This window comes from Sminthopsis crassicaudata, chromosome 4, assembly GCF_048593235.1.
Source record: "Sminthopsis crassicaudata isolate SCR6 chromosome 4, ASM4859323v1, whole genome shotgun sequence".
NCBI classification, from domain to species: Eukaryota; Metazoa; Chordata; class Mammalia; order Dasyuromorphia; family Dasyuridae; genus Sminthopsis; species Sminthopsis crassicaudata.
Window position 1 is genome coordinate 90193514 of NC_133620.1, and position 1037889 is coordinate 91231402.

Here is a 1037889-nt window from a genome sequence, read left to right on the forward strand (position 1 = left end):
CCCCCTCCCTCTATTCCATCCCCCCGATGACAGGCAATACCATACATTTTACATGTGTTACAATATAATCTAGGTACAATACATGTGTGCGAATATCATTTTCTTGTTGCACAATAAACATTAGAATCCGAAGGTACATGCAACCTGGGCAGACAGATATTAGTGCTAACAATTTTCATTCCCCTCCCAGTGTTTCTTCTCTGGGTGTAGCTACCTCTGTCCATCATTGATCAACTGGAAGTGAGTTGGATCTTCTTTATGTTGAAGATTTCCACTTCCATCAGAATACATCCTCATACAGTATTGTTGTTGAAGTGTACAGTGATCTTCTGGTTCTGCTCATTTCACTCAGCATCAGTTGATTTAAGTCTCTCCAGGCCTCTCTATATTCCTCCTGCTGGTCATTTCTTACCGAGCAATAATATTCCATAACCTTCATATACCACAATTTACCCAACCATTCTCCAACTGATGGACATCCATTCATCTTCCAGTTTCTAGCTACAACAAAAAGAGCTGCCACAAACATTTTGGCACATATATGTCTCTTTCCGCTCTTTAGTATTTCTTTGGGATATAATCCCAGTAGTAGCACTGCTGGGTCAAAGGGTATGCACAGTTTGATAACTTTTTGGGCATAATTCCAGATTGCTCTCCAGAATGGCTGGATTCTTTCACAACTCCACCAGCAATGTATTAGTGTCCCAATTTCCCCACATCCCCTCCAACATTTATCATTATTTGTTCCTGTCATCTTAGCCAATCTGACAGGTGTGTAGTGGTATCTCAGAGTGGTCTTAATTTGCATTTCTCTGATCAGTAGTGATTTGGAACACTCTTTCATGTGAGTGGATATAGTTTCAATTTCTTCCTCTGAGAATTGTCTGTTCATATCCTTTGACCATTTATCAATTGGAGAATGGTTCGGTTTCTTATAAATTATGGTCAGTTCTCTATATATTTTGGAAATGAGACCTTTGTCAGAACCTTTGTTTTTAAAAATATTTTCCCAATTTGTTACTTCCCTTCTAATCTTGTTTGCATTAGTATTATTTGTACAGAAACTTTTTAGTTTGATGTAATCAAAATCTTCTATTTTGTGATCAATAATGATCTCTAGTTCTCCTCTGGTCGTAAATTCCTTCCTCCTCCACAAGTCTGAGAGGTAGATTATCCTCTGTTCCTCTAATCTATTTATTATCTCCCTCTTTATGCCTAAATCATGGACCCATTTTGATCTTATCTTGGTATATGGTGTTAAGTGTGGATCCATATCTAATTTCTGCCATACTAATTTCCAGTTTTCCCAACAGTTTTTTCCGAATAATGAATTTTTATCCCTAATGTTGGAATCTTTGGGTTTGTCAAAGATTAGATTGCTATAGATGTACCCTTTTTTGTCCTTTGTATCTAATCTGTTCCACTGATCTACCGGTCTATTTCGTAGCCAATACCAAATGGTTTTGGTGACTGCTGCTATATAATATAGCTTTAGATCAGGTACACTTAGACCACCTTCCTCTGAGTTTTTTTTCATTAGTTCCCTTGCAATTCTCGACCTTTTATTCTTCCATATGAATTTTGTTGTTATTTTTTCTAGGTCATTGAAATAGTTTCTTGGGAGTCTGATTGGTATAGCACTAAATAAATAGATTAGTTTGGGGAGTATTGTCATCTTTATTATATTCGCTCGGCCTATCCAAGAGCACTGAATGTCTTTCCAATTATTTAAATCTGATTTTATTTTTGTGGCAAGTGTTTTGTAATTTTTCTCATATAATTCCTGACTTTTCTTTGGTAGATGGATTCCCAAATATTTTATACTCTCAACATTTGTTTGGAATGGAATTTCTCTTTGTATCTCTTGCTGTTGCATTTTGTTAGTGATACATAAAAATGCCGAGGATTTATGTGGATTTATTTTGTATCCTGCCACTTTGCTGAAATTTTGAATTGTTTCTAGTAGCTTTTTTGCAGAGTCTTTGGGGTTCTCTAAGTATACCATCATGTCATCTGCAAAAAGTGATAGTTTAATTTCCTCATTTCCTACTCTAATTCCTTGAATCTCTTTCTCGGCTGTTATTGCCGAGGCTAGCGTTTCTAGTACTATATTGAATAGTAATGGTGATAGTGGGCAACCTTGTTTCACTCCTGATCTTACTGGGAAAGGTTGCAGTTTATTTCTATTGCATATTATGCTTACTGACGGTCTTAAATATATACTCCTGATTATTCTAAGGAATAATCCATTTATTCCTATACTCTCAAGAGTTTTTAGTAGGAATGGATGTTGGATTTGGTCAAATGCTTTTTCTGCATCTATTGAGATGATCATATGGTTCTTATTAATTTGATTATTAATATGGTCAATTATATTAATAGTTTTCCTAATATTAAACCAGCCCTGCATTCCTGGAATAAATCCTACTTGATCATAGTGTATTATCTTGGAGATGATTTTCTGAAGTCTTTTTGCTAATATCTTATTTAAGATTTTAGCATCAATATTCATTAAGGAGATTGGTCTATAATTTTCTTTCTCAGTTTTCGATCTACCAGGTTTAGGTATCAGTACCATGTCTGTGTCATAAAAGGAGTTTGGTAGGACTCCTTCATCCCCTATTTTTTCAAATAATTTATATAACATTGGGGCTAATTGTTCTTTAAATGTTTGGTAGAATTCACATGTGAATCCATCTGGCCCTGGGGATTTTTTCCTGGGGAGTTGATTAATAGCTTGTTCTATTTCTTTTTCTGAAATGGGACTATTTAAGCAATTTATCTCCTCCTCTGTTAATCTAGGGAGCCTATATTTTTGGAGAAAGTCATCCATTTCACTTAAGTTATCAAATTTATTGGCATAAAGTTGGGCAAAGTAACTCCTTATTATTTCTCTAATTTCCTCTTCATTGGTGGAAAGATCCCCCTTTTCATTTGTAAGACTATCAATTTGATTTTCCTCTTTCTTTTTTTTGATCAAATTTACCAAAGGTTTATCTATTTTATTGGCTTTTTCATAAAACCAATTCTTGGTTTTATTTATTAATTCAATAGTTTTTTTACTTTCAATTTTATTGATTTCTCCTTTTAATTTTTGTATTTCGAGTTTAATTTTTGGTTGGGGGTTTATAATTTGGTCTTTTTCTAGCCTTTTAAGTTGTAAGCCCAATTCGTTAATCTTCTCTTTCTCTTTTTTCTTCAAATAAGCCTTTAAAGATATAAAATTTCCCCTTATTACTGCTTTAGCTGCATCCCAAAGATTTTGATATGATGTCTCATCATTATCATTATCTTGGGTGAAATTGTTAATTGTTTCTATAATTTGCTCTTTCACCCAGTCATTCTTTAAGATGAGATTATTCAGTTTCCAATTACTTTTTGGTCTATTTACCCCTAACTTTTTACTGAATGTAGCTTTTATTGCATTGTGATCTGAGAAGAAGGCATTTATTATTTCTGCCTTCCTACATTTAATTTTGAGATCTTTATGTCCTAATATATGGTCAATTTTTGTATAGGATCCATGAACTGCTGAGAAGAAAGTATATTCCTTCCTATTGCCATTCAGTTTTCTCCAAAGGTCTATCATACCTAGTTTTTCTAATGTTCTATTTACTTTTTTAATTTCTTTCTTGTTTGTTTTGTGGTTTGATTTGTCTAAATCTGAGAGTGCAAGGTTGAGATCTCCCACTATTATAGTTTTACTGTCTATTTCTTCTTGCAGTTCTCTTAACTTTTCCTTTAGAAAGTTAGATGCTATACCACTTGGTGCATATATGTTTAGTATTGATATGGCTTCATTATTTATGCTACCTTTCAGCAGGATATAGTTTCCTTCCTTATCTTTTTTAACGAGATCTACTTCTGCTTTTGCTTGATCTGAGATAAGGATAGCTACCCCTGCTTTTTTGGCTTTACCTGAAGCATAATAGGCTCTGTTCCAACCTTTTACCTTTACTCTGTATGTATCTCCCGCTTTAAGTGTGTTTCCTGTAGGCAACATATTGTAGGGTTCTGCTTTTTGATCCAATCTGCTATCCGTCTCCGTTTGATGGGATCGTTCATCCCATTTACATTTACAGTTAAAATTACTAATTCTGTGTTTCCTGCCATCGTATTATCCCCAGATTATACTTTTTTCCCTTGACCCCCCTGATCCCCCTCCCCGATATTTAATTTACAGACCCCCCTTGTGACGCGCAACCCTCCCTCTTTTTTTTTTTTTTTTTAGGATCCCTCCCCCCTCCCTCCAAGTCCCTTCACTTATTCTCCTTTTCCTTTCCCCTTTTCCTCTCCCCCCTTTTAATGAGGTGAGAGAAAATTCTCTGAAAAACAAATATGTTAATTATTTACTCTTTGAGCCTCTTCTGATGTGAGTAAGATTCACACAATGATTCTCCCCCTCACTAAGTTCCCTCAGATATGGTGTATTTTCTATGTCTCTTCCTGGGATATAGTTTCCCTCTTTTTATCACTCCTTCCCCTTTTTCTGAACCGAGCTCCTTCCCTTTACCACACCCCCCTTTTTTTCTTTTATATCAGTAAAATCAAATTATCCTTGAGTATTTTTTATATACCCACAACAGAGTTACAGTTCTCAAGGGTTCTGTGTACCTCTTTCTGTTTCTCTTCAGTCTTGTGGATGTAGATCAAATTTTTTGTTTAAGTCTGGTTTTTTTCTTAGAAACATATAGAATTCCTCTGTTTCATTGAATGACCATCTTCTTCCATGGAAAAAGATGCTAAACTTAGCTGGGTAGTTCATTCTTGGTTGCAGTCCTTGATCTTTTGCCTTACGGAATATCAGGTTCCAGGCCCTTCTATCTTTTAATGTGGAGGCAGCCAGATCTTGGGTGACCCTTATTGTGGCACCTTGGTATTTAAATTGTTTTTTTCTAGCTGCTTGCAGGATTTTCTCCTTTGTGTGGTAATTCTGCAGCTTAGCCACAATATTCCGTGGTGTTCTTTTTTTAGGGTCTATTTCAGAAGGAGTTCGATGAATTCTTTCCACATCTACTTTCCCTTCTGTTTCTATTATCTCTGGACAGTTCTCTTTGATAATTTCCTGTAAAATAGAATCTAGGCTCTTTTTTTGGTCATATTTTTCTGGAAGTCCAATAATCCGCAGATTATCTCTCCTAGATCTATTTTCCAGGTCTATAGATTTTCCCAGTAAGTATTTGACGTTGTTCTCCAGCTTCTCATTTTTTTTGTTTTGTTTGACTGATTCTTGGGTTCTCTGTGAATCATTCATTTCTATTTGTTCCATCCTGACTTTTAAGGCGTTATTTTCTTCTTTCACAGTTTTTAGTTCTTTTTGTAAATGCCCAATTTCATTTTTAAATGAATTATTTTGCTCTATTGAGTTTTTTTCCATTTCCCTAATTTTTTTCTTTTGAGAATTATTTTCTTTTTCCAATTCATAAATTCTATTTTCTTGAGACTTTTTTATCTTTTCCAATTCAGAAATCCTACTTTCCTGTGTTTTTTTAACCTTTTCTAATTCACTAATTTTGTTTCCCTGCATCTCCTGTGAATTCTTTATTTTTTCCAACTCCAATTTCAGGACGTTGTTATTCTCTATCATAACTTCCCTTTCTTTTCCCCATTTTTCTTCGATCTCCCTCAATTTTTTAAGAGCTTCTTCTAGGAGAGAGTTATGTGATGGGGGGCAGGAATCATTCCCCTTTAGGTTGTTGTCTGTTGATTCTCTGCTGTCAACTTCCTCGGGTTTGGATACCCGCTCTTTCTCTGTATAGAAGGAATCTATGGTTTTTCTAGCTTTTTTGCTCATACTTAAAAAAATCTTTTGGGGTCTGTCTCTGGGGTAGGAAATTATTTACTTCTTTACCAGCTTCCTCCCAGACCGGATGGATGCAGCGGCCCCTGCGCCGGAGCTAAGATAGAGCTCTGGGAGAGAGTTCCCCACCCCCTCCTTGGAGGTGCCTCAGAGGTGATTAGCACTACTGTGCTTCGAGGGCGTAGAATAGTGAAGACAGCACAAAGCCCAGACTATGTGTCCGGGTGGGGAGTGGATGTCTGCAGCAGGTGATGTGAGAAGCCCCTGCGCTCAAACTGGAAGTGTCTGCCAGAAAACGCGGTCCCTAGTTCAAAGGTTCCGCTTCTCTGGGACTTCCTGGAGCTGAGTTCCACTCCCTCCAGCTAAGCTAGGCAGTGTGTGTTGCCTTGGGCCGTATCCACCCACTTGTCAGTCTCTTAACTATTCTCAGGAGGTAGCTGAGGCCACACCCCCTGGTGCCAAGAGATCCGCTGAGTCACCCCCCGGATCGGGGAAAATCTAATTTGATTTTTAAAATATTTTGGCTTTCTCTTCTGAACTGCTAAATAATTAGCAGAGAAGAGCTAACAGCCTGTGCCAGATTCCTTTACCTCAGTGGCTTCTCTGATCCCAGAGCCCTTCCCAGCGCAATGGGCGCAGTGTGCCCCTACCCCACCGTCTGTGCTGGTCTTTCTTATTCCTCCCCTGAGAACTGACCTTTCCTGTTGAAACTCCAGATTCTCTTCAGCTGGTAAGTCGTGCTTCCAGTCCTTGTGTTATCTATCAGTCCTGAGCTAATTTTGAGACTTAATTTATCTAATTGGTTGTGAGGGAGTGAGGACGTTCACTGAGTCGTGTGTTTCTTCTCCGCCATCTTGGCTCCACCCTCCTATAAGAGTATTTTTTAACTTTCTATCAGAGTGCTAATTGTAGCAGCATCTCAAAGCAGATTATGCATGTTTTCAAGAAAGTAAAAGGACTTTCAGTAACCAAGATCCTTAATTTGTATATACTAATGGTAGGAAGAAAGCATTACAAACGTTGGGAGAGCATGTTTTATACTAATTTCCATTCCTATATAATCTTAGCAAACAAACCTTTTCTAAAAACTAATTGTATGGATAACTATGTGATATTAACTGTTGATCATTAGAATGAAGCATATCAGTAGTAGATGAAAGATAATTATAACCCCACAGCTCTATTCCTATAATTTTGTGGAGAGATATGTATTAGTTGAGATTTAGGGTTTCTATCTGCAAATATGAATTGGGGGTAGGATGGTATGGATTGATAAAGTATGTCTAAACTCTGTGCTACAATGGGGCAGACAGAATAAAATTGAGTAAATTGAACCCAAGGAGGTCAGCACTAAGAAAGGGAATAAAGTGGAGGAAAGAGAAAATGGTTATTCTGATTAGTCCCAGAAACAGAACCTATATTAATATGTAAAATTAAAAAGAGGCTGATTTCATGTCAACTTAAACAGCAACTTCCTCATAAAATCAAGATATTCAAAAATAGAATAGACCGACACATGAGGTAGTTTATTAAAACTGTAGGTCTTTAAATACTAGAGTACCAATTTATTGGAATCATTTATCTTCAATTTATAATTTGAATAGTGTTTGAAATGTATGAATTTTAAGTACAGCTGATAAGTACATATGATAAATATGATTCTGAGACTTCAGCCCCTGTTTGTGGTGGGTTAAGTAATGTTAAGAGAACAGAAAGAAATCAATTGAAACTTTGTTTCTCCCTTCTGACAAAGTGGTTATCAAATTAAAGAGCATAAAATTAAAAATGACTTTCCACTAATGTCCAACAACCTTGTAACAAATAAAAAGAAAGTTTGACAAACAACAACAGATTGAAATGTCTAATAGAGTATGTCTCAGTCTGTACCTATAGTCAACCATTTCTCTTTCAGTAATCAAGTGTGATGGGGAGAATAATATTTCATGAGTTATGCTGGACCCAGAGAGTTCACTGATTTTTATAATTCTAATATAGTCTATTTTTTACCATATTGTAATAATTGTGCATATTATCCTACTGGTTTTACTTCATTCCACAGGAGTTCCCATGGGGTTTTCCAAAACTCTGTAAATTACAAATATTCTTGATTGCCTATGTCATAATGCTTTTCATTCATACACAAAACATAATCATTTATTGATCATCAATAGGTATTGCCTCTATTTTATTTTTTTGCAACCAGAATAGTCATTGTTTTATTTTACACACACACACACACACACACACACCCACACACACACACACACACACACACACACACATACATTACATTAACAGTTGTAAATATATTTTAAAATAAATATGAAGAGACCTGAGGGGAATATTTTATGATTTATTTGTATCAGCAATTCCCATTCTTCTCTGTGTTGCACTTGTCCATGTGTATGTAACCAATGTAAACTTGCTTTCCCATGCTGTTATTGTAGTTTTGTGGAAGGTTTGCATCCCAGTACTTTTAGCCATGAGGGTTTCTACTATAGAATTGTGGGGAATTAGCTCAAAAAACTGAGTTAAATTCTTATGCTTAGGCTTTCTCCCAGTAGCTAAAAAATTCCCTGCCAAAACTCCATGGAGTATTCAACACATTGAATAGTCAGGTGATTCTAATATTCAGGGGGGGGGGTGGGAGAAAAGACTTACCCAACAAATAGCTAATTGAACCTCATCATACTTTTTATGTGTCTTGACTTTCTTGATTGTTCAAATTTCCAGAATCCTTTTTAGAAAAATCCCATAATCACTGAGGAATGAATGGTTTTGGCTAGCTCAAGCAACTGATGATTAGTTCTAAACGGATTGCATATTATGAAACTCAGAATCACTATCAGTGATAAATGAACTACAATTGCACACATAAGTCTTTTGAGAGAGATTTAAAGAGGGAAATGAAAAATGTAAATAATGAGATGAAATTTAATAATCTCCAAACAAAGAAATGCATCACCACTTAAAAGAAATACAGTATGCAGACCCATTTCTGAATGAAGGACAGTAATCAGCTCTCCTGGCAGAAGACCCTATCAGTCTATATAAAAATAAATGTAAATTTTAAAAGATCATTTAAGAAGTCATCCATGCATACAAAAATGGAAATTATGTAGATATGCTAGGGGTGAGTGGGGAAGAGGAGGGGGGAATAAAGATGTTTTCCTAAAAGAGTACACTTAGGTTCTGGCTTTTAATCTGCTATGCTGCCCAAAAGAAATATGCTACTGGAATGGAGTAATAAAAAGAACCAGATGTTGGCAATGTAATTTGGAGGGAATTATTCAGGTGGAAGAACTATGGTAGGCTGATACTTAAAAAATATTCAGACAACCTTGAGACTTAGTAATCTTCTAATTTTTGCAGACAGATTTGGAAGTTCTGATATATATATATATACATACATATATATGCATAAATATGCATGTATACATATATGTATACAGTATGTATATCTTACATATATGTTTATATATATATGTATATATATACACACACATTCTGCTTCTTGCACAAAGTAAAATAAATGCATAATAAAATTGAAAATTTAAGGAAAATAGCTTTTTGGGGGGTACAGTGTAGTAAATTACAATCTACATTACTTTTGGCTGAAATTCTCTACAATTTATGTATAATCATTAGAGACCCAAGAGAAGCAATTATATGCCTGTACCTGACTTTCAAAAAGCAGTATTTCATGAAAATACTCAATAACCTCTTAGTCATTCACAAATTCAAATAGACTCTTATGAATCTACTAAAATGGGAAACTCCTCTTAGAATTCCTGTTTGAACTTGGGTAAGACTAACAATTGATAAGTATCTAGTTATAAATTGAGTTATTATTTTATTTTTTTATATGATGGCTAAAATTTACTCAGTATCTCAACATAGTGTGTAAAAATTATGGTACAAAAGAGTTGCTTAACCACTTTAGTTTCCACTCTGTATGTTCATGATTTGATAAAATCATAGATCCAGACCAAAAAAAAAAATCTATATCTATATCTATATCTATATCTATATATATTACACCTAAGAAAGAGGAATTTTAGTTTGCAGTGGCTGTTTGTATGAAGTGTTCAATTGACTTTTGTTTGCTTTCTTAAAAAAAAAAAATTCTAGGACATGTGAATGTGCAGAAAAGAAAGCCCTCATGAAGTCATTAAGTAACCAAAAGCAATTAGGAATCCTTTTGTCCATGGAAACACCAGGATATAGAGCAAGCTGACTGTAGGAATAATGTGATTATTCAACAGGTAATGAGTTCAACCTAAACACAATTTCTAGGATCAAGAGAAAGAATCAGGGTTAGGAAAAAAGAAAGGATGGGATAAAAGAATACACTGTTTCTGTGTAGGCTTATATTATGGTAAAAATGCAATAATGTTAAACCTCACAATTATGATTTTTTCCATATCAAGAAGAAAGAAAAGAAACTAAAATTAATATAAGAAAATATATTAAATAAGCAATTTCCCCCAAAATATAAATGGCCAAAAGGAGAAAAAAAAGTATATATCATAATCTTAATATTACTATATGGCTAATATCATTTGTTTCTCTAAGTAACATGTAATTATGAGAGGTAAAATAAAATACTTTCATTTAGTATGGAATGGGACAATTGTATTTACTTCCTACATTTGAAAACTCATATCTTGAAACTCAGATATTTTATAGGTTATCAGAAATATAAGTCTAAGAGCACCTCTCTGTGGTAGAAGTTCATTACTGTTTTAGCCTTGGAAAAGCTCTAAAAATCTAAAGTGATACAGTCTATATTCACCTCTTCAGAATGTTATTATTCATTTTGTATGATTTTTCTTTGAGTACCTGAATTCCAAATTTTGGTCATTTTATGATTCATTAATTATTAGCAAGCACAGATAAGCAAGATGAATAAAATGAGCTGAATTTGCAATAAGAATTTTACACTATTGTGTTGTTGTTATTTACCATACATACATATACATATATATGTATATATATATATATATATATTTATGTGTATATATACATATGCTTATATATGTATGTGTATATATACATATGCATATATATGTATGTGTATATGTTTATATTTTTGATAGAATGAAATTCATAATTTATACTAATTTAAAATTATGTGATGGAATTTTCTATTAATCTTAATTATCTACCTTTTTCCTAGTTCCCCTTACTATGAATGAATAAAATTTGATAGAATATGCTTAAAATAACATAAAGTGAATAAGGTTCCAGACTTGAAATTTAGAAACACTAGGTCCAAATTCTACCTCAGATATTTACTAGCTATATAGCATGGAGCAAGTCCCTTAACCTCTCAAAGCCTCAATTTCCATAGATTTAAAAAGGGATAGTATTATCTGTAGTACTCAAAGCGTGGTTGAGAATTGGATGAGATAATATACTGAAAGTAATTTACATTTTTGGCTGTTGCAAAATATTTGAGTAGTAGGTAGAGCACTGGGCTTTGAGTCAAGATCCAGGTTTATCCTGACTCACATATTTAATATCTACATTTTGTTGTTGTTGTTTTGTATTGTTTCCATTCATAACATATAAACCCCTTCTAAAGAGGGACTATTTCTAACACAATGTAACAAACAAATAAGTATTTAAATGCATCTTGAATGGCTGAAATTGTTATTTTTCCACATTAAGTACCAAATGGTGATGGTAGAGCCTGTAGAAAATCATTTCATATTCATACTAGATTTTAAAAATTTAAAAAACCCTATTATGTATACAAGAGATTTATTGCTAGGTATTTTCACACAATCAGGAGAATTTTACTATGTTTAGTAACAAAAGGTAAATTAAAGGAAAGAATTGTCTTTCATTCTTCCATCCCATTTGTTCCTATCCACAAAGAAAATAATAGTAAACTAATTACTGTGGAATAATATTTTATAGGAATAAATCCTGGATGTAAATTAAATTTGCTGTGTTGCTACATTTATTGCTTAAGCAAAATATATAATTATTAGTTTGACAAAGTTAAGAAAGATATATAATGAAGAAATTTCACAATTTCCCATCCAGGGTACTTTACTTTTGGAAATGTCATGAAAGCTATGTTTCTTATTGTCCATTGTTGTGGAATTTTTTGTGAATCCATGTAATCCAAATTCTGCTTCTTAATTTATCATACTTTAAAATGTTAATAAATGTATAATTTCATTATTATGAGCATTATTTTCTACAAAGGGCCCTTGATACATATCTTTTCATTTTTTTTAATTTGATAGATTCTCTATAGAAGTTTCCCAATTTGCATGACATAAGAACATGCAAGATATTGGTCTACTAGATTTAGAAGGTACTATCATTTTCTCAGAAAGATAGCTGTCAAAAATCAAATTATTTTAACCCTAACAATTATTTTTTTATTTTTTTTTTGTTTTTTGTTTTTGTTTTTGCTGAGACAGGTTAAGTGACTTGCCCAGGGTCAGACAGCTAGGAAGTATTAAATGTGTGAGATCAGATTTGATCTGGTCCTCCTGAGTTCATGGCTGGTGCTCTATCCACTGTGACACCTAGGTGCCCCCCTAACAAAAATTTTAAAGCATGCTAACATATGAATGTGGAACAATAGAGAAGATTATAGGATCTTGGTGTGAAAATATTACAGATGCTGTGCTGAGTTAAATCTAGAAAGGATGCTACTAATAAAAGACAGTAGTTGAAGAAATTATAAAATATCTCTTTTCTAGAGAGTAAAAAAAAAGATTTTGGGCAGATAAATGCTGCAGTGAATAAAGCTCTAAGTCAGGAGGTTCTGAGTCCAAATCCAGCCTTAAACATTGAATTTTACTTAGTTACCCTGGACAAGTCACTTAAACCCTATTGCCCAGGGAGAGATGGTAAAGAAAGATGTATGTATATAATGGGGAAATTGTTTTGTTTACCAGATGATTTAAATCTGATCATTCATTTTTAAAATATTCCTTAATCTATATTTGGTATAATTCCAATTTGGTACAAGATTTTTAAAGTATCAATTCATTACTAATATTTAGGGCATTTACAGGTCTGAGTTCTTTGCAAATCCTTTTGCAGTGGAATTACCATTAATTAGATTTGAATCAGATATTGAAGTTGGAATTTTGGTAGTATGTTTTCTGTAAAAGTCATGCAATCTCTCTGCACCTCATATAGATCCCTCTAGCTGTAGATTCATGGTCTATGAAACCATGAATGTGCATATGTGCATATTTGTATACCAAGCATTTGATACACAGTAGGCACTTTACAGTAAACCTTTTGCAACCTTTCTTTATTATAGTTTCTTCCCTCTTTTATAACTTACTATTTTTCCCCATATATAGTTTGTACATATAAGTTTGCTTGTTTTCTTCCCCATTAAATTGTGAACTCCTTGTAGTCAGGAACTTACTTTACATCTTTCTAAACTGACTTTGAATCTTTCTATATCCCTATCACTTAACACAGTACCCAATACTTAGTAAATATTTTTGATTGGTTGTCTGGCTTAATAAATGTATGTTAAATTGAATTCTTATACTTGAATTATTATTTTTTAAACAAAGAAGAGGTATTTGGCTTCCTTTTCAGATAAATGCATAAGAATTAAGCAGTTTACACAACCTGCTGTTTCCTAAAGTTAACACCTTGTTAAGATACAGTAAATCCTCTAATTTATTTACTATACTTGATACTGATACCTCATTGTGCAGCAGGTATTCCTCTTGTATGATCCAAAATGATGCTGATGAAAACCTCCAAGCCACCATTGTGACTATCAAGAACTTATTCTCCTTTTGTTTAAGTGCCTTTTACATTTTTTCCTGCTGTGACTTTAACTGCATTTTAGATGGAGACTATGTAGCATCCCTTATCGCTCAGGAAGCCCTCCTTAGTAATTCACATTGGCTGGAGTGATTCTTTGTAGGAGTACAGATGATTAACTGCAAGCTCTCCTGCTGTTCTCAGTCAGCAAGCAGCAATTCGAGGTTTCAACAGATGTTTCTCTTTTAAAACTTTAATGACTATAATTGGATTGAAAAATAGTTACTGCTAGTTTCCCTTAATTGAAACTACTGTTTGTTCCCATTTTAGAGGAAGGAAAAAAGTATTTTTAACTTTGAAAATTCAAGTCTTACATTCAGAAAGTGTAGATGATTGCTTACACTTCATTATCATATCATTCAAATATAATTTAATACCTATTTTTATCCAGCAACTGATGATAATATAACTAGAATTCAGGTTTTTGTTTTGTTTTGTTTTGTTTTCTCCTTAGCAGAATCTGGGCATAGGAATAGCTCATTGAGTATTAAAGAACTGTTTTTATTTTCCCAACTTTTTTTCTGGTATTCAAAAAAAAGTTGGAAAAATAGATAAAACTAATATGGAGGCAGAATAATTTCCTGATTTTATATATATATATATATATATATATATATATATATATATATATATATATATATATATATATATATATATATATATATATATATATATATATATATATATATATATGATGGGTATTATATATTCATGGATCTTACTAAATATCTACATGTTGTTGTTCAGTAAATTTCAATCCTGTCTTACTCTTCATGACACCATTTGGGGATTTCATTACAAAGATACAAGAGAAATTTTGCATTTTCTTCTCTAGTTCATTTTAAAGATAAGGAAATTGAGGAAAACAGGGTTAAGTTAATTGTCCAGGATTTATAACTAATAAATGTGTGAATTCAGATTTAATCTTAGTAAAATTAATCTTCCCTTCTCCAGGAACAACACTCTATCAAGAATTAAAACATTCGGGGGTGGAGCCAAGATGGCGGAGAAGAAACACACGACTCAGTGAACGTCCTCACTCCCTCACAACCAATTAGATAAACTAAGTCTCAAAATTAGCTCAGGACTGATAGATACCACAAGGACTGGAAGCACGACTTACCAGCTGAAGAGAATCTGGAGTTTCAACAGGAAAGGTCAGTTCTCAGGGGAGGAATAAGAGAGACCAGCACAGACGGTGGGGTAGGGGCACACTGCGCCCATTGCGCTGGGAAGGGCTCTGGGATCAGAGAAGCCACTGAGGTAAAGGAATCTGGCACAGGCTGTTAGCTCTTCTCTGCTAATTATTTAGCAGTTCAGAAGAGAAAGCCAAAATACTTTAAAAACTCAGATTAGATTTTCCCCGATCCTGGGGGTGACTCAGCAGAGACTCGGCACCAGGGGGTGTGGCCTCAGCTACCACCTGAGAACAGTTAAGAGATTGACAAGTGGGTGGATACAGCCCAAGGCAACACACACTGCCTAGTTTAGCTGGAGGGAGTGGAACTCAGCTCCAGGAAGTCCCAGAGAAGCGGAACCTTTGAACTAGGGACCGCGGTTTGTGGCAGACACTTCCAGTTTGAGCGCAGGGGCTTTTCACGTCACCTGCTGCAGACATCCACGCCCCACCCGGACACATAGGCTGGGCTTTGTGCTGTCTTTACTATTCTACGCCCTCAAAGCACAGTAGTGCTAATCACCTCTGAGGCACTTCCAGGGAGGGGGTAGGGAACTCTCTCCCAGAGCTCTATCTTAGCTCAGGCTCAGGAGCCGCTGCATCCATCCAGTCTGGGAAGAAGCTGGTAAAGAAGTAAATAAATAATTTCCTAACCCAGGGACAGACCCCAAAAGATTTTTTTAAGTGTGAGCAAAAAAGCTAGAAAAACCATAGATTCCTTCTATACAGAGAAAGAGCAGGTATCCAACCCCGAGGAAGTTAACAGCAGAGAGACAGCAGATAACAACCTAAAGGGGAACGATCCCTGCCCCCCATCACATAACTCTCTCCTAGAAGAATCTCTTAAAAAATTGAGGGAGATTGAAGAAAAATGGGGAAAGGAAAGGGAAGTTATGATAGAGAATAACAACGTCCTGAAATTGGAGTTGGAAAAAATAAAGAATTCACAGGAGATGCAGGGAAACAAAATTAGTGAATTAGAAAAGGTTAAAAAAACACAGGAAAGTAGGATTTCTGAATTGGAAAAGATAAAAAAGTCTCAAGAAAATAGAATTTCTGAATTGGAAAAAGAAAATAATTCACAAAAAAAAAATAGGGAAATGGAAAAAAATTCAATAGAGCAAAATAATTCATTTAAAAATGAAATTGGGCATTTACAAAAAGAACTAAAAACTGTGAAAGAAGAAAATAACGCCTTAAAAGTCAGGATGGAACAAATAGAAATGAATGATTCACAGAGAACCCAAGAATCAGTCAAACAAAACAAAAAAAATGAGAAGCTGGAGAACAACGTCAAATACTTACTGGGAAAATCTATAGACCTGGAAAATAGATCTAGGAGAGATAATCTGCAGATTATTGGACTTCCAGAAAACTATGACCAAAAAAAGAGCCTAGATTCTATTTTACAGGAAATTATCAAAGAGAACTGTCCAGAGATAATAGAAACAGAAGGGAAAGTAGATGTGGAAAGAATTCATCGAACTCCTTCTGAAATAGACCCTAAAAAAAGAACACCACGGAATATAGTGGCTAAGCTGCAGAATTACCACACAAAGGAGAAAATCCTGCAAGCAGCTAGAAAAAAACAATTTAAATACCAAGGTGCCACAATAAGGGTCACCCAAGACCTTGCTGCCTCCACATTAAAAGATAGAAGGGCCTGGAACCTGATATTCCGTAAGGCAAAAGATCAAGGACTGCAACCAAGAATGAACTATCCAGCTAAGTTTAGCATCTTTTTCCATGGAAGAAGATGGTCATTCAATGAAACAGAGGAATTCTATATGTTTCTAAGAAAAAAACCAGACTTAAACAAAAAATTTGATCTACATCCACAAGACTGAAGAGAAACAGAAAAAGGTACACAGAACCCTTGAGAACTGTAACTCTGTTGTGGGTATATAAAAAAATACTCAAGGATAATTTGATTTTACTGATATAAAAGAAAAAAAGGGGGGTGTAGTAAAGGGAAGGAGGTCGGTTCAGAAAAAGGGGAAGGAGTGATAAAAAGAGGGAAACTACATCCCAGGAAGAGGCATAGAAAATACACCATATCTGAGGGAACTTAGTGAGGGGGAGAATCATTGTGTGAATCTTACTCTCATCAGGAGAGACTCAAAGAGTAAATAATTAACATATTTGTTTTTCAGAGAATTTTCTCTCACCTCATTAAAAGGGGGGAGAGGAAAAGGGAAAAGGAAAAGGAGAATAAGTGAGGGGACTTGGAGGGAGGGGGGAGGGATCCTAAAAAAAAAAAAAAAAGAGGGAGGGATGCGCGTCACAAGGGGGGTCTGTAAATTAAATATCGGGAGGGGGATCAGGGGGGTCAAGGGAAAAAGGCATAATCTGGGGATAATACGATGGCAGGAAACACAGAATTAGTAATTTTAACTGTAAATGTAAATGGGATGAACGATCCCATCAAACGGAGACAGATAGCAGATTGGATCAAAAAGCAGAACCCTACAATATGTTGCCTACAGGAAACACACTTAAAGCAGGGAGATACATACAGAATAAAGGTAAAAGGTTGGAACAGAGCCTATTATGCTTCAGGTAAAGCCAAAAAAGCAGGGGTAGCTATCCTTATCTCAGATCAAGCAAAAGCAGAAGTAGATCTCGTTAAAAAAGATAAGGAAGGAAACTATATCCTGCTGAAAGGTAGCATAAATAATGAAGCCATATCAATACTAAACATATATGCACCAAGTGGTATAGCATCTAAATTTCTAAAGGAAAAGTTAAGAGAACTGCAAGAAGAAATAGACAGTAAAACTATAATAGTGGGAGATCTCAACCTTGCACTCTCAGATTTAGACAAATCAAACCACAAAACAAACAAGAAAGAAATTTAAAAAGTAAATAGAATATTAGAAAAACTAGGTATGATAGACCTTTGGAGAAAACTGAATGGCAATAGAAAGGAATATACTTTCTTCTCAGCAGTTCATGGATCCTATACAAAAATTGACCATATATTAGGACATAAAGATCTCAAAATTAAATGTAGGAAGGCAGAAATAATAAATGCCTTCTTCTCAGATCACAATGCAATAAAAGCTACATTCAGTAAAAAGTTAGGGGTAAATAGACCAAAAAGTAATTGGAAACTGAATAATCTCATCTTAAAGAATGACTGGGTGAAAGAGCAAATTATAGAAACAATTAACAATTTCACCCAAGATAATGACAATGATGAGACATCATATCAAAATCTTTGGGATGCAGCTAAAGCAGTAATAAGGGGAAATTTTATATCTTTAGAGGCTTATTTGAAGAAAATTGAGAAAGAGAAGATTAACGAATTGGGCTTACAACTTAAAAGGCTAGAAAAAGACCAAATTATAAACCCCCAACCAAAAATTAAACTTGAAATACAAAAATTAAAAGGAGAAATCAATAAAATTGAAAGTAAAAAAAACTATTGAATTAATAAATAAAACCAAGAGTTGGTTTTATGAAAAAGCCAATAAAATAGATAAACCTTTGGTAAATTTGATCAAAAAAAAGAAAGAGAAAAATCAAATTGATAGTCTTACAAATGAAAAGGGGGATCTTTCCACCAATGAAGAGGAAATTAGAGAAATAATAAGGAGTTACTTTGCCCAACTTTATGCCAATAAATTTGATAACTTAAGTGAAATGGATGACTTCCTCCAAAAAATATAGGCTCCCTAGATTAACAGAGGAGGAGATAAATTGCTTAAATAGTCCCATTTCAGAAAAAGAAATAGAACAAGCTATTAATCAACTCCCCAGGAAAAAATCCCCAGGGCCAGATGGATTCACATGTGAATTCTACCAAACATTTAAAGAACAATTAGCCTCAATGTTATATAAATTATTTGAAAAAATAGGGGATGAAGGAGTCCTACCAAACTCCTTTTATGACACAGACATGGTACTGACACCTAAACCAGGTAGACCGAAAACTGAGAAAGAAAATTATAGACCAATCTCCTTAATGAATATTGATGCTAAAATCTTAAATAAGATATTAGCAAAAAGACTTCAGAAAATCATCTCTAAGATAATACACTATGATCAAGTAGGATTTATTCCAGGAATGCAGGGCTGGTTCAATATTAGGAAAACTATTAATATAATTGACCATATTAATAATCAAATTAATAAGAACCATATGATCATCTCAATAGATGCAGAAAAAGCATTTGACAAAATCCAACATCCATTCCTACTAAAAACTCTTGAGAGTATAGGAATAAATGGACTATTCCTTAGAATAATCAGGAGTATATATTTAAGACCTTCAGTAAGCATAATATGCAATAGAAATAAACTGCAACCTTTCCCAGTAAGATCAGGAGTGAAACAAGGTTACCCACTATCACCATTACTATTCAATATAGTACTAGAAACGCTAGCCTCGGCAATAAGAGACGAGAAAGAGATTCAAAGAATTAGAGTAGGAAATGAGGAAATTAAACTATCTCTTTTTGCAGATGACATGATGGTATACTTAGAGAACCCCAAAGACTCTGCTAAAAAGCTACTAGAAATAATTCAGAATTTCAGCAAAGTGGCAGGATACAAAATAAATCCACATAAATCCTCGGCATTTTTATATATCACTAACAAAATGCAACAGCAAGAGATACAAAGAGAAATTCCATTCCAAACAAATGTTGAGAGTATAAAATATTTGGGAATCCATCTACCAAAGAAAAGTCAGGAATTATATGAGAAAAATTACAAAACACTTGCCACAAAAATAAAATCAGATTTAAATAATTGGAAAGACATTCAGTGCTCTTGGATAGGCCGAGCGAATATAATAAAGATGACAATACTCCCCAAACTAATCTATTTATTTAGTGCTATACCAATCAGACTCCCAAGAAACTATTTAAATGACCTAGAAAAAATAACAACAAAATTCATATGGAAGAATAAAAGGTCGAGAATTGCAAGGGAACTAATGAAAAAAAACTCAGAGGAAGGTGGTCTAAGTGTACCTGATCTAAAGCTATATTATATAGCAGCAGTCACCAAAACCATTTGGTATTGGCTAAGAAATAGACTGGTAGATCAGTGGAACAGATTAGATACAAAGGACAAAAAAGGGTACATTTATAGCAATCTAATCTTTGACAAACCCAAAGATTCCAACATTAGGGATAAAAATTCATTATTCGGAAAAAAACTGTTGGGAAAACTGGAAATTAGTATGGCAGAAATTAGATATGGATCCACACTTAACACCATATACTAAGATAAGATCAAAATGGATCCATGATTTAGGCATAAAGAGGGAGATAATAAATAGATTAGAGGAACAGAGGATAATCTACCTCTCAGACTTGTGGAGGAGGAAGGAATTTATGACCAGAGGAGAACTAGAGATCATTATTGATCACAAAATAGAAGATTTTGATTACATCAAACTAAAAAGTTTCTGTACAAATAATACTAATGCAAACAAGATTAGAAGGGAAGTAACAAATTGGGAAAATATTTTTAAAAACAAAGGTTCTGACAAAAGTCTCATTTCCAAAATATATAGAGAACTGACCATAATTTATAAGAAACCGAACCATTCTCCAATTGATAAATGGTCAAAGGATATGAACAGACAATTCTCAGAGGGAGAAATTGAAACTATATCCACTCACATGAAAGAGTGTTCCAAATCACTACTGATCAGAGAAATGCAAATTAAGACCACTCTGAGATACCACTACACACCTGTCAGATTGGCTAAGATGACAGGAACAAATAATGATAAATGTTGGAGGGGATGTGGGGAAATTGGGACACTAATACATTGCTGGTGGAGTTGCGAAAGAATCCAGCCATTCTGGAGAGCAATCCGGAATTATGCCCAAAAAATTATCAAACTGTGCATACCCTTTGACCCAGCAGCGCTACTACTGGGATTATATCCCAAAGAAATACTAAAGAGCAGAAAGAGTCATATATGTGCCAAAATGTTTGTGGCAGTTCGTTTTGTTGTAGCTAGAAACTGGAAGATGAATGGATGTCCATCAGTTGGAGAATGGTTGGGTAAATTGTGGTATATGAAGGTTATGGAATATTATTGCTCTGTAATAAATGACCAGCAGGAGGAATACAGAGAGGCCTGGAGAGACTTAAATCAACTGATGCTGAGTGAAATGAGCAGAACCAGAAGATCACTGTACACTTCAACAACAATACTGTATGAGGATGTATTCTGATGGAAGTGGAATTCTTCAACATAAAGAAGAGCCAACTCACTTCCAGTTGATCAATGATGGACAGAGGTAGCTACATCCAGAGAAGAAACACTGGGAAGTGAATGTAAATTGTTAGCACTAATATCTGTCTGCCCAGGTTGCATGTACCTTCGGATTCTAATGTTTATTGTGCAACAAGAAAATGATATTCACACACATGTATTGTACCTAGACTATATTGTAACACATGTAAAATGTATGGGATTGCCTGTCAGCGGGGGGAGGGAGGGGGGTAATTTGGAAAAATGAATACAAAAATAAAAAAAAAAGAATTAAAACATTCTTTTCAGTTTATCTTATTTATATATAAGCTAAACTTTATATGTAAACTAAAATTTTGTATATGCCTATGTTGAAATGCATCAGATATTACATTGATTGAAAAGTGAGTATAATGAATAAAGGGAGATAGCTTTGGAGACTTGATAAGACCTTTGCTATGGAATACCCATTAAATGAAGAATGAATTGGAGTGAGGAGAAACTTGAATCCAAGAGACCGACTAGAAGACTGTTGAAATATTTAGAATAAATTGTGGTTAATTAATGTAATAGAAAATCATTGTATCATAATAAATGATGATCAAGGCAGACGCTCTGTGAGCAAAGAGAAGGTTAAGTATAGCAAAGATGTTGTAAAGGTAGAAAAGACAAGTCTTTGACATGTGGGATACGTGAATTTAAAAGATTAATGATGGAACTGAAATTTTGAGCCTGCATGACTATGTTATTCATCCTTCATACTCAACATCATGATGTCAATATACAATGTGTTTAACTGTGATTGACCAGTCAAAAATGAGCTTTGAATGTTTTAGCACGGGTAAAAGTATAAAGTCTGTTTGTGCATTTAGGATGGAGCCATCTCTAGATTTGCCCATAAAACATTTTCTTTGTGCTATTGAGATTCTGCTTTGTTCTTTATCCAGGGAACATAGTACTTTCCATGATATAGACCTCTGTACAGTTCTGTGTCAGCATCTCCCATTCTCACAATTATTGCTAAAGTTCTTTAGAGATACCCTGGGCCTCCATGTATTGTATCCTCTGACCTCCAAGTGAGTGCTTGCCATGTGTGAGTTATATGTAAAATAGTCTTTTAGGTAAATATGTGCTTGACATTTGGGCTATGTGGACCATTGGAGTAGCATTCTATGTAGTAGAGATTAAATGCCTGGCAATTCAGCACAAGAAATTTTACTATCTGGTGCCATATCTTGCAATCTAATCTTCAGAATCTTCCTAATATAATTAAAATAGAAGTGGTTCAATTTTATTTGGCCTGGTGCTGGAAGACTATCCAAGTTTCACAAACATACAACAATGGAGTCAGGACAAGGGGTCTATAAAATGAAAAATGAGGGAAGATAGTAGGAGTTTTTTTTTATGTTTTTTCAGGGATAATGAGTAATGTCCCATACATGTTGAGTTTAATATTTACCAAAAAAAGTGATCTTTTGGACAAGATAGATACTTAATAGATGTAAGAATTATCTTAATAGAGAAGGTAAAAAATCATAAAGCTTTATTCCCATATTTTTACATTTAAATTAACCAAATATTCCAGTAAAGTGAAAGATAATAACAAAATATCCAAACAAACTCATATTCTATGGCATATGAGAAACTTATCTGAAAGCAAATCATAATTAAGAAAATAATACATAGAAAGATTTCTATATAAAAGGAACAGACAAACAGGTTTGGTCCCAGAGAAGAGATATGAGAAATGAGAGTACCTCTTCCATCTTTTGCAGGAAAAGGGTGTCAAATACTACAGATAATATCAGTCTTTTTAATGTGTAGTATAAGCTATTAGGTTCAATATCTGTTTTTCCTCCTCATCTCAAAATTGTTCTTGTTATAAAGGACACAACAGGAGGAGAAGAAAGATATATCAGAAAATGTAGATAACATAAAAATAAAATGTATTAACAAAATGTATTTTTAAAATCACTTTCTGAGTCTAGTCATATTCCTTGTTCTTATTCCACTTAAATTAATTATTGTCTACTACACATCTGTCTATTGATTTAGAACATAAGGTGGTCATGTCCTTGAAACATAAATCCATCAATATGGGAGGCATTACATATAATTACATAGATTACATAAACACACAGTAACATAGTGTAACATAGTAACATAGTACATACTAGAAGTATGTAACAAATAACATGATCAAATAATCATAAATTGAGAATTTATAAATGTCCATAAGTCCATTGTCCATTAGTCTCATTTATCTCCATATCTCTTTTTCTACATCTGTATTCCTTTGTCTGTCTCTCTCTTTCTCTGTGTGTATGTGTGTGAGTATGTGTGTATGTCTCTTTCTCTCTCTTTCTCTCTCTCTCTCTCTCTCTCTCTCTCTCTCTCTCTCTCTCTCTCTCTCTTTCTTTCTCTCTCTCTCCTCCATCTCCTCCTCTCATCTCAGCATATTGGTATGCCTGATTACTAACAGGTACTTAAACAATTTAGTCCTGTAATTATGAATTCCTAAACTCGAATGATCTACCATCCTCAGCTTTGCCTAATAGCATGGATATTGATAGCTAGTCTGTTTGGATTACAAGGTGATAATTCAGTTTGTCTAAACAATTCTCTGGCTTAGAATTCACACCTTTGGTTCAGACCTGTGAAGGGAGTTTCCACCTTTGAACTTCTGAGGTAGAGTTTACATGTTTAAAGGAGTTTGCATCTTTAGAGGGAGCAAGTTCATTGGTTGAAGCGTTTCTCACAATCCTCATTGAGTTCTCACTAGCCCATTCTCTGCCAGGATAAAAGAGAAGGGCAATAGAGCAAGGAGTCCAGTCAGGCTGGGAGATTGAGTTGAGATGGCAGTCTGGAAGGATAACTTAGAGATGACTGGACCTTCACAATTTGGCCCTCAATGTGGGGCAAGGACTTTTGCTTATCCTGACAAGGACTTATTCTGAGCCCTTCAGAGGAGCTAGCCCAGACCTTCACATTTTGGCACCTGAACAGGGACAGACAAGATCCTGATTCCAGTGGAAAAGCCTCTGAACCAATTCTCTATGGAAAAGTCTCTCTGACCCAGAAGTGTGAGTAACAAGGAAACTTTGTTAAAGAGCTAAAGTAGAATTTCAGTGAAATGGGGCAAATGCTTTCTGTTTCTGTTCAAGGAAAATGTTTAGAGAGCATTATTAAGGTTATGAAAAGCCAAGAATTGATTGTAATTTTAGAGGAGATTACTGAACTTTTAAAAACTGTGCAGTTCATTTGTCCTTGTTTTTCTCTGGAAAAAGAATTGGATCCAGATGAGTGGAAATTAGTAGGAGAGGAATTAGGTGAACACTACAATTCCAAACCAAACTTAATTTCCAAAGATACACTTCATACCTACAATTTAATCCAAGTAGCTTTAAAAATTGTTAGACTAAAGGAAAAGAAGAAAGAGCCATAGGGGGAGGATCCAAATAAACTAGGTGAAGAGGATGAATTGGATAACAATGGAGTTAAGTACAATTCTAAGCAACAGGAGTATTTCCCATCTTCTCCCTTAATTAACCCTTCAGGGGTGGAGCAAGATGGAGGAGGGGAAGAGGCAGAAAACAAACAGAATCACCTGTTAAGCAGCCTATGACAAGATTAGAAAAAACATTGGTTAAAGTTAAGAGAGAAGGACAGGATATAAGTGATTTTATACATGCATATCCTGTGATTGAAGATATTGAGTCTGTAGGTCAAAAAAGGAGAAGATATGCACATTTAGATTTCAATAAAATTAAAGATTTGAAAAAAGATTGTACCCTTTTGCCACTACCTCAGCTTATGTTAAAATGTTACTAGGTGGTTTGCCTTATGAAGTCCTAACCCGGAATGATTGGAAATCCATAGCAAGGACATGTTTAGAACCTGGACAAAATCTGTTGTATATAATTCATGAATTATATAAGATCCAAGTCAGATGCAATTTGGAAACAGGAGTTAACACAAAATTCATTTCTGAGCAATTAGCTGGTGAAGGTCAGTATGGAGAGAATTCGCAACAGATAAAATATACCATGACAGTATATGAGCAAATTGCTAAGGCTGCAATAAAAGTTTGGGGTTCCCTCCCCGGACAGAAAGATCAGGGGGAGGCTTTCACTAAAATAGAGCAAGGTCCCAATGAACCTTTTGCAGGTTTTGTGGGATGTCTGCAAACTGCTGTCAAAAGAACTATTGGATAAAATGCAGCTACAGAAATAATGACCAGACATCTGGCCAAGGAAAATGTCAATGAGATTTGCAAGACAATTACATGGGGACTAGACAAAGATGCTTCTTTAGAGGAGATCATAAGATGCTACAGTAGGAACAAATGCTTTTTGAAGCCAGACTATTATGAACATGGAAAGACAGGGTCACTCCTGGCAAGGGACTTCTAGAGAAATTCTTCAATGTTTTCAAAGTGGAAAAACTGGACATCTAAGAGCTCAGTGTAGATATGGAGATAGAGTGAGAAGACAGGGTGAGAGAAGATCCAAAACTTCATGTCCAAAATGTCACAAAGGCTTCCACTGGGCCTCTGAATGTAGATTGACCCAGGGAAAGGAGAGGCAGGGCCCAGCTTCAGCCCCCCAAGTGGGGCATGATGGCAGCCGAGGTTACATCCAGAGAAATTTAAGACATGATCAATCAGCCAAAAGGCAATCAGATGGAAGAAAGGGATTAAAATTAGGAAAAACAGAGTTGTATGCAGTAGAGACTACTGAGATATTCCCTGGAGAAGTGAAATCTGTTCCTGTTCAGCCTATGGATCCTTTGCCTTCAGACACAGTAGGCTTCATCATGTCACCTTCTGAGAGTGCTTACAAAACAGTGTTCATCCATACACTGATGTGAGAAACTGAAGAACATATAGCTAATATCCCAGTCACTAACACAGGTAGACAATGTGTGATTTATCAACCAGGAGAAGCAGTAGCATCAGGCTTATTGTTACATTCTCCTAATAAACAATCTGGTGACAGTCATCCAGATTCTGACTCCAATGAACAAAATCCAGGAATATATTGGACAGCAGCTGTGACAGCTGACCGACCTATGCTCTCCATCTATATAAATGGCATAGCATTAGAAGGATTGGTAGACACAGGTACAGATCATACAGTAATTATAGGTGCCAATTGGCCCAATCACTGGCCAAAGATTAAGGCAGACACCTACATGTCTGGTGTAGGAGAATCAATAGCAGCAGAAGTTAGTGCTATGCCTTTGAGATGGATATTGAAAATGAAACAGGAGCTTTTACTCCTTTTGTGGTTGAAAAAATCCCCATCAATCTGTGGGGAAGAGACATTTTACAGCAGATAGGGTTACAAATAAGCACTTTGGCTTTTTAGGTAGGGCTGCTGTTGAAGGCCTACCTGCACTCTCACTGGTTCCTATTCAGTGGAAGACTGATTCACCAGTGTGGGTAGAACAGTGGCCCTTAGAAGTGATACAATTCAGGCCTTATTAGACATAGTGCAAGAACAACTTGACCAAGGACACTTGTGGCCTTCTCTAAGTCCTTGGAATTCCCCAGTATTTGTGGTGAAAAAGAAATCTGGAAAATGGAGGATGTTAACTGATCTAAGAAAAGTAAATGAATAGATGGAAACTATGGGAACTCTTTAGCCTGGACTTCCATCTCCTACTCAGTTGCCAAGAGAATGGCCTCTTTGGGTTATAGACATTAAGGATTGTTTTTATTCTATCCCTCTAGATAAGGAGGATATTAAAAGATTTGCTTTTTCAGTGCCTAGTGTTAATTTGGCTGAGCCTTATAAAAGATATGTATGGACAGTTTTGCCACAGGGAATGAAAAACAGCCCTACTATGTGCCAAATGTATGTTGCTGCTCTTGCTCCAGGAAGAAAAGCATTTCCAAAAGTAATATTGTTACATTATATGGATGATATTTTGGGATGTGCACCTGAGGAACAAATGTTAGAAGCATGTCTACAAACTTCATATAGCTACAGAAAAAAATTCAAACACATGCTCCTTTTCAATATTTAGGATATGAAGTATATCCTAAGACACTCACAGTACAAAGCTTTCTTTAAGAACAGAGTAGTTGGACACCTTAAATGATTTCCAAAAATTAATAGGAGATATTCAATGGATGCCTCCAGTGTTAAGCTTAACTACCAATCAACTGCAACCTCTATATGACATTTTAAGGGGAGACAGTGCTTTAAATTCACCACGCCAGCTTACAAAAGAAGCACAAGAGGCGTTGAGAGAAGGTGAACTGGCTTTATCCATTGTGGCTGAAAGAGTCACTCAAAAACTCTTGGGAATATCAGTTTTTGCTACAGAAGAGGCACTCATAGTAGTCCTTCATCAAGGAGACAATGTGATTGAGTGGGTGAAACTCCCAGCACAACCAGAACAAAGCCTAACTCCTTACCCAGTTCTTGTGGCTAGAATTTTATTAAAGGCTATTAAGAGAGTAATACAATTATCTGGAATAAGTCCTGAAAAAAATATACACATTCTGCACTAACACACAAATTAATGTATTTTGTGAGACCATCCTAGAATGGCAAATTTTATTGGCCACAGATCCAAATTTTGCACATAGGTCTCCATTAAAGATAACCCGGCTACTACATAATTGGTGATGGATTATTGAAGAAAATTTTTCTAAGGTTCTTCTTACAGGACCAACAATCTTTACAAATGCCTCCAAAGAAAATATTTGTGCTGTATAGTCTCATGATTTAACCATAAAGAGAGTAGTCAGGAATCCTTTGAAGTCCACTCAGCAGAATGAATTATTTGCTCTCATGCTAGCTCTTACTTATTACCCAGGAGATGTAAATATAATTACTGATTCAGCCTATTCAGTAGGTGTAGTACAAAGAATTGCCACAGCCCAAATAAAACTTGCAGCCTCTAATATTTATCAGCTCTTTAAGGAATTTCAAGAGCAACTGAGAAAGCATCCATGAAAGATTTATATCTTGCATGTCCACTCTCATAGTGTACTTCCAAGTGCTATTTTTGATGGAAATTCAAAGGCAGATAGGCTTTTAATTATGTTAGCTAGTACTGTTTTATTTCAGGAAGCACAAGAATCTCATTCTAAATATCATCAAGCTGCTCGAGCTTTATGTTTACAAGTTGGAATAACAAGAGAGGAAGCTAGGAGCCTAGTAAAAAGCTGTACAGCTTGCCTTCCTTTCCACTCTCCTAGACTCCCTCCAGGGAAGCATCCTCATGGTTTGAGACCCAATGAAATCTGGCAAATGGATGTGGCCCATCATAAATCTTTTGGTCATCTGTCTTTTATCCACATGGTGGTAGATACCTTTTCAGGATTTTCTTTTGCAGTGCCAACATCAAAAGAGACAGTCCGAGTGGTCACTGAATTCTTTATCCAAGTATTTGCTATTATGTGTGTGCCACAAGAAATAAAAACAGATAATAAACCTGCATATACTTCTAAACATTTTGCATACTTTTGTGCACAGTACAAGATTTTACAAACCACTGGTATACCTTTTAATCCACAAGGTCAGGCAATAGTAGAGAGAAGAAACAGAGACATTAAGACACTCCTCCAAAAACAAAAGAAAGGGGGAGCCACAGGTAACCCTAGAGAACTTGTAAATTTAGTTCTCTATACCTTAATTTTCTAATGTTTGACAAAGATGCACTGGTTCTGGCAGACAGGTTTTATAACCCACCAGAAGGGCAGCTCCACTGTCCTTGGATAATCGCCAGGTGATGTGGAGAGACCCAGAAAGTGGTGAATGGAAGGGACCAGATAGTTCAACTGCTTGGGGGAGAGGGTTTGCTTGAATTTCTTCACATGGAGAAGGAACCAGATGGGTGCCAAAGAGTCTTATTAACCTTGTCCATCATAGAGAGAGAGAAAAAGAGAAAGACCTCAAAACAAAGGAGAAGATCTAAGAAACATCTGACACTGAAAGAGCATGGCTAATGAGAAGACTGTTAAAGAACTTTAAAACCAGCAGGAATCATTGGATGTCCTAACACAAGTTGAGACTAATGGACAATAGACTTATAGACATTTATAAATTCTTAATTTATAATTATTTGATCGTTATTTGTTACATCACTTCTAGCATGTGTTATGTTATTTTGTGTTTATGTAATTTATGTAATTATGTATAATACCTCTCATGTTTATCGATTTATGTGTCAAGGCCATGATTACCCTATGTTCTAAATCAAAATAAAGGGGGAGATGTTAGGATTACAAGGTGATAACTCAGGTTGTCTAAACAATTCTCTGGCTTAGAATTCACACCTTTGGGTCAGGCCTTTGAAGGGAGTTTACACCTTTGGACTTCTGAGGTAGATTTTACATGTTTAAAGGAGTTTGCACCTTTAGAGGGAACAGGTTCATTGGTTGAAGTGTTTTTCACAAGCCCTGTTGAGTTTTCACTATCCCCTTCTCTACTAGGATAAAAGAGGAGGGAAGTAGGGCAAGGAGTCTAGTCAGGCTGGGAGATTGAGTTGAGAAGGCAGTCTGGAAGGATAACTTAGAGATAACTGGACCTTCACACTAGTCTATATATGCTGTCAGAGACAATGTAAGATACTTTAATGGAATCAGGATCCTAGGTTGTTTGTTTGTTTGTTTGTTTGTTTTCTCATAGAGCCAATTATTTTTATGCTGGTAATAAACCTTGATATTACTACAAAAGTCTATGTGTATCCTGGGTGTTGCTAAACTGAAGAATGTATGCATAGGTTATATTTCTTTCCTATGGGAAATCTTATTTTCTTCAAGACTATGGAAGTGTGTGTTCTATTGGCTGTAATCAATGTCCATTAAACTATTTTATCTCTGTCTTAGAACATCCCAACAGCCTGCCACCCCAGAGTGATTGAGCTTCAGTGAATTAAACTTATATACTTCCATTATCATGTCTAATTTGTGTAACTCCATTAATCTCCCACATCCACATGCATCCATTAATCTTGACTAAAGCCTTTACTTGAAAGCTTTCCCTTCAAAGAATATACAAATATTAACCTTGCATGATTATATGAAAAAACACTTACATAGTATTCCTCTTTCTGAAAAGTTATCTTCTTTTTAGCACACAGGGTAAAACTATTCTTTGAGTACTGAGTTAATTCTTCAAAATCTTGGTTAAAAATCTAGGCAAATTATATTATAACATTTATTTCATCTAAGAGTACCTTTAAAAGTACTTTATAAGGTATTTTTTGAGAAAATAAAAGAAATGAGGTTAGTGTGGCAAAAATATTCTTTCATTATTATTATTTTTTTTTTACTTACATATGTTACACATGTACATTCATTTTTTTAAAACATATTTCCATGAGTCATGTTGGGAGAAGTAAATCAGAACAAAAGAAAAAAAAGAGAAAAAACAAACAAAATGGAAAAATAGTATGCTTCAATCTGCATTCCATCTCCATAGTCCTGTCATTCTGTATTCAGATGGTATTTTACATCCAAAGTTTGTTGGAATTGTCTTAGAACACTGGATTACTGGGAAGAGCTAAGTCTATCATGGTTGATCATTGCACAATCTTGCTGTTGCTGTATATGTTTTTCTAGTGCTGCTTATTTCACTCAGCATCAATTCATGTAAATCTTTCCAGGCTTTTCTAAAATCTGTTCATCATTTCTTATAGAACAATAATATTCTAATTACTATTAGTTATAGAACAATAATACTCTATACCTTAAATTATTCAGACATTCCTTAATTGGTGATTATTTGATTTTCCTTTTTTTTTTTTTTTTTTTTTTTTTTGCCACAACAAAGAAAGCTGCCAAAACATTTTTTACATCTTTAAGTTCTTTCCCTCTTTTATGATTTCTTTGGCACTGCTGGATGAAAGGATAGCATAAAGTACTATTGATGAAATTTCACTGATTCTATTAATCATAATAATTTTTCCCCTTTTTAGATATTTGCCAGTCATCCCTTTGAAGATCAATTCTGGAATTCTTCGAGGAATAAAAAACAAGCCCTTCTGCCTATAGTTTGCAATTTTTTTAACTTAAGAAGAAAATAAGACCTATTTTTCTCCAATATATTGATACCTCTTCCATTTTCCATAATTTTCAAATATTACCAGAATGGTTCAGAAATTCAATGTGCAAATTCTTTCAATACTTAATGATACGATTGATCTAGGTCAATTTCTAAAAGGTTTATTAGATGTCTTAATTTTCACTTTTTAATGCTATTTCTTAACCAAAATTAAATTTAAATTTTCATTTAAAATCTTTTGGTGAGTATGCCACTGGTGAACATGAAGCACACATGGGGAAATGATGTCTTGTTGGTGTTTTTTAACATATTGACCAAAAAAATTCCTCCAACACAATGAAAGTCATATAGCGTCAATTTAGCTAAGTGTAGATATTCATCTATATTCAGAGAATAGCATTTCCTAAACCTGTTGTTATAATTGACAATAGATTTTTCTTCAAGTATATTTTAAATGTTGTGACTGATATTAAGATTCTGCATCAAAAGATTCAATTATATTATTGTTAATATTAACTTCTACAATGCAATAAAATCTTTGTCTGATATCCTAAAAAGTAGGGGAGGAAAGAATGAAATCTAAATATATCTTTCTCAAGTGCCTGGAAAACATGAGCAATTAAATAGGCATTAACTAGTAGGAGAATGGTGCTAAAGTTTTGAACAATTAATGTAACACAAAGTGCTATATTCTTTCAGGAGGACACCACCAAAATTAATATAATAGCTCAACACAAAATGTGGAAAGGCCAGATAAATGAATTTAAAAGAAGGGAAATTGTAATATGCATGCTTATCCTTAAAACAATGAGAAAAAAAACATGTTCAACTCTACATTTAACATCCTCATGTACCTTATATACAAAACTGAACAGTAACTATCTTCTCAGAAAGTTTATATTTCTCTTCCAATTTTCAACTCCATTTCTGGCTTTTAATTTAATAATCCATTGCCAAATCTGTTAATCTAATTATAATTTTTTTGACCTTTGAGTCAATACCAAAGTAATGCTAAAATCAATCAGTTGTCCATACCACATCCAATATCAGCTTGCCCAAAAAGATCACAGATTCTGTGATAATCAATTGTGGAACTGGCAATTTTTGTCCCTATTAAAACTTGGATTGAATCAAAATATATTTGGGAAATATTTAGAAAAATCAACAAAAAACAAAAAACACAAAAATATTACATTTTAAAATTAAGTATATATAAGGATTAGTAACCCCCATTACTACATGAATTGTATACCACAAAGTAAGTTAGAAAATAGTATGCTTATTTAGTTCTAATTCACACCCTAGTTAAGACATACAGAAAGAATGTCTCAACAGAATAAAGAATTTACCAAGTCTGAAAAAACAGAAAACTTGCTCTGTGAAGGCTTTATATAGTGTTATAGAGATGCTAAAAACTGCTTTATTAGAGGAAAACCTATCATATATCAAGTAGAAAAATCCTAATGCAGTATTCACTAGCAATATTCAACTGTATTATTGTTCTATAAGAAACAATCAGCACAGTGATTTCAGAAAGGCTTGGAGAAACTTTCATGAACTGCTGCTAAGTGAAGTGAGTAGAACTAGGAGAAAATTGCACATAGCAACAGCAAGATTATATGATGATCAATTATGATGGACTTGGCTCTTTTCAGTTGCAAAGTGACTCAAGTCAGTTCCAATGGTCTTGTGACTGAAAAAGCCATCTACACCGAAAGAGAGAGAGAACTGTGGAGACCAAGAGTGGACAATATATAGTATTTTCATTCTCTTTGATGCTGTTTCCTTACATTTTGTTTTCTTTCTCTTTTCTTTTCCTTTTTGATCTGATTTTTCTTGTACAGCATGACAATTGTGGAAATATTTATGTAGAACTAAACATATTTAATTTAACATATTGAATTAATTGCCATTTAGAACTCAAGGTTTTGAATGTTGAAAATTATCTATGCATTAATTTTGAAAACAAAAAGCTTTAATATAAAAAATCCTTCCTATAATGCCTGTGTTTTTTTAAAGTTTCTTTCCAGGCTAAGCAGAGCATCAAGAATAAACAGTTATTAGCCTTTTGGAGCAAAAATTTCTTCAAAATGACCATTCAATATACCAAATTACAAAGTTACATAATTTATTTAACTTGAAAACATATGAAATAGCAGAGACACAACTACCAAGGAAGGCATGAGTAACAAAATAAACTATTGAGTTCTTCTCTAGAAACTATTGAAAAGTATCAACAAGTAGACCGAGAAAGACACTTAGGATTTTGTGAGCCCACAAACTTTTTTCTTTCAAAACATATGTATAGAGTCTTCAATATTCACCCTTGCAAAACCTTGTGTTCCAAATATTTTCTCCCTCTCTTCCCCCATCCCATCCTCCAGGCCATAAGCAATTTAATATGTTACACATTTGTAATTCCTCCACAGAAATTTCCACAATTATCATGCTGTATAAGAAAAATCAGATCAAAAAGGGAAAAATGAGAAAGCAAACAAAATGCAAACAACTACAATAAAAAAGTGAATATACTATGTTGTGGCCCACACACTGTTCCCACAGTCATTTCTCTGAATGCAGATTGCTTTCTCTATCACAAGACCATTGGAGTGGGCCTAAATCACCTCACTGTTGAAAAAGAGCCATGGCCTTGATAACTGATCATCATGTGATCTCTCTGTTGCTGTGTACAATGTTCTCTTCGATCTCCATACATCACGTAGCATCACTTCATGTAAGTCTCTCCAAGTCTTTCTGAAATCATCCTATCAAAAGTCTTTTTCTATCACTCCATATGTTGAATTTGTACTCATCATTTGGATCAACTCATATGCTCCTTCTGATCCATTATTAAATTTTATTTAATAGGTTACTTACCCATTTACAATGTGATATTTTTGTGAGCCTTAATGCCTTCTTGAACTGTAACCTACATGGGTAGACGTAGTGCCTCCTAAATTTTGCATCCCCCCTTTGTTTCATTATATAATTAGCTACAATATTAGATGCTTATTTTCAAATAAGAACTATTTGACAAAAACTGCTGGGTAAATTGGAAATTAATATGGCAGAAACTAGGCATTGACTCACTTCTAACACCACATAGCAAAATGAGATCAAAATGGGTTCATTATTTAAACAAAAAGAATGTTACGGTAAGCAAAATAGAAGAATAAAGGATAGTTTACCTCTTTGATCTGTGGACAAGGGATTAATCTGTGATTATAGAAGAACTGGAAATTATTATTGAACACAAAGTAGATAATTTTGATTATATTGTTAAAAAGATTTTGTGCAAACAAAACTTATGCAGACAAGATTAGAAAGGAAACAATAAGCTGAAAAAACATTTTTATATTCAAGGGTTCTAATAAAAGCCTTATTTCCAAAATATATAGAGAATCTACTCAAATTTATAAGAATTTAAGCCATTCTCCAGTTGCTAAATGGTCAAAGGATATAAACAAACAATTTTCAGGTGATGAAATTGCAATCATTTCTAGTCATATGAAGATGTGCTCTAAACCAGTATAGATCAGAGAAATGCAAATTAAGACAACTCTGAGATACCATTACACACATCCCAGACTGGCTAAGATGACAGGAAAAGATAATGAGAAATACATTGTTGTTAGAATTGTGAATGTATCCAACCATTCTGAAGAGCAATTTAAAGTTATGCTCAGAGTTAACCTCAGAGGGTTATCAAACTGTGCATACCCTATAATCCAGCAGTGTTTCTACTGGTTTTATATCCCAAAGAGATTATAAAAGAGAAAGGGATCCTTATATGCAAAAATGTTTGTGGCAGCCCTTTTTGTAGTGGCAAGAACTGGAAACTGAGTGGCTGCCCTTCAATTGGAGAATAGCTGAATAAGTTATGGTATATGAATATTAAATATGAGTATGGATAAAAATGATCAGCAGGATGATTTTAGAGATGCCTGGAGAGACTTACATAAACTGATGCTAAGTGAAATGAGTGAAACAAGGAGATCATTATACATGGCAAAAACAAGATGATACAAAGATGTGGTTCTAATCAACAATGAAATAATTCAGGCCACTTCCAATAGACCTGTGATGGAGAGAGCCATCTGCACCCACAGAGAGGACTGTAGGAACTGAAGGTGGCTCACAATATAGAATTTTTACTTTTTTATTGATGGTTGCTTGAATTTTGTTTTCTTTATCATTTTTAAAAATTTTTGTTCGGATTTTTCTTGTGCTGCACGATAATTGTATAAATATGTATGTATTGGATTTAACATAACTTTTTACCATGTTTAACATTGGATTATATGCCATCTAGCAAAGGGGATGGGGGAAAGATAGGGAAATAGGAACAGAAAATTTTTCAAGGGTCAATTTAAAAAATTATCCTTGCATAAGTTTTGAAAATAAAAATCTTCAATAAAAAAATTAAGACAGAAATTTCTGAAAGTGATAAGAGAATATGTGTGTGTGTTTATTTGTGTGTGTGTATGTATATCACTGATGATGCATGTGAAAGTGAAGAGTCATATATTTAAAATTTGGGAAACCAAAAGAATTAATATTCAAGAACAACAGTAAGTTCAGATACAAGAATATATATATATATATATATATATATATATATATATATATATAATAAATGAATTGTTCAAGGCAAAAATATATAATTATCTCAAATTCATATTCTTACAAATTCTTCAGAATTACTTTCTGTGTTATAAATTTGCATACTATTATGAAATATTGAATATTTCTGTTACTGTTATATCAGCTAAAAATCTAGTATTTTGCCACAGCCATATTCAGAAATCTGTCTTTCTGTTGTTGTTATTGTTTAGAATTGTTCTTGATCAATATATATTTCACTATGTCTCCAGGATCAATTTTATATTTCTAAATTTTTAAAAGAGAATTCTGCCTCGCTCTTAATGACAGTTTTCTTGTACTAGACAACATGAACCACCAGAAGAGGATTTTTAAGTTGTTTTAGTGATTTTAGCAATATTTCTCCATCCACAAAAATCAGTAAGGACAGCATTTAAGGCCCTGTCTAGCACTAACATTTATGATTCCCGAAACTTTTAATGTGCTTCAATTTTCTACTCTGAAGAGAAAATATCATAACAGAAAAGAAAATTCATCACAGAGAAGAAAATTGAAGTATATATTATATACATAAGTACTTTTTTTTAATAGTTCTTATTTACCAGATATATGCATGGGTAATTTTACAACATTCACAATTGCCAAACTTTCTGTTCTAATTTTTCCCCTCCCCCCCAGATGGGCAGGTTGACCAATACATGTGAAATACGTTAAAGTATAAATTAAATACAATATATGTATATATGACCAAACAGTTGTTTTGCTGTATAAAAAGAATCTGACTTTAAAATAGTGTACAATTAGCCTGTGAAGGAAATCCAAATTGCATGTGGACAAAAATAAAGGGATTGGAAATTCTATGTAGTGGTTCATAGTCATCTCCCAGAGTTCTTTTGCTGGGTGTAGCTGGTTCAGTCCATTACTGCTCTATTGGAACTTATTTGGTTCATCTCATTGTTGAAAATGGCCACATCCATCAGAATTCATCATCATATAGTAGTGTTGTTGAAGTATACAATGATCTCCTGGTCCTACTCATTTCACTCAGCATCAGTCATGTAAGTTTCTCCAAACCTTTCTGAAATCATCCTGTTAGTCATTTCTTACAAGACAATAATATTCCATAATATTCATATACCACAATTTATTCAGCCATTCTTTAATTGATGAGCATCCATGTAGTTTCCAGTTTCTGGCTACTACAAAGAAGGCTACCATAAACATTCTTGCACATAGAGGTCCCTTTCCCTTCTTTAAGATCTCTTTGGGATATAAACCCAGTAGTAACACTGCTGGGTCAAAAGGTATGCACAGTTTGATAACTTTTTGAGCATAGTTCCAAATTACTCTCCAAAATGGTTGGATGTATTCACAATTCCACCAACAATGTATCAGTGTCCCTGTTTTCCCACATTCCCTCCAACATTCTGTATTATCTTTCCCTGTCATTCTAGCCAATCTGATAAGTGCTTAGTGCTATCTCAGAGTTGTCTTAATTTGCATTTCTCTGACTAATAATGACTTGGAGCAGCTTTTCAAATGGTTAGAGATAGTTTCAATTTCTTCATCTGAGAATTGTCTGTTCATATCCTATGACCATTTATCAATTGGAGAATGGCTTGATTTCTTAAAGAGTCAATTCTCTATATATTTTAGAAATGAGGCCTTTATCAGTACCTTTGACTATAAAAAATGTTTTCCAGTTTATTGTTCCCCTTCTAATCTTATCTGCATTAGTTTTGTTTGTACAAAAACTTTTCAATTTGATATAATCAAAGTTTTCTACTTTGTGATCAATAATGAGCCCTAGTTCTTCTTTGGTCATGAATTCATTCCTCTTGCACAGGTTTGAGAGGTGAACTATCCTATGTTCTTCTAATTTATTTATAATCTCATTCTTTATGCCTAGATCATGAACCCATTTTGATCTGATCTTGGTGTATGGTGTTAACTGTGGGTCAATGCCTAGTTTCTGTCATATTAATTTCCAATTTTCCCAGAAATTTTTGTCAAACATTGAGTTCTTATCCCAAAACTTGGGGTCCTTGGGTTTGGCAAACATTAGATTATTAAAGTTATTAATTATTTTGTCCTTTGAACCTAACCTATTCCACTGATCAATAATCTATTTCTTAGCTAATAACAAATGGTTTTGGTAACCTCTGCTTTATAATATAATTTTAGATCTGGTACAGCTAGGCCACCTTAATTTGATTTTTTTTCATTAATTTCATTGAAATTCTTGACCTTTTGTTTTTCCATATATACTTTGTTGTTATTTTGTCTAGGTCATTAAAATAGTTTTTTAGGAGTCTGATTGTTATACCTCTAAATAAATAGATTAGTTTACGTAGTATTGTAATCTTTATTATATTTGTTTGCCATATCCAAGAGCATTTAATATTTTTCCAATTGGATAGATCAGACTTAATTTGTGTGGAAAGTGTTTTGTAGTTTTGCTCATATAGTTTCTTATTTTCCCTTGGCAGATATCTGAAATGTTTTATACTATTGGTAGTTACTTTAAATAGAATTTTTCATTGTAACTCTAACTTTTGGATTTTGTTAATGACATATAAGAATACTGATGATTTATTTGTGTTTATTTTGTATCCTGCAACTTTGCTAAAATTGTGGATTATTTTTAATAGTTTTTTAGTAGAATCTTTGGGGTTCTCTTAGTATATCATCATATCATCATCAAAGAGTGATAATTTGGTTTCCTCATTACTTACTCTAATTCCTTTATTCTCTTTCTCCACTCTTATTGCCAAAGCTAGCATATCCAATACAATATTGAATAGTAATGGTGATGGTGGGTAACCTTGCTTCACAACTGATTTTAATGGGAATGGGTGCAGTTTATCTCCATTACATATTATGCTTACTGATGGTTTTAAATAAATGCTACTGATTATTTTAAGGAAAAGTCCATTTATTCCTATACTCTCAAGTGTTTTTAATAGAAATGGATGTTGGATTTTATCAAATGCTTTTTCTGCATTTATTGATATGATCATAAGATTTTTTGTTAATTTGGTTATTAATATGGCCAATTATACTGATAGTTTCCCTAATACTGAACCAGCCCTGCATTCCTGGTATAAATCCTAATTGATCATGATGTATTATTCAGGGGATGATTTTCTGTAGTTTTTTTGCTAATATCTTATTTAAGATTTTAGCATCAATATTCATTAGGGAGATTGGTATATAGTTTTCTTTCTCAGTTTTCAACTTACCTGGTTTGGGCATCAGTACCATGTCTCTGTCATAAAAGGAATTTTGTAGGAATTCTTCACTCCCTATTTTTAAAAATAGTTTATATAGCAATGGGGCTAATTGTTCTTTGAATGTTTGGTAGAATTCACTTCCCTCAGATATGATAAGTTTTCTTTGCCTCTTTGTTGGATGTAGTTTCCCTCTTTTTATCTTTCCTTTCCCCTTTTTTTTTGACACTTTCCCCTTTCCATTTCTACTCCCTTCTTTTTTTTTGTCATATCCTTAAAATCAAATTATACATGTAGTCTTAATGTATATCCACAACAGAAATACAGTTCTCAAGAGTTCCTTTTACCTTTTTGTGCTTATCTTTAGTCTTACAATTGGAGATCAAATTTTTTGTTTAGATCTGTTTTTTTTTCCTTAGAAACATATGGAATTCATGTGTTTCATTAAATGTCCATCTTTTTCCATGGAAGAAAATGCTCAACTTAGCTGGGTAGTTTATTCTTGGCTGCATTCCCAATTCTTTTTCCCTTTCAGAATATCAGATTACAGGCCCTTCAATCCTTTAATGTAGAGGCAGCCAGATCTTGAGCGACCCTTCTTGTGGCACCTCGGTATTTGATGGTTTCTCCTGGCTGCTTGTAATATTTTTTCCTTAGTCTGATAGTTCTGAAATTTGGCCACAATGTTTCATGGAATTGTTGTTGTTGTTGTTGTTGTTGTTTAGTGTCTTTTTCAGAATGTGTTCAATGAATTCTTTCAATGTCTATTTTACTTTCTGGTTCTATTATCTCTGGGCAATTCTCTTTGATGATTTCCTATAAAATAGTATCCACGCTCTTTTTTTTCATCATACTTTTTGGGAAGTCCAATAATCCTCAGATTGTCTCTCCTAGATCTATTTTCCAGGTCTGTCGTTTTGTCAAGTAAATAGCTGAAATTTTTCTCCAGATTTTCTTTTTTTTTTGATTTTGCTTTATTGATTCTTGGAGTTTCAATGAATCATTCATTTCTATTTGTTCAGTTCTGATTTTTAATTAATTATTTTCTTCATTAGCTTTTTTTTTTTTTTTTTTTTTTTTTTTTTTTTTTTTACTTCTTTTTGTATGTGTCCGAGTTTTTAAATGAGTTGTTTTGCTGTATGGAATTTTTTTCCATTTCACTAAATTTGTTTTTTAGTGAGTTATTTTCTTTTTGCAATTCACAAATCCTACTTTCTTGGGAATTCTTTATCTTTTCCAATTAACATTTCCTACTTTCCTGTGATTTCTTCACCTTTTCCAATTTCCTAATTCTGTTTCCCTGCACTTCCTGTGAGTTTTTACCTTTTCCAATTCACATTTCAGGAAGTTGTTTACCTTTTCTAATTCACATTTCAAAGCACTGTTATTCTCAGCATAGTTTCTCTTTCCTTTCCCCATTTTTTTCTAGTTCTCTCTTCAGATTTTTAATAATTTCTTCTAGGAGAGCTTTATTTGGGGTATTGTCTGGAGGCTGTCTGTTACGCTTCTCCATGCACTCTTAATGTGAGTTTGTCCCATCCTTTGACCTCCTGTTTTTCCCCATAATGTGTTTTTTTTTTTCTGTAAAATAAACATATTATGTCCTTCTGTTGTTCTTACCTCTTAACTGTTAAAAGTACCAAGATTAACTTTTATCCTTATATTGTTCCTTGCATTATGATATTATATATATATATATATATATATATACATATATATATATATATCATATTAATTATATTATATTACATTATATTAATCATATCATATGATATTATATTATATACTTGCTATTTATATTGTTACTATCTTCTATACATGACTTTTAAACCTAGGTTATTTGTGTAACTTTCCTTTCTAATAGATTCAGATATGCCTTTTTTACTCAGCTTTGAATGTGTTTCATTTTTTCTTAAAATTGAATATTTTTGTAGTTTTCCTTCTGTCCTATTGTTATTTTCCTTGGAGTATTTTAGGCCATAGAATACTACTTATTCGTTTAACACGACTACTTTGCCAGATCCTGATCATGATTCCTTAATCTTCTGTACTAGGTTCAGGTTTTTGAGTTCCTCTGAAGAAACTCATTGCAGTGGGCTTATGTCTTTATAAATTCTAATCTTTATAAATATCTAAAATCAACTTGGACATAAAAGCTGTTAAGCAAATCTCTTTATAATTATTAACTTCTTCTGACTAACATATTGTCAGTTGTTTTCATCTTTTTCCTTTTTTTCTCAGGCCACTAAGCCAACTATTATTATTATTCTTGTCTGAAGATGAGTTAGTCTTCTGCTTAATTGGGCTAAGTTTTAGTGTAATTAAAATATGAGGATTTTACCTTCTACCTATGTATCCTCAGTAAGATGCTTCTTTCTCATTTTAGAGGAAATGATTCTCCTTCAGAGAACCATTTATATTCTCAATACTTCTCATTTAAAACTATCTTTCATCAGACTACTTCCCAAATAAAATCCATAAAGGAATAAAGACATGGATAGCCTGGTCATCTTCTTTAAAACAGTGTTTTCTGGATTTGGAGGCAGAGCCAAAATAGTAAAGGTAGAAACTCTCTGACATCCCCCTCAGAACTGTACATATTCCTTTAAATAATGATTCTAAACAAATCTTAGAGTGACACCAAAAAAGACAGAATATTTTCCAGCCAAAGACAACTTAGAAGGTTAGCAGGAAATCTCTGTGACACCAGAATGGGAGTCCAGCATATAGGGCACATGAGTACAACTCCTACCCCAGCACCAGTTCAACTTGGCACCCGCTCTAAGTCAAGTACCACCACCACATAGCAAAGTAGGAATGGACCTAGGAATCTCTGAATCAAAGATAGTATTGGGGATTTCCAGACCTCTCAGCCCAGAAATAACAAAGAGGACTAAGAAAATCAGCAGAAAAAGTCTGTGGAATCAGGGTTGGAATCCAGGGTACAGTTCCAGTACAGGCATGCTCTGCGCAGCTCCATACCCAGCCCTGGCCCTAATGCCAGCAAAGCAAAGACTACAGATCTCTGAATAAGAAGCAGCACTGGCTTTCTAGATTTCTCAGTACAGAGAAACCAAAGAAGACTTAAAGTGAGAGCATTTGGGGAATTCTAGGACAGAAAAGAGTGCCTGTCATCAGGTACCTTGAAGGATCTCTAAAACCAGCTACACAAAATGCCTGAAGCTTTGGAAATCCTATCCTAGGAATGGAACCCTATTTTAACAAAGAGTTAAAAGCCAAGTAATAGTCTCGGAAAATGAGCAGATACCAGAAAAAGAATCTGACCATAGAAAGTTACTATAGTGATAAAGAAGAGCAAAGTCAAAATTTCAATATCCAAAACCTCCAAGGAAAATAAGAATTGATCACAGTGCTATATAAGAACTCAGAAGAGATTTTGAAAATCAAATAAGAAAGAAGGAGGAAAAACTAGGAAGAGAATTGAGCGTGGTACAAAAAGTAATACAAAAAAGCTTATGGAGTGAAGAATGGCTTAAAAAGCAAAAATGGCCAAATGGCAAAGGAGGTACAAAAGTTCATTGAGTGTAAAGGTCTGGTCATCTCTAAATTGTCCTTCCAGACTGCTGTCTCAACTCAATCTCCCAGCCAGACTACCTTCCAGGCTTAATGTTGCCTCTTTTATCCTCACAGAGAATGGGTATGTGAGAACACAGGGGCTTGTGGGAAAATTATTCAACCAATGAAGCATACTCCTTTAAACATGTAAACTACATCTCAGAAGTCCGAAGGCATAAACTCCCTTCAAAAACCTGAAACAAAGATGTGAACTAGAGAATTGTTAAGTACCTACTTAGCACTTAGTAAGAACCTAACATCTCCCCCTTTCTTTTGATTTAGAACATAGGGTGGTCATAACCTTGAAAAATAAATCCATCAACATGGAATGTATTACACATAATTACATACATTACATAAATACATAGTAACATAACACATGCTAGAAGTGATGTAACAAATAACGATAAAATAATCATAAATTAAGAATTTATAAATGTCTATAAGTCCATTGTCCATTAGTCTCAACTTGTGTTAGGACATCCAATGATTCCTGCTGGTTTTAAAGTTCTTTAACAGTCTTCTCATTAGCCATGCTCTTTCAGTGTCAGATGTTTCTTAGATCTTCTCCTTTGTTTTGAAGTCTTTCTCTTTTTCTGTCTCTCTGTGATGGACAAGGTTAATAAGACTCTTTGGCACCCATCTGATTCCTTCTCCATCTGAAGAAATACAAGCAAACCCTCTCCCCCAAGCAGTTGAACTATCTGGTCCCTTCCATTCACCACTTTCTGGGTCTCTCCACATCACCTGGCGATTATCCAAGGACAGTGGAGCTGCCCTTCTGGTGGGTTATAAAACCTGTCTGCCAGAGCCAGTGCATCTTTGTCAAACATTAGAAAATTAACGATATAGAGAACTAAATTTATAAGTTCTCTAGGGTTACCTGTGGCTCCCCCTTTCTTTTGTTTTTGGAGGAGTGTCTTAATGTCTCTGTTTCTTCTCTCTACTATTGCCTGACCTTGTGGATTAAAAGGTATACCAGTGGTTTGTAAAATCTTGTACTGTGCACAAAAGTGTGCAAAATGTTTAGAAGTATATGCAGGTTCATTATCTGTTTTTATTTCTTGTGGCACACCCATAATTGCAAATACTTAGATAAGGAATTCAGTGACCACTCAGACTGTCTCTTTTGATGTTGGCACTGCAAAAGTGAATCCTGAAAAGGTATCTACCACCATGTGGATAAAAGACAGATGACCAAAAGATTTATGATGGGCCACATCCATTTGCCAGATTTCATTGGGTCTCAAACCATGAGGATGCTTCCCTGGAGGGAGAATAGGAGAGTGGAAAGGAAGGCAAGCTGTACAGCTTTTTACTAGGTTCCTACCTTCCTCTCTTGTTATTCCAACTTGTAAACATAAAGCTCGAGCAGCTTGATGATATTTAGAATGAGATTCTTGTGCTTCCTGAAATAAAACAGTACTGGCTAACATAATTAAAAGCCTATCTGCTTTTGAATTTCCATCAAAAATAGGACCTGGAAGTCCACTATGGGAGTGGACATGCAAGATATAAATCTTTCCTGGATGCTTTCTCTCTTGCTCTTGAAATTCCTTAAAGAGCTGATAAATATTAGAGGCTTGTAAAGGGCTAGAACTGAGCAATGCACTTGGATAATGAAGCATGTGAGACTAATTGCCAATTGGACGGTTCCCTATTAACTTGTTTGAAGGTTGACCCTCCCCACCTGTTCTGTGCTGACTTGATTGGTGGGACAAAGAGGGGAAAGTAACTTGCGTGGGAGGAGTAGGAGAAACTTGGGTGGTGGAACTCACGATCTCTCCAACTCGTGACCTGGTGTTGGAGGGGACGGTAAAGATCAAGAATAAAGACGTTTAGTGATCCTGACTCCGGCTGATTTCTGGGAAGCTAGAGTTCCAGTGTTTGGAGTCCAAACGTGGGGCTGGCACCCTACTTCCACCGAAGTCCTCCGGTGACCAGGAGATTAGGTGAGTATTCTAATAAAAATAAGGAACTTACCTTGTTAAGGACTAAATCAGCAATCTCTAATAACTGAGATGGGGCAGATGTTAGGTACAAACATTTCCTCAGCCTCAGTTGACCCTGCTCCAACCCCAGCCCCTGCTTCAGCCTCATCTAGAAATGCTATAGAGGACATAATTAAGATAATTGATGAGAAAAGTTTACTTGTTACCATCTCACAAATGCATAATCTCTTAGACTCATTGAATCGCATGTCCCCTTGGTTCTTAAATGAAGAAAAACTACATATAGATACATGGAAGCTAGTGGGACTTGAAATGAAAGAATTTTACACAAAAAATGGGCTTTGTTCAATTTCCCCAGAGGTATTTTATCTATACAACGTGATTCTATTAGACTTAAGCTATGGAGCAGAGTTTAGGAGAAGTAAAAGTTCTAAAAATGTATAGAGAAGGAAGTGTGAGGAACAAAATATAGAAGATAAGCAAACTCAGGACATTGCCAGAGGGCAAGGGGATTTGAATGAGGAATCTGAGTGTGTTGACTCTGATTATCCAGAAGAAATTTCAACCCCCCCTAGAGAGCAGATTATTGATTAGCCCACATCAACTCCACCTTCAGGGATGGAGGGAGGAGGAGTAGTGGGAGGGGCGATGACATCATCAGCTCCTCCCCCCCAACAACTACCACCCCCTATAACTAGGTTACAGAAAGGGCTTATTGAAGCGATTGAAAATGGAAAAGAAATAGATAATGATTTCAAACTTCAAATTTTTCCCGGGATTCAACAGTATAATTCTGCAGGTCAAGAGAGTAGAAGATATGCTCCTTTTAATATGGACGTCCTTAAAAACCTGAAAAAATCTTGCCACTGTCTTTGGGGCTACATCAAATTATGTTAAGATGTTAATACACAATTTGGCTTATGAAACCTTAACCCCTAGTGACTTGAAAGTCATTGCAAAGGTGTGCTTAGAACCTGGACAAAATTTGTTGTGGTTTTCTGAATTTAGTGAGCTCTATAGGATTCAAGCCCAACAAAATAGTCAAAGTGCAGTTAATACTTCAATCACCTAGGACCTACTAACAGGTGTAGGTTTTTATGCAGATGCTTCAGTGCAGATTAATTACTCCATAACAGCATTGAACAAATTGCTGCTGCTGCTATCAAAGCATTGGCTTCTCTCCCCAGTAAAAACTACAAGGGTGAGACCTACACAAAAATTGTACAGGGACCAAATGAAACTTTTGCTGATTTTGTGGCACGTTTGCAGACAGCTGTCATATAGACTAATGGTGAAAATGAAGTAACAGACACTTTGGTAAGGCAACTTGCTAGAGACAATGCCAATAAGGTTTGTAGAAGGATTATACTAGGACTACATAGGGATGCTCCTTTAGAGAAGATCATAAGACGCTGTGCCACAGTGGGCACAAATACCTTTTATAGCCAAGCTATGGTGCAATCTTCCCAAGATCCCAACATGGGGAGACAGGATCCCTTTTGGCAAGGGGTTTCCAGAGAGACTCGTCAATGCTTTCAATGCAGTAAAGTAGGCCATCTGAAAGCTCAATGTTTGCATAGAAACAGAGTGAGAAGACAGGCTGGGAGAACAAGGCCCCAAACCCCATGTCCAAAATGCAACAGAGGACTCCATTGGGCCTCAGAGTGTACACTGATTCAGGGAAACCGGATGAGGGGCCCAGCTCCAGGGCCCCAGGCAAAAAACACTTGGGGCATGATGGCAGCAGATGCCACACCCAGAGACTGCCTCCAAGTCCAATACCCAGACATGACCAATCAGCCAGGAAGCCATCTGATGGGAGAAAGAGGTTACATAATCAGTCAGCCAGGAAGCAACATGATGGGAGAAAGGGACTACAATTAGGGAGAATAGAATTGTATGCAGCTGGGACAACTGAGATACCCCCTGGAGAGGTGAAATCTGTTCCTCTCCAACCTATGGATCCCTTTGCTCCAGGGACACTAGGCTTGACCATTTCACCTCCTGAGAGTACTTACAAGACAGTGTTCATTCATACACTGATGTGGGAAACTGGGGAATGTGTAGACAATATCCCAGTCATTTACACAGGTAGACAATGGGTGATTTATCAACCAGGTGAAGTAGTAGCATTGGGTTTATTGATACAGAACCCTAATAAGCAACCTGGGGACAGTCACCCGTGTTCTGACTCCAAGCAGAAAAACCCAGGAATATACTGGACAGCAGCTGTGACAGCTGACCGACCTATGCTCATCATCTATATAAATGGCATACCATTAGAAGGACTGGTGTACACAGGTGCAGATAGCACAGTCATTAGAGGTGCCAACTGGCCCAGTCACTGGCCAAAGAAAAAGGCAGACACCTACATGTCTGGAGTAGGAGGATCAATAGCAGCTGAAGTTAGTGCTACCCCTTTAAGATGATTATTTGAAGGTTAAACAGGAGTTTTTACTCCTTTATAGTTGAAAAAATCCCCATCAATTTATGGGGAAGAGACATTTTACAACAATTAGGGTTAAAAATGAGTACTTCGGTTTTTTAGGCAGGGCTGCTGTTGAAGGCCTGCCAATACTTTCACCTGTTCCTATCCAGTGGAAAACTGATACACCAGTGTCGATAGAACAGTGGCCCTTAGGTAGGGATAAAATTCAGGCCTTACTAGATATAATACAGGAACAACTTGACCAAGGACACTTACAACCTTCTCTAAGTCCTTGGAATCCCCCAGTATTTGTTGTAAAAAAGAAATCTGGAAAATGGAGGATGTTGACTGATTTAAGAAAGGTAAATGAACAGATGGAAATTATGGGAACATTAAGGACTGTTTCTGTTCTATCCCTCTAGATAAGGAGGATATTAAAAGATTTGCATTTTCAGTGCCCAGCATTAACTTAGCTGAGCCTTATAAAAGATATGAATGGACAGATTTGCCACAGGGAATGAAAAACAGCCCTACTATGTGTCAAATATATGTTGCTGCTGCTCTTACTACAGTAAGAAAAGCATTTCCAAAAGTAATGTTATTACAGTACATGGATGATATATTGGGATGTGCACCTGAGGAACAAATGTTAGAAGCATGTCTACAAAAAAACATAGAAACACTAAGGAATTACAAACTGCATATAGCACCAGAAAAGATTCAAAGACATGCTCCTTTTCAATATTTAGGATATGAAGTATATCCTAAGGTGCTTACAGTACAAAAACTCTCCTTAAGAACAGAGAAGCTAACCACCTTAAATGACTTCCAGAAATTGATAGGCGATATCCAATGGATGCGTCCCATGCTAGGCTTGACTATCTATCAATTGCAACCATTGTATGACATTTTAAGGGGAGACAGAGCTTTAAATTCACCACGCCACCTTACAAAAGAAGCTCAAGAGGCTTTGAGACAAGTTGAACTGGCTTTATCCAATGTGGTTGAAAGAGTCACTCAAAAACCCTTGGAAATATCAGTTTTTGCTACACAAGAGGCACCCACAGCAGTCCTTCATCAAGGAGACAGTGTGATAGAGTGGGTGAACCTCCCAGCACAACCAGAACAAAGCCTTATTCCTTACCCAGAGCTTGTGGCTAGAATTTTATTAAAGGCCAATAAACAAGCAGTACAATTATCTGGGATAAGACCTGACAAGATATATACTTTTTATACTAATACACAAGTTAATGTGTGCTGTGAAACCATCCCAGAGTGGCAAATTTTATTAACCATGGCTCCAAATTTTACACATGGGTCTCCATTAAAGATAACCAGACTGTTACATAATTGGCAATGGATTCTTGAAGAAAAGGTTTCTAAAGTTCCTCTTAAAGGACCAACTATCTTTACAGATGCATCCAAACATAATATTTGCACTGTATATTCATGTGACTTAACTATAGAGTAATCAGAACTCCTTTTCAGTCCACTCAACAGAACGAATTGTATGCAATCATTCTAGCTCTTGCTTATTATTCGGGAGACATAAATATAATATCTGATTTGGCCTATTCAGTGGGTGTGGTACAAAGAATTGCCACAGCCCAAATAAAATTTGTAGCCTCCAATATATATCAGCTCTTTAAAGAACTTCAAGAGCAAGTGAGAAAGCATCCAGGAAAGATTTATATCTTGCATGTCCACTCCCATAGTGGACTTCCAGGTCCTATTTTTGATGGTAATTCAAAGGCAGATAGCCTTCTAACCATGTTGGCCAGTACTCCTTTATTTCAAGAAGCACAAGAATCTCATTCTAAATATCATCAGGCTGCCTGAACTTTAAGTTTTCAGTTTGGAATAACAAGAGAAGAAGCAAGGAGCATAGTAAAAGCCTGTACACCTTGCCTTCCTTTCCATGCTCCTACACTCCTTCCAGGGAAGAATCCTCGTGGTTTGAGACCTAATGGAATTTGGCAAATGTATCTGACCCATTATAAATCTTTTGGTCGTCTATCTTTTATCCATGTTGTGGTAGACACCTTTTCAGGATTCACATTTGCAATGCCAGCAGCAAAAGAGACAGCCTGAGTGGTCACTGAATTCCTTATACAAGCATTTGAAATTATGGGTGTGCCACGAACAATAAAAATAGACAATGGACCTGCATATACATCTAAACATTTTACACACTTTTGTGCACAGTATAAGATTTTACATACCATGGGCATACCCTTTAATCCTCAAGGGCAGGCAATAGTAGAGAAAAGAAACAGAGCTATTAAGACACTCCTCCAAAAACAAAAGAAAGGGGGAGCCACGGGTAACCCTAGAGAACTTCTAAATTTAGTTCTCTATACCATTAATTTTTTTAATTTTTGACAAAGATGCACTGGCTCCAGCAGACAGGTTTTATAACCCACCAGAAGGGCAGTGTCCAGTGTGAGCAGCTTCACGGTCTTTAGATAATCGCCAGGTGATGTGGAGAGACCTAGAAAGTGGTGAATGGAAGGGACTAGATAGGTTAACTGTTTGGGGGAGAGGGTTTGCTTGTATCTCCACAGATGGAGAAGGAATCAGATGGGTGCCAACGAGCCAGATTCACCTTGTCCATCAGAGAGAAAGAGAGCAGACTTTTGAAACGAAGGAGAAGACCCAAGAAACATCAGGTGGTTCCGTTGCTGACTGTGCCCACCACTGAAAGAACCTGGAAGTTATGGCTTTTGACTCATGGACATCAAAAATTGTTGGACTTGAAAATCCTCAGGAATCATTGGATTCTCTGAGATATAATAAGACTATTGTAGGACTTGAAAGCCCTCAGGAATCATTGGATTCTGTGAGATATCATAAGCCTGTTGCTGGACTTCAAAACCTGTTGGGATCATTGGATTCCCTAACATATAAAAAGACTGATGTGGGACTTCAAAAACTTGTGGGGATCATTGGATTCCCTAACACGTGAAGCAATGGAAAATAGATTGGTTTTGGACTCTCTCTTGGTTGCTGAAGAAGGCGTATATGTGATTGATGTTTACATATCCTCCTTCTAGGACTTCTGGATATCTCTTACAATACCATGTTGATTTATATTGTTTGTTATATCACTACTTGCATTTGCAGTTTCTGTTTGTTACACCATATTGAGTCTGCACTGACTGTGGGGAGAGTCACACTAATAGCCTCTGTGTTATTGCTATATGCTTGTGTAATACCTCCCATGTTGATGGGTTTGTGCATACTTGTCTCTAATAAGGCCCTTCAACCCAGAAACCTGCTAGCAAATCCCCACTTCTCTATGATGCTTTTCACCTCCCTTCCTGAAATGTCAGGGAGGGCGTGATTATCTCCTTTTTAGTGCTTTCATCTGCCCTCTTGAGAAGTCAGGGGGGGGGGGCGTGATCACCTCGTTTATGAGGTTCTCACCTCCCTGAAAAGTCAGGGATAGTGAGACCACCTGTGGTCTAAAACAAAAGAAAGTGGGAGATGTAAAGGGCTAGAATTGAGCAATGCTCTTGGATAATGAAGCATGTGAGACTAATTGCCAATTGGACAGTTCCCTATTAACTTGTTTGAAGGTTGACCCTCCCCAGCTGTAATGTGCTGACTTGATTGGTGGGACAAAGAGAGGAAACTGACTTGTGTGGGCAGAGTAGGAGAAACGTGGGTGGTGGAACTCACCCTCTCTATCACTAGTGACCTGGCATTGGAGGGCACGGTAAAGATCAAGAATAAAGAAATTTAGTGATCCTGACTCAGCTGATTTCTGGAAAGCTAGAGTTCCAGCAGAGGCTGCAAGTTTATTTGGGCTGTGGCAATTCTTTGTACTACACCTACTGAATAGGCTGAATCAGTAATTATATTTATATCTCCTGTGTAATAAGTAAGAGCTAGCATGAGAGCAAATAATTCATTCTGCTGAGTGGACTTCAAAGGATTCCTGACCACTCTCTTTATGGTTAAATCATGAGAATATACAGCACAAATATTTTCTTTGGAGGCATTTGTAAAGATTGTTGGTCCTTTAAGAGGAACCTTAGAAAAATTTTCTTCAATAATCCATCGCCAATTATGTAGTAGCCGGGTTATCTTTAATGGAGACCTATGTGCAAAATTTGTATCTGTGGCCAAAAAAATTTGCCATTCTGGGATGGTCTCACAGAATACATTAATTTGTGTGTTGGTGCAGAATGTGTATATTTTTTCAGGACTTATTCCAGATAATTGTATTACTCTCTTAATAGCCTTTAATAAAATTCTAGCCACAAGCACTGGGTAAGTAGTAAGGCTTTGTTCTGGTTGTGCTGGGAGTTTCACCCACTCAATCACGCTGTCTCCTTGATGAAGGACTACTATGAGTGCCTCTTCTGTAGCAAAAACTGATATTCCCAAGGGTTTTTGAGTGACTCTTTCAACCACATTGGATAAAACCAGTTCACCTTCTCTCAACGCCTTTTGTGCTTCTTTTGTAAGCTGGCATGGTGAATTTAAAGCATTGTCTCCCCTTAAAATGTCGTATAGAGGTTGCAGTTGATTGGTAGTTAAGCTTAACACTGGAGGCATCCATTGAATATCTCCTATTAATTTTTGGAAATCATTTAAGGTGTCCAACTACTCTGTTCTTAAAGAAAGCTTTTGTACTGTGAGGGTCTTAGGATATACTTCATATCCTAAATATTGAAAAGAAGAGCATGTCTGATTTTTTTCTGCAGCTATGTGCAGTTTGTAGTACTTTAGTGTTTCCATGGTCTTTTGTATACATGCTTCTAACATTTGTTCCTCAGGTGCACATCCCAAAATATCATCCATATAATGTAACAATATTACTTTTGGAAATGCTTTTCTTCCTGGAGCAAGAGCAGCAACATGCATTTGGCACATAGTAGGGATGTTTTTCATTCCCTGTGGCAAAACTGTCCATACATATCTTTTATAAGGCTCAGCCAAATTAACACTAGGCACTGAAAAAGCAAATCTTTTAATATCCTCCTTATCTAGAGGGATAGAATAAAAACAATCCTTAATGTCTATAACCCAAAGAGGCCATTCTCTTGGCAACTGAGTAGGAGATGGAAGCTCTTAGATGTCCAGTTTTTCCACTTTGAAAACATTGAAGAATTTCTCTAGAAGTCCCTTGCCAGGAGTGACCCTGTCTTTCCATGTTCATAATAGTCTGGCTTCAAAAAGCATTTGTTCCTACTGTAGCATCTTATGATCTCCTCTAAAGAAGCATCTTTGTCTAGTCCCCATGTAATTGTCTTGCAAATCTCATTGACATTTTCCTTGGCCAGATGTCTGGTCATTATTTCTGTAGCTGCATTTTATCCAATAGTTCTTTTGACAGCAGTTTGCAGACATCCCACAAAACCTGCAAAAGGTTCATTGGGACCTTGCTCTATTTTAGTGAAAGCCTCCCCCTGATCTTTCTGTCCGGGGAGGGAACCCCAAACTTTTATTGCAGCCTTAGCAATTTGCTCATATACTGTCATGGTATATTTTATCTGTTGCGAATTCTCTCCATACTGACCTTCACCAGCTAATTGCTCAGAAATGAATTTTGTGTTAACTCCTGTTTCCAAATTGCATCTGACTTGGATCTTATATAATTCATGAATTATATAAGCCACAACAGATTTTGTCCAGGTTCTAAACATGTCCTTGCTATGGATTTCCAATCATTCTGGGTTAGGACTGGGTTAAGACAAACCACCTAGTAAAATTTTAACATAAGCTGAGGTAGTGGCAAAAAGGGTACAATCTTTTTTCAAATCTTTAATTTTATTGAAATCTAAAGGTGTATATTTTCTCCTTTCTTGAGCTACAGACTCAATATCTTCAATCACAGGATATGCATGTATAAAATCATTTATATCCTGTCCTCTCTTAGCTTTAACCAATGTTTTTTCTAATCTTGTCATAGGCTGCTTAACAGATGATTCTGTTTGTATTTCTGCCTCTTCCCCTCCTCCTTCTTGCTCCACCCCTGAAGAGTTAATTGAGGGAGAAGATGGGAAACACTCCTGTTGCTCAGAATTGTACTTAACTCCATTGTTATCTGCTTCATCCTCTTCACCTAGTTAGGTTGGATCCTCCCCCTATGGCTCCTTTAGTCTAACAATTTTTAAAGCTACTTGCATTAAATTGTAGGTATGAAGTGTATCTTTGGAAATTAAGTTTGGTTTGGAATTGTAGTGTTCACCTAATTCCTCTCCTACTAATTTCCACTCATCTGGATCCAATTCTTTTTCCAGAGAAAAACAAGCACATATGAACTGCACAGTTTTTAAAAGTTTAGTAATCTTCTCCAAAATTATAATCAATTCTTGGCTTTTCATAACCTTGACAATGCTCTCTAAAATTTTCCTTGAACAGAAACAAAAGTCATTTGCCCCATTTCACTGAAATTCTACTTTAGCTCTTTAACAAAGTTTCCTTGTTACTCACACTTCTGGGTCAGAGAGACTTTTCCATAGAGAACTGGTTCAGAGGCTTTTCCACTGGAATATGGATCTTGTCTGTCCCTGTTCAGGCGCCAAAATGTGAAGGTCTGGGCTAGCTCCTTTGAAGGGCTTAGAATAAGTCCTTGTCAGGATAAGCAAAAGTCCTTGCCCCACAATGGGCACCAAATTGTGAAGGTCCGGTCATCTCTAAGTTATCCTTCCAAACTGCCATCTCAACTCAATCTCCCAGCCTGACTGGACTCCTTGCTCTACTGCCCTCCTCTTTTATCCTAGGAGAGAATGGGCTAGTGAGAACTCAATGGGGCTTGTGAGAAACACTTCAACCAATGAACTTGCTCTCTCTAAAGATGCAATCTCCTTTAAACATGTAAACTCCACCTCAGAAATCAAAAGGTGTAAACTCCCTTCAAAGGCTGGAACCAAAGATGTGAACTAGAGAATTGTTAAGTACCAACTTAGCACTTAGTAAGAATTTAACAACTGAGAAAAATAATTACTTTAACATTAAAATTCAGAAAATAAAACGTAATAACTTCATAAGAAATCAAGATAAAATAATACAAAATCAAAAAATGATGAAAAATAGGAGAAAATATAAAATATCTCATTGAAAAAAAAAATGACTGACCTGAAAAATTGATGCAGAAGAGATATTTGAAAAATAATTGGTCTACCTAAAATTCATGATAAAAAAAGAGTCTAAATACCATCTTTCTTTCCTTTTTTGTTATCAATAGTTTTTATTTAGCAGATATATGCATGGTAATTTTACAACATTGACAATTGCCAACCTTTTGTCCTAATTTTTCCCCTCCTTCCCCCCACCCCCAAATGGCAGGTTGACCAATACAAGTTAAATATGTTAAAGTATAAATTAAATACAATATATGTATACATGTCCAAACAGTTGTTTTGCTGTCCAAAAAGAATTGGACTTTGAAATAGTGTACAATTAGCCTGTGAAGGAAATACAAAATGCAGGTGGACAAAATTAGAGGGATTGGAAATTTTATGTAGTGGTTCATAGTCATCTCCCAGAGTTCTTTCACTGGGTGTAGCTGGATCAGTTCATTACTGCTCTATTGGAAGTGATTTGATTCATCTCATTGTTGAAAATAGCCACATCCATCAGAATTGTTCATCATATAGTATTGTTGTTGAAGTATGCAACGATCTCCTGGTCCTGCTCATTTCACTCAGCATCAGTTCATGTAAGTCTCACCAGGCCTTTCTGAAATCATCCTGTTGGTCATTTCTTACACAACAATAATGTAATGTCCTGTCGTCTCTCAATTGTAATCCTTCTCTGGGAGGAGGTTTCTTTTCTGTTAATCCTTTTCTCTGTGAGCAGGTTTTTTGGGAAGCTTCTGGAGCCTCCAGCCAGAGCAAAGGTAGAATCTTGCATCTTCTTCTTCCTGAATCCTGGCTCTGAATCTCCTCGAGCTTCCCTGAAGTTCCCTTGGGAAGTCTTGTCCTTCCCTAATCCAGGACTGCTCTCCAGGTTCAATTTGCCTCTTTTTATCCTCCTAGAGAATGTGCTTGTGGATACTCCAAGGTGTATGGGAATTACTTACAACCAATGAATTTGCTGCTTTTAAACGTGTGAATTCTGAGCTAGAGAATTGTTAACTACCAACTTAGCACTTAGCAAGAACCTAACATCTCCCACTTTCTTTTGATTTAGAACATAGGGTGGTCATGACCTTGAAGCATAAATCCAACAATATGGCAGATATTACACATAATTACATAAATTACATAAGCACTTAGTAACATAACACATGCTAGAAGTGATGTAACAAATAACATGATCAAGTAATCATAAATTGAGAATTTATATATGTCCATAAGTCCATTGTCCATTAATTAAATCCAATAATTCCTGCAAGTTTTTAAAGACCTACAATAGTCTAATCCTGTTTTAGGGAATCTTTAACAGTCTCCTTATCAGCCATCCTCTTTCAGTGTCAGATGTTTCTTAGATATTCTCCTTTGTTTTGAGGTTTTTCTCTTTTTCTGTATCTCTCCAGGTGCTTGTTGCCACCCATCTGTTTCCTTTTGTCTGTTAAAATGCAAGCGAACCTTCTCTCCCAGGCAGTTAACCTATCTAATTTCCTCCTATTTACCACTTTCTAAATCTCTTCTCATCATCTGGCAATTACATTGGAGTTGTATGCACTGGACACAGCCCTGTTGGGTTAATAGGCCTGTATTCTCCCCAAGTGTAATCCATTTTTGCAATCTGATTGCCTTTTGGCTGACTTATCAGGTAATACCTTTCTGCCATGTGATTACTTTTCTGCTGGTTGATCAAATCAGAGTCCTAACCTTCTAAAGGCTCTTTGGGTGTAATATCAGTTGCCATCATGCTCCAAGGCTTTTTTGCCTGGGGCCCTGGACCTGGGCCCCTCATCCCATTTCCCTGTTTGGGCGCCAAATTGCTATGGTCCAGTCTAGCTCCTGTGAAGGGCTCAGAATAAGTTCTTAAATGCAAAGGTCTGGGCTAGCTCTTCTGAAGGGCTCAGAATAAGTCCTTGTCAGGATAAGCACAAGTCCTTGCCCCATGTTGGGTGCCAAATTGTAATGTCCTGTTGTCTCTCAATTGTAATCCTTTTCTGGGAGGAGTTTTCTTTTCTGTTAATCCTTTTCTCTGTGAGCAGGTTTCTTGGGAAGCTTCTGGAGCCTCCAGCCAGAGCAAAGGTAGAATCTCGCATCCTCTTGCTCTGAATCTCCTTGAGCTTCCCTGAAGTTCCCTCAGGAAGTCTTGTCCTTCCCTAATCCAGGACTGCTCTCCAGGCTCAATGTTGCCTCTTTTTATCCTCCCAGAGAATGGGCTTGTGGGTACTTCCAGGGGCTTGTGGGAATTACTTACAACCAATGAACTTGCTGCTTTTAAACATGTGAATTCTGAGCTAGAGAATTGTTAATTACCAACTTAGTACTTAGTAAGAACCTAACACAATAATATCCCATAATATTCCTATACCACAATTTATTCAGCCATTCTCCAATTGATGGGCATCCATGTAGTTTTCAGTTTCTGGCCACTACAAAGAGGGCTGCCACAATTAAATACCATTTTTCAAGGAAAACTGTCCTGATATTCAAGAACCAGAGGGTAAAACAGAAATTAAAAGAATCTATTAATCAATCACCTCCTGAAAGAGATGACAAAATGAAAACTCCCAGGAATGTTATTGCCAAATTCCACAACTCCCAGATCAAAGAGAAAATATTGCAAGCATCTAGTAAGAAATGAGTGAATTGAAGTAGTAATTATAAAAATAATTTATAGAAAGTTTTTTTTTTTTCTGATAAGACATCATATCTGAAATATAAAATGAACCAAGCCAAATTTATTTTTAAAAATAAATCACGGCTTTGTCCCAATTGATAAATAATCAAGATATGTGCCCTGGGCCTATAGTAATTCATATACTTTGACCTAACAGTACCATTACTAACCATGAATCCCAAAGCTTTTTAAAAAGGGAAAAAGCATTATATGTATATATATATATATATATATATATATATATATATATATATACATATATATATATATATATACATATACATATATATTTATGTATGCATACATAAATATTCATAGTAGTTCTCTTCTAAGAACAAAAAAAAAACAATGGAAATTGAGGTGAAATTGTCTATCAATTGGGAAATATTTAAATAAATTAAGATATGTGATTATGATGGAATAATTTAGTTCTATGGGAAATCATTAGCAGGATGCTTCCAGACAAATCTTTAAAGACCTCCACAAACTAAAGCAAAGCTAAATTATTTTGTCCAAAGTAGTCGTAATGTTCTGAGATGGTCAGTTTTGAATGACTTTGCTTATTCTCAGCAATACCATGATCCTTCACTACTCTGCAAAACTTATGAGAAAAAGTCCTATCCATACCTACAAAAAGAACTTTGTGTTTGAGTAGAGACTGAAGCATTCTCTCCCTGCCTCCCTCCTTCCACCTCTCCTTCAATCCTCTTCTTTCTCTTTCTCTCATTTTCTTTCTTTCTTTTTATTCATATTTTTTGTTTTTTTATTTTTAAAACATATACAAGAATAATTTTCAACATTGACCCTTGAAAATTTTTGTGTTCCCCTATTCCCCCTTTCTCCCACCCCCTCTGCTAAATGGCATGTAATCCAATATATGTTAAACATGGTAAAATATATGTTAAATTCAATATAGGCATACATATTTACACAATTATGAAATAGGCAAAAGAAATATCACATCAAAAAGTTAAAAAAATGAGAAAGAAAAACAATTCAAGCAAATCACAACAAAAAAGAGTGAAAATGCTATTTTGTGATCCACATTCAGTTCCCACAGTCCTCTCTCTGGGTGTAGATGGCTCTCATCATTACAAGTTGATTGAAACTGGCCTGAATCATCTTATTGTTAAAAAGAGACATGTTTATAACTGTATAATTGATATTCATATAATCTTGTTGCTATGTACAATAATGTCCTGGTTATGCTCATTTCACTTAACATCAATTCATGTAAGTCTTTCCAGGCCCCTCTGAAGTCATTCTACTGATTTGTTCTTATAGAGAAATAATAACATTCATATACCATAACTTATTCAGTCATTCTCCAACTGATGGGCATTCACTGACTTTCCAAGTTTTTGCAACTACAAAAAGGGGGGCCACATTTTTTAACATAAGGGTGTCTTTCTTTTATTTAAAATCTCTTTGGGATATAAACCCAGTTGATACACTGTTGGATGAAAGGGTATGCACAATTTGATAACTTTTTGAACATAGGTACAAATTGCTCTCCAGAATGGTTGGATTCATTCACAATTCCAACAATAATATAGTAGTGTCCCAATTTTTTCTTCATTCCCTCCAACATCTCAATATCTTTTCCTGTCATTTTAGCCAATTTGAGAGGTATATAGTGGTATCTCAAAGTTGTCATAATTTCCATTTCTCTGATCAATAAGGATTTAGAGCACCTTTCATATGACTGGACGTTAAAGACCATGCCAAGGTAAAGGGGCAAGTCAATTCTCCAAGACCCTCCATAGCTGTGAATTCTAACACTTGAACGAGTTGCAAAACAGTCTTTGCTGATGCAGGTGTTCCTTGTGGATTGGGAATGAAATAAATTGGAGGCAATAGGAAAGATGAGAGAGGTCAGAAAATGCAACTGCCTCTCAGTGGAGAAGTCAGAGAACAGCAACTGCCTCTCAAGTCTCCTTGTATCTTTGTCATCCTCTCACATAAAGGGATCCATTCCACATATCTGAGTTAGACCTCCAGCAGCCACTGGCAAGTGGCTCTCATATCACAACAACTGGAAATGTTTTCAATTTTTTCATCTGAAAATTGTCGGTTCATATCCATTAACCATTAATCAATTGGAGAATGGCTTGAATTCTTATAAATTTGAGTGAATTCTCTATATATTTTAGAAGTGAGATCTTTATCAGAAGCCTTAAATGTAAAAATAATTTCTCCAATTTATTGTTTCCTTCTAATTTGTTCGCATTTGTTTTGACATAATATATTAATTTCAACATAACATAATCAAAATTATCAACTTGGTGTTCAATAATGAGTTCCAGTTCTTCTTTGGTCACAAACTCCTTCCTTCTCCACAGGTCTGAGAAGTAAAATATATTCTTTGAATTTGTTTATAATATCCCTCTTTATGTCTAAATCATGAACCCATTCTGACCTCATCTTGGTATTTGGTGTTAGATGTGAGTCAGTGTGTAGTTTCTGTTGAACTAGTTTCCAATTCTCCTAGCAATTTTTATCAAATGCTGAGTTGTTATCCCAAAAGCTGGAATCTTTGGATTTGGCAAACACTAGATTACCATTGTCACTGAGTATTTTGTTCTGTGAACCTAACCTATTCCACTGAGCAAGTACTCTATTTCTTAGCCAGTACCAAATGATTTTGATTACTGTTGCTTTATAATATAGTTTTAGGTCTGGTACAGCTTTGTCTTGATTTGCATTTTTTTTTTTCATTAATTACCTTGAAATTCTTGACTTTTTGTTCCTCCAGAGAAACTTTGTTATTATTTTTCCTAGATCTGTAAAATTATTTCGTGGGGATTTGATTGGTATGGCATTAAATAATTTGATTGTGTTAGATAGTATTATCATTTTTATTATTCACTTGGACTACCCATGAGCATTTGATATTTTTCCAATTGATTGGATTTGGTTTTGTTTGTGTGGAATGTGTTTGTAGTTGTGTTCATATAGTTCCTGATTTTGCCTTGGCAGACAGACTCCCAAATATTTTATATTATTGACAATTATTTTAAATGGAATTTCTCTTTGTATCTCTTGCTGGAGGACTTTGTTGGTAATATATAAAATTCTGATGATTTATGTGCATTTATTTTTTATTTTATAAATTTTCAAAAGTTGTGAATTGTTTAGTGTTTTTTATTGATTCTCTAGGATTCTCTAACTTTATCATCATGTCATCTACAAAGAGTGATAAATTGATTTCCTCATCGCTTACTCTAATTCTTAATCCATCTTTCTTCTCTTATTGCCAAAGCTAACATTTCTAATACAATACTGAATATTAGTGGTAATAGGGGGCAACTTGTTTAATCCCTGATTTTATTTGGAATGGTTTCTGTTTGTCTCCATTATATATGAAGCTTGCTAATATTTTCAAATAGATGCAACTGAGCATTTTTTTTTATTGAAAACAAAGTCACTTTATTGTAAAAATTTTTGACAGTATATATGCATGAGTAATTTTTTTATAACGTTATCCCTTGTAATCATTTTTCCAAATTATCCCCTCCCTCCCTCTACTCTCTCCCCTAGATGACAGGCAATCTCATACATTTTACATGTGTTACAGTATAACCTAGATACAATATATGTGTGTAAATCCAATTTTCTTGTTGCACGTTAAGTATTAGATTACGAAGGTATAAGTAACCTGGGTAGAGAGACAGTAGTGCTAACAATTTACATTCACTTCCCAGTATTCCTTCTCTGGGTATAGTTGTTTCTGTACATCATTGATCAACTGGAAGTGAGTTGGATCTTCTTTATGGTGAAGATATCCACTTCCATCAGAATACATCTTTGTACAGCATTGAAGTGTACAGCAATCTTCTGGTTCTATTCATTTCACTCAGCATCAGTTGATGTAAGTCTTTACAAACCTTTCTGTATTCATCCTGCTGGTCATTTCTTACAGAGCAGTAATATTCCATAACCTTCATATACTATAATTTACCCAACCATTCTCCAATTGATGGACATCCATTCATCTTCCAGTTTCTAGCCACTACGAAAAGAGCTACCACAAACATTTTGGCACATACAGGTCCCTTTCCCCTCTTTAGCAACTGAGCATTTTAAGGAAAAGTCAATTTATTCCCAAACTCTCTAGTGTTGGGTTTTGGATTTTATCAAATGCTTTTACAGCATCTATTGAGATGATCATATGTTTTCTGTTAATTTGGTCAATTGTCACTTTGGCTTTTTAGGCAGATCTGCTGTTGAAGGCCTACCTGCACTCTCACTGGTTCCTATTCAGTGGAAGACTGATTCACCAGTGAGGGTAGAACAGTGGCCCTTAAGAAGTGATAAAATTCAGGCCTTATTAGACATAGTGCAAGAACAACTTGACCATGGACACTTGCGGCCTTCTCTAAGTCCTTGGAATTCCGCAGTATTTGTGGTGAAAAAGAAATCTGGAAAATGCAGGATATTAATTGATCTAAGAAGAGTAAATGAACAGATAGAAACTATAGAAACAAATGCTTTTTACATCCAGACTATGATTAACATGGAAAGACAAGGTCCCTCTTGGCAAGGGATTTCTAGAGAAACTCAGAAATGTTTTCAATGTGGAAAAATTGGACATTTAAGAGTTCAGTGTAGATATGGAGATAGAGTGAGAAGACAGGATGAGAGAAGACCTAAAACCCCATTTCCAAAATGTCACAAGGGGTTCCACTGGGCCTCCAAATGTAGATTGTTCCAGGGAAATGAGAGGCGAAGCCCAGCTCCAAGATATCAATCAAAAAATAGGTGGGGCATGATGACAGCTAAGGTTACACCCAAAGAGCCTTTAGAAATTCAGGACTCTGATTTGATCAACCAGCAGAAAAGCAATCACATGGCAGGAAGGGATTACCTGATAAGTCAGGCAAAAAGCAATCAGATAGCAGAAATGGATTACACTTGGAAAGAATACAGGCCTTTTAAACCAATAGGGTAGTGTCTAGTGCAAACAGATTCAATGTAATTGCCAGATGATGAGAAGAGATTAAGAAAGTGGTAAATAGGAGGAAAGTTGATAGGTTAACTGCTTGGGGGAGAGGGTTTGCTTGTATTTCTTCAGATGGAGAAGGAATCAGATGGGTGCCAATGAGTCGTATTCGCCTTGTCCATCACAGAGAGACAGAAAAAGAGAAAGACCTCAAAACAAAGGAGAAAATCTAAGAAACATCTGACAGTGAAAGAGCATAGCTAATAAGAAGACTGTTAAAGAACTTTAAAACCAGCAGGAATCATTGGATGTTCTAATATAAGATGAGACTAATGGACAATGGACTTATGGACATTTATAAATTCTCAATTTATGATCATGTTATTTGTTACATCACTTCTAGCATGTGTTATGTTACTATGTATTTATGTAATTTATGTAATTATGTGTAATACCTCCCATATTGATGGATTTATGTTTCAAGGTCATGACCATCATATGTTCTAAATCAAAAGAAAGGGGGAGATATTAGGTTCTTACTAAGTGCTAAGTTGGTACTTAACAATTCTCTAGTTCGCACCTTTGGTTGAGGCCTTTAAGGGGAGTTTACACCTTTAAACTTCTGAGGAGGAGTTTACATATTTAAAGATTATACCTTTAAAAGGAGTTTTGAAAAGGAGTTTACATAACCTTTTATAAAGGAGCAAGTTCATTGATTGAAGGAGTTCCCACAAGCCCCTGAGTTCTCACATGCCCATTTTCTGGAAGGATAAAAGAAGACAACATTGGGCCTGGAGGAATTAGTCTGGATTGGAGAAGAACCAGAGCTGGACGAGATTCAGAGCTCCCAAGAAACCTGCTCACAGAGAAAAGTTTATACAGAAAAGAAATCTCCTCCCAGAGAAGGATTCCAATTGAGAGATGAGGAGAACTTTATGATGTTAGGATCATAAAAGAAGGATTATAATTGAAGAGATGACTGGACCTTTACAAATTGTATAAAAGGTTTTCTTAATATTAAACCAGTCCTGCATTCCTAGTCTAAATCCTAAATCTCTTCTCATCATCTGGCAATTACATTGAAGCTGTTTGCACTAGACACTACCCTATTGGTTTAAAAGGCCTGTATTCTTTCCAAGTGTAATCCATTTCTGCTATCTGATTGCTTTTTGCCTGACTTATCAGGTAATCTCTTCCTGCCATGTGATTGCTTTTCTGCTGGTTGATCAAATCAGAGTCCTGAATTTCTAAAGGCTCTTTGGGTGTAACCTTAGCTGTCATCATGCCCCACCTATTTTTTGATTGATATCTTGGATCTGGGCTTCGCCTCTCATTTCCCTGAACAATCTACATTCAGAGGATGCATTATCATGGGGATAACTTTCTGTAATCTTTTTTCTAATATATTATTTAAGATTTTTGCATCAGGGGAGGAGCCAAGGTAGCACCTTGTTTGTTTCTCACCCTAGGAGTAATTACCAAATACAGCCTTTAAATTAGTTCTGGACTGGCAGAACCCATAAATATAGAGATTCTAACAAATTACCAACAGAAGATAATTTCAAAGATTTCCAGAAAAGTCTGTTTCAATTGGGCACAGAAGGAGGCAGGCCAAGTGCAAGCAGGTTTTGCACAAATGCTAGGGAGTGCAGGCAGCTCAAAATCCCACCCAGTGTGGGATCTAAGTGCCAGAGAATCTATAGGAAGGAATCTACCACAGTGTTGCAAGCCAGTAAATCAGCATTATAAAACATTCAACACAAACACAAAAGGTAATAGTGAATCCAGAAATGCCAGAATTTCACCAGACCTGGTCATGGCCACCCAGCACCAGAAGTAAGTCATCACAGACTCAGTGCAGCCACTGCTGCTTGTAGAGGAAGATTGGACAATCTCCCTCACCCTATAAGCAGATCTCAACTTTTAAAAAAATGGATTAAAAAGAAAAAATAACTCTGATCATAGATATTTATGGTGAAAGAGAAGAACAGATTTCAAACCCTGAGCATATCTATTCAAGATGATGCACCAAAGGGTGATTATAAATTGACCCCCATCACACAAGGCTCTCCCAGGAGTTTTTTTTTTTTTTTTTTTTTAAGATCTTAAAAGAGAACTAGAACAAAAGTGGGGAAAGGAAATGAGAACTTTGCAAGTGGGTTTGGAAAGGAAACAAAAAATTTATCTTAGGAAAAATTTATTAGAAAATAGACTTAGTGAAAAGGAAAAAGCATATAACTCCTTCAAAACAGATTTGACAAATTGGAAAAATAAAACAACTCCCTGAAAAACGGAATTTGTGAAATGGAAAAATAATAGAAAAAACAATTCATTTAAAAATTCAATTGAGGACATACAAAAGGATTAAAATAGTAAATGAAAAAAAAAAAAAAAGATTCACTAAAAACAGAACTTGGCGATGAAGCCAAAATGGAGGAGAGGATGCAAGCTTCTTTCTGATCTTCTCCCACGACCCTCAGACTAATTCACAAATCCAGCCTCTAAATTAGTTCTGGACTGGAAGAATCCACGAATATTGGGGGTGCAACAAATAATCAACAGAAGATAATTTGGAAGATTGCCACAAAAAGTCTATTTCAGTGAGGCAAAGAGGGAGGCAGGTCAAGCCCAAGCAAGCCAAGCACAGATGCTAGTGTAGCTGTGGAGACCCAGGGCTGTGGGAGTTCCATATGGAGGAGAATCTATAGGGAAAGAATCTACAGCAATGTTGGCTACTCTCCCCTGGTTGCAAGCTAATATATCAGCAGAGAAGTTATAAAACCAATACAAAAACAAAAGATAAATAATGAACCCTGAAATCCAAGAATGTCACAAGAGATTCTGGCCATGCACATCCAGTACCAGGAAATCAGTACACACTGACTCAGGGCAGTCAGCATTGATTCAGCGCAACCACTGCTTATAGAGGAAGCTTGGAAACCCCGCCCCTTATCCTAAAAACATACCTCAATTTTTTTTTTTTAAATGAACAAAAATCCAAAAAGAACTTGAACCATAGATTGGGTTTTTGTTTGTTTGTTTGTTTGTTTTTTATGATGAAAGAGAACAGCTTTCAAACCCTGAAGAGACTAAAAGCAGATGGATCCCCATCACATAAAATTCTCCTAGGAGAAATTTTAAAAAGGATGTTAAAATAGAGCTAGAAAAAATGGGGAAAGGATATCAAAACTTTTCAAGATTGTCTTGAAAAGGCAATACAAAATAGACTTAGTGAAAGGGAAAAAGCATGTAACTCATTAAAAGATAGATTTGACAAAATGGTAAAAGAAAATATGTCCCAGAAAAACAAAATTTGTGAAATGGGAAAGAAAATAACTTCATAAAAACATTATTTGTGAAATGAAAAAAAATTCCATAGAACAAAACAACTCATTTAAAAATTCAATTGGACAAATATAAAAAGAAATTTTAAAAATAAATGAATAAAATAATTCATTAAAAATCAGAACTGATCAAGGAAAAACAATCTAAGGATTATTAAACTCCCCAAAAACCATTATGAAAAAGAGTCTAGACACTAATTTTCTTTTCTTTTTTTTATTAATTTTATAATTATAACATTTTTGACAGTATATATGCATAGGTATTTTATTTTTTTTTTACATCATTATCCCTTGTACTCCCTTCTGTTCCGAATTTTTCTCCTCCTTCTCTCCACCCCCTCCCTTAGATGGCAGGCATTCCCATACATATTAAATATCTTATAGTATATCCTAGGTACCATCTATATGTGCAGAACTGAATTTTGTTGATGTTGTTGCAAAGGAAGAATTGTATTCAGAAGGAAAAATAATCTGGGAAGAAAAACAAACAAAAAAAAATGCAAACAGTTTACACTCATTTCCCAGTGTTCCTTTTCTGGGTATAACTGATTCTATCCATCATTGATCAATTGGAATTGGATTAGCTCTTCTCTATGTTGAAGATATCTACTTCTATCAGAATACATCCTCATACAGTATCATTTTTGAAGTGTATTATGATCTCCTAGTTCTGCTCGTTTCACTCAGCATCAGTTGATGTAAGTTTCTCCAAGCATCTCTGTATTATTCCTGTTGGTCATTTCTTACAGAAAAATAATATTCCATAACATTCATATACCATAATTTATGGAACCATTCCCTAACTGATGTACATCCATTCATTTTCCAGGTTCTAGCCACTACAAAAATGGCTGCCACGAACATTTTGGCACATACAGGTCCCTTTCACTTCTTTAGTATTTCCTTGGGATATAAGCCCTGTAGTAGCACTGTTGGGTGAAAGGGTATGCACAGTTTGATAACTTTTTGGGCATAATTCCAGATTGCTCTCGAGAATGGTTGGATTCTTTCACAACTCCAACAACAATGCATCAGTGTCCCAGTTTTCCCACAGCCCCTCCAACATTCATCATTATTTGTCCTGTCATCTTAGCCAATCTGACAGGGGTGTAGTGGTATCTCAGAGTTGTCTTAATTTGCATTTCTTTGATTAATAGTGATTTGGAACACTCTTTCTTATTGAGTGGAAATAGTTTTAATTTCATCATCTGAAAATTGTCTGTTCATATCCTTTCACCATTTATCAACTGGAGAATGGCTTGATTTCTTATAAATTAAAGTCAATTCTCTGTATATTTTGGAGATGAGGCCTTTATTAGAACCTTTAACTGTAAAAATGTTTTCCCAATTTGTTACTTCCCTTCTAATCTTGTTTGCAGTAGTTTTGTTTGTGCAAAAACTTTTTAATTTGATGTAATCAAAATTTTCTATTTTGTGATCAATAATGATGTCTAGTTCTCCTTTGGACACAAATTCCTTCCTTCTCCACAAGTCTGAGAGGTAAACTATCTATGTTCCTTTAATTTATTTATGATCTCGTTCTTTATACCTAAATCTTGGACCCATTTTGATCTTATCTTAGTATGTAGTGTTAAATCTGGGTCCATGCCTAGTTTCTGCCATACTAATTTCCAGTTTTCCTAGCAGTTTTTGTCAAATAATGAATTCTTATCCCAAAAGTTGGGATATTTGGGTTTGTCAAACACTAGATTGCTATTTTTATTCACTATCTTGCCCTGTGAACCTAACCTCTTCCACTGATCATCTAGATCTATTTCTTAGCCAATACCAAATGGTTTTGGTGACTGTTGCTTTATAATATAGTTCTAGATCAGGTACAGCTAGACCACCTTCATTTATTATTATTATTTTTTCATTACTTCCCTTGAAATTCTTGACATTTTGTTGTTCCATATGAATTCTGTTGTTATTTTTTCTAGGAAATTAAAATAGTTTCTTGGGAGTTTAAGGAGTATTGTCATCTTAATTATATTCGCTTGGCCTAACCAAGAGCATTAAATGTCTTTTCAATTATTTAAATTTGACTTTATTTTTGTGGCAAGTGTTTCGTAATTTTGCTCATATAATACCTGACTTTCCTTTAGTAGAGACATTCCCAAATATTTTATACTATTGACAGTTAATTTGAATGGAATTTCTCTTTGTACCTCTTGCTGTTGGATTTTGTTGGCAATGTATAAAAATGCTGAGGATTTATGTGGATTTATTTTGTATTCTGCAACTTTGCTAAAGTTCTGAATTATTCCTAATAGCTTTTTAGCAGAGTCTTTGGGGTTCTCTAAGTATCCCATCATGTCATCTGCAAAGAGTGATAGTTTGATTTCCTCATTTCCTGCTCTAATTCCTCGAATCTCTTTATCAGCTCTTATTGTCGAGGGTAGGGTTTCTAGTACTATATAGAATAGTAATGGTGATAGTCGGCAACCTTGTTTGACTCCTGATCTTACAGGGAAAGGTTCCAGTTTATCACCATTACATATGATGTTTACTGACGGTTTTAAAGAAATGTTCCTTATTATTTTAAGGAATAGTCCATTTATTCCTATACTCTCAAGTGTTTTTAGTAGGAATGGATGTTGGATTTTATCAAATGCTTTTTCTGCATCTATTGAGATGATCATATGTTTTTTATTAATTTGATTATTAATATAGTCAATTATATTAATACTTTTCCTAATATTAAACCATCCCTGCATTCTTGATATAAATCCTACTTGATCATAGTGTATGATCCTGGGGATGATTTTCGGAAGTCTTTTTGCTAATATCTTATTTAAAATTTTAGCATCATTATTCATTAAGGAGATTGGTCTATAGTTTTCTTTCTCAGTTTTCAGCCTACCTGGTTTAGGTATCAGTACCATGTCTGTGTCATAAAAGGAATTTGGTAGGACTCCTTCAATCTCTATTTTTTCAAATAGTTTATATAGCATTGGAATTAGTTGTTCTTTAAATGTTTGGTACAATTCACATGTAAATCTATCTGTTCCTTGGGATTTTTTCTTCGGGAATTGATTAATAGCTTGTTCTATTTCTTTTTCTGAAATGGGAGTATTTAGACTACTTACTTCTTCCTCTGTTAATCTGGGCAAGCTATATTCTTGAAGGTATTCTTCCAATTCATTTAAGGTATCAAATTTATTGGCATAAAGTTGAGCAAAGTAGCTCCTAACTATTGTTCTAATTTCCTCTTCATTAGTGGTGAGTTCTCCCTTTTCATTTTCAAGACTAACAATTTCCTTTTTCTCTTTCCTTTTTTTAATCAGATTTATTAAGGGTTTGTCTATTTTCTTGGGTTTTTCATAGAACCAATTCTTAGTTTTATTAATTAATTCAATAGTTTTTTACTTTCAATTTTATTAATCTCACCTTGTATTTTTTAGAATTTCAAGTTTTGTGTTTGTCTGGGGGTTTTTAATTTGTTCCTTTTCTACCAATTTTAGTTGTAAGCCCAATCCGTTGACCGTCTCTTTCTCTATTTTATGCAAGTAGGCTTGTAGAGATATAAAACTTCCCCTTATTTCTGCTTTGGCTGTATCCCACACATTTTGGTATGATGTCTCATTATTGTCATTTTCTTGGGAGAAATTATGTCTATGATTTGCTGTTTAACCCAATCATTCTTTAGTATAAGATTATTTAGTTTCCAATAATTTTTTGGTCTATTTTCCCCTGGCTTTTTATTAAATGTAATGTTAATTGCATTGTGGTCTGAAAATGATGCACTTACTATTTCTGCCTTACGGCATTTGATTTTGAGGTTTTTATGTCCTAGTATATGATCAATTTTTGTATAGGTTCCATGAACTGTTGAGAAGAAAGTGTACTCCTTTCTGTCTCCATTTAGCTTTCTCCAAAGATCTATCATATCAAACTTTTCTAGTATTCTATTTAGCTCTTTGACTTATTTCTTATTTATTTTGTGGTTTGATTTATCTAATTCTGAGAGTGCAAGGTTGAAATCTCCCACTATTGGGGGCGGAGCCAAGATGGCGGAGAAGAAACACACGACTCAGTGAACGTCCTCACTCCCTCACAACCAATTAGATAAATTAAGTCTCAAAATTAGCTCAGGACTGATAGATACCACAAGGACTGGAAGCACGACTTACCAGCTGAAGAGAATCTGGAGTTTCAACAGGAAAGGTCAGTTCTCAGGGGAGGAATAAGAGAGACCAGCACAGACGGTGGGGTAGGGGCACACTGTGCCCATTGCGCTGGTAAGGGCTCTGGGATCAGAGAAGCCACTGAGGTAAAGGAATCTGGCACAGGCTGTTAGCTCTTCTCTGCTAATTATTTAGCAGTTCAGAAGAGAAAGCCAAAATATTTTAAAACTCAGATTAGATTTTCCCTGATCCTGGGGGTGACTCAGCAGAGATTCGGCACCAGGGGGTGTGGCCTCAGCTACCACCTGAGAATAGTTAAGAGATTGACAAGTGGGTGGATACGGCCCAAGGCAACACACACTGCCTAGTTTAGCTGGAGGGAGTGGAACTCAGCTCCAGGAAGTCCCAGAGAAGCGGAACCTTTGAACTAGGGACCGAGGTTTCTGGCAGACACTTCCAGTTTGAGCGCAGGGGCTTTTCACGTCACCTGCTGCAGACATCCACTCCCCACCCGGACACATAGGCTGGGCTTTGTGCTGTCTTTACTATTCTACGCCCTCGAAGCACAGTAGTGCTAATCTACTCTGAGGCACTTCCAGGGAGGGGGTAGGGAACTCTCTCCCAGAGCTCTATCTTAGCTTAGGCGCAGGAGCCACTGCATCCATCAGGTCTGGGAGGAAGCTGGTAAAGAAGAAATAAATAATTTCCTACCCCAGGGACAGACACAAAAAGATTTTTTAAATAGGAACAAAGAAGCTAGAAAAACCATAGATTCCTTCTATACAGAGAAAGAGCAGGTATCCAACCCCGAGGAAGTTAACAGCAGAGAGTCAGCAGATAACAACCTAAAGGGGAACGATCCCTGCCCCCCATCACATAACTCTCTCCTAGAAGAAGCTCTTATAAAATTGAGGGAGATTGAAGAAAAATGGGGAAAGGAAAGGGAAGCTATGATAGAGAATAACAACGTCCTGAAATTGGAGTTGGAAAAAATAAAGAATTCACAGGAGATGCAGGGAAACAAAATTTATGAATTAGAAAAGGCTAAAAAAACACAGGAAAGTAGGATTTCTGAATTGGAAAAGATAAAAAAGTCTCAAGAAAATAGAATTTATGAATTGGAAAAAGAAAATAATTCTCAAAAAAAATAGGGAAATGGAAAAAAATTCAATAGAGCAAAATAATTCATTTAAAAATGAAATTGGGCATTTACAAAAAGAACTAAAAACTGTGAAAGAAGAAAATAACTCCTTAAAAGTCAGGATGGAACAAATAGAAATGAATGATTCACAGAGAACCCAAGAATCAGTCAAACAAAACAAAAAAAAAATGAGAAGCTGGAGAACAACGTCAAATACTTACTGGGAAAATCTATAGACCTGGAAAAATAGATCTAGGAGAGATAATCTGCGGATTATTGGACTTCCAGAAAACTATGAACAAATAAAGAGCCTAGATTCTATTTTACAGGAAATTATCAAGGAGAACTGTCCAGAGATAATAGAAACAGAAGGGAAAGTAGATGTGGAAAGAATTCATCGAACTCCTTCTGAAATAGACCCTAAAAAAAGAACACCACGGAATATTGTGGCTAAGCTGCAGAATTACCACACAAAGGAGAAAATCCTGCAAGCAGCTAGAAAAAAACAATTTAAATACCAAGGTGCCACAATAAGGGTCACCCAAGACCTTGCTGCCTCCACATTAAAAGATAGAAGGGCCTGGAACTTGATATTCCGTAAGGCAAAAGATCAAGGACTGCAACCAAGAATGAACTACCCAGCTAAGTTTAGCATCTTTTTCCATGGAAGAAGATGGTCATTCAATGAAACAGAGGAATTCTATATGTTTCTAAGAAAAAAACCAGACTTAAACAAAAAAATTGATCTACATCCACAAGACTGAAGAGAAACAGAAAAAGGTACACAGAACCCTTGAGAACTGTAACTCTGTTGTGGGTATATTAAAAAATACTCAAGGATAATTTGATTTTACTGATATAAAAGAAAAAAAGGGGGGTGTAGTAAAGGGAAGGAGGTCGGTTCAGAAAAAGGGGAAGGAGTGATAAAAAGAGGGAAACTACATCCCAGGAAGAGGCATAGAAAATACATCATATCTGAGGGAACTTAGTGAGGGGGAGAATCATTGTGTGAATCTTACTCTCATCAGGAGAGGCTCAAAGAGTAAATAATTAACATATTTGTTTTTCAGAGAATTTTCTCTCACCTCATTAAAAGGGGGGGAGGAAAAGAGAAAAGGAAAAGGAGAATAAGTGAAGGGACTTGGAGGGAGGGGGGAGGGATCCTAAAAAAAAAAAAAGAGGGAGGGTTGCTCGTCACAAGGGGGGGCTGTAAATTAAATATCGGGGAGGGGGATCAGGGGGGTCAAGGGGAAAAAAGCATAATCTGGGGATAATACGATGGCAGGAAATACAGAATTAGTAATTTTAACTGTAAATGTAAATGGGATGAACGATCCCATCAAACGGAGACGGATAGCAGATTGGATCAAAAAGCAGAACCCTACAATATGTTGCCTAGAGGAAACACACTTAAAGCAGGGAGATACATACAGAATAAAGGTAAAAGGTTGGAACAGAGCCTATTATGCTTCAGGTAAAGCCAAAAAAGCAGGGGTAGCTATCCTTATCTCAGATCAAGCAAAAGCAGAAGTAGATCTCGTTAAAAAAGATAAGGAAGGAAACTATATCCTGCTGAAAGGTAGCATAAATAATGAAGCCATATCAATACTAAACATATATGCACCAAGTGGTGTAGCATCTAACTTTCTAAAGGAAAAGTTAAGAGAACTGCAAGAAGAAATAGACAGTAAAACTATAATAGTGGGAGATCTCAACCTTGCACTCTCAGATTTAGACAAATCAAACCACAAAACAAACAAGAAAGAAATTAAAAAAGTAAATAGAACATTAGAAAAACTAGGTATGATAGACCTTTGGAGAAAACTGAATGGCAATAGGAAGGAATATACTTTCTTCTCAGCAGTTCATGGATCCTATACAAAAATTGACCATATATTAGGACATAAAGATCTCAAAATTAAATGTAGGAAGGCAGAAATAATAAATGCCTTCTTCTCAGATCACAATGCAATAAAAGCTACATTCAGTAAAAAGTTAGGGGTAAATAGACCAAAAAGTAATTGGAAACTGAATAATCTCATCTTAAAGAATGACTGGGTGAAAGAGCAAATTATAGAAACAATTAACAATTTCACCCAAGATAATGACAATGATGAGACATCATATCAAAATCTTTGGGATGCAGCTAAAGCAGTAATAAGGGGAAATTTTATATCTCTAGAGGCTTATTTGAAGAAAATTGAGAAAGAGAAGATTAATGAATTGGGCTTACAATTTAAAAGGCTAGAAAAAGACCAAATTATAAACCCCCAAGCAAAAATTAAACTTGAAATACAAAAATTAAAAGGAGAAATCAATAAAATTGAAAGTAAAAAAACTATTGAATTAATAAATAAAACCAAGAGTTGGTTTTATGAAAAAGCCAATAAAATAGACAAACCTTTGGTAAATTTGATCAAAAAAAAGAAAGAGGAAAATCAAATTGAAATCTTACAAATGAAAAGGGGGATCTTTCCACCAATGAAGAGGAAATTAGAGAAATAATAAGGAGTTACTTTGCCCAACTTTATGCCAATAAATTTGATAACTTAAGTGAAATGGATGACTTCCTCCAAAAATATAGGCTCCCTAGATTAACAGAGGAGGAGATAAATTGCTTAAATAGTCCCATTTCAGAAAAAGAAATAGAAGAAGCTATTAATCAACTCCCCAGGAAAAAATCCCCAGGGCCAGATGGATTCACATGTGAATTCTACCAAACATTTAAAGAACAATTAGCCCCAATGTTATATAAATTATTTGAAACAATAGGGGATGAAGGAGTCCTACCAAACTCCTTTTATGACACAGACATGGTACTGATACCTAAACCAGGTAGATCAAAAACTGAGAAAGAAAATTATAGACCAATCTCCTTAATGAATATTGATGCTAAAATCTTAAATAAGATATTAGCAAAAAGACTTCAGAAAATCATCTCCAAGATAATACACTATGATCAAGTAGGATTTATTCCAGGAATGCAGGGCTGGTTCAATATTAGGAAAACTATTAATATAATTGACCATATTAATAATCAAATTAATAAGAACCATATGATCATCTCAATAGATGCAGAAAAAGCATTTGACAAAATCCAACATCCATTCCTACTAAAAACTCTTGAGAATATAGGAATAAATGGACTATTCCTTAGAATAATCAGGAGCATATATTTAAGACCTTCAGTAAGCATAATATGCAATAGAAATAAACTGCAACCTTTCCCAGTAAGATCAGGGGTGAAACAAGGTTGCCCACTATCACCATTACTATTTAATATAGTACTGGAAAGGCTAGCCTCGGCAATAAGAGCCGAGAAAGAGATTCAAGGAATTAGAGTAGGAAATGAGGAAATTAAACTATCACTTTTTGCAGATGACATGATGGTATACTTAGAGAACCCCAAAGACTCTGCTAAAAAGCTACTAGAAATAATTCAAAATTTCAGCAAAGTGGCAAGATACAAAATAAATCCACATAAATCCTCGGCATTTTTATATATCACTAACAAAATGCAACAGCAAGAGATACAAAGAGTAATTCCATTCCAAACAAATGTTGAGAGTATAAAATATTTGGGAATCCATCTACCAAAGAAAAGTCAGGAATTATATGAGAAAAATTACAAAACACTTGCCACAAAAATAAAATCAGATTTAAATAATTGGAAAGACATTCAGTGCTCTTGGATAGGCCGAGCGAATATAATAAAGATGACAATACTCCCCAAACTAATCTATTTATTTAGTGCTATACCAATCAGATTCCCAAGAAACTATTTCAATGACCTAGAAAAAATAACAACAAAATTCATATGGAAGAATAAAAGGTCGAGAATTGCAAGGGAACTAATGAAAAAAAACTCAGAGGAAGGTGGTCCAAGTGTACCTGATCTAAAGCTATATTATATAGCAGCAGTCACCAAAACCATTTGGTATTGGCTAAGAAATAGACCGGTAGATCAGTGGAACAGATTAGATACAAAGAACAAAAAAGAGTACATCTATAGCAATCTAATCTTTGACAAACCCAAAGATTCCAACATTAGGGATAAAAATTCATTATTGGGAAAAAACTGTTGGGAAAACTGGAAATTAGTATGGCAGAAATTAGATATGGATCCACACTTAACACCATATACCAAGATAAGATCAAAATGGATCCATGATTTAGGCATAAAGAGGGAGATAATAAATAGATTAGAGGAACAGAGGATAATCTACCTCTCAGACTTGTGGAGGAGGAAGGAATTTATGACCAGAGGAGAACTAGAGATCATTATTGATCACAAAATAGAAGATTTTGTTTACATCAAACTAAAAAGTTTCTGTACAAATAATACTAATGCAAACAAGATTAGAAGGGAAGTAACAAATTGGGAAAATATTTTTAAAAACAAAGGTTCTGACAAAGGTCTCATTTCCAAAATATATAGAGAACTGACTCTAATTTATAAGAAACCGAACCATTCTCCAATTGATAAATGGTCAAAGGATATGAACAGACAATTCTCAGAGGAAGAAATTGAAACTATATCCACTCACATGAAAGAGTGTTCCAAATCACTACTGATCAGAGAAATGCAAATTAAGACCACTCTTAGATACTACTACACACCTGTCAGATTGGCTAAGATGACAGGAACAAATAATGATAAATGTTGGAGGGGATGTGGGGAAATTGGGACACTAATACATTGCTGGTGGAGTTGCGAAAGAATCCAGCCATTCTGGAGAGCAATATGGAATTATGCCCAAAAAGTTATCAAACTGTGCATACCCTTTGACCCAGCAGCGCTACTACTGGGATTATATCCCAAAGAAATACTAAAGAGCGGAAAGAGTCATATATGTGCCAAAATGTTTGTGGCAGCTCGTTTTGTTGTAGCTAGAAACTGGAAGATGAATGGATGTCCATCAGTTGGAAATTGGTTGGGTAAATTGTGGTATATGAAGGTTATGGAATATTATTGCTCTGTAAGAAATGACCAGCAGGAGGAATACAGAGAGGGTTGGAGAGACTTAAATCAACTGATGCTGAGTGAAATGAGCAGAACCAGAAGATCACTGTACACTTCAACAACAATACTGTATGGGGATGTATTCTGATGGAAGTGGAAATCTTCAACATAAAGAAGATCCAACTCACTTCCAGTTGATCAATGATGGACAGAGATAGCTACACCCAGAGAAGAAACACTGGGAAGTGAATATAAATTGTTAGCACTAATATCTGTCTGCCCAGGTTGCATGTACCTTCGGATTCTAATGTTTATTGTGCAACAAGAAAATGATATTCACACACATGTATTGTACCTAGACTATATTGTAACACATGTAAAATGTATGGGATTGCCTGTCATCGGGGGGAGGGAATAAAGGGAGGGGGGGGTAATTTGGAAAAATGAATACAAAAAAAAAATACATCATACATCAAAAAAAAAAAAAAAAAGAAATCTCCCACTATTATAGTTATGCTGTCAATTTCTTTTTGCAGCTCTCTTAATTTCCCTTTTAAGAATTTAGATGCTGCGCCACTTGGTGCCTATATGTTTAATACTGATACTGCTTCATTATCTATGCTACCCTTTAGCAGGATATAATGCCCTTCCTTATCTCTTTTAATTAGATCAATTTTTGTTTTTGCTTGATCTGAGATGAGGATGGCTACCCCTGCTTTTTTGGCTTCACCAGAAGCATAGTAGATTCTCCTCCACCCTTTTACTTTTAGTTTGAATGTATCACCCTGTTTCAGGTGTGAGGTGTGTTTCCTGTAAACAAATTATAGTAGGATTCTGACTTTTAATCCAGCCTGCTAACTGCTTCCTCTTTATGAGGGAGTTTACCCCATTCACATTTATCATTCGAATGACTAATTCTATATTGCTTGCTACCCTGTTAACCCCTGCTTATGCTTTTCTCCTTTCCTTCCCTCTTCCCAGTATTAAACTTGTCAACACCACTTGCTTTTTACAGCCCTCCCTTTTTAGTATCTCTCCCCCACCTTAGAGTTCCTCTTCCTATTTTACCCCTTTTTCTCACAATTTCTGTATTGCCTTCCCCTTAGCTTACTCCTTCCCTCTCACTTTTCAATGAAGTGGAAGAAGTTTCACATAAATCGAATATGTCTATTGATACACACTATGTTCATCTCCCTCCTTTCTTTCTCTTAGATATAATAGCTTACCTTTGCCTCTTCATGAGTTGTAGTACCACCACTTTACCCTTGTTTATGATACAATTTCCTTTCCACCTTTAGTTTCTAGGACAAATTATACATGTGTTCTTTACATATCTTTATGGCAGAAATATAGTTCTCAAGATTTCTTTTTACCTTTTTAAAAATTTCTTGAGTTCTGTATTTGAAGATCAAAAATTTTGTGTAGGTCTGGTTTTTTTCATCATGAATAGATGGAATTCATTTATTTTGTTCAATGTCCATCTTCTTCCCTGGAAAATGATGCTCATTTTTGCTGGGTAAGGTATTCTTGGTTGCATTCTAAGTTCCTCAGCCTTTTGGAATATCATGTTCCAGGCCCTTTGTTCTTTTAATGTGGGTTATCCTTATTGTGGCTCCTCCATATCTGAATTGATTTTTTCTAGCTGCTTCCAGTATTTTTTCCTTCGTCTGATGGTTCTTGAACTTGGCCATTATATTTCTTGGCATTTTGATTTTAGGGTCCCTTTCAGTAGGTGATCAATTAATTTTTTCAATGTCTATTTTACCCTCTAATTCCAAAACGTGTGGGCAGTTCTCTTTGATAATTTCCTGGAAAATAGTGTCCAGGCTCTTTTTTTCCTCACATTTTTCAGGGAGTCCGATTATTCTAAAATTGTCTCTCCTGGATCTGTTTTCCAGGTCTATTGTCTTTCCAATAAGGTACTTGACATTCTTTTCAATTGTTTTGTTTTTCTGTTTTTACTTGACTACTTCTTTGTTTCTCCTTGAGTCATTCATTTCTACTTATTCAAGTCTAATTTTCAATGATGCATTTTCTTCACTCACTTTTTTGTATATCTTTTTGTAATTATCCAATTGAGTTTTTAAGTGAGTTTTTTTTTTTCTTCTATGTAATTTTTTTCCATTTCATCCATTTTATTTTTTAGAGAGCTGTTTTATTTTTCCAGGTCACTAATCAAGTTTTCCTTGGAGTTGTTTACCTTGTCTAATTCACTAATTTTATTTCTCAATGATTTGTTTTCTTTATCCATTCTGTCTTTAAATGTGTGGAATGACTTCTCCAAGCTCTCTTGCCAAGCTTCCCTTTCCTTTTCCCATTTCTCTTGTAACTCTCTTGTGAGAGCCTTTTTGATTTCCTCTATGAGATTCTTTTGTATTGAGGAGCAGCTCATATCCCCCTTAGGGGATTCATCTGGAGACAATCTGCTTTTAGTGTCCTCAGTATTTGAAGTCTACTCTCTCTCCATACAGAAGTTTTCAATTGTTACAGCCCTTTTGAATTTTGTGTTCATTTTGTCAGAGCAGGACTCAAAGAAAACAAATTGACAAGAGAAACAATTGGTCTGTTTCTGAGGGGTATGGGGCAGGATGCTGTTATTGAGCTTCCTCTCAGACAGAGGGAGACAGCAGCGAGGCACTAATAAGGCAGTGATGGCTGTGCTGCATCTGTGCTCTGAGGCTCTGAGAACGCACTGAGTCACTCTGATGGGGGTGGGTGGTGGGTGGATCTGGAGAGATGCTAGCTTTCTGGGGTTATATTCTTCACTTCTGGTAATTATACCTTCTCTGCTGCTCCTGGCTTGCTGCCAAGATGGAGTATCCACATTGAGGTAAAAGTCTTTTCACAGAAATGGAAGAGATCATACCCCTCTCCTCTCTAGTCTGAGCTGTGTGGACTTCTTGTCTCGCTCTGGCTGCTTGTCTTTAGTCTGGGCCCAGTCTATTGGACCCTCCCCCTAGTATACACAGACCTTCTCTGGCGAATTTCAAGGATGTCTTCTGTTGGTGATTATTTGTGGGTTTCTTTTCTGGTCAATCATTAACTCTGAGGCTTGTCATGAAGTAAGTCCTGAGAGAAAACGGGGAGCTCAAGCAGCTGTCGGCCTCCATGCTGCCATCTTGACCAGAAGTGCTAGACACTAATTTTCCAGAAATCATCTCCGTGAACTGCCTGGGATGTCATAGAATCAGAACATAAATATAGCCATTCAAAGAATTCACCAAACATCTCCAGAAAGAGACCTCCAAAGAAATATCACGCCTAAATTTCAGAGTCTTCAGAACAAAGAAAAATATTACAAGAAGCCAGAAAGAAACAATGAAAATACTGAGGAGCCACAATAAGGATTATCCAGGACCTACATAGCTTCCACCTTAAAGGATCAAAAGGTCTGGAATCTGATATTCCAAAAGGCAAAAGAAACTTGGAATGTAGCCAAGAAGATATTACCTCACTAAAATTAACATTTTCTTTTAGGGAAGAAGAGAGTACATTCAATGAAATTCATTGTTATAAAACATTCATTTCTTATGAAAAGACCAGAGCTAAAAATAGTTGATTTCCATATATAGAACTCAAGAGAAGAATAAGAAGGTAAAAAACAAAACAAAAAAAAATTGTCTTGAGAACTATATTTCTGCTAAGGGTATACATAGAGAAAATATGTATGATTTCATTTTACTGCTATAATATAAAAAATAAATGAGGTAGAAAAGGGGATTATACCAGAAAAAAGAGGAAAAAGGAGGTAAAATGAGAGAAATTACAGCTCAGGAAGAGGCAAAGAAAACTATTATAACTGAGGGAAAGAAAGGAGGAGAAATTAGAAAACTTTGATTATATCAAATTGAAAAGTTTTTATACAAACAAAACTAATGCAGATAAGATTCGAAGGGAAACAATAAACTGGGAAAACATTTTTACAGTCAAAGGTTCAGATAAAAGCCTCATTTCCAAAATATATAGAGAATTGACTAATTTATAAGAAATTAAGTCAATCTCCAATTGATAAATGGTCAAAGGATATGAACAGACAGTTCTCGGATGAAGAAATTGAAACTATCTCTAGTCATATGAAAAGATGCTCCAAATCATTATTTCCACTCACATGAAAGAGTGTTCCAAATCACTACTGATCAGAGAAATGCAAATTAAGACAATTCTGAGATAGCACTACATACCTGTCAGATTGGCTAGAATGACAGGGAAAGATAATGCAGAATGTTGGAGGGGATGGGAGAAAACAGGGACACTGATACATTGTTTTTTTTTTTGTTTTTTTTTTTTTTAATTTTTTTAATTATATATATATATATATATATATATTTTATAATATTATCCCTTGTATTCATTTTTCCAAATTACCCCCCCTCCCTTATTCCCTCCCCCCCGACGACAGGCAATACCATACATTTTACATGTGTTACAATATAGTCTAAGTACAATACATGTGTGTGAATATTATTTTCTTGTTGCACAATAAACATTAGAATCCGAAGGTACATGCAACCTGGGCAGACAGATATTAGTGCTAACAATTTACATTCCCCTCCCAGTGTTTCTTCTCTGGGTGTATCTACCTCTGTCCATCATTGATCAACTGGAAGTGAGTTGGATCTTCTTTATGTTGAAGATTTCCACTTCCATCAGAATACATCCTCATACAGTATCGTTGTTGAAGTATACAGTGATCTTCTGGTTCTGCTCATTTCACTCAGCATCAGTTGATTTAAGTCTCTCCAACCCTCTCTGTATTCCTCCTGCTGGTCATTTCTTACTGAGCAATAATATTCCATAACTTTCATATACCACAATTTACCCAACCATTCTCCAACTGATGGACATCCATTCATCTTCCAGTTTCTAGCTACAACAAAAAGAGCTGCCACAAACATTTTGGCACATATATGTCTCTTTCCGCTCTTTAGTATTTCTTTGGGATATAATCCCAGTAGTAGCGCTGCTGGGTCAAAGGGTATGCACAGTTTGATAACTTTTTGGGCATAATTCCAGATTGCTCTCCAGAATGGCTGGATTCTTTCACAACTCCACCAGCAATGTATTAGTGTCCCAATTTCCCCACATCCCCTCCAACATTTGTCATTATTTGTTCCTGTCATCTTAGCCAATCTGACAGGTGTGTAGTGGTATCTCAGAGTGGTCTTAATTTGCATTTCTCTGATCAGTAGTGATTTGGAACACTCTTTCATGTGAGTGGATATAGTTTCAATTTCTTCCTCTGAGAATTGTCTGTTCATATCCTTTGACCATTTATCAATTGGAGAATGGTTTGGTTTCTTATAAATTATGGTCAGTTCTCTATATATTTTGGAAATGAGACCTTTGTCAGAACCTTTGTTTTTAAAAATATTTTCCCAATTTGTTACTTCCCTTCTAATCTTGTTTGCATTAGTATTATTTGTACAGAAACTTTTTAGTTTGATGTAATCAAAATCTTCTATTTTGTGATCAATAATGATCTCTAGTTCTCCTCTGGTCATAAATTCCTTCCTCCTCCACAAGTCTGAGAGGTAGTTTATCCTCTGTTCCTCTAATCTATTTATTATCTCCCTCTTTATGCCTAAATCATGGACCCATTTTGATCTTATCTTGGTATATGGTGTTAAGTGTGGATCCATATCTAATTTCTGCCATACTAATTTCCAGTTTTCCCAACAGTTTTTTCCGAATAATGAATTTTTATCCCTAATGTTGGAATCTTTGGGTTTGTCAAAGATTAGATTGCTATAGATGTACCCTTTTTTGTCCTTTGTATCTAATCTGTTCCACTGATCTACCGGTCTATTTCTCAGCCAATACCAAATGGTTTTGGTGACTGCTGCTATATAATATAGCTTTAGATCAGGTACACTTAGACCACCTTCCTCTGAGTTTTTTTTCATTAGTTCCCTTGCAATTCTTGACCTTTTATTCTTCCATATGAATTTTGTTGTTATTTTTTCTAGGTCATTAAAATAGTTTCTTGGGAGTCTGATTGGTATAGCACTAAATAAATAGATTAGTTTGGGGAGTATTGTCATCTTTATTATATTCGCTCGGCCTAACCAAGAGCACTGAATGTCTTTCCAATTATTTAAATCTGATTTTATTTTTGTGGCAAGTGTTTTGTAATTTTTCTCATATAATTCCTGACTTTTCTTTGGTAGATGGATTCCCAAATATTTTATACTATCAACATTTGTTTGGAATGGAATTTCTCTTTGTATCTCTTGCTGTTGCATTTTGTTAGTGATATATAAAAATGCCGAGGATTTATGTGGATTTATTTTGTATCCTGCCACTTTGCTGAAATTTTGAATTATTTCTAGTAGCTTTTTAGCAGAGTCTTTGGGGTTCTCTAAGTATACCATCATGTCATCTGCAAAAAGTGATAGTTTAATTTCCTCATTTCCTACTCTAATTCCTTGAATCTCTTTCTCGGCTCTTATTGCCGAGGCTAGCGTTTCTAGTACTATCTTGAATAGTAATGGTGATAGTGGGCAACCTTGTTTCACTCCTGATCTTACTGGGAAAGGTTGCAGTTTATTTCTATTGCATATTATGCTTACTGACGGTCTTAAATATATACTCCTGATTATTCTAAGGAATAATCCATTTATTCCTATACTCTCAAGAGTTTTTAGTAGGAATGGATGTTGGATTTTGTCAAATGCTTTTTCTGCATCTATTGAGATGATCATATGGTTCTTATTAATTTGATTATTAATATGGTCAATTATATTAATAGTTTTTCTAATATTGAACCAGCCCTGCATTCCTGGAATAAATCCTACTTGATCATAGTGTATTATCTTGGAGATGATTTTCTGAAGTCTTTTTGCTAATATCTTATTTAAGATTTTAGCATCAATATTCATTAAGGAGATTGGTCTATAATTTTCTTTCTCAGTTTTCGATCTACCAGGTTTAGGTATCAGTACCATGTCTGTGTCATAAAAGGAATTTGGTAGGACTCCTTCATCCCCTATTTTTTCAAATAATTTATATAACATTGGGGCTAATTGTTCTTTAAATGTTTGGTAGAATTCACATGTGAATCCATCTGGCCCTGGGGATTTTTTCCTGGGGAGTTGATTAATAGCTTGTTCTATTTCTTTTTCTGAAATGGGACTATTTAAGCAATTTATCTCCTCCTCTGTTAATCTAGGGAGCCTATATTTTTGGAGGAAGTCATCCATTTCACTTAAGTTATCAAATTTATTGGCATAAAGTTGGGCAAAGTAACTCCTTATTATTTCTCTAATTTCCTCTTCATTGGTGGAAAGATCCCCCTTTTCATTTGTAAGACTATCAATTTGATTTTCCTCTTTCTTTTTTTTGATCAAATTTACCAAAGGTTTATCTATTTTATTGGCTTTTTAATAAAACCAACTCTTGGTTTTATTTATTAATTCAATAGTTTTTTTACTTTCAATTTTATTGATTTCTCCTTTTAATTTTTGTATTTCGAGTTTAAATTTTGGTTGGGGGTTTATAATTTGGTCTTTTTCTAGCCTTTTAAGTTGTAAGCCCAATTCGTTAATCTTCTCTTTCTCAATTTTCTTCAAATAAGCTTCTAAAAATATAAAATTTCCCCTTATTACCGCTTTAGCTGCATCCCAAAGATTTTGATATGATGTCTCATCATTATCATTATCTTGGGTGAAATTGTTAATTGTTTCTATAATTTGCTCTTTCACCCAGTCATTCTTTAAGATGAGATTATTCAGTTTCCAATTACTTTTTGGTCTATTTACCCCTAACTTTTTACTGAATGTAGCTTTTATTGCATTGTGATCTGAGAAGAAGGCATTTATTATTTCTGCCTTCCTACATTTAATTTTGAGATCTTTATGTCCTAGTATATGGTCAATTTTTGTATAGGATCCATGAACTGCTGAGAAGAAAGTATATTCCTTTCTATTGCCATTCAGTTTTCTCCAAAGGTCTATCATACCTAGTTTTTCTAATGTTCTATTTACTTTTTTAATTTCTTTCTTGTTTGTTTTGTGGTTTGATTTGTCTAAATCTGAGAGTGCAAGGTTGAGATCTCCCACTATTATAGTTTTACTGTCTATTTCTTCTTGCAGTTCTCTTAACTTTTCCTTTAGAAAGTTAGATGCTATACCACTTGGTGCATATATGTTTAGTATTGATATGGCTTCATTATTTATGCTACCTTTCAGCAGGATATAGTTTCCTTCCTTATCTTTTTTAACGAGATCTACTTCTGCTTTTGCTTGATCTGAGATAAGGATAGCTACCCCTGCTTTTTTGGCTTTACCTGAAGCATAATAGGCTCTGTTCCAACCTTTTACCTTTACTCTGTATGTATCTCCCTGCTTTAAGTGTGTTTCCTGTAGGCAACATATTGTAGGGTTCTGCTTTTTGATCCAATCTACTATCCGTCTCCGTTTGATGGGATCGTTCATCCCATTTACATTTACAGTTAAAATTACTAATTCTGTATTTCCTGCCATCGTATTATCCCCAGATTATGCTTTTTTCCCTTGACCCCCCTGATCCCCCTCCCCGATATTTAATTTACAGACCCCCCTTGTGACGCGCAACCCTCCCTCTTTTTTTTTTATTTTATTTTTTTTAGGATCCCTCCCCCCTCCCTCCAAGTCCCTTCACTTATTCCCCTTTTCCTTTTCCCTTTTCCTCTCCCCCCTTTTAATGAGGTGAGAGAAAATTCTCTGAAAAACAAATATGTTAATTATTTACTCTTTGAGCCTCTTCTGATGAGAGTAAGATTCACACAATGATTCTCCCCCTCACTAAGTTCCCTCAGATATGGTGTATTTTCTATGTCTCTTCCTGGGATTTAGTTTCCCTCTTTTTATCACTCCTTCCCCTTTTTCTGAACCGACCTCCTTCCCTTTACTACACCCCCCTTTTTTTCTTTTATATCAGTAAAATCAAATTATCCTTGAGTATTTTTTATATACCCACAACAGAGTTACAGTTCTCAAGGGTTCTGTGTACCTTTTTCTGTTTCTCTTCAGTCTTGTGTATGTAGATCAAATTTTTTGTTTAAGTCTGGTTTTTTTCTTAGAAACATATAGAATTCCTCTGTTTCATTGAATGACCATCTTCTTCCGTGGAAAAAGATGCTAAACTTAGCTGGGTAGTTCATTCTTGGTTGCAGTCCTTGATCTTTTGCCTTACGGAATATCAGGTTCCAGGCCCTTCTATCTTTTAATGTGGAGGCAGCCAGATCTTGGGTGACCCTTATTGTGGCACCTTGGTATTTAAATTGTTTTTTTCTAGCTGCTTGCAGGATTTTCTCCTTTGTGTGGTAATTCTGCAGCTTAGCCACAATATTCCGTGGTGTTCTTTTTTTAGGGTCTATTTCAGAAGGAGTTCGATGAATTCTTTCCACATCTACTTTCCCTTCTGTTTCTATTATCTCTGGACAGTTCTCTTTGATAATTTCCTGTAAAATAGAATCTAGGCTCTTTTTTTGGTCATAGTTTTCTGGAAGTCCAATAATCCGCAGATTATCTCTCCTAGATCTATTTTCCAGGTCTATAGATTTTCCCAGTAAGTATTTGACGTTGTTCTCCAGCTTCTCATTTTTTTTGTTTTGTTTGACTGATTCTTGGGTTCTCTGTGAATCATTCATTTCTATTTGTTCCATCCTGACTTTTAAGGAGTTATTTTCTTCTTTCACAGTTTTTAGTTCTTTTTGTAAATGCCCAATTTCGTTTTTAAATGAATTATTTTGCTCTATTGAATTTTTTTCCATTTCCCTAATTTTTTTTTTTGAGAATTATTTTCTTTTTCCAATTCAGAAATTCTATTTTCTTGAGACTTTTTTATCTTTTCCAATTCAGAAATCCTACTGTCCTGTGTTTTTTTAACCTTTTCTAATTCACTAATTTTGTTTCCCTGCATCTCCTGTGAATTCTTTATTTTTTCCAACTCCAATTTCAGGATGTTGTTATTCTCTATCATAACTTCCCTTTCCTTGCCCCATTTTTCTTCGATCTCCCTCAATTTCTTAAGAGCTTCTTCTAGGAGAGAGTTATGTGATGGGGGGCAGGAATCGTTCCCCTTTAGGTTGTTATCTTCTGAATCTTTGCTGTTAACTTCCTCGGGGTTGGGTACCCGCTCTTTCTCTGTATAGAAGGAATCTATAGTTTTTCTAGCTTTTTTGCTCATACTTAAAAAATGTTTTGGGGTCTGTCCCTGGGGTAGGAAATTATTTACTTCTTTACCAGCTTCCTCCCAGACCGGATGGATGCAGCGGCCCCTGTGCCTGAGCTAAGAGAGAGCTCTGGGAGAGAGTTCCCCACCCCCTCCCTGGAGGTGCCCCAGAGGTGATTAGCACTGCTGTGCTTTGAGGGCGTAGAATAGTGAAGACAGCAAGAAGCTCAGCCTATGTGTCCGGGTGGGGAGTGGATGTCTGCAGCAGGTGATGTGAGAAGCCCCTGCGCTCAAACTGGAAGTGTCTGCCAGAAACCGCGGTCCCTAGTTCAAAGGTTCCGCTTCTCTGGGACTTCCTGGAGCTGAGTTCCACTCCCTCCAGCTAAGTTGGCAGTGTGTGTTGCCTTGGGCCGTATCCACCCACTTGTCAGTCTCTTAACTATTCTCAGGAGGGAGCTGAGGCCACACCCCCTGGTGCCGAGTCTGTTGAGTCACCCCCAGGGTGGGGGGGGGGGGAAATCTAATCTGAGTTTTAAAATATTTTGGCTTTCTCTTCTGAACTGCTAAATAATTAGCAGAGAAGAGCTAACAGCCTGTGCCAGATTCCTTTACCTCAGTGGCTTCTCTGGTCCCAGAGCCCCTCCCAGCGCAATGGGCGCAGCGTGCCCCTACCCCACCGTCTGTGCTGGTCTTTTCTTATTCCCTCCCCTGAGAACTGACCTGATGGCGGAGAAGAAACACACTACTCAGTGAACGTCCTCACTCCCTCACAACCAATTAGATAAATTAAGTCTCAAAATTAGCTCAGGACTGATAGATACCACAAGGACTGGAAGCACGACTTACCAGCTGAAGAGAATCTGGAGTTTCAACAGGAAAGGTCAGTTCTCAGGGGAGGAATAAGAAAGACCAGCACAGACGGTGGGGTAGGGGCACACTGCGCCCATTGCGCTGGGAGGGGCTCTGGGATCAGAGAAGCCACTGAGGTAAAGGAATCTGGCACAGGCTGTTAGCTCTTCTCTGCTAATTATTTGGCAGTTCAGAAGAGAAAGCCAAAATATTTTAAAACTCAGATTAGATTTCCCCCCCCCCCCACCCTGGGGGTGACTCGGCAGACTCGGCACCAGGGGGTGTGGCCTCAGCTCCCTCCTGAGAATAGTTAAGAGACTGACAAGTGGGTGGATACGGCCCAAGGCAACACACACTGCCTAGCTTAGCTGGAGGGAGTGGAACTCAGCTCCAGGAAGTCCCAGAGAAGCGGAACCTTTGAACTAGGGACCGCGGTTTCTGACAGACACTTCCAGTTTGAGCGCAGGGGCTTCTCACGTCACCTGCTGCAGACATCCACTCCCCACCCGGACACATAGGCTGAGCTTCTTGCTGTCTTCACTATTCTACGCCCTCAAAGCACAGCAGTGCTAATCACCTCTGAGGCACCTCCAGGGAGGGGGTGGGGAACTCTCTCCCAGAGCTCTCTCTTAGCTCGGGCGCAGGGGCCGCTGCATCCATCCGGTCTGGGAGGAAGCTGGTAAAGAAGTAAATAATTTCCTACCCCAGGGACAGACCCCAAAACATTTTTTAAGTATGAGCAAAAAAGCTAGAAAAACTATAGATTCCTTCTATACAGAGAAAGAGCGGGTACCCAACCCCGAGGAAGTTAACAGCAAAGATTCAGAAGATAACAACCTAAAGGGGAACGATTCCTGCCCCCCATCACATAACTCTCTCCTAGAAGAAGCTCTTAAGAAATTGAGGGAGATCGAAGAAAAATGGGGCAAGGAAAGGGAAGTTATGATAGAGAATAACAACGTCCTGAAATTGGAGTTGGAAAAAATAAAGAATTCACAGGAGATGCAGGGAAACAAAATTAGTGAATTAGAAAAGGTTAAAAAAACACAGGAAAGTAGGATTTCTGAATTGGAAAAGATAAAAAAGTCTCAAGAAAATAGAATTTCTGAATTGGAAAAAGAAAATAATTCTCAAAAAAAAAAAATTAGGGAAATGGAAAAAAATTCAATAGAGCAAAATAATTCATTTAAAAACGAAATTGGGCATTTACAAAAAGAACTAAAAACTGTGAAAGAAGAAAATAACTCCTTAAAAGTCAGGATGGAACAAATAGAAATGAATGATTCACAGAGAACCCAAGAATCAGTCAAACAAAACAAAAAAAATGAGAAGCTGGAGAACAACGTCAAATACTTACTGGGAAAATCTATAGACCTGGAAAATAGATCTAGGAGAGATAATCTGCGGATTATTGGACTTCCAGAAAACTATGACCAAAAAAAGAGCCTAGATTCTATTTTACAGGAAATTATCAAAGAGAACTGTCCAGAGATAATAGAAACAGAAGGGAAAGTAGATGTGGAAAGAATTCATCGAACTCCTTCTGAAATAGACCCTAAAAAAAGAACACCACGGAATATTGTGGCTAAGCTGCAGAATTACCACACAAAGGAGAAAATCCTGCAAGCAGCTAGAAAAAAACAATTTAAATACCAAGGTGCCACAATAAGGGTCACCCAAGATCTGGCTGCCTCCACATTAAAAGATAGAAGGGCCTGGAACCTGATATTCCGTAAGGCAAAAGATCAAGGACTGCAACCAAGAATGAACTACCCAGCTAAGTTTAGCATCTTTTTCCACGGAAGAAGATGGTCATTCAATGAAACAGAGGAAACTAAATAATCTCATCCTAAAGAATGAATCAGAGAACCAGCAAATCAGAAACACAATCACTAATTTCATCCAAGATAATGACAATAATGAGACAACATATCAAAATTTGTAGGATGCAGCCAAAGTGGTAATAAGGAGAAATTTTATATCTCTATATGGTTAATTACCTAAAATAGAGAAAGAAAAGATCAATGAATGGGGCTTGAAACTAAAAAAAGCTAGAGAAAGAACAAATTTTAAAACGTCAGTCAAATACCAAACTTAGAATTATAAAAAATAAGAGGAGAGTTATAAAAATTAAAAAAAAAAGTTTAAGAAAATGGAAAGTAAAAAAAGAAAAAAAAAACTAGTGAATTAATAAACAAAATTAAGAGTTGGTTTTATGAAAAAAAAATAAAGAAAATAGATAAACCTTTAGTTAATTTGATTAGTAAAAGAAAAGAGGAAAATCAAATTGTTTGTCTCAAAAATGAAAAAGGAAAACTTTCCACCAATGAAGATGAAATTAGAGTAAAAGTTAGGGGTTATGTTACTCAAATTTATGCCAATAAATTTGACAAGCTAATCAAAATGGAAGAATACCTACAAAATATAGATTAACACAATTAAAAGTAGAGGAAATAAATTATTTAAATAGTCCCATGTTAGAAAAATAAATACAATAATCTATTAATCAACTCCCTAAGAAAAAATCCCCATGATTAAATGGATTTACATGTGAATTCTACCAAACATTTAAAGAAAAATTAATTCCCATGTTATATAAACTATTTGGAAAAATAGGGAATGAAGAAGTCCTACCAATTCATTTTATGACACAATCAGTCATGGTACTGATACCAAACCAGGTAGGACAAAAACAAAGAAAGAAAATAATAAACCAATTTCCCTAATGAATATTGATGCAAAAATCTTAAATAAAATATTAATAAAAAAGATTACAGAAAATCATGTCCAGGATAATACACTATGACCAAGTAGGATTTATACCAGAAATGCAGGGCTGGTTCAATATTAGGAAAACCATTAGTATAATTGACCATATCATTAACCAACTTAACTAAAAAACAAATGATCATCTCAATAGATGCAGAAAAAGCATTTGATACAATCCAACATCTGTCCTCTTAAAAATACTTGAGAATATAGGAATAAATGGACTTTTCCTTAAAATATGCAATGGCATCTATTTAAAAATCATCAGTAAAATACATTGTTGGTGGAGTTGTGAAAGAATCCAAACATTCTGGAGAGCAATCTGGAATTATGCCCAAAAAGTTATCAAAATGTGCGTATCCTTTGACCCAGCAGTGCTACTCCTGGGCTTATATCCCAAGGAAATACTAAAGAAGGGAAAGGGACCTGTATGTGCCAAAATGTTTGTGGCAGCCCTTTTCATAGAGGCTAGAAACTGGAAAATGAATGGATGTCCATCAATTGGAGAATGGTTGGGTAAATTATGGTATATGAATGTTACGGAATATTATTGTTCTGTAAGAAATGACCAACAGGAGGAATATAGAGAGGCTTGGAGAGACTTGCATCAACTGATGCTAAGTGAAACAAGCAGAACCAGAAGATCATTATACACTTCAACAATGATACGTATGAGGATGTATTCTGATGGAAGTGGATATCTTCAACATAGAGAAGAGCTAATCCAATTCCAATTGACCAATGATGGACAGAATCAGCTACAGAAAAGGAACACTGGGAAATGAGTATAAACTGTGAGCACTGTTTTGTTTTGTTTTGTTTTGTTTTTCTTCCCAGATTATTTTTAGCTTCCGAATACAATTCTTCCTTTGCAACAACAACAACAACAACAAAATTTGGTTCTGCACATAAATATTTTACCTAGGATATACTATAAGATATTTAATATGTATGGGAATGTCTGCCATCTAGGGGAGGGGGTGGAGAAAAGGAGGGGAAAAAATTGGAACAGAAGGGAGTACAATGAATAATGTTGTAAAAAAAAATTACCTATGAATATGTACTGTCAAAGAAAATGTTATAATTATAAAAATTAATAAAAAAATTAAAAAAAGAAAAAAAAAGATAAAAACCATCAGTAAGCTTCATATGTAATGGGGATAAACTGGAACCATTCCTAGTAAGATCAGGAGTGAAACAAGGTTGCCCACTATCACCTTTGCTATTCTGTATTAGAATGCTAGCTTAGGCAATAAGAGAAGAAAAATAGATTAAAGGAATTAGAGTAGGTCATGAGGAAACAAAATTATCACTCTTAGCAGATGATATTATGGTATACTTAAAGAATCCTAGAGAATCAACTGAAAAACTATTAGAAATAATCCACAACTTTTGCAAAGTTTCAGGATACAAAATAAATCCACATAAACCATCAGCATTTTCATATATCACTAACCAAATCCAACAGCAAAAGTTTCAATGGGAAATTCCATTTCAAATAATAGTTGATTGTATAAAATACTTGGGAATCAATCTGTCAAGGGAAATTCAAGACTTATGGGAGCAAAACTACAAAACACTTTCCTCACAAAAAAAAATAAGATCTAAACAATCGGGAAAAATATCAAATACTCTTGGATAGCTTGAGTGAATATAATATACATGACAATAGTACCTAAACTAATCTATATATTTAGTGCTATAGCCATCAAACTCCCAAGAAACTATTTTACTTATCTAGAAAAATAACAACAAAATTCATCTGGAAGGAAAAAATGTCAAAAATTCAAGGGAATTAATGACAAAAAAGCAAATTAACGTGTCCCAGCTGTACAGATATAAAATTACATTATAAAACAGAGTCATGAAAATCATATGGTATTGGCTAAGAAATATAACAGTTGATAAGTAGAATAGGTTAGGTTCACAGAACAAAATAGTCAATAATTATAGCAATCTGGTGTTTGACAAACACAAAGACTTCTGCTTTGGGGATAAGAACTCACTATTTGACAAAAACTGCTAGAAAAATTGGAAACTAGTGGCAGAATCTAGGCATTGACCCACACCTAACATCATATACCTCGATAAGTTTGAAATAGGTTCATGATTTAGACATAAAGAAGGATATTATAAATAGATTAGAACATAGAATAATTTATCTCTCAGATCTGTGGAGGAAGAAGGAATATGTGACCAAATTAAAACTAGAGATAATTATTAATCACAAAATAGATAACTTTGATTTGATTATATTAATTTAAATTTTTTTTGTTTTGTTTTGTTTTTTTACAAAGAAAACTAATGCAGACAAGATTAGAAAGGAAGCAATAAACTGGGAAAACATTTTTACATTCAAAGATTCTAATAAAAGCCTAATTTCTAAAATATATATAAAATCTACTCAAATTTATAATGATTCAAGCAATTTTCCAATTGATCAATGGTCAATGGATATGAACAATTTTCAAATGCAGTAATTGAAATTATTTTTAGTCATATGGAAAGGTGCTCCAAGTTACTATTGATCAAAGAAATACAAATTAAGACAACTCTGAGATAACACTACATAACTCTCAGGTAGGCTATAATGACATTAAATAATTATGACCAATGTTGGAGCATGTGTGAGAAAACTGGGACCTCTACATTGTTGATAGAATTGTGAATTGATCCATCCGTTTTGGAGAACAATTTGGACGTATAATAAAAATACTACCATACTGTGCATATCCTTTGATCCAGCAGTGTTTCTATTGTACTGATATCCTAAAGAGATCTTATATGAGGGAAATGCACCTACATGTACAAAAATGTTTGTGGCAGCCCTCTTTGTAGGAGCAGGAAACTGGAAACTGATTTGATGTCAATTGGAGAATGGCTGAATAAATTGTGATATATGAGTCATATGGAATATTATTGTTCTGTAAAAATCAACCATTATGATGATTATAGAGAGGCCTGGAGAGAATTGCATGAACTGATGCCATATGAAATGAGCAGAATGTATCACTGTGCTTTAAACGTGTTTATTATAAGCAACATATTGTTGGATTCTGGCTTTTAATCCAGTAAACTATCTGCTTCTGCTGTATGGGAGAGTTCATCCCATTCACATTTATGGTTATTACTTCTGATTCTGTATTTCCCTCCATCTTATGTATTCTCCATTATACTTTTCTCTTTCCTTTTCCTTTTTCCCTTCTCCCCAGGATTTTAATTATGAACACCATTTGCTTCAGGCAGCCTTACCCCTTTCTCATCCCTTCCCCTTTCTTTTACTTTTCCCCTACTATTTCTGTTTTCCTTTCTATTGGCCTACCCCTTCCCTTTCCTCCTTTGTTTTCCCACTTTCCTATAAGGTGAGAAAAACTTCTCTGTTAAACCAAATATGTCTAATATTCTCTCTGTGTGCTGAATCTGATGAAAGTAAGATCCACACAATTTTCATTCTCCTCCCTTCTTTCCTTCAATTATAATATGTTTTCTTTGCCTCTTTGTGAGATGTAATTTCCCTCCTTTTATCTTCATCTTCAACTTTTTCCAGGACAATCTCCTTCCTACCTCTAGTTTATTTTTCATATTATCACAATAAAATCAAATTATACCCGAACTCTCTAAGTATACCCATAACAGAGATACAGTTCTCAAGAGTTCTTTCCTTTTAACCTTTTTATGCTTCTCTTGAGTTCCGTATTTAAAGATAAAAGTTTTTGTTCAGCTCTAGTTTTTTCTTCTGAAAGAAATGCAATTCATCTATATCATTGAAAGTCTCTCTTTTCCCCTGAAAGATAATGCTCTATTTAGCTGGATAGTTGATTCTTCCCTTTAATCAAAGTTCCTTTCCCTTTCAGGATATTAATTTCCAGGCCCTTCAATCATTTAATTTGGAAGCTGCTAGGTCCTGGATAAGTTTTATTGTGGTTTGTTGATATTTGAATTGTTTTCTTTCTAGCTGCTTGCAAAAAAAAAAAAAAAAAAAAAAAAAAAAAAAAAAAAAAAAAAAACATTAGTCGAATAATTCTGAAATTTAGCTATAATATTCCTTGGAGTTTTCATTTTGATGTCTCTTTCAGGAGGTGATCAGTGAGTTTTTTCAATGGCTATTTTGACTTCTGGTTTTAGGATATCAGAGTAGTTTTCCTTGATGATTCCTGCAAGATAATGTCTAGGCTCTTTTTTTCATCATGGTTTTCAGGAAGTCAAATAATCCTTAGATTGTATCTCCTAGATCTATTTTGCAGATCAGTTGTTTTTCTAATGAGGCATTTTACATGTTTTTCTATTCATTTTGAATTTTTTTTTTTCTTTTGTTTGACTGATTCTTGTTGTATCATTAAATAATTCATTTCCATTTGTACAATTTTAATTTTTAGTGAATTATTTTCTTAAGGTATGTATATATACATATATATTAATAAGTTATGTGCACTTCCCATCTCATTGTATCTATTTTTGAAGTAATATTCTTCAGATAATTTGTTTTCCCTCTTCCATGCCCTATTGCAAAGAACTCATTTTTTTCCCCTGTTTTTCTTCTGACTCTCTTTTAAGATCCTTTCAGAGAAATTTGCAAAATGACAACCAAGTTATTTTAACTTTTGGGGCTTCATCTTTTTTTTTTTTTTTTTTTTTTTTTTTTTTTAGTATAACTTTTTTATTGACAGAACATATGCCTGGGTAATTTTTTATAACAGTATCACTTGCACTCAGTTCTGTTCCAGCTTTTCTCTTCTCTCCTTCTAGCCCCTCTCCTAGAGGCAAGCAGTCTTATACAGGCTAATTATGTTATAGTATATCCTTGATACAATGTATGTGTGCACAAAAAGAACAGTTCTCTTTTGCACAGGGAAAATTGGATTTAGAAAATAAAAATGACCTGGGAAGAAAAACAAAAGTGCAAACAGTTTACATTCATTTTGGGGGCTTCATCTTGAGCTGATTTGTCTTTAGGAACCTCAAGATTTGAGGTCTGTTCTCTCTCTCTCCATAAAAGCTCTCTATGTTCATAGTTATTTTGGCTTATTTTTAAGAGTTGAGTTTTACTCTTAAGGCTCACAGGCAATAGCCACTTTAGTTTGTCCTGGGACCAGTGTTTCTGATTAGCTTCCATTGCTGAGTAAGTGTGGCCATGTCCCAAGTTTTTACTGGGTTCAGTGACTTACAATTTGCCTTTTGTATTTGCTTTTCGATGCTTCACAGCAAATCTGCTAGACCACCCTGTTGCAACCAGGACAGAGTAGCCTATATTCCTTGCAGTAGATTTCCTGGTAGGCCCATTCCTCAACACCCTGTCTTCCTGCTAAGGCTCCCTACACTTTTGTCTGGGCTAGGCAGCCTCTGCATTGTCTGATTGAAGAAGACTTTTTCTGAAGTTCTTTCAAAGTATCTTCTCCTGGAAATTTGTTGTACTTCAAATATTTGTGGGTTCTGTCATTCCAAAACCAGTTCACAGGCTAAATCTGTTGTTTATTTCACGGAAGCTCAGATAAGCATCTACTCTCCACCATCTTGGCTCTGCCCTTTCACCCTCTTTCTATATTATCATATTGAGTTATACAATTATGCATATGTGAACATTTAAAATGTGTTTTGTTTTTATACTAATAGGCAGGGCAATATCTAGTGAGATCTCATAAAATCACTAAATTCATTATTTTCTAGTTAATGATATATATCTCTCTTTTGCAAATGTCATAAAATGAATGGGTTTTTTTTTTAATTCAAATAACATAAGAGGAAGAAATGTGATCAGTATTTGTATATGTTAATAAACCAAACTCAAAATTTCCTCTTTTTAAATTTGAGTTCCTAATAGCATTAGCATGATTAGCAAGATAGGGATCATCCTAATTTTCTCACAGTTGTCACATACAAAGTCAGTTAAGGCATTTTGTATAGCTAAGATTTTTCTCTGTGTATTCTCACCCAGTCAAAACTGCACATCAGAGATTGCAAATGAACAGCTCCATTTCAGAAATATTATGAATGACATTTAGACAGCAGGTGCCATCCTATTAATTTTGTTAGAATTCCTTTCCCTGAAGACATAGACTTTGTCACATTCAAGATATCATATAACATATTGCTGCCATCCTGTAGACAGGAAGTCAGAAGTCTGTTCTCAAAGTTGATTTAAATTGACACACTGAAAAGCCAAACTTACTTTAGTAGAAATCATTCAAAGAAAAAGAAATAAGAATTTTTATGGAACTTTGTGAAGTTTCTTATTCATTCTAACCAAAAAAAGGTGAGGAGGGGCATGTGACACAAATGGATAAAGGTCCTATATAATTTTATAAAATATGTTGGTTGAAGGATATTAAAGTTGTAATATTGACTTTTTCATCTGATAACTTGACCTGATGAGTGCTTACATTGTGTGCTCAGCTTAATATATAGCCTTTATTTAAAGCACAAAATTCAAATCTTTAAAGGAAGCTCCTAATCAAAGATGTTTTATTCTATTTGGTATTGACATTCTACCATTATATGTAGAAGTCAAAAAAATTAATGACTAGGCTTCATTAAAAGTTAATGTTCAATTTTAAAAATGCTAGCTTCTAGAGTCTGTATTATCAAAATTATAGGAGAAATGGAAGAATTTTCCAATGACGTTTGCATTAAATTCACATGGATTTTCTTTCCTTAGTTGTCCCGGGACAGTATGCTCTTCTTTCCCACTTGTTCATCCTGGGGTTCCTCATTATTTCTGACTATGGTGATTTGATGTATCTTTCTTCCTTTCATTACACATATGTGTGTGTGTGTGTATATATATATATATACATATATATGTGTGTGTGTGTGTGTATATATATGTATGTATATATATATATATGTGTGTGTGTATATGTATGTATATATCTATTATATATAACATGTATATGTATATGCGTGTATATATATATATATACACGCATATACATATATCTTTAGATCAATGTGTATATGTATACATATGCATGTATACAGATATATCAATGTGCAGCCTTAATAACACATTTTATGTGTATATTATTTGAAGTTTTGAATGTATTATTTCTAATAGAATGTTAGGTTTTGGACAGTGGTGATGACATGTCATTTGTGTATTTACATTCTCAGCTCCTAGGGGAATGCCTTGAAAAAGGAATCACCTAATAAATATAGAACATGGCCAAATTAATTAAATTCCCTAGAGATTAGATCATATAGTCTCTTAGGTCCTTTATAGTTCTACATATATATATATATATATATATATATATATATATATATATATATATATATATATATATATATGTATGTATGTATATGTATGTATATATATGTATATATATATGTATATTTATATGTATATTTATATATATATGTGTATATATAAATGTATACACATACATGTATATATGTGTGTATATTTATATGTATATATGTGTATATATGTATATATAAACGTATACACACATACATGTATATATGTGTGTATATATATATATATTCTTCTGTATCCTTGTCATTCCCTCTGCCAACAACGTGTGCAGCTGGGCATAATTGTTCTATTGGTCTAAATGTAGTTCTTCAGTTTGTGATGATCCATGGAATAAAAAAGCATGTAGTGTCAAACAAAGGATGATAATGTGTTAGGATTTTTACAAGGTGCTAAATCACTGGAATGGATAAGAGACAATAATTAGCATGGTTGATCTGATCCTACAAGGAGATTATGGGCCAGAACTTGAGACAAGGTAATGTACTTGGTTCACACCTTTAAAGGAGTTTAAACCTTTAAAGGAGTTTACATCTTTAAAGGAGTTTGCTCATTGGTCCATACATGAGATTCACACCTTTAAGAGAGCATACTTTTAAAGAGCTCCCACAAGTCCAGGGAGTACCCAGAAGCCCATTCTCTGGGAGGATATAAGGAGCCAGGATTCAGTGGGGAGGGTCAGAGTCTGGATTGAATCAAGGAGAGGACTTCCCAGGAGAACTTCAGGGGACTTTGGAGGAGAGGACTTTGGGAGATTCAAGGCCAAAGAGGAGTTTGGGAGATTCAGAACTAGGGTTGACTTCTGAGTGATTCACAAGGTAGAAACCCACAATCCCACACTCTTGGAGGCAGAGTCTGATTCATTCCCACTTTGACTTCTGTGCTGGCTGGAGACACTAGAGAAGACGAGAGGCTGGATACATTTTGACAAGAGCTCTTGGGAACCAAAGAGAGAGAGAGTCCTCTACGAAAGTTAGCTGAGCCCCAAGTGAAAGAGACAAGGCTTGAAGGAGAAAATAAAGGATCTGAAATTAAGATTTGGAAAGAGGCAGTAAAGGACTTTAACTCCTGGCTGCATTTTGGGATTATTGAACTTAACTGAAAAGAAGGCTGCCTCCAAAAGCTCCCCAAGGAATCTTCTCCCATAGAATGATCACAATCTAAAGAAAGAGAACATTACAATAATGGATCAGATATAATGTTTTAATCAACAACAAAAAATAATCTTAGTCATTGCTTGTGCTACTGGGAGGAGGGACATTCCCATTAATCAGTGAGATTATGTTCTCTCAGTATATAATCTCAGAGAAAATATGCTATAGTAATGGAAAAAGTAGAATTGGAGTAAAAAAAATATTTTTACATGCTGATTCTGCATCATAGGAACCACTAATTGCTTTAATCTCTTTGATTTTGTGCCTCATTTTTATTATTGGGAATAAAAACGCATTCAAATCACTCTCATTAACTTAATTTTATGGAGCTACTATAAAACTATTTGTAAGTGAAGTTAAATAAAGGTTAGAGTTTCCTTTATATTAAATTTCCCTTTGGGTGCTTTAGTACTCATGTTAGTAAATAGAAAGTATGAATTACATGCTGTACAGAAAATTCAGAAATATACAAACATACTTGTCATTAGTATTAAATAATCACTATACAATTGTTCTACTAATGACATATAATTTAAAAAAAATATGGGAGCAAGTATATAATCTTGACACTAAGTATCCAGCTGAGGGAAAGAAGAAAGTGAATTGAAAGGAAATATGTCACATATTCAACGAGCACAAATATACATCTATGCAAACAAGGGAAGGAATGGCAGACTTTTTTTGTCTCACTCTCCACTGAATTGGTTAAAGGACAAGATGACACATGAACTTGGTTAAAGAAATATATGTTGAGGGGTGGAGAGTTGACACAGCTTCTCTGACCTTGTCTCAAACCAACAGCTGATTAAGTCTGTGAACTGGTTTTGGACTGATAGAACCCACAAATATTTGGAGTATAACACATTTCCAGAAGAAGATACATTGGAAGAATTTCAGAACAGATCTGTTTCAATCAAGATGGGGGATAGTTTGCTAAACCCAGACCACAGCATAGAGAGCCTGGGGCAAGGAGCTTGGGTAGGGAGCCAAAATATTGTGGTGTCTGCACACCAGGGGATATTCTGTGAGGCTTTTAGGCTACTCTTTCCTAGTTGCAAACCAGTGGTTTAGCAGATTTGCTGCAAGACACCCAAAAGCCAATACAAAAGGTTAATTGAGAGCCTCTGAGGTCAGGAAAAATGCAGGACCTGCTGCAACTACCCAGCACAAGAAATCAATCAAAAACACTAGCCCAGGGCTAACTAAAGCAGCTGTCACCCCTTTCCCATCAGAGCAAATCTCAAACCTTAAAAATGAGCAAAAAAACAAAAAGAACTCTGACCACAGACAACTTTTATGAAGAGAGAAAATAAACCACTTTTCCTGAATTTCCTAAAGGCAAATCAGCTCCAGATGAAGTCCGAAAAGAAGATCTGAGCTGCTCTCCAATTAATAAAGTTGTTTTTGGAAGATTTCTGTAAAGTTTTGATTATCTCTCAGTTGTGATCCTTCTTTGGGAGGAGGTTTCTTTTCTGTATAATCTTTTCCTCTATGAGCAGGTTTCTTGGGAGGCTTCTGGAGCCTCCAGCCAGCCTCTTCTTCTTCCTGAATCCTGGCTCTGAATCTCCTCCAGCTCTTGTCCTTCCCCAGTCCAGACTGCTTGTCCAGGCCCAATGTTGCCTCTTTTATCCTCCCAGAGAATGGGTGTGGGATAATGCAAGGGCTTCTGGGAAGAAATACTCCAACCAATGAGCTTGCTCCTCTTAGAATCTGAGCCAGAGAACTATCAAGTCAACCTGAGTTCTCACCTTGTCATTGTCCAGACAACCTGAATTCTCACCTTGTCATTGTCCAGACAACCTGAGTTCTCACCTAGTAATCTGTAAGGGCCCTTTAAATGGGCAGACACAGTGCATCAGGAGATTGAGGCCCAGAAGAAATTTCTGTAGATATTAGGACTGCCCTTGGGCGGGATCCTGGCCATATTGAGATAGCTTCGTAATGGGTGACTCTCTCGCTGATTGGCTGTGTGTGTGACCTCACAGGCCCTATGTAAGCCCACTGCAGGCAGCAACTGCCCTCTTTAACCTCGTGCTCTTCACCCTGGCTCCCCAGCCTGGGTGGCCAAGCCAAGATGGATAGCCAAGAGAGGTAAGGGTTTTGGTAGTGAACACATGGGTCTTCTGACCAGGTGTTCACTCGGAAACCAACAAGTCAGGGCATCAGTTAGGGCATTATGTGAGTAGGTATAATAAAGGCTTTTAAGATTACACATGGCTATTCTTGAGTGTGCTACCGGTTATTAAGCTAGTAATTGTAACTGCCAGGAGAGAACGTTACGAATGGCGCTCAACGTGGATGCATCAGAAATTATCAGGTTTTGAAAATATTTAATATTCAGAATTAAGATTCTGAAAGATCCGGTAGAAACGCCACTTAAGAGGGAAGACAGAGAAACAATATGGACCAGGTAAATCTGGGATCAGACTCAAGGACACAGCTGAACATAATGCTTATATCAAGAGGTTAAAGAGCCAGATGGAAGATCTTTTAACAAAGGTCACCACTGAAGAACAGCAGGAAGCTTGTAATCAAGCTCCGAGAAGGCTATCCCCACACCCAGTAAATATAGCTCGGAGAGGGAGCAACCTAGAGCTAATGCGTATGTATGACAGTATAGAGTACGAAATGCCACAGCAAGAGTTGCTGGAATTGCAGGTTAAACTACAGGTGGAGATAGAAAAAGAAGAAAAAGCTAGGTTACTACAGATAGAACAGGAAGAGTTCAAACCAGTGGCTGAAACTAAAGAAGGAAATAAACGAACCACATGGACTAAAGTTGTAGAAATTCTTCTTAGAGTTTTGTTGGTTTACCTCGTGCATTGTTGTTTTAAGGAATTTATTGATTACTCTTTCATTGAGAAGAAGTTTAGTTCTTTTTATGTGCAAAGCTCAGGTTTGATTTTAAATCAGCCTTTGGGGAATTTTCCAATTCTTATTCCCTCTGCCTCACCTTCTTGGGCCAAGGGAGAAGGGGGAGGAGGAAAAGGAAGGGCTATAATACCATCAGCACTGCCCATTAATCCATTTAAAACTCCTGTGTCTTCATTTCATAGGACAGGAGTAGGCTTTATGCCCCAAGGCAAAAAGGAATTGTGGTGTATTGAATATAATCAGAAAAGTTTTAAAAATACAGTTCAGTTAATTTCTAAGAAACCTTACAAGGATAAGACCTTGCAGTTAGAGAGAGTGGAGTTTTATACTTTTAAAACTGCTAGGATCGTCTTTGGAGAGTTGGAACTCCTCTTTTCTTACCTCGTGGATTTTCCACTTCCACAGGTGAGCTTGATTTCCCAACCCCCTACGGGTACTTATAAAACAGTGTTTATGTTTAGAATGGGTTGGAAAATTGCTGTTTTAATCACTAGAATAAATAGACAGTGTGTGATCTTTGACCCAGGAGGAAAAGTAATATCAGATTTATTGATTTACACTCCTGAAGTACAATTCCGTATCAGAAACTCAAACTTTGATTTTTAGGCAAAAGAATTCAGGGATATAGCCGAGTGTTCTCTTTTCATTAATTGTATGAGTGGATGTTTTAAGACCAATGGACATTATGGCCTCATTCCAATCTGGAGAAGCAGCTAGACATGTGATCAACCATTTTTCTATTGTAGAAATTTCACATGTATTTAAGACAGTTTATGGATTGGCTTACAAATACTTTGCCTTTAGGTGTTTTTGCATTGAATTTGATTTTGCACATTCCATTGGCATTTCTTATAATCCTATTAGTAATGTCATTACTGCACAGACTATCCCCAAGATCTTCTCTTCTGAACAAGAGAAGGGAATTTTGGGATATGTGATTGCTTACAATTTTTAAATTTTGATTTTACATTTTTAAACACTTTTGATTTTACATCTTCAAAGTATTTTGATTTTACATTTTAAAGTTATTTTGGTTTTATATATTTAATCTATTTCGGTTTTACACTTTTAAATTATTTTGGTTTTACATTTTTAAATTCTTTGCATTTTACCTTAGCAATGCACTTCGGGCATACACAGAAAGTGCAGCTAAGTGACAGACTGACTTTTGTCTGACTTGTTAATCTTTTTGACAACAACTTTGTTTCCACTGTGATGTGGAAAGGCCTGGATGGCATTTGGAAAGGCCCAAGTTGGGCCCCGGGGACATTCCTTCCTAGGTGCAGAGACAGCAGCAGAGTTCATCCCCACCAGAGACATTTGTAACCTGGGGATCCAAGAGAAGAACCAGACAACAGTCCAGAGAGACCAGCCAGATGTCCGCAGCCCTTCAGACGCTGATGGCAGCGATGCCCCTCCTGACCATGACACCAGAGACAGCAGACACAGTTCCAGTGTTGCAGCTGAAATGGACTGTTTAGCCCTGCTGTCTTAAAACCAGGAGGTAAAATAGCCATTGAAAGAATTTACCAATCACCTCCTGAAAGAGACCCCAAAATTAAAATTTACCCATACCTAACACCATATATCATGGCTAAATTTTAGAACTGAATAAATGCACATATATTGGAGAATGGCTGAATAAGTTATGGTATATGAATATTATTGAACTATAGGAACTGAATGTGGATCACAACATAAGATTCTCACACTTTTTGTTGTTGTTCACATGTATTTTGTTTTGATACTCATTTTCTTTCCTTTTTGATTTGATTTTTCTTATGCAGCTAGATGTACAAATATGTTTAATATATTGGATTTAACATATATGTTAACATATATAATATATTTTAGATTGATTGCCATCAAAGGAAGGGGGTGGGGTAAGGAAGGGAAAATTTAGAACACAAGACAATGCAAGGATCAGTGTTGAAAAATTATCCATGCATATGTTATGAAAATAGAAAGCTTTAATAAAAAAATAAAATAAAAAAAGAAAAAGTCATTGCCAGGATAATACACCATGACCAAGTAAGATATATACCAGGAATACAGGGATGTTTCAATATTAGGAAAATTATTAACATAATTGGCAGGTTTATTGGGGAGTTTCTGGAGGCAGCCTTAGTTTCAGTTCAGTGTAATAATCACCTCAAATGCAGCCAGGAGTTAAAGTCCAAATCCTTTATTGTCTTTTGCAAAATCTTATCTCCTTCACTTGGCTCTCTGCTAGTTTTCTAGAGGCCTTCCGGAACTTGGCTTCAGTGTTCTCCACAGGACAGCCTGTTCTCCACTTCACCACTTCTCTGTCTTCCTTCATTCTGCCCAACTGCCATCTCTGTCTTGTGAATCTCCTGGTCTGAATCCTGATTTGTGAATCTCCCTAAGTCAATCCTGGTTGAGGATCCTAGCTTATATATACTTTGTTAAAGTTGTGAACTCTAAGTACTAAGTATATTAGTGAACTGTTAATAACTCTGCTAAACAACCATTGTCTCTATCAATTCCACTGACTTAGCACCTTGTAAGAATTCTAACAAAAGGTTGCCTATCTGTGCCAGATCTAAAAATATATATATATATAAAGCAGTGGTCTTCAAAACCATATGGTACTGGCTAAGAAATAGAGTAGTCAATCAGTTGAATAGGTTAGGTTCATAGGACAAAATAGACAATAACTATATTAATTTAGTATTTGACAAATCCAAAGATCCCAGTTTTTGTAATAAGAACTCACTGCTGGGAAAATTGGAAACTCATATGGCAGAAATTATGCTTTTACCCATACCTAACACCTTATACCAAGATAAGGTCAAAACAGGTTCATGATTTAGACATAAAGAGTGATATTATAAGCAAATTAGAAGAACATTGTTTACCTCTCAGATATGTGGAACAGGAAGAAATTTATGAAGAAAGAAAAAATGGAACTCATTATTGAGCACCAAATAGATAGTTTTGATTATATTATATTTAAAAGTTTATGTACAAACAAAACTTATGTAGACAAATTAGAACGTAAGTAATAAATTGGGAAAACATTTTTTACATTTAAGTGTTCTGATAAACCTTATTTAGACCTTATATAGATAATTAACTGAAATTTATAAGAATTCAATCTATTTTCCAATTGATAAATGGGCATAGGATATGAATAAATAATTTTTAGATGAAGAAATTAAAACTCTTTTAGTCATATGAAAAAGTGACCTAAATCACTATTGATCAGATAAATGCAAATGAAAAAACATTCTGAGATCCCACTTCATACCTCTCAGATTGGCTAAGATGACAGGAAAATATAATGAGGAATATTGGAGGGGATGTGGAAAAACTGATACACTAATGCATTGCTGGTGGAAATGGATCTAGTCATTCAGGAGAGCAATTTGGAACTATGCTCAAAACATTATCAAATGGTGCATACCCTTTAATCCAGCAATGTTTCTACTGGTCTTCTATCCCAAAGAGATCATAAAGGAGGGAAAGGGAGCCACATGTGCAAAAATGTTTGGGGCAGCCCTTTTTATACTGACAAGTAATTGGAAACTGAGTAGATACACATCAGTTGGAGAATTGCTGAATAAGTTATGGCATATGAATTTTATGAAATATTATTGTTCTATAAAAGATGATCAGTAGGATCATTTTAGAGAGGCTTGGAGAGACTTACATGAACTGATGCTAAGTGAAATTAGCAGAATCTGGAGATCATCTTATAAGGCAACAAGTTTATAAGATCATCAATTCTGATATACATGACTCTTTCCAACAATGAGATGACTGAGGCCAGTTTCAATGATCTTTTGATGAGGAGAGCCATCTATAGAGGAAAAGACTGTGGAAACTGACTATGTTATGTTGCTATAACAACAGCATTTTCACTCTTTTTCTTATTGTTTGCATTTTGTTTTCTTTCTCATTTTTTTTTTCTTTTGTTGATGTTTTGTGTGTGTGTGTGTGTGTGTGTGTGTGTGTGTGTATTGGATTACTTGCCATCTAGGACAGGGGGTGAGGAAAAAAGAGAAAATTGGGAACACAATATTTTTCAAGGGTCAATGTTGAAAAATTATCCATGCATATGTTTTGAAAATAAAAAATAAAACTTAAAAATAAATATGTATCAGTCAAATGGAAATGGGAGAAAAGAGAAGGGGGAGTGAAAGAATAGTTTAAGGAGTAGATCAGGTTAAAAGAAACAGATACTATGAAAGTGAAAACTATTTATAGTTCCTTTTGAAGTAGCAAAGTAAGGGAAACTCCACAAATTAGAGAATGGCTAAACAAATTATGTTATTTAAATGTGATTTAATGGCATTGTGCTATGAGAGATTATGATTATAAATTATTTTAGAGATGCTTTTAGAGAAATCTGGGAAGATTTATATGAGCTAACAGAAACTGAACAAAACCAAAATCTTAATTTATTTATTTTAGGAAAGCCTTGAAAATTCACTTCCTCCTCTCCTCACTTCTCCATAGCTTTGCTGTCATGCTTACTTTCTTTCCCCAGCACATCTTTCCATCTTCATACTGGAACAATGAAACATAATCCAATCAAGTATTCTTTTGTTTCTCAATGGGATGTACCACTTGACCCCACCCTCTACTTCCAGGGCTCTACTAACAATCTTTGTAACATTCTGGACCTTCTTGGCCACCACTCTGGTTTGTGCATTGTATTTATATCCTCCAATAGTATATAAGATAACAAAAAACAACAATAATAGTATTTATATAGTTTTAAGATTTATAGAGATTAAGTGTTTTTTCCAGAGTCACATAATTATTAAGTGTCTGAAACTGCATTAAAATCTAGGTCTTCTTGACTCCAGATTTGCTCCATTTAACTGCATCTATTTTAAATTCCATTGTTTACCATATTATTTTGTAAAAAGTAGGCACTTAAGAATTGCTTTTTTCTTTATCTCTTCTTCCTTAATGCCAGATTACTCTGGCTTGTGCAATGTTATAAACCAAAAAAAAAAAAAAAAAAATTTACAAACAGGGTCAAAAGAGCGATGTGCTTCATGAAGCAACAAAATGGGAGCAAAGAGTCCTCCTGAAATATTGTTAGACTTTTCACCGGCATAACATTTTTTATGTTTTAGTCAGTTGTGACATTTTTATCTTAATAAAATGTTTGTTATTATAACAATACTGCATTATTATTCTTAAAGGGAAATTTTCTTATCTGTAGAATGACAAAAGACGATGGAGTAAATCTTAAATGTCAGTGTTATTCTCACAACAATGAATATTAGCTGTCACCACAGGATTTATGAGTAAAACCAATAGAATCAAAGGGGGAGGTGGGGAGAAGGCACATTAGAGAGACTGATGAGGGCAAAGATTTTTGAAGGTAACCCTAAAAAATAGCAAATCATAATAAATATTCAAAAAATAATTTTTAAAAATCAAGAGAAGCAACTAGAGAACCTCATTAATTTAGGGAAAAATTTAGTGCCTAAAGATATGCCTAAGATACAGCATAAAATCTCTTGTAAAGAATAATAACCAGGAGTAAAGAATATCTTTCAGGTTCTTCCTCTGTCACTGTCAAATGATGGCTGTGTGATACTGGATAAGTCACACATTTCAATGCTCCCAGATAATACCTAAGATTCTAAGTTACAGAGTAGTGGCTAATCAACATTAGTATTGGGAGTTTTGTTTTGTTTTGTTTTCTCACCAAGGAGATATATTCAGGAATGAAATCATAAGTTTGGATTTTAAAAATATCTAATGTAATATCTAAATTAACTTGAGAATCAATAATTTTTGATGATAGATATGATGTCTGATAACATGAATGCAGTTTGTAAATTTTGAGTGATACAAAGAAATATAAAATCATCTAAATACCTTTTTAAAGCTCCTCATAACTTGGCTATCTTTTCAGCCTCATTGTACATTACTCCACTCCCTCAATTGCAGTATAAGTTAGATGGACTTTTTCTCTGTTCTTCATATTTTGTGTTTTATTTTTTCCTATCTCCATGCCTTTATAATAGTTCTAACTTTATTCCCTTTCTTGATCACTATACTACTAGTGTCCCTCACTCTAACAATATTTCATTACTTAGAAATTATATTGTATACACTAACATATCTAACTTTCTCATCAGAAGTAATTAAAAATCTTTGACTGTAGAAATTGCTTCATTTGGGTTTTTTGTTTATATATATTTTTTCTTTTTTGTCTTTTTATGTCTAGCATTCAGCACTGTCCCCATACAAAAAAGAATCTTAAATGCTTATTGAGTAAAAAGGCATACATTTCATAACAATCTTATATTTTTTAAAAATTAATTTTATGATTATAACTTTTTTTTTTGACAATACATATGCATGGGCAAATTTTTACAACATTATCCCTTGCACTCCCTCTGTTCTGAATTTTCCCCTCTTTCCCTCCACCCCCTCCCCTAGATGGCAGGCATTCCCCTACATATTAAATATCTTATAGTATATCCTAGATACAATATATGTGTGCAGAACTGAAATTTTGTTGTTGTTGTTGTTGCAAAAGAAGAATTGGATTCAGAAGGTAAAAATAACCTAGGAAGAAAAACAAAAAATGCAAACACTTTACACTGATTTCCCAGTGTTCCTTCTCTGGGTTAGATGATTCTGTCCATCATTGATCAATTGGATCTCATTGTTGAAGATATACACTTCCATCAGAATACATCCTCATACAGTATTATTATTGAAGTATATAATGATCTCCTGGTTCTGCTCATTTCACTCAGCATCAGTTCATGTAAGTCTCTCCAAACTTCTCTGTATTCATCCTGCTTGTCATTTTTTACAGAACAATAATATTCCATAACATTCATATACCATAATTTACCCAATCATTCTCTAGTTGATGGGCATCTGTTCATTTTCCAGTTTCTAGCCACTACAAAAAGGGCTGCCGCGAACATTTTGGCACATACAGGTCCCTTTCCGTTCTTTAGTATTATATAGAATAATATATAGAATATAGAGAACTGGCATATAGACCCAGTAGTAGCACTGCTGGATCAAAGGGTATGCACAGTTTGATAACTTTTTGGGCATAATTCCAGATTGCTCTTCAGAATGGTTGGATTCTTTCACAACTCCACCAACAATGCATCAGTGATCCAGTTTTCCCACATCCCCACAACATTCATCAGTATTTTTTTCCCTGTCATCTTAGCCAATCTGACAGATGTATAGTGGTATCTCAGAGTTGTCTTAATTTGCATTTCTCTGATTAATAGTGATTTGGAACACTCTTTCATATGAGTGGATATAGTTTCAATTTCATCATCTGAAAATTGTCTGTTCATATCCTTTGACCATTATCAGTTGGAGAATGGCTTGATTTCTTATAAATTAGAGTCAGTTCTTTATATATTTTGGAAATGAGTCCTTTATCAGAATCTTTACCTGTAAAAATATTTTCCCAATTTGTTACTTCCCTTCTAATCTTGTTTGCATTTGTTTTTTTTTGTGCACTTTTTTTTTTTATTTTATGTAATCAAAATTTTCTATTTTGTGATCAATAATGATTTCTAGTTCTCCTTTGGACACAAATTCCTTCCTCTTCCACAAGTCTGAGAGGTAAACTATCCTATGTTCCTTTAATTTGGGGTTATCTAAGTATACCATAATTTCATCTTCAAAGAGTGATAGTTTGGTTTTCTCATTACCTATTGTAATTCATTTTATCTCTTTCTCCTCTCTTATTGCCAAGGCTAACGTTTCTAATACAATATTGAATAGTAATGGTGATAGTGGGCAACCTTGTTTCACTCCTTATCTTACTAGGAAAGGTTCCAATTTATCACCATTACATATGATGTTTACTGACAGTTTTAAATATATGCTCCTGATTATTTTAAGGAATAGTCTATTTATTCCTATACTCTCAAGTGTTTTTAATAGGAATGGATGATGGATTTTGTCAAATGCTTTTTTTTTTTCTGCGTCTATTGAGATGATCATATGTTTTTTTTTATTAATTTGGTTATTGATATAGTTGATTATGCTAATAGTTTTCCTAATATTGAACCAGCCCTGCATTCCTAGTGTAAATCTCACTTGATTATAGTGTATTATCCTGAGGATGATTTTCTGTAGTCTTTTTGCTAATATTTTATTTAAGATTATAGCATCAATATTTATTAGGGAAAATTTTCATTCTTTAATTTAAAAATATCCTCTCCATTTTTACCTAATGTGGAAACGGTATGACAAAATATTTGTATAGCATTATACATATACACATATCTATATATGTATATGTCTATGAAGAGAAATAGATGTTCATTTAGATATTTGTCTATCTGTATTTACATATGAATAAATAGGGAATATAAATATATATCATACCAATATCGATGTTGAATAAAATATGCTCAGAGAAATAGAAGATACAGATGAAAGTTAGAGATAGAGATAGAGATGAAATAGAAAAACAATGAGAAAGCTAAGTGATACAGCAGATAGAGCACTAAGTTTGCAGTCAAAAAGACCTAATTCAAATTTGATCCACATCCAAAGAACTATCCTAATTCAATCTTTCCAGTATACTCTAACATTTTTATGAAATAATTTGTGTATTAATTTTCTAGTAAATATTTTTCAAACCATTTTCAAAGTAAATCATATTTGTGCACTGTGGTCTGAATTGACTAAAGAATTCATTTGGTATAAAAAAAACAGCAGAAGAGTTAACCAAAATATTGATCTTTTTCCTTCTAAGAATTTTTTATAATATTGTTTTTTATAACTCACAAGAATAATTCGTTTATCTTGATTGCTTATGTTTGTTAGCTTTTTTATTTTTGTTTTTCCCAATGGAGGAGAATAATGAGAGAAAATAGAATTTTCTTAATTGAAAAATATTTTTAAATCAAAAAGAAATATGAAAAAATAAACCACAGTATGCTCATCATAATTTCCAAATCATTAAAATTCAGCTCTAGCATACAAATAGCATTAGGTGACCTTTGCTTTAAAAGATAAGTACTCTCCAAGACAAGCTCAATAGACTTTGTATAGAAAATTCCATCTGCACCCAGAAAAACAGCTATTGAGATTAAATGTGAATCAACATATATTCTATTCACTTCTTTTTTCTGTTTTCTCCTCTCCCAAGATTTTTCCATTTTGTTATGATTTTGTCTCCCAATATGACTCATCGAGAAATGTGTATTAAAAATTAATTGATTTTAGAAATCACTGAAGAAATTTGACAAAAAAAATATAACTACAAATAAAAACTTCTGCAGAAAATATAATTCTATAAGGCCTCAGTAGGTTATGATGTTCATACTGCTTTGTACTTTATATTTATATCTTATGTATAAGAGAGTATTTGGCTTATTAGCATTCTAAGATAACCTTTTTTTGATAAGCAGATAAAATCCAGAAGACTTTTTTACTAAAATAAATATTATATGAAAAAATAACAATCATAATTATTATTACTATCAGTCATCATAATAATCATCACAAAATATGGTTCTTGAAGTCAGAACTAGAATTCGATTTCTGCCTCATGTTAATACTTGAATGAACTTAAACAGGTCACTTCTTGGACCTTGGTTTCATTATTTATATAATTTGGGGAGTGGTCTAGATGGCATCTAAGGTCCCTTATAACTACAGATCCAGATTCTATGAACTCAAAAATACAATTTGCCCTTGAACACCCCTAGGCCACATAAACACATACACACACACACACTCACAAACATATATACACACACACACACATAGAGGTAAACATTGATGTTTTCTTTTGGAGGAGGAATAAAGGGGAGAGGAAACAAAAACAACCACAACAACAATAACAGCAACAACAAAAAATATTTGTTTTGTGCCAAGTACTATATTAAATAAATACAAATATCTCATTTGACTCTCAAACTATCCTTTGAAGGAACATATTGTTATTATCCCCAATAAAACTGAGGTAGATGAAGGTTAAGTGATTTGATCAAGATCAGATGACTATTGTAAGAGGCAGGATATGAACTCAGGTCTTCCTGATTCCAGGCCCACATCTCTATCTTTTGGATAACATCTTTTTTTTTGTTTCTTTGTTTTTTATATTATTATAAATTGTTCATTTATTTGTTTGTTTGAGAGGGGTTGTTTGTTTGTTTTGTGGATGGCACCATCATTGAAGTGGTCCATAAGGATTTTTTTGTTTTAATTCTCTCTCTTTCTCACATTTCAGATAAATTAAACTAATGAGTCATCTCTACTTCATATCTTCCTACTCCTTCCCCTCTCCAATCCTACTCTATTGTTCCTTCATCTGCCAGAATATTTTTTCTATATACCAGACAAATTATATATCTCATATCTTAAAAAAAAATCCAATGACTCCCTATCATCTATTGTGCAAAGCTCAAATTCTTTTGCCTGATTATCAAGGAATGCAATATCCTCTGAAACTACTTCACCTTTAAAAGTTTATTTCATGTGATCCCGTTCCATATGTCCTCTGATTTCATTAAATTTAAACATATAAAATTTGAAAATGCTTTTTCCATTCACATCACTGTGCCCTTACTTTTACTGTGCCTTAAGCTGGGATGCTTTCTTTTTTTTTCTTTTTTTTCTTTTAATTTGTGAATTCTTTAAAGTCTAAGGAACTTCTTCTAACTTTCCTGTATTCAAATTCGTCATAGAATCGTGGATTTCAAACTGAAAGGGACATTATAGTTCACCTAGTCTAACTTTCTAATTTTATAGGTGAAGAACTAACACAGATATAAAGTTACTTGTCCATGGTCATATAGCTAAGATAACAGAACAGCAGGATTTGGGCCCAGCTCTGGCTTTCATCCTAAACTTTCATATAATATGTTCACTAAAACTTTCAAAGCATTTAGTGATACATAGTTACTATTTATTTTAATGTGATGCCCTACTAAGCCAACAGATAAAAAAAGCAAGGGATCATAGATTGTCCAAGACTTCTACTTCTATTGCCATCCTTCCAGCTCTTATTATACTTGTTTCTATTGGTATTTAAAAAAATCTTAGGCCTTCATCTTCTGATAATGAACAATATATGAAAAAACATCCAAAATCTCCCTTTTTCCCAACTTTTCAATTTATGAGTTTTATGATTCTTAGCCAATTTATGTTAGGACTTTAAATAATAAGAGACAGTAATAATGCCAATCAACCAAAGAATACACATTTAATAAATACCTCCCATGTCAAAAGCATAGTATTGAATACTAACTAGGTGGAGGAGGGACAATTAAACCACAACCCTATAAAAAGTAATACAAATATATACATTTTAGCTTTTACTTCTTATCTAGATGATAATGATTCTAAATGAATTAGAACTGGTCCTGAATAATGAATCCATTATTAAAATGAACCAAACAGAAGTATGTGTACATCAAGAAGTACAAGATTTAGAATTTGAAATATGTGAAGTTATAGTTATGTAATATATAGCAATTGGTTTTAATCCAATGTAGCTACAGTATGAATTCAAACAATGTGATTACTTCAAAGAATTCCTTATTCACACTAATAAAGCTTACCTATAATGACCATAGTGACAGGGGTTCATTTTTTGTCACACAGATCCCTTTGGAAGTCTAAGTATACAGTCTCAGAAAAATGTTTTAAAATTTAATAATACATAAGGTTCTTAAATAAATAAACTCCGTTGAAATATGATTTATCTATCTCCCTATCCTTTTATTTTTGTTTATTTTTTTTGAGGCAATTGGGGTCAAGTGACTTGCCCAAGGTCACACAGCTAGGAAGTGTTAAGTGTCTGAGGTCAAATTTGAACTTGGGTCCTCCTTACTTCAGGGCTGATGATCTATCCACTGTGCCACCTAGCTGCCCCCTACCTATCCTTTTAAAACAGATTTGATGATTCCCAGGTTAAAAAATCTTGGCTTAGACTAAATGGTGAAAAAAAAAAGTCTTCTAGAAAGTTGCACAAAAGTCATTTTTGTAAATAATAAAGTAATTTTGCCACACCTCAATTTTCATCTATAAATTCTTCATCAAGTTGAGAAAAAAGAAGAAATTCCAGAAAAATGTTTTAAGTTTATATAATTCTAGCTGAACATCTTGAGATAGAACTGTCTGGCGGGATAGGGGAGACTCTGGATTTGGTCTTGGTCAGGTTTCCTTATTCTCAATTCCCACTCACCTTTAACCAAAGAAAGACCTTGACTATTTCAAAGAATTTGGAAAATGTAGAACCTAATCATCTCTTTATTAGTGTCCTAGCCTTGTACTTTAGGAAAACTAGTGGCTCTTAACTTCTCACTGGAGTTTTAAATAATGGATTCTGAGTAGTAGTCGCCTCACTGAGATTAAAGCAACAAGAACAACAGCAAACAAATAAAAACTGTACTCACAGCTCTACAAGGAGTCCAGCAAAAAGGTTATGCCATGGTGAAGAAAAATTTCTATTGTATTTCTCCATGAATGGGAAAATAAAGAATTTCTAACAAATACAAATTGGGAGTTGGCCCTTTGCTATTTGCGTTCACTAAATTTGAGTATATTTCCCACAACTGTGGGAAAGTGCATCATAGGTTTTTTGTTTAGTTGTTTTGGTGGGGTAGTGGTTAGGGGGTTCTTTTTAATCCAACAGTTTTTTAATGTGCCTTGTAAATTCTCCTTTCTAAAAGCCATTTAAAGCTGGCTATCTAAATTCATTTTTTATTTGAGAAAAAAACACAGGTTGGGGCTTAGTTCAATAACATGTTTTGTTTTTTCTGAAGTTCTCCTCCCCACAAAAAAAATCCCAAACACATTGCTATGCTTTCAGAATGTCAGAGCATTTACATTTCTAGGATTTAACCTATAAACAACATATATGTGTTTGTGTGTATGTGTGCATGCACTTGATTATCTTATATAAATAAACATTTCCCTCCCATTTCTTCTCTCTCTCTTCCTCCCATTCCCAAACATTTTTTATTAGCATTCTCTGGGTAAATTAGAGCTCTCCAGCCAATAGGATAAAAGGTCAGAAAGGTGGGATGGGAACTTCTATATTAGGGTCTATATAATTCTGTATTTACAATTTGTGCTTTGTATTTCTCTCTTTTAGGAGTTGCTCTTTCTTTGGAGATCATGGATAAATCGTTTCTTCTTTTTACCTTTAAAGTCTCTAATTTCAATTTAGGTAAGGGTCACTGTTCTACACACACACATATACACACACACACATGCACACAATGTCTGAAAAGAATCTGGCATATGTGTTGAAGGTGCTACAAAGATATTCTTTTACTGAATTATTGAAAATTTCCCATATTTTAATACCTTACTTTCATTTTAATTATAAGCTGTAGAGCCATTAAATAAAATCTTAGCAAAATATTATTTTAAGGAGGATTTTTTTTCAAATATATCAGTTAATTAAAAAGTTTCTGCTATTTGGCAGTGAAATTGAAAATTTTCCAAAATGAAATAAAAAGTTGTTTGCTTCTGTTTCTGTTCTTATTATTTATATTTCATCATGTTGGTCAAGGAAATGATATTTTACTCAATATATTTTAGAATACTGGATATGATAGAAACCATCACTTTTTGGAGAGGATTTACTAAAAATGACTTTTCATGTCACACTGGTATTGTGAGAAAATTCACAAACACAAACATGGTTTACAAGTACAATAAAGAGAATTTGAGAAAAAATAAATCTTGTAGCAATTGGGAAAAGCTGTAATTTTTATTCCCAGGCTATAAAGACTTTTCATTATCTATACTATTCCATTTTCTATGATATTTACCATTTCACAATGTTGAAAATAACTGATTTTGATCTTTCTCCCTCTCCCTTTCCCTTTCTCCTTCCCTCCATACCTTTCACAAGTAAACATATGTACATGTATATACACATATAAATATATGCCTTTACACAAACATGCACACATATGTGTATATATGTATTCATATCTGACCATCCTTTACTACTCTTGTCCTATATCTTCAAAAATAAATTATAATCATTTGTCACTCATAATCCAGCTTCTTATATCACCTTTTGGGTAGTTCCTATTTTTCAGATAATGCTTCACATCCTCTCTGAGCTCTTTCTTCTAAAAACTACATCATACTTCTATGTTGTGCTACAGGAGCCACTGGCCAGTGACTGCTGGAGGTCTAACTCAGACCTGTAGAATGATTCTCTTCATGTGAGAGGATGATGATGATGAAACAAGGAGACTGAGAGGCAGTTGTAGTTCTCTGATCTCTCCACTGACAGGCTGTTGCATTGTCTGACTTCTTTCCTCTGCCTCCAATTTATTTCATTTTCAGTCCACAGACCTGTGCCAGCAAAGGCTGCCCTGCAACTCTTTCAATTGTTATGATACACAGCTATGGAGGCTCTCGGAGAATTGACCTGCCCCCTCACTTAGGCATGGTCCTTAACATTTCTATTCAGAATGTTCAGTTGTCCCTTTGTCTAACATATCCCTATTTTATTCTGAGTAGTTTCCTATTGGCTTTCCTCTGATATTTCCAACACTTTCTTATGTCTAAATTCCATGTCAATTCTTCAAAAGGCATTAGAGCTAAGGCATTCTATGTATTGGGGGGAAATTAAAATAATTATATTGTAATAGATAAAATTGCAAGCAATGTATAATTTATACACTCTTGTCAGTCAGAGAGGAATGTGGTTGTGGATCTGTAAACAAGCTTGTTCCATTTAATTTCTAAAAATGAAAAACATGTCTTCTAAAGAATACTAATTAATTTTGTAGTACATTGGTACTTTAAGATAAATAACATGGAAAAATATGCCTCATTGTCTGAAAAACATGAAAGTTGTTAGATACAAATTACTTAGAAGGGGAATAGTAAGGTTATGCTGCATCAGACATCAAGTCCCTGAGGCATTATAAACATCCAGCTAGTACCATTTATGACACGCTAGTGTAGCCTTTTCAATGTAGTTGAGACATCTGACAAACAGAGATGCCATGCTAGAATGCACAGGCTCCCCAGATACCTTAGGCTTCCAATGATCTTAATCCAACAAGCTGGATTTTGCAACAGTTCCAATGAGTCAGAAAATCCAGTGGTATTTATTTTTGTTCCATAGACATTGAATCTAACTGGTGTTAGATTCTTTCCAAAGAAAATCCAAAAGAATGCTTATTTCACTGGCTTTCCTTCTTGCTGATTTCATTTGAACATCATTTTACACTATCATGTGAGACAAGGTTGAGAGGTAATGACAAAGTTTTGAAGCTGAGGTATATCATAATTGTGTTGACCTTTTTATTTCTGATAATACATGCTGAAAAATATAATCTCAACAGAATTGGGATATCTTTTGTTTGAAGGTTACTCATGATCTACACTGTTAAAGAGAGATAAAATGAGAAAATGTCTGAAAAGCATTTTATTTTGTAAAGGTACTATTCTTTTTAAATAGTAAATACAATCATACCATGGAATATTCAAGAGGAAGGGAAGAAATTAACTTTTATATAACTTCTTATGTGCCATGTGCTGTTTTAAGCTCTTTGCAAATATTATCTCATTTGATTCTCACAAATTCCCTAGGATATAGGTGCTATTAGCATAATTTTACAGAAGAAGAAATCAAGGCAAACAGAGATTAAGGGACTTACTGAAACCACACAGCCAATAAATGTGTGTTGACAGATCTGAATGCAGGTCTTTCTCCAGTGCTCAATCTAAAGTACCATCAGCTACACAGAAAACATAGGTGAAAGATGTTATATATAAAAAAGATAAATATGTGAATGGATATACATGATCTTTTCCCATTATAGAAGATTGTTTTCTTTCTTTATTAATTTTGTACCATGCATTTTTAAAATCATGATCCTTTGCCTCTGAGTGTATAGTATTTCATGTTTAAATTGTAAACTATATGAAGGAAAGAGATTGGATTAATTAATTAATTTATTTTTTCTCTCTTCATATGCTTAATAAATATTTAGTAAATAAAAAAGGTAAATTAATTAGAAATTAGATTAATCTAAAATCCTTCACAGTTGACATTGGAAGATATTTTTGTTTCTTACTTTGTGTGTGTGTGTGTGTGTGTGTGTGTGTGTGTATGTGTTTGCAATATCAACATGTTTCCCTTCTGACACAGGAGTCAGGGAGCATGATTAAAAAGGAAAATATACTTGTCAGGAATGACCATTGGACAACCAGGATGTGTTCCCCCATGTGAATGGACACTAGTATACTTGATTTATTTTCCATATAGTAATACATATTTGGTAAAAGCTTTAACATATTGCTCTATAGCAGATAGGTAAAAGGAAATGCAAAATTTGGGGAAATACAAGGTTTATATATATATATATATAAAATGCATTATACAGCTCATGTTTTCCTCCAAAAGGAAGGTACTTTGTAATAATTAAATAAAATCATTAATAATTTTAAAATTTCTAAATTAAACTGGAAGTAATAAAAGAATTACAATTATATTTTAGTAATGTCATATCCTATCCTACTTTTGAATACTACTGAAATAGGCACAACACCTCAAACACTTATCTCTTTTCGAGTTTCAAGTAACGAAATACAGAAAAATTCAGGTAATGAAGCACAGAGCAATTCAAAAGCAAAGGAAAAACAATTGACACAATTCACTCATTCTCTTTTTCTTCCAAAGATAATGTTGGTGTTTTGGAAAATCAATTATCATCAATATCAACATTCATGTGTAAAAGTCATCCTAGTCAAAGTGGAGGAAGAAAAAAAAAAAGAAGCAAAGTCGACAGGAGAGAGGATAGATTGAAAATTAAATGAGGTTACTTTTTGTCTCATTTTGTCTCTCTGTCTCTACATTGGTCAGTTTTTCATCAGTCTTTTTAGCTTGTCCTCTCCTTCCTCCAAAAGATAGTATTAGAATTAGATGATAGATGATAGGCAAATAAATAGAGATAGGAATATATGCATATATACATGTATATGTGCACAAATGTGTATGCATATATATTTACCATGATTGTATTGTGCAATATATTAGCCTTTAGTTATATGCACTTTGATATACATGTGTCTATGCATGTGTGTAAGCACATATTATTGTACCTGTATAAATACATAACTTTAAGAGTATGTGTGTGTATGTGTGTGTTTGTGGGTGTAGTACATGAGAAAGAGACAGAGACAGGTCATTGGTACCTAAGGATTCAATTATATTCATATAGCCATGACTTTTATCTTTATCTCAAGGCTTACATTTCCATTTTTTTTAGACATCTTGAACTGGATATCTTATACCTGTCAAATTCAACATTCCCCAAATTAAATGCCTTGATTTTCTCCAACCTCTATCTTTTACTAACTACTATATTATTTTAGATGGCACTACAAACCAGCCCTGAATTCAGGAGGATCTGAGTTCAGATCTGGTCTCAGACACTTAACACTTCCTAGTTGTGTGACCCTGGCCAAATCACTTAACCCCAATTGCCTCAGCACAAAGGAAAAAAAAAATAAAAATTCCTCATTCTCTTTAACCTGCATTCATTCATATCCAAGCTGTTACCAAGTTCTTTTGATATTACCTTCACATATTACATATGTCCTCCTTTCTTCTCTAATACTGACACCATATTAATTCAGGCACTCATCATTTTCTGACTAAACTGTTGCTAGCCACCTGGTTGGTCTCCCTAATTCAAACTTCCCTTCACCTGAATCAATTATTCACTTGAAAACTACTTATACCTTGGGCCTTTCTGACATTTTCAGTTTTGTTTTCTTATTCTTTCCCCAAGTAAGCAATGATACAGTGACAAATTAATGTCCTTGAGCACAATATACCATCTCCCAATTCCGTGCATTTTCATTGTTTGTCCTCTATCCCTGCAATGCTTTATCTCATAGCCTCAATCCCCTGGTTCCATGGCTTCTTTCAAGTCTCAACTGATATCCAATTTCTATAAGAAATATTTTCTAGCCTCCTTTAGTGCAAGTCCCTTCCACTTAATGAAAGATAGATGTTACAGTGCTAGATTGATAGATAAATAAAATAAAGATTTATGTATATTTAATAAAAATTCTTATTGACTTGACATTACACCCTTTGGACACACCTTGAACAATGGGATTTAGTGATATTCATGCTTCAGAACTGTAAGTAAAGGACAAAGACAAACTGCATATGATGGCAGTTTCTGCAAACCCTTAATAAAGATAGTAACTTTTGAAAGGGAAAGCTTGAAGTGCTTCAGAATGCATCCTGCAAGATTTTTGACCATAGGTCATAAGCATGATGAATGTGAAACAGTTTAGTCGACTGAACTTCAATCAATCACAGCAAGACCTTTGGTTGTAAGGAGTCTTTAAGAGTGCAAAATGTCATGTCAGATAGCATCATTATAGTTACTTATTAAGAAAGTGTTCCTTAAGAAAATAATTTGTGGAGTTTCTTGCCTTTAGCTTTCCCTGTATGTTTATGATATTGTTTCCCTAAAGAATGAAAAATAGAGGAAAGCACATGGGAAGGAAATCTTGGAATCTTGATTTTAGAATTAATTTCAGAGCTGTCATCACTAATCTATGTAGAGTAGGTAAAATATGTTTTTACATTAGAAAGGAGTTCAAAATCTACTAGTACCACAGTGTTTTGTTTTGCTATTATATGTCTTATTGTTATAACCTTTGAGAAAGACTTTTAACATTTTTGATCCATTTTTTAATACTTAAAATAGAATGAATGTTAAGTGGTAGAAATTATATCTCTTGATTCTAAGATATTGTACTGGTCCCTCAAATAAGTTGAAAGTTGAATAATATCGTGTGAATCATGGAATATAAAAATAAACAGCATCGAGATTATATAATTTTTATCTAGGAAAGTAATCATAAAAAGCAAAACTTTGTAGCTGAAAGTAGCAATAAAAATCTAATGAATTATTCACATTCTACAAAGTTAAGAAAAGAAGATAGATAAGAACTTTTTAAATGTCATGAAGACATTAAAGCTTCTCAAGAAAGTTTAATAATTTATTTTTCCACTTGGAAAAAAAAAGTTGCTTCTAATCATGAAGTGACATTAACCATTTTCTTCCTTTAACTAGAGATTTTTATAATAACATTCTAAGAAGAATATTACATTTGGGTACTTTGGTGCTGCATTAGATTACAGTAGATTTCTTTTTAAAGTCAGAAAGGCTCATTTTCATGAGTCCATATCCTGCTTCAGATACTTATTAACTATAGAATCCTGGACAAATCACTTAATCCTTTTTGCCTCAGTTTCCTCATTTATGAATTTAACTAAACAAGAAAATGGCAAAGCACTCAAGTAACTCTGTCAGAAAAGGCCTAAACTGAAAAAGGTCTTTTGAAAAGGATAAAAATTATGACACATGCATTATTTGTAGTTCTTCAAGTGGATAGGGGAAAAAAAACACTCTTTGACAGTAACTAAGAGAATTGAAAATAATTAAAGTTCAACATATATAAAGGACAATGATGGAACACCAATAACTAACTAACCATTGCCCTTTATATAATATTAAAGCTTATTCATCATCTTACATTTGTGGATAGTTCAACACTACTATTTTCAGTGTTTTTTTTTTTTTTGTTTTTTTGGTTTTTTTTTAGTGACTTTGTAGCACTTATAAGTGTGTAACTAGCATTTAATTTTCATTGAAACATAGTGTTACTATTAGGAGTTATCTTTAGTATTCCAACTATCTCGTTTTACAAATGTGGAAAATGAGAACAAGTGTGGTCAAATTACTTTTCCAAAGGTACATAGGCCAGGATAGTGCCAGCATTCTAGAGCAGACATTTGTTCCAAATCCAGCATAGTCTCTGCCTTATGAAACATTGCAGAATTTGTCAGAGGACCAAAAGAAATACAAACATAATATGAGTCTTGGAATAAAATAAAGTTTATTGTTACAAAGACTACTTCATATTTATAGAAACAAAACACTGACCTTGCACCAATCTCCCCAAATTAACCATGGTTAATACTGCCATAAACAAAACTTAAAATTTTATTTTATTCTACCATTATGTTTTAAGTTTACCTGATTTCTTTTAAAAATTACTTTCTTCAAATGATTAGAAATTTTTCCATTATGCAGTATTAGTGATGATTATTGAATTTGATTTTTGTATACTCTTTTTAATTTATTTTTTTTACAAAAAAAAAAAAACAGAATAGAAAAATGACAGAAAAGAAAAACAAACAGAATGTTGTTATGTGCCCAGCAGAACATCAGAGAGGATTCAAAATATATAATACTAAATGTCCATTTCAAGAAAGCATATATCATAATAGAAGAAATTAAATTCATGAGTGTCCATCTTTTCCTTGCTTCCTTATAGGTTTTTCTCTTATTCTCTGCTTGCATTTTTATTTTTACTTTATAGTTTCCTTTCATCCCCTCCACTTCCCCCAAAGCACAGATACACACACACACACACACACACACACACACACACACACACACACACACACTCACACACAGAGTGAGTATATATATATATATATATATATACATATGTATGTATATATATATATACATATGTATGTATATACATATACATATATAGATATAGATATATGCCCAGACCTACATGCATACATACTTACATATACATATATGCTCACATATATATGTACACATTTATTTACCCATATGTAAATATTCATCTAAAACAATATTTGTATATTTTACATAGAGATTTCTCTCTTGATTGAATCTTTAAGTTTGACTTTGTCAAATTTCAAATTGCTAGCACCACTTTTTTTCTAATACATTCCACCCCTGATACTTATTGTAGTGTTTGTGTAAATCTCTTCTTTCCTATCCCTGCTAACTTTTCTATTCCTCCATTGTCTTCTTGCCCCATGCTTTGTTTTCCCCTCCTCCCATCTCTCCTCCTTTATGTTTTTTTTTTTATTATTTATTGGTGTGGATTATATATGTAAATTCATTTTAATGTATTTCTTTATGAATCATGTTCGAAGAGAAAAATCAGAACAAAAAGGAAAAACAATGTGAAGCAAATAAAACAGATGAAAGTAAATGTAGAATGTGTTTACTTGTATTCAGTTTCCATAGTTTTCTCTCTAGATGCTATTGGTGTTTTCTATCCACAGTTTTTGGGATTGCCTTGGAACACTGAACCCCTGAGAAGAACCAAGTCTATCAGAGATGATCATCCTACAAGCTTGCTGTTATTGTGTGGATTTTATTCCCAGTTGGGTTTGCTTTGCTCAGCATTAGTTCATGTAAATCTTTCCAGGAATTTCCAAAAATCAGCTTGTTCATCAATTTTTAATAGAAAAATAATTTTCATTACTTTCATATACCACAACTTATTCAGACATTGACCAATTGATAAGTATCTACTCAATTTCCAGTTCTTTGCTATCACAAAGATTGCTGCTACAAACATTTTTACATATGTTGATCCTTTTCCCTATATGATTTCCTTGGCATATAGATTCAGTAGTGACACTGCTGGATCAAAGAATATGCATGGTTTTATAGCCCTTTGAGAATAGTTTCAAATTGCTCTCTAGAATATTTGGATCTTGAGACAATAACTCCACTAGCGATCCATTTTCCCTACATCCTTTACAATATTTATTCGTGTCATTTCCTGTCATCTTAGTCAATCTGAGAGGTGTGAGGTAGTACCTCAGAGTTGTTTTAATTTGCATTTCTCTAATCAATAGTGATTCAGAGTATTTTATATGAATATAAGTGGTTTTAATTTCTTCATTTGAAAATTGTTTGTTCATGTCCTTTGACCATTTATCAATTAGGGAATGACTTGCATCCTTATAAATTTGACACAGTTCTTTAAATATTTTAGAAATGAAGCTTTTATCAAAGACACTGGCTATAAAAAATCTCCCCAGCTTTCTGCTTCCCTTTTAATCTTGAATGTGCTGGTTTTGTTTTTTTGTAAAAAAAATTAAAAAAAAAAAAAAAATATATATATATATATATATATATATATATATATATGATGTAATCAAAGCTGTCCATTTTGCATTTCATAATGCTCTGTAGTTCTTCTTTGGCCATAAATTCTCCTCTTCTCCAAAGATCTAGGGCAAACTATCATTTGCTCTCTTTGTTTATAGTGTCACCTTTTCACATAAATCATGAATTGTTTTGATCTTATTTTGTTATGGGATGTGAGATGAAGCGTTAGACTGCATTTCTCACATATTATTTTCCAGTTTTCCCAGTAATTTTTGTGGAATAGGAGTCCTTATTCCAAAAGCTGGAGTTTGGGGGTTTATCGAATAATACAGTACTATATTCATTGATTATTGTGTCATACCTATCTAAACTATTCCACTGATCCATCACTCTATTTATTAGCCAATAGCATATGTTTTTGATGTCCGCTGCTTTGTAATGAAGTTTTAAGTCTGATACTGCTAGATTACCCCTTTGTATTTTTTAAATTAACCCCCTTGAAATTCTTGAGCTTTTGTTCTTACAGATGAATTTTGTAATTATCTTTTCTTTCTATGTAAAATATGTTTTTGGCATTTCCTTTATTTCTTTATAGAATTTGGATGGTGCCATACTCTTCATGACATATTCGTAGTATTGTCTTTTAACCCGTGCTAGATGTGAGTAGATTTCTGAACTTCAAGAACTCTCCCTTGTGTAATGCCCCTTTGTCTATTCTTCCTTTGTACCTCATTTGTATACTGTAATTACTGTTTTTACCTTTTTTTAGACAATCTTCCTTTATAGGCTTTTCCCCCAATAATTAATTTTTTTTCTTTTTGATCTGGGGGTTTCAAAATTTGGCAATTATATTCCCTGATGTTTTCCACAAAGGATCTCTTTGAAATAGTGATTTGTGATTTTTTTCCCTTTTTATTTTTTTGTCATTGTTCTACCACTCTAGGACAATTTTCTTGTATTCTTCCTTGCATTATTGTCTCAAGAGTCTGTTTTTGGTCACTGCTTTCAGATAGTCCAACTATTCTGTATTTTTTCTCTTTTTGATCTATTCTGTACATCTGTTGTTTTTATTATAGCATGTTTCACATGCTATTCTATTTATTCATTCTTTATATTTTATCTTGGTAGTTATTTTGTCTCTTGTACATTGCTCTATTCTAATTTTCAAAGAATTATTTTCTTTTTTTTAGAGCTGCATTTCCTTATGTAATTGGTTAAGTTTTTCATAAGTTTATTGTTTTTCTCGGAAAGTCATTATTATAACAATTTGGGGTTTTCCTCATTCTCTCTCACTTGGTTCTTAATTATTTTTTTTTTTTTTTTGAGTACTATAAATTGTCCTGAGTGGGAATCATTTGATATTTGATGGTACTTATTGGGGAGGAAGAAGGTTTTTTTTTTTTTTTTTTTTTTTTTTTTTTTTTTACTTCACTGTCCTCTGAAGATGAAACCTGGTCTTCTCTATAACCATAGTGAGTTTCTACAACTCTTTCTTTTCTTTTTTTTTTTTTTTTTTTAATAAGAATTATTAGTGTAAGCACTTCTAATTATGGCAGAGCTTCACTTCAGCTCTCTCTCTGATCCAGAACCTCAAACCAAAAGCCCCCCAACCTCCTGCAATTGCCTACAGCCAGAAGTTTCCCCTCCCTACTTCTTCTGCACTCACTATATGTGTTGGTTCCTTCTCACCCAGGGCCATGTTTCTGCAGTGCAGGCGAACATGACTATTCTAATTATCTTAGGTTTCCTCAGTCTTACCAGACTCAGATCCCTGACTCCACACACTGTCCAGGAGATCAAAGTCTGGGTGGTTCCTGCTAAGCTTCCAGCCACACCCATTTAGCTCCAGAGCTCCTTACTTGTTATTTCTTTTTTTGGATCTTCTCAGTTTGTCCCAAGAGAATTTCTGTTCTGCCCTTAGCCTTCTTGGGCAGATTTTCCAGGAATCTATGTTCACTCTGAAGTACAAATTTGTTCTGTTGGTGGGATAAATCTGTAGAGGTTGAAATTTATCACCTACTCTACCATCTTCCTAGAATCCTCTGTATACATGTGAATACTCTCCTGTGGGGAATAGATGTCCAGACATAGAACATGGTTAGCATTTCTTTGGAGAAGAGAAATACAATAAAGCCAAACATACATTCTTTAGAGAAAGGAAATCAATCATATTCCTTGTAAAATAGCTGACACTGAGCTCTGAGTTTAAGATCATCTAAATTATAAATTAGGCATCAAAAAGATATTTTAACTCTTCAAGGCTAAGGGAGTATCATTTAAGATAACCAGATCATTAATTTAGTTCTTTTTATTTTTTTATTACTTTTTATAATTATAACATTTTCTTTGACAATACATATTCATAGGTAATTATTTTTTTTACAACATTATCCGTTGTACTCCCTTCTGTTCCAAATTTTTCCCCTCCTTCCCTCCACCCCCTCCCCTAGATGGCAGGCATTCCCATACATATTAAATATTTTATAGTATATTCTAGGTACAATATATATGTGCAGAACCGAATTTTGTTGTTGTTGTTGTTGCAAAGGAAGAATTGTATTCAGAAGCTAAAAATAATCTGGGAAGAAAAACAAAACAAAACAAAACAGTGCTCACAGTTTATACTCATTTCCCAGTGTTCCTTTTCTGGATGTAGCTGATTCTGTCCATCATTAATCAATTGGAATTGGATTAGCTCTTCTCTATGTTGAAGACATCCACTTCCATCAGAATACATCCTCATACGTATCATTGTTGAAGTGTATAATGATCTTCTGGTTCTGCTTGTTTCACTTAGCATCAGTTGATGTAAGTCTCTCCAAGCCTCTCTGTATTCCTCCAGTTGGTCATTTCTTATAGAACAATATTCCATAAGATTCATATACCATAATTTACCCAACCATTCTCCAATTGATGGGCATCCATTCATTTTCCAGTTTCTAGCCACTATGAAAAGAGCTGCCACAAACATTTTGGCACATACAGGTCCCTTTCCCTTCTTTAGTATTTCCTTAGGATATAAGCCCTGGAGTAGCACTGCTGGGTCAAAGGGTATGCACATTTCGATAACTTTTTGGGCATAATTCCAGATTGCTCAATTGCTCCAGATCATTAATTTAGTTCTTAAAGGGATATCCAAGTTTATTTGCTCCAACTTTCATTTTAAAGGTGAAGAAACTGAAAGGTTAACCAACTTGCTTAATGTAATAGAGATAGTAATTATTTTTTTTAATTTTTTTTTATTATATATATATATATATATATATATATATATATATATATATATATATATATATTATAATATTATCCCTTGTATTCATTTTTCCAAATTACCCCCCCTCCCTCTATTCCCTCCCCCCGACGACAGGCAATACCATACATTTTACATGTGTTACAATATAATCTAGGTACAATACATGTGTGCGAATATCATTTTCTTGTTGCACAATAAACATTAGAATCCGAAGGTACATGCAACCTGGGCAGACAGATATTAGTGCTAACAATTTTCATTCCAATCCCAGTGTTTCTTCTCTGGGTGTAGCTACCTCTGTCCATCATTGATCAACTGGAAGTGAGTTGGTTTTTCTTTATGTTGAAGATTTCCACTTCCATCAGAATACATCCTCATACAGTATTGTTGTTGAAGTGTACAGTGATCTTCTGGTTCTGCTCATTTCACTCAGCATCAGTTGATTTAAGTCTCTCCAGGCCTCTCTATATTCCTCCTGCTGGTCATTTCTTATCGAGCAATAATATTCCATAACCTTCATATACCACAATTTACCCAACCATTCTCCAACTGATGGACATCCATTCATCTTCCAGTTTCTAGCTACAACAAAAAGAGCTGCCACAAACATTTTGGCACATATATGTCTCTTTCCGCTCTTTAGTATTTCTTTGGGATATAATCCCAGTAGTAGCGCTGCTGGGTCAAAGGGTATGCACAGTTTGATAACTTTTTGGGCATAATTCCAGATTGCTCTCCAGAATGGCTGGATTCTTTCACAACTCCACCAGCAATGTATTAGTGTCCCAATTTCCCCACATCCCTTCCAACATTTGTCATTATTTGTTCCTGTCATCTTAGCCAATCTGACAGGTGTGTAGTGGCATCTCAGAGTGGTCTTAATTTGCATTTCTCTGATCAGTAGTGATTTGGAACACTCTTTCATGTGAGTGGATATAGTTTCAATTTCTTCCTCTGAGAATTGTCTGTTCATATCCTTTGACCATTTATCAATTGGAGAATGATTCGGTTTCTTATAAATTAGGGTCAGTTCTCTATATATTTTGGAAATGAGACCTTTGTCAGAACCTTTGTTTTTAAAAATATTTTCCCAATTTGTAACTTCCCTTCTAATCTTGTTTGCATTAGTATTATTTGTACAGAAACTTTTTAGTTTGATGTAATCAAAATCTTCTATTTTGTGATCAATAATGATCTCTAGTTCTCCTCTGGTCATAAATTCCTTCCTCCTCCACAAGTCTGAGAGGTAGATTATCCTCTGTTCCTCTAATCTATTTATTATCTCCCTCTTTATGCCTAAATCATGGACCCATTTTGATCTTATCTTGGTATATGGTGTTAAGTGTGGATCCATATCTAATTTCTGCCATACTAATTTCCAGTTTTCCCAACAGTTTTTTCCGAATAATGAATTTTTATCCCTAATGTTGGAATCTTTGGGTTTGTCAAAGATTAGATTGCTATAGATGTACCCTTTTTTGTCCTTTGTATCTAATCTGTTCCACTGATCTACCGGTCTATTTCGTAGCCAATACCAAATGGTTTTGGTGACTGCTGCTATATAATATAGCTTTAGATCAGGTACACTTAGACCACCTTCCTCTGAGTTTTTTTTCATTAGTTCCCTTGCAATTCTTGACCTTTTATTCTTCCATATGAATTTTGTTGTTATTTTTTCTAGGTCATTAAAATAGTTTCTTGGGAGTCTGATTGGTATAGCACTAAATAAATAGATTAGTTTGGGGAGTATTGTCATCTTTATTATATTCGCTCGGCCTATCCAAGAGCACTGAATGTCTTTCCAATTATTTAAATCTGATTTTATTTTTGTGGCAAGTGTTTTGTAATTTTTCTCATATAATTCCTGACTTTTCTTTGGTAGACGGATTCCCAAATATTTTATACTCTCAACATTTGTTTGGAATGGAATTTCTCTTTGTATCTCTTGCTGTTGCATTTTGTTAGTGATATATAAAAATGCCAAGGATTTATGTGGATTTATTTTGTATCCTGCCACTTTGCTGAAATTTTGAATTATTTCTAGTAGCTTTTTAGCAGAGTCTTTGGGGTTCTCTAAGTATACCATCATGTCATCTGCAAAAAGTGATAGTTTAATTTCCTCATTTCCTACTCTAATTCCTTGAATCTCTTTCTCGGCTCTTATTGCCGAGGCTAGCCTTTCTAGTACTATATTGAATAGTAATGGTGATAGTGGGCAACCTTGTTTCACTCCTGATCTTACTGGGAAAGGTTGCAGTTTATTTCTATTGCATATTATGCTTACTGACGGTCTTAAATATATACTCCTGATTATTCTAAGGAATAATCCATTTATTCCTATACTCTCAAGAGTTTTTAGTAGGAATGGATGTTGGATTTTGTCAAATGCTTTTTCTGCATATCATATGGTTCTTATTAATTTGATTATTAATATGGTCAATTATATTAATAGTTTTCCTAATATTAAACCAGCCCTGCATTCCTGGAATAAATCCTACTTGATCATAGTGTATTATCTTGGAGATGATTTTCTGAAGTCTTTTTGCTAATATCTTATTTAAGATTTTAGCATCAATATTCATTAAGGAGATTGGTCTATAATTTTCTTTCTCAGTTTTCGATCTACCAGGTTTAGGTATCAGTACCATGTCTGTGTCATAAAAGGAGTTTGGTAGGACTCCTTCATCCCCTATTTTTTCAAATAATTTATATAACATTGGGGCTAATTGTTCTTTAAATGTTTGGTAGAATTCACATGTGAATCCATCTGGCCCTGGGATTTTTTCCTGGGGAGTTGATTAATAGCTTGTTCTATTTCTTTTTCTGAAATGGGACTATTTAAGCAATTTATCTCCTCCTCTGTTAATCTAGGGAGCCTATATTTTTGGAGAAAGTCATCCATTTCACTTAAGTTATCAAATTTATTGGCATAAAGTTGGGCAAAGTAACTCCTTATTATTTCTCTAATTTCCTCTTCATTGGTGGAAAGATCCCCCTTTTCATTTGTAAGACTATCAATTTGATTTTCCTCTTTCTTTTTTTGATCAAATTTACCAAAGGTTTATCTATTTTATTGGCTTTTTCATAAAACCAACTCTTGGTTTTATTTATTAATTCAATAGTTTTTTTACTTTCAATTTTATTGATTTCTCCTTTTAATTTTTGTATTTCGAGTTTAATTTTTGGTTGGGGGTTTATAATTTGGTCTTTTTCTAGCCTTTTAAGTTGTAAGCCCAATTCGTTAATCTTCTCTTTCTCAATTTTCTTCAAATAAGCCTCTAGAGATATAAAATTTCCCCTTATTACTGCTTTGGCTGCATCCCAAAGATTTTGATATGATGTCTCATCATTACCATTATCTTGGGTGAAATTGTTAATTGTTTCTATAATTTGCTCTTTCACCCAGTCATTCTTTAAGATGAGATTATTCAGTTTCCAATTACTTTTTGGTCTATTTACCCCTAACTTTTTACTGAATGTAGCTTTTATTGCATTGTGATCTCAGAAGAAGGCATTTATTATTTCTGCCTTCCTACATTTAATTTTGAGATCTTTATGTCCTAATATATGGTCAATTTTTGTATAGGATCCATGAACTGCTGAGAAGAAAGTATATTCCTTCCTATTGCCATTCAGTTTTCTCCAAAGGTCTATCATACCTAGTTTTTCTAATGTTCTATTTACTTTTTTAATTTCTTTCTTGTTTGTTTTGTGGTTTGATTTGTCTAAATCTGAGAGTGCAAGGTTGAGATGTCCCACTATTATAGTTTTACTGTCTATTTCTTCTTGCAGTTCTCTTAACTTTTCCTTTAGAAAGTTAGATGCTATACCACTTGGTGCATATATGTTTAGTATTGATATGGCTTCATTATTTATGCTACCTTTCAGCAGGATATAGTTTCCTTCCTTATCTTTTTTAATGAGATCTACTTCTGCTTTTGCTTGATCTGAGATAAGGATAGCTACCCCTGCTTTTTTGGCTTTACCTGAAGCATAATAGGCTCTGTTCCAACCTTTTACCTTTACTCTGTATGTATCTCCCTGCTTTAAGTGTGTTTCATGTAGGCAACATATTGTAGGGTTCTGCTTTTTGATCCAATCTGCTATCCGTCTCCGTTTGATGGGATCGTTCATCCCATTTACATTTACAGTTAAAATTACTAATTCTGTGTTTCCTGCCATCGTATTATCCCCAGATTATACTTTTTTCCCTTGACCCCCCTGATCCCCCTCCCCGATATTTAATTTACAGACCCCCCTTGTGACGCGCAACCCTCCCTCTTTTTTTTTTTTTTTTTTTTTTTAGGATCCCTCCCCCCTCCCTCCAAGTTCCTTCACTTATTCTCCTTTTCCTTTCCCCTTTTCCTCTCCCCCCTTTTAATGAGGTGAGAGAAAATTCTCTGAAAAACAAATATGTTAATTATTTACTCTTTGAGCCTCTTCTGATGAGAGTAAGATTCACACAATGATTCTCCCCCTCACTAAGTTCCCTCAGATATGGTGTATTTTCTATGTCTCTTCCTGGGATGTAGTTTCCCTCTTTTTATCACTCCTTCCCCTTTTTCTGAACCGACCTCCTTCCCTTTACCACACCCCCCTTTTTTTCTTTTATATCAGTAAAATCAAATTATCCTTGAGTATTTTTTATATACCCACAACAGAGTTACAGTTCTCAAGGGTTCTGTGTACCTTTTTCTGTTTCTCTTCAGTCTTGTGGATGTAGATCAAATTTTTTGTTTAAGTCTGGTTTTTTTCTTAGAAACATATAGAATTCCTCTGTTTCATTGAATGACCATCTTCTTCCATGGAAAAAGATGCTAAACTTAGCTGGGTAGTTCATTCGTGGTTGCAGTCCTTGATCTTTTGCCTTACGGAATATCAGGTTCCAGGCCCTTCTATCTTTTAATGTGGAGGCAGCCAGATCTTGGGTGACCCTTATTGTGGCACCTTGGTATTTAAATTGTTTTTTTCTAGCTGCTTGCAGGATTTTCTCCTTTGTGTGGTAATTCTGCAGCTTAGCAACAATATTCCGTGGTGTTCTTTTTTTAGGGTCTATTTCAGAAGGAGTTCGATGAATTCTTTCCACATCTACTTTCCCTTCTGTTTCTATTATCTCTGGACAGTTCTCCTTGATAATTTCCTGTAAAAAAGAAGCTAGGCTCTTTTTTTGGTCATAGTTTTCTGGAAGTCCAATAATCCGCAGATTATCTCTCCTAGATCTATTTTCCAGGTCTATAGATTTTCCCAGTAAGTATTTGACGTTGTTCTCCAGCTTCTCATTTTTTTTGTTTTGTTTGACTGATTCTTGGGTTCTCTGTGAATCATTCATTTCTATTTGTTCCATCCTGACTTTTAAGGAGTTATTTTCTTCTTTCACAGTTTTTAGTTCTTTTTGTAAATGCCCAATTTCGTTTTTAAATGAATTATTTTGCTCTATTGAGTTTTTTTCCATTTCCCTAATTTTTTTCTTTTGAGAATTATTTTCTTTTTCCAATTCAGAAATTCTATTTTCTTGAGACTTTTTTATCTTTTCCAATTCAGAAATCCTACTTTCCTGTGTTTTTTTAACCTTTTCTAATTCACTAATTTTGTTTCCCTGCATCTCCTGTGAATTCTTTATTTTTTCCAACTCCAATTTCAGGACATTGTTATTCTCTATCATAACTTCCCTTGCTTTTCCCCATTTTTCTTCGATCTCCCTCAATTTTTTAAGAGCTTCTTCTAGGAGAGAGTTATGTGATGGGGGGCAGGAATTGTTCCCCTTTAGGTTGTTGTCTGTTGATTCTCTGCTGTCAACTTCCTCGGGGTTGGACACCCGCTCTTTCTCTGTATAGAAGGAATCTATGGTTTTTCTAGCTTTTTTGCTCATACTTAAAAAAATCTTTTGGGGTCTGTCTCTGGGGTAGGAAATTATTTACTTCTTTACCAGCTTCCTCTCAGACTGGATGGATGCAGTGGCCCTGCGCCTGAGCTAAGAGAGAGCTCTGGGAGAGAGTTCCCCACCCCCTCCCTGGAAGTGCCTCAGAGGTGATTAGCACTACTGTGCTTCGAGGGCGTAGAATAGTGAAGACAGCACGAAGCCCAGCCTATGTGTCCGGGTGTGGAGTGGATGTCTGCAGCAGGTGACGTGAGAAGCCCCTGCGCTCAAACTGGAAGTGTCTGCCAGAAACCGCGGTCCCTTGTTCAAAGGTTCCCCTTCTCTGGGACTTCCTGGAGCTGAGTTCCACTCCCTCCAGCTAAGCTAGGCAGTGTGTGTTGCCTTGGGCCGTATCCACCCACTTGTCAGTCTCTTAACTATTCTCAGGAGGTAGCTGAGGCCACACCCCCTGGTGCCGAGTCTACTGAGTCACCCCCAGGGTCCGGGGAAAATCTAATCTGAGTTTTAAAATATTTTGGCTTTCTCTTCTGAACTGCTAAATAATTAGCAGAGAAGAGCTAACAGCCTGTGCCAGATTCCTTTAACTCAGTGGCTTCTCTGATCCCAGAGCCCTTCCCAGCGCAATGGGCGCAGTGTGCCCCTACCCCACCGTCTGTGCTGGTCTTTCTTATTCCTCCCCTGAGAACTGACCTTTCCTGTTGAAACTCCAGATTCTCTTCAGCTGGTAAGTTGTGCTTCCAGTCCTTGTGGTATCTATCAGTCCTGAGCTAATTTTGAGACTTAATTTATCTAATTGGTTGTGAGGGAGTGAGGACGTTCACTGAGTCGTGTGTTTCTTCTCCGCCATCTTGGCTCCGTCCCCAGAGATAGTAATTATTAAAAATATAGTTCTCACTGACATCTTCTAACTCCAAAATACAGCATCCTTTCTACTATTATATGTTGGGAACAGAATATGTAACTTTGCTTTACCTCTGGTAGACCTTCTCTTCTCTTCTTGTGAGAGAATGATGGTGATTCAAGGAGAATGAGAGGCAATTGTGTTCTCTGACTCCTCTCCTCTTCCCTCTGCCTCCAATTTATTTTCCCAGTTCACAACCAACATCTGTATCAGTAAAGGCTGTTTTGCAACAATTTCAGATGTTCGTAGCTGTGGAGGCTCCCAGAGAATTGACATACCCCTTACTTACACTGCACTTAGGCATAGTCCTTAACAATAATACTTTTTCATAACTGTCAATTTTTAAAAATCTTCCATTGTGCCTAACATTATAAGCAAGAGAATATAATTCTTGAATAATTTAATAGAATAGCATATTATATTCTAAAGATGATATTAATATAGTCTAATTGGTCATAAAAAGACTATTTCTCTTTCAATGTTTGATGAGGATTATAAACAAAATTTATCAGTACACAAGAGACCAAGCAGTCAGATTACCAAATTCTACAAAACATATACTGTACATAAGAAAGCTATTTCTGAGCAGAAGGGAGAAGTTGATAATTGAAAAACTAAGGTATGTTCCATGCTCCAACTTGTACACCAAATTACTGCAAATGTTGTGACCTTTGAAGTCCTCAATTACTTATTAGTAACTGAATTTTTACCTCTGATTTGCTTTATAGAGATTGCCTAAGAACTTATATCAATCCCTCTGTTTAAAGGTCAGAGTGTTCTGCCATGTTACCTGAATTTTCATTATTTCCTCATAAACTATGACATTTTCAAAATGTCAGCATCTAAGAAAGCTTGTGTGCTCTCTTATTCCCTCATGCCATGACTATGTGGGAGGGGATACTGAAATAGATTTTATATTTTTATATTTACTATAAAATATTTTTGACAGGAGGATATGAATATTGAATAGAGATAATTAAATATAACTATAAGTTATAACATTATTTCTTATTATTTTATGTATATATTTAATGAAATTTAGTATTAAAAATTCAAAGGATTCACAATTTGCAACAATGACTGTCTTGAAATAAATTTTGTCTTTGGCTTTTCCTACTTTAAGGTCTAACCATTGACTTTTATGTGCATCTTGAGAATGATAGAAAGAAAACTCAATAAGATTTAAGGTGAATGTGGTGAATATCAAATACAACATTTATACTTATTATGTAAATATAAAGAATGTTTCTATGTAAAACTGTGCTCCATGATTTTTATATAAAACTGAACAGTGTTTTGTTTTCTTGTGGTTTTCTAATTTGATATACTCATCTTAAATATTTTTATTCTCAGTTGTACCTATTGAAAGATTTACAGACAATTGTTATATTAGGATAAATGTGTGTAACCCAAATCCCAAAGTCCCAACGAGGTTTTCTTCTCATTGGTGGTGAGAAATGCCCTGTGCCTACGTAAGGATCATGGCCAAGTTGCTGATAATACAATAGATGAGAACACCAAGATTTTTGAGTCACTTTGAGTTTTTTCAGTACAATTCATTTTCTTTAGATTCTACAGTCATGTCAGGTGCTTGTGGCTTTAAATTTTGAGAGAGAGGATGGATTTCGCCAACCCTACTTCAGGTTGCTAAGGAAAATATTAGGAAGAAAGTGAATAAGAGGGATTGGGAATTGTTATCATATCTCCAATCACCAGCTCACTAGAGTAGAAACTTCAGGAATTTCCCTTGGGTAGAGATCTGGGACTTTCTATCTTATTTAAGTTGTTACTTATTCCCAGTGAGAGAGCTTCACTTCTTATTGATTGACATATGTACTTAATATAGTTGATAAGAGATTTATTTTGCTATTGACTTGGGTAAATGTTTTTTTTTTTTTGTTGTTTATTTTTTCTGCTGTGCATGTTCATTATAGAACCAGAACATAGTGGAAAAAATTAAAGCTCAAAATATAAAGCCTGAGTTTTCATTTTTCTATTAAGAAACAGTGGTTAGAAGTATAACTTGAACCTGAAAATCCCAACTTTTAAATTAAGAATATTTAAGGGAATAAATAGATATAATTTTTAGGACAATATGCCCTCTCATCAAGAACAAAGTAGCCAACGCTGTTTCCAACATTTTTCTTCCCTTCCTCATAGGAAATCAATTCTCTCTTGGAAAAGAATAGTGTAAGAGTAAGTTAGAGATATCTATTCTGCCTCTCTTTGACCCACAAAATGTTACCCCCATACTACATAGAAGAGAAAGCCGTAACCACAGACACACATTCATATATGCACATATGTGTATATATACATAAATGTATATATAAATACATATACATCTATACACACATATGCAATGGTATAAATCCTATGGTACAAATTATTTTAAAATAAAAAAATTTACAAATTTACAAATGAAAAAAATTTTTTACATTTTCCCCAGATCCAGATTTGAGTTGAAGTAATTTCATCATTGCCTTTATGATTCAGATTTTAATAGTATCATTTAATAATATGTATATTACTTATGATAATTATATATAACATATGTTAGTATATAATATATAATAACTACACTATAATAAATATAATAAATAGATATATTATTACTTATCTTTCAGTAAACATTCTTGTATTTCCCCTGAAAATTAAATTATAAGTTGCTGAATTGCTGAGTCATAAATCTGTTTAGAATCACATGGGTGATCTCATCTAATATCTAATATTCTAAAAAGTTGTTTTAAACAAATAATTTGATAAATGGCTATAAAAGCTCAACTTTTCCAGTGATGGGGAATTTAAGTTTTATCACCTTACTGTAAGATACAATTTTAGGAAGTTTGAAAGTTAGAAGAAACTAGGTGTTGGACTTGAAGTCAGGAAAAATTCATCTATCTGAATTCAAATCTAGCCTCAGGTATTTACTATCTGTGTAACTATAGGCAAGTTACTTAAAGTTGTTTGCCTCAGTATCCTTAACTGTACCATGAGTTGGAGAAGTCAATGCAGTATCTCTAACATAAAAATACAAAAAGACTTATCAAGAGTTTGACATGACTGAAAAATTATTGGACAACAGAGTGTGCAAGTTACATAACAATAAATATATTTGAAGTAATATGTTATTTAGCTGTTGAATTATATGACAAATACATATGTTGATATAAATGTTTTATGTATACGTGTGCATAAGTACATATTTGGGCATTGACAAAATTTACTGGGTCACTGGAGTAAAAAAATTTTTTTTGAAATAATATTTAATTAGAATAAATGTTGCATATTAGATTTACCAAACTGATCTGGCAACTTAGGAACAATTGGAAAGAATTGAGATATTTATGATCCCTCTAACAGTTCATGGAAAGGACATTTAAGTGAAAAATACAATTATTTAACACATAGTTGATTGAGTTAAGCACTGCATTCTGGGTGATGAGCATGCTGTTGTTTTACTGTGAAGCCTATGGGTCTAGCTAGAGCCTTTTATGAATTTTTTTTTGATATGACATCAAATATCAAACAAATTCAAAAGAATGAAGAAATAGAAAAGAAACAACTGACTTCAAAAATAGATCCAGGAGAGACAATTTAAAAATCATTGGTTTAGCTGAAAGTCACAATCCAAAGGAGGAGTTGAATAGCACCTTTCAAGAAATGATCAAGAAAAACTGCCCTAATATTTTAGAACCAGAAGGCAAAATAGACTTTGAAAGAATTCACTGATCTACTCTGAAAGAGATTTTTAAATAAAAACTCTAAAGAATATTACAGCAAAATTTTAGTACAATCAGGTCAATGAAAAAATATTGCAAGTGCCTAGATGTAAAGGGCTGAAACTCTGAATAGGTGCACCAGAATCAGACAACCGATCACTTAAGGCTAATTACCTATTGGACAGTACTCTGTTAACATATGGAAATGTGTTGGAAAAATGGCCCTTCTCACTATTCCATGCTGGCTAGGTCTTTTGGTGTATACAGATAATCATAAGAGGGATTAGGTGGTGGAGTAAGACAAGACAAAGGTATTTTAAAGGAGGACAAGGAGAAGGGAGGTTAGTGGAGAGCATGTGGCAGTTTTGTTGATCCCCTTCACTTCTCCCCCTAAAGACTAAGGACTTTTGCTTTTCCTGACTCCAGCTGATTCTGAGGCCTCCAGGGAGCTAACTGGGACTTCACACCCAGAAAGGAAATAAAATTCATTATTGGGGAACCATATTCAATAATACATAGGATAAATGGAACATTAAAGAATCAGAGGCCATGGGACATGATACTGCAGAAGTTAAAAGAGATAGGACTATAAGCAAAAATCACCTAGCCTACAAAATTGAGCATAATAATTCAAGCAGGAAAAATCATCATTCAATGAAACAGAAGGATTTCAAGCTTTGTTCAGGAGAAGATCAGAAGTGAACAAAAAATTGGATGTCCAATTTTGACACAAGAGAAAACATAGACAATAAAAATGGAAATGAAAACATAAGGGATTCAATGGAGCTGAACTATTTACATCCCTAAATGGGAAGATGATACTGTATCACTAATAGTAAATCTGGAAGGAAAATACCTAGAGGGCAAGGATATAAAGTAAATATGAGGGAATGACATAAAATAATTAAAGAATGAAAAAGTGGAGTATGCCTGGTCTAGACGGAAAGTAGAGAGAGGTATAATACATTAAACTATTTCACATGAAGAGGCACAAAAGGTATATTATAGTGGAGAGAAATATGGAACAGTAGGTAATGGGCATCATTTGAACTTTATTGTATTCAGTATTGGCTCAAAGTGGGAATAATATATGCAATCAGTTGGACATATAAACCTGTCTCACCCATCAGGAAAGTAGTAGGAGAGATTAAATAAAAGTGGGGGAGGGAAATACTGATAGAAGGGAGGGCTGATTAAGGGAGGTACTGGAGAAACAGAAGCAAAACACTAGTGAGGAAGGAAATGATGAAAAAAGAAAGGAGATAAAGAGAAGGAAAAATAGAATAGATAGAAATAAGTAGATATAATTATAACTATGAATATGAATGGGATGAACTCTCCCATATAACAGAATCAGATAGCAGAGTGAATAAAAACCAGAATCCTTCAGTATAATATTTGCAAGAAACACACTTGAAGTAGAGAGACACAGAGTAAAAGTAAAGGATTGGGCCAATATCTACTATGCTTCAGCTGAGCAATCCTGATCTCAGACAAAGAGAAAGCTAAAATAGACATAATTAAAAAGCATAAAAAAGGAATTATACAGACTTGCTTCCTAGAGGATTTCAATATTGGCCTAAATCCTGATTATCGAGAGGAGTGAAGGAATGGAAATCATGAAGATGTCAAATAGGAGTACATTTATTCAAAAATTTCTCAGGCTTTTATACCCTAATATATTTATGTAACTATAGTACATTGTGTATGGACTAACTATAGAATACTGCACATGGGGGAGACCACATAAACATCTTGCTATTGTGTGCAAATGTCTCCTTGCCACTTTAATATAACTGTGCTTAAATTACAACACAGGTTGTCATGTCCCTTGAGTTCTCAGAAAGGCTGAGATCCCCCTAGAGGATATGGGAAGCAAAACCAGACACATCAGCAGGATTCCTTTTATTATGCTAAAGGGTCTTCCACATCTCCCAGGGTTCCCCACTATCTGTGGCCCTCAACATCTCTCACTCTTTTTTTTTTAATTAAAGGAGATATACATCAGCAGTTAAGTCCATAAAACTTGTTTTATCCCTAAAACTAGGTTTTATCTGTTAGCATGGAAGGAATCACACGGGCAAGTAATAATATAACAAGCAATATGAATAAAAAATAGATATCTAAAAGACTCCCATGAGTCCCAGAAGGAAGGTATAGAAAATAACTATTAATTCACAACCACACATAACACTTCCTTCAGCAGAAGAGAGATAGTCCAAAGCCAACCTATTATCCATCACTTCATGTGTCAAGGACTCCAATGATTCCTGCAGGTTTTGAAGTCCTGCATCAGTTTCATTAGCAATTATTTTCATGTTCAAGGTAATATTCATTAGTCAACTGCCATATGCATAGGGCTAACTGCCATAGTCTTTCAGTGGTAGATGTGGTCAGAGATAGGATAACCCAGTGTTTCTTTGGGTCCTCTTCTTTGTTTCAAGGGTCTTCCCTTTTTCCATCTCTCCCTGATGGATGAGGAAGATACAGCGTGTCAGCACCCATCAGGTTCCTTCTCCGTCTCTAAAAAGACAAGCAAGTTCTTTTCCCTGAGCGGTTAATCTATGTGGTGCCTTCCATTCACCACTCTCCAGATCTCTCCACATCACGTGGCAATTATCTAAGGATGCTGGAGCTGCTGACACTGAACCTACCCTTCCAGTGGATTATGAAATCTGTCTGCCAGACTCAGTGCATCTTCATCAAAAATCAAAAAAAAAAAAAAAAAAAGAATAGTATAAAGGGTTATATTTAGAAGTTCTCTAGGGTTACCTGTGTCTCCCCCTCTTTTTTGTTTTTGGAGGAGCATCTTGATATCTCTGCTCCTTCTTTTTACTATTGCCTTCCCTTGAGGATTGAAGGGTATGCCAATGGTGTATAAAATCTGATATTATGCACAAAAATGTGCAAAATGTTTAGAAGTATACACAGATTAATCATCTATTTTTATTGCATGTGGCATGCTCATAACTGCAAGGCCTGCAAAGGAATTCAGTGACCACCTGGTCCATCTCTTTTGGGCCATCTCTTTTGCTGCTAATACTGCAAAAGTAAATCTTGAAAAGGTGTCCATGACAACATGGATAAAAGACAAATGACCAAAAGAATTATAATGGGTCACATCTATCTGCCAGTTTCTCTGGAGGGAACGTAGGAGTGGGGAAAGAGAGACAAGCTGCACTGGCTTTTACTATGCTCCTAGCTTCCTTTTTTGTTATTCTAATCTGCAGACATGACACTCATGCAGCCTGATATTTAGAATGATATTCATTAGTGATTTGAAATAGGGGAGTGTAGCCTAATGTGGCAAGAAGGAGATCTGGCCTTGAGTTTACATTTTAAAAATAAATTTTTGAAGACCAGTATGAGAGGTGCCATACATAAGGTAATACTTACCTGGGTGGTTTCTCACTTGTTCCTGAAGTTCCTTAAAAAGCTGAAATATGCTATTTGGGATAAGCAAATTCTTTTTTACTACACCTACTGAATAAGCTGAATCATATATTATATTTACATCTCTTTGGAAGTAAGTCAAATTTATGAAGAATACAAGTCATTCTTCAAGTGATAAATGGTCAAAGTATATAAACTAGCAGTTTTGAGATGAGGAAATCAAAATTATTTATAGGCATTTTTGGTTATAGAGATGCAAATAAAAAAAAAACCTGAATTTTTTTTCCATACCTGTCAGAATTTCTAATATGATAAAACAAGAAAATGGTAAATGGTAAATTTTGGAGATGATTGGGAAAACTGGAACACTAATGCACAAAGACAACAAAATTGGTAATGGCCTTTGATGCAGAAATACTAGGTCTAGATACCAAAGAAATAATTTTTACAAGGGAAAAGGAACTTTTCAAAAACTATTGATAGCCGCACTTTTTTGTGGTGATGAAATATTGGAAATTGAGGGGATGCCCATCAATTGTGTAAAGGCTCAATAAGCAGTGATATATGAAGGTAATGAAACACTGTTGTTCAATAACTAATGATGAACATGAAGATTCCAGAAAAAATGAAAAGACTTGTATGAACTGATTATAAAAGGAATGAGCAGAATTAAGAAAACATTATACACATTATCAGCAACATTGTGTGATGAAAAACTATAAATAACTTGGCTCTTCTTAGCATCATGGTGTTCCAAGACAAGTACAAAAGACTCACAAAGGAAAATGCCATTCACATCCCAGATAAACAACTGAGGTTCTCAGATTGAAGCATACTTTTTAAAATTTGCTTTGTTTATTCGTTTTTCCTTTTTTATCTATTTTTTTCTTTCACAACTGTCACTAACATAGAAATGTGTTTTAGATGATAGCACATATATAGTTTTCATCAAATTGCCTACCACCTTAGGAAGATAAAAGAAATAGAGGGAGAAAATTTGAAATTCAAATCTTGTAAACTTTAATACTAAAAAAAAAATAAAATAATATTTTAAAAATAAAGAAGAAGTCTAAAGGACAGGACTTGATTGATCATATCTTGAAGTACAAAGTCCCTTTCAAGATTTGGAAATATGAACAAATATACTCCAGTTACATTGTATGCATTAAAGTGCATATCTTTAATTTTAAATGTTTTCTGATCCATTAGTTAAAATATGTGCGATATGTATGGCAATGGCTATTATAAATAAATATGATCTATAAAATGAGTGATCTATAAAAATATGGCCCTTACGTTCTGAGGAAAAAAAGCAATAGTGAAAAAAATATATAGAGGGCAGAACTTTGGAGAAGTATACTTGAAACAAGTTGTTAACTCAGTGGAACTGATGAAACAATGGTTATCTAATTTACATATACTTAGTACTTAGCATGGTGATGTAATAGTTCTAAATTGATGTAATTATAATAGGGTATTTAAACTTCGGAAAAAATCAGCCCCAGAGATTCTATCTTTTACCATTCTCATGGTGGCTGTCCTGCCTCCTGCACTATGGGAGAGACTGTCAGACTTCTGGAAGAGACTGGGTCAGACTATGACAGAAGCAGACTGTGTAAGAGACAATATTCTTTTCCATTCTCATGGTGTCTATGCTGCTGAGACCAAGGCCTTTCCAGAGGACCTCCAGAAAGATTTGGAGATATGAGCAAATATACTCCAGTTACATTGTATGCATGGAAGTGTATATCTTTAATTTTAAATGTTTTCTGACTAATGAGTTAAAATATGTATGCTACGTATGCAATGGATATTATAAATAAATATGATCTATGAAAATATGTTCCATAAATTCTGAGAAAAAAAAGCAATAGTGAAAAAAATCAAGCATAATTCCTTTAATTTGCATAGTAAAATGGCAAAGCAAGAAAGATCAAGCAACTCCAAAGAGGTAACCTGTTTTCAGCCCTTGGATTTCTTCACTTGTCCTTGGTCACTATCTGCAATATGGAAAATTCCTCCTATTCCCATACAGTTCCAATCGATGATCCAAAGCTTCTTTAATCTTGACCCTAAAGTAAAAGAGCAAGAGAAAACAAGACAGTCAGAGATAGGTACACAAAGGCAACAGAGAAAGGGAATTGAGAAGAAACAACAAAGAGAGACAAAGAATCATCAGGAAAACAAATTTCAATATATATATATATATATATATATATATATATATATATATATATATATATATATAATAGTTTTTATTTACCAGATATTTCCATGGGTAATTTTACAACAATGACAATTGCCAAACCATTTGTTCCAATTTTTCCCCTCCTCCTTCCCCCCCCCCCCCCGCAATGGCAGGGTGACCAATACATATTAAATATGTTAGAGTATAAATTAAATATAATATATGTATACATGAGCAAACCTTTGTTTTATTGAACAAAAAGAATCGTTCTTTGAAATAATGTATTTTTAGCCTGTGAAGGAAATCCAAAATGCAAGCATACAAAATTAGAGGGATTGGAAATTCTATGTAGTGGTTCATAGTCATCTCCCAGAGTTCTTTTGCTGAGTGTAGCTTCATTACTGCTCTATTGGAACTGATTTGGTTCATCTCATTGTTGGAGAAGGCCACGTTCATCAGAATTAATCATCATACAGTATTGTTGTTGAAGTATATAATGATCTCCTGGTTCTGCTCATTTCACTCAACATCAGTTCATGCAAGTCTCTCCAGGCCTTTCTGAAATTATCCTGTTGATCATTTCTTACAGAAAAATAATATTCCATATTATTTATATATCACAATTTATTCAGCCAGTCTCCAATTGATGGGCATCCATGTACTTTCCAGTTTCTGGCCACCACAAAGAGGGCTGCCACAAACATTCTTGCACATAGAGGTCCCTTTCCCTTCTTTAAGATCACTTTGGGATGCAAAACCAGTAGTAACGCTGCTGGATCAAAGGGTATGCACAGTTTGATAACTTTTTGAGGATAGTTCCAAATTGCTCTCGAAAATGGCTGGATGTATTCACAGGTCCACCAACAATGTATCAGTGTTCCTGTTTTCCCACATCCCCTCCAACATTCTGCATTACCTTTCCCGTTCATTCTAGCCAACTTGACAGGTTTGTAGTGGTATCTCAGAGTTGTCTTAATTTGTATTTCTCTGATCAATAATGATTTGGACATTCTTTTTTTTTTTAAATAAAAACAAAGTCACTTTATTATAAAATAGTTTGACAGTATATATGCACGAATAATTTTTTATAACATCATCCATTGTAATCATTTTCCCAAATTATCCCCTCCCTCCCTGACTCCCTCCCCTAGATGACAGGCCATCCCATACATTTTACATGTGTTTACAGTATAACCTAGATACAATATATGTGTGTAAAGAAAATTTTCTTGTTGCACGTTAAGTATTAGATTCCGAAGGTATAAGTAACCTGGGTAGATAGACAGTAGTGCTAACAATTTACATTCATTTCCCAGTATCCCTTCTCTGGGTGTAGTTGTTTCTGTCCATCATTGATCAACTGGAAGTGAGTTGGATCTTCTTTATGTTGAAGATATCCACTTCCATCAGAATACATCTTCATACAGCATTGTTGTTGAAGTGTACAGGAATCTTCTGGTTCTGTTCATTTCACTCTGCATCAGTTGATGTCAGTCTCTCCAAACCTCTCTGTATTCGTCCTACTGGTCATTTTTTACAGAGCAGTAATATTCCATAACCTTCATATACCATAATTTACCCAACCATTCTCCAATTGATGGATATCCATTCATCTTCCAGTTTCTAGCCACTATGAAAAGAGCTGCCACAAACATTTTGGCACATACAGGTCCCTTTCCCCTCTTTAGTATTTCTTTGGGATATAAGCCCAATAGCAGCAATGCTGGATCAAAGGCTGTGCACTTTTGATAACTTTTTGGCATAGTTCCAAATTGCTGTCCACAATGGTTGGATTCTTTCACAACTCCACCAGCAATGCATCAGTGTCCCAGTTTTCCCATATCCCCTCCAACATTCATCATTATTTGTTCCTGTCATCTTAGCCAATCTGACAGGTGTATAGTGATATCTCAGAGTTATCTTAATTTGCATTTCTCTGATCAGTAATGATTTGGAACACTTTCATGTGAGTGGATATAGTTTCAATTTCATCATCTGAAAATTGTCTGTTTATATCCTTTGACCATTTATCAAGTGGAGAATGGTTTGATTTCTTATAAATTAGAGTCAGTTCTCTATATATTTTGGAAATGAGACCTTTATCAGAACCTTTAACTGTAAAAATATTTTCCCAATTTGTTACTTCCTTTCTAATCTTGTTTACATTAGTGTTGTTTATACAGAAACTTTTTAGTTTGCTGCAATCAAAATCTTCTATTGTGTGATCAATAATGATCTCTAGTTCTCCTCTGGTCATAAATTCCTTCCTCCTCCACAAGTCTGAGAGGTAGATTATCCTCTGTTCCTCTAATCTATTTATTATCTCCCTCTTTATGCCTAAATCATGGATCCATTTTGATCTTATCTTGGTATATGGTGTTAAGTGTGGATCCATATCTAATTTCTGCCATACTAATTTCCAGTTTTCCCAACAGTTTTTTCCCAATAATGAATTTTTATCCCTAATTTTGGTATCTTTGGGTTGGTCAAAGTCTAGATTGCTATTGATATACCTTTTTTTGTCCTTTGTACCTAATCTTTTCCTCTGATCGACTGGTCTATTTCTTAGCCAATACCAAATGTTTTTGGTGACTGCTGCTATATAATATAGCTTTAGATCAGGTAGACCTAGACCACCTTCCATCTGACTTTTTTTTCATTAGTTCCCTTGCAATTCTCGACCTTTTATTCTTCCATATGAATTTTGTTGTTATTTTTTCTAGGTCATTAAAATAGTTTCTTGGGAGTCTGATTGGTATAGCACTAAATAAATAGATTAGTTTGAGGAGTATTGTCATCTTTATTATATTCACTCGGCCTATCCAAGAGCACTGAATGTCTTTCCAATTATTTAAATCTGACTATTTTTGTGTCAAGTATTTCATAATTTTGCTAATATAATTTGTGACTTTTCTTTGGTAGTTGGATTCCCAAATATTTTATACTCTCAACATTTGTTTGGAATGGAATTTCTCTTTGTATTTCTTGCAGTAGCATTTTGTTGGTGATATATAAAAATGCTGAGGATTTATGTAGATTTATTTTGTATCCTGCAACTTTGCTAAAATTCTGAATTAATTTCTAATAGCTTTTTAGCAGAGTCTTTGGGGTTCTCTAAGTATACCATCATGTTTTCTGCAAAGAGTGATAGTTTGATTTCCTCATTTCCTATTCTACTTCCTTGAATCTCTTTCTTGGCTCTTATTGCTGAGGCTAGCTTTCTAGTACTATATTGAATAATAATGGTGATTGTGGGCAATCTTGTTTCACTCCTGATCTTACTGGGAAAGGTTCCAGTTTATCTCCATTACATATTATGCTTACTGACAGTTGTAAATATATGCTCCTGATTATTCTAAAGAATAGTCCATTTATTTCTATACTCTCAAGCATTTTAATAGGAATAGATGTTGGATTTTATCAAATGATTTTTCTGCATCTATTGAGATGGTCATATGGTTTTTGTTCATTTGATTATTAATATGGTCAATTATACTAATAGTTTTCCTAATGTTAAACCAACCCTGCATTCCTGGAATAAATCCTACTTGATCATAGTGTATTTTCCTGGGGATGATTTTCTGAATTCTTTTTGCTAATATCTTATTTAAGATTTTAGCATCAATATTCATTAAGGAAATTGGTCTATAGTTTTCTTTCTCAGTTTTTGATCTACCTGATTTAGGTATCAATACCATGTCTGTGTCATAAAAAGAGTTTGGTAGGACTCCTTCAGTCCCTATTTTTTCAAATAGTTTATATAACATTGGAGCTAATTGTTATTTAAATGTTTGGTAGAATTCACATGTAAATCCATCTGGTCTTGGGGATTTTTTCCTGGGGAGTTGATTAATAGCTTGTTCTATTTCTTTTTGTGAAATGGGGCTATTTAAGCAATTTATCTCCTCCTCTGTTAATCTAGGGAGCCTATATTTTTTGGGGAAGCGATCCATTTCACTTAAGTTATCAAATTTATTTGAATAAATTTGGGCAAAGTAACTCCTTATTATTTCTCTAATTTCCTCTTCATTGGTGGAAAATCCCCCTTTTCATTTGTAAGATTAACAATTTGATTTTCCTCTTTCCTTTTTCTGATCAAATTTACCAAAGGTTTGTCTATTTGATTGGCTTTTCCATAAAACCAACTCTTGGTTTTATTTATTAATTCAATAGTGTTTTTTTTTTAACTTTCAATATTATTGATTTCTCCTTTTAATTTTTGTATTTCAAGTTTGATTTTTGGTTGGGGCTTTTTAATTTGGTCTTTTTCTACCTTTTTAAGTTGCAGGCCCAATTCATTAATCTTCTCTTTCTCTATTTTCTTCAAATAAGCCTCTAAAGATATAAAATTTCCCATTATTACTGCTTTAGTTGCTTCCCACAGATTTTGGTATGATATCTCATCATTGTCATTATCTTGCATGAAATTATTGTTTCGATACTTTGCTGTTTCATCTAGTCATTCTTTAAGATGAGATTATTCAGTTTCCAATTACTTTTTGGTCTATTTATGCCTAACTTCTTATTGAATGTAGTTTTTATTGCATTGTGATCTGAGAGGAAGGCATTTATTATTTCTGCCTTCCTACATTTAATTTTGAGATCTTTATGTCCTAATATATGGTCTATTTTTGTATAGGATCCATGGACTGCTGAGAAGAAAGTATATTCCTTTCTATTGCCATTCAGTTTTCTCCAAAGGTCTATCATACCTAGTTTTCTAATGTTCTATTTACTTTTTAAATTTCTTTCTTATTTGTTTAGTGGTTTGATTTGTCTAAATCTGAGAGTGCAAGTTTTGAGATCTCCCACTATTATAGTTTTACTCTCTATTTCTTCTTGCAACTCTCTTAACTTTTCTTTTAGAAAATTAGATGCTATACCTCTTGGTGCATATATGTTTAGTATTGATATGGCTTCATTGTTTATGCTACCTTTGAGCAGGATATAGTTTCCTTCCTTATCTCTTTTAATTTGATCAATTTCTGCTTTTACTTGACCTAAGATAAGGATGGCTACCCCTGCTTTTTTGGTTTTACCTGAAGCATAATAGATTCTGCTCCAACCTTTTACCTTTACTCTGTATGTATCTCCCTGCTTTAAGTGTGTTTCCAGTAAACAATATATTGTAGCGTTTTGACTTTTGATTCAGGCTGCTATCTGTCTCCATTTGATGGGAGAGTTCATCCAATTCACATTTACAGTTAAAATTACTAATTCTCTATTTCCTGCCATCATATTATCCCCAGATTATGATTTTTTTCCTTGACCCCCCTGAATCCCTTACCCAATATTAAATTTATAGACCCCACTTGTGACACGAAGCCCTCCCTTTTTAGTATCCCTCCCCCCTCATTCCAAATCCCTTCCCTTTTCTTGTACCCTTCTCTTATTCCCCTTTTCCTTTTTCCTATTCCTCTCCCCCGTTTTATTGAGGTGAGAGAGAATTCTCTGAAAAACAAATATGTCAATTATTTACTCTTTGAGCCTACTCTGATGAGAGTAAGATTCACCCCCTCTCTAAATTCCCTCAGATGTGGTATGTTTTTCTATGCCTCTTCCAGGGATGTAGTTTCCCTCTTTTTATCACTCCTTCCCCTTTTTCTGGTACTACCCTCTTCCCTTTACTACACCCCCTTTTTTTTTATATCAGTAAAATCAAATTATCCTAGAGTACTTTTTATATACCCACAACAGAGATACAATTCTCAAAAGTTCTTTTTACCTTTTTCTGTTTCTCTTCAGTCTTGTGGATGTAGATCAAACTTTTTGTTTTAGTCTGGTTATTTTCTTAGAAACAAATGGAATTCCTCTCTTTCATTAAATGACCATCTTCTTCCATGGAAAAATATGCTAAACTTAGCTGGATAGTTTATTCTTGGTTGCAATCCTTGATCTTTTGCCTTTTGGAATATCAGGTTCCAGGCCCTTCTATCTTTTAATGTGGAGGCAGCCAGAACTTGAATGACACTTATTGTGGCCCCTTGATATTTGAATTGCTTTTTTTCTAGCTGCTTGCAATATTTTTTTCCTTTGTTTTGTAGTTCTGCAACTTGGCCACAATATTCTGTGGAGTTCTTTTTTAAGGGTCTTTTTCAGAAGGTGTTCGATGAATTCTTTCAACGCCTATTTTCCCTTCTGTTTCTATTGTCTCTGGACAGTTCTCTTTGATGATTTCCTGTAAAATAGAATCTAGACTCTTTTTTTGGTCATAGTTTTCAGGAAGTCCAATGATCCTCAGATTCTCTCTCCTAGATCTATTTTCCAGGTCTATAGATTTTCCCAGCAAGTATTTGACATTATTCTCCAGCTTTACATTTTTGTTGTTTTTGTTTTGTTTGATTGATTATTGGGTTCTCAATGAATCATTCATTTCTATTTGTTCCATCCTGATTTTTAATGAGTTATTTTCTTCATTCACATTTTTTAGTTATTTTTGTATATGCCCAATTGAGTTTTTAAGTGAATTATTTTGCTCTATTGAATTTTTTCCATTTCCCTGATTTTTTTTGTAGAGAATTATTTTCTTTTTCCAATTCAGAAATCCTACTTTTTTGAGAATTTTTTATCTTTTCCAATTCAGAAATCCTACTTTCCTGTGATTTTTTAACCTTTTCTAATTCACAAATTTTGTTTCCCTGCATCTACTGTGAATTCTTTATTTTTTCCAACTCAAATTTCAGGATGTTGTTATTCTCTATCATACCTTCTCTTTCCTTTCTTGATTTTTCTTCAAACTCACTTAACTTTTTAATAGTTTCTTCTAGGAGAGAGTTATGTGATGGGGGGGGGCAGACATCATTCCCCTTTAGAGTGTTATCTGCTGACTCTCTGCTGTCAACTTCCTCCGGGTTGGAATCAATAGTTCTCTTTAGCTTTTTACTCATGGTTAAAAATCTTTAGGGGTCTATCCTTGGGGTAAGAAGTTTATTTATTTATTTATTTACCAGCTTCCTCCCAGACTAGATTGATGCAGCGGCTCCAGTGTCTGAGCTAAGTGATAGTTCTGGGAGAGAGTTCCCCTCCCCCTCCCTTGAAGTGCCTCAGAGGTGATTGGTAAGGCTGCACTGAGAGGGTTGCCCAGTGAAGGACCCTGCTGTGTGGCCTAGCTTCTTCCCTGAGGTTTAAGACTGAACAATAAAGGCGACACAAAGCCCGCCAATGTGTCCATGTGGCGTGGATATCAGCAGCTGATGTGAAAAGCCCCTGTGCTCAAATTAAAAGTGTCTTCCCGGAAACCGTAGTCCCTATTTCAAATGTTCTGCTTCTCTGGGACTTCTGTGGCTAAATTCTACAGCCTCCTAGCAAGCCCGGCACTATTTGGATTAAATATTGCCTCAGGATGTGTCCATGCTGTTCAGGCTCTTAACTACCCCAAGGTGAAGCCCGGACAGCTTAAAGCGGCTGCACAGCCCTGCTGAGATCTGTTATGTCACTTCCAGATTGGGGTGGTTCTATTATCTGGCTTTATATTTTAAAGTGGCTTGATTTCTCTTCTGAGCTACTGTTTTATAAGCAGAGAAGAGCTAACAGTCTGTGGGAGATTCCTCTATCTCAGTGGCTTCTCTGATCCCAGAGTTCTCCCCAGCCTAATCATCACAGTGTGCTATCACCTAACCCTGTCTGTGGTGGCCTTTTTTCTTCTTCCCCTTGGAACTGACCTTTTCTGTTGAAATTCCAGATTATCTTTAGCTGGTACACTGTGCTTCCAATCCTTGTGGTTTCTATAAGTCCAGCGTTATTTTTGAGGCTGATTTAATTAATTGGTAATGAGGGAAGAAGGGAGCTTACAGATTCGCATGTATCTTCTCTGCCATCTTGGCTCTGCCCCCCTGGAGCATCTTTTCATATAACTAGAAATAGTTTCAATTTCTTTATCTGAGAATTATCTGTTCATATCCTTTGACCCTTTAGCAATTGGAGATTGGCTTGATTTCTTATATATTAGAGTCAATTCTCTATATATTTTAGAAATGAGGCCTTTATCTGACCCTTTGACTGTAAAAAATGTTTTCCCAATTTATTGTTTCCCTTCTAATCTTATCTGCATTGATTTTGTTTGTACAAAAACTTTTCAATTTGATACAATCAAAGCTTTCTTTTTTTGTGATCAATAATGATCTCTAGTTCTTCTTTGGTCATGAATTCATTCCTCTTCCACAAGTCTGAGAGGTGAACTATCCTATGTTCCTCTAATTTATTTATAATCTCATTCCTAGGTCATGAACCCATTTTGACCTGACCTTGGTGTATGGTGTTAAATGTGGATCAATGCCTAGTTTCTGCTATATTAATTTCCAATTTTCCCAGCAATTTTTGTCAAACATTGAGTTCTTATCCCAAAGTCTGGGGTCCTTGGGTTTGTCAAACACTAGGTTATTAGAGTTATTTATTTATTTTTTTTTAATTTTTTTTTTTTTTTTTGTTGTTTTTAGGTTATTAGAGTTATTATTTTGTCCTTTGGACCTAACCTATTCCACTGATCAACTAGTCTATTTCTTAATCAATACCAAATGGTTTTGTTAACCACTGCTTTATAATATAATTTTACATCTGGAACAGGTAGGCGACCTTCATTTGATTTTTTTTTTTCATTAATTCCCTTGAAATTCTTGACCTTTTGTTTTTCCATATGAACTTTATTGTTATTTTTTCTAGGTCATTAAAATAGTTTTTTGGGAGTCTGATTGATGTAGCACTAAATAAATAGATTAGTATTGTCATCTTTATTACATTTGCTCACCCTATCCAAGAACATTTAATATTATTCCAATTGGTTAGCTTGGACTTAATTTGGGTGGAAAGTGTTTTGGAGTTTTGCACATATAATTTCTTATTTTCCCTTGGCAGATAGATTTTATATATCAGTAGTTATTTAAATGCTCTGTAACTCTTAACTGTTGGACTTTGTTAGTGACATATAAGAATGCTGATGATTTAGGTGGATTTATTTTGCTAAAGGTGTAGATTATTTCTAATACCTTTTTAGTTGAATCTTTGGGGTTCTCTATGTATACCATCATATCATCCACAAAGAATGATAATTTGGTTTCCTCATTACTTACTCTTAATTCCTTGAATCTCTTTCTCGGCTCTTATTGCCAAAGCTAGTGTTTCTAATACAATATTGAATAGTAATGGTGATAGTGGACAACCTTGTTTTACCCTTGATCTTACTGGGAATGGTTGCAATCTTTCCCCATTACATATGATGCTTATTGATGGTTTTAAATACTTGCTACTGATTATCTTAAGGAAAAGTCCATTTAGTCCTATACTCTCAAGTGTTTTTAATACGAATGGATGTTTGATTTTATCAAATGCTTTTTCTGCATCTATTGAGATGATCATATGATTTTTGTTAATTTGATTATTAACATGGTCAATTATACTGATAGTTTTCCTAATATTGAGCCAGCCCTACATTCCTGGTATAATTCCTACTTGATCATGATGTATTATGCTGGGGATGAATTTCTGGAGTCGTTTTTCTAATATCTTATTTAAGATTTTAGCATCAATATTCATTAGGGATATTTGTCTATAGTTTTCTTTCTCTATTTTCAACTTACCTGTGTGTGTCATAAAAGGAATTTGGTATGACTCCTTCACTCCCTATTTTTTCAAATAGTTTATATAACATTGGAGCTAATTGCTCTTTGAATGTTTGGTAGAATTCACCTGTGAATCCATCAGGTCCTGGAGATTTTTTCTTAGGGAGTTGATTAATAGCTTGTTCTATTTCTTTTCCTGAAATGGGACTATTTAAGCAATTTACTTCTTTCTCTGTTAATCTGGAAAGCCTATACTTTCGCAGGTAGTCCTCCATTTCACTTAAGTTATCAAATTTATTGGCATAAAGTGGGGCAAAGTAACTCCTTATTATTTCTCTAATTTCCTCCTCATTGGTGGACAGTTCCCCTTTTTCATTTTCAAGACTAACAATTTGATTTTCCTCTCTCCTTTTTCTAATCAGATTTACCAAAAGTTTATCTATTTTATTGTTTTTTTTTTTCATAAAAGCAACTCTTAGTTTTATTTATCAGTTCAATAGTATTTTTACTTTCAATATTATTTTCTCCTTTTAATTTTAGAATTTTAAGTTTAGTATTTGATTGGAGGTTTTAATTTGGCCTTTTTCCAGGTTTTTAAGTTGCAAGCACAATTCATTGATCTTTTTTTATATTTTCTTCAAGTAAGCCTCCAAAGATATAAACTTTCCCCTTATTACCGCTTTAGCTGCATCCCACAAATTTTGGTATGATGTCTCATTATTGTCATTATCTTGAGTGGAATTATTAATTCTGTCTATAATTTGCTCTTTCACCCAATCATTCTTTAAGATGAGATTATTTAATTTCCAATTACTTTTTGATCTATTTACCCCTAACTTTTTGGTGAATGTAATTTTTATTTCATCATGATCTCAAAAGAAAGCCTTAACTATTTCTGCCTTCCTGCATTTAATTTTGAGATCTTTATGTCCTAATATATGGCCAATTTTTGTATAGGTTCCCTGAACTGCTGAGAAGAAAGTATCCTCTTTTCTGTCACCATTCAGTTTTCTCCAAAGATCAATCATACCTAATTTTACTAATATTTGATTTACCTCTTTATTTCTTTCTCATTTGTTTTGTTGTTTGATTTATCTAAATCTGAGAGTGAAAGGTTGAGATCTCCCAGTATTATAGTTTTGCTATCTATTTCTTCTTGCAACTCTCTTAACTTCTCATTTAGGAAGTTAGATGCTATACCACTTGGTGCATATATGCTTAGTATTGATATGGCTTTAATGTCTATGCTACCCTTTAGCAAGTTACGTTTCCTTCCTTATCTCTTTTGAGTAGATCAATTTTTGCTTTTGCTTGATCTAAATTAAGGATGGCTACTCCTGCTTTTTTGACTTCACTTGAAGTATAATAGATTCTTCTCCAGCCTTTTACCTTTACACTGTATGTATCTCTCTGCTTTAAATGTGTTTCCTGTAAACAACCTATTGTAGGGTTCTGCCTTTTCTCCAGTCTGCTATCTGCCTCTGCTTTATGGGAGAATTCATCCCATTCACATTTACTGTTAAGATTACTAATTTTTTATTTCCTGCCATCATAATATCCCCTGATTATGCTTTTTTCCCTTAACCCCACTGAATCCCTTCCCCAGTATTAAACTTATGAGCCCCACTTGCATCATGCAGCCCTCCCTCTTTAATATCCCTCACTCCTCCCTTTTAATCCCTTTCCTTTTCTTATTCCCTTTCCTCTTTGCTCTTTTCTTTTTCCCTTTTCCTTTCCCTCTTTTTAATGAGGTGAGAAAGAATTTTCTGTAAAATTAATATGTTCATTATTTTCTCTTTAAGCCAATTTGATGGGAGTAAGGTTCACACAATGTTTCTCCCCCTCTCTAACTTCCCTCTGATATGATAGGGTTTTTTTTGCCTCTTTGTGGGATGTAGTTTCCCTTTTTTATGTCCCCTTTCCCCTTTTTCTTACACCATTCCCTTTCCATTTCTATTTCCCTTTTTTTGTTATATCCTTAAAATCAAATTATACATGTAGTTTTAATGCATATCCACAACAGAAATACAGTTCTCAAGAGTCCCTTTTACGTTTTTCTCATCTCTTGAGTCCTATGACTGAAGATCAGATTTTTTTCTTTAGATCTGTTTTTTTACTTAGAAACATATGGAATTCATCTGTTTCATTAAATGTACATCTTCTTCCATTGAAGGAAATGCTCAACTTAGCTGGGTAGTTTATTCTTGGTTGCATTCCAAGTTCTTTTGCTTTTCAGAATATCAGATTCCAGGCCCTTTGATCCTTTAATGTAGAGGCAGCCAGATCTTGAATGACCCTTATTGTGGGACCTTGGTATTTGAATTGTTTTTTTTTTTTTTTTTCTGGCTGCTTGTAGTATTTTTTCCTTAGTCTGGTAGTTCTGAAATTTGGCCACAATGTTCCGTGGATTTTTTTTTTTTTGTCTTGTTTTTACTTTAGAGTCTTTTTCAGAAGATGTTTGATGAATTCTTTCAATGTCTATTTTATGTTCTATTATTTCTGGGCAGTTCTCTTTGATTATTTCCTGTAAAATAGTATCTAGGCTCTTTTTTTCATCATAATTTTTGGGAAGTCCAATAATCCTCAGATTGTCTCTCCTAGATCTATTTTCTAGGTTTCTTGTTTTAGCAAGTACATAGCTGACATTTTTCTTCAGATTTTAATTTTTTGGCTTTGCTTGACTGATTCATTGTGTCTCAGTGAATCATTCATTTCTATTTGTTCAGTTCTGATTTGTAATGAGTCATTTTCTTCATTAGCTTTTTTACCTTCTTTTTGTAGGTGACCAATTGAGTTTTTAAATGAGTTGTTTTGCTCTATGGAATTTTTTTTCCATTTCACTAAATTTGTTTTTTAGTGACTTATTTTCTTTTTCTAATTCACAAATCCTACTTTCTTGGGAATTCTTTATCTTTTCCAATTCACAGATCCTACTTTCCTTTGATTTCTTTACCTTTTCCAACACCTTAATTCTGTTTCCTTGCACTTCCTGTGAATTCTTTACCTTTTCCAATTCATATTTCAGGACATTGTTATTCTCTAACATAGCTTCTCTTTCCTTTCCCCTTTTTTCTTCTAATTCTGTCTTCAGATTTTTAATAGTTTCTTCTAGGATAGTGTTATTTAGGGAATTGTCTAGAGACTGTGTGTTATTAGCCTCCTCAGGTTTGGAAACCAGCTCTTTTTCTGCATAGAAGCTTTCAATCATTTTCTTCATTTTTTTGCTCATTTTTTTAAAAAAGCCTTCAGGGCAAGGAGATTACCAACTTCCTCTGCAGAGCCAGGATGGATTTATGGGCAGTATTTGCCTTCTCAATGGGCTTCTAGCAATGGCAGAGCTGCAGGAGGGCTCTGGGAAGAGCTCCACAGGGAAGTGATTATGCCTGGGTTTCAAGGGCAGGGCTGTGTAAGTGCCCTGCTAGGAGTCCGGCTGTGAGGATTAGTGACCACCTTGGAGCTAGTGGTTAAGGAGCAAAGGTATCACCGCCACCCCCACAAACACATCGCTTTGAGTATTTGCAATCCTCTTGTTCCTACTATACTGGAAGTGTCCCTGCCTATGGGAGTGCAGTCGGGCTGGGGAAAATTCCACTACCCCCAGTGAGCCCCTCAGTATACCGATGAAAGCCTGCCCTGGATTGTGCCCCTGCTGTGTGTGACTGCTCCCCATGAGGCTCTCACTGCTGAATGCTGCAAAGAGCTGTGTTATGGTCTGCACTAGGCCACTTCTGGTCCTGGGTGGGCGCAGCCAGAGCCTCTCAGGCTTTGGCTTCCCTCAGTGTACCCTCTACCCCAGGCTCCAATTTCTCTGTTGGTCCCCTGCTCTGCCACCAAAGCAAAGCAGTCAGGCTACAGCCCAGATCTCTGTGTAAACCTTCCAACTGCAGATGTCACCCTGCTCCTGCCTCTCTCCCTGCTCTATGCTGATCTGCTCCCGCCACCTCAGGTCAAACCTTTTCTGGTGATATTCCAGATTCTCTTCTGCTGGTAAATTGTATTTCCAATCTTCATTGGTTTTACCCATAAAGCCCTGTTTTTGAGGCTGAATTAAATACTTGGTAGAAAGGGAATTATTATTGTTCTGTAAGAAATGACCAGCAGGATGATTTTAAAAAGGCCTGGAGTGACTTACATGAACGGAAATTGAGTGAAATGAGCAGGACCAGGAATTATTATATACTTCAACAACAATACTATAGGATGATCAATTTTGATGCACAAGGGACTTCTGGCCAAGATGGCGGCATGGAGGCAGAAATCTGCTTAAGCTCCATGTTTTCTCTCAGGACTTACTTCATGACAAGCCTCAGAGTTAATGCTTAACCGGAAAAGAAACCCACAAATAATCACCAACAGAAGGCATCATTGAAATTCACCAGAAAAGGTCTGTGTTTGCGCTGGGGAGGATAGAACAGACTGGGCCCAGACTGAGGCCAGGCATCCAAAGTGAGACAGGTAGCTCACAGTGCAGACCAGAGGGGGGATAGGTATGATCTCTTTTGTTTCTGGGAAAAGATTTTTACCCCAGTGTGGATACTCTGGCTTGGCAGCAAGCCAGGAGCAGCAGAGAAGGTTTAATTACCAGAGGTGAAGAATAAAACCCCGGAAAGCTAGCATCTCTCAGTCCCAGCCATCCCCACCCCCATCCAGAGTGATTCAGTGCACTCTCAGACCTTCAGAGCACAGACTCAGCACAGCTATCGCTGTCCTGTAAGTGTCTCACTGATGTCTCCCTCAGGCTATAGAGTAAGCTCAGTAAAATCATCTAGTGCCATCCCCCCCAGAAACAGACCAATTACTTCTCTTGTCAATTTGTTTTCTTCAATTCCTGCTCTGACAAAATGAACAAAAAATTTAAAAGAGCTGTAACAATTGATAACTTCTGTATGGAGAAAGAGTAGACTTCAAATACTGAGGGCACTAAAAGCAGATTGTCTCCAGAGGAATCCTCTAAGGGGGATATGAGCTGCTTCCCAATACAAAAGAATCCCATAGAGGAAATCAAAAAGGCTCTCACAAGAGAGTTACAAGAGAAATGGGAAAAGGAAAGGGAAGCTAGGCATGAGAGCTTGGAGAAGTCATTCCACACACTTAAAGACAGAATGGATAAAGAAACAAATCATTGAGAAATAAAATTAGTGAATTAGACAAGGTAAACAACTCCAAGGAAAACAGGATTAGTGAGCTGGAAAAAGAAAACAACTCTCTAAAAAATAAAAAGGATGAAATGGAAAAAAATTCCATAGAAGAAAAAAACTCACTTAAAAACTCAATTGGACAATTACAAAAAGATATACAAAAAAGTGAATGAAGAAAATACATCATTGAAAATTAGACTCGAGGGGCGGATCCAAGATGGCAGAGAAGAAACACATGATTCTGTGAACGTCCTAACTCCCTCACAACCAATTAGATAAATCAGCCTCAGAAATAGCGCTGGACTGATAGATACCACAAGGACTGGAAGCACAACTTACCAGTTAAAGAGAATCTGGAGTTTCAACAAAAAAGGTCAGTTCCCAGGGGAGGAAGAAGAGAGGCCAGCACAGACAGCTGGGTGCTAGCATACTGCACTGAACGCGCTGGGAAGGGCTCTGGGATCAGAGAAGCCACTGAGATAAAGGAATCTGGCACAGGCTGTTAGCTCTTCTCTGCTTATAATATAGCAGTTCAGAAGAGAAATCTAAACTACTTTAAAAATTCAGATAGATTAGATTTTCCCGGATCCTGGGGGGGACTCAGCAGATCTCGGCACTGGGGTTGTGGCCCCTAGCTCCCACCTGAGACTAGTAAAGAGATTGACAAGTGGGCTGATACGGCCCAAGGCAACACACACTGCCTAGCTCAGCTGGAGGATGTGTAACTCAGCTTCGGAAGTCCCAGACAAGCACAACCTTTGAACTAGGGACTGCGGTTTCTGACAGACACTTCCAGTTTGAGTGCAGGAGCTTTTCACTTCACCTGCTGCAGACATCCACGCCCCACCCGGACCCATAGGCTGAGCTTTGTGCCTTCTTTACTGTTCAATTTCAAATTCAGGGAAGCCGCTAGAACACAACGCCCTCAAGGCACAGCAGTGCTAGTCACCTCTGAGGCACTTCCAGGGAGGGGGTGGGGAACTCTCTCCCAGAACTCTATCTTAGCTCAGGTGCAAGAGCCTCTGCATCCATCCAGTCTGGGAGGAAGCTGGTAAAGAAGTAAATAAATAATTTCCTACCCCAGGGACAGACCCCAAAAGATTTTTTAAGTATGAACAAAAAAGCCAGGAAAACTATAGATTTCTTCTACACAGAGAAAGAGCAGGTATCCAACCCCGAGGAAGTTAACAGCAGAGAGTCAGCAGATAACAACCTAAAGGGGAACAATTCCTGCCCCCCATCACATAACTCTCTCCTAGAAGAGTCTATTAAAAAGTTAAGAGAGTTTGAAGAAAAATGGGGAAAGGAAAGGGAAGCTATGATAGAGAATAACAACGTCCTGAAATTGGAATTGGAAAAAATAAAGAATTCACAGGAGATGCAGGGAAACAAAATTTGTGAATTAGAAAAGGTTAAAAAATCACAGGAAAGTAAGATTTCTGAATTGGAAAAGATAAAAAAGTCTCAAGAAAATAGAATTTCTGAATTGGAAAAAGAAAATAATTCTCAAATAAAAATTAGGGAAATGGAAAAAAATTCAATAGAGCAAAATAATTCATTTAAAAATGAAATTGGGCATTTACAAAAAGAACTAAAAACTGTGAAAGAAGAAAATAACTCCTTAAAAGTCAGGATGGAACAAATAGAAATGAATGATTCACAGAGAACCCAATAATCAGCCAAACAAAACAAAAAAAAATGAGAAGCTGGAGAACAACGTCAAATACTTACTGGGAAAATCTATAGACCTGGAAAATAGATCTAGGAGAGATAATCTGCGGATTATTGGACTTCCAGAAAACTATGACCAAAAAAAGAGCCTAGATTCTATTTTACAGGAAATTATCAAAGAGAACTGTCCAGAAATAATAGAAACAGAAGGGAAAGTAGATGTGGAAAGAATTCATCGAACTCCTTCTGAAATAGACCCTAAAAAAAGAACACCACGGAATATAGTGGCTAAGCTGCAGAATTACCACACAAAGGAGAAAATCCTGCAAGCAGCTAGAAAAAAACAATTTAAATACCAAGGTGCCACAATAAGGGTCACTCAAGATCTGGCTGCCTCCACATTAAAAGATAGAAGGGCCTGGAACCTGATATTCCGAAAGGCAAAAGATCAAGGATTGCAACCAAGAATGAACCACCCAGCTAATTTTAGCAGCTTTTTCCATGGAAGAAGATGGTCATTCAATGAAATAGAGGAATTCTATATGTTTCTAAGAAAAAAACCAGACTTAAACAAAAAATTTGATCTACATCCACAAGACTGAAGAGAACCAGAAAAAGGTACACAGAACCCTTGAGAACTGTAACTCTGTTGTGGGTATATAAAAAGTACTCAAGGATAATTTGATTTTACTGATATAAAAGAAAAAAGGGGGGTGTAGTAAAGGGAAGGAGATCGTTTCAGAAAAAGGGGAAGGAATGATAAAAAGAGGGAAACTATATCCCAGGAAGAGGCATAGAAAATACACCATATCTGAGGGAATTTAGTGAGGGGGAGAATCATTGTGTAAATCTTACTCTCATCAAGAGAGGCTCAAAGAGTAAATAATTAACATATTTGTTTTTCAGAGAATTTTCTCTCACCTCATTAAAAGGGGGGAGAGGAAAAGGGAAAAGGAAAAGGAGAATAAGTGAAGGGACTTGGAGGGAGGGGGGAGGGATACTAAAAAAAGGGAGGGTTGTGCATCACAGGGGGGTCTGTAATTAAATATCGGGGAGGGGGATCACGGGGGTCAAGGGAAAAAGCATAATCTGGGGATAATATGATGGCAGGAAATACAGAATTAGTAATTTTAACTGTAAATGTGAATGGGATGAACGCTCCCATCAAACAGAGACGGATAGCAGATTGGATCAAAAATCAGAACCCTACAATATGTTGTCTGCAGGAAACACACTTAAAGCAGGGAGATACATACAGAGTAAAGGTAAAAGGTTGGAACAGAGCCTATTATGCTTCAGGTAAAGCCAAAAAAACAGGGGTAGCTATCTTTATCTCAGATCAAGCAAAAGCAGAAGTTGATCTAGTTAAAAAAGATAAGGAAGGAAACTATATCCTGCTGAAAGGTAGCATAAATAATGAAGCCATATCAATACTAAACATATATGCACCAAGTGGTATAGCATCTAATTTTCTAAAGGAAAAGTTAAGAGAGTTGCAAGAGGAAATAGACAGTAAAACTATAATAGTGGGAGATCTCAACCTTGCATTCTCAGATTTAGACAAATCAAACCACAAAACAAATAAGAAAGAAATTTAAAAAGTAAATAGAACATTAGAAAACTAGGTATGATAGACCTTTGGAGAAAACTGAATGGCAATAGAAAGGAATATACTTTCTTCTCAGCAGTCCATGGATCCTATACAAAAATAGACCATATATTAGGACATAAAGATCTCAAAATTAAATGTAGGAAGGCAGAAATAATAAATGCCTTCTTCTCAGATCACAATGCAATAAAAGCTACATTCAGTAAAAAGTTAGGGGTAAATAGATTAAAAAGTAATTGGAAAATGAACAATCTCATGTTAAAGAATGACTAGGTGAAACAGCAATTTATAGAAACAATTAATAATTTCACCCAAGATAATGACAATGATGAGACATCATATCAAAATCTGTGGGATGCAGCTAAAGCGGTAATAAGGGAAAATTTTATATCTTTAGAGGCTTATTTGAAGAAAATAGAGAAAGAGAAGATTAACGAATTGGGCTTACAACTTAAAAGGCTAGAAAAAGACCAAATTATAAACCCCCAACCAAAAATTAAACTTGAAATACAAAAATTAAAAGGAGAAATCAATAATATTGAAAGTAAAAAAAACTATTGAATTAATAAATAAAACCAAGAGTTGGTTTTATGAAAAAGACAATAAAATAGATAAACCTTTGGTAAATTTGATCAGAAAAAAGAAAGAGGAAAATCAAATTCTACCAATGAAGAGGAAATTAGAGAAATAATAAGGAGTTACTTTGCCCAACTTTATGCCAATAAATTTGATAACTTAAGGGAAATGGATGACTTCCTCCAAAAATATAGGCTCCCTAGATTAACAAAGGAGGAGATAAATTGCTTAAATAGTCCCATTTCAGAAAAAGAAATAGAACAAGCTATTAATCAACTCCCCACGAAAAAATCCCCAGAACCAGATGGATTTACATGTGAATTCTACCAAACATTTAAAGAACAATTAGCCCCAATGTTATATAAATTATTTGAAAAAATAGGGGATGAAGGGGTCCTACCAAACTCCTTTTATGACACAGACATGGTACTGATGCCTAAACCAGGTAGATCGAAAACTGAGAAAGAAAACTATAGACCAATTTCCTTAATGAATATTGATGCTAAAATCTTAAATAAGATATTAGCAAAAAGACTTCAGAAAATCATCTCCAGGATAATACACTATAATCAAGTAGGATTTATTCCAGGAATTCAGGGCTGGTTTAATATTAGGAAAACTATTAATATAATTGACCATATTAATAATCAAATTAATAAGAACCATATGATCATCTCAATAGAAGCAGAAAAAGCATTTGACTAAATCCAACATCCATTCCTACTAAAAACTCTTGAGAGTATAGGACTAAATGGACAATTCTTTAGAATAATCAGGAGCATATATTTAAGACCGTCAGTAAGCATAATATGCAATAGAAATAAACTACAACCTTTCCCTGTAAGATCAGGAGTGAAACAAAGTTTCCCAATATCACCATTACTATTCAATATAGTACTAGAAACGCTAGCCTCGGCAATAAGAGCTGAGAAAGAGATTCAAGGAATTAGAGTAGGAAATGAGGAAATCAAACTATTACTTTTTGCAGATAACATGATGGTATACTTAGAGAACCCCAAAGACTCTGCTAAAAAGCTAATAGAAATAATTCAAAATTTCAGCAAAGTGGCAGGATATAAAACAAATCCACATAAATCCTCATCATTTTTATATATCACTAACAAAATGCAACAGCAAGAGATACAAAGAGAAATTCCATTCTAAACAAATGTTGAGAGTATAAAGTATTTGGGAATCCATCTACCAAAGAAAAGTCAGTAATTATATGAGAAAAATTACAAAACACTTGCCAAAAAAATAAAGTCAGATTTAAATAATTGGAAAGACATTCAGTGCTCTTGGATAGGCCAAGCGAATATAATAATGATGACAATACTCCTCCAACTAATCTATTTATTTAGTGCTATACCAATCAGACTCCCAAGAAACTATTTTAATGACCTAGAAAAAATAACAACAAAATTCATATGGAAGAATTAAAGGTTGAGAATTGCAAGGGAACTAATGAAAAAAAAAAAAAAAAACTCAGAGGAAGGTGGTCTAAGTGTACCTGATCTAAAGCTATATTATATAGCAACAGTCACCAAAACCATTTGGTATTGGCTAAGAAATAGACCAGTAGATCAGTGGAACAGAGTAGATACAAAGGACAAAAAAGGGTACATCTATAGCAATCTAATCTTTGACAAACCCACAGATACCAACATTAGGGATAAAAATTCATTATTTGGAAAAATATGTTGGGAAAACTGGAAATTAATATGGCAGAAATTAGATATGGATCCACACTTAACACCATATACCAAGATAAGATCAAGATGGGTCCATGATTTAGGCATAAAGAGGGAGATAATAAATAGATTAGAGGAACAGAGGATAATCTACCTCTCAGACTTGTGGAGGAGGAAGGAATTTATGACCAGAGGAGAACTAGAGATCATTATTGATCACAAAATAGAAGATTTTGATTACATCAAACTAAAAAGTTTCTGTACAAATAATACTAATGCAAACAAGATTAGAAGGGAAGTAACAAATTGGGAAAATATTTTTAAAAACAAAGGTTCTGACAAAGGTCTCATTTCCAAAATATATAGAGAACTGACCATAATTTATAAGAAACCGAACCATTCTCCAATTGATAAATGGTCAAGGGATATGAACAGACTATTCTCAGAGGAAGAAATTGAAACTATATCCACTCACATGAAAGAGTGTTCCAAATCACCACTCTGAGATACCACTACACACCTGTCAGATTGGCTAATTGATAGTCTTGAAAATGAAAAGGGTGAACTCACCACTAATGAAGAGGAAATTAGAACAATAGTTAGGAGCTACTTTGCTCAACTTTATGCCGATAAATTCGATAACTTAAATGAAATGGAAGAATACCTTCAAAAATATAGCTTGCCCAGATTAACAGAGGAAGAAGTAAGTAGTCTAAATAGTCCCATCTCAGAAAAAGAAATAGACCAAGCTATTAACTAATTTCCTAAAAAAAAGTCCCCAGGACCAGATGGATTTACAGGTGAGTTTTCCCTGTAAGATCAGGAGTGAAACAAGGTTGCCCACTATCACCATTACTATTCAATATAGTACTAGAACCTCTAGCCTTGGCAATAAGAGCCGAAAAAGAGATCCAAGGAATTAGAGTAGGAAATGAGGAAATCAAATTATCACTTTTTGCAGATGACATGATGGTATACTTAGAGAACCCCAAAGACTCTGCTAAAAATCTATTAGAAATAATTCAGAATTTTAGCAAAGTCGCAGGATACAAAATAAATCCACATAAATCCTCAGGATTTTTATACATTACCAACACAATCCAACAGCAAGATATACAAAGAGAAATTCCATTCAAAATAACAGTCGATAGTATAAAATATTTGGGAATATATCTACCAAAGGAGAGTCAGGAATTATATGAGCAAAATTACAAAACACTTGCCACAAAAATAAAGTCAGATTTAAATAATTGGAAAGACATTCAGTGTTCTTGGATAGGCCGAGCGAATATAATAAAGATGACCATACTCCCCAAACTAATCTATTTATTTAGTGCTATACCAATAAGACTCCCAAGAAACTATTTTAATGACCTAGAAAAAATAACAACAAAATTCATATGGAAGAATAAAAGGTCGAGAATTGCAAGGGAACTAATGGAAAAAAAAGTCAGAGGAAGGTGGTCTAAGTGTACCTGATTTAAAGCTATATTATAAAGCAACAATCACCAAAACCATTTGGTATTAGCTAAGAAATAGACTAGTTGATCAGTGGCATAGGTTAGGTTCACAGGGCAAGTTATTGAATAAAAATAGCAATCTAATCTTTGATAAACCCAAAGATCCCAAATTTTGAGATAAGAATTCATTATTTGACAAAAACTGCTGGGAAAACTGGAAATTAGTATGGCAGAAACTAGGTATGGACCCACATTTAACACCACATACTAAGATTAGATCAAAATGGGTCCAAGATTTAGACATAAAGAACGAAATCATAAATAAATTGGAGGAACATGGGATGGTTTACCTCTCAGACTTGTGGAGGAGGAAGGAGTTTGTGTCCAAGGGAGAACTAGAGACCATTATTGATCACAAAATAGAACATTTTGATTACACCAAATTAAAGTTTCTGCACAAACAAAACTAATGCAAACAAGATTAGAAGGGAAGTAACAAATTGGGAAAAATTTTTTACAATTAAAGGTTCTGATAAAGGCCTCATCTCCAAAATATACAGAGAATTGACTTTAATTTATAAGAAATCAAGCCATTCTCCAATTGATAAATGGTCAAAGGAGATGAACAGACAATTTTCAGATGATGAAATTAAAACTATTTCCACTCATATGAAAGAGTGTTCCAAATCACTATTGATCAGAGAAATGCAAATTAAGACAACTCTGAGGTATCATTACACACCTGTCAGATTGGCTAAGATGACAGGAACAAATAACGATGAATGTTGGAGGGGCTGTGGGAAAACTGGGACACTGATGCATTGTTGGTGGAGTTGTGAAAGAATCCAACCATTCTGGAGAGCAATCTGGAATTATGCCCAAAAAGTTATCAAAATGTGCATACCTTTGACCGAGCCATACTACTACTGGGCTTATACCCCAAGGAACTACTAAAGAAGGGAAAGGGACCTATATGTGCCAAAATGTTTGTGGCAGCCCTTTTCATAGTGGCTAGAAGCTGGAAGATGAATGGATGTCCATCAATTGGAGAATGGTTGGGTAAACTATGGTATATGAATGTTATGGAATATTATTGTTCTATAAGAAATGACCAACAGGAGAAATACAGAGAGGCTTAGAGAGACTTACATCAACTGATGCTGAGTGAAACGAGCAGAACCAGAAGATCATTATACACTTCAACAATGATACTGTACGAGGGTGTATGCTGATGGAAGTGGATTTCTTCAACATAGGGAAGAGCTAATCCAATTCCAATTGATTAATGATGGACAGAACCAGCTACATCCAGAAAAGGAACACTGGGAAATGAATGTAAACTGCTATTTTTACCTTCTGAATCCAATTCTTCCTGTGCAACAAAAAATTCGGTTCTACACACATATATTGTATCTAGAATATACTGTAATATATTTAACATATATAAGACTGCTTGCCATCTGGGGGAGGGGGTTGGGGGAGGAAGGGAAAAAATCTGAATAGAAGTAAGTGCAAGGGATAATGTTGTAAAAAATTACCCATGCATATGTACTGTCAAAAAAATGTTATAATTATAAAATAAAATAAAAATTAAAAAAAAGAGAGAGAGAGAGAGAGAGAGAGAGAGAGAGAGAGAGAGAGAGAGAGAGAGAGAGAGAGAGAGAAATTAGGAAAAGAATTGAGAGTGGTACAAAAGAAAATACAAGATCTAAAGAGGAGAGGAGATAAAGGTCTTAAAAAGCAAAGTTGACTAATTAGGAAAGTAGGTACAAAAGCTCACTGAAGAAAATATTGTCTTAAGAATTAAAATTGAGCAAATTAAATCTAATGAATTTATAAGAAGTCAAGACACAATAAAGCAAAACTAAAAAATGAAAAATTAGGAAAATGTGAAATATCTCATTGAAAAAGCAATCAACCTACAATATAGATTCAGGAGATAAAATTTTAAAACTATATGAAAGTTATGACCAAAAAACAAAAAAAGAGCCTGGACATAATCTTTTAAGAAATTATCAAGGAAAACTGTTCTGATATTCTACAATCAGATGGTAAAACAGAAATTGAAAGAATTCACCAATTACTTTCTGAAAGAGACCCCAAAATGAATCCCAGGAATATTATAGTCAAATATTGCAAGCAAGCAGAAAGAAATAATAATTTTAGTGGATCCACAGTCAGGATAACACAAAATTTAACACTTCCTATATTAAAGGACCAGAGAGAATATTAATGATATTCTGGAGAGCAATGGAGCTAGGATTAAAAGCAAGAATAACCTGTCCAGCAAAACTGAATATAATCCTTCAGAGGCAAGATTTTAAACATTTATGATTAATTAGCAAATTTGTAATAAATGCACAGTCTTCTAAAAACAATCTGAATTTTTTCAGGTTCATCGCAACTCTTTTGCAGAGGAAGGAATACTGTTGAGGATCCAAAGAGGGCCCCCCCCAAAAAAAAAAATCACCATCTGTTTTGCCTGACCTACAATCCTTTGTCACACTTATAGAAAAATTAGCCAATCAAACTATATAGAAGATGTACATCATCCTTTGTGTATCATCGTTATATCTAGTTTAAAAACTCATGAGGAAACAAGGAAGAATGGAATAATGGAAAAATATTAATATTAGAATTAGGAACACTTCAGTTTAAATCCTATCTTAGACAATTCGAAGCTATATGACTGGACAAATCAGTCTCTCTCTATTGTTCAGTTTTCTCATCTGTAAAATAATGTAGTTGGATTTAATAGATTCTAAATTTTCTTTTACCTTTAAATGTTGCTTTTTTTTTTTAGTCCTATGAAATTTGATTGTTTCATCAGCCTCAAGGACAAATAATTTATAGTCTAGTTTTGGCTTTCTTATCAATTGTCAATTGGGACTAAAAGAAATTTAGTTAGCTACTCTACTTCTTTAATGAAATTAGAATATTAATATATTTCTAGCTTATATGACAGTATAATTAAAATATTAAAGGGATAATATATAGAAATCTGCTTTGGAAATGTTAAACATATCATAAGTGCAAATCAGCGCAATGTTCAGGAAAGTCATTGTCATGCTAATCCATTAGGCTTTTTTCTTCTTAAAAATCATGACATTTTGAAAGATGCTGATAAAGCTGAACACTGACAAGCCTATATAATATCACCTTTCTGATATCATTTAAGATTTCCAGATTTACCAAGAGATAGCTAGGAAAACTATGAAATATTATGTAACATTGTCATTTTAAATAAAGAAGTGACATAATTATTGATGTTCCTACCCGATTTTTTTAATACCCAAGGTAAAAGGGGGAATAATTTCACTGAGGCGAAATAATATAAATATATTTCATTTTTAAATTTCTATTTTTTCTACAACGTATTTTTAAAATTTAAACTTCAAATCTCTCCCTCCCACTCACCCTTATCGAAGGTAAACAAATGTTATTAATTATATGTAAAATTATAGAAGATATATTTCCATATTGCCATATCACAGAAAAGAGAAAGAAAGATGAAAGGAAGAATGAAAGCAAGAAAGAAAGAAAGCAAGCAAGCAAGAAAGAAAGAAAGAAAGAAAGAAAGAGGAGAAAGAAAGAAACAAAGAAAGAAAGAAAGAGGAGAGAGAGAAAGAAAGAAAGAGAGAGAGAGAAAGAAAGAAACAAAGAAAGAAAGAAAGAAAGAGAGAGAGAGAAAGAAAGAGAGAGAGAGAGAGAGAGAAAGAAAGAAAGAAAGAAAGAAAGAAAGAAAGAAAGAAAGAAAGAAAGAAAGAAAGAAAGAAAGAAGAAAGAAAGAAAGAAGTAAAGAAAAAGAAAGAAGGAAAGGAAGGAAAGAACAGAAGGAAGGAAGGAAGGAAGGGAAGGAAGGAAGGAAGGAAGGAAGGAAGGAAGGAAGGAAGGAAGGAAGGAAGGAAGGAAGGAAGGAAGGAAGAGGAAGGAAGGAGGAAGAAAGAAGAAGAAAGAAAGAAAGAAAGGAAGGAAGGAAGGAAGGAAGGAAGGAAGGAAGGAAGGAAGGAAGGAAGGAAGGAAGGAAGGAAGGAAGGAGGGAAGAACAGAGGGAAGGAAGGAAGGAATGAAGGGAGGATGGAAGGAAGAAGAGAAAGAAAGAAGGAAGGAAGAAAGGAGGGAAGGAAGAAAAAAACAACTTTTTACTCAGATTTCTTCAGTTCTCTCTGAAGGTGGATAACTTTTTTTTAATCATAAGTTCTTTGAATTGTCTTTGATCACCATTTAGATCAAAATTCTTAAGTCTCTCTCAACTTATCATCAATATAACATTGCTGATACTATGAATAAAGATCTCCCCATTTTTCTCACTCAACTTTGTATCACTTCATATAAATCTTTTTTTTTTTTTCTTCCCCAAACTATCCTCCTCACTTTTCAATTCTTTGTCACTACAAAACAAAGCTGGAATAAATTTTTGTACACATAGTTCCTTTTTCATTTTTTTTTTGATCTCTTTAAAGTACAGGTCATTTTTATTTATTTTTATTAATTTTATAATTATAACTTTTTTTTGACAGTACATATGCATAGGTAATTTTTTTACAACATTATCCATTGTACTCCGTCCGGTTCCAAATTTTTCCCCTCCTTCCCTCCACCCCTCCCTTAGATGGCAGGCATTCCCATCCATATTAAATATCTTATAGTATATCCTAGGTACAATATATGTGCAGAACCGAATTTTGTTGTTGTTGTTGTTGCAAAGGAAGAATTGTATTCGGAAGCTAAAAATAATCTGGGAAGAAAAACAAAACAAAAAAAAAAAAATGCTCACAGTTTACACTCATTTCCCAGTGTTCCTTTTCTGGGTGTAGCTGATTGTGTCCGTCATTGATCAATTGGAATTGGATTAGTTCTTCTCTATGTTGAAGATATCCACTTCCATCAGAATATATCCTCGTACAGTATCATTGTTGAAGTGTATAATGATCTCCTAGTTCTGTTTATTTCACTCAGCATTAGTTGATGTTAAGTCAATACAAGTATCTCTGTATTCCTCATGGTGGTCATTTCTTATTGAACAATAATATTCCATAACATTCATATATCATAATTTACCCAATCATTGTCCAATTGATGGGCATCCATTCATTTTCCAGTTTCTAACCACTACAGAAAGGGCTGCCACAAACATTTTGGCACATACAGGTCCCTTTCCCTTCTTTAGTATTTCCTTGGGATATAAGCCCAATAGTAGCACTGCTGGGTCAAAGGGTATGCACAGTTTGATAACTTTTTGGGCATAATTCCAGATTGCTCTTAATAATAGTTGGATTCTTTCACAACTCCACCAGCAATTCATCAGTGTCCCAGTTTTCCCACATCTCCTCCAACATTCACCATTATTTGTTCCTGTCATCTTAGCCAATCTGACAGGTGTGTAGTGGTATCTCAGAGTTGTCTTAATTTGCATTTGTCTGATCAATAGTGATTTGGAACACTCTTTCATATGAGTAGAAATAGTTTTAATTTCATCATCTGAAAATTGTCTGTTCATCTCCTTTGACCATTTATCAATTAGAGAATGGCTTGATTTCTTTTAAATTAAAGTCAATTCTCTGTGTATTTTGGAGATGAAGCCTTTATCAGAACCTTTAACTGTAAAAATGTTTTCCCAATTTGTTACTTCCCTTCTAATCTTGCTTGCATTAGTTTTGTTTGTGCAAAAACTTTTTAATTTGATGTAATCAAAATTTTCTATTTTGTGATCAATAATGATCTCTAGTTCTCCTTTGGACACAAATTCCTTCCTCCTCCACAAGTCTCAAAGGTAAACTATCCTATGTTCCTCTAATTTATTTATGATCTCGTTCTTTATGCCTAAATCTTTGACCCATTTTGATCTTATCTTAGTATGTGGTGTTAAATATGGGTCCATGCTTAGTTTCTGCCATTAAAGTGCAGGTCTTGTAGCAAAATTACTGAGCCAAATTTTTGTCTAATTTTGTAGATATTTACGTCTAAAATTTTGTCTAAAATAGTTTTAAATTTTCCAGAAAGATCAGAACAATTTTGTAGTTTCACCAGCAGTTTATTCCTGTATTTATTTTCCTTCAAAACTTACAGTACTTGTCACTTTTTTATTGATGTGAGGCAGTACCTTAATATTGTTTTAATTTGCATTTCTTTAATTGTTTAATTAACTAACTAATTTAATTAACATTAAATGTTTTATCTAACTGCATATAACTTTGATTTCTTCTATTGAAAACTGCTTGTGCATATCCTTTAATAATTTATCAACTAAATTATAAATTTAGGAAAATGAGGTTTTTATCAGAGAAAGTTGCTGCAACTTTTTATGTCATGTGTATTTTGATCTTTTAGAGGAAAAAGTACCTTACCTCATTATTTCTTTTAATTAGATATATTCATACTTTTGTATGAGATCATAATTGCTCCCCTTGTCTTTTTCAGTTCACTAAAGCATATTAGCTTCCATTCTAGCTCTTTACCACAACATGTGCCTTTCTATTTCTATGACACTTGTAAACAATAGATTAGTGGATTTTGGAGTCTTTTCCTTTTTCTTCCATGCTTGAACTGTTATGGAATATTATTATTCTGTAAGAATGATTTCAGAAAGGCCTGGAGAGACTTACATGAACTGATGCTAAGTGAGTAGAACTAAGAGAAGATTGTACATGGCAACAAGAAGATTATGTGATGATCAACTTTGATGGACTCTGTTCAATGGGGTGATCCAAACTAATTCCAAAAGAATTATGATGGAACCATCTGTATTCAGAAAGAGGACTTTGGGGACTAAATGTGGATCACAACATAATATATTTTTTTTGTTTTTGTTTGCTTACTTTTTGTTTTCTTTATCATTTTTGTGATCTATTTTTTTTGTGTAGCATGATAATTGTGTAATTAATTAATTAATATTAATTAACCTTGTGTAATTATGATTATGACACCAAACTGAATTGTTTATTTATGACTGATTGCAACATTTTCTCCTTGACCTGATAGATCTATTTTTTTTTTAAATAATATACTTTGATGTTTTCATTTTGAGATCTTTTAGGAGGTATTCAGCCGATTCTTTCAATTTCTAATTCCCCCCTGGATCTAAGACATTGAGAAAATTTTCTTTTATATTTTCTTGAAATGGGACATTTAGGGACTTATTCGGAAAGATCATAATTTCAGAGAGACCAATAATTCTTTAATTATCTCTTCTAAATTTATTTTCCATATGACTTTTTTCCCAACATGAAATTTCATATTTTCTTCTTTTTTCATGCTTTGACTTTGTTTTATTGTCACTTGATATTTTCATAGAATCATCAATTCCTTTTGTTAAATTTTAATTTTAAGGAGTTTTCTTTCACTGAATTTTTGTACCTCCTTTTCTGTTTGGTCTAATCTACTTATAGAATATTTTTCTTCAAAAAAATTTTGTGCCTTTTTAAAGATGTGTTCTATTCTGTTTTCTAATGTGTTATGTTTTCATAAGTTTTTTTGTCCCCCTATGTTCTGTCTTGGAAATTCAATCAGTGTCCCAACTCATTTTTAATGAACTCCAAATGCTCTTCTCTCTCCTGGGACTGTAAGACATAACCTCTCCATGCTGAGAGCTACAATATCTTGTAGAGAGATCCTGAGAGAGGTAAATAGAAGAGACCAGATAGATTAACCACTTGGGGCAGAGGATTTTCTTGTATCTCTACAGATGGAGACAGAATCCAGTGGATGCCAATGTGCCATATCCGCCTTATCCATCAGAAAGAGACAGAAAAAGAAAAAAAAAAACCCTTTAAACAAATGAGAAGATCCAGGAAACATCAGGTGTTTCTATCTCTGCCTACATTCTCCACTGAAAGAGCATGGTTGTTATTCCTATGTATATGGCAATTGACTAACGAGTATTACCATGACCATAAAAGTAATTACTGATGAGACTAATATAAGACTTAAAAACCTGCAGGATTCATTGGATTCTCTGGCACATGAAGTAATGGACACTAGATTTGCTTTGGAGTATCTCTTGGCTGCTGAAGGAGGTATATATGTGGTTGTGAATTCTTCTTGTTGTATGTATATCAACACAACAAATGTGTATATATAACACAGCAAATGACCACAAATGTACACTTTCTACATGAGATAGCTCAATGGAAGAGAGATGCAAGATCACAGTTATTTTCTACCTTCCCTTCTGGGACTCATGGAAGGCTTTTATAGTATCTTCCTTATTCATATTGCTTGTTATATTACTACTGGCCTGTGTGATTCCTCCCATGCTGAAACCACTGATGTATATCTGCTTCAAGTAAAACAAGAAGAAAGGGAAAGATGTAGAAGACACAGATAGTGTGGAAACCTGGGGTGAGGTACAATAACCTTTAATTCAATAGGGAATCCTGCTGACAGTGTTTGATTTGGCTCCCCATTCTCCCATAAGGGCATCTTTGCCTTCCTGAGAAGTCAGGGGGCATGACAACCTGTATTGTACTTGAAGCAGAGTTATGCTAACGTGACAAGGAAACATCTGCACAAAATAGCAAGTTATTTATGTGGTCCCTTATGCACAATATCCTATAATTATGCAAGTATATTACATAAGCATAGGATATATAAAGCTCAGAATTTTTTGATTAAATGAACTTCCATTTGACCATCCTTGTGAGTTCTACCTCATCACTCCTTACCCATGACCAGGACTTGGACTGGTACCAAACTCCCCCAATAAGCAGATCAGGACAGGTTTCAAATAAGCTCTTAAAAGAAATGTTTAGGTACTCTTGTGAATATTTTTAACTTAAAAGTTGACTCATGAATCAGTTCCTTTAAAACTGATTTTCACCTCAGTAGCATACTACCAAAATGACTGTGAGATGCTACTTACAAGATATAAGTTAGGAAAGAAGAGAGCAGAATCCTCAAGAAATTCTAATCTAAATCCAATAGAAGGAAGAAAAAACTTTCTGTATGCCATCTGTAATATATTTTTTTTTTATTCTGTCTTCCAAAGTAATTTGATAGGAGTAGACAACTAGACCCCAAGTTCCTCCAGTTAAAATCTGTTCAATTTACATGGAAGCAGAATGTGGTGGAAAGTCTCTCAGGGAGGACTGTGATGGTAATGTTTTATTTTTATCTTTTTAGAAAGCTTATAAAAATTTTTGTTCAAGAGTCTTTCCATACATTTCTTTCAAATTTTTCTTTATTTTCAGTTCTTTTCCCTCCTTTTACTTCACAAAAAAGGCATGTTTTTTGTGAAGTTCTTTACAATTTCTCTTTTACAACCAAATTAAAGATAGTACCAGATCATCCAGTTGTTTGTCTTCAAATATTCTAATCAATAAACTTAATTCATTTTATCTCCCTCTTTGTCAAATGATATAGTCATAGCAAAAAGTTTAAAATTAGCACAAATTACTCACATACATCCATTTGTTTCCACCATCTTAAAACCAGTAGGAATTGTTGCATAACTAATTTGGTAAGCAGGTCTGATATCTGATTTGAAGACAGATATAATAAACATATGGAACATGCCAAATTTCAGTTCCTACAACTTTACATATGTGATAGATATAACAACTATGCAGAATTTTTCAGAAAATTATTTCATTTGATTGACTACCTAAACAGAGAAAGGTTTATCATTTTTATGATTATCACAATCAACATCATCCCACTTGTTGTGTATGATGGATAATTTTTATTGTATTAAGTTAAACAATTTTTATATAAACAAAACTAATGCAGACATGATTAAAAGGGAAGCGATAAACTGGAAAAACATTTTTACATTCAAAGATTCTGAGAAAGATCTTATTTCTAAAATATATAGAGAATTGATTCAAATTTATAAGTATTCAAGCCATTCTCCAACTGATAAATGGTCAAAGAATATAAACAGACAATTTTTAGGAAATTGAAACCGTTTCTAGTCATATGAAAAGCTGCTCCAAATAACTATTGATCAGAGAAATGCAAATCAAGATAACTCTGAGATACCACTATGCATCTGTCAGATTGGCTAAGATGACAGGAAAGGATAATGATGAATGTTGGAGGGGATATGGGAAAACAGGGACATTGATACATTGTTTGTGGAATTGTGAATATATCCAGCCATTCCAGAGAGCAATTTGGAACTATGCTCAAAAAGTTATCAAACTGTTCATACCCTTTCATCCAGCAGTGTTACTACTGGGCTTATATTCTGAAGAGATCTTAAAGAAGGGAAAGGGACCTTTATGTGCAAGAATGTTTGTGGCAGGCTTTGCAGTGGCCAGAAACTGGATACTGAGTGGATGCTCATCAATTGGAGAATGGCCGAATAAATTATTGTTTACAACTGTTATGGAATTGTTCTGTAAGAAATTACAAGCAGGCTGATTCCAGAGAGGCCTGGATAGACTTATATGAACTGATGTTAAGTGAAATAAGCAGAACCAGGAGATCATTATACATGGCAACAACAAGACTATACAATGATCAATTCTGATGGACGTGGCTCTCTTCAGTAATGAGATGATTCAAACCAGTGCCACTTATTTAGTGATGAAGAGAGTCATCTACACCCAAAGAGAGGACTGTGGGAACTGAGTGTGTACCACAATAGAATTTCCACTCTTTTCTGTTATTGTTTGTTTGCATTTTGTTTTCTTTCTCAGGTTTTTCTTCTTTTTTAATCAGATTGTTCTTGTGTAGCAAGATAATACTATAAATATGTATCCATATATTGGATTTAACGTATATTTTAACATATTTAACATGTATTGGATTACCAGCCAGCTAGGGAAGGGGGTGGGGGAAAGGAGGGGAAAATTTGGAACAAAAGGTTTTGCAAGGGTTAGTGTTGAAAAAGTACCCATACATATGTTTTGTAAATAAAAAAGCTTTAATAAAAAAGAAAAATATATTGACAGGGCAAACAAATCCTTGCCAATGGGAACTTTAATTAGCTAAGGGTTGAGAAACCTGGAAATCAGATATAAAGAAACAATCAGGCCACTTAAAATGAATTAGTCTTGAAAGATGAAAAGAGAGCTTTTCTCTCCTCATACCCTCTATCTACTGTTTTACTTTGAAGCAGAGTTCAGCTATTTGAGCAAATGGAGGTACTGACTCTACCAGGGATCAGAGATACACATCACTTATATTCATAGATATTGAGAAGTGATTATTCAAAGCAAGAAATAATATCAAGGAATAGGACCAACCAAGGCAGAGAAGAAAGATAGCTATGGAGACAAATAAGCCCTAGGATCTTGGCTGAGAATCCTTCCACACAGAGTATATGTATACAAGGATCCTACAAAGACAAAAATTACTTATTGGACCTGAAGTACCAGGAGATTTAAATTGGTTTTATTTGCAACAAATATAGCTTAAAATATGATGCAAAATTATATGCAACTTTTGGGGATAAAACCTATTATCAATGGTTGTACATCATGCTTGGACAATTCCATGATTGGAACTTTCCATTTTAATATCTGTCTTTTAATTTCCTTGCCTTTTTACATTCCCAGTTAAGTTCTCACTGTCTTCAAGGAAATCATTGTCTATATTTTACTCTTCCTATCTTTCCTCTGAGATTTTCTCTAATTTATCCCATATATAACTTTGAGTTGAGTTTGCATATTACTTTTACTATTAGATTGTGATCTCTTTGAAAATAAGGGCTATTTATGCCTTTCTTTGTGTCACCAGCACTTCAAAGAGACCCTGGCACATAGTAAATGGTCAATAAATATTTATTAACTTAGATTAAGAGCAATGTGAATGAGTTCCAATAATAGTTCGTACTTCTAATACCTCCAGGAAAAAAAATACTCTGGAATTGAATGCTGTATAATTATAATAATGAAGCTTAGATGCAAAGGAGAAATGAGAAAATGAAACTTGCCATTTAATAAAATGAAACAGAGCAGTATATTTCTAGAACATTGTATATGCTTCCAAATTCAGTTGAGATATTGGTTAGTTTTGACCAATTACTATTTTTACTTTTTAAAAAAATCATTCTTTCTTATGAAGAATGGCTCACTGGGTAGGAAGAAGGGGAAGAATGCATTTAAAATTAAGGTGGTGCATAAACAAATATATCAGTAAAACATATTTATGTTGTTTTTTCTTAAAGAAAATTAATTTCTTTAATTCTGAAATAGTATTTCAGAATAGGGTAGTGAAAAGAGAAAAAATCCTGGAATATAAATCCAAAGGTATAGATTTTAGATCCAGTTCTCCCACTAATTATCTGATTAATGGCATACAAGTCACTGTTCTTCCTTGAAACTTACTTGGGTCCCCTATAAAATGGATAAATTAAACTAGAACTCTAAAATATCTTCTTGCTCTATGAGTATATAATTTCAGGATTGTTTCATTTACCTGTACTAAGTTGAAAATATTTGGTTAAAAATTACAGAAAAATTAATCTAAAACAAATCAATTTTTTTTAATTCAATGATTGAGTGTATATAAATTTAGAAATAAGAAGGCTAATTTGCTTCAGGATGACTGGCCACAGCCTAAATTTCAGTAAGATTTGGACAACATATTTGGGTACCTGAGACATAACTTTGCCAATCTTGTTTTCTCTTTTTATGAGAATGGTTTTACCAGTGAGCTTTGGAGAATGAATTTGGGTCAATTAAAAGATCTTTGAGCCATAAGTCTTCATTTTAAAAATGATTTTATCTCTATCTCATTTATTAAGGCAACTAAACTTTTCTTTGCTATTACTATAACTTTAAGTTAGAAATTATTGTAATCAGAACATGCAGTTAGACTTTCATATGCATCTAGAAATCAATTAAGCCAATATATTTTAAACTCTTTAAATGCATTTGATTTAGAACTTTTCTTCCCAATTTCCCTCCCTCCCCTAAATATCAGCACCTTGGGAAAAATATGAATAGGTTGAGAACATTGAAGCCTTATACTTTAAAGAAATTAGTTGCAAATTGCAAAGTCACCCAGGGCAGGTAACTAAACAGAAAAAAAATTATCTTGACATATGTTTCATGCAAAATCATTTATTTTGTTCCTACCTGAGTGATTAATTCCATCTTCCTTGCAGTGTTATTTTAACTTTAGTAATCCATTTTAGCTTCTGAATAAACTATCTGACATTATGGAATTGTCTATAAACATAATCAGTGACAACAATAAAACTTTAGTGGCCCAACTAAATGAAAAATGCATTACTATCTGGCTTATAAGTCAAGCTGCACATCCCACTTCATTTTAAGGGAAAAACCTCAGCAAATCTGCCATCTGTCCTCATTTTAACTTCTGTTTGCCCTATTCTTGCTCCTGCTGGTTCACCTGTGAGCTGAATAACTCATAAACAGTGTTTCATGATGAAATTATATCACAGTCTGTTGCCTTAGCTCAAGCTTTTGGAAATCTATTTACCTCACTATCTTAAATCATGCAAATCATTTTCTTTAACTTCAACTGGGTACAATCCCTCAAGCTTCAATGGAATTTTCCATTCTCCTTCAGTTTAATTTAACTTTTATTACTAGAAAATGAAATAAAATAAAAATATTTACTAACTCAAATGTGAATAGAACTGCAAAGGACAGAGGATTTAATTTTAAGCTCCAGAAACAATATTTTTTCTCAGGGGCCTATACCTTCTCAGATAATGAAGTAAAGTAGTTCTCACCTCAGTTGTGAAAGAAAACAAAGGGTGGCAAAAAGGAATAGAAAGGAACACATTAATGAAAATATGGGGGTTTAAAAGCTAAAGGGTGATTCCTATTGTGACTTGATTGAATTATGCTCAGGATATTAATACTTAATAATTTGCTCTTATAAAATAATTCAGCAATGTTCAATTACCTGACATCTAATTGTGTCATTTTATGTATTTTATTAATTGTTGATGAAGTCATCTTCACAACAAATCTTTAAAAATAATTGAATTGTATGTGTGTGTGTTTGTTGATGATGTTTCAAATCTCTGTTTATTTGGAAAAGTAGGATTAATTTTAAAAATTGCTCTAAAGAATTCAGATAATTCAAATGTCTTGCCTTATTTAGAGTTTCAAAAATTCAGAATGAGCTAAGAGGAGATACAGTATAAAATCATAATAACTCACTCTTGGAAGGGTTCTTAAAGCTTTTTTAGAATTTCTTCTTAATAACCAGGCGGGATAGGTTATGCAATAATTTTTTTGGATAAGATTCATTTTTTCTAATACATGTAAAAAGTATTTTTAACATTCTCAAAAAATTTTGTTCAAAATCTCTCTCTCTCTCTTTCTCTTTCTCTTGCTGTCTTTCTCTGTCTCTGACTCTTGCATTCTTGATTCTGCTCACATAATTACATAGGATTTTCAAATTATAATATAAATCATATCTTCATGTGCATTTTATGCCATTCTGTTTATAGAAAATAACAGAGAATGAATTATCTACAAGTTATATCTCATCATGATTAAGGCCAACTCTAATGGTCTTGTGTTAGAATTCTTACAAGGTGCTAAGTCACTGGAATGGATAGAATTATTTAATTTAGCATGGTACTTAACAATTCTCTAGTTCAGAGTTCATACCTTTCACACCTTTAAGAGAGCATACTTTTAAGGAGCTCCCACAAGCCCAGGAGTATCCACAAGCCCATTCTCTGGGAGGACATAAGGAGCCAGGATTCAGGGAGGAGGAGTCAAGATTTCATTTCCACTTCCATGTTCCTGCTGTCTGGTGACATTCTGACAAGAGCTCTTGAGAGCCAAGAAGAGAGAGACGCCTCTACTAAGCTAAGCAAGAGCCCAGAAAAAGATTCAGGATTTTGAAGGACACAATAAACGATCTGGACTTTAAATCCTGGCTGCCTTTTGGGATTATTGAACTGAAATGAAATGAAGGCTGCCTCCAGAAGATCCCCAAGAAATCCTGCCCCCAGAGAAGGATTACATTTTAGAGAAAAAGAACATTACAGTTTTGGAATGCAAAGCATCATCTGTACCCAGAAAGAGGACTGGGGGAAATGAGTATGGATCACAACATAGTATTTTGAGTGTTGTTTGCATTTTGTTTTATTTCTCCCTTTTTTTTTTCTTTTTGATCTGAATTGTTGGACTACCTGAAATTTATGATCAAAAAATTCTAGACATTATACTTCATTAACATATTCTTGAAGTTTTAGAGCTATATAGTTATAGAGCAATTTCTAAAATAGAAATTGAAAAGAAAATCCACCAATCACTCCCCCAAATCCCAGGAACATTATAACTAAGTTTCAAAGCTTACATATCAAGGAGAAAACATTAAGCCAACTAGAAAGAAACAATTTAAATATTGTAGAGCTACAATAAAAACAACATAAGATTTAACAGCTCTACATTAAAAGACAGAAGGACATGGAACATGATGTTCTGAAGAGCAAAGAATCTGGGTTTGCAACTACAATAATATATTCAGGAAAATTAAGGGTAATTCCATGAGAAAAAAATGATATTTATTAAATCAAAATGTTTTCGGATATCTTCAGGAAAAGACCACAACTAAAAAGAAATTTTGAACTACAAGAATTAGGAGAAAAACAAGAAGGACAACATGAATGATCAATTATAAGGTATTTAATAAGGTTTTACTTACTGTTTACTTCTTATATGAGAAAATATCTGTAACTCTTAAGAATGTTATCATTACTAAGTTAGTTTAAAAGACCATCCAAAGGTAAATGGGTTGGATTGAATTGATCATGATGGAGTGATTCTAAAAAAAAATTAAATTGGAAAAGGGAAAGGTAAAATAGAACAATGATCTCACAGAAATGAGTCACGAATAACAGAAATATTACAATGGAGGCTAGGAGAGAGCGGAGAGTTTGTAATACTAGAACTTTATTTTCATTAGAACTTACAAAAATATGAACTGCCTTGATTTAACAGAAGAAGGAATAGAATATCTAAATCCACTTATTTTAAAAAATAAAATAAAATAAGTCACAAATGAGCTTCTTAAGAAAAAAAGCATCAGTATTTACAAATGAAAATTTAAAGATCAATTAATTCAATATTAAATCAATTATTTGAAGCAACAGACAATGATAGAATCCTATGCAACTAAATTTATGAAACAAATATGATGCTGATTCCTAAAGTAGGAATAGCAAAAACAAAGAAAGAAAAAATTTGACTAATTTTATTAATGAATATATATATATATATATATATATATATATATATATATATATATATATATATATATATGTATATATATGTATATATATGCAAAAATCCTAAATAAAATACTAGATAGGAAATTACAAAATATAACAAAAATATGTACATTGTGTCCAAATAGAATTTATACATGATTGGAAAGATGATTCAGTATAAGGAAAACTTAGTAGAATTTATTTTTTTCAATAACAAACATCATTCAATTATATCAATAAATGAAGAAAAAATCTTTGGACAAATTACATTTATTCCTATTATAAAAATTACTTGAAATCATAAACAGATTTTTCCTGAGGAAAAAAAAAACTTCTACCTCAAACCATCAGCAAATATGTAATGCTTCCATCTAGCTTCTGAATAAGAACAAGAATAAAACAAGGATGCTCATTATTATTTTATATTGTATTAGAAATACTAGCAAAAACAATGAGAAGAAAATAATTGAAAGAACTATCCCTTGTTGCAAAATTTATGGTGATATACTTAGAAAATAATAGAAATTCAATTTAAAAAACTGTTTAAACATTAATAATGTTAGCAAAGTCATGGGATGTAAAATAAACCCACATAAATCAACATTTCTATATGTCCCCAACAAAACTGCAAGAAGTGATAGTAAGAGATGCCCATTTAAAATCACCACAGAAAGAAAAATATCTGGAATATATCTGCCAATATGAACTCAGGAATTGCTTGAACATAATTTAAAATAGTTTTATACAAATAAAACTAGATTTGAATAATTTGAGAAGGCATAGGCAGAGACAACATAACAAAAATAAGTTTACATAAAATTATTTACCTGTTCAATGTCATCCCAATTAAATTATCAAAAAATTATTATTGTGCTAAAAATAATAAAATTCATTTGTTAGAACAATAGTTAGATTATCAAAGGAATTAATGAAAAAATTCTAAAAGAAGGAGTTCTAGCAGCATGATTTTAAACTCTACTATAAATTGGAAATTAGCAAAATTATATTTTACTGGCTAAGAAATAGAAAAGAGAGTCCATGGAATATAGTGTAGGCATATAATACATGATAGAAAATGATTACAATTTGTTTCTGACAAATATGAAGATTTAAGCTTCTGTAACAAAAAGTCACTACTTAATTTAAAAATTGTTGGGACAAATGGAAAGAATTTCAAAAAACTAATTATTTACCAATATCTTAAGCATCTTACCAAGGTAAGGTCAAATGTATATATGGCCTAGCTATAAGGGGAGATATACATAAATTAGAAAATCGTGGAATGTATTACTTATCAATCATATGAATAGAAGAATTTATGAATAAACAAAAGATAGCATTGTGAGATGTAAAATGTGTAATTTTGATAACATTAAATTTAAAAGGTTTTATACAAATAAAACCAATGTAGCCAACAAAAGAAAAGCACAAAATTAGAAAATTTTATATTTTTTCAGATAAAAATCTTACATCTCAATTGATAACTGGTTAAAGGATATTAATAGGAAATATTTCCATGCCGAATTCAAAGCTAAATTAAAAATATATAAAATTCTCTAAATCATGTTGATTATAGAAGTGTACATTAAACAACATTAATATATCACCTTTTATATATGAGATTGGTTAAAATGATAGAAGGGGGAAATAAATCTTTGAAGGGACATGAAAAAATTGGGAGAAATACACTGTTGCTGGAATTGTTAATTGATCCAACCATTTGAGAGAACAATTTGGAATTATGCCAAAGAGTTATAAAATGATGTACCTCATCTGATCCAATAATATTACAATTAATCTGTTTCCAAAGATGATGAAGAAAAAACAAAAAGAATCTATATTTTCTAAAATATTTATTGCAATTCTCTTTGCGGAGGGAAAATTGGAAATGGAAAGGATACCCATTAATTAGGTAATGGCTAAATAAGTTGTGGTATATGAAAAAGATGAAATACTGCTGGACTTTTTAAAATTATGAGTAGGATAATTTTAAAAAGATTTGCATGAAATAATAAAAGTAAAATGAGCAGAACCAAGAGAATATTTGGCACAGTAAAAGCAATATTATTTGAAAAATTATCAGTATTAAAAATATTCAAATCAACTACAAAGGATCTATGAAGGAGGGAGATAGTTTGAAATTTAAAATGTAATAAAAAAAACAAAGGCAATTAAATTTTTAAAAATTAATTGTGGCATTGTATAGTTGACACAATAACCATGTACAAAATAAAAGCATTAGACTAAATCAAATGAAATGACATATATTGGCAAACTGAAAATCATATATAAATGCTATTACTACTAGTAATTATAATAACTATGGCTGTTATTAAAATTCTATGGCCTCCATTGTCCTTTTTACTTCTAATCTCTCATTCTATGAATCTATTTATTACTATATTTTCCTCTTTCTTTTCTTTATCTATCCCATTTTCACTTTTCTTCCTTTCCTCTCTTTTTCTGTGTCTTTCCTTTTTCCCCACTTTTCTTCAGATTTTTTTTGACTCCTTACTAGGCACAAGGCAATATCATAGGCAAATTGAAGTTTAATCTCATCATATTGCTTAACGAGAAAAGTTTACAAAGATAGTAAAAGGTATGCCCTCTACTCTTAAATAATTTCAAATCTAAGAGCACCTTATCATTTGTATCAGTGACAAATCTTTCTCTGGAAATAATGAAAATGTGAAAATGAATTAAGGTATAGTAATGAAAAAGGAGCACACAGACTAGATACTGTAAAGAAATACTTCTTCATAATCTAATTAAGGTTGAATTTTATTTATTGAATTGCAATTATGCAGCATTTCATGATCTTACAGTATGTGTGGCTGGCCATACCAAGAACTATACTATTGCAAATCAATCTTGACTACAGTGATTATTAGAGAACATATTTTAAAAAATATTGCAACTGGATTAAATTAAGGGACTTATTTCATGGAAAGAAAATGATAAATCTTCTCATTCCCTTTATTTGTAGTCTAGGACCTAGAGCAGCTTAAAAGAGACTGCTTGCCAGAATCACACTAGATTAGTCAATGACTTTTGAGGATACTCCTTTAACACATAACTATAAAATGAATTAAAATGAGATTTTGCAGGTAAACCTTGATTTCAACACAATTTTGACTATTACTTATTATTCAAGATATCTAAACAAAAGCATATATTAGTCATGAAAATGATATTCCACAAAAGATATAACTATTAGAAAAAAAATGTCAAACTTGCATTATTAAAAAAAAAAAGCAATATATCAAGAGAGATGGTAAATGTATGTTTCAGTGAGGAAATAAGCTTTAAGAAAATTAGACTGTCTTATGTGTACTTCAAAAAGAAATATAATAATTGGTTCCTGGTTGACCTCCTGGAGAACTGCTACTTAAACTGTAATAGGACTGTAAATACCTCTCTCAAAGTAAGAACATGCTTTCACTTAGGCCTAGGAGGAAAGGAACAATTATTTGGTTGCTATCTTTAAAAACACTGATGATTGCTTCATTATTTTTTTTTTAAATGAGAAAAAAAAGACAAAAAAAGTTTCAGGTGAATCTAATCTCTTTGATTTTAAAGATAAGATTTTGTGCTAATTTATTTTTTGTTTGTTTGTTTGTTTTTTAATATCGCCCAGTGTCCATCTTAGTATCTGGCACATAGTAGAAACAATATTTATTAAATGATAAATTTGTACATCAAAGTAACAAACAAAAATGTCATTAATATATAAAAAATACCTACACTTTCCTCATCTTTCTTTTCTTCTCTCTTTTCTGCTACTTTTCTCTTCTACTTCTTAGTTTCTTTAGCTCAACCTTAATCGTGTCTTCTTTCTTCAATTAGCTCTTCCTTCTACTGCTGTTCTCTTTATCTATGACCTTCCTTTTAGATCTTTCTTCTTCCTTTCCCTGATTTTACTTCCTTTCTTCTTCTGCTTGCCTCCCTATAGCTCAGTCTCTTTCTTTCTTTCCCCTTTTTTCTGCTTTACCTCTTTGTCCCTCAAGTCTTTTCTTTTATTCCCTGGTCTTTTTTCTTCTTCTCCTGTTCCCATCTCATTCCTTTATCTAATCCCTCTCTTCTTTTACTTTATCTCCAACTTTCTGTCCCTTCTCATCTGAATCTTTGACCTATAATATTAATTGACAACTTTGTTTCCTTTTTATTAGATATTCTAGGTTAAAGGGAAACTATTAGGAAATGGGACATAAAACAAGCAAGTTGTTTGGGAAAGAGGGAGATTAAAGAGAAAGAAAGTAATAAAATATGTGAAAGTATTTCCCAGAGAGGAAATATCTACATGACCTACATTTAAGAAGTTATAACAGCTAAGGAGTAACTTTAGGCCCTAGCAGGTAAAGAATATTTACAAAGGGAATTCTTTAAAGAGGGTAGAAGACCTTAAAGATAGGGATGAAGGCATACCATAAATTCATTTTATTTGCTTGGTCCCTTTTTATATAGTTGTTAGGAAAGATTGGAGATAGATAATATTAACTTAATATAAATGTGCTTCTGAAGATATACTTATTGAATGATGCAAGAAAAGAGCTAGAACATCAACTCTTTAAAAAAATAACTTCATCTTTGAAAGAGATACCCAACCTACAGCTAGCCAGAGAAGGAAACTCATTTTGAGTACTGGCTATCAGATAGATCTAGACGTTTAGGAATTAAATTGGAGGCATGTTCAGAGAAGAGTTGATGATTGTATTGTTAAATTGTCAACAAAAATTTAACTTCGTTTTGATGAGTGGAACTCTTATTAAAGTAATTTTAGTTCTGATAAACACATTAATAGGAACTCAGTTTTTTTTTTTAATCTTTACACCTATGCATTGTATAAGTAATTAAGAAAACTCTAAAAGAATGTATCATAGACTAATATAAATTGTCAAGAGTTTATTAGGGGTTAAAGAAAAGTTTTTAAAAATAGGGGATTATTGGAGTAGAACTGAGGAAAGTTGAACAAGTATATAGAGTTTTATAAAATAGGAAAAAAAAAAACTAAGAATGTGGCTTTCAGATAATTATGAAATGACAATTACCTGTAAAGGATTTACTTAATTTGGTAATTAAGGGTGAAATGTAAACATTTACTAGAAGAATAACAAAGAAAAACAATTTTCATTATTATAGAAATCAGTAATAATTTTTATTGACAAATTGAATGTATCATGATTATATCAATCCTAAAACCAGTTATTGTTATCTGTTTGAAGTATTATTTTTTTCTCCATTCTGAAAGTTCTCGCCTTCCAGTGAAAGAACACATGAATCACATTTTTATGGTCCAGGCTGCTAGGAATAGTAAAATTGCTCTAAAAGAAAGAGAAATACAGTTTCAATATTTAAAAAAAATAATGGAATGAAGAATAATCTGAATTGGAAGAAGGAAAACATTCTTGTAAAATAAAAGGTACAAGAGGAAAAAATAAAAAGGAAAGGGAAATAGTTAAGCACTAAGATCTAAAAACAAACAAACAAAAAAACAGATATAGGATTCCTTCTGAGGCTTTAAGAGCTAAATGCTTTGAGGAAGAAAATGTTGATTGTTTTTCAAAGTATAATATAACACTTCTTCACAACCTTTACATACAACCTTCAAAGCTTATAGATTTTTTTTTTGTTCACTGTTGACAACTCAAAACAAAATATTTCATATTGTAGTCCCAGGGGTGTTAGTAGATTCAGAAGGAAAACAGTAATTTTTAAAGTGAACATTAACTAAAAAGATGAGATTTGGAAAAGAAAACTGTACTTCTGGACCATAGCATAAAATACAAGAATGTATTTGTATTCAAGCCATTATCCAATTGATAAATGGTCAAAGGATATGAACAGACAATTTTCATGTGCAAAAATGTTTGTGGCAACCCTTTATGTAGTGGCAAGAAAATGGAAACTGAATCAATGCCCATTAATTGCCAAATGGCTGAATAAATTATGGTGTATGAATGTTATGAAATATTATTGTTCCATAAGAAACAATCAGCAGGATGATTTCTGAAAGGGCTCGAGAGATTTACATGAACTGATGCTAAGTGAAATGAGTGGAACAAGAAGATCATTACACACGGCAACAACAAGACTATACAATGATCAAGTCTGATGTACGTGGCTATCCTCAATAATGAGATAATTCAAACCAATACAATTGTTCAGTGATGAAGAGAGCCATCTACACCCAAAGAGAGGATGGTGGGAAGTGAGTGTGTACCACAATAGCATTTTCACTCTTTTTTGTTGTTGTTTGTTTGCATTTTGTTTTTTTTTTCCTCAGGTTTCTTTTTTTTTTTCCTTCTAGATCCAATTTTTCTTGTGCACTAAGATAACTGTATATATATATATATATATATATATATATATATATATATATATGTATATATGTATATGTATACATATATATATGTATATATGTATACATATATATATATATTTTAGAGTTAACAAATATATTTTAACATATTTAACATGTATTAGACTAACTGCCATCTAAAAGATGGGGTGAGAGGGGAAGGAGGGGAAATTTTGGCACAGAAGATTTTGCAAGGGTCAGTGTTGGAAAATTACCTATGCATATATTTTGTAAATAAACAGTTTTAATAAAATAAAAATGAAAAATGAAAAAAGAAAACAGCTGAGAAAACTAAGCACAGAAATTGAAGAAAACAATTCCTTAAAAATAAATTTGTCTAAATATCTATATCTATATATTAAATATATGCTGAAGAAAACAACTTCTTAAAAATAGAATTGAAAAAATAAAACCTAGTCAACAAAACAATTTTAAAATTATAATTCACCAAATACAGATAGAAGTAAAATATAATTCAATAAAAATCATGATTGAACAATGAAAAGCAAATAACTCAATAAGACATCAAGATTCAAAATTTTAAAATATAGAGAAAAATATATAAAATACTTCATGGGAAAATCAACTGACCAGGAAAATAGATTACGGAAAGACAATCCAAGAATTATTGAACAACTTGAAAACCATGATGAAAAATAGAGCCTGGACAACATCTTTTAAGAAATCATCAAGGAAAACTGCCCTGATATCCTAAAACCACAGGATAAAACAGTCATTGAAAGAATCCCTCAATCAACTGCTGAAAGATATCCCAAAATAAAACCTCCAAGAAATGTAGTAACTAAACTCCAGAATTATCATATCAAAGAGAAAATATTTCAAGTAGCCAGAAAGATTGAGGCACCTAACAGCTTCCATATTAAAGGATATGAGGCCCTGGAATATGATGTTCCAGAAGGCAAAGAAGCTGAGACTACAACTGGGAATCCACTATCCTGCAAAACTAAGCACTAAATTTCAGGGGAAAGATGGTTATTAAGTAAAATAGGGATTTTTCAATAATGAAAGATAGACTAAAAACAAATTAGAAATTATATAATGTAATTCTAAAGAATGAGTGGGTCAAACAAAAAATCACAAAACAATCCATGTTTCATCCATTAAAATGACAAAAATGAGCCAACTTACCATAACCTAAAGGGATGTAGCCAAAACAGTATACAAGGGAAATTTTTATGTCTCTAAATAGCAAAATAAATAAAATTGAGAAAAAAGAAATCAATGAATTTTGCATACAACTAAAAAAGCTAGAAAAATAGCAAATTAAAAACTCCCAATTAAATATCAAATTAAAAAATTTTGAAACTTAAATGAGAGATTAAGAGAAAGCTATTGAGCTAATTAAGAAAACTATGAGATGATTTTATGGAAAAAAAACAACTAAATTGATAAATATTTGGTTAATTTTATTAGAAAAAGAAAAAAATTCACCAGCATATAAAAAGGAAAATAAAAAGAAATAGATAAAATTCTACTTGTGAGGAACCTCATCTCTCATAACTAAATAAACCTAACTACAAAATGAGCAAGAAAGAATTTAAGGAGAGGAATATAATTTTACAAAGTTAGGTATGATAAACTTTTAGAGAAAATTGAATGGGATAGAAAAGTATATACCTTTTCCTCAGCATTACATAACACCTACACTAAAATTTACCATGTTTTAGGGCATAAAACCTTATAATCAAATGAAGAAAGGCATAATATTATATATATATATATATATATATATATATATATATATATATATATATATATATACTTCTCCAGATCATGATATAATAAAAGTATATGTAATAAAAAAAAGCATGAGAAAAAAAGAACAACATTTAGAAACTAATTAGTTAGCAATTAGAAACTAATTAATAAATAAAAGAGGTTTGGTAAAACAAAAGTGAAGAGAAAAGATAAGATTAAATGCGAAAAGACTAGTATTTTTTCTCAGCCTCTTGCTATTTACCTCATCTCTATTGAAGAACCTTTAATAGAAGTCAATGTAAACAGCACTATCAAGATCCTATTTCAATGAACTGACATACAAATAATTGATTCATATCAGCTGCCATTGATTATCCTATCTCCATCATACCTTGTATCAATATTTTAAATTTTAGACTAGGATGTAGGGTAGGAAAAATTAAATAGATCCTCACATGACAATATGTAAGGTACATGAGAAATAAATATTTAATGGCAGATGATTCTGTTCTCTATTGGCATGTAGATGATGTGTTTATGTATTTTGTGTCAATTCCCATATAGTATAGAGAAAGCTCAAAATCTCCAGTGAATACAATAACATAGGAATCACAAATTCCAATCATCCATAGTTACCAAAGCTACACAGATGCCTTGTTTATAATTGTATTAAACATAAGATTATGGAAAGTGGAATTTTATTTTCAGTAGTAAACCTGGCAAAATCTCTTTCACAATACAAACCTTCAAATATTTGAAGGTACTGTCATATCTTTATTGTGTCCTTTTTTCCCTCTTCTATTTCATTCAATGATTTTATTCATAATAGGACACTCTAATCTTCCCAATGACCTTTTGAAGACATTGACTATATTACAGTGGACTGAAAAAGAGCAAAATACAGCTTGAAAAACAGTTCTCTAATTCTGAGCACTGTTTCTTGGCACCTAGAATGTCATGTTTTTTCAATTGTTTTGACTGCAATATCACACTTATGACCCAGGCTGATGTCTTTTTTCACAGGGACTATCTATTATCTAATCCTTTCTTTCCTCATTCTATACTGATGTAGATTTCTTTAAAAAAAAAAAAAACAACCTCAAATATAAGACCTTATATTTATCACCATTAAATTATTTTTTTGTTAGCATTATTCCATCATTCCACTCTTTCAAAATGGTTTTGGTTCCTATTTCTTCTAAAACTTTAGCGCCCTCCAAAATTTATTTTATTCTAGGCAAATTTGATGAGTGTGTCATTTGTGCCATTATCTATATCCTTATTAATTATAACGAGCAGCCTAAGGTTTTTGTTCTAAAGTTTAAAACATCCTGTTATCTCTTCTTGGAATCAGGAAAACGATCAATTGATTCAAGTTATAAGTAATATTGGCATGGTTGCTATCATACACAGATGAGAATATTAATATAAATGCTAGAGTTGTAGTTTTTAATTTTAATGCATGTTTATAGTCTGTGATTTCACTCATACATATATATTAAACTCTCACATGAGATAGATTAATATATAGGTTGAAAAGTGTCACAAAGATGCATTCAAACTTGAGGAAAGATCAGGAACCATCTAACAATTTATACAGTCAGTTATGAAAGTGACTTATAATGACAAAATATATTATACATATTAGATTATTTAAACTTTCTGGACACTGGGAAAAGCAAGGCAATGGGTACTTTATGCACTTTATTGCATCTGCAACTTGATGGCATTCACATCTAATCATCAGAATTGTCTATCAAAGGAATATTTTACAGTTATTTACAAGAGGGAAAATAACCCAAGATGTCACCATTTTATTCAGGAATAAAGTGAATCTGGAAGCATGCCTAATGAAAGAAGATTGTGCTCTTATTTAAGACCTTCTTTATAATGAAGAATGTAGAAGACATTATGCTATCCTTTAAAAGCTCATTCTACCCATTTAAAATTAATAAAAACAACAATGAGGAGAAAAACAAGTTTTATATAATCTGAATACATAAGCTTGATGACTAGAAGAGTTTCCATTTAATCATGCACTGAGACAGGCGTAGCACAATTGTCAATATTTAATTCAGCAAACTTTTGTTAAGGTGCTTAATATGTGTGACTTACTATTCTAGGTATTGGAGAAGATATACATTTTTAATTAGAAATCATTCTGTGCCTCCCAAACATTTCAGTCATTACAATTCCTATTTTATAAACTAGCACAATGATGTATTGCCTCATTTTATCTTCACCACAAACTTTGTAAAGACTGAAACTTAAATGTCTAAGTTTATGAACATGTTTCATACAGAAAAACCAAGTATATCCCACATATATCACAGAGGCATTTTATGGTTATTTTTGTTGTTGTTTGCTCATTTTGCTAACACACATTTTATTAAATTAAAACTGTAATTTAAAGTTGGGTTGTGATCATTTGAGTATGAGGAAACACTATTCAAATCTTCAGATTTCCTTTGTGCAACTGTTTTCAATTGGCTTTTTCGGTCTGCAACTTTTCAGAGCTTTCAAGTTGCTATGATCCAGGGAGAGGTGTGATCACTCTTCTACTCTGTGTCTTGTTTTACATAGAAAGGGCTTTTGTTCCCCTGTAGTCATAAGCGATAATTCTCTCTATGGCTTAGACCTGTGACTAGGATCCCTGCCTCTTTATTTCTGACTGAACATGTGTTCCTCTCCATACAAGAACCGCAAACCAAAACTGTACATGGGCAATAAGGGTGCCAATCACCCCTAGTTTATGCAGCCAGTATGAACAAAGAGGCTTTCTTATCAAGCATTCAACCATCTTACCTTCTCAGGGCTGAGAGCACCACTGTTACATATTGAGCAGCCTCCTCTAATGCCCACTAATACTACCATCTGTACTTCAAGTTATCCCACATCCAAATGTCAGAGATCTCTCCTGGTGACCTTCCAAGGTGTCTTAATCAGGAAATGTTTATCTTCTCTTTGGTTGGTTCTACATCTCCAGAATTCAATACGAGGTGTTATTCCAAATTGTTTAGAATATTAAAAGAGTACAGGTGGGCTTCAGCCTGCCTGTAAGCTGTCATTGTGTGTGTGTGTTGAACTAGATGACTTATAAGTTGCCTTCTGGCTTTAACTAACAATGAAATTAATCTGTGGTAAAAAATAAGTATGCATAGAGGGTGAGAAAATGTGTCCTTTACCAATAGGGCTCTGCCAGGAATATTGCCATTGACTGTTCAGTTTTCTCTTAGGGGCTCATGGATTTCCCTTGACATTAGAACAATGGAAAATGATAATACTAGTTCTAGGGTATTCTAGACATATGATGTATGCAAGCTAATAACCCCTAAAAACAGCCTTACTGAAATAACACATTTTATATGTGGCAGTCTTGCAAGAAAGTACTTTTTGCCAAACTTCGCAATTTCTTTTGCAATATTGTGTTTATGTCCTAAAATTCCTTCAATTAATGTGTGCAATATTGCCCTTTTTAAATGTAAAACATTTATTTGTTGAAAGAGACAATATGATATATACCCTTTGACTGTAATCATTTTAGAGCAGAAAAATATTTTTTGGTTCACCAGAGCTATTTATTAACATACATATCCCTAATATTAGAAGTGTGTGGAGGAAAAGAATCTAATGACAGATAAATATATTTTTAAAAACTCAATAAAACTATTCCCTTAAATAAATATTGAGATTTCTTTCCATTATGAAATAATTAATTTGGTCTTGATCATCAACCAATATATGTAAAGAAACTTTATAATATACATATAATACATATATACATCCATGTATATGCATACATATACATAATATAATGTACATAAACAAATTGATAGTCTGTATGCAGATCAAATAAATAATTGAAAGACTTATTTACTAAAGAATTATTTTACTCAATGAAAATGACCTATTGCCTTAAGGGACAAAGTCCTCTAAACTCACTTTGTCTTGAGTTTTGTAGTTTTACATATGGCTTAATAATAAAAAGGACATGAGATTCCTCACTAGTTAAAATATCTAAAAATAGTAGATTCACATGTGTTAAAGATGTATGCGACTTAGTCTTTGCATCTGTGTTATGATATGAACCATAATTAATTTGGGCATTATTCAAGGAAATCATCAGATAAAAAACTATGTGAGTGCAAAAATAACTTCATTAAGACTTTTACTTTCCTTTCAGAAGCAATAAGTAAAATCTGCAAAGATGCAAATTTAAGTTTATCATCACAAAAACCCTGCTAATAATTTTAATTATCCAGAAATTGAATGGGCTGATCCACAAGGTAGATTTCTTCTCCTTGAATGTTTTTAAGTAGATATCATATGAACATTCATAAGGAATCTTGTAAGGGAGAGAAGTTTCTTTAGACATAAGAAGAATTTGACTATTAAAGTTACTTCAAATTAATAAAATATATCTTTTTTACATAATTTTGAAAATACAAAAGATTCTGCCTTTTACAAGTTAATGGCACAGTGGGTAGAGCATCTCTAGTCAGAAAAACTTGATTTCAAATCTGGACTCAATCACTTACTAGCTATTTAATCCTGAACAAGTGACAAAACTTTTCTCTGCCTCAATTTTCTCAACTGTAAAATGGGGATCAAAGTGGCACTTATCTCCCAGAATTCTTGTGAGGATAAAATCAGATAATATTTGTAAAGTGTTTACCATTGTGCCTGGATGATAATAGGCATATAAAAAATGCATGGTTCAACTCTGAGGTGCCACCTCACAACTATAATATTGGCTAAGATGACAGGAAAAAAACCAAACCAAACCAAACCAAAACAAAACAAAACAAAAACAAACAAACAAACAAACAAAAAACACAACAATAAATGTTGGAGGGGATGTAGGAAAATTAGGACACTAATGCATTGTTGATGAAGTTGTGAAATGATCCAGTCATTCTGGATAGTAATTGTGATTTAAGTTGGCATATATTTTAAGGAAATCTTAAAGGAAGGAAAAGGACTCACATGTACAAAAATATTTGTAGCAGCTCTTTTTGTGTTAGCAAAGAATTGGAAAATTAGTAGATGTCCATCAATTGTGGAATGGCTAAATAAGTTGCAATAAATGAAAGAAATGGAATATTATTATTCTATAAAAAGAATAATGAACAAACTGATTACAGAAAGGCCCAGAAAAATGTCCATGAACTGATTCTGAGCAAAATAAGCAGAACCAGGAATCAGGTACAAGGAATATTGTACACAATAACAGCAAGAATTTGTGATGATCTCTCAATAGATGCAGAAAAAGCATTTGACAAAATCCAACATCCATTCCTACTAAAAACTCTTGAGAGTATAGGAATAAATGGACTATTCCTTAGAATAATCAGGAGCATATATTTAAGACCGTCAGTAAGCATAATATGCAATAGAAATAAACTACAACCTTTCCCAGTAAGATCAGGAGTGAAACAAGGTTGCCCACTATCACCATTACTATTCAATATAGTACTAGAAACTCTAGCCTTGGCAATAAGAGCCGAGAAAGAGATCCAAGGAATTAGAGTAGGAAATGAAGAAATCAAATTGTCACTTTTTGCAGATGACATGATGGTATACTTAGAGAACCCCAAAGACTCTGCTAAAAAGCTACTAGAAATAATTCAAAATTTCAGCAAAGTGGCAGGATACAAAATAAATCCACATAAATCCTCAGCATTTTTATATATCACTAACAAAATGCAACAGCAAGAGATACAAAGAGAAATTCCATTCCAAACAAATGTTGAGAGTATAAAGTATTTGGGAATCCATCTACCAAAGAAAAGTCAGTAATTATATGAGAAAAATTACAAAACACTTGACACAAAAATAAAGTCAGATTTAAATAATTGGAAAGACATTCAGTGCTCTTGGATAGGCCGAGTGAATATAATAAAGATGACAATACTCCCCAAACTAATCTATTTATTTAGTGGTATACCAATCAGACTCCCAAGAAACTATTTTAATGACCTAGAAAAAATAACAACAAAATTCATATGGAAGAATAAAAGGTCGAGAATTGCAAGGGAACTAATGAAAAAAAAAAAAAAAACTCAGAGGAAGGTGGACTAAGTGTACCTGATCTAAAGCTATATTATATAGCAGCAGTCACCAAAACCATTTGGTATTGGCTAAGAAATAGACCGGTAGATCAGTGGAACAGATTAGATACAAAGGACAAAAAAGGGTACATCTATAGCAATTTAATCTTTGACAAACCCAAAGATACCAACATTAGGGATAAAAATTCATTATTTGGAAAAAAAACTGTTGGGAAAACTGGAAATTAATATGGCAGAAATTAGATATGGATCCATACTTAACACCATATACCAAGATAAGATCAAAATGGGTCCATGATTTAGGCATAAAGAATGAAATCATAAACAGATTAGAGGAACAGAGGATAGTCTACCTCTCAGACCTGTGGAGGAGGAACGAATTTATGACCAGAGGAGAACTAGAGATCATTATTGATCACAAAATAGAAGATTTTGATTACATCAAACTAAAAGGTTTCTGTACAAATAATACTAATGCAAACAAGATTAGAAGGGAAGTAACAAATTGGGAAAATATTTTTAAAAGCAAAGGTTCTGACAAAGGTCTCATTTCCAAAATATATAGAGAACTGACCCTAATTTATAAGAAACCGAACCATTCTCCAATTGATAAATGGTCAAAGGATATGAACAGACAATTCTCAGATGAAGAAATTGAAACTATATCCACTCACATGAAAGAGTGTTCCAAATCACTACTGATCAGAGAAATGCAAATTAAGACCACTCTGAGATACCACTACACACCTGTCAGATTGGCTAAGATGACAGGAACAAATAATGATGAATGTTGGAGGGGATGTGGGAAAACTGGGACACTAATACATTGCTGGTGGAGTTGTGAAAGAATCCAGCCATTCTGGAGAGCAATTTGGAACTATGCCCAAAAAGCTATCAAACTATGCATACCCTTTCACCCAGCAGTGCTACTACTGGGCTTATATCCCAAAGAAATACTAAAGAGCGGAAAGAGACCTATATGTGCCAAAATGTTTGTGGCAGCTCTTTTTGTTGTAGCTAGAAACTGGAAGATGAATGGATGTCCATCAGTTGGAGAATGGTTGGGTAAATTGTGGTATATGAAGGTTATGGAATATTATTGCTCTGTAAGAAATGACCAGCAGGAGGAATACAGAGAGGCCTGGAGAGACTTACATCAACTGATGCTGAGTGAAATGAGCAGAACCAGAAGATCACTGTACACTTCAACAACAATACTGTATGAAGATATATTCTGATGGTAGTGGAAATCTTCAACATAAAGAAGAGCCAACTCACTTCCAGTTGATCAATGATGGACAGAGGTAGCTACACCCAGAGAAGAAACACTGGGAAGTGAATGTAAATTGTTAGCGCTAATATCTGTCTGCCCAGGTTACATGTACCTTCGGAATCTAATGCTTATTGTGCAACAAGAAAATGGTATTTACACACATGTATTGTATCTAGGTTATATTGTAACACATGTAAAATGTATGGGACTGCCTGTCATCGGGGGGAGGGAGTAGAGGGAGGGGGGTTAACTTGGAAAAATGAATAAAAAAAATTAATAGGAGATATCCAATAGATGCGTCCTTGTATTTTTGAGTTGTGAATTTTTCTTCTTTCTTCCTCCCTCCCCTCCTCTTCCAAAGATATGAGCATTTTGATGTAGATTATACATTTGCTATTATGTAAACCATGTATCTGTTCTAATCACAGTTTTGAAAGGAAATGCAGAACACAAGTAAAAAAAAAAATAAAAAAGGATAAACTGAAAAAAAAAACCCTTTCAAACTGAATTCAGAGTCTTTCAGTTCTTTATCTGGTTATAAAGAACATTTTCTTTTGTGAGATGTTTGTACTTATCTAAGATCACTGTATCCCTGAAAAGAGCTGATTTTCACATGCTGATATAAAGTAAATGTTTTCCTGATTCTTTGCATGAGTTCATATAAGGCTTTCCTCATTCTTTTTGAAATCTGCCTGTATAAATCCACTGTAATAATATACCACAGCTTGTTTAACCATTTCCCAATTAAAAGGCTTCCCTTCAATTTCCAACATTTTGTCATAACAAAAATGGATATTAGAAACACCTTTATATATGCAGGTCCTTTTCCTTTTTTATGATATTTTTGGGATACAGACAAGTAATAGTATTGTTGGGTCAAAGGGTATGCACATTTTGGTTGCACTTTGGGCATAGTTACAGATTGTCCTCCAGAATAGTTGGATTCATTCACAATTCCACCAAAGTGAATTAATATCTCAATTTTATGACATATGCTCCAGTATTTATTATTTGCATTTTTTGGTCAAATTGGTCAATCTGATAGGTGTGAGGTGATATCTCAGAGTTTTTAGTTGCATTTCTCTAAGCGTAATTTAGAACAATTCTTAAAATGTCTACACATAACTATGCTTCATCTGAAAACTTTCTTCATATCCTTTGACTATTTATCAGTTAGTGAATGACTTGTAATCTTATAAATTTGACTCAGTTCTCTATATATTTGAGAAATCATGCCTTTATTACTGTAAATATTATTTCCTCTTTGATTTCCTTAAAATATAGCTTACAATGGTTTTCTTTGTACAAAAGCCTTTTAATTTAATATAATCAAAATTATCTACTTTTCATTTTGTAATACTCTATCTCTTGTGTGGTCATGAATTATTCCTTTCCCATGGATATGACACATAGATTATACCTTGTTCTTGATCAAGTTTTATGAGGGGATAGTTGAAGTTCCCCAACAGCATAATTTTGCTGTTAGTTTCTTCGTGTACCCACTTAACTTCTCCCCTAGAAATCTGAATGCTATGCCACTTGACTTTTACATGTTTAGTATAGATATTGTTTCATTATCTGGGGTACTTTTTAGTAAGATATAATTTCCTTATCTCTTTTAATTGAGCTACTTTTGCTTTACCTGAGATCAGAATTGCTCAAGTTGATTTTTCCCCCTTTTTTTCCAGTGGAACCAAATAAATTCTGCTCCAACCCCAAAACTCTGTGTATGTCTCTCTCAGCATCAAGTGCATTCCTTGTAAACAGTATATTGGAAGATTCTGGTTTTTGATTCACTCTGCTGTCCACTTTCATTTTATGCTACAGTTTATTCTATTCACATTCACAGTTGGGATTACTATTTGTGTATTTCCCTACATCCTATTCTTGCTCCTTTTTGTCATGTCTTTTCTTTTATTCTTTCCTTCTTTATCAATGTTTTGCTTTTGTTTACCCTAATATGACAGAACTCCATTCTGTCAATCCTCAACAACCTCTTTACTTCATCTCCTCTCTAACTTCCCTATAGGGTAAGGTAGATTTCTATAGTCAAATGATTGTGTATATTATAATTACTCTTTGAGCCAATAGTGATGAGTGAGATTCAAATGATACGTGTCTTCCAACTTACAACTTACCTCCCCTATAACAGGTCTTTCACTCCTCTTCATGTGAAAGAATTTATACCATTTCTACCAATGGTATGAATTTCTTCCTTCTGTACCCATTGTAATTCTCTTTCTCATCTCTTAGTTTTTTCATGTCTTTCCCTCAAATTTACCTTATACACATACATTTTATGTTTATTATACAGATGCACTATTAGTAATACTTTTTCTTTTTTAAGAATTGCAAGTATCATCTTCCCATGTAAAGTTCTAACTAATTTAACTCTATTTGAATTCCTTATGTTTTCTTTACCCTTTTTACCTGTTTATGCTTTTTGGGGGATCTTGATATTGGAGGTCAAATTTAGTTGTGGTCTTCTTATGAAAGCTTGAAATCCTTCTATTTTTTGAATGACCATTTTTAACCTTAATGCTTAATTTTTCATGTAAGTGATTCTTAGCTTTAGTCCAAGCTCTTTTGGCCTTTCAGAATATCATGTTCTAATATCCCTGATCCTTTAATGTTGTGATAGACAAAATTTGTTTTATCCTTATTGTGATTCCTGATATTTGAATTGTTTTATCTTGGCCCTTGGTAATGATTTTTCTTTTACCTCTTAGTTCTGAAATTTAAAATAATGTTCATTGAAACCATTGGCTTTCTTTCATAGTTTTATTTACATTACTCTCATTTCTTTCCATAATGTTTTTTCTATGTTTCATATCACTGTTAAGCTCCTTTTTGAGTTATTCCATGAATTTTTTCTGAGCTTGAGAACACTTTCCACTTTTCTTTGGAGATTTGCTTTAGGTATTTTGACATTGTTGTCCTCTTCTGAGTTTTCTCCTCATTGCTCTAATAACTTTCTATGATTAGATTAATTTTTTGTATTTTTTGCTCATCTCATCTCATTGCCTTTGTCTGTCTCTCTGTCCCTGCCTCCAAATTTGAGCCCTGCTTTGTAGATGGCAGAAATATTCTCCCAGGCTTCTCATGACAATGTTTGCAGACCCTGGTTGTTAACCTGGTACTGCACTGATGCTCCTCTGAGGACCCTGGGAGACCACTGTGTCTGTTGCTGGCTAAGGTGATGGTGTGTGAAGAGAGGCTAGTGCTACTAGCTTACCTGATGCTGAATATGCTAATAATGGTGACTGCCATGTGCTGAGGCCAAGGAAGGTGTTTATTTGTTTCCTGAGGCTATACTGAAGCATAAAGTTGCCTGGAAGTTGGAGGATGCCTGCTTGTCCTAGGGTTACACCAATGCATATAGTTGTTCTCAGACCTAGAGCCACCAGATTCTCTGACTATGTCAAGGCACATGGTGGGAGAGCAGCATGTATTGGCATTCTCCTGCCCCATTACACTGGGGCATAGAATCTCCTATTGGTTGCTAAGGTGGGGTTTATTGTTAGTACACTAGAAAGCTTTTTGACCTCAACTGTTTCCCCTTTTTTTCTGCATGATATCACGTTCTCTTGACAAGAGAAAAAGTAGACCTATCATAATCTGAGGGAATTTAGAGAGGAGGAGGGACATTGTGTGAATCTTACTCTCATCATATTTGGCTCTAAGAGTAAATAATTGACATATTTGTTTTACAGATAAACTTCTCTCACCTCATTAAAAAGTGGAGAGGAAAAGGGAAAAAGGAAAGAGAAATAAGGGAAGGGTACAAGAAAGGGAAAGGGATTCAAAGGGGGTAGAAGGGATTCTAAAGACAGAGAGTTGTGTGAGGCAAGTGGTGCTCGTAAGTTTAATACTGGGGAAAGGGGTAAGGGAGGGTAAAAAAAAGAAAAGCATAATCTGGGGGTAATAATATGGCAGGAAATCAGAATTAGTTTTCACCATAAATGTGAATGGGATGAACTTTCCCATAAAATGGAGGCAGATAGCAGACTGGATCAAAAGCCAGAACCCTATAATATGTTGTTATAGGAAACACATTTAAAGCAGGGTGACACATACAGAGTAAAGGTAAAGGGCTGGAGCAAAATCTACTATGCGTTGCATGAAGTCAAAAAAGCAGGGGTAGCCTTCCTTATCTCAGGTCAAGTAAAAGCAAAAACTGATCTAATTAAAAGAGATAAGGAAGGAAACTATATCTTGCTAAAGGGTACCATAGATAATGAAGCAATATACATAACAAATATATATGCACCAAATGATATAGCATCTAACTTCCTAAAGGAGAAGTTTAGAGAGTTGCAAGAAGAAATAGACAGAAAAACTATAATAGTGTGAGAACTCAACCTTGCACTCTCAGAATTAGATAAATCAAATCACAAAACAAATAAGAAAGAAATTAAAGAGGTAAAAATAATATTAGAAAAGTTAGATACAATAGATCTTTGGAGAAAACTGAATGGTGACAGAAAGAAGTACACTTTCTCCTCAGCATTTCATGAAACCTATACAAAAATTGACCATATATTAGGACATAAAGACCTCAAAATTAAATGTGGAAAGGCAGAAATAGTAAATGAATTCTTTGCAGATCATGATGCCAAAAAAAAAAAAAAAAAAAAAAAAACAACCATACACACACACACACACACACACACACACACACACCAAAAAAAAAAAAAAAAAAAAAAAAAAAAAAAAAAAAAAAAACTACATTCAACAAAAGGTTAGGGGTAAAAATACCAAAAAGTAATTGGAAACTAAATATTCTCATCCTAAAGAATGATTGATTGGATGAAACAGCAAGTCATACACACAATTAATAATTTCACCCAAGAAAATGCCAATGATGAGACATCATACCAAAATTTGTGAGATGCAGCCAAAGTGGTATTAAGGGGAAATTTTATATCTTTAGAGGCTTACTTGAATAAAATAGAGAAAGAGAACATCAATGAATTGGGCTTGCAACTTAAAAAGCTAGAAAAAGACCAAATTTAAAAACCCCAATCAAATACTAAACTTGAAATTCTAAAATTAAAAGGAGAAATTAATAAAATTGAAATTAAAATAAAAACTATTGAATTGATAAATAAAACTAAGAGTTGGTTTTATGAAAAAAACAACAAATAGGTAAACCTTTAGTAAATCTGATTAGAAAAAGGAAAATAAAATTATTAGTCTTAAAAATGAAAAGGGAGAATGTTCCACTAATGAAGAGGAAATTAAAGCAATAATAAAGAGTTACTTTGGCCAACTTTATGTCAATAAAATTGATAACCTAAGTGAAATGGATGACTACCTTCAAAAATATAGGCTTCCCAGATTAACAGTGGAGGAAGTAAATTGCCTAAATATTCCCGTTTCAGAAAGAAAAAAAAAATAGAACAAGTCATTAATCAATTCCCTAAGAAAAAATCCCCAGGACCAGATGGATTTACATCTGGATTCTACCATGCATTTAAAGAACACTTAACTCCAATGCTATATAAACTATTTGAAAAAATAGGGAATGAAGGACTCCTACCAAATTCCTTTTATGACACAGACATGGTACTGATATTTAAACCAGATAGGCTGAAAGCAGAGAAAAAATTATAGACCAATCTTCCTAATGAAAATTGATACTAAAATCTTAAAATAAAATTTTAGCAAAAAGACTACAGAAAATCATCCTCATGATAATATACAATGACCAAATAGGATTTATACCAGGATTGCAGGGCTGGTTTAATATTAGGAAAGCTATTAGTATAATCAATATTACTTGCCAATTTATATCAGTAACCAAATTAATAAAAACCATATTATCATCTCAATAGATGTAGAAAAAGCATTTGATAAAATCCAATATCCATTCCTATTACAAACACTTGAGACTATAGGAATAAATGGATTTTTCCTTAAAATAATAAGTAGCATCTATTTAAAACCATCAATAAGCATTAAATGTAATGGGGATAAACAGGAACCACTCCCAATAAGATCAGGAGTGAAACAAGGTTGCCCACTATCACCATTACTATTCATTATTGTATTAGAAATGCTAGCTTTGGCAATAAGAAATGAGAAAAAGATTAAAGAAATTAGAGTAGATAATGAGGAAACCAAATTATAACTTTTTGCTAATGATATAATAGCATATTTAGAGAACCACAGATATTCTATTAAAAAGCTATTAGAAATAATTCACACCTTTAGCAAAGTTGCAGGATACAAAATATAGCCACAGAAGTCATCAGCATTCTTATATATCAATAACAAAATCCAACAGAGTAACAAAAAGAAATTCCATTTAAAGTAACTACTGATAATATTTAGGAATCTATCTGCCAAGGGAAAATCAGGAACTATATGAGAAAAACTATAAAACACTTTCCACACAAATAAAGTCAGATCTAACCAATTGGAAAAAATAGTAAATGCTCTTGGATAAGGGCAGCAAACATAATAAAGATGACAATACTACCTAAACTAATCTATTAATTTAGCACTATACCAATTAGACTCCCCAAAAAACTTATTTTTATGACCTAGAAAAAATAACAACAAAGTTGATACAGAAAAAAAGGTCAAGAATTTCAAGTGAACAAATGAAAAAAAAAAATCAAATGAAGGTGGCCTAGCTGTACCAGATCTAAAATTATATTATAAAGCAGCAGTTACCAAAGCCATTTGGTATTGGCTAAAAAATAGACTAGTTGATCAGTGGAATAGGTTAGGTTCAAAGGAAAAAACAGTCAATAACTTTAATAATCCAGTGTTGGACAAACCAAAGACTGCAGATTTTGGGATAAGAATTCACTGTTTGACAAAAACTGCTGGGAAAATTGAAAATTAGTATTGCTGAAACTATGCATTGACTCACACTTAACACTGTACCCCAAGATAAGATCAAAATGGGTTCATGACCTACGCATAAAGAATGAGATTGTAAATAAATTAGAAAAACATAGGATAGTTTATCTCTCAAACTTATGGAAGAGGAAGGAATTTATTGTAAAAGATTTCCAGAAGTCCTAGAAGGAGCGTCTGTAAACATCAGTCACACATATGCCTTCTATAGCAACCAAGAGATAGTCCAAAACCAATCTATTGTCCATTGCTTCACATGTTAGGGAATCCAATGATCCCCACAAATTTTTGAAGTCCTGCAACCATCTTATGATGCCTCAGATAATCCAATGATTGCTGAGGACTTTCAAGTCCTACAATAGTCTTATGATGTCTCAGAGAATCCAATGATTCCTGAGGATTTTCAAGTCCAACAATTTTTGATGTCCATGACTCAAATGCCACAACTGCCAAATTCTTTAAGTGGTGGGCACAGTCAGCAAAGGAATGACCCAATGTTTCTTGGATCTTCTTCATTTCAAGGGTCTGCTCTGTCTCTCTCTGATGGACAAGGTGAATATGGCTCATTGGGACCCATCTGATTCCTTCTCCATCTGTGGAGATACAAGCAAACCCTCTCCCCCAAACAGTTAACCTATCTGGTCCCTTCCATTTACCACTTTCTGGATCTCTCCACATGACCTGGAGATTATCTAAAGACAGTGGAGCTGCTCTCACTAGACACTGTCCTTCCAGTGGGTTGTAAAACCTGTCTGCTGGAGCCAGTGCATCTTTGTCAAAAATTTAAAAAATTAATGGTATAGAGAACTAAATTTAGAAGTTCTCTAGGGTTACTTGTGGCTCCCCCTTTCTTTTGTTTTTGTTGTAGTGTCTTAAAAGCTCTGTTTCTTCTCTCTATTATTGCCTGCTCTGGAGGATTAAATGGTATGCCAGTGGTATGTAAAATCTTATACTGTGCACAAAAGTGTGCAAAATGTTTAGAAGTATATGCAGGTCCATTGTCTGTTTTTATTGCTTATGGCACACTCATAATCGCAAATGCTTATATAAAGAATTCAGTGACCAATTGGGCTGTCTCTTTTGCTGCTGGCATTGCAAAAGTGAATCCTGAAAAGGTGTCTACCATGACGTGGATAAAAGATAGACAACCAAAAGATTTATAATGGGTCACATCCATTTGCCAAATTTCATTAGGTCTCAAACCAAGAGGATTCTTCCCTGGAGGGAATGTAGGAGCATGGAAAGGAAGGCAAGGTGTTATTCCAAATTGTAAACATAAAACTCGGGCAGCCTGATGATATTTAGAATGAGATTCTTGGGCTTCTTGAAATAAAGGACTATTGGCCAACATGGTTAGAAGGCTATCTGTCTTTGAATTACCATCAAAAATAGGACCTGGAAGTCCATTATGGGAGTGGACATGCAAAATATAAATCTTACTTGGATGGTTTCTCACTCACTCTTGAAGTTCCTTAAAGAGCTGATATATATTGGAGGCTACAAATTTTATTTGAGCTATGGCAATTCTTTGTACCATACCAACTGAATAGGCCAAATCAAATATTATATTTATGTCTCCCGGATAATAAGCAAGAACTAGAATGATTGCATACAATTCATTCTGTTGAGTGGACTGAAAAGGAGTTCTGATTACTCTCTTTATAGTTAAGTCACGAGAGTATACAGCACAAATAATATGTTTGGATGAATCTGTAAAGATAGTTGGTCCTTTAAGAGGAACTTAAGAAACCTTTTTTTTCAAGAATCCATCGCCAATCATGTAACAGTCTGGTTATCTTTAATGGAGACCCGTGTGTAAAATTAGCCATGGCTAATGAAATTTGCTACTCTGGGATGGTTTCACAGCACACATTAACTTGTGCATTAGTATAAAAAGTCTATCAGGTCTTATCCCAGATAATTGTACTCTTTGCTTAATGGCCTTTAATAAAATTCTAGCCACAAGCACTGGGTAAGGAATAACGCTTTGTTCTGGTTGTGCTGGGAGGTTCACCCACTCTATCACACTGTCTCCTTGATGAAGGACTGCTGTGCGTGCCTCTTGTGTAGCAAAAACTGATATTTCCCAGGGTTTTTGAGTAACTTTTCAACCACATTGGATAAAGCCAGTTCAACTTGTCTCAAAGCCTCTTGATCTTCTTTTGTAAGCTGGCATGGTTAATTTAAGGCACTGTCTCCCCTTAAAATGACATATAATTGTTGCAATTGACAGGTAGTCAAGTGTAACATGGGATGCATCCATTGGATATCTCCTATCAATTTCTGGAAGTTATTTAAGGTGTTTAGCTTTTCTGTTCTTAAGGAGAGTTTTTGGCAATTGAGTAGGAGATGGAAGTCCAGGTTGAAGAGTTCCCATAGTTTCCATCTGTTCATTTACCTTTCTTAAATCAGTCAACATCCTCCATTTTCCAGATTTCTTTTTTACAACAAATACTGTTGAATTCCAAGAACTTAGAGAATGTTGTAAATGTCCTTGGTCAAGTTGTTCCTGTACTATATCTAATAAGGCCTGAATTTTATTGCTACCTAAGGGCCACTGTTCTATCCACACTGGTGTATCAGTTTTCCATCAAATAGGAACAGGTGGAAGTGGGGGCAGGACTTCAACAGCAACCCTGCCTAAAAAACCGAAGTACTCATTTTTAACCCTAATTGTTGTAAAATGTATCTTCCCCACAGATTGATGGGAATTTTTTCAACTATAAAAGGAGTAATAACTCCTGTTTCACCTTCAAATATCCATCTTAAAGGGGTAGCACTAACTTCAGGTGCTATTGATCCTCCTACTCCAGACATGTAGGTTTCTGCCTTAGTCTTTGGCCAGAGACTGGGCCAGTTGGCACCTCTAATGACTGTGCTATCTGCACCTGTGTCCGCCAGTCCTTCTAATGGTATGCCATTTATATAGATGGTGAGCATAGGTCGGTCAGTTGTCACAGATGATGTCCAGTATATTCCTGGGTTTTGGTGCTTGGAGTCAGAACGTGGGTGACTGTCACCAGATTGCTTATTAGGGACCTGTATCAATAAACCCAATGCTACTACTTCCCCTGGTTGATAAGTCACATGTTGTCTACCTGTTTTAGTGACTGAGGTATTATCTACACATTTCCCAGTTTCCCACATCAGTGTATGAATGAACACTGTCTTGTAAATACTCTCAGGAGGCAAAATGGTCAAGCCTACTGTCCCTGGAGGCAAGGGATCCATAGGCTGGAGAGGAACCGATTTCACCTCTCCAGGAGGTATCTCAATTGTTCCAGCTGCATACAACTCTATCCTCCCTAATTGTAGTCCCTTTCTCCCATCATGTTGCTACTTGGCTGATTGATTGTGTAATTCTTTTCTTCCATCAGATGGCTTCCTGGTTGATTGGTCATATCTCGGTATTGAATTTGTAGGCACTCTCTAGGTGTGGCATCGGCTGCCATCATGCCTCAAGTGTTTTTTGCCTGGGGCCCTGGAGCTGTGCCCCTCTGCTGCCCAATGTAGTCCTCTGTTGCATTTTGGACATGGGGTATTGGGTCTTGTTCTCCCACCCTGTTTTCTAACTCTTGTCTCTATGCCAATATTGAGCTTTCAGATGGCCTACTTAACCACATTGAAAATATTGATGAGTCTCTCTGGAAGTCCCTTGCCAAAAGGGACCCTGTCTTCCCATGTTGGGATCTTGGGAAGTCTGCACCATAGCCTGGCTATAAAATGTATTTGTCCCCACTGTGGAACAGCATCTTATGATCTCCTCTAAAGGAGCATCCCTATGTAGGCCTAGGGACTAATATAATCCTTCTACAAACCTCATTGGCATTTTCTTTGGCAAGTTGCCTTACCAAAATGTCTGTTACTATATTTTCACCATTAGTCTTTATGACAGCTGTCTGCAAATGTGCCACAAAATCAGCAAAGGGTGCATTTGTTCCTTGTACAATTTTTGTGAAAGTCTCACTCTTTTTTTTTTTTTTTTTACTGGAGAGAGAAGCCCATGCTTTAATATCATCAGCAGCAATTTGCTCAAATGCTGCTATGGAGTAATTAATCTATACTGAAGCTTCTGCATAAGAACCTATACCTGTTAGTAGGTCACAGGCTGATTGAAGTATGAACTCCACTTTGACTATTTTGCTGGGCTTGAATCCTACAAAGCACACTATCTTCAGAAAGCCACAACAAGTTTTGTCCAGGTTCTAAGCACACCCTTGCAATGGCTTTCCAGTTACTAGGGGTTAAGACTTCATAAGCCAAATTCTGTAGTAACATCTTAACATAAGCTGATGTAGCCCCATAAAGAGTGCAGGCTTTTTTCAGGTCTTTAAGGATGTCCATACCAAAAGGAGTGTATCTTCCACTTTCTTGGCCTGCAGAATTAAACTGCTGAATCACAGGGAAAATTTGAAGTTTGAAATCACTATCTATTTCTTTTCCATCTTGTGAGGCTTTAAAAATTGCTTTCTGTAATCTAGTTATAGAAGTTGGTGATTGCTGGGGAGGAGGTGGTGATGATATCACCGCCCCTCCCATTCCTCCTCCCTCTGTCCCTGAAGATGAAGTTGATGTGGGCCTGTCAATAATCTGCTCTCTAGACAGGATTGAGGCTTCTTCAAGAGAATCAGAGTCATCACACCCTAATTCCTCATTTAAATCCCCTTGCCCTTGGGCAAAATTTTCATCTTCCTTTTTTTCCTCATACTTCTTCCTCTGTTCATTTTTAAAACTTTTCCTTCTCCTATAACTTTCTCGATAGTTTAACTATGTTGTATATATAAAATACCTCTGCAGAAATTGAACAAAGCCCATTTTTTTGTGTGAAATTCTTTCAGTTGAAGTCCCACTAGCTTTCAGTTATCCACGTTTAGTTTTTCTTCCTCTAAGGACCAAGGGGACATGCATTTTAATGTGCCCAAAAGTTTATCAATCTGTACCCATGTTACAAATAAACTCTGATCCTCAATTATCTTAATTATACTCTCTATAGCACTATTGCTGGGTAGGGCTGGAGCTGGAGTTGGAGCTGGGCCTGGGGCTGAGTCGGCTGAGGTTGAGGGAATGTCTTTAGCTAATATCTGCCCCATTTCAGCTATAAGAGATTACTGGTTTAGCCCTTAATGAGGTAAATTCCTTATTTGTCTATTAGAATATTCACCTAATCTCCTGGTCACCGAATGACTTCAGTGGAATTAGGGTCCCTGGCCCACATTGGATTCCAAATGCTGGAACTCTGTTTTCCCAGAAATCAACTGGAGTCAGGATTACCAAAAATCTTTATTCTTGGTCTTTGGGGATCGCCTTCAGGATATTAGATCTAGCAATCTCCACTCCACCTTCCTCTCTCTCCACCTCCAGGAGAATGTCTCAATTTCCTCCCCCTATTCCACCCACACAAGTCACTTCCCCTTCTTTGTCCCACCAATGGAGCCAGCACAGAATAGTTGGGGAAGGCCATCCTTCAAGCAATTTATGACCAAAGAAGATCTATAGATCATTATTCATCACAAAATAGAAAATTTTGATTATATCAAATTAAAAAGTTTTTTGTATAAACAAAACTAATGCAGACAACATTAGAAAAGAAGCAATAAACAGGGAAAAACATTTTTACAGTAAAAGTTTCTGATAAAGGTCTCATTTCTTTTTTTTTTTTTAATTATAACTTTTTATTGACAGAACATATACTTGTATAATTGTATACTTGCACTCACTTCTGTTCTGACTTTTCTCTTCCCTCCCTCCACCCCCCTCCCCTAGATGGCAAGCAATCTTATACATGCTAAATATGTTATAGTATATCCTAGATACAATATATGTTTGCAGAACCAAGGAGTTCTCTTGTTGCACAGTGAGAATTGGATTCAGAAAGTAAAATTAACCTGTGAAGAAAAACAAAAATGCAAACAGTTTACAATCATTTCCCAGTGTTCCTTTTCTGAGTGTAGCTGATTCTGTCCATCATCAATCGATTAGAACTGAATTAGATTTTCACTTTGTTGAAGATAAACACTTTCATCAGAATACAACCTTATACAGTATTGTTGTGGTGGTGTATAATTTATTTCCTGGTTCTGCTCATTTCACTTAGCATTAGTTCATGTAAGGTAAGGGGCTCATTTCCAAAATATATAGAGAATTGACTCTAATTTATAAGAAATCAAGTCATTCTCCAATTGATAAATGATCAAAGGATATGAAGAGACAATTCTCATATAAAGAAATTGAAACTATTTCTAGCCATATGAAAAGATGCCCTAAGTCATCATTAGTCAGAGAATTACAAATTAAGACAATTCTGAGATACCACTATACACCTGTCAGATTGACTAGAATGATAGGGGAAGATAATACGGAATGTTGCAGGGTATGTGGGAAAACTGGGACATTGATACATTATTGGTGGAATTGTGAATATATCCAGCCATTCCAGAGAGCAATTTGGAACTATGCTCAAAAAGTTATCAAACTGTGCATACCCTTTCATCCAGCAGTGTTACTACTGGGCTTATATCCCAAAGAGATCTTAAAAAAGGGAAAGGGACCTGTATGTGCAAGAATGTTTGTGGCAGCTCTCTTTGTAATGGCCAGAAACTGGAAACTGAGTGGATGCTCATCAATTGGAGTATGGCTGAATAAATTGTGTTATATCAATGTTATGAAATATTATTGTTCTGTAAGAAATGACCAGCAGGATGATTTCAGAAAGGCCTGGAGAAGCTTAGATGAACTGATGCTGAGTGAAATGAGCAAGACCAAGAGATCATTATATACTACAACAACAATACTATATGATGATCAATTCTGATGGACATGGCTCTTTTCAACAATGAGAGGAACCAAATCCATTCCAATAGTTCAATAATTAATAGAACCAGCTACACCTAGTAAAAGAACTCTTTGAAATGAATGTCAACAACTACATAGAATTCTCAATCTCTCTATTTTTGTCTGCCTTCATTTTTTATTTCCTTCACAGATTAATTGTACATTATTTCAAAATCCGATTCTTCTTTGCAGCAAAATAATTTTATGGATATGTATACATATATTGTATTTAATTTATACTTTAACATATTTTACATGTATTGGTCTACCTGCCATCTGGGGGAGGCAGTGGGGGTGAGGAAGAGAAAAATTGGAACAAAATTTTTTGCAGTTATCAATGCTGAAAAATTACCTATTCATATATCCTACAAATAAAAAGCTATAATAAAGTGAAAAAATATATTTCAGTATGCACTCATTTTATCAGTTATACACTCTCTCTCTCTCTCTCTCTCTCTCTCTCTCTCTCTCTCTCTCTCTCTCTCTCTCTCTCTTTCTCTCCTTTTCTCTCTTTCTCTTTTTCCCACTTAGTAAGTTTTTTCATTATGGGTCCTTTGAAATTGCCTTGGATCATTGTCTTGACCAATTTAGCTAAATATGTTTTTATTAAAAATTACCTAAATATTTCATATTAATAATATAAATAATTTTAAATGTCCTCAAAGTGGAACAGTAGATAGATAACTGGATCTGAAATGAGGATGATCTTAATTGGAGCCTAGTCTCAGATGTTTATTGGCTGAGAGTTTGGCTTGAGAATTCTTTAAATGATTGCTGCTCCTGTCATCACTACAAATTCCTCAGCCCATGATAGATCTCTCCACATAGGTTCCAGACTAGCCTTCACTTCTATATTCTAGATCTGTCTTTCTGACCTCCTAAATTTTCTTGCCTAGAGTTCTATCTCACCCTGACCTTTTTTTGACTGTCAGTCCAAAATTCAAAATATGTTATTTTAAAGTTTTTTAAAGAAGATTATTGGGAGGATTTCTACCAGCTTTAGAATTATTTTTAATTATTTGTTATAAGGAAATAGTTTTTTTTGAAAGATGAGAAAAATATATAAGATATATAAAAGTATACATATATAATATATAAATATATGTATTAAATAAAAAATTATTGGTACTTTTGACTATACAATGTATAAACAAGATAATGAGCACACATGAACTTGCAAGATCTCATATAAGCCATATAGGAAAATGTTTTGGGCCAGAACTTGAAACAATGTGCTAAGTCTGTTGAATTGATAGAGACAATTGTTATTTAGCATGGTGCTTAACAATTCTCTAGTTCAGTAGATATACTTAGTACTTAATATGGTTCTACAAGATTCACACCTTTGATAAGAGAGAATATAAACTGGGATAAACTCAGCCAGAATGAGAACTAAGGAAGACAGAGAGTGGTGGCAGGCTCTCCTCCTTTACTTCTCCACTGAAACCAAGATCCGGAAGGCCTCCAGAAAAAATAGCCAAGCCCCAAGTGAAGGAGACAAGACTTTGAAGGAGACAATTAAAGGATTTGGCCTTCAACCCCTGGCTACTCGTGTGGTGATTACTGAACTGAAATGAAGTCTTCCTCCAGAGACCCCAAGAAAATCTCAACAGACAATATTACATTTTAGAGAGCATATTACAGTAAAAGGTCACTTATAGGAGTTGGCAATTAATTTACAAGAATTCTAGTTTATTTTATTGTCTTTTGAACTTATAATAAAAATAAAAATTAATATTTATATATATATACATATATATATATATACATATGTATATATATATACATATATATATATATATACATATATATATTAGAATATAAGTAAAGATTGTACTGCAGTTAGCTTTTCTTTTGATTATGTGCTAAGTTCAATCTTAAATCATTCCTGTATTTCTTTCTAACTTCTCTTGTGGTCTCTTCTCTGAATTAGGAAAAAAAATAACTCAAAGACTTTTTTGTTTTTCTTTTTAAATTGTTTTCTTTGCTATTCTTTTTTGTTCATTCCTTCCTTTCTCCTTTACCTTTTCCTTCACTCATTTCTTCTCTTTCTTTCTTTGCTTGTATGCATTTTATTTTCTCTCTTGCCCATCACTCCCAATGGGAAACACATGTAGATTTGCTCACACATACACACAACTCATGTATCAAATATGCATAGTCAAGCAAAAAAAATTCTCACACTCATCATGTCCAAACATGTATTTGATAATTCCTAATTTATATCCATCATCTAAGAGTGGATAGTATACTGGGTTTTTTGTTTTGTTTTGTTTTTTTATTGCTCTAGGATTATAGTTTGCCATTTCATTGATCTGAACATGAATCTTTCAAAGTTCCTTTTATTTAATACATTGTTATAATATAAAAATTGTTCTGGTTCTGCTCAACATAATTTTGCCTAGCTTTCCCTAACTTTCTCTGAAACTGTCTAGTTTTTTTTTTATTTGTTATATAAAAAATACATTACATTACTCTTTGCCACTATAAAAAAATGTGATGAATATTTTTCAATTTATAAGTTCTTTTTCTTTTACCTCTTTGAGATATACACTTAGCTTTTATATTTGTGGTCAAAGAGTATGGAAAGTTTTTAGCCATTTGGACATATTTCCACATTACTCTCCATAATGATTGGATCAGTTCACAACATAAATTTGATTTGGTTCTTCATAAATTAGAGAAAGTAAGCCTTTATTAGAAAACTTACTTCAAATTCTTCTCCCTTTATTGCTTCTCTTTTAGTCTTGGTTAAATTACTTTTAGTTATTTTTTCAGAATAAGTCAAATTTAAAAATCATATTGGGTATTAATCAAACATATAAAGTTACACATAGATTTACACATACCATTAGATTCATGGGCTTAATTTCTAAGAAGCATGGAATTCTTTCTAGATTGAAATTCCTCTCTTCTATTTCTTTCTCAGATGAGCAATAACAACTAGAAGTTGAATTCAGACAAGATTCTTCTATTTAGGAGCTGATTAAAATAGTGTTTTCCCCCTCCCTATTTCTTTTGCATCAGAAGTTAGATGTTTTATTAATTCAAGTAAGAAACAAAAACATTTGGGCAAGGTTTTTTTTTTTTTCCTGACATAGCCTGAGCAATCTCAGAATGGCACTAGGCACCAAACATAGCATCTTACGTCCCTCTCCTTCTGTTAGTTTTCTGAATTTTCTGTACCTTTAGTCTGAAACCATCTGTTGGACTTTCCCAAAGGTAAAAATCATTCAACTGCATTAAGAATCACTTCAAAAACAAAGGCATAATGTTGGGGGTAAAATAGATTGTTGAAGTGATTGAACTGCTCCCAATTAATGACTATTTTCTAACTGTAACACTTTGGTGCACACACCTCTATGTCATGAATGTTGTCATAAAAATCTCAAACCCTAAAATTACTGAATAAACTCTCCTTATTCTCAAGCCTGATAACATTATTCATACTTGGCACTGAGACTTGTAAAAAGTCTAAGGAAATTTCATCTTAAAAACTTTGCAAAAGTTAAGGAATGGCCTGGGATGTCAGTAAGTTACCTATTGGAAATGGGCAACCTTTCTTTCTATCTTATTCCCTTGCTTACTAGAGTTCCCGTGGGCTTTGTCATAAGATTCTGGCAATCAGAATTTATCTGACAAAAAGAAACCAAAGAAAATTGAGGTTTCCACTTATATCTTTCCACTAGAGAATACTCCAAGCCCTCTAAATTTTCAGATCAACTCTAGGACACACTAACAGCCTCACCTGGTTTCCTTCATGTTTTGGAAATGACATATTGAAAATAATGGGTTTCTGTCTCTAAGAAGGTAGCCAAAAAGAATCAGTGCTTACTTACATGTTTACTTATTGCTTATACTCATCTGCATTTTCAGTGTATTAGATAAATGGAGCAGCTTGATGGAGCAGTGGATAAAACATGGGCTATGAAATCCAGAAAACTTACCTTCCTAAGTTCAAATCTGGTCTCAGATGCTTGATATATGAGCCGGGGTAAGTCACTTAACCCTGTATTTCCACATCTGTAAAATGAGCTGGAGAAGGAAATAGCAACCCCTATGGTATCTTTGCTAAGAAACCACCAAATGAGGGCACAAAGAGTCAGATATGCTGAAACAACTGAATAACAAAAAAGGAAATAAGATGTAAATCCAGAGGCCAAGCAAATATAATAAAGATGACGATAATACTCCATAAACTAATCTATTTATTTAGTGCTATACCAATCAGACTCCCAAGAAACTATTTTAATGACCTAGAAAAAATAATAACAAAATTCATATGGAAGAACAAAAGGTTGAGAATTTCAAGGGAATTAATGAAAAAAAATCAAATAAAAGTAGCCTAGTTGTACCTGATCTAAAACTATATTATAAAGCAGCAGTCACCAAAACCATATAGTATTGTCTAAGAAATAGACTAGTTCAGTGGAATAGGTTAGGTTCACAGGACAAGATAGTGAATAAATATATCAATATAGTGTTTGATAAACCCAAAGATCCCAACTTTTGGGATAAGAATTCATTATTTGAAAAAAACTGCTGGGAAAACTGGATATTAGTATGGCGGAAACTAGGCATGGACCCACACTTAACAACATATACAAAGATAAGATCAAAAATGGGTCCATGATTTAAGCATAAAGAATGAGACCATAAATAAATTAGAGGAACATAGCATAGTTTACCTCTCAGATTTGTGGAGGAGGAAGGAATTTGTGAACAAAGGAGAACTAGAGATCATTACTGATCACAAAATAGAGGATTTTGAGTAGATCAAATTAAAAAGCTTTTGTACAAACAAAACTAATGCAAATAATATTAGAAGGGAAGTAACAAATTGAGAAAACATTTTTACAGTTAAAGGTTCTGATAAAGGCCTCATCTCCAAAATATACAGAGAATTGACTCTAATTTATAAGAAATCAAGCAATTCTCCAATTGCTTGGTCAAATGGATATGAACAGACAATTTTCAGATGATGAAATTGAAACTATTTCCACTCATATGAATGAGTGTTCCAAATCACTACTGATCAGAGAAATGCAAATTAAGACAACTCTGAGATACCACTACACAGCTGTCAGATTGGCTAAGATGACAGGAAAAAATAATGATGAATGTTGGAGGGGATGTGGGAAAACTAGGACACTGATGCATTGCTGGTGGATTTGTGAAAGAATCCAACCATTCTGAAGAGCAATCTGGAATTATGTCCCAAAAGTTATCAAATTGTGCATAGTCTTTGATCCAGCAGTGCTACTACTGACTGGGCTTGCACGACAAAGAAATACTAAAGAAGGGAAAGGGACCTGTATGTGCCAAAATGTTTGTGGCAGCCCTTTTCTGTAGTGGCTAGAAACTGGAAAATGAATGGATACCCATCAATTGGAGAATGGTTGAGTAAATTATGGTATATGAATGTTATGGAATATTATTTTTCTGTAAGAAATGACCAGCAGGATGAATACAGAGATGCTTGGAGAGACTTACATGAACTGATGCTAAGTGAAATGAGCAGAACTAGGAGATCATTTTACACTTCAACAACAATATTGTGTGAGGATGTATTCTAATGGAATTGGATATCTTCAACAAAGAGAAGGTCTAACTCAGATCCAATTGATCAATGATGGACAGAATCAGCTATACCCAGAGAAGGAACACTGGGAAATGAGTGTAAACTGTTTACATTTTTGGTTTTTCTTCCCAGGTTCTTATTACCTTCTGAATCCAATTCTTCCTGTGCAACAAAAAATTCACTTCTGCACACATATATTGTATCTAGGATATACTATAACTCATTTAACATGCATGGGACTGCCTGCCATCTAGGGGAGGAATGGAGGGAAGGAGGGGAAAATTCTGAATAGAAGTGAGTACAAGGGATAATGTTGTAAAAAAAATACTTATGCATATATACTATATTCTGTCAAAAATGTTATAATTATAAAATTAATAAAAATGATGTAAATCCAATGACTGCTTAATTCTTTATGTAATTAAAGCTAATATGTGTAGAGATATAAGAGGTTTGGAGCCTTAAAAAGTGAGATATTATATACTTTTTGCATGATATGATGCATTGAGAAAGATGTAAACATGGATCGCATTTTTATTTCCAATAAACCAGAATAACTAAGGTATGCTAGGCCTGAAATCAGGAAGACCTAAATCCATATTGGGACAGGAACATTTATTAGATGTCTGACTCTGAGCAAGTTATTTTATCTTTGTGTACCTCAGTTTCATCAAATGAAAAATGGGGATAATAATAGTACTGAACTCCAAAGGTTGTTGTGAAAATCAACTGAAATAATGTTTTTAAATTCTTAGAATTGAAAGCACATTGCAGGTGCTTGATAAATGCCTATGCTTTTCTGTGTCTTTTCCTCTTTTCCTTCCTTCTTTATTTCCTCTTTTTCTTCTTTTCTGTTGCTGACCTTTTTTTCTTCTCTCCTTCCCTTTATCTTTCCCTTTCTTCCTTTCTTCTTTTCTTTGTCCCTCCTTTTTTTTCCTTCCTTCATATTTCCCTTCCTTTACTTTCTATTTTCCTCTCTCTTCTTCTTTCCTTTTCTTTCCTTCCTTCTTTTCTTTCTTATTGGCTTCCTTTTTACCAGCCTTCCTGCTTGCCTACTTTCATTCAGGAAGACTTGAGTGAATGCAAAACTTATCTTGGCCATTTACTATCTATGTGATCTTGGGGAAGTCACATAACCTTTCATTTGCAACTTGGGTTCAAACACTATCTGTGATTTTTTTTTTCCCCTAGCCATGTGATCATGGATAAGTCATTTAATTGCTCTGATTCTCAGGTTTCCCATATACATAATGACAATATATATTTAGATACATAAAAATATAAAATTATTATATATTCACATTTATTACATGCTACACACATATACTAATATAAAATATAGATACATACACACAATTAGTTTTATTCTCTGTAAAATAAGGATAATAGCACCTATCTTATAAAGATTACATAAGGTAGAATACATAAAATATCACATAAATGCAATGTATTATGTTTATTTTATTTGTTTAAAATGTTATTTCAAGAAGATGTTTAGAAGCTTCTGCAAACTAACATATTCAGTTTATGTCATAAACATGATCAAAAACCTCTGCCCTTAACTAACTCAAGCTAGCCATTTATAGGAGAATGTTTACCATAAACAATAATTGCTAATCTTTAGACTTAACATAGAGACCTCTGGGTATAATAAGACCAGAAAAGATGCCTCTTATGCAGTGTTGGTGAATCTTTTTCTTTTTTTTAATTAATTTTATAATTATAACATTTTTGACAGTACATATACATAAGTAATTTTTTACAACATTATCCCTTGTACTCCCTTCTTTTCTGAATTTTCCCCCTCCTTCCCTCCACCCCTTCCCCTAGATGGCAGGCATTCCCATACATATTAAATATGTTATAGTATATCTTAGGTACAATATATGTGTGCAGAACCGAATTTTGTTGTTGCTGTTGTTGTTGCAAAGGAAGAATTGGATTTGGAAGGTAAAAATAATCTGGGGAGAAAAACAAAAAATTCTAACAGTTTACACTCATTTCCCAGTGTTCCTTCTCTGGGTGTAGCTGATTCTGTTCATCATTGATCAATTGGAATTGGATTAGCTCTTCTCTATGTTGAAGATATCCACTTCCATCAGAATACATCCTCATATAGTATTGTTTTTGAAGTATATAATGATCTCCTAGTTCTGCTCATTTCACTCAGCATCAGTTAATGTAAGTCTCTCCAAGCCTCTCTGTATTCATCCTGTTGGTCATTTCTTACAGAACAATAATATTCCATAACATTCATATACCATAATTTACCCAACCATTCTCCAATTGATGGGCATCCATTCATTTTCCAGTTTCTAGCCACTACAAAAAGGGCTGCTACAAACATTTTGGCACATACAGGTCCCTTTCTCATCTTTAGTATTTCTTTGGGATATAAGCCCAGTAGTAGCACTGCTGGGTCAAAGGGTATGCACAGTTTGATAACTTTTGGTGCATAATTCCAGATTGCCCTCCAGAATGGTTGGATTCTTTCACAATGCCACCAAGTGTTTGAATCACTGAATCACATGGGAACCTTTACCTTTACCTTTACCTTTCTCCTTATCATTCTCTCAGCTATTGCAAAATACATAAATAGACTATGACAAAATTTTCTCCTGCTGAAGATAGGATTGGAACTTATTCCTTAGAGAAAGCAGAAAGCCCAAGTGATGGATAGAGCCATCCAGACATGAAAGCCAGCCTTTTAAAAGAAAAGGAGGTAAGAGAGGGATTGTTAGATTCAAGGAAGAATTAAACAGGTCTATGGCTCTGAATTGCACAGTATATGGAAGTAAATAAAGTACAAGAAGATTGAAAATGTAGAAAATATTTTTATGAAGGTTTTTTAAAGCAAGATATAAACATTTATATTTAATCCTTGGAAGAGAAGAAATAAAGGATATTGTGAGACACATGCTGTAAGGAACATCACATTACTGGTAATTGAATGGATGATGGAAATTAGCTGAGCACATTTGAGGAAGGGAAATCACCTAAATCCCACGTCCTTAAATTTTGGATCATGACCCCCTAGTGGTTCTTGTAACTGAGTATGAGGGTCAAAAAATTATAACCTATTATCAGTAAGTGTTCGACTTATATACCTATTTTATATATCTCTATATCCAGGCCCATGCAAATTTTTCTCAAGTAAAAGAGATCACAGTGGAAAAAGTTTAAGAAACCCCAATCTTGATGGCTATGGCAATATTCTAAGAGTGAAGTGATAAGTAATTGAATAGGATGAAGGGAAAAGGCAATAAAATAGTATGATGAGAAGTGCACTGTTTCCCTTGAAGTCAGAATGGCACTTGGCAAAGAAAATCTCATAGCAAAAATCATAATAAAGCATTGAGACTCCTAAGAGCAGTCTGGATTTTAGAAGTGGAGAAATATTTTATATTTGACCACAAGATGGTGGTATCACAAAGCTGTTCATAAAATAAACCAAACTGAGTTTCATTTTGTTCATATCTATACTTTTCTTCAGGGTGAATTTTCAAATTCCTCATTATTATCTTACAACTTATTACTTTATTATACGTATAAAACCTGTTCAGTTTCCAATCTAAGGTAGGTCCCTTCTTCATAAATAACCTGAGTAACTCCTATTATTAGTTAAATCTACAAATTAATGATTAATTTAGCATGGATTGTCGACAATCATAGCTCATTGTAGTTTAGAATTCCTCAGCTCAAAAAATTTATGTGCCATTACTCAAAAGGATTAGCACAGAAAACCAAGTATTTTTACACTGAATAATCCAAGAAATTGTGGGGCAGTTTGATTTCATAGAAGACAATTTGCATAGGTCTGCTTAAATGCAAAAAGAACAATACAAACATTTCAATAGGAATTTGCATTCTAGTTAGTAAATTTGATAAAATTGACACCTCAAATGTGGGGGATGGTGAAGCAACACAGAAAAATCAGTATTCCCAGGTCCTTTCTCAGAGCATGGGTAAGTAAGATTTTTTCTTCCCCTCTCACAGTTTCCGTTTATGATATCCATAATGGGTGCAACAGATAGGATTGTGAATCAAAAAGAGTGAAGCACTTGGTCTCACCAGTTTTAAAAAATGTAGGAAGCCAATCATAGGAAACTATTCCCACACAAGTCATAGGAGATGCAGGGGTTCAATTTTAGAAAAACTAGACATGCTCAAAAGCCCAAAAACTCTAGTAGAATGTTAGAACAAAGCATGCTCAGAAAAACCTGAACTATATTTATTTGACCTAAAAAGGGGGTTCTTGGTAATAGTAAAAGCAGCACAATTAAAGTATTATAGAATATTTTTGTTCTTCCAAAATGGCATGCCTATCTGTTTTATGACATAGTCACAATGCTAGACTGACTATATTTAGTCCCATACTCCACAGTTTCTATTATTTTGATTATGGCTCTTAAATCGTTCATGTTCAATAGATTAGTATGGGACATCGTAAACAGAGATCTGGATTTAGAAAAAGATGAATTAAGTTTTGATCTCAAGCTCTAAGACTTTCCAGTAATTTATCTATGATTAGGTCAATTAAACAGTGAACCTTTATTTCCTCAGCAACAAAATGGGTTTTATAGAGCCTGTACTCACTATCTCATTTAAGCCAACATTACCAGATCTACTTAATCTTCTAAAGCTCCTATAGCAAAGTTATATGAACTCACATTTATAATATTGGTGATAACCTAGCTTACAAATATGTGTGCCCTCATATCATTCCTGTTTAGTCTAAAGGCCCCTATTTAGGCTTTGTCACATGGTATTTCATGATGTCTGATAATATTATGATTATTGTCAAATGAAACAATTATCTTTAGCTTTTGTTTAACTCTTTGGAGAAGTCAAGTAACTTTCAAGTTTGTTTATGTCCAGGTTCCCTTCTGGTCATTAGTGAAAATTGTCACAGAAGTAATCTTTCTCATAATCTCATTTGAAATGAGTACCCATATGTACATATATACAAACAACATCAACACCACAGATTATTCCCACTTTTATAAGTAAGAATACTAAGATTTAAAGAGGTTGAGATTACAGAGAATTGTTAGTTAAAATGTAAAGAAACTAAATCAAATGTCAATTATATGAATTAAGATGAGGCAATTAGGTTACTGCTAGATTTTAGAGGGGTTTGAATATATGAATAATATATTTTCTCTAAGTAATAACATATTACAGTTTTTAATTTAAATGTATTATTATTTTAATGCACACATATAAATCAGGCTGGAAAAATCAAAACAAAAGAAGAAACTACAGGAGAGAAAAAATGCAAAAAAATGAAGATAGAATATGCTAATTTACATTTACTCTCCATAGTTTTTTCAGGATTCAGATGAAAATGTCTATACATAGTTTATTGGGGGTCTTTGGATCCCTGAAGCCCTTATAAAAACTAAGTCTTTCATGGATAATCATCACACATTCTTGCTGTTATGGTGTTCAATATATTCCTAGTTCTGTTTATTTTGCTCTTCAACGTTCATGTAAATCTTTCCAGGCCTTTCTAAAATCAGCTTGTTCATCATTTTTATAAAACAATATTATTCTATTACTTTCATTTAGTTAACCATTTCCTGACTGATGGATAATTTCCAGTTACTTATCACTACAAAAGGGGTGCTATAAACATTTTGGCACATATTGGTCTTTATGATTTCCTTGGAACACAGACCCAGTAATGGCACTGCTGGGTCAAAGGGTGTGCACAATTTATAGCCTTTTGGGCACAGTTTCAAATTGTTCTCCAGACATACATGAATTGATGCTAAGGAAAGTGAGTAGAACCAGAAAACTGTACACAACAATAGCAAGATTATAAAATTATCAATTCTGATGGATGTGGCTCTTTTCAACAGTGAAGTGATTCAGACCACTTCCAATGGTCTTATGATGAAGAGAAATATCTGCACCCAGAGAGAGTACTGTAGGCATGGAGCGTGTATGACAATACATTATTTTCAAAATTTTTTTTTTGTAGTTTGTTGGCATTTTTTCCCTTTTTCATCTGATTTTTCTTGTTAAACATGATTACTGTGGAAATATGCATAGAAGAATTGTAAATGTTCAACATATTGGATTACTTGCCATCTAGGGGAGGAGATGGGAGGGAAGAGAGGGAGAAAAAATTAGAACACAAGGTTTTGCAAAAGTGAATATTGAAAATTATCTATGCATATGTTTTAAAATCAAAAGATTTAATAAAAAATAAATTGCTCTGCAGAATGATTGAATCATTTCACAACTCCATCAATAATACATTAGTGTCCCAGTTTACCTACATCTCCTCCAATAGTTACTATTATCTTTTCCTTTCACTTTAATCAGTCTGAGCGATGTGACAGGGTACTTGAAAGTTATTTTAATTGACATATCTCTAATCAATAGGAATATAGGTAAAATTTATATGAATATAGATGGTTTTAAATTTAGGATCAGAAAACTCTCTCTTCTTATCTTTTGAACATTTATTAATTGGGAAATTGTCCCAACCCGCGAGACTCAGTCATTCGTGGGGAACCGAGGAGAACCCAGCCTGAAAGAGAAGGGGCGAGAAAGAAGAGGGAGACCAAGCAGATTCTTGTCAAGGTCTCCTTTATTGTTGGAAACAGCTCAAGTTATATAGGGTAGGGCTATGTGTGAACATGGGTATGGGGGGGCAGCAGGAGAGAAGGGACCTTCAAAGAGGGAGAGAAGAAACATCTGTGGTTTATTGTTCTTTCTGGGGCTCCAAGGCCATTACCCTTCAAGATGTCCTTCAAAGAGAGGGATGAGAAACATCCTGCTTCCTGGGGCCCCAAGGCCATTCACAAGAAGAATGTGTTGATAGAAATGTGTTGATGGCTTCTAACAGGAAATGACTTGTATTATAATTTTCACACAGTTCTTTATATATGTTAGAAATTAAACCTTCATCAGAAACACAGGCTTTAATATTTTTTCTCAACTTTATATTTCCCTTTTAAATCTTCTTTCCATTTTTTTTTGTGCAAAAACTTTTTTTTTAATTTAATGTAAATAAAGTTGTACATTTTGCATTTCATAATGTTCTCTAGTTCTTCTTTGGTCATAAATTCCTCCCTTCTCCAAAGATGTGGTAGATAAATTATCCCTTCCTCTCTTTATTTGCTTATGGAATCACCCTTTTTGCCAAATTCATGTATCCATTTTGACCTTATTTTGGTATGGGGTGTGAGATATAGGTCTATGCTAGTCTCTGATTTAATATTTTTCAGTTTTCCCAAATTTTTTTTTTGTCAAATAGTTAAATCTTATTCCAAAAGCTGTAGTTTGGGGGTTTTATAAAATACTCAATTACTATAGGCCTAGATTATTGTGTCATGTGTATCTAATTTATTTCACTAGTCCACCACTCTATTTCTTAGCTAGTATCAAATGGTTTTGATCACAGCTGTTTTATAATATAACTTTAGGTTTGGTAGTGCTAAGCTAACAGGTTTGTATTTTTTTTTCATTGACCTTTTGTTCTTCCAGATGAATTTTTTATTATTTTTTCTTTTTTTATTTGAATTTTTAATTAATTTTTATAATTATAACACATTTTCTTTGACAGTACATATGTATAGGTAGTTTTTTTTTTTTTTTTTTTTTTTTTTTTTTTTACAACATTATCCCTTATACTCCCTTCTGTTCCGAGTTTTTCCCCTCCTTGCCTCCACCCCCTCCCCTAGATGGCAGGCATTCCCATACATATTAATATCTTATAGTATATCTTAGGTACAATATATATGTGCAGAACCGAATTTCGTTGTTATTGTTTCAAAGAAAGGATTGTATTCGCAAGGTAAAAATAATCTGGGAAGAGAAACAAAACAAAACAAAACAAAACAAAACAAAAACAAAACAAAACAAACAAACAAAAAAAACCCAATGCTCTCAATTTACACTCATTTCCCAGTGTCCCTTTTCTGGGTGTAGCTGATTCTGTCCATCATTGGTCAATTGGAATTGGATTATCTCTTCTCTATGTTGAAGATATCCACTTCCATCAGAATACATCCTCATACAGTATCATTGTCGAAGTTTATAATGATCCCCTAGTTCCACTTGTTTCACTCAGCATCATTTGATATGTCTCTCCGAACCTCTCTGTATTCCTCCAGTTAGTCATTTCTTACTGAACAATAATATTCCATAACATTCATATACTCATAATTTACCCAACCATTCTCCAATTGATGGGCATCCATTCATTTTCCAGTTTCTAGCCACTACAGAAAAGGCTGCCACAAATATTTTGGCACATACAGGTCCCTTTCCCTTCTTTAATATTTCCTTGGGGTATAAGCCCAGTAGTAGCACTGCTGGGTCAAAGGGTATGCACATTTTGATAACTTTTTGGGCATAATTCCAGATTGCTCTCCAGAAGGTTGGATTTTTTCACAACTCCACCAACAATGCATCAGTGTCCCAGTTTTCCCACAGCCCCTCCAACATTCATCGTTATTAGTTCCTTCATCTTAGCCAATCTGACAGGTGTGTAATGATATCTCAGAGTTGTCTTAATTTGCATTTCTCTGATCAATAGTGATTTGGAACACTCTTTCATATGAGTGGAAATAGTTTTAATTTCATCATCTGAAAATTGTCTGTTCATATCCTTTGACCATTTGTCAATTGGAGAATGGCTTGATTTCTTATAAATTAAAGTCAATTCTCTGTATATTTTGGAGATGAGGCTTTTATCAGAACCTTTAACTGTTAAAATGTTTTCCCAATTTGTTACTTCCCTTCTAATCTTGTTTGCATTAGTTTTGTTTGTGCAGAAACTTTTTAATTTGGCATAATCAAAATTTTCTATTTTGTGATCAGTAATGGTCTCTAGTTCTCCCTTGGACACAAACTCCTTCCTCCTCCACAAGTCCGAGAGGAAAACCATCCCATGTTCCTCCAATTTATTTATGATTTTGTTCTTTATGCCTAAATCTTGAACCCATTTTCATCTTATCTTAGTATGCGGTGTTAAATGTGGGTCCTATTTTTTCTAATTATATAAAATAATGTTTTGGCACTTTGAACAAATAGAACAATGGACAAAATTGTCATTTTTATTATATTAGCTCAGCCTACCCATGAGCAATTGATAGTTTTCTAATTGTTAAATTTGACGGTGTGAGAAGTGTTTTGTAATTGTGTTCCCATAATACGTGTATTTGTCTCGGCAGGTAACAGGCACATATTCTATTTTGTGTATAGTTATTTTAAATTAAATTTCTTTATCTTGTGCTATTGGGCTTTGCTAGTAACATATAAAATGATGATTATTTGCATGGGTTTATTTTATATCCTGTAATTTTCCTAAAGCTATTGTTTTAAGTAGGTTTTTGGATGATTTTCTAGGAATCTCTAAGTATATCATCATATCATTTACCAACAGTGATAGTTTTATCTCCTCCATGCCTATTTTATTTTTTAATTTTTTTTCTTTTCTTATTGATAAACCAACATTTCTAATTAATATTGAATAATAGTGGTAATAGTTGTCATCCTTGTTTCACCCCTAACCTTACTGGAAATGTGCCCAGCTTCTCTCCATTACAAATAATGCTTGATGTTAATTTTACATAGATGCTGTTTATTATTTTAAGGAAAGTTTTCTTTATCTCTATTCTCTTGTGTTTTAATAGGAAAGAGTACTGTATTTTGTCAAAAAGCTTTTTTCTGCATCTATTGAGATTACGATATAATTTCTGTTGTTTTTATTATTGCTTTGGTCAATAATGTAAATTATTGAACTAGCTCTGCATTCCTGGCATAAATCCCACTTACTGATAGTGTATTATCCTATGATGAATGGTTGTAGTTTCTTTGCTAACATTTTATTTCAAATTTTTACATCAATATCTCTTAGGGAAATTGGTCTGTATTTTTTTTTCTCTTTTTTGGCTCTTCACTAACGTATTTGTGTCCTTAGAAAGTATTTTGCAGGATGCCTTCTTTAGCTATTTTTATAATTAGTCTACTTGGAATTGGAATTAACTGTCTTTTAAATTGTTGATAGAATTCACTTGTAAATCCATCTGATCCAGTAGATCTTTTGTTATGGAAATCATTGACAGCTTGTTCAATTTCTCTTTCTAAAATGGGATAATTTAAATAAATTGTCTTCTCTTCTGCTCATCTGGACAATTAATTTGGTTTTTCTCTTTTCTTCTTTTTCAATCAAATTAGTTAAAGGTTTATCTATTTTTGCTACATTCTTCATTTAACAAACTTATTTTTATTTTTCCCCTCCTTCCGCCCCACCGTCTCCCTAGATGGCAAGCAATCTAATATGTTACACATGTTAAAATATATGTTAAATCGAATATGTGCAAACATATTTATACAATTCTGTTGCTGCATAAGAAAAATCAGATCAAAAAGGAAAGTAAATGAGTAAGAAATCAAAACGCAAGTGAACAACAACAAGATGAGTGAGAATGTTATGTTGAGATCCATGTACAGTTCCCACAGTCTTCTCTCTGGGTATAGATGGCTCTCTTCATTACAAGATCATTGCAACTGCATCAATCATCTCATTCTTGGAAAGAGTCATGTTCATCAAAATTGATCATCCTATAATATTGATGTTGCCATGTACAATGATCACCTGATTCTGCACATTCCACTTAGCACTAGTGTAAGTCTCTCTAGACATCTCTAAAATCATTCTCCTGATTGTTTTTTTTTTTTTTTACAGAACAATATATTCCATAGCATTCATATGCCATAACTTATTCAGCCATTCTCCCGCTGATGGTCATCACTCAGTTTCCAGTTTCTTGCCACTCCAAAAAGGACTGCCACAAACATTTTTGCACGTGTGGGTCTCTTTCCTTCCTTTAAGATCTCTTAGAGATATAGGCCTAATACAAATACTGCTGGATCAAAGTATATGAACAGTTTGATAATTTTTTTTGAATAGAGTTCCAAATTGTTCTCCAGAGTGATTGGATACGTTCACAACTCTAGAAACAATGTATCAGTGTCCCAGTTTTCCCACATCAACTTCCAACATTCATCATTATCTTTTCCTGTCATCTTAGCCAATCTGAGAGTTATCTCAGAGTTGTCTTAATTTGTATTTCTCTGATCAATAGTGGAGCGCCTTTTCATATGATTAGAAATGGTTTTAATTTCTTCATCTGAAAATTGGCTGTTCATATCCTTTGACTATCAATTAGAGAATGCCTTGAATTCTTGTAAATTTGAGTCAATTTTCTACATATTTTAGAAATGAGGCCTTTATCAGAACTCTTAAATGCATTTTTCCAATTTATTGCTTCCCTTCTGATCTTGTCTACATTAGTTTTGTTTTTATAAAAATTTTAACTTATATAAGATCAAAATTATCTATCTGATATTCAATTGTGAGTTCCAAGTTTTCTTTGGACATATCAAAATAAGGTCAGAATGGATAAATGAATCTGGCATATTAATTGGGGAATGACTTATATTCTTATAAATTTCACACAGTTCTTTATATAGGTTAGAAATTAGACCTTCATCAGAAACACTGGCTATAATATTTTTTTCTCAGCTTTATACATCCCTTTTAAATTTTCTTTCTGTTTTTTTTTTGTTTTTGTTTTTGTTTTTGTGTGTACAAAACATTTTTTTAATTTAATGGAAATAAAGCATTGCATAATGTTCTCTAGTTCTTCTTTGGTCATAAATTCCTCCCTTCTCCAAAGATGTGGTAGATAAATTATCCCTTGCTCTCCTAATGTGCTTATGGTATCACTTTTTATGCCAAATCTTGTGAAACTTCAAAAAAACATTAAATCACAAAATAGATATAGACCAATATTCACACCATCTACTGATATGTAGTCCAAATGTCTACATGATTTAGACATAAAGGGCGACACCGTAAGCAAATTAGAAGAAAAGGAATAGTAAGCACAAAGCTGGGGGGGGGGGAGGGATTTACAGCCACTTTTTCTGATAAAGACCTCATTTCTTAAAAAAAAAATAAATAACTAAATAACTATATCAACTTTATAAGAATGCAAGTGATCCCCCCATTGATAAATGTACAAAAGATATGAACAGACAATTTCAGATGAAGAAATTAAAACCATATAGGAATGCAAATTAAAAAAAAAAAACTCTGAGGTACCACCTCACACCTCTAAGATTGGCTATAATGGCAGAAAAAGTTATTGATAAATGTTGAAAGAGATGCATAAAAGCTGGGATACTATTGCCTTTTTGATGGAGTTATGAAATGACCCACTCATTCTGGAGAGCAGTTTGGAATTATGCCCAGTGATTTTAAAACTGTGCATACCCTTTGACCTAGCAGTGCCATTATTGGGTCTGTATCCCAAGGAAATCATAATGGAGGGAAAAGAACCAACATGTACAAAAATGTTTGTAGCAGTTCTTTTTGTGATATCAAAGAATTGTGAAATGGCTAGATGCCTATCAATTAGGGAATGGCTGGATAAGATATGGTATATGAAAGTAATGGGATTTTTTTGTTGTTTAAAAACAAGTACAAGCAGAAATACATGGTACATTGTAACAGCAAGATTATGTGATGATCAGCTATGTAAAACTTTGTTCTTCTCAACAATTTAGGTTTTCAAAACAATCCCTAGAAACTTTGGATGGAAAACACCATCTGTATCCAGAGAGAACTATGAAGACTAAATATAAATCAACATATATTATGTTCACTTTTTTTTCTTCTTTTTTTTTTATTGTGACATTTCCCTTTTTTCTGATTTTTCTCCCAAGATGATTCATAAAGAAATATGTTTTTAAGTGAATGTACATATATTACCAAAAAATAAAATAATAATTTAAAAGAAGAGCAAATAACAGTATACCTGTCAGAACTTTGGAGAAGGGAATAATTCATGATCAAGTAAGAGATAGAGAGCAATTCAAAATGAAAAATAATTTTTCATTATAAAATTAAAATGATTTTTACAAATAAAACCAATTCAACTAAGATTCAAAAGAAAGCAAAAAGATAGGTCAAAGGATGTTGTGAACAGGCAGTTTTCAGATGAAGAAACAAAAGCTATCTATAGGCAAATCATATCCACTGAGAGCCAATTTTGATGAGAGTAAGGTTCACTCATTCCCCCTAATCTCCTTCTCTTTACCTTCCATTGTAAAAGCTATTTAATCTATTTTGTGTGATATAATTTCCTCCATTGTGTCTCTTCCTTTCCTTTCTCTTAGTTTATTCTTCTCATTCCTTAATTTTATTTTTTAGATATCATCTCATCACATTCACCTCACACATGTATATATATATATATATATATATATATATATATATATATATATATACACATAAAAGTATGTGCACTAATATTGAGAAAGTTCTTATGAGTTAAAATTATCATCTTTCCATAGGAATGCCAATAGTTTGGTTTATTGAATCCTTATGATTTTTGTTTCTTGTTTCTTTTTATGATTTCTAGAACTTGGAAGTGACATTTTCTATTTAGCGCTCATCTTTTCATCAAGAATAATTGAAAAATTTCTATTTCATAGAATTTCTACTTTTACCATGAAGAGTTATGTTCAGTTTTGCTGAGCAGGTGATTCTTGATTTTAATCCTAACTCCTTTTCCATCAAGAATATTCTAATACTTAAAATCCTTTAATGTAGAAACTACAAAATCTCCTGTATTATTTATTGTGATTTCACAATACTTGTATAATTTTTGAATGTTTGCAATATTTTCTCCTTGACTTTGGAGTTCTTGAATTTGATAATTTTGTTCCTAGGGATTATAATTTGTTTTATCATTTTCTTTATCATTTCTTTTAGAAGATAATTGTTGGATTCTCTCAACTTCTAATTTAATCTCTTGCACAAGAATATCAGTGGTGTTTTCCTTGATAATTTCTTGAAAGAGAATGTTTAGGCTTTTTTTTTTTTAAATCTTGACTTACATCTAGTTCAATAATTTTTTTAAAATTAACTCTCCTGAATCTATTTTCTGGTTACTTATTTTTCCAATAAAATATTGCCCACCAGGAGCTGGAAGTTGTGGTGTGCTAGTGTTTCTCCTCATATTGATACCATCCAGGACTGTGACTCAGATTCAAATAAGAACAAAGCAACAGAGTCCTCCCTCAATGTAGCAAAAAAAAAAAAAAAAAAAAAAAAAAAAAAACAAACAAAACAAAACAAAACAAACAAACAAAAAAACACCTTTGTAATCTCCTTCTAACCACTTTATCAATCCCCTTACTGTCTGTGGGATCAAAAGTCTGGAAACCAGTAAACTATTTAGACTCAGTCTCATTCCTGGTTTGCTGGAGCAGGAGCTATGATGGCTCACCCTGTGTAGAGCTCAGCCTGTGTAGAATGAGCTTGTAGACTGAGTTGCTCTCTTCTCCTGGCATGACAGACTTTTCCTTCCAACATTCTAAGTTATCTTGGGCTAAAACAAGTTTTACTTCAAAATTTTGTGGGTTCTGACATTCTAGAATATTTTAGAGTCATTACTTAAAAGTATTGGGAGGGGTTTAGGGGAAAGCTCAGGTGAGTCCCTACCTTTATTCTACCCTGTTTTGATTATTGCTTAAAAAATTAATTATTCTCAAACACAAATTGAACTTGAATCATATTTACCGAAGAATGGCTATGCTATTTCATGCCAACTTTAACTACCTTATGTTTTAAAAATCTCAGAAAACAGTTTCTTTTAAAACAATTGTCATTAAAGCAAAGTCAAGAGTGACTTTCCCTATTCATCATCTATTTACCTTTCCCCTCCTTATTTGCACAACTGACTTAAATAAAAGAAGGGGAAGAAGGTAAATTAACCTAGGTGCATCAGCAAGTCAGTTTGTTTGGATTTCATAATTATAGAAAGAGCAATAAACTTGTAACAGAAAGAGAGCAAGGGTCTTCTGTTAAAATGGCCAGCTGTGGCTGCCACTTATCAGATGAAAAAGGTAGCAGTAGCTTTTCCTAGTTACTACTGTAGTATCCTCATTACTGTATTTGTACAACTAACTGGACATAAATTTAAGACAAGGAAGACTTCCTTGATTTATGAAGACGTATTCCAAGCTTCCTTGAAGTAATTATTAGGTAAAAAATGTATTGTTTAATGAATTTCATTTATTTATATGATTACTTAAGTGTTTTCTTCTAGTGGGCAGTAAATTATTTGAGCATTAGAACTTTGTGTTTCCATAGTACCTTATACTGTACCTTATCTATAACTGGTATTGGATAAATGTTTTTGGAATTGAATTGAACTGAAATAAGCCACATTCTTCATAGTTTGCAACAAAAGTTTTCCTGAGCAATGAGCTAAAGGAAGACGATTCTTTATTCCAGTGGTTTTGAATTCAAGTAGAAATGGATTCCTGCAAACTGCAAATCGACCTCAAAAATTACAAATTAATGCTATGTATGTTATATTGTATATTCCTATTCATATTTTAGTCTGATTCTAGTGCACTTAAGAGTTTTACTTGGCTATATAAACTGCAAGTTTGATATCTGCTTTCACTCACACTTTGGAATGATGAAAATTAAACGTTTAAGAAACAACAACAACAACAAAAACAAACAAACAAAAAAAAAAAAAAAACAACTATCAACCCCTAGAATCTTTTAGTTAATGAACTAGTATTTTATATAGCAGTGCAAATAATCTGGACCTTGTTCACATTTCAAGCTTGGTAGTTGCCTCTTTTTCTAAGATGGAAATGATTCAGACTGAATTGTCAATACACCTTGAAAGGAAAAAAATATATATTATTTCTGGGTAAAATGAACAGGTGTTTTTAACTTTGATCTATTGAAGGTAAAATTTTAAGGCAAAAAGAACTGAAGTATAGGACTAGCATTGAAGAGAAAGAAATTGATCAAAACTACTATGTAAGACTTGAATTTTGAATAAGTTTAATTACATAAGCTGAGAAGTTGGAAAGGCACTTATGGAAAATTTAAAAAGACAATAAAGAAAAATTAATGTGCAGCATAGGAGCATGGCTCTCTGTGGCCCAGTGTGCAAATAGAAAAGAAATTCCTTATAGTTTGTGAAATCTTCCAGATGCATATTTTTGAGCTTCAGAGTTCATTGATGGCATTAAGACTATGATCACATCAAAAACTTTTAATTAAGGTTCATAATCATTCAAAAAGTATTTTTTTAGAAATCTTGAGAACTATATTTCTGCCATAAAGATATGTAAAGAACACATGTATAATTTGTCTTAGAAACTAGAGGTAGAAAGGAAATTATATCATAAACAAGGGTAAAGTGGTGGTACTACAACTCATGAAGAGGCAAAGGTAAGCTATTATATCTAAGAGAAAGAAAGGAGGGAGATAAACATAGTGTGTATCAATAGACATATTCGATTTATGTGAAACTTCTTCCACTTCATTGAAAAGTGAGATGGAAGGAGTAAGCTAAGGGGAAGGCAATACAGAAATTGTGAGAGAAAGGGGTAAAATAGGAAGAGGAACTTTAAGGTGGGGGAGGGATACTAAAAAGGGAGGGGTGTGAAAAGCAAGTGGTGCTCACAAGTTTAATCCTAGGGAGGGAGGTAAGACGGAAGGAAAGGAGAAAAGCATAAGCAGGAGTTAACAGGATGGCAAGCAATATAGAATTAGTCATTCTAACCATAAATGTCAATGGGGTAAATTCCCTCATAAAGAGGAAGCAGTTAGCTGACTGGATTAAAAGCCAGAATCCTACTATATGTTGTTTACAGGAAACACACCTGAAACAGGGTGATACATTCAAACTAAAAGTAAAAGGGTGGAGCAGAATCTACTATGCTTCAGGTGAAGCCAAAAAAGCAGGGGTAACCATCCTCATCTCAGATCAAGCAAAACCAAAAATTGATCTAATTAAAAGAGATAAGGAAGGGCATTATATCCTGCTAAAGGGTAGCATAGATAATGAAGCAGTATCATTATTAAACATATATGCACCAAGTGGTACAGCATCTAAATTCTTAAAAGAGAAAGTAAGAGAGCTGCAAGAGGAAATAGATAGCAAAACTATAATAGTGGGAGATCTCAACCTTGCACTCTCAGAATTAGATAAATCAAACCGCAAAATAAATAAGAAAGAAGTCAAAGAGGTAAATAGATATTTGGCGAAAGCTAAATGGAGACAGAAAGGAGTATACCTTCTTCTCAGCAGTCCATAGAACCTATACAAAAATTGACCATATATTAGGACATAAACCTCAAAATCAAATACAGTAAGGCAAAAATAGTAAATGCATCCTTTTCAGACCACAATGCAATTAAAATTACATTTAATAAAAATCCAGGGGAAAATAGACCAAAAAAAAATTGGAAACTAAATAATCTTATACTAAAGAATGATTGGTTAAAACAGCAAATCAGAGACATAATTAATAACTTTACCCAAGAAAATGAAAATAATGAGACATCATCCCAAAATGTGTGGGATACAGACAAAGCAGTAATAAGGGGAAGTTTTATATCTCTACAGGCCTACTTGCATAAAATAGAGAAAGAGAGAGCCAACGAATTGGGCTTACAACTAAAATTGCTAGAAAAGGAACAAATTAAAACCCCCCAGACAAACACAAAACTTGAAATTCTAAAAATAAAAGGTGAGATTAATAAAATTGAAAGTAAAAAAAAAAAATATTGAATTAATTAATAAAACTAAGAGTTGGTTCTATGAAAAAAAACAACAAAATAAACAAACCCTTAGTAAATCTGATTTAAAAAAGGAAAGAGGAAAAACAAATTGTTAATCTTGAAAATGAAAAGGGAGAACTCACCACTAATGAAGAGGAAATTAGAACAATAGTTAGGAGCTACTTTGTTCAACTTTATGCCAATAAATTCGATAACTTAAATGAAATGGAAGAATACCTTCATAAATATAGCTTGCCCAGATTAACAGAGGAAGAAGTAAGTAGTCTAAATAGTCCCATTTCAGAAAAAGAAATAGAACAAGCTATTAACAACTCCCTAAGAAAAAATCCTCAGGACCAGAGGGATTTACATGTGAATTTTACCAAACATTTAAAGAACAACTAACTCCAATGCTATATAAACTATTTGAAAGAATAGGGACTGAAGGATTCCTACCAAATTCCTTTTATGACATAGACATGGTACTGATACCTAAACCAGGTAGGCTGAAAACTGAGAAAGAAAATTATAGAGCAATCTCCCTGATGAATATTGATGCTAAAATCTTAAATAAAATATTAGCAAAAAGACTTCAGAAAATTATCCCCAGGATAATACACTATAACCAAGTGGGATTTATACCAGGAATGCAGGGCTGATTCAATATTTGGAAAACTATTAGCATAATTGATTATATCAATAACCAAATTAACAAAAAAAAAATGATCATCTCAATAGATGAAGAAAAAGCACTTGATAAAATTCAACATCCATTCCTATTAAAAATACTTGAGAGTATAGGAATAAATGGACTATTCCTTAAAATAATAAAGAGCATATATTTAAAACTGTCAGTAAACATCATATGCAATGGCGATAAACTGGAACCTTTCCCAGTAAGATCAGGAGTGAAAAAACATTGCCCACTATCACCATTACTATTCAATATAGTAATAGAAACACTAGCCTCTGCAATAAGAGCCTAGAAAGAAATTCAAGGAATTAGAGTAGGTAATGAGGAAATCAAACTATCACTCTTTGCAGATGATATGGTGGTATACTTAGAGAACCCAAAGACTTTGCTAAAAAGCTATTAGAAATAATTCAGAACTTTAACAACGTTGCAGGATACAAAATAAATTCACATAAATTTTCAGCATTTTTATACATTCCCAACAAGATCCAACAGCAAGAGATACAAAGACAAATTCCATTCAAAATAACGGTAGATAGTATAAAATATTTGGGAATATATCTACCAAAGGAGAGTCAGGAATTATATGAGCAAAATTACAAAACAATTGCTACAAAAATAAAGTCAGATTTAAATAATTGGAAAGATATTAACTGCTTTTGGATAGGCCGAGCGAATATAATTAAGATGACAATACTCCCTAAACTAATCTATTTATTTAGTACTATACCAATCAGACTCCCAAGAAACTATTTTAATGACCTAGAAAAAATAACAACAAAACCCATATGGAAGAACAAAAGGTCGAGTATTTCAAGGGAAGTAATGAAAAAAAAAAAAATCAAATGAAGGTGGTCTAGTTGTACCTGATCTAGAACTATATATTATAAAGCAACAATCACCAAAACCATTTGGAATTTGCTAAGAAATATATTAGTTGATCAGTGGAATAGGTTATGTTCACAGGGCAAGATAGTGAATAAAAATAGCAATCTACTGTTTGACAAACCCAAATATCCCAACTTTTTGGATAAGAATTCATTATTTGACAAAAACTGCTGGGAAAACTGGAAATTAGTATGGCAGAAACGAGGCATGGACCCACATTTAACATCACATACTAAGATTAGAGCAAAATGGGTCCAAGATTTAAGCATAAAGAACAAGATCATAAGTAAATTAGAGGAACATAGCATAGTTTACCTCTCATACTTGTGGAGGAGGAAGGAATTTGTGTCCAAAGGAGAACTAGAAATCATTATTGATCACAAAATAGAAAATTTTGATTACATCAAATTAAAAAGCTTTTGCACAAACAAAACTAATGCAAACAAGATTAGAAGGGAAGTAACAAATTGAGAAAACATTTTTACAGTTAAAGGTTCTGATAAAGCCTTCATCTCCAAAATATACAGAGAATTGACTTTAATTTATAAGAAATTAAGCCATTCTCCAATTGATAAATGGTCAAAGGATATGACAAGACAATTTTCAGATGATGAAATTGAAACTATTTCCACTCATATGAAAGAGTGTTCCAAATCACTATTGATCAGAGAAATGCTAATTAAGACAACTCTGAGATACCAGTACACACATGTCAGATTGGCTAAGATGACAGGAAAAAACAATGATGAATGTTGGAGGGGATGTGGAAAAACTGGGACACTGATGCATTGTTGGTGGAGTTGTGAAAGAATCCAACCATTCTGGAGAGCAATCTGGAATTATGCCCAAAAAGTTATCAAACTGTGCATACCCTTTGACCCAGCAGTGCTATTACTAGGCTTACATGCCAAAGAAATACTAAAGAAGGAAAAGGGACCTGTATGTGCCAAAATGTTTGTGGTAGCCCTTTTTGTAGTGGCTAAAAACTGGAAAATGAATGTATGCCCATCAATTGGAGAATAGTTGGGTAAATTATGGTATATTAATGTTATGATATATTATTGTTCTTTAAGAAATTACCAACAGGAGGAATACAGAGAGGCTTGGAGAGACTTATATGAACTGATGCTGAGTGAAACGAGCAGAACTAGTAGATCATTATACACTTCAACAATCACACTGTATGAGGTTGTATTCTGATGGAAGAGAAGAGCTAATAGAATTTCAATTGATCAATGATGGACTGAATCAGCTATACCCAGAAAAGGAACAATGGGAAATGAGTGTAAACTGTGAGCATTTTTTTTTCTTCCCAGATTATTTTTACCTTCTGAATACAATTCTTCCTTTGCAACAATAACAACAACAAAATTCAGGTCTGCACATATATACTGTACCTAGGATATACTATAAGATATTTAATATGTATGGAATGTCTGCCATCTAGGGGAGGGGGTGGAGGGAAAGAGGGGAAAAATTCGAAACAGAAGGGAGTAAAAGGGATAATGTTGTAAAAAAAATTACTTTTGCATATGTACTGTCAAAACAAAATGTTATAATTATAAAATTAATTTTAAAAAATTCTCAGTTGTAGGGGTCTGTACACTCCAAATAAATCAATGTTTTTTTTAATCTAATTAATCATATAGGCAAAAAGCAAGTATATTTTTTTGGATTATGATATATAGAGACATACATCACCAGTTGATTAACTAATAACTGTTGTGTCTTATGGGTTTTATATAAACTATCATGTCACATCAGATCTGAGGGATTTAAGGGTCTGGCAGTGTAAATGCTAAGATCTGAAGAAAATAAAGGAAATAATGGTTGCTATAGGAGTTATAGTGGAAAAGAGAAATAAAAAGTAAGATGAGATATGCTATAGAAAATACAGATCAAGGAGGACCAATGATTCAGCAGGAATTTCAGAGCAGAAGATTTAGGCAGAAGCTTGACTCTCTGCATTAATTAAATTTATGTTGATATCCAAACACTCCCCTATCCTTTTTGAGGTAGAGGCAAAATTAAGATTAGTAGAAGTATTTGACTAAAAAAGAGAATGTGGTGTGTCACAGTATCTGTTAATAGAAAGTACCAGGAGAATCTGGAGAAAGAGCAGAATTTTCTGTCCAATCTTCTGCTTTGTTTCCTTACAGGGGCAATGGCACCCTCTTCTCTACCACTCTTGTCCCTCTTTTGTCTTTCTTTTTGCTCCTATTACACATGTGGCTCTAGTTCTTTCCTTCTAAATTATCTTGGCCCTAATTCCTTGTTCTTCATTCAGTTACACCAATCCCTAGATTCAGAATTGGTCCCTCTGTTCACCTGTACTAGTGATCTCATTCTTTATTACTTCCTCCAACAGACTGTCCCTTCTGTCATCCCAATCTATCACTCATCTTTCAATTTTCTCTTTCTGCTGGTTACTTCTCTATTGAATATTCTCTACAAATATATCTATGTCTTCTCCATCTTCAAAAAAAAAGTATTACTTGATCCTTTCATCCCCAGGAATTATCAGGCAACATCTCTTCTGCCCTTTGGGGCTAAACTCTTGTAAAGTCCATATTCAGTAAATGAACTAAAATAGATATTTCTATTTTCTCTCTTCACACTCATCTTTTAACCCTTTGACGTCCACTTTATGATTTTATAATTCCACTACAAATGTTCTCTCTAAAGTTAACAATGATATCTTAATTTCCAAAAATCAATGACCTTTTCTTAATCCTGATTCTTTATGATCTTTCTTTAACACTGTTGATCATATTTTTCTCTTTGGTATTCTTTGATATTCTCTTCTCTCTCAGCTTTTGGTAAACTGCTTCTTTGTTTGTCCTCTTTCCCACCAAAGAATTCCTTCTCCATCTCCTTTGCTGTATGTTCTTTCAGGCCTACCTTCTAGCATACGAGTCTCACATGATTCTATCCTAGGCTCTCTTTTCTTCTCACTCTATATTTACCTTGGTGATCTCATCAGCTCCCTTGGATTTATTACCATATCCGTACAGGTGATTCTCACATCAATCTATCCTGCCATAACCTCTCTGCTGATCTTTAATTTTCATTTCTCTATCTGACTCATATGTCAATCTGGATGATAAGTATACATCTTCAATTCAAGATGTTTAAAACTGGACTCATTTTCTTTTTCCCTAAACTCTCAGCAACCCTTCTAACTTTTCTATTTATGTCCTGGCCAAAGCCATCCTCTCAGTCCTTCAAGCTGTTACTATCTACCAATCATCATCAACTGCAATGACATAGCCTTGGAACCTCTAATGTCATCTCTCTGTTGAGTCAATTTAATTACTGAAATAACTGATACTAATGAATCTACAATTTTATTATAGTTATTTTAATAGGGTGTAAAAATGTGTTTATGCTGTTTACAGGTGTAGTATTCTGTAATTTTCTCTGGGATCAGGTTTCTTGGAGAGCTTCTAGAGGCAGCTTTAGTTTCAGTTCAGTTCAATAATCCCATATGCAGCCATGGATTGTCCAAATTCTTTATTTTCTCCTTCAAGTCTTGAATCTTTTCCTGGGGCCTGGTTAGCTTTCTTAGAGGGCTATCTCTCTCCTTAGTTCCAAGAGCTCTTGCTGCTAGTCTTTTGCCTCTGCCAGCTTTAGCCTCTTGTCCTCCCAATGCCTCCAGCCAGAACAAAGATGGAAGTTGAAATGAATCTAATACCGCCTCCGATAGTGGGCTTGTGGGCTTCTGTCCTCTGACTTGTGAATCTCCACTAAGGAATCCTGGCTCTGAATCTCCTGAAGTCCCCATACAGCACAAAGGTAGAAGTTGGAATGAATCTGATTCTGCCTCAAAGAGTGGGCTTGTGGATTTCTGACTTGTGAATCTGAGGCTCCTCCTAGCTTATATATCCTCTCTAAAGCTATGAACTCTAAAGGTATAAACTCTAATGTGTGAATGCTCTTAAAGGTGTGAACTCTAAAGGTGTGAACTAAGTACATAAGCATTGTCTCTACCAATTCCAGTTACCTAGCACCTTGTTTCAAGGTCTGGCCCATAACATACAGGGAACCTGATACTATTTGTCTTTGTATTTAAAACACTCAGATTCTCTGAGGCTCATCATGGAATTTTTCAAGTTTCCATAATATAAAGCAGATAACCAAAAAACTTCAGTACAAAAGTATATTTTAAAATAATATCTATATATAACTTGACTTGTCATAAATAGAAAGAGAGAAGTCCAAGGTTTCAAATGGTGGGAGGCAGGGAATGAGGGGGAGGTGGAATGGGGATTAAAATCAAAGCAGACATTATGAGGTTTGGAGATTGATAGACAGTTCTTTCTATTTTAAAATCAGATCCCTTACTAAATTACTCTATGGAGAATACTTCTAATTAAATTCACTTTGGGGGATTTTATGCAGGTGGATGGCTACATACAAAGGTGAGGATATAGAGCTGGTCACAGAAGCAAATTCCTTGAAGTATCCACCTTCATCTGAATTTTATCTTTCAAACATCAAATACTTTAGAAGATGTAAAATATTTCTTATGTATCATAAGGTCTTCCTTTTCCCCCCTTTCAATGTCTCAGTCTTGCCATGCTTCACCTGAATTTCCCCAGTATGATTAAAATAAAAGATGGGGTTTCTAAGAGAAAAATTGCTGAAGGTTATTCTGAAATATCTGCAATAAATAATTTATCCTTAATTTTGAAGAGGATCAAGGAAATCACTGCATATTATATTGAACTTCTTCTGAACTAGATTTAAGTGAGACGAATTTGCACAAGGTCTTCAGTCTTACACTCTTCCTGAGTAATGAGTATAATGTAAAGCAAAACAAACAAACAAACAAAAAAAAAACCTGTGTGCAATGATATCATGGTTCTACTCATTTTACTTAATATAATTTCATGTAACTCTCTCTAAACCTCTCTGAAAATACTTTGCTAATAATTTTTTTATAGAAAAGTAATATTTCTATTGTTCTGTAAGAAATGACCAACAGGATGATTTCAGAAAGGCCTGGGGAGATCCTTACATGAACTGATGCTGAGTGAAATGAGCGGGACCAGGAAGGAGATCATTGTATACTTCAACAGTACTATATGATGATCAATTCTGATGGATGTGGCCATTTTCAACAATGAGATGAACCAAATCAGTTCCAATAGAGCAGTAATGAACTGAACCAGCTACACCCAGTAAAAGAATTCTGGAAGATGACTATGAATCACTACATAGAATTCCTAATCCCTCTATTTTTGTCAATCTGCATTTTGGATTTCCTTCACAGGCTAATCGTACACTATTTCAAAGTCTGATTCTTTTTGTACAGCAAAACAATTGTTTGGTCATGTATTCATATATTGTATTTAATTTATACTTTTATACTTTATATATATTTAACTTGTATTGGTCAACCTGCCATCTGGAGAGGGGGGAAGGAGGGGAAAAATTGGAACAAAAGGTTTGGCAATTGTCAATGCTGTAAAATTACCCATGCAAATATCTGGTAAATAAAAACTAATAAAAAAGAAAAGTAATATTCTATAATTTTATATACCATAATTTATTCAGCCATTCTCCAACTGTTGGGTATCTACTCAGTTTCCAGTTCCTTGCCATTACAAATAGGGGTGCTATAGATATTTTTGCATGAGGGTCCTTTTTATTTTTTATAGTCTCTTTGGGATACATATCTAGTAGAGATATTGATGGATGACAGGATGTGCACAGTTTGATAAACATTTGGGCATAGTTCCAAATTGCTCTGAAGAATAGTTGGATAAGTTCACAACTCCACCAACAATGCATTCATGTACTAGTTTTCCTACATCCCCTCCAAAATTTATCATTATCTTTTCCTGTCACCTTAGCCAATCTGAGAGCTTGAGGTTGTACCTCAGAGTTTTATTAATTTACATTTTTTTATCAATTGTGATATAGAGCATTTTTCACAACTAGAAAAGATTTTACTTTCTTCATCTGAAAATGATATATTCATATCTTTTGATCATTCAGCAATTGGGGAATGACTTCCATTCTTATACATTTGACACAGTTCTTTATATATTTCAGAAATAAGACCTTTATCAGAAACACTGGCTGTAGATTTCCCCCAGCTTTGTACTTCCCTTTTATTATTTTTTTTCTAATTCGCTTTGTTTGTGTAAAATCTTTTTAATTTAATGAAATAAAAGTTGTCTATTTTACATTCTGCTCTGTTCTCTTATTCTTCTTTTGTCATCATCCTATCATTGACCATTTTGACCTTATTTTTGGTATGGGGTGTGAGGTCTATACTAGAGTTTCTAACATTATTTTCTACTTTTCCCATCAATGTTGTTGTGAAGTAGTGAATTATTGCCTCAGATGTTGGAGTTTTGAGATTTATTAAATACTAGATTACCATAATCAATGATTATTATATCATATGTATTTAACATATTTCACAGACCCATTACTCTATTTCTTAGTTAATTCTAAATTAACTTTATGTCTGGTACTGCTAGGCCAATATCCTTTATTTGCTTTTTTGTTTTCATTAATTCCCTCAATATTCTTGATCTTTTCTCTTTTCAGATGAATTTTTTATTACTTTTTCTAGCTAGATAAAATATTTTTTGTCATTTTTATTGGTAGGATACTGAAGAAGTAGACTAATTGAGATAGAATTGTCATTTTTCTTATATTAATTCAACCTACATGTGAGCAATTGAAAACTTCCCAAATGTTTAGATCTGACTTAATTTGTCTGAAGTTTTTTGTCTTCCCTTTTTGTCTTATGTTTCTCTTGAGTTCTCTATTTTAAGATCAAGTATTCTGTTCAGCTCTGGTCTTTTCATCAAAAACAATTGAAAATCTCCTATTTCATTAAATGTCCATTTTCCCCTGAAAGATAGTGTTTAGTTTTGCTGAGCAGTCGATGATTGCAATTCAAGCTCCTTTCCCCACCAAAATATCTTATCCCAAACTTTTCAATCTTTTAAAGTGGAAGTTGCTAGGTCCTGTGTAATCCTGGTTGTTGTTCTTCAAGATTTTAATTTTTCTTTCTCACTACTTGCAGTATTTTCTCTTTCATCTGATAATTCTGGAATTTAACAAGAATATACATGTAGTTTTCAATAGAGGGACTCTTTCAGGAGGTGATCATTGGATTATTTCAATAGCCATTTTACTTCTGGTTCTAGGATATCAGGGCAGTTTTTCATGATGATTTTCTGAAAGATGTTATACAGGCTCTTTTTTTCATTATAATTTTCAATTAGTCTAGTAATTCTCCTGGATCTATTTTCCAGGTCATTTGTTTTGCTAATAACCTATTTCACATTTTCTTCTACTTTGTTTGTTTGTTTGTTTGTTTTGTTTTGTTTTCTTCTGTTTGAGTCATTCTTGATGTTTCATTGAGTCTCACTTCCATGTATACATTTCTAATTTTTTAGTGAATTATATTCTTCTGCTAGCTTTTTTTAAACCTCCTTTTATATTTGGCCAATTGAACTTTTAAAGGAGTTGTTTTGTTCATTGCATTTCACCAAATCTATTTTTTAAGAAGTGGTTTTCTTCAGACAATTTCTATATTTCTTTTTCCAACCTCTCATGCAAAGCTCTCACTTCCCTCTCTATTTTTCTCTTCTAATTCTCTTTTAACATCCTTTTAGATTTCTTCTAAGAGAGCCTTTTGAGTTGTAGACCAGTTCATATCTTTCTTGAGGGTTCATCTGGTAGAATTTTGACTTTAGAATCCTTAGGGTTTGAGTGCTGCTGTTCTTCCCTATCTCCTTAATAGCTATGTAATGTCAGAAATTGTTTTACTTTTTTGCTCCTTTTTAAAGGTTCCCAGGGTACAGGAGAGCCTGTCCTGGGCATCCTCTACAGGGAAACTAGGGTTTTACACTGTCCTTGGGGCAAGGGTGCTGCAGGCTTCTTCCCCAAGCTCGTTGGTCCTGGCCAAGTCTTATCTGTTATGCTGGGGATCTAGTGCTTAATATTTGCCTTTTGTAGTTGCATTGGAGTTCTCACAGATAGTCTGCTAATACACTGGCTTCTGAATCAGGATAGATAAGGCAACACTGCTGTATTTTGGTTAAAAGCTTCCCAATGTAATTCTCATTACACGTCTGAGAAGTAAACTACCCTAGATTCTTCTAATTAGTTTATAATATCATGTTTGTGTCTAGGTCATGAAGCTGTTTCAATCTTATCTTGGTATATCATGCAAGAACCTGCATTCCTGGTATAAATTCTATTTGGTCATGGAGTATTATCCTGGGGATAATGTTCTGTAATCTTTTTGCTTTTTGCGCTTTACTATTTATTACTTTTACTCTATATGTATCAGCCTACTTCAAGTATGTTTCCTGTAAACAACAGATTGTAGTATTCTGGCTTTTAATCCAGTCTGCTTTCTTCTTCCTCTTTTATGGGGGAGTTCACCTCATTCACATTTATGGTTAAAATGACTTATTCTGCATGACTTGTCATCTTGTTAACACCTATTTTTGCTTTTCTCCTTCCCTTCCCCTTTAACTCCCTCCCCAGTATAAAATTTGTGAGCTTCTCACACTTGCTTCTCATAGCCCTCCCTTTTGAGGATCCCTCTCCCCATCTTAGAGTTCCTCCCCCTTCCTTAGCCCTTTTCCTCACAATTTGCATATCCCTTTCTGCTTAGCTTATTCCTTCCCTACTTGCTCCCTCCCAATTTTCAGTGAGGTGGGAGAAGTTTCTTTGTAAATTGAATATGTCTAATATTTTTCTCTTTAACCCAGCTCTCATGAGAGTAAGATTCACACTGTGCTCACCCCCCTCCCTTCTTTCTCTCAGACATAATAGGTTTCCTTTGCCTCTTCAGGAGATGTGGTACCCCCACTTTACCCTTTTTTCTGGTACAATGTCCTTTCCACCTCTAGTTTCTAGAACAAATGATACATGTGTTCTTTATGTATCTTTATACCAGAAACAAAGTTCTCAAGATTTCTATTTACCTTTTGATATTTCTCTTGAATCCTATATTTGCAGATCAAACTATTTGTTTAGTTTCGGTTCTTTCATCAGGAATAGATGAAGTTTAATCATTTCATTGTATGTCCATCTTTTTCCCTGGGCAAAATGCCCATTTTTGTGGGGTAAGTTATTCTTGGCTATATACCAAGTTCCTTAGGCTTTGGGAATATCAGATGCCAGATCCTTCCATCCTTTAATGTGGATGTCCAATTTTACTCTTGTAGGAGTGTGCTTCTAGATGATTTCAGGCTGCTAGGTGGCACAGTGGATAAAACATCCAGTCTGATTGCTCCTTCTCAGCCTCCTTTGCTAGATTTTTATCGAGATTCCTTCCTCTTGATAAGCCATCCTACCAACTCTTGTATTTGCCTCTAAAAAAACAAACAAACAAACAAACAAAAAACGGCATCCATCCTTCCATTTCCTACAATTATTTTTTTTTTACTTCTCATTTGAATTTATTTTATTTTTTGCAAGAGTATCATTGATGGGATTCAGTTTTCTGGGACTATATATTTGTGGGACAAAAATCTCACATTTTAAGCAACAGGAGTAAAATTAATGTTGTTCTTACTTGGAGGATGAGTCTAAAAAATGGCATAATCATGCAAAGACAATGTCGGAAATACTAAACTCATCATAAACTGAAGCTGATGAGGGAAATAAAAGAATATAAAACAATGAGTATTCTTTTTAGCTATAAGGGAAGAAAATATGAAGAAAGAAAAGATAGGACCTTGCTTAGGGATAGGTGAGATAGAGATCATTGATAAGAAAAAGAAGCTAGAATGGTTCAATTTTAATTTTGCTTCTATTTTTTTCCCACCAATGAGGATGGCTTTTGTACTAGGAATGACAGAACAAAAATGATGTACACAAATGTCATTTGATAGCTACTTTTCTGAGAAGATGATAAGGAAACAAGGAGTTATCTCTGATAAATTTAAATGCCCTGACCCAGATGAACTACATCATCATGCCAGCAAACAACTGGAAGATGTGTCAAATGTCATTTGATTAATAATGGAAAACAACTTTGAAAATTAGCTTTTCCAAGGGCATCTAGGTGGTGCAGTGCATAGAGCACCAGTCCTGAATTCAGGAGAACCTGAGTTCAAATTTGATCTCAGACACTTAACATTTCCTAGCTGTGTGATCCTGGGCAAGTCACTTAACCCCAGCCTCAGGAAAAAAAAAATAGCTTTTCCAAAACACTCTTTATTTATAAGATGTACCAAGAACAACAGTACAAACATAACTTCACAATATTTTAATGATAGATTTTATTTAATATCACTTTTGTCTGTAAGGAAGAGTGAACTCAAGCTTAGTATCATTTTGTGTGTGTGTGTGTGTGTTTTACAGGTTTATTCAATACAATCAATTCAACACAATCCAGACCCATCTCAACATCTGTGCAGAAATATTTGCTTAAGCTACCATTCTGCTGGAAGAAAAGAGTCCTGCTAGATGATTTTGGCATTTCCAAATGCTCGTATTTTTTGAGTCAATCCATATCACAGTCCATAGGGGTTTTTTCTTCTTCTTTGAGTAGAAATTGTTGGAATTTTCCCCCATTCCACCCAATATTCCCAGATTACGCTGGATCGTCTCCCTCTGGTATTGAGCAATCACTCAATGGGCCAAGGTGGTGAATCCTCATGATCCTCTGACTCAGAGCAGGTCCCACAGAGCAGTCTTGCAATTATCCCAGAACATCTCCTCTTCTCTGTGTATTTCATCCATGCCTCTCCTTCATGGTGCAGGGCCATATCTGCCTGAGTATCCAGCTGGTAGAAATCCTGGCATTCAGGATAGCATGAGGCGGGACGGGGTTCACTGCTGAGGCAAGACCAACAAATACAGTGCCCATATCCAAGGGGGATTGGCTTCGTGTCTTCAGCCAAGCAAATGATGCAGATAGGAGCCTCTGACTCTTCAAATACATGAACCTCTAAATCTTCAAATGTACCAGCCATGACTCTTCCTTTTTTCTTCTGGGACCTTTCCTTCAGCCTCAATCTTCTGCTTTCAGCATACAGAAATTCTGAGACTTTCTTTTCTGGGCCTTTTATATTCCTTCCAAAGAACTCTGAAACTCCTTCTTCTTTCAAGGTGTGAATTCTCCTAGCCTTCCTTTGACCCTGAGGCTTGTTTACACTTAGGACTGTTCTCAGATGGGAGATTCTAACTAAGGTTTTCCTTTCTACTTTCAACTTGGCTCTGGTCTTTGAGACTTGTTCACACTTAGGACTATGCTTATATGGAAAAAAAGTTGTCAACTAAGGTACTTAGACTCTGCTTGTGCTTTTTCTGACTCCTTTAGTTTCCATTTCAGAGTTTCAACTTCACTCTGGTATTTTCACCTAGAATTCTTTGCCAGTTCTCCATTCCATCAAAAAGTCCATTTTCCCTCTTTTCGTTTAGAAATATTTTTATTAAAGCTTTTTTTTTTTTTTCAAAACAAATGGGTGGCTAATTCTTGAACATTAGCCCTTGCAAATCTTTGTGTTCCAATTTTCCCTTCCTTCCCTTACACCCTCCCCTACAGGACAAGTAATCCAATATATATTTACACAGAGTAGAAATATATGTTAAATCTGATATATGCAAACATGTTTATATAGTTATTGTGGTGTACAAGAAAAATGAAATCAAACCAGCAAAAAAGAAGAAGAAGAAGAAGAAGAAGAAGAAGAAGAAGAAGAAGAAGAAGAAGAAGAAGAAGAAGAAGAAGAAGAAGAAGAAGAAGAAGAAGAAGAAGAAGAAGAAGAAGAAGGATAAAATGCAACCAGACAACAAGGAAGAGTGAAAATGCTATATTGTAAACCACACTCAGTTACCACAGTCATCTCCCTTGGGGTAGATGGCTCTCTTCATCACTGAACAATTGGAATTTGTTTGAATCCTTTCAGTGTTGAAGAGAGCCACTTCCATCAGAATTGATCATCATGTAATTTTGTTGGTGCCATGTATAATGATCTCCTGGTTCTGCTCATTTCAATCAGCATTAGTACATGTGACACTTTCCAAGCCTCTCTGTATTCATCCTGCTGGTCATTTCTTACAGAACAAACCTATTCCATAATATTCATATACCACATTTTACCCAACCATTCTCCAATTGATGGGCATCCATTCATTTTCTAGTTTCTGGCCACTACAAAGAAGGCTGCCACAAACATTTTGGCACATACTGGTCTTTTCCCATTCCTTAGTGTCTCTTTGGGATATAAACCTAGTAGTAGCACTGCTGGATCAAAGGGTATGCACAGTTTGATAACATTTTGGGCATCATTCCAAACTGTTCTTCAGAATGGTTGGATTCGTTCACAACTCCACCAACAATGCATCAGTGTCCCAGTTTTCCCATAGCCCCTCCAAACATTCATCATTATCTTTTCCTGTCATCTGAGCCAATTTGACAGGTGGGGAGTGGTATCTCAGAGTTGTCTTAATGTGCATTTTTCTGATCAATAGTGATTGGAACACCCTTTCATATGAGTAGAAATACTTTCAATTTCATCATCTGAAAATTGTCTTTACCCATTTATCAAGTGGAGAATTGCTTGCTTTCTTATAAATTAGAGACAATTTGCTCTATATTTTGGAAATGAGGCCTCTGTCAGAACCTTTAACTGTAAAAATGTTTTCCCAGTTTATTGTTCCATCTTAATCTTTTTTGCATTAGTTTTGTTTCTACAAAGGCTTTTAATTAGATATAGTTTTTCTCTGATCACAAATTCCTTCCTCCTCGACAACTCTGAGAGGTAAACTATCCTATGTTCCTAATTTATTGATAATCCCATTCTTTATTCCTAATTCATTGACCAGTTTTGATCTTATCTTGGTGTAAAATATTAAGGGTGGGTCCATGCTTACTTTCTGCCACACTAATTCCCAGTTTTCGCATCAATTTTTGCCAAATAGTGAATTCCAATCCCCAAAGTTGGGATATGTGGGTCTGTCAAACAATAGATTGCTCTAGTAATTGACTATTTTGTCCTGTGAATCCAACCTATTCCACTGACTAACTAATTTATTTCTTAGCCAATTTGGTGACTATTGCTTTATAATATAGTTTTAGATCAGGTAAACTAGGTCGCCTTCATTTGATTTTTATTTTTTCATTAGTTGTCTTCTTTTTTTTTAACTTTTATTTTATTTTATAATTATAACTTTTTTTTTTTTGACAGTACATATGCATGGGTAATTTTTTACAACATTATCCCTTGTACTTACTTCTGTTCAGATTTTTTCCCTTCCTCCCCCAACCCCCTCCCCCAGATGGCAGGCAGTCTTATACATGTTAAATATATTACAATATATTCTAGACACAATATATGTGTGTAGAACCGAGTTTCTTGTTGCACAGGAAGAATTGGATTCAGAAGGTAAAAATAACAGCTTACACTCATTTCCCAGTGTTCCTTTTCTGGATGTAGCTGATTCTGTCCATCATTGATCAATTGGAATTGGATTAGCTCTTCTCTATGTTGAAGATATCCACTTCCATCAGAATACATCCTCGTACAGTATCATTGTTTTTTTTTTTTAAATTTAATTTTTATTTTATTTTATAATTATGACTTTTTTTTGACAGTACATATGCATGGGTAATTTTTTATAACATTATCCCTTGCACTTACTTCTGTTCAGATTTTTTCCTTTCCTCCCCCAACCCCCTCCACCAGATGGCAGGCAGTCTTATACATGTTAAATATATTACAATATATTCTAGATACAATATATGTGTGTAGAACCGAGTTTTTTGTTGCACAGGAAGAATTGGATTCAGAAGGTAAAAATAACAGTTTACACTCATTTCCCAGTGTTCCTTTTCTGGATGTAGCTGATTATGTCCATCATTAATCAATTGGAATTGGATTAGCTCTTCTCTATGTTGAAGATATCCACTTCCATCAGAATACATCCTCTTACAGTATCATTGTTGAAGTGTATAATGATCATCTGGTTCTGCTTGTTTCACTTAGCATCAGTTGATGTAAGTCTCTCCAAGCCTCTCTGTATTTCTCCTGTTGGTCATTTCTTACAGAACAATAATATTCCATAACATTCATATACCATAATTTACCCAACAATTCTCCAATTGATGGACATCCATTCATCTTCCAGGTTCTAGCCACTATGAAAAGGGCTGCCACAAACATTTTGGCACATACAGGTCCCTTTCCCTTCTTTAGTATTTCCTTGGGATATAAGCCCAGTAGTAGTATGGCTGGGTCAAAGGGTATGCACATTTTGATAACTTTTTGGACATAATTCCAGATTGCTCTCCAGAATGGTTGGATTCTTTCACAACTCCACCAACAATGCATCAGTGTCCCAGTTTTCCCACAGCCCCTCCAACATTCATCCTTATTTGTTCCTGTCATCTTAGCCAATCTGACAGTTGTGTAATGATATCTCAGAGTTGTCTTAATTTGCATTTCTCTGATCAATAGTGATTTGGAACACTCTTTCATATGAGCGGAAATAGTTTCAGTTTCATCATCTGAAAATTGTCTTGTCATATCCTTTGACCATTTATCAATTGGAGAATGGCTTGATTTCTTATAAAGTCAATTCTCTGTATATTTTGGAGATGAGGCCTTTATCAGAACCTTTAACTGTTAAAATGTTTTCCCAATTTGTTACTTCCCTTCTAATCTTGTTTGCATTAGTTTTGTTTGTGCAGAAACTTTTTAATTTGGTGTAATCAAAGTTTTCTATTTTGTGATCAGTAATGGTCTCTAGTTCTCCCTTGGACACAAACTCCTTCCTCCTCCACAAGTCTGAGAGGTAAACCATCCCAGGTTCCTCTAATTTATTTATGATTTCGTTCTTTATGACTAAATCTTGGATCCATTTTGATCTAATCTTAGTATGTGGTGTTAAATGTGGGTCCTTGCCTATTTTCTGACATACTAATTTCCAGTTTTCCCAGTAATTTTTGTAAAGTAATGAATTATTATCCCACAATTTGGGATATTTAGGTTTGTCAAACACTAGATTGCTATTTTTATTCACTATCTTGCCTTGTGAACCTAACCTATGCCACTGATCAACTAGTCTATTTCTTAGCCAATACCAAATGGTTTTGGTGACTGTTGCTTTATAATACAGTTCTAGATCAGGTACAACTAGACCACCTTCATTCGATTTTTTTTTTCATTACTTCCCTTGAAATTCTCGACCTTTTGTTGTTCCATATGAATTCTGTTGTTATTTTTTCTAGGTTAAATAAGATAGTTTCTTGGAAGTCTGATTGGTATAGCACTAAATAAATAGATTAGTTTAGGGAGTATTGTCATTTTAAGTATATTTGCTCGGCTTATCCAAGATCACTTAATGTCTTTCCAATTATTTAAATCTGACTTTATTTTTGTGGCAAGTGTTTTGTAATTTTGTTAATATAATTCCTGACTATTCTTTGGTAGATATATTCCCAAATATTTTATACTATCAGCAGTTATTTTGAATGGAATTTCTCTTTGTATCTCTTGCTGTTGGATTGTGTTGGTAATGTATAACAATGCTGAGGATTTATGTGGATTTATTTTGTATCCTGCAACTTTGCTAAAATTCTGAATTATTTCTAATAGCTTTTTAGCAGAGTCTTTGGGGTTCTCTAAGTATACCATCATGTCATCTGCAAAAAGTGATAATTTGATTTCCTCATTTCCTACTCTAATTCCTTGAATCTCTTTCTCGGCTCTTATTGCCGAGGCTAGAGTTTCCAGTAATATATTGAATAGTAATGGTGATAGTGGGCAACCTTGTTGCACTCCTGATCTTACAGGGAAAGGTTCTAGTTTATCACCATTACATATGATGTTTACTGAAGGTTTTTAATATATGTTCTTTATTATTTTAAGGAATAGTCCATTTATTCCTATACTCTCAAGCGTTTTTAGTAGGAATGGATGTTGGATTTTATCAAGTGCTTTTTCTGCATCTATTGAGATGATAATATGATTTTTATTAATTTGATTATTAAACTGGTCAATTATACTAATAGTTTTCCTAATATTAAACCATCCCTGCATTCCTGGTATAAATCCCACTTGGTCATAGTGTATTATCCTGGGGATGATTTTCTGAAGTCTATTTGCTAATATTTAAGATTTTAGCATCAATATTCATTAAGGAAATTGGTCTATAGTTTTCTTTCTCAGTTTTCAATCTACCTGGTTTGGGTATCAGTACCATGTCTGTGTCATAGAAGGAATTTGGTAGGACTCCTTCAATCCCTATTCTTTCAAATAGTTTATATAGCATTGGAGTTAGTTGTTCTTTAAATGTTTGGTAGAATTCACCTGTAAATCCCTCTGGTCCTGGGGACTTTTTCTTAGGAAGTTGGTTAATAGCTTGATCTATTTCTTTTTCTGAGATGGGACTATTTAGACTACTTACTTCTTCCTCTGTTAATCTGGGCAAGCTATATTTTTGAAGGTATTCTTCCATTTCATTTAAGTTATCGAATTTATCGGCATAAAGTTGAGCAAAGTAGCTCCTAACTTTTGTTCTAATTTCCTCTTCATTAGTGGTGAGTTCACCCTTTTCATTTTCAAGACTAACAATTTGCTTTTTCTCTTTCCTTTTTAAAATCAGGTTTCCTAAGGGTTTGTCTATTTTGTTGTTTTTTTCATAGAACCAACTCTTAGTTTTATTAATTAATTCAATAGTTTTTTTTTTTACTTTCAATTTTACTAATCTCGCCTTTTATTTTTTGAATTTCAAGTTTTGTGTTTGTCTGGGGGGTTTTAGTTGTAAGCCCAATTCGTTGGCTCTCTCTTTCTCTATTTTATGCAAGTAGGCCTGTAGAGATATAAAACTTCCCCTTATTACTGCTTTGTCTGTATCCCACACATTTTGGGATGATGTCTCATTATTTTCATTTTCTTGGGTGAAGTTATTAATTATGTCTATGATTTGCTGTTTTACCCAATCATTCTTTAGTATAAGATTATTTAGTTTCCAATTATTTTTTGGTCTATTTTCCCCTGGCTTTTTATTAAATGTAATTTTAATTGCATTGTGGTCTGAAAAGGATGCATTTACTATTTCTCCCTTACTGCATTTGATTTTGAGGTTTTTATGTCCTAGTATATGGTCAGTTTTTGTATAGGTTCCATGAACTGCTGAAAAGAAAGTATACTCCTTTCTGTCTCCATTTAGCTTTTGCCAAAGATCTATCATATCAAACTTTTCTAGTATTCTATTTACCACTTTGACTTCTTTCTTATTTATTTTGTGGTTTGATTTATCTAATTCTGAGAGTGCACAGTTGAGATCTCCCACTATTGTAGTTTTGCTATCTATTTCCTCTTGCAGCTCTCTTAATTTCTGGTTTAAGAATTTAGATGCTGCACCACTTGGTACATATATGTTTAATATTGATACTGCTTCATTATTGATGCTGCCCTTTAGCAGGATATAATGCCCTTCCTTATCTCTTTTAATTAGATCAATTTTTGTTTTTGCTTGATCTGAGATGAGGATGGCTACTCTTGCTTTTTTGGTTTTGCCTGAAGCATAATAGATTCTCCTCCACCCTTTTACTTTTAGTTTGAATGTCTCACCCTGTTTCAGGTGTGTTTCCTGTAAACAACATATAGTAGGATTCTGACTTTTAATGCAGTCTGCTAACTGTTTCCTCTTTATGAGGGAGTTTACCCCATTCATATTTATGGTTAGAAGGACTAATTCTATATTGCTTGCCATCCTATTAACCCCTGCTTATGCTTTTTCCCTTTCCTTCCCTCTTACCACCCTACCTAGTATTAAAATTGTGAACACCACTTGCTTTTCACAGACTTCCCTTTTTAATATCCCTCCCGCACCTTAAAATTCCTCCCCTTATTTTACCCCTTTTCATCAAAATTGCTGTATTCCCTTCCCCTTAGCTTACTCCTTCCCTCTCACTTTTCAATGAAGTGGAAGAAGTTTCACCATAAATCTTTTATGTCTATTGATGCACACTATGTTCATCTCCCTCCTTTCTTTCTCTCAGATATAATAGGTTACCTTTGCCTCTTCATGAGATGTAGTACCACCACTTTATACTTTTTTATGATATAATTTCCTTTCCACCTCTAGTTTCTAAGACAAATTATAAATATGTTCTTTACATATTTTTTTTGGCAGAAGTATAGTCCTCAAGATTTCTTTTTACCTTTTAGAAATCTCTTGAGTTCTGTATTTGAAGATCAAATATTTTATGTAGGTCTGGTTTTTTTCATAAAAAAATAGATGGAATTCATTTATTTCGTTAAATGTCCATCTTCTTCCCTGGAAAACGATGCTCATTCTTGCTGGGTAAGTTATTCTTGGCTGCATACCAAGTTCCTTAGCCTTTAGGAATATCATGTTCCAGGCCCTGCGTTCTTTTCATGTGGACGCTGCTAGATCCTGGGTTATCCTTATTGTGGATCCTCCATATCTGAATTGCTTTTTTCTAGCAGCTTGAAATATCTTTTCCTTTGTCTGATGGTTCTTGAACTCGGCCACTATATTTCTTGGCATTTTGATTTTAGGGTCCCTTTCAGTAGGTGATAGATGAATTTTTTCAGTGTCTATTTTACCCTCTGTTTCCAGAATGTCTGGGCAGTCCTCTTTGATAATTTCCTCGAAATGGTGTCCAAGCTCTTTTTTACCTCACATTTTTCAGGGAGTCTGATTCTCTCCTGGATCTGTTTTCCAGGTCTGTTGTCTTTCTGGTAAGGTACTTGACATTCTTTTCAATTGTTTCATTTCTCTGGTTTTGCTTGACTACCTCTTGGTTTCTCCTTGAGTCATTCATTTCTACTTGTTTGAGTCTAATTTTCAATGATGTATTTTCTTCACTCACTTTTTTATATCTCTTTGTATTTGTCCAATTGAGTTTTTATCTTCTATGGAATTTTTTGCCATTTTATCCATTTTATTTTTTAGAGAGCTGATTTCTTTTTCCAGCTCACTAATCCTATTTTCCTTGGAGTTGTTTACCTTTTCCAGCTCACTAATCTTGTTTCTCAATGATTTGATTTCTTTATCCACTCTGTCTTTAAATGCATGGGATGACTTTTCCAGGCTCTCTTGCCAAGCTTCCTTTTCATTTTCCCATTTCTCTTCCAGCTCTCTTGTGAGAGCCTTTTTGATTTCCTCTATGAGATTCTTTTGTATTGAGGAGCAGCTCATTTCCCCCTTTGGGGATTCCTCTGGGGACAGTCTGTTTTTAGTCTCCTCAGTGTTTGAAGTCTGCTCTCTCTCCATACAAAAGCTGTCAATGGTTAGAGCCCTTTTGAATTTTTTGTTCATTTTGTCAGAGTAGGAATCGAAGAAAACAAATTGACAAGAGAAACAATTGGTCTGTTTTGTGGGGGGTGGGGCTGGATGGTATTAATGGGCTTCCTCTACAGACTGGGGGTAGGGCAGCAGAGAGCCACTAACAGAACAGCAATGACTGTACTGAGTCTGCACTCTGAGGCTCTGAGAATGTACTGAGTCACTCCAGGTGGGGGTCCCAAGAGACACTAGCTTTCCGGGGTTTTAATCTTTACCTCAGGTGTTTACACCCTCTCTGCTGCTCCTGGCTTGCTGCCAAGACAGAGTATCCACATTGGGGTAAAAGCCTTTTTGCAGAAACAGCAGAGATTGTACCCCTCCCCCTCTGGTCTGAGCTGTGTGAGCTGCCTGTCTTGCTCTGGCTGCCTGTCCTCAGTCTGCGCCCAGTCTGATTGACCCTCCCCCGAGCAAACACAGACCTTTTCTGGCGACTTTCAAGGATGTCTTCTCTTGGTGATTATTTGTGGGTTTCTTTCTGGGTCAAGCATTAAGTCTGAGGCTTGTCATGAAGTAAGTTCTGAGAGAAAATGAGGAGCTCAAGCAGCTGTCTGCCTCCATGCCGCCATCTTCTTTAACATTCTTTACTTTTGTTCTTCCATATGAATTTTGTTGCTATTTTTCTAGGTCATTAAACTAGTTTCTCAAGAGTCTGATTTGTATAGCATAAAATAAATAGATTAGTCTAAGTACTATTGTCATCTTCATTGTATACACTTGGCCTATCCAAGAGTACTTAATATTTTTCCAATTATTTAAACCTGACTTTATTTATGTGGAAAGTGTTTTGTCATTTTGCTCATATATTTCCTGACTTTCCTTTGGTAGGTAGATTCCCAAATAGTTTATGCTATCGACAGTTATTTTGAATGGAATTTCTATTTGTATCTCTTGCTGTTGGATTATGTTGATGATATAGAAAATGCTGAGCATTTCTGTGGATTTATTTTGTATCTTGCAACTTTGATAAAGTTGTGAATTATTTCTAATAGCTTTTGAGTAACATCTCGGGGGTTCTCTAAGCAGACTATCATATTATCTGCAAAGACTGATAATTTGTTTTCTTCATTAGCTACCCTATTTCCTTTCATCTCTTTGTCAACTCTTTTTGATGGAGCTAGCATTTGTACTACAATATTAAATAAGAAGGGTAATAGTGGGCAACCTTGTTTTATTACTCATCTTACCTGGGAATTGTTCCAGTTTATCCCCATTACATATGATGCTTACTGATGGGCTCAAATAGATGCTGCTGACTATTTTAAGGAAAAGTCCATTTATCCCTATACTCTCAAGTGTTTTTATTAGGAATGGATGTTGGATTTTATCAAATGCCTTTTCTGCATCTATTGAGATGATCTTATGGTTTTTGTTAATTTGGTTATTGATATAGTTAATTATACAAATAAATTTCCTAATATTGAGCCGGCCTTTCATTCCTGGTATAAATGCTACTTGGTCCTAGTGTTTTATCCTGGGGATGATTATCTGTAATCTTTTTGCTAATATTTTATTGAAGATTTTAGCATCAATATTCAGTAGGGCGATTGGTCTATGATTTTCTTTCTCTGTTTTCAACCCACTTGCTATAGGTATCAGAACCATGTCTGAGTCATAAAAGGAATTTGGTAGGACTCCTTCAATCCCTATTTTTTCAAATAGTTTATATAGCATTGGCATTAATTGTTCTTTAAATGTTTTGTAGGATTCACATGTAAATCCATCTGGTCATGCTGATTTTTTTCTTAGGGAGTTGATTAATAGCTTGTTCTATTTCTTTTTCTGAAATGGGACTATTTAAGCAATTTACTTCCTCCTCTGTTAATCTGGGCAATCTATATCTTTGTACATATTCCTACATTTCATGAAGTTATCAAATTTATAGGCACAAAATTGAGCAAAATAACTTCTAATTTTTGCTCTAATTTCCTCTTCATTGGTGGAAAGTTTTCCCTTTTTATTTTTGAGACTTCCAAATTGATTTACCTCTTTCCTTTTTTCTAATCAAATTAACTAAAGTTTTATCTATTTTGTTGTTTTGTTTAATAAAACCAAGTCTTAGTTTTATTTATTAATTCATTTTTTTACTTTCAATTTTATTAATCTCTTATTTTTAGAATTTCAATTTTCTAATTTAATTGGAGGCTTTTAATTTGTTCTTTTTTTAGCTTTTTTATTTGCAATCCCAATTCATTGATCTTCTCTTTCTCTATTTTATGCATGTAAGTCTCTAGAGATATAGAATTTCCTCTTATTAGCGCTTTGGCTGCTATCCCACAAATTTGGTATGTTGCCTCATTATTGTCATTTTCTTGGATGAAATTATTGATTGTGTCTATGATTTACTGTTTCACCCATTCATTCTTTAGGATGAGATTATTTAGTTTCCAATTAATTTTGGTCTATTTTCCTCTCACCTTTAAGTGTAAATAATTTTTATTGCAATGTGATCTGGAAAAAAATGCATTTACTATATCTGCATTTAGTTTTCACATCTTATTTGTCCAAATATATGGTTAATTTTTCTATAGGTTTCATGAACTGTCAAGAAGAAAAAATACTCCCTTCTGTCTCCATTCAATTTTTTCCAAAGATCTATCATACCTAACTTTTCTAGTATTCTATTTACCTCTTTAACTTCTTTCTTATTTATTTTGTGGTTGGATTTATCTAATTCTGAGAGCACAAGGTTGAGATTTCCCACTCTTATAGTTTTACTGTTTCTTTTTTCAACTCTCAACTTCTCCTTTAAGAATTTAGATGCTACACCACTTGGCACATATATGTTTAATATTGATAATGCTTTATTATCTATAGTACTTTTTAGCAAGATATGGTTTCCTTCCTTATCTCCTTTAATTCGATCATTTTTTTTTTGCTTTTGCTTGATCTGAGATCAGCATAGCTACCCCTGCTTTTTTTTTTTTTTTTTTTTTTTACTTCACATGAAGCATAATACATTCTGCTCCAGTCTTTCACCTTTACTCTGTGTGTATCCCTCTGCTTTAAATGTGTTTCTTGTAAACAATATATGGTAGGTTCTTGGATTTTAATCCACTTTACTATCTGCTTCTGCTTTATGGGAGAGTGCACACCATTCAGTTTTATGGTTAAAACTACTAATTCTAAATTTCCTGTCATCTTAATAATCAATAATCCTATATTATACTTTTCTCTTTCTTTTACCCTTTCCCTCCTCCCTAGTATTCTACTGATGAGCACTATTTGCCTCAAGCAGTTCTCACAATTTAGAGTCTCTCCCCCTTTCTTATACTTTTCCCCTACTGTTTCTGTTTTCCCTTCTATTTACAGCCTACCCCTTCCCTTTTACCTCCCATTTTTCTATAAATTGAGAGAAATTTCTCTGTGAAACCAAATATGTCTATTATTTTCTCTTTGAGCCAAATCTGATGAGAATAAAATACACCCTATGTTCATACTTCTTCCTTCTTTCCCTCAATTGTAATACATTTTCTTTACCTCTTCCTGAGATATAACTTCCCTCATTTTCCCTCCACTTCCCCCCCTTTTTTTCCTCTGGTACAATCCCTTTTCCACCTCTAGCTTCTTTTTTATATTATAACAGTAAAATCATATTATCCATGTACTATCTATGTATACCCATAACAGAAATACAGTTTTCAAAAGTTCTTTTTTTTTCTTACCTTTTTATGTTTTTTTCTTGAATTCCATATTTAGAGGTCATGTTCTTTTTTGTTTTGTTCTGTTCTTTTCATTGGAAATAAATGGAATTCACGTTTTTCCTTGAATGTCCAGCTTCTTCTCCGGAAGAAAATGATCAGTTTAGTTGGGTAATTTATTCTTTTTTTATTAATTTTATAATGGGTAATTTACTCTTGGCTGCATTCCAAATTCCTTTGCCTTTTAGGATATCAGATTATACAGGCCCTTCAGTCCTTTAAGATAGAAACTGTTAGGTCCTGCATAATTCTTACTGTGACTCCTGGGTGTTTGAATTGTTTTTGGTTTTGTTTTTAGTTTTGTTTTTGTTTTTCCTGGTTTCTTGTAATATTTTTCCTTTAGTCCAATAGTTCTGAAATTTAGCCATGATATTCCTTGGAATTTCAATCTTGTGGTCTCTTTCAGGAGAGAAATAGGAACATCCATTCAGTGAATTTTTTTCAGTTGCTATGTTACCTTTTTATTCTATGACATCTGGGCAGTTCTGTTCAGTGATTTTCTGAAAAATAATGTCTAGCTTCTATTTTTCATCATGGTTTTCAGGGAGACTAATAATCCTTAGATTGTCTCTCCTAGATTTATTTTCCAAGTCAGTTGTTTTTCTAATTAGGTATTTTACATTTTTTCTTTCTTTCTTTTTTCTTTCTTTCTTTCTTTCTTTCTTTCTTTCTTTCTTTCTTTCTTTCTTTCTTTCTTTCTTTCTTTTTTTCTTTCTTTTTTTCTTTCTTTTTTTCTTTCTTTCTTTTCTTTCTTTCTTTCTTTCTTTCTTTCTTTCTTTCTTTCTTTCTTTTTTTGTTTTTTTTTGTTTTGTTTGACTGATTTGTTGTTTATTGTTTCACTGAGTCATTCTTTTCATTTGTTTAGTTCTGATGTTTAGTGAATTATTTTCTTCACTTACTTTTTTTACTTCTTTTTGTACTTGAACAATTGAATTTTGAAATGACTTGTTTTGTTCTATGGAATTTTTTTTCCATTTCACAAATTCTGTTTTTTAAGGAATTATTTTCCTTTTTTTCATTTCATAAGTTATGTTTTGTGGGAGTTGTTTTCTTTTTCAATTTTGTCAAATCTATCTTTTAATGAGTTATATCTTTTTTTTCCATTTCACTAAATCTATTTTGTGTTGCCTTTTCCAAAGTCTCTTGCAAACTTTTCATTTCCATTTCCCATTTTTTCTCCTAACTCTCTTTTAATATCTTTTAAAATTTCTTCTAGGAGAGCTTTGTGTGAAGAGGGGAAGTTTATATCACCTTTTGGGGCTTCATCTGGAGACTATTTGCTTTTATTCTCCTCAGGGTTTGAAATCCACTATCTTTCAACATAAAAACTATCTATGCTTAGAGTTCTTTTTTGGTTTTTAATTCATTTTTTTTTAAGTTGAAATCTGTTTGTAGGGTAAGGAGAGTTTTCCAAGCTTGTTCTACAAGCTTCAGCAGCTTCTTTTACAAGCAGCAGCAGCTTCCTCTATTAGCAAAAGCAGCTACATTGAGCTCATGCTAACTCATTCCCAGTACTGGGTGGGCATTGCCAGGACCCCTGAAATTTTGATAGTAAGTTCTTATCAAATAGTGAGTTATTATTCCAAACGCTAGGATCTTTGGGTTTCTCAAATGCTAGATTACAATAGCCATTGATTATTTTGTCCTGTGAATCTAACCTATTCTACTGATTGACTACTCTAATTTACAGCCAATACAAAATGTTTCTGATGACCACTGCTTTATAGTATAGTTAGATCATCTTCATTTGCATTTTTTCATTAATTCCTTTGAAATTGTTGTCCTTTTGTTCTTCTAGATGAACATTGTTATTATTTTTCTAATTCTTTAAAATAATATCTTTGGGAGTTTAATTGGTATGGCACTGAATAAGTAAACTGATTTAGATAGTAAATTACCTATGAGTCTACCCATAAGCACTTGATTTTTTTCATTTGATTAGATCTGGCATTATTTGTAATTGTGTTCATATAGTTCTTGAGTTTGCCTGGGCAGATAGACTCCCAAATATTTTATATTTTCTGCAGTTATTTTTCTGATATTTTTCTCTAAAATTATAATATTCTCTGGGAGAAGGTTTCTTGGAGGGCTTCTGGAGGTAGCCTTCATTTCAGATCAGTATAATAATCACCTCAGGAGTTAAAAGTCCAAATTCTTTATTGTCTCTTCCAAAATCTTATCTCCTTCACTTGGGGCTCAGCTAGTTTTCTGGAGGCCTTCCAGATCTTGGTTTCAGTGTTCTCCACAGGACACCTTGTCCCCACTTCTCTGTCTTCCTTCATTCTGTCCACCTGCTGTTTCTGGCTTGTGAATTTCTCGAAGTCAATCCTGGTTGAAGCTCCTAGCTTATATATGCTCTCTTAAACGTGTGAATCTTGTGGAACTTTAGTAAGTATTAAGTACATCTAGTGCACTATTAAGCATCCTGCTAAACAAACACTGTCTCTATCCGTTCCACTTTGTAAGAATTCTAACAATTTTAAATGGGATTTCTCTTTGTATTTCTTGCTGCTGGATTTTGTTGGTAGCACATAGGAATGCTGATTATTTGTGTGGATTTATTTTGTATCCTGAAATTTTGCTAAAGTTTCTTGGAGTTTTTTAGTTAAGTCTCTTGGATTCTTATATCTTCTGCAAAGAGTGATAATTTGGTTTCCTCATTATCTACTCATTATTTCACTTCACTTATTGCTAAAGCTAACTTTTCTAACACATTATTTAAAAGTAATGGTGATAGTGGGCAACTTTGTTTCACCCCAATCTTATTAGTTTATTCCCATTACAGATAATGTTTGCTAATGGTTTTAAATATATGCTACTAATCCATATCCCATCTTAAAGATGAATGTGTTGTTTATATACAGGTAATATTTTAATGTTATCAATTATTTTCCAGACTGTTCTTCATTTCAACATATTTGTATTAGTAATGTTTTCTTTTTTGTTTCTTTGACGCAACTTGGAAATATAGATTCGTTTTTTTTCTATTTTACTATTTTTTCTGTGCATACTTTAAATTTTAACATTTGTTCTTAGTTAAATATTTATTTCAGTATTCTGACTTTTCTTTTCAATATATTCCTGCACTTCTTGTAAATCAGGCTGCTATTTTCATCAACCATTCAATTATTTAAAAAAAAATACTTCTTAGATATTTGCAATCTTTTGGAATTCCTGTTACTTACCTTCCTGTTCTATTTTAATATTCCTCTTTTTTTAGCTGCTTATGTTCTGGGTTCTTAACTGAATTTTCTTATTCTTGATGATTTAGATGATTTCATTCTGTTTGCCTTATTTTTCCATGTCATTTTTTCTGACTTATTTTTTAGATATTAGGCTATTCCTAAGTTTACCTAGAGCTACTAGAAGTGGAAGAGATCCAATTAGTGTATAGAAGAGAAAGCATAAGCCTGCTTTGTCATTTGTTTTGGCTTCCTCATTGTGTACTGATTATTAGGGTGGGGATTAGGGTTATTTCAAATAGGATATACAATATAATTAGTTCTGATGAGGTGAAGGCTATGATTAGGGATAGTTGAAGAATGATAAGTATGGTTAGATAGATTTTTATTTTTTGGTATTTAAATTATAATCTTTATCATCATTATTCTATATCTCAGCTTCCTCCCACATTAGGAAATTCACTTTTCACTGGTTTTTATCCCTATCCAAATAAATTTGTCAGGGAGCAGGGTGAGAAGAATGGAATGACTTGATGTCTGACTCTTTCCTCCTTGATGTTAGATTTATCACCAGGTTTTGGGGGGGTCCTCAAAATTACCTTAAGTTATTCTCATGTAGAGGAAGCTATTTTGCTGGCCATGATCTGTACCCCAAATAACTTCTGGAGAAAGAAGACTTGCCCCAGCTGAACATTCATGTCCTAGATCTAGTGCATCCAGGTATCCTGGCTCTCTTCTCCAATTCCTTTAATTTTAAGTTTTTTTGCCTAGGGTGAGTCAGTGTCAGCTTGGTTTTGCTCGTTCATGTTTTCAACTAGGGTAGAATATGTTTAATACTCATATACTCTGCTACTTTAAGTTTCCTTATTCTACATACCATCCCAAGTAGAGCAAGATCCTCCCATTCTGTATCTCTCTCTCCTTCACAAGTGACTGCCATAACTGCTTATTTCAACAGGATGTTGATGTAATGGACCAGGCAGGAGCAGGAATTCCTAAATCAGTTTAGTGCCCGGTTGGAATATAGAGGTTCATTGGAGAAGGTAGCTGACTTTGCCTGTTAAAGATTTACTTTTAATTTATCCATCAGACTGTATCATTTAACTGAAAATATAACAGCATTGTTGTTGTCAGTTTTTATTATTATTACATTTTATTAATTTTATCCTGTATTTGTTAGAACCCTGAAACCCCAGAACTTGAATCTGTGATTAAAAAACACAGAAGTGTTTATATTTTAATTGCATTTCTGCTAAAATCAATTGTTTCAAAATGAATGTAGAGGAAATATAAAATACTTTTAACTGAATGAAATCTAAGTTTTAAATTATCCTGTAATTGTATTCTACTCAGGAAATACATTCACAAAAAATATTTGAAATGAAATCCTAATCACAAAGACTTTATATCCTTGTAATTATGTGGCAAATATACCCTTGTATATTCTTGAGTTGTATAATTAGTGTGTAAAGACACACCTTATCCTGCTACTATATATATATATATATATATATATATATATATATATATATATATATATATATATATATATATATTTGTATATATGTATATACTACCTTCAGTCATTGTTAAGTGACAACCGGAGATTTGCTTGGGTAAAAATAAAAGACCTATGCTAACATTAATCATTTTTCAAATGAACACACAGAACTACTTGGGTAAGGATAATCTTTCCTTTAAAATTGATTTCTGCATTTATTCTAGGAATATTTTCATACATATAGTGGTAAATATGTTATTGAAAATGCAGTTGTCAATTAATTAAATATAATCATCATTAAAAGTAAATAATATTTGATCATGTATTTATATTATTCATCCTGGTGGGTAAAATTTTATACTAGAGAATATTATACATAGATGTTATTGACTCTTTTTTGGTTGTTCTAGACTTATTACTTATTTTTTCTCTTATTTTTTTATATATTAACTCACTGATTAAATGAAAACAAAGCATAGAAAGATATTTACTGCTTCTAAATACATTTTAAAATTTTTTGATCTATTTGGCCTTACAAAATGATAAGTCTACAATATAATGCAAATGTTTATTTAGATTAAAATAATAATTTCTATTAAAGTTTTCAAAAGTATAAAATGAAAAGTTAATAACTAAATAGTAAAGTACAGAGTAACAGGCTTAGTGCTTTTTCCCAATGCTTAACCAAATAAGTAAAATAAATGAAATGAAAATTTCATACTGCATATATACTATCTATATTAAATTTATGCATATATGCATATAATCAGTAAAAATTCACAGAGGTATTATTAATTTTGGATACAATTATTGGTAGGGTAAGTGCTTAGTGGTCCATTTCAACTATGAAATATTGCAGAATACAACTTTATTAATGAGAAAAGCTAAATCTTTCTAGAATCCAAAAGGCTATAGGGGAAAATATTTATCTTCTCACAAGTATCATTCTGATAGGCAATGAATTTGAAATTTTCTCTAGCAATATTTCTTGCTTGCCTTAGAAAGCATAACATTTTAATTTATCATTCTGTGGATTTTTTCATCTGAATGGCAATTTTTTTTGTCTTTCTGTCAAATGAGTAAACTTAATGCTTCAAAGTATATTCACCTATTGAAATAAATGGGCTTTCATGTAAAGTCAATGCAAATTATTATCTAGAACTAGATAATAAGATAATAAGAACTAGAAAAGTTTTTTATTTCTAATTTATTTTTATCTTTCTAGTATTATATTGAATTAAGACTAAACCTTTCTAATTGCAGATGAAGGTAGTTATTCTTGCTTTACAGATATTTTATGCTTACATTTATATAGTATATATATATATATATATATATGTGCAAATACATACATGTATACATATATTAATGAAATATTACTTACCTTAATAAATTATTTGTGTGTTTATTTAATATGTGATTTCCAGTAAGGAATGATAATATCAATTAAAATAGAAATATTTCCAGGTGTTAAATTCTTGAATCTGAGAAAATATTTGCATAGTGTGGATACTTCTTGAAGTATAACATATGAGCCACCAAGTGGAGCTTGCTTGCTGGATTATCAGTGATCACAGTTTAACCTTCAATAATGGTATAATTACACTGCTTTCTTGTTAGGATTCTTACAAGGTGTTAAATCACTGGAATAGATATAATTATCTAATGGTTCAGTATGATTGATCTGATCCTACAAGGAGATGTTATGGGCCAGAACTTGAGACAAGGTACTTATGTACTTATGTATTTAGTTCACACCTTTAAAGGAGTTCATACCTTAAAAGGTGTTTGCTCATTGGTTCACACATTAGACTTCACACCTTTAGAGACCATATAAAAAGACAAGCCCACTGGGAGCAGATTCAGAACCAGGATTCAGTGGGGAGATTCCCAAGTCCAGGAGATTCACAAGTCTAAAGGAAAAGTCTGCTCATGGACTTACTTCCAGGAGATTCAGAAATAGGATTGACTACTGGGAGATTCATAAGGCAGAAACCCACAATCCCACACTCTTGGAGGCAGAGTCTGATTCATTCCCATTTCCATGTTTGTGCTGGCTGGAGACATTCAGACAAGAGCTCTCGGGAATCAAGGAGAGAGATAGGCTTGTAAGAAAGATAACTGGGAACAGAAAAAGATTCAGGATTTTAAAGAACATAATAAAGGATCCAGACTTTAAATCCTGGCTGCATGAGATGATTATTGGAACTGAACTGAAACTAAGGCTACCTCCAGAAGCTCTCCAAGAAACCTGCTCCCAGAGAACGACTACAGTTTAGAGAAACAGAACATTACACTTTCTGATTTAAATACATTATCAGACTTTTTTAATGAACATAGTAGAAATTGACCTAGAGATTTTGAGACATTTTTGCATGAATGAATGGATGAGTAGATGAATGAAAATAAATTAAATTAATAGAGAAGAGCATGTAACTTCAAAAATATTTAAAGATTAATGGAAAGTATACTAGATCTGAGGCAAAGGAAATTAATTTGTATTCAAGTCTTGTCTCTTACTACACATATAGCATTCACAACTTTTGTGTGAATTTCAATTTTATGTTTAAATGGTAATTTATGTTTAATTATGGTAATTTTATGTTTAAATGGTAGCATAAGACCAAGAAGATACCTCCTAGCTTTAAATCTATGATTGTATGGTCCCTTTAAATGATACATATGTTTAACCCTGAGTTACTAGTTTATTTATGAGTTTATGAGATATAGCAGTCACACCCTGGGAAATGAAGCTGCTGTCATACTTTAATAAGGTACAAAGGGTGTACAGGAAATTGTTACAGAAAGCACAGAGACAAGTGGCAAAAAAGGAACAAAGGTAGATGTTATAACATCAAGAAATGGTGTCAGAAATAAAGGTAAGTAATTCTGTGAAAGTGAATTGGGAGAAAAAGAGGCAGAGAGTATCACATAACTATATATTGCAATTGGGAAAATTTGGCAGCATGATAGAAGAGTGTGTAGGGCACTGGATAAGGAATTTAAGATCTTATTTTTATAGGGTTTTCTTGGGAAGTGATTATTATCTGTTCCACTTTAGAGTTAGTTTATTAATGTACCTAGATCATCTCAAAGTGACAAGTTAAATTATAAAGTTTGCATGTCTATTTCATCTCAAAATTATCAAAATTGTCTGTTGGTCTTACTGTGGATGTCTGAATTTATTTGAGATTTGAATATCATAGCATCAAAAGACCCTTACAATACTCTTAATGGCAAATGATGATTTAGCACATAGATGCAGCACATAAATGCAGAATATGATTTCTGTTTAATGTGATAATTCACAAATTATACTTCTTTGATCTTTGGAAGACTTTGCAAAATAAATATAGGTTCCTTGTTCATTCTTATTTCTTTTTATTGTTCCTTTACGTTGACTATTTTCAAATTTATACTATACTGACTAGAAGAGAGGGGATTATCAGGTGTTCTATAGGATAAAAACTTGATACACAGCAAAAGGTTTGGGAGATAGGAAGCATATATATGAAGCAAAATATCAAAGATGAAAAATAATAAAAATAAGAACAAAGGAAAGAAAATCCCCAAATGAAAATTTAAAAGTCAACAAGGAAAATGGGGAAAAAAAACTATAGCAGAAGAATACAAATGAAAATAACAGTGAAGAACTAAAGATTATGCACTCAGACTGTAGGAACTGTTGGAAAGGCTAAGTTAAGGGAGAGGATTAATATAAAAATTAGAAAATTAGTATATAGCAAAACATACATCCACACAGTGTGTGTGTATGTGTGTGCATGTGTGTATGGGAGAGAAACACAGAGAGACAAAGAGACAGAGAGAAAGAGAAAGAGAAACAGAGAAAGAGAGAGAGAAAAAAAAGAAAGAGAGGGGGGGAGAGGGAGGGAAATAAGGAAGGGACAGAAAAAGAGAGTGAATATATGTGTTAAGCTTAATGTTCTTTTCTAAGAAATTAGCAAAAAAATAGTTAATATAAAGATAGCTGGGTATAATGGATAGAATGCTGAATCTGGAGTCAGAATTCACTTTTTTGTGTGTTCAAATCTGGCTTCAGATATTCACTAGATGTGTCACACTAGATAAGTCATATAATCCTAATTGGCTCAGTTTCTTACTTGTAAAATGATCTAGAAAAAGAAAAAGCAAATCACTTATTCTTACCAAGAAAACCCCAAATAAGGTTATAAAGAGTCAAATAACATTGAAAAGACAAAATAACAATGAAAAGTTGATAAAATAATTTCCTAAGAAAGCATTTTAATAATTAAAATGTTTTATGTACAATAGTAACAGACTTAATGTTAAGTACAAATGCAAAAAAATTGGCATCTATAATAAAGAGTAAGATCTGAAATTATTAAAATAAACATTATCAATTAATGGTAATACATCATTAAAATATTATTCTATATGTACTCATCGTTTAGTTAGCTCTTAACTATAAAGCTACTAGTTCTGACCAGATCATAAGAGCTTTGATTTTGGATCCATTACTAAACTGGATGTTTATTTTGTAAAGATGAGTTTGATTAAATTAGTTAGAAATTATTATTACCAATTTAACTCTAGGGTGATGAAAATTTCAACCACTCAAATTTACAAAGCGTTATTTACAAAAAAAAAAGACTATTGGTATGCATAATGTAACAGTAATACAATGACAAATCACAATCTCCTGACATATTGAAGTAAAACAAAATTCAAAACATGATTTTACATGGTTCCATGAAGGGCAATAATATTTGATTTTTATAAAAAAAAGAAAAGAAAAAAAAGCATAAATTTATTTAGCTAAGTTCTTTAAAGAAGCATACCTCATTTGATTCTTATAATAATACTGAGAGGTAAATGCTATAATGAAATTTTATTTTGTTTAAGGAAACTGAGGCAAACAGAAGTTAAATGACTTTCCTCGAAACACACATCTAGCAAATACCTGAGGTCAAATTTGAACTCAGATCTTTCTGACTCCAGGCCCTATATCCTCTGTGCCAACCAACTACCATTTTATTAGTATTTTCTCAGGAGTGGTGGTATATAAATTCACTACTACATTTGTGTAGAGCAAATGTTCTCAAACTGTATTATGTCATTTATCTCTTTCACAGTCTTGCTGTATGCTATGGGCTCCTGCTCAGAATAATATTTTTAAGTGCACAAAACAAAACATCATAACTCAAAATTTTCTGTTTTAGCTATTTTTTCAAATGAAAACTTAAGGTTACATTAAAAGTTTTTCAAAATCCTTTAAAAAGATTACAAAGGAAATCAATTATATTGAAATATAATTACAAAAACATTTTAAGTAAGTTAATGAACAATAGCTAAAGAGACCCAGTAGATGGAACTTTGAGTTTGAATTCAAAAGCTGCGGTTCAATTCACACATACTTGCTAATTATTTAACTTTGACAAATTAATTAAGAGGATACAGGTGAGGAGATTAAGAAATTGATGACATTATTATTAAAATCATTTCCCCTCAAAAGATTTGATAAATTCCATGGATAAAGGAAAACCAATGGTTATAATAGTTTACATAATCTTTCATATTGGTTTGACTAGATTTTTTAAGAAAATATTTGAAAAAAAAGTGACAATATTAAATTAGGGATTGTTTTTTATGGATAAAAAGTAACAGAATCAGGAAACAAGAATAAAGATAAATAATGAGTAAGACCTTACTGAAAGAGTAAGGTGTAAAGACTGGGCTTCTCTTTTACATCCAAAGGTTTATTTAGATAAATGCCTCATTTCCAAAATATATAGAGAATTGATTCAAATTTATAAGAATACAAGTCATTCTCCAATTGATAACTAGTCAAAGGATATGAACAGACAATTTTCAGATGAAGAAATTAAAACAATTTCCAATCATATAAAAAATGTTCTAAATCACTATTGGTCAGAGAAATGCAAATTAAGACAACTATGAGATACCACTACACACCTCTCAGATTGGCTAAAATGAAAGGAAAATATAATGATGAGTTTTGGAGGGGATTGGGAAAACCAGGACAGTAATATATTGTTGCTAGAGCTGTGAACTTATCCAACCATTCTGGAGAGTAATTTGAAACTATGTCCAACAGGCTATCAAATTATATATTTGGGCTATATCTCAAAGACATCATAAAAAGAGAAAAGGAGCCACATGTGCAAAAAATATTTGTGGCAACCCTTTGTATGCAAGAAACTGGAAACTGAGTGAATGCCCATCAAGAATGCTTGAACAAGTTATGGCATATGAATATTGAGGAATGCTACTCTTTAAGAATTGATTGGCAGGATGATTTCAGAGAGGCCTGAAGAGACTTACTTGAACTGATGCTAAGTGAAGTTAGTAGAACCAGGAGAACATTGTGCATAGCAATAGCAAGATTATATGATAATCAGGTCTGATGGATATGGCTCTTTTCAGTTGCAATGTGACTCGGGCTAGTTCCAATGGTTTTGTTATTGAAAGAGCCATTTGGACCCAAAGAAAGTACTGTGGGGATTGAGTGTGGATCACAACATAGTATTTCTACTTTTTTTGTTGTTGTTTGTTTGCATTTTATTTTCTTCCTTATTTTCCCTTTTTATATGATTTTTCTTGTGTAGTTTGGTAATTGTGGAAATATGTATAAAAGAATTGCACATGTTTAACATATTTGCCTGAGAGGGGTGGGAATAGAAGGAAGGAAAGGAGAAAAAAAAAGAAACTTTGAAGACAAGATTTTACAAGGGTGAATGTTGAAAATTATCTATGCATATATATTTAAATAAAAAGCTTTTAAAGAAAACTCAAAAAAAATCAGCTCAAGTCCCATCTTTTTTGGAGGTCCTTCCCAGTCCTCTTCCAAACTATAGACACTAATGTGTTCCTTTACATATCTGCATACATCAAGGTACACACACACACACACACACACACACACACACACACACACATACATATACACACACAGATGTTCACACACACATACATACATACATTTGTGTGTATATAGTTAGAAATATAGATGTGTATGTTGTCTTTGTTGCACTTAGCAAAGTCTCTAGCAAACGACATAATAAAGGATTACGAAATGCTTGTAAAAAAACAAAGATTGTGCTTCCCTTGGAATTAACCCTAGAGTCTATCTTTTTAAGATCTTATGTAAATCATTCAGAGAAAGAGATAACATGTAATCATATATAGAGGTCACCAATCTTCCAAATGACCAAAAAAAAAAAAAAATCTCATTAAATTTATAGCAGTAAACTGAAAAAAAAAATTTCAATGGGCATAAAAAATGCTATATGTTTTTAATGTGAGGAAATTTTAAGATTATGTATCCCAAGAAACATTATTAAATACTAAGAAAATTAAATTAAATAATTTTGTGGAGCGTGATTTACTGTCACTCCAAGAAATGGAATTAAAAATTGAAGAAAATTAAATGAAGGCTTTAGCTTAAGAAGAATAACAAAATATCAAACATCAAAAATCTGGGAATCAATATGTAATGTCATTTGCCTTTTAGATAGTCATGTTTTTAATATGATAGAAAGTTTCTATCATCAGATATAAAAAAAGAAAAACATAATAGAATATATTTATCTATCATGTGTCTACTTATTTACCTATCTTTTCTATCCAATAACCTAATTTATTTATCATATATTATCTATTTTTATAACAATTACTTTTTAAAAATATCTATTATCTCTTAATCTATTAATTATCATCTGTCTTCCTAACTATCTAATTTCAGGCACCTCAGGTTAGGAACTTTTGAACTAAATCTAGTATCGCTTCCATCTTTGAATTCCAATGATCCTTGTTTTAAGATTAAGATAAATAAGTAGCTTTCAATTCTAATAAATTGCTAAGGGAAAGTAAAATGTTTTCAAGAATATCAATAACTAGTTTTTAAAGGTTTATCCTAACCTTGAAAGTTGATATGTAGCAAGACTATAATGTTATGTGAAGGCATAATAACTTTATTATATCATAGGAAATAAAACATGAAGAATTTTTCAAAAACACATAGTTATATTGCTAATAACAAATATATTCTACATTGAATTGTGTATAAATAATGACAGGAGGGAAAGAGATAATACTGAAAGTATCCCTTGTCTTGAGAATATTTCTGTTTTTCAACAGATATTTTTAAGTCCTCCAATTGTTATTGCTTCCTCTACATCATAATTACTTTGCACTTATTTTGCTTGAATTTTGTATTTAATTATTTGTGCACATACTTATTTTCCTCAAAGCTTTTTATTTACTAAATCAATAATGATTTTTGATTGACTACTATGTGCCTATCACTGTGCTAAGAAATATGGTAAATGACTATATCTTCTTTCAAGGAATTCATTGTTTAATAAAGAGACAATAGGCAATAAAATATGTACATAGTGTTAAAGAAAAATAATCCTTGAAGAAAAGAAGGAGTAAGTAAGAGGGAACTTCTGGCACCAGTTATAATTCAACTGAGACTTGAAGGAAGCTAGGGAGTCTAGAGTGTGGAGATGAGAGAAAATTCTATTTATTGGGCCCATGAAAATGCATAGTCAATAAATGGCAATTCTTATGGGAGGGACAGGAAAGAGACAGACCACTGTCATTGGATCTTAGAGTATATAAGGTGTAAGAAGTTTGGGAAAATTGGATTTCTTTTTTAGTAATTGTTAAATGAGAATAAGAGGAGGAACAGGGCCAAGAAAGGTTTCCTAGCAAGTAGAATTTGAGCTAAGTCTACATTCCCATCATAATGGGCAATCAGGGAAAAAGCAAATAATAAGTGGATATAAATTAATGTAGAACAGAATTCGACCTATGTGGACAGATTAAAGAATATGTGAAGAAGCATAAAGCCTAAGAAAAAATGGAAAAGTAGTAAACCATATGGTATTCTAAGTTCAATCCTAGGGATAATGGGGAGGAGTTTGCATCAAGGAGGGTGAAAGTAGGAAGGTGGCAAGATAAGTTCTGCACTTTAAGGAAAATCACTTTGGTAGCTGAATAGATAATGGACTGAAGAAAGATTTTTAAAAAGAGACCTACCAGCAGGTTATAGTGATAGTCCATTCAGGCATTGATCAAAGCCTGCACTAGAGAGGCAACTATATCACAGGAAATATCAAGGTATATACTACAGATACTATGACAGGACTTGGCAGTAAATTGGATATGGAGGGGGGGTTGAGAAATTGTTAAGAATTGAGAATGACATCATGGTTTTGAATATGGAAAACTCTTTAACCAGAAAAATGATAGACTTCAGACAGAAGACTCTGGACTCCATTTTTGACCATCTTTATGGTGGCTCTCCTGCTTTCATCACTTTTATACCTAAGACAAGGTTTGTCCAGAGATGCCCCAGAAAGCTAGTCCAGTCCGGACTGGAGTCTGGAGTCTTCTGTCTTCCATCGGGAGTCTTCTTTATTTCAAGTCCTCTCAGCCCTTAAGTATTTTAGTATGATTACATCACTGTAGCACAATGGGCCAACTCTAGAACCATTGTATCACCATGTTACACTGTGCAAATGCCAACTAGAATGATTACATCATTAAATCACACTAAGTATATGTGAACTAGAGAAACCATTATCACATCAATCACACTAAGTGCTTAACTATAAGCACCCTGCTGTCCTTGTTTCAAGTATAACTTTCCCAGAGTTCTCCCACTATCTGCAATCCTCTACAACAAATGATAATGATTAATAGAAAAGAAATCCAGTTTTTTCCAAACTTCTTAAACCTTATACGCTCTAAGATTTAATGACAGTGGTCTCTTTCCAGTCCCTCCCATAAGATACGCCATTTATTGGCTATGCATTTTCATGGGCTGCCTCAGCCCCAATAAATAGAATTCTCTCTCATCTCCATACTCCACAGTCCCTAGCTTCCTTCAAATCTCAGGTGAACTATAACTGATCCAAGAAGAATTTCCTAATCTCCCTTAATTCTAGTGCTGTCTTCCTGAGATTATCACCAATTTCTCCTATTTATGTTTTGCTTATACATAGTTCCTTGAATATTGTCTCTCCTATTAGAATTTGAACTCCTTCAGGGCAAAGAATGTATGTTCTTTCTTTATATTCCCAATGCTTACTTAGCATGGTGCTTGTCATATTGATAAATTGATTCTAGATACATGCTTGCTGATTTGACTTGGCATTTTACTGGTTCAAATAATTTAAAAAATAGTACTATTATAATGCGGAAAAAAACCACAAGCTGTTTCTTACCCTTTTATTTCTTATAGTATTTGTTTCAACATATTTACAATGGATATTTTCTGGATATTACTAGAAATTAGAAATTACTACCACTATCACCCTCAATAAATATGCTGATACTAAAATAAAGAAAACACCACAGAGAACCCGGAGATCATTTTTAGAGTTAGAAAAACTAGTTTTAAATAACAATTAAGCTCATTACTTTTGTGAATATGGTGCAAATATCATAATATTCCTGGACCACAGTTTCTTCATCTCTAAAATGTGAGGGTGAATTTTATGGCCTCTAAAATCCTTTCTTGCTATACATATATGATATAATGAACTCCAGATATAAGGCTAGTAGCTTCTCATCCACTGTCCTTCTTCTGCTAATATAAGAGAGAAAGGTATGGGAAATCATACTATTACATTACCTTTTCCATTCACCCCCACAATACACAGGAATAAAAACAGACTTATTTATATTGATGATGGTGATGATAATTAGCATTTATATAGAGCTTTAAGATTTACAAAGCACTTTACAAATATTATCTCATCTTATTATCACAACTCTTTAAGATTGGTGCTATTATTAACCTAAATATCCAGAAGGATAAATTGAGTTACAGAAAATTGCCCAGGGTCACATAACTAGTAAATGTCTGAGACTGAATTTGAACTCCATACTTACTAATACCATGTAAATTGTTCAATTTATTAAGATATCTAAGTGCCTCCAACTCAGAAATTTGTCTAGGGCAAATGCTAGACTAGTCAATTGTGTACTTGTCTGAATAGTTTTTCTACTAAATCCTTACCCTTAGTAATAAGAAATCTCTTTTATTCAGTAGTGTATTTTATTCACTCTTTTTAGCACCAACTCATTGCTCCTATATGTCATCTCTCTCATTCTGTCTCAACTCTCTGCCTCTGTCTCTGTCTCTATCTCTTTGATTCTTTCTCTCTGTATATGAGTTTCTCTCTGTCTCTCTGATTCTCTGTATGTGTGTGTATGTCTGTCTGTCTTTCCTTTCTGCCTTCCTCCTCTCTCCCTGTGCCCTCTCTTTCTCTACCTTTCTCTGTCTCTCAGTCTCTCTCACTTTCTCTGTCTTCATCTCTGTTACTCTGTCTCTGTCTTTTTGTCTCTTTCTCTGTCTCTGTCTCTCTGTCTTCATTTCTCTCTCTGATTCTCTGTATGTGTGTCTCTGTCTATCTCTTGCTTTGTGTATCCTCCTGCTCTGCCCTGCCTTCTTTCTCTGTGTCTCTGTCTCTGTGTCTCTGTCTCTATCTCTATATCTCTGTCTCGCTTTGTCACCATTTCTCTGTCACTATCTCTCTGTCTCTGAGTCTCTATATCTGTGACTATCTGTCTCTGTCTGTCTCTGTCTGTCTGTTTCTCTATCTCTCTCTCTGTCTCTCTGTCGTTCCCTATTCTTCCATCCACTAAATCATAAAATCCAAAGCTTTCAATATTGAAATTCTTAAGTCACTTGAAACACTTGAAATTTAATCCATCACAATATAGGCTTTCTGTAAGTCCTTATTCCTTTTCCCAGGCTAGTTTCCAACTACTGAACAACCAACATTAGCCATGAGACTACTTCCTTATATTCTTAAACAATAGTATTTACTTATTTTAATCCTAGAATGGAATTTGCCCTTTCTCACTCCTCCTTCCCACCACCTGCACTAATGTTTTATTTTGTTCCTTTTTAAACCTCTAGGTGTACATAAGGGATACTTCTATGATCTCCTTCAGCATTTATGTGTAGGCTAACACTGAATACTTTAGAAGAGACTACATAGTACACTTGGATAGAGGAAAGGAGAATTTCTTTGAAATCAGAAAACTTGATTTTAAAAAAATTTCCTATAAAATTATGGACAAAGGAATTAATATTTCTAAGATCTTTTTTATTTTTTTATTAATTTTTATAATTATAACATTTTCTTTGACAATACATATGCATAGGTAATTTTTTTACAACATTATCCCTTGTACTCCCTTCTGTTCCAAATTTTTCCCCTCCTTCCCTCCACCCCCTCCCCTAGATGGCAGGCATCCCCATACATATTAAATATCTTATAGTATATCCTAGGTACAATATATATGTGCAGAACCGAATTTTGTTGTTGTTGTTGCCAAGGAAGGATTGTATTCAGAAGGTAAAAATAATCTGGGAAGAGAAACAAAACAAAACAAAACAAAACAAAACAAAAAAAAACAATGCTCACAGTTTACACTCATTTCCCAGTGTTCCTTTTCTGGATGTAGCTGATACTGTCCATCACTGATGAATTGGAACTGGATTAGCTTTTCTCTATGTTGAAGATATCCACTTCCATCAGGATACATCCTCATTATTGAAGTTTATAATGATCCCCTAGTTCTGCTCGTTTCACTCAGCATTCTAAGATCTTTTTTATGCTATTTCTATGAACTTATAACTGGTTAATTGTGTCTGCACTAGTTCTCTGGAGGACCTTGGTACCAGCCCAAGTCCTTACTCTTAGTGAAGGAGTGATGAGGCAAGACTCTCGTGGATAGCCAAAACTTGGAGTCCATTTATTCCAAATTCTCTCACCCTTATATACCCTAATAACCTTACATAACGTAAGCACTACTGTGAATGTGCTAACTGTATGTTGTGCATGTGGGAACATATAAATAATTTGCTATTTTATGTAGATGACTCTTTGATACCTGGTATCACTCTGCTTCAACTACAAAACAGATTGTCACCACTCCTTGACTGCTCAGGAAGGCCAAGAGTCCTTAGGGAAGATGAGGAGCCAAACCAGATATTGTTAGCAGGTTCCCTCTGGCCTGAAGGGTCTTATATCCCACCAGAATTCCCCAACTATCTGTGGCCCTCTAAATATCTGCATTTATTTTATTTTAATTGAAGCAGGTATACATCAGTGGTTAAATCCATCAACATGGGAGGAATCACATAAGCAAGTAGTAATATCACATAAGCAAGTAGTAATATAACAAACCATGTAAATAAACAAGATATTAAACAAGACTTCTATGAATCCTAGTAGGAAGGTTTAGAAAATAACTCTCAATTCACAACCACACATACACCTTCTTCAACAGCGAAGAGATAGTCCAAAGTCAATATATTGTCCATCACTTTTTGTCTCAGGAAATCCAATGATTTCTGCAGGTTTTGAAATTCTGCATCAGTCTCATTAACATAACTTAACAACATTATGGTAATGCTCATGTCAATTGCCATACACATAGGGTTGACTGCCATGGTCTTTCAGTGGCAGACATAGTCAAGAGATGGAACATCTGATGTTTCCTTGGTCCTCTCCTTTGTTGCGAGGGTCTTCTGTAACGAGCTGTCGTCTCCAGAAGCTGCTGGATCGCTCTCTGGGAAGAGATCTGCTGTGTCTACTCAAATCTCTCCAACAGATTCTTCTTCCTGTAACGAACCGTTGTCTCCAGGCAGTTGCTGTTAACTCTTGTCCAAAGAAGTGACTTCCCTTCCTGCAGAGAGCCCCGTCAAGCCTGATGCAATTCAGAGTCTTTCTCTTGAATCCTGGCTCTGAATCTCCTCCAGCTCTTATCCTTCTCCAGGCCGATCTGCTCTGCGCCCAGTGCTGTCCTCTCTTTTATTCTCCCAGAGAATGGGCGTGGGATAATGCAAGGGCTTCTGGGAAGAACCACCTCAGCCAATGAGCTTGCCCCCTCTTATCAAGTCAACCTGAGTTCTCACCTTGTAATTGTCCAGAAAACCTCAGTTCTCACTTAGTAATCCTAACATCTCCCCCTTTCTTTTGATTTAGAACATAGGACAGTCATGACCTTGAAACATAAATCCATCAATATGGGAAGTATTACAGATAATTACATAAATGACCTTGAAACATAAATCCATCAATATGGGAAGTATTACAGATAATTACATAAATTACATAAGCACATAGTAACATAGTAACGTAACACATGCTAGAAGTATATAACATAATCATAAATTGAAAATTTATAAATGTCCATAAGTCCATTGTCCATTAGTCTCATCTTGTGTGAGGAAGTCTAATGATTCCTGCTGGTTTTTAAAGTTCTTTAACAGTCTTCTTATTATCCATGCTCTTTCAGTGTCAGATGTTTCTTAGATCTTCTCCTTTATTTTGAGGTTTTTCTCTTTTTCTGTCTCTCTCTGATGGATAAGGCGAATATGACTCGTTGGCACCCATCTGATTCCTTCTCCTGCTGAAGAAATACAAGCAAACCCTCTCTCCCAGGCAGTTAACCTATCTAATTACCTTCTATTTACCACTTTCTAAATATCTTCTCATCATTTGGCAATTACATTGGAATTGTTTGCACTGGACACAGCCCTGTTGGTTTAAAAGGCCTGTATTCTCCCCAAGTGTAATCCATTTTTGCAATCTGATTGCCTTTTGGCTCACTTATCAGGTAATCCCTTTCTACCATGTGATTACTTTTCTGCTGGTTGATCAAATCAGAGTCCTGACCTTCTAAAGGCTCTTTAGGTGTAACATCAGCTGCCATCATGCCCCAAGTCTTTTTTGCCTGGGGCCCTGGATCTGGGCCCCTCATCCTATTTCCCTGAATTAGTTTACACTCTGATGCCCAATGGAGTCCTCTGTTGCATTTTGGACATGGGGTTTTAGGTCTTCTCTCACCCTGTCTTCTCACTGTATCTCCATACCTACACTGAGCTCTTAGATGTCCAATTTTTCCACATTGAAAACATCGCCGAGTTTCTCTAGAAGTCCCTTGCCAGGAGGGACCCTGCCTTTCCACATTCATCATTGTCCGGGTGTAAAAAGCATTTGTTCCCACTGTAGCACAGCGTCTTATGATCTCCTCTAAAGGAGCATCTTTGTCTAATCCCCATATAATTCTTTTGCAAATCTCATTGGCATTTTCCTTAGCCAGATGTCTGGTCATTATTTCTGTAGCTGCATTTTCTCCAATAGTTCTTTTGACAGCAGTTTGCAAACGTCCCACAAAATCTGCAAAAGGTTCATTGGGACCTTGCTCTATTTTAGTGAAAGCCTCTCCACGATCTTTCTGTCCAGGGAGGACACCCCAAGCTTTTATTGCAGCCTTGGCAATTTGTTCATATATTGTCATGGTATAATGAATCTGTTCCGAATTCTCTCCATACCGACCTTCACCAGCCAAGTGCTCAAAAGTGAATTGTGTGTTAACTCCTATTTCCAAATTGCATCTGACTTGAATTTTACATAATTCATGAAATTCCGAAAGCCATAATAAATTTTCTCCAGGTTCCAGGCATATCCTTGCTATGGATTTCCAATCATTCGGGGTTAGGACTTCATAAGACAAACCATCTAGTAACATTTTGACATAAGCTGATGTAGTCCCATAAAGGGTACAACCTTTTTTCAAATCCTTAATTTTATTCAAATCTAAAGGTGCATATCTTCTCATTTTATGACCTACAGAATCAATATTTTCAATCACAGGATATGCATGTATAAAATCACTTATATCCTGTCCTTCTCTCTTAGCTTTAACCAATGCTTTTTCTAATCTTGTCATAGGCTTAGGCTTCTTCACAGGCAATTCTGTTTGTGTTTCTGCCTCTTCCCCTCTTTCTTCCTCCATCTCTGAAGGTGGGGTTGATGCGGGCCTGTCAATAATCTGTTCTCTAGGCAGGGTTGAAGCTTCTTCAAGAGAATCATACCATAATTCCTCATTTAAATCCTCTTGCTCTAGGGAAAGATCTTGATCTTTCCTTTTTTCCTCACACTTCCTCCTCTGTTCATTTTTAGAACTTTTCCTTCTCCTACAACTTGCTTGATAGTTTAAGGCTAATTGAACTATGTTGTAGATATAAAATACTTCTGCAGAAATTGAACGAGGCCCATTTTTTGCTTGAAATTCTTTCATTTCATATCCCACTAGCTTCCATTTATCTACATCTATCTTTTCTTCCTCTAAGAACCAAGGAGATGTGTGTCTTAATGCAGCCAAGAGTTTAGCAATCTGTACCCAGGTTACAAGTAAACTCTGCTCCTCAATTATCTTGATTATACTCTCTATAGTACCACTCCTGAATGGAGCTGAGGTTGCGTCTGGGGCTGAGGTTGAGTCGGCTGAGGTCCAGGGATTGAATATAGCTAACATCTGCCCCATTTCAGCTATAAGAGATTCCTGGTTTAGCCCTTAACAAGTTAAGTTCCTTATTTATCTATTAGCATGCTCACTTAATCTTTAACAAAGTTTCCTCGTTACTCACGGTTCTGGGTCAGAGAGACTGAGATCTGGATGGGAGGCTTTTCCACTGGAATCAGGACCGTTTCTGTCCCTGTTCGGGAGCCAAATTGCGAAGGTCTGGTCTAGCTCCTCTTGTCAGGATAAGCAAAAGTCCTTGCCCCACGTGTGGACGCCAATTGTAACGAGCTGTCGTCTCCAGAAGCTGCTGGATCGCTCTCTGGGAAGAGATCTGCTGTGTCTACTCAAATCTCTCCAACAGATTCTTCTTCCTGTAACGAACCGTTGTCTCCAGGCAGTTGCTGTTAACTCTTGTCCAAAGAAGTGACTTCCCTTCCTGCAGAGAGCCCCGTCAAGCCTGATGCAATTCAGAGTCTTTCTCTTGAATCCTGGCTCTGAATCTCCTCCAGCTCTTATCCTTCTCCAGGCCGATCTGCTCTGCGCCCAGTGCTGTCCTCTCTTTTATTCTCCCAGAGAATGGGCGTGGGATAATGCAAGGGCTTCTGGGAAGAACCACCTCAGCCAATGAGCTTGCCCCCTCTTATCAAGTCAACCTGAGTTCTCACCTTGTAATTGTCCAGAAAACCTCAGTTCTCACTTAGTAATCCTAACAGTCTTCTCTTTTTCTATCTCTCTCTATCTGATGAATAAGGCAGATACAGTTTGTTGGCACCCATCGGATTCCTTCTCAATCTATAGAGACACAAGCACACCCTCTGCCTCAAGTGATAAATCTATCTGGTCCCTTCCATTCACCACTTTCTGGATCTCTCCAGATTACCTGACAATTATCTAAAGGTACTGGACCAGCTCACACTGGACACTGCTCTTCTGGCAGGTTATGAAACCTGTCTGCCAGAACCGGTGTCTCTTCATCAAAAATCAAAAAAATTAATGGCATAAAGAGTCAAGATTAGAAGTTCTCTAGGGTTACCTAAGGCTCTCCCTTTCTTTTGTTTTTGGAAGAGCATGGCTCTGTTCCTCCTCTCTACTATTGCTTGTCCTTCAAGATTAAAGGGTATGCCAGTGGTGTGTAAAATCTAATATTGTGCACAAAAGTGTGTGAAATGTTTAGAAGTATATGCAGGTGGGGCAATTAGGTGGCACAGTGGATAAAGCATCAGCCCTGAAGTCAAGAGGAGCTGAGTTCAAATCTGATCTTAGACACTTAGACACTTAACACTTCCTAGCTGTGTGGCCTGGATAAGTCACTTAATCCCATTTGCCTCAGAAAAAAAAAAAAGTATATGTAGGTCCATTATCTGTTTTTATCACTTGTGACATGCTGCTGGTACTGCAAAAGTAAATCCCGAGAAGGTGCCCATAACAACATGGATAAAAGACACATAACCAAAAGATTTATAATGGGTCACATCCATTTGCCAAACTTCTTTGGTCTCAAACTTAAAGGGCTCTTCCTTGGAGGGATTAGAGGAGTTTGGAAAGGAAAGCAACTGTACAGCCTTTTACTATGTTCTTAGCTTCCTTTTTTGTTAATCCAAACTGCAGGTGAAAAACTTGTGCAGTGCAACAATATGTAAAATAAGATTCTTGGCCTGAAATAAAGGATGGTGGGAAGGTGATCTGCCTTTGAGTTTCCATAAAAAATAGAACCTGGAAGTCCTATATGAGAGTAGACATGAAAGATAAAATACTTACATGGATGCTTTCTCACTTGCTCTTGAAGTTCTTTAAAGAGCTGATATTCATTAGAAGCTACAAATTTTATTTAGGCTGTGGCAATTCTTTGTACCACATGTACTGAATAGGCTGATTCGGATATTATATTTACATCTCCTGGATAATAAGTAATAGTTAGCATGATTGCATACAACTCATTCTGCTGAGTAGACTGAAAGGAAGTTCTGACTACTCTTTGTATAGCTAAACCAGGAGAGTATACAGCATAAATGTTATGTTTGGATACATCTTTTAATATGGTTGGTCCTTTAAGAGGGACTGTAGAAAACTTTTCTTCAAAAATCCATGGCTAATTATGTAATAGTCTGGCTATCTTTAATGGAGACCTGTGTGTAAAATGTGGAGCTGTGGCCAATAAAATTTGCTACCCTGGGAGAGTTTCACAGCATTCATTAATTTGCACATTAGTTTAAGAAGTGTATATCTTCTCATGTCTTATCCCAGATAATCGTTTTACTCATTTAATGGCTTTTAATAAGATTCTAGCCACAAGCCCTGGGAAAGGAGTTAGATGTCGTTCTGGCTAGGCTGGGAGTTTCACCCACTCTATCACACTGTCTCCTTGATAAAGGACTGATATAGGTTCCTCTTTTGTAGCAAAAACTGATATTTCTAAGGGTTTTTTAGTGACTCAACCACATTCGATAAAGCCAGTTCAACTTTTCTAAAAGCCTCTTGGGCCTCTTTTGTAAGCTGGTGTGGTGAGTATAAAGCAGTATTTCCCCTTAAAATGTCATATAATGGTTGTAATTGATAAGTTTGTAAGCCTAACACTGGACACATCCATTGGATATCTCCTGTTAATTTCTGAAAGTCATTGAAGGTGTTCAACTTCTCTGTTCTTAAAGAAAGTTTTTGTACCATAAGTACCTTGGGATATACATCATATCCTAACTATTGAAAAGGAGTGTGCCTTTGAATTTTTTCTGGGGCTATATACAATTTGAAGTTCCTTAGTGTTTCTATGGTCTTTTGCAGACACTTGTTCCTAACATTTCTAACATTTTTTCCTCACGTGCCTCTCCCAAGATATCATCCATGTATTATAATAACATAACTATTAGAAATGCTTTTCTTACTGGAGTAAGAGCAGCAGCCACACACATTTGATACATGGTAGGGCTATTTTTTATTCCCTTTGGCAAAACTGTCCATAAAAATCTTTTATAAGGCTCTGCTAAATCAATGCTGGACACTGAAAAGACAAATCTTATCCAGAGGGATATAGTAGAAGCAGTCCTTAATGTCTATAACGCAAAGAGGCCATTCTCTAGGCAATTGAGTAAGAGATGGAAGCCCAGGCTGAAGAGCTCCCATTGTCTTTATCTGTTCACTTACTTTTCTCAAATCAATCTACATCCTCTATTTTCCAGATTTTTTTTTTTTTTAATGGCAAGTACAGGAGTGTTCCAAGGAGTTAGAGAAGGTTATAGGTAACCTTGGGGTCAAGTTGCTCCTGTACTATATCAAGTAAGACCTGAATCTTTTCACTGGTTAAGGGCCACTATTCTACCCACACCGATGTATTAAGGATAAGGATAAGGGCTGGCAAGTCTTCTACAGTAGCCCTGCCTAAAAAGCCAAAGAACCCAATAGTAATCCTAATTCCTCAGTGAAGTTCACAATTACCCAGTAGACAGACAGGGAGCACCCCATGAGGTTGGGATATGTCCTTAGCTTGCAGGCCTAAATCCTGAAAGGGACTGAGTACCCTTAAAAAGTTAGCTGTAAGGAGGAAAAGTGTAGTTGAGAAGCACAGTGGGGTTAGGGAAGATATGATGTGGAATGGGGGAGTAGGTAAGGAGGAAGACACGATGAGACACAATGCTATGGCAGACTGACCCAAAAGATGAAAGTAGCCTTTAGAATGACCTATACATGGATTTTATAATAAAAATTTAACCTCTGGGATTTTTGACTGGGATTTTTTTACAGGATAAGACAAAGTGAGATTGCTTCAGATCCCTACAGAGGACAGGTCTTAGGGGTTTGACATAATTTGGACTTCAGACTGGACATCCTCCCCAGAGAGCTGGAACATGAAGTTAAAGTGATCTCTATCAGTGCCTTCTCCCTGCTTGTCTCAGGGATCAATTCTTTAGTTTTTCTCTGTCTAGCAAATTCTTCAGGATCTCATCATTTACACGGAAAACTTAAAAGTGTATAGACGGAGTAAAATTTCAATACATTGGCTTAGTAATTGAATGTATATGAACTAATGTTGTTTTATTACTTTCAAACACATGCACAGCTGAGACAAAATGAAAAATAATTGTATATAACATGAGGTACTTTAGCAAATTTGGCAATCTTCTAAATTAGCATATTTAATTAGCTTGTTGCTAAAGTTTTTAATCTTTGCTTTGAAAAGACTCCCCACCCCTATTTGTTTGTAAAAAAAAACAAACATTGAACAAAAATGCATTGAGCATTTACTGTGTAAAAAATATTTTGTGGGGCACTGTTGGAGAGAGTTCAGGTAACACATGGTCTTTGTTCTCAAGAATCTTATAATTGAAGCTTTTTATTTTCAAACCATATACAAGGATAATTTTTCAACACTGACCCTTGCAAAACTTTGTGTTCCTGTTTCCTCCTCTTCCTCCCATTCCCTCTCCTAGATGGCAAGTAATCCAAGTAATCCAAAATATGTTAAACATGCTAAAAATATATGTAAATTTAATATAGGCATATGTATTTATATAATTACCTTGCTGCAAAAGAAGAATCAGATCAAAAAAGGAAAAAAATGAGAAAAAATAAAATTCAAACAACAACAAAAGAAGTGAAAATGCTTTGTTGTGATTCACACTCAGTTTCCACAGTCCTCTCTCTAGGTGTAGATGGAATTGCCTTAATCTTATTGTTGAGAAAAGACACACCCATCAGAATTGATCATCATATAATCTTGCTGTTACTATGTACAATGATCTCCTGGTTCTGCTCATTTCACTCAGCATCAGTTCATGCAAGTATCTCCAGGCCCCTCTGAAATCATCCTGCTGATTGTTTCTTATAGAACAACAATATTCCATAACATTCATATACCATAACTTATTCAGTCATTCTACAGCTAATGGGTATCTGAGTGGAATATATAAGATTATGTAATTCAGAAGCAATTTTGCTAACATTACAGTGGCTCAGGGAAGGCTTCATAGGAGAGATAAAATTAAAGTTGCACTTTTAAAGAAAGCTTTTTTTTTTAATTTTAATTTTATTTTATAATTATAACATTTTTTGACAGTACATATGCATGGGTAATTTTTTTACAACATTATCCCTTGTACTTACTTCTATTCAGATTTTTTCCCTTCCTCCCCCAACCCCCTCCCCCAGATGGCAAGCAGTCTTATATATGTTAAATATATTACAGTATATTCTAGATACAATATATGTGTGTAAAACCAAATTTTTTGTTGCACAGAAAGAATTGGATTCAGAAGGTAAAAATAACAGTTACATTCATTTTCCAGTGTTCCTTTTCTGGATGTAGCTGGTTCTGTCCATCATTGATCAATTGGAATTGGATTAGCTCTTCTCTATGTTGAAGAAATCCACTTCCATCAGCATACATCCTCGAACAGTATCATTGTTGAAGTGTATAATGATCTTCTGGTTCTGCTCGTTTCACTCAGCATCAGTTGATGTAAGTCTCTCCAAGCCTCTCTGTATTTCTCCTGTTGGTCATTTCTTATAGAACAATAATATTCCATAACATTCATATACCATAATTTACCCAACCATTCTCCAATTGATGGACATCCATTCATCTTCCAGCTTCTAGCGACTATGAAAAGGGCTGCCACAAACATTTTGGCACATACAGGGCCCTTTGCCTTCTTTAGTAGTTCCTTGGGGTATTAAGCCCAGTAGTAATATGGCTGGGTCAAAGGGTATGCACATTTTGATAACTTTTTGGGCATAATTCCAGATTGCTCTCCAGAATGGTTGGATTCTTTCACAACTCCAACAACAATGCATCAGTGTCCCAGTTTTCCCACAGCCCCTCCAACATTCATCATTTTTTGTTCCTGTCATCTTAGCCAATCTGACAAGTGTGTAATGATATCTCAGAGTTGACTTAATTTGCATTTCTCTGATCAATAGTGATTTGGAACACTCTTTCATATGAGTGGAAATAGTTTAATTTCATCATCTGAAAATTGTCTGTTCATATCCTTTGACCATTTATCAATTGGAGAATGGCTTGATTTCTTATAAATTAAAGTCAATTCTCTGTATATTTTGGAGATGAGGCCTTTATCAGAACCTTTAACTGTAAAAATTTTTTCCCAATTTGTTACTTCCCTTCTAATCTTGTTTGCATTAGTTTTGTTTGTGCAGAAACTTTTTAATTTGGTGTAATCAAAATGTTCTATTTTGTGATCAATAATGGTCTCTAGTTCTCCCTTGGACACAAACTCCTTCCTCCTCCACAAGTCTGAGAGGTAAACCATCCCATGTTCCTCCAATTTATTTATGATTTCGTTCTTTATGCCTAAATCTTGGACCCATTTTGATCTAATCTTAGTATGTGGTGTTAAATGTGGGTCCATGCCTCGTTTCTGCCATTCTAATTTCCAGTTTTCCCAGCAGTTTTTGTCAAATAATGAATTCTTATCCCAAAATTTGGGATCTTTGTGTTTGTCAAAGATTAGATTGCTACTTTTATTCACTATCTTGCCCTGTGAACGTAACCTATGCCACTGATCAACTAGTCTATTTCTTAGCCAATAGCAAATGGTTTTGGTGACTGTTGCTTTATAATATAGCTTTAAATCAGGTACACTTAGACCACCTTCCTCTGACTTTATTTTCATTAGTTCCCTTGCAATTCTCGACCTTTTATTCTTCCATATGAATTTTGTTGTTATTTTTTCTAGGTCATTAAAATAGTTTCTTAGGAGTCTGATTGGTATAGCACTAAATAAATAGATTAGTTTGGGGAGTATTGTCATCTTTATTATATTCGCTCGGCCTATCCAAGAACACTGAATGTCTTTCCAATTATTTAAATCTGACTTTATTTTTGTGGCAAGTGTTTTATAATTTTGCTCATATAATTCCTGACTCTCCTTTGGTAGATATATTCCCAAATATTTTATACTATCAGCAGTTATTTTGAATGGAATATCTCTTTGTATCTCTTGCTGTTGGATTGTGTTGGTAATGTATAAAAATCCTGAAGATTTATGTGGATTTATTTTGTATCCTGCGACTTTGCTAAAATTCTGAATTATTTCTAATAGCTTTTTAGCAGAGTCTTTGGGGTTCTCTAAGTATACCATCATGTCATCTGCGAAAAGTGACAATTTGATTTCTTCATTTCCTACTCTAATTCCTTGAATCTCTTTCTCGGCTCTTATTGCCGAGGCTAGTGTTTCTAGTACTATATTGAATAGTAATGGTGATAGTGGGCAACCTTGTTTCACTCCTGATGTTACAGGGAAAGGTTCTAGTTTATCACCATTACATATGATGTTTACTGAAGGTTTTAAATATATGCTCCTTATTATTTTAAGGAATAGTCCATTTATTCCTATACTCTCAAGTGTTTTTAGTAGGAATGGATGTTGGATTTTATCAAATGCTTTTTCTGCATCTATTGAGATGATCATATGGTTTTTATTAATTTGATTATTAATATGGTCAATTGTACTAATAGTTTTCCTAATATTAAAACCAGCCCTGCATTCCTGGTATAAATCCCACTTGGTCATAGTTTATTACCCTTGGGGTGATTTTCTGAAGTCTATTTGCTAATATCTTATTCAAGATTTTAGCATCAATATTCATTAAGTAAATTGGTCTATAGTTTTCTTTCTCAGTTTTCAATCTACCTGGTTTAGGTATCAGTACCATGTCTGTGTCATAGAAGGAATTTGGTAGGACTCCTTCAATCCCTATTTTTTCAAATAGTTTATATAGCATTGGAGTTAGGTGTTCCTTAAATGTTTCGTAGAATTCACCTGTAAATCCATCTGGTCCTGGGGACTTTTTTTTAGGAAGTTGGTTAATAGCTTGATCTATTTCTTTTTCTGAGATGGGACTATTTAGACTACTTACTTCTTCCTCTGTTAATCTGGGCAAGCTACATTTTTGAAAGTATTCTTCCATTTCATTTAAGTTATCGAATTTATCGGCATAAAGTTGAGCAAAGTAGTTCCTAACTATTGTTCTAATTTCCTCTTCATTAGTGGTGAGTTCACCCTTTTCATTTTCAAGACTATCGATTTGCTTTTTCTCTTTCCTTTTTTTAATCAGGTTTCCTAAGGGTTTGTCTATTTTGTTGGTTTTTTCATAAAACCAACTCTTAGTTTTATTAATTAATTCAATAGTTTTTTTACTTTCAATTTTATTAATCTCACCTTTTATTTTTTGAATTTCAAGTTTTGTGTTTGTCTGGGGGTTTTTAATTTGTTCCTTTTCTAGCAATTTTAGTTGTAAGCCCAATTCGTTGGCCCTCTCTTTCTCTATTTTATGCAAGTAGGCCTGTAGAGATATAAAACTTCCCCTTATTACTGCTTTGGCTGTATCCTACACATTTTGGTATGATGTCTCATTATTGTCATGTTCTTGGGTGAAGTTATTAATTATGTCTATGATTTGCTGTTTTACCCAATCATTCTTTAGTATAAGATTATTTAGTTTCCAATTATTTTTTGGTCTATTTTCCCCTGGCTTTTTATTAAATGTTATTTTGATTGCATTATGGTCTGAAAAGGATGCATTTACTATTTCTGCCTTACTGCATTTGATTTTGAGGTTTTTATGCCCTAGTATATGATCAATTTTTGTATAGGTTCCATGAACTGCTGAGAAGAAAGTATATTCCTTTCTGTCTCCATTTAGCTTTCGCCAAAGATCTATCATATCAAACTTTTCTAGTATTCTATTTATCTCTTTGACTTCTTTCTTATTTATTTTGTGGTTTGATTTATCTAATTCTCAGAGTGCAAGGTTGACATGATAGATCCAGTTTGTTCCAGTCTAATTTTCAATGATGTATTTTCTTCACTCACTTTTTTTATATCTCTTTGTAATTGTCCAATCGAGTTTTTATCTTCTATGGAATTTTTTGCCATTTTATCCATTTTATTTTTTAGAGAGCTGATTTCTTTTTCCAGCTCACTAATCCTGTTTTCCTTGGAGTTGTTTACCTTTTCCAGCTCACTAATCCTGTTTTCCTTGGAGTTGTTTACCTTTTCCAGCTCACTAATCTTGTTTCTCAATGATTTGATTTCTTTATCCACTCTGTCTTTGAATGCATGGGATGACTTCTCCAGGCTCTCTTGCCAAGCTTCCCTTTCCTTTTCCCATTTCTCTTCCAGCTCTCTTGTGAGAGCCTTTTTGATTTCCTCTATGAGGTTCTTTTGTATTGAGGAGCAGCTTATATCCCTCCCAGGGGATACATCTGGGGACAGTCTGTTCCTAGTCTCCTCAGCATTTGAAGTCTGCTCCCTCTCCACACAGAAGCTGTCAATGGTTAGAGCCCTTTTGAATTTTTTGTTCATTTTGTCAGAGTAGGAATCAAAGAAAACAAACTGACAAGAGAAACAATTGGTCTGTTTTGGGGGGGATGGGGCTGGATGGTATTAATGGGCTTCCTCTACAGACTGGGGGTAGGGCAGCAGAGAGCCACTAACAGAACAGCAATGACTGTACTGAGTCTGCACTCTGAGGCTCCGAGAACTCACCGAGTCAATCCAGGTGGGGGTTGGGGGTGGCCGGGCTCTGAGAGATGCTGGCTTTCTGGGGTTTTAATCTTCACCTCAGGTGTTTGCACCCTCTCTGCTGCTCCTGGCTTGCTGCCAAGATGGAGCATCCACACTGGGGCAAAAGCCCTTTTGCAGAAACGGCAGAGATCGCACCCCTCCCCCTCAGGTCTGAGCTGTGTGAGCTTCCTGTCTTGCTCTGGCTGCCTGCCCTCACTCTGTGCCCAGTCTGATTGACCCTCCCCCGAGCAAACACAGACCTTTTCTGGCGACTTTCAAGGATGTCTTCTCTTGGTGATTATTTGTGGATTTCTTTCTGGGTCAAGCATTAAGTCAGAGGCTTGTCATGAAGTAAGTTCTGAGAGAAAACGAGGAGCTCAAGCAGCTGTATGCCTCCACGCCGCCATTTTGGCCGGGAGTCTAAAGATAGCTTTAAATTTTAAAAATGAAGAGAAGGAAAATGGGTCTTGAGGGATAGAGAATAGTGTGTGTAAAATCAGGGAGGTGGAAACAGTAATGTGAGTAGAGTACATGATATAAGACTAGAAAAAGAAGGTCATATCTATTTATGAAAGTCCTCATACAAAAGAACTTTCTTTAGTTGGTAAAAGTGAGGTTCTGAAGATGTAGAGGCTGCCCTTCCCTGCATGCCTCAGGTAGTATTATCAGTATATCTCTATATTCACATATATGAATATATATATATACACATGCATAAGTATATATACCTGTAACTCTTTGTAGTGTGTGTGTGTGTGTGTGTGTGTGTGTGTGTGTGTGTGTGTGTGTGTGTGTAGAGTGGCCCGATATTTACAAAGATTTCTGTGACCCTGACAAATCACTTAATCTCTGTTTCCCTCAGTTTCTTCATCTACAAATTCAGGATAATAACAGACTTGCCTCCCAAAGTTGTTTTGAGAATCAAATTGTAAAGAACTTAGCATAATGCCTGGCACGTGACACTTTTTAAAAGTTAATAATTGTTATTATATAAATCAGTATATAGTTATGTAAGCATATATATATATGATACATATACATGTATGTATATACATAATAATAATAATAATAGTCAGCATTTATATAGTGCTTTAAGGCTTGCAAAACACTTTACAAATATTATCTCATATGTTACTCATAAATATATTGGCATATATTTGATATCTTCATTTTACAGATGAGGAAACTGAGAAATAGAAAATGTGCTTAGTGTTATATTGCTAGTAGGTTTCTAAAGCTAGATTTGAACTCAGGTCTTCCTGAATCCAAATCCAGTATTATGGATTAGTATTATGAAGTAATTAGTGTTATGAAAAAAGGATTATTGGGAGAACAGAGTAGGGATAAGAGATTGTTAGGAATATTGTTAAAATGCTACAGCTCATAAAGAACTAGAATCTTTTTAGAAAGTGTCACATATTTTTAGGAAGCTAATGAAGATGATAATGAGGGCCTTGATAAAAGCAACAGCATTGGGTTGCTAGTAGGAGGAAAAAACAATAGGGAAATGTTAAATTTTAGGAAGGAATGATTGACAAGATTTGATAACTAATTAAATATTTGATTCTGACGTACCGCATATAACCCCTAGGCTTCAGATGAGGGAGACTAAATCAATGATAGTAAGGGCAAAAATAGTTCTGTCATTTTGACTAGCAATGTCAAAGTCCTCCCAACAGACAAGATAAAAACCTCATGAGTTATTTCTGGAATAATTGAAAACCTAAAAGATTTTACTTAGTGTTCATGCTTCCTAATGAGTCCATGATCTTATAATCGAGGGGTTATGGCAATACAAGAACCTTAAACTATTATTGTCACAGGATTGTTCTGTTTTGTTTATTGTGGACAGTAATTTGGAATTGTAAAAACAAAAAGAAAAAGAAAATTGTTTATATCATTGACCCAAATATTCCATTATCCCCTATATTAAATCTTGAGTCTTTAAGAGGATATGATTGTTGTCATGTACAGGAGGTATCTTGACTCTCTGAGAAGACACTTTGAACTTGGTATTACAGAAACTGACTCTGAATTTCATCTTCATCATTTACTGTATGTGTGATTTTGGAAGATTCTGAGCCTCAGTCTGTTATATTCTGAGGACACAAAGTGTTCATGGTAATAGAAAAGTCCACAGACATTATTTAATTATAAATGACTTGGTAGAGCTGAGTCTTTTTCTGAAGAAAAATAGTCATTCCCTTGAGTCAGATGACAGAGGTAGCAAAGAGTGGAAGGATGAGGACAAGCATCTAAAAAGAATAGTTAACATTTATGGAGTAAGAATTATGTCTTCAGGCTCACTTTTCCAAAATCTGGCAGGCTACATATGCCCCTCAGACTTCTAAGCCACCCTGCTGTCATGAAGTATTTTTTTCCCTACTACTGACAGCTCAAGCCTCTCCAGATACCCCAATGTTAGGGAACAAAGATTAGCCCCAATTCCACTTAACCACTTAATTAATAATAATTAGCTTTTTTAAAAAGGAGAATTTCTTTAGAGATGTAGCAAAAATAAAGATATAAGCAATTACTCAAATTACTCTCAAGTTTGGAGACTCCAATCCCTTCATTTTCTAAAACAGAAAAGTATAAATTTAGAGACCAAAGATAGAGGCCTGTTTCTAGAGCCCACACAGACTGCAAGAAAAGTACTCTCTCCTTATAGTATTGTTTCTGAGTGAAGACGTAATCAAATGAAGTTAAAAGTCAGGACATTTTGAAGATATTACCCAGTCCCTACACACGCACACACACACACACACACACACACACACACACATAGCAATTCTGACAATTCAATTATTTCATAGAAATTAAAGAGGATCCTTAGATTATATAATAAATAGAGCACAATTGTTTTCAATCTTTCCAAAATATTTCCATACATTGTAATTCCTCCCTTGCAAGTAAGCATTGCAATTCCTCTTCTGCAAGCATCTCCATGTTGAAAAGTTGTTTCAGATGAATAAGTTGATTAGTAAACATTAAGCAGAACACTAGTAATTTTTTATATTGTTATTGGAGGTTTTCAAGACTCTTTACAAATATTAGCTCATTTGATGCTTACAACAACTCTGGAAAGTATATATGTTCTTTCATTATTCCCATTTTACAAAGAAGGAAACTGAAATGGAGAGAGGTTACATGACTTATCTAGGGTCACACATCCAGTTGGCATCAGAAAAAAGGATTTAAACTCAGATATTCCTGATTCTAAGTCTAGCAATATATCTATTTCACTATCAAGTAATGGGTTCAGAGTCAGAGCTCTTGGGTTTGAACCATTACATATATGGCCTTAAAATTTTACTTGGCTTTAACGGCTTCCTCATCTATAAAATATAATATTTCAGTCCAATAAACAGTAAGGACAAATTTGTATTTATTAGTAATCAAGGTACTACACTAGCTAGACTACAAAGAAACAAAAGAAACATTAGCTTTCCTAAAGGAAATATAATAGAGATGTGAAGGGAAGTGACATAATTTAGGTTGCTTAAGATGATGTTGAAGTGGTACTTATATTAGGTCTCCTGAATCTAAACTTTTTTCAGTTACACTGTACTATAATTTAATAATCAAATTTTTTATTTAAAAAAAAACTGCACTACTTTTGGATGTGTGTAGCTAAACTAGAGGTTTTCAGATTTAAACAGAGAAAAGTTTTAGTCCTCCTTATAAGAGCTTGTTGTCTCTTCACATTAATGCAATCATTCTATTCACTGAGCATGTCTTGGTCATCTTCAATTCAACAAGAATGAATTCTAAACCTACAATGTCTCAACACACTATGCTAGGCTTATGGGCTAAAAAGAAAAAATATTAAGTAGGTCTTGTATTTAAAGAAGTTCTATTCTACCATTTGGCACCACAGCATCAAAATTTTGAACTCAAAAAATTACATACAAAGTATTTATAGAAGGTAAAATATGAATGAGATGAGTTGGAGTTTGGGGGGAGAAGACCCCAAAAGCCAAGTTGTAAAAGATGTCCTACATATACTTTTAAGGAAATTATAATGTGACAGTGTCCCTGCAAGTATCTATGACATTGAAATTACTACTTTGTAGATTCTTAATGTATTCCTATAAATTTAGGGGAAAAACACAATGTGATTAGCAAACAAAAATTCCTGATCTCTTTAGATCTAACTAAAAATTCTTAGTCAGCAATTCCAAAATATGGTTTCAAGATGATGTGTAGTGAAGTATATATAAAGTGATATGCTTGCTCACATCTTAACTTGAGTACAGGCACAATTTGATCTCATTCATCTCTTCAATGTTTCTTTTGTAAATTTTGTGAAATGTGTCAGACATATAAACTGCTGGCATTTAGAAAAATACCAATTAAAATCCTTGGAGTTGCCTTGAAAAGCATTTACATTTATGGCATACTAGTCTATTCAAAAAACAGATTGGTTTAGGTCAAACAACATAAAAATCTGCAGCTGTTTCTATATTTACTTGTCAATTCAGTCATTTGGATGAGTTATGCTGGAAAGTTAAATCTTTTACTTTAATTTGTTTGACAAAAGTACCTGTTAATTGACTTATCAGTTGTTCTAGAGTGCTGTAGAATCTTCTTCATATTTTTTTTGACACAGACCTATATCTTTCAAATTTTTCCATAATAGTCCCATGTAAAAAAAAGTTTCATTAAACCCATTTGTAGATATTTTAAAAAATTATTAGTAGAGAGAAATAAGAATCCTTTAAAAAAATTGTACCAATAATTATGAGTGAGGTGAGGGGTATTCCTTGAAAAGAGGATGAAAGAAATGATCGAAAAGGAAAACAAATAGCAAAGAGATTACCCTAGTCTACAACAGAAGACAAGATTTCTTAGGAAAAAATATTAAATAAACCAGTAAGTAAGAAAGTAAAAGAAAATCTTTTACTGTAGGATTAACTCTGTACTCAACGCCTGCTATCCAACATGCATCACCCAATACCTGGGCACTTCCTTTACAATTCAAATTAAAAAACAAGTAAATTCAAATATCCAAACAGGAACAAGGGACAAATATTAAACCAGTTTTACCTAAACCCTAGGCAAGGTATTGCTATAAAAATATAAGAAAAAGCCATTCTTTGAATGGATAATTAAGTCAATAAACTTTTATTAAGCAAATATTATTTGCCCAATGTGTTTTACAATGATTTTTACATAGACAATAAATTGCTCTTCATCTCAAAACTTTTCTTTTCCTTTAATTTCCATCTACTAGCTGTTAATGAAACCTTTTTCCCCTCAAGTGTCTCCCTGGCTAAATTATCCAGTCTTGGATGCACATTCACTTTGTTTACAGGTTGAACTGGATCATTAGGAGTATTCCTTGCTTCCATTTGCCACTAATAAAATCACATCCCAACTCTATCATTCTATAATCTCTCTTTCTTTGAAGTTCATGCTGGTCTTATCTACAATGTTGAATATAGAGCCCTAGGTGACTCCCTTTGTTTGTTTAGGGAGTTTGGTGCATGATTCACTATTATTCCTTCCTTTCAAGAAAATTAGACATCAAGGGAAAGATTCTGTTTTATTGTTTGTTTGTTTTTTTCTGTTTCTGTATCTACATTCATTTGTAATTCATATTTCTTTATGAATCATATTGGGAGAGAAAAATCAGAACAAAAGGAAAAAAACACAAGAGAAAAAAAATAAGAAAAAGAAAAAAAAAGTGAACATAGAATGTACTGATTTACATTAAGTCTCCATAGATCTCTCTCTTGATGCAGATGTCATTTTTTATCCAAAAATTTTTGAGATTGCCTTGGATCATTGTATCACTGAGAAAAATAAAGTTTTTTCAAATTTGATCATCACACAATCTTGCTATTACTATGTACGATGTATTCATGGTTTATGCTCAGCATCAATTTAGGTAAATCTTTACAGGCCTTTCTAAAATCAGATTATTTATCACTTTTTATTTGTTTTAATTCCATTAATTTCATAAACCATAACTTATTTAGCCTTACTCTAATTGATGGGCATCTACTTATTTTCCAATTCTTTGGTATCAGAAAAAGAGATACTAAAAACATTTTTATACATGTAGATCCTTTCCCCTCCCTATAATTTCCTTGGGATACAGACAGAAGTGGCAATGCCAGGTCAAAGGATATGCACAAATTTATAGCACGTTGGACATGGTTCCAAATTGCTGATCAGAATGGTTAAATCATTTCACAACTCCACCAACAAAGCATTAGTATGCCAGTTTTCCCACATCCTCTCTATCATCTATCATTATCTTTTGGGTAATGACTTATGTTTTTATATGTTTGACACAGTTCATTACATATTTTAAAATGAGACTTTTATCAGAAACATTGGCTGTAAAATTTTCCCCAGTTTTGTGCTTCATTTTTAATCTTGTTTGTGTTTGTTTTGTTTGGGAAAAAAATTTTAATTTAATGTCATCAAAGTTGCCTATTTTTCATTTTATAATGTTTTATAATGTTGTTTAGTTCTTCTTTGGTCATAAATTCCTGCCATCTCCAAAGACAGTAGAAACCTATCCATTGCTCTCCTATTTTTTTTTTTTTTATGTTATCACTATGCTCAATTCACATACTTATTTTAAGCTTCTTTTGGGTGTGAAATGTAGGTCTATAGTGAGTATCTGAAATATTTTCTAGTTTTCTTAGCAATTGTCATGAAATAGTGACTTCTTATTCGAGAAACTGGAGTTTAGGGGTTTATCAAAAACTAGTTTACTATAGTTATTGATTATTGTATCATCTGTATCTAACCTATTCCACTGATCCACCACTCCTCCTCCTTCTCCTTCTCCTCCTTCTCCTCTTCTTTTTCCTTCTCCTTTTCCTTCTCCTCCTCTTCCTCCTTTTCCTTCTCCTTCTCCTCCTTCTTCTCCTTCTCTTTCTCCTTCTCCATCTCCTTATCCTTCTCCTTCTCCTTGTCCTTGTCCTTCTCCTTCTTCTTCTTCTTTCTCCAGGAGTGGAATTTATTGAATGAATAGACAAAAGGGGTGAGAGAAAGAGTCCCGTCAATTCCATGTCCAGTGAAAGCAGCAATCAGAACTGGCTCTGAAATTTGTTATTATTTTTTCTAGCTCTATAAAAATGTTTTGACAGTGTGATTGGTATGGCACCGAACAAGTAGACTAATTTAGGTAAAATTGCAATTTTTATTGTATTAATTCATCTTATTCAAAAGCAATTGATGTTTTTTCAAATTTTATAGATCGGACTTCATTTGTGTGAAAAGTATTTTGTAATTCTTTTCATATAGCTCTAGAGTTTGTCTTGATAAGTAGACACACAAATATTTTATTTTGTGTAGTTATTTTAAATGGCGTTTCTCTTTCACTTGCTGCTGGCTTATGTCATTACTATATAAAAATACTAATGATTTGTGTAGGTTTTAATTTATATCCTGAAACAACTTTTCTAAAGCCGTTAATTATTTCAAATAGGTTTTTGGATGATTCTGAAGGAGTCTCCAAGTGTATCATCTTGAAAAAAAAAAGTATTATCTCCAAAGAGTGATAGTTTTATCTCCTTATTGACTATTCTAATTCATTTAATTTCTTTTTCTTTTCTTTTCTTATTGCTAAATCCAATATTTTAGTACAATATTTGATAATAATGGTAACAGCAGGCACTTTTATTTGAACCCTGATCTTTTTAAGAATGTGTCCAGCTTCTTTCTATATAAGTAATGTTTACTGATGGTTTAGATAGGTATTGATTATCATTTTAAGGAAAACTCCAAAAGAAAGTTTCATGCAAAAATGAACATGACAAAAGAAAAAAAAAAAAGGTATTTAACTGAAGCAAATTAATTAAGAAGATGTGGCAAAAACACATAAAAGAATTGTACAATAAAGATTTTAACATCATTAGTAACCACAATTTTGTAGTTACTGATTTATGGCCAAAAATATTGAAGAATGATAGCAAGTTAACCTTAGGAAGCATTGCTAACAATAAGGCTAGTGGAGGTAATATAATTACAGGAAACCTATTAAAATTCCCGAAAGATGAAGCTGTAAAAAGTGTTGTAATCAATATGTCAAAAAGTTCAGAAAACACAGCAATGGCTATTGGATTGTAAAATATAGGTTTATTTTCCAATCTTAAAGAAAGGCAATGCTAAAGAATATTCAAATTACCTAGCAATTGTGATCATTTTATACAACAACAAGGTAATGCTTAAGATTCTGCAAGTTAAGCTTCAGCAATATGTGAACTGAAAATTAATAGAGGAGTATTTTTCAAAGAGGCAAAAAAAAAAAAAAAAAACTAGAGATCAAATTGCCAGTATTCACTATATTCTGAAGAAATCAAGGAAGTTTTGGGGCAAGGAAATAGGTGGAAGTTACCTCTGCTACATAGGCAACATTTAACTCATTTACATTAAGACAAAATACGTGCTAGTTCTCAAAAACATGATCATCTTCCTTACCTTCTGAGCAATTTGGGTCAAGAAATAACAGAAATGAATAGAACAACTGAATATTTCAAGCTCATAAAAAGAGTATAATAAGGCTGTATATTGTCACCTTATTTTATTTAACTTATAACCAGAACACATCATTCATACCAAATATCAACCTACAGAAATTAAAAACTTGAATTAAGGCTTCCAGAAAAACTATCAACAATCTTAGATATGAAGTCTTATATACATCATACACTCTGCTAATAGTAAACAGGTGAAGAGGGGACAGGTGGATTTACAAGTGAATTCTACCAAACTCTACCAAATATTTAAAGAAAAATTAATATCAATACCATGTAAACTATTTGCAAAAATAGGTAAAGAAGGAAGCCTGTCAAATTTTTTTCTATGACACAAATACGGTCCTAGTATCTATACTAGAAAGAGCCAAAACCAAGAAAGAAAATTACAGACCAATCTCCCTAATGAATATTGATTTTAAAAATTTAAATAAAATATTAGCAAAAAAATTACAACAACTTATCAGCAGGATAATACACTATGACCAAGTGTGATTTATACTAGGAATGCAGAGCTGGTTCAATATCAGGAAAACTATTGTCATAATTGACCAAATCAAAAAAACAAACAAACAAAAAAACAAAAAAAACACTAACAGAAATCACAATAATCTCAATAGATGCAGAAAAAGTTTTTTTGAAAAAATGTAGCACCCATTCCTATTAAAAACAATAGAGAACATAGAGATAAAGGGAGGTTTCCTTAAAATGATAAGCAGCATCCATGTAAAACTACCAGCAAGTATTATTTGTAATGGAAAGAAGCTGGATGCATTCCCATTAAGATAAGAATTGAAACAAGGATGCCCATTATCATTACTATTATTCAATATTGTACTTGAAATGTTGGCTTTAGGAATAAGAAAAGAAAAAAGAAATTAAAAGAATTAGAATAGGCAATAAGGGGATAAAACTATGATTATTTGCAGATGATATGATGATATAATTATAAAATCCTAGAAAATCATCCAAAAACCTACTTGAAACAAGTTTTACCAAAGTTTCAAGATATTAAATAAACCCACCCAAATCATCAACATTTCTACATAATATTGATAAGGTCCAGCAGCAAGAGATAGAAAGATAAACTCTATTAAAACTCTCTGTAAATAAAATAAAATAATTGTTTGTCTACCTGCCAAGACAAACTCAGAAACTATATGAACATAATTACAAAGTGTTTCTCACACAAATAAAGTCATATCTGAACAACTGGAAAAATATCAATTGCTAATTGGTAAGCTGAGCTAATATGATAAAATTGACATTCAGTGTCACACCAAGAAGAGATGATAACAAACTTCATTAGGAGAATGAAGAATCAAGAATATCAAGAGAATTGATGAAGAAAATACAAAGGATGGTGGCCTAGCAATACTAGACACTTTACTGTAGTATACTACACTGTAGAACATACTATAGTATGTGTGTGTGTATGTGTGTGTGTGTGTGTGTAAGTGTAGTCATCAGCAGTCATCAGAACCATTTAGGACTGGCTAAGAAATAGAATGGTAGATCAGTGGAGTAGATTAGAGACACAGGACTCAATAATCAATGACTATAGTAATGTAGTATTTGATAGCTCCCTAAATTCCAGCGTCTGGAACAAAAACTCACAATTTCTTTTCTTTTTTTTTTTCTTTGACTTTTTTTCTTTTTTTATTATACCTTTTTTATTTACAAAACATATGCATGGGTAATTTTTTTTCTTTTCTTTTCTTTTTTTAGTTGAAATTGATTTTATTTATTTATTTATTTTTTATTTTTACAAAAATGTTATGCATAGGTAATTTTCCAGCATTTACAATTGCAAAACCATTTGTTTCAACTTTTCCCCTTCTTCCCCCCACCCCTTCCCCCAGATGGCAGGTTAAACAATAGATGTTAAATATGTGAAAGTATAAGTTAAATACAATATGTGTATACATGCCCAGTTATTTTGCTGTACAAAAAGAATAGGACTTTGAAACAGTGTACAATTAGCCTGTGAAGGAAGTAAAAAATGTAGGCAGACAAAAATAAAGGGATTGGGAATTCTATGTAATGGTTCATAGTCAACTTCCAGAGTTCTTTCGCTGGGTGTAGCTGGTTCAGTTCATTACTGCTCTCTTGGAACTGATTTGGCTCATCTCATTGTTGGAGAGGGCCTCGTCCATCAGAATTGAAAGAACTCACTATTTCACAAAAATTTGCTGGAAAAACTGGAAAATAGTGTCGGAAACTCATCATAGACCTACATCTCACATCTCATGCCAAAACAAGGTCAAAATGTTTACATAATTTGGGCACAAAGGGTGATGCCATGAGGAAATTAGAAGAGCAAGGAATAAATTATTTATCAGATCTTTGGAGAAAGGAGAAATTTATGACCAAAGAAGAGTTAGAGAACATTATGAAATGGAAAATGTACAACTTAGCTTACAATATATTAAATAACTTTTGCACTATGCAAAGCTGGGGAAAAATTGCAGCCAATATTTCTGATGAGGGTATCATTTTTAAAATATATAAAGAACTATGTCAAATGTATAAGAATATAAGTCATTCCCCAACAGATAAATGGTAAATGGATATGAACAGACAGCTTTCAGATGAAAAAAATTAAAACGATATCTAGTCATCTAAAAATGCTCAAAATCATTATTTATTAGAGGGATGCAAATTAAAACAATTATTAGGTACCATCTCACACCTCTTTGGTGTGATTGGATGACAGCGAAAAGTAATGATAAATTTCGGAGGATAAAATTTGAGAGAAAACTGAAATATCGATGCATTGATGGTGGAGTTGGGAAATGATCTAGCCATTCTGAAGAGCAATTTGGAATTATGTCCAGAGGGCTATAAAACTGTATATACTCTCTGACACAGCAGTGCCATTTCTGGGCATGTATCCCCAGGAAACCATAAAGGAAGGAAAAGGACCCATGTGCAAAAATGTGTTTGTACCTACTCTTTTTTTGGTAAGAAAAACTGCAAAATAAATACATTCCCATGAGGAAGCTGATTTTAGAAAAGCCTGGATTTAGAATAATACACTATGACCAAGTGGGATTTATACCAGGAATACAGGGCTGGTTCAATATTAGGAAATCTATTAGCATAATCGACTATATCAATAACCAAATTAACAACAACAACAACAAAAAAAAACAAAAACAGATGATCATCTCAATACATGCAGAGGAAGCATTTAATAAAATCCAACCTCCATTCCTACTAAAACACTTGAGAGTATAGGAATAAATGGACTATTCCTTAAAATAATAACGAGCATGTGCTATTGGGATTATATCCCAAAGAAATACAAAAGAGTGGAAAGGGACCTGTATGTGCCAAAATGTTTGTGGAAGCTCTTTTTGTTGTAGCTAGAAACTGGAAATTGAATGGATGTCCATCAATTGGAGAATGGTTGGGTAAATTATGGTATATGAAGGTTATGGAATATTATTGCTCTGTAAGAAATGACCAGCAGGAGGAATACAGAGAGGCTTGGAGAGACTTAAATCAACTGTTGCTGAGTGAAATGAGCAGAACCAGAAGATCACTATACACTTCAACAATAATACTGTATAAGGATGTATTCTGATGGAAGTGGAAATCTTCAACATAAAGAAGATCCAACTCACTTCCAGTTGATCAATGATGGACAGAAATAACTATACCCAGAGAAGGAACACTGGGAAGTGAATGTAAATTGTTAGCACTACTGTCTATCTACCCAGGTTACTTATACCTTCGGAAGCTAATACTTAACGTGCAACAAGAAAATGGTATTTACACACATATATTGTATCTAGGTTATATTGTAACACATGTAAAATGTATGGGATTACCTGACATCGGGGGGAGGGAGTGGAGGGAGGGAGGGGATAATTTGGAAAAATGAATAAAAAAAAATAATAACGAGCATATATCAGTAAACATCATATGTAATGGCGATAAACTGGAAACTTTCCCAGTAAGATCAGGAGTGAAACAAGGTTGCCCACTATCACTATTACTATTAAATATTATACTAGAAACGCTAGCCTCTGCAATAAGAGCCGAGAAAGAGATTCAAGGAATTAGAGTAGGTAATGAGGAAATCAAACTATCACTCTTTGCAGATGAAATTATGGTATACTTAGAGAACCCCAAAGACTGATAAAAAGCTATTAGAAATAATTCAGAATTTTAGCAAAGTTGCAGAATACAAAATAAATCCACATAAATCCTCAGCATTTTTATATATTACCAACACAATCCAACAGCAAGAAGAGAAATTCCATTCACAATAATGGTGGATAGTATAAAATATTTGGGAATATATCTGCCAAAGGAAAGTCAGGAATTAAATTAGCAAAATTACAAAACACTTGCCACAAAAATAAAGTCAGATTTAAATAATTGGAAAGACATTAAGTGCTCTTGGATAGGCCGAGCGAATATAATAAAGATGACAATACTCCCTAAACTAATCTATTTATTTAGTGCTATACCAATCAGACTCCCAAGAAACTATTTTAATGACCTAGAAAAAAAAGCAACAAAATTCATATGGAATAACAAAAGGTCGAGAATTTCAAGGGAAGTGATGAAAAAAAATCAAATGAAGGTGGCCTAGCTGTACCTGATCTAGAACGATATTATAAAGCAACAGTCACCAAAACCATTTGGTATTGGCTAAGAAATAAACTAGTTGATCAGTGGAATAGATTAGGTTCACAGAGCAAGATAGAGCATAAAAATAGCAATGTAGTGTTTGACAAACCCAAAGATCTCAACTTTTGGGATAAGAATTAATTATTTGACAAAAACTGCTGGGAAAACTGAAAACTAGCATGACAGAAACTAGACATGGACCCGCACTTAACACCACATACTAAGATAAGATCAAAATGGGTCCATGATTTAGGCATAAAGAACGAGATCATAAACAAATTAGAGGAACATATGAAAGTTTACCTCTCAGACTTGTGGAGGAGTGTAGCGAGCTGTCGTCTCCAGAAGCTGCCAGATCGCTCTCTGGGACGAGATCTGCTGTGTCTACTCAAATCTCTTGGACAGATTCTTCTTCCTGTAGTGAACCATTGTCTCCAGGCAGTTGCTGTTAACTCTTGTCCAGAGAAGTGACTTCCCTTCCTGCAGAGAGTTGTGTCAAGCCAGATGTAGTGCAGAGTCTTCTCCTCATTAACTCTTGTCCTTCTCCAGTCCAATCCGCTCTCCAGGCCCAATGTTGCCTCTTATCCTCCCAGAGAATGGGCGTGGGATAATGCAAGGGCTTCTGGGAAGAACCACTTCAGCCAATGAGCTTGTTCCTTCTATCAAGTCAACCTGAGTTCTCACCTTGTAATTGTCCAGACAACCTGAATTCTCACCTTGTCACTGTCCAGACAACCTGAGTTCTCACCTAGTAATCCTAACATCTCCCCCTTTCTTTTGATTTAGAACATAGGACAGTCATGACCTTGAAACATAAATCCATCAGTATGGGAAGTATTACACATAATTACATAAATTACATAAGCACATAGTACATAGTAACATAACACATGCTAGAAGTATATGACAAATAACATAATCAAATAATCATAAATTGAAAATTTATAAATGTCCATAAGTCCATTGTCCATTAGTCTCATCTTGTGTGAGGAAGTCCAACGATTCCTGCTGGTTTTTAAAGTTCTTTAACAGTCTTCTTATTATCCATGCTCTTTCAGTGTCAGATGTTTCTTAGATCTTCTCCTTTATTTTGAGATCTTTCTCTTTTTCTGTCTCTCTCTGATGGACAAGGCGAATATGACTCGTTGGCACCCATCTGATTCCTTCTCCTGCTGAAGAAATACAAGCAAACCCTCTCCCCCAGGCAGTTAACCTATCTGGTCCCTTCCATTCACCACTTTCTGGATCTCTCCACATCACCTGGTGATTATCTAAGGACAGCAGAGATGCTTGCACTGGACACTGCCCTTCTGGTGGGTTATAAAACCTGTCTGCCGGAGCCAGTGCGTCTTTGTCAAAAATTAGAAAATTAATGGTATAGAGAACTAAATTTAGAAGTTCCCTAGGGCTACCTGTGGCTGCCCCTTTCTTTTGTTTTTGGAGGAGTGTCTTAATATCTCTGTTTCTTCTCTCTACTATTGCCTGCCCTTGAGGATTAAAGGGTATGCCCGTGGTATGTAAAATCTTATACTGTGCACAAAAGTGTGTAAAATGTTTGGACATATATGCAGGTCCATTGTCTGTTTTTATTGCTTGTGGCACACCCATAATTGCAAATGCTTGTATAAGGAATTCAGTGACCACTCGGGCTGTCTCTTTTGCTGCTGGCATTGCAAATGTGAATACTGAAAAGGTGTCTACCACAACATGGATAAAAGATAGACGACCAAAAGATTTATAATGGGTCACATCCATTTGCCAGATTTCATTGGGTCTCAAACCACGAGGATTCTTCCCTGGAGGGAGTGTAGGAGCATGGAAAGGAAGACAAGCTGTACAGCTTTTTACTATGCTCCTAGCTTCCTCTCTTGTGATTCCAAATTGTAAACGTAAAGCTCGAGCAGCCTGATGATATTTAGAATGAGATTCTTGTGCTTCCTGAAATAAAGGACTACTGGCTAACATGGTTAGAAGGCTATCTGCCTTTGAATTTCCATCAAAAATGGGACCTGGAAGTCCACTATGTGAGTGGACATGCAAGATATAAATCTTGCCTGGATGTTTTCTCACTTGCTCTTGAAGTTCCTTAAAGAGCTGATAAATATTGGAAGCTGCAAATTTTATTTGGGCTGTGGCGATTCTTTGTACTACACCTACTGAATAGGCTGAATCAGTAATTATATTTACGTCTCCTGGGTAATAAGTAAGAGCTAGCATGATAGCAAATAATTCATTCTGTTGAGTGGACAGAAAAGGAGTCCTGACTACTCTCTTTATGGTTAAATCATGAGAGTATACAGCACAAATATTTTCTTTGGAGGCGTCTGTAAAGATTGTTGGTCCTTTAAGAGGAACCTTAGAAACCTTTTCTTCAAAGATCCATCGCCAATTATGTAGTAGCCGGGTTATATTTAATGGAGATCCATGTGAAAAATTTGGAGCAGTGGCCAATAAAATTTGTCATTCTGGGATGGTCTCACAGCATACATTAATTTGTGCGTTAGTATAGAATGTGTATATTTTTTCAGGACTTATTCCAGATAATTGTATTACTCTCTTAATAGCCTTTAATAAAATCCTAGCCACAAGCACTGGGTAAGGTGTAAGGCTTTGTTCTGGTTGTGCTGGGAGGTTCACCCACTCAATCACTCTGTCTCCTTGATGAAGGACTGCTGTGGTTGCCTCTTTTGTAGCAAAAACTGATATTTCCAAGGGTTTTTGAGTGACTCTTTCAACCACATTGGATAAAGCCTTTTGTAAGCTGGCATGGTGAATTTAAAGCACTGTCTCCCCTTAAAATGTCATATAGAGGTTGTAGTTGATTGGTAGTTAAGCCTAACACTGGACGCATCCATTGGATATCTCCTATTAATTTTTGAAAGTCATTTAAGGTGTTCAACTTCTCTATTCTTAAAGAAAGCTTTTGTACTGTGAGTGTCTTAGGATATATTTCATATCCTAAATATTGAAAAGGAGCATGTCTTTGAATTTTTTCTGTAGCTATATGCAGTTTGTAGTACTTTAATGTTTCCATGGTCTTTTGTAGACATGCTTCTAACATTTGTTCCTCAGGTGCACATCCCAAAATATCATCCATATAATGTAACAATATTACTTTTGGAAAGGCTTTTCTTAATGGAGCAAGAGCAGCAGCAACATACATTTGGCACATAGTAGGGCTGTTTTTCATTCCCTATGGCAAAACTGTCCATTCATATCTTTTATAAGGCTCGGCCAAATTAACACTAGGCACTGAAAAAGCAAATCTTTTCATATCCTCCTTATCTAGAGGGATAGAATAGAAACAATCCTTAATGTCTATAACCCATAGAGGCCTTTCTCTTGGCAACTGAGTAGGAGATGGAAGTCCAGGCTGAAGAGTTCCCATAGTTTCCATCTGTTCATTTACTCTTCTTAGATCAGTTAACATCCTCCATTTTCCAGATTTCTTTTTCACCACAAATACTGGGGAATTCCAAGGACTTAGAGAAGGCCGCAAGTGTCCTTGGTCAAGTTGTTCGTTCACTATGTCTAATAAGGCCTGAATTTTTATCACTTCTTAAGGGCCGCTGTTCTACCCACACTGGTTAATCAGTCTTCCACTGAATAGGAACTGGTGAAAGTGCAGGTAGGCCTTCAACAGCAGCCCTGCCTAAAAAGCCGAAGTGCTTATTTGTAATCCTATCTGCTGTAAAATGTCTCTTCCCCACAGATTGATGGGGATTTTTTCAACCACAAAAGGAGTAAAAGCTCCTGTTTCAGCTTCAAATATCCATCTCAAAGGCCTAGCACTAACTTCTGCTGCTATTGATCCTCCCACCCCAGACATATAGGTGTCTGCTTTAATCTTTGGCCAGTGACTGGGCCAATTGGCACCTCTAATAACTGTACGATCTGCACCCGTGTCTACCAATCCTTCAAATGGTATTCCGTTTATATAAATAGTAAGCATAAGTCGGTCAGCTGTCACAGCTGCTGTCCAATATATTCCTGGATTTTGTTCATTGGAGTCAAAATCTAGGAGACTATCACGAGGTTGCTTATTAGGGGTACATAACAATAAGCCTGATGCTACTACTTCTCCTGGTTGATAAATCACACGTTGTCTGCCTGTGTTAGTGACTGGGATATTAGATACACGTTCTCCAGTTTCCCACATCAGTGTATAGATGGACACTGTTTTGTAGGCACTCTCAGAAGGTGAAATGGTCAAGCCTACTGTGCCTGGAGGCAAAGGATCCATAGGCTCAACAGGAACAGATTTCACTTCTCCAGGGAGTATCTCGGTAGTCTCTACTGCACACAACTCTATTTTTCCTAATTTCAATCCCTTTCTTCCATATGATTGCCTTTTGGCTGATTGATCATGTCTTAAAATTCTCTGGATGTAACCTCGGCTGCCATCATGCCCCACTTGGGGGGCTGAAGCTGGGCCCCACCTGTCATTTCCCTGGGTCAATCTACATTCGGAGGCCCAGTGGAGGCCCTTGTGACATTTTGGACATGGAGTTTTAGGTCTTCTCTCACTCTGTCTTCTCACTGTATCTCCATATCTACACTGAGCTCTTAGATGTCCAATTTTTCCACATTGAAAACATCGCCGAGTTTCTCTAGAAGGCCCTTGCCAGGAGGGACCCTGTCTTTCCACATTCATCATTGTCCGGGTGTAAAAAGCATTTGTTCCCACTGTAGCACAGCGTCTTATGATCTCCTCTAAAGGAGCATCTTTGTCTAATCCCCATATAATTTTTTTGCAAATCTCATTGGCATTTTCCTTAGCCAGATATCTGGTCATTATTTCTGTAGCTGAATTTTCTCCAATAGTTCTTTTGACAGCAGTTTGCAAACGTCCCACAAAATCTGCAAAAGGTTCATTGGGACCTTGCTGTATTTTAGTGAAAGCCTCTCCACGATCCTTCTGTCCAGGAAGGACACCCCAAGCTTTTATTGCAGCCTTAGCAATTTGTTCATATATTGTCATGGTATAATTAATCTGTTCCGAATTCTCTCCATACTGACCTTCACCAGCTAAGTGCTCAAAAGTGAATTGTGTGTTAACTACTATTTCCAAATTGTATCTGACTTGAATTTTACATAATTCATGAAATTCCGAAAGCCATAATAAATTTTCTTCAGGTTCCAGACATGTCCTTGCTATGGATTTCCAATCATTTGGGGTTAGGACTTCATAAGACAAACCATCTAGTAACATTTTGACATAAGCTGTTGTAGCCCCATAAAGGGTACAACCTTTTTTCAAATCCTTAATTTTATTCAAATCTAAAGGTGCATATCTTCTCCTTTTTTTACCTACAGAGTCAGTATTTTCAATCACAGGATATGCATGTATAAAATCACTTATATCCTGTCCTTCTCTCTTAGCTTTAACCAATGCTTTTTCTAATCTTGTCATAGGCTTAGGCTACTTCACAGGCAATTCTGTTTGTGTTTCTGCCTCTTCCCCTCCTTCTTCCTCCACCTCTGAAGGTGGGGTTGATGTGGGCCTGTCAATAATCTGTTCTCTAGGCAGAGTTGAAGCTTCTTCAAGAGAATCATACCATAATTCCTCATTTAAATCTTCTTGCTCTAGGGCAAGATCTTGATCTTTCCTTTTTTCCTCACACTTCCTCCTCTGTTCATTTTTAAAGCTTTTCCTTCTCCTACAACTTGCTTGATAATTTAAGGCTAATTGAACTATGTTGTAGATATAAAATACTTCTGCAGAAATTGAACGAGGCCCATTTTTTGCTTGAAATTCTTTCATTTCAAATCCCACTAGCTTCCATTTATCTACATCTATCTTTTCTTCCTCTAAGAACCAAGGGGATGTGTGTCTTAATGCAGCCAAGAGTTTAGCAATCTGTACCCAGGTTACAAGTAAACTCTGCTCCTCAATTATCTTGATTATACTCTCTATAGTACCACTCCTGAATGGGGGTGGAGCTGAGGTTGCTTCTGGGGCTGGGGTTGAGTCGGCTGAGGTCCAGGGATTGAATTTAGCTAACATCTGCCCCATTTCAGCTATAAGAGATTCCTGGTTTAGCCCTTAACAAGTTAAGTTCCTTATTTATCTATTAGCACGCTCACTTAATCTTTAACAAAGTTTCCTCGTTACTCACGTTTCTGGGTCAGAGAGACTGAGATCTGGATGGGAGGCTTTTCCACTGGAATCAGGACCGTTTCCGGGCACCAAATTGCAAAGGTCTGGTCTAGCTCCTCTTGTCAGGATAAGCAAAAGTCCTTGCCCCACGTTGAGCGCCAAATGTAGCGAGCTGTCGTCTGTAGAAGCTGCCGGATCACTCTCTGGGAAGAGATCTGCTGTGTCTTCTACTCAAATCTCTTGGACAGATTCTTCTTCCTGTAACGAACCATTGTCTCCAGGCAGTTGCTGTTAACTCTTGTCCAAAGAAGTGACTTCCCTTCCTGCAGAGAGCCCCGTCAAGCCTGATGCAATGCAGAGTCTTCTTCTATCTCTGGGTGTCCTCTCTTTTATCCTCCCAGAGAATGGGCATGGGATAATGCAAGGGCTTCTGGGAAGAACCACTTCAGCCAATGAGCTTGCTCCTTCTATCAAGTCAACCTGAGTTCTCACCTTGTAATTGTCCAACCTGAATTCTCACCTTGTCACTATCCAGACAACCTGAGTTCTCACCTAGTAATCCTAACAATAATGTAACAATATTACTTTTGGAAAGGCTTTTCTTAATGGAGCAAGAGCAGCAGCAACATACATTTGGCACATAGTAGGGCTGTTTTTCATTCCCTGTGGCAAAACTGTCCATTCATATCTTTTATAAGGCTCGGCCAAATTAACACTAGGCACTGAAAAAGCAAATCTTTTCATATCCTCCTTATCTAGAGGGATAGAATAGAAACAATCCTTAATGTCTATAACCCATAGAGGCCATTCTCTTGGCAACTGAGTAGGAGATGGAAGTCCAGGCTGAAGAGTTCCCATAGTTTCCATCTGTTCATTTACTCTTCTTAGATCAGTTAACATCCTCCATTTTCTAGATTTCTTTTTCACCACAAATACTGGGGAATTCCAAGGACTTAGAGAAGGCTGCAAGTGTCCTTGGTCAAGTTGTTCGTTCACTATGTCTAATAAGGCCTGAATTTTTATCACTTCTTAAGGGCCACTGTTTTACCCACACTGGTTAATCAGTCTTCCACTGAATAGGAACTGGTGAAAGTGCAGGTAGGCCTTCAACAGTAGCCCTGCCTAAGAAGCCGAAGTGCTTTTTTGTAATTTTATCTGCTGTAAAATGTCTCTTCCCCACAGATTGATGGGGATTTTTTCAACCACAAAAGGAGTAAAAGCTCCTGTTTCAGCTTCAAATATCCATCTCAAAGGCCTAGCACTAACTTCTGCTGCTATTGATCCTCCCACCCCAGACATATAGGTGTCTGCTTTAATCTTTGGCCAGTGACTGGGCCAATTGGCACCTCTAATAACTGTACGATCTGCACCCGTGTCTACCAATCCTTCAAATGGTATTCCGTTTATATAAATAGTAAGCATAGGTCCGTCAGCTGTCACAGCTGCTGTCCAATATATTCCTGGATTTTGTTCATTGGAGTCAAAATCTAGGCGACTATCACGAGGTTGCTTATTAGGGGTACATAACAATAAGCCTGATGCTACTACTTCTCCTGGTTGATAAATCACACCTTGTCTGCCTGTGTTACTGACTGGGATATTAGATACACTTTCTCCAGTTTCCCACATCAGTGTATGGATGGACACTGTTTTGTAGGCACTCTCAGAAGGTGAAATGGTCAAGCCTACTGTGCCTGGAGGCAAAGGATCCATAGGCTCAACAGGAACAGATTTCACTTCTCCAGGGAGTATCTCAGTAGTCTCTACTGCACACAACTCTATTTTTCCTAATTTCAATCCCTTTCTTCCATATGATTGCCTTTTGGCTGATTGATCATGTCTTAAAATTCTCTGGATGTAACCTCGGCTGCCATCATGCCCCACTTGGGGGGCTGAAGCTGGGCCCCACCTGTCATTTCCCTGGGTCAATCTACATTCGGAGGCCCAGTGGAGGCCCTTGTGACATTTTGGACATGGAGTTTTAGTCTTCTCTCACCCTGTCTTCTCACTGTATCTCCATATCTACACTGAGCTCTTAGATGTCCAATTTTTCCACATTGAAAACATCGCCGAATTTCTCTAGAAGTCCCTTGCCAGGAGGGACCCTGTCTTTCCACATTCATCATTGTCTGGGTGTAAAAAGCATTTGTTCCCACTGTAGCACAGCATCTTATGATCTCCTCTAAAGGAGCATCTTTGTCTAATCCCCATATAATTCTTTTGCAAATCTCATTGGCATTTTCATTAGCCAGATGTCTGGTCATTATTTCTGTAGCCCATTTTTGCATGAAATTCTTTCATTTCAAATCCCACTAGCTTCCATTTATCTACATCTATCTTTTCTTCCTCTAAGAACCAAGGGGATGTGCGTCTTAATGCAGCCAAGAGTTTAGCAATCTGTACCCAGGTTACAAGTAAACTCTGCTCCTCAATTATCTTGATTATACTCTCTATAGTACCACTCCTGAATGGGGGTGGAGCTGAGGTTGCTTCTGGGGCTGGGGTTGAGTCGGCTGAGGTCCAGGGATTGAATTTAGCTAACATCTGCCCTATTTCAGCTATAAGAGATTCCTGGTTTAGCCCTTAACAAGTTAAGTTCCTTATTTATCTATTAGCACGCTCACTTAATCTTTAACAAAGTTTCCTCGTTGCTCACGGTTCTGGGTCAGAGAGACTGAGATTTGGATGGGAGGCTTTTCCACTGGAAACAGGACCGTGTCCGGGCACCAAATTGCGAAGGTCTGGTCTACCTCCTCTTGTCAGGATAAGCAAAAGTCCTTGCCCCACGTTGAGCGCCAAATGTAGCGAGCTGTCGTCTGTAGAAGCTGCCGGATCACTCTCTGGGAAGAGATCTGCTGTGTCTACTCAAATCTCTTGGACAGATTCTTCTTCCTGTAACGAACCGTTGTCTCCAGACAGTTGCTGTTAACTCTTGTCCAGAGAAGTGACTTCCCTTCCTGCAAAGAGTTGTGTCAAGCCAGATGTAGTGCAGAGTCTTCTCCTATTTAACTCTTGTCCTTCTCCAGTCCAATCCGCTCTCCAGGCCCAATGTTGCCTCTTATCCTCCCAGAGAATGGGCATGGGATAATGCAAGGGCTTCTGGGAAGAACCACTTCAGCCAATGAGCTTGCTCCTTCTATCAAGTCAACCTGAGTTCTCACCTTGTAATTGTCCAGACAACCTGAATTCTCACCTTGTCACTGTCCAGACAACCTGAGTTCTCACCTAGTAATCCTAACAGAGGAGGAAGAAATTTGTGTCCAAAGGAGAACTAGATATCATTATTGATCACAAAATATAAAATTTTGATTACATCAAATTAAAAAGCTTTTGTAGAAACAAAAGTAATGCAAACAAGATTAGAAGAGATGTCACAAATTGGGAAAACATTTTTACAGTTAAAGGTTCTGATAAAGGCCTCATTTCCAAAATATACAGAGAAGTGACTTTAATTTGTAAGAAATCAAGCCATTCTTCATTTGATAAATGGTCAAAGGATATGAACAGACAATTCTCAGATGATGAAAGTAAAACTATTTCTACTCATATGAAAGTGTTCCAAATCACTATTGATAAGAGAAATGCAAATTAAGACAACTCTGAGATACCACTACATACCTGTCAGATTGGCTAAGATGACAGGAAAAAAATAATGATGGATGTTGGAGGGATGTGGGAAAACTGGGACACTGTTGCATTGTTGGTTGTGAAAGAATCCAACTATTCTGGAGAGCAATTTGGAAATATGCCCAAAAAGTTATCAAATTGTGCATACCCTTTGATCCAGCAGTGGTACTATTGGGCTTATTTCCCAAGGAAATACTAAAGAAGGGAAAGGGATCTGTATGTGCTAAAATGTTTGTGGCAGCTCTTTTTGTAGTGGCTAGAAACTGGAAAATGAACGGATGCCCATCAATTGGGGAATGGTTGGATAAATTACGGTGTATGAATGTTTTGGAATATTATTTTTCTGTAAGAAATGACCAACAGGATGAATACAGAGAGGCTTGGAGAGACTTATATCAACTGATGATGAGTGAAATGAGCAGAACTAGGAGATCATTATACACTTCAACAATGATAATGTATGAGGATGTATTCTGATGGAAGTAGATACTTTCAACATAGAGAAGAGCTAATCCAATTCCAATTGATAAATGATGGACAGAATCAGCTACACCCAGAAAAGGAACACTGGGAAATGAGGGTAAGCTGTTAGCATTTTTTGTTTTTCTCCCCAGGTTATTTTTACCTTTCCTAATCCAATTCTTCCTTTGCAACAACAACAACAACAACAACAACAAAATTTGGTTCTTCACATATATATTGTACCTAGGGTATACTATAACATATTTATTATGTATGGGAATGCCTGCCATGTAGGGGAGGGGGTAGAGGGAAGGAGAGGAAACATTCAGAACAGAAGGGAGTACAAGGGATAATGTTGTAAAAAATCGCCTATGCATATGTACTGTCAAGTAATGTTATAATTATAAAATTAACAAAAAAATTGAATTGAATTACATAGAATGGAATTGAATTGAATAAAATTGAACTTAATTACACTAAAAAAAAGAAAAAAGAAAAGCCTGGATTTTCATGAACTGATGCTGAATGAAACAAGCAGAACAAAGAATATGTTTTGCACATTAGCACAAGATTGTGTGAACAACCATGAAAGAGTTCGCTTTTCTCAGTGTTTCAATGATTGAAGGCAATACCAATAAATTTTGGATAGAAAACACCATCTACATCCAGAAAAAAAAAAAAAAAAAAAAAAAAACAAACACAAAAAAAGTATGGAGATTGAATGTAAATCAACACATGCTGTGTTCACTTCTTTTTTTTTTTTTTTTTCTTTTTTTTCATCTTTTGGTCTAATTTTTCTCTCTCAACATGATTAATAATAAATGTGTATTTCTGCCTTTCCATATTTGATTTTGAGGTCTTTATATCTTAATATATGATAGCTTTTTGTTTAGATTTAATGAACTTCCAAGAAGAAAGTATGTTCCTTTCTGTCTCTATTCAATTTTCTCCAAAGATATAATTTTCTAGTATTTTATTTACCTCTTCAACTAACAAAAGCTATATGAATATTTCAATAGATGCAGGAAAAAAAGCATTTGATAAAATACAACATCCATTCTTATAAAAAACATGATAGAGTATAGGAATACATGGATTTTTTTCTTAAAATAGTCAGTAGCATCTATGTAAAACCATCAGCAACCATCATATGTAATGGGGATAAACTGGAACCATTCCCAATAAGATTGGAGGTGAAATAAAGTTGCCTACTATTAGCATTTCTATTCAATATTGCATTAGAAATGCTAGCTTCAGCAACAGGAGAAGAAAAAGAGATTAAAGGAATTAGAGTACACCATGAGCAAACCAAATTAATCACTCTTTGAAGATGATATATGATGGTATACTTAGAGAACCCTAGAGAATTAAATAAAAAGCTACTAGAAATAATTGACAACTTTAGCAATGTTGCAGGATACAAAATAAATCCACATAAATCATCATCATTTTTACAAATCACTAACAAAATCCAACAGCAAGACAAAAAAAGAAAAATTCCACTTAAAATAACTATCAAATTTGGGAATCTATAAGCCAAAGCAATGTCAGAAACTATATGAGAAAACTACAAAACACTTTCCACACAAATAAGTCAGATCTAAACAATTGGAAAAAAATAGCAAGTTCTCTTGGATAGCTTGAGAAAATATAATAAAGATGACAATACTACCTAAACTAATCTATGTATTTAGTGCTATATCATTCAAACTTCCAAGAAACTATTTTACTGACCTAGGAAAAAAATAACAGCAAAATTCATCTGTAAGCACAAAAGGTCAAGAATTTCAAAGGAATCAAAGAAAAAAAAAAGCAAGTGAAGATGGCCTAGTTATACCAGATCTAAATCTATATTATAAAGCAATGGTCATCAAAACCATTTGATACTGGCTAAGAAATAAAATATAGTGGATCAGTTGATCCAGTGTATCAGGTGGATCACTGGAATAGGTTAGGTTCACAGGACAAAATACTCAATAATTGTAATAATCTAGTATTTGACAAAACCCCAAAACCCCAACTTTTGGGATAAGAATATTTGACAAGAACTGCTGAGAAAATTGGAAACAGTATGACAGAAAGTCAGTAGGCACTGACCCACATATAACATCATATATCAAGATAAGGTCAAAATGGGTTCATGATCTAAACATAAAAAATGATATTATATGAAAATTAGAAGAATATAGGCTACTTTATCTGTCAGGTTTGTGGAGGAGGAAGGAATTTGTGACCAAAGAAGAACTAGAGATCTATCACAAAATAGATAATTTTTATTATATTAAGTTAAAAAAATTTGTACAAAGAAAATTAATACAGACAAGATGAGAAGGGAAGCAATAAACTGAAAAAAAACATGTTTACATTCAAGGGTTCTCATAAAGGCTGCATTTCTAAGATATATAGAGAATAGACTCAAATTTATAAGAATTCAAGCCATTCTCCAGTTGATAAATGGTCAAAGAATATGAACAGACAATTTTCAGATGAAGAAATTAAAACTATTTGTAGTTATGTGAAAAGGCTCTCCAAATCACTATTGATCAGAGAAATGCAAATTAAGCAACTCTGAGATACCACTACACACCTGTCAGATTGGCTAAGATGAGAGGAAAAGAAAATGACAAATATTAGAGGGGATGTAGGAAAACTGGGACACTTATACATTGTTGGTGGAACTGTGAATGGATCCAAACATTCTGGAGAGCAATTTGGAACTATACTCAAAAAGTTATCAAACTGTCCATACCTTTTCATCTAGCAGTGTTATTACCAGGCTTATCTCAAAGAGATCTTAAAGAAGAGAAAAGGACCCACATGTGCAAAAATGCTCATGGCAGCCCTTTTTGTGGTGGTAAGAAACTGGAAACTAAGTGGATGCCCATAAGTTGGAGAATGGTTGAACAAGTTATGGTATACGAAAACTATGGGATATTATTCTTTTTTAAGAACTGATCAGCAGCATGATTTCAGAGAGGCCCGGAGAGACTTACATGAACTGATGCTAAGTAAAATGAGCAGAACCAGCAGATTATTTATTATTCACGGCAACAACAAGACTATAGGATGATCAAGTCTGATAGATGTATCTCTCTTCAACAATGAGATGATGCAAACCAGTTCCAATTGTTCAGTGATGAAGACAGCCATCTACTCCCAGAGAGAGAACTGTGGTAACTGAATGTGGACCACAATCTAGCACTGTTTTCTAGAATCCCTTTGCATTTCAGAGTATTTACTCAGTTCTGGCATTTTCATCAATTATAATCTAATCTAATAATAATTAAAAACTATCTTTATATATAAAAGTTCATCCCCATTCTGGTATTTTTAGAATTTTGTGTCATTTTTTTTCCTCTGAAGATATTTTGGGATTTTTATTTATTTATTCTCTTCTAGGTTTGCTTCTGGGTATCTTTTAAGCCATAATACATGTTATTTGTTTTTCTTTGTTACATATTACCAGGCTAAATTATTAGATTAATTTTTTTTTTCAAATTCCTACTTAGATTTTGTGGACAAGTGCTTCTTGGTTTTGAATGTATTGATTGGGACAAAACCCAACATCTTGCTGAATTCCTGAGTTTGTTTCCAATCTCTTAATGACTTTGTTCTTTGGTCTCTTTTATTGTCTCCTCCATTCTGAATCTAGATCTGGTTTTGTTTCTTGTTGTAAAACTGAATGGTCCAAAGCAGATGTTGTTAATTTTCTTGGTATTTATCTGTAGAATTAATTACATTGCTTTCTAGGTGCTTTACTGATCATTTCTCTTAATGGAAGTCAAACTGTGCCTATGATAAGTGTTATTGAAACACCAAGCTAATGAATTTTTAGCTTAATCTGTCTGTTGCTATGTATGGTTCAAAAATTGACTGACTGGGCTCTTGGTTGGTCATGGTTACTGTCTCTTAATAAAACCTTATATCTGTTGCCTTTAGGATTCCTTCATTCTCCCTGTCAGCAAGAAATAATTTCTTTGGGAAGCCATTGCAAGATAGAACTTAATCACTGGATTTGGAATGGAAGAAGTAAGATGATTTTAGAGTTTCTATTCTACCAATTAATGTTTTTTTTATAATCTATGTATACTGGATCAATTACTTTTTTTTGATACATAATATTTTATTTTCTGTCTCCTTGCTTTTTATCTGCTTAATCTCCATTCCTGGATTGCCATTTCTTTGCTTGTTTTTTTTTTTTTTTTTTTTTTTTCATCACTTTTGCCTCTTGGAGTCTCCATTATTTTCTGTAAACATCTGTTCAAATGTCATTTTTGGTAGGAAAAATCTCTTAAGCAGCTGGTTCCTCATATATCATCTCTAATTCTATACACTATATGTATTTTGTATGAACCTATTTTTAATCGCCCTTTTGACTTTAAATTCCTTGACGGCAGGGGATATTTTTGCATTTCCTTTCTATCCTTAATGTTTAACACAGTGCCCAATATAAAATAACTATTTAATAATTATTCCTTATTAATATATTGATTGATTGGGGAATAGATTGCTACTGGTCCCTTCAAATCCTTAATTCAGCGATTTGGTAAGAAGATATATATGAATCACCATATTCAATAGTGCTTCTTTTTAAAGAAAGAACTAACAAATATGGCTAACAAGATCTGCCATAAATATGATATACCACTAGGACATCCAGTTATATACATATGTATATATGTAATATAACACTGTCATTCAGTGTGTTATATTCAACTGTTGGTTGTGTCTCTCTTGAATTATTTTATCCTAAACTTGATTTTTGATTCTTTAGTTTTATTCCCTGTAGCTTTATTTCCTGATCCTTTGATTTGTGCTGATTAATTGCTTATTCATCTTTTGTTCTCAACTTTTATCCTAGTCCTCTAATACAGATTTTTTTCTTTGTTCTTCTGTTATATCACAATATTTCTAGTGTAGTGTCAAATAGAATTGGCAAAAATTGACTTAATTATTTCATTTTTAAATTTCTTTGAAAGGATTCTAGTGTATTTCAAGTTATCTTGTTTATTTACATATATATGTATATATATATATATATATATATATATATATATATATATATATTTGTGTGTGTGTGTATATAATCATTTTAAGGAAAAATCCATGCTATTTTAAACAGAAATGGAAATGTTTTGTTAAAAGTTTTTCTCTCTTTATTGATAAAATTACATTTTGATTGATTATGATTGCTAATTCTATATATAATCTTTCCAATTTTAAATTAATCATTCATTCCTATTATGATTAGAATATTTTAATATGCTTTTAATCTTTTTGTTATATTTTATTCAGATTATATTCCATTTATATTCATTAGTCACATTGGTTTGTAGTTTGTTTTTTTTTTAATTGTCCCTTGTTTATTTGTCAAGGCAACATCAGTATCACAGAATTTAGAAGGGTTCTTTAATTAGCATTTTTGCAAACAATTTATTAAATTTTAAATTTATTGTTATTTCAATACTTGATAAAATTAACTTGTAAATCCATCTATTTCTGGAGAACTTTTCTATTATCTTCATTTATGTCTTGTTCTATTACTTTCTCAAAAAATTAAATTGTTTAAATTATTTGTTTTATTAATGTAATTTTTCATGTTTTGAAATAATCATTTCATTAAGAGAGCAAAAACTCTCTAACAATAGTTTTATTTTTTTTTTCATTTGTTGTAAATATTTTATTTTGGCTAATTTTATTGGCTTTTTTCTTTTCTTCTAATCAAATTATATAATAGTAACTCTAATTGTTGAGGACTTTTTCTAAAAAATAACTCTAATTTAATGTATTAATTTAATTTTATTAATCTTTAATGTTCTGGATTTCTACTTTTGAATTTAGTTGATATTTATTGGATTTCAAATTTTTAAAATTGTGCTTCCAGTTCATTCACTTGAGTAGTATTAATTTATCACTTTTATTCATCAAATCATTTAAAAATTGTAATTTGTCTTTTCCATAGAAAATAGTATATAAGCATTTTGAATTTCCCCCTAACAACTTCTTTGGTTGCATGGTTTTATTACTTGCTCCTGATATGCTTGCTCCTCAAGCATATTATTTGCTCCACCCACCCATTTCCTCATTTTTAAGCTAAATGCTTAATCCACAATACCCTTAATTTCCTCATCTGTAGAATAGATTCAATAACAGCATCTTTTTTATATGATTTTTATAAAGAACATTAATATAGAGAGTATATAAAGCATCTTAATGTGCTCTATATAAATCATTTTTCTTATTATCACAACATTTTACACTGGGTTTCAACTCATAACCATCTTCAAGTTATTTGGGAAGTAGTTATAATTTTTAAAGATTTAAAAATAAACACATACAAAAGATAATATATAAAATATATACATGTACATTTATGTTTATATATATATGTATGTATATATATATATGTATGTATATATATATATATATATATATAATTGACATTTTAGGAAACAAATGTTTTGTTTAAATTTAAATAGAATAATTGAACTACATACTCATGTATGATATTGCTTAATATCTCCATTATGTCCCTTATCATAGTTTTGCTTCATCCCTCAGGTGAAAAATTTGCTACAAAAGATTAATGAAACATCATAAAATGACAGCTGTCTTCCTTAAGAAAGAAGGAAAAGTAGATGAGATTCAGCTGCAGCCCCTTTGATGAATCATATTTAGGCAAAGAAAATTTGGAAATTATGAAACATGGCTCATGAGAAAAAAGGCCTATTGTGTTCTTGGCCCTCTGTGAAACTATGTATCTTGATTAGTGTCATTTTCTCAGGGATTAGTTACTTCTTTTTCACACCAAAAACTGCTAAAACATCAATCATAGCCACAAAGCAACTGATCTTCAATTCAGCAAAGATTCCATTCCAGGGAATATCTTTGCTCCATGCTTCCACAAGAGAAAAACACTTTCTTAAAAGTCATGAAAATATTACAATCCAGAATCCACAACTCACCACACTGTCCCATGTGAATGCCAACAAAACAACTTCAAAAAATGAGGGAAAGTACAAGGATCCTGTGCCGTACAAGTTTCTAATCCAGGAGGAAGAAAAATGTAAAAAGTCTGCTCCATTCCTGGTGTTTTTAATATGTACCAAAGAGCATGAAAAATTAAGAAGGGATAATATTAGAAAAACCTGGGGGAATGAAAGTCTGGTACCAGGATTTTCTGTGGTTCGTTTATTTATGCTAGGTGTCCAAAAGCAAGGCTCTACTGAAGAAATAAGGAAAGAAAGTAGGATGTATCGGGATATCATTCAACAGGACTTTCAAGACACCTATTATAACCTGACCCTCAAAGTTTTGATGGGCATGAAATGGATTTCTTCTTATTGTCCTAATGCACATTTTGTCATGAAAACAGATTCTGATATGTTTGTTAATACTAAATACCTGATCCAAAAGCTATTAGCTACAATATCAACCTCAGATCATTATTTTACTGGTTTTCCTATGAGGAAATACCATCCTATAAGGAACACTGAGAGCAAATGGTATATGCCTCTTGACCTATACCCTGGAGAAATCTACCCAGATTTTTGCTCTGGAACTGGATATGTGTTCTCTGGAAGTTTGGCTACCATGATATACAAGGTATCTTTTAGTGTAAAAGTATTACACTTGGAAGATGTGTATGTGGGTCTCTGCCTTCAGAAAATTGGAGTCATGGTGTCATCACCACCAAGAATTTCATTATTTAATCCATTTAAAGTTCCCTTTAATCCTTGTGTCTATAACAACATTATTACATCCCATTATATTTCTCCCAATGAATTGCTTACTTTTTGGAATCTAATACAAAAGAAAAAACATGATTGTTCTCAAATTTCAAGTGGTAATCTTCCACCCTTTACCCATTTTTCCCAGTCAAGCAGAAGAATCAGTCGTCAGCAAAGAAATTCTATTTAGCATTTGTAGAATTTTAAAATACTGACCATCCTGGTACATAACTCCCAAGAATTAATGAAATAATACCATCTGTATTACTTCTGTGAAAGGCCCAATGGTAAGAATTTTAATAATGGGTACCTAACTAGTTCATTTAAGGGACGAGATCTTTATAATGATCTTAGCACAATACCTAGCATGTTGTAAATGCTATTTCAAAGTTTATTCCTCCTCCCTTTCACTTAGTGTTTTAAATTCAATAGAGATCCCATCTTTATTAAAAATGTTGGATTTGGATACAATTTCATATGAGGTTTCCCCTTTTTTATATGTTTGGAATTATGGATGGCAAAACAAGATGCAAAGTTAACTTGATATACACATATGCCAATAAGATGCAAATGACCAAATGTGGATTTACTGAGAACAAACATTCTACTTTTTAGTTCCAAAGATAAGTTAATTTCCAGGTTTATCATAAGGAATACTTTCAACTAAGAACAAATATTTTTTTTAAAAAGTTAAATTAGGGGGCAGAGCCAAGATGGCAAAGAAGATACAAGTGATCCTGTAAGCTCCTTTCTTCCGTCACTACCAATTAGATAAATTCAGCCTCAAAAATAGCGCTGGACTGATAGAAACCACAAGGACTGGAAACACGACTTACCAGCTGAAGAGAATCTGGAGTTTCAACAGAATAGGTTAGTCCCCAGGGGAGGAAAAAAAAAAGAGGCCAGCAGAGACAGTTGGGTGGTGGCACACTGTGCCGATAGCGCTGGGGAGGGCTCTGGAATCAGAGAAGCCACTGAGATAGAGGAATTTGGCACAGGCTGTTAGCTCTTCTCTGCTTATAAAATAGCAGTTCAGAAGAGAAATTAAGCCACTTTAAAATAGAAGCTGGACACTAGAACCTCCCCAATCCTGGGGATGACTCAGCAGATCTCAGCACTGTGGTTGTGGCCAACTTAGGCTGTCCAGGCTTTCACCTGGGGGTAGTTAAGAGATTGAAAAGTGGGTGGTAACTCATAATGCCTTGCTTGGCTGGAGGCTGTGGAACTCAGCCCCGGAAGTCCCAGAGAAGCGGAACCTTTGAACTAGGGACCATGGTTTCAGAGCAGACACTTCCAGTTTGAGTGCAGGGGCTTTTCACGTCACCTGCTGCTGACATCCATGCCCCACCAGAATGCATAGGCTGGGCTTTGTGTTGTGTTTACTGTTCAGTCTCAAACCTCAGGAAAGTAGCTAGGACACAGCACCCTGAAAGCACAGCAGTGCTAATCACCTCTGAGGCGCTTCCAGGGAGGGGGTGGGGAACTCTCTCCCAGAGCTCTCTCTTAACTCGGGTGCAGGAGCCACTGCATCTATCTGGTCTGAGAGGAAGCTGGTAAAGAAATAAATAAATAATTTCCTACCCCAGGGACAGACCCCAAAAGATTTTTTAAATATGAGTAAAAAGCAAAGGAAAACTATAGATTCCTTCTACACAGAGAAAAAGCGGGTATCCAACCCCGAGGAAGTTAATAGCACAAAGTCAGCAGATAACAGCCTAAAGGAGAATGATTCCTGCCCCCCATCATATAATTCTCTCCTAGAAAAGACTATTTAAAAATTAAGAGAGTTTGAAGAAAAATGGGGAAAGGAAAGAGAAGCTATGATAGAGCATAACAACGTTCTGAAATTGGAGTTGGAAAAAACAAAGAATTCACAGGATATGCAGGGAAACAAAATTTGTGAATTAGAAAAGGTTAAAAAATCACAGGAAAGTAGGATTTCTGAATTGGAAAAGATAAAAAAGTCTCAAAAAATAGGATTTTTGAATTGGAAAAAGAAAATAATTCTCAAAAAAAATTAGGGAAATGGAAAAAATTCAATAAAGCAAAATAATTTATTTAAAAACAAAATTGGGCATTTACAAAAAGAACTAAAAACTGTGAAATAAGAAAATAACTCCTTAAAATTCAGGATGGAACAAATAGAAATGAATGATTCATTGAGAACCCAAGAATCAGTAAAACAAAACAAAAAAAAAAAAATGAGAAGCTAGAGAACAACGTCGAATATTTACTGGAAAAATCTATAACCCAGGAAAAAAGATCTAGGAGAGATAATCTTCAGATCACTGGACTTCTGAAAACTATGGCCAAAAAAAGAGCCTAGATTCTATTTTACAGGAAATTATCAAAGGGAACTGTCCAGAGATAATAGAAACAGAAGGGAAAGTAGATGTCAAAAGAAATCATCGAACTCCTTCTGAAATAGACCCTAAAAAAAGAACACCACGGAATATTGTGGCTAAGCTGCAGAATTACCACACAAAGGAGAAAATCTTGCAAACAGCTAGAAAAAAAAAACAATTTAAATACCAAGTTGCCACAATAAGGGTCACACAATATCTGGCTGCCTCCACATTAAAAGATAGAAGGGCCTGGAACCTGATATTCTATAAGGCAAAAGATAAAGGATTGCAACCAAGAATAAACTACCCAGCTAAGTTTAGCATCTTTTGCCATGGAAGAAGATGGTCATTCAATGAAATAAAGGAATGCCATATGTTTCTAAGAAAAAAAACAGACTTAAACAAAAAATTTGATCTACATCCACAAGACTGAAGAAAAACAGAAAAAGGTACACAGAACCCGTGAGAACTATATCTCTGTTGTGGGTATATAGAAAGTACACATGGATAATTTGATTTTACTGATACAAAAGAAAAAAGGGGGGGTAGTAAAGGGAAGGAGGTCGGTTCAGAAAAAGGGGAAGGAATGATAAAAAGAGGTAAACTACATCCCAGGAAGAGGCATAGAAAATACACCATATCTGAGGGAATTTAGGGAGGGGGAGAAACATTATGTGAATCTTACTCCCATCAGAAAAGGCTCAAAGAGTAAATAATTGTCATATTTGTTTTTCAGAGAATTCTCTCTCACCTCATTAAAAGGGGGGGGGGAGGAAAAGGGAAAAGGAAAAGGAGAATAAGGGAAGGGACGTGGAGGGAGGGGGGAGGGATACTAAAAATAAGGGAGGGCTGAGCGTCACAAGTGGGGTCTATAAATTAAATATAGGGGAAGGCGTTCGGGTTGGGTAAAGGGAAAAAGCATAATCTGGGGATAATATGATGGCGGGAAATACAGAATTAGTAATTTTAACTATAAATGTGAATGGGATAAACGCTCCCATCCAATGGAGACAGATAGCAGACTGGATCAAAAATAAGAACCCTATAATAAGTTGTTTACAGGAAACACACTTAAAGCAGGGAGATACATATAGAGTAAAGGTAAAAGGTTGGAGCAGAATCTATTATGCTTCAGGTAAAGCCAAAAAAGCAGGGGTAGCTATCCTTTTCTCAGATCAAGCAAAAGCAGAAATTGATCTAGTTAAAAAAGATAAGGAAGGAAACTATATCCTGCTGAAAGGTAGCATAAATAATGAAGCCATATCAATACTAAACATATATGCACCAAGTGGTATAGCATCTAACTTTCTAAAGGAAAAGTTAAGAGAATTGCAAGAAGAAATAGACAGTAAAACTATAATAATGGGAGATCTCAACCTTGCACTCTCAGATTTAGACAAATCAAACCACAAAACAAATAAGAAAGAAATTAAAAAACTAAATAGAACATTAGAAAAACTAGGTATGATAGACCTTTGGAGAAAACTGAATGGCAATAGAAAGGAATATACTTTCTTCTCAGCAGTTCATGGATCCTATACAAAAATTGACCATATATTAGGACATAAAGATCTCAAAATTAAATGTAGGAATGTAGAAATAATAAATGCCTTCTTCTCAGATCACAATGCAATAAAAACTACATTCAGTAAAAAGTTAGGGGTAAATAGACAAAAAAGTAATTGGAAACTGAATAATTTCATCTTAAAGAATGACTGGGTGAAACAGCAAATTATAGAAACAATTAATAATTTCACCCAAGATAATGACAATGATGAGACATCATACCAAAATCTGTGGGATGCAGATAAAGCAGTAATAAGGGGAAATTTTATATCTTTAGAGGCTTATTTGAAGAAAATAGAGAAAGAGAAGATTAACGAATTGGGCTTGCAACTTAAAAAGCTAGAAAAAAACAAATTAAAAACCCCCAACCAAAAATTAAACTTGAAATACAAAAATTAAAGGGAGAAATCAATAATGTTGAAAGTAAAAAAAAACTATTGAATTAATAAATAAAACCAAGAGTTGGTTTTATGAAAAAGCCAATAAAATAGATAAACCTTTGGTAAATCTGATCAGAAAAAAGAAAGAGGAAGATCAAATTGTTAGTCTTACAAATGAAAAGGGGGATCTTTCCACCAATGAAGAGGAAATTAGAGAAATAGTAAGGAGTTACTTTCCCCAACTTTATGCCAATAAATTTGATAACTTAAGTGAAATGGATCACTTCCTCCAAAAATATAGGCTTCCTAGATTAACAGAGGAGGAGATAAATTGTGTAAATAGTCCCATTTCAGAAAAAGAAATAGAACAAGTTATTAATCAACTCCCCAGGAAAAAATCCCCAGGACCAGATGGATTTACATGTGAATTCTACCAAACATTTAAAGAACAATTAGCCCCAATGCTATATAAACTATTTGAAAAAATAGGGGATGAAGGAGTCCTATCAAACTCTTTTTATGACACATACATGGTACTGATACATAAACCAGGTCGATCGAAAACTGAGAAAGAAAATTATAGACCAATTTCCTTAATGAATATTGATGCTAAAATCTTAAATAAGATATTAGCAAAAAGACTTCAGAAAATCATCCCCAGCATAATACACTATGATAAAATAGGATTTATACCAGGAAAGCAGGGCTGGTTTAATATTAGGAAAACTATTAGTATAATTGACCATCTTAATAATCAAATTAATAAAAACCATATGATCATCTCAATAGATGCAGAAAAAGCATTTGACAAAATCCGACATCCATTCCTACTAAAAACTCTTGAGAGTATAGGAATAAATGGACTATTCCTTAGAATAATCAGGAGCATATATTTAAGACCGTCAGTAAGCATAATATGCAATAGAAATAAACTGCAACCTTTCCCAATAAGATCAGGAGTGAAACAAGATTGCCCACTATCACCATTACTATTCAATATAGTACTAGAAACTCTTGCCTCGGCAATAAGAACCGAGAAAGAGATTCAAGGAATTAAAGTAGGAAACGAGGAAATCAAACTATCACTCTTTGCAGGTGACATGATGGTATACTTAGAGAACCCCAAAGACTCTGCTAAAAAAGCTATTAGAAATAATTCAGAATTTTAGCAAAGTGGCAGGATACAAAATAAATCCACATAAATCCTCAGCATTTTTATATATCTCCAACAAAATGCAACAGCAAGAGATACAAAGAGAAATTCCATTCCAAACAAATGTTGAGAGTATAAGGGAATCCATCTACCAAAGAATAGTCAGGAATTATATGAGAAAAATTACAAAACACTTGCCACAAAAATAAAGTCAGATTTAAATAATTTGAAAGACATTCAGTGCTCTTGGATAGGCTGATCGAAGATAATAAAGATGACATTACTCCCCAAACTAATCTATTTATTTAGTGCTATATCAATCAGACTTCCAAGAAGCTATTTTAATGACCTAGAAAAAATAACAAAAAAATTCATATGGAAGAATAAAAGGTCGAGAATTGCAATGGAACTAATGAAGGGGGAAGGTGGTCTAAGTGTACCTGATCTAAAGCTATATTATATAGCAGCAGTTACCAAAATCATTTGGTATTGGCTAGGAAATAGACCCGTTAGATCAGTGGAACAGATTAGATACAAAGGACAAAAAAGGGTACATCTATAGCAATCTAATCTTTGACAAACCCAAAGATACCAACATTAGGGATAAAAATTCATTATTTGGAAAAAACTGTTGGGAAAACTAGAAATTAGTATGGCAGAAATTAGATATGTATCCACACTTATCAACATATACCAAGATAAGATCAAAATGGGTCCATGATTTAGGCATAAAGAATGACGTAACAAATAGATTAGAGAAACAGAAAATAGTCTACCTCTCAGACCTGTGGAGGAGGAAGGAATTTATGACCAGAGGAGAACTAAAGATCATTATTGATCAAAAATAGAAGATTTTGATTACATCAAACTAAAAAGTTTCTGTACAAACAATACTAATGCAAACAAGATTAGAAGGGAAGTAACAAATTGGGAAAATATTTTTAAAGTTAAAGGTTCTGACAAATGTCTCATTTCCAAAATATATAGAGAACTGACCCTAATTTATAAGAAACCGAACCATTCTCCAATTGATAAATGGTCAAAGGATATGAACAGACAATTCTCAGATGAAGAAATTGAAACTATATCCACTCATATGAAAGAGTGTTCCAAATCACTACTGATCAGAGAGATGCAAATTAAGACAACTCTGAGATACCACTATACCAGATTGGCTGAGATGACAGGAAAAAATAATGATGAATGTTGGAGGGGATGTGGGAAAACTGGGACACTGATACATTGTTGGTGGAGTTGTGAAAGAATCCAGCCATTCTGGAGAGCAATTTGGAGCCATGCCCCAAAAGTTAACAAACTGTGCATACCCTTTGACCCAGCATTGCTGCTATTGGGATTATATCCCAAAGAAATACTAAAGAGCGGAAAGGGACCTGTATGTGCCAAAATGTTTGTGGCAGCTCTTTTTGTTGTAGCTAGAAACTGGAAGTTGAATGGATGCCCATCAATTGGAGAATGGTTGAGTAAATTATGGTATATGAAGGTTATGGAATATTATTGCTCTGTAAGAAATGACCAGCAGGAGGTATACAGAGAGGCTTGGAGAGACTGACATCAACTGATGCTGAGTGAAATGAACAGAACCAGAAGATCGCTGTACACTTCAATGCTGTATGAAGAGGTATTCTGATGGAAGTGGATATCTTCAACATAAAGAAGATGCAACTCACTTCCAGTTGATCAATGATGGACAGAAATAACTACACCCAGAGAAAGAACACTGGGAAGTGAATGTAAATTGTTAGCACTACTATCTATCTACCCAGGTTACTTATACCTTCGTTATCTAATACTTAATGTGCAACAAGAAAATGGTATTTACACACATATATTGTATGTAGGTTATATTGTAACACATGTAAAATGTATGGGATTACCTGTCATGGGGGGGGAGGGAGTGGAGGGAAGGGGGGATAATTTGGAAAAATGAATACAAGGGATAATATTATAAAAAAATAATTGTATAAATATGTTTACATATATTGAATATTGTATAGTATATATTGGATTGCTTACTATCTAGGAGAGAGGGTGGGGGGAGGAGGGGAAAATTTGGAACACAAGGCTATGCAACTGTTAATGTTAAAAAACAATGCATGCATATTTTTTGAAAATAAAAAGTTTTAAAAAAACTACTTTTGTGGAATAATAATTATCAAGGGGACATGGACTTTTACATAAAGGCAACAGCAGAAGAACAGCCCACTTTTGATTTTTGACTCTATCTTTTCATCCCTTCCTCAGACTTATTGAAGCTCTGAGACAATTTGCATTCTTAATCCTGGAGACCTGATGGAATTTGGAAAAGCAAATGGAAAGGTGGGAAATTGTTTACCTACAGTCTCAAACACATTCAGTGGAAGGATTGCCTACATCCCCAAGGAAAGAGGGAAAATGAATAAAATTCAGTTGTCTTAATTCAGCTAAAAGTAAGGGCTAGGAACATCTCATTAAGTAGAGCAACTCTACAATGTTTCATATCTACCTAATATAGTATGTGTGTGTGTGTGTGTGTGTGTGTGTGTGTGTGTGTGTGTGTGTGTGTGTGTGCTCCAACTGTTGTAAAACTTTACAACACACCTGAAAATGTCTCAAGGCATATTTGCTTGGAAATTTTTGCTTTAAAAGAGCAATGATAATTTCCTAAAGCATCAAAGTAGAGCTGAGGCTACTAGCAGCAGCAGATCTGAGATTCAGGGGATGCAACAAAATAGCACGTCCCAGAATGGCAGATTTCTGAACAGATGTGGGCCAGAAGGGCAGGGATAAGTGACAAGTGAATTATTGCACCATGTATGGAATGGTAAGATGTGGAACTAAGAATGAGTAAGTAGAGTTGTCTCACTAAAGAAGCAGATTGACTCAGGAATATCCAAAACAAAGTCTTCTAGTCACAAACAGTGCTGGGCCTTATATTTAACCTTATTTCAATATATGGGTTTTCTATGAATTTATTCAGATCCCTAAGTTCTTCCTTATTAGGGCTGGGGAGAAAGGGTATTCATTTGTTAAGGTGCATGTCTGCCTGTGTGTGTATGGAAGGAAGTGCCCTTCTGAGAATGATTCCATTGTGCAATATTTTCTTGTTAATTACTTAGCCTTTTTGTCCTAATTAATACTTTATATTTTTTTGTATGTTAGTAGAGTAGGCTCTAGTTTGAAGTCCAAGTAGTTGTTATATCTACAATGAATCAAATGATATGAGGTAAATTTTAGAGACCATGGAATTATGTGTGAATTCTAATAAATCCTAAAAAAAATTCTAATAACTGCTCACATTTATAAACCATCTTAAGGTTGGTAAAAGTTTTTTTTTACAATAATCTCAGGAAATAAATTGGATATACATATATATATATATATACAGAGAGAGAGAGACTAAATATAGATACATGTACATACTATATGTATCATATATGTATATGTGCATATGTTCATATATACATATATGTACACATATGTGTGTAGTATATAGCACCATATGCATATGTGTGTGTCTTAGTATATTGTATATACAATACATAAACATACATATACATTCTACAAAGAAATATGTACATATAAATATACATATATATATATATAAATATATATATATATATGTGTGTGTGTGTGTGTACATTTATTACCATTATTCCTAATTTACAATTGAAGAAATAGACTCCGAGTAATTAATTAGAAGAGACCAGCTAGGTGGCACAATGAATAGAAATTCCAGTTCAGGAATCAAGAAGACTCATATTCTTTGTTCAAATCTAGCCTCAGATACTTACCAGCTAGGTGATCCTGGCCAAATCAATTCACCTGTTTGCCTTAGTTATTATCATAAAATGGAATGGAGAGGAAATGGAAAAGCACACCAATGACTCTCCCAAGAAAACCTCAAAAGGGGTTACAAAAAGTTGGACACAATTAAAAAACAATACAGCTACAGTTAAGGAACTGTCCTGTATTATATAGATGACAAAATTCTCAGGAAGAATTAGAATCCATATCTCCTGATTCACAATTTACATTTTACTCCCCCTTCATGGTATTATCTTTTCTCTTAATTATCTCCTATTTATCTTTTATGTAAATAATTAGCTATATGTTGCCTCTCCTATTAGATTGATAGCTCTTTGAGAGCAGGGACTGTCTTGTATCTTTCTTTGTATCTCTAATGATGAGTGTAGTGCCTGGCAAACAGTAGATACTCAATAAATATTTATTTAGTTCAAAAAAAAAAAGTTAAATTGGGACCTTAAGCAACCATTTGGAGAAAAAAAGGAAAAAAAAAAAAACAATTTGTTGAGGAGGCTATTTCAATTATAGATTGAAGAAAACTTCATCTGAAAATTTGAAAAAAAAATAAAGCAAAACAAAACCAAAAAAAAAATGAATTCTGATGAATTTTCTCCTATCTAGTTTGCTAAATGTAACTGAATCTCATGATCAAGTCATGCTTTAAGCAGGAAGAGCTAAACACTATTAGTAGCTCCTCATTAAATGTCCATCAATCAGGGTTGATTTTCACTTGTCACTGGAATTCCTTTTCAGAAGGGTTATTTAGACTTTTCAGGGTTTTCATTTTACATTTGGTTAGCAAGAGAAACCATTTTATTGCTGCCTAGCCCAATTAATAAATTGATTAATAACAAAAAATTTGGTATTTTTTATTCATTTCAGTGTTCTCTATTAAGTTTTATTGGTAGATGTTTTCATGAAAGTCAAACAAACAAAAAAAAAATAACTCTAGGAGCTTTTGTTCTTCAGTGTAATTCTAATTTTACTTGTATGAGCAAAATAATGAAGCTAAAATTTTCTTAGTGAAAGTTATCATCCATTTTCTGTGATAAAATGACATTATCGTAATTTGATCATTATTATTAGTTGTCTTATCACATGACCTGCTTTACTTCTGTTTTGTTATATAATTTAGTTTTTTTTTTTCCCTAAAAACTTTGCAATAAATATCATTAATATTTTCTGTTACACTAGGTGGGAAGGATAGAGAAAGATTTCTATACTAACTAGTATTATGTAATTAGTCCTTTCTTTACAGATGAATTCACTGTAATGAGCCACCCAACAAAGATAGATATAATAGGAGGCACTCAATTCTTAACTTTTCTTGCCATAGTTAAATACTAAGAAATTATAGTGCAGTGGATATAGTACTTGACTTAGGAAGATGTAAATTCAAATCCAGCCTCGGACATTTATTGTGCAGCTTGCCAAAAGTCTCACTTAATCTCACTTTTCTAATCCTGTAAAATGAGAAAACAATAGCACTTCACAAGTGTTATTACAGGGATAAAATAATATAATGTTTGTAAGTTTATGGTATTGCAAACCATAAAGATAACATAAATACTACTTATTATTTTTATCAGGTTTACAGATTTTCTAAGGTGGATGTTCAAGCTAAGGGAGAGGTAATAATTCATCTCCTGAGAAAGCTCTAGTTCCGGCACTTTTGTTTAAGGACTATGAATTTGTTGTTGTTTTTTTAATTAATAATTTTATTCACTATGATTTGTTTCTTTTGTAATCTATTTCATTTTATATACTTAACATTATTCTTAATTTTTTAGGAATCACAAGATTGCCTAAGGGGTTTTGGACGTGAAAAATTAAGGACTATTGCCCTATTTTTTATCTAGGTAGGTTAAAGCATCCACAATGACTATGAAGTCACACATATACACACACATGCACACACTCATTCTCTCTCTCACACACACCAATTGATTAAACAAAGCATATAATTCTTTTTATTCTTACTTTGGCAAAAGGTAGACTTATTTAAGGAAAAAATTTACTGACAAAATAAAAGGATACAATAGACACCAGGAATGGTAAATATGAAATAAATTAGGAACAGCATATGAAAGACAAGTTCCCTAGGGGAACTCACAATTAAGCAAGAGAAAGGAAATATTTCATGAGGTTGGAATAATCCATTGACTGGAAGATTAGATCCATGGAAGATTTTAACAGATTAATCATAGTTAGCTAGAGTAAGAAGAGAGATGCCATTAAAGGGAAGGTATTATGAGGAGGTAGAGTACCCTCATACTGGGTTCAGACCTAAATTGGACTTAGCCAATACATTATTCTTGAGAAATATACTAAGAAAAATAAAAATAAACTGCCAATTTAAAAAAAATGAACATTTTATTTTTCTTGTTTATATTTATAATAAAATTAATCATATGGAGAAATAATATTTATCCATATAGTTATCTTGAAAGTTTATCCAAGCTTTCTTATAAGATATCCCATGATAATTCAGTCTAAAGAACCTCTCATTGATAGTCCCAGATGATGATTTTTGAAAGTATTCTGCCAATAGTGTGCCAACAAGAAGAGAATTTCCTAGCAAATGAAGTTCACATATAACTAAAATAAGTTGTTTTTCATTGGTTAGTAAGAGCAACTTCAAATAGCCTACTATATCAAGCCTGCTCCAAATGAACCCATACTTTTTACTATAGAATTTGCCATCCACCTTGGCCATCTTCTTTGCTACTGTTACTACTTGCATACTATGCATACAGTCCATGCCACAGCCTCTGCTTTGTTTTTTTGTTTGTTTGTTTGTTTGTTTTTTGTTTTTGTTTTTGTTTTTACGTTTTTTTTAAACATTTATATGGATCAAATCAGGGTAACCATTCTTTCTGAAAAGGGCCCGTATATACAAAGATATCAGCAGCCTTGTGATGTTTCACCCTCAACTCCCTTCTTTGCTTACTATTTCCTTATATTTGCATAATTCCTCAATATAATATAAACTCCTTAAGATCAGTCATTTATCTCACTTCTTAAATGTATTTATTTTGTATTGTTTGTTAAGAAATATTTTGGTAAATAGAACATTCTCTACCTGAGTATGTGAAATCAAATTGCCACTCATCCTTAAAATGTAAAAATTTCCTTTAATTCTCCAAGAATAAATGTATGCAGCTTTCATATTTGCATTTATATTTAATTTTAAAAATTTAATTATGGGAGTACATGTTTTTCATATAGAATATAAGATATTGTGTAGTTTTTCATTTTTGTCTTATGTATTCCTAAAACATAACACAGCACCTAAATTGTAGCAGAGAAATATTAACAAATGCTTATTAATTGATCAATTGATTGGAAAGAACTACGAATAAAAGAAATTAAGATGCTTTTCAAAATCAAACAGCTAATAAGAGGCAGATCCAAGATTGGAACTATCTCCTCTGAATCCTTTCTACAGCCTAGATAACTTTTGCTTAAAAATAACATTGCTTAAAAATCTCTGGAACTAAAAAACAAGGAAGGAAAACAAGATGGAAAACTTAAGAAAACATAAAAATATGAATATTTTTTATTGTGTCCATGCACACACATAAATATTTAAGTAATTTCAGTGACTCAATAAGCATTTATTAGGCACCTAATAAGTACTGATGTTACAAATACAAAAGGGTGGGTAAGAAATAATAGTGAATATAAAGTTAAAAAACATGTTCAAACTTTATTCTAACATTCATTATCTATTTAAACTGCTTCTTACCTCATAGCCTTGTTTTACATAAAGTGTTTTTAAATGCATACAAAGTTATATGAAATCATGATGATAACATTAACAAGGGCAAGGCTAGATAAACTGTACCTATTGCTGAATAGCTAAGGGGAAATGATGGATAAAGAATAATCCATCAATGTTATACTGAAATTTCTAAAGTACTGAAGTGACTACATCACTCCGTTCAATAACTCCAGTGGCTTTCTCTCATCTCCACAATCTGTTTTACTTCTTTTTAAAAAATTAAATTCAATTTATTTTATTATATTTTAAGTTATCATATGTCTCTCTTCCTTTTTCCTCACCCTACACTAGAGAAATCCACTATTTGAACCAGATTTTAAAATATATGTAAAACTATACTCTGCATATTTCTGCTTATCAGTTCTTATTCTGAAAGTGGCTATTCTATTCTTTCAAACATTCTGTAGAGTTGACTTAAGGATTTATAGTATTCAGAATAATATTGCTGTTTCCAATTATCCTTTTATTGAAGTATGGCTTTTTTACTCTTTTTAAAATGTACTAGTATTTTTACCCAAATACATGACAAAAATATTTTTTTTGCATTCAATTTTACAGTATTTTGAGATCTAAAGTTTTTCTCCTTTCCTTCATCCCTCCTCTCCCCTTGTCCAATGATGTTAAGTGACTTGATCTAGTTTATGCATGTTGTTGTTTGTCCTTCATTATTGAAGAGGACCATGACATCAGGGAGGTGATGCAATGACATGCAAGTTGATTGAATTTAAGAGTGGAAGAACTGTGCAAGGTGACCTGCCTTTTTTCCCTTACAGAGCCATCTGGGTCCAGTGGCAAGATATGGATCACGACAACTGGAAATGGCTCTGGATGAAATAAAAGATCTTGGCCTAGTTAAGCTAAGGTTTTTAACTGGTTTCAGTTTGATTGAGACTGTACCCATTCAGTGATTAAGGAGAGTACAACTTATTTCTATATTGGTCATAATTGTGACAGAAAAAAACAGATCAAAAGGATTAAGAAAATACAAGAAAGAATAAAGCAAGTGGGAAAATGTTTTGAGCTGCATTCTGAGTCCATCAATTCTTTATTTGAATTTAAGTCCTTTATACTTGTCTTGGATCACTATATTGCTGAGAAGAGCTAAGTCAATCATAGTGGATCATCAATCGATATTGCTGATATAGTGCACAAAGTTTTCCTAGTTTTGCTCATTTTGCTTTCCATCAATCTATACAATTATTTACAGGTTTTTCTAAAATCTGTTTGTTAATCATTTCTTATAGCACAATAGTATTATTTTGCATTCAAATTTTATAACTTATTCATCCATTCCACAATTTATGTATTCTCTTGATTTCTAATATCTTGTTACCAAGAAAAGGGCTACTCAAAATAGTCGTTTGTACTTTTCCATTTATAATGATCTCATTGGGATACTGCCCAATAGTGTATTATTGGGTCAAAGGTGATGCAAAGTTTGGGTATATTTTAGGCATAGTTCCAAATTGTTTCCCAGAATGGTTGGATCAGTTCAAAATTCTAATAGTGCATTAGTGTCCCAATTTTCCCACGTCTCCAACATTTATAACTTTCTTTTTTTGTCACATTGGCCAATCTAAAAGGTGTTAAGTGGTTATCTCAGACTAGTTTCAATTTATATTTTTTCTTCATGTTCCTATAGCCAGCTTTCATTTCTTCTTCCAAAAATTTATTGGTCATATCCTCTGATCATTTATCTATTGAGGAATAGCTTATATTTATTTTATTTTGCTCTCTACATATTTTAGAAATGAGGTATTTATTATAGACACTTGTTGATAGAAATAATTCATTTGGATGCTTACTCTATTCCAATCAGAATCAATTTGACAGAATCGTATTAAAGTTCTGTATATAAGTCCGCAGATGTGTGAGCTGCAGCTTCTAAGTTCACTTGATTAACTATAGGAAGTTAACTAAATCCCCTCCACTCTTATTTTCCCTTGTCATCATGACCACGTCCAGTGTAGCAGAGATCACAACTACATGGAATGTACTCCCAAGTAGTTTTGTACCACCAGACAAATCACTTGTCCAATAAGAGCAAGTGGCCATAGTATGACCACTGACCATCTTATAACCATTTAGGTCACTAATTGATACCTTCACCCAACCTATATTCCTGCAGGAATTCATATTTTAGCATATATATTATATGTTAAACACTGAAATAACAGTTCTATATTTAGTATTGCTGTAACCCTTTAAAATTATAGCCCTAAAAAGAAATGCCACCTCAAAGTATGAGGAAGATCGGAGGTGCATTTCATTAGAGGAAACCATGGACCCTTTAATAAAGTGTCATTGGCTCAGACCTCTGTCTCAATCTTTTTTAGTTGATGAGATAATTTTAATCTCTGAACTGTAAAAATTATTTCCTAGCTTTCTGCTTCCCTTCTAATCTTGGTTGCACTGGTTTGGTTTGAACGAGTTTTGTTTTTTAATATGTAGTTTGTATTTCATAGTACTTCATATCTCTTGTTTACTCAGGAAGTTACTTCTCCCCATAGATCTTACATGTAGACTAAATCTTTGTTTTCCTAATTTAATTATTGTATTACTCTTTATGTCTAAATCATGTAACCATTTTGATCTTACATTGGTATGTGCTATGAATTGTTTACATGTATACATATACATATTGTATACCATTGATTTCCAGTTTTCCCAGAAGTTTTGGTGAAATAGTGAATTTTTAATGCCAAAAGCTGGAGTCTTTGGGGTTATCAAACACTAGGTTACTTTGGACATTGACTACTATGTCTTGTGTACTTAATTTTTCCACTGATCCACCTCTCTATTTCTTAGTAGCAGAAAGTTTTATGGTTTACTGTTTTATGAGATGATTTGAGATTTGCTTTCTTAGGCCATCTTCCTTTATATTTTTCCCCATTAATTAGCATGAAATTATTGACTTTTTCTTGTTCCAGATGAATTTTTGTTTTTTTCTAGCTCTATAAGAATTTTTTGGTGATTAAATTGGTGTGGCTCTAAACTATCTTAAGTAGAATTGTCATTTTTAATAATGGCTCAGTCTATCCATGAGGAACTTAAATTTTTCTAATGTTTCCTACTGACTTTATTTCTATGAAAATGTTGTTTTGTAAATGTGTTGAACTCAAACAAGTAGAAATGAATGACTCAAGGAAAAACCAAGAGGTAGTCAAGCAAAACCAGAGAAATGAAGCAATTGAAAAGAATGTCAAGTACCTTATTAGAAAAACAACAGACCTGGAAAACAGTTCCAGGAGAGACAATTTGAGAATAATCGGACTCCCGGAAAAATGGGAGGAAAAAAAGAGCTTGGACACCATTTTCGAGGAAATTATCAAAGAGAACTGCCCAGACATTCTGGAAACAGAGGGTAAAATAGACATTGAAAAAATTAATCGATCACCTACTGAAAGGGACCCTAAAATCAAAATGCCAATAAATATAGTGGCCAAGTTCAAGGACCATCAGACAAAGGATAAAATACTGGAAGCTGCTAGAAAAAAGCAATTCAGATATGGAGGATCCACAATAAGGATAACCCAGGATCTAGCAGCGTCCACATTAAAAGAACGAAGGGCCTGGAACATGATATTCCAAAAGGCTAAAGAATTTGGTATGCAGACATGAATAACTTAGCCAGCAAAAATGAACATCGTTTTTCAGGGAAGATGGACATTTAATGAAATAAATAAATTTCATCTATTCTTGATGAAAAAACCAGACCTACATAAAATGTTTGATCTTCAAATACAGAACTCAAGAGATTTCTAAAAAGGTAAAAAGAAATCTTGAGAACTATACTTCTGTTATAAAAATATGTAAAGAACATATGTATAATTTGTCCTGGAAACTAGAGGTGGAAAGGAAATTATATGAAAAAAAGTGTAAAGTGATGGTACTACATCTCATGAAGAGGCAGAGGTAACCTTTTATATCTGAGAGAAAGAAAGGAGGGAGATGAACATAGTGTGTATCAATAGACATATTTGATTTATGGTGAAACTTCTTCCACTTCATTGAAAAGTGAGAGGGAAGGAGTAAGCTAAAGGGAAGGGAATACAGAAATTGTGAGGAAAATGGGGTAAAGTAAGGGAAGTAATTTTAAGGTGGGGGAGGGATACTAAAAAGGGAGGGCTGTAAAAAGCAAGTGGTGTTCACTAGTTTAATACTGGGTGGAGGGGTAAGAGGAAAGGAAAGGAGAAAAGCATAAGCAGGGGTTAATAGGATGGCAAGCAATATAGAATTAGTCCTTCTAACCATAAATGTGAATGGGGTAAACAATCTCATAATACAGAAGCAGTTAGCAGATTGGATCATAAATCAGAATCCTACTATATGTTGGTTACAGGAAACACACCTGAAACAGGGTGATACATTCAAACTAAAAGTAAAAGGGTGGAGCAGAATCTACTATGCTTCAGGTAAAGCCAAAAAAGCAGGGGTAACCATCCTCATCTCAGATCAAGCAAAAACAAAAATTGATCTAATTAAAAGAGATTAGGAAGGGCATTATATCCTGCTAAAGGGTAGCATCAATAATGAAGCAGTATCAATATTAAACATATATACACCAAGTGGAGCAGCATCTAAATTCTTAAAAGAGAAATTAAGAGAGCTTCAAGAAGAAATAGACAGCAAAACTATAATAGTGGGAGATCTCAACCTTGCACTCTCAGAATTGGATAAATCAAACCACGAAATAAATAAGAAAGAAGTCAAAGAGGTAAATAAAATACTGGAAAAGTTTGATATGATAGATCTTTGGCAAAAGCTAAATGGAGACAGAAAGGAGTATACTTTCTTCTCAGCAGTTCATGGAACCTATACAAAAATTGACCATATACTAGGACATAAAAACCTCAAAATCAAATGCAGTAAGGGAGAAATAGTAAATGCATCCTTTTCAGACCACAATGCAATTAAAATTACATTTAATAAAAAGCCAGGGGAAAATAGACCAAAAAATAATTGGAAACTAAATAATCTTATACTAAAAAATGATTGGTTAAAAGAGCAAATCATAGACATAATTAATAACTTCACCCAAGAACATGATAATAATGAGACATCATACCAAAATGTGTGGGATACAGCCAAAACAATAATAAGGGGAAGCTTTATATCTCCAAAATCCTACTTGAATAAAATAGAGAAAGAGAAGGCCAACGAATTGGGCTTATAACTAAAATTGCTAGAAAAGGAACAAATTAAAAACCCCCAGACAAACACAAAACTTGAAATTCTAAAATTAAAAGGTGAGATTAATAAGATTGAAAGTAAAAAAAAAAAAAAAAAAACTATTGAATTAATTAATAAAACTAAGAGTTGGTTCTATGAAAAAACCCACAAAATAGACAAACCCTTAGTAAACCTGATTAAAAAAAGGAAAGATAAAAAGCAAATTGATAGTCTTGAAAATGAAAAGGGTGAACTCACCACTAATGAAGAGGAAATTAGAACAATAGTTAGGAGCTACTTTGCTCAACTTTATGCCGATAAATTCGATAACTTTAATGAAATGGAACAATACCTTCAAAAATATAGCTTGCCCAGATTAACAGAGGAAGAAGTAAGTAGTCCAAATAGTCCCATCTCAGAAAAAGAAATAGAACAAGCTATTAATCAACTCCCCAGGAAAAAATCCCCAGGATCAGATGGATTCACATGTGAATTCTACCAAACATTTAAAGAACAACTAACTCCAATGCTATATAAAGTATTTGAAAAAATAGGGATTGAAGGTGTCCTACCAAATTCTTTTTATGACACAGACATGGTACTGATACCTAAACCAGGTAGATTGAAAACTGAGAAAGAAAACTATAGACCAATTTCCTTAATGAATATTGATGCTAAAATCTTAAATAAGATATTAGCAAAAAGACTTCAGAAAATCATCCCCAGGATAGTACACTATGATCAAGTAGGATTTATACCAGGAATGCAAGGCTGGTTTAATATTAAGAAAACTATTATTATAACTGACCATATTAATAATCAAATTAATAAAAACCATATGATCATCTCAATAGATGGAGAAAAAGTATTTGATAAAATCCAACATCCATTCCTACTAAAAACACTTGAGAGTATAGGAATAAATGGACTATTCCTTAAAATAATAAGGAGCATATATTTAAAACCTTCAGTAAACATCATATGTAATGGTGATAAACGAGAACCTTTCCCTGTAAGATCAGGAGTGAAACAAGATTGCCCACTATCACCATTACTATTAAATATATTACTGGAAACGCTAGCCTCGGCAATAAGAGGCGAGAAAGAGATTCAAGGAATTAGAGAAGGAAATGAGGAAATCAAACTATCTATCTTCGCAGATGACATGATGGTATACTTAGAGAACCCCAAAGACTCTGCTAAAAAGCTATTAGAAATAATTCAGAATTTTAGCAAAATTGTAGGAGACAAAATAAATCCACATAAATCCTCAGCATTTTTATACATTACCAACACAATCCAACAGCAAGAGATACAAAGAGAAATTCCATTCAAAATAACTGCTGATAGTATAAAATATTTGGGAATATATCTACCAAAGGAAAGTTAGGAATTATATGAGCAAAACTACAAAACATTTGCCACAAAAATAAAGTCAGATTTAAATAATTGGAAAGACATTAAGTGCTCTTGGATAGGCCGAGCAAATATAATAAAGATGACAATACTCCCTAAACTAATCTATTTATTTAGTGCTATACCAATCAGACTCCCAAGAAACTATTTTAATGACCTAGAAAAAATAACAACAGAATTCATATGGAACAAGAAAAGGTCGAGAATTTCAAAGGAAGTAATGAAAAAAAAAAATTAAATGAAGGTGGTCTAACTGTACCTGATCTAGAACTTTATTATAAAGCAACAGTCACCAAAACCATTTGGTATTGACTAAGAAATAGACTAGTTGATAAGTGGAATAGGTTAGGTTCACAGGGCAAGATAGTGAATAAAAATAGCAATCTAGTGTTTGATAAACCCAAACATCCCAACTTTTGGGATAAGAATTAATTATTTGACAAAAACTGCTGGGAAAACTGGAAATTAGTATGGCAGAAACTAGGCACATTTAACACCACATACTAAGATAAGATCAAAATGAGTCCAAGATTTAGGCATAAAGAATGAAATCATAAATAAATTGGAGGAACATGGGATAGTGTCCCGGTCCAGCGGGACTCAGTTCTTAGGGGAGTTGAGGGGGACCCAGCCTGAAAGAGAAACGGGCGAGAAAGAAGAGCAAGACCAAGCAGATTCTTGTCAAGGTCTCAGTTTATTGCTCTTGGGGTACAGCCTATATAGCAAAAAGCATAAGAAAGAGAAGTAGGGTTGGGTTTGGGAAAGGAGCAGAATTGATGGAGAAGTAGGGTTGGGAAAGGAACATGGGAATGGCTGGTTCAATGAACAGGAACAGTATAAAATCCTGGGATATTCTATGGTCGGCCAATTCTTGAAACTATTTGTCTGAGGGTAATGCCCACTTGTGGTCGGCCGATTCTCAGAACAATTTGTCTGAGGGTAAGGCCCACTTAGGGGGGAGAGACACCTGGGCTGAAGCCCTTGGCTCCCGACATCTCTGCCTTTCCTCTTTAGAAGCAAAAGATTGTATAACACAAGGGCTGGTGAAATGCCTGTCTTAGGCTATGTGGCCTGCCTCCATGCTCAGTACCTTAAATAGCCAAAAAGGGCAGGGCCCCTGTCTTAGTCTATGTGGGTTGCCCCCACCCTTCCTGGGAGTGGACCCACAATAATACCTTCATTGGGTACCACTGCAGCCATAAAAGCCATAAAAGGTACAATTATCCAAGTCATGGGGCCACAATAATCCTGTCATTGGCTCACTTTCACAGCAATAGCCCAAATTATTGCAATTAAGGCCCTGTTTTTTGGAGATACCGCCACACCCTTAAGTACCATGGCAAGGGTGGAGAATTGAAGGCTCTTGTGGGTAATGGTAGAAGGGAGGCCATCACAGGATCCATAGGCACTAAGCTGGTGAAAAAGCACTGCAATGGGTTTTCACAGGGCAGAATCGACCTGTGACTTAATGAAAGTGGTTAGCTTGTTGAAGGCCCAGGGGCTGAAGGAGAAAAGCAGCAAAACACCTACAAGGGGCCCTAAGAGTCTAGGGAGTAGGGTAGTAAGCCAAGGGGATGTAGAGAACCAATTTTGATACCGGATTCATTCTGCTCTCTTTCTCTCTTTCTTTTTTTCTAGGCTTTCTTTGACCCTTTTTATACTATCTTCTACTAGGCCAAGCTTATCAGTGTAGAAGTTTTATCAGATGCTCTGGGAGCCATCTGGCATTTTGTGCTTGTGAATCATAAATGCAGGCATGTCCTTTGCCCCAGATAAGGACTGGGTCGGGACCCTGCCATCTGTTGGACAAAGGGTCTCTCCACATAGCCTGTGCATAAGTATTGGCTGTAGATGAATGCCAGAGACGGTCAGTGGCAGATTTGCCCTCAATATCATAAGTAAGATAATTCAACACAAACATTGCATGATTTAAAAGGGTTTTAAAATTACCTGCTTTAGGATATAACATTTCTCCCCCTGATTGTAATTTAAAGATCATATTTTTTAAAGTTTGATGAGCTCTTTCAACAATTCCTTGACCCTGGGAGTTATAAGGTATGCCAATAATGTGTTTGATTTCCATCTGAGCACAGAACTGTTTAAAGGTGGAGGTAGTGTAGCTTGCACCATTGTCAGTTTTAAGAATTTTGGGTTTGGGGACAACAGCCAAAGAGGCGAGAACGTGACAGATCACATGTTTGGAGGCTTCCCCTGTTTGCAGGGATGCAAAAATGAAGCCACTAAAGGTGTCTATGGAAACATGAATATATTTTAATTTGCCAAACGATGGGTAGTGGGTGACATCCATCTGCCATAATTCACCAGGGACTAACCCACAGGGGTTCACTCCCAAGTGAGGTTCAGGCAGGAGAGTTAAGCAGCCCTTGCATTGCCGGACAATCTGCAGATCCTGTTCACGAGTGATAAAATATTGCAGTCTGAGAGTATGGGCATTAAGATGATGTAAGGCATGGGCCTGCTGTGCGGCAGTAAGTGGAGTGACTGAGAGGGCGGCAGCCACAAGTTGAGTGGCCTGATCCACCCTGTCATTACCCTCTGCCAATGGCCCAGGGAGGCCAGAATGGGCACGAACGTGACCTACAAAAAAAGGTTCAGTACGTGCAAGGATTAAGCGCTGAAATTCAGCAAACAAGGGGGAAGCATTGGTTGAAGGGCGAATATAAGGTACTGTCTCCAGAAGGGGGACAGAGTGTGCCACATAGGCACTGTCAGTACATAAATTGAAAGGGTCGTCTAATAATTCAAAAACTCTAATGATAGCAGCGAGCTCAACCAGCTGTGCAGAGGTAAAGTTTGTTTTGAAACGGGAAACTTGACTATGATGTATTACTTAGAGGACTATGTCAATACGGCCTATAATGCAAGGGAAAACATGGATATAACATTAGGATGAATTTTAATTACTTAGCAATAACAAAAATTGAACATTAAAAATATAACAGTCCAATATAAAGTTCCTTATATGTCTATTCCCCTCAATAGCAGACATTTTACTTATTTGACTTTAGAAATTAATTTCACATTAAGAGTTTTTAAAGATACATTTGGAACTCCGCAAAAATTAAACATGCTCTCAGGAATTCAAGTGGCCTGGCTTATTCAAATGACCACCAACAAAGAATCTGTATACTGAAAGGCACAAATTTCTACACTTTATCCAGTTGCTATGCAAATGTCCATTAGATCTGATGATTAATGTTAAAGATATTTTCCCATTTTTTCAAGTTAAAAGGTGCTGTTACCATTTGTGCAAATCTAAACTTAAACTTTTTTGAAACCTCTCATCTCTGTAATATTAATACTGAACTATTTCTTCTACTTCAAATAAACAAGTTATATTAATTTTAAAACTCAAAGTGGGGTTCTGACAAAGGTCTCATTTCCAAATTATATAGAGAACTGACCCTAATTTATAAGAAACCGAACCATTCTCCAATTGATAAATGATCAAAGGATATGAACAGACAATTCTCAGATGAAGAAATTGAAACTATATCCACTCATATGAAAGAGTGTTCCAAATCACTACTGATCAGAGAAATGCAAATTAAGACAACTCTGAGATACCACTACACACCTGTCAGATTGGTTAAGATGACAGGAACAAATAATGATGAATGTTGGAGGGGATGTGGGAAAACTGGGACACTGATACATTGTTGGTGGAGTTGTGAAAGAATCCAGCCATTCTGGAGAACAATTTGGAACCATGCCCAAAAAGTTATCAAACTGTGCATACCCTTTGACCCAGCAGTACTACTACTGGGCTTATATCCCAAAGAAATACTAAAGAGCAGAAAGAGACCTATATGTGCCAAAATGTTTGTGGCAGCTCTTTTTGTTGTAGCTAGAAACTGTAAGATGAATGGATGTCCATCAATTGAAGAATGATTGGGTAAATTATGGTATATGAAGGTTATGGAATATTATTGCTCTGTAAGAAATGACCAGCAGGAAGAATACAGAGAGGCTTGGAGAGACTTACATCAACTGATGCTGAGTGAAATGAGCAGAACCAGAAGATCACTGTACACTTCAACAACAATACTGTATGAGGATATATTCTGATGGTAGTGGAAATCTTCAACATAAAGAAGAACCAACTCACTTCCAGTTGATCAATGATGGACAAAGGTAGCTACACCCAGAGAAGAAACACTGGAAAGTGAATGTAAATTGTTAGCACTAATATCTGTCTGCCCAGGTTACATATACCTTCGGAATCTAATGCTTATTGTGCAACAAGAAAATGGTATTTACACACATGTATTGTATCTAGGTTATATTGTAACACATGTAAAATGTATGGGACTGCCAGTCATCGGGGGGAGGGAGTACAGGGAGGGGGGGATAATTTGGAAAAATGAATACAAGGGATAATATTATAAAAAATATATATAAAAAAAACTCAAAGTGGGAATTCCTTGTGCTCTTCAAAGGAATGACAAATTCTACGGAATCTAATGAAATAGTCTGTTTAATTACAATGTTTAAAACCATGATTAAAATTCAAGTACAATAAAAGGTAAGCAAGCTACATTCTTACAGCAATTTGTTACAAAATAAAATCGAAAAGTTTGATTTAAAAGGAACACTTGAAGTAGCAATATGTAAGAGCACAATTTGGTAAGTCATTTTGTTTGACTGGCTTTCAAAAAACTTCACAGGTAATTAAAAAAAAATCCCTCATTTGCCAAGCATGCCATAATTAATATGTAAGACATAGGTGCAAATACAAATGGTTATTAACCTGCTTCAAAATAACTGAAAAGTTACTCTGAAAGCAGTGGTTATATCACAAAATGTAGTATAGTGACAAGCCAGTTTATAATGCTGCTAATATGAACAAAAAAAAAAGATATCTATCTACCATAGAGGACCCCAAGACACAAAAGATAATAAGTATATTGTAACATGGGTTCTAGTAGTAAAACTGCTAAGAAGCTAAAAGGTTTCAATTGTTCAATTGTATGCAGCATTGCTAAACTTTTTCAGGTAAATGATTGATTTTTTTGGGTAAACAAACCTATTTGGCAGCTTTACTACCTGACAATTCAAAAAAAAAAAAATTAGGGTTAACTAGTCTGGTTCCCCCACCCCACCCCAGCATATAATGACCTCCAAAAAATTTGCATGTGCTTTTAGCATAGTAGTAATTAAAAACAAACTTTTTTCTAAAAAAGACTTAGATTATATCCTAAATTAAGACAAATTAAAATAAAAATCATACTCAATATCTTTACATCAAAACAGCACTTAATTATTATTAATGTGGCTGGAAACCAACTTTATAATGAGGTTTACAACATATAAGCAAAGACAAGAGGGGCAGTAATTTGATTAGGCTCTCTGGTGAATAGACAATTTTAGAGATCTAAGCAGTGTTAAAAAACCCATATAATGGCTCATCACATTTTTCTTCCTTGCAATATACTTTAAGGTTTTCATGTAAGCTACTGATGCAAACATATTTAGAGGCAAGTAAATGTCAATGGTTCCCTGAAAAGAAATGGAGCTAATGGCCCAATCATCATCATCCTGAACAAGCCATTGTGTTTGGGAAGTAGTGTAGGGGGAAACTATATGGTCAGGGTCTCTACCAAAGAGCTTCAGGGCAGCCCCTCTGCCCAGGCATAGGAGGGTAGCAACCAGGTGAGGATATGTGGGTAGAATTTTTGGGGGGGATGCGGGTAAATGGACCCAAAATAGAGGCTTTTGTTGCCAAAGCAAGCCTGTGGGGGCAAAGGGAGTAGGAAATATAAGGAGCCAAAAAGGTTGATTGGGGGCATAATATCCTATGTGCTGTTCTCAGATGGCTTGTTCTACTGTAATCAGGGATTTTCGCGCCTTAGTGATGAGTGAGCCCGGTGGGGAGGAGGGATCGGGGTCTCTTCTTAAGATGTCAAAAAGAGGTTTTAATTCCCCCTTTGTAAGTTTCAAGTAAGGTCTGAGCCAATTGATATCTTTGAGGAGTTTCTGAAAATCATTAAGGGTGTGCAGGCGGTCTGTCTGCAATTGGAGCTTTGGGGAAAGGACTTTGTTAGAGAGTAACTTGAAACCTAAGAACAACTGAGGAGGTTGGATTTGAATCTTTTTGGGAGAGATTAAGAGACCCCGGACCTGGAGGGCAAAGACAAGCAGTTGACAAATTTGAGAGAGATGCAGCTTGTGGATCAATAGTCTGAGCCACGTATTTTTGACAAAGGGTTGAGCTATTAGCCATACCCTGAGGTAGGACCCTCCATTGGAAACAGGGGGGAGGGGCCCACACAATTAACTATGGGAAGGCTAAAAGCAAAGCGTTTGCAATCATCGGGGTGAAGAGGGATGGAGAAAAAACAATCTTTTAGGTCAATGATGATTTTTTAAAATCCCCTAAGGATAGCACTGGATTGTGGCAGAGATTGTAGAGGAGTTAGCAACATCTCCAGCTTCATTAATGATTAGCCAAGTGTAATTGAAAACCTGATAAGTCCCAGAGGAAGTTCATGCAGAGTTCCAGCAGAGGTAAAAAGGCCAATTTCAGGTTTTTTGATTTACTAAGAGGGCCCTTCTTGTAAGGCAGCAAAGGGGGAGCGGCTGCTGGGCTTGAAGCCAGGAGGAGGATGGCATTTTAAGCGAATTTTGCAGGGAAGAAAGTTCAGTGGCATTAACTTGAATTGAGAGCTGCTTTTTAGCCTCAATAAGGGTGGCAAGGGGTAGGGCTGGGGTGGAGAGAGCGGGTGCACAGGTCTGGACTGCATAAAGAGGGGGATGTTGCAAAGAGCCTGCTGTGGGGGCCAGTCAGGGTTGTTACAACAGGCAGATTTTGCAAGGACCCCACTATGAAAGGGGCCTGGAAAGGTTCTTATCAGCCCGGGGGAATAGAGGCCACTGAGGCCACCTGAGACAAAGGGCAGAGGCAATATTCCACAAGTGATAAGAGCTGCTGTTTGTCAGGGTCATTACATGCCGATTCTACAATATCACTAATAAAGCCCCAGTAAGAGAAGGCAGTTGTGGGAACAGCATTCAGCCCTTCCTTCTGTAATTTATCATTTAGGTCTCTGCCTACTTTCTTCCACTTCTGGGGATGAATCTCTGGTCCTTTCTGGTCCGAAACCAAGGACAAGTTTCATCTATAAAAAGAAACATCTAACTAAATATTTTTTCTTTACTCTAACTCCTCTTTCCCTGAGGGATGCTTTAAGGTCCTTTATAAAAACCTGCTCTTTAAATAACTTGTACCCATTTCTTATAAGACGGACAATTCAAAACTTACCAAGGACTGGAACTCTCATGAGCTGTGAAAGTGGTGGGGGTTGCGACGACTTCTCTGGGAGGGGGTCCCTCCAGCAAGGGTCCGTACCTCAAGCCCCACATTGGGCGCCACCTGTCCCAGTCCAGTAGGACTCAGTTCTTAGGGGAGTTGAGGGGGACCCAGCCTGAAAGAGAAACGGGCGAGAAAGAAGAGCAAGACCAAGCAGATTTTTGTCAAGGTCTCAGTTTATTGCTCTTGGAGTACAGCCTATATAGCAAAAAGCATGAAAAAGAGAAGTAGGGTTGGGTCTGGGAAAGGAGCAGGATTGATAGAGAAGTAGTGTTGGGCCTGAGAAAGGAACATGGGAATGGCTGGTTCAATGAACAGGAACAGTATACAATGCTGGGATATTCTATGGTCGGCCAATTCTCGAAACTATTTGTCTAGGGTAATGCCCACTTGTGGTCGGCCGATTCTCAGAACAATTTGTCTGAGGGTAAGGCCCACTTAGGGGAGAGAGACACCTGGGTTGAAGCCCTTGGATCCCGACAGGATAGTCTACCTCTCAGACTTGTGGAGGAGGAAGGAGTTTGTGTCCAAGGGAGAACTAGAGACCCTTATTGATCACAAAATAGAACATTTTGATTACACCAAATTAAAAAGTTTCTGCACAAACAAAACTAATGCAAACAAGATTAGAAGGGAAGTAACAAATTGGGAAAACATTTTTACAGTTAAAGGTTCTGATAAAGGCCTCATCTCCAAAATATACAGAGAATTGACTTTAATTTATAAGAAATCAAGCCATTCTCCAATTGATAAATGGTCAAAGGATATGAACAGACAATTTTCAGATGATGAAATTAAAACTATTTCCACTCATATGAAAGAGTGTTCCAAATCACTATTGATCAGAGAAATGCAAATTAAGACAACTCTGAGATATCATTACACACCTGTCAGATTGGCTAAGATGACAGGAACAAATAATGATGAATGTTGGAGGGGATGTAGGAAAACTGGGACACTAATATATTGTTGGTGGAGTTGTGAAAGAATCCAACCATTCTGGAGAGCAATCTGGAATTATGCCCAAAAAGTTATCAAAATGTGCATACCCTTTGACCCAGCAGTGCTACTCCTGGGCTTATATCCCAAGGAAATACTAAAGAAAGGAAAGGGACCTGTATGTGCCAAAATGTTTGTGGCAACCCTTTTCATAGTGGCTAGAAACTGGAAAATGAATAGATGTCCATCAATTGGAGAATGGTTGGGTAAATTATGGTATATGAATGTTATGGAATATTATTGTTTTGTAAGAAATGACCAACTGGAGGCATACAAAGAGGCTTGGAGAGACTTACATCAACTGATGCTAAGTGAAACAAGTAGAACCAGAAGATCATTATACACTTCAACAATGATACTGTATGAGGATTTATTCTGATGGAAGTGGATATCTTCAACATAGAGAAGAGCTAATCCAATTCCAATTGATCAATGATGGACAGAATCAGCTACATCCAGAAAAGGAACACTGGGAAATGAGTATAAACTGTGAGCACTGTTTTGTTTTGTTTTGTTTTTCTTCCCAGATTATTTTTAGGTTACGAATATAATTATTCCTTTGCAACAACAACAACAACAAAATTTGGTTCTGCACATATATATTGTACTTAGGATATACTATAAAATATTTAATATGTATGGGAATGCCTGCCATCTAGGGGAGAGGTAGAGGGAAGGAGGGGAAAAATTTGGAGCAGAAGGGAGTACAACGGATAATGTTGTAAAAAATTAAAAAAAAAATTACCTATGAATATATACTGTCAAAGAAGATGTTATAATTAATTATAAAAATTAATTTTAAAAAATTTATTAAATAAATAAATGTGTTCCTATAGTTCCTGTATTTGTCTTGACAAATGTTTTATTCCCAAATATTTTATATTGTCTAAAGTTCTTTGCTTATTCATTTTATTATTATTATTATTATTATTATTATTATTATTATTATTATTATTGGTATTTTAAATTATAATTATAATTTTTGACTACTTATGTATGAGCAATTTTTTATAACATTATCCCTTGCATTCATTTTTTCCAAATTTTCCCCTCCCTCCCTCTACTCCCTCCCCTAGATGACAGGCAATCCCACACATATTAAATGTGTTACAATATAACCTAGATACAATATATGTGTGTAAATCCAATTTTCTTGTGGCACGGTAAGAATTGGATTCTGAAGGTAAAAGTAACCTGGGTAGAAAGACAGTTTCTTTGGGTATAGTTGTTTCTGTCCATCATTGATCAACTGGAAGTGAATTGGATCTTCTTTATGTTGAAGATATCCACTTCACTCAGAATATGTGTTCATACAGTATTGTTGTTGAAGTGTATAGTGATCTCCTGTTTCTGCTCATTTCATTCAGCATCAGTTCATGCAAGTCTCTCCAAACCTCTCTTTATTCATCCTGCTGGTCCTTTCTTATAGTGCAATTATATTCCATAACGTTCATATACCATAATTTACCCAACCATTCTCCAACTGATGGACATCTGTTCATTTTCCAGTTTCTAGCCACTACAAAAAGAGCTGCCACAAACATTTTGGCACATACAGGTCTCTTTCCGCTCTTTAGTATTTCTTTGGGATATAGGCTCAGTAGTAGCACTGTTGGATCAAAGGGTATGCACAGTTTGATAACTTTTTGGGCATGGTTCCAAATTGTTCTCCAGAATGGCTTGATTCTTTTGCAATTCCACTAACAATGCATCATTGTCCCAGTTTTCCCACATCCCCTCCAACATTCATCATTATCTTTTCCTGTCATCTTAGCCAATCTGACAGGTGTGTAGTGGTATCTCAGAGTTGTCTTAATTTGCATTTCTCTGATCAATAGTGATTAGGAACACTCTTTCATATGAGTGACTATTGTTTCAATTTCATCATCTGAAAATTGTTTGTTCATATATTTGACCATTTATCAATTGGAGAATGGTAAGATTTCTTATAAATTAGAGTCAGTTCTCTATATATTTTGAAAATGAGGACATTATCAGAACCTTTAATTGTAACAATATTTTCCCAATTTGTTACTTCCTTTCTAATCTTGTTTACATTAGTTTTGTTTGTACAAAAGTTTTTAATTTGCTGTAAACAAAATCTTCTATTTTGTGATCAATAATGATCTCTAGTTCTCCTTTGGTCATAAATTCCTTCATCCTCCACAAGTCTGAGAGGTAGACTATCCTCTATTCCTCTAGTCTATTTATGATCTCATTGTTTATGCCTAAATCATGGAGCCATTTTGATCTTATCTTGGTATATGGTGTTAAGTGTGGGTCCATATCTAATTTCTGCCATACTAATTTCCAAATTTCCCAACAGTTTTTTTTTTCAGATAATGAATTCTTATCCCAAAATCTGGGATCTTTGGGTTAGTCAAACACTAGATTGCATAAATGTACCCTTTTTTGTCCTTGTGTGCCTAATCTGTTCCACTGATTGACTAGTCTATTTCTTAACCAATACCAAATGGTTTTTGTGACTGCTGCTTTATAATAAAGCTTTAGATCAGGTACAGCTAGACCACCTTCATCTGACTTTTTTTTCCATTAATTCCCTTGAAATTCTCGACCTCTTATTGTTCCATATGAATTTTGTTGTTATTTTTTCTAGGTCATTAAAATAGTTTCTTGGGAGTTTGATCGGTATAGCACTAAATAAATAGATTAGTTTGGGGTGTATTGTCATCTTTATCAGATTTGCTTGGCCTATCCAAGAGCAATCAATGTCTTTCCAATTATTTAAATCTGACTTTATTTTTGTGACAAGTGTTTTGTAGTTTTGCTCATATAATTCCTGACTTTTCTTTGGTACATGGAATCCCAAATATTTTGTACTCTTGACATTTGTTTTGAGTGGGATTTCTCTTTGTATCTCTTGCTGTTGCATTTTGTTGGTGATGTATAAAAATGCTGAGGATTTATGTGGGTTTATTTTATATCCAGAAACTTTGCTAAAGTTGTAAATTATTTCTAATAACTCTTTATTAGAATCTCTGGGGTTCCCTAATTATACCATCATATCATCTGCAAAAAGTGACAATTTGATTTCTGCATTACCTACTCTTATTCCTTTAATCTCTTTCTCGACTCTTATTGCTGAGGCTAACATTTCTAAAACAATATTGAATAGTAATGGTGATAGTGTACAACCTTGTTTCACTCCTGATCTTACTGGGAAAGGTTTCAGTTTATTTCTATTGCATATTATGCTTACTGAAGGTCTTAAATATATGCTCCTGACTATGTTAAGGAATAGTCAATTTATTCCTATACTCTCAAGTGATTTTAGTAGGAATGGATGTTGTATTTTACCAAATGCTTTTTCTGCATCTATTGAGATGATCATATTTTAAAAATTTGATTATTAATATGGTCAATTATACTAATAGTTTTCCTAATATTAAACCAGCCCTGCATTCCTGGTATAAATCCTACTTGATCATAGTGTATTATCCTGGGGATGATTTTCTGAATTCTTTTTGCTAATATCTTATTTAAGATTTTAGCATAAATATTCATTAAGGAGATTGGTCTGTAGTTTTCTTTGTCAGTTTTCAACCTACCTGGTTTAGGTATCAGTACCATGTGTGTGTCATAAAAGGAGTTTGGTAGGACTCTTTCATCCCCTAATTTTTCAAATAGTTTATATAGCATTGGGGCTAATTGTTCTTTAGATGTTTGGTAGAATTCACATGTAAATCCATCTGGTCCTGGGGATTTTTTCCTGGAAAGTTAATTAATAGCTTGTTCTATTTTTTTTTTCTGAAATGGGACTATTTAAGCAGTTTACCTCCTACTCTGTTAATCTAGGAAGCCTATATTTTTGGAGGTAGTCATCCATTTCACTTAAGTTCTCAAATTTATTGGCATAAAGTTGGGCAAAGTAATACTTTATTATTTCTCTAATTTCCTCTTCATTGGTGGAAAGATCCCCCTTTTCATTTTTAAGACTAATGATTTGATTTTCCTCTTTCCTTTTTCTGATCATGTTTACCAAAGGTTTATCTATTTTATTAACTTTTTCATAAAACCAACTCATAGTTTTATTTGTTAATTCAATAGTTTTGTTGTTGTTTTTTTTTTTTTACTTTCAATATTATTGATTCTCCTTTTAATTTTAGAATATCAAGTTTAGTTTTTGGTTGGGGTTTTTTAATTTCGATTTTTTCTAGTTTTTCAAGTTGCAGGCCCAATTCATTGATCTTCTATTTCTCTATTTTATTCAAGTAAGCCTCTAAAGATATAAAATTTCCCCTAATTCTGCTGGTATGATGTCTCATTGTTGTCCTTATCTTGGGTGTAATATTAATTGTTTCTATAATTTGCTGTTTCATCAGTTATTCTTTAAGATGAGATTATTTAGTTTCCAATTACTTTTTGGTCTATTTACCATTAACTTCTTGTTAAATGTAGTTTTTATTGCATTGTGATCTGAGAAGAAGTCATTTACTATTTCTGCCTTCCTGCATTTAATTTTGAGATCTTTATAATCCAATATATGATCAATTTTTGTATAGGTTCCATGGAATTCTGAGAAAAAAGTATACTCCTTTCTATGACCATTCAGTTTTCTCCAAAGATCTATCATACCTAGTTTTTCGAATGATCTATTTACTTCTTTAATTTCTTTATTATTTGTTTTGTGGTTTTATTTATCTAATTCTGAGAGTGCAAGTTTGAGATCTCCCACTATTATAGTTTTGTTGTCTATTTCTTCTTGCAACTCTCTTAACTTCTCTTTAGGAAGTTAGATGCTATATCACTTGGTGTATATATGTTTAGAATTGATATGGCTTCATTGTCTATGCTACCTTTTAGCAGGATATAGTTTCCTTCCTTATCTCTTTTAATTAGATCAATTTCTGATTTTGCTTGATCTGACATAGGGATGGCTACCCCTGCTTTTTTGGCTTCACCTGAGGCATAATAAATTCTGCTCCAACCTTTTACCTTTACTCTGTATGTATCTCCCTACTTTAAATGTATTTCCTCTAAACAATATATTGTAGGGTTCTTACTTTTGCTCCAGTCTGCTATCTGCCTCAGTTTAATGGGAGAGTTTATCCCATTCACATTTACAGTTAAAATTACTAATTCTGTATTTCTTGCCATCATATTATACCCTGATTATGCTTTCCCCCCCTTGTTCCCCCTGAACCCCTTCCCCTGTATTTAATTTATGGACCCCACTTGTGACATGCAGTCCTCCCTTTTTAGTATCCCTCCCCCCTCCTTATAAGTCACTTCCCCTTTCTTATACCTTTCCCTTTTTTCTTTTTTCCTTTTTCCTCTCCCCCCTTATAATGAGGTGAGAGAGAATTCTCTAAAAAACAAATATGTCAATTATTGACTCTGAGCCTACTCTGATAAGAATAAGATTCACACAATGTTTCTCCCCCTCTCTAAATTCCCTCTGATGTGATAAATTTTCTATGCCTCTTCCTGGGATGTAGTTTCCCTCTTTTTACCTTTCCTTTCCCTTTTTCTAATCTTATCCCCTTCCCTTTACTACTTCCCCCCTTTTTTTTAAAGTTATATCAGTAAAATTAAATTATCCATGTGGACTTTCTGTATATCCACAACAGAGATACAGTTCTCAAGAGATATTTTTACCTTTTTCTGATTCTCTTGTTCTCTTGTGTCTTGTGGATGTAGATCAAATCTTTTGTTTGAGTCTGTTTTTTTTTTTTTTTTTTTCTTAGAAACAAATGGAATTCCTCTGTTTCATTAAATGTCCATCTTCTTCCATGGAAGAAAATGCTAAACTTGGCTGGGTAGTTTATTTTTGGTTGCAGTCCTATTTCTTTTGCCTTTTGAAATATCAGATTCCAGGCTCTTCAGTCCTTTAATGTGGAGGCAGCCAGATCTTGCATGAGCCTTATTGTGGCACCTTGATATTTGAATTGTTTTTTTCCTAGCAGCTTGAAATATTTTTTCCTTTGTTTGATAGTTCTGCAGCTTAGCCACAATGTTCCGTGGAGTTCTTTTTTTAGTGTCTTTTTCAGAAGGTATTTGATGAATTCTTTCAACGCCTAAATAGGGGTTCTATTTTCTGTTTCTTTTACCTCTGAATAGTTCTCTTTGATTATTTCCTGTAAAATAGAATCTAGGTTCTTTTTTTATCATAATTTTCGGAAAGTATAATGATCCTCAGATTATCTCTGCTAGATCTATTTTCCAGGTCTATAGATTTTCCCAGTAAGTATTTTACATTATTCTCCAGCTTTTCATATTTTTTGTTTTGTTTGACTGATTCTTGGTTTCTCAATGAATCATTCATTTCTATTTGTTCAATCCTGATTTTTAATGAGTTATTTTCTTCATTCACAATTTTCAGTTATTTTTGTATATGTCCAATTGAGTTTTTAAATGAATTATTTTGCTCTGTTGAATTTTTTTTTTCCATTTTGCTAATTTTTTATTTTTTTATTTTTTTTTTTAGTGATTTATTTTCTTTTTCCAAATCACAAATCCTACTTTCTTGGGAATTTTTATCTTTTCCAATTCAGAAATCCTACTTTCCTGTGATTTTTTTTTTAACCTTTTCTAATTCACAAATTTTGTTTCCCTCAACTTCCTGTGAATTCTTTATGTTTTCCAACTCAAATTTCAGGATGTTGTTATCATAGCTTCTCTTTCCTTTCCCTATTTTTTCTTCAAATTCTCTTAACTTTTTAATAGTCTCTTCTAGGAGAGAGTTATGTGATGGGGGGCAGGTAACATTCCCCTGTACAGTGTTATCTGGAGATTGTCTGCTGTTAGCCTCTTTGAGGTTGGATACTGGCTATTTCTCTAAATAGAAGGTGTCAATTGTTCTCTTCAGTTTCTTACTCATTGTTAACCCTCTGTTTGGGGTCTGCCCTTTGGATAGGAAATTTATCAGCTTCCTCCCAGACGGGGATAGGTTGCTGCTATCCTGTGTCTGGACTAAGAGAGAGCTCTGGGAGAGAGTCCCACTCCCCCCTGGAAGTGTCTTAGAGATGATTAGCATGGCTGCATTGCAAGGAGTGCCCAGTGAAGGACCCTAGCTGTGTGGCCTAGCAACTGCCCTGAGACTAGAGGTTGAACAATAACAGCGTCACAAACCCCAGCCAAAGCCTCCTATGGGGCTGTGGATATTAGCAGCTGACAAGAAAAGCCCCTGCACTCAAACCAGAAGTGTCTGCCCAGAAAGCACAGTCCCTCCTGTGAAGGTTCTGCTATTATGGGAGTTCTGCTGCTGTTGGAGTTTCTCTACAGAGAGAATTCCACTGCCTCAGGCTGAGCCCGGCACTATGTGGAATAGAGGCTCCCCAATTTGTATCCCCAGCTGTTCAGGTTCTTAACTGCCCCAAAGAAAATCCCTGAACAGCAGCAGGCTGCTGCACAGCCATCTCAAGGTCTGTTAGGTCACTTGTGGTTTGGGGTGACTATATTTTCTGGCTATTGCTTTAATGTGGCTTTAATTTCTCTTCTGATCTGCTATTTTATAAGCAGAGTAGAGTTATCATCCTATGCCAGATTCTTCTATCTCAGTGGCTTCTCTGATCCCAGAGTTCTCCCCAGCCCATTTGGCATAGTGTGCTAACCCCAATCCAACACTGTCTGTGCTGATCTTTTTTTTCCTCCCCTCGGAACCAACCTTTTCTGTCAAAATTACAGAATCTCTTCAGCTGGTAAGTTGTGCTTCTAATCTTTGTGGTTTTTATCAGTCCAGTGTTATTTTAGAGGCTGATTTAACTAGTTGGTATTGAGGGAAGAAAGGAGCTTAGAAATTTGCTTGCATCTTCTCTATCATCTTGGCTCCGCCCCCTACTGACTTATTTTAGATGAGGCGATTAGGTTAAGTAACTTGTCCAGGATCACACAGCTAAGAAATCTTAAGTGTCTGAGGCTAGATTTGAATTCAGGACCTCCTGACTTTAGGGCTGGTACTCTATGCACTGTGCTACCTAGATACTCTGTCTAAAGATATTTTAATCGGAATTTTAAAATATCTTTTGGTGCTGGGATTTGTTGGTCACATGAAAAATGCTGATGGATTATGTAAGTTTATCCTATATCCTGCAATTTCATTAAAGTTATTAATTATTTAAAGTGTTTTTTTTTAGTTGATGCAATAGCTTTCTCTAAGAATAACATCATATCATCTTCAAACATGTGATATTTTTGTTTCCTCATTATTCCAATTACTGAAATTTATTTTTCTTCTCTTATTGCCAAAGCTAACAGTGTTAGCAAATGTTAACATTTCCAGTGTTGTTTTGCATAACAGTGGTGATAATGAGCATTTTTGCTTCACGCTTGATCTTATTAGAAAGGCTTCTAGCTGATGCTTTTAGAAAGATACTGCTTATCATTTTAAGGAAAACTAGCTTTATGCCTGTGTTCTTTAATATTCTAATAAAAATGAGTGATATATCAAAAGCTTTTTCAGCATCTATTGAGATAATCACATTTTTTTGTTTTTGTTTTAGATTTTGTTACTTCTATGGCCAATTATAATTGTTGATGATTTTCCCAATATTGAGCCAATCCTACATTCCTGTTATTAATATCACCTGGTGATAGTATATATAATAGTGTAGAATAGCAATAATAATTGCTATAATTTTATTAGTTTGCTATAATTTTTTTTTCTATTTTCTCTCTTCTTGGTTAGTTATCAGCACCATATTTCTGCCCTAAAAAAGGGGTTTGTTAAATTCTGCCTTCTTATCAAATGAACTCTTCCATAAAATGGAAGCATATAGCAGACTGGATTAAAAGTCAAAATCCTGGAATGTGTTGTTTACAAGAAACACATTTAAAGCAGAATGATACATACAAAGTAAAGGTAAAAAGCTGGATCAGAATCTCATATGCTTCAGTTGGACAAAAAGAAGCAGGGGTAGCATTACTGAGCTTAAATCCAGCAAAAGCAAAAATAGATCAAATTAAAAGAGATAGGGAAGGAAACGACATCTTACCAAAGTTTATCACAGAAAATAAAGTAATATGACATACATGCACCAAGTGATAGAACATCTAAATTACTAGAGAAGTTAAGAAAGCTGAAAGAAGAATTAGGCAGCAAAATGATTACAGTGGGTGAACACAATTTTGCTCTCTCACAGTTAGATAAAACAAATTACAAAATAAATAAAAAAGAAGTTAAGGAGATCAATAGAATTTTAGAAAAAATAGGCATAATAGACCATTGGAAAAATTGAATGGAGACAAAAAAAAAGTATACTATTTTCTTAGTAGTACATGGAATCTACACAAAAATTCACTATGTATTAGGGCATAAACCCCTCAAAATTAAATGCAGAAAGGCACAACTAGTAAATACATCTTTTTTCAGATCTTGATGGTATAAAAATTACATGTAATAAAGGGAAAAGGAAAATAGACCAAAAATTAAATGGAAGCTAAATAATCTGATCCTAAAGAATAAGTGGCTAAAACAATAAATCATAGATATTATCAATAATTTCAGCTAAGAGAATGACAATAATGAGACAATATACCATAATTTACAACATGCAGGCAAAGCAGTTCTTAGGGAAGTTTTTTTTTTATATTTCTAGGTGCTTACTTGCATAAAATAGAGAAAGAGAAGATCATTGAATTGGTTATGCAATTAGGAAAGTTAGAAAAAGAACAAATTAAAAACCCCCAATAAAATACCAAATTTGAAATTTTGAAAATAAAATGGGAGATCTATAAAATTGAAAGTAAAAAAAAATAAACTAATAAACAAAAATAAGAGTTGGTTCTGTAATACAAAATACAAAATAGATAAATCTTTTTTTTTAATTTGATTTGAAAAAGGAAAAAAAGAAAATCAAATTGCTAGTTAAAAATGAAAAGGGTAATTTTTTTTTCCATCAAAAAAGAAGAAATTAGAACAACAATTAAGAGCTATTTTGCCCAACTCTATGACAATAAATATAATAATCTAAGTGCAAAGGATGAATCCTTACCAAAATATAGATTGCCCAAATTAACAGAGGAGGAAATAAATCACTTAAATAATTACATTATAAAAAAGAAATCAACCAAGCTATTAATCAGCTCCTTAAGAAAAAGTCTCCAGGGAACATGTGAATTCTGCTAAAATTTAAAGAACAATTAATTCCAGTGTTATGCAAACCCTTTGGAAAAATTGAAAAATAAATCCTATTAAATTAATTTTTTGACACAGACATAGTGCTGATATCTAAATCAGGTAGGGTTAAAACAGAAAAAGAAAATTGTAGATCAATTCACCTAATGAATATTGATGAAAAAATGTTGTATTTGATCAGAGGTGAACTTTTTGATTTAGTTCTGGTTTTATGAAAGCTTGAAATCATTCTATTTCATTTAATGATGTTTTTCCCCTGGATTTAGTAAGATTAATTTTACTGGATAGGTGATCTGTAATTGTAGTCCTACCTTCTTAGACTTCTAGATTATTATATTCCACGATCTCCTGTTCTTTAATGATGCAGCTTTCAGGTACTGTGCAATATTGAGTATGACTCTATAACATTTGAATTGTTTCTTTCTGGTCATTTGTAGTATTTTTTCCTTGACAGTTTTGAAGTTGGCTATTATATTCCTTGTAGCCTTTCTTCTAGGATCTCTTTCTTGAGATGATGAGTGGATTTTATCAATTTGTATTTCTCCTCCCTGGTTATTGGACATTAGAACAGCTTTTTTTTGGATTATTTCTTGGAACATATTATCCAGGTTTTCTTTTTGGTTATGGCTTTTAGGTAGTCCAATTATTCTGATGTTGTCTCTTACTAAGCTATTTTGCAGGTTAGTTGTTTTAATCATGAGGCATTTTACATTTTGTTCTTTTTTATGCAAATGACTGATTCTTATTGTTATATACAAATTAACTTCCACTTTTTCACATATAGTTTTTAAAGTGCTATTTTCTTCGATTAGCTGTTGTAATTTCTTTTCCATTTGGTCAATTATACTTTTAAAGGAGTCCCCCGTCCCCTAGTGGATTTTTGTATCTTTTTGTCCATTTGGCCAATTTTACTTTTTAGGCAGTTTTCCAAGCTGTTGACTTCTTCTTCTTCTTTTTTTTTTTTTTCATAATTCTCTTCATCACTTCATTTCTTTCACCATTGTTTGTCATCTTCATCTCTTCTATGATCATTAAGCTCCTTTCTGAGCTCTTCCATATTTTTTCATTGTTCTCTTATGATTTTGTTTTGTATATAACAATAATAATAATAATAAATTTATAATAATATGGTAATACATTTCTGTTTTCAGATTTTAAACTTCTGTCTCTCTTTCTATCTCTTTCCTTCTTCATTGAACTGAATTTCACCCCCCCCCAAGAGGTACTCCTCATGCTAATACTACAAATTTACTGGACTAAAGATTTGTTTTAATCTGTTAGATTTGTCTTGGGATGCTATTGTGTGTGTACATGTGTGTATGTGTGTATCTCGAGGTGAACATGAGAGGGTTACAGCAATTTATTGTTTACTCTGCCATCTTGGCCCAAGAATTGAATTCCTCATAATTATTCTTCAAAAAATATAACTGTTAATAGATACAGTGTTCTCTTGGTTCTACTTATTTGCCTTTTCATTATTTCATGAAAGCCATTCCATGTTTTGTTTTTTTTTTCCTCTAAAATGAGCAAGCTCATAATTTCTTATAGTGCATTAGTATTTCATCACAATCACATACCCAATTTGTTTATCCATTTCTCAATTGATGTGCATCCCTCAATTTTCAGTTCTTTGACATCATAAAGAGATCTGCTATAAATATTTTAAATCATATAGATTCTTTTTCTTTTTCCCTATTTATCTTAGGAAAAAGAACTAATATTGGTATTGCTGGGTCAAAAGATATACAAAGTTGTTATTTTTTAACATAATTCCAGATTGCTTTTAGAAGTGGATATATCAATTCACAATTCCAGCAGCAATGTATTAATGTCCCAATTGTTCCATCTCCCCTCCAACATTTTTCATTTCTACATTCTATTATTTTATTGGAGATTATTTCTCCAAATTGTTTTAATTTTGCATTTCTCTAATCAATAGTGATGATTTAAAGCATTTTATAGGACTATATATTTTGCAGTTGGACCCAGATGACTCCAGAGGAGAAAAAGAAACTAGTAAATTTTGTAGCCCTCTCTCATTTAAATCCAATTTACATTCATGTCACAACATCATCATTCTGATGTCATAGAAGTCCTTGAAAAAGAAGGACAAACACCAACTAAACATCAATTCATATAGCTATTGCTATATATTTTTTTCTTTCCTGAAATCATCCTCATCATTTCTTATAACAAGTGCAATCTATCACAATCATATGCTACAACTTATTCAAACATTGATCAACGTATGAGCATCTGCTCAATTTCCAATTGTTTGCCACAATAAAAAGAGTTGTTATACATTATTTTTATACAAGTACATCCTTTATGTTTAATCTTGAATTGTCTTGACAATTAAGACAAGAGAAGTAATTGTCTTGATCAGAATATCCATGTCATTCACAGTTGAACATCATTACCACTATTATGCACAATGGTATATTGATACATTTATACCGGATACAACCAGTGTGAAAATTTTGTTTTCTTAAATTGACATATTTTTAATAAATTTCTTCTATTCTCATCTATGATAGTAAATAGAAAGAAAGATGAGAAGTAGATTTTTATAAAGTGATTAAAATATAATTAAAAATAAAAATATGTGCATGAGAGACTTTTTCCTTACTCTTTCAAAAAGTGTTTTAGATTTTAAAAATGAAATAAAAACAAACAAAAAAAACATTTTTGTCAATGTCAAAGGACAAATATACTTCATTGTCATATCATTTTCCTACCAAATCTTTAAAAAAATTGCTTTAATGAGAGGGCAGGGAAGATATAAAAGATATTAAACTCTAACTGCATAAATGTTTGTTAGATTAATGTAAAGTGAGAAAATTAATTTATGTAGTAATGGATTATAGATTTCATGCAGCAAAGGACCATAGGGATCATCAATTAGGTGGTACAGTGGATAGGACACTGGACTTGGAGTCAGGAAGACTTGAGTTCAAATCTAGCTTCTCAAACCCTTGTTAGCTGTATGACCCTGGGTCATATCACTTAAACCTGTTTGCCTCAGTTTCCTTATTTGTAAAATGAGCTGAAAAAGGAAATCATAAATTTCCATACTTCATAAATACTCCAATATTTCTCCCAAATGAACACCAAAAAGGGTCACAAAGAATCAGGCTTGACTGAAATGACTCAACAGCAAATATCCCAACCTGTTCATTTTACAGAGTAGGAAACTGACCTAGAGAAATGAAATTAACTTCCTGCTAAAAATATTAAGCTGTAGAACCAGACTATAACTCACTAAAGTTTGTAATGAAATACTATTTTTGAAGAATAAATAATTAGGACATTTGCATCTCATTATACTCTCTTTCATACTCTCCATACGCACCACACTCAATTCAAGTTGCATATAAACAGCATTAAAATATACTGAACTACAAAATTACATGAGAAAGATTCTAAAAGTAGCAGGACAAGAGTATCTTCTTCACTTTTTTATTCTACTGCTCCTGGACATCTAATCACAGAAATAAGAAGTAAAAAAAGACAAAGAGCTCATCTATGAATTTAAGGCCAGAATGAGGAAAGGACTAGTCCAATGGCACATAGCATGTCAGTTAATTGTAGAATAGGGTCTGGAACCCAGTTGTCTTAATTTTCAGTCAAAAACCTGTTCTAATATATCATATTTCCCTAAGTTCTCTTGAACACATGAATGATAGGTACATGGCTGTGTAAAATCTCAAGCATATTACTCAATGACTGCCAATGGCCCTTCCATCAATATTATTCCATAATTTTATAACAGGAATACCTACATAGAATTTCTTGTGTATCAGTGAATGAAAGCATTTCTATATTGGTATCACATCCTCCTTTCCCCCCCTCACCATCCACTAACCACCCTCATAAAATTGCCATCACAAGCGTCGGGTAAACAAAATTACTCAAGTCAACATTTCACATCTGTCAAGCATCTAAGTGGTGGAGTAAATAAAGAATGAACCTGGAGTCAAAATGACTAAATTAATTAATATTTTGCCTTATGTAATTTCTTACCACCATTTTGTGTATGACATTGTCCAATGGGAGGCATAAAAAATATGGTCATGGGACAAAGTTGGAAAAATGAAATAAAATTTTGTTATGTGATTTTTTTCCTTTTAGCATCAAATAACATTAGAATCTGATTCTCTCTAGGGATATATAGAAAATAAAATCATGTGATTTTCTTTGTTTTTTGTTCTTCCTTTCCTTTTTGCCCCTAAAAAATGTGCATCACAGAAATGTAATCAAGGAGGGAGTACTTTCTCATCAGCTAATTTAAGGCATTTTTCTCCTGTAGCAGTAACTATAGGGAAAGTGAGTACTATCCTTATTGCTCCAAAGTGAATAGCAATTTGTTTCCCAGACCCACTTAATCTCAATTTTTGTCTAAAATGGAAGCTGAGGAGAATGACCAATATTAGCTTGGACAACTTTGGTTCCTTCTTTATAAATATCTGTCAGGTGGAAATAATCAGTCAAACCCAGTCTACTAATCATTTTCAACAGTTCCTTTGCCAATGGAAATGTCAGTTATTTCAGAATACAATTTTTCCCTAAAATATTAAAAATCAAATAGTCTTCCTTAAAATGTGATTTAAAAATTTCCTTTCTTCAAAAATGAAAGCATCTGAATTGTAAATTATTTTCAAATTTCTTGCTAGCAACTTCATATGATATCTGCTATGATTTTGGTAAATGGTATTAAATATTGTTAAAATGTTTGATATCTTTGAAGCTTTTTATTAATTGCTTTAGGTTATTTTATATGTTACACATTTACATTTATGCACATATATTACATGCCATTTCCTGAATTTAACACTTTACTCACATTTTGCCATACTTTCAAGGCAATACAGTACCACTAAGGAAGCATGATAGATGAAAGGCATACTGGACAGTAAGCCAAAGCTGAATGATATTTTATAAGACCATTTATTTCTCTACGCTTTATTTTTTAGTTCTGCACAATGATAACGGAAGACTAAATTTTTGAGCATTTTTTCTGCTATAAAATTCTAAAATGTTAAGTGTTTTATTCAGCCAAGTAACTGAGTCCCTGGAAAAAACTCTGGTTCAAGAAGGTCACATATATCACACTTCCAATGGTATATAAACAATAGATAAGTACACTAGAAAGTTGTTTATTCAATTTTTCTGTCTCCAATAAAGTTTTTGGTACTTGCCCTTGGTCTTTATGTGTATCTCCATGGAGCCCCCAAATGTGCATTCTGAACTTAATATTTATTTCTCATCTTTACTCTTCTCATCTTTACTACATAAATCACCATCACTTTAACACAAAAACAAAAAACAAAAAAATCTGAAAGCTTTATGTTCTCAATGGACATAAAAAACTGTAAAATTTATAATTGTCATCCAATTGCCAAAGTATGATCTTTCCTTGGAAATTATAGTGAGTCTCCATCATCTAAAAATATATATATAAACATTGACAATTTAGTTAAAATTGTCCACAGTGATTAGTAACTTTTACTTGACATTTACAATATCAAATAGTTCTATTCTAACATAAAATTACTAATAAACACATAGAAGAGATCAAGATGGGAATCATAATAATTTACTTTTTTCATATTAACAGTTTCATATTAATTTCATTAATATGAACCATTTCATATTATCACAGAGACAAAAACTATAAAAACTTATATTTATAATATATAATTTATATTTATTTATTTTCATCACTTGATGAATAATATATGGGCCATTTTAGTGGTACATGGAATCTACACAAAAATTCACTATGTATTAGGGCATAAAACCCTCAAACTTAAATTCAGAAAGGCAGAACTAGTAAATACATCTTTTTCAGATCTTGATGGTATAAAAATTACATGTAATAAAGGGAAAAGGAAAATAGACCAAAAATTAAATGGAAGCTAAATAATCTGATCCTAAAGAATAAGTGGGTAAAACAACAAATCATAGACATTATCAATAATTTCAGCTAAGAGAATGACAATAATGAGACAATATACCATAATTTACAGCATGCAGGCAAAGCAGTTCTTAGGAAAGTTTTACCAGTTCCATTTACTATGTAACATTTCTCTTTTTAGAAGAAAAATGAAGAAATGAAATAAGATCATTGCCAGAAGGAATGGAAAAGGATATAATCCCCTCCAAAAAATTAGTTATGAAAAGACACCAATTTACTGAAAAAAACAAAATTTGTGAAATGGAAAAATAATGCAATGAACAAAAATATCCAATTGTCCAATTACAAAAGGAGCTGAAAAAATAACTGAAGAAAATAATACACTAAAAATTAAAATTGAACAAATGGAGGTGAATGACTCAATAAGAATTCAAGAATCAGTCATACAAAAAGAAAAGAAAGAAAAGGAAAAAAAAAAACAGAAGAAAATATCTCCTAGGAAAAACAATTGACCTGGAAAATAGATCTAGGAGACACAATCTAAAGATTATTGGACTTCCTGAAAGCCATGATAAAAGAAAGAACCTAGACTTTATCTTAAAGGAAATCATAAGAGAAAACTGCCCTGATACTTTAGAATCAGAAGATAAAATAGCCATGGAAAGAATTCACTAATCACCTCCTGAAAGAGACCTTAAAATTAAATCCCCAAGGAATATTGTGTCTAAATTTCAGAACTACCATACCAAGGAAAAGATATTACAAGCAGCCAGAAAGAAACAATTTAAATACAGAGGAGTCACAATTAGGATTACCCAGGACCTAGCAGCTTCCATAATAAAGGATCAAAGGGAGTCTGATATTCTGAAAGGCAAAGGAACTTGGATTACAGCCAAGAATAAGCTCTCCAGATAAAATAATCATTATCTTTCAGAGAAGAATATGGATATTCAATTATATAGGTGAATTTCACCTATTTCTAATGAAAAGACCAGAACTGAACAAAAACTTTGATCTCCAAAACACAGAACTCAAGAGAAGCATAAAAGGTAAAAAAGTAAAGAACTTTTAAGAACTATATTTCTGTTATGAATATACTTAGAGAATGTGGGTATAATTTGATTTTATTATGATAATATGAAAAAGAAACTAGAAGTAGAAATGAGATTGTACTGGAAAAAGAGGAAAAATGAGAAAAATTGAGGGAAATTATATCTTACAAAGAGGCAAAAAAACCTATTATAACTGAGGGAAAGAAGAGAGGTGGATGAGCACTGAATGAATCTTACTATCATCAGATTTGCCTTTTAGAGAGAATATCATAAATATTTGGTTTCATAGAGAAACTTGTCTCACCTTATAAGAAGTGGGAGGGAAAGGGGGAAAAGAAAGAGAAAGACTAATAGAAAGGAAAACAGAAGTATTAGGGGAAAGGTGTAAAAAAAGGTGAGAGGTTCTAAAAGGGGAATATTATTTGAGGGAGGTGATCATCAAAAGCAAAATACTAGTGAGAAGGGAAGGGGGAAAGGAAAGAGACAAGCATAACTTACATCAAATAAGATGGTAAGAAATACAGAATTAGTTGTTTTAACTGTGAATGTGAATGGGATGAACTCTCCCATAAAGCAAAAATGGATAGCAGACTGGATTAAAAGCCAGAATCTTACAGTATTTTGTTTACAAGAAACATATTTAAAGCATAGTAATACATATAGAGCGAAGGTAAAGGGTGACTGGAGCAAAGAATCTATTATGCTTCAGGTGAAGTGTTAAAACAAAACAAAACAAAACAAAACAAAACAACAACAACAACAAAAACAGGGTTAGCAGTGCTGATCTCAGGTCAAGTAAAAGCAAAGATAGATCTAATTAAAAGAGATGAGGAAGGAAACTATATTTTACTAAAGGGTACTATAGATAAAAAGCAATATCTGGAAGATGTGTTAAAAAATGCTACTTATGCTACAAATGCTACTAGTGAATTGAAAGCTCTTGATTTTATTATTTCTGCTATGCAAAATGCTTCTATTACTTTTACCAAAGAATGGAATGAGGAAATATCAAAGAACTTTACCTCTTGGTTTAAAGGCATAAGCCTAACAGATTTTTTTCATTGGCTTACAATTGGAATTATTGGAGTTATATTATTGATGCTTATGTTCTGTCTATTACCCTGTGTTTTTTCAATTTTCCTTAAAGCCACCCGTGCCGCTCTTGAAGCCCTTAAGGCGGATATGTTAGACCCGATAAAAAACAAAAAGGGGGAGTTGTAAGAGGCTCTGGACCTGAACCTCCTGGGAGATAGTTGAGACGCCTTTGTGTCAGGACCCGCCGGAACCCGGATCTGTCACCGTGGCAACTGACACGGTAGGATCTGGGTGGGTGCAGGGGAGGCACAGTAAGGATTGGCTCCGCCTTCAGGGAGGAATCAGGGAGGAGTCCAAACTCTAACGGGGAAATATGCTAAACATACATGCACCAAGTAGTACAGTATGCAAATTCCTAGAGGAGAAGTTATTTAAGACAGATGCAAGAAGAAATAGACAAAAATATACGAGTTGGGGATCCAACTTGCTTTCTCAGAACTAGATAAACCACAAAATTAATAAGAAAGAAGTTAAGGTAAACAGAATGTTAGAAAAGTTAGGTATGATAGAAATTTGGAAAAATTGAATGGAGACAGAAAGGATTTTACTTTTTACTGAGCAGTTTATGGAACATATACAAAAACTTACCTTATATTATGGCATAAATACGTCAAAATCAAAGGCAGAAATATTGAATGATTTTTTTTCAGATCATGATGCAATGAAAATCACATGCAATATAAGGCCAGGAGAAAGTAGATCAAAATTTGAAATTTGAAATTAAATAATCTAATTCTGAAGAATGAATGGATGAAACAACAAATCATAGATATAATCAATAATTTCATCCAAGAGAATGACAATAATGAGACAACATACCAAAACTTGTGGGATACAGCCAAAGTGTTTATAAGGGGAAATTCAATATCTCTAGACTTATATAAAATATATGTCTCTCTTTCTATATATATATATTTATAAAAATATGTTATTTTACTTATATAAAATACAGAAGAGAAGATCAAAATAGAAAAAGAACAAATTAAAAACCCTCAAATGAATACCAAATTTGAAATTCTGAAAATAAAAGGGGAGATTAATAAAATTGAAAATAAGAAAACTATTGAATTATTAAATAAAAAGTGAGTAAGTTTCAAGAAAAAAAACAACAAATTAAATAAACTTTAGTTAATTTGATTAGAAAAAAGGAAAAAATAAAATAAAATTGTTAGTTTCAAAACTGAAAAAGGAGAATTTTCCACCAATGAAGAGGAAATCAGAGCACTAATTTGGAGTTATTTTGTCCAACTAAATGCCAACAAATTTGGAAATCTAAATAAAATGAATGAATATCTACAAAAATAGAGATTTCCCAGGTTAAAAGAAGAGGAAATAAATTGTTTAAATAGCCCCAATTTAGAAAAAGAAATAAAACAAGCTATTAATCAACTCACCAGGAAAAAATCCCTGGGGCCAGATGAATTTACATATGAGTTCTACCAAACCTGCAAAGAACAATTAATTAAAATAGTATATAAAGTATTTGAAAAAAATAGGGAAAGAAAGAGTACTATCAAATTCCTTTCATGACACAGTTATGGTGCTGATAGCTAAACCAGGTATGGTGAAAACAGAGAATGGAAATTATAGATTAATCTCTCTAATGAATACTAATTGAAAAATCTTACATAAAATATTACCAACAAAATTATAGAATGTCATCCCAAGGATAATACACAGTGACTAAGTAGGAGTTATACCAGAAATGTAGGGCTGGTTCAATATTAGGAAAACTATCAGCATAATCAGTTATATCAATACCCAAGCTTACAAAAATTATATGACTATCTCAATAGAAGCAGAAAAAGCATTTGATGAAAATCCAACTCCCATTCCAATTAAAAACAGTAGAGAGTATAGGAATAAATGCACTTTACCTTAAAATAATCAGTAGCATCTATTTAAAACCACTAGCAAGCATCATCTTTAATGGGGTCAAACTAGAACCATTTACAATAAGATCATAAATGAAACAAGGCTGCCCACTATCACCATTACTATTCAATATTGTATTAGAAATTTTAGCTTAGACAATAAGAAAAGAAAAAGAGATTGAAGGAATTAGAGTAGGTTATGAGGAAATCAAATTATCACTTTTTAAAGATGATATAATGGTATACTTAGAAAACCCTAGAGAATCATCTAAAAAAACTACTAGAAACAATTCACAACATTACCAAAGTTGCAGGATAGAAAATAAATTTACATAAATCATCAGCCTTTTTATATATTACCAACAAAGTCCAACAGCAAGAGATACAAAAAGAAACATCATTCAAAATAGCTGTTGATAGTATAAAATATTCGGGAATCTGTCTGCTGCAAAAGTCAAGACCTATACAAGCACAACTACAAAATACTTCCCCCACAAATAAAGTGGGACCTAAGTAGTTAGGAAAATATCATGTGCTTATGGGTAGGCTGAGCAAAGATATTAAAAATGACAATACTACCTAAATTAATCTACTTATTTAGTGCCATATAGTGCCATACCAATAAATTCCCAAGAAATTATTTTACAGATCAAGAAAAAAATAGTAACAAAGTTCATCTGGAAGAATAAAAGGTCAAGAATTTTAAGGAAATGAATGAAAAAATGCTAATGAAGGTGGCTATATTATAAAGTAGTGCTCAAAACCATTTGGTACTTGGATATCTTCAACATAGAGAAGATCTAATTCAGTTCCAGTTGATCAATGATGGACAGAATTAGCTACACCCAGAAAAGGAACTCTGGGAATTGAGTGTAAACTATTTGTACTATTGTCTTTCTACCCAGATTACTTTTACCTTCTGAATCCAATTCTTACTGTGCAACAAGAAATTTGGTTTTACACACATATATTTTATCTAGGATATACTATAACATATTTAACATGTATGGGATTGCCTGTCATCTAGGGGAGGGAGTAGAGGGAAGGAGGGGGGAATTCAGAAAAGAAGTACAAGGGATGTTGTAAAAAATTACCCATGCATATGTACTGTCAAAATTATAATTATAAAATTAATTTTAAAAAGTATAAAAAAAATTTGGTACTGCCTAAGAAATAGAGCATCAATCAGTGGAAAAAGAACAAAATAATCAATAACTATATCAATTTAGTGTTAGACAAACCCAAAGATCCCAGCTTTTGGGATAAGAATTCACTATTTGACAAAAATTGCAGGGATAATAGAAAATTTAGTATGGAGGACATTAGGGTTCAACCCACACCTAACTGCACATACCAAGATAACATCTAAATGGGCCAGAACTTAAACAAGGTACTAAGTGGAACTGAGGAAACAATGGTTAAATCTAGTTTAGCATTAATTTAATCCTACAACAAATAATGGTTTCCTAGTGATATAATGATTGGTGTATAAAATGTGGGGCATATAAGGAGAAGCTCTCAGGGCAAATGCACTAGAAGCTCTTGAAGTCTGAGCCAGGATTCAGTCGGGGAGATTTGGAAGCCAGAGAAGGCAGGTGGGAGCTCAAACTCTTGGAACCAAGATCACAGAAGGCCTCTAAAGCTAACTGGCTTGGAAAGAGACAATAAAGGATTTGGACTTTAATCCCTGGCTGCACTTGTGAATGATTACTGAGCTGAAAGGAAGGCTGTCCCCAGAAGCCCCCCAAGAAACCTGCTTCCAGGAGGATGGTTTTAGAAAGGCTTGAAGAAACTTTACATGAACTGATGCTAAGTAAAATGAGCAGAACCAAGAGATCACTGTACATGGCAACATCAATATTATAAGACTATCAATTCTGATGAACATGACTCTTTCCAACAATGAGATGATTGATGCCAGTTCCAATGATCTTGTGACAGAGCGTCATCTACACCCAAAAAGAGGATTGTAGGAACTGAATGTGAATCATAACAATCTTACTCTTTTTTGTTGTTGTTCGCTTGCATTTTGTTTTCTTGCTCATTTACTTTCTTTTTTTTTATCTGATTTCTCTTGTGCATTAAGATAATTGTATAAATATGTTTATACATATTAGATTTAACATATATTTTAACATGTTTAACATATATTTAATTACTTGCCATATAGGAGGTATGGGGTAGGAAGAAATAAGCTGATATATGAGGTTATGCAAGGGCCAATGTTGTCAAATTATCTGTGCATATGTTTTAAAGATAAATAAAAATATATATTCATAAGGTATGTTTTAAAATACTTTAATAAAATAATTATAATATCACCAATACCAATACAGAAATTTAATATTTAAACCTTGATTTCATCCTTATTTGAGCATTTGATTCAACAAATATATGCAACTTTGTGATTTTGTTTGTCATCTTTGAATATATTTGTATATGCATTCACTGAGTGAATCTTCTTTTATTATGAGGAACCACATTTAAAACTTATTATTCTACCTCAAGTTTACTCATAATTATACAATCTTCTATCTCATTTTACCATTATTTACATTTCTATACTAGCAATTCTTTTGTTTATTGTTGTCTTAATTCAACTTAGTTTATTCTGAATCAATTCATATGTTTCATGTTTCATTATCCTTTGAATTCCACATTTGCTGTTTCTTGTAATAGAATAGCATTCCTTTACATTAAAAGTACAGTATTTTATTTGGCCATTTCTGATAGATAGCCACACATTTTTGTTTACAAATCTTTGTTCCCACTGAAAATATAGGTTCATATTATTTTTAAAAATGTTTTACTTCTAGCTTTGCCTCTATGCAGTTTATGACTAGCAGTAATAACTATAAGCAAATAATTATTTTTTCCACACCATTCTAAATTATTGGTTCACACTTTAGGACTACTTCATAACTTTATCACTGATATTCTCATATGCCTTTCTTCCCATAACTTTTTCCAACAGTGAACATTTTGAAACTTTGGCATTCTAAACATTTTTTGGGTGTAAAGAAAAAATGTAGAGAGCTCATTTACATTTCTCTTAATATGCCAGTTGATTGTAGCAATAATTCTAGTAGTTGTTACTAGTTTGTCTTTGTTTTTAAACTATATGCTTATATCTTTTGAAAACTTATCCATTGAGGGATTATGTTTGATCTTATTTGTATTATTATTCATTTAACTGATTTTGTTCACAAGATCTTTTCAATTTGTGATTTTTTCTTCTTTTTCTTTTTGTCTTAGTGATAACTTCCTTGACACAAGCACAGGTGAAAATATCCAGCTGCCTAAAAGCATTATAAAATAAGGTTAGCAGAACTCTATTTTCTATTATAGCTCTGGAAAGATTTTTTTTCAGGATGACTTAAGCTTCTTCCTTGTGCTCTCTTAAAATAAGTCAGAGGAGGAGGAAGAGGAAAAAAAAAACTCTCTTTGCTTTATGCATTTATCCTCCTGCCACTATGTCCATCTCCACTCATCCTGGTCTATATTTGATCTGGAGGGGAAAGTGAGACAGTTGATCTTGCACAGTCCTTCCTCACTTAAATCTAATTCATTTGCATGTCATGGCATCATCTCCCTGATGTCAGTATCCTCTTCAAGAATGAAGGGCAAACAACAACAATCCTCCTAAGTCCCAGCAGTCCAAGTTTTAGGATCCCATTAATTATCAATCTGTTGACTTTAATTTATCTGAATGTGCTTCCAAATTCCCTTACACAGAAAATAATTTATCTCAAAATTGCAATATATTTTGTTGAAATCTACAAATCCATATGAAGTCATCAAGTATAAATTCAGACTTAAGCCCTCTCCAAATCAATTAAGGACATTTATTTGAATACTTACCTAGGATAAGGTGTGATACACATTGTTGACCTCCTCCTTTAGGGAGAGGACCTAACAGAGGGAATGGTACCCAAAAATTTACCAGTGTTTAAGAGGGGGTAAATGTCTGAAGTTACCACAATCTCAAGAGCTCTTTTCTTCAATCTTAAAATGCCTAATTATCAATCTCCTTAATGATTAATTTTAAAAGCTCTAAAATATGTTTTTGGTTTGTCTTTTTGTTGTTGTGTTATTTGTTTGGCTTTTTAGGCCCAAGATGGAAGTTAATCTGCAAACATAAAGACACAAAGGCCAAATTTGTCTTTGGGTATATTTATTTATTAATTTACTCATTCATTTATTTATTCATTTTTAGAGGAAGCCTGAAAAAGAGTCTTTAGGGATAGAATAGAAATGGACTGCCCATCTTTGCCAAATGTCATTAAAATGTTTCTATTCCTATAGCAATTAATGTCCCCTGGAAACATCATGGATAGGTGAAATATGTTCCCAAAGGAAAATATGACAAAACCCAGCATGTGTTCCCAAAACTTGTGGTCCCCAATCAAAGGAAGTATGATTGAGTGTGGAGTTCACTGAACTAGAAGCTTACCATCAACTCAACAAGTCTTCAAGGAGGTTTTGAACTGTCCCAAGTATAAAAAGACAACAAAGAAAAAGGGACTTACCTTGAAATGGAGGAAAAATGCCAGACTGTCTCTGTACAAGTCTACCAAAATGTTGGGATTTGGGGATACATTCAGAGTCTCCCCATATAGGTCCACCAAAATTTTGGGGTTAGTTATCAAATGACAGGCTATTGGAATGATACCCCAAAAGTATATTGGAGTTATGTCAGTATCATTTGTCTTAAAATAATTTTTAGTCTTAGATCTTCAAATAAAGGGACAAAGATTTTATTACACTGCTAAGAGCATGCTAAATACATAAGGATTTCTTGTGACTATTGCTATTGTTGTTTTCTTTCTTTTTTTTTTTTTAATCAAGGAAAGGCTTTTAGCAATTAACAAAGGAAAAGACATCATTAAATCATGGCAAGTGGGGATTATAACATTTGCCAACTAATCCTAAAAAAGGGATTGTGCACACTAAAAAGAGTTAGCCTCAATTAATTATTTTAAAATGTATCTTTTGTGATCACTTTTACTCTAGATTGGTTAAGAATTGTCTCTTTAGCAATAGTTGCAAAAGGAAATTTCATTCATTTTCCTCTTGTCTTCCACTTTTGAATCAAAATTATATTATCTTTATATTAAGGATATATTATTTTGAAGAAAGTTAGAATAGGATTGTGAATATGTAACAAGATTTAGTTAAGGTTGTCTGTGTTCAGATACTTTTTTGATACATCATAGTAAAGGATACTGCAATGTCATTAATCCTCCAGTGAACCTTAGAACTTTCTAAGGCTAATGTTAAAGATCAGATACCAACCTGCATTAGCAGAGGGAATTTCTTCAAGATCTCACAATATCAATTAAATTACATTAACATATTCTAACTTTTATAATAAATATTCTTACTGTTTTAAAACCAGATTTTATTAAACCAGTTATCAGCAATTTCACTGGTATCATGAAATCTCAGTGAATAGTTGTAACAGTTTTTTTTTTTCTAGCAGCATAGAAATTCAGAATTCTTTGAACACTTGTAAAAGCAAATGAAAGTACTTTTTTAATGAATAGTCTAAGAAATATGTGTTCCTTAGCACTTTGCTCTCCTTTATTTCAATCTAACACCATTACTATAACAGGAAAAAGGAGTGAAATTTCTTAGTATGTAAATGGTAAAAGAACATAAGTCAACAGTTTTCAAAGGAAGACTATAAGCCATTATCAAATATAAAACCAATGTTTCAAATAACTATTGGTTAAAGGCTAATTAAAACAACTGTGATTTTTCTATTTCATAACCATCAGATAAGCAAAGATGAAAAATGAATAAAATAAAAATTGCTGGAGGGACTATGAGAAAACAAGCATAACTATTGGATGAGCTATGAATTGGTCTGGAGAGTAATTAACAATTATACCACCAAACACTCCAATTTTTGCATCCTATGTGGCCTATATCTCTTTAAAGGTTAAATAATGATGCTGACTATATTCGCTACAAATTCACATTAGAGAAAGGTATTAACTCAATGCAGTGAAAATTCATATGGCCAAATCTTTATAACAGTTTTTTTGTAGTGGCAAAGTATTAAAAATTAAGGGGTTAGCTCTAAGTTGTGAAAAATAAAAAAATTATACCATATAAATGTAATAAAATATTATTAAAAAGAAAATTATGAGAAAATTCATTTCAGTGAAACCAGAAAATCTTACTTGAATTGATGTTTTTAAAGTGAATACTACTAGAAAAACAATTTATACAGTAGCATCATAAAGAAAATCAATTCCAATGAACTGATAATGAAATGTTATCTACCACCTGAAAAATGGTAGATTCATGATGGAGTATAAAAATCATATTGAGACATAGACAAATGTCTACCTTTTTTCTTATAAGTATATTTATTACAAGGTTTTATTTTCCTTCTTTTAGAAATTTTAATGAAGAAGGGAAGAAGTATGCCAATAAAGTTGCCAAATAAATCCAGAAGAGAGAATACAGGGAAAGAAGGGAGGAGATGAAAACAAATAAGCAGGATAAATTTCAAAGTGGCATAGTGAATTTGTGATAGATTTAAATGATTTCCACTATAGTACCACAGCTTTTTCTTAAAAATCTTTATTCTTCCTATTCTTAAAAGAAAAATTAAACTCAATGTAATATAAAGTTGCATTTTGGTTTTCTATTTCCTGTTCTACTTGTATATGGAAATGCTAATTGTATTTGCTCTTTAAGTTCAAACACAAAGCAAAATGTAAAATCAAAAGAATATGCTGCCTTCCATTTTTCAAATTCTTACCAATCCTTGACCCTGAAACATTTTTCCCATCATCTTTGCTTTGCTTCTTGTATTACAGTACATTATTGGACAACTATAACCATGCTAGAGAAAGGTATTAACTCAATGTAATGAAAAGAGCCGTCTACAAGTAGAAAAGACTGCCTCTGTAGGTATTGGGTTCTAGACATCATCTAGAAAAAGTCATATAACTATGTATTGTGATATTGTTGTAAAATTCTAATTCCAATAAACTTTGGATTAAGTGACATCTGATACATGATTCTATAATTCTTTATGTCTTTTTTTCATGGTTCACCCTCAACATTGCATGAATCTTAAGTAGTCCTGTTATTTCCTCTTTTATATAAATTTTTCTCAAATATAGACAGAAACATAATGAATATAGATTTAAAATATAGATATGGCTATTAAGGAACTACTCCATAATTAATTTTAGCTATAACATCAGTTCTATAAGATCACTATTTAATTTTCACTTGCTTGACACTTGATAACACTTCTCTGAGAAATTCCAAATCTTTTCATTTTTCTTCATACCTTCTACACCAGCTTTCTTTTCCATCACCTTCCTTAATGAAATATTACATTTTTTGTACTTCACTTCTGAAAATCCTCCTTATCTGAATGTATTCTCTTTTTTTTTAACACCCCACCTCTTCATTTATTTGGAGCACTTTTCATTGGTTTTATCCCTAGATTTTTCTTTCTTTTTTTTTAAATTTTTACAAAAATTTTATGCATAGGTAATTTTCCAGCATTGACAATTGCAAAACCTTTTGCTTCAACTTTTCCCCTCTTTCCTCCCACCCCTTCCCACAGATGGCAGGTTGATCAATACATGTTAAATATGTCATAGTATAAGTTAAATACACTATGTATACATGTCCAAACAGTTATTTTGCTGGAATGTACTCTCTTCTTATCAGATTCAGGGAAAATGACTGTTCTGTTCTTTGCCAAAACCTTTATTTCTTTCTCCAATCATACTTTATTTCATGTCTTACAGTCATTTTCTCCTTTTGTTACTAATATCTCCCTAAATATTCATTTTTTGCACAGACCATAAATATTTCCAATTTCTGCCTCCTTTATTGAAAAACAAATAAAACAAAAACCTTCAGTTGATCCTGCTATTACACTATATTTTATTTCATGTCTGTTTTCTGCATGAGTAAACAATTTAAACTGTCTTCTATGATTTGAAGTCCTTGTTGTGGCTTGTTTGCAATCAAGTCTTTTGTTGAAGGCATGCAGTAAGATAACATCAAGGAAACCAGGATCATTCAGGTTCCCGGAGTTACTTTGACCTATTTTTACCTCTCTATTTTGGCTGAAAAGATGGGGAAGGGAGCTTTTTCTGGGGGGATAAGTCCAATTAGGTCTTAGGGGCAGCTTTGCCCTATCAGAGCAGTAATATTTCACTGTTTTTTCATTTAAACACCAACGTTTTTTTAGTAATTTCTCAAATAATGGAGAAGTACTATATAAATGTCTAGCTCTTTCCTACAAAAAATAAAAATAAAAAATTATTATGCTTGGAACCTCTTTGACTTCCTTGTAATAAGAACTCTTTTACTAGTTGTAAGATCTTTAGTTAAAGGTTTTTGATTTACAATCTTTGAAACCAAATTTTAAAATAATTTTCAGAATGCTTTTTCTATTGCTCTATCCACCGAGTGTTATTCTGCTCATATTTGTAAAACCTAAATATTAAACTATATTTATTTTAATCTGTCAATCTACTAAATAAGATATTATATTTCAGTCTTTTTATTGTTTATATTTATACAAATGTCTTGAAGGAATTTTGGTTAATATATGGCTATAAATAGTTTTGATATGTTTAGAATTCATATTTTAAGTTTAGACCACCACCTATCTATTAAATAACTATTCCCCTAACAGTTTCAAAAGTATAGATCTGTAAAAAGCAAAAGAAATTCTTCATATGAAGTATGAATTTAATTTATTTTCTACTCTTGCTGTCACAGATACATTCTGCCTATAGGTTTCAGAGTTTAAGGTTTCTAGAGTATTGAGATGAAATCAATATTGCTCAGCACTTCCAGCAATTGTCCAAGAACTTCATGCATCAGTGTTCTAGTATTAACATCAGGTTCTATCTACAAAAGCCAATTTTACTTCCAGCTACTTGCTTCACCATTTTTATTCCTCTTCACTGCAAATTAGGCTAATTTATTTCAAATTTGGTGGTGCTTCCTACTCCAATCAAAAAAAAAATTTGACAATTTTAATGAAGATTCATTCATATGTTTTTTTTCCTTAAAATGTGCTTATGTGTGGCCCTCTCCAACAATGAGATGAACCAAATCAGTCCCAATAGATCAGTAATGAACTGAACCAGTTACACTCAGCGAAAGAACTCTCAGAGATAACTATGAAGCACTACATAGAATTTCCAATCCCTCTAATTTTGTCTGCCTGAATTTTAGATTTCCTTCACAGGCTAAATGTACACTATTTCAAGGTCTGATTCTTTTTGTTCAGCAAAACAACTGTTTGGTCATGTATACATATATTACATTTAATTTATACTCTAACATATTTAACATGTATTGGTCAACCTGACATCTGGGCAGGGGGGGGAGGGGAAAAATTGGAACAAAAGGTTTGGCAATTGTCAATGTTGTAAAATTACCCATGCAAATATCTGGTAAATAAAAACTATTAGATATGAAAAATGTGCTTATGATATTTAAAAATAAAGAAACATCTAATAATATATGGCCATTCCATACTGTCCTTTCCGGCCAGATGTATATTGGTAAAAAAAAAAAATTATTTTGGTTCACTCTTATAAACCTTTTTTTTTTTTTTCTGAACAAAAGATATTGCCAATTTTTTGCAATCTACTAGGAAATGGGATTCTTACATAAAAGACTGCTAAGCTATTTACTACTCTAATAAATGTACAGCATTCCCTTCAAAAAGAGCTTAATGGCTATGTTTTATGTTTCCTAAATTGATACATTGTCTACTATAAGCACTTTCGCCCATTTTCTCTTGTTACTCATGTTACTCTTCCATTTAGATTCCCCATTTATTAAGCAATTCATTATCTATTAATTTAATCCTTACTAATCTCTAATGTCACTTTTAAAAGGACTTAAGATGATTATTTTAAGCAGGAAAACATGAATGATAGCTATTTTAAATCTTTATCATTTCAGTTGTATTTCTGTAAGATTTTTTTTAAGATGGAGAAAAGGAATAGCATTCCTCTTCAGGCTATGCTTCCGACTTTTTCTGTACCATGTAATAGAAATCTCTTTATTTGCAAAGTTTACTATAGGCCAACATTTCACACATAGAAAATACTTTCTGCCTCTATAGCTTCTTCCTTTGATTGACTGGTTGCTCTTTATTTAATCTCCATTTTAAGGAGAACAAAGAAATTGCAATGTCTTCTTCCCCATACAGGTTACCTCCTGGTTCTTTGAACTTTCTCTACCATATTCCTTCACAAGTAACCCCATTCCCCAAATGTCTCTGCTTTATTTCCTGCTTCTAGGAATTATCTTCCCACATTAGAAAAAAAAAAAAAAAAAAGCTCTTCAGAACCAGAAGATCACTTTACACTTCAACAACAATACTATATGAAGATGTATTCTTATGGAAGTGGATATCTTCAACATAAAGAAGATCCAACTCACTTCCAGCTGATCAATGATGGACAGAAACAACTACACCCAGAGAAGGAACACTGGGAATTGAATGTAAAATATTAGCACTACTGTCTATCTACCCAGGTTACTTATACCTTCAGAATCCAATACTTAACGTGCAACAAGAAAATTGGATTTACACACATATATTATATCTAGGTTATACTGTAACACATGTAAAATGTATGAGATTGCCTGTCATCTAGGGGAGGGAGTACAGGGAGGGGAAAATCTGGAAAAATGAATACAAGGGATAATATTATAAAAAAAATTACTCATGCATATAGACTGTCAAAAATGTATAATTATAAAATTAATAAAATAAAAAAGAAAGAAAGAAAAGCTCTTAAAAGAAAGAGACTTTCTTTCTATTTGTATTTAAATTCCCACAAATTTGCATAGCACATAACAGCTTAATAAATGCTTATCAATTTGAATTGTTAATTCAAATTTCATTAATATTGACAGAAAAATTTGATAATGTTAACAGAAAAACTTTAATTAGATGGATTATCAGTAATAATCAGATACTTTCTGTATCTATCTCTACTTAGCCACAAGAATCTTGGCCAATCACTAAACAATATGCTTCAGTACTTCATAAATGCCATACTATAAAGTTATTCTCAACTTGATTTCTATAATTTATTAAAAAAAAAGTATGATCAGGCTTAAACTTTTGATGAAGTAGGTGCTCATTGGTAATATTAACAAAAAATGGCTTGAGTTTACTTGAAAAAAGAAGTAAAATTTATTACCTCTAGATCATCCTTTTACCCAAAAATAATGAGAATGTAGAAAGTATCTGGATTTAAAAAAAATCAATACTGTGCATGTAATTCATTATCTGAGAGTATATAAGGCAGAGGAGAATTTTAAAATAAAAATGATCAAAAGGAGAAAACATAACAATGTAGCATGCATGATACAAATACTGAGAAAAGTAGATTTTGTTTTCAAAATACAAAAAAAATTAATGTAATGAATTTATAAAAGTTTTTGCCTAGCACCAAAATTGTAGCCCATATATAATTTAATTCAGAGATCAAAATATACAATAAAATGTTTAAAATTATATCACAAATTATATTATAATGATGGTATTTTGTATTTTATGCATTTTTAATTCAACACATAATGTACTATTTAAGTCATTTCACTTCCCTTTCCTCTTCATATGTGTGCTGCAGAGAAGTGTTTTTCTTTTCATTTTTTGAGATATTGGTTGAAGAAACTAAGAATGTTTAGTATGGACAAATTTATACTTTGAAAGAATATGATGATTCTTCCCAAGTATTTGTACATAGGCTGTTTATGGCAAGAAGGATGTGAGTGTGCTTAATATATACATATATAATATATATAATGTATTCATATGTGTATATATGAATATATACATATATGTATATACATATGTATGTATCTATGTAAATGTGCATATACATATATAATAGTATAAGTGTTCATATATATGTATATGTGAATATACATGTGTATATTATGCGTTTTTACTTCTACCTGGATGGTGCACCAAGGAATATTGATTACTAGTTGCAAAAAGATATATTTAATTTGAAACAAGAAGAAATTCTCTAATAATTAGAGCTACAGTCCTGGGATTTTCTTCTTCATTAGAAACCTTCAGGCAAAAGTTGGTCCACTAATAGGTATTACAGGATGGCAAATCTAGGGTTAGAAGAGTCACCATAGTCCATGAACTCCACTTCACTTATTTTACAAGTTGAGAAAGTAAAGCCCAGATTGATTAAGGAACTTAAACAAGATACAAAAGTAGTTATTATGAAAAATATATTTCAACTCAATTCTTTCAAATCTAGAGTTCATGCTCTTTCTATTATTCCACACTGCCCATTGCTGTGGAAAAATTTTTATGCAAATAAAGCAGTAGACAACTTCAAGCAACCTTTCCCATTTGAAAATGATTTAACTACTAGAAGATGCTGCTAGCCATCTCTCTGACTCTCTTCCCTAATGAAAGTTAGTGGTTAGTTTTCACATACTCATACTCACTTTAGTTTTGCATCCAATACTTTCAGGTTTTTTTAGGGGAAAGCCAAGTTCTCTTTGCTCCCAAAGACCAGGTAGTATCTATCCCCAAGTTATGACACTTCCCTTTGTGATAATATTTATCTTCCTAGCCTACAGATATGTGATGTGTGTGAATTTATTTAATTAGTATCTTTTCTCAGCTTCTACTTATTTGGCATCTCTGCCTTATTTTCTTCTCTGCATTTCACTGGACACAAATTATACTTGTATGTCATAAAAGGATCAATCACATAAGCATGCCTTATCTATCTATCTATCTATCTATCTATCTATCTAATCTATCTATCTATCTATCTATCTATCTATCTATCTATCTATCTATCTATCGGATTTCACATTACCTTGGAAGGTAAAAGAAGAAAACCAAATATCTTAAAATAATCTCAAGAGATAACATCTATATTTTTCCCAGACTCAGGAAGCCTTTTATTGGCCTAAAGTGACATTAGCAAGGGATTCTGAGGAAAAATATAATTAATACTTCCATCATTCTACTTCTCATTCCCCAGTCTTCCCTACTTTCCTAGCAGTTGCCTTTTTACTATAGATATATCTTTTTTGCTGCCCTTTCTTCTAATTAGTGAGTACCTGGTCAATACCACAGTTTTATCAAGCACCCAGTCTATGTTCACTCCTTTTCCATTATTTACTCTGAAGATTAAAAAAAAAAATCACCAGTACATTTTTGTGTCCTCCTCATTTCCCCTGCTCAATTTCTAACTCCTTCTCCTTTATGCATGGTCCCTTCCCACATTGGAATGCAAACACTATGGTGGTTGGGACTGTCTTCTTCGCTTGTACTTCTATCACCCACATTTAGTGCAGTGTTTGACATAATATTTGACAAATGTTCTATCCATCTATTTATCTGTTGTTTAAATTAAGTGAACCAAATTTCTCCACGCAAGTTTTTTTTATTATTATAATAATTATCATTGTGATTATTTCAATAGCAAAGACATAAAGGAGTTCTTTCAATAATTTGAAACATACTCCAAATTTCATTTTTAAAAAATGCACAGTGAAATAATTATGCATTTGCTCTTTAAATTTCAATCTATTTTTTAATGAATTATGTAAATAGATGAAGAATTCTAAAGCACAAAAACTAAATGAAGACAAATTTAGTATACTGTCAGAAAGCTACACTAACATTTTCCACTCTAAGGTTCCATATATGGCTATCCAGCATTGTATTTTTCTGTTCAATCTTATTTTCTTGGCATATGTAAGTGTGTCTTAACACAATTATAAAAAGAAAAAGCCACATACTTCATGTTTCCTTTCATTTTCTTTGTTCCCCTGGCTTCTTTATAGGAGCAATAAGGCATGCTGCAGAGAGTTTTAGTGCAATTCCAAAATGAATATATTATCATAGGAAAAGACAAGACAAAAAAGCTATGAGAATAAATATTCTAACTGAAGCTATGATTCTGGTAACAACTACACACAATATAGTTTGCTTGTGGGTTTGCAAGCAACAGACATTGCTGGGGAATTTTCTTTTTTTGTGAAATAGCAGATTTAAAGAACATATATTGGTATATTTAATGCCTTTTTAAAGCAGAAATAATTTTCTATGTAGAGTATGGTATGTATTTCGACTTTGTTTTTGCTTCTATTAAATGTTAAATTTTAAAAATTGCTTCCATTTGTCATGATCAATATTAAGGCCTTGATAAATTTCATATTTGTTCTTGTATCTGAATTTTGCTTTTCAGTATCACTCCATTAATGCCTTTCAAACATTCATTGGATAAAATAATGTTGGTAACTGAAACATAGCTTTCAAAATAATCTAAGATTCAAGGTGATTTTTGTAAATAGAATAGAACAAATTATATTCTATTTATTTTATGCCAGCAGCATTGTTTTCCTGTAGAAGTAGTATTGGTGGAATCAAGGTACTCTGTAGAAAAAATAGTGGTTTTTTTTAAATTATTATTATTAAGTTGTATCAAAGCTGTGTTTCTTCTCGAGTGTCAGCTCCAGTGGTATTACAGATGCTACTTTTTCGGCTGGGTGCAGTATTCGGAAGGTATGCCAAAGGATCTGGTCGAATTAAATACCTAGTAAAAGAATACATATTACTATACTTAGGATAGTGAAATGCAATTATATCACAATTGTTTTACATAACCTCTCTAGAGTTTCATTTCAAACATGATATTAATTTAATTTCTGGAATGTCCAAACTATCTACATCTAAGAGACTGCAGCAAAAGTAAATATAAAGGAAAGATTTACTGTATAAATGGCTCAATGAATGACAAGGATAATATCATCAGCTCTCCACAACTGACAAAATTCTACCTATGAAGAATGAGAAATCAATCATGCAAGGGAAAGTTGATTATAGAATTTGGGAAATTGTTATATTTATAATTTCTATCAAAGCTTCCTGGGTTCTAGAGCTTCTCTAGCCAATAATTACCTTTGTGACCCTAAGAAATATTTTTTTTTTAAGTTTCAGTTTCTTAATCTATTAAAAAAAGCGAAAGAATGGATTATCTCAAAACTCAAATTTTTACAATTCCATGAACTGATCCACATAATTGTAGCAATCACTCTAATTATTAGTTGAGCTGATCACATTCAGGTTATGATCACTGTCAAGAAATTCAAAGGAACTAAACTTATGTAGTATAAAATAATAATAGTTCAGGTTTATGCATTGTATATTATGTATCACAATGTGTTTTGTATAATGTTATATTTTGACTATCACAATAGTAAGTGTTGCACAGCTGTTTTTATCCAAATCATATATAAATGAGGAAATTGATGTTCAGAGATGGCCAGTAACTTTATTCATTAAATGTCTCAAGTAGAATTGGAAATATGGTTTTTCTGACATGAAAATCAGTGAGCTCTTCATTAAACTATTCTGTCTCTCACAAAACATATTCTACCAAGAAACAAGTAGGAACTTTTTCATTCACCAATAATTATTCACACATGCTAAAATTATCATTAAATAAATATTCTCTTTTCACTGTATACTATAAGCAATGATCAGAAGACTTTTATTTTTATGAATATTATGTGGAGGAAATAAATGCTAGGTGACAACTAGAGTATAACACAAATAGGTTCACTCATTCATTTCTGATAGAATTGCAAGCTTCCAGAATATTTTCTGTAGATAAATCTGAAAATATGTAATAAAATTCACAAATATAATCATACACTTTATAATCTTCCATTTCTGCAAATATAATTGAAAAAAGAATAATCAATTATTTTAACAGATATGTATTAATTTCTTTAAAAATTTCAGAGCAATATCATACTTTTTAAAAGTTGGAAACAACTTTAAATGTAGAATGGTGAAAAAAGGAAATTGCAGTATGTTCATATAACAGAATATTATAATGATATTTTTAAAAGATAACAAATAGGGGGAAATCTGGAAAGAGTTCTGTGAAAGAATACAGAGATAAAAGAAGAGTTAAAAGAATGATGTACACATATTTTGTCAATGATTGGTATAAGATGAAAGGTGAATGAAAAGGTACAAACAATCCCCATTTATTTTTAAAATAAGTGGAATGAATAATTACTATGGAAGCTTAGTTGATTCTATTAACAACCAATAGATAGCTTGAAATGAAATGCAAACTATTTGATTATTATTGTTATTTTAAATGGCAACAGACATTTTCTCTGCCCCAGGAAAAAAGATGAAGTAGGAAGGAGCAGAATAAGCCAAATTTTGTTTGGGGCCATAAGACCCAAAAACCAAATGATGCATTTATTTTTTAATATATCATGTCATTATTTAAACAAACACAATAAAAATCACTTCATATCTAAGAAGATGAGTTCAAAGTTGAGATAAGGGAGTAATCCCTGAGTAGTAGACAATACAGCATTTTAAAAAGACCTCAGGATTAGGGTTAAAGTAAGAACTTCAGTCTGCTAGGTGGCACAGTGGCTGAAATGCTTAGCCTGAAGTCAAGAAGACCCATTTTCATAAGTTCATCCATCCAGTTCAAACTGGATAATTACTAGTTGTGTGACCCTGGGCAAGTTACTTAATCTTGTTTTCTTCAGTTTCTCATCTGTAAAATGAGCTGGGCAAGGAAAAGACAAACCATTCCTGTATCTTTGCCAAGAAAAATGCAAATGGGGTAATGAAGAGTGAAACTAAACTGAAAAAGACTCCAACAACATTATCTTAGTTTGATAGTGTCTATGATCTTATGCTAAGATTATCTTTAGTGTTCCTTCTATTTTATACTTTAAGTAGGAAAAGGGAGGGAGTAAGGATTTACATAGCAACTACTATATGATAAGCATTATGCTAACCATTTTGTTTTGTTTCTTTCCTTATTGTTATTATTGTTGGTGGTGGTGGTGGTATTGATGTTACAATATCCCATTTGTTCTTCAAAATAGCCCTATAAGGTAGGTACTTTTATTATTCCTGTTTTGACATTGACAGTCGAAGTAACTGAGGCAGAGAGAAGCAAAATAACTTCCTCATGGTCAGACAATAAGCATTTGAGGCTATTTGAACCTCAGGCCCATCTTTAATAGTAAGTCAGTTAGTCAATTATTTATTATTTATTAAGTTCTTACTGTGTGCCAGGCAATTACTATGAGTAGTTTGAGGAAAACTTCAGTGATAAGAGTGTGAAAGAAATGCTTAAGGAAAATGGGAAAGGGGTGAAAGACTTGAATAGAGGGTTCATGTGCAGTTATAAATTGAAAAAGAAAAAACAGAAAAAAAGCTATTGTAAGCACCATACAGAAAAAGGGAGCATGGAGTGACTAGAAATGGGTGTTTTAGGAAAATTACATTGACAGTTATAAAACTTTCCTTATGCTCTTAATCCTATAGAAATTGGCATTCTATTACTTCATTTTAATTTTAGTAGATTAAAAAATGAAGACAGAATTTAAAAACATATAGTATAAAAACAGTGAACTTTAAAAAATTAATTTATAGTATGTTTCTTAATACAAAAAATCAGCAGAAATTATTCTAGCAACCACAGCATTATAGTTTTATTAAATTTAAAAAGCATATGTTAATTCAGATCTCATTATAGAATTTTATAAGTAATATACAATGCTTCATGGTTTTAACAATTTTGTCAATCAATGAGGAAAACAAATAGTGCACATCCAATAATACTATATATATATATATATATATATATATATATATATATATATATATATATATATATATATATATATATATATATATATATATATATATATATATATATATGCTGTGAACATGTATTTCAGAAAGAATAAAAAATTAATAATTTTCAACAAAACTTATAAAAGTGAAAGATAGATTACTCAGTAAATAGATAATTATCTTTTCCACATTGCAGGGGTTAGGAGCATTTCTCTAAGATCTGTGAAATGCATATAAGATTTTTCCCTCTGCTTTAGTCCAGAGAAAAAGTCAGAATTTTTTTTTCTTTTTATTTCATGGGATATTTATATTAACTTATTTTAAGATTTGGCTTATATTTTATGTATTTGGAATTTGTAAAATTTTGGGATCATCTTTTTGCCTTCATATTTGTCTATACATTTCACAAAACTCCACCAAAATTCCATTTAAATTTTTATTCTGACTCCCAATATATGGAAATCACAATGGGGAAAGTTGTGATATGAAATGGATTACTATTCTATAAATAGTAGTTTACTCATCAGAATTTCCCATTACTAATGAAATCAAGGCAATTCTTCCCAGAAAGAAGATGGGACAACAAAGAAAAGCAGAGCAAAACATCATGAAGATTTTGATTTAGGTAAATGGGAGACATTGTTAGAAATATTTATGCCATCAACTTACACAACATCATTAACCTCCAGTCTTGTATCAGGAGAAGGATTGATCAAGATGTATGAAAGTGTGCCTTGACGATCATTCATTTCATCTGCAAAATATATATACATATATAAAGACCAAATTAGATTATTTACAAGGTGCAGAAAGGATTGTTTTTGATTAATCAACCATAGAAAATTCTAGTAAGTTCTGCTTTCAACAGAGTTTAGTGGATCTTTTATTTTTATATTTTTAAATGATCAAAATTGGAAATGTTTTTCATACAGTTATAAGGATAAATTTCATATCTTTTAGGAAAGTAACAAAAGGCAACCTTCCTATGACCATATGTGAAATGTCATTAATATTTCTAATTATATCCTCTACCATCATCTACTTGTACAAAGCATTTATTTGCATTAGAATTCAGAAAGCACATAAGGAAAATGACTTAGGAAATGGAATTGAAGAAAGTTAACCTAGCTGTACAGACCTCAAACCATACACCAAAAGAATTAATCATCAAAAATAATTTGGTTATTTAAAAATAGAGAGGGTGACCAGTGGAACAGATGAGATAGATAATATACAAAAGCAAATGAGCACTATAGTTCATAGTTTTTGATAAATTCAAAGATCCTAGATATTAGGGCAGCAACTCAGATTTGACAGATATTTTGAGGAAAACTAAAAAGCAGACTAAATTGGCATAGATCAGTATTACACAATATTTACTAAGACAAGACCCATATGATTTCAGGATATATTAAAATGGTGACATCATAAGTTAGAGAAGCAAGGAAGAAACTATCTGACAAATCTATGAGTAAAGGAATGATTCATCAAAACTGAAGATGAAAAGAGGAAGAAAACAAAGTAAAAAAGACCATTTTGTTATATAAAATATTAACATTTATTAAAAATTGCATAAGGAAAAATTTTGAAAAATTTAAAAATGCACACAAATAAAAACAAGTCAGCTAAAATTAGAGAAGCAGTATATTAGAGCAAAATCCATGCAACAAGTTATTCTGAAATGTCTTATTTCTGAGATATACATTGAACTGACTCAAATTTATAAGAATAATACCCATTCCTTACTTGATAAATTGTCAAAAAAAATATGAATAGGCAGTTTTCAGAGGAAGTAATATAAATTATAAGAAGCTATATTTAATGTATATTTAAATATATATGCTATATGTATATATGTACAAGTTATATTATACATATATACACACACACATATATATACATATACATATATATATATATATATATATATATATATATATATATCTTTAAATTACCAGTGACCAAATAAATATAAATTAAAACACCAAAGTTCTACCGTATACCCAGTTAATTATCAGAGTTTATAAAAAAAAAAAATAAATTAAAAAAAATGTTAGAAGGGATGTGAGGAAACAAGTATGTTGATAGACTCTTAATACACATGTTAACCACATCAGATATTATGGTAGATAATTTTGTTTTTGATAAATACTTTTTTGCATATATTGAAATAATTACATGATTTCTGTTAGTTTGATTATCGATACAATCAATTTTTCTAATAGTTTTTACTAATCCTGAATCAATCTTGCATTCCTGATTAAATCCTACTTGGTTATAGTATATTATGTGGATGATAAAATAACTTGGTGTAATCTCTTTACTGATATTTGATCTGTGATTTTTGCATTAATATTCATTAGGAAAATTGGTCTATAATTACTTTCTCTGTTTTGACTCTACCTAGTTTAGGTATCAGCAACATATCTGAGTCACAAAAGGAATTTGTTAGGACTCCTTCTTTCCATATTTTTTCAAATAGTTTTCATAGTATTGGAATTAATTGTTCTTTAAATGTTTGGTAGAATTCATTTGCAAATCCATCTGGCCCTAGAAATTTTTCTTAGGGTGTTGATTAATAGTTCAATTTCCTTTTTCTAAAATGAGACTATTTAAGTAATTTATTTCCTCCTCTGCTAATCTGGGCAATCTGTATTTTTGTAATTTTTCATCCATTTCACTTAGATTATCAGATTTATTGGCACACAGTTGAACAAAATAGCTACTAATTATTGCTCTACAATTCTCTTCATTTCTCAGTTCAGCCATTTCATTTTTGATACTAACAATTTGATTTTCTTCTTTATTTTTTCTAATTATGTTAACTAAAGTTTTACCTATTTTATTTTTTTTCATAAAAGCAATTTTTCCTTTTATTAGTTCAATAGTTTTCTTTCTATTTTATTAATCTCCCCTATTGTTTTCAGAATTTCAAATTTGGTATTTAATTGGAGGGTTTTAATTTGTCCTTTTTCTAAATTTTTTTAGTTGCATGCGCATCTTATTTCTTTATTTTTTTTTCAAATAAGCATCAAGAAATACAAAATTTCCCCTATGAACTACTTTGGCTGCATCCCATAAATTTTGATGTGCTATTTAATAATTGTAATTCTCTTGGATGAATTAGTTATTGTTTTTATGACATGTCCTTTCACCCACTCGTCCTTTAGGATTAGATTATTTAGTTTCTAATTCATTTTTGGTTCATTTTACCCTGCCCCTTTATTACAGGTAATTTTTATTGCAACATTACTTGAACAAGATGTATTTACTATTTCTCCCTTTCTGCATTGGATTTTCTGGATTCTGTCCTAATACATGATCAACTTTTGTGTAGGTTTCATGTATCACTGAGAAAAAAGTATGTTGCTTTGTTTCCACATTCAGTTTTCTCCAAAGTTCCATCATACCTAACATTTCTAAAATGCTATTTACCTCCTAAATTTCCTTCTTGTTTATTTTCTGGTTTGATTTATCTAGTTCTTATAGAGCAAGGTAGAGATTCCCACTACTATAGTTTGATTGTCTATTTCTTCTTGTAGCTCCCTTAACTTCTCTAAAAACTGGCATATTATACCACTTAGTACATATATGTTAGTATTGATATTATTTCATTATCTATGGGACTCTTTAGCATAATGCAATTTCCTTCCTTATCTCCTTTAATTGAACCTATTTTTGCTTTTGCTTCACCTCATATTAGAATCCTTATCCCTGATTTCTTTTTTTTTTACTTCAGCTGAAGCATAATAGATTCTGCTCCAGTCTTATCACTCTGTCTTACATGCGTTTCTTGTAAACAACATATTATAGGATTTTGGCTTTTAATCAGTCTGCTATCTGCTTCTGTTTTATGGGAGTTTATTCCATTCACATACACAGTTAAAATTACTTACTCTTGTTGTCCCCAAATTATATTTTCCCTTTCCTTTCCCCTTTTCCTTTCTCATTAGTGTTTTGCCTCTACCTGTTCCATCAATCTGCCTCTCCCTCTTTCTTATCTCTTTCCCCTTCTATTTCTGTTCTCTCTTCTATTAGTCTCCCCCTTTTCTTTCCTCTTTCCTAACCTACTTGCTCATAAAGTGAAACAAATTTCTCTATCAAACTAAATATTTCTGATAGTCTATCTTTGAACCAAATCTGAAGAAATTAGGATTTAAACAATGAACATCCCCCTCCTTTCTTTCCCTGAAATATAATGGCTCTTTTTTGCCACTTCATTTAATGTAATTTACACCATTTCAGATTCCCTTTCCCCTTCCTCTTCTTCCAGAAGAATTATTTTTCTATTCCCGTTTTCTTTTTTTATATCATTACAGTAAAGTCAAAGTATACCAGTATTCTCTAAGTATACCCATAACAGAGAAATAGTTCTCAATAGCTAAACATATCATCTTCCCATATAGGAATGTAGACATTTTAACCCTTAAAAACAGTTTTTTTTCTTTTGTTTTAACTTTTTTATGTTTCTCTTTGAGTTCTGTATTTGAAGATCATATTTTCTGTTCAGCTCGAATCTTTTCATCAAAAATAAATGAAAATCTCCTATTTTGTTGAATGTCTATCTTTTTTTTTTCTGAAACAAAATGTTTAATTTTGCTGAAATAGTAGCTTATTAGCTACAATCCAAGCTCTTTTGCCCTGTGGAATATTATAACCTATTCCCTTTGAGCCTTTAAAGTGAAAGCTGCTGGGTCCTAAGTAAGGCTGATTATGGCTCTTCAATACTTGAATTGTTTCTTTCTGGTTGTTTAAACTATTTTCTCTTTGATCTGATGATTCTGAAGTTTAGCTATGGTATTATTTGGAGTTTTCATTTTGGCGTCTCTTTCAGGAGATGATTGGCGGAGTCATTCAATACCCATTTTACTCTTTGATTCTAGGCTATCAGGGTAGTTTTCCTCAATTATTTCTTTAAAGATGTTGTCTAAGCTCCTTTTTTCATCATGGTTTTCAGGTTAGTCAATAAATCTTAAATTGTCTTTCCTGTATCTATTTTCCAGGTAAGTGTTTTTTTTTTTTTTCTTTTTTTTTCCCTCTGATGAGGTATTTTACATTTTCTTCTATGTTTTCTTCTTTTTGGTTTTGTTTGACAGATACTTGTTGATTATTGAGTCGTTCACACTACTTGTTCAATTCCAATGTTTAGTGAATTTTTTTTTCAATTAGCTTTTTAAATCTTCTTTTGCATTTGTCCAATTGAACTTTTAAATGAATTGTTTTGTTCACTGGACTTTTCTCCCATTTCACAAATTTTGTTTTTTAAGGAGTTGTTTCCTTTTTTTCCAATTCTCCAAAATTATTTTTAAGGAAAGTTTTTTTTCAGATTTTCTTTTTCCTTATTTGTAAAAGGTTGAGATTCACTCCTAGGGTAAAGGGGAGATTGTCCAAAGACTTCTCTACAAGCAACAGAGGTTTTATGCATCCCAGGGGCTAGAGCTGCCAGCTTCCTTTTCCCGTTGGTTGGGTGCAGCCAATTCATGCTTGTTATGCTAGGGTTCATGGGTATCTCCCTTCTGTAGTTGTGTTGGAAGTCTTGTAGTAATCTGCTGATCTACTGGCTTCTGAACTAGAACAGAAGAGCCAACATTGCTGTATTGGCTAAAAGCCTCCCATTAGATTCTCTTTGCATGTGGAGGCTGCTTCATCCTGGGTATATCTGCACTGTGCTGTACCTGGTCTGAGCTGCAATCCTTCCTACTCTCTCACCCCCACTCCCTACTCTCTTCCAATTGAGATATGTCTTTCCTGAAGACCTTCCAAGATATTATCTGCTGAGAACTTGTTACACTCCAATTATTTGTGGTCTATGTCACTCTAAAACCTGCTCAGTGGCTTGATTTGATGAGGGAAGCGAGGAAGAACTCAGATAAAGACTTATCAATTTCCCACTATCTTGGCTAACTCTCACCATGAAAGATAATTTGAAACTATGCTCAAAAAGATATTTAACTGTGCATGCTTGTTAACTCAGAGATACCTTTACTAGTTTCTACACCAAAGAGATCAAAGAAGGAAGAAAAAAATCCATAATTACAAACTATTTAAAAGAGTTTTCTGTGACAATAAAAGAAACTGAGGGGGTACCTACAAGGATGGGAATGGATAACTACATTTTCATAAATAAATGTTAGAATACTATTGTGATTTTAGAAATGAAGGATATGGCTTCAAGAGATCTAATTAAAATGTATATAAACTGATACAAAGTGAAATGAGCAGAACCAGGAAAACAATGTATAAAATAATAATACTATTTTAAGTCAAATTTGAAAGTCTCAGGATCTCTGATACATAATTATCTGTCAAATAATTTCATAATTTCAAAGGCCTTATGAAGAAAAATGCTATCCAACTTCTAAGAGAGACATGATAGAATAACAGCACAGTTTGAAATGTTTTTTACTATATACAACAGTAAAATTTGTTTTATATACATATATATATATATATATATATATACATACACACACACACACACACACACACACACACACATATATATATATATATATATATATATATATATATATATATATATATATATATATATATGCAACAGGGGGATTTTATTTCTTGATTTCTAAATTTTCATGAGTGAGAAGAGACTTTTATTGTTATTAATATAATTATCAATTTTCCAGATGACATAAAACAATGAAGGAACTAATAGAATGAGTTGTAGCATCAGGATTCAAAAAGTTCTCAATAAATTTAAATGGTAGGCTAATATAACAAAGAGAAATTTCATAGGGATAAATGTATGGTTTTATTCCTGGATTCAAAAAATCAATTTAAGAAGAAGAAGCAAGAGTAATTTGGCTAGACATCAGTTTGCTTTAAAACATTCAGTATTTTTAGTGGACTCAAAATGCAAAATGAGTTAGCAGTATGATGTGATATTGGGGAGGGCTTTACATTATATTTTGAGAGCTAAAATCTTCCTGAAAAGATGACAATACTACTGTATTTTGCTCTGACCATTATTTTAAGTTATTGAAACCACATTTAAGAAGCATAATAATAAGCAAGAGGTCATCATTGGAATTTAGTGATTCCATTATATACAATTTCAAAATTGAAATTATATTCATTTTTAAAAAGCAGTTTCATAAAACTGAATTTCTTTTCTTTTTTTTATCCACATTTTAGATAGTTCGTAGGGTTTTTTGGGAGGGTGGGGCATGAGCTTTAAAGATAAAGATGGAAAACTGCCCAAGATTTTTCTTCATGGATTTAGCATCATCGTAATTGAACTATTTTTTTTTTCTTAATGAAGAAAATGGCATCATTCTTGAAGAGAAATCATTTCTGTTCTTTTTTCTCTAGATTATAATCATTCTCTGAGAGCAGGTTTCTTGGGGAGCTTCTGGAGGCAGCTATAGTTTTCAGTTCAGTTCAATAATCCCAAAAAGCAGCCAGGAGTTAAAGTCCAGATCCTTTGTCTTTCAAAGTCCTGAATCTTTTCCTGGGCCCGGTTAGCTTTCTTAGAGGCCTATCTCTTTGGTTCCCTGAGAGCTCTTGTCAGAATGTCTCCAACCAGCTTCAGCCTCCCATCCTCCCAATGTCTCCCAGCCAGCACAAGGGTAGACATGGGAATGAATCTGAATCTGCCTGCAAGAATGTGGGATTGTGGGTTTCCCAGAAGTCAATCCTAGTTATGAATCTCCTCCCAGAGAGTGGGCTTGTGGGTACTCCCTGGGCTTATGGGAGCTCCTTAAAAGTATGCTTTCATAAAGGTGTGAATCTCATGGAATTCTTGTAAGTACATTACTGAACTAGAGAATTGTTAAGTGCCATGCTAAATTAGATAATTATATCCATCCCAATGACTTAGCACTTTGCAAGAATCCTAACAAATTTCCACCTATATTCTTATTAACAATATGATAAAATGTTCATTTTGTATTTTTCAAATTTCCCCATACAAAAGATGTACTGATGTGTCAATTTTCTTAATTAAAGGATACATCAAAAACAAGGATAAAGATTTGATTTGGGAAAAGAGAGAATAAGTATTTATATAGTGTTTATTATACTCCAGGAATCATGCAAAATGACTTTCACAAATATTAAATACTTACAAATAAATTGTAAAAATAGTTATACATTTTCTTATTTGATCCTTACAATAACCCATATATATATATATGTGTGTGTGTGTGTGTGTGTGTGTGTGTGTGTGTGTGTGTGTGTGTGTGTGTATTATTATCACCAACCATTTTATAGTTGAGACAACTGAAGTAGAGGTAAAATGACTTTCTTAGGGTCACAAGGATAATTACATAGCACAGTAGATAGAATATAGGATCTCCAGTCAATAAGCCTCATCTTCCTGAGTTCAAATTTGGCCCCAGACACTTATTAGGTTAATAACTCTGAGCAATTTACTTAATCTTGTTTGCCTCAGTTTGCTTATCTTTAAAAGGAGCTGTAGAAGAAAATAGCATCTTTCCTAAGAAAATCCCAAATTGTGTCATGAAGAGTTAGATATAACTGAACAACAACTGAAAAAGGTCACAAAGCTTTTGTGTCATATTTGAATTCAGATCTTCTGGATTTCAGGCATAGTGCTCTACCTACAGCTTCTTAATATGAAGTCAACTCTTCAGATATCAGATTGGTTGTTTAATTAAAGTCCATTGAATGTAAGTGTAATGGTAGACTGAAAGCAATGGACAATTAGCTTCATTACTGAGTCCTATTTAATGCCAGACAGTTCCAGGAGTATGAGATTAAGGGAAAATCAATTTAAAAGTAATTTGAACTCTCAGGAGTACATGAATTCTTTCTTCTCCCTCTTTTTTCCTTTCTCTTTCTCTCTTTCTTTCTTTCATTTCCCCATCTTGCTCAGTTTGTCAGTGTAAGGATTACTCATAAGCTAACAAAAGTTAATGATTAATTGGGGATCTTTTGAGTTGCTCCAATTCCAAACAGGCCAGTTTGTCCTTCTTCAGGCAACCTGGTTTCTTCAATCCCTCCCCCCCATAATGATATAAAATAGAGACATCCAGTTAGGACACAGCAGCTAAAAACTCCAAAAATGAAGAAATTCTATCTCTGCCTATCATGTAGCTGGGATTTCAAGCTATATTTCCCTAATACATTCAAAGAACTTTCTAAGTTTTTATCTATTAAATTGTTCATACATTGAAATTTGTTTTACTAAATGGTATTCAACTTTGACAAAGAAATAGAAATTTGGTATATCAAAAGCATTTCATATAATTCATGGATGACTTTCCATAAATGCAAATGTTATTTTAAAAGGAACACTAATATTTATGTAATAAATATTAATATGTTCTAAAATCTAGGAACATATAACCTAATTGTGAATTTAAAATACTTTGAAACTTAATACAATATTTCTCTTACCTATGACGCTTAAATATATATTACCTAACTTAAGACAAATTCAATAAAGAAGCCATCTTTCTTACAGTAGTTAGTTTTGAGTCATTTTAATGTCATTTTTTAATAGAACCTAACATTTAATTAGTACAGGAAAGTCTGGTTAAGGAAACTATTAGTAATACAGATCAACACTGGATCTATAAGATGACAGTTTTAGAGATGTGTACATGGTTACTGAGGAAATATTTTATACATAAACATGATGCACATAAACAATAAGGATCAGAGATGAGATATGGATCCAGTTTTTCCTGATTCTATTTTTTCCACCATTCTGCCTCTTTAGGATAACAAAGGAGAAAAAATTATACTTCTATATTCTGGAAATGAACTTTAAGCACATGATTACTTTACTGGATTTTGTATAACTGGTGTAATTTGTTCATGACATTTCAATAAACTCTAATGTTTTGTCTATACACATCAGTATTTTGAAAATTTAATCTATGAACATAATTTGGCTTATAGAGTTAATTATTTTTTTAAATAATCAATCTAAAATCCTATTAAAGGAAAACTCCACTTAAAACTAATTTAGTAGTTTTCACTCACTATATTTATTATCCTATTAGTTCTAAGTTCATCAGTGTAGATACTCTCAACAACAATATGGATCACCACCACCTATCTGACCTCTCCAATTTTCAGTAACATTTGCCCATAATATCTTCTATATTCAGTATCATATCATTATAATAATTTTACTAATTTCACTAGGAAATTTGATAGACTGTCTCTTTTTGCATTCACAAAAGTGGCTTATCCTTCAGGATTAGTTAAAACATTAACAAATATATCAAAATAAGATTAAATAATTAAATAAAAAATTAAATTGTTCTTTGCTGCCTCAGAATTCTTGGTTGGAAAACATTTTAAATTTATATTGATTAGGCTATTTTTGTACTACCTAGTCATAATTTGCTTGACAACTAGCTGCTGCCAACTGTTGTTTACCACATATTGTCATATCATTCATGACGATTGTACCTAAAAATAAAAAAAAATTACAAAATATAACATTCACTCAATTTTTAAAAAAGTTTTGGAAAGCATTTTTATGTCAATTTAACCATACTTTATATCCCTTTTATTTCTCCAGAAAAAAAAGACAGGGCCATATTTGTTTTAAATATATGTATTTTTGAGAATTCAAATATGAGAAATATAAATGTATGAGAGAAAAAAAATTAAATTTTGATTCAATAAATGATGGAAAATTGAATGCTTAAATGTTTTCTTTAATTGTAATTCATTATCATATCACCAGTTATCCTTTTATATACTTCATTAATTGTGTGCTGTCAAGATATTTTTTTTCTCAAAATGGAAAGAACTCTCAATTTATATATTTATTCTGCTGGGATATAAATATACCTTGTGAGGATAAATTGATTTTTCCCAAATGCTTCAGATAAAAGCCAGAAATATCTTGCAAATCTACACTGGAAATTTGGATTCTTTATAATCATTACTGATAACACATTTATGAAACAGAAGTTATTAGAAACATAATTTTATATTTTTATTGCTATATTTTTCTGGAATGCTATTTAATGTAACCATTTATTTTATTTATATAAAAGGTAACCATTCATATGAAGAAATAAAGTGATGCATTTATGAGTATTGTTCATATTAAAAAAAAAGAATTAGAAACAAGTTCAAGATAACTAGCATCCATTTGGAATATTGCAAACTCCTAATTAATCTTCTTCCATTTATGTTATGATTCTTACAAGGTACTAAGACAGTGGAATTGATAGAGACAATAATTATCTAATTTAACATGGTTCAGTATGATTAATCTGATCCTACAAGGAGATGTTATGGGCCAGAACTTGAAACAAGGTACTAAGTGAAATTGAGGAGACAATGGTTATATCTAATTTAGCATTGATTTAATTCTACAACAAATAATGGTTTCCTAGTGATGTAAAGATTGGAGTATACTCAGTGTACAGCATATAAGCAAGATGCTCTCAGGGCCAGACCCACAAACCCACTCTTGGAGGCTGAGACAAATTCAATCCATTTTTCACCTTTGTGCTAGCTGGAGGCTTTGGATTCAGAGAGCTAGAAGCAGAAGCTGGGAGAGACCAAGAACTAGCAACAAGAGCTCTCAGAACCAAGGAGAGAGAAAGGCCTCTAAGAAAGCTAACTGGGCTATTTTAAAGGAGACAATAAAAGATCTTAACTTTTAGCTCCTTGCTACATTTAGGGTGATTATTGAACTGAACTGAAACTAAGGCTGCTCCCAGAAGCTCTCCGAGAAACCTTCTCACAGAGAAGATTACATTTTAAAGAAGAATATTACACATCTAGTCCTTTCTTCTTCAATCAAGCCAAATTAAATGACACAATTAAATTAATAAAATTAAATGTTTAGATTTTCTAGTTTGTCTCTCTAAATATTTGAGAAACGTAATAGTGGAATGGAAAAACTACTAAACTTAAATTGAAAAGGCTGCATTTGATTCCTGGATAATTAACTTAGTAGTTATTAACATATATATATATATATATATATATATATATATATATATATATATATATATATATATATATATATATATATATATCACTTCACTTCTCTGTGGAACTTTAACTTGATTACCTTAATTAAAAGATAAAATGGTACCCAGTTCCCAACGTATTAATATATGAAGTCATTTGAAGTCATAAAACACTATGCAAATATTAGGAATTATCGACCAATACATTAACAAATATTTTAGTTAGATTTATTGTCCTTCAGCTTGATAAAAAAGAAATTAGAGTTTATGTTGATTCTATATATATTACAACTTAATATACAGAAATAGATGGCCCTTGGTCCAAAAGTTTTATGAATGGTAAAATGCCATATCACAATGTTTATTACTCTCAGAGAAGGCCAATTAACACGTTGACAAATTGACACAGCTAGTCAAAACAGTACCAAGATGTTGTGAATATGTTAATTATCTTCCATTCCATTTCTGTTTTTCTTAATTTACAAATCCACATTACAACAAATATTCAACAATTTAAGTTCTATTCACTTAAATATGAAGTTTCTGATGCTTCAAGTTTGAAATACATCATGAAATCTTTGACATCCATTTGAAACTTTTCCTTTTTATTTGACTATATATGAATAAAATATTTTTAAAAAACTAAAATGGATTATTGTAAAGCTGGAACTCTGAGTTGATGCACAAAGGTAGGACAACTGAGCACTTAAAACTAATTACCAATTGGACAATATTCTATTAGCATATGGTTGGAAAATGTCCCTTCCCACTATTTTGTGCTGTTTTAATCTTTTGGTGTATACAAAGAATTGTGGGGAGGATTAGGGGGTGGAGTAAGACAAGATAGAGTCACCTTGGGCAGTAGAAAGAAGAGAGGAGAGGTCGTGCAAATCCCACATCAATCCAATTCAATTTTACCCCTAAGACCAAGAATAAAGACCAAGGACTTTTGCCTATCCTGACTCTGGCTGATTCTAAGGTATCCAGGGTGCTAACTCGGTATTCATAGATTGTCATATGTTGTTTTAAATATCTCATTATCTACATTAAATTACATTTATGTATGTATGTATATATATACATATATGCATATGTATATATATATACATATATAATTTACAAAATAATAGGATAAATAGATAGATGGATGGATGAATAGAAGAAAGAAAGGAAGGAATGAGTCTTCTTAATTGGATTCAAGTACAAATAAGCCTAGAATAAAATTTTATATTGCTAATATTTTATAGTAAACATTCAATGTTCTTTTCCACAAATGAATAAAATAAGCATTTTTTCTGGTTAAATTAAAAAGACTAGAAACTTTACTCATCCCTCTATACTTACTGAAAGTGAGGTGCTTTTTTTTTTGTTTGTTTGTTTTGTTTTGTTTTGTTTTGTTTTGTTTTAAAGCATTATAAATCTTTAGTAACAGGATAATAAGGATTCCCTTCTTCATATTCTTATATGGTTTTGATGGCCTTTTTTGGTAGGTTCCTCTATGTTGAAAGTCATTTTCCCATGTAGATTGAATATAATTGATATTTCATGAAAAGGTCTATTAATTTTGCTTAAATTTGTTGATGAATGTGTTGGCTACGTGGTTATAGGCAATAATACAGTCTGTGGAAACAGTTAAGTTCCAGTACACTCTATTCTATAGATTGATTTCCCCAAGATATTAAATAAGGCTTATATTTATAGTTTGGGATCTTTTATCTGTCCATGTCAGAAAGAAAGTGTGCCTCTGCAGTGTAATTCTAAATATTAGTATATGTCTTTTCATGAGTTCAGTGAATACTATATTTTTTTAATATATAAGTAAAAAGCAGGGGCAGCTGGTTGGTGCAGTGGATAGAGCACCAGCCCTGAATTCAGGAGGATCCGAGTTCAAATCTGGCCTCAGACGCTTAACACTTCCTAGATGTGTGACCCTGGGGAAGTCACTTAACCCCAGCCTAAAAAATAAAAAAAAAAAATTAAAAAAAATATATATATATATATATAAGTAAAAAGCAAACATAATCTAGAATGATCATTAAAACTAGGTTCCTAAAGGATTATACATCTGCAATTTCTTTTAGCAGACCTAGTCTTGAATCACCACCATAAACATTTTAATGTCCAAACAAGTATGTATTAGGTGGCCATTTGTTCAATACTTCCTTGATACCATTTAGCTGTCTGTGTACATGTAGACGTTGTCCGAAGGGAAAAAAAATTAACTGTAGCTTTTCATCATATATAATTCATAGGACTATCTCAGAAGTTATCTTTTCATTAACTTTATCAAATCCAAAAGAGAGTACCTATTATAAACCTTTACTATTGCTTTGTGAATGGATATGCTTACATATTTCTATGTGCTTGTCCTTCTAATGTGTTCTTAGAATGTTTTTTAAATTTTCTTCCTCATTTTGATAAGGAAATGAAAAACTTTCTAAATTTATGCTATAGTTGGTTGATTCATTTTTTGGTTCTGAAAAAGAATATTGAGACAAATATGACTTAGGTTAATTGCTTTAAACATTTTCTAAAATTTCAAGGGAATAAATGAAAAAAAAATGAAGGTGGCCTAGCTGTACAAAATTTAAAACTATATTATAAAGCAGCAATCATCAACATTTGGTATTGGCTAAGAAATAGAGAAGTTGATCAGTGGAATAGGTTAGGTTCACTGAACAAAATAGTCAATGACTAGAGCAATCTAGTATTTGACAAACACAAAGACCCCAGATTTTGTGGTAAGAATTTACTATTTGACAAAACCTTCTGGGAAAACTGGAAACTAGGCATAGACCCACACCTAACACCATATACCAAGATAAGTATGAAATGGGTGTATGATCTAGAAATAATGATTTTTATAAACAAATTAGAAGAACATAGGATAGTTTACCTCTCAGATTTGTGAAAGAGAAAGGAATTTGTGACCAAAGAAGAATTAGAGATCATTATTGATCACAAAATAGATAATTTTGATTATATTAACTTAAAAAAAGTTTTTGTACAAACAAGACTAATGCAGACAAGATTAGAAGGGAAGCAATAAACTGGGAAAACATTTTTTACATTCAAAGGTTCTGATAAAGGCCTCATTTCTAAAATATATAGAGAAGTGACTCAAATTTATAATAGTTCAATCCATTCTCCTATTGATAAATGGTCAAAGGATATGAACAGACAATTTTCAGATGAAGAAATTGAAATTATTTCTAGTCATATGAAAAGGTGCTCCAAATCACTATTGATCAGAGAAATGCAAATTAATGATGATTCAAACAAATTCCACTTGTTAGTGATGAAGAGAGCCATCTACACCCAAAGAGAGAAAACTGTGGGAACTGAATGTGGACTACTACATAGCATTCTCACTCTCTCTTTTGTTATTTGCTTGCATTTTGTTTTCTTTCTCAGTTTTTCTTTTTCTTCCTTCTTTATCTGATTTTTTTCTTGAGCAGCAAGATAACTGTATAAATATGTATACATATATTGGATTTAACAAGTAATTTAACATATTTAACATGTATTGGACTACTTGGCAGCTAGGGGAGAGGGTCGGGGGAAGGAGAAGAAAATTTGGAACAAAAGGGTGTTTGCAAGGGTAAATGTTGAAAAAATTACCCATGCATATGTTTTGTAAATAAAATGCTTTAAGATAAAAAAAATGAAAAAAAAATAAATATGTTCTAATTTAGCTTTTAATTTCAAGAGGCTAGTAAGTCTCAACATATTAAGCATTCTTGAGATTTTTATGCTTGATATGACTACAGGATATCAATATATTTACAACTATCACCTCCATAAAGTGGTTCAATGAAACTTCTAGGTTAAAGCTTGAAGTATTTGATCTATGGTTTTACTTGGCATACATTAAGAATTTTGCATTCAAAATTATATTTTGATATCATTAAAGAAAGCTTTTGTGAAATGAAGGTAATTAATGCACTTCTTCAGGGACTAATATGTCTTTATATACCAATTGATTAATATTATGCTAATAACAAATGTAATAGCATTTTGGGTAGCTTGTTCAGCAATTTCCAAATTAATAATAAATTTGAAAAACTTTCAAGTTTTGGTACTTTTTTTTGGTTCTCGGTTAATGTTGTTTTCTTCTAAAAGTACATACACACAAACACATAAATATATATTTCTTTGTGTGTGTGTGTGTGTGTGTGTGTGTGTGTGTGTATAAAACAGTTTATGCTTTTCATAAAAGTATACAGACATGTAACTGGCCTATATATGGAGGGATCACTATTAGTCTCATATTTCAGTAATAGGTAAAGTTTGTGTTGCCTTTTTTTGAGGAAAATCAAATCAGAATCAAAAATAAGTAGAAAATGTTAGGACTTTTACTCATGGCATTAATTACTGTCAAATATATAAGATAATAATGATGTATCTTACTTCACTCTGGTCACTTTTCTAGCATTGCAGAGAAGGTATTTTTTCAATCACTTATTTAGACATATCTGTCCTGTCATTCCTTTTAAGAGCTATATAAAAGTTCAACTTAAATATTTTATCCAACTTGTTTGCATTGTATTAGATGTCACTTTGACAATATAAGTGACAATACACTGTCCATTCTCTCCTCCTGTTTTTTTTTTTTTCCTCATTATAAATTGGTGGTGAATGATTATTTGTTCTTTGGGCTGCTTTGACTCCTTGTATCATTTTGAACTTCTGAATTTTATTTTCAATTACTAACAGAAATGAAAGTTTCAGATATGCTTTGTTTTCTAAATTCCTTTTGTAAGTTTTATTTTTCTTTGCTTTTATTGTGCAATATAGTATTCAAGTTTGTGTAATAGCTAGATATTGATTGGATTTCCTAATATCTTTCCATAGATTTTTAACAGCTCTCTCAAATATCTTCTGTCAGTACTTTTTGACATTTATTCTTAAGGGTATTACTTGATAGCTTCAGCTTTCTGTGGTAATGGTAACTGTATCTACTGCTATATGTAGGACCTAAAATCATTTTACACACTGTAAGAAAATTAACTTATTCATGTTTCTTATATAAAATAACTTAAAAAAAAAATACTGGATTTTGGTATAATTTATCTGTTAGTTTTATTTTTATCAAACTTCAAAAGAGCTTTTTGGAATTCCATTGTAAGTACATTTATATGATTTTCAAAATCATTTATGATACTGCTGCTTTTTATCATTTATTTTGTTATTAATATAATTTTGGAATTTGTATTCTGCCTGGGGAGTGAGGTGAAATGTCCAAAATAAAATAAAAATTTGAAAGATAGAAATAAGGTAAATGCTTTTACCTCTTTCAAAATATTGAGATTCAGAGATGTTGAATATTTTACACAGTCACATAGGCTAATATCAAGAATCGGATTTCAACTCAATTTTTCTGGATTCCAAGTTCAGTACCCTATCTACTAAGTATGCAAATAGTTTAAAGTTTTCACTGTGTGATGGGGCCAAGAAAGGATGAAAGTTTGGGGAAAGAGAAGGAAAATGAGAAAATAACCACAAAAATTTTCCAATCTGATATTTTTGCTCAGATTCAGCTCTATTTGCAATGATTCCATTGAGAGTTTTTGGTTACACTAGTATAATTTCTTTCCTCATACTGTTGTAATTGGCAAAAGAATATAAGCCCCATGTAAGAAGGAAAAATCAATTTAATTGTAATATTTGTATTTGTAATATATTTGTAATATAAAATTTATAATATATTTGTAATTTGTAATATTTGTAATATAAAACATTCTACAACTTTTCCATAGCAACAAGCAAAAACAGTAAACTATTAATAGGCTTCTCAAATAACATAGATGTACAGTAACTTAATATCTCATGAAAGAAGAATCAAGCTCATAATTAACAATGAATATTAATTTCAGTAAAAATAATATTTCTAACCCTACATCTTTATGATGGTATCTTAGAAGTCATGATTTGTTCATCATTCCAGGTTACTTAGTTCTACCTTTTGTGTTTCTGTGGCCCTTTGAGTATCTTGAAATATTAATCCTTCTGAAATTGCCATGTTTAATGGTTAGCAGATAGAAAGGGCAGTGGATAGAGTGCTGCACTTGGACTCAGGAAACCCAAAATAAGTTTAAATAACTTCATTTTTAGTTATAATTTATAGAATTTTGGGTTAAGACAAAATTTGTTGCAATTCATTCAAAATATGTGATTAACATGTTGTTTTTTTCTGTTTTATTCTCCAAGATGACCATTTCATCAGGGAGGTGATGCTGTGACATGCAAGTGCATTGGATTTCAGAGCTGTACAAAGTTACTAGCTTCACTTTCTCCTCCAGAGTCATCTGGCTTCAGTTTTAAGATATAAATCAGGAATGGAAATGGCCTTTCTAGTTCTAGGAACTTTGGTGGTAGTACTTTTACATTAAGGGAGAAAGGAAGTAGCACTTAGAGAAAAAGAGAAAGGCTGAAATGAAAGGCAGAAAAAAAACAACATAGAAACACAGCTTTCTATAAGCCCTGGCTTCTTTTTTCTCCTCCTTTCTTTGTTCTTTCATCTAAAGGGATCATACCATTATAATATTAATGATTATTTGATTCTAATAATAAATGCCTGCAAATCACTTCTAAGCAAAAAAAAAAAAAACCTATTAACTCCATCTATTTCAAAAGAAAAAAAAATTGGGGGAGAGATAGGAATTACTGAACATGCATACACATACAAATGACACACATGTATTGATTTCAACCATGGTGTCTCTCGCTTATAAACAGCTGTTTGTCAAGCTCCACATAATAGCATAATAGAGGAAATTGTCTCTATTTTTAAAGGATGAAAAAAATGAGTTACTGATTCAGGGGTCATTTCAGCATTACTTGCTATATGCATTGAGAACATAAACCAATTACTAGTAAAGATCAAAAACTGGTGTCAAAATAAAGAAGAAAGAATGGAAAGCATTTTGTGTAATAAAAGCAATTTTAAAAATCCATTGAATTTGTGAGTTTAATTTTAAAAAACTATTTCAAATTTTCAATTATGAAAAATGAAAAGATTGACTGGGCTTGACCAAAAAGCACATAGTGATAAATGTATCCTAAAATCAATATAAGTTTGTATTCTTTGATACTATAAACAAAATTTCAAAAAAGGCCTCAGTGCTACTGATAATAAATAATATTCTGTAAAACCTTAATAGCTGCTGAGTATTTTACATTTATTATCCCCCGTTTACAGATGAGGAAATTTATATTGACAGAGCTAAATGAAAAACCTATGGTCACATTGTTAGTTGGTTATTGTTCTTTAAAAGAAACAAAATGACATCACTATGTTAGAGTTAAGGTGCTGTGTCTGAATGTGACTGATCAAATCAATACACACTCAGAATGTTTTGCCATAAGTCAGACACAAATAGTCCCTATGAATACTTAAGATGAATTCTCTAAAACTCTAAAAGTTCTCACAATGTAATTATTTCAGTCTAAAGATTTTGTATGGGAGGCAGAGCCAACTGGTGAAGAGGACACAGGTTTTCTTCTGACCTATTCCCAAGACTCTCAGACTAACTAGCAAATCCAGCCTCTGAATTCGTTCTGAACTAGAAGAACCCACAAATATTGGGAGTGTAATAAATTACCAGGAGAATATAATTTTGAAGATCTCCGTGAAAGGTCTGTTTCAATCAGATACAGAAGGAGATGGACCATGCACAAACAGGCTGAGCACACATTCAGAGTGCAGGGAGCACACAGTCCTAGGGTGGTATGGGCTTCACATGCAGCAGAATCTACAGGAAAAAATTTACAGCAGTGTAGGCTACTCTTCACTGGTTTCAAGCCAGTAGATCAGCAGAGAAGTTGTAAAACATCCAACACAGACACATAAGGTAAATAGTAAACCCAGAAACACCAGAATTTCACAGGACATGGCCATGCCCACCTAGCACCAGAAGTCAATCAGAACTGACTCAGTATAGCTGATGTTGTTTGTGAGGAAGTTTGGACAATCTTCCTTGCCCTAAAAGCAGATTTCAACTTTTTTTTTTTAATTTATAATGATTTAATGATACATCAAAAATCAGTCAAGCAAAACAAAAAAAAATGAAAAAAAAAAAAAGAAGAAAATATAAAATACCTACTTGAGAAAATAACTGATCTGGAAAATATATCTAGGAAAGGCAATCTAAGGATTATTTGACTTCCTGAAAACCATGATGAAAAAAAAAGCCTAGACATTATTTTTCAGGAAATCATAAGAGAAATGTTTTCATTTCTAGAATCAGTCCTAGAATAAGATGGTAAAATTGACATTGAAAGAATTCACCAAACACCTCCTGAAATAGACCCCAAAATCAAAACTCAAGGAATATTGTGGCTGAATTTCAGAACTATTGGTCTAAATTAAAAATATTGCAAGCAGCCAGAAAGAACAATTCAAATATTGAGGAGACACAATAAGGAGTACCCAGGACCTAACAGCTTCCACTTTAAAGGATTGAAGAACTTGGAATCTGATATTCTGAAAGACAGAGGAACTTGGAATGTAGCCAAGAATAAACTACCCTGCTGAACAAAACATTTTCTTTCAAGGAAGAAATTGAACATTCAACAAAATAAATGAATTCCATTTATTTCTGATGAAAAGATCAGATCTGAACAAAAAATTTGACCTTCAAATATAGAATTCTGTAGAGGAACACAGATAGTGGGGGGACTCTGAGTAAGTTAAAAGACTCTGCAGCCCAGAAGGAATTGTCTGATAATGTCTAGTTTGGCTCTCCACCTCCCTTTTGTGCCTCTCACCCTTCTTGAGAAGAGTAGTCAGAGCTTCCTTTCAGTCCACTCAGCAGAATGAATTGTATGCTATTATGCTAGCTCTTATTTAGTATCCAGGAGATGTAAATATAATATGATTAAGCCTATTCAATAGGTGTGGTACAAAGAATTGCTACAGCCCAAATAAAATGTGTTGCTTCTAATATATATCAGGTTTTGAAGGAACTTCAAGAGCAAGTGAGAATGTGTCCAGGTAAATATTATGTCTTGCATGTCCATTCTCATAGTGAACTTCCAGGTCCTATTTTTTATGGAAATTCAAAGGCAGATTGCCTTTTAACCATGTTAGCTAATATTCCTTTATTTCAGGAAGTCCAAGGATCTCATTCTAAATATCACCAGGTTGTTTGAGCTTTACATTTGCAATTTGGGATAACAAAAGAGAAGCTGGGAGCATAGTAAAAGACTATACAGCTTGCCTTCCTTTCCACAATCTTACACTCCCTCTAGGAAAGAGCCCTCATGGTCTGAGACCCAATGAAAATTGGCCAAAGGATGTGATCCATTACAAATCTTTTAGTCATCTGTCTTTTATCTATGTTGTAGTAGACACCTTTTCAGGATTTACTTTTGTAATACCAGCAGCAAAAGAGACAGCCCGAGTGGTCACTTAATTCCTTATGCAAGCTTTTACAATTATGGGTGTGCCACAAGCAATAAAAACAGGTAATGGCCCTGCATATACTTCTAAACATTTTGCACACTTTTGTGCACACAATCAGATTTTACACACCAGTCGTATACCTTTTAATCCTCAAGGACAGGCAATAGTAGAGAGGAGAAAAAAAAAAAAGACACCAAGATGCTTCTCCAAAAACAAAAGAAAAGGGGAGCCACTGGTAACCTTAGAGAACTTCTAAACATATCCCTTATCCTAATTTTTTTTTTTTGATGGAGATGCACTAACTCCAGTAGACAGGATTTATAAATTACCAGAAGGGCAGTGTCCAGTATGAGCAACTCCAAAATCTTTAGATAAACTCCAGATGATGTGGAGAGATTCAGAAAGTGGTGAATAGAAGGAACCAGATAGGTTAACTACTTGGGGAAGAGGGTTTGCTTGTATCTCTACAGATGGAGAAGGAATCAAATAGGTGCCAATGAGCTGTATCCACTTTCTCCATCAGAGAAATTCAGAAAAAGAGAAGATCCTTGAAATGAAGAAGAAGACACAAGAAACACTGGGTGGTTCCATCACTGATTGAGTCCATCATTGAAAGAGTTATGGCAATTGATTCATGAACATCAAAAATTGTTGATGAGACTTTAAAACCAGCAGGAATCATTGGATTCCCTGAGACATGATAAGACTGTTGCAGGACGTTAAAACCTGTAGGAATCATTAAATTCCTTGACACAGATGGAATTTGAACTACCTATTGGCTGGTGAAGGAAGTGATTGTGTGGTTGTGAATTGATAGTTATTTTCTACACCTTCCTTCTAGGACTCATGGAAATCTTTTATAATACCATATTGATTCATATTGTTTGTTGCATAACTTTTTGCCTGTGTGATTTTTCATATTGATTCATGTTGATTGTTACATCACCACTAGTCTGTGTTATATTACTACTTGATTGTGTAATACCTCCTATGCTGATGATTTATGTATACCTGTTTCAACTAAAACAAAAGAAAGCAGGAGGTGTAGAGAGCCACAGATAGTGGGGGGAACTCTGGGTAAGATATAAGACCCTTCCTCCTAGAGGGGACACTGTTTGATTTGGCTCCCCAACTCCCTTTGATGCCTCTTACCCTTCCTGAGAACTCAGGGAGGGCATGACCACGTGTGTTCTACTTGAAGCAAAGAATACTTACAGTAAAAGGAATTTATCAATAGCAGAGTGATTATAGTTAATACTTGCCCAATGTGATATGTTGATGTTACATCAATGGTTCTACACTTGGCACATGATCAGTGTGCTGTGATGCTGTAATCCTCCTAAGGTATTTAAGGGCTGAGAGAAATTGAAATGAACAGACTCCATCTATGACCATCCTCATGAATCTCTTGCCTTCATCTCTCCTTCACTAAGACCAAGAACTTGGGCTGGTCCTGAGGTCCTCCAGAGTGCTAGTCCAAACAGTATTTTTAATCACCTCAGTGTGGGGGCTCTAGAAAGCAATGATACATTTTGTCACCCCAACTTGGGGACTCTAGAAAGCACAGTACAGAACTCAAGAGAAGTATAAAAAGGTAAAAAGAAAAGAACACTTGAGAACTTCATCTTTGTTAGGGGTATACATAGAGAGTGAATGTATAATTTGATTTTACCATTATAATATTAAAAATAGAGGTGGAAAGGGGATTGTACTGAAAAAAGGGGAAAATTGAGCTAAAATGAGGGAAAGTAAAACTCATGAAAAGCCAAAGAAAACCAATTATAATTGAGGGAAAGAAGTGAGAGGAATGAACATTGTGTGAATTTTACTCTCATCATATCTGGCTCAAAAAGAGAATATTAGACATATTTGCTTTCACAGTGAAACTCTTCTCACCTTAAAGGAAAGTGGGGAGGGAAAACGGAAGGGGTAGCCTAATAGAAGAGAAAACAGAAATAGTAATGGAAAGGTATAAGAAAGGGGAAGGGACTCTAAAGGGGGAAGGCTGCTTGAGACAGGTGATGTGCATAAGTAAAATACTTGGGAGGAGAGAAAGGGGAAAAAGAAAGAGAAAAGTATTATTTTGGATAAATAAGTTGAAGGGAAATACAGAATTAGAAGTTTTTACTGTAAATATGAATGTGGTGATCTCTCCCATAAGTGAAAGGGGATAGCAGACTAGATTAAAAGCCAGAAACCTACAATATGCTTTGTACATGAAAAATATTTAAATCAGAGTGATACATACTGAGTAAAAATAAAAGGCTGTAGCAGAATCTATTATGCTTTAGGTGAAGTAAAAAAAAAAAAAAAAAAAAAAGCAGTGGTAGCCATCCTTATCTCAGATCAATCAAAATCAATAATTGATCTAATTAAAAGAGATAAGGAAGGAAACTATATCTTGTCAAAGGGTACCATACAAAATGAAGCAATATTAATACTAAGCATATATGTCCCAAGTGGTATGGCATCTAAATTCCTAAAGGAGAAGTAAAGAGAGCTGCAAGAAAAAATAGACAGCAAAACTATAATAGTGGGAAATATCAATCTTGCTGTCTCAGAACTAGATAAATCAAAACAGAAGATAAATAAGAAAGATGTTATGCAGGTAAATAGAGTATTAGAAAAGTTTGGTATGATACAACCTTAAAAAAAGATGAATGGAGACAGAAAAGAGAAAGCTTTCTTCTTGGCAGTATATGGAACTTATACAAAAACTGACCATAGATTAGGGCATAAAGTCCTCAGAATCAAATGAAGAAAGTCAGAAATAGTAAATGCATTTTTTGCAGATCATAATGCAAAAAAAATATTCAATAAAAAAACAGGGGGAAATAGACCAAAAAGTAGTTGGAAACTAAAGAATGAATGGATGAAACAGCAAATCATAGACACAATTAAGAATTTCATCAAAGAGAATAACAATGATGAGACAACATATCAAAATTTGTAAGATGCAGCCAAAGTGAAAATAAATAGAAATTTCATATCTCTAAATGCTTCCTTGAATAAAATAGAGAAAGAGAAGATCAATAAATTGCACTTGCAACTAAAAAAAAAGCTAGAAAAAGAACAAATTAAAAGCCGCCAATCAAATACCAAACTTAAAATCCTAAAAATATAAGGAGAGATTAATAAAATTACTAGTAAAAAAAAAACTATTGAAATAATAAGTAAAAATTGATGTTGGTTTTATGAAAAACACCAACAAAATAGATAAACCTTTAGTTAATTTGATTAGAAAAAGGAAAGAGGAAAATCAAATTTTTAGTCTTAAAAAAGAAAAGGGAGAACTTTCCACCAATGAAGAGGAAATTAGAGCAATAATTAGAAGTTATTTTGCCCAACTTAATTCCAATAAATTTTATAACCTAAGTGAAATGGAGGAATGCCTACAAAAATATAGATTGATCAGACAAACAGAAGAGGAAATAAATTACTTAAATATTCCCATTTTAGAAAAAGAAATATAACAAGCTATTAATCATCTCCCTAAGAAAAACTTTCCAGGGCCAGATGGATTTACATGTGAATTTTACCAAACATTTAAAGAACAATTAACTCCACTACTATATAAATTATTTGAAAAAATGGGTAAAGAAGTCAGCAGCATCGATTTAAAACTATGAACAAGCATCATATATAATAGGGATAAATTGGAACCAATTTCCAATAAGATCAGGAGTGAAACAAGGTTGTCCACCATCACCATTACTATTCAATATTGTATTAGAAGTGTTAGCTTTGGCAATGAGAGAAGAAAAAGAAATTATGTTAGGTAATGAGGAAGCCAAATTATCACTTTTTGCAGATGATATGATGCTTTAACTAGAAAACCCTAGAAAAGCAACTAAAAATTATTAGAAGTAATCTCCAACTTTAGCAAAGTTGCAGAATACAAAATAAATCCACATAAATCATCAGCACATTTATACATCACTAATAAAATCCAATAGCAAGAGATACAAAGAGAAATTCCATTTAAAATAGCTGTCGATAGTACAAAATATTTGGGAATCTATCTGCCAGGGGAAAGTCAGAAACTATGTGAACACAATTACAAAACACTTTCCACACAAATAAAGTCAGATCTAAACAATTGGGAAAATATCAAGTGCTCTTGGATCAATCAAGTGAATATAATAAAGATGATAATTCTACCTAAACTAATATATTTATTTAGTGCTATACCAATCAGAGTCCCCAAAACTATTTTACTGACCTAGAAAAAATAACAACTAAATTCATATGGAAGAACAAAAGATCAATAATCTCAAAGGAATTGATGAAGTAATGCAAATGAAGGTGGCATAGCTATAACAGATCTAAAACTATATTATAAAGCAGTGGTCATCAAAACCATTTGGTAGTGGCTAAGAAATAGACTAGTTGATTAGTAGAATATGGTAGTTGACTATTTTGTCCTAACTATAAGTTAGGTTCACAGGATAAAATAGTCAAATACCATAATAATCTAGTGTTTGCAAATACAAAGTCCCCAGCTTTTGGGATAAGAAAGAATTCACTATTTAACAAACACTGCTGGGAAAATTGGAAACTTGTATGGCAGAAATTAGTTATTGACCCACACACAACATAAGGTTGAAATAGCTTAATGATCTAGACATCATATTATAAACAAATTAGAAGAATATAGGATAATTTATCTCTCAGATCTGTAGAGGAGGATGGAATTTGTGACCAAAGAACTGGAGATCATTATTGATCACAAAATAGAAACTGTTGATTACATTAAGTTAAAAAGGTTTTGTACCAACAAAACTAATGCAGACAGTATAATAAGGGAGACAATAAACTGTGAAAACTTATATCCCAGAGATCTTAAAGAAGGAAGATGTTTGTGGCATCCCATTTTATAGTGGCAAGAACCTGAAAACTGAATGGATACCCATCAATTGGAGTAAAGCTGAACAAACTATGGTATAGGAATATTATGGAATATTAATTTTCTGTAAGCAACGACCAGCAGGATGATTTGAGAGAGGGCTGGAGAGACTTAACATGAGACTTAACATAACATGAAATAAGCAGAACCAGGAGATCATTATACATAGCAACAAGATTATATGATGATAAGTTCTGATGGATGTGACTCTCTTCAACAATGAGATGATTCAAATCACTCTCAATTGTTCAGTGATGAAGGGAGCCATCTACACCCAGAGAGAGGACTGTGGGAACTCAATGTGGTTCACAACATAGCATTTTTGCTCTTTTTGTCATTGTTTGCTTGCATTTTATTTTGGTTCTTTTTTTTTTCTTTTACTGGTTTAATTTTATTTTTCTTGTGGGACCTGATAATTGTACACATATGTATGCATATATTATATTTAACATATCTCTGCCATGTTTAACATGTATTGGACTACTTGCTATATGAGGAGGGCATGGGGGAAGGGGGAGAAAATTGGAACACAAGGTTTTGCAAGGGCTAATGTTGAAGTATTATCCATGCATATGTTTTGAAAAATTAAAAGCTTTAATAAAATAAATAAAGAATTAATAAATTTATGAATGAATGAATGAATGAAAAATTATTTTAAAAAGAATTTGTAAGCAACAAGTGGTACAGTAATAGAGCTCAGAGCTTGGAATCACAGGACATTTGGATCTTCTGACTTCAAGTCCAACTCTCCATTCAGTGTTCTACCTATCTGCTAATTGTTAAACATGACAATTTCAGAAGGATTAATATTTCATAAAACTCAAAGAACCACAGAGACATATAAGGTAGCTCTGAGTAGGCTGAAGAATCTAATCAATGATCAAGAAAATATGAGTTGTAAGATTTCATCATGGAGATGTGGGGTTGAAAGAAAGTCAGACAATCAAATAATGTGGACAAGGGATATTAACACTTACTAGCTGCAGAACCATGGCCAAGTGACTTACCTCCACGATTAAGAGGCAGATGGCCAGAAAGCAAAAGTCAGCCATGAAATTAAAAAAGAAAGTTCTCAAGCACGTTGGGTTCTTTTATAAGAGTTTATGAAAATATGTAGAAAACAATTGGCTAAGATGAAAAGTTAAGGATAAGTTATAATCTGTATCACTAGAAAGTATATCCCATTTATGACATCATAGATTGATCAAAGTTTCTGAGTGATGTTTTCATACACATATTACTGATGAAGCCTGAATCAGTACAAAAAGGAAATGTTTCACTGTAATCATTTCTGTATTAGTGATCCCATTTACAGAGGCTTTTATTTAAAAAAAAATTATGAATATATCAAATATTCATCATTTTGGTGATTCTGGTTAATTTTTGAGGGGTAAAAATGGGGGGAGGGAAAAAACATTGTGATAATTTATTATTGAATTATCTCAGGAAAATTGTAAAGAATAAGATAAAACAAAGGACACAATATTTGGTCACCCAGATTTACCATTTTCCTTATCTTATCCCAGCTCCAAAATTGTTGCACACACATGGCCATTTAGAAGAATTTTTTTTTCCTTTTCTGAGGCTGGGGTTAAGTGACTTGCCCAGGGTCACACAGCTAGGAAGTGTTAAGTGTCTGAGACCAGTTTTGAACTCGGTGCTCCTGAATTCAAGGCTGGTGCTGTATCCACTGCGCCACCTAGCTGCCCCCATTTAGAAAAATTCTAGCAAATCTGTTTGAACAAATTTTGTTTTACCATTCTGGTCAATTTAGGGTTTATAAAAACTTTTTGTAGCACAATGCTTCACTCAGTGGTTTGGATTTGTATAGTGAATGCTTATACACATGAAGAGGCAGAACTATATTTAAGATGTCACAACCTTCCTAATAATCTGTACCTCTTCAGCTATAAAATTAAAAGTAATACCCAAAAAGGAAAAAGAAGTTAATTAAATTAATTAATTAAATTAGTTTGAAGCCATCTTAAATGACTTGATTTATTTATAGCCCTCAGAATTGTTCCCAAGTTCCCAATTAAGGGGTAAAAAAGTCAAGTCCATAACATACACACACACATACACACACACACACACACGCACACACACACACACACACACAATTTTAAAGGCCATACCATATCCTACTGTAGTGAGACCTAAGTGCTTCATTCTGTTTTTCACCAGTTCAGCAAGCTCCTGTCTTTCTGATCTCCTATACAAGTTCAGTCGCTGTTGGTTTATTTTTTCTGCTGTTTTACCAGAGTGCTTTGGAACTTTTCTACTGAGCCGACGTGCCCACTGCATGCTTTTTCGCCTCAGCAAAGGATGATCTGATTGGTCACTAGAAGTTGAATTGCGATGGTTGTTGCGATGATGACTTTGTTCTTTGGTATCTTTGGTGTCTTCCCAGTCTTCTACACTGATTGATATTTGTGACTATTAAAGGAAATCAATGTTAACAATTAGACCTTTTGAAATGCGGATATTTAGAAAATATAATCATAACCTTTAAGATAATACTGAACACTTGTATCTTGACATAGTTACACAGCTATTAATGAGAACATCTATTCAAAGAACAAAACCCCATTAAGAAATACTTCTTACTATTCCATTACTAAAAATAATTTTGTAAACAAATTTTGAACTTCATTTTGTATGAAACAAGTATCTTTTCTCACTGAAACAGTAGATTTGGTCTTCTTTAAAGGTCTTAATTGATGAACTAAACATGATAATAAAATTATATGGTTAATTACAGAATGGGCATTTGGAACAAAAAAAAATGTGAGGCAGTCCTTTTATGAATTAAAGTTATTTCCTTCTAATAGATTTAATTAAATATAGAATTAATATTTCTCACTGATTTTAAGTGACTAAAATGATTTATTAGTAGGATAGATCTTTAAAGCACACATTCATTATTTATTATGCACTATATTTTTTTATTATTGTTACAATATTTTATCTTCCTTATGTGATAGAGAACATTATTATAAAACTTTCAAAAAGTGATTTCCAATTTTTCATAAAAGCATGATATTTTATAAACTGAATAAATACACAGCTTTAACAGTTAAATATAGTAAAAGTTCAAAGAGCCAAGAATCATTAGATAATCTGTTAATTTTATTTGCTATAAATTTTTATTACCAAATTTAATTATTTCTTTAAGAAATTTTCATATAATTACAAGCTATTACAAAAAAAAACTGCTTTCATTCATGAATGCCACATTTCATATCAAACAAATAACATCAATAAAAGTTTTAATGAGTGGATATACTAATCAAAGCTCTATGAGGTGATCATAGTTAAGGGGGTGTCTGGAAGGAATGTAAACAGTGAAAGGACCTTGTCTCTGGTATATTATATTCATAAGCATCCAAGTATGTAATTTTCAAGCTCTAAAGTTCCATAAAGACACAAAGAAACAGTAAATTGGATGTTTAATTGGATAAGTACCCTGAGATAGAGATTTATTTAATTCTTGTTGCTAGGAACATTTGTAAGGAGTAAATTAAAGGAGGATCTTACAGAGAATCTTACAGTCTGGTTGACCAGACTTTTATTGCATACCTCCACAATTGATTAGGAAAGTTTTCTAACCCTGTACATAATAATTATATCAATTTTGCTAAATTAAAAGTTTGACAACATCAATTCTTAAATTTTTATGTAACTGACCAAGCTCATTATTGTGGTGCATACTACACATAGTAATTGTGTATATAGTACAGATAATACATAGTACATACATTGTGTACATAGTATACAACTTCCCAGTTCATAGGTGATCAGTAATCAATCATGGAATCACTTCTGTCAGCTATGTCCTACAATTAAACCAATCCTCACAATTTATTTCCAGCAAATGATCTCCATAGCCTCCCCTCACCCCAGTTTCCTGTTAATGTTCAGTCTTTTCTTATCTTTTACTTCCTCCTCTATTAAGGTATAAATATGACTATCTCCCCTTTTCTGGAGGAAAAAAAAAAAAACACAAGCAGAGCCACAATAGATTCTGACATCCAAACAATCTATCATTCTATATACTAGCTCATTTTTACAGTCATTGCTGCCACATCCTTTTCTCTCATTCACTTCTTAAACTTATGCAATTTATCCAAAGTTATTAATAATCTCTTAGTTCTGAATAAAAGTCACCACTCAGTCACTATTTTTAATTACTTAACCTCTCTGCAATATCTGACATTGTTGAAAACAGTTGTTTTCTCAGACTGTAAGTTCATACCACACCTTCAGCCCTACCTCATATTGGCTGGTTCCTCTCTGGATTTTAATTTTAAGGTGGGTCATGTCTTGAGTCCTCTGCAGGCTCTCAGACTTTTCCTCATAACCCCATAGGGTAATTTCCTTCACCTCAATGTTTTAACTTCATATTATATGCTTCTTCCATTAGCATGGAAGTTCCTTGAGAACTGGAACTGTTACTATTTTCAGAAAAAATATTGGAAGCATCATATAACCTAAGATTTTAATGTAGGAAAGTGTGCCCCAGAAGTATAGCAAGTTTTTAAGAATTAAATTTTGATGGCACAAAGAGAAACCCTTATAGTATTTATATATCTGGAATTATTTTCCTCTTATTCAAGTAATAGTTCTTTCTTAAAACTTATAATGATCTCCTAATTTTGAAATCAAATGAATTTTTTTTGTCAATCTTTATCCTTTTTACCTATCTGTATAACTTGCAGAACTGTTAATTATCTTGTCTCTGATCTTCATTGGTTCTTCTCTTTTCTGACCACTCTTCAGTTTTCTTTGTTAGATTACCATCCTGGCCACATTCACTGTTTGTAGATAAATCAACTCTCTCTCATGTTCTTTTATCACTCTAAGCCCTCTACTATGAGCTTAATTATCATTGATATATAAAACATTCTCAGATAACATTCTATTTAATTTCCTGAGCTTCGAACTAAAATGTTCACCCCCTATCGAACATTTCAAGTGGAATGACTATATCTTAAATGTAATAAATCTAAAATAAAACAATGCCTTTCCTACAAAATATACTTTTAACTTCACTATTTTGTAGGTAGGTTAGCCTTGTTTGAAAACAAACAATATTTGACAGGAATAATTAACAGTATTAAGAAGTCCATAAATAAGTTTATGGAAAAAGCAAATAATTTGGCAACAATGATTTAATCTAAATTATAAAACATATAATTTTAAATATTGGCATTTTCTATGGGACAATAAAGGAGCAGTATCCATTATATCACAAAGTATAATGCTAAGTCAGTAAGCATTTATAAAATATTACTACATGCTAAGCCACTATGCTAAGTGGTGTTTTTAAAAGAGAAAATATGTAAAAGTTCTTGTCTATAGTTTGTAATTGACAGGAGGAATCAAAATGTGATCAGAAAACTATATAAATAAGGAGGAGTAATGAAGAAAGATAAAAAATTAAGCAAATCAGGGAAAAAATATAGCCCATGAGCTAAGCCTTGAAAGAAACTAGAGTTTCTAAGAGTTAGAGGTAAAGGAGTATAATCTAACCATGAAGTATTGACGGGGTAAAAGTATTGACGGGTCAGTACATAAAATGATGAATTCAGGTAATAGCAAATGGATCGATTTGGCTAAAATATAGAAGGGAAGTTTTGAATAATAAGTATATTGAATCCAGATAGTCAAGTTAAAGAATTTTTATTGCATCCTAGAGGAAAATGATAACCATTAAGATTTCTTGAATATGGGAATGATATGGTCAGACATAATTTGGAATAATTATTTACAAGATATATGCTTAGTTTAGATTGAATTAAGAAGACATTTAAATAAGGTCCAAGTAATGAGGGCCTAAACTATAACAATGATCATCTGCTTAGAAAAAGATGTATGTAAAAGATCTTTTCAAGTTGGAATTAAAAATTCAATATGAGAGTCTACAGAAAAAATTGAAGATAACTTTGGAAGTTATGAACTGGTATGTCTGAAAAGATTATATGACCTTTACCACAAATAATGAACTTTGAAGAGCAGATTTTTTTTGGCCTTTTTTGTTTGCTTATTTTGTTTCGTCTTGAAGATCTGTTTTGAGTATGTATTATTTAAGGTTGTACATTTAAGTGGAGTTGTCTGATAGTTATGATAAGGGACTAGACAGAACTCAGACAATAGACTGAGACAGAATATATAAATTCTAGAGCCATCAAATTAGAGATAACTAAACCACTACTAACAATGAAATGACAGAGAGTAAAAGTAAATAGAAAGAAAATGTTGTAAAAATGCCTCAGAATATAATCTGAAGGAGGAGGAGGAGGAGGGCATGGATACAGTAAATGGACAGAGATGTATCAAAATGGAAAATATGCTATATTAGAAATAGGAGATTTAGAACAGAATATACTAGAAGAAGAGGTGATCAATAGATTCAAATGCTATTGACAAGTCGGAAACAATGATATCTGAGGAAGGATTATGCAAATTTAGCAATTAAGACAACAAATTACAATTAAATGTTGAAGTCAGAATCCTGATTACTAGGGTTTCAGAAGAGGAAGAAGAAGAAACAAAAGTTAATAAATGTATAATGCAAACAAGATAATGACGCCATGATATAAATCAAAAAAGGAACACTAATTTGCTAAACCATATATTCAATAGAAGAGGGAATTTAATTGCATATAAGATAATGTTTCATTGATTTTATAGGTAAAGTTCTGAATTCTGTATTTTAAAGATTTTTTTCAAGCAATCTAGATGTGTGTGTGTGTGTTTCACTAATTGCACTAAAATTCCAGAGCATTTGTTCAATTTAGGGACAAAAATATAATTATTTATCTATAATATGGTTCCCTAAAAGAGGATATTTTAGAAAAGAAAGCCAATAAAATTAATATTAAAAAATACATGATATGATCACAGAATGAAAGGACCATGAAATTAAATATCTAAAATGTAAAATAGCAAAAAATTCTATTTTATGCTTATTTTTTTCAATTCTTATTCCAACTAAATAAATTTGTAATAATTCATCTATTTAATATCTGAAAATGCAAAAAGGCTAAATAGAAAAGTTATTTAGTGATATATAGTCTAGTTAAACTTAGGAAAAAGACAAATTCATTCTGGAGATACATTTACATATGAGAAGGAAGAGAGAGACTCATAGAGAGAGACAGACAGAGAATTAATGAGTTTATGTATAGATTTTCCATGGTAATTGTCTACCTCTCAAACTTTTTTTCTCCCCATTCTGCCACTTTTTTTTTTTCTTACTTATAATAGGCAAATCCACTTTATTCAAAATATTTGAAGTGTTACTTCATAAAATAATTTTAAGAAGAATACTTCTATGTCAGGAATTATCATGCTTGTGTTTTTTTTTCAGGAAACTTGATGAAATAATCTATCATATATACATTCAAATATACACATATCATTCACACATTTACATACATGTATGTAAAATATATGTATTCATATATTAATGCATATCATTAAAACTCAGCAATATATTGTTATGCAAACATTTTGTAATATAGTTGTAAAATTTAGAAACATTAATTTGATAATTATGTAAAGAGCTGTTTTTCAAAGATGTTGACCAATTTACATATCTTGATATGTAAAATTAATCTGTCTGATTCAGCCTTCTATATTAATGAGTGAGTCAAGGATTCTAAAGTATCTAATGTGGATGCCAAATAGAGAAAAATTATAATTCCAGCTCAAAAATATAATATTCTGTAATCCTTAGATTATAATTTCCTATACATACGGATACATAATTATTCATTAATTGGAGCTCATATGAAAAACAGAGCAAAGATACACAGATTATCAACTTAATTACTAAAAGAAATTATCCTAGTGTTAGATAATTGTTATTTACTTGATCCACAGTAGCTGTTTAACAAGGCAATCCTTGATGTTTCAAACTATACAAGGGTTGTTTTTATGACCCTACTTAAGGCACCTGCAGAATTTGCTTACACTTAATGATTTGCAGTGATTTAAGAAAAGGAAGAGAGAGAAAGCAAGAGAGAGAAATTAAGAAAGAGAGAGAAAAGAAAAAAAGAAAAGAGAAAGAAAGGGAAGGAAGAGAGGGAAGGAAGGAAGGAAAGAAGGAAGGAAGGAAGGAAGGAAGGAAGGAAGGAAGGAAGGAAGGAAGGAAGGAAGGAAGGAAGGAAGGAAGGAAGGAAGGAAGGAAGGAAGGAAGGAAGGAAGGAAGGAGGGAGGGAGAGAGGAAAGGAAGGAAGAAAGAAAATAACGAATGAAAAGAAGGAAGGAATAAAGAAATAAAGGAAGGAAGAAACTATTTCTCTATTCATTTCAATAATCATAACAGAAATTGGGAGCATCCTTCATTATTTAGGACAAATGAGACATTTCCAGTTAAACAAATAGCAAGTGAAACTAAATTCAATATTTACAGATATAGGCTTATGAAGGCAAACTTGCATTGGAATATGATATATATTTCCTGTTTTGAGATATCTTCCAAAAGCTGTCCTACTAAGTTACTTTTAAAAATGAATTAGGGCCGATATAAAGGAAAAGTCACATATGACCATGAAATATTGAAAAATTTATAGACATACACACCACTGCTTGATTTAAAAAATGCTCATACAAATGAGGACACTAGAAAATTTATATTTTGTTTTTTTGTTGTTGCTATTGAATAGTTTCAGTTCTGTTCAACTGCTCATGACTGCATTTGAGATTTTCTTTGTAAAAATACTGGAATAGTTTGTGATTTCCTTCTCATGCTCATTTTACAGAGGAAGAAGTGAAGCAAATGTAGTTAAATAACTTGCCAAAGGTCACACAGTTATTAAGTGTCTGATATTAGATTCGAACTCATGAGAATGTCTTGCAATTCCAAGCCCTGAGGTCTATTACTGTACCACCTTGATGCATACAAATTCATTAGACAAAAATAATTACACTGTGGGAATTTTTAGAAACTTTTCAAGCTTCCCTCATCTAAAAATATAAAAATGTTTATAGACATATATAGACACACATGTGTAAAACATATACATATATACATAATGTATATATACATATAAACAATATGAATATGTGGGTGAAATACAAAATATGTTTTGATAACAGTTTCAATTTTTGTTAATGTTTAATTTGTGATCTTTTTTAATTCCTAATTTTTTTTTAATTGTAAACTTTTACAGGGGAAATATAACTAAATTGGGAAATCAAGCTGTATATATATAACCTTAACTGAATGCTTCTAGCTGAGAAATGAGAACAGATACAGATTTTAATCTCTGACATCCTATTAAAGTGAATTTTCTGTCACGAGACTAGCGATGGAAAAGAGGAGACAATCAACATTTACTTACTTGTGATGCAGTTTCTCGTGACTGACCCAAAGGGGAAGAAAAAGAAAACAAAATACATTTTAAAGAATGACTAAACAAAAACACACATAGACCAGTCAGAGGCAATAACAACATTTCACACAAATGCAAACAGATATGAATCAACTTTGCATATTTACCAAATTATAAATTTCCCAAAAGTAGATAATCTATCATTTGAAAAGGGTGTTTATATTAATTTGCTTTTTTCTATAATAGTCAATGGCAGATTTGGGGAAGAGGGATATGAGAAAGTAGAGGAAGAATTGACTCTATTAGATTGGGGAAATTATTTGGATATTATATTAGGGTTTTTTGGTAAGCCTGTGCTTTAAATTGAGAACTTCTACTTCCTCTTAAGTACAAATGAAGAAAAATTCCAAACTATGTATATGGATGTTTAAATCTATACATATATTTATGGATATGCATATGCATATATATATATATATAAAATGCACACTATATATAGTGAAATTAAAAACTAATTTATTACTGTACTTTATATTATTCATTAAGTGTTTTATGCAATCACTGTTTATCAAAACTTATTGGATTTGATTGTATAGATCTCAATGGTACCCTCTGTAAGCTGTGAGCTTCTACTAACCATGGAGGGATGTGAATTAATCTGATCATGAGATGTTTGCCTATCATAAGAGTTTCCTGTATTTTCCTGTTACCAGGGATTATGCAGATCTCCTCTTGCAAGTGAGCATAAATAACCAAAATGTAAACGCACAATTCACCTTTCTTATAAATCAATCACATCTTTAGTTTAGTTTGTATCACTGCATCTTCTATAACTATATAAAAAGCTTCTCTGACAGTCAAATAGGTCTCTGACTACTAAGGATACATTAATAAGCTTTTATAGAAAATTGCTAACCTCACCAATAAATAGATCACACTCAGAACTTTGTTTTCAGTTTTTCTTTATATAAGATTTTTATTGTGACTAAATATACATATATTTCTATATATGTATATGTATGTATGCATACATACATATAGACACATAAATTCTGCAATTGCACTAAATCCTGTATAAGCACGAACATGTTAAATAATATTTAAGATGGAATTAATATTTGATCATCTTACTTCTTCGATACTTAAAACACTGATACTTTAAATCACCAGGATTCTTTTTTGTGGAAGAAATTTTCTAAAAAATAATAATATTCTATTTTAAATAGAGAATAAATACTAGTATTTTGAAATATATATCCAATAGATTCTAAACTTCCCTGAGCCTTAAGTTTCCAAGTCAACATATAAAGAGAAAATTCTTATAGTAAAAATACCTACTCTGAAAAGCAATGCTCCTAAGTGAAAAGCCTCCATAATGATGGAACAATGAAAATAAGTATATACTTTACCACTTCTTTTTTCCCCTGCAATTATTTTTTAGTCTTATGTCAACAATTTTCTTGTTTTCTGTCAAAAATACTTGTATTTCCCCAACAAAGTTCTGCTCAGACATCAAATCAAACTGAGGAGGTAAGTATAGGATCTCAATTCCAGTGAAATATAATCTGTTAACTCTATCATAATATAAATATGAATGCAGTAGTGGAGGATAGATCACTTCTCTTGTGATCACACTCCCTACGTTTGGCCATGGCAAAATTTTGGCCACAATAACTGTAAAAAATATCAAATTATGAGAGACTGAAATTTTCAAAGTTGAAAATGTATCCATACTTATGAAATTATAATTCCTTAAAGTATTGAATTATTCAAAAATTTAACAAAATGATGTTTTTCATTGGGCATTCCCCCGAATGTTTGTATACATAATATATACATTTATTTACATATACACAACACAATAAGCATGCATCATGTATTATTGTATATACATATATATATACATGTATATATGCATACATATATGCATTTGTGCACATATATTCACTGAAATGTTGAAATAAATAGACAGTGAGCTGCTCTATAGAACAAGAACTAGAGAGAATGATGCATTGCATTTAGGAAACTGACAGAATTCAATGATTCCCAAGTTGCTCCCTAACACAATATAGATTTTAATATTAATATTGTTTTGATGATGCAATATGATTGGGCTATGAACCAATGAAATAAAATCTTCAAAAGTCCAAATTGTATGTAACTCAAAGAGAATACAAAAATGTATGTGCTCATGATTAGGCTTCAGCACACTATACTACTCATAACAACCCATATGAAAGAACAATCAAAAACATAATTTGAGAAACATCCGATGAAAAACTGAATTATAGATTATGAAGCTAGAGAAGAGGATAACAGAGCAGAACTATACTTGTAGTACACACAAAATTTTTAAAAATGACTTTTTTTGATTCTCTAAATCTAATGTCTGGCAGGATAGACTAGTCAAGTTCAGGCACTTTTCAGATATATATATGTATATACATGCCAAATAGAAAGTGATCTGGTACAATTTTATCATTATCTCAAAAAGTCTTAACACAAATATATATATAGCCTTTATATACAATGGAGAGTAAAAATAGAATGTCCATATCTCTATAAGTGCAAATAATGAATATGAATAATATCTTTGGAAAATTATTTTATGTATTGCTTACTGTCTGCCATGCAGAGATTATTAAGTTTTTAAAATTTATTCTAAAATGAGCTCTAATAAGCTTCCATCACATTGTTCCTCCCCCATTGCTCTAGCATTTAGGGAAAAGTTATTTTTACCATATTCTTCATGATTTTATATATTTCTATCATACTCTACATTTTTCCTCTCCAGATTAGGTAATCATAATATTTGATCCATTCTACTGTGTGGTGGTTATACTATGCTAAATTCTTTCTAATTATTTTATTTGCTATAACAAGTCTGGGACATATGTCCTATTATTACCTTCCCATTTTACAATTAGGAAATGTGGGAGTTGCTTCACATTTCCTTCTCAAGGTTTTTTTTTTTTTAGATGAGAAACTACTGAGGATAATAGAATTAAATGTTTTGCCCAGATTCTTCATACAATTAGTAAATGTCTGAGGTCACATTTCAAATCAGATATTTCTAACTCCAGGTTGAGTGCTTTATCCACTGTGTCATACACCTGCCTGTAATAATACTAACCATATTATACTCATGAAAAAATGTGGCAGAAAAGGCTTATCTAAATCTATATATATATATATATATATATACACATATATATATAATAAATAATACAATATAATATAATAAAAGTTCTACTAGTTGTTTCTGATTTATTTTCTCCCATTCTTTGACCAAAAAGAAGATGAAAAGGTAGCAAAGGCCAAATAGAAAGTGATCTGGTACAATTTTATCATTATCTCAAAAGTGTTATTTAACACAATGGAAAAGTATTGGAGACAGTCCTTTGAATTAAGCTATAATTTTGTCATCATTTATATATAACCTATTGGTTCCCCATCTCAGAATAATCCCTTAAAATATTTTAATGAAATTTACTGAACAGGGACTCATAACTGATGCTGAGTGAAGTTGGCAGAACCAGAACATTGTGCATAGTAATTGCAAGATTAAGTGATGGACTTGGCTCCCCAGATCCTCATACATTGGAACCTGCATCTCGATGCACTACATCTGTAATGGGATTTTTCTTGACAAAAAGTTTATTTGGTGATTCTTAGTGGTGAGTGGAGATAGCCCAAAGATGAATCAGGAATCCAAATAGAGCAAATAAAACCATCCTACTCACAATGCCCATTTAGAAAAATGGAAAATTAAAAGTTAGAAACAAATATACATGTTTTTCTCTTAAAAATAATCTTCAGGAGAATTTTTAAATCTGAAATATTCTAAAAATCATTAATGAGAAAACAGATTTCTGTCATACCCTTTGCATATCAGAACAGAGTCTTGCCATTTTAATGAAATTGACCCGTTTGAAGGTAAATTTATTCTAAGTGTTATACAGGGATAGCAGAAAAATAAGTATAGCAAAAGAATTGTCAAAGAGTTTTTTTTTCTTAAATGCTTATTTCATATGGTACATGGATGGATGTATATATTTTCTCTCTGCAAAGACCAAAAAAAAAGTCGTAATAATTTTTCATGGATACAGATACATCCCTTCCTCTTACCTTCTTTCTATTGAATTGTATAATAGTAACTACTTTCCATTTGTTAAGCAAACATATAAGAAATAGAAAAATAGGTAAGACAGCTGCATATTTCATTTATTTTAGTTACTGATTATGTCAATATCTATCATTGCTTCAAGTCTATTTTCAACTGCCTACATATATACTGTTTGGTTGTGACTTTAGAAGCCATAGATCATGCATGACAATTAGAGTATCAATGTCAAACTTCAACCCAATTCAAGTAAGAATTAAAAATTTTAATCTTAAATCTAGAGAAAACTTTGTGGGCAAAAATGACATATTTGATTCATATTTATCATACTATCAGTACAGATTGTATACAGAAGTTTATTTTCTTGAAACTGATGCTCAAGTATTTAGGGATACAGAACAACAGCAGGAGATAGAACAATGAGCACAACAGCATAATTCAGTTAATGGAAAACCAAGAGTATTTTCAGAGACAGAAAGTGACAGTTATCAGTGTTGTCTTACAGCTAACAATTAATTTTTAGAATCTTAAAATCTTACTTATACATAGACATTGTTTGAAATGAAAATACTTTTACAATCACTAAAATTTCCTGATGCTATAAAGCAGTTATTTTATATATATATATATATATATATATATATATATATATATATATATATATATATATATATATATATATATATAATATTATATTATATTATATTATATTATATTATATTATATACCTGTTATGTATACTTATATGCCTATATATATGACAACCAGCATGTCAAAAATGTATTATTGACTTCTACAAAGCTCTAATTTTTGCCTGTCATTCTAAAAGTGCAAAATTTATTTATTTATTTATTTGTTTTTTGGCTGAGGTAAGTGGTGTTAAGTTACCTGTCCAGACATACAGCTATGAAGTGTTAAGTATCTAAGGTCAAATTTGAACTCAGGTCCTCCTGAATTCAGGGCTGGTGCCTTATCCACTGTCCCACTAGCTACCCCACAAAAATGTACTTTTAAAAAAGAAAAAATACTTTGAATCTAGTATAGATAGATTGAATGTCCAACTCCTATGTTGGAATTAAATGTTATTGAACTCTAATTCTTTTTCTCCTTTTGACTATATGTTATTCTATGTGAATATGTATTCTATGTGAAAGCTATCTGTGAATTTGGTTGTATTTCTTTGCACGATTTCGGTGAGTCAGGAAGAATTTACATTAGTTGAAGACTAATTTCTTATCTATGGCAAAATCTCTACCTACAATGCAAATAGCACATAATAATGTTCTTGCACTATAAGAAGTTACTTTTTTTACTTTTATAGAGACTAATTTTAATAGGATCATTCATGGACTAGAACTCACTGCGACCTGCTTGACTAAGCAGAATTTCTATGAGCCATCTGGTAGGACATAGAAATGGCTTTGTTATAGGAAACATTTATGTGTAATAGTGCTTTAATCTATGTTATAAAGTATATATTTGATAGATCATAATTAACAGTACTGAAGTATAAATTTTCCCCTAAATATGAGTCATTTTCTACTTTAAATACAAGTAATCATACAGATTTTTTTTGCAATTATAAGATTTACATTGAATAGGCATGAGAAATAAAGTTGTGATTTCATTGATACAAGGAATTCTCAGATAAAGAAATTATTTTTACCAAATGCCAACCATCACTTTGTCTTAAACTTGCCATCTTACAGTGTTTCCTAGAAGACAAGGTTAATTGATTTCCCAGGGTCACATTGTTGTTTGTCCTTTTTTCTCAAAAAGGATTAATGACATCACAAGGATGATGTCTTATTGGATTTGAATGATACAGAGTTGAATTAAATTGACTATATCACTCTCTCCTTCAGACTCCTCCATAGTCCAAAGGCAAGAAAAAGGCAAAATGACTGGTGATGGCACAGGATGCAGTGGGTGACCTTGGCCTTTTCAAATTAAAGCCTTTCACAGCTTTCAATTTATCTGAAGCAATGCTCATTAAATCACTAAGGTTCTGAGAAAAGATGAATAATTTATCATCTTCGAAATATCAATCTTGGAGGAAAAAACCCTCAGAGTTTCTGGCCAAAATAAAAAACAATTCTGATTTACACTTATTCTAAACTATTAAACCTAAAAGTTGAGCTGCAGAGAGTCAGAGTGATTTGGGTTTAAAGGCATTATTAAATAATTAAATAGTAAGAAGGAAGGAAGGAAGGAAGGAAGGAAGGAAGGAAGGAAGGAAGGAAGGAAGGAAGGAAGGAAGGAAGGAAGGAAGGAAGGAAGGAAGGAAGGAAGGAAGGAAGGAAGGAAGGAAGGAAGGAAAGAAAAGAGGGAGGGAGAGAGGGAGGGAGAGAGGGAGGGAGGAAGGAAGGAGGAATAATAACCATTCTCTAAATGCTGCTCAAATTGGCAGCTTGATTCCCCAGAGGGCAAGTAGTACTGCACTCAAATAACATGCTAAAGTCAGATAAAAATTTTAAAAAATTAAATTCTAAAAACCTAATTCAGTCTTTCCCATAAATATACACAACATCCTTGGGAGAATTGAGCTTAAACTTATACATAATTGTAGTGAGGCACATGTCTAAGAAATATATGTAACAATGGTTAATTCCCACACCTGCTCTTAAAGTCCTCTTTGCCTAGAGATTTTAGGTAAAATCTTTTGCTGATGTTGTTTTTCTTCATGCTTGAAGAGGACCAAGAACATCACAAGGGTAATGTATTGATTTTCGGTAATTGAAACTTTATCTTCATTTCAAAACCACTTACTTCTTTATCCTTTGTGCCTCACTATCTCTCATGTGTATCTCTCATTAATTAGTTCTTTCTAACTTGGTTACTCATAATATACCCTCCATTTTTCAAATGAAACAAGAAAATGTTAGATGTGAATAGATAATCAGAAAAGCAAAAATAATTACGTTGAAATGTTATGATAGGTAGTCTTAATTATCCTAGCATGTTAAATGAAATCTTTCTTTCAACAGAAGAGATGCCAATGATAAAGGCTATTAACTAACAAAAGCATCTGTGTTTTCCCATTTTAATCAGTAATTGATGCTCCTCAGAGAGCCAGAAAGCTATTTAATTTCTCCCAGGGGATATTTAAATAATGTGGTAAATAGAATCATTTGATGAAGCTATAAGCAAAATACTCAAAAACTTTTAAGTGTCCCAATGGTTGGCAAGTAATATATATGACATGGATACATTTGAGGTGTCTAGAACGTCTGCAGAGATCTAAGATAGTACAGATCCAAAAAATCTATCATAGTAAAAAAATTGTACCTTGGATATTTTCTCAGGAATGCATTCTAGAGTAGCTCCCCACTCTAGAAAGGTGGACTTAATTCCTAAGATGAGTTCTCTATTAGGATAGTTGTAAGAACCTAAAAGTCAAGATTTAGTTCTAGTTCTGCTATTATCTGGATTACTTTGGCCAAGTCACCAATCTGAGCCTGAGAGGCTCTGAGCTTCTCAGCTATAAAAGGAGTGGGATGGGCTGAATGATATCTGAGATATCTTTCTTCACTAACTTTCTGTAATCATCTTACTCATCTGAAATTTTCATCAATTTATGGAGATAAGATGGTCTTTAATATCCCTTCTAGAATTCACATCCTATAGGATATATTGGAATTTTGTGAGGTCCTAGAATTCAGATATTTCCTAGTTATACTCTGGATTTGGGAGCTGACCAAAACTAGAACTATAGGAAACTTTTGGAATGAAGATCTTAACCCCCCCAAAAATAAATACTTGTCCTAGTTTTGAAATAATCATTTTCAGATTTCAATTTTACAGAATCCTAGCACATATTGCACTTCTCCATGAGTTCCTGAGTTTTCCCAGTTATCATAATTTTTTAATTAATTTCAATCTGATGACTAGATAAATACCAATTTTTAAATGTATAGAAACAAATTAAATGACATAAAATTTATAAGTAAAAGTGATATAATGAAAGTGACAAGAACTAGAGACCTTTATAAAATGCAAAATGGATAATTCTGATTACATTAAATTAAAAATTCCTTGTAAAATAAAACAAATGTGGCCAAGATTAGAATGGAAGCAGAAAACTAAGGAAAACTTTTTTCAGCCTTTTTGTTTTTGATAAAGGCCTCATTTCCAAAACACATAAAGAATGAATTCAAATTTATAATAATACAAGTCATTCTCCAAACTACAAATGGTCAAATGATCTGAACAGATAAAGAAATTAAAGTCATCCATCAATATAATCTTTAAATCACTACCAATTAGAGACATGCACATTAAAAGAACTCTGAGGTACCACCTCACATCTCCCAGATTGGCTAAAATGAGAGAAAAAGAAAATTATAAATGTTGGAGAAGGTTCATGAAGATTGCAGTATGAATGCATTGTTGGTGGAGTTTTAGTGGAGTTTTTAGTTGCACCATCTAATTGTCCCCATTGGTAGAGTTTTAAATTGATCCAAGCATTCTGGAGAGTCATTTGGAACCATGCCTGAAAATGTCATAAAACTGCATATCCTTCAACCCAACAATACCTCTATTTAGATTTGCAACCAAAAGAGATCATAAAATTAAATGACATAAAAATTAAGAAATATATAAAATCCTCCAAACCTCAGATGTTCTAAGTTTTTGTGATTCAGTCCTGTAGATTCCAATAGGGATATCACCTGTAGAAGAACATAGCTTCTGGTAAAGCCTGGCATATGTTCTGATCCATAGATCATCCTCTGTGATTTTCATCTAAAATACAGATAATATTTTATTCATATTTATTAAGATACTAAATATAGAGAGAATAACATAATTTCATCCTATCCCTTAAAAATTGATTTTCTCAAGCAAAATTATATATCAATCTCTTGGGGTGCTAACCCAAAATACAGGTAAAATTAACTTTACAAATTAGACCATGGGAAAGTATATTTTGGAGATAATTAAAGGAAGCAAAAAGTGCATGGAACAGAGAAACAGGAAACATTTTTTGCGTGGAAATAATTAACTGAGTAACCTTAGGCAAGCCATTAAATAGCTCTATCTTAAGCTTCATCTGCTGCTGTATGGTGATTCTGTCACTATCCATACAAGTTAAACAAATCAATCATGGGAATTATCTCAGTCATTTGTATTTGTTTTCATCATGGGAAGTATTGCAATTAAATTTGGTAATGGATTATGTTGTGGGAATTGACATTTTAAAAATGCAATGAAGCCAATCTATATGACAACACAGTATTTAAAAAACTGTTCACTTTCTTGGTATCTTCTCTACTTATCTGAATGTTTTCCTTAAATGCTTCATATTCTAGACTGTGATAGGATAGAATTAATGCTCAGAATGATACCTACTAGTTTACCACTTCGTTTCACTAGTTCTGACTGATTTCTCTGTAAAATATCAGGTGTGGTTGCTCACATCAAGTGCAGTTAAATAACAATTATTTTGTTTAAATATTTTCTGGTGAGTGAATCTAGAAGAAATCCAAGTGTGTTGAAATATAATGTGGCAATAATATCCTTATTTTATTCACACCAAATCTTAATTACAACTGCTTTTGGTTTCTCACTTTTTGGAAGTGAGAATAAATATAAAATATACAGGGATGAATTAAGAAAAGGGATGATCTCTTAGTTTCTATTATAATCCTATTTAAAAATGAAAAAAAATATATTTTAAAAAATAGGAAAAAATCAGATTGCAGGTACATGAAAATTGTCTTTGCTGTGTTTAGAAAATTATTTGAACTACTAATTTAAACTTGAAACTTCCATTTGACAAATAGAAAGGTCAAATTAGAAAAAAAAAAAAAAAAAAACTTTCTTCCTAGTCTCTTCTGTATGTAAAATCAGATATGAGACCAGTTATCTAAATGCAAGAAACTGTATTATCAATTAAGATAAGATTGTTGCTGTAACAAATTTTTTCTGACAATGATCAAAAGAATATAAAATCAGATTTGGACAAGCTTTTAAAAAGTCAAAGATATAGTACAGTCATCTAAATCTATTTGTAGTTACTAGATAGAAACTTTTATCTGTGGAATTTACTGATCATAATATTCTTAACTTACAGAACAAAGAAATCCTGATCCCGGTGTAGTATCCAATCCCAACAGAAGTCTGGTGATAGAAATCATATAATCCTTCACAAATGACTAAAAAAATAGATGTTAAAAAAGATTTACTGCACCTATGGGTCAGTAATTAAAATTTATTAGCATAAATATGTCTCAAAGTACATAATTCATCTTTTTTATTTATTTTGAAAATATTTACTCATAATACATAATATTAAGTGCTAACAAATAGTATACTTTGCTAGTCTCTCTTCAAGCTTTGCAAACTAAAATTGTTGTTTATTGTGGGGTTTTGTGTTTTTTAAATTAGAAAAGTAATTCCCTACTAGGATCTCTCAATATTCTTGAATATTATGAATGAAAGTCAGGCAAGCTGGGAACTCCTCATAGTAAACCCTATAACAATAGACATACATAATTCATACCTAATAATTTATTCATATTAAATCTTCATGAATATAATTGGAGGGAATGTAAACTATAGTGACAACAGAATGTGGTATCAAGACAAATAACTGTCTTATATAAAGGACAACTTCAATCATTTCTCAAAGACCAAAGAGATGTCAAAATATGTAGTGAAAGGAACAACTTCAGATACGAGATCCATCCAGGTGCAGTAGAGAAAGTACTAGATTTCAAATCAGAAAAATTGGGTAATCCAAATTATCCTCTTCATTCCCTTGATAGAGGTCAATTACATTTCAACTAGAGAGGGAGATGGAGAGAGAGAGAGAGAGAGAGAGAGAGAGAGAGAGAGAGAGAGAGAGAGAGAGAGAGAGAGAGAGAGAGAGAGAGAGAGAGAGAATGGGAAAGTGGGAGAGGGAGAGAGGGAGAGGGAGACAGAAAAGGAGAGGGAGAAGTGTCCAATCCAATTTTATATCTGTAATTCTTTCATTTTTGCTGTAATAATATGATACCAATACAACTAACCACGAGGAGAACAAGGGTATCCAGTTCAGTCTGCTCCTTGCTATATAGCTCCTCTCCTCAGATCACTTAACTTCTCTCAGCCTCAATTTCCTCAATAATATAGAGATAATAACATCTACCTGACAAGGTTATTGTGATCAAATGACATAACAAATGTAAAGTACTTGCAAAAATTAAAGGGCAATATAAAATTAAGCTATTTTCCTCTCTGACAAATTTGAAGGATATTTAGTGCCTAATCATACTAACTGGATATGAGAAAGGATAAGATATTTCCCCCCCTTCTCCATGTGACCAGAGTTGCAAGATTATCTGAAACAATGCCAATAGACATGTCTTTGGGTAAAATTAGACAAAAAAATCTAAAGTTAAGATGTTCATTTTTGTATCACTGTTTTCATTCTGATATACAAAAATGATTACAATTTATATATATATATATATATATATATATATATATATATATATATATATATATATATATATATATATATATATATATATATATATAAAACACGGAAACCTCACCCGGCCCGGACACAGAAAGGATTGACAGATTGATAGCTCTTTCTCGATTCTGTATATACATATATATATATATATATATATATATATGTGTGTGTGTGTGTGTGTGTGTGTGTGTGTGTGTGTGTGTGTGTGTATATATATATGTGTGTGTGTATATATATATATGTATATATATATAAATTATAACAATGTATATTTATAGAAACTTAAGTTTTACAAATAACTTTACATATATCATCTTATATGATTCATACAATAGCCCTCAGAATTAGATAACATTCATCTTTTATAGAATAAGAAAACTGAATGTGAGAGAAATGTCTTGCTCAGGTTTACTGAGCTACTGAGGCCAAATATGAAATCAGGGATCCTTGACTCTCAAATTCTATACTCTATTCACTAAGCCTTATTACTGACACTTTCAAAAGATAAATAAAACAAAAAAAAATATAGTACAATTTCAATAAAACTCTAACAGAATATGGTTGTCAGCCCAAGAAATGTATAAGCAGAATTGCCAACAGAAGCTCCTGTGTTTCTCCTATTTTTAAATTAATGTTACTATAATTCCATCAAAGTTATTCAATATTAAAAGTCTGATTATCTAAAGAAATGAATATTAAATATTGTGGTTGTTTAATATTGGCAGAAGCCAAAGATTATAAAAATAGATTTGAATAAGAGGTAATCTCAATACAATATTTGATTTGTATGTTCCACTTTAATAATAGCATTCAGTAACTGGCCAAAAATATACTAGTGAAAAATCAACTATAATAAAATTTCTAAAACATGTACAATTGATAAATGACTAGGATGTTGCTCCTTAACTACCTTCTAAACATGTAATTGCTATTTTCTTTAAATTACTTTAGTGATTAAAGAGTAAGATGATATTGATTTATCACTTATTTGTTTACATGAGTTTGTTATTTATTGATTTTGAAGCTGAAAAAAATTTGAAATAAGAGGAAAACAATGTTTTTCCTTTCTTATCACATAAAGGAAAGACACTAATGCAATTCTCAAAATTTGTTTTAAAAATCACAAATAAAGCAAAATATTCAGATACCCACCAGTCACAAAAAGTTCTATACATATTTCCCCAAAATAATATGTAACTTCCAAATGCTTTTTTAAGCACTAAATTATGCCATTGATATATCTATGCTTAATGTGTTATTTGGCCATTGGACCTGCATTGCTGATACTAATTTAGGTAAGGAGAAATTGATATGGATGGTTCATTTCAGTGAAATCCCAAATCAAATAATTTGCATATTTATAAATATAACCTTACCTGATACAAAAGTGTGTCCAACATACTGATGCTGAAAACTCTCCCAGCAGCAAAAGGCAGTCGAAACATAAATGCCAAATTAGAACCTCTCTCCCGTTCTTTCTGTTTACAAATTTAAAATGAAAATCATTTGTCAGTTCTATTTATTCCTCACACTTTAACTTCCACACAAAGAAGATGAGACATCTTTGTAAAGCAAACATTCTTTATTCAGACTTCCAGTTAAGATACATGTGTTTTACTTAATCTTTCAAAATTCCTGATTTTAATTTTGTGGCAGAAAATAGTAGGACTAATAATAGTAGGGGTCAAATATGACCCCTAATTTTTGCAGACAAAATTTTTCATATATACTATATTTTCACATATACTATTATTCTGATTCTAAGACAACAATATTTTAAATATTTTACTTTATTTGATAATTGTTGGTCTAATATCAATTCTACTAAGAAAATGTATTGAGTGACTGATTTTGGGAAAGGTCTTTTAGAAGCTGGATATTCAAAAACTGGTAAGACATGATCATTACAATCAAGGAGCTTGACACATGGTTGAAGTAATTGGTCAGATACAAAAAATACTAAATAGTCATTAAAACAGACACACTCATGCATGTGCATAGGAAAACACACATGATTCAGAGGTTAAACAATGAACAAATTTATTTTGGACATTATTTTTTATTACAGAAGCCTAGGAACTCACTACTAAGATTCTAAAGATTAGTTTTCCAAACAAGTGTGATTAATAGGACTGAGCTATATCAACTATAAGCCAACAGAAATAAGATTGAAATCTTTTTATTCAACCATTTTGAATTTCTGTAGTTGAATTATATATTTTCAGAACTTTTACTCATGTAATTTCAAGATATCTAATTAAAACAACTAAAATTTAATTGGGATTTTTTGTTTTTTTTGTTTATTTTGCGTTTGTTGATTTGTTTTGTTCTTTCCTTTTTGTAACCAAAAAAATAATCAAATTGATTGTTGGAGAATGGGCTTCTAAAAAAATTTATGTGGAAAATATCCTAACTAGAAATATGAACCAAACACTTGATTTCCCTTAGCATAGAATTAAACACATAATTTTATATATTTTTGTTACAGCATAGCTATAAACATTATAAACTTTTAATATATATGTGTATTTATACATATATATATATTTCCCAGTTACATGTAAAAATAACACTTTGGTTATACATATACTATTTTCTTATGAATCACATGAGGAGAGAAAAATAAGAACAAAAGGGAAAAACCATGAAAGAGAAAAAAATATATAAAAAAGAAAAAATAATTGAACATAGCAGATTTTAATTTACATTAAGTATCCATAGTTCTCTCTCTGGATGCAGATGTCATTTTCTATCCAAAGTTTCTTTGAATTGTCTTGGATTACTGAACTGTTGCTAAAATTAATCATCACACCACCTTGCAATTACTGTGTCAATTTTCCTGGTTTTGCATGTTTTTTTTCAGCATCAGTTCATGTAAATATTGCCAAGCCTTTCTAAAATTAGCTTGTTCATCATTTTAATAGAATAATAATATTCTGTTACTTTCATATACCATAATTTGTTCAGCCATTTCCCAATTGATGGGCATCTATTTACTTTCCTATTCTTTGCTGTTAGAAACTTCTTTGAACATGTTGGTCCTTTTCCCTCCTCTAAGATTTCCTTGGGATAGAGAACCAGTAATGGCAGGTATACACAGTTGTATGGCTTTATTGGGGATAGTTACAAATTGCTCTTCAGAATGTGTGAAACATTTCACAACTTCACTACTATTGTATTATTGTCCCAGTTTTTCCACATTCCCACCAAAATTTATCATTATCTTTTTCTTATCATCTTAGCCAATTTGAGAGGGTGGTTCCTCAAAGTTGTTTTAATTTAGATTTCTCTAATCAATAGTTATTTAGAGCATTTTTTCATATGACTATAAATTGATTTAATTTCTTCACCTGAAAATTGTCTGTTCATATCATGTGATTATTAATCAATAAGTGAATACTTTTATTCTTGTAAATTTATCACAGGTCTTTATATATTTCAGAAATGAGGCCTTTACCAGAAACACTTGGCTAAAAATTTTTTTTCCCAGTTTCTGCTTCATTTTTTTCTTGGGTACAATGGTTTTGTTTGTGTAAAACCTTTTTAATATAATGTAATCAAAGTTGCCATTTTGCATTTCATAATATTCTCTAGTTCTTTGTTCATAAATTCTGTCCTCATCCAAAGATCTGATAGGTAAATTATCCCATGCTCTCCTAATTTGCTTACATTATCACACTTCACACTTACATTATAGACCCATTTTGACCTTGTTTTTTCTGGCGATTAAGATATAGATCTATGTCAACTTAATGACAATATTTTCCAGTTTTTGCAACAATTGTGTGTGTGTGTGTGTGTGTGTGTGTGTGTGTGTGTGTGTGTGTGTGAAATAAGTGCTTATTACAAAAGCTGGAATTTGGGGGTTTATCAAATACTAGATTACTATAGTTACTAATTATTGTCATATGTTTCTAAAATATTCCACTGATGCACCACTCTATATCTTATCCATTACTAAATGATTTTGATCATTGCTGCTTTATAATAGAGTTTTAGATCTGGTACTGCTAGGACATTATTCTTAGCATTTTTTTTCATTAGTTCCCTTCATATTCTTGATCTTTTATTCTTCCACATGAATTTTGTCATTTTTTTCTAGCTCTTTAAAGTAATTTTTTGGGAGTTTGATTGGCATGGCACTGAACAAGTAGATTAATTGAGGTAGAATTGTCATTTTTAGCATGTTAGCTTGGCCTATATTTGAGCAACTGATATTTTCCCAATTGTTTGGATCTGATTTTATTTGTGTGAAAAGTGTTTTGTAATTGTGCTGATATAATTCCTGGGTTTGTATTTACAGAAAATCTTCCAAATAATTTATTTTGTCTATAGTTATTTTAAATAGAATTATTCTATTTCTTGCTGTTGGGCTTCGTTAGTAACATAAAAATGATTATTTGTGCAACTTTGCTAAAGCTGCTAATTGTTTTTTGATTTTGGTTTTTGTAATGATCAGATTAGCTTTCTAGAGAATGTCGAGATCAGCCCGAGTCCTTAAAGAAGGACTAAAAGAGGCAGGACAGCCACCATGAGGCTGGTCAAAGATGGAATGACACTTTTCCAGTCCTTCTCAGCCCTTATATACCTTACTACAATTACATTACTACAGCATACTGAATATATATGAACTAGAGGACCATTACATCATACTAAGTATCAAGTATGTATATGAACTAGAGAACTATGATCTCATCATTTCCACTGAGTTAACACCTTGTTTCAAGTATACTTTTCCACAGTTCTGGCCCTCTACAGTTTTTGGATAATTCTCTAGGATTCTGTAAGTACATCATCATATCATCTGCAAAGAATACCAATTTTATCTCCTCATTACATATTCTAATTCCTTTAATTTCTTTTTTTTTTCTTATTGCTAAAGCCAACATTTCTAGTACAATATTGAAAAATAGTGGTGATAATGGCCATTCTTGTTTCACCCCTGATATTATTGGCAATGCATCTAGCTTCTCTCCATTACAAATAATGCTTGCTATGAAATCAATGTTTCACATACAGGCTACTTTTCATTTTAAAGAAAACTATCTCTACTCTATTTTCTCTAGTGTTTCAATAGGAATGGGTACTGTATTTTGTCAAAAGTTTTTTTTTTTGCATTTATTAAGATTACTGTATAGTTTCTATTAGTTTTATTACTGATCTAGTCAATTATTATAAAAGTTTTCTTGATATTGAAACAGATCTGCATTCTTGTTATAAATCCCACCTGATCATAGTTTATTATCTTGCTGAAAAGATGTTGTAATCTCTGCTAATATTTTATTTAAAATGTCTGCATCAATATTCATTAGGGAAATTGATCTACAATTTTCTTTCACCTTTCCTAGTTTAGGTAGCAGTACTATATTTGTGTCATAAAAGGAATGGTAGGGTTCCTTCTTTCTCTGTTTTTCTGAATAGTTTATATAGTATTGGAATTAATTGTTCTTTGAATATTTGGTAGAATTCACTTATAAATCTATCAGGCTCTGGAAATTTATTTTTCTTAGGAAGTTCCTTGATAACTTGTCCATTTCTTTTTCTAAAATGGGACTCTAATAATTTTTCTATTATGTTAATAAAGACAATTTATATTTTGGATTGTTTATTCATTAGATTTTCCCTTCTTTTTAAATTTGCTTCACTAATTCTTGGTGTGTCATGTTATCATTAGCTTCAATTTGCCTAGTTCTAGTTTTCAATGTATGATTTTCTTCACTTAGCTTTGTATCTTTTTTCCATATGATTAATTCTACTTTTAAAAGTGTTTTCTTCAATGGATATCTTTTGATTTTACTCAATTATGTTTTTTAAGCAATTCTCTTCTTTATTCAATTTTGTCCTTCATTTTTGAAGCTGCTCACTCTCTCTTGCTCACCTCTTGTTTCTTTTCCCAATTTTTTCTTCTAATTCTCTCATTTGCTTTTAAATTCATTTGTAAGCACTTCTAAGAAGCATCTTTGGACTGAGATTAATTTATATCATCCTTTGCAATTTCCCGTATGGACATTTTGACCTCTTCTGAGCCAGGAGTTTTAGTCTTCCCTGTCAGCATAGTAGCTTTCTATTTAGGGTTTTTCATTTCTTGGTTATTTTATTTTTTCCTTTAATTTTTTTTCTATTTTGTGATTTTTAAGAATAAGTCCTGCTGGGGGGGGGGGTTAGGAGATGCTGTTCCAAGCTTCTTGTGCAACTCTGAGTATTGTCTTTGAGCACAAGGCCACCTTTTTTGGTGTCTTGCCTACAGAATGCCCACAATAGGTAGCCCAAACTGCTCTCTTCAGACAACAGCCTGATTTCCTGGGCTGGCAATTGTCCTCTGTGCTGGAACTAGTCTGCTCTTCTACTGAGCCAGGACTAAGGGTATCAGTTACTGATCTTCTGTGATTAACACCCTTTTAGGGGATTTCCTAGGCATTGACCTAGAGTGAACCCCTCTTTTACCCCAGTGAAACTGACCTTTCTTCAAGTTTTTCCAATCTAATCTATCTTGAGGTGAAAGTGGTTTCATTCCATCAGACTCTGTTCAGAGGCTTGGTTCCAATGGCTTTCTAGGGAAAGTGGAAAATCTCAAACAGCTTCCTGGCTTAACTCCTCCATCTTGGTTCCACCCCCAGAAATAACCCCCATTATACTCTTAAATGTACTTAAAACAGTTGGTTATTTTTACTTTCTTCTTTATATCATCATATTTCCAGTATTTTATTCAAATGTGTGCTAAATTATAATATTATTCTAATAATTAAATTCCTATATTTCTAGTAAACTTTTTCTAATAAAAAAGAAAACCTCCTATGACTAGTTTACATCAATCCTCTGTTTTAGTAATGAAATCTGAGAATTGCTCATCAATTCTTGTAAGCATTTTCTTGATTTAATGCTTTTGCTGATACAATTTCCTTTGCTTAAAATGACTCCGTTATTTCTCACCCAAATTCTGCATGTTTTTTTACAAAATGTCTAGTGCTTTCCCTTCACAATATTATTGTGTACCTGAAAATATAACAATTTAACTTCTTCAGAAAAAGATAACAGTGAAGGTGGGGGTGGGGGAAGGAATGCAGGAAAACTAGGATACTGATATATTGTTGGTGGAGGTGTGAATTGATCCAATCATTCTGGAGAGCAATCTAGAATTATGCCCAAAGGGGGCTATCAAACTCCATGTCTTTCTTCTTCTTCTTCTCCTCCCTTCTTCTCCTTCTCTTCTCCTTCTTTCTCCTTCTCCTCCTCCTCCTCCTCCTCCTCCTCCTCCTCCTCCTCCTCCTCCTCCTCCTCCTCCTCCTCCTCCTCCTCCTCCTTCTCCTTCTTCTTCTCCTTCTTCTTTTTTTTTCCTGAGGTAATTGGGCTTAAATAACTTGCCCAGGGTCACACAACTAAGAAGTATTAAGTGTCAAATTGCATATCTTTGGATGCAGCAGCATCTTTACTGGGCCTGTATCTCAAAGAGATCATAAAAAAGAGAAAAGGATTCATATGTAAAAATAAATGTCTGTAGAAAACTTTTTTTTGTAGTGACATGGAATTGAGTGGATACCCATCAGTTGGAGAAAAGCTTAATATGCTATGGTATATGAATGCTAGAGAATATTATTATTCTCTAAGAAACTATCAGCAGAAGACAGAATTAGCCACACCCAGAAAAGGAACACTGGGAAATGAGTGTACACTATTTGCCCATTTGTTTTTCTTCCCAGGTTATTTTTACTTTCTAAATCCAGTTCTCCCTGTGAAACAAGAAACTGTTTGATTCTGCACACATATATTCATCTAGGACACACTATAACATAATTAACATGTATAAGATAGATTGCCATCTAGGGAAGGGGGTGGATGGAGGGAAGGGAAAAGTCGGAACAGAAGTGAGTGCAAGCGATATTGATGTAAAAAATTACCCACTGGAATTGTGAATACATCCAGCCATTCTGGAGAGCAATTTGGAACTATGCTCAAAAAGTTATCAAACTGTGCATACCCTTTGACCCAGCAGTGTTACTACTGGGTTTTGTATCCCAAAGATATCTTAAAGAAGGGAAAGAGACTTGTATGTGCAAGAATGTTTGTGGCAGCACTTTTTGTAGTGGCCAGAAACTGGAAACTAAGTGGATGCCCATCAATTGGAGAATGGCTGAATAAATTGTGGTATATGAATATTATGGAATATCATTCTTCTATAAGAAATGACCAGCAGGATGATTTCAGAAAGGCCTGGAAAGACTTATATGAACTGATGCTGAGTGAAATGAGCAGGACCAAGAGATCAGTATATACTTCAACAACAATACTTTATGATGATCAATTCTGATGGATGTGGCCATATTCTACAATGAGATGAACCAAATCAATTCCAATAGGAAAGTAATGAACTGAACCAGCTACACTCAGCAAAAGAACTGTGGGAGATGACTATAAACCAATACACAGAATTCCCAATCCCTCTATTTTTGTTTGCCTGAATTTTGGATTTCCTTCACAGGCTAATTGTACACTATTTCAAAGTCCAATTCTTTTTCTACAGCAAAACAACTGTTTGGACATGTATACATATATTGTATTTAATTTATACTTTAACATATTTAACATGTATTGCTCAACCTGCCATGGTGGGGAGGGGAAGAATCAGAACAAAAAGTTTGGCAATTGTCAATGCTGTAAAATTACCCATGCACATATCTGGTAAATAAAAACTATTTTTAAAATTACCCAAGCACATGTTCTGTCAATAAAAAGTTATAATAAAAAAAGAAACTATCAGCAGGATGATTTCAGAAAGGCCTGGAGAGATTTACATGAACTGATTCTAAGGGAAGTGAGTAGAACCAAAAGAACATCGTACACATCAGCAAAATTATACAATGATCAATTCTGAGGGTTCATGACAATTCCAATGGACTTGTGATGGAAAGAACCATCTGTACCCAGAGAGAGTACTATGGAAATTGAGTGTGGCATAATGTAACATTTTCATTTTTTAATTGTTTTTTTCTTGCTTTTTGTTTTCTTTCTCATTTTTTCCCTTATGATCTGATTTTTCTTGTGCAACATGATGATTGTGGGAGTATGAATAGAATTGTTCACGTTTAACATATATTAGATTATTTTCCATCTGGGGAAGGGATGTTGGAAGGGAGGGAGAAAAATTTAAAACACAAGGTTTTTCAGAGGTGAATGCTGATAACTACCTATGGATATATTTTGAAAATTAAAAAAAAAAACTTAAAGGGAATTGTGGATCAGTGGAATAGATTAGTTACATACGACACAATAATTAAGGCCTATAGAAATCTAATATCTGATAAACCCTCAAACTCCAGCTTTTGGAATAAGAACTCACTATTTGACAAAAAAAAAAAATGCTGATAAACCTGGAAAATAATGTGTCAGAAACTTGACCTACATCTCAGAAGCCATAGCAAAATAAAGTCAAAATTAGTAGATGATTTGGGAATAAAGGATGATACTATAAACAAATTAGAAGACAAAGGGATAATCTTTGGAGAAAGGAGGAACGGAACGTATGACCAAAGAAGAATTAAAACATTATGAAAGAAAAAATGGACAATTTTGATTACATTAAATTAAAAAGTTTGTTGACAAACAAAACCAACAGAAACAGATTAAAAGGAAAGTACAAAGTTGGGGAAAATTCTTTTTTTTTTTTTTTTTTTTGAAAAAACCAAATGTTTATTATATTGATGGCCAGATAATAAGCACTTAATAGTTAAATATTATAACTTGTTGACTAAATTTTCTATTTTCAGAGTTTATGGGATGTACTTAACTGCTTGATCATTCTATGAGGAACATTCATCTTTTGGTCATTGGACAGAGACAGTTTTATCTTTAGTAAACTTGTAAAATAGATAGTTTGTTTTGGATGACTATCAGTCCTTAATTTAGCACTAATTTTTGGCTCTTTTTTCTCTACCTAGATGCCTTTATTCTACTTCCAGCTTTTCATGATGCCATAGGGTATTTGGGAATGCCAAGTACTTCTCTTTTCTAGAGAAGTGTCTTTATTTATAGCTTAAAATATCTTTATTGGTTCTTATTCTCTCAGAGTCTTTATAGGCTACAAGTAGTTAATTTGAGGAACTAGTTAGTTTATTAATAAGATATCAGGGCTTGATTTCTAGCTTCTTCCTGATAACATAGCTGTACTTTACAAAAGAGTTTCTGGAATTATAGTACTCAAATTAAAAGAGTGATTATTATATTAAGGGGAAAATTCTTTATAGCCATTGTTTCTGAAAAAAAAAGTTTCATTTCTAAAATAATAAAAACCTGTCAAATTTATTAGAATATGTCATTCCCTAATTGATAAATGTTTAAAGGTTATGAACAGACAATTTTCTGATGATAAAATTATAGTCATAAGTCACTATTGATTAGAGAAATGCAATATTCTCTGAAAATTCACATCTCTGTGGTACCACCTCACAGAACACTAAGATGACTCTCAGATTAGCTAAAATGACAGAAAAAAGATCACGATAAATTCTGGAGTTAAGTGGGAAAACCAGGACACTAATGCATTGTTGATGGAAGTGTCAAATGATCCAGCTATTCTGGAGAGTAATTTGGAACTATGCCCAAACCCATATTCTTTAATCTGGCAGTGCCACTACCAGTCACAGAGCACATTTAATAATAGCTATTAAAATTTTGTTGATTATGGGGCAGCTGGGTGTTGCAATGGATAGAGTACCAGTCCTGAAATCAGGAGAACCTGAGTTCAAATCTGGCCTCAAACACTTAATATTTCCTAGCTGTGTGATCCTGGGCAAGTCACTTAACCCCAATTGCCTCAGTTAAAAAAAAAAAAAAAAAAAAGGTGGTGGTGGTACAGCTAGTTGATGTCAGTGGATAGAGCACCAGCCCTGAAGTTAGGAGGACCTGAGTTCCAATATGACCTCAGTCACATAATACTTCCTGGCTGTGTGACCCTGGGCAAATCACTTAATCCCAATTGCCTCAGCAAAATAAACAAACAAACAAACAAACAAAAAATTGTTGATTAATTGGTAGACAAAAACTTTGCATGTGTCTTGCATTTACTTTTCTATGTATACTCTATTTTCTTGCAATTGAATATGAGTTCCTCAGGGGCAGGAAGTTTTATTCCTTGTATTTGTATCATTAGCATGATAGTGCTAGCTGCTTTTGCTGTTCAGTCCTGTTTAGTCATATACCACTCTTTTGTGACCTAATTTATGGTTTTCTTTGCAAAGATATTGGAGAGGTTTGCCATTTCCTTTCCAGCATAATAAACATACAAGTATGTCTCACAGCCATGTTTTTCTATCAAGTATTACATGGCTGATCAATCTTTCAACAGATAAGAAAAATAAGAAAAACTTAAGAATGGTAAAATTGAAAGATAAATAGGTGTATATAATCACACAATGTTGGATGAAGGAAATACAAAGCTATAAGATAGATGAAAAAATGAGAGACAATAGTGAAAAAATCATGAATGGAACCTTCTAAAAACAAGTACTATGTAGGTGTTTTCCATTGTTCTGCCTAGAGACAGCATTGTTTCACATGGAGAAAGATTTTACCATAGTTTCTTCAAGTGAGCAATGTTTACTTAAAGGCATTTTCAGCTATTCTACTTCCTCCAGAAATGTAACAAAGTGAAACAATTGATTTGACACTAGAAAAGAAATAATTTCATTTTCAATATCTAGGATACTGCAGCTATGTATACACCATTTAAGATACAATGAAAAAAATAATCTTAACTGATACTAGCATCTGAGCAGGAAAGTTTTGATCCTTTTATAATACATTGTTTTTAATAACTATTTACCTTAATTAAGCTTAGCTATTTTTTTTATTTTACTTTATTTTAGTTGCTTTAATTTTTTTAGATTAGTGTGGCAAGTGATTTTAATGTGAGATCCTACTCTACATAGAAGTTTATTTTGAATTTATATGAAATATAAAAATCTAAAGATTATCATAGCTAATCTCAATTTGATTTATTATTAGTTTCCCTTTAATGGTTTTGCTAATATAAAAAAGTTATATAAAATAAGATTTTGTAGGTCTCTACTGAATAAATTTCATTCTTTCATGAATAAAAGCATGTAATTATTCTTACTTGAATGAATAAGAGCTTATAAGATATATATATATATATATATGTGTATGTGTGTGTGTGTGTGTGTGTGTGTGTGTGTGTGTACATATACACATACATACACATTTGATTATATTTGTACTTAATTGTTACCTTCTGGGGAAATGGGGTAGGGTGTGAAAAGGTAAAAAATGCACAGCAGAGAGCAAAAGGAAACCTGGAAGGAAGCAAAGAAAAGACTAACAGTTCTGAACACAATGAATGCTTTTTAATACAGGCTTTCTTGAAATGAAAATTTATTGCTTTATATTTTGTATTTCATATTCTAAGTTCATGAAAATGCTCTTTTTTTCTTTTCTTATTTTGTATTTAAGTTTAATGTAATTTAAAAAAAAAGTTCGATAGATAGTAAAGTCCTCAGGGGGACAAAGAATTGGAACAACAATGGAGGTGGGAGTTGTATGTAAAACTCAGCTGACTGAATTTAATTTTGTCCCTATTCTCAGACTAATCAATTGCCTGACATTGATCTGACTTTATCAAGTCCAGGCTCTGACTATTGTGTAAATGTCCCAAACTTTCCCTAAAAGATTCCCAAGCTTTCTCTGTGGACATTTGCTTGGTACACGAGCAATCTATTTTGTGAAACTCTGAGAAGCCTTTAACCCCTCCCATCTGCAAGTTGGCCATTTCTTCTGTCTAACCCCTTCTACCTACAGCACTGCAATTCCCTCTGTTTAGTACCTTGCATAAACCCTGTTCCCAGGACAACTCCCTTGGACTAATTAAAAACCTAAATTTTGCTATTTTGACTATATTGAGTGAGAGAGAGAGAGAGACAGAGAAGAGAGAGAGAGAGAGAGAGAGAGAGAGAGAGAGAGAGAGAGAGAGAGAGAGAGAGAGAGAGGGGGGGGGGGGAGTGGACAGAGAGGAGAGGGGAGACGGGAGAGAAGAGAGGAGGAGAGGGGAAAAGAGAGAAGTGAGAAGGGGAGAAGGGAGAGGGGAGAGAGAAAATTGTCAGCATTCCTGCCTACTAGTCTAGTAATAGGAAAAGTGGGTGAAGAGAAGATCATTTGGTGATTTTTAGGTAGATATTTATACATCTTTCTGAAGTGATCACAATGATACTATTCATTATAGATCATAGGGAGCAGATTTTTTTCTTGGCAATGCAATCAAGAATTGGTATATTTTCTGATTAGGCATTATTGGTTCAGTATATATACATAACAAAAAGTCAATTTAGACATGATATCCAGAGTTACTAAGAAAAACAACAAAGAACTGAGTGTCTTCTTTCAAAAAAAAATGTAAAGGTGAAGGGAAATTCCCAGAAAAAGAAAATGGATCTTATTAATATTTTGCCTATATTAACAATCAACTACAGGTAGAACAAAATGTGAGTTGTTTTTTTCTTAAATACTAAAGAGAAGGTAGAAAATTAATACTTTCCAACTTTTTTTATCAAGGATAATATTATTCTTTGATAGAATAAAAGTGCTTCAAAGTGAAACAAACAAAAAAAAATCTAAAGAAGCAGAAGTGAATTTGTTCTAGGGTCAAGAGATTGGATGACTAAGAAAGGATCTGATGATACAAAACAGAAGTTATTAGTGTGATCTTGACATGTAAAGACATGCTAAAGTCAAGAGCAAAAACAACTGAGAATAAAACATTATTCATAAAATTTATCAAAAGATGGGAGATTATGAGAAATATTGCCTCATAAGTCAGGGAAAAGTAACTTTATAAAATTTTGGAAAAGGGCATTATAAAGCCAGATTTTCAAGAGGATATGTAAGAAAAAAAGACTAAAATGTTAAAAGCTTCATGAAGATTTCTGTAATGAATTTTTCTCCTTTGATAAGTATAGAGTCACTACGTTTGGACTAGATCTAACATTACGGCTGAGTGGGATTGGTGGCAAGATGATGGAAAGCAGACATGGCTTTCTGTGACCTCCTCTGACCTTCTCTCAAACCAACAACAGATTAAGCCTCTAAACTGGTTTTAAAGTCAAAGAACCCACAAATATTTGGAGACCAACACATTCCCAGAAGAAGATACCTTGGAAGAATTTCAGAACAGGTGTTTCAAAGGGACAGTGGGACAGTCTGCTGAGCCCAGACCACATCAAAGAGAGACTGGGATAAGGAGCTGGGGTGAGGACTCATAGCATTGCAGCTTCCACCAACCTGGGAATCTTCGGTGACCCTCTTAGACTTCTCTGCCCTGGTTGCAAGCAGGTAGTTTGGCAGATTTGTTACAACAAGCAAATTGTAAACCACCGAGCCCTGGTAGAACTCTGGAACTAGATTACCGAGCACCTGAACTGAATCACCAGTGCAAACTAAAGCAGCTGTCTCTCCTTTACACTGAGAAGACTCCATGCCTTTAAAAAATGAGAAAATGCCTTTAAAAAATGAGAAAATGCATTTAAAAAAAAAAAAAAAAACAAAAACAAAAACCTCTCACCATTGACAGCTTTTATGGAGAGAAGGAGAACAGACCTCAAATCCTGAGGTTCCTAAAAGCAAAGCAACTCCAGATGAAGCCCCAAAGGGAGATATGAGCTGGTCTCCATTTCACAAGGCTTCCTTGGAAGATTGCATAAAGGATCTTAAAAGAGAGTTAGAAGAAAAATGGGAAAAGGAAATGAGATCATTGCAAGACAGAATGGAAAAAGCATATAATGCCCTAAAAATAGATATGAAAAAGATACCAATTCACTGAAAAACAAAATTTGTGAAATGGGAAAAAAAGCAATGAACAAAACAATTCAACTGGCCAATTACAAAATAATACACTAAAAATTAGAGTTGAACAAATGAAAGTGAATGACTCAATAAGACTTCAAGAATCAGTCAAACAAAAACAACAACAAAAAATGAAATAAAAGAAGAAAATATGAAATGCCTCCTAGGAAAAATAACTCACCTGGAAAATAGAACTAGGAGAGACAGGCTAAGGAATATTAGACTTCCTGAAAGCCATGATGAAAAAAAGAATCTGGACATTATCTTACAGAAAATCATAAAGGAAAACTGCCCTGTTATCATAGAATCAGAAGGTAAAGTAGCCATTAAAATAATTCACTGATCCCCTCCTGAAAGAGACCCCAAAATTAAATCCCCAAGGAATACTGTGGCTAAATTTTAGAACTGTCGCACCAAGAAAGTCACATTGCAAGCAGCCAGAAACAATTTAAATACCAAGGAGTCACAATAAGGATAACCAAGAACCTAGCAGCTTCTACCTTAAAGGATCAATGGGCCTAGAACCTAATATTCAGAAAGGCAAAGGAACTTGGATTACAGCCAAAAATAAGCTATCCAACTAAAATGAGCATTATCTTTCAGGGAAGAAGATAGACATTCAATGATATAGGTTACTTTCACCTATTTTCAATGAAAAGATAAGAACTTAACAGAAAATTTGATCTGTAAACATAGAACTCAAGAGATAAAAAGATAAAAGAGGGGGCAGAGCCGAGATGGCGGAAAAGATACATGCAATTTTGTGAGCTCCCTACTTCCCTTGTTACCAATTAGTTAAACCAGCCTCAAAAATAACGTTGGACTGATAGAAACCACAAGGTGTGGAAGCACTACTTATCAGCTGAAGAGAATCTTGAGTTTCAACAGAAAAGGTTGATTCCAAGGGGAGGAAGAAAAAAGGGCAATGCAGACAGGGTGAGGTGCTAGCACACTGTGCCGATTGGGCTGGGGAGAGCTCTGGGATTAGAGAAGCCACAGAGACAGAGGAATCTGGACAGGCTGTTAGCTCTTCTCTGCTTATAAAACAGCAGCTCAGAAGAGAAATCAAGCCACTTTAAAATATAAAGCCAGATACTAGAACCACCCCAATCCGGAAGTGACCTAACAGATCTCGGCACAGCAGTGTACCCGGCTTCTGCTGCCTGGGACTTCACCTGGGGATAGTTAAGAGCTTGAAAAGCAGGGACATGGCCCAAAGCAACATCTAATTCACATAGTGCCTGGTTGGCTGGAGGCTGTGGAACTCAGCTGTGGAAGTCCCAGAAAAGCGGGAACTTTGAAATAGGGAACGCGGTTTCTGGGCAGACACTTCCAGTTTGAGTGCAGGGGCTTTTCATGTCAGTAGCTGATATCCAGACCCCACAGAACGCATTGGCTGGGCTTTGTGTCACCTTTACTGTTCAGTCATAAACCTCAGGGAAGTCGCTGGGACACACAGCGCACTCAAAGACCAGCTGTGCTAATCACCTGTGAGGCACTTCCAGGGAGGGGGAGGGGAACTGTCTCCCAGAGCTCTCTCTTAGCTCAGGTGCAGGAGCCACTGCATCCATCCAGTCTGGGAGGAAGCTGGTAAATAAGAAAATAAATAAACTTCTTACCCCAGGGACAGACCCCAAAAGATTTTTTTTAAATATGAATAAAAAGCTAAAGAGAACTATTGATTCCTTCTACAAAGAGAAAGAGCAGGTCCGGTAGATCAATGGAACAGATTAGATACAAAGGACAAAAAAGGGTACATCTATAGCAATCTAGTCTTTGACAAACCCAAAGATACCAACATTAGGGATAAAAATTCAATATTTGAAAAAAACTGTTCGGAAAACTGGAAATTAGTATGGCAGAAATTATATATGGATCCACACTTAACACCATATACCAAGATAAGATCAAAATGGGTCCATGATTTAGGCATAAAAAATGAGATCATAAATAGATTAGAGGAACAGAGAATAGTCTACCTCTCAAACCTGTGGAGGAGGAAGGAATTTATGACCAGAGGAGAACTAAAGATCATTATTGATCACAAAATAGAAGATTTTGATTACATCAAACTAAAAAGTTTCTGTATAAACAACACTAATGCAAACAAGATTAGACAAATTGGGAAAATATTTTTACAGTTAAAGGTTCTGATAAAGGTCTCATTTCCAAAATATATAGAGAAACGACCCTAATTTATAAGAAATCAAACCATTCTCCAATTGATAAATGGTCAAAGGATATGAACAGACAATTCTCAGATGATGAAATTGAAATTATATCCACTCATATGAAAGTGTTCCAAATCACTACTGATCAGAGAAATGTAAATTAAGACAACTCTGAGACACCACTACACACCTGTCAGATTGGCTAAGATGACAGGAACAAATAATGATGAATGTTGGAGGGGATGTGGGAAAACTGGGACACTGATACATTGTTGGTGGAGTTGTGAAAGAATCCAGCCATTCTGGAGAGCAATTTGGAACTATGCCCAAAAAGTTATCAAACTGTGCATATCCTTTGACCCAGCATTGCTGCTATTGGGCTTATATTCCTAAGAAATACTAAAGAGTGGAAAGGGACCTGTATGTGCCAAAATGTTTGTGGCAGCTCTTTTTGTTGTAGCTAGAAACTGGAAGTTGAATGGATGCCCATCAATTGGAGAATGGTTGGGTAAATTATTGTATATGAAGGTTATGGAATATTATTGCTCTGTAAGAAATGACCAGCAGGAGGAATACAGAGAGGCTTGGAGAGACTTACATCAACTGATGCTGTGTGAAATTAATAGAACCGGAAGATACCTATACACTTCAATGTTGTATGAAGATGTATTCTGATGGAAGTGGATATCTTCACAACATAAAGAAGATCCAACTCACTTCCAGTTGATCAATGATGGACAGAAACAATTATACCCAGAGAAGGAACATTGGGAAGTGAATGTAAATTGTTAGCATTACTGTCTATCTACCCAGGTTACTTATACTTTTGGAATCTAATACTTAATATGCAACAAGATAATGGTATTAACACACATATATTGTATCTAGGTTATATTGTAACACATGTAAAATATATGGGATTATCTGTCATCAAGGGGAGGGAGTAGAGGGAGGGAGGGGATAATTTGGAAAAATGTATACAAGGGATAATGTTATTTAAAAAATACTCATGGATATATAATGTCAAAAAATTTATAAATAAAATTTAAAAAAAGATAAAAGGGAAAGAACTCTTGAGAACTATATTTCTCTTATAGGTATACAAAGAAAGGGGGTATAATTTGATTTTTTATGATAATATGAAAAAGAAACTAGAGGTAGAAATGAGGTCTTACTGGGACTAAAAGGGAAAAGAAGGTAAAATAAGGAAAATTGCATCTCATGAAGAGGCAAAGAAGACATATAATAATTGAGGGAAAGTAGAGAGTGGGGTGAGCATTATTTGAATCTTACTCTTATTAGATTTGGCTCAAAGAACAAATACCAGACATATTTGGTTTCACAGAGAAACTTGCCAAATTTGAAATTCTGAAAATAAAAGGGGAGATTAATAAAACTGAAAATAAGAAAACTATTGAATTAATAAATAGAGTTGGTTTCATGAAAAAAAAAAAACAACAAAATAAATAAGCCTCTAGTAAATCTGATTAGAAAAAGGAGAGAAGAAAATCAAATTGTTAGTCTCAAAAAATGAAAAGGAAGAACTTTTCACCAATGAAGAGGAAATTAGAGCAATAATTAGGAGTTATTTTGCCCAATTATATGCCAATAAATTTGATAACCTAAATAAAATGTAGGAATATCTACAAAAATATAGATTGCCCAGGTTAACAGAAAAGGAAATAAATTATTTAGATAGTTCCATTTTAGAAAAAGAAATAGAACAAGCTATTAATCAACTCATTAATAAAAAAAATCACCAGGGGGCCAGATTGATTTACATGTGAATTTTATTAAACATTCAAAGAACAATTAATTCCAATACTGTATAAATTATTTGAAAAATAGAGAAAGAAGTAGGACTACCAAATTTATTTTATGATGTGGCGCTGATACCTAAGCCAATTAGGGTGAAAACAGAGGTAAAAAAATATAGATCAATTTTCCTAATGAAATTTGATGCAAAAATCTTAAATAAAATATTAGCAGTGAGAAAGTAATCCCTAAGACAATACACTATGACTAACTACTATTTATACCAAGAATGCAGGGCCAGTTCATTATTAGGAAAAACTATTAGCATAATCAACTATATCAATAACCAAACTAACAAAAAATATGTAATTATCTAAATTGAAACAGAAAAAGCATTTGCTAAAATCCAATACCCATTCCTATTAAACACTAGAGAGTATAGGAATAAATGGACTTTTCCTTAAAATAATCAGTAGCATCTATTTAAAACCATCAGCAAGCATCATCTGTCATGGGGACAAACTAGAACCATTCTCAATAAGATCAGAAGTGAAACAAGGCAGCTCACTATTACCATTACAATTCAATATTGTATTAGAAATGTTAACTTAGGCAAAAATAGAAGAAAAAAAGATTAAAGGAATTAGAGTAGGTGATAAGGAAACCAAATTATCACTGTTTGCAGATGATATAATGGTATACTTAGAGAATCCTAGAGAATCAAATAAAGAACTACTAAAAACAATCCACAACTTTAACAAAGTTGCAAGATACAAAATAAATCCACATTTTTATATATTACCAACAAAGTCCAGTAGGAAGAGATAAAAAAAATCCATTCAAAATAACTATTGATAGAATAAAATATTTGGAAATCTATCTGCCCAAGGAAATGTATAGTTCTTATTACAAACCCAATTACAAAACAATTTTCACACAAAGGCAAATATAATCAGTTGGAAGACTATCAAGTGTCATAGGTAGGCCAAGCAAATATAATAAAAATTACAATACTACCTAAATTAATCTACTTATTTAGTGCCATACTAATCAAACTCCCAAGAAATTATTTTACAGATCTTAAAAAAATAGTAACAAAGTTCATCTGGAAAAACAAAAGGTCAAGAATTCAACGAAATTGATGAAAAAAATAGTAAGATGGCCTACCTATACCCGATTTAAAGCTACATTATAAAGTGTGGTCATCAGAATCATTTGGTATTGGCTAAGAAATAGAGGAGGTGGTCAATGAAATAGCTTAGATTCATAGGAAAAAAACAGTCAATAACTATAGCAATCTAATGTTTTATAAACCCAAAGACCCCAGCTATTGGGATGAGAACTCACTATGTGATAGAAACTCCTGGGAAAAATCAGAAACTAGTATGGAAGAAATTAAGGCTTGATCCACACCTAACACCACATACCAAGATAAGATTTAAATGAGTTCATGATTTAAATATAAACAATGATCTTATAAGCAAATTACAAAGACATAAGATAGTTTACCTCTCAGAACAATAGAGAAGGAAGGAATTTGTGCCCAAATAAGAATTGAAACCCACAATTGAACATCAGTTAGATAATTTTGATTATATTAAGTTAAAAAGTTTTTGTACAAACAAAACTAATGCAGAGAAGATCAGAAGGGAAGCAATAAACTGGGAAGTCATTTTTACATTTAAGCATTCTGTTTAAGCCTTCATTTCTAAAACACAGAAAATTGGCTCAAATTTATAATAATTCAAGCCATTGTCCAATTGATAAATGTTCAAAGGATATGAATAGACAATTTTCAGATGAAAAAACTGAAACCATTTCTAATCATATGAGAAAGTGCTCTAAATCACTATTGATTAGAGAAATGCGAATTAAAACAACTCAAAGATACCACTACATATCTCTCACATTGGCTAAGATGGCAGGAAAAGACAAGGATGAATGTTGGAGGGGATGTGGGAAAACTGGTACACTTACACATTGTTGGTGGAACTATGAAGATCCAGCCATTCTGGAGAGCAATTTGAAACTATGTTCAAAAAGTTATAAAACTGTGCATATCCTTTGACCCAGAAGTGTTTCTATTGGGTCTATATCCCAAAGAGATCTTAAAGGAAGGAAAGAACCCACATGTGCAAAAATGTGGCAGCTCTTTTTGTCGTGGCAAGAAACTGGAAACTGAGTGGATGCCCACTAGTTGGAGAATGGCTCAATATGTTATGATATATGAATGCTATGGAATGTGACTGCTTTATAAGAAATGATCAGGAGGATGACATTAGAGAGGCCTGGGTGACTTGCATGAACTGATGCTAAGTGAAAAAAGCAGAACTAGAAAATCATTATACATGGCAACATCAATTCTGATGATTGAGATTCTTTCCAATGGAAATTATTGATGCCAGTTCCAATGATCTTGTAATGAATAGAACCATTTACATTCAAAGAGAGGGAACTGTGGGAACAGAATGTGAATCATAATATAACATTCTCACTCTTTTGTTGTTCTTCCCTTGCATTTTGTTTTCTTATTCATTTACAATTGTTTTTATCTGAGTTTTCTTTTGCAGCAAAAGAATTGTATAAATATGTTTATACATATTGGGTTTAACATATATTTTAACATGCTTAACATACATTGGATTGCTTGTCATCTATGGAGGGGGTTGTGCAAAGAAGGAAAAAATCTGAAACACAAGGCTAAGCAATGGCCAATGTTGTCAAATTATCCATGCATATGTTTTGAAAATTAAAAGCTTTAAAAATAAAAAAAATAGATCAAACATCACAATCTCCATTGATATTAAGTTCTAGGGGGGAAAAAGAATGAAAGAAAAGAAAAGGAAAAGAAACAGGCTTAGTTCAGTATAAAGAGAAATAAAGGAGAGGCAGAGCCAAGATGGCAGAGAAGACACACTCAACTTTCTAACCTCCTCATGCCCTCAACTAATCTTTGAATTCAGCCTCAAAAATAGCACTTGACTGGTGAAATTCACAAAGATTTAAGGTACAACTTCGAAGATAATCTGGAGGGTCACCAGAGAAGGTTTGTCTTGAGGGGCGGGAACAGACTGGTGCAGGCAAGGAGATAGGAAAGACTAGCCTCTTGAGTGGACCAGGGACAGGGGTAGCCTCTGTAGCTAGAAGAGTAGTGGAGATGACTCTGCCATAGGCTGACTGCTTTGCCTTGATTGCATAGCAATGGACCAGCAGAGAGATTAGAGCCAGAAGTATAGGGTATTCTAAAAATGCCAGAACCTAACAGGATCTTGCTGTGCCCACCCCAAACCAGAAGTGAATCAGCAAAGACCAGCACAACTGTGCAGCTGCATTCTGCAGCACTGCCAGGACAGTTGCAAATCTATGCTGCAGGGGGTGCAGCCCAGGGCAGCCTCTAATCTTGACAAGTGAGGGGCTCAGCCTAGGGCAATAGAACTTCCCCAGCTCGACTGTGCTTCCATGGGCAGAGCCACTTCCAGTACTTTGAGGGACTATTTGCTGGGCAACTGCTAATACCCAGAGCCCCACAACAAGCTTTGGATTGGGATAGTGACACTTTCACTGCTCAGCCTCTTGCCTCAGGGCAGTCATTAATCACACAGTGGGGTTCTTCCCAGAGCATATTCCCCCTGCAGCTTGACAGAGTCATTTCTGCTAAGGAACTATTTCCCAGAGCACTCCTGTAACTGGACACTCTTTGTAGCCACTTGGCAGGCCTTCCATACATCTATCCCTCTTCTACAGAGGAAGCTGGTAACATCCTGGCCCTGAAGGCAGATAATACAGGCTTTAAAATAAATGAGTTAAAAAACTCAAAAGGAGGACTGATAGCTTCTATACCAAAAGAGAGCAGGTTTTCAAAACTGAGGAGATTAATAGCAGACAGTCCCCAAACAATTGTTGGTCCCCAACACAAAAGGCTTTCCTAGAAGAGACTATTAAAAAACCTTAAACGAGAGCTTGAAGAAAAATGGGGAAAGGAAAGAAAAGCTAAGCAAGACAGTAACAACTTCCTGAAATGTGAATTGGAAAAGCTAAACCACTTCCTGAAATGTGAATTGGAAAAGGTAAAAAACTCCCAGGAAGTGCAGGAAAATAGAATTTGTGAATTGAAAAAGGTAAAGAACTCCCATGAAAGTAGGATTTGTGAAGAAAAAGAAAATCACTCACTTTAAAAAAATAGTGAAATGGAAAAAAAATTCCATAGAGCAAAAACAACACATTTAAAATCTCAATTCAAAATATACAAAAGGAAGTAAAAAAAAAAAAAAAAAAAAAAAAAAAAAGCTAATGAAGAAAATAACTCATTAAAAAACAGAACTGAACAAATAGAAACAAATGATTCATTGAGACACCAAGAATCAGTCAAGTAAAAAAAAAAAAAAAAGTAAAAATAGAAACATTAAAATATCTACTTGGAAAATAAACAGACCTGGACAATAAATCTAAGAGAGGTAATCTGAGGATTATTGGATTTCCCAAAAATTATGATGAAAAAAAAGAGCCTAGATACTATTTTACAGGAAATCATCAAAGGAAACTGCCCAGAGGTAATAGAACCAGAAGATAAAATGGGCTTTGAAAGAATTCATTGAACATCCTATGAAAAAGACTCTAAAAACAAAAAAACAAAAAAAAAAAACAAAAAAAAACAAACAAACAAACAAACAAAAAAACAACAACAACAACAACAAAAAACTCCATGGTATATTGGGGCCAAATTTCAGAAGTATAGGACATCGGACTAAGGAAAAAAAAATATTACAAGCAGCCAGGAAAACAACAATTCAAATACCAAGGTGCTACAATAAGGGTCACTCAAGATCTGGCTGCCTCCAAATTAAAAGATCGAAGGGCCTGGAATCTGATATTCCAAAAGGCAAAAGAACTTGGAATGCAGCCAAGCATAAACTACCCAGCTAAGATGAGCATTTTCTTCCATGGAAGAAGATGGACATTTAATGAAAAAGATGAATTCCATTTGTTTCTAAGGGAAAAAAAAAAACAAAAAAACCAATAGATGTAGACAAAAAATTTGACCTCCAACTATAGGACTCAAGAGAAGCAGAAAAAAGTAAAAGGAACTCTTGAGAATTGTATTTCTGTTGTGGAGATACATAAAGGCCACATGTATAAATTGATTTTACTGATATAACATAAAAAAGGGAAGTAGAAATGAAAAGGGTATAGTGTCAGAAAAAGGGAAAAGGGGAGATAATAAGAGGGAAACTACATGCCACAAAGAGGCAAAGAAAACCTATCATATCTGAGGGAATTTAGAGAGGGGGAGGAACATTGTGTGAATCTTACTCTCCTCAGAGTTGGCTCAAAGATGAAATAATTGACATATTTGTTTTAAAAAGAATTCTCTCTCACCTCATTAAAAAATGGGAGATGAAAAGGCAAAAGGAAAAGAGTAATAAGGGAAGGGTACAAGAAAGGGGAAGGGAATTAAAGGGAGGAGGGAGGAATACTAAAGAGGGAAGGCAACGTGATGCAAATGGGGCCCATAAATTTAATACTTGGAAAGGGGTTCGGAGGGGCAAGGAAAACAAAACATGGTCTGGGGATAATATGATGGCAGGAAATACAGACTTAGTAATTTTAACTGTAAATGTGAATGGGGTGAACTCTCCCATTAAACGAAGGTGGATAGCAGACTGGATCAAAAATCAGAACCCTACAATATGTTGTTTACAGGAAACACACTTAAAGCAGGGAGATACATAAAGAGTAAAAGTAAAAGGCTGGAGCAGAATCTATTATGCTTCAGGTGAAGTCAAAAAAGCAGGGGTAGCCATCCTTATCTCAGATCAAGCAAAAGCAAAAATTGATCTAATTAAAAGAGATAAGGAAGGAAACTATATCTTGCTAAAGGGTAGCATAGACAATGAAGCAATATCAATACTAACCATATATGCACCAAGTGGTATTGTATATAACTTCCTAAAAGAGAAGTTGAGAGTTGTAAGAAGAAATAGACAGCAAAACTATAATAGTGGAAGATCTCAACCTTGCACTCTCAGTATTAGATAAATCAGACCACAAAACAAATAAGAAAGAAATTAAAGAGGTAAATAGAATATTAGAAAAATTAGGTATGATAGATCTTTGTAGAACATTGAATGGTGATAGAAAGAATTATACTTTCTTCTCAGCAGTTCATGGAACCTATACAAAAATTGACCATTTATTGGAACAGAGAGACCTCAAAATTAAATGCAGGAAGGCAGAGATAGTAAATGCTTTTTTTCAGATCACTATGCAATAAAAACTACATTCAACAAAAAGTTAAGGATAAATAGATCAAAAAGTGATTGGAAACTAAATAATCTCATCTTAAAGAATGATTGGGTGAAACAGAAAATTATAGACACAATTAATAATTTCATTCAAGATAATGACGACATCTTGCCAAAATCTGTGGGATGCAATCAAAGCTCTAATGGGGGAAAATTTCATATCTTTAGATGCTTAGTTCAATAAAATAAAGAAATAGAACATCAATTAATTGGGCTTGCAATTTAAAAAGCTAGAAAAAGACCAAATTAAAAACTCTCAATCAAATACTAAATTTGAAATTCTAAAATTAAAAGGAGAAATTAATAATATTGAAAGTTAAAAAAATAACTATTGAATTAATAAATAAAACTAAGAGTTGGTTTTATGAAAAAAAAACAATAAAATAGATAAACTTTGGTAAATCTGATCAGAAAAAGGAAAGAGGAAAACCAAATTATTCATCTTAAAAATGAAAAGGGAAAACTTTCCACCAATGAAGAGGAAATCAGAGCAATAATGAATTACTTTTGCCCAACTTTATGCAAAGAAATTTGATAACCTAAGTGAAATGGATGACTACCTCCAAAAATATAGGCTTCCCAGATTAATAGAGGAGGAAGTAAATTGCTCAAATAGTCCCATTTCAGAAAAAGAAATAGAACAAGCTATTAATTAAATCCCTAAGAAAAAATCCCAAGGACCAGATGGTGAATTCTACCAAACATTTAAAGAACAATTAGCCCCAATGTTATATAAACTATTTATTCCTATAAATAGGGAATGAAGGAGTCCTACCAAAATCCTTTTATGACACAGACATGGTACTGATACCCAAGGCAGGTAGGTTGAAAATGGAGAAAGAAAACTATAGACCAATCTCCCTAATGAATATTGATGGTAAAATCTTAAAAAAGATATTAGCAAAAAGACTACAAAAATCATCCACAGGATAATATGCCATGATCAAGTAGTATTTATACCAGTAATTGCAGGGCTGGTTTAATATTAGGAAAAGTATTAGTATAATTGACCATATTAATAGCCAAATTAACAAAAAACATATGATCATCTCAATAGATGCATAAAAAGCATTTGATAAAATGCAACATCCATTCCTATTAAAACACTTGACAATATAGGAATAAATGGACTTTTCCTTAAAATAATCAGTAGCATCTATTTACAACCATCAGTAAGCATCATATGCAATGGGGATAAACTGGAATCAATCTCAATAAGATCAGGAGTGAAACAAGGTTGCCTACTATCACCATTACTATTCAATATTATAGTAGAAATGCTAGCTTTGGCAATAAGAGTTGAGAAAGAAATCAAAGGAATTAGAATAAGTAATGAGGAAACAAAACTATCACTCTTTGCAGATGATATGATGGTATACTAAGAGAACCCCAGAGAATCTACTAAAAAGCTATTAGAAGTAATCTACACCTTTAGCAAAGTTGCAGGATACAAAATAAAGCCATATATACCATCAGCATTGTTATATATCACTAATGAAATCCAACAGTTAGAGCTACAAAGAGAAATTCCATTTAAAGTAACTACGGATAGTATAAAAATATTTAGGAATCTATCTGCCAAGGGAAAATCAGAAACTATATGAGCAAAACTACAAAACACTTTCTACACAAATAAAGTCAGATCTAACCAATTGGAAAAATATTAAATGCTCTTGGATTGGGCAAGCAAATATATTAAAGATGACAATACTACCTAAACTAATCTACTTATTTAGCACTATACCAATTACACTCCCAAAAAACCTATTTTAATGACCTAGAATAAATAACAACAAAGTTCATATGGAAAAAAAAAGGTCAAGAATTTCAAGGGAATTAGTGAAAAAAAAAATCAAATGAAGGTGGGCTAGCCATACCAGATCTAAAATTATATTATAAAGCAGCAGTCACCAAAACCATTTGGTATTGACTAAGAAATAGATTAGTTGATCAGTGGAATAGGTTAGGCTCAAAGGAAAAAACAGCCAATAACTTCAATAATCTACTGTTTGACAAACCCAAAGACCCCAGCTTTGGGGATAAAACTCACTGTTTGACAAAAATTGCTGGGAAAATTGGAAATTAGTATGGCAGAAACTAGGCATTGACCCACACTTAACACCTTACACCAAAATAAGGTCAAAATAGGTTCATGACTTAGGCCTAAAGAATGAGATTATAAATAAATTAGAAGATCATAGGATAGTTTACTTCTAAAACCTGTGGGAAAGGAAGGAATTTATTACCAAAGAAGAAGTAGAGGTCATTATTGATCACAAAATAGAAAAAAATTGTATTATATCAAATTAAAAAGTTTTGTACAAACAAAACTAATGCAGACAAGATTAGAAGGAAAGTAATAAATTGGAAATACATTTTTATAGTGAAAGGTTATGATAAAGGCCTCATTTCCAAAATATATAGAGAATTGACTCTATAAGAAATCAAGCCATGCTCCAATTGATAAATGGTCAAAGGATGAAGAAATTGAAACTATTTCTAGCCATATGAAAAGATGCTCCAAGTCATTATTAATCAGAGAATTGCAAATTAAGACAACTCTGATATACCACTACACACCTGTCAGATTGGCTAGAATGACAGGGAAATATAATGCAGTATGTTGGAGGGAATGTGGGAAAACTGGAAGACTGATACATTGCTGGTGGAAGTGTAAATACAACCAGCTATTCTTGAGAGCAACTTGGAATTATGCTCAAAGAGTTATCAAGCTGTGCATACCCATTGATCCAGCAGCGTTAGTACTGGACTTATACCCCAAAGAGATTTCAAAGAAGGGAAAGGGACCTGTATGTGCAGGAATGTTTGTGGCATCCCTCTTTGTAGTGGCCAGAAGCTGTAAATTGAGTGAATGCCCATCAATTGGAGAATGGCTGAATAAATTGTGGTATATGAATATTATGGAATATTATTGTTCTGTAAGAAATCATCAACAGGATGATTTCAGAAAGACCTGGAGAGACTTACATGAACTGATGCTGAGTGAAATGAGTAGGACCAGGAGATCATTATATACTTCAACAACAATACTATATAATGATCAGTTCTGATGGATGAGGCCCTCTCCAACAATGAGATGAACCAAATCAGTTCCAATAGAACAATATTGAACTGAACCATCTACATCTAGTGAAAGAACTCTGGGAATTGACTATGAACCACTACATAGAATTCCCCATCCCTATATTTTCATCTGCCTATATTTTTGATTTCCTTCACAAGCTAATTGTACACTGTTTCATAGCCTGATCCTTTTTGTACCACAAAATAACTGTTTGGACATGTATACATACATTGTATTTAACTTATACTTTAACATATTTAACATATATTGATCAACCTGCCATGGGGGAAGGGGTGGGGGGAAGGAGGGGAAAAGTTGAAACAACAGGTTTTGCAATTGTCAATGCTGAAAAATTACCTATGCATAAAAAAAAATAAAATAAAGAGAAATAAGTTCTGAATATAGCAAAATTTCTTAAAAGTACAATTCATGTTACCTTCAAGAGGGGGAAATACTAAACGTTCAGAATTCTTACTGAAAAAAAACAAAGTAATTGAAATGCTATCTATAATTATCGGCCTAGAAGCCTACTTTTAATCTCTATAAAAACTTTGTGACATGAATTTGCACATGTATCAAAGGCATTTTTAAAATAAAAGTTCTTTATTCTCTTTGGTGTTTTTCTTCTTTATTATCCTCTATTGAATTATCTTCTTACATACATATCTTTTTGATCAATCTTTTCCATTTACTTTTTAAAAAAATTATACTACTACGCATTTTCTGGCTCCCCTCTTTCTATTGATGAACAGAAACTCTTTTGTCCTCAAAGTTGTTTTGGTAGTGTTCACTAACAACTCTAAGCTCTGAGCACCCCCTGGAAGGAATGTCCTGATTCCAGATGTTTCAGTGTTTTAATCCTGCTTTAAAATAGTTCCCATTACTGTGTGTGTGTGTGTTTTTTTTTTTAATTGTTTTGTTTAATGTTTCTTTTAATGTGACCATCATGAGAGGCGTAGGAAGAAAAGACTTCCAGGAAAGAAGAAATAATAAAAATATCTTGTCCTTGGGTAGAAGGAAGTGTATTTTTCATCATCTAGTTTCATTTTAAGTTAAAGATTTTGTTTTGCATGATGTCAATTTTAATCTTGCAATACAGAAGAAATGAGATCATTCAGTGGTAATACCAATTGCAGTTTTCCAACAATCGATGAATTTCATTTTTCTGGAACTTACTGAATAATGAACTTTCTGAGCATTTGTTATATACATGCATATACATGCGCCCTTCATCTAACAACATTTATATAATTTTTATATTCTCTAAGAATGATTAAAGATAATACATTCAATGTGATGGTTGTATATTTTGCTAACATTAAAAAATGTGATTAAGAAATTCTACTTAATCTGATTAATGTTCTTATTATATATAATAAGATAGATTAATTAAAGTTATGTCAGTTAATATTTTCAGCCAAATAGTTTTATCATCTTATATACAATATTTTGTGAGCCAAACAACTGTCACATGGGGCCACATTACTGTGCTTTCTTAATATGCTTTAATTTATATATTCAAAGTGCCTGTCACTAAAAATCCACATTAATTCAAAGAGGAAAATACAGAAAGATTTAGCTAATTATTTTGATTGCAGCTAAAAACAAGAAATAAGATGTTTCCCTCCTACATAAGAATGAATTTTTAAAATTTTATTTGAATGTAAAGGAATATCCTTATTCATAAGAAAGGATGAAACAAATTTCAAAGGAAACTGATAAGACTTATGCATTAATACTTTGTGAAATGAAGAAACTTAGTAGAATACATATATATATATATATATATATATATATATACACACATATATATGTACATATATATATATACAGACACAAACATGTATAATCATAAGAATATATGAAAAACCATACTATGCTTATTTCTAGTTATGTACTATTTGTTTCAAAGTAGATAGCATGCTCCTTCATTACATCCTAATCTCCAAATTTTCCCAATTTACCAATTCATGGCTGATATATAATATAGTTTCCATAATTTTTGTTGTTGTTGTTAAATATATTTTAGCTTTAACTTTGTCTTGCATTCTGATTACTCTCCTAGATCTATTTTCCAGGTCAGTTGTTTTTCATAAGGCATTTTACATTTTCTTCACTTTTTCATTTATTTGGTATTGTTTGATTATTGAAGTGTTTATTAATTAATTCACTTATATTTGCTTAATTCTAATTTTTAGTGAATTATTTTCTTCAATTAGCTTTTTTATTTCCTTTTGCATTTGGCCAATTGAGGAATTTTGTTTGTTGCAATTTTTTCCATTTCAAAAATTGTGTTTTTCAATGAATTGGTTTCTTTTTCATATCTATGTTGTAAGGAGTTATATGCTTTTTTTCATTTCATCAAGTCTATTTTTAAAGAATTTTCTTCAGATAAGTTTTGGCTTTCCTTTTCCATACCTTCTTGCATAGATCTCATTCCCTTTCCCCCTTTTTCTTCTAATTCTCTTTAAAGATCCTTTTTGAATTCTTCCAAAAGAGCCTTATGAAACAGAAACCAACTCATATTACCTTTTTTAGCTTCATCTGGAGCTACTATGTTTTTAGGATTCTCAGGGATTGAGATTTGTTCTTCTCTTTCTCCATAAAATCTTTCTCTGGTCAGAGTTCTTTTTGCTTTTTTGCTCATTTATTAAGTTTGAGATCTGCTCTTAATGCAGAAGTGACAGCCATTATTTTGCCCGGAGGTTGTTCTGGTGACTGACTTCTGGTGCTGGTGGCCAAGTCCAGCACTCTTTTGGGGCTCAGTACCTCACAGTTTTCCTTTTGTATTTCCTTTGGAAATCTTACAGCTATTCTGCTAATCTACTGGTTTGGAATCAGGACAGAATAGCTTAAGAATCTTGCAGTATATCCCCTGGTGTGTGGATGCACAAAACCCTGGCTTTCCATCCCAGCTGATTGCCTGACTTTGTGATCTAGGGTAAGCAGCCTTTCTAACTTCCTGATTAAAACGGATCTTTTCTGAAATTTTTCCAAAGTATCTTCTTCTAGATATGTGCTGTACTCCAAATAATTGTATCACTACAAAACCAATTCAGAGGCTTAATCTAGTGCTTATTTGAGGAAAGCTTGGAAGCGGTTAGAAAGATACCTGTCTATTCTCCACCACCTTGGCTCTGCCCCACACCCATTCTCATTACTATTCCTATTATTTTTACATAATAAATTCTACTCTTGATATTTCTTTTATGCTTGTGTGTATACCTCATTTTTATAATATTTCTTGAAAGCAACATGTTATTGAATTATAATTTTAGCCTATTGTCTATTTCCATTTTATGGGTGAATTCATCCAATTCGCATTGTAAGCTATAACTGTTTGTTGCTTAGTTTTTTGCTTCTTATTTTCCATTATCACCCTTTTCATCCCAATTTTATCCCTTCTCTCTCTTCTACTTTAATTCAACACTCTTCTTTGCCCTGCACCTATTCCTTAACTCATTGACTCCTCCAAGAATGAGAATGACTCTTTTACCCTCTCCATTCACCTTTTCACCTTGCTTTCTTATTTTTCTGAATTTAGAATACTTATACCCTTTATATCTCCACATCATTTCCTTCTCTCTCTCTCTCTCTCTCTCTCTCTCTCTCTCTCTCTCTCTCTCTCTCTCCATATATATATACACACACATATATATGTACACACACACATATATATATATATATATGTATATATATACATATATATATATATATATATATATCTTATAAGCTCTTATTCATTCAAGTAACAATAATAACATGCTTTTATTAGTGAAAGAATGAAATTTATTCAGTAGAGACCTACAAAATCTTATTTTTATATAACTTTTTTATATTAACAAAACCATTAAAGGGAAACTAATAATAAATCAAATTGAGATTAGCTGTGATAATCTTTAGATTTTTATATTTCATATAAATTCAAAATAAACTTCTATGTAGAGTAGGATCTCACATTAAAATCACTTGCCACACTAATCTAAAAAAATTAAAGCAACTAAAATAAAGTAAAATAAAAAAATAGCTAAACTTAATTAAGCTAAATAGTTATTAAAAACAATGTATTATAAATGGATCAAAACTTTCCTGCTCAGATGCTAGTATCAGTTAAGATTATTTTTTTCATTGTATCTTAAATGGTGTATACATAGCTGCAGTATCCTAGATATTGAAAATAAAATCATTTCTTTTCTCATGTCAAATCAATTGTTTCACTTTGTTACATTTCTGGAGGAAGTAGAATAGCTGAAAATGACTTTAAGTAAACATTGCTCACTTGAAGAAACTATGGTAAAATCTTTCTCCATGTGAAACAATGCTGTCTCTAGGCAGAACAATGGAAAACACCTACACAGTACTTGTTTTTAGAAGGTTCCATTCACGATTTTTTCACTATTGTCTCTCATTTTTTCATCTATCTTATAACTTTGTATTTCCTTCATCCAGCATTGTGTGATTATATACATCTCCTCATCTTTCAATTTTACCATTCTTAAGTTTTTCTTATTTTTCTCGTCTGTTGAAAGATTGATCAGCCATGTAATACTTGATGGAAAAACATGACTGTGAGACATACTTGTATGTTTATTATGCTGGAAAGGGAAATGGCAAACCTCTCCAATATCTTTGCAAAGAAAACTATAAATTAGGTCACAAAAGAGTGGTATATGACTAAACAGGACTGAACAGCAAAAGCAGCTAGCACTATCATGCTAATGATACAAATACAAGGAATAAAACTTCCTGCCCCTGAGGAACTCATATTCAATTGCAAGAAAATAGAGTATACATAGAAAAGTAAATGCAAGACACATGCAAAGTTTTTGTCTACCAATTAATCAACAATTTTTTGTTTGTTTGTTTGTTTGTTTGTTTATTTTGCTGAGGCAATTGGGATTAAGTGATTTGCCCAGGGTCACACAGCCAGGAAGTATTATGTGACTGAGGTCATATTGGAACTCAGGTCCTCCTGACTTCAGGGCTGGTGCTCTATCCACTGACATCAACTAGCTGTACCACCACCACCTTTTTTTTTTTTTTTTTTTTTTTTAACTGAGGCAATTGGGGTTAAGTGACTTGCCCAGGATCACACAGCTAGGAAATATTAAGTGTTTGAGGCCAAATTTGCACTCAGGTTCTCCTGATTTTAGGACTGGTACTCTATCCATTGCAACACCCAGCTGCCACATAATCAACAAAATTTTAATAGCTATTATTAAATGTACTCTGTGACTGGTAGTGGCACTGCTAGATTAAAGAGTATGGCTTTGGGCATAGTTCCAAATTACTCTCCAGAATAGCTGGATCATTTCACAGTTCCAACAACAATGCATTACTGTCCCAGTTTTCCCCCTTAACTGTTGATATTTTTGATCAATCTTTTCCATTTACTTTTTTTTTTCCCATATACTTTTTTTTTTTTTAAAGTATACTACTACTCATTTTCTGGCTCCCCTCTTTCTATTGATGAGCAGAAACATCTCAGAGTTGTCTTAACATGCATTTCTCTGATCCACAGTGATTTAACGCACTTTCTCATATAATTAAAAATGGTTTTCATTTCTTCATCTGAAAATTGTCTGTTCATATCCTTTGACCATTTATCAATTGGAAAATGGCTTGATGTCTTATAAATTTGAGTCAATTATCTAGACAATATGGGAATGAGGGAGGCCTTTATCAGACCCTTTGAATGTAAACATGTTTTCCCAGGCTATTGCTTCCCTTCTAATCTTATCTTCATTAGTTTTGTTTGTAAAAAGCAAAACAAAATAAAACAAAAACACTAAACTAAAACTTTTTAACAATATAATGAAAATTATTTTGTGTTCTAATTCTTCTTTAGTCACAAATTCCTTCTTCCTCCACAGGTATGAGAGGTAAACTGTCCTATATCTTAATTTATTTATAATCTCATTCTTTATGTCTAAATTATGAATTCATTTTGACCTTATCTTGGTATATAGTGTTAAGTGTGGGTCAATGCCTAGTTTCTGCCACAAACATTTTGGAACTTAGCCTGATTTAGTTAGCATTACAATTATAGTAAACTTTGCCCCTTTACTTGGAGATGGTGTATGCCTGTAAATTCTTTTGAGGCACCTTGCAACACCATACTGGAACCCCACATTTTGGGTTCCCCTTAAATCCTCCACAGAATCATTGGTCCAAGTGATTTTATGGACACTGAACTGGGCAATTATTATTTTCATTTTATATATTTATTGTTTTTATTTTTGTTCTTATTGCTCCAAAGTTGTTTCTTCAATGACTTTTGTGTATGATGAAAAGAATTCTGCATAAGGGTTATAGTATTTGAGTTCTAATATTAAATTTTCTATTTAAGAATTAAATTACATTGGACAAGTTATTTATAACTTCCTGAGGAGATTATTTTAACCATTAATGTTACATTGTGCATATGAAAATATCTGAAGGCACTTAAATATATTCATAATAAATATGTATGTTATATTTTTAATATCAAATTTAATGAAATATAAATATATTATTTTGCCTCAATGCATTAGTTTTATTTATTTTTATTTTTTTATATATTTATATTTATTTATATGCAGATTTAAAAAATAAATTGATACAAAAATAATTCCTTGCCCTCAAGGAACTTATATCTCAAAACTGTTCCTTTATTATTCAATAATGATTTAAATGGCTAATATTTATGGAAATATTTTTTTTATTTTTTTCCAAAGGAAGCTATTTCTAAATCCATAAATAGTATCAGAATATATGCAGTACTATAAATTGGAAGCTATATAAAGAAAATTCAGAAAAGTCTATATTCAGGAGTAACAACAATTCTGTATAATTATGAAATTATACTCATTATATCCATATATATACCATTCCTAATAGGAAATTACCTAATGAAGAAAAAGTAAAATAAGAAAAAATAAATTAGTCCTTAAATTCAATTGAATTAGTTTTTAAAAATCCTTTCAAATAATAATCTTACCTTTTCCAGTTTGGAAAGAGCAAGAGAGTAACAGTCTTTGGCCCGGAATTGCATAAATCTCATGTTGGCTGGGTGAGTGAGTTCCGTGATAATACTTAGACTTGAAAACAACCTGAATTTTAAAGAAACATCATAGTTATACTTAAGCAATAATAATCCAGCATTAGAACATTTTGAATGGAATTATTTTAAAATATATATAATTTTGTGTGATTTCTAGTTAGGGTATTAAAAAACAAAAAAAAATACATAATTATAATCATAAATATTTCTCTTTGAAATTATTCCTACAGATTGTGAGAATAAATGATGCATTTATCTAAAGAAGAAATAATCCAACATTTTAGCAAAATAAAGAAATTATTTTTAGTAATTGAACTTAGAATTTATTTTCTCTAAATCCATATAACAATAAAGTAAGATAAATTTGCAAAGCTGATTTAAGAAATTTTAAGTGATTCTAGGTAGTTGTAGATTTCAAAATGAAAAGTATTAAAAATGAAAATGTATAGGATGAATATGCTGATTGACATAATTTGCATATAATAGGCTTCTTAACTACATGGAACTATCATGCTCCTAATCCCTACCTTTTCTACTCATTGAAAAATATTATTAAATATGTCTTAAAAGACATTTGAGCATTGTGTTCTACCCAAACTAAGGGAAACAAGGTATCTAATTGCCTTGGTTAGTTTACATATAAACTTTTGAATTAGCAAGGACATGAAGTGAAAGGTTACCAGTGATTATCAAGAAAAAAAAAAAGTCATGCAGAAGAAAAATACTAAATTTAAATGGAACATGCATAATAGAGATTCCCAATGGTTTGGTTTTAAGGCTGTCATATTTAAATATTTATATTCGAATTATATTTATATTAGAAAATGGACTGCAATCATGAATAGAATCCCTTTGAAATACTTAGACAAGTAGTTATAAAACAAGTGGCTTTCTCCACTCAAAAATGACTTTCTGAGGGAAGAAACATCATAGATACTCTCTCGGAAAATCTTCATTATTGAAACTGGAAAAATTATTTTTCTCCTGTTTCAATGAACTTTCTGAGCTCTTCAGCAAAGACTGAAGTATTTATACCTAGGCTGACCTCAAGACTAGTCGCATATAATTAATGTTTATATGGAAAAATCTATTTAAATGACAAACTTTAACAAGAGGGAAAGATCTTTTCACTTTATCAGGTATCCTGACTTGGTTACCTTAGAACCCCAGAAAAAGCCCTCACCTTAATCCTTGGGATTCAGGATATGTCAGTTGAAGAACTATAGAGCATCTATTGCTTCTAAGGCCATTATAAAACTGATAATTTACTTCTTTCAGAGCATCAATTAATAATAAATATGCAAGCAAACCAATTGTTGTATGTGTCAGGGAACAGATATATTTTGAACCCTATAGTTTGTACAAATATGACTAAAACTTCATAATAAAAACTCATATTGATAACATGCTTTAAGTGAAAAAAAATATTCATAATAACTTTGAGCTGAGGTAGTAATATAAGGCCTTAATTTACCCATTTAACAAAGAGAAATGAGACTCAGATAAGTTCTCATAGTTGCCAAGATTTAACCTCAGGTTAAATCTATTCTAGTCCTCAATTTCTAGTACTCAAGTATTCTAGTATTCAATTCTAGTACTCTTTCTACTATAGCATGTTGCTGCTGTCACATTATGCTACAACTACCAAAAGCCAGTCTATATTTCCATGATATTTTATAATAGGGAAGGGTTGTTGCTGTTTTGCATCATATGGATATCTCTTTTAGAATATACAAGAGGAAAATGAAGATCAAAGAAATGTTTGAAAAGATCATAATAATTATAAATAATTCCCCAGTATTTAAGCATTCAGTCTTCACTATGATAAAAATGATTTATTTTGCTCCTATTTTATTCCAATTAGTATTGATTAGTTTAATGTAATTCCATAGACTTAATGGTTATGCTTATCTATTAATACATTTAGTCAATCTAGTAAACTAAAATCAGGCTAGGAATTACATATATTATATTTAGGGATAATTGGATTAGATAGATTATTTCTTATTAGAGTCTCCAAACTTTAAATTATAAGATAAATAGCTTCTTAAGCTATAAGTCTACTGTTCACTAACCTGTTATAAAGTTCATTTGCCTAACCACAAGATTGCTGATTGGAGGACCTTCACCTTTCTGAATGATGAGTGTGTGACTAAATCTAATGGGAGTGGAGTATCTTGACATGATATATAATGTCTTCCAACTTATTTTTGTGCCTTCAGACTGCCCGCTTTTGCTCAAAATGATGAGGGGCTATTCTTCTGACCACTTAGTTAGAGAAAATGATACTTATCTTATCCACCCTGTAACCAAGTAAGTATGCTGATGTGTCATTTCTTATCTTCCTGGTATATCAAGGTATATCATTCTATGAGATCCTAAACTTTACTTTGCCCCTTTTGTCTGCATATCAAGTACTATAAAACTAAGACCCTAAAAACAGATAACATCTGAGATTATAAAGAAGGTCTGAATTCCATTTGAATAAAAATTTAATAAAGGGCTATTGGCTCAGAGGTCTGCCTCAGTTTCTTTTATTATACTATTGGATAATTTGGGGCTCCAATTTGGGACTATAAAGATCTGACAATGTAATTTGGGGAAAAGAAAACTATTCACATATATATGATTTTTTGAACAAAAGAAAATAAGATTAAATTTAATACATATTCAAATATCCATAAGTTGTAAGTATATTGATAAATAAAATTATAGAGGACAGGCAAAAGGATGGGTAGATAGATGGTAAAGAGCTGTATGGTAAATTACAGAATAGGACAATCCAACGTGGCCTGAGTTGATCATGGAGAATTGCAGAATGCATAGAGGATAATGATTTTCTGTGGTTTGGGTAAACTGAGAAGAAAAGGAATTTTATTCATTCATCAAGGTCACCACATGAAGGTAGATTCTAAGTACATGGCTTACTAAAAATAGAACAAAAAAGATATAAATTTTATAGTTTTAATAGTATTATCAGATTACTTGTACTTGATATTAAGATATATAATGGAACTCCTATATATAGGAAGGCTATTTAAGAGTTAAGAGACTTAATTCAAAAAAGAAATATGTATTAAAAATGAATAAACTTAATGCAGTTTTAAAAAGTAACACCAAGATTGTGTGATGATCAACTATGAAAGATGTGGTTCTCCTTAGTGGCTCAATGATCCAAGGCAATCACAATAAATTTTGGATAAAAAATAAAATATGTATCTAGAGAGAGAATGAGGGAGAATGTATGTAAATCAATACATTTAATGCTCACTTTTTTCTTTTTCTCCTTTTTTTTCTATCATTGTTTTTTCCCTTTTGTTCTGATTTTTCTCTCCCAACATGATTCATAAAGAACTGTATATTTAAAAATAATTAATGCACATATACAAATGAAAAATAAGGAAAACAATAAAAGTAAATTAAAATTTTAGAAAGTTGAGACTAAGTAAATGTGAGATTTTATTAATTCATAAAATGATTAAGATGGCTTTTGAGTTGAAAAACATGTTTACTAGTAATGTAAATATATTTTATATAATGTTAACAAACATGAAATTTGAATTCCAAGCCATTGCCTCAGGATGCAGGGAACCCAAAAAATACAGAAAAAGAAGTAGTTTTTACCACTCACTACAATAAACCTTAAATGAATATTTCACTTGAACATTAAAGACTATACCTGTAAAACATATTAGAAGAAAAATGAATTATCTTCCAAAACTAAAACTAAAGGTTGAATTCTCAAGCATACAAAACAATTACAGAGACAATTACAAAATAATGGAATAGATCATTTTAGTCCTAAGGTAGTGAAAACCTTTTGCACAAATAAAAATAACATAATTAGATTAAAAAGGGAAAAAAACTGACCTGGAAAAATATCTGAGTCAAATATTTTTTTATAACAATACAACATCCAAAATTTATAGTATTCCCCAACACACCATATTGTTTGGTGTAAATAAATGAACACTATGTAATTCTCTTCTGTTGGTCTTATTCTATAACTCACTCAAGAATTCTAAGAAGAAATGGTGGGGGGATGATTTGGGGGATGGGACACCTGGCAAAAAATACAGCCACATGGAATTCATCTGCTGGAAAGTTCCATCACAGCAGGGGAGGAAAAGGCCTAAAAGGAAAAATTATCAGTTGAAGCTTGGCCCAGAATATCTCCATCTAGCAAATCTATGTACCAAATGCTAGACCTCAAGCCATATGGCAGCTTCCAATGCATTTATCTGAAAATTCTCTTGAGGAATTACAGAGTAAATACAATTACTATACTGAAAATTGTCACAGTTAATTCTCAATTATCCAAAATTATTCCAAATGAGTAGATTATTTTAGTTCAATTCAACAAACAATAATTATGCTTTTAATATATATGAGCACTATGCAAAGTTTTAGAGATACAAAATAAAAAAAAAAAAAAAAACCTTTCTTCCAGAAACTAAGAATATATGTTGGAAAATAAAATAATGCATAGCATAACAAAATATGTATAATAAGTAGAATAAGTAAAGGAGAGATTGAAGAAATCTGTCTTATGTGGGAAGGGCAAGCAAAAATTCTTAGAAGAAGTATTCCTAGGTATGGACTTTGAAATAAAAAAAAGTTAAATTGACAGAGATACAGAAGAAATGAGGAGTTCCGGGCATGAGAGAAAATCTGAACAAATACTTTAGACAGGCAAGATTAGGATGAGGTTGAATGAGAGTTATTTTGTGAATAATGGAATGTAGATAGGACACATGAAGAATATCATGGAAGAAAGCTAGAAAGATAGGTTGGAGTCAGATAAAATTTGTAATAAATCAATTAAGAAGTATGAATTTAATTTTGTATATAATGTGATTCTACTGAAAGTCTACAGCCTAATAATTTCAATTTAGTCAATTAATGACACATCCTGTCCCATCTCTACTCCCAGTACATATTAAATTATTTTTGATTATAGTTATTAAAAAGTGGTATCATTAAATGATTCTTATTTCACTTTCTATTCTTTCATGTCTAGAAGAGATTACAGTATGTATACTTATAATGCAAGTAGAACAACAAAGAAGCAAAACAAAGGGAATAAATAATTTAATAGATGAATAATCAACACTAGAATTCAATGTTACTGCATATCATGTATAAAATAATACATAAGTTGAAGGGAATGCAAAAAGGAATAAAATATGGTTCTAGCCATCAAGAATCAAATAATACTATAAGGAGAGTAAGAAAATAACAAAAATAATTATACTGCAATATTAGGATTACTAGGTGAATTCTCATCTTGTCACATGAGGAAATTCACTTTTCATAAATATGTAAGATGAACTTTAGTGGTAAGAGATTTGAACCAATGACACAAATCACATGTATTAATAATCCATATGACATATGAGAGTTGACTGGGGCCTGAGCTAAATTAGTTTACAGATGAGGAAACAGAAATCCAGGAGACTATCTGATTTATCCAAAATCATATAGATATTGAGTGATTAAAATAGGATTTTAATGATATATTTTCAATTAATAAAAATCTATTTTTCTTCCTTTGTACTCCAATCACTAGAAAAGAAAAAAAAAAAACAAAACAGACAAACACAGATTCGAACATATATATATATATATATATATATATATATATATATATATATATTTGCTTTCAAATCCAGAAGTTTCTTTACCATGCCACACTGTTATTAGAAAAGAAAAAATAAAGTACTAATATGGAGATATCCTCAATACTATGTGATCACTGACTCATTATGGACAGTTAGGAAAGGGAAAAGTCAAAGATAAAGAGCCAGGGAACAGTCAATAGAAACAGGAAATTTGGAATAGGGGTTGAGAAAGTTCAGGGAAATCCTAATAGATTACTTATATAATTATGAATAATTTTTTCACTGGGTTTTAGGGGGCAAAACTTGACTATTTGAAACTAAGAATTTTGGAGTGGAGCCAAGATGGCGGAGAAGAAACACACGACTCTGTGAACATCCTCACTCCCTCACAATCAAATAGATAAATTAAGTCTCAAAATAAGCCCAGGACTGATAGATACCACAAGGACTGGAAGCACGACTTACCAGCTGAAGAGAATCTAGAGTTTCAACAGAAAAGGTCAGTCCCCAGGGGAGGAAGAAGAGAGGCCAGCACAGACTGCTGGGTGCTATTGTGCTCTGCCCATTGCGCTGGGAAGGGCTCTGGGATCAGAGAAGCCACTGAGGTAAAGGAATCTGGCACAGGCTGTTAGCTCTTCAATGCTAATTGTTTAGCAGTTCGGAAGAGAAAGCCAAAGTGTTTTAAAACTCAGATTAGATTTTCTCAGACCCTGGAGGTGACTCAGCAGATCTCGGCACCAGGGGGTGTGGCCTCAGCTACCACCTGAGAATAGTTAAGAGATTGACAAGTGGGTGGATATGGCCCAAGGCAACACACACTGCCTAGCTTAGCTGGAGGGAGTGGAACTCAGCTCCATGAAGTCCCAGAGAAGCGGAACCTTTGAACTAGGGACCGCGGTTTCTGGCAGACACTTCCAGTTTGAACGCAGGGGCTTTTCACGTCACCTGCTGCAGACATCCACACCCCACCCGGACACATAGGCTGGCCTTTGTGCTGTCTTTACTATTCAACGCCCTCGGGCACAGCAGTGCTAATCACCTCTGAGGCACTTCCAGGGAGGGGGTGGGGAACTCTCTCCCAGAGCTCTCTCTAAGCTCAGGTGCAGGAGCCTCTGCATCCATCCGGTCTGGGAGGAAGCTGGTAAAGAAGTAAATAAATAATTTCCTACCCCAGGGACAGACCCCAAAAGATTTTTTAAATATGAGCAAAAAAGCCAGAAAAACTAAAGATTCCTTCTATACAGAGAAAAAGCAGGTATCCAACCCCGAGGAAGTTAACAGCAGAGAGACAGCAGATAACAACCTAAAGGGGAACGATTCCTGCCCCCCATCACATAACTCTCTCCTAGAAGAAACTCTTAAAAAATTAAGGGAGTTTGAAGAAAAATGGGGAAAGGAAAGGGAAGCTATGATAGAGAATAACAATGTCCTGAAATTGGAGTTGGAAAAAATAAAGAATTCACAGGAGATGCAGGGAAACAAAATTTATGAATTAGAAAAGGTTAAAAAAAACACAGGAAAGTAGGATTTCTGAATTGGAAAAGATAAAAAAGTCTCAAGAAAATAGAATTTCTGAATTGGAAAAAGAAAATAATTCTCAAAAAAAAATTAGGGAAATGGAAAAAAATTAAATAGAGCAAAATAATTCATTTAAAAATGAAATTGGGCATTTACAAAAAGAACTAAAAACTGTGAAAGAAGAAAATAACTCCTTAAAAGTCAGGATGGAACAAATAGAAATGAATGATTCACAGAGAACCCAAGAATCAGTCAAACAAAACAAAAAAAATGAGAAGCTGGAGAACAACGTCAAATACTTACTGGGAAAATCTATAGACCTTGAAAATAGATCTAGGAGAGATAATCTGCAGATTATTGGACTTCCAGAAAACTATGACCAAAAAAAGAGCCTAGATTCTAATTTACAGGAAATGATCAAAGAGAACTGTCCAGAGATAATAGAAACAGAAGGGAAAGTAGATGTGGAAAGAATTCATCGAACTCCTTCTGAAATAGACCCTGAAAAAAGAACACCACGGAATACAGTGGCTAAGCTGCAGAATTACCACACAAAGGAGAAAATCCTGCAAGCAGCTAGAAAAAAACAATTTAAATACCAAGGTGCCACAAAAGGGTCACCCAAGATCTGGCTGCCTCCACATTAAAAGATAGAAGGGCCTGGAACCTGATATTCTGTAAGGCAAAAGATCAAGGACTGCAACCAAGAATGAACTACCCAGCTAAGTTTAGCATCTTTTTCCATGGAAGAAGATGGTCATTCAATGAAACACAGGAATTCTATATGTTTCTAAGAAAAAAAACAGACTTAAACAAAAAATTTGATCTACATCCACAAGACTGAAGAGAAACAGAAAAAGGTACACAGAACCCTTGAGAACTGTAACTCTGTTGTGGGTATATAAAAAGTACTCAAGTATAATTTGATTTTACTGATATAAAAGAAAAAAAGGGGGGTGTAGTAAAAGGAAGGAGGTCGGTTCAGAAAAAGGGGAAGGAATGATCAAAAGAGGGAAACTACATCCCAGGAAGAGGCACAGAAAATACACCATATCTGAGGGAACTTAGTGAGGGGGAGAATCATTGTGTGAATCTTACTCTCATCAGGAGAAATTAACATATTTGTTTTTCAGAGAATTTTCTCTCACCTCATTAAAAGGGGGGAGAGAAAAAGGGAAAAGGAAAAGGAGAATAAGTGAAGGGACTTGGAGGGAGGGGGGAGGGATCCTAAAAAAAAAAAAAAAAAAAAAAAAAAAAAAAGAGGGAGGGTTGCGCGTCACAAGGGGGGTCTGTAAATTAAATATCAGGTAGAGGGATCAGGGGGGTCAAGGGAAAAAAGCATAATCTGGGGATAATACGATGGCAGGAAATACAGAATTAGTAATTTTAACTGTAAATGTGAATGGGATGAACTCTCCCATCAAATGGAGATGGATAGCAGACTGGATCGAAAGTCAGAACCCTACAATATGTTGTCTACAGGAAACACACTTAAAGCAGGGAGATACATACAGAGTAAAGGTAAAAGGTTGGAACAGAGCCTATTATGCTTCAGGTAAAGCCAAAAAAGCAGGGGTAGCCATCCTTATCTCAGATCTAGCAAAAGCAGAAGTTGATCTAATTAAAAGAGATAAGGAAGGAAACTATATCCTGTTAAAAGGTAGCATAAACAATGAAGCCATATCAATACTAAACATACATGCACCAAGTGGTATAGCATCTAACTTTCTAAAGGAAAAGATAAGAGAGTTGCAAGAAGAAATAGACAGTAAAACTATAATAGTGGGTGATCTCAACCTTGCACTCTCAGATTTAGACAAATCAAACCACAAAACAAATAAGAAAGAAATTAAAAAAGTAAATAGAACATTAGAAAAACTAGGTATGATAGAACTTTGGAGAAACTGAATGGTGATAGAAAGGAATATACTTTCTTCTCAGCAGTTCATGGATCCTATACAAAAATTGACCATATATTGGGACATAAAGATCTCAAAATTAAATGTAGGAAGGCAGAAATAATACATGCCTTCTTCTCAGATCACAATGCAATAAAAGCTACATTCAGTAAAAAATTAGGGGTAAATAGACCAAAAAGTAATTGGAAACTGAATAATCTCATCTTAAAGAATGACTGGGTGAAAGAGCAAATTATAGAAACAATTAACAATTTCACCCAAGATAATGACAATGATGAGACATCATATCAAAATCTTTGGGATGCAGCTAAAGCAGTAATAAGGCGAAATTTTATATCTTTAGAGGCTTATTTGAAGAAAATAGAGAAAGAGAAGATTAACGAATTGGGCTTACAACTTAAAAGGCTAGAAAAAGACCAAATTATAAACCCCCAACCAAAAATTAAACTTGAAATACAAAAATTAAAAGGAGAAATCAATAATATTGAAAGTAAAAAAATTATTGAATTAATAAATAAAACCAAGAGTTGGTTTTATGAAAAAGCCAATAAAATAGATAAACCTTTGGTAAATTTGATAAAAAAAAAAGAAAGAAGAAAATCAAATTGTTAGTCTTACAAATGAAAAGGGAGATCTTTCCACCAATGAAGAGGAAATTAGAGAAATAATAAGGAGTTACTTTGCCCAACTTTATGCCAATAAATTTGATAACTTAAGTGAAATGGATGACTTCCTCCAAAAATATAGGCTCCCTAGATTAACAGAGGAGGAGATAAATTGCTTAAATAGTCCCATTTCAGAAAAAGAAATAGAACAAGCTATTAATCAACTCCCCAGGAAAAAATCCCCAGGGCCAGATGGATTCACATGTGAATTCTACCAAACATTTAAAGAACAATTAGCCCCAGTGTTATATAAATTATTTGAAAAAATAGGGGATGAAGGAGTCCTACCAAACTCCTTTTATGACACAGACATGGTACTGATACCTAAACCAGGTAGATCGAAAACTGAGAAAGAAAATTATAGACCAATCTCCTTAATGAATATTGATGCTAAAATCTTAAATAAGATATTAGCAAAAAGACTTCAGAAAATCATCTCCAAGATAATACACTATGATCAAGTAGGATTTATTCCAGGAATGCAGGGCTGGTTTAATATTAGGAAAACTATTAATATAATTGACCATATTAATAATCAAATTAATAAGAACCATATGATCATCTCAATAGGTGCAGAAAAAGCATTTGACAAAATCCAACATCCATTCCTACTAAAAACTCTTGAGAATATAGGAATAAATGGACTATTCCTTAGAATAATCAGGAGCATATATTTAAGACCTTCAGTAAGCATAATATGCAATAGAAATAAACTGCAACCTTTCCCAGTAAGATCAGGAGTGAAACAAGGTTGCCCACTATCACTATTACTATTCAATATAGTACTAGAAACGCTAGCCTCAGCAATAAGAGCCGAGAAAGAGATTCAAGGAATTAGAGTAGGAAATGAGGAAATCAAATTATCATTCTTTGCAGATGACATGATGGTATACTTAGAGAACCCCAAAGACTCTTCTAAAAAGCTACTAGAAATAATTCAAAATTTCAGCAAAGTGGAAGGATACAAAATAAATCCACATAAATCCTCGGCATTTTTATATATCACTAACAAAATGCAACAGCAAGAGATACAAAGAGAAATTCCATTCCAAACAAATGTTGAGAGTATAAAGTATTTGGGAATCCATCTACCAAAGAAAAGTCAGGAATTATATGAGAAAAATTACAAAACACTTGCCACAAAAATAAAATCAGATTTAAATAATTGGAAAGACATTCAGTGCTCTTGGATAGGCCGAGAGAATATAATAAAGATGACAATACTCCCCAAACTAATCTATTTATTTAGTGCTATACCAATCAGACTCCCAAGAAACTATTTCAATGACCTAGAAAAAATAACAACAAAATTCATATGGAAGAATAAAAGGTCAAGAATTGCAAGGGAACTAATGAAAAAAATCTCAGAGGAAGGTGGTCTAAGTGTACCTGATATAAAGCTATATTATATAGCAGCAGTCACCAAAACCATTTGATATTGGCTAAGAAATAGACCGGTAGATCAGTGGAACAGATTAGATACAAAGGACAAAAAAGGATACATATATAGCAACCTAATCGTTGACAAACCCAAAGATACAAACATTAGGGATAAAAATTCATTATTCGGAAAAAACTGTTGGGAAAACTGGAAATTAATATGGCAGAAATTAGATATGGATCCACACTTAACACCATATACCAAGATAAGATCAAAATGGGTCCATGATTTAGGCATAAAGAGGGAGATAATAAATAGATTAGAGGAACAGAGGATAATCTACCTCTCAGACTTGTGGAGGAGGAAGGAATTTATGACCAGAGGAGAACTAGAGATCATTATTGATCACAAAATAGAAGATTTTGATTAAATCAAACTAAAAAGTTTCTGTACAAATAATACTAATGCAAACAAGATTAGAAGGGAATTAACAAATTGGGAAAATATTTTTAAAAACAAAGGTTCTGACAAAGGTCTCATTTCCAAAATATATAGAGAACTGACCCTAATTTATAAGAAACAGAACCATTCTCCAATTGATAAATGGTCAAAGGATATGAACAGACAATTCTCAGAGGAAGAAATTGAAACTATATCCACTCACATGAAAGAGTGTTCCAAATCACTACTGATCAGAGAAATGCAAATTAAGACCACTCTGAGATACCACTACACACCTGTCAGATTGGCTAAGATGACAGTTACAAATAATGATGAATGTTGGAGGGGATGTGGGGAAACTGGGACACTGATACATTGCTGGTGGAGTTGCAAAAGAATCCAGCCATTCTGGAGAGCAATCTGGAATTATGCCCCAAAAGTTATCAAACTGTGCATACCCTTTGACCCAGCAGCGCTACTACTGGGATTATATCCCAAAGAAATACTAAAGATTGTGTCCAAGGGAGAACTAGAGACCATTATTGATCACAAAATAGAACATTTTGATTACACCAAATTAAAAAGTTTCTGCACAAACAAAACTAATGTAAACAAGATTAGAAGGGAAGTAACAATTTGGGAAAACATTTTTACAGTTAAAGGTTCTGATAAAGGCCTCATCTCCAAAATATACAGAGAATTGACTTTAATTTATAAGAAATCAAGCCATTCTCCAATTGATAAATGGTCAAAGGATATGAACAGACAATTTTCAGATGATGAAATTAAAACTATTTCCACTCATATGAAAGAGTGTTCCAAATCACTATTGATCAGAGAAATGCAAATTAAGACAACTCTGAGGTATCATTACACACCTGTCAGATTGGCTAAGATGACAGGAACAAATAACGATGAATGTTGGAGGGGCTGTGGGAAAACTGGGACACTGATGCATTGTTGGTGGAGTTGTGAAAGAATCCAACCATTCTGGAGAGCAATCTGGAATTATGCCCAAAAAGTTATCAAAATGTGCATACCCTTTGACCCAGCCATACTACTACTGGGCTTATACCCCAAGGAACTACTAGAGAAGGGAAAGGGTCCTGTATGTGCCAAAATGTTTGTGGCAGCCCTTTTCATAGTGGCTAGAAGCTGGAAGATGAATGGATGTCCATCAATTGGAGAATGGTTGGGTAAACTATGGTATATGAATGTTATGGAATATTATTGTTCTATAAGAAATGACCAACAGGAGAAATACAGAGAGGCTTGGAGAGACTTACATCAACTGATGCTGAGTGAAACGAGCAGAACCAGAAGATCATTATACACTTCAACAATGATACTGTACGAGGATGTATGCTGATGGAAGTGGATTTCTTCAACATAGAGAAGAGCTAATCCAATTCCAATTGATTAATGATGGACAGAACCAGCTACATCCAGAAAAGGAACACTGGGAAATGAATGTAAACTGTTATTTTTACCTTCTGAATCCAATTCTTCCTGTGCAACAAAAAAAAATTCGGTTCTACACACATATATTGTATCTAAATTATACTGTAATATATTTAACATATATAAGACTGCTTGCCATCTGGGGGAGGGGGTTGGGGGAGGAAGGGAAAAAATCTGAATAGAAGTAAATGCAAGGGATAATGTTGTAAAAAATTACCCATGCATATGTACTGTCAAAAAATGTTATAATTATAAAATAAAATAAAAAATTTAAAAAAAAAAAAAAAGAAATACTAAAGAGCAGAAAGAGACCTATATGTGCCAAAATGTTTGTGGCAGCTCTTTTTGTTGTAGCTAGAAACTGGAAGATGAATGGATGTCCATCAGTTGGAGAATGGTTGGGTAAATTGTGGTATATGAAGGTTATGGAATATTATTGCTCTGTAAGAAATGACCAGCAGGAGGAATACAGAGAGGCCTGGAGAGACTTAAATCAACTGATGCTGAGTGAAATGAGCAGAACCAGAAGATCACTGTACACTTCAACAACAATACTGTATGAGGATGTATTCTGATGGAAGTGGATATCTTCAACATAAAGAAGATCCAACTCACTTCCAGTTGATCAATGATGGACAGAGGTAGCTACACCCAGAGAAGAAACACTGGGAAGTGAATGTAAATTGTTAGCACTAATATCTGTCTGCCCAGGTTGCATGTACCTTCGCATTCTAATGTTTATTGTGCAACAAGAAAATGATATTCACACACATGTATTGTACCTAGACTATATTGTAACACATGTAAAATGTATGGGATTGCCCGTCATTGGGGGGAGGGAATAGAGGGAGGGGGGTATAATTTGGAAAAATGAATACAAGGGATAATATTATAAAAAATATATATATAATAAAAAATTAAAAAAAAAAGAAACTAAGAATTTTTTCTATAAGTATTTGGCTTAGAAATTCATCCTGTTATTATCACCTATCACCACTTATTTCCCTTTGCAAGAAAGGGAGTAATTGTGCTTTGAAGGAATATGAAATGTTCTGTTTTTTGCTTTGATGTCACAAGGAAGCATTACAGTTTCCAAATGAAAAGGTCATGCATGTGTTAAGCAAGTCATAAATAAGAGTTGCTGTGTTTATAGGCAATGCTCCACAACTCTATGTTGAAAGTTAGCTTCAAATATTAGCATGGGCCTCATTTATAATGTCTGGGCTATCTTGCCAAAGATAAATCGTGGACAGTCTGGAGCCTTAAGTCCTCTCTCTTAAGTGTCCTGTAACAGAGAGGCCTCTGACCCTTGCCCTCGGCCCTCCAATCCTTGCGTCTGATTACACATTCAGCAAGTGACAATGCTGAGGAGAGCCATCATATCACCATATGTTTAAAGAATCATTATCACACCTTGAGTAGATAATTAGATTTAAGTAATCTGCTGTCAGATTCAAATACCTTTTCAGAGTTCCAGCCCTCTACATCTCCCCCTTTCTTTGGTTTTAGAATACAGGTGGTCACACCCTCCCTGACTTCACAGGGAGGTGAGAATCCCATAATGGAGGTGATCCCACCCTCCTTGACTTCTCAGGAAGGGAGGTAAAAACACTAAAAAAAAAAAAAATGAAAAGATGATCATGCCCTCCCTCACTTCTCAGGAAGAGAGATGGAAAACATCAAAGGGAAGTGGGGAGTCAAAACAGATATTGTTTGCGGGTTTCTGGACTAAAGGGTCTTACTAGAAACAGGTATGCACAAAACCATCACATAGCAATAAAGCACAGGCTAGCAGTGATGACTCTCTGTACAGCCAAGGCTGGCTCAGTGTGGTGTAACAAACATAAATTGTACATACAAGAGGCAGAGTCAAGATAGTAGAGAAGATACATGCAAATTTATAAGCTTCCTTCGTCCCTCATTACCAATTAGTTAAATCAGCCTCAAAAATAACACTGGACTGATAGAAACTACAAGAATTAGAAGCACAACATACCAGCTTAAGAGAATCTGGAGTCTCTACAGAAAAGGTCAGTTCCAAGGGGAGGAAGAAAAAAGGCCAGCAAAGACAGGTGCTAGCACACTGTGTCCATTGGCCTGGGGAGAACTTTGGGATCAGAGAAGCCATTGAGATAGAGGAATCTGACACAGGCTGTTAGCATTTCTCTGCTTATAAAACAGCAGTTCAGAAGAGAAATCAAGCCACTTTAAAACATAAAGCTAGATCCTAGAACCACCCAATCCAGAAGTGACCTAACAGATCTCAGCACCTCTGAGAAGCCGCCTTCTGCTGTCTGGGGCTTCACCTTGGGGTAGTTAAGAGCTTGAACAGCAGGGACACAGCCCGAGGCAACATCTAATCCACATAAGGCTTGGCCTGAGGCTAGGGAACTCAAGCAGCTTTGGAATTCCCAGAGAAGTGGAACTCCCAGAGAAGTGGAACCTTTGAAGTAGGGACCGCAGTTTCCAGGCAGACACTTCCAGTTTGAGTGCAGGGGCATTTCACTTCAGCTGCTGATATCCATGCCTCACAGGACACATTGGCAGGGTTTTGTGTCCCTTTTACTGTTCAGTCTTAAACCTCAGGGAAGTCGCTAGGACACACAGTGAGGTCCTTCACTGGGCAACCCTCACAGCACAGCCGTATCACCTCTGAGGCATTTCCGGGGAGGGGGGAGGGGAAGTCTCTCCCAGAGCTCTCTAATAGTCCAGGCACAGGAGCCACTGCATCCATCCAGTCTGGGAGGAAGCTGGTAAATAAGTAAATAAATATAAACTTCTTAGCCCAAGGGCAGACCCCAAAAGATTTTTTAACAATGAGTAAAAAGCTGAAGAGAATTATTGATTCCTTCTATACAGAGAAAGAATGGGTATCCAACCCCGAGGAAGTTAACAGCAGAGAGTCAGCAGATAACACTCTAAAGGGGAACGATACCTGCCTCCCATCACATAACTCTCTCCTAGAAGAGACTATTAAAAAGTTAATAGAGTTTGAATAAAAATGAGGAAAGGAAAGAGAAGCTTTGATAGAGAATAAAAATGTCCTGAAATTTGAGTTGGAAAAAATAAAGAATTCACAGGAGATGCAGGGAAACAAAATTTGTGAATTAGAAAAGGTTAAAAAAATCACAGGAAAGTAGGATTGCTGAATTGGAAAAGATAAAAAAGTCTCAAGAAAGTATAATTTCTGAATTGGAAAAAGAAAATAACTCTCTAAAAAATTAGGGAAATGGAAAAAAATTCAATAGAGCAAAATAATTCATTTAAAAACTCAATTGGGCATATACAAAAACAACTAAAAACTGTGAATGAAGAAAATAATTCCTTAAAAATCAGGACGGAACAAATAGAAATGAATGATTCATTGAGAACCCAAGAATAAGTCAAGTAAAACAAAACAACAACAACAACAACAACAAACAATGAAAAGCTGGAGAATAGGGTCAAATATTTATTGGGAAAATATATAGACCTGGATAATAGATCTAGGAGAGATAATCTGAAGATCATTGGACTTCCCAAAAACTATGATCAAAAAAAAAAAAAAAAAAAAAAAAGAGCCTAGAATGTATTTTACAGGAAATCATCAAAGAGAACAGAGATAATAGAAACATAAGGGAAAATAGGCGTTGAAAGAATTCATCAAATACCTCCTGAAAAAGACCCTAAAAAAAAAAGAACTCCAGGGAACATTCTGTCTAAGCTGCAGAACTACCAAACAAAGGAAAAAATATAGCAAGCAGCTAGAAAAAAGCAATTCAAATAACAAGAGGCCACAATAAGAGTCACTCAAGATATGGCTGCCTGAATATTAAAGGATCAAAGGGCCTGGAACCTAATATTCTGAAAGGCAAAAGATCAAGGATTGCAACCAAGAATAAACTACCCAGCTAAGTTTAGCATATTCTTCCATGGAAAAAGATGGTAATTTAATGGAACAGAGGAATTCCATTTGTTTCTAAGAAAAAAACCAGACTTAAACAAAAAATTTGATCTACATCCACAAGACTAAAGAGAAACAGAAAAAGGTAAAAAGAAATCTTGAGAACTGTATCTCTGTTGTGGATATATAGAAAGTCCGCATGGATAATTTGATTTTACAGATATAAAACAAAAGGGAGGATTGGTAAAGGGAAGGGATTAGTATCAGAAAAAGGGGTAGGAGTGATAAAAAGAGAGAAACTACATCCCAGGAAGAGACATAGAAAATATACCACATCTGAGGGAATTTAGAGAGGGAGAGAAACATTGTGTGAATCTTACTCTAATCAGAATAGGCTCAAAGAGTAAATAATTGACATATTTGTTTTTCAGAGAATTCTCTCTCACATCATTAAAAGGGGGGAGGGGAAAAGGGAAAAGGAAAATGGGAGTAGGGAAGGAACCTGGAGAGAGGGGGGAGGGATACTAAAAAGGGAGGGCTGCACATCACAAGTGGGGTCTATAAATTAAATATTGGGGAAGGAGTTCAGGGGGGTCAAGAGAAAAAAGCATAATCTGGGGATAATATGATGACAGGAAATACAGAATTAGTAATTTTAACTGTAAATGTGAATGGGATGAACTCTCCCATCAAATGGAGATGGATAGCAGACTGGATCAAAAGTCAGAACCCTACAATATGTTGTTTACAGGAAACACACTTAAAGCAGGGAGATACATACAGAGTAAAGGTAAAAGGTTGGAGCAGAATCTATTGTGCTTCAGGTAAAGCCAAAAAGCAGGGGTAGCTATCCTTTTCTCAGATCAAGCAAAAGCAGAAATTGATCTAATTAAAAGAGATAAGGAAGGAAACTATATCCTGCTAAAAGGTAGCATAAACAATGAAGCCATATCAATACTAAACATATATGCACCAAGTGGTATAGCATCTAACTTTCTAAAGGAAAAGTTAAGAGAATTGCAAGAAGAAATAGACAGTAAAACTATAATAGTGGCAGATCTCAATCTTGCACTTTCAGATTTAGACAAATCAAACCACAAAACAAATAAGAAAGAAATTTAAAAAGTAAATAGAACATTAGAAAAACTAGGTATGATAGACCTTTGGAGAAAACTGAATGGCAATAGAAAGGAATATACTTTCTTCTCAGAAGTTCGTGGAACCTATACAAAAATAGACCATATAGTAGGACATAAAAATCTCAAAATTAAATGCAGGAAGGCAGAAATAATAAATGTCTTCTTCTCAGATCACAATGCAATAAAAGCTACATTCAGTAAGAAGTTAGAGGTAAATAGACCAAAAAATAACTGGAAACTGAATATTCTCATCTTAAAGAATGACTTTGAAACATCAAATTATAGAAACAATTAATAATTTTACTCAAGAAAATGACAATATCTGTAGGATGCAGCTAAAGCGGTAATAAGGGGAAATTTTATATCTTTACAGGCTTCTTTGAACAAAATAGAGAAAGAGAAGTTTAATGATTTGGGCCTGCAACTTAAAAAGCTAGAAAAAGACCAAATTAAAAACCCCCAACCACAAATAAAACTTGAAATACAAAAATTAAAAGGATAAATCAATAATAATGAAAGTAAAAAAACCTATTGAATTAATAAATAAAATCAAGGGTTGGTTTTACAAAGAAGCCAATAAAATAGATAAACCTTTGGTAAATCTGATCAAAAAAAGGAAAGAGGAAAATCAAATTGTTAGTCTTACAAATGAAAAGGGGGATCTTTCCACCAATGAAGAGGAAATTAGAGAAATAATGAGTTACTTTGCCCAACTTTATACCAATAAATTTGATAACTTAAGTGAAATGGATGACTTCCTCCAAAAAATATGGGCTTCCTAGATTAACAGAGGAGGAGATAAATTGCTTAAATAGTCCCATTTCAGAAAAAGAAATAGAACAAGCTATATGAAATAGAATCAACTCCCCAGGAAAAAATCCCCAGGACCAGATGGATTTACATGTGAATTCTACCAAACATTTAAAGAACAACTAGCCCAGATGTTATATAAACTATTTGAAAAAAAATAGGGGATGAAGGAGTCCTGCCAAACTCCTTTTATGACACAGACATGGTACTGATACCTAAACCAGGTAGATCGAAAACTGAGAAAGAAAATTATAGACCAATTTCCTTAATGAATATTGATGCTAAAATCTTAAATAAGATATTAGCAAAAAGAATTCAGAAAATCATCCCCAGGATAATACATTATTATCAAGTAGGATTTATACCAGGAATGCAGGCCTGGTTTAATATTAGGAAAACTATTAGTATAATTGACCATATTAATAATCAAATTAATAAAAAAAAAACATATGATCATCTCAATAGATGCAGAAAAAGCATTTGATAAAATCCAACATCCATTCCTACTAAAAACACTTGAGAGTATAGGAATAAAATGACTATTCCTTAACATAGTCAGGAGCATATATTTAAGACGGTCAATAAGAACCTTTCCCAATAAGATCAGGAGTGAAACAAGGTTGCCCACTATCACCATTACTATTCAATATTGTATTAGAAATGTTAGTCTCAGCAATAAGAGTCAAGAAAGAGATTAAAGGAATAAGAATTGGTAATGAGGGAATCAAACTGTCACTCTTTGCAGATGATATGATGGTATACTTAGAAAACCCCAGAGATTCTAATAAAAAGTTATTAGAAATAATTCACAACTTTAGCAAAGTTGCTGGATACAAAATAAATCCACACAAATCCTTAGCATTTTTATACATCACCAACAAAATACAACAGCAAGAGATACAAAGAGAAATTTCATTCCAAACAAATGTTGAGAGTATAAAATATTTGGGAATCCATCTACTAAAGAAAAGTCAGGAATTACATGAGCAAAATTTACAAAACACTTGCCACAAAAATAAAGTCAGATTTAAATTGTACATACAAGTAGTAATATAACAAACAATATGAAACAATGGTATTGTAAAAGATTTCCAGAAGTCATAGAAGGAGGGTAAATAAATTACAGTTACACATACATCTCCTTCAGCAGCCAAGATATAGTCCAAAACTAATCTCTTGTCCATTACTTCATGTTTCAGGAAATCCAATGATTCCTGCAGATTTTGAAATCCTGCAATAATCTTTTCATATTTCATGAAGTGCTGCATCAGTATCCTTAACAATGTTTGATGTCCATGACTCAATGGCTATAACTGCCATGCTCTTTCAGCAGTGGGCACAGTCAGCAATGGAATCACACCATGTTTCTTGGGTCTTCTTCATTTCAAGGGTCTTTTCCATTTCTCTCTGATGGACAAGGTAAATACAGCTCATTGTCACCCATCTCATTGCTTCTCCATCTGTAGAGATAAAAACAAACCTTCTCTCCCAAACAGTCAACCCATCTGCTCCCTTCCATTCACCACTTTTAAATCTCTCCACATCATCTGGCAGTTATCTAAAGATAGGAGAGCTGCTTGCACTGGACACTGCCATCTGGTAGGTTATAAAATCTGTCTGCTGGAGCCAGTGCCCCTTTATTAAAAATCAAGAAGTTAATTGTATAAAGAACTAAATTTAGAAGTTCTCTAGGGTTTCCTGTGGCTCCCCCTTTTTTTGTTTTCGAAGGAGCATCTTGATGTCTCTGTTTCTCCTCTCTACTATTATAGTCCTTGAGGATTAAAAGGTATTCAATGGTGTGTAAAATCTTATACTGTGCACAAAAGTGTGCAAAATGTTTAGAAGTGTATGCCCCATTATCTGTTGTTATTGCTTGTGGCACCATAATTGTAAATGCTTGTATAAGGAATTCAATGACCAATCAGGCTGTCACATCTTTTGCTGTTGGTATTGCAAAAGTAAATACTGAAGGTATCTGCCACAACATGGACAAAAAACAGATGACCAAAAGATTTATAATGGGTCACATCCATTTGACAAATTTCATTGGGTCTCAAACCATAAAGGTTCTTCCCTCGAAGGAGTATATGAGTATGGAAAGGAAGGCAAGCTGTACAGGCTTTTACTATGCTCCTAGTTTTCTCTTTTGTTATCCCAAATTGCAAACATAAAGCTCAAACAGCTTGATGATATTTAGAATGAGATTCTTGGGTTGCCTGAAATAAAGGAGTTTTGACTAATATGGTTAGAAGGCTATATGCCTTTGAATTTCCATAAAAATAGGAACTGGAAGTCCACTATTTGAGTGGACATGCGAGATATAAATCTTACCTGGATGCTTTCTCTGTTGATCTTGAAGTTCCTTGAAGAGCTGATATATATTAAAAGCTACAAATTTTATTTGAACTGTGGTAATTCTTTGTACCATAACTCCTGAATAAGCTGAATCAGATTATATCTATCTATCTATCTAAATAGATAGATAGATGGATAGATAGATATAGATATAGATATAGATATAGATATAGATATAGATATAGATATAGATATAGATATAGATATAGATATAGATATAGATATAGATAAATATATCTCTATCTATCTATCTATCTACCTATCTATATCCTGGATAATAAGTAAGAGCTAGAATGATTGCATACAATTCATTCTTCTGAGTGGATAGAAAAAGAGTTCTGACTACTCTCTTTATAGTTAAGTCATGAAAGAATAAGCACAAATGTTATGTTTGGATACATCTATAAAGATACTTAGTCCTTTAAGAGGAATCTTAGAAACCTTTACTTCAAGAATCCATTCCCAATTATGTAATAGCTGGGTTATCTTTAATGGAGATGCATGTGTAAAATTTGGAGCACCTCTCCAGGGGATATCTCAATAGTCCCAGCTGCATACAACTCTATTCTCCCCAATTGTAATCACTTTCTCCCATCGGGTTGCTTTTCAGCTGATTGATCATGTCAGAGTACTAAATTTCTAAAGACTCTGGATGTAGCATTGGTTGCCATCATGCCCCAAGTGTTTTTTGCCTTGGGTTCTGGGGCTGGGCCCTGCATCTCATTTCCTTGAATCAATCTACATTCTTATACCCAGTGGAAACCTGTTGCATTTTGGACATGGGGTTCTGGGTCTTGTCTCCCACCCTGTTTTCTCACTCTATATTTATGCCAACATTGAGCTTGCAAATGCCCTACTTTACCACATTGAAAGCATTGATGAGTCTTTTTGGAAGTCCCTGGACAAAAAGGACCTTGCCATGTTTGAATCTTGGGAAGTCTGCAACATAGCCTGGGTATATAAAAGGTATTTGTGCCCACTATGGCACAGCATATTATGATATCTTAAAAAGCATCCTTGTGTAGTCCTAGTATAATTCTTCTACAATCCTCATCAGCATTTCCTTTAGCAAGTCTTATCATAATTTCTGTTGCTGCATCTTCACCAATAGTTCATATGACAGCTCTCTGCAGATGTCTTACAAAATCAGGGTTCATTTGGACCTTGTGCTATTTTAGTGAAGGCTTCCCCTCTTGCTTTCTAGGGAGGGTGCCCCATGCTTTGATAGCAGCAGCAGCAGCAGCAGCAATTTGCTCATATGCTACTAAGTTAAAATCTCTGTATAAGGATTACATCTGTTAGTTGGTCACAGATGATTTGTATATTAACTCCAGTCTGTCATTGGGCTTGTATCTTACAGAGTTCACTATTCTCAGAAAGCTATAAGTTTTGTCCAGGTTCTAAACATGTCTTTGCTATATATTTCAAATCATTAGAGGTTAAAACTTCAAAAGCAAAATTCTCTAATAACATCTTAACATAAGATGATGTAGACCCATAAAGAGTGCAAGTCTTTTTTCAGATCTTTGATAATTTCTAGATTAAGCTCTTCAATAACAGGGTATGCTTCAATTTTAAATCAGCTGTATCCTGCCCTTCTTCTTGGGCTTTAAATAGTGCCTTTTGCAATGGAATCATGCCAGAGAAGTGGAGACTCTTGCTGGGGGGTAGGTACTGGTGATATCACTGCCTTTCCCACTCCTCCTCCTTCCTCCACCCAGGAAGGTGAAATTGATAGGGAAGAGTCAAGAGCTTGCTCAGGTGGAGTCAGAGGTGAAACTGAGCTATGAGAGTGAGCATCACCACACCTTTTAAATTCACTCCACTCTCCATGCCTTTCAGTGATTTTTTCATTACCATCTCCCTTCTCCTCTTCTATATCCTCGCACTTCCTTGTCTGGCTGTTCTCCTTGAAACTTTTCTTTTTCTTTTCTTTTTTTTTTTTTTTTTTGACTTGTGGGATTCTTTAAGGTCAATTGTATTTTGCTGTATATCTAAAATGTTTCCTTAGAAATTGAATCAGGACCATTATTATTGCAATATTCAATCAGTTCTTCTACTAGTTTCCACTTATGTGCCTCTAATTCATCTTCCTTGGATTACCAAGGGGATGTACATTCTAATGTTTCTAAGAATCAACCAAAATGCTCCCAGGTTATAAGCAAACTTTGCCTCTTTATTAGCCTATGTATGCTTTTTATAGACCTCCCTCAGGTGGAGGTGATTGTGGGAGTGAGGGAGACTCTTGTCCTAATATCTGCCCCATTTTAGCTAAAAAACAAAAGTTATTAGTTTAGCCTTTCACAAAGTTTCCTGCTTGTCTATTTTAATACTCACCCTATTTCCTAGTCACAAGGATTTCGTCACTGAAATTACAATGAAGCTGTATGCAGGTCCTTAGTTCATGTTGGTGCCAATATATAATGTCTGGGCTAGCTCTCTGGAGGACCTCTGGATCAGTCAGAGTCAGAATCAATAAAAGTCTTTGGTCTTTAGGAGGAGAAGTGAAGGAAGCAGGCAAGCTGCCACTCTGCTCATTAAAGATGAATCCTTAGAGCCTAAGTCTTCTCTCCTCAGCATGCTACTGCAGAGACAATCTGACCTTCTGCCTCAACTCTCTAATCCTTGATTCTGATTACCTCATCATAACACATTCAGCAAGCGCCAATGATGAGGAGAGCCATCAAATCACCATATGTTTATAGAACCATTATCACATCTTGAATAGGTAATTAACCTTAAGTGCTCTGCTGTCCGATTCAAATATAACTTTTCAGAGTTGCAGCCCTCTACTTCATTGACTCATTTGCTCTATGCAACTGGATTCTTTAAAAAAGACTCATTAGTAATGAATGAATATATAGTAAATACATGTAAAATTATATATGTATAATGAAGAATACATTAAAACAAAGTCTAATGACAATCCAATTCCACAACACTTTTTCTATTTTGATTTAGTTTTGGATTGTGTGTGTGTGTGTGTGTGTGTGTGTGTGTGTGTGTGTGTGTGTTGGTAGTATGTGGTAGTAGATATAGTTTTCTTTCTTTGTAGTTTTTATTTATATTATGTAACATTTATTGATTATGGTATACCATGAATATTTCCAAAATAGAGATTTAATTCATTTTCTATCTCTTCATATTTTCAATTTTCAATCATTCAAAACTACTCAAAAATAAAATTTTCAATTAATTTCAAATAATCATCAAATCATTGGTCAATTACTTAATTAAAATGTAAATAGTTGGTTAACCTATCCAATAATTGAGGTTTCATATCCCTCAATTAGAATGTTAGCAAGAATTGTCTTTTTCTTGTTTGTGTTCCCAGAACTTACCACAGTGTTTCACATAATGTAATAACTCATTAAATGCATTTTCCCCCACTCATTCTTATTTTCAGAAATCTAAATGCTTTTCCCTGTGGCTTATTTTCTTTTAGGAGAGTATCAGGGAATATAAACTACTTAAGGGAATGGATTGTTCCATTTTTGCCTCTGGATTCCTCAGTAACTTGAACGTGGTAGATACTTAATCAATGCTTGTAGAATAAACAAATGAATGAATATGATAAATCCAAATTAAAAAAAAAAGAAAAATTTCTTAGCTTACAGCTATTTGTAACATAGCTCCTAACTACTTCTTCAGACTTCTTTCACTAGACAATATTCATTTGCCATCACCACTCCCTTCCATGTAAAATCTACATACATGGCTATACCCTCAAATAGATCATAAGCTCCTTAAAGACAAGGACTAAGTTATTTTTAGCTTTTAAAAAAATCTCCAGGAATCAGCATAGACTTTTCTATAGAAGCTATTTAGTAAATATTTTAAAATTTAAACATATTAGAGGTAATCATTTAAATATTTCTTCAATTTTTCTTTTACTTTACTGTTTTGAAGGACACTGCTAATCAAATGTAAGAAGTACAAATTGCACCCAGGTCTTCCTGACACAGAAGTCAGTTCTCTATATTACACCACACTGTTATATATACACATATGTGTGTATGTATACATATCATTCTAAAACTTTATAGAAAAAGCAAGTAGGATCTAGAAATGCAGAAGAAAGTCAGAATAAGGAAAAATAGTAATTTTTGAGTCTTTCTATCTTGTATAATTTTCTTTCCTTTCCCCTAATTCACATGGAATAATTTGTAAATATTTGTTTTTTCATTGTTTAAAAAAGAAGTCCTTAACTAATAAATTAATAAACCTTAAAATATATCAACTATTAACAATTATCTTAAATATCCTGCATGCAATTTGGGGCACTATTATTTTGGTTCAGTATTCTCTAATTATATAAGTTTGTGCCAGCCACTATAAATGTCAAAAATGATTTTTAAAAGCACATACACTGAATTTAAGCATTTGAAATAATCTATTTCAGTGTACTAGATACATTTCTCCAAAACACATTAAATGGGTTCTGAAATTCTGGGCATGAGAACACATGCAACCCTCTAAAAATAACTATTCTTTTTTCAGCTACTGAAAACCTGTTATTTAATCTTTGAGTTGGAAGGGACCATTAGAAATCATTTCAGTCCAATTCACAATATATTATCCTTCTTCCAAGTGATAGACCCTTTTTTGTAAGTGCAATATAAGAAAACACTATACAACATCAATCTTAAAAATTAAGTAATGTTATTTTATCTTCCTACACAAGTGTAAGTGAACAAAACTAAAACCAAGCATCCAGGTTAATTATGAGTAACAAGGAATCAGCGTCATGGTCAGAGACTTGGGAAAAAAATTCTAAAATAAGATCACAGAAATGAAGAAGTGCTGGAGAAACAAGAAAGGGTGGGTCAAATACCATCAAATGTTCAATAGAAGTCAAGGAAGATAGCAATGGAGAAAATGTCTTTAAACTGGCTATGAAGACGTCACTGATGATTTTTGAAAGAGAAGTATCAGAATGGCAGTAGAGAATTAATTTAATTTGTATTTCTCTAATCAATAGTGATTTAGAGCATTTTTTCATATGATTATTAGGTGACTTCTATTTCTTCATCTGAAAATTGTTCATATCCTTTGACCATTTATCAATTGGAGAATGGCTTATTTTCTTATAAATTTGACAACGTTCTTTATATATTTTAGAAATAAGATCTTATCAGAAACACTGCCTGTAAATTTTCCCCAATTTTATACTTCCCTTTTAATCTTGTTTCTGTTTTTTTCTTTTCTTTTCTTTTTTTTTCCAAAACATTTTTAATTTAATATAATCAAAGTTGTCCATTTTGGATTACATAATGTTCTCTATTTCTTGGTCATAAATTCTTCCCTTCTCCAAATATCTGATAGAAAATTATCCCTCAGTATCTTAATTTGTTCATCCTTTATGCCCAAATCATGTACCCATTTTGACCTTATTTTGGTATGAAGTGTGAGATGTAGGTCTATAGAGAATTTCAGATACATTATTTTCCAGTTTTCCCAGCAATTTTTGTCAAATAGCTAGTTTTTATTACAAAATCTGAAGTTTGGGAGTTTATCAAATACTTATAGGTCTTGATCATTGTGTCATGTGTATTTAATCTATTTCACTAATCCACCATTCTATTTCTTAGTCAGTTCCAAATAGATCTGATGAATCCTGCTTTATAATATAATTTTTAGATTTGGTACTGCTAAGCTACCATCCTTCATAATTTTTTCATCAATTCCCTTGATATTCTTGACGTTTTATTCATCCAGATGAGTTTTGTTATTATTTTTTCTATTTCCATAAAATATTTTTTGGCAATTTGGTATGGCACTGAACAAGTAGACAGATTCAAGTAGAATTGTCATTTTTATTATGTTAACTTGAGCTATGCACGAGGAATTGATATTTTCCCAATTGTTTAGACCTGACTTTATTTGTGTGAGAAGTATTTTGTAATTGTGTTCATGTAATTCCTGGGTTTATCTTGCAGATACACCTTCAAATATTTTATTTTGTCCACAGTAATTTTAAGTGGAATTTCTCTTTCTATCTCTTGCTGATGGGCTTTGTCAATAATATGCCTTTAAACTGACTATGAAGAGATCTTTTGAAAGACAAGTATCAGTATGGCAGTGGAGATATAATATGAAAGCAAATAACTGAGGAGATAGAAGATGATGAGTAAATTGAAGTAGCAATGCAGATGATCTTAGAAATACAGAAATGATGGAAGAAAAAAGATAGAATGAGAATTCAGGATAATGGTATAAGAGGAAGATATTTTATTTGTTTGGTTCCCTCTATTAAGAAGAGTTTAGCAGGGCTATTCTCAGAAGATAAGAAGTAACAGGAAAAAGAACTATCAAAGTTCCAGGATATAAAATAAACCCACACAAATCATCACCATTTCTATATCTTACTGACCTCTCAGATTGGCAAAGATTGCTATGGGTCAGAACTCTGAAACAAGGATTCTTATAAGGTGTTAATGCAGTGGAATTGATAAATAAAATGGTTGTCTAGTTTAGCATGGTGATTAATAAGTACTCTAAGTTTAGCATGATGCTCATCTTAAAACAAATAATGTTTTCCTAGTGATATAATGATTGGATTATACTCAGAGTGGAACATATAAGCAGGGACTTAGAGCCACAAAGGAGAAAATTTCACAAGGCAGAGAAGACAGGTGGGAGCTCAAGCTCTCAGAACCAAGGACAGACATTCATTCAGATCTTCAGTCAGGCTACTGGTGGCAGGCTCTCCTCCTGCATTTCTCCACTAAGACCAAGGCCAGTCTGAAAGTCTCTTTAGAAAGCTGCCCAGACCCAGGAAGGAGACAATAAAGGATTTGGACTTTTTTCTGTTCTTTTTTTCTCTCCCATGATTTTTCCCTTTTATTTTGATTTATATCTCCCAACATGATTTTTAAAATAATGTGTATTTAAAAAATAAAATAAAATATTGGAGGTGAATAGGGACAGAGCATTGATAAACAAATCAAAGCAAATGAAAATATTAAAGAGTACTTAATCAACAGTGACAAAAACCACAGTGTTCAAGAAAGATAAGGATTAATAAAAGGCCATTGAATCAGGCAATTAAAAGATTATGAAAAATATTAGAGTAGTTTTATTATAGTGTTGGGATCATATGCCAAATAGCAAGAAACTGAAAAAAGGAGTGTGCACAAATTACTCTGTGATTTTGGCAGTGAAAGATAGGAGAGGTATGGGAGGATTAATTTTTTTTTTCCTTTAAAGGATGAAGTTTTGAGTACTATTAATGTGCTGGCATAATTGAAACTAGTAGAGGTGAAGAGATAAAAATAAAAGAAAGGAATGATCAAAGAAGCAGGATTCTAATCCATTGTGTTATGATGAAAATAATGCATAGAAAGGGCTCTGGAACCTTAGAGCATTTATTTATAAACTTCTGTTATTATGTATTATCATCATTAATAATATGGAATTAAAATGAATGGTTAAAAATTTCTAGTAGGAAGGTAGAGTCTTGAAATTGCTTCAGAGAAAAAGGTATATGTGTTTATGCGTGTGTTTTTTCTTACTATTTTACTTCTCTTGACAATCACATTCATTTAGATAGCTTCAACTATCACTTCATGCAGATAAGTCCTAAATCTATAGTCCCATTGTTCCACTCCTTCCTGAGTTCAATCCCTTTCTGAATTATCAACAGGTTTACAGAGCAAGTCCAAATAGAAGGCCCACCTTTATAATAAACTCAACATAGGAAATCAAGCTTCTTATCTTCTACAGGCCTGCTCCTCTTTCCTGTTCTGCCAAGTGTCAAACTCCTACATTCAACTATTAATCTTTGGCTCTTTCTTCTTTCTTCCCTTTCAAATTTAATGAGTTATAAAGTCACATATTTTGTGCTGGGCAGTTAGATCATGCAGTGGAAAGATCAGGAAGACCTGATATTTAATACTTCCTAACTCTGTGATCTTGGGAAAGTCACTTAACCCAATTGCCTCAGTAAAAAAAAAAAAAGAAAAGAAAAGAAAAGAAAGAAAAAAGAGAACATATTTTGCACCCATTCCCTCTTTTCTTAATTCCCACTGAAATCATCCTGATATAATTGCACATTGTCGCTTACATAGACTGATGTAATTTGTTAACCAGTTTTCATAATATACCTGTATTCAAACTGGACTTCATACTATTGGATTTTGAAAAGGACTACAACTGAATAATATAACATTAGCCCCATAATGTCTTATCCACATATTTTATCTTGAGAACCATATAACAATATTCTGCATATTTTAGGTAACCAAAAACTTTGCTAAATTGAATCTGTAAATGAGAGGATAAAATTAGATTGCTAAAGTCCCTTCCAATTTCAATTTTTAGAAGAGATTAATTGATTATTTGATTGATTTTGAGAGAAAGGATATTCTAAATATTTAGGAACACTGAATTTCAATTGAATTGTAGAGTTTACTATTTACTTTAATATTATAAAGCAGCTAATTGCCAAAATAGTAGGATTTTGCCAATATAAAGAAGTCTGAATAATAAGGGTAGATACCTATATCTTCCTTAATAACTGAAGCAATTAATGCATTGCACATATGGACATCACACACACACACACACAGCTCTTACATGAATGCTGCTACTGAGTACACTTTCCTAAGTTTCCTAAAGTTGAATATGGAACTAATGCTGATATTTCCCCTTTATTATTAAGGAAGTGTGAGAATAAATCAATAAAATTCATGAAGACACTATATATTACCTATTACAGACAAAGAAGCAAGTAAAGTGCTGGGAAGACAGATGCTATTCTTGTATTATAAAAGCTCACATCTTTCTATAAAGTCACTAAGAATTCATCAGGATAAAGATAGAGTATCATTAGAAAAGCCTAACTGTTATTTTACTTTCAGCATAAACATCTTTTTATTATAATTATCAGCATAATAAAAATGAAAATTCTAGAATTATTTCATGATCCCTATACCTTTGCTGTTGAAGCTATAATTTACTTATATGGAGTATAAGTTTTACTCTGAACATTGGACAGAAATCTCATCCTTCCAAATTAATTTTCTGTAATATTTTATAGAGAAAAATCATCTATGTAGCTGATTTAACTGTTAAATGTTCATTATACTGTCTTTGAAGGTAATTAAAAGTCAGTGTGGTACAGTAGAAAGAACATCACCAGAGATTAAAAGACGTGAATTTTAGTCAAATCTTAGTCACTTACTAACTTGGCGATATCATCACTTAACCACTATATAGTTCTTTTTTTTTTTTTGGTATAAAATGACAAAATTTAACTACATGATTTCTAAAATCTAATTTACTGAAAAATTGCATAATAATTTGATTTAATTACAAGTTAGCTTTATTTCAAGTAGCTGTCTTGACATGGAAACTTAAAAAATTGCAAAGGATTCAAAAATCAAATGAAAATAAATTTTCTCTACAACCTCCCATACTACATATGTATATTATTCAAGAAAAGTATAAAAATGTTTAACTGTAAAGGTCTGTTCATAGAAGAAAGATATAATTTCTGTCTTGAGAGGATAATGGATGGCTATATAAAAGTAAAGAACATTTAATTTAATATTGAATATAGAATAAAGTGAGAATTTGGATAGTCTGGAATAAATTAATTTCCTTAAACAATAAAGATTTCGTATAAGAAAGTGATTATTTAATTTCTACATAGACTAGTTTGTACAAAGAATATTTTTTGCAGCCACTGTCCACTTAAACTCAGAAATATAAATTGCTTGATAACCATGTACAAGAAGATGTGAAAGTTTCCTTCTAATTCATTGTTCCTTTAATTATATTACTGTTAGAAAGATACTTCAAAGTATGGTTCTTATTGATCACTCACTAGCATAACTTTCATATAGCTAAATACTGCTTATATAAATTGGAATTCTATTGTTCTGAAATAATACAACTTTCAACACTAACTCAATTGTTCTTTGAGATTGTTGCAAATTAGCATTTTGTAATTGGTTAAGGGCAAAGCTTCCTACTGAATGGTGACTAGAAACATAGCACTCAAGGAAAATGAGACAAGCTGCCTGGTGAGGTTGTTGCGTTCCCTCCCAATAGAAATATTCAAGCAGTAACTACATATCTACATAGTAGATATGTTATAGAGAAGATTTCTCCATCAACTAGGAGGTTTAATTAGATAATTTCTAGAATAATTTTCAACTTTAATATTCTATACAAAGACAGAAGTCAATTGAGTTCTAAAGAACTGCCTTGCCATTGTGCCTCCCAAATGAAACAGAAAACATATATTTATCTCATACACTTAAAAATACTCAGAAATTTAAACATACCATTGAAATATATGCATATAGGGGCGGAGCCAAGATGGCGGAGAGGAAACACACGACTCAGTGAACGTCCTCACTCCCTCACAACCAATTAGATAAATTAAGTCTCAAAATTAGCTCAGGATTGATAGATACCACAAGGACTGGAAGCACGACTTACCAGCTGAAGAGAATCTGGAGTTTCAACAGGAAAGGTCAGTTCTCAGGGGAGGAATAAGAAAGACCAGCACAGACGGTGGGGTAGGGGCACACTGCGCCCATTGCGCTGGGAGGGGCTCTGGGATCAGAGAAGCCACTGAGGTAAAGGAATCTGGCACAGGCTGTTAGCTCTTCTCTGCTAATTATTTAGCAGTTCAGAAGAGAAAGCCAAAATATTTTAAAACTCAGATTTTCCCCGGACCCTGGGGGTGACTCAGGCACCAGGGGGTGTGGCCTCAGCTACCTCCTGAGAATAGTTAAGAGACTGACAAGTGGGTGGATACGGCCCAAGGCAACACACACTGCCTAACTTAGCTGGAGGGAGTGGAACTCAGCTCCAGGAAGTCCCAGAGAAGCAGAACCTTTGAACTAGGGACCGCGGTTTCTGGCAGACACTTCCAGTTTGAGCGCAGGGGCTTCTTACGTCACCTGCTGCAGACACCCACTTCCCACCCGGACACATAGCCTGGGCTTCCTGCAGTCTTCACTATTCTACGCCCTCGAAGCACAGCAGTGCTAATCACCTCTGAGGCACTCCCAGGGAGAGGGTGGGGAACTCTCTCCCAGAGCTCTCTCTTAGCTCAGGCTCAGGAGCCGCTGCATCCATCCCGTCTGGGAGGAAGCTGGTAAAGAAGTAAATAATTTCCTACCCCAGAGACAGACCCCAAAAGATTTTTTTTAAGTATGAGCAAAAAAGCTAAAAAAACCATAGATTCCTTCTATACAGAGAAAGAACGGGTATCCAACCCCGAGGAAGTTGACAGCAGAGAATCAGATAACAACCTAAAGGGGAACGATTCCTGCCCCCCATCACATAACTCTCTCCTAGAAGAAGCTCTTAAGAAATTGAGGGAGATCGAAGAAAAATGGGGCAAGGAAAGGGAAGTTATGATAGAGAATAACAATGTCCTGAAATTGGAGTTGGAAAAAATAAAGAATTCACAGGAGATGCAGGGAAACAAAATTAGTGAATTAGAAAAGGTTAAAAAAACACAGGAAAGTAGGATATCTGAATTGGAAAAGATAAAAAAGTCTCAAGAAAATAGAATTTCTGAATTGGAAAAAGAAAATAATTCTCAAAAAAAAAAAAATTAGGGAAATGGAAAAAAACTCAATAGAGCAAAATAATTCATTTAAAAACGAAATTGGGCATTTACAAAAAGAACTAAAAACTGTGAAAGAAGAAAATAACTCCTTAAAAGTCAGGATGGAACAAATAGAAATGAATGATTCACAGAGAACCCAAGAATCAGTCAAACAAAACAAAAAAAATGAGAAGCTGGAGAACAACGTCAAATACTTACTGGGAAAATCTATAGACCTGGAAAATAGATCTAGGAGAGATAATCTGCGGATTATTGGACTTCCAGAAAACTATGACCAAAAAAAGAGCCTAGATTCTATTTTACAGGAAATTATCAAAGAGAACTGTCCAGAGATAATAGAAACAGAAGGGAAAGTAGATGTGGAAAGAATTCATCGAACTCCTTCTGAAATAGACCCTAAAAAAAGAACACCACGGAATATTGTGGCTAAGCTGCAGAATTACCACACAAAGGAGAAAATCCTGCAAGCAGCTAGAAAAAAACAATTTAAATACCAAGGTGCCACAATAAGGGTCACCCAAGATCTGGCTGCCTCCACATTAAAAGATAGAAGGGCCTGGAACCTGATATTCCGAAAGGCAAAAGATCAAGGACTGCAACCAAGAATGAACTACCCAGCTAAGTTTAGCATCTTTTTCCATGGAAGAAGATGGTCATTCAATGAAACAGAGGAATTCTATATGTTTCTAAGAAAAAAACCAGACTTAAACAAAAAATTTGATCAACATCCACAAGACTGAAGAGAAACAGAAAAAGGTACACAGAACCCTTGAGAACTGTAACTTTGTTGTGGGTATATAAAAAATACTCAAGGATAATTTGATTTTACTGATATAAAAGAAAAAAAGGGGGGTGTGGTAAAGGGAAGGAGGTCGGTTCAGAAAAAGGGGAAGGAGTGATAAAAAGAGGGAAACTACATCCCAGGAAGAGACATAGAAAATACACCATATCTGAGGGAACTTAGTGAGGGGGAGAATCATTGTGTGAATCTTACTCTCATCAGAAGAGGCTCAAAGAGTAAATAATTAACATATTTGTTTTTCAGAGAATTTTCTCTCACCTCATTAAAAGGGGGGAGAGGAAAAGGGGAAAGGAAAAGGAGAATAAGTGAAGGGACTTGGAGGGAGGGGGGAGGGATCCTAAAAAAAAAAAAAAAAAAGAGGGAGGGTTGCGCGTCACAAGGGGGGTCTGTAAATTAAATATCGGGGAGGGGGATCAGGGGGGTCAAGGGAAAAAAGTATAATCTGGGGATAATACGATGGCAGGAAATACAGAATTAGTAATTTTAACTGTAAATGTAAATGGGATGAACGATCCCATCAAACGGAGACGGATAGCAGATTGGATCAAAAAGCAGAACCCTACAATATGTTGTCTACAGGAAACACACTTAAAGCAGGGAGATACATACAGAGTAAAGGTAAAAGGTTGGAACAGAGCTTATTATGCTTCAGGTAAAGCCAAAAAAGCAGGGGTAGCTATCCTTATCTCAGATCAAGCAAAAGCAGAAGTAGATCTCGTTAAAAAAGATAAGGAAGGAAACTATATCCTGCTGAAAGGTAGCATAAATAATGAAGCCATATCAATACTAAACATATATGCACCAAGTGGTATAGCATCTAACTTTCTAAAGGAAAAGTTAAGAGAACTGCAAGAAGAAATAGACAGTAAAACTATAATAGTGGGAGATCTCAACCTTGCACTCTCAGATTTAGACAAATCAAACCACAAAACAAACAAGAAAGAAATTAAAAAAGTAAATAGAACATTAGAAAAACTAGGTATGATAGACCTTTGGAGAAAACTGAATGGCAATAGGAAGGAATATACTTTCTTCTCAGCAGTTCATGGATCCTATACAAAAATTGACCATATATTAGGACACAAAGATCTCAAAATTAATTGTAGGAAGGCAGAAATAATAAATGCCTTCTTCTCAGATCACAATGCAATAAAAGCTACATTCAGTAAAAAGTTAGGGGTAAATAGACCAAAAAGTAATTGGAAACTGAACAATCTCATCTTAAAGAATGACTGGGTGAAAGAGCAAATTATAGAAACAATTAACAATTTCACCCAAGATAATGATAATGATGAGACATCATATCAAAATCTTTGGGATGCAGCTAAAGCAGTAATAAGGGGAAATTTTATATCTTTAGAGGCTTATTTGAAGAAAATTGAAAAAGAGAAGATTAACGAATTGGGCTTACAACTTAAAAGGCTAGAAAAAGACCAAATTATAAACCCCCAACCAAAAATTAAACTCGAAATACAAAAATTAAAAGGAGAAATCAATAAAATTGAAAGTAAAAAAACTATTGAATTAATAAATAAAACCAAGAGTTGGTTTTATGAAAAAGCCAATAAAATAGATAAACCTTTGGTAAATTTGATCAAAAAAAAGAAAGAGGAAAATCAAATTGATAGTCTTACAAATGAAAAGGGGGATCTTTCCACCAATGAAGAGGAAATTAGAGAAATAATAAGGAGTTACTTTGCCCAACTTTATGCCAATAAATTTGATAACTTAAGTGAAATGGATGACTTTCTCCAAAAATATAGGCTCCCTAGATTAACAGAGGAGGAGATAAATTGCTTAAATAGTCCCATTTCAGAAAAAGAAATAGAACAAGCTATTAATCAACTCCCCAGGAAAAAATCCCCAGGGCCAGATGGATTCACATGTGAATTCTACCAAACATTTAAAGAACAATTAGCCCCAATGTTATATAAATTATTTGAAAAAATAGGGGATGAAGGAGTCCTACCAAACTCCTTTTATGACACAGACATGGTACTGATACCTAAACCTGGTAGATCGAAAACTGAGAAAGAAAATTATAGACCAATCTCCTTAATGAATATTGATGCTAAAATCTTAAATAAGATATTAGCAAAAAGACTTCAGAAAATCATCTCCAAGATAATACACTATGATCAAGTAGGATTTATTCCAGGAATGCAGGGCTGGTTTAATATTAGGAAAACTATTAATATAATTGACCATATTAATAATCAAATTAATAAGAACCATATGATCATCTCAATAGATGCAGAAAAAGCATTTGACAAAATCCAACATCCATTCCTACTAAAAACTCTTGAGAGTATAGGAATAAATGGATTATTCCTTAGAATAATCAGGAGTATATATTTAAGACCGTCAGTAAGCATAATATGCAATAGAAATAAACTGCAACCTTTCCCAGTAAGATCAGGAGTGAAACAAGGTTGCCCACTATCACCATTACTATTCAATATAGTACTAGAAACGCTAGCCTCGGCAATAAGAGCCGAGAAAGAGATTCAAGGAATTAGAGTAGGAAATGAGGAAATCAAACTATCACTTTTTGCAGATGACATGATGGTATACTTAGAGAACCCCAAAGACTCTGCTAAAAAGCTACTAGAAATAATTCAAAATTTCAGCAAAGTGGCAGGATACAAAATAAATCCACATAAATCCTCGGCATTTTTATATATCACTAACAAAATGCAACAGCAAGAGATACAAAGAGAAATTCCATTCCAAACAAATGTTGAGAGTATAAAATATTTGGGAATCCATCTACCAAAGAAAAGTCAGGAATTATATGAGAAAAATTACAAAACACTTGCCACAAAAATAAAGTCAGATTTAAATAATTGGAAAGACATTCAGTGCTCTTGGATAGGCCGAGCGAATATAATAAAGATGACAATACTCCCCAAACTAATCTATTTATTTAGTGCTATACCAATCAGACTCCCAAGAAACTATTTTAATGACCTAGAAAAAATAACAACAAAATTCATATGGAAGAATAAAAGGTCAAGAATTGCAAGGGAACTAATGAAAAAAAACTCAGAGGAAGGTGGTCTAAGTGTACCTGATCTAAAGCTATATTATATAGCAGCAGTCACCAAAACCATTTGGTATTGGCTACGAAATAGACCGGTAGATCAGTGGAACAGATTAGATACAAAGGACAAAAAAGGATACATCTATAGCAATCTAATCTTTGACAAACCCAAAGATTCCAACATTAGGGATAAAAATTCATTATTCGGAAAAAACTGTTGGGAAAACTGGAAATTAGTATGGCAGAAATTAGATATGGATCCACACTTAACACCATATACCAAGATAAGATCAAAATGGGTCCATGATTTAGGCATAAAGAGGGAGACAATAAATAGATTAGAGGAACAGAGGATAATCTACCTCTCAGACTTGTGGAGGAGGAAGGAATTTATGACCAGAGGAGAACTAGAGATCATTATTGATCACAAAATAGAAGATTTTGATTACATCAAACTAAAAAGTTTCTGTACAAATAATACTAATGCAAACAAGATTAGAAGGGAAGTAACAAATTGGGAAAATATTTTTAAAAACAAAGGTTCTGACAAAGGTCTCATTTCCAAAATATATAGAGAACTGACCCAAATTTATAAGAAACCGAACCATTCTCCAATTGATAAATGGTCAAAGGATATGAACAGACAATTCTCAGAGGAAGAAATTGAAACTATATCCACTCACATGAAAGAGTGTTCCAAATCACTACTGATCAGAGAAATGCAAATTAAGACCACTCTGAGATACCACTACACACCTGTCAGATTGGCTAAGATGACAGGAACAAATAATGACAAATGTTGGAGGGGATGTGGGAAAACTGGGACACTAATACATTGCTGGTGGAGTTGTGAAAGAATCCAGCCATTCTGGAGAGCAATTTGGAATTATGCCCAAAAAGTTATCAAACTGTGCATACCCTTTGACCCAGCAGCGCTACTACTGGGATTATATCCCAAAGAAATACTAAAGAGCGGAAAGAGACATATATGTGCCAAAATGTTTGTGGCAGCCCTTTTTGTTGTAGCTAGAAACTGGAGGATGAATGGATGTCCATCAGTTGGAGAATGGTTGGGTAAATTGTGGTATATGAAGGTTATGGAATATTATTGCTCGGTAAGAAATGACCAGCAGGAGGAATACAGAGAGGCCTGGAGAGACTTAAATCAACTGATGCTGAGTGAAATGAGCAGAACCAGAAGATCACTGTACACTTCAACAACAATGCTGTATGAGGATGTATTCTGATGGAAGTGGAAATCTTCAACATAAAGAAGATCCAACTCACTTCCAGTTGATCAATGATGGACAGAGGTAGCTGCACCCAGAGAAGAAACACTGGGAGGGGAATGAAAATTGTTAGCACTAATATCTGTCTGCCCAGGTTGCATGTACCTTCGGATTCTAATGTTTATTGTGCAACAAGAAAGTGATATTCGCACACATGTATTGTACCTAGACTATATTGTAACACATGTATAATGTATGGTATTGCCTGTCGTCGGGGGGAGGGAATAGAGGGAGGGGGGGTAAATTGGAAAAATGAATACAAGGGATAATATTATAAAATATATATATATATATATATAATAAAAAAAAATTAATATAAAAAAAAAAAAAAGAAATATATGCATATATTGGGTACCATTACATATGTATAAGTAGATATTATAAATTTAAGATAAGGAATTTAAGTTGACATAATAATGACCTGCATCTATTCATTATTACTCATTCCACCTAAAAGAAAAGTAAATTGAATACTGTATTTGAATAAATTCTGTTGCATGGAACACAAAAATTAGCAAAGGGAAAGTTGTACCTACATTCTCTGTCTAGGTCAGTTAACTTTATAAAGTCAAGCTTATTTTTAACTCTAGTTATTGACCTCATCCATATCATTTCTTGCTGAAATTGTTTATAGGGCAACCTTGTGCAAATGGTTCAGCTAAACCCATCATTACTATGGTAAATGGTTTTATAATCCTTGAATTATTCTCAATTTTATTACATTTGCTGCATATGTGAGTTTGCTTTCAAAGATAATTCAATCATTAACTTCATTATACTATAAATCAATATACATATCCATTTTCCTTATAAGATAGACCTGACATTATGGCTAACCAAGAAGTATTTAAGGCTAGAGGATTTCTGTGGACTTCTTATTCTTTAATCTGAGGCCTATCTTTTGTGATTTTTGTTTGACTGAGTTTTCCAGCATTCAAGAAAACATATAGGCAAAGATTAGGAGATGTCACAATCATCTTTCCACTTATCAAGGAGGATTTATCTCAAACTTCCCATCAATGAAAAACAAAGTTCACAAGAAGAAAATTCAGATTTTTCAACATGAAAATTACATAACTTCAATTCTGGCTTAAAAGTATTTGAAATAGTACTTAAATTAAAATGTTAAAAATATATTAACACATGTACTTGCATACTTATATATGTATATGCAAACACATGTATGCATACATATATACATATATATATACACATATATATATATATATGTATATAATTTGTGTTCGGATGCATATAGCATAGTAATAAGCAATGACAAGGTAGTGTTTACAATTTCTGTATAGTCACGTTAGCTAGAAGTAGCAAACTAACTTCTTATATCTATCATTCATAGACACATCTATACAACTTTACCCCAAACTACTTAGGAAAACATATTGTCTGATTTTTCTGATTCTTACCTGAAGAGGGTTTGAACATTTACAATAGTTTTGGCATCTGCCATGTAGTCTTCCTCAGCACTCATAGTACTCTCTTTATCCACAACCACCATGTTGGCAGCAAATGTCACTCCACACCTAAGCAAGTCATCTAAGCTTTTGTAAAAATGAACAGATAGAAATAAAATTTTAAAAAATAATACAGAATAGAATCAATTTATTTAAAACATGTTTATTCTGGCAGGTTTAATTGCTTCTTTTAGCTCCTATGCAGTTGTGCTTATAAGTACAGAACTTAATGTTTTCACAGAAGATGTACCAATCAAATTAAATGAGAACTTTGATATTATGTAGGATATCTTGAAATTGGATTAATACTTTTGGGACACCTTGCATTTGCTCCAATGTCAAAATAATTATAATACCAATTAAATTAGTATTAGAGATGAATTTCATTTTGCTAGTTTTTTTATAAAAAAATATGTTTTAAAAGATTGAGCAATATGGACAAATGAAATAAAAATGCCAAACATTTCACAACAAAATAGTAATAAAATTGGAATGTTTCATACCTGCACTGTGCAAACAAAATATAATCTTAAAGATGAAGCATCTTAACAGTTTATTCTTAAAGATATTAAGAAATTAAAAGAAAATTATTAAGGCATGACTTGGGAGGACCAAGTAAAAAGAATAAATAAAAATATGTAAAATTTTCACTCTGTAAAATGTAATTCTTTTCTTGCATGTCAATATGCACAATTGATATAAAATAAGCTTATGGCAGGTTCACTATCAAGTGTATGTAATATGTCTCATGGATATATTCTGATACACTAGTACAACAAATTTGAAAATTATGAGCCAAAAATAATTGTTTTTCCTAAAGAATCTGGATATGAACACTTGGGGACTATAAAACAAATGTAGTCTATATACCACAACAAACACTGGTTACTATCACTTTCAAATTCATTCAATGCCTTAGTATTCTATTTATATAAAATTCACTGACTATTATGAAAGCCCCAAAAGGGAAATAATACTTTCATAGTGTCTGTTTCATAAAAACCAAGAAAAGAGTAAAATGCAAGAGTGAGTGACTAGATTGGAAAGTGAAAAGACTGCTTTAGTATGAAGTCTGTTGAAAGCACCTGAGCAGAGATAGATTAGTAAGTCTTGCTGTCGCTTTTGATTAAAAGTAGAATGCATAAAATTAAAGGTATTTGTAAGTAATTGACTGAAGTAACAACTCTTTTAGGACGTTTTGTAACTATTTGTTGAGTTGGGTTAGCCATACATTATTATTAGGAACCATTTTCCTTTCATGATATTGCAGGGAAAAAGGATTTCTTACTCTGTTATAAAATGAGAGTGTATTAACAAAGCTTTGGGTCCATGTTCCCCAGGAGTAAACCAGAAAAAAATATTTCTCTTGAATCAGGAATGAGGTTCTGTGGCTGGAATTTTAAGGCTAAAACTGTGAAAACAGAATGCTATTCTGACTAAATCTCCTATGGAGAGAGGGGCCAGGACCATAACATTCCCAATAAGATTAATTTTTAATTTTCTAGGAATAATCTTTTTTTTTAATCTAGGAGTTTTAGACTTGTCAATGAATCTACCAAAATAAATAAATAGGAAAAGATATAAAATGAAAATGATAGTTATTTCTTCATCATGAAAGTTACATCTAAGCTTCTTAGATGACTTCAATCCTCCCTTACTGAATTGTCAAGTCACTTTACCATCTTTCAACAGTGTGTTCATGAAATATAGCATATTCAAGAAGATAGAAAATTGATATGTATAAATAAAGTATAAATATAAGATCTTAATATGACTAGAAAATAATGCATTAAGAAGAATCAATAAAACAAAAATGATGATTTACATAAAAGAACTAGTTTATATGTGATTTGGAAAAAACAATGAATGAACAATTAAAGTAAATTCATTCAATAGTAACTGTGATATGCAGTGGAAATGCTATGTCTATATCTAAATTATTATTTAGGTGAAAATTTTTGTAACAGAGAATGAATTCTTGTGTAAAGAAACAAACAAATAACAATGCCCAAATTCTCAATTTGAATGAGAATTTTTCCTCAATTTTTCCTCTGAATTGGGACTAAAAGTTATAGTAATTTGTAGGAAATAACATTTGAAAAGGTAATGGATATATAAAAACAAATAATCACATAGCACAATGAATTGCACATAAAAATATATTTAACACACATTTGTTTAATAAACTATTAAAATTTTAACCATCAAACAGGCTATTTCTATTCATGTGTTGATCTGTTCCAACCCATAAATAACTGCTTTCTAATTATTTCTTCGTGTTTCACTCTGTTGTCTTTTTAAAGGAGAACACTTAACTACTCCTTGCCAGTAGAGATTTACTGTGCCCAATTTTACCTGAAACTAGATTTAGAGAAAAATCTTTTTAAAAAGGCAATAGTTATTAATGCTAGTACTTTATATCAAAGAAAGATAGTTGTGATAGGAAAAAAAAAGCTGGTTTTCTTCACTATGCTTTTCCAAGGCATTTAGGATGGCTTTGACTACATGACCAGTAAGGTCCTTGCCATGTACAGAATTTTTGACATTCACAAACATCACCTTCTAAGTTTCTTGATAGGAACAAAAAAGTCTCATTCACAACAGAGGGATGCAGGTTAACTTTCTCTACATGTTATAGGTTCCCCAACATCCTTCCCTGATAATACCCAATTGTATCCCTTTCAAGAGTAAGATGTAGGATGTAACCTTATGTATATGTTTCTGGTTTTGTTCATATATGCATACAAAGATTTAATCCTCTATCACAAAGGCTTTTTACCAAAAAACAAAACTCACAATCCTCTGATCTATATCTACAATACTATGGAATGAGAAAAATGTCATTGTATTCCATAATATAAAAACAACAAAAATGACATCAGTGATTCATTGTCCTTTTTAGGTTTTGTTTTGTTTGTTGTTGTTGTTGTTGTTGTTGGGTTTGTTTTTTTTTTTTTTTTTTTTTTTTTTTTTTGCTCATTGCAAAACTACAAAGGAAAACACAGTTGAAAAAATTGGCTATTTTTTCTGTAAGGAAGAGACGGGAATGCAAATATATACATATTATAAATAAAAGTACATGTATTTAAGTTTAAAGATTTTATAATTTTGAATTAAATTCTTAATATGGCAATGTATTACAATATAAATAGTATGAATATAAAAACATTTTAGTCTATGCACAATTTTAAATTCATCCCAGAGCCAATAGAAACTTTCAAGTTTTCAGAAAAAAAGATCAATAGTTACTGACAAAACATTTAATTATTGAACTAATAAATTCTAGACTTTTAAAGTTGAATGATGCATTTTCCTTAAATTTAAGAACATAAGCATTAAAGCATTAAAGGGAATAAAACAAAAGTAAAATGCAAAAGTGCCCCCCCCTTAGGGAAGGCTACTGAACTGAGATTAAAATAGATAAAAGTTTGTTTATGTGATTAGACTTTTAATGGTAACTAACCTTTTGAATTTTTAAAAGTCAACTCATAATTGCATTTCAACCCTAGTACATCACAAGACCTATTATTATAGTTTATTTATAAAATAGTTTAAACTTTGGAAATTTCAGCTTCTGAGATATAGGAATTATAAGAGTATAGTAAGCATTAGAGGACATGCTATAACTTTAGAGATTTTTTTATCATTTCAGCTTGGAAAAAAAGTTAGTATATATATATATATTTTTTCCCCTAATTATTCCTCCATTTAATAAAATTGCGATAAAAGTATTTGGGGAATCTCTGAATTCAGATGTTTCTATCTCTATAACACTGAAATCACAAGAATTTCAATTCTTCCCATCACTGTATAATGCATATTGTTGACATTAATGATACCAATACTATAAAAATTCCAAGGATTTCATTCAGCCAAAGATACAACACTGAAGCAAGCTTTAGAAATTGTGCAAAACTGGGCATGCAACAAATTTCTTATTTTATTGTTGAGGGTAGGATTCTGGACAGGAATTTTAAATACAAGAACTAAATTACAAGAACATTATCTCTTCATGCAAAGTGTACCACCTTTGAAATACTGGCATTGCACCACACACTAATCATGCAGATACAAAACAGAGCATACAACAAACCACAGAACACTACAATGTTTATTGTGCCAAGAATTATGTCACCTACTTGTCAATAGAGCCCACCATGTAGTAAACCATTGGAAACCAACAGATGGCATCCAGAAAATGCATATCTGGCCTACGTAACAGATGGGTTACAAAATGAAACACAACATCACAACAGTTGCAGCACTTTGAATGAAACCTAGTTAAATTGGATTAACTTACATTGACCAAATTTATTTTTAAGAAAATAAAGCAATTTATATTTTTATCTTGCAAAAGAAACTGTATCTTGTACTTATCATAAAGAATGAGCAAATAAAATGTACTTGAAGATATAAAAAGTTTTTGAACTTTCAAAAACAGAAACAAGATGGCACGATTCTATAAAAATACCTTGACAATAAAATTTAGACAATAACTAATAAAGAGACATTGATGGGAAACAATCTTGAATCAGGATCTCTAAAAAGATATTGAACTAATAATTTTCTACTCATAAAGTCATCAAAATTCAAGTTATATATGCATTCTAAGTTAATCTAAAGTGAACTTTCTCATAAAGATATGTAAAATGAATTACTGCATCAATTAATATCAATATATAACATTTGAAAAATATTTGTGTCTATATGTATATTTATATATTAATGATAGCTCATAGTTATCTATGAGAAATATTTATATTCTCAAGTAAATAAAAAAAGGTATGATATAATTCCAGAAGCTATATAGAAATCCTGAGTGACAGTAGACAACAATTCAAAATTAAATTATTCCTTTGGACAGGTTGTACAGCCTAACTTGGTGAAGTGGTAATAATAATATTCTTATAAAAGCAATTTACTATTAATAAGGCCAGTCTATTACTTCCCTACTACTATTAATAGTGAAATTGGCAAAGAAGTAATAGACTAACCTTTAGAATTATTCATCAGTTAGAAAGTATATTACTTACAAAAATAAATATAATATTTATTACATTAAAATAGTGATATTTATGTAGACATATGCAACTATATCTTGTATTTATGTATATATAGAGAGTGTGTGTGTATGTGAATATATATATATATATATATATATATAATATATGTGTGTGTATGTTGAATAAACATGCACACACATTTACATAGACACTATTCTGATTAAAAACAGCAGAGGGCACTTTTGTTTATATTATTAAATTACACATTTAAATTCATTCTTCATAAAACTTCCAAATTCCAAATGAAACAGAGAGGTGCATTCTTATACATTAGTAGGTTTCTTTCTCCTTTTTTTATTTTTACTATGAATAATTCTAGTTAAAAGGATCATCACAATAAAATCTCACAATACTGAAATATGTTTCATATGTATGAGTGATGATAATGATAATATTTGAATTAAGCTTTATTTGAATCACTGTTTCCTAATCAACACACTGTGAAATGTAGGTAAATGAAAATAAATGAAGTAAATAAGCTTATATATTTATTTGTCTAAGTAAGAAGACATGTATATGTGTACATATAGTAGTCAAATACTAACTATACTAGTTTTTATCTATAATCCTTTGAGCAATTTCCTTAACCTTTATGAGAATCAGTTTTCTCAAGCATAAAATATAAGGATGGACCAGAAGGCTTCTAAGATTCTTTCCAACTTTTATTTTAAGAACATACTAATGATAAAATTTCCCACAAGAGTGTTTTTCATAAATGTAAGACTGAGGCAGGAGGAGACTTTAATTGCAATTAATTAAATTGTATGTTTTTTTTTATGTACATAGCAATATATGTGTGCATGTTTAAAATTATGTGCATGGTCCAATACACATATATAAAATATATGGCTTAATTAGAATTGTACTTAAGCACTTTCCTTTCAGCATTATAATCCATGGAATCTAGGAGTACACATCACTTCCATGTAAAATTTAATATAAATTAACACTAACCTGTCTTATTATCTTGATACACACACATTAAATTTTCACAGATAAATAATACCGTTCACCAAAAGACACAGAATGATTGAAAACGTATAAAAAAATATTTCAATGAGATGGTCTTCAGGCCCAAGCTTACACTGACTTTTACATTACCTTTGAAGAAGCAATTTTAAGTTAACAAAGAAAATTTTATTATATAGATAGGATTTTACTCTGTTCAAGAATTTTTTAAAGGAAAGGCATAATGATAATAACCTGGTGACCATAGAGTTAGGAAACCTATCTTCAAGTCGTGGCTCTGTTATAATTTTTCTTTTTGCCCTTGCATATGTCCATTTGGATTATTTACACTATGGTTTCCTGACTTGTAAAGCAAAGAAAGACATTGGAAGATATCAGTTCCATAAAGTCTCTTAAGGACTATAAATGTAAAGATTTTTATCACATTGATTTGTATCCATAAATGATGTCTATAAATGAATTGCCTCTCTCTCCAATAAATCAAATCCAGTAACTGATGCTGAGTGAAACGAGCAGAACCAGAAGATCATTATGCACTTCAACAATGATACTGTATGAGGATGTATGCTGATGGAAGTGGATTTCTTCAACATAGAGAAGAGCTAATCCAATTCCAATTGATTAATGATGCACAGAACCAGCTACATCCAGAAAAGGAACACTGGGAAAAGAGTGTAAACTATTATTTTTACCTTCTGAATCCAATTCTTCCTGTGCAACAAAAAATTCGGTTCTACACACATATAATGTATCCAGAATATACTGTAATATATTTAACATATATAAGACTGCTTGCCATCTGGGGGAGGGGGTTGGGGGAAGAAGGGAAAAAATCTGAATAGAAGTAAGTGCAAGGGATAATGTTGTAAAAAATTACCCATGCATATGTACTGTCAAAAAAATGTTATAATTATAAAATAAAATAAAAAATAAAAATAAATCAAATCCAGTGATAGTTATATTTTGAAACATAATCTTATCGTCATTTTTATAAAAATATTAAATTTGTTTCTTTAAAAATCAAATGAGATTATATGTTTAAAGTGCTTAGCACGGTGTCTGACAGAATAGCATATAAATATAAGCATATAAATGTGCATTTTCCTACTCCTATTGGAAATAAATTAAATTCTCCATTCTTACAATTATTTTGCAATATTATTTTTTTAATCGTTGATTTGACCTCAACCTGGGAATGTATTTCTAGGCATTGCACTTTGGCCATGAATTGGTTATTTCAAAAGTGGAGCAAAAGTAATTTTATAAAAATTCACTGAATAATAGCAATATTTTTGTGATAAAAGTACTATATATTCTGATGTGATATTTTGACAATACAACAAAATATCAGCAGTAGTCTAAGAAAAATCTAATATTTTTATCAGAGTATATAACCCTTCACTGCTAGAGTCAAACTACCTAATAGGACTTAATAGATAACTCCAAACAAGATACTAGTATTCAGAATAAATACATTCAAATCAAAGCAGTTACCTATATATTGTAACTTTATCAAGAAATCCATGAGTTAGCCATTCTATGATAAGTATTAAATAAAATGGAAATGTCACTCTTCATAAGATTATCAATATTGCTTAACAGATAAAGACCTATCTTCTGGCAAGAGACCTTGATGGAAAATAAAAATAATATTTTGGATAACCCAGGTTGGAGGTGGCTACATCAATGGCAAATATATATATTTGATGACATAAATAATGATGCCGTGTAATGCCTGATAGTCAGGAGTCATAGAAGAAAATAGGAGACTATTTTAATTAATGCACATTTAACAAAAGAAAAAAAAATGAGAAGAGAAAAACAGATTAAATGTTGTACTTGAGCACACAGTATAAAAATTAATTTTAAACTTAGGCTTTCCTGACTTCAATTTCTGAATTTTAACTATTAAACCAAGTAATCTTTACCAGTCAGAGTAATTAACAAGAATTAAACAAAATATTATATATTTAGAATTTTAAGGTAATTTAGAGGTTATATCTTCTCTAAACTAAACAAATTAAAGTACTACACTATCTACTTATCTACCCCCCAGATACCTTTAAAATAATAACCTTTCAATATGAAAATTCTGCTAAAAGGCAATGGGAAGATCCTTAGTATGCATAATTACAGTGCAATGTAAATGATAACTTGGGTGAGAGAATTTTTAAAAATCTATGATTGAAAACTTTGGCTGAATAATAAATCAGTCTAGTAATTTAGTAAAAATTATTACAATGATAGACAAAAAATAGACAAAAATAGAATGATTGGTTAGTAGAATTTAGAGATTAAAAGAATAGAATCTACATGGTATTTGGATGGTTAACCTGTGGAAGATTTTTAAAAAGACATGATTTAGAATTATTTAGGATAATAAGGAATAGTAGGGTTACAATTTGCATCAAGGAAGGCACTGCCATATCATCAAAATGATAAAGTATAAGCATTTTTTTTCAAGAAAGCTAAAAGACCATTGACTTTAAATGTTGATATTTTGTGTTTATTGTAATATAATATAGTAGAAAGACCTATATATTGTCATAACTAAGATAGTCTATTCATTACTGGGATTTTATTTTTTATTTTTAAATCAATTTTTTAATAAAGAAAAATTCATTTTCTCTCCTTCCCTCCAGTGGGAGAGAAAGCTGTAATAAATATAGTCAATCAAGCAAAATGAATTACTGGATTGGCCAAATATAAAAAAGCTTTTTTTTTCCCAAGCAATTCCTTTGTCAGGTGGCAGTACAATAGAATGTGATTGGTCATTATGGGTATAAAAGTTCTTTAGTCTTTCCAAGTTGATGGTCTTTTAAATATTGTTTTATTGAATAAATTTTCCTAATTATGATTATTAATTTGCTCTGAATCAGTTCACACAAATCTTCCTAGGTTTCTCTGAAACTTTTCCCTCAATAATTTCTTATATTGCAATATTATTTATGTACATTAATATATCTTAGTTTGCCATTCCCTAAATACTGAGGACTCTGTCATATTCCTTTAAATATTTGAACATATGATTATTTTTCCTCTTTCTTTTGTGTGTATGACTGATATTACTGAGTCCAAAGTTAGGCATCAGTAAATTTGGGGATATAATAAAACATTGCTTTCCAAAACACCTTTTTTTCTTCAATACAAAGGAATGGTCACTGGTAAATGCTATTTATCATATTAGCTATGATATAAAAACAAAAATAATTATCAGTACAACTAACAGAAATCAAAGGAATATGTGAAACCAGGGGCAACTGGAACAGACCATTTCCCTAATTGTTTTTTTTTTTTTTTTTTTTTTTTTTTTCTGAGAAAAAGACAGAAATTTTAGCATAATTGATTAACTCCTGAAAAAATCTTTCAAGAATTAAAGGAATATGAAATATGTTAGGGACTTTGGAAAGAGACATTTAATAAAGCAGTGTTGGAAATTAAAGGGGAGGAAGAATTACTCCAGATCAGATGTTGGAAGGAAATGAGAGTGGATGGGTTTCAGGTCACAACTGGAGGGATTGATTTTACACTGGAAGGACTCCAATCTCTTTGTCTGAGATTGAAAAGAAACAATGAAAGAGAGAATATAGAATGATTCTGAGGAAATTTAAGAAGTAGAATTGAACAGAAGGAGCTAATAAGTGTTCCTCTTTTTTCTGCAAAATATAAGACAAAGTCCTCTGCTTAGAGGGAGGAAGATAGTGGAAGAAGCAAAAACAAGGTTTAGAACCAATAATGTGGAAATAATATGATAGATGGTAATCAAGGATGAGCAAAAAACAAAAAACAAAATACTAGATTGAAGAAAGTAAGGTCCAAGTAAAATTCTAAAATAAAAAATTGCAATAGACTGAGTCAAAATAATTGTATAACTTGTTCCAGCATCATTCAACAACTTATGAATAAGAACAGAAAAGAGAGATAGGAGAAATAATCCAAAGTTGAAATTTATAAAGCTGCATATATCGAAAGGACCTTACAATTAGTAGGTTAAAAATGATTGAATGTCTGCTCTAACTACGATCTTAATATGGTGATCCCATAAGATAAGAGCTACTATCTGCTTAAAGAGGGAGCAAACAACCAAAGTTAAAGCTTCCATGACAATTATTATTAGAATCAGGCCTGTAAGTATCCACTGAACTTACATTTTTTCTATCTTTTCATATCATCCCCTTGCCACATATTCTATGATGCACCAAATCTCTTCAATTTTTCTCTTCAATTCCCCGTCATAGGGGAATTGTTTTATTAGTTTTATTCTTATCATTTTTGATAGTAGCTGGAATGTCAGAGGGGATGCCAGAGATGAATGAATGTTGCTAGAAAAGCATATTTCAAGGAGTGGTCAATGAGTGCCTAGACAATTAATTTTGTCTTAATGCCTTATTGCAGTTTAGTGTAGTATCTGGACTAGCTCGCTTGAGGATCTCAGGACTGGCCTTGATTTTAGTGGAGGAGTGCAGAAGGCAGGAGGGCCATCAAGAGGATAGTCAAAAATAGAATGTCTCTATTTCCAGTCCTCTCAGCCCTTAAATACCTCGGTATGATTACATCATTCATCTAAATATGTGTGAACTAGAGAACCATTATCTCATCAATCTCACTGTATTAACACATTATCTTTATTTCAAATATACTTTTCTAAGAGTTCCCCAATATCTTTGGTCTTCTACAGTTTAGGGAGGCAAGTAAAAAAGAATTAATTATAAATCATTTAATCAATATGCATTTATGAACGGACTACTATGTGCTAGGCACTATATTAGTCATTAGGGAAACAAGAATAAAAATTTGAAAGTCCCCAGTCTCAGGATGTAGATCATATTCACATAAAAAGCATATTTAGAATATATGCAAGATAATCATACATTTGTGGAGAGTGGCCCTAGCTTCTGCCAGTACCGGGAAGGTCTATGTAGGAAACTGAACTTGATGTATGTTGAAGTAATAGCTTTCAATAGATTTCAAGAGGTGAAAATGAAAAGGAAATATCTTAGGAGCATAGGGAACAGTCAGTGCAAAGGCAAGGAGAAAGAAAATTTCATGTTGTATGTAAAAGTGAAAAAGCTGTATAAGTGAATAGCAGCAGGCCAGATTGTGAAGAGCTTTAATTTTCAAATAGCATATTTGATGTTATAAGTAATAATGAAGCACTTGCATATATTGGGGGACAGAGTATTGGAAGGAGTAGCAGAATTAGATTAGCATTTTAGGAAATCCACTTCCTGCAGATCTGTGGAAGAGGCATCTATAATGGCTATAATTTGCTAAGATGCTTTCCATAAACCAAAAAGAAATGGAGAGAACAAGTAAAGATCAGGAAAAAAAAAAGTGTAATTTCAGAACAGGAAGCAAATGGAGATAAACGTTTTAAAGCTTGAGGAGAAATAGATTACCAAAATATGTGTGTGTGTGTGTGTGTGTGTGTGTGTGTGTGTGTGTGTGTGTGTGTGTGTGTGTGTGTGTGTGTGAAATAGAAGGCTACTAGTAGCAAGGCAAAAACACTCAACTATCTAATTCTCCAAATTTAATGGATTTAGGGATATTCTGAGGGATGTCAAAGAATAGAATGGATAAGTATTTTCACATGAATCTAATTTACAAAGCCATTAGGCAAGAACATTTCTTCCTTCCTTCTATGAATAGTGAATCTAGAGTGAGATGACCACAACAAGTCAAGGCAAAGGATCAAAAAGACGAAGAAGAACTGATTGTGATAACACCATTATAGAAAAGTAACTGACAGAAAGCCGGGCTGCTCATACATGAATTTGAAGGTTTAGAAACAAAAAATTCTGGAAAGACAAACCTCCAAACTATTTTGTCAAGGAAAATACAGCAAAAATTTACCATGGTCTCTACCAATGTTTATATTGTGCCTTCAGTCACTAAATCAAGTAAATTAGCATTTATAAAACACCTGCTACATGCCAGGAACTATTCAAATACATTATTATGGTATAGAATGTTTGTAAGCCATTAACAGCTAATAATCCTTAGCCTATCCATTTGAAACCTTGTCCCAGAATCCAGGTCACTTCAACCTAGAAGATGTTTTTCAGGGAGAATGTACTCATGTGCAAGCTGATAGGTGACTAACATGAAAGGATGTCTTTCTCCATTGTACAGAATGAACTTGTAATTCTGAAGAATCAGATTACCCAGCAAGTAAAAGTTTTGCATCCTACACCTAGAAAAATAGGCACAAAACGTTCTGCCACCCATGAGAGGAGAAAAGGGCAGAAGGACCTGTGGGACTAGCATTCTCTTGTGCTGCATGAAGATAGGCAGCCACTGTTCCTCTCCCCTTCCTAACAAGTTTCCTGTTAGTAGACACTGATTCACAGGTTCACAATGGTTTAGAATTTGAAGGGCCATAAAGAACATCTAATTTAATCCACCCTCAATTTTACAAAGACGGTCCTTTGTAAAAGAGTTAAATGAGCAAGATTAAGTGATTTGTCCAAAATCACACAGATTAGAATTAGAATTTGAATCCTTGTCTTTACTTGAAAAGTACTTTAAGACCCCAAGGGAAGCAGAAGTCATGCTTCAGCAGGTCAAAGTATTATGATTCACACATTCAGTAAATTGTCTTAATATTTTAAAAATTGTTAATCTGATATTTCTCAGAAAATACAAACATTTTAATGCACAAAGAACAAGAAGGAAGTTTTTAAAAGAGATTGAACTTTTCTTACATAGTTTTTTTTTTAAAAGAAGTAAATGTGTTTTATATTAACAAGAACAATTTGTGTTCTCTACTTTTGTTTCTTCTGTCCTATTTCAAAAATATTTTAATGGTGGTATTTTGTTTGTTCCTTTGTCTTGGCTCTATTTCTTATTGGCAGCTTGCCTTAAAGATCAAGACCATATATATTCCTTGGTCCTTATTTCCTTTGATTCATTCTCAATTCCTGTTTCCCTAGAGTCACCTAATGTGCTATTCCCTGAAAAGCATAAATCTAAAACACTTATTTGATAATAGAAACACGATGCCCTCTGCTGCCCACAAGTAATCATACAGGCTTGAAGTAGTATTAACTAAGCCCCTTACTCAGACTTTCTTGACTTTTTTTCAGGACTCATGGGTTAACATAGGTGTATCTGCTACTTTCTATGAAAGAAGGTAGCTCTCACTTTATAAGCAACTCTGGCCTAATATTCCAGTGATTTTCTTAATCTGGTGTATATTTATATACTGTCAAGCTGGAAAAGTCAGCTTTCAAACTGCTTGACCAAAAGTATCACTAAGTAGAGTGGCAAAAACACTCACCCACCTAATTCTCCAAATTTAATGGATTTAGGGGTATTCTGAGGTATGTCAAAGAATGGAATAAATTAGAATTTCCACCTGAATCCATAGGTACATTATGTAACTTCAGGGAATCATCTGACATTTTTGAATAAAAGAATATATTAAAAACTAAGAACTCACATAATGGAATTTACACTTTTTATTTGATTAACAGTGGCTTAATTGTAACTATTTACTTAAGACTATGCTTCAAAGACTGGTCTAAAAGAAGAATGACACTTTATTATATGCCTGTACTAATTAATGGTTCTCAAGAAAGAGGACAAATTTTTCACTTTCTGTGGAGATTTTCTGAGCTAGTTGATTAATTTAATGAAAATTACTGTAATTATTTTCTCAGCCATGTGTTTCCTGTTGTTTTTGTGTGATGATGGTCATTTGCAAATTGCCTATTAATAAATGTTCTAAGTAATTCATTGCTGCTATATTCAATGCTCTTTCATGTGTAAAGTAGCACAGGATATATTTCCCAAAGAATTATGTGCCATAATGTTTCTGATTTAAAATAGTTCATGCAAATAATAATAAAACATTAGTAATGCATGTAACACACTTTAATAAAATATTTCTGCTGTTAACAGATTTTAAAACATACTTACGGATTATCCAATAGTAAGACTATGGGATTAAGTTCTTTCTTTGGTCTATAATATGCCCTGAGAGGAACAATAAAGTTATACAATCCATTTCCAGCAGTTTCAGCTGCAACAATAATTAGTTTATTTTTGAATCCATAAGCTTTTGCATCCTCATAATAGTTATGTTGGCAACTCTAGAGGGAAAAAAGACAAAATACAATTTTGAAGTAATACTGGAATTTGGTACAAAAATATTATGTGAAAAAAATAGAAGCTTTATACACAGTCAAGTCAAAACATTTTTTAAAACTACCACATTCATGTAAAGTACACTATTATTTACTAACAATTAAAATTTGCTTTAGTATATTTATGTACAAAATAATCTTAATGAATAAGGTAGTAAAAAATGGGGAAAATTAAGTTTCTTTTATCTCAACTATAAAAGGAATTGAGGCAATTTTTCAGACAAAGCTATTCCCCAGTTGATAAATGGATTAAGAATATGAACAATCATCTTTCAGAAGAAGAAATCAAGTCATATAAATATCATATAAATATGCCCTAATAGTCATGTAAAAATGTCACTAATTATAGACAAATGCAAATTAAAGTAACTCTGAGGCATTATTTCACACTTATCAGATTGGCAAAGATGACAGAAAAGGAAAATGATAAGTGCTAGAAGGAATGTGGAAAAAGAGATACACTAATATACTGTTGGTGGAATTGTGAACTGCTCCAACCATTATGGAGGATATTTTGGAATTATTACCAAAGGGCTTTAAAACTCTGACCCAGAAATATTACTACTAGGTCTGGATCAAAGAAAGGAGAAAATATTTTTTGTACAAAAATATTTGTAAACGTGCTTTTTGTGGTAGCAAAGAATTAAAAATGGAGGACATATCAATTGAGGAATAGCTAACCAAATTATAGTATATGATTGTGATGGAATGCAATTATGGTATAAGAAACAATATGGTTCCAGAAAAAAACTGGAAAGATTTATATGTACTGATACAAAACATTGAAGTGAACAGAACAAGGAGAACATTGTACATAATAACAACAATATTATAAGGATGATAAATTGTGAAAGACAGTTCTTCTGATTAATACAAGAATTCAAGATAATTCCAAAGTACTCATGGTAAAAGTGGTACTCATTTCCAAAGACAGAACTAATGAATTCCCAATGCAAATTAAAGCATATTGTTTTTCAGCTTTTTTCTTGCTTTAAAAAAAATTCCATAGGGGGGAAAAAAAAAAAAAAACTTGCTTTCAAATATATAAACCAACAATGTCAACTTAATGAAACCTGTTTATGAGACCTTGTAGTTCTATTTTTAAAGTATATTACATTAAAATCTTATAACCTGTTTTATTTAATATATTCAAAAGGATCTATTATTTCATCAGTTTTTACAATGCCCTCTAGATGTGCAGATCATAACACATCCATCCCTGATTATCATCATAAACAATTCACCCATGTCCACTTATAAGGTAGTCACAGGGAATCCCTACAAAATTTGATAGGTCCCTAACCCAGACTTTTCTAGATATTGTCAGTGTTGAACACTCAAGTTATCCAGTGTTCATCTTTTGCCCTATTCATGTGGGTAACTGAGATTCCTTTTTCATTAATAATTCCTTTAAATAACATATTTTACATATCTTTCCCTATTCTTGTTTAGAATGTGTTTCTGCTTATTCATAAGCATATAATTTTCCCTTGCCTTTGGCAATTTTCCCAAGACTATGTGTTCTGTAATTTAATCACAAAACCTATTCCAGAATAAATAGTGTATGAAACTTTGCTATATTAAGCTATATTAATAGCATTATAAGGCATATCTACAATGTTCATCTACCACTAGTGAGTTCCTACCATATACTGAGCACTGTTAGGCATTATATTGATGCATAAATCCATAATAGATAGCTCTAAAATATATGTGTAAAGGCATATCCATATGGTTTACTGGGATTTTAAATTTTGACATTTGCAATAAGTAAGGATAGTGAAATAAATTGTTTTTGATGGGCTGAGAGAATATTTAAGCAAATACTTGCAACTTATTATGTAGCACACTTATATTTTTAAAATTATTATTTTAATGAGAGATATGCCTTAGATAACAGTTGTAGAAAGTGATGGCTCTGCATCCCATCAGTCATTATTTAATCATAATTCCTAAGACTTTAATTCCATGAAAGCAATTCTATTTTTGTTTAAAGTTCCATATCCTCATTTCATTACCGAAATATTTAATCAAATAACTTCTTTTATTTATATTCTCCATCATATTTTATCTTTTGATTTTGAGATTTAATATGTTATTTTCACTCCAGTTATATATAAAAACAACTAACACTCATTTTTAAAAGTTTGAGTTCTAGATTCTGTCCCCTCCTTCCTTTTCATCTTCCTCCCCTCTGAGAATGTACTCAAATTAATATAGGTTATACATGTATATTCATGTAAAACATTTCCCCATTAGTCATGCTATGAAAGAATAAAAATAAAAATAAAGAAATCAAAAAAAGATGCTTCAATCTGCATTCAGTCCTTAAGAGTCATCTTGGATCACTGTATTGCTGAGAATAGTGAAATCATTCACAGCTGATCATCTTACAATAATGCTATTACTTTTTTGTACACAGTACATTTCACTTTGCATCAGCTCATAGAAGTTTTTCCATATTCTTCTAAGAGCATTCTGCTCATCATTTCTTATAGTACAAGAGTACTATTATAATAGTACCATTATGATCATTTACCACAATTTATTCTGTCACTCCCTAATTAATGGATATTTCCTCAATTTCCAATTTGTTCCCCCTAGAAAAGAGCTGCTATTAAAAAAAAATTATACAAATAGGTACTTTTCCTTTTTCTTTTTTATCCATTTGGGGACACAGACTACTAATAGTGGTGATGTTATATGAAAATATGCTCCAAGTCCTTATTAATCAGAGAAATGCAAATTAAAACAACTCTGAGATACCACTACACAGTGGTGTCAGATTGGCTAGGGAAAGATAATGCGGAATGTTGGAGGGGATGTGGGAAAACAGGAACACTGATACATTGTTGGTGGAATTGTGAATACATCCAGCCATTCTGGAGAGCAATTTGGAACTGTGCTCAAAAAGTTATCAAACTGTGCATACCCTTTGATCCATCAGTGTTACTACTGGGCTTATATCCCAAAGAGACCTTAAAGAAGAGATAAGGACCTGTATGTTCAAGAATGTTTGTGGCAGCCCTCTTTGTAGTGGCTACAAATTGGAAACTGAGTGGATACCCATCAATTGGAGAATGGCTGAATAAATTGTGGTATATGAATATTATGGAATATTATTGTTCTGTAAGAAAGGACCAACAGGATGATTTCAGAAAGCCCTGGAAAGATTTACATGAACTGATGTTGAGTGAAATGAGCAGGACCAGGAGATCATTATATACTTCAACAACAATACTATATGATGATCAATTCTGATGGATGTGGACACCAATTGAGCAGTAAAGAATTGAACCAACTACACCCACAAAAGAACTCTGGGAGATGACTATGAACGAGTACACAGAATTCCCAATCCCTGCATATTTTATTTCCTTCACAGGCTAATTATATAATATTTCAAAGTCCGATTATTTTTGTACAATAAAATAACTGTTTGGACATGTATACATATATTGTATTTAATTTATATTTTAACATATTTAACATGTATTGGTCAACCTGCCATCTAGGGGGGAGAAGCAGGGGAAAAGTTGGAACAAAAGGTTTTGCAATTGTTAATGCTGAAAAATTACCCATGTATTTATCTTGTAAATAAAAAGCTATAATAAAGGGGCAGCCAGGTGGTGCAGTGGATAGAGCACCAGCCCTGAAGTCAGGAGGACCTGAGTTCAAATCTGGCGTCAGACACTTAACACTTCCTGGCTGTGTGACCTTGGACAAGTCACTTAACCCCAATTGCCATAGCAAAAAAAAAAAAAAAGCTATAATTAAATATATATATATAAACAGTGGTGGTGTTAGGTGAAAGTATTCATCATGTTATGGACCTTTGGGCATAGTTCCAAAGTGCTACAGGATGGTTGAATTAGTTCACAATTCCACTGGTGTATTAATGTTTCATTTTCCCCATATCCCTCCCAATATGTGTCACTTTATTTTTCTGTCCTATTGGCCAATCTAACAAATATGTGGTAGTACTTCAGAATTGTTTGAATATGTATTTTTCCCAACAATATTGAGTTAAAGCATTTTTTTTCATATGGCTATATAGCTATAATTACTTCATCCAAAAATTGTTCATGCCTTTTAAGCATTTATCAGTTGGGGAATAGCTCTTATTTTTAAGTTTAACTCAGTTCTCTGTATGTTTGAGAAATTAAGCCTTTATCAGAGAAATTTTTTCAATATTAAAAATACTCTTACTAATTCTATTCCTTCATTGTTTGTTTCATATACTCTCTCTCTCTCCTTTCATCCCATCCCTCCTCAAAAGTATTGTTGCTTCTGACTATGCCTCCTCTAATATGCCCTCCCTTCTAATTACCCGCTTTCCCTTATTGCTTTCCACTCCTATTTTCCTGTAAAATAAGATAGATTCCCAAACCAAACTGAATTTGTATGTTACTTTTTCTTTGAGCCAGTTCTGAGAAGAGTAAGGTTCATTCACTCCCCTTACCTCATCCCTTTTCCTCTCCACTGTAAAAACTTTTTCTTGCTTCTTTTTTTGCTTGATAATTTATTCCATTTTACTTCTTCCTTTCTCTCCCAGTATATTCCTCTTTCACCCCTTTATTTGACCTTTTTACATATCAATCCTTACACTCCACTAATACAGGAAGCTTCTCCCTCTAACTCCCTCTAATTGCCATAATAATGGTTCTTATGAGTTTTAAGTATCATCTTCCCATAAGGGAATGTAAACTGTCCCACCTTGTTAAGTCCCTGGCAATTTTCCTTATTTGTTTGCATTTTTACTATAGTATTTGAAAGTCAAATTGTCTATTCAGTTCTGATCTCAAGGATGGTTAAAAAGTCTAATTTCATTGAATGCCCATTTGTTCTCTGAAGGATTACACTCAGTTTTGCTAGGTTAGGTGATTTTTGATTGTAATCTTAGCACCTTTGCCCTCTGGAATATCATATTTCAAGCACTCTGATTCTTTAGTGTAGAAACTGCCAAATCTTGTGCTATCCTGCTTGTGGCTCCAAAATACTTGAATGGTTTATTTATTTATTTATTTATTTTATTTGTTTGTTTGTTTGTTTGTTTGTTTATTTAATTATTTTCTAGCTGCTTGCCATATTGGAATTTGGTTGTAATATTCCTGAGAGTTTTCATCTTGGGATCACTTTTAGAAGAGATTAGTAGATTCTTCAATTTCTATTTTACCCCTCTTCTAGAATGTCAGGGTAATTTTCTTTGACAATTTCTTGTAAAATGACTTCTAGATTTTTCTTCATGATGGCTTTCAGATAGGACAATTATTTTTAAATTTTCTCTCCTGGATCTATTTCTTAGGTCACTCATTTTTCCAATGAGATATTTCACAGTATTTCACTTTTTTCATTCTTTTGGTTTTCCTTTATTGTTTCTTGATTTTTCATAAAGCCAACTCAATTCTAATTTTCAAGGAATTATTTTCTACATTGAGCTTTTGTACCTTCTTTTCCATTTGTCTAATTCTACTCTTAAAGGAGTTGTTTTCTTCAGTGGATATTTTTCCCATTTTGGCCAATTCAAGTATTTAAAGAGTTTTTCTTCAGTAAATTTTTGTGCTTCTTTACCATTTGGCCAGTCCTGCTTAGATACTCTTCTCCTTCTTAACTTTTTGTACTTCCTTTACTATTTGACCTAGTCTGCTTTTAAGGTGCTATTTTCTTTAGTATTTTTTGTATCTCCTTCACCAAGTTACTGATTCGTTTTTCATAATTTTCTCCAATCATTCTAATTTATCATCTGAATTTTCCTCTACCATTTTTACCTGATTTTCAAAATCCTTTCTGAGCTCTTCCATGGCCAGAAACCAATTCATATTTTCTTTGAGGCTTAGCATGTAGGAGCTTTGATTTTGTTATTTTCTTCTGAGTGTGTTTTGATCTTCCTCATCATGATAGTAACTTTTTAGAATTCTGTTTCTGTTGTTTTCTCATTTCCCCTGCTATTACTGAGCTTTGGATTCTGTTAAAGAAAAGCTCTGTTTCCAGGGTGTGGGGGGGCAGGGTACACTGTTCCATGCCTCAGGGGGGTTAAGTAGTGATTTTCAGAGATACTTCTAGGAATCTATAAATTTTTACTTCTTCCAAAGTAGTATAATCTAAGGAAAAGTATGTTTATTTATCTCTTAGCCTATACTCTGCTTTGTGAGTGATCACAACTACTCTTTTCTACCCTGGAACAGGGATAAGAGTCCTCATTCCACTGTGGCTATAAACTCTAGTGTGCTAGTGCTCCTCCTTGCCCTGGCACTGCCACCCAGGACTGTGATTTAGTGTAGAATTTGTTAAATAATAGGCAAAGGAACAGTGCAAGCAAAGAGACCTTACTAATATCCCTTTAGCCAGTCATTCAGCTCCTTTACTTTTTGTGGACAGAGAGCTCCAGAAGCCTCTGCTGTCAGTGATGATTCAGTGGCTCTCAAAGCCTGCTCCTTGTTTGTGCAGCAGGGCATGTGCTAGCATTGCCTGTGCTGGACTGCATTCCATTCTCACTCTGATGCAACATACCTTTCCTGACCACCTTCTAAATTGTCCTGGCCTAGAAAGTTGTTTCACTCTACATCTTTTTGTGGATTCTGCTGGTCTAGAATTTGTTTTGAGTCATTATTTAAAAGTATTTTGAGGGATTTGTCGGAGAAATTGGATAAGTTCCCTTTCTTTATTCCAGCATAATGGCTCTGCCCCTCAAATAACTTCTTTTGTTGAAATAATGAAATTTCACTTTATAACAAAAACTTTATTCAGTAACATACATTTACTATATCTATTGTGGAAATATTCAGCAGAGAGATAATACACTTAAATATTTTTTTTTTGTTTTTCAATTAGTTTCTTCCTTCCTGTTTCTCTAGTTCCCAACAATATATCTTTAAATAACAATAGTATTTTATTCATAAATTCCCTAACATTCAGATAAGGAGCTAATTTGACGGATTAATCTAGCCAAATTTGAGTAGTCTTAATCTTCCATTATTATTTTATTCTCTTCTATACCCATGTCTTTTACTACTCACACTATCCCCTATACCAAGAAAACACTTCTTTCTGTCTTGTCTCTCCCTTTACTCACCTTTATATTCTGCTATTAATTCTCAACCATTTCTTCAGGGCCTAAAATATCATATGTTCCATCACTTTTTCCTTTCCTAAAAGATTTTACTTCTCTTTTCTCCAATTTATCTTTAGTCTTTCTTAAATTTTACATTCCTTGAGAGCTGAGCTATCCTACATATCTTTGAATTCTCAGAACCTAGCATAATTAGCTAAATCAATTAATTCATTGAAAATTTATAGATTTTTTCTGACATGAAAAATTATAGTTAACTTATATACAATAATAAATAACTAAATAAAACTAGGCATGTTTCTAGACTTGTTCTATCCATGGCTGATCCCAAAATGTTTTAGTATTCAGAATTCGACTTCATTTTGTTGTTTTAAGAGTTTGTAGACAGGAAGTTTCATTTAGAGTAGTTTTCTACTCTAGAAGTATTCTTCTTGTTTGCCTCTTCATTCTAATTCTATTTCATTACCAAAATTATATTTCTTCAATAATATTGCAAATAAAAACAACATTGGAAGGCATAGGAACTTAGATCTATGAAATGTTAATTATCATTCTAAAAAATTGATATTCTAAAGGAAAGATAATCCTCACCTCTCAACAGAGAGGTGGTAGATCAAGATGCAAAATAAGACAATCATTTTTAGGCAGAAAATGTGGGAATCCATGTTGCTTATCTGTGCATATTTGTGACAAGACTTCTTTTTCATTTTCTTTCTTTTTGTTAGTGGGAGAGAGGTGAGGGAGGGAATGGATTTGCAATATGATTATCAAAAAAAGAAGAAAAAGTGGTAATTGAAGCATTATAAAATTAAAGAAAAATTAAAATCTGACAAGCAGGGCAGCTTTAAAAGTTTCATTTTATTGATTTTATTTTTGACTTTTTTAATACTTAAAAAAGTAAGCTGCATGTAAGAGATTAGTAGTTTCATATGACAATCCTCTTTTCTGTATGGTGCTGTATAGAGAAGGGTGGTTTTGTTTTGTTTTGGCTTTGGTTTTAGTACTTGTTAAAAAATACAACAAAGAAATTTTGTTTGTTCAAGGAACATAGGAAGACATTTGTCTACCAGAGGAAGCCTAATGACTCTAGATCTCCAATCAAGCACAAGTTCTGTTCATTTGAAATTCTAATAGAAGTAAAGCACAATATTCTTTAGCCCAAGATTGTGTGCCTTTTGATCCACTGTCTCTATTTCTAACTTAAAGTTGAAAAATATTTTTAATTCTCACAAGGAAGGGGAAAATAAATCTGTTAAACATTTGTGAAGAAACAAGATTAGAAGGAACTGTAAAGTTTAATGTGTATTAAATTATGCTAATAAAGTAATTATTCAAGATTAATGCTTCTGAAACTTAAGGTTGGGAAATTATATGAATTATTGCTATGAAGGCAATAACATTGTGAAGGTCTGAACATATGGCTCTTTTCATGGCAAATCAGGAATAAATAGTAAGAGCTGAATGACTTGGCATTTTTCCTCTGCTAGAATGCCCTAGTTTACTATGACCCTGAATAATGTTAATATATGTTTCAATGTCAAGTGAAAGAATAGAAAGACTATAAAATGTACTAGAAAGAGAACTAGTCTCAAAAATTGACAAACATTGATTTGAATCCTGGCTCTGCTATTTATTATTTGCTGGCATTGGACAAGTATCTCTAAGCTCCAATTTTCTTATCTATAAAATAGAGATGATGATAATATTTGGAATCCCTATCCCAAAGGGTTATTTTGAGAAAAGTACATTATACATTTTAACATTTATAAAACAAAATATTATATGCATAGGAATTAGAGTTTTGAAACTGCTGACCATTTCAACAAGAAAAAAATTAATTATAAGATTTCTATTTGGTGGGAGTACCAAAATTTATGATATTTCATATAACATTAAGAAAAAAACTTAAATAATTTCACAGAAAATTGACCTAGCATATCTTTAAATAATGTTCAATGCAACCTCTTCATTCTATAAATTAAGAAACTGAAACAAGGAGACTGGAATATGTTTAATTGGAATCCAAACTTTCTCTATGATATACTGTCTCTAATATATATAAAATTAACTGATTTTAAAATTCAAGCTAATTTTTCATTCATAGGATTGTTTCTTTTTATATGTCTTTCTAAAAAGAAACTTTTTTTTCCAAAATGGGCACATATTTAAAATAGTCAAATGATAATTTATCATACTAATTAAGTAATTAAAAACATCAGGTATTTACCTTGTCTAATCTTAGACAGCAAACTGGAATTTTTTCATGAAGGAGATGACAAAAAGTGGGAGAACTTCCTATATATGGAGAATAAGGAGGGTAACCTTTAGCATACCTGAAAAATAATATGAAATCATTTTTGAATAAGTTAGGTAATATTATGACAATGAATTAAACTTGTAATTTTTGTTTCTATTCTGTTATAGGTAGCATCTATTAAGAAACATACTTTTTTGTTTAGCTTCTCATTAATATATTTCTACAAAAAATATTTCCAGAGTTCCTGAAGTCTTTTAATAATATTAAACATAATCATTCATTTTATCATCTTGGTAAAGCAATTTGAAAATTATCTTTAATTTCATTTTAGAGAAATTTTTTGTCTGGAAACATCCTCAACCAATACAGTTTGACAATTCTTCTATGACTTCTCTTAGGGAGTTGTCTAGGTCACTAAGATGTTAATTGATTTGTCTGTAGTGACACAATATTTGCCAGAGGTAAGACTTCTACCAGGTGTCCCTGACTCTAAGGCCAGCATGTCGACTCTGTAACAATCATTACTTATTCACTTTCCTCAGTACATAATATTCACCAGCTAATTATTCATTCTAATATGACCAATATGTAATATTCATAATGAAAATAAGTAGAGGATTATAAGAAAATTCCTTAGGTAAATGTACATATAGACCAGACTTCTATTTAAATCAAGTTTAAAACTTTATCTAAAAGTTTATTAATCTGAGGACTATAAACTTTTTAAAATATTTTGATAACTGTTTCAATATCATTTATAATATTACATTACAATAGTAATTATATATATTTTACTATATATATGTGTGTGCATCAATATGTAAATATGTGAGTGTAAGTATATATGTGTACGTATACAAATATTACATGTGTGTGCGTATAATTCTGATGAGGAATTCATAGGCTTTACCAGATTGTCAAAGGGGTCAATGACACAAAATTGACTTGTCAGTCCTATGGCAAGTAGAAGGACTTCTCTCTAGGACTTGTTACCATGTTGTTTTCCTATGTAGGCAATTGTGAAACACATAATGAAAGCATCCTAAATAATAACACTCAGAGGCTTATTTCTATGAATGCCCTGGAAATGACTAGAGAAATGATTTCATGAAATTAATAACAAATTTTTTCTGCAGATTTACTAAGCCCACCTTAGTTTTCCACAGGTCTGACTGGGTAAGTACTTTATTAATCAAGAATACTATCTCACAGATTGAAAAGTCTAAAACAAAATTTCACAAAACTAAAATGGTCAACAATATTGCAATTACAGATTTCTTAACATAAGACTCAATTAAGCAAAGCACATTGTTGAGAAATAGGGAGGTAATGATCCTTTTTCCTGTATTCTGGTCAAATAAAACTTGGAGTACTTCAGATCTCAGAGTTATATTTTAGGAAGAAGGACAATAAGCTAGAAAACAACCAAAAGTGGGTGAACAAATAGAAAAGGGTTTCCAGATCATGTTGTAAAAGAATAAGCTTACAAAATTATATTTTTTTTAATTAATCAAAATATATTCAGGAATAAATATCTGACTGTAGTTTCTATGAAGTCATTTATCTCTGCCCTTCCTAGAAAACTGCAGGCTTTCTAAGTATTTTTTTTTTCCTCCAGCATAGTCCTGGGGCAAAGTGGGTGACTTAAATTTTGCTGGTATGTCAAGAAAGTAAAGAGACAGTTTTGTAAGAAATGGGGGCATTATATAAACCTATAATCAATGAAAAAATTTCCAATGAGGATATTTCCTTATTGTTTCCCCATACAAAAAAAAAGTGCAAATCTGTTATTCCTTAAAGAATTATACATACTCTAAATTAGTAGAAATGTCTTCATCTGGTGTTGTTTCGTCTTCAGATTGATCACTTAGAAGGTCACATGTTTGAATTGATGATGTGTCTGCAACCTCCAAAACAGGAGCAATACTAGGTCTTCTGGTTTCTTTGCTCCCTTCTGGGGGCAGAGCCAAATTAGGGCCACTTGCAGATCTACAACTTGTATCCTGTAAGTCAATAGCCACTGTGCCTGAATGGTGAAACAAAAATCCACAACTCAATGGTCAATCAAATATGAAAGTTAAAGTTAATGTTCAGTGTGGGTTAAGAAACTATCAATAATACACAAACCTTATTTTAATAGTCTTTAAATATTGATTAGTTTAAGCTTTTCTTTTCTGTAAATGGGTGCTTTTGAGAATTTTTTATATTAAGCATTTTGTTTGAGTAAAGAAAATAATTACTTGTCCCGTATCTGATTTACAATGGACATTAGATATTTTCTACCCTCTACTTTGGAAGAGACCTTAGACATGATATAATACATGTTTTAATTAAGTCTTCCCCAGGGTAATTATAGTAGGGAATACAGAGATCCAGAGTTAAGAAACAAGAAAATAATCTTTCTTATAAAATGATGTCTCTCTGAGGAATGAAACCATACTGGGCTTCTAACTAATGTTCCAGATCCCTTTGTTCCTTCTAGTAGTTCTAATGTAATAATTATTTTATATTATTCTTCTTTGAACACCAACCATTCCAGTTAAACAAATCTATTAGACAAACCACATGTAGTATATCTATTTCTCAATCTGCATCATTTCAATAGTGGTCTTTCATGCCTGGAATCTCTTCTCTTTTTTTTCCTATTTTATTCAAGTGTCATCTTCTACCCAAGGCCTTTCTTGAATTAAACAGTTGTTAGTGTTCTCTTCTTCTTGTAATAAATGTGTATAACTTAGTAGATACATTGTATTTTCTTATCTTTTGACTATCCAAAATGTAAATTCATTGATTCAGGTTCCTACTCATTTTTATCTGTAATCTTCAAGAACTACCACTTTATATATATATATATATATATATATATATATATGATAAGTACTGTTTTATTTTATTTTTTAAATTGAATTGTATGCTGAAGACAGCACCACATTTAAGGGGTGTGTGTGTGTGTGTGTGTGTATGTGAGAGAAAGAGAGAGAGAGAGAGAGAGAGAGAGAGAGAGAGAGAGAGAGAGAGAGAGAGAGAGAGAGAGAGAGAGAGAGAGAGAGAGAGAGAGAGAGAGAGAGAGAGACAGAAAGACAGACAGACAGACATAGACACAGACACAGACACAGACACAGACACAGACAGGCAGGCAGGGAGGGAGGAGAAGAAGAGAGTGGGAGGGAGGTGGGGAGGAGGAAAAGGGAGAGAGAGAGAAGAAGAGAGGGAGAAAGGAATAAGAGAGGAAGATGGAAAGAGTGAGAGAGGTAAAGAGAAGGAGAGGGAGAGACAAGGAGGCAGTTAAGTGGCTAGTGGATAGAGTACTGGACCTGAAGTCAAGAAGATCTGAATTCAAATTTGGCTTCAGGCAGAAGTTTAATGCTATATTTAACATGTATTGGACTACTTACCATCTAGAGAAAGGAATGGGAGGAAGGAGGGGAAATTTAGAACTGATGGTTTTGAAGAGTCATGGTTGAAAAAATTACTCATGCTTTTGTTTTGTAAATAAAAAGATATAATTTTTTTTTAAAAAGTCTAATGCTGGGCAAGTCATTTAAACTCTGTTTGCCTTAATCCACTGGAGAATGAGATGGCAAACCACTCCAGGGTTCTTGCCAAGGAAGCTTTATGAACAGTATGTTACATGGCAGCCATGAAGAGTTAGACATAAATGACTAAACAGAGATATACCAATATATCAATACAGATATGGATAAATATAGAAACAAGCTAGACCATGGAAGATCATTAAAAAAAAATACAATGCATTACAATAGAAACTTGTATTCAGTGAAGTAGCTTCTACTAGCTACATGACAATAATGGAAGACAATGTATTTGCTTTTCAAATAGTTATTTGTATATCTATAGAAGCACAGTTTAAAATATATGAAAATATGAGACTAAAGAAGAATTGGTTTAGTCTGAATTTCATGGTGGTTCAAACCCTCTCTAACCACAGATCAGTAGTTAATAATTTAATCTGCCAAGTTTTTTTTTTCATTTCTTTTTTTTAGTTTACTATATTATAAAATGATACTACTTCCATTTTTATGACTAGGGTGATTTAACTGAAAAAAGCCAGTTAATTTATAATTAATAGCATGTTTTCTACTGAATGATATAATGACTTGCAAAGAAAAAGGTAAAACAATTTTTTTTAAAAAACAGCAATTTTTTAAAATGTACATTTAGAATGATGTTTGAAAGGCTTAAAAAGAAAGTCCACCCCCTTCTTTTATTAACAATAAAACTAGTTTCAGACAAATCTAAGCAATATGTTAGAAGGAGGAAGTTGGTATGCTACAGATTGTAAAGAAGTTCATGCTCTCTATATTATGCTCTTTACTTTCTAAAATATATTCTATATATCTTACTTTTTGCTATATGTTCCTGTATATCTTGTGTCTGTATTCTATTACAAACAATACTATAATTCCACATGGATTGCTCATAATTTTAAAAGCTTTCACTAAGAATTTTTATATATTCAAAGACAAAAATTAAACTCTTCCTATCTTCCAAGAACTTATAATCAATTAGTAAATGGTAGGGTGAGGACAATGTGTGTGTGTGTGTGTGTGTGTGTGTGTGTGTTTTCAGTAAAAGAGAATATTCCTTTTGGAAAACAAATACTTCAGAATTACTATTTCATGGAAAACTTTACTTTGTCATTCTGTGTTGATTAGTCTGAAGGATATGTCTTATGTCTATCAAACCAAATTGAGGAAGGAATAGAAATATACATTTATGTAGTTACCTACTAAGTAACATTAACTACATTAAGCGCTTTTTAGAAAAATCATCCTTTTATTCTCATAACAATCCAATGGGATAGGTGCATTTATTATTTTTCACACTTTATAATTGAGGAAACCAAGGGAAGAACAGAGTAAGTGATAGTTAGTATATGAGGCCAAATTTGAAGGCTTCTTAACTTTATAACCAGTACTCTATCCACAAAACCACCAGTAGGCCCTCTTTGTCAAATCAAACTAAATTATATTTTGATTCTCAGCAAATGATACACTCTATATTGCATTGCTAGATTTTGTAAAAGGAAGAAACTATGGTTGATATTTTATAAGTTTTTCTATTTTCATTTTTTTCAATCCTCATGTTTCATAAACACAAGTTTTGTGTCATCAATCAATAAAAAAAAAATTTCACTGATTGAGATTTGTTAAAAGTCAGAATACTCATCAGAATTTTGACTTTATAATATGTACCTATTTCATTCTACTCAAGTCCTTTTATAAATACTGAATGCTTAATGGATATATATATTTAATTAAATATATTTTGAAAACTTACCCATACTGGCAATTATACTATGTACTGGTAATCTAGAAGGTCCATGATAAAATGACTTTGATGCATTGTTTCGTCTTAGCTGGTCTTGATTCTTAAATGCTGAGTTTTCTTCTTTGGTGATATTAATGTAAAAGCATGTATCTGTAGCATTCATAATGTAACGTGGACCTGGATTTAGCAAAATGTTTTTATTATCTTCCCTCCTAACACCAATCAAACAGACGCCAAACCTTAATTAAAAAAGACAACAACACAAAATATAATAATGTAACAATTATAGTTTACTAGTTGAGAATGTTAATTTGCAGAAGACAATCATATTTAGAGTAATTTTAGAGTCAGATTCACAGAATGTCAGAATCATAAGGGAAGGGGCAGAGTCTATGAATGAGCAAACTGACACTGAAAGGATAGAAACAGGGAGTTATACAGGAAGTAGTAAATTGCAGAGATGGGACAAAAACCCATTTCTAATTCCTTGACCAATGGCTTTTACTATACTCATTGTTATCATAAAGAAATGTCTCTAAAACTATATTTCTACAATAGCTTGATTTAGAAGTGAGGAATGGTAGTCTATAAGCATAAAGTACTACATAGGGTGTTTTATTATTTATTCCTATATATATATATATATATATATATATATATATATATATATATATATATATATATATATATATATATATATACTACATACATACATAGTAGTTGCATATAGTCATATATATCATGATGTACGTGCTCTGAGTTGTATATAAAAATATAACTTTAGATCTTTGAGAAATGAAAATGAAGTTTTTTCTTTAATAAATTTTATCTAAAAATTCTTTTATTAATTCTGAGAAAAATTCTAAATATTAATTTGTTCATAAAGGTCTTTGAAAAATTCAAAATACTGAATGCATTCTTTATAGAGCCCCAAGGGGAAATGCATATTTGTATTATTATAGTCATATTTGAAATTTAAAAGTTAGCTCTACATTAAGAAAGAGATTCATAACTGCCTTTACTTATATGTAGATGTGATGATTTTAAAATGATAGAAAAGAATTTCCTTCCAGAGAAGGTCATTCTCTGATTCTCTGACTAAAAGACAGGGTGAAACAAAATATTAGTATTTTGATTAGAGGGGAAGATAACTCGAATTATAATATTTGATAAAATGAAATATCTCAATATTCAAAATGATTTGTTTTATTTTTATCTGTAAACTTCCTTGGGAGATAAGATTATTTTCCTTTTGTTTTTCAGTTTTTAATTGCTGAAAAAGGAAAGCACACTTGATAGTTAAAAATATAATGTTTTTCTTTATTCTTTTTAAAGAGAGAGAAACTTTCTCGGGAAAAATCTTAAATTTCCTTAACAAATATACAAAAACCCAGAAAACATAAATTTGTAAAGAACTGTAAAGTGTCCTGATTCAGAAAATTATGTATAAAAGTAAGAGTCATTTATATTTTCAAACAACCTTGACAACAGGAACATACTTTTTGTGGGCATGGAAAGAGGCATATGTGAAACTCTTTCCCTCATATTCAGCAAAAAATGTACTTTCTTCCATGATGATGTGGTACACTTCATTACCAGAGCATCTTCCATACATCTTCTGCCACTGTTCAGGTGACTGCTGACCTTCTCTGAAATATAGACACAAAGAAGATATACATATATATATATATATATATATATATATATATATATATATATATATATATATATATATATATATATATATATATATATATATATGTGTGTGTGTGTTTGTGTGTGTGTGTGTGTGTGTGTGTGTGTGTGTGTGTGTGTGTATTCCTTATTGGAATTCCTTAATGTATGGCTAATGAGGTCTTCAATGTTAGATGTGGTTAGCAGAGAAATTGAGTACAGCAAGAAGTCACTGCTATGGAAATCAGTTTTCTTCAGTGGTCCTACTTTCTAAAGGTAATCCAGCTATAAATCCAAATAATGTGTCAAGACCTGAGGCTAAATTTTCCCTAGAAAAGGAGTTATGGCTCATCGCTTAGCTGCTACCCTTCTTTGGGTGAGTCCATTATCTATCTCACTATCTCACCCTGCTTCCTGGTATCTTTCTTCTTAAGTTCTCCTTCCCTTCCTATCCCCCCAATGAGGAATCTCTCCTAACTCCACTATGCTTCCCAATCCTACTCCACCTTCTTATAGCCAACTATATCTTTTAGGATGCTAAGTCCCTTTCAGGATTTAGCATGCTAGTTAAGGACATGTCCCAACTTCATGAGGTGATCCTTTTAGGAACTTGTCTCTCATATGCTCTCCCACTCTATTTCATATTTGCCATTCTCAGTATCTATTGTACCCCTCCATTTTGTCTATAATTTCCTCCCTAAATAAATCTACCTTTTGCCAAAGAGAATGGCCATTGTGAATTATTTATATGACCGAACCCCAACTTTTGGTACCAAAACCCCACATCAGAGATTATATCAAAATCCTTGGCCTTCATCTTGACAAAAGATAAGAAATGCAAACCCCAAAGTTCCTATTCCTCCTCTAAGGCAGGATGTCACTGATATAATATGAAACCCTAAAACTTCTGGCTTGGGGAAACTCCCAAAACCAATCTGATTCAGTTATTGCTGACTGTGAACTGGTCAGTGATAATCAAATTTCAGAGACCACCCTGACTTCATCTGGAGATTACTCCCTAGACCTACCCTTGGGCTGTAGAAATTAACATGCCATAAATTAAGCTTCTCTCCTTGGAGGAGAGATTCTAAGTCCAATATTATAGTGATTAAGTCACTACCTTGTTAATAGATCTCAGCAGCTTATGGTTACGTCTAGCCTCTCCGAAGTACTGTAAGCTCCCACAAACCCTCTCCCCATATCCTAGAATCAGCCTCAGTTTCTCTAGACGGAGGCCTCCTGTGTCCCCAACATAACCAAGTACTAAAATCCTCTCAGGACCCAAGTATATAGAAGGGTGTGGCCCTTTCATCTTCTCCTCAGGAAATAATTCCCCACTCTCTCTATCTCTCCAGAGAGACTGCCTCCTGGTGGCTTAGGAAATCTGGGGACCTCTTATACTTTAAGATCTTTCCCTTTTTCTTCCAAATTAATAGGCCCTGGAATACAAAATTCTTTAAATTAATTGAGGAAAATGGGATAAAATAGTATCCAACAAATAATTTGTTCCACTGCTAAAAAGCTGGTGGTTCTTGCAATTTTTTTTTGCAAAAATTCCCATACAAAAACAAGAAAAAGCAGATAAAATCTCAAATTTAAGACTGAAAACTGTTATTTTATTTTAGATCAGCTGACATAATTATATATGAAGGCATAGACTCACCCTTCTCTCCCTGAGTATGGTTGCTCCTAATGCCTGAGCCCTTCCCCCACTTCTCTGATCATTGGGGGAGATGGAAATAATCTCACTCATGCTCATCCTTTTTTTGGGCCTCGAACTTTTGGTTAGATGAAATTTCTTTAACTTTAACATTTCCCCCAACAAGACAGCTGCTCATTACTCAATCCATTACGTGGAAGTTAATATTAGCTTTCTACCAAGCTACTTACCTGGGAAAAAACAGTCCTTAGCACACACACACACACACACACACACACAAACACACACACACACACACACACACACACACACACACACACACACACACACACACAAAACCCTCAGCCTATGTTTACAAAGTATTGAAGGAGATGAGTTGAGATTTTTCAAGACAGTTGTGAAAATCGAGTAAGGCTTCATCTACTTCAGAATTTGAGTAGACCTCAAGGACTTTGAAGATTGAGTCAAGGGCATACTTAAGCTGCCTTCCTGCTATATTCCCATGACATCATTTTCTCCCTATTTCAGTCAAATATGGGCAACTATGTACTTATTGGTCAAATTTAATTTCTTGGGTAGTTCTTGAGTTTAGAATGTAAGACCTTCAGCCAATGACTATGAGGGTCAGTGGTGGGAGGGGGTAGTTGCATTAGGGATTAAAAATGTTAACCCTGCCCCAGAAGGTGCTTCCTCCTTCTATTGCCTGCTCAATGGGTGTGAAGCCCTTCTCATGAGAATATATAATAAACTTTACTTTGCTTCTAGAGATCTCTCCTGCTTTTTTATTAAATGGTGACCCCTCACCATTTCTGAACCACACAGTATTAATGACTAAATATTTGTTTTTATTTTTCAAATTTGTGGTAGTTGTTTTAAGAGCAAAATCATTTCTGTAATGCTAAATATCACTTAGATAAGATACTGTATCAAGGTTCTACTTTTTAATAATGCAAGGAACTTCTAAGAGAAGCTTTTTAGATTTCTGGTTAGTGGGAAATTTTCTGAAAATGGTTATTTCAAAATTCGTTCAGCAAATTATCTAATATTTTATTAAGTGCATCATGGTCTCATTGTTTATTGCCTCCCATCATAGGTATAGGCATAATGTTTTGTAAGCTTTTTTTCTTTTTAGATCTAAAGTCTCTGATATGAAAATGTGTTATTTGACAGAAAAATTTTGGAGAACTGTAATGTTTGGGCTAGCTTTCTGGAGGTCCTTCAGAAGGGTCTTGCTCTCAGCAAGATAGACACAAAGAGAATAGTCAGGGATAACAGTCCAAAGTCTTTATTGTTTCTTTCAGTCTCCCAGTCTGAACCAGTCTCTCCTACAGTCCAGGAGGCAGCAGAACCACCAAGAGGCTGATCAAACATAGAATGTATAACTTTCAGTACTTGTTAGCCCTTATGTACTTTATTGTAATTGCATCATTACAGCATACTGTTTATGTGTGAACTAGAGAACCATTGCATCACCATACTAAGTACTAAGTATATACATATATATATATATATATATATATATATATATATATATATATATATATATATATGAACTAGAGAACCATTATCTCATCAATTCCACTGAGTTAACACCTTGTTTCAAATATACTTATCCAGAGTTCTGGCTTTCTACAGGGAACCATAATTTACTTTTTGAGTTTGAATCCAGATATGGAGAGGACCAATAAATCAGAAAATCCACCATCCCATAGAAATACCACAGAACTTCAAACGGTGGAGATTTGTTCATCTGGGCAAAGAAGGAATTTAAAGGATGGATTTTTAAGCTCTACTTGAGATCAGACCCTTCTAACTTGATTCCCAAAGTTGTCTTCTTTTCTATTGGAATAATTACCACCTATTTCTGAGTGGGGTAAGGGGGTGGAATTCATTTGTGGTTTTCATACCTGAAGTCAAACACCTAAGGATACTTTGCCCTGTCCCTTTTTTCTCTTTAGCACTTTTCTATATTCAAAGCAAGTGAATGTTAAGTTATAAGCAGATTATGACTACTAAAGTTAAAAAAGAAAAAATTAAAAAGTGGTATTTAATTTTCCAGCTACTTCTCCAAATATTTTAAACAGTCAATGCTCCAACTAAAAGTAAGATACTTCCTGATCCCCAAATATGTCCTGAAACTTTCCAGCCTCAATACCTTTGTTCACAGTTATTTCTTCATCCTGAAGTGTTCACCTTGCCAATGCTACCTATCCTCAAGCTTTGTCCAATTTCTATGCATCTATATATTCTTATAAACTTGCTTGGAAAGAAGTGTGAGAAAGTGGTAAGACCTGAGAAACCCTAAGACTTGCTGGCCTTGGGAACAGCATACAAAGCTTTAAGGCCATCTGACCTTGGGACTACCACTAACAATGCTGGCCAATAGCAGTAATTCAAAATTCGTTCTGTTATCAAGAAGCTGTAGAAGTCAATGATGAGAACTATCCCAGACCTACCACTCAGCAATTGTGGTACTTAATAATACCTCTAATCCATAATACTAATTATGATGATTAATATAATTATTAATGTTAATTAATAAAACCTCTAAATTATAATATTAGCATATTAACCTAATCTTCATTTCTCTTTCCCATGAAGTTATCTTCTTGATTCTGACTTTTTATTAGATTCCCTTGGAATTAACCCACTGTCAACTGCCACCTTTTCTTTTTGCTTCTGTCTTTGCTAGATTCCCTTGGAAATTTAACCCTCTTCAATTGGCAGCATGATTATCTCTTTGCCTCTGCATCTTTGCTAAACACCTTTGGAACTTTAGCCTGGTGTCAAACAGTATAATAAATCTTTATCCCTTAACTTGAAGATAAGCTCTATGTGCAAATTCTTTCACCAAACAGTGCCAATTAGGGGAAATCCTAATCTTTTTGGGATGACTTTCTCCTTGACACTTTTATTTAATAAATTTAGATGCCATGTACTCCAACTTATAAAAGAATCTTGACTATAAAATGTTCCCAAATAGTCATCTATTTTCTGCTTATGATTTATAAATAGAAGGAATAGACTGCTTTTTTAGTAGCATAATTCTATTTTTTGATGCTTACATGTTTATTTCTTATTGAAATTTCAGACACTACTTTGCATTAGAGCACTTTGTTTGGCTGCCTCGATATCCCTATCATACTATACACTCAGAAAAAAGAAGAGACTCTGCATTGTATTCTTTAAACACTCTACTATCCAGGATATTGTTTAGAAGCATAAAAAAAATTGTTTGTGGACTAAATAGATCATTTGTTAAGCATAATCACTAACAATGAAATTAAAGAATGTCTTGTTTGCATTCACGTTCTTAAAACAATTTCTTAAATAGCAGGGTATTTGTATAAAATGAATGTTTTTAAGACAGTTGATAAACCTGTTTAAATTTGTATTTTCTAGCTTTTGTTTTCTGATTTCATTTATACAAATAGGTCTTATGAAAATGAGTTATTAGGACTTCTTTTCAACAGGTTAAGAATTGTAAATTTTATCAATATCTCAAGATCTATAATTTTATCTGAGTGGGAATAGGAGACCAACATGGAAAACAACATGTCTCTGAAAACTAACATGTCTCCAACTTAGGTTTTTGAAATACTACTCTCTCCTGGTTCTCCTCTTATCAAACATACTGTTTCTTCTGAATCTTCTTGGCTGGATTCTCATCCAGTTCATATCCTCTAATCACAGGCATCCCATGGACTTTATCATAGTTCCTCTTCTCTCTTCTCTCTGTGTTCATGGATTTAATTACCACCTCTATGCTAGTTATCCCAAATCTTCCTAACCTCACAGGATATCTTTCCTGTCTTAAATCTCTAAGCAGGCTTCCAGTATAACATCTTCACTGGCCTTCTAGATGTCTCAAAATGGATGGTCAGAAGACTTTTAAACAAACATGTCTAAAAACCAAACTCACTCTTCCACCCTAAAATAATTTCCCCAGGGTAAAGGTATCTTTCTATCCCACAGGCTCACAAATCACATATAATTTTTCCTCCTCATTCTCAAAAGCATTCCCTCCTCTATATTCAATATGTTGGTAAGGTTTGTCAATTTTATTTTTGCAACATTTTCCAAATATGATTCTTTTTCTCCTCGGATTCTGACATTACACTGGCATAGGCCATCATCCACTATTCTTAGACTATTGTAATAATCTGTTGGTGAGTCTGCTTGCTTCAGTTCACTCCCACCTTCCATTCAATGATTAATTAGCAAAGTGATCTTTCTAAAGCACAGATAGAATGATGTCTCACTGTGTGTCTCTTTAGTGACAGTTCCTTTATCAAATATAAAATCCTCTTCTTGGTAAAATGAGATGGAAAAATAAATGTCAAACAGCTTTAGTATCTTTGTCAAGAAAACCCTTAATGGATTCACAAAGATTCAGACAAAGGTAAAATCTCATTTCAATTATTAAAATATAGTAAATTTCAATTGGACCCCATTTTTGATCATCATTTTGTCACTCAAGAGAGGAAGGAAAAAAGCTCATCAGTCATGATTCATTTAAGGAGGAGATACACATACACATACATGTTTGTATGTATGTGTATATGTGTGCATTTTACAGAAAATCAATATTCTCAGGTTGCTATATCCTTCCTATTTAAGTTAGCATTTAAAATATGTAATCTTGGAGGTGTCTTTAGTAATCATTAGAAAATTGTTTTCTGGATTATTTTTTTATCTTCTTTACCCTTGCAAATAGAAACCCAAAGAGACCATTAAGATGAGTGAGAGGTTTTAGTCATGTGAAAGAAGTTATAATTTTTAAATGATCGGTATAGGGTCATCTATTTCATAACATATTGCAAAATAATTTTTATTGCTTATCAATTGGCTGATGTATTCCTATAGTTCATTAATTCTAATTCAGAGATTTAGAATTTGTAAGCTTACAAAAGTAAGTTTAGCCAAAACTTAATGCTGTTTGATTTTGCTTGTTATTTTTTGTCCCTAGAATGTTCTAGTGCATGTTTTTCCTCTCTTTTTTCTCCCAGTATTTGCCTTGAAAATACAGTACAAACATTACCCTTTCCAGGAAATCTACTTTAATTTCCTTAGTTAGAAATGGTTGTTCCCCCTTCAATTCGTACATAGAACTTTTTACCTGCCTATTACTATTTTTTTAATGTTATAGCTAGTACATAATTATTTTGATCTAAATAAATATTTATTTGGCCCTGGCTCTCTGTTGAACCTCAGAGATATAAAAATGAAAAAAAAAAATGAAAGAAGGGTATGTATTTGACACTGTCTCTGACATTAACTATAGTTTACACTCTTGTCATTCAGCAAGTATTTACTGCGCACTTACTCATACCAGGCACTATGGTAAATGCTGCAAAAACCATAATCCTTATTCTCAAGGAATTCATTCTTTAATGATAGAGACAATGTGCAAAATATACTTGAGTTTTGCCAGAACACTTGGCTCACATATAAAATATAAAGAGAGCAAATGGAAAGTAATAGTAGTGACAGGGTATGGGAGATTGGGGAATGGGAATAACTGGGAAAGCCCTCTTACATAATGGAAGATTTGAGCATGATTTTTGAAGGCATTCAGGGAAGTCAGGAGGCAGAAGTAAGAAGGAAGAATATCTCAGATAGTTGGTAAAAAGACATGGAATGCAGAAATCAAGAGAGGAAGAGTGAATAGGGCACTTAAACTAGATTATAGAGTATTTGAAAGGAAATAGTGTAAGAAGACTGGAGAGGTCAGAAAGGATCAGAATATAAAAGTCTTTAAATTGCTAAACAGCACATTTTATATTTTCTTTTTGAAGTAATAAGGAACTATTAGAGTTTATTGACTAGAAAAGTTATAATACCACATCTATACTTTAGGAAAATAACTTTAATAGTTGAATGGAAGAGAGATTAGTCTGGGAAAAAAACCTGTCAGGGAGACCAAACAGAAGCCTATTTCAATAGGTAGGCATGAGGTAATCGAGCCCGCATCAGAGTGGTGACTTTATGACTAGAGAGAAATAGCTACAACCTCCCTAGGCCTCAGTAGGCCTGTAAAATAAGAGACTTGGACTAGATCAAATTTAAAGTTCTGAATCTATGATCCCATGATCACCAGTGATGTTCATGATCACTTACTAGATTATAAACATTTAGAGTTTGGGGATCATTTTTGAATTGCTTTTAGTTTCTAAAATCTAAAATTGTAAACAGTAAGAGGACACAGTAAATGTTTTGTTTTAAAAATGAATAGTAATGACTGAAAGTGTTTTAGAATGAAAGCTTTTTATGGGAAAGACCATTTTTGTCTTGTATCTTTACAAGCATAGTTTACAAGCATAGTAACTTTCTCATAATAGATGGTATAGTAGACAGAGTGATGGACTTGGAGTAAGGAAGATCTGAGTTCAAATTGAGCCTCAGATACTTAAGCTGAATGACAGCAAGCAAGCCACTTATTCTCTATTTGCCTCAATTTCCTTATTTGTAAAATGGCAATAATAGCGATACCATGTTGGGTTGTTGTGAGGATCAAATGAAATTACATTTTCTTACTATCCATAGTGTGCTTCAAAGCTTCTCAGGAAGCTTACATTCCACCTAGACAACAAAGATTTAAGGATTTTGTCCTTTTTTGTGTGTGTGTATGTGTGTGTGTGTTTGTATGTGTGTGCACATATATAAAGTACTTCTCAAATCTTTCAACATTATATAAACATTTTGACTACTACTGAGAAGAAACATATAGCTAAAATTAGAACATTAGTAAAGAGTATGAAAGATAAAATAAATGGAAACCCAAGAAAATTTTGGAAGAAAACAGGAGAAACTGATTTTCATGCCCTTCAATTTTCATATATAATAAATATATTTAGTTTATCTTAACTTAATATATAAGGGGAGATCATGACCACAAAATGAGAGATAAACTACCAACTAGATCACACCAACTAGATCAACTCCTCATTTATAGATGAAGAAGCTGAGGCACAGGATAATAAATTGACCTTCAAGATCTCTCAAAGATAGGAAGCATTAGAGAGGGAAATTTTTACTTAGGTGTCTGTGAAATTTGTATTCACAGATTTAAAACAGAGAATTCATAATGAACAGAGATCTGGATTCAAAGTAGGATGAAGTTAATTCAAGTTCATTCTCAAACATGTGCTGTTAGTATGACTATGAACAAGACACTTACTCTTTCAAGCAAACCCCCTAAGACTATGATTTGAAGGACACTTATTTATCTGCATCACTAGAGGAAGTTTTATACCAGGGATTGCCTTTAAACATGAAATAATAGATCCAGAAAAAAATAAATATTAAATTATTTTGATCAATTGACTTTTTTTTTAGTGTTATATGTATTCCAAGAAAGATTAGCATCAAATTGTTCTCTTTAGTTCCTCAGTTATAAAATCAAATGTCAAATAATTAATTGTAGTTTTTGCCAAAATATGCACTAATAAAATATAACCACATTGTATTACATATTCTTGTTTTTTAAATATGTCTATTTACTATATTATTTCAAGTTAATTCAAGTAATATCATCGCCAAATTAGTTTACTTTGATAACAGTATTTCAGAGGCAAAGAACTGTTTGTTTGAATACCTGTTTATTATCTAATCCAATAGTCTCCATCTCCACAAATATTGTTATCAGGATCTGAACATGACCCTGATTTCTTGAGGGCCATTCTAGAAGGATACAAGATCCAACAAGTTCTACAAGCTTTTAGGTATTGACTCACTGATGACTACAATCTTGAGAACCATACTAGCAAAATTCAGAGGTTCTTTACTAGGTTAGGCAAAAGAGTACTAAGATTTTTTTACCTTAATTCCTGGAGATTATCTACAAGGTATTAGAGAGGCTGTAACATGGGACAGTATCATGAGTATTCAACCAAACAGAATAGGAGTTCTTTGAACTATCTGAAATATCACTTCTGGAATGAATTGCTACTGTTCTGAAAAGTTAGAAGTTTTATTTTTATATATCCATAAGTCAATGATTACCTTAGGAAAAAAAATGACCTTGGATTATCATTTGTAAATATAGGTGAAAGATGTTATTAAAGATAAAAGAAAGGCTTTAGTTCCTACATTTATGAGTATTGATTGTTCTGATAGACTCCACAAGTCACCAATTTCTATTGTTCCTCTAAAGCCTAGGACAAATGCTCTTTTCTATGTAGTTTTTTCTTATCTTTCCTAATTCAGAAATCATCATCCCACATTTCCACTTTGACCCCAACTTAACTTTCAGAAATTATCCCTTTCTCAATCAAACCACTTATTTTCACATTATTCTCTATTAATGTTTATTTGTTTACTTTTCAAATCTCTTCAACTAAATTGTAAGTCAAAAACAAGAGCTTCCTTGTATTCTCCATGGTATCTAGAACACTATCTTATACATAGTTGCTGTTGAATAAATATTGGATAAATGGATGGATGAACGGATGCATTTCATTTTATATGGGTATTAATTGAAAATAAGAAAGCATTGTCAACTAGGTGATCACAAAGTTATGAATATAATCAAAAGTAGAATGTGGCAGATTTTAAGCTTTGCCCTGTGATAAAGCATGTCACCTGTTTAAAGTCTGCTTGGTTCCAGTTAGTTGTTTAAATGGTTCCCAGGGTGCTGTTCTGCAAAGATCACATGAAGCATATCAATTCAAAAACACCAATAAACTCTCATGTTACTTACACAATAAAACATGCACCTATTAATGTAATTTTGTTTTCAACATTACTTTAAATATTATAAATGTACATGTTGTAATGGATAAAGTAGTGAAAGTAGAATCAGGAAGATCTCAATTCAAATCTAATCTTAGACACTTACTAGCTGTGTGGCCTTGGCTAAGACATTTAACCTCTTCCTGTCTCAGTATCTTCTTCTGCAAAATGAGGATAATAATAGCATCTAGCTCCCAAGGTTATTTTGAGGACCAAATGAGATAATATTTGTGGGAAGCTTTTCAAACTTAAAAATGCCATATAAATCCTATTATTATCATTAAGGAAGAATTTTATAAAATTAAAAATTAATCAGTTAAAATGCAGGATTGAAAATTTGTTTGGAATAGTTTCTTTCCTACATATGAAATGCAACAAATAAATCAGATTTATAGTATTTTTAAAACTTTTTCTCATGTGAGCCTCGCAAAACCTTTCAGAGAAAATGCTATTTATTAATTACTAAACTTACTTTCCAAATGAGTAATACAATAAATACTTTGTAAATGAGAGTAAATGCCTGGTGTATGAGTTGTAAAACTAACAAAGATAGGAGGAAAAATTGTAACTGTGGTCTCTTTTGATTACATCTTCCACTTTCTCCATGCTTCTTAAGAAAGCAACAAATTAACTTCCCATAAACATTAATTAGCTCTTACCCTCCCTTGCTAGGTTTCTTTCTTGAAATAAGGAGAACAAAAGGAGAAAAAATGGGTCATAGAAATAATGCTATATTACTCATTTAGGTATAGTTTTCTGAAGGTCCACAGAATAGGCAGAACAAAGTTGTAATATAGGAACCTTTCCATATCTTTATTTTGAAACAGTTTAAATACTTCTATGGTTTCTCATAAATCATTAAAACCGAAATCCTAAACTTTACAAAACATACCACACTTAGATGTGTTCAATGTTCTGCCACTAGGTGGAAGTATGAAACTATTTTCCAAGTCTCCAAAGACAAAAACTCAATAGTAAAGATAAAGAGTACAATAAAGAATCTATTTTTTTTTCAATAAGGATTTTAAGCAGCAACCATTTGCTGAGAAATTCAGTGAAAGTGAAATCAAGAATCCTTAGAAATAAAAGCATGTCATGTACACTTTGAAAAAATGCTGCTTTCATAGGTATTTTCTCCTTTTGTAATCAACTTGTCTTTCTTAATGATCAACCATGTCTGACCAATGGAAAACTTAATGCACAGCACTGAAGATCAAGAAATATTTAATATCATATCAAAAATTATATCAAAACTCCACATGTCTATATTCCAAAATACAAAATACCAATGAAATTACTTCCCTGAATTATTTATGAAAACACAAATATTATCTTCTTATCCCTTTTTTCTTCCCTACATTGCTCAACTTCTAAACTTTAAGCAAATTATATTAAACAGATAAATTTAAACTCAAATGTATTTAATAACAACAAGCAATAAAAAACAAAAAACAAACAAAAACAAATGAATTGGCCCAGAAATAATATATAGATTCTAACTGGAGTTAGAAGATCTGGTATTAAGGTCAGGTATTTACCCTTTTTTGTTTATCTAAGCTTTGGTAAAGCAAACTGAACTTCCCTGAACCTCATTTTCCTTATCCAATTATGATGTGCATATTCACAAATATATTTCAAAATCATTCAAATGAATTTCTTTAAATTGCTTAACCTAAGTCTAATTAATTTTACTTTCCTGTGCAAAAGATATTGTTTTCTTTTTTTTAATGATGATTTTTTTGCAACATTTTCATAATTTCCATTCTTTTTCAGGTTTCAAGTAGCAAAAAAAGAGATAAAATAAAATTAGGTACATTCTCTCATTTATTCTATGCCTTTGTCTCTCTCAGAAACATGAAAATTCCTAGGTTTTAACTTGTGACCCTTTTGGCTGTTCAGGTATAATTGTAGAATTCTAAATTTAAGGACCATTCATTTCTGTTCTCAAACTTCAAGGTCATCATATCCCTCTTCTTGTTTTGTCTTATTGCCTCAATTCCAGGAAAAAAAAAATATATATATATATATATATATATATATATATATCTTCTGCATTTCCTAATTTCCTTCCTGGTACTGCTCAGATGACAATCAATCTATAAACAATAATAGTTAGAGAAAAATAGATATGACAAATTTGCCCCATAGGTAAGTATTATAAATTCTCCTTATGCCTATTTACATTATACACTTTGTGCATTTTCTAAAAAAAAAAAAAAAAAAAAAAAAATTTTTTTTAAAAAACATTAGAAATTGGCTTGTCAACAAGGAAACTTCAAGGTCACTTTTCCTGTATTTTCAGTCTGTCTATTTTCAGGACATGCAGATTAACATTATCTTGAATTAAGTGAAAACTAAATAATAAATTATCTCTCAAAGAGGCAGGGTAAAGGTAGTATAATGTATTACAAATGCCCAATAGGTTGTGTTTTTTTATTTTTATTTTTTACAATTACTTGCCTTTTTATTACTATAGGTTATTAAAAGTTGATTGCCTATGCTTTCTCTTGGCTTGCAGCACGATGCTGACTATAAAGTTTTTTCTTAATATTTACATTAATAACGTAAATATGTATACTATAATGATCATATACATATATATATTTTCTACATAATATAACATTATGGTATCACATAATATAAATGACATTCATAATAATTAAAAATGTTACAAATATAAACAAAAAACAAATATTGAATTACTGGAACAATCAATAAATATTTGTCAATTGTCTACTATATGTCAGCCACTGTGTTAAGTGCTGATGCTCCAAATATCTCATGCTCAAGCTCTTGATATATGCTCCCATGAAAACATCTTGATATCTAATAAAGTGATTGTGAAATACTGGCCCCAAATCAAGATCCACCCATTTTCCACTTTAATCTAGAGTGGTTTTGTATGTATAATCTCTTAGTCTAAACAGTCTGAAAAGTGATGTACATGGATTGTTTGAAGCAAAGACTCTAAATTATTTGGCAGGGAATCATATTCTCACACAATGGTATCTATGTGTGAGATTATCTAACTTCATGCAGATAAAATAGGGGAGAAAGAGTGCATTACTGCTGTGATTTTAAATGGATGGACAACTCCTCATATAAATCTAGGAGACTTGCCTAAGCCATTATGAGTTTAAGATCCCAAAAAAAGACACCTCAAGGGGACTTGAGATACGTTAAAGACAGACATTGGATTCATCTTTCTGATTCAATGGCTATTTCCTTATCATCTTATGTTTCTCCAACAAATAACGGATTAAAAAAAATATATATATATGTATATATATATGTATATATATATATATGTATATATATATATATGTATATATATATACATATATATATGAAGAAGAGTGAATTCTAAATGTACTTATATTTCATATGCATGTAGCCTATTGATTTTTTTTTTTTTTTTTTTTTTGCTGAGGCAATTAGGGTTAAGTAACTTGCCCAGGGTCACACAGCTAGGTGGCATTAAGTGTCTGAGATCTGATTTGAATTCAGGTCCTCCTGACTTCAGGGGTAGTGCTCCATCTACTGCACCCCTAGCCTATTGAATTTTAAAACTTGCAAATTAATGAAAACTCTTAGCTCATTTAATTGTGGGTACTGCCTTGAAGCATACTACACATTTGATATTCAAATTAAATCCTCACATAATTGATACTAAAAAGACAGCTAGATATATCACTGGAAAATAGAATCAGTCATTAGAATTATCTACACTGTTGTTATGAAATTGCTAGAATTTTATGTTCTGTCATATCCTGTCAAAATTCAAAAGGTTGTCTATTACAACTATTCTTTTTAGAGAAAAATGACATTGCTAATTATTCTTCCTGAAAGTCTTTCTTTCTTTTTTGTTCATAATACTGTCTGATTATTGATTTGGTGATTTAAAAATAGTTTTAATAAATCAAAGTTGCTTATATATAGCATATGCACTAGCAATTCTAATATTCTTATTTATCTTTTCATCACCTAAGTTATACAACTTTTCTCTATGCTCATAACAACTGTTAATTAATTTTAATCTGTCAGCAAATTTTAAATTCTAAACAATTAAAACATATGAATCCATGAATACCATATAAAATAAACAATACAACTAAGTTTTAGGTTTAAAAATTTGATTACAAAAAAGAAAGATTTAATATGTTTTTTATATATATATATATATATCAGCCTTTTTGTAGAGGCAAAGAACTGAAAATAGAAGGAATATCCCTCAATTGGGGTATGGCTGAACAAGTTGTAATATATGATTATGATGGAATACTATTGTACTATAAGAAATGAGGAGGAGGCAGATTTCAGAAACTCCTGGAAAAACTTACAGCAACTGATACAAAGTAAAATTAGCAGAACCACAAGGACATTGTACTCAATCACAGCAATATTGTATGACTAATTTATTCTCAAACAATTCTGAAGGATTTATGATGAAAAATTATATACATCTCCAGAGAAAGGACTGGTATTGTCCGAATGCAGACTGAAGCATGATTTTATTTTTGTTTTTAACTTTATTGTTCTTTTCTTTTTTTGTCTATTTTCTTTCACAATATGAATTATATGGAAATGAGTTTTGTGTGACTGCATGTGTCTACGTACATCAAATTGCTTGTCTTCTCAATGAGGGCAGGGGAGATAGGGAAAGAAGTTGAAATTCCAAATTAAAAAAAAAAAAGAATGTCAATATTGTTTTTACATGGAATTGAGAGGAAATAAAACACAGTATTAAATAAAATTAGTAAATAAAAACCATGAACACACAGTAAAATGACTGTCTTAAAGGAAAGAGAATTGAAATGATGAAATTGAAAATAATGGGATCTGTGTTGTGATCCTCAATTCAACTACTACTTGTCCTCTTAGGGAGCCTCACATTTAAGACAAAATATATTACTAATGTATCTTCCATTGTTGAAATTTTATCCATCTGCTTCCCCTTTTCTAAATGTAGGTGATGGCAACATCCTACAGACCCATCTTGGGACTATTTTTCTCTGAAGATAACTTGGTTCTCCTGGTTTTACTCATATCCTATATTTTCTTCTTCTTCTTTCTCCTCAACCTTTTTTTTTTTTCTTCTTGTTTCCTATTCTTTTTCTTTTCTTACCTCTCCTCCTTTTCCTAGAACTCTGTCATCTTCTCTCTTCCTCTTCTCATTTTTCTTCAGCCTCTTACATATGATTATTCTATTAGGGCTCTATTATTCCTCTTCTAACCAAATTATCAATGAAAGTGCTAAAGCTAAAATATATACTAGCTATGATCTGCATTTGATTAAAGGGATTTCTGCACTTAAATAAGTAAAAGTTCTTAATTTGTCAATATATATAACATATAACCAATTGGTATTCATTCTAAATTTTAAACTAATTCTATTGGACCTGCCCTTTTTTTTAACCTTCTAAAATATTAAAGTATTTTTCATAAATAAAATTTTTATTTGGAAACTTTTCTCTTAAAGATTTTTTTAAGAAAATATAAATTTAGTTGTGTAATTTTCATTCTCATCTTTTAAAAAATTAGATACATTTTGAGTTTTCACTTAATGACCAATTTAATTGGCAAGGAGAATTTCAAAAAAGTGAAAATGGACAATGTTAGAACAATTGTTGAAAGAAGAGCACATTAATTTGCTATAAAACAAATTCTAATTGTGCTAAGGAAGTCAATGATATATTTTTAATTAAATTATTAAAAATAATGCATTTTGTTTGATGCTGCAAAGAACTGGAAGAAGGTGGGATGGGGTTTGGGAGGGGAGAATGAATGCTCATTGATTGGCCAATGGATAGAAAATTTATTGTACTTCAATGGAATATTATTGTGGTATAAGAAATAATGGATAGGATGACTACAGAGAAGACTGTGAAGACTTCTGTGAACTGATGCAAAGTGAAATGAGATCCAGGAAAATGATATACATAATGAATACAAAATTGTAAATTGATGGAACTCCACCTCTAAGACAAATTAAATTCAAAATGGGAAACTATAATGACCAAACTTGGTCCTAAAAAAAAAGATATGACAACATAGTTAACTCTTTTCTTTGCAAAGGTGAACTACAGAGATATGATACTGCATATTATTTTTAATTTAATTGTATGTTAATTAGCTTTGAAGAACTATGTTTATGTCTATTATTTACTCATTTTATGAGTTGACTTTGGAAAAGGGGCAGAGAAATATATTGATAAATGTAAATGAAGGAAAAATAGATGTCAATTATGTTTCAATGAGTTACCACAATCATGCCTGGGAAGCTTGAAAATTGAACTATTGGTTTACATGATTTTTAGGAATATTGTGGACCAGAGGTCTGTGGGCTTCTTGTCTTTGTTTTTATGATAATTATATTTCAATGTCATTGCTTTTCTCTATAATCTTCCATATTTTAGTTTATTTATTTAAAAGCTTTTTTTTTTCCCTTGAAAGTCATAGCTTTCACCAGATTTCCAAGGGAGTCCATGATAGAAAAATCTTAAGATCCCTCACTCTAGACAATACATTTAATTAAGAGCAATATATATATTTATAGTGAACAATAAGAGAAGAAAAGTACCCTGAAAACAAGTTTTTTTTTTCCAGATTATAAAAATGCCATTCAAATTCATAATTTAAAAACCATCATTTGTTTTACTTTGATTATTCTTGTTTCCAGTATTGTGGTAGTTAATTATTTTCCACTTTTTGTATGTCTTATGATCTAAGCTAGCATAATAAAGTAAAGATTGTTTTTACAATCTGAATTTCAATATTTTCGATAAATTCTCCTATCATCACACTTATATTGTCAAGACCTAAGATAGTACTTCTCTTGCAATGTTTTCACAGCTCTTTATACACTTTGTTTGATTTCTTGAAATAAAAACTGCTATATCTATCCCAGAAATACTAGGGCTTGACCATAAAGTTTTGAGACAAGTATCCATAAAGCAAATTAAAAATAGTTATTTTATAATTGTACACACATGTAAGTCATCGAAACATTTATTAAGCACCTATTATGTGACAAGTACTGTGCTAAGTGCTAGGGGTACAATGAAAAGTAAAAGACAATTCCAGCTAACAAAAAGCTTATGGTATAATGGGAGAAAGAATATACAAGCCACTACGAGAAAATACGATTGTGTGTGTGTGTAATAAGGGGAAGCATATAACTAGTAAGGGGACTGGAAAGACAAGAAGAATACAGGTTACTGAAAGTTTTAAAAGCCAAATAGATGATTTTATATTTGATCCTCAAAACAAGCAATTTATAAATAAGATTGAAATTGAATATTCATTTAAAAAAACTAAAATCTAAAAAAAATAGATGAGTATATTTTAAGTTTATTTAAGAATTACCCGGCATATTATATGGACTTTTTTGTAAGAAAAATTATTTTCAATATAATATAACTCTTCTATTACATCCCTCATATTGTTGAATTTTTGACATAGTGAAATGTTATTAACCAAGCAAATAAACATGATATTATAGATCCTGGACATTTCCTTCTCTCTAATTTACCTGGACATAATTTTTTTGAATGTTATGGTCTCATCTTAATATTTCTTTTTCATAATCTCATTTTCCTTTAAAACAGCCCTAGAGACATATCAGTATCTTCCTCTTCCAGAACATATTGATTAAAATAGCAAAGAGGTTCAGTAAGTTAATAAACTGTTCTTCATCAAATAAAGAGTAATAAGTTACAACAGACTTTTTAAAATGTATTTAAGGGAATTGAAGTCATCTTTAATTTGATTCTGCTAAAATTGTACAGCACCCTTTGGAAACATTCTGCATTTCCCCTACATTGAACATGTATTTATAGAATGTGGCATAGAGAGTTCTCACTTCTCTCTCTTTTCATCTATTCAGAATACTTAAAAAAAAATCATCTACCACATTACTATTTTCAAAACCCATCTCTAGCAATTTTGTCATCTGAATCAATCTCAGATTCTGTCTCCTTGTTATCATTATGTCTCTGTACAGAAATTCAACTACATCTCTTCCTTTAATCATTATTTCTGGCTATTTTGCTCCATTTATTTATTTATTTCTAACTCACCAAACTATCCTTTTTTCTGAGTCTTCTGCCTTTCATTTTCCTGTTTTCTGCCACATGCTCAGAGAATCTTCTCTCAATTTAACCTTTTATCAGACTCTCATTATTAAAAACCTCAAATCTTTCACAAATACCTCTACAATAGTTCATTAATGCTGAAACTATTTAAAAATCAAAAATAACTGATTAACACCTATAAATCCAGTCTAGATGTAATTTTGTTCTGAATCTAAATAATATTCCTTATTATTTTGAATTATCAAAGCTTGGCATTCCATTTACTGGAAATATAACTTTAAGCTGCTCTTAGATCTTTATCCAAGATACTTATGACATAGTAACCTAACAGAGGTCAAACTGAACTTGTCTAATAAAGATCTATACTAGTACAGATAATATTTTTATATGCTCATTTCTAAAAGTTTTGTGATTCTTTTTCATGAAGCAATTGCAAAAGTTTAGGTTGTTCTGTGAAACTTCTGAGACAGATATCTATATAAGAGAGTAGTGAAGAACTTGTTAATGGAGATACATCCTTGAATCACATAATATATGTGGTTTCAATCTTAAGTCTACTTGTAGAAAATTGTTGGGGGGAAGGGAGAGGGAAAGTCATTTTGCATACTATTTTCTCTGTTAAAGGATTGTCACTACGTGATGATAAAAATCTTATGGCTGTCTATATATACAAGTTGACTCCTTTGGGCATAGTTCTGAATTTTTAAAAATTACAAATAGAGATGTAAAGAGTTCAGCTCCATTGAACCCATTACATTTTCCCCTTCCCTTTTTCCCTTTTTAGACTTCTCTTGGTCTGATATTGGGAACCAAATGTTTTATTTAAATATGCTCTACTTGTTATGAAAGTTCGAATTCTTTCTATTTCTTTAAATTACCATTTTTCTCTTGAAAAATGATTCACAATTTCACTGGATAGGTACCCTTGGTTGCAGTCCTAGCTCCTTTGCCATCCAGAACCCACATTGTGTGTGTGTGTGTGTGTGTGTGTGTGTGTGTGTGTGTGTGTGTGTGTGTGTGTGCTTGCCATCTGACCTGATACTTCTGAAACTTGACTATAATGTTCTCTGGAATTTTTATTTTGATATCTCTTTCCTAAGGTGATGGAAAGATTCTTTCAATGTCAATTTTGACCTCTGGTTTCATAATATCAGGTGAGTTTTCCTTGAAAATTTCTTGAAAGACACTATGTAGATTTTCATTTGGATGATGAATTTCAGGTAGTCCAATGATCCTGACATTGTCTAGTCTGGATCTATATTTTCCAAGTCAATTTTTTCTGATGAGATAATTTATGTTTTCTTCTATTTTATTTGTTTTAATTATTTGATCCATTCCTGATATTTCAGAGTCATCTAAGTAGTAATTATCTTTTTCTAAACTCTTGACTCTTTTTTTTCATAATTCTCTTACATCACTCTCTCATTTCTTTCTCCAATTTTTCTTCTACTTCTCTTATATGATTTGATCTTCATTTTTTTGAGTTCTACAATGAGTTCTTTCTGGGCTTAAGACCATTTCCCATTTTTCTTTGGGGTTTTACCCATAGGCATTTAAACAATGTTGTCCTATTATAAAATTTTGTCTTGATCTTCTCTATTATAATTACTTGCCATGGTCATATTCTTTTTTGGTTGGTTTTTGCTCATCTTTTCCGGCATTTTCCTTTTTTCCTTTTTTTTTTTTTTTTTAATTGAATTCTGTACTGGAGGTAGAATGGGGAACTGTTTCCGGCTTCAGTAGTTGTATCAGTAGTTGCAGAACCTGATTGTTTACCTCGAACTGCATTTTTTTTAATTGTAGTAATATAGATAGATAGATAGATAGATAGATATAGATATAGATATCTATATATATATATATACATTGCTTTATGAATTATGGTGGGAGTGAAAAATCAGAATAAGAAGGATAAACCAAGGGAGAGATTTAAAAAAACAGAAAAAAGAAATGAATATATCATGTGTTGATTTACATTCAGTATCCATAATTCCTTTTCTGGCTACAGGTTGAATTTTCTGTCCAAAATCTGTTGGGATTGCTTTGGATCACTGAATTACTGAAAAGAACCAAATCTTTCAGAGTTGATCATTACATATTCTTGCTGTTACTGTGAACAATGTATTCCAAGTTCTGCTGGTTTCGTTCAGGATCACTTCATGTAAATCTTTCCAGGCTTTTTTATAATCAGTTTGTTCATCATTTTTTAAAGAACAATAATTTTTCCATTACCTTCATATACCATAACTTGTCCAGCCATAACCCAATTGATGGCCATGTACTTATTTTCCAATTCTTTACTGACAAAAAGAACTGCTACAACCATTTTTGCACAGGTAGGTCCTTTTCCCTCCTTTAATATTTCCTTGGAATAAAGAACTAGTAATGGCACTGATGGTTCAAAGTATATACACAATTTTATAACCCTTTGGATATAGTTAAAGATTGCTCTCCAGAATAATTGGATCATTTCACAACTCCCACCAACAATTCATTTGTGTACCACTTTTTCCATATCCCCTCGAACATTTATCATTATCTTTTCCTGTCACCTTACCAATATGAGAGGTGTGAGGTGGTACTTCAGAATTGTTTTAATTTGTATTTCTCTAATCAATAGGGATTTTGAGTATTTTTTCATATAAGTATAAATGATAATTTTTTCATCTGAAAATTGTCTGTTCATATAATTTTATCAAGTGGGGAATGACATATTCCTATAAATTTGATACAGTTTTTTATATATTTTAGAAATGAGATCTTTATCAGAAACACTGATTGTAAAGATTTTCCCCCAACTTTGTATTTCTCTTTTGAGCTTGTTTGTATTGATTTAGTTTGTGCAAAACAATTTTAATTTAATGTAATCAATGTTGTCCACTGTGACTTTCATAATATTCTTCATTTATTCTTTGTTCAAAAATTTCTCCTTCTCCAAAGATCTGATAGTTACATTATCTCTTGTTTCCCTAATTGGTTTATGGCATTCTCCTTTACACCCAAATCATGTATCCATTTTGACCTTATTTTGGTATGTGGTGTGAGAGGTAATAGATGGCAATAGGTAATAATGCTGAATTTCTTATTTATTATTTTCTAGTTTGCCAGCAATATTGTCAAATAGTGAGTTCTTATTTCAGAAGCTGGAGTTTGGGGTTTTATTAAATACTAGATTGAAAGGCTTTGATTATTGTGTCAAGTGTTTCTAATCTATTCCACTGACCCATCACTCTATTTCTTAGCCAACACCAAATGGTTTTTATGAATACTACTTTATAATAATTTCAGGTTTGGTACTGATAAGTCACCATCCTTTGTGCTTTTTTTCCCCCATTAATTCCCTTGATAATGCTGATCTTTTGTCCTTCTAGATAATTTTTTTTTATTATTATTTTCCCATTCTATAAAATGCTTATTTCAGTTTGGTATGGCACTGAACAAGTAGACCAAATTAGGCAGAATTATCATTTTTATTATATTAGCTCTGCCCAGCTATGAACAATTGATATTTTTCCAGTTGTTTAGATTTGACTTTATTTGTGTAAGAAGTATTTAGTAACTGTGTTTATATAGTTATTGGGTTTGGCTTGGCAAGTAGTCTCCCAAGTACTTTATTTTGTCTACAGTAATTTTAAATGGAATTTCTCTTTCTATCTCTTGCTGATGGGATTTGTTGATATAATTGCTGATAAACTTTGCTAAAGTTGTGAATTGTTTCCAATAGGTTTTTGGAAGATTTTTAATAGATTCTCTAAATATATCATTGTATCACCTGCAAAGAGTGATAGTTTTGTTTCTTCATTGCCAATTCTAAATGCTTTAATTTCTTTTTTTTTTTCTTTTTGCTTAAAGTCAACATTTCTTGTACAATGTTGAATAATAGTGGTGATAATGAACATCTTTGTTTCACACCTGATCTTACTGGAAATATATCCAGCTTCTGTCCATTGAAAATAATGCTTGCTATAGGTTTTAGATAGATATTGCTTATTGTTATTTTAAGGAAAGCTCCCTTTATTCCTATGCTCTCTAGTGTTTTTAATAGGAATGGATGCTGTATTTTCTCAAAAGCTTTGCCAGCATCTATTGAGATTATCTTATGATTTCTATTGGCTTTATTATTGATATGGTTAATTATGGTAATAGTTTTTCTGATATATCCAGCCCTGCATTCCTGGAATAAATACGACTTTGGTCGTAGTGTATTATCCTGATGATAAGTTGCTATAATCTCTTAGGTAATATTTTATTTAATTTTTTTGTATTAATATTCATTAGGGAGATTGGTCTGTAATTTTCTATCTCTGTTTTAGCCTTTCCAGATTTAGATATCAATGACATATTTGTGTCATAGAAGGAATTTGACAATAGTCTTTTTTGCTTATTTTTCCAAATAGGTCACATAGTATTGGAATTAATTGTTCTTTAAATGTTTGGAAGAATTCGCTTGTGAATCCATCTGGTTCTGGAGACTTTTTCTTAGGAAGTTCAATAATGACTTGTTTGATTTCTTTTTCTAAAATGGGACAATATAAGTATTTTTTCCCTCCTTTGTTAATGGGAGCAATTTATATTTTTGTAAATATTCATCCATTTCAGTTATTTTTTTAGACTTGCTGCCATACAGTTGGGCAAAATAGTTCATTATTTCTTTATCATTGATAATAAGTTCCCCCTTTCATTTTTGATGCTGATAATTTGATTTTTTTTCTCTTTTTCTGATCAAATTAAGCAAAGGTTTATTTATTTTGTTAGCTTTTTCATAAAACCAACTCTTAGTTGGTTTTGTTTTTTAGTTTAATAGTTTCTTGGTTCCTATCTTATTAAATCTTTGGTTTAAATCTTTGGGTATTTGCTATTTCTAATTTCTAATTTGGCATTTAATTGGAGGGGTTTCATATGCTCTTTTTCTAGATTTTCTAGTTGCATGCCTAATTCATTTAGTTTCTCTTTCTCAATTTTATTTATGTAGCTATTTATAGATAGAAAATTTCTCCTAACATCTACTTTGTTTATATCCCATAGGTTTTTGTATGTTGTTTCATTATTGTCATTTTCTTGGATGAAATTATGAATTGTTTCTGTGATTTGTTGTTTGACCCATTCATTCTTTAGAATTAGATTATTTAATTTCAATTTTTTTAAGTGTTTGTTATGACCAGTGAGTTATTTTTATTTTTTTTTTTTCTGAGGCTGGGGTTAAGTGAATTGCCCAGGGTCACACAGCTAGGAAGTGTTAAGGTCTGAGACAACATTTGAACTTGGGTCCTCCTGAATTCAAGGCTGGTGCTCTATCCACTGCCCCACCTAGCTGCCCCATTTCAATTGGTTTTTAATCTACCTTTCTCTGGCCCTTGATTGCATATAATTTTCACTGCATTTTGATCTGAAAAGTAAACATTTACTACTTCAGCCTTTCTGGATTTGATTGTGAGATTTTTGTGCTCTAATACATGGTCAATTTTTGTGAAGGTGTACTGCCAAGAAAAAGGTGTTTTCCTTTCTATCCATTCTATTCACCTCTTCATGTCAACTAATTTTCCCTTTATATATACCCTTCCCTCTTTTTCCATTATAGCACAATTTCCACCACTTAAGATCTTTTTCTTTGATCTTGTCACATCACATCACATCAGGGACCATTCACAACAACACTCTCAGTCAGTAACCTCCTCTGCTTCAGTGACAAATATATTTGGCAAGAATTACAGATATTATTTTCCTACTTAAGGAGGTAAACAGTTTAACTATTATATATAATATATATACACACACACACATATATATATATATACACATATATATGTATATGTATATGTATATGTATTTCCATTTAACTTTTTGTGATTCTCCTGCATCCTGTGTTTGTAGACTGAATTTTCTGTTTAGTTCTGATTTTTTTCAATAGAAATGATTGAAAGTCTATTACTTCTTTGAAGCTCCATTTCCTCTTCTGAAAGATGGTGCTGAGTCTTGCTCAGTAATTAATTCTTGGTTGTAACCCAAAGTCCTTTACCTTCCAAAATATGGTATTTCAAGTTTTTCAATCTTTTATTGTAGAAGCTGCCAGATCCTGGGAATTCCTGACTGCTTGTTGCTTTTTGATATTTGAATTGGTTCTGTCTGGCATATTATAGCATTTTTTCCTTTCAATTATAGTTTTGGAGCTTTGCAGCAATATTTCTTGGGGTTTTCCTAGTGCAATTTCTTTGTAGAGGTGATTGATGGATTCTTTCAATGAATGTTTCCCTCTCTGTTTCCAAAATATTGGGGCAGTTTTCCTTAATGACCTGTTATAGAATTCTATCCCGGCAAATTTTTGGTCATGGCCTTCAGGTAGGCCAATAATTTTTAAACTATCTCCTATAGAACTATTTTCTAAATTGGCTATTTTGCCAACATATTTCACATTTTCTTCCATTTCTTCATTTTTTTTTTAGTTTATTTGATTCTTGCTGTCTCACAAAGTCCTAGTTTTTAATGTGTGATTTTCTTTCTTTCTTTCTTTCTCCCCCCCCCCCCAGGCTGGGGTTAAGTGACTTACCCAGGGTCACACAGCTAGGAAGTGTTAAGTGTCTGAGATCACATTTGAACTCTGGTCCTCCTGAATTCAAGGCTGGTGCTCTATCCAGTGCACCACCTAACTGCCCCATGTGCTTTTCTTTAGTTATCTTACTTTTCCCCTTTTCATTTGGTTAATTTTATTGTTTAAGTAGTTGTTTTCTTCATTTTTTTTCAAAACTCTTGATTCTCTCATGCATATCTCATTTCTTTTCTCATTTTTTCTTCTACATCTCTTTTTTACCTTCTGAAGTCTTCTTTGACCACTTCTAAGAAGACTTTGTGGGCTTAAAACCAATTTATCTTACTATTTCAGATTTCTTCTGTGGACATTCTGTTTTCATCTGAGTTTGTATTTTGACTTGCACTGTCACCATAGTAGCTTTCTATGGTCAGGTTTCTTTTTTGTGTCTTGATCATTTTCTTTCCTTTTATTTTGGTATTTCCTCCTTTTTTAACTTTTGAGGTAGAACTCTGTTGTTGAGGTAAAGCTAGTCCTGACCCAAGCTTCCTGTGCAGTTCTGAATCTTGGCTTTGAGTAAAAGAGTCCCTTGAGTTTGTAGGGTACAGCTTGGCTGCTCTTTCCAGGAAATAGCCTTATTGCTCAGAGTTTGCCTTCTGAGCTGGGACTGAAAACTGCCCCACTGATTTGATCCTCTAATTGAGTCAGAACTGTGGGTCTTAGTTGCCAATATTGTGTGATTAAGGCCCTCTCACTAGCTTTCCCTGTATTTATCTGACCTGGTCTGAATATCATTTTATAAAAATTTTCTTTTATTATTTTAATAAAGCTTTTTTATTTTCAAAACATGCACAAACAATTTGACAACATTAATCCTTGCATAGCTTTGTGTTTCAAATGTCCTCCTCCTTCCCCATACTCCCATCCCTAGATGGCAAATAATTTAATATATGTTAAACATGTTAAAATATATGTTAAATCCAATATGTATAAATATATTTATACAATTATCTTGCTGAACAAGAGAAATCAGAACAAAAAAAAAGAAAATAAATGAGTAAAAAAATAAAATACAAGCAAGCAACAACAAAAAGAGTAAAAATGTGATCCACATTCAGTTCCTACAGTCCTCTCTCTGAGTATAGATGTCTCTCTTCATCACAAGATCTTTAAAAATGGCATCAATCATCTCACTGTTGGAAACTGATCATTCATCAGAACTGATTGTCATATAATATTGATGTTGTCATGTATAATGATCTCCTGGTTCTGCTCATTTCATGTAGCATCACTTCCTGTAAGTCTCTCCAGACCTTTTAAAATCATACTTCTGATCATTTCTTATAGAACAATACTATTCCATAACATCCATATGCCATAACTTATTTCAGCTTATTATTTTTCCAACTGATGGGCATCCATTCAGTTTCCAATTTCTTGCCACTATGAAAAGTGCTGCCACAAACATTTCCTCGGAACACCATTTTCAAACCAGTGAGATTGACCTTTCTTGAAGTTTTTCCATTCTATCTTGAGCTGGAGAGAGGTTTTATTTCATCAGACTTTGTTCAGAGTTTTGGTTAATGTGGTTTTCAAGGGAAACTAGGAGAGCTCGAACAGCTTCCTGACTTTACTTTGCCATTTTGGCTCCACTTTCCCCCTTGGGCTGCACTGATGTTGTTCTGAGCATATGGCATACCTTTTACATCTGGTGCTATGCTAAGAGGAAGGGCAAAAGTGGGTAGTTGATGCTGCTGGAATATATAGGGGTCTGGCAACTGGTGCTAAGGCAAGTTCCTCATGGTGTCTGTCTTGCACTGAGACAGTATGAAGTGTTTCTGTGTTTCTCTAGGACTACACTGAAACAGGCCGTAGTTCCTGAAGCTAGAGTCTATTCCCTTATACTAAAGCATGTGTGGGGTCCTGATGTTGGCTTTTACCTGCTCTACTGCTCTTAGACTAATGATTTCCTGCTGGTTTGCTGAGGTGGAATTTGTTGCTAGTTTGCTAGGATGTTTCCAATCTTGGACTGCATTCCCCTTTTACTCAAATGAGACAGACCTTTTTTGTCTAACTTCCATGATTCTTGGGGTTAGGAAATTGATTCACCCCATTTTTTGCTGGTAGTGCTGTCAAAGGGTTTGTTTTGGGGTGATAGTATATAATTTTCCCTTGGAAAACTTTTAAAGAAAAAAAAAGAGAGAGAGAAGTTGGGGTTTGTGATCTTAATACAAGAAACCAAGCCCCTGAAAGATATTCTCATAACTCTGATGGGAAAAATAAAAATCTCATGGCCCCAATAATTTGTGTGATGATGGACAGATATCTATATCAATATTTAAATAAAAGAGCATAACTAACCATTTATTTAAAAAACACTAAGGCCTGTAAAACCAGTTATAAGAATAGAGTCCACAAAAAAATTCTTTTTTCTCATCACATTACAAATAATACTAGTAGTGTCACATATTGTTGACTCACACTGAACTTGCTATCCAATAAAATCTCTACACCTCTCCCTGCCAATTATACCTTATCTCCCCCATGTGATAATATGGTATTGATTTTTAAGCTATATATATAAGATTTTATTTGCATTTACATCTATCAAAACTTATAAGATTTAATTCAATATCTAGCTTATCAACTTATTTTTTAGATACTGATTCTGTCATCCTGGGTTTATGTGTTCCTTATAATTCTGTATTATATGCAATTATGAAAAACATTCCATCTCTGCTTTTATTCAAATTGCTGATAAAATATTAAAGAGCATAAGATCTTTAGAAAATTTCACTACAGACCTCCTGCCATGTTAGCAATGAAACATTAACAACTATTCTTTAACAAGCTATTATTTTAACCACAAAATTTGAAAATGAGAAGGCATTTTATTGTAGTCCACCTAGTCCAACCCATAAACAAAATAAATCACCAGGATAATATGCTAGATGAGTAGTAATCTAAATTCTACTTAAAGATCTCCAATAAGGGGAAAATCAACAGCTCTCAAAGCAATGCATTGAACTATCAGGAACACCAATCATTGGAAAGTTGTTTCCAACATCAAACCCAAGTTTGCTATTTTCCAGTCACTGATTCTGGTCTATTGTGACTTAACACAATAAGTTTAACTCCTCTTACTCGACAGTTCTTAAATATATGAACACTGTCAAAAGTGTTAAAAGGCTCAAATGAGATAATAAAGGCAAAGCACTTTGGAAACCTTAAATCAAAGGTAAATGATAGTTGCTATCATTATTGTTTTTAGTCTGTGCTCATCAGGCCTTTAGTATGCTCTTGACTTTATTCTCTGAGTCCTCTATTGCTTTCTTACTGAGCTCAAGCAATGTTTACAGAGCAAAAAAAATGGTTGGATTGGTAAATGTTTAATAAGTAATCTCTCCTCCTCCCCAAAGGAAAAGTATATGCTCACACTAAATTTTAATCTTCATTACCAATACTTTTGTAAATCTATATAATCACCAAAGTAATAAATTATTCTCTGGTTTTTAGATTGCTGGTTTCTGATTTTTGAATTCTCAAATGAAAATTGAACAATAATTTAACAATGAGCAAGCCATTTAGGGCTGACTCCAGCAGACCATTGACAAACTATTGTGTCTCTCCTAATTCTTTTCTTCTAATGGCTAAATATCACCTGTTTCTTTAACTGATTAACATATGAAATAATCTCTAGGCCTTTCACTAATTTACTTTACCCTCTCTGGATGAACTCCAATTGCTAAATTCCCTGTTTAAAATGTGTTTTCTGAAACCCACTACCCTGAGGACAATAGTACCATGGGATTATCAAGTGTTTTTTTCTTGGAAGGCATTCTTCTCCATACAGCCAACCCAAGATCAAACTAGCATTTTGGTTGCCACTGTATCATACTGAAGTTTGCAGTTCACTTAAAAATAGTTTTTTTTTCCAAACACAGATTGTAAAATTGACTATTCATCTCCAGTATATGACTTTATTTTTCCTCCTATTGAATTTCATCTCACTGTAATCCAGTCCAATCCTAGCTTGCCAAAACCTTTGTGGATATTGACTCAGCCATCTAGTGCTTTGGCTATCTTTCCCAAGAGTTCCAAGTATATGTAATTATATTATTATCTAATTCACACCTCTCTATTCTTTCCCAAAGAACACTATGATATACTTTTATCAATATACTTTTATCAAATGCCTTACTAATATATATATATATTTATATATACATTTATGTTAGTATGTGTACAACATTCCTTTGATCTAAAAGCTTACTAACCTTGATCAAAAAGAGTTTATTTAATACAATCTGTCCTTGATGAAACTATGCCAGATTTTTGTAAACTTGGCTTTATTTTCTTGATAATTATTAATCATGTCTTTGATAACCGATTCCAGAAATTTAGTTAGAAACAAAGTAATGCTCACAGGCTTCTATATTCTCTTCCTTTAAGAAAAAAAAAATCAAGATATTTGGCTTTTTCCAGTCCTTTTCTACCTACTTTTCCCATTTTTCATAAACCTAAATATCAATAAAATAGTTTGGCAATGGCATATACTAGTTCTTTCAACACCACTGCTTTGTTCATTTGAAATATTCTGTGTAGGTGAATTCTAGTCTCTTCCACTATATTTAAATTGACTTCAGCTTTTCATTCTTGACTTTCCTATCTCTTTTGGCCTAACTTTTCTTTAAAATTTTAGTCCATGGCATCCTATTTAGCTTTCTCTTAATCCTTTGAAATCTGTTCTCCCAGAATGTTTGTGTGCATGTGTGTGTGTGTGTGTGTGTGTGTGTATCTTAGACCATAACTAGTTTTTCTCTTCCCTTCTACCATATATGCTATATGAAAATGGTCACTTTCCCCACAAGGTCTCCAATTATTTTTTACCCCATCAAACAATGAAAATAAATCAAGGACAGAATTCCCCCTTATTGGTTCAAGGGTAACCTTTTATCTATTATTGTTTTCTGCCCATCTATTAAGTCACACAATCTCAGAATCAAAAGAAGAAGAAGAAGAAGAAGAAGAAGAAGAAGAAGAAGAAGAAGAAGAAGAAGAAGAAGAAGAAGAAGAAGAAGAAGAAGAAGAAGAAGAAGAAGAAGAAGAAAAACCTTAAAATTAGATGGAACTTTAAAGATCACATTAAATAATCTATGTGTGACTTGAGTATAATTACAATATCCCTAAAATTGGTGACAGTCATAATTAACAATATTATTTAAAGTGAGGGAAATCAAGCATACATATTTTCTTTATACATACAAATCAATATTTAAATAGAAACAGTGAGGTTTTAATAAAAAATATAATTCCTAATTTCTCCTTTAAAGTTTTTCATATAAACATTGAATGCACACTGATTTAATTTTCAACTATTCTTTGTTCTTCTAACAAGTGAGAATCACACTTTTATATGTATACTGCATATTTTCCATAATTTTCAAAAAATAGAATACATTTAAGTATAATACAAATATGCTCATCAATTGTGAAATAAAAATATCATAAGTAGAATCTTTTAATTTAAACAAAATCTTAACTGAGGCTGAAATCAAGATAGCATTTCTCCACTTGTTTGTGTGTGTGTGTTTGTGTGTGTGTGTGTATGTGTGTGTGTGTGTGTGTGAGAGAGAGAGAGAGAGAGAGAGAGATAAAGAGAGAAAGAGAGAGAGAGAAAGAGAGAGAAAAAAAAGAGAGAATAAGTATGTGCATGTGTTGAAATCACTGAACATTATCTTTAATTTTACATTCAATTAGTGGTTTAATATAATATGCATAATGCATTTGTTGGTCTAGTCACCCTTTCTCATAGTACATTAACAATTCATTTTTCTTATTAAATTAACATATTTTTGCTGCCTAAATTATGTTGATCTTCAAGAAAAAATCATAAAATTATTTGCTTAAAGCTTTTTATTTAAGATTTTATTTAAATATTTAAGAGGAAAAATTTGAAGGCACAAAAGAAGTGGTACTGATTTTAGGGTAAAAAAACAAAACAAAATAATTCCTAAAAACTTTATTTGAATGACAAATGACAGTGCAATATACCTAAAATTAACTAAATATGTCATACTTCATGCTCCTATATATGCATTTATTTATATGTATAGATACAGATATATGTATAGATATATGTATACCAATATGCATCTATAAGCATTTATATTTGTATATATATTTATATTTGTATATATAGTATGCTTGCATGTCTTATATATGTGCATTGTGTACTTGTATGCATATGTGGGAGTATGCAGTTTAACTTTCAATTACTGTTAAATATATTACACAAGTCATTTGTCAGGAACAAACATTTTCAATGACTTTTACACAAAAATATGACCACTTCTACTGTTCCACCTAAATTTTAAAAATATTTCAATAATACTTCCTAAGTACATATTTTATTGAGATTAATTGGCCACTGTAAATGTGCTAGTTTAATAATGGGTGTTAATGTTGGGAGAATCTAGTGAACATGTTTAATAATGTGCGCATATGCACAAGTTTAACTTTTATTAATGTGTGTGTACACACAGAGACACACATATTATAAAAGTGAAGTCACTGATATTGTAGGGGTAAAGTTGTTATAAAGTAAAAGATTGTGTTAATTTGTTTACATTTAAACTATTCTGAACCAAGTATTCTTCTTGATGAGTTTTGAAATATGGAGATATCAAGATAATTTTCTCCATTATAAATTAGTTTTTAAAAAGCACACACAAAATCAGGGTGGGGGATTTATGCAAATAAAATTTTTCCAACAATCACAGAGCTTCTCTGATACTCAGATGGAAAATATCATATTATGTATAAAAGTCATTTATTGGGGTGGCTAGGTGGTACAGTGGATAGAGTACCAGCCCTGAGTCAGGAGGACCTGAGTTCAAATCTCAAGACATTTAATACTCCCTAGTTTGTGACCCTAGGCAAGTCACTTAACCACAATTGCCTTAGCAAAAAATAATAAATAAATAAATGTCATTTGTAATACTCAATACTACTAAGTTCATGAATATATATGCACATTTATATTTGAACTGTCTAGTTTGACAATGTTTACTTCTGTTAGATAAAATTTATTTTGGAAGTATGCAGAGTAAAATTCTTAAATTTTAAAAGAAATTATCTTGATAATAAGCATTAAACATTCAACATTATTACTACAATGTCATTGTTGAGATTAAATTATAAAAATCCAAAATTTGGATTATTTTGTTAAGACATATTGTTGAAAAACATACTTTGGGAGTGGAAAATTGCCAGATGTATCATATTTAGTTATTTTCATTTATTCATTTATTCAACTAGCCTTTACTAAGTGTCTTCTATGTGGAAAGGACAGAACTATCTCTTGGAAGATTCAAAGACACAACAAAAAATTAGCTTCTTTCCTTAAGAAACTTACATTCCATTAGGTTAAGAGAACCTGAAAACAGTTAATAACAACATACAGGAAAGCACAATAAGAATAAACAAAAGTAATCATAGAAGGTTTTGCATAAGAAGTGGCACCTGAGTTGAGCTTTGAATAATGCTAAGAATTTCAAAAAACAAAGCATTTTAATTGAATTATCTGGGAAAATACTGATAGCTTTTGCCTTTAAATTTTTAAACATACAAATATTCAAAGGATTTATTCTGCTTTATGCAAATAAAGCAAAACATACATTTATGAATCAAGGTCATCTCCAAATGGGTTATCTATATACAATTATCTATGTGCTGTGTTTTTAGGTATTATTCATCATTAGGTATTTAGGTATCATTAGGTATTAGGAAACAGGTGTGATTCTGGAAAATTCCCTGCAAAGTAAAATCATTCAAATCAAAATATTTTTTCTTTATTGATATATGATACAAAAAGGTGGCAGTACCTTCTACCTATTGAAGAGAATCTAATTTCTACCTAACAGTTACAATTAATATTGTTTTATGCCTCATATCTGTAGTCATGATAGCATTAAACAAAATTGAAGGAAAATCTTTTTGGGTGCCTCAATAATGTTTTATCAAGAAAAAAAAAACAAAACAAATATGTAATAGCTCAGTATGGAAAATACACTTTGGTAGTCTGTGATTTTAGGTGAATAGCTCCTGAAATCCTTTGTCAGTCCTTCTAGACATTACCCAAGTCACTCTCTTAGATTCTACAAATGGGCCATATTGTATAAGCAAGAACAATAAACTCAAAGTAACAGACCAATTTAAAAGCCTAGTTCTATCATTACCTAGCAATTGTTGTCACTTAGTCTTTCTGAAAGTCACTTACTTAAATTAAATAATCAAAATCTTAGACTGGATGATACTAATGATTCTATGCAATTCAAATTTTTTTTTCATTATGTAGCATAAACACTAAGATTATACATTTAGGTTAGGAAGAAATCCATGAGGCAGGCCATCAAGTCAAACTTTCTCATTCTTCATGCCTAGATCTTTTAAATTCGAAGTACTATGTTTTAGAGGTAGCTAGATGGTGTTGTGAATAGAGTATTGAGGTTATTAGAAAGTCAAATTTAAATCTGACCTCAGACTAATTTTAGATGTAGGAACCTGTCTACCTTGGTTTTCTCATTTACAAAATGGCAGTTATAAGAGCACCTACCTCTCAGCATTGTTGGGAGGTCCAAATGACATAATTTTTATAAAGTTCTGTTAAATGATTGGCACACAACTGTGCCAATTGTATTTATTTCTCTTCCCTCTTTCCATGCCAGGATGGGTGCATCTGATTCCAAAAGACCATATTATTTGCTCTTATCTGAATAGAGCTTTGTTAAGTCAAATCAATAAGAATTTAAGTATTTACTAAGTGCCTATGTTAGGTACTGAGAACTAAATTAACTACTTGGGGATAGAAAGAGAAGAGGTTCTTCCCCCTTGGGGGGAAAAGCAACTCCTTCTTCTCAAGGAGTTTACAGAGATAATGTGCAAACAACTATTATACATAGGATAAAACATTAATTTTGGATACTCAATAGAAGGAATGCCCTAGCATTGAAGGGACTCAGTAAAAACTTTTTTTTTCAGAAGGCATGATTTTAACTGGGACTGGAAAGAAGTCAGAAAATCCAGGAGATGGAAGTGTGTGTGTGTGTGTGTGTGTGTGTGTGTGTGTGTGTGTGTGTGTGTGTGTGTGTGAATTTCAGATGTAACTATGTCAGAATTAAATTATCAAATGTGTTTAACTATAGAGATCATAAATATGTGAAATGAAAAATTAAAGCAAACTTTACCAATAAAGGTATTTGATTTGGCAGTTAAGATTTTTGCCTAACCTAGTGAGTAAGGAGTATGAAATTTCTCTATTTACAACATATTTCACAAAATGAAAGTCAAAAACAACTTCTGAATTTTATGCCATGCCAAGAGAACCTAACACAAGGGTGCCAATTAAGTTATCTTTCTTCTCAGAAAAGTATGTTTTCTCTTTTGCTAAGTTAAATAACTTCATTACTTTGATAAAAGGTATCATTTTGATTTATAATCACTCTGCAATCTACAGTCACTGCCATCTCAGAAATGAATTTGGGAGTTGGTTAAAGACTTTACTATTAGGGCATATTTAAATTACTGATAAAAACCAGAATCTTAAAAATGGAAAAAATAATTTAGATTTGCAAATGAGTCAGTAATTGAATTGATTTTAATCCTGGGTTTCAGTAATATTATTTTATACAAGTCTAAATTCCAGTTGAAAAATCTTTGCTTCAATAAATGTCCAAATTATAGTCATACTCATGTTTATTCTAAAATCCTATTATCATTGAAAAAAGTATGTGTACATATACTTACTGTCCTCTGGAGGTATGGACCAATAGTGTAATAAGGGTAGAAGTTGCTGGGCATATGCAGTTTAAAGCTAACATGGCATACTTGAACTCCTCTTCGCAAACAACATGATCTGTTCAAAACAATTGCAGGTGAATTAGTTCATATTTATCATTTTAAAATGTTAAATTTAAAATAAAATTATTTACTCTTCATTTCTTCATATTTCTAACAATTTTTATTTAACAATTTTTGTTTAAACAAATTATACTTAGACAATTTTATACTCAATTTAACTGATAAAGACAAAAATAGGAGACTGAAACTAGTTTCATAAAACCATGAAATCATGGCATAAATATTTTGAAACATCTTAAAAGCCTTTGAAATTTCATTAGATACATAAACAGCTTTGACCTTTAAGTGATATATTCATATCACACTTTACAGTTTTCAAGGCACTATCATTTCATTTGATTCTCTCAAAATCCATCATTTCATTTGATCCTCATGGAGTCGGGAAGATAGGTAGTATAATATTATTCCTGTTTTATAGAAGAGGAAACTGAAGCTCAAAAAGTTTGAAATTAGTGAGGAGCAAAACCAGGATTAAAATGTAATTTTAAAAGTCAGTGCTCTTTTCATTACACTTAAGGCAAATTGTTTCCCCCCAAAAAAAAACAACAAAAATATTTTTTTAGATTATATGCTAATTTCCAATTATCTGAAAAAGTTACATTTGGATGCTCCATGTCAAATAGACACAGGGGAAGTTGACTTTGCCATTAAACCTTCTCCCAAATTCCTAAGAAGAGATCTTGCTCTCCCCCTCTCTCTCTGAGAATTAGCACTACAGCAAGATTTTACTTTTCAGAACCTTAACAAATAAAGATTAACATAAATTGGGAGAAAGCTCAAAGATGGAGAGTTAGAACATAGTTAGGATCACCACTGTGCAGGAAATTTTATATATAGATGAACAATTCAAACAACTTTTGACTTTAGGGAATTTTCTGAATCACTGAAAGATTCAATGACCTGCTCAAGGCCACAAAGCTAATATATATCAGAAATAGCATAAGAAACCAAGTTTTTTTGTTTTTTTGTTTTTTTTTATGTCACCTAGACCTCTACAAATCATCTTCCTTCAAGAACATTTTCAGAGATATTTCATTATTTGTCCATGTTCCTTACATCCTAAAATAAGTCATGTGGATTTTAAATCTTGTGAAATGTGTACTAGAAAATATATAGATAGATGCATATTTATATTTATAAAGCTATAGATTATAGAGAGATAGAGATAAAGGAACTAAAAATAGAATTGATAGTGATAGTGACTGCCTAATCTCCAAAACAAATAGGAAAACTCATCCAAATATAAAGAGTTCTTTTTTATCAATTCAACATTGCATGCATTAAAGTACAGCTAGAAAGTAATAAACTTGATTACATGATTAGGCTTTTTATCAGGTCCTTAGAGTCATTCTTCATATATGTATGTATGTATGTGTGTATACACATACACATACACATACACATACACATACATACAATTATTTCTTCCACGTTGTAGAGAGGTATGGTCTCCTCACAATCCATGTAAAATTTTCTGGACCTCCCTTTGTACCAGAAAAGAAATCTGATTTTTTCCTTTTTATTTTGTGGACTGTTTACTATACCTTACTATAAAATTTTGGTTGGTATTATTCAGTAGTATAAGTATACTATTTATACATTTGAATTTCTAAACTTTTTTGGTTTTGTCTGCTGACCTTTGTTTGTTATCTGCAGCTTTCCAAAAACTCCCCAAGAATTCCAGCTAATTTCCCATGCTAACATGTGATATATTGAAATTGTGATGGGGAATGTCATGATATGCAAGGCATAACTGTAATTACAAAAGATCCCTCTTTTTAATTCCCAAGAAAAAGTAGTTTCCAACTTTTAAGCTAACTTTTAAGCCAACTATGCCTTCTTAAGTAGGAGAACAGATAGAAATGTGAATCCCTCTGAATCACAGAATCTCTGAGAGGGAAGGAACCTCAGAAGTCATCAAGTCCAACTTACATGTGAATGAAATTATACAACATACTAGATTTCCAAATGAAAATCACTCATTCTGTAGGGAGAGTGAGTATGTGTGTGAACTGTATATGTGTGTATATGTGTGTCTATTGTAAAAGTCTGATTAGAGTTACAAATCAAAAAGTCTTAATGTCACTTTAAGCTATTAGAACCTAAGCTGCAAATAAGGATCACCTTGGAGTACCATGATTACAATTTCCTATCAGTAGTTTTGAGGAGATGTTACTTCTTAAAAGTCATCAACATCAAAAAGGAGGCCCATCTCTTCTGGACTTGTCTTTCAAAGGAAGTTCAAAGTATGAAGTGATGCAGAAGAGCTAGAACAGTGGATATAGAGTCAGGAAAACCTAAGTTCAAAGCTCATCCCCAGACATTTACTAGTGAGAGTTTATCTGCTTCCCACAGTTTCTCATATGAATGGGAATAATATGAGGATATTAAATGATGCTTCCTCATAGGGCTATTGTGAAGATTTAAAAAAAAAAAAAAAAAAAAAAACTTTGCAAAGTTTTTTGCAAAACTGAAAATGCTATAAATGTTACTATTATTAACTCAACATCACTATCATCATTATCATTAAAGGAGCTTTAATTTTTTGAATGGCTACTTTTTACATAACCAGATCCCTTTTCCCACATTTACTTTTACTCATTATTTAGCATATTGAGGAAATAGTTTAATCATAATAAGCAACAATTATAAATTTAATTTTTCTTCTTATAATGTTTGTGACATATCAAATTACTTAACCTGATACTAGGTTGCCTCATCAATAAAATAAGAAATTGAACTGGATATTTTCTGATGTCCTTTCCAGCCCTGTGACAAATGATCCTTTGATTAGAGTGGCATGGTTGGAGAAATCTGCTTTTTCTATATAGTAAAAGATAAAGGACATGCAGCTATCAAAAATGATCATTATGGGATAAAATAATTTTATATAATATCTCAATTTAGATGAACTATTACATAGACAACACTTCTGACTTTCACAAATTACAAAATTAATTGATTTTGTGTACCACACCCTGTTCTTCTTGGCTTAGAATCCTTATTAGATAAGAAAGAAATGTAATCATTTTAATATTATGGGTTTCCAACCCCTGCACCCAACAAACTATCTATGCAAAATGATATTCTAGCAATAAAAGAAGCCAAAATGATTTTTGGATAATATTTGTAAATGCTTTCCAACCAAATAATAGTTATTTTAAATAAATCATGATTTTCTTGCTACCAAGTTGTTTTAGGCTATAGAAATGACTACATAATACATTATTGTCACGTAAGTTCTAAAACAATAGGCTTGGAAAAATATGAACAAATACTGATTAAACAGTATAGACTAACTTAGATAACTATTAAAAAGAAATAGAGTATTTACAGATACATTCTTTCAAATCTATTCTTATGCATGTGTGGTGAATAAGAATTAGTGTCAATGTATTCAAAATGCTGAATATCAAAATCTCTCTTCATAGAATCTAGCCTTTTTTGAGAATTTAAATTGTATGAATACAGGCTCTGATTTAGAGCATAATTTCTTCAATGTAGTTGCTAAGCAACAGCTCTTTGGAAGATTGTAAACAAAAGCACCCATGCATGGAATGATAGCTCCATCTTGCTTGACAAAAATCAAATATTTCTTTTTTTGAAAGAATTTTTTAACTAAATGGAAAACAATTATAAGATTTTAAAAATATAATTGCTGTTTATTCTCTGCATTTTACAGTAAGCATAGGAAGTATTCAGACCATCTAAAAATGCTTATCAAAAGACAAGGCGTTATCTTTGCCTAAATCTCTTATGTGATAGCTCAGTGGAATGGTTGTTATGAGATTCAACTCTCTTTATTAGACAACTATTGTTAAATTCTAATAATCAGTTTAGTTCTCATTGGTCAATGTGTTTCCGTCACCATAACAATGAAAATAATTATTCTGTAGGTAACCAGATCAGACTGGTAGCAATCCCACCAATTCCATATGAAATCTAGTGGTATCACTCACATGTATGTGATTCTACAAATATTTCAGCCTCATGAAAAATGAACATACTAGTATTTAGTACCTCGTATATTCATCTCACTTAAGTCTATGAGAATTGTGACACAAATTCTTGGTAGTACTACCTATTTAATATTTTACATGGAAAAATTGATTTTTCTCTAATGATTTCCAGTAAAGGGGGTGTAATGGTTGCAACCACATATAGGCAATGAGTGGGACTTTGAATCCTGGAAAAATTCTAGAACAAATGATTAATGATTAAAGAAATGAATTTTAAACAATTAGAAAGTGAAGAGTTGATCAATAATTAGTACCATGAGCTCATTAATGATAGGTCATGCCTCATTTCCTTTATTAAGTTAATTAGGGCTGGTGAGGATAATTCCATGGACATATTATACCTGACTTCAATGATACATTTAGCAAAGTATCTCATTATCATTTATCTTTTATGAAAAAGGAAATATTTGGACAATATAATAATTCAATTAGGGGGATTCCTAGCCAGTTGAATAATAACACATAATATTTCAGATTTAACTAATAAGGAAATCTAAAATGAGATGTGATATTAGTAAAGAATATCAGGAAATCTCTTCCCAATTCCTCATTTCAAAGATGAAGAAATTGAAATCTGGAAAATATAATTAATTGTGAATTAAAACTGAGCTAACATTGCAATTTGCCAACCAACCTAGCTCATATCATATTGATATGAGTAAAGCAAAGTAATGGAAAAAGTGATATCTGTTTTTAAATTATGATATATATATATACTTATATACATATGCATATATATGTATATTTGTATACCAAAAAAAAAAAAACTAAGGAAAATAAATGGAAGTTTTACAGACATATTTTATCTCCTGATAAAGAAGTACTTGCTATCAATTCCTAGAGTGCTCTAAAAGTAGAATATGTTATGATTGCCGAAGCATTAAACTAAGGCTGAAGGGTTCCTATAAGTAAGGTAAACCAGGGGAATTCAAACCTCACAGAAAGACTTGTCTCTATAACCACACTGAAAATCTTCACTTCAAGGTCCCCAAAGAGATTCTATTCATCAAGTTCAATTGACTCTTTTCAAGCCACATACTTTTTGATTTATGTGTTTTCTTGCAAAAAATGAGCAATAAAAGATTGAAAACTATCAACAAAATATTTTCATCATTAAGGTAGGAGAGCCACCACATTTAGACTTTCATATAATAGTCTGTGCTACATAAGAAAGTAGATATGGGAGAAGATAAGATAAAGATAAGAAAACAGCCTTGTGTGTATATAAGTATACATTAAATAGATAGATGGATGAGAGAGACAGACAGAGAGGCAGAGAAGTTAATGCTGTCACTGTAAGTGACATGAATATCAGAGCCCTGGTAGATCAGAACTCTGAAAAAGGAAAAAAAGTCACAGATCCTAATATTAGAGAAAAATACAACAAATGATTAATGATCATTGATTTATATATATATATATATATACATATATATACATATATGTATATATATATATACATATGTATATATATATATATTCTCATCGATACAAAATCTTTTGGGAGATGAGATTTTTACATATTGAGAGCATATTTAATGAAAAAGAAATGGGCAGACTTTCAGAAACAAGAGGAAACCATTCTCTACTAGTCACAAAATTGAATGTTAAAAAAGAATATAAGATTCTGTTCTCTTATCCTTTGTTGATAATTAAAACATCTGAAGAAATGGAAAAATATAAATATAGCAAGAAATGCTATATAGATAAATTTTAAAATATATGAGGAAAAACTCTATAACTAGACATTAGAGAAAAAATAAACCAGAAAAGTTTAACATATATAGATATAAAGATATAACCAATTTAATGTGTTGTATGGCTTCTTAAACTGACTATTGAAATTTATTTTATAATCTGTTATAGGAGGCTATGCCTCCTTTTATGTTTTAAAAGAATATGTTTATAATTTTTGTATCTTCTAGTGCCTTCTGCCTTCTAGGGAATGCAAATGAACTAATACTGCTTTTTAAACAATTTATAAATGTATTCACATATTTAATAAAAATAACAATTATAAAGAGAGCTAGAATTATATTGTTCTTTAAGTTAGCAAAAAAAAGTCTCTTAATAAATCTAATATAAATTCCTAAATAAATATGCTTCCCCCCTTGTTTTTCCTTTGATGTTGCATAAATGGATTGATCACATAATACTCATTTGCCATCAAATTCAAGCAATGAAATGACTAGGACAAAGGAATCAAATCTCCATATCTAACTTTCATTGAAATTACTACACTTAATGATCATAATTTAACAGGGGCCCAGAAGTAGGAGTTCTATTAGTGGCATTTCTTTACAATATAAGCAAGCATATGAGGATAAATGTTTGATAACCAACATTACTTGTGACCCCCAACCCAAATATACATATAAAATTTTTAAAGTTTAATCTATTACTAATATTTTCTCCATCACTTTATTAATTCTTGACTAGCAACAAAACAATATATTAATCACTTATATATAGCATATATTGATTTATGAAATATATATCATTACATTGACATTTTAGAAAAGTAGCTCTAGTCAATTGGTATAAGTTGGCTCCAGCACATCACTAAATGTAAATGAAAAAAAAAAAAAAAAAAAAAAAAAAAAAAAAAAAACTAAATTAAAAGGAAGTCAATGTATGAGTAATTTTAAAAACCAATATTGATTCTGAAGAATTAAAATGAAACATATATACCTTCTCTCAAAAGGAAAGTAAAGAAAGAATGTTACATATAATTTTATTTATGGTTACTGTATAGATTGTTTTCATTTTTATTGCTCTCTAAGAATGGGTTCAAATCTGGAGTGGGATGAAATGATGCACAGAGAAATAGATGGATAGAGATATCACTAGATATAAATAGATAAAATTTATAATAGAATGAAAGTATTAAAAGAACCAAAAAAACCAGTACAACTTTTTTTAATTGTTTAGTAAAGAAAATATTGTCTTAAATATTTTTTCCTTCTCACAAATTTCAACTTACATATGTTGATTTAAAAATTCCCTTAGAGGAACTCCAAAAGAGAAAATTTTATTCAGTGATACTCTGATTACTGATGAAAAGGGAGAAACAATTGATAAATGATCAAAGAATATAAACAGACAACTTTCAGATAAAAAAATTAAAGCCATTTCTTCTCATAGTCACATGAAAAAAAAATGCTCTAAATCACTATTGATTAGATTAGTTACGACTTTACATCTCTCAGATTGGCTAAAATGACAGCAAAAAATAATGATAAATGTTGGAAGGGATGTAGGAAAACTGGGACACTCATGCACTGTTGGTATAATTATGAAATGATCCAACCATTCTTGAAAGCAATTTGATATGATGCCAAAAGGACTCTCAAACTATGTATACCCTTTAATCTAGCACTACTTGGTCTGAAACCCAAAGAGATCATAAAAGACAGAAAAGGGCCCACATGTGCCAAAATGTTTGTAGTAGCTCTTTTTGTAGTAGAAAGCAACTAATAAATGAGTTGATACCCATTAGTTGGGGAATGGCTGAATAAGTTAAAGTATACAAATGAAATATATTTATTGTTGTGTAAGAAGTAATAAGATGTTTTCAGAAAAGACCTATATGAACTGATGCTGAATGAAATGAGCAGAACCAATATAATGTTACACACAGTAACCACAAAACTATGTGATGATCAACTGTGATGGACTTTGGCTCTTCTCAACAATGTGATGATTCAAGGCAATTCCAATTGATTTGGGATGGAAAATGCCATCCACATCCAAAGAAAGAACTGTGGATACAGAATGTGGAACAAAGCATAGTATTTTCATCATGTGTTTGTTTTGTTTGTTTCTTTCTTGTGTTCTTTTTTCTTTTGATCTGACTTTTTTTGCACAACATGCAAAATATGAAAAGATGTTTAAAAGGATTGCATATCAACATGTTTGTAGCAGTCCTTTTTGTAATGGCTAGAAACTGGAAATTGAATGGATGCCCATCAATTGGAGAATGGTTGGGTAAAATGTTGTATATGAATATTATGGAATGTATTGTTCTGTAAGAAATGACCAGCAGGATGAATACAGAGAGTATGGGAGAGGCTTATATCAACTGATGCTGAGTGAAATGAGCAGAACTAAGAGATCATTATACACTTCAACAACAGTACTATATGAGGATATATTCTGATGGAAGTGGATATCTTCAACAATGAGAAGATCCAATTCAGTTCCAATTGATCAATGATGGACAGAACCAGCTACACCCAGAGAAAGAATACTGGGAAGTGAATATGCATTTTTGTTTTTCTTCCCAGGTTATTTTTACCTTTCTGAGTCTGATTTTTCTTGTGCAACAAGAGAACTGTACAGATGTGTAAACATATATTGTATTTAAGATATACTTTAACATTTTTAACATATATGAGACTGCCTGCCATCTAGGGGTAGGGTGGAGGGAGGGAAGGGAAAAGTTGGAATAGAAGTGGTTGCAAGGGACTAGGTTGAAAAATTACCCATGCATATGTTCTGTCAATAAAAAGCTAAGTGTTTTTTTTAAAAAAAGAATTGTACACAATGGACCTATAAAAGATTATTTGCTGTCTTAGGGAGGGAGGTGGTAAGAGAGGGAGTGAGAAAAATTTGGAACATAAAGGTTTATAAAAATGAATGTTCAACACTATTTTACATGTTTTTTTTTAATTAAGTACTATTTTGAGAAAAATATAAAAGGGAGGAATAATTAGATAGGAAGGCATATTTTCATTTTCACAGAAAATTCCAATGTAGAATTTCAAATAATATTGTAGTCTCTGAAGACTTAAAATTACATATTATCCAAAGGGAATTAGAGATCTGAGGGATAGGCACAAATAGGCTGGAGCATCTTGCCAACACTGAATTATATGCCAGAAGTAAAATAAAATACATTAAGGAGAAAAATGACTATCATACAATTACAGAATCTCAGAGTTGAACAGGACCTCAGTGCCTCCTGAGTCTAACTCATACTTAAGGGAATTCTACTATATTACTCTTAATAAGTGATCAGAAGCTCCTACAAGATTTTAAGAAAGGGAATAAATTATCTTTCAAGGAACTCCATTACACATTTGGAATATTATGTCATAAATTAGATTGAAGGCCCCGTCTGAATTGAGTTGTCTAATGTTTCATTTTATAGGAAAACTCTTGGAATGTTGTGTCCACCCCTTTTAAAAAGGATTTATAGATATCAGGATATCATTACACACTTCAACAACAATATTATATGAGGATGTATTCTTATGGAATTGTATATCTTCAATAAAGAGAAGATCTAATTCAGTTCTAATTGCTCAATGATAGACAGAATCAGCTACACCCAGAAAAGGAACACTGGGAAATGAGTGTAAACTGTTTGCACTTTTGTTTTTCTTCTCAGGTTATTTTTACCTTCTGAATCCAATTCTTTCTGTGCAACAACAACAACAAAAAAAAAATCACTTCTGCACACATATATTGTATCTAGAATATACTATAACATATTTAACATGTATGGGACTGCCTGCCATCTAGGGGAGAGGGTGGAGGGAAGGAGGGGAAAATTCAGAATAGAAGCGAGTGCAAGGGATAAGGGTGTAAAAAATCATCCATGTATATGTACTGTCAAAAAATAATGTTATAATTATAAAATTAATAAAAAAGGAAAAAAATAAGATTTATAGAACCACATGGATTTGTAGAACCGTGTATACCACATGGGTATACATGAATAAGTTGTTATCAGTAAATGACAAACCACTTCAGCATTATTGCCAAGAAAAAATTCAATGTTGTCATAGAGTCAGATATGACTGAAAAAAATGACTGAACACTGCATATATTTCATTTACATATTTATTTGTTATTTCCTCCATGCTTCTGAAAAGGCATGGATAGTTTTGCTTATTTGTACTTTCTTTAAATTACCAGGTACTTAACTCTGGTGTTTGATATATAATAAGCATTTATAATAAGACATGTTGACTAACTTTACCTGGTTTGGGTCCCTGTCTTCTTTACTGATTTTTCATGGCCTTTAAATGCCAGTGCTTTAATGAGTTTTCTCTCAGGATAGTCACTGGGAGTGGAGGATGCCGATTTCTTTGAAAGCAAAGAGGAATTTGAGAGAACTATTTATATAAGGATTAGGGGGGAAATAAAGCAGAGTGGATTTACCACAAAAAAAAAAAAAAAAAAAAAAAAAAAAAAATTTGCCTACTTTGCAATTTTGCAGATAGCCTGAAAAATACTGATGAAAATTGCTCATGTTTACATTAAATTATCTTAATTGAAAGGCTAAAAACTAGCCTGACTCAAATTATCCCAGTCTCACCAAATCCAATGTATAGGTGATTTCTTTAGTTTGGTTCAGTGCCTTTCAATCCAATCCCTACTTTTCCTCTAAATCGAGTATGGAAAATAATTTAAGGAAAAAGATTTAAAAGTATATATATAGTCCTAGACTACTCTCTTCTCTTTATATTTTGTAATTTTTTCACTTCATTCTGAAGCTACCAAAAATATTTATGCATTTAAACTAAGTAATATATGTATTACAGGAAGATTTGGTTTTATGTCTGATTATCATAAATTTCTTTTTACTGGGACTCACTAATTCCTCCCCTAAGATTTTTAAGAATTGTGTAAATATCACTTTGTGTAAAATTGCATGTTTTCCTCTTTTTGCCTATCATCTTAGGAAGATCAGCATTAAATACAGTGCTTAGTTGCAAAACTATACTTATCTCAAGTTACTAGTATACTAGAATGGTGGTAGCCCTGTTTCTTTCTTTTTAATTTTCCCATTTTATTTATTTTGAATTATCCCAAATTTTTTTAAAAGTAGGATATAAATCATAACATTACTAAAAATTATCATAACTCTGCCTATACATTATTGCTGATTTGCATCTTCTGGTAAAAAAAAACTGTATTGTTGTGAGAGGGTTGCATTTTTTATTTTGCTTTTCTCTTGGGGGAGAAAGGGAGAGTATGTATTTATGTAGAGAAGGAACAACATGTACAGTTAAAGAAGTCAATAGATCTACTTACAGAAAACTTGATAGTTATACAAAATCATCTCTTTTGAGTCTGAGTAAAATCAGGACAAGCAGCTGGGATGCTCAAAATTAATTAATGGGAATTTAGGGCACTTAATTGCTATATTTGCATAACCCTCAATTTCATTTATAAAGAGGGATATCACAGTTGAGCTTTGACACACTTATTTATAAGTCTCAACCTCTAGACAGACTTCATTAAGAATATAAATAAAACTAGATCTGAGGAGAGAAAAAACAAATGGAGAGAAAAAAATTATAATGCTTCATCTACTGAAAAGAGCATTGGACTTGGAATCTAGAGTCTGATGTTTAAATCCTGATTCTGAAACAATGTCTGTTTATGAGTTTTATTTTTTCCTAAATAACTTAGATTCTATGAGTTTCATTTCCTTCTAAAAGTTAATATTACTTGTTATTCTTTTTTTGTGTCTGATTCTTTTGACCCCATGGACAAAGTCCTATCATTTTCTTGGCAAAGATGCTAGATTGGTTTGCCATTTCTTTCTTCAGTGTATCCACTATTTTACAGGTGAAAAATTGAGGCAAATAATGTTTAAATGTCTTGCCCAGGAATCTCATATCTAATAAGTATAGGAGGCCAAATTTAAATTCAGATATTCCTGACTCCAGGCTAAGTGCTTTAACCATTATACTAGATAGCTGCCCCCAAAATTGCACTATTTAACATCAAAGAATTAAGGTTGGCAGATTTTACAGATTTTACAGATAAACTAATCAAATGAAATAAAATATAATCTTACCAAACTTTAAGCTATTATAAAAACTTAAGTTGCTATTGTTACTGACACAAAATAGGCATTTTATAAATTATTGCTGGTAGATTGATGTATTACTATTATTGTTGTCAGTGGCATCCATCAATGGCAAATAAGAGTCTTAGAGGGATTAAGTGATGATCAACATTGGAAAATTAATGGGTTTTGAAAGTTTTCGTATGATTAAAGGAGCAATACTCATTTTCCTCCAAAGAGAGGAAATGGTGATTTATCTTGAAATATTTAATTTCTGTATTATTCACTATTCACACAGACTACATACCTGACCCACAATTTCTCTTAGTCAGCCAAAGAATAATATGTCATATTAGCATTATAATGACACACCATCCTTAATTCTACAATGCCATATGGAACCTCTATTCCCTGCAAATCTCAGTTAAAAACAAAGAATTAGAGCTTGGGGAAAGTTTATGGTTCAGTATAATGAACCATAAATATATGAAATCTTGAATTAGAAAGATGTAAATGAAGATCAATATCTAGGTTTCTTTTCATCTTTTTTTTTGGGGGGGATGGGGTGGGAATAAAGGGAAGCAAGTTAAGGTAGGGAAGAGAAATGCATGTCTGCTTCATTTTCATAGTGCTGACCTCAACAGAATCAAAGTTCCCAAATATAATATACCTGCACACATGTATGCACATATACATATATAATATATACACATGTATATATGTAGTTATTTTTCACATATTTAATAAACTTAATTCTCAACGGAAAAAGGTAGTTTTGTAGAATGGTTAACCTCATTACATATGCTTACAGTTTTGAGGGAGGAAAAATGTTGAAAATTTATAAAATGTACATATGGAAGAAAAGTTTTTATTTATCTAGAAATCATATATTTAAAGCTTTAGGAGATCTTAGAGGCCATCTTGTCTAATGCCTCTCTCCAGAACTCTTATTTACAAATAAGGAAAGTAAGGCTTGAAAATATAAACTTTTCTGCCCAAAGTTAGCAGCTAGTAAGAAGGTGAAGGGAATACACATTTACACAGCATCTACTGTATGCTAGGCACTATGCTAGCTCTTTATAAATATCTCTTTGGATCTTCAATAACAACTCTTTGAGTTAGGTGCTTTTATTATCTCCATTCTACAGCTGAGAGAATAAGTGACTTGTCCAGCTAGAAAGTGTCCAATATCAGGTTTGAACTCAATTCTTTCTAAATCTAGAGCCAGTGTTCTATACATTGCATAACCATACATTGCCTAGTGATTGTTTCCTTCTTTATATTTATAAGTTCAGTGCTTACTCACTGATTTATTAATAATTGAATTATTATTTACAAGTTATTTCACAAGTCACTTAACACCCATTTTCCTCAGGTTACTCATTACTCTTGAGTTGAAGTAGGGAACTGAAAAACTGGGAGTTCCTCAGGCAAGACAATCATATGTCATTAAAAAGATAATCCAGTTTTGTGGCAGTTGGACAAAGACTACATAAAAAGGCAACAGTTATTAGTTGATTCATCAGGATGGTTCAAATGAAATTATATAATTAGCTTAACTAAAATCCTGTCTCCTAATGACAATTATCAATATTCAAAAATGCAAAATGACCCTTTGACACAAAATAGAATGCTGAGATCAGAGAAACTTAGAAAATGCAAACATGACATTCTTAACAGACAATAACAATGTCTGGATTCAACCTGAGACTTAAGAGGAAACTAAGCTTTTCAAATAGTCTAGAAATCATTTTTCAAATATTTCTAATAAGTTAGTTAATCTCCTAGCTTATTAACATTAGCCCAAGTTCATTTGTAAGCCTTCACACAGACATAACTGTTTTTGTGTCCACAATATTCTCAGAGTAGGTGCTAAGTGCATGCTTGCTTGTTCCTTTTGATTTTTCTTTTTTTTAAGTCAAAATAAGGAAAGTAGGCAGCTGCCTATGGAGGAATTCCAGGAAAAACCTCTTCTCTTCAAAACTCCCTCTCCCACCAGCCATAATTACTGAAATTCCTTCATTAAATATTCATTTCATTGGATGTTGCTTTTTCTAGGCAGACCTTTACAAATCCTCAAATTCACAAAGTGTTTGAGTGTTAATGTGTATGTGAAGGTAGGAGGTAGGAGATAAATTCAGCATATTGGAGACTCCCAAACTCCCTATGTGGAAATACCCTCCAAGCTTTCCTGGCTTCAAAATCAGCCCTGAAAAAAGTAATAACAATGCTATTAATACACTGTTGTTTATAGAATGTAATAGATTAGCTTTTGCCATGAATAAGGCCCTGAGAAAATGTGGAAAAGAACCCATAATATTTGGTCTTGGGAGGAAAGGTTTGAGGAGTTTGAAAGGATACCACTGGGACATAAGGCTGTGCCTACCAAAATAAACTAAAGTACACTGATTATTTTTTGGTAGGAGGAGTGGGAAATGTGAGAGAAAATTAGCATAAAAAGGGCAGATGGCCTCTTCCAGAAAAGAGCAGGAAAGCCAAGGTTAGAAGGGAAACAGAAAACTGAGGAAAAAAAATTTACATTCAAGGGTTCTGAAAAAGGCCTCATTTCTTTTTCTTTTTTTTTTTTTTAATTTTTTTTATTATATATATATATATATATATATATATATATTTAAATAATATTATCCCTTGTATTCATTTTTCCAAATTACCCGCCTCCCTCTATTCCCTCCCCCCATGACAGGCAATCCCATACATTTTACATGTGTTACAATATAGTCTAGGTACAATACATGTGTGTGAATATCATTTTCTTGTTGCACAATAAACATTAGAATCCGAAGGTACATGCAACCTGGGCAGACAGATATTAGTGCTAACAATTTACATTCACTTCCCAGTGTTTCTTCTCTGGGTGTAGCTACCTTTGTCCATCACTGATCAACTGGAAGTGAGTTGGATCTTCTTTATGTTGAAGATTTCCACTTCCATCAGAATACATCCTCATACAGTATTGTTGTTGAAGTGTACAGTGATCTTCTGGTTCTGCTCATTTCACTCAGCATCAGTTGATTTAAGTCTCTCCAGGCCTCTCTGTATTCCTCCTGCTGGTCATTTCTTACAGAGCAATAATATTCCATAACCTTCATATACCACAATTTACCCAACCATTCTCCAACTGATGGACATCCATTCATCTTCCAGTTTCTAGCTACAACAAAAAGAGCTGCCACAAACATTTTGGCACATATATGTCTCTTTCCGCTCTTTAGTATTTCTTTGGGATATAATCCCAGTAGTAGCGCTGCTGGGTCAAAGGGTATGCACAGTTTGATAACTTTTTGGGCATAATTCCATATTGCTCTCCAGAATGGCTGGATTCTTTCGCAACTCCACCAGCAATGTATTAGTGTCCCAATTTCCCCACATCCCCTCCAACATTTATCATTATTTGTTCCTGTCATCTTAGCCAATCTGACAGGTGTGTAGTGGTATCTCAGAGTGGTCTTAATTTGCATTTCTCTGATCAGTAGTGATCTGGATATAGTTTCAATTTCTTCCTCTGAGAATTGTCTGTTCATATCCTTTGACCATTTATCAATTGGAGAATGGTTCGGTTTCTTATAATTAGGGTCAGTTCTCTATATATTTTGGAAATGAGACCTTTGTCAGAACCTTTGTTTTTAAAAATATTTTCCCAATTTGTTACTTCCCTTCTAATCTTGTTTGCATTAGTATTATTTGTACAGAAACTTTTTAGTTTGATGTAATCAAAATCTTCTATTTTGTGATCAATAATGATCTCTAGTTCTCCTCTGGTCATAAATTCCTTCCTCCTCCACAAGTCTGAGAGGTAGATTATCCTCTGTTCCTCTAATCTATTTATTATCTCCCTCTTTATGCCTAAATCATGGACCCATTTTGATCTTATCTTGGTATATGGTGTTAAGTGTGGATCCATATCTAATTTCTGCCATACTAATTTCCACTTTTCCCAACAGTTTTTTCCGAATAATGAATTTTTATCCCTAATGTTGGAATCTTTGGGTTTGTCAAAGATTAGATAGCTATAGATGTACCCTTTTTTGTCCTTTGTATCTAATCTGTTCCACTGATCTACTGGTCTATTTCTTAGCCAATACCAAATGGTTTTGGTGACTGCTGCTATATAATATAGCTTTAGATCAGGTACACTTAGACCACCTTCCTCTGAGTTTTTTTTCATTAGTTCCCTTGCAATTCTTGACCTTTTATTCTTCCATATGAATTTTGTTATTTTTACTAGGTCATTGAAATAGTTTCTTGGGAGTCTGATTGGTATAGCACTAAATAAATAGATTAGTTTGGGGAGTATTGTCATCTTTATTATATTTGCTCGGCCTATCCAAGAGCACTGAATGTCTTTCCAATTATTTAAATCTGATTTTATTTTTGTGGCAAGTGTTTTGTAATTTTTCTCATACAATTCCTGACTTTTCTTTGGTAGATGGATTCCCAAATATTTTATACTCTCAACATTTGTTTGGAATGGAATTTCTCTTTGTATCTCTTGCTGTTGCATTTTGTTAGTGATATATAAAAATGCCGAGGATTTATGTGGATTTATTTTGTATCCTGCCACTTTGCTGAAATTTTGAATTATTTCTAGTAGCTTTTTAGCAGAGTCTTTGGGGTTCTCTAAGTATACCATCATGTCATCTGCAAAAAGTGATAGTTTAATTTCCTCATTTCCTACTCTAATTCCTTGAATCTCTTTCTCGTCTCTTATTGCCGAGGCTAGCGTTTCTAGTACTATATTGAATAGTAATGGTGATAGTGGGCAACCTTGTTTCACTCCTGATCTTACTGAGAAAGGTTGCAGTTTATTTCTATTGCATATTATGCTTACTGAAGGTCTTAAATATATGCTCCTGATTATTCTAAGGAATAGTCCATTTATTCCTATACTCTCAAGAGTTTTTAGTAGGAATGGATGTTGGATTTTGTCAAATGCTTTTTCTGCATCTATTGAGATGATCATATGGTTCTTATTAATTTGATTATTAATATGGTCAATTATATTAATAGTTTTCCTAATATTAAACCAGCCCTGCATTCCTGGAATAAATCCTACTTGATCATAGTGTATTATCTTGGAGATGATTTTCTGAAGTCTTTTTGCTAATATCTTATTTAAGATTTTAGCATCAATATTCATTAAGGAGATTGGTCTATAATTTTCTTTCTCAGTTTTCGATCTACCTGGTTTAGGTATCAGTACCATGTCTGTGTCATAAAAGGAGTTTGGTAGGACTCCTTCATCCCCTATTTTTTCAAATAATTTATATAACATTGTGGCTAATTGTTCTTTAAATGTTTGGTAGAATTCACATGTGAATCCATCTGGCCCTGGGGATTTTTTCCTGGGGAGTTGATTAATAGCTTGTTCTATTTCTTTTTCTGAAATGGGACTATTTAAGCAATTTATCTCCTCCTCTGTTAATCTAGGGAGCCTATATTTTTGGAGGAAGTCATCCATTTCACTTAAGTTATCAAATTTATTGGCATAAAGTTGGGCAAAGTAACTCCTTATTATTTCTCTAATTTCCTCTTCATTGGTGGAAAGATCCCCCTTTTCATTTGTAAGACTATCAATTTGATTTTCCTCTTTCTTTTTTTTGATCAAATTTACCAAAGGTTTATCTATTTTATTGGCTTTTTCATAAAACCAACTCTTGGTTTTATTTATTAATTCAATAGTTTTTTTACTTTCAATTTTATTGATTTCTCCTTTTAATTTTTGTATTTCGAAGTTTAATTTTTGGTTGGGGGTTTATAATTTGGTCTTTTTCTAGCCTTTTAAGTTGTAAGCCCAATTCATTAATCTTCTCTTTCTCTATTTTCTTCAAATAAGCCTCTAAAGATATAAAATTTCCCCTTATTACTGCTTTAGCTGCATCCCAAAGATTTTGATATGATGTCTCATCATTGTCATTATCTTGGGTGAAATTGTTAATTGTTTCTATAATTTGCTCTTTCACCCAGTCATTCTTTAAGATGAGATTATTCAGTTTCCAATTACTTTTTGGTCTATTTACCCCTAACTTTTTACTGAATGTAGCTTTTATTGCATTGTGATCTGAGAAGAAGGCATTTATTATTTCTGCCTTCCTACATTTAATTTTGAGATCTTTATGTCCTAATATATGGTCTATTTTTGTATAGGATCCATGAACTGCTGAGAAGAAAGTATATTCCTTTCTATTGCCATTCAGTTTTCTCCAAAGGTCTATCATACCTAGTTTTTCTAATGTTCTATTTACTTTTTTAATTTCTTTCTTATTTGTTTTGTGGTTTGATTTGTCTAAATCTGAGAGTGCAAGGTTGAGATCTCCCACTATTATAGTTTTACTGTCTATTTCTTCTTGCAGTTCTCTTAACTTTTCCTTTAGAAAGTTAGATGCTATACCACTTGGTGCATATATGTTTAGTATTGATATGGCTTCATTATTTATGCTACCTTTCAGCAGGATATAGTTTCCTTCCTTATCTTTTTTAACGAGATCTACTTCTGCTTTTGCTTGATCTGAGATAAGGATAGCTACCCCTGCTTTTTTGGCTTTACCTGAAGCATAATAGGCTCTGTTCCAACCTTTTACCAAAAGGCCTCATTTCTAAAACATATAGAATTATCTCAAATTTATAAAAATACAAAACATTCTTCAATTGATAAATGATCAAATAATATGAACAGATAATTTCCAGATAAAGAAATTAAATAATTTCTAGTCACTCAAAAAAATTATTTAAAACAATATTGATTTAAAAAATTCAAATTAAGACAACTCTAAGGTACCACAACACACCTCTCAGACTGGCTAAGATGATAGTAAAAGATAATTACAAATGTTAGAGGGAATGTGGGAAAATTGGGACAACATTGTTGGTAAGTTGTAAACTGAATCAACCAATCTGGAAAGGAATTTGGAACTATTCCCAGGGGGTATCAAGCTATGTATGGCCTTTGATTCAACAGTGTCTCTGCTGAGACTATATCTCAAAGAGGTCATAAAAAAGTAAAAGGAGTCCAATGTACAAAAATATAGCAGCCTTTTTTTGTAATGGCAAGGAACTGGATAGTGAGTGTATGCCCATCAGTTGGGGAATGGCTAAATAAGTTATGATATATAAATGTAAAGAAATATTATTGTTCTATAAAAATGATCAGCAGGATAATTTCAGAAAGGTCTGGAGAGACTTACATGAACTGATGCCAAGTAAAGTATATAGAACCAAGAGAACATTATATACAACAACAAGATTATATGATGATCAATACTGATGGACATAGCTCTATTTGACATGAAGGTGCTTCTGACCAATTCCAATAGATTTGTAATGGAAAGAGTTATCTATCTGCAGCCAGAAAGAGGACTATGAAGACTGAATATGGATCATAGCGTAGTATTTTCATGTTTTTTGTTGTTGTTTGTTGCTTTCTTTTTCTTTCTCATTTTTTTCCTTTTTTTTTAATCTTATTTTTTGTGTACATGATAAATGTGTGGAAATAAGTATAGAAGAAATGCTCATATTTAAACTATATTGAATTACTTACCATATAGGGGAATTGGTGGGGGGAAGGGAAGGAGAAAAAAATTGTAACACAAGATTTTGCAAGCTTGAATGCTGAAAACTATATTTGCATGTATTTTGAAAATAAAAAGCAAAACAACAACTAAAGCAAAAGCAAAGCAAAACAAATAATCTAGATAATCTAGAACTAGAGAAGATCTTGACTTGGAACTCCTTCCTTGCCCAATGCATTCTTCCCAGATATATATTCTCCCTTGCTGATTCTTTTCTCCTTGTATAACTTGCCCACTTGGAAACAAGATGTGTACTTTTCAACAATTTTATTGATGTGAAAGTAGTGAACTAAAAAAGATAATATTTATACAATATGGTCAACAGTATCATTAAAAATACACTGATTTTATGTAAGGGCCCTTTAAATGGGTGGGCACAGCACAACAGGAGATTTGAGTGGCCCAGAAGTATTATCTGTGGATATAGGACTGCCTTGTGGATGGGATCTTGGCCATATTGAGATAGCTTTGTAATGGGTGACGGCTCTCTCGCTGGTTGGCTGTGTGTGTGACCTCACAGGCCCTTTATAAGCCCACTGCAGACAGCAGTAGCTCTCTTTAACCTGGCACTCTTTAACCTGGCTCCCTAGCCTGGGGTAGCCAAGCCAAGCTAAGCTGATGGATAGCCAAGAGAGGTAAGAAATTTGGTCGTGAACACCAGGTGTTCACTAAGGAACTAACAAGTCAGGGCATTATATGAGTAGGTATAATAAAGGCTTTTAAGATTACATGTGGCTGTTCTTGAGTGCACTACCAGTTATTAAACTACTATTCAAGAAATTGTGGCCAGAGATGAGGCCAGCCGGGTAGAGTTGACACTGCAAAGGTCAGTGGTCAAAGGTACTCTGTTGGGCCTAGTACAGACTGGTAATAGTTCCTGCCAGGAGGGCATGTTACAATTTTACCTGATTTTTTTTAAAAGCCTTTCTTCTGAAAGAAGATGTGGAAACACATCTTTAAATTCCCAGAAGATCTAACTCCTACTAATCTAGCATAATGATTCACTCTCCTAGTCACTTTTCAGTTTGAAAGCAAAAAATTATTTCATTCAGTCAATGCTTTTGCTTGTGAGTTATACTTTTTTCTTTTATTCATGAGCTACAACTTTCTCTTTACTATTAGGGGAAAATTCTGTGAAGTCAAACCATGGATAAACCCACAATCCAAAGCCTCACTAGATCCGCTGGCTTTTCCTATTCTTTATAAGAGCTGTTAACTGAGAATGAAAATAAATCCACTTAAATTTGTTTTCCTCTCCCCTCTAAATAAAAAAACAAAACAAACAAACAAACAAAAAAAATGAATGAAATGGCCAAATGAATTGCAATAAAAGAAAGGGTGAAAAGAAGGACTCTAAAGAGCCCTTGGTTTGTTTCTGTTTTTTAGTGTTAACTTAAATTTAAATAGTAATTATTTGCTTCTACAGAAGGCAGACTCTTACTGATTTTCCTAAGTGACTTCATCTTCCAAGAAGATGCAGCAAAACTGTCACAGATGCAGGTGATTAATCTGAAAACAATTTATCTATATTATGGCATCATTCCAGATCTTTGTATAAAAAAGTTTATAAAAACATAGCTGAAAATTTAAGTAACCTAAATTCTTTAGTCTTTTTTTAAGTAAATATTTTTATTTCCAAAACATGCATATGAGTCAGGTAAGTGCACAGTAGACAGAGCACCAGCCCTGAAGTCAAGAGGACCTGAGTTCAAATCTGGATTCAGATATTTAATACTTCCTAGCTGTATGACGCTGGGCAAGTCACTTAACCCCAATTGACTCAGGGAAAAACAACAACAACAACAACATATGCATAGATAATCTTCAACCTATGCCCTTGCAAAGCCTTGTTTTCCAAATTATTTCTTCCCTTCCCCCACCCCCTCCACTAGACAACAAGTAATCTAATATATGTTGAAAATATGTTTACACATATTTCCATAATTATTGTTCTGTATAAGAAAAATCAGATCACAAGGGAAAAAAATGAGAAAGAAAAAAAAATGCAAGCAACCAACAAGAAAAATTTTAAAATACTATGTTGTGATCTATACTCAGTGCCCACAGTTCTCTCTCTGGGTGCAGATAAATTTCTTCATCACAGGACCACTGGAACCAGTCTATATCACTTTGCTTTTGAAAAGAGCCATCTCCATCAGAATTGATCATCATATAACCTTGCTGTGTTACTATGTATATTATTATCTTAGTTCTACTCATTTAAATTACCATCAATTCATGTAAATCTCTCCAAGCCTCTCTGAAATCATCCTGCTGATCATTTCTTATATACAATAATATTCCATAACATTCATATGCCATAATTTATTCAGTCATTCTCCAACTGATGAGCAACTACTTAGTTTCCATTTTCTTGTCACTTCAAAAAGGACTGTCACAAACATTTTTGCTCATGTGGGTCCCTTTCCCTCCTTTATGATATCTTTAGGATACAAGGGCAGTAGAAACATTGCTGGATCAAAGGGTATGCACAGTTTAATATCCCTTTTGAATATAGTTCCAAAATGCTCCACAGAATGTTTGAATCAGTTCACAACTCCACCAAAAATATATTAGTGTCCCAGTTTTCCTATATCCCCTCCAACATTCATTATTATCTGTTTCTGTCATCTTAGCCAATCTGAAAGTTATATAGTAGTACCTCAGAGTTGTCTTAATTTGTATTTCTCTGATCAATAGTGATTTAGAGCATTTTTTCTTATATCTAGAAATGGTTTAATTTCTTCATCTGAAAATTATCTGTCCATAGACTTTGGTCATTTATCAATTGAAGAATGGCTTAAATTCTTATAAAGTTGAGATAATTTTCTATATATTTTAGAAATGAAACCTTTATCTAAACCCTTGGATATAATTTTTTTCTACTTTACCATTTTTCTTCTAATCTTGTCTGCATTGGTTTTGCTTGTACAAAAACTTTTAAACTTAATGTAATCAAAATTATCCATTTTGCATTCTATAATGTACTCTATTTATTCTTTGGACACAAATTTCTTTCTTCTTCACAGATATTAAAGATAGACTATTTTTTTGTCTTCTAATTTGCTTATAGTATCACTCTTTATGTCTAAATCATGAACCCGTTTTGACCGTATCTTGTTATAGGTTGTTGGGTATGGGTCACTGCTTAATTTCTGCCATATAAATTACCAGTTTTTCTAGCAATTTTTGTCAAATAGTGAGTTCTCACTCCAAAATCTTAGGTCTTTGGCTTTATCAAACACTAGATTACTCTAGTCATTGATTATTGTGTCTGATCACTGATCAACTACTATATTTCTTAGCCAGTACCAAATGGTTTTAATGACCACTACTTCATAATATGCTTTTAGGTTTGGTACAGCTGGACTACTTTAAAATTCTTGATCTTTGCAGTTCCAGATGAATTTTTTTTATTATTTTTCTAGTTCTGGAAAATAATTTCTTGGGAGTTTGATTGGTATGGCATTGAATAAGTAAATTAATTTAGGCAATATTGTCATTTTTATTACATTAGCTCAGACTACCCATGAGCATGTAATATTTTTCCAATGATTAGATCTGATTTTATTTGTGTGGGAAGTGTTTTGTAATTGTGTTCATATAGTTCCTGACTTTGCCTTGGCAGGTAGACTCCCAGATATTTTATATTATGTACAGTTATTTTAAATAAAATGTATCTCTATCTCTTGCAGCTAGACTTTGTTTGTAATATATAAAAATGATGATTATTTTTGTGAATTTATTTTGTATCCTGCAACTTTGCTGAAATTGTGAATTATTTCTAGTAGTGTTTAATTGATTCTCTAGGATTCTCCAAATGTACCATCATTTTAGCTGCAAAGAGCAAAACCTCATTACATACTCTAATTCCTTTAATTGCTTTTTCTTTTCTTATTGCTAAAGCTAATATTTCTAATACAAAATTGAATAGTAATGGTGATAGTGAACAACCTAGTTTCACCCCTGATCTTTTTTTAGAAATGGTTCTAATTTATCCCCATTACATATGATGCTTGCTGATAGTTTTAAATAGATGCTACTGATCATTTTAAGGAAAACTCCATTCATTCCCATATTCTTTAGTGTTTTAATATGAATGGGTGTTAAATTATGTCAAATCCTTTTTTTTTTTGCATTTATTGAGATAATTATATGATTTTTTGTTAGTTTCATTATTGATATAGCCAATTATAGTAATAGTTTTCCTAATATTGAACCAGCCCTGCATTCCTGGTGTAAATCTTATTTGGTCATGGCGCATTATCATTTGTTGTAATCTCTTTAATGCTTAGTCTTTAAAATGGAATAGAACAAAATAAAATAAGATTTCCCGTTTGGAGAGAGGTAGAATTAGATTTAATTTTATAGTTTGAAGCTACAAATTATAACCTCTCCTTTTTTGAAAATATTTTCAACTTAGATTTAATTTACTCAAAAAATCTGAGCCTAAAGAAAGAAAAGTTAATTTGGAAAAGGTAGAGAAGTTTCAATAGTAGAATCCATGACCTTCTATCAAGAGGTCTTCAGCAGAGAGATCTAACCTGGGACATAAATTGTCATAATTGAATTGAAACTTTAGAATAGAATACGACCTTCTATCAAGAGGACTTCAGCAGAGAGATCTAACCTGGGACATAAATTGTCATAATTGAATTGAAAGGTTAGAATAGAACACAGTATCTTTCAATGTCATTAGTTAATGAATCATCCTTTTATTTACTTCATGCCATTCATAACTTCTATATAAATGTCCAATTACTGCTTTTACTAAAAAGATTATCTTGTAGGGAAAAAAAAGTCTTTGTTTATGAGATTCATAATAGAGCCATTTGCTTTTTGAGCTATAGAGGCAGAAAAAAATTACCTGGAAAAAAGAAGTATGTGGCTAAGAAACAGTTCAGAAATTTTCAAATAATTAATCTATCAGGGAAATGTGATTGCATAGCAAAGGTAAAATATAAAATTTTGTTTTATGTAAGTATTCTAAAAGTGTTATGATTACATCACAATATCATCATCAATAGTGCTGGAAGTGGTGGTAGTAGGAGTAAAAGTAGAAGTAGATCTCCTATGTAATTGTGGTATCAAAAACAGTAATATGAGCATAAATTTAAAGTTACACATTCAAGAAAGTGGAAGGTGATTTTTCTAGGTTTTTTTTCGTTTGTTTGTTTTGTTTGTTTGTTTGTTTTTTGGCCCTTCAAATTGAAGGAAATAAAATGTTCTCACTGGATGTAAAAATATGAAAATCTCAAATCCCAGTTGCAATAATTGTGGATTTTGGCCAGGTAATTTTTTTTTTTTTTTTTGTCTTTGAGCCTTAATTTCCTCATCTAGATATAGATAAATGTATAAACTGAGGCTGTGTGTGTGTGTATTTGAACCCTTACTATCTAGTCTATAGGATTTTTATGAAAGTACTATATAAAGTTGAGTTCTTATTCTTGTTATTATTGTCATTAACATATAATCCTTTAAAATTTTATCCCAATAAAGAATGATTGAGATATTTGAAGAGGAAAAAAAAAAAATTTAGTTAACATGAAACTGGCGATCCAAGATAAATTATGAAATAGTGAAAAACATAGTTACCTTTGATGAGTTCAAATGACCAGGTCCACAAGAACTATTTCACCAGAGGAGGTAGGTGGCCCAGTGGATAGAGCACCAGCCCTGAATTCTCAGATACTTAATACTTCCTAGCTGTGTGACCCTGGCAAGTCACTTAACCCAAATTGCCTCAGCCACAAAAAGAAAAAATACTTCGCCAGATAATGAAAATGCTGCCAGTTGTAATTATTTAACTAAGCTATAAACAAAAAATTGTAAAATTTTACAGGTTTTGAGACTGGTAAATATCTATCTTCCTTCCTTCTTTTCTTTCTTTCCTTTTAAACTTTTTTCTTTCTTTCCTTTCTCCCTTCCTTTTTCTTCCTCCCTCCCCCTTCTTTTCCTCCTTCCTTCTTTCCTTCTTACCTTCCTTCCTTCCTTTTTTCTTGCTTTCTTTATTTCTTTACTTCTTTCTTTCTTTTTCTTCCTTTCTTTCCTTCTTTCTTTCCTCCTTTCTTTTTTCTTTCTCTTTCCTTTCTTTCTTTCTTCCTTCTTTCTTTTTTCTTTCTGCCTTTCTTTTTTCCTTTCTTTCTTTTGTAAAAAAGCCACACCAGTCTAAATAAATTTAATAATATTATTAATCATGATATTAATTATTAATAAATTATTAGACTAGTGGTTTTAGTTCTTAAAGTCCAAGCAAGACTGATTTGTTTTTATCTGTGTATCTCTAGAACTTACCTCAGTGCCTCAAAAATATAAGTTCTTAATACATTCTTGATTGACAGATTAATCATAATTTCTGTTTCTTTGTTTTTTGTTCTTAGTAAGCCTGAAATTTTACTTCATCTGTCATCATAAATAGATTTTTCTTAGCAGTTTAGATAAGGCATTCTTAATTCTTGGGAAAAGGTCAGTAGAATTTTTTGAAATTTATTTTGATAGGTGTATTTCAATGTATTTGTTTCCTCTTTAATATAATATGTTTTATGAATATACAAACATTCTGAGAAGGAAGCAATTTATTTATTACTTATTTTTGTGCCAGAGAGTGAAGTAAATAATAAAGAAAATGGAGGGGAAAAGGTTGGTCCTTATGAAAAAAAAATTAAAAAATCTTATAGAATTTTTTGAGAGAATATTGGGAGATTAAATGATTTTCCCAATCACAGAGTGAGTATATTTAAAGCGCAAAGCAACCCATGACTTTCCTGACCAACTCCTCACTTCCATTTCCTCATCCTTCATCCTTCTTAATACATTGTAAAAACCTCAAAGGCCTTTTCATCTTATTCATGAGTTCCTCCTGGAACCTCCAATTGAGGACACACCTACCAGCCATGTTCTCTTCAAACTTGGACCAGTTCATGACTCTTCACTCTACTTCTCCTCCATTCAATCTTTTCCCTATTCAACTCTTTTTTACATATTATCATATATTGTTTTACTCTACTAGTATGTAAATTTCTTGATCAGAATTATTACTACATTCCCAATACTTAGCACAGTGCCTACTACATAGTAAGCACCCAATAAATGCTCTATCACCTATCTACTTATTTATCTATAACAAACCTGGGTCTTCCTGATTTGAGAACAGTTCTCTATTGCACTATGCTATTTCTCTCAAATCACTTAATGTATAGCAGAAATAGCATCTGAAACTGTATTGGCAAGTGAAATCATAGAATAAAACAAATAAAATTAATTGAACTTTGGCTAAAGTCTTACACTTGAACTCAGAAAGAAGTAAATTTCAGAACTACAAAATAAAATAGATATTCCTCACTATCTCTCATCACCTCCATTCAAGATATTGCCATGGCCTGTCAATTTTACCTTTGAAACATCTCTCAAATAATTTTCCTTTCCCCCATCAACATGGCTACCCCTCTAGTATACCCTTTCATCATTTCGCACCTAGACTACTATAATATCTTACAGATGGGTATGCTTGTATGAAGTCTCTCCCCATTCTAATTCATCCTTCATTCAGCCACTAAAGTGATTTTTCCTAAACTGCAGATGTGATCATATCACTCTCACTAATCGATAATAATTCCAGTGACTTGTTATTTCTTCCAGGAACAAATGTAAGATACTGTTTGGCATTCAACACTCTTCATAACCTAGTTTCTTCCTATGTTTCTAATCTTTTTTGCATAATTCATTCCCCAAAACATGCTGCCCAATCCAATGACAATGGCTTGCATCTCTTGACTTTGGAAATTTTCTCTAGTTGTGACCTATCCCTGGAACTCTTTTCCTTCTTTATTCAACTATTGACCTCCCTGCTTCCTTTAAATCCAAGTAAAATCCCATCTTCTACAGGAAGCCTTTCCCAATACCTCTTAATTCTAGTGCTTTGCCTATCTGGATTATTTCTTATTTATCCTGTATATAGATTGATTTGTATACATTTGTTTTTATGTTGTCTCTGCCTTTAGACTGTAAACTCCTTCAAAACAGGGGCTTTTATGTCTTTTTGTATCTATAGAACTTAGCACAAATGCTAAGTACACAACCTATTTTAATAAAATAGATTGATTAATAGAAGAGATATGACTAGTCAATATGTTATCTGAAATAGATTTAGAAGTTTTAGTGAACTTCAAGCTTAGAGAATCAATAGTGTAATATAGTCACTAAAGTAAAAGATAATATAACATAGGTTAACTTAACAATATACAGTGTCCAAAGTTTACATTTTTTGTTTGCTTTTGTTTTTAAGTTATAGTCCTGTTTTGTTATAATAATAAACCAGTACTTTTAGATTGACTAAGTTCTTTGTTAATATTATCTCTTTTGATCCTCACAACAATTTGGGAAGATAGGTACTATTTTAGTTGGGATCTAGATAGGTTATTCTAGGTATTGTTTGAAATAATTCAGGACACAGCCCCTCTCCAAATCAAATAAAGACATTTATTGAGATTTATGCACTCTGTAGGTGGGCCAACATCCCTGAAGGAATTAGCAACCTAGTAAAGCAAGAAAAGAATTTGTATACAGTAAATAGTGTTGATTACATCACAAGACATGTAAATTTTGAGGTTATAGGAAAAGTTTGCTATAGCCTCGGGGACTTACATATGATCACCCAGAATACTTACAGAAAAGCTCACGAGTGCATATGAGAAGCTTTAATGAATATATGGTAATGATATTTATAATTATCATAGATTCACCCAAGGAGAACACAAAAGGAGAACTGCACAAGTGCCACATTGGGGAAAGTCCCGCCTGTGATTTGTAGTCCAAAATCCTCTTCTACATGGTTGATTTCTGTATCATGTTTAAACCACAAGCTATCATCTTCATCATGAAGCCCTGTTTCTTGTTATAGTGAGAGCCATGATAAAGAATTTCTGTGGGGTTGGGCTAGGGCTAGGAACAGCAAAAATCTGGAGATAACATTTAGAATCCCATCATTATTACCCCCATTTTATAAGTAACAAATAAAATAAAGTTAAATGAATACTGCCAAAAAACTAATAAGTATCTAAAGCTATATTTGAAATTATATATTCTTATTTTAGGTCTAGTACTCTTATCTACTGATCTATCTAGCTGCCTGTACCACTCTAGTAGCATTCAAGATGATGAATGATTCCCACATGACTGATTTCTATTGCTAGGTTTCTCTATTTAGGGTAAGACTTTGTATATTTTAAAACCTCTTTAACTACTCTATCAGTCTCCACTTTGTTAATATTATGTATTTTCGTTTGGTCTTATTTTTGCTTAGTACATTTTCTCATTTATTATACTTTCCATATTATCATTATCATTATTAGTAGTTAGTCCTAAGGGGCAGAACTAAGACCAATGAATGGAAGTTACTGAGAAGTAAATTCTGACTTGTCTGAATCCTGGTATGAAAAGGCCTGTTTATAAAAATTGTAAACTCCTTATTTCTGGAATTATTTAAACAGAGGCTGAATGAGTGCTGGAGATGCTGTTAAAGGGAGTCCTTTTCTGACTCCTTTCCATATGCTCTGCTCTTTTTAAACTAACTTTAGTGCTATAAAGAGTTTTAAAAGGCTCATGGAATTTCCCCCACCTTCCCATTTTTTAAAAAATGCCTTCCTTTCTTCAAATTTTCAAAAAATTTGCAGCTCTAGATATAGGTTATTGTGCAAGCTTCTGAACTAAAAAAAAAAAAAAAAAAAAAAGTGTTCACGTTTACTTAAGTGACTATGGATAGCAGAATTACAGTGTTATCTTTCTTAAAGGAGGCAACATTGTATACACGTGGGAGGAATTTATATGTACCTGAAATAGCACACATTTTCTCAGAAATAATAATAGCAATGAAGATTGATCTGGTGCTTACGAGTTTCCAAAATATCATATTATCTCAACCCCACAACAATCTTTTGAAGTGGTATGACTTTCTATTTTCCCCGTTTATATATAAGTAAACTGAAGATGAATGAGGTTAAATGAATTGCCCATAGTCATAAAATTAGTATATATATCCTAACATGGAATATATATATATATATATATATATATATATATATATATATATATATTTTTTTTTTTTTTTTTTTTTTTTTTACTTCATGTCCAGCATTCTACTGAGGCAGAAATGGCATAGTTGGAGGCAAATTTTATTGCCAAATAAAGATAAGGAAGATATGGTTTAGATATTTGTTAAATACTAAAATAATTATCACATGTTAGAAAACATAAAGTAGATTTTTGTTTTAGGGGAGAGAGATGCATTCTATCAAGACTATTGAAGGGAAAATAAAGTCAAGGAAAGGAAAAAAAAAAAAAGGCAGCCACAAAGACATACAATCCTCTATTCTTAATATTTTTATGATTCCAGCACTTTGAGCACTGGCTTATCTAGAGGTAGAAAGATTATGCATCAACCATACTAATTCCAACATATTCAGTCCCCCTAAAAGAGAATATTTATCTGGAGATAAGTTCTATATCTAGGAAGAATAAAATTGTTGGCTTGAGACATTTTGGGCTCTCTAAAACTTATACATTTTTATTGTAATAGATCAATGAAATTTCTCTGTTTTTGAACTTCCTTATATTTTTTTGAAAAGACTATTGAATACATATGTAAACCTTTAATAATATTTGTACAATTCAAGATAAAAACAAGGCACATTTGCAAATAAATGGAATAAAATTAAGCTTTATTCTCCATATAGCATAATTAGAATTACTATTGCATATGATTCATGAATATGCAAGATAATGATTCTTAATGAATGCTACCAAATGGATGTGATTTAGAAATAAAAGCAGATGATATTTAATTTACTAAACATTAAGTGACACCACAAATGCACTGTCTTTCTTAGCAATTTCATATTATTTTTTCACCATATGCTTAAATACAGAAGCCATTTTAATGGTTTGTGAATTCTATAGATCACTCTCAAGCCCTTTTCATAGCATCTTAATGAGGGTAAGGCATTTCCATCACTGCATACTATAAATACAGACTTATTGAGAAATTCTAATCTCAGCCATAAAATATATATAGATACTGTGAGTCTATAAAATGGAATTTCAGGAGGTGATGTAAAAATGAAATACTGAAAGGGATTCTAGCAACAAAACAATTTTTAAAAAAATCACTCATGCCAATATTTTTGGTCAAACCAGAGAAAAATCAAAATTTAAGCACAATGAAGTTAGATTGAAAGTGTTTAATTAATGAAATTAAAATATGTTAATCTATTTTGGAGGGAACAGTAATGCACTACAGATGAAGAACAATATGGAGAATTCTTGTACGTTCTATTATTTAATTAACATTAAAATGTCAATTCATCTTTCTAAAGCATCTAAGATATAGGATCCCTATTTCACATTTCAGATGACTGCCATCAATTCTTTTGCCTCACCTTTTCCCCATGCCCAAATCTTCAGTCACCCAAGTTAAACATTTCCATTTCTTTCAATTGATAGTATAGTTTTTCATCAACATGGTTACTTTACCCTCATTTCACTCCTTGATAATATTATTGTTAACCCATCAAAAAACCTTTATTAAGTTTTTACTCTGTTCCAAGCAATGTGCTAAGCTCTGAGGTGTCAAAAAATATAAAATACAATAGTATTACACTTTTGGTGCTATTTTCAAAGTCATCTTCAACAACACATACAAATAAATGTTGTTAGATATTACTTACACAAAAGTCACTGCATACAGAGGTTATTTATCAAAGCTTTAATGATCCAATTAGTGTTTTATACACACACACACACACACACACACACACACACACACACACACACACACACATATATATATCTCATATGCAGTATATTACTCTCAGATTCATTCTTAATTGCCTGGTTATATCCAATTATTTCAGTTTTTATTTAAATTTTAATGTTAATTTATTTGTTTGCTTCATATTTGTGATTTTCTTAGGGTGAAGAAATCCTGTGCAAACTCTATCTTGGAATGCAGATTTGCAATTAATCTATAACTAAAAGTCATAAGAGATATGTTTGAGGCTTTTAGAATCGGTGTACATGGTAACAAAGCTAATATGTGTCAGAGATAGGATAAGAATCCAGCTCTTCCTAAATCTAAGTCCCCCTTCTATCCACTATACTATATTGTCTTTTTCAGGATTGAAATTATTCTCATGAATCAACCAGAAATTGACTGACTATATACTAAACACAATGAACAAATTAGCCAAAAAATTTTGACTCCATAGTAGCATATAACTATGGAAAAATAAAGACTATCTATACAAGTTGGAGAAAACACATATCAATTTGTCTAGACCATTATCAATATACTAAGTATTCACCAATTAAAATACATTTCAATGAGTTGTTAAAAAAAAACAAAAAAAAAAAAAAGAAAAAACAACTAAATCTGTTAATTCTAAACTTACCAGCAAATTTGATGTGGAACTTATTTTCAGGCTTCAATATCTGGACATACAAAGGACAATTTGGAGCAAAATCTTTAACTGCCCATGCTCTCAGAATTGTTTGGTGATCCTAAAAGAACCAAAATAAATAATGATGATGATGATGATGATGATGATGATGATGATGATGTTGATGATGATGATGATGATATAGCTAAAAATGGAGATCTAAGGAAACAGATGTTAATAGCCTAACAAGTTTTACCTGGGGTGTGGAGTAGAGGAAGAATCAGGTTCATAGACACAGAAAAGAAAGAGAAGAAAGTAAGCATTATTACAAGAGCAAAAGACAGGGAGGTATTTTTCTTGATTTTTGTTGTTGGTATCGTCATTGTTGGTGTTGTTTTAATCTAGACTTTTAAAGAAATGAGAATCCTATTCAACCTAGAAAATGAACTCAAAAAAGAAATAATATATGCTATTGCTTGGTGATTTCCTGATGAAGTGAAGAAGAACAGCTGTATATAGATGTAGAACAGACATTGTTAATTACCAAGCATGCTACTTCCCTGAAGTGTGTATAAGAAATATGACAGAGAATCTGACAGATTTCATCAAACCTATGGATTGTTTCACACTCCTGAAAATTCAAATTGGCATGAATTATCAAGAAGAACTTGTACTATAAGTCTAGTGACTTTTAAATCTTGCGGACATTTAAGGACTTGAGGGCATGGGGATACAGGTTTTAATTTACTTGTTTGCTTTTATAAAGTTTGTATTTTCCCCAATTCTATGTGCATAAAATTTAACATTTTTAAAAATTTATTTAGTTCCAAATTATCTCTTTTCTCTCTCATTGAAAAGGAAAACAATTCAATATAGGTCATGCATGTTCAATCAGGCAAAATATATTTCAATGTTAGTAATGTTGTAAAGAAAGATGCAGAAAACAATTAAAAGTATATTTCAATCTGCCTTCAGACTCCATCAATTCTTTCTCTGGAAATAGATAACATTTTTCATCATAAGTCCTTCAAAACTGTCTTAGATCACTGTGTTAAAAAATTACCTACTCATTCACAATTGATCACTATATAATATGGCTGTTAACTATATACAATGTTTTGGTTTTGCTCTTTTCATGTTGCATCAGTTCATATAAGTCTTTCCTGGTTTTTCTGGGAGCATCCATTATTTCTTATAGCACAATAGTATTCCATTACAAACATACAGAACTTGTTCAATTATTTCCCTAATTGATGGGCCTCGCCTTAATTTCCAGTTCTTTATTAGTCTAAAAACCTGACATTCCAACTTTCCTAGAGTATGAGACAGAGTTCTATATCCAATTGTCTGTGTATGATATTTCCTTTTTAAAATAATACCAATGAGAATAAGGTTCACATAGTCTTACCTTACATCTCTCCCATCTTCCTGTGCATTGTAAAAGCTCTTTTTTTGTTTTAACATACCCCATTCTATCTCTCCTTTTTTCTTTCTCCCAGGGTCTCTTTCTCACCCCTTAATTTTATAATTTTGATAATTATCACATCATATTTAATTCATACCTGTGCCCTTTATTGAAGTGTACACCTAACTACCCTAATAATGAGAAAGGCTCTATGAATTATAAATATTTTCCCAGATAAAAATGTAAACAACTTAATGTAGTTGAATCCCTTATGATTTCTCTTTCTTGCTTACCTTTCTATACCTCAATTGAGTTTTGAATTTATGAATCAATATGTTTGTTCATCTCTGGTCTTTTTATTAGGAATGCTTGAAAGTCCTCAATTTTATTGAATATCCATTTCCCCCCAAAGAATTATACTCACTTTTATTGAATTCTTGGTTGTAATCCCAGCATTTTGCCCTCCAGAATATCACAACTGCCTAATGTTTTAATGTAGAAATTATTAAATCTTATGTTATATTGAGTCTTCATTGTATGTAAGTTTTTGTTTTTGCTTTTGTCCTTTTTTCCTTTTTTGGCTGTTTGTAATATTTTCTCCTTAAAATAGGAGTCCTGGAATTTGGCTGTACTATTCCTGGTGAATGAAGTGAACTGTGAAAACTGTCTCACAAGATGGAGACAGTGTTCTAAAGAATGAAGGTCGACTGTGCCCCAGGGCCAGGTTTCTTTCTCCAAAGATCACATGGTTTACAAGATGTGGGATCTTTTCTTTATGAGACTAAGTTGGGGCCACCTTGGCATTGAAACTCCTTAAATTGGAGTTATTTTAAATGAATAATTTAGTACTCTTAAAGATGGGGTTGGGTTGAAAGTTTTTCCTCATTTATGTCTTAGAATTTGAGGTCATTTGTCCTGGCTAATCAGGACAAAGTCCAGCTTATAGGGAGTGTTAGCACAAGGCTTTATATAATTCTTGTCTGAACTGGGCCTTGCCTCTCTCTGCTTATGAGGAGGAGACACCCTTTCTCCCAGGACTGTAATAAAATTCCTTTCTGCTTTTGCCTTGAGAAATCTCTTTAATTTATTTGATGTATTTGAGCCTGTGGTCTTGTCCCACACAGTTTATGAGAGCTTATCTGGGTATCATGTGGCCTGGTTAGTGGGTGACATTTGAAGAGCTAAGCAGGATGGTGCCCTCCCTTACTTTAGGCAGGGTGTGAACTTCTGGGACGTTTCCCTGCTTCCAAGGTCAAATGACACAATGAGGAGAGACTAAAGGCAAAATGAAAGTCAATAAATTAGTAAATTCTGCTACAAATCACAAATGGCAGGAATTGGGCATGGAATCTGTCGGGCAACTTTCAAGCACAGAACACCAAAAGGGCGAGTACCTACCTGTGAGATCCTTGAGTCCATCTTTGAGTTGACAGACTCTGGTGGGGTGCTTCAGAGTCTGGATGGGTGGACAGGCCTTTGGGTGACTGGGGGGTTTGAGGTAACTCAGTTGAGAGACTGACTCGTGAGACCTTTGAATCTATCCTTGAGTTGAGAGACTCTGGAGGGGTGCTCTGGACAGGATAGGCCTTTTGGGACATCCTTAAGTCAACTCTTGAGTTCAGAGACTCTGGAGAGATGTTACAGACTCTGGAGGGGTGCTCTGAAAAGTCTCATCAAATATTCAAAATGGGAGGGCTCAGCCAAAAGGCTCCTACAGCCAAAAATGATTACTCTATATAGGAGGATGCTCCTAGGGCTAATTGAGTATGTCCAAATCTGTATGTGCAATAGATTTCTGTGTGTCTGTGTAATTTACATTGAAATTATGATTCTGAAATTGTAGCAGATAATTAATATTAACTTTAGAAGTACAAACTTGTTTATTCTGCTATAAGAACTTAGAAATATGTGCATTGATATTGAAGTATTGCTACTAGAAATATATATTGTTGTGCCACAGTTCCTTTTTAATGTCCTGGCCCAGTTTCCCTAATTGTCCTATTCAATTACTCTGCCTCAGGTTATAACCATTGCCTCTTAATGTTTGATAGGATAAAGGTCTTATATCTTAGACCTTAGGCTATAATCATTCCCTCTTAATGTTTTATGGGATAAATGCCTTTATCAATTTTAGACATCATTAGAATATCAGGATCCATTATGTCATCCTAGGTGCCTCCCTCCATTAGGTCATCCCCATCCAGTTACCTCCCCCATTATGTCATAGTTTTTGTAACCCTATAAAAGAATCTTGTATCTGACATTAACAGCTGGATTCTTGGAGACAATAGTCTCATTCAGCCCTGGGACCAAATATGGATCCATTAGTCCCAGTATATCTCTCCCATTTAATAAATTATTAAATACTCTCTAATCTCTATCTTGCTCAGTTTCTCTGGCATTACAATATCTATATTTGATTTGATTTTAAGTTAAAAATTTTGGTTTTCTAGAAATTTATCTAAAGAAATCACATGTTTGTATGTCCTAATTAGATGAAATATATTTAAGCTACTATGTTGATTACTAAATTGTGATATTGGGTAATTTGTAATTGCTGTGTTTTATCATTTTTTTCTGCTTAGCTATGATGAGGATCAGGGTAGGACATATTGTTGTGGGAACCCCTTCTGGTTGGCACAGATCCTTCATAAAAGAATCTATGAACCCTAAAAGTTACTGGAAAAAGAAGTTTATTGGCACTAAGAAGTCAGTTTTTGCCAGGAGGCTGACATCCTCAGTGGCAAGGACCCGACAAAGAAGTAAAGATCTAACAGAGAAATAAAGAGGGATTAATGCTCAGAAAAGGGTGTCTTAGAGGACAGGGGGTCCTCACAGGCAGCTATGCCAAGGAGAGAACCCTTGGCCTGGTGGCATGTTCCTGCTTTGGGCCTCTGCAAAGAAATGAGCCTAGAAGTTGATCTTTTAAAAGAGATTTGAGACTGAAGTTTCAATGGAATGAGATTACTGACCCCAGGCCTAGATTTCCAGTTTAATGGGACCACTTACTGGGAGTGGTCCTGAGCCAATCTTCAGCCGAATAGGCTCAATCTAGATCTCCAGTTAAATAAGATTACTAAATTTGAGCTAAATAGGGAGTGGTCCTGGACTCAACTAGTTGCATCAAGATAACAGAATGAAACCACTTTATCTTGATTCCCTGAGACAGGCCTCTCCCAGGAGAGTTCAAGAGAATTTCTCCCCTTTAAGGAGTTCTCAAGCGTTTACCCCAAAGTCAGGACAGTTTCAGGGTTCCCCCCATCATCTAAATAAATTTTATGAAATTTGTGAAATTTTATGAAATTTGTGAAATTTGATCTGAGGCTATTTAGAATAGTAATCTTATGGTTTGTAAAAGCAAGGAAATTTGGCATATAGGGATGTGTGCAATTGCAGAACTAATTGTATCTGAAAGGTGTGTCACATGTCTAAAAATAAATAAGAAATATTGAGGAGGTAACCCTTGAGAGGGAGATGGAGCCTGGCTCCAGAATATTAGGTTAGGTTTTAATGAAATGACACCAGTGGGGAAATAGAGATATAGGCATATGAGTGGAAGCTTTCTTCTGAGCTCTGCTATTAAGAGGGGATAGTGAAATAACATTGGAACAAATTGTACCAAAGTATGGATTGGTAGAGATAATTGATTCTGAGAGAAACATATTAGGTTTATAAGAAATAATGGAGAAGGATTCCAAATTGTGTGGCAATTGCACACACTTGTTCATCTCCCTTTATCAGGGAAGTGGAAAGAATGAATCAGATTCTTAAGAAACTGATTACTAAACTGACATCAGAGACTAGATTACCTTGGACCAAATGTTTGCCTATTGCTTTATTAAAGAATTAGAACTGCCCCTAGAAGTGACCTGGGACTCTCCTCATATGAGATTGGTTTATTCTATTTGGGAGAGGAAAGAGAAAGACTCTCTTTTGAAACAAAGGATAAGTTTTTAAGGAGTTATTTAATGGCTAAAACTGAGTAAAATATGCTTTATCCTATACCCTGTATGTCCATTAGGTCAGGGTCTGAAGGACTTGTTTTGATGATATCATGTCCCTGCATTTTTTCCTCTACTGGCAAGTTTTTATAATCAGGACAAATGGTCAGTAGAAGCCACGGGCACCATTCAAAATAATAATAATAATAATAATAATAATAATAATAATAATAATAATAATGTGGACATTATATCCTAAAGTAAGTGAGTATTGACCTAATCTTCCATCTGTTGTTAGGTGCATATATTTGTCTATTTTAACATCTCTGCTTTTGTTACTTTTGTGGTAGGCATCTTTATTTGTGAAAGATTACCTACTCCAATTATGGGGGATATAATTGGTTGGGATGATTGTCCCTTCCATCTGAGCCCAGGAAGAAAACTACCATCAGGAAGGAGATATTTGTAGAAGGTTCTCCTCATAGCACTTAGTGGGGCCCTCCTATTCCCAACCTGTATTATCCAAGATGATTAGAATGAAGAGCAAGGAAGGGAGGAAATTGTCTAAGTGATTTCATAGTTAATATTCTCATGAGAAAAGACTATGTTCCCAGCAGAAAATACTGACTATTGCCTTGGTAAAAGATATAACCATCTTTTTATGGTTACATAAACTACATATATATATATATATATACATATATAAAGACATCAGAAAATTAGTACATGTTCTGATTTAAACTTGTACCTCCCCTTTTAATGTCTCTTGGTGGTCTTGGTTTGAAGGAACCTGTTGGAGACAGATTCTATGGTTTCTCCTGATAACCTTCAGTAAAGTTATGTTCCCCCTGTATGACATAATTTATTACCAACATGGTTCAGAAAACTCTGCACAAAATTATTAACATAGAAGCTACAGTCATGGTATTACCATCATCTATGGTACTCAAGAGACAAGGGAGGAAACTGGAGCCTGGAAGGATAGGTCAGACTCTGAAGATGAAGTTGATCAGGGAGTTGAAGAAATGTATAAACTTTGGTGTGAGAAGCTTTCAACTGATGAAAGAGAAGGGGGAATCGAATGAAGTGAGCTGTGAGAGCTGTCTCAGAAGGTCAGTTGTGTGCCAGGACCAAGTTTCTTTCTCCAGAAATCGTGGTTTGCAAGGAGTGGGACTTTTTCTTTGTGAGACTAAGTTGGGGTCACCTTGGCATTGAAATTCCCATTTAAGATAATTTAGTAATCCTAAAGATGTAGTTGGGTTGAAAGTGTTTCCTCATTTATGAGTTAGAATGTCAGGTCATTTGTCCTGGCTAATGAGGGCAAAGATCCAACCTATGGGGAGTGTTAGCCCTGACCCCTATTTAATACTTGTCTGTTAACTGGGCCTTGCCTCTTCTTGCCCAACTGCTTGGTGGGAGGAGAGGGGGAGATACCCTTTCTCGGGAGATTATAATAAAATTCCTTTCTGCTTTTGCCTTGAGAAATCTTCTTAATTTATTTGATTTATTTGCGCTGGTCTTATCCCCCACACTGGGGATTTTCATTTTGGAATCTCTTTCAGGAGGAGATCAGTGGATTCTTTACATTTCTATTTTACCCTCTGTTTCTAGAATATCAGGCCAGTATTCCTTGACATTTTCTCAAAAGATGATATCTAGACTTTTTTTTAAATCATATAATTATCAAACAATCTCTCCTTGATCTATTTTCTTTGTCAATTGTTTTTCCAAAGAAGTATTTCACATTATTAAAATTGAATCTTTTGATTTTATTTTAGTATTTCTTAATGTCTTATCAAATCATTAATTGCCACTTGTCCAATTCTAATTTTTAAGGATTTTTTTCAGTGATTTTACTATATCTTCTCTCTATCCCCACCCCGATTTTTTGAGGAGTCTTCTTTGATAAATGTTTACTTATTTTTTTTTTCCATTTGGCCAACTTCAATTCAATTCAATTCAAGGTATTCTTCTCTTCAGTGGATTTCTGTGCCTTTTTGGCCTATTCTGTTTTTTAAAGTATTATTTTCTTTGTTAATTATGTGCCTCCTTTACCATGATATTGACCCTTTTTTAATGGTTTTTTTGCTTCATTGTTTTCAATGTTTTCTCTACTTCTCATTTTATTTTTTAAAAGCCCCTTTGAGCTCTTCCATAGTTTAAGACTAATTTTTATGATTTTAGGCTTTGTAAGTATCAATTTTGACTTTGTTGTCTTCTCTTGCATCTGCTTTCATCTTCCTAACTTTCTACAATTATGATCTTTTTCCTGCTGTTTGTTCATTTTTACAATATGTTTCTTGACTTTGAACTTATGCTATAGTATAAGGGGGGCTCTCCTTCTAGAGTAGAAGGGGTACAGTCCCCATTCTTCAAGAGAGATTTAGGGGAATCTGTTTTCAGAGGTAATTATGAAAACCTTTAAATTTTGGATTCTTTCAAGGTGGTGTGATCTAGGGAAATAAAAGGTATGTTTATTATACCTGTATTCTGTGTTGGTAAGCAACCACAAGCACTCTTTTCTGGCCATGGAAGTGTGACCAGAGTTTCAATTTCCCCTCACTCACAAGCTTTGATGTGCTAGTGACTTCTCACTCTGAGACCCAGGACTTCAACCCAAATCCAACTATGGACAATGCAACAGAACTTTCTGCTGGGACTTCTAAGTTGTCTTGGCCAGGGAAATTGTTTTACCCAGTACTTTTGTTGGTTTTGCCACTCTACAATTTTGGGGGAAATCACTTAATGTTATTTGAAGGGATTTGGGGGAGAGCTCATATAAACTCTTGCTATCTTTACTCTGCTTTCTATATTTAATCTCTTCTGCTTTCATTCTACCAAATTTATTCCATACTACTTTGTTCCATGTGCTATATAATATAAATCCTCTATACCCATCCCTAAGCTTTCTGTGCCTTTACTGATGACAATACAAAGAGAAAAAGCCCCATACTTCCTTATTTCTGACTGTTGTGATTCATTCAATCTTGAAGTCCCAGTAAGAAATCCATTCCCTTATATCTTAGTTATAATTTTTATATACTTATCTACTCATATTTTATATTATAGCTATTTAAGTAGGTGCCATATCTTCTTACTATTAACTATTTGAGGACAAAATCTACATTTAAGACGTATCTATATTCCCACAATATACACACAGTGTATATTTCCCACACAGTGTTCTTTAGATAGTAAGTGTTTAATATGCATTTGTTGAATTGAATTCTTATGGATTAAGTTCAGGACCCTGGAATGAAAAGAATAATATTAAAGTGAGTAATCAATCATGGGACAGTCTAAAAGAGCAAAATATGATGATGATGATGATGTGATGGTAGAAATTGTTATTTGCATGATAGCTTACAAGATCAGGAAAATGGATTTCTAGCAAAAGACTTCTTTTCAGATGAGAAAGAGACTTATCAACTTGCTCTAGGGCTTTAAACTAAATCTTAAAATGAAGAGTCAAAAGGCACAAGAAGAAATCAAAACATTACAGCAGGAAATGAATACAGTAAAAATAAATAAATAAATAAAAACAATAATAAATAAAATCCATGAATTCTGAGGAGAAATAAGAAGAGGATTTATAAACCAATGCATAGATTAATAACACAAGCTTGGGATTTTAATAGAAGAAAAAAAAAAAAAAAAACACTGTCTTGTAGATATCACCAAGACTGGATGGCATAACATTCTTTCATGAGTAGAACACCATAAAGTTATATCTAGTTCCAAACACTATCTGGCCAATGGAACAAGTCAGTGAGACCTCATCAAAGACAGATGTTAGACTAAACTCTCATTTTCCTTTTTTTTTTTTTTTTTTTTTTTTTTTTTTTTTTTTTTAATGACCTTGTAATTAGATGAGAAAACATTACAGATATATTTTACCTAACTTTTAACAAAATTTTGGCAAATTTTTTTCATGTTATCATTGTGGACGAGATGAACAGTTGTAAGCTACATAATCATGTTATCAGTTAGATTTGGAAAAGGTTATATGTACAACCTACAACAGGTCAATATCAACATTAAAAGAATTCACTAACTGATTTTACCAGAGATTTATTTTATATCATGCTATATCAAGATCTCAGATCACAGATTTGCAGAAATCTTAGGTGACCATCATTTACAGATGAGGAAACTGAGCCCCAGGAAAGTTATATTACTTGCTCAAAGGGACATGGACAGTATGTGGTGAGGATTTGATATCAAATTCCATCATTTGAAATCAAGCATAACAATATGTATTTTCTGCTATACTACAACTGCCTCATCAATATTTTTGTCAGTTTCTCTGACAAAGAAAAAATTTTCAAGTATACAAAGCTAAGAGAGAGAGCTAACACATCATATGACAAAATCAGAATCCCCAAAATTTTCAGCAAACTAGAAAATAGAACTCAATTAATTTAAATGAAATTGAATGAAATATACACAAAATCTTGAATTTGAATACAAAAATAATTTAGGCAACTATAAATATGAAGGTGTGACTAAATAACAATTCATTTGAAAAAATCTGAAGCTTATGGGTTTATATGTTTGATACTAATCAGAAAATTAATGGCAGCCAAAAAAAAATAATGTAACCTTAAACTTTATCAAAAATTGCATAATGCCTATAAGGAAGAAGGGAATGGAATAAACATTTATTAAATATCAACTACATGCCCAGGTACTATGCTGAAAGCTTTACAAATAGTATAATTTGATCCACAAAACAATCCTGTTTGGGATGCTATTATTAGTCTAATTTTACATATGAGGAAACAGGCAAAGTGAGCATTCTAGGGTAAGAAAGATATGAGGTGAGATTTGAACTCATATCTTGCCTATTCTCCCTCCACTGTACCACCTGGCTGCAGAATCAACACTTTGATGGTCCTGATGTACTCTATCATATTCAAAGGAAATCTATAATATTGTTTTAGTGTTTAGTTCCAGGTTTCATATTTTGTGATGATTAATTAACTAGAAAGTATTCAGAAGAAATGCATGAGAAGATAAAAAAGACCTCCAGATAAAACTACATAATGACCAGATAAAGTAGCCAGTGATATTTATTTTGGGGAAGAGAGAATATTTAGATGATATATCAAGGCTTTCATCAAGCACTTACAGACTATTTTGTCTAGGAAGTTTAGATATGTAATTACTGTAGCCTTATCACATAGTATTAGGAGCAACTGGTCTAAATTTCTTGAGAGACCAATTAAGGCTTGATGTAAAGGATTTGCTTCAACATTTATTTTGAAAAAATAGAGAATATGTCAAGAGGAATTGTTACTTCCACCCAAAGAAGTAGTTATTGACAACAGGGAAATGACAACAACCTAGGAATAAAGTGACCTTTTCACTTAGCATTTCTTATATTTAAAAGAATACTAAGAATATACACTTTTTGGTAATGAAACTACAAAATTTCAGTAAAAATATAGGTACAACCTAAGAAAAATTTCAATGAAAATAATATTTATGATAATTGTTATTTCTAAAATACAAAAGTATAACCATACAAACACAATGAGGAAGAAAATGGAGAAGCATAAATATGATGTACAAGAAGTTTTCTAATGACTTCATATTTTAAAAGAATATTATAAAAAATGGATTAAGTCACCAAAGATAAATATGGAAAATCCAGTACAAATTTCTAAGATTAAAATCAGGAAGTCTAAAGCCCAGGATAAACAAGCTTGCAAAATATCATATTTTCTAAACATGGATCCTTAACTTTAAATCAGAATAAGAATGGGATAAGAAATGATTAAAGATGAAAGAATATAAAGGCACTCATTAATTCTTATTTTGTTTCCAACTTTTCTACTAAGGAAGATGCTCTTCAAAATGAAAAGAGCAGAATAAACATGATTAAGACAGAACTAGATTATCCTGTAAAATAAACAGAGAAGAATTAATGCAACCAGTACTTATGAACTTATGAACCTATTATTTGCAAGGCTCTGTTCTAGATAATAGATATACAAAGAAAACAAAAGAAAAAAAAAAGCAATCTTACAGTTTACAAAACAGATATCCCTATCTTCTTTTTTGCTCCCTATTTCTGTTGAGTTTAAAGATCCTTTTAATCACCCAGGTGTGCAAACTTTGACTTTTCTCTTCCTCACTCCTCATATGCAAAAGGCCTCCAACTATTACACATGTTTAATCTCTGGCCTGTTGGCCATGCTTTCATCATTCATCACCTGAAGGATTCTAGTAACCTCCTAATTATAGTCTTTAATTCTTTAGAGTCTTTTCCCTCTCCATTCTATTCTGCCTATTGCTACCAAATATGTATTCATATCACATATCTCACTATGTTACCCCATTGCTTATAAAACTCCAATGTCTCCCACCTGCTTCTAAAATAAAACAAACACTTCTCTATTCCATTTAATGCTTTTTAGTGACAAATAGATGATAAAATGGACCTAAAGGCAAAAAAAAATATATAAGTTCAAATCTCACCTCAGATACAGTATCAACTGTGTATTTTTAATCACCATTTCATATTACCCTGTTTATATTATTTCACTTTTTCTTATGTACTTAATATAGCTGTTTACTTCTTATAACATGACTGCAACAATGAAATGAAAAACAGAAAGCATAAAATAAACAAGAGAACTAAAATAGAATAAAAATGGAAAAAATCAGGGGTAGCTAGGTGACACAACATATAGCATCAGCCCTGAAGTCAGGAGGACCTGAGTTCAAATTTAAGCTCAGACATTTAAGACTCCCTAACTCTGTGTGACCTGGGAAGGTCACTTAACCCCAATTACCTCAGGAAAAAAAAAAAACGAATAAAAGAAAAGAAAAAAAAATCAATATATGAAAAGTGTGTTAAATTATACATTAAACACAGGCTTTATTAAGAGGGAAAATACAAAACAGAGTGAAAAATAATGATAGTAAGTATAATGGCATTTATATAGTGCTTGAAGCTTTGAAAAATGTTTTATATGTTATCTCATTTCATAAATGAAGTTTAAATGAAAAATTAAATAACTTGCTCAGGGCCACATGATTAGTGTTTGAGACAAGATTCAAACTCAGTTACTCAGTAAACATTAGGCACCTGATGTGTTCCTCAAGTTGTCCTAAACAGTGGGTATAAAAAGAAAGGAAAAAGATAGACCCTGTTTATAAGAAACATCTATTTTTCTGACTCAAAGTCTATATCCATGTATTGTATCACTAGGTAAAGGGTCAGTTATATCCATGATGGGTTTGGAAAATGGGAAAGATTGGAGGAAAGGGGAAAGACAATTATGTATATAAAAAGATCAAATGAATAGGAACATGAAAATATGTTCGATGTGCATGAGAATATGAGAAAAGAGGAAAGAAGCATAAAATGACTATGAGACACTAGTAACAATGGAAAAAATAGTTGATAAAGAAATACACTATATTTGTTTCAAGATTGATAGAACACAATATAGTCTATATAATCCTGAAAAATCACTGACCATATCTATAGAATATAGTTGCAGAAAATATGGAAAGGATAGGGTAAAGAGTAATCCTATATATGTAAATAGACAAATAACAATTATAAATTGATCATTAGCTACTATCATTATTACTGTACCAATGCATCTTAGACACCTAGCATCTGCCAAATCACATCTCCAGTGGCTACTTTCTAAAAAAATCCTTTCCTCATTACATTCAGTTGTTAGTATTCTTTCACTCTTGAGATAAGTTTTTAAATTTTGTGTTTAATTACACATGTACTGATCGCATGTGCATAGTAGAATGAAATCTTCTTTAAGTCAGAGACAATTTTATTTTTCCCTTTTCTTATTATCAGCATCTAGCACATTATCTTGCACTTAATAGATTTAAGTAAATATTTAATTTCTATGTGTAAAACACTATTCTTGGCTTTAGGAGGGCTTACAGGAAGCTACATAGAATAATGATCCTGTCTTCAAGGTGCTTGCTTAAGGATCAAAAAAGCCTATATAACAGGAAAGATAGTAAGGCCCCAAATGAGTCATACAAATGCAAACTTAATCACCTGGATATGACAAGAGGATCCACATTAGCCCCTTGTTTGTGCTATCATATTACTTTTATATCTTAAAGAAAAATAAAATGGAACTTTTTAAAAAGTATCAATTGTATAGTATGCTTGAATATACCTTCTTGTCAAGATAACCTCAGGTATTATTATTCTATTAGGCTTTTTCCCTCTAATCTTATTTATCCTCTGACTTAAATATCAGTATTTTTTTTAAATAAGTCCTTCTATAAAAGACTAAGTATATGTGCAAATTTATTTCCTATTCATTAGCCTTCTGTAGTTCAAATCCTCCCAGAAATGAGCTATTCTTCTACCTACATCATCAGAAAGTATTTTAACCTTAATGCTTTTCAAGCACAGAATATTAATTTTTGATTAGATTCCAGTCCTTTATCAAGCAGAACAATCAAACCACCAAAACAGCTGCTATGCTTTTTTCATATCCATGATTTAACTGTGAGTTTCTAAAAGTAACCATTTTAATAAAGACATCTTGTGAGATGGTTTAACATATGAATGAAATCATTTTCATGAAATATTATTAATTCCAAGACATGAGTCTTTATGCTACCTATTCCTTTTTTTCAGTTTGATTTAATTCAGAGCAAAACAAAACAAACCAAAAAAAAAAAAAAAAGAAAAAAAACAAAAAACAAAAAACAATGTATAGAAACTAATTCTAGGGTTGGAAATATTGTTTCTCGTTCTAGGACACTACTTCTAGAAGAAAAAAAAAAGGATTGATTCACTAAATTTTGCAGTGTCATCAATCAAATAACTGTCAGTTTTTTTTTTTTTTTAATAAGGCATCCTATCTGTCAAAAAGACTATGCAATCAATATTTTCCAAGGCTAAACCTAGCTTTAGAAGTGTACATGGGAGCTGTTAATAAATTGCTAGAACAGCTTAGCAACAGATTTTTTGGTGAATTTCATTTAAAACTACTAGCTTCAAATGAATTCTATCATAATGATAAAAATAAGTTATTATTCTATACTCAATGAATAAATTATTTTTCAGGAAGCATAAGAAGAAAAGAAAAATCTTTTCATTCTACTAAATGATTCATCAATATGACTATGAAAATATTATTTAAGTAATATACTAGAAAGTTTTGAGATCTTCCAAGGATAATGGTTAATACAATTTGGGTACATAAAGGGGAGTGATGTAAAGAAAGTTGGAAGGAACAGAGTTCAGCACAATCACATTATTTTGAGCTTTTTAAAGCAAGTACAACCTGTTAGTAAAATCTTAATCGCTACTCTATTATGAGATGGAAGGCAGTGGTTTTCATTTGAATAGTATTTCTCACTTCAGTTTTTTATCACTTCACTTTTGCTGAAATTATATGAAATATATAAGAAATCTGAATTAATTTTTGCTTATTATTACTTGAAAGGCAGCATGATGTAGTGTCTTTCAATGAAAAAAGTTAATCTTTCAATGAAGTCAGGCAACTCTCCACTGATTTAAATTATAGAAAAGGTTCTAATTTGTACTGGTAGAGGAAAATTTCTCACTGAAAATTCCTTATACAGATGAAATCACAGACTTGGATTGTGTGAATAGAGAGAGTACTTTATTCAGAGAAGGTCCCATTCCTATTTCTGACACATATTAACTTGTCCCGTAGAAAAATCACTCAATAGCTCAGGATCCTAAGAAAATTCTTCAAGACAAAGAATTGAAGAGAAGATCCTACTGTGTTGGTAGGGAAGAATCTCCTTATAGCTTTATACATATATATACATATATACATATATACATATATATATATATACACATGTGTGTGTTTATGTATATCTGTATTATATAATACATTGTACATTATATTATACATTGTATAAATACACACATATATAAAATGTCAGTATATATGTATATATATGTATGTATGTATATGTATCTATAAATGTATATTATATATATTCATATACATAAAATATATAGGCATATTTATATATACATATAAACATAGAAGATACTGGTATGTATATAAACATGTGCATATATATTTTTCTCTGAATGTGTACATATATCCACACATAAAGAATATGTCTGTGTATATACACATACACACATATATGAGTACCTATATACATATGAAGAGAAGATATGGATAGTATATACATTATGTGTACCCTTACATAGTGCTTCAGTATAAAAGAAATACCACAACTATCTTATAGGTTGTAGTATACGTGAAAATTCTATCTTGAGAAAGCATGTTATGACATATCTATTGCATCAAAACAATAAGCTCAGCATGTTCTTTAATGCTTCTGTTTTTATAGGTATGTTTGCAGAAAAGTATTTCCTATTAAAGAGGTATATCTAAAATGAAGGTATCTTAGAATACATATTTTCTTTTATTACAAAGGCCAATATGTACTTCTGTGTACCTTGGTGGTTAAATAAAGAATGGACAGATATTTGGGATCCTTTGGTTGAATATTCAGTAATGATGGAGCATTGCTATCATTCTAAGGGAAAAGTGCACAACATGCAAGATTCGTTGCTCTCTGAAGAAGTCCTATAATTGATTTAATAAGATAGTTGAGATAATTTAGCTTTATTGAAAGAGAAGGAAAAATGAAATAGAGGCAAAGAGAGAGGTGGAGAGCAAAAGAGAAAAACAGAGACAGAGAACAGAAACAGAGGGACAGAAAGATGTATATAAATATCTATATATATACATACACAATGTTTTTGTATGCCTTTGATTCAAATCAATTTACCAAACATTTAAGTGGCATATGCAATGTTGAGATTTTGTGGTCATTTGGCTAATCTTGCAAATCATTCATACCATTTCCTCAAGATAATTAGGATTGCATTGTACAACAATACATTAATGTACTACAAGGAAAGTTGCTTACCTATATAAACTGCCATTGATGTGTAAATTTAACAGAATCATAGAATGTTAGAAATGAAAGGGATTTTTAAAACATCTAAATCCATCCTCTTTTTAAAAATAAAAACATGGAAGCCATTGAGCAACTTTACTTCCAAATGCTGTATTGAATATTCAATGAATAAATAAAATAGCAACACTACAATTTGCATATCTATTATCTCACTTTGTGCATGAAATTATTAAACCAATGGGGATATGTTGGAAGAATTTCAAAAACTCTCAAGCTGACTCAGTCAACATGGTAACTTCCTTTTTGGAGAGGAGATTTGAGAACCACATTGTTATCATTTAGGTTCAATAAACAACAGAAAAAAAAATTATACTTGAAGAAGCAGTAAAGCACAAAAGTATAAACAATAGGAAACATGAATTTCTAGAGGAGAACTTTATACTTACAGATGATGTCCGGTCAACTTCACACCGACTACTTAGGATGAAACAAGCCTCAGCATCATCCATTCTAAAAACAGACAGAAAAAAGGAAAAAGTACTCAAATCTATATTACACTTTTGGCGAAATCCAGGTTTATACTACATCACATAGAATTTGTCACTGTACACAAATAATAAGTGGAAGCTGAATGTCTAACAGATCATTTTTATCATATAAGCTTCTTTTAAAAACTATTATATACCACTATATTTGTTAGAATTAACACATCATTTCCTATAGTGCCAATTTTTTTCTCAATTCCAGAAATTTTTATATTTTACATTAATGTTTTAATTAAATCAGGAAATTAATATTATTCTTTATGGCAAATGTTCACATTGTTTCAACACCAATTGCTTACATTATATAGCATTTTACTTACATCATCTGATTTGATCTGCATAATAACCCTCCTCATTCTACAAATCAATAAGAATTTATTCAGTGACTACAACTATGTTCCAAGTACTCACCTAATTTTCAGGAATATAAAGAGAAAAGTAATGAAGTCATTGACCTTAAAGGATCCTCTATTCTAACAGGGAATATATGGACAAATATTAAGTAGACAGAGAATATCTGGAGAATGAATTCAAGGGACATAACCCTAGAAGTAGGACATTAGGACCTGGAGAAACTAAGAATGATTTATTGCATAAGGGAAAACTTAAGTTATTTCAAAGGAAAACTGAAATGTCTAACAGTGAAAGAGGTGAGAAAGCTCATTTCAACCCGAAGGAAAGTCAAAACATGGAGAAGAGTAATGGAGCACGTGTGTGCATAGAAAATAGTCTAGTAGAACTGGACCATAGACTGTGGAGAGGTGAAATGTATAAGAAGGGAAAATGATGGGAAAGGTGTTAAGCTTTTATATAATTCCTACTATGTGCAAGGCACTGTGATAATTACTTTTTTACAAATATTATTACATTTGATTCTCAGAACAATCCTGGGAGATTGGAATTATTAACATCCCATTTTACAGTTAAGAAAACTGAAAAAGACAGCTTAAGTGATTTACTTATGGTCACATAGCTACTCAGTATCTGAGATCTCAGTTGAACTCTGGTCTTTCTGATATATTCTAAGTACTGAACCACCAGCTATTTGCATAAGAAGTATGGAAAGATGGGAGGAGCAAATTTGTGAAAAAGTTTTTAAATATCAGTTTTATTTCATCCTAGAGATAATCAAGAGCTTCTGGCATTCATTGATTGGAAAATTGGTTTTTGTTTTGATTTTAGTCTGAAGTTAATAGGGAGGTGCTAGATTTTATTGAATAGGCTGACAGATCAGGATTAAACTTTAGGGGAAAAAAAATTACTCTGGTATTCATTTCCAGGACTGTCTTGAATAGGAAAAGGGTTGAGGCCATGTGGCCCAATAGGAAACTAATTAATCTAGCAAGACATGGGTAACCCATATTAATAATTCCATTTCCAGAATTTTGAGGTGTTACTTAAAGTTATTTCGAGGAAAATTTAAGAGTTTAGGCAAATCCCTGCCCTTTCTCCATCATCTTAACTTTACCACCCAGAGTCATTTTAAACTGTTTATTGGGTCATTTAAACTAGATAACTTGTAAATATCTTAATCCCAACAAGTCAAAAAGTGAAATCAGTATTTCCCTCCCTCCCCTCTTTCCAACTTTCTTCTTGGTTTTGGAAAGTACCACTACTCTCCCAGTCACTCAGGATTAGAGCTCAGGTTGTAATCCTCAACTCTTTACTCTTTCTTGATCAATCATATCTAATCTAATTATTGATCCTTCAGAATAACTTTTATATATTCCTCCTTTTCTCCTATGAGACTGCTACCTTGATATAGGCTTTTATTACATGGACTATTGTAATAAATAACCTATTGATTGGTCTATTTGAGTTATTTTTTCCCACTTAAGTCTATCTTCCATTCATCTGTCAGTGACCTTTTTAAGCCCACTTCTCATCATGTCCTTCTCCTATTCAATATGTCCACTGGCTCCATATAGTCTACAATATAAAATATGAAATTGCCTGATTGTCATTTGAAGTCTTTTATAAGCCGTTCCCCTCTTCAGGCTTTCTACTCATTTACCACTTTTTTTTCCCCACTCCTGTACTCCTTGGGATTCTCTCCCTTTTCATTCTTGCCTTCTTGTTTCCTGTCTCTTTTAAAATGTATCTAAAATACAATCATTAACAAAAAGTCTTTCCCTTATCTGTCTTATTACTAGTGTCTTTTGTCAATTCTCTACATTTTATCTTATGTAGTGTGTGCAGAATTATCTGCATATTATTTTCCCCATTAGACTATAAACTCATTAAGACAGGGATTGTTTTTTGCATTTTTGTAACTCCACCACATAGCATAGTGCCTAGCACATAGCAGGTTCATAATAAATGTTTTTGACTAACTACTTAAAAAGGACCTGAACTAAAAGGGTCTATATGAACAGAGAGAAAGGAAAATAAACAAAAAACTGCAGAGATAAAAATCAGGAGCTGCAACAAAGTATTTGCTAGCTCTCTGGGTTATATAACAACTTGGGACATTCTTGTACTCTTTTTAGAATTGAATAGAACACACAATTTTTAAGATAAATGATGGACTTTCCAGGGACTAGAATCAGACTAGTGGTAATAGTATCACAAGATAGTATTTAAAATAAACAGGATAAGAAAAATGTTAAAAAAAAAAAAATACCTACTTGGCTCTCAATAGATCCTGATCTTTCAGGGCCGAACCTTGTAAGTAGATAACCCTTTGGGACCACATTGGAATCTGAAGGACTCTTCGAACCTGAACATCTATTTCAGTCGGACATAAAATTACTACATAATAATCCTGTCAAAAATAAAGCAAGTCCATGAAGGAAAATAAAAACACATTTTGGTGTGTACTCTCTAGGTGAATTAATTTTCTAAATAATTACAACTATTAAAACTGAAAATCATGATAAAAGGCATCTTTATAACAAACACTTGATTTTATAAAGTCTCAAACTGAAAGGCATATATTCTATCCATATAAACATGATATATATGAGTTGTCTGCATTTTATTAGAGAGACACAGACACAGACACAGAGAGAAGTTATCTCTCACCACTTACCCAGAACTATACATTATAGTTAGCTTTCTCAAGGTATAATCTCACATGAACCTCCTTGTTCAAAATATCTATTGTCAAAAGTAACAAATAATAAAAGGCAGACTTACATGTGTCTTGCATTCTTAGCAATGCAATATTAGTTCATTTTAACATCAAACAATATTGATAAATTTCACTTTTTTTCTTGATAGTATTTTATTTTCCAAATATATGTAAAGATAATTTTCAACATTCACTTTTGTAAGACTGTGTTCCAAATTTTTTTCCTTCCTTTTTTTAGTCTTCTTTCCCAAAAAGAGTTACAATGTGATATAGGTTAATCATGTGCAATCCTTTTAGACATATTTTCCTATTTGTTATGTACAAGCAAAATATTACCAAAAGGGGGAAAAAAACACCAGAAAGAAAACTCAAACAAAGATAAAAATACTGAGCTTCAGTCCACATTTTGTTTCCACATTTTTCTTGGAATGTAAATGGTATTTCCATCCCAAGTCTATTGGAATTCTCTTGGATCACTACAAAAAAATTTATTTTTAATAATGGAAGGTAATGTTCTACTTCAGCTAGATGTTCATGGACTCCCTGGAATTTTTCTATACGGGACTCCAAGCCTAAGAAACCCTATTAAAAGAGCTATACATTGCAAATAAAAAAAGACCCAAAAATATGAAATTGGAGACTTAAGTTTAAATCTCTGCTCCAGTGCTGACTAGAGGTATGATCTTGGTACAATCACTTGATTTCCGCTCTTATAAAATGGGTAGAATTATACTTACACAGTTTTACTGGGTTTGGGGGAGGAAAGTATTTTGTAAATGTTAAAGTGTGCTAGGAATGTGGTCTACTTTCTTGTCTTATGTAAAAGGATTAAGGTGACATTCCAGAAGAGAATGTAACAATACTTTCATAACTAAAGAGGAATATTACATAGGTTATGAATGTCGTCATCTCCAGTGGTACCTTTGCAGGGCATTGAATTCACACCATACATAATACATTCCTGTTTATGAGCTATTATTAAGTGATTTCAGAACAATATAAATTAAGATATAATTTAGTTTCATATCTTATAATGGTATAAATTTATTAGTCACTAATTTTTCTTAGGCTACCTCTACCACAGCCTCCTAAGAGAATCTGCCTTGATATATTCTGTCAAGAATTCAAAAAGAAAATTTATCTGATTTTCTCCAGAGGTCAGGTTAACATTTATTAACTTCCAAATCTCTCTCTCTCTCTCTCTCTCTCTCTCTCTCTCTCTCTCTCTCTCTCTCTCTCTCTCTCTCTCTCTCTTCCTTTCTCTCTCTCTTCCCTCTCTCTTTTTCCTTTTCTCCCTACTTTCTTCCTTCTCTCCCTCCCTCCCTCTCTCCTCCCCTCCTTCCTCCTTCTCTCTCTCTCTCTCTCTCTCTCTCTCTCTCTCTCTCTCTCTCTCTCTCTCTCTCCATCTTCCCCCCCTCTCCCGTCCTCCCCTCTGTCTCCCCCTCTATCCCTCTCTTCTTTTGTTCCTCTCTCCATCTGTTCCTCTCTCTCTCCCTCCCTCTTCATCTGTCTTCATCTCTGTCTCTGTCTCCATGTATCTGTTTCTCTGTCTCTCTCTTCTCTCATGTTTAATGTTATTTTGTTTTATTTTCCCCCCAAATTGATTCTTTTTTACACTATATCATGGGCATACTTGGCAGATTTCCCAGCATAAATGTGACAAGGAAAAAAATACAAAAAATAAATGTGGATTTGTTCAAATAAATACATAATTATGTGAATAATATCTTAAATATTTACATAATTTTACTTAATACTTATAAACAAGACTGTTAAGAATAGGAAATGTACCACAAAGCCTCAACTCATAGATCTTCTGTGAATTGTACTAACTTTTTTTTTTTTTAAATAAAGGTTCTTTATATCTTGGTACTAGTCAGTTCTATTATTCAAATTCATCAATATTTATTCATGCTTAACCTACTCTTTATATTTTTAAGTTATATTTTAAGAAGCCCTCAGTAAAAAAAGGCAAGTAGTCATGTGCCAATACAAAGTGGCAAGAAAGACTGCATTTCATATACATAGACAAAGATATATAATCATGAAACTTTGTGGCTCTTAGACTGGCTTTGTATATGTTCTAAACCTGTTTAGTTAGTACCAAGTTTCCATGTAGCAAAGATATGACTTAACATTCTTCTTTAATGATATTTCTGTCTGACATTTCTCTCTTAGTAATATTTGTTAGAATTTCATAGAATTCAAATAAAATTGTGGTAAAAGGACCAAATTTTATTGTTTATATCATTGTATATTAAAACTCAGTGTTTCATGAAAATATTGCTTTTGCCTGAACTAGAGAGAAAAGAACAACTTTTAATTCACATAAATCTCTGTAGTGATAACAATTTCATCCGTCTTATCTATTTAGCCACAGAAAGCAGCATTAAGTACAATGAATATATGCATATTTTATGTGTGTTACTGATTATAACCACAGCATCTTTATTCACTCCTTACTAAATTCTATGATATAAATGGCAACTTTCCAGGAGGCAAACTACATCAGTTTTTAATCTAATTTAAAAAATTATTTTACTTTGCTTAATATCAAAGTTACCTGTAGTCTTGGATGAGCATAGAACTCATTTAAAAAATCCATAAGTAAATCAATCTTCAGGGAGCTAACACACAGGACAACATGTTTTTCCGTTTGAGCTCTATGACGACTATAGTTTCCACCAGACTTCTGTCTCTCCATCCACAAAAAGGCCAGCTGTTCAAACTATAATGAATTTTTATATATGAATAAAGATAATCAGTTCTGAAATACAGATTAATGTAATGCATTTAGTGTTTTATTATTTATTCTCTGTTAACTGGAAATTCCTTATATTTGTTATCTTTGTTGCCTTTCAACAATGCTACTTTCACATGAAAAGTGATGAAGGAACAAATAAAATCTTTGGTCAAATATTCTTCTGGAATATTTAGGTTATAAGAAAAAACTACCTGATTTTTGTTGTAGTTTCTTATTTGCTTGGAATTTTTTTTTTTTTTTTTTTTGAGGAGAGTGGTTTTTGTTTAGTTTTTTTTTTTTTTTTTTTTTTTTTTTTTTTTCTATCAAGACTTATCATTTCATCATTTAAGGATTCATCATGGGTGAAAAGTCACTCCATATTGTAAATGGGCAATGTCTTTAACTTATTTTCTTCAATAGTTGTTTGAAGACACTGAGTAGCTAAGAGACTTGTTTTTGGTGATACAGCTAATTGATTGTCTGAGGCAGAATTTAAAACTCTAATCTCATTAATTCCAAGGGCATCACTCTATTCACTCATTATGCTAAATTGCATCTAGACATGCTTTTTCCTATTAAATACTATTATTCTGTTGAGTCACTTAGCAGTCAAGTCTGACTCTTTGAACCCCATTTGGAATTTTCTTGGTAAAGATACTGGAATGGAAGTTATGCCAGTACATTTTAGAAATAAAAGATTTAAGGCAAATAGGGTTAAGTGATTTGCACAGATCATATTGCTATTAAATGTTTGAGGTCAGATTTGAACCAAAGATGAGTCTTCCTGATTTCAGGCCTTGCATGCTAACCATGGTACCACCTAGTTGCCCAGAAAATTTTACAGTACAATGCCAAAACAGAATAGGAATAATCGTGCTGGGATACAACCAGGCACAGTGAATAAGCAGTTATAAAAGGATTGGATTTCACTTTTCATTTGAGAATTTGCATTGAATCTAGCATTTTGGGCAGTATCAAAAGGAACATTTCTGAATCCTCCCATATTTTCCAGATATATGTAACTCATTTGTACTTACAAAACATACTCGACATTATATGGAACCTTATGCTAGCTACACAATAGTTAGAAGATACCCCCTTCCCTCTCTGCTCTTTTTCCCCTCTCCCCCACCCCCACCTATAATACATTCCCAAGCTATAAAGGGAGAGAAAGCTTTAAGAAGAATTCCCCTATACAAACTTACCAATTCTCTTGGGTTGTAAAATACAGTTTTTAAGTGGCAGTGGCATGTTTTAGCATGTTTCTACCCAAAATGACCTCCATTATACAAGTGTAAGACCCAAATCAATGGCACAGAGTTAAACAGATCCACTCCATTCAGAGAAGAAAAAAAAAAAAATGTTCTCCTTTATTTGTAGAGTTGATCTGGAATGCATTCACTTTTATTCAAATAAATATTCCTTTTCCTTTTCTATTCTCCTCTCCTCCAAGCCAGAGATTACTTTTATTGTTTTTTTTTTGTAAGTTTGGTCTTGGGCAAGATTTCTAATTTCATTGGAGTAAAGTTTTACCAATGAGGAAACCCTATTTGTCAATACTGGTTTCATATCCTTGACTTTTAGAGTTGGTTGAGACTATGGGAGTTTTAGTATATAATTAAAGTGTGGGTAAAACCCACAAGTGACTTCCTCAGAATCATATAGCCAATACTTGTCAGGGGCAAAACCTAAATCCATGTCTTCCTGATACTAAGACCACCTGGCTATCCAGTATTTGTTATTTTTAATAGAATAACATAAGAACACTCTATTCAAATTTACATTTCAATCATCTAAATAATGTAAAAATCAAAATGTTTGCTGAAAATGATGCTGGTAGCACAGATTTTCCCCCTTCTCTTTTTGTTTTCCCTTTTGAGAAAATAAAGGTAATCATACTTTCAAAAGTTTGTATTTTATTCAAAGGACTTATTAAATCCAATATGTTTTTATATTATGTCAATGAAAAAATTATTTGAAAATATGTTAAAGAAATGTGAAGTTTCTTGTTCCTAAAAAGTAAAAGTAAATATAAATTTTATCAGTCTCATCAAGTGACAAAAGACATTGACCTCGTCATTGTTATTCAAATTTTATGTATGACAACATTTTTAGGCATTTATTATTTGGTTAGATAATAAAAAGTCCCATATTTCTTAGTAAAAATTTTAGAATAAATAAAATGCTAGCCATTGTAACAATTTACATAGCTTTATAAAATATAAGAGTTGGGTTTCACCTGTATAGGTAAGACTACAAGAGCAACACATATCATAATGACAACGAAAAGCTTGGAGAGTGCTGTCTCAGGTGTGACGTCCCCAAAGCCCACAGTAGAAAAGGTCACAATGCAGAAATAAAGGGAGTCAAAGAGGGTCAGTTTCTTCCCTGCTCGCTCAAGATGCTGAATTCCACAAATACTATAGTAAATAAAGACAAAAACATTGAAGTGAAAACCTTCATCCTAGGCATTTATCATTATAATAAGAGATGAAGAAATCCACATAAAATAGTTTAATATTTAAACAGATAGTATCGTACTTTAAAGTGTTTTATAAAGTAACTTCTTTTCCATAACATATTTTAGAGTTTTTATATTTCTAATTATAGTTACATAGTAGTTTTTGATTAATAGTTGGTCACAAAAGAGTTGTCAGAAATAAAATATTCTTTTTTGTTCTGATGAAAACACAGGAACAATGTACATAAACCTTAATACAAAGCAATTAAGAATAATATCTATGTGTGGTTTGTGAAATAAATAAAATGTTGTTGTTATATTTCATTTTTAGAATCAATAGGACATGGTAGGTAAGAGGCCAACTTTGGAATTATTGGGAAGAGTTTAAGTTGTATTTCTTGAAAAAGACTAGTTAATGATTACAGCAAATTGATTTCACCTCTTCAGTGCTCCAGATTTCTCTGTGAAGCTATAACCTTGGGGGTGTGTGTGTATATGTGACACATTCTAACCTATTACTATACATAGAAGACAAAGCTAAAAGCATTAATAAAGGGAATTTTTTTTCATTTTTCTCCTAGAAAAATCAAAGATAAATGCTCTTCTTGCCCCTATGCCCTATACATATATATATACTCAAATTGCTTTATGCCTTATATATTCATAACAGAAATATTTACCCACTACATCAACCTGGGGACTGCACTTGCTTTTGGATTTTCAGTCATCAGAGTAACTATTAATAAGTCAGTTAACAAAACATTTATTAGGGGGTACTATATTCCAGGAATTATGATAAATACTGATGATACAAAGAAAGGCAAAAAATAATATTTCTAAAGAGCTCATATTATAATGAACAAAGAAGAAATTTTTTTTTTCATTCACATCATACTAAGTATAAACGTGTGTGAGAGGGGGTAGAGAGAGGTGTATAGAGTAGAAAAATATGTACACAAAGGGGAAGACATTATAGCTGGGTAACCTGGGAATCTTCTTCAAGGAAATCTGGAAAATCAAGATATTAGTAGTAAGAAGGGAGAGTATGGAAGGATACCAGTGTGAAAGCATGGAGATGAGAGATGAAGTAAAATGTTAGAGAATAGATGGCAGACCAGTAAAGAAAGGAAGTAAAATATAACAAGACTAGGAATAAGAGCATATTGTGAAAGGCTATAAATACCAAACATATCATTTTATATTTGATTCTGGAAGAAATCTGGAGGCACTATAGAATAGTAAGTACTGAAGATCAGACCTAGACTTAAGGACAATTATTTTGGTACTGTGTTAAGAATGGATTAAAATGAGGAAGTAAGGAGGGCAATTAGATGGCTCTTATGAGAAATAATAATGTGAATAGAGAGAAATGAATATCTATAAGAAATTTTGTGTGGATAAAATCAAGATTAATAAAATCAAAATGTCCAAGGACTGTTGAAGTATGTGAGAATGAGAAGATAAGGATTAATTTAAGGTTACAAGCTAAGTGGCTAGGATAGTGGTTATGCTCTTGAGAGTAAGAAGAACATTTGAGAAGGAAAAAATTGAGGGAAAAATTATCAATTCTGTTTTGGTATTCTGAATAGAAAGAGAAGGTTTGAGGGAAAATAAGAAACTCTGTCTTAGGAATTTTGAGTATAAAATGCAAGTAGAATACACCATTTGAGGTATCTAAAAGGCAGTTAGTGATGCAGAAATGTAGTACAGGACAGAGACTAAAGTGGAATATGAGAATGTAGGAATCATCAACATAGAAATGAAAACTGAACCCATGAGACCTGATAATGTCATTAAGTCAAAAAATATAAGGAGCAAGAAAGAAGAGGGTCCTGTAAATTATTTGGCAATACCCACCATTACTGGGCATGACATAGGTGAAGACACAAATAAGGAAAACTGGGGAAAAGTAATCAGACAGAAACCAAAAGAGAGCAATGTCATGAAAACTTAGGAAAAAATGTCCAGAAGGAGAAAATTACATATGATGTCAATTATTGTTGAGAAGTCAGGAGGAATTAAGATAAGGCCTTGAGATATGACACTTAAGACATATTGCAACTATGAAGAGGTAAGTTTCATCTGAATGATCAAGTTGGAAGTCAGACCACAAAGGGGTAAGATGAAGATGAGAAGAAAAGAAATAGAGATGTTTGGTGTTGATAGTTTTGTCAAAGAGTTTACCAATAAAGTGGGGAGGGGGCAGCTCATATAGAATTACTGTTAGAAAGGAAGATCTGATCAATTAAGCAAATTTAACTTTGTAGTCTCAGTCTTAAAAGTTAATGTGGATTTTCTATGTAGTTATGATCTAATGAGTAATTAGAATTTGGCAATAAAAAAAGATTGTTAAATTCAATAAGTATATCTGGAAACTAACTTTTACTTTTATTATATAATTTTTACAGTCAGAAGTAACAAAAACAAAAATATGTTATAAACAATGGTTTGTGCTTTGTTCTAAAAATAGTAAAAGAGTAAGAAAGAAATCTTAGTTGTTACAATACAGTTAAGAGTTATCAAATCAGGTATCTGTGTGTTAAGTCTGATGTGCCAGCAAGATATTCTTTTGAAGTTTAAAAGAGGTTTACAAAGTACTCGGGGAATTTCTTCTCTTTATTTCTCCACTCCAACTCTCACTTCCAACCATTACATTATAGATAATTGAGAGTATTTATTCAAATTGTGCTGCCATAAATGAACAATCTCAAATTTGAGTGAATGAATAAAATAAAGAATATGAATTGCCATCTACACAGTTATTCCATTCTTGATATTTGCCAGTCCAACCTCGAACAGAGGTTTGTTTTTGTTTTTTTCTTCTCAAAATCGTTAAATATGTTAAAAATTCCATATGATTTGAAGAATTCATTTTGCACAAATATAATAATAGTACACTTAATCTTCAAGTTGTTTCTACTTTTTATTGTTTACAGTATTATTACATTAAACATACCATCATTGTTCTTCATGAAAGATTGTAGTTACAATACAAATGAATAGAAATTAATGAAAAAGTCTCAACAGAAAGTAAAATTCAATACATTACTTATTTAGCTGCTTCCTGGTTCTGATTATATCCACTTCTTTTGAGCACCTCTTATACACACCATTATGTATTTTATGACAATTACATTTTTTATGAACTGATATGTTAAACAAAGAAGTATAACTTCTCTACCTCTCTGATGTAATAGAATATAAAAATCATGAACCTTGAATAACTGTCTTGAGATTAGTAACCCAACATAATTTCTAAACTAGATGGATAACTATTCCCTGTAAGTCATGCATTCTTATGGAAGCAAAGGCTAATGAGATCTAATTTAATGAAAATAAGCTGTTCCTATTATTGCATGTTAAAGATACAACTAGAGATGTGTTTTAAAATCATATTTTCCTCAGGGTAATGTAGTTAAAATGACAGCAAATTCTCAATTATCTATAATAAACAGGAGAGAGATAATATGGAAGTAAAGCAGAGAGATAAACAGAAGAAATTATGGACTCAAAAAGGCTTGGATTCAAATACTATTACATTCACTAGCTCTGTGATTCTGGACGAATCACTTAATCTCTCTCAGTATTTTGTTTCCTGATGTGTAAAATAAGGAGGTTGAGCCCAAAGGCCTCTATTATCCTTTTGAGGTCTAAATCTATGATGGTACCATTCTAGAATTATGTCAAGGAACTCATTTCCATTATCTTGTTTTTTGTCATTGATTTTTTCATTATTTATTTTCAACACATATTATGAATCATTTTGAGAGCAAAAAATCATAGCAAAAGGGAAAAACCATGGCAGAGATTAAAAAAAAAAAATAAAAGTGAACATAGCATGTGTTGATTTATAAATTCTTATAAATTTGACGCAATTCTTTATATATTTTAGAAATGAGAGATTTATCAGAAATATTGTCTATAAAGATTTTTCCCAACTTTGTACTTTCCTTTTAAACTTCTTTCTGTTGGTTTGTATAAAACCTTTTTAATTTAATGCAATAAAAGTTGTCCATTTTAGCTTTCATAATATTCTCTAGTTCATCTTGGCAAGTAAATCCCACAAATATTTTATTTTGTCTACAGTAATATTAAATGGGGTTTCTCTATCTCTTGCTGATTAGATTTGTTAGTAATAAATAGAAATGCTGATGATTTCTGTGGGTTTATTTTATATCCTGCAACTTTGCTAAAGCTGTGAAATATTTCTAGTAGGTTTTTGGATTATTTTCTAGGATCCTCTATGTGTATATATATCACCTGCAAAGAGTGAGAGTTTTACTTTTTCATTGCCTAATGATTGCTGTAGATTTTAGATAGCTATTGTCTATTATTTTAAGGAAAGCTCCTTTTATCCTTATCGTCTCTAGTGTTTTTAATAGGAATGGATGGTGTATTTTATCAAAGGCTCTTGAAATTATTATATGATTTCTGTTTTGTTATTAAATATGGTCAATTATGTTTTCCTGATATTGACCCTAAATTCCTGATATAAATTCTACTTGATCATAGTGTCTTATCCTGAGATAAGTTGATACATTCTTTTTTGCTAATATTTTACTTAAAATTTTTACATCAGTATTTATTGGAAAATTCGCCTAAAATTTTCTTTCTCTGTTTTGACCCTTCCTGGTTTAGGTATCACTGTACAACTTAGGTGCACTGTTATATGATAGAAGAAATTTGGCAGGACTCCTTCTTGATCTATTTTTCCAAATAGTTTCAGTGTTGGAAATAACTGTTCTTTAAAATTGTTGCAGAATTCACTTGTGAAATCATCTAACCCAGGAGATTTTTTCTTAGGGAGTTCATTGATGACTTGTTAAATTTCTTTTTTCTAAAACAGAACTATTAAAAGTAATTTATTTCCTCTTCTGTTAAGCTGGAAAATTTATATTTTTGTAAATATTCATCCATTTCAATAAGCTTATCAAATTTTCTGCCATACACTTGAATAAAATAGCTCTTAATTATTGCTTCAAATTTTTTTTAATCATTGGTACTGAGTCCATTTGATGCTGGTGATTTGTTTTTTTCTCCTTTCCTTATATCCTAACACTCCTCCCCTCTTCTCTAAGAAGTTTTTTTAACCCACTTCAAACACTACCTTACTTTCTGTCAACCCTTCTTCTCTTCTCTTACCTTTTTCTGTAGTGCTTCTGCCCTTCTTTCTATCCTATCCCTCCCTTTTCTTTTCCTCTTTCTCCTCCTACTTCTTTATAGGGTTAGGTAAATTTCTATACCCAACTAATTGATTAAGTTATTCTCTCTTAGAGCCCAAACTGATGATGTCAAGCTTCAGATAGTGATCATCTCACTCCCTTCTTTTCCATGATTGTAATAGCTCTTTTGGATCACTTCATATGAACTAATTTTCCGATTATACCTCCCCTTACTTCTTTTTTTCAGTAGAGGGATTTGTCTACTCTTTAATGAATTTTTTTAAATGTAATCATATCAGAGTCCATTTATAATCACACCCTCAGTCCATGTGATGCCTCTCTCTGTCTGCCCTAGTGACAGATACAGTTCTCAAGAATTAGATATCATTTTCCCATCTAAAGATATAATCAGTTTAATCTTTAAATAATATATATAATACATATTATATATATATATATATATATATATAGTTATCTTTCTATGTTTCTCTTGAGTCCTCCGTTTGTAGATTAAATTTTTTGTTTATTTTTTTATAAGAATGATTAAAAGTCTCTTACTTCATGGAAGCTCCATCACTTCCCTGGAAGATAATGCTGAATCTTGCTGGATAGTTAATTCTTGGTTGTAATCCTAGGTCTTTTGCCTTCCAAAATATGGTTTTCCAAATTCTCTGAATTTTTATTGTAGGAGCTGCCAGATCCTGGTTAATTCCTGACTGTTTCTCCTTGATATTTAAATTGTTTTTGTTTCGCATCTTGCAGTATTTTTTTCCTTGAGATTATAGTTTTGGGGTCTTGCAACAATGTTCCTTGAGGTTTTCCTTCTGGGATTGCTTTTAGAAGGCGATCTCTGGATTCTTTCAATCAGTATTTCCCCCTCTGTTTCTAGAATTTGGGGGTAATTTTCTTTAATGATCTCTTATATATGCTATCCAGGCTGTTTTATTGGTCATGGCCAATAATTTAAATGGTCCCTTCTGGATCTATTTTCCAAGTTGCCTGTTTTGCCAATAAGGGATTTCACATTTTTTTTCCCCATTTTTTCTTTTGTTTTAGTTTGTTTGACTGATTCTTGCTGTCTCACAAACCCATTAGCTTCCATTTGCTCTGTTCTAGTTTTTATTGTATGATTTTTTTTCAGTTAGTGTTTGTAACTCTTTTTCCATTTGGGTAATTCTATTATTTTCCTCATTTTTTTTCTTTCCTTTACCAATCTGTTGACCCATGCATACCTCTCATTTCCTTTCTCATTTGTTCTTCTACCTCTCTTATTTCTCTTTTAAGGTCTTTTATGAACACTTCCAAAAAGCCTCTTTGGATTTGAGACCAATGCATATCACTCTTTGAGATTTCTTCCATAAACATTCTGTCCTCATGTGAGTTTGTGTTTTGGTCTGCCCTGTCACCATAAAAGCTTTATAGCTTTCTATGGTCAAGGTTCTTTTCTGTTTCTTGTTCATTTTCTTTCCTTTTCTTTTCGTATTTCCTCTTTTTTTTTTTTTTTTTTTTTTACTTTTATGGTTCAATTCTCCTCTTGAGGTAAAAGGAGACACTTTCCCATGCTTCCTGTGCAGCTCTGAGGCTTTGAGCACAGAAGTTTCTTGTATTTCCAGAGGGTAGCTTTACTTGTTCTTTTCAGGAAACAGCCTGGTTTTCCAGAATTTGCCTTCTGAGCTGGGATTGAAAGCTGTCCCACTGATTTGGTCTTCTACTGAGGATCTTAGTTACTGATTTTTGTGTTTAAGACCCTCTCACTGCTTTCCCAAAGTCTATCTGACCTAGGCCAAACACACTTTTCTCCCCAATGAAACTTAACTTTCTTGAAGTTTTTCCAGTCTATTTTGAGCTGGAGAGAAGTTTTAATATGTCAAACTCTGTTCAGAGGTTTGGTTTCACTATGGTTTTCAATGGAAATTGGGGAAAGAGCAAGCAGCTTTCTAACTTTACTCCACTATCTTAGGTTCCCATATATTATTTTCTATCCAATATAAACTACTGACCATCATTCATCTTGTTCTTACCTTCCTTTTTTTTCATCATGTGTCATCTCTGAAAACTACCCTCCTAAGTCATGTATCTGGGAATATTAACAGTAATGTTGGTCAAATAGGATTATGATTAGAAAGCTATTCATAATGAAATTTATTTTACCACTATAGGTGGTAAATTTAATTTTTAAATTTCCCATAGTGATGCTTGAGAGCCCAAGTATAGCAACTGAAAAATCACCTAGTGTGGAACAATGAAGAGACAAGATACAAGGGATTCTAAAGAATAAAATAAAGTGTGAAATAATAGAGGTACCACATGGGATCTAGGAAGAGTATTGAAGTAAGGAAGAAAGGATAGAGTTTTATTGAATAAAAACATGTAGAAGGATACCATTTATTCTGGCTGGAGAGTGGAATTTCCAAGTTCAGGGACTTAGAAGTGATGAAGTTCTAGGCATGAATATGCATATATGCATATTGTAGAGGGCTGAAACTCTCAATAGGTGTATTTGAATCAGACAACTGAGCACTTAAGGCAACAGCATATGATGTTGAATCATATACTATGTATGATTGAAGTGAGGTTAGAAGTTGAGGAATTATATGCTATATGTTTGAAAAACTTCAATATGAATACTGAATTTCCTGATGATTGTAAGATCATGAGTCATGTTTAAAGTCATGAAGGAAAAATATTTACATTAAAATTATACTTTAATATGTCTATGCATTACTCATTTAATATCCCCAGCCACTCTCTGACATATGTAGTAAAAATAAATATTATTGTTTTCTTTTAACAAATAAAAAGATTTAGGTACAAGAAAGTTGTAACTTGTCTAAAATCTCATAATTTGCAAGTGGAAGATGTTTTGATGAGGCCATTATATAGAAACAAAAACTGTGATTTTGTTTTTGCTATAGTGAACTTTTGCTGTCTAGTCCATAATCTTCCATATTTTCAAAGATGGCTTTTCTCAGTCCCAGTCCTGCTTCAGCTGCTAGAGCTGTCCCATCTAAGATTAACTTCTATTTATTTTTTATATATCTTTTGTACATATCTAGTTATTTACATATTATCACCTTCATTAAAATATGATCTCCTCCTCAGTCAATAGAATCTTAGTCTAGAGTCTGGAAGACCTGATATTAAATCCTGCCAGAATTATTTAGCTGTCTAACCATGGACAAGTCATTTAAGTTATTAGCTTCAATTTCTTTATCTGTAAATGGGTACAATAACATCACCTGTTCCACACAGTTGTTATAATGATCACATGAGATAATTAGTGTAAAGTACTTCGGCACTTTATATAGCACTTAAAGTACAAAATTAATACTATTATTTATTATTATCTTTTATCTTTATCATTTTAATAAATGCTAGTTCTTTAGTCAAAACCCTCCAAAAACTGCAAAACATTTTCAGAGACCCAGTCAAATGAAGTAGTTGAACTTGATCATTTCTTTTTGTGTTTCTAACTATAAATTTCTTTAAATCTTGGCCCCTTAAGTTGTTGGGGAAGTTTTTGTTTGTTTGTTTGTTTGTTTGTTTTTTTAAGTGAAACTGCTTTCTTATGGAAAGATATTCAAAATCATAATCCAATATTTAGAATGATGATAAGAGCTGGGTTTAAATGCTAATTCTGAAATTCCTATGTGTTTCAAGAAAATTATCTGATTTTAGGGAAGAAGTTATGGGATAAAATATCCAGAACAATTATTTACAATAATATTTAATAATTCTACTTAATCCAATCATCAAGTTTGGCCTTTACATGTGCTATTCAAATAAAATGGCTCCATTATTAACAAGGTATCAGAGTCAACACTGACTAGTACTTCTTTAACTACCTCCAATTTCCTAATCATAGGACCTATATTATTAAATCTTTTTTCAAAGCATACAGAGAGTGTCACTGTTTCCATGGTTTCCTAGAGTAACACCATGTAGGGACTTTGAGATTAAAAACAACACCTTGAATTACATTTAGAAACAATTATAAAACCCAGTGTTTATTACCACCTCCACTCTTAGGACTCCCATGGACATAAAAGAAGATACATGCAGAGTGGTAAATATGTGTCAAGAGAACTGGGCCCAGAGCGTTATTATGTAATATATTTAACATGACAATACTAAGAGTGCTCCTTTGAAAAGAAAAATCCAAAATGGGATCCAACCTACTTTGATTCTAATTCCACTGAAATAGTTTAAGCAATTCAATCTTTCTGATCCTCTAAATTCTGATCTATAAAATGAAGTGGTCTCAAATTCCCTTCCTTCCACAAATTCTTTAATTATGACATTATAAATTATCTTCCAAAAAAGTCAAGACAGACAATTTTGGTGCAGTGGAACTTGTAAGAGAATCAGAAGGCAAATTCAGGCCGACACTTGCTAGTGGTATAGACATGATACAAAAAATATTGGGAAACTCCCTTTTTTTCATCTGAAACAAGAATTCTGACACTTCTGGATTCATTTGTGAGATTCAAATGAAATATGTTTATAAAAAGTGAACTGAAGTAAGCATTTCAAGTTTATATAATTTTTATTTAACTTACTTTATAAATATACATACATAAACATATGTGCAAAAATATGTATAAATAAATGTATGCCTGTACATTCGTGTTTATATAAAAAACAGAGGCAGAGAGAAAGGGAAGATATGATTTGGACCAATACTTATATCAGTATAGGGATTCCTCTGCTATACATCTACAATTAATTTAAAACTACTTTTTAGTTTCATTGAAAGACTAAAATTAACTTTCCATGATCACAAAGTTATTACATGTGAAATATAGGCCTTGAATCCAGGTCTTCCTATCCCAAGATTCCTCAAAATTAGGAGCCAATTGATAAATATCAACCAATATACCATGACACCTTTCATAATGCACCATATCAGTCAATCAGAAGTTATATTTCCTTATACATTAATAGAAGTGAAAGGGCCATCCTTTGGGCAAACCATTCCAGGCTGAGATGGATAAGTGGTTATACTTATGCATGTATATGCTCATTTCTGTAATAAGAATACAAGTTCCCTGAAGCTATGTAGTTTTGCTTTGTCTTTGTATAACCAGCCCTTAGAATAGGGTAAAACACATGTCAGACACTTGATGGATGCTTATTGATTGATTCATTGACCCTCTGAGTTTAAACCCAAGTTCAATCTATTACTAGATATGTAATTTTGAATAAGCCACTTATCCTCTCTGGGCCTCAGTTTTAATATGGAAACTTAGAGAAAAAGAGATATTTTATTTCTGTCAGTCCTTGTCATTGTAATTTAAAGTTGTTTTTTTTTTTTTTTAATATTTAGTATTTTATTTTTCCCCAATTAGATGTAAAACATTTCTTAACTTTTAAAACTTTGAGTTCTAAATTTTTCTTTGCTCCCTCCCTACCACCATCCCCTGTTTGAGAAGATAAGTAAATTAATATATATCCTACATGTGTAGTCATAAAACATATAATTTGATACTCATGTTATGATAGAAAACATAAGCCAAACTAAAAACTTTTGAAAAATAAAGTTTTTTTTTAACTTTCTATATTCATTCTATATTCATATACCATCAATTCTGTCTTTAAGCATGGATAACATTTTTCATCATAAGTCCTTCACAGTTCTCTTGGATAATTTTATTGCTGAGAATAGCTAAATTATTCATAGATGATCATCTTACAATATTGCTGTAGCTTTGTACAGAGTAAGCCTCATTTTGCATTGTTATGTAAGTTATCGCAAGTTTTTTCTGAGAGGAACCTACTCATCATTTCTTATAGCACAAAAGTATTCCATTACAATAATATACAACAATTTATTCAGCCATTCCTTAATTGCTGCATTCTCTCAATTTCCAATTCTCATCAGAAAAGAGCTGCTAAATATATATATATTTTTACATATAGGTAATTTTCCTTTCAGTTATTTTTTTATCTCTTTTGTAATACAAACCTAGTAGTGGTATTGCTAGATCAAAGGAAATAGTTTTATACTCTTTTGACTATAGCTCCAAATTACTCTAAGGAATGATAGAAATCAATTCACAAGTCCATCGACAATGCATTAATGTTTCATTTTTCCTGAACCCTATCCAACATGTGATTTTCCTTTTCTCTCCTCTTAGTCACTCTAACAGTTAGTTATGAAGTAGTACCTCAGAATTGTTTTAATTTGCTTTTCCCCAATCAATAATTATTTAGTATTTTTTGTATGGTGATAATTTTGATCATTTTATCTGAAAATAATTTTTATAATATAGTCATTTGTCAATTGGAGAATAGTTATTTTTTAAAATATTTGATTTTAGTCTATAAAATTTTGAGAAATAGGCCCTTTATCAGAAAAAAAAATTGCTTCAGTTTTTTTTTTTTCACATTGATTACTGCTGTTTCTCCTCCCATCCTGTTTATTTTATTCCCCCTTCTTTCACTCTGTCTTTTCTCAAAAGTGTTTTGCTTCTGATTAACATCTTTTCCATCTGACCTCCCTTCTATCATTCTCCCTTTTCTTATCTTCTTCACTTCCTACTTTCTTTTACAGTAAGATAGATTTCTATATCCATTGAATGTATATATTATTCTGTCTTTGAGACAATTCTAATCAAAGTAAGGTTCACTCATTCACCTTTATATTCCCCATCTTTCCCTCTACTATAAAAGCTTTTTTGGTCTCTTTTATTTGAGACAACTTATCACATTCTACCTCTCCCTTTCCCTTTCTTTCAGTACATTCCTATTGCTCACTCCTTAATTTTATTTTTTAGATATAATCCTTTCAATTCACACTGTTCTGTCTGTCTATATATATATATATATATATATATATATATATATATATATATATATATATATATATATATATATATATATATATATATATAACTTCTAATTGCCCTAATAATGACAAAGTTTCTAGAAGTTACAAGTATTATTTTACCCTTGTAGAAATATAAATAGATTAACCTGATTAGATGCCTTATGATCTCTCTTTCCTTTTACCTTTTTATATTCTTCTGGAGTCTTATATTTGACAATGAAAATTTCTATTCAGTGCTGTTCTTTCCATCAGGAATGTTTGGGAGTTCTCTATATATCCTTTATTTTTTTTTGAAGGATTACACTTAGTTTTACTGGGTGATTCTTGCCCTCTGGAATATCACATTCTATACCTTCTGATCTTTTAATTCAGAAGCTATTAAATTTTGTGTTACCTTGACTTTGGCTCCACAATTCTTGAATTATTTCTTTCTGACTGTTTAAAATATTTCTCCTTGATCTTGGAGCTATGAAATTTAGTTATAATTTTATAGGAGTTTTCATCTTGGGGTTTCTATCAATCTATTTTAGCCTCTTTCTATAAGATCAAGGCAATTTTCCTTGATGATTTATTGAAAGATGATATTTAGACTCTTGTTTTGATGATGCATTTCAGATGGTCCACTAATTTTAAATAATCTCTCTTGAATTTATTTTCCAAGTCAGTTGTTTTTCTAATGAAGTATTATACATTTTCATATTTTTTTTTCATTATTTTCATAGATAGAGCTTTGACTTGGAGTTAGGGGTATCTTAGTTCAAATCTTGCCTCAAATATTAGTTGTGTGACCTATATAAGTCACTTAATCGTCTAGCTCAGTTTTCTAAACTGTAAAATAAGGCTAAAATGAAATTTTGGTAAAGTACATTGAAAAAGCTTAAATTATTATATAAATGTTAACTATTATAGTCATTGCAGCAAGTTCTGCCCAGAAAATATTAAATATAAAACAACATTCAAACATATTAGGAGCAATGTAGATACCAAAGGAATAAAAGTTTAATAAGTTAGATAACAAGGGAACTTACTATACAAAAATCTACATTAAGCAAATTATTTAGACAATAATGATACTAACAGATCATAGACTTAGAAATGAAGGGATCTTAGAGGTCTTGGATTTAAACTTGGGGTTAAACTCAGAATCAATGAATCAGTCAACAAATACATATCAAGTATCTTGCATGTGCTACAGGCAATTCTAAGAATTTGTTATACACCGATAAATCAAAACTGCATAGCATTAGGAAGCTTATACCTTATAATTAGAGAAGCAGATATATACTTCTATAGGTACCACCCCACTTCCATCTAAACGTGGAGTGGTTTTCCTAAAGGGTAACCCTTTCATTATTATTATGCACATAAGGAGACACAACTTCTGATTATCTGAGAAAATTCTGAGCAATAAATTCAACCATAGCATAGTTCAACCATATAGATATTACAGACCAATAGAGTAGCTATCTGGAAAAGGTAAATTCTGACCTTTCAAAGAAAGACTGGAGATTTACCTGGAGCTCCATCTCCTATCACAACAACATTACCAATCCATATCCTTCATCTATTTATAATGAGTATGTATAACTTTAAGATTTGCAAAGCACTTTATAAGTATTATTTTCCCCCTCATAACAATCCTAGGAGTTAGGCATTCATTTTTGTTTTATGGAATAGAAAACTGAGATAAAGAGGTTAATTACTTTTAATCAGGGTCATATAGCTACTAAGTGTCTGAGACTGGATTTGAACTCAGATTTTCCTAACTCCAAGTACTCTATTCATATTGCACTGGCTAGCTTTCAGTGATCAAATTCTTATAAACACCTAAGCTTGATCCCCTTTCAATGAGATTATTTTCCTTTTGGTTCTGCTGAAGTTCTTCCCTCTTGCTCCCAAAGATATTACATTTATTCTATTATATTAATTACATAAATAAATTAATAATTCTTAATTAAAGAGTTTAACTAGATACTCTTGGGGGCTATTTATATAACCAACTAGCAATTGGTGGGAGGGAATTAAGCTGTTAGTTCATGCATGAAAATAATAAGAGAAAAAGACATTATCTTATAGCACAAGTATTATGCCTTTGTAGTACCAATTCCTGAGGCGTAGTAAATATAATTCTACCCCAACGTCATTCTTGGAGATAGATGAGAGTAGTAACAGCCTACTTCCTGTTCCTAAGGTAAAAAGATTATTGACTTCTTTGAGAGAGTATTCAGACCTCAGTTCAGATAATTCATCTATCCCATGCATGAGTGAAGATCTGTTTACATTACATTTTCCAAACACATCTATTTTATAATGATATATGAAGTTGATATAAAGCAATTTTGAGAAGGAATGTATTAGCAACTGGGAAAATAAATACAGTTCTCATTTAGAAGATGTTACTTTAAAAAAAATTAGGAGTTATAATAGATGATGAAGGTGAGGTAGACATATGTTTAAGGCATAATGGATAGTCAACATAAAAGTTTTGAGAATTACAGAGTGTTCGTATTCCCTATATGATCAGGAGGGAAACAAGGATGTCCATTATAATCACTATTATTCAGCATTGTATTAGAAATGTTGGCTTTAGCAATAATAAAAGAAAAAAGGAAGTTAAAGTAATTAGAATAGGCAATGAGATAATAAAACTATTATTCTTTGCAGATGATATGATGATATACTTAGAGAATCCCAGAAAATCATTCAAAAACCTACTAGAAACAAGTCACAGCTTTACCAAAATTGCAGGATATAAAATGAACCCCCACAAATCATCACCAACCCTATATATTACTGACAAAACCCATCAGCAAAAGATTAAAAGAGAAAAAAAGAGAAATTCCACTTAAAATTACTGTAGACAAAGTAAAATACCTGACAAGACAAACCCAAGAACTATGTGAACAAAATTACTAAACATTTCTTCTGCAAATAAAGTCATATCTAAACAATTGGAAAAGTATCAAGTGTTCATGGCTGTGCCAAGCTAATATAATAAAATTGACAATTTGCCTAAATTGATCTACTTTTCCAGTGCTATACCAATTAAACTGCCAAAACATTATTTTATAGAACCTAGGAAAATGGAAAGGGATGGTAGCTTAGCAATACGAAATCTAAAACTCTGTTATAAAATAGCAGTCATCAAAACCATTTACTACTGGCTAAGAAATAGAGTGTTGGATCAATAGAATAGATTAGATACACATGACACAATAATCAAGGTCTATAGCAATTTAGTATTTGATAAACCCCAGAACTCAAGCTTCTGGAATAAAAACTCATTATTTGACAAAAATTGCTGAGAAAACTGGAAAATAATATGTCAGAAACTCATCATAGATCTACATCTCACATGACATACCAAAATAAGATTAAAATGGGTATGTGATTTGAGCAAAAAGAATAATTCCATAAACAAATTAGGAGAACACAGGATAATTTGCCTATAAGATCTTTGGATACGGAAGAAATTTATGACCAAAGAAGAACTAGATAATATTATGAAAGGCAAAACAGACAATTTTGATTACATTAAGTCAAAAAGGTTTTACACACACACAAAAAAAAAAACAGAACCAAGATTAAAAGTAAAGTACAAAGCTGGGAAAAAATATTTTACAGTTAATATTTATGATAAAAGTCTGATTTCTAAAATATATAAAGTACTGTGTCCAATTTATAAGAATACAAGTCACTTCCCAATTTATAAATGCTCAAAGGATATGAACAATTTTCAGATGAAGAAATTAAAGCCATCTATAGTTATAAAAAATGCTCTAAATCATAATTGATTAGAGAAATTCAAATTAAAGCAACTCTGAGGTACCACATCACACTTCTCATATTGGTAGAGATGACATTATATGATGAATGTTGGAGAGGATGTAAGAAAACTGGAACACTGATTCATTGTTGGTGGAGTTGTGAAATGATTGAACCATTTTCCAGAGCAATCTGGCTGAAAGAGCTATCAAACTGTGCATACCCTTTGACCTAGTAGTGCTATTACTGGATCTGCATTCAAAGGAAAACATAAAGGAGGGAAAAGAGCCCGCATGTGTAAAAATATTGTAGCAGCTCTTTTTTAGTAGCAAAGAATTGGGAAACAAGTGGATGTCCATCAATTGAGAAATGACTGAACATGTTGCAGTATAAGAAAGTAATGGAATATTTTTGTTCTATAAAAAATGATGAACAAGCTGATTTTTAGAAGGTCTAGAATGATTTACATGAACTGATGCTGAGCAAAACAAGCGGAACCAGGAGTACATTGTATAACATAAAGGCAAGAATGTGTAATGAAGAACTATAAAAGACTTGGATCTTCTCAGTGGTCCAGTGATTCAAAGCAATCATAATAGACTCTGGACAGAAAATGCCATCTGCATCCAGAGAAAGAATGAAGGAGACTTAAATCAACTCTGTTCACTTCTTTTTTTTTTTTTAATCTCATGATTTTTCTCTTTTGCTCTGATTTTTCTCTCTGAACATGATTCATAAAGCAATGTGCACTAAAAATAAGTGTGAAAAAGAAAAAAAAAGAGGGAATTACAGTATTATATGAAAACTATTATAGTGATAGAGAATTATTATTTAATCAACCCAAAAAGGTAAGTATAAGTAAGATTATTAAGATCTTTGAATGGCATATATTTTGTTCTAGAACTTTTAAAGATACTAAAAATTTAGGGGAACAGAGGGAGGAAGAAGGATGATATGATCAGAACTGCATTTTAGGGACAATCACTTTTGCAATTATGTGAAAGCTGGAGTGAAATAGGAAACTGAGGCTCAACAATTAAATTACTTGGCCATAATTAAGTAGTTTTTAAGTATCAAGTTTAGAAATTGAATTGCAAGTGCTCTTAACTCTAGGTACAGCACTCTGTCCACAATGCCAAGCTGTCTCTAAATGGAATCTATAAGAATCATTTTGAAGTGTTTGAACTTGAAATAATAGACAAAGGAACCAAATCAATTCCAATAGAGCAGTAATGAGCTGAACCAGCTACACCCAGCAAAAGAACTCTAGGAGATGATTATGAACCACTACATAGAATTCCCACACCCTCTAATTTTGTCCGCCTGCATTTTGGATTTCCTTCACAGGCTAATTGTACACTATTTCAAAGTCCGATTCTTTTTATACAGCAAAACAACTGTTTGGTCATATATACATATATTGTATTTAATTTGTACTCTAACATATTTAACATGGATTGGTCAACCTGCCACCTGGGGATGGAAGGGAAGGAAGGGAAAAATTAGAACAAAAGGTTTGGCAATTGTCAATTTTGTAAAATTACCCATGCATATATCTGGTAAATAAAAACTATTAAAAAAAAGAAAGAATAGACAAAGAAATTCAATTATCTTTTGAAATGAAATGAAAACAGTGTTTTAATAAGATTTTTCTAACAGTATAGGAAGAACATATGGCTGAAGAAGAAAATTGAAAAGATAGCCAGGAGATTATAACAGAAGCTTATAAAGCATTGAACTAGAGTTAAAAATCTGGGAACAGGGAAGAAATAGTTATTCTTCTTTGGGTATGAAGAAGGAAGAAACAACAGAACTTGGTGAAACATCAATGAAGGGGAAAAAGATAAAGAAGAAACAAGACAGAGTTGGAGAAGGACCTTAAAGGTTATCTGATAATCAAATGCCGTCATTTTATAGAGCAAGAAATCAGAACCCAAAGAGATTAAGTTATTTGGCAAAGATCACATGGGTAGTGAAGGAGGAATACTTTAACATGAACACAGACTATATTTGAGTTTATAACCTGGTAATATAGAAAGGGTAAAGATACACAAATGAGGTAGTTGGGGAGGAATACAAATTTTGAGGTTAAAGGGAGCAAATAAAATAAATGATTTGGAAAATACTCAATTTAAGAGCATAAGGGAGTATTTATGAAAATGTTTTTTAAGAAGTCAAAAATGTGGGAGGAAAATTAGAAATAGACATGAAGATTTGAGAATAGTCGATATAGGTGCAAAAGAATCATCAAACTTGACAGTTTGAAAGAACTTCAAAGGTCTTAGTGTAACCTCAGCCTGAGCAGGAATCAACCTTCTTAGCAAGTGGTCATCCAACATGACAGCCTCTTTTAAAAAGAAAAAATATTACCAACAAATACAGTATATCCCAATTTTGAGCAGCTCTAATTAGAAGGAAGTTTTTCTTTATATTGAACCAAATATCTATCTCTCTACTTCTTCAAGACTTTATCCTAAGTTCTTCCCAGAGATTCCAGACAAATCAAGTTTAGTTCTCCCACATTTAAAGATACCCATAATGTTCATTCTGTTTCCTCTACTCACACCAAACATCCACAGCTCTTGAATTTATTCTCATGCTATGTGTTATTTGATCTTACTGTACTGACTACTTTTTAATTTGCCAATTACTGTCCCAAATGTGGGACTTAAAAATGAATATGATATATATCATGTTGTCTGACCAGGGCAAAGTACATCATAACACTTGTTCTTGACACTTTACTTCTGTTAATGAAGCCTAGTTGGAAGTAGCTTACTTTTAAAAGTATAATGTCTCCCTTGCAAATCCATACTGATTTTGTAGCCTAGTAAGTTTTTTATATGAATTATTATATGCCTGTCCATCTGAATCAGAAACCAAGATTTTATATTTAACTTTAAACTTACATTTATTCTACTTCTTCATTAAAAACCTAATCTGATCCTTCAATATAACATTTATTTATTTCCTAAGGATATGACAACAATTAATTATTTGACTAATTCTCATAAACTTTGGCAAGGCTCCAAGCATGGGATCCAATGATATCCATCTGTAAAGCTATGTGTCTGTTTTCTGGGAAACATTCTGAGTTTATAAGTTTTCCTCACATAAGATCCACAAAGGATCACAGGATTTTTAAAAACATTTTTAGTCATAGCAGCTCATTAGGAGGTCATTCAATCAAAAGCATTTAAAGCCCCCATTTATGGCAAGTGATTATGGATCCAAAAAAGCAAAAAATATATAATCTTTGCTCTTGAGACCTCACAATATAATAGGAGAGATAACAAGAAAATAAAAATATCCCAGGAAGCTAGGCACAGGAAAATGGAGAATAAGCACTAGAATTAAAAGGATTAGGAAAAATATCCTATAACTGTCAGATTTTAGCTAGAATTTGAGAGAAACTAAAGGAGTTCAATTAGCAGGGCATAGTCATAGTCCAGATATGAGGTGATGAGTATCTGATGTAGGATAGTGACAGTATCAGAGTAGAGAAGGGGATATATACAAGAGATATCATGAAGATAAAATTGCTAAGCTTTGGCAACAAATTAGATATAGGGGATGAAATTGTTGGTAACACCTAGATTGTGAGTCAGAACAGGTAGGAGGATGGTGTTGCTCTCAATAGTAATAGAAATTTTTAAAAGTAAGAGAAGGATTTAGGGAGAAATAGTGGGTTCAGATGGACTGAGTTTAAGATGAAAACGAGACATCCAATTTGAAATATCTCAAAGACAGTCGTACATGTAAGATTGGAATTCAACAGAGAGCTTAGAGTTAGATAAATGGATTGAGAACAATGAACACAAACATGGCAATTAAATTCATACCACCAATTAAATAAAATCACCAAATGAACCATAGAAGGAAAAGAGAAAGATCAGGAGAGAATTATTTGTGACATTTATGGTTAGTAGGTATAACTTGGATGAGGATCCAGGAAAGAAGAATGAGAAAGTAGGAAGAAGACCAAGACAGAATGGTGTCCTGAAAATTGAGACAGTAGAGACTGTCAACAAGGAAGTTATCAATAGTTTCAAAAGCTGCAGGAAGGTCAAGAAGAAGAAAGATTGGGAAAAAAGACCATTAAAATTTTTATTTAGGAGAACACTGATAATTTTTGAAGGAACAATGATAAGGCTAAAAGCTGACTTGTGAGGGCTTAAGAAGAAAGTAAGAAATGAGAAAGTGGGGGTACCTGTTGAAGATAGTTTTCTGAAAGAGTTAATGCCACTAATGGGCAGGAAAGAGATAGCATGACAGATAAAATAGAAGGATCAAGAGGATTTTCTGAGGATGGGGAAGATATAGATGTGTTTCTATTCAATAAGGAGGGAGCCAGTAGACAGAAAGATTTTTTTTTTAATTTTTTTTTAATTTTTTATTTTATTTTATAATTATAACATTTTTTGACAGTACATATGCATGGGTAATTTTTTACAACATTATCTCTTGCACTTACTTCTATTCAGATTTTTTCCCTTCCTCCCCCAACCCCCTCCCCCAGATGGCAAGCAGTCTTACATATGTTAAATATATTACAGTATAATTTAGATACAATATATGTGTGTAGAACCGAATTTTTTTGTTGCACAGGAAGAATTGGATTCAGAAGGTAAAAATAACAGTTTACATTCATTTCCCAGTGTTCCTTTTCTGGATGTAGCTGGTTCTGTCCATCATTAATCAATTGGAATTGGATTAGCTCTTCTCTATGTTGAAGAAATCCAATTCCATCAGCATACATCCTCGTACAGTATCATTGTTGAAGTGTATAATGATCTTCTGGTAGACAGAAAGATTAAAGGTAAATGAGAGGGTGGGGAAACACAGGGGGAACCTATTCAAGAGATGGGATGGAATAGGATTACTTGTAAAGATAAAAGCACTTTTCTAGAGAAAATATACCACCTCTTAATATAATATGGGGTAAAGAGCAAAGTAGCAGAAGGTATCTAATGATATGAGATGAGAGGAAAAGGGGAGAAACAGCAGCTTTCATTGAATGGTCTCAATTTTATTAGTGAAGTATAAGACAAAGTTCTCCTTGCTCTCTACAAAGTTACTTCAGAGAGTGGGGAAGGGAAGTCATAGGACAGTTGAGAAGAAATGAGAAGGAGCCACTGTGGAGATAATGAGTCCACTAGGAAAGGCTAGAAGTACTGCAAGCAGTAGTAAGGGCCCAGTTGAAGTTTTGTAACACAAATTACAATAAGAATAGTCAAATGATATTCTTAATCTTTGTTTAACGGTATACTTATTGGAGTTCCAGCAGATAGTGTAAATAACTCGTGAAATGAAAAAAACCCAAAAAGTAGGATTATCATTCATCCTTCATCATGAGTGCTCATCTATGGACTGCCCCATTAAAGTGTTTCAAAAGATTGAATTCTGGCTTTTTTTCTCCCAATAATCTCTCTATTAATGATCAGATATTGATTTTAATGAGCTATAATTACTAGCCCAATCTCTTCTGAAGTCTAATCCAATGTCACCAACTTCTTGCTGAATAGACATGCTCAATTTTTCTTCTCTCCTAAATCATCTCCAAGTTTCACAGTTTCCTTTCAGAGCACACCTATCTTTCACATTCCCCCAGGATTATAATTTTGGAATCATCTTTGACTTTTGATTCTTATTTACTCCCTCCACCATATATTCTACCCATTTCTGGTTTGTAAATTTTACCTTCATAAAATCTGTTTATACCCATTCCTTTCTCTTTAGTCACATAGTCAAGAACTTGGTTCTGACTTTTTGTAATATTATCCTATATTGATCCAGTCTTTTCTCCTCTCTTACCCATCCTTCACATGGCTTTCAAAATAATCTTTCTAAGTATAGGTGGAATAATGGCATTCTCCTATTTTAATAATCACTAGGGGCTTTCTATTATCCCTTGGATAAAATACTAACATCTCAACTTGTTAGTTAGAAGTCTTCACCATAGAGCGCTCACCTATACTTACAGTTATTCCATTTCCTATTAGTCACTTTTACAGACTTTATTCTAAGTATGATAAAGTTGGTTCTTTCCTACAATCATCTCCTATCTATATACCTTTGCACTCTCAGATATTTAGAATCCCTAGCTTTCTTTTTTTTTTTTGTTGAGATGTACATTTTATTCAAAAGTTCAAATAGACTTCAGACATTACACAGCTTTTCCAATGAAAGTTCTTTGTGTAGTTTGCTCAAACAACTGAAATTGAAGGATGTGTGGCAGATGAAGGTGGCTCCTCATGAGTGCTCTTCAGCCAGTTTTTCAGCTTTTGTCACAGCCTCTTCGATGGGTCCTACCATATAGAAGGCCTGCTGTGAAAGATGGTCATACTGACCTGCCAAGATCTGTTGGAATCCCTTAATGGTTTCTTCCAGGGGTACCAACTTCCCCATATGTCCTGTGAATACCTCAGCAACCTGGAATGGTTGTGACAAGAATTGCTGGATTTTTCGGGCCTGAGACACTGTCAACTTGTTTTCTTCAGATAACTCATCCATACTAAGGATAGCAATGATGTCCTGAAGGGATTTATAATCCTGAAGAATCTTTTGCACACCTCGGGCAACATCATAGTGCTCATTGCCAACAATGTTGGGATCCATGATTCGTGAGGTGGAGTCCAGAGGATCCACTGCAGGGTAAATGCCCAGCTCAGCAATGGCCCGGGAAAACACAGTGGTAGCATCCAAGTGAGCAAAGGTGGTGGCAGGAGCTGGGTCAGTCAAGTCATCAGCAGGCTCATAGACAGCTTGCACAGAGGTGATAGAACCCTTCTTAGTTGTGGTAATTCTTTCCTGCATGGTACCCATATCAGTGGCCAATGTGGGCTGGTACCCAACAGCAGAGGGGATTCTGCCTAGTAAAGCAGACACCTCTGAGCCAGCCTGAGTGAATCGGAAGATATTATCAGTGAAAAGCAGTACATCTTGACCCTCTTGGTCTCTGAAGTACTCAGCCACAGTAAGGCCAGTCAAGGCTACTCGAGCCCTAGCACCTGGTGGTTCATTCATTTGGCCATATACCAATGCTACCTTGGAAGTGGTATCCTTTAGATTGATGACACCAGATTCAATCATCTCATTGCCTTCTTGGGTTCTTTCACCAACGCCAGCAAACACAGAATAACCACCATGAGCCTTGGCAACATTGTTGATTAGTTCCATAATCAATATAGTCTTTCCTACACCAGCACCACCAAACAGACCAATTTTGCCACCTTTGGCATAGGGGGCTAAAATATCCACAACTTTGATGCCAGTGAACAGGATTTCTTGCTCCACACTCATTTCTATGAACTCAGGAGCCTCAGCATGAATAGCAGCAAACTGTGGTTTTGATTGGACCCCTTTCATCAATAGGCTCTCCAATCACATTCATAATTCTTCCCAGTGTCTTAGGTCCCACAGGGATTTTGATTGGGGCACTAGAATCCAGGACCTTCTGACCTCTCACTAATCCTTCAGTACCATCCATAGCAATGGTTCGGACTGTGCTCTCACCCACATGTTGGGCCACCTTCAGAACTAGCCTGGTGTCCCTGTCCTGCACTTCGAGGGCATTGAGGATGGGAGGAAGGCCCTCATCGAACTGCACATCCACCACGGCCCCGATGACAGCCACAATGCGGCCGCTGGCCGCCCCACTCTTAGCAGCGGGGGATGTCATGGCCGCATAGTCCCGGGACGACTGGAGCGCTGACGGGCCGCTAGTAGCAAGGTCTGAGCCTGGGGCATCGGCGCCAAGGCCCTGAAGGGCGCCCGAGGCTGATGCAGTGGCAGCACGGCCTAACAGCCCCAACATGGCGGAGTCTGGTGAGAGACTGAGAGCCGCAAGCTCCCCCAGCTGCAGTCTCTACACCAGCAGAGGCAGAACTCTAGCAGGCTGCCCCTAGCTTTCTTAAAAGTACAGCTCAGTATCTTCCATATAGAACCTTTACATATGTTCTTTGTTATTGGTGCTTTTTCCTTCATGAAATTACATTGTATTTCTTTGTAGAAAATTTGCATTAACTTTTGTATTTGACCCAGGTTACTTATACCTTTGGAATCTAATACTTAACGTGCAACAAGAAAATTGGATTTACACACATATATTGTATCTAGGTTATACTGTAACACATGTAAAATGTATGGGATTGTCTGTCATGTAACGGAGGGAGTAGAGGGAGGGAGGGGAAAATTTGGAAAAATGAATACAAGGGATAATGTTACAAAAAATTACTCATGCATATATACTGTCAAAAAATTTATAATTATAAAATTAAAAAAAAAAACCTTTTGTATTTCTATGCTGTATCCCCCTAGTAAACTATTAGCTTCTTAAGATCAAGAACTGTTTTGTTTTTATATTTTTTCCACCATAGCCCAATGTAGTCCTGTGTACCTCATAGTCTTTAAATAAATACTTGTATGTTATTCATAAGAGTCCTACTGTGATGCTACATCATGGCATTAAAATGAACCTATGTTCTCTAAATGTAAGACAGTAGAATGTAGGCTCTGCAAGGATCTATCATTCTAGGAAAGCATTTAACATGACCTTGAAGACAAAGCAAATTTACCTTCTAAGAACCTCTAGCTAGTCTCCAAGTGACTTATCACTAATAGGTTGAAAACTTAAAAAAAAAATCATTGCAATTCATAAAATAAGGTAAAAGTTTATAATGGCACTTAGGCCTGTCAGTCCTGTTTGCCAGAATATACACATTTTTTTTTAAGTGGGGGAGGTGGTAAAAAGATCTAAGAATTCTAAGAATTAGAATTTAAACATCATCTAAAACTTTAATTTGGCTGTTGGAATTCTGAATTAAGACACTTTTCTCAGGATTAATGAGCAGACATATTGTTAGAAGAGCTGAATCATATCAACCTTGATGTTATTGTTAAAAATAAACTTGAAAGATAAAGAAGTTGTAGCCAGATGGAACAATAGCTCTAAACAAGTACTTCTTTGTGGAGGCAAAGGGAAGAATAGAGTGAGTTTTATCTTATGAATCAAAATTATAAAAAATTATTTTCCATCAAATATGGAAAAAATTCCATCATGTATTATGTGATTAATGATAAATATTTGCAAAAAAATTCAAGAAAAATAATGGCGGCTTTGGTAATATCAATTGATAATAAAATGATAGAGAGAAATTTTATAAAGAATTTTATAAGATCTTTCAAAATCAAATCAATATATGTTTTGATATTTGACCACTTCAATGCAAAAATGGGAAAAGTTGAAGATGGAGTGTAGCCTTTTCACCTTTCCACTGCCTCACACAAAGAAAACTTAATTCCTAATTTATTTAATCAGTCAATTGAAAACAAAACAAAACAAAACAAACAAAAAAAGAAAAAACCACAGGGAGGGTGGGCAATAAAATAGCCTGAACACTGATTATAGTAATTTCACCAAGAAGTTTAACCAATATAAGTTAATTGTTGCAACAAAAAGAGTTCAAAAATAATTTTTAAAAATATTTAAATTATATATCAAATTGAGTTGATGGTACTAAAGTCTATCCTATTCTGGACAGTTATAAAAAGCTTTATCTAATAAAATGTGCAACCAACCTAAAGAAACTTGACAAAATATACAACTAAAAATCATCATAAGGTCATGAAAGAGGACTACAAATATAATAAAATCAGGAAAGGCTTATAAATGTTATCTTGTCAAATTGTTTTCTCCACCAAGAATATTGGACCTACTCTGTTCAGGTTCTGCTTACCTCCCAGAAGTATAAATGGCACTGAAGAGAAAACAGCTACATTGAGTCAAATATAAATAGAAAGGATCAGTGCTGGAAAAAATACAATGGCTAAAGTATTGGGGGACTAATTTGTGGCCCTTCAAAAGAAGAGGAAAAAATTATAGATAAGAGAGAGTGTATTAGGGAAAACAATCTCAGACCTTAGTCAATCCAAAAAAGAAAATGACTGAAATAACATTATGTGGTGTACATACTCATATTCTCATCTATATAAAATGTTTGAGGAAAAATAATAGCACAATTCTTCAAGAAGAATGAAAGATTAGAAATCTCAAAGGGAATTTAAAAAAGTGGGAAAGGAAAATGCTTAGCAATAACATATCTCAAATTTCAAAATAGTAGCCTTCAAAATCATTTGTTGGTTGTTTAAAAATCTAATAGAAGTCAATCAATGGAAAATATGATATATAAAACACAGAGAAGAAAAAAACTTATTGGTACAATGATAACCTCAAAGACACTAGCTACTTGGGTAAGATATCATTATTAGTCAAAAATTGGATAACATTCTTGCAAAACTAAAGGTTTAAACATATCTTCCATCATATACAAACATAAGCTCAGAATGTATATTTTACCTAAATTCGAATTGTGAAATCGTAAAGAAATTACAGGAATAGGAAGCTACCTTTCAGATTCTTAGAGGTGAATAGAGTTCATGACCAAATGAGGAGAAAAGACAATCACAGAAGATAAAACAATTACAGACACACAAGTTGTGTATTTAATAGATGCATAATAAATGTCAACCTTGCTAGCCTGTATGCTAATCCCACTTTCCATTTTTGAAAAATCTCAATATTTGCCACACTCAGTTCCATAACAGCTTTTTTCCCCATCCTCACTCCCTAAAAAAAAAAAAAAAAAAAAAAAAAAAAAAAAAAAAATCACAGACAGAATTCAATTATTTTTTCATTTTATATTTAAAATTTTGAAGATATCTTTGACTATTGCCTATTCCTTAACTTCTCCTCACTTTTTATCCTGACTTGCCATTTCCCATTCATGCACTTTGCTTCCAATACCATTACCTTCTGATTACAACCCTCCCTTGTCATCCATCTGAACAATAGTAATAGCTTCCTAATAGGGTTTTTTTCCCATTCCCCTTCCTTGAAGCAAATGTTCATATCACTTCCAAAGTAATGTTCTCTAGTTTATCTTAGTATTCCTCTGATCAATAATATTAAATGGCTTCGTATTTGTTTCCTATTGAGCAAAATTTAGTTTTTTGGTCTGGCATTCAAGGCCCTCTGCACAATAAAGCACCCTTCTTCTTTACCAGACTGTATCTTATTTCCCTTTGGCTTTCACTCTATATCCCAAAGTGAACAAAGTTCTGTAGCCCAAATAAGTTTTGTATTTTCTATTCTCCTTGCCTTTGCTTACAGTATATCTCCTGTTGAGAAAATGTTCCTTCCACTTTGCCTAACAAATCTTTGTTGACTCATTAAACTCCAATCTTTGTTGAATACCTCCCCCTGAAATAGCAAACTATTTCACTTAACATTTTGCTTTTGAATGCTCTAACACATGCATCACCCCCTAGCCACTGACATTTATGTAGAGATTTAAGGATAACAAAAAAAAAAATTATATAAAATGTCATTTGATCCTTACCATAACTGAAATAAGAATTTATCAAGCAATTGTTATGTGCTAAGTATTTTTTAAAATATTGTCTCATTCAATACTCACAATAATGCTGGGGGGCACATATTATTATTTCCACTTTAGAATTGAAGAAACTGAGGCAGGCAAAGGTTGAATAATTTGCTCAGAGTCATGCAGCTAATTAATGCCAGATTTAAACTCATCTTTCTGACTCCTAATCCATAGCTCTAACTATCACATCACTTAGGGTTGCATTATATAATTTTGGTTGGGTTTTTGTTTATTTTTTTTAAATATTAGGAAAAGTGGTAATTTGTTGGTAAGTTATTATTTTGTTAAAATAAAGGGTACAATTTTTAAAGATTAAATTAATAGAATGTACTTCATCCATATATGGCAGATTACATGAAATCTTTTGTGATCTATATACTACAATCTGAAGATCTTTCCCTTGGTAGAGAAAACAATTTAAAACAATTTAAATACAATTTATGTGAGTAGGTCAGTCTTCTCTCTTTCTTTTCTATTATTGTTCTTCCCCCTCAAACCCAAGAATATGTATTTATCCCTTCTTTGACCTTCCCCTCACTAAAATAACAATTATTGTCATTAATAAAATTAATTTAAAATCATAATTGGTTTTGGACTGTAGTTTTCTTAGTATTATTGTTTTAGGATCATGTAATTTTTATAATCCTCAATTTTATATACTCCACAATTTTAGACTGTGAAAAGCTTCATATGCTTTGAACCTTTTTTTCAGTTGCTGTGCTTTTAGTAGAAAGGGACTTGCAACAGGTAATTGGATAGATAACATTCTCCAACCTATTACATATTAAAATAGACAGAAGTGGTATATTGTTAGGTTGACTACATTATATGTTAGTTTTTATGTTAGTTTAACTCCAGCATTTATGATATTTATGCAGTTGTGCTATGAGTTTTGCTTAAATTTTTACTTGCCAATGATGAATTTCTCTTGGTCCATGACCTCTTCCCCACTCTGATAAATAATCTTCTTCCTACCTCTTTGGCCCCATTGAAATGATTACTTAAGAAAGAAGTTGAACCAACTCGTTCAATTTCTCACCAACTGTACTGCTTTAGGACTTCATTGAATCTGTTTGTCATGTCTTTCTTTCCCCTGAAACTCATCATTAAGAAACCTCATTATCCTGATACATTCAGGAATTCAGATCTCATCAGTATCTTCTGCCTCTGTGGACTCTTTAAATAAGGAACAGACTCTAGGGTTTCCATTTTTAAAATAGTTCATTCAGTCTTCTTCCTATTTCCCATGACATTTTTGGACTTCATCATGTCTGCATGATAGGTAACCCTTCCCTCTTCCATGCCTCAATTTTCCACTTTCTTTTCTGTGTTGTCTTCCTCCATTAGATTATTTTGAAAGCAAGGATTTAATTTTTAAAATTGATATTAGCATTCCACAACTTAGTACAGCGCATTCCATATGTTTAATAAATTTATTGACTGACTAATTGGCCTTGAATGACTTGTCCAATACCATTTGAAGGAATGGCCCAAAGATATTATGAGTATATTTCCATCCATTGCTCCTTTGATATTAGTTATTCAGCAAATGAGAGTTCAATTGTCTATCAGTAAAATTTGCCATGTCACCAGTATGTGAAAATTTAGATTATGAGGTGATTAAAACTTATGAGACCGCCAGTTCAGGGCCTCATATGGTTGTATCCACTGGTATAAGGAGTTTATAACCTGATAACCTGTTAATGTTCATCCTTCAAATAAATCTTCATTTACCTCATATCTGTAAAGTCTATTAAATACATATTCTTTATGCATCATAATTGAAATCTAATCACTGACTGACTTATTCATCAGGTTAAAATACATATAAATATGTTAACCTTGTTATCTGCTTATAGTAATCATCATCTATTTCTTTCTTCTACCTTGGTGGTCATTAGGATACTCAATAGCATTTCTCCACAAATTATATTTCACCTAGAAGCTTTCAAAAATACTTTATAGATTTCCTCACAATATTATAATATATAGACATATGACATCATTGTTTCTGCTTTTATCATATCAGCTCCTCTTGAACATGGACATGCTTTTCTATTTTAGTTTTCTAGTAACTGTGTACTATGTATCAATGATACTCATGACAGCAAAATAAAATCATATAATCTTAGAAATGAAAATCATGCCCCCAACCAAAAATTAAACTCGAAATACAAAAATTAAAAGGAGAAATCAATAAAATTGAAAGTAAAAAAACTATTGAATTAATAAATAAAACCAAGAGTTGGTTTCATGAAAAAGCCAATAAAATAGATAAACCTTTGGTAAATTTGATCAAAAAAAAGAAAGAGGAAAATCAAATTGATAGTCTTACAAATGAAAAGGGGGATCTTTCCACCAATGAAGAGGAAATTAGAGAAATAATAAGAAGTTACTTTGCCCAACTTTATGCCAATAAATTTGATAACTTAAGTGAAATGGATGACTTTCTCCAAAAATATAGGCTCCCTAGATTAACAGAGGAGGAGATAAATTGCTTAAATAGTCCCATTTCAGAAAAAGAAATAGAACAAGCTATTAATCAACTCCCCAGGAAAAAATCCCCAGGGCCAGATGGATTCACATGTGAATTCTACCAAACATTTAAAGAACAATTAGCCCCAATGTTATATAAATTATTTGAAAAAATAGGGGATGAAGGAGTCCTACCAAACTCCTTTTATGACACAGACATGGTACTGATACCTAAACCTGGTAGATCAAAAACTGAGAAAGAAAATTATAGACCAATCTCCTTAATGAATATTGATGCTAAAATCTTAAATAAGATATTAGCAAAAAGACTTCAGAAAATCATCTCCAAGATAATACACTATGATCAAGTAGGATTTATTCCAGGAATGCAGGGCTGGTTTAATATTAGGAAAACTATTAATATAATTGACCATATTAATAATCAAATTAATAAGAACCATATGATCATCTCAATAGATGCAGAAAAAGCATTTGACAAAATCCAACATCCATTCCTACTAAAAACTCTTGAGAGTATAGGAATAAATGGATTATTCCTTAGAATAATCAGGAGTATATATTTAAGACCGTCAGTAAGCATAATATGCAATAGAAATAAACTGCAACCTTTCCCAGTAAGATCAGGAGTGAAACAAGGTTGCCCACTATCACCATTACTATTCAATATAGTACTAGAAACGCTAGCCTCGGCAATAAGAGCCGAGAAAGAGATTCAAGGAATTAGAGTAGGAAATGAGGAAATCAAACTATCACTTTTTGCAGATGACATGATGGTATACTTAGAGAACCCCAAAGACTCTGCTAAAAAGCTACTAGAAATAATTCAAAATTTCAGCAAAGTGGCAGGATACAAAATAAATCCACATAAATCCTCGGCATTTTTATATATCACTAACAAAATGCAACAGCAAGAGATACAAAGAGAAATTCCATTCCAAACAAATGTTGAGAGTATAAAATATTTGGGAATCCATCCACCAAAGAAAAGTCAGGAATTATATGAGAAAAATTACAAAACACTTGCCACAAAAATAAAGTCAGATTTAAATAATTGGAAAGACATTCAGTGCTCTTGGGTAGGCCGAGCGAATATAATAAAGATGACAATACTCCCCAAACTAATCTATTTATTTAGTGCTATACCAATCAGACTCCCAAGAAACTATTTTAATGACCTAGAAAAAATAACAACAAAATTCATATGGAAGAATAAAAGGTCAAGAATTGCAAGGGAACTAATGAAAAAAAACTCAGAGGAAGGTGGTCTAAGTGTACCTGATCTAAAGCTATATTATATAGCAGCAGTCACCAAAACCATTTGGTATTGGCTACGAAATAGACCGGTAGATCAGTGGAACAGATTAGATACAAAGGACAAAAAAGGATACATCTATAGCAATCTAATCTTTGACAAACCCAAAGATTCCAACATTAGGGATAAAAATTCATTATTCGGAAAAAACTGTTGGGAAAACTGGAAATTAGTATGGCAGAAATTAGATATGGATCCACACTTAACACCATATACCAAGATAAGATCAAAATGGGTCCATGATTTAGGCATAAAGAGGGAGATAATAAATAGATTAGAGGAACAGAGGATAATCTACCTCTCAGACTTGTGGAGGAGGAAGGAATTTATGACCAGAGGAGAACTAGAGATCATTATTGATCACAAAATAGAAGATTTTGATTACATCAAACTAAAAAGTTTCTGTACAAATAATACTAATGCAAACAAGATTAGAAGGGAAGTAACAAATTGGGAAAATATTTTTAAAAACAAAGGTTCTGACAAAGGTCTCATTTCCAAAATATATAGAGAACTGACCCAAATTTATAAGAAACCGAACCATTCTCCAATTGATAAATGGTCAAAGGATATGAACAGACAATTCTCAGAGGAAGAAATTGAAACTATATCCACTCACATGAAAGAGTGTTCCAAATCACTACTGATCAGAGAAATGCAAATTAAGACCACTCTGAGATACCACTACACACCTGTCAGATTGGCTAAGATGACAGGAACAAATAATGAAAAATGTTGGAGGGGATGTGGGAAAACTGGGACACTAATACATTGCTGGTGGAGTTGTGAAAGAATCCAGCCATTCTGGAGAGCAATCTGGAATTATGCCCAAAAAGTTATCAAACTGTGCATACCCTTTGACCCAGCAGCGCTACTACTGGGATTATATCCCAAAGAAATACTAAAGAGCGGAAAGAGACATATATGTGCCAAAATGTTTGTGGCAGCTCTTTTTGTTGTAGCTAGAAACTGGAGGATGAATGGATGTCCATCAGTTGGAGAATGGTTGGGTAAATTGTGGTATATGAAGGTTATGGAATATTATTGCTCGGTAAGAAATGACCAGCAGGAGGAATACAGAGAGGCCTGGAGAGACTTAAATCAACTGATGCTGAGTGAAATGAGCAGAACCAGAAGATCACTGTACACTTCAACAACAATGCTGTATGAGGATATATTCTGATGGAAGTGGAAATCTTCAACATAAAGAAGATCCAACTCACTTCCAGTTGATCAATGATGGACAGAGGTAGCTGCACCCAGAGAAGAAACACTGGGAGGGGAATGAAAATTGTTAGCACTAATATCTGTCTGCCCAGGTTGCATGTACCTTCGGATTCTAATGTTTATTGTGCAACAAGAAAGTGATATTCGCACAAAAAAAAAAAAAAAAAAAAAAAAAAAAAAAGAGTTTAGTAATTACAAGGTATAACTTGCTCTGTCAAAATGAACAATTGTATTTATCATTAGAATCTCCAAAATAAAAACAATTAAGATTCTTCAAAAAAAAAAAAAAAAAAAAAAAGAAATGAAAATCATGGTCACATAATATAGTTTTCTTCCCAATATCTTCTACCACGTGGTATTCAATAGTCATATTCTCTCCATTTGAATGTTCCTAATGATTGAAAGGCCAGTAGTTGAAACAGTAGTATACCCTATCATAATCTATTAAAAGTTCAACCAGTTAGAAATTTCTTCATTTCTGATACAATCAACTGTAAAATGTCAATTCTGCTCTCTGGAGCAACTCAAGGGAAATTTATTCCCTATTCTACCTCATAGTTCCCCTAATAGTTGAAGAAATTAATCATGTTTTTCCTTACTATTGTCTTTTTCAGATTAAACACTCCCAGTACTAACATCTGCTTCATATATAACAGAATTTTCAGACCATTTACAACATCCTTGTTGTTCTTTCCTGGAGGAATTTTAGTTTCTCATCAGTCCTATTAAAGTGTGATCTTATTAAAGTATATCAGCATTCTATTATAATGGGAAAAATAGACTTGATGAAAAGTAATAAATATGAGTATTATTACCAGTTTTACTGGTATGTGGGACCATTGCGTGGGTCCGTGTTTTTTTTTTTTTGTTTGTTTGTTTATACAGCAAGGAGGTTGAGGTAAATTATCTACCCTGTTATTATATCTCTGTTCTGACCAAATCATAATGTAGTAGGACAGTTACTTTCTTTGATAAGATGCCATACTTCTGTTAATACAGCTTCAATTGCCTTAGCTTAATTTTTTTTCTTCTTTGTTTTAAGCAAATGAGTTCCAGATTGAGATCGACTAAAACATCCACATATTTTTTCATATAAACTGCTTTTAAGCCAACTCTCTCTCATTTTGTACTTGTACATTTTTTAAATGTTTTATATAAGTAGCTAAATGTAAGACTTTTCATTATCCTGGCTCCCTTTCATTTCATTGTTGTTAGTTTGCATCACAGTTCCAGATTATGAAGATCAGCCAAAATAGCTGAACATATCAGTTATTCCTTCACAGCCTTATGTCATCCACACATTTGATAAAAGTATCTAATGATATAATCTATGATAGATGGATCTCTAGCTATCTATCCGTCTAACTATTTCTAAGGGGGTTCTCTAAGGAGATAATTACGTAACAACAACAAAAGTGTACTTTTAGATTTAGAGGTTTAGTACATATGAGAAAGTTGGAAATGCCATTTCTTAGCATATGGACCAGATTTCCTGCACATAGTCAAAGCTGTTTTCACACATCTTTAAATTCTCATTTAAACTAAAGCCCAAGCTGTTCTAAATCATATCTTGTGTACATGATTTGCTTAATTAATAAAGGCAGCAGTATGTTGTATTTTTTAATCAAACTGTCATAAAATTAGTAGCCCTAGTTCCTTCTGGGTAAATAAAGTTTAATTCAGAGATAGGAGACTTCCTTCTAGTTTCCTTTTTTTCCTTAGGAAAAAAGGATTTAGATGGGTTGCAGAATAAATCTGAATGATGATATTTCTCTAATTAAGAAGTCTAGGAGACACAGAAAAAAAGATTTTATTTTCACAGATATATTTCTCCTTTTCCCTGTGATAGTTTAGTGGCACATAAAAGCCATCAGACTAAAGATATTTCACACATGACCTTCTTTCTTCTTTATAATTAACTGATATTATATCAGTACCAAAATAGGCACATGAGCATTCATACCATATGTAGGAAAAGGAAAAATGTACTAAAAAGTGTTTAATAAAGTAAGTTAAAAGTCCCATCATGGATGGACTACTGGGTTGGAATGAAAGAGGATGGAAAAGGAATGGAAAGTGTCAACTCTTAAGCCCATATTTTATTTAGGTTACTAAACTGGCACTGAACAAGAAATAAAATGAGCCTTTTTAAGGCTCATAGAAACACATAGAATGTCTCTAGACTCTTCTTAGTAGCCATATGACTTTGGACAACTTATTTTACCTTTTAAGGCCTCAGTCTCTTGGCTATAATATTATGTAAATGCACTATATAATCTCTCAAACCTAAATCCTTACTTACAAGATGATATGAAACAAAGAGGTTATAATCTTATTATATAACAACAAAAATGCATCTTATTTCCCTCCTCAAATATTAATTTTTCAGGAATATAGAAGGATTATTAATAATAATAGCTATAACAAGCAAGCATGTGGTAATATAATATTGTCAAAAAATTTACATATCTTACCTCATTTAAACCTCACAACATTTTTCAGAGGTAGATGCTATTATTATCCCTTTTTATAGATGAAAAATCAAAGATCAAAAAGATTGGATGACTCCAAGCTCTCAGGTAAGATTCAGACTCAAGTCTTTCTAATCCAGGTGCAATACTTTGTCCACTCACCCCTTATCTGATTAAACATTTTTGAATTCCTGGCTTAAAAGTATTCTGATTTTAGCTCATATGCCTGAGAATGTTAAACCTTAAAGAAGGAAAGAAATGTCATTTGAGCATATATTTTTCTACATCTTAAAATTCTATTTCATTCCCTGTAATACCCCATTACTTAACCATAACCATGTTTTATAGAATATAGACTATTCTATCTATCTATCAATTGAAAGGAATAAAAGACAGTTATTCCTCAGGTCAGCTGGATAGATATGATTTTCATCATTTTGAAAAAAAGAAAAGCCATGGGGACCTATGAGAATGATTTCTACAAATGTTTGGTACCTATTCTGTCCAAGGAATCATGTTAGATATTATGAGAGGTATAGTACTGAAATACAAAGTCTGTGCCCTCGAGGACCTTGTGATAAAGCAGTTATAACATACCTCTAGGACAAGTCAGAATACATGCTCGATAATAAAAAATAACAGCGCAATTCAAATGAGGTGAAAAGTATATGTGATCCTAACAAATTAATGAGGACTGTGAAGATTTCATGAACAGATAGCACTTGAACTGGTCATTGGAGATTTAATATAATCTCCAAAGATAGAACTAATAGAGAAAATTCTTATAGGTAGAAAGGAAAGGAAATCTAAGCTTCTATTTGAAATGCTTTTGTTCATTTAGAAATGTCAATCAGGAATTTGAAAAATGGGGAGCCTGAACTGAGAAGATATTCAGAAGCAAAAAAGGAGAGATTTTGGAATTATTTAAATTGAGGTGACAGTTAATGGTATGGGAGTAAATAAGATCTTAGAGCTAGAAGACAAAAGAAATGATGCTAAAATTTTGTGGAACACCTTCATTTACCTGATGGAAATAAGATGCATTAGTGAAGGAAAAAAAGAAAGAATTATAAAAGAGATAGGAGAAAGTGCATTGTAATTAATGTCAAGACTAAAGAGAGTTTGAAGTAGAGAATGGTCAACCATGTTGAAAATTGCACATAATAAATCAAAGAGGATGAAGACTGAGCAAAATATCATTGCATTTGGAGATTAGATGATCAACGAACACCAACAATATTAAAAATTCAGTGATAAAGTAAAAAACAAAGGTGGAAAAATAGGATTCAGAAGTGAAGTAATGATTCTACTTGGAGAAATATGGCTGACAGACTTTTAAACTGGATCTCCCAGAATATTTGGCATGCCAGGTTTACATACATTGAAAAGTATAATGCTACCAGTAAGAAGCAATACTCTGTGGTAGATAGAGGGCTCTGTCTGAAGTCAAGAAGAATGGGACTCAGTTTCTTATATATACTGACTGTATAATAATGGGTAAATCACTTAACCTCTTAATAAGTTGAAGCAATACTATAAGACTATAAGTAAAGTGGAAGGAGATCCATGCTAGAAATTCTCCACACTGATTAAATCACAGGTTTATTCCTATTACTTTAGTCCACCCCCCACAAAAAAAAAAAAATCATAAACATTATTTTAACATAAAACATAAACATAAGATTGAGCAGAGTAGTGAAAAGATTTATGTTCTGCTTGAATCATCAGAAGAGCTGAATGACAATACAGTACTGGCTCTGACACTGACTTTAGATAAGTCATATCACTTCATTAGGGTCACAGTTTCTTTATTTAAAAAAATTCAGAAAATCTGCTATATTTACTCTCCTTTCTAGGTTTAACATTCTGTTATTCTAATGATATGAAAGTAATTAGCTAAAATAAACTACCTTTTAATTTAGATTACAATCTTGTGCCATACACAAAGGCTATAGAATCATTACTGAATGAATGTCTGTATTTCAACACTTTCATGATTTATGTATTTCCATTAACAGTTTGTTCCGGCTTGTACCCTGAGGTGATGATGATATATATATATATATATATATATATATATATATATATATATATATATATATATATATATATATATATATATATATATATATATATATGTATGTATGTATATATATATATACATACATATATATGTGTGTATGTATATATATATATATATATATATACATATATATATATATATATACATATATATGTGTGTGTGTGTGTGTATATATATATATGTATATATACCAGGCAGGAACATTAGATATATTTAAAATAAACCTGTGTATATATACACATAGCCTTCTCGCAGTCATTTATCCATTCTTGTACCCTTAAAAATTTGAGGTATTTTTAGTCCCTAATTTGAGATCTAAACATATTCATCTAAATTAGGCCTAGAAAGGAAATTGCAAAAAAGTTTAATAAGCTAGCATCTGGAAATTATCATAGCTATGGAATACTATTAGACTTTATTTTCTCCTAAAATCTCCTTGAGATCACTAACTTTCATTTGGTTTTAATATTTAATAAAAATAATGGCTTTCTTTAACATTCTAAAAATCCAGGCTATTAGAAAGGACTGAATTAAGAAAAAAAAGTTATCTTATATTTCTTGTCCTAAACATTATCTATTAAACATTTGAATTACAAAATAGTCATGCCATGTTTTATCTTTTTGATTAATTTTGCATAAAGATGATACAATGTGGTTAATGGTGTTTTCCTTTGAAGAAAATTACAAATGCCCATCATGTCTCTACAATTCTGCAATCTCAGTAATTTATAACAAGTATATCCATTTTAAATCATGAGAGTGATCTTTAATAATGTCAATGAATATTATAAATATTTTATTAATATTATGCATGTATTTTATATCTTGAAAAATGTAAAGAAAAGGAATGTTCTTGACTTAAATAAACTTAATATAACAACCAAAATTACAATTACAGCAAGTCAATAAGCATTTATTATACAATTACAATTTACATAGTCTCTCCCTATAGAATATAAACTCCTAGAGGGCAAGTACTGTTTCTAACTTTATTTGTATCCCCATCACCTATCATAAAGCTTAATAAATGTTTTTACTTGTGAATAACTGTACTAAAAGGCAATAAGGATATAAGAAAAAGAAAGGAAAAGAAAAAAGAAAAGAAAAGAAATCACAAAATTTTAAGGGTGGAAGAGATGTCAGCAGTTATCTATTAGAACCCATACATAAAAGAAGATACCACAATAGTATATTCAACAAGTTGTCTTTCAGCCTCCCTGCAAAATTCCACCCACTTCCTGAGGCAGCTTATTTGAAGAGTCCACTTGGACTGTTTTCATTATTACATTCTACCCAAGAAGAAACTCTAAGTTTTTGGATAATTGAATTCAGGATATTTGAAAAATAAATGCATAAGCGATTAGAAAAAGAAAGGCACTTCCTAACAGAAAAATCAGAACAGGCCTTAAAGGAAATGACATTTGACATTGTCATTCATTCATGACAGTCTTGAATGAAACTGCAAAGTCCATAAGATGAAGATGAGTCAGAGCATTTGAATGTGTAGGAGACAGCTTAAATAAATTCATAGAGGTGGGCGATGCAGTGAATGGGAAAACAAATCTACACTACAGCAGAGAGGGTATAGGGACATTACTATACACACACATACAAATATGTACATACATACATTCAACTACATATAACTTTGCATACTATACATTAATATGTAACTGCACATAGACATATAAACACATTTATAAAATTTAGTTCCCAATTTGGGTATTATTATTTGGATAGTCCTTATTACTACATAATGAGTCTGGAAAAAATATGCAGTATTTTAATTATAAAAGATCTCTTCATAATAAACAGTGGAGTTTGTATTTTGTCCAAGATGCATTGAGGAGTGATGTTGCTTCTCAAACAGGGTAGCAGATAAGCAGACCTATGATTTTGAAATCTCTATGAAATTATTACAAAGATTAGAGGCATGAAGCAAGAAAACCAGGATGTTTAATATTGAAATAGGATCCTGAGGTGATAGTATTTATTTAGTCTGCCTCCTCCCTTTACAAATGATGAAATTTGATGCAATTTAGAAGTTGTTTGCACCAGGTCATATAATTGGAAAATATCAAAGCCAAGACTTAGATTTAATTCCTCTTCCTAAAAATTCAACCTTCTTTCTATGCTACTGCCATTTTGTCTCCAATAATCTTTTCAGGAAGTGATGAAGGCCTGAAGGGTAGTTTGAGTATTGATAGACACGAGGATAAATATGGTAGATATTGAGGTGGTTAGAATCAATGAGTTGTTGATTTGGGGGAGAGGGAAAAGTATGACTAAAGTATTAGTGATGATTCAGGCTGTGAATCAAGAAACTGAAAAAATTACTGTATTCTGGACAGAAACAGGCATGTTAAAAAGTAAGATGGACTTGGGGAGAAAAATAGTGCTCAATATACAATTCCTATCGGACATGAAGGTAAGTTGAAGATAGAGAGTTAGCAGAGAAATGAGAGATGAATTGTATCTGAGAGTCAACTTCATAAAGATGATAATTCAACCCATAACAGTAGATGAAATCATTGACAAGTATACAGGAAGAAAAGAGACAACTCAATGATAAAGAGCAGGCCATAAATATGATAATGACAATAACAACTATGACTACTATTGTTCTACTAAATTTTAAAGGCTTTGCAAAACTATAAGCACTATGTAAATGCTAATAGTAGTAGTACTACTTTTAAAATTTAATTAGATCTTCAAAACAACTTTGTGAGTAGGTGCTATTATTATCCCCATTTTTTTTAAACAATCAAACTGAAGCAGAGGTTGATTGACTTATCTAAGATCATAGGTCTAATAAGTGCCTGATGCAAGGTTCACTCAAATCTTGAATTCAATATTATGGAATATTATTGCTCTGTAAGAAATGACCAGCAGGATGAATACAGAGAGGCTTGGAGAGACTTACATGAACTGATGCTGAGTGAAATGAGCAGAATCAGGAAATCATACACTTTAATTACGATATTGGATGAAGATATATTCTGATTGAAGTGGATATCTTCAACATAAAGAAGATCTAATTCAGTTCCAGTTGATCAATGATGGACAGCTACACCCAGAGAAGGAACACTGGGAATTGAGTGTAAAATGTCTCCACTATTGTCTTTCTACCCAGGTTACTTGTATACCTTCAGAATCCAATTCTTACAGTGCAACAACAAATTTGGTTTTACACACAGATAATGTATCTAGGATATACTGTAACACATTTAACATGTATGGGATGCCTGTCATCTAGGGGAGGGAGTAGAAGGAGGGAGGGGAAATTTTGGAAAAGTGAATACAAGGGATAATGTTGTAAAAAAAAATTATCCATGCATATGTACTATCAAAAAAAATTATAATTATAAAATTAATAAAAAAAAGTCTTGAATTCAAGTTCTTCACTGTCCATTATATCACCTATTTGAAATAAATAGAAATAAATAATTAAATAGAAATATGCTGACACCTACAAAGGAGATTGACAAAGATCAGATAACAGGGAGAAGAAAAGAACTAAATAGAACAATATGGGATGTAGAACATTCAGGTAGAGGATAAGAAAAGTATTCAGAAGGAGGAAGTAGTCAATAGTATCAAAAGCCATAGAGAATAAGAAAATAGCATGAAATTTATTTTTGTAATCATTTTTTAACCTAGAGGATAAAAATATGATCACCTCTAATCTCACCATTATTCTGCCAAATTTTGATCAACACCATCTCCTTCAGCTTCTCCCTCTAGTTGGAAGGTGAAGTACCAAACTCTATCCAAAGTCTTACTTTTCAGAATGCAGAAATTGGACTTATTGGCTCTCCACTCTGTGTAAGCTGCTCTGCCTTTTTTCAATTTGCTTTCTAGCCTTCTTCTATGTGTTGTCTTTCTCCCTCTCCCCTCTCCCCCATCCAATTAGGAAATTCTTCAGGCAAAGATTTTATTTTTATTATTTTTTATCTACAGACCTTAGAACAGTGCCTGGTGTGTGTGTGTGTGTGTGTGTGTGCACTTTTTGAGATGGGAGATTTTGACATTTTTAGGAAAGGAGGAAAAGAGCTTTGATAATCAGAAATCTATCCACTACTATTCCATTCTGATCTCTAAAGTTGTCTTTAAAAATACCTTTTTTTTTTTTACTATCTTTCATTTTTCATAGCACCAGAAATTCTTCCAATATATCTCTTTTTTCCAAAAAAGCATGGAAGTGAAGATCACTGAATTATAAATTCTAACACCCAGAAGAGATTTTTGGCATTCATATAACTCAGTTAATAGTTGAACAAGAATTATTTCTAAAATTGTTCCTAGCATAATTGGATAGTCTTACTATGCTTGAAAAACTTCAGTGGATTTGTCACTAACTGTAATTGTTAGCAAATTCATTCTCATCATGGAGATTGAAATACCTGTCCCACCTCTAAAAACATAGTAACTGTGTGACTCTGGGTAAGTCATTTAACTTCTCCTTACCCTCAGAGAACCTTAAAATGACAAGGTGCAAAATAATTGATGATCTTCATATTTCCTCACTATTATATGTTTGGATCAATGAGATCACACATGCATACAAAAATATTACAAATACCAAGAAAATTTAGTTCACAAGCTTGGTATGAGAAAAAAACATGTAGGTAAGGTATTTTTCAAAGCATTATATAAATATTAGCTATTATATTGCACTGACATCTCTTCAACTTTCAACCATTGTTCTTAATTTAATAATCTGGGCCAAATAGAATAAATCTGACTACTTCTGCATAATAAACCATGAAATAACTGAAGATAGCTCTCACATACCATTTAAATCTTCTAAAAGTTTAATACCACAGATTGCTTTAAATAGTAAATGTACAGTATGATGTTAAATTCTTTCACCACCCTGATAACAATCCTCTGTTTGTTCTCCTTTATGGTAATTTTCACAAAGGGCATTGCACCCTTAGAGGCAAATGAAATGACACAGTATTTGAGATGTGATTTAATCCCAGATGTATAAATGTGGCCATCAGTTCTCTAGTTCTGAATAGTATGGCTCTTTCAGTATAACCCACATTCATATTAATATTTTGGGAAGGCTACCATTTAATACTATTTTAATTTTATATCTTCAAAATCCAGATTATTTTTCCCCAAAAGTACTGCTATCAAGCTGTCTTTCCTTTCTAGTAATTATGAAATTAATTTTTAAATACTTATGTATAGCACTACTTAAATTTTATTCTTGCTGCATTTCTACTTATTGGATTTAGTCTACTGAGATCTTTTTGGGTGATAATTTTATCACCCAATGAATAAATTATCCTTTTCAGCTTTGTGGCATCTGCAAATTTGAAAAGCCTTTTAGCTAGGCGTTATCTAAGCCATTGATAAAAATATCTAACTATACAAAAAGAAGAACAGATTTTTAGTTCAGTCATATAGCCCTCCTTTCCTATAATTATATAGTCAGTATAGTCCTCCTTCCCCAATAGCCCTGAACCTGAGAGATATTGGAGATGCAAAGGGAGTACTGATTTTAAGGTCTCATAGGAGTGGATAGGGGAAAGAATTTTTATCATCTATATGTCTATTAAGAGTTTGAGATTCCAATAACTAGCATTTATATAACATTTAAAGATTCACAAAGCACTTTACAAATATATTTTCGTTTTATTTTTGCAGCAACTCTAGGAGGCAGGTTCTATTATTATCCACATTTTACAGATAAAGACACTTATAGAGATGTCAAATAAGTGCTATAGTCAGCTTCATATATTTGAGACAAAATTTAATTTCAGGCCTTTTTGATTCCAAATCCAATGATCTATCCAATGTGCCACCTACCTGCAAACCTGTTACAATTTTCCCATTGACTGGAAAACCTCTGTCAACTAAGTTTATCTGATCCTATTACTTTAAACACCATTAAGGAGAGCTGTTTTCATCAATAGGCCTCCAGTCAAACTTGCCAAATGTTAATTCTCACCTATGTAAGTATTTATAAAGGCAGATGATTGGCAAAGTAAACTCATCAATTTCTGACCTGACTTTTAATTCATTCTTTCTTTACTTATACTTGAAGTACATCATCTCTTCTGTGTACCTTGAATCTGCTTCCTCAATTCCTCTGCTCCTCCCTGCTTTGCTGAGTATTGCCTGCCCTGTTGATCACTTACCTGCTACTAATCCTGCCAACATAGTGTTAAAGCCTCTGTACATAGACTGTATTATGTTTCCTCAGTCTTAACTGTTTTCCCATTCCCTCAGATTCAAGGAATGTTCCCTGTGACAGCCTGATACCTATGTGTTTTATGTTTTTTTTTTGTTTGTTTTTACTCTAGAAAACAAACAATTTGAAGATGAGTTGCAATGCTTCTCATCTATTGCTACATGGGAAAGATATGGAAGATAAGAATAATCCTGGAATATACTGATACAGTTTATGTATGCAAATGTAGCAAATTAGAATAAGTGGCTTAGCAAAAGATTCTCTTTCCTTAATGGAGCTGTGTTTTCAGAGAAATATTTAGAATACAATTGTTTACAACAGTGGGAAAAAGGGATATCAAGCATATATCTGGGAAGTTGCAACATTCCTACCAATAAATATTTAACAAAATAAATAAAAATGCAATGAAAATAGATAGCATCACATTTTAAAACTAAGTCAAAACACCAGTAGGGACCTTTTTGAGCTAATTAATGGCCTCTATTTCTTTTTCAGTTTGACTTGGATTTATACTATTTATGGAAATAACCAATTGAACACATCTATGACAGTACTATAATTCTCTTGAAAACTAAATCAAATTCTTACTTTAAAAAAGCTTAGATAATCAACTCTTAATAAAAGAAACAATCACATCTAAATATTTCATATATTATCATTACACATGTTCCACAACAGAGACTACTTGGGGAATTGTATTTAAAAACCTTCAATTCAAATATTTGCTAAGAGTAATGATGTTGATACTAGTTGGACTTTGGAGAGCTAATCTTGGTCATTTACAGGAACTTGTCTCTAGTTCCTGTTAAAATAATTGTAACAAATGAAAAAAAAATATTAGTCATTGATTCCATGTACCATAATGTCAACATCCTGTTTAGAAATTAATTTTCAAAGGACTTTGGTAATCACTGAGTGTATTTAAAAGCAAGAAATTTAACTGAAAAAAAATTAGCGTATTACTTTTATTAATTAATTCAATTTTCTTTAAAGTGGCTATACTCAGTTATAATAACAACATAAACAAAGTAATGGTCTGCGTTACTAGAATTCAATCATATTTAAAGGATATGTTAAAAGCTATAATAGAGAAGCATTAATATGCAAAATAATGTCTCTGATCCCATGGCAAAACTATCAGCCTTGATAATTTTAAAGGGATTGTTTGCCCAGTGTTCCAGTCTTTTTGGCTCTGACTGTCATAAGTAATTTCAATTGCTATGGTACAGTAGCTCCATCTAAAATGAAAGGTTGAAGGCCTTTCAAAATAATCAATGAGAAGGAAAAAGGGCAGATAGAGATTGCTGAGATTATGCCTGTTGTCCTATAAAGTCTATGTTCAAAATATACATTAGTAGCTAAATAAATATTGACTATTATTTTATCCTGTATTCTTTGCCTTACTCTGTGCCTCTTTTGGCCTCCCTGGCTTCCTTCATTCCTTCAAGTTCCAGCTAAAATCCCATCTTCTATAACAAGCCTTTCTTTATCTTCTTTAATGCTAGTATCTTCCCTTTTCTTAAGGCAATCTCTGGCATAGTAAGAACTTTAATAATTGCTTCTTAACTGACTAACTGATCTATGACAGCCACAACAAAATGCCCATATGTAGTTTAAAAATTAATTTCATTAAATATAGTCTATTTCATTTTTTGAAAAGAATAAAATTGACCAGACCAAAAGATATGAAAAGATACATTCTGATAAGGCTGATGACTTTGACAATCTGATGGTTTGTTGATGATATAGTGGCGGTTGTGTTATTAAAGAGCTTTGTTTCTATCTTTTTATTATGGAAAACCTACTCTTTCTAAGCAGATTAGCAAGTAATTATGGTTTTAGAAAGTTACCTAGGACCACTGAAAGGCAGTGAGAGAATAGTGAACATGTGACCAGTTTGGTGTCAGGAAAATCAAATTTGAAGTCTTGACTCTGACTAGTTGTATGACCATAGACAAGTTTAAAAAAATTATACTTAGTGAGACATTTACTTTCATTTTTTTTAACCCACTTTTTTCCCTTTCCAATAAACTTTCCTTTTCATCTCTCTCTCTCTTTTTTTTTTTTTTTTTTTTTTTTTTTTTTTTATAATTATAACATTTTTTTTGACAGTACATATGCATTGGTAATTTTTTTTTTTTTTTTTAACAACATTGACCCTTGTACTCCCTTCTGTTCTGAATTTTTCCTTCCTTCCCTCCACCCCCTCCCCTAGATGGCAGGCATTCCATACATATTAAATATCTTATAGTATATCCTAGGTACAATATATATGTGCAGAACCGAATTTTGTTTTGTTGTTGTTGTTCCAAAGGTAGATTTGTAATCGGAAGATAAAAAAAATCTGGGAATAAAAAAAAAATGCTCACACTTCACACACATTTCCCAGTGTTCCTTTTCTGGGTGTAGCTGATTATGTCCATCATTGATTCAATTGGAATTGGATTAGCTCTTCTCTATGTTGAAGATATGCACTTCCATCAGAATACATCCTCATATAGTATTGTTTTTGAAGTGTACAGCGATCTTCTGGTTCTATTCATTTCACTCAGCATCAGTTGATGTAAGTCTCTCCAAGCCTCTCTGTATTCATCCTGGTGGTCATTTCTTCCAGAACAATAATATTCCATAACATTCATATACCATAATTTACCCTACCATTCTCCAATTGATGGACATCCAATCATTTTCTAGTTTCTAGCCACTACAAAAAGGGCTGCCACAAACATTTTGGTCCTTTTCCCTTCTTTAGTATTTCCTTGGGATAGAAGCCCAGTAGTAGCACTGCTGGGTCAAAGGGTATGCACATTTTGATAACTTTTTGGGCATAATTCCAGATTGCTCTCCAGAATGGTTGGATTCTTTCACAACTTCACCAACAATGCATCAGTGTCCCATTTTCCCATATCCCCTCCAACATTCATCATTATTATTTGTTCCTATCATCTTAGCCAATCTGACAGGTGTGTAGTGGTATCACAGAGTTGTCTTAATTTGCATTTCTCTGATCAATAGTGATTTGGAATACTCTCATATGAGTGGAAATAGTTTTAATTTCATTATCTGAAAATTGCCTGTTCATATCCTTTGACCATTTTTCAATTGGAGAATGGCTTGATTTCTTATAAATTAAAGTCAATTCTCTGTATATTTTGGAGATGAGGCCTTTATCAGAAACTTTAACTGTAAAAATGTTTTCCCAATTTGTTACTTCCCTTCTAATCTTGTTTGCATTAGTTTTGTTTGTGCAGAAACTTTTTAATTTGGTGTAATCAAAATTTTCTATTTTGTGATCAATAATGATCTCTAGTTCTCCTTTGCACACAAATTCCTTCCTCCTCCACAAGTCTTAGAGGTAAACTATCCTATGTTCCTCTAATTTATTTATGATTTTGTTCTTTATGCCTAAATCTTGGACCCATTTTGATCTTATCTTAGTATGTGGTGTTAAATGTGGGTCCATGCCTAGTTTCTGCCATACTAATTTCCAGTTTTCCCAGCAGGTTTTTTGTCAAATAATGAATTCTTATCCCAAAAGTTTGGATCTTTGGGTTTGTCAAACACTAGATTGCTATTTTTATTCAATGTCTTGCCCTGTGAACCTAATCTATTCCACTGATCAACTAGTCTATTTCTTAGCCAATACCAAATGGTTTTGGTAATTGTTGCTTTATAATATAGTTCTAGATCGGGTACAACTAGACCACCTTCATTTAATTTTTTTTTTCATTACTTCCCTTGAAATTCTTGACATTTTGTTGTTCCATATGAATTCTGTTATTATTTTTTCTAGCTCACTAAAATAGTTTCTTGGGAGTCTGATTGGTATAGCACTAAATAAATAGATAAGTTTAGGGAGTATTGTCATCTTGATTATATTTGCTCCGCCTATCCAAGAGCACTCAATATCTTTCCAATTATTTAAATCTGATTTTATTTTTGTGGCAAGTGTTTCATAATTTTGCTCATATACTAGCTGACTTTACTTTGTTATATATATTCTTAAATATTTTATACTATCGACACTTATTTTGAATGGAATTTCTCTTTGTATCTCTTGCTCTTGGATTGTGTTGGTAATTTATAAAATGCTAAGGATTTATATGGATTTATTTTGTATCCTGCAACTTTGCTAAAATTCTGAATTATTTCTAATAGCTTTTTAGCAGAGTCTTTGGGGTTCTCTAAGTATACCATCATGTCATCTGCAAAGAGTGATAGTTTGATTTCCTCATTTCCTACTCTAATTCCTTGAATCTCTTTCTCAGCTCTTATTGCCGAGGCTAGTGTTTCTAGTACTATATTGGATAATAATAGGGATAGTGGCCAATCTTGTTTCACTCCTGATCTTACAAGGAAAGGTTCTAGTTTATTGCCATTACATATGATGTTTACTGCTCCTTATTATTTTAAAGAATAGTCCATTTATTCCTATACTCTCAAGTGTTTTTAGTAGGAATGGATATTGGATTTTATCAAATGCTTTTTATGTATCTATTGAGATGATTATATAGTTTTTATTAATTTGATTATTAATATGGTCAATTATACTAATAATTTTCCTAATATTAAACCAGCCCTGCATGCCTGGTATAAATCCTACTTGATCATAGTGTATTACCCTGGGATAATTTTCTGAAGTCTTTTTTCTACTATCTTATTTAAGATTTTAGCATCAATATTCATTAAGGAAATTGGTTTATAGTTTTCTTTCTCAATTTTCAATCTACCTGGTTTAGGTATCAGTACCATGTCTGTGTCATAAAAGGAATTTGGTAGGACTCCTTCAATCCCTATTTTTTCAAATAGTTTATATAGCATTGGAGTAGTTGTTCTTTAAATGTTGGTAGAATTTATATGTAAATCCATCTGGTCCTGGGGATTTTTTCTTAGGGAGTCGGTTAATAGCTTGTTCTCTTTCTTTTTCTAAAATGGGACTATTTAGACTACTTACTTTTTCCTCTGTTAATCTGAGCAAGCTATATTTTTGAAGGTATTCTTCCATTTCATTTAAGTTATCAAATTTATTGACATAAAGTTGAGCAAAGTAGCTCCTAACTGTTGTTCTAATTTCCTCTTCATTAGTGGTGAGTTCTCCCTTTTCATTTTCAAGACTAACAATTTGCTTTCCTTTTTTTAAAATCAGATTTACTAAGGGTTTGTCTATTTTGTTGGTTTTTTCATAGAACCAACTCTTAGTTTTATTAATTAATTAAATAGTTTTTTGTTGTTGTTGTTGTTGTTTTTTACTTTCAATTTTGTTAATCTCACCTTTTATTTTTAGAATGTCAAGTTTCTTGTTTGTCTGGGGGTTTTTAATTTGTTCCTTTTCTAGCAATTTTAGTTGTAAGCCTAATTCATTGACCCTCTCTTTCTCTAGTTTATGCAAGTAGGCCTCTACAAATATAAAACTTCCGCTTATTACTGCTTTGGCTGTATCCCACACACTTTGGTATGATGTTTCATTATTGTCATTTTCTTGGGTAAAGTTATTATGTCTATGATTTGCTGTTTTACCCAATCATTCTTTAGTATAAGATTATTTAGTTTCCAATTATTTTTTGGTTTATTTTCCTCTGGCTTTTTATTAAATGTAATTTTAATTGCACTGTGGTCTGAAGAGGATGCATTTACTATTTCTGCCTTACTGCATTTGATTTTGAGGTTTTTATGTCCTAGTATATGATCAATTTTTGTATAGGTTCCAGGAACTGCTGAGAAGAAAGTATACTCCTTTCTGTCTCCATTTAGCTTTTGCCAAAGATCTATTATATCACACTTTTCTAGTATTCTAATTACCTCTTTGACTTCTTTCTTATTTATTTTGTGGTTTGATTTATCTAATTCTGAGAGTGCAAGGTTGAGATCTCCCACTATTATAGTTTTGCTGTCTATTTCTTTTTGCAGCTCTCTTAATTTCTCTTTTAAGAATTTAGATGCTGCACCACTTGGTGTGTATATGTTTAATATTGATACTGCTTCATTATCTATTCTACCCTTTAGCAGGATATAATGCCCTTCCTTATCTCTTTTAATTAGATCAATTTTTGTTTTTGCTTGATCTGAGATGAGGATGGCTACCCCTGCTTTTTTGGCTTCACCTGAAGCATAGTAGATTCTGCTCCACCCTTTTACTTTTAGTTTGAATGTATCACACTCTAAACAACATATAGTAAGATTCTGACTTTTAATCCAGTCTACTAACTGCTTCCACTTTATGAGGGAATTTACCCCATTCACATTTATGGTTAGAATGACTAATTCTATATTGCTTGCCATCCTGTTAACCCCTGCTTATGCTTTTCTCCTTTCCTTCCCTCTTAAGCCCCTACCCAGTATTAAACTTGTGAACACCACTTGCTTTTCACAGCCCTCCCTTTTTAGTATCCCTCCCCCACCTTAAAGTTACTTCCCTTATTTTACCCCTTTTTCTCACAATTTCTGTATTCCCTTCCCCTTAGCTTACTCCTTCCCTCTCACTTTTCAATGAAGTGGAAAAAGTTTCACCATAAATCAAATATGTCTATTGATACAAATTATGTTCATCTCCCTCCTTTCTTTCTCTCAGGTATAATAGGCTACCTTTGCCTCTTCATGAGATGTAGTACCACTACTTTATCCTTTTTTATGATATAATTTCCTTTCCACCTCTAGTTTCTAGGACAAATTATATATGTGTTCTTTACATATCTTTATGGCAGAAATATAGTTCTCAAGATTTCTTTTTGCCTTTTTAGAAATCTCTTGTGTTCTGTATTTGAAGATCAAACATTTTGTGTAGGTCTGGTTTTTTCATCAAGAATAGATGGAATTCGGGGGGCGGAGCCAAGATGGCGGAGAAGAAACACACGACTCTGTGAATGTCCTCACTCCCTCACAACCAATTAGATAAATTAAGTCTCAAAATAAGCCCAGGACTGATAGATACCACAAGGACTGGAAGCACGACTTACCAGCTGAAGAGAATCTGGAGTTTCAACAGAAAGGTCAGTCCCCAGGGGAGGAAGAAGAGAGGCCAGCACAGACGGTGGGGTAGTGGCACACTGCGCCCATTGCGCTGGGAAGGGCTCTGGGATCAGAGAAGCCACTGAGGTAAAGGAATCTGGCACAGGCTGTTAGCTCTTCTCTGCTAATTATTTAGCAGTTCAGAAGAGAAAGCCAAAATATTTTAAAAACTCAGATTAGATTTTCCCCGGATCCTGGAGGTGACTCAGCAGATCTCGGCACCAGGGGGTGTGGCCTCAGCTACCACCTGAGAATAGTTAAGAGATTGACAAGTGGGTGGATACGGCCCAAGGCAACACACACTGCCTAGTTTAGCTGGAGGGAGTGGAACTCAGCTCCAGGAAGTCCCAGAGAAGTGGAACCTTTGAACTAGGGACCGCGGTTTCTGGCAGACACTTCCAGTTTGAGCACAGGGGCTTTTCACATCACCTGTTGCAGACATCCACGCCCCACCCGGACGCATAGGCTGGGCTTTGTGCTGTCTTTACTGTTCAACGCCCTCGGGCACAGTAGTGCTAATCACCTCTGAGGCACTTCCAGGGAGGAGGTGGGGAACTCTCTCCCAGAGCTCTATCTTAGCTCAGGCTCAGGAGCCGCTGCATCCATCCGGTCTGGGAGGAAGCTGGTAAAGAAGTAAATAAATAATTTCCTACCCCAGGGACAGACCCCAAAAGATTTTTTAAATATGAGCAAAAATGCCAGAAAAACTATAGATTCCTTCTATACAGAGAAAGAGCGGGTATCCAACCCCGAGGAAGTTAACAGCAGAGAGACAGCAGATAACAACCTAAAGGGGAACGATTCCTGTCCCCCATCACATAACTCTCTCCTAGAAGAAACTCTTAAAAAATTAAGGGAGTTTGAAGAAAAATGGGGAAAGGAAAGGGAAGCTATGATAGAGAATAACAACGTCCTGAAATTGGAGTTGGAAAAAATAAAGAATTCACAGGAGATGCAGGGAAACAAAATTTATGAATTAGAAAAGGTTAAAAAAACACAGGAAAGTAGGATTTCTGAATTGGAAAAGATAAAAAAGTCTCAAGAAAATAGAATTTCTGAATTGGAAAAAGAAAATAATTCTCAAAAAAAAAAATTAGGGAAATGGAAAAAAATTCAATAGAGCAAAATAATTCATTTAAAAACGAAATTGGGCATTTACAAAAAGAACTAAAAACTGTGAAAGAAGAAAATAACTCCTTAAAAGTCAGGATGGAACAAATAGAAATGAATGATTCACAGAGAACCCAAGAATCAGTCAAACAAAACAAAAAAAATGAGAAGCTGGAGAACAATGTCAAATACTTACTGGGAAAATCTATAGACCTGGAAAATAGATCTAGGAGAGATAATCTGCGGATTATTGGACTTCCAGAAAACTATGACCAAAAAAAGAGCCTAAATTCTATTTTACAGGAAATTATCAAAGAGAACTGTCCAGAGATAATAGAAACAGAAGGGAAAGTAGATGTGGAAAGAATTCATCGAACTCCTTCTGAAATAGACCCTAAAAAAAGAACATCACGGAATATAGTGGCTAAGCTGCAGAATTACCACACAAAGGAGAAAATCCTGCAAGCTGCTAGAAAAAAACAATTTAAATACCAAGGTGCCACAATAAGGGTCACCCAAGATCTGGCTGCCTCCACATTAAAAGATAGAAGGGCCTGGAACCTGATATTCCATAAGGCAAAAGATCAAGGACTGCAACCAAGAATGAACTACCCAGCTAAGTTTAGCATCTTTTTCCATGGAAGAAGATGGTCATTCAATGAAACAGAGGAATTCTATATGTTTCTAAGAAAAAAACCAGACTTAAACAAAAAATTTGATCTACATCCACAAGACTGAAGAGAAACAGAAAAAGGAAATGACCAGCGGGGGGAGTGCCGGGAGGACTGGAGAGACTTGGGTCAACTGATGCTGAGTGAAATGAGCAGAACCGGAAGATCACTGTACACTTCAACAACAATACTGTATGAGGATGTATTCTGATGGAAGTGGAAATCTTCAACATAAAGAAAAACCAACTCACTTCCAGTTGATCAATGATGGACAGAGGTAGCTACACCCAGAGAAGAAACACTGGGAAGCGAATGTAAATTGTTAGCACTAATATCTGTCTGCCCAGGTTGAATGTACCTTCAGAATCTAATGTTTATTGTGCAACAAGAAAATGATATTCACACACATGTATTGTACCTAGACTATATTGTAACACATGTAAAATGTATGGGATTGCCTGTCATCGGGGGGAGGGAATAGAGGGAGGGGGGGATAATTTGGAAAAATGAATACAAGGGATAATATTATAAAATATATATATATATATATATATATATATATATATAATAATAAATTATTAAGTAAAAAAAAAAATAGATGGAATTCATTTATTTCATTAAATGTCCATCTTCTTCCCTGGAAAATGATGCTCATTTTTGCTGGGTAAGTTATTCTTGGCTGCATACCAAGTTCTTCAGCCTTTCGGAATATCATGTTCCAGGCCCTTCGTTCTTTTAATGTGGACGCTGCTAGATCCTGGGTTATCCTTGTGGCTCCTCCATATCTAAATTGCTTTTTTCTAGCAGCTTCTAGTATTTTTCCTTCTTCTGATGGTTCTTGAATTTGGCCAATATATTTCTTGGTGTTTTGATTTTAGGGTCCCTTTCAATAGGTGATCGATGAATTTTTTCAATGTCTATTTTACCCTCTGTTTCCAAAACGTCTGGGCAGTTCTCTTTGATAATTTCCTGGAAAATAGGGTCCAGGTTCTTTTTTTCCTCACATTTTTCAGGGAGTCTGACTATTTTCAAATTGTCTCTCCTGAATCTATTTCCCAGGTCTTTTGTCTTTCCAATAAGGTACTTGACTTTCTTTTCAATTGTTTCATTTTTTCTGGTTTTGCTTGACTACTTCTTGGTTACTCCTTGAGTCATTCATTTCTACTTGTTTGAGTCTAATTTTCAATGATGTATTTTCTTCACTCACTTTTTTTATATCTTTTTGTAATTGTCCAATTGAGTTTTTAAGTGAGTTTTTTTTCTTCTATGGAATTTTTTTTTTCCATTTTATCTGTTAGAGAGCTGTTTTCTTTTTGTAGCTCACTAATCCTGTTTTCCTTGGAGTTGTTTACCTTGTCTAATTCATTAATTTTATTTCTCAATGATTTGTTTTCTTTATCCACTCTGTCTTTGAATGCATGGAATGACTTCTTCAGGCTCTCTTGCCAAGCTTCCCTTTCCTTTTCCCATTTTTCTTCTAGCTCTCTTGTGAGAGCCTTTTTGATTTCCTCTATGAGATTCTTTTGTATTGAGGAGCAACTCATATCCCCCTTAGGGGATTTCTCTGGAGACAATCTGCTTTTAGTGTCCTCAGTATTTGAAGTCTGCTCTCTCTCCATACAGAAGCTGTCAATGGTTAGAGCCCTTTTGAATTTCTTGTTCATTTTGTCAGAGCAGGAATTGAAGAAAACAAATTTACAAGAGAAACAATTGATCTGTTTCTGGGAGGGGATGGGGCTGGATGGTTTTACTTGGCTTTCTCTACAGACTGAGGGAGACAGCAGTGAGGCACTAGCAGGACAGTGATGGCTGCACTGTGTCTGAGCTCTGAGGCTCTGAGAATGTGCTGAGTCACTCTGGGTGGGGATAGGGGTGGCCAGGTCCTGAGAGATGCTAGCTTTCTGGAGTTTTATTCTTCACCTCCAGTAATTACACCTTCTCTGCTGCTCCTGGCTTGCTGCCAAGACAGAGTATCCACACTGGGGTAAAAGTCTTTTTGCAGAAATGGAAGAGATAGTGCCCCTCCCCCTCTGACCTGAGCTGTGGGCTGCCTGTCTCACTCTGGCTGCCTGCCCTCAGTCTTTGCCCAGTCTGTTCAACCCTACCCTGAGCAAACAAAGACCTTTTCTGATGAATTTCAAGGATGCCTTCTATTGGTGATTATTTGTGGATTTCTTTTCCGGTCAAGCATTAACTCCAAGGCTTGTCATGAAGTAAGTCCTGAGAGAAAACTCGGAGCTCAAGCAGTTGTCTGCCTCCATGCTGTCATCTTGGCCGGAAGTCCTTTTTATCTCTTTTCAGATATCCTCAAAGAAACTGTATTTCTATTTCTTTAAAAATAGGACAATTCTGTAACGTCAAGTGATTAATGAATTAACTTTTAAAAATAATTTTAAAGTGTTCTCTTCCATTTAAAATATTCTGTGCTAAGCAGTGAGGATACAAATGCAGAGGGGAGCAAAAACAATAAAAGTGACTGCCTTTAAGGAGTTTACTTTGACAATACCTATAGGGAAATATGGCTAATCAGGGATGCTTTGCTCTGAGAAGTAACAGAAATGATGAGTTGAATAATAGGGCAAGTGATTAATAATTTTTTTCTAATTTTCTGAGAATAATAGTGCTGCTTTGATTACTGTTCTCAGGAGAAGTATAAACTATGTGTTTATGAGGGGGGAAGGCGCATGCACAGGTAAAGGATTCATTTAGAGCAATGAGTGGGGCAAGATTCTTGATATAATATGAATAAAGAAACTATATACATGAAAAAGACATCTTAGATTACCATCAACAACTCCTATAATAATGGTACAGGACAAGTTCATCCCTTAATTCATTCATTCAGTTCTGCATTCTGAAAATTCACTGATAATTAGAATCTATTTGACTACTGTTATTATTTTCTAATAATAACAATTGCTAAATAACCTCCAACTCTTACTCACAATGGAGTACTCATTGAATTATCACTAACAATTATAATTAATAATTATTATTAATCAATTAATAATAATTGTTTTTACATAGCATTTTAAGATTTACAAATACTATGTCATTTGATCCTCACAACCACCCTGGTAGGTAGGCAATCCTTAATTTTGAAATTAAAAAACCAACACAGACACATAAATAATTTTCCTAGTGTTATACAGCTAGCAAATATCAGAAGAGGGATTTAAGCTTAGGTATTCTTGATTCCAAAAAGACAATTCTGAACAGTTTTAGTTATGTTTGTCATTAGCTATCTGGAAGATATATATCCCCAAGGTAAAGTAATTTAAATGTTTCTAGTGGTTCAATCAGTCAGAGATATTTATGGCTCTGGAAGAACCTTCACAATGGATGCCCAAGGAGTGCAGTTGGTGATGGGGAGAATTAGAAAAGCCACATTTTAAAAATCCCTTCATTGGTGAATTCAAGAAATACATTTTCGCCTTGGGGGTGGTGGTCTGTCTCCATAGTGTAACCAAGGCTTATAGATTGCTCAGACAACTGTGCTCCTCTGCAAGATGCTAACTTGTAAGGAAATAAAGTAGAGGATGTAAAGGACTGGAACTCTAGAGAAGTATACTTGAAAAAAGTATACTTAACAACAAGGTGTTAACTCAGTGTGATTGATGAGATGATAGTTCTCTGGTTTACATATATTTAGTACTTAGCATGGTGATGTAATATAAGGAAAAATTTTAATGTGAAATGCCAGTAAAGGAAGGATGAGGAGAAAGATCAGGGGGAGGGTACTGACAAAGCAGCTGAAAAGCATGAAGAATTGGACAAGGAGTTAAGTACAGTGCTTATGAACTTAAGGAGTGTGGTACTTCTCAGCAGGTGCCCTTAAGGCATTCCCCATTTCCTGACACTCCCTCAATTTCACCTTCCTGGGTGGAGGGAGGAGGAGGAGGAGGAATGGGAGGGACAGCAACACTGTCAACACCACCCATGAAGCAGTTTTGTCCACCCTCTATGACATGGTTACAAAAGGCATTAGTTAAAATTAAAGATGAAGGACAGGATACATTTGATTTGAGAACAGAAGCATACCCTATGAGTGAAGAGTTTGACTCCAGGTCAAGAAATAAAAAGATATACTCCTTTTGATCTGGAAATTATCAAAGATCTGAAAAAGGGTTCTACTCTTTATAGGTCTACATCGTCTTATGTTAAGATGGAATTAAAGAATTTGGCTTATGAAAATTTAACCCCTACTGATTGGAAATTTATAGCAAAGACATGTTTAGAACCCGAACAAAACTTGTTGTAGCTTTCTGAGTATAGTGAACTCTGTAGAATACAAGCCCAATAAAACAGGCAACCTGGAGTTAATATATCAGTTATCTTTGATCAACTAGCAGATTTAGGTCCTTATGCAGACACTTTCACAAAGATTAATTACCCTATGAGCAAACTGCTTCTGCTACTATCAAAGCATGAGACACCCTCCTAGGAAGGAAAAGATAGAGGGGAAGTCTTCACAAAAGCTCTTTGCTGATTTCATGGGACATTTGCAGACAGCTGTCATATGAACTATTGGTGAAAATGCAGCAACAGAAATTATGATAAGACAACTTCCTAGAGAAAATGCTAATGAAGTTTGTAGAAGATTTATACTAGGACTACACAAGGATGTTCTTTTAGAGGAAAGCATAAGATGCTGTGCCACTGTGAGAACAAATACTTTTTATACCCAGACTATGATGAAGACTTTTCAAGATCATAATGTGGGAAGACAGAGTCCCTTTTGGCAAGAGAGACTCATCAATGGCTTTAATGTGGTAAAGTAGGGCATTTGAAAGCTCAATGTTGGCATAAACATAGAGTGAAAAGACAGGGTGGGAGAACAAGACCCAAAACCCTATGTTCAAAATGCAACAAAGGCTTCCATTGGGCATCAGTATGTAGATTGATTCAGGGAAACAGGAAGTGGGGCTTGGCTCCAGGGTTCCATGCAAAAAACACTCGAGGCATGTTGGCAGCCAATGCTACACCCAGAGAGTCTTTAAAAGTCCAGTAATCTGGCATGACCAATCAGCTGAAAAGCAACCTGATGGGAGAAAGTGATAACAATTGGGGAGAATATAGTTGTATGCAGCTGGGACTACTGAACTATCCTTTAGAAAGGTGAAATCTGTTTCTGTGTGGCTCTACAGATCCTTTGCCTCCAGGCACAGTAGGCTTGACCATTTCATCTTGAGAGTGCTTACAAAACAAGTGTCCATTTACTGATATACACTCCTGATAGGCATTCCAGTGATATTTAGTTTGGGAGGGTTAGTCTTATAAAAAGTATCCTAGAGCACCTAGGTGTTGCAGTAGATAGAGCATCAGCCCTTAAGTCAGGAGGACCTAAGTTCAAATCTGACCTCAGAATTTAACACTTCCTAGCTGTGTGACCCTAGGCAAGTTACTTAGCCTCACTTGCCTCAGCAATCAATAAATAAATAAACAAATGCCCTGTGATGTCAGTGAATAGCATGTTTGCCATTTTATTTATATCTGCCATTTTATAACTAAGCAGAATGCTGGTATGCTGAAGGAGGTGAATAGTAATGAATTTGGCAGTTTAAAAAATATAAAATAAGTTATATTTAAATAAATGTTTTTTAAACAAATATCAAATGAAGAAAATAGTTCATATTTTAGATCTGCATATTTAATTGTTCTGGATCACAATGATGTCCTTAACTTTCAGTCCTATCACAATATTCAGTAGTGAATCTTGTTTCTTCTGTCATTCCCATTTTTTATGTTTAGGTCATAATAAAGTTATATTTCATTTTTATATTTTTAAAGTGTCCTTTAGCAGGTCCAATTTTGAGGAAAACTACAAAAAAAAAAAAAAAAAAAAAAAAAAAAAAAAAACTCCAGTTCCTCTTTCATCCCAATTTATCTTGTTTTTGCTATCCTCACTCCTATTTCTTTCCTCTAAAAAGGGTTTTTAAAAACAAGGTCTATAAAGATGTGGTTTCTTTTCAGTATGTCCTTAGAGATTTTGATATATTTGTTTTTTCTTATAATTCTATGTGTTTTATTTTATGAATTTAAAAATATTATTCTAAGTAGGGTATCTAGGTTTCACCAGATTGCCAAAGATGTCCAAAATACAGCACACAAGGTCCATTTGTTTCTCTCTAAACAGGATAGCTTATTTAGAGTATATCTCCCAACTTACACTAAAGTAGCCTGTTCTCTATCCTTGGATACATGTTTCTAATACACTAATCCAGGCTTGTCCAGTTCCCTATTTTCCAGGGGCTCTATTTACATGTGGGTCTCATTTTAGTTCTTAAACACAATAATACAAAGGGGAAAGAAATTTCAAAAATTCAGGCATCCTGTTGGGGTGATTTTTTTTTTTTTCTGGCAGAAATCTCTTCTTCCAGAAATCATGAAATCATACCATATGGGACACTGCCTACTCCACCTATGCATAAGGCATGCCTGTCTCCTAAAACATTTGTGTTTTGTTTTATTTTTAAACATAGGATTTGCTCTGAAAAAATTCTTCCTTCAGAGGCATTGTTTTCCTGTTTAAAAAAAAAAATCTATCAAGGGAAATTCTTACTTGCTATAGGTAACCATATTACAGAACTATTTGCTTAGTCAATGTTTCTAAAGAGCTAATTTGGCTATATATATATATATATATATATATATATATATATATATATATATATATATATATATATATATATATAACTTTGTATGCTCATTTGTAATATGAATATTTGCAACCTATACATATAGATCTACTCATATCATGTATATCATGTATATATTCATGGACAAATATACACACACATTTTGAGAGTTTGTGAAACATTCAAGTGAAAACTTAATTTGGCATTCTTTAGATTATGACTTTTGCTATATTATCTGTGCAAATATAATTACAGCTAGGGAATCAACCCAAAAGAATGTACCCAAAGAAAGGTGAGCAAATATAAACAGAAAAAAGAACAAGATATAATGATTCTCTCCTTCCAGTTTTGTGATTATATTGAATAATCTTTAAGTAAACAAGGAAAATGTGCTTGTTGTATCTAAACTAAATTCATTTCCTCTCACCTCTTCAATGCCATATAAAACCTTAAAACAAATATATTTAATCAAAACCCAAAATAATAGAATTTCTAATCTCTAAAAATGTCTTGTAAGAAAATATAGTTATTCCTTCCACATTGCCAGGGTTAGGGGTGTGGTGACCCCTGTTTTGAAAAATTCCTACAAATAATTTTTGACTCTCCCTTTGCATCAGCGAAGTCTGCATTTTTTCTTTTCTTTTCATGCGGTGATTACAGTAGCTTTTTGCAAAATTTGGTTTTATATATAATACTATAAATATATTTTATTCACTTCTGAGTTTCTAAACATTTTCTATCTCATCTGTTGCTTTTGTGTGATGTTCATAGCTTCCACAAAACTCCCCTAAATTTCAGATTTAATTTCTTATGGCAATCCATAATATATCAAAACTACAATGGGAAGATGTGGTATGTATAACTGCAATGCATTCCCTCAGACATTTGAAAAATGAGGATTATTCTGATCTTTCCTGTGCAACAAGATAACTGTATAAATATGTATACATATATTATATTAACATGTACTTTAACATATTCAAGATGTATGGGACTACCTGCCATCTAGGGGAGAGAGGGAGGAGGGAAGCAGGAGAAAAGTTGGAACAGAAGATTTTGCAAGGGTCAATGTTGAAAAGTTATTCATGCATATATTTTGTATATAAAAAGCTATAATAAAAATAAAATTTAAAAAAAAGAAAATTGAGGATTATTATTTATGTTCATTTATTTTAATAATGTTTATCACTTAATATGATGCATTGCTCTGTGATCTTGTAGCAGGTCATTTATTTCCTTCTTACTTGCCTCTGAGGTTCTGTCCACCTTGAAAAACAATTATCCCATGAAATATTATGATTAAGGCTGCTTGAGATTCATTTAGCACATTTGAATGCTTTTTTTTTTTTTTTTTTTTTTTAAGGTTCAACCTCACAGTATAGTCATTATTAGAATTTCAGTGATAATTCCCATAGCCAATTCTACTGAAATATAATTTACTGTCAAAGAGTATCCGCTAGTGGAAAAATAAACCCAAAGATTTAGATTTGGAAAGAACCTCAGAAATCATTGATTTTTCTGATGAGGAAACAAAGCTTCCTGACTTGTTCAAGGTCATGATGGCAGAGGGAAGATATTAAAACAGATGTACTGATTCCAAATCTATTACTAGGCACATATAATCCTTTGAGAATTTCATAAGCAGAAACCATAGGAGACTACAGCATTTTACTGTTTATGTAGCACTTTCTTTACAAAAACCCTGGAAGGTAGGCAATGCAGAGTTTTTATATTGGGACCATATTTATTATTTCATCATCATAGGGGTCTCCAAAGAAGGAAACTACACCAAAATAGATTAGCACCTGTGGTGTGGCTATTTAGTCTTAGAGGATTGCTGGGGCACTCACAGTTTCAGTGATTTATGATAACAAGCAGTATGTGTATATGTGTGTGTGTGTGTATATATATATCAGTGTGTAGGGGAAGGCTTCATCTCAGATCTCACTGAAACCCAAGTAAGTTCTTTATCCTTTATGCCTGGCTGCTATTCTGGTATTGTCCTCATTTTGCATATAAGGAAAGGGAAATGCTCATCACACAAGATGTAGGGACAAAGAATGGGCTTAAGATTTGGTATCTGACAAATATAAAGGATAAATTTTTTATGTTCTTCATCACACACAGCATAGTCCTGGGACATAGCTTAATAAAAGTAAATAATGTGATCTTCAGAATTTTAAATTTCAAAGACCCTCATAGAGATAGAAATTACACATATGCTCCAGGAAGAAGCATTTTCACTAACACTCTTCACTCCCAACTGGACAGACACTATATAGAGTTCTGTGCCTAGAATAAAAAAACCTCACTTCAAATTTGGTCTCAGGTATTTAATAGCTGTGTGACCCTTAGAAAATCTCTGCTTGCCTCAGTTTTCTGAAGATTCATGTAAAGTAAGGATAACAATAGCACTTACCTTTTTGGATTGTAATAATCAAACAAAATATGTGAAAATACTTACCACAGTGTTTAGAATGTCATAAGTGCTATAAAAAAGCTTATTCTCTTCCCTTCCCTACTTTCCCCCCCCTCCCCAAGCCTCCAGCTCTGCTCCCAGACCAACTAAGGGATTGATCCTTGTAAGGAGCATTGACTTCATTCACTTCCTTGCCATCTAACTGATACCACCAAGTCAAGCAAACCAGCCTAGCTGAAAAAAGCAAGGTACTATAAGAGAGAATAAGAGGCGACAGGTGCTGATTAAGTCAAACCACTTCTACTACATCAGCTACTATACACAACCACTTTCCTTTATATTTTAGTGGAGATACACCAGCACCCTGCAACAAAAAAATCACATGAAAAGCAATACCAAACCTTCTAATGCTCAACCTTCTCCTCCCCACCATGAGACCTGATTCTGGCTATACTCATCCTCCAGGGAAATAAGCTTTGTGAAGAAGAGCTCACCACATTGCAGTCTCTCCAAATTCCCACTATTGATCAACTGTTATTGTTGGGAAGATAAGCTCTAATATCCTGACTTTACCAATACCAGGCCTATATCACTGATTCTCTGCTTCTAGCCCAATATTTTCATCAGACTATACACTATACTATAAAACATTGGACTTTTCCAATTGTTCTGCAACTGAAATCTCCAATACATGCTATCTCACCTGTTTAGAATGTGAGATGTTTGGGAAAAGAGACTTTATTTTTTCTATTTACAACTCCAGAACTTGAAACAGTTCTTAATACACAGCAATAACTTAATATTTTTTAAAATGTCATTTATTTATTTAATATTATGACCTCTAGCCAAAAAAAAAAATGTGACTTTTTGATGCAGGAAATGATAAAGTTATAACAGGAAAAAACTTTGGAGATGATGTTCAATATAAACTTTTCCTTAAAAGCCTTGGGATGAAATCAATGAGACAATCTGGTACTTGATAACTAGGAACATAGTGTATTATCCCTAGAATTGTTTCATGGATACTCCTTACTGGTCTGTTCTGTCTAGTCTTGAACAATTCAGATGTAAACTTTCTCTTTCTTTGCACTGGACCAAAAAAAAAAAAAAAAGAATGTTGGCACAGGGCATAGCCAAGATGGTGGAGAACAGACACAACTTTCTGTGACCTTCTCTGACTTTCTCTCAAACCAACAGTAGATTAAGCCTCTAAACTACTTTTGGAGTCACAGAAACCACAAATATTTAGAGTAAAACTTATTTCCAGAAGAAAATACCTTGGAAGGACTTCAGAACAGGTCTATTTCAAATGGGCAGGAGGACAGTCTACTGAACACAAGACTATACCACAGGGAGTCCAGAGCAAGGAACTGGGGTGGGAAATCAGATCATTGTAGATTATATGCACCTGGGAATCTTCTGTGAGACTCTTAGACTACTCTGTCCTGGTTACAAGTGGGCAATTTAGCAGATTTGGTACAAAGGGCAAATTGTAAACCACTGAATCCCAGAAGAGTTTGGGACCTAGCCATGATTACTCAACATGAGAAGTCAATCAGCAGAACTATTCCAGGGCAAACTAAAGCATCTGGTCACCCCTTTGCGAATACATCCAGCCATTCTGGAGAACAATTTGGAACTATGCTCAAAAAGTTATCAAACTGTGCATACCCTTTGACCCAGCAGTGTTACTACTGGGCTTATATCCCAAAAAGATCTTAAAGAAGGGAGGGGGACTTGTATGTGCAAGAATGTTTGTGGCAGTCCTCTTTGTAGTGGCCAGAAACTGGAAATTAAGTGGATGCCCATCAATTGGAGAATGGCTGAATAAATTGTGGTATATGAATATTATGGAATATTATTGTTCTGTAAGAAATGACCAACAGGATGATTTCAGAAAGGCCTGGAGAGACTTACATGAACGGATGCTGACTGAAATGAGGACCAGTAGATCATTGTATACATCAACAACAATACTATATGATGATCAATTCTGATGGATGTGGCTATTTTCAGTAATGAGATGAACCAAATCAGTTCCAATAGAGCAGTAATATTATAGGGATAATATTATAAAAAAAATTACTCATGCATATATACTGTGGAAAAAAATTCTAAATAAAAAAAGAGCAATTATTTCTAATACTATATAAACTATTTGAAAAACTAGGGAAACAAAGAATACTACTGAATTCCTTTTATGACACAGATATGGTGCTGATAGCTAAACCAAGTAGGGTGAAAACAGAAAAAGAAAATTATAGACCAATTTCCCTAATGCATATTGATGCAAAAATCTTAAATAAAATATTGGCAACAAGATTACAGAATGGGATCCTACCAAGTAGGATTTATACCAGGAATGCAGGGCTGTTTCAATATTAGGAGAACTATTAGGATAATTGACTATATCAATAGCCAAACTATCAAAAATCATATGATTATGTGGAAAAAGCATTTGATAAAATCCAACACCCATTCCTTTTAAAAACATTAGAGTATAGGAAAAATTGGACTTTTCCTTAAAATGATCAGTAATATATATTTAAAACCATCAGCAAGCATCATATGTATTGGGGACAAACTAGAACCATTCCCAATAAGATCAGGAGTATAACAAAGTTGCCCACTCTCACCATTACTTGTAAAGTCCAAGCTAGATCCCTGGAGCTTCAGGGTCAGCCAGAGTCAGGATAAGCAAGTCATTGGTCTTCAGGGGGAGAAGTGAAAGAGACAGACAAAAGGCCACAAGCTGAGTACCAACCTCCCTTCTCCTGGTCCTGATGCCAAATGAAGTTCTCTCATCTCTCTCACTCCACCCCCTAATCCTCACCTACAATTCTCTTAACCCCAAACATTGAGCCAGCATTAACTGAGAGAAGAGCAATTCCAAACATATGCTAATAGAGTCATTGTCCAATAGGTAATTAGCCTTAAGTGCTGGGTTGTCTGATTCAAGTGCCCCTATTCAAAGTTTCAGCCCTTTATAATTACTATTAAATATTGTATTAGAAAATATTGGCTTTGGCAATAAAAGAAGATAAAGGGAGTAAAGGAATTAGAGTAGGTAATGAGGAAACCAAATTGTCACTCTTTGCAGGTGATATGATGGTATACTTAGAGAACCCTAGAGAATCAACTAAAAAATTATTAAAAACAATTCACAACTTTAGCAAAGTTGCAAGATACAAAATAAATCTATATAAATCATCAGCATTTTTATATATTACCAAAAAAATCCAGTAGCAAGAGATACAAAAAGAAATTCCACTCAAAATAACTGTCGATAGAATAAAATATTTGGGAATCTATCTGTCAAGGGAAAATCAGGAACTATATGAAGACAACTACAAAATACTTTCCACACAAATAAAATCAAATCTAATCAGTTGGAAAAACATCAAGCGCTCATAGGTATGCCAAGGGAATATAATGAAAATGACAATACTTCCCAAATTAATATATTTATTTAGTGACATACCAATCAAAATCCCAAGAAATTATTTTACAGACCTAGAAAAAATAATACTAAAGTTCATCTGGAAAAACAAAAGGTCTAGAATTTGAAGGAAATTAATGGGAAAAAAAAGTCAATGAAGGTGGTCTAGCTATGCCAGACTTAAAACTGCATTATAAAGCAGCGGTCATCAAAACCATTTGGTATTGGCTAGGAAATAGAATAGTTGATCAGTGGAATAAGTTAGGATCACAGGATAAAATATCAATAACATTAGCAATCTAGTATTTTAGAAACCAAAGACCCCAACTTTTTCACTCCTGATCTTACTGGGAATGGTTCTAATTTGTCCCCATTACATATGATGCTTGCTGGTGGTTTTAAATAGATGTTACTGATCATTTTGTCATTATTTGACAAAAACTGCTGGGAAAATTAGAAACTAGTATGGAAGAAACTAGGCATTGACCCACAGCTAACATCATATGTCAAGATAAGTTTGAAATGAGTTTATGATTTATATATAGAGTGATATTATAAGCAAATAAGAAGACAAAGGACTGTTTACCTCTCAGCGTTGTGGAGAAGGAATGAATTTGTGTCCAAAGAAGAACTAGAACTCATAATTGAACACCAAATAGAGAATCTTGATTATATTAAGTTAAAACGTTTTGCATATACAAAACTAATGCAGACACGATTAGAAGGGAAGCCATAAATTAGAAAAACATTTTTACATTGAAAGGTTCTGATAAAGATCTCATTTATATTGACTGAAATAAATTCACCAATTGATAAATGGTCAACGGATATGTACAGACAATTTTCAGATGAAGATATTAAAATCAATTTTTTATCATATGAAAAGATGCTTTAAATCACTATTGATCAGAGAAATACAAATAAAGACAATTCTAAGACACCATTACACACCTCTAAGATGGCTAAGATGACAAGAAAAGATCATGATTAACACTGGAGGGGATATGGGAAAAATAGGACACTAATGCATTGTGAGTGGAACTGTGTTCTCCAGCTATTCTGGAGAGCAATTTGGAACTATGCTCAAAAAGTTATCAAAGTGAGCATACTGGATATGTATGCATATATTGTATTTAATTTATACTTTAACATATTTAACTTGTATTGGTCATCTGGGGGAGGGAGTGGGGTGAAGGAGGGGAAAAGTTGGAACAAAAGGTTTTGCAACTGTCAATGCTGAAAAATTATCCATGCATATATATTGTAAATAAAAAAACTATAAATAAAATTAAAAAACAAAACAAAATTGTGCATACCTTTTGATCCAGTAGTGTTACTATTGCACTTATATCCCAAAAAGATCTTAAAGGAGGGAAAGGGACTCAAAAAATATGGCAGCCCATTTTGTAGTGGCAAGAAACTGGAAAGTAAGTGGATGCCCATCAGTTGGAAAATGGCTGAATAAATTATGGTATATGAATGTTATGGTATATTATTATTCTATAAAAAATGATCAGGAGGATGATTTTTAGAGAAGCCTGGAGAGACTTATATGAACTGATGTGAAATGAAATTAGCAGAACCAGGAGATCATTGTACACAACAACATCAATATTATACGATTATCTATTTTGATGAATGTGACTCTTTCCAACAATGATATGCTTAAGGACAATTCCAATGGTCTTGTGATGAAGAGAACAATCTACACCCAGAGAGAAGATTGTGGGAACTGAATATAGATCACTCTTTTTGATGTTGTTTGCTTGCATTTTGTTTTCTTATTCATTTTCTTTCCTTCTCTATCTGATTTTTTTGTGTGTAACAAAAAAAAAATGATAAATATTTTTACATAAATATGTTTACACTTATTGGATTTAACATATGCTTAAACATGTGTAACAAATATTGGATTCCCAGCCATCTAGATGAGGGGGTGGGGCAAAGGAGGGGAAAATCTGAAACACAAGGCTATGAATGGATCAATGTTAAAAAATTATCCATGTATATGTGCTAGAGTATGTAACTATGCTGAGAGGCAGTACAAAGGTGACCTCAACCTTTGGTACAAAATAAGTTTTCTGATACATTGCAGAAATGCCCCTGTTGAGCAAGGAGTAATGATTCATGAACATGGGAATGAGTTTGGTCAGAGGGTCACAGCTAGTTGTTGGTAAGCAGGCATGCCTTAACAGGACCCCTTGCCTGTGAGCAGTTTGCTAACTTGCTAGGTTGGCTCTCCTCCTATTGGCAGATACCATGCATACACAAAGCCCACCAGATGATTCTCTGAATGATGATTGGGGATTGCTGTTCATGCTCTGATAATGCTTGCAAAAATGTATATCAACAAGGCTGTATGACAATGTAATAAACTGGGGCTTTTTGCATACTCTGAGTCTCCTGTCTCATTCATCTCTCTTCTGAGATCATAGGGCTCATATGTAAAGGATGAAACTTTGAATAGGGCACTTGAATCAGACAACCCAGCACTTAAGGCTAATTACCTATTGGACAATGACTCTATTAGCATATGTTTGGAATTGCTCTTCTTACAGTTAATGCTGGCTCAATGTCTGGGGTTAAGAGAATTACCAATAAGGATTAGGGGGTGGGGTGAGAGAGGCCAGAGAAATTTACTTTGTAGCAGGACCAGGAGAAGAGAGATTGGCGGTAAGCTTAGGGCAATTGTCTGTCTCTTTCACTTCTTCCTCTAAAGACCAAGGACTTTTGCTTATCCTGACTCTGGCTGTTCCTGAGGCCTTTAGGGAGTTATCCCGGACTTTACACTCATATACTTTGAGCTCTTAAGAAGGCCACCAACACATATGTTTTGAAAATAAAAAGCTTTTGGGGAGCGGAGCCAAGATGGGGGAGAAGATACACGCGATTTTGTGAGCTCCCTTCTTCCCTCATTACCAATTAGTTAAATCAGCCTCAAAAATAACGCTGGACTGATAGAAACCACAAAGACTGGAAGCACGACTTACCAGCTGAAGAGAATTTGGAGTTTCAACAGAAAAAGTCGGTTCCCAGGGGAGGAAGAAAAAAGGCCAGCACAGACAGGGTTAGGTGCTAGCACACTTCGCCAATCAAGCTGGGGAGAGCTCTGGGATCAGAAAAGCCACTGAGATAGAGGAATCTGGCAAAGCTGTTAGCTCTTTTCTGCTTATAAAACAGCAGCTCAGAAGAGAAATCAAGCCACTTTAAAATATAAATCCAGATACTAGAACCACCCCAATCTGGAAGTGACCTAACAGATCTCCGCAAGGTTGTGAAGCCGCCTTCTGCTGTCCGGGGCTTCACCTTGGGGTAGTTAAGACCTTGAAAAGCAGGGACACGGCCCAAGGAAACATATAATTCACATAGTGCCTGGCTTGGCTGGAGGCTGTGGAACTCAGCCGCAGAAGTCTCAGAGAAGCAGAACCTTTGAAATAGGGACAGCAGTTTCTGGGCAGATGTTAGGATTACTAGGTGAGAACTCAGGTTGTCTGGACAGTGACAAGGTGAGAATTCAGGTTGGACAATTACAAGGTCAGAACTCAGGTTGACTTGATAGAAGGAGCAAGCTCATTGGCTGAAGTGGTTCTTCCCAGAAGCCCTTGCATTATCCCACGCCCATTCTCTGGGAGAATAAAAGAGAGGGCACCCAGAGATAGAAGAAGACTCTGCATTGCATCAGGCTTGACGGGGCTCTCTGCAGGAAGGGAAGTCACTTCTCTGGACAAGAGTTAACAGCAACTGCCTGGAGACAACGGTTTGTTACAGGAAGAAGAATCTGTCTGAGAGATTTGAGTAGAAGACACAGCAGATCCCTTCCTGCAGAGAGCCCCGTCAAGCCTGATGCAATGCAGAGTCTTCTTCTATCTCTGGGTGTCCTCTCTTTTATCCTCCCAGAGAATGGGCGTGGGATAATGCAAGGGCTTCTGGGAAGAACCACTTCAGCCAATGAGCTTGCTCCTTCTATCAAGTCAACCTGAGTTCTCACCTTGTAATTGTCCAACCTGAATTCTCACCTTGTCACTATCCAGACAACCTGAGTTTTCACCTAGTAATCCTAACAGGCAGACACTTCCAGTTTGAGCGCAGGGGCTTTTCACATCAGATGCTGACATCCACACCCCACGGGACACATTGGCTGGGCTTTGTGTTGCCTTTACTGTTCAGTCTTAAACCTCAGGGAAGTCTCTAGGACACACAGGGGGTCGTTCACTGGGCAACCCTCACAGTGTGCAGTTGTACTAATCACCCCTGAGGCATTTCCAGGGAGGGGGAGGGGAACTCTCTCCTAGAGCTCTCTCTTAGATCAGGCACAGGAGCCTCTGCATCCATCTGGTCTGGGAGGAAGCTGGTAAAGAAATAAATGAATAATTTCTTACCCCAAGAACTGACCCCAAAAGATTTTTAAAATATGAATAAAAAGCTAAAGACAACTATTGATTCCTTCTACACGGAGAAAGAGCGGGTATCCAACCCCAAGGAAGTTAATAGCAGAGAGTCAGCAGATAACAGCCTAAAGGGGAACGATACCTGCCCCCCATCACATAACTCTCTCCTAGAAGAGACTATTAAAAAGTTAACAGAGTTTGAAGAAAAATGGGGAAATGAAAGAGAAGCTATGATAGAGAATAACAGTGTTCTGAAATTTGAGTTGGAAAAAATAAAGAATTCACAGGAGATTCAGGGAAACAAAATTTGTGAATTACTAAAGGTTAAAAAATCACAGGAAAGTAGGATTTCTGAATTGGAAATGATAAAAAGTCTCAAGAAAGTAGGATTTCTGAATTGGAAAAAAAATAATTCTCTAATAAAAAAATTAGGGAAATGGAAAAAAATTCAATAGAGCAAAATAATTCATTTAAAAACTCAATTGGGCATATACAAAAAGAACTAAAAAATGTGAGTGAAGAAAATAACATTAAAAATCAGGATGGAACAAATAGAAATGAATGATTCATTGAGAACCCAAGAATCAGTCAAAAAAAAAAAAAAAATGAAAAGCTGGAGAATAACGTCAAATATTTACTGGGAAAATATATAGACCTGGAAATAGATCTAGGATAGATGATCTGAGGATCATTGGACTTCCCGAAAACTATGACCAAAAAAAGAGCCTAGATTCTATTTTACAGGAAATCATCAAAGAGAACTGTCCAGAGATAATAGAAACAGAAGGGAAAATAGGCGTCAAAAGAATTCATTGAACACCTTTTGAAAAAGACCCTAAAAAAATAACTCCACGGAATATTGTGGCTAATCTGCAGAATTATCACACAAAGGGAAGAATATTGCAAGCAGGTAGAAAAAAGCAATTCAAATATCAAGGGGCCACAATAAGGGTCACTCAAGATCTGGCTGCCTCCACATTAAAAGATCTAAGGGCCTGGAACCTGATATTCCTAAAGACAAAAGATCAAAGATTGCAACCAAGAATAAACTACCCAGCTAAGTTTAGCATTTTCTTCCATGGAAGAAGATGGTCATTTAATGAAACAGAGGAATTCCATTTGTTTCTAAGAAAAAAACCAGACTTAGATAAAAATTTGATCTGCATCCACAAGACTGAAGAGAAACAGAAAAAGGTAAACAGAACTCTTGAGAACTATATCTCTATTGTGGATATATAGAAAGTCTGCATGGATAATTTGATTTTACTGATATTAAAAAAAAAAAAAGGGAGGGAGTAGTAAAGGGAAGGGGGTAGTATCAGAAAAAGGAGAAGGAGTGATAAAAAGAGGGAAACTACATCCCAGGAAGAGGCATAGAAAATATACCATATCTGAGGGAATTTAGAGAGGGGGAGAAACATTTTGTGAATCTTACTCTCATCAGAAGAGGCTCAAAGAGTAAATAATTGACATAGTTGTTTTTCAGAGAATTCTCTCTCACCTCATTAAAAGGGGGGAGAGGAAAAGGGAAAAGGAAAAGGGGAATAAGGAAAGGGACTTGGAAGGAGGAGGGAGGGATACTAAAAAAAGGGAAGGCTGTGCATCACAAGTGGGGTCTATAAATTAAATATCAGGGAAGGGGTTCAGGGGGGTGAAAGGAAAAAGCATAATCTGGGGATAATATGATGGCAGGAAATACAGAATTAGTAATTTTAACTGTAAATGTGAATGGGATCAACTCTCCCATCCAACAGAGAAGATAGCAGATTGGATCAAAAGTCAGAACTCTACAATATGTTGTTTACAGGAAACACACATAAAGCAGGGAGATACATACAGAGTAAAGGTAAAAGGTTGGAGCAGAATCTATTATGCTTCAGGTGAAGCCAAAAAAGCAGGGGTAGCCATCCTTATCTCAGATCAAGCAAAAGCAGAAGTTGATCTAATTAAAAGAGATAAGGAAGGAAACTATATCCTGCTAAAAGGTAGCATAAACAATGAAGCCATATCAATACTAAACATATATGCACCAAGTGGTATAGCATATAACTTTCTAAAGGAAAAGATAAGAGAGTTGCAAGAAGAAATAGACAGTAAAACTATAATAGTGGGAGATCTCAACCTTGCACTCTCAGATTTAGACAAATCAAACCACAAAACAAATAAGAAAGAAATTAAAAAAGTAAATAGAACATTAGAAAAACTAGGTATGATAGAACTTTGGAGAAACTTGAATGGCAATAGAAAGGAATATACTTTCTTCTCAGCAGTTCATGGATCCTATACAAAAATAGACCATATAGTAGGATATAAAGATCTCAAAATTAAATGCAGGAAGGCAGAAATAATAAATGCCTTCTTCTCAGATCACAATACAATAAAAGCTACATTCAGTAAGAAGTTAGGGGTAAATAGACTAAAAAGTAATTGGAAACTGAATAATCTCATCTTAAAGAATGACTGGGTGAAATAGCAAATTATAGAATAATTTCACCCAAGATAATGACAATGATGAGATCATACCAAAATCTGTGGGATGCAGTAGTAATAAGTGGTAATAAGGGGAAATTTTATATCTTTAGAGGATTATTTGAACAAAATAGAGAAAGAAAAGATTAACGGATTGGGCCTGCAACTTAAAAAGCTAGAAAAAGGCCAAATTAAAAACCCCCAACCAAAAATCAAACTTGAAACACAAAAATTAAAAGGAGAAATCAATAATATTGAAAGTTAAAAAAACTATTGAATTAATAAATAAAACCAAGAGTTGGTTTTATGAAAAAGCCAATAAAATAGATAAACCTTTGGTAAATCTGATCAGAAAAAGGAAAGAGGAAAATATAATTGTTAGTCTTACAAATGAAAAGGGGGATCTTTCCACCAATGAAGAGGAAATTAGAGAAATAATGAGTTACTTTGATAACTTAAGTGAAATGGATGACATCCTCCAAAAATATAGGCTTCCTAGATTAACAGAGGAGGAGATAAATTGCTTAAATAGTTCCATTTCAGAAATAGAAATAGAACAAGCTATTAATCAACTCCCCAAGAAAAAATCCCCAGGACCAGATGGATCTACATGTGAATTCTACCAAACATTTCAAGAACAATTAGCCCCAATATTATATGAACTATTTGAAAAAATAGGGGATGAAGGAGTCCTACCAAACTCCTTTTATGACACAGACATGGTACTGATACTTAAACCAGGTAGACCGAAAACTGAGAAAGAAAATTATAGACCAATTTCCTTAATGAATATTGATGCTAAAATCTTAAATAAGATATTAGCAAAAAGACTTCAGAAAATCATCTCCAGGATAATACACTATGATCAAGCAGGATTTATACCAGGAATGCAGAGCTGGCTTACTATTAGGAAAACTATTAGTATAATTGACCATATTAATAATCAAATTAATAAAAACCATATGATCATCTCAATAGATGCAGAAAAAGCATTTGATAAAATCCAACATCCATTCCTACTAAAAACGCTTGAGAGTATAGGAATAAATGGACTATTCCTTAGAATAATCAGGAGCATATATTTAGGACCGTCAGTAAGCATAATATGCAACAGAAATAAACTGGAGCCTTTCTCAGTAAGATCAGGAGTGAAACAAGGTTCCCCACTATCACCATAACTATTCAATATAGTACTAAAAACGCTAGCCTCAGCAATAAGAGCAGAGAAAGAGATTCAAGGAATTAGAGTAGGAAATGAGGAAATCAAACTATCACTCTTTGCAGATGGCATAATGGTATATTTAGAGTACCCCAAAGACTCTGCTAAAAACCTATTAGAAATAATTCAGAATTTTAGCAAAGTTGCAGGATACAAAATAAACTAACATAAATCCTCAGCATTTTTATATATCACTAACAAAATGCAACAGCAAGAGATACAAAGAGAAATTCCATTCCAAACAAATGTAGAGAGTATAAAATATTTGGGAATCCATCTACCAAAGAATAGTCAGGAATTATATGAGCAAAATTATAAAACACTTGCCACAAAAATAAAGTCAGATTTAAATAATTGGAAAGACATTCAGTGCTGTTGGATAGGCCGAGCGAATATAATAAAGATGACAATATTCCCCAAACTAATATATTTATTTAGTGCTATACCAATCAGACTCCCAAGAAACTATTTCAATGACCTAGAAAAAATAACAACAAAATTCATATGGAAGAATAAAAGGTCGAGAATTGCAAGGGAACTAATGAAAAAAAAGTCAGAGGAAGGGGGTCTAGGTATACCTAATGTAAAGCTATATTATATAGCAGCAGTCACCAAAACCATTTGGTATTGGCTAAGAAATAGATCGGTGGATTAGTGGAACAGATTAGATACAAAGGACAAAAAAGGATACATCTATAGCAACCTAATCGTTGACAAACCCAAAGATATCAACATTAGGGAAAACTGGAAATTAGTATGGCAGAAATTAGATATGGTGTTACACTTACATCAACTGATTGCTGAGTGAAATGAGCAGAACCAGAAGATCGCTGTACACTTCAACAACAATACTCTATGAAGATATATTCTGATGGAAGTGGATATCTTCAACATAAAGAAGATCCAACTCACTTCCAGTTGATCAATGATGGACAGAAACAACTACACCCAGAGAAGGAACACTGGGAAGTGAATGTAAATTGTCAGCATTACTGTCTATCTACCCAGGTTACTTATACCTTCAGAATCTAATACTTAATGTCCAACAAGAAAATGGTATTTACATACATATATTGTATCTAGGTTATATTGTAACACATGTAAAATGTATGGGATTGCCTGTCATCAAAGGGAGGGAGTAAAGGGAGGGAGGGGATAATGTGGAAAAATGAATACAAGGGATAATGTTATAAAAAAATTACTCATACATATATACTGTCAAAAATTATAAATAAAATTTAAAAAATTAAAAAATAGAAAAAAAGAAAAAAAAAAGAAAAGAAAAAGCTTTTTTAAAAATGTTGCTACAAACACAAACACAAAATACACTGGTATATTTCTAATGGCACATTTAGAATGCTTCAAAAAGCATTAAGGAAAAAAAGATTAATCACCTATAATATGCAAGATGACAACTCATCATGGCATAGCAAATACAGTTTTGGTCATGGAGTCAAGAAGGAGAATTATTATTTCTATAGTGCCTACTAATCCAGGACCTTTGCTAAGCATTTCACAATTATTTGGTCATTTTATCCTTACAACAACCCTAAAAGGTAAATGCTATAATTGTTCCCACTTTTCAGGTGAAGAAATTGAAATAAACAGAATAAACAGAACAGAACAGTTTTTCTCCCTCTACATTTTTTTACACTTTATTCACAGTATACTCTATGATCCATTAACACTGGATTCCTAAATGTTCTTTGCACAGGCCATTATATTTCACAACGGTGTGCCTTTTTACTTGCCTGTATACTCTGGCTAAGGTGCTCTCCCTGTATATTTTTATCTCCTATAATCCCTGGCTCCCCCTAAATCTATTCTCAAATCCCAGCTTTTCTAAGACGTCTTTTCTGGCTTCCCCAACCCTATGCCTTACTTTTAAGAGCATCTCCAATCTACCCTGTATGTTTTCTATATGTCCATAGTTGTTTTCATGTTATGTCTCATGAGAACAAGAATTCTTTAAGAGTAAGGGCCATATTTACCTTTCTTTGTGTCCTCAGTATTTAACAAAAGACTTGCCACATAGCAAATGTCTAAAAAATACTTGATTTGTTTACTTAATGTGAGTTGATGGAGTTCTAAGCTAATGAAATTACAAATTCAAAGCTTCAAAATAGAAAACAACATTTTCAAGTCAAAGTCCTAGCTGATAGAAATACAAAGGTTATAAATAAATAAATGAGCAAACAAATCAACAAGTAAATGAATAAGAAAAAAAAATAAGAAAAATAAATGAATCCAAACTATGTAAATCAATGAATGGATAAATGCTAACCTTTTCCTTAGGAGTTTGTAAGCTAGGAGAGATTTTTACCCAAATCATGAGAGATGAGAATATCATTCAGTCATTAAAAGAGGTCAACAAAGTTTGAGAGATTTAAGGAAAGAGATCATCCTTTTAGTGGGAGAGGTCATAAATTCATAGATTCCTAGTATTATAAGAAATCTCAAAGGCCCTTTGGTCCAATATGAGCTTAAATAGGATGATTTTGTCAATAAACTCTATACATGTTCAGAAGCTTCAACTAAAAAACTGAAATGATTGGGGAGTCCTTTCTCTAGAAATAAACTTTAGATTAGAAAAATACTTTAAGATCAGTATTTATGAACTTGCATGAGCAACTTCTTCTACTTTTAGATAGGTCTTATTGCTGGGAAGTCATTACTTGTATAGTCTCAAACCACCTCTAAGTAACTTCTAACTGTTTCTCCCTGAGAGATAGGATACAACATACCAGAAATGGCCTAACCACTGTAGACTAAAATAAAATTAATTATAACCTTTCTTCTTCTTGAAGCTATGTTTTTATTAATGCAGTTTAAAATTGTATAAGCTTTTTTTTGGCTGGAGAGTCACATTGTTTACTGAACTTGAAGTCCAGCAAAATCCCCAGATCTTTTGCTAATGTTGAAATGAGTCTCTTCCAACCTATATTGGGGCAGGGTTGTTTTTTTTTTGTTTTGTTTTGTTTTTTTTAACTTAAGCCTAAGACTCAGTGAGGCACACTCCAAAAACACCTGGATCTGGCATCAAAAGGATCTAGTTTTGAATTCTGATTCTAATTCATGGATATTCATGGCTAACTCACTTCATTTTTGTGTGCTTCATTATTTCCACATCTTAGGATGTCTAATTTTCTTTAAAACTCAAAGTTACAGAACTCTAAGTATAATTTTTCTTGATTATCCTTTCCCATAAAATTATCTGTTTTGTATATGTTTGCCTTACCTATATATTATTATGTTATCTCCCCTGTTAGAAAGTAAATTTATTTGAGGACTGAATCTATTTCCCTTTGGTAGTTGTACTGTTTGGACGTAGCACAGTCTAGGGCCCATAGAATTCCATCTTCATATGTGGGAGGGGGAAGAAACAGAGGGCAGAATTATTTCTCTATTTAGGTAGGCTTTTTCATCTATCATATGCAGTACTACAATCTCTGCCTTATTCTGTCAGACCAATACTGCTGCAGAAGGAAATAACCAAGATGGTGATATCATTTAAGTTTACTAGCTGCCTTTTCCAGGTCAAGTAAAGAAAAACTAGTGTACCTATATGTAAAGGAAAATCAAATTAAATGGAGAAATAGACAGTAAAAATAACTTTCCCGGAATTTAACATGTCCTTTTCACACAAAAGAAAATTTAACAGAAATGTAATAAATAATTAGAGGAGCAGAAAAGGACATCTATATATATATATTTCTCAGATGTTAAAGGATATTTACAAAAACTGACCATAAGCTAATATGTGAAAAATTCATAAACATATCAAAAAACCAAAAAGTATTACACATACCACAATTTCAATTTAATATAAGAAAAATAAGAACAGTAAGAACAATTTCATAGATTTAACTGGAAACAATATTATCTGATCCAACAGTTAAGTATGTCCAACATGCCACAAAAGTAGGAAATCAGAAAAATAAAAATATGTAAATATATACAAATATAAATATATAAATAATGCAAATCAAAGAAAGAGACAATAACAAAATTGTAGACAAATATCTAGTATTTTCTTAAATAACAATAGGAGCCTTCTGTAATCTTTCCTATAGAGTACTTTATAGGTACCTAAAAAGAATCCACAAAAATGAAAAGTAAATAATGGGAATTGGGTTTTGTTTTTTAGAAATATGCCCAAACATGTGTTAAATAAAACTGAAAAAAAAAATTGAAGAATTTAAAAAATTATAAATTATTCTTTATTATGGAACTAAAAACTCAATTTAAAAAATATAAATTAGAAAGATTATCAATGAATTAGATCAGAAAGGAAAATTTCAAAAATGACAACACAATTCAACCTGAAAGAAAGAAGGTAATATTTGTCCATAGAAAACTTGATGCCATATTACATAAATTGTTTGTAAAAAACAGAAGTAAAAAGAATATTACCACATTCTTTTTGTGAAACAAATATGGACCTCTTTTACAAAGCAAGGGAAAAATAAAGAAGAGAATAATGAGATAGAGCAAAGTATTCATATATATGGATACAAAACATTGAACAGAATATTAGCAAAGAGGCTAAATAAATATTTTCCAAAAAATAATATTAACTCTAGGCTAGATTTATTTCATAAATGCAGAGACTGATCAATGTTATAAAAACTATAAGCATAACAAGCTGTCTTAGCCAAAAAGACATAAAATCACATTAGTATATGAAAAAAATGTAGAAAAAAACCTTTGGCAAGAAACATTAAAACACTAAACAGCATAGGAATAAGCTGACCTTTCCTTAATTAAATAAGTAATTTTTTTTGGTCAAAATCTAAGACCCAGATAGCATTATTTGTAATGGAAAAAGTGTACATGCCAGTAAGCATTAAATAAATGCCTATTGACTGAGTAACAATTGAATCAGTGATAACACAAGCATTTCTTTCTTCTTCACTATTATCTGGTATAGTTGTAGAAATTCTAGTATGTTATAAGATTTTTTTTTTCTTTAATGAGGAGAAAAGCTTAGAAAAAAGGAAGCAATTGTTTCTATATGCAGAAGGCAGGGTATACTTAGCTTTGGAAAAAAATCAAAACAACTGTACAAGTAAAATAGCTAGATATAAAATAATGCAATTTTCTTTATGAAAACATTCAAAGTTATTACAAAAGATATCATACATCTGGGAATTAACTTACCAAAATATATTTAGGTAAAACAAAACAAAAAACAGCCCTCATTTTTTCAATACATCCCTACTATCATCTTATATCATTCCTCTTTTTTTGTTGCTAACATTTTTAAGAAGTCTTTCTACATTCCAGGTCACCAGTTCCTTTGCTCTTCCTCTCTTAACTGTCTTTAGTCTGTTTTCTGATTTTATTCAACTGATTTTGTACATCCATTTCTCATTCCTCATCCTTGACTTCACTATAGCCTCAGGCTCTATGTGTAATATCTCCTTTCCTTGGTATTTCATTGTATGCATGCTCATAATTTTATTCAAATTATTTCATAAAGAATAGATACTCTTCCTCCCTTACCAAAAGAGATATACAAATACAGGCAGAAAAAAAAGCATCTTTATTTATAACATAAATTTAAATGTCATGCCCCCAAGCAAAAATTTGCAGGCTTCTCCCAACTCCCAACTCATCTAGCAAGCAAAAATAATTCATGATAGTACCTCTAGAGGGATAATACTTGGTACTGAGTCAGGATAGAGCTATCTTCCATCTTCTGCCCACAAAAAAAGCTGGAAGAACTAGGAAGACTTTTGAAGGAACTGCAATTATTTTAAACTTCAGTTAGAAAGGATCTTACTTCATATGGAAATTGAATCTCAATAGTAGATATCATTGAATAAAAATAAAGCTGCCACTTTTTTTCATTTGTTCGCTACAGTACTTCATCATGCATACTTTTAGTAAACATTTTATCTTGTGAAACCATGAGGTAAAATCACAAATATGTTAATTGAAAAAGATGATAAGGAATATTCAATGAGATAAACCTAGACCTAGGTGGTTCAGAAATTACAAAACAGACAACTCTTGATTATCTTTGAAAATGAGAAAAGTGAGTAGCATGAATAAATTAAATTCTGAAGTTGCATCTTAATTAATATCCTCCATTTAAAGATGCCTAATTACCTGATTTGAATTCTACCTCCTTTTCCTGATTTATCCATATGTGAATACTTCATTATGAGCCTGAAAAAGACTAACAGGCAAAGCCACACTAAAAGCAAAACAGACAAATGAGTATTAAATTTTCCTTGAAGAAAATCCATAAGCTCCTGCATTTTGCACAAATATAATACACACACACACACACACACACATATAAAATGGTCATAAAATATGCCCTTTCATGCAACCTGAATCCCTCAGCCTGTTATTTGGTCCCATTTCCTCTTTTGTCCTCAATAAAACTGAAAATAGCTGGTCACCAGCTTTTGTAGGAGCTTTTCACATACATAAAAAACATTACTGTATTTCCCCCAGACTTCAATTCTCCAGGCTGAATAATTTTAGTTCCTTTAACCTTTCTTTGTAGATCTTCCTCTTTAATCATCTCTATGACTGACTCTGTGAAACATCCTAGTACAAGCTGAACTATTGAATGGTGCTAACTGCTGGCTGGGAAAAAGTTGTAAAGGATTCATGTAGTATTCCCTGGTGTATACTCTATTGAGTTCCCTTGGAATTGAGCCTATAACTTTACTATATATGTTTACCTTATTTTTTACAATAGAATCACAGGATTTAGTGCTAGAAGAAATATCATTTTTAAGGTAGCATCGTAGATTATTTAAATCAACTCCTTCATTTTAGAGATAAGGAATGTAAGGCTGAAAAAAGTTGAACTGATGTCTTCAAAGAAATACAAGAAAATTTATTCCTGAAAAGTTGGATATTAAGCAAAATTTGGAAGTAATTAATGCAGTATAAAAAGAATTGAATTTAGAGTCAAGATAACTGGATTGAAATATTGATTCTTACCATCTCTGTGATTCTGGGGAAATATTTTAAATCCTCTGGATACCAATTTCCTCTATTTAAAAAAAAAGTGAATGAGAAATCTCAATGGTCCTTTTTATGTTGAAACTAAGAGAGTGAATTAATGAATATTGAATCATATTTTTTCCAAATGAATTAGATGGCCCCAGAGGCAAAATTTAAAAGTTTAGTAAAAACATAATAAATATTTTGCTTCAGAATCCACATTTTGCCTTATTAGAGCAGTTTGTCTTTGTCATTTCTGCCAGCATATGAGCATAACTCTAAGAGCAAAGGGAGAGAATTTGGAATGTTTCCTATTTTCAGAAAATGTTTAGCTGCCCTGATTTACATTTAACAGTAGAGATGTTATTATTTCTTCAAAAGAAGTTTCTCCAACACCTTATTGATCAATGTTTATTGATTCTCAGGACTGACTAATTGAAAACAAAAAGTTCTAACACTTCTTAGCTCATTAAAAAAAGATTTAGTGTTGAGTTTAAATTAAAAGTTTCAAATAGTCTAAATGGATTTTTGACATATCCTAAAAAAAAAGATCAGGAAGCTTAGTTAGGACTGAATTTTTGATTTTACAAAGATAAGAAGTTTCACTAGCTATCTTCTGAAAATAAAAAGGTACAGTTATTGAAAAACAATTATTGTTCACTGGAATCCAATACAGTATTAGAAAGCTAACCTAGAAATGATTTTTCAATGTCAACCAGTCCAATTGCCATTTTCATATATGGCAAAACCAAAGTCTGACAAACTGTTCAAATTGATTATTCTTCCTACAAAAAGATAATTCATTTTTCAGATAAGTTTTTGCTTTAACTTTATTTAAAATATAGATGACTTTAATACATTTAATACTTTGTATCATATAAACTTTAAACTAAAGAACCATCTTTACTTCTAAAATAATACATTCCCAATTAAATTTATTAGGAGATTCTCCACTCCTGTCATAGCTAAACTTGGTACACTATAAATGTCCCTACAGCACCATGAAAGATTAAATAAAACCCTATATTGCAAATGAAACATCTGTTAGTTTAAGGCAAACATTCAATTGACTAACAACTCTGTGGGGTATTTACTATATTGATTTTAATCTGTTTCCAAGTACATTGGTATCTATGTAGGATGAACAGCCTAAGCAAATACTTATTTTTTTTTTCTTTACTGGAATCCTTTCTTTACTGGAACAGTTGTTTTCCTTGTTGTAAATATCTGTTCAAAGGACAATTTCATGAGTTCACTTTTCAGGCTAGAGAAATTAACTGGCAGTAGTTGGGATTAATGTTTATCTAAAGTAGTTTGTATTTCTGAGTAATTGAGTAATGTGATTTTCACTTTTTTTGTTTACAGGACATTTTCCATCAGGCTATTTAAACTCTTATGGACTTAGGAACAAGTTTCACACTTAAGATTAAAGAAAACCTGTCTTTCTACTTTACATTTTCCCATTATAAATATGGAATATTTCAAGTGCTTTTCTTATAAAAAAAATGTAATTCTGTCATTCCAATTTAGCTTTAGTTTAAGAATATTCCTTCAATTCTACTGATTGATGACAAGAGTAACTTTTAATTTTCAACTTTTATGAGAATTAGCATGAAAATAAGTAAATACAGGATTTATTTCAATACCATTGGGCACTTCCTGTGAAGGAAGTCTCTCTACCAATACAAACAGACACTGGCTATGTAACTTAAATATCCTAGACAGTTGTTTGGGGCCACTGAGAGATAAAACTAGCAGCCCAGGGTCATGGCATCACCTCCCAGATGCCATGGTCCTTTTCCAGATTGAAGCACAAACAACAATGTGAATAAAACTGACCCAGAAACTGGAATTGGTCAGTTTAAAGAATCCCTCCTTTCCTCCTTTTTTTCCCTTCCTTCTTTCCTTCCCTACTTCCCTTTCCCTTCTTTTCCCTCTATCTGTCTATATAATATATGACACCCTTAATTACAGATGTTCTTAAAAGTATATTTTTCAATAGGGAATGAAGGAGTCCTACCAAATTCCTTTTATGACATGGACATAATAACCAAACCAGGTAGGTTGAAAATAGAGAAAGAAAACTATAGACCAAGCTCCCTAATGAATATTGATGATAAAATCTTAAATAAGATATTAGTAAAAAGACTACAGAAAATCATCCTCAGGATAATACATCATGATCAAGTAGGATTTATACCAGGAATGCAGGGCTGGTTCAATATTAGGAAAACTATCAGTATAATTGGCCATATTAATAACCAAATTAACAAAAATCATATAATCATCTCAATAGAAGCAGAAAAAGTATTTGATAAAATCCAACATACATTTCTATTAAAAAGACTTGAGAGTATAGGAATAAATGGACTTTTCCTTAAAATAATCAATAGCATCTATTTAAAACCATCAGTAAGCATCATATGTTAAGGGGATTAAACTGCAACCATTCCCATTAAGATCAGGAGTGAGACAAGGTTGCCCATTATCACCATTACTAGTCAATATTGTATTAGAAATGCTAACTTTGGCAATAAGAGTAGAGAAAGAGATTAAAGGAATTAGAGTAGGTAATGAGGAAATCAAATTATCACTCTTTGCTGATTATATGATGATATACTTAGAGAACTCCAAAGATTCTACTAAAAAGATATTAGAAATAATCCACACCTTTAGCAAAGTTACAGGATACAAAATAAACCCACATAAATCATCAGCATTCCTATATGTCACTAACAAAATCCAACAGTTAGATTTACAAAGAGAAATTCCATTTAAAGTAACTACCGATAGTATAAAATATTTAGGAATCTATCTGCCAAGGGAAAGTCAGGATCTATATGAGCAAAACTACAAAACACTTTCCATACAAATTAAGTCTGATCTAACCAATTGGAAAAATATTAAATGCTCTTGGATAGGGCAAGGAAATATAATAAAGATGACAATACTATCTAAACAAATCTATTTATTTAGCGCTATACCAACCAGACTCCCAAAAAACTATTTTAATGACCTAGAAAAAATAACAACAAAGTTCATATGGAAAAACAAATGGTCAAGAATTTCAAGGGAATTAATAAAAAAAAAAAAAAATCAAATGAAGATAGCCTAGCTGTACCAGTTCTAAAATTATATTGTAGAGCAGCAGTTACCAAAACCATTTGGTATTGGCTAAGAAATAGACTAGTTGATCAGTGGAATAGGTTAGGTCTAAAGGAAAAATAATCAATAACTTTGATAATCTAGTGTTTGACAAACCCAAGGATCCCAGCTTTTGGGATAAGAACTCAATGTTTGACAAAAATTGCTGGGAAAATTGGAAATTAATATGGCAGAAACTAGGCATTGACCCACACTTAACACCGGATACCAAGGTCAAGTCAAAATGGGTTTATGACCTAGGCATAAATAATGAAATTATAAATAAATTAGAGGAACATAGGACAGTTTACCTCTTAGACCTGTGGAAGAGGAATGAATTTATGTCCAAAGAAGAACTAGAGATCATTACTGATCACAAAGTAGAAAACTTTGATTATATCAAATTGAAAAGTTTTTGTACAAACAAAACTAATGCAGATAAGATTAAGAGGGAAACAATAAACTGGGAAAACATTTTTACAGTCAAAGGTTCTGATAAAGGCCTCATTTCCAAATATATAAAGAATTGACTCTAATTTATAAGAAATCAAGCCATTCTCCAATTGATAAATGGTCAAAGGATATGAACAGACAATTCTCAGATGAAGAAATCGAAACTATTTCTAGCCATATGAAAAGATGCTCCATGTCATTACTAATCAGAGAAATGCAAATTAAGACAACTCTGATATACCACTACATACCTGTCATATTGGCTAGAATGGCAGGGAAAGATAATACAGAATGTTGGAGGGGATGTGGGAAAACAGGGACACTGATACATTATTGGTGGAATTGTGAATACATCCAGCCATTCTGGAGAGCAATTTGGAACTATGCTCAAAAAGTTATCAAATTGTGCATACCCTTTGACGCAGCAGTGTTACTACTGGGTTTATATGCCAAAGAGATCTTAAGGAAGGGAAAGGGACCTGTATATGCAAGAATGTTTGTGGCAGCCTTCTTTGTAGTGGCCAGAAATTGGAAACTAAGTGGATGCCCATCAATTGAAGAATGGCTGAATAAATTGTGGTATATGAATATTATGAAATATTATTGTTCTGTAAGAAATGACCAACAGGATGATTTCAGAAAGGCCTGGAGAGACTTACATGAACAGATGCTGACTGAAATGTGTAGGACCAGTAGATCATTGTATACATCAAAAACAATACTATATGATGATCAATTCTGATGGATGTGGCTATTTTCAACGATGAGATGAATCAAATCAGTTCCAATAGAGCAGTAATGAACTGAACCAGCTACACCCAGCAAAAGAACTCTGGGAGATGACTATGAACCCCTACATAGAATTCCCAATCCCTCTAATTTTGTCCTCCTGCATTTTGGGTTTGTACACTATTTCAAAGTCTGACTCTTTTTGTACAGTAAAACAACTTTTTGGACATGTATATATATGTTGTGTTTAGTTTAGACTTTAAAATATTTGACTTGTATTGATCAACCTGCCATCTGGGGGGGAGGGGAAGGAGGAAAAAAATTGGAACAAATGGTTTGGCAATTGTCAATGTGGTAAAATTACCCATGCATATATCTGGTAGATAAAAATTATTTTTAAAAAAAAGTATGTTTTTCTTTTGCACTTCTGAACCCTTCTAAGATATCTTAGAGTTTATTGGGTAGATTTCTTTCTAAAGGATTATACCTGAAAGTAAAATTGATCTAATTCTCATTGGCCATTAATAGGAGACCCCTTGACTTGGAGATGGGTTCAAGACTGTAAATTCTTTTGAGGAATCTCATTACACTGGTGTGCAATCCCAACATTTTGGGGTCTCCTTTTGAATCTCAATAACAAGAAAGACATAAACCTAAAAGTCTTTCTGCCTCAAAGAACAATTCTCTATCTATTATCACTAAATGTCTCCTTTTTGGATTTACAAAATACAGATTACTTAGAAGAAAAAAAAGAAAAAAAATCACTATATTACATATGACTCCTTTTTCTGCAAAAATCTCTCATTAAAACAGGTTATTTTGATGATATTCACTCTTTTGAAAATGATAGGGTAATGGTTTTGAAGGTTCTATTATTTTGAATATTGTATGCTTTCCATGGCACCATAGTGACTTACTAACAAATTCTTACTTCTGGGAGAAGGGTGTATCTGAAAAAAAAGGTCTTCAAACAATTAGTGTGGAAGGAATGCAAAAGGAGAAGCAATTGAAACTGTTGTTGAATTGATTAGAGAAGGGAGCAAAGCTTTTAATTTTACAGAAACTGAAACTTGTGTTTTAGGCATAGAGAGAATAATAATGAACTAACATTTACTACTAGCATATCGCAGAAAGGGAAAGAAGTAGTAAAGTATAAATTAAATAAATATTTTTATAAAAAGTAATTTTTATAAATTACTTTATAAATTATAAAAAATATAAAAAGTCCTGGCATCAAAATCAGAGACTGAAAGATGGAGAAAGAGAAATTTATTGTGTGTGTGTGTGTGTGTGTGTGTGTGTGTGTGTGTGTGTGTGTGTGTAGGGGGGAGCTAAATAAAAATAACTTCTAGAAATTTGGCTCCCTTCAGTAGATTATCAGGAAAAGACAGCTAGGTGATACAATAGATTAGAGTGCCAGAACTAGAGTAAGGAAAACCTGAATTGAAATCCAGCTCAAATACTTACTATTTTACCTGTTTTCTCAACTGTAAAATGAGCTGGAGAAGAAAATAACAGAATATTTTTGCCAAGAAAACCTCAAATATGGTCATGAAGAGTTGAATGTGACTGAAACAACTGAACAATAGAAGAATATCTTGCAGAGTGGAAGCTTTTAGAATGTAACAAAATGAAATGCATATAAACCCCCGGAACCTAGTGCTGCTTTAAAACAAATTTTATGTATGTATTTTGCATATAGATATATATAAATCTAGTTGGATTTAAAATATATATGTGGGCAAATATACATTTATAAATATATATATATATATATATATATGCATATATATATAAATTAAAATTTAATGGAGAAAATGCAAGTATCACAACCGTTAATTTCCATATGAATAGGTTAAACTGTTCAATAAAATTAAAAGGAAAAAATATAAATGAACACAAAATTCAACAACATGTTGCATGTATGAAATGAGTTAAAAGATAAAGGTTCTTACATAGTAAAAATGAGGCTAAAATAAAACTATTTGCAAATCAAATGCAGCTAAAAATAGAAGTGGCAATCACAATTTTGCACAGGTAAACTGTAAAAATTGATGTATTTGAGAGGAAGATCAAGAGAACAATATTATGTATACAAGGACCACAAACAAGGATAACATCACTATTCAGAAAAAGTTGCATACTATTTAAGTTTGAAGAAGAAAATAAAAAATTCATGAAAACCAATGTGGATGATAGATAACTGAAATAATTATTTCTATTAAAATTTCTATTAAATAAACCTAATACAAAGACAATAAAATTATGGCTCTGAACATATATGTTTATGTCCATATATACATGTATATTTTAAAGACTGAAAAGCAACATAAATATTACATGTGCACATCTGTATAGGTATGCATCCACATATTATGTTTTATGTATTGTGTATATGTGCATATATTATATACACATGTGTATACATACTTGAACATACATGTACTTGCTGGATATATCCTCCTCTTTAGAATATGAACTTCTTGAAAGCTCTTGAAAGCCCTGTTTCTACTTTTTTTTTGTATTCCCAATGCTTAGAATGATGCCTGGAACATAGGAAGTGCTTAATGCCCCTGTTGTCTTACCAGAACTGAAATGTCATTTCTATAAAGTTCTTCTAGTATGGCACTTCTTTGAATGCACACTAACAAACTTTTTCCTGTAACATATGCTCTTAGAGAATTAACAATCGACCTAAGAATTTAGATGACCCAGCATAGTCAGTTAATTTATGTCACTCAGAACAGAATCTAGATCTAATTGAGATCAGTTCTCAGATAGCTCCACTTTGTGGAGAATATATGTTATATATATGAGAATATATATTAAGAAGAATATGTTATTTAAGAGCTTTGAATAATATTTTCCTGTAAATGATTAGTTAAAATAATATCTCATTAAGAGCTTTGAATAATATTTTCCTGTAAATGATTAGTTAATATAATAGCTCATTAAGTTCTATGTACTATGCTAAGTAACAGGCATACAAATTCAAAAATGAAATACTCTCTGGTCCTAAGGAACTTAACATTCTACTGTGCATTAGTGGAAATAGTACAATATGTTCACAGAGAGTAAAGGCAGGTAAACTACAAAGTGTGACATCTTTGAAAGTAGAGACTATCTTTTACCTATCTTTGTATCCCCAACACTGTGACTGGTAGAGTTTAGGTACTTAATAAATGTGAGCTAACTGCATGGCTAAATATAAAAAAAAGTGACAGTGTTAGTAATAACTGAGGGAAATAGGAAAGTCATATTGAAGGAAATGTCATCTGTATTGAATTTTCAATGGAAATACAAGATCCAACTCAGAGCTGAGGCAGGAGAATCTTCTAGGCAGGAAGTACAAACTATGCAAAGGCTGAGATGGAATGTGCAAATGAAGTGCACAGGAAACAACAAATAGGCCATTTTGGCTGAAATGTAGAGTGAATGATAAAGGAGCATGTAGAAACCTGGAAAACCAGGTTGGACACAAACTGTGAAAAACTTTAAATTAAAAAAAAAAAAAAAAAAAAAAGGAATTTGTATTATATCCTAAAGACAATAGGGAAATCATGGAAGCTTGTTGAACAGAAGAGTGATATAATTAGAACTTCATTTTGGGAATGTCAGTTTAACAGTTTTATGGAGTAAAGACTACATATGGGGAATCACTTTCTAAATTCAAAGTTAGTCTTATTAAAAGTGACAAGCATTTATTAAGTATCTGTTAACTCCATTGGTAGCTAGGAGGCACAATGTATACAATGCCAGGTTTAGAGTCAGGAAGACTCATCTTTCTGAATTCAGATCTGATTTCAGAAAATTACAAATGATGCAATCCTGGCCAAGTCACTTAACTCTGCTTGCTTCAGTTTTCTCAGGGGTAAATTATGAACTAGAGAAAGAAATGGCAAACTACTGTTAGGATTACAGCAACTTAGTTAACAGCAACTGCCTGGAGACAACGGTTCATTACAGGAAGAAGAATCTGTCTGAGAGATTTGAGTAGACACAGCAGATCTCTTCCCAGAGAGTGATCCGGCAGCTTCTAGAGACGACAGCTCGCAACAAACTACTCCAGTATCTTTGCCAAAAAAATTCAAATGGAATCAAGAGGCATTGGACATAATTAAAACAAATGAATAACAAAAAAACTACATGCCATGCAAACCCTGTCCTAGTGGAAGGAGTTAGAAAAACAAAAGTGGCTTCAAGCAAATTTCATTCTAAAAGGGAAGAAAGCATGCAAAACACATAGAACCAGAATCAAGGTAACCTTGGGAGAGTAGGTACTAATATTAGAGGGCAGGGAAAGTTCTTTAAAAAAAAAAAAAAAAGTCTCAGTCCTTCAGCTAAGTGTTGAGGAAATCAGAGATTTCAGTGGTAAGATGTAAGTATTTTTAGCCTGGAAAGCAACAGGCCTATATGTAAGAAATGGTGAGAAGGCCAATATTGAAGAAAGAATCCTGAAACTCTAAAAATCCTTGAAGGAGAAAATCTCCTTCAATTCTGCCTCAGTGAAGGACCCCGCCCCAGGGAAAGCAAACATTTCATTCTGTTATCTAGCAAAAGGAATTCCAATTCTATTGAATTGAAGAAACTCATTGAATTCTATTCAAATTCCAGCTCAGGCTGAAACCCAAGGAGTAGATGAGCCAACTTGGGACTCCACCCATGACCCCCTTTCAGCTTGCAGCCAAAGCTCCTATTATAAAAGAGCCCAATCTAAAATTCTCTCTTTGCAGAGGTTCCAAACATGCCATGCTAGGCTATGCCATGCCATGCCAAAGAGCCTCTGCCCACTGGATAATATTCTTTTCTAGTGCTACCCTCTCTTTATCCTTACCTATTTCCCTAACAAGACTTTATGACTTTCTGTCAGAATTTCTAACCTTACTTCCCAATTCCTATAATAAATCTGTTTTATCAATCACTTTTTTTATCAATCACATGTTTTCGGGTCTGTAAATTCCTTTACAGAGAATCTTTGTGCCTCCAGAAGGGAGTTCCCCAAAACTCCCCATCTTTGTGCCGAATCCCAAGAGCCAAACCTCTCCATTTGGTTCCTTAAACCCCCAACCTGCCACTAGACCTTATCATTTAAATCCCTGACCACCAGAAACCCTAATCTCATTTTGGTTCCCTAAATCTAAACCTTATCATTTGGTTCCCTACTAAAGGACATCAATAGAATTGAACCACAGACTGTGTGGAGATAAAGTGTAAGAAGGATGGAAAGGTAGTAGAGGTTTTGTGTCTACAGCTTTAAATGTTAATCAGAGGAGTTCCTCCTTGATCTTAGAGGTAAAAAGGAATCTTTGGAGTTAACTGAGTAAGGGGCTCAGAACTTTAGGGAAATCATTTTGGAATCAGATGCTCAATGTAGTGATAACACTCCAGAGTGCAGCCAAATTAGATTTGAAAAGACTATTCTGAAGGACTTATGATTAAAAATCCCATCCATATCTGGAGAAAGCACTGATTATATCTGAATACAGATTAAAGCATACTTTTTTTTTTTAAACCTTATTTTTCTAGAGGTTTGTTTTTTTTTTTGGGGGGTGGAGGAACCTATATTTTCATATCATGACTTATTGAAATGTTTTGCAGAACTTCACCAATGCCCCTCAATGAGAGAGAATCTGCAACTCAAAGTTTTAAAAATAAATGTTAAAAAAAAAAAAAAAGGTTTACATATAACTTGGAAAATAATAAAATATTAAATACTGAAAAAATGTAATTGAGAAATATTCAACAAAATATAAATGTGATTTGGGAAATAATTAGAAAAATAAATAAAAATACAAGTGTCAAAAATGTTGATATGTGATATTTTTAGACCTTTGAGACCCTTATGTACTGGGAAAGGTCCAAACAGAGGTGTCAAACTCTGTAAAATTCCAAAAATGATATTAAAATAGAATCAGGAAATCTATATCAAAATAAAATTGTAATAGAACATAGATAATATTTATTTGTTATTTTCTTAGTCAATTTGCAGGGACCCCATTTTTGACATAATTGGTATAGAGGATATGGGTTGATAGAAGTGACTGAGTAAACACTGTATAATAAACTCAAATAGAAATAAAGCTATGAAACCATAAATGAGGATCCTTACAATCACTATCTTGAATTAGAATCCTACATATTAATAGTGCTTGTGTTCTGTATTTTCATTTAGTTTGTTCAACATTTCCCAATTAATTTGCTTTGAGCCCTATTTGCAGACTGAAAAAGTCTTCGTATGGAGTAGAGAATAGCAGAGAGCCCAATAAGGTTACAACACTCTAGGAGAAGGATGATGAAAGAGAATATGTACACAAAATACAGATAGAAATAACAATATTTGGTAACTAACTAGATAAATGAGGTGAGGAGGAGTGAGGAATTGAAGATGAAACAGATTTTGACTCTCAATGAATCAAAGATTGGAAAAGTATCTACCAGAATCTTCCCAGAATCAGGGAAGTCTTGGATGAGAGATAGGTTTGGAGAAAAAAACTGACATGAATTGTGACTATTATAGAGTTGCTTTGTCTGAATATCAGTTTTCTCATTTGTTAATGTGTAAAATAACACCAACTCCACTTATGTGTCAATGTTGTATGGAAGGAGTTCTATAAACTATAAAGTACTAGATCCAGTGTCTCACAAATAAATGGTGCTTCTTGTCAATGTTGACCTCTCCTAATTGCATTCCAATACTTCCTATATTCTCCAACAGATTGCAAATCTGCTCTATTCTGTTCTATTCTAGAATCTTTACACTCTCCTTTTCTATAAATTCCTTCTATATTGCATTTAAGAATGACCAAATCTTCCCTATACTTAAAAAAACATTACTTCAAGATATCATCGTATATCTCTCCACCTTTTCTTAGTCAAAGTCCTTGAAAAAAAAATCATTCCTCAATATTTTGCAATCTCGTTCCCAAGCTTATCACTTAATTGAAACTGTTTTGCCCCAAAGTTACCAAATCTGAATCTTTTTGTAATTCTTGGCAAAATAGAATCTTGTTAAGATTCCCAGTATTTTCTCCCCCAGATACTCTCTTTTTTCAGATTATTGCAACATTTTCTTCCTGCTTTCTTCCTGTGTGACTTTTTAATTAGTATTTTCCAGATAAGTACATCAAGCCTCACTCTTTCTTGAATTTCTAGATCATTAATCTTCTTTCAGACATTTAAAACTGAATCTCTCAGAGATATTAAATTCACCATGTTTAAAACTGAACCCAATATCTTTTTACCATAAACTCTCCCCTCTTTCAAACTTCCTTATTTCTTCTGAAAGTACCACCATCCTTCCAGTGTCTCAATCTTCAATAATCTCGGCACTATCTTTATCTTTTCACTCTTATACCATATAGTAAACTAAGTTTGTCATTTATACCTTCACACCATCTCCTTCATTTAATTCCTTTCCACTCAAACAAATACCACATCATTTCAGATTCTGAGCACTTTCTCTCCTAGATTACTGAAGTAGCCTACTAATTAGTTTCCCTGTCCCAGGTATGTCATCACAGTACTTCTTACATAGTTCTGACAATGCAATTTTGTTTAAGCATAAATGTATCCATTAGAAATAGTTTTTTTGTAAGATAAAATAATCATATGAAATATCTAAAATGTTTTTGATACCAGTGTGACTAAACTCAATGAAGTGCCATCAGGCCAAGAACTTAAAAATTGCACAAAGAAAACCAGGAAATATTCAAAGTATATATGTAAGCATAAAATAGAAATTGATAGCTATAAGGACAATTGCACTAAAAAAAGAGTCTTTAAGAGATATCAGGGAACAGGAAAATTAGGACTAAATAAGTTTTTTCCATAGCTTGTTAGGAACTGAACAAACATCTGTTTTGCCTACCTTGGTTACTGTTATGGTTGCATTAGGAAATTAACTAAGTTATAATATGAGCTTTCTTTCTGCACTGATTCCATATTTAAAATTAATTAATTATTTCATGCAGTTTTAATTAATTCCACTCAGCCTTATTCCAGTATGTATTCATATCTAAAAATAGCCATGGAGACAGCAGCCTTACAGTGCTTCAACTCTCCATTTTTAATCCTAAGAGTTTAAATAGACCTTTGAACATTTAATTTTAAATTGTATAATTGCACTTTACAAGTTTGAAATATAAGAAAAAATGACATATGTCTTCAAATAGGAATATATAAATATTTTTGAGGTGCAAATTTCCCATGAAATTTGTCTATATTTCCTTTCTTATAGAATGCCTTTATTTAATTACAATGATTTTCTATGTGGAGGAAGAGAGGAAATTTTCTCCTTAGTAATGTTCTTCTTTATTGAACAAGATTTACATGACCTTATTACTACATAGAATTAGCAGTATATAACTTAAATCATATGCAAAAAGTGATTCTAAGATTCATCGTTCAAAAATTATTTTCATTTTTATCACCAGTATAACCTGGTCCCTTTCACATAGTTATCTAGCAAATTATTGTTGAATTGAATCAATTTGAAGCATCTACTTATCTACATAGTAGGGGCCTAAGATAAGTATATTTGAAGATATAAAATCAAAATTAGGATTATGCATTAGATCCTACAGATTCATTTAGAATATTCTTGACTAATAGTAACAAATCAACCTTTATATAAATATGATTATGATTTTCTACAATACAGCATGAGCAAAAGTCATTTCGGTAAAGTCTTAAGAGGAAATTTGCAGGGAGAAACTTCCAAATGGAAAAGAAACCAGCAGGAAAACAAGATTATTTTAGAGCCACTTGCTGGGAATAGAAAGAGTGGATTCCATCTCTGCTTCACAAATTACCTTCTTAAGTTTTCACATGTTATCAACAAGTTTCCCTGACAAAATGTCATAGATAAAAGAAATAAAAATGGATAGAGATGGTCCAAAAAAGGATTTTGAAGGAATTAAGATTTCAGATGAACCTGAAAAATGAATAGAATTTGGCAAGTCAAAATAAAAAGGTGGGAATTTTCAATGGAAAGTAATGAGAAAGAATCAGCACATAGGTTCTTAATAACAGAGGAAGAGGAGAGGGGAGGGCATTAAGAATTACAGATTTGGAAAGGTGACATCTTAATAAATTAAGAAATGATGATTTTGTTTCTGACTCCAGGCACCACACTCTATCCACTGAGCCACCTAACTGCCAGGATAGCCTCTGAAGTTGTCCAAATTGAAAAAAAAACAAAACAAAACAAAACAAAACAAAACAAAAAAACAAAAAAAACAAAAAACAAAAACAATGTAATTATATTATTCTAACTTACCATTCTTTAGATAGTTAAAATGAGAATTAATAATTCCAAGAGTTGCTTAATACTGTGGACAACTCTTTTATATCATGAACTTAGTCAATAAACTTTAAGTGCTTGCTATGCACAGATCAAAAAACATATAGTGTTGGTCAAAATATATACTGACAAAAATTTCTTAGTTCTGTTATCATAGACTCCCAAATTGTCTCACTGATTAATAAACACTATGAATGCTGAAGTATAAATACATAATGATCTGTAGAAACAAGTAAACAATGCTAGGTTACTTAAGAGATTTTTATTAATAGTCTTACAATTTCTGAAGCTGAATTTGACTTTATGATTTCTGAAAAAGACTAAAGATGGTCTATCAAACCAAATAGGTATAACAAAAGGCCAAATAATTCACTAAAGCTCTGTTATAACATGGCACTGACACTCTAAATCAGGATTTCTGTTACAAGTAAGAAGGTTATTATGAACTTCTATTATTCTTATAAGCTAGCCCCATTTGACCGAGTCAAAGATGAAACTAGCCTACATTTAGTCGTAGACTTTATATTTTTCATATTCAGGCACATAAACAGTACCAAGCTTCATTTTAAAATGAAAAACAAATCATTAAGCATTGTAACACATCTGAAATTTCAGTGTGGAAATCTTCAGCAGGTGAAAGTATCAATCTAATACACAATCACTCCAAAAGTAATAGTCGACTAGGTAGTTAATCTACTCCCTAGAAATTGTGTTGCCATTGAATATTATCACATCTATTACCCTAGCTTTGGATTGTATATAAAATCTATTTAGATATTTAAATATCCAGGTTGATGGAAGGTACATTTCTCACTTATTTATATAGTAATTTCTAATGATGTATTCTTCTTTTTCTTCTACTTTTTATTATTATTATTATTATTATTATTATTATTATTATTATTATTATTATTATTTCGGATCTGTCCAAAGGCAAGAACATTTCCTTGAAATTTGGCTAGTGCAATCATCTAGACTAAAACATCAAGATCATGAAATTCATTCATCATGCTTCTTTTTAAAACACTTGAATGCAGCCTAAATTTTAAATAAGATTTCTATTATAGTAAGTCTCAGAATGAATAACTCAGAAATTGATTGGTCAATTAATTGCTTGCTGCAGTGTCTACCTTCTGAAAATGTTGTATGACATAAAGAATCCTTTAAAAACAGAAAATAATTAATTTGTATTAGTCATTGATTTTGAATATTCATTTGATTGTTTATCTAATTTCTAAAATCTATGTAACCCAACTTTTCTCTAAAAGATTCCATAATTCATAATTTTTTTGGACATATGTATTTTTTAATCATGTGTCATAATTTTATCTTACACAAATGTTAATCTATACTGTGCTACATTCTCTGTTTCTGCATCTGAAATATCTTACCAATGCAGTTATCAGACCTATTTTTAATAGTTGGCATAACTCTATATTAATATAGTTATTACTTTAAATGTTTAAACAGTATAAATAACTTCCTGGAATTTTTAGTCTGGAAATTTCATGTAACTCTAATAGAAAGTGTATAGACAGCTCAATAATCAACAGGAAGACAAAGGCCATTTGTCTGTTTATTGTAGTAACATAATCTGAGTTTGAATTTCATTTTTTTTATTAGTTGGGTGAAAGTTCTTTTTCTTCCCTATGACTTAGTTCTCATATATGGAACAACAGAGTGTTGAACTAAATAAAATTTAGTTATATTTAAATATCTATATCTGGTTCTTTCTCCCCCTTCCCGACCCTCTCCCTCTCTCCCTCTTTCTCTCCCCGCCCCCTTCTCACTTGCCCTTGATCATATGGCTGGATTTGAATGCAGCTCTTTCTGAATCAGCCTATTATCTACTGTCTCAAAATCAAATGATCATACTCCATGTGATGAGTTAAAGCTGTAATTTCTGCTATCAAAGAGGCTGAGCATGGTAAATTACCTGTGCTTTGCAATTCCAAGCTGCAGTAAACTAAGTCAATCAGGTATCTACACTGAATTAATCTCTAACCCGGGTCCTCCCTGGACTAGGGGGCCGAGATAATGGAAAGAAGTTTAAAAGCATGCTATCTAAAGAGCAGCAAACTTCTCCAGGATGGTGTTGAAAAATGTCAAAATTATTGTGCTTTGATCAGTAATGGGACAGGACCAAAAATGCTACCATACTTCAAACCTATGTGGGATAATGGAAAATTGTCCAAAAAAGAAAATTATATATGTTCAATAGATAAAATATTTTTGTTGGACTTCCTTAATAGTCACTAATTTGCTTCCCTGATTTAAAAAAATGCATCTAAAGATAATTTCTATTCTTTTTAACTCAGTTTAGTTCTTAAGTGGGTATTCAATTAGATTAAATTCTTGTTTAAAGTTGATATCTAACTATTCATGTGTCCATTCCTTTTCTTTTCTTTTTCCGATTAGTTACCAAGTTCCTTGTAGGAAGAAAGCTTATGGTCCTTTATTTTTTCATACTGCCCAGTTTACTTTTATGGACTTATTAGAAACTTATTAATTGAAGAAAGAAAGAAATGACATCATTTAACCTTCATAATACTTTTGCTAAATGGTATCCTTGAAACAGAACTAGGGAAAAAATTTAGACACTGAATTCAAAAATCATTAACTGAGTCCTTACTATGAACTATACCCTATTCTAGATAAGCATTACAGAATATATGAAAACAGAACAGATATGATCACTTGTTTCAAAGAGCTTACAATCTGTTAGGGTTGACATGACATGCATACAAGCTTAGGGTAAAAGGTAATAGTTAGTGGACAGTTGGAAAAAAAGGGGGTATGGAATTAAGCCTATGAGTAAGTTTATACTTTATGTGCAGAAAACAATATTTATTCTCACTTTTCTGCTGAAAGAATTCATGTAAAATGAGTAATAATGCTGGCTTCACTCTTCTCTTGATTGGCTTATTTGATTTCTGCTTTCTTATTGCTGGATATTTTTAAGAACATAAGAAACAGTTTCTTGGGGAAATATATCTGTGTCAGCATAAGTATTCTTAAAATATGAATTTTATCTTAAAGATGCTTCAAATTAGCCACCTACAGTGGTTACATTTGGATATAACACATGCTGTGAGTTGTCTTATTTAGATTGCATTGTACATCTATACACAGCTATTTCACACAGGGTTATCTTTTAAATAAAACCATAAAAAGAACATCAATATTGTAGTATCCAAAATCCATTTGCTAAAGAAGATTTGATTATAATTTAAAGTTCAATTCATCATTTTGCCTTCATTCAATATAAGTTTTTAAATTGATTATGCTTAATTTTCTTATGTAAGTACTCCTTTGATACAACAGAGACAAAATAATTATAAAGCATTTAGCCTCTACTTTTTAATTTTTTCATTCAAAAAATAAACAACATAATTCATTTTTTAACACAAGCCACTCATTCAAAGATAAATGTTTTTCAAACTTAGCATGGTTACTAAGGATAAAATTCAATTCAAATGATAAAAAAGTTATTGAGCTAGTAAAATTTTGATTGCATTTAACCAAAAAAAAAAAAAATCCAATAAAACAACAGACTGTTTGCAAGTGAGGAAAATATATGGTAAGAATTAATAACCTTAAAATACCCATGAACTGTATATGAATTTTTATCCTTTTGGAAACATATGAATAATCATTTTGCTTTCCTCTGTTACTGAGGAAATTTAATTAGCTGCTACATTCTATGCTGAAAACAGCTAGCACTTTGATTTCATGCCTGGTATTAGGTCTTCAGCATCTAAATCAGCTCAGGACTTGCACCTCTTCAGTGTTTACTAAATGAATACCAATTAGATTTTCTTCAATTGCTGCAAAAATTATTTTCATTTCTTAATGGATTTATGCTGAAAACTTAATAACCAAAAACAATGTAAAGAAGTTAAGATTATTTCTGTTTTGCACTTATTCTTTTTGTATCTCTCTTTTGTCAATGTATATTTATTTATTTAAGCAAAGTGCTTCCCAAAAGATAGACTCTTAATAAATGTTTGTTGAATTAAACAGTAGAATGTAATTAAGCTCTTTGTAATTAATTCAACAATAAGGAATTGTTTTCCCTTTTCAATCTTCATATCAATAGAACCTAGCACATGTATTATTATTTTTTTAACCAATCAGCAAACAATCTAATAGGTACCCAAAACTGTTCATAGTTATATGTTCTCATGTATGAATGAACACATGGCTGTTCTTATTCTTGAAAATTTTGTATCAAAAAATTTTCAGAAAAAATAAAATATTGAAGAAATGTTTAAGTCAATTTTCTTTATTTCTTAAATCTTTCATGAATTATAGAGTAATTGTATTATGTCTATAAAGGCAAAAGGAAGAAATAAATTATATAATTAAGGATTTAATCAATAGAGAGAAATTGAATAAGTAAGCCAAAACTCTCTCTACTTCTCATTCTCAAATGGAAATTTTAGTAGAAAAATTAAAGGTAATATTTATTTTTCAGGAGTTCAAATCCACAGTAGAGGAAATGAGGAAGAAAGAACAGGATTTGAGGAGAGATTGAGGAGGAGAATTGAATAAGAATGCACTTTTTTCCAAGGTGGGTATTTAAAAGCCATAGAGGTCTAGTATTTTAGAAATGTCTTCTTATATTCTTCTTCTTCTTCTTCTTCTTCTTCTTCTTCTTCTTCTTCTTCTTCTTCTTCTTCTTCTTCTTCTTCTTCTTCTTCTTCTTCTTTAGATAGATAAAGGAGGTTTATTGTGGGGTTTGGAAGTAAAGTTAAAGTCTAGTTAGTAAAAGGTGAAGGTAGAGATAAAAGGGCACCAGAAATAGGATTCCAGTGGACAGAGATCCTTGGCATGCCAGGCATAAGGCTGCCATGTTAGGAATCTCTGCTTATATTCTTCTTAAGAAGAAAAATGTTCTTTTAAGTTGTCTTGTTATCAGAATCAGTACCAAGAAAACTATAAATTACATGAGAGGTTTGATTCTAGAGAATCTATTAAAAATGAGAACAGAAGTAGTTATAATCAGCTTAAAAGGCATTCTGATAAAAATAAATGTATTTATTTTCAGTCATTTTAAGTCAAAATGGTATTGCCCACTTGGTTTATGATTTATACCAAGTGACTTGATTTTTTCTAAAAAAAAAATTACATCTACTTTCCAATGTTAATTAAAATTATATTTTAAAATGTGTCCACTACTTGATCTGCCTTTTTTTTTTCTAATCAGTTTAAGAAACTGTTTAATACACTGTTATGTAAGAAAAATGTTAAGTCTTTTGGTAATATTAATTTTAGGGTAGAAGTAAAAGGTAATATGTGATGGTAATTTAAGAGTACATAATGAATTTCAATAAAGTCCACTTTCACATTAGTTGTCCCCTATTAAGCTCATCAGTCTGTCTCAGACCCTGAAAAGATATAGCATTATTAATAGAAAGGATCTGGTAACACATTTTTCTAAAAAAATAAATGGAATTATTTATTCATAAAAATCATGAAATCATGTCTGAAGCCTTCTTAAGATGATATCTAGTTTACAAGACCATTTTCCTAATTCTAATCAGATCAGTGACTAAACTTCCTCTTCAGATGGGGACCAATTATCTGTTAACTGAGGAATGCAAATGATTATACAGATACTTAAAGCCAAAAGAAAGCAGAATACTTTTGTGGAGAGATTTCTATTTTCTAAATGACAATTGACATCTATATGTAATTAAGCATTTATTTGATGACTTATTATAGAGTGCACTTATTATTATTTTCTTTTTAAATATGCAAGAACTAGAACTAAATTTCAGTTCTATTCAAGATCACACAATTAGGAAGCATCAGAAACAGGATTTAAAAACAAGTCTCACAATACCTAAGCATCCATTACATCAAGCAGTAGATAGAACACTAGATCTGGAGTCCAAAAGGCTTAAGTTCAAATCCAGTCTTAAACACTTACTAGCAGTATAACCCAGGCTAAGTCACTTAACTTCTTTGTTTCATTTTCTTCACTTGCAAAATAGGGGTAATAATAGCACTTACTTCCTAGAGTTGTTATGAGGATTAATTAAATTAATAATTATAAAACATTTAGCAAAATGCCTGAGTTAAAATAGACACCATCCATACCTGGGAGGATGATGAGGAGGAGTAATAATGCTAATAGTAATAGTAGTAGTAGTGGTGGTGGTGGTGGTGATAACAGTAGTAATAGCAGCAGCAGCAGCAGCAGCAACTTGGTAAAGTAATAGTAGAAGAAGGGAGAAAAAGATGAAGAAGTAAAAGAGGAGGAATATTTATATGAAGTGATGTTCCCTCATGAGTCTACAAATTTGTTCTGGGACAGATCCCATTGTAACTCTTCAATGATTCATGTTCAGAATTGAAATGAAATGAGACCATATTAGACTATTGTAATGTTTAACAAAAATGAAGTTTACTTAATTTCAATATAGCACAATCTACAAGGAGGTGCTAATTTGCACATCAGTGAGGCAAGTGTCTTGATCATCTATCAAGTCTGAGGCACTTAATTCCTTGTGGGATTTTTAGTTTTATGACTTAGGTGACAATTTATGACCAAAGTTTTAGTCTGCTTCTCTTCTAAGCAACATCAGGAACAATTTATTTGACTTAAGGAAAACTAGCACAGCTTATATGGAAGGGACCTAGTATATACTGATCCACATGGATCTAATTGGTGTCTTTAAAGTGGGACATCTGACATTATCCAGGCACATAAAAGATATTTGAAGGCTGGGAAATGATACTGAACATAGGAATGAATTACTCAATAGCTTGTCAATTCTAAATTTTAATCTTAAATCAAAGTAAAGTAGCATTTATTAAGTAGCCACAATATGTTTGGCTAAGTGGTGAGGAAAGAAAAACCCAGGGTGGGGGGAAGGAAGGAAAGAGAGTTACTCCTACTCTCAAGAAACATATAGTCTAATAGGCCAGACAACTTACAAATGACTATGCATAAACAAGGTAAATATAAGATAAATCAGAGATAATTGCCAAAGGAAGCTCTAAGATTAAGGGACATGGGGAAAGACTTCTTACAGAATATTTAAAAAAAAAATAGCTGGTATTGATAAAAAGCCAGGAACATAATTAAAACATCTTCCATTTTTTATTTTTGAATCAGACTTTTGAATTTATATTGCATATGAAAGTATTTCTTAGTAGGTTTTCTTTTTATTGATTGATGGGTTTATCTTCATTTCCTATTCTTCTTCCCAATAGACAGTATAGTTCACTATGCCAATATAATCTCTCTATTGTCTCAATACAACCTGAGTTTCATAATCAATATATCACACAGATCTCCCTGTGCCTTTAGCTTGTTCACTTTTTACTTTGGAAGGCTCTTATATAACTCTATAAATGATAAATCATTGATTTCCTTTTCCCTCCTGCCATCCCCTGAAGATCATCTTTCCTGAGGCTTAATTGCCTTACTTGGGCTAATTCATAGATTTTTCCTGTTCTAATGAATATAACCAGGTTGGATTCTTGTTTTTGTGGAAAATGTGTCTCAAAATCATATCACTTCTCAGAGCTTTTCCTCTTGCTTCAGTTATTTGTCTTTTTTTTTTTTTTGTTATGTTTCTACTTATATAAGGATTAAGGAAAGTGAGGATTGTGATATTAGAATCCAAATATGGTAATTCCTTTGTAACTAAGAGAAAAATTAATTTAATATAGAAATTCACACAGATTTTATCCATTTGTTCTATTCATTGTCCTCTTTTCAGTTTCACCCTTTTTATTTATTTGGCTTAACTGAGTCTTTTACTAAGCTTTCTGAATGTTTCTTTTTTTCTTATTATTTTATGATATGATAGTATTCCTATTCATCCAGAAACCACCTCTCTAAATTCTACAAATTTGCTTATATTCCAAATCAGTATTGCCCTAGTTATTCACCACTACTTGACAAGAAGAATCAAATTTTTTTGGACTTTTTGGTACTTTTGGTCTGCCATTAAGAGAGCAATGGTTTACTTTAGAAAAACTTCCTTGGGAAAATGTGACAGGCTATGTCAATGATTTAAAAAAAATTATATATATATATATATATATATATATATATATATATTTTTTTTTTTTTCTGAGACCATTGGGATTAAGTGACTTGCCCAGGGTCACACAGCTAGGACTTGTTAAGTGTCTGAGGCCAGAATTGAACTCAGGTCCTCCTGACTTCAGGGCTGGTGCTCTATCTACTCCACCAACTAGCTGCCCCAAAAATATTTTTCTTAATATCTCAAGAGGTTATTAATATAGTTAAGGATGAAGTTGCTTCTCTTGGAAATTATATTTTCTTTTCTTGTGCAGTCCTCATTCTTTGGGTTCAGACCTTCTTGTTAAGCTACTTAATATGAATTGCTGATGTGTCCTGTTACATATTTTGTTTCTCAGTGGCCTAAGTAGGAAGTCCACAGCAATCAGCTGCATCTCTTTCAACATGGTGGAAAGGAGATGGAACTATCTATTTCAATGGTTCCAAAAAAAAAAGAGATTCAGGCACTCTTGCAGGGCAAGTGATTTTGCTACACAATTTTTGCACATCTAACAAGATGCAATTATTTTTTTAGAACTTTTTTCCTCTTTTTCCCCCTTTTTCTTTCTTTGTAAATATGTGTCATGAATACTATATTATGAAATAATTAAATAACCCCACAAAACCATGTTTTCTTCTTGCCTTGTTACACAAAATAAAACCAATTCTGCAAAGTCATTTATTTGTTTCTCCAAGGATAATCTTTCCTTCTATTAACTTACAACTTCATTTTGTCTTGTAGTAAAAATGGCATGAATAGTATTATTTAGTTCCTTTAGGTGTATGTTCATTAATGAATGAATGGACAAACATGTCACCTTTAAAATACCAATAGCTAATCAATCAAAGTCCCTACTAAATGTCAGGCATTGTGTTAAGTGCTGAGGATATAAAGATAGGTAACCAACATTACCTACCACTAGGAAGCTCACGATCTAATGGGAAAAACAATATTAAAATACTCTATACAAATAAGATAGAGGATAAAGTAGAAGTAGTCTCTGAGAAAAGGCATAAAATTAAAGAGAACTAAAAAGGTCATGCAGAAGGCAGCGTATTAGCTGAGACTTGAAAGAAGTCAGAGAAACCAGGAGACAGCGATGAGAAGAGAAAGCTTTCCAAGCAGGGAGGACAGCCATTGAAAACACTTAGGAATCAAGAGATGCAGTCATGTGTGAGAAAAAACAAGGAAACCAATGCTGCAGGATTGCAAAATTAAATATGAACAAAAGGCCAAGAAACTCTGTTATTGTTGGCATACCCTGCTCCTTTTCACTCTACTCTATAACCATCATTGGCAAAAACAGAAGAAGAATGCAAAAAAACTGAAGATCATTTGAAGTTTGGGTTGTTGTTCTAAAGGTTGACCTGGCCCAAAACTTCATCACCAAAACATCAACTTCATTTTGTTTGGCTAGCATGGACTTTCCAAAAAACACAATCTCTTGCCAGGAACATATTTGACAGTTTACAAAATAGGAAAACTTGACCAAACTTATACTTTATTGCCATAACTTGCTCTATCCCACAAAGAAGCACTGAAAAAAAACATAAAAATAAAATTATAACCTTACATTTTCTAATATCAAAATAAAATAGTTATAATTATCCTTAACATAAAAGGAATGCTCAGATATCTAGAGCTAGTTTTTTCTTCACTGAAAACATGAATCAAAGATAAACCATACTCCAAAAAATCAATAACCTGAGAAGTTTTCAAATTTTAGCCCTTCAGAATGTAATCTATGATTACTATCATCCTAATCTTTTTTTTCTATACATTCTGTAGCTAAAAAAGTGTACTGGATGCAAAAACTTTATTTTCTTAATTATAAATAAATGAAAAAAATTTTTAAATGAACGCTGATTTTACTGTTGTTTTGTTATATTCTTATTACCTAAAGGCCAATAATTTATTTATACATTGATTACCAAATTCATAATTAACCAGAACATTATTTCTGTAAACTCTATAAATTTGTTTTATCACTTTAATTCTGGTTTATCTAGGAAGAGACAAAGACTCGTCCTTCTTTAACATCTTTATTCCAAAAATAACACACTAGCCAGAAGCGTAAGTAGCAGCAACAATAAATATTTTAGTTCACACTAAAAACAATTTTTAACTTTAGAAAATCAGAGACTTTTAGGAAGATTACATTAGCCATAGAGTTCAACCAATAATTAAAACAGAAGCCTTACTATCACATATTCAACATAAAGTCATTTGTTGACTCTCAAAAACCTAGATCAAAGGGAAAGCAGCCCATTTCCCTTATCATTAGTTCCCATTGTTAGAAAGCTTTTCCTGGTATCAAGTCTCAATATGCTTCTGTCTATCTTCCATACATTGTTCTTAGTTCTGAAGAGATGAAAGCATATAGAATAAGCCTAACTCTTCTGCTCCTTCAAATGTCCCTGATCTCCTTTTTTTTTTTAACCCATTTTTGAATAAATTCCCATTTTATTGGTTACAAAAAGAAAATAGCTTTTTCAAACTATGATATATATGGAATAAGTGTAACAGTAATTTTTTTGACATGGTCAAGAAAAGACATCATAAACTATGACCTTATGATGGTTCTAGTAATGTCCATTTTCTTGAAAGAATTATTATTAAAATTTCTCCATATTCAAGTGGATATGAAAAGTCAAATCGTCAGGAGCAAGTTGACTTTTGGTGCTGCCCAACACATTGCCTTATGTGTGTTTCTAGTGTGTTTTTTTGTGACAGGGAAACCTAAGTCCTAGGATTAAGCTGCCTTTAATAATTTCTGGGAAAGTATCCTACAACATTGCACAATGGAGAAGCAAGTAGTTTGAGAATATAGGTGATTGAAGTTAATTATCAGAGACTTTGCTTCTACTGTGGGTAAATTATTATTCTGGGGAGATTTGAAGCAAGCACTATAATCTTTAGAGAAGTGGGAAGAAGAAAAAAAGATTAACTAAGAAATTACCTAATTTGCCAGGAAGCACTCTCAAGAGACATATTATTAAGGAGAGTTTTATTTTTTCTGATTTGTTTATCTTATTTTCACAGCTAATTAAAAATAAGAAACACAAACAAGTAGGATTCAGACTTAACAAAATAATATTGATTCACTTTCAAAAGCTTTAAATATAACTTATTTTTCCATGGAACCGAAATATGGTTAACTTAATGTATTTTATGACAGGTGTATTTCTGAGGTCCAATCAATAGAAATACTTAGAGAATAATATTAATTTTTCAGAGATTTTGGTAGATGTTTTATTCCCATGGAAAATGTCCCTCTGGAAATTTTGAGAACTATAGAAGAAAAGTTAACAATTACCTTTAGTGTTTGTTTGTTTTAATTTGGTAGGATGGTAGAATACATTTGGATTTCTTGAACAGGGAAAGCTGCAGGAGGAATATTTATAGATTTTTATCAAAATGATATCAAAACAAAAGGTGATTGAATATAAGGGAATTGTGTTCCCAAAATATTTCTTTTTGAAGGGGGATTCAATGGAAAGGTAAGAAGAAAACTTTAAAATAGCTTTCTACAAAATCATGTGATAAATAGATTCTCCAATGAGAGAATGTTAATGAATGAAGATTTATTGTAGTTTATAGAAAAGGCATTTAGGAAGATGAAAGAAAAAGGAAAACAAGTATATGCTTTGGTTATCTTATCTATGAGTGCCAGATATCATGGAAAGCTATCTGAAAACTCCCATAGTACAGGAACTAGTGTTTTTCCATTTATGCTTTTAAGAGAAATCAGAAACCAATTCATTCTAAGATGGTCATTTGATCTGATTGTCTAAGATTATATTCAAAGAAGCTAAGTACATATACATACTATAAATAAGTCCAAACTCTGGATCCAAGACTGTGTGATTTTAGGATAGTCACATAAGTTTTCCTGCCTTTATTTTCCTGCCTTTATTTTCTTTAACTATTAAATAAAAAGGCAATGAACTAAATGGCAACTAAGGTTGAGAAATTATATTCTCAGTAGAGAAAAAATTATCAATTTTAATTAAGGTTTTGGTAGTAGTAAGGATAACATATACTTCATCCATTCATTTAGTTATTCAATTTAACAATCCCTCAATAGTAGTACTTTTGCAGAAATACAAGGACTGGACTATTCCCTTTGACCTTCCCTCTCTCCCCACATACCTGTAATACCTTTTCACATTTTTCTGCTTTTTTTTTTTTTTTTTTTGGTCATACAGAGATTACAATGACAATATTCTTTCTGTGCACTATCACCATGAATTTTCTTGTCCGTTTCCAAGGTAGTTCAGTTACTTTGTTTTCTCTATTTTAGCAATGTCTTTGCCATCTGAGGGCCCTTATTCATGTGTCTTTAGTGTTTTAATAACTTTTCTCACTTCAAGGAGTTTTATGAGAATGATCAGTAGGAAGGAAGGCATTATTTAGTACATCTGCATCATGGATGTAAAAGTGAAAGTAGCATTTGTTTTGGTATCTCTGAGCATTTTAATTAATAGATGAAGCAAAGGAAGGAAAATGGAAGTCGAAAGAAAGTCTGATTTTCTTAATAACTTAATTTGGCCTAGTTTTTATTGATATGCGTCCTCGCTGGACTTTGATAGAGTCTCCCATAGTCTATAGGTCTAGTTCTTGCATAAGTTATTATGAATATATAAGAGGCATTAGGAAAACCAGAACAATGCTTCCAAAATTTGTTGTGGCATGAGATGATCTCAGTTTCCAAAGGTAATGGCAATATAGAAGACCCAAACAAACTGGGTTTTTGATTTTGGTCTATTGACAACTTTCAAATCTTAATTCACTTAACTTGTTTACCTCAGTTTTCTCAATTGTAAAATGGAAATTATAATAGCTCTGATCTCTAAGCATTTTGTAAAGATAAAATGAAATAATATTTTAAGTACTTTGCAAGTCATAAAGAACTATATAAATTCTATCATTATAATTATTATTTATTGCTATTTATTATACATATGGCCTTAGTTAAATTCAAAGCATCATCATTATATTGAATACAAAATGAAAATGTTTTCCGTAATAGTAATTCTTGAAGACTAACTGCTAGATGTTGTTGGTCAACATTTTTAGTTGAGTCCAACTCTCATGCATGGGGGATTTTATTGGCAAAGATCTTGGAGTGGTTTGGCATTTTTTTCTCTCTTTGATTTTACTATCATAAAAAAAAAACAAACACAATTGTGACTTGATAGGAATATCTGTCTTAATAAAATCAAAAATCTATGAAGCATTGAGGTAGACCCACCTTAATTAAGCCACCATAAGGTAAAAAATACTCTAAGGTACATATTCCTATGGGTTTCTAATTCATATCCACAGATCAATAAATGAAGATATAATTTGCAAATAATACCTTTTCAAACCTAAGCTAAGGAATTCTGCCTGAAATAACTCTGGTGTCATTCATAAGATATAGTTTATGCATGGTTCTTCTTAAAATAATGGAATTAGTCAATCATAACCATGAAGAGCAGCAAAAATAACGTTAGGCCAGTTGTTTATAATTATTTTTCAGTTAAATCAGCCCTCTCAACACTATTTTTGCCTGGAGTGCTAGCTGAGGCCAAAAGATATTTATTTTTCCTAAATTATCCAGTTAATTCATTACCCATATTTCTACTTTAGTAAATATTATATAAATCTAGCCTTAGTCAGCAGTTTATAGCATCTATTTCAAAGCTTCTTTGTGACTGTCATTCATTGCTGGTATAAAATTATATTGTAACAACATGAACTGTGCATGAAGCAAAGACTTGATGATAAACGCCATTATCATATATTAATCTACCTGCTTCAGTCAATAGTGCCTATCTTCTCTCTGTAAATATTCTCAAAAGGCTACTTGCCTAACAACTAAATCAGTAGCAACTTCTTTGCATACTAATGACAGTCCTTCAATGATCCACTTCAAAAGCTCACTAATAAGTGAACACCTACCAAGAAAGTCTCAAATAAACTCGAACAGGGAGCATTAATCACTTCTAAGTAGAATAAACTTTAAGAAAATAGTTGGGTGACTGGGTTCTGTCTCAGCAGGACATTGGTATATTTATTCAGGTATTAAATTTGGACTAAAATATAAAATGCAAATCTCTTTAAAATGAGTGATGTAAATCACATAATAAATAATAATTACATAAAGAGTGCTGAATTCATGAAAATATACAAAAAATATAGAAAATAAGGGAACAAAACAACTGCAATAATGAAATCATTGAATAATTTGCTGGGTTTTTATTTGTAGAGCACATATAAGAATCTGCTGCCAGAGAACTCAATTGCTTAGAATGTATGGTTAAATCTTTTTTATGTTATTCTCTTCTATTCAGTGAAAATTTATAATAAGCCAAAGTCATGTGCTTGATCCCCATTTGCACCAGTGTACTTGGCTTTATTTCACAGCCAGATACTAAGCCAGCTGTCTGTTAAATGTGTATTATTAGTTCAAAAGGGGACCTAGTGAAAGTAAAAATGGATTAGCAAAATTTCATTATTTTCATGGGAAAAATAACTTAGAGCACCCATCCTATGAACAATAGGCCAATATAATAGGTGCATAATTGTGTGAATATTATATATTATATTATTCTATCAATAGTAGGTCAATATCAGTTTTACAAATATATATGTATACACATATATATGTTTATTCTGTACATTATATTACCCTACCAATAGTAGGCCAATCCTATAGAAATGTATGCTATATATTTTTTCCTTTAAACCATCAATTGTTTTATCTTTATGAGAATTAGATAATTTTGCTAAATATTTACTTTATGACGTGAGATAGGACATTATAATTCTTTTCTTTTTTTTCTTTTTTTCTTTTTCTTTTGCTGAGGCAATTCAGGTTAGTTGCCCAGGGTCACACAACTAGGAAGTGTTAAGTGTCTGAGATCACATTTGAACTCAGGTCCTCCTGATTCCAGGGCTGATGCCCTATATATTGAGACACCTGCCTGCACCATTCTTTTCTTTTTCTTTATAATACTTTTGAGATTCTTGTCTTTTTATTCCTTCACATAAATATCAATTTACTTAATTCTACAAAATTACTAAAATAATTCTGATTGGAATTATTTTTCAATCTACATATCAATTTGTGGAAGTATTATTTTCTTTACTTTGTGGACTCAATCTACTCATATGACAAGAATTTAGAGTGGGCAGAAATGTTAGTAGTCATCTAACCCTACACAAACTAAAAAAAGATTCCCTCAATGATAAACAAAGTAATCACCTAACTTTTGCCTGAATTAGATGGAATTCTATGGAATGAAATGGAATGGAATGGAAGATAACTCACCAAATAAAGACATTATTTGATTAGGGAATAGTTAAGTGATAAGTGAATATAATGAAATATTAATGTAGCATTAAAAAATCAGATGTGAAAATTTAACTATATGATCTAAGCAAGTGAGTTCTCTAGCAAGCATCCAGAGGATGATGATCATATGAAGAAAATACAAAGGAGAGTATCTAAGATGGTGAAGGGCTTCCATTTGAATGAATTAGGTATGCTTAGGTTGGTTTTAGAAGGTATGAGAAGATTTAATAAACTATGTGTTATTGCTTCAGAATTCCAGATACCTGTTGAACTGTTTTTTGTTTTTTTTTTTTTTTCTTTTTAAGGCTGATTTGGTTTGGTTTGATTTGGTTTTCCTGCATCAATTTTTTAATATTGATAATCACTGAACATAGTGGAAATCCAAATTTCTGAAATTTCCATCCACTGTGTGACTATCATTATGGGTAATGCATGACATAGAAAAAGAACTATAACATGCCTCTTAATCATTGTGGAAGGGATATCTTTTTACTATATCTATTTACAAAGGCTATTTGCTCAGCAGCTGAATCAGAAAAACTTAAGTTCATGAACAAGAGAGTATTTTGCATACTAATAACCGTCCTTTAGAAACTTCTACAATCAGTAGCTATGGGCAAATAAAAATAAAGAACACAATGTTATGCTTACAAATGTTATGCTAATTTTTCAGCTGGTGGAATGAAATCCAGAATATCAATTCTATAGTTTTCTAAATGTAGAATCACATACTCTCAAAGAGACTTCAAAGGTCATCTAGTTCAGCCAACGTTCAGCCTAGTTCAGAATAGGAATCCCTTTTAAAATATTCCAAATAATTGGCCATCCAGCTTTTGTATGGAGATCTCTAATGAATGGGAAATTCCTCAGAAGTAAACCATTAATCTTTGAGAAAATCTAATTATTGAAAAGGTTTTGCTTGTAGAAAGAATTATATAAGTCTACCTCTCTTTGACACCAGCTGTTTATCCTGGAACCAGTGGAGCAAACTCATTATCTCCTGCACTTTCACATAATTGACAATAGTTATTAAACCTACATCTTTATATCCTCTTAAACTTTATCTGTTTCACATAAAACTTCTAGGCTTGGTATGAATTAGATGCCCATTGAAAAATCTCATGGGATCCTGAAACAGCTCCACATCTATTGATTCAATTCAATTCAAACAAAACTGAATAAATATTAATTAGGTGCCTATTCCAAATGATGAGAACTAGATAAGGGGTACCTAAATGAAATTAGGTTTAATTGAGGTCTAGTGGCAGGTTTGTGGTACAGGGAGTCAAATAGAGCTCCCCTGCAACCCTTTTGGATTCGGTGCAAGGATATAGAGTTAAATGAGGTCTAGTAGCGGCGCAAGAGTCCTCTATAAAGGAATTTACAGACCTGAAAACCTAGATTGATAATAGAGGTTTATTGTGGGGTTTGGAAGTAAAGTTTAGTTAGTAAAGTTGAGGGTAGAGATAAAAGGGCACCAGAACCACAGGTCCAGTGGGCAGAAATCCTTGACATGACCAGAGTAAGGATGCCATGTTTGGAATCTCTACAAAGAATGGACTCCAGTTTGGCCTTTTTTATAATCTGAAGGGGTTTGTAGGTGGAGTCCCAGATTGGCTTCTGGCTTGAGTTCCAGACAGGGTTAGAATTTGCTAGGTGGGGGTTGGGAAACCTGAGAAGATCATTAAAATGGGAGCTGGGAGAGCCCAGCTATCTCCCATTGGAATTCAAAAGAGTGCCTTTTGACCAGGATTTGTGAATCAAAGGTATTAGCTTCTTCAGCCATGGGGGGGTTGGGAATCAGAAAGGAATCTTAAAGGGCCCACAACTCACATCACAAACAGAGCATTATTCTTGCTCTAGAATTCTTCACTTTTAATTCATAGTATCAGCTACCTTTCATAGTTAATGATATATAATTGTTATATTTTCTTTTAACAAATACTTTATAATTAATTAGTTATGTATTTTCTATTTCCTATTTAAACAATAACAAGAATTTAAGTATTTCTGGATAGTTGATCACATATTGTAGCTCCCTGCGTGCCTTCTCACATAACATTATTAGATCCTTAATAGCAGACACTAATCTTGAGTCTTTATTTGTATCCCTGGTGCTAATCATAATACCTGGCAAACAGTAAATGCTCATAAAAATTTACTGACTGAGGATACAAAGAAAGAGAAAACAGAAAAACAAGGCAAAACAGAAAGATAAATGTCCCATCCTCAAGGATTTCCCAATTTAACAAGGCAGGGGATATTACATATAAACAACTAAGTAATATAAATTATATACAGGGTAAACTTGAAGTAACAAGATGGGTGAGAGGGTAAATGAAGAGAATGGTAAAATCATCTTGCAGAAGGCACCTTTTCAGCTGAATCTTGAAAGAAATAGGGATAGCCAAGAGTAAGACAAAAGAGAGAGCAGCCCAGGCAAGGTCAGCAGGAAAATAAATGGAACTGAGAGATGAAGTGACCTTCCTAGGAGAAAGCAAGGCAACCAGTGACACTGGAATAGATTGTAGACTGAATGGAAGAGAGTAAAGTGCAAGAAAACTAGAAAGGTAAAAAGGCACCAGATTATTAAAGGTTTTAAAAGCTAAACAGAGAACTCTATATTTGATTCTGGATATAATAGGGGCCACTAGTTGTAAAGGGCTGGAACTCTGGAGAAGAATACTTGAAATAAGGATACTTACAACAAGGTGTTAAATCAGTGGAATTGATGAGATAATGGCTCTCTAGTTCACATATATCTAGTATGATATGATTGATATAGTCACTCTAATTTGATATAATAATATAATCACTCTAGTTCACACATACTGAGTATGATGCAATAATGTAATTGTAATAGGATATTTAAGAGCTGAGAGAACTGGGGATACAGTCAGACAGAGTGAAAAAAACTGTTAAGGAGACGATAAAGATTGTAGACTCTATTCCTGACTATCCTCATGATGACTATCCTTCTGAGACCAAGATCCAACCAGAGGACCTCCAGAAAGCTAGCCTGGACATTATAACTGGTGTTTATTACAGGAGAAAAAGGAAGTGCTAATATAATTAGATAGGGACTTAAAGTAAATATTTTTGCCATGTAACTATAATATGGACTAAAGAAGATTTTGAAGCAAACAGACCAATAAATGGATTATTACAATTGGTCAGAGTAAAGTAATAATAGCTAGTTCAGTAGAAATTGTGAAAATGACAGGAGTTGGTCACAGATTAGATATGTGGGAGAAAGTAAGCATGAGGAGTAGATTCCAAAACCCAGGATTTGGAGTCTGGATAATTAACCTAGTAATGTAGTCAATAGTGAAAGAGAATTTAAGAAGAGGGAAGAATTGTAGGAAAAAAGTGATGAGATGTGTTTTCAACATGATAATTTAATAATTATATCCAGTTCGAGATGTCTAATTGGCAGCTAGAGACAAGATTGCAGGTCAGTTATTCCTAAGAGAGGTGAAGAAGCTTAAAGATGCAGAATTCTAATGTGCCAGGTTTTCTGGGGAGATATTTTTAGCATCTTCTTGATCCTAAAATATGCTTATATCTTTTAATGTTTTCTAGGTATTCATAAATTAACATTAAATATTTGATTAATATTAAGGAGACAAATCCTTCTGGTTAAAAAAAATCTGTCTTATAAATTTCAATTGAATTATTCAATGTTTTTACTTCTTTATTCATCTTCTTTTCTTTTCTAGTAAAGTCAAATCCAGGTCAGAAAACAGGGATACATAATGAATTTGCCTGTATCTGGAACTGTTTTTACACAGATGTAATTATCAGTGATCATGTTGTCATTTTCTGGGACTTTTTATTTTGCTTTTTTTTTTTTTTTCCTGTATTCACAGTAGCAAAGGCCTATAAATGCAATACACTATTCCAAATAGAAATATCAGCTTATGATTTCTTGAACTGTGGTAGACATAGCTTTGCTTTCTAGAATAAAACAAAATTCCAGACACGGATTATTGACACAGATGCATGAGTGTCTGGTTTCTCCTCCCCTCGCCCCCTCCACCAAGTCTAGGACCTCATAGAAATATCATCACAGATAAAATGGCAGTAGTAATATTAGTCTGAAATGGTAGTTTTCTTTTTGGAAATTCTTACATTTGAAACACTTAGGTATAGGATCCTTCTTTAATCAAGAAAATCCACATGCTGTAACAAAAATGGCTTGCAATATTTGCATCATGTATATAGTTTTCAATAATATATTTGGTGACCAAAGATTTCTGAATACATTACATTTTTTCCCACTTTAAATAGAAATACAACATTCAAAACAAATGAACAGAACAGCATTTTCAGTACTCAGTAGGCAGACTTAGAGTGTTTGGTTAATGAATAATTTCTAAACAAATCTTTCTTATCTCAAATATCTTGAGTTAAGTTCTCACAGCACACAAAGAAGACTGCACAATAGACAAAGAATATACCTAGCTAATTTGATATGTTAATGGTAATAAGAAACATAACAGGCCTAAACATTATTTTAACATTATTTTATTTAACTTTACTAAATTTAGCAATTTCCAAATTCCACTTTATTTTGTGCAGATCAAACAAGATATTTGACAAGTATTTAGATTAGACTTGTGCCTGGCACATAGTAGACTCTAAATAAAGGCTTTTTTTCTTTTTCCTTCCTCTCTTCAGCTACTATGGAGTCAATAGAACATCTAAAAAGCACCAGAAATAAAAGTTATCTCCATGCTCACATTAGTTAGTTATATTGCAAATAGCCATTTTATGGAAAAAATCAAAATTAGTGATAGATTGACTACATTCTCTTTTCTCCAAATAAATCAATAGTTTATTTTTGCAGAGTGTTGTCATGCATATTTCATTTCATTAATGTAGGGAACTTTCACTGTGTAAATATTATAGATTATTATAAATACCATAGAATGTAGATAATTTGTAATCTTAGAAAGTTGCCTAGTCACTGAGAAGTTAAGTATCATATCCATAGTCATACAAGAATATGTAAGAATCAGAACTTGAACCCAGATCTTTCAGAATTCAAACCAAGCCTCTTTTCTCTATCCCATTCTGTCTCCATTGAAGTAGAATATCCTCTTCCTAAGGAAAGAGATATATGATGCATACATGACTGCTAAAATGTCTGAGCTGAAATTAAAATTTCTATATAAGAAAGTTGTATTCACTTGTCCTGTTTGAAAAATAAAAACAAAACCTTAGCTTATTTTTCTTTCTAAATAGGATTCACTTCTTATGAGTCATTTTTTAATAAGCATCAATTACAAATGCTCTTTTAAACCAACTATTAATTAAAAATCACTTTCAAAATTTTCCATATTTTGCCAAAAATCAACATGTGTGTTATAAATGATTCATTAACAACATCAAAAAGCAAACAAAAGGCCACTTTGCATCTTACCAGGTGAAGATAAGACAAAGTAATGTGGATATTAAAATCAAAACTTGATTAAACATTGCCGATTGTGTCCGTTGAATGGCTCTATGAAGATCATTCTAAAGTAAAAATAAAGAGGAATACTTACTCTTGGCATACATAAAAATTACAAAAGTTAATATAATATCTTATTTCCAAAATATAGACATTATTAAGATAATATTTGTTTAGAGATTTCACTGTACCTCTACCTTTTTTGCCTCTCTAATATTATAATTATTGTTTGACCTTCCACTATAAGGAACTACTTCTCTGCCAATACAGAACAGCAAATGTTCTGCAAATAATAAATAGACTTAAAAGGTCCCCTGGAGAATTGAGAGGCTAATTGATTTACTCAGAGTTACACATTAAGTAAGCAACAGTGTCTTAACTTGAATACAAATTTTCTTATTTCAAAGGCCATCTTTCTATAAACTGTGCTATGCAGTTTCTCAGATCTCATATATAGATAGCTATTTTAGTTGTCATGACAACAAAAAGATGAGTAGCTGACAAATATTATCCCAGTTAGAAAATGAAGAATTCATTGATTCCATCATCAAAAAAAAAAAAAAAAAAAAAGTTTGACAGTTTATATACTGCTCTTCCCAAACCCCTCAGCACTTTGTTTGGTAACCCTTTGGTAATTATAGCTTTTTGTTGAACAAATGCTAATAATGAAATGTCTTTCTTTAAAAAAAATAAGAAGCCAAAGAAAGGGAGGGATAATAGAATGAAAATATATGATCAACTTTTGTTTTTAATTACTATAATAGCCTGATAAGTAGAAATTAACTGATCATTTTAAAAACCTCATTTTGGGTATCAATTTCACCTCTTCTCCAATAAACCTCCTTTTTGAGAGAAAGTTCTTAAAATACAGGTAAGTTGACTAATTTGAATCTCATCTCTTTGCCTCACATTGTTTTTCTTCTGGAAAAGAGGCTAATGAACAGAAAAAAAAGGAACAAAAGATCATCATTAGCAGGAAAAAGTTAAAGGCAAAAATATTTCCAAAATGGATAATCCATACACAAATGACTATTGGCTTTATTACACTATCTCTCCATTTTAATTTTAACCAGTAGGTTATTTTTTTTCCATTTATGTAACTTTCCCAAGTAACTATTTGTAATGTGAGTTGTCAGAAGGTTATTTTGTTTCAAATGTAAATTTATGTAATCTATAGTTAGTGAAACAAATATTTCCCTTTTGACAATTAAAGACAGCCAAATGGCCCTGCAAAATATTCCATAGTCAGTCACTCCCATATTACATTATTTAATCATTGGCTAAGAGCTTACATGATACTCAAGTGACTGCAGATATTTTTAAAAACATTTGCTCATTTATGAAAACCCAAATGTTTTCCAAAATGTTTTGACAGCCAAAACTTGTGTCAGAACACTCTTGTTAGGATATATCTGAAACATGATTATCTTCCCCCACAAGATTTTATTTTCCAATATGACCTTAGCCATGGTATTCTTGTTTCTTCCTCATGTTGGATATAAACCATTAATGAGCTGGATGCTACTAGGAAATTTTATTTGCTGTTTTCAGCTACCAAGCATTAGTTGCTTAAATTTTAAAAATAAAAAGTCATTTAGTTAATTACTTTTGATATGTTTTTTAGGTATTGCTCTACATCTATTTAGGGTTAAGCTTGGGTAAAAAGGCTACTGTAAAAAAACAAAAACAACAAAAAAAAACTATCCATCATCACCCTCTTAATTCATTATTTCTTGCTCTGTTTCACATTCACCTTCTCCCACCTTCCCCTTTTGAGCATTCCTTCTAGTAACCCAAGTTCCCAAAACAGTAATAGAAATTTACTTGGGATCATACATCATCTTTCCTAAACAGAGAGAATAGCAAACCAGAGGCAAAAAAAAAGGACGATCTTTCTCCAACAATTCTTTTATTGTTTTACAAATTTCATGAAATCCTTGCCTATATATAAACAAAGATGTTTGCTTATTTTCTAGGTCTTAGTTACAAAACTACCAGATACTGAGTTTCAATACAAACTCTACAATTTAATACCTGTATTACCATGGGCAAGTCATTAAACTGCTCCCAGACTCAATTCCTTCCTCTGAAATGAATATATTATTTTCTTCCTTATTGGTATTTTTGTGTTGAAAATACATTATAGCCCTGAAAGACCTATATAAATGTAATAATATTTATTATAATTTCTCTAAAATTATTAAATTCCTAGTATCTAAGAATATATTATTGGGTATATATCTTTAGATGATCAAGAATGACAATCTCTCATTAGTTTAGTACCTTCTAAGATCATCTGAACTTTTAGTATTTTGTCAAGTTGGAATTCTATTGTGGTTGCAGACAACAGGAATGGGGTTAGGTTGATAGTAGTAAGTAATAGAAACTAACAAATTTAATGGTTCGGAATGATAGGAATATTCCCATTCTAATTTATTTCTAAATGGTCAGAATGGAGAACAACTTGGCAAAAATCACTGGGTAAGGGCATTTTCATCTTAAGTACTCTTGCTTTCCTAATTATCTTTTTTTTTAAAAAAACTAATTTCAAGATACTGATTTTCTTTTATTTTTGTAAAGTAATTTGTATTAAACAGAAGATATGGAAAAAACACAAAAAAGTTTATTACAATATGAAATCATTCATGTTATATTTAAATTGAATGAATTTGGTATCACTAAATCATTTATGAAGGGGGTATGAAAAAGCCAAAAAAGAACAACTAATAAAACCCCTTAAAAGAAGTTGTTATATCATAATCGATTTGTTGTAATTCAAATAATAGTAGCAAATTTAAAATAATAAGTTTTAAAATCACAATTTCAATTTGTACTTACAATCATATTTTCCAAAGCATGTTTGGCAAGCCAACAATTTAGAAAGACTGGGATGAATAAATTTCTTAAGGAAGGCCAGAATATCTGGAAAACAAATTAAAACTAAAATATTTATTATGAGAAAAATGACATCAATTAGATTGAAAAGGTGTTTCAATGCAAATAAGATTAAGATTTTAAAATTATACTAATAGAAGAGCTGTATAACTTGAAAGCATACCCCAAATACCCTCTACTTAATGTAGCTAAATAGAAGTAATGAGCAACAGATAAAAACCAGGTGCAATTAAATTTTTAAAGCATTAACATCTTTTAATATAGAAAGTGGAAGACCATATACCAATAAATAATGAAGTCTAACTAAATGAATTGTTCTATTAAGCATTCTCTATAGAAAGTTAAATAAACACTGGAAATTGTTGTTTTACAAAAAGTAGCATTAGGAAATAAGATAGGACAAAGCCTCCATTGCTTCTGTATCTGGCCTTCAAGTATTTTAAAAGACCTTGAATCAGCCAATGCTCAATCAGTTATAAATCTAGAACACTCATTTAATTTAATAAAACTCCAGCTGTTTTGCTTATACTAGTTATTCAAAATGAAAAATGATCTGATCTGAGCAACAGCTGAAGAGGTTGCTCAAGAGTTTTATATTAATAAATATAAATGTAACTTTGTCCAATTTAGGTCATGAGTGAAAGAAGAAAAATATATCACCTCTTATTAAACTATTACTAACCCTGAATTCACATCATTATAATGAGACAACAAGCTGAAATTCTCTTTTGTACATAGGAAATTACTGGCTATATATTCATGGATAAACCTAGATGGAGAGAATTTCCAGGCAATTTCCTGGCAGCCTCTATACTGGATAGAGAATCCATTTCAGCAAATTATGTTGAGCATCTAAAAGTGCATAAATCAGTGTGATTTTTAATGCATGAGTTATTTAAGAAAAATCATCTTATTCTACCCATATAATTATTGCTACACAATATTCTTAAAATAAATACAACTATTTCTGTTCTGCTACTGACCCTAGTACAAGATATTTAAGCACCAGTTTTTGTAAATTTACAACTTTAAAGGAATATAAATATGAACCAACCAACCATGAGCTTTGATCTGGAGTTCTTCATTCTGCAACTGTAGGCAGTATCCCCATTAGTTTTAATTTAGTCATTTAATCACAGGTTCCATCTATATCTATATCTATATCTATATCTACATCTATATCTACATCTATATCTATATCTATATCTATATATGTATATATATATATATATATATATATATATATATATATATATATATATATATATATATATATATATATAGGTATCCAGTCATCTAAAATATTTAACTCATTTATTAGCAATTTTTATCCTTAAAATCTTATGACATATAGTTTTTCTTTGTTTTAGCGGACTTACTGAGATGATGAAGGGGACAGCATTAATGATTTCCAGGATGAAAGGTATGCGTAAAATCTGCTCCCAAATATTTCCCTTTAAAAACATAATAGGAAGAGAAGAAATGTATACTGAATCCTATCAAGAAAAGAAAAATGACTAAGCATTGGCCTTTCTCTGGTTACAACAATGAACATGTTAATAAGATGCAACATTTTTTTAGAACTTAAAAAGTATACTAGCAACTAAATTTTTTAGTCCCTTATAAGCAATTTTACTTCCAAAATTTTCTACAAAATTAAGAAATTAATTCATATTAATAAGAATATATTAATGCTACTTTTGTTGTACAACTTTTATGGGCACAAAATTATAAATTAGAAATTTGTCCTTCTGGTGGCAATTCCAAAATTTTATTTAATGAAAAATTGCATTGAAAATATACAAAATAATCTGTCTTTTTTTCAAATCACATGAATTGAAAACATTCAAAGATAGATATCATTTATCTAATACTATTGTTTCTTCTCAGCTGTTCTGCATATTATTGATATATTCTATTTCTAAGCCCTTCAATGTGCTGGAAGCTCTTTTCTAGATGCCTGAGTTTTTGATTCTCAGACTTGAACACAATACTCTTTATATGATCAATGACATTACATAATTTGTGAGAATTGATTTGCAAACCTTGGAGTACCATATAAATATCAGTTGTTATTTTTGTTTGAATTTATATTTTAATTGGAACCTATATTTCCTTCTTATTATACAATTTTAGAAATTGAAACTCCATTCACTACACTATACAGCAACTCATTTATTATTTATAATCTCAAAGAGTGACTAAGGGTCCTGAGATGAAGTGATTTATTCATAGTTATAGTGTTAGTATGTGTCCGAGTACTAACACAGTTCTAGACTCCAGTTCTTTCTGATTCTAAGTCTATCAATCAATTCTCTATGCATTTATGTCTTTCAATAATTATTATTGTACTAAGTATTGTCATTACTAATAAATATTTTATACTTAAATAAATTAATTAATAAGTATATATTAAATTAATAAATACTAAATAAGTAAATTTTGTGATTATTATTTATTTGGCATATAGTAGATACAATAATTGTTTATATTTGTTGATGTATTGATTAATCTGGGTATTATATTTCAGTTAATTTACATAAATTCATGTTTATGTCCTTAATTTGAACTGCTCAATTCTTGAAATTAAAGACAGACTTTCACATTTACCCATATAAACCTCAGAAATATCAATTACCATTTGAAATTCTTAAAATGAAACAAATAGCTACTGATATGAAAATATTAATCTAGCAATGACAGATTGCTATTAGAATTTTTTTGGTGAGCAAAACAATTACTAGAGATAATTTTATTACATAATGATTTTTTAAATTAATTCTGAATGATTCCATGTCTGACATGAGTCAGCAGAGTGCTGAGCATGGTGGCCAGTGCTTAAGGTTGTGCATGGCACACAGTAGCTATTTAATCTTGATTGCTGTGGTCTAGTAGAAAGGGTATAAGTTTTGAAATCATGTAAACTGGCTTCAAATCTCACTTCTGACTCTGCACATAGGACCCTAGTCAAATCACCAAATTTTTCTGTAATTCAATTTTTTTTTAATCTATAAAACTTAGTTGGACTACAAGGCCCTAAAATCTGGAATATTGTCCTACATCTAAAACATACCTAATAATTCCAAGAAGTTTTACTTATTTGATAGTACTCTTCTAATTAAGAATAAACTGAACTGCTGAAAACTATAGTTTAGTGATGTGTACTTTGCAAGGAAAATGTGTAGTTTCCCAATTATTTATATCTATATCATGTTAGCTTTTACAAACTTTTGATGCATTCTCCTCATGAATCTACATGAATGACAAAAGAGTAACTTAGAGGAGTTAATAAAGTAAATGAGACAATCACATCAATCTCCATTTGGAAACCTACAAGATTTAGTCTCAGAATAAATAGCTTTGTGCTGGTAAAATAAGAAAAGGTCAAAAGACATGACCATAGAAAAAAGAATGACAGATTACACTGAGTCTAAGAAGCAGGAATATCACAGTTGATATATATTGAATTTTATCTGGCATCTTTTTTTTTTCTTATTAGTACAAAAAATGAATATATCTATGAGCTCTGACAAGATGGTGGAATAAGTTACAGTTGGTCCTGTATCACCTGTTTTAATATAGAAAACCCAAAACAGAATCAAATAAGGGAATGATCACAGTAAGTGGAATGTTTGATGATAATCTCATCTTTCCATCACTTCCTCTGCCATACCACTCCTAAACCATCTATTCTTCACCATCACCAAGAATTTCAATCCCTTCTCCCCTCCATACTTTTCCAGGCCATAATACTGACTATACTGGTCTCTCTTCCTAAAATCAAACTCTACATAGACCATTTCAACCTTTCACTATTCTCTATTTTTCTTTTCCTATCATTGAAAATGCTTTGCCAAAAGCCTACACAGGATTATCCGCAACATATAACTAATTCCTTCCTTCCTATATGCATGCTGCTAGAAAGAACTATATAAATCATGGAACCATATTGACTGGATCTATTACAGTCTGCAAATTTACTAAAGTGGCCCTTCATGATAACAAGCAATCCTGCTATGTCTTCCAAATTCATTATCTATCCTAATGACCAAAACTTCTATTCTAAACCTTTTCTTTCCTCACTACTGCCATATTATTCTTCCTTCTACTCCTCAACTATCCAACTTATCTCATATTTTACTGAAAAATAAAATAAGGCTACTTAAAGAGAGCTCCATTTACTCCTTTTCTTTTCATCTCTAGCATTATCTCCTATTGTCTCCTCCTTTACTCTAGTTGATGTTGAAGAGGAGGCCCTTATTCCTGCCAACACCAACTTTTCTATATACCTATATGACCTAAAGACTCATTCTTTCTTCTCCGTTCTGGCCCAATTCTTTATTCTCATTCTCTCTCTCAATCTTACTTCTGCCTGCTACTGGTCTCTCCCCTCTAAATTTGTGTAAAATGTTTCTCTATTGGTTCTCTTGCTACTTGTCTGAATGATTCTTTTTCAGTCTCTTTTGCTGGGCTTCCTCCATGACACATTCACTTTGGATATATCCAAACACTCTATTCTGGCCTTGTTCTCACTCTCTATAACTCTTTGACTCAAAAAACCTCTTCAGTTTCCATGGTTTTAATGATGTTAGACATGGATGATTCCTGACTCTCTAGCCTACTCTAATATTAAATTCTTTACCACTAGCTACCTTTTTATATTTAGTACTGAGTGTCCCCTAGGCATTCCAAACTCAACATGTCAAAATATCAAATGGATTGTATCTTCTGCCAAAAACCATTTCAGTCAAAATTCCAGTCACCTAAGTTTCAAATGTTGGTGTCATCTTTGATTCTTCACTTTGACTCACAACACATATCGGTTGTCAAATTTTTAAAATTTATTCATTACAGTATCTCTTGGACATGTTCCTTCCCCCCCCCCCCCATTGACATAGACCCAATCGTAGTTCTGTCCCTAATGACATTAGTCCTAGTGTCTCCTTATTGCTATTAACATCAAATATAAATTAATCTGACATTTATAATTATGCACAATCTGACTGTTCCTATCTTTCTAATCTTCTTATATCCAACTTTCCTGCCCACACCATATGACAGTACTTTTAAACTCAATGTTCTCTACATATAATGCTTTCCCCCTCCCTATTATTGGGAGAAAAGGTCTTCTATATAGTATATCCATTACATATGAAGATAACTAACCACAAGTAACAGTCTTACATGAAAATAATTTCAATTTAAGCCTTGCAGAGACAATATGATGAATGTTGAAGTTTATTTGGTTTTCTTCACTTCGACTTTAGAAGATAACATTAGATGAAAAGTTCTCAGTTGCTCCAAGTCTCCACTTGGGAAAAATTCCTAATACCAAAACAATATCTACCATTGTCTTTTTAACTTTATATTTTATATCTATCTCTAGTTAATCCTGGACCTTTTATTATTAAGTAAAATTCAATTCACTGTAAAATTGGGAAAATATGGGCAAAGAAGTAGGAAATATTTCTATTATAGTATCTCAAGATAGATAAGTATCAGGAGAGAAAATTGAAGAAAGATCCAAATTTTTCTTAGTAACTCCCTCATCTTTATCATTCTTATACAGCAAAGCACTGTCCTCAGGATCTCTCTTCTCTACCATGGCTCAGTCTTCCCTTAATTCTATACTTACTGTTTCCTCTAATATCTGCATCTATCTTTTATACAAAGTGATTAGAAAGATTTTTTAATCAATGGATTTAATTGATTTAATTGATTTGTTTAAAGGCTCTGGACACTCAGGTCTAATGAATTATTTATAACTTTTCCCCAGAGCTAAATTCAATGCTTTGGGTCCTAATTCTTACACATGTAAATAATGAAAACAATATTTTTATAGATTAGGACAATATGCAACATTGTTTTTTTTAAACCCCAAAAACATAGGCTTTGAAGGCTTTGAAGGGCCCCTTCTTAATATCATCAAAAGAATATACCAAAACCAAAAGTTGGCACTATTTGCAACATAGAAACACTTAAAACTTCCTCCCTAAGCATAGGAATAAAGAAAGGATTCCTGTTTTTTCTTTCATTATTTGATGTTATTCTAGAAATTTAACTATAATAATAAGAGAATAAATTAAGGGAATAAACACAGAAAAACAAGAGATAATCATTTCTGTTCACAGAAGTAAGGTTTTTATTTTGGAACACTCCAGAAAAAAACCCTTAAAAAACATTCCAAATGATTACATCCAGTAAAGTAAAAGTAAGAAGTAAAGTATAATGCATATTCATATGAATCACCATACTTTCTATATATTACTAATAAAAACAATGAAAACAGTTGAAATAGAAAACATTCAAAATTTCTGAGATGCATAATATATCTAGAAGTTAACATATCAAGAAATGTTCAAAACTTAGACAAGTCTACCAAAAAAAAAATCCAATGATTTCTTAGTTGACAAATCAAATGTTTTTTCCTCATATTTTATCTTTCTTGATCACTCTTCTGCTTTTGATATTGTCTGTCATCCTATTCTCCCTGATACTATTTTCTCAAGGATTTTTTGTTTGTTTTTCATTTTTTGTGTGTTTTGTTGTTGTTTGACAAGGCAATTGGGATTAATTGTCTTCCCCAAAGTCACAAGGCTAATAAGTGTTAAGTGTTAGAGGCCAGTTTGAACTCAGGTTCTGGTACTCTATCCATGCACCATCTAGCTGCACCCACTACTGCCTGATTCTTTAATTCTCTAATTGCCAACTAATCTAAAGGTACTCTGCTAAAGGAAATAAAAACTTGGTACAGAATTACTTCTTACATACAGGAATAAAAAATTAACAATAAGGATTACCAGCACTTTTTCTAATAAGAATATTTAATTAAAGAAAATTGAGGGAGGGATTCTGGATAATCTAAACAAGATGGAAGATAGCATTTTCTCTGATCCCCATAATTCTTACAACTCTCTGAAACAGAAATTATGTGCCAAAGATAAAGCAATTACAGCTGTCTCCATGTTCCAGGCCACCCACTTATTCAAAGGGAGATTTTATTAAATCATGAACCTCATTGACCTCACTCACCTCAGTACCCCTCTATTCCCTTGTAATGAGGCTATACCAGCAGTCCCAAAGACAAGATACAAAGGCCTTCAACAAAACCCGTTTACACACTGCTGTTTTTTTTTTTATTGTTTCTAGCACCATAAAGAATCAGGATCTCATCACAACCCCTCAGGAGCAAAATTTGGAATGAGGTTAGGGTGTAGCAGAGTAAGTAAATGGAGAGGGGGAGAACTGAGTAAAACTGTAATAACAGTGCTGCAAAGTTCTGAACTGCTAGTGCCAGAGTACACAACCTTATAGCAACAAAATAACAGCTCTGAACTTCCAGTGCTATGAAAGAGAACTAAGGAACAAAGAGAACATGAGGAGTCACCAGACAGGACACTGTGCATAGGATTTTATAGCACTTTATTAAATGGAAAAGAGAAAGTAGAGTCTTCAGTTGCTGCCAGTTCTAACTACCAAAAGGTCTTTTGAAGCAGAGAGCTAGGCTAGTGAACTTCAGATTATTCAATGTGGGAAGAGGCTGAGATATTTTGAGATTCACCTAACAAAGAAATCACCATCAGAATGGAGTCAGAAAGAGAATAGAGAGAAATGGCTGGGGAGGAGGGTGGAGGGAGTGCTAGAAAGAACAGACAAAAACTACCAAAGATCTCAGGAAAAAATAAAAACATAAACAATAAATCAAAATGGAAAACACTAACAAGAGGAGAAAATATGCCCTCCAACTCTAATAAATTAACTCAAGCAACTATGAATCAATACTAAAAAATAAAGGAGTGTTATTCAACACTTAATGAGAACAAAAAATCCTGTGGAATGTGAGAACATGTTGTTCCTGAAAGGATCACAAAAGAAATGAAAATTTGTGACAGGAGAATTTATGTCCTGCACACCAAAATCAAAAGGAAAAATAATAAAACTGGAATATGAAATAGCAAGCTTCATCTAAGAAACAAAGGAGAAAGAATAGATTAGGAATGCAAATTATATACAATTGAAAGATAATCGAGAAAAAGAGAAACCTAGATAGAAAGATAATCTAGGGGCAGCTAGGTGGTGCAGTGGATAGAGCACCAGCCCTGAATTCAGGAGGATCCAAGTTCAAATCTGGTCTCAGACACTTAACACTTTTTAGCTGTGTGACCCTTGACAAGTCACTTAATCCCAGCCTCAGGGAAAAAAAAAGACAATCTAGAAGAGAAAAAATTAAAACATGTTCTCTATGCAAGTAATACATACTATTCTGGAAGGCAGTATATATAAGGATAATCTTAGGATCATAGTCTTTCCAGTAGAACAGAGTATATAAAAGTTAAAAATCCCAAAACATATAATGATTAAATTTTGTGAAATAAATTCTTCAAACAATAATGAAAAAGAATTTTAAACACAAAAGGAAAATAAAATGAAATAGTTGAAGATCATTCTGCACATACCAAAAACATAGTATGGAATGGAATGGTGTGTTCCAAAAGCAATGGAGCTCAAGATGCAAAACAGAGTGACCTCTCCCATGAATCTAATTTTCATCATATGTAAAAAAGATGGAATTCAATAATAAAGAGACATTGAAAACATTTTAAGAAACCAAATCTCAAACTACTTTATATAGCAGCAGTTATAAAAAACCATCTAGTATTGGTTAAAAATATAGAGAGCTAGATCAGTGGAACAGAATAACTAGGGGAAAATTAGAAATAATAGGACCAAAAAATGTAATATACTCAATAACCCAGTTTTTTATAAAGGAGAAAACATAAATTAGTTAGAAAAAAAGAACCTTATTTGATTAAAAAAAACTGCTAGGAAAATTAGAAGGGAGTTTGGGAGAAATTAAATTTATACCAACACCTTATTCCATAATATTCCACATTCCATAATATATTCTAAATAGATATGCAAATTAAGATTAAAATTATGCTATAGAAATTGAATAGAAACATCATATACTTCTCACAATTAAAAGACAGAAGGAACTATAAAAGATAGAAGATTTTGATTACTTGAAATAGAAAAATTTCTTCAAAGATAAAATCAATGTCCCTAGCATAAGAAAAGAAGTGGTTGAATGGAAGGGAAATTGAGTCAAACTTCTCAGATAAGATTTTAGCATTAAAGATATATACATACACCTATATATATATACATACATGTAAATATCTTACACACAAATGTATGTATGTATGTATGTATATATACATATGATTGTATATCTACATATACTTAAAAATGAACCTAATAACCATTCCCCAGTAGGTGAGTATCCAACAAATATGAAAAAAATAGTTCTCAAAAGAATTGAAAAGTATTCAAGACCACATCAAAAGATGCATTGTAAAGGCTAATAATAGTAATGCAAATGAAAACAACCCTGAGATTTTACCTCACATTTGCCAATGAGGAGAAAAAACAAAAATATGGCAATTATCAATGTTGAAAGGGGATATGGCATGGTCTGCAGAATAATATATAGTTACTACAGGTATAAAAATAGCACAAATTTTGGTAAACAGTTTGGAAATAGCAAATAAAGTAACTAAAACTGTCATAGCTCTTTGAAACAGTCATAATTACTAAGCTTATCCCCCAAAGCAACACTAGTAAGAAATAAGTCTCCAAATAATCTAAACTATTTATTAATAGTACTTTTTTGTGATAGCTAAAAATCAGAAACAAAGTTGATTCACATCAATTGGAGACTAAATATATTGTGGTACATAAGCTTAAAAGAATATTACTGTTCTCTAAGAAACATGAGGATGAATACATAGAAGCACAGAAAGATCAATATGAACTGACAGAAATTGGAGTGCAATCAAGACTGTAAATAGAATTACAAACCAAAAAAAAAGTTTGGGGTAATTGTCAAAAAATTATAAAACTCAAGATGGAATGAATGAAGAGATATGAGGACATGTTCCCAATCAACTCCTTTATGGAGGTAGGAGGTACATAGGTCTTACACATAGCACATATTTTTGGATTTTTTCAATGTACTGATTAATGACTACTAAAAATAGAGGAATCTATTTTTTCCTCTCAAAAAAGTACTATTTTCCTTTCTAAAAAGTACTATATGGGTTGGCCTGGTAGTAAGAATGAGCCACACTTATGATAATGATGATGGTGTAAGAAATATAAGATATAATAAATCTTTATTTAAATAAAATACAGAAAATGAAAGGGATATAGGAAAAGTGTGCATTCTTTAATGTAGTGATGTACAGGGAATATTTTTCAGAATTCTATTGCCCTCAATTTTTTGTTTTTGCTTTCTATGTTATGGGTGTTTATGCATATTTATAAATAGAAGTAATTTTTGGAAGCAAGGATCCAGAGATTATTTATGATGACAGCTGAAGGTGATATAACTGGTACATTTTGCATACTAGTATAAATCTAAATGAAACAGCAAATGAAGACAAATTTTCATTAATGGCAGAAAGCCCAAAACAATTTGCTTTTTTTTTTTTTTTTATTCTAGGTTCATGTGTTACAAACTCTGAAACAAACTCTAAATAAATATGCAGATTTATCATTTCATTATCAATAGAGCTCTAAGTCTTTAAAGAAAGGTAAAATAATGAATAATGATACAGCACTGGACTTGGAATCAAGACAATATGAGTTCCATTCTCACTAATGTCACTGCTGTGTGATCATTGTCAAGTCACTTACACTCCTTCAGCATCAGTGAAAAATAATACCTGTATTATTTACCTAATAGTGACTATTTTGATATAAATATGTATATAAAGTATGTAAATTATTTGGCATACTTTGAAATGCTACATAAATATCAGGCATTATTGGCACTATAGCTTAATAGTCAGAGACCTGGCCTCAGAATCTAGAAGGCCTGAATTAAAGTCCTATTTTTGACCAGTCTGATTGTGTTACCCTAAGCATGTCACTTCAGCTTTGTTTTCCTCAGGAAACTATCTTAGACTATAAACTGTAGAACAGGTACTAATTTTCATTGGTAGAAGACATCCTCTAAAAATAGTAATTAAAAAATTGGAAATAATACTGAATTTTATTTCTGAGATTAGAAAGCCATCAATTCGCATATAAGAAAGATGAAAATAATCATTTATTAAACACTTGTTGTATGCCAGACATTGTATTAAATGCTTATTAAATATTATTAAAATTATTAAATATGTTAAATATGTAATTTGAGCCTCACAACAGCCTTACACATAAATAAATAGCGGGTGCTTTTATAATCTCTATTTTACAGGTGAAATTGAGTCAGAGAGAATCACACAGAATTTAAATGTCTGAGACCAGATTTGAACTCATCTTTCTGAGTCCAATCTCAGTGTTCTATGCACTCAACTATCTTATTGCCTAAACAGAGAGAAACACATAAATAAAGTGGAATGTAAGCTTCTTAAGTACAGACTTAAAAAAAAATTCCATATCTAGTTCTGAATATATAATAAATGAATCTAGTAAACAATAAACATTTTCTGAATTTAATTGAAACAAGTCAAAAGAGATTTCTTTGATATTGACACTAAATATCAGAACCCCCAGGGAAAGCCAATATAGAACAGAAAAAAAAATTAACACAATTTCTAGTGTAAGAATAATTATGTAATCCATGACATATTTTATTTAGACTTCAAAGAAGCTAACTGTATTGGGGTTATGATCTAATTTGTTTGTCTTTCAAACTATTAGTGGCCATTAATAAATTAAAGCATCTGAATGTCAGGAGTATATTGAACATTTGCAAATTCAGGATGTATCCTCTAGATATTCTATTTCTTTTTTGAATGACTATAATTCTAAGCTGCAGCTAAAGGAAGATTTTTTTTAGGAGCAGAAAACCCACATTTAGTATTAGAGATGGTGGGTTTGAATCTCACCTCTTTTCAACACCTTTATTATATTTAATGACTGCACCTCAATGTGCTCATTGAAAATTTAAAGGAATGGCTTAATAAACCCATCAGATCCAAAATCTAAGATATGGGAGGGGGAAGAGAAATCTAGCATTGGAACTTGGCCACATGAAATATCCCAAGAAGGATAAGTCAATACTACTATTGATGTATTTTGTGGCACATGTGATTTCAGATTATATTATCTGGCCTGCTGAAAAGATTTATGTCTCAAATCTCTCCACATTTTAATGCTCCTTTCAAAGAGCTGACAAAAAATTTTCCCTTAAGCTGAGATCTAATCATATAACTTTAGTACTCAAAAAAATTATTTTCAGTTGATCAAATCAAAATTACTCTTCTTGGCATTTAAAGCTCTTTGCAGCCTGGCTCCCAAATATCTTTCCAGCCTAATTATATATTTCCCTTCATGTACTCTTTGCTTTATCAACTGACTTTGCTGTAATTCCTCACAATTACTCAATCACCTATATCTTTGACTTTGCACTGACCACTCCCCATGCCTAGAGTTTGCTCCCTCCTCTTTTTAGTCTTTTAGGATCCCTAGTTGCCAAATTCAGCTCTATTACCATCTTTTATATGAAACCTTAGCTGATAATCCCATGCCCCCTCTACTGTATCTTCCTTCAAATAATTAATGTGTATTAATTTTATTTATGCTACTTCCATCATGGAAAAGATATATTCTACAAGGGTAAGAAGTCTTTCATCCACAAGACCCAGCATGGTACATGACACATAATAGGCATTTAATATTTTTGATTGATTGTTTATACCAAATCAAGTCAGTATTTATTCATATGTGTCTATAGGAAGAAATTTTTGGTGGGAAAGGTTATAGAATTGATACAGATACACTAAATTTACATGTTCTTCTTATTGGTGTTGTTTCTGTATTGTGTGCTCAATTTTAAAAGCAACTATTAGTGGCCATGTTGAACGTATGAAAGTAATTCTATGGAAGAGGGGGATCTAGCATTAAATAGAGAATTCCAAAGTTGTAATTTTTTTTTTCACTTATAGATAGGCTTTAGATAGTTCTACTAAGCCTAAATCTTGATGGCAAAAAAACTTAATCAATTTGAGAATTCCTTATCAGTTCCCATTCCTGAAAACCTTAGTATTTAGTCTTTCTTACTTCCACATCAAATCCACTTCCACTTCTTAACCTACAGCATTTCTTCTTTATCCAAATCTCTATCTAAATTCATCTCACACAATGCTTCCCTGTAAACCTTATCCTTGTTGTAAGGCTTAGAATTGTTGTAAGGAAAGACCATAAGGGAAAAATGAACTTGTGTCACAGGAGCAATGCCAGTTAAGCCCCATTCAAATCTGATTTTATTTTTAAATGACAGGAGATAATTAATTATAAATGTTATGGCATTGCAATGGAAAATTAATTTGAATACAGTTTTTTAAATTGACAATTTAAAGTAAGGCTGTGAATTCTGTAAAATGTACCAATGCTAATTTCATGTTGCCTTTGAGCTGGTAAGGTAGAGAAAATATTTTCATAAATTTAGATTCATGTTCTGGCCATTCTCTCTTTATATAGGCAATTTTTGATAATTTCTATTAATGCAAGAGTTTCAAATTATTTAAAAACAAAAAAATCTCTTTACTCTCTTTAAGTGATTTTGAATTAAAATTCCTTCCCAATTTAGGCTATTCTTGAATCTAGTAGCTAACTTGTGGAAATTTTACTTCCTTTACTTTTATTGTGTGAGATGAATTTAGATAGAGATTTGGATAAAGAGGAAATGCTGTAGGTTAAGACTAAACCTCATTTCAGAGGGATGACCAAAGCCTACACCATCTTCTCTTACTCTAAGGAAAAGACTTACTAAAGTAAAGAATTACCAGACCTAGATGAACATCTTCAAGGCATTCTTTGGTGGCATCGGAAATTTCTTTTCCCAATTTGGCTAAAAGAATTGGGAATGAAACCCATTACCTCAGAACACAAAGGTCACAAATCTCCTCATTTTAATTTTAAATATAGATATAATTAGATTTCCCTTTTTACCATTTTTCTTATATTTAGGATAATTTCATTTCATTCTGAGTACCACCTTTGTGAGTAGAAGTAGAGGGAAAAGGAAACCAGAACTGAAGATAAAAGTTGAGTGAAGGAAGGGGTAGGAAAAAATGGCAAAGAAAGTATGGTAATTATTGTTTAACTTTTTAACTTTCTTTTTTTAAATAGAAAAAAAAACAGAAACAAAAAGCAAAGATGTGTTAGCTATCATTCTTATCTAAGAATAATTCAGCTCTATATTCTGAGGAGACTGACACCAGGATAAAAAAAATATATACATATATATATATATATATATATATATATATATATATATATATATATATATATATATATATATATATATATATATATATATATATATATATATTAAATCCTGTCCTAGACAAGGCTTTGAAAGTCAATCCTTGAGAGGGCAAAAATCAATGAAGTTTGTTTGTAATGTTCCTCCTAAATTTCTGATATGATAGCTCAGTGCATTTAGGGTTATTGCTTTTCTGAATGAAGGACAGAAACCATGGCAGATCCCATACTTCTGAGGAAGAAAAAACATTCTAGCCAAGGACTACAAAGGAAGCTTGAAGGGGGGAGAAATTACAGAGCAATGTGCCCAATATAGTCATAGCCTACAGTGTCCACAGCAAAGGCCTAATAGCATGCTGCAGAAACTATGGAATTAGCAGAGGTAATACACATAATGGAAGAGTCAAGGGAGGGGAGAAGCAGCTCTAATGAGAGCAACATGAAGACAGCATAAAACAGTAGCATAACTTTAAGACTGGAAACATAACTTTCTCTTGCATACTGTTCTCTACATATGCCTTCCCACGTGTGTTTTTTAAATGTGCCCATTTTTTCCATTAAAGATGTGTTTATTTCCAAGAAATTACAAACAGGTTTATGGAAGAAACTTTTTATTAGTACCTTTCTTTCTCCTCAACTTTGCTAAATGTCTTTGATTTGAACTAAATGTGTTCTCTAGTTGATTAATAAAAGTAATTACATCAATGGGAGCCAAGGTTTTGAGTAGATATAATTCTACTGAGTATACTGAACCTCTGCAGTTGCCTTGTCTAAGGAAACAACTTTGCAAATTGGGAGACTTCCCCAAGTGCCACAATTATATGAATTGTCTCATTTTATTCTTAAAATAACTCTGAATACCAGGAAATATATTCCAATTTCTCAGAAAAACACACACACAGGAAAGCTGTAATTTGGTCAATGTTACATAGTATGACGACTTGTGAGTAATTGAAATCCAAGTTTTTGTTTGTTTGTTTGTTTTTTAAATTCAAATCAGTGTCCTTGTTGACTCCATTGCTTAGGTATAACTGCAGGTATTTAGCTATAAAATACTAGGAGGTTAATTTTAATTATCTTACAGAATTTTAAGTTCTTCATTAAACATTTAAGATCATACAAAAAGCAATTTGGATTCCAGCTCCACTATTTACTAATTGCACACAATTAGGCAAGTCACTAAGTATGCCCAAGAAGCCCTAGGTTCCTCAACTGTAAAATAAGGAGATGAGACTAAATGATCCTTAACATCCTTTCAAGCTCTATATCTATAAAGTTAATCCTGCAATAAGTAAAGACTTTTTTAAAGTATACATATTTTTTCAAACTAGTTCGATCAATTTCTCTTATTTCTAGATAGCTTAAGTATTATTTTGTATGTATAAACATATGTAGACAGTATTTAAAATGAAGAATATAGGTTAACTTCACATAACCTCAGAGGTGAATTTTATCCAATCTTCTTTCTTAGTCTTTAAAAATGAACAAATCACTTTAAAGTTCTACATTATTTGACTATATTTCCTACTACAGAATCATTTTAAAATAAATATCAAGATACTTTGCACATACTTTTGTTGTTAACAATTTTATTCCTTGAAATAGATATTCAAACCTTCACTTCTTCTTGGAAGATTGCATAACTCTTACTTTCCTAAGCAATAAAAACCAACTCAAGCTCTTTTTATTTAATTTTCCTTCATTTGAAGATGTTTCTGTATCTTACTCTCCTCTTCCCAATACAATTTGAACTCTACTCCTGAGACATTGGGCTCTGATATGTGAGTTTTACAATATCCTATCCCAAATCAGGTCACTACACCATTTTCCAACCATTTCTAAACCAAGTAACAATGCCTACCATCTCCTTCAAACTCTAACTTCCTTTTATGGTTTCCCCATTCAAATGAAGCTCCTTGATGGCAGGGGCTGTATTGCTTGATTTTACTTGTATTCCTACCCCTTAGCACAATGTCTGACCCATAGAAAGCATTTATTAAATATTTTTCATTTACTCAAGAAATTAATCCATTTTCTTCCAACTTACATATTTTTAAAAGCATCCTTTCCAAAATAATAGTGATAATAATAAGTGTTTTTCTCCTGTCTTTTGATTCCTATTCCCCAGAGTTAAATTTGTACATGTAATTGTTTCTTCTCTGTCTTTTGGAAACATGAAAGCAGACTTTGCAGACTTGGGACTTCAGCAGTCATTGAACTCATATAAGTGGTACCTAAAATAGAATATATACAAAGAATATATTCTTTGAAGAATGCTGATGATGGGAATTTTATCCCAATTCTAGGTAGCCTATTACAATTTGGAAAAGTTCTCATTGGTTTTTCTTGACAATAAGCCTAAATTTGTCTTCTAATAAACTACTATTCCTTACTCCTGTTTGTTTGTTTTTCCTCCTTCTTGGTTAAACAGTGCAAATCCGTAATAGGCTATCAGATCCTCAAATCTTCCCCAGGTTAAACTTGCACATTTCCTTCAGGAGATCTTAATATGACACAGAACACTTCACCATGTTAATTGTCTTCCTCTTGATATTTTCAAGCTTACCTACATCTTTCTTATACTGTTATATCTAGAAATGAAAACAACATTTTAGATGTTATCTTATTAGGCTAGGGTGGCAAAATAATGTCACCTCCTCATTCTTGAAAACCATACTCGAAGTCCAACATTGCCTCTCTATAAGAACATATTCTCTCTCTTTGTATTTATGAATCTATCTCTCTCTTCCTCTGCTTAAATTTTTTTTCATCTTTCTTTATCCTTCAATATTTCAAAATATTAGCCATGTAGATCTATTCTCCTTTGGAATAAAACACAACATCGTTATGCATTTGTCAGTGGTCTTTTAAAAAGGATATTGGAGGAAACAGGAATTTTTTTTAAAATTACATAATAATTTTGATGTATATTTGAAAGGAATAGTAAGCTATCCATAATAGATTTGCAGTTTCATGTACAATTATATTTGTACCATGTTATGAAAATGCTTGTCTGATTTCATGAATTAAAAATAAAATTTAAAATAATGATGATTTAGTGGCCAACTTTCTAATCATATACCTTTTCAGATATAACTAGGTGTATTCTTGAATAAGATGGTGAATAAGTTGCCATGGCAATACTAGAAATATTCCTATATTATGAAAGATTATATCCCTTGGCATAATTTTGATGAACCAAGAAAATAACAAGTATTTATTGGGTAATTACTATGTATCAGGTACTGTGGCAGATAGTAGGGACATGAATTTTAAAAATTGAAAGCAATCTTACTCTCAAGGAGCTGATATTTTATCAAGAAAGACAACTTATAACTTATATAAATATATACAGAACAAAAAAGTCTCATCTTAACATCACAATTATGATAGACATTTTATGGATAAGGAAACAAAGACACAGAAAGATGTAGTTATGGCTAGCAAGTAAGTTAGGACATATTTGAATTTAGGTATTCCTAACTGCAGGTCAAACATTCTATATAAATAATTCAATACAAGATAAGGAGGGACACTAGAGCCTAGGTTAATCTCTATATCATCATGAGGCCATAGAGTAAAGCTTTAATGGATACAGCTTATCATAAATAACTATATTTAGTTATGCATATAATTACATGTAAAGAATATATATGTATATACATATGTGTATGGAGGAACATTTTTTTTATAGTTATCTTCTTTCTCTTTTTGGTAACATACAATTTTTTTTAATAGTCTATATTTACTGTTCTCACTTCATGACTAGAGATATAGCTCCTAAACTCCTGAAATCTGGTTTTCAGTTCTGTAGTTCTATAAAATTCTTCTTTCAAAAAGTGATTATGAACTCCTTAATCACCATATTAGCTGTCCTTTTCTTATTTCTCTTTCTTCTTGTTAATTCCTTATTTTTAGGAATTTTCTTCCTTGATTTTTTTCACACTACAATATATGTTTCTTTCTATTTTTAATCACTTTTTCTCAGACCTTTTTACTGGCTCCTCTTTCTCCTTCTGTCTTTTAGATCTAGGTATCCTCCAAAGTTGTTAAGGATCACACAGATCTAGGCTTCCTCCAAATTTGTTAAGGACCACACCTAAGGGTGAAATCCAGAAAGCCTTAAAGGATTAAAGGGGACTGTACCATTAAGTGGCTGGTTGGTTCTCTAAAGCCCCCACAGCTGTGAATCATAATACACTTGAGAACAGAGTTAAGGAGTTGCAAGTCAGATTTTATTTTTAACAAATTTATTGAAGCAGATGTCGCTTGTGAATTGGGAATGAAACAGAGGCAAGAGGGAAGAGGAGAGAGGTCAGAGAATACCATGACTCTCAGTCTCCTTGTTTTGTTATGTGAGAGGATCTCACATAAAGGGATCTGTTCTGCTGGTCAGAATTAGATATCCAGCAGCCACTAGCAGGTTGCTCCCATAACACAAAGTCTTATCTCTAACTCCTTTATACTCTTTCTTCTTGAGTTAATCTACTTCCATAACTTCAACTCTCAATTCTAGGTAGATAATACATATTTATCTATATTTAACCTTCTACTCTATACCAATCCCTTATTTCCATATTCCTTCTGAATATTTTCAAATAACTCTCCTCAGGCACGCCAAGGCCAGTAGAGTTCAAACCCAAACTCCCCTTCTTTATATTCTGAAACCAAATCCTCCTCTTGCTTTTTTTGAAAATTTTGTCTCCCACAAAAATAAAGTCAGATTTAAATAATTGGAAAAACATTCAGTGCTCTTGGATATGCCGAGCGAATATAATAAAGATGACAATACTCCCGAAACTAATCTATTTATTTAGTGCTATACCAATCAGACTCCCAAGAAACTATTTTAACGACCTAGAAAAAATAACAACAAAATTCATATGGAAGAATAAAAGGTCGAGAATTGCAAGGGAACTAATGAAAAAAAAGTCAGAGGAAGGTGGTCTAAGTGTACCTGATCCAAAGCTATATTATATAGCAGCAGTCACCAAAACTATTTGGTATTGGCTAAGAAATAGACCGGTAGATCAGTGGAACAGATTAGATACAAAGGACAAAAAAGGGTACATCTATAGCAATCTAATCTTTGACAAACCCAAAGATACCAACATTAGGGACAAAAATTCATTATTCGGAAGAAACTGTTGGGAAAACTGGAAATTAGTATGGCAGAAATTAGATATGGACCCACACTTAACACCATATACCAAGATAAGATCAAAATGGGTCCATGATTTAGGCATAAAGAATGAGATCATAAATAGAGTAGAGGAACAGAGAATAGTCTACCTCTCAGACCTGTGGAGGAGGAAGGAATTTATGACCAGAGGAGAATTAGAGATCATTACTGATCACAAAATAGAAGAGTTTGATTACATCAAACTAAAAAGTTTCTGTACAAATAATACTAATGCAAACAAGATTAGAAGGGAAGTAACAAATTGGGAAAATATTTTTAAAAGTAAAGGTTCTGACAAAGGTCTCATTTCCAAAATATATAGAGAACTGACCCTGATTTATAGGAAACCAAACCATTCTCCAATTGATAAATGGTCAAGGGATATGAACAGACAATTCTCAGATGATGAAATTGAAACTATTTCCACTCATATGAAAAAGTGTTCCAAATCACTACTGATCAGAGAAATGCAAATTAAGACAACTCTGAGATATCACTACACACTTGTCAGATTGGCTAAAATGACAGGAACAAATAATGATGAATGTTGGAGGGGATGTGGGAAAACTGGGACACTGATACATTGTTGGTGGAGTTGTGAAAGAATCCAGCCATTTTGGAGAGCAATCTGGAATTATGCCCAAAAAGTTGTCAAACTGTGCATACCCTTTGACCCAGCATTGCTGTTATTGGGCTTATATCCCAAAGAAATACTAAAGAGTGGAAAGGGACCTGTATGTGCCAAAATGTTTGTGGCAGCTCTTTTTGTTGTAGCTAGAAACTGGAAGTTAAATGGATGTCCATCAATTGGAGAATGGTTGGGTAAATTGTGGTATATGAAGGTTATGGAATATTATTGCTCTGTAAGAAATGACCAGCAGGAGGAATACAGAGAGGCTTGGAGAGACTTAAATCAACTGCTGCTGAGTGAAATGAGCAGAACCAGAAGATCACTATACACTTCAACAACAATACTGTATGAGGATGTATTCTGACGGAAGTGGAAATCTTCAACATAAAGAAGAGCCAACTCACTTCCAGCTGATCAATGATGGACAGAAATAACTATACCCAGAGAAGGAACACTGGGAAGCGAATGTAAATTGTTAGCACTACTGTCTATCTACCCAGGTTACTTATACCTTCGGAAGCTAATAATTAATGTGCAACAAGAAAAAGGTATTTACACACATATATTGTATCTAGGTTATATTGTAACACATGTAAAATGTATGGGATTACCTGCCATCGGGGGGAGGGAGTGGAGGGAGGGAGGGGATAATTTGGGAAAATGAATAAAAATAAAAAAAATAAATTAAAAAAAAAAAAAGAAAATTTTATCTCCCATTCTCCATTATGAAGGAAGAATTTTCCTTCCTTCACACAAACTTGGAGACACAGGATCTGATACCATTGTTTTGGTTTTCTTAAATTGCATCTGATTCTAAGACAGTTTTTACTCTCTCCCATGTATAACTGTAACGATCCTTTTGTAATATGACATTTTTTATTTCTTAATAACTGATGATTCCACTGGTATAAACATTTGAAGGAATGAATAAATTAATGGATTGCTTATTTGAATACAAAGAACTTGAGTTCAAATCTGGCCTGGGACACTGAACAAGTCCTAGTTGTGTGACCCTGGACAAGTCATTTAACCCCAATTGCTTCAGCAACAACAACAACAAAAAAAGTACTGTGCTAAGTTATGAAGATATAAGTAGAAGATAGTGTTCTTTGAAAGAAAAAGTGTTCTTTGTTCTCAAGGAAATAAAAAATAGTAATGGAGAAAATAATACATAAAAGTTTCCATCTGTAAATCACTGCTCTAATAATGGAGACTCTCATTCTTTGACTTAGTAGAAAGTCTTTAAAATTGTCTATTATTTAAAACTTTATCCCTATGATCCACATAATTATCCACACTTGTCCTCTGTCAATGAATGTATAGTTTATCACATCAGGTCATTTTTATCCTGTCAGAACTATATCTTACTTGTAATATATATAGTACATTGATACATGTAGATAATAATAGGCAAATAAACCTGAATTAGAGGTATATTCTCATTTTTGTCATCAAAGATATATACGTACTATATAGATATAGATATATGTGTAAACGTGTTGAAAAACATTGGGGTAACATACCCAAGTATAGAAAAACTGGGTTTCAATGATTTTTTTATATATAGATTAGCTATGTAAACATAGGAAAGGCACAACTTCTCTGGGCTTCAATTTCCTCATTTGTAAAATTAGTACTTGTATTAAATGAGCTCAAAAAACCCCTCCAGTTCTAAATCATATAATTCAGAAAAAGTTATATCTTTCAGAGAAATGACTAGGTAAAAGGACTTACCTTATAACTCAGATAACCTAGTAACACTGTTTCAAAGAGACTTATCAAGGCCACTGAAACCTAGAATATAAAATGTAAGAAAAAAGTACTATAATTAGTACATTTATTCATGGATAGATTAAAAACATAAAATATAGTAATGGATGTTTTAGTTGTTACCTTACCACTTTGCATTTCTAATTCTCCCCAGTACAGATTCTCTGCCTAGTATATCAATTGCCACATTTGGAGTAAAACTATCTCATTAGACAAAGTTATAATAACATAAAGGTTGTTATTTACTACTATTTTTTTTCCTTTTAAAAAAAACCCTCAAAAGTAATGGCTAAAGTAAACTAGAACTTTCACTAGAACATTTATAGTAGCTATTGGGATAAGACATAGGAAAAGAAAAAAAAAAGGAGGCACTAGAAAAAATGATTTTTATAGAATAAGATCAATTATTAACAGAAAAAATATATGTATCAGTGGGAGATTAGATTAAAGTCTTACCTGGTTTTAGAACTTAAAAAAATATATCTTTTAAAAAGACAATTGTTTTTCAATTAAGTTGAAAGTTCAACTAATTATATTATAAACCAATCAATATAGAATATGGAGAAAACAAAAACATTTGAGGTTAATAAAAATTAGAATATAACCTGTAAGCCCCATAATGGTAGACATCTTGTCACCCAAAAGATATGATACCTGTGGGAAAAAAATGATAAATTGATAACATAGATTCAGTATATTATTTCATAATTGAAAAATTTTTAATAAACTTCATAGTATTTAAATGATCTGTAAAACAGAATAATAAAAATATCATGAACACAACTGAGAGTAGACAAATCCCTTATTTATTACAGTTAGATATAATTTACCTTCAATATTGTCCTATAAAGAATTAGTAGTTACATTTTATAGCCTTAAATCAATATCTAGTATTGTATGTGAAGTAATTGAAGAATGATTTAAACAATTAAGATTGCAAATTGGAAAATGCATAGACCTTATAAACTGTATTCTCCTATAATTCATACTATACTATAATTTCTGTTTTGGTAACACATTCAACATCATGGAAAAACACTTGGAATTCTGAGTTGGAAGGAACTTTTTAAAATTGCCTATTCAAAATCCTATCTAGAACAACAGCATCAAATGATCATCCATGGCCTAAAATATTCAATTTTTAAGAATTTTCTACCTATCCTCTGGTCTTATCTTACTGAAAACTTATAGCACCAGTTTGAACTCATTTTACTAGTAAGGGCTTTTTTTCCTTATTTTGAGCCACAAATTGGCTTCCCTCTTATTCTAGTCATTAGATCTAGGAAGAAAGGAGAGAAGGTGGGAATGAGGAAAGGAGGGACAAAAGAAGGAGGGAGAAAAAGGAGGGAGGGAACAAAGAAGCATTTGTTGAAGCCAGAAAATTCAAAATGTGTGGAAGTTACATATGTTGCAGCAAAAACTTAAAAGTCTCCAATGAATATAAACTCACAAAAACTACAATTTTCAATCCTTGTCTAGGAACATGTATCTTTTTCTTTCTGACTGAACTGTGTTAATATTATTTATGTTTACTACTGAGAACAACAACAACAAAATGCTACTGGTGTCTTTCACAAAGGTAGGAAGAACTATACTTTTCACATAACTATGTGATAGTATTTCCTATTTAATTTGAAAGCCTGTTATTCAAGCTGAAAGATAAAATAAAAAAAATGAGTGCTATTTTTATATCAAAAAACATTAGTCATTGTAATAATGTTGCCATTGTTTGAACTGACCCTGCAAAATACAACATCAGATCTTGTACCAGATGTATGCATATATACACAAATATATTTAAAAGTATATGAATACAACTGAGAGTAGACCAATTCTGCTTTATTACGATTAGATATAATTTACCTTCAATATTGTCTTATAAAGAATTAGTAGTAACACTTTATAGTGTGAAATCAACATCTAGTATTGTATGTGAAGTAACTGAAGAATGATTTAAACAATTAAGATTGCAAATTGGAAAATGCATAGACCTTATCAATTGAATTCTCCTATAATTCACACTGTACTAAAACACACTTTGTGTGTTTTGTGATTGTTTCAAACCTGTGATTTTATTAATGTGAACTCCAGTCATGAAAATTCCATTTATCAATGAAGATCAGCCATTACTTAACTTTATTTGTAGTCTTAGAGAATTGCATGGAGTTCTGAGTTGCTAATTTACTTGTTCCTGGTTACATAGCTAGCATTCAATAAAATCAACTTATGAAAACAAGCCTTACTGAATGAAAGACTGTTCAGTCACTTTTCAGTTGTATCCAACTTTTCGTGACTTAATTTTCCTGACAAAGATACTGAAGTGGTTTGGTATTTCTTTCTCTAGCTCACTTTTCAGATGAAGAAAAGAGAAAAAAACAGGGTAATGTCTGAGGCAGGATTTGAACTCAGGAAAATGAATCTTCCTGACTTTAAGTCAAATATTGTATCCATTGCCACCTACTACCCTGATTATTAGCCTGTCTTCCACTAATTATGTCAGTATGTACTCCCATAGATATAAATATGACTAAGTTTGTGGGAAGTATTCAAAAAGAATTCAGTTTGAAAGACACTCAATTTTAATGTAAAGGATGGTAATAATGATGAACTTTAATCATATGTATATATATATATATATATATATATATATATATATATATATATATATATATATATATATGTATACATATATATAATAGATCTTCGATGATAGAAAATAATTTTGTTTAGTCAATATAAATTTAAATTAGAAATCTCCTTGAACTACAAGTAAATGGATACTCAATCTTTAAAGTAATATATTCTCTAGTATCATAGACACCTTTTTTGGAAAGTACTTATAGAAGTCATCCAGTCTATCCACGTGGTTTGAGAAAATACTCACCTAAATTATACCAAAGAGTTGTTTTTGTTTTTTTTTAGACTAAAAATAGATTCTAATTTTCAATGAGTGAGTTGTTTTAATGATATATTAATTATAATCAAGAAGTATTTTCTACAACTTCATTCAAATGTCTCCACTCCTCTTTTCAGATGAAACAGATTAATTACTACTTGACATGAAATGAGGATAAACTTAATGACACTTGTGAAGTCTCTCCTCTTACCTTCATCTTCAATATTTTATACTTACAAGTATTTTGGTTTCTTAATAAATGTTTGCTGAGTGAATTGAAATTCTCTAAATAGTCCTGAGTCCCTTCGTCTTTCTTCATGTGTTTCCTCACTTTTCTTCTAATCCTTTCTTAAATTTGCCTAAATCTCAGAGACCAAACTGAATGAATAAATATATTAGTCAATGTCTAGTAAAGTGGAAATATTCTTGAAGTAGCCACTAATTTGTGGAGAAGCTATTGAACACAGAACCTAGTCTCAGGAGGGCCACAGTATAGCTGCAGAGGCAAAATATTTACTCAGAAAACAGGGAATCTTTAATTACATTCAGAATGTAATTGGGAATGGGAAAAGTCATTGATTAAAGAGAAAAAAGAGAAGGTAATCCTAGTGACAAAGGAAGCATAAATAAGGTACAGAATCCAGCATTATAAAGTTATATCTTTACATTACATAACTGAATGTAAGCTCAGATGCTTTTATTTATTTTAATCTTTTGTTCTTTAGGCTCTAACAGTGACCTGGACATAGAAGGTATTTATTAAGTGCTTATAAAATTGAATTGTTTAATTGAATTGAATTGTATTTTGGGGATGGGAAATTGGAACAAACAACATAACTCAGATTATTTATTGTACTTCTACATGCTAGACTGCTGTTTTATGAAGTCCACCTTCTACTTTGTATTCCTAAAATATTACTACTAGAAAATATTAACTGGCTAGAGCAGGCTTTATACTTCTATTGGTCAGTTCCTCTTTTGACATATATTGGCTATAGAACCCGGGGCAAACCACCTAACTTCTAAGCTTTCTGAACATCTTTCTGTTGCTGTGATGTATAAAATGTTCAGCCCTAATTATTTTTCCACTTCTATCTCCTACATTGACAGAGGGAATTCCAAATGTAGGAGTTCTAAATACCAATGAAATCACACTTCCAGTTCCTATCCCTATCCCTATCAGTCAATTGCTTTGTTATGGGACATAGTCTACATTAATAGCCCTTGCAATTCACATTATCCATATGTAGTCATAAAATGTGAGAAGCAAAACTTTTCTTAAAAAATGTTTTAAATTGTTTTACTTATAATTGAAGGGAAATGAAATACTATTTGAAAATTTTAAATATATCTGAGCATATGACTATATAAAAATAACTTTTTATAAAAGTAACCATCTTAATAATGGTTTAAAGCAGTATAACTGGACAGTAATATTATTAAAGAACATTGAGGTATAATGTAAATAGCACTAGATATAGGGTCAAAACAATGACCTTTTTTGGTTCTACCAAGAATTGTGTAGTGACAAGAAACTCACATTTCAATTCTTCAAATTCCTCATGCAAAATTAAGATTATACCTAACTTCACAGATTTCTGAATTTGTACTTTTTAAAAATACTATATAAATGTATGCTACCACTATTATTGTCATTACATGTTATGCCACTAACTGTAATTATTTGTACTCACATAATTAAACCCCAAAAAATTATTCTTTGAAGTTAATTGGATTTTAAAAGTCATCCCTATAATCTGAACATATTTCTCTGGCCTTCCATTAATTGCTTTTTGTTAAAATTATACAGAAAATCCTGTAGTTCCTCTGATGATTGAAATGTTAAAAGGGTCTGCTCAGTTTTCAATTAACTTAGAAATTTAGTATTCACTGTTGCTAGTTACTCAGGTCATTACTTATTCTGAAAGATTAATCTCTCTAAAGCATTGCTTTGATCTTATTACACCTGTGGTCAAAAAACTTCACAGAATCATAAAATCAGAATTTGAGTGAAGGTGAGAATAGACCTTAGTAGACATACAATCCTCACAGAGCATAAAAAGCAAATAATTTCTATTTTAATGGCTCCTCCTTTTTTATGGATTTTGGTACTTACTTGCACAGGATTTGGAGCAAAAATCTATACAGTTGATTCAAAGGTCAATTACATACTTGTCAACTTCCACAAACTTCTTTATACTACTTTCTCCTTGAGATTTTTGTGAGAAACAAAAAATAATTTTTAAAAGAACCTCCAGCAAATATTACTGAATATAATACAAAGATATAATTTGGGTGTTAAAAATCCTTATTTAAAGTTTAATTTACTTTTAAAGCTTTATTTCCCATTATGCCTCTATAGAAAGCCTAAATTCTAGCTTGATAGATGACCTATCATCCATTCCCTAAAGCTATTTTGAATATTCTATCTCCACTTTTGTGCTCTCAACTTCAAATAACAAACTCTTCCTTTCTGCTTATCAAAGTTCTATCTACTCTCTAAGGTTCAGTTCAAATGTTATCTCTCTAGGGAAACTTTCTCGAATTAGTCCATATCATCATCAGCTGAGATCCTTAGCTCCACCGGGGTAAGGAAGCTTAAAAAACAGATGGCTTCATGCAAACCAGCCTCTGAATCCCTTTTGTAGTTCCTCAGATACCTCTGACTCATTTCTGGGGATCAGAGTTCACTCTCAGATCTAAAAAACTCAATTTGACACTAAGCATGACATCAACTACTCTTCTAAGAACCTAATTCATAATATTAAGGAAGAGTTTTATTGAAAATAAGGGAACAAAACATAACTATTTAAAATTGAATGATAAAAATTTAAACTTTCAAGGATAATTTAATTGAATCTTACCATTTAACTAAGAATCAGTACTGTGAACTGATTTGCCAGAGATCACATATGTAGGAATAGCATCTCCAGGATTTTAAGTCAAGTAATTTAATTAAAAATCAATGTAAAAGAATGAATAAAACCATCACTTGTCATGTGCCAGGCACTGTGAGAAGTGCTAGGGAGGTAAATGAAAAAGTGAGACAGTCCATACCTTGAAGATTATATTTTAAGAAGTAACAGAAACCATGGAATAATAACTATAAGTTGCATCAATATGATGATTGAAGAAATATGGAAGATAAAGGCTGTCTAAAAATAATGTTAGCTTTGATTTGCTTATTGATCCCAGAATAAAAGGTGGAAACAAAAATTGGATAGAAACTAATGAAAAGTGGACAGCAATAGGATGGCCAGAGCAAAGTTGTTGGCAATTTTCTAACCTAAAAATGGTCTCTTATTCAAGGAGCCATGTTTATCTCTCATTCTGAACTAAAAACGGTCTGAAACAGCATAGCTGTGCAAAATTTGATTCTTCTGATCTCCTTAGATACTTTGTTTCTACCATTTGTTATTCTCTTACACTGCCTTGTATTGTGTAGATTTGTAGATCTCTATCCCAAAGAGATTTTTAATCCACTTACTTGTTCCAGTTCTGTCTTTGGAGATAAACAGGAAAAAAAAAATCTATCTTTTCTTCTTCATGGTAGGCTTGGAAATTTGATGATAGCTATTATGCCCTGTATACAGTAAGCCTTTTAATTTCAGGCTAAACTTGACCAGTTTCTCTAAGGATAATTTATTTACCATAAGTTTCACAACTCTAGTAATTCTTTTTTGATGTTATATATTTAATTTTTCTTTTAAAATGTAGCATACAAACTATGTATAGTACTTCAGGTACTGTATTTGTTTGACCAATCAGACCATGAAGACATTCTTTCATTGAATCTTTAAGTTGCTAATTTTTTTTTTTGAAGTAGTGTGGGAAATTTTTGGATTTTGTTGTTGTTGCTTTGTTGGTAGACAAAACAGTCTATAGGTTAATAAAATGCTTTTCTCAGCTATAACACATAGTTCTTAAGCTTAAGAATAATCTAGATATGACACTTCTCATCCCACTGATTAAAAAGTATGATTCAGTTTATCTTTCTTAACAGATTGACCACTTCTTCCTTCCTCACATCTCCATATACATTTATCTAAAAGCTGTGGACTTCACCAGAAAAGAAATTTTCATGATAAAGTAGACCATTCTTTGTCAAAAGAATTGCTATGGGAGTTACCTTGAGGGTGGAGCCAAGATGGCAGAATAAAGGCAAGAAACTGCTCAAAATCTCCCAGTTTCTTTCAAAAGCTATATAAAACCAAGCCTCTGAACAAGTCTGACAGTATGAAAACACTCTCAAACTCAAGATAGACTAGAAAAATTTCAAGAAAGGTCATTCTCACTAGGGTGAAAAGGGTGTTCAGCTCTACTCAGAAAGACTCTGGGAAAGCCAGTGAGAGGATCTTAATCACAGTAAAGCTGCAACTAAGATTCTCAGTCCTGACTCAGTAGAGGAGCAGATCAATGAGGGAGCTTCCAATCCCAGCTCAGAAGCAAACTCTGGGAAACCAAACTGCTTCCCAGGCTATTTCCTGAAAAAAGCAGGCAAAGCTAGTCTGTGCAAATACAAGGAGCCCCTGTGCTCAGAGCCAAGGTTCAGAGCTGCACAGGAAACTTGGCATAGAAGTATCTGTACTCCAAGAGCAGAGCTTAATTATAAAAGGAAAAAAAAAGGAAAACAAAAATAAGCAAGAAACAGAAAAGAACATTGACCATAAAAAGTTACTGTAGTGAGCAAGCAGATCAAAATACAAACTCAGACCAGAACAAAATGTCTACAAGAGAAATCTCAAAGAGGGATATTAATTGGTCTCAAGCCCAAAGAGGTTTCTTAGAAGTGCTCTTAAAAGACTTTAAAAGGCAAATAAGAAAGGTAGAAGAAAAAATGAGAAAGGAAATGAGATATATGCAGGAGTCAACAACATAGAAAAGGAAAGAAAAAAAATTGTCAGAAGAAGACAACTCCTTAAAAAGTAGAATTAACAAAATAGAAAAAGAGATCCAAAAGGTAGTTGAAGAAAACCATGCAATAAAAACTAGAAGAGAGAAAAGGGAAACTAATGCCTTTGTAAGACAGCAAGAATCAGAAATAACAAATTAAAAAGAATGAAAAAATGAAAATGTGAAATGTCTCATTGGAAAAACAGCTGACCTGGAAAATAGATCCAGATTAAAGGGTTTTAAAATTATTGGCTTATCTGAATGTCATGAGCAAAAAAAGAGCTTGGATAGTATTCTACAAGAGATCATTAAGGAAAAATGCCCCAAAACTCTAGAAACAGAAAATGAAATACTGATTGAAAGAATCCATCAATCACCTTCAGAAAGAGACCACACAAGGAAAATCCCAAGGAACATAGTTGTAAAACTCCAAAACTACAATATCAAGAAAAAAATATTGCAAGCTGCTGGACAAAAACAATTCAAAAATCAAGAAGCAACAGCCAGGATTAACCAGGATCTGGGAGCTTCTTCAATAAAGAATCAGAGAACCTAGAATATCATATTGTTAAAAGCCTAGGGTTACAATCAAGAATTAATTACCCAATGAGTTCCATCATCATCTTTCAGGAGAGATGATGAAGCTTCAATGAAGCTTTTGATCATTTCAATAAAAAAAAGAACTAAACAGAAAATTTAATCTACAAACACAGGAATCAAGAGAAGCTTAGAAAAGGTAAACAGAGGGGAAAATATAATATTTAAAGGTTAAACTGTTTACAACACTAGATGGGAACATGATATCTGTAACTCCTGAGAACTGTATCTGTTAAAGGGGCAGACAGAGGAGGACATCACATGAATTGAGGGTGTGGTTGTGAATGGACTCTGATGTGATGACATCAAAGAAAAAGACATTAAGGGGTAGGAAAAGGTATGTACTGGAAAAAGAAGAGAGGGGAGGTATTATGGGAAAATTAGCTCACATGAAGAGAATGACAGTACATGGTACCTTAAATTCAGAAAGGCAGGAATAGTAAATGCTTCCTTTTCAGATCACAATGCAAAAAAAAAAAAATTATATTCAACAAAGGGCCAGGGAAAGATAGACTAAAAACCAAATGGAAATTACATAATATAATTCTAAAGAATAAGTGGGTCAAACTACAAATCACAGAAATAATCCATAATTTCATTCAAAAGAATTACAATAATAAGACAACATACCAAAACCAAATGGGTGCAGCCAAAACAAAATTTTAAATCTCTAAGCAGCTACATTAAAAAAAAAAAAAAAAAAAAAAAAAAAAAAACAGGAAAAGAGGAGCTCAATGAATTAGGCATTCAACTAAAAAACTTAGAAAAAGAACAAATAAAAAAACCCCAATTAAATACCAAACTAAAAATTCTGAAACTCAAGAGAGGGATTAATAAAAATCAAACTAAGTAAACTATTAAACTAATTAATAAAACTAAGAGTTGGTTTCATGAAAAAAAATAGATAAATCTTTGGTTAATTTGATGAGAAAAAGGAAAGAAAAAAATGAACTTACTGTCAATGACAAAGGAATTAAAGCAATAATTAGGAGCTATTTTTCCCTACTGTATAGCAGCACATTTGATAATTTAACTGAAATGGATGAATATTTACAAAAATATAAATTACCAGATTAACAGAAAGAGGAAATAAATTACTTAAGTAGCCCCATTTTAGAAAAAGAAATTTAATAAGTCATTAATGAACTTCCTAAAAATAAATCTCCAAGGCTACATGAATTCACAAGTGAATTCTACCAAGCACTTAAAGAATGATTACTTCCAATATTATGTAAACTATCTGGAAAAATAGGTAAAGAAGGAGTCCTGCCAAATTCCTTCTATGACACAGATATGGTACTGATACCTAAATCAGGAAGAGCCAAAACAGAGAAGGAAAATTATAGCCCTATCTCCCTAATGAGTATTGATGCAAAAACTTTAAATAAAATATTAGCAAAGAAAATACAGCAACTTATCTGCAGGATAATACACTATAACTAAGAAGTATTTATATCAGTAATACAGGGCTGGTTCAATATCAGGAAAACTATTGCCATAATCAACCATATCAATAACAAAATTAACAGAAACATATGATAATCTCAATAGAAGCAGAAAAGGCTTTAGCTAAAATACAGCACCCATTCCTATTAAAAACACTAAAGAGCATAGGGATAAAAGGAGTTTTCTTTAAAATAATAAGTAGTATCTATATAAAATATGCAACAAGAATTATATGTAATGGAGCAAAGCTGGACACATTCCCAATAAGAGCAGGGATAAAACAAAAATTTCCATCATCACCACTATTATTCAAAATTGAACTAGAAGTGCTGGCTTTAGTAATAAGAAAAGAAAAAGAAATCAAAGGAATTGGAACAGGCAATGAAAAAATAAAACTATTACTCTTTGCAAATGATATGGTGATATAGTTAGGGATTTCTAGAAAATCATTTCAAAACCTACTGGAAACAATTCACAGTTTTAGGAAAGTTGCAGGACATAAAATAAACCTATACAAATCATCAACATTTCTATATGTTACTGAAAAATTCCATCAGCAAGACATAAAAGGAGAAACTCCATTTAAAATACTGTGGACAAAATAAAATACTTGGGGATCTACCTGCCAAGCCAAACTCAAGAACTTTACGAACACAGTTACAAAACACTTCTCACATAAATAAAGTTAGATCTAACCAACTGGGAAAATATCAACTATTCATGGCTAGGCTGAGCTAATATGATAAAAATGACAATTATGCCTAAATTAATCTACTTACTTTAGTTCAGTGTCATACCAATAAAATTACCAAAACATTATTTTATAAAACTAGAAAAAATAATAACAAAATTCATCTGGAAGAACAAAAAGTCAATAATAGCAAGAGAATTAATGGGAAAAAATATAAAAGATGGTGGCTTAGCAGTATCAAACCTAAAACTATATTATAAAGCAGCAGTCATTAAAACCATTTGGTACTGGCTAAGAATAGAGTGGTAGACCTTTGGAATAGATTAGATACACAGCACAATAATTAAGGCCCACAGAAATCTAATATTTGATAAACCCCCAAACTCCAGCTTCTGAAATAAAAATTCACTATTTGACAATAATTACTTGGAAAACTGGAAAGTAACAAGAAACTCTGCATAGCCTTGCATCTCACACCTGACACCAAAATGAGATAAAAATTTGATACATGATTTGGGAATAAAGCATGATACCATAAACAAACTAGGAGAATAAAGGATAATTTACCTATCAGATTTTGAAGAAGGGAGGAATTTATCACCAACAAAGAACTAGAGAATACTATGAAAGGTAAAATGGACAACTCTGATTACATTAAATTAAAAAATATTTAGCACAAACAAAACCAACAGAATCAAGATTAAAAGTTATGTACAAAACTGGGGAAAAAAAAAAAAAAAAAAACCTTTACAGCCAGTATTTCTGATAAAGGTCTCATTTCTAAAATATATAAATAACTGTGTCAAATTTATAAAATATAAGTCATTCCCCAATTGACAAATGATCAAAGGATATGAAAAAAAATTTTCAGATGACAAAATTAAAGCCATTTATAGTTACACAAAAAATATGCTCTAAATCACTATTGATTAAAGAAATGCAAATTAAAACAATTCTGAGGTATTACTTTACACCTTTGTTACCATATAGTAAGTAGTATAAAATACAAAGTTAGCATTTATTCTTTGGTGGTTAAAATATTTTTTTTAAATTATAGACTATTTCTATGGCTCATTCTGAGTAGAAAATTGAATTTAATGTAATAAGCACTTATATGTAAAGCACTGTTCTGGATTCTGATTTTTTTTTTTGAAATAGTATCTAGACCTATAATTTCATTAGTATGTGAAACTCCCATTTAGGAAACTCCATCCACTAATACATATGAGAATTTTTATCTGTAACATAGTTTTAGAGATTTATTTGTGATTCTGAAAAGTTAAGCAGCTTGCCCATGGACACACAATTAATAGGTTTCAGAGGTAGAAGATAAATCCAGGATTTTTATGACACAAAGACTATCTTTTAATTGTGTGAGACTGCCTTAAAAGTGCTTGCTTTCTATTAAAAATAACACAGGCTTGTAATTTTTTCATTTGTTCATTTTCATAATGGCTGGTGCATAATCTTAAAAGTTATTCCCACAAATTCATGAGAATTGTTTGAAATACCAAAAAACAAAATAACTTTTTCAAATTCAAAATTATGTTTAATCTCATGGATCATCAAGAGCTAAAATTATATGTTAACCTTGACTATTAAAAAAATGAGAAAATGAACTCTCTCCATTCTCTGAAAAGGTTCAGAATAGAGAGTGGATTATGGAGAAAATACAATACAAAGACTGAGGGATTTTTATGATATGCTGGTTAGTTTTGCTGAATTATTTTTTAATTCTTTGATTAAATGATTGAATGGGTAAGGGAAGGAAGAGTGATATCTTTAGAAATAAATGATGTAAAAGACATATATAAATATATATGTGTGTATACATACACATATATATATGCTTTTAGAAGCCTTATTATTCTAAAAGTATATTTATAGCACATCAGTCAAACATATTAGAAAACATCGCCTTAAATATGAAAAAATGTACATATTTCAGAGGACTGTGCATTTTTATTAAAATCATTGAAAAATATAGGGACTAATATTTATCAAGTACTATAATTCCATTATATTTTATTTTTTAAATTAATTTTATAATTATACATTTTTGACAGTATATATGCATGAGTAATTTTTTTATAACATTATCCCTTGTATTCATTTTTCCAGATTTTCCCCTACCTCCTTCTACTCCCTCCCCTACATGAGAGACAATCTCATACATTTTACATGTGTTACAGTATAACCTAGATATAATATATGTGTGTAAATCCAATTTTCTTGTTACACATTAAGTATTGGATTCCGAAGGTATAAGTAACCTGGGTCAATAGACGGTAGTGCTAATATTTTACATTCAATTCCCAGTGTTCCTTCTCTGAGTGTAGTTGTTTCTGTCCATCATTGATCAGCTGGAAGTGAGTTGGATCTTCTTTATGTTGAAGATATCCACTTCCATCAGAATACATCTTCATACAGTATTGATGTTGAAGTGTATAGTGATCTTCTGGTTCTATTCATTTCACTCAGCATCAGTTCATGCAAGTCTCTCCAAGCCTTTCAGAATTCATCCTGCTGGCCATTTCTTGCAGAGCAATAATATTCCATAACATTCATATACCATAATTTACCCAACCATTCTCCAATTGATGGACATCCATTCATCTTCCAGTCTCTAGCCACTACAAAAAGGGCTGCCACAAACATTTTGGCACGCACAGGTCCCTTTCCCCTCTTTAGTATTTCTTTGGGATATAAGCCCAGTAGTAGCACTGCTGGATCAAAGGGTATGCACAGTTTGATAACTTTTTGGGCATAATTCCAGATTGCTCTCCAAAATGGCTGGATTCTTTCACAACTCCACCAACAATGTATCAGTGTCCCAGTTTTCCCACATCCCCTCCAACATTCATCATTATTTGTTCCTGTCATCTTAGCCAATCTGACAAGTGTGTAGTGATATCTCAGAGTTGTCTTAATTTGCATTTCTCTGATCAGTAGTGATTTGGAACACTCTTTCATATGAGTCGATATAGTTTCAATTTCATTATCTGAGAATTGTCTGTTCATATCCTTTGACCATTTATCAATTGGAGAATGGTTTGATTTCTTATAAATTAGGATCAATTCTCTATATATTTTGGAAATGAGACCTTTGTCAGAACCTTTAACTTTAAAAATATTTTCCCAATTTGTTACTTCCCTTCTAATCTTGTTTGCATTAGTATTGTTTGTACAGAAACTTTTTAGTTTGATGTAATCAAAATCTTCTATTTTGTGATCAATAATGATCTCTAGTTCTTCTCTAGTCATGAATTCCTTCCTTTTCCACAGGTCTGAGAGGTAGACTATCCTCTGTTCCTCTAATCTATTTATGATTTCATTCTTTATGCCTAAATCATGGACCCATTTTGATCTTATCTTGGTATATGGTGTTAAGTGAATCCCATTACATTTTAAATTCCATTCCAAGAATGGTCAGGGACAGCCATATTTGTGCTTTCTTTCCCTTTAGTTAGATTTATTTATTTATTTACTTATTTATTTTGAGGCTGGGGTTAAGTGACTTGCCCAGGGTCACGCAGCTAGGAAGTGTTAAGTGTCTGAGACCAAATTTAAACTTGGGTCCTCCTGAATTCAAGGCTGGTGCTCTATCCACTGCTCCACCTAGCTGCCCCCTTTTTAGTTAGATTTTAAAAAGAAAAATTCTTACCTATGACAATTATCAGTTGTGAAATATGGGACAAGTCATTTAAAACTCTCAGTGGTCTAGTCAATTTATTAATATTTTAATATTTTAAGTCATAGAGAATATGTGAATAGGCAGAGTGACTTTTCTCCCCCAGGAATTCCCTTATGCCTATATCCTTATATCCCCTTGTGATTACAAGTCTGGTACCTATCCTTGCCCCTATTTGTCAATAAATTTTTATATTACTGAGACTTCAAAAAATTAGTGTATTCTATTAAGCTATTGTCACAATTTCATGCATTTGATGTTAAAAGTCTATTCATACTTCTAAACTTGTCTGTGCCTACAAAGTTTTCATTTCAATTAGTGACTTATTAAGTAGAGGATATAATACAGAAAAAATTACAATGAAAATCTACAGGTTTACTGGATCAGAAGTTATCATTAAATAAGTCTTTTTGTAGAGTTAGATTCATTAATTTTAAATGGATCCATCTAGCCTACTTAATCAATATGGGCACCAATAGAACATTTTATTCAAAACAGAATTCAAAGTTCTTTTGTTATAGATTTCTTACTAATTGAAGTAACATGATTTTTCAAGTGTATGTCTTTTGTGCTTATAATTTAACATGCTAAATGACACCATAGACATGTTAATTGTATAGAACTTTGCTCATTTGCAAGATTTCAATGAGTGCTAGTTTTGCAGCCCTTATGCTTTATTTGGCCCCAAACTATTAGCAAGATTTTCATTACAGTTCAATCCTAAATTCTTGGTCTCTGACTAGAAAATTTATAGTCTTTGCAAATCAACAAATATTTAAAATCACTTTTCATGACTATAAGACAGGAATTTTATTTTGGACTTTATATTATAATGTCTTCTAGGAAGACTCAGTCTTGCATATGAAATAAACTTACCACCTTTAGAATATGACTTTATTCCCTATGGATGTGTCTACATAATGATAAAACATCTTTAAGAAACAGAAATACTAAAACACCCAAATCATTTATTTAACATGATACTAAAAAGCTTGATGTTTGACTTTATGAAGCAAAGCACTTGGATAAGTGCTTAATTTTAAGTGTTCCTAGATGCAATGAGTCTTCTAATAGCAAAAGATAAGATACACTAAAAAACTTGAATTAAGAAACTGAGTGATGCATTCTATTTAATTTTATATTATTCATCCTCGGTACTCAAAATTCAAATGCTAAGTATTCTCTTGACAATGCCTTCCAGGACTAATTTTGACAGCCCTGGCACAGTAATCAATATCTCACTATGTGAACCTTTTAAGTTCCTTGTCTTTTTACCACAGCTTTTCCAAACCTAATTTTTTCACATTCCTCAAAATTCCACCCCCACTCCTGTCCTGTATATTCTTAGAGCAATCTTACTCTGAACATTCTCAAAAGGCAATTGTGGCTTCTTCTTCATAAGAAGACAAAGGCTTTCTAACGTAAGACATACTGTATGCTTCAAAATATCTTTGTATCATGATGGACAGAGGTAGCTACACCCAGAGAAGAAACACTGGGAAGTGAATGTAAATTGTTAGCACTAATATTTGTCTGCCCAAGTTGCATGTACCTTCGGATTCTAATGTTTATTGTGCAACAAGAAAATGATATTCATACACATGTATTGTACCTAGACTATATTGTAACACATGTAAAATGTATGGGATTGCCTGTCATTTGGGGGGAGGGAATAGAGGGAGGGGGGGATAATTTGGAAAAATGAATACAAGGGATAATATTATAAAAAAAATATATATAATAATAAAAAATTAAAAAAATATATCTTTGTATCTTCACCCAGCTTCTCTACAAAGATCCCAAAGAGGAGGTTTAGCTCAAAGACTCATTCTATAAAACCCTCAACCTTAACCACCTTAGTCTAGATCTCATTCTATCTTTTCTAAATTATTATAATGTCCACTTAGTTGTTTTTCCTGTTTTTAGTCTCTTCTCCAATTCATCTTCAATATAGTGGCCAAAGTGATGTACTAAAATAGAAAGCTAACCATGTCATTACTCTGTTCAAAAAGCTTCCAATAGTTATGTCCAAAGGGCTATAAAATTGTGCATACCTTTTGATCCAGCAATGCCACTACTGGGTTTGTATCCCAAAAAGATCATAAAAGAAGGAAAAGGACCTACATAAGCAAAAAAATTTGTAGCAGCTCTTTTTGTGGTGACAAAGAAATTGGAAATTGAATGGATGCTGTTCAATTGGAGAATGGCTTGATAAGTTATTGTATATGAATGTAATGGAATATTATTGTTCTATAAGAAAGGATGAACAAGATGATTTCAGAAAAAGTTGGAAAGACTAGCATGAACTGATACTGAATGAAGTGAACAGAGCTAGGAAAATATTATATACAGTAACAGCAAGATTTTTTGTGATGATTAACTGTGATAGACATCTTTTCCCAACCATACAATTATTCAAGACAATTCCAATAACTTTGAATGGAAAATGCCATCTATATCCAGAGAAAGAACGATGGAGACTGAATGTGGTTCAAAGCATAATACTTTCACCTTTTTGTTGTTTGTTGTTTTTCACTTGTGGTTTTTTCCCTTTTATTGTGAATTTTATTTCCCAACATGACCCATATAGAAACAGGTTAAAAATTGGTTGTGCATATATAACCTATATCAAGTTGCTTGCAGTCATAGGGAAAGGGATTTAAGGGAAGGAGGAAGAAAAAGAAATTGGAACTCAAAATCTGGCCAACATGACTGCTTAAAACCATTTTTACTTGTAAATAGAAAAAATAATATAACATTAAAACAGAAAAAAATTAAAACTTCCAATTGTTTCTTGTGGCTTTTACATTAAAGTATAATATTCTCTATTTTCCTTTTTCCTTTTTATTTATTTATTATTATTTTTTTTTTTTTGCTGACACAATTGCGGTTAAGTGACATGCCCAGGATTACATGGCTAGGAAGTATTAGTGTCTCAGATTAGATTTGAACTCAGGTCCTCCTAACTTCAGAGCTAGTGCTCTATCCATTGTGCCACCTAGCTGCCCCTAAGCTTCTCTATTTGATCTTTAAATTCTTATGCCACAGCTTTCTTTTATTGTCCTGACTCAGTTTCCCTAATTATCCTGACCCCTTGGTTTTCCTAATTGTTATGCTCAACCACCCGTCCCTCCTAATCATGATGATCCAGATAAGAAGAAAGACCTTCTATCTTAGGCATCATCAGAATGTTGGGTGCCTCTCCCCACTCTGTAATCCCAATTATCAGATATCCCCCATGCCTCCCCTCACCCTATCAGAACCAGATTGTCAGAGTCCCATTCCCACTCTCAGCACCCTGACTCTGCTCCTACCTCACTCTACCCCCTGAGTCTGAGCCATGTGTATATATGTCATTGAGAACTCACATTGTGTATTGGATTCTTGGAGATGATAGTCTCATTCAGCCTGGGACCAAACCATGGATCTTCTTTCTTATGGAATTTAACATGGGGTAAGAATGGAATTCTGGAGACAGGGGACTTTCAATGCTACCACTGACACTGACCAGCTTAATCTTCCATTATTAAATCTCTCTTGGCTTCAGTTTCCTCATCTGTCTAATGAAATCTGAGATACTTTCCAGCCCAAGTTTATGATCTTATTGAAGAGGGAGGGAAACTGTTCCCTTTACTAAAGCTGTGTTCCCTTTAAGATTATCATTCTGAAGCTGTATTCCCTTTAAGATTATCACTAAACTGTGTTGTTTCCCTTTTCTGATATCTGAGATCAGGATCTCCCAGGCTCCAAGAAGTCTAGAGAAGGCTCATCTTCCCAGGATAAGAGAACCAATACTATTTAAGGGTAAATCAATTTCCATATTTCTTTTTGAAATTCTAAATTCTCTGAGATAATAAATAGATTAGAGAAACAGAAAATAGTCTACCTCTCAGACCTGTGGAGGAGGAAGGAATTTATGACCAGAGGAGAACTAGAGATCATTATTGATCACAAAATAGAAGATTTTGATTACATCAAACTAAAAAGTTTCTGTACAAACAATACTAATGCAAACAAGATTAGAAGGGAAGTAACAAATTGGGAAAATATTTTTAAAGTTAAAGGTTCTGACAAAGGTCTCATTTCCAAAATATATAGAGAACTGACCCTAATTTATAAGAAATCAAACCATTCTCCAATTGATAAATGCTCAAAGGATATGAACAGACAATTCTCAGATGATGAAATTGAAACTATATCGACTCATATGAAAGAGTGTTCCAAATCACTACTGATCAAAGAAATGCAAATTAAGACAACTCTGAGATATGACTACACACCTTTCAGATTTGGCTAAGATGACAGGAACAAATAATGATGAATGTTGGAGGGGATGTGAGAAAACTGGGACACTGATACATTGTTGGTAGAGTTGTGAAAGAATCCAGCCATTCTGGAGAGCAATTTGGAACTATGCCCAAAATGTTATCAAACTGTGCATACCCTTTAATCCAGCATTGCTGCTATTGGGCTTATATCCCAAAGAAATACTAAAGAGCGGAAAGGGACCTGTATGTGCCAAAATGTTTGTGACAGCTCTTTTTGTTGTAGCTAGAAACTGGAAGCTGAATGGATGCCCATCAATTGGAGAATGGTTGGGTAAATTATGGTATATGAAGGTTATGGAATATTATTGCTCTGTAAGAAATGACCAGCAGGAGGAATACAGAGAGGCTTGGAGAGACTTGCATGAACTGATGCTGAGTGAAATGAATAGAACCAGAAGAAGGCTGTATACTTCAATGCTGTATGAAGATATATTCTGATGGAAATGGATATCTTCAACATAAAGAAGATCCAACTCACTTCCAGTTGATCAATGATGGACAGAAATAACTACACCCAGGGAAGGAACACTGGGAAGTGAATGTAAATTGTTAGCACTACTGTCTATCTACCCAGGTTACTTATACCTTCGGAATCTAATACTTAATGTGCAACAAGAAAATGGTATTTACACACATATATTGTATTTAGGTTATATTGTAACACATGTAAAATATATGGGATTGCCTGTCATCAGGGGGAGGGAGTAGAGGGAGGGGGGGATAATTTGGAAAAATGAATACAAGGGATAATATTATAAAAAAATTCTAAATAAAAAAAAATAAATTCTTAATTCTCATTCAATTGAGAAATCCTGGTCTGATCAGCCCAGACTGTTCCCAGCCCTCCACCAGGATGCCCATATAGCAGGCTTACTTCTGCTGAGCTCCTTGCAGAAGGCACAAGCAATTTTCTAGGACTCTGCTCGCTTATTTTCATCATAAAATTCCATTTCTCAATAGGACTCTGCCACTATAGAAGTCAGTCTCTTAGCAAACTTGTTTCTATTCAACAATAAACTTTCATTTTGCTATTAGTAATTTGGGAATAATAATTTGAGAATTCTTTCACTTTAAACCTGCAGCCAATTAGAAGGGGATTTTAACAATGTCAATTTCATTGACACAAATGTCATCACTACCAGGAATTGAGGGGATTCAAACCTCATCACTATAACCCCTGTATCTTAAAACACTATTCTTCTTATGCTTCTGTGACACTATATTACTTGACTAATTTCCTATCTCTGATCACTCATTTCTCTCTCTTTTACCCCTGCTTTCTAAATTTCAGCAAAGTTCTTGGCCTTCTGTTCTTTTCCATATATTTTCCTTTTGAAAATCCCAATTTCTATATCAACTGAAGACAATTAGTATGTGCCTTAAAATATTAAGGAATTTTAGATTACTTCCAATTTATACCATTTATGTCTTAAATATACACAATTGTTCGCATGTTCCTTCTTACATTGAAGTGTGAGCTAATTATTTCAAAGCACTTAGTACAGTATTTCTCATTTGGTAAATATTTAATAAATGCTTGTTAAATGACTGATAGTAGAGGTAAAAGAGTTGGAAGGCTTCTCATTCTCTGATATATCAGGAAGAATTAAATATTTTTTGAAAAATTATAATCATTGAAATTTACAGATTGTCAGAGTTGGAAAACATTTCAGTTATCATTTCATCCAATCCATACCTGAAGGATATTTTTAAAATAAACATGAAAATTGGTCAACTGAGCTTTGCTTCAAGACTTTAGGGATAAGAAACCAATGATCCCCCACAGACAATCTAGTCCACTTTGAAAACCCTATAGGATCTTACATGTGCTAAGTGATCCTTAAGGCCCTATATAAATGTTAATTATTACTATTATTAGGAAGGTTTTTTAAAAGGCCCTACAACATGCCTGAACATGTCTCTCTGCCACTGCTACCTAATGACCAAAGTTATTTCCTCCAGGGACAAGTAAAACAAGTCTAATTGCTTTTCTGCTTGACAGCCCTGCCTATTTCAAAAGACAGTTATCTTGACATTTCTTGGAGACATAGTGATTCAGGGAGAAAACAAAAAGAAAGAAAAACTTAACAAGCCAAAAAAGAATCCAAATGTGTTGGAAGACTGTGGGGTGTGAAACATTAAAAGGAAAATGAAAAGCACAAATAAACCATTGTTGGAATTTGCTACATTTGAGGCTTCTCCTATATAAGGACTTTAAACTAAAAACAGATGAGGAAAGAAACTGAACATGTATAATTGCTTAGAAAGACAAGATGGAGAATGGCAAGTTCAACATAAGAAGAGAATACTGGTAGAAAAGATCCAATAATTCTCAGGGGCAATACACAATAAAGTGGGTTGGAATAATATTCATGGCTTTATGAGCCTATACTCAAATATATAGAGTATGGATAATAAACAGGGTGAAATAGGCATCATCATAATAAAAAAAAACCCTACCTTATAGGTATCATTAATTCTTGACTAAATCTGATTCATTATTTGAATATCATAATAGAAAAGGAATGCCTTATTCTAATGGAAAAGAAGGTGAAAATAACTGGAGCATCATAGTGTATTAAAAAGATTTATTTAAATGAGAAAATACATCAGTTAACATTTATTAGGCACCTATTATGTGCCAGGTATTGTGCTAACAGCTATATATGAAAAGGAGAAAAGAGAATGTCTTTGGGTAAAGATTAACAGTGAATAAAAGTAGTTATATCTTTGAGAGAATACAATGTAACAAAAGAACAGCTATTTGGGATAATGGATAGAGAATTGAACTTGGAATCAGGAAAATTTAACTTCATGAGTTCAAATCCAGCCTCAAATACTTGAATTGAAACACACATAATAAAAGAAGATAGGAAGAAAGCACTTAATTGTCCTCAATGAACAAAATTCACTAGCTTGTTTCCAGGAGAATGACAACCTTAGAGATGTAATTATTTAACTGATATCAAGAATCTTTTATAAACAGATTCATTCTAACTTGAGTGATGGAAATTTAGTTTTATTTAGTAAAATTCTAGAATGCCTTATTAAAAGATGGAGTTTGCTAATAGATTTTAGGGGGGAAATCATTGTCTCTAAAATTATTGCCTCTGTGATATTGGGGAAATTGCTGACCCTAGAGTCAAAAACTTAGGGTTAAATCTTTTGTGCATGCTAACTTTGTGACTTTGAACAAATCACAACTTTCAGGAACTTGAGAAGTCACATATATAAAATCAGAAGTGAGCTGCTAAGATTCTTTTCATCTCTGTACTTATGATTCTATGATTCTAAATGGTAACTACTAGTCAGAATAAGTGATTTAAAATAAAGTATACTTAATTAAATTTAATTTAGCTTTTTGACAGAATTCTTAACTAAGTAGTTCTGAAAAATACTGAGAATATAGTATTCTTGCTCCCTAGAAGCAAGATGATATTAAGTGATAGGAACTGCTGAGATGAGAGTTTTATGACAGAGTGCTTAGCTACACTCAAAACTAATTATTCTAATTTAAAAAAATGCTCATCAATGGACCAATAGTGAGGCAAGAAAGGGGTTCCTTATGAAGTATCCCAAGGCTTTATCTTTAGTCCTTTGGTATATGAAAATTACCACTGATTTGGATGAATATAGGAAGGGAATACTTATCAAATCTGTGAATAACAAACAAATTTAGATAACATGTTAGATAATTAATTTGGGACACAAACACATTTCTTCAGGTTAGACTAAGTTGTATTCAATCCATATCTACCACTCAATCATAATTCATGTGGTGATTATCTATTGGTTTTGAGGTTTCTACTTTTATTTCTTCAATGAATTTAGCACCCAGCTCACAACTTTTCTCCCCTCTTCCAATAACTGCTCTCATACTATTGGACTTCAATGTGAATATGAATACTCTTTCTTACATTATAGCTCCTCAGCTTATTCACTTCCTGGATTTACTCAGTTCTCCTCCTCCTCACTTCAGCTACAGAGTGAGATGGTCATATCTTTGATTTTGCCATCACCCACATATGAGCAACTTCCATGTTCAACAGTGAAATATCCTCAATCTGATCAAAATTTCTAATCATTCTCTCTCTGCCTTTTAAACTCCAAAGCATCTTTGCCCTTACCATAATTTCCAATCCTTTAATCCCTTATATCTTTCCCAAACCATAATTTTTTACAGTCAATATTGTCCTTCCTTTCTTCCCCATTTTAACTCTTTAGATAATAAATACAATTATACACTATTCTATTTCTGGTCGTGTGCCCTACCAGTCATTTTGCCCTGCCAAGCACAAATTTTACATTACTCCCAGTATCTGCTCTCTTCAGTCTCGGTTACTAAATGAAGATGAAGAAAATCATAAAACATGCTGACTGGGTCTGCTACAGATTTATTTTACATAATCTTAAGTGAGCCCTCACGATATAAAGGCAATTCTTTTACAAACTTTTGTTGATTCAATATCCCATTCACCAGAACAGCTTTTCAAAAATTTTCTTCTCTTCTCTAGCTTCCTATAGCTCACTTTCTCCTGTTTCTTTCCTGTAAGAACCTGCCTCTTATTTGCCTTCAAAACTGTGGTCAGGGGGCAGGTAGTTGGTGTAGTAGATAGAGCACCAGCCCTGAAGTCAGTAGGGCCTGAGTTCAAATCTGGCATCAGACATTTACTACTTCCTACCTGTGTTACCCTGGGCAAGTCACTTAACCCCAGCCTCAGGGAAAAAAACCCACTGGTCATATTTGTAAATCTACTGGCTCTTTTTTCAATCTTCATCCTTCTTGATCTTTCTGTAGCCTCTTCTCCTTGAGGAGGTTTTTAGGACACTACTATGTCCCAGTTCTCTTTCTATTATTCTCTTCCTATTTGTAAATCTCCTTTGCTGAATCTTAATCCAGGTCATAGCTGCTACACATAGGTGTGCACTCCTGGGACTAGATCTCTTCTTATTCTACACTATTTAGCTCCCATGATTCAATTATCATCTTTGCTAATGACTCTTAACTCTACTTATCTAGATCTAAATTCTCTTATGATTCCCAGTCTCATATTTCTTCTCTCCTATTAGGCACTTCAAACTAGATGTCATATATATATATACATACATACATATATATATATATATATGTGTATATATATATATATGTGTGTGTATGTATACATATACATATATGTATGTATATATGTGTGTGTATTAAACTCAACAGGTCCAAAACTATATATGTTATATTGTTCTTATATCAAAGGCTGCCTTCTTGTTAACTTCCTTATCACTATTACCACTATCCTCCCAGTCACCCAGGATCAAGAACAAATATCAACCTCACTTCTTACTCTTTCATCTGTACAATCCCATTTCTAACATGTTGCTATGTCCTCTTGATTTGTATCCTCATACCATTTCTTATATATACCACCTTCTTTTCTCTGATAATTTTATAACCCTGATGCAGGGTCTCATCATGATATATCTAAACTACTAGAATAGCCTATTTCTTGGTCTCTCTGACAACAAGTCTTTCTACTTCAATCTATCCCCACTCAGCTGACAAAATTTTCTTCTTTAAACACAAGTCTGACCATAGCACCTTTTCCCAATAAACTCTAATAAATCCCTATCAACTACATGATCAAATATAAAATCCTACATTTGACTTTCAAAACCCTTTGCTACCTGTCTCTCTACTAATTTTGAGTCTCCTTACATCTTGCTCGTGCACGTGTATTCTAACATTCAATTATACTGGGCCTGCTTGTGGTTCCAACAATGACAATACAATCCATCTATCAACTCTGTATGTTTTCACTGATTGTCCTCCATGGCTAGAAATCTCTCCTTTCTTTCTCTCCTGGGTTTCCTGACTTCCTTAAATTCTCAGATAAAAATCTTGCCTTCTATAAAAAAGACTTTTTTGACCCCTCTTAATGCTCATGACTTTGCTTTGTTGATTAGTACTCATTTATCCTCTATATAACTTTTTTTGTTCATAGGTATTTTCATGTTGTCTCCCCCCATTTAGTCTATGAGCTCCTTGAAAGCAGGGACTGTCTTTTCCCTTTCTTTGCATCCCCATATTTAGCACAGTGTATGACACAAAGTACTCATTTATTAAATTCTTGTTGTACAGTGGAACAAAGCTAATAGCACAAAATGTATTAGGATTTAGAATAAAGTCTCATATCAGGGTTCAAAAGTTCAATTTCATAAGGAGATGATGAGGGAGATATTCCTAGGCATCAGTTCAGTGAAAAAGACATTTTAATGTGATGAAAATTAAATGTGAATCAACAAGTCACATGACTTGGTGAAAAAACGTTAATATGATATTTGGCTGTGTTAATGGAAACATAGTGTACAAAATGAGAAAAGTTATTATATTATTCATATGTAAATGAGGCAGCTGGAACAAGGGGAGAACTAGGAAAGGTTTTCAACATCCATATCTTCCTATTTTTGTCCTGTTGTCTTCAGTCAGAAGCCTTTAGAGTGCTAGGAGAAGTGGGTATGGGAAGTAGTTTTACTGCATAGAAACACTCAATTTTTTTATCCATTTTATATAATCTCTTCCTTAAAAGCAAATATACATATTTGGCATAATGTGTAGTGATAATACTGTAATATTATAATACATACATGGATTGTTTGAGGGTTGCCTTTATTCAAAAGTAATCTTCTTACAAATACGTTCCTGCCCCCTGGAGTCCCCTTTCTATGATTGGTACTATGTAAGGACATAAATGGTTCTTATAAGGAACACTTAGGAACCCCTAGCTCCCATAGGAAGTCACAGATTTAAAGTCAGGGCTTTAAAAAATCTACTTAATATAAATAGATGTTTCCTGCAGGCAGTAACAGCAAACATCTTCTGCTAATAACAACTTGAAAGGGACTTAGAGAGGTCCCTAAATAATTTATGTAACACATTGAAAAACTGACTAGCGGGGGGAAATGGTATAATTATTTCACTCAAATTTGTCATTGTAAATGACTGTACATTGTCATGTAAAGAAATATTATTCAATTGAATTTATTATACAATATTTAATATGAAATCAATCATCAAGAATGTTTACTAATAATTGATTCAATTCAATAAGCATGAAAGTACTTATAATTTACCACTACTGTCTTAAGGCCTATGATAACAAAGACAAAAATTATGCAGCCCCTGCCCTCAAGCAAAACAACATGTATTCAGATAAATAAAGCCAAACATAAAGATTTATTTTGATAATAGGGAAGACACTAACTAAAAATGGCCTTACAAATGAGGCAACATTAGAGCCCCTAAAGGAAATTAGAAATTCCAACAAAAACAGGTGAATGTGACTGGAGCACAGTCAATGTGAAAAGAAATAATGTGCAATCAATCTAGAAAGAGAAGTTGTAAACATATTAGGAAGGACCTTAAAAGTCAAAATTGGGAATTTGTTTTTAATTTAAAAATATTAGGGTATTACTGGGGACTACAGTTCAAGTGGGCAACATATTCAGACCTATGCTTTAGTAATAGTAATTTACCATCTATGTGGAGAATAAGATTGGATGCAGGGAGACCATTTAGAAAGCTATTGCAGTAGTCTAGGCAAAAAAAGGAGACAAGGAGATGGATGCAAGAGATACCCTAGAATAAAAATCAATGATCCTGGTAATGACTGGATATAGGAAAGCAAGGGAGAACAAAGTTATATGTGAGCTTATATACTTGGGGAGTAGAAGAATTGTGGCACCCTTGATAAGAACAAGGAAGTTATAAAGAAAAGGAAATAAATTTAGTTTTTATAAAGATGTAAAATGATAGGATTGACATTGATAGGAACTCTACTCCCAATACCTCATTTTATAAATGAAGTGAAATACAAAAAGTTGATTTGCTTCTATATTATAGAGTTAATGCATAGCAGAGTTTAACCAAAATTCCCCTTACTCCAGATCTAGTGCTTCTTTCTTTGGAGTTGTTTAAGAGTCATCTAGGTAAAACTGTCCAACAACCAGTTGGTGATGTAGAAACAGAGCTTGGAAGAACAGAGGACTAGTTAAGAAGATTTGGAAATTATCAGTTTATAGATAACACATGAATTCAAGGAAATTGATAAGAAGATCATCTGTAAAATGAGATGAATAGAGATCAAATCCAACAATAAATCTAATTCCATAATCCTGACACTCATATTATGAGTGAGATGAAGACATTTTATGTGTCTCCTCTCTGGCTAGATTAGAAATGAAGGGTCAAAAATAGTATGGTGAGGTTACCAGAGGTACAACTAAAGTTGAACTACAGGCCAGTGGGCAAGAAGTTAAATAAATGAAGATATAAATAAGATTAGCTAAGATTGTATTTGAACTTTTCAAAAAACAGCAACCCATCCTGTGGAGAGCAGCTACAATGATGAAAACAGCAGTGAAGCAGAGCCCTTGAAGTGTAGATAGGTTAATCATATATTGGCTCAAGGTTCTTCAAGATCTTTGGTTCTTGCAGGTTAATAAGGATTTAGGATATACTTCTGTGAAGCAGTAAAAAAAATCTATGTTTGAAGAGCTAGATTTCATTTTCACTGAATCTTAAAAAAACTGGGTAAAGAGATATCTAGCTTCAAATTTTTCAGACTTCTTACATCTTATATTAAATGAATAGAAGAAAGTACAAAAAACAGAGATAGGGGTAGAATCAAGGAGACCCAAGTTCATGCTGTTCCTCAGACTATGAGCTGGTCATTTTAATAAATCTTCACTGTTCCAGGAACTAAGATATATTTTTGCAAACCCAGAGTTCCCCACAGGAAAAAAGTCAAAGGTCAAACACATACATATATAAAAATAATGAAAACCACATGAGAATAACCACAATAGCTTATTGTCATGGCATGCCTGAAAACTAGAATTAATTTATTTCTTAAAAGATAAACTTTCTGTAAAAAAAATTCCAAATGGCACAAAGTAAGAATAATACTGTACATAATACATTTCCAAAGAAATCAAACTAGCAATTTGTAAGGGCAAATCTAAAAAAAAGAAAAAAAAGTTACCATTTATTCCCTTGTGGTGGAGGATCCAGAAGCACTCGAATTATATATAATAAGCAGCTTAATACTTTGAGAGAGAAATTGAACAAGCGTATTCTTAGACCTGTAACAAAAAAAGAAGAGAAAAAAATCAGTTATTTTCAAATTTAAGTTCTATTCCAAAAGCCTAAAAGAAATATCAAAAATCCAATTCTGAGTAAAGTGCTTATATTGATTGATATTTAGAACCTACACTATCCAAATATTCAGAAACCTTTGTGGAATATCTCTATGAAGAAGATGAATTTCAATTACCCAAATGTTTAAAAATGTGCGTCTAATAGAGTACATGAACTATAAATGAAAGTTAAAGTTACCAGATCCAAGAATTTAGACAGCATAAAATTCATGTTTATCTCAGGTGGTTACATATTTCCTTGAATATTTTAGGGGAGATTATGCACATGGTCTTTTAAGGCAGAACTCTCTGAGTTGTCTATATGGTAGAAATTCCCTACATCATGCTTAATATAATTATAATGCTCATAATTTTATAATGCATATTGATATAATACTTTAATATTTAATAAGTAACATACATATATGTACATGAATATTCTCATATGATCTTCACACAAAATCTTTAAGATAAATGTTACAATTATTTTCTTCACAAAAACAAAGCAAATGATGAGAATTGTCCAGTCACCTAGTTAGTAAGAATCTGAAGCAGAGTTTAAACACAGGACTTAAAGTCCTAAGTCTATCATACAAGTCCAGTATACAATATGGCTTATTTAAGATTAGAAATCCTCTTTTTGATATTGGGAACATTAGATGTTAAACAAACCCAGTGTTCTATGTTTATTAGTTTAATTTCTTACTAGAATCTACTTTTCTCATTTTTTTCTCCAAAAGCCAAATCTTAAATCTAATCTCTTGAAAATAGGTGACTTTGCAAAGATCTCTTAAAAGATCTTACACATGGTACATATGAATAAAAATACTTTGATTTGCTATTGATAACAAAAATACGTATACTATTAATACAAAGTAAAAAATGTATGTCTCTGTCTTTGTCTCTTTTTGTCTCTGTGTCTCTGTGTCTCTGTCTCTGTGTCTCTGTCTCTCTCTGTCTCTCTCTCTCTCTCTCTCTCTCTCTCTCTCTCTCTCTCTCTCTCTCTCTCTTTATATAGATCCCTCTCTCTCTTTTTTCCTCACTCCCTTCCCCTTCCCCTTAAATTATGAGAACTATCTCTTAATCTTCTAAAGTGATTTTTAATAACTAGCTGGCTACCAATGAAAACTCCACGATAAACAATACATACATAGACATGCATATATGTATGTATGTTTGCATATATAATATATAATTTAACTTTAATAAGGCCAATTGAAAGACAAAGACTAAAATGACCAGATCTCAAAGAATTCAATGAAGAACTTCATTGAGCCTAACAATTTCATCATTGTTAATCTATTATATCCATTCTATAGTCAGAGAGGAATTAGCATTCAGCATTTCAAGGAATCATTCCCCTGTTTCATACCAGTAAGACTGCATAGTAGCAGCAAACATTCATCTTAAGAGCAACGACAAAGGTACTAATCAGATTGGAGCTAGTTGCTCATTGACATAAAGCAAATTTAAAGCAATAGCAAATGAAGTTGACACTAGAACTGAGTTATTAACAATAGCCAATCCTTTGATACAGAAATATCACTACAAGATCTGTATCCCAAAGAAATCATAAGAAAGGGAAGAGGACACACATGTACAAAAATACTTATACCATTTCTTTTTGTGATGGCAAAGAATTAGAAATTGAGAGGATGCTCAGCAGTTGGGGAATAGCTGAATAAGTTGTGGCATATGAATGTAATGAAATACTATTTTTCTATAAGAAATGATGAGCAGAAGGATTTCAAAAAAACCTGGAAAGACTTACATAAACTGATGTTGGGTGAAGTGGGCAGAACAAGATAGTAACGATAACACTGGGAAGTAATAAACTATGAGAGATATAGCTTTTCTCAGCAATACATGGATACAAAACAATTCTAAAAGACTTGTGAGGGAAAATACCATGCACATCAAGAGAAAGAAGTATGGAATCTAAATGCAGATTGAAGTAAACCATTTTTACTTTTTAAAATTGTTTCTTTTTCTTTTTTCATAATTTTTTCTTTTGTTCTTATTCTTCTTTCATAACAAGATTAATATGGATATATGTTTAAAAGAATTGTACATGTATAGCCTATAGTGGATTGCTTACTCTCTTAGGGGAAGGGAAGGGAAAGATGGAGAAAAATTTGGAACTAAATATTTCACAAAAATGAATATTGAAAACTATCTTTACATGTAATTGGAAAAAAAATAACTATCTAGTCTAAAAAACAAACAGATAATATAGCGCCATACTTAGAATGCTGAACATTTCAAGTAAAGGAAAACCTGATTTGAAATCTCACTTCAAATATTTATTAGTTATGTGACCCTCAGCAAGTTGTTTAACTCTCAGCCTCATTATTCTCATCTGTGAAAGAGAGATAGTAACAGCAACTATTTCAAAGAGTTGTTAAGAGCACCAGGTAAAATAGCATATTAAAGTGATCTTGAACTACTTTATAATAGATGCTAGATATTTCGCTTTATATTTACTAATTTATTGATAGATCTATGCCAAATATCTCTCTCTCTCCTTCTCTCTCTCTCTCTCTCTCTCCTTCTCTCTCTCTCTCTCTCTCTCTCTCTCTCTCTCTCTCTCTCTCTCTCTCTCTCTCTCTCTCTCTCTCTCTCTCTCTCTCTCTCTCTTCCTCCTTCCCTCCCTCTCTCCCTCCCTCCCTCTCTCTCAGAGTAAGGTAAATTATAATGAAAAGACAACTAGCCTCAGAATCAAGAAAACATGAGTTCAAGTCTTAATTGATAAATCTTAGCTTTGTGATGCTGAGCTATAATGTTCAGGCTAGCTTTCTGGAGGATCTCTAGATGGGCCTTGGTTTTAGCAAGACAGTCACCATGAAGATGGTCAGGGCTATAGAGTCTGGAGTCTGGAGTTTGGAGTCTGAGATCTAGCTCAAGCACACACTCACTCTAGTTTCCAGTACTCTCAGCCTTTAAATACCTTAGTAAGATTACATCACTATAGCCCACTGAGCATGTGCCAACAATAGAACCATTACCTCACCATATCACACTAAGTATATGCCAACTACAGTGATTATATAATTATATCACACTAAGTATATGTGAACTAGAGAACCATTATAACATCAATCACATTGAGTAAACACCCTGCTGTAAGTATCTTTGCTTCAAGTATACTTTTCCAGAGTTCCAACCCTCTACACTGAGCAAGACATAAAATTTCTTAGGGCCTCCAGGAAACACTTAAGAATACACATTTAGCAATATTTGCTGATCTACATTGGTAAAGAGAATTTTCTCACTGTGATCTCCTGACATTACCAAAACCACAGATCTAAATATATGTATGCATACATGAATGCATGAGCACACTCATATTAAAACTTACACTCTAAACCTTAGTTACTAAAACATTCAGTGAACTTTGTATTAAATGACATTTAATGAATATAGCATTTCCAAAGCTTTTACCTTGTGCAAAACATTATAATGAAAATCTGGGGGTTTTGCACTTATTGTCAATCTATAGTACAACACCAATAGCAACATAGCACTTACTTACATATCATTCTTTACCATATTTATACCACATTTCTAAATGACTGTGATCCTGGATTTTCATTACTGAATTTTGAATATGATTGAAAATAAGAAAACCAGAAGTATAGAGCAAGAACACTGGCTTTGTAATATAGATTCAAATCTTGACTCTGATGCTTTTCTTGCAGAACCTTTGGGACTCAGTTTCATTATCTGTAAAACCAAGACTCAGTCTAGATGACATTGAATGTCCCTTCCATCTCTCAACATATAATAACTATAACTCTATGACAATATAAAGATCTCAAATACATTTTCAGAACTCATAGCCTCAAACTTGGGATTCCTTTGAAAGTATAGAACTTTAGTGAACCTAAAATTTTACAACTATTAGAAATAACCAAAAATTTCATAATAATAAAATAATCACTGGATGCCTAAACTCTTAGAAAGAAGCATATTTTCTTTTCCTTCATCTGCTCTTTTATCTTTTCTTGTCAAAAAACAAAAGCTTATGGCATCTTGCACAATTCAAACATATTAAAAATTCCCTATCAAAATTACTTCTCTAGTAGGCACATAATTTCCTTTTTCCCCTCTTTTGATTAAAAAATAAATAAGCACATTGTTTTATATGTTAAAATCAAAGCTACTGTTGTGGATCTAGGCATAACTAATAAGTTTCTATTGTCCAAGTTCTACTCTAATTAGAAGCAAATCTCCATGTCATTTTGAACATATTTAATAAGACTCAGATTAACATTAGTATAATAATCAAGAAACTAAGAAGCTTTTTTCCCCAAATTGTCTAAGGAGAAGAGTAAAGAATTTACTATTGGGTTCAGTGATGCAATTTTTAATGATTATTTTCATAACAAAGATGCATAATTACATAAGGCTATCCTAAATTTAGAAGGGAGAGAAACTAATCCTGCAATTTTATTGGCACAAGAAACTCCTAAAGAGAAAACTACCTTTATCTTCACATGGTAACACCTTCTCTGCAACTTACAGTCTTAGAGAACTGCTTGACCACTAAATGGTTAAATGAATTGACCAGGGTTACTAATCCAGTATGTATTAACAGTACTGAAGAAATAAATTCTAGGCTGCTAGTTAATAGTATATGCCCCCACCAAATGCAAAATTAACATATGACCTACCTTTCATATCTAGTATTACATAATAAGTGATTAAACAAGATGTTATGATTATAACAAAATCATTAAATAGATAAATTCAATTATATATGATTAAAAAGTTTTTATATGAACAAGATTAGTACAACTAGATTTAGAGGAGAAGGAGTCAGCTAGAACACAATTTTTATATAAAATATCTCTGATAAGAATGTGATATACCACAGGTAAGTAAATCACACAATAGATAATGTACTAGACCTAGAGTCTGAGAGACCTGGAAATCTGACCTTAGATACTTGCTAGCATATGACCTCCAACATGTCTCTTAAACTTTCTGCCTCAGTTTCCTTAACTATAAATTAGGAAGCATAAGTACTTACCTCACAGAGTTCTGAACATGAAATCAGTAAAAAGTGCTTAATAAAGTACTTGGTATAGGTGCTTAATTAATCCTTATTTTCTTCTTTGTTTCTTATGCAAGTTATATAGACAATTCTCTCTCTCTCTCTCTCTCTCTCTCTCTCTCTCTCTCTCTCTCTCTCTCAATCTCTCTCTCTCTCTCTCTCTCCCCTTCACTCCCTCTTTCTCTCCCTCTCTACTTCCCTCTATCTCTGTGTCTCATTATTCAGGATAAAAATATCAATTCCTCAAAAAAATCAAAGGAGAGGAACAAATTACAACTCATTAACAAGCTATAAAAGAATGTCCTAAATCACTAATATGAAGAGAAATGCAAATCAAAACACCTCTGAAGTTTATTTCAGTAAATTGAAAAAAGAGATTAGCTCAAAATGTAGTGATTATAGAAAGATGCGCATACTAATATATTCTTGTTGAAATTGTTCATCAGTCTGGTCATTCTGGAAAGCAATTTGTTGTAGATCCAGAAACTGTGCTACTAGACACACACCTTTAAGATATCAATGATGAAAATATAAGGAACAAGCACTAAAATATTTATAGCATTATTTTTTGTAGTAGCAAATAATGAAATAAGAACTGGTAGCTATTGATAGAAAAATAATTAAACACGAATACTACAGGAATGGGAAGTAAATCTATGGTTTAATTAATTCAGGGAACCATAGGTGAACAAAACTCCCTCTACAAATACAGGTTTACACCTTTCCTTCAACTTATAGTCTTAAAATTACCTAGAAAACTGATAGCTTAAGTGACTTGCCCATGATTACACAACCAGTATGATTTAAACCCAGATCTTAATAGATTATCAATTCCTTGAGGCCAGGAACTATCTAGATTTACCTTTGTATTTCTAGTACTAAGTATAATTCCAAGCACACAGTTAGTGCTTAATGACATTTTATAAACTGAATTGGATAGAATCACATCTTGTAACATAAACGTATTTTAGAATCCACACAAAGCTATTCTTTGCTTTATTTACACCATAAAGAGCATAGGAGGCAGAAGCTCCCTAACCTTCACAATTCATCAGCACTACCACCTCCATGATCATTTAATAACTCTTTCCCATTGATCACATTCTCTCCACTGCAATAAGTTTGGCTACTCCTGATTTAAATTGTTTATTCCTTACTTTATTTTCTTATAATCTCTTCAAGTCTATTACTTTCTAGGAGAAAGGAAAAGATTCAATGGACTGATCAAAAATTTCTGACTCTTCCTGCTTTCTTAGAATATAAACAAAGTCTTAAGTGAATTAAAATAATAGTATTAGGAAAAAAAAGTAAGTTTTTATTTTAGGGAAATAAAATTATGTAATGCACAGAAAGTAAATTAACTACTTACTTGATCGCTGATTTTTGATGAAGAATAATTTTAACCTCTCTTTAAATGTGTTTTCATTCATGTAGAATTCAACTTGTACTCTGAAAAAGAAAAGTAGGAAAGATCATGTTCAAATGGCATGTTAAACTATTTTCATATAAGATAACTTAAATATTAACTCTTTTAACCTTTTATTGACTAGTTTTTGAAATGTTATATCCAATATTTATTTAAAAACAAATGAATCATAAATGAAAATAAATAAATCATATATTATTATTTAAGAGGAATAATATATTTTTCAGATATTCTAAAAATAATCTAAATAATACATAAATAATTGTGTTAATTACACTTTTTAATGCTACAGAAATGCCACTAAAACCCATTGCAAAAGTTTTCAAATATCTCTGTTACTGTGTATCTAGAATAATGCCTTCTAAAAAGTAGGTACTCAGCAAATATTAAAGGAAAGTATAAGAGGAGAGAGAAAAAAGGAAGGAAGGAAGGGAAGGAGAGAAGGAGGGAAAGAAGGAGAGAAGGAGGAAGGGAGGAAGGGAACATAGTAGGTAATAATAAATGTATAATGATATTAATTTTTACTTTCATTTTACATGTTTCTAATATCTTTTAAATTGTATTTATTCAATATAATTCAATTACAGAAAAATTTACAAAGCACTTAGTATATTTATGGCACTACTTCTAGGATCTCATAATAGAAAGGGAAAAATGAAATAAATAGTCCCTGTACTCAAGAATTCCATCTATTACATTTGTCAAAATAAGGATTTCAAAACCATTAGGAAAGTATAATTGATTCATACCTCAGGATAAAGGCTTACAATATAACCTCCAAAAAAGGAAGAACAACCATCATGGCTATTGAAAACATGCCTTGTTTCAGTTATTGTAAAAATATTTCACAAATTTTGACATGAAATTTATAACTATTTTCTTTGTTCATTTCCATTTAAAATGGTTGTTTGTGTTGATTGTTTTCTAAAAATCAGATTTGACATTATGTTACATTTTCCAGAATTTCTGTGAATCATTTAAAAAGCTTTCTCTGATTTAACCAAAGTGAAATTGATTATGTTTTACAATAGGAGCCATTCCAACTTTTATCAGAATTACCTTTAAGGAAAATTCGTCTATGTACATAAAATTCTTGTTGATTTGTTTTAATTTTCCCATTTCCTATTACTGTTTTGTCTTTACAAATGCTATATAGAATTTTTAAAATCCAATATAAATGTTATACAACCAAGTTGATATCTCTAGAAAAAAATTAATTGTCCATTGTGAGAAGGAAAAAAATTACCAACCTATTTTTCATAATTAAAATATTTATAATATAAATATTGAGATTTTATAAGATAAATGAGGAAATCATATATACTCTGTGTAAATGTGTGTATATGTATAATTTGAAAATGAGAGGTAGGTATAGAACCTGTGATTAGGTAGTCTAAGAACCTTCTGGGTGAGGAAACATCTGACTGGGCTCTGTATTACAATTTATAGTGTTGTAGAGTTGACTGGGTCATTGACCAACAAAGCATCTCAACAACAGTCACCAAGCCAGTGTGTATCACAGCTGAGACTTGAATCCAAGCCTTTCTACCACTTAAGTCAGCTCCCTCTTTATAAACCTAAGATGCCTTATATTGCTTTTAAAGTGATGAATCCATATATGTATAGGTATACATATATCTGTCTAGAGAGAGAAAGACATCTACCTATATTTTTTTTCCTTTGCAGCCTGATGTATCTTAGTTTGCTATATTATTACTTCTAGTTTTATACTTATTAATCTTTTCCAATTTCAATTTTCAAATATATTGAGCATATGTGTGTGTGTGTGTCAGTCATAGAGATATTTTAGCTAGAGGACATCCTGGAGAAAGAGAATCACTTGAAATATGTTGATTGGCCAGCTACATTGACCAAATTCATGAAACAATAAAGTAGAAAAATTAATTAAATATAAGGCTCAGCTGTATCAACATTGTCTCTGAAAGTGACACCAAGAGAAACTGATAGGAAGGCATAACACCAGAATCAAAAAATGTAAAGACCATTCTCCCAAAACACAATTCTCCAATTTACTGTCAAATTGATGTCCCTAAAGCAAGATTTGACTCTCCTTTTTCTATAAATATTAATCATTTTTTATTATCTGTAGAAACACATAAAAATCCTGTTTGACTTTCAAGGCTGTTGAAAGTTTCAAAGTTGAACCCTTCCTATCTTTTCAATTGTTTTACAGTTTTCTTTCTTTTACATAGTCTTTGATCCAATGACAATGTCCTTCATCTAATCCTCCAAAGACCACATTCCATTTCTCAAAACACAAGACATTTTATTGGTTGACCTTCATTTCATTCTTCTAATGCCCCTTGAAGCAGATTATGGTCCCTTTAAGAAACTAGTCCTTTCAGATTGATTTATTCCTTTCTGATTCCCCACTCCTCCTAGCTGATACATTATTAATTCAGGAAGCTAGGACCTTTGATCCTTTGATTCACAAATCCTGGTCAAAAGCATCCCTTTGAATTCCAATAGGAGATCCCAACTTGTCCCCAGGCCCCTGTATCTGAGCCTACTTGGGTTGTCCCAGCTCCTATTCTAATGATCTGCTCAGGTTTCCCAACTCCCACCAAGCAAATTCTAGCCCTCGATGAAATCCAGCTAGGAGCCAACTTGGGACTCCATTCACCACCCCTTTAGCTAAATCTCTCATTATAAAAAGAGCCAAGCTGGAGTCCTCTCTTTGCAGAGGTTCCAAACATACAAGCTATACTATGTTTGGCACCCCAAGGGCTTCTACCCACTGGAATACTGTTTCCAGTGCCCTCCTCTCTTTACCCTCACTCATTTCCTTAACTAGACTTTAACCAGACTTCAACCTTACTTCCAATGCTCATAATAAACCTCTTTTATCAATCAAGGTTTTCAGGTCTGTAAATTCCTTTATGGGACTCTTGTATCACCACTAGACCTTATTTAACTCCCTACCCTTGTGCTGAATCCTGAGGGGTTACAGGGGAGCTCCATTTGACTCCCTGAACTCCAAACCTGCCACTAGACCACCAGAAACCCTAATTTCATTTGGGTACCACAAATCTAAACCTCATCACCTGACTTCCTTCAAGGCTCAGCTAAAGTGCCAACTTCTTCAAGACATTTCCAATCCTCCTTAATCTTAATGCCTTCCCTCTACATCAAGCCCCAATTTATCCTGCATATATCTTGTTTGTACATGGTGGTTTGTATTTGTTTCCCATGAGTGAGCTTCTTGAGTTCTTTGAGATCAAGGATTGTTTTAGGGGTGTGAGCTATGTATCTTTAGCAGTGTCTGATATATGATGGTACTTAATAAATGCTAGTTGATGGAACAACTAACTTAATATAGAATTTTTGACTTATATTCCTTCTTAAATAAAAAGTTCTATATGTTTCTAACCTTCAGCAGTATAGAATATTATATCCTTTAATCCATTCTAAAAACTGTTTTCAATTTTCAGGGTCACTGGTTCTAATATTCCAGGATTTTTAATACTATAAATCAGTATTTACTTTTTTCACAATATTGTTGAATTGGTTCATCACTTACCTTTTCTTTTTCAAGCCAAATAAAAGTATGTTTTCATTTCATTTTTATTTTATTGAACAATTCATTTATTCATTCAGTCAATTATTCATTCATTTTACAAATATGTCAGATCACAAAAGTAAATAAAAATGACACTTTTCCACAAAATGCTTATAGTTATGATTCTCAAAGGATGAGCACAGACAGAGAATTAATCTAATTGATCACAGAAAGATATGGAATTTATACTTTTATTTTAATCTTCTATAATTTGGGAAAATAAATTAATTTCTCTTTACCTTATTTTCCTCAGTTATAAAACAGATGGTCTCTTCTGATTCTATACTCTGCAACATTGTTGATAAACCATCTCCATTTTCTTGGCAAATTCAATAATAACTATACTTGATTTTATCAAGAATTTTAAAGTTTAAAAAGCATATCATTTCATTTGAACTCCATAACTCTGTAAGATAAGTACAATGGGTATTGGTGGTAATAGTCATGGTGGTGATGCTTTTTAATTAGATTTGGTATTTCATCCATGTACAGACTCTGGTGAGGAATCTATCCAGTAATGAAGGTTGACACTACTTCTACAACTTAACAGTCCTAAAGAGAGGATTAGTATATATCAGTTGCAAAACTTGAACCCAAGTTTTTCTTAATCCAAAGCCCTTTTTCTCAGTGTTTCTCAGTGACACTAGTATTATTCTTAAATTACACATGGGTAATATATGGGGAGAAGAGGACAGCATTTATTAAGTCTCAGCTATGTTCAAGCTATGGTGCTAAGTAATTTATGTATGCTATTTCATTTGATCCTCATATCAATCCAGTAAAGTAAGTGTTCATCATACTTCCATTTTATAGTTTACAAAACCAAAAGAGATTAAGTATTTACCTATAATCATACAACCATTAAGTTCTAAAGTCAAGATAATAACCTAGGATTCCCTAATTACAATTCTGTGATGTTTTAACTATATATTTAAAATGACACTACTATTTTCTGGACCTTCCTTAGCTCAATTAAATTCTTAAACTACAACTTTTAAAAATACACAAAGGAAATTTGAAAAGTTGTTTTTGTTTTTGTTTTTTTATTTTATTTTTTTCCAATTTACATTCACTCAAGAGAATAGAAACTCTATTAGGAGAGCTATTTTGGTTTTTGTCTTTTTTGACTCTATTACAGGATCTAGTACATAACAGACAATTAACAAATATTATTTACAATTACTATGTATTTCTTCCAGACCTTGAATACTAATGTAAATAAAAGCCTGCTAGGTTCCTTTCTGCCTCTAACTGATTCAAGCCAAATCAAAATCTCCATGGAATTCCAGAGAAGTTTGTTTATATTTACCTTTGTTTCTTATCTCTGAGACATATCTTTTTTATTGAACATCCATCCCTTCTAATACAGGAGGCTCTCAGTTAAATAAATGAAACCAAAATGCAAAGTAGCCTTTAACATAATAATCTTGTCAAAAGCTTTGACATCTTTTCAATCCATTGGTATGTTTTTGGTTTCATTTTTTTCCCTTCAGTATGATCCTCAAATGGCCTTTCTGAATGTTAAGCTCATTGCCTACCTTTGATATACACAATGAACCATTTTTCAAAAAATTCTGGCTCAAAGTTCCTACAAGGTAATTCTGAAATTATCTTACTGATAATTTTTAAATTCACTGTATAATTAATCAAACCACGCTGAAAGTACTTAACTACTGTTGACCCATAATTTATTTGTCTAAATTCTGCCAATATTGTAACACAGTTCATGTTAATATATATTCACACACACACACACACACACACACACACACACACACACACACACACACACATATATGCATAAAATTTGTAAGGGGAAAGGAAAGATTATGTCTGGGGTGATTTCATGATAATAAAAAAAAATGTATACTCTAATCATTCTTCAGTTACCTTTCATTATGGATACTGTTGACAACTAGGAACCATTTTGGTTCTTTTCTCCTTTCCCTAGTAATCACAATCCCTGATATGGAGGAATATACAATGTAGTGGTTTCCATGGTAAAAATGGATTACAAGTAGTAATAACAACATTTTAGTATTCAAGTCTTTCTTTCAGTTGAAGCAATCATGATTCAATAAAATCCAGTTCAGTTTAAAAATTGTAAGACATGGGTCATGTAGTGGGGAAGTGTTTTATAAAGCTAATTCATTATATTTTACAAAGAACAAAACATTTCTTGATATTTTATGTCATTGCTTAATGTAAGATAAAGGGAACCCACAAGTCAGCTGCTATCTATACACAAATGTCATCTTGGAGGATATAATATCTAATCTCATACTTAATCGATTTGTAATAAAACTAATTTAACCCATAAAGAAGAAGCAAGAACAAAATAATACATCTGCAATGAAAAGGAGAAAACATAATGAAAATGGTGAGAAATATGTTAGATAATAATAATAAAAATAAAATAAATAATAAATAATTAGCTCATTTATCTAATGTTTTGAAGATTGTGAAGAAATTTACAAATATTATTTTAACCTCAAAAGAACCTTGGCATGAATTGCTATTATCTTCATTTTATATAGATAGGGTAACTGATGCATGGAGAAGTTAAATCATTGGCGTAGGGTTACACAGCTAGGAAATATTTGAAGACTGATTCAAATTCAGGTCTTCCTAATTCAAGACACAACACTATTACCTATGGAACCTAAGTGAACTTGTTTTTTTTTTCTTAGTGTAGAAGAATGGAAATTAAATAGGGAGGTAAAAAGTGATTTTCATGCAACAGATGACTGTGAACATTAATAACAAGTACTATAGAAAATTAAAGATGTTCATTTTAGAAAATGTGGGAAAATGCAATAATGTATGTTAATTGTTTGGTGAATTAGGAAGAACTATATTAAAATAATGTGTTATGAGGCATTTTTAATAGAAAATATAATTTAATGGAAATAGCAATTGCTTTGCAATTAGAAGTTTCTAGTGTTCAAATTCCACCTTTGACACTATAATTATAGACAAGCTACTTAATATTTTTTGAGACTCTTTCTTCATCTACAAAATTGTTATATTTTCATATAGAAAAGGTATGAGGTGGGAATAGCTGTGGCAGCAGAGTACTACCAAGTGAAACAACCTGGAAGAATCATGTGATTTTTGTCTTACAGAATCAATTAATTTGTACAAAGCAATGGTTATTCTTAGGAATTATTTTCTTGATTGACATATAATTTTGGTGAATTTGTATATACATTTTAAGCTAGAAAAATTCCTTGATAATACATGATGTTTTAGTTCTCATTAAATTCACCCTTCCTCTCTTTTTTCTCAAGTATAACCATATGTTTATTATGTGGGGCACAGTCTACCATATATCATATTATCCATAGCTAAAAAGGTGCCCTAGGTGGATAGACTAATTAATTTTGTGAATTTTGTATGCACCATCTTATTAAGACATTATTGTTTAGTCATTTCAGTCAGCTCTTCATGACTCCATTTGTGATATTCTAGATAGAAATATTAGAGTGGTTTGCCATTTCCTTCTCCAGCTCAGTTTACAGTTGAGGAAAATGAAACAAATAAGATTAAGTGACTTATCAAGGATTACAGTGCTAGTAAATAAAGCTAAATTTAAATGAAGGTTGGTGGCCCAAAGTGAAATTATGATACAATGCATCATTATTGCTTCAATGTTGCTATATTTACTATGTAGTTAGCAGAAACTTGATTGAGCATAAGGCTATGAATCTTATTAAAAGATGAAATTTCCTAGTTCCTAGTTAGATTTTCACAGCAATTGGTTCTTGCTGTTTTTTATTGTTTTTCAGTCATGTCTGATTCTTTGTGCCCCCATTTGGGATTTTCTTGGCAAATATACTGGAATGGTTTGTCATTTCCTTCTTCAGCTCATTTTGCAGATAAAGAAACTTAAACAAATAAGGTCACATAGCTAGTAAGTATCTGATACCAGATGTGAACTTACTATGAAGAATCTTTCTGACTTCAGACCCAGCACTATACAAAAAGACACTTTATCCATTTATATTGCCATGGAAAGGAACATCTTATTTATAAAAGGAATAGATTAAAGGGAAGGCAGAATAGAATTGTCTATTAATAGGAAATACTACCATGTATAAATCAATAATTTTGAAATTGGAAGTAAAATAAATTGAATCTAACTCTGGACAATGCTTTAATAGTTAAGGTCCAAAAGCAGAATGAAAATGCATACAGATAATCCAGTTAACAAAGAGATATTTACTTAGACATAGCAGGGAATGGACATTCAGATTGGGGAAGGGATGTTCATCTCATGAACCATTGCTTCCATTGAGCATTATAACTAATTTATAAGATAAAACCTCAGTAAGGCTCCTACCCCCTTTGCCCTAGGTATTTTTGTACCTAGGTAACCAAAAAGTTAGTCAATGAAGAAGTAGACCTTAATTCTCTGAGCCAATCCAATCTTCAATACATCTTCACTATCTTTTAAGGGAAAATTCTACTAATTTGGTTGGATTTTAGGGGAGAGGTATGGTAAGGTATTGCTCCCAGCATTTTAATTTTGAATTTCAATACTAGGAAATATTTGTAGAAATTATTTTGTGAGGATCATTTCTCAAAGGACAGTAAAATAACCTTTACTAAACTGAAAGTGTTGTAGTCTTGTTAACATTTGTTTGACTGTTTTACATTTAATGCAAGGAAAGCTATATCTTATTTAGAAATAAAATAGCATTATATGTCAAGAACTTGATCAATCTGTCCATCTAATTAGGAAGACTATAATACATTGACATCACAATATTACTTCAATTTATCCATAATAAAATTTAGTTTTAGGTACTGAAAAAAAAATGTAACATGCTTATCAAGACAATAATTAAAAGAAATAAATGAAAGGATGACACAGACTGAAGAGCATCAAATGGATCACTTTTTAAATGGAAGTAAAAGCAAAATCTTTGACATATCGCAAAGTAAAATTGGTTGTCATTCCTATAAATATTTTAGAATTTATATGAAATTTAATTATTTATTTGTTTTCATTTAAATCACTAATTTTTGAAAATCATATTCATTTATGTAATCCCTTCCCCTCTCTCCACAAATGAGGATTCTCTTTTAGTTGGAAAAAAAACTGATTAAGGAAAGTAAGATCATGTAAAATCATATCTATAGCATTCTGCATCTATAATTCCTTGCTCTTTTAAGAAAAGAAGAAAAGTATATTTTCCCAATTCCTCTCCCAAGTCAAATTCAACCACTGAAATTTTTTAGAGTTTGGTTTTGTTGTAATGCTCTTTGTTTTGACATACTGGCATCATTGTGCATATTAAATTCTACAATTTCTGTATTTGTCAGCCAATATCAGTTCAAACAAGTATTTCTATATTTCTTTTTATTCTTCATATATTTCTTATATGATATTATATTTGCATACCTTAATTGATCAGCTATTCTTCATTCATAATCCATATAGAGATAATTTGAAAGAACAACAGATATCACCTACTTTAATTCTCCACTTTGTATCTAGATTTATAATCTTGAACAAAAAAAGTCCTCTTGGAACTTCCTCTCCATCTTGCCCCCTGCATTTGCCTTCCTCAGGTGTATGTTCTGTAAAGGAATCTCTGGGCCAAAAGAGAACATTTTAGTAGCTTTCTGGCATAATTCCAAATTATTTTCCAAAATAGTTGGCCCAATCCATAGTTCTACCTTCAAACTGCTTATTTAAAACATGGTAACTGGGAATTTATAAAAAGAATAGTAATCACTATAATCCAGAATGGGATTTCAGAAAAATGTCATGCCAAAAACAAACAAAAAAACAAAACAACAAAAAAAACCACAAAAACAAACAAACAAACAAAACTCATTCTTTTTGTTGAAAGTTGTGAAAATATCAAATTAGATTTTCAGTAAGAAATTTAACCCAAGAAGTTTCTCACAATATCACTATTGAATTTTCTAATGAAGATGGAATTTGTTAAAGATCATATCCCAATAATAGTGTTTCATTGATTGATGTCAAACTAGAAGCAAAAAAAAAAAAAAAATATATATATATATATATATATATATATATGCTTTACATTTAGCTGTTTTCTTTTCAAAGATGAAAAAATAGATGTCTTTGAATTTGTAGATAGCATAAATCTAGAAATCACATTGACATATTATATGATATGATGGAAGCAGAAATATCTTAAAAAGCTATAATAGTAGGCCAAATCTAATAAAATGCCTTTCTAATGAAATCAATACAAAAGATGTATTTGAATTCAACAAGTCAAATATTTAAGCAAAAGATGAAAGAGACCTATCTAAACAACAGTTCTTATAAAAGAAAGAAAGGAGGGAAGGAAGGAAGGAAGGAAGGAAGGAAGGAAGGAAGGAAGGAAGGAAGGAAGGAAGGAAGGAAGGAAGGAAGGAAGGAAGGAAGGAAGGAAGGAAGGAAAGAAGGAAAGAAGGAAGGAAGAAGAAAAGCTATCCTTTCAAAATAGAATCAAAGAATTTTAGAATGGGCAGAAACTTTGGTGGTCATCTGGTCTAACTTGTAATTAAAAAGGAATCTCTATTCAAATAAATCAGATAATTCATCATTTCACCTTTACTTAAAGATCTCTATTTAGTGAGGCAAACAATTCTACTCCAAGAGTTGATACTGGTAAGTTTGTGTGTTTTTGTTTTGTTTTGTTTTGTTTTTTCTGAAATCAAAACTAAATTGGCCTCTTTGTCATTTTTTTCATTGCTACTGATTCTGTCTTATGAGTCCAAACAAAACAAATGTGATCTTTTTTTCACATATAATAGTCTTTCTAGACAAGTCTCACTTTTACTATCTTTCCTTAATTTTCTCTTTTACAGACTAAAAAGATTTCCACTTCCTTCAACCATTTTTAATATGACAAAAAATTGCCATACTTTGCCATTCTGGTAGTAACTCTTTGGAATACTACCCCTCTTACAATCATGCTTTAAAGTGATTCTAAGAATGAAATACACATTCCAGATGTGAGATGATCAGGGCAGAATAAAATAGAACTATTACTTAGTCCCCTTTGAGGTAAACGCATGTCATTAAAGAATAGTTAGCAAGCATTGCCAAGATGTCCTAGAAAGAATCACATCTTTGTCTCTGTTATTAAGCATGTTCCTGAGGGGGTGAAGTTTAAATAATGTGTCTGAAGCCCCTTGCTATGATAAGAATTTGTAATATTAAAAAATTAAAGTATTAATTTGAAATATCAAAAGCAGTATTATCCAAGAGAATAATCCAGAATCACCCATACCCAATGTCCTAGTTAGTATCTAAAGATTCATCCCCCTGACACAAAATCTACATGACATAATAGATTATATAATGAATTTTTATGGAAGATCATTGGAAAAATTTACTTTTAAAAGATTTGTAAATTACTTTAATGTGTAAAATTCTACCCCACTTATGGAACTGCTATACATATGCTATCAAAACAGGGATTTGGGAGAGATTTCTACTGCTAAAATTAGCTGTCAGGTCTTAGTGGTTCCCCTGCTAGAGGATTATATACTTTTATGATTGTACAATATAACATAAGAGGGGCTTTTGCTATCTTTCCAATTTAACATATCAACTAAAATGAAGTCCATTAACAATCAGAAACAGCAATTGTTAGTAAGAATTTTTTTTATTAAACAGAAACCAAATCAAGAATAATAACAATATAACATCACACCTCAAACTATACACACATTATCCCACTGGTGCATACAGTATCTATTTGGGGATAATGGGTACAAACTTACAGAAACATAGCAGAGAGGCATGTGGAATAGTTAATATCTAGAAGTATAAAAATTAGCATCTCTGGACTGTTGAGCATGATGTCCTTTTTTCCCCATTCAGAAACAGTCTGCGCAACAATGTTTTGATGGACTGAGTTGCTTATTTGTAGCAAGCTCTATTAAAACCAAAATCTTCTGCACTACTGAAGTATTGTAACATTCTTTCAGGAAAAGCAGAAAATTTTAGATCTGCCCAGCTTTTTAAGAATTACTCCCTCATCTCGGCTCATGAATATTGATCCATCTTTCTTGATCAGCATGACAATAAAAATAGTTTCTTCTGAGACCTAATCAGAACCAGAATCTCTTTCTTTGATCATCTTTTCAGTTGTGAATTCTTTCAAACTCAGTGATACTACTGGTCTAAAGGAAGGCCAGTTTAGTGAGAAAACTCATCCCTTTTTCATAGTAATTAATAAAAAAAAATCACGTATCTGTCACCCACACTATAAGTAAGCATTTATCCTATAGACATCAGACAATTCAAGAAACCAAATTTTGCCCAGCTATTAAATTCAAATTCTACATGTTAATCACATGAAAATTAGATGTTGAGAAAAAAAAAAAGACATGTAATCTTTGGTGCAAATAAGTAGTTTCTCCCCCGAAAGTCTGAGTTTTTCCAGTATTTGTCTAATGACTGTGTTTCTGCCTCTTTGCATTAACAAAACATTTTTTAAAAGCACCTTCTTATATATGTGTGACAAGAAAAAAGTAACTTTTGTTTGTCTTTTAGATGTCAATTATTTAAATTTAGACTCAATGTTATTTAGATCCAGATGTTTTGTGGTACCAAAAACAATGTTTGTAACTAAGACTTGAAATATTATTTGATGTTCTTTGAAGAATAAAATAAAATTGGAACTTAAAAAGATACTATTATTACTGTGACTATAGAAATTCTATGGGATCAATAAAATAGAGCAATGAGCTATCGGAAAGGAATAGCTTAGTAGTGAAGATCATATATAAAAACAATAAAGCAGATAAGTATTTGAAGTTTACATAATATTATCTACTCTTTGTATGATTATTTCCCTCTATATATCCTTGCAAAAAATGTGTAAAAGTAACAAGGACTATAGAATATGAAATTGCCTGCTGGGGATACTTTATACCTAATTAAGAGGGATTTAAAATGAATTCTAAAATCTGATTCTCCCTTCTTAATTTTTTTTTTTTTAGTAAAGTAGTGAAATGATCCTGGGAGTATTAATAAAAGGAAACACTATTTTTAAAGTTTTTACTACCTTTGAATTAAAGCTACAAAATTCTTACATGTTCTATAATTTTAGAAAATATTACTTGTAATCTACCATAAGCACATTGTATTGAAAACAATTCAAGGCAGGTATTTTTTGTTTTATTACTATCTGGCTTCTTGAAATCATTTATATATTAATTGTCCCAGGTGTGGATGAAAATCAATTTCCATGTATTCTCTACCAAATTTCAGTGCTTTGTTTAATAAATGGAAATTTGTGAAACATAGTGAGATCCTTAATGGCAAGGCACTGAAGATAGCAGTCCAATATTCCCTAAGTAGCTATGATCTCTTCCATGTATGTTTTTGCACTATCACCAAACCATTCATAACTGTAATACTCTATAGCCATCTCCAAAAAGGAGCTATATTCATCCATTTCAAATTTAATCAAAATGTCAGTGAAAAAAATTCTTCAATATTTTTAATAGTCAAGTGAACTAATGAAAGTTATTAACCTTAAAGTTGTATATATATATATATGTATAATATGCATCTATGTATAAGAAATTAATATACATGGTTTATCTTTGTACCAAATGTTATAAAATGTTCAAATATCTCCAATTAATATTTCAATTTTATTTAGATATGTCAAATTATTTTTTTCTGTGTTTGAAGAAATGAAGGTGGCAAACACAGCACTTGAAAATGATATAAGAATTCCAACTTCTTCCCATTCCCAGAACTGCAATCATCTATAACAATAAAAAGCAAAGTGGGGGATCAAATAGGAAGGATTTTTATTGTTTTGTTTTAAATATATATGTATATACATATATTTTCCTGAAATCTTTAAGTAGAGTCCAAAGAAATTCTTCAGATAGCAAAAGCATCAGAAAATCAAATGCATTTTCAGGGAGAACAGAATTTCAATTGGAAGAATATGGAGCCAAAATAGTGGAGTAAAGCCAGGAAACTGTGTGAGCTCTCCCAAGTTTCCTTTGAAAAACCATATGAAACCAAGTCTCTGAACAAAGTCTGATATAATGAAACTACTTGTAAGCTCAAGATAGACAGGAAAAACGTCAAGCAAGATCAGTCTCACTGGGGTGAAAAGGGTGTTTAGCCCAGCTCAAACAGATTCTGTGAAAGCCAGTGAGGTCACCATAAGACAGCAACTAAGATACTAACTCCTGGTTCAATAGAGAAGCAGATAAATGTTGCAGCTTCCAATTCCAGATCAGAAGGCAAACTTTAGGAAACCAGGCTGTTTCCTGAAAAAAGCAGCCAAAACTACACCTGGCAAACACAAAGGATTCATGCTCAAAGCCAAAGCTCAGAGCTGTACAAGAAGCTTGGGACAAAGTTCCTTTTACCCCAGGAGCAAAGCTGAACAAAAAAGACAAAACAAAACAAAACAAAACAAAACAAAACAAAACAAAACAAAACAAAACAAAAAAAACAAAAACAAAAAAAAAGAAAAAGAAAAGGAAATAAAATGATTAAGAAACAGAAAAGAACTTTGACCATAGAAAGCTACTATGGTGACAAGGAAGACCAAAACACCAACTCAGACTTCAACATAATATCCACAGAAAAAATCTCAAAGCATAATATGAATTGGTCTCAAGACCAGAGAAACTGCTCAGAAGTACTTGTAAAAGACTTTACAAGACAAATAAGAGGGGAAGAAGAAAAAAATGAGAAAATAAATAAAAGATATGCATTAAAGAGTCAAAAGCTTGGAAAAGGAAGGGAAAAATTATTGAAGAAAACAATTCCTTAAAAAGTAGAATTAATCAAATGAAAAGAGAGGTACAAAAGCTAACTGAATAAAATCACACATTAAAAACTAGAATGGGGCAAATGGAAACTAATGACTCTGTGAGAGAGCAAAAATCAGTCAAACATACTAAAAAGAATATTAAAAAGTGGAAGAAAATATGAAATACTTCCTTGGAATAACAGCTTACCTAGAAAACATGAAGAAAAACTGCCCCAATATACTAGAAACAGAGGAGAAAATATTCATTGAAAGAATTCATCAATCACTTTTGATCCAATAAAGAAAAACCATAAAGAACATTGTTGCTAAAGTTCAGAACTATAATCTCAAGGAAAAAATACTGTAAACTGCCATTAAAAAAAAATTCAAATATCAAGGAACAACAGTCAGGATGACCCAGGATCTGGCAGCTTCTACAATAAAAGATCAGAGGGTCCAGAATACCATATTCCAGAAGGTTGCAACTAAGAATTATCTACCCAGCAAGACTCAGCATCATATTTTAGGGGAGATAATGGAGCTTCAATGAAATAAGAGACCTTCAAACATTCCTATGGAATAAAACAGAAGTCAAGAAAAAACTTAATCTACAAATACAGGACTCAAGAGAAACATAGAAAGGCAAATAGAGAAAATTTTACATATGTATGTGTGTGTTATTTAAATATTAAACTGTTTACATCCCTAGATGAGAAAACAATATTTTTAATTCTTGAGAACTGTATCTGTTACTGAGGCAGACAGTGGCAGGGGTGGGGTGGGGGGGAGGGATCACAGGAACTAAGGGTATGATTGTGAATTTACTCTGATATGATGATATCAAAGAAAAAAACATTAAAGGGTGGGAAAAGGCCTATACTAAAAAAAAAAAAAAAAAAAAAAAAAAAAGAGGAGAGGTATAATAGAGCAATTAGATCACATGAAAACCTATTACAATTCAAGAAAATAAGGGAGGAGTGATGAGGTTTTGTCTGAAGTTGATCTCATCAGTTTTGGATCTAAGAAGGAATAACTTAATCATTCAGTTGGGTAGAGAAATTTATCTAACCTTATAAAGAAGTAAGAGAAGAAAGAAGAAACAAAAGGCTGGGGTTGAATATAAGGAAGGGCAGAAACAATAGGGGGAAAGGTAAGAGAACAGGAGAAGGGGATAATATAAGATAAAGTAGTGGGTGAGGAGGGTGATAAAAACACTACTAAGAGAAATGGGAGAGATGACAGGAGATAAGGTAGAGGGTGGGATGTATTAAAAAAAAAACACTATTAAGGACAGGGTGGATAAAAAGAACAAAAATATATACAAGGGACAAAATAGAATGGAGGAAAATACAGAACTGATAATCATAACTGTGGATGTAAATGGGATGAACTCTCCCATAAAATGTAAACAAATAGCAAAGTGGATTAAAAAACAGAATTCTACAATATTTTGTTTACAAGAAACACATTTGACATAGAGAAACACATACAGAGTAAAGGTAAAAAGCTGGAACAGAATTCATTATGCTTCAGCTGAAGTAAAAAATAAAAAGCAGGGATAGCAATTCTGATCTCAAAACAAAAGTATAAATAGATCTTATTAAAAGAGATAAGGAAGGAAAATACATCTTGATAAAGGGTAGACATTAGGCAATGAGGAAATAAAACTATAACTTTTTGTAGATAAAATTATGATATACTTAAGAGAATCCTAGAAAATAATCAAAAAACCTACTGGAAACAATTCAAATCATTAGCAAAGTTTCAGGATATTAAAAAACCCACAAAATAATCAGCTTTTCTACATTTAACTGACAAAGCCCATTAGCAAGAGATAAAAAGAGAAATTTCATTTAAAATTACTGTAGACAAAATAAATTACCTGGCGGTCTACCTGTTAAGACAAACCCATGGACTATATGAACACAATTTCAAAGCACTTCTCACATAAATAAAGTCAAGTCTAAACAATTTGAAAAATATCAACTGCTCATGAGTAGACAAAGCTAATATAATAAAAATGACAATTCTGCCTAAATTAGTCTATTTGTTCAATGCCATACCAAACTGTCAAAAAATTACTTTATGAACTAGAAAATATAATAACAAAATTCATCTGGAAGAACAATAAATCAAGAATAGAATTAATGGAAGAATACAAAAGGTGGTAGTTTACCAGTACCAAATCTAAAACTGTATTATAAAGCATCAATCTTCAAAACCATTTGAAACTGGCTAAGTAATAATGTGGTGGATCAGTGGAATAGATTAGATACACACAACACAATAATTAAGGCCTATCATAATCTAGTATTTGATAACCCTCCCCAAAACTGCATATTTTGGAATAAGAACTCACTATTTGACAAAAATTGCTAGGAAAACTGGAAAATAATATATCAGAAACTCAGCATATATCTATATCTCAAACCACATGCCAAAATAAGTCAAAATAGGTATGCAATTTGAGTATAAAGGATAATACCATAAAAAAAAAAATTAGAAGAGCAAGGATAATTTAAGTATCAGATCTTTGGAGAAGGGAGGAATTTATGACCAAAGAACTAGAAAATATCATGTTAAGTAAAATGGACAACTTTGATTACATTAATTTAAATTATTTTGCACAAACAAAATCAACAGAAAGAAGATTAAAAGGGAAATACAAAGCTGGGAAGAAATTTTTACACCCAGTGTTTCTGATAAAAGTCTTATTTCTAAAATATATAAAGAATTATGTCAAATTTATAAGAATACAAATAATTCTCCAATGGGAAAATGGTCAAAGAATATGAACAAACATTTTTCAGATGATGAAATTAAAACTATATATAGTCATATGAAAAAATGCTCTAAATCACTATTTATTAGAGATATGCAAATTAAAACAATTCTGAGGTATTACTTCACACCTCTCCGATTGGCTATAATGATAGGAAAAGGTAATGATAAATGTTGGAGGGAATATGGGAAAACTGAGCCCCTAATGCTTTGTTAGTGGCGCTCTAAAATGATCCAACCATTCTGCAAAGCAATCTGAAACAATGCCCAAAGGGCTATAAATTTGTGGATACCCTTTGATGTAGCAGTACCATTACTGGGTCTGTATCCCAAGGAAATCATAAAGGAGGGGAAAGGACCAGTATGTGTAAAAATGTTTATAGCATTTTTGTGGTAGCAAAGAATTAGAAACTAAGGAGATGCCCATCAATTGGGGAATGGCTGAACAAGTTATGGTATCTGAAGATAATAGAATATTATTGTTCTATAAAAAATGATGAATAAGTTAATTTTAGAAAGACCTGGAAAAATTTACACAAACTGATGCTGAGTGAAACAAGCAGTACCAGGAATACATTATACATTGTACATAATAACAGCAAGACTATGTGATTATCAGCTGTGAAAGACTTGGTTCTTCTCAGTGGTTCAGTGATCCAAAGCAATCCCAATAGACTTTGGTGCCATTTGTATATAGAAAAAGACTTATGAAGAATGAATATAAATTAACATATGCTATGCTCACTTGTTTTTTTCTGTGTTTTTTTTTTTTTTTAATCTCTCCCATGGTTTCTCTTTTACTCTGATTTTTCTGTCCCAGTATGATTCACAAAGTAATGTATATTAAAAATAAATAAACATTAAAAAAAAAAGAAAATGAAAGAATAATAAAAAATTGCATGTGTTTTGGTAGCAGAATAGATTGAGATTCTTCATACTTAACCTCAACCTACCCTTGAGAGGTGCTGATATGACACATCAGCCAGGCTTCTAATATCCATGCAAAGAGGAGAGAAAATTCTCCCCTAATAAGGAACTCACTATATGAAACAAAATTCAATAAATGTACTTTTATGTTACTCATTCATCTTCTCACCAGTCACCTAGAATCCATGATTCTGTTCTATGTGGAACAGTAAGTTTGCAGATAGTCAATACATGGCATGACAAAATATAGACTTTCATATTATTTTATTTTGGGGGTGGTATAAATAGAAGTATATATATATATATTTTTTTTTTGAGGCTGGGGTTAAGTGACTTGCCCAGGGTCACACAGCTAGGAAGTGTCAAGTGTCTGAGACCAGATTTGAACTCGGGTCCTCCTGAATTCAAAGCTGATGCTCCATCCACTGCGCCACCTAGCTGCCCCTTAGAAGTATATTTTTAAATTTTTCTTCTTTCTTTTTGCAGCTTGGTTTATTTGAAATAAATTTTACATAACTTCATATGTTTAATGGGTATTGTATTATTTCCTTCTCAATGGGTAGGAGAGTATAGAGGGAGAGAAATTTTTTTGGAAATAAAAAATATAAATTAAAAATATTCAAGTTCATATATAATATATTATATTATAAAAATAAACATAATAGACTTTCTCTACATATTTATAGAGAGATATATGTATCACATATACAGATATACATACACCTAAAAGTATGCCTACATACATGTATATATACATATATACATGCATGTATATGTATGTAAAACTATGTCTGTGTATGTCTATAAATTTTAACATAGAAGCAATGGATGATCTGATCTATACTCTGCCATTGTAATTTGACTAGGTTCTCCTCTGAGGAAGCTTGAATTCTAATTAGGGGGATTAGGCTCTCATTATTTTACTTGTTGGCACAACAAAAAACTTCTACCATGGCTTCCCAAGTATTATGCTAAATACAATTAAAGCTATCATTCACCTCTTTGTGTTCCCAAATAGGATGAAACCCAATATGCACTATTAATTGTTTATGAAACAAATGGTTTATTCTTGTTCATTAAACAATAACAACAAATAAACATAAGAGAATCTAAGTATACATATATAGTAACAACTTTTAACTAAAGTTATCATTAATTGAGAATCAAATATTTTAAACCCCAGAAAAATACATAAGTGTAATGTGTCTTACTGGACAGTCTCTATTTCTATTTCCACTTAGCACTATTGAGTACACCCCAGACCTTTTCTGCTGTTAAAGACAATCAGTTTTTCTTCAGAACAGACCTTTCCTTGCTACTGCAATTCTTGTGGATGTCATTGTTGCTGCTGTTTAAGTTGATCCTGTTGTCTCAGATGCTTCAGACCTTTTGAAACTCTCCAAGATTATCTTCATATTTCCATTTCTTGGCACTTACTCACCTCATTATACTTCCCCAGAGTCCTTTATTTGAAAATCACAATTTCCATTTAGCTCTGGTCTTTTTATCACAAATGCTTGAAAACCCTCCATTTCTTTGAATGACCACCTTTTTCCTAGGAAGGATTATACTGTTTTGCTAGGTGGACAATATTTGGTTGCAATCCTCACTCCAATGCTCTTCAGAATATCATTTTTCAAGCTCTGTGATACTTTATCTAGAAACTACTAAATCTAGTGTTAACCTGATTGTGGCTCCACTATAGTGAATTGTTTCATCCTGGATACTTGCAATATGTTCTCCTTGACTTCGAAGTTCCAGAATTTGTATTTCTGGGAGTTTCTATTTTGCGATCTTTTTAAGGAGGTGATTAGTGGATTCTTTCAATTTCTATTTTACTCTCTGGTTCTAAAATTCAAGGAGAGTTTTCCTTGATAATTTCTTGAAAGATGATGTCCAGGCTCTTTTTTTTTTTTCAATCATGATTGTCAGGTAAACCAATAATTTTTAAATTTTTCCTCCCAGAACTATTCTCCAGGGTAGCTATTTTTCCAATGAGATATTACACATTTTTTTTCTGTTCTTTTATTTTTTTGGTTTTTCCTTATTGGATCTTAATTTTTCATAAAGTCATCAGCTTTCATTTGCTCAATCATATTTTTTTAAGGAATTATTTTCCTCAGTGAGCTTTTGTGCCTCCTTTCCCAATTGGACAATTCTGCATCCTTCTCATTAGCTTTCTCTATTTCCTCTTGCATCTTTCTTAATTAATTCTCTATTTTTTTCTTTTTCTCTCTTACTTGATTTCAAAGCCTCTTTTGAGCTTTTCTATGGCCTAATTTTTTTTTTTCTTGGAGGCTTTGGATTTAGGAGCTATGATTTGTTCTTATAATCTTCTGAGAGTGTTTTGATCTACTATGTCACCATAATAACTTTTAATGGTAGAAACTTTTTTGTCGTTTGTGCATTTTTCTAGCCTATTACTTGACTTTTAACTCTTTGTCAAAATAGGGCTCTGTTTCCAGGATGGAGGGTGTATTTTCCCAAGCTTCAGGGGTTTTGTACAGCTATTTTCAGAGATCCTTTGAAGAATCTGACCATAAGGACTCTTTTCTGCCTTGGAGCTATTAGAAGTAATGCCACCCCAAAGTAACTATAAAATCTAGTATGCTAAAGCAACACCACAGAGGTTGCGGCCAGGGCTGTTCTGGCACTGCCTGTATTGGGACTCCCATCCCATTGGCAGAGACCCTCTCCACTAACCTCCCTGATATCCCCAGGCTGAGAGGTCCAGAAGCCTCTAGCACTACTGCTGATTCAGCAGTCCCACCTTGCTGCTGAGGTCTAGTCCAAGGCTGAGGCCTGAGTCCAGACTCAGGCTAGGGCCATGATGTACAAGCCTGTGCTAGTTTTGATTGCATGGTAGGCTTGACCCTGGTTCCACAGAATTTTTCTGCTGACCTTCCAAGTCTTCTTTGGTGTCTCTGGGCTGAGAAGTCTGGAAACCACCAGTAATGCTGCTGATTCAGACAACAGGCTGAGGCCATGCCTAGGGCTGAGTCTAGAGTCTGGTGGGGCCTGCACTGAGACCTACATACTGGACTTTCATCCTGGTGTCACAGACCTTTTCTTTTCTCTTTTTTTTTTTTTTTTTTCAGGAAAAGTAGCCAACCCATCAATCAAGTTTAATGGTATAAAAAGTGTTCAACACATATAGTTCTTCACTTTTTAACTAAAAATGTTTTTAAAAGGTTATTAATGTATCTTACAGTTTAGGTAGAGACAAAATATAATTCTAAACCTGAGTATTTCTAGCTTGGAGGGGAAAATGTTTAAATAGATGTAGTTTCTCTTCACATTTCCCCATCCCTTCTCTACCCAGTCCTCCTATATCTTTAGACAATTTGAGATAATATTTGGAGAAATCTTGAAAATGTAAAAGGCCTCCCCTCTTCTGTATTTTCTTCCCCTCCTACTTTTCTGCAGAGTAAGATAGATTGTATGTAAAACAATCTTAATACACATATTTAGTGTATATATTATTTTCTCTTTGAGTCAATTCTTAAAGGAGTAACTACCCTTCATATTCCCCTCTTTCTGCTCACTGTGAAACCTTTTCTGTGCATTCCACTTCTCCCTTTCCTTTTCTTCCAGTACATTCCTTTATTCCACTTTAATTGTGTTTTATTTTTAGATATTATCCCTTCACATTGAACTCATATCTGTTCCCTTGGTGTATACACATTATCTATCTATCTATCTATCTATCTATCTATCTATCTATCTATCTATCTATCTATATCTATCATCTATCTACTCCTTCTAACTGTCCTAATAATGAGAAAGTTCATATGAATTACAAATATCATCCTTTCCTATAGGAATGTAAACAGAGAAACCTTATTAAGTCCCTTATGATTTCCTTTTCCTGATTTCCTTTGTGTGGTACAGTTTACAACAAAATGGAGAGAGACCTCTCAAGGTAGAAAGCAAAAGAAATTATTTTACAATCTCTGGAAAGGTTGACTCCCTGAGATACAGAGCAAGTACAATGTCCCAGAAAAACTTCACTGAGTTGTAGGAAGCTCAAGAATTTCTAGTCCCTAATTGCAATAAATTACAACACCTCTTGGTCTCTTTTTTGGGTCTCAAGAACTTACAATCTCACAAAAAATCTAAAATATAAGGTTAGTCAAATATTTATCACAAAAGACTATTTCATGTCAAATCAGCAAGATATCTTCAGGGGCCACCTGCTCCTTGGAACATTCTATAGTTACAATTTTCTACATTTCCTTTTTTGATCATGTATGAGGTGAAGACTAGTTCAGTAATTTTCTACCAGTGCCTGTATTGAGAGGTTTTCACTCTATCTCACTCATCTCTTTAGGCTTTTCCTGAATCCTGTATTTGAAAATCAGATTTTCTATTGAGGTTTGGTTCACAGATCTTTTCTACTGACCCTCTAAGTTGTCTTTGACTGGAAAATGTTCTACTCTGACTTTTTGAGTGTTCTCATGCTCTAAAATTTGTTTAGTCATTATTTAAAGGAATTTAGAGTAATTTGGGTTGGGTGAGTTGGTGCCTTTATTCTGCCATCTTGGCTCCACTTCCCTAGTATTTCATCTTAAAAGCTCTAAATGGGGCACTTGGAAGTTTGTTGAGAATGAAGGAACTGAATCATGTACCTTAGAAAGAATATTACATACCTATCTGGAAGCTTATTCTCTTTGACCAGGTACAATTCTGAGAGAGATGCATACGGAAAGGTAAGGAAAGAAAACATGATCCTAGCCATCTATGTAGCAAATCAATCCTAGTTATCAATAAAGTGACAGATTCCTTCATAAAGCTTCCAATTAATTAAAATCACAATCCTTAAAAAAATAAAAATTTTAGCAAGCACAAAGAAATATAGTTACTCTTAAAATTATGGTACTTTACTGATAGCACAGATCTAATGAAGTATAATTATTTTCATAATTAGATGGAATTTTAGAGTCATTTTATTGTGGCACATGATTTAATAAAATGCAAAAGAATCAGTGTTCCATATTAAAGGAGAGGACCAGGAGTATATATAATAAAAATAATAAAATTATTAGGGAATCCACACTTGTGTCCTAGCAACTTCCAAAGAAATCATCTAGGAAATATATCTTTGTGAGAAGAGAGAGTCTACACTGAATCTCAGTTCATTTCATATTGTCATAGGAATATGAATTAAGGGCTGAAAGGCAAGCCAGAGGTTATCTAGTCAAATATATGCTAAAGCAAGCAGCTAAATATGAACTTAGAAATATCACTAAGACTTCATGGGATGAATGTCATGACTGAAATGACTATTCAAAAGTTGGATAAAATGAGATTATATTGAATATACAATAGTATATTAAAGCAAGGAAATCCAGGAATCAGAAGTAGGAGTCATAGTAGTGAATAAAAGACATCATGATATTATGGTACAGACAAGGAATGAGAGGTATAGAAAGAAGTGATCTTGTAATGGGAGGACTCTAAAGACCTTCTGGACAGAAAAAAAAAAAAAAAAAAATCAATGAGGAGTTAGGAAAATGAGTAACAAGCCCAGAATTATGCCATGCTGTATTTGTGATAGATAATTTAAATTACCTAGACATATCATTTAGTATAATACTTAACAAATGTAGAGTTGCTAAAAATCCTTGCCTTGCCTCTAAAAGAGAATCATTCTTCTAAATACAAATAAACCACTGAATAGTTAGAGGTTAAAATGATGTGAATCTTATATAGTGGGGATGAGAAAGGAAATGACCATATTTTTCTTGAGTTCAAAAAAGAGAAATAAAGAGAAAAGCCAAGAATGTTAGCATGTGTACTCTAGATTTTAAAAGAACAAATTTCAAAGGGATCAACATAATTACCTGTAATAGCCTTGAAATAAAATTCTAAAGAGAAAGCAATGCCAGTATATGAAAGAGACAAGAGAATTCACCACACCCCCACTCAGAAAGAAAGAAAGAAAGAAAGAAAGAAAGAAAGAAAGAAAGAAAGAAAGAAAGAAAGAAAGAAAGAAAGAAAGGAAGAAGGAAGGAAGGAAGGAAGGAAGGAAGGAAGGAAGGAAGGAAGGAAGGAAGGAAGGAAGGAAGGAAGGAAGGAAGGAAGGAAGGAAGGAAGGAAGGAAGGAAGGAAGGAAGGAAGGAAGGAAGGAAGGAAAAAGAAAAGAAAAGAAAAGAAAAGAAAAGAAAAGAAAAGAAAAGAAAAGGAAAGAAAAGGAAAGGAAAGGAAAGAAAAGAAAAGAAAAGAAAAGAAATTCTGGAGACATAAAAGAAAACAGTTCTAGAAGGGGAAATGGGATATGTCTCAACAGACCAATACCATTATTGAGTAAAAACCAAAAAAAGAGTTTAGGATTGTTGCTTGGGTTAATTGGCCAAAGATAATTGACAAGAAAAATATAAGGTTGTTTGATTTTCACTTTGCTTCTTTTTTTCTCTGTAATTACACATCAAATTACATATTTTATATACTAGACAGATCAGGAAACAGTAAAAGATCACTTAGATATCATTGGTGAATTTGTCACCTGGCTCATATGAAATATCTCTTCAGTTACTTAAAGTTAGATAGGATTGTTGAGAGACTATCTGTGATTATGGAAATGGGACAGGCATGATAGGAAAAGAAAAAGATAAATGTCTCAAGCTAATGATTTTGATTTCAATTCGTTGATATATTCTAAAATGAATTTGTGAAAATCTAGAAAAGGACACATCAACCAAAAAAAAAAAAATACTATCATGGCTTTACCTAGAAGTCATGTAAAGAAAAAAAATTAATAGGGTGCATAAGCTGCATCAGAATACTATTGATAAATTTTACCTAGATTTGTTAAAGCACCTGATAAAGTATCTCATATTATTATTGGGAGGAATATTGACAGATATATGTTGCATATAGTTAGAAGGATGCAAGAATTCTTATTGTCTGCAAGTCATTCATGACTTAATGTCACTTTGGCTTGAAGTATCCAATGGAGTGTCCTAGGCATCTGTGCTTGGTGCTGTCTGAACCATTTAACATTTTAATCAATTAATTTAATAAAAATTTAATGCTTTCATGTATTTAGCAATTTTCAGTTTTCTCAAAGCTTAGAGAAATAGCTAATACAATAAATGATAATCAGGAGGAAGAAAATTATATCTTGGCATGCCAGAGAAGTGCCATACTCAAAAGCAACATTACTCAAATTGGCTATGATAAGAAAAGATAATACAAATTAAAGTATAATTTTCTTGGGTTTTTTTTTGTGATGTGGCTAATATGTAAATAAGTGTTGAATGATTTTACATAAAAATAAAGTGAATGAGAAGCTACAATAAACAAATAAAATAGATTATGTTCTCTCTTGGAAAAAAAATTCAAAAGCAAACAGGCCATTAACCTATATAAAAGAAATTTTCTAGGCAGTATATTAACTTGGGAAAGCACATGTTGACATTATCTATGTTTTATTGTATTTTTACAATAAAATATTGCTATTAAATGTTTCCCAATTACATTTTAATCACTTTTCAGTCATATATAGCTAGAGAATTAGACTAATCCTACTAAGAAAAATTCATCAGAAACAAGTGTAAAAATACATTTCTGTCCAAAAATTATGTTTATAACTATATGTTAGAAGAGGTTAAAATAGAAAATATGTGTTTGTTTTCATGAAAAAGTACTGGAGTTTTTATTTGGCTGCAAGTTCATTTGTTCTGTAGTTCTAAATTATTGGAGGAAAGCTATTTAAGGCTGAATTAAGAGATATGTAATTACTAACAATAATGAGGTAATGATTCTTCAGTACTCTGTTCTGTACTAATCATATCTGCAATATTGTACAGTGTTGACTTTTGAGCATTGTAGATGATGAAAGGTTAGGTTGAAGGTATTCAAAGAAAGGAAATCAGGAAGATAAAAGGCCATGTCCTTTGAGGATTGGTTAAAGGAAATAGGAATGTTTGCACTTGAAGAGAAATGCTTCAGAGGGTATTCTTCAAGTATTTAAAGAGCAATGTTTATCTCTTGGAAGTCTGCTTGGATCCAAAGGGCAAAACCAGTAACAATGGGTGAAAGTTTCAAGTGCCAAATTTTTACATAATGTTAAGGGAAAAAAATTCTAACAATTTTAGTGAAGGAGGAAGAATAAGAGGCAAAACAAATACAAATTAAATATAATAAAAATAACTACTAGCAAGTTAAATAAGGTCATCACTTCTAAACTAAGACTTTTTCTTAAGATTCAAAAGCAGACAGGGCAGTAGATACAAAGTGAAATGAACCAAGTCCAGTTTCTGTCCTCTATAAAGCATGACATTAGAAAGAGTTTGGCACTTCACCATATGCTTTCCAATCAGTGGGGAGAGAAGGCTGAAAGAAAGGCATGGATTAAGATTTGAATTAGAAGCATGGGCTGGTTTAGAAATGATGAACTTCTCCTGAATGACGAACTTATGCTGAAACCAGGCAGAGCAAGAGATGCATTGATCATTTCCATGTCTTGAAAAAACTCTTCCCCCTGCTTTATAAAGTTCCATTCTTCCTTCAAGATATAGTTAACACCCCCCAATATAACACCTTTATATTTAACTAGCTAGTATTTATTGCCATTATTTTTTATCTGTATTTTCTTCATATATAATTATGTTTCACCTCTATTCTAGATTGCTTAATTTCTTGTTTTCAATTTCTCTCCAGATTCATCTTCCGACTCTCTGGACTTTCTCTTCAATGTTGCCATTGGGTACACATGATCTTTTTTGGTTTTCTTTTGAATTTAATTTAAAATGTAAGCTTCTCACAGGCATGGATTGTCTTTCTTTCTGATTGTATTTATATTCTCAGTTTTTATCATAGTGCCTGGCACATAGTGCCAATGTGCTAAATAATTGTTGATCGGCTTATTTCATTATTTGTATCTCTAGTTCTTCCCACAGCAAATGTTACATAAGAGAGATTTTTAAAATGCTAGTTGGTTAGTTGATATTATTAGAATCATAATGTCAAATAATGCATTACAAAAAAAGTTTAGGTAATAAGTAACTATTAAAAAGATATTGATCAAAGTGTGCTTTGCTAAAGGGTAGAAATGATCATTTTACTATTTATAGTGAGCCATTTGCAAAAATATCAATATATTGGAAACATGAAATAGATAGTTTTTAAAATCAAATATCAAATTGCTTTGATTATATTTAATTTGAAAGTTTCTTTATCATAAACTAAACAAGCAATTCTTAACAATGTAAAAATATTCTATTTCTTATATTAATATTAATGAATCTAACATTAGAAAAATACATATTTTAATAAACAATCTTGAATTAATAAGCACTCAGTCTAAGACAGGGTAAGTTTTCTTATGCTAACAACTCACTCACTGGAAAAGTTCAAGGAGATTTTGGCTTATTTCATAAATACTAACAAGTCTGCATAGGGTCATGTTTCTACATGGGAAGAACTTTATCACAAGATAAAGTATGTGTTATAATATAATTTTTTAAATAAAATAAGAGTCAGTTTTAATTTGAGGAAATAGTGAACAAGGTTATGAAAAATATTATCAGTGCCATAGCAACCATAAAATCTTGTTTCTTTAATCTGGATGTTTGGGAAGAAAACATATCTAGTATTATACCATAAAGCAGTTAATCAGCAGAAAATATATTCAAATATTTATTCTTGTCTTTTTTGAAGCAAAGCTCAACTGTTAATGATATGCCAAATCAATTGTTATGAAATAAATGCAATAAAAATAAAATCAAGGTAGGAAAAAAGCAATTTTCTTGGGACAATTTTATTACCTCTCTGGGTGGAAAAAAACCAATAGATAATATGAACTATAGCAGTAAATGTTATTTGATTTTGAAGTCTATCATTTGAATAACTTCAGAAAGCAGCAAAGGTTTTCAAGAAGATTGTTATTTGATGAAATAATTCTTTGTAATAAATGATGCACAGTACACATGGCAAATGATTTACCAAACAGCCTGGTAGTCAACTAAGTTCATAATGAATGAGATTGTAGTTTATCCATGTTTGGAAATTTTGTTTTTTCAGCATCACAGGGAAAATGTGGTAGTCTATGGGACAAGAGTGTTAAAGAACAAAAAATAGGAGTGTGCTTTAATGATTTCATTGAATTCCGTCTCAAAGAATTAATTACATGAATATCTTGTTAAAACTATGGAGAAAGACATTAACATTAAATTCATTGAGTTACTAAGAGTCATACTTGGGTTACATTTTATGTCAGTAGTTTCCTAATCTGATAAAATCATAAATCTGTGATATATTTGCATTCTTCTATTCCTATTAAAGAAATATTTCAAGGTAATGTATTCCCACAATATTGATATATATTGTGGTCAAATTTTAATCCTATGTTGTAGTTTTGTTCCAGATTTGTGATTTCAATAGTATAAATTCCATTATGATAATTCCCTTCACTACTGCAGAACCATAGTTCATTTTTAATTATAGTCTTGGGGTTGAAAGAGGCATTTCAAATTTTAATGCCTTCCATTTGAACACACAATGCTTTTGTACCAGAAGTGAGATTTGAATCAAGCTCTTCCTGATAACAAGCACAAAACTCTTATCTACAATGTTTTAGTACGAAATCTTATGCATGTATTATTAATCACAAATACTTTAGGCATTTTTGTGCATGTAATATCTGTGTTTTTTTTAAGTTGTTATTCCCTATGATATTTGTATTTAAAAGATACTTGTTCGTTTTTACCTGATGGATTAATACTAATGCCACAATTTACAATGCAAGCATACTTCTTTAAAAAGACAATTCCAGGCAGCAGACAGAATATATTCAATTAAACTCCATATCACCTAGGCAAATTCCCCAAAAGTACTTATCAAATGTATAGGCATAGCATAAGCTCCCACAAACAAGAAATCCAGGACAGAAAAAAGGAAAGAATTACTAAGAGAGAGGTAAAGATTGTAGAACCTAGCATTTAGATAATCACACACAGCTTTTTATCAACTATATGCATCTCCTCCAATCTTGACAGCTGAATTCTAGAAAATATCTCCAATCAACCCTTGAGAATAGCGAACAGAATATTATTTTTAAAAACATGTTGTTCCTAATGTCTCTTCATATATTGTCAACATTGAATCATTTCATAGCTCTAATTAAGAGTCCATCTCTGTACAAAGAACAGCAAGCAGTTGTGGCCTACTCATTAAAGGAATATCTACACACCTCCTGAAAATGAAAACAAAATCCTTATCATCTTGGTCACATAGCAACTGATTTTAGGAATTCTAGTATACATTAGCCAGCTCATTGTAGTTCATTTATTGACCAGAGATCCCTCACTCTTTTCCTAATATGATTTCTGATATGTGCATAGCCATATTTTGATTCATGTTGTTCTCTGTATCCAATCTCTCCAATCTTCATTCAAACACTACCCATTCTTAGCTCAAATCAGTGCTCCTTTATGAAGTCTTTACCCAGACAAGCCTCTTATGAACCTCATTTCTCTCACAGCCTTTAGCTGTCCTACTTATCCTTTTACATTTTTGGTGTTTTGCAATTCATATCTTATCTCTGATATGATTAAAAGGTTTCTCAATGGCTGGAACTCTAATCTAGTTCTAAAGCTATAATCCTATGATCATAAGGCAGCCTTTCTATTATTTAGATGACAAATGCTAGAGATAAAAATCAACTCAGCACCCATTAGTTTATAAGTTACTGAACCTGTCCAAAAACGCCCATGTTAGATTGGGTAACAAATATGCAGTTTGTTACCAGTTAATATTCAACATTTAACAATTTGGTAAAGACTATCCCAAGGTACTTCCCTTTGAAATGGCCTTGAAGAATACAATAATAATTAATACATAACATAACAATACCATTATTAACTGTGTACAAAAGAGTATTGCATCTAAAATATCTAACAGAAAAAAAAAAAACTATTTCAAAAGTCTTATAATGAATAACACAATAATTGTAGCAAGTTTTAGTGATCCTTATGTAATTATAAGGTAATTGATTGGTCATAGTTCAACCATGCCACTATAATATTAAAGATTCTTTCTAAATTAAGATATAAATATTATATTATACTGATTCAACTATCAAAGCATTATTTCATATTGCTATGCAAAATTATCCCAGAATGAATTGAGAGGAAACAAAAGGTCTCAAATAGTAGTTCTAAAACTTTTTGCTCAAAGTAAAATATTATCAGAGAACTGTAACACATTGTATTTTTAAACTGACAAAACTAATAAACTTGACTTAGAAATGAGGAGGGAAAAATAGGAAGGAAGAGAGAATAGCACTCCTAGACCTCAAATTATATTCTAATGCAGTCTTCATTAAAATTAGTTAGTATTAGTTTTGATAAAAACAGATAAATTGAAATATCTATTACTAGATGTATAACCCTGAAACACATTTACTTGAACAAACTCAAATGCATCCAGATCTATTATTGTATTAATATTTGGTATTATTTTCCTAGAACTGCTTTTATTACTCTAAATAATTTAATTTCCTTTTTACTATTTACTGCTCAGAGTGAAATATTTCATTATATTTATATACTATTTTTTCTGTCATTCTCCAATTGGTACCTGCTTTGTTGCCACTATTTTGCTAAAAACAAAAGGTATTGCTATAAATAAATTGGTTCATATAGGATTTTTCTTCCACTCATTGATCTTCTTAGAGTACTTCCCCAGGAGAAGTATCACTGGATCAAAGAGAGTAGAAATTTTCATTATTTTCATCATATAAAGCTAAAATTTCCCAAAAATTGTTGAAATGGTTCACATCGCCACCAAAAATGTGAATGTATTCATATAATAATGTCCAAACATTAATGTTTCTATATTTTATTATTTAAAAGTTACTAGTTTTGAAATGAAACTTAGGGTTATTTTAATTTGAATGTTCTTATTATTAGTGATTCAAGACTATAATAATATGTATTTATTAATTGCTCATTTTGTGCTAGATATGGTAACTTAGGTATACAAATGAAGGCAAAAACATAATTCTTCCCTTCAAGAAGCTTCTATTCTAATGAGAAAGTTGACATGAAAATCATAATGCACTACTTAAAAAGTTATATCCAATCTAGAAGGAGTATTAATCTAATCTCAGAGGGAACACATTGTCAGTGTTAAGAGAGTGAGGAAAGCAAGTAAAGGGAACTATTGCAAAGATATAATTTGGCAAAAGTCTTGAAGGAAATCTAGAAAGCTGAGAGACAATGTTCAGACAGTGGGGGAAGAGGGAGAATATGGGGATAGCAAATGAAAGGTTCAGTGAATAGAAAATCCTCTTCAAGGGAAATTAATTAAACCAGTGTCAATGAACTATACAGTATCTGGAGTCAGGAGGTGGTATAAAGGATAAAAAGAAAGATAGTTTCAGTTTATGAAGTTTATTTCAAATCTAAACAGAAAACTTTGTATTTGATCATGAAGGTAATGTGGAACCAGTAGAATATATTGAGCAAGATAGTTAAGGTGACATGATGAAAAGTGCACTTTAGGAAATTTCCTTTGTTAACTACAAAGAAGACAGAATAGAATGAGGGGGACTGGGCGGCAGGAACATTAAGCAGAAGGCTGTTGCAATAGTTCAGGAGTGAGGGGCTAAAAGCCTGCATTAAGATGGTGGTTATGTCAGTGGAAAGAACAGAATAATGCAAGATATGTAGTAAAAGTAGAAACATCACAACTTGGCAAAAAAATAGGTATGTGGAATGAGAAATGTGACAAGTCAAGGATAACACAGGTTGGGACAATGGTAGCACCTTCAATCCTAACAGTTAACTTTGAAAGACAGGAGAGTTTTGAGGGGAAAATAATGAGTTTTCTTTAGGTTCTGTTGAGCTTTAGGTAACTAATGAATATCTAGATTAAGCTCAAGATATCTAATGGACAACTATTAATGTGAGAATATAGATTAGGAAAAAATTAAGTTATGGATATATAGATCTGAGAATTATCTGCATAGAGATGATAATCGAATCAATATGATCTGATGAGATCACTTAGTGAGTTAGAATAGATAAAGAAATGTCTGACCTGGAAAAATTCTGGGAAAAAATCCATAGTTAAAGAACATGATCTTTAAGAAAATTCTACAAAGACTTGGAAGGAATAGCTACAAAGAAAGGAAGAAAACTAGCAGTGGAAAGTGTAATGAAAACCTAGAGAAGAAAGTTTCCCAACAAGGGTGATAAAGTTACAGAAAGATTAGGAAGAATGATAAATGAGAAAAGGTCACTAGATTTGGTAATTAAGAGATCATTGGTAACTTTGATGAACATTATTTTGGCTATTAGAAATGAGACCACAATAGATTTAAAGCATGTGTGAGGAAAGGAAGTGGAGGTGATGTGTAAATGCCTTTCTCAAAGGGTTAAATATGAAAAAGAGGAGAAATATAGGCTATAATTAACAAACATGGTCATGTGACTATTAGTGGAAATTTTTTGAGAATTAATTCTTCATATATTTTGAGTACTTATTAATTGGGGACTGATCTTTAGACATATTTATATTAATTTCCTAAATCTTAGATATCAGAACTTTTTCTACTTCAAGTTCCAGAATATTTGGTGCAAAGATATTTCTCAGTTAACAATTTCCCTCCTTATCCCAGCTGCATTAATTTTGTTATCTATTTAATTTTTTATGAGCTCATCTATTCCTTTTTATGAAAAATTCCTCTTCTAATTTACTTTTTGCTTTACTTCACATGAATAACTGATATATTGTTTGTCTTCTCTAGGGATGGGAGAGAAGCTAGAATGAGGAAGAAAATTTAAAACTCAATTTTTTAAAAATTAAAAACATATTCACTAAGATCAAAATACATCAGACTTTAAACTTACAAGGAATTAAACTCAATGATCATTTTTTAATTAATTGAAAAGTTCATGTGTGTGTACATATATGTGTGTATATATATATATATATGTATGTGTATATATATATATACACATACATATATATATATATATATCCCTATTTTCTCATATTCTTGCCAAATAAAATATTTGCTGAAACTTCTCAAAATAAGGTATAAATGGCCTAAGTAAAAAAAAAAGAAAAGAAAAGAGGTTTAGACTTGCTGTTCCAAACCCTTTATTCCTCCCAATCCATTCTGTAATTGTAATTCTGTCTAACAATGTAAAGGAACTACTCTATAATTTAATTTATATAACTTTAAATTAGTAAATTAATTTAGATAATATCAATATTTTTATTTAAAAATTTATATTGGTATGATCTAGTCATGAACAATGAATGACACTCTAATTATAAAAGGAATATTAAACATTTCTTACAAATGTTAGTTCTTTTTAGAATAAACTTTGTTTTTCCCTCAAGAATTAAGAGGCTACCAACTCTTTCATAGAGGTGATAAAACTAAAAGGAAGTCTTATCACCTTCTAGTCTTAGAAGGAAGATTTTGGAGGAAGGAAGGGAGAAAGGAAATGAGGGAGGGATGAAGGGAAAGAGGGAAGAAGTAAGGGAGGAAGGGAGGAAAGAAATGAGACAAGGTTGCTGATGGAGAAAAATTTACTGAATGAGCCAAGATTAAAGTTTTGAGCATGTATAAAGACATAACAAGACAGCCAATTATAAATGCTCTACAAATTAATATGCATATATGTTATTTATTATTACATTGCTAAAGTTTTAGATAAAAGAGAACTATTTATCTTATGTTTATTAGTTTTGATTGATTACAATCTTTGTGATTCGAAGCAAGTCATCCTCATCTATAAAAAGACAGAATTAGATTAATTGATGTATAATTTCCTATATTTTTCCTATATTCTAAAATTCTGTAATTCCAGATATCCTGGATCTTTTACCAGATCAAGTTGCAACATGAGGTTAACTTTTTTGACTCTTTGATCACATCAGTCAAGAAGACAGTCTCTTACTTCTGACTAGAAAGCATATTTTCAAAAAGTAAAAGGCAGAGACTGCTGCTATCTATGCTGGATGAACAGAATATACTTTCTGTTCCTCATCTTCACAGGTTACTTGTATCACTCTCTCAACATAGCTTAAGGAGAGTTCTGGATCCCCCTTTGATAGCATTACTAGGCAAGCCCAACTGTACTGTTCCCTAAGGGGATTATAACTCCTACTCTGGCCCCAATGTGAACCCCTGGCTCTTTTCTCTTTGGCTAATCACAACAGACACTCTTAATTTTGAGTTAATGAGCCTGCTAGTTATTTTGGTTATAATTTTATTGATGCTTTAAAATGTATTTCCTATTAAATTCTGGGGCTCTTCTGTTTATATTCTCTTTCCCTCAATTATTTTATATGACAAATTGCAAATTGGGTTGAAAACAGTTAACAAGATAATCTTCATTAAAACCTAATATAAACAAAATAAAAGGAAAAAATAGAATGAAAGAGATGAGTATATGATTCCAATTATCTCAGAGATTTTTAAAAATATGTTTTAGGTTTATTTACCTTATTTCTTATTTCAAACTTAGAGTGATCATAAAATGATACTCCCTATTTTTTCTTTAGAACCCAAATCTCCATTTCTAGTTCCCTAAAACTTTTGTAATCAATAGTGGCATCCTTTAACATTTTCTGGAGGGACCATAATTATAATAAGATCATGGATTTGAAGTTAGAAAAAAAAAAGATTTTAGAAATTAACAAGATCTTGCAGATGAGACTTTGAAGAAAAATATTAGTGACATGGTCAAGTTTGTACAGCTTGTAAGTAGCTGAGCTGGAATTTAAGCCCCTACCATAATATACTATACCATATTGTTTCAATGGTGGACAGAAAGACATTTCTTGTTCTCCTTGTCCAATAATTCTTCTATCCCTGTCAACTTCTTTTCTCCCTTGATTTAACAGCCCTATTTATCTTCTTTAAGCAATCAAAACCAGTATCTCTAATTTACAAATCCTGTCACTCATTGTCTCATCTAATACTTATAGGAAAGGGGTATCTCCCAAAATGCCTATCAATAACACTATTTCCCCCCATTTAATGAAGTGAATGAATATGGAAACAATTCTCCCTCACCAATAATTATAAACCAATTATTGTCCTTCATTTAACTAACTTCTAAAAAATTGGTCTGTTAATTAGCTTTTGAAGTTTTTTTTAAAGTTTTTAGTTTTTTATCTTCAAACCTTTTCAAAGGAAAATCTGTTGAGATTCATTTATCTTTCATTTTATTCCCTTAATGAGCCATTTAAAAATTTTATTCACTTTACGCATATTCTTGAGTTGGTAATCTTTTAAAAAATAAGACCCATTCATAAAAACTGAATAATTCACAGCCCAAACCAAAATACTTCTGGTACCTTAATTTTGGAATCCCAACATCATATCTTGAAAATTGGAATCCAGGTAAACACCCTAAAAAGTGTTAATAGTGAATTTAGCAAGGCAAAACAACTACCTTTTTTCTCTGTTATGAACACATTAAAATATAGGCTGGAGTGGTAAATAATTTAAAACCATAGATACACCCAAGTACTAGCACAGAGACACATCACACATCCACTTTCCTTTCTTAACTTTCAAAGCAGTTAAGATAATTTAAGTACAATACAGAGCAGAATTTTCATGCAGTGAAGTTGGGGTAACATGGAATATGCCAAAAATCATGTAATATATTAGATTTTCTAATTTATTGTATGCAAATGTATGTATGGCTGGGCAGCAGCAGTTAGAGGCTTCCTGGGAGTTTGCATAATATTGCAAAGTATAATTTAAATTTAAAGTAGTAAAATAGAAGAAAATTAATTCAAGGGTCTTAAATGAGTTATTAGTTTAAAACATGGCTTCACTAAAATGAAAAAACTAAATAGAGTCATTAGCAATTATTGAGAAAAAAATAGATATATTGTATTGTTCTGAGAAAAGCACTTTGTGACCCTTAAACCACTATAGAAATATAAGTTGTTAATTAAATTTTTCTGTACCTGGAAAACAACCATTTGTATTCAGAAATGCCAGAAATGACCAAAATGAAATATTGTATTAATGGTGATTCACACATGTTCTCAAACTAATCTAAAAATGAAAATATTATATTATTATTCACATGCAATTGGGGAAACTGATCCAGTATTAGTCCTATCACTGCTTCCATTACTTTCACTACTGCTATCACTATTTTATTCATATTTGGTTATTTCTATATACAGCATACTTTATGTATACTTATATATAATATAAACATTATGTTTATAAATGTTCATATATGTGAGTGTGTATTGTGTAAACATATTTACATGTATGTTTAATATTGCATTATCCTGTATAAGTGAGCATATGTGTATAGTTTATGTTTGCTTTAGTCAGTACAGTTTTAAGCTCTAATAGCTTAGTATTATATGTGTAGACTATATATCAATATAATACACATACATGTATGTATATGCATAGATAGATACACATATGTATGAGTGTATTTATATGGATTTCATTGATATAGGCAACTCTTAATGAGAAAATGCTTCCTGTTAATGCAGATGAATGCAGAGTCTATAATTTTATGTTTTACAGCAGAATTTCTTAACCTGAGATATAAATTTATTTTCATAATATTCATGACTATAGTCTTTCAATATAATTGCTTTCCTGTGCATTTTATTTTGTGAAGTTAATGACATAGCTCTGAACAAGGCTCCCTTGCCTGCAAGAGACTTATAAAGGACCCACAAAAAAAAAAAAAAAAAAAAAAAGGTAAATGATCTCTCTTAAGAGAAATACCTTGAACAGTGAGAGCCCAATAACTTTGTCTAGATTCCCAAAGTCAGGATATGTTCAAGAACAAAATCTTCTTGACTACAAGACTGTTTTTCTAACTGCTACAAATTGGTTCTCTTTCTGCAGTAGCTATTGCTGTTGCTGCTGATGTTGTTCCTCCTCCTCCTGCTCCTGTTTCTTCTCCTCTTCCTTCTCCCCTCCTCTTCCTCATTCTCCTCTTCTTCTTTCTCCCTTCTCTTCCTACTATTATGACTATTACCACAAATTGTCAATAATACTACTATCCCTGCTGCTGTTGCTACAACTACCACCACCACCACCAATACTTTATCACTACTATGACAACTACAACTAAATCCTAGTTCACTTCAGTATTTAAAGTACTTTAATTGCAAAAGTTATAAACATTTACAGCATTGATGTGTATACTTTTAGATAATATTGCATCCCTATATAAGGGAAGCTATGTGTTGATATTTTCAATATAATCATTCATCATTGTTAATTATAACAATAATAATTAATGCTTATATAAACTTCCAAAATAAACATTGTATTTAAGGGGGGGGGGAGTGTGACATAGATAATAAGTATCTGAGTAGGGATTTGAACTCAAAATTCAACTTTTAAAATTGAATAGAGTCTTTTTGACAATTCAATATACCAGTAATGTATCCAGTACATAATTAAAGAACCATCTTAATTATGAAAAGGGAATAAGATTTTTAAGATATATAATAGCTGAATCCATAGTAGAAACAGGTGTGTAAAGTAGAATCATTAAATTTATCCATATGTTGAGTGAATCCTTCATATGTGTTCTTCCTTTTGAAATCCTATGATTTCTCTGTAAGAAAACTGAACAAGAATATGAATATTTTGATTTGCAATCCAACAAATCAAAAAAGGAATATGAAGAGTGGCTAAAGTGCCTTCCTCATCTAAAACAGAAACAGAGAGAACAGGAAGTAGAAACAAATGAAAATGTAGAGAAATAATTGGAGAAAATAGGAAAATGGATTAGTGAGATATATATTTGTGCTTTAGTATATAGCTTAGGTATAAAAGGAATTGGGTTAATTGTAGCAATCCTATTTCTTATTGATTTTATAAAAATGTAACAGCATAATAAACTTTAAAAAAATACTAGAAAATGAAAAATTTGAATGTAAATTTAATTCCCTTATAGCAGGGGTTCTCAAACTACAGCCCGTGGGCCAGCCTGCTGAGGACATTTATGCAGCCCACCGGGTTATGGCAAATGGGCTGAGAGGCAGAGACAGAGTGTGAGTTTTTGTTTTTACTATAGTCCGGCCCTCCAACAGTCTGAGGGACCCCCTATTTAAAAAGTTTGAGGGTCACTGCCTTATAGAATAGAAAAGGATATATAGGATGCATAAAAATTAAGACCCAAGGGAATATTTCATATAGGAAATACATCTTATCAACATACTTTATATTTACAAAAACACCAAGTCTAAAGTAGTTACCAAACAGGTAAGTGGTTCAGTATATTACAGTAACTATATATAACAGATTTTGTGTGTATGTGTCAATTGGAAATAAACATTACAATAATGATCAAAAGTAGAATTTATTAGAAAAAAACAGTAGTTTTTCATCTCAAGTTAAAAGTAAAATAGATATAATCAAAAAAGAAAAATATGCACCATTTTAAGGCATATTAATCAATATGTTTTAGACTAATGTATTTAGATTATTCAAAATAATTAGAAAGTATAAGGTTAGAATAGTACTGTAGTGTAGAAAATGATCAGTTGGTAGATGTAGAGAACTATGGAAATACTTGGACTTATGAAGGGTTATGTTATCCATCTTCAGAGAAACAGAGGGCAAACAAGCATAGTACAGCCTTCTTGTGGGATGTGTGTGGTGGGGTAAAGAGTAAACAGCAGAGAACAAAAGAAAACATAAAGAAGCTAAGAAAAGATGGAGACTTCTGACTGCAATGTATAGTATTTATCATATCGGTTTTCTGGGAAATTTATTGTTTTATAGTGTGAATACTCATATTTTGCTGTGCATAAGGCAATATTTTTTCTATTTTGAATTTGTTTTAAATTAATTTTTTTTTAAAAATATAGTTCATTGTCTGAGGAAGGCAATTTTCTTTTAAGACAAAAGTTATATCAAGTCCTGGAGAAGCTTGATGGTTTTTTCCAAGCTTAATTCCAAGCTAGCAATAAAAAGTGGAATGGGAATGATGGGGAAAAGAATGAAAAAAAATATTAAGAGAAATCACACTGCAAGAGTGGATAAATTTTAATAAAAATAAACCATTATGACCACATGATAACTGTAGTTTTCAATTCAAACTTGCTTGAAACTACCAAAATATGTTATTGGGTTGGAACAGAGACAGGATTAGTTCATTTAGTCTAATTTGTTTTTTCTGTTAAGAGATTAAAATAAAAATATTCTGTTATTTTGAATGAATTTAATAAACAGATGAATTATAATTGGAGGATTTTTTTGCACTTATTAATAGATTATATATAATTTGAACTCTGCAAGTTACTTTTGAATTCTCTATATACCTATCTTTTTAATCTGGATCAAATAGCTTGTCCACTATACATAAAAATCATATCTAGAACTATTTTATGAGGAGACATAAGGGATAAGTCAAAATTATAGTTCTGATTTTATAATCTAAAACTGAGTTAAATGTTTATGTGGTGTCCTTAAAAAGCTTTATATTTCAAAAATATTTTGTTTTAAATTCATTGTTTTATTTTAGAATTGAATATCCAGTTCATATGTCTCAACTATAACCATTATAATTGTCTAATTCAATATTTCTTAAACCCTTAAATTGAGCACTGTACTAGGTATCAGGGAAGATCAAATGTATAGATAAGACATCAGCCTTTGTCTCATGAAGTTTCCAGTTTAGTAATGGAATATGTGTGTGTGTGTGTGTGTGTGTGTGTGTGTGCGTATGTGTGTGTGTGTGAGTGTATCATGCTTGATAATAACTAGAACTATTTATTTTCTTATCTAAAGAAAAACAAAATATTTGTTGCATTCATCTGAAATAGGAATGATGTGGGAGAAGCAAGAAGTAACATTCTTGTTTATTTCTATAGATTTTTAAATATTTTATCCTTTCTGTAATTATGAGATATTGAGAGAGAAAATCTTTTGTCTTCTTCCTCTTTTCATTTAAATTCTCTTCTTCCTTTAAATCCCAGTTTAAGGACAATCTGCCTTCACATAGGAAAGTCCAGATCATATTGACTCCATCTTTCTTCTTTCTTCTTATTCCTATACCAGGTACTATTTTGGGTGTGGTTATATATTCCTTCATATGAATTAAGCCATTTATGTGTGATTTGTTTTCCCAAATAACCTATAAGTCCCAATGAGATCATTGGGATTGTGTCTCATTTTCCCATTGTATTCATTGCTAGTCACTTATATGCTATGCTAGATATAAAATAAAATCTATATATCCCTAATGAATTATATCCTTGTAAACAAAAAAAAAAAAAGATTTTTTGTCTATATAAATGAGAGGTAGAGTTTGTTTGAACAACTTATCTTTTTTAAATTCCAAAATAAATTTATTATAAGCAATAATTAAAGGAACAGGTTAAAAAAGCATTACAGAACAATCAAGTTAGATCAAAATCCTCCAACAATGCTTTCAAGATAGCTAACATGTAAATAATGGCACTCAAATTCAGTAACAGAGATATGATATGAAAGATTAATTATTAAATATTTCAGAAAATGACGCCATTATCCTTACCGTCTCAAGTACTTAAAAAGCTGCTTGAATTTCTTTCATGGGGAGTAATATTAACAGGAAATCATTATTCTTCTCATGGACCAGCATGTGATTACTGTAATTAACTTATATTTTTGCTTTCATCACCAAATATGAAGATTACCTGCAAACTTATTAAGACTGTATTTCATTATAAAAAAGTTATGTTGCTGAATGCTAAAATTACTTTTAAGTTCAAAGTGTATTTAAGAGCTCTAAGATTGTAATTTAATTTGTTTTTTCTAATTCTCAATTATAATTTTTTAAATCTTTCTATGCTATTATTGTCACATAATTATGCTATCCAAAAATTATGCTATCATTAATTAAACCCATTTTTTTCAATATTGTAAAACTATATTACAAAAATCTTTAGTTAAATCAGTTGGTCCAATTTAGGCTAATTTTAAAATTCTCATTCAAACTTCTTATATGTATCACTATCTTCAGAATCACATCATTTCTTATACATCATTTAATCAAATTGTTCCTTTACTTGACAGAGAAGGAAACTGAGGTCCTGGGAATTTAAATCAATTACTTGAGGTTATACAAATGGCAGAACCAGGATTTAAATACAATTTTTTTATTCTAACAGTTAAAGAACTTTTGTCTTTTATCAAGATTAAATTTACCCCTATAATGTACATCTTCCTTCTGATCTGAGGGACCAGTGAATATGTTTAATCCCTCTGTCTCTTAACAATCATTACGTATTTGAAGACAACTCTTATGTACCATCACAATCACAAACGCACACCAAATCTTTACCAAGTCTCACATTTTCAGCTATATATCTATATATTTGTATGTTTATGTATATATATATATATATATATATGTATATATATATATATATATATGCATATGCATAGAACTTTACCATCTGTTTTACCCTTTTGTGAATGTTCTATAACATAAATATATTTCTACACAGCAATCCTGGAACAGAAGATTGTATTCCAGATGAGATTTGACCAAATAAGAAAATAGCATGCTTATCATTTCCTTACTTTTGGACACTAAGGCTCCTTAAAAACAGCCTAAAATTACGTTGAGAAGTACTTTATTGTATTAGATATAGAGCTAGCTTTGGATTCAGGAGTACCTGGAAGGAAGTTCTTTTAAACGATGCTCCTGGGGACTTTTTAAATGTCATTTAAGCTCTCCTTGACAGAAAAGGAAAAATAGAAAAGGGAACAAGCATTTATTAAGCACCTACTCTGTGTCAAGCACAGTGCTAAGTGCTTTTTTACATTATTTCTTTTGAAACTCAAAAGAACTCTGAGAGGAAGGTGTTACTTTTGTCCCCAATTTTAAATGTATCTTCACATTTAACTTTTGAAGAAATGGACATTAAATTTCTCTTCAAGTATCACAAAGCTAATATATGTCTGAATCTGGATTTGAACTCAAATCTTCCTAACTCCAGGCCAATTCATTACACTACCAATTGTCTCATGATCCAAATAACTTTAAGAATATCAATTATTTAAAAGGTAGAGACTAAAGAGACTGAGAAAATTCTAGAAATTAATGTTAATTTAAAAATAAATAAAAATTCCCAAAAAGTAAAAGAAAAGGAAAAAAAAGAAAGTTTTAGCCTTGACTCTTCACTTGCACTCAGCTCACACATAAGTAATCTAGTGCTAAGTTTAGTTAGTTTCCACTTTCATTATATCTCTCCTATGTAGCCTCCTATTTAATGAACTATAATGTCCCCCATCACTTCCAAGTTTAAATATAAAATCTTAGGTTTTTAAAGCCTTTTACATCCTGACTCCTTTCCAATCTTCTTATGCTTTTGTTTTTGTTCAGTCATTTCAGTCATACTTGACTCTCTATAACCCCACTTATCATTTTCTTGGCAAAGACCAGAGTGTTTTGCTGTTTCCTTCTCCAGATCATTTAAAGATGAGGAAATGAAGTAAGCAACTTGCAAAGGACATATAGCTAGTAAATATCTGAGGCCAGATTCAAAGTCCTAAAGGTGAATCTTCCTGACCACGCCAAGTACTTGCTCTACTGAGCTACTTATCTGCCTTTCTTATATCATACTCCTTTCCAATTACCTTACGATTGAGCAATTCCCTGACTTCTTACTGTCCCTGACATATGACATTCAATCTCCTAGATCATTAACTATTCAGCAACATATCTTTGGACTCCTATATGCCCTTCCCCTTCCCCCAGATTTTTTACCTTCAATTTTCTGTGTTGTCTTCCTCTATTAGATTGTGAGCTCCTTGAGGACAGAGAATTTTACTTTTCTTTGTATCCTAAGAATTTAACATAGTGCATGGTACATAGTAGTCCTTAATAAATATTTATTCCCTGCCCAAGTTTTCACTGATCCCTGTGTTTAAATTATTTCCCACCTCACCTATACCTCTCAATTTCCTTGAAAACTCCAATCACTCCCACTTTCTACAAAAGTACATTCTGAGGGAGGTTTGTCTCATGGGATACTAAATGATGTATTAGTATAAAAAAACAAAACCATGAAGACCTGTATCCTTCCTTGAATACTCACTATCTGCCTGATCATGAACAATTTAAAACTTTTCAGAGTTAGTGTCCTCATCAGTAGTAATGGAATACTACTTGTTTAATGTTGTTTAATCCTTTCAGTCATACCAGATTCTCTATGACTCCAGCAAGAATACTAGATTGGTTTGGCATTTCCTTCTCCAGGTCATTTTACAGATAAGGCACAGAGATAAAACAGTTAAGTGACTTACCCAGAATTATTCAGCTAGTAAGGGTGACTGAATTTGAATTCAGGAAGATGATTGTTCCTGGCTTTAGGTCCTCATTCAATTCCCTGTACTATCAACCACTTAATACTACATGGTCTATCTACTCACCTCACAGGGTTGGGTTTTGTGAAAGGATATTTTTATGCTTCCTTTAAAATGTCTTCCTTTAAATGCCTTCACTAATTCCTTGGTCAAATTTAGGTTTATTTTCTAAGCAATCCCACCAAATTAATTAATTTGTTCCATAGTAATTATTTTATTTTATTTTTTTCATTTCTGGGTCACTCAAAAATTCTAGAGTTAAAGATCATAACCTCTTTTTTTTTTTTTAACTATTTATCATCCTTATCACTGATTTTAAAGACATTTAATTTATTTTATCTCTATCAATTCCTTTACTTTTTGTTTAGTCAATTAAACTTTAACTCAAACCATTTCTATGTGACCAACTTATTTAGTTTGTAACAAAGTATGCAACACTAATTTCTTTGTCTATCTGCCTAAAGGACCTGGCATTTACTTAGAAACAAGGAAATGGTTCTTCCTGACAGTCCAATATTTCATATCAACCCTCTGCTCTTATTCTTATAGATGACTGACAGGAAGATATCTTAGGTATTTTAAGAGAAATTGTATTTTCTGAGTTGCTAAGGATCAGAATGGGCAACTGGGTAATACAGTAAATAGAATGCCAAATGTGGAGTCAGCAAGACTTCTCTTCCTGAGCGTAAATCTGGCCTCAGATTCTTACTAGCTGTGTAACACTGCGCAAATCATTTAATCCTGTCTGCCCCAGTTTTCTCATCTGTTAAATGAGTTAGAAAAGGAAAAGGCAGTATCTTTCCTAAGGAAACTTCAATTGAGGTCACAAAGAGTTAGACAACTGAAATGAACAACAAAAAGTTAAGAAAAATTCATAATTATATGTTGCTTTACATATATTAGCTGATATTATGTGATTTTAATCACACAACACCACTGTGAACTATAACTCTCATACTTAATTCTGCTTTTATCACATTCTCTCATTCAATTTTCCACTGATAGTTTATTCCTATGCAGAGTTCCATTAGGTAATCAGTTGAAAATGAGGTGATTCTGCAGGATACAAAATAAATCCACAAAAATGCTCAGCAGTTTTATACATCACCAACAAAATCCAACAGCAAGAGATACAAAGAGAAATTCCATTAAAAATAACTGTCGATAACATAAAATATTTGGGAATCTGTCTACCAAAGGAAAGTCAGGAATTATATGAGCAAAATTACAAAACACTTTCCATACAAATTAAGTCAGATTTAAATAATTGGAAAAATATTAAGTGCTCTTGGATAGGCCAAGCACATACAATAAAGATGACAATACTCCCTAAACTAATCTATTTATTTAGTGCTATACCAAATTCCCAAGAAACTATTTTAATGACCTAGAAAAAATAACAACAAAATTCATATGGAAGAACAAAAGGTCAAGAATTTCAAGGGAATTAATGAAAAAAAAAAAATCAAATGAAGGTGACCTAGCTGTACCAGATCTAAAACTATATTTATAAAGCAGTGGTCACCAAAACCATTTGGTATTGATTGGCTAAGAAATAGATTAGTTGATCAGTGGAATAGGTTAGGTTCACAGGACAAACCCAAAGATCCCAACTTTTGGGATAAGAATTTATTATTTGACAAAAACTGCTGGGAAAATTGGAAATTAGTATGGAAGAAATTAGGCATCGACCCACACTTAACACCATACATCAAAATAATATGAAAATGGGTCCATGATTTAGGCATAAAGAACGAAATTATAAATAAACTAGAAAAACATAGGATGATTTACCTCTCAGATCTGTGGAGGAGGAAGGAATTTGTGACCAAAGAAGAATTAAAGATCATTATTGATCACAGAATAGAACATTTTGATTATATCAAATTAAAAAGCCTTTGTACAAACAAAACTAATGCAAACAAGATTTGAAGGGAAGCAACAAACTGGGAAAGATTTTTACAGTTAAAGGTTCTGATAAAGGCCTCATTTCCAAAATATATAGAGAATTGACTCTAATTTATAAGAAATTAAGCCATTCTCCAATTAATAAATGGTCAAAGGATATGAACAGACAATTTTCAGATGATGAAATTGAAACTATTTCTACTCATATGAAAGGGTGTTCCAAACTACTACTGATTAGAGAAATGCAAATTAAGACAACTCTGAAATACCACTATACACCTGTCAGATTGGCTAAGATGACAGGAAAAAATTGTGACAAATGTTAGCGGGGATATGGGAAAACTGGGACACTGATGCATTGTTGGTGGGGTTGTGAACAGATCCAGCCATTATGGAAAGCAATTTGGAATTATGCTCAAAAAGTTATCAAACTGCGCATACCCTTTGATCCAGCAGTGTTACTACCAGGCTTATATCCCAAAGAGATATTAGCGAAGGGAAAGAGACTTATATGTGCCAGGATGTTTGTGGCAGCCCTTTTTGTGGTGGCTAGAAACTGGAAAATAAATGGATGTCCATCAATTGGAGAATGGCTGAGTAAATTGTGGTATATGAATGTTATGGAATATTATTCTGTAAGAAATGGCCAACAGGATGAATACAGAGAGGCTTGGAGAGACTTATATGAACTGATGCTGAGTGAAATGAGCAGAACCAGGAGATCATGATATATTTCAACAACAATACTATATAAAGATGTATTCTGATGGAAGTGGATATCTTCAACAAAGAGAAGATCTAATCCAGTTCCAATTGATCTATGCTGGACAGAATCAGCTACACCCAGAGAAGGAACACTGGGAAATGAATGTGGACTGCTTGCATTTTTGTTTTTCTTCCCAAGTTATTTTTACCTTCTGAATCTGAACTTTCTTGTGCAATAAGAGAACTATATGGATCTGCACACATATATAGTAAAGGATATACTTTAACATGTTTTAACATATATAAGATTGCCTACCCTCTAGGGGAAGAGGTGGAGGGAGGGAAGGGAAATGTTGGAACAGAAGTGAGTGCAAGAGACAATGTTGTAAAAATTACAGAACATGCATATGTTCTGTCAATAAAAAGCTATACTTAAAAAAAAATTACACACAAAAAAAGAAAGAAAATGAGGTAATTCGTGCTTCCCCAGTGATGACACTAATCTAATCTCTTACTAAAAATCATTATTTTGGAATGAGAAAGGTGTTTCCAGTGCATACACATCCTGCCAAAGCCCTGCCCACTCTGTGTTTTATATTTTTTAAAAGTTAAATTGATATAATGTGTCCTTCTATCACAAATATGTGGGGAGCCTCCTGCAGGGGTGGGGGTGAACTGTGCCTCACAGATTGAATCTTCCTTTCTGACAATAATAATTATACCAAAAAGTGACAGTGACTGTTTATTCTCCCTTTTTAACAAGCCATGATGCATAATGAAAAAGTTATACTAAAAATTCTGCCCTCTAAAATGGTTAACATCCTCCAAACTCACAGAATACACTGCAGAAGGTGTGGAAAACATGATTCCCCCTACAAGAAGGCAAGGGTTTTATCTATGTTTAAGAGAAAAAGCACTGTCCCAAGAAGCAGATAAGCTGTGATCACTACACAAAGAAAATTTTTCTATAAGAAAACAAAAAATTATGACTAGAACGTAGTTTGAACTGCGACTTGAATGTGTCAAGGCCAACTGCAGATTCAAGAAGATGCTGAGCTAAATTAAGAGGTATTTTGAAATGAGACAAAAAAAATCAACCAAGTGATCTAGTCCAAAACATTATTTTATTCATTTTCATAATAAAACAAAATAAATTGTTAAAGATCTCATAAAAATAATAATAATAATAAAGTAAATCATGAAGGATGTTATTGTCTTTCCAATTTTCTAAATCTGACTATAATCTCACCTTATACCAGTGAAGCTTTCTCTGATTAAATAGGTGCAAAATATAGATCCCCTTCATTTCAACAGATTTCTTAAACTAAGATAAAACTCAAATGAAAACAAATAACCTCTTTGTTCTATATACTTTCTAATTTAATCTTCTAGGAAGTTGTTATTCTTTCCAAATAGTTTACACAATATGGGAATTTAATACAGATGAATTGATTAGGCTAATGACATTATACAAGTAAACCTATTTCTGCCTATCAATAATCTTACTCCCAGTTAGAAATTAGAGACTAAGGTAACTGTGATCTATAAAAAGAGAGCTACTACATGAAAATTCTACATATGGACTATACTCAGATCATTTTCATTCCAGTAACCATAATGGTTTCCTTCAGTGCTTGACTTAAAAGAGCATTAGAGACTACATTTACCTCTCCCTGCAATCATTTTCAAGACATATTGAGCTCTCATGGGATACAAAGCTTAATAATGGGTATTATGAGTAATGCCAACTTTACTTACTTGAAGAATTTGGCATTGAAATGCTTCTAAAGAAATTAAAAACAGGAATAACTTTCTTTCAAGAAACTACCATTGCTTACAATAACCTACCCACTTGGAAAAATAAGCATATGAGAAATAGAAATAATAGGACATAGTACTAAATTGAAACATAGGAAGACCCATGTTCAAATGCTTTTTCTGACATATGGCCAAATGTAAGTAACTTTAGGATTCTCCATTAGACAGCTCCCTGGGTTTGGCTTATTAAATGATCATTGTTGGTGAGAGTGAGAGTTTTCCTCAGAATTTGTGCTTCCTGGGCATATAGGATAGGACTAATAAAGTTCATTTTTTCTTCATGAAATACTATGAACTTAATCCCAAAACCACATTTAATCAGTCATTCAATCAACTATTTACTAAGAATAAATTACATGCCAGACATTAGGGACATAAATATAAGAAATGAAACAATCCTTCTTTACCAGGAGATTTACTTTTTCAATAGGAGAGAACATACATATATACATATTTTATATATAAGCTTAAATATAATATTAATAAATAAATATTACAATAGTACTATATATACATATTAATTGAATTCAAGATAAATTAGAAGGAAATAAAAATATTTGAGGGTATCAGGGAAGACATCAGGCAGATGATAATTGAGATGTATAAAAATAGAGAATCTATGAGGCAGACATGAGGAGAATTTCCATTAGAAATATGGAGAATGGCAAGTATCAAGGCACAGAGATGGGAAATGGAGTTGAATATGTGAAGAACAAAGAGAAAAACAGTTTGGTTTGATTACAAAATATAAAAGAAAGAGTAACATCCAATGAGTTTGAAATGATAGGTTAGAACATGATTAAGAAGATCTTTAAAAGCAAAGCAGAGGAGTTTATTCTTTTTCTTTGAGATAATAGGAAACTAGTGGACTTGATTGAATAGAGAAGTCTCATATTTGAGTTTTTATTTAATAAAAATTACTTTGATAGTATATAAAATGAAATTCTCTTCTACAGAGAAATTCTTTATGTATCTATCCTAGTTTTACATTCTAAAGAATGCAAAGGATGCACAGCAATCCTTCATATATTTTTAAGGCTGGAATCATGATCTTTAGTAATCCATTGATTATATTGCTATATATTACAGGAAAACCAACAAAGAAACACAAACTGCCAATTCAATGGCAACAACTTTGTCTCTAACTTATTTCTGGGACAAAATATCAGACAATATGCAGAAAAATCCCCTTTAGACTGTACAAGGGAGAAATGGGGATGGAGTGAAGGACAGAATAGCCAAGATAAAGAATATATAATTATATGTCCTTTAAAAGCCATAAATAATCTAATTGATATTTTGCTTATCATACACAAGCTAAATCAAGCTTCTATTGAATGCATATCCTATGAGCTTCAGTCATTAGTCATTATATATGTGCTTAGTTTCCAATAATCCAGTATTAATAAAGTGGAGATTTCATCTTTGGGGAATTTTTCCCTTTACAACTCAGGTTTCCTGTTAGCTCATTTTTACTAAAAGAAATTCGTTAGCACTTCCTTTTGTTCATTACGTAGAATTATTCCCCTGACTAGTGACATCAACACATTTGTTACAGTTTCATCCACAATGCTGACAGATGAAATGAAAAGAAACTGAAATTGTGAGGGAATTATCCTCTTCAACAGTAGAGGGGAAATCAGATTTCAAATATTTATGTAATATAATGCTTTACTATTTGTGTTTAGGGTATTTAAAATTAATATGTAAATCATGAATCTATTTTCAAAATAAAGCAGTTACTCATTAGCATAAAGGTTACAGCCATATGTCTTTAAATCACCAACTATATAAAAGACAATGTTAGGAAATAAAGTTTATCTTCCATTTTTAAAAGGAAGATCATTTTAGGATGATGATTTTAAATAGAAATGAACAAGTACACCTGCAAACAATATACTACAGGTTTTTTTTTTAAATGAGAACCATGAAGACTCTAATGAGACAATTTTCTAAAATATGTACCTATCTTAGTGAAAGTTAAAACATTTATATTCCTTACAACCTAATTTGAAGATAATTTCAGCTATATTTTATTTGAAACTTGTACCTTATGAGAATCTATTCTATTTTGGATGAAAGAATAAGTAAAACTCAAAGAATTACAGTTGTAAGCATACCAATAAAACTGTCAAAAATTTTCTCACAATTTCAATATCTTTATGATATATATGACTCTACAATACCTTTTTCCTGAATCAGATATTGATGGTTGAAGTCGTGGAAAAGGCACAAATGTAGCTCCATAAGGAACTAGCTTTGGAAACATAATGATCTTCTTATGAATCTGATGAAGAGAATCCAATTTGTTTATACCCAAACATATTCTTTTAATCCAGCTGTATGCCCACAGAGAAAGCTTCTTTTAGTTGCTTTCATTGTTGTTATATGTATTTTTGAAACATATAAACCTTTCAGCAGTTGTTTCTACTTTCTTTTACAGCTATCTTTGAATCAGCCTCACTTGACAGACTATTAAGGAAATTTAGATGAGGCAGGAAGACCAGTGTTCTAGTTAACATGATTATTTTACAGAGCACTGTATATTCATTAGTAGCAAATGAGTTGTCATAATACTCTTCTCATCTCTATTTTTCTATTCCTCATTTCTTTATTCATATCTTAGGTTGCCTGACATTTTAAATACAGATCTTATCCATTATTTTAAAAATATAATCTGTAAACTGTGGCTATATCAATGTGGGGAATGATAGTAAAAACACTTCATTTTAGTGGAAAAAAAAACAGCAAAAATATAATAAGTAACCAATACTAACTGAAATTGTTTTAAAAGAATGTTATATATATAGGCACAATAGGGAAACAATGATTATATCTAAAATAAATGTCACTTTATATTTTAATATAAATTTGATTATTTAAAATAGTTGTATCAGCATTGTTGTATAAAATGACATACTAAAGTTTGATAACTCTTTTTTAAGATAATGAAAGTAATCAAAGACTTTTAGTTCAAGGACCTTCATTAAAGGGCTATGAAACTTCTAATAAATGATCTGACCTTTGCATAGTTCTTTAAAACTTGCAAAGCTCTTTATTTGTTAGCCTTATGATAATCCAGCAAGAGAGCCTCAAATCTTCATTTTATGGATTAGGAAATTATGACTTAGCTTAATTTACTTCTCTATGGTCACATATCTCAATGTGTCTGACATAGGACTCAAACTTAGGTTTGAGTTCATGCATCAATGTCTATGCCAAGGTGGCTCCAAGAGGAAGAGTCTATAGTCAGTAGAGCTTTGAAAGGATTTCTCTAACAAACTAATGATTCCCTTGAGCCTTCAGGAATTTTCTGAGGATTCAGAGAGTTCAGAGAGAGGAATTACTCTCTCTGAAGTAGAAAATCTCTACAGAGAAAATTTATGACCTTATCCAAAAAAAAAAAAAAAAAAAAAAGCAGTACAATGTGCTTGTAAAAGTATTTATAAGATATATCTAGTATAGGAATAATCTAGTATAGGAAAGTATATTTTGATGGAATAAATGCAAATGTGATAGAAGATTTGAGTTTATATCACCATAAGAATTACAAGAGGTCATCTAGTCCAACCATTTTATTTATGAATGAAGCAATAGAGATTAAGTGAGCTTCTGAATATTACACAAGTAACACAGGTGGTATTTGAGGTAAATTACTTTGATTCCAGAAGCAATATACTTTCATTGTACCACCAAATCCAGTGTTGCTTCTATTATTTGATATTTGAGTGACTATAGGCAAATTATTTAACCTCTCTAAGTCTCAATTTCCTTCTTTATATAATCAGGATATTTGACCTGATTGTATAGAACTTAGGGAATGAAGGATGTATAAAGTGCCTTCCCACTTAAAATTTAGAATCCTGGGATCTTAAGATATTAAAAGGATAAAACTAAACTATTTATTAAAAACCTAAATTTTTAAATCTGTTCCCTTTCCTTATTATCACATTTTTATCATACAGACAATATTTACCTGTCAATAAGAAATGAATCATTATAGTGTGTAATAAGTGAAGGTACACCTCCTTGTTTAGAGAAAATCAGAAATAAAGAGATGTTCAGAGAAACAATACCTATCTTAATACTCATCTCTGCAATAATCAGGATTCCAGTCATATAAATAATGTAACTTATTCAAAAGAGTAAAGAAGAATATAGTTTGTTTTTGGAGATCTTAGAATGGAATTTTATGGAAATGTCCCCAGCTCTAACTAGATAAAAGATGCCCACTAATTACTAATCAAGAGAGCTTGATTGGTTTGGCCAGTTTGGAACTTCTTTGATCTGATTCAAGATACTCACTAAACAGCCTTTAGATTTGTAGCATGATTTTCTAAGATCAAATATTAGAACACAAAATGGTTTCAGCAAGTTTAAGTTCTCCCCTCATCAAAAATTTACATTATGACATATTATTGTGTGTATGAATAGACATGTCTGACAGTAAACAAAGGAAAGAATAATTAGTTTTGCCATCAGTGATAAATCTAAGTACCATGATTTCAAATCCCTTTAAATGAGTAAAAAGTCATCAAAGAATACTTAAGTGAATGGAACATGTACCCTACACATAAGAGAAGCAACTATAAAATCAATATGATATGCCAACCATGCTCATTACATGGTACAGCTTAGCTTAACTATTTAAATGGCGTCAGAAGTACCAGCACTAAGAGAAAACAAACATAAAATAGGTACTTTTACAATTTCAGTCACTTTCTGGAGGCGAAATTATGAGAATTTTTGTTTATAGAAGTTTTTGCTCAAAATTTAATTTAAATTAATTTAATATTATTAAATATAGAACCAAGTGTAGGGATGGATGTTGAGGAAGAAAAAAAGAAGCAAGATATTTGAAAGCTAAGACAATGTTTTAATATATTTATATGCATTAGCTGCTTTTATAGAACTAACTATATATAAAGTTAAACTATAATAAATATTAATTAAATGTGTAAAAATAAATAGATGAGAAAAAGCAAACAAGGATCATATCAAATACCAGGGAAATATTAAACAATCCATTTCCTTGACAGCATGCAGTCAGTATTTGATATCAATAACCACACAGACAGATTTATCATGAATTATTTTTTGTGGCTTGATCTAAACTCTTTTCATCTGTAGAAGAAATATAGTAATTATAATCCATATACAAAATGAGTATGATAATTATAGTATTCTAACCTATAGTACTAAAATACTGTGAATTAAAATTAAGATGCAGAACTTTTATAATAGTCATAAAAGTATCATGCTCTGAATAAAGTATTTACTGAAATAAGGAAGCAAGGTAAGAATTCACTAGTTTTGTCCAGGTAATATCAGACAATTTAATCTTTCTGTACCTAACATTCCTCACTTGTAAAATGAAGATGGAATTGACTTTCCTCATGAAGAACTTTGGCAATCCAACTGCAACAGCTATTCTAAAATTACTCAATAAATGCTTGTTAAGTAAATTTGAAGTTCAATGTCATTGGTTAACATAATACTTGTACTATCACTGAGAAAAATATTATTATACACACATATATATATATATATTTTTTTTTTTTAATAATCATCCTCAGGCTATAATGAGAAACTTGATGTCCACCTGAGTTAAAATTCATTTATTAGGAGACTAATATGTACCAATCACTGTGTTAGGCATTAGGGATATAAATTTAAAAAAAATAAACATGTTTTCAAAGAGTTCATACTCTGACTACAGAAAATAAAACATACAAAAATTTAGCTTAAAGGGTAGACAGAAGGACCAAAAGTCCTAAAGATTCAGTAGTGTAGCAGATGGCAAGAGTTGCACCAGAAGGTCAAAAGATAGTATCAAGTATTTTGCAAGCATTATAGCAAGGTAGACACGACTTTGGCACATGGTAGAACACATGATAAAGCCTGCTGGTTTATCCAAACAAGGAAAATTTTATTGTTGGAGAACCCCAGTTAATGCAAATTGCATGAGAAACTGCATAGCTCTTCCAGACTGCATGGCCCATGTTTGGGAAGGTTAAAAAAAAAAAAAAAGGAGAAAAGACATTTTATTCTTGATTCTTACTACCAAATTTTCCCAGATTGGGTCTGAATAGCTAATATCAGAGGACATTTAGACAAACCCAATTCAGAGCAAGAATTACTCCAAACAATATTTTCCATCCTGCTCTTGCTTGAGGACTTTCAATAACTGGGCATTCACCATTCCTCAATTAGTTCATTTTGTTTTTGGCACCTTTGTCATTACTTCTTTTTCTTTGCATGGAGTTGAAATATGTCTCCCAAATATTGTTTATTAATATGTTCTCTACTACCAAGAAAAACAAGAATAACTTTTTTTCCTTTCATACCAACTTTTCAGATATTCAAAGATAATTATTTTGTCTCCTACATCTATATCTTTTTCAACCTGGATAAACAACAATTCTTCAAATACTTTTTTTGATATGTTTTCCAATCTCCTCACCATCCTAATTTCTATGCTTTGAATTTATTCTAGCCTATCATCACTAAGAACTAAATTTTGTGTTCAAAATAAGTATGTCCAGGACAAGATACATTAGCATTATCAGTGCCTGTCAATCTATACTACTGCCTTGTCCCAGATTCTATACTCAGCAAAAAAGTAAAAATTAGTCCAGCATGAATTATCTGCTTCTTAAGTTTCCTCATATATCAAAACAAGACATCTGGACTGTATAATCTTTTATTCTTTTCATTTCCAAAATTCTAGGATTTAATTAATTATACTAAGATTAAAGTGAGGCAAGAGTAGATAGCATTAGAAAAGGAGTTCAAAGTGTGATGTTTGAGAGGAGTTACTTTTGTGAAGCAGCTAAAGCCAGAACTGTAGACATCTGAAACACAGCTTTGGAGTAATATTCAGAACAACAAATAGAACTTGGGGAAGGATGATCATTTGAAACTCATCAAGAAAAACTAGCCTGCAAGAAGATGACAACACTGAGAAGGGATGCAAGATAAAGGATATCACAAAATGAATATAGAGCAACAAAAAGTTAGCTTTTCATGTAAGTTCCACATCTCAATGAGATGAATAACAATTATCTCAGTGTGATAAGTGGCCCCAAGTCCTGTTTTTCCTTTTGCAATTCAAAGAATTCAATAAAAAATTATCTGGTCAGGAAGAATCTGAGCATTAGAATAAATATTACATTGTTTAGATTTTTAAAATACCCTATATTGTATAAATGAATTTTACTTTTAAAATCCTTTATGATATTACACACTTCAATATTTAATGGTTTTAATGTATATCTATCTTATAACAGATTCAGTCCTTAAGAGAAAAACTCCTGGAGGGAGAGCCAATATGGCAGAGAAGACACACATATCTTCATAAACTTTCCTTTTCCCTCAATCTATTTTAACAATATTTAGCCTCAGAATTAGTGCTTGACTGTCAAAACTCACAAAAATTGTGACTGTTAAAACTCACAAAACTCACAAAAATTGGGAGTACAAAAAAGAGGGAAAATACATCTCATGAAGAGGCAAAGGAAACCTATTATATCTAAGGGAATAAATGAAGGGGGATGAACATAGTGTGAATCTTAACTCTCATCAGATTTGGCTTAAAGAGAAAATATTAGACATATTTGGTTTACATAGAAATTTCTCCCACCTTATTGGAAAATGGGAGGGGAAAATTGAAAAGGGAAAGGTTAGGATAAATTGAAGAGAATACAGAAATAGTAAGGAAAAGGTTTAAGGGAGGGGGAGGGACTTCTAAATAGGGAGGGCTATGTGAGGCAAGTAGTGCTCATAAATCTAATACTTGGGAGGGGGGTCAAAAGGAAAAAAGAGAAAAGCATAATTTGGGACAATAAGATAATAGGAAATACAGAATTAGTACTTTTAACCATAAACGTGAATGGGGTAAACTCTCCCATAAAGCGGAGGCAGATAGCAGAATATACTATGCTTCGGGTGAAGCCAAAAAAGCCGCAGTAGCCATCCTGATCTCAGATCAAGCAAAAGCAAAAATTGATCTAATTAAAAAAGATAAGGAAGGGCACTATATCTTGATAAAGGGTAGCAATAAAGAGTAGCATAGATAATGAAGCAATATTAATATTAAACATATATGCACCAAGTGGCATAGCATCTAAATTCCTAAAGGAGAATTTAAGAGAGCTACAAGAAGAAATAGACAGCAAAACTATAATAGTGGGAGATCTCAACCTTGTACTCTCAGAACTAGATAAATCAAACAAAAAATAAATAAGAAAGATGTTAAAGAGGTAAAAAGAACACTAGAAAAGTTAGGTATGATAGATCTTTGGAGAAAACTGAATGGAGACAGAAAGGAGTACACTTTCTTCAAGGAATTTCATGGAAGCTATACAAAAATTGACCGTATATTAGGACATAAAGACTGTTGGGGTCCTCAGCTAGTGCAGACCTGCTGACACCAGTTGAAGTCTGAGCACTTACCCACAGTTATTGTTGCTTCTACTACCTTTGGATGTCTCCAGACATGACAAAGTAGTCTGACACCACTTATGCAGTTAGAGAAGCTTTATTACTTGGTTACATCATCTTGTCCCTTCTTTCTGCTTCCTCCCTCTCCCCTGCTGTCCTGTACTTATACCCCTCTCATCTGCCCTTGCTAATATGCCCCAGCAACAACTATGTGTTTAGCTTGTGTATCAAGGAGCCCAACTCCTGAAATGGTGGGGGCAATCTCAGTTTGGTGCATGCTTGATGCCTGTCCTGATGTGTCTACAGGGTATGTACCCCCGGACCTTTAGCAGTGAGGCAGAACTTACACCCAAGGCCTGAACATCCATTCCCAAGAGTGAACTGACCAAAATCTAATCAGCCAAAGACCACAAGAGTCAAGTAACACAAGACTTGTCTTTGCATAGACTTGTTGCCTATGCAAATGGGGCATTGTGTGCAAAGTACATGATTAAGGGTCACAAGATTAATGCAGACTCTTGTTATTATATTCCCTAGTATTCTTGTTGCTAGGTTCCCTAGCATCACCCCCTTTTTCTTTTCTATGAAGGGGGTGCTACTTGGCCACCAGTCCTGCAAAGAACTGTGTTAAGAGAAAGATAAAGCATCGGAAAATACAAGGTAAAAGCAACAGCAATGCAATAAAAAGGCAATTGATAATAAAATATGAGACAACCATGAGGGTATTGATAAATTGGAAACATTCCCAGTAAAATCAGGAGTGAAACAAAGTTGCCCGCTTTCACCATAACTATTCAATATTGTATTAGAAATGCTAGCTTTGGCAATAAGAGATGAAAAAACAAATTAAAGGAATTAGAGTAGGTAATGAGGAAACCAAATTATCACTCTTTGCAGATGATATGATGGTATACTTAGAGAACCCCAGAGATTCTACTAAAAAGCTATTAGAAATAATCCACAACTTTAGCAAAGTTGCATGATACAAAATAAATACACATAAATCATCAGCACTTTTATCCATCACTAACAAAATCCAACAGCAAGAGACATAAAGAGAAATCCACTTAAAATAACTGTTGATAGTATAAAATATTTGGGAATCTGTTTGCCAAGGAAAAGTCAGGAACTGTATAAACAAAACTACAAGACACTTTCCACACAAATAAAGTAAGATTTAAACAACTGGATCTTAATAATTGGAATAATTGAAAATAATTAGATCTTAATAATTGGAAAAAGATTAAGTGCTCCTGGACAGGTTGAGCAAATATAATAAAGATGACAATACTACCTAAACTAAGTTATTTATTTAGTGCTATACCAATCAGACTCCCAAGAAACTATTTTAATTACCTAGGAAAAATAACAACAAGATTCATGTGAAAGAACAAAAGGTCAAGAATTTCAAGGGAACTGATGGGAAAAAAAAAATAAAATGAAGATGGCCTAGCTGTACCTGATCTAAAACGATATTACAAAGCAGTGGTCACCAAAACCATTTTGTTTTGGCTAAGAAATACACTAGTTGATCAGTGGAATAGGTTAGGTTCCCAGGACAAAATACTCAATAACTATAGCAATCTAGTATTTGACAAACCCAAAGACCTTTCTGGAAAGATTGAAAATTAGTATGGCAGAAACACCGTACACCAAGATAAGATCAAAATGAGTTCAGGATCCAGGCATAAAGAATGAGATTATAAATAAATTAGAACATAGGATAGTTTACTTCTCAGATCTGTGCAGGAGAAAGGAATTTGTGACCAAAGAACTACAGGTCATTACTGATCACAAAATAGAAAAATTAGATTACATTAAGTTAAAAAGCTTTTGTACAAATAAAACTAATGCAGATAGGATTAGAAGAAAACATTTTTTATTTATTTATAATTTTTTTCACAGTATATATGCATGAGTAATTTTTTTATAATATTATCCCTTGTATTCATTTTTCCAAATTATCCCCTCCCTCCTTCTACTCCCTCCCCTTGATGACAGGCAATACCATACATTTTACATATGTTACAATATAACCTAGATACAACATATGTGTGTAAATACCATTTTCTTGTTGCACCTTAAGTATTAGATTCTGAAGGTATAAGTAACCTGGGTAGATAGACAGTAGTGCTAACAATTTACATTCACTTCCCAGTGTTCCTTCTCTGGGTGTAGTTATTTCTGTCCATCATTGATCAACTGGAAGTGAGTTGGATCTTCTTTATGTTGTAGATATCCACTTCCATCAGAATACATCTTCATACAACATTGAAGTGTACAGCGATCTTTCACTCAGCATCAGTTGATGTAAGTCTCTCCAAGCCTCTCTGTATTCCTCCTGCTGGTCATTTCTTACAGAGCAATAATATTCCATAACATTCATATATCATAATTTACCCAACCATTCTCCAATTGATGGGCATCCATTCAGCTTCCAGTTTCTAGCCACTATGAAAAGAGCTGCCACAAACATTTTGGCACATACAGGTCCCTATCCCCTCCTCAGTATTTATTTGGGATATAAGCCCAATAGCAGCAATACTGGATCAAAGGGTATGCACAGTTTGATAACTTTTTGGGCATAGTTCCAGATTGCTCTCCTGAATGGCAGGATTCTTTCACAACTCCACCAACAATGTATCAGTGTCCCAGTTTTCCCACATCCCCTCCAACATTCATCATTATTTGTTCCTGTCATCTTAGCCAATCTGACAGATATGTAGTGATATCTCAGAGTTGTCTTAATTTGCATTTCTTTGATCAGTAGTGAATTGGAACACTCTTTCATATGAGTGGATATAATTTAATTTCATCATCTGAGAATTGTCTGTTCATATCCTTTGACCATTTATCAATTGGAGAATGGTTTGATTTCTTATAAATTAGGATCAATTCTTTATATATTTTGGAAATGAAACCTTTATCAGAACCTTTAACTTTAAAAATATTTTCCCAATTTGTTACTTCCCTTCTAATCTTGTTTGCATTAGTATTGTTTGTACAGAAACTTTTTAGTTTGATGTAATCAAAATCTTCTATTTTATGATCAATAATGATCTCTAGTTCTCCTCTGGTCATAAATTCCTTCCTCCTCCACAGGTCTGAGAGGTAGACTATTCTCTGTTCCTCTAATCTATTTTTTATCTCATTCTTTATACCTAAGTCATGGACCCATTTTGATCTTATCTGGGTATATGATGTTAAGTGTGGATCCATATCTAATTTCTGCCATACTAATTTCCAGTTTTCCCAACAGTTTTTTCCAAATAATGAATTTTTATCCCTAATGTTGGTATCTTTGGGTTTGTCAAAGACTAGATTGCTATTGGGAAAACATTTTTATAGCTAAAGGTTCTGATAAAGGCCTCATCTCCAAAATATGTAGAGAATTGACTCTATAAGAAATCAAGCCATTCTCCAATTGATAACTGGTCAAAGGATATGAACAGATAATTTTCCAATAAAGAAATTGAAACTATTTCTAGTCATATGAAAAGGTGTTCTATATCATTGGTGATCAGAGAAAAGCAAATTAAAAAAAAACTCTGAGATACCACTACACACCTGTCAGATTGGCTAAGATGACCTTTAACATTTTTTAACATGTATGGGACTAACTTCCATCTGGGGAGGGAATGGGATGAAGGAGGGGAAAAGCTGGAACAGAAGTTTTTGCAAGGGTCAGTGTTGAAAAATTACCCATGCATATGTTTTGTATATAAAAAGCTATAATAAAAAATAAAATTATATTAAAAAAAAAAAGAAAAAAGAGAAAAATTCTTTAAAAATAATTATTTTTGTATTGACAACTACACAACTAGATAAGTACATTAAAGTGAAAAAAATTTAGTCTTTTGATTAAAAAATTTTTAAATGCCCTATATGTGCAAAAATATACCAGATAAAGACCATCTACAAGATTCAGATTTATTATTAGTACAGTATTTGTTAGGCTTGGGAATTCTCTGATCTGTTATGGAAATGCCTATGTTCCTAGATTGTTCTCAAAGGGATAATATAAAGAAATAGAGAAACCAGAAAAACTGAAGCATGTTAAAACAGTATTAAGGAGAACAACAAGGAGGATTGTATTTTAGCCCTAAGAACATGAACTGCAGCATAGGAAGAAAAAACACAAATTGGGGTAAAGCCTTTGATCTCAGTCTTTTGATTAAATGACCAAGACCTGGCACCATGTAGAGCAAATTCAGAATCTATGCAAATTGAATTTGTTCATTTCTATTATTTCATATTAAATAGCCTTAAAAATTCAAAGAAAGAAAAGGCAACTTGGCTAATGGAGTTTGTTCTACTTTGATGGCTTCTGCATTTTGACTTTACCAGAGAAAAAGCCAAAAACAAATAAGCTAGAAGGCATCCCAATTCTCATTCACCAACCTGAATCACCAATCTCTTTTGTTATAATTATTATTATCTCTGCCACAGGACATTTAAATTATGCATAATATCATGTACTTCTGCAGTGCAAAGCTAAGCCTTCTCAATAATGGGAAAATTTTAACTCCTTCAGCCTTTTCTTACTCTCCCAGATCACTCTCACCATACAATTCAAATCAAACCAAACAAACTTTTCAAAAGTAATTTTTAAAAAGAAATGTAAAACAAAATATGGAATAATTCTAAAATTTTATCGATTTTCAGTTCAATATAGAATATATTTATGAAGACTTTTTACACTTGTGATTAGAATATAGATCATTCTGTAATGAAATTCTCTAGGGAAAAAGGATAATTTAAGAAGATATTTTAAACAATGATTTGAACAAGAAAAATGGTCAGAACATGGCAAGCCTGAGCAAAAAAATTAAATAAATAAAAAATAAAAAAATCATTCTACATGAAATTCCCATAAGAAGTACTTTTTAGAACTATTTTACTAGGACTCTACTGAAAATAAGGTGTATAATTTGTTCCTAAAGGGAAGCATTTCAAATCATCTAATATCTTATAATTTGGTAATAGGCAGGACTTTCTTATTTTGCCCATGATCAGCCCCCACATTTCAATTACTGGTCTATCTGCAAGCCATGGTCAAAAAAAAAAAAAAAAAAAAAAGACCCTAGATATCATCTTTCAAGGAATTATTAAGGGAAGCTGCCCTGATATTCTATAACCAGAATTAAGTTAGAAATTGAAAAAACCCACCAATCACTTCCTGAAAGAGAACACAAGATGATAACTCTCAGAAATATTATATTTAAAATCTGGAACTCCCAGGTTAAGGAGAAAACATTGCAAGAATCCAGAAAGAAATAATCCAAGTATACTGACTCAAGCCACAGTCAGAATAACACAAGATTTAACAGCTTCTACATCAAAGAATCTTACAATTTGCAAATTCTGGAGAACAATGGATTTAAGGATTACAACCAAGAATCACTTACCCAGCAAAATTGAACATAATCATTCAGGTGAAAAGATGGACACTTAGGGAAATAAAGGATTTTCAAGCATTTATGATGAAAAAAATCAGAGTTGAATAGAAAAATTTGAGTTTCAAATAAAGAACTCGGGACAAGCATAAGGAGGTAATAAAGAAAGGAAATCATAAGGGATTTAATATAGATTAATCTGCTCACATTCCCACATGGGAAGATGATACTTGTACCTCATAAGAATTTTCTCATTATTAGGACAGTTAGAAGGAATATATATATATATATATATGTATATGTAAATATGTAAACAGGTGGCATAGATGTGAGTTGAATATGAAGGAATAATATCTAAAAATAAATAACATAATTAAAGGTAAGAAAAATGTAATGGGAAAAAGGGAAAGGGAGAGATGAAATGATATGAATTATCTGCCACAAAAGAGGTAAGAAATGTTTTACAATGGAGGGGAAAGAAAAGGAGGGGGAGTGAGTGAGCATTACTTTCATCAGAATTGGTTCAAAGAATAAATCACATATACTCACTCAATATGGGTATAAAAAATCTATCTTATCCTGCAAGAAAGTAAAAGGGGGAAGGAACATAAGAAAGAGGGAGAGTTCTAGAAGACAGGGCATAATGAGGGAGAGGAAGGTCAGAAGCAAAGAAGAAAAGAGAATAGAATAAATAGATGGCAAATACAATTAGTAATAGTAATTGTGGGAAAAAAAAACTTTGATGTTAATTTCTCTGATGAAGACCTCATTTCTTAAATGTATAGGGAACTGAGTCAAATTTATTAAACAAAAAAACCTTCCTTCAATTGATAAATGATCAAAATATATGATTTTTGCCCAAGGGCTATAAAATCATGCATACCTTTGATTGAATAATAGCACTATCAGTCATGGATCCCAAAAGATAAAAAAAAAAAAAAATTAAAGAACCTTATGAACAAAAAAATATTCAGAGTGGCTTTTTTCCTTGGGGCAAAAGAACTGAAAATTGAGGGGATATCCATTAATTGAAGAATGGTTGAATAAATTGTGATATGTGATTATTATGGAATAGTATTGTTCTATAAGAAATAATGAGCAAGATACTGTGGGTAAAATTTCTAAAGTCTTCCATGAGCTCATGCAAAGTGAACTGTGCTGTGTATAAATTAATAGAAGTGTTCTGGGATGATCAACTGTGAATGACTTTGCAATTCTCAGAAATACATTGACCCAAGACAACTCTGATGGACTTACAATTAAAAATCCTATTCATGGCCAGAGAAAGAATTGATTGTCTGAATATAGACTGAAGCACATCTTTAAATATATATATATATTTATTAACTTTATTCTTGGGGGTTATTTTGGAGCCATTGGGAAAATTTTATGGTTTCTTTCACATGACATTCATGAAAATTATTTATCTTGTATAACTTCACATGTGTTTTCTCATTGAGACTGGGGGAATGGAGAGAGGGAGAGAAGCTGGTACTCAAAGTCTTAGAAACAAATGAAAAAAATTATTTTACATGTAACTGGGAAAATAAAATACTGAAATAGAATAAAAACAACCTAACCAATTATTAGTGACAATCTTAGATATATGGTTTACTTTTCCATATTAAAAAAAAAAAAGTCTTTATTAAGTTCCTTGTAATTAATCTTTTTGTTTATCTCATATTTCCCTTGGATTTTATATGTCAAATTTTCTATTAAGTTCAGGTCTTTTTGAAATAAAATCCTTAAAGTCTGGTAATTTATTAAATATCATTTTATGAAGGATTATGACTAATTTTGCTAAATAGGATATTTAAAGTCATAGCCCCAGTTCTTTTTCTTTTTGATATGTTGGGTTCTAAGACTTCCAGTCTTTTAATGTAGCCATTGCTAGGTCTTCTGTGATTCCAACTGTAGTTCCATTGTATTAATTTTTTTTTCCTTTCAATTCATAATATGTTGTTCCTTGAGCTAGGGGTTTCAGAAATTGACTATGATATTCCTGTATGTTTTCCTAATAGAATTTCTTTCAAGTGGTGACTGGGTTTTTTTTTTTTATTTCTATTTTTCCCCTTTTGTTGTAATACTGTAGGACAGTTTTCTTTAATTATTTTTAATGTTATTATATCAAGATTCTTTGTTTGATCATAGCTTTCTGCTAGTCCTATTATTCTTATATTTTCTCACTCTGTTCTCCAGAAAAATTGTTTTCCTTATGCAGTGTTTCACATTATCTTCTATTTTTTCATTCTTTGCATTTTGTTTCATTTTTTTCTTGGCCTCTTATAATTTCATTGGCTTCCCCTTGCCCAGTTCTAATTTTTAAGGAGTCATTTTCTTCCTTAAGATTCTGGAAATTTTTTTTTCCTATTGGCTGATTTTTTGCATAATTTTATTTTTTAAGAATTGGATTGTTCTTATACCCAAAGGGCTATCAAACTATGTACAGCAGTGTTTCTATTGGGTTTATATCCCAAAGAGATCTTAAAGGAGAGAAAGGGACCCATGTGTGCAACAATGTTTGTGGCAGCTCTTTTATAGTGGCAAGAAACTGGAAACTGAGTGGCTGCCTATCAACTGGAGAATGGATAAGTTATGATATATAAATAATATGGAATATTATTGTTCTATAAGAAACTATCAGCAGGATGATTTCAGAGAGGCCTAGGAAGCCTTACATGAACTGATGCTAAGTGAAATGAGCAGAACCAGGAGATTATTGTACATGGCAACAGCAAGATTATACAATGATCAATTCTGATGGACATAGCACTTCTCAATAATGCATGATTCATACCAGTTCAATGACCTTGTGATGGTGATGACTGTGGGTACTTAGTGTGGATCACAACATAGCATTCTCACTCTTATTGTTGTTGTTTGCTTGCATTTCATTTTTTTGTAAGGTTCTGGTTAGCTTTCTGGAAATCTCTGGACAGCCTTCGTTTCAGCTAAATAATCACCATATAGCCAGGGATAAAGTCAAACTCTTTATTATCTCTTTCAGTCTGTCTCCTTCACTTGGGCCTGGCCAGCTTTCAGGAGAGCCTCCAAACAGGAGGGGGTTTCAGTGGAGAAATGAAGGAGCCTGATCAAAGATAGAATGTCCCTCATCCAGTCCTTGTTGGCTCTTATACACTCTATTATAATTACATCATCATAGGTGTCAATCTTGTAAAATAGGTGTCAATCTTGTAGAACTATATTAAGTATTAAGCATATGTACTGAACTAGAGAACTATTAGTCACAATGTTAAACTAGAGAACTATTGTCTTATCAATTCCACTGAGTTAACACCTTTCAAGTATTTTTCTCCAAAGTTCTGCCTATTACAATTTCTTTCTCATTTTTTTCCTTTTTTGACTTGATTTTTCTTGTGTGGCACGATAATTGTATAAATATGTATAAATGTAAATATATTTTATTATGTTTGACATATATTGGATTTCTTGCTATCTAGGTGAGGGAGTAGGGAAAAGGAAGAGAAAATTGGAACACAAGGTTTTGCAAGGGTTAATGTTGAAAGATCATCAATGTATATCTTCTGAAAATTAAAAAGCTTTAATAAAAATAGAAAGCTAAGATTCTATTTAATAAAAACAAGAACTAAAATGTTTCTCATTTGATTTTTAAAGTCTTTTAAAACTTCTTCTATGAATTATTTTTTCGTGACCAATTGATGCTACCTTTTGAGGTAACAGGGGCTTTTTTTTTTTTTTTTTTGCTTCAGGATCCTCCTCTGAAAAAGAACTGGTCTTCCCTATTCCCATACTAACTTTCTATGGTTGAGTTCTTTCTCCTGTGCCTGCTTTTTTTTTTTCCAGCAGTTTATTATTGTAATCATACCTAGTAGTGGGAGAGGGGGATAGTGCCCCTGCCCTCAGGTCTTCTTCAATTCTCCTCTTTGGCACTTAATTGGAACCAATAACTCAGCTCTCTTATAAGTACCCACAGCCAGCAGGGTGCCAGCTCTACTCTTTCTACACTCAAGATTTTGGTAGTTCTTTCTTGCCAAGAATTGGGTCTTAGCACAGCTAAGCCTGGCTTCCCTTATCAGCAGTATTTCCCTCAGTTTTCCCCTACCCAGAAGTCTAACTCCCTAGACCCCTAGACTGACAGGATGGTGAAAATTCCTGTCTACCAATCTCACTGCAGCTAGCCTCCAGGGCTTACTTTTTTTTTTTTTTTTTTTTTTTGAAGGGAGCTAGCCTGGAGGCATTTACACTTCAAATGAACCAAACTATATTCTGGAAATTTTTCTCAGATATTCTCTAGTTGTCCCAAGATGATCACTGTTCTGTCCCAAATTGTAATTGTTGTTGTTATTGCTGTTGCTATTGTTGTTATTTTACCTTTCTACATTTGCCCTGAAATTTAATTTTGTCTTGTTTGTGGGGAGAAAACTGGAGAGCTTAGAATTTTCTGATCTACTCCATTATTTTCCCAGAATTTTCTTGCTTACTTTTAAATGATATATCTAACAAAATATTTTGGAAATCATGGCCTTAACTTTTGCAACAACAACAAAAGTAAAATAGTGTATTTTATTTTGTTTTTGTTTTTATCTTTTGTTTACTTGTCATATTTTGCCATCTACAAGGGAAATATAAACGGTATCTTTGCAGCACATTCAGAGCTTCCTTTCTTGATGGATTAGTCTTGTGAAGCAAAATAGATATTTTAATATTTCATTAATTTAACCTCATTAGATAGTTCAAGAAATCTGTCATAACAAATCTTGTCCCACTTTAAAGACTCACTTTGTTAATGTTGCTACAAACTGAAAATAATTTGTCCATATTTGCTTTCATTGTAAGCACAAAATTTTCAGGAGAAAAAATGTCAAATTCAAAGTTATATATAAAGTATTTTCTTAAGAGACACTTCTTTGGAGGTTAGAAGTAATAAAAAAATATGTCAAAACCAAATTCTAATAGTTATTGTATAAAGGCAGGTATATTTTATAACAGATCCTTGTAAAGGGCTGAAACTCTGAATAGGTGCACTGGAATCAGACACCTGAGCACTTAATGCTAATTACCTATTGGACAATATTCTATTAGTATATGTTTGAAAAATGGCCCTTCTCACTGTTCTATGCTGGCTTGATCTTTTGATGTATACAGATAATCATAGAAGGGATTAGAGGGTAAGAAATCAACTAATGAATGATTAAGTGAAAATGCCTCATTGAAAATACTTCTATCAAATGAATCTTTGAAAAGAGTTATACATCCTTTGACTTGGCTTTTTTAGAATCTTGGAGTGGAACAAATTTTCTTTTAACTCTCCTATGTTCTTTGTCAATTATAAATGAGTAATATTTGTACTAAATGAAGACTCTAAATTCAATAACCAATTTATAGGTTATTTTAAAAGTTTATGGGATAAGGATCTGTGAAGTCAAGTTAGCTCCCTGTTGACCCCAGGATCAGCCAGAGTCAGGATCAGCAAAAAGCTTTGGTCTTTAGGGGGAGAAGTAGAGGAGATGGATGAAATCTCCACAAGCTCTCCACAAATCTTTCTTCTCCTTTTCCTCCTGCAAAGTGACTCTGGCTCATCTTACTTCACCCTCTAATCCCTCCTATGATTATCTGTGTACATCAAAAGATCAAGCCAGCATAGAACAGTGAGAAGGGCCATTTTTCAAACATATGCTAATAGAATATTGTCCAATAGGTAATTAGCATTAAGTGCTCAGTTGTCTGATTCCAGTGCACCTATTCAGAGTTTCAGCCCTTTACAAGGATCTGTTATAAAATATACCTGCCTTTATACAATAACTATTAGAATTTGGTTTTGATATATTTTGAGTCTAAAATTAATTTCTCAGGCAACTTTCTAAATTACTCTAAATTATAAAACAGGTGCTCATCCATATTAGAAGAAGAAGGTTCAGCACTGGGAGCTGCATTCACTAATTAAATCACAGATCTGATTGAAATCCTTATTCCAAAGAAAAAATAAAGAAACAACAAGAACTTCAAAAATATTCTCTCTTTTAAAATCAATTCATTTGAAAGATGTATTTGTTCCTATTTTGTTATGGGCCAGAACTCTGAACTTGAAAAAAAAAAGATGCTTACAAAGTAATAAGTACAATTGAGGAGACAATGGTTATCTAGTTTAGCATGGTTCAGTATGACTGATTTAATCCTACAACAAATAATGATTTCCTATTGATATAATGATTGATTTATACTCAGTGCAGAGTATATAAGCTAGGAGCCCCAGCCAGAATTCAGAATTCATTTGGAGAGATACAGTGAGTCAGAGAAGATGAGTAGACAGAAGGCTGGAGGCTGGACCACAAGCCCTTGGACTTAAATTCATTCATCCCAGATCACACCACCTTGGTGGCAGGCTCTCCTCCCTTATCTTCTGCACTGAAACCAAGATTCCAGAAGGCCTCTAAGAAAACTAACTGGGCCCCAGAAAAGGAAGGAGACAAAACTTTGAAGAAGACAATAAAGGATTTGGAGTTTAACATCTGGCTGCACTTGTGGTGACTACTCTGACTGAAACAAAGGCTGCTCCAGACACCCCCCCCAAAAAAAAAAAAAAAAAAAAAAAAAAAAAAAAAACGAACCAGAGAACATTATACTATTTCATATAATAGTGCCAACTAGTAGTAGAAAATTTTACCAAAATTTTTCTTAGACTAATAGTCTGAAAAGAAAATTGTGGAGCTTTCTATTTATTTTAATCTGAAATGATTCCAAATTGTTTTACCATTCTTTTTTTTTACACTATAGCTGGGATATTTAATTAAATTCAATATAAATTTATTAAATATTTATTATGCAGAAGGCACCTTCCTAAGGACTTAGAATACAAAGATAAAAAACTTCAAGCAGATGTTAATCCAATGAAAAAACTAAGACAATAAAGTAAATGAGATAAAAGTTTTAATATCATAAAAATAAAAGTCTGGGTAAAATGTATCATAAGTTAACAAAAATGAGTTTTTAACTTTCAAATTTTGCTTTTTGTTTTATACTGTTGAGGAAATTGATGGGTTTGAGGATTTGAATGTATTTGAGAAATTGCAGAAAAATATTTGTAGGAGCTCTTTAAGTAGTGGCAAGGAACTGGAAATTGAGTATAATGCCCATCAGTTGGAGAATGGCTGAATAAGTAATGGTATATAAATGTTATTGAATATTATTATTCTGTAAGAAATGATCAGCAGGATGATTTCATAAAGGCCTGGAAAGACTTAAATGAACTGATTCTAAGTGAAGTAAGTGGAACCAAGAGAACTTTGTGCACAATAACAACAAAATTATGTGATGACCATTTCTGATGGACATGGCTTTTTTCAATAATGAGGTGATGTAAGCCAATTCCAATAGATTTGTGACTGAGAGAGCCATGTGAATTCAGGAAGAGGACCAATGGGACTGTGAGAATCACAATATAGTATTTTTATCTTTTTTGCTGTTGTTTGCTTGCTTTTTGTTTTCTTTCTCATTTTTTTTCCTTTTTGATCTGATTTTTCTTGTGTAGCATAATTGTGGAAATATGTATAGAATGTATATAGTATGCCAAGATCCTTATTTATACACTGAATTTTATCCATTTTTGAAAAAGATTCAGTTTAACTCCAATCTCTTCCATGAAAATTCTGACTATTTCATTGCATAATGACCTCTCATATAAATGGAATTCTTTCAACTCTTAAAGAACATGGTACGCATAATTAAGCATGTGATAATATACCTCCCTGTATTGTTCTTACTTCACCTTATTCCCCAAGGACAGGAACATGCCTTTACTGGCCCCAAATTCTGTTGGTATTTGACACCACTATACCAGATGACTTAAAAGATCTTTTCCAGCTCTTAATCTATAATAGCATGATTTAATCATTTAAAAAAAGAAAGAAAAAATTTTAAACTAAAAACTCCCATCTCTGAAAAACCAAAATTTTCTACTAGATTTCTCTTATTAACTTAATATTATATACCAATCAAAAGACATTTGCTGCAAAATCAGTCTCATATACTCTCATAAGAAGGAACAACACAGGCCATTTAGTTAAATGTATATTTAATGAGAATATCCTCAACAAAAACAAAAAGATCCAAAAAAAAGTTATTCAACTTTTTATTAGAGACTTCCAAAAAGAGGAAACTCAGTTCCTCCAGAAGTAGCCTATACCATTTTTTAACAATCCTAATTATTAGTAAGAATTTTTTTTTAAAATTTGTATCTTTCTATACATTCCAGCAATAGTACTTAGTTCTGCCTTCTAGGCCTAAGTAGAAAAAGCTAGGGTAGTTTGGTGGTACAATGGACAGAGCACAGGGCTTGGACTCACGAAAATAAAATTTGTTATGTGGCATTGTCACTTCACAATGTTAGCTAGAGAAAGAAATGGCAAAATACTCTAGTATCTTTGCTAAGAAAACCCCAAATGGAATCCCAGAGTCCAACACAATTAAACAACAAAGAATTAAATCCCACTTCTTAGTGATGTCTTTCAGATACTTCCAGACATATATAATACATCCACTGAGTTTTCTCTTACATTAGCAAACATTCCTATTTCCTTCCATTGAACTTACTGAAATCTGTTCTTTATGCAGTATTACACCAGACATGAAGGAAGATACAAAAGAAATATAAGGTGTATTCTGTTAGGTTCTTACTAAGTGCTAATGAGATAATGAGATATTAGGTATTTACTAAGTGCTAAGTCAGTACTTAACAATTCTCTAGTTCAGGCCTTTACTGGGAGTTATACTGGTGAGCTCCTGGGGAGGAGCAAGTTCATTGGTTGAAGTAATTTTTCCCAGAAGCCCTTGCATTATCCCACGCCCATTCTCTGGGAGGATAAAAGAGGGCGGCACTCCAGAGATAGAGTCTCTGTTCTAGGTCAGAGTTAGAGCGGCTCTCTGTAGGAGAGAGAGTCTTGTTTGGACCAGACTTGAGGTGGCTCTCTGGAGGAAGAAGTCTCTCCTCTAGACCAGAGAGTGATCAGCAGTTTCTGGAGACAACAGCACGTTACAGTATTCCCATCCTTGAGGGACAAAAATAAATAACAATAGAGAGAGATATATTATCACATAGTAAATTATGGTGCTGTATTCTTTAAAGGTTGAAGGAAATTGTTTATATAAGAGATCAAAGTGCAATGGAATAGTCAGTAGAGTCTTCATGGAAGAGATTAAATTGGATCTTTTTCAAAAATGAATAAGATTCAAACAGCCATGTAGGCAAAAATTTACATGAAGTCTGACCAGAAGCTAGACTTACTAGATTGGAAAATATTTAAAAAATTAATTTTGACAGGTAAAAATGGTTTGTATGAAAGTGAGGAACATGAAATTCAGTGTCCTCTTTGATGTGGGCATGCTATTCTGAATAACCCTGTGCCAGTGTCTTCTATGTTTCATAATCAATTCCAGAGTTCTTCATAGAGACCTTGTATTTCTTCTGACCACTATGTGAGTACTTGCCTTAAGTGTGTTCTCCATAATATAATCTTTTAGGCAAACATATTTGGCATTCAAACAATGTGCCCAGCCCATTGGAGTTGAGCTCCCTGTAATACAATTGAACTGCTTGGCAGTTCAGTTCAGGAAAGGACCTCAGTGTCTGATATCTTATCTTATAAGATAATCTTCAGACTCTCCCTAAGACAATTCAAATAAAAGCAGTTCAATTTTCAGGTATGGCATACATACCAATAAAGTCAGCACAATGGCTCTACAGACCTTCAGTTTGGCAGGTAGCCCAATATCTATTCTCTCTCATACATTCAGCTTTATTTTCATACACACACACACACACACACACACACACACACACACACACACACACACAAAATCAAAAATACATACATGCATTTGTATGCATACGTGTGTCTTTGAGAATATATATGTGTATCTTTGAGCTCAGGTCAGAAACTAGAACAGTAGTTTCCTAATTTACACTTCATAGGTCAAATAATTTATTTTAATGAAGACAATGAAAATTTTTATTTAGCATTTTATATTTTGCATATTATCTCATTTGATCCTCACAACATCCCTGGAAATTCTGTAAGTGCTAATATTATCACCATTTTATTGATGAAGGAACTGGGAACTGAAGTAAACAAAAATTATATGATTTGAAGCCAATTTAAACTCAGGGCACCATGACACCAGTGAATATAGCTCTATCCACTGTGTCACCTAGGCACCTCTACTTTCTGTGATGACTAATGTCAAGACAATTGCCTGATTCACTGATGATCCAAAGAAAGCACAGAGGATAAGGAAATATTTAAATTCATCTTTCAGACCAGCTTCCCCAAATGGAATACTGACATGCGATTAGCTTTTACTACTGTCATTACTAATATGATGTGTTTAAATACTTTTATCACTAATTCTGCTGTTCATATCCTGGTGGAAGACATAATTTATGAAATATATGTATGTGTGTGTGTGTGTATATATATATACACAGAAAGAGAGAGAAATATGTACTTAGAAAATATTTGTAGTAATTTTTGGAATTATTATTTATAATAATTAGAATTTGTATAGTATTTAGGGTTTGCAAAGTGCTTTAATAATATTGTTTCTTTGATCTTCACAACAACCCTGGTGAGAGGTACTGTTATTAACCCACTTTTTTATAGATGGGGAACCTGTGAGAAGATGAAAGTGAAGTGATTTGGCATAGCACACACACACACACACACACACACACACACACACACACACACACACACCTACACCCACCCACACACACACATATATATATGCTAAGTATCTAAGACAAATTTGAATACAGATCTTTCTGGGTTCAAGTTCAATAGTCAGTATGCTGTGCCAACTAATTTCGTTTGTTATAAAATAAATGTATAGATCAAGTCAATTTGATAGACATTTTCCATTCCGTTTTCTACTTTACAGTACAGTCAAATTACAATAATGTATATCAATATTATAAACATAATTCAATGTTGATTTTGAATGAAAATGTTCAAGTTTTTTAACATCTTCAAGATAAAAATGAATATAAGCTTTTAAATACTTTATAAAGCACATAGACGATCATTTCATGCTTCTTCCAACAAGTGGCAAAAACAATTTTCTAATGATTAATGTGTAACCCAGTGCTATTGTGAAAACTTAAGAATGTAAATAAATGATCTTAAATTATAATAAGATTCAAGTTAAACATAATGGTAAATCAAAGTCAACATTGAAAAAATATGTACATTTTAAACTGTAACCATTTGATCTTTTACATATTGCCTACCTCTAAAAGGGAAACTAAAAAGAGGCAAAGTAAAGGCTCAGGTCCACAAAGGGCTTCTCCACATGAAAAAAAAAAAAAGTGTTTTTATTGTTTATGACTCAAATTGCAGCATGAAAATTAATTAACAAACTAATATTTTTTAATTTTGTTTTTTTAGTACATAATATTGGCAAGGTGCTATGCTAAAAGCTGGAGTAGGGGTAAGGGACACCAAAATGAATAAAAAATGGTTTATATTTTCAAAAGCTTAAACTGCTTCTTTTTTTTTTTTTTGATTAAAGCTTTTTATTTTCAAAATATACACATGGACAATTTTTCAACATTAACTCATGCAAAACCTTGTGTTCCAATTTTCCTTTCCTTCCCTTTATTCCCTCCCCTATATAGCAAGTAATCCAATATATGTTAAATATAGTAAAAACATATATTAAATCCAATATGGGCATGCACAGTTATAAAATTATTTTGCTACACAAGAAAAATAAAAAAAAAAGCAAAAAAGTGAGAAAAAAATGCAAGCAAACAACAACAACAACAAAAGTAAAAATGCTCAGTTATGATCCACACTCAGTTCCCACAGTTCTCTATCTCTGGTGTAGATGGCTCTCTTCATCACAAGATCATTGGAAGTAGCCTGAATCATTTCACTGTTGAAAAGAACCGCATCCATCAGAATTGATCATTGTATAATCTTATTACAGTGTACAATGATCTCCTAGTTCTGCTCATTTCACTTATCATAAATTCCTATAAATCTCTCCAAGACTCTCTGAAATCATCCTGCTGATCATTTCTTATAGAAAAATAATATTCCATAATATTCATATACCATAACTTATTCAGGTATTCTCTATCTGATGGCTATCCACTGTTTCCAGTTTCTTTCTACTACAAAAAGGGCTGCCACAAACATTTTTGCACATGTGGGTCCCTTTCCCTCCTTTAATATTTCTTTGGTATACTAGTCCAGTAGAAATACTGCTGTATCAAAAGGTATGTACATTTTGATAGCCCTTTGGGCATAGTTCCAAATTGCTCTCCAGAATGGTTGGATCAGTTCACAACTCCACCAACAATGTATTAGTGTCCCAGTTTTCCTACATCCCCTCCAACATTCACCATTATTTTTTTCTGTCACCTTAGCTAATATGAGAGGTATATAGTGCTACCTTAGAGTTGTCTTAATTTGCATTTCTCTGATCAGTAATGATTTAGACCACCTTTTCATATGACTAGAAATGGTTTCAATTTCTTCATCTAAAAATTGTTCATATCTTTTGACCATTCATCAATTGAAGAATGACTTGAATTCTTATAAATTTGAGTAATTTCTCTACTATTTTAGAAATGAGATCTTATCAGAATATTTGAATGTAAAAATATTTTCCCAATTTATTGCTACCCTTCCAATCTTGTGAAAAGAACATATAATATGGGTTAACAGGGTGGCTTTCTCTTAAATTCACTGTGTGTTCCTAAACAAGACCTTTCTGAGCCTCTATTTCTTCATCTATAAATGAAGGGCTAAATTATATGATTTCTAATATTTGTTACAAATCTAAAGTTCTTTGAGTCTAACAGTCTTAGACTTAATTAAGTCTTAACTTAGTCATAGTGTTCATATGACTTAGCAAAAATAAGGTCCTAAATTACCCACAAATGTACTTTGGCAGTGTTCACTTTCTAAACTATGTAAACTATGTATTCAAAGTTAAGGCTACAAATATGTATGATAAATACATTGTTTCCAATTTTTATTTATTTATTTGATAGAAACAATTACCCTACAGAGTTAAGTGACTTGCCTTAAGTAAGTGTTTGAAGCTAAATCTGAATATTCTTAGGCCCAGATTGCTATTCAATGTACCACTTAGCTATCTTTCAACAATATGAATTTCTTGATCAATAAGTATCAAGCTATTGAAAGGCCAATACTGCACTATAACTACACCCTAGAACAAAACTTCTTAAACTGAGGACCATTCCAATTTATTATCATGAAGATAATACAAACTTACCTTGCAGAGTTGTTGGGAAGATCAATAATATGCATTTTGTGAACTTTAGAAGGCTTTATTTCAATAATAATGAAGATGAGGAAGAAGTGCATAAAGAAAAGAATAATATGAGTTTTCATAACTTAATATGGGTGTCATGAATTAATGATTTATTATCAATAAGTGTTTGATTTGTATGCCTATAATATATCTATATGACTGAGGTTGCGTAAACATTTCTTGGGTAAAAAGGGGTCACAAGTAGAAAAAAGTCTGAGATGCGCTGCTCTAGAATTAAAGCACACACATTCACACACACAAAGGAAATAGTTGCCCTATAGAATGCTTCTAAAAAGACAAGATGTAAAAGGTGGGATGTGAGGTTAGGGAGAGTAAAAATCATAGAGAAAATGTTAGAGCTATACATCTATAGGTATATGGTATACTTTTTTTTTTTTTTTTTTTTTTTTTAGTGGCTAGGGACATCCACATTCAGTTATGAAAAATCACATCATTATTCTTTTCTTTATTCACTTCTTCTTCTTCTTCCTCATTTTCCTGTTATGGGCCAGAACTATGGACTTGAAACAAAGGATTCTTACAAGGTACTAAGTTAGCGGAATTGATAGAGACCATAGTTATCTAATTTAGCATGGTTCAGTATGATTGATTTAATCCTACAAGATGTTTTGGGGCAGAACTTGAAACAAGGTACTAAGTGGAATTGAGGAGACAATGGTTAAATCTAGTTTAGCATTGATTTAATCCTACAACAAATAATGGTTTCCTAGTGATAAAATGATTGGTTTGTACTCAGTGTGGGGCATATAAGGTAGAAGCCTCAACCAGAGAGATTCAGAGACAAGTGGACAGAAGGCTGGAGGCTGAAGGCTGGAGCACAAACCTTTGGATTCAGACAGATTCATCCCATCTCACACCACCTTGGTGGCAGGCTCTCCTCCTTCACTTCTTCATTGAAACCAAGACTCCGGAAGGTCCCCAGAAAACTAGCTGAGCCCCAAGTGAAGGAGATAGAACTTTGAAGGAGACAATAAAGGGTTTGGACTTTAACACCTGGCTGTACTCTTGTGGTGATTACTAAACTGAAACGAAGGCTGCCTCCAGAGATCCAAGAAAACAGAGGAAATTACATTTTAGAGAGAATATTACATCTTCCTGCTAGTCATTTATAGCATATGAATGTAATATACAACTGTTTTATAATAAATGACTAGCAGGCTGATTTCAGAAAAGCCTGGAAATACTTACATGAATTGATGCTAAGTGAAATGAGCAGAACCAAAAGAACATTGTATACAGTAACAACAAGATTATGTGATGATGCATTGTGATGAATTCAGCTCTTTTCAACAATGAGATGATTCAAGGCAATTCCAATACACTTGTGATGGAAAGTGCCAGCCACATCAAGAGAGAAAACTAAAAAGATTGAATGTGGTTCAAAGCATAGAAGCTTCACCTTTTATTGTTGTTATTGCTGTTGTTGTTTGCTTGATATTTTTTTCTTTCTCATTTTTCCCCTTTTGATCTCATTTGTCTTTTTGTGCAGCTTGATGAATATGAAAATGTTTTGAAGAATTGCACATCTTTAACCTATATCAGATTGCTTGCTACCTTAGAAAGGGAGGAATGAAGGACAAGACAAGTAAAATTTGGAACACAAGGTTTTGCAAAGGTGAATGTTGAAAAATACCTTTGCATGTATTTGGAAAAATAAAATAATATTAAATTTTTAAATAAAATAAAAGCCAATGAATTTTAAAATATGCTATAATTTGGAGTTAGGAAACCTGAATTAGAGCCATGTCACTGCTTCTTCCTGCCAAAGTAACCCTGAACAAATTATTTGACTTCTTTTCATCAATACTATCATCTGTAAGAGGAGGAATTTGGACTAGGTGATCTCTTTCTTGTAGTTCTAAATCTCTGAGCTATGATTCCTTAACCAATAAGATTTAGTCAGAAAACTTTTTCTTAAAAGATCAAAACTTTCCTTTCTGAAGAAAACACTTAAATATCTTAAAGGATTAAAATTATTCCCAGACTAAAGAACCCCAACCTCAATGTACATTTTCTTTTGTATAAGCAAAGATATGGTTACTTTTTCCCTTTTTTAAAAACCCAGTCCCATATCACCTACTGTTAGTTAACATTTATACTTTAATATATGATTTTCAGAGAAGCAAAAATCATTTAAAAAAATTTAGAGCAAGAAGGGATCTCAGAAATAGTTTAGACAGCTGGAATTAGAACTTAGATCTTATGTCCAAATTTGCATTTTTGACCTCTACTCCTCTAAATGAGTTATTTCTCCTTATTTCTAAGTTTGCTAATTTTCCAAATCATCTCTGCTTAAAATCCAACAGTTATGTTTTGACTCATCCCATGAATACATTCCTCAGATTTAATGTCACCAAATTCTGCCAATTTTTCTTCAAAAATATTTTTTGTATACACATTCCCTTCCCTTTTCACACTTGCACCACTCTCTTCCAGAATCTCATTATGATTCTTTGATTGTATGATATTTTTTAAAGTGAGACATGAAGTTGGAAATATGTTCTTTAGACTCCATTATTTTCTTTCTAACACTCCTGCTCAAAAATCTTAATAGTGATGTTTTTCTTATATTATGGCTAAACTGTCCTGATTTGATTTTATGATCTCAACTTTGAAATATCCATCCACCTTTCTAAATCAATCTTATATCCACAGAGCCCCAGAACATTGCCATTATCTTGGTTAGAATAGTACAATTCCCACAAACACACTGAACTTCATTCTCTTCATGGAATCCTTCTTCTCTGATGGACCTCTCACCCTTTTTTTCCCATGGGATATACAGCAGGAAAAAGAAAAGGAATTTTTTCATAATGTTATTCATTCTTTTTTAGTTTAGCCTTATACCAGTCTATCCAAATTCTACCCATACAGTCTTCTCTTTTGAACTATTTAGCATTACTAATGTGTACCATTCAAGATAGTAAACAGATGCTGCTTCACATTATTATTCCATTATTTTTAAAATTGCACTAGTGACTCAATTTTTTTTTAATCGACATTTTTTTTTGAACTCCATGTAACTCACTTGATTTGGGTGATTTCACAAGACTACTCCTCCCCATTTTCTCCAGACTCTAAGAATGTCCCCCCTTTCTCACCTAAGTGTCTCTCAGCTTGCCCCCTCCACCAATGAGAAACCAGATGTCTCAATTCCTATAATCCTGTATTTCCTATTTCCCCTTCCTTCTAAATTATATATTAATTTTGAGAAACCAAGCTTCTGACTCTTTGGCTATGAAGATCCTTGAATCCAATTCATTTTGCAACAGTGTATCTTGCCAAAGATATCCTTCCCTGCATTTAATTACTCAGATTCTTTATTCCATCAAAACGCTATTTTCTATTAACTATTAATCTTAACTCCAAAATGATGTTACAAACTTCCTATGGGTAGAGACCATGTCTTTTTTTTTAATAATTTTTTTTTATTTACAAGATTTATGCATGGGTGATTTTACAACACTGACATTTGCCAAGTCTTTTGTTCCAATTTTTTCCCTCCTTTACCTTCTTTAAGATCTCTTTGGGATACAAACCCAGTAGCAACACTGCTAGGTCAAAGGGTATGCACAGTTTGAGCATACTTTTTGAGCATAATTCCAAATTGCTTTCCATAATGGCTGGATATATTTACAGCTCCACCAAAAATGTATCAGTGTCCCTGTTTTCCCACATCCCCTCCAACATTCTGCATTATCTTTCCCTGTCATTCTAGCCAATCTGACAGGTGTGCAGTGGTATCTCAGAGTTATCTTAATTTGCATTTCTTTGATTAATAATGACTTGGAGCATCTTTTCATATGTCTAGAAATAGTTCCAATTTCTTCGTCTGAGAATTGTCTGTTCATATCCTTTGACCATTTATCAATTGGCGAATGGCTTGATTTCTTATAAATTAGAGTCAATTCTCTATATATTTTGGAAATGAGGCCTTTATCAGAACCTTTGTAAAAATGTTTTCCCAGTTTATTGCTTCCCTTCTAATCTTATCTGCATTAGTTTTGTTTGTACAAAAACTTTTCAATTTGATATAACCAAAATTTTCTATTTTGTGATCAATAATGATCTCTAGTTCTTCTTTGGTCATAAATTCCTTCCTCTTCCACAGGTCTGAGAGGTAAACTATCCTATGTTCTTCTAATTTGTTTATAATCTCATTCTTTTTGCCCAGGTCGTGAACCCAATTTGACGTTATCTTGGCGTACAGTGTTAAGTGTGGGTCAATGCCTATTTTCTGCCATACTAATTTCCAATTTTCCTAGCAATTTTTGTCAAACATTGAGTTCTTATCCCAAAAGCTGGGTTCTTTGGGTTTGTCAAACACTAGATATTAAAGTTATTGACTTTTTATCTTTATTTTTATTTTTATTTTTTATTTTATTTTATTTTTTTTATTTATTTTATTTATTTTTATTTATTTATTTTTTATTTATTTTTTTATTAATTTATTTATTTTTATTAATTTATTTATTTATTTATTTAATTTTTATTTAAAGTTATTTTGTCCTTTGAACCTAATCTATTTCACTGATTAACTAGTCTATTTCTTAGGCAATATCAAATAGTAACCATTGCTTTATAATATAATTTTAGATCTGGTATAGCTAGGCCATCTTCATTTGATTTTTTTTTCATTAATTCACATATCTTATGATTCATGGGTATCTCCCTCCAGTGATTAACACAGTATTAAACCCAAGGAAATGCTTAATTTGTTTTGTTTTGTTTTTTTAAAAATCTGCTTAATTTTTTTTTTATAACTAGAAAATCTCCAACTCTCACAGTATTGGCAAAAAAATAATTCCATTTGTAATTATGTTTACCTGTCTACAAAGGAGTATATAGGCAATTGGGGGTGGAGGTTATCTCCCTAAAAATAATATAAAAATAAAAGCTCCTTAGGTGCATTGGTGATCAGAAGACCTGCCTGAGATTTTAAAAGAATCTTTTCTTCTCTGTAGCGAGCTGTCGTCTCCAGAAGCTGCTGGATCGCTCTCTGGGAAGAGATCTGCTGTGTCTACTCAAATCTTTCAGACAGATTCTTCTTCCTGTAGTGAACCGTTGTCTCCAGGCAGTTGCTGTTAACTCTTGTCCTTAGAAGTGACTTCCCTTCCTGCAGAGAGCCCCGTCAAGCCTGATGCAATTCAGAGTCTTTCTCTTGAATCCTGGCTCTGAATCTCCTCCAACTCTTATCCTTCTTCAGGCCGATCTGCTCTCTGTGCCCAGTGCTGTCTCTTTTTATCCTCCCAGAGAATGGGCGTGGGACAATGCAAGGGCTTCTGGGAAGAACCACCCCAGCCAATGAGCTTGCCCCCTCTATCAAGTCAACCTGAGTTCTCACCTTGTAATTGTCCAGAAAACCTGAATTCTCACCTTGTCACCATCCAGACAACCTCACTTCTCACCTAGTAATCCCAACATCTCCCCCTTTCTTTTGATTTAGAACATAGGACAGTCATGACCTTGAAACATAAATCCATCAATATGGGAAGTATTACAGATAATTACATAAATTACATAAGCACATAGTAACATAGTAACATAACACATGCTAGAAGTATATAACATAATCATAATCGTAAATTGAAAATTTATAAATGTCCATAAGTCCATTGTCCATTAGTCTCATCTTGTGTGAGGAAGTCCAATGATTCCTGCTGGTTTTTAAGTTCTTTAACAGTCTTCTTATTATCCATGCTCTTTCAGTGTCAGATGTTTCTTAGATCTTCTCCTTTATTTTGAGGTCTTTCTCTTTTTCTATCTCTCTCTGATGGACAAGGCGAATATGACTTGTTGGCACCCATCTGATTCCTTCTCCTGCTGAAGAAATACAAGCAAACCCTCTCTCCCAGGCAGTTAACCTATCTAATCACCTTCTATTTACCACTTTCTAAATCTCTTCTCATCATCTGACAATTACATTGGAGTTGTTTGCACTGGGCACAGCCCTGTTGGTTTAAAAGGCCTGTATTCTCCCCAAGTGTAATCCATTTTTGCAATCTGATTGCCTTTTGGCTGACTGATTGGGTAATCTCTTTCTGCCATGTGATTGCTTCTCTGCTGATTGATTAAATCAGAGTCCTGGCCTTCTAAAGGTTCTTTAGGTGTAACATCAGCTGCCATCATGCCCCAAGTCTTTTTTGCCTGGGGCCCTGGACCTGGGCCCCTCATCCCATTTCCCTGAATTATTCTACACTCTGATGCCCAATGGAATCCTCTGTTGCATTTTGGACATGGGGTTTTAGGTCTTCTCTCACCCTGTCTTTTCACTGTATCTCCAAATCTACACTGAGCTCTTAGATGCCCAATTTTTCCACATTGAAAACATCGCTGAGTTTCTCTAGAAGGCCCTTGCCAGGAGGGACCCTGCCTTTCCACATTCATCATTGTCCGGGTGTAAAAAGCATTTGTTCCCACTGTAGCACAGCGTCTTATGATCTCCTCTAAAGGAGCATCTTTGTCTAATCCCCATATAATTCTTTTGCAAATCTCATTGGCATTTTCCTTAGCCAGATGTCTGGTCATTATTTCTGTAGCTGAATTTTCTCCAATAGTTCTTTTGACAGCAGTTTGCAAACGTCCCACAAAATCTACAAAAGGTTCATTGGGACCTTGCTGTATTTTAGTGAAAGCCTCTCCGCGATCTTTCTGTCCAGGGAGGACACCCCAAGCTTTTATTGCAGCCTTAGCAATTTGTTCATATATTGTCATGGTATAATTAATCTAAGAAACATCTGACACTGAAAGAGCATGGATAATAAGAAGACTGTTAAAGAACTTAAAAACCAGCAGGAATCATTGGACTTCCTCACACAAGATGAGACTAATGGACAATGGACTTATGGACATTTATAAATTTTCAATTTACGATTATGATTATGTTATATACTTCTAGCATGTGTTATGTTACTATGTTACTATGTGCTTATGTAATTTATGTAATTATCTGTAATACTTCCCATATTGATGGATTTATGTTTCAAGGTCATGACTGTCCTATGTTCTAAATCAAAAGAAAGGGGGAGATGTTGGGATTACTAGGTGAGAAGTGAGGTTGTCTGGATGGTGACAAGGTGAGAATTCAGGTTTTCTGGACAATTACAAGGTGAGAACTCAGGTTGACTTGATAGAGGGGGCAAGCCCATTGGCTGAAGTGGTCGTTGGGCGCCAAATTGCGAAGGTCTGGTCTAGCTCCTCTTGTCAGGATAAGCAAAAGTCCTGGCCCCACGTTGGGCGCCAATTGTAGCGAGCTGTCGTCTCCAGAAGCTGCTGGATCGCTCTCTGGGAAGAGATCTGCTGTGTCTACTCAAATCTTTCAGACAGATTCTTCTTCCTGTAGTGAACCGTTGTCTCCAGGCAGTTGCTGTTAACTCTTGTCCTTAGAAGTGACTTCCCTTCCTGCAGAGAGCCCCGTCAAGCCTGATGCAATTCAGAGTCTTTCTCTTGAATCCTGGCTCTGAATCTCCTCCAACTCTTATCCTTCTTCAGGCCGATCTGCTCTCTGTGCCCAGTGCTGTCTCTTTTTATCCTCCCAGAGAATGGGCGTGGGACAATGCAAGGGCTTCTGGGAAGAACCACCCCAGCCAATGAGCTTGCCCCCTCTATCAAGTCAACCTGAGTTCTCACCTTGTAATTGTCCAGAAAACCTGAATTCTCACCTTGTCACCATCCAGACAACCTCAGTTCTCACCTAGTAATCCCAACACTTCTCTGCTCCTAGCTTTCTACTGTTTCCCCTTCTTCTATAGAAGCTCCTTGGGGACAGGGACATGATTGAGTGGGAAATGCTTGTTTAGCAATTAATAAATAGCCTCAGGCTTTGGGAAACTTTGCTTTAGAAATACCATACTATGGGAAAAGGAGCACAGGAATCCATGGGGAGAGTAGTTCACTTTAGGGAATTAAAAAAAAAAAAAAAAAAAAAAAAAAAAAGAATGCTCTTTGCTTGGGTGTATGTGTCTCTCAAATCATGCTTTGTGTGTCAGAGATTACATACCCTTTCTCATAAGAAAGAAACTTTTCCCTGCAGTCATACTCAAACTTCTGGCTGTTTTAGTGCTCCCTATTGTGCCACACAATACTGAAAATGAGAAAGAAAATGAATAAAATGGAAACAAAATTACTATAAATAATTGTATCATATTTTGGATATATTAAATAAAAAGGTGAAACTTGACTAACTTGTTTTTGAATGGTGGAAAAAAATCAAATTACCAAGATAAAAACATTAACAAAATTAATTCAGAACAAAGAAGAGATAAGTAGAATGATGATAACTTACCATTAATAATTTTATTCTAATAAAAGTAAAGATTGAAAGTAAATATGAAGAGGGTTGTGGTCCCTTTAAGAAACTGATTTGTGATTCTTTTCAGATTGATTTGTGAGTCCTTTCAGATTACTCCTGGCCCCTCCTGGCTGATGCATTATCAGTTCAGGAAGCTAGGACCTTTGATTCACAAATCCTGGTCAAAAGTACCCCTTTGAATTCCAATAAGAGATTGGGGCTTGTCCCAGCCCCCACGTGATTTGAGCAAACTTGGGCTCTCCCACCCCCAATGCTTCTGATCTGCTCCAGCTCTCCCAGCCCCCATTCTGATAATCTGCTCAGGTTTCCCAACCCCCACCAAGACAAGCAATATAATGAGCTTCCATTGCTAAGGCTTTTACAGATGGACCTTGGAAATACCCTTTGCAGTCAGGATTTTTCTGCCCACTGGAATACTGTTTCCAGTGCTATCTTCTCTTTACCCTCACCTATTTTCTTAACCAGACTTTAACCTTATTTCCATTCCCTATAATAAGCCTCTTTTATCAATCTAGGTTTTTGGGTCTGTAAATTCCTTTACAGGGAACTTCTTGCACCACCAGAAGGGAGTTCCCCAAAACTCCCTACCCTTACACTGAATCCAAAGGAGTTGTAGGGGAGCAACTCCCTGAACCCTAAACCTGCTGCTAAACCTCATTTAACTCCTTGACCACTAGAAACCCTAATTTCATTTGGGTACCCCAAATCTAAACCTCATCAAATGGAGGGTTAATTTTTTTGGGAAAATTATCTGAATTACCTCATCAAGAATCAAAAACCTGGAGGCAGGGCCAAGATGGTGGAGAAAAGGCAAAAACTCACCCAACTTCTGCTCCAAACCACTCCAAATTCCTTTAAATAATGATTCAACAACTTATAGTGCATCATAACACCCAAACAGGTGGAGTGGAACATTTTCCAACAGAAAGCAATTTAGATGCTAGCAGAAAGGGTCTGTGACACCAGGATGTGAGTCTAGTATGCAGTCCCAATGCAGATCATGCCAGCATGTGCTCAGACCCAACCCCAGCTGGCCCCAGTCAGAGCTTTGCATCAGTGGCAGTACTGATGGCTTCTAGGACTCTCAGCTCAGTGGCAACAGGGCAGACTTAGAAGGTGAGGGGTAAGAAAAGTTTTGGGGAATTATTTTATAAACCTAGTACATAATCCCAGTTCAGGCTACATAGGTGTAATCCCAGCCCCAGATACCAGAGAGGTGGAACCTCTGAAACTGCAGTAGTAATAGAGGCTTCCAGACTTCTTGGCATGGGAACAACAGGAAGGACTCAGAAAAGTCAGTGGAGAGAGTCTGTGGCACCAGGGTGAAATCCAGCATGCAATCCCAGAGCAGGCTGCTTCAGTGCAGTCTGAATCAGCAGCCTTACCTCTGGCCAATACTCGGATCTTGCAGGTACAGATGGGTACAGACACGTCTAACAGCTCCAGGGCAGAAAAGAGTGCTTGTGGTCAAATTCCTACTTTAACAAAGAGTTAAAAGCAGAGTAACAGAATAGGAAAATGTGAAGGCAACAAAAAAGTTTCTGACCACTGGAAGTTATGGCAACAAGGTAGATTAAAATACTCTCAAATGATGATAAGAAAATCAAAGCTCCTACAGGCAAAGCCTTCAAGAAAAATAAGAATTAGGTTCAGGCCATGGAAGAGCTCAAAAGGAACTTTGAAAATCAAGCAAGAGAAACAGAGGAAAAAATAGGGAAATAATTGAGAGAGATCAAAAGGAAATACAAAAAGTTAATGAGGAGAATGCCTTCCAAAGGAAAATTGGTCAATTAGGAAAGAAGGTACAAAAGCTCACTCAAGAATATAATTCCTTAAAAAAATAGAATTGAGCAAATGGAAACTAATAATTTTATGAGAAATCAAGATACAATAAATTGAAACCAAAAAAATTGAAAAATAGGAGGAGGAGGGAAATGTGAAATATCTCATTGGAAAAACAATTGATCTGGAAAATAGATCCCAGAGAGATAATTTAAAATTTTTTGGGTTATCTGAAAATCATGATCAAAAAAATAGCCTGGACATCATCTTTCAAGAAATTATCAAAGAAAACTGTCCTGATAGTCTAGAACCAGAGGGTAAAATAGAAATTGAAAGAATCCACTAATCACCTCCTGAAAGAGATCCCAAAATGAAAAGCCCCAGGAATATTATAGCCAAATTCCAGAATGATCAAAGAGAATATATTGCAAGCATCCAGAAAGAAACAATTAAAGTATAGTGAAGTCAGGATCAAACAAGAATTAGTAGCTTCTATTTTAAAGGACCAGTGGGCTTGGAATAGGATATTCCAAAGGGCAATAGAGCTAGGATGACAATCAAGAATCACCTACTCAGCAAAATTGAGTATAATCCTTCAGAGGAAAAGGTGTTTATTCAATGAAGTAGAGGATTTTCAAACATTTGTGAGGAAAAAATCAGAGTTGAATGGAAAATCTGATATTCAAATACAGGACTCTGGAGAAGCATAGGGAGGTAATCAGGAAAATATCATAAAGGACATAATAAGGTTTATGTGTTTAAATTTCTACAAGGGAGGATGATACTTGTAACTCATTAGAACTTTCTCATTATTATGATAGTTAAAAGGAGTATATATATATATATATATATATATATATATATATATATATATATATATAGATAGACAGAGGGCACAGATATGAGTTGAAAATGAAGGGATAATATCTTTTTTAATGATAAAATTAAGGGATGAGAGAGGAATGTACTGGGACAAAAGGAAAGGGAGAAATGGCATGGAGAAAATTATCTGCCATAAATAAGAGGCAAGAAAAAGCTTTTTAGAAGGGAAGATGGGAAAGAGAGAGTGAGAGAGAGTCAAACTTATTCTCATTAGAATTGGCTCAAAGAAGAAATAATATATGTACTTGATAGTGGTATAGAAATCTATCTTACTCTGCAGGAAAATAAGAGAGGAATGAAAGATGAAAAAGGAAAAGGATAATAAAAGAAAGGGCATATTGGGGGAATGAATGGTCAGTAGTAAAATACTTTTGAGTAGGGATAGAGTGAAAAGAGAGACAATAGAATAAATGCTAAATACAATTAGCAATAGTCATTGTAAAACAAATTTCAAAGCATGTTTCTCTGATAAGTCTTCATTTCTCAAATGTAATGGGAGCCGACTCAAATTTATTAAAAAAAAAAAAAAAAAAAGAGCTATCCCCAAATTGATAAATGCCCAAAGTGCTATAAACCCATACATATCCTTTGACCTAAAATATTACTACTTGGCATAAATACCAAAAGAAATTTAAAAATAAAAGAAAGAAAAAAGAAAAATGACCTAAATGTACAAAAAATTATTTCTAGCAACTCTCAGAATGAAAAAAATTGAAATTAAGGGAATGCCCATCAGTTGGAGAATGGCTCTATGAACTGTGCTATATATATATATATATATATATATATATATATATATATATATATATATATATATATATATATATATATATATATATATATAATGCAATTACTATTGTCCTAAGGGAAATGATGAGCAGGAAAAAATAGAACAATGTCACTAATACACATTTTTTCAGTAAAATCCAAGCAAAAAAGACTACACCAGTATACCCTAAAAACTATTCATTATGCTTTTTAAATTTACAACAGGAATAACAAATTTGTTCAATAGAAGTAACATAATTAGCAAAATTAAACATATCTAAAGTAAAATTAAAGCAAACTCATAATTTGCCCCAAGTCTTTTAAATAGCATGATATAAATTTATTTTTAAAAAGCAATAAAACATAAGTAAATTATCAATATAAGATTATTTATATTAACAAAATTAAATTATTAAAGAATTAAATGTATATAATTGGATTATAAGTATATAAGTCACACACACACACACATATATATATGTACATATATATATATATATATATATATATATATGTTAAGTATATAACTGAAAATAAAAGCTAGAAGTTTTTGTGATGAAGTAATACTGAAGAATTTTCTATTAAAAATGGGGTAAACATGAATGCACTTTCATGATTACTTAATAGTTATAGAAATACTAATAATGACAGTAAGAAAAGAAATTCAGGACATACATATTATCAAAGAGAAGACAAAATCATTCCTATTTGCAAATAACCTGATTTTTTATTTAGAAAATACTAAATAATCTGTATAGACACTAAGATAATTAGTATCTCCAATGAAATAGTTTATAAAAGCAAAATCACAAAAAACATCTATAAACCAAGAAGAAATCATGAAATAGTATTGTTTTAATATATGAATTGTAGATATAGATAATTTCAAAAAGAAATAAAAAGCTTATGAAGTAAAAAACAGCAAATAAAAATCAATATAAAAATTTATAAGTTTAAGGAATTTTTGAAAATTTGAATCAAATAAGTAAATTAAAAATTCTGGATGATTAAAAACTTTAAAAGCTGCTAGAATTATAATGAACACAATGATCCATTCATGGTTCCAGAGAAATGATGATTAAACATGTTATTCATTATATATACATGACGAAATCATGAAGTAGACATGTGTATATGTATGTGTTCCTATTGAAGTGGAAAAGAACCCCAGATGGGACAGTGAGAAACATGATCTTGAATCTTTGTAGTTAGATGTTTATTACTAATTCTTCACGCCCTAATGTAGATGACATTTTTATACCTCCAGATGTGCTGTCCTAAGAATCTAAGACCTTGACAACTTGATAAACATAAAGAAATACTGTCTTATTGCTGTCTGGGAATGGCACCCTTAGAATGATAATCTTTACCTTCTGTTTGGAATAGAAATTATTTTTATTATGACAAACGTATCAAGAAACATGTTGATGTCTCTCTCTTCTTTCTATAAATATGTGATCCTGAGATCACTTATTACTGACCCTTCCCATCTTGGTGTCTGGAGATCAGTCCAGGTCAGGAATAAACACTCTTAAAAATTTTTCATTATTTTGGCTGTCCTGTATTTTCTTTCGCATGAGCACTTTAGTATACGTTAAAGTATACAAGTATACACATACATGTGTATATTATCATTAAGGAAATTGTTTTCTTTGATTATGTATATTTGCTCAAATAAATTTGTTTTTCTTTTTTACCTAATGCAGAGGGAAATGGGAAGGATAGAAAATAAATTTCTGTTCATTTGGGGAAAAAAAAGATACAGAAGGATATTAAGAAATGTTGCATGCATTTTAAAATAAGATCATTGGATTATTAATTTTCTTATCTGCCTCACTTTGTTATGTAAATATCTAAGAAAATGAGAATAATCTATGAATATTAGTCATGTAAAATAAAGAATAGAATTTCAAATTTTTTAAAAAGTAAAAGAAATCCTATTTTTAAAATTACAAAATGTATTGGAGTAAATCTGCCAAGATATATTCAAGACTTAGAAAAGTAACATTATCAAATATTCTTCACAGAAATAAAGAAAAAATTAAATAATTGAGGATATATATATATATATATATATATGAGTGTACATATATATATCATTGAGTTGTGTTAATTTAGCAATTTAATGATATACAAATTTACAAAGGAGGTTTTATAAAAAATACTAAACAAAATACAAACAAAATTCATTTATAAAAAAATAACCAGCAGTTACAGAGCACTTTAAACTGTGCAAAGTACTTTTAAAAATATTTTGTGATTTCTCACAACAATCCTCAAAGGTAGAGGTTCCATGATTGTTCTCAATTTATAGCTAATGAAATCAATTCAGATAAAATTAAATGATTGGTTTGTATGCATTCACCGAAGTACCTTTCTGAGACCGGATTGATCTCAATAACCAAAGTTAAATAAACCCTATAATATAAATATATAAGGCTCTCTATTTGATATAATTACTGAGAAAACTAGAAAGCAGTCTAGTGGAAACTAGATTTGTATTAGTACTTTATACTATATACAATAACAAATACTAAATGAATATTTAATTTAAATACATATAAAATATTGTTGCTTTTTATGTAGAAGAAAGTGGAGGAAGGAAAATTTCATAACTACGAGAATTATTTTTAACCTTAAAATTACTTTTTTGTCAATATGTTTTATTTTTGTATAACTCGCATTTTCTCTTTTGTTCTTTCCCTTACTCATCCCAGGAAAACATCTCTTGTGGTACAGATATAAAAAATTTAAGAAAGGGGGGCAGAGCCAAGATGGCGGAGAAGATGCATGTGATTTTGTGAACTCCTTTCTTCCCTCAATACCAATTAGTTAAATCAGCCTCAAAAATAACTCTGGACTGATAGAAACCACAAGGACTGGAAGCACAACTTACCAGCTGAAGAGAATTTGGAGTTTCAACAGAAAAGGTTGGTTCCCAGGGGAGGAAAAAAAAGAGGCCAGCACAGACGGTTGGGTGCTAGCATACTGCTCTGAGTGCGCTGGGGAAAACTCTGGGATCAGAGAAGCCACTGAGATAGAAGAATCTGGCACAGGCTGATAGCTCTTCTCTGCTTATAAAATAGCACTTCAGAAGAGAAATCAAGCCACTTAAAAATATAAAGCCAGATATGAACAGACAATTCTCAGATGATGAAATAGAAATTATATTCACTCATATGAAAGTGTTCCAAATCACTACTGATCAGAGAAATGCAAATTAAGACAACTCTGAGATACCACTACACATCTGTCAGATTGGCTAAGATGACAGGAGCAAATAATGATGAATGTTGGAGGGGATGTGGGAAAACTGAGACACTAATACATTGTTGATGGAGTTGTGAAAGAATCCAGCCATTCTGGAGAGCAATCTGGAACTATGCCCAAAAAGTTATCAAACTGTGCATACTCTTTGATCCAGCATTGCTGCTATTGGGCTTATATCCCAAAGAAATACTAAAGAGGGGAAAGGGACCTGTATGTGCCAAAATGTTTGTGGCAGCTCTTTTCATAGTAGCTAGAAACTGGAAGATGAATGGATGTCCATCAATTGGAGAATGATTGGGTAAATTATGGTATATGAAGGTTATGGAATATTATTGCTCTGTAAGAAATGACCAGCAGGAGGAAAACAGAGAGGCTTGGAGAGACTTACATCAACTGATGCTGAGTGAAATGAATAGAACCAGAAGATTGCTGTACACTTCAATGTTGTGTGAAGATGTATTCTGATGGAAGTGGATATCTTCAACATAAAGAACATCCAACTCTTTTCCAGTTGATCAATGATGGACAGAAACAACTACACCCAGAGAAGGAACACTGGGAATTGATTGTAAACTGTTAGCATTACTATCTATCTACCCAGGTTACTTATACTTTCGGAATCTAATACTTAATGTGCAACATGAAAAATGGTATTTACACACATATATTATGTCTAGGTTATACTGTAACATATGTAAAATGTATGGGATTGTCTGTCATCAAGGGGAGGGAGTAGAGGGAGGGAGGGGATAATTTGGAAAAATGAATACAAGGGATAATGTTTTTAAAAAATTACTCATGCATATATACTGTCAAAAATTATAAATAAATAAAATTATTTTAAAAATTTAAGAAAGAAAAAAAGATAAGCTCCATGAAACTAACATATCAAAAGTCTGGCATTATGTTATTCTTGCATATTCATTTTTCTTCATCTCTTCAAAAAGAAGGTAGATACCTTCTCTTATTTTTTTTCTTTGACACCAAGCTTGATCATTATAATTTTATCACATAAAATTTTTATAGCTTTGTTTTTGTCTTTTCTATTTACATTCTTATAGCTGATAAGCATTTTGATTTCCTGGTTCTGTTTACTTCATTTTGAATTATATATCTTTCCATGCTTCTCTGGATGAAATACTTATTATTTTTTATAGCACAGTAATTTTTCATTACATGCATGCACCCTAATTTGTTTATTCATTTCTCAACTTTGGCATCTACTTTGTTTCCAATTATTTGAAAATATTTGTTATTGTCTTCTGTGGGGGCACATGCTAGCACTGTGAGCTCTGGGCCAAAATTTATGAACATTTTAGTTGCTTTCTTTGAATAATTTCAAATTGCTTTGCAGGATGATTGGACCAGTTCAAAGCTCCACCAACAATTACATAGTATGTTTTTCCTCTGTAACTCTATTGTGATTGCATATCCCCATCTTTTATCAATTTATACTGGGTATGAAGAGAAACTTCATTGGTATTATGAATGATTTGGAGTGATCTTTCAAATGACTATTACAAAGTTGCAATACCTCTTTCAAAAGTTGTTCATATACTCTGATCTTATCTTCTGGGGAATACCTTTTGCTCTCAATTTTTTTTCCTAAATTGTCTATATATCTTATATGAAGAAGAATAAAAACCTCACTTCTTTTGGGAAAATGCCTAATGTTGCATATGCTGTCAACCAATATTTATGTAGGATGAGTTATTTAACCTTATTATATTTTTTGTTACAAGAGAACATTTATTGCCATAATTTTATGAAATGTGCATAAAAGGACATTAATAAAAATTTCAAAAAGGGAGGTACAAATTGGTTATAAGCTATAGCAAATTGCTTTTATCAGTATTTCTTTCTATATCTTATCCACATTCCTAAAATGTGGGTGTTGATTAAATCATATTTCCATTGTGTTCTAGCTTCTCTCTTATTAGAGAATGTTTCTTTGTTTTCCTTTTTATAAAGAAAAATATATATAAATATTCATATTTGTTTTTTTTCTTTTTCTAAAAATGCAGAGGAGAGAAGCTAAAATATAAGCTTGTTCTCTACTTCTGATCCCAAAATTCATGAATTATTAGAATTTCTTAATAAAGATTTATTAAGTATATAATACATGCAAGGCACTGTGGTGAACAATGGAAATAAAAAGATAGATAAAAGGCAAATATTGCTCTTAAGAATTTCATGGTTTAAGGGAAAGCCAATATAAAAACACTATGTACATATCACTTATGTATCCACGGGACAAACTGGAAATAACCAAAAGAGAGAAGATACTTCATTTTAGAGGAATCAGGAAAAAGACTTCATTAGAAGGTAGAAATTTAGCTTTGGGGTTTGGAGGAAGTCAGAGAAGCCAAAAGGTAGAGATGAAGAGGAGTATTTGAGGCATAGAGGATAGTCAGTAAAAATACTTAGAGCTGAGAGGTGTAATTTTTTGTTTAAGGTAAAACAAAGAGACCAATATCATTGGATCATGAACTATGTGATGGGGTATAAGCTGTAAGCAGACTGGGAAGGGGCAGTTTTACATTTTGTTTTTATTTTATAATTTATTTATTTTTATTTTATTGCATTTTGTTTTGAGCATCAATATAATAGAAAGCCACTGGAGTTTATTGAATAGGAAAATATCATAGTCACATTTGTACCTTAGAAAATCACTTTGATAACTGAATAGAGGATAAATTAGAATGAGGAGAGTCATATCTGAGAGACTAACCAGGCTATTGCAATAGTTGCATTGGAATATGAAGATAACAGAGTGATATATCAAAGAAGGATAAGTATATGAAAGATAAGAAGAAAGCAAATTGCACACTCCTAAACTAGATTTAATTGAATATGATCTAATAATCTGTTGGAAAGCAAGGCTAAACAATAGGATGGAAACTATTGTAAATTCTACTACTATTTTAAGTCATGACAAACTCTATCAAGTACTATCATCCTTTTCTTTCCATTTATTAACATCATATTATTTAAAAATTAACAAGTTTGAAAGGATTCATTTATATTTCAATATTTTTAAAGAAACATGTATTTATGACAATACCTAGAAACTTTAATTCTTGATCTTTTGATGTATGTATTACTGTTTGTTTTTTTCACCTTTTCTATTCTCAACTACCTTTTAGCCCTTTGCAGTTTTAGCCTGCAGTGGCAGGCTTCCAACATCATTAGTCATCTGAAACAGTTCTATTCAGTTTTCAGCAATCATTTATGTCCCACCTGATATTCATTTTGCAACTCATATTCTTCTCTAGCAATTTTTCTTTGGTTTTGTGACCCTGCTTTCTCCCGGTTTTCCTGCTTACCTAACCAGTCCTTCCTCCTTTGCCTATTTATCATCCAAATGATGCCCCCTAGCTGTAAGTTTACCTTAGAACTCTATTCTTGATATATTTCTCTCTGCACTCTGTTCCTAATTAGTCTCTCAAGGGTTTCTTTATCTTTCCTATACCAAAGACATGAAGTTCCTCTAACTAACCCTAGTCTTCCTTTTGAGTTTAAGGTCTATATTGCTAACTCCAAATGATTATTTTAAACAAAAAGTCTTCAAGCATGTCACTCTCATTATGTCCAAAACATACCTCATATTTCCACCGAAATGTACCATTCTCACAAATTTCCACTAGCTTACTAAGAATATCACCATCCTTGGAGAGATTCAACATTTACAATCCTGCATTTTTCTTTGAATCTTCTTTCTCCTCCCCTTTCCACATTCATAAGTGGTCAAATTTTACAATTTTTACCTCTAGATCACATATATTTGACCCCTTCTCTCTATTCAAGCAGCCACCACCCATTTGAGGTCTTCAACACATCTCATCTAGTCTCTACATCAAGTTTTTCCCCATTACAATGTATCCATCACACAACCATTAAAGAGATCTTTCTAAAACATAGGGTTAACCATGCAATACCTAATTCAACAAACTTCAAATCTCTCTATTGCTTTTAATATCAAAAATAAAATTCCCTGAGATTTGAAACCTTTAAACCTAACCCAACCTACTTTTCTAGTCTTAAATATTATTATTCACTCTAAACTTTTCAGTCCAGCAAAACTTACCTTATTACTACTATTTATATATGAAACTATATCTCTTGCATTGTACTCATTGCATTTATATCCATCTTTATGCTAGAATGCACAACCTCCTCAACTCAATCTTTAGAATCTGTTATTTAAAACTCATGTCAAGTGTCACATGAATTTTCTGCCCCACTCCTAGAGATAAGAGAGAAGTGAGATATATATATATATATATATTATATATATGATAAAGAATTTTTACATCATTGATTGTATATTGTTTCCCCCCCATTAGATTTGAGTTGCTTGACACAAAAACTTTTTAACTTTCTTTTTATCCCTAGTGTTTAGCATATATCAAGTGCTTAATAGCTACATGTTAACTTTACTTATAAATAGCAAATTTCCAATTATTCAGGCTATCACATAAAAACTTACCATGGATAGTACACACAAAAAAATCTATAAACTAGGCATTTCCTACATCTCAAAGATAGATATATCAAGTGCTTTTATGACACTCTCCAATAAGTCATCTGTAGGTCTGTAAATTTGTTCAGAAATTATGAGAGATAGGGGCAGATATATAATTTAACCTCATAATTATAAAGATGAAAATATTGAAACAGAAAAGTTAAGTGATTTTTTCCAAGATCAGAAAGGTACTAAATAGCAAAGCTGGGATTAAAGCATAGGTCCTTTGATGCCACCTTCCCCAAAAGAGTTAATTTAATAAAGGACAATCTAAAGAACATTATAGCAGTGAAGTTGAGTAGAACTATCATTAACTTACTTTTCTTTCTGATGATGTGGATAAGAATGTGTACTATACCTATTATTTCAATAGTATAGAAAACTCTTAGGTGAATAAATTACCTCTAACTCTTCACAGCAGCACCTTCTCTGCACTTCATATTTTTAGGGAATTTCCTAGAGCTCTGAAAGTTTGTGATTCCCAAGAATACACAGGCAATATGTACTGAAACAGAATTTGAAACTAGTTATTCCTGGCTTTTTGTCCAGCTCTCTACTATTAGCCTTCTGCATTTTGAAGGTATCACAGATAATTTTTGTTACATCAAGATTTTAAGAATTCTCAGGACCTATGTATATTTTGTTCTAAGTGTATCTAAGCAAAATGTAATTCTCTTCAGCCCATTTTGTCAGTATCAACACACAGATTAAGGAAAAAAAAAAACTCTTCACTAACCTTCAATCTCATCTTCCTTCAACCTTCAATCTTCATCTAACCTTCAATCTCTTTCTTTCTTAATTGAGGATAATGGACTAACCATTGAGGTCCCTTTGGGCAATAAAGTTATGAATCTCTGATCTTTCAATCTGACAATACAGAAACTACTCTAGGCAAACCTTATTCTCAAAATTTCTAGTATATACATACATTGATATGAGTTCACAAAGAACATAATGTCAACCAGATCTTTTTAATTCAATAATATTTTATTTTTCCAATTACATGTAAAAGTAAATTTGAACATTCATTTTTGTAAGATTTTGAATTCTAAATTTTTTTCTCCCTCCTTCCTTTACCTCCCCAAGACATCAAGCAATCTGATATAGATTATACATATAGAATCACTTTAAACATATTTTAATATTATTCATTTTGTGAAAGAAAAATCAGAATAAAAGGGAAAAACCACAAGAAAGTAAAAGCAAATTAAAAAAAAAAAGTGAAAATATGTTTGCTTTGATCCACATTTAGTCTCCACAGTTCTCTCTCTGGATATCATCCAAACCTTAAAGGTAATAAAACCAATAAGATTTTCACAGAGTTGTCCTGGTCTATAAAATGATCTCTCTTTCATCCATATCTATACTCAGGTGAATATGACATTTTAATCAACCAAGAGTGCCATTTGTAAGACTAATGGACATATAAATAATGGTCAGAAAATAATTATTACTTTCTTTGACCTGACGTTTAGTCAGTTTTCTTTCTTTTTATTTTTTTTTAATTTTGTTAATGCATTTTGTTTTTCCATTGCAAATATATACAGATAACATTGAGAGAGATGTAATAAATTTAAACTTTTATTAAAAATACAGTGACCTCATCTGAGAGTTCATGCAAATATTTATATCTGTAACATCCTAACATCTTTCTATTTAAAAAAAAATTACAAATGTAGGGTGCACAATTATTGATATTATGCAGAAATGTTGGTAATTTTGTGAATTTATTTTAGATCTTGAAAGTTCACTGAATTTATTGTTTCAATTAATTTTGTTCACTTTTAGTGAACACTTTAGCTCATGTAATATTATATCATCTACAAAAAGTTATGATCTTGATTCTTCTTTATTTATTCGCTCAATTTCTTCTGTTATAAATATCATTTCTAGTAAGCTGTTAAGTAAAAAGTGATTACAATGGATATTCTTGTCCTCTTATTTTATTGGAAAGGATTCTATTTTATCTGTATTTCATTTTATGATAGTTTGGAGTATTAGGTATTATAATTTTGAGGAAGAGCTTAGCTATCTATTCTATCAAGTTCAAACCTATGTGGATACAATATTTTTTCAAATAGTTTTTCTATATACATTGATTTAATTAAATGATGTAGAAATTTTCTTAATGATGTAGTTAATTTAATTATTAAATTCCCTAAAGTATAATTCTGACAGATAAAATGTATAATCTTTGTGATGTGTTAATTAGCATTTATGTAAGTGTTTTATCTATTTTTTTTACATCAATGCTCTTGTTCTGATGCATTCTCTTCATGTTCTGACTCTCCCTCATTTGCATTATCATTGTGTTAGAGAATGAATTTTGTAGAATCCCCGCTTTTCTTATTTTTGCAGTTTTATGTAGCAGTGCAATTGTTTATTAAGTATTTAATAGAATTCACTTTTGAATTTATCTAGTCCTAGAGCATTTTTCTTTTGAAGTTCACTTATTGCTCATTCATTTAGTTTCTATGAAATTGGGTTATTTATCTTCCCTATTTCTTAGTCTGATAATTAGATTATTTCACATTTTACAAATGTTGATTTCATTTAAATTGGGCAAAATGTTTCCCCCAAAAATCCTTTATTTCTTCATTATGAATTCTCCATTTTCATTTTTAACTGGCAATTTGCTTATCCTCTTTCTTTTTATCAAATTAGCTAATGATCTAGCTATTTTTAAAAACCAATTTAGTTTTACTTATTAATTTGATGGGATTTTAAAAAACTTTTTAATTTTGTGATTCTTTTTTTCTATTTTTCATCATTATCATCTGTTTGAGGCTTATTTAATTTGCTGGTTTCCTGGTATTTTTAGTTGTATTTCTAATTCATTAATAAGTCATTTCCACTTTATGTTAATAAAAGTATTTAGAAACATGAATTTTCCACTGAGGATGGCTTTGGTTTTATGACAGAGATGATTGTATACTGACTCATGATTATCTTTATCTTTGTTGAAATTATAATTTCTCAGTTGTTCTGTAATGTATCAATTGTTTAAGATTGTTATTCATTCTTTTATTGTAGTATTTTTTCATGAGCTTTTTATTTCATATAATTTTGCAAATTATGCATATAACTATTTCTGATTTTCTTCATTTTTTGTCACATTTCAGCAAATTATACATATGTTATGTTGGCTTTTCTTCATTTTTTTTTGCTCTGACAATCAATTTTTGTAAAGGTACATAGCTGCTGAAAAATATGTACATACCATTCCATTTTTATTCAGTAATTGCCGTTGATTTATCTAATTTTACTAAATTCTATTTAGATATTTAAGATATTTCTAATTTTACTAAATTTCTAATATCTAATTTTATCTAAATTCTATTTAGATATTTAAGATATTTCTTTCATAAGTTTTTTTTTTTTTATAAAGATGCTAGGAGAAACTGAAAATTCCCACTCTTAGAACTTTATTATCTATTTTTTCTACATAATTCACTTAATTTTTCCCTCAAGCATTTTTGAATCTGTGCTGGTACATACAAAATGTTGAAAAATCAATCTTTTGTTTGTCATCTTTCAACAAAATGTAGTTTTCTTCCTTTCTTTTAGTCTATTTGTTGTCTGAAGTCAAAATTTCCATTTCAGATTCTTTGTTCAATTAAGACATAATAGATTTTTACTTTATTTTTTTTTAAGCAATAGGTGGTGAGGTTTTACTTTCTAATCCATTTTTGCTAACCTCTTCCATTTTACAGACAAATTCATTCTATTCACATTCAAAGGTTGTTTTCCTTGGTTTGTTAGTTTAGTTTTCATGAGGTAACCAGAGTTAAGAGATTTTCCCTAGAAGTGTCTAAGGCTAGATTTGAATTCAGGTTCCCCTTGAATTCAGGTTCCCCTAGCTCCAGGGCCAGTGCTATATGCATTGTACCACCTAGCTGCTCATTATTCCCAGTTATAAGAGATGCTTATTTTCCTCTATGCTGTTCTCTTACACAGTTTTCTTCCTTAAGTGGTTTTCATTTCTCCTTTGTCTAATCCTTTTTTCTCCTTTGTTAAACTTTTAATCTTCTCTTCATTAATTTCTCTCCAAGCTTAAATTATATTCTTTTTATCTCTAATCCTTCTTTGAATCTATCCTTTTTTCCTGTGTCTATTTCTATTGCATACTTGTTGAACTGAATATATTGTTCTCTTCTTCTAATATGTTTGATTATTTTCTTTCATGATTTCTTAAAATATAGTATCAAGTTTCTGCTTCTTGATCATGGATTCAGATAATTCTATGATTTTAAAAAAAATATTTTCCTTTCACCTGTAAGGAATTGAAGGAATTGTCTTTTGCACTTGCAGTCTCTTTAGGCCATAATTTACCTTTACTCAGATTAGGATTTCAATATATCTCTTTTCCTTTGTATATGCCAAAGTTTTCCTCTATAACCAGCCTTAGTTGAAACCTATTTCTATGGATGAAGAATGAGAGAAAGAAAAGAAGAGAATTTTTCTTTAGTCCTCACTTAAATAAAAGATTGTCCTCCTCAAGTAGAATAAGCCTGACTGAGGACTTTTTTTGAGAGAAAAAAAGAAGGATGAAGAATTTTTTATTTTTATTTGCCCCAATACTAGAACTAAAGTTCGAGCCCTTTTGTTTCTCTAAAAGCAGTGTGGAACTTATGCAGAAACTGCCAGTCCCCCCCCCCCAATCTTTTCACTTCTACTATATTTGACCATCAATGGCCAAATATATTCATATTAAGATAAAATATTATTAGTATACTGTCATAGCTAATAATACTTTGATTCCTGTCAATAAGACATTCCTATCCATACCAATAAGTCATATCAACATATTGATGAAATTGCTAATGTTTAATAGAGGGTAGGAAAAAAATTCAATTACTGAACTACAAAAGAAAGCAAGAATAATTAATGTCCCTTGACATTATGTCCCTTTATATCTTCATGATGTCACAGATAAGAATCTCCCCAAATTTTCCAATATTTAAAGTAACTAATTCTGGGAATTAGGATCCAAAGTGATGGTGGAGGCATGGAATATAGCAAAGCTGACCCTAAAAAGCTAATGATTTTTCAGAGCTATCCAATGGATTCTATTTACTGTTGACTTTAAGGAATCATAACAAGCAAAGGGCTTTTTGTTTCTTCTTAGACAGTCAGACAGATATGTATATACATGTGTATTTGTATGTGTGTACATATATATATATATATATGTATATATATATATATATATATATATATATATATACTTGTTTAAATATAAACACATTTCAAATATTTCCATTCTAATACTTGTCTTTTTTCCCTTCTCATTCTCTTACCCCACTGATCACATAGAAATGGAACAAAATTAAGTTTTATCTCATAGGAAGTTCTACATAGTCAATAAGGAGCCAGTTTTGCACCTAAGAAGACCTAAGCAGAAGTTTGACCTCTCACACAAGCTACGTTGGGGAAATTATTTCATCTTTCAGTTTCTATATCTTCCCCATATAACTCCTTAAGTTTCTTTAGAGGCACCTAGTGGTATAATAAATAGAGTGAGCCCTGGAATAGTGAACATCTGGCCTCAAACATTAAGTAGCTATATGACAACTTTTTTCTATCAGTTTCCTTAACTGTAAAAGAGGAGAGATAATAGCCCCTTCTTTTCAGTATTCTTGTGAGGATCAAATAAGATAATATTTTTAAAGTCCTTAGAACAGTGTTTGGCACATGACAAGTATTGTGTAAATGCTTATTCCCTTCCCTAGACCTATAAATTTGAGGACAGTTAGCAATCTATATTGGTAGAAATTTCTCTACCAGAAACCCCTTAAGCTAATGAAATAATATTTCTGCTCCTCTCCAAAATATATCAAATACTGTAAAAGGAAATTTTTTCAAATACACATCTGGATGAATGTTCACTTCTATAACAGAAATAATATGCTTCTTTTTTCCATGAAAAAAAACTTAAAATTATTTTTTAAAACTGATTATTCTTTGGAGTTAGCATAAAGAATTGTACATATTTGCTAAATATAATTAATACAGAAAAATATTTTATCATATATATTAGAGTTGCCCAGAAAAATATGATTAAAATGTACAATAATTATAAAAACAACTTTCTTTATAAATCTGAAGTTCAAAAAAGGTTACTTTTTCCCCAAAAAAATCAAATTGTTTATTATAAAAATGACAAATTTTCAAAATTATTATTAGGGTCAAATGAAGTTTTTGTTACTTGACCAAGTAGGATAAAATAATTATCCTCACACTTTCTGTCTACAATTAAAATGATAAACAGTGAAAATTATATATTTTATTTGGATAGTATCATATGCACATATTTATTGTAATTAAATTTAACAAAAAGAAAAAAAAAAGAAAATGATATGCTTTATGTCCCAAAAGCAGCATCTAGAGGTATAGTAACTTTTTCAAACATGATATCTTATAAAGATATCACATTTTCAAATTTTATGGATAAAATATCGACATAATAAATTGGTTAGAACCTGAGCCTTACATGTAAAAAAAAAAAAAAAGTCTGCAATTTGAAATGTAATTCCCCCTAAAATTAATTGGATTATATAGGGAATTAACTCATCTGCCTAGCAGCAATAAATCAGAGAATTAAGATTCAAAATGTTGTAATTGTGAGAAGCTTGAAAATAAGAACATTCAAAATTAAGTGAAATGCTTCATGTATAGCTCATGAAGCATTATTAATCTTAATAAACTGAACTATCTTCCTAAATACCCATAGGATCATAAGATTTCAGAAATGTCACACTTTCTGATGTCTTAAAATTATCAGTTAAATTTGTCAAGGTAATAATCTCATAAAAGAAAAACAAAACAAATCAATTTTATATGACAGGGGAAATTATTGCATGGGTGACAATATACTTTGTGATGAATAATCTCAAGTCAAGTTGACTAAATTAAAGAATTATCTTTTTATATCTTTTTGGCTTTTTTAATCACAGCTCCTCCTCCCTCTTCCTCCCTTGCCCCCAACCCCCCCAAAAAAAGCCTTCTATGGTAAGGGGATGTAGAGAAAAATCAAAAGGCAAAAGGTTCTTAAATGAATGATTATCATATACCTCCCTGATGTCATGATCCTTTCTGAGCAGGAAAGACAAAAAACAACCTGTGTGAGTAAAGCTGGCCCACAAATTGGAACTGGTCAGTTGGAAGATGCTTGCTTCTTTCCTTCCTTTCCTCTCTTCTTCCCTCCCACTCTCCAAATCTGGTATCATACCCTTACTTAGCATTTTTCTTTTCTCTTTTGCACCTCTGAACCCTCCCAAGATATCTTAGGGTTTACTTGCTAAATTTATTTTTTAAGAATCGGACTTTAACAGAATCATCTACACCCAGAGAAGGAACACTGGGAAATGAGTGTAAACTGTCTGCATTTTTGTTTTTCTTCCTAGGTTATTTTTACCTTCTGAATCCAATTCTTCCTGTGTAACAAGAAATTTGGTTCTGCATACATATATTGTATCTAGGATATACTATAACATATCTAACATGTATAAGTCTACCTGCCATCTAGGGGAAGGGATGGAGAGAAGGAAGGGAAAAATCAGAACAGAAGTGAGTACAAAGGATAATGTTGTAAAAATTACCCATGCATATGTACTGTCAAAAAAAGTTATAATTATAAAATAAAAAAATATTTAAAATAATTAATTAATTTTAAAAAATCAGACCTTAAATCAAAATCAATCTTTTTCTAATTGGACATCAACAGAACCAAGGCCAAATCTCATTTGATCATTTTTTGGGTCCTGATTGACTCAGGTTGAATGTAAATAGCAATCATATCTGCTTTGGCCAGAAAGCTTGAGGGTATTCCCCTTCCTAGGTTCATTCATTTAATTAGTTTTTGTTTTGTTTTGTTTTGTTTTTTGTTGTTATTGTTTTGGGGGGGATGGAGGGAAGGAAGGCGTAGTGATTGGAAAAGATTCTTTGCCTCAATTGCTACCTAGCCTCAAGTAGTTCTGGAGCGGAAAGTGAGGCAGGTGGTCTTGCACAGCCTGCCTTCAGTTAAATCCAATTCACTTGTGTGGCATGGCATCACATCCCTGATGTCATGGTCCTCTTTGACAACAAATAACAATTGTCTACTAATGGTTCTCTTCCAAAAGCAATGAGGAACTTTGAGTCATGAACTTGCATGTAATATGAAATGAAAGAGCAATTTGCAATACTAGTCAAGTACATCTAACGTTAAAAAAAAAAGTGGGAAATATGCCCAGAGTAGCAAATAAAATGACTAATCTATTCAGTATGGGTTTGATTTTTTTAAAGATTTTTTTCCTTTTGCTCTGATTCTATTTCACATGAATGCCAAGTGGAAATAATGTTGTAATTCTTGATGTATTTTTATAAAATATTTAATATCATTATCATAATTATCAACATCATTACTCTCCTGTATTTCCATCAAACAACCTTCTCATCCTATGATCATAATTTGATTTCCCAAGTAGATGCTCCTTCTGGGAAAAGAATGACCTGATGAACTAAAAGTAATATAGATGATCCATTTCATAGTTTAATCTTTTCCAATAAATTATTATACTGATTTTCAGTTGAAAGAAATATTTGTGAATTTGCAAGGCATAATAGTTTTTATCCTCAAATTCTGATAATAAAAGCTATCTCTAGACCTATAGCAATCATGATGTAAAAGTAAGTATTGATCTCTGGAGATTTTTCCTATTCATCAACATTGTCTTCATTGTTATAAAATAGTGATCTTAATATAATCTAAGTGTTCCCTCTATATTTATACCTGCTGAAATTCTTATCTTTATTTCTCTTTTGATCTCTATTAAAGGTGATCCCTTCTTCCCTAAATCTCATGACTCTCCAGTCATCCCTGTTCTATGGACTCATCTCATTTTAGTATATATGATCATTATATGTGTGTATATATATATATACATATATATATCATCATATTTAATTATAAGCTACTTCAGAGCTAAAATTTACCCTTTTTTCATAAGGAAAAAGGACAGGGCTTTCCACATAGATTAGACTTAGCAAATCTTGTCAAATTAAATGAAGAAGAAGAGGAAGAAGAATCATGTAGAGAAGAAATCAGCCTAAAGTCAGGAATCCTGAATTCCACTCACCACTCAAATATTGACTCAATTTTTGACCCTAAATCACTGTCTCTTTTCATTTTCTTTAAAATGGAAATAATATTTCTATTTTATGACATGGTTGCAAAAAATAGATAATTGTTAAATTATTCTATATAAATTCAATTTAAATATTATCATCATCTACAATGGAGTTGAACTAGATAATCTCAAAAAGTCCATGTTATAATTTCAATGTGTTTTTAAATTATGTGATTGCTTCTGTTTTCTTCCTGAGTAAGCCTAATTCTCTTTTAAACTTGAAGCATATTAAATTTAAAAAGTTAGCTACTGAGATTAATACATTTAAATGTTCAAAGGAAATCTGTGTTAACTTCCCTACTGAAAGTCAAATTAAAGTTAGTTTTAAGGTTTTTTAAAGGACTTAACAGAATTGGTCATTGGATAGGAAAATAATATTTAGTGGTTATAAAGATGAGGTAATGAAGGGAAACAGAAGATAACAGACAAGATAGAAATGAGAACTTTAAGAGTTGCTTTAATTTTCATTTCTCTAATTATCAGTCACTTGGACCATTTTTGTATAGCAATTAGTACATTATATAATTAATTATTTTCTATTCCAACTATACCTTCTTCCTCAGTTCAAGGATTAGAAATGCATGGAGTTGATACACATCAATCAATCTGAACCCTGACAACTGCCATACCAACTTGAAACATTCAAAACTTTTCAAATAGTTCTTACCAAAAATGGTACCTTAAAAATAATCAACAGCTTGCAACTGATACAATCCCACTCCCATATGCTATTACTAGTTCAAAGGGGAAAAACATTTCTCAATTAATCTCAAATGTCAAAATATATGAAATTCTCAGCAAGAATAAATAGGGGAAAGAAAATTATATCCTCAAAGATCTTGGCAAAATCTTTCATATTATCAATCGTTAAGTATCCTTTTAAGTGTTTTGTTCTGAGTCCTGTACCTGAGAAAACACATTGGAGTGAAAACACTGTATCTGAAACATAGAACACTTTGTAACTGTCCTGTCACTAAAATACAAAGCCTTTCACACATAAAAAAAAAAAAAACTTCGTGAGGATGTACATGAACTTGTTTGGCACTGCTATAGCTTTTAAAAATGAGTCTCATCTGTCTTTTTTTTTTTTTTTTTTTTTTTTTTTTTTACTATTGTTAATATATCTAATACAATTTAAGATTTGGTGCATGGATCAAAGGTTAAGACAAATAAATAATTTGCTCATTTGCATAGATTCTAAAATATACAAGGAAGCAGATTCCAAAGAAACTGAATATATTTTACTTTTCATTTCCATTACCATTTTGTTTGCTTTTCATGGAAATCTCTGTTTGTAAGAGAATTATGAGTATATGTTATTTGCTGCAAACAGATGTCTATGTTCTCTTTACTAAGCAATCTGGGGGTTGTAGAAGTTAAGTTAGAAATATTCAGAGTAGAGTGAGATTGATAGCAGTAAATGTAGGTGGAAACAATGCATATTTTGGAAATCAAATAGAATTATTATAATCCTAATGATTTTTAAAAGCAAAAATAAGGGGATTATGTTAGCACTAAGAATATACTTCAATCTAGTGTAGGTAAGAAGTACTCAAAATATATCAAAATTTTCTCTCAGTTCATCAATTAGATATTGCTTTGCTAAACTCCACTTTTTAAAAAAGTAAATGTACCACTACTCCCAGAGTTAAAACTGACACCTATTAATAACTTCCTGTTAATTATTTTTGTCAAATAGTAAGATATGTGATTGGGCAGTGTACAATAGAAGGGATGTTGGGACACAGGCACTTTCAGAGAAGGTAAGTAGGATAAAAGACAATCAGAGAAAAGCACAAGAATAATAGTCACCAGTAAGACAGAGAAGAATTTAGAAAGAAGAGTAAGGAAGCAGTAAAGGTAAGTTTTATCTGCTTTGCCATTTTTTCTGAGCTTCTGGTAGAAGCCATGGCTAAACTATTTGAGTGAGGTAGTTTTAAGATTCACCTCATTCTATCTAATAAAGGAAATACTCCCACAATGTTCCTTCATAATTCAGGCTGTATGTGAATGCTTAGAGATAAATCTTAGTACTTTAGAATACCACTAATTCTCTTATGAAATAATACATTTTCATCAGTTTTTCCTTATTTCATGTCTTCTTAAATTATATTTGTTGACACTGTTTTGTTCACTAGCAAGATACAAGAACAAATCTATTTCTTGTCCACAAGACAGTTCTTTGAATATTTGAAAAGTGCTTTCATGACTCTCATTACTTCTGTATCATGCCATTTTCAGATAACTAATTATCATAGGCATTCTGATTTGGAAGTACTCTAGTTTTCCAATGTTCCTTCCTAGAATATTTTTTATAACTCAACATAACACTTTCAGAAGTACTTGAATCAGCAAAGAACACAGAAGACATACTTTCTTATTTAGGACACAAATTTCCATAGCCTATGAATTTGTAAGACACCAGAACTGATTTGAAAGATTGAAAACTCAAGCTTTCTCATATTGAAATGTGGTGTCCTTAGCCTAAATTCATCCATTTTGGTATTGAATCACAGAATCTAAAAACAATAAAAACAAAACTGAGTTATTGGAAAATCCCAAGATCAAGAAACTAACTGGTACTATTTCTGAACAGATGTTGTTTCTACAGTATTTCCAACAAGTGTTCATCTTACCTCTGTTTTAAAACTTTCAAGGAGAAGGGAAATCCCTTCTCTCCTAAAGAATCTCATTCTCTTAAGATAGCTTTAATTCTTAGGAACTTCTTTCCTCATATCATATCATGTCTAAATGCTATCTGTGAAACTTTGCTCCTACTTCTTCTCTAGGGAAAACAAAACCAGCCTAAATCTTACACAGAAACTAATCCAATATTGTACTTAAAAACATTTATCTTGCTCCTTTTTTCTACTTAAATATCCATAGTTCCTTCAAAATTATTGTCATAGGGCATGTTTATCATGGAAGATACCTTTTCTGAAAAATCTTACAGTTATCAATATCATTCATAAAAAAGTAATATCCAGGCCTGAATACTATGCTACAGATATGAACTGACTAGGGCAAAAGGTATGAGGATGATCTCCTTGTTCCTGGAAGTCACACTTTTCTTACTATAGCCTAAAATGGTTTTTACTTGATTGGCAGCCATGATATATTATTGACCCATACAAAGTTTGTTGACCACTAAATATTACATATTAATCCAGTTTGATCTCTGAAATTTAATCTTCAAAGTTTCCTAATCCAATCCCTGCCCATTTACTAACAATGAGAGGGTCAAAGGAAAAGAAATAGTGAAAGCGAGGGAAAATATGGAAATTATTTATACAATAGATAGTTACAGGTATAGTTAGATGGATTGATAGATGAATGGATCTATCTATCTGGCAGAAGAGTAAGAATAATTCAGCTTTCAACCTTCAATGAAAGTTTCTCTTTCCTATTGTTGCACCTTGCATTTTTTTTCTTTTTATTATCTGTATAATTTATTCCCTTATCCCATCTTGCAGTCTATCTAGTGTGAAGTGAAGAAGGCTTCTTGTATTTCAAATGCTGAAATTATGTAATATCCAAAGTATTCGCAACAAAAATTTTATTAGAAACTCCGATTAACCTTTCACAATAGTCTCTAGAATTTTGCTATTTCATACTCATTCATAAGTGAAAATTAATTAAAAACATTCCAAATGATGCCCTATGCCATTTTCGACAGACTAAATGGTTGCAGTGAACCTTATCATTGAATTCTATCATTCATTATTGGATATCTTACTGTTAATTAGTAGGCAAAATGTTATTTCTTGTTTAATCCTATTGATTTGCCCCTTACATGAAGTGTATGTCTCAATGGAATCTCTGTGTGGGGAAAAGAAAATAGTATGATATAGAGAAAAATGGCAAGCTGGCCCAAAATGGTTAGAGTATTTATTAATTAGTGACAGAATAATTCTACTTTGCCTACCACAGTTCCCTAGTCACATCAACACTATCATCTATGTTCAGAGAAAGAGGGGAAAAAAAAAGGTTAAATTTTCCCAAAATACAGACTCTGTTGTTAAGCTTTGTATGTGAATGATTTGTACTAAGAAACAACAACTCATTTTGGCTAGAGGATTAAAAAGTAAAAACCTCTCAGTATATCTAAATAAATTATTAACTTTAAGTGAAATTACATATTTAGTGTTTTAAGGTACACATTGGTCCCCAAAGAAAACATATTTCTCTGTAAGAATCTCTTTCAGACCCATAAAGAACACATTTGGTACTGAACTAATTATCTTCAATTTGTGGAATGGTAAGGATTATACATCCTTCCAAGGCACTGTTCTCTGGCATTTTATCTCACTGTTGTCACAAAAATGTTACAAATTAACATCCTGGCATGATGTAGGATATCTAATACTTCTCCATAAAAGCACTCTTTGGAAACAAACAGATATAATAGTGTGGGCAATTATTTTTTTTCCTTTTATCAGACAATGACAGCATAGGCACTATAACAGGAATTATAATTATTGTTTTATTAAAATTATTTGATCAACTCTTGTAAAGATTTGTAAAAATTTCATGATTATCTGTTACATATTTAAGTAGAAATTTATTTAAGTCTCTGTATGATCTTAATTATAAGATAGTTAATATATAACAAATAATTCACTGAAATTGTAAATTTATTATAAATGATAATAAAACAAATAAGGTAAACTTTACATACAATTTATGAACACATCCAAAAAAATTCAGTTTAATTTCATTTAGGGGCACAATTTTTGACCCATTCTGACAAGCCCTTGGTATCATTCCCAGACAGAGTTCGGTTCTAGTTCTCTAAAATGTATATATGTTGGGATTGTAGGGGGTAAAAACATTGGTCAGAAAGGAGAAATAGTTCTCCTATTATAATGGAGACTATCCTTGAAATCAGTGTCATAAAGCAAGTCTTGTATAGCTTACTCTTATTGAAATGAAAAAAAAAATCTGAGTTTAAATACAGCTGTAGAATGTGAGGGAAGTAATTTAACTTTTATTTCTCTCAGTTTCCTCAACTATAAAATGGAGATAATAGATTCTATCTCCCAATATTCTTGTGAGGATTAAATTATATAATATATGTAAAAAGTATTTACAGGTACTTGCCTGCTACATAGTTGGCACTTAATTGCATATTTCCTTTCCTTTCCTTCTAAATCAATATTGTTATGAATTTATCAGAGGGAAAAAAGCAAACAATAAGCAAAATGCTGTCAGGATAAAAATTGAATTTAATATTTTGTGATTCAACTCTAAGTTTTGTGTTACTTCCACTTTATCTGAAATCATCAGGTTTATTTCTAATTATGCCACATTTTTAAAGCAAAAATAAGAAATTAATAGGTCTTTCACAGCTTTAAGTTTATGATCATGTGATTTGTTCTTTATATTGTTACATTTGAAATTTTGCATAGTTCTTGGAAATTAAATTTTATGCAAAATGTAATTGTTGTCTTATTTACATAGTATGCCTATGTTCACTTTATGTATCATTTGTATGAATTAAAAATGTGATTTTTTAAAAAGAAAAAGAAACGTGTGGAAATCAAAGATTATAAGATATAAATATCAACAAAAGATTAGTTACACAAAAACAATTGATTAAAGACCACCTATAAACAAAAGATCCTAGAGTAAATGTAAGTTTGAAAATAATTTTCCAGCAAAGGAATCACACAAAATATTAAGTTAGAACATCACAAATACCTTTCATTTGAAAACCAACTAGAATGTAAACCAACATGGTATATGAGAAAGAATATTGGAAAATATTTTCCTAGAAAAGTAGGAAATCATTCCTGATTTTGCAACTCATGTTCTTATTAAAACATAACTCATGTGACTCATTTGAAAGAATTACAAAATGAGAGGCTTTGGTTGTTTTTTTGTTTTTTTTTTTTTTGTTTGTTTGTTTGTTTTAAACAAAATCATCTTTAAGTTTCCTTCTTCTTTTGAATTTATCACTACCTTCCAAGTCACCAATGTTCAAAATCTAGGTGTCCTCATATTCAAATCCTCTCAACCTCTCTTAACAATAGCCAATCTATTGCCATGGAATGTCAATTTTACCTCCACAAAGCCTCTCAAATTCATTATGTTCTCTCTTCTGGCATAGCCACTACCATGCCGTAGGGCCTTGTCATTGCATGTTTGGATTCTTAAAAATATGTAACTTGTTTCCCTTTTCTCAAATATCTTTCCATTCTAGTTCACTCTTCACTCAGTTTTAAAGTGATCTTGTTAATGTGCAAGTCTCACCATGCTCTCTCATCAATAAATTCTGGTGACTCCCTATCACCTTCAGGATCAAATATAAAATCCTGTTTGGTCCTTCATAATCTGCTCTTCATCCTATATTTGTAGGCTTCTTATGCCATATATTCCACATACTCAGCAAACCTATATCACAAGCTATTTTATAGCCCTTCAAACAAGACTCTGTAAGTCCCATTTCTCAGTATTTTAACTATATGCCCTCAGGCAAGAAATATTCCCTTCTTCATTTTTGCCTCCTGATTTCTCTAGATTTTTTCAAATCTCAGACAAAATCCTACTTTCAGTGGGAAGTCTTTTTGCTCCTGAGTACTTCCCTCTGTTATTTCCAACTTATCCTGAATAAACTAATTGTAAATAGTTGTTTACATGTTATCTCCTACATTGCACTGTAAACTCCTTGACAGAAGGGAGTGTCTTTTACCTTTCTTTCTTTCTCTAGTGTTTAACACAATTCTTGTCATACTGTAGACATTTAATAATTGCTAATTCACTGCTATGCATGCAAATAGGCAAATGTTATATTTGTGGTGTATGGTGCTAAATTGCACTATGATATATGGGCTAGCTAGACTATAAGGCCATCGGAGGTCCTTACAACATTCAAACTCTGATTCTATGTTCTATTTTTTAGAAAAATGAAATTTTTGCACATACCTTTAAAAATTCTCTCATATTCAATGAAATACTAATGTATTGCATATGTTATGCATTTTTCAATAGAAGTCATATGTTTCATGATTAAAAAAAACTATTTAAGTATATATAGATTAAATGAACTACATGTTATTTATTATTTTTCTTCTTTTATTTTTGCTCCATGAGATGAATGACTACTTACTTTGACTTTTTTTTAATTACTATAACACTTCTAGAACCATGAACAAAATAAATATACAATAATATGTGTGAACTCTCCTTTGGTTTAAAATGTAGTAGGGATAAGCTCTTTACCCAGGATGGAGTGCACCTATTAAGGGACTAGTAAAAAAATGTTCCTAGAGTCTTAGAAATGAAATAAAAGAAACTTTAACCTAAAACGGAAAGTGTATAAAATATCAACATGAATTTAAATACCATGGAAAGTGGCTATGATGCAAAAAACAATAGCATCAATTCAGAGAAGAAGAAGAAATACAGGAGATAAAATAATGTTTTAAAATTGATATATCTTTGAACAAATACATAAAATACAAATAAGAAATACAGTAAGCTAAAACTTCTGGTGCAAGGAGAGAAATTTAGCTACACATAGCTATCCCTTAAAACATATTATAATGAGGCCTAAATATGCAATATGATACCATAATGGTATACTTTCTTCATTTGGAGCCAGAGAAGACAAAATAGCATTTTACATTATCCCAGAAAAAAATATATATGCCTATATATATTATATGATGCTTACATACATACACACACACACACACACACACACACACACACACACACACACACACAGAGCCATCTGCCTTGATATAAAAAGTTTTTTATTCAAAAGATTAAGGAGGGGCAGCAAGATGATGCAGTGGATAGAGTTCCAGCCCGAAGTCAGGAGGACCTGAGTTCAAATATGGCCTTAGACACTTAATATTTCCTAGTTGTGTGAACTTAGGCAAGTCACTTAACCCCAGTTGCCTCAGGGGAAAAAATTATGAAGGAAACTTCTCTTGAACCAGATTCAGAGCAATAAGGTAGAAATTGTTATAGATGGAGAGAACATGGGAACTTATGAGAGGAATAAACATTCTGTCTTATAATTTATGATATAGAAAAGGAAGAAAACCAAAGAGCCTAATATTTTAAAAAAGTAAATAGTGGAGAATTCTGAGATCGGATGAGTTGAACCCCACAAATTAAAATTCTATAGATAAAACTGAGCATACATTAGAAACTCTTTAAAAATGAAATTTAAAACTCAAAATAAATAAGAACATATTTCACAGGGCTAAGCTACCTTTAATGAGCTGGTTACCAAGGCTTCATGAATCATTCAATGGTACTGAAAATACTGATAGATGGGCCTGATGAAACTGGTTGGTTGGTTCACTGTTTTTCTTTGTTGTCAAAGAAGATCAAAATGACTTTACTATGTCAGAGTCCAGTTATAGTGTGTCCAACTGTGGCTGATCAGATCAATACAAACTTGGAATGCTCTGCCACAGGTTGGATACATAATCCATATGAACACTTGGGGTGATTTCTCTATGTTTGCACATCTCAAGAGTTTGTTAGGCTAATTCAATTCTGCTTTGCTTATAGAGCACAGCACCTTCTCTGATGAGGGCAAGCCATAATGGTCAGTCCTGTCTCTCATAACATATATTCAATTCTAAAGTTCTTTCTTTTGACACCTTGTGAGCACTTACCCTGTGTGAATTCTCCATATATATATTGGCAAATGTACATTTGGCATTCTAACAATATGATCAGCCTAACAGAGTTGTGTTCTTTGTGACAGAATTGGAATGTTTGGCAACTTAATTCAATAAAAGAACTCACTGTCTAGTGTGTTATACTGCCAGATGATCTTCAGAATCTTCCTAAGACAATTTAAATGAAAGCAATTCAGAGCACCACCTCTGAAGTCAGGAGGACCCAAGTTCAAATGTGACTGCATACATTTAATACTTACCAGCTGTGGGACCCTGGGCAAGTCACAATCCCAATTTCCTCACACATAAAAAAAAAAAAACCCTGATTGATTAAACATGATCATCTTTAAACTATCCAAAAGAAACATACATATTTTAAGGTAAGTTAGTTTGCAAGCTGTAATCTATAAAGCTTCATTTTTTTTTTCCTGGTAAAATTCTAACATGTATTGATGAAGATATGTTTAGTGAATATCTAGAAAAAGAATCCATGATTGGGAACACAATGAATTAATCAATATGCCATGCCAAGAAAATCTCATTTTCTTCTTTTGACAAGTTTGTGGAATGGTAAGTCATAGAATAAATTATTTATAAAGTTTACCTGGATTTTAGAGAAGCATCTGGGATATTACGTTCTGTTTTAGATTACACATTAAAAGAAAGTAATTGGTAAATTGGAAAGCATCCAAAGGATTACAGCCAGAATGAAATAGGTTTCACATCATAACATATGATGACCAATTGAAAAAAAAAATGTGGGCTTTTTAGGCTAGAGAAATCTGATAGGCACTCCCCTTTGTTTTCAGTTCTTTGCTATTAAAAAGGACTGCTATCATTATTTTTGTATTTATAGATCTGTTTCCTCTTCTTTTTGTCTCTGGATACAAAGTAATAGTGGGACCACCAAGTCACAATGTATGCATTTTTGGTAACTTTGGTGGTATAGTTACAAATTGCTTTCCAGAATGGTTAGATCAATTCACAACTCTACAATGTTTCAATGTTGGGTCTATTTTTCTAGAGACTTTCTAATAATCATCATTTTCAATTTTTGTCATTTTTGCAAAACTAATACTATTGGATACGCCCATCAAAGGGGCTCTATGACTAACTCCATGGTTAGAGTATGTTTGAAGCAGTTGGAACCAATCTTGTAGTCTTTCTGGAAACCTTCCATTGCTGTATCTGCAGCCTGCTGGTCTAACTAGATGTCACTACTCTTTAACAATCCCTTTTATATGGAATTTTGGCTATTCCACAAAACAACTTAAGTAACAGCTTCCCAAGGCTGTGCCTTCCATGGGACTCCCTCTTTGTTGAAGTGTATTTAAACTTAGTATCTTCTGTCTTTCCTAGGCATGTCAATACTCTGATGCTGTATGATGTCCTAAATTCTAATTCCCTTGCCTGGGTTCTTATTATTGCAGCCTTAGTAGTCTTTTATTATAAATTGATAGAACTCAATTTCTAAGAATTTTCAAGTTCTTCCAACAATGTTTGATGAATAATTAACCATTACCCCAGTATGTGATTTCTTGTATATAGTTTCCTGAATATCATGGTACTCTGTTTGCACTTGTACATAGTATATCTAATATATATATATATATATATATATATATATATATATATATATACATATATATATATTTAATTATCAACTCTTATAAGTTCTAGTCAATAGCAAATAGTTTGAAGTTGTTATTCAATTATTCAACATACTTTTGTAAATCAAATGCTATATCTGAGACTCTGTGAAGCATTAACGATACAAAGGCAAAAGCTAGCAAATTCACATTCTAATATGTAATTCATATATATTATATAAATGTATATATGTAAATATATATAATATAGAAATATAATGTAAAATGTCTAAGCAAATAGCCATTTGTTTATAGTGCAGTTTGAGAGGGACATTACCTCTTTTTACCCCACTTCTTATTTTTCATTATTTCCAACAAGAATCTTGGTTGCATTTTTTCTCCCCCAGATATTAAAAATTTTAGCATAATTATTAGTTGTTATGTTACTATACAAATAAATTAATTTAGGTAGTTAATTATGAGCAATTAATATTGTTCCACCTATTTGAGTCTACCTAGATTTCTATAAATAATGTTTTGTTGCTGTCTATAATCTATAGTATCTTTCTATGTCTAGAAGTAGATTCCTAATATTTTATTAATTTATTAATTATCTATCATACATGAAATATCTGTTTATCTATTCCTGGAATGTGTTGTTATAAAAAGGATGATTATTTGTAGGACTTTATTTTATATTCTGCTACTTTGCTAAAGTTTTTGTTTAAACTTTTAGTTGATTATACTTTAACATATTTAACATGTATTGGTCAACCTGCCATCTAGGGGAAGGGGTGGGGAAAAGAAGAGGGAAAGTTGAAACAAAAGGTTTTGCAATTGTCAATGCTGGAAAATTATTATCTATGCATATTTTTTTTTGTAAAAAATAATTAATTAATTAATTAATTTAAAAAAATAAACTTTTAGTTGACTCTAATGCCCTATACCTTGGTATATATCTTGGTATATATATATATATATATATATATATATATATATATATATATATATATATATATATATATGGTCCTATATCTTGGTAGATAAAGTCAAAATGGGTTCATGATTTAGAAGGATGATACTACAAACAAATTAATAGAGCAAGGGATAGTCTACCTGTCAAATCTGTAGAGAAGGGAGGAACTTATGACCAAAGAAAAACTAGAGATCATTATAACACACAAAATGTATAATTTTGATTACATTAAATTAAAAAGAGTTTGCATAAACAAAGACAATGAAGCCAAGATGAGAAGAGAAACAGAAAGCTGAGGGGAAATTTTTACAGCCAATGTTTCTTATAACTGCCTCATTTCTAAAATTTATAGAGAACTGACTCAAATTTATAAGAATACAAATCATTCTTCAACTGATAAATGATCAAATAATATAAAAAGGCAATTTTCAGATAAAGAAATTAAAGCCATTTCTAGACATATGAAAAGTGCTCTAAATCATTATTGATTAGAGAAATATAAATTAAACAATTTTGAGTTACCACTACACACCTTTCAGAGTAGCAAAGATAACAGGAAAAGATAATGACAAATGTTGGAGAGGATGTGGAAAAACTGGGGCACTAATACCTTATTGGTGGAGTTGTGAAATGATCCAACCATTCTGAAGAGCAATTTGAACTATGTCGCAAAGGCTATCAAATTGTGAATACCCTTTAATCCAGCAGTGTCTCCACTGGGTCTGTATCCCCCCCAAAAAAATAATCAAAAAGGGAAAATGACCTGAATGTGCAAAAAGGCTCATAGCACTCCTTTTTTGTAGTGGCAAGGAACTGGAAATTGAGTGCAAGGAACTAGAAATAACTATATAAGTTATGATACATTAATGTATAGATTATTGGTGTTCCATATGAAATGATGAGCAGGCTGGTTTCAGAAAAACCTGAAAAGATTTATGTAGTGCCCTGCTTTCTAAAGCCCTCGAGCTGGGGTGACAAAATATACCATTGCTTTCTAGAGCCCCACACCAGGGTGATTAAAATATACTATCTGGACTAGCTCTCCAGAAGATCTCAGGACCAGCCCAAGTCCTTGGTCTTAGTAGAAGAGTGATGAAGACAGGAGAGCCACCACAAGGCTGGTCAAAGATGGGGTCTGGAATCTGGAGTCTGGAATCTGAAGTCTTCTCTGTGTCTGCAACTGAGAGACTCTCAGTTCCCAGTCCTCTCAGCCCTTAAATACCTCAGTACAATTACATCACTACAGCAACTGAGCATGTACCAACTATAGCCATTATATCACTATAACACACAAAGTATAGGCTTAACTAGAGAACCATTATTCCAATCACACTGAGTAGGTGCTTAACTATAAGCACCCTGTCCTTGATTCAAGTATACCTTTCCATAGTTCCAGCCCTCTACAGATTTACATACACTGATGCTCAATAAAGTGAGTAGAACATTGTACAACAGCAGCAACAAGATTATGTGAAGATCAACTGTGATGGGCTTGGCACTTTTCAACAACCAGTTGATTCAAACCAATTGCAATAGACTTAGGAGGGAAAATGCCAATCACATGCAGAGAGAGAATAATTGTGGATCAAAGCATAGTATTGTAACTTTTTTGTTTGTTTCTTGTTGATTTTTTTTCTTCTAGTCTGATTTTTCTTGCATGACAAATATGAAAATATGTTTAAAAGAATTGTACATATTCAATCTATATGAGATTGTGAGCTATCTGGAGAAGGGAGAAGGTGAGGAAAGGAAGGAGGAAAATTTGGAGCACAAAGTTTTACAAAAATGAATGTTGCAAAGTATCTTTACATGTTTTTAGAAAAATAAAGTATTATTGATAAAATTAAATAAATAAATGAACTTTTAGTTGACTCAGTTACTCTCTATTGACCACCATAATAACTTAAACATTGTATTACCTCTTTTTCTATGATTTGCTCAATATTTTTGTTCTCATTACTATGGTTAGCTTTTCTACATTTGTGTTAAATAATAGTATAAATAATGATCATTACCTTTTATTCCAATTTTTTATAAAAAGATATCATTTATTTTCATGCTATATAAAACTGGTTCTTTATTTAGCATAGACACTACCATAAATGTCTAATAATTTGTTTTTGAACAGAAATCAGTGAGGATTTTTTATATTTATTAAAATAAACATGTGATGCCTCTTATTTTTATAATTAAAATGGTCTAAGGTGCTTGTAGCTTTACTAAGATTTAACAAATCCTGCTTTCATAGTACAAAGCTAACCTACTCAAAATGTGTTATCTTTTGGATGTGTTGGTATATCTGTTTTATTTTTAATTTCTATTATTTTTCATTGGTTCTTGTGATTTCTCCCTTTTTAATATGTTTTTCTATTTTCTCAAGTACAATACAATATTAATTTATCTATTTTATGGATTTTTAAATTTTTATTTCTAAATTTGATGTATTGTTTTTAATCCTTTTGATTTTACAGACTTTTACTTTGTGTTTTGTTTCCTGTTTTGTTTTGTTAGAATTTTTTGCTAATGCATGCCTAATTAATTTGATTTTTTTCTTTCTCAACATTATTGAGGAAAGTATCTGGAAACAAATTTTCCTTTTCAGGACTTCTTTGACTATATTTCAAAAAAAGTGTGCTGAATCATTTTTTTATTTGATGAATTTCTCTATATTTGCTACAATTTGTTTTTTTTTTAACTCATCATTTCTTTAGTGTTAAATTATTTAGGCCATTGATTTAATGTATTATTTACAGCTGTACATTTTTAAATGTGTTCAATATTTGTATTTTTCTCCATTTTTTGTTTAAATACTTTAATACCAGTCAGTTTTTATAAAGGTATGCACACACACCCACACACACACACATTCTGATCTCATTAACTAATTGTCAAACTTCAATTATATTTAACTTTTCCAAAATTCTGTGTTTGTTATTCCTTTTATTTCCTCATAGAAAAATATAATTTTAATTAGATCTATATGTAGAGAACCAGAAACAGAGAGAGAGACATATATAGAGAAGCTATGAGCTGGGACATTCTGTTCTATTATATAATAATTGGAAAAGGTAAGTAAATCTATTTCTGTGATTTGATTATCTACTTCAAAATGTTGAAAGCACAGTAATTCTAACATTTCAATTCTACAAAAATTAAGCATCTCAAAGGCCCAAAACACCATGATAGGTATTTGGTAGATTTTCTTTTACTCTTAAAATGCTTCATGGAGTTTCTTCTCTATTAATGAAGTGTGATAAGAATGCAAATGAATAAAATGTAACTTTTTAAAATAAAGAAGTATAAATAAAGTGCTATAAAAGGATTAAGAAGAGAAAGAATATTGCTGAAAAATGAATTCTGGAAAGGCTTCAGAGAGGAGCTAGCTCATAAACTGGTATTTAAAGTATAGACAGACATTTAACTGGGAGACAATATTTTTAAGCTATTACAAAATATGAGAAAAATCATGGAATAAAGATATATTAAAATTATTAAAGATATAATGTTATATATAAGCTAAGTCATTTTATGTCATGCAAGCTGTTTTCTCATTTATAAAATGGAAGTAAAAACAGTAATAGCATCTCAGAAATTTCAAGAGCAGCTAGGTGATGCCATGGATAGAGTACTGGTCTTAGAGTCAAGAAGACATGAGTTTAAATAATATCTAAAACATTTATTAGTTGAATGATCTTGAGCAAGTCACTTAACTGTTTGCCATAGCATTCTAATATGTCTTCTGGCACAAATTCACCTATTCACACTTAAATTGGTTGGCCAGTTATCTAAAAATTAGCTAACTACTCCTTTCAGGTTTCTAGTCATAACTTTGAAGTTCTTCATATTTACACTCTCTGTGTGTGTGTATGTCGACACACACACACACACATGCGTGCATACATTCTTACAGAGAAAGAAGGATGTATATGTAACTTGTCTCCCATTAGAACATAAATTAACTGTAAGCAGGGGTTGTTTTATTCTTTATAGTTAAAAGTACAAATACTTACATAGTGTCACACATGTAATAGGCATTTAATAATAAGTGTTGACTAATTAAAAGTACTGTTGTTCATAAGTCCCCACTAGTGTACTCCCTTATTGATTATGAGTCAGAATTTATTTTTAGAATGGGTAATTAAGTAGTTATAATAAGGAAAATTATTAACAAACAAACAAAAAAAAATTACCCTAAGTAGGGCATGAACTCTCTCTTTACAGACATAAGATATATGGGAAGAATGGATTCAAACTTTATACCAAAATGGTAGTAAAGCAGATGTGTGGGGATTCCTTGTGTTGCCCTGAAATCAATTTAACCTGTCTTCTTGAGTTGTCATATTTTCTAGACACATTGGACTCAGAGCATGCAAGAAATCCTGAATGTATCAAGAATGAAATCTCACCCCATGCCCACCATGAGCTGACATAATTTGTTGTTTGCATCACTAGCTGGAGTCTAACCAGCTACAAGACAAATGTGAATCAGTCTGTGCCAGACTAAAAAACTGCTTGTGTAGCTGGGACTCTTGCAAATAAGCAAATCATTGAATCTTCACAGTCTAGAAGGGAGCAAAACAGCTCTTGTATTCCAATAGAAAAGAATGCTGCTTTTCCTATCATACCTACTCATGTTCCTCCCTTTAAGGAGATTAATCTTTTCCCCACCGGTATTTCTCTTTTATTCCTCTGCAACCACTCCCATTTGAAAAAAAATGGCTTCCCACTCCTCACTAAGTCATAAATACACAAGCTTATGTATGAATTGTAAATTCCTTTGTTATCTGGTATAGGAGTTCCAAATGAACATTTATTTCTCTTGTAATAAATTCAGGTACAACTGATTTCTCATAGAATTATGATTTTTATTTTATTTATTTAATTCTTTTTGATTAACATGTACCAAATTCACAGCCCTTATTTACTATAAGTTCTCTTCTCCCAACTCTCATAAAGTTCCCTCTAGGGAAATAAAAATAAAATAAAATTGAATCAAAGTGGGGAAGAAAGTCAATAGTCTTATAGATGCTTCCTTTTCACTGTGTCTAGTTGATTTTCAATGGGTCTCTTGGCTTCCAATGTTGACTTTGCAATCAGGTACAGCAATACCTATCATGGGAATACTTCTGCCAGCTCCATTGCATGCTGCATTTAATGTCAATTAAATATTGATCTGACTTTTCAAAGCTAACCTAGTCAGTTTTTCCTCTAGATTCTCAGTTACCTTTTCTCAGAATTTCTGCTTACTCTTGAAATATCTAATTTTTCTCTCCCACTTGTATGTATTGTTTCTTACAAGTATTGTTTTTTGTCATTATGGGCAATCCTCCAATTTTGTTATCCAGTCATTTCATCATGCTTAACTCTGTAACATCCATCTGGGGTTTCTTTAGCAAAGACATTGTAGTGATTTGCCATTTCCTGAAACAGTTCATTTTACAGATGAGGAAACTAATGCAAATGTGATTAAGTGACTTTTTCAGGGTCATGTAACTAGGATCTGAGGTCAGATTTTAACACAAAAAGATGTCTACATAGTACTATATCCACTGTGCTACCTAAACGCCACACTATACTTCAAAGCAAATTTCCCTATAGGTTGAGAAAATTACCTTATGCTGAGAGACTTAGTATCTCATCTATAATAACAGACCACATATCACTGGGTATTACATATGTGCAATCACTCCTCAATTGATAATAACTCTCCCAATTTCCAATTCTTTGCCATGAAAAAAAAAATTAGGTATTGTCAATAATGACCCTTTTCTTTTTATTTTGGTCTCTTGGGATATAGACTTAATTCCTACATCAAAGATCATACAGTTTATTACTGTTCTGATAGCATTTCCATATTACTTTCCAGAATGTATAGAATAATGCATGATTGCAGCAAGTGCTTTGTTAATGAGCTTATTCCTACAGTATTTGGCAAAGCCAAAAAAAAAATTGGGAAAATGGCAATCTGATGAGTATGAAGTGGAACTTCAGAGTTGTTTTCATTTAAATTAATTTAGAGCATGTCAATTTGGACTATTTTTTCATGTCTTTTAATAACTCTGATTTTTTCCACTGAAGGCTTCTTGTTCATATTTTTAACCAATTATCAGTTTGAGATTTAGATATTAGAAATCTGAATAAATTGCTGTATATGGAAATTAAAACTTTATCAAATAAGTTTATTGCAAATATATCCTACCTATCCATTGGTTACCACTTCTCTTCTAATTTTCTGTGCATTGATTTTTTTTTGTACAAAACTTCTAATGGGGTAAATTCAAAATTATACATTTTATCTTTTGTTATCCTCTCTATGTTTGATTTTTCTATCTATATACTTCATAGGTATTCATTTATGATGCTTCATAATATATTTATAATTCCATTCTATATATCTAAGTCATATACTCATTTGAATCTTGTCTTGGTATGCAGCGTGACATGCGACTTTACATCTGATTTCTATAAAATGCTTTCTAGTTTTCCCGACAGTTTTGTCATAAAGTGAACTCTTATTCCAAAAGTTAGGATCTTAAAAGACTATACTCATTTATTTCTGTATACTACATTTCTGATTTGTTCCACAGATCAACTTCTCTTAACCACAGCCACATCATTTTAATAAATACTTTTTAGTATAATGTGAGATATAATGTGAGATTCATTATTGGCTGGTCCCTTAACTTTCCACTTTTTCCCCACTATTCCTCCTGATATTCTTGAATTGTTGTTACAACTTTATGGATTTCATTTGTTCTTATTGCTATTTTTGTTTTGTTTTTTTATATAATAATCCCTTGATATGGCACTGAAAAAGTAAATCAATTTGTGTTCCATTATTATACTCATTTATGATATCCCTGAATAAATATTTCTCCAATTATTTAAATGTCTTTATTTGTGTTTAAAGATAAACTTTATATTTATATGGTTCTTTGTGCTTCATGGCAGAGAGACTTCCAAAAATTTTATGAATTTACATATATTTTGGAATTATTTTATGTGGGATTCCTCTTTGTGTTTATTCCTGCTGCGTTATGTTCATAATGTACAGAAAATGCTGCTGAGTTACATGGTTTTCTTTCAATATTATAACTCAGGTGAAATTAAGTTGCTTATATTTAAATTACTTTTTAGTAAGTTGTTCTCTGGCTAATATTCTCTAATATGGCTCATGTATGAAAAGAATAATGTTATTTTTTTCTTTTTCTTTGTTGGTTTCCATAGGTTATTTTTTTATTGCTATAGCCAGCATTTTGAGCACTATATTAAACATATAAAATGGCATCAATAGACATTCATACTTAATCCCTGATATCATTGGAAAGGCTTCTATTTTATACCTATTATAAAGAATGCTTTGCTTTGCTCCTAGTTTTAGATAAACACTACTTATCATATTAAGGGAATATTCATCTTGCTTCTATTCTTGTAATATTTTCCCAAAGAAAAATAGGCATTATATCTTGTCAAAAGCTTTCCCTGCATCTATTGATGTAATCATGATTTCTGTGGTTCTTTTTATTATTGATTTATATTAGTTTTCATAATATTAAGTCAACAGATTTCTGACTATAAGTCTAACATGATTACACTATATAATCTTTGAGACATGATATGGTAGTCTCCTAATTAATATTTTGTTTACACATTGTGCATCAATATTCATCAGAAATATGTCTAATCTTCTTTCTCTATTTTAATTCTCCTTACTTTAAGCAAAAATATCATATAAATGTGTGACCATAGGCAAGTAATTTAATCCCAATTACCTTACACGCACACAAAAACAGTCAGATGTGGATGATAAAAGGAATGTGGTAGGCTCCTTACTTTTTTCCATTTTTCGGAACAGGTCATATAATATTGGAATCAAAATGTTCTTTGAATGTTTGATAGAATTAGCTTGCAAATTCTTGTATTCTTACAATCACAAATCTTGTAATATGATTGTATTCTTCGGAATCTCATTTTCACTTGTTCAAATTCATATTCTCAGGTTATTTATGTCCTATTAGACTTATCCTCAGTCTTGGTTTATTTCTGTTTTTGTAAGTATTAAATCATTTCACTAATCCTGTCACTTTAATTGGCAAATAATAGCAGAAATAGTTTCTAATAATTTCCTTTACTTCTTCATGTATTTTGAAATTATTTTGGTTTTGATGTAATTATTTGTATTATTTTTTAATCAAATTATCTAATTTTTTCTATTAAAAATCAATTATTTTTAAAATTTATTTTGCTTTCAGCTTTGCCAATCTCATTTTTGATCCTCTTTGCCTCCTGTTTCCCCATTGAGTGAAATGTGTTTCTGAATCAAGCTTTGCTTATTTGTTTTCTTTCCTCCTTTGACCAGTTCAAATGACTATGAGCCTAATCATTATAACTACATAAGCATTATAAGCTCCTTGTTGGGGTTTCAGTAGATTGCTGCTTGCCCTGACCCCCATAAAGTAGTTGGGAAGAATTGCAGTTTCAGAACAAAAGAACAAGAGGCTTCTCCTGTTTATTCTCCTGCAGGTTTCAAACTGCATTGATGACTATAACTGAGACTAGAACCAAATGGAAAGGGAAAAAAAAAAAGGAATATCATACTCTGGGAACATTAAGTAAAAAGGCATAAATCTACATGTCAAATAATCAGGATGAGGTTTGGAATGCAAAAAAGACTGAAGAGGAAGAGAATGAAATTTCACTTCACTCCATTAGAAATATAACTACAAGTAAAGAATGACAGTCTATATTGTTTTGCATCTCTAAGAATCATTAACAATTATATCTATAAAGTCTTCCAATATTATTAGTATCTTAAAAATATATTTTTAACAACTGGGCCTTAAGTCTTCTCACACTAAAAATACCTTCTGCTCTGGTTCCCTTCTTCTAGAGGTGAATGCCTTCTGCAATCACCATTTTCAGGAAGCCTCAGGTAAGCCACCCTTTATTTCCATCCTGGCTATGTTTTGGATTTTCTGGATTTTGATACCACACTTGTTTAAGAGTTCTTTCTGCCTTTTTGGCTCCCTTTTCTGTATTGTTTCCTCCATCAGAAAATAAGTTCCTAGAGAGCAAGCACTGTTTTCTCTTTTTTGCTTATGGTATGATCTTCATAATTTAATAAATGCTTATTGCATTGTCTGATACATATAATACTTTAAAGTTTTGACAAAGTATTTTATATATTTATCTCACTTGATCTTCAACAAATTCTTGTGAGATTAGTACTTAATAAATATTATCTTGTCACCTACAATGAACTTGTTTGGTAATGGGGTTTTTTGAAGTGATAATTTGGATTTATTTCTCTCTTTTCCCATATATATCATTTGCTTCTACCAACTTGATTGCATATTGTCTCCTCCTGGAGAAAAAAAAGGAGTATATTTTACCTTTTTTTTTCTATCCTCAGTACTTAGCACAGTTCTTGGTACATAATACGCACTTATTAACAGGCCGATTGAATAACTAGAACAATATCGTCATTTGTATCTGGAATTCTCCTTAAGAAATCTCCCTCAAAGGGAAGCTACTTGGTACAGTGGATAGAGTACCAACTCTGAAGTCAGGAGGACCTGAGTTCAAATCTGACCTCAAACACTTAACAATTCCTAGTTATGTGACTCTGGGCAAGTTACTTAACCCCAATGGCCTCAGCAAAAAAAGAAAGAGAGAGGAAAGAAAGAAAGAGATCTTTCAGTAAGTGAACCTTAAATTAATTCAAAGAGGAGTTCTCTCCATGGGTGGAGAAATCTATCTTATCCAGCAAGAAAGGAGGAGAAAGTGACAAAAGAGAGGGCATATGGGGGTGGGGCGAAGAGTCAGTAGAAAAACACGTTTGAGGAGGATCAGGGTAAAAGGAGAAAAATATAAAATAAACAGGGGAAATATAGTTAGCAAATATTAATTGGGAAAATAATTCTGAAGCAAATTTCTCTGATGAAACTATAATTTCTCAAATGTACAGGAACTGAGTCAAATTTATAAAGAAGAAAAATGAAGAAAGAAGAAAAAGATAAGGAGAAGGAGGTAGAGAAAAAAAGAACAGTAACAAGAACAGAAACAAAAACAGGAACAGGAAGAAGAGGAAAAAGGAGAAGAAAAAAAAAAGGAAGAAGAGGAAGAAGAAGCAATCCACAATTGATAAACAAAAGATATTAACTGTCTCCAAATCATGCATATCTTTTGACCTAGCAAAACCACTACTAATCATGAATCACAAAAGAGACTTTTTTTTTAAAGAAAAGGACTTATATGTACAACAATATTTATAGCATGACAAAGAATTGGAAATTGAGGGGATGTCCATCAATTGGGGAATGACAATAAATTGTGATTTATATGTATGTGATGTATATGATCATGATGGAATATTATTGTTCTATGGGAAATGAAGAGCAGGACACTCTGAGAAAAATATGGACAGTCCTTCATGAACTCAAGAAAAGGAAAATGTATTGTGCGGAAAAGTAATAGCAATGTAATGGGATGATCAGCTGTGAATGACTTTGCTATTCTCAACAATACAATGATCCAAGACTACTCTGAAGGACTTATGAGGAAAAATGCTCTCCATACCCAGAAAAAGAACTGATTGTGTCTGACTACCAGAATGAAGCTTTTTTTTTTTAAGCTTATTCTTTTTTTTTTTTTTTACTTTATTTTTCTTGAAGGTTTTTTTTTTTGGGGGGGGAGGTATCTATGTTTTCTTTCACAAAATGACTTATGGAAATGTTTTGTATAATGGGGTTGGTAGTGGGGAGGAATGAAAACAATCTAGGATTTGAAAATTCTAAAACAAGTGTAAAAATTGTTTTATATGTAACTGGGAAAAATAAATATTAAACAACAAAAAAGAAACCTCCTTCAATGAATATACTTCAGCATCTGATGGCAAATTTTAGCAAGTTGCTTGAGAAGGTAAGCGACATGTCTAAGATCACAAAGTCAATATATTAGAGACAGGAATTGAACAAAAATATTCCTAGATCCATCACTCTATCCTTTATGCAATACTGCTTTTATGATAAAATATTCACTTTCATTTCTATTTTGGAAAGAAGAAAACTGAGATCCAAAAAAAATAGAATTCATAGCTTAAAATATAAGGAACTATACATGTCAACTAGACCAAAGCTTTCATTTTACAGATGAGGAAATTGGAGTTCATGTGACTTGTACAAAGTCATACAGATAGTAAACATCATATAATTCCTCTGAATATAGAGCCAGTATTCTCTGCTTTGTACGATAAAAATCACAGTGATTTAGTAGCAATTGAAGCAAACAAGACTCCTAGGTTATTACTCTCTATACCAAACTATTCTGTTTTCCATGCTCCCTGCAGGATGTTTTCTAGTGAAATTCTTAGTTCATCCTTATAATGAAAATGAATATAATTCTAAAAATAAAAAAGGGATTGAGTTATATAATATGGAAATTAAAATAAACTAGCTTATGAATCAAGGCCCACCCCTATATTTAAAACTACAAATAATGATATTTTAAAAGGAAAAAATATGTTTTATGTAGGTCTTCTTGGTATTTTCTCCTCATTTTCTCTGTACCTTCTATTTTCAATAGAATAAATATACTACATTATATTTAGAGATATCTGTTTGTACTGTACAGTAGAGTAAAACTTTTTTTAATTTGTGGGCATTGCTTAAGGATGTCTAATTTTTAAATGGCTGTCAGCTCATGAATTCCTAGTGTAATCTTTCTAATAAGTGATATTTACTCGTTCCTACAGGCCTATTCTTTAACAAGTGACAATTTTAGCAAAATTAATTAATCCCTTCTTGCCTGTGTTTCTCTTGGAAGAGTAATTCTTGAACTACACAAAATTTGGGTTGAGCACCTTTTTTAGGATACTGGCCAACTTTTTTTTTTTTTTTTTTTTTTTTATGAAGTAGAATAGCATGCCTAAGAAGTATTATAATTTTTTTTCCATCAATCCATTTTTTTTTCTCCTAAGTTCACTGTCAGATTAATTCTGAAGTTTCCTTTGTCTCACTCAGTTTTAAATCACTCTGTGTTCCTAAGGACAAATAAAAATGAGGAAAATTAATGTGATACAGCTGTGGCATTATGCTGCATTACAGTATACCCAGGAAAGATACACAAGGAGTGGCAAGCTTAAGAGAAGACAATTATTACTCTTTTACTGATATAAATGATGTCTCAAGTCTGAATTTCAATCATAGTTTGAGTTCTTTATTTTTAAGCACCCTAAGAACACTAAGAAACTTGTACAGCAGTGATGATGTTTAGTCTACAAAGGAAGTCCAGTGCTTAGTGATGATTCATTGTTTAATATTAAATATGTACAATATATGAAATGTTATATAGAATATATTTATCATGGTCCATTATTTCTTCTTTTCCTATTGAAAATAAAACTATCCAAAAATATAAATACTTGTACAGTAATGCACAATAGATAAAAAGCAATAATTTAAATTTTAGACACAGCTAAACTCCCAAAGGTAAAAGAGTAAGTAGGTTTGGGAATCTGTCCAAATATGAATTGCATTGGGCAAATTTTGAGCTTTTCTCAATGCTTTGAGCAAGGTCTTTTTGGTTATTGTAAAAAAAAAAGGTGTGACTATAAAATAACAGATGTTTCATATGAGCCCCAGAATTCTACAATAATCAAAAAATGCTCAAAGTAAAGAGCCCTCAGAAATTATCTAATCTGGATGAATAAACTAAGGTTTAGCAATAGATTGTGGTGGAGTTATGATTGATACCAGACTTGTCAAACACCAGGCTTTTCACTTCTAGATCATGCCTCTGTGCTCTTAAAGAGACCATGTGCTGCCATATAGAGAAATAACAAATGGGAAGTTACTTTTGCTGTAAAAAGCACCTAGTTTGATACCACTCGTCCTGCCCACACAAGCCTAATCATTATCAACTCATTTCTCTACCTATGTATGTATCTCTATATTTTAGATATCTAATATTAGAATTAGACTACCAAAAGGAGGTATACTTGAAAGGACCATAGTTTTTAACAATTGATTTTTCATAATTCACTTCCATCTCACAAGACCTCCTTACCAAATATTTTATTTTGTCTCCACTCAATAATGGTCAGTGGTTTCCATGCTCTTCATTTCTTTGCCTAAAAATATCTGGCTTATGAAAGGAACTTCCCCTGTTAGCCAATCTCTTTAATTTTGACAGGCAGACAATTAGATAATATGAATAGTAGCAAGATATAGTTTAAAAAAAAAAAAAGCACAGACTCGGGTATCAGAATCTGCTTCTATTAATCTGTCAACAAGCACTTATTAAGTACCTACAATGTAATAGCTCCTGAAATAGACACCAGAGATTCAAAGATTTTAAAGAAATTAAATGAGTCCTGCTCTCAAGGAGATTATATTCTATTGAAGGAGATAGCATCTTCCAGAGCTCAAATCTGGCCTCAGACACTATCTATGTGTTCTTGAATAAGTTACTTAATGTTGTTTGCCTCAATTCTTCATCTCTAAACTGAGACAGAGAAGGAAATGGCAAGCCATTATAGTATCTATGCCAAGAAAAGCAAAAATGGAGTTGGACACAACTCAAAAGCAAGTGAAACAATAATGATGTATTTTAGATGATTATAACTTCAAATAGCATGATTTCAAACCAATGTGGCCACTTCTGGGGACCACTTATAATTCACATTAATAGTAGGCCAGCAGTGTGTGTGTATATACATAAACGTACAATAGTATGTAACTACAACTACTAGACTCATAGGTTCACAAAATTTTAAACTAAAAAGTATTTTAGAGATTACATATTTCAAATCATAGATAAGAACCTAAAAAATCACAAAAGTGAAATGAGTTACATTAATCCATACAAGTATAAATAACTAAACTCGCAGAATTTCAATTTATCCTATAAATTATCAAACTACAATTTGAACCCAACCCAACCCCAACCCAACTCCTCTGGCAGTAGATCCAGTACTCTTTTTACCATGGCATATTTAATCCATATGATCTTAACATGTACCAAGTTTATATATTTACTAGCTATGTGATACTGGGGATTTTGTTTTTGGGTTTTTTTGCGTGATGGAGAAGGAAATAATGGGGAGGATAATAGGGGTGATGCAATTCTTTATACCATACCTTAATTTTTTCTATCTAGGATAAACTCTACTGTTATTTTTAACTTTCTACTAGTTCCACTGAATGTAAAATTAAGGTGTCAGCAGGTAGGCAGTTCTAGTCACAGTTGGAATTCTGTCAAAGAAAATCTGACACTTTTCTCAGAGTAATATAGATCTAAATCTAGACTTTCTTTTGCTTTTGTTTAAATGTTAGCTATACCATCACCCAAGGTTTGTACTCTTGTTCTACCTCATCTATTGCTTGGGAATTATGATTTTTCTAATGATTATATTTTCCACACTGGTTATGAGTGTGGTACATCTCAATGATCTGCCTGGGATTCTGTTCCAAATTAGCTTTTCTATTCAATTTATTACTTTTAAAGAAAATTCCTTATGGTCATGAAATAGCATCCTTTTGCAATGTGATTAGAACATTTCAAGAGCTCATTGAATAAAAATAGATGCATAGAGTACTCTATGAACCTGTTCTTCTTATTGTGCTTTCTCTGTACAGCATGTAATGTCTTATTCTATTTTCATGGTTGTTTTACCCAACTAAACAAATAGGAAGTGATTTTCAAATTTCTAGTTATTTAATTTGTGACTTAACTATGTTCTTTGCTTTAGCCATATTCTTTTGCTTCTGTTCAGTCTATTTTATAACTCATGTTTAAAAGGTGAGAAATTTTGAGAGCTGATAAAAATAAAACTATTTAATATGTTATTAATAATATAAGTAATGATAACTAACATTTATAGAGTTTATTATATGCCAGATACTAGGCTAAGAATTTTACAATTATTTCATTTGATTCTCACTACTATCCTGAGAAGCAAGGGGTGTTATCCACATTTTACAGATGAGGAAATTGAGGCAAATAGAAGTTGAGTGATTTGCCCTGCATCACACAACTAGTAAATATCTAAGGCTAGATGTGAACTCTGTCCTCCTGACTCCAATAGTCTATCTACTGTGGCACCTCATTATAGGATATCCATGCTAAAAGGACATCAGAAATCTTTTACATAATAAGAAATGGGAATCTACTGAATTTGCTTTTCATCTCTGGGAAAAGTAAAACTCAATTGTCATATGAAAGAGATCACTTTTTCTGTTTGGACATGTACAGCAGAACCAGGAGCCAGATTGAAATGGCAAGTAAAAAAATAAAACTAGGGTTGGCAAGGAAAAACTTCCTTCTTCAAAAGGATTGAATTGCCTTAAAATACTATGTTTCTCCTTCAGTGTTTTGAAAGTCTTAAAAGTTTTCAAACAAAGGCTGGATGACCACTTGTTAAGTACTATAAGGGACACCCCTTTAGGGAAAGAGTTCAAGTAGATGCTTACTGGGTTCTTTTCTAAATCACATTCTTTGATTCTCAAATGGTCTAATGCTAATTCTACTGAACCCTGACTTTTGAGGATGTGAACTTCAGGGAATGGGAAAGGCTTTAAAAATACTAATTATTTAAAAAAAAAAACATTTTCCCCTCAGATAAACATAAGAGCACATGTTTATTCCCATCAATCATGAGGCTCAGGCTGGAGCATCTCTTGTTTTCAGATATTCTGAGCTGCAGTGGGTTATGCAAACCAGATGTCCATACTAATTTCAGCATCAATATAGTAAGCATCCAGGCTAAGTTTAAAGTTTAAAAAGAAGTACAGTAAGTGACATTAACAAAAATTCACGCAGAAAGATAACAATAATATATATTTGATATTCTTTTTAAAAATCCATTAGTTAGGTCTAGCTTTGCTGGTTATACTGAATGAATCAGAAGTGACATAAAATGTTACCCAAAATACAAATTGGGTTGGAACATTAAAAACTTATCTTCTACCTAGGTACTAAGTTAATTCCTATGCATCTTACAAAGTAGCCCTCTACCTTTATTACAACCATCAAAGTCTGTCTAAATCATACTAAATCATGTAGACACACAAAATAAAATATATTTTTAAAAATCCCAGTTTTATCATTCTGATAATTTATCTATATAAAACTAAAAATTAAGTTGCTTTGAACTATTTGAATTTGAATTATTTCATCATATAAAGACATTTAGGTATTGTGCTGATAAACAAGAAGCTTAAAGAATCTAACAATGTTGCACAGGTCACAAAATATAGCTACAAAAGCATTGAAATTGATAACCTTTAAATCTAGAAGGTATATAAGATATCAAACCATTTTATCAATGAAGAAACTAAGACCCAAAGAAATTAAGTGACATGCTTCACATCACAGTAAAAAAAAAAAATCAAAGAGAGACAGAGATAATTTTATCCTCAGTTTCCTAATTTTAAATCCAGTAATCATTCATCTATACCATCTAGAAGAAAAAAATTATGAAATATTTCATTGAGACAAGAGTGCATTTTTGGTTTCCAATAGTAAGATATCAGAAGCAGTGAAGCATACTACAGACACTTGGCCTCCTGGATTCAAGGACTATCTCTGAGACATATTGTCTGAATGATTCTGGCCAAATCACTTGATCTTTCTATACTCCAGGCATTTCCTCCATAGAAATTATACTTAAAGCATTTATTGAAACATTCAGCTCCTCCCCCCTGCTCCAAATCTGAGCTGACCCTACACTAAGCTCTGGGAACAAGTGAGAGTGCAAGGTGCAGTGACTTTTCTCCTTATAAAAGGCCCAAATTTTCTGATCACCAGAACAGTTGCATATTTCCTGTTTGTCCAAACTGGGCTCCTTGGTGCCTCTCAGAGATTAGATATCAGACTGAGAACACTATGGCATCATGCTCTATAGCATACAACAGGAACCCATAACTGTTTTAATCAATAATCAGGGAGACTATGAACTTCCTGTCTAATTATAGATTGAGGCCATTGGTCTTTGAGGCTCCTTCCAAAACTGAAATATTGTAGTTCTGTGATTGATTCTATTCCATAGCCTCTAGGAGAAGGCATATTGGGGAGCTTATGGGTAAGGAAAGACAGAAAGATCCTAAACCATCTATAGAACAAAACTGCTTAGGAATGGAAATATGGAACAGGGAAGTCAAAGTCAAGGGCTGCTTGAGTTAGTAATCTGAAATGAAGAATGCAATGGAAACCACGTCCCTGCAGAGTAGCTGGATTGCCTTGCATGAAAAAAAAAAATACTATGTATAGCTGCAATAAAGCCATGTTTGATCAGTATGACTTCAGAGAAGCCATCAGTCAACAATAGGGGAGTTGCTGGGCATATTGTGCCTGAGGAACAAGACTAATAATGAATTTGTCTCTATCTCCTAATGTCTAGCCTAACAATGTGTTTGACAAATACATGTGTCAACGGAAACCATTACTTTCTCTTGATACTTCAAAGGTCTAGTTATGGTGGTTAAAAAAAAGTAGCCACAAAAGAGCTGGTGATCATCCTTACTCAGAATTCATTGGTTTTGATAGCTGTGACACAAGAAGAGGTTAAAGATCATGAGGTAGCTGCTGAAATCTTATCCAGAGCTGGGCTCTAACCTTCATCAAGGGGTTTAGTGACAGGGATTCATGAAGTATAAGGAAGGCATGATTTACTCTGACTATAGGAGCCTTGGCTGCAGATTCAGTGGTGATGCTCCCAGTTATTGTGCTTGAGAAAAGGAGCCACAATACAAGGCAATGTGTAGCTACTGCATGTCTTTCTGGCTCTGCATCCACAGCAGCAGCAGCTCTCATTTCATTTTGTTCATTAATATCCAGAAAACCATCTGCAGTAGTTTGGTGCTTATTGTCTGTGTTGATATGTTCCTTATAGGCTACTCCAATGCAATCTTTCAAATGCCTTCTGCCATAGGCTTCTGCACTTCCAACATGACCTGCCACTTCACCTCACTTTCCCTTTCTTTCAGATCTCTTCAGTGACCTACTGCTAAATGTACAAAGATAATCATCACTGAGTGAGTCTTAGCTCCTTATGATGCTTTGCCTGAAAATCACCTCACTCCTGGCTTTATGGATCTCTATATTCTTGATGCATCAACTCTTGAAAAGTTGAATTCTTATTATTGTTCAATAATAAACAATCAGCAGTATACCTTCAGAGAGGCCTGGAGAGACTTACATGAAGCTAAGTGAAATGAACAGAATAGGAGATCATAGTACATGGTAGCAACAAGATTATACGATGATCAATTCTGATGGACATGACTATTTCCAACAATGAGATGATTCAGGCCAGTTCCAATGATCTTGTGATGATGAGAATCATCTACACCCAAAAAAAAGGACTGTGAGAACTATGGTGGCTCACAACATAGCATCTTCACTCTTTTTGTTGAAGTTTCCTTGAATTTTATTTTCTTTCTCATTTTTTTTCCTTTTTGATCTGATCTTTCTTATGCAACAAGAAAATTGTATAAAGATATATGCCTATATTGGATTTAACATATATATGTGTGTATATATATATATATATATTTATTTACCATGTTTAACATATATTAGATTACTTGCCATCTAAGGGAAGGGGGAAAAGGAGGAAAAATTGGAACACAAAGTTTTGCAAAAGTCAGTGTTGAAAAATTATCCTTGGATATGTTTTTAAAATTAAAAATTTCAATTAAAAAATAAGAAAAACTTGAATTATTCTCTATTTCCTGGCGGCACCGGACAGACTTGAAATTTCAAGTAATTGAGATGTTTTCACTCATCAGTTCATTCTCTCTGACTAATGGTGGTCCACCAATTCCTCCTAGTACCTTCAATGTATGCCTAAAAACACAGATCATGTATTTCTGGATATTCCACAATCTTGGTAGGATTGCTGGCTAAGTATAAAGCGGCTATATCTTCCAAGGTGTAATAGTAATATGTACTGTCTTGGTGGGAGGCTCAGGGAGCACTGGTTCTCTCTCAAAGTTGTAATCTCTTCTCTCATTAGGATTGTGTCTCTTTGTATTCCCATGTTCTTCTATCAAAGAATTACTTGGTGAAGTGGTATTTGCATTGAGCAGAAAGTGTTCATGCTGAGCCAGGTCCTGGAAAAGGGACTGCTTTTCTGTCCAGCCTCTGTCCAGCAGCTCTTTCTGCAACAGGGCAAAGCTGGCTTTCAAGAATGGCATCAAAATGGATGAATAGGAACATCGGTGGCTTCTTGCCACTAACATTGGAATTCATCAAAGGACACCATAAGGTTTAACAAAGTAAGGAGGAGAGTCAGAATCTTCTCATTCTTGGAGAGTTACTATATCAAATTGCAGGAGGGTCCCTGGAAAAAACTTCAGTTTACTGAGCTTTCAAATCACACAAGTAGCAAAAAACTGCTGATTGATAAGTGATGAAGAATTGGGGACGATACAGGGCTGTTGTTGTTTCTCTGGAGTGGGTATAAAGCACTATTCAGAATGGTCAGTAAATTGTTAATCCCATTGGACAGTGCTGTGGGGGTGAAGACTAAGAAAAGGACACCACGATTGATGAGTGGCCCTAGATATGGTAGGATTCAAGCATAACTAGCTACCCTTTTCTCACTAGAAACACGTTTGTTTACCCTAATCAAGTAGGACAAATGCAGGGCAGACACCAAGTGGTAGAGCAATTCCAAAAAAATTAAGGAGCTCCTTCAGCTAATCTTGGTAGCAAATGACATGTTTATTACATCAAATTATTTAACTCATCTATATAGGGAAAAAATGTCTTTTGCCTAGACTCTCATAAGCAGTTTGAGTTGGAAAAATCAATAGAAGTGAAACTTTAGTGCATCTATCTTGCACAGATACTGAAGCTGGACAAGGAGCTGAACCAAAGATCAAACAGGCAGAGAATGTGTTAGATTGTCTTTGGGAAACTAGAGAATTCTTTGAATGATCTCTAGCTTTTCCTTGACACAAAGAGCCATCCTTTTTTGCACCAATATATTTCTAGTGACCACACTTAAAGCCATTTGTTTTAGTTTGCTCACCATCACCATCTTGCAAACACAGGCCATCAATGACAATGGAAGTTAAGTCAAACCCAGATCATTTAGGCTGCTGCTTCAGAAAATATTTTTTTAAGACTGAGAAGCAGAGAGCGTGTTTATCTGTGCTGAATGAAGTATTCACTTCAGCTACAGAATCACAGAACAAGTCTAAAAATCAAGTCAATAAATATTTTATTAATACTACATAATATACCAAATCCTGGATTAAATGCTGTGATAAAAAGGAATGTGAAAAATAATCTGTGCTCTTCAGGACCAAACAATAAAATGGAGGAGACAATATTCAAAAAATTGTACAAGTGGCATAAAAAGAGAAAATTTTAGGGGGGACCCTAACATAACTAAGGTCTATGAAAGACAGTGAAAGATAATGGGTTTTGAAGGCAACAAGTGATACCCAGCAGAAGAAGAGGTAAAAGTGAGTAAAGAAAGAATTTCTGGAATGGGGAATTCTGTAAAATGTCCAGATATTAGAGATGGATTATCTTAAGTAAAGTCAATGTAACTGAATCAATTAGAGTTTGTGGCAAGATTAAAATATAAAAGATGTAAAGGTACAAGTGAACCAGGATTTTAAAAAAATTTAAAGCCAAAAAAGAGGATTTTATATTTTAACCTAGATGTAATAGGGAGCCACTAAAGTTCATTGAATGAGAAGGGGGTGATCTATAGCCTAAGAAAATAAAAAATACATATGTTGAGATAAACATCAAATACCATTGAACAGTGCCTTATTTTCTCAAACCTACTCCCCAATCAAGTCCAATTCTACTCTAATCCCATAGGTCTAGGTCCCATGGATTACAGGGACTATTTTACATGTTATTAAGAGTGGGAATTACTCTAAGGGAACTAGAAATGTTTCTATGATAAGAGCTATCAACATTTGCAGTTATTTTTAAAAACTCTAAATAGTATCTTAGCTGTATAGCCTTATACAAGAAGAGAAAGAAAAATTTCACAATCTTCAACTGCCCTCATCTTTTACCAAAGCTGAAATTTATGCTTGAGTAGGAATTATCTTTAATTTATCTAACAAAAGCTACATTTAACAAATAACCAATATTTCATTCTCTTCTATCTTTCATACCTTGATAGCTAATTATTTTACCTTGTCTTTATCTTCTCTTATTGCTATTAGATGTGTACATAAGCAGACAGAAGACAGATGATTAATAGGAGGAACTAATCTCTAAATCTTTACACATTGAGATGAGAACAATCAATCCTCCCTCAAATAAACTGCTGTCAGAGAACAAATAAGGCTGCTAATCATTCGGGGGCCATGAGTCTACAGGAAACTTCTTAAGAAAATTGTTCCTTGTTTACATAATTCATAAATTACTATAATCAAAAAATACTTAAATACATACTATGTATATACAAAGTAATATGCTTGTGGTAACTGAAGATAGAGAAAAAAGATGGGATTCCTGCCTTCATAGACCTTATTATCTAATTGTACAAATAAGATATATTTAATAAGCTAAGTCACCAATTCTTAGACTTGAAAGGATCCTCAAAAACTAATTCAACCCATATATGAATGAGAATCATCCTTAGTAACATGCCTATTAAGTGTTCATCCAATTTTTGTTTAAAGATCCCTAATGAAAGGGAATCTACTACTTCCCAAGAAGCACATTCTATTTTGTATCATCCTAAGTATTAAGCTTCCCTAATATTAAATATACTGCTATAGCACCACTTTTTACATAATTCTTTTCCTAATTTTTCTAGCTGTTATGCCCTCCCCAACAAAAATTAATTGTGCATTTATTTTATAGGTATGTATATGTATAAGGTGGGCAGTTATATGGTACAGTGAATAGAGTGCCAGGCCTGGGGTCAGAAGCACTCATATTGCTGAGCTCAAATCTGGCTTCATACACTTAAGAGCTATATGACCTTGAACAAATCATTTAACACTTATTCTGTTTCCTCATTTATAAAACGAAACATAAAAGGAAATGGCAACCTACTCTAGTAGCTTTGCCAAGAAAAATCCCAAATGGAATCACAAAAAGTTAGATAAGACTGAAATAACTGAAGAACAACATGTATATAAATGTTGTCTCCCCTCTGAACTTTGAGTTCCTTGAGGGCAAAAATGGTTTTATTTTTGTTTTTGTATGCCTACACCTAGCATGTCTGGCACATATTACAAGTACTTAATAAGGGGCAGCTAGTTGGTATAGTGAATAGAGCACTAGTCCTAAAGTCAGGAGGATGCCAGTTCAAATTTGACTTCAGACACTTAACCCTTCTTGGCTGTGTGACCTAAGTAAGTCACTTAACAGCAATTGCCTCAGCAGAGAATAAATAAATAAGAGCTTAGTAAAATGTTGATTGATTGTTGAAACAGAAATCTGACTGTGCAACTTTCATTCATAACTTATCTTTTGTTCTTAGAGATCAAGAATAACGTGAATCTATCTACTAAATGGCAGGCCTTCAAATATTTGAACACATCTATCATGATGGCAACATCTAAATCTTTTTCTTTTACAGGCTAAATATCTAAGCTCCTTCACCTAAATCTCATATGGAATGATCATGAGTTCATCCCTTAACCTAGTTAGATTCCCAACTTAACCTATGTCTTTCCTCAAGCATTGAATTCCTAAGTGAACACAATAGTCTAGCTGTGATATGCAAGGCACAATACGGCAGAACTCCCACTTCCTTTTTGCTCTCTCTCATAATACATCTTAGGAACCAGAATCTGATCATTAAGAATTTTTTGTTCTCTCCATATGGGCAGGTTTGGGAAGGTAGGGAGAAATAATGTTTTTATTGTAGTGTTAACCCACTGAACATAACAAATAATACAGAATAATATAAATTCAGTGTCAAATGTTTGGTATAGATGCAACTTCAGTATTCAAAGAGCAGAGAGATCAGTGTGAGCCAAAAGAATCAGGGAAAAGATATGGGGGGGGATTTGATCTGGGTGAAGGTATAAATACATATTTGAAAATAAAGACTATGTTTACACATACAACCATTTTAATCTTTTGACTAAATTGACTCCAAGGTTTATGTAAATAACCACTCTATTATTTCATTTCAATGAATTGACTAGTTGTTTATATGACTGGTACTTGAGTCAAAACACTTAAACAGCTGAACATATAAACCTAAGCAAGATGGGGGAGAGGAGAATTGGGTTATTTGTTTTCTAATTAGCTGGGTGTTTATTATAAAGATAAAAAAAATGGATTTAATAATGTCTATTATGGGCCAAAACTCTGTACTTGAAAGAAGCATGCTTATAAGATGCTAACTCAGTGGAATTGATAAGATAATGGTTATCTAGTTCAGTACATATACTTAGTACATAATATTGTTCTACAAGATTGACACTTATTCTACAAGATTCACACCTATAATAATGTAATTATAATAGAGCATATAAGCTGGAACAAATTCAGCCAGACAGATTCCATCTCACACCACTGTGGTGGCAGGCTCTCCTTCCTTCTTTGCTTCTCCACTGAAACCAAGACTCTGGAAGACCTCCAAGAAAGCTAGCTGAAGCCCCAGGCAAGGAGACAAGATAGTAAAAGAGATAATAAAGGATTTTGACTTTAACACCTGGCTATTCTCATGATTACTTTGCTGAAGCAAGGATGCTCAGAGACTTCCAGAAAACTAATTGGAACACTACAAATGTCTAAATCATAAAAAGCAAGAGGAATTGAAAATTAAGTAATTGGGATTACATTATAGAAGATAATTACTTACTTACAAAAACAAGTCATCTACCCACTCACAAGGTTCATCAATCCAAACCTCATTCAGGTTCTTAATTGAGCATCATCACTGACACTTCTGGATCTCTGCTGTAAAACTAAAATATTTAGATTGATTTCATGTCCCCAGTAATGTCCAGTTTTTTGTTTCTTCAGTAAATATACCAAAGCTTCTTTCATCTATTTACGGATTCATTCATTCATTAAGGCACTGATTAATTTCCTATTTTGAATAAGGCATTATAATTGATAGGAGAAATAGAAATGAAAATATTCATATTTATCATTTTCAAACAATTGGTATTTTTCTGCACAAAGAATCTCAAAAAATAAACCCCTTCTTTAGGATTTCAATTGTGTTTTAATTCTATGGGATTAGCAGTGTTCTGAAATAATTTGTTTAACTTATTTCTGTATTTTAAAATTAATACATTCAACTATACAAGGGCTTGATGACCTTTCCTCAGTGAAATCTCATCATCCTGCAAGATCAATCAGCCTTGGTACTCAAACCTCATTGGTATCCTGATCCCTGGAACTCCTTTGAATTAAGGGGAGAGAATACCCATTTAAAGAGTGCTACTAGGTCAGCCATTACTTCATTTCCCACCAGTTTCACTGCACCAGGATCCAATGCTGGATATTTTCTCTTCCAAAATCCTTCCCCTCCACAAATATCTTAAGCATCATTTTGTGATTTTGCATATTGCCCACTTATTAAGTTAATAGATTGTAAGTTAGTTGAGGGCAGATACCTTTTTTTTTTTTGTAACTGCATCTATAACATCTATAAATGCTTAGAAATTAGTAGGTACTTTAAAAATGTTTATTGTGTGAATGTAGATTAAACTTGGCCCTCTTTCCATTCTCAATTTTGGATTGTGTCTACTTTGGGGCAGGTAGGTGGCACAGTGACTACCCCTGGAGTAAGAAGGAGCTGAGTTCAAATATGACCTCAGATACTAGCTATGTGACTTTGCAAGGCAAGTAACAACTTCTAAGTACTCTAAATCAACTCTCTAAGACTTTAAATTGCAGATCAAAAATTATAACAGAGGTTTCCACAGCAGAAATTTTCTATCCCAGTGAAATCACAGATCCAGACTCCATCCTTATTTTTTAAAAATAGCTATGATCTTCTTGGAAGCATCAACAAACTTCTTGTCCCCCTGCAGAGAGTGTCATTTCAGAGATGAGTCTACTTTTGGGGGTTTTTTGTTTGTTTGTTTGTTTGGTTTTTTTGAGGGGGTTGGGAGATAACTACCTTACAGACAGTAGAGACTATTATAAGCCAACTTTCACCTGCTTTTTTCCAACTCTGGTATGAATTAGGCAAGAGAAACGTACAGCTAAAGACAGAGATTAGATGGATTTCAAAATTGGGTTTTCAGGGGGGAAAAATAACCCAAGCTTCAAGATAAAACTGTTCCTTCCTCTCTGAAATCACAGTCACACAGACTACTGAAATAACCTCCTAACTAGTCTCCACAATTCCAGTCTCTCTTCTCTTCACTCTATCCTTTACACAGTTGCCAAAATAACTCTAAGCCTCAGGTCTGATCACATCACTTTCTGACTTCAGAACCTTCTGTGGGTCTGTACTACTTTTTAAAATCAAAAGCCAACAATTGAATATGCCATTCAAACAATTTGATAATTGGGTTCTAAACCTTTATTTCAAGCCTTACTTCACATTCCTCTCCTTCACATATTCAATGTTTCAGATAAACTGATTGTTTGACTATACATATATATACATATATGCATATATATGTATATATATATATATATTATATAATAGTATATGTGTATATATACTATTATATATATATACGTATATATATATACAAATGTATATATATATATATGAACAACTGATAGTTTGTATAAACTTAAAATTCCACCTTTTTCCTCAAAATTTTTACAGAGTCTATAAGAATTAGCACCTTACTCATCTTTTAGGATCTTTCTTGTTTTTCAGTTATTTCACTCGTGTCTCACTCTATATAACCCTGTTTGATATTTTCTTAGCAAAGATACTAAAGTGGTTTACCATTTTCTTCTCCAAATCATTTTACAGATAAGGAAACTGAGGTAAATTGGGTTGTGACTTGCCCAGAATTATATTTCTAGAAAGTATCTGAAGCTGGATTTGCATTTAGGTCTTCCTAACTTCTGGGCTAGCACTCTACCAATGTACTGCTTAGTAACCCCTTTAGAGTCCTTATCTCCCTTCACTAATATACCCTAAAAATGGTAAATTCCATCACCTTCAAGAAAATTTCTCTCATCTCTTTAGTAAAAGCTGTTCCTCCTCTAATTCTCTTAGAACATCCTAACTCATTTTCTTCTTTGTTCCCATCAAACACTATTTTGACAAAATTTATTGTTTTACATATTTTAACATTTTCCCCATCTTAATCCTTAGAATCCTAAACTTCTAGAGGGAATATTTTGATTTTACCTACCCTATAAAGGGCTCAGTGATTTTCATAGTACTTTGAACTATAGTTGGCACATTCTAAATTTTTGTTGATTTGAATTGTACCTCCTGTACTTCATTATAGTTGACCTATTTACAACCTTTGGCACTATTTTCCTACTCTTCTTTCTCCTGGATACTCTCATGTCACTATGTTTTCATGACACTGTCCTCTCCTGGTTTTTATTATTCATCTCACTGCTCCTTCAATTATTTTCTCCATGCAGATAATTGTCAGATCAGTTTAGCCAGTTTTAACCTTTCTCCTAATCTCCATTTCCACATGGCCGACTTCCTCCTGGATATCTGGATGTTCCAAAGACATCTCAAGCTTACCAAGTACCAAACAGAATTCATTATCTTTTTCCCAGACACAGCCGTGTTCTCAACTTTCCTATTTCCTTAACTGTTATTACCATCCTCCCTGTCACTCAAGACTCACAACCTCAATGTCATCTTCAACTTTTCTCTTACTTCAAGTCCTCTCATTTTTACTTTCACAGCATCTTTCAAATATATCCCCTCCTTTTCATTAACATAGTAATTACCATGATGTAGACTTTCATCACTTCAAGTCTGGAACATTGCAACTTCTGGTTAGTCTCTTTGTTTCAAATTTCTCCCTATTCCAATACATTCTATATTCAATTCCAAAAGAATTTTCCTAAAATTCAGATCTGATTATGTTCCTACTCGAAGGATTCCAGGACCCCCAAAGAAAAATATAAAGTATTTTAAAGAATTTTGAAATATTTCACATTCTGCTTCCTTAATTCTTCTTCATATACTTTATAACTTAGTAACACTGGCCTTTCTTTTCCTGGTAGATGATATTCCACATTAGGACATTGTGCCTCTTTTTTGTACATACAATTTTATTTTATATTCGTCTAAATTATTTCCTCTTTCCTCTACTCTTTGAGAAACTGGGGAAAACAATATCCATTACAAATATGTATAGTCATACAAAATTATTACATTAATCATGGAAATAAATCATGGAATAAAAAATAGAGACAGAAACAGAAATGCAGTGTTAGAGAAAGGAAAAGAAAGAAGAGAAAAAGGAAATAAGGAATGAAGGAAGGAACAAAGGAAAAGAAAAAAAGAGAAAATATGCTTCAGTTTTTAGTCTGAGTTCATCAAATCTCCATCTGGAAATATAGAGCATACTTCATTATGAGTTTTTTTGAAGTTTGTGGTTGTTCTTTGTGTTGAAAAGAGTTAATAATTATTTCAAAATTGATTATATTTACAGCATTGTTGCTATTGTATAAATTATTCTGGTTCTTTTTACTTCATTTTGCATTAGTTCAAACAAATTTTCCCCCACTTTTCTGAAACCATACCTTTCATCTTTTCTCACAACATTGATTGTAGTATTCCATCATACTCAAATAACAATTAATGAGCATTTCCTCAGTTTTCAATTCTTTGTCACCACAAAAGAGCTAAATCAGTATAGCTAAAATTAAAAAGAAATGCAGAAAACCAAGAAAACTATTTACAGCAAATTTCTGCAGTAAAAATCTCATGTTTAAGATATAAAGAGAACTGAGTCCAATTACAAGAAGAGCTAATTCCCCCAATTAATAAGTGGTTAAAGAAAAATATGGTCTGTTTTTGGGGGAAGAAATCAACGTTATCAATAATCATCTTTAAAATGTTCTAAATCATTAATAGAGTAATGAAAATTAAAGAAATAGTTTACATGCATCAAATTATTTAAGATAACATTCAAAAGAAAAAGAAAATGACATATGCTAGAAAGGCTACGAGGGAAAAGGTACACTAATTTCCTATTGGAGGAATTGTGAACACTGAGGTATCACCTCACATCCATTAGATTGTTTAAGTTGATATCCAAAACAAAAATAAAAGGAAAATGACAAATGCTGGAAAAGCTGAAGGGAGAAAGGTACACTAATATCCTATTGGAGCAAGTTGCAAAGTGACCTCACCATTCTGAAAGCAATTTGGAACTACATCCCATATTAAATTATGCATTCCTTTTGATTCAATGATACTATTGCTGTCTATACTCCAAAAATGTCAAAGAACAAGGAAAAAGGCACTATGCCTTTTCAATCATTGCACCTAGCCCAACTCCAACTCTGTAATGCTCTTCCTCCTTATGTAAAACTCCTGACCTCGCTAATTTCCTTAAACACTCAGTTCTTGCCTCTAAGACCTTTTTATCTATATCCTGAATGCACAGATTTTTACAATTTTTCTCCCCCCACTAGAAATTAAGAATATTGTTTTTGTCCACCCCCTTTTGAATTCCAGCTCTCAGCACAATGTCTACAATGAATGATTTTTTTCCTAAAAATGCTTTCTGATAGAAGACACCTTTCCTTCTTTGTTTATTCCAGTAATTGAATAGGTCTTAAATGAAGAGCATCTATAATATTTAGTAAAAGTTTTTATATAAGAATTCAAATCATATTGCCTGTGAAAATTAAAATTGTATTGGTGCTACAGTATTTTTTTCTATTGCTCAATCACCTTAATATGACTAAAGGACTAAGGGACCCAAAATGGCAGACACTTTCCTATTAAAACAGCAGTAAAGAAAAAATCTCTCCCAAAAAAGGGAACAAAATAACATGATAAAGAAAGGAAATGGCTAGCATTTTAAACTTTTTAAAATTGAATTTAAATCAACTTTGCTGTAATCAAATAAATTAACTAAACATGTGTTATTCTAAGAATAATAGAATATTAATGAACTTTCTGGCATACTAATTATAAATTACTGTGTAAACTACTGTATAAAGATAAGTGGATATTTATAAGTATCTGGATTCACCTTGATGAAACTTGCCACTATTCTCAAATATTTAATGATTAACAAACAAGTACAACCTTAATTACATTGATAAGTATTATACTTTAGATTCAAAGGTCTAACTTAAAGGAATCTTGTCCCTTAAATCTCAAACATTAAAAAGCAGCATGAAATATTTAATTTCATTTATCCAAGTATATGATTATGATTGTCGTTACTTTTTCTTACAATTCCCCCTCAATCACTCATTCTAATGAAGACAAGTGGAATTAATAGTCCAGAGGATACTCATTCATATTTGTCTCTGTATTAAAAAAAAAAAAAAAAACTTTTAAAAAGACCTAATCCCAGACATTTAAAACCTAAAAAACCTAAAAAAAAAAAAAAACTTTTAAATGCTAACTAGCTTTGACATTCTTCTCTACTCTCTACTTCTCCTTGCTAAAGGCTGTGAAAAGAGATAATAATTCAGGACTCCCAGTATTTTCAATTTAGCTAGCTGTGAACATGAGCAAATCAAAGTCTCTGGTCTTCATTTTTCTCAGCTTCATCCCAGTGCATATTTCTACTCACATTTTCAGAGTAGATTCCTTAAAGGATGTCTATCTCAGATACAAGGCATTCTTTAGATCTATATTTTACAAAATTATATATCATTATTCTCCTCAGTATATTTAATTTTCAACAGTCAACCAAAGACAACACAATTACAACAAAGCAAATGAATAGAATAGTAAGATTTAGAATAAAATATTCCATGTGCCTTACTAACATGCACATCCTCTAAGGGACTACTAAAGTAGTTAGGTGGCACAGTGAAAAGAGCATAGGATCTGGAGTCAGAATGTCCCGAATTCACATTTTAAATACATGATTAAATGCATACATTATATCTATACTAGTTATGTAAACCTGGGAAGTAACAACCTCAGTTTGCCAAAAATTTTCTCATCCATAAAATGAAGATTATAAAAGCACCTACCTCTCAGGTCTGTAGTAAGGGATGACCTGACATAAATAATTGTGAGAAGTTTAGCGTAGTGTATGGCATGTAGAAAGTACTACATAATTGTTATCTATTTTAAACTATTAGCTAGCTGTAATAAGTATAAAAACTAAGTATGAAGAGCCCTACAATTCTTTTTTTGAAGCTGCAAGGTCCCTGATTTACTCTTATGATTTCATCATACTATTACTGACTAGGTGAGATATCTTAGAAATGTTGTTGAGTTGAGTTCACTGTTGGTCATTTCAAGGGCACAGAATTCATAGAGTCAAGTTGTAGAATGGGGACTATGTGTATATATATATAGGGCACAGAATTCATAGACTTAAGTTGTAGAATGGGGACTATGTATATGCATATATATAATTGGACATAGCTAAAGCAGGAATTATTTTTCCTTGACTATGCATATTTATACTAAGACTTTTCCCTTTTTTTAACTCCAAGGTGGAGTAGAAATGGAAAAACCAAAAAAATTATTTTTTATTTTTCATTTTCCAAGCTATTTCAGAAATATGGAGCCCTTACCCTAGAACGCTCAGCAGACATCCTCAATTCTACTCCTTTAATGTTTGAGCTCTTAAGATCTGTTGAGTTGCTGAAGCTTAGTTCTCTTGATTTGAGCTCTTTTTTCTATAGAAAGATTGGAGTTCAGTAATCAATACCTTGAATTCTCGTCACTGGATGTATGCACATCCATTTTTTTTTTCCTCCTAAAACCATGTGCTTCTGCCAGAGGTATATAGCAGATGAGAGAAAAATATCCTTCCCTATTTGCTACATTCTTTGAGGGGTATAAGAAAGTATTTTAAGAGCTCAATATTTTATTCATAATTAGCAAGATGACTGTCTTGTAGAATGACTCCTTCCAGGGTTAATTTTCTTGTTTTCAAATTCTTGTATAGTCGTGTCCAACTATTCATGATCCGTTTGAACTTTTCTTAATGAAGATACTGTAATAGTTGGCCATTTCCTTCTCCAGCTCATTTTTAAAGATGAGGAAACTGAGACAAACAAAATTAAATTACATAATCAGGGCACTTAGCTGGTAAGAGTCTGAATGCAAATTTAAACTCTGATCTGCCTGATTCCAGACTAGGGATTCTGGCCAATTCAATATTCCACCAAGCTGGGTCTTTCAAAGTCTTAGTATCTTCCAAACATCAAAGAATAAGAAGGAAAAAGGCAGCCAATTCATGTAAGGGGCAAATTCATTTTTTTCTGCCAATCCTCTACTGTTTCCTGACTTTCATATAAAAATGAAGACATTCAAAGTGTAACATTAACAAACTGAAAATGGGTCTCTCAAAGTCTGGTTCTCAATAATTTCATCAAGTATATTCGAGTCCACTATTCAAGAGTTCCCTAATCTACCCTTTCAAACATTCCCCTTTTCTCCTTCCCCTAAAGAAATAAAATTATTTCTCAAATTGCTAACAAAATAGCAACCTGAACTGCTCTTTATAAGTTCAGTTTCTCTATAGCTCACATGTTCACAGGTCAAAATGTGATCAACTTGGGGTGGGACTTTAAAGGAACTATCCTGACATTTTATAAAGGATCTATTTCCTGGCTAAAAAAAATTGATTCAAGATATAGTGATATTGAATTCCTATTTTCATTTCTAGTTTTTGCTGTTACATAACCTGTATGTCAACAAAGAAGAAAAGCAAGCAAGCAATATTTTAAAGTATAATAAGTACAAGTACAGGGATAAATAAATCTAAAATTTATAATCTATTGGGTATAGTGGAAAAATCTAAAATTTAAGTGTTTTATTATATATGTTGCTGGTTTAGATGATAAATTCTTAGTCCAGGTTAAGGTACCATAGATTTTTAATGGCTTTTATAAAAAGTTTGTCAATAGACAATACCTACACAGTAAGTGTATGTGTGTGCATACTTATGAAATGTTCTTATAAATATTTATGCTGTAAATGTCAAGGCTCCAAGGAACTCTTAATTGTAATATGAGGGGTGTTATCATACATCTCAAAAGGCAAATAGACATTTTTAGCTTCTTTTCTCTCATTCTTCTCCAAGGAAGAATTTAATGCTTGCCAGAAAAGAAATCAGGAAGTTGAGACCACAGGCCACTCAGCTGTCTTCAGAGAGATGAAGTATCAGGATAGAATTTTACCTATCTTCTCCCTTAAATACTAGTCTAGGTGATAGAATCAGGTTCAATTTAACTTCTAATTGTTATGTCATTCATTTGGGGTGGGGGGAAGACACCATGCTCTACATACAAAGCTTGATCTTTCTCTCTTCAAATACCAGTTCCACAATAAAAACACAGAACAAATAGTAAAGAAACCCGTTTATTCCAATCATAGCAAAACAGTAATCAAAGAGGATATACAAGGAATGATATATTCCATAATACAGAGTAAAGGAACTCTCCCATTAAGATAAATGACACTTCAACCAAGAGAAAGTTCTAAATCTCAGCCAAAGAGAAACTCCTCAAGAGCTCTGCTACAGCAAGTTGGGAACAGAGAAATGATGGATATTCCCATCTCCTTTCTTCCCAAAGTCTTTTCCTTTGACAGTCTCAGTTGAGGTTGTCTCCTTACAACTATAAAAGCTTGAAACTAGAAATGCCCAAAATGAGCTGAGGTTTTAAAAGTATCAAGACTTTTCTCCATTTTTGAGACAGGGCTTACATAAAAGTTTAGTCAAAGTAAAGAATTTTTTTTCAATTACGATATTGCCAATATACAAACTAAGTATCTCATCAAACAAATGAATTTATAAGTATCTCAATAATGCTTCAGCAAAATAAATATAGATTTCTGAACAATCAACTCTGCCACTTCTATTCCTAAAAATTCTACTTCATAATGCAGCTCAAAACCATTGGCTTTCTGATTGCCATAGAATGCTATTGGTTCCTATTGAGCTTTCAATTCAAAATCTTTTGGTTTGCAGACAAACTGGTGCTTAACCATGTTTTTCTCCCAGTTTATAATTGGGAAGCTGATTTTTTTTAAAAAGGCAGGCATAAGACTCAGATTTCTTATTATTAGATTTTATCTTATCATTCTAGGCCCAGTGTTCTGGATTTTTACTAAATCATGGATTTATAGTTAGAGTAGTTCTCAGTGTTCATCTAATGCAACCCTCTTATTTTATAGGTGAGGAAACTGAGGCCCAGATAGGTAAAGAAAAAAATATATATCATGCTCAAAGCCATAGAATTAGTAAGAGGCATTAGTTTTGAATATGGATCCTCTGATTTAAAAAAAAAAAAAAAAAGGACCTATATGTACAAAAATATGGACAGCAGCTCTTTTCTCAGGGTAAAGAAATATAAATTAAGGACTTTTCCATCAATTGGGGAATGGCTGAATAAATTGTGATATGTGATTATTTTGTAATACTATTGTACTATAAAAAATGATGACAGGTTTTTCTTAGAAAAACCTGCAAAGTCCTCCAGGAATTCATACAAAGTGAAAAGCACTGTGTACAAGGAACAGCAATGTTGTGGGATGATCAGCTTTGTTCTTCTCAGCAATATAATGATACAAGACTACTCTGAGGGACTTAGGATGAAAAATGCTATCAGAAAAAGAATTGTGTCTGAATTAAAAGCATATTTTATTCCATTTTTTTCTTGAGGGTTTTTTTAATGGGGGAAGAGATCTATGTTTTCTTTCATAATATGACTTTCATGGAAATGTTTTGCCTAATTTCACATGTACCTTCTTGATGCAGGAGATGGGGAAGGATGAAGGGAGAGAATCTGGAACTTATAGTTTTAAAAATAAATGTAAAAAATGTTTTTACTGGGGAAAAAAGTAAAAAAAAAAAAAATAAATCAGAATGTGGGTCCTCTGATATCACATATATTTTTCAGCCCTCCTCCCATCCCCTATTCCCACCAATTTTCGATGAGTATATATTATACAGGAGGATGGGCTGTGGCCTTTGCAGCAACTTGAGGCATGCACAGTGTAACCTAGTTTCCTCTTCCTCCTGAGGAGATGAAGGTACTTGTTGTGAAGGGCCGCATTAGCTACCTTGATATCCAAATTCATCTCCTTCTTAGCACATGGGCAGTTAGAATTGCAGGGGGCAGTAGTAGACTAAGCACATTTCATTATTCTAGTACATAGGAGAAAGTAAGATGTAAGAAAACTGGAAAGGTAGAAAGAAGCCAAATTAGGAAGAATTTTAATAGCCAAAGAGAATACTATATTTGACCCTGAATGTAATAGGTAGTCACTGGAGTTTATAGAATGTGTTGGGGGAAGGGGGATTAAATGATCAATCCTCCATTGTTTAGAAAGATCAATCTGATAGCTGAGTGAAGGATGGAATGGACAGGACAAACCTTGAGGAAGGGAGGCTTACCAGCAAGCTATTGCAATGGCAATGTAAATTGATGAGGACCTGACAAAATACTAAAATTTGCCTAAGAATCTATATATAATAATTGTATGGACCTATAAGTTTATAATAATTTTATTAATTTAGAGGGAAAATATTTTCAACAAATATGATTACTATATCTTTAAAATTATGAAAATAAAGCTTTTATTAAATATTGCATTTTTTCTCTAAAATAAATACTAAAGAATTTTGAATGGAACTGGGGTATGTCTATTTTTTAATTTTTTAGACATTGATATAAAAATGGATTAATTTACATATGACCTTGAAAATGCCTAGAATCATCTTCATTCGACACATAAGAAATTGTGATATATTTTGAAAGCAGAATTAATTGTCATTTGTACCATTTGCACAAGTTATTGTAACTATAGATCTGTGCTTTACTTATATGAATATTTGTCCATAAAGTAAACAAACTTTAAGAAAGGTCTTCCCCTCATACAGGTGGGTCCAGCCCAACTCCTCATTTCCTTGTGACCATTCACTTCCTTCTGCTCATATATATCATTTGCTGTAGTTCAGTCATTTAAGTCATTCCTGATTCTTTATGACCCAATTCGTAATTTTCATGGCAAAGATACTGGAGAGATTTTCTTTTTCAGATATATCAGACTAAAAAGCCACTAAGGCTGCCCTGAAGAAAAATGCTAAACTGAACCCCACACTTCAGTACTCTTCTCTTCCTTGACCATTGCCACTAAACTAGAACTAAGGAAAACAGAATTTTCCCTAAAACTCTTCCTTGCTAAGTTTTCAAAGAAAATTACAAATTGGAACAGGTCTGGCTCTATACTTGAACAAGGATGAAACTTGGTGTCTATAGTCAGCTTATTTATATCCCTCATTTGACAGATAATTAGCAATCAGATCTTGAATATAGATCTTCCACCTTCATATCCAATTTTTTCAGATCTCATTTGTTCCCAAAGGATTTATTAATCCAAATATCAAAATATAAAATGTGCCAGCTCAAACTCAATGTCACCTGCTAAATTTTCAGTATAAACATTCACATCTCCCAAATCAGCAAATGGTAAAAATAAAAATTTGATTCACTATTTTGTTGATTTGTAGACTTAAGAAAGTGATGGAGAAAATATTAATAATGCAAATTAAACTTCAAAGTGTATGGTATATATTTATTTTCCTTCTGAAAGCACATTCTTAAACATTTACCAGCACATCATCTATATAGTGCAAGATGGGTATATATTACATCATCATAAAGTTATCTTGCTCTACAGTCTGCAAGGCCCATAATTATAGAGCATCATTTAATTTATTTACATAATTTTCTTTGGGCAAATATTCTGTGAACTATAGGTCAATATCTCTACAATGTCATTGGACAGTACCTTTGGGTTCAGACTACTATGATGTTAAAGATATTGGTATTTCCTCTAACTTGCCTTCACGTAAAGAGAAAAAGAAAAAGATGAATTTAAAAAGGATATTACTTGGAGTAGAAAGCCTTGGATTTCTGGTATTAGTTGGGAATAGAATATACATTTCTTATGGGCAGAGATGATGACTATTTTGTCCTTAACTTTATACCTTCAGAACTTGATTTGCATTTTTGCCTTAATATTTAATTTCTTTGTGCCTCAGTTGTCTCCACAGATAAAAGGGTACACAATCTTAACCAAATGTGTAATCATGACTAAGTGTGCCTTCAAAAGGCACAACCAACTAGAGCCTTGGCCATCTTCCTTCCTCAATTATCTCTTTTGGTAGATCTCTTCCCTTGGTTTTCATCCTGACAATTTTCAGGGAAGAAAATTTCCTGTTAAAACATACCAAACACTACTTATCCATCTAAATAATATGACAGGGATTTTCTTTTGATAAATGTGAAGTTATGTAAAGATTTATAGTCAAAAGAGCAAGAATAGTAAAAGTAAGAATAAAAAGTAAGATAGTAAAAGTAAAAGATAAGATAGTATACATAGCAAGCTGATTCATGTGAAATCAGTGTTTCCTTCCTAGGGCACTTAATAAATAAGTTCTATTCTGAATAATGGACAAAATAATTAAGAAAATATAGTCCACAAAATTTTAAAATAAAGACCTCAAATTTTAAAAATGATTCATGAACACATATGGTACTACTGAATTTTCCCATTTTACATAATAGTAACTGAAGTAGCTGGGGTGGGGAAGAGTCCATGTTGCCCAGAACAGAAAAATATTTTTATTCTCATCTAGCCATGTGCAATTGCAGTACAAACATGTTAGATTCAAATATGACATTGAATATATCAATGAAAAAGGAGTCAAAATTCAAAATATGTTCATAGGCTAAGCAAAGAAAGTTTTAAAACAAATGGTAGAGAAGGTTGACACAGAAGATAATGCCTCTGAGTTTGAATCTTGACTCTGGTACAAAGCAGCTTCCAAGTTGCTTCTTAACTGTGAGAGTATCATTTTACCACTAAGGCTATCAACCATGTGTAAAGGGAAAGACATTTAGGTATTAAATCAATTTAAGCAGTAGTAGCTGTACCCTTTATTAATTGTCCCATAAACTGGGAATGATGTTGTAGGTAGCAAAGCATGTTTCTAACTCCCAACACTAAGGGAGAATTAACTTATACACATAAACTGAACAAAAAAAAAAAAAAAAAAAACACATTAACAGCAACACCTTAAGCCTGTTATATTAGTAACACAGCAAGGAATAAATGACATTTCTGTATATTTTTATAAAGAATACTAATGATTCACATAATTTTGAGTACTATATCTTCCATTTGTACATTTAGAAAACACCTAGAAAATCACAATATACACATGTGATGTATTGTATTTGCTTTGTAAAGAAAAACACAAACCTTTATACAAATACTGCAAAGTTGAGGGGGAAAAAACTACTATAAGCACTGCTTCCCAGACAAAGATATTTAAGAGGTTAAAGACAAATAAGTTTTCAATTCTGCTCTGCTCTCAATTTATTAAATGAGTATTACTACCAACACCTGAGAAGGAAACATTTAGATCATTTACATCACTTCTACAAATGACTTGGACAATCATATCTTTGGCTGTCACTGTGATTGATAGCTCTCATGGGGCAACTGCCTTATGTAAATTTAAGTATTCACTGGGAACATCCCTTTGATCTGTCACAGTATGAATCATGGAGTGAAACATATTCTGTTTTGCTGTTCAAAAGGAGAATACCTTGTGAATATTAAACTGAAAGTAGTAAACATTTTCAGAGGAAATGATTTGCCTAGATTTAGAATAAGATTAAATATATCCTTTTTGTGTGATTTCTAAAAAAATAAAAATTAAAAAAAATTAAAAACCCTATATTTTCAAAAAAAAAGAACACACACACACACACACACACACACACACACACACACACACACACACACACACCTATCTTTGGACCATGAGGGAATTCACAGTGAGAGGATTTATCCTCTACCAATGCTGGTCCTTTCTTTCTTCCATGATTTGCAGTTTTACCATTGCCTGGGAAACTGACAGATTAAGTGACTATCAGAGTTGTGCAATTAGTATTCAACCAGTAGATCTTCTGATTCTAAGACCACCTTTCTATCTATGATATAAATATAAATATAAATGTATGTATATATACATATTTTTCCTACATTGTTTTTCCCTTTAAAATCTAGAGTTTTGGGGGCAGCTAGGTGGCACAGTGGATAGAGCACCAGCCCTGAATTCAGGAGGACCTGAGTTCAAATGTGTTCTCAGACACTTAACACTTCCTAGCTGTGTGATCCTGGGCAAGTCACTTAACCCCAGCCTCAGGGGAGGGAAAAAAAAATCTAAAGTTTTAAACATTTTTTGTGTCATTGATACCTTTGGCGGTCTGTGTAAAAATATAGTTCAAGTGAAAAAAAACACATACAACTACAAAGAAAATCAATTATACTCAAATAATTATAAAAAAGAAATCCAGTTGTTAAAATGTTATATATCTGTATTTATACATTCATGCTTATTGTGCAAATAAGTTAGGTTATATTTGCAGAGAAAATTCACTTACATTTGAAATGGCATCAGAACAATTGCAACAAAATAGAACAAGCAATAAAACAATAGAGACATTAATAACCACACAAATGCTGGAGGAATACATTAAAAGATGTTTCAGAGATGAACTATAAAAGAAATATAACTCCTATAATCTCTCAGGAAGAAGAGAACCAATAGCAGAATGAGTAAGGTAGCAAAGAGAGGAATTAAAATATATAAAAGATTAGAAGAAATCCTTACTCAGTAGTGGGAGTAGGTCCCAATAAAGAACAATTCCCATGGGAGAAAAGATTCTATAATGGGAGATAGGAACCTTATAATTAGCATTGGGTTGTACAGAGATGCCTGAGAAGAGAACAATATTTCCCAGGACAGTATCCTGTTTTCAGAAGAGAAATCAGAATTCCTAAGAACAACTGATATCCAGAAGGAAGAGGGAATGGACAAAGAGATTTCATGGCAAATGGGGGAAAAGATTATGGAGAAAGCAGAGTGTAGAAATGAACCACCAGAGACAAAGGAAAATTTCTACTGGAGGGCAATACTTCCATTATCTCTATATTCTGGAATACATTTCCCCCAGGAAAAGATACTTTTAATAGGAAAGCAAAACAGAAAAAGTAGGGAAGGAGTAATAGCTCCAAGACAATAACATAGAAACCATTTAGAGGAAGGAATGAAGTGTCTTAGAAGTTTTAATTCCATGAGGAATAGAGAGTAAAGAAGAAATACATAAGTATAAGCACTATGAATCAAAGATTAAAGGTCTACAATAAGCAGAAAGGAAAGAGAAGGTTTACATTTTGGTGACTTAAACATTTGCAAATGCTCATTTATTTAACAAAAGGTCTGCCTTTGTACTAAAGTAAACTAAAGAATTTAGCTTTAGTCTCTTATGAAAAGTTTGGCTTAGAATTTCTTATTATCAAAGAAAAGAGGTAAGGAATAGAAAGTAAAAGAAGGGACAATGAAGGTCTTTTTGTGGACATATGGTAGGAATTTAAAAAAAAAAGCTTTGAAGTAAAAATGGTAAAATTTGCACAAATATGTATTTGACTGGATCAAAGTAACTGAATTAGTAGTTATAAGATAAAGTTGGGAATATATAAGGGAAAAAAATAAGTTTCATAGACAACAATAAATGTCCGGGTAAGTAATACAGGTTGCTATGATAGTGGGAATGATTGTGAAAGATTATGTAGGTTCTTTGGCCACAAAATGATGAGGTGGAAGTAGAAAGGCAGGTGCTTAAAAGACAACATGAAAAAAATCACTTCAGGAAAAGAAATGAGAGGCATGGAGGATAGCTAGGAGATTGTTAAAAATAATATGGCCATGATACAATGAGAGTTCGATCTGCAGGGATAGCTGTGGGCTAACACAAAAGCAAAGAGAAATCTAAGATAAAAGAAAAAAAAAATCTAAGACAGCCTGAGGTAGAAGAATTAGTTGCACTTGGAAACTATCTCAATATGAAGAATAAAGATGAAAGAAAAGTAAAACAATTAGATCAAGTCCTGTGGATGGAAGAGAAGAATGATGGCATGATGATAATATTTATGATAATCAGGAAATTGAAAAGGATTGATAGTTTGTGAATATAACTTTAAAAGTAACAAATAGCAACAAAGTAAATACAATTTATATTTAATTTATGTGTCAGTACAAATTCTTATCATCAAATAAGTAAACATTTTATAATGTTTTATTTAGGTAACTAACATTAATATAATTACCCTATCATATCACAAACCAAATAGAAGATCCTATGCTGTTTACTATAAAATTACATTTATCCAAGCTAAGCAGTATCCTAAAAAACAACAAAATATCTCTCATGCTCATATCAAAATTTTACAGGACTCCTTGAAATATGTAACAGAAATTACATTGTTCTTTGACCCTCTAACTGTTAATTCCAACTGAGGCATGAAACAGGAAGATATACACTTGCCAAAATTACTTGCTACAGTCATAAAAAAAATTAAAAGTTTAAATGGAACAAGGGTTTCCTATAAATAGTGAGGTCTTCTAAATGTTCCTGTTTCTGGATGATATCATTGCATTGGTTTTATGAAGGTCAGGAACATTGCAAAGACATAATTAAATTCCTCAATGGCTCAAAAAAAATTTCACAAAAGGCAAACTAAGTGGATGAAGAATGTCTGATGTTCAATCATATCCTACTGAACGGACAACATATCATAGAACCAAGCTCTGAGTACAAGCATTTTGGACAAAGATTATGCAAAGGCAATGAGCTTGGCTGGGAATTTAATAGGAGGAGGAAAATGGAGAGGATTGCATTTGGAAAAGTGTGCAATATTTGTAATAATCTCACATTTCTCCAGAATCAAAGTCCCATCTTTTTAACTCAATATTTTTCAATAATGCCATATTCCAAGAATTAAAGTGGAAAAGACCTAAAAGACTATGGATAGTTCATGATAGGTATAAGCAAGATACAATGCATTACCAATAAATAATTATGTTACAAATCTTTGTTTAAAAAAGTGACATCAAACAGATGTGACTGAAAAAGTAAGTAGACTAGAGATTAGGCTAGTTATGTAGTAAAAAATGGGGGATAACAGAAAATTCAATGTTTCATTGCTATGAATGCAATGACAAACAACCTCCACCTCCACTAGAGCCCTCTGAATACACTGAGTGGACTACCATTGGGAATATACAGGATGAAAAGACAAGCATCAGATAGAATTAGAGGCCCAAGTAGATTGCTATTTACAGAGCTGGAAAGAGAATCTATATTAGTAACATCACATATCCAATAAATCAAAGAAAAATTTGCATGTGGACTTTTGAGATTTTCTTTATGTTCCATGAAAGTGATTTAAAAAAAAAAACAGATATAACACAAGAAATTGCAAAGCATTAGAAAAAAAGAAAAGAATATAGTTTCTAAATAGTGAAGAAATTGGATAATACATTCTTGATAATCTCTAAATTGACTGTATTTTGTTGCAATAGTTTATCACACAAAAAAAGTCATTCAAGATGGCCTAAATGTTCTTTAAGGAATTATCTAACAGTACATTATAAAGAAATTCTGAGCAAGTAAGATATCAACAGAGAAATAGTCATGTCCAAATATTTAATGACTTCAATATCTTATTATAGATATTCTAATGGATATTACCCATTTCATTAGAAAATTCAAATATATGGTAATGAATAGTGTAGAAGGTGGTACTTTGGAGAAGTATACTATTCTGCCCTCTACAGAATAGCAGCACAGAGCTGCAGAAATTTAGCCTATCCAAGATCAACCTGTTGAAAATATCTGAAAAAAAATAGAACATGGCACTTAAGAGAGCCCATTAAAAGAGAGAGAGACAGAGGGAGGGAGGGAGAGGGAGAGGGAGAACGAGAGGGAGAGGGAGAAGGAGAGGGAGAGGGACAGGGACAGGGACAGGGACAGGGACAGGGACAGGGACAGGGACAGGGAGACGGAGAGACAGAGAGATCAGATGGTTCTAACTTAAGCTAATAAAATATACATTTAAAATATTTCATAGTCTCATTCTAGCTAACTACTCCATCTCAGATTTTGACAATTATTTTATTCTATTCTCTCTAGAATTAACGTTGCCAACAGAATAAACATGCAGCAAAAACCATTCTTATTAATATTTCTACCAAATATAGTGCCAACTTTCAAAAGAGCCAAGAACATTGCATTTTAACTGTATACTATTGTGGTGATGCTTTACAGAGAAACAAATACAGTGTCTCTATCCTTACATTTGTGATAACGTTAACACAAATAGAGGAAAGAAAAAAGTGACATTCTTTTGGGTTTCAATGGCTAAGTTTAGGAATGGAATACCAAAAAGCCTTCCATCTTTTTGATGCCAATTTAATCATAGCCCAGGGCAACAATGACTAAAGTCATCACTATCAGTAGCTTACTGGTATTTGTGAAATTAACTGTCCACCTTCATCTGGTTTCTAGGGGATTGAATAGTACTTTAATTTTTGGCAGACCTGAGACAGCAGGCTGTCCATTACTGAGCTGTACATATGGCCCTCATTGAAAATACTAGTTATTGTTTGAATGTAGACAATCATTTTCCCCATGGGGAGTCAAATTAGGAGAAAATTGTTCATCTAATTTTATTAATATTCACACTATGATTTATAAGACAGGTTAGAAAACATTTTGAAATAAAATTAATTATGATTTTAAACAAAGCCAAGTTCATTAAAGATTCAGGCTTGTTTTCTCTACTTACATTATTTTGTAGATGCACACTAACTTCAAGAATCACAAAGATTATATTTTTGTATAATTTAAATAGTCTTCAAAATTTTAGTGACACAATTTTGAGGAAATTTCCCTGAGCAATAATAGGAGACTCATAATGCTGCTGATTCAATTCCACAAACATTTGTAATGAGCCCACTATGTGCAAGATAGTGTGTGAGATAGTAAGTATACAGAGACAGAAGAAAAATGATTTTTGCTACAAAGATGCTCTCAATACTGACATTCCACTGAGGAGCTATATTTACACAGATAAGTATCATTTTAGTTATGAAGAGACAAAAGAAGGATCTATACAAGATGTTTTAGAAATGTAAAAAAGAGGAGAATATTTTCCTACTCAAAGGAAGAGGTAGAAGTGATAGGAAATTGAAATCAGAACCTGAGTGATAGGCTGAGTTTTTCCACCAAGAGAACGGCTGAGTTAGGAACTAGGTACTTACCTTCCAGAGACACTTTGAACCATTTCTATTTTTCCATTCTTTTAAAGAAATACAGGCCTGGCAGCAGGCAAAACTGTCAAGACAAATTTCACCCATTCCAGTTTTCTTTATCCTTCTTTCCCCTGATCAGTAGTATTTCCCTGAGAGAAGCAGCATAATATACTGGAAAAAAGAACCAAGATTCTCATTCAAAAGACCAGGGGTCAGATCCTGATTGCTCACTTCTTCCTGAGCCAGCCCAATAATACTTACTATATAGCACTGACTACAAAGAGTCTTGAGAAGCCAAGTATACTGAAATGTAAATTTTTATAATGAAATACTAGCATCATAGACTCCAAGAATTTTAGGGGTGGGGGGGGAAATCAGAAGACTATCCAGTAACTTAACTTTACAAATGAGGAAACAAACATCAGAAAAGATGAACTACTTTTCCAAGCTGTAATGCTTATCATACACTTTCCATTCTAACCACACAACCATATTTGCTGTTCTTTATGCATGAATTTTCATCTCTCCATCTCTATGACTTCACATTAACTTATCCCCAACACTTAGAATGTTCTTCCTCCTCACTCCCAATTTGTAATCCCTATCTCCTTTAAGACGTAGCTCATTTCAACTCTGAGATATCACTACATACCTGACAGATTGGTTAGAATGACAGGGAAAGATAATGCAGAATGTTGGAGGGGATGTGGGAAAACGGGGACACTGATGCATTGTTGGTGGAATTGTGAATACATCCAACCATTCTGGAGAGCAATTTGGAACTGTGTTCAAGGGGTTATTGAACTGTGCATACCCTTTGACCCAGCAGTGCTACTTCCCATCAATTGGAGAATGGCTGAATAAATTGTGGTATATGAATATTATGGAATCTGTAAAAAATGACCAACAGGATGATTTCAGAAAGGCCTGGAGAGACTTACATGAACTGATGCTGAGTGAAATGAGCAGGACCAGGAGATCATTATATACTTCAACAACAATACTATATGATGCAGTAATGAACTGAAACAGCTACACCCAGTGAAAGAACTCTGGAGATAACTATGAACCGCTACATAGAATTCCCAATCCCTCTATTTTTGTCTACCTGCATTTTGGATTTCCTTCACAGGCTAATTGTACACTATTTCAAAGTCCGATTCTTTTTGTACAGCAAAACTACTGTTTGGACATGTATACAATATTGTATTTAATTTATACTTTAACATATTTAACATGTATTGGTCAACCTGCCATCTGGGGGGGGGGAAAGAGGGGAAAAATTAGAACAAAAGGTTTGTCACTTGTCAATGTTGTAAAATTACCCATGCATATATCTGGTAAATAAAAACTATTAAAAAAATGACAGCTAATTTGCCATATCCTGCATGAGGTCTTTATTGATCCCTTTAAGATAGTATTACTCAATGTAAAGAAAGTCAGCCTAGGAATAAAAAGATATGAATTCAAGCCTTGTCACAAAACTGAAATGTATCAGAAACCTTAAGAAATGATTTGTACTTACTTTCACTTAATCCCTGTTTGTCTCATTTTCCTCAACTGCCAAAATGCAAGTATTAACAGCATCAACCTTGCAAGACTGTCATGAGAATCAAGTAAGAAAATATTTTTTAAATTACTCAGCAAAGTGGTTGGTACATACATGGTATGAAATTGCTTACCTGCCTTGCCTCCCTATATATCCATGTTATTTTGCTTAGTGGGTTGTAAACTCCTTGAAGGAAGGGACTGTTTAATTTTTAACTCTGTATCACCACAGTACCTGGAACAATGCCTTTGTAGAGTAGGAATTTGATAAATGCTTGTTAAATTGAATGTGTTAATACATACAGATTAAATATTCATATCATAGAACTGAATTATATAGGTTCAAAGTCTACAAAATATAACATATTTACCAAAGATGAAAAATAATGATCCACATGTCCTAAAAAAAAAAAAAAAAAAAAAAAAAAAAAAAAAGAAATCATCTTTTGATTATACTGTTTAAGTATGGAGGAATTTCAAGGTACTTCCTTTTAAAATTTGAAATCTCATTTAAATGAAATTCAAAAAAAAATTTTTTTTTAATGCTATCTACCTCCTGGTAGAAAGGTAATGAATATAAGATACATAATGAAAATATACTTTTTTTTTCAGACCAAACAAATATGTGGATTTATTTTGAGAGGTGGGCAAGCCTCTTTTTGATACAAGGGAGGTTTTTTTTGTTTTGTTTTGTTTTTCAGGGAAAGGACTTGGGGAACATAGGTAAACACATGATAGTGACGAAGTATTTAAAAACATACAACTGAGAACATAGGGAGATTCAGAAGGGGGAATGAACAAGCAGGGCAGCTCTGAAATTAACATTCTGAATTTATTATATGCTGTAAAAATGAGGCAAGCTGTTCATAATGCTGTTTATAGTCAAGATTCACAGTTTCATATGCAATCCTCTTCTTCTGTTCTTTATACAGAAATGTTCCTACTAGTGTTTGTTAAATACAGAATAACAAAAAATAATTGCTTAAAAGTAATTTAAATAAAGTTTTGATATGAATTGTTGACAGAGGCAGTACACTATGCCATACTGTTTCATCTTACTTTTAGTAGAAACAAATATTTTCAGCTTTTATTATTTAAAATACACAAATGAGAGATTATAGCACTAGGTTATTCAATTTTTTGATGCATCTATGTGGTTTAGAGGATAGAATACTAGACTTGGAAGAAATAGATTTTAATTCCACTTCCTACATTTACACTATAATGGTTGTTGAGCCCCAAGCAGATCACTTAACATCTCTGAGTCCACAATTCCCTGAACTATAAAATGGAGATAACTATAGCACCTACATAATAGGGCTGTTGTGACAATCAAATGAAATAACATTTAAAGTACTTAAAATGCTTTCCAAATCTTATAAATAATATTGTAATGAATCCCAAAATTCTCAGAGCATTTTAAGTATTAATAGATGGATTAAAACCTAGTTTTCAGCTTGAAAATAAAATTTGGACCTTCAGGACACACTGCATAAATATTAATGATGGTAGTAGTGATAATGGCGATTGTGGTGATGGTGGTGGTGATTGTGACGTGTGATCTCATGTATAAGAATATTTACTCCAGGGATGCAGCTCCCAAGCCTTTACACCATTTCATTGACACAAATTTCCAATCTTTAAAAAATCCCTTACCTTAGGAAAAATACCTCATTAATCTATTTCTAGACATTATTTTGACTATGTTTCTGTGAAGAACTTCTACACTTGTAGTTTTATGTTTTCATAGATGCTGTCCGGTATGAGCTTAAATGTTGAAATTTAATTTGATTGAATTTCATTCTAGAGGTAGTAGAAAACCAATAAATTTCTTGAACAAGGAAGTGACATGACCAGACTTCAGATTCATTGTTGTGTGAATGTGGATAGGGGTAAAGCAAAGGAATAGAACAGATTAATTAAGAGACATAAAATGTACATATAGGAGATGATGGAGACCTGAACTAAAGTGGTGATCATGTGAATGAAAATAAAGGGAAGGACACAAAATGACTCCTCCCTTACCTTCTTGGATAAATGGGAAAATAGTGATAGCCTAAAGAGAAATTGGAAAAAATTAGGAAATAGTTTAAATTGAAGAGGAAAGCTTTTTCACATCTGAGATACCTACAGGATGTAGAGAAGCCTTGCAACCTGTTGCTAATTCAGGAATAGAGTTCAGAAGAGAAATGAGGTCTAAATATGTCAGTCTTTGAGTCATCTATGTGACTCAATGATTATTATACTTATGGAAGTTGAGTTAAAATTATTAAGAATATAAAGAGAATTGAATAGAGCCCAGGACAGAGTCTGGGGCTACATTCATGTATAGGAAGTGGCACGATAAGGATAATGATCAAAGCAAAGGAAAATGAAAAAAGTAGTCAAATTGGTAAGATATAACTATAGCAGAGCAATGCCATCAAAGCTGAATGAGGTCTGAATACCTAGTAGTATTAAAAAAAAAAGAATGAGGAATAAGAAGAAACCAATAACTACTAAGTCCAATGTCTTAGTAATAAAGTTTATTGGTCACCATAGAGACAACAGCTTCAGTATAGTGATGGAAACAGAAATTACAAAGGATTAAAAAATAAGTTGAAAGTGAGAAAATAGAGGCATTAAGTATAGGCATTGTTCTCTCAAGGAGTTTGTATATCAAAGGGATCATAGATAGGGATAGACTGATGCAGTAATGGGGCAAGTGAATATTTTTTAAGGATAATGGGAGGTCTGCACATTTTTTTAGGCAGCAGGGAATGAGGCAGTGGCTAAATGGATAAAAATATATAGTCAAAAAGTCAAGGAAATGGGAGAGATTGGGTTCCTGTGTTGAAAAGAGAGATAGGTATTGACAAAGAGAAGGCCTTCTTCATACTTTAGATGGTAATTTGAGGTATGAAACTGGGTGAGAGTGGGAGCTTCTGTTATACAACTTTAATATTTTCAATGAAGTATGTATTAAGGTTTTTCACTGATAGGGAGAAAGAAGCAAGGGGAATATATAATGTAAGTGGATAGAGGAAAAAGGTTTAGAATATTGCAATTTTCAAGAAATCCACAGAGTTTTTTATTTTTATTAGTATTTACTTCAAAATTGGGTTTAGTTCAAGTTAATGTAACAAACTACAATGGGATAAAACCTTATGTTTGAATTTAATCTGGTCTCTTGGTTAATTAAGGTATTCATTTGGAAAATCCTTCTTAGCGTGTAAATCCTTTGGGTAGTGAACATTTCTAATCTGTGGAAAGGTTGGCATAATTCTTGAAAAGATTGGCATTATTTTAGAAGTTCATTTGTTCATTTCCTATAATGCAAAAATAGGGACATAATACTTTGAATGCCCTATTGGGGCATTTTTGGCTAACTCAATGATGGTCTCTTTGTAGTATGAGTTAAGGAAAAAAAATTAGATGCAAGAGTATCCTTGTCAAAATCATATCATAAAGGGTCAAGTGACTACATACGGAGTAAGGAAACAAAAGATAATTCTAAGTTTTAAATATTGTAATAATGTCACACTTAGATGTGCTTTATAGTTTGTAAATACTTCCTCTTCAACAATCCTATGGAGTAAGTATTACTATTCCTATTTTAAAGAAGAGTGGTTCTGAGATTCCAACTTACCCTCATCAGACTGGTAATATTGAAAAATATCAAAAATGGCAATTGTTGGAGAGACTGTAAAATAAAAAGATATAATGAGGTACTTCTGGTAGACTGTGAACTGGTCCAGCTATTTTGGATCAATTTCTTAATTTAAAATTATTCATTTAAAAGGATAGCTAGGTGGCTCAGAGAATAGAGTGCCAGTTCTGGTGCCAGACACTTACTAGCTGGGTGATTTAATTAAATTTAGCCCTTTTCACCTCAGTTTCCTCATCTATAAAATGATCTAGAGAAGGAAACCCATGATCTTTGATGAGAAAATTCTAAATGAGATCACAAATAGGACTGAAAAAGAACTAAACAAGAACAAAAATTACTTTTAAAAGTTATTAAACTATATATACTTTTAGACCCAGCAAAATTATTATTGGGGTTATACTACAAAGAAAAGCAAAAGGGGAAAGTATTCTCATGTTTAAAAATAATTATAGCAGCTCTTTTGAGATAGAAAAAAATGGAAATTAAAAGGGTGCTATAAATTGAAGAATGACAACAAATTATGGTATATGAATGAATGAATGTATACTACTATTCCATTAAAAGTTATGAAAGAGGTGGTTTCAGAGAAACCTTTGGAAATTTTTATGAACTAATGCAGAGGAAACTGAAAAGAACCAAGAATACTATTTTTATAATGACAACATTTTAAAGACAAATAACTGAAAAACTTAAGAATTCTGATATATGCAATGACCAAACATGATTTCAAGAAACTGAAAATTATATGTGCATCTCTTGATATAGTGGTGATATATTAGGAATGCATTTTTGGATATGGCTAATGTGAGAATTTGGTTCAATTGTGTGTTTGTTACCAGTCTTTTGTTTTGTTTTGTTTCATTTTTTCAATAGGTTTAGAGGAGAAGAAAACAAATGCTTATTAAAAGGAGAGGAGAAGGAGAGGGAAGAGGAGGAGAAAAAAAGAAAAAGAGGACAAAAAGGAAAGAAAAAAAGGAGGGCAAGGGAAGACAAGGAATGGATAAGAGAAGGTAGGAAAAAGAAGGAAAAGAAGGAAAAATGAGAGAAGGCAAGGACAGAGGCTGAAAGGGAAGGAGAAAAGGAGGGGAGGGAATGGGGAGAAGGAAAGGGAAAGAGAATCAAGGACTAGTAACTTCAAGCAATCCATTACTCCCAGTGCAGCCTTTGACTGAGAATGACCTTTCTGTCCCATTATAAAATTTTCTAAACAAAATTTTCTAAATAAAAAAATTAAAGAAAAAATCAATTATTATTCAATTACATTTGCTAACCCAAAGAAGTTGACTAATACATTTTTCAAAGATTTTCTATAATAAAAAAATTGGTTGAAACCAAAATGTTTTTATGCTTAAATCTCAGCTAATCAGAAAAAGTCTATTAATCAGAACACTACATTCCTCAATCATAATAGTCAATACAGGTTTGGTTATAATTCAAACTTCAACAAAAGTTGTGTTTAGTTAAAAAGGACCTGATTATATACACATATGAATAAACACAGCTTGCTATTACAGAAAGGTGTGAGATTGAACATATTAGGCAACCTCAGTTTCCATATCTGTAAAAATGAGAGTTGCTCTTTTAAGTACCTTCCAGTCCAGACTTCTGTGATTTCATAACAACATTCATATTCCCTCTGCATACTGATGAGAATGAAAACCAAAGTATGAAAGAATAACTGAGGCAATTTTACACATGTGCCAGTGCAGATTAGCAATGAGACAAAAAGGAACTGGGAGGGAAGATAAAGGATAGGAAAAAGAGATTTCAGAATACAGAATAAGTCCCAGGCTACCCACTGTTAGGGACCAAAATTGGGCTGATTTTCTAAAATTTGGGGGGGGAAACAACACAATAGAATTTAATTTCAATCAAATTGAGATTTCATTTTATTTTATTTCTTCACTTATGCATATATTTGTTACAAAGCAAGGAAATCTTGTCTTCTGACAAAAAATAACTTCCAGAAAATGCATGTCCAACCAAGCATGACAAAGATAGGCTTTAAATCTGAATAATAGGGCTAGGGTAGTCTAAAGGATTTTCTTATGTCTTGAAATATTTGAGCAGAGATTTACTAATGGTTAAGAAGTTCATTTCTAAAAGTTCATGCTTCTAACTTTTTCAAATACACCCACTACTAATAGGAGAAATACACAGATTTTAAGAATGTTACATAAATACAATTATTGGTACCCTAAATATTTGATTAGCCACCAAAAATTTTTCTATTGAAACTATCCTTCCACAAAAAAAAAAAAAAAAAAGCTGCTGGATACATTTTGCCACTTGAATTAATTTTCCTACCCCTGTACAATATCTACATAGCATCAATTTATCAGAGAAAACTAGGTATATAAGGCAACCCTGACTCAGGCGTTAAAATAGATGCATGACAGCAGGAAGTTTCTAAGATGGGCTTTTCAATCTATATTAAGTCAGGCTGAACTGTTCAATTTAAATAGAGACATTGGGGGGGATAGCATTAGTTTCAGCATGACATTCAGTTGTGCAAAGAACACTACAGTCTTTATACATACATACATACATACATAGAATATATATATATATATATATATATATATACATATATATATACATATATATACATATATATATATATATATATACACATATAGCCAAGAAGCCCCCCACACACATACACACATACACACACACACACACACACACACACAAAGACTAAGCACTTTTTCTTTACGTTGATTTATAAATTATATTACAATTGCATTAAATACAAAAAAAAAAAAAAAAAAAAGTCCTCAATATTAAATGCTCTATCCAGTCAAAATGGAGAACCTAATCATGGATTTTTGCCCCCTCCCCCAATTTCCTTGTTCTCCCTTTTTGCTCTCCCACAGACAGCGCTGATTCTTCTTCAGCTGTGTTTGCAAAACATAGTGCACAGGGCCACTCACCTGTCGTCGTTTTGCCACCCTTGGTCCCCTAGCAGCAAATCCCGAAACCTGTATCTTGGGGGCAGAGGGGGAACCTCGCTCTCCAAGTCAACCATTCTTCCCCAGGCAAAGGGGAAAAAAAAGAAATTAAAGGAAAAGAAAAAAAGAGAGAAGGGATGGGGTTGGGAAAAAAGGAAAGAGGTCTAACAAGAGAGGATAAAGGGGAGAGGGAATGGTCGTCTGAGAGGAAGTCAGGCAGGTTCCTCGAAACCTAGGGTGTGATGCAAGTGATGCAAACCAAGCCCAGGAGCAAAGTGGTACTCTGGTGAAAAGCAGCCAGTCCTGCTAGCAGCTCCTGTCAGCTCGGCGAAGCCTCAGGTAAAGAGGACCCGGAGGCGAGGCGAGAGTACAAAAGTTACTTCTGGGGGGCAAGCGTGCAGCAGAAGGGAGGTGAGGAAGGGGTCTTGGGGGAAAGGTAGGGGCGGGACCGGGAAGGAAAGCACTGCAGGGAGCAGCAGGTGAGCTTCCCAGGCACCTCTCGCCTGGGGCTTCCAGAAGCAATTCCCTCCGGGCTGGCCCGAGCCGAGCTCGGCTCAGCTCAGCTGGGAGGGGAGTCTGGTTGGGGAGGGGGAAGTTATTTTTTAGTCGCGGATACGCCGCCAAGCTCTTGCTCCCCGAAATGTCATTTGGAGCTGCCGCTGGAGCCCCCACCAATGAAATTATTTCTCATTAGCATAAATCAGTGACGGCACCTGGAGGCTTCTCCAGGACAGCCAATGGAAGAGAGCTCATTAGAAGATTCCCGGGCTGCAGCCCCAAGGGAGGGATGGGAGCATCCCGCCCACGCCACTGATTGCAGGGCCTGGGTCTTTTTTCTAGGTATCTGGGAACCTCCCTTTATTTCCATCCCTCTTAGGTGGGCGGAAGGAAAATTGATTTCCCAGCTTGAGGGTTGAGGGAATCCCCATTTATCCCAAAGGGATTCCCCGTTTTCCCTTCCCAAATTCTGGAGGCTGTGAGGAGTTCCCCTTGTTCCTGGGAACAGAATACGCACCTTTTGTCCCACATATTCGGGTGGACCAATTCAAAACCAATCGAGAATTGTTGTGAAGATTAAATGACATAATGAAAATTAAAATGTTTTAACAAATATCGAGGTTTATATGGTCTACTGTATTTTTGTAAAGTAGAGGTATAATAATAATTTCTATGGATTTTTTTTTTTTACCTTACTTGTTCCTTTGAGTCTTACACCTCTCTTATTACTACAGTGATATCATCTCCACTTTATGAATAAGACATGTAAAGTATTAAATGATTTGCCTAGGATCACACCAGTAGAGTCAGAGAATTTAGTGACTGAGTCCAATCCTACTTCTCAGGCTTTATTGACCTGTCTTGGTATGCAGGATGTCTTCTCTGAGCTAGAAAAATATGAGGGATTTAGTCCAACAATTAGACTAGCTACTATTTGTAAGGTACTGTCCTAGGTCCTGAAAACAAACGTACCATTCCTGGGATCATACCTCTATGGAAAAGATTAACATATTTTCTAGTCCTGTTTTCTCAGTTACAAATGAGGAATCTGAGATGCAGGGAGTTTAAATGATATGTATCAAGTCACACAAGTAGTAATTAAACTTCAGAGGTCAATTTTGAACCCATATTCTCTCAGGATAGAGTACTTTCTCCACCAGGGTTCAGAATAATGCAAAATTATCTTTAAGGGAATAATAAGAGCAAACATTGGGGTAGACATGATATGACCCATCCTAAATTTGTTCCCTGCAATATCTAAGTTTTAGAAATGTGGATTGGACCTATAATTTCATTCATATAGGGAATTCTCAATTGAGGAATTCCTTCTATCAATGAAGTTTGGTACCTTTTTTAGCAAAATATAATCTTAGAAAGTTGTCTAGAGGAGAGAAGTAAAGTGACTTACTCAGCTTCACACAGACAGTATGTATGTGTGTCAGAGATGAATCTTGAACCCAAGTCCTCCAAGGCCAGTTCTCCATCTATTAGGCCTTGCTGCCTCTCTTAAATCCTGAAGTGAGAGGAATATTAATCAACTCCTTCATTAATCTTCACCCATGAAGCCAGAGAAAAACAGCTAACCTTTCAACTCACTTGTTCATAACAATGGTTTGCAGCAACTTTTTAAAAATGTACTTTACACAAAAATTAAACTCTAGTTGCTGGGTAAAAAGGATTATACTATTAGTGGTACACTGACAGCATTGAGTTACCACTCACTGATGAGATAGTCATGCTTTCTTTATAAATGTGATAGCCCATCCAAGTTGACCATTTGTATCAAGTTTTTAATTCAAAGCTAAAGCTAGCAGGGAGCTGAATCCTTGACCCTAGCTAAGAAGGTCTCTCTCTAGAGGATTTTTTAAAGGCCTGATTTGTAACAAAACCTGTCTTACATTCTAAGCATTCCCAGTAACATGAATAGAATCAGTTGTATTTTAGCAACAGTGAAAAGAGAAAGCAATAGAGAACAAGGAGAATGGCAGAACATCAGATTCAACACAGGGATTAAATCTCCAAAGGGCAGGTAAGGAACAAAGAGAAAAGGTGGATGGGAGATTTGTGAAGGTGTTCCTACAATTGATCTAATTTCACAAAGATTCCTGATGGTTTTGTCAGAAATAAAGCCTGCCTGCTGTATGCACAGTTCATGATTATATCACACAAAAGAACCTGTCTATCTAAAAATGTATGTAATGCCTGAAGTATAGTAATGTAATTAAATAGTAATAATAAGTGTTCTTCACACTTTCCTCCCTGTTCATTTCCTTCATATAGTTCCCCTTCAACTTATACATCATTTTTAGCTTCACTTTCAGTGCTAACCCTAATGTTCTGTCAGTTCCTCTGCTTTTCTGTCTTCTGTGCTGTCACTGGTAAAATTTAATGACTTGTTTATCAAGTTAAAATTTAAAGAAGAATCATTTAGGATATGTGTCATCGTGAATGGTCAACTGTAATCTCCTCCTCTCTCCATAACACCAGAATCAATGGAGATAAATTAGCTGAATCAGAGAATTAATCTCTGTCCTAATGATCTCTCATCTTAGAAATAAATCTGTGATTGTCACAAATGTTCCATATTCTGTCCCTGTGACAGGCCTCAAGAAATCCTTCTACTAGTCTTCATATGAGATCCCAAACCTACATCCCCAAACCAGATTGTAAGTTCTTTGAGGCCCCCAATCCCCTAATATATCATTCCATGGATCACCTAGTACATTTACCTTCCCAAATAAGATGCTCAAAAATATTTGTTGAAGGAAGTAACTATCTCATTCTGAAGTTAAATTCTCTCCTTAACTCCCTCAGTATTTACAATATGAGAAAATTCCCTACTGAAAGACTGATGTAAAGATGTAAAGGAACAGCTAAAATAGAATTTAATCAAGAAAAACAAAATTTATTTATTGGTCAGTGACAAAAGATCTGGCTTACAAAGGCTAAGAGAAATAGAACAATAGATGTGGAGGATAGGCTTGAGTGTAGCCAAATATAAAAGCATGGGTCAAATCAGTTGTAGGAGGAAACCAAGAAGAGATGGCTAAACCTATTGGGACATATAATAATAACTCATTTTTATGGTTGTTATCTATTCTCAAAGAGCACCAAAATGAACCACTATGTTAGAGTTCAGTTACAATGTGGCTGACTGTGGCTGATCAGCCCAGTTCAAGCTCATAATGTTCTACCACAGATCAGGCACAAATGGCTTATATGAATATTTGGGGTGATTTTTTCCACTTTTCACATCTTGCATTTCTTTTGAGCTATTCAATTCCATTTTGCTCATAAAGCACAGCACCTTCTCTGATAATGGTATGCTATTCTGGATGGTTCTGTGCCAGTGTCTTCCATGTCATGCAATCAATTCTAAAGTTTTTGAGATCTTAAGAGTGTCCTTGTATCACTTTTTCTGACTACCAAATGGTCACCAAATGAGTGCTTGCTCTGGGTCCTCCATAAAAATAGTCTTTTAAGCAAAGTATATTTAGCATTCAAATAATGTTATCAGTCCAATAAAGTTGCACTCTCTGCAATAGAGTTTGAATTCTCAGCAGTTTGCTTCAAGAAAGGACCTCAGTGTCTGCCTGGTACCTTATGCTACTAAGTGAACTTCAGAATCTTCCTAAGACAAATTAAATGGAAGTGATCTAGTTTTCTTGCATGCCAGTGATATACTGACCATGTTTCACAGCATATAACAATTGTGCAATCAAAGCTAATCTAGTCAACAAACTTGTATGCCTACCAAAAGGAGTGAACTATAGGGTCATGATAATGTGACTGCCACGAGAAGGAAAATGTCATGCCAAAATCATTCATGACTATTTTTCCACCATGACAAACTCTCATGATGTCAAAGAAAAAAATTTATGAACACCTGGAGATCCTTATCATCAATGTGTCAAGCTTATACAAGACAAGCTTATAGCTCATTTTTATAGTACTCTACGTTTACAGAATCTTAATCATTGTGACTATAGACTTCAATTTGAAAGGGATCTTAGAGGTGGTGTAATCCAATCCCTTCATTTTAAACTTAGAAAAGTTTTGATGCACTTAAAATCACATGGATAATAAGTAAAAGAGTAAGGATTTGGATTTAAATTCTCTAACTACAAATTCAGCATACCTCAAATTTTCTTTACAACAAACTCCTGAAGTGTTTAATATAAATTTCAGTGTCCCCATTTGCTAGGTGAATGGTGTTAACCTCAAAAAAGGGGGCAACTAATATATACCTAAGGATTAGTATGGACTGTTAGTTTTTTTTAATATAATGTTGTCTGTGTTTTATTTTATTTTATGTTATTTATTATGTTAAATATTTTCTAATTACATTTTAATCTGGTTTGGGCAGCCCTTAGAAGTGTCAAATATGGCTTGTTTGATACCCCTGTTCCAAATGAACAAGCAGTTTCAGAACAGTAAAGTGATTCATTTATCTTTAATTACATAGCCTATAAGTATCATAATCAGCACTTAAGACCTGTCTTTCGACCTTCAAGTCCAATGTTCTTTCTCTCTCATCATTTGTGTGTCTGCATGTAAAGGGAAAATCTGAAAATGAAGGTATCTTGAGTCTAAATCATAGTGAAATGAGATAAAGCTGAGAATGAGTCCTTTTTGAAATGTCTAATTAAAATGGTTCAGAATTTTTTTTCAGTCTTATTTTAATACTTTTTTATTCTCCTTAAAGTATGTGATAAGCAGGGGTCATAACATTCAAACACTATGTCAAAAAGAGTCTATATACATGCATTATATAGTCATGAATGCATGTATATAAATATATGGACATGTAGACATCTGCATACATTGTATGCTATACCTATATAGACAGATGAACATGTACATGCTATATGTCTAAACACGGTGTGGGTATGCATGTATATATATATATATATATATATATATATATATATGCATATATGAATACACACATGAATGTTTATATAATACCTTAAATAGTACAACTAATCCATCTATGCTATGTGATTCCTTTCTGTCTACCTAAATATTCTCTATTCTCTACCTCATATACTAAAGGACTTTGTTGAGATCTTTTTTATACTTTATATATATTATTGTTCAGTCATTTTTCAATTGTGTCTGACTCTTTGCGAAACCATTTGGGATTTTCTTGATGGAAATACTGTAGTGGTTTGCCATTTCCTTCTCCAACTCTTTTTAAAGATGAAGAACCAAGGCAAATGGAGTTACATTCTTTGCCCAGGATCATACAGGTAGTAAGTGTCTGAGACTAGATTTGAAGTCAGAAAGGTGAGTTTTCCGGATATCAGACATGCACTCTATCCATTGTACCATCTAGCTGCCCACTTTGTGGGTATCATTGCAGTATCTTTCACATGTTAGTTAAGGTTGAACAGGATTCCTTAATAGAGGTCAATAAATAAGTCAACATTTATTAGACTCTACTATGTGCCAGTGACTATGCTAAGTACTAAGGATACAAATACAAATTAAAAGAAAGTTAGTCCATGGATTTTTGGAGACAAATACCATTGGTAAGCATATACATTTCCTTATTTTTGTGTCTCACTTAATATTGATAATCAGATTGTGTTAAAAATATAATTATTTCTATTGTTCCAAAGGCTGATTTCCAGGGAAGAACTGAAGAGATTGAATACTTGTAAAAAGGAATGAGACAAGAGATTTGATGAGTACTGAAAAATGAGGATGGGCACGGTTGTTTTGCACTCAAGTCCCCCAGTTGCATATCACATGGACAGTAGGAAATTATCCACTTTCAACCTTCTTTTTAGTTGATGTCATACATACCCATTGGGATTAAGACACAGCTCCCTTGGGGTCATACCATGGCTTCTCAGATAACACTAGGCCCCACTTTGGTATAATCTAAACAAAGGACTAAATATTTCATCCTCTTATTTTTTCCAAGGTGGATTTTTAGATTAAAGTGTCTAATAAAATGCTGACTTACTTATTGGCTTTCATTAAGGAATCCTGTTCAACCTTACATGAAAGATACTTTATTTTAAAATTGGATAAGTATTCTCTGTGTGTTTCATTTCCCCTTAACTATTCTCATCGATTCTAGATTTCATTGATTTTATCTTCCTTTTGGTAATAGACAATTTGAGAAAGAACTATTGCTTATCTCTTGCTCTCATCTATGATAAAATGTATTTGAAGCCCTAAGACTTCTTTGGGGATGATCCAAAATTGTAACAGACTGAATTTTCCTCCAAAAAATGGTTTTAAAAAACCTAGATTTGTTCTTTAGTTTAGTGAGGACACATACAGAGAGAAAGAATGAGGACAATAAAAGATTGTTGTTGAATCATTTTTCAATCATGTTCAACTTTTTGTGACCACATTTAGGGTTTTCTTAGTAGAGAAAATTCTATCTCCAATTCATTTTTTTACAGATGAGGAAAATAAGACAAACAGGATTAAATGACTTGTCAAAAGTTGTACAGCTAGACGGTGTCTGAGTCTATATTTGAACTTATACAGATGAGTCTTCCTGACTCCAGCCTGTCACTCAATTCTCTGTGCCACTTGGCCATATAAGTGATTAAAAGATTGTGAACAGGAAAGGAAAATAGAGTAAAGCCTACTTTAACAAGAAAACAATATTATGAGAAAAAGGAATTTACAAATGGATAGTTGAGAAAACAAATAGTTAAAATCAACAAAATTAGAGAATGAAAAGTTATGAAGCAAACATAAAAAAGATAGAGAATAAGCAAGAACAAAGCAATGTTTATGAATCTATGTCTCCAAATACTGTCAAATTTGATACTAGTCAATAATATGGGCCAGGAAGGATGGTTTTTAATTGCATCCTTTAAATGCAATTAAAATAATTAAGCCAAAGTTTTTAAAAGGGAGAAGTCCATAAACTTTAATTTATCATATGCAATCAGGCTAATGTGTATAATGCAAAAATTAATTTCTTTCCTATTAATATTTAGGACTACATATACAACGTTAAGTGTATATATATATATATATATATATATAGATATAGATATAGATATAGATATATACATATATATATATATATATGTAAAATGAATGTTAAGCACTATTGACTAATTTAATGCATATCCCACTTAATCCATAACTTCTGTTAAGTGTATATGTTTTTAAAACCCATGATAATATTATTAAGATAAAATTACCTCATCTCACTATGCTAATAATGATAATTTCATGCTGTAGAAACAAAATTATTTTCATATTAGCTACATATGCCTAGCTTAGCTAAGACTATGTAGACAAAATGATCTCTATATAATATGTGACTGAACCATAGATGTTTTTGTCTTGAAATGAAGGCAAAATTTTATATTTGGAAATGTGTTGTCTACATTTAGAGGATTTGGACTCAAATTCTTTACTACTTAAAAACTGTGTAACTTTAGACAACTTATTTAAACTCTCTGGCACTAAAGCTCTCAAATATGGAAAGGAAGTCAGAAGTTAGAAAGGATAATCTTTATATTGTCCTCTAATTCTAAATCTAATATGTTTTAAAATAGGATAATATTAAATTTACTAGAAAAAGGTTTCCTACATGTTGAATATATATACTATGTAGGATTCAAGAGAAACTATGGACAAGAGGCAGTACACATAGTTTGGGACTCACCCACATAGGACTTATAATAGTGAGCTGATAGATTCCATGAAGAGTCTAAGGAGGGATAAGCTTCTCCAACATCTTGCACATTACATAGTAATCACTTAAGAAATAGCTATTAGATCATAGATTTAGAGCTAGAAAGTTATTCAGTGGAAGCCTACTCTAATCTTCCCATTTGACATATATATATATATATATATATATATATATATATATATATATATATATATATATATATATATGAATGTTTTGTTGTAAATAAAAACCATATACCATAAAGTGAAATCAATAAATCAGTATAGAGGGGAAAAGCACTTGTCTGAAATCAGAGAATTTTAGTTAAAATCCTGCCTCTGCCTCTTATTGTTTAAATGACTTCAGAAACATCACTTCATCTTGTTGGACCTCATTTTTTTTCATGAGTAACCCCTAGTTCAAAACCTTTGATTCAAAGAGCCCATTGCATGGGATTCTCTTAATGGATATTGATTTCTTTGATGTTCTATCCCTGAGTGAAGGGTAGAGTTGATGAGAGCAAGAGAAAAGAGAGATCCTAGTGTTCTTATTTCCTTCTTTGATAGAAAAGACACAGAATTCCAACCTCCTTTCACCCTTCGGAACTACATTCTTCTCTGATTCAAACCTTGGCCCAAAAGGACTGAAGAGACTTACATGAACTGATGCTAAGTTAAGTGAACAGAACCAGATCATTGTACCTGGCAACAAGAAGATTATATGATGATCAATTCTGATGGATGTGGCTGTTTCCAGCAATGAGATGATTGAGGCCAGTCCCAATGATCTTGTGATGAAGAGAGCCATCTACACCCAGAGAGAGAACTGTAGGGACTTGAGGATGGATTACAACATAACATTTTACTCTTTTTGTTGTTATGGTTTGCTTGAATTTTATTTTCTTTCTCTTTTTTTTTTTATCTGATTTTTTGTGTGCAGTAAGATAAACATATAAATATGTATGCCTATTTGGAATTTATCTATTTTTAACCATGTTTAACATATATTAAATTGCATTCCATCTAGGGGAGGGAATAGGTTGGAAAGGGGGGAAATTTGGAATACAAGGTTTTTCAAGGGTCAATGTTGAAAAAATTATCCTTGTGGCGGGGCAGAGCCAAGATGGCGGAGAAGAAACACACGACTCTGTAAAGGTCCTCACTCCCTCACAACCAATTAGATAAATCAGCCTCAGAATAAGCCCAGGACTGATAGATACCACAAGGACTGGAAGCACGACTTACCAGCTGAAGAGAATCTGGAGTTTCAACAGACAAGGTCAGTCCCCAGGGGAGGAAGAAGAGAGGCCAGCACAGACGGCTGGGTGCTCGCATACTGCGCCCATTGCACTGGGAAGGGCTCTGGGATCAGAGAAGCCACTGAGGTAAAGGAATCTGGTACAGGCTGTTAGCTCTTCTCTGCTAATTATTTAGCAATTCAGAAGAGAAAGCCAAAATATTTTAAAACTCAGATTAGATTTTCCCTGGACCCTGGAGGTGACTCAGCAGATCTCGGCACCAGGGGGTGTGGCCTCAGCTACCTCCTGAGAATAGTTAAGAGATTGACAAGTGGGTGGATACGGCCCAAGGCAACACACACTGCCTAGCTTAGCTGGAGGGAGTGGAACTCAGCTCCAGGAAGTCCCAGAGAAGCGGAACCTTTGAACTAGGGACCCCGGTTTCTGGCAGACACTTCCAGTTTGAGCACAGGGGCTTTTCACATCACCTGTTGCAGACATCCACGCCCCACCCAGACGCATAGGCTGGGCTTTGTGCTGTCTTTACTATTCAACGCCCTCGGGCACAATGCTAATCACCTCTGAGGCACTTCCAGGGAGGAGGTGGGGAACTCTCTCCCAGAGCTCTCTCTAAGCTCAGGTGCAGGAGCCGCTGCATCCATCCGGTCTGGGAGGAAGCTGGTAAAGAAGTAAATAAATAATTTCCTACCCCAGGGACAGACCCCAAAAGATTTTTTAAGTATGAGCAAGAAGCCCAAAAAAACCATAGATTCCTTCTACAACAGAGAAAGAGCGGGTATCCAACCCCAAGGAAGTTAACAGCAGAGACACAGCAGATAACAACCTAAAGGGGAACGATTCCTGCCCCCCATCACATAACTCTCTCCTAGAAGAAACTCTTAAAAAATTGAGGGAGTTTGAAGAAAAATGGAGAAAGGAAAGGGAAGCTATGATAGAGAATAACAACGTCCTGAAATTGGAGTTGGAAAAAATAAAGAATTCACAGGAAATGCAGGGAAACAAAATTTATGAATTAGAAAAGGTTAAAAAAACACAGGAAAGTAGGATTTCTGAATTGGAAAAGATAAAAAAGTCTCAAGAAAATAGAATTTCTGAATTGGAAAAAGAAAATAATTCTCAAAAAAAAAATTAGGGAAATGGAAAAAAATGCAATAGAGCAAAATAATTCATTTAAAAACGAAATTGGGCATTTACAAAAAGAACTAAAAACTGTGAAAGAAGAAAATAACTCCTTAAAAATCAGGATGGAACAAATAGAAATGAATGATTCACAGAGAAACCAAGAATCAGTCAAACAAAACAAAAAAAAATGAGAAGCTGGAGAACAATGTCAAATACTTACTGGGAAAATCTATAGGCCTGGAAAATAGATCTAGGAGAGATAATCTGCGGATTATTAGACTTCCAGAAAACTATGACCAAAAAAAGAGCCTAGATTCTATTTTACAGGAAATTATCAAAGAGAACTGTCCAGAGATAATAGAAACAGAAGGGAAAGTAGATGTGGAAAGAATTCATCAAACTCCTTCTGAAATAGACCCTAAAAAAAGAACACCACGGAATATAGTGGCTAAGCTGCAGAATTACCACACAAAGGAGAAAATCCTGCAAGCAGCTAGAAAAAAACAATTTAAATACCAAGGTGCCACAATAAGGGTCACCCAAGATCTGGCTGCCTCCACATTAAAAGATAGAAGGGCCTGGAACCTGATATTCCGTAAGGCAAAAGATCAAGGACTGCAACCAAGAATGAACTACCCAGCTAAGTTTAGCATCTTTTTCCATGGAAGAAGATGGTCATTCAATGAAACAGAGGAATTCTATATGTTTCTAAGAAAAAAACCAGACTTAAACAAAAAATTTGATCTACATCCACAAGACTGAAGAGAAACAGAAAAAGGTACACAGAACCCTTGAGAACTGTAACTCTGTTGTGGGTATATAAAAAGTACTCAAGGATAATTTGATTTTACTGATATAAAAGAAAAAAAGGGGGGTGTAGTAAAGGGAAGGAGGTCGGTTCAGAAAAAGGGGAAGGAATGATAAAAAGAGGGAAACTACATCCCAGGAAGAGGCATAGAAAATACACCATATCTGAGGGAACTTAGTGAGGGGGAGAATCATTGTGTGAATCTTACTCTCATCAGGAGAGGCTCAAAGAGTAAATAATTAACATATTTGTTTTTCAGAGAATTTTCTCTCACCTCATTAAAAGGGGGGAGAGGAAAAGGGAAAAGGAAAAGGAGAATAAGTGAAGGGACTTGGAGGGAGGGGGGAGGGATCCTAAAAAAAAAAAAAAAAAAAAAAAAAAAAAGGGAGGGTTGCGCATCACAAGGGGGGTCTGTAAATTAAATATCGGGGAGGGGGATCAGGGGGGTCAAGGGAAAAAAGCATAATCTGGGGATAATACGATGGCAGGAAATACAGAATTAGTAATTTGAACTGTAAATGTGAATGGGATGAACGCTCCCATCAAACGGAGACGGATAGCAGATTGGATCAAAAAGCAGAACCCTAAAATATGTTGTCTACAGGAAACACACTTAAAGGAGGGAGATACATACAGAGTAAAGGTAAAAGGTTGGAACAGAGCCTATTATGCTTCAGGTAAAGCCAAAAAAGCAGGGGTAGCTATCCTTATCTCAGATCAAGCAAAAGCAGAAGTAGATCTCGTTAAAAAAGATAAGGAAGGAAACTATATCCTGCTGAAAGGTAGCATAAATAATGAAGCCATATCAATACTAAACATATATGCACCAAGTGGTATAGCATCTAACTTTCTAAAGGAAAAGTTAAGAGAACTGCAAGAAGAAATAGACAGTAAAACTATAATAGTGGGAGATCTCAACCTTGCACTCTCAGATTTAGACAAATCAAACCACAAAACAAACAAGAAAGAAATTAAAAAAGTAGATAGAACATTAGAAAAACTAGGTATGATAGACCTTTGGAGAAAACTGAATGGCAATAGAAAGGAATATACTTTCTTCTCAGCAGTTCATGGATCCTATACAAAAATAGACCATATATTAGGACATAAAGATATCAAAATTAAATGTAGGAAGGCAGAAATAATAAATGCTTTCTTCTCAGATCACAATGCAATAAAAGCTACATTCAGTAAAAAGTTAGGGGTAAATAGAACAAAAAGTAATTGGAAACTGAATAATCTCATCTTAAAGAATGACTGGGTGAAAGAGCAAATTATAGAAACAATTAACAATTTCACCCAAGATAATGACAATGATGAGACATCATATCAAAATCTTTGGGATGCAGCTAAAGCAGTAATAAGGGGAAATTTTATATCTTTAGAGGCTTATTTGAAGAAAATAGAGAAAGAGAAGATTAACAAATTGGGCTTACAACTTAAAAGGCTAGAAAAAGACCAAATTATAAACCCCCAACCAAAAATTAAACTTGAAATACAAAAATTAAAAGGAGAAATCAATAATATTGAAAGTAAAAAAAACTATTGAATTAATAAATAAAACCAAGAGTTGGTTTTATGAAAAAGCCAATAAAATAGATAAACCTTTGGTAAATTTGATCAAAAAAAAAAGAAAGAGGAAAATCAAATTGATAGTCTTACAAATGAAAAGGGGGATCTTTCCACCAATGAAGAGGAAATTAGAGAAATAATAAGGAGTTACTTTGCCCAACTTTATGCCAATAAATTTGATAACTTAAGTGAAATGGATGACTTCCTCCAAAAATATAGGCTCCCTAGATTAACAGAGGAGGAGATAAATTGGTTAAATAGTCCCATGTCAGAAAAAGAAATAAAACAAGCTATTAATCAACTCCCCAGGAAAAAATCCCCAGGGCCAGATGGATTCACAAGTGAATTCTACCAAACATTTAAAGAACAATTAGCCCCAATGTTATATAAATTATTTGAAAAAATAAGGGATGAAGGAGTCCTACCAAACTCCTTTTATGACACAGACATGGTACTGATACCTAAACCAGGTAGATCAAAAACTGAGAAAGAAAATTATAGACCAATCTCCTTAATGAATATTGATGCTAAAATCTTAAATAAGATATTAGCAAAAAGACTTTAGAAAATCATCTCCAGGATAATACACTATGATCAAGTAGGATTTATTCCAGGAATTCAGGGCTGGTTCAATATTAGGAAAACTATTAATATAATTGACCATATTAATAATCAAATTAATAAGAACCATATGATCATCTCAATAGATGCAGAAAAAGCATTTGACAAAATCCAACATCCATTCCTACTAAAAACTCTTGAGAGTATAGGAATAAATGGACTATTCCTTAGAATAATCAGGAGCATATATTTAAGACCTTCAGTAAGCATAATATGCAATAGAAATAAACTGCAACCTTTCCCAGTAAGATCAGGAGTGAAACAAGGTTGCCCACTATCACCATTACTATTCAATATAGTACTAGAAACGCTAGCCTCGGCAATAAGAGCCGAGAAAGAGATTCAAGGACTTAGAGTAGGAAATGAGGAAATTAAACTATCACTTTTTGCAGATGACATGATGGTATACTTAGAGAACCCCAAAGACTCTGCTAAAAAGCTACTAGAAATAATTCAAAATTTCAGCCAAGTGGCAGGATACAAAATAAATCCACATAAATCCTCGGCATTTTTATATATCACTAACAAAATGCAACAGCAAGAGATACAAAGAGAAATTCCATTCCAAACAAATGTTGAGAGTATAAAGTATTTGGGAATCCATCTACCAAAGAAAAGTCAGGAATTATATGAGAAAAATTACAAAACACTTGCCACAAAAATAAAATCAGATTTAAATAATTGGAAAGACATTCAGTGCTCTTGGATAGGCCGAGCGAATATAATAAAGATGACAATACTCCCCAAACTAATCTATTTATTTAGTGCTATACCAATCAGACTCCCAAGAAACTATTTCAATGACCTAGAAAAAATAACAACAAAATTCATATGGAAGAATAAAAGGTCGAGAATTGCAAGGGAACTAATGAAAAAAAACTCAGAGGAAGGTGGTCTAAGTGTACCTGATCTAAAGCTATATTATATAGCAGCAGTCACCAAAACCATTTGGTATTGGCTAAGAAATAGACAGGTAGATCAGTGGAACAGATTAGATACAAAGGACAAAAAAGGGTACATATATAGCAACCTAATCTTTGACAAACCCAAAGATACCAACATTAGGGATAAAAATTCATTATTCAGAAAAAACTGTTGGGAAAACTGGAAATTAGTATGGCAGAAATTAGATATGGATCCACACTTAACACCATATACCAAGATAAGATCAAAATGGGTCCATGATTTAGGCATAAAGAGGGAGATAATAAATAGATTAGAGGAACAGAGGATAATCTACCTCTCAGACTTGTGGAGGAGGAAGGAATTTATGACCAGAGGAGAACTAGAGATCATTATTGATCACAAAATAGAAGATTTTGATTACATCAAATTAAAAAGTTTCTGTACAAATAATACTAATGCAAACAAGATTAGAAGGGAAGTAACAAATTGGGAAAATATTTTTAAAAACAAAGGTTCTGACAAAGGTCTCATTTCCAAAATATATAGAGAACTGACCCTAATTTATAAGAAACCGAACCATTCTCCAATTGATAAATGGTCAAAGGATATGAACAGACAATTCTCAGATGATGAAATTGAAACTATATCCACTCACATGAAAGAGTGTTCCAAATCACTACTGATCAGAGAAATGCAAATTAAGACCACTCTGAGATACCACTACACACCTGTCAGATTGGCTAAGATGACAGGAACAAATAATGATGAATGTTGGAGGGGATGTGGGGAAACTGGGACTCTAATACATTGCTGGTGGAGTTGCAAAAGAATCCAGCCATTCTGGAGAGCAATCTGGAATTATGCCCAAAAAGTTATCAAACTGTGCATACCCTTTGACCCAGCAGCGCTACTACTGGGATTATATCCCAAAGAAATACTAAAGAGCGGAAAGAGACATATATGTGCCTAAATGTTTGTGGCAGCTCTTTTTGTTGTAGCTAGAAACTGGAAGATGAATGGATGTCCATCAGTTGGAGAATGGTTGGGTAAATTGTGGTATATGAAGGTTATGGAATATTATTGCTCTGTAAGAAATGACCAGCAGGTGGAATACAGAGAGGCCTGGAGAGACTTAAACCAACTGATGCTGAGTGAAATGAGCAGAACCAGAAGATCACTATACACTTCAACAACAATACTGTATGAGGATGTATTCTGATGGAAGTGGAAATCTTCAACATAAAGAAGATCCAACTCACTTCCAGTTGATCAGTGATGGACAGAGGTAGCTACACCCAGAGAAGAAACACTGGGAAGTGAATGTAAATTGTTAGCACTAATATTTGTCTGCCCAGGTTGCATGTACCTTCGGATTCTAATGTTTATTGTGCAACAAGAAAATGATATTTACACACATGTATTGTACCTAGACTATATTGTAACACATGTAAAATGTATGGGATTGCCTGTCATCGGGGGGAGGGAATAGAGGGAGGGGGAGATAATTTGGAAAAATGAATACAAGGGATAATATTATAAAAATATATATATAATAAAAAATTAAAAAAAAAAAAAAAAAAAAAAAAAGAAGATCCAACTCACTTCCAGTTGATCAATGATGGACAGAGGTAGCTACACCCAGAGAAGAAACACTGGGAAGTGAATGTAAATTGTTAGCACTAATATTTGTCTGCCCAGGTTGCATGTACCTTCGGATTCTAATGTTTATTGTGAAACAAGAAAATGATATTTACACACATGTATTGTACCTAGACTATATTGTAACACATGTAAAATGTATGGGATTGCCTGTCATCGGGGGGAGGGAATAGAGGGAGGGGGGCATAATTTGGAAAAATGAATACAAGGGATAATATTATAAAATATATATATATAATTTAAAAAGTTTAAAAATAAATAAATAAATAAATGTTTTGCAATGCAAAAAAAAAAAAAAAAAAAAAAATTATCCTTGCACATATTTTTAAAATAAAAGCCTTCAATTTAAAAAACACAATAAAACAAAACAAATCTTGGCCAAAAGGGTCAAGTTTTATATATGTCAAATATATATTCAACATGTAAGAAACCTTTCTCTAATCAATTTAATAGCATCCTATTTTAAAAGCTCTTAGCTTTAGTGCTAGAGGATGACATAAAGTTTATCCTTTCCAACCTTTGACTTCCTTTCCATATTTGAGAGGTGAGTCTTTAGTCCTAGAAAGTTTAAATAAGTTGTCTAAAGTCACAGTTTTTGTTGGGAAAACTGGAAATTAGTATGGCAGAAGTTAGATATGGATCCATACTTTTTTTTTTTTTTTTTTTTGGTTAACTTTTTTTTTTTATTATATATATATATATATATTTTATAATATTATCCCTTGTATTCATTTTTCCAATTTACCCCCCCTCCCTCTATTCCCTCCCCCCGACGACAGGCAATACCATACATTTTACATGTGTTACAATATAGTCTAGGTACAATACATGTGTGCGAATATCACTTTCTTGTTGCACAATAAACATTAGAATCCGAAGGTACATGCAACCTGGGCAGACAGATATTAGTGCTAACAATTTTCATTCCCCTCCCAGTGTTTCTTCTCTGGGTGCAGCTACCTCTGTCCATCATTGATCAACTGGAAGTGAGTTGGATCTTCTCCATGTTGAAGATTTCCACTTCCATCAGAATACATCCTCATACAGCATTGTTGTTGAAGTGTACAGTGATCTTCTGGTTCTGCTCATTTCACTCAGCAACAGTTGATTTAAGTCTCTCCAGGCCTCTCTATATTCCTCCTGCTGGTCATTTCTTACCGAGCAATAATATTCCATAACCTTCATATACCACAATTTACCCAACCATTCTCCAACTGATGGACATCCATTCATCCTCCAGTTTCTAGCTACAACAAAAAGAGCTGCCACAAACATTTTGGCACATATATGTCTCTTTCCGCTCTTTAGTATTTCTTTGGGATATAATCCCAGTAGTAGCACTGCTGGGTCAAAGGGTATGCACAGTTTGATAACTTTTTGGGCATAATTCCAGATTGCTCTCCAGAATGGCTGGATTCTTTCACAACTCCACCAGCAATGTATTAGTGTCCCAGTTTTCCCACATCCCCTCCAACATTTGTCATTATTTGTTCCTGTCATCTTAGCCAATCTGACAGGTGTGTAGTGGTATCTCAGAGTGGTCTTAATTTGCATTTCTCTGATCAGTAGTGATTTGGAACACTCTTTCATGTGAGTGGATATAGTTTCAATTTCTTCCTCTGAGAATTGTCTGTTCATATCCTTTGACCATTTATCAATTGGAGAATGGTTCGGTTTCTTATAAATTAGGGTCAGTTCTCTATATATTTTGGAAATGAGACCTTTGTCAGAACCTTTGTTTTTAAAAATATTTTCCCAATTTGTTACTTCCCTTCTAATCTTGTTTGCATTAGTATTATTTGTACAGAAACTTTTTAGTTTGATGTAATCAAAATCTTCTATTTTGTGATCAATAATGATCTCTAGTTCTCCTCTGGTCATAAATTCCTTCCTCCTCCACAAGTCTGAGAGGTAGATTATCCTCTGTTCCTCTAATCTATTTATTATCTCCCTCTTTATGCCTAAATCATGGACCCATTTTGATCTTATCTTGGTATATGGTGTTAAGTGTGGATCCGATATGGATCCATACTTAACACCATATACCAAGATAAGATCAAAATGTATCCATGATTTAGGCATAAAGAATGAGACCATAAATAGATTAGAGAAACAGAGGATAGTCTACCTCTCAGAAATGTGGGGGAGGAAGGAATTTATGACCAGAGGAGAACTAGAGGTCATTATTGGTCACAAAATAGAATATTTTGATTATATCAAACTAAAAAGTTTCTGTACAAACAATACTAATGCACACAAGATTAGAACGGAAGTAACAAATTGGGAAAATAGTTTTACAGTAAAAGGTTCTGATAAAGGTCTCATTTCTAAAATATATAGAGAACTGACACTAATTTATAAGAAATCAAATCATTCTCCAATTGATAAATGGTCAAAGGATATGAACAGACAATTCTCAGATGATGAAATTGAAACTATTTCCACTCATATGAAAGTGCTCCAAATCACTACTGATCATAGAAATGCAAATTAAGACACCTCTGAGATACCACTACACACCTGTCAGATTGGCCAAGATGACAGGAACAAATAATGATTAATGTTGGAGCGGATGTGGGAAAACCGGGACACTAATACATTGTTGGCAGAGTTGTGAAAGAATCCGGCCATTCTGGAGAGCAATTTGGAACTATGCCCAAAAAGTTATCAAACTGCACATATTCTTTGATCCAGCAGTGCTACTATTGGGCTTATATCCCAAAGAAATACTAAAGAGTGGAAAGGGACCTGTATGTGCCAAAATGTTTGTGGCAGCTCTATTCATAGTGGCTAGAAACTGGAAAATGAATGGATGTCCAACAATTGGAGAATGGTTGGGTAAATTATGGTATATGAACGTTATGGAATATTATTGCTCTGTAAGAAATGAACAGCAGGATGAATTCAGAAAGGTTTGGAGAGACTTACATGAACTGATGCTGAGTGAAATGAGCAGAACCAGAAGATCACTATACACTTCAACAACAATACTGTATGAGGACGTATTTTGATGGAAGTGGATATCTTCAACATAAAGAAGATCCAACTCACTTCCAGCTGATCAATGATGGACAGAAACAACTACACCCAGAGAAGGAACACTGGGAATTGAATTTAAACTGTTAGCACTACTGTCTATCTACCCTGGTTACTTATACCTTCGGAATCCAATACTTAACGTGCAACAAGAAAATTGGATTTACACACATATATTGTATCTAGGTTATACTGTAACACATGTAAAATGTATGGGATTGCCTGTCATCTAGGGGAGGGAGTAGAGGGAGGGAGGGGAAAATTTGGAAAAATGAATACAAGGGATAATGTTATAAAAAAAAAAATTACTCATGCAAAAATAAATAAATAATAAAGTCACAGTTTTTAAGTGGCAGAGAAAACTTGAATCCAAATCCTCTGAATGTAAACATAGTATATTTCCAAATACAGAATTATGCCAAATATCAAGGTGATTTTTTGTTGTCCATATTTTTAATCTTTGGTCTCTCCATATGATTAGTCACACATATGCTTGATGATATCTTTTTTCATAACTTTTATATGCAAGTAGATGTTATGGACTATTTAATTCTACCAAGTATTTAAAGTTTACAGATGTTTGAAATATAAAGATGGAAAAAAACTAAGTCCTCAGTTTACTTAAGATCCAAGAGAAGAGAGGTAGTAGTGTATGACCAGGTAAGCTTATAGAAAACTACATATACATGTATATGTGTTTGTGTGTGTGTGTGTGTGTGTGTGTGTGTATGTGTGTGTGTATAAGAGGCTTTATCAAATTTAAAGACAACATAAATATCAGTTATTAATCCTGGATAGGCTGTGTAGAACATCGGTTGGATGTGTTATAGGAAGGACCTTCCATCTCTACCTTCTAGAAGAATTCCAGACAAAATATTTATTATTATTCTACATATAATTTATGAAAGCAATATAACATGGTTTCCAGAATAATGGGATGATAGAAAAATCAGACTCACTCTCTCTGGAATGGATTCCAAGAGGAAGAGTGGGAAGACAGATCAACTTTTACTTTTCTGTGATAGTCAAATTTAGGTGCCTATGACATGGTACATTGCTGATATGGTTTTTTCCACACTCACTCCTTTGATCCATAAAATTTCTTCTGCCTCAAGAAAAATAGCATCATTTTTCATTTTGCTTACCATTTCCAAAAGTTATTTTACATTTTCTTCCATTTTCTATCTTCTTTTGATTTTGACTAATTTTGATTTCTCATAGAGTCTTTAGCTTCCAGTTTCCCAGTTCTATTTTTTAAGGTATTATTTTCTTTAGTTACATTTTATACCTCTTTTTCCATTTGGCCAATTTTACTTGTAAGGACTTTTTGTTCTAGAGACCAGTTCCTATTTTCCTTTGAAGCTTCACATATAGGCATTTTGACAATGTTGTCCTCTTCTGAATCTGTATTTAGAACTTTCCAGTCATCATAGTAGATTTCTAACTATGGTAAGGGTTCTTTTCTGTTTCTTACTCTTTTTTAAAATTTCCACAAGGATACTTTTTTATTTTATTTGACATTAAGTTTTATTCAGGTATTTTCTTTTTACATCCTAGATATTTTCAGATATCACCTATGCAAACTACACTTACCCTATCAGAAACTAATACTTGAAAAAACAGAAAATATTCTAGTTAAGCCAAGCTAATCAACAAATTGATTGGTTTTGGTGATATATATTTATACCTTCTGTTTTTTTTTTAATTTCTAAAGTTAGCATTTCTAGTAAAATGTTGAATAATAAGGGCAATAATACATAGCTGTGCTTCATCACTGATCTTACTGAAAAGCCTTCTAATTTATCCCCATTATTGATAATCCTTACTTTTATTTATTTTTATTTTAATGCTTTTATTTTTTCCTTATTTACACATAAAACTATTTTTATATTTGTTTTTAAAAATTTGAGTTCCAGATTCTTTTTCCTTCCTCTCCACTCCCACTGCCCATTTAAAAGGCAAGTGTGAAGTGATGCAAAACATTTCCATAAAAGTCATATTGTAAAAGAAAACATAGATCTCTCCCTCAAAAAAAAATTCCTCAAGAAAAAAAAATTTTTAAAGTATGCTTCAATACATTTTTAGATACAATTACTTCTTTTGCTGGATATGGATAGCATTTTCCATCATAAATCCTTCAGAGCATTCTTGCTCATTTTTACCTATTTCTTGATTTTTAAAGTTTAAAGGCATGAGGGACACTGTTGCAAACTTCTTATGCTGGGGTCACTCATTTTCCACACTGGAAAATTGTTTCACTTTATCTTTTTGTGAGTTCTATTATTCCAGAATCTGTTTCAAGGCTTCATTTAATGTTGTTTCTGAGGGAGAACTCAAGTTTCTTGGCTTCTCTCAACCATTTTGGCTCCAATTCCTTAGGTTATCATTTCCGACTATTGACCACACAATTCTTGATTATATTGTTGAAAGGGTTCACCACATAAAGTCTTTGGTGACCATGGGAAAAACAAAACAAAAAAAAAAACAAACCAAAGAATTATCCTCAGAAATGGAAACGATGTTGAATCTAAATTATACTGTTATTATATATACTTTCTTGAAATGAAAATTTATTGTTTCATATTTTGAATCCTTCCTGATTTTCTGCTGGGCAAATGACAATGTTTTGTTTTGTTTTTATTTTCCCTTTCTGCTTTGATTTGTTTTTACTATTGCAATTTAGTTTTAAATAAACAATTTTTTTTCAAAAAAGAAATGGAAAGGATTTTATTGGATATTGAATACAATCCAAAGATGATCAAATATTCCTTCTACAATATCTTGTCAAAATGGCCAGGTAACTTTTCCTTGAAGATTTTAATTTATTACCTATCAATGAAATATACTTTACTGATATCTTGATAAAGTAAAACAAAAACAAAAACAAAAAAGTAAAATTATCCAAAAATGGAATAGTCTTACTAGGTAAATATCTGGATCCTCTTCACTAGAGGTATTCAAACAATGGGGTTGAGCTTAATTAAATAGCCAATGAAATTCTTTCAAATTCTGGACTTAGTAATTCTATAAATTTGACTATCTCCAATTTAAGCCAATCACATCAAGGGATTTCCTATAAGCAAAATATGAGAAGATTTCAAATTCCTGATTAAGACTACATTTTCTAGGATTCTTCTTTCCTAAGCTAACACATCTTCACTTCCTTCAATCATATGGTAAGGTGTATTATAATTAGCTCCCCCTTCCTCTTTTAGATATCCTCTGATTATTATTCCTAAAAGGCGATATCTCACATTGTTTATAATTTTTCAGATGTGTTCTTGTCAAGATTGAGTCTAGTGCATCTGTCACCTACCTTGAGACAGGCTCCTATTAGTGCATGTGTGGGACAGGTCTGGTGCAAGATTCCCTTTCCAATCCAATTAACTAATCAGAGACATCATCAGGTACAAAGACAAAAGCATTTATTTAATCCCTGCAGTGAGAGGCCCAGACATACCTGGGAGCCATACCAACTTGCTAAGTGCTCCTGGAACCTGGACAGCTTCTGGCTTGTCCAGGGTTTAAAAGCAAAAGACTCGAGCCTTCTCATTGGATAGACTAAAAGGATGTAACCATCCTTGACTAATAATAGTCACCAATGCTGGCTGCCTCCTGCAGATCAAGTCACTTTCTGAAACTTTCTGTATCTCCAGATTTCAAAGTTCATCCCTCCAGAGATCAAATGACCTTCCAAAGTCCCAGTTCTGAATCTGAACAATACTGACACTTCATCCAAGTAGTCCCATTCACATATAATCAAGTTAGCTTTTTTTTAGTGTTCATGTCCCTCTTCTGAATCATATTAAGTTGTGAGGATGCAAGCCAAAACATAGGAGATTGAGAAGTAAGTATATGATGAACAAATGGATATATTAAGTATGTTTTTTGTTAAAAAAAATAATTACATATCCACTAACAAAATGAAGATAGAAGATTCTTGATACTGACTACCATGCACTGTATCAACTGATATAATTTCATAAGGTTTTTTAATATTATCACTTGGCTTTCAAATACAGGTCCATAGGAAAAATAAATTCAATATATAGTGAAATTTTAGGTAACTCAAGATCTTTTTGGAAAAAGTATTCAAGATAGCTAAGTTTTCCATGTAGCTGAGACTTAAATGCTTTTAAGCACTCAAAACATTTTATCTTAACCATTTTGGATGCCAATATTACTAAAATGCATTTCATACTCCTTTACTTTTTAAAAGGGTACACTGAACATAATTTAACCTTTTTTTTTTTTTTTTTTTTCCTGACAGTGCTATTATAAACAACAACTATTATTCTATTCTAACAGGAATGCCCTCCAGGGCTATTAAAGTATAGTAGGATTGGTTTTTTCTACATTAAATGTTCCCAGTTTCCTGTGCTTTTCAATTTGGGGAGGTGTGTATATAATCTCTGGGTTGTGTCATTTTTGTTCATGTTTTTGTTTTGAGGATCTTAACTGCTAATTCATTTAATTGACAATATGCCTGTATTTGCCCTTTCTAATTTGTTCTAGGCTTGAAAACTATTTAGCTATTCTTTTTTTTTTTCTTTTCTTTTCTTTTCTTTTTTTTTTCTTTCTTTTTTTTTTTTTTCTGAGGCAATTGAGGTTAAATGACTTGCCTAGGATCACACAGTTAGGAAACATTAAGTGTCTGAGGTCACATTTGAATTCAGGTCCCCCTGTCCCTGGTGTGGTGCTCTATCCACTGCACCATCTAGCTGCCCCTATATAGCTATTCTTATTAGAATTATTTGTAGAGTGATAGTAAACATGGTTTGAATTAGTTTAGAAAAGTTATACAGTAAGTAAAGTATAAATAATCTATAGTGTTTGTAAGAAGTACATATCAGTAAACCAGTATTAGTTTTAAAAACTAATAATGCAATAGAATATCTTGTTATGGCTTTCTCACTTAGTGTCATCTCATTAAGGATGCCAAGGCAGCAAAGAAGATTAGTAGTAACCATGATTCCTTAGCATCTATAAATCCCCTCCTTATTTTGAGCTAGACTGTAAACACCAGATAAAAACCAGACGGGTAAGAATTTGGGGGCTATTATTTGTTTTGTTTTGTTTTTTTACATTATTATTTTCTTCTCAATTATATGTAATAATAATTTTAGCACTTGTTTTTAAATCTGTAAATTTAAAATTTTCTCTCTCCTTCCCTCCTTTCATCTATCCTCAGGAAGCAAACAATTTGATATAGATATATATATATATATATATATATATGTATGTATTTTTTTGTTTGTTTGTTTGTTTGTTTGTTTTTGCTGAGGCAATTGGGGTATGTGATTTGACCAAGGTCACACAGCTAGGAAGTGTTAAGTGTCTGAGATCAGATTTGAATTCAGGTCCTCCTGACCACAAAACTGGTGCTCTATCCACTATGCCACTTGGCTGCCCCAATTTGCTATAGATTTTATGCTATATATAGTCATGTAAAATATATCATGTAAAACATTTCCATATTAATCATGTGAGACAGGAAAACAGAAAAAAAAATAAAGTAAAGAAAGTATGCTTTGTTCTGCATTCAGACTCTAACAATTCTTTCTCTAAAGGTAAACAGACATTTTTCATCACAAATCCTTTGGAACTGTTTTGTGTCACATTGTTGAAAATGGCTTTTATTCCCAGTTGATCATTGTACAATATTGCTGTTGCTATATACAGTGTTCTCCTGGTTCTGCTCACTTCACTTGTATCATATAAGTTTTCACAAGTTTTTTTCTGAAATTCTCTTGTTCATCATTTCCTATAGCACAATAGTATTCCATCACAACATTATACTGCAACTTGTTCAACCATTCCCCAGTTGATGGGCAATACATTAATTTCTGATTCTTTGCCACTAAAAAAAAGGTCTGCTATAAATATTTTTGTACTCATAGGTCATATTCCTCTTCCTTTGATCTCTTTGGCATACAACCCTACAAATGGCATTGTTGGATAAAAGGGTATGGCATAATTGGACTCCTAATTGGAGCAAGTATTTGTTAGACAGATGCAGTCTACTGCTGTTATACATAGAGTTGTTGTTAAGAAAGAAACGATAGTCAAACCTTCACAGATTTGCAAAAAGAATTTATTAACATATATTCAGGGAGCATTTTTATTGGAAGGGAAGAAGAAGAATAAATTAAAATAACTCCTGGGGTGCTGGCTTAGGCTTTACATTCATTTAAACAATCAAGAAGCATTTATTAAGTGTTTAGTTTGTACCATGCAGCATGGAAAATAAAGACAAAAGACCCTTACTAACAATAAAAAACAATCATTGCTCTCAAGGAACTCAGAGCCTATTAGGAAAGATATCATGCATATAGCTATATACAAATAGGATATATATTTATATAGTAAATTGGAAATAATCTCAGAGGGAAGGTATTAAGATTAAAGATGATTTAAATATACTTCTTGTAGAAGGCAGGACTTTAGTTGCTGATACTTGAAGGAAGCCAAGAAAGTTAGGAGGTAGAGATGAAGAGAGAGAGAATTCCAGGCAATCAAGACCAGTGAAAATGCCTAGAGTCAGAAAATGGAAGGTGTTGGAGGACAAAATATGATGGTAGGGGAAGACTATATGTACATATGCATAATAGACAATCTCTGTCTGTCAATATCTGTGTCTCTGTGTGTCTGTCTGCCTATCTAGCTCTGTCTCTGTCTTTCTCTGTTTCTGTGTCTTTGTCTGTCTCTGTCTCTCTCTCTGTGTCTCTGTCTCTGTCTCTCTCTCTCTCTCTCTCTCTCTCTCTCTCTCTCTCTCTCTCTCTCTCTCTCTCTCTCTCTCTCTCTCTCTCTCTCTGTTGCAAAGGTAGAAATTAGAATTTTGCAATTTCTTGGATATGGGAGGGAAGAAAGGTCAGAAAGAATGAGGAATGGAGAATGAATCTTGGATTATGAGTCTAGATGAGTGGGATTTTGATGCCACTCTTCACAGTAATAGTAAAATTAGGAAGAAGGATAGATGAAACCTCATTTTATTCAAACAGTATAATTTATAAGGATCTCTAGTGTCTGTGTTTTTCCTATAGTTTATTGTATTATCTTTTTCTTCCATGTGTACCTAGGGACATTTTGTATGTCAGGCTGAAATCTTCAAGAGTTCATGGTAACAGAGAATAATATGGGATTTTAGAAATGATGAATTAATGTCTCAAGGTCAGTGACAGCTGCTTCTTTGACAATATCTTGTGATTATTTTTTTCTTTTCTCCTGGATATGCTTATGCCAAATTTCATAGAACCATGATACCTGTTAGAAATATTCAGAAATCAGCAAATAAAAGCAAATTTACAAGTATAAAAATATATGTCTCTGGAGGACTATTTAATTTATCTCTTAATGTGTTAATCTGGGCAATCTATATTTTTATAAATATCCATCCATTTCATTTAGATTATCAAGTTTATTGCCATACAATCAGGCAAAATAGTTCTAATTATTGCTTTGATGTCCTCTTCATTGGTGGAAATTTTACCATTTTTATTGTAGATATCAACAATTTGATTTTCCTCTTCCCTTTGTGCAATCAAATTAACTAAAGGTTTATCTATATTTTTTTCATAAAATCAGCTCTTAATTTGTTTTTTTTTCCTTTCTTTCCCCGATCTCCTTCCCCACATAGCAGGCAGTCCAATACATGCCAAATATGCAGAAATACATGCCAGATACAATATGTGTATTCATATTCACACAGCCATCTGGTTGCATAAGAAAAATCAGATCAAGAAGGAAGAGCAAGGAAAACTGAGAAAAAAGAAACAAAATGAAGCAAATAATAACAGAGACTGAGAAGGTATGCTGTGTTCCACCCTCTGTTCTCATGGTTCTTTCTCTGGGTGTAGATGGTTCTTTTCATCACTGCACAAGTGGAACTGGTCCAAATCATCTCAATGTGGAAGAGAGCCATGTCCATCAGAATTGATCATCATATAGTCTTCTTGTTGCTGTGTATAATTATCTCCTGGTTCTGCCCATTTCACTTTGCATCAGTTCATGTAGGTCTCTCTAAGCCTCTCTAAAATTATCCTGCTGGTTGTTTCTTACAGAACAATAGTATTCTATAGCATTCATATACAATAATTTATTCAGACATTTTCCAATTGATGAGCATTCATTCAGTTTCCAATTCCTTGCCACTACAAAAAGGGTTTCCAGAAACATTTTTGCTCATGTGGGTCCCTTTCCCTCATTTAAGATCTGTTTGGGATATATTCCCAATAGAAACATTGCTGGATCAAAGGATATGCACAGTTTGATAACTTTTTGAGCATAGTTACAAACTTTTCTCCAGAATGGTTGGATCTGTTCACAGTTCTACCAATAATGTATCAGTGTCCCAGTTTTTCCACATCCCCTCCAACATTCGTCACTATCTTTTCCTGTCATCTCAGCCAATCTAACAGATGTGTAGTGATATCTCAGAGCTATCTTGATTTGTATTTCTCTCATCACTAGTGATTTGGGGCACCTTTTTATGTGGCTACAAATAGTTTCAATAGCTTCCTCTGAAAATCTTCTGTTCATATCCTTTGACAATTTATCAATTGGAGAATGGTTTGAATTCTTTTAATTCTGAGTCAATTCTCTATATATTTTAGAAATGGGGACTTTATCAGATGAAGGTGGTCTAGGTGTACCTGACCTAAAGCAATATTATATAGCAGCAATCACCAAAACCATTTGGTATTGGCTAAGAAATAAACCAGTTGATCAGTGGATCAGAGTAGATACAAAGGACAAAAAAGGGTACATCTATAGCAATCTAGTCTTTGACAAACCCAAAGATACCAACATTAGGGACAAAAATCCATTATTTGGAAAAAAAAACTGTTGGGGAAAACTGGAAATTAGTATGGAAGAAATTAGATATGGATCCACACTTAACACCATATACCAAGATAAGATCAAAATGGGTCCATGATTTAGGCATAAAGAATGAGATCATAAATAGATTAGAGGAACAGAGAATAGTCTACCTCTCAGACCTGTGGAGGAGGAAGGAATTTTATGACCAAAGAGAACTAGAGATCATTATTGATAACAAAATAGAAGATTTTGATTACATCAAACTAAAAATTTCTGTACAAACAATACTAATACTAACAAGATGAGAAGGGAAGTAACAAATTGGGAAAATATTTTTTACAGTTAAAAGTTCTGATAAAGGTCTCATTTCCAAAATATATAGAGAACTGACTCTAATTTATAAGAAATCAAACCATTCTTTAATTGATAAATGGTCAAAGGATATGAACATACAATTCTCAGATCATGATATTGAAATTATATCCACTCATATGAAAGAGTGTTCCAAATCACTACTGATGAGAGAAATGCAAATTAAGACAACTCTGAGATATCACTAGACACCTGTCAGATTGGCTAAGATGACAGTAACAAATAATGATGAATGTTGGAGGGGATGTGGGAAAACTGGGACACTGATACATTGTTGGTGGAGTTGTGAAAGAATCCAACCATTCTGGAGAGCAATTTGGAACTATGCCCAAAAAGTTGTCAAACTGTGCATACTCTTTGATCCAGCCTTGCTGCTATTGGGCTTATATCCCAAAGAAATACTGAGGAGGGGAAAGGGACCTGTATGTGCCAAAATGTTTGTGGCAGCTCTTTTCATAGTGGCTAGAAGCTGGAAGATGAATGGATGTCCATCAATTGGAGAATGGTTGAGTAAATTATGGTATATGAAGGTTATGGAATATTATTGCTCTGTAAGAAATGACCAGCAGGAGGAATACAGAGAGGCTTGGAGAGACTTACATCAACTGATGCTGAGTTAAATGAATAGCACCAGAAGATCGCTGTACACTTCAATGTTGTATGAAGATGTATTCTGATGGAAGTGGATATCTTCAACATAAAGAAGATCCAACTCACTTGCAGTTGATCAATGATGGACAGAAACAACTACACCCAGAGAAGGAACACTGGGAAGTGAATGTAAACTGTTAGAACTACTGTCTATCTACTCAGGTTACTTATACCTTTCGAATCTAATACTTAATGCACAACTAGAAAATGGTATTTACACACATATATTGTATCTAGGTTATATTGTAACACATGTAAAATATATGGGGTTGCCTGTCATCAAGGGGAGGGAGTGGAGGGAGGGAGGGGATAATTTGGAAAAATGAATACAAGGGATAATTTTATAAAAAAATTACTCATGCATATATAATGTCAAAAAATTTTATAAATAAAATTTAAAAAAAAGAAATGAGGACTTTATCAAATCCTTTGGATGTAAAATGTTTTCTTGGTTTATTGCTTCCCTTCTAATCTTGTCTACAGTAGTTTTGTTTGTACAAAAACATTTAACTTAATATAATCAAAACTACCTATTTTATAATGAATAATGATCTCTAAGGTTTTTTTGGACACAAATTCCTTCTTCCTCCACAAATCTAAGAGGTAAACTATTTTATGTTTTTCTAATTTGTTTAAAATCATTCTTTATGTCTAGATAATGAATTCATTTTGACCATATCTTGGTACACGGTGTTAGATGTGGATCTATGCCTACTATCTGCCATACTAGTCTCCAATTTTCCCAGCAGTTTTTGCCAAATAGTGAATTATTATATATCTTGCTATTGGATTTTGTTTGAAGATTTATTTTATATCCTGCAACTGTGCTGATGTTGTGGATTATTTCTCATAGCTTCTTAGTTGATTCTGTGGGGTTCTCTAAGTATACCATCTTATCATCTGCAAAGAGTGATAATTTGGTTTCCTAATTACCTACTCTTATTCCTTTAATCTCTTTATCTTCTCTTATTGTCAAGACTAGCATTTCTAATACAATATTGAATAGCAATGGAGATAGTGGGCAACCTTGTTTTACCCCTGATCTTATTGGGAATAGTTCTAGTTTATACCCATTACAGTCAATGCTTGCTGATGGTTTTAATTCAGGAATATTCTAGACTGCAGCTGCTATAGCTGACTATCCTATGCTCATTATTTATGTAAATGGCTTACCAATGAAAGGGTTGGTAGACACAGGTGCAGATGATACAGTTATTAGAGGCACCAATTGGCCCAGGCATTGGCCAAAGATTAAGGTAGACATCTATATGTCTGGCATAGGAGGATAGCTACTGAAGTTAATACCTCCCCTTTGAGATGCATATTTGAAGGTAAAATAGGAGTTTTTATTCCTTTTGTAGTAAATAAAATCTCCATCAATCTATGGGGAAGAGATATCTTACAACAGTTACTATTACAATTGATTACTTTGGCTTTTTAGTCAGGGCTGCTATTGAATGCCTGCTTGCACTCTCACATGTTCCCATTCAATGGAAAACTGATACAGTAGTGTGGGTAGAACAGTGGCCCTTACAAAGTGAAAAAATTCAGGCCTTGTCAGATATAATACAAGAGCAACTTGACCAAGGACACTTAGAACCTTCTCTAAGTCCTTGGAATTCCCCTGTATTTCTTGTTAAAAAAATCTGGAAAATGGAGGATGTTGACTGATTTAAGAAAAGTAAATGAATACATGGAAATTATGGGGACTCTTCAGCCTGGACTTCCATCTTCAATGATGATCAGTTAGCAACAAAGTAGTTAATTCTTTAGTGTAACCTCAGGTTCTTTGCCTTCTGTAGTATGGTGTTCTTGGTCCTCTGATATTTTATTGTAGATGCTGCCAGACCCTGACTGTTCCTCCTTGATATTTGAATTGTTATTTCTTTTTGTTTTTGTTTTTGTTTTTGTTTTGTCTGGAATATTGAAGTATATTTTTCTTGAGATTAGAGCTTTGGAGTTTTGTAACAAAGTTACTTGGTTTTCTCTTTGTGCGGTCTCTTTCAGAAGATGATAGAATGGATTTTTCATTAACTATTTCCCCCTTTACTTCTGTTATATCAGGGAAGTTTTCTTTGATGATCCCTTGAACAATGTTATCCAGCTTTTTAAGGGGACATGGTCTTTAGATAGACAAGTAATTTATAAATTATCTCTTCTGGATCTATTTTCTAGGTTGGCTGTTTTTCCAATGAGATATTTCACATTTTCTTTCACTTTTTCAGTCTTTTTAATTTCTTTGATTTTTGATGTCTCACTACTTCCATTTGTCCAATTCTACTTTTAATGTGTGATTTTCTTCAGTTAGTTTTTGTATCTCTTTTTCCATTTGATTAATTTTACTTTTGAAAGTGTTTTATTTAGTAGATCTTTTAATTCCTTTTTTATAGTAATTGCCTTCCTTTTCTAAGCTGATGACTATGTCTTGAATATTTCTCTTATTGTTTTCTCATTGTTCTTCTACTGCTCTTGTCTTTTAAAGTTCTGTTTTTTCCTTTTTTTTTTTTTTTTTTTTTTTTTTTTTTTTTAATGAGCCCTTTAAAGAAGCTTCTTTGAGCGTCAGGCCAATACATATCAATTTTTAGGATTTCCCCTGTGGAAATTTTGTCTTCATCTGAATAATTATTTTGATCTTCCCTCTTACCATAGTAGCTTACTATGGTCAAAATTATTTTTTGTTTCTTATCATTTTCTTTTTTTTAAGTTTTATGGTTTACTTCTACCCATGGTAAATGTGGCACTGTCCTAGGCTTTCTGTCCAGCTTTGAGCCTTGGCTTTGAGCACAGAGGCTTATTGTGTTTGCAGGGATCTGCTCTTTCCATGTAACAGCCTCATTTCCATGAATTTCCCTTTTTAGGTAGGAATGGAGGCTGCCCCATTAGTTTATTCCACTACTAAGCCATGACTGAGAGGCTCAATTGCTCATCTTCTGTAATTAAGACCCTCTCACTGGCTTTCCAAGACTTTATCTGAGCAGAGCTGTATACCCCTTTTCACCTCAGTGAGACTGACTGTTTTTTAAGTTTATTTTCAATTTATTTTGAGCTGGAGAATGGTTTAATTCCATCACACTATTCAGATACTTGGTTTCATGTTGTTTTCAACAGAAATTGGGAGAGCTTGAGCAGTTTCCTGGCTTCACTCTGTCATTTTAGTTCCATCCTTCATAAATCCTTATATATCCTTTATTTAACCAAGTTGGCTTATAGTCATTTCTTAAATCCTTTACACAAATTGTCCCTGCTGTTTAGAATGTACTCATTTTGTGAAAAGCTGGAGAATAACGTCAAATACTTACTGGGAAAATCTATATACCTGGAAAATAGATCTAGGAGAAATAATCTGCGGATCATTGGACTTCCCGAAAACTATGACCAAAAAAAGAGCCTAGATTCTATTTTACAGGAAATTATCAAAGAGAACTGTCCAGAGATAATAGAAACAGAGGGGAAAGTAGATGTAGAAAGAATTCATCGAACTCCTTCTGAAATAGACCCTAAAAAAAGAACACCACGGAATATTGTGGCTAAGCTGCAGAATTACCACACAAAGGAGAAAATCCTGCAAGCAGCTAGAAAAAAACAATTTAAATACCAGGTGCCGCAATAAGGGTCACTCAAGATCTGGCTGCCTCCACATTAAAAGACAGAAGGGCCTGGAACCTGATATTGTGAAAGGCAAAAGATCAAGGATTGCAACCAAGAATAAACTACCCAGCTAAGTTTAGCATCTTTTTCCATGGAAGAAGATAGTCATTCAATGAAATAGAGGAATTCCATATGTTTCTAAGAAAAAAAACCAGACTTAAACAAAAAATTTGATCTATATCCACAAGACTGAAGAGAAACAGAAAAAGGTACACAGAACCCTTGAGAATTATATCTCTGTTGTGGATATATAGAAAGTACACATGGATAATTTGATTTTACTGATATAAAAGAAAAAAAAAAGGAGGGGGTGTAGTAAAGGGAAGGGGGTAGTATCAGAAAAAGGGGAGGGAGTGATAAAAAGAGGGAAACTACATCCCAGGAAGAGGCATAGAAAATACACCATATCTGAGGGAATTTAGAGAGGGGAAGAATCATTGTGTAAATCTTACTCTCATCAGAAGAGGCTCAAAAAGTAAATAATTGTCATATTTGTTTTTCAGAAAATTCTCTCTCACCTCATTAAAAGGGGGGAGAAGAAAAGGGAAAAGGAAAAGGAGAATAAGGGAAGGGACTTGGAGGGAGGGGGAAGGGATACTAAAAAAAGGGAGGGCTGCGCATCACAAGGGGGGTCTATAAATTAAATATTGGGGAAGGGGTTCAGGGGGGTCAAGGGAAAAAGCATAATCTGGGGATAATATGATGGCAGGAAATACAGAATTAGTAATTTTAACTGTAAATGTGAATGGGATGAACACTCCCATCAAATGGAGACGGATAGCAGACTGGATCAAAAATCAGAACCCTACAATATGTTGTCTACAGGAAACACACTTAAAGCAGGGAGATACATACAGAGTAAAGGTAAAAGGTTGGAGCAGAATCTATTATGCTTCAGGTAAAGCCAAAAAAGCAGGGGTAGCTATCCTTATCTCAGATCAAGCAAAAGCAGAAGTTGATCTAGTTAAAAGAGATAAGGAAGGAAACTATATCCTGCTGAAAGGTAGCATAAATAATGAAGCCTTATCGATACTAAACATATATGCACCAAGTGGTATAGCATCTAACTTTCTAAAGGACAAGTTAAGAGAGTTGCAAGAAGAAATAGAAACTATAAAAGTGGGAGATCTCAACCTTGCACGCTCAGATTTAGACAAATCAAACCACAAAACAAATAAGAAAGAAATTAAAAAAGTAAATAGAACATTAGAAAAACTAGGTGATAGACCTTTGGAGAAAACTGAATGACAATAGAAAGGAATATACTTTCTTCTCAGCAGTTCATGGATCCTATACAAAAATTGACCATATATTAGGAAATAAAGATCTCAAAATTAAATGTAGGAAGGCAGAAATAATAAATGCCTTCTTCTCAGACCACAATGCAATAAAAGATACATTCAGTAAAAAGTTAGGGATAAATAGACCAAAAAGTAATTGGAAACTGAATAATCTCATCTTAAAGAATGACTGGGTGAAAGAGCAAATTATAGAAACAATTAATAATTTCACCCAAGATAATGACAATGATGAGACATCATACCAAAATATTTGGGATGCAGCTAAAATAGTAATAAGGGGAAATTTTATATCTTTAGAGGCTTATTTGAAGAAAATAGAGAAAGAGAAGATTAACGAATTGGGCTTGCAACTTAAAAGGCTAGAAAAATACCAAATTAAAAACCCCCAACCAAAACTTAAACTTGAAATACAAAAATTAAAAGGAGAAATCAATAATATTGAAAGTAAAAAAAAAAAAAAAAAAAAAAAAAAAAAAAAAAAAAAAAAAACTATTTAATTAATAAATAAAACCAAGAGTTGGTTTTATGAAAAAGCCAATAAAATAGATAAACCTTTGGTAAATCTGATCAGAAAAAAGAAAGAGGAAAATCAAAATTTTAGTCTTACAATTGAAAAGGGGGATCTTTCCACCAATGAAGAGGAAATTAGAGAAATAATAAGGAGTTACTTTGCCCAACTTTATGCCAATAAATTTGATAACTTAAGTGAAATGGATGACTTCCTCCAAAAATATAGGCTTCCTAGATTAAAAGAGGAGAAAACAAATTGCTTAAATAGTCCTATTTCAGAAAAAGAAATAGAACAAGCTATTAATCAACTCCCCAGGAAAAAATCCCCAGGAACAGATGGATTTACATGTGAATTCTACCAAACATTTAAAGAACAATTAGCCCCAATGCTATATAAACTATTTTAAAAAAATAGGGAATGAAGGAGTCCTACCAAAGTCCTTTTATGACACAGACATGGTATTAATACCTAAACCAGGTCAATCGAAAACTGAGAAAGAAAATTATAGACCAATTTCCTTAATGAATATTGATGCTAAAATCTTAAATAAGATATTAGCAAAAAGACTTCAAAAAATCATCCCCAGGACAATACACTATGATCAAGTAGGATTCATACCTGGAATGCAGGGTTGGTTTAATATTAGGAAAATTATTAGTATAATTGACCATATTAATAATCAAATTAATAAAAACCATATGATCATCTCAATAGATGCAGAAAAAGCATTTGACAAAATCCAACATCCATTCCTACTAAAAACTCTTGAGAGTATAGGAAAAAATTTATTATTCTTTAGAATAATCAGGAGCATATATTTAAGACAGTCAGTAAGCATAATATGCAATAGAAATAAACTGCAACCTTTCCCAGTAAGATCAGGAGTTAAACAAGGTTGCCCATTATCACCATTACTATTCAATATAGTATTAGAAATGCTAGCCTCGGCAGTAAGAGTCGAGAAAGAGATTCAAGGAATTAGAGTAGGAAATGAGGAAATCAAACTATCACTCTTTGCAGATGACATGATGGTATACTTAGAGAACCCCAAAGACTCTGCTGAAAAGCTATTAGAAATAATTCAGAATTTTAGCAAAGTGGCAGGATACAAAATAAATCCACATAAATCCTCAGCATTCTTATATATCACCAACAAAATGCAACAGCAAGAGATACAAAGAGAAATTCCATTCCAAGCAAATGTTGAGAGTATAAAGTATTTGTGAATCCAACTACCAAAGAATAGACAGGAATTATATGAGAAAAATTACAAAACACTTGCCAAAAAAATAAAGTCAGATTTAAATAATTGGAAAGACATTCAGTGCTCTTGGATAGGCCGAGCGAATATAATAAAGATGACAATACTCCCCAAAGTAATCTATTTATTTAGTGCTATACCAATTAGACTCCCACGAAACTATTTTAATGACCTAGAAAAAATAACAACAAAATTCATATGGAAGAACAAAAGGTCGAGATTTTCAAGGGAACTAATGAAAAAAAAGTCAGAGGAAGGTGGTCTAAGTGTACCTGATCTAAAGCTATATTATATAGCAGCAATCACCAAAACCATTTGGTACTGGCTAAGAAATAGAATGGTCGATCAGTGGAACAGATTAGATACAAAGGACAAAAAAGGGTATATTTATAGCAATCTAATCTTTGACAAACCCAAAGATACCAACATTAGGGACAAAAATTCATTATTCGGAAGAAACTGTTGGGAGAACTGCAAATTAGTATGGCAGAAATTAGATATGGATCCACACTTAACAGCATATACCAAGATAAGATCAAAATGGGTCCATGATTTAGGCATAAAGAATGAGATAATAAATAGATTAGAGGAACAGAGAATAGTCTACCTCTCAGACCTGTGGAGGAGGAAGGAATTTATGACCAGAGGAGAACTAGAGATCATTATTGATAACAAAATAGAAGATTTTGATTACATCAAACTAAAAAGTTTCTGTACAAACAATACTAATGCAAACAAGATTAGAAGGGAAGTAACAAATTGGGAAAATGTTTTTAAAAGTAAAGGTTCAGACAAAGGTCTCATTTCCAAAATATATAGAGAACTGACCCTAATTTATAGGAAACCAAACCATTTTCCAATTAATAAATGGTCAAGGGATATGACCAGACAATTCTGAGATGATGAAATTGAAACTATATCCACTCACATGAAAGAGTGTTCCAAATCACTACTGATAAGAGAAATGCAAATTAAGACAACTCTGTGATACCACTATATACCTGTCAGATTGGCTAAGATGACAGGAAGAAATAATGATGAATGTTGGAGGGGATGTGGGAAAACTGGGACACTGATACATTGTTGGTGGAGTTGTGAAAGAATCCGGCCATTCTGGAGAGCAATTTGGAACTATGCCCAAAAAGTTATCAAACTCCGCATACCCTTTGACCCAGCATTGCTGTTATTAGGATTATATCCCAAAGAAATACTAAAGAGGGGAAAGGGACCTGTATGTGCCAAAATATTTGTGCCAGCTCTTTTTGTTGTAGCTAGAAACTGGAAGTTGAATGGATGTCCATCAATTGGAGAATGGTTGGGTAAATTATGGTATATGAAGGTTATGGAATATTATTTCTCTGAAGAAATGACCAGCAGGTGGAATACAGAGAGGCTTGGAGAGACTTACATCAACTGTTGCTGAGTGAAATGAACACAACCAGAAGATCACTATACACTTCAACAACAATAATGTATGAGGATGTATTCTGATGGAAGTAGAAATCTTCAACATAAAGAAGATCCAACTCACTTCCAGTTGATCAATGATGGACAGAAATAACTACACCCAGAGAAGGAACACTGGGAAGTGAATGTAAATTGTTAGCACTACTGTCTATCTACCCAGGTTATTTATACCTTCGGAATCTAATACTTAATGTGCAACAAGAAAATGGTATTTACACACATATATTGTATCTAGGTTATATTGTAACACATGTAAAATGTATGGGATTATCTGTCATCAGGGGGAGGGAGTAGAGGGAGGTAGGGGATAATTTTGAAAAATGAATAAAAAAATAAAATAAAAAAAAAAAGAATCCAAAAAAAAAAAAAGAATTTACCCATGTTTTATTCGCTCTCTGAGAAGATTTAGTTACTTCTAGTACTTGTTTTATGCTTTTAATTTTATTATAGTCAACATGTTTTCCCTTCATAAAACATGTTCTATTTATCTGTGTACTATTTTTTAGAGATTCTCATGTTGCATGATTTCCAACCATGCAATTACTCCCTTAGAATAATATTAAAAATAAATTAAGAGGACCTTATGTTGTAAATTTATTTCATAATATAAACTATAACTATTTAGGATGAGCAAACAGGCTTGAAGTGATTGTGATCTGCTAAGCAGTTAAAAGATTAGATTGTATCTGTCATTATAAAGTTATCAAATTACATTAGGTAATTACAATGAAGATATAGATTTATTCAAGTGGGAGTCATTGTGATTAGTGGAATCAACATTTATATTTCCCCCCATTGCTCAAACTTTTTTGACAAGGCTTTTCAATGAATTGAACATGAAGTTAAAGTTCATAAAATTTATGAGAGAGTCTCTTAACCAAATAGCTCCTTACTGAAATAATATAAAAATCTCATATTTAAGGATTCAATTATCCTTCTTAATAATTCTTAGAGTACATAAATGAAAATTTATTTTCTTTTATAAAAATAAAATATATTTGACATTTATAATATCAGAATTGTTTTTTTTTTTTTGTAGAAAGCATTGATGTACCAGAATTAATTACAAGTTTTATTATCCTTTCCATTTACCTCAATGTATTCTTTTACTTAACTCAAAGTATAGAAGTTCATAAGCATCTTCCACATCTACCCTTCTTCACTTAGAAAATACATAAATTTTGGTGGTACCTATCTATTACCTCAGGCTATTAAATCTTTTCTAAATTTGACTTTACCTTTTCAATACATTTCCATACATTCCTCACACTTTATACTTTTTCAAAGACAGCATCTATTCCTGAATAGATAGAATGCTTGGTGTTTCCCCAATTTTACCTAAATCCTGTAAAACTTAAGACTTTGTTGAAAGATTCGGGTTCATCTTAACTGTTCATCGCACTAGCACTAGTTTGATACAAACTAGATAATTTTCCATCACTTTGTTTTCTATTTCTGTATCTTTTGTCATGTTTTGCCTTATGATTTGTTGGAACCCTATCATTATTTCATCATTTTCTCTTCTTTCAAAATTTAATTCAGATTCTTCCATGAATAATTTTATGAATCTATCAAGTATGTTATCTGTTGAAATTTTCCTGGATCACTGTTTTTGTCTTCATACCATTTATTGTTATTATAGAATTTGCAAATTTTTCTCTCCCCCTCCCAAATAAAATTTTAAATTTCTTGAAATCAGTGTCTATAAAATATCTTTACCACTTAGCACATTGTTTATATTCTGTTTGTTTAGTTTCAGTAGATAATTATGTTTCCACTTACATGAAGAACTTTATCTATTGAAGCCTTTTTCATAGATGTATGCAAGTTATAATACTATAACTCCAAGTTGTTAAGTAATCTGCCTATGGATACATAGTTAAACTAGTATCATAGATAGAAACAGAAGCTATATCATCTCAATGTTAAGGCCAGATTACTATATATTATGTCAGACTTCCTCTCATCATTTTACGTTAAATAAAACATAAATGTTTAAGGAAGTTGAAATGAATGAATGAAACAATGCTACATGTAAATACGCATACAAAATTTAAGCAAGCCTTTAGTTTTTCTCCTTCTTATTATATTATTATCTATTAGGTGAAACAAGCAAATTTTTCAAGGAAATAAGTTTGTTCCTTGAGCAATATAGTTACACATAATCAGAAAAGGCTGAATACTATAACTCTAAAAAACAAAACAAAACAAAACGTGCTTATTACCTTAAAATTTAGTTTAGCAGTAGAACAAATAAAAGATCAGTCTATACAATCCTTAGGCAAAACTAGAAGAGTAAATTTAAATTTATGTTCTATTGATGGAATAATTTTGAGTGGGGTCATTTCATTCTTTATTTGGCAGATTTTAGGTTTGATAAATTTAAGGGAAATGACATTTTTTCCCCTTGAGAATATGGAAAAGAGAGGAAAGTCAAGTCAGAATTTCAAATATGGCTTAGATTTTACAATAAGAAATTATAAATGAAAAACTAGACAGGATCTCACAGACTAAAATTCTACAAGAGAGGCTGTGTGCATATTTAATATAAGTGTGTATGCCTACAGTTGGTAGCAAAAGGGAAAGAATGTTGGAGTTTCAGTTTCAATCAGACAGAACTGTATTAAAATCTAGTCTAAAATATATACTAGTAAAATAATCCTGAACAAATTACTGATATATCACTTTTCTCATTTATAAGAATAATAATAGCACTTAATTAATAAATATGTAGATAGGATGAATGATTCAATGTTTATAAAGTTTTTTTTTTTTTTTTTTACAAATCTTAAACTGTTACATTAATGTTACCCACTGCAATACTGCTGCTGCAGAAACAAATTTAATCCACTGAAATTGATTGTTCCCATATATGGATGTTTTGATCCAGAACATTTTTACTTCCCTCTAATATTTTCTCCATTAAAAAAAAAAATGAATTCACAATTAATGATTGGCCAGTCTGCTTTGGGTATCCTAAAAGATGTATGGGAATTTATGGGAAATTAGGATTTTTTATCATTACTTTCTTGTGCCTCTCATATTTCAAACAAGTTTCCTTACCTAAATTATATTTACTCTCTCTATGTAAGTGGTTTGAGACATATTCTGATAACGATAACACTTCCATTTGTGTCTGTATTGATATTCAGTTAAATACTATGCTGCTTCTTTTTGGTTTTTAATTTTCCTCAGATGAGTACATCTTTACAATACACTTCTTCCTTCCTTTTATTTTGTTTTACTGATTATTATGAATAAGTTATAGTGGCTATTCAGAGACACAATTCAATCCAGAATTTTATCTCACCAATTTTCCCTAATTGCTATAGGGTTAAATGTGCTTCCTTTTGTTAGGAAGAATCTGCTAATAACCTTCTCAAAAATACAGCCAAAGGGAAAGTCCCTGGAATAGCATAACCCAAATATAAAGCTACTACATTAAAGAAAAAAGTTACAAACATAAAAAATGAAACACTTCATATACCAATGAAATATACTCTTAATGGCAAAAGATCTGGGAGATTTTAGCATAAAGAGAAGATATTGGAATGTATTATTTTAAAACAACAAAAAGATAGGCTTACAGAAAGAAAAATGTACTCCCAAAAACCTATTATAATTTAAGGGGGTAATGGACCATTAATGGAATGTAGAACATGCATATTGTTTGTGGATAAATGGAATATTAATGTGTGATGTGGAATACTGAGTGAATTTTCAAGAATTCGTGAGTAAAAAAATGTGAAAGCCCTCATCCTGATTGTTTGAGGGCTCTTTAAAACCATTTACCACAATGATTTATGCCTAATAGATACTTAATAAATATTACTTAAAATGAATTTAATTATCATAAATGGGAAGATAACCTTATTTCTTAGAGTATGTATTGCTAAAAGGTTATGCCAGAAATTTTGATTAATAAATTTATGATAGTCAGAGTCCCCATTTCCACACTCAATATGACAATGTCTTTCTGGTTTGTTTTTTCTTTTTTTCTTTTTTTTTGCTGAGGCAATTGGAGTTAAGTGACTTGACTAGGGTCATAAAGCTAGGAAATGTTAAGTGTCTGAGACCAAATATGATCTCAGGTCCTTCTGAATTCAGGGGTGGTGCTCTAACCACTGCACACCTAGCTGCCCTCTGTTTTATTTTTTAAGGTTAATTAAAAGAAGATCATTGTCACTATTGTTTATAAATCTTGAATTATTAACCAAGTAAGAAAATATGTAAATTCTTTATGGCAAATAACAAACAGTTCAGTTTATTTCAAATAGTCTATTTTATCAAAAATTAATTTATTTTAAATCTTTGTCATGGTTTTTATAAATGGACAGCATTTTGCAGTCTCAGATATTAAAGGTAAAACCAAATATTTTATTGTTATATTTGCTTGAAAGTTTTAACATATGTGTATATATATATATATATATATATATATATATATATATATGTATACATTTATGTACATATATTAATACATAACACATATATGTAAGTATGTGTATATATAATTTTAAAGTTTAATTACATGATTTTTATTAAAATAAAAACACTCCACTACCTGCTTTTTAAAAACAGCTTTTTTTCATAGTTTGCTGAACCACACAAGCTGTCATGCAGTTGATACCTGCTAACTGTGCATTCAACATTTTAGGAAATAATGAATTAGACCCAAGAAATGATCCTCATTAAACATTTCCTCTGAGGTAGAGCTTTATATTTCCTTTAGAGAAATCCAATAGATGAAGTATTTGTTAATCCTGGGAATTTTTTAAATGGATACTGAAATACAGGACTTTAAGACTCATAGAAAAGAGCATAATACATTAAAGACCAAAAAATTATTTTTGTGTGCCCCAGCTTTGCTATTTCTGCAGTTTGTATCCTTGCTTTCACTTCCTTATATTTAAACTGAAAGCATCAAATTACATGATGTGTTGGTTATTTTAAACTTTCTAATGCATTTATTCACCTCTCTTACATTATATTATAATTGTACATGCATTAAAATAAATTTTCATTCAAATATTTAGAAACATTTTAGTATTTTTATTTTATTTTATTTAGTATTTAGTATTTTATTTTATTAGTATGTTATTTATCATCAACAACAATGACAAAAAGATAGCAAAAATGTGTATATAAGGTTTTGTTTTCAAATACTGCCTTCAATATGTGTGAAGATTTTATATATATATATATATATGATTTTTTTACTTTTCTCTGCACCACTAGTTCTTAGTGCAACATCTATCATATAGGACTAACTTAAATGTTTGCTGATCAATAACTGATAAATATTTATCATCTTTGATCCTTAGCTGACTTCTGTCAAATAAAGGTAATAAAACTTAATTCACAAAATTATTATGTGATTCCAGTGACTTAAGATATTTAGAACATTTTGCAAGGGCTAAAATGTTATTTTATAAATGAAAGCTTTTTTGGTTATACTTTATAATATTCCTGAAAATCAAATTCACATATTTGAAAATGGAAATAGGAATGGTTGTCTTTTATTTTCTTTAATATTTTATAACTACATATATTTATTTTAATATTTTATAACTACATATAAAAACAATTTTACATTCACCTTTTTAAAATTGTGAATTCAAATATATTTCTCCTTTCTCCTCATCAAAAATGCAAGAAATTTTATATAAGTTACACATGTTCAGTCATGCAAAATACATTTCCATACTAGTCATGCTGTGGAAGCAAACACATACCAAGAAAAAAATAAAGCAAAGAAAAATAAACTTGGAAAAAATATATGTTTCAATATGTATTCAGATTTCATCAATTTTTTCCCTGGATACAGATAGTATTTTTTCATCATAAGGCCTTTGTAATTGTCTTAGATCACTGTATTATTGAGACTAACTAAATCATTTACAGTTGATCGGTGTATAAGACTTTGTACTTCTGGTTCTATTCATTCCATTTTACACAAGCTCATGTATGTTTTTTACATGTTTTTCCCTGAAAGCATCATGCTCATCTTTTGTAACAACACAGTATCACAGTGTACCACATCCATATACCACAACTTACCAGTCATTCCCCTTTGACAGGCAATGCCTCAATTTCTAACTCTTTGCTAATAATGCTTTTGCATACATCAATCATTTTTCTTTCCTCCTGGTCTTTTTTGGACACAGATCTAGTAGTGGTCAATCTAGGTAAAAGGGAAGAGTGTTATAACCCATGCCAAATTGCTTTCAAGAAAGGTTGGGTCAGTTTATCATTCCATCGAGAAGATTAATGTCCCAATTTTCTGCAATTTCAACAAAATTTTTCTTTTCTTTTATATTAGCCAAATTGATAGGTGTGAGGTGGTATCTCAGAGTTGTTTTAATTTATGTTTCTCTAATCAATAGTGATTTTGCTATGATTATAGATAGCTTTAATTTCTTCACCTAAAAACTCTGTTAATAAGCTTTGATGATTTGGTAACTTGGAAATTGTTTGTATTCTCACTATACATAAATCAATTCTCTTTATATTGAAAGAATGAAGTCTTTCTCAGAATCCTTGGTTATTAAAAAAATATTCCTAAGCTTTCTGTTTTCCATCTTATCTTGATTAAATTGGCTTTATTTGTGCAAAATCTTTTTAACTTAATGTAATCAAAATAATCTATTTTCCATCTTGTAGTTTTCTTTATCTCTTGTTTAGTCATACAATCTTCTCTTCTTCATAAATTTAACAAGTAAACTATTTTTTGCTTTCCTAATTTGCTTTTGATATCACTATATATATCTAATTATGTATCCATTTTGATCTTCTCTTGATAGACATTGTGAGATGTTGATCTATGGAGATATTGATCTATGCTTAGGTTCTATCATACTGTTTTCCAGTTTTCCAGCATTTTTGGTAAAATAATGAATACTTAACCCAGAATCTGGAGTCCTTGGATTTTACAAATAGTAGATTACTGTATTCACTGACTATCACTATTATATCCTGTACCTAAACTATTCTACTGATTCACCATTCTATTTCTTAGGCAGTACCAATTAGTTTTGATAACTGACACTTTAATATATAGTATTAGACATAGAATAGCTAGACTGCCTTCATTTACTATTTCTATCCCTTTCCTTAATATTCTTGATCTTTTTTTTTCTTTCAGATTGATTTTCTTATTTTTTAGATATATCAAATAATTTTGATGCTTTTATATGATACTAAATAACTTAATTTATTTAGGTACAATTGTCATTTTTATTGTACTAACTTAACATGAGCAACTGATTTTTTTTCCCAATAGTTTAAATGGAATTTTATTCACATATAAAGTGTTTTATAATTCTGTTTATTTGATTCCTGAAATTCTTATAGCAGGTAGACTCCCAAATATTTATATTTTAAATGACATTTCTGTTTCTATCTCTTCCTGATGAGCTTTGTTGATGATATATAGTAGATGATTTAGATAGATTTATTTTATATCTTGCAACTTTGTTAAAATTGTTAATTATTTCAAGTAGGTATTACTTGATTCTCTAGCATCTTCGAAGTATATCATAATAACATCTGCAAAGAATGATGCTTTTATTTCCTAACTTCCTATTCCAATTGCTTCAATATTTGTTTTTTTGTTTTCTGTTTTGTTTTGTTTTTCCCCTGTTCTTGTAATAGGGAAAGTTTTGCTCATTCTGACAAATACCAAGGACCTCAGAGATAGGAATATTTGGTAACAGACAATTAAGAAATGATTCCTGTATGCTTAAGCATACCACAAAAGGAAAGGTAAATACTCAGATTGTGAGTGTATTATTGGTGAGAGAGTTCTATAGCAAAAGAAATATATAATATTGTTCTGAAGAGGAACAGTATCTGGTGGGACAACCCCAGCTTTTTAAAGTCAATGACTTTTTATTTGTTCAAATTACCTCTTATACTATAGTTAGTATCTTGGTGGAATTCATTTCTCACCTGAAAAATCTCAAGGGATTGATATTGTTAATTATATAAAAAAGAAGATGAAGCCAAGAATGCTAGATGAGGTTTGTTGTTATTTATAGTATTGGTGAAAGCAACATCTTCCTACTTAAAGCATAAAGTTGTGAGCCAGGCTTGAAATGAGAAAGTATATAGAATTATATTATTTCTAACCACAAATCAGTAGAATGATTGATTCCTATGTAAAAAGCATAAGCCTCTCAGAAGATCAGTTCCAAAAGCCAATTTTTAACATAACCACCCAGGCCTGACAATGTTATTAATTTTTTTGCATCAGTTTTCATGACTCAGGATTCAGGCCCTGTTGAGGAAATATTGGGAACCTAATAATTGGAATAGAAATAAAAGTTCTAAATAATAGAGAGAAGGTTCTAAAAAAAAACTTATAAAGTTTACCCTACTTCTTGTTTCACTTCCCTATAATATTCTTTTCTGTTTTTCTCTAGTAAATAGTCATCCATATCACCTTATTATTTTCTTCTTGTTGGGCCCCAATATGATGGTAATGGTAATCTGCCTCTTCAGACCAAGTATTAATATAAACATCCAATAGATATATAGGGATATTTAATTTTTTCACAGTTAATAATATAGTCAAGGGAATAACATTTTATTTTAGGATCTGAATGGCTAGCTATCTAATAGGAATTAATTCACTTAAATCCTTATTGTTTATGTGAGAGTAGTGGCTCCTCTTTTGTTTTAGAAATGCCTGAGATATCTGCCAGATAAGACCTCTCCAGATACACTAATCAGACTGTCATCTTTAAATGCGTATAGAGATCAGTAATTTTAAAAAAGACTGGCTACTATCTATTAGGTACCCTAGCCAATAAAAACCTTCTTTGATAAACTATGGCACATTTGAAACAGAAGTACCACTATTGAGTCTATATCACATGGAAATCAAAAAGGAGGGAAAATCAAATACATGTGCAGAAATATTTATAGTGGCTCTTTGGTGATGGCTAAGAATTGGATGCCCATCAGTTAGGGAATGGCTGAATAAATTATGATATATAAAAGTAGTGCAATATTATTGTTGTATAAAAATGATGAATAAGCTGATTTTAGAGAGGGTTTGAAAGATTTATATGAACAGATGCTGAATGAAACAAGAAGAATCAAGGATACATAGTACACAATAAACAGCAAGATTATGCAATGATCAACTGTGACAGAGTCAGTGATCCAAGGCAATCCCAAAAAACTCTGGATGAAAAATGCCATTAGTATGTAGAGAGAGAACTATCTAGACTGAATGTAGATCAATGTATGCTATAGTCATTTTTTAATTTTTTTTGCTTTTGCTTTTAAAAAAAAAAATTCTCATGCGGTTTTTCCTTTTTGTTCTGATTGTTTTCTTCCAACATGATTTATTTTTTTAAAAAAGTTTAGAAAATTAATGTGCATATATAACCTCTTCCCATTTTTACATATAAATAGGGAAAATAAAAATAAATAAATAATGAAAATTATGGCACATTATCTATTCTGGCATTGTTTACTTAAACTGTGATTGCCTTTTTATATTGTGTTATACCAAACTCTTACTTTAAAATTTATCTATTCCTTGATTTTCTGGAAAATTTCCTTCTATTAGAAACTTCCTACTTCAAAGTACCCCAATGTATCCTCAAAAGCTTATGCTTTGGGCCCTTGCAAGATCTAATCTTACCATTAGTGTATTGTCATTGAATGCAAATTCCTTGAAATTGTTGAAATTCAGGATCCAAAGTACTACAAAATCAGGTGAGCAACAAACTAAATGTTCTATTTCTTACTCTTCATTGGTCAGATCTAAGAGTTAAACTCTAAAATGTCTAACCCTCTATTTTCTAAGGGATTTTTTTCCTGCAAAGACCAATTTTATCATGTTTCTGAAAAGTTTTCAAGAATGTACCAGCACCAATAACTATAATTTAATAAGTTATAATTCTCAACACTATTAGGGGATCCCAGATAACCAAACAAGTTACACTTATCAATGCAGGAAATATCTTAACTATTCTAATTTTAAGAGCCTCATCCTGTTTACTGGACCTCTTGATTAGAATCCCTTCAGTTAAGAGAGGAAGAAATAATTACAAAGTGAATACAGTTATGATCTAATTATGAGGGCAAGAGAAAATATACAGTTAGTCATAATTATCAGGATTTCTTCATTTGATTAAAATGCATACTATTTTGGGAAATTAGCCATCACTCACTCACAAATTTGCATTATTTATGTTATCTCATTCCTTATTCTGAGATATGAAAAAAAGGAGCTTGTGAAAAATTATCTCATTCATCATGTGTCTAGTGTACTTCATAAGAAGGGCTGATAGTATTATTGGCATTTTACAGATAGAAAATCCTAAGTCAATCAGGAATGAAACTTTGCACAAGGTTTTGTAGTTATCCAGTCATGAATGAAGAAAACATAACAATCAAATTATTTGCAATGATAGTTTAATTTTTTTTAGAAGACTGGACTGTCATATTTTGTTTTAGTCGATGTTAACTTACTGAATTACTTATTAGAGTAAGTTACACTAGTCATTAGTAAACAATTGCTATACTATGGACAATATCTGGTTTCTAGCAGGAAGTTTAGTTAGTTTTTATACTTAAATGCTTGTTGACTGATTTATTCTTTGGCTGACAATGAATGTCCTGCACACATATTGGTATTTCTTTGGGAGTTCTAAATAGGGTCACAATTTCACATAAGAATAATATGAATTGACATTATATGACAAATAATGGCAGTCTTCCAGAAATCATAATAAAATTTTAAAAATTAAATACTCTCAAGCTCTGTTAGTAATGTATACTCAAAATATGTACACATACGCTAGACATGCTTTCTTTAATAATCACTTGGCTTGAAAGAGAGGCAACATAAATCAATAATTAGCCTAATATTAATAAAACATACTAAAGATCAAATGATCTTCAGAGAAAAAAACAACATGCTTCATCACACACCTTTCTAAGCATATATGCAATGAACTAGGGAAACTTTTTAGTGGAGAAGGGATAATCCAAGAGACAGGCTGATTCCAGAACTAGATACAAAAGTGATACTCATGCTACCAGTAACATCAATTTACAAAACAGAGACAAAATCCACTGCTTTGTGGGGGTTTTTTTGTTTGTTTGTTTGTTTGTTTTTTTGTTTTTGTTTGTTTGTTTTTTGTTTTGTTTTGTTTTGTTTTTTGTATGTGCTATTAGGAAGCATGGTACTGGGGACAATCAAATGACTTTAAATTATCTGCATCTACAAAGAAATAAAACAAAATAAAATGATATATTTTAATCCTGGCAAATAGTTATATGTATTTCTGCTTGACCTGGAGGAAAGAATTAGAAGCAGTGAAATGAAGAAAAAAAAAAAAAGAGAGTGAAGGAGGAAATGGATAGAGAAAAGAACTAGAACTGGGACCTCAGGAAGAAGAAAAGAAAAAAGGAAAAAATATCATCTTTGAAGAAACTGTTGCTAAAATGGTGCCTTGACCAAGGTTATATAGCTAGAATTTTCTGAGTCATATTTGGAGTCAGGTCTTCATAACTCCAAGCAAAGTATGCTCCTTTCCAATTCGATGTATATGGGATTTGTGCCCTCATTTGAACTTGATTATTAAATTACTTTTCAGCATTGCAATTCTAGGATTCTCTGATACCTAAAAGTTAGATTCAGAAATCCTCTGTGATGCCTCATGTAAAAGTCACAAAAAAATGTGGAGTCCGTACTTTAGCTAAAAATGCTAGCAAAAGGGTAGGGAGAGGATAGGAAGTACAGAGGAAATTCTCATAATAAGAATTACTATTGTCCTTATTGTAGGAACATTTGTAGATAAAAAGGCATTGGCAATTTAAATCTTTCCATAATAATGGAACTGGCTATTAGCCTAAATAAAATGTATCTATTTTAACAAATGGACAATGACTTTGAAGAGTAGCATCATAAGGGAGCAGAAGAAAATTATTGAATAAGGGAATGAAATTGTTTGGTGGATTAAAAAACCACTAAAAATTGTCCATTTTTTTAAAATGTCAAATGACTGAAAATATATCAAGGTAAATTCAAACTAAACAGAAATTTAGTGATGTAAAGTAGTACTAATGACTTATTAAATAACTTATTTTCCTCATTCCTTCCTTCCTTTCTCCTTCCCTTCCTTCTTTTCTCCCTCCCTTCCTTCATTTCTCCCTTCCTTTCCTGTCTCCCTCCTTTGCTCCCTTTCTCCTCCTCCTCCTCCTCCTCCTCCTCCTCCTCCTCCTCCTCCTCCTCCTCCTCCTCCTCCTCCTCCTCCTCCTCCTCCTCCTCCTCCTCCTCCTCCTCCTCCTCCTCCTCCTCCTCCTCTTCTTCTTCTTCTTCTTCTTCTTCTTCTTCTTCTTCTTCTTCTTCTTCTTCTTCTTCTTCTTCTTCTTCTTCTTCTTCTTCTTCACTAGCATTATCCTCCTTCTCCCAAACTTTTAAAATGAGTCATATATTTGAATAGGAATTCAGTATTTGAATATAAAAATGGACCACAACATCCTTGGCTTGCTCATCATTCCATTAATAAAGAAATGAATTCTAGAAAATGTAAGTTGATTATTAAAGAACAAACTCATACATATTCATCTCAGTCAACTTCTTTCTTAATATTAGAAAACTTACACAGCTTTAAATGTTAGCTTATTTTTCTGGTAAGTAGAATTTGCTTCAAAATTGTAAAGATATTAGTTATATAAGGTAACTTCTAGTGCATGTTAAATAGAAAGACTTTTTAAAGCAAACATGATCAAAGATAATTATACAGAAAAAAGTGTGACAGTTATTTCCTTTGCCTACCTAGTAGATAGACATCTATGCATGTTTTATTCTTTTTAATTCTTTTTTTTTCCCCCCTCAGGTACCATTTTCACTGGTTTTTACTCCCTTAACTATACTTTTTTTTTCCCAGAGATAATTCCCTGCAGTCTGTTTATTCTAGTATTTGAATTTTAAAGATATTTTATTCATAAATGGTATCAAACAAATAGTAATACATTCTTAACAATGCCATATTGATTTAGAATATCCCAAACTAACATTATGCATGCTGTATTCTAGTTTATTTATTTTGTTAAACATTTCCCACTTATATTTAAATCTGATTCAGGTGCACAGCAGAATTCAATTTGACAATTCTAATGTATAATGGTCAACTTTAGAGAAAGAAATCATGTACTTTGATTTGAAACAGTTTTATTAGTACCCATACTTGAATGACTTGTTGGGATATAATAGATAGCTTGACATAAGTTGCTTTTCTTTAACTGATAGAAACAACATTTTCTTATTTTGTCATATTATCTGTATGTGTATGTGTGTGTATATATATATATATATATATATATATATATATATATATATATATATATATATATATATATATATATATATGTGTGTGTGTGTGTGTGTGTGTGTGTGTGTGCGTGTGTGTGTGTAATACACACTTCATGTAGCTACCCAGAACAAAAGAATCACTACATTTAGGATCATTTCATGTATTAATAAAGGGTGAAACTCAGGATAGATGCCATTTAAAAAGTGGTCAATTGTGATGAAATTGATATATACCACTTGCTATTGTTCTTATGGGTACCTTCCCTTCAGTAATAATGGGCATCAAAAAAGTAAGCATGTGTTTGGTAATGCTGAATGAGTCTCACATGTTAGGGTTACTAGAAATGGAACAAAGAGGTATTGATTTCTACGTGTTTCTATTTGCCCTTCTATAAACCTTTTCAATCTTGTATGCCTGTTTTAGGAAGTCATTTCTAACACAATATACTTTGAACAAAAATACTGTTTACTATTTGTGCTTCCACTTTCTTTTTCTTTTTTTTCCAATTTCAGTTAAAACATATTTAGAACAAACAACAGCAAAAATGAACCATGACATAGAGTCCAGAGGTTCAAGTTGATTAAAGCAATATTTAAGTGCAATTTTTTTTATATAACATTTCATCAAAATAAAAATGACACTAGAGAGTGGATATGACAGTTATCTGATAACCTCTCCCTATAAGTATTAATGATTCCCTAAAAGACTCAGAGAGAAAGAGAGATTCATTCACTCTACTGTAACCCTATTAGGGAAAAATATGCCTTATATCTAGTATATACTTTATAAATAAGTGTTTTTTTTTTTCTGAATAACATAAATTTCTGATTTCACATTTAACTGTTAAGCTAATACAACAATTTTACCATATGTTTGTTCAAACTTATATATTTAAAATAAGTGTAGAAAAGATATAACTTGCAATATTATTTGTGATTCTGAACTCTCTTGCATGATTCATTCAAGTCTCTTTTTAAAAAATATTGAAACAGGATAAACTCAGGAATTGCTATTACATTATTTTTTGTAAAGGACCTCTCTAGCTTTAGAAATATAGCATTAAAGCACATTTTCAATTATAATGACAAGAGTATGGTGGTACACAAATCCCACTTGAGAGTCTAAACTTGTTGGAAAGGCTTTAGTGTCAGCCACTCGTTTCTAGAAGATTCGACTAAGAAATGGAAAAGATGTTACATGGAAGCTCTATGGCTGGCATATGGATGTGTATCTGCTTGCCAAGAATATAAGCAAACATAAAAAGAAAAAAAATTAGGTTGGATCTTATACTTTTAGTATTTTCTTAATATTCTGAGACAGTGAAGTTTGCTACTGTCAAAAGAATGCCCTCCCCCTTTGAGAGCCTATCAAATCATATTTTCTTCTGAAAAAGGAATAAATCAAAATGACATTGTTTTTCTTGATAAAAATGAGGGTTTTGTTTGTTTGTTTGTCTTTGATAAATTGACCATTATTTTCAGTCTATTTTCTTGTATTTTTGTTACTTAATTAAAAGGCCAAGTGCATTAAATAACTAGGGAACTGCCAATTAACACATATCATAATGATCCAGATGAAATTTGAATTTGACTGGAAGGAAAATTGGTTTTTTTTTAAATTGCACAGTTTTTTTAATCTGTTTTCTTTACTTGCATTTTCCCCCTGTGCTGTTATGTATTAACTTGTTTATTTGAAGTTTGGATATTTAAAGCATATAAGTTAAGAATCAGAATCAATTGATGTAAAAAAAACCTCTTGGGGGAGTAAGATTGTTCTGTCAATGCAGGTTAACACTCTATTTACAATTTACAGACTTTGACAATTATTAAGGACACTGAGGTTAAAGGACTTGCCCAGATTCACATAGCTAATATGTGTTAGAGATGGGACTTAAACTGATGGCTTTCTGATCCCAAAATTAACTTTCAATGTACTCAACTTTACAACCTATTACACATTGACAATTAATTCATTTGTATGAAATATACACACAGAAATTTTTCAAAGGTTCGTTCCTGATATGAAGGAATCCAGAAATTCTGGGGGACTCTCACTTATTTGACATCCTCCTACAATTCAATGCTTAGAGCAGTACCTGCCATATAATAGTTATTTGATAAATATTTCTCTGTTGTCCAGAAGAAATGAAAAGCTTTAAGTTTCTGTCATTTCTCTTAGTAGTTGGGAATGATTTCAAATATAAAGCGTTTTCTATTTACACAGTATAGTTCAGAGAAGATACTTCAAGTAAGGTACATCTTACTGAATGAGACTTAAGACTGAACTTTTGCCACTCTAATGTAATCCCTTTCTTTTAAGTTCACTTCAGAGACCTCTACATTTCCCACAAATAAGGGTACTTCCTTGAGTAACTATCTGTATATTTTCATTTTAAACACATTTAATGTGTAGCTAGAACATCTGAACAAATATTTTATAAGTAAGAGAAAAGTAGACATATAGCTTGAGAGATGTTGGTGTCCTTTTCATTATAGTTTGGTTAAGTAATACAGTCTATTTTTACCCTGAATGCTTATTACCTGCCTGTCTTTCAAATATTTGATAACATTTGATCAAAATGTACAAAATTGTGAGATCTCCAATAAGAAACTCTTTTATGTCTATTTGGTGCAACCTCTCATCTTTATCTTCTTAGAGCACATAAGTGTTCCACTGTAACATCAGTCTATGAGATGGTCAAAAGTACAAATGCAGTGGTTTCATTTCATAAATTATTAAAACTGTTTGCCAGAAAAATGCTGACAGAATTGTTGCACTTTCCATCTGTTGTCCTATTTTCAGTTTCATAGTTAAATGCTCCTGGGAATATTCAGCTTAATTTCATCTCACAACAATCTTTTCACAAATTTATTTTTCCTTCAACTGCCCTTCACTGTTTTATGAATCAATGATGTTCACAATTTTCTACTAATATCCTTCATAAAATTGTGTAACTGTGTTTAGATTATAATTTTCCCCTTAATTTTCAAACACATAAACTTGACAAGGTTGTCAGGATTAGACAATTTCTGAGCAGTTGCTCTATATGGATTTAACATGTGTAGGAAATAGTGATAGTATGCATATATATATGCATATATATATATATATATATATATATATATATATATATATATATATATACTATATGGTTTATATATGGTGTATGTATATATATGTATATATATATACATACATATATATGGTTTTACTCTTCTTTGAGTAACATTTTCCATTTTTTTTAACATTATTGAATTTTCTGAAAAAGTCTATTTGAAGAGCTGTGACAGTTTTATTTTAAGAAAAAAGCAATGTTTGTAACTTTTACAAGTAGAATAAGCTTCCTCAGTTGCTAATACATTCTCTATCTCTAGAGGTCTTGAAGGAAAGCCTGCATGATCAATTTAGAATATTGTAAAATGAGTTATTTCAAAATTCTGAAATGAACTTTATGGCCTCTGAGGTGCTTTCCTACTATACTTTAAGTACCAGGGAAACAAAAGGAAAATAAAGAAAAAAAGACAGAAAAAGTATCTGCTTTCAAGGAGTTATCATTCTAATGGATAAGGCAAAACATTTGGAAGGATTCGGTCCTAAGTAAATACATATACCTCAATCCTTAGGATATAACAATTAAACATAAGAAATGTCCTATTCTGTAATGTCAATTCCTCTGATAAAATGATATTTCTGATGTAGAAATATTTCACAGTGCTAAAGATTTTGGTGGCAAAAAGTTCCTTTTCTAGATTTTCAGAGGCTGTGGATATAAGACTTTCAGGAGTAAATGTTGGTACATCTCCACTTCGGCTCCTTCCTAGAATAATGTTTGAGACCATAGATACAATTTTAGGCCCAATTGTCTCCCAGTTCTACTTATAATGTTTTCTTGGATTGATGGCATTTGGTTGTCTCACTCAGGATCTGTTGGGAGACAGTAGTTAAAGTGTTAGTGCTTTGACTTATCTAGCACATGCTGCCTCCATTCTCTTTTGCAGGATATCTCAGTGCTTTCTTTTCTACCACTCAGCACTACAAACTCTCTGGTTTCCTTTAAGTCCTAGTTAAAATTTCACTTTCTAAGAAAAGCTTTTTCTCCTTTCTCTTAATTACCAGGACCTTCCCTCTATTGATCATCTCCCAAAATAGGCATATATACATATACACATATCTGTAGATGTATACACACAAATATGCACATAGTTGTTTTTGTGTAGCATTCTCCATTAGATCAACAGTTGGAAACATCTTTGTATCTACAACACTTACCATAGTGTCTATCAAAAAGCAGACCCTAATATATTAATATTAAGCAAGTGATTGACAATAAGACTTTTATTTAGGGCTTCTGTTGAAATGGATGGTGGCTACCCTAGACCCTATTTCCTCTACATGTATGATCTGTGCTAAATTTTCAAATCCTAGATCACAAGATTCTTGATCTGGGTTAAAAAAATAGATAGATATTTTGATGCCAGTGATTCAATAAAAATAGTTTCCTTTAAAAATCCTGTGAGTTTTATACATTTAAAATCTTATTTTAAGAATGGATCCAAAGAGTTCACCAAACTGCTAAAAAGATCTCTGATACCAAAAAAGAAACCAAGAAACAAACAAAAGAAAAACAAAAACAAAAAAAGTATTTTTAAAATTTGTTCTAGGAATATACTTTGTAGAATGCAGACACCAACTCTCTAAATAAAGAACTAAAATGAAGTAACTAAACAAATTCTTTTTCTGTCTTTTCCCCTGGAGGCAAAATGTGAGTTTTAATTTTTTTTCCCTTTCCTTTTAACTTGACTTCGTATACTTTCATTTCTAACATAATTCTAAAGTAGGTAATAAAACTCAGAATGCTCTTATTTTGATAATGCAGTTGCTTTCAATAATGTGTATTAAAAGAGGGACTGTCATTTGCATGTATTAACTTTGTAACCTCCTTTTTAGTTTAGTTTAGAAGAACTAAAGTTTTATCAGTCTTTTATAGGGCTGAATTGAGAAGAACAGGAAAAACAGAGATGATTAAAGTAGTTGAAATGATATAGCCAAAGGAGCTATTATTAATGTTACTATAAATATCATGAAATTATAGTTTATAAATGAAAGCTATGTGTATTCACAATCTTCCTTTCATTTTTAGACTGTTAATTTTACATTCTCATTCAAATCCCTGGAGCTCTAAATCTGCAAATCTTTTCTTTCTTTGCTGGGAGAACATTTTATTTAATTACCCCTATCCATGCCTGATAAATTATTTGCTAGTTTCCTTAATGTTATATCTACAAAAATATGTTTTTTCCCCTTTATTTAATCATCACTTCCAAGAAGTTGGATTTTTTGTTTTAGGTAAAAACAGTTGTAGTAAATATGTCATATTGATGCTTTATCCCAATTTGCCTGCCTCATGTTTCATTCAATTCCCTTCCAAATTCCTTCCCCTCCTTGTCATAACAATTCTCTAGGTCTTAAACGAAGCTGTTTATTAGATTTTCTAATTACTTTACTCACCCTTTCTACACAACTCTTACCAGTACATACATATATACATATATATATACATATATATATATATATGTATATATATATATGTGGCATTCTTATATGGATCTTGGAGATGTTCCCATACATTTTCACTTATATTTAAAGTAAACTTATGATATGCACAGGAGATAGGGTGGAACATTCAGTTTAATTTAATAGAGAAAAGACTATAGCAGAGTGGAAAGTAGTCTCAATTTAGTTTCACAGTAGCACAGGACATGAAAATTGATTTTTTTTTGTAAACACTCATTTAATCCATATTTGAAAAAATGATTTCCAGAATATACTGGATATGTTGCATCTAGTCTTTGACTTAAGTGAACAGTAACCCTATACTATGAGAGACAACCCTTTCTGGAAGAATTCTGATAAGAAAAAATTTTATTTACATTCAGCATAATTTTATGCTTCAGCATAATTTTGTATTTCAGAAGTGTGCAATGGAGAAAATGTGCCATATATTTATTGATATAAGTTATGAAGTATATCTATTTTTATTGATGCAAAAACTGAGATTTTGAGAGAATTTTACAGCTTTCTATATATTTAGTGTACAAGAGACAAATATATTTTCCAAGTAATAAATCAAATTAAATTATTGACAAGCAATTATTAAATACTTACTATGCACTCAGTGCTTGCTGTGTACAAAAAAAGATTCTAAATAAAGAAATCAACAAAACCACATAGATGATAGATAGATAGATAGATAGATAGATAGACAGATAAACCAATAGATCGATAGATGATAGATAAAGTTTCTGTTCTTAGGAATCTGTCTGTTGAACAAATCAAGACTTACAGTACTATTTTCATTTATGGTATTTTTGAGATTTTCCTTTAGTTTTTCTATTATAACTCTGTATCTGTAGATTTTGCAATGGGAGAAGTGATGAGTAAATTTTTAATTTTTTTAAATTTTATTATTTTTTTTATTTATTTTTTATTTATTTTTTATTCATTTTTCCAAATTATCCCCTTCCTCCCTCCACTCCCTCCCCCCGATGGCAGGTAATCCCATACATTTTACATGTGTTACAATATAACCAAGATACAATATATGTGTGTAAATACCATTTTCTTGTTGCACATTAATTATTAGCTTCCAAAGGTATAAGTAACCTGGGTAGATAGACAGTAGTGCTAACAATTTACATTCACTTCCCAGTGTTCCTTCTCTGGGTGTAGTTATTGCTGTCCATCATTGATCAACTGGAAGTGAGTTGGATCTTCTTTATGTTGAAGATTTCCACTTCCATCAGAATACATCCTCATACAGTATTGTTGTTGAAGTGTATAGTGATCTTCTGGTTCTGCTCATTTCACTCAGCAATAGTTGATTTAAGTCTCTCCAAGCCTCTCTGTATTCCTCCTGCTGGTCATTTCTTACAGAGCAATAATATTCCATAACCTTCATATACTAAAATTTATCCAACCATTCTCCAATTGATGGACATCATTCAACTTCCAGTTTCTAGCTACAACAAAAAGAGCTGCCACAAACATTTTGGCACATACAGGTCCCTTTCCGCTCTTTAGTATTTCTTTGGGATATAATCTCAATAACAGCAATGCTGGGTCAAAGGGTATGCACAGTTGGACAACTTTTTGGGCATAGTTCCAAATTGCTCTCCAGAATGGCTGAATTATTTCACAACTCCACCAACAATGTATCAGTGTCCCAGTTTTCCCACATCCCCTCCAACATTCATCATTATTTGTTCCTGTCATTTTAGCCAATCTGACAGGTGTGTAGTGGTATCTCAGAGTTGTCTTAATTTGCATTTCTATGATCAGTAGTGATTTGGAACACTTTTTCATATGAGTGGAAATAGTTTCAATTTCATCATCTGAGAATTGTCTGTTCATATCCCTTGACCATTTATCAATTGGAGAATGGTTTGGTTTCCTATAAATCAGGGTCAGTTCTCTATATATTTTGGAAATGAGACCTTTGTCAGAACCTTTCCTTTTAAAAATATTTTCCCAATTTGTTACTTCCCTTCTAATCTTGTTTGCATTAGTATTTTTTGTACAGAAACTTTTTAGTTTGATGTAATCAAAATCTTCTATTTTGTGATCAATAATGATCTCTAGTTCTCCTCTGGTCATAAATTCCTTCCTCCTCCACAGGTCTGAGAGATAGACTATTCTCTGTTCCTCTAATCTATTTATGATCTCATTCTTTATGCCTAAATCATGGACCCATTTTGATCTTATCTTGGTATATGGTGTTAAGTGTGGATCCATATCTAATGTCTGCCATACTAATTTCCAGTTTTCCCAACAGTTTTTTTCCAAATAATGAATTTTTGTCCCTAATGTTGTTATCTTTGGCTTTGTCAAAGATTAGATTGCTATAGATGTACCCTTTTTTGTCCTTTGTATCTAATCTGTTCCACTGATCTACCGTTCTATTTCTTAGAATGGTAGATCAGTGGAACAGATTAGATACTGGCTATTTCTTAGCCAGTACCAAATGGTTTTGGTGACTGCTACTATATAATATAGCTTTTGATCAGGTACACTTAGACCACCTTCCTCTGACTTTTTTTTTTTTTTTCATTAGTTCCCTTGCAATTCTCGACCTTTTATTCTTCCATGTGAATTTTGTGGTTATTTTTTCTACGTCCCTGTGCCTGAGCTAAGAGAGAGCTCTGGGAGAGAGTTCCCCATCCCCTCCCTGGATGTGCCTCACAAGTGATCAGCACTGCTGTGCTTTGAGGGCGCTGTGTTCTAGCGGCTTCCCTGAGTTTTGAGACTGAACAGTAAAGACGACTCAAAGCCTAGCCTATGTGTCCCGGTAGGGCGTGGATGTCAGCAGCAGGTGACATGAAAAGCCCCTGCACTCAAACTGGAAGTGTCTGCCAGAAACCTCGGTCCCTAGTTCAAAGGTTCTGCTTCTCTGGGACTTCCGGCGTTGAGTTCCACAGCCTTCAGCCAAGCCAGGCAATATGAGTTACTGCCCCACCCACTTTTCAATCTCTTAACTACCCACAGGTGAAAGCCTGGATTGCCTATGTCGGCCACACCCACAGTGCTGAGATCTGCTGAGTCACCCCTGGGATTCGGGAAGATCTAATCTAGTTTTAAATTTTAAGTTGGCTTGATTTTTCTTATGAACTGCTGTATTATAAGCAGAGAAGAGCTAACAGCCTGTGCCAGATTCCTCTATCTCAGTGGCTTCTCTGATCCCAGAGCCCTCCCCAGCGCAATTGGTGTAGTGTGCCACCACCCCACTGTCTATGCTGGCCTTTCTTCTTCCTCCCCTGGGAGCTGACCTTTCCTATTGAAACTCCAGATTCTCTTCAGCTGTCCCTCCTATTCGTTTTCTGTTTTGTGTATTTTTTTGTTGCCTCATTAGAATCTAGGTTTTTTGAGAGCCAGGAATTTCTTTTTCATATATTTACATTCCTAGGACTTGGCACAATGTCTGGCACATAGAAAATAAATAAAGGCTTATTGCCTGTCTGCCTACTTTCCAAGGATACAAATATGTTTGTTTCATCCATCATAACTTCTTATAATATATAAAGTTCAATAAGTATATTAGCCCTTTCATGAATTAAGTGTTTTTTTTTTTTCTTAATGTATAAAAATAACCCTTAAAACTGAAGTAATGCTCAAAATTGGATCTGGTATTTAAGAGTTGGTTTAAGGAGGCAGCTAGGTGGCCCAGTGTATACAGCACCAGCCTTGAATTCAGGAGGTCCCGAGTTCAAATCTGGTCTTAGACACTTAACACTTCCTAGTTGTGTGACCCTGGGCAAGTCACTTAACCCCAGCCTCAGGGGAAAAAAAATAATAATCAAGAAGAGTTGGTTTAACATATGTTTTCCTTATATACATACCCTAGTATTTTCATAGATAGGAAAGTTTCTACTAAAACAATAGTTTCAGACTGGTGAACCTTTTTTTTTTTTTTTTTCTAAATTCTATCATTTTGTCTAAAGTTCTTGATCTAAGTGAGTTCAAGTTAAGTTTTACACTTGAGTCCAAAAACACCCAGTAAATAAAAAATACAAAGTGCTTGAGGCTCTTTTAGATGAAGTTTTATCTGAAAAAAGATTGACAATTTTAATGGACTGAGATCCATGTTAGTTAGTAGTATTAAGTGGAAATCAAAAAAGTTTTGCAAGAACAGGATTAGGGAGGAGAATAATACATAACAAATGGGTATTGCAAAAGATTATGGTTTAATATAAGAAAAATCTTGAGAGAAATCAGATTTGTCTAAAAATGAATGTTCGTTCTCCAGAATGAGAAAGTTCCTATTTAATGGATGTCCTTAAACTTAAATAAAATCTGAATAGCAGCTGAGAACATTGTAAAGGAAGTCTCTGGTTTGTTCATGTGGTTTAAACTCTCAGGTGAACTAGATGGTCACTGAGGGGCTTTCATTTCTGAAGTTGTATGATTCTTCTAGTGGTCTTTTTCCTAGATAAGTTCCTTGAACAAATTCTCCAATTTGTGTGACCCATGCTTCAATATTAGAAATTCATATCTATTTAATTTAATGAATTATGTCTTTAGTTACTAGTGACATAAGCATTTAAATGAAACTCCCAAGTGTAAAAGGAAAGCAAACCAAACAAATAACTAAATTGGAGTAAGAGAAGAAACTAGTTGGTCAGCACTACCTGAGTTTGAATCCTGCCTCAGGCACAGGTTTTTGAACTTAGATAAGTTACTTCTTTCAGTTTTCTCCCCTGTAAAATGGAGGTATCACTCATTTCATAAAGTCGTGAGAATCAAATGAAATGACATACATAAAATAATTTACTAAACTTACAATGCTATTTAATTATTTTTGTTATAGCAAACCTTTACCAATTACTGGGATAATTCAACACTGGCAAATTATTGATTTAAACAATCACAGAACATGTAGGTGGGCAGAGAGACAGAGGAAGTGAGGGAGGTGGAGAAGACATCTGTTACTGAGAGAAATAATAATATAAGTGATTAAGAGTTTCTGAGTCTTCATATTAAATGCACCTGGAATAAGGATTTCCCCCATCATCATTCTAGTTTTATAAAATAAGAAATTATGCTGACCAACAAAGTTGTAACATTAATGGATATTCATTTTTGATGTAAAAGCAGAAATTGCTAAAAACATTTGTTATTAAATAAAATAAATTTATCATAGCAGGCTTCAAAACCTAGAGCAATCTATGTTTTATCAAAATGTTAATATCAAAACAATCATTATTTTTTTATCCAGAAAAAAAAAAGATAAAGACTAAAAATTCTTGGTATTATATATGACTATTAAACTATTAAAATAATCATTTGCTTTTTTTTCATTTTTATAACCTAACAGTTTTGAATCTTTAATTTTTCTGTCCTTTATTCTATATTATATATCTAATGGTATGCATTATAATAGATTTCACTTGCATAAACATTGAACCTTGTCTTTTTGTCCACAGAAAGAAAAAGCACATTAGTAAGTCATGTTTCTGTTTATTCTTCTATATCTAAGCATAATGGGACTAAATGTTACAGATGCTGTGAAGATATGAAACCCATACATATTGTTCATTTGGAAAGAGGTTGATAATCATAATTGTAATGTAAGATTTAGCTAAATAAAGCTAATTCTATACCGTTTTCTTCATGTTTCCTCCATATTAAAGTCTGTTTTCAGCAGGTGGTGGACAGTATGAGTGACATACTTTTAGATCGTTTTTTTTTTCAGTATCATTTTTATATTTCCCCCTTTATTTGGTTTCTATAATTTCTAATACTGTGTTCCACTATAGCAAATATTTTCACCCACTTTAGTCTAAATTGTCAACTAGTATAATTATGGTACTGGGGAAAAGAATTGTAATAATAGGACTAAGGTTTGAGTCCCAACTCTAACAATTAGTAATTGCATATCTTTTGAAAATTTATCAAACATTTTTGTATTTTAGTTTTCATATCTGCAAAATGATTGAAAATAATAACCATTATAAACCTGTAACATCATTATGAATTTGCACCATCATTGCTATTGAAAATAATTTATTTTTTTTCTCTCAGTAAACTGGTTCTTTAATCTCTTATAAAAACTATAAGGACATATAGATGGATATATGGATAGATAGATAGATGAATGATAGTTATAGATGTAAGTATAGACATAGATATTATTTATAAAAGGGTGTGGTATTAGCCATTTATTTTCCATTCAGGTTTTAGCAAATCAAAGCAGCATGCAATTTTAAAAATTTTAGTCTCTGTAGCCAAATGTCGCTTCATTTTTAAAATGGAAAGAAAATAGACTACTATTCTTCATAGGTTAGGTTGTTACAATTGCAGGCTGAGGAAGAAAAATGACTTCAATTTGAGGTAACAGAGGCAATTAGTGGCATAATGGATGCAGTGCTGGGCTTGGAATCAGAAAAAACCTTGGTTCAAATCCAGTCTCAGACACTTAATGGCTATATAATCCTGGATACTTTAGTTCTATTTACCTCAGTTTGTAAAATGGGGATAATAATAATAATTACATGAGATAATATTCATAAAACATGTGGCACAGTGTCTGGCATATAATAGGTACTATATAAATGTTTACTGCGTCTTTCCATCTTCTTTGAGAGTATGTTTCTGAATATTTGCATGCCAATAACAAGAAGCATGTATTATCTCACATGTTACAGGTGTTGTGCCAAGAATTCAGGATAGAATTAAATGCATAAGACAATTCCTGTTCTTAAGAAGCTCAAAGTCTATAGGGGAGACAACATTCAAAAATGTATAAACCTGATATAGAAAGGATAACTCTTCAAGAGAGATAATCTTCTAGGGAAGGAAGTAGTATTAAGGAGGATTAAGAAAGTCTTTTTACAGAAGGTGAGTTTTTATCTGAGACCTCAGGGATATCAGAAAAAAAGGAGGTTAGGAAGGATAAAATTACAGTATTAAGGAACAGACAGTAAAAATTCATGAAATAAGAAGATCAAGTGTTTTGTGTGGGGAACAAGCCATTGTCACTAGATCTAAATGCAGAATGGATAAAATATGAGAAGACTGGGAAGAACAAGAGATTGCACTATTAAAAAAGTCTTTAAAGGATAAACAGTTGAATACTTGATTCTAGCATTAAAAGAGAACCACTATAGTATCTTAGGGATGGTCAGACCTACACTTTAGGTGGATAATTTGACAATTTGAGAATGAATGGACTGGAGCAGGGTCAGATTTAAATCAGGAGAAACAATTAAGGGACTGTTGCAGTAATCCATGTGTTTGTTGATGAAGGGTTGTATCAGATCAATTACAGTGTAAGAAAAAAGGACATGTTGCTAGTAACTATGATAGAAAACTTTTGAAAGAGGGCAAGGGGGGAAAACAGGGATATCTAGCAAAGTCTAAGATATCTATCAAACATTTAGTTTGACTTACCCAATAGACAGTTGGAGATGCAAGACTAAAGATCATTCGAGAAGTTAGGTCTAAATAAGTAGGTTTGGAATTATCATTATAGGGAAGATAGATTTCCTAGGAGCTGATGGAATCATCAGGAAAAATAGGATAGAATAATTCAGGAGAATCTGGACAGAGTATTGGAAGGTTCCTATGTTTAACAAAATGGCTAGATAAAAAGCCAACAAAGAAGATTGGAAAGATATAGTTCAAGAGAGAGGAGAACCATTCCATCTCAGTCCATAGTCAAAAAAATCAACTGTGTTACTATCATGTACAATAAATAGATTTAACAATTATATTTTTGTTGTTGAATTGTTTCAGTCATGTCTAACTCTTTGTGACCCCATTTAAGGTTTTCTTGGTAAAAATACTGCAGTGCTTTGGGATTCCCTTGTCTAGATCATTTTATAGATAAGGGACAGAGGCAAATAGGATTAAGCAAGACTTGCTAAATTGTCACACAGATAGTAAATGTCTGAAGTCAGATTTGAATGCACAAAGATGATTCTTCTTGATTCCAGTTCCCACACTATTCACTGTACCACCTGGCTACAATTACCCACCACATGTCAGGTTTTATTCTAAGCCTTTATAAATACTATCTCATTTAATTTTAAAACAATCCTAGAAAGTAGGTATTATTATTCCCATTTTACAATTGAGGAAGTAGAAATAAATGGAGATGATTTGAACAGTTATTAAAGATAATGTGTGTCTGAGGTCAGATTTGAAATCAGATCTCCTTGACTCCAGACCAAGTACTGTCTGTACAGCATGATCTAATTAGCTTGAATTTAGAAGAAAGTTATCAAAAACATCAAATTATCCAGAGAAGTCAAAATGAGAAAAAGCCATAAGACTTTGCAATTAAAAATCATTGGGCAGTTTGAAAAGGAGCTGTTTCAATTGGATGATGAGATTAAAAAAAAAGCATGTGGAGAGCTAAAAAGACAGTAAAAAGAAATAAAATGGAGATCTCAAGGCACCCTTTTCACAGAGTTTAGTCACTTAAAGGAAGAGAGATATATAGGAAGAGAGGATAAAAAAAGATCAAAAAAAGTTTGGTTGGTTTTGGTTTTAGTTTGGTTATTAAGGAGGAGAAGTAATGGATTTGTTTTAGGCAATAGAAAAGCATACAATAGAAAGGGGGGAAATGAAGATCTCTGAAAGAGTGGGAGTGATAAAAGGAGGGAAGTTTCTGGAGAAGGCACAGAATAGGATAACTTGAACATGTAGAATCTCTTCATGTTTTTGTCAAAAGTAGGTGCTAAGAGGAGAAATCAGTGTACTTGTATAATGTTTTCTGCCTACATTAAACAAAAGAAAATGCTAGTCATAAGACAGAGTGTTAACAATCTAGGAATGGCTCTGATTTAATGAATGAAAAAGTGATGTTTCTTGCATAAAATAATTCTTTATGTTGCAGAAATACATTTTGAAAGAAAGATTTTTGATGAAATGTCTTGTAGACCACAATAAGTTTTCATGTTAACAATACAATCCCCATGCCTATATGTAATACTTCATTCATTCCCAGAACATGTGTTAGCTGTCACGTAGATACAGCCAATACTGCTATTTCAATATTAAATCATTTTGATAAGCACATTTTGTCATCTATGCAGTATAATAATACGTACTGCAGAATATATATTTTTAAATTTTGTTCAGAAGTTCAGAATCTCCCTTAAAATTAATAGAACTAACTTGTGATTTCAGCAAATGAGAATATGCTAATATTTCTGTAACAACATTCCCTTTTAATTAATTTACCAGCTTTCATTTCTTCATTATTTGTACTGACTTATGTGTTGCTACATGTGGACATATTTTAAAATATACATTTGTAATGATTAGGAAGAGATTAACTTCAATATTCAAAGAATCATTTTCTTTTTATAGGTTTTTATAATATATTTAAATAATCTCTTAAATGAAAGGAATAACTAGGACAAGGACAATGCACAAAATTAGATGAGCTTTCTCAGGATAGCAAGTATGCTGAAAGGGTTGTTGGGGAAAAAAAATCATTAGTTTAAAAAGAATGAAAAAGAGCATTTAAAAGCTATTCTCATAAGAGGTTATAATGCTTTTAGGATGATAGTGGTTCTACACACCTGTCAGATTGGCTAAAATCACAGGAAAAATATAATGATGAATGTTGGAGGGGATGTGGGAAAACTGGGACACTGATGCATTGTTGGTGGAGTTGTGAAAGAATCCAGGCATTCTGGAAGCAATCTGGAATTATGCCCAAAAAGTTATCAAACTGTGTATATATACCCTTTGATCCAGGAGTGCTACAACTGGGCTTATATCCCAAAGAAATACTAAAGAACGAAAGGGACCTATATGTGCCAAAATGTTTGTGGCAGCCATTTTTGGAAAATGAATGGATGCCTATCAATTGGAGAATGTTTGGGTAAATTATGGTATATGAAGGTTATGGAATAGTATTACTCTGTAAGAAACGACCAGCAGGATGAATACAGAGAGGTTTGGAGAGACTTACATGAACTGATGCGGAGTGAAATGAGCAGAACCAGGAGATCACTGTACACTTCAACAACCATACTGTATAAAGATATATTCTGACTGAAGTGCATATCTTCAACATAGAGAAGATCTAATTCAGTTCCAGTTTATCAATGATGGACAGAAACATCTACACCCAGACAAGGAACACTGGGAATTGAGTGTAAAATGTTTGCACTATTGTCTTTCTACCCAAGTTACTAATACTTTCAGAATCCAATTCTTATCGTGCAACAAGAAATTTGGTTTTACACACATATATTGTATCTAGGATATACTGTAACACATTTAACATGTATGGGATTGCCTGTCATATAGGGGAGGGAGTAGAGGGAGGGAGGGGAAAATTTGGAAAAGTGAATGCAAGGGATAATGTAAAAAAAAATTACCCATGTATATGTACTGTCAAAAAAAATACAATTATAAGATTAATTTCAAAAAAAGGGATGATGGTGGTTACTATGGCAGTTTGTAAGATTTTAGATTTCAGAAAGCAGATAAAAATGAATAAATTAATTAGTTAATAGGTATCTGTATATATATATATATATATATATATATATATATGTGTGTGTGTGTGTGTGTGTGTGTGTGTGTGTGTGTGTGTGTGTGTGTGTGTGTGTGTGTTTTTCCTTAGAAGATTTTTTAGTAAACCAAAACATTAAGACACAAGCCCAGAACAGCTCAAGGGCCTGCTCTAAGGAATTAACCTTAGCCTGAATAAACAATGGGCAAACCAGGCAACCTAAATAAGACTAAAACAGATCTGGCAAATGTGGATGAATGGATAAATCAAACACAGTCAAAAAGATATGTGTGTATTTCTTAGTTGGAGAAATGTGTTATCTCACAAATATAGCAGTGAAGAAGAAGTTGTCCAGGGTTCTGGATAAGACTATATAGCTGGATTTGCAGCTCTTAAAAAAAAAAAAAAAAAAGTTTCTAAAGACTAGGTATTAGTTCAGACAAACTCATCTAACACCAGGTACTGGCAATTTGGATCAGAAAACAGAAAGTGTGTAAATAAGGAGCATTCTATGATCAGCACTTATCAGTATACAATTCTACAACTTGTTCATCTTTTAGAGTTTCATAGTTTTGTGTATGTGTATGTGTGTTGATTGTGGTATCAGGAAAAGGAATTTGGCATTAAAAAAGTCACTTACTAAAGAGGGGTTATAATCTGGGAAGGTTGAAATAATTGTTATAAAATTTTAATAATTGTATCTTGACCTCATTTTAATCTTGTTTTTAATCCAAATATATTTTATTTTTCTTGATTTTATAAAAACATTACTTTGAGAAGGGGGCTCAATGGCTTCACCAGATTGCCCCTATAGTTCTACAGCACACAACATACACACACACACCACACACACACACACACACACACACACACACACACACACACAACATTAAATATTGCTCCTCTAGAGAGCTTGTGGGTGTCCTGGTTGTCCATTTATATTTTCATTAGGTTAATATATCTGATGATCATTCAGGAAAAGGAGCTTACAAATTTATTCCAGAATCCAAGTCTAAAACTACCAAAATATTTGGTAGTTTAATTTTGAGTTCTTAACAACAATTAAGAATATTGTCTGTAATCTTTATATTCTTAAGAAACATTCTGGAAAAAAATTAGGCTCTAACTCATTTTAGTTCTCTCTAAAGATTATTAATATTGTTATTCAAAGTTAGGATGTAGGACAAAACAATCAATGATTATAATAATATGTGTTTGACAACCACAAAGACATCAGTTTGAGGGATAAAAACTATTTGACAAAACCTTCTGGGGAAATTGGAAACTTGTATGCCAGAAATTAAGCATTGACCCATACCTACAATTTATACCAAGAGAGGGTTCAAATGGTTTAGACATAAGGAATGGTGTTATAAACAATAGTTATTATAAACAAATTAGAAGAATAAAGGATAGTTTACCTCTGAAATCTGTGGAGAGAGAAGGAACCTGTGGCCAAAGAGACCTGAAGAACATTATTGAATACAAAATAGATGATTTTGGTTATATTCAGTTAAAAAGTTTTTGTACAAACAAAACCAATGTAGACAAGGTTAGAAGGGAAACAATAAACTGGGAAAAAAAATTTACATTCAAGATTTCTGATAAAGGCCTTATTTCTAAAATATATAGAGAATTGACTCAAATTTATAAGAATTCAAGCCATTCTTCAAATGATAAATGGTAAAAGGATATAAACAGGCAATTTTCATATGAAGAAACTATTTCTTGTCATTTGAAAAAGTGCTCTAAATCATTATTCGTTAGAGAAATTCAAATTAAGACAGCTCTGAGGTATTACTACATACCTCTCAAATTGGTTAAGATGAAAAGTAAAAATAAAGATGAATCTTGAAGGCAATGTGAGAAAACAGGGACATTAATACACTGCTGATGGAGTTGTGAACTGATTCAATCATTCTGGAGAACAATTTGCAACTATGCCCAAAGGGCTATCAAAAGGTGCATACACTTTGATCCAGCAGTGTTTATACTGAGCTTTTATCACATATCCCAAAGAGATATTAAAAGAGGGAAAGTGATCCACATGTACAAAAAATGTTTGGGGGCAGTCCTTTTTGTAGTGGCTAGAAACAGAAACTGAGTGGATGTTCATCGATTGGGGAATGGCTGAATAAGTTTTAGTATATGAATGTTCTATAAGAAACAACCAGCAGGGTGATTTCAAAGAGTCCTAGACAAACTTACATGAACTGATGCTACGTGAAATGAGTAGACCTGGGAGATCATTGTATGATGATCAATTATGATGGATGTGGCTCTTTTCAACAGCAAGGTGATTTAGGCCAGTTCCAATGGTCTCATGATGAAAAGAGCCATTTGGACCCAGAGAGAGGACTGTGGGAATTGTGTGTAGACCACAATATAATATTTTCATCATTTTTGTTATTTGCTTGCATCTTGTTTTCTTTCTCATTTTTTTTCATTTTTGATCTGATATTTCTTATGCTGCATATTTGTGGAAATATGTATAAATTATCAATACACATATTTTAATTAAAGTTTTTAATTAAAAAAAAAAACTTTCCTATTCACTTTTCTAAGCAAATCAAGATTTCCAGTTGCTATATAAACATATGTAACCTGTAGCCCATGGATTCTCCAAAATCTGTCTTCACAAATATTAGTCTTCAATCCTAAGGAGTGATTATAAAGGATAAATTTCTCTGTTTTATTGGCATATCCCAAAGCTTTTATTTCACTCTAAAGAAAGAAAAAAGACTGATAGGATGAGCAGAATACTATAGTTTGTATCCCCAGAAATTCATTAAGATTATAAACTCATTAAGATTAAGGAAAGTCCCAGAATCCTCCTTATGCTGCACTCATTGATTCAATGGCAATTAAGGGGTCTGAGTTCCATCTGCTCACTGTTTTATCTGTTTATCATTGCATTTTCTGCCACTGCCAGTCATTGCTAGCACCTGTTTGATATTGTCATTCAGGCTTTCAATTTATGACTTCACAGCTCTATGCCTCTACCCAATTAAAAAAAAAAAAAATTTGGTAGCTTCTGCAGTTCCTTTGGCCTTTGTTTGTCTGAAATTTTACATGAAATTGCTTTATTCTGTCAGTAGAAAGGAGCAAGTGGAAAGTAGCTCTAGAGTTGGAGTTAGGGAGTCCAAATAAAAGTTCAGCCTCAGACAATTCCCATTTTTCTGGCCCTGAGAAAATCATTTGAACTTTGTTTGGCTCAGTTTCCTCATCTATAAAATGCATATGCATAGGACTTTTTAAATAGACATAAATTCTGCTATAATTCTTGAATGCCTTATTTGGCTCTTTCCCTAGTTTTTGAATATAAGGTAACACAGAGGAAGAAAGGTATAAAGGATTGTTCATTAATAGCTTTTATAAATATCACCTATATTTTCTCTTCCTTTTTTATCTGAATGTCTGTATATAGGTTCCTTAACCTTAATTTGGACCTCCCAAAAAAAGAAAAAAATCAAATAAACAAGTGCTTATTAAATGCCTTATATGTGCTACACAGATTCATCTGAAAAGTGTCCTGTGTGATATCTTTCCTGATTCCCCCAGTCTGTAGGACTTCACCTCCAAGGCTTGGTGGGTCTACCTTATAGGACTTTATTATATACACAGATATGTACATGTTGCTTGTCCTGTTCGAAAATTAATTTCTTTAGGTTTGGAGTTGTATAACCACAATGTTAACACCCTGGATACTTTAGAATCAGATGGTGTCAAGATAAGCAAAAGTCATTATTCTTGATCTTTAGCAGTTGAAGTGAAGGGGATGGATACAGGATCTCCACTACCTCACCTCTTCTTCATCTGCCCAGAGTGAGTCTGACTAGTCTCACTCCACTTTCTCATCATTCCCACAATTCTCTGAATATACCAAATGATTGAACCAGCACAGGGTAGTGGGAAGGGTCATTTTCCAAGCATATTATTATAGAGTATTGTCCAATCGGTAATTAGCTTCAAGTACTTGATTGTCCAAGCTCAGTGCATTGACTCAAGAGTTTCAGCCCTTTACAGAGTTGTTTCACTTGTTTCTCTTTATTTTCAATCTAGCATAACACAAACCAGCTTAAAAAATGCTTACTTGATTGGTTGTTGAAAGTATCCAAATAGAGTATTAGGGGAAAACCAGGAATTCAAAATAGATAAAATATAGTTTGCCCTGGCATACATAATGCATTTTAGAGTATTATGCTCATTTTGCCACATCAATTGTTTTAAATAAAAATTTATAAAGTTCATAAATAATCTTGAAGATCAGGATAGTAAACAGAAGAGGAAACTAGGTGGGGCATTAGATATAATTTTGAATTTGAAGTCAAAAAGACTCATCTTCCTGAGTTCAAATCTATTTTTTAGACAGATGTGTGAACCTGGGCAATTCTATTAACCATATTTACTTCAGTTCTTCATCTATAAAATTAATTGAAAAAGGAAATGGGAAACTACTCCAATACTTTTGCCAAAAAAAACCAAATCCAAAACAAATGGAGCCACAAAAAGTCAGAAATTATTATCAATAATATTATTGTTGTTGTCATGACAACTAATTTAAATGAATAGTCTTGAATATAAGTTTTATGAAAAAATATTGAAGAAATAGAGAATATTGAGGAGGGAAATAAAAAGATGTGGTAAAGGAAGAAGTATCTAATATCTGTCATTAAGTATTTGAAGGGATGTTACCTGGAAGAGAGGTTGGACTTCTT

General features: G+C 32.9%; 3 protein-coding genes across 12 annotated transcripts; 1 reads left to right on the plus strand and 2 right to left on the minus strand.

Moving 5' to 3' along the window:
* Nucleotides 1-178661: 178661 nt before the first annotated feature.
* LOC141540987 (beta-1,3-galactosyltransferase 1-like) lies at nt 178662-333164 on the plus strand. 2 transcript variants are annotated; one of them, XR_012481618.1, is made up of 5 exons: nt 178662-178703; nt 314030-314119; nt 318511-318690; nt 328859-328927; nt 331626-333164. XR_012481618.1 is itself a non-coding variant. In XM_074264969.1 (2 exons), exon 2 carries the CDS (start codon nt 316796-316798, stop codon nt 318008-318010), a length of 1215 nt encoding a protein of 404 aa, XP_074121070.1. In that variant the 5' UTR covers nt 314028-314119; nt 316652-316795; the 3' UTR covers nt 318011-318136. The 2 variants fall into 2 exon arrangements, 1 of the variants encoding a protein (XP_074121070.1); XM_074264969.1 differs by lacking the exons at nt 178662-178703; nt 318511-318690; nt 328859-328927; nt 331626-333164 and adding an exon at nt 316652-318136 and having other exon boundaries at nt 314028-314119.
* Nucleotides 333165-378601: 45437 nt separating this feature from the next.
* KCNT2 (potassium sodium-activated channel subfamily T member 2) lies at nt 378602-967262 on the minus strand. Of its 9 annotated transcripts, XM_074308653.1 has the most exons (30): nt 966616-967262; nt 800285-800364; nt 793706-793805; nt 766737-766785; nt 766096-766155; nt 745651-745725; nt 744215-744298; nt 741347-741441; nt 627365-627545; nt 624946-625110; nt 621937-622073; nt 619211-619274; nt 602508-602616; nt 570539-570647; nt 545966-546022; nt 535548-535697; nt 534058-534287; nt 530569-530782; nt 528727-528832; nt 519204-519376; nt 509391-509462; nt 505204-505338; nt 465800-465911; nt 432040-432141; nt 429273-429356; nt 427816-427944; nt 419088-419108; nt 411873-412173; nt 384165-384249; nt 378602-380406 (listed from the first exon to the last, which is right to left on the minus strand). In XM_074308653.1, the coding sequence occupies exons 1-30, from the start codon at nt 966708-966710 to the stop codon at nt 380295-380297; spliced, it is 3486 nt and encodes a 1161-aa protein (XP_074164754.1). In that variant the 5' UTR covers nt 966711-967262; the 3' UTR covers nt 378602-380294. The 9 variants fall into 9 exon arrangements, 7 of the variants coding, with proteins under 7 accessions (XP_074164754.1, XP_074164756.1, XP_074164757.1 ...); XM_074308655.1 differs by lacking the exon at nt 545966-546022; XM_074308656.1 differs by lacking the exon at nt 509391-509462.
* On the minus strand, nt 649448-651182 carry LOC141565524 (ATP synthase F(1) complex catalytic subunit beta, mitochondrial-like). Its single transcript, XM_074308660.1, is given in 2 exon segments — nt 649448-650687; nt 650689-651182. Coding segments are annotated over 2 exon segments (1563 nt in total). The 5' UTR covers nt 651159-651182; the 3' UTR covers nt 649448-649594.
* Nucleotides 967263-1037889: the final 70627 nt, after the last annotated feature.

Bases quoted from the DNA above. Each gene is read 5' to 3' on its own strand.
- LOC141540987 (XM_074264969.1), top strand. From the start codon at position 316,796: ATGGCTCATGAGAAAAAAGGCCTATTGTGTTCTTGGCCCTCTGTGAAA.
- KCNT2 (XM_074308653.1), bottom strand. From the start codon at position 966,710: ATGGTTGACTTGGAGAGCGAGGTTCCCCCTCTGCCCCCAAGATACAGG. The intron at 602,617-619,210 runs GTAAGTATAAAG...TGGTTCTTTTAG, and splicing joins AAGTTGACCGGACATCATCT to GATCACCAAACAATTCTGAG. The intron at 546,023-570,538 runs GTAAGTATATGT...TGATCTTTGCAG, and splicing joins GTCCATACCTCCAGAGGACA to AACAGCACCCTGGGAACCAT.